This window comes from Podarcis tiliguerta (genome assembly GCF_965153285.1).
Source record: "Podarcis tiliguerta genome assembly, chromosome: Z".
NCBI classification, from domain to species: Eukaryota; Metazoa; Chordata; class Lepidosauria; order Squamata; family Lacertidae; genus Podarcis; species Podarcis tiliguerta.
The window spans coordinates 35,913,353-37,066,785 of record NC_139553.1 but is presented as its reverse complement, the minus strand read 5'-3'; the positions used below and the strand labels follow the sequence as shown (position 1 = coordinate 37,066,785).

The 1,153,433-nt window shown below is 42.1% G+C and overlaps 1 protein-coding gene and 2 long non-coding RNA genes across 8 annotated transcripts; 2 read left to right on the top strand and 1 right to left on the bottom strand.

The window, feature by feature from the left end:
• Positions 1 to 187,529: 187,529 nt before the first annotated feature.
• Positions 187,530 to 913,964, top strand: PCDH11X (protocadherin 11 X-linked). Of its 5 annotated transcripts, XM_083422246.1 has the most exons (9): positions 187,530 to 188,456; positions 265,439 to 265,531; positions 286,428 to 287,011; positions 338,850 to 338,897; positions 348,683 to 351,169; positions 589,860 to 589,931; positions 742,653 to 742,851; positions 905,719 to 906,151; positions 909,460 to 913,964. In XM_083422246.1, the coding sequence occupies exons 3-8, from the start codon at positions 286,472 to 286,474 to the stop codon at positions 906,108 to 906,110; spliced, it is 3,738 nt and encodes a 1,245-aa protein (XP_083278372.1). In that variant the 5' UTR covers positions 187,530 to 188,456; positions 265,439 to 265,531; positions 286,428 to 286,471; the 3' UTR covers positions 906,111 to 906,151; positions 909,460 to 913,964. The 5 variants fall into 5 exon arrangements, 3 of the variants coding, with proteins under 3 accessions (XP_083278372.1, XP_083278371.1, XP_083278373.1); XM_083422245.1 differs by lacking the exon at positions 265,439 to 265,531; XR_014506898.1 differs by lacking the exons at positions 265,439 to 265,531; positions 905,719 to 906,151; positions 909,460 to 913,964 and adding an exon at positions 428,916 to 429,017 and having other exon boundaries at positions 187,531 to 188,456.
• On the bottom strand, positions 339,636 to 356,108 carry LOC310668930. The gene is made up of 3 exons (XR_014506901.1): positions 355,974 to 356,108; positions 345,654 to 345,871; positions 339,636 to 340,402 (listed from the first exon to the last, which is right to left on the bottom strand). It is a non-coding gene; the product is annotated as an uncharacterized lncRNA (long non-coding RNA).
• Positions 913,965 to 974,944: 60,980 nt separating the features above from the next.
• On the top strand, positions 974,945 to 978,544 carry LOC310669905. Of its 2 annotated transcripts, none has more exons than XR_014507454.1 (3): positions 974,945 to 975,083; positions 976,932 to 977,097; positions 978,075 to 978,544. It is a non-coding gene; the product is annotated as an uncharacterized lncRNA (long non-coding RNA). The 2 variants fall into 2 exon arrangements; XR_014507455.1 differs by having other exon boundaries at positions 975,051 to 975,161.
• The last annotated feature ends 174,889 nt before the right edge of the window (positions 978,545 to 1,153,433 follow it).

Genomic DNA, 1,153,433 nt, shown 5'->3' with positions numbered 1-1,153,433 from the left:
GAGGGGGCAGGTAAGCTCCACCCCACATAATTGATCACATGACTCGGTGCACACACCTCATTTGAATGGCAATGCCCATCAACTTGGGGGGAGGGACTGGCTCCTTCAAATATTTTATTGGGGGGCTGAAACCCCCTCGGCCCCTAGGAGTTGGTTCCTATGCTCTCTGGGTTATACCCTCTGGATAATTGCTTCTTACTTGTCTGGGTTGATGGAGGAGAGGCCTGTGCAAATGTGTGTTGAAACAAAGGCACCCATTCATATTCATGTCTCTGCCTACTTTTGCTCTGGCCATGTCATCCACTGGCATGTGGATACCAGAAAGTTGTCTAGAGGTGTGACCTGAATCAAATTTCTTTCCCCCACTCCCTGTTGATGATATTTTGGGCCTGTATCTTGTACAGCAGATTGCTGCACATATTCAAATTAGCCCCATTCTGTTAAATTGTTGTTCCTGTTTGGACTTTTTCTTTTTCTTTTGGTGGATGCTTTTTAAAAATCCTGTACATGTGAGCACTGGCATTGCCATTCTTCAGGGCTCAGCTTCCGCCCTGGCAGCAATTTCTTGTTGTGGCCTCTTCCACCTCTGAATGCTGACCCCGGAGACCTCAAGCTGGTGGACAAATGCTTCAAGTCTACAGTCAGCTACGCCCACTCCTGGCCTTGGTGAGGCCCTGGCGCATGGAAGGGTCAAGCAGCATTGACACAAACAGTTTGTTTAATGTGCTTTCAACTTCTTGCTCCTGCTGATGAAGGAGCTGAAGAGAAGGGGAAGCTGAAATATGCTGTCCTAGACACAAGGCAAGTAGATATCTGGGTTGCGGCTTAGGGTTTTTAGATCTTCTGATAGGGCAGCTGGATTGAAATGAAAGGATTATACTGCTTTTTTCTGCTTTAGCATTTTAACTGTGAATCCAGATGTTTGTTTTGAAATGCAGTCATCACCATCGTTGTCGCTGTTTTATTTTTGCACCATAAAGATATTTATATTTTGAAAGGCACCTTTAATAGCTCTTAAATAAAGCTATATAATGTTTGATGCAAATCTAAGAATTTGTATAGTAAATAAAATATTTATTTAAATAATGAATATATATGTATATGTATATGTGCATTTGTCTGTATATGTTTGAATATAGGCAGCCATTCCATCAGGGTGCAGAAGAGAGTGAGATGCCATTTAAATTTCCAACATAGCAATACTAAAATGTAGACATTGTGGAAGAAAACCTCCTAACATTGCTCAGAATGCTGCTGCTGTTCCCCATTAGATCTGTTAGGTAAATGGGACTCTGCCCCACCAACCTCAACCAGCCTTCACATGCCTCCCTTCTTACTTGATACTGACTTAGCTGCCTACCAGTTTTTTCTTCTCAGTTCAGTTTTGCTCTTCCTGAACTGAGCTGGAAGGAGGTGTGGGCAGAGCTAAAATTAGTTGGGTCTGCCTGTCATTGGCTCTAGTCCCACCTTCTTTTGGCCCCTTTGCCTTCCACCCTACCAGCCCCAGTGGGCACCAGCCACCTTTGCCTGAAATGACTCCTTTGCCCTACATGGTATACCATTTATTTGGTTTGCTTTGCTTTTAAATGTAAATTACCTGAGGGACCTTCATGGAAAGGTGGTGTGTAAATGTGGACAATCAATCACAATGTAGATTAAACCTCCTTAATACTTTGAAAAAGAAAAGAAAGTAGCTTCAATGGGAGAAAATTTAGAAACAGAAACACCATTAGGGAGTGGATACACTGGAAAGGACTGGCTCACTGGTGGAGCACCTGCTTTGCATGCAGAATATCCCAGGTTCAATCCCCCACCTCTCTAGGCAGGGCTGTCTAAAGTATGACTTAATACTGAGCCAGATGGACCTACGTCAGTTTCCTTTCATCATATTTAAACCAGTTCTTTTTTTCTATTCAGAACCAAAAGGACTGGACATCATTTATGTAGGTAGAAGGAACACAGTTCAGTTGTAGTGCACATGCTCAGCATGCAGAAAGTTCAATCCCTGGCACCACCAGTCAGGGCAGTAGAAAGAATCCTGCCTTAAAACCTGGGGAGCCGTTACCAGTACTGCAGACAAAACTGAGCTAGATGGGTCAATGCAATCTGAATGGTAAAGCAGATTCGTATGTGCCAATGTATCTTGCTTTCCACATCCAACACTACTCGGCCCCAAAATACCCAAGCTGCTGTCCGCTTACCCCAAACACACACACACAGAGGTGTGAAATAGTGCGAAGTGATGGACACGGGAAAAGTTAAGCACCTCCTCCTAAATCTGTCTTTTCCTTTACAGAAAATGGGAAGTGGTGCTTAGTTAACCACATGTAAAGTTTATTTATGCCCTCACTGAGCTATGCCAAGAGAGGAATAAACTTGAATCGGCACAGGCAGAGCCCTTCTTGGGTTTTCTGATTGCACGAGGCATATAACATAATTTACTCCATAAGGGAGTTGGCAGAACTTCTTTCTAATCTCATTTTCCTAACCAAGGGTCATCGAGTTTGTAATCTAATCTTCTTCTAGTTTGAGATGCCAGCAATTGAAAAATGACAGTGATATGTCATCGTCATACACAATAGCTGCAGACTTTTAATAACACTAAACCTACTTCTACAGCTCGCGGTTCTCCATAGGTATGTGGAGTCACATTTGTTGTTCTTCTTCATTATGCTTGGAATATAAAAAAGGAAGCTTAAACAGGCATAAACACAAATCCATCTTCCATTTTAAAGCAATTTCATGCGCTTGTCTCAAACAGTATAAGTCCTCGTCAAGAATCTGGCACAAGGAATGTAACAAGTATGGGGAAACAGTAGTCCCGTGGCTCTTGCAGGGCTACAACTACTCTGACCATTAGCTGGGATTGGTGAGAGTTTGGAGAGTCACAAGTCCCCCACTTCTGAAATATAAAGTTACATGTTTCATTGGGTCAAACAACACACACAGCACTGTTTTCACTCTGCTGCAGTTTGTCCTCTGCCAAAAACTACATTATCATGCTGCTGTCCACTGTGATGAAATAAAGAAACTCAATTACATAATTAATTGTGTAAATTACATTATTACATTATTCAACACAACACATATTTCATTGTGAAGTAAACACAATGAAAATTGGGGGAAATATGATCAGTTATGTATCATTTGTGGACTGAAAGCAGCAGCAACAGTGACTACTGATTTCCATTCCAGACAGGATGGATAAGCAATTTCTGCTCCTATGTCCTTTAAATAAAAAGTAAAATCTCTGGCATCCCTGCTGCTAGTAGATGTTGAAGTTAATATGAAGTCTCACCCTTTCTCTTGAACAGTTCAGTTGGATATCATTGCAGGATCTAATTTTATTATTATTTCTATTATGTATTACATATATATCCTGCCCTTCATCCCAAAGGAGCCCAAGGCAGCAAACACATCAGTGATAAAATAATACAATTAAACATAAAATTAAAAAACCATTTAAAATATTTAGAACAATTTTAAAACAATTAAAAACAATTGCATATGCTCAGAGGTGATTATTATAAGCTTACCAGGAACACTATCTTTCAGTCATCAAATGTCTGGGTGAAACAGTAATGTTTTTATATTTCTCCCCAAAATTAATAAAGTCTTACAGATGCCAATGTTCCTTGCTGCCTTGGCCTCCCTTGGGAGGAAGGACAGAATATAAGCTTAATTAAAAAATAAAAAATAAAAAATTAATAAATGTCAATGTGAATATTTACCCCTTCTCTGAAATCACCCAGATGCTAAATTCTTGCAGGATCTGATCCTGTGCCTCACCTGACTGATGCAATTGAATGAGAAGTAATTGGAGGAACATCCTATTTTCAGCCTGGATGCTGCTGGAAATCACTGAAGTCAACAATATTGAGAAAGAAAAAGAGACTAGCAGTTGCTATCTGTTCACACCTCCCTGGGCCAAGAGTAGCTCCACACTGGGAGAGGGTAAGGAAGAAAAATGGACCAGCACAGGCCAGGCCAGGCAGTAAAAGTTGTAAGAGGACACAAGGGCAGAGGGCCAAACTTAGCTAGGTTAAAACATTCAACCAGCAACTGTGTGAACCAAATCTGCAGAACAACACAGATAATATATTGAGTGAACTGGGGCAGGTGATCCTCAATATAATGTAAAGGTCCAGATTATGTTGTCTTGCAGCATAGTTTTGAGGGGTAATGACTCCCATGAACCAACCCTCCCTACACATAATCAGCCTTTCATTTGGACTGTCAAACTCACACTGGAGTCTATCTGCCTAAGGAATAATATTGTTTTGCTCTTCCAGTTACACTTCTACAGTACACCTCTGGCTGAATTCATGACCCAGGGTTTTGCTCCTGTGAAACAGCAGGCCCTACATAGCCCTAGGTACAAATGAATTTGATAGCCTGACCTGAAAGCTTTTAAAGGGACTTTCAACATGCAAGACAGGTTAACAACCTTGTTAAGCAGCCTTCCATTGGCCAATGCTTCAAAGAGTTGCATAGACTGAGTCAACCATCTGATGTCCTCCAGGTTCTGTACTCTTAGTGGGTATGTCCTTATAATAGTGATAACTCACATCAATATGAAATGGGAAGAGTTAATGATTAAGGCTTTTTCTGTGAACAGAAAGCCCTACTTTTGAGGTCCCTCACTGGGGAGGGAAAGATTGATCCCACACTTGCATCCACTGACAATATTACACCTAACATAACAACTTTGGATCCTCATCATTTTTTGCTTAGGTAACAGGTCAGATTAGGACTGCCAGCTGTGAAGAAGCTAGCTTTAGTAGATGATCTAAAACAGAGAATTTTGAAGGGTTCCGCTGATTGAGCAGAGGTGAGAGCTTCCATCAAAAGTTTTCTAAAGCATAATTCTGAAATGAAAGTGAAAGCTTTTGCTTGGAAGGGACAACCAAAAGGATGTGAGACAAGGATACTATTTTTAATAGGACCAGTTCCACACCCCAATAAAGCTGCACTGTTGGCTTTCATTCTTCTACCCAGCTGTTGGTAGTACATGAGCTATGTCAATCTCAATAATCACTGCACAATTATAGCAGTTGAAACAGCCAACATTCTGGGAAATGTAGTTTTTTTAAAAATATGCTGAGGTTTTCTAGTGTATGGTAAGAGTTGTTAGGAGACCCCTTATTCCCACAGTACCCTTGGAAGAAGAATTGACAGTTTTGTGGCTCTCAGCACAACTCTCAGCACCCTTAAAAAAAATAAATCCTCAGTATGTTTAAATTGATATTAAAGGTAAAGGTACCCCTGCCCGTATGGGCCAGTCTTGCCAGACTCTAGGGTTGTGCGCTCATCTCACTCTAAAGGCCGGGAGCCAGCGCTGTCCGAAGACACTTCCGGGTCGCATGGCCAGTGTGACAAGCTGCATCTGGCGAGCCAGCGCAGCACACGGAACGCCGTTTACCTTCCCGCTGGTAAGCGGTCCCTATTTATCTACTTGCACCCGAGGGTGCTTTCGAACTGCTAGGTTGGCAGGCGCTGGGGCCGAACGATATAATATAATTGATATTATATTATAATATAATATATAATATATTATAATATAATATAATATAATTGATATTATATTGCCTTAAATCTATACTGCAAATGGGAACTAAGAGTCAGAAATTATCTCTTCCTCCTTGAACCCAACTCATTGCACTTTCACCAGCTGTGAGCTATTATTATATTTCCTGACACACACACAATCATGTGGCTTTGTGGTAAGCAAATTCTAGTGGAAATTTGTTTGTTTTTAATGACATCTAATGATTGTGTAATTATCTGCATACCAAGGAATGGCTTGCCATTTGTCTTTCTGGCCCTTTGCTTTGCTTTGCCTCGCCTTTCCTGGGCTGCAGCTATTATAATAAAGGGTTTATAGGGAAAGAGTTTAATTTAAGCAAGCATTCCTCGCAGGAACTATAAACCATGTTAACTTCTAGTGAAAAATATTCTCCTTGGGCCCAATCTAGCAATGCCTTTGCGCACACTAGTCCCAAGCTTTTAAGTTTGTTGCACCTGCGGGATGTACCATTTTAAGAAACAAGGCGTTCTGAAAATCAATGCTGAAAATTGTCTTTTGCATTTGTCTTAAATTTACTGTCAATTCCCTTGTGGTGTGGAAGGGGGAAAGCCCACAAAAGATCTTGGCTCAAAAAGGCAGCAAGCAGTAACACACTGGTCCCTACCTGGACTTCATGAGGGAGAGAATTAAGATGTGTGCAGACTTCACTTTGTTCATCTTCCCAACATTTCTTTACAGGTCACTTTTTGTGCTTTATGTGATCTTTCCCACAACATAAAAGCCACTTCTGGAAATCTAGTGGAATCCAGCAGAAGTTTATCACTCATTTCTGTGTTTATTGCTTTCTGAAAACAATCTGTTTGCAATCCCATTAGCTCAGGAAATTGTGGAAGTTTTGCATTGTGATTTCCCTGTGGTTTTGTTGATCATGCCACCGCTGCTCATGTGATGAAATTCGGGGTGGTATCCCGGTGTACAGTTCTTTCCTTCCATTTAAAATTGAGTGTAACATGGCAGTATATTAATCAAAAAACCACAGTTCCATAATGCAATGGCTACTGCAATGTAAAAACAACTTTGGAAATTGGGACAGAAGCACTAGCATTATAATTAGGAAAGCAAACACAATATTTTCCACACCTATATGAAACCTTAGACACACTCCTAGCTATGTCTAAATTTATTCCTGGTTTTAAGTTTCTACCGGAAAGCAACAAAACCCTACAAAGTAAATTTTAAAGCTGATTTTAACATCCCTGCTTTTAGCTGCCTTTTCCTAAACCCTTGTTGTTGTTGTTGTTCTAGAGAGCTATGTTACACAGTATAGTTCTAGTAGCTGGTACATTATTTTTTGTTGCCTGTTTTAACTGTCCTTTAAAAAATAACTATAAATGTTATTGTCTTTGTCAGTTTTGATTATTTTTAGATTGGCTTTATCTACTTTGTTTTTATGATACTGTGATATTAGTTGGGTGGCCTCCAAAGCAGGATATTAATCATTATGAGAGCAAATGAATAAGAAACCAAAGGAATAAACAAACACCTGGGCTTTGAGGGCAAATCTGTTACTTCCAAGTAACAACCTTGATTTCATATACATATGAAAGCCTTTTAGGCAGGATGGCCAGTTGTGAATAACAGAGATCCCCCCCCCCAAAAAAAAAAGAATCAGTATATTTAGATGCATAGATGTACATTTAAAAATAGTTACTAACTTGAATAGAAACATAATCTGTTTCTATGGTCAAAAAGGAATGTTTGAAACAACTTATGGATGATGCTTCAAGTATAGCACATGTTCATAAGTTTCAGTTGATGGTTATATTTAGAATCCCTGTTGGCTTGTGTGGAAGGGAGATCACTAGGCCTGGTCTACCCATGATGCAAGGTGAGCAAACACCTCAGGCATATGGATCCCCAGGGGCAGCAGATTTCAATGACAATTTTTCTCCCTCCCTCTTGTTCCTGATGTAGATCTTTCCTCACTCCTTCTTCCCTGGTGAGGCGAGGAGGCACCACTTTGTGGTTTGCCTCAGATGCCAAGATGTCTTGCATGGGTCCTGCAGATCACAACCCACAACTGGAACTTAGCAAAGCAGTTTTTGGCACAGATCAGTGTTGAGCCCTTCAATTATCCATGGTGCCCTGCATGTTATTGATGCAAACTATGAAGAGAGCACTCCATTTTCTGTGTCGCTGATAAATTTCCTTTAGAGACTCCTGTAGGCATTTTGTTTCCCATGATATATATTGTGACTAACTATTTGGTTTATTGCCTCAGGTATGAAATCACAGTACTGTGTTGAAATGAAACAAGCATGTGAATCTCGTGCTTGGTGGTGTGTTTTTGTTAAATGGTTCACCTATGTACAATTATCAGTCGGACATTCTCGTCCATGTAGTAACAGTGCTTTCAGACAAGCAAAAATGGCAGCTATTAAATGAGATCTGCTATTCAGAAATTATACCATGGTGGCAAATGAAACCATGCCAAAATATAGCATAAGACCTACAACAAATTGTTGCAGTGTTTCCTAGCATGGAGTGTTATGGCTCAATGAAGCCAATGAGGGAGAAATTTGATTCAGTTCACATTCAAAATGTGAATTGAGAGGCCTAGTTTGCACTTCTCAAAATAATATGTGAAATGTGTTATTCTTCAAAATTTGCACTTATCTGAATTTTGTGATGAAGTTTCCCAACCAAACAATGTTTACAAAAACATATGTGGTTGGGGAAATTGTGCATAAAAATGAATATTTTGGAGGGGGCATACAAAAAAACAATATATTAGAGTCAATTGCTTGCGGGAGAAAATGTATATTAGGCAAAATTGCATACAAAAATGTGTATATTGGGAGAAATTTACACTAAAATGCTGATGAATTTTCATGAGAACCTTTTTTAAGGGGGGGGGGTCCAAACTGGTGGAAAACTGAACTTGTCTGGGGGGGGGTGAGAAAGGCTTAGAAAAAGGAGCAAATCCCCCCCCTCCAAATAATGCCTTAGGACTGTACTGAATTCTTGCCACACTTTGAAACAGAATGGCAGCTGAGCTGAGCCACTTCAATAAAAATAAGTAAATCCTTCCCTACCCAAAAGCACCATGACTTTCACACAAACGACCCCAAAACTTCATTTATATCATTCAATTTATGAATTGCTTCCTAGGAAAGACATCTCAAAGCTATTTGACAAAAAGAAAAACACCAATAATTTTTTAAAAAGCAATTTCATATATATGTACGTATATAATCAGGCCCCCTGGCCTGAACCATAAATTATGTCTCCATTCTCTGTCCTCATAAGTTCCTTGGTTCTCGATCTCTTGACATCTGTACCTATGGCACAGAAGCAATTATCACTTTAAGCTCATAGCCTCATTGCAGGTTTGCAATGTAAGGACTTGCCTCGGCTAAACACCACTCTTTTCCCCTGTAGCTTTTAAATGCCCATGTGGCCTATTTGGGTCAAGACTTGGCCACCCTCACACATAATAAAATTAAAGGGAACATCCCAGTGATTGCATGTGAATTTCATAACTTAATTTAACAGGATACTCGAGGAGGGATCTGCCCTCATGGCCCAACCGCTGTTATTACAAAATGGGGCACATTCATTCATTCGCTCAAAGCAGCTGTACATGTGCTTATTAGTGGGAAATGGTTTTTTGAGCAGGTCCCTCTGTTCTCAATTATGATTTATGATCTGACTATAAAAATGAAAGCTGATTTGCATAAACATCTGTAATTGCTGCTTTGGCTCCATTGTGGAGCACGTTACCTCATCGTTGCTTTGGTGAGAACTGTTGAACAGCAGTGCTCTTCAGCTAGGAATGAGGTGAAAGAGATAATTACATTTTCATAGAGTTCTCAACTGATGAATCCCCTTCAAGACACTTCACCTCAGTGCTGTTATTCCAACCACTGGAGTAGAAGTGAGCGTCAAAGAAAGAGGAAGCAGGAATAGAACCTTAAGCCAAATGCCAACATATGTATGGTTGAAGGCAGAATGAGCTAGACAAGACAGGTGGCAAATGAGGTAACCAACCAGGAAGCAAGTGTGGGAGAAACAAATGGCAAGAAAGACATCACAAGGATGTTCTGGAGGCACAGAGGAGCATCTGAGTGACTTCTTTCATCATCCAGTCTGAGGGACTACAAATAAGCTTTGAAGATACATGACATAGGATGGGCTACAAGTCACATGGCTTGAGAATCATAAGCTTTCTGGCCTGTAGCAAAGGTTTAAGAACATAAGAAGCCCTGCTGGATCAGACCAAATGCGTATTTAGTACAGCATCCTGTTCTCACAGTGGTCCACCAGGTGCCTGCAGGAAATATAAAATCAGGGCATGAGTACAGTAGCATTATCCACTCATCATTTACAGGAACTGGAATGCTTCCTCTGATACTGGAGGTGAAATAGCTATCATGACCAGAAGGTATTGATAGCCATATTATCAATGATTGCATATCTAGTGGTGCAGGGAGTATGACTATGCAGAAGTAAACCCAATTAAGCTTGGCTGGTAGAGATGGACAAAACTAAATATTGAGTTCCCTCAGTTTCCAACGTTTTCATTCTTAAGTTCACTTCACATTTCCACATCAATTTGTATTCTTATTTTAAAACATCATTATGAAAATTGATCATTGTTTTAGAGTAAATATCTACAAATATACATATTTTGTATGCAATTTTACACAATATACTTTTCCAAATCAGTTTTATCTAATATAATAAATATTTGCATGTCATTTTCATTCATGTGTACATTATTATACTCACTTTACCCCAGTATGTGCATTTCTATTAATGTTGCTTGGATGGAAAACTCCATTCTAAAGTTAAGAGAAATGTGAATTTTGATAGATGGGCAAGTATCAGTTCACATATTATTTAGGAAATTGTAAATTAGGATTACCTTTAAAGGTGAACTGAATCAGATTTCTCCTCCATCCTTACTTGTGGGCAAACACATATGGGGTTTTAGTGTCCTATAGAAAAACTATCATGTTGAGCCTTATTTTCACCTTACTTGCTCTCAAAAAAAAGAGATTGTGTCCCAAGGAAAAGGTTGAACTTCAGCAAGAAAGATAGGTTTCCAATAAAGTCGAGCCAGTAGCCAACTTGAAATCACACAGCACTGGAGGGGCCGTGACAGACTTTCATTAACAATGTGGTTTAATCGGGTAGGAAACATTGCCTTGACTGGTCAAGTATGGGTTGCTGGTGGACAAACAGAAATTGACTCCTTTTATGAAGTTTGGAAGTTTTATTCCATTTGTTAATGTTGGTTCATCTCATCAAAGGCCACCAGAAACCTATGATTGGCTGAGGAGGTTTTTTGGTTGACTATTAATGCTTCTGGTATATAGGTGACAAATGGCCCCAGTCTTTGAAGAAGGGGGAAAGAAAAGATAAATTCCATGTCTGCATGCTTACTAGTACTGAATGCTGTGATGGTGATGATGATGATGATGATGATGATGACGATTTCTTCAAACAGACCCAAACATTACCTTCAACTGCCACTCTTCCAACCTCAACACATTACCTGTTGAGTAGTTACTCCTGTACAGTTACTCCTTGAGTACAGTAACTCCTGTACTCATGATGATCCCTGAGTGCTTTACAGTGCTGAAAGATCATTGATCTGCCTTGTACTAGATCACACTGTTGGATCATCCAGATCAGTATTGTCTACAATGATTGGCAGCAGCTCAGGGGGTTTCAGATAGGGTGCATTCCCAGCTCTATCTAGAAATGCCAAGGATTGAACCTGGGACCTTCTGCATGCAAAGCTCTGACACTGAACTATGGCCCTAAATAGATCAGCTATGTGAGGAGCAGAATAAGAGCTTTTGTTTCCACTGTTTTTTTTAACACTTAATAGTAATGCCAGCTGCCTTATAGATCTTTCATTTGGGTGGAGGGTTGCATAAGGGAATACCAATTTCAATGCAATGTATTCATGCCTATATTTATCCACAGCTTCTAAAAGCATGCCACAAACAGTAATTCTTATGTAAAACTGGCTTTTACTTGAAATTTTGAATGATTTAATACTGGATATCAACTCTAACTTGCTGCTGTCATTGATGGGACTGTGCCCTCTAATTAAGCAAAACGTGAGAGCAGGAGCACAATGACATTGTTAACTTAATGACCCAGTGCCACATTACTTAAAACTTCTTTGAATATGAATTTAATTGTAATAAATAGTATAGGGATTGGATGTTTTTTAAAAATGTGAATGACCTACAGCATAAGCTTAGGAATCTTTCTTTGTGTGTGCAGCTAATTAGATATTCGTGTTAATGTCATTGAATATAATTAATCTATTTGGTATTTAAATGGATTATATTTAATGTTCAGTGCTGCCTTTCTGGTAGAACGACATCCATGTTCTGAGACAAAATCAGTGCTGCCCCGACCCTTAATTTACATCCTCCAACTACATGGATACAGTGATAGATTGAATGTAGGCTAATGCATTGAGACTGAATCTAGACAAGAAAAAAGTGTTTTTATTCAGTACAAGACCTTATCTCAGCTTGGAGATAGGCCTGTATTCAGTGGAAATGCAAGAGTATTTGGGAATACTCTTGGAGTCAGAAAGAAGAAGGACTGAAGAGCAAGCAAAGGATACATGGTAACATACTCCTGGTAATGTTGCTGTTCATACAAAGCTAAGCTCAGGAAGAATGAATGGTCAGCCTGGATGTGTACTGTGAAACCTCTACTTACGGACATAATCTGTTCCAGAGGTCCGTCCACTGGTCAAAACTGGTTGCTAGAAGAGGCATCTTGTGCACATGCACACTTGGAGGTAGCGCATGTCTGCACATGCACAGATGGCGGCATCCACTTCTGCACATGTGCAGATGGCAGAAGCCACTTCCACGCATGTGTGAATCAGTGATTACTTCCGGGTTTGCCTCGGATGCAACTTGGAACATCCGTGAGACGAGGCGTATGTAAGTCGAGTTTCCACTGTATTGTAAGTCGAGGTTCCACTGTATTGCCAATTCAGGCCCTAATTGCCCAGGTGGGTGCTGCAGCCCATTAGCTCTGAGCATAGCTGTGCACAGAGCCAAAGCCCTGGGAACTTTTTCATCACCCTGTGTACTTTCAGAATGGAAGCACAACAGGCCACGTGTTACATCTGGAGAAGGCTCACTTGAGCTCTGTTGACAGAATTCATGCTTTGAGATTCCTTGGTGCCTTACATGTTTCTAATAAATCAAGGGAGTCTAGGCAGAAAAGCTGCTACTATGTGTGAATGAACTTTCTCATATTAGGGCACTATATTTTACCAGATACAGAAGAATAAAAAATGTGGTGGAGCACCCCAACATTTCCAGTGGTTTTCTAGACCCTATCAAATTGTAGGTGAGATGTTCATTGATCACAGGTACCATGAACTTGAGAAACTAGAAATGTGCTCCTAAAAGTATACGGGCAGCCGAATTCCCAGTTTTACATAGAGGAAGGCATATAGGTGCACTGAGTTGCCTACAGGAGCAGTGAGTTCTTAGTTCAACAGCAAGGTAGCTTGGCCTGATATGGGATTTTCTCAGCTTATTTTCAACATGATGTCAGCTCTTGCATATAGCCTGGTTATTTGAAGAAGGTCTTAGGCAAGCAAATAGATAAACAGTTCTGAATTATCCCTAACTATGTAAAAAAGAGAGAAACCATGTATGTGTCTGTGGGAGAGAGAATTCTAATTGAACTAATATGCGGTATATCAAGTCACCCATTTGAAGTAATTATAATATAACAAGAAAGGGGATGTTTAATCAAACTCACATCATTCTGCTTGTATTTTTCCTCTGGACTTCTTTCAAATTGCTGGTCAAATAATGAAATGAAATGCTGTACCTTCACAGGCATTGGCAGTGCACACACCTACATAAATGCATTCACATCAGTTAACAAAAAGGGAGCGCTTATTTAAAAGGTTTTGTAACCCACCTGCTAAGTGTAGAAAGGGGAGTTTTGTCCCGGTGGGCAGCAATTTCACTTACCATATGTGTTTCATTACCTAACCACCAACTGTTTTGAATTCCATATAGTATATTAAGCGCAACAGGGGAAAAATCGCTGTGCAGGTTTTAGTCCTAATTTTGAACAAGACTACCTCAAATTCAATAGAAAGAGCACGTTTTGGAAACAGGGTGGCTTCATTATGCTTTCCCTTATTCCTGAAATGTTTGCTAATGCTATCAAAATTATTTTGATTCACTTTAAAATTCCTGGAGCTGTTTCACCTGAAGCTTCAGATTCACCTTGAATTTTGCTTCAGCAACATTCTAGAAATGTTCAGAACCTTCATTTTGATATTTGCTCAATTTCTTACTTGTCTTATTTAAAAAATGCTACAGTGTGCCTTTATTTTATGTGCCTTTCCTAATAATAATCTTTCTACCCATAAGAGATCCTGAGTAAAGCTTACAGTAACAACAAACATATTTACAATCTCCAAACAATCCATATAAAGAAGTAGAAAGGGAATAAAAAGGGAAGCTAATGAAGTTTATGGAAGAATGAAGCGGCAAGCTACTAGGTCCTAGTCAACAACCCATTTGCCAACATGACTTTGTTCTGCTTCTGATTTGCAATCCAAGTTTCATACAGCTTAAGTTCCCAGTTCGAGCAACCAGTGGAGGCTGATCTGTTACGAAAAATGGGACACTGCCCCAGGAAACTGAGTGTGTTTCAGCCAGCCTCCACCTGACTGTGTACTTAGACCACCTAGACCAAGGGGACTGTATGCTTCCTCCTCTTTCATTTAATGGCTACTCTTATACAACTCAGCAGAGAGGAGACAGAAGTAGAATTAGTTGGCTTTGCCTATCATTGGTTCTGGCTTCACCTCCAGTTGGTCTTCTGATTTTTGCCCCACCAGTTCCAGTGGTCACCAGCCACCACTTCCAGCAACCGATCTTAAAGAACCTGGAGTGGCGAACACTCATTTGAGGTCTGTATTCAGGTAAGCTACCCATGATTCCAGCAGACCCTTAGCACCCTCAGGAGATTTAGGGGTACAGTGGTACCTTGGTTTAAACTATAATCTGTTCCAGAGGTCCATTTGTAAACCAAAACAGGTTGTAACCCAAGGTACACTTTCACCAATGGGGGCTCCAAAAGAAATTTGTTCGTAATCCCCAAAAAATAAAAAATGGGTTGTAATCCAAAAAGAGGTTGCAAACCGGGTCACACACTTCTGGGTTTGACATGTTTGTAATCCAAAACGTATGCGAACCAAGACGTATGCAAACCAATGTACCACTGTATTAGAAAATTGCCTGGTTAGAGGCACATAAGGTTACACAGGAGGTTGAGAGTCAGGAAATGGCAAAGCTTGCTGCTCCTATACAAGCTCCCCATGCCAGGGAAGCTGACTTGCCCACCCACCCATTGAGGGGGCACAGTCATGTGACCTGTCACGTAACATGCCATGTCACGTGATGCCACCCATCATGTGTTTGGGCAGGGGCGGGACACACATAGTGCACTTTCCATGCTTTCTTGTCCTAGCTGCAGTCCAGCAACCCAGGAAGAACAAAGCAATGATCTCCCACGCTTGTCTCAGCTGCTGCCTGGCTTCTGGGATGCTGAGTGGAGACTGGAGCTGGGGCACTCAGAGGGCACCAGCAGCAGGGGGTGCTGCCCCCTCACTATTGGGGGAGGCGCTGCCCCCTGCCCAAATATATTGGGAGAGCTGAAGCCCCCTCTGCCCCCTTTGCCCGGCACCACTGCTCACTGCCTTTGGTGGGCCTACATTTCGGGGACCCTGATGCTTGAACTGTTATGGGGCCCCTTTGCAACCAGCAATGAAGTCTGGGTAACCACTGTTGGTTTTTTTCAGTGGCGTTGTTTACAACAACCTTTACAACATCTGTGCTACTGACTCTCAAACTTTGGGATTGTTGAAATATATATACAACAACAAAAATAATCAATTTGAGCCATGCAACTCAAATCGTGTGTAGTAGACCCTTTTCTTTTTTAAAATCAATGTGCACAAAGGTTGCCTCTGGGGCCCCTCTGGAATTAGTGGCCTTGAAGCTTAAGTTTCATTAGTTTCATAGTAGATGCACCCCTGCTCACTGCTGATGCAAAAGCTACCTAAAAGATCTAAGCTCAGACTTCCTGAACAGGGGAAATGGATATACATATTCGAAAAACAAAGTCCCTCCAGTGTCCTGTAACTAAGTTGAGCTTTAACCAAGTTGAGTTGCCTTGTGGTTTTGAATGACTCATTGATGCTAAAGCTTCAAACGCACTCAAGTCGTTACCTGCATGCTTGTGAATAATGAGCAAGACAGTGCTATGAATCACAGCAAACTGAGCACAGCACATTCAACCATGGAAATATTTGTCAAGCCCCTTTTATATTAATTTTCTTTTACTTGTTCCAGCCACAGCTTTAATGCAACTGATGGGTCTTGTGCTTTTATTTTTAGCTAATGGCAGGGTTTTGATTTCCAAACAGACCCACTGAGTTCCTTTTCTGCAATTATAATCTATCATGTTAATCTGCCTTTAGACTTTTACAGTCACAGGGAGCTGAATCAAGCGTCGCATTCCCAGAGGGTTAGTTAGATTTTTTTTTTATGCCTGCAATGTTTGCATGTAGACAGCAAGCTTGTTAAGAGAGAGAAAGAGACAGAGAGCAAAACAATGATTCTATATAGTAACAGCAAACTGAGTGTTAGTCCTTATATAGTGAAAATGACACCAATGTGTTTGGAAGAACTCAAGAGATATGAAAAAAATACCAAACACTTACCCTAAGAACTCCACAAGAACAGACCATATTCAGTGGCCATGTCATGGAGGGTAAAACTGATGGGGCCAGTGAAATGGACTATCTTGGAAGAGGGTGGCTGCAGCACTGAAGGGCATCACTCTACACTGTAGTATTTTGTTGCAGGTCCCACTTGAAAGAAACCTTCCTGTGCCATTCTAAACTCTGTAAGGGTCAGATTTGTGCAGACTTCCAAGGCTAAAAACCTCTCAGTTCCTTACTGCCCTTTGTGTTGATCTCAGAATCAGGACAGTTTGTATCTTTGTTCACAAAGGATTTACTGCACCTTTGTTATTTCTTTAGAAGATTTCCTGGAAGTATACACTACTAGATTAATCTTGACGATTCAGGCATAAGGCAGCACCATTCACATCCACCCACCCAAACATATGCACTGGATTTGCCCAAGTCCCAAGGAAAATCGGGTCTATTTAGAAGGATTCAGGCATCAGCCAAGTTGGGTTGAGAGACATGGAATACTGCAAGTCAGGCTAGATGCCCCAGCACAATCTGGAGCTGTCAGGGCCAGGGCATCAGGCAGGAAAGAGAGGCGGGCATTGGACAGGAAAACCCCACAGAAAGGCTGAGATCTCGCTGGCTGTGTCTTCTTGTAAGAAGGTAAGTTCCCAATGCTGCCTAACACTCCGTCCTTCCTGACACCTAGGGCTGATGTTAGGTTTTCAACATCACAATTTATCACCAGTCAAACATTGTGGTTTGGTGATAAACTGTGATGTTGGAAAAAGCTCGAGAAATAGAGTGAAACTGCCTCAGCTCTCACTGTGGAAGCTGAGGCTCTTTCACCCCAGCATCTCATGGGCTGGGGCCAGATCAGCTAGCCCCAGCCTGCTGCTCACCTGGGGGGTGGAAAAGCTCCCCATCCAGCTGAGCGAGGCCCAATGTCCCTGCTGCTGGTGGGTAAGCAGCAGAGACATTGGGGTGACTTTGCAAGGCTCAGCTGAGGGGGGCAGGAGGGTTCCCTCCCAAATGACCCAGACCCAATGTCACTGCCAATTGTGCATCATTCACACCAGGAGAAACCGCACAGCCCACCCTCCCAGGCAAAGATAGCAAGGTACCTTATCTGTGCCTTGTGGCATGGGGCTGCCTGAGCCTTCTTTCGAGTGCTGGGCCTGAAACAGATTCAATGGAGAAGTGTGACTGAGGCTGAACCTCCCCAGCTGAGCAGCTTGCTTGCAAGCAGGAGCAGGAGCAGGAGCAGGAGCAGGGCTCTCTCTTTAAGTGTAATGGAGCCCCCACCCTATTGTTGGCTCCTGTGAGCTGGTGGTGGATCAGGGCTTGGCTGCTTGGCTGAGGTAAGGGCAGCGGCGTACTCCTCAGCCAAGCATTGTAAAGAAATGGAGGGAGAAACAAGCTGTATTGCTCCTCACCAATGCAGTTTGTTTCTTCCTCTGCTGGTGTGAAGGACAAACTGCAATGGTGGTTTCACTCAGAGGTATATCACTGGTGAAACTGCTGCTGCTCTGGAGTCCTTCTGCCTCCAGCATTGGCTCTCTCCAGGTCTGTGTTTCTCCCTCAGGTTGTTTCTCCCTCAGCATGCTGGGCGTTAGTAGCAGAGGGATATACCACTGAGTGAAGCTGTCATCACAGTCTGCCCCTCATACTGGCCCTGGGCGATATGTTGATATATTGCCCAGGCCTACTGACACCCTGTCCTTGAAGTAGCACGTCTCATGACTGATGCCTCTGTGCAACAACTGGGGGCATCAATTCTGCAGAGTGCAGGATGCTCCCCTTTGAAAAGGTATCCCTGCGTGTAAAGCAGCATCCCATGCTCTCAGTTGGAAGTGGGGAAGGAAATGCAATATCTCCTCCCCCTCCTGACAGTATGGTTAATTGGCTTTCGAAAACCTAATTAAACGTAAGAGTGTGTGTGTGTGGAGCCTGTTATAAATAAATTATTGATTAATATTTTCATAACACTTTCAATCATGTTCCCAGGGCAGTTTACAAAAAGATTAATACTGTATATATCTAAACAGATAATGTGCATAACAGGCAACCATTGCACACATTCACCAGGTTGTCTATGGGCTGAATACCCATTTGGTGCCACCTATGAACAGTATTTAGAAACTGTGGGCATGTTTCTTGGATAGTATGCAAGTTGACTGGAGAATGTGTATATTGCCCCCCCAAAATATATGAAACACTGTTGCAATATGTACGTTCCCCATGTCCTGATAGATATTGATTCTAAAATGTGTGAAATTTCCCTATTCGTTATGTACATATTCTACAGGAGGCATGTTGGGCATGCACAGTGGGTGGTTGTTATGCTGCTCAGTTCACATAATTGTGGTTTCAATTTTATTTTAATTTTGTACTTGTTATTGTTATCCACCCTGAACACTAATGAGGGGAAGGGTAGGGTATCAGAAATCTAATAATGATGGCAACAACAACAACCTCTGACACAAACATGCACACACATTCTAAAAGACAAAAGGCATAAAAGCAGCATAAAGGAATCACCAGGATTGAAATTGTGTTTTAAAGTCTTAGGAAAGCAAAACAGGACTATAAAGCTGCAATCCCATGTTCCCTTGGAAAATGTAGATGGAGAGAAATTGTTTGGTGTTGTGTGTGTGTTTCAGTGGGGGGCATTCAGTTCAATTGATCAGCAGTAAACTCAACACATAACCAAGCACTTCTTCACACAGCACAAAATTAACTTGCGTAGCTCATTACCATGAGATAGTGATGGCCATTAGCTTAGACAGATTTATAAAAGGATTAAATAAACAAATGTACAACGGATAGCTCTATCAATGGCTGTTCACCATGATAGCTAAAACGAACTCCATGTTCCAAGGCAATATATCAGTGTGTACCAGATGCTGAGTACAAATAGAATGGAGCTTTCAATCTCTCTAGATGGAAAAATGGAGATTCAGTGCATTGACAACAGTTATTCAGTCGGTGAAAGCTCAGTCCTGGAAAGAGACTGAAAACACCCCCTATTCGCTGACAGGATTATGACATCACTAGTCTTTTCTCCAAGCTCCTGCTTAGACTATAGGGACATAGGAAGCTTGCCCCAAGTCAGACCATTGGTCCATCTAGCTCTGCATTGCCAACACTGGCAGGCTGTAGCTCTACAATGTTTCAATCAGGAGTTTTTCCCAGCACAGCTTGGAGATCCTAAGGACTGAATCTGAGATATTTTGTGTGTCCAGCATGTACTCTATCCCTGAAATAGAGCCCTTCCCTGAAAGTCTGCAGCTGTTCTAGTCTTCTCTAAGATACCTGCTGAGGAAAGGAAGCTTTCAGCCCTCATTTGAGTGGGAGGTTTGATTGAGGAAAACTGATGAACTCTGTCTTTACCTCCCCTCATCTCTAGGGACATTGGAACCCTGGGTTTGTGCAAAATAGAAGGCAGGGAATTGCATCCAAAAGAGATGGGAACAGAGCAGTGAGGCTATCTATGACCTGTGTGGAGATGGAGATAGTGAGGGGACTGAAGTTCCTTTCCCTTGAAACCTGCTTTCTAAGCAGATTTTTGCCTTGCTTGTGATGGGAGGCCAGGATATACCAGTCCTTTGCTGACACCTCACCCTTTAAGTAGGCCATGATCTGCACCACCAACCAGGCAATGACCCCTAAGAAGACCATATTTGGGCATAGTCTGGAGACACTACCTGCGAGGGAAAGGCAAGACATTCTCCATCAGCTACCTGATGGCAAAGAAGGAGCCCAGCTTCTGTGCCTTAGGCAGAATGAAGGGTAGGAATATAGAGACGTTATGAAAAGTCTCGGGGAGTGGGGGAACCTATTGTCAATGCAGAAACCAAGCTGGGAAAGCAGGATGCCTAAATGTGGTCCTTGCTTCCCCCTTGGAGGTGGTCTTCAAGCTGTTCCCCTAAGCCTCATTGGGCATGTCCTGAGAGGGGATAACAACAGCCTATGCTTATATACTTCCTGCTCCCTAGGGCCTGCCAAGGGCATTGAGAAAGAATACATCTCTTCTATTTGCTGAGGGGTGGGGGAGCCTCCTCTGAAATCCTGAGGCACCTAGGAGGAGCTGTCTGCCCCTGGAATTTTGGACTTATTCCTCAGGACATTCAATTGGAAAAAAGGAGACTTGGACATTCTGAAGAAACAACTACACTGAAAGAACCCCCTGGAAGAAGAGTTATGCTGAAGGATTTGGTGCTGGGATGAATCTGGGTCAGAAATGAAAGCATCATTTCTGGAATGCAGCTGATCAGGCATTCATTGGTGCGTTTTCTTTCTTTATTTGTTTACCTCTGCTAGTTGTGGCAATGGAAGGCCTGGGACACATTTCCTTGGAGGTGCTGCTTCCCCAGGGCTATAGAACATTCCCCAGATGAAGAAGAATTCTGATATTATGGCAATATTTTTTAGAGGATGTTCAAAATTTCCTGCTGTTCCTTTCTGGTGGTTAGACAAATATTTGGCAAATTTAATGTTCTAGTTTTGCAAAGTAGGTCTGAAGGCTGCCCAGAGAATCTGAAAGCATTTCCTGTTTCCTTGTGTGCTTTAATACACCCCCCCCCCCTTTGCACAGGATTTTCACTCCCTGAGCTGTGTTTCTCCTTTGAAGAGGATCATTTGGTATGGGCTGTACATTTTTCAAGCAATTTTGGAGTGTTTCTTACTTGTAGTGCAGGGATTATTTGTCCTTTCAGAATTTCATATTGTAAAGGAAGATATTGATCTCTCACAAAATCCCATGCTCTTATGCAACCCACACAACCTGTTGAAGCTCAGCCAAGCATACTAGCACAGTGCAGCTCAACAACCATCTATGACAGTCTACCAGTGGCTGCTCAACTTCTAGTTTCAGTTGCCTGTCTGGGACTGCAAAATATGGGTGATGCAAAGCAGACAGTGGGGCACAATTAAAGATGGGGAGAAATTCAGTTCACATTTAAAGGTCAAACTACTTAATTTGCACTTTCAAAACCATATCTGAACTGAAACACAATCATCCTTTGGAATTTAGACTTCTCTGAATTTTGCAATGCTACTCTGCAGCAATGAAATGCAAAATGTGTAAAGTGTGCAGATTAATGCATATATTAGTGAAAGCCACACAAGTTAATTTTATTAGAAAACATTGTGCTTTAAAAGTATATGGTGCAAGATTTAGAGAACTAAGATGCTGCTGAATATTCAAGAGGACTTATTTGTTTGGGGGGGGGTTGTGGCAAACAGAACTTAAGAGTGGGGGGAAAGCAATGGAGAGAAACTAAATTTACCATGGAGTAGAGAATTATGATTGAAGGTTTGTGGCAATTTTTGGTAGTGGTAGATTGAAATTACCAGGTTCTTTCAGTGCTCCAATGCCTTGGCCTTGTGGCTGCCATTTTTAGATATTACAAAATACTTTATTAATAAAAGGGATTTTGAAAAAATATTCACAGCGGCCAGAGTCTTAGCTCCTCTTCAATTCTGAAAATATGAAAGAGGGGCAGTAGTTTCTTCCACTCATTACCCAACATCCCCTAACTTCAGGCCAAATGTTCAGCCCAGGAAAGCCAAATCCAGCTACAGGGCTAGCACAATACATTTTTATTGCCTGAGGTGAAGGACATGATACTGTCTGTATGATGTTGTGTGTACCCCTCCTGTTTCACATGTTATTTAGTTAGAAGTTAGTTAGTTAGAAGCCAACTAAATTGCTAGTTGAATCTCACTTTATATGGAACTACCCAAAGGAATCCCATCTAGTATGGAAACTTCAGAAGGGGCTTTATGGATTAAAACAAGCTGCTAGAGCATGGAAGGAGAAGCTATACCAAATGCTCATAAAGTTGGGGTACATACAACATCACACAGACAAGTGCTTGTACATCAAATGCAAAAATGAACAATTTTCTTAAGATTTGGCATTTTTGAATGTTTTAATAATTGCAACTGAAAATAACCAAACTACACAGAAACTGTGGAATACCTAAGAAGTAGAATTCAAGGAACTGGGAAGATCGACCTTAACCTCTGGTTCTAAAGCAGAAGGTTATTGAATTGCTTGGTGTTTTGGGAGAGAAGCTTTAAATGTTTGTTGGGTGTTCTTTATATGCAGTGAATCTGCCCTGTATTTTGCCCAATTCTTTATCCAAAATATAATTTACATCTGAACCAGAGCCAGAACCAATTAATGCAGCTTGGGGAGTCTGATAGTTATTGGGGGGGGGATAATGGGCAGGTTAGGGTGTTTCAAACATATTCTTATTTTTCATATGTGCAATGCTGGGAAATGGTTAGAAGAGTTGAATAGTGAAGGAAAGCATGGTTTAAGATTGCTGGAAGAGACTGGAGCAGGAAGTGAGGAAGGGCTATTGGTCAGTGGTAGAGAATCTGCTTTGCATGCAGAAGGTCTCTGGTTCATTCACTCGCATCTCTTGGCTGGGAGAGAAACCTGTCAGAAACCCAGGAGAGACAGTGTAGCAAATTGTCTTGGATGTATGGAAGCTTCCTCCTAACAAAGCTAGATTTCTGAGCACCCTAATAAACTACACTTTCCATGATTCTTTGGAGAAAGCCATGTACAGTGGTACCTCGGGTTAAGTACTTAATTTGTTCCGGAGGTCCGTTCTTAACCTGAAACTGTTCTTAACCTGAAGCACCACTTTAGCTAATGGGGCCTGCTGCTGCCACTGCGTGGCGCCGCCATCGCACGATTTCTGTTCTCATCCTGAAGCAAAGTTCTTAACCCGAGCTACTATTTCTGGGTTAACGGAGTCTGTAACCTGAAGCGTACGTAACCCGAGGTACCACTGTACTTTAAATGTGTGGTGTGGATCTGCCTATAAACAGTAAAAATAAAAGGCGCATGGGCTGAAAGAATGCTTCCCTGCTGGTATTGCATTTGCCACATAGCAAACTTTCATGGAAATCTTTTGAAACTTTCTTTCATTATTGTATGAAAGGGTCACATTGGAATCAGGCTGAAATCAGGCTATGGGAAAGCTCGAGAAAGATCCCTTGCCTTATAGGACACCCACTTCACACCCTGAGAGCCACAGGATTGGACTCTTGCTATGTAATAAGCATTCAGAATTACTGTTTACATTCAATTTCAGCACGCTGCTCTGCCAGGTTGGTGGAAGGATTATCCCTCACTTTGGAGTTTTTATTCTCGTCGGCTTAAGTCTCTCCGGGGGTGGGTGGGGAAGCCTGCCATGTCCTTCTGTTTGAATTACAGGTTGCAGGCAAGATCTCAGGCACCATTCACATTTATACCATAATCATAACTAATGGCACATTACACGACTATGTGTGGGATGAGTCCTTAAGACTCAAGGTCAGCCGCTCCTTGTCTGGGCCTGCAGGAGGTTTGGCAGCACTGAATCACTTTGGTTTTTCACTCTACTAAACCTTTTAAATCTCTGTCCTGCTGCTCTTGAGAAGTCAAGCCACACTGCACTGACTTTTCAGATATGGTCATATTCATATTACAGTGGTATCTCGGGTTACATACGCTTCAGGTTACAGACTCTACTAACCCAGAAATAGTACCTCGGGTTAAGAACTTTTCTTCAGGATAAGAACAGGAATTGTGCTCCGGCGGTGCGGCGGTAAAGGGAGGCCCCATTAGCTAAAGTGGTGCTTCAGGTTAAGAACGGAGCTCCAGAACGAATTAAGTACTTAACCCGAGGTACCACTGTATAGCTAAAGTATAGCTATATGACTGAAGTTCTAAAATTCAGGTGTCAACACTATTGACATGGTTGTTGTCAGTGTTCTGTGGACTGTTGCTCTGTGATAGAATGATGGATAAATCTGTCAATTTTGGTTTCTCGTTTTTCCAATCTTAAGTTTTGTTTGTCACATTTCCACATCTGTTTGCACTAAAAAAAAAGGCCTTTATGACCGCCCCCAACATTTTATTGTGTATTTCTCCTAATATGTACATGTTTTTGCAAGTACGTATGTGCATGTGTATGCCCACTTATACCAAATGTGTTAATTTTCTGTACAGCTATTTTGCATTGGAAAACTCTTAGCTGCAAACTTTGAAAGAGTGTAAACTTCAAAAGATGTTTCAGTTCCCATGTTGCTTTGGGAACTGTGCTTCACATACATGCTTCACATACAGACCTTCCAAAATTCAACCCTTGGAATCTCCAGTTTAAGGTGATCAGAGTGGTGTGAAAGAGCCCTTGCAGAGACCCTGGATAGCTATGGGACTAGGTGGTCAAATAATCTCACCTGGTAGAATAAGGCAGATTCATTTTCCTATGTCATCCAATTCTTCATAGGGGTCACAGCTCAGAGCTAGATCATCTGCCTTGGATGAAGAAGGCCCCTGCTTCAATCCCAGGCATCTCCCAGTAGGGTTGGGAGAGACTCACTGCCTGACACACTGGAGAGCTGCTGCCAATATATAAAACACAGGCTTGGGGACACAATTTTCTGATGAAGTAAAAGGCAGCTTTGTTTTTCCCTAAGCAGTGCTTCTCTTTGTATAATGTGGATCTCACCTGCGTATTAGAGCTTTTCATCTTCCTTGTTGCTTGGTACAATATGGTTCTGTGGGTGCCCAACATCATGTATCTTTCTGCCATACTGGCTACATTCCCAGGGTAGCTGCTGAGTAAATGGGATGGGGGAGGTAAGAGCAGTCAGCAGCAGTGCCAGTTTTCCTTGCAGCTGGGGCCAGCTGGAGTTCCCCTATATAATGTTGCTTATACTGCAAGACAAAAACAGCAGTGGCATCCTGGTATACTGCTGTGTGTTTAAAATATATATGGTAATTTCCCCCTTATTCACTTGCCTAATTAATCTGTGTTGTATCAGTTTTCTTGTTTTAATCCAGAGTTGTCAGACTATAGTCACTTTTGAAATGATACGTTCCACAAGGTTAATTGCATTTAGGAGAGACCAATTTTTAGTTACTGAGAGAGTGACTTTCAGCTGATGAAAATGGAAAGCAGAACCTCCTGTCTTGAGCTAAAAGTACAGTGATACACAGAAAGCACTATGTCAAAAAGAGAGGATGACGATGTTTGCTACCTAAATCTATCTATTACGGGTTCCAGAAGGGAGCTCAGAGTTTGGAAAATCCAGATGTTCCTGTGTGAGGAAAAATATCCCTTTCCCAATCTGAAATCTTTCAAGGTGACTGATACGGAGAACCCACTATTCACATACAAGTCCTGGTCAACAACAGGAACTGGCAGGAACTCTTCAGCAGATATCTTCAACCTTTTCAGACCTAGGACCCACTTTTAACCAAACATGCATTTGGGGACCCATTTTGTCAAACATATATTTGTATGCTGGTAGTGCTTCTGTTGTGACCCACCTTGGATCAGACCATGACCCGCTAGTGGTTCCCAACCAACCAGTTATGACCTGTTATCTAGAGCATCCTGCCGTAACCCAGGGGAACATGTTCAATGAACAGGGCTCATGAGAGTTGATGATCCAAAGCATTAGGAGAGCACTTGGTTACAGAAGACTGTTTTAGAATGCCCACATCTGTGCTATTAAGGAACAGAAAATGACAAAACATATGCACATAGGTCCTGTTCATGTTGTTGTTTCAAATTATGTAAATAAAATCAGTCATACTGCAGAGAAATGTACTTTCGGGACTGAACTATAGTTGACAGCCTGGAGCAAGTCAGGAGCCAGGACCAATATGCAATGAGGACCAGAAAACAACCCAGGAATCAGGTCGAGTGAAGAGGAGAAATTAAATTTATAGCCCCTTCTTGTTGAGGAAAGCCAATGGCTAGGTTTGCTGTGCAAGAACAAAGAGCCATCCATTCTAGATTCTAGTCCCAGCTGCATCTTACTAGCATGGCACCATCAGTTGATGTTCCTTACCTGGAAGGGGTGGAGTATGCAAATGGAGAATTCTCTCACAGTATTTTGTGCAATGAGAATACTAGTGTTTGTAGGGTGGTAGGCCCTTTGCTGATCTTGAGGTCTGAGCAAATGCCCATTACTGCCATCTGCAGTTAGCCTTGGTTCAAATAACATGGTTGCCTTCCTGTCCTCATTCCCACAACTATCTGTAGGAGGTTGTTCAAAATGGTACATGGGTCTTATTGAGAAACTCTTCATACTACCCCACAGGGAAGCACAAGAACAAGATCTCCAGGCAGAAGGCTAGGATCCTGTAACCATTGCAAATTCAGATTGCACAACCCAGAGGCAGGATATCCTGTAGTGTAGGCAAACCTTGAGACAGAAAGTAGTTACATAAAAAGAAAAGAAAGATGGGAGAGAACTCAGGGAGAAAGCAATGCTAAAAGGTAATCAATGCGTCTAAATTTTCATATAGGATCTATAGACCTTTATCTCAAATACATTTTAGACTGACATTGTAATTGACTTCATCAGTCTTGAAAATTGTCACTGCAAGTCAGACAGGCTGCCTGCACTGTTCCTGCAGTTGGGAAATAACATTAGCAAATGCTTATTGCTAAATGAAATTTTCTAGCTACAATTTATTCCACAGAGTAGATTTTATTTTGTTTTAAACATGCACTGGCAAAATGAAATCAGCAGACCAGAAGAGGAGACCATAAAGATTTAGTAAGAATGGAAAGTCACTCAGTGAAAAGAGACCCACAAAGTCCATAGTTACCCAGACTCACTACCTAGACCAGGAGATGGAAAACTGCAGCCTTCCTGATGTTGTTGTACTACAGCTTCCATCATTTCTTATCATAGGCCATGTTTGCTGGGTCTGATGGGAGCTAAAGTCAAATTGTATCTGTACCATACACCTGACCTACACAATGATAGTTCCATTATCACTGAAAGAAGGCTTTATTTGATGGAACATTTAGAGACCTCTTTAAGATTATCACCCAACAAAGAGGAATGGTTTTGTTTTTGTTTTGAAGATGAAGCTAATCCTCATCTACCTGAGAGACCCTAACACACTGCTCTCCATATGGTGAGAAATCAGAGCAGAGCAGAGCAGAGATTGGGTTTTCACGTGGCTGGGAAGCAGCAAATCTCAGCAGTAGCCACTAGTAGTGGTTTGGCACGGTATTGCAGTTACATGGGGTACCTGATCTTCTTGGGTCAGAGTCACTGCTGCTCATTGGAAGGGAGAGTAGGAGGGGCAAAGAAGTGGGAAGTTGAGTGCTGCACAAACACACTGGCAGGAGTACCATATTAGCTTTACTGGAAAATTAGCACAGCATCAACACCCCTGTTGCTGATACAACTCCCAGAAAACACCACAGACTGAGCTACCACTGGCAGCCCCCCACAATTGGTCCCTCTCTCATTTCTTTATCCAGGAGTTGGAGGTATGTTTCCAAGGCAGGGATGAGGCCTCTCCCCCCCCCCCCCCAGATTTCGCATGCCAAGGCCCCATGACCCACAGTTCCCTAGTGATTAATAAACACACGGACACAAGCTAATACCCTGATTGCTGATCTGATAGAGTTGGGGGAGAGGAAACTGGTATCCTAAAGCCTAAAGCCCTGAGTGAAGCCCTTCCAAAGGCACCTAACCAAGTTGAACTGGCTCCCAAGCAGCTGCAAAGGGAAAGTCCTAGACAATCCTGGCGGTGGCCATGGCTAGGCTACGCAATATCACCAAGGAAAGGAATTGGTGAGATCTAAGATCCAGGCACTGAAGCAAAGAAAGATCCGGTGAAAGGGCAAGAGAGGAGGGTCCCCTGGCCATGCCTTGGTTAAATTTCCCGTGACCGTGTCCCCTATTGGCACTAATTGACCAGCTTGTCCACACTGGGCATGGCCCTGCCCAGTACCAGTGATGTGACCAGGACAGCATGAGGTGGGTGTCAACTCCCTGCCCCCATGCCAGATCACTGCAGGGTCTCGGATACCTGGCCACAACACTGCCCACCCAGAAAGGTGAGTGGACTTGTTGGACTTCAACTCCTATTTGCCAGACAGTATGTTCAATGGTCAGGTAAGATGAGTGTTAAAAAACAAAAACAAAAACCACCTTGATGGTCACAGGTTGCCTATCCTGGTTCTTAAGTCACTCCCCATAAATGCTTGTGCCCATGAACCATCTTGAACTACTGCATATCTATTTCTTGTCCATCTTATTGTGCTCCATAGGTGCAGCCAAGCTACCTCCCCCAATGGTGCAGAACCTTAAGAATCTGCCCTACCACTGCAACTCATAAAAGATTCTGTCAGCAATCCTTAACTCACTTGCACATTTGTTTGGCCCTTTGGTAGTCATGGGGATGCATCATAGTCAGTGATCTGAGAACTATAGTCTAGGTTAACTTCAAATCAGCCTTGTAAAATGATGATGCAACAAAATAACCTACTCATATGCTTGTGTGTGTTGATGTCTTCCAGCTTCAGCCAACAAATATCAGGAAAGACAAATGTCAGAATCACCAACAAATAAATCATTTCAGCACTGCTTCACAGCCCTTCATAGCAGTCACAAAACAAGGCCCTGGGGAACTTGTCAAGTTGCCACTCACTCTCTCATCACCAAGAGCCTTGTACACCCTTTTTGTGTGAGAGGAATCAAGTGGGTGGAATGCAGAAATAGAAAAAAAAGCCTTTAACAAGACCTCTCAGATCTTTTTTGTGGCAATTTGCTCCTTGCTAGGGAAGCCGCGAAATTGAACTATGAAACCTTTCCACAAGGTTGTACATTGCCAAAACTCCAGGGGCAAAAATCCTCAAATTCACTAAGGTGCTGTTTCTTATTTATTTGTTTGCATTTCTTAACTTACCCTTCCTCTAAGGATCTCAGGATGGTGTAGATACAGCTTGTTCCAACAAGCCTGAACAGTGAGTGAGGTTGAGGAACAATGTTCTAGATCCAACTAAGCTATACTCAGAATGCAGCCATTAAAATGAATGACCATTAATTTCAAGGGGTCTACTCTGAGTATGACTAACATTGATTATAACTCAATGACCAGACCAAAGCCATTAAGAGCTTCAGGGCTGAGTAGGAATTCAATCTCAGAGCTTGTATAAGAAGCTGACATAATTGGCCACTTGTTGAGGACTTTGGTCAGGTAGGCTGCAAAATTGCAACAGTCCTTTGAGTTTGCCTCTTATGATCCATACCATTGCTTTCTCTGAATCATAGTAGGGAGGAAGAAGTCTGAGAATCTTGTTAAAGAGTGGAATATAAATATCCCAAATCTATTTATCATTCATTCATACATATGCACACACATATTAGGATACATATATGTTCTACCTCCTCTGTTTTAAAAAAAAAAAAAAAAGCCCAGTAGCACCTTAAAAAGGTAAAGGACCCCTGACAGTTAAGTCCAGTCGCGAACAACTCTGGGGTTGCGGTGCTCATCTTGCTTTACTGGCCGAGAGAGCTGGCGTTTGTCTGCAGACAGTTTTTCCAGGTCATGTGGCCAGCATGACTAAGCTGTTTCTGGCGAAACCAGAGCAGCGTACGGAAATGCCGTTAGCCTTCCCGCCGGAGCTGTACCTATTTATCCACTTGCACTGGTGTGCTTTCGAACTGCTAGGTTGGCAGGAGCAGGGACCGAGCAACAGGAGCTCACTCCGTCGTGGGGATTCGAACCGCCGACCTTCCGTGGTAAACCTGTTGACGACTGTTAACGGCTGCAATTAGTCCTACAGGAGAAAGCAAGGGACAGTATGCAGATGACCAAAAATAGCTTTAGCATACGTAATGAGACAAGAATCCAATATCTCTATTCAGACCAGGTCTCTCCATAGTTTCGAACGTGCTACTGGACAATTTTTTTTAATTATTATTTTTTATTTCAACTGTGTCAGACCAACACGACTGTCCTGCTCATGCTCTCCAGGTGAGCTTCCCAAAGGCATCTGATTGGTCACTGGGATAATAGGATGCTGGGCTTCATGGACTATTGTTCTGACATAGCAGGCACTTCTTATGTTTTTATGTGGTATTTGGCCTTCAGATCATGTTCTGGGATGCACAGTATAACACAATAGAAAAAAACACTTATATTAAAGATGTGACTAGGATTTTTCAGTAGTGGCCTCTATCTATTTAATACCCTCCCCAAGGAAGCCCTCCTAACACTGACACTGACATACTCGTGGCATCAGGTGAAGAACTTTCTCTTCTCCCAGACATTTGAATGTTAGTTTTTAGCGGCAGTTGAATATATTACAGGACAATGTGTTTGGTGGCCAAGTCTTTGTGTGGTTTGATTTATGATTTTGTCATCTGCATTGTGTCAGTTTCTAACCATTGTATTCTATGTTGATGTTTAATTTTTGTAAGTCACTTCAAGACTTTTGTGGGAAGCAATTCATATACTGAAATAATAACAGTGGCAACAACACCAACTGGATTAGCTTCTGCAATTTCTAATGGCATATCCCCATGTACCATCATGCCTCAAGCCATTACTGCCACTCTATTTTTTTTGCAATGAAATCAGTAAGGCAACCTCTCCATCTTCTGATAACAACACATTTAATGCATGCTATTATTGCCATTTTGCTGCTGTGTCTGAATGAAGTTGGTAGAATCTGCCATTAGACTTTAATTGCTAAGTGGTTTTCTTATGAATTGCAAATCTATCCATGAGGATTCACTGACCATTTATAAGACTGTTGCCCCTTTGAATCAACAGGACAACAATAGTATACATGTTCAGTGAAGTGCTTTATTTAAAAATGCTGCATATTGGGATATAGACTGTGCCTCCTTCCCAAATAACCATATTCTCCCATCCAACACCTAATGACATTTTCTGAGAGATGGAATCTTAAAGATCTTGTATATCTAACCTTGATTGGCCTCCAGTACACTGACATGTTTGGAGAAGCTTCAAAATTTAAGCTTCTGAGATCTATATTTGTGACATCAGATTTGTGATAGTCCATTTCTACATGCAAGCTATCTCTTGATATTGCTACCGCTGAGGGCTGAACCATATGTGTGTGAACAAACTCTGAAGAAACACTGAATTTTTCATAGCTGCTTGAAGTGAAAATTTACGTTAGGGTGCTGTCACTCAGTTAAAGTTATCCTAGCCACCTACCTGGGAGTGAGTCCCATTGAATTCAAGTAGGAGTTATTTCTGAGTAGACATGTTTAAGATTGTGCTGTGACTAGGGTTGCCACCTTTGGTTAGGCAAAATATGGGTCAGATCGAGCAAAATAAAGGACAGGTCATGGGGTGGAGATTGGGGAGCGCACACACACTCATGACACCAAACATCCCCCCCCCCTACTTTGTGGTAGGAGATTCCTCACATTCAACCTCCTGCCTCCCTCACCACCTTGCCGCCCCCAGCTGGCCCCACCAAGGATGAGGACAAGGCTGCTTCCCACCCACCCACTTTGTGCTATGTCTCATCTGGCTCTCCAGGCTGGTCACCAGCAGGATAACCCCCTTTCCACACCTTCCCATCACTGTGGAACTCCCATGCACCTAGGGCTCTGCTGCTCATGGCTCAAACGCGATCCACCCGAGCTGCTCCTCAGCCCAGCTATGCTCTGGTCCCATGCCCAGCCCTCCCTGCACCTGATGAACCTCCACCTTCACTGTCCCAGAGGCCGAAGTGGCTGAGGGTGAACCAAGCATTCCTTTCTGGGGGTTGGGGTTGAGGGACAGCAGGGCAGAGTAGCCAACAAAGCAGACCACCTAGCTTTGCAGGCAGCAACAAAGGTGGAGAAGGAAGGAAGCAGGGGGCAAGAGGATGCTGGTTCTTCCTCCTTCTCTCTATTGTTGTTTGCGCCAGACCAGGCTCCTCATAAGCTGCAACCACAGCAGTGGAACCAACATTTTGGGCTGGCCAAGCTCGAATATGGGAATAAAGGCATCCCGTTTGAAGTTCAAAGGGACAGGGGACACTTTTGTCCAAAAAATATATATGAGGCAATCTCATTTTTCTAGGAAAAGATGGCAACCCTAGCTGTGATTTGATTATTCTGGTGGTTTTTAATTGATTAATCACTGCCCCCCTTTCCCTGGCTCCTAGGGTACACTGTGCATGGGTCCACAATGTGGATTCTGATAGTACATATCTCATTCCACTGTCCAGAAGTGTGCCCCCTTGCCTGAACTGGGCAAAGCTCTGAGGTGGTGTTGGAGAAGAGGAGCATTCCCTTCTGCATATAAGAGAAAGATGAAAGCAGCTTCATGGTGACTGGCATCCTTGATTTTTGTAAAATCTTGTTTTAAGTATAGGTAAATAGGGGTTGATGTTTTGTTTTTGAAAAGAAATGTTAATTTAATAATATTAATGTGACACCCAAAAACCACATTCTGCATTTATTTCATGCATTCCTCTATAATGACACCTTAAGTGTCTATGATACACAGGGTATAACATGGACTAAAGCCAGTTTTTAGCCCAAGCCATAGCAAACAGTATATAACTAACTAATATCAAGTTCTCTAGAATATATTGCTGCTAATATGTAATGTAGGTGCTTGCAAAGTAGCCAAGAAGCACTGAGAAATTTCTGTGACATTTTGTAGTAAGCAGGAATTGCATTCCCTTGACATGGAGAAGATGTTGCGTCCCTATCAGTGGTTCTCCATCCCTTCTTGTCTCCATCCTCAGAAATTGACCTCGAGGCTACCTCGTCTGAAATCTCCACTTGCAATTTGTTTTGCAAGGAGTCTTCTGTCTAGACCTTGAGGCTCCTGGATTAAAGGTACAATGTGGTATGGAAAGAAATAACTAGATTTTTTTTTAAAAAAATCACATACTGTAAAATACTAACAAATTCGGGTTAAAGATGAACACGAAAATATATCTCTGTGTATACAGGTGCATGTCTGCTTCAGCTGGTGAAGAATGAGGCTGCTTCATCATTCAGTGGCATGCTGCTAATATTCTACAACTATTTTCTGTGAGATGCACTAACACAGAAGGGTCATAATTCAGTGGTAGATCTGTTTTGTATGCAGAATGTCCCATGATCAATCGCTGGTGTCTCCATTTAGGACTGGAAGAGACTTCTGCATAAAACCATAGAGAGCTGCTGCCAGTTAGAGTAGACAATACTGAGTTAGATAAACCAGCGAGTCAACTTCCTGTGTTGCTTTCAATGCTGCTGATTTACAAGATCCTAAACAGTCTGAGGACCAAATGCTTAAATAGAGTTTGTGCCTGCCTGACTACTGAGAGCTTTGGAATGGACTTGTTCTGGGGTCTCACTTCTAGGTGATGCCTGGAGAACCTCAGGCAATGACATTCTTGATTCTGTGGGCCTCTCTATAAAATTCCAAGGTACTGGAGGTGTGATGGCATCAACAATACTTCAGTTTCCCCATTTAATGAAGACTCATCCCTTAACCTAGACCTTTGAGTCCTATTGAGAGTTGAGTACTTTATACACAAATATATATGTACACAAAAATGTACAAATGTTCATGAGGATTTCTTTTTTTAAAAGATCATTAATACATGTAGAAATGGGATGAACTGAGTTTAAAACTGGAAAAATGAGAGACAAAGAGAAACTGAAATGGGTAGGTTCCTTTCAACCCTATCTCAGTGTTGTTAAGTGCTTAGAATGTGGGGAAATACAAATTCAACTTCTCACACAGCCAAGAAGCCCCCTAGGTCACCTTAGAGCAACCACCAGCACTCAGCTTAGCCTTTCAACAACTGATAGGGTTGTTATGTAGATAAAATATTAGGATGTATGTATGGAAGCATGCACTCCAGCTTGAGGTCCACGGAGGAAAGATGAGATATAAATAAATTTGTGGGTTCTTACGTAAGAGTCTCCCCCAAAGTCAATAATATAAATGAAATACGTGGGTTCTTACATAAGAGTCTTCCCCAAAGCCAATAAACTTTGGCTCAGAAGCAGATTGAAGGAAATTGTTTTGTTCTCTATGCATAGATTTTCTTAGGAGGAGGAGGATAAAGAAGAGGGGAAACAAAGTGTTTCTTGGTGTGTGTGTTTTCTTTCTGATGTTGGCATTTTAATAGGACATCCTGAAATTGCACATTCAGGTGTGCCTAATGAACACGTGGGCACTTAAGTGCCACCTTGAACTTCCAAATGGATAGCTATTAAAATGCTGTTCTGTGAATACTGGGCCCGCAGCAGCAATTGCTTTTTACCGCTCAGGTAAGAGTTGCATTTAAAACAGTTGCACTGCATAATGTGCTATGGTTGGTTTTTAAAAACATACTTTAGCCACTGTGATTAGACAAAAAGCCTTCTCAGAAATATTCTGAAGACCATAGACAGGATCTCAGTCAGTGTTAATACTTAACCCCTGTCTTGAAGTAAGACATTCTCAAGCTAAATCAGGTGAACCAAAGCCCCACAGGATGTATCTGTGGCAGGGCAATACCAACTGAGACTTCAAGGGGAGAGATTCAAGCGGAGGATACTTTCATGGGCAAAGTGGGGTACAACACTGCCAAGCCATGGTCCAGATTTTCTTCTGCCACCCACAATAAATATCAATACATTTTCGGTGACTGAATGAATTATGGAATCAGAATCATTCACCCCCTGCAATGTATGTCTTTCTTCTCTGCTTAAGTCAGTCATAAAAATCATGAGCAGTAGGTCCCATCCCTGTCTCCAAGGAGAGGTATTGAAAAGAAAAGAAAAAAGCAAGCAGTTATCACACACAGAAAGAGCTGGGCAAGGGAGGATGGAAGAGTCCTTGTCCTTTTCTCCTGCCTTTCTCTCTCAGAAGCCATACTTCAAGGCACAAAACAAAAGTTTGGAATGTGTGCAGATCTCTCATCATCTGCCCTAAGCCTTCATGTGGCTGTTTGCTCTTTCGCATCTGTGCACATGGTTCCCTCCTAAGCTAGCATGCAGCAGCTTGCCAGTGTGCACACACACACTTGCTTTGTACACAAAGCATGCTCTCTCGCTCTCTCTCTTATAGCAACTACTCACCTGCACTTTAAAATTTCCATTTCACTTTCATGTTCATTTTGTTCATTTTATGAATAAAAAAAGAACAATGAATTATGCCCAAATTTGACAAATTAGGATTCAATAAATTGAAAATCTTTTTCTCTTGCTTGCTCCTAAAACTTTAGCCTTAATGCTAGAACCAGTTGTGACCCACAAATACACGAAACGGTGCAATTATAACCGAGGGAGTACAAGCTGTTCACTTCCTGTCCTTCTTTCACTATCTGTCATGGGTTCTGCCAAAAAGTCTTGTAAATTGTAAATTCTTGAGGAGGCTGAATATTCTGTTTTGGAGAGCCCTTGTCCTCCTCACAGAGCTGCAGCCCCCAGAATTAAGTGGAGTGAAAGTATTGTTAAACCTATTTAAGTTTGTTGAATATATAGGGTCTAACAATAAAGTTCTTTAAAGTTGTGTCCTCCATTCTAAAAAAGCATGCATTCCCACACCCCCATAAAGAAAACATTATATTTTAGGAGCAGTACCCTAACATTGGAACTCATGCCAAATATATAATCCTAATTATTTATTCCCCTAGCTTCCCCACCCCTTGTTTATCACAGGGGTGTAGTACAAAATAAAAGCTTTCAGCATCAGCAACTTCTCTCTTCTTCTTTTAGCAATGTGATGACATCACTATAATGGCCAAGATCATAATCTGTTGCCCAAGCAACAATTATGAAGATAAAGAAGATGAAAGAAGAACAGTAATTGCCCTGAACAGGAAATTGTGGGAAGGAGGGGAGAATTTTATGTAGACAGTTACAACTGCAATGCACTCCTCAGGAAGTACTAAAGGAAAAGAGCCTGTTGAGAAACAAAGTCAGGAGGCAGTAGAAACAAAATGATGAGAATGGACTGGAAATAGATTGCTCTGTCTCAAAGTGAATATTGTAGAGGTGGATACATTGCATAAAGGGTGAAACCAATGGATTAAGGGGTTGCTGAAAAGCTAAAGCATTCAAAGGTTTTTATTAGAGAAAAAATATAACAAAGGAAGAACATGATAGAGGTATATAGAATTATATGAGAGGTTTGGAAAAAGTGGGAAGCTATATCCTCACAAGAAATAGGGATTGCCATCAACTTGGATGGCTTTAGAAGAGGATTAGATTAGACAAATTCATGGAGGGCAAGGCTATAAATGGATGCTGCATGTGATACTTCTCCCTCCAATGCCAAAGGCAGCAGTTACAGTTGGCAGGGCAGGGCAATAGTCAGAGCCACTAACTTGTTAGGGAGTTTGGGTTGGTGGGGTGGCAATGTCACACTTGTGATGTCCTGACATCACATGAGTGAAGAGCTGAGGGCAGAGCCAATTGCGATGGCCATGCGGCTTCAATGGCTAGCAGCTCCTTCTCCTCCTGGCAATGCTACTGGGGGGAAGGCTGCTTCCACCCTTCTTCCCTTCCATGGCAGGAGCAGGAGGAGAAGCAGTTGGCCACTGCAGCTGTGCCAAACTTGGCTCTGCTTTTTTGCCTCATTGCTTAATCAACATTGGGAGGCATCTCCACCCCAAAATACTGGGGGACCTAAAAGGGCTCAGCTCCCAAGAGCTGGCATGCCTGGCAGAAGTGCTTACCTGATCTCCTGTCAATGGCATTGCTGTGACTTACCAGGAGAGAGAGGGTGTGATCCGACCATGAGGTTGACAAGGAGCAAACACACTATGGAATAGCTGGATTGGTGGAACTTTTGTATCACACAAACTTCATGACCACTTTGAAACACACAAGCCCATCTCCCAGTAAGCCACATCAATGGCCCACCATCTGCTACTGTGAAATAGTGCGTCTCTGAATAGTTGTTGCTGGGAATCGCAAGTGGGGAGACAGCAGTTGCACTCATGACCTGTTTTCAGGTTCCTTTAGGCCAGGATTCCCCAAATTTTATTCAGGTGGTCCACAGAGTGCCCACAGAAATCATCTTCATCATCATCATCCAGGATCTAGAACAACATATTGTGATTGCTACAACAGGTATAATAATCATTAAGTGCTCTGCCAAGACTCAATTTTTCAAATACTATGGGGTGGGGAGTTTGGGAAGCACAACCAAAGGCATAGTCTGATCCAGTAGGGTTTTTCATATGTTCTTATGGGCCTGATTAATTTATCCAATTCACCACTACAAGGTTTGGTGATAACCACCTTATATGACATAAAGACAAATTTAAAGAGATTGGGTTGTTTGTTGACTCTTAACAAATTGAGCTAAATCGAACTGAGTTCAGAGACTCTGCACTTTTGGATACTAGTTGATTGGTGCAAATAAGCAGGTGGAGCCTCTACCTTTCAGCCACACTGCGGCCACACTGTGAAACTGGATGCAGAAACCTTTCAATGCTATATCCATGAAGTCTAGAGATTACAAAAGAATTTTTAAACGATTGAAAACCAAAAAATACAATATAGAGATATAAGTATAATCAAGAGTGGAAGCCTTGATCCTGAACATATTATCTTAAGTTAGTCACAGCTAATACCACCATTAATTTCATTAGGTCTACTCTGAGTTTTAGTGAACCAAAACCTTTGTTACGCACCCCATTCCTGGCAATTTGTTACAGAGCCCCCACCTGGCATCACTGTTAGCGCTGCTAAATCCATCCATCTCTTGGCGTTATCTTAGGATAATCATCCACCCCCCCCCCAATGATTCCATACCTGTTATATTTGGAATGAGGATCCCTTCCAGCTACAGATACTAGGGCAGCACATGATCATCTATGTTTTCTTGCATGAGGCACCATTAAAAGCAATTTTTTGGCTGTTCCATTAGTAGAATGATGGCACCAGTAAGGGAGGGAATTCTTTATTTAGTACCTAGGGATAAATATACCCATTCTGTTGGTGATTAATTTTGTCGTCGGAGACCAAACACAACAAGGATTCACATTATATTCGACCTTGTGATCATTTAGCACCAAACTGGGAGCTGAACACAGCTGTCCACATTTCCTTCCTGATTGGCAGAGAAAATTAAGAAGAGAAAAGACAAACTAAGGCCTTGCAATTTTTGTCAAGCATACTTCCAGAGTTTGGGGTGGGAGATCACACACACAGTTTTCCAGAATGAAGGAGGTTAGTTGCAGATTGCACAACGAAAAAGCATTATCTCAATAATATGTTACATACAGAGGGCTTCATTCAACAGAGTGTTTCTTCTGATAAGCGGTTTTGGCAACACTTTACAGAACTATTCACCTGAGGTAGGGTGTTGTTGTTTTTTTGATGTTGTTGTTTTTTAACTAAAAGAAGCAAAAGGTAGAAAGGGAGGGGGGGACTAGCCTTTGGAGTGCAATTGTGTCTTCAAGATACCGTGACTGAGCTGGTTCTTCAAAACAGTGTGGGAAGGAAATGGGACTGTTGAAGCAGAAACTGGGAATGTTATTAAGTTTGTATGTGTGCATTTTGTTCCTCCAAACATATATAGAACACAAGTTTTATAGACCCAAAGCTGTCTACGCTGCACAGATTAAACGAAACAATTACAAGAAGCACACTTACAGGCCACTTGAAGGCAAATAAAAAGAACAGCAATGTTGGATCAAAGCAAAGATTCATCTGCTAAAGCAGGGATGGGAGACATTTTCTAATCCACAGGCTGGATGCCTTATTGACCCCATGACCAAAACCCTGTCACCATTAGAACTGGGCCATCAATCCTCAACTCACTACATATCCTGTCTCCATCACCTAGAGAACCTACAGTCACTATAGGGCAGGCATGGCCAAATTTGGCCCTCCAGCTATTTTGGGACTACATTTCCCATCATCCTTGACCACTGGTCCTGTTAGCTAAGGGTGACTGGAGTTGTAGTCCCAAAACAGTTGGAGGGCCAAGTTTGGCCATACCTGCTCTAGTGTGAAGCATGCCCATTGATGAGACTCCCCCCAATGGGCTGTACTTTGGAAGGACATCCCTATTACTGCTTCCATGATTGTCAGACCCACCCACCCCACATGACTTGCCTCGGTGTTCTCAAAATCCTACCAGTGGAGATCTACATGCATTAAACTTTGGCGTACAAAGGTGAAGTACTTCTCTGCCTGTATGTACATTCTCACCATTGTCCCAGTTTTCACGTTGGCCCCAATGAACTGGTGAGATACACCTTTTGAAATATCTAGGAATGTACATCTCTGGTAAGAACCAGGAAGCCCTTCACCTCTGATGCACAGACACCGCAAAAAAAAGGGGAGGGAAATCTGAGCTGATTGCATTAGCAGCTTGGTGACCTTTGAAATGCTGATGTATTATACAACATTGCAATTAATGAAACAAGTAGCAAACTGCTCCAAGAACATGGAACACCAGCAGAAGGCAACTTTTTATTCACATGCAGATCAGCAAAACACTGAGTTTTTCCTTTAAATTTAAAAATAAAATTCCAAATGTAATCGATGTTGTTCTTACCACCAACCACGATAGCATATGCAGTCCTTGCCCTCTGGGCCATCCTTTTTCCTCTTATCTTCTCATTGTAGTTGATAACAAACACAGTGTATAATTGGACTCTGATTTTGTGTAAACTCGTTAAGATGTAGCTTCGGGTAAGCCAGTCAGAGTGCTTTTAACTCTTTGTGCTGTTTCAGTCCCTTTCCTCCACCATGAATACAAAAATATCTGGGTCATAACAAGAAGCAGCAGATACAAAAAAAAGGGGGGGGGGAGCAGCAGACATTCCAGGCTGGATCAGAACGTTCATGCAGGACAGGATTTCATGGTGACTGGGATAAATAATCCAAGGTTATATTTGCAGATTGAAGAATAATGTGCCTAGTGTTGTGATTTCTAAACCGAAGGTTGTTGGGGGAATAGAAAGGGAAAGCATATACCTGCACCTTAGGTGTTGCTTAAGGATCTGAGAGGTTATTTTTGAAACACATGCTGTGTTCCAAGCCAGTTTGCAGAGGAGAAATATCCTTTTGCAGGTGTGGTTTGAATCAGCTAATCAGCACTGTCAGTGGACTCTCCTTGTCAAAGAACAACTAGGAGTGTGCTTTAATACCCCTTTCTACTTTTTCAGCCATGTCTTTATCTGCCCCACACCTGAGGTCATATATAATATCAGATGGGGGGCAGGTAGGAATGATTTGAGGAAAACAGAAACATGGGTCAAACTAGGACACCCACTGGACTTATTTAGGCCTGCATGCCAGAGGTTCCCCATCACTAGAGCAGAGCAATCCAACATGCATAGCATTTGAAGTTGTATCTGATTTTCTAGTGAGAGCTAATAGCAGCTGTGCATGGAGTGTGTGTGAGAGAGACTTTTGTTAGGACTGTAGCACTAGAGAAAAAGGTTGTGCTGTGGTCCCTACAGGGACCACTACAGTGGCTATTAATGGTATGTTTTCAGTTTTTACTTTCAAGAGCAGTCATTATAGTATTGCTGCAAATCACACTTATAATAATATTCAGTTTGGCAAATTTCTAGAAGATTAAAAGAACAGAATGTCACACATCATACACAATCAAAATGAAATAATGCTATCGTTCTTAGAGTGTTCCTAGTAATATATTATTGGATGCTCTCCTGGATTCTGTTAATTCAATACATTAAAAAATTCATTTTTCAATAAATAAGTTGTCTCTTCATCTTAATATAATAATGCATTTAACCATACAAACCAGATCCATTACATCCAATCTCCTTGTAGGAATTATTTGCTTTCCCAAGTTTTAATTTATTGTTAAATGTGCTGTGGTTAATAGGTGAACCATCCTTTTAGTATCTACTGCTAAAACTTTTTTCTTAATGGAACCAAAGAGTTTAACTGGTGGATCCAATGACAATTTGCAGCCTGTTTTTCGGGGTTTTCATTCCATTTCATCTCATTCTGATTGCCTCACCTAAAAGAAGATATTGTAGAGTTGGAAATTGTTCAGAAAAGCTCAACCAAAACACCTCTATGAGGAAACTTTGCAATATTTGGGTGCCTCTTAGTTTAGAGAAAAGGTAAGAGGTGACATGATAGAAGTGTATAAAACTATGTATGGCATAGAGAAAGTGGATACAGACATTCAATGAGGCTGAATGCTGGACCAGGCTACACTATGCAATTTGCTCCCACAGCAGGTTGTGACGGTGACTAACTTGGATGGCATTAAAATATGATTAGACACATTTATGAAAGATAAGGCTATTCATTAGCTGTGATGGATATTCTCTACCTTCACTGTTGGAGGCAACTTATTCTGACTACCAGCATTTGAAATCTGCAGGAGGGCTCTTGTGCCCAGACCCTGCTTTGGGCATCTGGTTGGCCATTGTGAGCAATGATCTGCATGCAGGGGGTTCCAGGTTTTACCTATGGCATCTCCAGTTAGGGTTAGGAATGATTCCTATCTGAAATCCTGGACAGTTACTGTGTTAACCAAACTTGTGGATCTGCAGATATTGTTGCACTCCAACTTCCACCAACTCCAGCCAACCTAGCCAATGATCAGGGATTATGAAAGTTGTACTCCAGCACTTCTGGAGGTTCCTCATCCCTGGTGTATACAACTCCAAGAAATAGAGACATATTCCTTTGTATCTAGGTATCCTAGATACAATGTCTCTAAACCATGTAATAGGACATGGGCATGGTTGTAAATAATTTTTCTGCAAACAAATCCATCTGAATTTTCAAATGAGTTGCTCTTCTCACAACAGAGGATTTATTTCTGAATGAGCAGATTGAGGAGAAAACACTGAACCAAATACAGGTGTCTTATTTCGCATTGCTTCTCCTGCCAGCATTTGGAAACCTGGCAACAATTTCTCCCTGATTAGTTTCTAGCACACACCTGAAGAGATTAGAACAAAGTGTTTAAAGTGCATATTTTAAAATCCCGTTATCTGTATACTAAATCTCCACAGTGCCTTAGCTGAAATGCAGCATTCTTGTCACCGGGTGAAGGCTTGGATTCAGAACTCTCTGTTGTTTACAAATATTGCAGAACCTTCAAATGTAATCTAATTGTGTCTGTCTCTCACACACTTTCCACTTTCCCAAATCTCTTGGGTGAGACTTGCCTAATTTGTGCTTCCCAAGTAAATATGAGAGTCAAACTGTAGCCATCTTCTCAAATTCACACTTCTCAGAATTTTGCAGTGCATTTCTCCAGCTAAGTAACGTGTACAAATATGTATTTACTAGAATAAAAAATAACATACTGAAAATAACATACAAAAAAAAAAAAAAAACCACCACAAAAACATTTTATTGGGGAAAATGGTTTTTTTTTGGGGGGGGGTGTATATCAGGAGAATTCCACACTAAAATGCTGGTGAGTTTTAATTTAGACTTGCAAACTAGTGTAGAAATGTGGAGAACTGTGCTTAGGAACGGGGGGGGGGGGGGAGAGAGAGAGAGAGAGAGTAAGAGAAACAGAGAGAAACAGAGAGAAACCAAAATGGACAGTCACACATTTCCTAGGAGAGAATGCTGCAAACAGAAGACATCTCATTGGTGCCTGAGCTTTCTTCCTTATGAACTGTCAAGGAAAGTGCCTTTGGAGATCATCTTCCCAAAGTGATTTTAAATGCATAGCAATAGGCCTGCATGGAACAGCGGGGGGCAAAATAATAAAGGGTGGGAGTCCAGGAACTCATGCTGAGCACACAGTAGCTGAAGCCAGGGAGTTACTTAGCCGTTGCATATGATCAAAAGCCTGTAGCTTCTCCTTCTTTCCATAGAGGTGCAGAAGGGTCCCCAATGAAGTTCTTTTTCAAAGAAAGCAGTTAAGTGAGGACACCTGGCTAGCCCTCCTACGGTAGTATTGGGATTTGGGTGTTCCACAGACCATTGACAGCAGTCTCCTGAGCTATTTTTATTTCCCTAGCCCTGAAATTATGACAGTGTTCGGTAACAGTAACTCACCATAATCTCTGGGCTTCCCGCGGCTCTTTTGTTCCCCTCCCGCTCTGTGAAGTGAAAATATAGCAACAAGGAACTGGTGAATGACTGCCTTATCACTTCCATTGTCAGGTGCTCTTTTGATGTAAATTCAAACATGATGAAAATTTTCTGCTGAAACCAGACACATGGGGACAGTGCAAACAACCAAAACTGCAAAGTGATCCAGGCAGATTAGAGCAGCAAATACCACAGGTGACAGAAGGAAAGAGGTTCAATATTAAATAAATGTAAAGTCTCTCCTCTCCCAGCGAGAGGAAATAATAGAAGTGCTACAAATAAACAGGAAAGCAGTAACCAAATTTGGATTGATATGGCAAGTTGATTGATCTGGTGAGTTCAAATATTTGCAGTCGAGCCCATTTCTTTCCACTCTGGGCAGATGACTATGTCACACCATTGGCCCACCCAGCCAACCTAGGGGTGGCAGGGACTGAAACTGCGTGGAAGGCAGGTGGTCTAGCAGTAGGTTATTGCCATTCCCATAGCTCAGGGAAGGTTCATAGCTTAACAGTAGGAGATGGTAGGAGATGGGAAAGACCTTTGTCTAAAGCTTCAAAGAAACTCTGCTAGTGTACAGAGTGCTGAGCTAAACAGCTGACTAATGGTCTCATTTGGTATAACTCAACTTTATATGCTCTATACTTTTGTCCACCAAAAATCCATTCCCTGTCAAGCCCCTTCTAGTTAATCACAGTCCAGTCTCTTCTGTCCCTAGACCCTAATTGAGATCTTTCTCATACTTCTTTTCCCTCCTTTGTTCATTTCTATAGTCTCCCCTTTATCCCACTTTCAAACAGGTTGCTGACTCCTCCTGAACCCACCATCTCTGCTGGCTCTATCTAGGGACATAGGAAACTACTCTACAGTATAGTGAGGCAGACCATTGGTCTACCTAGCTTAATACTGCCTACACTGGCTGGCAACAGTTTCCAGGGATTTCAGACAAGGATCTCTGCCAGCCATAACTGGAGATGTCAAGGATTGAATCTGGAATCTTCTGCATGCAAAGCGGATCTTCGTTTACCTTAAGAAACATATTTCTTTCTATTTTTTTAAAAAAATACTGTTTCCCATTATAAAGGAATATTGAAATATATTACAGAGATAAAATATGTATTTATACCATTTGTAACTACAGAAACAGAGATGGATTAAAACAGATAATGTAAAAATATAGTGTGGTGCTAGTGGCTAGGGAAAGCTTGAGCAGACAGGGGAGTGTCAGAGACACTCAACAGCCAATGCCTCTCATATAAGAGGGGAGCATTCCAGAGAGGGCAAGTACCAGCCAGATATGGCCTGCTTCCATATTGCCACCAATTGACGCTCCACAGAGACAATCTGTCCTAGATTTTTGGGTTATTGTTGTATTATAGGCATGGATTTGATTCATGGGATATTCTGTTAATGTTAGTTTTTCCCGGTTACTTATGCCTCCCATCATAAGTTTGGTTCTCCACAATTGCACATCAGTTTGCTTTTAAAAAAATAATCACAAAAGGTCTTCACAATTTGAGTACTAAATTATCCTAATATATACATTTTTGCAAAGCAATGTATATGTTATGTTCACTAATATGCATATTAACAAAAAAAAAATACAAAATACAAAAAATTCCTTCCAGTAGCACCTTAGAGACCAACTAAGTTAGTTATTGGTATGAGCATTCATGTGCATGCACACTTGCACATGAAAGCTCATACCAATAACTAACTTAGTTGGTCTCTAAGGTGCTACTGGAAGGAATTTTTTTATTTTTTTATTTTATTTGTTTTGTTTTGACTATGGCAGACCAACACGGCTACCTACCTGTAACTATATATATTTGTGTTTGTGTGGTGTGTGTGTGTGTGTGTGTGTGTTCACTGCATTTGTATGCTGCCTTTCTGCCAAGGCACTCAAGGTGGCTTACAATTTTAAAGTACTGAGGCAAATGATCTAACATGCAAATTTGGGGGAGGCAATAGTCCTGCTGGAGCATTCCTTGATGTTGCCTGTGCCTACCTCTCTAACATGCTTCTTCCTCCTCACAGGGCAGATGGTGTCCACTGGCTCTGTGGAGGTGGAAAGAAGAGGGCTGTCATCTTAGCAAACATGTCCTCTCCAAACATATATTTGCCACTTAACCATAATGCAGGGCCATTGGCAGTGTACAGTCAGCAGCAAAGAGTATGTTTAATCTTTCCCCCTACAGGTGTTCTCCCAAGCTTTTCATTTGTGTCTCTGGCCATGCCCATACCCCAGTCAGCACAGCCCATGAGAAGCATCTGAGTGAAAAACTAGAGGAAAGAGTTAAGCTATCCTACCAAGTCCTCTCAACAGAGAGCCTCCACTCCCACATCACCCTTGTGAAGCTAACACCCATATGGGAACTTCTTTGTGTCATTCTGCCCTGGCAGAGCTGCAGAATTGGCACCACTGGAATGTTTACCCTTGCATACCTTCTATACATTTGTACATTTATAAATAAACAGCTGATTAAACAGTAAGCCAATTCATGTGTATTCTCATCTCCAAAAGAAAGTGAGCCCACACAGGCTTCCTGGAACTTACCACGTACAACAAGCATTGCTCTGCCATGCTACCAACTCAACCATCTTGCTTGTTTCCCCATTTCTGCAAGAGCCTATACAGCTTCCTCTGTTGTGCACCAGCTGCCTCTAACTAGCACCTTTGTTACATGTGGAGTGTGTGAGCCACTGTTCTCACCCTGCCCTTTCTATTATACCAGCTAATAAACAGAGAATGGGTAGAGGGAGGGGGGTGCTGTAATAAAAGACAGGACTGCATGCAGCTGTGCCCACAACTACTAGCTTTAGTCATGATGAATGCTTTCTGAGCTCTGGCAATGAATTTGTCTTCGTAACAACAGAGCAGTAGGCATCTTTTAAGCAATCCTTTGTATTATTTTCTTTACTGCTTTAAAGTTTAGGCTGGTGGCCCAGAACATAATGAACACATGTTTCTAGGTGACAACAGAGTGACATAGTATTGCCTGTTTTCTGGACAGCAACAAGACCACAGAGGGGAAGCTGGAAGGCATCAGTTCTTAGGCTGCCATAGACCTTGGCTATTATCATCTGAAATCTATGCAGATCTACTCTGGAGTAATTTATGTGTATTCAATGGGCCTGTCTTCCAAGAAAAGTGCAGACTTAGTGAGACTTAGTCCTTTGGAGGTGAGCACTTTAGTGCTCACATAATGAGAAGCAGGGAAGGCGGAAAGAATGAAATCCTTAAACTCAATCCTTTGTATCCCATCATTTAAGTCACACTGTGCTCCCCAAGCAGCAGCAGTGGCAGCAGCCTTGTAAAAACAGTAGCTGAGTTTCCCCTTATTTAACTATATATTTTCATGCATATGTATTTATTTTAAAAATATCAAATGTGAGATTCTATGTAATACTAGTCCTGATCAGCAGAGACGTACTTAAATTAATTAATGAACTTAGATATACCTGAAGGAGCATCTCCACCCCCATCGTTCTGTCCAGTCACTGAGATCCAGTGCCAAGGGCCTTCTGGTGGTTCCCTCACTGCGAGAAGCCAAGTTACAGGGAACCATGCAGAGGGCCTTCTCAGTAGTGGCGCCTGCCCTGTGGAATGCCCTCCCTTCAGATGTCAAAGAGATAGACAACTGTCTGACATTTAGAAGACATCTGAAGGCAGCCCTGTTTAGGGAAGTTTTTAATGACTAATGTTTTAATGTATTTTTAATCTTTGTTGGAAGCCACCCAGAGTGGGGTACAAATAATAAATTATTATTATTATTATTATTATTATTATTATTATTATTATTATTAATTATTGGGTCTATTCTGAGTAAAACTTATTTGGTTGCAACCCTTGCAGATTAATGTTGAAACAGGATGCAACAGTATCAGATGGTATGGTGGAACAGTAACACTCACCTGACTATATAAAGAGAGAAGGGAATTGCCCCTGAGAAGGATTTGGTGGGAAACGAGAGGAAAGAGTTAAGTCATCCCCGCAAGTCTTCCCAACAGAGAGCTTCTACTCTCATATCATCCTTGCTGAATATCTTTGGGAAATACTACACAAATCTGAAGTGGAGTCCCTAAGGTGGTTGAATGGCATTTTGCATGCCTCATTCTGGCAACTCCTGCAGTCAAGCTGGTACAAAATGTAATGCTCTTCTTTCCTTTGGACCACAACAGTGAGGCCAAGAAGGGGCTTGTCATCAGGGAAGCCCAGACCTCCACACACACTGCCCAGGCTTGCATCCTGGTGAGATCACTTAAGTGTTGCTAATACAGCAGTTTGACTTCACCCCTGGAGGTGCAGTCCATTGTCTCTTGAGACAGATGAATGCCAACAATATATATAAAAGAGCAAGAAGCCTTTGCCCTATTAATGATATGATCTCTTTCCTACACACTGCAGTGACTGGAATATCTATCTCTGTCCCATTTTCAGATCTTCTTTAATTTGGCAGCACAAGGCTGAAGCCAATTGTCAATGTGAGCATCTGCTATTCCCAGGATCAGATAAATAAGCTGGAAAGATCTTTAAAATGCACATTAAAAAGATACTCCAAATGCAGCTCAGCACTCCACGATGCCATCCTTTCATATGGGTCTGTTCTGCTCTCCCGAGTCATACCTTTTTATTCTTAATAAGCCCCCTCTCAAGAACAGCATCACAGAGGTGGAAAAGGTACTGAGAGGCAGCAAAGAAAAATCATCATAGGGTTGGAGAACTTTTCCTATGAAGAGATCAACTGTTACGTGGCTATTTTTAGTTAAGACAACTAAGGAGGATGTTATAGAGGTTTGTAAAATTATGGAGAAAGTGGACTGAGAGGACTTTTTTTTTTTTTAAGCACTGAGCAAAAGCTAGCTCTCAAAATTTCCCATCCTATTTGGAAATGGTGGAGCTAGTTCAGATATTCAGTTATGTTCCACTGGGGTGTTGTCAGTAGCCACAGAATTTTTACCTTTTCCTTTCTGTTCTTTATTTTCCTTGCTTATAAATACCAGTTGGTGGGGAACAGGAAAGCCATTGCATTCAGGTTGTACTTGCTTGTAGGCTCACCAAAGGCATCTACGTTGGCCACCATGGGAAAGACAATGCTGGATGAGATAGATCCTTTGTTCTGATCTGTTGGGGCTCTTCTTAGGTTCTTTAAAAAGAGGGACTGTGGACCCCAAGCCAAGGTGGAGGCAACTCCAGCTCTCCAGGCCTTTCTGGCCCTTGGAACTGTTTTCAGAATCCACACTTATTCCTTTTGCCTGAATAGGCAGCTGCTCTAGCCTTGTAGCAGCCTTGTCGCTACACCCCATGGCTGCCTATTTCTGCTCCTTTCTGCACCATTGGGGCTCTTCTTATGCAGGTATGTTTTAATGGAGAATGGCTGGAAACCACAATTGCTGCTGAAGCAACAGATGCCTGTTTAATGCTTGTTGCTGTGTCTTAAATAGAACATGAGAAACGTGGGCTGTCACCAGAGCTCCAGAGCCAGGGGTCACCTCTCACCTTTGGTATTAAGTGCAAACAAATCTAACCCTTTTAGACAGTAATTTCTGGAGCTGCTGTGTAATTAAAGTCAGATTTACTAAATATATAACAGTGTCATATGGAGGGGGGAATGCAGCATTTGTTAACGATGATGATTATTTTTTAAAAATACATGCTTAGTGGTTAGAAAGCACAGCTTGAAGGAGCACACACCTGACCTTCATTTACCATACGGAAAAGCTGCCTTCTGATGCTGTAAACAACAAGAACGAAATCAGTGTTTAAAGTCAGACTGAGCCAAGATGGTGGGGGCACTTTTCATTGTCAGCACCATGAAAAAAGTGTGTGTGCATGTCTGTGTGTGCCCACTCCCTTGGCAATTTTTCAGGTGCCGTATGGAAAGGGAGCATAAGTTTTCACCCATCACAAATGAGGTCAATGTTTCATGAAGCATGCTTTCATTTATAAAAATTATCCCACTCACTTGCCCTCCAGCATTGCCATTGTAGCTGGGACTTACATGTTTTTTCAGAGCCTTGTTCCTGAGGAAAACTCTACCCCCCACAAAAAATAAATCAGTATTCTGAATGTCTCTACCCCTAGTGTGACCCATTAATGCACAGACATATCCCCATGTTCACCCATGAAATATTAGAGGATATGCATTCTATTACACAGAATCAGAATGGTGTCATACAAATAATAGCCTTCAACTCTGATCCATAAATAATCAGGTATACCAGAATATATATCTAGATGCTGACTACTAGCATGGAAATAATGCAAAAGCTAAAGTTATTTGTGGACCAGTGGGCCATCTTTAGGTCTAGGCTGGTGTACCAAAGTGGGTAAATGTTGTTGTCAACTCACATCAGCATGAAGAAGGCTCAGGCTGGGCATGATGTTTTACAGAATGTTTCTGGAAATCTCATTACCCCAGTCTCATATGTCAGCCAGAATGTGGGCACAGAGGAGAAGGAACCAGTCAAACCCATGCCACCTTCCCAGTGGAAGAACAGCAATATCTAGTTCCTGATATCACTCCTAATATCCTGATATTGAAAAAGCTCCCAGCAACCCTAAATAAGAACACCCTAAGGTAGATCCACTGAAAACAAGCTCTTCCAAGGAATCAGACTCTCCTCATTCTCCAGTGTCCACTCATTGGGTGAGAAGTCACAGAGAATCAGAGAGCTGTGTGAGCTGAGCATCATCTAGTTCTCCCTCCTGCAATGCAAGGATCTCAACTAAAGCATCTGTAACAGATGGTCATCCAACATCTGATTAAAAACCTCCAAGGAGGGAGAGTCCACCACCTTCCGAGGGAATCCATTCCACTGCTGAATAGCTCTTATTAGTGGAAAGTTCTTCCTGGTGTTTAGTGAGAATCTCCTTGTAACTTGAAGCCATTGGTTCTATTCCTACCCCCTTTCTACCTCTTATTTCCTTCTGTATCCTTTTGCACAGTGACCAAAAATATACAGTGCTCAATACAATTTTCCATCAGCTTTTCTGGTTAATTTCCATTGCTATGAATGCCAGAAGGGAATATTTCAGAAAGACCAGATCTTTCCCACTCTTAAAAAAAGAAAAGGCAAATTACCCACAGTAATGCAATTTCTTATTTTGCCATAGTTGTTACATAAAGCATAGAAGACCAATGACAAATCAAATTGTGCCCTTCCGGGTGCTTAATAAGTAAAGCCACAAGGGAAATGATAATTTTGTTCATTTTACCAAGGCAGCTAAAAATGGCTGGTTGATACTCCTGCCTGCCTGGCTGTAGTTAGAAACTTCATTATTATCATTGGACACCAGGAATAATGCAGAATGACAGAGTGTTAGTTGCAAGCGCTGTTAAAAACTTCCCCTCTCTCCTAACCTCCATTAGTCCCAACCACCGATACTGCTGCATCCTCATTTCATTAGACAATTGCCAAAGAGAACATCTCTAATGAGTGATGCAATTGCTAAACACCAGGAGCAGCAAAGTTTGATTAGTTTTATAAAGAGAGCTGATGAGTTGTCCTAAGCATGGCATTAATGTCGCACAAGGCAAAGTCATTTCTCCACTTTCCCTTGCTTGTCTCATTGATGATGGAAGAGGGAAATAATGAGTTAGGTGATGGGGTGCTTCCTATATGAGAATGCCTTAAGGAGTCCCTATTTCCAGCTCCTGCTGGTTTGTTAGCTATGGCTGCTCTTGGACAGAGCTGACTTGGCCACTGTTCCCTATGCTCTAATAAGCTCCAGGTTGAACTATTGCAATGCTCTCTATGTGGGGTTGCCTTTGAACACAAGTTGGAAACTTCAGTTGGTCCAAAATTCAGGGACCAGTTTGCTTAGCTGGGGTTCCATTTAGAACTTCTGGTGCATTAAAACAGCTGTACTGCTTGCCAGTCAGGACTGATTCAAGGTGCTCACATTAGTGTTTAAAGCTGCAAATAACTTAGGCCCCAAATAACTGAAAACCCATTTCTATCTATACCACCCTTCATGAATGTTAACATCTGCAGAGGCGGCGCTCTTGGTGGTTCCATCACCTCAGAAGTGTGAGGAATGGTAGCTTGAGAAAGGGGTTCTCTATGGCAGTATCTAACTAGTGGAGCTCCCTCCCTACAGAGATGTATCTAGTATGTTCAATATACAGCTTTCACCATATTCTGAAGACTTTACCCCCTTAACCTTTGACAAATCAGGACTTTGTTTTGTAGGACCCACCTCATTTATTAAACTTAAACTCTGTTTCATTTGGAATGGTTTTATTTGTTTTATCATTGTAACACCATTATATGCTTTTATAATTGTTGATTATACTGTTGTAACCTGCCCTGGGAATGTATGGTGGAGGGCAGGTAATATACCTTATAAATATATAAATAAGGTCAGCTGGAGCAAGGACACTGAAAATACACCTCTGATTTATAATTTATCTTGAAGGATCAAAGGAAGGAGCATAAAAAACTAGTGGCAAAAACAGGGGTGAGAAACATGTGGCTGACCTGATGTTGCTGGAGTCCAACTCTCATCAGTCCCAACTAGAATGGTCAAGAACTGGGGAAGCTATAATTCAAGAGCAGATAGAATGTTTCCCATCCATAGGCTGAAAAAATGGGTCCTAGCACCTATTGTTATCTGCCCTCAATCAAAGACAACTGACTCCACAACTGATGACCCAGACTTTCCACACTGACTGAAGACTTGGGGGAGCAGGCATGGTCCCTACAGCCAACCCTGAAGACTCCAAGAGTTTAGGGGGAATAGTTTGTAGACTGCCTTGATAGGATCCTCTTGGGGTAAGTTCCTGTTCAACTGCCAGCAGAAGAGCCCCCTGACATAGGCTGAGTGAGAAGTTAAAGCACGCTCCAGCACTAAAGAGAGAGGGCACTTAAAGGTTCAAGTCCCAGGTCAATGATGAAGTTTGCAAATGAAGTCAGTATGTGATTCCAAAGTAAATGACTCTTTATCCCTCCTTACCTGGCACACAAACAACCACTCATTTCCATAACTCCTAATTGCAACTAGAAGACAATCATGTATGAAAGGCAGCTATCATATAATAACTACGTGAAAGAAAGTTGGCAGGGAGAAACAGATCAAAACATACCAGCTGGAACTGGTTTTCTCCTCTTGCTCAGTTCCCTATCTGTCCCACCTCCCATGCCAGTTCTGTAAATTCTGGCTAGCTCTTTAGGTTTGCATGTGTGAGAGAGCATGTGCATGTATGCACATGCGCACGCACGCACACGAACACTAAAGGAATTGTATATAGCAAGAGTGAAATCAGAGCTAAGCCTCATGCACAAAGGCTGCAATTGTATGAACCATTACATGGGAGCAAGTCCAGTTTGACTCGGGAGGTGGGCAATAATGTCTGAGTCAGCACTTATTTGGAACTGAGCCATAGTTCAAACCAGTGTAGTAGGCATACATAAGGTTGGATTCAAGAATGGGTGAAGGTTCTTCTCTGGTAGAAATCTGAATCATAACATACTGGAGGTAGCTGCAGCACAAAAGAAGGCTGCTTAGATAACAGAACTCTGCAGAATGTGCATGCATGACTATTTCTGGATAGACAAAAATAGCTACTTGTCTAGGTCTTCTATCTACATGAAACACAACCTGCCAAACAGACCAGGTATAGCAAAATATATTCATAGGATTTCTAAGATGACTACAAAGTAGAATTTCCTTCTTTTATATAATTTTGTACTCCATTTTTAAGAGGAAACGAAATTAAGCGGGGTCCATGTGTGACAAAGGTACAGTGGTACCTCAGGTTAAGTACTTAATTTGTTCCTGAGGTCCGTTCTTAACCTGAAACTGTTCTTAACCTGAAGCACCACTTTAGCTAATGGGGCCTCCTGCTGCTGCCATGCCGCCAGAACACAATTTCTGTTCTCATCCTGAAGCAAAGTTCTTAACCTGAGGTACTATTTCTGGGTTAGCGGAGTCTGTAACCTGAAGCATATGTAACCTGAAGTGTATGCAACCTGAGGTACCACTGTATCTGCTTTTTTTTTTAATCCAAGTGGGACGACCTATGATATCCAGGATTCCAAGAGCCCTGCATGATATCACTTTGTTCACCATTTAATGATAAACAAAATGATGCAAGGTACATTTCCACTACCTCCACACTTCTCATCTGTATACAAATGTATATTCCTACCATTAACATTGTTCAATAATTTGTTTATTCATTCATCATCAATATAATTTATCACACATGTTATTTATCAACACCTACTTTGCATCTGTCTTCACCCAAAATGAAAGCAATACCCAACCTGCTGATAACATGATAAATGATGTAAGGAAGGAGCTGTAGCCCAAGATAGGAAAAGAGGTGGTAAGGGGAACATCTAGCTACTTTAAATGCATTCAAATCTCCAGGGTCTGATGCGTTACACCCAAGGGCACTAAAGTAGCTTGTGGATGTAATCTCAGAAGGGGAAGGAGGTAACTTTTTCCAATTCCCCTTTCCCTTAAAGTGCGCTCCCCAGCAACCTCACGCATTGTTCCAGCTAAAAGTGGGCAAATCTGACAATTTTTGTTTCATTAACTTTCTCACTTTTTCAGTTTTCAATTCAGTCCTCCACATTTCTGCATCAGTTTGTGATCCTTTTTAAAAGAACTGATTTCCTCATGAAAATTCATCAGCATTCCACTGTAAATTTCTCCCAATATGAACATTCATGAAAGATTTTACTTTATGCATTTTTACAAAGCCAGTTTTCCTACTATAACGTATTTTTGATTGTTATTGTAACTAATATATGATTCCCTATGCACACTTCAGACGCGGGTGGCGCTGTGGGTTAAAGCCTCAGTGCCCTAGGGCTTGCCGATCGAAAGGTTGGCGGTTCGAATCCCCGCGGCGGGGTGCGCTCCCGCTGTTCGGTCCCAGCGCCTGCCAACCTAGCAGTTCGAAAGCACTCCCGGGTGCAAGTAGATAAATAGGGACCGCTTACTAGCGGGAAGGTAAACGGCGTTTCCGTGTGCGGCTCTGGCTCGCCAGAGCAGCGATGTCACGCTGGCCACATGACCCGGAAGTGTCTTCAGACAGCGCTGGCCCCCGGCCTCTTGAGTGAGATGGGCGCACAACCCTAGAGTCTGTCAAGACTGGCCCGTACGGGCAGGGGTACCTTTACCTTTACCTTTTATGCACACTTCATATGCATTTTTGTACATATTACTTCATTGACAAATTGCATTGTGCTTCAGTTTGTGTGCTGTTTCAGAAAGTTCAAATTAGGAGGCTTCACTTTTAAATGTGAACTGAACTGAACTTCTCCACTATCTCTACCATGCTTTCAGAGGGACGAGTACAGTGAGTTCAGTGAATAAAAAAAAGGAACCCATCACCCCAAAATCCTCTTCCCTATCCTGCAACAACAGTGTCCCATGAATGGGGTTCCATTAGCAGCAAGTCTGGGTTCAACTCAATGGCATTTACTTTCGGGCAGACATGTTTGTGCTGACAATCTCTCTCCACACAGCTCCCTGCTCCCCCCCCCATCGGTTTTAGTTGTTTTGTTCACCAGATTCCCCCCTCCCCAAAATTTCTTCCACTCTCAGTTTACATACATGCACCCTCACATTCCCATCAAGCAAATACAGATCATTCTACTAGGGCTGCCATATTTCAAAAAGTAAAAACCTGGACACCCCCAAGTTGTTGAGAATTATTTATTTTTTACAAAAATGCCGAAAAAACAAACAAATATGGTTTTTCAATCAACTTGCCTAAGATCCAGGACAAGGCACCACCTTTCGGAAATCCCCCCCCCCCAACGTCAATTCCTCCTTTTTCCCAGTAATGTCCAGGAAAATCTGGACATGTGGCAGCCATATTTCTATGCTTTGTCCTGTGTGACAGATTGCTATCATTCTATATAGAGTCTATTATGTTTGTCTTGATTATGGGTTGTGGAAATAAACTGAACTTAATTATGCATAGGGACAAATGATCAAATGAAGCCTATGAATATCCTAATAGAAGTCTTTTATCTTCAAACCTGCCACCCTGTGAACTGCCTAGGTTTCTGCCTTGGCCAAAAGGGCTGGGCATGATGTTCTCATTCTGTTCACCTTTTGATTTCAGGGAATCAAAGGTGTCCTGTTGAGCAGCATTCTGTGAATGAGAATAAGGTCCTGAATAAATTGCTCACAAAATCCATGCCAAGCTAAGCCCTTGATGGCTCCCAACGGCCACATATGCCTTTAACACAAAACTAGGCAATGCTCTGCCGACCTTATGGATCCATCACCTCTTCCTAAATAGGTCAGCAGAGAACACTCTGCTTTCCTCTTCCCAGATGTAGACTAAACAGTGCATCATCCCTGCCATGCAAATAAACATAATAATTGCAGTAGAGCTACTGAACTTCTTCCTAGGAAAGGCACTTTGACCTGTAAGATTTAAAAGGAGGTGTGTGTGTGTGTGTGTGTGTGTGTGTGTGTATATATATGTATATATATTCATTTTATTTCATTTTATGCTAGCACAGCATCTCACTTATTAACTATCTCAAAGCTGATCCAGTACAAATGTTTCAAGTAAAAGGGTGTGGTGATACAGGATCAGAGCCAAAACTCTCTAAAGGAGAAAATGAAGGGACTCCTCCTGATGACAGAAAGTCAGAGACAGGACAATCAATCTGTGAGGGAAGCCCAGTGGGGAAAGTAGCCAGCTGACAGAATTCCATTGGCTTGCTTTCTCTTGACCTCTTTCCAGAATAGATCAATGTGAGTCTAGAATAATATTATCTTCAGTTCCTTCCCCACCTCCTCCTAATTTCCGAAGTATTCTACTAGCTTTAAGTAGTATCCTTTCAATAAAGACTCTGCAGAAACTCAGAAGCTCTTTCATGTGTACTCCCCCATCTTAAAAGCGGAATCTGACCAAAATATTACAGCAGGAATGATGGGAATGTTTGGGGTTTTTTTTAGACTGGGGGCCACATTGCCTTCTGGGCAAATTTTCAAGGGCCATGTGCCAAGGCAGGGCAGGGCCAGAGGCAAATCTGGGCAAAGCAACAAATTCAAAATGTTACCTTTGCAGTTTACACATACACACAACACTCTGTTCCCCACCCAGCCATGAAAGAGTCACTAGCAGAACAAGGGCACATCCCAGCTAAGCACAGACACTCAGTAAATGGAGCAGTGTCAGTAAGAGGTGTGGCCTGGGGAGAATTTTGAGAGCCAAATACAGGGATCGGGGGCCATTTGGGCCCTGGAGCTGCGTTTTCCTATCCCTGTGTAACCTTATGGTGTTCTTCTTGTTCAGGGTTCTAGCCAGCCATTCCATGCTGTCCCCCTGCATTTTCCATCCCACCCCACAACAGACACTCAGCATTCTGTGGCCAGTTCAGTTCAGTCCTCATTGCCTTCCTTCATATACCCTTCCCCATAAAATATTTGTGCTTTGGTAAACTTTGCTGATACCTCCCTTTTCTGCATGGATGGTGGCATTTTGTCAACATTAGGACTGGCATTCAGATCATAAATTTGCTCTTCAGAATGCCTAAAGCACAGATGCAATGCTGCTGGGTTACAGATTCCTTCTGCCCTGACCGGTGGCCAAAGGTTCCCTATTCATTACCTAAAGGACTGTATCCTGTACCAACCCAGACCTTAAGATAATCCTCAGAGGCCCTTCTCTGGACATTACAAGACACAGAGCCTTTTCAGTGGTGGCACTTTGGTTATGGAATGTAATCCCCCAAAGTCTCCCACCAGGCAGCTATGTTGTGGTTAGGGGCGGGGAATACATTCAGTTCCATTTTCATTTTAAGCCCTGTTGCTTGCCCAATAAGCACAGGGTACCTTTGTCCAGCAGTGCCGTGGCCCATAAAGGTAAAGGTAAAGGTACCCCTTCCCGTACGGGCCAGTCGTGTCCGACTCTAGGGTTGTGTGCCCATCTCACTTAAGAGGCCGGGGGCCAGCGCTGTCCAAAGACACTTCCGGGTCACATGGCCAGCGTGATGAAGCTGCTCTGGCGACCCGGCACCAGCGCAGCACACGGAAATGCCGTTTACCTTCCCGATATAACCCAGTACCTATTTATCTACTTGCACACTTAGGAGTGCTTTCGAACTGCTAGGTGGGCAGGAGCTGGGACCAAACGACGGGAGCTCACCCCGCCATGGGGATTCGAACCGCCGACAATGCGATCGGCAAGCCCTAGGCACTGAGGTTTTACCCACAGCGCCACCTGCGTCCCTCGCCATGGCCCATAGATTGCAGCAAAACACTGGGCATGGTTCTGCCCAGTATCTTCCCTGTATGATGGGCTCATGGGCAACAGCTGTCCCATGGCTCCTTGCTGAAGAGGGGAGGGGAAAGCTTATACAGTAGTACCTCGGGTTACAAACACTTTGGGTTACAAACTCCGCTAACCTGGAAGTAGTACCTCGGGTTGTGAACATTGCCAGCAGCACAGCGGCAGCAGGAGGCCCCATTAGTGAAAGTGTGCCTCAAGTTAAGAACGGTTTAGAGTTAAGAATGGACCTCCGGAACGAATTAAGTTCATAACCCGAGGTACCACTGTATAAGGCTGCTTCCCCTGGATCTCACAGCCATTTTGCTTTGATGGCTCCCCACCCACACTCCGTTGGGTTAGAGCCTTCACTGAGCAATTTTGGGTCATTGGTTGACAGGGCAGAAAATGAATTCTCTCTCTCAACCTGATTGGCACTTGGTTGGGGGTTTCTTCCACCTTCCCCTCAGTGAAATTATGGCTTTCCTTTGTCAGGTGGAAGAACATAGTGAGACCTTGCTTGCTTGGCTTGCACCATGGCAAGGTTCAACACTGGCTGACTCCCATCATGCAGGTTTGGAGCGATCCAAGTCCAGCGGATCCATCCCATCAACATGGGGCTTGTGGAATGATGAACTGATCCTGGGACCCAATGCCGTGCCAACCCTTGCCTTGTCTTCTGCTCTCAATAAAGATTTGTCCTGATTTTATCCCATCACCATTGTACAAGTTCTTTTGCTGCTCTCATGGGTCACATAATGTGCCTGCCTGGATAATGTGCACCTACTTAATTCATACCTTCCTGAAACAATAGGTGAATCAAAAAGCAGTTGCCTTACATGATGCAGTTTTCCAACCATAGCGCATGTGCATATAAATGTATATATTAGGGGAAAGTGTATATGAAATTCACATATGAATGAAAGTAACATACAAACAAGGATTTTATTAGGGAAAATTGTCTGCAAGGACCCATAGCAAAAATATGCGCATTAGGAGAAATGCATGCTGAAATACTGGTGAAAGTTCATGAGGGCTTAACAATAAATCACAAACTGATGTGGAAATGTGGCAAGCTGAAATAAGTTCAAGGGAAGATGAGAAATGGAGTGAAACTGTAATAGACAGATTCATCAGTCCGTAATTGTGGTATTTTTTTGTAGCAAGAGAAACATTATTATTATTATTATTATTATTATTATTATTATTATTATTATTATTATTATTTCAGTTTTTATAATTAATCATGAGCTTTGGAGTGCAGGTGCTAACTTCTTTTGCTGCTTTTATGCTGCATTAGGTGCTACAGTTTTATGTCCTTAATTTACATTGTTCTTCATCCTTACTGTAAACCATCCACACAATTGTCATTACTGGTTGGCATATAAATATTTTAAATAAAACAAATGTACAAAACAAAATCTTGTTTCTGGTCTCCTTAAAAGCATTTAGCACATGCTTAGAGGTGCACAGCTTAAGGTGTCAGATTCTTATCTTAACATAGTTAAGAAGATAAGAAAAGTTGTACCATGCTAGATTGAAGGGGCAGTGGACACAGTTTCATAGAAACCCTTTTGTTTGGCTGCTGGTTGGCCAACTACACAATGTAATTTGTGATTGGCAGAGAGAAGGCCATTACCTAGAGGAGACTGAAAATATGCTTTCTATTAAAAGAAAGGGGAGTTCTCGTTAAAGAAGAGCAAGGTTCTTTATTGCTGGCAAGCTATATCACTCACAGCTGGCACAGATTCTGAATTCTCTGCTGCCATCATCCATTATCAAGGAAGCATTAGAGAACAACTCTGAAAAATTAAGGCCTATCATTTGGAAGCCAGACAATGCATCACAAGACATTTGAGTGCTGACGGTGGTTTTGAAAGCTTGCTTTGCAATCCAGGTCAAGTTGGCCTGGGCTGGAGAATGGCAAGATAAATGCTGGCAAGGTGCTTAAAGAGAGATCCTGAGTCAAAAAATCCAGTTGAGCTAAAACTGTCCATGGTCTTCCAGTGACCTGCAAGGCTGAAATTGCTGTGTGCCCCTAACAGCAGTTTCTTAGGATATTATTCTGTCTTTGAAAATAGCAGGGGAAATATGAACATGGGTAATCCAATATATATTCTCACTGGGGGAATAAAGAAAACTGGACTGCATTCCCCCCATTGGGGTTTTTTTTTGGGGGGGGGGCTAAAAATAGTGATCTCAGTAGAGTTGAAACGTTTCCTACAAAACATTTCAGTTGTGTGAATATTTATTTTGCCTTAGTCCCCTTCTGGCATTCTCTTGGTTGCTGCTATTTTAGTTATATTTTCCCTGTTGCTTGCTGCTACTTTCACCTTTCTGGATCAGAGAAACAAGTAATTCCTTCTAATCAGGGTTCACATGGTGATTTGTTATTCATTTATTTAGAAAAAGTATAAATTCGCTGATGGAAAATTTCTCCAAGCGCCAATTGTGAATGACATCAGGACACTAAGTAGCCACAGTAATGATGCAAAATATTTTGTTTGAGGGTGAAAGTTTTAAAAGTATCATTTCAGCAGCTAACCATTTACCTGGCATTAGAGATGTCAGAGAGTTCTGACAGAAATAGGAATGAAAATTGCTGTTGTCCATTATATGTTCCATGTTCAGAACAGAAATCAATCCAGCGAAGGCCATTTGATATTCTCTGTGGCTGTTGTTTTTAGTCCACAAATAATACATAATTGGTGACTTTCCCCCCTCATTTAACATGTGCTACCTTTGCATTGAAATGAATGGTTATTTTCTTTCTTTCTGTTTTATCATACTTATCTTCCAAGTAGATGAGCATTGCTTCCATGATTCTTCCTCTACAGTTTATCTGAGGCTAAGAGATCTCAACTCAGGTCTTCACAGACCTACACTGACATTCTAACACAAGGCTGGGGAACTTTGAGGCCGTCCAGGTACTGCTGGACTTCAACGCCTATCAGTTCTATCTAGCATGGTCAATGACCAGGGATGATGGGGGCTGAAGACCAACATCCTGTGGAGGAGCACATTTTCCCCAGCTCTGCTCTAATCACAGGACCACAGTGGTTCTTATTGTTAAAAGTGGTAACAGTATTGCTTTGCTTCATACTTAGGAGAGGTAACATAAGGCCCACCAGTTGGTTTAATCCAGCCTCTGTGGCAGTTTATTTCCTGGGGTAAAATCGTAAAAAAATCTCAACAATTTCAATCCTAAAAAAGGTCAACAACTTGGGTTGGCCCTTTGGTCAGCCCCCACGGCCCTTCACTTCATCAAATCTGGCCGTCTTTGAAAAAAGTTTGGACACCACTGACATAAGGCTATAAAAAGAGTCAAACTGGATCCAGCTAAAGGCCCATCTAGTCCTTTATCCTGTTCTCATAGTGGTCAATCAAATGCCTGTGGGAAATCTGCAAGCAGGACCTGAGCTCATGAGCACTCTTCCATCCTGTAATTTCAGAATCATTACTGCCTCTGACCATGGAGGTAGAACATAGCTAGCATGGCTAATAGCCCTTGATAAGCTTACCCTCCATGAATTTCACTGTCCTTTTTTGAAGCCATTCATGTTGGTGGCCATCACTGCCCCCAGCAGGAGTGAGTTCCATAGTCTAGCTTATATGAACTGAAGGAAGAAGTATTTTTTTATCAGTCCTGACTCTTCCAACATTCAGCCTCACTGGATGTCAACAAGTTCTTGTGCCGTGAGAGAGAAACTTTTCTTTATCAACTTTCTAAATCAGACACATGGATAGTCCCAACTGACTGCCATGCATTGCCCACCAAGTTTATTCATAGCTTGTCATTGCTTTTCTTTACTACAATATTTTCCTGTCTTTGCTGAAATGAGCAAACAAGTCAAAGTACACAGCTGTGCAAATGAGCCGTGCTCAGGAGATAATATTTACACTTTCTCTGTGTGTGCATGTGAGCATCTTCTTTGTTTACCTTTTCCTTTGCTGCTTTTCCATGCCCATGCATATTTGCACCACTTTTATTTTTGTCCAGGATGAACCCCATCATCACCATGCACACACACTCTTCCCCTCCAGCTATGGTGGCTGGTTCCCATTAGGACTAGTAAGTTGGATAGCAGGAAGCCCAACTTGTAGATGGAACTAGAGCCAATGACAGGCAGAGGCAACTAATTTGAGTGCTTTCCCTCAACCTCCTTCCATATGAGTTCTGGAAAGGTAACACTGAAGTTAAAAAGGAGGCAGCTGACATGTTATGCCACCCCACCCCAAAGAAAAACCTGGTTGTATGTAAGAAGGCATGCAGGTGCAGCCTAGCTAGGGCTGATTGAGGTTGGTGGAGCTGCTGCTCTCTAATATTTCTTTTTGATGGTTGTTATTGTTTAAGCAAAGATTATGGCACAGCAATACATGAGAAACTGGTCTCATGGACAAATCCTCACTAGATTATCAGGCTTTTTACCTATCTGTACTAGGACTTCACTCAGGGATGGACAATTTCTGTGAAATCCATCCATAAGCAAGAATGCACATTTTCTTTATTCCTCTTTCTCCTCATCCATTCACAAACACAGCCCCTCTAGTCTCACACGCAAACACACACCATAAATTATAGCAGGAATATATTCCTGCCACAAGGAATATATATATTAAAAAACCCTCAGATGCTTAGATGCTTTGTAACTGTTGGGTGGATGCATTTCAAGGGGGGGGGGTGTTCTATTCTATTGTATTCATTGTTCTACCTTTATTATCATGCTTAAGTTGGTAATAACAGTTCCAGCAATTGAGTATGAAATCACAGCTAACATAAAAGGTCGCCATATGGAAGATAGTGTCTTAATGGACACTAGATTTTGGCCTGAAGAGAAAGATTTGGCCAGTTCCTTGATTACAGCAAGTTAATGGTCAATCTGTGGTCAGGACAAGGATGCAAAATAGAGACATGGCTTGCATAGCCCCTCCAACCATTGCATTTATTGTCATCTATCTCACGAGACAATGGATTGTGCCTCCATGAGTGAAGTCAAACCACTGGAGAATCACAGTGCCTACTGTAGCTTCAGAGACGGGTAATTCATAACTGCTGCCTCCCACATTGTCTTTGCTGTGTTAGCAGCACCGAAGTGACCTCTTTAGGGTGCAAGCCTGGTCATGGAAGTCCTGGGCTGCCCAGATCACAAGACTCAGAAAGCAGAGCAATACATTTGGAACCAGCTTGGCTGTAGAAGTTGCTAGTAGAGTGACAAAGCCACTTCTGACATCAGGAGGAGGTGGGGTTGCGGGCTCATGCCCCCAACACACGCACGGTGGCTGGTTTCCAGCCCTGTGCGAGCAGGGGAATCCTCGGGCCGCGTCATCCCCAATCGGCTGGCTCAGGGTGTGTGGCCTGCCTCATTTAAGACAGGCGCAGCCCCAGAATCCCCCTCTTTGGTCCACGCAGCTGCTGAGGTTTTCCACCCACCTGCCCTTTAGGGTTTTCCTTCTGACATTGCTATGGGCTCTGGCTGGTCGCCGTTAAGGGGCCTGGTAGGAATTTTTTCACTTGGCAAATTGGCACCAGCCATTTGGTTTTTCGCCTACCTCGTAGCAAATCATCACAACTCTTTGGTTTGGGCAGTTAGGCATTGGTAGGGGTATTGTTATGTAGATGTGTTGGGGGGAGCACCATCACCTCCCCCAAATATTGAAGCGTAGTCCCATAAAGGATTCCAGCGGGCTTGGCCTTGTCCGAAGCCTATGGAGGCCAGGACCTAAAGCGTGCCCCCGATCGGTGACCCCGGGGGTGTACCCAGTTGATGTGCATCAGCAGGGCTCCCCCTGCTGGTGTTAACCTTTCCTGGTTTTCAAGCAAGCAGGCTGAAGCCGGAGAGTCTGTTAGGACCAATGCCTAAGCCAATACCGCTCTTACCTGTAACCAATAAAGTTGTGGCCAATTTTCGCCCATTAACCTTAAATAATGTGTCCTGTCTTTATTCCTATCAGGGGGAGGCGGGAACTCACCACACAAATAGAAACTGTATTGGGCTGCAAAATTATGAAGCCCATGAGAGATCAGCTAGGAAATCCTAGATTTGGTTCAAACCTCAGTGATGTATTTACTAAGTGACCTTGGGCACCTAAAGCCCTTACCTCTTAGTCCTTATATTGAGTATGAGGGCATTATCTTACAATTCTTACATGGTTGTTGACATGATTGCTGAGAATTCATATATAGGGCTTCCCATAAGCATCTGACTGACCACTGTGAGAACAGAATGCTGGACTAGATGGGCCACTGGCCTGATCCAGCAGATCTCTGCTTATGTTCTTATGCATGCAGATAAATAAAAAAAATCTGTTTAATGGAGGCACTGGGAATGGTGTGTGAGTGTATGGGTGAAATTTTATGAAAAATCTTATAGTTGTTTTAACTCTTTGACATCTGCTGGGAGGGTATTCCCCAGGGTGGGTGTGACTACCCAAAAGACCTTCTGTCTGGTTCCTATAGTATCATTTTTCGCACTGAGGGAGCTGCCAGAAGGCTCTCAGAGTTGGACCTCAGTACCCAGACTGAATGATTGGGTAGAGGCGCTCCTTCAGGTATACTGGGCCAAGGCCATGTAGGGCTGTGTCAGGGTGCCCTCAGAATGCTCTGAGTCCCCTGACATACGATACCCCAGTGAGGCTGAACTGAACTGGCAGTAGCAGGAAGAGATAGCAAACCTTGCTACGGAAGATGAAAGAGAGCCAGGTACAAGCAGGATTTTTTGGAATTACAGCCCACGGAGGGGGAGGGAACACAAAGAGGAGAGACGCAGGAAAGTGAACAGGCAAGTTCCCAGACCGTGCAAGGGTTACGTTCTGAGTCGGGAGGGGGGGAGAGACCTGAGTCCCTTTGTGCAAGGCGCATCGGGAGATTTCATGAACGTAGGCGGAAGGTCATAAAAATTCCCTGCTTTAGCTGTTGGAAAAGAAGCCATAAATCAGTGGGATCAACTGACGAGAACCATACAGACTGAAATTGCGTGGGCTCATGCCCAGTTGTGTAAATAGCAATAAATGAAAGCTTTAAAAATGGCCAACGTTGCCGCTTCTGTTTGTGTGTGAAGAGAGCAACTATGTGACCCTGACAGTAAGGCTTTAAAGGCCAATACCAACACTTGGAATTGTGATGCACTCCCTGCACCTGGTGAGATGCCAGAGCCTAGATTGAATAGTGAACACTGTTGATTGCACCAGCAGGAGGAGACTGAGCCTACTTAGAGAAGTGCTCAGTTGACTGTACCAGCCTGTGGCTCAGGATGGGACCTGCATGAATGACTGTGCCTGCCCTGCTGTTCAGACTCTCGTTCAGGGTGTGTGTTGCATGCTGGGAAAACATCTTAGCTTACACCTAGCCATGAACTCTAGAGCTCTGCTTAAACCACTGATATGTGCACCTTGTAACCTGATGCCTATGTCTGGGAATTTTAGTGGATTCTAGAATACAGCTTTTGAAAGTAATTGTGCTGAGAGTCTGAGTACCATATCCATGAATGGGAATCTGGTCAGAAAGCTTCACAGCTTGCTTCATCTTTTCATTAAAGCTTTATTGGTGGTGCCTTCATTAGCAAGGAGCAACCTTGTGGTCACAAATATAACACTTTCCAGGACCTTGACACACAGTTTTGTCAGCTGCTGCCACCTAGTGAAGGCCACAGCAACAGCCCTGCTAATTATTACTCCTACTGTGTGGGAAAGGGAAGGTGGCAAGGTTGCTGACACTGATGCTAGGACCAACTATTTATAAGCTAAGCTCCAATTTCAAATGCTATTATTTATTGTTTTTCATTTATTTATTTCAGTTACTTATATACCACAGAAACACTGGCATTTTTAAGAATGCTAAGATTTAAAAAGAAATGCAGTGATAAAATCAATCACACAAACTGAAAGCTTACTTAAAATGTCCACTAAAATAAAATGGTCTTCCTCAAAAGATCTCAGTGAACGGGCAGTCCTTAAGGAATCAGGCAGTCCTTAAGGTATCCTGGACCCAAGTTGTTAAGGGCCTTGTAAATTGATGGAAATACCTTGAAATTGACCCAAAAACATATGTGCAGGTATTTCAGTTCCAGAGTTAATCTCTGTAAGTAGTCTGCCCCTCCACCCCAACAGTCTAACCACAGCATGTTACACAATCTCATAATTAGACCTGAAGTAATGAAACTGGAAGTTTTATTTCAGTCTCCTCAGTGCCAAGTTTCAGTTGCATCAGTTTCCAGAACAGTGTAGGGAAATAACATGAAATGTTGTGCTTATTAATATGAAATAATATGCATCCACCTAACCCTGTCAACTTCTGAAGTCAGCCATGACAGAAGCTTTACTAGGATAAAAGTCTTGCTAGGTTGGTTGTATCCCACAGGCCTTCCATCAACATATACTTAGCCCTGGAGAAGATGGTGTGTGTACATCTCACCCTCGAGAGGCTACAAAAAGTTAGAGAGCCCTTGGGGCTATATTGCACCATCGATTTCTGTGGCACAACTCCACACTGATTTCAGTGGGGCTTTCTGCTTAGAAAATGGATGGTACAAGGCTAGCCCCAGGTGTCTCATAACTTCTAGGGCCTTAACATACCTGTGAATGAGCATGAACCTGTGCACATCATCACCCAGGGACTGAGATGAAAAACACTCACATGGCTTCCATTCAGGGACAGGAGAGAATAACAGATTTATTGCTTTGATGTTTCTGTTTTGGGGCTGGGAGGGGGAGAAGCAGTTTTGCCAAATTATCTCCAGGCTTCAGAAAGAAAAGGGTGGAAAGCTGCTGTGATATTTCTGCATGCTCTTTAGTTACACGAGGCTCAATTCTCTTTCATCCTAAAAGCATTCTGAGATAACAGAGCGCTATATTACATCTAAAGACTTTGGGTTTATAAAAGGTATCATAGGAGAAGCAACCTCATTCTGAAGATTTATGGGAATGGTCAGCATTTTCCCTTCAAGTATTTAAGGCAAAATTAGCTGCTGTTCCATGTTGGGCAAATTAAGTTCACCAAAATTGAGCTCTGTTTCAGAAAACTTGCTATTTCCCCACTGCAAAGCAGGGGTGTGTGGAATCAAACGTTGCTACCTGTGATCTCTAGAATGTATCATACGATCAGTATTTATTTATGGCACTGTTTCTGTTAGGTGGAATATTTCCTTTCCCAAATAAAGGTTGAGAACAGCTTGGTGCTATTAAGCACCAGATCATTATAGTATAGCATGAGATTAGCCAATATGATGCCCTTCATATTTTGTTGGACGGCATCTCCCTTCAACTCCAGCCACCATGGCCAATAGCCAGGGATTCTGAGAGTTGCAGTCCAACATCCGAAGAGCAATATATTGACTATGCATGTAATAAAGCAACTTTTGATGTTATGGTGCTAAAATAAAATCCCATGAAAAGCCAAATATAAAATTTTTATGGATGGCTCTCCCATTTTCCCTCTAACAAATGCGGAGTGGCATGCATGTTGACCCAACTCCCCAATTTTATCCTCACAACAACATTGTGAGGTAACTTGGACTGAGAGGTACTGACTATTCTGAGGTCACACAGAATCACAGAATCACAGAATCACAGATCTGTAGAGTTAGAAGGGACTGCGAGGGTCATCTCGTCCAAACCCCTGCAATACAGGAATCTTTCACCCTCACCCAACATGGGAATTGACTGAGCTATTCCCTCCGTGAACGGAAACCATCAGCAAACTTCATGTCTAGCAGGGAGCTTAGACTTGGTTTTCCCCAATCCAAGCTAAAACCATTAACCACTTACATGGTACACACTTCATGCTTATGCAGCATTTCATGACTAAATACTGCAACATGGTTGCAGACAGGAATGGAATCCTTTCAACATGCTATATCTGTGTTCAAAAATCTGCACTGGTTGTCAGTTTGCTACCCAACCAAATTCAAGGCTTTACTGTTGGCATAGAAAGCCCTTAATGGCTTTGGACAATTTACCTTTCTTCATACACCTCTGTTCCACTGCTTTGATCTGAGAACATGCACTTTTATAAGTGTCATGTGCTATTTGTTCTGCATTTGCAAGGAATCTCTCATTTTGTGTGGCAGCATCTGTGCTTTGGAACTTCCTGTCTAATGTCATTATGCAGGCACCTGCTGAATACTTTTTTTTATCTCAGCAAACCTGCACAGACATATCATTTAGTTACTTATATTTGTTTTAAAATATCTTTCAGATTTCTGTGTTTTACTGATGAATGTTTTATGTATACTTGCTCTTAACTATTTCTCCCACTGATGTTATCTATACCTTGCTTATTATGTACACTACTTAAGAGAGATTTCTGTTTAAATGGTCTATAATTCTTTTTATAAATAAAATAATAATAATCGAGAACCCTCGCTGCCATAGAAATTCTACCCTATTGAAACACTTTCTGCTTCCCACATAACTCCTCAAATGTCCTTCTAATCAGGAACCTTCTAAACAACATTAAATTTTCCCTTTCATCAAAACTTTGTAGCAACACTAATGAGATGGCAACCTCTATTTGCGTAAACAGACTTAATATGCCTGTTCTGGGTTGGGTTGTATTAACTCCATAAAGGATCAGCTTTGTCAAATTTTACTAGTGAAATTGTTTGGGAAACCTTTTGCCAAAACACAGCTCTCTTGTCACATGTGGCAGTATGTTCCAACTGTCTTACATCCTCTCCAACAATGGTTGTCACACCTTTTAGTAATCCTATCTAAACGCTGAGGATATAGATACCATCTATGGAGTAGTTTAAAGGAATTTTTCATTACCATGATTGAAATTGCTTCATGGGACTTGTTTAGCAAATGTTGTCCCTGTCTCAAAATCTTCTTCCCAGCATTATTAAAAGTTTTTGTTAAAATCCACAACACTGCAAGAGAGAATTTTATAAAATTTTGAAAATATGTCTGAGTCCAGTATTTCAGGATTATACATTAAAGATTCAAAATAGGTTCATGATTTAGTCGTTTAGTTAGTTAGTTTGTTTTTTTTAAAAAAAAAAAACTTCCAGTAAGTTAAGCAAATGTAGAATTTGATGAATATGAAAACAATTCGTAGGGAGATTTACTACTTGTACATTAATTTGGGCACCTGTTAAAGGAGGCACATACACTCAAAAACCATTAATAATCAAGAAGCCCACAGTGCCCTACTGTTTAAAGTGATGGTTTCTGTCAGGATCTTGTAACAAGGGATGCTCCAAATTGGAGTCATGGGGGACAAAGAAGCAGCCAAAATATTTCTCTATTGTTTCTATAAAACCAGGTGCTGATGTACAAAAGTGTTGGAGATTTCACTAAGAGTCTGAGGGGGGCAGTATTTTAAGAGTGGTTAGATTTCCTTGTTCAGTTCCCATGTATTATATAAAGAATGTTCCTAAGGAGGAATGCATTGTAATACCATTTTAATCAAGAAATACCTACACACCTCTCTCAGTGAGCATAAATAACACACTGTTGTGGAGTCTGGACCTTCTACCTTGATGGATGAAGGTCATAATAAGCTTTTGCCATTTTTAAAGAACCCAATCTTCAATTTGGATAGGGATCATTTGAAAAAGAAATTAACTTTTTGAAAGTAATATCATCTCAGCAGCTGGAATCCAACCCTACAGAGACATAGATAGATTCATCCAAGTTTTCATTTTAGCTTTAAATTCCATAATTACTGGCTTATTATTTCTATTTCAATAGATTTTTTGGAATAATAGTACCTAGATAGTGGAATTGTGAATTAAACAGTTTAAGGCCTGAGATTCTTTGGAGATGCGCTCTTAAATTAGGATAACTCTGATCTGATAATGATGTATGATCACACCTGGTAACCAGCAGAGTTGTGCAGCAGTGCTTTAGAATCTTCATCCTTAACCACTGTCAACCATTTCAGAATTGGTGGTGAAGAAAACTGCTTGCACATACAGCATAAAGCGTTTTTATTGCCTCAAGTAACAAGACAATTATTTACACTATATACATAAAGTTAGGAGGTGCTTGTGCATCATGAGCTATGCATTATATACCAATTAAGCAAAGAAAATCTGGTTTCCTTCTGTATCAAAAAGAGTCTGCAATCAAACAGGAGATTGTAGTCCAACTGGTAGCTTGACTCAATATAAGGCTTAAAGGCTGTTGGTTGCAGCAAGCTATAAATTACTTAATACGCACACTCACATAGAATTCTCTCCTTTGGTGAGAAAAGATGGGAGGCAACCCTCACATGAGCAGTTTTCAGGAGACCCACGGCAGCTGGCATTATAACTCTGAACAGAAATCAGGCAAGGTGGAAGGGCAGAGACAGACCCAAGAACAATTAACTGCAAGTGTTAAATTATACTGACATATAACATGATTTTATTGTTGTTTAGTCATTTAGTCGTGTCCAATTCTTCATGACCCCATGGACCAGAGCACGCTAGGCACTCCTGTCTTCCACTGCCTCCCGCAGTTTGGTCAAACTCATGTTAGTAGCTTCGAGAACACTGTCCAACCATCTCGTCCTCTGTCGTCCCCTTCTCCTTGTGCCCACCATCTTTCCCAACATCAGGGTCTTTTCCAGGGAGTCTTCTCTTCTCCTGAGGTGGCCGAAGTATTGGAGCCTCAACTTCACGATCTGTCCTTCCAGTGAGCACTCAGAGCTGATTTCCTTCAAAATGGATAGGTTTGATCGTCTTGCAGTCCATGGGACTTTCAAGAGAATCCTCCAACACCATAATTCAAAAGCATCAATTCTTCAGCGATCAGCCTTATTTATGGTCCAGCTCTCACTTCCATACATCACTACTGGGATAACCATAGCTTTAACTATACAGACCTTTGTCGGCAAAGTGATGTCTCTGCTTTTTAAGATGCTGTCTAGGTTTGTCATTGCTTTTCTCCCAAGGAGCAGGAGTCTTTTAATTTCACGACTGCTGTCACCATCTGCAGTGATCATGGAACCCAAGAAAGTAAAATCTCTCACTGCCTCCATTTCTTCCCCTTCTATTTGCCAGGAGGTGATGGGACCAGTGGTCATGATCTTCGTTTTTTTGATGTTGAGCTTCAGACCATATTTTGCACTCTCCTCTTTCACCCTCAATAAAAGGTTTTTTAATTCCTCCTCACTTTCTGCCATCAAGGTTGTGTCATCTGCATATCTGAGATTGTTGATATTTCTTCCAGCAATCTTAATTGCGGCTTGGGGTTCATCCAGTCCAGCCTTTTGCATGATAAATTCTGCATATAAGTTAAATAAGCAGGGAGACAATATAAAGCCTTGTTATACTCCTTTTCCAATTTTGAATCGATCAGTTGTTCCATATCCAGTTCTAACGGTAGCTTCTTGTCCCACATAGAGATTTCTCAGGAGACAGATGAGGTGATCAGGCACTCCCATTTCTTTAAGAACTTGCCATAGTTTGCTGTGATCAACACAGTCAAAGGCTTTAGCATAGACAATGAAGCAGAAGTAGATGTCTTTCTGGAACTCTCTAGCTTTCTCCATAACCCAGCACATGTTTGCAATTTGGTCTCTGGTTCCTCTGCCTCTTCCAAATCCAGCTTGCACTTCTGGGAGTTCTCGGTCCACATACTGCTTGAGCCTACCTTGTAGAATTTTAAGCATAACCTTGCTAGCGTGTGAAATTGTGCAGTAGTTGGAGCATTCTTTAGCACTGCTTCTTTAGGGTTGGGCTGTAGACTGATCTTCTCCAATCCTCTGGTCACTGCTGAGTTTTCCAAAGTTGCTAGCATATTGAGTGTAGCACCTTAACGACATCATCTTTTAAAAATTTTAATAGTTCAGCTGGAATATCATCACTTCCACTGGCCTTGTTATTAGCAGTGCTTTGTAAGGCCCATTTGACTTCACTCTCTAGGATGTCTGGCTCAAGGTCAGCAACCACACTACCTGAGGCGTATGAGACATCCATATCTTTCTGGTAATTCCTCTGTGTATTCTTGTCACCTCTTCTTGATGTTTTCTGCTTCTGTTAGGTCTTTTCCACTTTTGTCTTTTATTATGGTAATCTTTGTATGAAATGTTCCTTTCATATCTCCAATTTTCTTGAACAGATCTCTGGTTTTTCCCTTTCTGTTGTTTTCCTCTATTTCTTTGCATTGCTCCTTTAAGAAGGCCTTCTTGTCTCTCCTTGCTATTTTTGGAAATCTGCATTCAATTTCCTGTATCTTTCACTATCTCCCTCGCATTTTGCCTGCCTTCTCTCCCCTGCTATTTGTAAAGCCTCGTTGGACAGCCACTTTGCTTTCTTGCATTTCCTTTTCATTGGGAACGTTTTCATTGCTGCCTCCTATATAATGTTATAACCCTCCATCCATAGTTCTTCAGGCACTCTGTGCACCAAATGAAAATCCTTAAACCTGTTCCTTACTTCCACTGTGTATTCATAAGGGATTTGATTTAGATTGTATCTTACCGGCCCAGTGGTTTTTCCTACTTTCTTCAGTTTAAGCTTGAATTTTGCTATAAGAAGCTGATGATCTGAGCCACAGTCAGCTTCAGGTCTTGTTTTTGTTGACTTTATAGACCTTCTCTATCTTTGGCTGCAGAGAATATAATCAGTCTGATTTTGATGCTGCCCATCTGGTGATGTCCATGTGTAGAGTCATCTCTTGTGTTGTTGGAAAAGAGTGTTTGTGATGACCAGCTTGTTCTCTTGACAGAACTCTATTAGCCTTTGCCCTGTTTTGTTTTGAACTCCAAGACCAAATTTGCCAGTTGTTCCTTTTATCTCTTGATTCCCTACTTTAGCATTTCAATCCCCTATAATGAGAAGAACATCCTTCTTTGGTGTCATTTGTAGAAGGTATTGTAAGTCTTTGTAGAATTGGTCAATTTCAGTTTCTTCAGCACCAGTAGTTGGTGCGTAAACTTGGATTACTGTGATGTTAAAAGGTCTGCCCTGGATTCGTATCGAGATCATTCTATCATTTTTGAGATTGCATCCCAGTACAGCTTTCGCCACTCTTTTGTTGACTATGAGGGCCACTCCCTTTCTTTTACGGGATTCTTGCCCACAGTAGTAGATATGATGGTCATCCGAACTGAATTCGCCCATTCCCGTCCATTTTAGTTCACTAATGCCCAGCATGTCAATATTTATTCTTGCCATCTCATTTTAGACCACATCCAGCTTACCAAGGTTCATGGTTCTTACATTCCAGGTTCCTTTGCAATATTTTTCTTTTCAGCATTGGACTTTCCTTTCGCTTCCAGGCATATACGCAACTGGGTGCCCTTTCGGCTTTAGCCCAGCCGCTTCATCAGCTCTGGATCTACTTGTACTTGTCCTCCGCTCTTCCTCAGTAGCATGTTGGACGCCTTCCGACCTGAAGGCCTCATCTTCCAGTGTCATAACTTTTATATGCCTGTTGTCTTTGTCCATGGAGTTTTCTTGGCAGGGATACTGCAGTGGCTTGCTGATTCCTGCTCCAGGTGGATCACATTTAGTCAAAACTCTCCACTATGACCTGTCCATCTTGGGTGGCCCTGCACATCATAGCTTATGGCTTCTCTGGGTTATTCAAGCCCCTTCGCCATGACAAGGCAGTGATCCATGAAGGAGATAACATGATTTGCTATAGTTTAAACCCTGAAACTATGCCATAAGTTCCTGCAGAACTCTGCTAGCATTGGAACCATTGCATTGGCTTCAGAGCAGTACATGGAAGAATATCAGTTTACAAAAAAACAAAAAACAAAACAAAAAAGGAAACAGCGAAGCACAGTACATCCTTCGAAGGGTGATTACTCTTGGGCATTACGCTTGTCACATTCTATGACCGTGAGCTGAAGCTGTAATAAAAAATATTGCACATTTCAATAACGCTGATGAAGTTTGCTTGATGAACACATGTTCAGTCATAAGTGGCGGCACAAGGGGTCCCTTTGCACTAGCAAAGAGAAAGAAAGGAAGAAAATGTAATTAGCATAACATGCAATTACCATCACATTGTGATGCCAAGTTAGTTAGAGCATAAATGTGTCAGCAGTGACAGTTTACATTAAACCGTTCCTTGCATTCTGATGGAATCATAACTTGATGCTAATGATCGAGCCACCAAAGAAATCCATAAAGTCCCAGTGCTGGTGCATAAAAGTAATCAAAATCTTCACATCACTGCATTTTCTCTCTCTCTCCAGCTTTAGCTCTACAGCCCACACGTGTAAGAGACTTCCAGGGCTGTGAAGAGAATCTGTAAGATCTGTAAGCTAAGGAGTTCAACCTCAGGAACATTGGACCTAAGTAGACACATATCTGTGGCAGGGGTGGGAAAGTTTTCAGTCCCAGAAGTCTGACAAACAGGAAATATTGTCTGTAAGCCATCTTGGGTTCCTGTCAGGAAAAAAGAGTGTATAAATTGATATATAATAATAATAATAATAATAATAATAATAATAATAATAATATCACCACCACCATCATCAAACAGCATTGTGTAATGGTTGCAGTGCTGTTGTAGGACCTGAGAGACCAGGGTTCAAACCCATATTCAGCCAAGAAGCTTACCATTTGAGCATGGGCCAATCACCATCTCTCTGTATAGGGTTGTCATAAGGAGGGGGAGAACCATGTACACCATATTCAGCTCCTTGGAAGAAAGGTGGAATATAAATGTAATAAATAAATCATCTTGATATAGAAAGATGGGACAGATTTAGGCTTCCTTGTGATAGCACACATATATAAAGATGTGCTAAAATAAAATTTTGACCTTCTTTAAAAATAAAAAAAGCACACTATAAAACAATTGTATATATTAACTCCAGTTGTTGGTCAAACTGGAGGTAATATACAATCGTTTTATAGTGTGATTTTATTGATTGGTTGCTTGAATTTATATACCACCCTATGCCCGGGGGTCTCAGGGTGGTGATTGTGTGTGTGTGTGTTTTAAAAAAATTCTCTCTTACATCATGGGTGTTGGCAAGTTGATTTTTAAATGGCTAAATAATATTAGAATTGCAGCTGTCAGAGATCATTTACAGGACTTCACATCCTTTTTCTGTGCAATTGTTACAAAAGCCTTGGAATTATTATTCCCATTTTGCCAAAGGAGCCAGGCTAAGAGAGAACAATATGCCTAAGGCCCCTCTTACACCTTTAGAGTCAAGTTAAGATGGATGTCTCCATGCTGGCTCTTACTCAGGTGCAAACCTCAGTGGGAATCTATGTGCTCACAACAGCAAAGTAAGGAATGGGAGATGATTAACTGATGATGTCTCCCGGAAGGGTTTTTAATTGTAAAATTTGTCAAAGAGGCCTTCTTAAGTCTTTGCTCCTGGTCCCTGGCTTGGTGATTGGCTATTGTCCGGGTACCCACTTACAAGTAATCACTCCTAGGGGAGATATATTTAGCTTGCATTTCTAGCATAAGATTCTGGGGAAAAATCAACACTGGCGAAAATTGCAAAATCTATTGTCGTTTTCCATTTCAAAATGGCTTCAAATCAATCTAGATGCAATATGCTTTAGGATAAGTATGATCTCCCTACTCTGGGATATGGCCATTGCTTACCAGCTGACTGTCAAATTTGGCTTCAGACTAGTGTTTCTGATCACTGAACATCTTTTTAATGTTGCCGCTGAGGGTTTGCTTCTTATCATAAGATCAAATAAAACCTGTATTTCTTTCCAGAAACCTGTTGTCAGGATCTGACTTTAGGAACATAGTAAGCTGCCTTACATCAGATCAGACCATTGATTCAGCTAGCTCCACATGGTCTGCACAGAATTAAAGATGGGGTTTTCTCTGAGCCTTATCTAGAGATGGCTGGGATTGAACCAGGGAACTTCAGCATGCAAAGCAGTTGTTCTACCACTGAGCCTTTCCCCTGATAGGACTTACAGAGAAATAGAGTCAAGAGTCTCTGAGCCCAAGATCTTACGAAGAGCTGCACAAGCCACATTCCAAGCTGGGATTCTGATTGGACAGAGCATTTCTTCATTACTTAATCCTTCTTCACTTGAACACTGACCTTCAGACTGAGTGACAAGACAGGGATCCTAGTCATGTAATGGCTTATGACTGCATTCAGCCAAGCATGTATAGATGTTCCTTTCATACTTTCTCATGTTGTTGTTGTTGTTGTTGTTGTTGTTGTTGTTGTTGTTTAGTCATTTAGTCTTGTCTGAGAGCACACCAGGCACTCCTGTCTTCCACTGCCTCCCGTTGTTGTTGTTTAGTCGTTTAGTCATGGCCGACTCTTTGTGACCCCATGGACCAGAGCACGCCAGGCACTTCTGTCTTCCACTGCCTCCCGCAGTTTGGTCAGACTCATGTTTGTAGCTTTGAGAACTGCCTCCCGTAGTTGAGTCAAATTCATGCTGGTAGCTTCGAGAACACTATCTAACCATCTCATCCTCTGTTGTCCCCTTCTCCTTGTGCCCGCCATCTTTCCCAACATCAGGGTCTTTTCCAGGGAGTCTTCTCTTCTCATGAGGTGGCTAAAGTATTGGAGCCTCAGCTTCAGGATCTGTCCTTCCAGTGAGCACTCAGGGCTGATTTCCTTAAGAATGGATAGGTTTGATCTTCTTGCAGTCCATGGGACTCTCAAGCGTCTCCTCCAGCACCATAATTCAAAAGCATAAATTCTTCGGCGATCAGCCTTCTTGATAGTCCAGCTCTCACTTCCATACATCAATACTGGGAAAACCATAGCTTTTACTATATGGACCTTTGTTGGCAATGTGATGTCTCTACTTTTTAAGATGCTGCCTAGGTTTGTCATTGCTTTTCTCCCAAGAAGCAGGCATCTTTAAATTTCATGACTGCTGTCACCATGTGATGGCCTGGGAATCTGATTCAGAGGCTGAACCAGAGGAATCCCAGCCTGCACAGGAGTCCCCGCCTCCAGGGCCAGCTGAGCTGGGGCAGGGCCTTGATTCTGAAGCACCTGCACCTGTGCCGGATCCTCAGGAGCAGGCACCAGGTGAATCCACTCTGGCTCTGGAGGTGGTTGAGGACTCAGTGCCTACAGATGAGTCTCCCCCTGGGTCCAGTAACCCTTCAGCCTCTCCTGAACTGCAGAGGCTCAGGACAGAGAGTCGAAGGGAACTGGTTTCTCCCAGGAGGAGTGCTCGCCTTAAGGCCAGGAGAGGCGGGTCTCCTGGGGGCCGGGACCGCCCCTGGCCTCAGAGAAGATAAAGGCCAGTCAGCCCGGTCCCAGGTTGCGAGAGCAACGTCGTTGAAGAGCTGTTTTGGCCAGCATCCAGTCCTGTTCCCCCAGAGTTCCTGTCCTCGCCCAGCTTCTCGCTGTGGACCCCGCTTCGCCCGTGGAGGACTGTCTGCTGATCCTCAACTCAGGTCCAGGACCTTGCCCCACGGTAATCTCCCCCCTGGACCAGCACACACCATCTGCAGTGATCATGGAGCCCAAGAAAGTAAAATCTCTCACTGCCCCCATTTCTTCCCCTTCTATTTGCCAGGAGGTGATGGGACCAGTGCCCATGATCTTAATTTTTTGATGTTGAGCTTCAGACCATATTTTGCGCTCTTCTCTTTCCCTCTCATTAAAAGTTTCTTTAATTCCTCCCCACTTTCTACCATCAAAGTTGTGTCATCTGCATATCTGAGGTTTTGATATTTCTTCCGCAATCTTAATTCCGACTAGGGATTCAACACATAATACACTCTTGTCTGAGAGTTGACGGCATAGGTGCCAACTCCCTGGGGCCCTGGGTGCCTGAGCACCCACAAAATTCCCCATGAAAGCACCAGGCACTCACAAATTTTGGTGCCAGGGCCATGCTCGGGCACCAGTCATTGGGGCAGGGATTGTGTTGTGCCACTGTCCCTACGTGCTTTTAACCCTCCTCTTACTAAAGAGGGCTTTCTACTCTTAGTGAAGCAATTGAATTAAGAACATGGTAGTTTGCTGGATCAAGCCAATGGAACATGTAGTCCAGGATCCTGTTTTCACAGTGGCCAGCCAGATGATCATGGGAAGCCCACAGACAGGACCATAGCACAGCATCACTCATCCCTCCTGCTGTTTCCAGCAACAGGTATTCATAAGAATTACTGCCTCCAACAGTGGAGATAGGGGGTAAATTTTGCAACATGTTATTGATGCCATAATGGTGCATTAGTGGAGGGGATAGATATAGGACCATCCACATATTGTGTTATTGCTGTCTGGAGGGGCACTGTGTAGCACTACAGAACCAGGATAAATGGGACATTTGTGGCATAAAAAGTTGCAGGGTTTTAGGACATGCATGTGACATGCACAGATCAGAAATGAAGCAGTATTTCCACCCCAGCTTGTCTGAAGGCACAAAGAGAGATTGTGTATAACTACCCTGATATTGTCATGATCACATATTATCATGGATGCACAATAAAAAAAGGATGTCTGGAGGAGCCTGTAATGGCCTAAGCCATTAGGCACCACTTTCATAATATTTTGGATTATTTTAAAGTTGTCTACTTACTTCAACTGTGTGTGCGTGCGTGCATGTGTGTGCGCGCACACACACCATTAAGTGAGAAATGAATGTGTGAGATGAACATTAATTGCTGTTACTAGAAGTGAGGAGGAAATATAAAAACATCCACCAGAACTTCTTTTTTGAAATGATGTAAAGTAATATTTTGCATAAATTTAATTAAAAAAACCACAGACACCAGCAAACCTTTTAATTGGGCTAAGGGAGGGGGGATAATCAAGTCTGAGAGTTTATATTTACCAAGTGTCCATGAAAGAGATGCCACAGTGTCTGTAAATCTAAAAATAATAGTAGCTTTGAAATATGTGATAAACAAGAAAGCCGTATGCTTATTGCCCAATTTTAGTTCTCTTCGCAAGTTTACTTTGGAAAGTGCAAAACACAGAGAAAATGTTTTGTATGTTGTTGTATTTAAAGAGCTACTATTAAAAATTAAAACAATCCATCTCTACCTTTATCCGTATTTAGTACTGGGCAAAATAACTGTACAGATATAATAGATTACCACTTAGTTCAGAGCTGAGGACCACCATCAGCTGACAATCAAATGCCAGGCTTCTGATATAGTGGTATCAACTCAGGCAAATTCCCTTCCTTGGTCAGGAGAAGCCAATGGCTGATCTAGGCAGATGAAATAAATTGTGCTAGAGCTCAGGAACCTTCTATTGTTCTGTGAATGTTCTACTCAATAGCTCTAATCATTCAGTGCACAGGAGACAGATTGGAGGGTCTTCATGGTCTTAATTTTGAAAACTCATAATGCACTCAATTTTAGAAACATATGGAACATGCTGGTGGCTATTGGAGTTTGTTTTGTTTGCAAAGACTCCAGGGAAGAGGATCCCAGAGGAAATTCATTGTTATCCCCTGCAATCCTGGAAATAACTGGTCATTTCCCATCCATTTTGCCGTATGCCATTGGCCTGCATCAGGGTCTTGAGCCTTAAAAGAGTCTATTGGTAGAAATGTCACAGCTTTCCCCATGGAGATTTCTGAAATTATTATACAGTGTTGAACCTGGTGTGCAAACATTCCCTTGCATTGTAGGGTGTGGGCCAAGCTGACTAAAGCTGGGAAGCCCCAGCCTATGTTCTTCATCTGATCTGCCAAACCCTTGTTACTCATTTGCCAGCCTCTCTTCCTCCCCAATACAAAAGTGACATCTTTGGGAACCACCAAAAGGAAGCAACTAGAGAAACTGTAAAGTTGGGAAGAAAATGCCTGAAATGAAGGAATGAGTTTTACATTTCACCCAGGAAGCAGCAAGACTGCATGACACCCTAATTTTCTCAGGTAATGAGTGCCAAAACCACAGCCTTGCTTCCATTGCACTCTTTTCCCCTTTTTTGGAGGATGACAGCTTCCAGCTTATGAGGAATGAGCCTTTTTGAAAGCCACAAGCACAGAAATAGAAATGACCTTTAATACTACTGTCATCCAGCACCCTGAAGAGTAGCATGCAGACCTTATATCTAACCCACCCTCCCTGTGCTAACAGAACACTAATGTTCTCCTAAGCTTCTTTCTGGCTGGGGAAAAGGTGCTGCATTTTGGACTAATTGAACTTTTGTTAAGGTTGGAATAGCCTTGCTTGCATAATATAGTGAATTTCAATAGTTGGTTTGGAAGCTCCCATGTATTGATTTCCTGTGAGTGCAATGATGTTTGGTAAGGCAGGGCACAACCTCTGGGAAAGTCTAGACAGAAGAGATCAGAAGGATGTTGGGAGATAATGCTAATAGTTCAAGCAAAGGGTAATGGAAATGGATGTTGAAGCATAACCTGTGGAAGAGCATTCCTTCCACATATATGCTCTCACAATTGCCTAGAATGTGGAAGGCATCTGAAATAACTTGAAACAAAAGGTTTGTGTCCCTTTTGTAAAAGTGTAGGAATATAGGAATGTGCCTTATACTAAGTCAGACCATTGGTCCATCTAGTTCAATATTGGTGACTCTGATGGGTAGTGAAGGTTTCAGACAAGGGGCATTCCCAGCCCTACCAGGAGATGCCAAGACACTTCTTTCTCTGTTCCACACCAGATATCATCTATGATATGTGGGCAGGCCTTGGCCACAGCAGTCTTATGGGCCAAATGGGCCAAACTGGTTGGCCTAATTAAGCCAGTGGGCCAGAAGTTCCTCAACACAATCCAGAAAATGATTATTTCACTCTAGCTTCTTCTTCACCATATTAGGTAGGAAATTTTAATCATTGCTATTACTTCATCCATTGGCTAAAAACACTCAAAGGCAGGAGCTGGCTACTTTCTCACAAAATGAATGAGAGGAACAATGCCCACATATTTTGCCTTAAATCTTTGTTTCTATTTACAGTGGTGCCTTGGTTGTCAAACTTAATCCATTCTGGGAGTCTGTTTGACTCCTGGAACTGCTCGAAAACCAAGGTGCGGCTTCCAATTGGTTGCAGGAGCTCCCTACACTCAAGCAGATGCCACGTCGGATGTTCAACTTCCAAAAAACGTTCGCAAACCAGAACACTTACTTCAAGTTTGCGGTGTTCCGGAGCTGATTTGTTCGGGAGCCAAGCTGTTTGAGAACCAAGGTACCACTTGTGGTGATCATACAAGGTCCCTGGACGTTTGACGGTCTATTGATCCCTGTGCCACCACTGTGTTCGCTTCCCCACTGCCACCAACCTGCTACTCTCGGGTACACACTGAGTCCAGACAGTTGTTAAAATTAAACCAAATAAACAAGTTTATTTTATAAGCATTAACAAGTTTATGGTTTCTCAGATAATTTTCTTGTCACTTTCTTAACCTTAGTTTCTTTACCGGCCTATGCCTTCCTAATACCTTCTGACTGATTATCTCAACTGTTTGACTGATTCCTCTTAACAGATTCTCTCACTCTCTCACATCAGACTAGCCCAATCCACAGACTTATCCTCCCTCTCTCTTCTCTAACTCCAGACTGACTTCTTAACAACTCTAACTCTAACTCCTCCCCTTGGGTTCCTATTGGTTAGTCATTTTACACTTAGTTAACCCTTTCCTTATGACCCAGTATGATGTCACACACCTAGGAGAGCCACACCACTGTACTTTTTCCTTTATTTGTTATAGATGCAAATTGCAATCTAGGGATTATGATTCACCTAAAGAGAGAAAAATGCCTTCTTGTACCCTCCCCAATGGATAGTCATAATCATCTCCCCAGCAATCTCTAATTGCAAGTCTGTTGGATATTATTCTGCAGTGTTTTATTCTAGTCTGTAATGGAGACATCCTGCATTAGCCAGTGCAATCTGGACCATGAATGAAAGGCTCTTCATAGGCAAACTGGAACACAAGACTATGTGCATATGTTTAAGAAATGATTGTATAAATCAATCATCAACTGTGTTTTGCAAAGTCTAGACTTCAGCATGGCCAAGAGGCAATTATGGTTATTAATACTTTACGAAGCTTGAAACAAAAATCAAGGTTCAGAGTGAAGAGAGAATATCCACCCTCAGAATGGTCACAAATTAATAAGTTAAAAGAGAGGCTTTATTATATGTCCAATCATCATAAAAACCTCATCCAGTCAGCAAAGGTGGTCTGGGCGCCATTCAGAGAGACAATCATTCTGTTTGCCTCAGTCATATATCTGATTCAAAATCCTTTAGGGATCAGAGAGAAATTAAGTTCAGCTCACATTTAATACGAAACTACCTGGTTCATACTTCCTGAAACATGCAAAATGAAGCAGTTATCCTTCAAAATTCATACCTCTCTGAACTTTCCAGTGCAGTTCCTCAACCAAACTACATTAAACATTTTTATAATATGGAAGCATGTGGTTAAAATGGGGATATTGGTGTAAATAGCACAGAGGAAATCACAGGTTAAAATATGTATATCAGGAGAAATTCGAACTGACGAATTTTCCCGAGAATATATTTTTTCTTAAATAATTAAGTCAGAAACTAAGATGAAAATGTGAATAACAGAAGTTAAGATTGGAAGAATGAAAAACGGAGAGAAACCAAAATTGTCGGATTTGTCCATCCTTCAGGCCATTCCATGTGGGCTATCTTTAGGAGGAGAACAAAACTGCATCAGGCTCCTTCTGTTGTCAACGCCACGCAACACAACAACACAACACAATACAATACAAATCTTTACTATGGTCATAGACCAGCATTTAAAATCTAAAAAGCACTTTAGAAAGCTAAAAGGTATTAAAACACAAGGTGAATATAAAAGTCTATAAGAATTTAAAAGACGCTAAAAGAATCCAAAATAAGAGTGTGGAAGAGCACAAAAGGTTGTTATATAAAAGTTTTAACTTTTGTCTGAAGCAGCCATTCTTTCAAGCTGTAAGAGACAGGTAGAGATGGAACTGCTGGGATCTCCATTGGCTCTGATGAAAAACCTGCAACCTTTGAATTCTCTCCAAATTTTTACATTCCAGCTATTCACTACAAGATCATGACAATTAAGAACTAGTACCTGAGGTCCTTTTTCTTTTCTATTGTTTCTTTTCTATTGTTCCTCTATGATTGTGAAGGGACTGACTTTTACTGGTATTTCTAAGCTGCTCTGGGAGTGGGAATATGGGTTGGCATTCGTTTGTCTCAGGAGACAATAGGGGAGTGTGCCTTTGGGAGTGAAGGCAAACTGCTGGAAGGTTACAGCGCCTGCTGTGGCTATAATAATGATGATATAAATGTGGAGCAGAGCTGCCCCAGAAGATCTTTAGACATAGGCAAGATGGTTTGGGAAGTGACAACCCTTCAGATGTTTAGATCCTACCAATCAGGTAAGATGGTGTGGATAGGATTTGTTTGTGGTCAGGTACACAGCCTGGATAAAGGGTATCAAAAGAAAGATGTCCTGTGCTTTTTGGGCTTTTTGAACCTGTTTTCTGGGCTGAAATGTCAAGGATACTAGGAGACAGATAATAGTGTGGGTCACTGGGCTACAATTCCTATGTCCTTTGTCAAATATTTGTTTAAAGCAACGAAACCTTCTGGCACGCATCAAAGATTCACACGCTTGGTATGCAATATATTCCTGGAGCACAGACCTAACCCATAGACCATCGGAGGATCACTTGCTTTGGAGGATACTGGATTATTTATACACAGTTCATGTTATTTATAATTTATGCCAGCTTGTTTGAAATGTCCAATCAATTATACATTGAAATAAAGCCAGTTAAAGGTATCTTCAATGATGTAGTGCTCAGGTACCCTACTTTTAATTTTGTGTTCATAAATGGACTTTTCCCTGCATAGAATCAAATATTGCTTCTTCATAGTCTGCTTTATAATATAAAAGGTAAAGGTACCCCTGCCCGTACGGGCCAGTCTTGACAGACTCTAGGGTTGTGCGCCCATCTCACTCAAGAGGCCGGGGGCCAGCGCTGTCCGGAGACACTTCCGGGTCACGTGGCCAGCGTGACATCGCTGCTCTGGCGAGCCAGAGCCGCACACGGAAACGCCGTTTACCTTCCCCCTAGTAAGCGGTCCCTATTTATCTACTTGCACCCGGGGGTGCTTTCGAACTGCTAGGTTGGCAGGCGCTGGGACCGAACAACGGGAGCGCACCCCGCCGCAGGGATTCGAACCGCTGACCTTTCGATCGGCAAGCCCTAGGCGCTGAGGCTTTTACCCACAGCGCCACCCGCGTCCCTTTCTTTATAATATAGGAACAGGCTAAATTTGTTTTTACTTAATTTATTTCAGTTGTCTGTACAGATCCAGAGCATTTTATTGCTGTATTGCTACATCTTTTGACAGATGAGCAAAAGTCTTCCATCATGGGTTGAAAACAGAAGAAATTACCCTACCTCAAAAAAACGTATGAGATAGCACCCCACAGGATCATTGCCTCTGCAAGGTGCAGGATGATCCTTCACAAGTGGCTTCACTGTGAAGTAGAAAGGACACCCCACAGAATTGATTCTTCTTGCTCTTAGTTTGTGGGGGGAAGATTTGTCAAATTATCCTAGGACAGGTTGGCCTGACTAGAGGGGTCAAATTGTAGACACAGGATAAACCTCAGGGGCTATGCACAGCTCTAGTGAATGTCAGTAATATTGCTGACTGGCACTGTGGGTTAAACCACAGAGCCTAGGGCTTGCTGATCAGAAGGTCAGCAGTTTGAATCCCCATGACAGGGTGAGCTCCTGTGGCTCGGTCTCAGCTCCTGCCCACCTAGCAGTTCGAAAGCATATCAAAGTGCAAGTAAATAAATAGGTACCGCTCCAGCAGGAAGGTAAACGGCGTTTCCGTGCACTGCTTTGGTTCACCAGAAGCGGCTTAGTCATGCTGGCTACATGACCCGGAAGCTGACCCTTGGCCAATAAAGCGAGATGAGAACCGCAACCCCAGAGTCGTAAGCGACTGGACCTAATGGTCAGGGGTCCCTTTACCTTTACCTTAAGTGAATATCATCAGGGTCCACTTCCATTTCAGTTTTCTTCGGAATTCTCTGACATCTCTTGACATCAGCCAACACCAGTGCACTAGTCCATTTTCTGCTGGAAATTCCTAGCTGGTAAGCTGCTGGCCTGTGCTACAAGTATTAAACAGCCTTGTCATTTGGTGAATACCTCACTAGTATTTAATAGATATCAACATCCACTGTTTCTTGCTGAGGATCAGATTTCTGGAAGACACTTCATCAGTAGCACAATGCAGCCTTAGGAGGCTTGCTTAGACAAATCTGTCAATTTTAGTTTTCCAGTTTTTCCAGTCTCGCTCTATTTCCACATAAGTTAGCAAATTGTTTTTTGCTTGCTTGCTTGCTTGTTTTTTTAGTCTGCCCCCCCAAAATTGCATAGATTTCTTGGGTGTACATTTCTCCTCTGTACATCTGCAGTTTTCACTGCAATCTTGCCAAATTATACACATTTGTGGGGTGGAATTGCATTACAAAATTATGAAGGTACAAATTTTGAAAGATAGTTGTGTTGGTCCAATAATGGCAAATTAATACAGTTTGTATTAGCATGCAAAACAGACATATTTCTACCCCATCCCCACTTGCCTGTGATGTATGAATGTAGATTCTGAAATACATGGATCTGACAATGCAACACTCTATTTTCTTTAAATATACCACACAGATTGCTCTTCTGCTCACATTAGATGGTACACTGTTGTATGCTTGACATACCATGGTCTCCATTTTAACTAGACATTTTGTCTGTAATCAGTGAAATGGCAATTTTCTTTGAAAGAGAGAAAGTAACTTGTCATGAGATCACCTGGATGGCAGATTACAAGTAAGGCCTCTGCACTTATATTTCTGATGATGGTGCTCGAGTGAGCTGAGGGTTTTTCTTGCCATTTACTGTCAACAAGATGTACAGCACGTAACAATTACTGGATCCTGAACATCAAGCAAAGCAAAGCTCTGTCCCATTACCTGATGCATGATGAGTGTTTTTCAGGAACCACATACTGCTGTGAAGAAATACAACTTCCTTGTTGATTGATTTATAGCTCTGCTTCAGTGCTCATCTTTGTGTTCTTTCCTAAAAGTTTTCATTTTTCAAAAAAAGAAAAACCACATCAATGTGTGCAGCCAAAAGTAGAGATTTGTGTCTGCCAGGACTTATGGCTCATGTGCTGTTGTTTTTTAACTAGAGTTTAGCAAAGACCCCAGTCATAATAGTTATGGGTGTGACAGCAATTCTATTAGAAAATGTCATTTTTTATTCAGAAACTAAACAACCAGCCTGGCTCCTGAAACTGTTGCCTGCAGTGCAAGACTGATATAATTTATTAAGGCAACATTCTGCATTAAAAGACATTTTTGCACTAAATCACTGGAGATGGAAAAAGTGTGACATTTACCATTTAGGAATATAGACAGTGTTCCAGGAATCAGAGAAGAGTATGGCCAAATATTTATCCACTGGTGAATAACCTATATTAGGAGAAGAAAGCATGTGGAAAGCTTTCAAACAGAACTTGTAAAAGTACTAACAGGCTGTACCTTGAAGATGGAACAGACACTGAGTTTTTTAAAAAATAATAATAGTAATAATACTGTGCATTTCTACTCTGTTCAGAATTATTCACCTAACTCTCCTGGTGAATTCTTAAGAACCAGAATAGGCAACACATTTTCTTTAGCCGGAATGGGAAGCTGCAGCCCTTCCGTTGTTGCAGGACTCTCATCATTTCTGAACACTGGCCTTCCTGGCTGGGGTTGAAAGGTGCTGGATGTTGGAGTCAAATAACATTTGGAGGGTCACAGGTTCCCCATCCCTGGTGACACAGACTGGCAGTGACTTTGCAGGATGTCCGATCAGAATCTTTCCCAGCCACATCTGGAGATTTCAGGTATTGAAACTCTACATGCAAGTCATTATCATATTTCAATGTCCTACATGATTAAAAACCCTGGTGGATCAACTCAATTGCCTCTAGCAAAGGATAACTCACCATCTTCCTATGAATTCTGTTCAAGTGTCCAATAGCTGGATGTTTTCTAACTCAGCCTAGTATACCTGAAGGAGCATCTCCATCCCCATTGTTCAGGACCAAGGTCCAGCACCAAGGGAACCAGGCAGAGGACCAAGGGAACAGGGAACCAGGCAGAGGACCTTCTCAGTAGTGGTGCCCGCCCTGTGGAATGCCCTCCCATCAGATTTCAAAGAAATAAACAACTATCTGACATTTAGAAGACATCTGAAGTCAGCCCTGTTTAGGGACGTTTTTAATGACTGATGTTTTAATGTATTTTTAATCTTTTGTTAGAAGCTGTCCAGATGGACGGGGTATAAATAATATATTATTATTATTATTATTATTATTATTATTATTATTATTATTATTATTCCCTAACATTTACCTTTCCTGAAATGTCTACTCATTTGTTCTGGTCTGCTACATCCTCTCAGTCACCACAGATATTTGAAGACAGCGACCATGCTTCTCCTTAAACTTCTCTTCTCCAAAATTCTGGTTTCCATGTTCCTCAGCATACTGGCCGCCCTCCTCTGATCCAGATAATTATTCCCTTATCTGAACCTTGTATAGAGTATTACTCAGTAAACTCTCCACAATAAGAAAAAAGAGTTCCAAAGTTTAACTGCAAACTGTATTTCAATGTGTTACAAAAAAGCATTGAAAAAACAAATCAACACATTGTTCTTAAACAACTAGCAATGCAGTCCATTTTTATTTAGATTCTTACTTGTTAATATATAGTCAAAGAACTATTCTCTCTCGAGTCCCAGAGAAAGAATGCTGGCATATTCTGAGAGACATCCAGATTCCCAGGATGAATAATCAATTAACATAAAAGTTGAAAGAAAGACTTCTCCCATTTGTTGCAGCTCTACAGCTGCACAAGCATCCTTTTTGCACTTGCTACAGTTATCTGCAAATCAGGCATTTGGTAAATGCAAACCTCCACCAGCTTTCTTACACAATGCACATGAACATAGCATTTTATGCACTTTAAACTCATATCTTTTACACTGAGCACAGTACTTAAGGTGTGGCCTTAATCATTCAGAGTGTGCAGTTCTGTGAGTGCTTAAGCTTTTCAGGAGAAGCAAACAGTGTCCAGTCATAAGTCCAAGTCAAACAGAGATAATACATGACTTTGGATAATTACAAAAGGCCCTGCTAAAAGAGGCAAAAGAAACATCAGGAGCCAAGTGAAAGTGGAACACAAGAAGCTTCCTTCTTTCACCTCAGACCATTGGTCCATCTAGCAGGTAATGCATCTCCAATATGCCAGGCAGGAGACTTTCCCAACTGTAGGAGCCAACTCCTAGGGACTGAGCTCCCTTCACCTCTCAATAAAATATTCCAGCCCCACACACCCATGAAAGGCATTGCCATTCAAATGGTGTGCATGCATGGTGTATTATGATCAGTCATGTGGGGTGGGGCATACAGTATTTTTCCATGTATAAGACTAGGTTTTTCCCCTTAAAAATAATGTCAAAAATTAGGGGGTGTCTTATACTCTCCACCATCTCCCCTCATTTTCTTAAATCTGAGTCCCCAATGAATTTTTGAAGACCACATATGGAGTTATTTAGTTTGTGATATACTTCTCTGTATCTCTTGGAAAGTGGTATTCCTAGAGGAGCTGGCTGGCTGGTGAAAGGGCCATCATCTTGTTTTGTAACTTTTGGCTTCTGTAATCAAACTTGCTAAATAAATAAATAAATAAATACCTTATCAATCTTAATGGGAGCCATTAGTGGATTTAGCACTTGTGGTGTATTGCAGTAGATGAAGTGGACTGGGTGAAAAGAACAACTGAGTTCTCATGGACAAACCTCCTTACAGATTTCCCCCATTTCTCCTTTCACTTGTTTACTGAAGTTATTCCACTGAAAACAAAGTGCTCAGCTAGGTATGAAAAATGTCTCTCTGAAACACATTTCATCATTCTTTTTTCAGCTTGCAGTGTTTTTATGCCCCCACCCCCATTGTTGTGCAGGAGTTGTTGTTTCTTTAGAGGGGGAAACACTGATATCTGTCTAAATATGTCTTCTGGTTTAAGGCGTTCCTATCAGAGATTATAGACTGTCTACTTTAATTGTTTCAGGGGCTCTCAACCCAAGCAGAAAGGCGGTTAAGTGGGTAGTATTAAATTCCCCATGCAAAGGTCACTTTCTCTTTCACATGGATGCCCTCCTTTGTTGAAATATGTATACACAAATATGACTACTTAAAACAAGAGCTGTCATCCCTGCTGTTTTTAAGGCAGTGCAGGAGAAAAAGGTGAAAGACCCTCAAACTATATCAAGCACATAGTGAAAACTACAAAGTGAGCAACTTGATTAATACATGCCAAATGCATGTATAAAAGAAGGTGGAATTAAATGGCATCCTTCCATCACCTACTACCATAACCCTTTTCAAAAAATAAAGGCACTGGAGAAAGAGCTCCCACAGTTGTTTTTTAAATCATACACTACTATTTGATCTTTTTTGAGAACCATAGTTATTTAAGACACATATATCCCAACTTTGCTACAAGGAGCTTACAATGCCATGCATAGTTCTCATCCCTGGCCAACTGAGCTTAGGGAACCCAACACAATGGAAAACACACCAGATTTGCCACCAGAGTCTCTGACCTGGGTGATACTAAGACTCATAACTTCCTGCCTCCATCACAGGAGGAATTGCTAAACTTTCAGTTTTGGTTTCTATCCATTCCTCATTTTTTTCATTCTTTAGTTCACTTCTCCACATTTCTACATCATTTTCTTTTAAAGAAGTCATTGTGGAAATTCAACAGTAAAATATTAATTTCCCCTAATATACATATTTGTATGCAACTTTGCCTAATGTACACTTTCTTTTAAAACATTTATCCATGGAAAAAATGCATTGATGTTGGTTATGACCTTTCATGGATACTTTAACCTTGGGCACATCACTTGGCTGGAGAAGTGCACTGCAAAATTTGGAAAAGTGTGAAGGACAGTTGTGTTTTGGTCCTTGTATGATTTCAACAAGTATAAATTAGATGGGACCGCTCACCTTCCCCCAGTGGGCAGAATTGTGGTGGGGCATCTGGGCCTCGCAGTGACCTGGTGGGAGGATGGGGGGGATGCCACCCACATCACCAATACTCCCGGCCACGTCATGCCCTCGGCTGACCAATTGGGGCAGCCAGGACATGGCCAGTGGCCATTTAAACTGTGGTGTGGCTGGGGGTGCACTCTGCTTTTCGCCTCCTCACAGGATCTCCCAGCCCACCCATCCTCTTTTTAAAGCTTTGGTATGATATGACCTTGCTATGGACATATGTCAGCCACCATATTGATGGGGCTGGGTAGGAATTTTTCACACTTGGCAAATTGGCACCAAACATTTGGTTTTTGCCTACCTTGTAGCAATCATCACAACTTTGTGAGGTTAGGCATTGGGTAAGCCTTGTTTATGGGACGGGAGGTTGTAGCCTCCACCTGCCCCTCCTCATTAAGGGTATCCCGTTAATGGGATGCGGGGGTGTGGATTCTGTCTGAAGCCTGGGCATGGGCTAAGGCCATGCCATGACCCTGGGGGTGCCCAGATTTAATATATATCATAGGACTCCCCCTACCAGTGGTTTACCCTTAGGAGACTCCCTGCAGACGGGCAGGAGTCAGGATATAGTCTGGTTTTACCTAATGCCTAAGCCAAACGACTCACATCTGTAACCAGTAAAGTTGTGGCCAATTTTATCCCATTAACCTAAATATTTGTGTCTGTGTGTTGATGATCTAAGGGGGCTGCAGTGGCTGGGGCCTCAGCACCCAAGTCCATCCTCAGATGCGAACTGAATTTCCTCCTCGCCCCTAAGTGCTGGACACTTCAAGTAATCTACTATTGATGGCTACCAGACATTATACCTATGCTTTGCCTCCACACTTGAAGGCAAAAATGTTTCTGAATACCCATTGGTGGAAACCACTGGAGGAGAGAGTGGTCTTGTGCTCAAATCCTGCTTGCTCTCACATGCACTGTTCAGCTCCTGTGACAACAGGATACTGGATTAGATGGGCCATGAGCCTGATCCAGCAGGGAATTCTTATGTTGATAATAATTAATAATAATAATTTCATTATTTGTACCCAGTCCAACTGGCTGGGTTTCCCCAGCCACTCTGGGTCATTTCCAACACATATAAAAGAATAATAAAGCACATACTGATACAGGGCTGCCTTCAGATGCCTTCTAAAAGTTTTCTAGATATTTATCTCATTGACTGGAAGGACATTCCACAAGGTGGGCGCCACTACCAAGAAGTCCCTCTACTTGTAGCTTCACTTCTTCCAGTGAGGGAACTGCCAGAAGGCCCTCGAAGCTGGATCTCAGTGTCTGGGCTGAACAATGGGGTGGAGATGCTCTTTTGCTCTTATGTCCTTTTGCTCTTATGCTCTTACTGAACACAAGGAAGAAAAAGTGATCGTGCAACCCTTTCTTGAAATTCCATTGTTATTAGTAGTAGTAGTAGTAGTAGTAGGTAAAAAAGGTAAAGGACACCTGGACGGTCAAGTGCAGTCAAAGGCGACTATGGGGTACGGTGCTCATCTCACTTTCAGGATGTGGTCTAGACCACTGAGCCCCTTGGGCTTGCTGATTGAAAGGTCAGTGCTTCGAATCTGCATGATGGGGTGAGCTCCCATTGCTCTGTCCTAGCTTCTGCAAACCTAGCAGTTAAAAAGCACACCAGTGCAAGTAGATGATTTGGTATTGCTGTTGTGGGAAGGTAAATGGCATTTCTGTGCACTCTGGCATGCGTCACAGTGTCCTGTTATGCCAGAAGCAGTTTAGTCATGCTGGCCACATGACCCGGAAAGCTCTTTGTGAACAAACACCGGCTCCCTCAGCCTGAAAGCAAGATGAGCACCATAACTCCATAGTCGCCTTTGATGGGACTTAACCATCCTGGGGTCATTTACCTTTTACCTATTAGTAGTAGTAGTAGTAGTAGTAAAATGTAGAGTGAGTAGTCTACTACATAATATTAATTTGGTTGGTGGTTTCAATCCACTGCTTAACAAATGCATACCATGCTCTGCCTGCTTTGAAGCCATGTCCTGAAAACACAAAAAAGATGGTCCAATATTTGTTGATGTGTGAAACCGAGACATTTGTTGCTGTGCTTGCTCAGTTCCTTGGCTACAGTTGTATTTTATGTGCCGGCCAACTTGCATGACTGAAGAAGGTAGCTAATCATTTATCAAGAGCCAGCTGGCTTACTGCTGGTAAGATGTTCCTTATTAGATAGCTATTAGAAATCACTCATCTGGTCCTACATGTTGCCCTTTGAGTAAACAAAGCACCCATATTAACATGACACAGTCATGATGCCAGCTTTGATGAAGATGGCTTTAAGGCTGAAACAGGGCAGGCATAGAGAAATCAAATAGCATCGCTGAAACTTTAATGGCATGTGTACAAAATTGCATCTGCTCTAAAAGACTTTATTAATTTCTTTATTTTATTTTAAAGAAAGCATAATCATCTCCCTGTGTTGCAAAGCAGATCCAGATGTAGAAGGGACTTCTATTTTTTTAATATACATTTTTGTTAGTTTTTACATATATTTTCCAAACAGAATATATCATCTCATCTCATCTTATACAACATTTTGTCTATTTTAGCCTATTTTAGCCATCAACCATGTCTAATGATTTTCAAACCTCATCTCTTAATCTTATATTTGTTATCCTAACTATTACTTTTAATAATCCATAACTTAAAATCCATTCTCATAAATCTTTTCTTCAATATTTCATATAGTTCTCCTTTCAAAACTTCTTGTTGTCCTACAAGTGTATTCAGTTGGTTACAATTGTCTTTCAGATAATTTGTATATTTACTCCAATCTATCAAGAATTTCTGGTCCTACTGGTTTTGAATTCTCCCTGTCATCTTATCCAATTTGGCGTAGTCCATCAATTTCATCTGCCATTCCTCTTTTGTCTGTAGTTCTTCCTGCTTCCATTTCTGTGCCAATAATACTCTTGCTGCAGTTGTCGCATAGAAAAACAGTTTTTTATCTTGTCTTTTAATGTCAGTGCCTACAATACCAAGTAAAAATGCTTCTGGTTTTTTTTAAAATATATATTTCAACATCTTTTTCATCTCATTATAAATCATTTCCCAGAAGCCTTTCACTTTCTTATATTCCCACCACAGATGATAAAAAGTGCCTTCCTTTTCCTTACATTTCCAGCATTTATTACTTATTTTATACATTTTAGCTAATTTCACTGGGTAATATACCATCTATACATCATTTTCATTACATTTTATTTAAAAGCATTACATGCAGTGAATTTTGTTCCTTCTTTCCATAATTTCACCCAGTCTTTTAGCTGTACACGTAGACCTCTGTGTTTTATTATTTTATTTGTTATTAAGTGTTTGAATGACATGTAAAGGAATGGACATCTGTCCAATACTAAGCTGCCTTGATGGTTCCCAGAGGGGAAATGTTCACCCTGTGGTCAGCTCAAGTGGGACATTATGTTGCCCCCAAAACATCATTGCATTGGCTGTGAGAGGGGGTGGCTGGCTCAGGGAGCAACAGGACATAAAATTCTCCAATCACTCTTACTTCACTCTGTGATTTTAAACTTGATTTGGATGTTTCCTTCCCTGAAGAGGAATGCTGGGATAGACAGATGATAAATAGATAGATACAGGTACTCACTAAAAATATGACACGCCACCAGATCACAGCTTAATTTTAATTCAAACAATTTTTTTCCTCTGTAACCCATGGGCTGGTAGACAGTCCCAAGTCCAGCTTAACAGCACTCCAATTAAGCACCAGAATAAAATCCACTTTCATTTCATAAGCAAAACTGTCATCCACTCTAAATTTCCGTAATTAAGCTTACTTAAAAATATCCAGATGACTAAACATTTGCTTCAAATCACAAAAACTCTACCCTAGGAAGAACTGTCATGAAACAAGAGGCTTTCTGAAGTTCCTTTTGATGGCAGCTGGGATTGCATTAAAGATGGGGGGAGGAGGGAGATGGGTGAAAACCCAGAGTCAATGAGAAATACAGATATAGAAGATAAAACAATACTTTGTTAGCTACACATAATTATAATTTTGGTTGCCTGTAGAAACAGCTCCCAACATATTAACCAATCGTCCTCATTTTAATTGAATTTTGGATTGCACACATCTTTTAATCTCTATCGGATAATTAACTGATTGCTTGTACGGCGGTACCCAAAGAAAATGTCTGGCTTTTAAATTAAAATGCTGCAAAGATCATGAGAGCCTCCAATGACCAAAAAAGACATACAAGGCAAAGTGGAAATCAGCAAGAGGCGCTGGTATTGGAGAACGTATCATGCTCACAAATAATTTTATTTTACTTTATTCAATTTTACTGGAGCCAAGGTTCTTTTATCTTGAGCTCCTAATGGATGCTCTGCATGTTTTTTTCATCATCAATGATATGCAGGGTTTTCTGAAGGCTTACAGAAAACAAATGAATAATTACATTAAAAATTAAAGCCAGAGAAGTGCAGAGAGAAACAAAAGCACCGAGGGAGTAAATGAGAGCCTCATCTGGTGGGACCAGAAGTGCTGTGGTTGTTGGCCCTATATACAGAGGGAAGTGTCTCAAGAGAGAAGGGTGAGTACAAGTGGCCATTGAGCAAGGCCCAAGTGTACCATGGTTTACTTACCATGATTTTCACGTGGCAGCTTAGCATGGATTCATGTAAACTGTGTGAGAAGCTTGTTGCCTGTGGACAGAACTGGGGCAAATACAGTGGTACCTCTGAATGTGAACGGGATCCGTTCCAGAGCCCTGTTCACATCATGAGCAGAATGCAACCCACGTCTGCGCATGCACAGGACATCATTCTGAGCGTCTGTGCATGCGTGAGCAGTGAAACCCGGAAGTAACCCGTTCCATTATTTCTGGGTCGCTGTGGGACGCAACCTGAAAAGATTTAACCCAAAGCGTCTTTAACCCGAGGTATGACTGTACAGAATTTCTACACACAGCCTTTGTTACTGAAACGCAAAGTACCAGTGAAGATACTTGTGTGTTGTAAAAAAGAAACCATAGGCAAAACCAACTTGATCTCCTTGGGGTGATGTGATAGAAGTGCAACAATCAGTCAGTCAATCAATCAATCAATCAATCAAAAGGGCCATAGTCATTTCTTGTCTCTACCTTTCCCTTGCAACTTTCTCCTTGACCATTTTTCCTCACTTGCCCAGGAAACATGTACAATGTCTGGGCCATCTTGAGGGTCTTGACATATATCTGAGAATCTACCTTGGGGCAAGAGGAAGCAGACTGAAAATGATGCTACAGACAGATAGACTGCACACACAAGAAAAGAGCTAGGTAAAGCATCTGTTAATATTGCTTAGCATTTCTCCTCTTCAATGTCAGAGCCCTCCTATCTACTCCTCTGCTCAATAGTGTGGAGCCAATTGGCTGCGCCTACTATTAGGTAGAGACTGAAGCAGCTACTACAAGCAAAAGAGGCTGGCAAATGATGTTAGGAGGCAGCAGCATCAACTCTCTAGCCCATTCTGTCTGAGCCCCTTGGCCATTCCCATGTGCTGGAGGACAGAGCTGTCTGTGCCATGTGTTCTTCCCCACATCCCCTAAGGCCTTTGCAGAAGAGTATTGTTTTTCTTTGCTACTAGTTTGTGTATTTTTGTGCTTTTACAATGGTACCACGGGTTAAGTACTTAATTTGTTCCGGGGGTCCGTTCTTAACCTGAAACTGTTCTTAACCTGAAGCACTACTTTAGCTAATGGGGCCTCCTGCTGCCGCCGTGCTGCCAGAGCACGAGTTCTGTTCTTATCCTGAAGCAAAGTTCTTAACCTGAAGCACTATTTCTGGGTTAGCAGAGTCTGTAACCTGAAGCGTATGTAACCCGAGGTACCATTGTAACATACCTTGTGATACTCAGATGAAAGGCAGTATCATACCCCCCCCAACATTTCTTTGATGAAAATAGGGACGTCCTAAATTAACAACAACAACCCATCTTACTAGGTTGCCCCAGTCACTCTGGGTGGCTTCCAACATATATAAAAACATAATAAAACATTTAATTTTTTTTTAAAAAAAAACTTCCCTATACAGGGTAGCCTTCAGATGTCTTCCAAAAGTTTTGAAGTTACTTACCTCAGGGGTTGCATACCTCCAGCATTTCTCCAGTGATAATAGGGACATCCTAAGGAAAAGCGGGTTGTTCCAGGATCAAATCAGAAACTGGGTGGCTTCTGTAAATCCAAAAATAGGGACACTTGGAGGGTCTGTAGTACAGAAATTTAAATAATAATAATAATAATAATAATAATAATAATAATCCTGTCAGTTCACGTATTTCCACCTGCACAAAGGGACTTCTGCTCCTTATCCCCCCAGAGTATGCAGGCGGTGGAGGAAAGTGAGGGAGTTCTAACACCCCAAAAAATCCTTGCACTTAGTGCTGCATTGGATGAAAGCCTTTGAACCTGGCCCAGATAGAGATGTCTGAAGGGCCACATTTGTCCTCCAGGCCTGAGAAAGGAACAAAACCACTATTCTATTTAATGCCACTAATTAGTTGCAGACTTTATGTATAAGAGTCGTAAGAGCCAGTTGTTGTTTTACCTATGTTTTCAGGAAGCATCTATCATCCACATTTGCTTAGTGTTGCACTCTTGGGACACTGGGATGTTCAGCTACGTACAACAGCTTTAACCCGATTAAGCCAAATTCAAATCCAATTTCCATTGTAAAGTCAAGAACAAGAGTTTCTCTCTGTGTGTGTCCTCTGAAAATGTGTGACAGATTTATAAGGCCTGGGATTTATTTCGAAGTGCAAAGGCAAGGTAAATTCCCTTCAACTTTCCATTCCTAGTTTTGCATGTTTAGTAGGTTTGCACCAACAGGAATTTAATTTCCCTTCTGTTCGCTCTCGCTATCTTCCCCCACCCCACTCTCTGTCACTTGTGCTTTGAATTATCATTAGATGTACACTGTATTATTTACGTTGCATTACACATTCAAAACCTCTGTATCATTTCCCACTCCGCTGTTCACAAAGAACGCACTGTTTTAAACATAAGGAATGGAATAGTTCTTGGGTGTGTATGTGTGCTTTTTCTTTGCATCTTTCAAGGTGAGTACACAACTCTAAAAAACATGTTGACTTTGGGGATAGTGAAGCTTTTAGTATCAGGAATTCACTTTTGCCTCCACTCTAACATTCAATGCATCCTTTTGGAGCAGTTAAATTCTGGGTCCCAAGAGGCAGCCAGTATACTGAGTGCCATGATGGCTATGCTAACGGCTGCATTATCAGCACCTTCAGCATGAAACTGGGAAAGGAAGAAGAAAGCACGTTTCTTAATTGCGCTGTTGGCCAACTCTTTCCCTCCAGCCTCCCATTGCAAGCAAAGATGCTGACAAGCTGTATGTCCTGCAGGCAGATTAGCAGCTGCCTGAGCTGTACTTATTTGGCATCCAGATGTTTGCAACTGTGCATTGCCTCCCCAAAAGCTTCCTCGTTAGATTTCCCTTGCAGCATTTGCAAGATAGGATGAAGGGATGGTGCCAGCCCTTTTCCCCCAGTGGGCTCTTGGATTGCTGTTGTTCTCAACAATTTGGATGACAGACACAGTTGGCAATGATAGCATTCAGCATGGCGCAAGCTTGGCTGAAAGGAGACACAACATTCTTTTGTCAATTCCCTGAATGGGCTCAATTTATTGTAGGAGTTGGGGGGAGGTGGATCACCTCCTCCTCTTGACTTCCTCATATTGTGAATCAGAACAGCTGTCACCATGTCCAAAAAAATTTGACAAAGTTGTACTGGATCTCACACAAAAGTGAGACTCACTTTGTTCCCCACCAAGCCACACATACCCTTAGGTAAACATGGCAGCTGTTCCTCAGAGTACAGCAGCACAAATCAACAGGAAGGGAAGAGTGTTTGATGGATTCGAAACTGCTGCAGAAAATTAAGGCAGCAGAATGTAATTACCATGAGTGGAATTTGTCTAAGGCGATGTAATCATCACCTCTGTGACTGGCAAAACTACTGGAGGATCTTTCCAGGGCAAAAATAATTAAATAAATACTTAATACCTGCAGTCTGCTGGCACAAAAATGAAGTTGGTGGGTCCATTTTTTATGAAGTGTGTGTGTATTCCCAGTATTTGAAATGAAGAAAAGAGGTGGAAGGAGGCACCAGGTATAGGTACATCAAAGCTGAGCCATGGACAACCAAGAGGGTATTCAGGAACCAAAGTCAAAACCAGTAAGGACAATACTTACCAAGAAAAGACCCCAGACAGAACAGAAATACATATAGTTTTTCCTGGTTTGAAGAGGCAGTGCCTGTCACAGGTAGGCAGAGTAAAGTGCCTTTTCTCAGGTGAGAGCACTGCAGGTGTGGTTATAGCAGTGAATAAAAACATATTTCATAACAATCAAGAGTATATTATCTGTGCTTTGATGGCCACATTAAACATCTCTGCTGGCCATATATGAAAAACCTCAACCAGGGGTCAAAGCGAAATTTGATTTTCTTTGCACTTTAATGGGAAACTGGCTAATTTTCAAAGCGGGGCGGGCAAAAAAAGGAAGGCACAAGTGCAGTTGTGACCATATCAAGGAGATCAAGTAATTGCTAACAATACAAGAGCAATGTCTAAAGTTATCCCTCATTCATGCCAAGGATCGATGATGCTAAAATGTCTGACCAGAAGGATATATGACCTTCAGATATATGCCTAAGAGAGACAATCCTTTACTAGCTTGTGAAATGAGAGGAAACCCAGTGTTCAATAAGGCAGTCTTTATGTGTAGTATTATTTGTTATGTCAGTTTGTCCATTAACAGAGCAACCCTATACTTTCATTACTCTGGAATCAGTGAAACACTGCAACTACACCCAATGCAACAGTTAACACATCAAATGGAGCAGCATCTGCCTTGCATGCAGAAGGTCCCATTTTCAATCCCTGGCACCTCCATGTGGGGCTGGATATGTCCTCTGTCTGAAACCCTGGAGAGATGCTGCCAGGCAATATCAACAGTACTGAGTGAAACAGACCAATATAAGGTCTGTTTATAAGGCAGCATCCAATGTTCCTAATTTAATGAAATGAAACAAAATGAAATATGTACACTGCAAGATTTATTTGGACTATGGGCAGCTCAGCAGTGGAAGGGAGGGGGGAAGCACACAAATGGGCAATACAAAGAAATGGAATAAAAACTAGAGATGCACCCAACATTGGAAGAGTGAGTGTTTCATTGTGTGTTGATGTATTGATTATAATGGTAAGTAATGCTCTGCTTTATCTATACTGCTTTTTAAGATGCTTGCAAGCTATCATGGTCTCCAGCAAGAGGAAGAACAGAGTTTACAAACCATAAATTAATTAATTAAAATAAATCAGGGACTGTGCCAGTGCCTACATGCCACCTCTGTACCTCCAGAGGTTTCTGAACTACAACTCACATCATTCCTGGTCATTGACCATGCTTGCTGCAGCTGATGGAGTTGTAGTCAAGGACCATCTGGAGAGCCAAAGGTCCCCCACCTCACCTGTTGTTATGGAGCAGCAAGAGCATTGTGTAATCTTCTTGTGTGTTGTTTGTGTGATGATGCAAGATGTGTGCTGGAGAGATGCCCCCCTTGTGGTGTGTTGCCTGGCTGCCTCTTTGGAGAAGGAATATGTGGGGGTGGGGAGCATCACCGGTACCATTCCTAATTGATGGGTTTTTGTGTAATTTCCAGGGGCTCCTGGTTGTTTCTATCTGTCAATTTCTTCTTCTTTTTTTGTATTTTCTGTTGCCTGTATTTTCCCTATTCTCCATCAAATAAAGAGAAAATAAATTGCATTGAAAACGTCAATGCTCATGGCTGAGAGGGGTTCATGAGTGTCCTTCCTTTCATTCTAGAAATAATCTCTCCAACAGTCTGCACTCTGCAACCACATCAGCTTCCTCCATTTCAGCTAAAACAAGGAACTTGGGGGTGAAAATTCCATTCACAGAAACACAGCCATCCTTCAAAATTCACACTTCTCTGAATTTGGCAGTACAGTTCTCCAGCAAAGTAATAAATTTTAAAAACACAAATACTAGTGTAAAGTGGGCATAAAAGCATACAGTGGTGAAAATAACATTAAATATGCCTTATATTGGGGGGGGGTTGCTTTTCAAACATGTATATTCAACAATATTGCATGCAAAACTCTAAACTAGGAGAATTCTGAACTAAATTGCTGGTGAATTCTCATAAAGACTTTTTTATTTTAAAAAATCACAAACTCATGAAGACATGTTGGAATGAATTTAAGATTGGAAAAAATGAGAAACTGGGAGAAACTGACAGATTCAACAATCCCTACTTAAAGCCAAGGGGAAGAAATAATGAAATAATGCTTCCAGAAGGGAAGGGGGGGGGCAATGGGTCCAGATCTATTTTTCCTCCTCCTGCAAGATTCCTGTCAGTTAGATGACAGAGCTGTAAATGACCTTTCCTTGGCCCCTAACCTAACCAGCTATCTCAGGTGCTTTGTAGCATGCTATTTGCTCACCAGGCTTCTGTACATTGACTGGGGAGGGCAGTGTGACTGCTTCTGCCACACTGGGCATAGAGCCTAGGGGCCGCTGCAGGGCATCCTAACTGTGATGTAGTGAATTGAACAAAAGGCAAGAGGCAAGGAGTGGATTCTGGCCTTGCACACGGTGCTGCTGACATTTGAAAGACCAAAGTCCACCCTGATGCCATCTTGTTATTTGCCTCAGGCGGCAATATATTTTGAGCCAGCATTACTTAATCAGCACTGTGGTTCAAATTTAATAAAGTGAAATAACTGCTTATAATTTTTGCTTCCCCAAGGAAACCAATGTCATTTCACTAGTCAACGAAACTACTTTGGTCATCCTTAAATTTCCTCAGACACTCCACCTGGGGAGAGAAATCCCAAAATGACTTCAAATTTCACTTAGAATTAAATGTAGTGGCAATTCTGAATGCAATATAAACTCCCATTGCAGATGAGAGTGGAGGTTATCTCCACCCATCACTATTGGTCTCCATGAATTCATGTCAGGCAACACCCAGGTTTCTGGATTACACCCTCAGCAGTCCAGTATGGATTTCACATTAATGACACATGGTACTCTGCTGTCGAGTGTGGAATATCCCTTATAATTTGCCATTCTCTCTTTCCTTTACTACTTCTTCTTTTCTTCCTAACTAGCCAGTTGATGAAAAAGTCATTGGTATGCAACCAATAAGCTTACCAGAGTTGCCTACATATCCTTTGCTTGCACACATTCTAGAGAAACATCTGTGTTTGTTCACTTTGTAAACGATCAGCAGAGATCCCCAGAGTGAACTAGATGTTGTAAAACCAGAATAAAGAGCAAACATGAAAATCTTCTATGGGAAGAGAGCCTTCTTGAAATGGAGGCCATTCAAGTAAACACACTGTAGAGTCGATCTGGCTGTTCAAGATCTGTAGTTTGTAATGGGACATCCCTAGGCTTCAAGCAAGCAGCCAGTTCCTATTAGCATTAGCATAGCAGCGGTTTTGTTAAGGGCAGAAGGAATCAGCCACAGCTTGCTCACTTTCTTTTGTCAAAAACCACAGATTTACTTTAGACTGCAATTCATGTCTGCAAGCTGCATGTTTTAAAGCTGATTTAACATCTTCCTGGATGGTCCTCCCACTTGTATAAACAATAAACTAATTGGCCCAGTCCTATAGCATGCTATACAAGAAGTGAGGAAAGGGATTTTAGGGTCACTTTCCATAAGAAGAGAAAGTATTATCAATAGCTGTGCTACATAAGCTTTGTAAGGCAGGTCTGGCCAACTATGCCCCTGTCCCAAACCATAACAGCAGTAGCAACAACAATCCAGCTTTAACAGCAATAACAAAACAATCCAGAGTCCTCCAGAGCTCTGCAAGCAACGTTTTGGACAGCCTCACATCTTGAAAAGCCAATGGACTTTGAGAAACATAGAGATATAGAAAAACCCAGAGCTATTCCTTACAGAAAATAACAGAAACCTTAAGAGGAGGCTTTGTAGGGGGGCCCTAATCTGACTTAAGAGGTATTGCCATTGTGCTGCAACTTGTATAGATCCTCTGGGCCCTGTATTACTCTGATTCATCTTGTTATTTGGCCTGCATACAAAGCTAATGCACACCCCTAGTGTACGGCATTTCATGTCTTATACTGAACACTGCTAGTAGAGCCAATGCTGAAGAACAGTTAATAAATGCTTTCATTACAATAATAAACACAGGCAGATGTGGTCCAGACCACAAACACAGGATCCTGGCTGGCGGTCACTTTCTTCCATTATTATTATTACAACCCACCCATTACCAGAAGATCTCAGGGCTCCCTCTCAGTAGACCACGTGTTGCTGTAGCCCCTAGTCAGGATGGGAGGAAGGAAGTGAGGTAGGACCCTGATCCTACCTCAGTGTGGTGTAGTGGTTAAGAGCGGTGGACTCGTAATTTGGGGAACCGGGTTTGCGTCCCCACTCCTCCCCTGCAGCTGCTGGGTGACCTTGGGCTAGTCACACTTCTCTGAAGTCTCTCAGCCCCACTCACCTCACAGAGTGTTTGTTGTGGGGGAGGAAGGGAAAGGAGATTGTTAGCTGTTTGAGGCTCCTGACGGTAGTAATAAAGCAGGATATCAAATCCAAACACTTCTTCTTCATCACCATCCAAAACTGCTGCCCTTACCAAGCATCTCCCATGTTGCCTCTGAAGGACCTGCCTTTATAGAGCTGGCCCTGCTGGAGCTATTGGGAGTTCAATATTTGAAGGACCACAAGTTTCACTCCCCTGATTTTGGGTGCTAAAGGAAAGCACCAGCCCTGAAATCTGGGCCCCCAAAAAGAAAGAAAACTCCCTATACACTTTTTCTAACTGGAATCTATGGGGGGTAAAGCAAGCACTTCACATTGAGTAGCAGTAGCCATACAGAATAGTAGAGATGGCAACAGACTTCTTTTTATCCTAGTATGTTAAAAGACAGGCCATGATCTCATTGAAAGGAGGAAAAATATATATCCCATCCTCTCTGTTCACATCATATCAGGTCAGATGCTCTTTCCAAGTTGCATCCCTTGCCTTTGTTACTCAGGAAGGTCAGCTGCTTAGCTTGCGTTCCAGAATAAAGTGAGAAATCTTCTAATATATCTTGCCAGTGCTGGATCTATTGTTGTCTGTTCGCTCTGAGCTTAGATTGCAGATCTTACTCTTCAATGTGGATAAAATAGAATGTATTTTTTATTGTTATTACAAATCCCAAACATGCTCATATCGGCTTCTCAGCGTTCTCTTTTCTTTCCCAACTCAGAAATATATTCCTCCAGTTTTCATTCAACATGTAAAAAAATAAGAATAATACTTAGGTTGCAAATAAATCTAGGTAACTCTGCAGGTCTTGTTTGACAATGTCTTCCTCTCTTATTCCATTCTCTGCACAGGCTTCCTGACTTGCGAAGTCCCTGACAGATTTCACAGCAGACTTGTATGTTAGATACTTCCCCCCACCCGCCTGCCCCCCGCAGTTTGCTCATAGATTCATGACTTTATACAGCAGTCTCTGTAATAAAATGTGCTGGCTTGTACTGTACAGCTAAATCTGTCGCCCACTCTCCCATTTGCACTTGGAAAAGAAAACAAAATGCCAGGAAGGAACACAGATATTTCATCTCTTGGCACAGTGATGCCATAGATATCTGCAGCTGCAACAAAAGGGGGAATAGAAAGACTTTGAGCTCCAGCTGGAATCCTAGGCTTGAGGCATGGGACAAATACATTCTACAATTCTATTTCTCGGTTGTGATCCCTTCACAGAGGGCTACCATCCAAGATGTGTTGTGTAGGGCTGAACTGATTTACCTGGTATTATAGTAGCAAATGGCCCAAGGTTTTTTGGTACCTTTGGCAGAAAAGCTACATTAGCCTTCTGAGGGATGGCAAAAAAACACCTTCAAACAAAACAAATGACACAATGGGCAATGATGCACCCCCCAACCCACACCTGAGATAGATGAACTCATCACCATTCCATACCTGAGATGTTGTCTAATGGAAGATGTGGTGTGCTAAATTAGTAGTCCCAGATTACAACTTGCAGAAAGTCCTGTTGATGTACACACATTTCTGGGTGAGCGTAGAAGGCATAACAAAAGGGAGAGACTGACTCAGTACCTTAAAGCTAGTTACTTACTAACCTTAGAAACAATTGAGCACTGGACCAGCCGAAGACATTTTGGCACCTGAGGCAGACCCTGAAATGGTGCTTCCTCCCTCCTCCTCACCAGGGAAGAAGGAGTCAGGGAAGATCTGCCTCAGGAAGAGGGAGCAGGGGTGGAGAAAGATCAGCATTGGTATCACCTGCCCTTGTGGATCCTGGCACCCAAGGTGGTCACCTATGGCCCTGATTGAGCAGAACATCACTTACGCCATGTACACCATGTTTGTACTAGTCAGTTTGGCCTTCTACAGACATGGGTGTGGAGCTATGACCCTTCAGATATTGTTGAATAGCCTGCATGGCTAGTGATAAGAGATTACCTGAGGACCACAGTCCAGAGGACCACAGTCTCCCCATCCCACCTCATGAAGAAAAGCCACTGGTCCTCTAGATGTTGTTGGACTGCAACTCCCATCATATCTGCCCATTTGCTCTGCTGGCTGGTACTGATGGGAATTGGAATACATCTGCTAGGGCCACAAGTTTCCTCCATGCTCTAAAGAGAAAGGTAGAAGGGCAAATCTTTAACCATAAAATCAATGTAAGATCACTGAATTTAAGCAAGACTCTAGAACCCCTAGATTCCCAGCCAAATCTTTGGTGGCAACCACAGTACATGTTATCTTAGAAATGTGGACTCCATCTGAAGCTGCATCTGCATGTCAGACCTGACACAGAAGCAAAATTTGATCTGCTTCCACTGATCAGTGGAGTCCATTGTCAATATATTATTATTCTCAAAGGGACAAGAGTGTTCAGAACAGATATTACCTGGATCATTTTGATAGCTCATGCTATTAAATTTAATTGTTATAAAATTATGAGACAAATGGATAAGGAATGAATAGAGAGAAGAATAAGAGGTCTCCAAGGCAATCTAGATCGTGCGACTGAAACAAACCACATGCTCTGCATTCAGAATATTCTTTCCAGTTCAGATTTAAAAGGATCTCAGGAGAACCTTTCTACCTGACACAATACAACAAAAAAACCTGTGGTCTTCCTCTTATTGTTGGTCTACAACTCCCATAATCCCTGACAATTGACCATACATTTGAAGTCCAACAGTACCTAGAGGGTCACAGTTTCTCCTTCCCTTTTTTAGAGAGCTGATACCACACAGAGTGGACTCAACTGAGCTAGTTAAACAATAATTGAACTCAGCTAGAAGTTGTGTGGTACAAAAATTTTCTACAGAGATACAGTCCCACACTTACATACATATACTGTAATTGGGTGTGTGCTTTGAAAAATATATCCTCTCCTCCCCCCAGTTGTTTGAGGGCTTTGTTTGAGACCAGCATGTATTCTATGCATGGTTCCAACAAACATTTTCCACATTGGAAACAAATGCATCGGAATGTAATGAATGTAGTTGAACTACTTCCCCCATAATGAGGCAGCCAGTATGGTAGCTCCTCCAGATGGTATTGACAGCAACCACCATAATCTCTATTTGGTCCACTGCTCATAGGAGTTGAAATCCAAAATCTGAGTGGAATCATCTGGCTCCACTACATTATCAGCAATGCTGATTAACACAGCAATACTTCTCCTTTATATTTCAGGTGTGGAAGGGGAATGGACTGCTCTTCTTGGGGTTGCACTCCCTCTGAAGGACCAGAAGTTTTGTGGTACTTCTGGATTCTTTACATAATTTGTATTCTCTGAAACTATACTTATGGATCCATTGCTGTCTCTTGAGGTTCAGGAGGCCTTGATAACATGGAGTGCCTTCCATGATCTTCAACTAATGGCCTAGCTATGCTCCTGTTGGGACAAGGATAAGCTAACTTCTGTTGTCTAGGCTCTTAAGTTAGGTCTCAGCTACATTTGTAAAGATAAAATACTTTATATGTGTTACAACACTGTGACACCAGATGGTGCTGCGGAGTCCTGCTTTTTGCCAACGGGATTTTCCTGTATGAAGTTTAACATGCTTTTAACTGAATCGCTTCTTTGATGTGTCTAGATCCAGCCTCACAATTCAGTGGCCAGGATGCTCACTGGGACAAGACATTTTGAGCATATTACTGGCCCAACTGCACTGCCTGCCAATTACTTTCTGGGCCAAATTCAAAGTGCTGGTTATGATTTATAAAGCCTTAAACAGCTCAGGACCGCAATACCTCAAGTACTACCTCTCCCTATATGAACCAACCTAGACCCTGTGACCATCATTTGAGGCCCTTCTTTGAGTGCCCCCTCCACAAGAGGTCTGGAGGGTGGCAACATAGGAACTGGCTTTTTGGGAGTAGATCCCCATTTGTGGAATGCTTCTCCCAGGGAGGCTCACTTGGCACCTTTCATTACATATCTTTAGGTGATAGGCAAAAACATTTCTCTTCTCCCATGCCTTTGGCTAATTAAACAATCTATTGAGTACTTGATAGCAATGGAAGAAACACTGCCCTAGAGGAATAGAAATACTGCTGTGTACACTATAATTAGCTGGCTGTGCACCTAGGCTGAAGTTTAGACCTAATTTCTAATTTTCCCAGTATGTACAGTGCAGTACAAGGTTTTTCAGGGTTCCTGAGCAGAAAAATCAACTCAACAAAAAGAAAGAAAGAAAATCAAATTGCTTTCCACTTGCTTAGTTGGTCCTTTATGTAGAAACCAGGTAAAATGTTGCCCCTTTATTGCTCAAGATGAAAGGAAATCTAAAAGTCAGAAACAGGACTAGAGGAGGGACCCTCAAGAATGGGTTAACAAACACACTGTATCAGTTGGTCACATATTTTAATGACTCAAAAGTCTGTCCCTCCCCCCCCCCCCTGACAAAATTTGCTTTTTTTCTTGTATTTGAAAAAGAAAGGGCACCTAACGTTAATTTTGATTGTTTTGTTTTGTTTTGCATTAATTCTAGAGGGGAGACAAATGTTGCAACTGTTCTAAAGTACAAATTCTGGGGCTATGCATTTTTCCCGCTCTGAAAAAGATTTCTTGCAAGTTTATCAAGCGTTATTATAAGTTCACCAAAGGGAGACTATTGTGCAGTACACATTTTACAAAGTTAAGGATTCAGTCTCACTGACTTCAGCAAGAAAGTCATACTTATTGTTGTCAACACCAGTCTCCCTCAATTTTTGACTATGATTGCATTGTGATGTGCTCTTGCTCTGTTTATGAACATAAAATAAAAAAAAATCCTTCCAGTAGCACCTTATAGACCAACTAAGATTGTTATTGGTATGAGCTTTCGTGTGCATGCACACTTCTTCAGATACCAGATACTGTTCATGAACGTGTGTGTGTTAGGGTTGCCATACGTCCGGGAATTCATGGACAGGTCCTCTTTTGGAGGTCCTACATGCCCATCAGGGGGGATTTTACATTTTAAAGCAAATGTCCTGGATTGGGGGGAGGGGAGTAAAAATGTGCACAGGCGACTCTAGTTCAGGCTCTGGCATGGGCAGACCGGGTTCTGGTTCTGGCATGGGCGACCTGGGTTCTGTCTCTCTCTGTCTCTGGTATGCTGGTATGGGCAGCTATTTTTTTGTTTACTTGTTTGTTTTAACTAATTTGGTATTCCCTTTGCTCATTGCATCCTTAGCATTTCCCACACACACACATGTTTTCCACCAGTGAGTGGTGGCAGGTTTGACCAGCACTATGAGCCCTCCCAGCTACTGCCCCCCCCCCCCAAAAAATGCCACCCTAACAAGGAAGGTTGAATGCAGGGATGCCATGCATAGAAATGTGATAAACACATCAGAACACTGAAATTTTCCTTATTCCAAGTAAGATCATTGGTTCATGTATTGTCTACATTGACTCTTTAGAGTTTCAATCAGGGGGCATTCCCAGATGTACCCAAAGATGCCAAGAATTGAAGCTGGGATGCAATGATATCATCCCAGCATGCTATGTGCAAAGGCATCCTGTGCCAACTCCACAAAATAGGCAAGAGGCACACACACAGCAGGGCTGGGTTTATCACATATAAGTGAAGTAATAAGCAATATCTGTAATACACATTATCTACCATCAAAAGACAATTAAGTCCACAATCTAACAGTACCTGTCTGTATGCAAAGCACACAGTCTAGCTCTGATCGATGCTCTTCCCTTTCAAGGCTATGGACCAGGAAAACTATGATTGCAGATTCTATAAAAATAAAATAAACCATATTATATTATATTGTAGTGAGGGGGGAAAGGGGGATTTTGTATATTACAGTAGAACCAATTTTTTTAAAAAAGGTAAATAGCTGTAAAAAAAAAATCTCTAATGACTCAGCTTGTCATTTTTATCTGCTTCCTTTCAGACACATAGCTGCAACTGTGATGTGTTATCAAAAAATTAAATCAAAAATTAAAACATCGGGGAGTCTGGATGTCTGGTTTCAGGGACACAACAGTCAATACCATCTACTTTTTTTTACAATTTTCTGGTAGAGCTTGGGTTTTGTATTGCAGTGTTTAATAGTTTCAGCGTTAAGTTGTATACAAGGCTGTGTTTCTTTAAAAAGTGATCTTTCTGCCTTGATATCTTTAAATTCCATACTAATCAAGGCATCTTTAGCTAAATTAATAATATATATAAATATCTTATTCGGCACAAGTATTTAGGAGAATGGGGAGCTTTGCAGAGCAAATAAGCCATGTGGGACAGGGGAAAGGAGGAAATCCAATTTTTTTATATAAAAAGAAAAAAGAAAAGATAACAAAATAATTAAATTGAAAACCCAAGGATTCAATCTGCAACTCATGTGGCTTGAATTCTGAGGCTTCAATTGCAAATCTTTTGACTTGAGCCTGAGATCTGGCACTAAAGCAGATGTGTGAGGGAAAACATATGTATGTGTCCATATAGGTACAAATTGGGTGGAGGAGACCTATTTTTTAAAGCAAAAACAAAAATAAGGGCAATGCTAAAATTTGATTCTTGGCATTATAGTCAATGGGATGATGGGGGGGGGGGCATTAGATTGCTTGTGTATTGCTTCACTGATTTCTAATGGTCTTATGGTTGGCCACTTCTTTAGGTATCTGAAAGGCTGTACAATTGTACCTTGGAAGTTGAACGGAATCCATTCCAGAAGTCCATTTGGCTTCCAAAACGTTCGGAAACAAAAGAATGGCTTCCGGTTGGCTGCAGGAAGCTACTACAGATAACCGGAAGCCATGGAAGCCCTGTCGGACGTTCAAGTTTCGAAGAATGTTCGCAAACCGGAACACTCACTTCCGGGTTTGTGGTGTTCGGGAGCCAAGACGTTCAACTTGCAAGGCATTTGGAATCCAAGGTGCAACTGTATTCCCTCATATGAGCCTGCCCAGGTTCTGAGATATTCAGGAAAGACTCAAGCCACTCTCTGCTGGCTTATATTTCCCAGCAATTGGTACAGTTTAAGAACCTTACGAGGGACGGAGGTGACGCTGTGGGTTAAACCACAGAGCCTAGGGCTTACCGATCAGAAGGTTGGCAGTTTGAATCCCCACGATGGGGTTTGGTCCCTGCTCCTGCCAACCTAGCAGTTCGAAAGCATGTCAAAGTGCAAGTAAATAAATAGGTACCGCTCCGGTGGGAAGGTAAACCGCGTTTCCGTGCGCTGCTCTGGTTCGCCAGAAGCAGCTTAGTCATGCTGGCCACATGACCCGGAAGCTGTACACCGGCTCCCTCGGCCAATAAAGCGAGATGAGCACCGCAACCCCAGAGTTGGTCACGACTGGACCTAATGGTCAGGGGTACCTTTACCTTTACCTTACAAACCTTACAAAGAGAGGGAAAGAGCCTGAATACTTTCCATAGGTGTGGATGGTAGTTTGAGAGTTGCAACATTCTTTTTGGTCTCTTCTGCATTAGGCTCTCCTGGGGCGGCTTCTCCTCCTTCTCCAATATTGGCTGGTCCTCCGCTGTCTTTGTGGGTGAAAATGCCATAGGGTTTTCAGGAAGACTGCAAAATTCAGGCCATGAGAGAGATTTTTTGCAGAATAAAAGAAAAGACATTCACAAATGCCTCTCAGCCACATCAAAAGTAAGGTAAGCACAACAGAAAGTCCCATACCCTACCATCAGAATTTTGTTGGGATTTTACATCCCCTTTTATAATTTTCAAATTCAATTTTTTTCCCCAGCCTTGGAGATGCTGAGGATTGAACTTGGGACTTTCTGCATGCAAAATGGATACTCTGCCTCTCAGCTATGGCTCTTCCCCAAGAAGCTCAGTCCTTCACATGTGCAGGCTGAGTGGCATCTGGCTTCCTGACTAATATATGTGATGGTGGTCCAGATGCTTCCTTGTCCCAATGTTGTATTTTGGTGGCGAGACGACTCGTATTAAAATAATGAATATGTACTCACGCCAACAGCAGCAACATCTTCCAGATAATCTGCTGCATCTGAACAAAAGCTTGAAACGTGTACTGTAAGCCTCAATTGAAACAGACTGAGAAGAAATGGAAAGAACATATGTTGTACTGCACCGATAATGATCCAGATAGAATTCCTGGCTTAAATGTACATTTATCACCTATTGTGATTCTTTAAATGCACATAGATTCCCCCCTCCCTTCCCCTTATCTGCTTTATATAATGGAGTTTTTATTACAATATGAAGTGGCTATCTATCTAGCAACATCTCTCCTGGAATTTGTAAAGCAGAAAGTAATAGAAAATACATTTACCTTCAAATGTCCTAAACACATTAAAATACACGTAAATATATTCTGAATGGTTTCTTTGGGCACAGCTCCAAGAAATGCCTGGAAGGGGCTTGAGAGTCCATCAAGAGGATTTCATTTGCATTTAAATGTATATTTGGGGGTGCAGAGGAGAGAGAAGACAAAGAAAAGAAGCATAAACTTCTGGAACCATCAGAAATAATGCCTTCTAAGGTTAAGCATGCAAAAATAAAGGAAAGAATTGATATAACATTCCTGTTTGTTGTGTGCTAGAGAGGGAAACTGATTTTCAGGTGTACTTGGTTGAAATGATTCAATGGTACCCGTGCATAATATACTATTTCACTGTTCAGGCTGTGTGTGATGTTGCTTATGTAGCTAAATCTGCCTACATGCTCCCATTAAGAGCAGGTAGAGAGTTTGGAGGTGCTCTTGCATCTGGTTCTGTAACTAGCGGTTCAGTGGCCCTACATAGCTAGGAGTCGCACTTGATTTGAAAATAGGAAACTTCCACAAAATGAAGGGATTTGTAAAAAAAAGGAAGTTGAAAGGCAAAGTCAAGAAGGTCAAGTCACTCCAAAATTCTAGGTAGTTGTTTAAAAACACATCATTAGAAGCTCAACTGGAAGGTATTCTGCAAATCACAAGAGGTACAGTAAGGGGCCAAGGTCATCATGATGCCACTATGCAAATCTATAGTTCTGGTTGCCTAACCACGAAAACCATATTGTAGACTCGGAAAGGGTTCAGAAAAGGGCAACCAAATGATCAAGCGGATAGAGCAATTCCCTTAAGAGAAAAGCTTGCAGCTATTGGGACTTTTTAGTTTAGAGAAAATGTGAGTTAAGAGTTGATGTGATAGAAGTTTATTAAGGGTTGGTGTTTCTGAATGTTTCAGAAGTCAAAGGGACTTCTGGAATGGATTACGTTAGAAAACCAAGGTTCCACTGTAGCTAGGTTGCTTGTTGGGGCATATAACACATTGCTAGCAAAATTTGCTCTGGTTACTGATCTGCTATCAGTCCTGGTTACTGGTCTGTTATCAGACCATCATCCTGTATGTGTTCAGGATGATGACATTGTCTTAATACAGGGATCATAGAATTGCAGAGAGAGAAGGGATCCCAAGTGTCATCTAGTTCAACCCTCTGCTAAGCAGGAATCTCAACTAAAGCATCCATGACAGATAGCTATCCAACCTCTGTTTAAAAATCTCCAAGGAAGGAGAGTCCACCACCTTCCAAGGGAGTCCATTCCACTGCAGATAAACTCTTACCGTCAGATAGATCTTCATTATGTTTAGTGAGAATCTCCTTTCTTGTAACTTGAATCCATTGGTTTGGGTCCTAGTCTCCGGAGCAAGAGAAATCAAACTGGCTCCATCCCCCATGTGACAGCCCTTTAGATATTTGAAGATGGCTATCATATCTCCTTCCAATTTCCTCTTTACCAGGCTAAGTATACCCAGTTCCTCATAACAGTTCCTCATAATATTTGGTTTCCAGACCCTTAATCATCTTGGTCCCCCTCCTCTGCACACATTCCAGCTTGTCAATATTCTTTTTCAATTGTTGTGCCCAGTGCTTGGAGGAGTGCAGAGAGAAGAAACACCATGGTGTATCTTCATCACCACAACAGGACATCTTCATCTGCCTCCCCGCGCCCCACAGCTGCAACAAAACATTTCTTTCCCTGTAAACTTCCAACAATTGGATTTCACCCCTAAGGGCACATACTTCCATTGTCTCCCAAGTCAGACGGATGCCAACAGAAAAATTTCAGTATGTTGTTTCTTGTTCCCACTTTACCCCCCCCCCCAAGGGTTGTATTTTCTACAAAATCATTATTTGCAGAATACCTGTTATGCTCAGTTATTCCTTCTTAACACAGATTAACAAAGGAGTGGTGAACCTTTAGACCTCTGAATGCCACACTTTTTATCAGCCCTGGCTTAGAACAATAGTGGGGAATTATTGGACTACAATTCCCATCATCCTGACTTCTCACTGTGCTGGCTGGGGCTGATGGGAATTTATGTCCAAAAACATCTGGAGGCCCACAAATTTCCCACCTCTGGCTTATCATATGCTTTCAGAGAAATATTTCAAGTGTGTCCTTCAGTGGAAATGATTGCTACAAAAACTTCATCTATATTGTATCTTTGTCTTGGTGGGAATATGTGATAGCCTCTTTATTTCCATCTTACTGTTTCATGGATGTTCCATTTTGACTAGGGATAACCCTTTAAATCTACAGTTGCCTGCATACAGATTCTTTTGCCTGTATTATATGAAGGGAAAGGCCAAGAGACTCTGGTGTGCTGACATTTAGATTCCTCTAATAGTGTTCCCTATCAAAGAGCATCGAAATGCTATTTTAGCTTCAGGTTTCAAATAACAACAACAACAAAATTTCATTGACATTTGATTGCCTATCAGGTGTTCTTAGCTTCAGAAATATTCCAGATATATTATATATAAGGGGAAATGCATTCTACACAGGTTGTCCCATGAAATGGTCCTATTTCATAAGAGCTGAATGTCAACCTGTTCAATTCTAGTGATAAGCTAACAAAGAGTTAGCTATCAAAGTAGGCCTGTTCAAAATGTTCTCTAGATTTATCATTGGGATTGAAGTGTTACATCATTTATAAGTCTTTATTTAGTGTTATAGTGGATAGAGGGATGGTAGCGTGCTGTTTTTGTAGGGGGGGGAGAGAGATGAGAGATTAGCCTGGGGAGCTACCCACCACCTAGCTCCCCCAAAGTATGACCCAGCTGAAGCAGCCACACACTCTCCAACCTGTCATGGGGGAAGGCAGGAGGCTACTCAATGACCGTCATGTCCCAAGGAACCAAAACACAGCTGTATCTCCAAATAACGTGACACAGAAATGTATACTAGCAGAAAGTGTGCATTAAAAATGCACATATTAGTCAAAATGTCATTTTAAAAAACATTGCATGCTTGCAAAAATGTGTATACAGTCGTACCTCAGAAGCTGAACGGAATCCGTTCTGGAAGTCCATTCAACTTCCAAAACATTCAGAAACCAAGGCACGGCTTCCGATTGGCTGCAGGAAGCTCCTCCAGCCAATGAGAAGCCACAGAAGCCACATCGGACATTAGAGTTCCAAAGAACATTCACAAACCAGAACACTCACTTCTGGATTTGCGGCATTCAGGAGCCAAAACGTTCGACTCGCAAGGCGTTTGGGATCCAAGGTGCAATTGTACTGCCAAAAATGCATACAGAATGTATATATCAGGAGAAACACACTTAAATGACAACGAATTTAAGGTTTAATTTAAGATTGGAAAAATGAGAAGCTTTGTGGAATTGAAATTGACAGATTCATGCATCCCCACCAAGTTTGTAAGAAGCATGAGGGCCTGAATGTTGGTTTTACCACCATTAGCATGGAGAACTGGCCTTCCTATGTGGTGTGTGAAGATCTTGAGAGCATGAGAGGTGTTTGCCTGGGTTGCAAACTCTGCCTTATCAGAAGCACTGTTGCTTGACAGCATTTATATCTCAACTTCTTTTCCAGAGAGATCAAGGTGGCATGCATGGTTATTCCCCTTCTCCTTTAATCCCTACAACAGCCCTGTGAGGTATTTGCAGCTAAAAGCCAGTGACTGGTCCAAGGTCAACCAGTCTTCTTCATGGCCAAGAGGGGATTTGAACCCTGGTTTCCTGGGTCCTAGTCCAGCACTGTAACCACTACACCACACTGGAGGGGACTGCAAGGCCTTTCCATCTACTCTGCAGAAGGACCAGGGCCTTTCTATCTGCTCTTCGGAAAGACCGGCAACTTATTCCTATCCATTCACTGCACATTTGTTCTGTCACCGTCTGCCTGTGACATCAAGTCATTGCAATTAATTAGCCTTTGTGAGATCAATGCTCAGTTGCAAACTGATAATTTTCCACTGTAAAACCCTGACCTTTGAAAATGCTTTTACAAACTAAAAACAACAACAAAATAACCCCTAAACAGCTTGTCACTTCATTGTAGCAATCTATTAAAAGCCTAAATGTGTCAGACTGTCTCAGCAGTAAGGCAGACACATTACAGATCAAGAGAGAAAATATTTGGATCTTGTTACATAAACCAAGCAGAAGCTTCATGTACTTGTTGCAAGCACAGAAACCACAAACTGGCTTCCTTTCCTCTGTCAACAGTGGAAAAGGTGCAGCCTTCAAGGTTTTGATGGATTACACTGTCCATCATCCTGTTGTATATACAGTATATGCACAAGGCTGGTGACAATGAATGCTTTGCACACAGAAAAAAGAAAGGAAGAAGGAATAATATTGAAGGCTACCAAAGAACTAGAGAAGATAAAACTAGACTTTGATTTACTTTCTCCAACACACACACACACACACACACACTCTTTCTAGTATGTATTTTGTTTCCTACATTTCCATTTGTATTGATCAAAAGAGATCAATAGGTGACCTCACTAATGAAAATGCTTTTCAGTTACCCATCTCAGTTCAATAGCCAGATTGAAAGGGCACTTTCTCCAATTCTTTCATCAATGTATGTACAGCCATTTCTTACTGTTCATCCGCTGCTCTATACTGAGATGGTGGAAAAATTAATCCTGCCGTTACTTGCAGGGCAGGCATTAGGCTTTGGCATCTGTGCCTCTTTTGCGATTCTCTTACATCTCAGTGGGCTTCAGCAAAGAGTATTTCAGCTGGACCATGCCCCTAAGAAGAATCATTATACGTGGAAGAATCCCTTAAATGAAGGCATTTTAATTAGCGCTATGCTGAAACCTGTCCTCCAATTTCTTGGAAGTCTTTTCCCCCCACAACAGAGATGTCACTTTTAATGCTGCATCTTGGCACTTTAGAATTTCTTTTAAAATTCAGCGTGTGTTATGTGTTGCTTATCATTGCTATTACTTAAATTTGTAAAACATCCCACACCCAACGATCCCAAGGTAGTTTGCAACATAAAAATACAAAATGAGAATACAAAATAAATTAATAATAATAATAACCCCCCCCCCCCAAAAAAAAACCCTTCCACAAACCAATTTATAAAGCCTTATAATGTTAATCACCAGAATGCCTGGTTGAAGACAAGGTGAGCCTCCTTGGGAACAGCATTCCACAAACAGGGAGCCACCATTTGATGTGATCACTATTTGTGTCTGCGTTATGCTTTCCATTAAATATTTCTTCAGTAGTCTTCAGCCTTCCAACCTCCTATAAAAGCAGGATGGATAGGGAGACCAGGAAGGGGGTTATTTTTAAATTTGGGGAGGGGACTTAACCAGGCACAGGGGCGTGAACTTGGCTCCTACTTGTGACGCATCCTGCCCCCACCTGGCGCGAAGATCACCCCCATCTTCCACTAGGGGAACGCGACTCCAAGGCGCCATCCTGCCCTATAAGGACAACACACTGCCGCCCTTCTCAGTGCTGCCCAGCCTCATCCACCTCAGTGGCGGCGTCCTTGAAGCGGCCCAGAGGCAGGTAGAGCAGCACTCTTGAGCCACCACCACCACCTCCGTCCATGAGCACTCCAACAGGACCAAGTAGCAGGAGCCGGTTGTCATTGTGTTGGTGCTGCCTGGCCAGTGGGTAGGCATGTGGGTGGCCCAGGGAGTGGTGGCGGTGAGGCGTCAGGCACCTGTGGGGCAGAGGGAGGTGCATGGGCTCTTTGGCACCAGCCAACACCAAGGCTTCCTCTGAGCCCCCCCCCTCACATCCTGCCCCTGCGGCGGTGGGGGATGGTGGCCCCCTCAGTATTTTGGAGGCTCAGCCCCCTACCCACCAATATTGAGGAAGCCCAAGCACCTTCTGCTCCTTATAGGTCAGGTGCACCTGACCAGGCAGATAAGATTTGACAGAGGGTTGCAGTCATTCCAGAAATATGTATGCAATATGAGGGATGGGGAGGAGAGGGGAATCATGGATTTGCCTTTGCTCTATCGCAGAATGGAAGGGAAAATGGGTTTTCTTTTCTTTATCCTCACTTCTAGCCATTCACTGAAAACAGGAGAGGGGGCCCCTCATAAGAATCTTAACAGGGTGGGGTGTGTGTGTGTGTGTGTGTGAGAGAGAGAGAGAGAGAGAGAGAGAGAGAATGCATTTGTTTTTGATGGAGAATGGATGTTTATTTGTTGGGCCACCTTAAACCTTATGTTTGCATTGGAGCTGCAAGTGTCTATATAGTTCAGCCGCTTGTGTCTTTTAGCATGTAAATGATTGACTGTTTCATTTCTGAAACTCTGAATTGAATTGAATTTGGGGTCCTGCCCTGGGACACCCCTGCCATAGAAGCCAGCTCCTAGGGGCCAAGGAGTCTTAAGCCCCATCCCAATAAAATATTTGAGGGGCCCGCCCGTAAAGTTGATGAGCGTTGTCACTCAAATAGTGTGTGCACTTCATCATGTGATTGATTATGTTCTCCTGCCCCTCCCATATTTTAATCAAGTTGGCACCCCCGGTGCCCTGGCCTGTTATTATAGTTTAATTGCTTCATATGAACAGGGGCCCTGGAGGCTACCTTGTTCAGCAAGACATTCCTCAGATACCTTGGCAGAGCAAGTGGCAAGCATCCCAATTTTTTCTCTGTAGGCACATAGCTGTGATGAAAGCAAAGCTCTGCTGCTCTGGTTAAAATCCTTCCCAGACCAAAGTTAATATTTTGTTGTTGTTGTTTTCAACTTGACTGCTTTTAAAAACTCCAGCTGTGATGAACCAATAGAAAAACCCTATTACTGTTTTCCCCCCTTGGTCAAATGACACTCGATGAAATCCTTGGCTTGTTATGCAAATACCTGCAGTAAAAGGGGTACACTGACTCAAAATATTTCAGAGCTTATTTCCTAGCTAGCAGTTTGCTTTGCATTTCATTGGTAAGACCATAGCAGATTACTGAAAATAAGAGTGGCTGGTATAGATTTGGACAATATTCCATTAGGATTTATGTGGAACATATATTGTGGGCCTGGATAGGATACAGAGGACTTGTGATGTCAAGAAACATTGTTTCTCCTTTATTAAGAGCCTGGGATCGCAGTTCCCAGGGAAATCTCCCTTATCCCTATGATATAAAGCTTTGTGTATGTTATAGGTGTATTATCTTTCATAACCATAAACAAAGTAGAGAAGAAACTGAAATGAAAGCAAGTTCCTATGCATCTCTATTTCTGTGTTCACATAAGAACTACATTTCAATTCATTCTAAACATTCTATGAAATGCGAAATGCATTACATTTAACTCCAAATTTACATTCTCTCACACACATACCCATGTACATGAATGCATGCTGACTGATAAATATCTGATAAAATAGACTCTAGTTGACAAAGCTGACAGTCTAAAGTGCTATAACAGGGTTTTGGAATAAAAGGTCCAAGATTCTCTGTCTTACCCTACAGAATCTATCCAAACTATAGCTCCTCTCCCTAAGTCACATCCCTCACCAGACCTACTTTGCATCCTCCTTGAGTGCCTTGGCTGATACCTGGACCATGGAATTCCCCAGTGGGAAATTTGCAGGCACCAAATATCAGCTGATCACAGCTTTATCAAACCACACAGGGGAGAAATTCAGTTCAGTTTTCATTTAAATATGAACCTGCCTAACTCACCCTTTCTCATACAACACAAGAACTTGAACACAGTTGTCTGTCCAAACTTGTGCTCCTCACACAATTTTGTGATGCAGTTCTCCAACCAAAGAATGTTTCAAAAAATGCATTATGTTTAGGGAAAATGTACATAAGGATGAATATATGATCAGAAAGAACATACAAACATGTATTTGTTGCATATATGTGGTGAATTGATTTTAAAGTTGGAAAATTGAAAAAAATTAGAGAACGGAAATGACTAGATCCATCCATTCCTACACAGGGGCAAAGAAATGCAAGCCACATGACTTCATTTTGACATCAGATGATTGAGAAGTTAGCACTTCTGCCCAGTTGTCAAAGCTGGCCCATGGTGGGTATGGTTCCAGTGGGTGAGATATATTGCAGATCTGTCCTGCCAGTCAGATCCAGTTTCCCAACCCTGATTTCACTGCCTCAGCTTCCAATGTGTGTGGGGTTTTCTTTCCTTCTTCTTCTTTTTTGTTAGCTTCCCTTTGCTGTAGTTTACGACAGAGTTGACCATGTGTGGTTTGGAAAGCAGGCAGGACTGACTCTGCTGATTTCCTTGGTGACCTTTTCGACTGTCAGCTCAAAACAATTTAGTCTATTTTAAGTCATTTGAGAGTACTGTAAACATTATCCATGGGGCTTGGGAAGGACTGTCTAAACCCTGACCTTTGAAGCTGATGGCAGCAGGGGCGAGAGAGAGAGAGAGAAACTTATTCCACTTTAAGGCATTTTAGATCGAGATTATAAAGGTCTTCTATCCTTAATGGAAGGAGGGAAAGAATGCAGAAATAAAGTTATTTTGTTTCATGCAAGTATTCAGTTCTTAGGAGCAAACAACACAATAAAATGCATGCTGCAACATGGCTGTGTGTGACGAAGTTCCTGTGGAGTCTTTCCTCTTTAAGAGGCTGGTTTAGAGAAAGAATTACAGTGGAACCTCGTGTTATGTACCGTCCTCCTCTGCTAACCTGGAAGTAAATGCTCCCGGTTGCGAACTTTGCCCTGGGATGCGAGCGAAAGTCGCGTGCTAGCAGCGCGGCAGCAGCGGGAAGCGCCATTAGCAAAAGTGTGCCTCAGGTTATGAATGGTTTCGGTTTAAGAACGGACTTCCGGAACGGATTAAGTTAATAACTGGAGGTACGACTGTATTTGCATCAGCACAGGGGGCAGGAGAGACAAACAGAGATTATCCATTTCCTTGCCAGTTGCTTTCTCTCTGAAAGACTTCCTAGGCAATCAGGGTTGCAGACTTATTCCTGGAAGGCTGCATTATAGGTGGAGCCAGAGCCAATGACTGGCAGAGCCAACTAATTCTAGTTCTGCCTCCATCCCCCTTCCTGTTGTGTTGCACAAAGGCTACACTGAGCCCAAGGAGTAGGAAGCTGACAAGCTCTTGTGAGTAAGAAAGCAGGCAGGTGTAGGCCTGGCTGAAGGCAGTCTGAGGCTGATGGGGCAGAGACCTAAAACTGTTGCTGGGTGTTCTTTGCAATAGAACAAGGGGCCATCAGAGTTTCATCATGACAAGCCACAACTACCAAAATTCCCTCTTCTACACAGCTACTATATCAGCCCCAACTAGCATGGCCTGTGGTCAAGGATGATGGGAATTTTAGTCATTGCAACATCCATTGGGTTGCAGGTTCTCCAGCCCTGGGGTGATTAATATGTGCTGCTTCAGTCCCAACAGCTGCCACACATGAGAATTAGAAGACAGTTGTTTGATATGGCTAAGGATACAAGGGCTATGCTGCTGGTTTCCCACAAGCATCTGGTTGGCCACTGTAAGAACAGGATACAGGACTAAATGGGCCATTGGCCTGACCTAGCAGGCTATTCTCACGTTCTTATGCTGCTGGAAACCCAGCCAGATAGGTGGGGCATTGTTGTTGTTGTTGTTGTTGTTGTTGTTGTTGTTGTTGTTGTTATTGATGATGATGATGTTTTTGCTTCTTTGGATTTGATTTTTATTTTCACTGTGCCTTTGTACTGCATTGTAGTTTTTTTCCAGTTTCAACATTTTATTTTTATACACTGGTACTACTTTTGTGGGACGAGGGTGGCGCTGTGGGTTAAACCACAGAGCCTAGGACTTTCCGATCAGAAGGTCAGCAGTTCAAATCCCCGCGACGGGATGAGCTCCAGTTGCTCGGTCCCTGCTCCTGGCAGCCTAGCAGTTCGAAAGTGTGTCAAAGTGCAAGTAGATAAATAGGTACCACTCTGGCTGGAAGGTAAATGGCGTTTCCATGTGCTGCTCTGGTTCGCCAGAAGCAGCTTAGTCATGCTGGCCACATGACCCGGAAGCTGTACGCCGGCTCCCTCAACCAATAAAACGAGATGAGCGCCGCAACCCCAGAGTCGGCCACGACTGGACCTAATGGTCAGGGGTCCCTCTACATTTACTACTTTTGTAAGCTATTTATAAACTCTTTTGTTTTAAGCGGTTTATAAATATATGTAATACATAACAGTGCAGGAGCTCTGTAATCTTTTGCATTGTGGCACATTATTATTATTATTATTATTATTATTATTATTATTATTATTCCCACCAATCCTCCAAAATGAGCACAGGCAAACGCACACATGATAAAACATTGCCATAATCTTAAAAAAACAGTTCCAAAACAGAAACAGACTGGGTAAAGAACCTCAGTCAAAGGGCTTGCTGGAAGCAGAAGGTCTTCAGTAGTCACTGAAAAGTCAGTGAAGATGGTACATGTCTAATATTCTAGGGGAGGGAATTACTTAGGTCAGGTGCTACACCAGCTAAAGGCCCAGTTGCTCTACTGTATGGAGGAAACCTCCTGGTAAGATGGAATATGCAGGAGGCCCTTGCCAGCAGAGCACAATGATAGATTGGGTATATAAGGTCCAAGGAAATCTTTGTAAAGTGAGAGCCTCACTGCAAACCTATTGATTCTAAAATGTTAGAAGTAAATGGCTCCCATTGATTGAACATATGAAAACAATAGATATAGTATGGATATTGATGAATATAATAGCTTTGCCATGTGGTAAGAATATACTGGCAGAACCATATTGAATACATACATATATGTGCATATACACACACACAGAGAGAGAGGAATGTTTTTAAAGTTTTGTTACTTTTAATGTGCAAATAATAGGGAGTAATGGCTCCCAGTTTGTGGAATTCTCTCCCCAAGCAAAGCTAAAAAAAAATTATTTACCCAGGCCATCAATGTTTATTTGAAAGGGTAGTTAGTTATGTGAATGGCTTTTCTTTTTGCTTTTTCATTAAGTGAGGTGGGTGGGAATTGTCCTTTTAAATATATTTTTTGTTAAACATTTCAGTTTCTCTTTGTTGTTGTTTTTAACATCTGATTTCAGTGTCTTTTTACAACAATTTTTGTTGTTTAAGTGCTTTGAGATGCCTTAGTGCAAAATTACAGCTAATAAATACAAAATATTTCATGTGTTGAAATTATAATAAACATTAAGTGAAGGGAGGGAGGGAGGGATTGGTCTTTTTGCATATTTGGCAGGAGCAGCAACTACTTTAAAGCCTTCTTCTTAACTATTATAGTTTTCTAAGTAGAAAGCCCAGGATTTCTGGGAGGAAATACATCTCACTTACATCTAAAGAGAGGGATTACTGTCAAAGTGAGTTGTCCCCTACCTTTTATTTTATTTTATTTACAATATGTCTATGCTGCTCTGCACCAAAGTTATTTCCAGGGTGGTTTATGCAATTAAAATGTCAGAACAACTCAAAGCACACAGACCATGTAACAACTGGCAGGAAAAAAAACAGCTCTCAAGAAAATTTGTAGGATGTTTAACATTTAAAAACAACTGAATGAAAGTAGAGATGGTCACAGGCAAATCCCCTTAGGGAAGGCATACCACAGACAGGGCGATACTACAACCAAAAGACACAGGGTATTTACTCTTATGAAACTGCAGGTTATTACAATAATCCTGCCAATGTCCTTACCTGTTTACAATTTATTTGTGCATATTCAATAAACCATTCTTCTATTAAAAAGTTTGTTATTAATAAATAATTAAAGTAGATGAATAAAAGAATAAGTTAAGTTAATTTAGAATATGCAAGAAATGATAAATATAAATTTAAGGAACCGCAGAAAGAGGAGGAAGGAAGTTGAGTTTTGAAATGTTAAAATGACTGTAAAATGTATATTGAAATGTATATAACTGAAAATCACAAAAAATAATAATAAAGGCACAAGATATTGCGTACTTTGGTGATGATGTACCCTCCCTTCACTGTAAGTTCCCATGGTGGGTCATAGCAATTTAAAAATGCATTTTTAAAAACTGTTTAAAATAATTTTTAGTCACAGGAATAGGTAGGGTACTAAAATATCTCCCTCCCAAGCGCTGTAGGGCAGGGTAAACAAATGTATCTTCAGCCTACAACAGAAACTATATAATGAAGTTGCCAAATGCACATCTGTGGGGAGTGAATTCCATAATTTAGGGGTTGCCACATAGAAGGCAAAGGACGTGGTTGGTGCTGTGGTCTAAACCACTGAGCCTAGGGTTTGCTGATTGGAAGGTTGCAGTTCGAATTCCTGCGACAGGGTGAGCTCCTGTTGCTCGGTCCCAGCTCCTGCCAATGTAGCAGTTCGAAAGCACGTCAAAGTGAAAGTAGATAAATAGGTACCACTCCTGCGGGAAGGTAAATGGCATTTCTGTGCGCTGCTCTGGTTTTGCCAGAAGTGGCTTAGTCATGCTGGCCACATGACCCGGAACAACTGTCTGCGGACAAACGCCAGATCCCTCAGCCAGCAAAGCGAGATGAGCGCCACAACCCCAGAGTCGTTCATGACTGGACTTAACCGTCAGGGGTCCTTTACCTTTACCTTTTTACATATAAGGCATTCTCCCAAGCCACTACCATCCCAAACTTCTGAGGGTAGAGGACCACGAGGACCCCCTTTGCTGAGCTTAACACATAAGAAGGCTTGTAGGGAAGGAGGTAGACTTTTTGATATTTGTGGCCTAAGTCATAGAGAGCTTTAAACACTAAATGTTCTAGGAATTGGGCCTGGAAATGAACTGTTGCTTTAACAGGGAGGTTGTGTGGGATCTAAAGGTAACCCCAGCCAGTAATCTCGCCATTACAATTTGGGGGTGGTATCTGCTTTGTGGAAACCTAGAAGAGCACTTCAGAGGAAGCAGGAGCTCCTTTATGATTATTGTTAATATTGGTGGTTGTGAACAGAATGAGTGGGTGTGTTACACTCATGCCTCTCTGTGGGACCTGGCACATGAAGCCTACAGATCCTATGCAAGTGTGTGCTCCTTTCAAAGAGGATTGGTTGCCCGTTCCCTGGAGTCTGGTTGTGGCACCAACCATTTGTCTGATAAGTTGTTTCACTGAAGCAAGCCTCCAGGGTAGCAATGAAGATCAATGCAAACATGCAGCTTCAAACTAACATCCAGCTGTTAGAGACTCCAGATGTTTCTCCTTAAAATGAACTGCATAGTATCCCCCACATAACATATTCTTCCTCTATATTTCCTGTCCATTTCGCGACAGAAATGCAAAGCTTCCTCTGTCACAGCCATGGAAACTAGGGAGGATTGCCCTCCCGGGTAAGACAGGCAAGAGATTCTTCTTAATTACAGCAACCGACAGATAGCCTTACATGAATAAGAGATCTCTTTGGCACAGACCTCTTGTGTGTTTTGAAAGCAGAGATAAAAATAATCATTCTGTTTCGCTGCAAAGCTACACACAAAATCTGACTAGAGCCAGTGCTATGGGCACAATACTCAAAGAGATGGACCCATGTAAAAGTTGTTTCTCCTAGCTTAGTTGTCTGTTTCAGATACCACACATTTGTAGAAAAACTGACTGCACTCAGTGTTCCTAGCTAGGGCTATAAATGGAAGCCCATTGCACCATGCATAGTGTGTGTGTGTGTGTGTGTGTGTGTGTGTGTTTGTGATGAGCCACCAGGGTACATGTTAGAGGGGGTGTTATTAATAAATAAATATTTGCTGAAGGTTTTGAAAACCAACAAACAGTTGCCAAGGTGTAAATCAGTTTTAGCAGTAACTATGATATGAAAATATCATCTTTCTGAACATAATCTAGACTGTTTCCATATTCAAGCCAAGACCTAGAAGGGAAGCAATTTTAGCTAAGGGGAGCTTCTAGCCTTCTTTTTTCCAGATCACCTTATTTTGCTGCTGGAGTTTGGTTACTCTGTAACACTCTGGCTTCTTTTAATTCCCAGCTTTTAAATTCACCAAAGACACTTTCCTGCCTGCTCACCAGCTTTCACCTAGTCACTATTCCAATTTCACCACACAGCCTCATGGCCAATGAGAACAGCAGTAGAGTTTTGTTAGGTACCTATCACCCATAGTAAATCTATTTCTCTTTACTCCTTTAGGTTACAGTTCCCTGGGCTTTTGTCTCCTGTGATTTTTTGAACCTCTTGACAAGAACAACCTATAACAGAAAAGAAGTCATTTTACAAGGGACATGAGTGGCACTGTGGTCTAAACCACTGAGCCTCTTGGGCTTGCCAATCAGAAGGTCAGCGGTTCGAATCCCTGTGACGGAGTGAGCTCCTGTTGCTCTGTCCCAGCTCTTGCTAACCTAGCAGCTCGAAAACACGCCTGTGCAAGTAGATAAATAGGTACCGCTGCAGCGGGAATGTAAACGGCATTTCTGTGCGCTCTGCTTTCCGAAACAGTGTCACGTTGCAGCAGAAGTAGTTTAGTCCTGCTGGCCACATGACCCGAAAAGCTGTCTGGACAAACACCGGCACCCTCGGCCTGAAGCGAGATGAGCGTTGCAACCCCATACTCGCCTTTGGCTGGACTTAACCTTTCAGGGGTCCTTTACCAGGCTTTTTTGTTTTTTAAAAAACAATTTTACAGCTAAGAACAATACACAAAAAATGCCTAGACTGTTTTGTTTCTTCACATATGTAGAGATAAAAATGGACAAGCAATCTAAGGAAAGAATAATAAAAAAATGAAACTGGAGAATTATTATTGTTGCTGTCTGCTATGCAGTCTTTAAAAGCACGATCCTCTTAAGAAAAATATGGTGACTCTAAGAAGCAGAAGTCTCAGCCAACTGGTTAATCTCAAAGAAGCAGAAAGTGGTAAATCTTACTGAGTCATCATCACTACTTTTAGGAAGTCACCACATGTCTTTATTGGGTTCCCAGGCCCCATTTAAAGCAGTATCATACCACTTTCAGCAGTCATGGCTTCACCCAAGGAATCCTTGGAACTCTAGTTTGTTTAGGATTCAGAAAGTTGTTTGGCACCGAACACCTATTCCTCTCACAGAGCTACACAGGTGGAATAATTCCCAGAGATCATTGGGAAGAGAGATTGATTGTTAAACTATTCTGTGAATTGTACCTCTGTGAGGGGAATACTGTTCTCCCATCAACTCTCAGCACCCATAACAAGCCAGAGGCCCAATGATTTTATTGGGGGGGGGGCAAACCAAGACCTGTTTAAAGTGCTTTAAAGGTTTACTACAGATGGGACCCCACTTCAGACACATGATTAGCTGTGTGCCATATATAAATCTTTTCCTTGTATATTCCAGTCCTAAATATGTTGCTGAAGTCCATATAGGAATTGTCCAGAATCATCAGTCAGCCTCACTTATTTAGCTCATCTGCCTATCTATACAGTTTATATACTGTGCCTCAGCCCTCCAGATGTTTTGGGACTACAACTCCCATCATCCCTGACCACTGGTCCTGTTAGCTAGGCATGATAGGAGTTGTAGTCCCAAAACATCTGGAGGGCCGAGTTTGCCTATGCCTGGATTATGCACTTCTCCTAATTTTGTGTTGCAGTGTCAGTTCAAAAAGCACAGGAATGAAGAGTTTGAGAGGAAATGCATTGGAAAGCATTCAGAGATGCATTCAGATCTGTCCATCCCTGTGTCTACTTCCAGCACACTTAAGAGTTTTCTGCTGCACCTGTGTGGTTTAACTTCCCAGCTCCAACATCTCTCCTCATTTTCCCATTCATCAGTCTGCTGCTCTTAGAAACAGTTTGCCCAAGACCAAATGGAGTTTGATATGGGTGTCACTGTTGTCAGTGGGCAATGCTGATCCAGGACTGTGCTGGAAGGATACCCTTTTGTTGACCTAGCCCCTAATTTTATACACTATTCAGCTTTTGAACAGCAGGTGGCTCATTATATTTAAGGACAAGGCTTTGCAAGATTATCCTTTTAAATTCACCCAAAATGTTGGTTTGTTAGAGGAGGGGCCATAGCTCTGTTTTAGAGCATCTGCTTTGCATGCAGAAGGCCTCAGTTTCAATCCTTAGCATCTCTAGGTAGGGCTAGGAGACACGCCTATCTGGAAACCTAGAGAGCTGCTGCCAGTCAGTGCATGCAATATTGTTCTAGATGGGTTGATAGTGTAAAGCAGCTTTCTATATTACTATGAGGCAGAGGTTTTTGTGGCTTGCCCAGGTATTCTAGTATTAGAAAATAGGAGAAACTGAACCATTTTCTTCTCAAGTGTTTTGTTTCTGAAATGGGACATTAGAAAGAGCTCTCTCTACCATGACAATGATGGGATCATAGTAAATTAATTCACCATCTGTGGTTAAAATGAAAGTATGTTAGCCCTGGTGATATGCCATTAAGGCAGATTTCAGTGGCTGTTTCTTTAAATGCCAACATAATGAATCCATTTGTTATACCCACAAATTATGAAAATGCCAACAGAGACAACATCTTATAACACATGGAGCTCAATTCCAAGTACAGGCTTCGCAAATGGTGTAAACAGGAACGGTTTGGATTCTTAGATCACGGACTGCAGTTTCTTGAGGATGGACTTCTGGCAAGCGATGGGCTGCACCTCACAACGGTTGGGAGGAATGTTTTTGCCAAAAAACTAAGAAACCTCATCAGGAGGGCTTTAAACTGACTAATGCGGGGGAGGGAGACAGTGCTCCTGAAGGTAGGAGTCTATTAATTGATGAAGATGATCATCCAAATGTCATAGACCAAATGGAGCAAACAGCAAGCAGACCTAGTGGTGGGAGGAAAAAATCCTTAAATAAGAGACACGGGGGAATGACTAATGGACTTCAATGTCTGTACACTAATGCACAAAGCATGGGAAATAAACAAGATGAGCTTGAGCTCTTGGTACAGCAAACTAAATATGACATAATAGGCATCACTGAAACCTGGTGGGATAAGTCCCACGATTGGAATGTAAAAATGGAGGGATACAATCTATTTCAGAGAAACAGACCAGACAAGAAAGGAGGAGGAGTGGCGTTATATGTCAGGGATGTGTATACCTGTGAAGAGATCCAAGATTTAGAATCTCAAAGCCAAAGTGAGAGCATTTGGGTCAAAATTAAGGGAGAGAAGAATAATAGTGACCTCATTGTGGGAGTTTACTATAGATCCCCAAGCCAAACGGAGGACATAGATGATGCCTTCCTGGAACAGATGGCCAAGCATGCAAAAGGAAGGGAGATAGTAGTAATGGGGGACTTCAATTACCCGGATATTTGTTGGATGTCAAACTCAGCCAAGAGCATAAGGTCAAACAGATTCCTCACTGGCCTTGCAGACAACTTCATTGTCCAGAAAGTGGGAGAAGCAACAAGAGGAACAGCCATTTTAGATCTGGTCCTAACCAATGTTGATGACCTGGTTAGTGGGGTAGAAGTGGAAGGATCATTAGGCGCAAGTGATCATGCTCTTCTGAAGTTTACTATACAACGGAAAGGAGCAGCCAAGCATACTAGGACTCAATTTCTTGACTTTAAGAAAGCCGACTTCATAAAACTTAGGGAAGTGCTGGGTGAGATCCCATGGACAGTAATACTAAAAGGAAAGGGAGTTCATGATGGCTGGGAGTTTGTTAAGAGGGAGATAGTAAAAGCACAACTTCAGGCAATACCAATGAGACGGAAACATGGAAGGTGCCTAAAGAAGCCAGGGTGGCTATCTAAAGAACTTTTAACTGAGTTAAGATTAAAAAAGGATGTGTACAAAAAATGGAAAAGGGGGGAAACCACCAAAGAGGAATTCAAACAAATAGCCAGCACGTGTAGACACAAAGTCAGAAAAGCTAAAGCACAGAATGAACTCAGGCTTGCTAGAGAGGTTAAAAGCAACAAAAAAGGCTTCTATGGGTATGTTCGTAGCAAAAGGAAGAACAAAGAAACAGTGGGGTCACTCAGAGGAGAAGATGGTGAAATGCAAACAGGGGACACAGAAAGGGCTGAACTCCTCAATGCCTTCTTTGCCTCAGTCTTCTCCGATAAAGAAAACAATGCCCGACCTGAAGAATTTGGAGGAAATGATTCAGCAGAGGAAACACAGCCCAGAATAACTAAGGAGATAGTACAAGAATACTTGGCTAGTTTAGATGTATTCAAGTCTCCAGGGCCAGATGAACTGCATCCAAGAGTATTAAAAGAACTGGCAGATGTGATCTCAGAACCACTGGCAGTCATCTTTGAGAATTCCTGGAGAACAGGCGAAGTCCCGGCAGACTGGAGGAGGGCAAATGTTGTCCCTATTTTCAAAAAGGGGAAAAGAGAGGACCCAAATAATTACCGCCCAGTCAGTCTAACATCAATACCAGGGAAGATTCTGGAGCAGATCATTAAGCAAACAATCTGTGAGCACCTAGAAAGGAATGCTGTGATCACCAATAGTCAGCATGGATTTCTGAAAAATAAGTCATGTCAGACTAACCTGATCTCATTTTTTGACAGAATTACAAGCCTGGTAGATGAAGGGAACGCAGTGGATGTAGTCTACCTTGATTTCAGCAAGGCATTTGACAAGGTGCCCCATGATATTCTTGTAAAGAAGCTGGTAAAATGCGGTCTTGACTATGCTACCACTCAGTGGATTTGTAACTGGCTGACTGACCGGACCCAAAGGGTGCTCATCAATGGTTCCTCTTCATCCTGGAGAAGAGTGACTAGTGGGGTGCCACAGGGTTCTGTCTTGGGCCCGGTCTTATTCAACATCTTTATCAACGACTTGGATGATGGACTCAAGGGCATCCTGATCAAATTTGCAGATGACACCAAACTGGGAGGGGTGGCTAACACCCCAGAAGACAGGATCACACTTCAAAACGACCTTGACAGATTAGAGAACTGGGCCAAAACAAACAAGATGAATTTTAACAGGGAGAAATGTAAAGTATTGCACTTGGGCAAAAAAAATGAGAGGCACAAATACAAGATGGGTGACACCTGGCTTGAGAGCAGTACATGTGAAAAGGATCTAGGAGTCTTGGTTGACCACAAACTTGACATGAGCCGACAGTGTGACGCGGCAGCTAAAAAAGCCAATGCAATTCTGGGCTGCATCAATAGGAGTATAGCATCTAGATCAAGGGAAGTTATAGTGCCACTGTATTCTGCTCTGGTCAGACCTCACCTGGAGTACTGTGTCCAGTTCTGGGCACCACAGTTCAAGAAGGACACTGACAAACTAGAACGTGTACAGAGGAGGGCAACCAAAATGGTCAAAGGCCTGGAAACAATGCCTTATGAGGATCGGCTAAGGGAGCTGGGCATGTTTAGCCTGGAGAAGAGGAGGTTAAGGGGTGATATGATAGCCATGTTCAAATATATAAAAGGATGTCACATAGAGGAGGGAGAAAGGTTGTTTTCTGCTGCTCCAGAGAAGCGGACACGGAGCAATGGATACAAAGTACAAGAAAGAAGATTCCACCTAAACATTAGGAAGAACTTCCTGACAGTAAGAGCTGTTCGACAGTGGAATTTGCTGCCAAGGAGTGTGGTGGAGTCTCCTTCTTTGGAGGTCTTTAAGCAGAGGCTTGACAACCATATGTCAGGAGTGCTCTGATGGTGTTTCCTGCTTGGCAGGGGGTTGGACTCGATGACCCTTGTGGTCTCTTCCAACTCTATGATTCTATGATTCTATGATTCTATGAAATCAATCTCTTCCTGATCTGTGTCCTACTTGTGCATTATTTGGGGTTTGTTTTTATTCTGTTTTGTAGTGTGTGGTTTTGTGGTTTTTTTTTAAAAAAAAAACCCTACACATAATTGTATTTAAAGGGTTTTCAATACATTTTTTATAAAAATACATGTTTCTAAACATATTTTCATTATCTCTCTCTCTCTATATATATAGAGAGAGAGAGAGTTTAACTTTCTGAAACAATATGTGAATCCAAACATGGCTATCCTTAGAACTTTGCACTTCTCCAACCAAATAATGTGTGCAAAGATGCATATATTAGGTAAAGTGTATATAACAAATAACATAAAATGCATTATATTAGGTAAGGTTGCTTGCAATAATGTGCATACTCTGGAAAAATTGCAGACAAAGTAGTGTAAATTGGGAGAAAGAGATGAATTTTCTAACAAAGAGATGAATTTTCAGGTAGACTTTAACAAAATATTACAAACTGATGCAGAATTTTGGGGAACTAGAAATATGAGAAATGGAAAGAAACTAAAACTGACAGATTTCTGTATCCACAATCCCCTTTTCTGGAAGAGTGTAATATATAGTCTTCCGTTAGAAAGAGTTTGCCTCCCTTTTCCAAAAATGATTTGCTGGTTGCTTATCTTAGAACTATGCCTGTAAAACAGTGGGTTTAACTCTCCCATGAAGTCACAGTGCCCCAGATTAAGGCTACAGTGCTAAGAATACTTACCTGGGAGTAAGCTCCACTGAATTCAGTATGACTTACTTCTGTGCAGACATAATGAGGATTGCACATTGTAAGGCATTCTGCATCAAGTTCTGCTGCACTTACTCAGACATTCAACCTGCTTTAGTAGAACCAGGGTGAGGCAATGGGTGAAAAATGCAGACGCTTGTAAATGCCAAATTGGCAAACCCCCACTTGGAATTTCATTGGTATGAGGAGATCATTATGCAGCTACAGTTGATTAATGTGATTTTTAATGGGCAGCTGCCTTAGGACACTATGCTGGTCAAATGCCAAGGAAATGTCTAGAGTGAGGACTTGAGAAAGTTTCTAGAACTGGTTTCAAATAGTTTCCCAGCTTCAGATGTCAGTTCTATAGAAAACCAGCATACATTTCTACTGGAAGATGAGATCATTAACTGATTTTGTTTCACAAACTTGAACTCAGCTCGAAGCAAAGATTTCAGCAAAGTTGTAGAGTAGAGTGGGTCACTCTGTGAAGCTTCCTCCCTGCCCACTGAAATGCTGGAGGGCACGGAGCCAGTAGAATATTGATCACCCAAGCATCCTTTTTATTGACACCAAACTAGGAGGGCTAGCCAGTGCCACTGAAGACAGATTCGGGATTAAAAATGACCTTAACAGATTGGAGAACCGGACCCAAACTAACGAAATGAATTTCAATAGGGACAAATATATGGTTCTGCACTTAGACAGGAAGAACCAGCTGCACAAAATATGGGAGATGCCTGGCTTGCCAATAGTATATGGGAAAGGGATCTGGGGGTGTTAGTAGATTGCAAGCTGAACACGAGTTAACAGTGTGATACAGCAACAAAAAAAGCAAATGCTATTCTAGGCTGCATCCACAGAAGTATAATGTCCCAATCCAGGGAAGCAATAGTCCCACTCTATTCTGCCTTGATCTGACCACACCTGGAAAACTGTGTCTAGTTTCTCTATGGGTAACTCCTAGCATTCATTAAAAGAAAAAAGAAAAGAAACACAGTTATGAGAGAAACCCAATCCTTTATTATTTTAGGACAGGTCTAGAAAATATGGAGCATATTAGTTCTATATCTCCAACATTTATCTGCAACATGTGTGTATATTCAATTCATCCTGTATGGAGTCAGTTGCCACTTAAACATCAATTTATCAAGCACTGGCATGCTTAGTGATGTCCTAAGCCCAGCAGATACTGACAATCCAAGTTCATTGGAAACATGAGGATAACAATGAGTTAGAATTTTGGAACAGTAGAAATTCCATTTTCATTGTCCTCTGACTAGGCTGCCTACAGCCTAGCTCTGATGTGGCTCAAATAAGTCCAGGGCTCATTGTTCTTTGACCAGTCACAGTCCAATCATCCCTACAATTGCAACAGTCATTGAAAAACAATGCCTAAACAGAGTGGTGTAATTAGAGAGGGGTTTGAAACATGCTCCGCTTATGTTCTTTTTCTTGTTAGATGTCAAGGGAACAAAAGGCATCATTCACACTTCACTGGTGATATTTTAGACTAATATTAAGTTAAAATCAAAATGTGTAGTAGCTGCCGAATTAGTCTGGAGGCTTTAAATAATACATCTACACTTTCAGCTTTCCTGGTTGAAATTCAGCACATCTCTTCCTTTGGTTCCTCCTTGCAAGTATGTAACCCTGCAAGCCTCGATGGCGTAGGACCTCTTGCTTTTTCTACTTTTTTAACTGTCAGTTGTTGTTTTTTGGTAAGCATATTACAAGTCCATTCCAAAAGGGCAGTGCTGGAAAACAAAATGATGCATCGCAGGTGTCTGCATCCTGGAGCTCATTGTTTAATAAATATGGAAATCAATCAAGTTATTGCTCTCCTTGGGCAGAGGAGTTATATGAATTTATGAGTATCACTCCAAAATGTATGAAAGAGATCACAGGGCTTACCAAGGGGCAAGCAGAGGTAGCAACAGGCATTTAAAAGGAATAGTACTCAGGACCTTTTGATATTAGCATAAAGATGAATCCTAATGACAGTTTACAGCCCTCCTGGTTCTGTGCTCAGACTTCAGATAGTTTTGTGCAGTAGTTTGACATTCAGAGGCTCATGAAGGGAATGGCCATGTGGTTTAGTGGTAGAGCATCTGCTTTGAATGCAGAAAATCCCAGGTTCAATCCCCAACATGTCCTGGTAGGTCTGGCAGAGACCACTGTCTGAAATCCTGAAAAGCCTCTGTCAAATCACAATACCGAACTAAACGGACCAGTGTTCCAATTCGGTATAAGGTATGTTCCTGTGACAGCATAAATAGCCACACTCCAGGGATAATCTATAGCTATTCCCACAAATAAAGGCAGCTATTTTAATCTGTTGTGTATATATCACAAATGCAGACCCGTTTATTAGATCATCTGGCAGTCATTTAAAAAAGCAAGGTGACAAAAGCTGATGTAGCAGTTAACATGTTAAACTTGGGCTGAGGAGACATTTCTGATCAACCATAAAGTTCACTGGGCAGCCTTGGTCTTTCTGAATCTAGCCTATGTCACAGAGTTTTTATTAAAGATGTCCTGGTGATGTCCTGGTCACGAAACTGGCCTGACATTTACTGGACCCAGGAATTTAGGGCAGCCTGGTACCCACAAGCTCATAACAATATAATTGCTCCTACTCTGAAGAACATTCCGTCAGAATTCCACATCCACTACAAACTTGTATTTATGCATAGACTCTTACACAGCACAGGTATGGATGCATACATGTTGAACCACAGTGTCTGAATGATGATTCATCCTACATTTGCATCGTATGGTATAGGTTGCTACCTTCTTTCCATCTCAGCAAATGCAAACACATATTTGTATGCTGGTGTGGTACATGACTATTTTCCCTGTTCTGGTTTTGACCATGAGCCCATGGGGGCACACAAGGGCAAGGAAAGTTCCAAGTGAGCAACTGGATTTGGCAATATCCAAGAGAAGCCTAGAGACTTTCATGCTTTGTGGGCTGGATCAACCCTTCCTTGAGTTATGGAAGATCCACAGAGCAAGCCTCCAGAAAGCAACTTATAACTCTTCCTCTTTTTTGACAGTTTGCTCCAGACATGCTGCTTGGATTGGCAGGTTGGCATGGATGGGGATGAGGGTTTGTCACATGGAAGGATTCAGTTCCTTGAGAGCTGCTGACTCTGAAATTATGGACTCTGGAGACCATAACTAAGAGGGCCCTATTTTAAGGGCCTCTGATCTGATGGAACTGGGACTGTTCATAACCCTGGGACCTTAGTTGGTTTCTAGGTCCTCTTCTTCTGGAGTCTGCAAGCTGGAGTCAGATGCCAGGCTGCTGCTCAAGGGAAAGGTCCTGTCTTTTGTTGTGTCACATCATCTCAGCCTCCAGAGAAGGAAGATAGGACAGTGCTTCATATTGAGTCCAGCCCCACCCAAAGATTCAATTTGGGACCTTCTGCATGAAAAGCAGATGGTCTATCTCTGAGCTACTGACCTTCCCCAAATGAAGCCGGCCTCTGCCAGCCGAGATTAAGTACACACATAATGACTGCCACCTGGATAACACTTCTCTCCACATCTGCAAACCATTTAAAAATGTTTGAGGTTGTATGGCGAAATGTTCAGTTGGGATGGAAAGTTGCTGTACAAGGAGAGAATCATAAGCAACCTGCATATGGCAGCCATTTTCTTTTTGCTTCAAGGCACAGATCGGTCAAAATAAGTGATATTAGACTCTCTCAACACTTCACCTCTGTATTGTATTCCTGCCCATCGCCCTTAGCTACAATCTTTTCATGTTGACTTGTTCCTTGTGGAGCACGATAGGAGAGTTAAGGCATTGCCACCCCTCCTTATTTTTTCCAAAGTATGTCTGCATCTCAACTCCCTTCTCAAGCCTCCTTGATACCCCATTCAGACCTTCCCTGTACTTTCAGGACCCTCTCATAGTACAGATTATTCAGATTTCCCATTACACCTAAATTAAGGACGGGCCCCCTTAACGTAACTTTTTGGAAAAGGTAACCATGGTTGGAATGGCAAAGAGAGAGAGAAGAGAAAGGTTTCACCTGGATTTTATTCATGTATTTGATACTACAACACAACGTGAAAGTGTGAAGACTTGCTAAAAAGAATTGAGTAACTGTTTTGTTTTTAAAGAGAGAGACAAGTTTAATATCAAAGGAAACTTGTAGGTAGGGGTGGCTTGTCATAAAAATCGGAAGCAAAATGCTACAAGGTTCAATTTTGTTTCTGTTACAATACTTTAAAAAAAATCACTCAGATTAAGGTGACAAAAATGTGCTTTAAAGACAAAGAAAAGGAACAACCCATCAATGTTACAGAAGTAGAAGGACTCTAGAATTCACAATGGCATAGATAAGTGGTTTATGCAATTCAATAGAAAAAGGGCAAGGATAATGAATGGCAAGAACATTATTTCCTGAGTGATGTGGTGCTACAAAAGAATATAAACCAAAGAAGCAGTAGAATTTCACCACTTGGTTAGAGTGATCGCCACCAACCTGAATATTCTGTGATTAAATCTAAGGATAACAGCAAGTGTAATTAGGTATAAATATGTAGTTAGTGTTTAATTCTTTTCTTCTTCTTCTTCTTCAGATAAAATAATAAGAAGAACTATATAAAGATTTTCACGCATTAAGGAAAAAACAGTGAAGGATCCCTTTGCATACAATAGTACAGGATATAGTTCCCACAATTGCTTTGCCCACCACCATGGAAACGACTGGAATTCTGGAACCATGTAGGAGGAACATGTCATGTGGGTCTTTCTTATTCATTTGTTACCCAGCCAGGAACGAGGATAATGATCATATGGGGAAGACCTGCACAATTAACCTTGCCTATGTAGTGTTTGCAACATCAGTTTCACACAGTGAATACTTCTTCTTAACAAAATGGGTGTGCTATATAGAGGAACAGCATTTACCATAAATTCATCATCATTATTTCGGTTTTATGCTCTGTTTTATTGTGGTTTTTTCACTGTAATTATAGGAAAATTTTATACTGAAGTCGGTGGGACTCTCTCAGTTAGCCTCTCCTCAGCTTGTCCCACAAGCTTATCCATGATATTGTCAGGGCCATAATCAGTAAGCTAACTTTCCCTCTTAATTTGTGATCTTGTATTCTGTTTTTAGTTTTATTTCAGTTCCTTGTAAAAGGGGGAGGAAGGAATAGTTTCCTAACTGACAAAGTAAAAATGATTTCATACAAACAATACTATATCAGGCACCTTATCAGAGAGAGATCAGAAATTAAGCCTAAATGAAGAAATGAGAAGCCTACATCAGTCAACAGCAAGTAAAATACCAGTTTTTCCTCTCTTCCATAGTCCAGCTAGAACCATTTTCAGTCACATACTGGAAAACTGAGTTGGTCTGGTTTGAATCTCAATGCCACACTTCCTAAGCAGACAAATTAAGTTCAGACTAATTTAAAGACAGACTGATTCAGATTGAAACCTCAGTTCAAAAAAATCTAACCTTCAGGTTTTCCAAATCACTGGAAATGGGATTAGGTGGGGGAAATCATAATTTGTTTTTGTTTGATAGAATTGGATGAAATTTGCTGACACAGTTAAGTGAATAAATCCTACAAAATTCCTGGTAAATTGAATTATGTTGGGAACCATTAGTTATTTGTTTTTTTCAAAGGAACACCCTATAACTTCTTTTGAAGAAGAAGAAGAAGAAGAAGAAGAAGAAGAAGAAGAAGAAGAAGAAGAAGAGTCAAATTAGATGAAACTGGCAGACATGGCAGCCCATTTTCAGGAGCTGAAAACTTGCCAAATCTCAGAAGCATAATTGCAATGGTATCCTGCAAAGGCAGACATTGAAGCTTTATGGCAGTTAAAAATTGTGCATTCTGAAAGCAATTTGCGTGAAAATTACAAACATTATAGAGCTGCTTCTAGCTTTAAAAACAAAACAAAAACCTGTCAAATTTAGGAAAGGTTTGCAGAGGGCCAGGCTGGGCCGTCCACAAAACAGACTGAGGCAGCTGCCTCAGGTGGCAGAATATAAGCGGCACATCTGCAGGTGCCTCCATGGGTGTCCCCTACCCCATTGCAAATGGAAAACTAAGGAGAAGCAGCTGCAGTGGCTTCCAGGTTCCAGAGATGTTTTGTGAGAGCCCTGTGAGATTTTGCCTGAATGTGGAAGCTATAGCTGCGTAACTGTGGTAAACTAGGCTTTGGTGGGGGCAGTGGCGTAGCGTGGGGGGTGCAGGGGGGCCGGCTGCACCGGGCGCAACATCTGGGGGGGGCGCTCACACTCGCAGCTCTCTGCCCCTACCTGGCTCACTCACTCTCACTGCAGTGCTGGCTGTGCGAATCCGATCCGAGCCGCCGGGTCGCCGCCCACTGTGGAGGAGGGGTGCCAGGCGTGCGGTGCGGTGCGGAGAGAGAGAGAGGGACTATCTGGGGGAGGGACAGTGCAGCGGGGGGGGGGCGCAAATTACTTGCCTTGCCCCGGATGCTGACAACCCACGCTACGCCACTGGGTGGGGGCGCACAACACAGCATCTTCCTGTCTTGCCTCAGACGGCAAAACCTCTGGCAGCGGGATTACATTCGGCACCATTTAAATTATGTGGGGATGACACCAAATTAGGTTGGGTTCTCTGTCTTTAGTTTTGTGATTAACAATCTTACTAAGAAAATCACACACATTGCAGAGCTAACCCTAGTAAAGTAAACCTGGAAAATATCAGAAGGATGATTGCAGGGGCAGGAAGTTATGATGAATGAAGAATTGGATTATGTTACACCAAAAGTAACAGAACCTAGATGATATCTGGTTTAACAGAGGGGGACATGTGGCAGAAGCAGAAGAACTTGTAAGTCCAAGGATTGCTCAAGAAAACAAGAATTAATGAACTCATAAGGAGCATGGAGAAGACAAGATCAAGGTGATGCCTCAAAATTCCACACACATTATGATTCAAGAATCCATATAAGCCATTCCTTATGATTAGAAGCTAGACCTTTGAATCAAAAAAGAGCTTTCCCTCAACCTTCTCCCCTCTCTGATATGTTCCATGTATGGTGAGGTTAGTGAGAAAGATTTTTCTTTTGGTAGACACACTGCATGGTGTTTCCTAATGTCTGAATATCCAAAGTGTCATGAATCACTTCTCCTTCAGATTCGCACACTTCAGACAGTTCCTGTTGTGGTTTGGACAAGTATTGAATCTTTCCCAAATGGCAGATTTCAGCTTGCTATTTAGGAATTGCCTGGTTCTGAGGCACACTCCAATGTGTAAGGTATTATTTGAAGTATAGCTTGACAGAAATCGGAACTGAAAACAATGATTTTGACAGTGGAAACTCTAAAATTAGCCATTAGTTCTTTTATTGCTTAATTGGTGACACAGAAGTGAGTGAGAGTAAAAATTCTAATTAAAAATCACTAACTTGCCTTTCAGCCAATGTATTCCTTTCATTTGTCAACCATTCGAACAACTGCTCTCTGCCAAAAAATGACACCTAAGCCTACTAGCAAAACGTAATTACTGTTTTAATTTCTTAAGTGAATTACACAATTGCAAGTATTTTAGATTTTAATTAAAACTTGAGGGGAAAGCAATAAGTGTACAGTAAGCCGTTGATCAGGAAATAGGTCTTACTTTTGTATAAGTATTTTAGTAGGTTTATTGCGGATTACAAATAATATGGAGCCCTCAAGCTTTCTTGGATAAGTTCTGTTGGAGATGGGACACGTGGATTGTAATGACACAGAAAATATGATAAAAAAGACAAATATATTGTGTGTTTGACAGTAAGCCTGGACAGCCTGATTTAGTACACCAAGAAGAAGAAGTGTTCAAGAGAAGTGATATTAATTCAAATAATGCAGCATAAAATGCCCTGATTTGCCACAAGAAACCCATCAAGAATTTGGAATGGCTGGGTTGAGTCACATCACCAGCAAATACTTGATGCACTGAGTTATTTCCCAACCCCCAATGCAGCTATCTTATCAGGAACTTGATGCCAGGGCCCATGCCTCTGCTGTGGGGCCTTTTTTGGGGCCCACTGTGGCTGTGCATGTGCTTCCATGGTGCATTGGCAGCTGCAGCGGGCCCCAACAGAGGCTCCATGGCAGAGGCGCAGGCCCTGGCCTAGTCACCATAAGCGCGCTTGCCACAATGTCATGATGTCGTAACAAGACATGACATCATCACATATTTACCTGGGTCTCCCCCCTACACACACACCTTTTGAAGATGGGGATACCTGCCTATCCCCAATCCGCATGGACCTCACCTGTTCTCCAATAATTCTCAAAGATTATAGACAGAGCCTGTAACTGTTATTACATTCACAAGGTCCTTGGGTGCAGTTCATTAGGCTCTGGATATTTGAATTTGTTTTTAAAAGCCAGGTGTTCCCTTACCACCTCTTTTCCTATCTTGCACTGCTGCTCCCTTCTAGGTAAAGGTAAAGGGACCCCTGACCATTAGGTCCAGTCGTGACCGACTCTGGGACTGCGGCACTCATCTCGCTTTATTGGCCGAGGGAACCGGCGTTCAGCTTCCGGGTCATGTGGCCAGCATGACTAAGCCGTTTCTGGCGAACCAGAGCAGCACATGGAAATGCCGTTTACCTTCCCACCGGAGCAGTACCTATTTATCTACTTGCACTTCATGCTTTCGAACTGCTAGGTTGGCAGGAGCTGGGACCGAGCAATGGGAGCTCACCCTGTCACGGGGATTTGAACTGCTCCTTCTGATCAGCAAGCCCTAGGCTCTGTGGTTTAATATCACTTATTATGTTATCACCAGTTTGGGCACTGCAAAGTAGGTGCTGAGGAGTTCCACCTTCTCTCTGTCACCCAATAGCATTACTCATTCTTCATCATGCAAAGGACCTGCTGCAATGGTGGAGTACCAGTGGGGCATTCAGATGTTACTGGACTCCAATAGCCATCAGCCCCAGCCAGAATGACTAACGATAATATATGATGGAGTTGGAGTCCAGTAACATTTAGAGCTCCTCATTACATGTTCTGAAGCAAAGAAGTAGCAGCTCAGAATGAAGGTTTTTGCTCTGGCTATAATTGTAGGAGCAAAACTACCACCCTTTGAAGGCATCAGAATGAACACACCATCTTGTCTCTCCTAATTAAATAGTGATTTTTTTTTAATTACCAGCTGCAATTATGGTCTCTCTCCTGTTACCTTACTTTTTAAATAAGACTATGTAACTAACTGTGGGTTCTGCTTCTCTTTTCATTTGTGTTTGCTTGAACACACACATACATTAGGAGTTGAAAAATAGTAATTGTTCTTCTTAACAGGTGCTGTAACACCTGCACCTCCTCTTGCTTTGCATTTTATTGCGTGTTATCATGAGCAACACAAACTGCTGTAATTTTGTCAACATTTGTCAGAGATCTCTGTCTTCCCTCAGATAAGAGAGATCTTTGCACCTGTAAGCGGCCCTTATGACTCCCTGAGTTTCAAAAGCAGAGGAGAACAAATGGACAAGATTGACTGATGAACTGTGGCCAATATTTAAAGGAAATGGATTCCATCACTATGGTATGTTTAACTAGGCAAATTTGTGGTTCACAGCTGGTTCTCATTTCTGGCTCACTACACACCTTCGACAAAATCCTGCGAGGGTGCCTTTTGCAGTCATATGAAGCTCCAAAGCACTTTCCCTATTTCACCGCAGTGCTTAAGAGCTGGCATGGGGCAGTGACTAGCAGTATACACTGTACATCAAAGAGTCTTCAGTTCAAATCTTGCCTCTAGGTAGGTGCACACAAGTAAGTCCTACTGTGTTTAGTGGGCCTCATTTCCAGCCAGATAAGCATACATAAAGCTACAGCCTTAGGCAAGCTGCCACTGTTTGCTATCTGATTGCAGTGAATACCTGTAGGGTCTGGACAACAAAACTTTAATTGACCAGGATACCTAGGTAATAGCCCTCAACTGGAACAAATCACCACAAAATAAGAGTACTCTGAATGGCAAAAGTTATCAATTTGAGAAGGTGACACTAACTTCAGGCAGGGGTGTAGAATGGGTTGCTGGCACCTGAGGCAGGGCAAGTATTGTCCTGGTGGACTGGGCAGCAGTCAGTCCCTTTGCCAGCCAGGGTCTAATCTCTCCTTGCAAACTAGCCCTCAACTGGGAGCAGAGATAAGGCAGAGAAACATGACAATGGGGTGCGGCTGTGTCGCCTTGCCCTCCTGTCCCTGCAGCAAGGTGCTCTGGGCAATGTACATGGCTCCTGTCGTCTTCTTCCTCCCTCCTCAGTGGGCAGCAGTGCCTTCCCCTTCCCTCCCTCTCAACTGGCCCAGGGGTGCAGCTTGCCTCCCCACGGCTCCAGCCTCAATGAGGAAGCCTGTTGTGGGGGCACCTGATTGCGGCCCCTCAGAAATTTGCACCTGAGACCATGGACCCTTTTGCCCCCCCCCCCCACTACACCACTAGCTTAAGGGAAAGAAAAAATATGCATGTGTGTGAAAGAACACCAGAGCATTGAAAGCAGCCAAGTCAGGCCATTGGTCCATCTAGCTCAGTATGGTTTAGACTGCTAGTAGCAACTGTCCAGGATTTCAAATACAGTAGATGACATTGCACTCCCTGGAGACGATGGGGACCGAACCTGGGAAAATCTACATGCAAAACACTGGCTTATGACTCTTGATCTAAAAAGAGTGAGGGTAGGTGGGGGGGGGGAGTATCTGTGTGAAAGAGATGCAGCAAAGCAGTTTGTGGAACAGGTGGTGATACATAGAATGAAGCATGAACTCAGACAGGGTGAGAGTGTGCCAAGTGTAGGCGGCATCTTTGGTCCAATGGTGCCTCCCTATGGAGACCTGGTACAAGGTAATAGATTAGGGTATTTTAATGAGTTTTAACGCTATTTAACTCAACCTATGTTCTGCTTTAGGCTTCCCTGATCAGGTGTTCTCTGGGTGCTGTTGAACTCCAGCTCCCATCATCCCTGACCGTTGGCCATGTTGGCTAGGGCTGATGGGAGTTGGAAGTTCAGCAGTGTCTGGGGGGCATCATGTTAGGGAAAGCTGCTCTACTTGTTTCCAGAAATCTGTTATTCCAAAGAAAACCAGTCTTGGGTAAGGCCTGCCCCTAGAACTCTCACTACGCCAAGAAATTGGGAGTATAGCACTACTATTCAGTCATCCTCAGTTCTGCCCCATCTGCAATGTGAAGATTGTGATTCTGGCCTTTCAATGGCAGGCACTGTGAATAGCTTATACATACCTTTTTAACTGTTTGCATTAGCATTTAAAATAATTTATTTCTTTTATTAAACCTCACTTGTTACTAAACAGGCCTCCAAGTGTCTTACACCGAAGAATATATAAATAAATACATTTTAAAAACCACATAAACATTGACATTCCATGCAACAAATGTAAATCAGTCACCCTACCCCATAACAACAATAACGGCAATGGCAGCACAGTAACTAAAAAACAAAAACAATTATGGCCATGGAGAGGCCACGGAGAAGCCAGAGAGAGGAACAGGATGCTGCCTTACAACCACCACCCAGGACAAAGACTGGCTCATCTTCCTTTCCAAGCTCAGCAATGGCTGCACTGTCAGGGAAAATAGGGACATTCAGGGATCAAATCAGAAGCTGGGGTGGCTTTTGTAATTCTGGTACTGCCCCTAGTAAATAGGGACACTTGGACACTATGGGAAGAGGAAGTACCAGAAAGGAAAGTGAGTATGACAAATCAGACAAAGATTTGATGCCCAAATGCCCAAGGTTGATGAGGGAAACAGAGACTGTGATTCAAGAAGCAAATCTTCACTTAGCTGCAGAAGGTTCTGAGAAGGATTTCCTGCAGCCACCAGCCCTACCAACAACATGAAATCCAAGGCTATTTCACGATTGCCTAATTCTCTATCTGAAACTATTTCTGAATTTGTATTTTATCTAACATTGAACCCCATTATCTTGTTTCGTAACATAGTTGAGCATCCAGAGAATAGTCTGGAGACAGATGAGATAATCACACTGCTGCAGCTAAGCAGATCTGGCCTTCTAAGAGATCATTTGAAGATCAGCCATTTATAAAGCACCATTCTTTTTTTAAAAAAAGTTTAATAAATAACAAAAAAATCTGTTAACTGTCATTTTGGATATATAAATATGCTTCTGAATCTTGTTATTGTTGTGCATGTTTTAGTTCTAAAATAAATTGTGTGTATATTTTCAGCCTTAGCTATTTATTCCGACAGTTGCATGTTGACTATACCATCAGCATGGTGTTTCACAGATACAAACAACAACAGCCTAAGGTCTTTGTAGCACTGATGCAATCCTAATTTATACTTACACAACTGGAAAAAGCAACCATATAAAATGACACGAAGCTATATCCTTTACATAAACCCTAGGAAATACTCTCAAAGCCTGTTTATCTGTCCGTATATGAAATGGGTGGCTTCCTGTTTCTTTCCTTCCCAAGGGCGTTGTTAGATTTTAATTAACATTTGTTGTTAAGAAATCCTTGAATTAAGAGTGCAATGTAAGTGTGATTATTATTATGGGCTAATTATAGCAGCCACAGTCATAATACCAATATTTAATTGCATACAAATTATTCAAATTGGAATTTACTAAAACAAGGGCTGCCTATGTTGGTGCAAATTACAGAGCAAATTCGACCCCAGCTCTACTTCACTCAGAATGAAGGCCAAATACAGTCAGTGGAATGCCGCTGCTAATGCCTCCAGCTTGTTCAACTCACAATACACAGAAGAGCAGGAGAAGAACAGGGACTGTATTTGTCAATGTTGGATGGAGGAAGATGCTGTTTTATTCTGAAATGGACCAGACTTCCTTGCTGTTTTAAGGTCTGATATTCCTGGTGCAGCATTAACTGACCTAATAACTCTATTCTGGGGGTGGGCAACCTCTGGCCCACTGGCCCACCAGAGGTTTCATTTTTGCCCAAGGCTGTTTTCCCCTAACCACACCTCCACATCTGCTAAAATAGAAAGTAATGTACCTAAGCTTCAAATATACAGGAAATCTGAGGGGCGGGGATAACCAGCCACATCTAACCAACATGCTTAAGGAGGTAAAAACATAGAGTAAGCTGTCCTATCAGACTTAGCTATGTCACTTACCTCACCTTGAGATGAAATCAGCAATCAAGTCTTTGTTTCCTTCAGTCTACCTATATTTCCACACTTCACTTTGCTGCATGTTTTGCCATGTTAAATCTCTGCTGGCATTCTCTCACCAAAGACTACTCGCCCCAAACTTGGATCTTGGCATCCAGGAGTTAATTCCCCCCCCCCCAACAAATGCCAGTATGAGAATGTGTGGGTGTTGGTGGGAGAGAAAGCACCATTGTGATTTACAGATTTATCTTGTTATCGGATGGAATGATTTTACCAGGGTTCTCCAATCAAAATGCATTGGGAGAGGGATTTTGAAGTTCATAAATATACTTCATGCTCTTTGCAAGTTCTGTCTTTGAGAAGCAGTTATGTTAAATCAATTTTTCACAGAATCATAGAACTGTAGAGTTGGAAGAGACCACAAGGGTAATCTGTTCAACCCCCTGCAATGCAGGAATCTGTTTGCCCATTGTGGGGCTTGAACCCACAACCCAGAGATTAAGAGTCTTGTGCTCCACTGACTGAGCCATCCCACAGGCATTTTGTGTTATAGTTGAACGCTTTTGTATTGTCTGTGTTTTTCTAGTTACCAGCAGAAGTAATTTACCTCATTCCAACCCAATCCTTTGTTTACCCACCCTTAATGATCTTTACAGTTCTTTTTCATTTATTCCATCTGTTTGAAACTTACTGTTTGGGTTTTTGAGTCTAAATGTTGCTTGCTTGTTCATATTGGAATCATCCCACTCCTTTCCTTAGAATAATTCTGGTTTGAGGGCAAGGCTACATGAGTGGTGTATTGCTCTCCTGGCTTCCCAACATCACACACTACTGCCACTTACTGAGTGGAAGGGGCAAAGCAACAGGGACAGCAGCATGGTGCAGGTGCAGCGGCAGAAGCAGGAAATAGCCGCAGGTGCTGCATCTACAACATAGTGATCTCCCTGTTGCCTTGCCCCATGCCTGCTCATAAGCAGCAGCAATGCATGATTGCCAGGAGCAAGCTAGCAATAGATCACATGGAGTAAGTGAAGTTAATTCATTAATATAAGAAACAAGGCTGCTCAGGAGTGCCAGGCTTAATGAGGACAGCAACTCTTCTTGGTAGGTCTTGCCCCTATGAGGCAGTTGCTGCCTGTCTCCTCATCATCATCCAAATCCTTCCCAAGCAATCTGAGACCATGCCTTACCTGACTTTGCTCTTCCTACTTCATACCTCTCCTGGTCTTGGAAGATCAGGGAGGAGCAGAGCGGAGCTTGTTGTGGCAGGAGGGGGAGATCCCCTGGCTTCTTCACCAGCCTGATTCATCTCTGCCTGTTGGCCTCCCTCCTCTCCTCCTTCTGCTTTTGATTCTTATTCTGGACTTTTCTCTGCTTCGAAATTTGCAGCTCTCTCAGTTTTGTAATGTGTTCTTCAGTTTTGTAATGTGTTCTTCAGTCAAGTAATGTGTACGAAAACACAAACTACTGAGATAAACTTGCAAGTGTTAGTGAAAATAAAACACAAAAATGCATTACATTAGGGAAAATTGCTCTGCAAAAACCTGCAGATTAGGCAAAATGGCATACAAACATTGAATATTAGGATAAAAAAAGGTAAAGGTACCCCTGCCCGTACGGGCCAGTCTTGACAGACTCTAGGGTTGTGCGCCCATCTCACTCAAGAGGCCGGGGGCCAGCGCTGTCCGGAGACACTTCCGGGTCACATGGCCAGTGTGACATCACTGCTCTGGCGAGCCAGAGCTGCACACAGAAACGCCGTTTACCTTCCCGCTAGTAAGCGGTCCCTATTTATCTACTTGCACCCGGGGGTGCTTTCGAACTGCTAGGTTGGCAGGCGCTGGGACCGAACAACGGGAGCGCACCCCACCGCGGGGATTCGAACTGCCAACCTTTCGATCCACACTAAAATGCTGAAAAATTTTCAGGTTGGGTTGTTTTTTTTTAGAAATGAAAATTATCAAACCACAAGCCAGTGTGGAAAACAGAACTTAATACGGGGGCAGGGGGAGAAACTGAAAGGAACTGCAAGTGACAAATTCATCCATCCCAGTTATTTTATCCATATGACTTACTATTAGAAAATTATTAGTGTGTGTGTGTGTGGCTGTATGCATGGTTATTTCACACCCACACCCACACACGACTGCTCTTCTCTTAGCTGAGTCGGTAGCAAGTGACTGTTGTTGTTAGTACATTCTTTGCATGTATCTGTTTCACTGAAAATTTCACAACTCTAGTACAAATATTTAAGCTTCACCCAGAGGCAACATGAACTCCAACAAAACTTTATTTTGAATGAAGAATGTCAACAAAACCCAAAAACTAAAGCAGCAGAGAGGGACCCACAGAGATACACAAAGAAAGTACAATAACCCCTGCTGAGAAAAATCATATTTTATATTTTCTGGTATTGTCATGCCTAGCATAACACTGTTATACATGACTTATCAGGAAGAAAGGTGGTACCCATGTTCTAGAATGGTTGTTTCCTTCTCCTTGGTGAACAACAGTGAATATCCTGAGGAGTAGGTCTGTGGGGTAGGGGGTAATGGGGGCAATCCCTGCAAAGAGGGATTGATTGTTACACTACTCTAGGAATTGTAACTCTCTAAGGGGAAGAGGGGTCTCCTAACAACTCTTGGCATCCTTAACAAACTTCAACTCCCAGGATACATTTTTGGGGGGAGGGGGAAGCCATGACTGTGCTTTAAATGTATGGTGTGGTTGTGGCCTGTTTAAAAACTCATCAGATGTTTTAGTCTGGAAGCTGTCAGCTTCCTCATCTTAACCCCAGAAACTCCATAGTAGTCATCTGAAAACACCTCTTAATTTCAAGTGAAATACTGCTAGGATTTACTTCTGAGTAGACAGGTATTAGATTACACTGTAAATATAAATAACAGGAACAATTTCTTTTAGGTGAAGGGGAGTCTTACTGTGAAATGAGAGGGCTGGTGGGTGGTGGCCTGTTCTTCCAGCAAATTCTCAACTCAGGGGGCACAAACCCCCTCTCCCAAAAAGATGGGGAAGGGCCAGGATTCAGCCTGACCGAAGGTTCATCCCTGCATGCTGGCAGAGATGGATGAGAAATTAAGAAACAGTGCTATCCTTTAAAATCCACACTCCTACAATTTTCTGGTGTAGTTTTCCAGTCAAAGTACCAAATAATGCACCTATGCATTATAGTGGTTAAGAGCGGAAGTCTCGTAATCTGGGGAACCGGGTTTGATTCCCCGCTCCTCCACATGCAGCTGCTGGGTGACCTTGGGCCAGTCACACTTCTTTGAAGTCTCTCAGCCCCACTCACCTCACAGAGTGTTTGTTGTGGGGGAGGAAGGGAAAGGAGAATGTTAGCCGCTTTGAGACTCCTTAAAGGGAGTGAAAGGCGGGATATCAAATCCAAACTCTTCTTCTTCTTCTATGGGGAAGATGTTTCAGATGAAAAGGGGCTGGCAGAGGAAGGTTTAAAAAATGGGAAATGCAAAACGTTGCATTTCAGAATGGTTCCTTCTAAGGGATTCTCTATAATGAAGAGTGGACCATTGGAGTTGTTGTTAAGCATGGCTTCAGGGTAACATATAGTCTGAGTTGCAAATAGGTCATCATCCATCTATTTCTTAAAGTCTTTAACAGGTAACTTTCATCTTACTCCTATTATACTTACGTGATCACAGCTTTGCATAGGTGAAGGGAAATAAATAAATAGAGAAAAGAGGAAGTACACTTTCCATTTATTCATTCCTTTTACCAATCTGCTGTGATTACAGGGTTACCAGGATACAGACAGGCAGCATCCTAGAGTCCTTATGCCTCCTCCTCAAAGCCTGGTACCTCTCTTACTTTCTGGCAGGGCTGCTTCTGAGGAATCCTGGCTTCACATGCTTTTGTTTTTACATGTGAACTCCTGGAACTTATATTAAGATTAACACAAGAACATAAGAATAAGCCTGCTGGATCAGACCAAAGGTGTATCTACTCCAGCATCCTGTTTTTACCATGACCAACTTGTGATTCCCAACAGTCGATGTCCAAGCAAATGGTGGTGAAACATAACCATTGCAGCTAATAGTCCTGGGTGGCCATATCCTCTATGGATCCCTCTGCAGAATCAGGTCAAAGGTTTATCCTGACCAACCAGATTCCTATCCCACAAACAAAGTTCAAGCACAATAGCACTCTCTGCTCCTGTGGTTTGCTGCAACTGCTATTCAGAAGCATCAGAGACTAGGCACGATGGGTAGTAGCCACTGGTAGCCTTTACATCCATAAATTTGTCTAGCCTCATTTTACAGCCTTCGATTTGGTAGTGGGAAGAATTCCATAGTTTAATTATGACCCTAAGTTCCAGTATTTTAAAAGAGGGAGAAAATTATTCTCATTTCCACCTACATAGTCGGCCATTCTGAGATGTTTGTTTAACTAATAGGATTTATATTGTGCTTAATCATCCATAATAATAATAATCCATGTTCACCAAAAACTGATAAAACCAAATGCTAAAAGCAAGTTAACATACAATTTCACCAAATTATAAGTAAAATCATGAGTTATTCAATATTACTGTTTTGCAGCTTATTTTGTCTCCTGTTTCCACATGTTTTCCTCCTCTAGAATGAATTAAGAAGAGGTAACATAGGTTCTAAGGACACGGGTGGCACTGTGGGTTAAACCACAGAGCCTAGGACTTGCCAATCAGAAGGTCGGCAGTTCGAATCCCCGTGACGGGGTGAGCTCCCGTTGCTCGGTCCCTGCTCCTGCCAACCTAGCAGTTTGAAAGCAGGTCAAAGTGCAAGTAGATAAATAGGTACTGCTCCAGCAGGAAGGTAAACGGCATTTCCATGTGCTGCTCTGGTTCACCAGAAGCAGCTTAGTCATGCTGGCCACAGGACCCAGAAGCTGTACGCTGGCTCCCTTGGCCAATAAATCGAGATGAGCGCCGCAACCCCAGAGTCAGTCACGACGGGACCTAATGGTCAGGGCTCCCTTTACCCTTTACCTTTTTAACATAGGTTCTGGATTACCTAGTACCTATTCCCTAAATCAGAACATCTGAACTCCAGATGTTGCTGAACTGCAACTCTCAACATCCCTGGCCATTGAACATGCTTGCTGAGGCTGATGGGAGTTGTAGTTCAGCAGCACCTGCGGGGCCAAAGATTCCCCACATTTGCTCTAAATGATGGGTGATCAGTTCTCCTGATTGTAAAAGCAGATTGAAGTGAGGAGTGTGAGCTCAGGTGTGATGTGTAGCAAAGGAGCCGAGTGACTGCCTTGCCACAAATCATGATTGATCAATACATGGAAACATAGTTTTCAAAGTTTGGTGTTTGATATCACAGCCTACTCAATGTGTGACTTCGGGAAAGTCATGTAAAAAGGCTGATGCTCATTGGTAAAGACCTTATATAGCACAACTGGGGAAGTCATCTGCCTAAAAACCTGGAGAGCAACTACCAATCATAGGGACAAGGGAAACTTTCTTATACTGAATCGTACCATTGGTCCATCTAACTCTGTACTGTTTACACATTACTGGAAATGGCACTCCAAAATTTCAAACCAGGGTACATTTCCAGGCCTACTGGAAATGTCAGGGATTGAACCTGGGACCTTAAGCATCCAAAGCAGATGCTCCTTCACTGATCTATAGTCCTGCAGAACATGCAGTGTTTGGGTAGGTGGACAAATAGCCTGATCTCATGGTAGGCAGTTTCCTATATTCCGGTGTGTATTGCACTCCTCTATACATGCATGAGACTGTAGTTTGGGAATGAAACATGATGTCATATCCACAGCAGTAGCACAGACCACATTTTTTCATGTTCTCATTCAAAATTGTTAATTTCAAATGCAGAAAATATGTGGAATGCCAGAATTTACAATGCAGCATAATTAGTAGCAGCAAAACTCAATTGTGCTCAGATTCTACTTGTGACAGCATCAAAATGTTTAACTTTTACATTTCTCAAGGCAGCAATTCAAACAATCTGAGTGATTTAAGATTTGTGCAGCCACAAAGAATGGGAGGAAATATTGAAGGGAATACCTGATCAGCTGCCATTCCACTTTAACAATTTACCTGTCAGAGGTTGCTATCATTTTGTGCATTAAATCTGGGTTGCAAGGCAAGTTCCATTTGCCATGTGTAGTCAGAATCATACTGGCATATTTATAAGCCAAAGACTGTTGAGTAGACCCATTACCATCCTGGGACATTTCTGAATAATTTGCCAGTATGAACCAGTCTTGCCTCAATAGGCTGCCTGGGTGTACCAGAACCACTTGCATAGTTGCTGCCGCCACCGCCGCCACTGCTGCTTCTGTGATCTCCAGTTGGCATGGCTGATCAGTGGAGGCTGGTGTCCATAGAGACTGATAGGGCAGTAGGCAGGGAGTGGTAGTGGAACCAGAGCAAATGACAGATTCAACTAATTCTGGTTTTGCCACTATCCTCTTCTCTGCCAAATTAGACTGCCTAACAGCCAGTACCACCAAACCCTAGATTTGTTGTAAGTAAGGACGTGGGCAGTTGGGCAGTGGCATTGCTTCCATTCACCCTAATGGACAAGCCTGCACTTGACATGAATGTTGCTTCCTGCTATTGCCAAATGCATTTTCCTGCAGCACACAGATGCTGAACTGTATCCTCAGAGGAGATGGTAGAGCCCACAGCCCAGCAGCATTTGCAAATAAAAGATACCTAGCTGCACCTTCTCTGCTGTGGGGACACTGGTCTTGGTTCTCTGATTGCAGCCCAAAGCCAGCCACCATAGTAGTTCAGGGAGTGGCTCAGACCTGGAGCTGGCACTACATTTACCAATTTTTGCAAGGAATTTCCCCCACTAAGGTACATTTTTGTATGCTATTTTCACTAATATAGGAGTTTATATGGGGCAGTTTTTATCCCCCTAATGCATTTTTTGTAAGGTTAGAGATAGGGAATGTGATTCAGTTTACATGTAAACTAATTCACACTCTGGAAAATAATATGCAAACTGAAACACTGCCATCCTTCACTATTTGCATTTCTCCAGGTTTTGCAACTGACGTGTTCAGAAATGTATATACTCAAGTAAAATGTGCTTTGAAAATAACATACAAAAATGTATTATGGGGGGGGGATGCTTTGCTGAAATTTGTATATTCACACTATTGCATACAGGAATTCATGCTACGGAATTTTTGCACTAAAATGCTGATGACTTTTAATGAGGTTTTTTTTTTAAAAAAAAAAAAACAACCTATAGCAATCTGATGTGGAAATGTAGGGAATTTATGATAGGAAAAATGGGAGGAGCTGAAATCGATAGATTCATTCACCCCTAGTTTACTCAGGAAATGTTAAATGTTAGCAATGTTCCTCTTGCTGCTTCTCTTTGGCAACGCACCTCCTCTTGACTGGAATATATTACCAAAGAAATTCTTTCCTTAATATATTTTAATTGTCTTGTTGCCTGGCAAAATTAATTAAGATCTGTTCCTGGTGCTCTAAATGGTGACAAGAGAATGCCGTTCCTCCGTTGAGAAAAGCTGAATCTAGAAACAGCTGTTCAACATGTTCAAACTTCCTTCAAAATCTAGGATTCTACGTGCATGTTCCACACAAATCTACAGGCTGTGGGAAAGCCTTAGCTGTTTTGCCTATGAATATCTTGTTTTGACTGCCCCACAGTGGTTCATCCAAATATGAATGGAAGGTTGTTTTGTCATTCCTTTCCTGCTCTCTTCTTCCTCTCCCCCCCCCCCCCGCCACCTGTATTATGATTTCTGGTTCAGCAGCTGTATGAGAAATAGGAGAGAAGCTGAGGAATCTCCTTCTGTTTCCATCCAGTCTGCCAGGCTAATGATCTACAGTTATAAGCAAATGCAGCTGTAATCCAAGATCACATTTTCCTTTTTGAGCCGTTATTAAAGGGATAATATATTTCTTTTTTTCAATGTACATGCTAGGTTTCCCACTTCTAAGCGGTATTTTAGGTAGCATGAAATAGTGCAGGGCATGAATAAATAGGAGGCTGACTTGCAGATCAGACAATTCATCAAGTCCCTGTAGCACACATATATTCTGTATGCTGTTTCATGAGTGGTACATGTTCTGGGAGCGTTAATGCCCATTCCTATTTGTAATCACTTCTTGCTGCAGCTGCAGTGACTGTGTTCTATCTTTATTTCAATAGCTTAAGTGGCAAGTATAGAACTGAACAAAGCACAAACCTGGCCCAAAGGATAACATATAAGCCAAAAAGTGTCCTATCTATGGCCCCTATCGGCGCTATACATTTAAAGAAGTATCAAACCACTTTGCACAGTCACTGCTTCCCTCAGACAATCATGAGGACGGTATTATGTTAAGGGTGCTGAATGTTGTTAAGAGACCCATATTTCCCTTACAGACATACAATTCTGAATCTCTTTTTCCAGGGAACTCTGAAAACTAGTTCTGTGGAGGGAATAGGGGTCCCTTAACAACACTCAGCACCCTTAACAATTCTGAATCTTTGGGGGAAGCTGGCAATGTTCAAAATGGAACGATACTGCTTTGAACATACATTGCAGATGGGGCCTATGATTTAGCTGCTCTCCCCTTGAGAGCTTTTACTAACTTTGTCAAGGTTTTTTTTTTAAGTTTTTTTAAATGTGGACCGAATGGGCTCTGTTTCCCACGGTGGGGTGATATCTCTTTCCCTATGTCGCTAGCAAACAATAGACCTGAATCCAAAAGTAGCCTTCATTTCTGACCCTTCCTTGTGTGTCAGACAGACTTTCATCTCTCTTATTAAAAAAGGGTACCTGACATATTTATTTATTTATTGTTTTACATCACATATTTACATGATGGTTAATACCGAAAAAAAGTGGTTTGCAAGAAATAACAAATAATATATACACTAACGAAAACAACAAACAACATCCAAAACAAATAAAAATAAAATTGTAGCACCAATAGCAGCCGGTGGGGCAGCATAGGCAGGTCATGTTGCTCACTTGGCTTCTCTCACTTTGCATGACTGCCAGTTGCTGGGAGGGGTGAGGCAGTGGGAAGCTTGAAACAGTGGCAGGAACTGGGTTGGCTCTGCTGTAGCTGCTGCTCCCACACCATGGTGAGCTTCCTGCAGCCTTACTGCAGAGAGCCAGTGTGGTGTAGTGGTTAAGAGTGATAGACTCATAATCCGGTGAACCGGGTTCGCGTCTCCGCTCCTCCACATGCAGCTGCTGGGTGACCTTGGGCCAGTCACACTTCTTTGAAGTCTCTCAGCCCCACTCACCTCACAGAGTGTTTGTTGGGGGGGAGGAAGGGAAAGGAGAATGTCAGCCGCTTTGAGACTCCCCCCTCACTTTTAGATTCCCAGCGCTGCATGTCACTGCTGATTACTAAGTGCACAGCACCACCACCTTGCCTGCACCACTACTGCATAACATTTGAAAACATCTAAAGAATCAGGAGTCCCTTCGTTCTTCATCCTCTGCTTTGCCAAGGCATGTTCCGACTGACAAATGCAGTGCTCACTCTGCTAACACACCCAGCTTCTGCTTTAATATCAGCTCCCGTGTCCCAAACAACTTCCCTACTACGTAAACACAAATAATGCAGAGGATGTGAAACTTTGCTCTGGGCAAGGCAGGTGGTTCATGATATCCACAAGGACAAGACAACAAATGCCCTGTATGCATGTCTGCTGGAAGTAGGAAAAACTGGTTGGCCCCAAGCTGAATTCTCAGAGGAAGGTTATTCCTCTGTCCAAAAAGGGATGAGTGCAGGTCCATAGCAAGCATATTGGTCAACCCAGTGCTTTTTCCTAAAAAAAAACACAAAACTTTAGGGGTACTGTCATTTTGACTCAAGAAAAATAAATGCAGCAAATGCACAAAAGTACAAAGATTCACAAAATGTTTAGGGTTATATGTACCCCTGAGTACCCCCAGAAAAAAAGCACTGGGTCAACCTATATACGCACATATGTGTGCATGCAGTCTTCTCTTCTCTTCAGATGCATAGGAGGCCCAAATGTGAGGAAAAAGGGGGGTAGGAGAGTATACAAAAACCATAGAATCCTTTCATGCAGTATCCATGTAGTGTGTGTTTTTGTGAAATATATATGAACAGGCAGGGAGAGTAGCTTTGGAGCTAGGAAACTGTGGGCAACAGAGAGTAAAGGGTGGGGTGAATTTTGCATGCTTAATACGAACCAGACTTTTTGGCTCCAGGTCTTAAATACTCACTGCCACCTTAGGGTGACCTTTCAGCCCCTCTGTCTACTCTGTGCAATTGCCCACTCCCATTTTCTTTCCCTCTGAGCATAATTCCCACTGCTGTCCAATGAGAAATGACAGATGAGTAAGCAGACAACAGCAGCTGATGACTGCTGTTCTGTTTACTCCTGTTGCTTGCTGCTGTTCTCCCTCTGTGCCAGCAGCAAGGGGTGAATAGGTGGCCGTGGCTAGAGAAACAGCAACTGGGCTAGGGGGCTCTGGTAGTCAATAGTCTGTGTTCCTCCCATCACATGGCTGCAGTGTGAACTTTGGCAGATGCCCTAGGATGCAGACCCCTGATGCTAACCCTGCAATAGGGATGGATGAATCTGGAATTTCAGCTGCCCCCAGTTTCTCATTTTTCCGTATCAGTTTGCTTAAAAAAAAAATAAAAAGCCCTTGTGAAAATTCAGCAGCATCTTAGTGCAAATTTCTCCGAGTATACACATCTTGGTACACAATGTTGCCTCATATACATGTTTATGAGAAGGCTTTTTGTATGCTGATTTCACTAATGTATACACCCTTGATACTGGTATGTGCATTTTCATAGATATTATTTGACTGGAGAAGAGCATTGCAAAATTCAGGGAAGTGCACATGTCAAGGAATGGCTGTGCTTCTGTTCAGGTTTGGAAAGAGCAAATTAGGAAAGCTCACCTATAAATGCAAACTGAATCAAATTTCTATTCCATCCCTATTGTGCAAGTACAAAAAGAAAAAAAGAAAAAAGAAAGAAGTTAAGCTCTCTGTGGTTTCTCCCTCTGCTTCCAGCCAAATCTATTTCATTTGTGTTGTGGTTGAAGTTGAGGAAGGATGCCAGACAAATGCATCTGGAGTATGGAGGGGAGGAGAAACTCTTTCTTAATATCTGGCTGCTTTCAGGCACTGAAACAGGGCAAATACTGCAAACAAAAAATATCAAGCCACTTTTCTTTCTGACCTTGACAATGCTGCAGCATGCAATGTATCCAGCCCTGTGTCATGTTAGATGTTTCATAAGAGTAAAAAGATTGGTGCACTTACCCACTGTTCCACATGTCATTCACCTCTTCTTTGCAAGTTCAACTTGTCAGCCTACTGGTGATCAGTGATGCTTCCGTTCAAGGAACTGAAAATCCTTCATTGTGAGGGCCTGCAGGTGCCTTTTGTTCAATATTTTCCTACTGTGACTCCAGAATATGTGCAGCATTTATTTTTTTTACTAGACAGATTGCAAAATATTGAGTTAACATGAAAAGAAGCTGCAGGACCGTAGATACATATACATTTGAAGGCACAGTTTGTCCAGAAATTAGCTCATCAGTACACCTCATGACCGGGTCAACCTTCATGTCAATGTGTGAGGAACATGAGAGATATGTGTCTCTGTTGAGATTGGCCTGGGATGGCAAGGAGGAATATGAGGAGGAATAGAAGGTAGAATGGGAGGAGTCTGGTACAGATGTAAGTGTGAGAGATTTATGCAGACAACTGTACTTAATTGCCAGGAGGTAAGGGGTTAAGGACCACAGAGTTCTTAATTGCTAGAGAAGACTCAGATTGGTCATGACCTCTCACTTTCAAAAAGAGAGGAAATTAAGGTTGTCTCCTGTTCCTCTCTTCTCTTCTCTACGAACCATGTAACTGAGCAGACATCTTAGGTTTGGACTCCATATGCAGTCTGTTTGCTTGAGACTATTTTCCATATTTTGTAGCATTGAGCAATACATAAGTGAGACCTCTGATTTCTGTAAATAAAGCATTTAAACTTACTTAAAGTTGTGGTTTATTCGCTCCAAGAGAGGTAGAGCACAATTGTCAGTGCTTAGTACTGGGACATTTAAAGGTCTAACAACCCATGTATCCCACACTTTGCAAACTCTGCACATATATTTTAGTTTTAAACTCTGCTGAGGACTCTTTTGGTTAGAAACTGAGTCAAGCCCCACACTTTTCTTTTAATTAAGGCATACAGTGGTGCCTCGCAAGACGAAATTAATTCGTTCTGCGAGTTTTTTCGTTGTGCGAGTTTTTTCGTCTTGCGAAGCACCACTGCATTTAAACACTAACAACGGCAGGGAGGGGTGGAGAGAAGCAGGACAGCTGCTGCAGCCGGTACCTCGGACTCACCCGTGCATTGTGGTCACCGCGCGATGCGGCTGCTGGAGGGCGGTGGGGCTCAGGAGCGCGACTCTGGCTGCAACGATGGCTGCTGGTGGCAACGGCTCTCTGAGGGGAGCGCTCAAGGGCGGTGGGCAGCGGCGTGAGGCAGCCGGAAGGTCGGCCGTCAGCCGGAAGGTCAGAGGGAGCCAGAGGAGCGGGGAAGCGAGCATGCGTGCGTGCAGTGAGCATCACCATGACAGGAGAGGCAGGGCCGTTTCGTCTAGCGAAGCAAGCCCTTAGGAAAATCCGTCTTGCGAAGCACCTCAGAAAACGAAAAACCCTTTCGTCTAGCGAGTTTTTCATCTTCCGAGGCATTCATCTTGCGGGGTACCACTGTATATGGGACTTCAGGATTAACTGGTATTCCCCAGTTATTTCCCCCCGTCCCCATCCTGTCTGGCTCCAGTGTGGAGACAGGACTTGTAGCTCTCTTCCCTCCTGAGAAGGAAAGAGCATTTTCAGAATTCAGGGAGAGCATGAGGTCTTGGCCTGGGGTGGCTGAGCAGGATTTGTGGGGGAGATCCAAAGCACTGCCTCAGAAAAAGGTGCCAGATGCTCTCACCTAGAGGCAGTGCCTGCTTGTCTGTGAGTCCTAGAAGACCTGTTCCCTGCCTTGCTAGCCATTTTTCACCTGGCCTGGGCAGGCAGGGCCTGGACTGACTTCAGCTACAAAAGCTGAGGCTGCTGAACAGACTCTTGGGCTGGGGTGCTGTTTAGGGAGTTTTGTTTAAGGGCGTAGTTGCTGTTGTTCATTTTTTTGTATTGTTATTTTATATATTATTATTTCTGTTCAATTTAGCTGTGCATTTTTTCATGTTTTATTTATTGTTCATTACTACTTTTGTTATTACGTATTTTTTCATGTAAGCTGCCTTGAGCATGGTTTGAAATATGGGAAAGTGGCATACAAATAAAACTATGTGCGTACATTATGTATGTATGTATGTATGTATGTATGTATGTAGTTGCTCATGTTCGTGGGAGTAAGAGCAGAGCCCAGCTCATCTTTAAAGCTAGGCAAGTGGGCATGGCAAACTTGTTAAAATAACTCCTCAGGTCTCATGCACTCTTGAACTTATTGTACATGGCCTTGAACTTGTCCACCTAGGCTATTGTTCCTAGGCCCGGCCTGGCTACCAACCCTTCATTATGTGAGAGCTCTGGGACTTAATATAATAATATAATTTATTTATTTATTTATACCCTGCCCTCCCTGGCCAGGGCCAGACTTGAATGGCTCTTTTCATGCTGCTGAATCTGTACCATTGCTCTGTTTGGTAAGTATCCTTTTTCTTAATTACAATAGCAACTTTCGCTGTGTTTGGGGATGGGGTCCAGGACAGTGTGCAAAAGATTACTTCCCCCACCAATATTTCAGTACCAGGACTAACCAATATGATGCTATCCAGATACTCTATGTTTCCCAATAATACAAGGATGGGGCTGATAGGATTTGGAGTCCAGCAACATTTGGAAGGCACTGCTTTGGCCATCTCTAATCTATGGGCATATATGGTAGCCTCTAGTTGCTCTACACAGGTGTATGTCCATGATGACTTGTGATATAAGGTATGAAGAAAGTTCAAATGGCCAAAAATGAGCACCTAAGTTTCTTCTAAAAGTGGGTCACACAGGGGGAGACGGAGAGAGTGGAACTTGGGAAGCAGCAGCCAGACACAAGGGAAGAAGGTGGTGAAGACTCGAGGAGGATTTTTCAACTGTTTTCTTGTGTAACATAAATTAAAAATGTGGAGTGATGTGAACAAGGCTATAAGTACATTGTGAGGGTTCCAAGTGACATAATAAACCACTTAAGCTCTGTTCTCTGGTTCATTACAATGTCAGGAAAATCCCTTGATGTGAGAGTCTTTGTAATTCATAGCAACCTGCAATCCCCTCTCGTTTTGTGGTTCATAGATGAGGTTGGCTGCCAGGAGCCTCGGAATCTACATCAGGGGTAGGGGGTCCTTGGGCCCCAGGGGCCAAATATCCCTCTTTCTATCTATCTGCCCAGGTCTCTCTATCTGGCCCCAGGCTATGCCCCCTCCCCATATCCAGGCCACATTCATCACCAGTTCTGTTCCCATATTTCTTGTTTATTTTTGTTTGGCTAGAATGCATCCATTCCAGAAAGGAAGAGGTATTACCACAGCTCTGAGGCCCCCTGCTGGAACTTAGTTCCCTATACTCAATCCAACAGTTCATCTAGCTCAGTAACACCCATGTTGCTTGACAGCAGTTCTCCCAACCTGCCAGATTTCTAGTTTGCCTACAGCAGGGATGGGGACCATATGGCAAACCAAGTTGTTGTTGGACTCTAACTCCCATCATCCCTGACCATTAGCTATGCTGGCTACAGCTGATGGAAGTTGGAGTCCTAGAACACTGGTGGGTCACAAGTTCTCTATTCCTAAACTGCAACTCAGCATCCCAAGAGTGAGAGAGAAGCATGCACAGCCTCAGTCACATTAAATCTGCAGCACATCCAAATATGCATTCCTTTGTCCTCTACTAAAATTTTGTTTTGTTTTGTTTGTTTTAGAACTGCTCTTTTTAAAATGCAGCTGTCTGGACTGTCTGCTAGATACATAAACCAGCTCACAGCCATCATGAAAAGCGGATATATACCAGATCGCTCATAACGGGACTTTTGAACTCTGTAATGTATCCACAATGGGGTATGTAATAGCCTGAGATAATGGGTCCTTCGGCTGGAAAAAAAATGTTTTCCAATGGTATTTATCTACTCAGATTTATCAGCAATAAAATGTCACACTCCTGGGCTGCTTTGTTTCAAAGTTGATTCTGAAAAGGCATCCACTTAAAGCAGTTCCATATGTAAGATTATATGTGTATGAAATACATACCTAAGCTGTCAATTGCACTCACTCTTTCACAAAGGAATGTTTTCATGTGTGAGAAAAGGAGCCTTGCAAGCTTTTGGGAATCAGTTTTAGACCTTAGAAAGGATAGCGCAAGCCACTCAGCTGAACCATTTAGCAAAGGATGGAGAAATCTGCTCCTCCAGGTGCTGTTGAACTACAACTCCCCACCTGGGACTGATAGGAGTAGAGCTCAGTAGCATCTGGAAGGCTGCAGGTTCCCCTATATTTAGTTTAGCTGCTTTATCAGTGTTTTAGGTGCCCTCCCCCTTCACAAAGACCTTGCATTGTTTTTGCTTGCTGAAACCATTGGAAGATATTACCAGGTCAGGCTAGGGTCAAGATGTGTGTCAAAAGAATATGAGAAGTGACACTAGCTGAAATATTCACACATCATAGCAGATTTCTTAGAGGCATTATACTTATAATACACATTATAATGTAGGGTAAACGAAGCATGTGAAAGGGAATAATGGGAACAATAGTACCAGATTTTGCTTTCTACCACCATTTCCATCACCCTCCAATATGTGAATGGTGACTGTGAGCAGAGCCTGTATACTCATGGAGCTTCACACACATTTTAGAACTCTGCTTCTGTCCATGTTCATTTGGGAAAGTTCTCAGAAAGGGAAAGGGAATAAGAAACTACAATAAAGAGGAGGAGCAAGAGATACAAGAGATATGGCTCGCTATTGGAGTGTACTAGCCCTGACAATTGCAAATCCCCCTTTTTCCCTCTATGTTTGCATTGCAGAAAGAATATTGCAGATGTTCTGAACATTAGTGAGTTAAACCATGAAAGATAAACCTTTTTCAGTCTGAGGGTTGTATTCCCCTGTTCGGTGGAGCTGGGAGGGGGGTGAGGAAGTGGATGGAAATAACTTTGTTTGGTAGGCTAGTTCCTATACACACTCACACACCACTCTCTATTCTCCATCAAGACTAGCAAGGGGCATTATCAGAGTTTAGTGACAAATTCTAACCAAGCAAAAATACCTGGGATGTGAAGCAGGGCCAGTGAGGGGTACAGTCCAACAGAGAGGCATAGAGGGGCACATGTGGCCCCAGGCCTCAGTTTTGCCGCCCCTGAATGAAAAACAAACATCATTCTGAAACCAGTCAACCCTCCAGTCTGGTTGTAAGGAAACAATGAAAGAACTAAGTGGCAATTGCTTCTGTCAATTCTTCACTCGCTTATCGGGAATGTTCTCTGCATCATTTCAAACCTACTTAGTTGCCATGCTAGTACAAAGGGATGCATTTTGGTATTGCTTGCCTGCAGGACCATTTTCCACTGCTGGTACTTCAGCTTTCAGTCACCTGCTAATGTACAAACAGTTAGCAAGATTCAAGTAGCACAGGGCAAGCCATGTTCCATTGCCTCTTAATCTCCATGGATATATTCTCCCCTGAAAAACCCACACCCTCCTTGTTTCGTTTTCCTGCGTTGTTGTTTCTTCTCTGATGTATTTGAACCTACTTAAAACTCTACACAAGGAAAGACTTGCAAATAATTTGGGGAAGACAATGGTGAAATGAACAATACTAAATTCCTCCTTCATCAAAGTGCTGATTTCTCCATATATTCTTAATAGCCTGGTCACAGGTGCTGGACACAGCAACTCTGCTGCCCAGACTTTCCAGGAACAGTTTAGTGAAAAGAGACATGGAAGTGAAATGGCACAGGGTTGGTAGCTAGAGAAAGGTTTTTCTCGCTCCCTCATAACGCTATAACTGAATGAAGCTGAATGTTGGAATATTCAGGACAGATAAAAGAAAGCACTTCTTCATGCAGCATAAAGTTAAACTGTGGAATTTGCTGTCTCAGGAGGCAGTGAAGGCCACTGACTTAAATGGCTTTAAAAGAGGATTGGACTATCATTGGCTACTAGCAATGATGGCTACTAGCAATGATGGCTATGTTCTACCTCTGCTGTTGCTGGGCGTTGAGAGGAAGATTCAGAAATATGAGAAGTAGGAAAAGAAGGTGGGGATAGAGAGAGCTTAAAGAGATGACAGAATTTAGCACAGTGACCCAACACAGGCTTTGCATTGCAATAGATTCCAGGTTCAATTTCTGAAAAGTAGGAACTTGTCAGAGAAGACCTCTGCCTGGGAAAGCAGATCCTAGACTAGGAGGTCAAATTTAATACAGTTTCCAGAGTTCATATGAGGTCAGTAGTCTTCTGATGGGGGGAGGCAGGTGAGGGTAGGGGATCTGCAAGGCATATAGAAGATCCTAGGTTCCATTCCTGACATACCTTGTTAGGGCTGGGAGATAATCCAGCCTTAAACCCTGGAGAACTATTGCCAGCTTACGTAGGCAGTACTGAGCTATGTAGATTGACCAATTGTAGATGGACTCAGTATAAAGCAGCAACCTATGTTTCTCGGTCTGAGACCACATTATAAGTGCACAGCACAGTTATAAATTGACACTCCAAGTTCAAAGGCTAGTCATCTAACTGATAGACTATACCCTTATGTAGGTCAATAATGAACAGCTTGGAAGGGAGTTATCCATTTTCCCCACCCAGAAAATTTAGAAAGAAAACACTTTTTTTTTGTCCAACATGCAGCTTTGCTTCTCGTTGACTAATATTGGCTGCAACTCCCCCTAGTGAGGCTGCTGTGAACATGACAGCCATTTCTAGGAATTGGCTAAGCAACAGCAAGCCCTCTTCTTAGTTACACCTCTCTATTAAAATATCAATAGCCAGAATGCCGTTTCCAACCATTCTGCAGAAGTGTGACAATAAATCATATTCATCTAGGCAATAGGATCAAGGATAGCAAAAATGTGACTTTGGGGGATGGGATGAGAGTAATTTCCCGCAGAAGAAATTCCAATTACTGTGATTATTTTCTTTTGACTGCTATTTGATGGAAAGTCATAAAAAATCTTGGAGAAATACATTCACTTGGAGTTCACAAGAAACAAGTCATTATGGGTAACCAGACAGAGAGATCTTAAAATGGCCCTGGTTTCTTCTAAGTTTGCAGCACTGTGGGGAAATCAGAATTAAGGTATTTGGCAAAACTTCCTCAAGCATATGCTGTGTAAGCAAGTGGTTGATAAATTATCATCAGAGCAGCACCAAGAAAACACACACACAAACACACACACACACATTTTTGGAGTGAGGTGGTGAGGTCCCATCCACCAGCCCTGCTGAGACAACTGTCATGCAACTCCTCTCTTGCCAGCACTACTTCCATCAACAGCCATTCTGCCTGACCAGAGCAAAGGAAGAAGTGAGACAGTGAGGCCCCTTCCAATGGCTTGGCTAGGACTTCCACGCAGCTCCTCTCATATCCATGCAGCCTCCATCAATGGTCATTAGAAGTGTCCATTATGCTGCATTTTAACAGTTTGAACAACTTTGTATCTGAGTGTGCACATTTTCCTCAGCCATCACCACTCCTTCTTTGAATTTTGGACCATGCCTCTTACCGTACAAACCATTACTATAAAATGTAAATCATCTTGAGGACTTTGGGGAAAGATCAATATGAGTAAACAGGCAAATAAAGGGCACATAAATAAATGTCTGATTTGTACCACACACACACCCAAATTTGCACGAACTTCTTCCACATTTTGCACCAAGAAAAATTCTGCAGTCCAAAGTTGTTATTCAAATCAAACATATCTACATATTTACTTGTCTGTTGAACATATGCATATATTTTTCTTCTGGCTACACATGAGAAGGGGGTAAAGATCTATCCAAACTATGAGAACCATCCTCTGATTATTGCAAATATTGCTTAGCTCTCCTCTGGTGTCTGAGATTGCAGCAGGCACTGTGGATGCAGTTTCAAGCTTGACTGCACAGTGACACAAGGGCTAGAAAGTTGTGGGTTGTTGTTTTAAAAAAAAGAGAAAACTGAGGTGTGTAGGATGCTGAGTTCTGCACTGAAGATCAAATGTCACACTTCTGTGGAGAAACTAAATAAGCAGAGAGAAAACAACATCCCAGTGTACAGTACCATCCTTTCTCTGCTTATGCTATAAAAAAAAGTAATTTGGGGATTCTGTGTGAAAACCCAAATTAACCCAGCAAGCCTTGAGAAGGCAGGAGGGGAAAAGACTATCTACAAATCACTGAATCGCCAAAAGACAATAGAAAGGGCATACTCAGACGAAAGGTCTACTTACACTGTCTTCCACAGGGGCTAACTAGATGTGTCTAGAAAATAGGGCTTGAACCGAAGAATGCAAGAAGAGCCCTGTTGGATCAGGCCAATAGCCAATGTAGTGTAGCAGCCTGTTCTCACAGAGGCCAACCAGATGCTTGTGGGAAGCCTGGAAGTAGGACCAAAGCACAACATGAGTACTCTCCAAACTTACAGTTCCCAGCAAGTTGTATTCAGAGGCATACCATCTCCAACCGTGGAGGGGAAACATAACCTTTATGGGCTCAAAAGCAGTACTCTATTCTGTTGCACACGGTGGCATTCTACCTGTGGAGTATGATTTGCTGTTTGTCTGTTTATTAAAATCATTTATGTGCCACCTTTAAACCAGAAATTGCCAATGCAGTGTAAAGCATCACAGCTCAAGACGATGCACTAAAACAAATTAATCCCCACTCTAGTGTATGTACATAAAAATCTGTTGTCCCTTAAGGATCAGTACAAACTAGTATGACGTATGCAAGACCAGGGAAGGTCTTGGTGGAACAGGCTTGTTTTTACTAGCTGAAAAAAACATAAGTACCATTGGCACCTACCATATATACAGGGAGTGGCCGCTCCACAAGGTGGGTGCCACCACAGAGAAAGCCCAAGTTGCTGTGGTGGCTGCTCCATTAGGGTGAATGGGGCACTACCCCACCAACCTCACTCTGCTCTCAGCCAGCCCACTTCCACCTCCTCTCTTGACACTATGCATAAACTGTTACCATGGTGTCTGGTGCCCCTTGTGAGGTTGAGTGGAAAACATGGAGGCAATGGGTTGCTAGAGCCTATGGCAGGCACAGCCAACTAATTCTAGTTTCACCTCCATCCTCTTCCATAATGAGTTCTGCAGTGATTCTCTAGCTCAAAACCTGGGACCTTCTGCATGCAAAGCAGATGCTCTACCAATGAACTACAGTCCTTCCTTGTAAGTAAGAAAGCAGGCAGGTGGGGGCAACTGAGGGAAGAGTTCTTACTGGAACTGCCTCCACTGAATTACTATCATGTCCCCACCCCACCCTGCAAACTAAATCTCCAAGCACTTTAGCTTCAGCTCTTTCGGTGAACACCAAAACCAGGATAATGGCATAGCCAGGGGTTCCTTGGATTCAGGATCTTTTCTAAGCCAAAAGTCTGGTTATGTAAAGATAGCCTTAAATCTTCAACAAAAAATGCTTGTTTGTTTCCTTGTCAGCACATTATTAAAACATTTGGGGGGGGGGGGGAGAGGAATATGGCCATTGCAGGATAATGTCTTGCACCTGAAGACAAAGGGGAAAACGCCAGGCTAGATTTAAGCAGGAAGCCAAACAAAAATTAACAGCAAGTTGATTCATGGCATCTCGAGGGTGATATTTTCTACACCACTTAAACGTTTTGTGGGTTGGTGTCTGCAAGCGTTTCCTTGAAATATTAAAAGGGGACTATTTGTGGGGGATGGGGTAAAAAGAATCACCCAATGAACAAATTCAATCAATTTTATCAACAACAAAAAAGATTATGTTTAGTTGACAAAATAGATTTTCTCACACATTAATTTCATGACTGAACCTCGAGTTGGTAAACCATAATGGCCAAGAAGGTCAATAAACTGCAAACCAGAGGGGGAAACGAGGGTTCTGTTGCCTTGCTGTGAACTCGTTCTGTCACTAAGCCAATGCATGAAAATGGAATATAAGTGACGAAGTATAACAAAGTGAAGCACATTAAGGGTCCATTCACACATCATTTTTGAGATCATGCACACAAAAAAGGATATTAGCTTTTTCAGCCCAAATACCATATTCCCTGCCGAGCAACTTTCTGGGGGCTACAAGCCAAGAGTTGGAGGGGCCAGAAGCAAAAGTGGGCAGAACAAAAAATGCAAGTTTTACCGTTGTGTGGCAAGCTACTTTTACACACACACACACACACACACACACACAACCCTTTGTATTCTGCATTCAGGCAACTAGCAGGCAGTGTCAGAGTTCAATGAAATTCAAACCAGGTAAAAAAGCCACACACACTCAAAGACAGTGCAAAGCAGAGCTTGTGAGACCTGAGGAGAGGGGGTGTGGCTGAGGAGGAGGAGGAGGCTAGGGAGAGCCACAAGAGCCAGATAGAGAGGGTTAGGGGACTGCATTTGGCAAACCAGAGGCTCCCCACCCCTGCTTTAAACTGCAACGTGCATGTAAAATATCATCTTTTCCCCCTTTTTTCTTTTTACAGTGCATGCACATTAAAAGGTCAGGTTTCTCAACAATAACATGGAAGTCTGATTCTTTCCCGATCTATACTTCCTCATGCATTGTATAAAAAGTGGGAAATAATTCACTATTGGTGCTCTTTCAATATCAACATTTTTCCCATTTGAACTCGGGCTTCTTCTTCTTCTTCTTCTTCTTCTTCACCTGAGTTAAACTATTTAATCCATGAATCATATGTAAGTGCTTTCTTGAAGGAATTTTAAGTTCAGGTTTCTCAGAACGGAAAGTCACGACATGTTCTTGATAGTAGTAACCTCAGGGATTTAACCAAGGTGATGAGCAAACGACTCTCCGTTTCAAAAATGATATTGCCTTGAAAATTCTATGAATTTTCCTCCTGTATCAAATAAAAATTGCTCTCTGTCCCCAGAAGGAAATGTGTGCTATGCTAGTTCTGACTATTTGTCCATCTAACCTTGTGTTGCCTGTTCTGACTGGTACTCCCTGTCTCAGGCAGAGATGTAATAGAGAGCAGAAGTGGCCCATGGCCATTGGAACCAGCGGGGCAGAAGGCAAGGAGACCAACAATAGGTGTAATTGCAGTCTGTAACAGGCAGAAACAGCTTATTCTAACTTTGTTCTCATCGTCTTACCTACTGTGGGACACACTGAGCCAAAATAGGAGGAAGCTGATAGTGCCACCAACAAAGTAAGAAGACAGTGAAGTGTAGCTGGCTGAGTTCAGACTGAGGGTGGTGGGGCAGTGCCCCATTTGTCCTAATGGACTGGCCTCCACTGGGGTATAAACGGGGAAGTGCAGCTCTGAGACATTTTAATTCAGGGTTCAGCAAACTTTTCAGCAAGTGGCCAGTCCACTGTCCCTCAGACCTTGTGGGGGGGCGGATTATATTTTTTTGGGGGGAAATGAACAAATTCCTATGCCCCACAAATAACCCAGAGATGCATTTTAAATAAAAGCACACATTCTACTCATGTAAAAACACCAGGCAGGCCCCACAAATCACCCAGAGATGCATTTTAAATAAAATGACACATTCTACTCATGTAAAAACACACTGATTCCTGGACCGTCTGCAGGCCAGATTTAGAAGGTGATTGGGCCAGATCCAGCCTCCAGGCCTTAGTTTGCCTATCCATGTTTTAATTCATGCTTGCAGTTTAAATGGTAGCCCTTCTTTGCAAGATTGCTTGCATTTCTTTTCATTAAACACTAAACATTGCATTTCAGCTGATTGGACATCATTTGTTAAAGCTCAATGTGTGTTGCAAGTTGGACCTATACAGTAAGCAGTAAAAACCATGCTTACTATCAGGAAATTAGGCATAGGCCTGCACTCACTCTCATCCTAATGAACTGGGAATTATGGGTATAGCTGTGGAATGTGCTGAAGGGCTGAATTTGACGCTTGCAATTATTCTCCTGTACTTCAGAACTGGCTACTACACCACTGGTCTCAGACAGAGGACCAACCACCGATGCAAGCAGGACATGAGGGTGGTAGCCATTTATCCTTGATTGTTTATCCTCTTAGCACTTGATATTCATGGAACTTTGTACATGGAGGCTATATTTTGATGCCATGGATGCCTTGCTCCATGTATATGTATCATCATTTTTAACAACCACCTAGGCATCACCAGTTTTCTTGCAGTCACATTCATAACTTAGTGTACATTCCAAACTGCCTGACAAGGTTTAAAGGAGCAGTGGGGAGACCACCTCATCCACAGCCCTGCTATGTATGCCAGCTGAGGTGGAAACAAACCACTGCACCTTGCAGGTACCAAGCTACCATCACATAGTGGCAGTGGGGCAAGCAAGGCATCCAATGGATCATGGACCAACAGCCCCTCTCTCTTCTTCCTCCCTTCTCACCCTGTGTTGTGGCTTTCTGCTTGGACTTACTCCAATCTGCATCTTCTGCAGGGAGAACAGGCAGCTCAGTACTAGTGGAGAGGACATCTCTCCTAATCAAAACTCCCCCCCCCAAAAAAAAATGGGTGGGTGGGTGGGTGTGGGTGGGTGTCAGATTGCACCTTTAATTATTTGAGACTGGATTTCTTTTGAACTTCCAGAACCTGCTGCCCACCAATTCACTGGCTAGCCTCAAGTTCACATTTTATCAGAGATGAAGAACAGACTCCTTCTTTTCATTTCCTTGGCACAATTGATGATTACCTGCATTTCTGTCAAGTCCCATGACTTAGTCATATTCTCTTCCTACGAATGTACACTTGCCCTCCCAAATGAGTGTGCGTAAAAAAGCAAAAGCCCACCATTATAAACAGCTGCCTTTTGCTTCAGAGAAAAGGGAACACTTCAGCAACCTTTTGTCAATGGGCTTCTTCAAATCAGTGTCTCATTAGGATGCTGCATCAAAGTAATCAAAGATTCTGGGCACATTCATCGGCTGGAGAGTCAGCTTCCCCCCTCCTCGCTTCCTCTCCACTGCATTTCAACAAAGCAGCTAAGATTACTCTACTTGGCTGAGATGGTATGGATGACTTCCTGGCTTTACCAAACGCCATTGTGCTTGTCAAGAAAATCACTTGTTTCTTGCTTCCATCACAAAGGAGGGCAGAGCCACTTTATTCGTTCTACATATCTAGTGGGGAAAGGAAGGAAGAAAGAAAAACCAAACACCTCAAGTCATAATACAAATTCACCGCAGGGATTCTATGAGCAGCTGGTGATGTTGTGGCAGGTAGAACGACTGGGAAAGAAGACTGAACGTCCTGTTCACACCTTTTTGATTTATTCTGCCTCGGGAGAGAAGAAGACTAGTAAAGGCCGCAACGCTGCCAGGACCTTAGTTAAGCACAGGCTGGAAGGTTTAGCAAAACAGGATGCAATAAGTGTATCTTCAACCTGTCATTTTGTTTGTATTCCAACTGGAGAATTCTTTGAAAAATCGCTACCATCTCTGAATAGCATCCTCTGCATCATGATTTCAAAGAGCAGTAGAGCAGTGGTTCTCCTACTGTGTGTTGGGAAATACTACAACAGAATGACCGGGATGCCATAGAATAACAGAGTTAGAAGGCACCTCAAAGGTCATCTAGCCTAAACCCTTGCCAATATAGGAAATCTATTACTAAAAATTCCCTGATACTTGGCCATTTAAAAAATGAACTAACTCCAAGTAGAGAATCCAGTACCTTACTAGTATCGATGACAGAAATCTTTTTATTCAGTTTGCACTTAAAGGTGAACCAGTTATCCAGTGGGGGGAAAGTGGGGGGAAATGTATATACTGAGGTAAAGTAAATGTATATACCCACTGGTGGAGGAACAGGGGTGTGGAAGGAGCACACTGCCCATGGCAGCATGATCCTGGTGGGGTGCCATAGCGGCTGCCCCCCGCACTGGGTGCCATGCCCCCACAGGCGGCATGCCATGCTCCCAGGATGCATGCTGTGCCCCTGTGGGCACTGCGCCACGCCCTGGGGATGAACGCCATGCCCCTGGGATGCCGCCAGCCATGCCCCCGCCTGCTCTCCGCCCCCTGCCGGAGCTTGAAGCTCTGCCACTGCATATACCAGGGAGGAAGCATAAAAGGTGCACTAGGGAAAATTGTTTTGCAAAGACATTCACATTAGATAAAATTGCATTAAAAATATGTGTATATTAAATGAAATACATACTAAATTGTTAATGAATTTTCATGAGGCCTTTAAAAAAGAAAATCACAAGCTGGTGCATAAATGTGAAGGACTGAATTCAAGATTAGAACCTGAGTGAAACTGAAATTGACAGATTCATCCATCCCTACTTACTTGGCAGTCTATTACACTGTCAAACAGATTATACCTTCAGGAAGTTCTTTTTTGACTAGAAAAGGGAATCAGACATCAACAAAGATAAAATCAATATGAACATCAGCAAAATATGAACATCAGCAAAGGCAAAAGATAAAGCAGAAATCTACCAATCTTGAAACCAAGTTTACAAACAAACTCAAGCATTATTAAGGCCACTTTCATTAAACATAATGAAAAATAAGCTATGGTTTTCAAACTGATTGGAAAAGCAGCGAACAAAATATTATATGTAACACTGAAGAAAGCCTTGAAGTTGGAAATATTCACAACATTGCAAAACCATGATTTATATCTGATATCCGCCCATTTTTCTTGATAGATTCAATAAAGGGGCTCCAGTATGTTACAGATTTGTCATGTCACTCTCTCTTTTTTGTTTTTTGTATTTTGTTTTTACTTTAAAACGAATGTAATGAGTCAATCTAGAAGCTGTGACAAACCCCCTCATTTTATCTCCCCATTCTTTAACAGAGACCTAGCCGACGAAGAGTTGTGCCTCCAGCCAGAATAATAAGTGAGTTAAGCAGCTGTGCAATGAGAGAGTAAGTACCACCACCTACTTATTTATTTATTTAAAGCATCCAGTCAAATCACAAGGAGGGCACTGCAAAGGCATTGTGTGGCAGGAGCTGAATCCCTCTGATAATTCCCCCCCCCCAAGAAACTTCTACCACAAAGGCTGAGGATGCCAGTGTACTTTATGAGCAGAGTCAAATAAGCAGTTGGGTAGAATTCAATGTGAGGCCTACTCAGAGCACATACATTAAAGTGAAAGGAAATTATTAAGTTAGAGCTATTGATTTTAATAGCCTACCCTGAGTAAAAGACCAGCAGCAACAACAAAATTATTATTATTTTGATAGAGAGCCAGTGTGGTGTAGTGGTTAAGAGCAGTAGTCTCGTAATCTGGGGAACCGGGTTCGCATCTCCGCTCCTCCACATGCAGCTGCAGGGTGACCTTGGGCCAGTCACACTTCTCTGAAGTCTCTCAGCCCCACTCACCTCACAGAGTGTTTGTTGTGGGGGAGGAAGGGAAAGGAGAATGTTAGCCGCTTTGAGACTCCTTAAAGGGAGTGAAAGGCGGGATATCAAATCCAAACTCTTCTTCTTCTACTACTACTTTAGAAGCAGGAAACTCGCCAGGGAAGCAGTTGGACCTTTGGGTGACAAGGGAGTAAAAGGGGTGCTAAAGGAGGGAAAAGATGATGAGAAGACGAGTGAATTCTTTGCATTTGTATTAACTGTGGATGGTGTAAGGCAGATCCCTGTTCCATAACTTTCTCAGGAGAGGAGTTGGAGGAAGTGAGGGAAAAGAGAAAGTTATTGGCCCCTTTACGCGAAGAAAGCTAAGAAAACACTTGAGTCCATGTGGGATCCACACAATAGTTCCTAAAGAATTCACATTGGATCTTGCCCCTAAGATCAGCTTCTATGCCTAAGGACTTGAAAGTGGCCAATGATAGAGATAGATTAGATAGATAGATAGATAGATAGATATAGATAGATAGATAGATAGATAGATAGATAGATGATAGATAGATAGATGATAGATAGATAGATATAGATAGATAGATAGATGATAGATAGATAGATAGATAGATAGATAGATAGATAGATAGATATAGATAGATAGATAGATGATAGATAGATAGATAGATAGATAGATATAGATAGATAGATAGATGATAGATAGATAGATAGATAGATAGATAGATAGATAGATAGATGATAGATAAAATTAAAGGTGGATCTGGGAAGTAACAGGATGGTTAGCTTGGAACAATGGTGGAAAATGTTTTTGAACATAGAACTATCAAGTATACGAAAGAACTTCCAGAAGCAAAACCTCAGCATGGCTCCCTCAAGGGCATGTCCTGTCTCCATAACCTTTTAGAGTGCATTGAGAGTGTCAATAAGTCTTTTGATAGGGATGATCCAGTAGACATTTTCTACATAGTCTTTCAAAAAGCTTTTGATGAAGTCCTTCACAAAGACTCCTGAATAAGCTTAGCAGTCATGGGATAAGAGAACAGGTCCTCTTATGTATAGTTACTGGTTAAAGAACAGGAGGCCGAGAGTAGGAATAAATGGACAGTTCTCACAATAGAAAGATGTAAGAAGTGTGGTCCCCAAAGGATTAGACCTGGACCTGTACTTTTAACTTGTTCACGAGTGACCTAGGGTTACGGGTGAACAGTGGGATGACCAAGTTGGCTGATGACACAAAATGGTTCACAGTAGTAACAGCTCAGAAAGGGATTGGAAGGAGCTCCAAATAGGTCTATCCGATCAGAGTGAACAGGAATTAAAATGCCAAATGCAATTCAGCGAAAGCAAACTTAAAATGGTGCAAACTGAGGCAAACGTTCCTAATTTAACATTTAAATTCATGAAGTCTGAAAGGCAGTGACTGACCAGGAAAGATATATTGGAATCATGTTGGAGAGCATGCTGAAGATGCCAACTCAGTCTCTGGCAGCTGTTTTCTAAAAAGTGAATTCCATGTTAAGAATCATTAGGAAAGGGCTTGAAAATAAAACTGCCAATAAGACAATGTGGTTATGCAAATCTATAGTGCAACAGCATGTGGAATACTCTGTTCAGTTCTGATTGTCACACCTCAAAAAAGGATAGTGTAGATCTGGAAAAAGTTCAGAAAATGGCAAGACAAATGATCAATGGACAGTAATAATTACCCTAAAAACTAAGGTCACAACACTTGCTATTTTGTTTTATAGTTTAGAGGAAAAGACAGTAAGGGGGGAAATGCAATATAGATGTATATTTTGCATGGGGCGGAAAAAGTGGATATATTTTTCCCATGTAGTTCTCCAGTCATGTAAGGTAAAGGACCCCTAGACAGTTATGTCCAGTCAAACTTGGCTATGTAGTGCAGCACTCATCTCACTTCATGCCGAGGGAGCCGTCATCTGTCTGCAGACAGCTTTCCAGGTCATGTGGCCAGCAAGACTATAAACTGCTACTGGTGCATGGATGACTGTGATGAGTGCCAGACCACACAGAAACACCATTTACCTTCCCAACACAACTATTTATCTACTTGCACTGGTGTGCTTTCAAACTGCTAGGTTGGCAAGAGCTAGGACAGAGCAATGGGAGCTCACCCCATCACACAAATTCAAACCGCCGTACTTCCAATCAGCAAGCCCAAGAGGCTCAGTGGTTTGGACCACAGCACAATCTGCTCCCACTTCCAGTCATGTAATGGGTACAAAAAATTCATTCAATTATGGAATGCCACTCCCATCATCAACTGGAGGTGAATTCGCCACATTCCCAACTCCCCTTGGAAGAAGACTCAAAATGCTCTGCAGTGGAATTAGGAGAGGGCTAAGTAGGTCATTAAGGGACGCGGGTGGCACTGTGGGTAAAACCTCAGTGCCTAGGACTTGCTGATTGTAAGGTCAGCGGTTTGAATCCCCGCGGCGGGGTGAGCTCCCGTCGTTCGGTCCCAGCTCCTGCCCAGCTAGCAGTTTGAAAGCACCCCTAAGTGCAAGTAGATAAATAGGTACCGCTTTATAGCAGGAAGGTAAACGGTGTTTCCGTGTGCGGCACTGGTGCTGGCTCACCAGTTGCAGCTTCATCACACTGGCCACGTGACCCGGAAGTGTCTTCGGACGGCACCAGCTCCCGGCCTTTTGAGTGAGATGAGCACGCAACCCCAGAATCGGACACGACTGGCCCGTACGGGCAGGGGTACCTTTACCTTTAAGTAGGTCATTGGGCCAAACAGGAAGGGGAAGAACCCAGGTTTTATAAGCTGGCTCCACCCCAAACACTCCACTATTCTCTTTCCAGTGCCCTTCCTTTATATGTAATTTGGGCTGCTGGTTGCTTGTTTGGGTGCCGAGTAGGAATTTTTGGGGTGCTCCTGTTTGGCCATGGGCTCCTGTTTTTCTTGCCTACTCCATACTGCTGAGAGTCCTGTTCTTGGAGTGGTATTTTTATTGGTTTAATAGGCTTTCAGTCTGAGCAGGAAAGAAAGGAAAATTTATTGGGGTAAATACCCGAGGCATTACTGGTCTAAGGGCACTCTTTGTTTCTCTATGCCACCTTGGCCATTTGTCATTGGAGGGGTGCCCTTTAGGCTTGGGAGGTGCACTGGGATGAATGCTGACCTGATGGTGCCATGGTGCACTTGTCAGGTTCATATATACTCAAGGGTCTCATAGCAAAGACAAACAATTCCTTCCAGCCCTTTGCTGCAGGACCATAAGTGGAGCCTGCAAACATGTCCAGGAGTGGGAAACTTCCCTGCCCAAGCCGTCTTTTGATTTGTCTAATGTTTATGTTTATTTGGTGGTTTGCAAATCCTTTATGTTATATTGGAATGATCTTATTCACCACAGCTACAGTTTCTTGCATCTTCTTTAAGAAGAAGAAGAGTTTGGATTTGATATCCCGCTTTATTACTACCCGAAGGAGTCTCAAAGCGGCTAACATTCTCCTTTCCCTTCCTCCTCCACAACAAACACTCTGTGATGTGAGTGGGGCTGAGAGACTTCAGAGAAGTGTGACTGGCCTAAGGTCACCCAGCAGCTGCATGTGGAAGAGCGGAGACGCGAACCCGGTTCACCAAATTATGAGTCTACCACTCTTAACCACTACACCACACTGGCTCTTTGTGTGTGGACAAAACTGCTTCGCCAAATTGCTTGCATATCAGGCAAAACGGCATATAAACTTTTGTATACCGGTATACGCACCTTGAATCCCCACGGCGGGGTGCGCTCCCAGCGTTCGGTCCCAGCGCCTGCCAACCTAGCAGTTCGAAAGTACCCCCGGGTGCAAGTAGATAAATAGGGACCGCTTACCAGCGGGAAGGTAAACGGCGTTCCGTGTGCTGCGCTGGCTCATCAGATGCAGCTTATCAACGCTGGCCACATGACTTGGAAGTGTCTGCGGACAGTGCTGGCCCCCGGCCTCTTAAGTGAGATGGGTGCACAACCCTAGAGTCTGTCAAGACTGGCCCGTACGGGCAGGGGTACCTTTACCTTTACCTATACAGATAAATTAACGATAAAATGCTGATGAATTTTAACAAGGACTTTAAAATCAATAATCTACAAGCTGGAGGAGGAAATAGGGAGAACCGAAGACTGGGAAAATGAGAAACTGAGAGAAACAGAAGTTCACAGATTGGCTCATCCCTTGGCACACCTTACCTTACTGCCTTCTATAGCTTTTGAATAGCTTTCCCCCACATGGATCTTATACCAAAATTGAGCCAGACATGGAGAAAATAGGGACAGTTCTCACTTCAGGTGGAATAATATCAGTGTAATTCTTTTGTTTTAGGGCACAAAATCTATTTTTCATGTGGGGAGTTCCCCAGGTACTGCAGTGCTGCAAGATCTTTTATAAGACTACATAATGCAACTTCATGAGCTTAGCCCCAAGGTACAGTGTTATATTATCCTCGACCAGCTACAACTGTCAAGAAAGGGGCATAAACATCTCATGGCGATGCAAAAGGCACCTGGAAGCCACACTGGTCCTATTATTTACTAGACAACGATGACCATGGTGTAATGTCTTCCATTGCTCAAAAAGCTGGTGGAGGTTGTCTATTTGTGACCTTCAAAAACTGCCTATTAATAAGGTCAACCTATTCTGCACTTCTAAGATATTACTAAATGCTTGCTGGAAGATAATTTGACTCTTTTGTTGGTATCGCTGAACCAAAGGAGGGTTTACAAATGTAATTGCCTGTACACTTTGAGATTTGCCACATTCTCCTGAAGAATCCTACAAATTATAAGGATCTTGGATGCCATCCAGTCCAACACCTTGGTCAGTTCAGGAAACCTGCATCCCCAACATTTAAGCTTCTGCTTAGACATGGGAGAGCTTATCACTTTCCAAGGCACTGTGTCTCACTGCCACAGGAAAGTAGGCATCTGCCTAATACTGAGTCATCCCACCCAGGGAGAGCTGTGAGCAGGATTCTTGCATTGCAGGGCGTTGGACTAGATGACCCTCAGGAGTCCTTTCCAGTTCTAAGATGGTACAGAATACACTGAAGCCATTATGATCTGGACAATATATTTTTAGCATTCAGTGGATAGCCAGGCTGTGATGACCTCAGACTGTACCATGTGAAAGTACATTTGAAAAGGATATTAACCAGATGGGAAATGATGCATGAAAGTTGTGTGGAATGGAATTCATTTCATCAAAAAGAAACATTCAGATCACTCCTATCTTTAGGTGATACAGTGTCCTGTAATTCCTATGCTTATATGGTGGGGGTTAGGGGTTGGGGGGTAATCTTTTTTACTTCATTGGCAGGTATGGTAACAATATAAAATATAAACAAATTAATACAGTTCGGCCAGAAGAGTACAATAGGACCCCCAGTTATTTTGCACATATAGCCCTGCTGGATCAGGCCAGAGGCTCATTTAGTCCAGGATCCTGTTCTCAGAGTGGCCCACCAGGTGTCTGCAGGAGACCCACAAGCAGGACCCAAGCACAAGAGAACTCTCCCCTCCCTCATTTTCCAGCAAGTGGTATTCAAAAGCATTACTGCCTCTAACCATGGAAACTCATAATATTCATAATGAATATTAAAAGCATTCATTGTGAAAAACATAAAGCATGCTACAAAAGGAAGTCTATTGGAGGAGTACACCAATGTAACTGGGAATTCACTTAACCAAATTTCACAATTACGGATTAGTATGGTGAATATGGAAATTTGTGAGACTGTAGATTTACTTGCCATTACCAATGACACATATTATTTGTGTTGGAGATAATTTAAAACCACCATACAGCAATAAGCAGTGAGTTACTTAGTGCTGGGGGTCATCATGTCATGTGATAATTCTAGTCTTTAAGGGTGTAAGACTGAATGGTCAGGCACTGGGCTCACACATCCCCCCCCCCATGTGGGGCGGGGTGTTTAAATTGCACACATTTTCAGGCAAGCACACAATGACCCAGAATGTAAGTCCCACACAAATCAGGGGTTGCCTATAAAAATAAATCCTGCATTTAGATGCAGTGGGTAGACCCATTGAAGTTGCTGGAGATGACTAAGGGATTATCCACATATATCTTCTGCCCTGTGTCCAAGTGTTTTTGTTTGTTGGTTTGCCCCGAGCTTCCCCATGAAAGCTCGTTCTTTAAAGCGGAATTGGAACAAGTATCCATTCAGGTTTTCCACAGATCAATGTTTTTCTCCAAATGAGCTTTAAAGAATGGGTTTCTGTGGGGAAAGCTCAAAAGCAAAAAACAGGGTGCTCAGACACAGAGCTTTAAATTGTGGGCGTGCCTGGAAAAAGTAGAGGAAAGATAAGTGTGCATTAGCCCTAATTTAGGTTCATTAATTTCAGCGTATCCGCTCTAACTGAGTACATTTGTACCTCAGGTTAAGAACTTAATTTGTTCCTGAGGTCCGTTCTTAACCTGAAACTGTTCTTAACCTGAGGCACCACTTTAGCTAATAGGGCCTCCCGCTGCCACCGTGCTGCCGCTGCGCAATTTCTGTTCTCATCCTGAAGCAAAGTTCTTAACCCGAGGTACTATTTCTGGGTTAGCAGAGTCTGTGACCTGAAGCGTCTGTAACCCATGGTACCACTGTATAACAACCCAATGCTGTTATAGCCTTCCTGATTAATGGAGGAAGAAAGTAGGAGCTATGAGCCTAAGTGCACCAACACAAAGCTCATGCATAGTTTTGTTTATTAAGTCAAAGTTTGTGACTTATTGTTAAATGCAAACATAACCATTCAAACAATAGCATTGGGAATCTGCACTCCTCCCAGTGTTGCTGAACTCCAAATTTCAGCACCCCTAGCCAACATTCTTAATGGTAAGGAATGACGGAAGTTGCAGTTCAACAACACCTGAAGGTTTCTAATCCCTGCTTGAGATCTTAACTTTGTGGAGCTGCCTGCAAAACCCCATGGCCTGTTGTGCCCTGATGAATCCATTTAAATCACTGAAAAAGGAGACTGTTGGGGCTATTATTTCTCCAATCAGTGAATTCTGGTGGTCACCAACTGATGAATTCCCCACTTGTTGAAAAACCCTATTGTATTCCAGGCCCTGCTGCAGAACAGTAATCAAGGAAATGAAAGACATTCTAAGGAGAAGATTTTAAATGAATCTCCCTGTAATTGCTGGGTACTGACATAATCTTAAACTAAAATAGCAGGTAACAGAATCCTTTCCGATTGAAAATACCTTTTAAAGGAAGAATGAAATGCATAGGATACCTACAACAAACTGTGCCTTGTTAGTGTGCATTAGCCTGAAATTTATAGCTTCCCTGTAAAAGCTAATTTAATGTTACAATAAAGGTATTGTTTGTTTGAGCATTTTTGCATGTCTAGACTGCTCTTGGGGCTCTATTTTTCCCCCTACCTAAGCTGTGCCATAAAGCATAGCAGGGAGACAATATATTTCCGACTTCTCATGGATTGCTATTATTTTACAAGTCATTAACCCCCAGAGATCTTTAAAACATTCAGAGAGCAGCATGGTGTGGAACATACAAAGTTTAAAAAGTTAATTTCAGTGCATGATTTGAGTGCCCTTTCATTGTGCCATTGAGGGCCTTTTCAGCGGAGATAGGCAGAAAAGCTGAACATGGCTGGGGGCTGCATTCTGCCTTGGTTGTGTGACTTCAAAGGTGCTTGACCCCTCACTTGCAGCATTTTTCAGTGTTGTATTTCTATTGATTTTTTATTATTTCTTTCCTCCCCCCCCCTTTTTTTTTTTTACTGTTGTCTACAGACTAGGGCATAACTGATGCTTGCACTTTCTACCACTAATTAAGATTAGCTTTTGAATTCATAATACAAATGCACTGTAGAGCGTTTGTCCATTTGTTGGCTCAAAAACACACCAAAACTTCTCAAAAGCCCCAGCTCACCTAATACTCAATGGAAAGAGATGCCTTTCCCCAAGATTGGCCTGGTTTACAGGTCACGCTAAACTGAACCATGGCTTAGCTTGAACATACAGCGTACTGGAAAAGAGACTCTAGCTGCTTTCCTTCTCTCCTGTTGTTTTGCTGCTGTGCTATGTTGAGTTCAGCCATGGCCTGGCTTGACACAGAGGTAGCCAATGTAGTGCCCTCCAGTGGTTATAGACTAAAACGCTCATCTGCCCCAGCCACCATGGCCAATTGCTAGGGATTATGGGAATTGTAGGCCACACATTATTCCCCTCCACTAAGGTGGAAGCTGTCTTCAGCTGCACAAAAATTACAGGAGACACATGAATGCACACTCTCATTTTGACTGTTCAAATATGTGCTGCTGCCTTCAAATGATCTTTTAGGAAATTATAAATCACCAATGAGACATTTTCATAAATACTACTATTAAGATACTACTGTACAATAATCATTTTGAATGTGTATGGATTGTTTCATTGTAGCCCCTGCCTTGGCCTTAGAGGCTAATTGAGAGCCCATGAGAGCTCTAAGTTCTGTTCCTTGATGACTTTGCTCTCTGTGTGTACAAAGGGAGCAGGAACAAAGCATCTGTCTTATGCCTTGTTATATTTTCTTAAAAGGCTGCAAATGTATGCACTCCCGTTTACTTACTTTATTTAGAAAAATAATAACAACATACTTTCAATAAGAAATTCCCAAGGCAGATACCACAGCATTACAATAATAATAATAAAAAATCACAAGTTCAGAAGAACAATTGAATAAATAATAAAGACAATCAAATAATTTCAAACAGCAGCAGCAAGCAGCAGTTGCAACTCTGGTACATTCAGCAGTTTAAAAGCTTTGGAGCAAGCCACATTGAATGTCATGAGGCTTACTACTGAGTAAATATGTTTATGATCAGGCTTAATAGTATTAACACAGGGATGAGGAAACTGTGGTCCTCTGGATAATGTTGGACTGCATCTCCCATTATTCCTGATAACTGGCCATATTGGATGGGGCTTATGTGGGTTGGAGTTTAGCGTTATCTAGACACTCACAGGTTCCTTGTCCCTGTCCTAGTGGCTAGTAGCTGCCATTTCCCCCAAGAAATTTCCTAAGAATAATATGAGATCATCATGTAGCATTTTTCTGAGAGGTCTTCTGCAGCAAAACCTTAGGAGACTGTGGATGACTTCCCTCAAAGAATCATAAAAAATGGACACCCAAATCATTGCCTGTGAGTGAGGGGGCAAAACGTGGTAAGTGCTTCTGCAGTGAACTTCTGAGAGCCAGTGTGGTGTAGTGGTTAAGAGCGGTAGACTCATAATTTGGTGAACCGGGTTCGTGTCTCCACTCCTCCACATGCAGCTGCTGGGTGACCTTAGGCCAGTCACACTTCTCTGAAGTCTCTCAGCCCCACTCACCTCACAGAGTGTTTGTTGTGGGGGAGGAAGGGAAAGGAGAATGTTAGCCGTTTGAGACTCCTTCGAGTAGTGATAAAGCGGGATATCAAATCCAAACTCTTCTTCTTCTTCTAACTACCTTCTCAGAAGACAGCACCACCTCCCTGCATTGAGAAACATTTATTAAGCAAATCTTAGCTAGTTGGCAAAGGTGATGACTTTTGACAGGCAATCTGTGTGCCTAGACAGTGACAGAAATCAGCTTCCCCAGGTAATGGAATGCTTTGCAATGGAATTGCTTTGCAATTAAGGTGTGTGGACCTCTATGCTTCCAATGTGGATATGTCTGCGCTTGACTAATGGACATCATGTCTGGATGGAAGGAGCAGCACATCAGGGATAGAGCTAGCAGCATACCAGTATCCTTTGAAATTCTACAAATACCTCTTTATGCATGTTACTTGTGAAGCAGGCTCTTGAGAGTCTCAATTCCATATCATCACCACCACCATCATCAAATTAACTAGAGGACAAGCAGAATAAAATACAATGATGGAATGAAATCCCACAAAGCTGGTATGGCCCAGTGGCTCTCCAGATGCTGCTGGTATGCAACTTCCAACAGCTCTGACCATTGGCCATGCTGGATTGGGATGATGGGAACTGGAGTCAAACAACATCTGTAGGGAGACACTTTTTCCACTCATGCCCTTTAATAAAAACAATAAATATTTTCAGGTCTGTTTAATCACGCAGGGCTTTTTTCAGGGGGAACTCACAGGAACTCAGCTCCAGCACCTCTCAGGTGGGCACCCCTGATTGAGGGAGGTGTGTTCTGGCACCCCTTTTCCTATAAAATTAGCACTGGTTTCATGCATCCCTATATCAGTTGTAATTTCATATTGGGCTGGTTCAGATGCAACACTAAACTATGGTTTAGCGTTGCATAAAAGAGCCTTGGGTTTACCTGCTCTCCCCACCTGTTCTCCCCTGTGGCATGGCTGAAAGGAATGACAGGAAGCATCCCCTTTTGCTTTGAAACTTACCAGCATTTCCCATTAATCCGCCTGCTCAGCGCAGGGGTGGGACAATGTCCCGCGTTATCGTGGGGGTCCCGGCTGCCTCATGGCCCACAGTTGACCAATCCCACTGCCCGGGGGGCATGGTCAGGATCTTTTAACCAGCTGTGTGGGCCAGCTGGCTTCCTTCTGGTTTAGTTCTTTGATCTCCCGCCCTCCTACCCTTTTGTCAGGTTTTTGACACTGGCCTTTGACCATGGTTGGTCGCCGTTGAGGGGCTTGATAGGAATTTTTCCACTTGGCAAATTGGCACTGGTCATTTGTTTTTCGCCTACCTCATAGCAATCGTCACAACGTTTGTAAGGTTTGGCAGTTAGGCATTGGTTGATTGTACGTTGGAGGAGGTGAGGTGTGGCCATCACCTGCCCCTCCAATATTAAGGGTATTCCATTAAAGGAATCCAGGTGTGTGGATCTTGTCCGAAGCCCGGGGAGGGGCTAGGGCCATGCCATGACCCCATCGGGAACCCTAGGGTGAGCTTGAGTTGATTTGCATTGATGGAGCTCCCCCTATTGGTGGTTGACCCTTACAGGATGCCCTGCATGACGGGCAGGAGTCAGATATAGTTGGGTCCATTCAATGCCTAAGCCAATACTGCTCACATTCTGTAACCAATAAAGCTGTGGCCTAAATTTGCCCAATAACCATTAACCTAATATCTGTGTCCTTGTGTCTTATTCATCAACGAGGGGTGGCCTCAGGGTCTTGACATGCAATATCTGAACTCAGAGCAACTCCGGCTAGTTTAAACAGTGGTTAGTGAGCAAGTCAGAATCATAAACTATTATTTGCTTTAGCTTGCTGAACTAACCGTATTTCCCTTGAGGGTCAAACTGTATTTTAATTGGACTACGTAAGGTAGCTAGGGAGTGGAGCTTTTCTTTCTTTAATTCAGGAATCAGAGTGGGAAGGATTTGCATCCAAACCCCTGTGTTTGGAGTTTTAACCCTTCTCTCACCAGACATAATCCTGAGGAAGATTTTTCCCCAGCACCACATTGTCTGCTCCCAGTGCCACATTTAACCTTGCGGTGGGGTGAGGGGAAAATATTCCATTCACCTCCCCTCTCTGGGCATTGTAGTCCCAATGTAAATTGAGAAGCCAAGCAGCTGTAACTAAAAGTGTCATGTTCCTATCTATGCATTTCACTTAATGTGTAGCTTGATTCCAAGTCTGTACATAAAGGGGAATTCTGATGAGTTTAGATGGGAAAGCATACAATTTCTCCTTCAGAGCTTTGCAATAGGAGAAAGAGGAGGGGTGCAGGTTTGAGGCTTGTTTATGTAACACTAAACCATAGTTTATTGTTACACCAAAAAAGGACCTTTGTTTTGCTTTCTCTTATTTAGGCACCTTTGTACTGTGTTTGGTACAGTGGCAGGAAAGCAATTTAGAAATTTTAAAACAAATAAAATTTGGTTCAGGGGTATCATTGTTGATAAACATAACCAACAATTTGGGGCAACAATGCCTGCTGATGTACTGGAGCATAATGCATTTGTTTAAGTGGACAGTGAAGGAAAAAAAAACCTAAAAGTGATGTCTTTGACTATTCATTTTCTTAGCTTTTATAGAGCTTCATTACTGTAAAGAAAGTGAAAGGTAATTACATTGTCATCAGCCAGCTAACTCATTTGCTTCATGAAGCAATGTTTACAGTTGTTTGTATGTGTGTTCCTCCCCCCCTACCCTCCCACCAATATAATTAAAATCCAGCTTTTGGTCCTTGTTGAAATTTATTCTCCAAGTTCTTGATTAAAATGCAGGTATATTTTTAGAGATCTGAGGCTATGACAGAACTCTCCTCACAACTTGCAGAGTGAAACAGAGCCCCCATCTGCCCTGGGTCCAATTTAAAACAGTGTCATAGCACTTAAATCAACCCTGGCTTCTCCCAAAGAATCATGGGAATTGTAGTTTGTTAAGAATGCAGCTACAAAAGGATGGAGTGTGCTTAGGACTGCAGCTTAGGACTCACATCCTTGCTGTGAGTCCTGGAAGACCTGCTCCCTGTCTTGCAGGCCTTTTCCACCTGGCCTAGGAAAGTGGGGGCCTTGCTGACTCCAGCTACAAAAGCTGAGGTGGCTGAACACTCTTGGAGTGTAATATTTCTTACTATGTTTTGTTGCTGCTATTATTGTCCTAAATGTTTTGAACATTTTAAACCGTTTTAATTGCTTTTTAACACAACCATTTTGAGGATAAAATTACTTGCATCCACCAGGATCTTGACTCCGATGAATCTCATGGGTGGCCAAAGCACTGTCTAGTCCTGTTGTGCTGGATGAGTTTCAGTTGGGAAGGCTCGAGGATGTGGACAAGGTGCTTGACTCGGCCAGGGTGACCACTGGCACTCCAGACCCTTGTCCATCTTGGCTGATAACAACCAGCAGAAAGGGGGACAGCTGGCTTACCGGGGCTTTCTTATTAGTAAATTTATTATTATTATTAGTTGTATTTATTTATTAAATTTCTGTCCCAACTTTACTCCCAAAGGAGCCCAGTGTGGTAAACAACAAGGAGAAAAAATACAATTAAAATGAATAAAATCATATTTCAAATAAACAAAACAAAACAAAACATGAAGAACATCTGGAAGAATACCATCATAGTTAATCGTTTTAAGGTGGCTACAAACAGTATATGTCAGCAGCCATCATATGCCTTAGGTGCACAGGAATGTTCAATCTGAATGTTAATAATGGGAGAGACAGAGATACCTAATCTTCACATATGGGGAACCACCAATGAAAAGGCCCTGCCATAGGTGAGTGCCAACTGGGAAACATTCAGGGGCATCACCACCACCAACAGGCCCTAAATGTGTTTAGGATTGCTGTTTTCATTTTCCTAACAAAAAAGCAAGTGGAGATCAGTTCAGAAATACCCTGCGAAATCCAAGTACAGTAATGTGACTGATGTAAATTGATTACAAGTGTACCCTAAATAAAATATTAGTAAGCGGGAAGTAGGCATGCCGCACTGAGTGATTTGGTGTCTGAACCAGCTGCCTCGGAATGCTTTTCAGTCTTCCTGTCTCACTCTGTAAGCACAAACTGGAAGGCAACAATGATATTTTGCTGGTATTTTGCAGCACAGACACTATAATCCACCTCTACTACAAGATGAATGAGTGGGGGGTTTATCTTCGAATCCTAAAAGGAAAACTACTATAAGCAGGCTTTCTCTGCCTTCCAAGACCTGAATATATTTCATTCCCTGGTTATGATTTGTATCCTTCTCTTTTCTTTTTCTTTTTAAAAAAAAATCTCCTCCGGGTAACAAAGTTCAGGAAAAGTGATTGCTAAAGCATGTATTAATTATTTTGTTTAGCAAGCTTCATACACTCCAGGCAGATCACAAATCTCAACAAACAACCCAGATTTTTAAAATGAAAGTGGCAGATCTTTTCTTTCTTTCTTTCTTTTTTAAAATGAAATTAAATCCATAGGATTCTCTGGGGAGGGGAAGGTATTGATTTTGTTTGTTATTATGGTATTTTTGTGTTGTTTTTATATTGTAAACCACCCTGTGATCTTCGAGTGATGGGTGGTATAGAAATTTAATAAATAATAATAATTACTAGGGTTTGTTTATTGTTCTTGGAGGGCACTAGGCATAATGGCACTTCATGGAGAAGGAACTGTCTTCTGATACTGCAGAGAACATGGTCAGGTAAAAAATAATATTGGAGAGGGTTGCTAGGACAGGTTGCTGTGGTTTAAAAGTGACATAAAAATTTCAGCATGTGTTGCTTGCTATGGAAGTTCCATCAGCTGAAATTCCTTCTTCTACACAACTATTAAAAGGTAAAAGAAATATGTCCTCTTTTGCACCTGGCTGCCAAATTAGGCTTTAAAAAAACAGCATGTATTATACACAGTGGTTCCACAAAATATTCTGCCAACAAATCACCACCTAAAGTCCATATTTTGCAGAAGGGACTCAAATGCCTATGCAAAATGCAGTGTTGTGCAATTAAAGTGGATTAAAGTGCATACAAATCAGAACAAATATTCAGTGAAGACTGGGCATAGTCAAACCTACATATAAGCTTTGTGCAAGCAAATCAGAATGAATATTCAATAAACAGGCCGTCTGGAAGGGACCTGAATAGATCCTCTCCTCTTAGACATAGATCCTTCTTTTCCATTCATTCCCTTCCATCTGCTCACCTGCCTACCCGCCATGCTCATGAGAATAGCATAAATCTGGAGCCTTCTTTTTGAGAGTTTCAAAATGCATGGCAGGCTTCAATGAATAGAAGGCCTCTTGTTTCACACTACTGGTGGCTGATGAACATTTGCTTATTAAATTTGTGTAGTGCCCAGGGTGGCTCACAACATAAAAATAGAATATAAAAACACAAAATACATAATAAAAGTAAGAACAACCCCCCTCCCTAATTTCCATCTTCCCCATACCTCCCACAAATACGTTTAAAATGGGTACAATATGTTAATCAGCCAAAGGAACTTTTTTTTGCCTAGTGCCTAAATATGTGTAATGGAGGCGCCAGACAAACCTCCCTGGGGAGACTATTCCACACATGGGGAGTCAATGCAGAAAAGATCTCTTGTGGGGGAAGGCTCACTAGTAGGAGAGAAAGCAAGAAGACCAACAGAAGGTGGAGCCAGAGCCAATGGCAGGCAAAGCTTAAATGGTTGCAAATAAGGATGCAGAGCAGGTTGGGATTGGCTGAGATTCCCTATTTTCCCTAATGGGTTGGCCCCTCTACTTCATGCAGTTGCCAAACCCTCACTTGATGTGCAGTAACTCTGCCAGTTTCATAGCACTTGAGGAGCTCTTGAGTGAGATGGATTTCCTCTCTAGGGTTTTGGTTGCAGAGTTTAGAAAAGCCCTGCACAATCTGTTGTCCTACAGATGTTTTGGACTGTGATTCCCATAAGCCCCAATCAGCATGGCCAGTGATTAGGAATGGAGTTGCAGTCTGAAACATCTGGAGGAAAGAGTTCAGGGAAGGCTTGGTTAGGTTGTCATCAGGGCTGGCCCAAGACAATTTGCTGCATTAGGCGGACAACAAATGGCGCTCTTCCCTGGCAAGTCAAGGTACATAGTACCCCAGGATGCGGCCAAGTCCTTTTGATGTCTGGGTCAGAAAATGCCACAAAGTCCTCTCCCCCTCCCTGGCACTAGAAAGACAATAACCATCACTCACCTAACTTAACAGTTTGCTGCCTTTGCATCAATCAGTTGCTTGAGGCAAAGCTGTCACTCTGCCTAACAGTCGGGCTAGCCTCCGCTGGCAAGACTAGGAATATCAGTCTCTAATGCCCCTCCCCTTCTCTTTCCATTAGTATCTCACAAAGATGTTGTGCAGAGGAAGCTGACTTATACTGAGTCAGACCACTGGTCCAGCTGGCTCAGTACACACTGACTGGCAGCAGCTTTTCAGGGATTCAGGCAGGAGACAATTCCCAGCTCTACCTGCCTATGAGCCTGGAAACTTCTACATGCAAAGACAATGTTCTGCCAACCAAGCTAAAATTTGGGCAGGGCTGCCCCAATGCATTTTGGTAGTGGTGGAGTGTTCCTTGCTGGTGCCTGGGGTAGGTGGGCACCAAGGAGTGCACAGCACAGCATGGTGGAAGGACATGCCTGGAGCAACCCCTGCCCACTGGAGCTGTGAGGCCATGCTGCACTGCCTGCCTGGTCGTGCAGTGGGGAGCCCAGCCAGTCAACACGGTCCTGCTTTAGGGGTGCACTCACGGCGCCCTGTGAGTCCAGTGCTGCTTTGCAAGACTTGCAAATGTGGTGCAGGTCTGGGAGGGTGCATGCCTGTTGCCTCTTTCTCATAGTGCGCTGCATGCTGGGAGGTTGTAATGAGAAATGCGACCCCCCCCCCCCAAAAAAAAACCTGCGCCCAGGGCTAAGGCCCCCCCCAGCTCCACCCATGCTTCACCTCTGCATTCTGGCACCTGAGGCAAACCACAAAATGACACCTCCCCCTAGGGGAGAATAGGTGAGTGAACACCAGGAACAAGGGCAGGGGGGAGATCTACATTGGGAACAAGGGTGGGAGGAAACTAGCAGTGCCTCCTATTTGCCAAGAGGCTGCTGTAGGGGCAGCATGGGGAGTGCTGCCAAGGATGTGGCCAATTCAGCCTCCAAGGAGCACATTGCAGCCATTGCTGCTGCTGCTGCTGCAGCAGCAGCTGTAGCAGCAGGCAATGCATTCCTTGGAGGCTAGATCTGCTGCCCCTATGGATCCTGCCACCCAAGGCAATTGCGTCACCTTGCCTCATGGATGGGTGGTGGAGAGAATGAGCTGCCCTTTCTTGAGGTCCCTGGAGAAAGACTGGAATCAAACAGAATTCAACTAAACATAGCAGGTGGTACCCAGTGATAGTCAGGCCCAGAGTCTTCTGGGATGGACCATTTGTGAGGAGCAGAGCACCTGCTAAGAGAGCAGCCTAGGAGCCACCACCATGCCCCATTCATGCTGAATAGCGAAGGCTTGTCAGTGGCAGAGCATCTCCCTTGCACTTGGAAGCTCCTGGGTTCAGTCCTCAGCAGGTCTCCAAGCAGGATTGGGGCTTCTGAATACTGAGCCAGACGCACCAGTCTCAGTATGAGATAGCTCCCTATATTCAGAGCAGAATCGCTTACTTCCATTTACTTAAATGGGACTACTCTGATTAAGTTGGATAGCACCCAAAGGGGAAGGGAGAAGATCAAAGGAAATGAATTTTTAGATTAATCATCTGTTACCTCCCTAAGACGAACGCCCAAGAACGATCCCAGCTCGGTTAGATCCTCGAGTTATTAGCCCCCTGCCTTCTTTTATTTATTAAAGGTGACTTAGTATTTTTGGGAGAAACGAGCGTCTTTCTGCCTTGCTTTAGACGCCTTCGCCTGATTTTTCCATGAGCTGAAAGCAGCAGCTTACAGAACCCTTAAGACCACGGGAGGAAAGCGGTTGGGGGGGGGAATCTTTTTTTAAACCCCCCTCCTTCTTTTCCCCCGCCTCCCTCATTTGCATTTCCCCCTCCATTCCCCGCCTCCTTTGCAGTGATGTCAGCCCCGGCGAGGACTTGCTGGCAGTGGTTGGGAAAGCGGAGTTCAGACGGCAGCAGCCGGAGCGCGGAGCGGATGCGGCCAGTGCGTGGAGCAGCAGCAGTAGCAGCAGCAGCAACACGAATCGCGAGCCCCCGGGCGGGAGCGCGCCCGGAGTCTCCGGCTCGCCTTCGGGGGGAGTCCTGCGTAGACCGAGACAGCTCTCGGGGCAGACTGGCCACCTGAGCCCCGGGGAAGAGACTTCCCCTCTCCTGGGAGGGGGGGACGGGATACCGTCTCGCCCTTAGCCGCCTCTTGTTCCGACCCCCTACATCACCAGCACCGCCGCCCCCCGCCGACCTCTCAGAGGGGCTCGGCACTCGAAAAGAAGGACGTTGTAAATCATCCCGGTGACTGCATAAAGCTGGAGGATTTCTTCCTTCCAAGTTGCAACGAATCTCTTCGTGCAAGTTCTTTTTTTTCCAGAAAAAAAGAAACGCAAACCAAGCCAGCCAGCAGCTTGCCAGACTTGGCCCCATCCTCTTCTTTCCAGCGTTCCTTTGGGTAGTTGAGAAGCCGGTGGGTCCGCGGACTTCACTTGCCTTCCCCGGTCTCTCACTTGCCCTACAGCAGCAAGCGTGTTTGAATAACTCTCAAGTTAGGATCTCTTCGTTTTGTCTCTCTCTCTCCTCACGCTGTGGAAGAAGGGCACCCCCCCTCCCAGCCACCCCCACCAGTCTCACTACTTCGGTTTTGATCTTACTGTTTTTCGTCCTAGACGATCTCCTCCGTACCCGTACCCATGTAATAATTCATTCCAAGATTCTGAGCAGAACAAGGATTTTCCTTTTCTTTACGCACCTCATGGTGCGCTTTGGGTCTGACTTGAAGGCAACGGAAAGGAACGGCATGGCTGAGGAGCAGCTTTAGACGGAGATTCTCTTGCTCACACAAGGAATTCAAGGTAAGGCAGAGAAAGTGGGTGGTGCGTCTCGAGGAGAGCTGGGGAGAGACTTCGTCTAGGGAGAGCGCTGGCGGTCTACAAGCAAGCGCCTTCTCTCTATCTAGATTCTCCTTTCGCTTCCTTATCCTTCCACACGCTGTAGATCTTTGCAATCTAGGTATGCAGCGCTGGTACACCCGTGGCTTAGATTTTGCAGGGCGAGGGGGAGAGAAGCCAAACTGTGTAGCTTCTGGGAGGAGGGGAACCCCCCTTCCGCAAACTGATATGTGATGTGATCCCTCCCGATCACTGAAGATCCCTCCCTTTTGCAATGCAAAGCCCATCGCGAGCAGTTCAGCTTTTGAGTGTCAGGGTGCAGAGTACTTAGTGTAGGGGGGGGAGGGTCAGAGATGTGAATGGGGGAGGAAAAACATATGGAGTTTTTTATTGATGCAGTTTTAATCCTGTAATGGAGACTGCATTAGACGGGGGATTGCATTAAAAAAACCTGCTCTCTGTGTGTGACACACACACACAGAGACAGTCAGTCAGACAGACAGAGAGTAAGGGAAAGTAAAAAAACCAACAACACTCCACCGACCAGCGATGTGCTGGATTGTAAATGAAGTTCCCTGATTGAAGGATTTCCTTGAACTCTGGTGATCAGCTTAAAGTTACTGTGCATTTGGCACATTAGAATAAGATGTACCACAGATCAGTGTTTGGGTGGGTTGGCAAATATACTGGTGATTTCCTTGAGTCCTTGAATGAGCGGGAGAAGAAATTTAACATTTCATATCTCTAATAGCTAGTTCCAGCTCCGCATGGACCTGGAAAGGAAAGACTTAGGGAGCACTAAGCTAAGCCCGGCTTTCTCTTTCCTTAGCAGTATTGGGAGAAAGTGAGTAAGACAGGAATCAGATTATGGCTCCCTCCCCCTTCCTAGGTAGAAATTGGTCACAGTGTGGATCTTTAAAACCTGCTGGCTGCAGATGGAAATGTTGCAGTTTGGCTGCAGAACGGAGGGTCTCTCTTTTCCTGCATGCAAGCTTAGCATAGTAATAACTTGTAAGAAGTAGCTCTGAGGTCTGAGATGAGGAGCAGGGGAGGAGGCATTAGCTTCTGTATGATCATGCGTGGGGAGGGGGGAGGGGGCGTGGACCATGAGAATACAGCATTGCCTTAAAATAGCTTGAGTGCAAGCATTTTGTTAAGAAGGCAAAAAATAAAGAGCCTGTTGCCTTAGGCAAAGCCTGTGACTTCCATCCTGATCTGATGTTTTTAAATAAAATAAAAAGCAGAGAATATTGATAACGCAGGAGTGTTGGCCCATCAAAAATGGAAGGTGCCCTCAGAGCATCTCTTAGGGTCTCTGAGCATGATGCGATGGTGAAGGCAATAATATTTGAACTTCCCACTGTTGCAAATATGAAAATGCAGAAGATCCAAGCAGAACTCTTGCTACAAATGAGCCAAGGTTATAAACGAATGAAAGGGTGCAAGTAAATATTGGGCTGAAATAAGAGCAATGAATTGTTTAAAGTGGGGCTGGGAGAAGTATTGAGGCAAGAAGTTACTTCCTCTGCCCAATGAACTCTTACAAAAAGGAATGATTTCCTCCATAAGTAGCACCACAGATTTAAAAATCTAATTAGAACCTCGTGGAGTTTTTATTTTATTTTATCTTACAATGTTTCCCAGATTGGTAATGGAAAATGACAGATGAGTGACTTCTTCTGTCAATGGAATTGGTGTGCAAGCTTGCAAGTTAAACAGAGTTCTTCATTGTGCAGAAAGTGTCCAGCAGAAACCTCTCCTGTAGCATTGCCAACAGCTCTAGGATGGGGCTAAGTTTCTCTCTCTCTCTCTCTCTCTCTCTCTCTCACACACACACACACACACCCAGAGAGAGAGAGAGAGAGAGACTGACTTCAGTAAATATATTCAAATAAAGCTTTATTGGCTTGTCAGAAATGGTTTGTTTTCACATCTGAAATGTGAAAGGGAACTCGGGGTATGCCTTCATACTTGAATGCTTCCAAAACTGTAAATTTTGCATAAGATAAAGGTGAAAGCGAGAGAGGGAGGCATGAGTTTACATTATGCAGTACAGTACAGCACAGGAAAAACCCCACTAAGCAAAAACTAAAAACAACCCCCCACTTTCTTTCATCTATATATTGTGTGTGTGTATCTGTGTAGAAAAATTGGCATGTGGGTGTCAATTGCAAAGACGGGATCAGAATATCAATGACTTAAACCCTGGAGACGCAAGGGGTTAGCTTGATAAGCAAAAGGCAAGCTCTTTTGAAGAGTGAGCTGGCAGAGAGAGGTCTTTAAATTTCCAGGCATGTTCTACTTCAGCTGTGTCTGTAGTCAAATCTGAAAATAAAACTGAACATTACTTAAGTCAATGATTCTTGGGATATATATATATATATATATATATATATGGATGGTATGGCAGAATCAACTCTCTCTCATGGGTAGCAAGTAACGAGATGCTGCTGTTATTGCAAGATGTGTGAACGTTTTCTATTTAAATCCTCCTTCTGTCAAATTAAACAGTTAAGGTGCATATCTGTTGCTTTATTTCTTCCCTCAAGGTGGTTACCCATACAGATAACTGTTTGCATTTTAATTCCCCCACCCCATAAAGACGTATTATTGCTTCATGGCTGTATAGCTCTTCCTTCTTTTCTTTTAAACATGACCATAGTTGCAGGATAATTTATATTCAGCATAGGACTGTCTGCTTGGTACAATTGGTTTTATACATCACAGCTCCTCAAAAAGGAAGATCAAAGATTTGGACCTGTAACACATTTGTATTCTGCATGGGCCTAGGCAACATTCTGTCGGTCTCTCACATAGTTAAGATTGTGTCCATCTCCTTCCATTCTTTTTAGCACTCATTTGCTTAGTGGTTTATTATTTACCCATCCAAATTGTGCTTTGAGCTGTAACCAGAGCCTACTGATGCAGCTAGCATTATTTGAACACATTGCAGGCTGTTAAAGTCTGTTTCTGACGGTGATCATCAGAAAGTGGTGAGGGTCTAAGGGCTGGAAGAACCTGACCTTTTTTTATATAAAGAAAAAACAAAGCTTCTGGTTTCTTTGTGTTCTAGATGACTGCTTGATTCATGTTATGGGCTTGGTGAAGGTTTTCCTGGGACAGATGAGCATCACTGTTGGAAGGAAGGAATGTGTTGGGTTGGTTTTGGTTCACTCTGGGAACTGTAGGTGGTTTAACTTCTGATAGTGCACTTCAGTCTAAGTTACGGTTGGTATCCAAACAGAATGAAGGTACGTTGTAGTATAAGGTAACGGAGTTTTAGGAATTGGAAGCAGCAAAATATAAACCTGCATAGTTCAGTACTGGCATAGAGTACGTGAATCTTGATTTGGAATGCTATAGAATGTGTTTCACCATTCCATTCCTTTGTTCACAAAGATATAGTTAAGGCAGCACATAAAATTAGTGAGGCTACCTAAATGGTGTGTTGGCTTTATGCAGAACGTTGTTTTCTCCAGTGAATTCAAAGGGTAGAGAATGTACCATGAGGACGTAGGCAAGCTTTTCTTTCTACTGGTCTTGTATTCTCTTTGTTTTTGTAGCCTCAGACTGGTTGACCTCATATGTCTATGATTTGGTTCTAGGCATAATTATTCTCAACTTAAGTCAACCTCATTGTATTTTGTGAGGGTTACTCCACAGTGAGTGCAATCTGAGAGCACTGCCTTGATGCGCTAAGAATGATAGCGAGTGATTTGCTCTGCAAGGTTATTGGGAAGAAGGAACACATAGACTTATGCATTCTACAAGTCCTAGCGAAATGTTGAGCAACGGGAAAACAATGAATTCCCCATTCCATATGTTTGACTTTCTGCCCATAGGTGCCATTCCATAGCACTGTTGGAGCTCTGTACACATCATGTACATGGAAAGTTCATGTGAAATGTTCTGTGGGAATTTTGCACATGACTTGAATTTTGAGCCATTGGGCTGCTTGCTGTTTGCCCTTGGCTTAAGCTTGATGGGATGAGCACATCCCTTGGTAGATGCTTGTCTGCTTCTAAGTAGTTCAGAGGCGGTGGTGTGTGGGCTACCTGGAAGTAGGGTCGTACAAGTCATAAGAGTCAGTTCTGTTATCTGTGTCCAAAAACTGGCACTATGTTCCTCTGAGCATAATACTACTCTGAGTCTACAGAAAATAAGAGGATGACGAAATCCCTGGTTTTGCAATTCTGAAAACACTTGCCCTTGATAGGACACATGTCCTTGGGAAGAAGGTGGTTCTCTGTGTTTAATGTTGACCTGCTCTCTCAGAACTCCAACATCCTCTAGCTCATTTGAAAGTCTCATTGATGTTGAGTTAGCAGGGTCAGGATTCTAGCCCTGGAGGTTCTTCCTACCTTGAAGCAAATGTGGTGCAGAAGCACCGTGCTGTCTGCAGCCTCATCTTGCTTGGGAGCAAGTCCTGGTGATGTCACTGGTCTGTATCCCTGAGCAATTGTGTAGAGTGCTGCGCTGCAGCCATTTTGTTGCCTACAGTGGCCAAGTGTGTGAAACTGAACTTTAACACAGGCTTCTCCTGAAGGCTGATGCTCTAGGCAGAAATAAGTGCTTAGACATAGGAATGAAGGGATGAAATAAGGAGCAGGGGGAAAAAAAAGTAAATTGGAAGGGTGCATTCCATTATCCTATGGGGTTTGCAAAGGGACTTTCTGCATTTCATTATTCCAAATAGTTTGAAAGTCAATCTCTTTCAATTATTGTCTGAGTTTAGTAGAGTGACTTGACAGAAATTGTATAACATGCTATTACCTTTCTCTGCTTGCAAAATCCCTGTTAGCAGATTTTAAACTTCACTTCTACCTCTTTTGTGTTGTGGATGGAATAAAAGTGGCCTCTGTAGAATATCGATTTATCACCAGCAGCAGATATGTTACTTATTTTAAAACCTTATTTCCCTCATTTGTGTTTTTTTTATATAAAAAAACCCAAACCCAACACTTTATAGCACTGATCCACACCCCTTGCTCTTTGCAAGTGCAGATAAAGAAAAGGCGTATCAGATACATTTATGTTTCAGTGGGTAAATGGCATTTGGAAAGCACATAACTAGATATTTCAATAGAACCAGATCTTCTAAAAAAAGCTGTTTGGGGTCTTATTTCAAGGCCTCCTGCCAAGTCGTCCCAAATCGCCCCCAATTATATAAACCTTTCAAAATCTTCTGCATTGCATTACTTGGGAATGGGTTATGGCTTGCTGAGAGATCCTGTGATTTGTATGCAGAAGAACTGAGAGTCATACCCAGAATCTCCAGGTAGGACTAGAAAAGACTCTTTTGAAGCATGGACAGCCATTTCCAGTCAGTGTAGACAGTTCTGGGCTAGATGGATCGTTGTGCTGACCCAACATAAGATAGCTTCCTACGTCTCTGAATGAACGATCCCAAACTCAGTGAACTGCCTCAGACATCCTTTCGATTGTTCATTCATGATTTGTGCTTGTGATAGTACAGTATTGTGGTGATTACATGCAATCTCATTTTCAACACTGTTTTCAGCACCGAAGATTTGGGGTGGACATAGTGATTTGTTTCCACAAACAAACCATGCATATCCTATAACTTGCCGCTATAATCCTGCAACTTTTATTTCACAAATGTTCTGGTTTATTTGTGTGTTTTGTGTAGGTTGTTTTCCTTTTTTTGTTTTTTGTTTGCCCCGCTGTTGTGAAACCGCAGTGCAAGAGTGATGTGGGGGAAGAATCACAAAACAACAAATGATGTGTGCATGGTCCAGTATAATCCACCACTAATGCACTACTTTTGCACCAATTACATGTTGGAGAAGGCACCCCCAAAACCCACCAGACTGAAGGCGACCTTTGGGGCAATTTCAAAGGCCTTACTGGGCATTCTGGATACATTTTTGAATACATCATAGATAAGGGTGTGTACAACTTGAACAAGGCATAATATGTTGCCTTATAACTGTATTTGGTTGAGTTTCCTTAAATGTCTGGCCTGAAGAAGATCTTGGTTTTGCTTCAGGTAAAATTATAGTGACAGCTACGTAACTGTGGTTTTGCTTTATAAGTATTGCAAGCTTCAGCTCGCGTTTATTCTGAGACGGTATGCTCTAGTTAGTGCTGGAAGCTGGACTCGAGTGAGCAAAGGCTGCACAATTTAGCTCTCCTTACAGCAAGCTACATGGAGCCTTTTGCTAAAGAGGGTTGGGTGTGGGTGTGTGACTTTTTAATTAAGGCCTAGCTTCCACACCACTCATTTATTTATAAATCTTTTTTAATGCAATGTGCAGTTATCTCTGTGGAATTTAATTTCAATTGAAGGTGTCACAGAAGGAGGAACAGGAAGCCAGAGCAGAATTTTACTCTATCATTGATAAGATAGTCAGTGAGCAAAATGGAGGTTTAAGATATGGAAAGCAGGAGCCTCACTTAGCCTGGTTGACTTGGCAAAGGGTGGTCTGTAGGTACCTGCAGTTCACAATCTCTGTCCATATAACCCCCTTCTTCTTTATCCTACTTCCATCCTTGACTGGTCCACTACACCAGCAGTAAAGGCAAGGCCAGAAGAGAACCAGTGTGGTGTACTAGGAAAGCAAATATCTGAGTAACAAGTGTGGGTCTGTTTACTTTCATGTATGTGACAAAATGTATACTGTTTAATAAATATACTTATTACACAACTGTTCTCTCTCTCCTTGTGTGTGTGTGTGTGCTTGTGTGTTTTTTAAAAAAACCTTTTGCTTTGTGGCCGCAATTTTCATGTGCATCCTAATCAGCTTCTGATAGTTTTGAACAAATATCGCTATTGCAGGGCATCAAGTGGTATAATTCTAACTGTTTCAGAATTTCAGATTGCTATGCAGAAATGCATACTGCAGTTTTTCCTCTACCCTTGGTGGTTCTGAGTTCTTTTGGAGGGGAAATTTTATATTTCTACTACTAGCAGCATCTCTCAAAATCAGGCAGTACTTCTCTAAGCAAAGGATGGCTTTATTTTATTTATTGAAATAAGTTCAAGGGAAAAGTTTGAGGTGCTGGTATAGGGCCATATACATCTTGGAACCAATATACCTGAAAGATCGGCCCTTATATACCCGAACAATCCTGCAGGTGAGGGCTTCCTGCATATACCATCTTATCAGGAGGTCTATTCTGCACAATGTTGGATCAGGACTTTAACTGTTGTGGCACCTATCCTTTGAAATTCCCTCTCATCAAATATAGTACAGTCTCTTGGGTTTTTTGGTAGCATGATAATAAATAAATAAATAATAATAATAATAATAATAATAATAATAATTAATAATTTATTATTTGTACCCTGCCCATCTGGCTGGGTTTCCCCAGTCACTCTGGGTGGCTTTCAACAAAGATTAAAATACATTAAAATGTCACACATTAAAAACTTCCCTAAACAGACCTTCCTTTCCCAACAAGCCTTTTAAGTAGAATGCTTTCCCAGTCTGCCTCCATATTGGGACTGTTTTTAGATGCTTTGTCATTTGTTTGTTTGCCACCCTGCGCTTCTTTGGGAGGAAGAGTCGTGATATAAATTTGATAATGAAATAACACAGCAAGGTGGCATACAACTTACAAGATCACAGTAAGGATAATTAAATTATCTCTGTATCACAGAGAACTTGCCACGAGAACTTGCAGTAATGGACTCAAGATGCTCTATATGATCAGGCTGGTCAATGTAATTCGCTGGCTTGCAAATGGCATGCATTGGTTCCCTTTGCACTAGCTTAATGTGTGCTTTAATTACTCTTTTGGATCCCAGGATGAGCAGGGCTGACCCTCATTTTATTTAGAGTATGATGAGATACTTCCATGAGTCGTTGTGTGCTTCTTGCTGCTCATGGTACATCAAAATGCATTGGGCTTTGGTGCCCCATGCTGGAAACCTTTAAGGTTTCTAGCTTACAAGCCACAGTCAGACAGTGGTGGAAGTCGTTAAGCAAGGGGTGGGTGATGCATACCAGCAAACCTGCAGATAGAGCTGTATTCGTACCCACATTTGTATGCAGTTGGGTCACTTACAATGCTCTGCTGTGATGATGTACAAAACTGTTGTTCTCGCTTTTGTTTTATTTACTGTTCAGCACACTGGCCTAGAGTCTGCCAGGTTGCAACTCAGAGATGCCTCCTGTTTCTCTAACAACGAAGAGTTTTGTGGTTCCTAAGAAGCTCCGCAATTGTCACCTGGCTCCACAAACAGGAGGCTCTTGAAAAATTCCTCTGGGAATTGAATAGCTCTCACTGTGAGTCCTAAAGGCATTTTGCTTAAAGGCATTTTGTATGTTTTGCTGCAAACGTTTATGACAACAGACTAATAGGGCTTAGTTGCTAACAAAAAAACCCCATTTGAATGGTTTCTTAATATTGATGCAGTATACATCTCCATGCCCCAAGTCCTATCACTCCCTCTCCCTTCTGCTGTGGCAAATAGGGCTCACCCACAAAAACACAAAATGCACCTGTATGGAAGGACTTCAGTTTCTTAACCACTTTCTGGGTACCAAAAACCCACAGCTTGTGCCCACTTTACTTATTCAATCACAACCTTGTACTCCCTCTATCCTTTTATTTATTTCCCCTTCACCCATGCTCTGAGAGGGTTCTCCTCATTTACCTGGCTTTGGGAAGCTCTGGGAGGGCTTTAAGGCATTCTTCCCAAAGCCCAGTGCTGCTAGGGCCCTCCCACTTCCTTCCCAATGCCCCGCACCTCACCCACCTTTAGGAAGTGGGCGGGGAGGGCTCACCCAGCTTTGGGAATGTGGTGGTAGGGATTTGGGACCATGCCACAGTCCTCATGCATCCCTGGGGCAGCCATATTGCGACTCCTTCCCAAAGCCTTGCACCTTACTTAAACTCACAACAAAAACAAAAATCACCTGTATGGAAAATAAGCCCACAACGTAGGCACATTTTACTTAATGCAATCACAAACCTAGACAGATGGAGGGGAGAATGAATGAATGAATGAATAAACGGAGAGCTGGTGAAACTCAGCGCTCTCTGTTTACCGCCCCACACCCCCAGCAGGTTTTCCTTGCTTACCTGGCATCAGGCTTTGGGAAGGTGACGGGAAGGCTCTGGGATGCTGTCCTCCCAAATCCAATAGCACTTCCCTCCCAAATTCAGCACTCCTTCCCAAAGCCTGGCGCCAGGACACTGCCAGAACCCTCCTATCTCCTTCCCAAAGCCTGCTGTCAGAGATCTTTTTTTCCTTCACAGAGTGGGGAACCTCACTTACCTGCCTTTGGAAAGGCTGCTGGGATGGTGTAGGAGCCCAAACACTTCCTCAAAGCCACACCTCATTCCCAAAGCACCTCATTCCCAAAGCCCTGCATTGGGCCAGGGAGTCCGAGCATCCTTCCCGTACTTTGCAATGTGGAGACCCCAAGGTCTGCCAGTGCATTGAAATCCAGCACCTTGTTTACCTGCCTTTAGGAAGGTGGTGCCCAAACACCTAGATGCTGCCAGACCCAAAGCCCAGCACCTCACCTACCCGGCTTTGAGAAGGCTGTGGAAGCATTCTAGGATGGTGGAGCATAAATACGTCCTTCCCAAATCCTGGCATCTCATTTCCCCACCCTTGCACTTGCTTCCCAAAGCCTCACATCTTGCTTGCTTAGCTTTGGGAAAGTGCCATCATCTCATTCAGAGCCTTTGCACCTCTTTTCCAAACATTTGCCTGACATTTCCCTTTCCCAGTTTTGGAAAGACAGTGCTTCCTTTGCAAAGCCAGGGCCTCCTTTCCAAAACCCTGAGCCCTTGCACCTCCTTCCCAAAGTTTGGCACCTCTCTGATGCAGCAGCCTCAGCCCTCACACCTCATTTCCAGAGCCCAGTGCCCAGGACAATGTCAGAGCCCTTATACCTTTTCTTTATGAGGCTGCCTCAAGGCGGCAGAAGGGCTCTGGAAAGCTGCTAGAGCCAGCGCCAGGACACTAGAGCCCTCAAATCTTTACATCTCTTTTCCAAAGCCTGCCATCTCACTTACCCGCTTTGGAAAAGCAGCAACTTTGGCTTCGGGCGGCTCGCTTCCCTGACTTTGGGAAGGCAGCAGGACGGCTCTGGAATGTTGCTGGAGTCAAAGCACTGGCAGACCTGGGGGGCTCAAATTTCAGTAGTACCCTATGCAGGGCCAAAATTCAGTGCCCCCCTGCTTCCCAGTCTCTTGCACTGCCAAGCCCTAGTGGCTCCTTTACAAAGCCTGGCACTTCACTCCCTTGGTTTGGGAAGGTGGTGTGAGAGTGAGATTTTGCCAGCGCCTTTGCATCTCCTTCCCGAAACAAAGCACCACTGGGTCCTGGCCAGAGCCCTGGCAGTTTCTTCCCAAAGTTCCATGTCTCACCAGATTTGGGGTTGGGGAGGGATAAAACTTTCTCCAATGCTTCTGAGTTGGAATAAATTAAGATACACTTTAGTTTATATTTTTTGTTTAAATTGTGGAGATGTGCAAAAGGTAGAATGGGGAGGAGAATGAAAGCAGAACTTTCTTGCATGTACTGAAATGTCATCTTATGACTTATGGTTCTCACTTGAAATTTCAATTTATTATGCTGCAGTCTATTGAAAACAATTTGGGACTTCCATTCTGCTTTTACCTTGATGCAGAGTTTTCTCTCTGTCTCTTCCATCCACTGCAAGTATATATAAATGCATGCCTGATAAGCTAGAGATGTGAAGACTGAAAGGGGGGGAAAGGAGCAGTGCATTTAATGGAGTAATTGCTTTTACTCTGTCAGTCATTTAAGTGACTCCAGGAATATTTATTTGGCGGTTGGTTTTAAGTGAGGTTTCTTTATAAGGAAGTACAGCAATAGCGTTAATATAATGAAACCATTTCCTTAAAGACTGCAGGACTCCTTTCTCTTCCCTGCCTCCATTTTTCTTCTGCTTTGGCAACCTTGGATCTCTTAGATTTCTCTTTTTAGAGTGTCTTTGTAAGGTCGAAATCCTCATTTTATTTTTGGCTGGTGGAAATTTTTTTGAGGTGCTTTCCTTTAGATCTGGCCCTCATTAAAAAAATGATTAGAATACAAACGTACTTATGTTAAAACATATGAAGAAATTGATAGTCCCCCCCCCCACCTGCTGTAAATAGATGAGATGGGGAAAGGAAGGAAGAATGGAATGTAAAAGGAGAAATAGCTGGCTGTATGGTTCATGTCAGTCATTGTTCTGATTTAGCATTGATTCGGTTGCTGCTTGGCTGGGACTCAGCAGCCTGGAACTGCTGTGGTGAGGTGACTATATCAACTGTTCTCTCTGACTGGTCCTACTGGAATACAAAGCCTCCTGGGGAAACTGAGGTCCTTTCCAGGTGTCCTTTATATTGTGCATTCATGATGATTAGTGCTATGCTGATATCAGAGAGGTTATGCATAATTCTGCTTTCGATACTCTTTGCGTCTGTAAAACGTTGTGAGGTGCACATACCTCTATCAGTGCATGTCTTTGGCTTCCTGATGAAATCCTGTAGCTCTTCCTTCCACAAGAGTTCTTGTTCTTGTTCTTGTATTGGTCCCATTTCTGTTTTGTTATAGTGCAAATATGTCCCTCCCAGATGGTAATAAAGCGCTGACACTGGGGAAGCACTACAGACTCAACAAGAAATCAGAATGATGTGTGGATTACCCAGTGCATCACTAATGCACAATTATCACATCAATGACATATTGTAGAACACACTCACCCCCCCAAAAAAGAACAAGAACCTGCCAGCATGGAAGGACCTTCTGTTTCTTAAATGCTTTCTGTATATGCTAAACCCAAAACTTGTGCTCACTTTACATTACACAATCACAACTTTATCAGGTGGGTGGGAGGGAAATAAATAAATAAATAAATAAAGGGAGGGCTAGTGAAACTCAGTGCTCTCCATTTCTTTATTTCCCCACCTGTACACCAAGCAGGTTTTCCTCATTTACTGGGCTTTGGGAAGTCAGTGGGCTCCTCACTTTTACCTAGATTTGGGAAGGTGGTCGGAGGGCTCTGGCAGCATTCAGGATGCTAGGACACTGCCAGCAGGGGCAGTTTTAGGGTACTGAGACATGTTAGGCTGCAGGGGGCTCTGCAACAATGATGCAGAATGGAGAGGTGGGGGGGGGATGCCAAGCCTTCCTGCCTACTTCTCAAAGGTGCTGGCTTTGTTTACCTGGATTTAGGAAGGTAGTGGGAGGGCTCTGGGCCCAAGCACCTCCTTCCCAAAGCTGGGATGCTGCTGGCTTTGGGAAGACAGCATGAGGGCTCTGGCAGCATGAGGGCTCCTAGAGCCCTACCACCACCTTCCTAAAGCTTGGTAAGCATGGTGTGCCTCCTTCCATACTGACCTCAAGGTAGAAGGTGGGGGGGCTCTGTCCCCCCTCAAATTCCTGTAAGGAGGTGCAGTCTCATTTACCAGAGTCTGGAAACACCCCCCAAAACCTTCCTAGACCCCCATAAGCAGCCCTCCACCTCACACAGGGGGAGGCAGTTCCAGGGTTCCTGACTTTGTGTGACTTTGCCTTTGTGCTCAGACCCTCAGAACTGAACCCTGGCATTAGTCGCAGGCCCAATGTATGCCCATTGATGATGGTCTTCTTCACTTTGTGTCTGCTCTGCCGCTATTGGCTTTGTTCTGTGGCCTGGCCCTCAAAACACAGAGGGCTGCAGCTCAATTCTAGAGCACATGGAATCATGGAATCATAGAATTATAGAGCTGAAAGGACCCACCAAGGTCTTCTAGTCCAACACCTCCCCCCCCACACACAATGCAGGAAATTTTCACCCTGGGGTTAAGGGCCTCATGCTCTATCAGCTGAGCTATCATCATGCCTTGCATGTATGAGACCCAGGCTTAGCTTCTGACATTTCTTTCTGACATTTCCAGTTAACACAATTATTATACAGTGCCCCCCTCCCTCCCCCCCAAATTATAAAAAAAATCCTGCCCAAGATTCTGGAGAGCCACTGCCAGTTAGAATAGACAGACTATCTGTTAGTCAGTATTGGGTGAGATAGACTTCGTATGAGGCAGTGTCATGCGTTCATTCATGTATCTTTTCTCTGTGGATTCCTTGTGTTTTGCCCGTCTCATATTCTCAGGAGGCTTTGTAAACTGGGAGATGATTGAACTAATTTTAGGCTCTTCCCTTCATCTTTTCAGTCCTCATATGGTTTCTTGCCTGAACTAATTTCCATTTCATGTAAGTTTCATATATGCTCTTTCATAGGCCTATTGCATTCTCGGGTGTGTGTATGTGTGTGTGTGTGAGAGAGAGAGAGAGCGCATTTTTTTTAACTGAATGAAAAAATAAATGGTACACATCTTTCAAACACTTTGTATGTGTGTAAGAATTTGCGTGTGCATTTTTAAAAACCTAAATTGCACCGCAACATAGGGGTAGATGTGCATCATCCAAGAAGTGACACACAATCCTTTGAATTACAATCCTCATTCTGATTCCAGACTGGAGAGTTAGGTTAGTTTGTTTCAAATTACTGTCTGAGAGAAAGTCTTCTTTTGTCCTTAGCAAGAACATACGGTAATAAGAAAGCAACACATTGCTTCTCTAAGTAAAAACTGAAATACTGAATCGGACAAGCATGCCCTCTGAAGCTTCTAGGAATTTGAATGCAGGTTTCTTAGCCTTGCATTCAGTACGTTTCTGAGCACAATTCAAAGTGTTGGTGCTGACCTTTAAAGCCCTAAACGGCATTGGCCCATTATACCTGAAGGAGCGTCTCCACCCCCATTGTTTGGCCCAGACACCAAGGTCCAGCTCCAAGGGCCTTCTGGCGGTTCACTCACTGTGAGAAGTGAGGTTACAGGGAACCAGACAGAGGGCCTTCTCAGTAGTGGCGCCCGCCCTGTGGAACGCCCTCCCTTCAGATGTCAAGGAAATAAGCAACTATCCTACTTTTAGAAGACATCTGAAGGCAGCCCTGTTTAGGGAAGTTTTTAGTGTTTAATGCTGTATTGTGTTTTTAATATTCGAATGGGAGCCTCCCAAAGTGGCTGGGGAAACCCAGCCAGATGGGCAGGGTAAATTACATTATTATAATATTGTGTTTAATTTAGGAGAAAGTGCTGATGCTATCACAGCATCACTTTATTTGTACACCGTTTTTCCATAGTTAAAACACCATGCTAAAGGCAGCTTACAACATAAAAAGATTTACATAATTGCAAACATAACAAAAGTAGTCATAAGCAATAAATAAAACACAACCAAATGTACACAACAATTTCCACATACAGTGGTACCTCGGGTTAAGTACTTAATTCATTCCGGAGGTCCGTACTTAACCTGAAACTGTTCTTAACTTGAACCACCACTTTAGCTAATGAGGCCTCCTGCTGCCGCCGCGCCGCCAGAGCCTGATTTCTGTTCTTATCATGAAGCAAAGTTCTTAACCTGAAGCACTATTTCTGGGTTAGCGGAGTGTGTAACCTGAAGCGTATGTAACCTGAGGTACCACTGTAAATCATAGGATCTAAATTAAAGGTGCAAAAAATAATATCAACATCAGCAACAAACCCCCCTAAACTATATCCCAGCCCAAGAACCTGTTTGATTAGATTTCAGTAACTCTTTTCTTATTATCTTATTTACAAACTTCTTTATACACTGCCTTTTAGAATACCCAAAAGGACTTGCAGTGTCATGAAAACACAATACATGCAAGCAGTCTTAAACAAATGGTGGTGGCAGCATTAACAATAATTACACATAGGTCAATTAAATAATTTAAAAGTCCAGTATAAAATTACAACAAAGCTATGCATTCTAAATTAGTTCCCTAGTAGTAAATGATCTGATCTATTATTGTTTTAAATGTTGTGGGCTTTTCTTTTCTTTTGCAAAATTATTTTAAATATGCAGTTAGTTTACCCCTCCCTCCTACAATGAAATATGTTAACCCCACCTTTCAGTGATAAAAACACGAACATACCTGAGTGCTGTAGATGAAGTGAGGGATCCGTGCAGCCAGGGAGAGAAAGAACTTCATTCAGGATCAAAGACAGGGTTAGGATTGGGAGGCTGACGAGCTGAGGTGCATCTAGGGAACCAAAGGTGTGGCAGAGGAAAGATGTAGCACAGGAGTGGGATACAGGAGAGCTTTGTGCTGTTGTGCAGCAATGCATATTCACTCAAAAAAGCCATGCAGAACTTTTGGCTGCATGTGTCTCGCTTGTACGCAATTGTTGCAGCTTGTCCTGAGCTTGCAAGTTAAGCCTGGGAAGCATCAAAATAAATGCACAACCCTGTGAACAGTTTCCCATCTGTACATTTATCTTAATTTGTTCTTCCAGTGAGCTTGGAAGAAGAAGAAAGCATCAACAGCAACTTGCAGCCCTTTCTTTCCAGCCATCCCCATTCTGCCATTTCTAATTTCTCTGGCTCGCTGGATTTCTTGTTTGTCAAGATTCCCTTTGAGTTGGGCAAGGAATTCCTGACACTTTGGCCAAGAGATACCACCTGGCAACAGTTAATTAGAGGCAGACTTCTGTTCTCGTGGTGACTCTGTTTTGTATATTGATGAAGGCTTTTGTGAAAAGCAAGAGGACTCAAAGACCTGCATCATGCCAGTTCTAAATAGATTAGCAGTTATGCACCCCCTCCCCGCCACACTGCCACACCCCTGTATGATGGCCTGTAAAATGTACATGGCAGTGTCTCCAAGCTGATGCTTCTGCAAGGCTGCTCCTATTCTGCTCCCAGTTTGCATTGTATTATACAGTGGTACCTCGGGTTAAGAACTTAATTCGTTCTGGAGGTCTGTTCTTAACCTGAAACTGTTCTTAACCTGAAGCACCACTTTAGCTAATGGGGCCTCCTGCTGCTGCCGTGCCACTGGAGCATGATTTCTGTTTTCATCCTGAAGCAAAGTTCTTAACCCGAGGTTCTATTTCTGAGTTAGCGGAGTCTGTAACCTGAAGCGTCTGTAACCTGAACTGTCTGTAACCCGAGGTACCACTGTACTGGTTATCAAATGCTGCCTGCCTTGTTGTCGTTTGTTTTTAATGAAGCATGTGCCAAATTGTTTTTTGCCCCATTCCCATAAAACCAGACTCCAGGGTTTTTTTCTGGAAGCATGAATGAAATCACTCCTGAAATTAGTGTCCATACATTCAAAAACTGATATCCTAATGTTATCTAGGTGAACTTTACATGTAGTGTTGTTGATTGATAGAAGTACTGTTTTATATAACACCTCCCCCCCCCCCCCGGAATGGACAATTTATATACTGCTGTTTGCACAAATCACCGGGTTGTTTACAGTGAAATCAGACAATATATAACAATATATAACAAATCTCTAAATTTGAGTAACGGGGTCTCTCTTCAAAATGCCCATTGGAAAATGTGTGTCTTAACCAGCCACTTACAAGAGTTGGGACCAACTGCCCCTCAATTTGGAGGGAATTCATTAAGATGTGGCCATGTGATTTTATTGGTAACCATTACTTGCAAAATTGAAGGGAACTGGGATAGAAAAAAGCTAAAAAAGCAAGGTTTGTTGAATTGGCTTTTCTAGTGGACACCTTCCATTTCACAAACTGTGATTCTATTAAAGTACCATATCCATATTTGAAAGGTTAGTGTGGTTAAATTTCTGCAGAAAATTTAAATGTTTAATTCCGAGACATTCTTTTGTTTTTTTGTTTTTTTATGTATTTATATCTATCTATCTGAAACATACAATCACAACAAAAGCAGCACAGAACTAGCCTTTTCATTAAAAGCAGTCAGTTTCCAAAAAGCCTGTTGAAACAAGAAAGTCTTTACCTGCTGGCAGAAGTACAACAAGGAAGGAGCCAGTCTAGCTTTTCCAGGGAGGGAGTTTCCAGAGTCTGGGAGCAACCGCCGAGAAGGCCTTCTCCCATATGCCTACCAAGGGTGGCTGTGAGGGTGGCAGAACTAGGAGAAGGTCCTTCCCCAGAGATCCCCAAACCGAAGCAGGTTCATATGAGGGAATATGGGCATTCAGATAGCTTGGACCCAAGCCAAATAGGGCTTCATAGCTAATAACCAGCACTATGAATTATGTCTGGAAGCAGACTGGCAACCAGTGAATCTTCCCTGTAACCAGCTCTCTGGTCAACAATCTGGCTGCAGCTCTTTTCAAAGGCAGTCCCATGTAGAGCAGAAATAAATAAATAAAAATAACCACAGACAACTCTCAAGTACACAATAGACAGCCTTCCCACCAGCTGAAGATGAAGACCAAGGAAGGTTGCAGAGTCCAGACCACTGGGCAGATGAGTTGTAAAAGGATAGAAAGGTCACTTGCAAACACCATTTGGCCACCTTGAAAATAAAGTAAGCATAGCAAAAACACTGCACCCGACACATGAGAATTTTACAGAAAGTCTGTCTCCTCTTTGATAAACCTTCAAAAAGCAGTTTATTTTCTCATTAACTGATGGAGAATGGGGACAGCAAGAAGGAAATGTATAAGAAACTTTCAGCACAGTACTAATTCTACAAAATTTCAGCCTTTCTGGAAACTGGCAAATGTATCCCAAATCAGCTATGATTCTGTTGGATCGGTTTCTCATCAAGGGAGTTTTCAGTGTTCTCATGCTGCTACAGCGATTCTCCTGCAACTTGCAATATCATGCTGCTTTCAAAAGCATGTGCATACACAAATGTGATTTCACACTGTGAATGCTGCAGAACTCGTGCTGCAGTGTGGCTTGAGCGAGATGTGCTTTGCACACGGACACAGTTGCTATGTTTGGTGTTCTTTGTGCATCCTGAGTTGCACAGGAACATGGAGGAATGCTGAGCCTCCAGCATTACAAATCTCCTGCTGTCATAAGACCATAATACTTATTTATATGTATTTGTATTACATTGATAAAGCAATCCTTCAGCGACAGAAGCTTCTACAGCAGCGTGCGGAAGAAACAGCAGTTGAATAAGCAGGATGAATAGGATGCACAAATATCCATTCATTTGCCTCAAAGGGATCTAGCTTTCATGCACCCACCCTCCATGCATCTTTTCAGTTAATCCCAATATATATGTTCATAAAACATCTTAAAAATAGCAGACATCACTCCAGAATGCAGGATCCCTGGTAGCCTGAATAGTTTTTTTTTTTTTAAAAAACACAACCTGCTATGAACTTTCTCAGAAGGGTTTTTGGGTAATTTTCTTCTTCTGTTTCCTCCATCTCTCAAACAGTTGGAGAATTCTGCCTCCCCTGGAGAATATTCAGTGAAATGTCTCCCTCGATTTTGCTGCCTGCAGAGTGGATAATTTCCAGAGGCCATTTCTGCTTAGCCCTTGTAAGGTTCAAAAGGGTCTTTAAGACTCTAAAAAGCCCGGGGAAATGAAAAAAAGTATTTTGGGCTGAAATGACAGTAAGGGCCATGCAAGCTTCCAGTTCAAAAGATGGGGGTGCCCCTAAGTGAATGCACTCTCCCCCCCCCCCGCCACCATATTGCAGGTATGCCTAGGCTATGGACCCCAACATATTGCAGGGAATCTGCTCCTTGATGTGAGATAAACACCAATGAACATGAATTTCTCTGAGGACTCGTAAAGTGGAACTAAGAAATTGGATTCTTTTGGTCAGTTGCAGTGTAGGACTCTGATTGAAGCTCTTGGTATAGGAGATGCAGGACAAAGGACTTTATTGTGAATTTTAAAGCAAATTGGAGTGATTTGGAAGTCCCAGACTTGACATGCACAGAGGAGGATATCTATAGATTGAAAGACACAATTCTCTAACTTCTGTTGTGCAGTTTCTGTTGGGGATAAAATGCATGCAAAAATGTGTTTTGGGGATATGCACTGAAAAACACACAATTTATACACAAAATTACACACAATTTTAAAATGTGTATAATTTAAATGCAAATTTTTGTGCATTTTAAAAACAGAAAATAAAATAAAATCTGCAAACCTGGGAGTGGAACAGATCTATGACTAAGTGTGTTTGAAAGTGATGGAGAATAGAAGCAGTCTGATAAATCCAATCCAGTGATATGGGTTTTCTGGGAAACTTCCAGAAAATGTTCTTATGCAAATTAGGGTCATTTGCATCAGAAGTGTTTTTAGTTTGCACTGGAAAATTTTTTGATGCCCTAGAGTGATCTCATTTAACATGTATACTAAATACAAGTTAAAAAAACAAACCAGCCAGAAAATTTGAAACTGCCAAGTTTGCCTAACATTTATTTGCAGTTGGCACCCATTCGTTGTTACTAATGAACTTATGAAATAGAGGGGGGGAATTTAGTGGGAAAAATAAACTGCTGATAATTTTTCTGCCCCACATAATTGTAGCTAACTCTGTTAGACGTCTTAATTTCAACAGGATTATTGGCTTCAAATATTTGCACACAAACATATGCACGTAAGCTTCAAATTTTATGTTGTGAGAAATACACTGTATATGTACAAAAGAGGAAATTTTCTTGAATGCCCACCTGAGGAAGATATGGGTGTCACCAATATTATTCCTTCTTGGTGCCAGGTTAAAATTTTCAAATTTGCTCAGGTAGCCAAAATTGCCATATTCTTAATTGCTTGTCATTCCCCTCTATTCCATTTATATTGTCTTAATGATTTAGGATATTGAATACTGCAGATTTTAAGCCTTTTTGTATGCCATCCTGAGAAACATTTTTGGATACAGCTGCAGTATATAAATAGACCTAGGTCGCACCTCCACACCCTAAAATATCACTTGATTTTAGGACATGGTAATCTGGCCTCAGATGTGAATTGGACCCAGTAATGCAAACGAGGAAGCATAGATTTCTCTTCCTTACTTCCTTGGCTGTTTCCACAGCATTTTTAGCTGTATGTCCCTATTTGCATGTAGCTGCTCTTTTGGGACATGGGTGGCGCTGTGGTCTAAACCACCAAGCCTCTTGGGCTTGCTGATTGGAAAGTTGGCGGTTCAATTCCCAGTGATGGGGCAAACTCCCATTGCTCTGACCCAGCTCCTGCTAACCTAGCAGTTCAAAAGCACACCAGTGCAAGTAGATGAATAGGTACTGCTGTGGTGGTAAGTTAAATGGCTTTTCTGTGTGCTCTGGTTTCCATCACAGTGTCCCGTTGTGCCAGAAGTGGTTTAGTCATGCTGGCCACATGACCCAGAAAGCTGTCTATGGACAAACACTGGCTCCCTTGGCCTGAAAGCGAGATGAGCACCTATAGTCCCCTTTGTCTGGACTCAACCATCCAGGGATCCTTTACCCCCCCCCCCCAACCTTTAGCTGCTCTTCACACTTGGAAGGTATATGAGCATTTTGCACTTGGCTACAACAAATACCCTGAACATTAGTCCACCAACACATTGATGGGAACATGGAACTGCTGCAGCCTTCACGATCTACTCATGGTGAGCTCTCCAAAAGGCATCCATAAGGTCATTTGCAGGAGATGAGTCGCCTGTTGATTGGACTTGAATTTGTTCTGGGAGTTCATGGGCACTTTTTGTGTCTCCAGTTTCCTCTTTTCACTCAGGGCAGGGGTAGGGGGACTGAGACCTGAGGAACTAATATGGCCATCCAGGCCTCTTCATCTGGCCCTCAGAACCATCTCCCAGCCACACCCTTCACTAGCCCTGCTTTGCCCCCACATGCTTTTGCTGGGCTGCAAGGTTTCTTTGAACTTTGATAACGGTTCTTGCTTATCTGGATGGAGAATAGGAATGGGGGTGTGAGGGAGCGTAGAAACTGGCCTACTGCAAGAAGGTGGAATTTGCATGTGCTGATGCATCCACTTTTGCCACTGATTGCAGACACCACTGGCACATGACCCTCAGCAAGTTGCCTATTATTTATTACTTGTACCCTGCCCATCTGACTGAATTGCCCCAGTCACTCTGGGCAACTTCCAAGAGAATAGAAAAACCCCCACAACAATTCATCAGACATTAAATGCTTCCTAATATAGGGTTGACTTCATATGTCTACAGAAGGCTGTATAATTGGTTATTTCCTTGACATCTGATGGAAGAGTGTTCCATAGGATGGGTGTCACTACCGAGAAGGCCCACTGCCTGGTTTCCTGTAACTTCACAGTGAGGAAACTGCCAGAAGGTCCTTGGAGCTCGATCTCAGTGTCTAGGCTGAATGCTGGGAGTGGAGACACTCCTTCAGATATACAAGGCCGAAGCTGCTTAAGGCTTTAAAGGTCAACACTAACACATTGAATTGTGCTCAGAAATGCACTGTGCTTGGAAATATACTGGGAGCTAATTTAGGTCTTTTAGGACCAGTGCAATCCTTTGGTTGAAAAAGTTTCCCCAACCCTGATTTACGAATGGCATTACTAAAGAGTATTTAGCTGGAGGCTCTTGTTTGGATATGCCCTTACTTCCACATCCTTTGTGTGCATTTTTGTCTTGGCATGAACACAGCTTCCAGGATTTATTGTATTGCAAACTTTTTTGAAAGAAATCTTGAAAGAAATAATTGAAAAAGGGTTTTAGAGTAAGTGATTTAGACGAGGCTGGCAGGTGGTGCTGTATGGTTGCTGCAGGATTAACAAAGTTCTGAAAATGCTGTCACTCCAGAGTATTGGATCTCTTGTCTTGATTTAGTCATTGTCAGGCAAAAAAGTCCTCACCTTTTTTCAAGCAAAATTGTGGAAGCCATTAACAGGATGGCAGTATCAAACTGAAGCAGCTGGACCTGTTTTCTGATCAGCTTCGAAATCTCCCACAATTCAAAGCAACTGGCTGGAGTTTTCTGTCATTTCGTTTGTATGTTATTCCCAGCAGTTATAGGTATGTAATGATATATTTTGGTTTAAAAGAAAAAAATCAGAAGGGAAGCTGTAAGATCTAGCTAAATCTCAAAGCGGTTGTAGTGGGAACTGATGAAAGAGAATTTTAGAGGTGTTGCAACTCCTAAAATATACATCTTACATTCCAGTCTTGGAAGCTGTTGTGCTGAAGTAGCAGCTTATGATATCTGGCATTAAGAGTTTGGCGCACATGCATGCTCATTTGAGCACAGTCTTGGGATGTGCCTCATTTGGGATGGGGGGGTTCCCATCATTTCAGTGAGCTGATATGCACAGGCTTATGCAACTAGGTGTGTTGGCTGGGCCATGTTATTGCCTTTTGTGACATTCCAGCATCTCCGTTGGGGAGAAAGGATGGACCTAGATACTGACTGAAATCATGGGAACAAATAGGGGTTTTCTTTTGTGAAGCAAAATAGAGCCTGCTGGCAGTTAAGGTCAAAGATTGGTGTGACGTCCGGGGCTCCTGCTGAAGATATGGCACCCTTGTGTTGTGGTGCCACTCATACCTGTAACATTTAGGCAGACTGACCTTGGTCATGGTAGCATACTCTGCATTTGCCCCCAATACCTCTTCACGTAGCTAAAAACCTCAACCCAAGTTTGCTAATTTCCTCTTCCCTTCTAATCCATTTTTCCTTTTATGTCATGCCTTTTTAGATTGTAAGCCTGAGGGTCTGTCCCTCCCTCCCTCTCCTTCTCTGTCCTACAAGCCACTTAGGGAACCTTTCTGAATGAAGAGCTGGGGTTTTTTGTTTTGTTTTTTTAAAAAAGTCAGTTATCAAGCATTGTCTACAAAGCCACCCTCCCTCTCTTTCTCTCTGATGTTGGGTAAACTGATGTGGGAGTTCTGTATTCATAGATCCGTGCATTCATCATTTAAAAACAAAGTGTGTCTTTCACTTCAGGAAGGCTGTCTTTACTCCATCTGCAGATTTAATTGATAAATTGACAAAAACATGTACAATTAAAGACTTTTAAAATTGGCTGATAGCCTTCCTTGGCATCTCCCTGAATTGAACGTATGTGCTGTGTGTGTGTGACGGGGGGGGGGGGGAGAGCTGGATCTCTCTCTCTCTCTCTCTCTCTCTCTCTCTTTTTCTCTCTCTCTGTCTCTCTCTGCCCACAACTTCAGACATCATATGCCTTTGCCTTCCAAAATATTGCAAATGCTTCTGTGGCCGTGTGTGTGTGTGTGTGTGTGTGTGTTCCAGTGAAATCTCTCAGAAGCTTTGTTTACGAACAAGTGAAGTGTAAGTTTGCGATCAGACTACTTAACAATAGTCAAGGTGATGACATGTTGAAGGTTCTTTATTGCTGTTTATATTGTATGTGCCTGGAAGCTGATTGACAGGCACATTATAGAAATGGGAGGAAATAATTTGTTTCTGGATTTTCACAAGGTATTTGACATGGCATTTCCCTGAGATAGCAGGGGCTTATTTTTTATATTCAAATGCAAAGCTGTTGGGGAGAACTGTACCTGTATGTTGCGTAGGATTGCCAAATCAAAAGGTACTCTGTATGTTTCTACCAGGAGGAGGGTGTTAATGGTGGTGGTGTTCCGTTTATAAAGGATGTGAGCCAGTTCTACTCTTTGTAGAACAGTTTTTCAGTCAGTGAAGATTTTCCTCCTTTGCCAGACTTTTTGAGAACCAAGAGTCTAGTGATGTGAGGTGAGAATATTCTCCGGAGAATATTCTCGAGAATGATAATATTCTCGAGAAAATTTAATTTTCTCCACAAACTGTAAATTCTAATGTAAGAACCAGTTTAACAACCCACATTTTTAAAAAAATCTAGTAAATAATAAGTCAAACTGTGATATTGCCAGTGTAAGTAATGAATAATGGTATTTTTTAAATCCATTTACATTACTGGGCATTGTGTCATTCACCATTGGCAGTTCTGAAATGTGAGCTACAGAAAACATTTTTGTTTTGTTTTGTTTTGTTTTAAAAACGCTATTCATTTAATTTGATGAACATTTCAATTCTTATATATTTCAACTATATGTAATAGCCTTTTTTTCTATTTTGGTGTGACCTTATTCTTAGCAATTCTACGCCCTTGGCCATACAGTGTGGCTAGTCCTTTTCATCACTTCTCAGAAGGATCCAATAAGAATCAGGAGAGTAGGGAATGTCCTCTTCTAGGAAATGCTTTCTTATTAGCACGTACTGTAGCTCAACCCATTTTATGTAAAACCCCTTTGTCTGGAGGGGACTAGTCTTGTTACTAGTCAGTGTGGTGTAGTGGTTAAGAGCGGTAGTCTTGTAATCTGGGGAACCGGGTTCGCGTCTCCGCTCCGCAGCTGCTGGGTGACCTTGGGCCAGTCACACTTCTTTGAAGTCTCTCAGCCTCACTCACCTCACAGAGTGTTTGTTGTGGGGAGGAAGGGAAAGGAGAATGTCAGCCGCTTTGAGACTCCTGAAGGGGAGTGAAAGGCGGGATATCAAACCCAAACTCCTCCTCCTCCTCTTCTTCTTCTTCTTCCAAGCTAATTCCTAGATTTACCACAAAATGGCCTGAACTTTCTTTATCACTTTTTGGGGGGGAGGGGGGAGGGTGGTCGTGGTGATGGAGGAGGAGAGGTGGCCATTTTCTACAGGTGACATTCTGTTCTGCACCAGTTTTTCCTACCTCCTTTCTACCCCTCTGCTTTCAATCCTAACCAAACTGGGAAGCCCAAGACCACTTAGAAATGCTACTGCAGGTTAGATGCTTGGTTTGAATTGTTTTACCCACAGGGAAATCGCAAAACTCTTAATTTCCCTTGGAACAACTTCATTATTAGAAGGCATTACCAGAATATCATTTGTTGTCAGAGAAGCAATCCCTGTTTAGGTTTTTAATGAATCTCTTGAGAGACTCGGTAGACGTAAAGGTGGAAACTATTGTAAATATTCTGTGGAGGTAACCATTAAGAAAATAAAAAGAAGATGGGACCATGATTTATCTTCAAGGAAAGGGAAATGATGCTCGAAGGTATTTAGAAATGAAGGCAATGCTCTTTCATCATTTTAAATCTTGCATTTTGGGATACCTTCAGAAAGGTTAAATGAAACCTATTTAGTCTCTCTTTTTTCCTTCAGCAGCATCTATTTTTTTTGGGGGGGGGCAGTGGCCATGTCACAGTTATCCATAGGTAACTCATAATTCATGGTGATTGCACAGAAGCAGCCATTTTGCCTGAGTGGGAGCAAGAAACCACAATCCCTGGCTTTGTGTTACATCTCAACCAGGGATTATGTTTTGTTCCAGACCAACCATGAGCTGGAAACCAAGAATAAGCGTTGGAGTTACATTGTAGTTTGTTTTGAAGGAAACAAACCATGATCCTTACTGTGGTTAACACTAAACCAGAGATTGTGGCTTGTTGCTACTGCTTGCACTAGGGGAGGAGTGAAGTGAGATCCATCTGCATGTTCTTGTTATAGCAATATGGTATCTCAGGTTACATTTGCTTCAGGTTACCTACGCTTCAGGTTACAGACTCCGCTAACCCAGAAATATTACCTCGGGTTAAGAACTTTGCTTCAGGTTGAGAACAGAAATTGTGCTCCGGCAGCGTGGCAGCAGCAGGAGGCCCCCTTAGCTAAAGTGGTGCTGCAGGTTAAGAACAGTTTCAGGTTAAGAACGGACCTCCAGAACGAATTAAGTACTTAACCCGAGGTACCACTGTAATCCATTTAAAGCAGGGTGTCTACTGAAGCCAGTTTCCAGTCGAGTAGAAGGTGTGAGGAAACAAAGCGACATTTTCTTTCAACGTTTTCAACTTTGGCAAACTTTACTTTGTGATGTGAAAGGTTTTGCAAAATAAGTAAAAAATGACCAAATGAAATTTCTGTGGAGGAAATGCCTAAATCCTGGGAAACACATTCTCTCTCTCTCTCTCTCTCTCTCTCTCTCTCTCTCTTACTTTAATACTTCAGCAAACTAGCTCCCCACACCCTTTTCTTAAATGAGAAAGTAGCAACAATTACTACATACTTACTTACAAAACCATTTTTTGGAAGAGCAGCTGTAGTTTCAGTTCTTAGTTAAACATGATCTCTGGTTAGTATATGACATGGCTCAGATTGTTTCCAACATTTCCCTTCACAGTGATTAAGCAGGGGACGTGGATTCTCAAGGCTGGCTTCTCATTCCTTAAACACAGTTGAGAGCTAATTTTAAGTGTGCTGTGTTCTAGGTCATAACTACTTAAAAAGTCTCTGGAGATTCAGGATTACCTCTGTGGATACAGTGGAAAAGTTTAAGTTTCTTTGTGTTAACTTTTTGTTGTGAGCCCCACCCCTGAATATCAAACAGTAGGAAGATGGATGTAAATTATTTTAAATAAATGTGTCCTAACTCTTGAGTTTAGAAAACCACCATTGAAAAGGAGGAGATGGATTGTTGTGCATGAACAAGAAGTTATATCAAATGACTAGGGATTGGTGAATATGTCAATTTTTGCTTCTCTTTTCCAGTCTTAAATTCAGTTATTCACATTTCCACATTGGTTTGCACTTAAAAAAAAAAACTGTCATGAAAATCCACCTGCGTTTCAGGATGAAATTCTCCCAATATATACATTTTTGAAAAGCAGTTTCCCCATATATTTTATCCCTTGGTATGCATTTTCCACTAATGTCTGCGTTTATATGCACACTTTGCAGTACATTTTTGTGCCTATCACCTGGCTTGAGAACTACAGTACAGAATTCAGAGCAGCATATTTTGAAGGACAGCTGCTCACCTATCATTTTGGAATTTAAGTATTCTTGCCTTTGGAGGCGGACTTATTCAAATATCTTCACCCACTTCAAAAACTGACCAGTGTGGTGCCTTCCAGATTTTTTGGAGAACAGCTGTGATCGGTCTCAGCCAGCATGAGCAGTTGCTGGAGGTGATGGGAGCTATGGAGCAAGAAATTTTGAGGACGCCATGCTGGCAACTGCTAGCATAAAAAGGTTCCTCCCCTTTTAAAGAGATATTCACATTACCAGTCCTTCCTCACTAATGACAAACTGGTTGTAGACTCCATGAAATTGTAGCAGCACTTTCAGTTCTCAGCTGAGCAAGCGCCACACATAAATTGGGCAGGATGGAATAAAGTCTGGGATCAGGGCAGAGTGGCTCCTATCCTCCCCTTTGTATTTTGTTCCTGCCCCACATTTTGCAGCATTAAGCAGTAACTGAAGGACCACTGTTAACTCTTTCTATCAGTGTGAACTGAAGAGGAAGCATAGCAAGTTAGCAATTTATTAAACCAATGTAGCTCTCATCTTTGGAGAAGAAATAGCCCTAGAGCAAAGCCTAGCAAATGTGTGTGTGTGTTATAACCAACTTAACAAATACTTTATTTTTAGCTATTTCCCCCCTTTTAGTCTTCTTCATGCTTTCTCCCCACCCACCCCCACCGTGCATAGCACAAAAAGTCTTTCTTTCTTTCTTTTTGTGAATGATTATATTTGCTCTGTTTTGTTGGCATCGTTATTTAATGGAGCACACAAATATGCTGTAAGCTTTGATAGCGACAAAATGTGATCTGTGTTTTAGCTGTTTCTGGGATGAAATATAGCTTCATGGTTTCTCATCCATAGGGTTTTCTAATAAATTGCTCTCCCTCTCTGCACACCCATACTACTGCCAATACTACTAATAATAGTACAGTCGTACCTTGGTTGTTGAACGCCTTGGTACTCGGACGTTTTGGCTCCCAAATGCCACAAACCCAGAAGTGAGTGTTCTGGTTTGTGGACGTTCCCAATGGGGCTTCCGTGGCTTCCGATTGGCTTTCAGAGCTCCCTGAAGCCAATCAGAAGCCGTGCTTTGCTTTCCGAACATTTTGGAAGTTGAACAGACTTCCGGAATTAATTCTTCTCGATTTTTGAGGTACGACTGTAGTAAGCAATGTGAATACTGTGATGCTTTTCTGCAGAAAACATTGTATCCATGATGAGGAGTCATGGAGCAGATGGAACAACCCAGAGTTACTTTTACCCTCACAATGATGTGTGAGCCTGCTATCAACAACTCAGAACTAATTGTGAATGAAAGCATCTTCCCCAAGTTTACCACCCCATTTATAGAGTGCAGTTTATGGAGGCAGCGAACCTATGGAAAGTTCATGAGAGAATAGTCATTATGGTTTGAAAGCAGAATGGATGACAGTGGTTTTCTTTTAAGTATGTTTTGAAGCCACTACCAATTCATGGCCTCATGAATGTATAATAATTTTCAGCAGTGTTCAACTTGCATAGAACACTTTTAGTTTTTTGCTTGGTGCTCCTGAAGAACAGACATGGCTAACCTGTAGCCCTCTAGATATTCCTGGACTAAAATTCCCATCATCACCTGGCCATTGGCCATACTGGCAGGGGCTGATGGGAGCTGCAGTCCAACAGCAGCTGGAAGGCCAAAGGTTTCCCCATGTCTGCTATCTAGAATGGGAGAACTTCCCAGGTGTCCAATGTGGAAGTTAGTATTGAAGAAAACAGTTGTGAAAATTTATGTTTCCCTGCATCAATTGAAGCTTCACTGTGGAAGTGGTTTCCATCCTGGGATTTTGTGCAGCTTGCCACATTGTAAAAGTTTGTACCATGTGCAAGACCTCCCACACCACACACTTTTAGAGATGCCTTCAAATACTCTAACCCGAATTGCTGGGTAATTGGCCTGTAGACATATGTTCTCTAGTTTGGCTATAGGTCAGACTTACAGAGTTCATCCTTCCCCCGTCCAGGTCATCTTGCGAAAAGCTTAATTTTTTATTCTATGTGCATGCAAAGTACTTTAGAAATGTTGGCTTCTTCTCTCTTGTGTCACAAGAGCTTGCAAGTTTTTAGGAAGAAAGCCAGCAACTACGCTGAGAGCTTGGCAGCTACAGCCAAATGTTAACCGTAACAACTTGCAAGTAGCTGCTTGCTGCCATGATCTAAAGACCCTGCTGCTTGGTGAAAATGATGGGGCTCTAATAAGATGCAGCTATCATGCTCCCCCCTCCCCCACAGTTCTTTTCATTTTTAAAAACAAAAAAAAATCATTTTTCTGGTGACACTTAAACTCTGTGACAAAGATTGAAAAGTTGGACAAGCTTTCTTAAGCCTTGTTATAATGCTTACTCTCATCTTAATGAATAGTAAATGGACCGGTTTCTATCACCCTGTCATAAGCATATCCAGCAAGCATTCATTTTATTTAAGAGAGTGAAAACTGTATGGGAGAAGAACTTGAAAGCTGGTTTCTCGAAGAAGTGTATTTGCATTATATCTGATGTTGCATGTATAGTGGGCTCACAGGAAGATGCTTCGTGTCACACCATTTGTCAATCTTGCTTTGTCTGGCAGTGGTTCTCTAGCATCTCAGGTGGAGATGATTCCCATCACCCATTACTTTTAGCTAGAGTTGTTGGATATCAAACCTTCTTCATGAAAAGCTCTACCACTGAGCTATCGCTTTTTCCTTCTGAAGGTGAGAAGTGGTGCCTGCCTCAGCAGCAGAGCATGCTTTCCTGGTGCCCGGGATTCGTGTGTGTGCACATGTGCTGTGAGGGATGGAGTCCCGAGGGCGTATGGGAAACACAGCCCACCATGCATCAGCCCAGCCCTTGCTGCCGAAGCCACACAGGCCCCAAGCCTTTTTGCAAGGCTGGGATCTGATCAGATGGAGGGGGTGGAGAAGGACCCTTTCTGAATGCTGCTGCCATTTAGTACAGGAGGCCTACAACTTATGTGGTGATTATGTTCAGGGAATTGTGCTAAAGCCAGAATCCCATTGGGTTCAATTGCCAAAGTCATTTCCCCCAGAATCCTGCTCTCTATTAATTTTTTAATTTGAATTAAATGTGCTCAAATTGCAGGCTCACTAGTATAGACTAGTGGTTGGTGTGTACAATGCTTTGCAAAATGGAAGGGTAGGCGCAGAGAATCTCCCTGCCTTAGATATTGCAAGAATGCCTATATTGAAATGGATGTTGATGCCCTTGTAGCAAAGGGTCAGAATGGGCAAAGGAGAGCCCGATAATTTAGTTTAAATAGGCAATGCCTTGGCAGAAAGCTTCAGCAAAGTCTCTCAAGGCAACCTCCCGAAATGAAGGAAGTGCCAGTAGCAAATTTGGAGGGGAACCAAAGGCAGCAGGAGATCTCAGCAGAGCGCTGTTTGTTTTAAACACCATGATAATCAATCTGAACTTGGAACTGCCTGTAGCATTGTTGCTGCAGAAAGTCTCTTGTAAAATGTGTGCCTAAGCTACACACTCTTGCCACACACACACACACACACACACACACACACACACAGAGTCTTGTTTTTGTAGCCCTGTTGGAGTTGTTAACTGCCCTAATATTTTCCTCTAAAGGTAAAGGATGTAGTCACTCGACCTAAGCAACAAAATAGACCTCCATCCTCTAGGCTAATGTCAAGATGAGTGTTGAGTTTTAAACCAGCAGTCCTGCTGGCTACTCCATTTTTAAAGGTCTTTGTGTGAAAACGGGCCTCTTTCCCTCCCACCTCTCAGTTTTGAAGACAAAAAGAACCTCGGAGCACTTTTGGTGTGCAGCCTTTTGTTTCAGCCATTGTGAGCAAACGTTCCCATTTTATACTCTCCGTAGGAGAAATAACAGTTTTGCTCACTCTTTCCTTGATAAATCTGACAGACCTTGAGGCCTTATCCTTGGCCAGTGTAGACCTGTATGAAAAATCCCTTCACTTCTGTGTCTTGTCTTTCCCCCATTGAACTATGGAGAGTTAAGACACCTTGGGTCTGTCACTGAAATCAAAGAAATGTTCTCCTCTCCACTTCTCACTTATACTTCGGGTGGAGGAGAGATTTCTAACTGTTGTGTGTTCCTCTTTTACTGCCATGTAGTGCACTGCCAGTCATTATCCAGACAAACCTGTTGTGGCTGTTGGAGCCAGTGTGCTGTACTGGTTGGAGTCCAAGGTTCAAATGTACACTCAGCCATGAAACTCAATGGGTGACCTTGTATCTCAGCTTAACCAAACTTGCAGGGCTGTTGTGAACATAAAAATAGGGAGCAACAGAACCCTGTGTGCCACTTTGAAGCTCCCTGGGGGCAAGCTGGTATATGATTAAAATGATTATGTTGTCGTCGTTTCCTCCTTGTATTTGAGTTTGCTTCTATATCTCCCTCTCAAACTGTGTGTACGTAACTTGGGCATTCTGGGTTTCCCCCCTCTCCTGAGTCTTGCATCAGCTGCATACTGAGGCTCTTGACTTAAACTAGGGGCAGAAGCCTTTTTCAGTGATATATTTATCCAATAGCAACATTTGGTGGCCCACATACCAGTGGTGGCCATGGCCAGAAGCAATGTATGTAGGGTTGCCACCTTTTGGCAGGCAAAATAAAGGACAGGTTGGGTTAAATATGGGGCAAGTTGGCAGGAGGATTGGGGGCTAAAAATTAATTTACCTGGTGCAGAGATTGCTTCAACCCAATCCATTACAATGGCAACATGGGGTTTAAAGGTAAAGGTAAAGGTACCCCTGCCTGTACGGGCCAGTCTTGACAGACTCTAGGGTTGTGCGCCCATCTCACTTAAGAGGCCAGGGGCCAGCGCTGTCCGGAGACACTTCCGGGTCACGTGGCCAGCGTGACATCGCTGCTCTGGCGAGCCAGAGCCGCACACGGAAACACCGCTTACCTTCCCGCTAGTAAGCGGTCCCTATTTATCTACTTGCACCCGGGAGTGCTTTCAAACTGCTAGGTTGGCAGGCGCTGGGACTGAACAACAGGAGCGCACCCCGCCGCGGGGATTCGAACCGCCGACCTTTCGATCGGCAAGCCCTAGGCGCTGAGGCTTTTACCCACAGTGCCACCCGTGTCCCAACATGGGGTTTACAGTGGTTTAAAAGCATTGCCACGTTAGAAACAACATTATTATTTTGCCCTGCATGAATCTCATTTTACAAAATAGGTATCATAAAAACAATCAGAGCAAGAGTTTGAGCCTACTCGCCGCCACCATTGCAAGGAAGATGTTTTCAAGGCAAGTGCCCTCATGTTTTAGTTGCTCTGCTGCATTCCAGATACTAATGTGGGTTGTGCTTCAGTTGAGCAAAGTTCTGTGGCTCTAGCCACAGCTCTTATATCCCCTTATAAGTTCCTCTAGCCACTAAACGACGGAGTTATGGACATGTGCATATGGATAGCCCATGTGTAGGTTTCTTTGCTTTTGTATTAAATGCTTGGACTTCTAGAGTTCTAATCTTGTGAGAGTATAGAGAATTCGAAGAGGAACTACATGTCTGACTCAGCTATGGTGAACCTGGTTATTGCTATGAAATTTTGTTGGCAACTAACGACTGCTGTCACTGGCAGTACTTTGACTCAGTACCATCTTCCCCATCTGCCATATTTCTCCTCTGAACTGAGCTTGCAAACTGACAGCTCATACCAGTCAGAGGGAAGTGACACAAAACAGATGACTCCTATGTCCACCAACCCCTCCACACAGAAACCAGGACAATGCTTGCACACATGCCACACAAATGAAAATAATTGTGGGTCCATTCCAGATCTTTCACAAAAGTCCTATTTTTGTGGTAGAAGGAGAAGCAGAGGTTTTTAAAGCTCATTATCCCAGAATAGCAGCTGAGTAATGATATCATGTGGAATTATGCCCAAAAAATCCATTTAAAAAAGCAACTATACCCCTGTAAATGGGAAGTGTGGAAAGGCACTCAATGTTGTGCATTGCTTACTTAATTGCACACAATTGTATGCCTCTGACTGGTGTTCCTTCCCCCTTTCTCATTACAATCTTCACAAATCTTCTGGCAGTTTAGAACACTTACCAGCATATGTACTGCATTTTATATGAGATCAGGAAAAGCGATATCATTTTGAGTATCCTTTCTGTTGACTGACTGTTGATTAAAAACAAAACAAAAACAAAGCAGGATGCAGATCAGTGACTGGATCCCAGGATATCTGAAGACAAATATGGTGTGTCTTAAATTAGATTTGAGAGAACAGATTTCTTCTCTTGGTTAAATTTCAGCCATGACAGTCTAGGCCCGGGAAAAGGTGGAAGTTGGCCTAAATTCACTTTGGCTTAGCTCAGCCTGAATTAAACTTGTCGCACTCCAGTCAGGGTTAGGGGACCAGACTGACTGCAATTTGTGTGTGAAATTGTGTCAATGTGAAGTAATGCATGTTTGTCATGGTTCAGTGTGCTGTGTAAGGGAATGACTTCCATTTGCTCTCCTCATATTCATGGAATAGCAAGGCTGTAAAAACTCATTTTTTAAAACTATGCATTGCTGAGTGAAATAGGGTCTCCCCCCTTCTCGAATCCTATATTTGGGGTATATATACAGTGAGTAAGCTGTGAACAATTTGAGAAGGCTCTGACCCAGTAATTCCTCCTGATGTTGTATCACCGACACACCCTGGAGAGGATTCCCATTTGAGAAAGAGAAGGGAAGAGGAAAATGTCTGACCTTGTGGGAGCCATCCTCAGATTTATCTGTTAATGTTCATTACCTTTAATAATTTGTTTTCAGTTCTACAACTGTTTATGGAATACAATTGATTTGACGGCAGAGGGCTGGATTTGTTAAAGTGGTAACCATAGTAACATGTTACATTTTATTAGCACAAAAATCCGATGCACAGATGTATTCTTTTCTTTATCCTTTGATAGGCATATCTATCCATCTAGCTGTGCTGTATCTGGTTTTGATAGGTAGGTGATAAATCTTAAAGATACTTCTAGGGAATCCACATAAGATTTCCCCATTTTTATGGCCCAGTTTGGTGATCTGTGCACTCCCAGTTGCATATCTGGGACACTTGTGTCCTTGCAGTGTTCTGCATGCATGGGCATTCAATGGAGCTCTTGGAGGTGGTAAGGGATACCCTCTGCTGCAAGAAACTAATGCATCAGGTGTATCACTGGCTTACCATTTGCCTGTCTTTTCCAGTCTCTTTAAAAAAGAAAAAGAACATCTCTTGACTGCATTACACTTCATTGAGTAGTCATATTTTCCAAGTGTATTTTATTGTTTCATGTTGGGTGCCAGCTGGGGTGCGCTATGTTTCCTGGTTAATCTGTTTAAAATTTATAAAATTAATAATGCTTCTAGTGCTCTTGTCATTCTGTTACGATCGTACAGTGATACATTGTGTGCATTCCATACCAACTAGGAATTTTAATTTAGAGCAGAAGCCCGTTTAGCAAAATAATAAATTCACAGATACATACAAACACACACACACACAAACCAAACCCTGCAAAATGTGGTCAGACGTCCTATTCAAGCTCCAGTGATGGAGAAGCTTCAGAATAGGTGGTGCAGCCTGAGCAGATGGGCCTTGAAAGAGGGGGGGGGCAGGGAGCTTTGTGGGGTGCTTCAGTGCTTCTTAAATGATGGGACTGGAGGAATTGAGGGAAGAGCTGTAGCTGGGACATGAACTCAACAGAGATCTCTCCCCACACCTTTGTGGAAAGAGAAGATATTAGGGTGGAGGACACCCTTGCTGGTTTTGGTAGACCTTTGTAAATGCCCATTTCTACCACTCCCAGGAAGGAGGAAGTAAGGAGCTGCAAGAGGAGAGGTCAGAGGGTGCTGAAAGAGCTGTGAGTGGAGAAGGGCACCTTTCCCATCCATTGGACCCCCTGGGAAACTCAACAAACCTGCTGTTCCTGAAACTGGGCGTGGAGAGTGCAGCTGAATGGGACACAGCTGTGGGCACCCAGAGGAAGTACCATCCACCTTGGGCCTGCCCATAAAAGGCAATTCTAGAGTGAGATGTCCACTGTTTCCAGGGACTCTTCTCATTGTGAGCCGTTTGTGGGTGAGCTGAGAGGATCTGGTGGGGGGAAAAAATCTGTTTGCAATCTCTCAACCCATAAAATTTCAGGAGTGTTGCATTGTCATTCTATGTGACAAAATTTGGGGAGGTATTCAGACATATATGTTCCTTTCTGCCATTTAAAACGTAGTGCAGCATGGAGATATATTGATAAAAAAGCCACTGTTCCATAATGCAACAGGTAAAGGTAAAGGTACCCCTGACCGTTAGGTCCAGTCGTGGACGACTCTGGGGTTGCGGCGCTCATCTCGCTTTATTGGCCGAGGGAGCCAGTGTACAGCTTCCGGGTCATGTGGCCAGCATGACTAAGCTGCTTCTGGTGAACCAGAGCAGTGTACAGAAACACCGTTTACCTTCCCGCTGGAGCGGTACCTATTTATCTACTTGCACTTTGACGTGCTTTCGAACTGCTAGGTGGGCAGGAGCAGGGACTGAACAATGGGAGCTCATTCTGTTGTGGGGATTCAAACCACTGACCTTCTGATCAGCAAGACCTAGGCCCTGTGGTTTAGACCACAGCGCCCCCTGCGTCCCTATGCAACAGGTACTGTAGTGCAATAGAAACAGCAGAATCTGGTTTAGAAGCACTAGCATTAGAACAAGGAAACCTAACGTATTAGATCCCCGTATCTGATTGTACCCTCAGTATAAGACCGCTGTCCATGTTCCTAACATTGTGGTTCTCTTATTAACAGCTCTCTGAGAGGCAGCTTCCAGAGTTGGGAGGAATTTTCTCCTTCCAAGGCCCCTGTTATCCCCTGCTCTCTCCAGCACCCTATTTTCCTTGTTAATTGCTTTGCTATCACTGGCAGCATATTGCTATTATCGAGGCCTCAGTGTCTGGCTCTCACTCCCTCTCTCTTGCAGTGAGGAAGGTCCAGGGATCCTTAAGAGCAAGGCATTCTGGGGAAGCTGTTCCAGAAGATTGCACGCTCTCTCTAACAAAAAATAAATAAATAAAAGTTACAAAATGTTCCAGAGTTCTTTTTAAATTAAAAAATGTAAGTTGAAATCAGTTTAAATTCTGTGTAGCCACAAACTGCCACAGTTTCTAACAATATAAAAATAACAGATGGACAAATGTATGTAAAAGGCTTTACCATATTCCATACTTGAGATTATAGCGGACCAGTTACATGAGAATGTTTGGCAACTCTTGAGTCACTTGGAAATCCATTCAATATCAATACTTAGTTACATGCTTACATTTAAATGTATCGCTGAATGCTTAAATCAAGTTTGATTTTAACTCACTCTGGGCTGCCACTAATGTGTTTCTGTGTGTGTGTGTGTGTGAGAGAGAGAGAGAGAGATATGCATATATGTACACACATGGAATGATTGGACAGCAAACTTTGGCTGGCGTTGATGGGAGCTATGGTCCAAACATCTTGAGAACATCAGGCTGAGGAAGGCTGGAGTGTAGTATACGATACGATCTGTTGCTCTGGTGGTACCCATCTAGCAGCTTGTGAGGATTTCCCCCACATTTCAGATCTATTGTGTGCTATTTGGGGTGGGTAAGAATAGCTTCTCAGCCAACTTACAAAATGGCATGGGGAAGAAACAGGTGCTCATATCACAGCATGAAATTTTTATTTTTTTAAAAAAAGAAGAAGCAATGAGTCATTTGCTGTTAGCTGCTCCAAGCTGGCATGCTACTCCTTTAATGATGGTAGTGACGCTGCACTATGAGGTGAGATGAACAGTATGAGGGTGTGCCAGAAAGGAACGTTTTGCAGAGGTTTCTATGTTAGAAGTACTAGAATGAATTGAAATTGATGATGAGATAGGATTGAGTGAAGTTGAGAAAATGTTCTGTTCTGTTCTGTTCCGGGGGTCAAGATAAAAAGAGACACTGGGGCTCAAACAAATCCTTCAGAATTTTCGGCTGTGAGCAGCTGGTTTCATGCTATGTTGCAAATAAGAGAAGCTCCTTAGTTTCAAATGGAATTTGCCGTATGTTGGAGTGTTGGCTGTTTCAGTGTGTGTGTGTGTGTGTGTGAAATAGCTGGCAAGTGACCTGGGTACAGTGGTACCTCAGGTTAAGTACTTAATTCATTCCGGAGGTCCGTACTTAACCTGAAACTGTTCTTAACCTGAAGCACCACTTTAGCTAATGGGGCCTCCTGCTGCTGCCGCACCGCCGGAGCACAATTTCTGTTCTCATCCTGAAGCAAAGTTCTTAACCTGAAGCACTATTTCTGGGTAAGCGGAGTCTGTAACCTGAAGCGTATGTAACCTGAAGCGTATGTAACCTGAGGTACCACTGTACTGGCTTCCACCTCTTCTGACAGTCCCCTGTCTTCGTCTTGGAGGTGAAACTATAGCAGCATATCTAAAGCCCATCCTGTAGAGAACTAACCAGATATAGAAGTGATGGCTCTCATTGAAAGCCCTGCAGGTGGCAGCTGTTGGTTCTGCAGGAGTGGCATGAAGCAACTTGGACTCTATCTCAGATGCCATTTCCAATTTTGCCTTATGGGACAGCTAAGGAAGTAGAGCACTTTGTGATATCGTCATATTTGACCACATTGAATCTCTAAAATGTACTTTCTAATTTCTGTTTTAATGGTGTTATTTAATACAAAGCAAAACCATACCAGTAAATATCAATTCCAGTTACTTTACAAGAGATTCATTGGCAGCCTTTGCAGTTCAGTTTCTAAGTGGAATCCTCCTGTTCCCTCGACAACACAAGAAAGGATGTGTTAACCCCAGCTTACAAATCTTGTAGAGCCAGTGGAGTGTAATGGTTAGAGGTTGGACTATGACCTGGGAGACAAGGGTTCAAAGCTTCATTCAGCCATGAAGCTCACTGGGTGGCCTTGGGCTAGTCACTTCTTCTTAGCCTAACCCACCTCACAGGGTTGTTGTGGGGATTAAATAAGGGAGGGAGAACTATGCACAGCATCTTGGGTTCATTGGAGAAAAGGTGAGAAATAAGTTCAAGAAATAAATAGATTTAACAGCTCACCCACACTTCCCTTTGTGCCACAAATTCTAGGCACAGGTCCATGATTTGTAGGCACAGGTCTGAGTGGTTTGTTTGTTTTGCCCTGCTGCATTCCCTGGAAAAACATGATTGACGTTTGTTCCAGTTCAGCAGGTTTTTCTCGGAAAGCCGTGGGACAAAAACCCCTGCTCAGACCCATATCTAGAAATTGTGGCACAAATGGAATTGTGGATGAGCCCTAAAGAACCTAAGTAGGGTAAGAATAAAATATATGGAATGCTCTAAATAGTATAGGAAAGTGAAGTGTATCTTTAATCCAGTGTAAGAATATTAAAATGTAATACAAATAGACTGTTGTATTCAGCCTGATCAGCATCCTAATATCTCCAACAGATAACAACCACAGAAATTTATTAAAGAACAGATGTGTTTTGGCCCAATGGGTTACCTTTAGTGGTGGTGGTGGTGGTTATTAATATTATTTTTCAAGAGAAATATAAGCATGAATATAAACAGTATGAAAACAATTGGCTTTTCCCATCCCAACCCCTCCTCCAGAACAGATGAATACATCAAAATTTCCCATAAACCTATATACATACTTGGTGGGTGTCAGTCAGGGCATGTGGTCTCTTAGTTGGTTTCAGATAAAGTAGTCTTTACATTTTCTTCCCATTGAGTGGTGTGAAGATGAACAAGTCATTTCCATTTTTTATTTTTTTATTTTTTTGCTCTGAGCAATTGTGCCACTACAAGAAGAAAAGGGATAAGTTCCTTGTGCAATAATTTGAGCTGAATTTCTTTTTTAAAAATTAATAATTTTTTAATAGATTACAACAACCTGGTTAGTAATTTTGCTTATTTCTGTAGGTTGATCTCTTTAAATAATGTGGTGGGCTAGCCTGTAATGGACACAGTACAAGACATTCCTTGCAAAGCTTTAAATCTTAATAGTGGAGAATAAAAAGACTCATCACTCGTATAACTTCTAACAAGCGGTACTAATCATGATGGTGCACAACCCTTGCATCTGATATGCATTTAAGGAGAGGTAACAACTTATCTCATCATCTGTTTGTTTGTATGCCCGTTACCTGCAAAATTGTGCCCAGGGTGGCTCATAAAATTTCAAATGAACTTTATTAAGAAACATTTAGAAATTCACTTGAAAAGTCTTGTTTCCAAGCTGTTGAATTTTAGCTACTCTGATAAAATCTTCTTTGCTTCCCTTTATACTCCATTTGTTGTGAAAACCAACATAGCTGTGAATATTTTCCTCTAGACCAGGCAATTTCTAACTGATGCTAGAATTCCTATCCCTCCAGCCAACCTGATGATCTTGCTGAGAAATAATGAACCATGCTGGGCCCCCTGATGACCTGAATCACCCTGAGCACCCAATAGCAAAGCCTCAAATAAAATGCTCTAGTGTGAGCCTAGACTTGCAGAGGAGGAAGATGTAGGAAATACTTTTCAGCGGCGTAGGATGAATTGCTCTCATTCCGTATGGCTCTTTGGCCAGAGAGGTACAAATATCCCAGACTGAAGCAGAACAGGAGAGGCAGTAGAGTGAAAAGCCCACAATATTGTTGCAAGAGAACAGCCCTTCCTGGTTCTCTGCTATCAAACAAGCTGCTGCTGCACGTTTATGATTGCCAAAGGCAACATGTCTAAGGCAAGAACGTTTTGAAACTAAAGTGGGTTTGGATGGGAGATCACAGGGATGCATGCCACCTTGAATTCTTTGCAGCATAAGAAGCTTTATTTATTTAATTAATTGATTTATATACCACCCTATACCTGGAGGTCTAAGGGCAGTTCACATACCAAGTCAGACTATTTGTCTGTGTTGCCTAATGCAATAGTTATGGTTTGCGGGTGGGGGGGGGGAGAGTTTGGTTCAGTTTGCATATTAATGCATATTAATACAATTTCTGTTTCAGAACAGTTTCTGAACTAATACATGAACCAAAACACAGCCATCTTTTGAAAGTCACACTGCTCTTAATTTTGCAATGCAGGTTGCCATTCTAGTGTAGGAAAATGCATATACTAGGGGAATGGGTGCATGCAAATGCATATATTAGAGTAAATAACATACAAAATACATTTTATTAGTGGTGATTGCTTACAAAAATGTGTGCACCAAGAAGAATGTGAAGCTTGGGTGACCTACAGGTGAATTTGTGAACTGCTTCAAATCCTGAATATTGAAGTTAGTCCCCACTCAAGAAGCTTTCACAATACCAAGTCTGAAACACTCTGGGCTAAGCTACATGTTGCCATAAACTCATAGCATGCAGCTATGTTTTCTTTAAAAAATAATAATGCAGGAGGAACCAGAGTTACAACATTACTACTCCCACTACTGTCTAGCCAGCTTCCTTTCTCCCACTTCCTCCCTTCTGCTACCCCACCCACCCATGAGGTAGGTACCTCGGGTGGTATGTGGCAGCAGGGTGGAGTTGCATTGCCTGTGAAATGGGACTCACTGCCCCTGGCCTTCTATCCCCCTTTCTGCATCCCCACTTCATGTAGGCTGGTTTGGGGAGTCTACAAGTTCAGCAGGACCTAATCCTGCCTCTTAGAGGGTCTGGGGTCCTGATGCTAACCCGTACCAGTGCATCTCCCAACTCTTCTTCCATGTAGCTGTCTCTCTCCCACTTGCTCCTTGTTCTCATTTAATCCCATGAAGTTAATTAGGCTTGTAGTGGCAACTGCTTCCAGGTCAGTCAGGGATCTTTCATGGCTGAGTGGGAGATTGAAACCAGATTTCCTTGGTCCTACTTCAACACTCTAACCCAGACTTTCTCATCCTTGGGTTCCCAGATGTTGTTGGACTGCCATTCCCATCATCCCTGACTGCTGCCCCTGCTGGGTGTGGATGATGGGAGTTGTAGTCCAACAACATGTGGGGACCCAAGGCTGAGAAAGCCTTCTGTAACTGCTACAACACACTGGTCTGAATTTATCCTGGGGAAGACTGACTTTGCTTGGGGTTCAGGTCCCTTGTTATCCAAAGTGGAAGATGCTCTTCAGAGGATACTTTCTTAGTGATATGGACAAGAAACCATATTGGACGTGTTCTACAATTTCATTCACTCACTATAAACGTGTGATTTTGGCCCATGTCTAACCTCTCTCCAGTGCAGCAGAATAGCTGTAGGTTTCCTTGTTCTTTTGGTTTTTACAGCTTGCTTTTAAATATGTGCTCAGTCTTACTTTGCTGCTGTTGAATATGTTTTTTCATTCCTATTAATAAAGAATAATAACAATATTGTTGCTCTTCTTTTTGCTAGCTATGCTAACAGAGTGTGTGGTTATTTTTTTTTAAAGGAGGACATTGTTACTGGAATAATGCATTTGGGATGCAGCTCATTACATTGTTAACACCATGATTGTGTACGTGGCCTGCACTATGATTTATAGCTGGTCTAGGGCTTCTGGGGATAAAGTAATTATGGTATAGATGCAGTGACAACATATGGACAAGACTAGAATGCTTAAATGCCTGTCTCTTGTGGGTAGCTTTTTCTCCATACTATCACGTTCAGCAAATGTTTTGGAATATAGTATCATGTGAATATTATCAATCTGATGAGAGTAATCCTTCTTTTATGAATTTTTGAAGCCCCTCCCACAATTATTTGAGTTATTTGTTAACCCTGCAAAATCTTTCTTTGGGAATAAATAATTTTGCTTATCTGCACGCCTGCCCGCACACGCACACATCTTTGTCAACTTGTCTTTCTGACAGCAAATAATATGCTGGTTGATCCATTGATTGATCCATTACTATTTGCTTAAAAATAAATAAATAAACAGCTCCCCATAGCAACCTGTCACTTTGTTCTTTATCCCTTTGCAAATTCTGAAATGGAAGCTGGGTATACAACATTTGTGTGTTTTATTCTGGTGCATGTGGAGTGGGTGCACAGAGCACAGTGGAAAAGCAAAGGAATCCACAGTGTGATGCTTAAGGAGTTCCCTGTTGTGTTGACTGCTGCATCAAGCATATGTTCTGTTCTGTGTCGTGTCTTGTGCTATCTCTCTGCCAGCAATTTGGGACAGTTTGGATGATAGGCCCGTGGTTTATTGTGAAGGGTATAATGTACAGCAAGCTTCAGGCTCATGTTATCCTCCCTGCTCCTCTGTTGTGGGTGTCAGAAGTTTGAAAGCTTTCAACTTCCATTTTCTTAATAGCTGCTGGCTGTTTCATTCCAAATATAACTGTTGTCAATCTCCAGTTTTTGTTGGACTTCAATTCCTGTCCGCACCAGTCAGCATGGCCAATCGCAGAGAATCATAGAATCATAGAATTCGATTCAGCTTGCATTTGCATTTTCCAAAACAATATGTGAACTGAAACATAGCCATTGTTTGAAATTCACACTTCTCTTAACTTTGCAGTGCTGTTCTCCAGCCGAATAATGTATACAAAAATGGATGGGATAGGGGAAAATGTGCATATAAATGCACATATTAGTGAAAATAACATACAAAAATGCATTGCATTAGAGAAAATTCCTGCAAAATTGTTTGTGTTGGGCAAAATGTGCACAAAAATGCTGATAGACATATATCTGATTATTTTGAAAAACAGCAAACTGATGCAGAAATGTGGAAAACTGAATTTAAGATTGGAAAAATGTGAAACTGAAATGGACACATCTACCCACCCAGTGGTCATGGATGATGGATGTTGTGGTCCAGCAACATCTGAAGGACCATAGATTCCTCAACTCTGACCTTAAGCATAACCTCTTGATTCTGACAATTGTAAGAATTATATTTAGTGGCCTTGGGATGTGTGAGTGGATCTCAAAAACGCAGGAATGACAAAGTTTATCTTCCAAAATGCTTACATTGTATAACTGCAAATTATCTTGTATACATTCTGTAATGTATGCTGCAACTTAGCTCATGTTCTCAGGCATCTTTAAGCTTCCAAAGCAGGCATTAGGTTTGATGTTATAAAACATTAAAAGGTGAAAGGTAAATTTGGGAGTGAGGACTTTCGCCACCTCAGACTTGCTAGGTAAAGTGAACACTGGGTTGCATACTTTGCTTTGTGGATGTGTGACTCTTCAAGCAATTAGCACTTTAGGCACCATTCTGTAAAGGATTTGATCTATTGTATGTCCTATTAAAGTGTGTAGAATTCACTCAAGCACAGTTGCATGTTTAAGTGGTTAAACAAGCAGTTACAGGGCTAAAACTCTGTCTGAAAATCAGGAGCTTATCCACAGGTTAAGACTAGGGAGTCATGTTTCGGATTAGGTTTTGTTATTCTGCGATAACTTGCTTGGTTGCTGCTATTCTATTATAGACTGCTATTCTGGGCTTGGATTCAGATTGAGCAATTAAAGTTTATTTGGAGGTCTTGTGCAACGTAGTCACTTTTTAGGGATGCACAGATCACCAGGGGTGCATTTAGATGTGGGGATTGTTGTGTTTTAACGGTAGCACTTTTGTCCCAGTTTCTAACATTCCTTTTACACTGTATTCCTTGCTGCATTGCGGAACTACAGTGGTACCTTGGGTTACATACGCTTCAGGTTACATACGCTTCAGGTTACAGACTCCGCCAACCCAAAAATAGTGCTTCATGTTAAGAACTTTGCTTCAGGATGAGAACAGAAATTGTGCTCCGGTGGCGTGGCGGCAGCAGGAGGCCCCATTAGCTAAAGTGGTGCTTCAGGTTAAGAACAGTTTCAGGTTAAGTACGGACCTCTGGATCGAATTAAGTACTTGACCCGAGGTACCACTGTATGGCTTTTTTTGGATGAAACAGAGAGAACAGATGAAAATTTAAAGTCAAAAAGCAAAACTATAAAGTAGGCATGTAGGAAGAGTAGTTGCATTTGAGTTAAAATAACAAACTCCAAGGAAAGACTATCATGTTTATCAGATTTTTCATCTATAGTTCCAGATTTGCCAGGCTTGTTAAGAGGGTGGTCTTGAAAATGACGGTTCTGCTGTTTATATAATAAAGGAATGCAAAATCATATAAAAAGTGTCTGGAGGTTCTAGTCCTCATCCAAATCACATGTTATGTGTTATTTTCTTAATTTCTGTATTCTAGAGTCATCAGTATCAAGTGTCCAGTGTAGGATTTGGGGCTGTTTTCCATTCAGTAGCAATTCCTATTCATCCTGCAAAGCTCATATATATGACCAATTCTTTTGACAATATATTTACATTGGTATCATCAAAAATATACAGTAACGTTAATTTTGGGCAACAAACAATATTTAGAAATATTTATCATTTCTGTCAAAATTACATTTAAATAAAATCTTACACCAACTGACTTTCCCACTGTAAATGAAAATATGTAACAAGCTTATTGCAACCCCACCAATTAGGTGATATAGAAGAAAACATGTTTGACATTTGCAAAGGAGTGCAATACCATCTGTGTAATAATTTTAAGGAGTTTTAGAAAGAAAACTGGAAATAGATTTTAAGGGTTGTGATTTCCAACTTTTATTCCAATCCTTGGGAAGAATTTGTGTGCCAGTATCTAGTTTCCATAAGTTACATTAAGCAATGCATAGTACAATTTAGAAACTAATCCCTTTTCCTCTACACATTGTGCTAGATACATTTTCAAATTTTGTTAAGGATCTTGGAGCTTATAAAATGTTCTTTTATAATAAAACCATGTATTTGCTTAAAATGAATCTAGTTTGTGTTGAGATTTGACAAAGTTATTTTTATTTGGTTAATAAATATAGGCTGATTATTTGTATAGAAATTTCATAACATGTATTATAATTCTTTGGATTCCCAGTGTTCAAATTGCTTATCTCTCCCATGTTGGAAAAAATCTTGGTGATGTGATATTGGGATTAATGGAAAAATAATAGGTTGCCAGGTTTTTCCATATCTGATTAGTACAAATAGTAAATAGATTTGTTATTGAGTTCAGTAATTTGGTTTAATATTCTTAAATAGACGAGCTTGTAACAAGGGGTTTGGAAAGTGTGCCCAGTCTACTCAGTGTTTATTCAGTTCCCTTTTGATTGTATACAATAACTATCTCTGTTGAAATTCAGAGTAGTAGAAATATGAATTTGGTATACCGCATCCACTGGATTGAGCTCTGCAGAATGGAACTGTGGGTTTTGATCGACATACCACCATGTTGCACTAAATTTCATTTATACCAGTGGGCATGGTGTGACACAACAGAGGACATCACTGGACGTGTTGCAGCCCTTTATGCACATTCATTCTTCTGTTCTCCCATGATTCACACATGGAAGCAGTGGAAAAGAAACATATACTGGAATGTCAGCCCAAATTTCCTCACATGAGTGGCAGTGAAAACCACAGGGAAATTACAGTGCAAAACTCCTACGATTTTCTGGGTTAACAGGGTTGTGCATGGATTTCTTTCTGGAACCAATTGATGTGGAAATGAGCACTAAACTTCCACTAGGTTTGCAGAAGTAGCTTTTATGTTGTGTGAAGGAAACACTAGGATAATATAATGCAGTGCAGCCTGAATGCAACCATATACATATCTAGGTTTTCTCAACAAACTGGCTCTGTCCTATGCTATTTATAGGTGGATTTTAAAGGAGTACAGTCATACCTCATGTTACATTTGCATCAGGTTGCATGTTTTCAGGTTGCGTCTTGCGGTGACCAGGAAGTACCGGAAAGGGTTACTTCCGGGTTTTGCCACTCGGGCATGCGCAGCCGTGCAAAATGACATGCACATGACATGCACATGCGCAGTGGAAAGGAAGATTTCCACTGGTGCCACTAAAACTCCATAAAATAGTTGCATTAGTTGCAGTTCATTCCCATATTCATTCCATGAGTGGTTTAACAGTCCATCCCTCTTCACAGGCAATTCTGAGAATTATAGCTGTGTGAGGGGAATAGGCCTCTCCTAGCAACTCTGAGCATCCTTAACAAACTACAGTTCCCAATATGAATTTGGGGAAGTCATGAATATTCAAAGTGTTGTCACATCACTTTAAATGTATGGTATAGATGTGTCCTGAAAAAGCACATACTTGGGTTATGATGGGAGGGGAGATGTTAACCGCCACCCCTACTTTATCATCCCAGTTTGTCTCCTCCCACACTGCTGACCCCAGCTCTTGTTATTTGCTAAAAGAAAGAAAGAAAGAAAGAAAGAAGCTACTATGCAATGCAAGCAATATGACAAATGTTGCATCTAGTTAGATCCTTTAGGTACTTTCCACAGTAAAACAGCAAAGAACCCGTATTAGGTGCTTAATGCTTTATTTCCCCAGCATATATTTTATATGCTATTCATTTAAATGTCAGGAAAGATGCATAGTACTTCAGTAAGTTTTATCCAAGCTTACAGAGGACAAGGTAAAGTGGGAATGAATGGGACGTAAAGTAAACCACTAAGCCTCAGATATGCCCTGCTGTACAGTGGTATAAGCATCTTGACCTCTTTAGGAACTACAATAAAAAGACCAGAATTAAGTTTGCACAGTTCTTGCTGTTACACTCCTATCTTTCAAAAACCAGGAAATTAAAGACTGAATTGAGTTGCTCAGACCTGGATGCAGTCTTCTGTTCTCTATCTGTGTGCTCTAGTAATGGTCATACTTCTGATTCTAAACAGAAGCTAGCTTAAGCTTACCCCCTTACCCTCCCCACAACACACGCACCAGATAAAATGAATGGCTTTCGTGATGCACTATTGGAAAACATCTTGTGATGTGTAATACTGTATTTGTCTGTAGTAGGTTGGCTTTATACTTTGCAGAATTTGTCTTACATACGCGTAGTATGTCCACAGTTTATCAAGCTGCCTAAGTAAAATGTGACTTCCATTTTGCAGGCAGCGGGGTAAGGGAGCTTAATTTTGGACTCCTTGCAGGAGATCCAGAGATTAAGCACCGTACTTTAGATAGAAGCAAATAAAGTTTGTAGAATTGGCCACAACAAATTGTGGCCAATTCATGTAATGCAGTTTCCAGTAAAGGTATGTTACCAGCTTATGAACTACAGTTGTGAAAGCCCTTTTATGCATAACTTTGCTTGAGCTTTTAATGAATGGCAAACTGAGGAGGTTTTTTTTAAAAAAACACACACACAATGGGGTGCTTTTTAGGTTGTTTGTATCTGGTGTCTTTTATTGTGTGATGCTGATTTTATTCTTATCACCAATCTGCTCTTGTATCTCCTCCTTTGCTGTCCATTGGGAAGATAATTTTCCCAAACATCCCCCCCAAAGGAAACATACCAACATATGTGAATCTGTTACCAATTATACAACTTTATTTTTATTTTTTACAGACAGTAAAGCAGCAATAAAATACAATTGAAACAGTGGTTCCCAAATTGTGGTTCGTGGACCCCAGGGGGTCTACATCACCTGCCCAGGGGGTGCATATAACAAAAACTACCATAGAGACTTCAGAATTCTCAGAAGAAAGGGATCCATGCCCTGGCTTTTGAAAAACAGGGGGTCTGCAGTACTTAGTTAATTGAGTGCCACTGAAGTAAAGGAATGTTAAAAAGGGGCAAGTAAAATATTATTTAAAACGACATAGTTTCCATATATCTTCAAAACCTGCCTAAAGAAATTCATTTTTGTCTGCTAGCAAAGGTCATTTGGGATGTAACTACTCAGGCCTTCCCTTCCTGAAATGGTGAAGCCCTTCAGAAAAATTCCCTAAAGTTGGAATGTTCCCATCTTCTATAACACACTCCAATTCTATTCCTGACTTCCTGGTTCAATCAAACAATAGCTTGGCATTGTGTCTTAATTGGTAACTATGGTTCGCTGTCCAAACCAGGAGTATGTCTAAACCAACCCAACATTTACAACACCCCTCTACTGGCGTAAATCTTGACGCAGAAGTTAGCATTCCACTCTGCAGGCAGCAGACGCAGATGGTTCTGTGGTCTAAACCACAGAGCCTAGGGCTTGTCGATCAGAAGGTCGTTGCTGCAAATCCCTGCAACGGGGTGAGCTCCTGTTGTTTGTCCTGGCTCCTGCCAACCTAGCAGTTTGAAAGCACATCAAAGTGCAAGTAGATAAATAGGTACCGGTTCGGCAGGAAGGTAAATGGTGTTTCCATGCGCTGCTCTGGTTCGCCAGAAGTGGCTTAGTCATGCTGGCCACATGACCCAGAAGCTGTCTGTGGACAAACGCCGGCTCCCTCGGCCTATAGAGCGAGATGAGCGTGCAACCCCAGAGTCGTCCGCAACTGGACCAAAGGTCAGGGGTAATTTTACCTTTTTGATTGCAGGCAGCAATGCCTTTTCTGAGCAAACCCTTATAGAACTAATTAAAAACTCTTTATCAAAACTGCTTCTTGCTTTAATAATTGGGATTAGCTTTTTCTTTTCTTTTTTTAAGTGGGTATTTCTAACCTTGATGTTAGTGCGGGCAGCTCCATTAAGACAAATGTGTTTCATGTGATTTACAGAGACTGGGAATGACCATGTCTATGCATGATGTAAAACTCATTCTAAACAAAGCTTTGTTTTCCTCTTGGGAGATCTCCTTGGTTGAAAACGCTGTTTGAAGTTAACTCAGAAATAAAAGCTGAATATTATGGCATGAGTTAGTTGCATCTTTGGGAAATCAGATTCTTAAGTTTGATTCATGATTCACCTTCTGAGTAATGTTAGTGTAGCATATGCTGTGTTTTTCCTTCTCTGTAAGAGATGCAACTTTATTAAAATTTGCATAAAAGGTGAATGCAAAAAAGGATGTTGCAAACAGCTGAAAAATGAATACTGTTTGCTAAATAAATGGTTGTAATCAATTAAACATTCAGATGAGTATTTCCCCCTTTCTTTACTTGTTTGCAGATTACACTTCAAATGGATGAATTGCCTGTTAGCTTAGATGTAACAATTAGCTTGGGTACCATTTTCGTTGCATTAGGTTATGAAATGAAATAGATTGAGACTTAAATGCTATATTGCTATTTTCAAACCACTCATTATTGTTGAAAAAGGGTGTTTTCCTGCTAAAGTCAGAAATGCAGCCTTTTTTATTTTGCAGTGGAAGGCTTCCCAAAGGACTTGAGCAGAATGTAAAGGGAGCTTAACCCTTATGGCAGCCTTTAGACGAGCTAGAGTGAGGGTTGCGTCTAGCCCAAGGTTGTTCATTATTTGAGGCTGAGTGTGTATTTGGGCCCAGATCTCCTTGATCAAAAAACAAACATAGCATTCAGTGCAGCCCAGCTCAGTTGGTTATAGTGTGGTGCTGATAATGCCAAGGTTGCAGGTTTGATCCCTATATGGGACAGCTGCATATTCCTGCATTGCAGAGGGTTGGATTAGATGATCCTCAGGGTCCCTTCCAACTCTACAATTCTATGATCTTTGTGATTCTAGGTTAAGGAACACAACCAGGAAGTATGACATTTCCTAGCTTACAGGCAGGCAATGTGGTACCTTGCTTACGTTGGACTCTGAATCCCATCAGACACCATCTGGAGGGCACCACATTGGCTACCCCTGTCCTAGGTCAAAACATGTGTGGTTGCATGATTAAAGGCTGAAGTACTTATGCAAAAAGGGACACGGGTGGCACTGTGGGTAAAAGCCTCAGCGCCTAGGGCTTGCCGATCGAAAGGTCGGAGGTTTGAATCCCTGCGGCGGGGTGCGCTCCCGTTGTTCGGTCCCAGCGCCTGCCAACCTAGCAGTTCGAAAGCACCTCCGGGTGCAAGTAGATAAATAGGGACCGCTTACTAGCGGGAAGGTAAACAGCGTTTCCGTGTGTGGCTCTGGCTCGCCAGAGCAGCGATGTCACGCTGGCCACGTGACCCGGAAGTGTCTCCGGACAGCACTGGCCCCCGGCCTCTTGAGTGAGATGGGCGCACAACCCTAGAGTCTGTCAAGACTGGCCCATACGGGCAGGGGTACCTTTACCTTTTTACTTATGCAAAACATTCCCTTCCTCAGAACCTGGCAGTGGAATAGCAGGCTGGTGTTTATCTTCTGGTGTGGAAAATGAAGTTATAGTTAGGCCAGTTCCCCTGTTCACATTTCTTTTAATGCTTTAAATAACTATGCTGCCACATAATGTCAACTCTTGTCTTCCATAGTTTGAACCTCACTGATAGCTGGTTTTTGAAATTATTTTTGCATGAGAAACCAGAGAAAAAGGTTATTTGTACAGAAGTATTCACTTTTGTGAGGTCCCACCTGCTGCATGCTGAGATAATCCTTGGGGGGGGGGGGGTGCACACTAACTCAGTGACACTCAGACTTCAAATTCATAAATATGAAAACGTTCTTGTATTCCCTGTCCTCATTATAGTATCAGCACTAAAATCCAACAAAATGTCACTTCATTGGGTCCATCCTTGTGTCTCATACTGTCCGGCAACACAGAGTTAAGTGAAAGTGAAAGACCCTTCCTGAAATATTTGTGGTGCGAGAACCAAAGCAGAGTTGTAGCATCTGTTAGATTAGATTAAATACTTATACTTCTCCATTAAAATAACATGCAAAGTGTATTACAATACACATAAACAACAACACAAAGTAAAATGAATCAATTTTTTAAACAAAAAACTGAAATGACCTATTCTATCTAATAATACCAAACACAGTACCGTGGTAGAGCCAGTGTGGTGGTGTGGTTAAGAGCGGTAGTCTCGTAATCTGGGGAACTGGGTTTGTGTCTCCGCTCCTCCACATGCAGCTGCTGGGTGACCTTGGGCCAGTCACACTTCTCTGAAGTCTCTCAGCCCCACTCACCTCACGGAGTGTTTGTTGTGGGGGAGGAAGGGAAAGGAGAATGTTAGCTGTTTGAGACTCCTGAGGGTAGTGATAAAGCAGGATATCAAATCCAAACTCTTCTTACATACGCTTCAGGTTACATACGCTTCAGGCTACAGACTCTGCTAACCCAGAAATAGTACCTCGGGTTAAGAACTTTGCTTCAGGATGAGACCAGAAATCATGCTCCGGCAGTGCGGCGGCAGCAGGAGGCCCCATTAGCTAAAGTGGTGCTTCAGGTTAAGAACAGTTTCAGGTTAAGAACGGACCTCCGGAACAAATTAAGTACTTAACCCGAGGTACTACTGTACAGTGGAACCTCATGTTACGAACGGGATCCATTCCGGAGGCCCATCCGATTTTTTGAGACTACTATTCCAATCATCCCTGACCACTGGTCCTGCTAGCTAGGAATTATGGGAGTTGTAGGCAAAAAACATCTGGAGGGCCAAGTTTGAGGAAGCCTGCTCTAGCTCATTCACTCACCTATATGAAATCCCTATGTCACCAATGGCTACCAGCCAGGTAAGTGCTTAAACCTAGGGTTACTGTTAATCTAATGGTACTTGTGGTGGATTTCTTTCAGCAAAAACTAGATTGCCCATCTTCATGCTTTCCATGCTTGGGGTGTGTGAGTATCTGGCTTTATTTCAAATAAGGGAGGGGGTAAAGGACTAGGAGTTTCTTTTTCCAGATTTCACATAATTAGTAAACCCTTCGAAATACTCATTATAAATAGATCAAAGCATTTCAGCTCTTTGTTACAAAGGCAGTAATCTTAGTTCTAACTTGAACTGCTACCTCCCCCCCCCACAAGCCCTGCTGTTTTGCCACTTTGTGTTCCCTTAAATTATTAACATTGAAAATACTAAATTATTCAGCATGCTAAAAAATCTCAAGAAACTTCATTTCCAGAGGAAAAGAAGGACTTTCACACTATTGAAAAGCTACCCTTAACAAATTTTCTTTCAATTGCAGTTCAGGACTTTTCCCATACATCAGGGTGCCGCTTGGCTACTGGCCCTTTACCCATTGAATGGCAATTGCTGAGACTGGTTAATAGCGATGCAAGCTAATCTATTGCGTGCTGTATGCAGCCTCTAATTTGTTGGGGACCACAAGAGGCAAAAGCCTTGCCTTCATGCCCTGCTTCTGGGCTTCCCAGAGGTATCTGGTTGACCACTGTGAGAAATGAGATGCAAGGGTAGATGAGTGTTTGGTATGATCTGACAGGGTTCACAGCAGGGCTCATTTTATGTTCCGTTCCCTTCTAGAGTGATTCAGTTCCCCTACACACACACACACACCACTCCCACCAACACACAAACAAAGTTTAGTAAAGGGGGGGGGGTGGGCTGGATGGACAAATCTCTCTATTTCAGTTCCTCATCCTCCCAATCTGTGTTTCAGTTCTCTGTTGTTTAAGCAGCATGTTGAAATCAAGAAAATTTGCCAGCATAGTTCTTCTATAGATATTTTTACAGAGTTTTGACAAATACACACATTCTTATGTGCATTTTCCCCTAATACATGCAGCTTTACACATATTGCTTGTTTGGAAAACTGCATTGCTTAATTCAGAGAAGTGAACATTTTGAAGGTGTGTGTGTGTGTATACACACACAAAATATAGTATAATATCTCATCCATATGTAGAAGGCAGACTGGAATCTACCAGCCTATCCCTGATTGATTGGATCCCTTGGTGACAAGAAAGAGGAATACTTTTAAAACATTAGCTTTATTCAGAGGAGCCTTTAAGACCCTCTGCAGGAACTGAACCTTAAGGCCTAAGGAACTGCCCAGATCATATGACTCAGGGCAAGACCTTAACATTAAGGGAGTGTCAATAAATTAAAAACTCTTTATTACAAGACTGAAAAACACATGAAAAAGCCAATACCTATCTCTGATTGCCAGCTTCATCTAGCAGGAAAAGGTAGACTCAACTTCATGCCAAGCTGAAACCTTTTCAGACATTCATTAGTTGACTCCATGGAGGTGCCATGTGGATGCATGAACCAGTCCCTCCACTCCTAATCTTTCCATGTTGAGTAAGAAGTACCATGCCTAGCTCTCTGGCCTGGAGCAGACAGAGCCCCCTGAATCCAATGTTGAGGATTTCCTTGTTGATGAAAAATTCCTGGAACTGTCGGAAGAGGAGGTGGAGAGGTCCCCAGCCCTTGAGAGTACCAATACCAGAAATTTTGGATCCAGGCCGATGATTAATGGCACTGTATGCATTCAGGGGCTCAGAGTTGCTGGTCTACTCATGAGTAAGCATTCCCTGCTATTCATTCATTGTCAGCAGCCGTGGTTAGGGTGTGGTTGAGGAGGTCAGAGTATAGAAGATTTCCCTCCTGTGTATTCTTGGTGGAAATAAACTATGTATGTATGTATGTATGTATATTATTATTATTATTATTATTATTATTATTATTATTATATTTAAGCAAGCTGTGGAAATGTATGTTTTTTTTTAAAGTGGGCTGGTAGACTAATATACATGCTTCAGATTTAAATGCAGTGCACAAAGCATGTTGGCTTGGTGATTCCCCCCACCCTCAGGAGGCATAGCTCATCCTTTCATTTTGCCACAGCTTTGCTGCGGGTGATGGATGGGGTCAATTTTAGCCACAGTGAAAACCAATATCTCTGGTCAGCAACTTGTTTTTCAAGGGCTGTTTTGAGCAGAGAAGTGAGGATGGGTGGCACAATCCCTCCCCTGCCCTCCCCAAAGTGACCTGTGCACATTATTATTATTATTATTATTATTATTATTATTATTATTATATGCTGCAGTTAGGGCTTCCACAACTCTTTTTTCACTTCAGTTTTGTTTACATGGCTAGGCATCGCTCCTCAATGAGCCTTTTGAAATAAAAATAACAGTAACTTGTCTTACAAAAGATTAGCCGTAAAAGTCCTTGGTGAGTTTCTCATGAGAAAAATCTCAGCAAGGATTGGTGCCACCACCAAAAGAGCCCACTCCTAGCCATTAGGCTACCTGTTGCACTTAGTACAGAGTTTAATTAATTAACCTAAACACATCTATGGGTGTGTGTGTGTCTAACTATGACAAGGGTCAGAGCCTGACTGCTAAACTTTTGTAGACTTCAGACCTCACCAGTTTTACTCTATTTTGTCAATCTGATGTAGAGAACTTGTAGTCCCCCCCCCCCATTGGCAATATATTGATTGTTCTATGCAGGCTGGATTGACATTTGAACTTTTTCTGATTCTGAGTTCAATACCTACTACGTGGCACCACGAGTCCTTTAAGACAGTCTCAATCTCTATCACAGTGGCCCTTTGCTCCCAGCTGCTGTGACTTCTGTTTATGCAATTTCAGGAAAACCTGACGCCTGTGTCTAGCTTGCTGTGCCTTGTAAAGCCTCTTTTGATTATATGACAGGAGACATATTTGGCTCCTCATATTTATTGGTGTTTAAAATGGAATGTGTGCAGTATGTAAGGCCTACTACCTGCTAATGATGTCAAGTAGCACAAGTTCAGAAACCTTGGTTGGAGACAGTGTTTTGTTCTTCATATCTTCTCATATCTATCTATCTATCTATCTATCTATCTATCTATCATCTATCATCTATCTATCTATCTATATCCATCCATCTATCTATCTATCTATCATCTATATCTATCTATCTATCTATCTATCTATCTATCTATCTATCTATCTATCTATCTATCTATCATCTATCTATCTATATCTATCTATCATCTATCTATCTTTCTCTATCTATCATCTATCTATCTATCTATCTATCTATCTATCTATCTATCTATCATCTATCATCTATCTATCTATCTATCTATCTATCTATCATCTATCTCCACTGTGTTAAGTTCCCTTCGTTATGGCAGCTCCCCACCCCTCAAAAGAGAGGATGTTTAAGTAACTAAATGTCTTCTGATATGGGTAGATTCTGAATTGTCATTTCAACCTATGCTATTGCCTCAAGTTGTTCTGCTGTGCATTCTAGGACAGATGTAGGGCACCTTTTTTTCAGCTTGAGGGTGATGGGTGCGGCAAGAGGCAATGCATGAGCAAAGCGAGTGGTGAAAGTGAGCAGAGTGTCTCTCCACATGGTAATCTGCATTCCAAGCACACAAAATCCAAAGATTTCTACACACCTGTACACTGCCCAAACATTTTTTTCATCCAGGCAAGAAACGTAATCACAGTTCAAGGACACATTCATCTAGGCAAATACTATTGAAGAGAGAGAGGTATGCAGGTGAGAAATTTTGCCTGGGCAAAGTCCTGAGGACCAGATAGCAAGGCTTGGAGGGTTACATTCAGACACTATGGCTGAGGTGACCCAACCCTGCTGAGATGTAGTAAAGGAACTTGAAACCCCAGTCAGATCTCTCTTTCTGCTTATTTGTTTATTCTATAAGTGGTGTTGTCTACTAATTTGCCAGGATAATTTAAGGTAGGTTTTAGCCCAATGGCAAGGTGGGGGTGCATAAACACACATTAGCCTGCCTTATCTAGTGACCCCTTGGAGTGCCAGGTCAAGGAGAAGGGGTAACAGCTTTTTGAAGGAACCAAGTGTACATACCAGGGATGTTACAGTGTTCACAATGGAATGCCACCTGTAGTTCACTGGGACAGGATTTGGTGTCTTGGAACAGCTCTTGGCTGCTGCCAGTCTTTGTAAATATGCTTTACTACAATTGTTCCATATTTCCACTACAGGAGGAAGGGGGAGTTTCTTCCCTCTAATACTATGTTATCTCCACTGTTGCCTATTTATATTGTGTTGCTAAGTGAAACATAGCAACGTGTATTTTGTGAAGTGCACACATTACATTTTACTCTTCTTCTTTTTTAAGAGCTACAGGTTGTTTAACATCTAACTGGTTTCTTTCTGTTTTAACTACAATTCTTGGTTTACAAAGGGGTTTATTGCATGTTTCGATATAGGGAAGAAAATGTTTCTGGTGCCGATTTGATGGCATCCTCTGTGCTTTGAAAGTGTAGCAAAACAACTTGGAAAGCAAGCGTAGGCATTGTGTTATCCAGATGTTGGAATGCTGAAGGGAATAGAGCAACTCCCCTCTGAGTCTTACTCATTTAGAGAAAAGGCTAAGAAGAGGAGGCATTGGGTTGTATCCCCTGTTAGCTCTACCTAGAGTAGGCCCATTGGAATTAAACAACATAGCTAACTTAGATCTATTAATTTCAGTGGGTCTACTCTATGAGTACCCATAGTAGAACTGTGTAAAAGAATACAAGATGTGGAGAAAGTGGGTAGTCTCGTAACGAAAGAACTTCGGAACAGCAAAATGATCCAGAATATTGAAATATTCAGGGCAGAAAAAACTTCACATGGTGCATAGTTAAACTATGGGATTCACTCCTACAAGCGTAGGCTCTAAAAGAAGACTAGACAAATCCATGGAGGATAAGGCTATATTCCACCTCTACCACTGGAGGCAGTATACCTCTGACAATCAGTTGCTCGGTATCACAAGGTGCTGGGGAGTGCTCACTGGTGTTATGCACACTGATATAATGCACACTGGTGTTACTTGCAGGCTTAGGTGCAAACTCCCTGGGGCCCTGAGCACCCACACAATTCCCCATGAAGGGGCCAGGCACCCATAAATTTCAGTGACAGGGCCATGCACAACGCATGACACCCACAGTCCCAGGCACCCATGGTTGAAGGGCCAAGCTGGCACTCCTGCTTGCAGGCTTTCCAGAGGCATCTAACTGGCTACTGTGAGAACAGGATGCTAAAATGGATGGGCCTTTGGTCTGATCTAGCAAGGCTTTTATTATGTTTTTCCGATTTGCTGTGCCTTCCTCGGAATATAGGAGTGTTCCCTGGCATCTGTGGATAGGGCTTGGAAGGATCCCTTGTCAAAAACCATGGGGAGCTGCCAGTGAGCATGGATAATGCAGAACTAGATGGACCAAAAGTCTGATTCTGTATAAGGGAAATTCCCATGCCATATTGGCATTGTTTAAAATGGTAAAAGCACAAATAACTGGTTAAATGCCTTTCCTGTTTTATTTATATCATAATATTTATGCACCGCTTGATGTGTAAAACAACCACCACCACCTCAGAGCAGTATCCAAAAAGATAAGACAATAAAATGAAAAAAGAATCTGTGTTTTGATGGTGAACATATTGTACTCTGCTCTTTCTCTCTCTAAAAATCATGCTGTTTTGTTTGTGGGCTTGTGATTTTGTTATAGGAATTAGGATTTGCTTTCCTTCTCATGATCCTCATGTTTTTGCATCATACAGTGTAACAGATGAATGCAACATAGCCAGATGTGTACTTTATCTAAAGGCAGATGGAGGAAGGTGACTGATCAGATTGTTTGATATTTGTCTTTTCTTTAGCATAAGCAAAGTTTAAGGCAAAGCTGACTGCTACTTATAGTAAGAGTCAGTTCATAGAAAGTGTCATTGATTAGCATATCTGACTTTTTTAATAATGCAGAAAGCATCACAAACGTGTTCATTTGATGGTAATATGATGATACTGTGAAAATTGGACAAAACTTTTTATTATTATTTACCTGACAGAGATGCAGCTATCATTAGGTTGCTGGGTTGTCTGCTTTCTATATCTCCTCCATCAACTCTCTAGCTGTAGATTAGAGAAATGAAACTAATACGTACCACCACATTAATCTAGAAAAGATTTATACCTGCTCCTTATCCTTGTGCATCAAATGTTCCATCTGTGTGCAAAGATCTGCATATGGTTCAACAAGCTTAGGTCCCTCTAGGGCATGAGCAAGGCTTTTCAGAATAATGGCTTTAAGGGCTCACAGCAGTATTTCCAATTATGCATTTCATCCCATTGCTCAACGAGGAAGTCGTATAATGCAAGTAAATCTCACACTTCCTGCTTTTTAAGCAATTGTACAAGGCCATCACAGTTCTGAAACCTCCCTATCCAAGGACTTGCACCTTGGAGCGTACATTCAGTCTTGTGTTGTTGAGGCTGACAACTGCAACCAGGCTATTTAAAACAGAACAAAACAAATTCTTTATTGGTTCTTAAACAAATACAAGAACTATTAAACACTTATCCAGCAGCACATCTAATGGTGCGTGTACTATTTCTTGACTTTAGACATAAAGTTACACATCCAGTGTTCAAACATAGTGCTTAATATAACCTCTCCTATGAGAAGATAAGAATGGTTGGTATAGCAAAGTCTTTATTTTGGTCATTAACATAGTTAACGATTTAAATGACTTTTTTTCATGTTCATGCTGATGTTTCTCACTTTGCTGTCCCAGAAACACTCAGTGGCGTCCTTGTCTCCATTAGATTGCAGTGTAAGCTTGTGGATAGCTTAGTATTCCTGATCCTGGTCTGTACTGAGAGGGCCTGGTAGAGGGTGGATGACTCTACCTTTGTTCCAAAGAAATGGATTAGACAAGCTTCCTTGGGAGATGGAGTTCCATATAGTGGCTTAGAGCACAAATTGTGAGCCAGGAATAATTTAGATGTTGCCTCCTCATGAACTCACTGATAAGCCACCATTGTGTCTGCTGCCACTCTTGATCTGTGTTGCGTGGCAAGACCCTCAAGCCGACCCCCCATTAGGGTAAATGAATTCACACAGACACGGATATTTTGTTTAAGGTTTTTGGACAAAAATTTGGCTACACCTTTATTGATTAAAGGAATGAGAGCGGTATTGGCTTAGGCATTGGCAAGACTATATCTGACTCCTGTCCCCTTTGCAGGAAGTCTGTAAGGGTAAACCACCCAAAGGGAAATTGCTTTGGGGGAACTCGCCTGCATCTCCCCTGGTGTTCCCGGAGGCCTGGCATGGCCCTCACCCTTCAAGCGGACTTTGGACAGGAACCAGGCCCCAGCTTCCTTTAATGGAATACCCTTGGAACTGGAGGGGCAGGCAATGGCCAACCTCCCCTCCCCCATTCACCATAAACCAATGCCTAACCACCAAACCTTACAAAGTTGTGACCATTGCTAAGAGGCAGGCAAAAACCAAGTGGCCTGTGCCAATTTGCCAAATGGGGAAAAAAATCCTACCCGGCCCCCAGCTCAAGCCGGGAAACCAACTAAAGTCCAAAGCAAGGCCAAAGGATCTAAATTAAAGGGAGGGTGGGCGGGTGTTTGGCCGCGCAAAGCAGGAACCAAGCACACATTGCGCTGCCACTTTTATACTTTTTCCCACTAACACCCTTTGACATGATTGGGCAATAGCCCTGGGTGATTGTGGTGCCACCCCGGCATGAAAGTGATAGCTCCACCCACACCAGGGTGAAGGAAACCAGGTTGAGAGCCTGTCTGCAACCAGGACCATCTATTAAGATGATCCCATTTATGGGAATGCTAGTGTTGGCAAACCTTACAAGGTGGTTTTGATCTTTTCTGCCTTTCCCAACCTAGCATCCTACAGCTGTTTCCAAACTTTCACAGACTGCTGTCATCCATATCTTTTGAATCACAGCTTCCAGCATTCCAGACCAATGACCACCCTAGCTAGTTCTGATGGGATTTGGAGTTCAACAACTTCGGAGGGCACTAAGTTGGAGAAAGACTGGAATATCAAGGAATGAAGTATTTTGCATGCTTGAAATGTCCTGCATGCATATTTATGCAGTGTGACTGAGTGGATGATTTCTAAAGCTCGTCACTAGATCTGCAAAATGGTTGTGCAGTTATGCCATAGTCAGGATGTGGAAGTGCTCTACAACAAAGAAGCATTGTAATGTCTTCTCTAACTGAAAGTGCAAAACATGGTTCTTGAGTTGCGCTCTGTGATGGTGAGTGAGGTGAGATCAGCAAATAGCTGCTTGTGCTGGAGGGAACATGTTAAACATTTAAGGGTCGCATCTGTTACAAGATTTCAGTAACTCAGCAAATATGTCCAGTGATCAATTATTTAATTAGCATAGTTCTATAACTAGACATATTTCAGCAAAATCAATAAACCAGCCATTGTGTGTGCTAATTAAATGCAGATCATTACAGCCACAATTGTTGAGGCAAACTACATGACTGGTGGATGGGATGAGTTGGTTAAAGGGTGAGGTCATTTCCAGTTCATAGTAAGCAGCAGGTCAGAGTTGGTGGATATGAATGGAGAGGGATGGTCTTTGGGGGTGGGTGATTTTCTTGTGGGTTTAATTTTTTTTTGGAGATTTCGGTGCCTAGAAAAAGAGAAAACAATTCCTGCTGTTTCAGCTGCTTGGTCTGTAATCTTGGTCTGTACAGAGTATTTAAAAGGGGTCAGACCCTTTACTTGGAATGAAAAGGAGGAAAAACTGCTGAGGGTTTTTAATTCTGGTTGCCAGGCCTCTAACAAGAAATTAAGTGTATGTGTGAATTTGAATCACTGACGACATTCACCCCATACATTTAAAACACAATGACACAATTTTCAACAGTCATGTCTTCCCCTAAAGGTTTCTGGAAAGTGTGGTTTGTTTAGGGTGTTGAGAGTTGTGAGGAGATTCCTATTTCCCTCAGCCCCAAACTATAGTTCCCAGAGTTCCATGGGAAGTGGAACTACTCTAAATGGTGTAGCTCTGTGAGGGGAATAGAGGCTGGCTAAAAACTCTTAGCACCTTTAACAAGACACAGCTCCCAAAATTTCTTGGAGGATTCCATGGCTGTTCAATGTGGTGTTTAATGTAGTGCTTTGAATGTGAAGAATATCATTGCATCAGCTGACCACTGCTATCTCATCCTCAGTGTGTCATGGCCCAGTGCATAGGTATGGGACACAATTTGATTCGGTGAGCCTACCTAATTCATATCTTCCTGAAACAATACACAAAGGGGAACAGAGTCATCCTTTAAAATTCACACTTCTCTGAATTTTGCAGTGCTCTTCTACAGCTAAGCAATGTGTACAAAAATGTATACATTAGGAGGGAAAGGCGCAGTAAAAATGACATATAAAAATGCATTCTATTACGGAAATTGCCTTGTAAAAAACGTGTTTTAACAGAAATTCACACTAAAATGCTAATGAATTTTTATGGGGACCTTTTCGAAAGCTCAAAATAAGTGGACAAATTAATTTAAAAAGGCCCAGTGCTCCTTAGGCCACAAATGGCTCTTCTTCTTCAAGTAATTCTCTAATGGATAAAGTTTTTAGAGATGTTTAAACAACAAATAATTGGAAAATGGTCAGGTGTTTGTTTGTTTTTTAATGCCATATTCTAGTCATATTGGTCCTTTTAGTTTATATGGTCAGAATGTCTTAACCCGGGGTAGATAATGTAGTGCTTCCAGATGTTGCAGAACTGCAATCCCCATCATCCTGACCATTGACCAAGTTGTCTGGGCAGTTGAGGTCCAGAACTTCTGGAGGCTGCCATGCTGGCTACCCATCTTCACCCATCTCCCACTGCCCCTTAAGAACATAACAAAGAGCCTTGTTGATTAGACGAGTCGTCCATGTCATCCTGTCATCACAGTGGCCAACCAGATGTCTTTGGCCAACCAGTTACCTGTCCCTATTTTAACTCCTGCTTTTGTTTATTTATTTTTGTCTGCATTTGCATTTGTAGTGTTAAAATAAACCCTTCAATTAAAAATCTTCACTTAATTTTTTTTAAAATGCTGTAATTGGATATTACAAAGCACATTTGTATCTCGTTGGAGCATCAGTAATGAATAAAAATGGAATTAAAATGTTAACAAGCCTGAAAAAACAGCATTATTAACTCTAGCATTTAAATTCATAATACTAATGGTCATAATAGTTGTAACTTCTTCCTCCCCCCCCCCCCCCCGGATGTTAAGGAGTAGGAATCTTAACTAAAACAAGACACAAGTTCTCTGGCATGAAACAAAGGCTTGGTCTGCATATTGACATACATATCTATATAATCCCTTAAGGCAGTGGTAGCTGTTGTAGTGTCCTTCAAATGTTGTTGGGACTGCAACTCATATCAACCATAACTTGACACTTGGTATCACAGATTTTACTTTTAAAATTAATTTAAGTAGATGGTGACTTAGAGCCTACTCTTACATATTTCTACTCAGAAGTTCACCATGTTGAATTCAGTGGTGCTTACTCCCAGGTAACTGGGTATAGAACCACAACATTAAGGCTTTTTCATTGGAGGGCTATAACCCTAACAGATAAAGAGCCACCTGCAACCTAAAATACATGGTTATGCCAATTTACATTGAACTTTGAACCAGTCTGTTTCTGTGCTCATTATAAGCCATTTGTGTATTGTTTTGGAGTTTTCCTGTTGTTGGATAGCATACCCCTAGAGTGGGAATACTTTGATGTCTATATTGTGATGCATTTACTTTTCCTTATGTTATGTGTAGCTGAGAGATACTGTATGGAATCTTTCTTCCTGGAAGTTGTTTTGGTGGAAAAAATGACAAAGCATCTGTTGGATATGCTGCATGTGCTTTGGGACAGGAGGCTGGAACAGATTCCACCAAGAGCACAGAGCCTATATTACTGGTAGAATCATAGAGCGTATTTCTTTTCATTTTCATGGCTTAACACTGAAATACAGGCAACCCCTGATTTGCATGTGGGTTGCGTTCCTGGGCACTGCACATGTTGGTGGAGAGTGCATAACACACCCACACCCAGGTCACACCCCATTCCATCCTCTTCTGCTCCGTGTTCTGGCCTCTTCTGTGTCCAAAAGAGCCTGTGCATCGACGGTCATGCATCACTTGGAAGCATGCAAAATGTTCGCCATCTGAATATGAAGAGAATAAATAAGTGAATATTTTCAAGGTGAATACTTTTCTCCATCCACACTGGTTGAGAAAGTAATCCATGCATATTTGGATGAACAGGTGTTACACTAAAGCAGGGGTGGGGAATCTTGGCCATGGGGGTGGAGTGTGGCCCCCCCCAGACAGCTTTGTGTGGCCCTCAGGACTATCAGTATACCTGAATGAGTGTCTCCACTCCCATTGTTCTGTCCAGACGCTGATGTCCAGCTCTGAGGGAAGTGAGAAGTGAGGTTGCAGGGAACCAGGCAGAGGACCTTTTCGGTACTGGCGCCCTCCCTGTGGAACACCCTCCAATCAGATGTCAAGGAAATAAACAAGTACCTGACTTTTAGAAGACATCTGAAGGCAGCCCTCTTTAGGGAAGTTTTTAATGTTTGATGTTTTATTGTGTTTTTAATATCCTGTTGGAAGCTGCCCAGAGTGGGCCTGGCCAGATGGGCAGGGTATAAGTAATAAATTGTTGTTGTTGTTGTTATTCCCCGCCCACATGTTCCTCACTGCCCCTGCTCTGCACTTTGAAGTGCTATTGCCTGGCTGGAATGTGGCCTTGACCCATGATGATGCCTCTTGCACGCCTGGATGGAGAAGGCAGTGGAGGTGGGTGGGTGGGAAATAGAAACCTCTGAGCTTTCTGTAGATGGACTTTGGACTGCATGCTTGAATGCCACTCACCCATATAAAATCTTGCTCTACATAAGCTTGAACTCCATGGCATGCATTTTAGTGCTATGTACACCATGTTCAGGGGTCTTTTGCAAATCTCCAAATGGTAGGGTTAAGCAAAAGCTGAACCTTCTTGATTCTTGTAATAGAACAGTGCAGTAGTAAATCTCTTCCATGTCCATGGTTTTGCAAATGTTATACAATATTGAATTTGCCAGAGAATGTGCTGCATTTGAAAAAAAAAAGAGGGTTGGCAGTGGCGGGCCGGGGGAGATGAAGAAAAAGGATCTGGCTACTACCCTGTCTTTAATCTTTATTATTTTCCTAGGCATCACTGGAGGAGGAAATAATGTTAATTTGGGACATCTCATCTATATCTTACAAAGGGGCGACAATTTTATATAATGAGCCATAATGGTGACAAAGCACCCTTTCTAGCCTTGTGGGCAAACACTGTGTCATCCCCCCCCCCCCAATTACCTGTCTCTTTATTGAGTATAACAAGAGATGTAGGATGTATAACAAAACACAGGATAGAAAGCTTTAATTTTTTCTTATTTGTCTCCTATTACATTTGTCTGACCCCATAGAAGCAGAAATTGGGACCAGCACTAGAGTGAATTAGAGCTTAAGAAGAGACCCACTGCACCAGGCCAAAGTCACATCTAATTTAGCATTCTGTTCTCACAGTGGCCAAGCAGATGTCTACGGGAAGCCCAAAAGCAGGGTCTGAGTGCAATGTCCTGGCATTCAGAGATGGATTGCCTCTGACTCTTGTATTGAGGTGTGTGTGTGTGTGTGTGTGTGTGTGTGTGTGTGTGCAGAGATAGTTTTCCGTGACAGAGAAAAATGAAATAAAGAAAAAGAATCGAGAGATTAAAGTTCATGACTTTTTGAGGAATTTTTAGAGTGTCCTATCCTTTTACTATATCCAGTGGGATTAAAAAAAAAAACTATCCTTTTATATCTAGTGGGAAGAATTCGTTCACGTTAAATAGGCCTGTTAATCTGATATAAAATAGGCTAACTCAGCCTTAAAAAACAAACTAACAACAAGCAGTGTGCACATATGCTGGTGCCCATGTCAGTTTGAACAGTTCCTTCCCAAAGGTAGTGTGCAAACTCATGTACTTTCAGTAATTATCTCATTCTGTTGCAGTCTCCCTGAAGTCTTTGTAATTGCTCCTCTCGCTTTAAAAAATAATAATGAACACCTGCAGTTTTAAAAATACCTGTCACTGAAGTAGTTAGGCCCACTGGGAGTGGCCTGTTTTAGAAGCTTAGTGAGTTGTTTCATAAGAAGCTTCTCTTTGTTTCATGATGCATATATCAAATAAGTTTTGTTATTCTTGGGCATATTGGATTATGAAGTTGGGGGGGGGGGCAAAACATATTGCATTGGTTTAGTTGGTTTCTCACCTTTTCTGAACAAAGCTTAAAAATTGGCATTTTTGCTTCACAACACCCCTTCAATGTAGGCCTGGGAGTTTTAGTGACTTGCTCAGAACTGCCTTGAGAGCAAATTCTGTTTACATGGTAAGAGGGTTGTTGTGTATTTTCACTAGTGTTAGTTGCATTTTTAAAGAAAAGGAGTACAATAGAAGGATGTGTTTCTAAATGCACAATATATGCGTACTAGGGAATCTTACCTAATCATGTCCCAGATGTACGACCTATGTGTTCCACCTAGTGCCCTCTTATGACACTGCAAGAAGATTTTGGGTGCTCTTTTTGTATCATGTACTGCACTTTTTTCTGTCTCTCTTTGAGAAGACAGAAAAATTCTGACCAAGAAATTGGGGGCGGGGTGCATGTTTCTTGAAGACAATGCATAGTGGCCGGAGAATGTACATAATGATTGAAGAATGTGCAACATTTGGTCATGTATCCTCCATGTCTCTTGCAGTTTATGCATACTTCCCTCTTTGTGGAAAAAACCCCACCCCACATTCTCCATGAAGCTCGGTAGATATGCACAATGGCCAGCTGTTAATGCACATTAACCTCTCGGCTTACATTCCCCTTATTGAGAGAGGGAGAGAGAATGAATGTGTTGTTTATAATGCTGTATTATGTAGGACTATTAGGCCTAATCTTTACCTAAGGAGGTTAACTGCAGTAACTTTGGGTTGTGCTTTTGGAGGAACGTTTTCACATGCTGGGTGTGCATACATGCTGACCAGATTTATTTATGTTTCTGTGCAGCTAATACAGTCCTTGACTTACTACTGTATTTGGCTTTGCATGGTGAGATGTTAACTTCAAATATTGTAGCCCAATGCATGTGAAATAAAAAGTTTTTTCACTGTTTGTAGGTACCTGATCCAGGACTGGCTGGCTGGCTGTGAATGAAGGTGATGGTGTGTTGTTGTTTTTCTTGTTGTTGTTTTGAAATTCATATCTTTCTTGGGGAAGCATGCATTCTGGCTGGTTTCTTGGATAACTGAAGTGTATTGGTTTACAACTCAACCAAGCCTCTGTATAATCTATAAGAGCTTGTAGCCCTTAAGAAAAGGAAGGAAGGAGACCTCCAGGTACACAGGACACATACCTCTTTTTCTTCAACCAAGCCCTAAATGGTTTTTGTGCGATTGTTGCCTTGTTGCTTCTTTTCTTTTCTTTTCTTTTCTTTTCTTTTCTTTCTTTTCTTTTTGCAACCCACAGGACTGTTGTGCTGCAGTTTGCAGAATTAGGTCCTGCTTAGTTAAGAGGAAGCTTTGTCTTTGTGTCTCACTCTGTACACATACAAGTATGATAGGAAGCAAGTTCACTTCCTTGGAGACTCAGGCTAATCCTTTGCACACTTGTTTGATTCCCATTGGAACAGGGTGGGACAAGCAAACATGCAGGGGGGAAAATCTATAAGGGTATAGAATCTTCCAAAGCGCAAGGCCTTGTTTATTTAAAAGATTTTTAAAGTAAAGGTTCCTAGTTTGCTAAGCAAAAGTGTATTTCTCCAGGAGATTGAAAGTAAATAAATGTCTGTTATCTTTGGTAGTGTGTGTGTTTGTGTGTGTGTGTGGCAGAACAGAGAACTGAATGCATTTAGGGCCTGCGGGCATATTTGCAAACAGTAGAAACTTATGCTCATCATGCCCAAAAGGTCACCGCTGCCTATTCTGTTGGCTATAATAGAACACTTTTTTCAAGCTTAATTTCAGTGGATTTGACCCTGTGGGCTCCAGAGAAAGCCTCTTTAGGCATATGGGCACCCTTTGGTGCCACATTGGCAATCACTGGCATTATGAATTATTCTGTTAGAATACATGGTGACATCTTCTGAGATGACTTACTATTCTCTGGGTCTAGTAGAAAGTAATAACAATTCTGTGACTTGCTCAGATTCAAGGTTCTCAGATTTTTGAAGAGTCCTGGGAGCCCACACAGACTTAAAAACAAACTAGTTTTCCACCCAGGCTGCACCTCTGAGTCAGCAAGCCTCCTGGGTCACAGCTGTTTCTTTTAAAAGGGCAGTGTACCACATGTTTAATTGATAATGCATACAGTACACACACTAGGAAGAATTAATCCCATATCCATAACTCCATGGATGCATAATGCATAATACACTTAAACATATTTGTTCCTACTTCTGTAATCTGTTCGTTCTTAATGTATCTGTTCTAAGAATCCATGCTAAATTATCAATATGCCAATGGTTTTATATTCTATATTGGAGGGGAAATATTCGTAACTACTTTGTACAGACTTGGGTGTGCATGGTACTCTGGAATTTGACATCCAAACAAGTCCTTGTACTTTAAAATTTTTGGTTCACTTATAACGCTGGCATATATATGTTATTGTGATGTCCCCAGGACCACAACTGAGCCAAAGATCCAAAATGCCTATGCCACCTTTTTTGGGGGGGACGGACGGACTACAAACAGGATTTGTATGTATTAATAAATAATAATAATCTCTTTCAACTTCAACATGGATAACTGTGGACTCTTACAGTGTCTTGCGATGTTAAAGCAAAACACTCTGCACAAAGATTAGCTAATAAATTAAACCAATCTCCAGTGTGTTCAAGCTGACAAAGGTCTCTCAGAGTTATGGTCAGCCTAGGGGAACCTAGAAAGGCTACAGTTGTGGGTCTTTCCTATTATTTTTAACATCAATATCAACCCTCTGTACTTTTGCATGGGAAGTGCAAGTTGTAGCTCTGTTGCATCAGGTCCAGCTCACTGTTGCACTGGAAATTTCTGAACCCTCTGCATTGTGGTTGTCAGCTGGAACTTATCCACCTCCCCCCCCCCCAAAAAAAAATAATAATGATGATGATGAGCTTTGGAAGAGCTGAATATGCTTTTATCACTTTTTAATCCTCAAAATGGGCATGTTTAGCCTGGAGAAGAGGAGGTTAAGGGGTGATATGATAGCCATGTTCAAATATATGAAGGGATGTCACATGGAGGAGGGAGAAAGGTTGTTTTCTGCTGCTCTAGAGAAGCGGACACGAAGAAATGGCTCCAAACTACAAGAAAGAAGATTCCACCTAAACATTAGGAAGAACTTCCTGACAGTAAGAGCTGTTCGACAGTGGAATTTGCTGCCAAGGAGTGTGGTGGAGTCTCCTTCTTTGGAGGCCTTTAAGCAGAGGCTTGACAACCATATGTCAGGAGTGCTCTGATGGTGTTTCCTGCTTGGCAGGGGGTTGGACTCGATGGCCCTTGTGGTCTCTTCCAGCTCTATGATTCTATGAAAATAAGGTGACATTTTTAATACTGTAAAGTATAAGGTTAGCTGCTCCATTCAGCTGAAATATCTGAACCTATTTCCCCTTCCATAGATCGATAGGACACAGCAGTACTTCGTAGTGTGCAGATTTACTTTAAGGATGTTGGGATAAGTTCCCATACTCTTTAATAGCATTCTATTTGTATTTCTTTAAAGAATTAAGAAAGTAATTAAGCGAAGTTCATTTAAAAAAACAAAAACCCAACAACTAGAATGAATAAATGGCAGATAATGCAGTGTGTGCTGAATTTGTTTCCTGCTACCATACAGAAAGTTGTGGCAAATTCTGCAAATAATGTGTGTTTTTACTTGAATACTATTTGGGAAAGGTCAGAGTTTTAAATGATTATAGGTCTAAAGGTAAAGGTAAAGGGACCCCTGAATTAGGTCCAGTCGTGGCCAACTCTGGGGTTGCGAAACTCATCTCGCTTTATTGGCCAAGGGAGCCAGCGTACAGCTTCTGGGTCATGTGGCCAGCATGACTAAGCCGTTTCTGGCGAACCAGAGCAGCTCACGGAAATGCCATTTACCTTCCCGCCAGGGTGGTACCTGTTTACCTACTTGCACTTTGACATGCTTTCGAACTGCTAGGTTGGCAGGAGCAGGGACCGAGCAACAGGAGCTCACCCCGTTGCGGGGATTTGAACCACCAACCTTCTGATCAGCAAGTCCTAGGCTCTGTGGTTTAACCCACAGCACCACCGTGTCCCTGTTTATAGGTCCACAAAACCCTAAATGCAGTATTGTCCTGGCTTATTTCAAATATTGTCCTTTGAACCACGTGCACAGATGTATGTATGTGTGTGTGTGTACGTATCGGGAAGCTTGTGAGGATGAACTTGGGCATCATGAGGGAAGCATGTAGCTGTTGTGCAGGTGTCAGATGCTGCTAGAATGCCTGAGATTTCCTTGATTCTGTGCAGTTGGCTCAATTGCAAAAGTATTGCCCCTGTCATTGTTGTCTGGAAGTCTGCAATAATGTCTTTGTGTTTGTGATTTTAAATGTAAGTTGACTGGAGACCTTTTAGTTAACAAAGTACTAAGAAATCTATAAACAACAGCAACAACAACAACATATATACAGTTTTTCACCATTGGTATTTTATTGCATCCTTCATATGGATGGTTACAATTCACCAATCATAATTGTAACAAGCAGCTATGGTCTCATTTTGGGAGTCTTCCCTCTATCACTTGTCTTAAAAGTGGTGTTCTGCTATTTTGGGGAAGAGAAGGGGAGGGTGCTATTCCAGAGTGAGAGCAACAGGTTGGTAAGAAGTAAGAACAGTTAGCTTTTAAATGTCTCTCAATGCAGAGTGGCCCATGGGAGATGCAAGAATGGGATTATTTCTAATGGGTGTGGGTAGCCTCTTGAGGGATAGAAGTTTTTTTGCATGGTTTGAAAAGCTAACAAAGGGAGCTGTAATGTGTTGAAATTGCTAGGGCTAGGTTTTTTATTCTATTGTCTGGAAGCTTTTTTCCATGGGAAATATCTTACAGCTCTTTGAAAACTGAGCAATTATGCCTTGTGTCGTCTTTATCCTTTTGATATACAAAGGCACATCTTGCAGCCTCTATGAGTTGGGAAGTAGGCTGAGATGTTCCTTTCAGGAAAGGTAATTTTCTTTTGCTGGTGGATTAGAAGTAACACTACCAGGTACTGTACCGGAGAGTCTATCCCACTCGCTCCAGACAAAGCGATTAAAAGTAATAAATCCAAGCCATAATGTTCAACTGTTGACTATTACAATTGCTTAAAGATAGGAAAATAGTTTTTATTCTATCAGGACCTTCTGTTTTAGTTCCTTGTAGGAATAGATTGATCAACCACCAGCCACTGGAATAATTCAGTTCCATTGTTATGAATTGGATCTGGGCAGTAACCACATTCCCAATGTTCCTATTCAGTGGCACAAGAGATCCATAACGTGTCTGTTGACCCTTGTTCAAACAAAAATCAGAACCAGGGATAGCCCTTAAGATATTGGCTGAGGCTGATGGCAGTTGGGAGTCCATCAACATCAAGAACGTATCACATTGGCTGAACTATAGTTCAGGTGATTGGAAGTAAATTGCAGTCAAACTATGAGCCATGTATTCCCCCATCTCTCCTTGCATAACAACAATAAAAGTGAAAAGATCTGCTTTCCACTGTACTCCAGTCAGAGTTCCAAATTGCTCTGGAAATCTTAGAACTGTGGTTGTTCCAAGATAAGTATGGGCAACCTGAGGCAATTTGGATCCCTCACCCTAATGTTATGTGGTTCCTTCCCCAATTTTCAAAATTGGTTTGCAAATGTCCACTCTTGCCATAGGTTTGAACAGTTCTGTCCCTTCTTTGGCAGCTCACTCACTGGACGAGAAGGAAAAGGGAGAGAAAGAAGAGGTGATATCAGAAAGAGAAAGAACAATGGAACAGGTGTCTGTACAAAGGGCTTAATCCGTGCCAACAGATGGCATGCAGCCATAGAAACAAAAGAAAAAGCCTCAGACGGAGGCAGCCCACTAGTCAATCCAGCTCTGTATCATCTTCACAGACTGGCAATGGCTCTCCAGACAGGGGACATCTCAAGCCTTATTTGGAGATGCTGGGGATTGAACCTTGGGCCTTCTGCATGCAGAGCAGATGCTCTACCACTGATCCTATGGCCCTGAGTAAACAATGTGGCACTTGACAGGGAGAAAAAGAGATTACACAGCTAATCAAATATAACATGAGGGGATGATGGTGTTAGCTAAGATCTTCTCATTTGAGCGGTGGTGCAAATATGGGTCCAGAATTCTTGACTAATCAGGAAAGACCCATGCAGTTGGTTTATTCTCTCAGTGTTTGTTCTGTCTTAATTTTTGGTACTTTGTCTCATTTGTCTGGCTCATAATGTTGGACTGAGTGACAAGTTCAGTGTGGAGTTGCAGGGAGGGAACCATGCACTGAGCCCAGTTATGAGGCTTCTTCATTCGTTCGTTCTCAGAAGTGACCTTTCCACTGGTTTTTCCAAGCAAGTTGCAGGGTGGAAGGCCAGCTGCGAAAGAAATAAAGGTCCCTGTGATCAATCTTACCCATGGGATCGCTTTGCTCCTGTTGCCCTTTCTCATCTGCCATTTGTATGAGATCACACCAGGATGAAGTAACCTTTACATAGGGGTCCTGTGATAAAATGGATAATGTGTTCAAGCTGGTATAGAATGCCCACTCAGATTTGAATCTCAGTGGGTGATCTTAGGTTAGACTGGAGAGTGAGTGATTCATCTCACAAGATGGATGTGTGGATACAGTGTGGTGTAGTGGTTAAAGTGCTTGACTAGGACCTGGGAGACCCAGGTTCAAATCACTATGGTACCTTGGTACCTCGGTTTACAAACTTAATCCGTTCCGGAGGTCCATTCTTAAACCAAAGCATTCTTAAACCGTGGTGCGTGCTTTCTCTAACGAGGCCTTCTGCTGCCGGTGTTTGGCTTCTGTTCATCTTCTGGGGCAAAGTTTGCTAGCTGGAACACCTACTTCCAGTTTTGTGGAGTTCGTTGTCCAAAGTGTTTGTTAACAGGGCTGTTCGTAGACTGAGGTACCACTGTACACCCATGAAACTCACTGGGTGACCTTGGGCTGGTCACAGTCTCTCAGCCTATCCTTCTTCACAGGGTTGTTGTGAGGATAAAAATGGAGAGGAAGAGAACCATGTATGCTGTCGTGTGCTCCTTTGAGGAAAGGCATGCAGGATATAAATGTAATAGTAAGTATGTAAGTAAGTAAGTAAGTAAGTAAGTAAGTAAGTAAATACAGTAGGATAGTTACTATCCTGAACTCTTTGGAAATGGAATTTAATGAATTCTAAACATACTTATAAGCTCCAGAGCTCCAGATTTGCCTCTGCACCATTTCATTTACTCCAGTGCATAGCTACCTGTTGTACACAGCTACCTATTGTATTACAAGTTGCTAGCTATTTCAGGTTGCTGTTTCCATTATTAGTTTTATAAAGTGAGCAGTGACTTGGGCCTAGTAATCACAGAGGGGGTATACTGTGTCTGTGAGGTTGCAGGACATGGTTGAATGCTTCTCCATTTAAATGAAATCCCTCATATAGAAAACTAGTGTGCCAGTGAGGTATGCTATGCAACCAGACCTCCCTCAGCTTTTAATGAAACATCAGGTTTCATTAAGATGGGTGCAAGCTGTCTCTACGCATGAAAGTGTGCACATTTGTTAATTTGTGCAGGCCAACTACTGTGTACGCCAGGCATAGGCAAACTTGCCCTCCAGATGTTTTGGGACTACAACATCCCAGGACCAGTGGTTAGGGATGATGGGAATTGTAATCTCTAAACATCTGGAGGGCTGAGTTTGACTATGCCTGGTGTACACAGTCTGTGTACATTCACTGTACCATTTAAGTATACGTGCAGACAGGTTGTACACTCCTTGAATGTAATGTGTGAACAGCCCTATCATGACCTTTGGTTGAGTGGATGTCATGCCTTCTTTTGAAATGCATGTACTGTACTTCTGTGCTGCAGTTTTATTTGTCACTTGGAGGTTTTTAATGTTATCTGTCTATCATCTATCTTTCTATATCTATTGTCTATCTATTTATCATCTATCTATCTGTCTATCTAGTTTTGACATTTTTGCGATCCCTGGGTGACAGGTGGTCTAGAAATGTTATGTGCATGTGTGTACTCATGCACACACATATATACAGCTCTTTATTACATTCCTTACTTGACCAAATGCCACCATGTTCACATGCCCCTGTAGCATCAGCAAATATTATTTAGTCGCCTAGCTGACATGGTAACAAAATAATGAGGGAAACATTTCAGAGGGGTAAAATATATATTATAATAGCCTGCTAGACTAGCAATGCAGAATACGCACTATTTATTCTCCAGTGTTATTTTTATGCTCATTTGATTTAATGTCAAATTAAATGTAACCAAGGGCATTGGCAGAATACTTTGAACAAGGGAAAGAGAGAGAGAAAGTGAGTGCCATTCATTATCCCCAGGCTGTGGAATTGAACAATTAGTACTCAGATTCCATAACAGTGATGTGAAAGCTTTATTATTATTATTTTCGTAAACAAAATAATCTAAAGGCATTAATTTTGTTGACTTTACCGTTGTATTTAAGTTGTCGTTTATTATTTGCTGAGTGCTCTTGTCATTCTTTACACAATGAAAGCAAGAAAGCAGGATCACAGTGGCTCCCTACAGGCATTTGGAATTGGGAGGGGCATTAGAAAGACTGGATTATTTTCGTTCCCTTTGTGTGTTTAGCTATAGAAATTGCAAGTTGTTCGTGTAACCAGTGAACCCATGAATGCCAGAATATAACCCTCAACCCAGCTCCTAATCAGCTGCACCAGCATCAATACAGCTTGGCACACTGAAATGAAAACTGGAAGGTCTCTGCTAAGCACTTACTTGCTGTTGCTGCAAGTCTTTGAATCAAGCTTTAATATTCTAAGATGATTCTAATAATCCAGGGCAGAAGCTTTTTAATGACCTTAATGACCTGCTGTTGAGTTCGGCCACATTTCAGGAACCCTCCCCCTGGGAACAAAACAAATCATTACACATTGGATTTGTTTTCCCAGTGGCCATTTTGCCACGTCCACAAACCTCCTAAAAATCTTGCATTTTATTTTATTTTTTTAAAAAATCTTGACTCGACTGCCTTGCTAAGAAAGCAATTATAGCATAAGTGTGTGTCCCCACTCTGTACAGCTACAGGAACAGAACATTAAAGGCCAGTTTAGAATTATATCAGGAAGTATATATATTGCTTAAGCCTGTGAGTACATTCCTGTAGCTATTTTATTATATACAGACATAGGGTAAAACATAGGATACTTCAGTTTATTATGTTGTTTTGCTTCAATACTTTCTCAGTTGTTGCACAACTGTTGCCGTTTAATACTTTGGTTCTTAACTTAATACTTTGGTTCTTAACAAGGTGGTACTTCCTGTCAGTTACGCACCCCTTAGACAGCCCTACTCCTGGGGTACTCCAAGTAATAGACCCAAGGGTTCACTGGTTTGGGAGTCTTCTCTTTCTAGAAGAATCTCTTCCCTCCTGACTGGAATGAGACCTAAGTAGACTGTCTCTTTACAGCTTCTACTTCTCCTGTCTCAGCCTCAGCCTCCCAGGTAATTCCTGGCCTAATTACTCTTACAGGACACCACACACTGTCCTTCACACTCAGCTCAGAGTCTCTTTTCTCTAGCTTTCTTTCTTTCTTAAAAAAAGGTAAAGGGACCCCGACCATTAGGTCCAGTCGTGGCTGACTCTGGGGTTGCAGTGCTCATCTCGCTTTATTGGCCGAGGGAGCCTGCATCCAGCTTCCGGGTCATGTGGCCAGCATGACTAAGCTGCTTCTAGCGAACCAGAGCAGTGCACGGAAACGCCGTTTACCTTCCCGCTGGAGTGGTACCGATTTATCTACTTGCACTTTGACGTGCTTTCGAACTGCTAGGTTGGCAGGAGCAGGGACTGAGCAATGGGAGCTCACCCCGTCGTGGGGATTCGAACCGCCGACCTTCTGATCGGCAAGTCCTAGGCTCTGTGGTTTAACCCACAGCACCACCCGTGTTCCCTCTTTCTTTCTTTCTTTCTTTCTTTCTTTCTTTCTTTCTTTCTTTCTTTCTTTCTTTCTTTCTCATGGGAGCCAAATGCAGGCATCCAGGCCTCTCTTCTTATGGCCCTGGACACCATCCCTGCCTGTGCTCTCTTTCCCTGGACTATTCCCCCCAAAGGCCCCACTATCTTCTCTCCTTGTGTGCTTTTGCCTGACTTTAATGTTTCCTTAAACTGTGCTTCTTGCTTGCCTGGATTAGGGAGTTGTGGGTGGGTGTAGCAACCTGACCCTGGTGTTGTTCAATGGAAACTACCATACAAAGGTAGAGAAGCACGTACAGTGGTACCTTGGTTTATGAACTTATCCATTCCGGAAGTCCGTTCTGAAACCGAAACCATTCTTAAACTGAGGTGTGCTTTCCCTAATGAGGCTTCCCGCCGCCGGTGCCCTTCCACCATTCAGATTCCATTCTTAGACTGAGGTAAAGTTTGCAAACCGGGACACTACTTCCTGTTTTGTGGAGTTCGTAAACCGAGTCGTTCATAAACAGGGCTGTTCTCAAACCGAGGTACTACTGTATCATGCTGACCCCACCCATTTTGCCTCTTGCCCCTTTCCTGCCTGACATCCGACCCATGGAAAGCTGAGAGATACAAACAGCTGAGCTAAATGAACAGCTTATTATAAGAAGCGCTGGAGCTTGTCTTTCTTCTGTTCCCCTGGGAGGTTGCCTATGAGGGAATGTTGCCCTAAACAAAGTGGTCCGCACTCACCAGCCCCTTGCACGAGACAAGCATTGAATTGCAAAAAAATAAAGAAGGGAATAACAGCAAACATCCTATTTAAAACATGAAGCAATGCAACCCAAGAGTTAAATGTGATAAGTGTAAATACTTCAACATATTGACTACTATTGCTTTATAGCAACTCCCACCCACCCCCACAACCCTCTCTGTTTAAAGAAATCACAAATATCTTCAACACTAAGAACTGCAAGGAAAATGTTTGGAGGAAATGACTCCCTTTTCCTTTGGGCTTGATGTTTGAATTGTCCTTTGATGAAAGTACAAGTCTTTTCTTCTTCTTCTTCTTCTTCTTCTTCCTCTTCCTCTTCTTCTTCTTCTTCGCTATCTTGTGCTCTAAATGGTGAACTTACAGGTTTTCTTTTAACATTCAAACAGCACTTTATTCCATTTTCCTAACATTCCCTTAGCTGATCATCTCTGTTTTATGTGACACCCCCCCCCTCAATGTAAGAGCCCTTTCTGGAAATCTGTTGGAACTTAGTGGATGCTTAGTGCTTGTTTCCTTGTTAATTGCTTTGAGGGGTGGGGGGGAACAGTTTTCAACCCTGTGAACCTGGGGAAATCGTTCCAGTTTTGTGCTGTAAATTTACAGCTGTTTTCAGGGTTCGTGACGTATGATGAAATTTGGAGTGGTATAGCTCCTGCATGGGTGAATCATGGGGGAACAGAAGCACTTGTGTGCATAAAGGATTGTGACAGGTCCAATGTTGTCCTTTGTTGTGCCACACCACACCCATTGGCATGAATGAAATTTAGCATGATGTGGTGGTATATCAATCTAATGCCACAGTTATAACCAAGAAAACTAATGCACTAATCCTCATGTCTGGGTGTACTCTATTCCTTAAAGGCCTTCTCAGCCCTGCTGGAACACCACCTCTCTTCCTTGTCCTGACTGGACCACTGGAATCTTAGCAGCATAGGAAGCTGTCTTGTATTTGATCAGACCATTGGAGCAGCTAGGTCAGCACCAACATTCCCAGTCCTGCTGAAACACGCTAGGGATTGAATTTGGGACCTTCTGTCTGTAAGTCAGATGTCCAACTACTGAGATACAGTTATATGGCGCAACCACACTAGGAATAGTGTGCAGTGCTCTGGTTGCTGAACCTCAAAGATGTTTTAGAAGGGAAAACAGTTCACAACTGGAGGAGCAAAATTATGAATGGGATAGAGCAAACTCCCACATAATGGAAAGGTATAAGCATTTGGGTTTTTCTTACAGATATGCATGTTGTTCAGTATCTTTACATTCTTATTTTGCATCTATGTATTGGCAAGGGATTATATTTCCCAGGTTTCGGTTTTTTAACAGCTGGAGACTGATCGGCAAGTCCTAGGCTCTGTGGTTTAACTCACAGCGCCACCCACATCCCGTGTGTGTGTGTGTGTGTGTGTGTGTATATGTATTAAGTGCTACATAAATAACAATGACCACAACAACAACAGTAATTCTATGGGGCCACAATTGAATTATGAACTCTAATTTAGAGTACATAATCTCTGTACAGTCCCACCTTGCATGCATGAGATCCCTCCTCTTAGGTTCTGTTCCTGTTTCCATTTTATTGAAATTATTCTGTGCCACATTCATAGTGTAGTCATACTCTTGGTGAGAGAATATTTCAAAGCTCCAGGAATTACAAGGCTTGAAGGAATTGTGGAGTAAATGATGTAGAACTCCGTGTGGAAGGGAAGTGGCCCTGCCACTATGGTTTGCCAACAAGGATTAGAAACTGGATTTGCAATTTTGAGGCCATGTTTTGTAATAATTCAGGCTCTTGTTCTTAGCTTGAGGAGGGAAGAAAGAATAAAAAATGTGAAGTACAGGCAATTGCATGAGTATAAGGCAGTTTGGGAGACAATGAAAATCCCATTTCAGAAGAGATTTCGTCTCCCATGGTTACTTTAACAAATGGACTACATAGGTTTGCAGTTTTGTTAATGGTATTTTTCTTATTTCTGTTAAGGCAAGTTATCTCCCCCCACCCTTTTTTTAAAAAGGCAGCTTCTGGAGGTGGTCAACGAAAGCAATCATTGCTATGGCCTCAAATCCTCTGGATAATCAGCAACAGGATTCACAGCTTGCTCGCTTCGTCTTGGCAGCAGATGTGTCCCAGGAACCTTTGGATTAACATGTAGGACCAGCTCCTTGCTTAGAACCAACTCCCTGCAGAGTTCACGACCCAGAGCTAGAAGGTATTGCAGATTTGCAAGCTGAAATTCAACAGATTACACTAGAACGTCAAACTCTGTTAGTGGGAAAAGATAGAGGAAACATCCTTTCTTCCTACCACCTGACACATAAATGCCAGGTTCTGACCATGAATAACAGCCACCTAGAGGAAGTTCTGAAAAGGACAATTTATCTTAGGCAGGGGATACGGTTGGTCTGTGCGACACACAAAAATTCAGTTGACGAGGACTTCCACAAATATGCAGACAAATTTTTGGTGTTGGCAGCAGCTTTCATTGAGAAATTAGAAAGCTATCTAAGTCTTATTCCTCAAAACTGTCCAAGTAACATGAAGAGTGCACTAGCCAAAATTAAATCATTGATGACGAAGGGAGAAGAGCTGTCAGGAAAAATTCAGGAATTGAGAGAGGATGTTGAACTCCCAGAAGAATAACTGTGCAATACTTCATCGCTAATCCTAGGGATTATTTAGCAATTTTGTGGGTTCTAGTAGGTGGTCATAAACTATAAATGAAGAGCACAGTGCTCTTATCATTGATAATTATTATTTATCTATTTAATAATATATATATTAATTTCAGCAGCAATACGTAAGCTGTATGGCTGTGTTTTATTTATTTTACTATAGATTAGAAACAACAGCTATAGGTGGTTAACAACACTGGTCCTACTCAGAATAGATCCATTGAAATTCATGGATATGCTTGATCAGTTAAGTCCCTCAATTTCAATGGGTCCACCTTGAGTAAAACTTTGCTGAATGCCAGCCTTCGTTTTTTTTTATGCAGTGGGACAACTTCCTTAAACCATATAATCCTCCACTGCTTTGCTGCTGCTAATAATAATAATACCTTCAAAAAGTCTTTTTGCATGTTTTGTTCTGAATTCCAGGAGTGATTTAACAACCAGTCCCTCTTCCCAAGGAACTCTAGGAAACGCAGCTCTGTGTGGAAAAGAGGGGTCTCCTAAGAACTCTGTTAAGGATGGTGAGAGTTGTTAGGAAGAATTGTCTCTTCTTCACACAGAGATACAGTTCCCCAGATTCTCTGGGACTATTAAAAGTAGTACAATATTGCTTTAAATGTGTGATGCAGATGTGCTTACCAAGTATAGGTAAACATTCCTAATTGTTATAGATATCCCCACTTTATTTTCAGCCCGGTGCAGACTGCAGGGTTTCAAGGGGCAACCAAATTATGGCTGCACTTTGTGAATCATGGCAAGAGGAGTGTTGTACCATAGGAGGAATTACAAGGGAGGATAGCTGAACTACATGCAGACTTAAGGGCATCTTTGCATTTAATCTCCATGCATTTAATAGCGGTCACGGAAGGTGATAATTGTATATGCTGCCAACAAGGCTGGATAGGGTTAAATTCCCCTCTTGCCCAACTTACTTCATTTCCAGTAATGACCATTCTCCCCAATGGCTGCTCTTTGTTTTATTTTATTTTTTGGAAGCTTGCATGTTAAATGCAAAGGCACATTGAATATCACGTCTGGTGTATCTCTCTGGGTAGACACGTTCAGACACTTTTCCACAAGGTACGATTTGCAATAAACCTGCTTTGTAGCTATGTGTAGGGCCTTCAACAATTTTCTCCTCATCTGAGAGAGGAGAGAGAGAGAGAGAGAGAGAGGGAAGAGGGGGGGAACCAATCAAGAGTCCCCCCTCTCATTCCTCAAAGCAAAACACACATTTGAAAACTGTTTTTTTAAAAAATCATTAAGCTGTATAGACAATTCCAGGGTAAGTAAATGGCAAAACATTTTGTGCTCCTAACTGAAGGGTCCCGCGGGGGCTGTGCGACTGTTAAATTGTTCTGTTTGACTATTTCCACACTCTGCAAAGTTTTCGTTGGAGGAAATAGATGGCATGTGTGACATTTTACTTTCTGGAAAAAGGCTCAAAGGGAAGAACGTAAAAGGAGGAGGGGGTTTCTATCAGAGAACTCTTGAAACGCTCTCCTTCTGAACACCTGGGGAGTGCCACCCCTCCCCATTCATTAGTTTACATTTTTTTTAATATATCTACACTGCATTTTCCCTACAGCAGGACTTAAGGCAGTTTGCAAAAATAAAAATACTGATAAAATACAGAAAGCTTAAAAGACAAAAGTTAAAAGGGAATTAAATTATAATAGAATAAAAACAATATAAAAACGATTCTGTTAAAGCACAAATAGTGTGGTGCTGTTTTTACTGTGAAAAGCCATTTCCATAAAAAGCAATCAGTTCTCAAAAGCCTGTCAAAGTAAAACAGTCTTCCCCTGCTCGCAGAAGGACAAGGAGCCTCTCTAAGGGAAATTCCAAAATCTTGGAGCAGCCACCAAGAAGACCCTGTCCCATGCCCTCACCAAATGTTCTTTTGAGAGTGATGTGACTGAGAAAAGGGCCTCCACAGAAGATCTCAGAGCCCAGGCAAATCTAAGCCTCTTAGGCCTCATAGCCAACACTTTGAATTGTGCCTTGAAACAGACTAGTAACTAGTCTGTTGTAGCAGTTTTGAGCACTTTTCAAATAAAGCTCCACATAGAGCCAGTTGCAACCAAGGTGTGTATTGCTGTGGCCAGATCAGACATCTCTAGGAATGCGGACAGCTGGCATACCAGTTTTAACTGAACAGCTTTAACCCTCAGCACTGCAGAAACCTGGGTATCCAGGCTCAGAACTGAATCCAGGAGCACACGCTCTGTGTTCAGGGGCAGGGTTTCCCCATCCAGTTTCAATTTGTTCACCCTTGTCTAGTCCATTACTGATGTCAGATACTGGTTTAGAACAAAGACAGTTTCCTTGGATTTAAGTGGAAAGGACTAATAGAGCTGGCTGTCATCAGCACACTGGTGACACCAAACCCCAAAACTCTGAGCAACTCCTCCAAGCAGTTTCATGTAAATGTTAAATAGCATGAGGGACAGAGCGGAGCCCTGGACGAGCCCACAGGTCAATGATCAAGGTGTTGAACAGGAGTCCCCCAGCACTACCAGGAAGGAATGGAGATGCTATTAAAACTGTGCCTTCAAGTCCCATTCCAGCAAGGGGCCCCAGGAGGATACCATAGTTGATGGTATCAAAAATTGTTGAAAGGTCAGCAGAACCAACAGGGACACATTCCCATTGTCCAATTCCTCCCAACATATGTCATCCAAAGGTGACTCTGTCCCATAACCATCCCTAAAATCAAATGGAAATGCATCTAGATAATCTTTCTCATCAAGGAACCTCTGGAACTGAGATGTTACCACATGCTTTGCCCGGTAATGGGAAATGGAAACTGGCCAAAATTTATCCAATAAAGTTGGATTCAGGGACGGCTTTTTCAGTTGAGAAATTATAACTGCTTGTTTTAGGTGTGCTGTATTCCTGCCTTGCTTTTTCCCTTTACCACTTGGTCTGTCCCCTACTGGCCTTTTTAATGAGTTAGGAAGGGCAAGAAACTAGCGCATGTGGTAGCTCTCACATTTTCAAGGATGCTGTCCACATTCTCAGGCTGCACAAATTGAAAAGTATCAATTATCATTGAAGAAGCAGGGACCAAAGTTATATCCACTAGACCGGTGTCAACTGTAACATCCAAGTTGGAACAGATCTGAGTGATTTTGTCAGCAAAGTACTGAGCAAATTGTTCACAGCGGGCCATCGAGTGGTCTAAAATCTCCTCACGTGGGTAAGGTTGTAAAAGGAACAGCTCTGCTGGATGCAATAGAAGCAGAGAAAAATAGCTTTTTCACTGCTTGCGCTGCCACAGAGTAGGTCTTCAAGTAGACTCTAGCTTGTATTCGGTTGGACTTCTTCCAAGTTTTCCATCAATTTTGATCTGGTCACCATCTCATTTATTTCATCACCACCAGTTCCCTAGAAAACCAGGGGGCTGGCTTGGCTCCATTCTGTTAGAGGAGATGCCCTGGAGTGATTGTGTCCACTGTCCTGGTCATTTCTGTAGTCCAGAGATCCACTAGGATGTCAAAAGAATCACCTGCTGAAGCAACATGAAACTCTCCAAGAGCAGTCAGGAAATCATCTCGATCCATCAGCCTCCTGGGGTAGACTTATTTTATACAGCTGCCCACCCCTGCAGAAGCTATGTGTTCCAGGAAATCTAAACCCCACCACCTGAGCTTGACAATGGAACTGTAGAAAGTTCATCCACTCTTTAAGATCACCAATCCAGTGCAGAAAACTTAAGTCCAGAGCCCTGTTTTTTTAAGAAACAGCCAGATGAGGGGAGAAAAGGCCCACTCATTTGCCCTATGGCACAGAGCAACTATATGGTTATGCTAATCATGGTGCTTAAGTGTACAGCTGTGAGGCCATTGTCTTACAGTTGCCCAGACAAAAAGACTTATTTGACAAGCTTGCTGTCATATCTTCTGCTCTCACAGATACAGGAACTCAATAATTGGGACTCAGGGCATCATGCAGGCTGATTCCCCAAACTTACAACAGTATAGTGTAAATAGACAGTTGTGGAAGCCTTTGGGAAGCAAATATGCAAGAGGGCATCAGAGGTGGGAGGGACGTAAAGAGGGACAGAGACCAGTGTTGCTCGCAGCACCCCTGACCATCATTCAAGGCACCCCAGGGTGCCACAGCACACTGGCTGAAAACCACTGGTCAATGATGTTTCTAGCTTTTGTTCATCAACATACAGAAAGCCCAATATTTCCCACTCCCCCTTTAAAGCCTTGGTATTCAGGTACCTCCTATTGGTCTCTTTCCAAACCAGTCGTCCTAAGATAATTGTTTGGGGCTCGTTGAAGCTCAGTGGTAGTCTTTTCAGTAGTGACTTCTTGCCTTTCGAAACCCCTTCCCAGGGAATCTTGCTTGATGCCTATATTAATGAAAACACCACCTCCCACTCTAGCTCTTTAGTAACCTGCAGCTTTTTGAACCTCTGCAACACTGAGGCCAAGTTACTGCATCTGTTTTAGTTACAATTCCTCATACAGTAAATCTCATGTAAATTTCATTTCTTGTACATCTTAGTTACATGCTATGTTTTCTTTCTTTCTTTCTTTCTTTCTTTCTTTCTTTCTTTCTTTCTTTCATTCGCTGCCCTGAGGACATTTCCCTTTCTTTTGCTGAAGGTGTGAGATACAAATTTAGTAAATAAATAGCATAACATAAATTTTAAATAATATAATAATACAAACAGTAATCCTGCAGGAGGCAGCATCTGGCGTGCCCTGAATAACATGGTAAACTAGAAGGCAAGAGGATTAGTTGCGGAATGATAGAATTAAGCCTGTGTAGTGCTTGCATCTTCTTTGTGGCTGAGTCTACGTAAGGCATTGTAAAGTTGAGCCCTTAATTCACCATCTCACGGAAACAAGAACAAGGGCAGGAAATGGCACATGCTGTGTGTTCTCATTTTGCAATGGCCTTAAGACGACTTGAGCAAGAAACCAATATTAAAATACATTTCCCCTCCCTAACAGTATTACAACTGTAATCTCGCAATCCTATTTTAAGGGGAAACATTTGCCATTTGTGTACATTGGAAGGCAAAGCTGTGTTCAGCTTAGGCTCAGCAATTGTCCTTCGTCCTTCATTTCCACCCCCACCCCCCCTGGCTTGCCTGTGCTGTGCTTTTCAGTCTTGCATCTCCTTTTGACAACCTGTTTCACAAATATATTAATGTAATTGAACCGATCCTGCAAAGGTACACAGAAGGATGTATGTCATTTATTCCAGCAGATTCTGGAAATAGATGTTGTAATATAAAGGAGAGTCTCCCTCCCTCCCTCTCGGATGTACCAGGCAAACTTCTTAAAGTTGTGATTAGAAGTCTGGAAATTGAAATCTAACATGCGAATGCTAAGACTCAGTCCCCAGAGAACAAATACCTTATCCTTTTCCTTGCTGTGAATAATAGCAAGAGAGAGAGATGGGGGGGGGGGGGAGAGAGACAGAGAGAAAGAGAGAGAAAAAAACAAAGACAAAAAGAGAATGAACCAACTTTATGCGACTGAGCTGGAATTACAAATATCAAAATGAATTTATTATTGCTTTCCATTTTGAATGACTTTGAGCAAACTTCCCTTCTACCTGCTGGACCAAAATTATATTTGTTTTAAAAATCCACACCAACTCAAAGCAACTCAAAATATGGGTGGGAGAGATCTGCCAGCATGCAGTTTTACTATAATTATAAAACAGTCCCGTCCCCACACTTGTCTTCCCTTGTTTAGAATTGCTTCTGATATTTCTTTTACATCTACATTTTATTTGTTTATATGTCTTTCATAATTACAGTGCACTATGCATTTGCTAGAAAATGCGCCAGTGTTTTAAAGGGATAATTGGGGAAGGGCTGTAGCTCAGAGAACATGCCTTGCATGCAGAAGGTTCCAGGTTCAATCCCCAGCATCTCCAGGTAGGGAACATATTGAGGCTTATCTGAAACCCTGGAGAGCTGCTGGTGAGCAGTGCACACAATACAGAGCTAGCTGGATCAGTGTTCTGACTCATTATAAGGCAGTTTCCAGTATTCTTTTAATGAAATGATAAGTATACATTGGTAAAGCAAAATGAAGGACATCACCCCCTTTTTTATATGAAAGCCAAGAGAGCATGTTAATGGAGGGATGTAGGAGGCAGAAGAATAGCAGAGTGATGGACTAGTCCAAGATAAATTAATAATCTTGGGCAGATTAAACAAAATACCAGTTCACATGCATATCCCACTGGGCAGAAGCCATCCCCATTAGGTTCTTCTAACATGGTGTATGATCCTGTGAATGCTGTGATTTACATATTAGTTTTGGAACCCATGTGATAAGCAAGAAAGAGTTGGGACTCCTTACCAAATAAATTTTGCTCCATCGCTTGCACCAGTATCCCAGTAAGGCTGTGATGTTCTCCTTGAACAACACAGTCTGGGTATACTATCCCTCGTTGTGTTTTTTTCTGGTGCCAAGCTGCACTGCTCCATTACTTTAATTGCTATTGGTAAGTGCTGTTTTTAACACCGATCTGTGCCATTTTGCTGCATTATGGACTTTTTTAATGGGCTGTAGTTTTTCCATCTAAGTAAATTGAAGTAGACATCTTATCAGCAGGGAGTGCTTCACCTTTTCTTCCATGCTTTTTGTCCTCATTCTGTGCAACTGATGTTCAAGCACGGGGCACAGCTATTTCATTGCTAGCTTGCTTTGCCCTCTATTTTCTGAGTGCTACTGTTTTATCAGGGAAGTTAATGCAGCATGTGATTATGAAGTAGGTAACCGTCATAGTATATCTGAAATATTTCCACTCAACTACTTTTTGCCAGATGTTGAAACATGGAAATATGGTGGTGTTTGTGTTTGTGCTGCAAAATGAAATATAGCCATACTTTTAATATATCGTTGTTGTTTTTTAAATAGACAAATACTGTATGTGCACACACTTAATAGCAAAGCCCAATAGTTTAACTAAGTATGTCTGTATTGTAGTTCCATTTATCATAAAATCATAATATGCAATCATACAATTGTATAATACAATCATAATATTGTACTATCATGAAACATAAAATCTTATCATACAATACTAATATCATACAATCATGATATATATCATACAATCATAACACCATAAACAATTGTAATATCATACAGTCATCACAGAATCACATACACTCAATAACACATTATCATAATATGATATATCACAATCATATCGTACAATCATCCATTCATATCATGCAAACATACCATATCGTACACTCACACATTCACATCATATACCTGATAATCATATCGTATCGTATCCCGGATTCAAGTTCCAAGAAAGGATATTCTGATTAAACATCAGGAAGAACTTTCTGACAGTAAGAGCTGTTTTACAGTGGAACGGACTGTGTTAGAAGGTGGTTGACTCTCCTTCCTTGGAGGTTTTTAAGCATAGCTAGAATGGCCATCTGTCATGGATGTTTTAGTTGAGATTCCTGCATTGCAGGGGTTGGACTAGATGACCCTTAGGGTCACTTCCAACTCTACAATTCTACGATTGTTTGATTCTACAGCTATTGTGGCTCCAAATTCCTTTTAAGAAAATGCAGATAGGATTACAGGTTCAATTCCAGCACAGGGCTGTGTGTGTGTGTTCTGTGCATATAAAAAACCATCAAACCAGAACTTTGTATTTGGCACAGGATTCAGGATGCTGAGCATTTGGGATTTTGATCCAGGATTAAAAGGGGTGTTCTTATCCAAATGATCATAAAGATAACCAAGAAAGTAAGTTGAATATCTGATCCAAACAAAGGGTTTATGCTTCTTATATGGAATTTGCCTGCTGTTGGACTTTTCCCCAGTCCTGTGGGAAAACTTGAGGGAAGGCCACCCCATAGCTCTCTCCCTTGTTAATGTTGCAAACCAGACTTACATTGTGTGTGTGTGTGTGTGTGTGTGTGTGTGTGTGTGTTACATGACATTATTGGGGTGACCCAATTCAGTAACAGCAGCTTGCTACCTGCAAGATCAGATTAGGTTTATGGCCTTTGCAAAGGATTGGTTTGTGTTAAATTCAGCGAAGTTCTTCACTTTCCTGTCTCGGAGGCAGGTGGTGTTTTCTTCCTAAGTGCAACATTTCTTGATTATTGATGGATACCAAAAGTGACAGAGTGGAACTGATTCAGGGGGGAAATAGCCTTTAATTAAGAGAAGTTGGTAAATATTTGAGAAGGCATGCAACTTGGCTTCTGAGCTTTTGAATATCTGATTCTGTGCTGGCGTAGACGGCCTTGCCTCTCCCCCCCCCCCTTTTGACTGCTATTTGAAATCATCAGAAGAGTTGTGTCCGCTTCCCCTTTTCTTGAAAGTATTCTTACTCAACCTAACTAGCAAGTTCCTTGAATAAAACATGATGCTTGAGATGATAAACAATGAAGTCCACTATTTGCAGGCAAAACCTTTATTGAATCTCCCCCCCCCCCTCCTTTGCCACTACAAGCAGGCCAACAAAACCTGTACCTAATAATTTTGCTGTTGCTGTCCATGGTATACAGTTGATAACTAGCTGTGGCTAACAATCAGCACTGAACAAAAGAATTCCCATAGCTTTTTTATTTTATTTTTGCTTGAAATTGTATGTGTCAACAGCTTGGCTTACAAGGGGTGGAAAAAAAAAAGTTGTGCTGTTGGCTCATGTTCATCAAAAGCTCAAGCACATTCAGTCTGTGTTTGACTGACACAGATTGCACGCCAGAGGTGTACTTGCTCGTACCATGTGGGCTTTTGCGCTGTGGAATGATGCACAGGTTTCACACATTGATGTGAACATAACTCTGTGCCCAGATTCTAGTTTGGATCAAAAATGGTGTTGGAAATAATTATCCCCTGTAAGAGAGACCGTCTCCATAGGTCTGACATGATCTATGGAGGTCGCCAGTCTACAATTATTAAACAGCAGTTAACAAAAGAAAGGGACAATGGTTTCTGTTGCAGCAGAAACCACTGCCTTTTCCATTGCTTCTGATGAGACACACTGTTGAAAAGTATCTCCAAAGTTGGATTTCATGTGAAACACATTAGGAAAAGACCCTATCCCAGTGTTAGATGGGGTGGATCTACTATAAAACTAATGAAGCTTAAGCTTCAGAGACCCTAATCCCAAGAGGGCCCAAAATAGCTTTAGTCCACATTGCATAATATTCTTGAGTTTAGAAGACCTAATTTGAGTTGCATGACTCTAATTAATTATTTCTTTTGCTGTATATATTTCAACAATCGCAAAGTTTGAGAGTCGGTAGCACAGATGTCGTAAAGGTTTGCTGGTTACAAAGGGGCTCCCAAAGCAGCTCAAGCTTCAGGCCCCTCAAAATGTAGGACCACCACTGGTGGTAGAGGATCTGCTTTGCATTCAGAAGGTCTTAGGTTAAATCCCAGACATCTTCATTTACAGCTAGGAAGGACCCCTGTCTTAAACCTTCGAAAGTCACCTCCAGTCAATGTTAACATGTGGAATATGATGGGCATGGACCTAGTTTTAGCAAAAGAACAATGCACATGAGGGATGCTGCTGCTGCACTTTTCTGCTACTTGCTAGCCTGCAATCTTGCCTAACTCCCTCTACTCAAAAGAAAATCCCAACAGGACTTGCTTCTAGTATTACAGTCCAGCTGAAGGAAACAATTAAACATTAGAGAACAGATGGTTGGGAAGTATTGGATGATGAGGGATGGTTCAGCAAGTCAAACCCTTTCCAATCATTTCCAGCTTGGCCTTTCCACCTCCTGGTTTTTTGTTTTTGTTTTTTATGTGATTGGGGTAGACCCACAATTAACACACTGCTACAGTCACCTGTTGGTTGGCCCTGAAACGTGGTGTCATTGTCATATCGTGCAAAATGCTGAGATTATGTCTGGGAGCGAATGCATGCTAAAAACTTGCATACTACCATGGCCTTCTGCAATATTCTGGTCCTTCTAGGGCAGAGCAGATGTAGGCATTGTACTGCAAGTTTTGAAAGTTAAGTTTCTACACAGCCAGCACAATATATCTGTGGATGTATTTAGACTAACATGAAATTGGCCGATAACCACTACTTACGTGAGTTTAAAGGGGCATTAGATAAAGTAAGGCTAATAATGACTGCTAGTCATGATGGTCTGTGAAACCTCTGAATTAAGGCATATGTCACTTGATACCAATGGTTAAGAGATGCACCTACTTGTGGGAGGCACTTATTCCCTTCATGTTCTGCTTAAATGGTTTGGTCACTTTGTGGACACTACACTACATGGATCATTGATTTCATGTAGCAGGGCTGTTTGAATTCCTTACATCCCAAGGCATTTACCCCCAATTTTGTTAACTGTTTTCTTGTTGCTAGACAACTCTTTTTTTCTTCCTCTTCCTTGTGTAACTGTTGCCATAGTACCCCCCCCCCACCTTCGTCCAAGAACAAATGACAGGCAGACCCACACAGCTGTGACTATGTGAAATGGTTGTTTCCTCTAAGCATTTTGTATTTTTCTTTTCTGAAGTAGGACCCTGTTCCATTTAGTTTACTTGTTGTTTAGTCGTTTAGACATGTCTGACTCTTTGTGACCCCATGGACCAGAGCACGCCAGGCACTCCTGTCTTCCACTGCCTCCCAGTTTGGTCAAACTCATGTTAGTAGCTTCAAGAGCACTGTCCAACCATCTCGTCCTCTGTCATCCCCTTCTCCTTGTGCCCTCAATCTTTCCGAACACCAGGGTCTTTTCCAGGGAGTCTTCTCTTTTAATGAGGTGGCCAAAGTATTGGAGCCTCAGCTTCAGGATCTGTCCTTCCAGTGAGCAATTAGGGCTGATTTCCTTCAGAATGGATAGGTTTCAGTCCATGGGACTCTCAAGAGTCTCCTCCAGCACCATAATTCAAAAACATTTAGTTTATTAGGGCATTATAATTAACATGTTGTCACTGTTGAAACCTGTGAGTGCTCTGCTTGCATAGGGTTCAGCTGTGGGGTGTGGATAATTTTTAGTTCCGAATCACACCTGCTTTAGAAGCTCCCTTGTGGCAGACCACTGAACAGGACCACCCTCTTTCAAACTGCAAAGCAAACAGGGATCTAACAAAAGATTGCTCTTTGGTCAATACATGTGATAGATGAGGGTCAGAAAAGTCCCATGCTTTAGATCAACAGAGCTCATGGAAGGTCATATTTGTATTGATTTAAAAATGTACGTTCAAGATTAGGAGCACAAATGTGAATGACCTGGTCCAAATATTTCCTCGTCTAACAAAACTCCTTTTTCTTTCTGGTAAGGGGGGTGGGGGGCATTTTTTTAAAAAGACATAACTATGTACAAGATTCTTTTGCCCATGTTCTAACACTATCTGCAATGCCTCATTATGTAAATAAGTATGAATTGCATTGATAATTTGCAAGTGAAAGTGCATAGAAGGAAGGATGCAAAAGGGAAGATTAACAAGCCGCTGCAAATACTCCTCTGGGAAGCCTTTCTGAAAATACAGAATGCTTCAAAGGAAACTGAATTCATGAGTGACCTGCTGAGGTTTGCTACTCAGTTGAAGTCCCTTGCTTTCCTGTCGTTCCCTTGGCATACATAAGCTTTGCTAATTTGGTTGGGCGCTTGTAGGAGGACACATTAAAGCACCCACACATACCATGAACTGTTAACTAAAGTTGGCACCTTGTATTTAATGAGTTTTACTGCAAGTAGGAGGTGTGGCTTAGGAAGAGCCACACTGGCAGTGACACAAACCCTGACCTGGCAATGTGTAGAACATAGAGAGCATGCCCTATATCAAGTTAACCACTTACTCCTGCTTTTAATGGGGGGGCGGGGGTTATTCCTTTTTATTTAAAACCATCTTTCTATTTTGAAATACCCTGATAAAGTCAAACATACTTAAAAGGTTTGAAACAATGGCTTGTGTCCAATATGAGTCCTACTCAGGCTTACTGGAATTTATGAACCTAAGTTATCTCCTTTAATTTCAATGCATCTACTCTGAGAAGGGCTAATGTTAGATGCAGCCTGATTAAATCTAAAGATACTAATTAAAATATGAAAACACATCTAGGCAGCAGAGCAGATAGAATAACATCAGCAGCTAAATGACAGCATAGCAATATTGTAGTTAAACATTTTAAGAAGTCTGGATTTTTTTAAAAACAGAAAATTTTTTGCACAGTGCTTAAAATCTGTTATGCCCAATCTGCCTGCAGAGGGTGTTTTATCTGGTTGAGATTAAGCAGGCAAGTTCATTTTGATGAATATGCTTCTTGAGAGTTCACATGTTTGCGGGGCAGGTAATGTTGTCTGAATACAGGCGAATAAATATTGAGGCGGGTAAGGGGAGAAGTACAGGGGTCATTTTAAAAAAAGATTGTGAGGATCTCTCCTTTTAGGACTCCAAATCGGTATGTCAGCTGCACAATTCTTCATTTCCATACCAACACTCTTGACAATTTAATACACCTACATCCTACAGTTTTCTCTTCTGCTGACAAGCCACCAGCACTGTGGTCTTGCGGTTTATCGTTACTAGAAACGCTCTCTGGGATTATACTTTTATATTACTGTGCTGCTTTTCTGTGGTTCATCATTTAAATTAGGTAGCAGAAGTTTGATGATGGTGCATGTGTTTTGCATCCTAGTGATTTTCCCTGAGAGTGTGCAAAGCTTATTTATTTTTTTTACATGATCTTATTTCACATTTAATAATATCCTTTTTAAAACTGAGTGGATGAGACATGGATAAAAAATTACAAAGCACACACTCTCTCTCTCTGTGTGTGTGTGTGTGTGTGTGAGAGAGAGAGAGAGAGAGAGAGAGAGAGAGAGAGAGAGAGTATTAACCAAGTAAAGCAATAGGCCCCTAAAATCCATTCTATTCATGTTTCAAAAAAGAAAATAGAGGTCCTTTGTCTTGGAAGTTTTCTTTCTTTCTTCTCTCATGTACTGGATGGTGGCCCCAATGTTGCCAATGTATTCCATTTCTTCTTAATCTGAGTTTCAAATGACTGTTGTTTTCTATTTCTGTGGGGTATAAACTCTACCCTGGTAGTTATAAGGAGACTTGTATAGTGGTACCTTGGGTTACAGATGCTTCAGGTTACAGATGCTTCAGGTTACAGACTCTGCTAACCCAGAAATAGTACCTCGGGTTAAGAACTTTGCTTCAGGATGAGAACAGAAATTGTGTGGTGGCAATGCGGTGGCAGTGGGAGGCCCCATTAGCTAAAGTGGGACCTCAGGTTAAGAACGGTTTCAGGTTAAGAACGGACCTCCAAAATGAATTAAGCTCTTAACCCGAGGTACCACTGTATTCAGACAGAAATATTATCCCTACAGAAACACCCAGGAGATCTAGTAATAAATTGTGACTGGAGGTATCTTGAATTTGTTAAAGTTCTGGATGACCACTGAACCATAATCTGTGAGGCACATTCATCTAGGTGGATGGAAATGTATGGAGGCCTGTAGTAGACAGTGCAAATCTAGACAGAACAATTGTCTTACTCAATACAATATACTCAATATAATATATGGGTGTCAAACCTATTACCAAAGGTGTGATTTTAAATGACTTTGACCAACCCTGAATACCACTTGCTGGAAGCCAGAGGAAGGAAGTGTACTCTTGCGCTTGGGCTCTGCTTGCTGGCTTCCCACAGGCTTCTGGGTGGACACTGTGAGAACAGGGACTGGCCATGGGTTTAGTTGAAGGTAGCCATCATGGACAAAACTTGGCCATGTGTTTTGATCTTGAATCTCTGATTTATAGGGAGTTTTCCCCTTCCCACCCCAGGCCCAGCTAATACTGCCGAAACAAAAGCAGGTAACTAGTTTCAGAGGGTGTGTGGGTGTGGGTGTGCACATACACACACATACCTGCACTGTGTATAGTGTATATTATACAGCTAGACGGGGAAAATAGCACAGTACACATTCCGATATGAATGCTGCCAGTACAGTTCTGTCATTTAAACACATATTACTAGAACACTTAAATGGCTGTTAACTTTAGTTTGATATTTTAAACTCATTCCCATTTTAGATGAAGAATTATTTTTTTCAAAAAAAAATATGAATCTATACGGCCTATTCTCTGTTGTGTAATGCTACATGAAAATGTATGTTGGGAAGTAAAAAAGAATGCTGATGAGACAGAGTAGCACAAATGGAGCATTAGGTTGTAGTGCATGTGACGAGTGCTTAAATATTATTCCTGTAGGAAATGTTTTGGGTCATGATTTCTTGGTTTTTTATTATTCTTCTACACAATTTGTCCTATGCAAATTCTTCCAAAATAGAGATTAAAGGTGACTGCTCAAGGCAAGGCAAGGCAAAGACTAACAAATTTTAAAGGCCATGCCAAGGAAGTAGAGGTATTTCTGCTGTCCATCCTTGTATGGAATTTGGATGTACTGAAGTCTGGAAGGTAGATGCATTGAGCAAAATTCCATTTGCTTATGCATATGAGCTATTTTGCTTACATTTCTACATCTGCAGATTCTTACTAAAGCTGATCCCTTAATTTGTCACATTACATTGGACAGCTCTCTCTCTCTCTCTCTCTCTGTGTGTGTGTGTGTGTGTTTGTGTGTGATGACATGAATAATTGTATGTAGAAATTCAAACCATTGGCCTATTTAGCTCAGCACTGACTATGCTGATTGGCCGCTGCTCTCAGCCCTACCTGGTGATGTCATAGAATCTTAGAGTTGGAAGGAACTCAAGGGTCATCTAGTTCAACTCCCTGCAATGCAGGAATCTCAGGTAAAGCATCCATGACAAGTGGCCATCCAACCACTGTTTTTCCTTGGAGGTTTCCAAGGAAGGAGAGCCCGTCACCTCTTGTGGGAGTCTATTCCACTGCCAAACAGCTCTTACTGTCAGAAAGTTTTTTCCTGACTGTTTAGTCAGAATCTCTTTTCTTGCAACTTGGAGCCATTGGTTTGAGTCCTACCCACCAGAGCACGAGAAAACAAGCATGCTCCCGCCTCCATGTGACAGCCCTTAAGATATTTGAAGATGGCTATCTTATCTCCTCTCAGTTGCCTCTTTTCCAGGCTAAACATATTCAGCTCCTTCAACTGCTCCTCATAAGGCTTAGTTTCCAGACCCTTGATCATCTTGGTTGCCCTCTTCAGCACACATTCCAGCTTGTCAACATCCTTCTTAAATTGTGGTGCCCAGAATTGGACACAGTAATCCAGGAGTGGTCTGACCAAGGCAGAATAGAGTGGTACTATTACTTCCCTTGATCTGGACACTATACAGTGGTGCCCCGCAAGACGAATGCCTCGCAAGACGGAAAACCCGCTAGACGAAAGGGTTTTCCGTTTTGGAGGTGCTTCGCAGGACGAATTTCTCTATGGGCTTGCTTCGCAAGACGAAAATGTCTTGCGATTCTTGAGATTTTTTCCCGCTCCCCACCCCCTTTTTCTAAGGCGCTAAGCTGCTAATAGCCTTTTAGCAGCTAATCCGCTAATCCCTTAAACCTTTAATAGCCGCTAATAGCCGCTAAACCGCTAATAGCGCTAATCCGCTAATCCGCTAATGGGCTTGCTTTGCAAGACGAAAAAACCGCTAGACGAAGAGACTCACGGAATGGATTCTTTTCGTCTTGCGAGGCACCACTGTACTTCTGTTGATGCAGCCTAGAATATCATTAGCTTTTTCTGCTGCTGCATCACACTGTTGATTCATGTTAAGCTTGTGATCCATCAAGACTCCTAGATCCTTTTCACATTTACTGCTAGTAAGCCAGGTGTCTCCCATCCTATATTTGTGCATCTGGTTCTTCCTGCCTAAGTGCAGAGCCTTACATTTATCCTTTTTGAAATTCATTTTGTTAGCTTGCACCCAATTCTCCAATCTGTTAAGGTCATTTTGAATTCTGATTCTGTCTTCTGTGGCATTAGCTACCCCTTCTAGTTTGGTGTCATCTGCACATTTGATGAGCATCCCCTCAATTCCTTAATCCAAGGCACTTATAAAGACGGTGAGCAACAACAGATCCAGGACAGAACCCTGTGCCACCTCACTTGTCACTTTCCCCCAGAAACCATTAATGAGTACTTTTGGGGTTCGGTCAGTCAACCAGCTACAAATCCACCTAACAGTTATCTTGTTCAACCCACATTTTACCAACTTCCTTGTGAGACTATTATGGTGGACTTTATCAACAGCCTTACTGAAATCAAGATACACTATATCCACAGCATTTCCCTGATCCACCAAGTTTGCAATTTCCTTTAAAAAACAAACAAACCCCAGATTGGTCTGCCATGACTTATTTTTGAGAAACCCGTGCTGGGTCCAAGTAATCACAGCATCCTTTTCTGAATGCTCACAGACCAACTGTGGAATTAGCTGTTCTAGGACCTTCCCTGGTATGGATGTCAACCTCACCCGTTGGTAGTTACCTGGGCCTTTCCTCCCTTTTTGAAGATGGGGACAACATTTGCCCACCTCCAGTCTGTAGGGACCTCACCTGTACTCCAAGAATTCTCAAAGATAATAAACAAATTACATCCACAAGCTCCTTTAGTACTCTTGGATGCAGCTCATCAGGCCCTGGATATGTGAATTTATTTAAAGTAGCTACGTAGGTGTCCCTTACTACCTCTTTTCCTATCTTGGGCTGCAGCTCCCTTCTTACATCATTTAGTCTGTTATCACCAGGCTGGGCATCACTTTCCTTTTGGGAAAAGTAGCTGTTGAGTCGTTCCGCCTTTTCTCTGTCACCCAACAGCATTTCTCCATCTTTCCCACGCAGAGGACCTACCACTTGCTTGTTCTTCCTCTTACTTCGGACATAGCCAAATAAACCTTTTTATTTTTAACCTCTATTATTAATAATAATAATAATAATAATAATAATAATTATTAAAATAATTATATATATATATAATTTATTATTTAGATTGTTGTTGTTGTTGTTAACGTCTCTTGATATTATTTTTAACCTGTCAGGATTGAACCTTCTGCATATAAAGCAACACCCCCTTCTCTGCATCTTTTGTTAGAAAGGGGAAGCTAGGTCAACTCACTGCCCTTTCTAAACTAGTCTGCTGTCATGTATTTTTGTTCAGTGTGCTTTTCATTATTATTGTGACAAACCTCATTCACCTTCCCAAGATAGATATATTTTTTGGGATTTAATTCCTCCCATCAGATTTGGGGCATCAGAATTTTGAGATATGACTCAAAATGTGTGTGTGGGAGGGGGAGTATTTTAGGATAAACATATATCTAGAAATGCATGCATTGAGATAAAATACATGTTTAAATAAAAAGTTTGTACATACTTTGTGCTTCTTGCTTCAGAACTATTGCTGTTTTCATCTTATGATTAATAGATTAATCAGCTAAGAATTCATTGGTAGGTTGATACTACAGTGGTACCTCAAGTTAAGAACTTAATCCATTCCGGAGGTCCGTTCTTATTCTGAAACTTTTCTTAACCTGAGGTACCACTTTAGCTAATGGGGCCTCCTGCTGCCGCTGCACCGCCGGAGCACAATTTCTGTTGTCATCCTGAAGCAAAGTTCTTAACCCGAGGTACTATTTCTGAGTTAGAGGAGTCTGCAACCTGAAGCGTATGTAACCTGAAGCGTATGTAACCCAAGGTACCACTGTACTGTGCTTGGTATTATTAGGTAGAATAGGTAATTTCAGTTTTTATTTTTTAAACATTGCTTCATTTTACTTTGTGTTGTTGTTTATGTGTATTGTAATACACTTTGCATGTTATTTTAATGGAAAAGTATAAGTATTTAATCTAATCTAACAGATGCTATCTGTTATCGCACCACAAATATTTCTGGAAGGGTATTTCACTTTCACTTAACTCTGTGTTGCCGGACAGTATGAGACACAAGGATGAACCCAATGAAGTGACATTTTGTTGGATTTTAGTGCCGATATTATAACGAGGGAAGGGAGTACAAGAACGTTTTCATACATATGAATTTGAAGTCTGAGTGTCACTGAGTTAGTGTACACCCCCCTTCCCTAAGGATTATCTCATCCTGAAGCAAAGTTCTTAACCTGAGATACTATTTCTGGGTTAGCAGAGTCTGTAACCTGAAGCGTTTGTAACCTGAGTTACCACTGTACTATAAAATAGCTTTAAAATAAATAAAACAACAAAACAAAATGATTGTAAGACATCAGAGATCCAAAATGCAGTGTCTGGAAAAGCAATAGCAACCTGCTAACTTAAATATTTTTTTTTCAATTAAAACACCCACATGTGGAGTAAATGTTTGTGACAAAAGAATGGGCTTGGCCTTGAGTGCTTGGCCAAGTGTCCACAATGTCATTCTTAGCTCATTATATCAGATCCTGCAGATAAAGGGATTTAAAGATTAAGAGCCAGTTTAAATAGGGAATCAGCGAGTTATGCCAGCCTGTACTATGGGGAGCTTGTTGCAGGCCCCGAAACATTGTGTAATCTAACATCCAAAGAAACTGAGAAATACATTTCTTTTGATATGGGGACATAGCCAGTTTGACATAAAACCACTTGTCATTTGCTATGCCCATTGCAACCTCCTGTTACTTACTAATGTGTTCTATCTGTTCTCGGCTGGGTTCTGCCAGATGGGTGTCACTCTGATCAGCTTTCTATGCCAGCCTGAGTTCTCATATGAGAAAACGGATAGAACTATCTGTGCTTTGGAGAACCCTTGAACAGCTTTGCTTTCTCTCTAGAGCTGGATACAGATTAAAAGAGGGAGTGTGTTTTTGTTTCCTCAAAGAGGAGGCCCAAAAGCACAGGAGCATGTTGGCAGAAGAACAAGGAGAATGGTAGGCAGCTGCTGATTGTTCCTAAATGGACTCGGCCCAGTATACCTGAAGGGGCATCTCCACTACTGTCATCCAGCCCAGACCTTGAGGTCCAGCTCCAAGGGCCTTCTGGTGGTTCCCTCACTGTGAGAAATGAAGCTACAGGGAACCAGGTAGAGGGCCTTCTCAGCAGTGGGGGCCCCCCATGGAATGCCCTCCCATCAGATGTCAAGGAGATAAATAACTACAACTTTTAGAAGACATCTGCAGGCAGCCCCATATAGTGAAGCTTTCAATGTTTGATGGTTTATTATGTTTTTATATGTGTTGGAAGCTGCCCAGAGTGGCCGGGCAACCCAACAAGATAGGCAGGTTAATAATAATAATAATAATAATAATAAATAATAATAATAATAATAATATTCTAAACCTTATTCTAAGACTAGGCATTTCCTTCTTTGGAAGAAGTGGGGATGGTCAAATCTATCAATATTGTTTTCTCATCTCACCCCTACCCTGGTTTTAAACTCAGTCGTCCATATTCCCACAGCAATTTGCATTTTAAAACAATTTCATGGTCATTTTCCCATAATTTTTTAGTATGAATTTCTCCTAATAAGCACAGTTATATGGAGTTTTGACTAATAATGCACATTTTTGCAAACGACCTTCTGTAGCATGATGCTTTTTTGTTTTATTTCAAGCAATTTTACGTGCACTTTCCCCTAGTAGATGTATCTGGGTACATAATTGTTTGGTTGGAGCATTGCACCACAGAATTCATAGAAGTGTGGATTCTGAAGTGTGTTTGTGCTTGCATATTGGTTTGAAGTATTTTCTCATTTGGAATTTGAACAAAATCAAATTTCTCCCCTATGTTCATCACTTTGCCTATGGCCAGGAAGCCTCATTGTGCTGCCCCGGATGTGTGGCAGCCAGGACCTCTGACTTACCAGTCAGCATCTTCCCTTGTCCCAAATTAAACTCTGTAATTCAGATCATTGGGATGCCTCAAAGTGGAAGAAGATGCACTCCAGCAATTCAGAATAAATAGTTTGGAATGACTTGTGTTAACAGCCAAACCACAGACTGAAAAGGAAGGAGGGTGGAGAGTGTTTGTATATGGTGTGTGTGGTATTGCAAATGTGAATGGGGAAAATACTTTCTTTACACACACACACACACACACACACAACCATGGGAAAGCAGCAAATGGTATGCAAACCGAATGTTGGAAACCTTTTGGGTGAGCACACCCAGATGGAATACTCTGGTGGAATTCCTTGGATGTATGACTTTAGCTCCTGGTTACAAGGAGATGCTGTGCTACCCTGTAGATGGTCCTCCCTCCCTCTCCCTGAAAACAAAACTTGTGAGGCGGTGGAATTGGCTGGCAATTGGCATGTATTGGCTGGAAGCCTTGCAAATACTAAACAATCTACTTCACTAAGCATTTACAAACAGTAAATGTATATTGATGTTTGCTTGTTTGTTTTTCACTGTGCCAGTGCTCATTGCGAAACAGCCGTTGCCAAATGATATGTTTGAATTTGCCGTTCCTTTTTTTTAAAAAAAACACCAAAACAGATTAAAACCTCTTATTAGGTTGCTGGCATTTCTTAATCTATTCTTCTCTTCTCATTTTTATTTCCTAGTTCTTCTTAGTGTTCGGTTGGACAACTCCTTAGCCATTCTGGAGATGGACTTGCTTTCCAGGACCTACCTCTTGGCAGCCTTATTAACCTGTATCGTGTTTCAGTCCGGTGCCCAGGAGAAGAATTATACAGTGCGGGAGGAGTTGCCAGAAAATGTCCTAATTGGCAATTTGCTTAAGGACCTCAACTTGACTCTGGACCCTGATGTGCCCCTTTCGTCACCCCTGCAGTTCAAGCTTGTGTATAAGACTGGGGATGTTCCGCTGGTGCACGTGGAGGAGAATACTGGAGAAATATTCACCACTGCCAACCGCATTGACCGGGAGAAGCTCTGCTCTGGCATTTTTAGTGAGAACCGCTGTTTCTATGAGGTGGAAGTTGCTGTCCTGCCCGATGAAGTTTTCCGACTGGTCAAGATCAGGTTCCTGATTGAGGATATAAATGACAATGCCCCTCTTTTTCCATCAACAGTCATCAATATCTCTATCCCTGAGAACACAGCCATCAATTCCCGGTATTCTGTCCCATCTGCTCTTGATCCTGACATTGGAGTCAACGGCATCCAGCACTATGAACTCCTTAAGGTGAATGTTGGTCCTTGTATCTCCCCTGAAAGATTCATCTCCATTATTTCCCTTTGAGTTTCTTAATAATTTCTAGGATCTTGCATTGCATTTAACTTTCAGCAAGGGGAGGAATAAGGAAAGATGGGGGTATTGATTGAAAGTGGAAAAGTGAAAATAAGACAGAGGAGTGGGGAATGGACAGGAGTGGTGGAAAGATAGTAGACGATTGAGTAGTAGTAGTAGTAGTAGTAGTAATAATAGTAATAATGTTTCACATATAAACATCTTAGCATTTTGGGATCTCCTCTCCCCATATTCCCCTTCTCATTTCTCATGCAATAAGGGATTTTCAAGTTTGCCTGCCTTATATGCATAATCTAAACTGGCGGAATGTGGTAGACTATATATGCTTGTGGGCTGCACCAAAGAAAGTGTTTTTATATGTGTGTGTGTGTGAGTATACATACAAATGCATTCACTCTGAGTCACTCAGGCACAATTCATGTGTTGCCTTGGCAAACCCTCTCTTCTGCATTTAACTACTCACATGAGCAGTCAATTTGTGTGCGAGCCTTTTGCTGTGGGTGCAGGAACCTTAGCTAGGAGAGAGGATGAGAAGAAGAATGACATCTTGCCACCCAACTACCTTTATAGCCATCATTGAATCCAAAATAAGCTGGATTTCCAGACATAACATTTTAACCAATCTTTGGCTTCCCATACGCTAAATATGTGGGGAAATTCACAACCACTTTGTGTGATGTTTTCCATTTCAGTACTAGTTAGTTTTAGACTGCCTGAGCTGTCAGTCCCATAAGAACTGCACGCTTGGACATTTTTCAAAACTCGCAGCATGCATATATATATATATATATATATATATATATATATATATATATCTGTCAAGGAGAAGCTGGAGGTAGGGATGTACTTAGTGAATGTGACCAGTAGCTCTGGCAGTGAAGCATATGAAAGCGAAGAAGGGAGCCCCGTGGAATAGTGATATGCACTGAAGCAAATTAACATTCTCGGAGAAGCAAAGAGGAAGCCCTCCATCTGACTGGCTCAATCAGCCTGCTTTGGTAATGCTTGGGTAGGTTAATAGTAAACGGAAATGAAAAGTTATTCACACACAGAGAAAAGAGCAACTGTAATGATGCCCATTCTGTAGAAACAAGCAGAGCATTTGACATTACAAATAATTTTGCGTGTGTGTGATGCTGAGGTGTCAGAGGCAGACAGTTTCTCCTTTGTTTCTTGATGAGCAAAATCTCTGGTGCACATTTATTGGTTGCTCAAGACAGGGTGTGATGAGGGGGCGGGAATGGTTTGCCAAAGATAACACCTGTGACTCACCAGGAAGGACTGAATTTTTGGTCTTTCAGATGTTGTTAGACTCTAGCTCCTATCATGACTGGCCTTTTTGGACTGATAGAAGATGTAGTCTGGATGCATGGTTCATCTCCACCAGGAGCTGTGCATTCAGCATTATGGGCCCAAGTTTATGCAACTCCATTTCAGTTAAGGTCAGGCAGACTCACTCCTTGCTGAATTTCCAGCACTTAGTGAAGTTTATTATTATTATTCCACCATGCATTTTAATTGGTCTGATTTTTATAGCTTTAACCAATTCTTACCCTTTCCATGTTGTATTCCTTGTTCCTCACTTAGAGATGATTGCCATTAAGTAGTAAATAAACAAATAAATTGCAGCGAAAGAAGTGGTTTTTAACTTCTGAATCTGCTTGAAAGTGAGATGGACCTTTGGTGGTGGATCACTGCCCTGCCCCTTTCAGCTGGCAGTGGTTCTCAAACATCTCAAGCAGTTGACATTCCTATCACTTGCTGCCTGATCCTTTCAGTGGATTTGTTGGGGGTTGAACTTGTTATCTTTTGCATGAATAACCTGTGCCTCTCCCCCTTTCCTTCGTTGCTTGTATATACCAGCTTCTATCTCCGGGGAACCTTTTGCTTGTGATTGGTGGCAGTCTTGGCTGTTACTGCTTTCTCTAGCTGATGATGAACCTTAATTTCACACAAGCTCAGGAGCTCCAAAGCCAACACGAAGCCCTTCTATTCAGAAAGGTTTCTCAATCATTTCAGTCAAAGGAGCAGTGGGGCCCTGCTGTGGTCAGTTCCCGATTGCGAACTTCCCATAGGCATTTTGTTGGCTGCTGCAAGAACAGAATGCTCAACTAGACAGGCCTTTGAAATAAATAGAACAGTCTTCACAACACACACCTCCTTTGTGTAAAGTTACACGGCCATGTATTGCATCTACATAGGGAAATAAGGCAGCAAGGTACAAAGGCTTGACACCACAGATCTGAATAAGGGAACAAAGGTGTGGGATATTATAACCACACGTAACAAACTGGGCAAGTCAGCTCCACCAAGGGGGAGTGTTGCATCATGCTTTCATGTAAGTAGGGAGATGATAGTGTTTCACTTCACCCAGCCAATAGTGTCCCTATTTTCCAGAGACATCCCTTATTTAGAGAGGCCATCCGGGTTTCTAATTTGATCCCAGAATATCCCACTTTTCCTTAGGATGTTTCCTATTTTCATCAGAGAAATGTTGGAGGGTATGCCCTGCCAGGGGGGTTGACAGCACTGCAGGCTAGACTTGGGGCAACATTGTTCAATCTTAAATGTGACTACCCTCACCAAACATTAGCTGTCTACCTGCCAGTGTGGGAAATCTAACAGCAACCCATCCCTCCACTGCGGACACATGCCACCAAGCCAGTGAAGCTTGAGGAACCTCCCCCCCCCAAAAAAAGAATAAACTAGCAAACAATGCCAATCAACTGATGGGCCAAAAAAAAAAAAAAGCGCATACACCCCACACCCAAAGGTGACCTGCCAATGCCTGGACTGAATGAAGTGGGATTGGTGGATGCCACCAAACCTCCAGAAGGCTGGCAGAGCTGGAGCTAGCTGCACTTGCAGCGGCGCACATGTTGTGCACCTGAGGGTGGGGCTATGGGGGCACGGCGAGCCGCCCATGGTGGGCTGCCTCCTGGGCGGTGGCGGGGGGAGTGAGCTGCGCCACTTTGCCAGCAGCCTTCCTCCCTTCTCTCTTCCTTTTGATAGCTCGGGTGAGGCTCCCCCCACCCCGGAAGCTGTCCAGGAGCGGGGGGCAACAGTGCGTCGGCCGCCCGTGACTCCCAAGCCTCCCCCGAGGTGTCAAAACAAAGGGGGAAGGCCACCGGCAAGGCAGCGCAGCTCTGCCCCCTTCCCCCAACAGCTCAGGGTAGAAGAAGAGTTTGGATTTGATATCCCACTTTATCATTACCCTAAGGAGCTAATATTCTCCTTTCCCTTCCTTTCCCCACAACAAACACTCTGTGAGGTGAGTGGGGCTGAGAGACTTCAAGAAGTGTGACTAGCCCAAGGTCACCCAGCAGCTGCATGTGGAGGAGCAGAGAAGAGAACCCTGTTCACCAGATTATGACTCCACCGTTCTTAACCATGGTAGGCTTGGGAGTTCTGGGCAGGCAGCATGCCAAATGTCACCCCCCTCAGTAATGACACTTGGTGTGGCTGCCCCCCACCACCCCCCTTCCTCCATCCCTGAAGGCCAGCAGAAGGTGTGGCAGGGTTAAGTAGCCAAACCTCAGCCCTACACAGCATACCTGAGCATGCATGTGGCAAGAGCTAGGTCTCCTTTCCCTAAGTGACTGCATAGACCACCTACTGCTGCAGCAGCTTCACTTGAATTGAACTATATATATATATATATATATATATATATACATATATATATATTCTGCTGACTCTTTGTCTTTGATTCTTTGCTCTAATCACTAGCTGCGTGCCAGCAGAAAGTAGGAATGGGCTGAAATGATGAAGTTTCTTTTTATAGATCACTTTACCCTGATACAGTGCTGGTGCTTTAAAGTGGCCCACTGTCTTGGTGACTCAGATGCAGACATGGTAAAAAAAGAGAGAGGCATTCCTGTTGCCCACTGGACAAGCATAATGAACAATGTAAAGAGGATCATAGCAAATCATTGCTCTTCTGTTGTAAGTTACCATCCCTGAATATTGCACTTTCCCCACCTGTGTATATCCCACTACCTTCTAGCCACACTGTACATGTGACATAGCTGCTGTGCCCATTTGAAGCTCAGCACACCTTCACTTTAATTTTTGTGGTGTGTGTTGTCTCATTACCCCCAGTTTATTTTAAATTAGTCTATACCAGTAAAATGCATTCTAGCTCTTCTAAAAAACATGGTTTGGGGAAAGATAGAATAGCCACAGGGAAAATACGGGATGAGCATGATTGGATGTGTGGATGCCCCGTTAAAAGTGAGTCAACAAAGCATTGCAGTTCCACACCCATCACCTAGCCTGGAAGCATCCTTCAGTTGCAAAGAAATGACTTAGCAGGGACAGCTTTAACTGTCTAGAACACTTTCTATTGAGAGAGGTATTCATGATGACTTGGCGGTGCTCTATGAAGATTGCAAATGTATTTGAAACCGTTTGCATGGATTTTATATATTTCCCTCTCTCTCTTTTTTTGGTGATTTACAGTAAATAGGTCATTGCAAATGATTTATTTAAAATGATGCATGCTTTGGCACTGTTGGGTAAAAATCCAATTCATGTGAATGGCCTGTGATGGAGAGAGGGAGGAAGCAGGATTAAAAGAGAGAGGCAGCAGGGCTTGGTTGATATAGGTGGAAGGGGAGCAAAAAGTGCTTTTGCAACTCGACTGCAGGAGGAAATGCTTCCAAGGAGGAAGAGGAGCCATTTAATAAATGAGGAGGCGATGACATTAATGAGGATTCTGAAATAGCTGAGCTTTTAGATTGCTCTTGGGCGGTGGGGGGGTGGGAAAATCTGACCTTTATCAAGCAACATAAAATATATGGCATGGTGATTTCAGAAGTAACAGAGGTTTTGCCAACCTGTGTAGAAGGCAAATAAGTAAAGAAATCGCTCATTAAAAGTTGCTTTGGACTGGAGTATAAATTTTGCTGGAGTGTCTAGCTAGGTGTTTGGAAAATAGCCTAAAGATTTGGTGTGAATGCATACTGCATCTATATAAAATAAACACATACAAACATGCACACATAGCTATTTATCTCTGTGCCTTGTACTGTTTTCTCTGGTACCAAGAAGCTCTCTGATGAGGCAGAAGTGGAGTTAATATACTGTATGCCTAGGAGTTTTGCATAACAGGTTCATGATAGTGCCATCCTGTACAAGTGTGCTTAGTAGGAAGCCCCATTAAGTGCAACAGGATTTGCTCCCATGCGGTGGTGTCTGGTGCCCATTGAAACTAGTAGGGCAGAATCCATGGAACCCAACAGTAGGTGGAGTTAGAACCAAGGAAAGGGAGAGCCAGCCAATTCACCTTTTGCCCTCCTCCTGCCCCACTGCCAAGTTTTACAAGAGCAACACAGGTCATCCAAATTTCCACTTGTCTTGCCTTCCCCCCCAGGTAAATCCAGTCTTTACAGCAAACATCAATAGGTTTTCCCATGGATTCATGTTTGCTCTGATTCAGCGCTAAATAGCAACTCTTCCTGGGGAAAGTGATGGGGCAAACAAAAAACTGCTTGGAATGCAAAAAACAAAACAAAAAAACTCTTTGCATTCTAGGCATGGGACAAGCAGAAGTGTGAATGAACCCTGAGACAAAGAAGGAAGAATCTACTCCCTAGCAGGCAGTGGGACAGACTGGATGAGGGCAGACTGGTTGGTGGGGCAGTGGCACATTTGCATGAATGGACCAGTGTCCACTGCTCCCAGGTATGTGTGTGTAGAATTACTGTCTTAGATTCTCTTGGGCAGTGGCTGTTTAGACCTGATCAGTGCTTTGAGTGATATATATGCAACAGGTCCATTGGTCTATTGATTAAAAGTAGGTCTGATAGTACTGGTGGTGGTGAGATGAGCTATAAATCAGGAAGTTTCCAGTCTGAATTTCACATTTGCTGTGGATTCATTAAGCGGACTTAGGCAAGTTCTCTTTTCTCAGTTCCTGATCTGCAGTGTGGGGATAATATTGAACTACTTCACAGGGTTGTTATAGGATAATAAGCTGCTGTGTGTGAAGCTCTAAGTATTATCAGGATGAACACCTCTATTAGAAGTGTTAGTGGTTTTTGCTGGTGCTGCAAAACCACAAAGGACTGCTTAGTGAAAGCAGCAGATCTTTCATCAATTTGGCCCATGACATCTCCTTACTACCATGCTACAGGTGATCTGATGGTGTATTTTTGTTTTCTTATCTTCTTGTGGCATGGGAGGAAGGGCTTTGTCTATATAGGGAGGACCTTATCATTGCTTCTATGTGCCTGGGGCAGTAGTGTTGCCAGGGCCACACAATATTGTGGGGCACAGGAAGAAGCTCCAAATTAATGGCTTTCATGCTGCTGCCGAAAAGAAAAGAGCTGGTTGTGCACGCACTCTGGGATTTGGCATATTTGCCTTCCAAAGGTTGTCTTTTGTTCATGGTCAGAATTTGACTGTGTGTCTTTTGGAAGCAGGTTGCTTCGTGGTTCTTACTGGTTCTGTGAAGCAACTTTGTGCTCAGTTCCCTTGCTTGAGCTTTTGGAAAGCTTAAAAGTGGGACCTGCAACACAAGCTTGCTGAGGAGGAAATCATTTTTAAGCCTGTCAGTCTTTCCCTGCATTGAACCACCATTTGTTTTGATCACTCACTTAGGGCCCAGTTGCTCATCCATTTCTTAAATTAAAAATATCCAACAAATTATATATAAAGTTATATGCAAAGCATATTATTATAGATATATTATATATGGAAGAAGCAAGCCCCATGTGGTACTATATCTTCTACATACTTTTAGTAAGTATTAATAGATAACTATTTTAGACAGTTATGTGCATTGTTGTATGCATCTGTTTATGTGCTGGTTGCTTTAGGAAACCCAGAGTGCATATGCATATACTATTCTATTGTGTGCATAATAGCACATGCAATGATGCATGTAAAATGTGAAAATAGTTCATATTTTAAGCTGAACCAGTGTGTGTGTTTGTGCGCGCGCGCACACACACACACAAAATGGCAGTTACAAAAATCTGCTCAACACCAGGAATATCAGAATATTCCATCACTATCCAGGTTGCTATATTTCATTCCTTTCCTCTTTAGTTTTCCATGATTTTCCCTCTCCCATACTCAGCCAGAATTCTGTCACTTGTGATCATAAGCCATTTGAGTGTTCCCTCCCTTCTCCCCCTGAAGATTTGGGTGCTGGTGGTACTCCAGTAAGCTTTAGGGTCCCTCCTATTAATATTGCCTTCGTGTGTGGGGGTGATGACGACTTTCACCACATAAGGCATAAGGATCCACACTTTGAGAATGACTTCACTATTAGCATATAGGATTCACTCTGCAGTTGTGTCTTGGTTCACAGCACCTGCTAACTGCTTGTGACCCAGTGTATCCTGGATTTGCTATCTTAGTGCCCCTCCATGTGTCCTTTCTATTCTGCATTCATGATGATTTGTGCTCATGGTGGTATTGAACTGTTCATACACATTCCCACTTTCAGTACTGTTTGCACCTGTTTTGGGGTGGGATACCGCTTTGCTTCCAATTGATGCAGGTACCATAACATCCTACTGCAAGTGTTCTGGGTTGTTATCAGTGTTGTAAATACACTATTATTGTGTCAGTGACACAAAAATTCATCCAGAGGGGCCTTTAATGAGTGTGTGAATGGAGAGTTAAAACACACGAGTCCGACTCCTTCCAGTTCTAGGTTCTGTGAATTGGATTTGGGTTTGGGAACAGAGCATCTCAGAGGGTAAAAGATAAACACTTGCTTCCATTTCATTGCTCCAAGGAACATTCAAAACTTGGTCCAAGATCTACTGAAGTCTAGTGGGCTTTGTATCACACAGTAGTGTAGCAATAGTGCTGATGCAAGTAGTAGTATAATACATTATAAATTTGTAGCCAGTACATGTAGATGCCGACTACAGCAGACTTGGTGCCCTTGCCTATATTTAAGAATGAACTTTTCAACTCATTAACATTATCAGTGCTTTATGCTACAGCCAATTCTGCTCTCAGACCTCTCCAAATACTCCGTCAACCTCCTCTCCACTTTTAATAAACTTAACAGTGGTTGCCGATGATTGCTTGAGGCCAATGTCTTGAGATGGCATGCTAATTATGACTGTCTGTGCCTATGTGCCAACCAGCTGGAGAGGGTAAAAAATCACACTGACCAGGCATATAGGCATTTTTAAACACTTGCTTCACTTTATTTAAAAGTGGCATAAGCAACATAAATTAAATAAGCAAAAGGGAAATGAATGTTTTGGATGGAGAACTTGTGGCCTTCCAACCCTAGAAAGCATGGCCAGTGGTCAGGGATGATGGGATTTGTAGTCCAGCAACAACAGTTTCCCCACTCCTGCTTTACTGCATGCAATCGCTGAAAAAGTGCAGAACCTGACTTCTAGTCTGTTATGATCCAAAGTTTGTTGGAAATGTACTGTGCAGGGGGTTGGACTAGATGACCCTTGGGATCCCTTCCAATTCTATATTTCTTTGATTCTGTGATTCTGTTAGCTACCAGGTGGAAATGCAAAACTGCATCGGTCTTCATCTCTCTCCATGAAGTGAAATCAATTAGCCAAAGAGAAGTAGTTTAAAATTGCTCATTTTGTGTAGCATTCTGCAACCTGCCCTTCTTAGCAGCAGATATTGAATGCCCTTGTGTACAGGTTTGCCTACTTCTTATTAAGTGCAGAGTAAGTTCTGTCCCGACTTTAACCTTTAGCGATATTTTTTTCAGGGCAGACTGCTAAACATAACCAGTTGTTGTTGTTCTGCTTTAATTCAATCAGCAATGTGATTCCCCACAGGAATATGCCGCAGACTCAATATATTCATGGACAGGCATGTCATGCTGTGATATCAATTCCCCACAATGATTATAGCAGCATTTTCCCTTAATTTGAAGGATCTGTGTATCAGATTTATAGCCCCACTTGCAACTTTGTGTAGTGGTTCCATCTCCCAAGATTTTTTTGATTTTTTTTGTGTGATGCTTTGAGCTATTTTCTAAGTACAGTGCTGGCCTGGAGAGCTAGAAATAAAAGTGGCACTTTGCTTCTAAATAGATTAATTTGATAGCCATATATATATATATATATATATATATATATATATATATAATCACACACACACACACACACGAAGGTTTTTTTTGGCAGGAAGGCACCTTCTACTGTAAATTCTCTAGGATGAAAAAAAACCCTCTTAAAGCAGTGAAACTGAACTGGGATTATGTTTTCTTCTCTCTTTTTGCAGAAATGTCCATTGATCCCTCCATCCCTTAAATGGTGTGTGATGTTCATTCCCACTGAAGGTTGCACACTCTGATAGACAATGCCAGCAGATGGAGGGTTGTTGTGATAATCTACCTAATTTGATTGCCAACTCAAATGTTGCTGCTCTGTTCATGGGGAACATGTACCCCAAGCCTTCTTTATGGCCTGGACATCCATTCTATAGACTGGGAGAAATGACATTGCTATTGTCTCCAGCTCATGGAAGTTAAAAAACAAATGCCATGCACAGCTGGTACTTTGAGTGTGGCACTAGGTTGAGTGTGTGGTTCTAGGTTATGACCAAATGGGTGCTTGAAAGTCCAACCACTCTGATTCATACCTGTTTGCTTTCCTGTGTTACTAACACTCACAAAATCTAGGCCTGAAACCACCGTTCAGTTCCCAGCCTTTTGAAACAAGGGTGATTGATACAGGATAATAACACCTTAAAGATTAGCAAATTTGTCATGGCACAAGATTATGTGGGCTTCAGTGCACTTTATCATATACGTAATAGGTTTATAAAAACACAGGAATCTGCCTTAAGCCCAGTCAGACCATTGGTTCATGTAGCTCAGTATTGTCCATACGGACTGGCAGCAGCTCACCAGAGTTTCAGGCAGAATTTTCCTCCAGCCTTACCTGGAAGAAAATGATGATGGAGATTGAATCTGGGACCTTCTACATAAAAAGCAGATGCTTTGCTACTATGGCTATTCACCAGTGTTATATTGAGGTGCACACATTCTGTTTATTTTATTGGTGGTGTACAATAAAACCATTAACACACCGTAAAACAAAAATATGAGGGTTTATTCGTGTGTAACAGTGAGGTCAGAGGAAAATGAAACACAGAAACTACAGTGATAATGACTTAGTTAAGAGCAGCAGTTCACATAGCCCAGGCAACCTGGCATTGGTCTAATCACATGTAGAGTGATTTGAAATCCTCTGTGGCGGGGATTTCCCAGTCCAGGAACAGCTACAGCTGTTGAACTAATCAGTTGTTAGCAAGAGGCACTTCTAGCCACTGAGGAGACCTGAGCCTCCAGTGACAAAAGTGGATCCAAAAGCACCCCAAAACTGTGAACCTGCTACTTCAGAGGGAGTGCAACTCCCCTGTGACCCTTTTATAATGTGCAGTTGACTTGACAGAGTGTCAAACCAACATTCCGGTTGTCTTCTGAGTTTGCGGCTCCAAGATCCCTTTGCCACTTGCTTCCTAAATTTCTGCCTAATTTTAAGCTTTTAATTATATTTTAGCCAGTAATATTTCTGTTTCCCCATGATTTTTGCATGACTCTGTATATAAACATTGTATATAATGGCACTGTATATAAACATTGTGGAAGGAGATGTGCATCCACTGTCCCCCTACCCAAAACACGCATGCACGCACACACACACCACTACTTGTGAACAACAGAAAAATGTAGATATGAGCCCAGGATTATAGACTGGAGCCAAGCTTGTGGTTAAATCTAACTTTATAACACCTCAGTTACATAAGAAATCACTGTTTATGAGCCGAGCAAGCAACTCTGATTCAAATTGATTGGGCAATGGAAAATAACAACAGTAGAGAGGAGAGAAGGACATACAAAATTAATTTTTATGGCCTAGAGGACATGATTTTTCTTCACCTTATGCCATCCCTGCTCAGAGCTATGTATTGCTGTTAATATCTGAAGCGGGGAGAGAAGAGCGGAGTGGGGGAGAGAGAGAGAAAGCACAGACAGGCAAATGTCAGTTGCAAACGCCACCCCTGTGGCAGACGTAACAGCCTAATGGAATAACTCCACTGCGACTCGAAAGTAAATTGAATCCCCTTTACAAGGGGCCTAATGTTTCACTTAGAGGACTGTTGCCGCCACACCAGCTTACTGCTTTCTGCCACCTTCAGGGGAGGGGGAGTGGAAATGGTAGAGCGATAGCTTTATTTAGCCTGAATCAAAGCCGGGGTGCAGAGTGACCACAGCTCACGTCACTACCTTTGGAAATTCATCTTCACAAGCCCTCTTCTCATGTGCTGGCAGTTGGGAGGAGAGGCAGAGAGGACAATAAAGTGGTATACTGGCTCTTTAAGTAGGTCACTGATAGCCTAGGGTGGTTGTTATCAGCGTCCACCTTATGTGGAAAACAAAACCTGTCAATGTGAAGCTCCCTCTACTTGTAAACAGACCTTTATTAATGCTGACAGGACTTGTTGAAAATTATGGAGTTTGACACAAATAGGATTAGGTAACTTCTGACTTCATTATTCTAGGAGTATCAGATGCCTCCGGTAAGTGTACAGTAACCTATTAATACTGCCCACCCACCCCCAAATGTTATGCGCTGTGGGAAATGGCTGTGAATATTTCTTTTCCCTCCCCACCCCCCACAGATCAGGAAGAAGGAGCTGCTTCCCTGAAACTGAATTAAAATGTATGCAGGAATTTCCAAGGAATCCACCTTGTTTAGAGCTGCAAACCAGATTGGACAGATTTGGCATGCTTGCTGATCACCATGTCGTACTGCAGAGAATAGCTTTGGGCAGGGCTGTAGGTCACTGAAAGAGCATGTGCTTTGTATGCAGAAGGTCCCATGTTCAGCAGCTGGTACAAGAGGCTGGTGAAAGAAATCCTCAGAAACACTGCCAGTCAGTGCTGACAATATGGAGGTCCAACTTTGTAAAAAAAGAGTTTTCCTGGGTTCCTGTGTTTGCTGTGGGGACAGGATATTTTGTCTGAAGAGATTCCACCAGGTTCCACTACTGGATTGCTGATTGAAGTGAAGGTTTCCAGAGTAGGCTCTACTTCCATCTCTTTAGCTTAGTAGTGAAGTAGTAGAATGTTAGCTTTTCATGCAGAAGGTTTCCGGTTTAACCGAAGAAGGAGCAAGCTTGTTTTCTACTGTTCTAGAGGCTAGGACATGAACCAGTGGGTTCAAGATACTAAACACCAGGAAGAAATTTCTGTCAGTAAAAGCTGTTCGACAGTGGGTGATTGTGGACTCTCCTTCCTTGGCGGTGTATAAGCAGAGATTGGATGGCCATGCGTCCTGGATGTTTTAGTTGAGATTCCTGCATGGCAGAGGGGGTTGGAACGCTTGCTGTCCCTTCCAGTTCTGTGATTCTATGCTGTTTACTGGTATCCATGTGGATTCTCTGCACGTTTCAAAATCTGAACACATGCCTCTTTCATAGCCCTGAGTTTCCCTTAACATTCACACTTCTTGGACTCATGAGTTCAAGTTTTGACAGATCTCTTGCACTGTTTAGACATGAATTCTTAAAAGGCCATTATTGGCTATTCCCCAGCTAGCTAGCGGAGTGTGCTGCAAGCGATTGAGCTAGATCCAGCAAAGGAGCTGGGAGAGTTTCTTACTAGGTCTGAAAAATGACACCTGGAAGACAAATGGGAGCTGTCATAGCTAAGCCTCTGAGGAATGCCTTCCTAGCTCAGTGGCTTTACATAGCTAAATCTCAGAGTGCCGCATCAAAAGGTTCACACCCTGAAGGTGCTTACAGGGGGTTCTTGCTGCTGTCAGGAGTCATAGCTACTGCTGATCATAAATCCATTTTAAACATCTTTCTCATCTCAAGGCTCTGGAAACTTACAGAGCAACTTCTATGGGCTTTATTGCCACGTGCCCTGTAAACGGCCCACCACGAATGGCTGTCAGCTGTGCATACCTGAAAATGTGGCTGGTTGTGCCATTTTTAAAATTCCTTTTGAGCACTTTTTAAATCAATATTTTATTAAGAGGATTTCATTTGTAAAAAGATAGAGGGGGGAAAAGAAAGAAGAAAGTGAGTGAGAATGAAAAAAGAAAAGAAACAATACTGTTACATTACCGTACATTAATATACAAGAATAAGTATATTCTTATTATCCTAATACACATATACTTTTTTGTGTAAACTCATTCCAAATATCATTGTATTTATCCAAAGAAAGTCTGCATCTATAAGCTGTCTGTTCATATGTTGCCAATGTTGTCATGTTGTCAAGCCATTGATTAAGGGAAATCGTATCTCTATTCTTCCAGTTCATCTGTTTCAGTCTCTTGGCCACCATTAGGGTGTGCAGAATCCATTTTTGTTTTCCTGTTGTCAATTTCCATACAATGTTCAAGAGCATATTCACCTCTGGAAATCTAAAAAAATTCCATAGTGTCTTTATATAGTCAAGCACATTCTTCCAAAGCTTAGTAAGTGTAAAATATAGTATGTTTCAAAGAAACATTGTCCGTATTACATCTCCAATAATCTTTTGGAACGCTTGAAGATTATCAGATGAACACACACAGAGCTTGAATCAACAAAATATCATTGAAATTACTGGTACCTTTCCCGCTCACCCAACATTGATGTTTATAACCCAAATTACATATGATTGTGTTTTAAGGTTTTGTCTGATCTAATTTCATCCTCTCTAACATGTTTCGTAATAAGTTTCACTATTCTTGTCCACTTCAAACCCCACTATGGTCTTCACATATGGGAAATAACTTTATATACAGACTAGAAAAGGTTTTCAGTCTTTAAAAGCTTTTAAATTTGCCATCTCTGCATAGCCTCCAACATTTCTCCACTGAAAAGAGGAACATCCTAAGGGAAAGTGGGAGATTCCAGGATCAAATCAGAAACTGGGATGGCTTCTGTAAATCAGGGATGTCCCTGGATGGCTCTGTTTCTGGATATTCCAAGATTTTCATCTTGGAGGCTCTGTTTCTGGATATTCCAAGATTTTCATCAACCATTCTTCCTTTGAGAGTGTTTTCTCCTCCTTCCATTTCTGAGTGTTGAGAATCCTTGCTGCTGAAGTCACATACATAAATACAGTTGAGGATTTCTTTGGGATTTTGCTGTCTAGTCTTAATTTCATTATATATTATGTCCCACGGGTCTTTGAGAAGACACTGTTTTATATTGGGAAGCGTCCTTAGAATATAGTATATAAAAAGGTGTGACAAAATGCTTTTAACAGTTTAAATTCACAGCATTGCCTACATCTGACCTGCCTTCCACCTTCAGACAGTTATCGGCTTGAGGAAACCTGAAAGCTTTATTAAGGAAGTCAGCACAGTGTAGGCATTACCCAGAGTACAGGATACACAATTCATTAGTCTACAGCAGAGCAGGGCAATTGCAAACCAAGGACATTGAATGAGAAAAGCCCATTGGTATTCTCTGTGTTCAGTATAAGAAGATACCTTATGCTGGCCCATCTTTCTCAGTAGGGTTGGCACTCAGTGGCAGTGGCTCTCCCCTTTCAGACAGCAGCTTTCAGACAGGGAATTTCCCCCAGAGCTACCTGGTGATGTCAGGGATTGAACAAGGGACATTCTGCATGCAAAGCAGATGATCTTCCAGCGATCTATAACCTTTTCCCCAGTTTACAATCATGCTACATAGATGGTGCTAATGATGTTATTGGATTAGAATCCCCTACCTGAATCTCATGGAACCTTCAGCACTTATGGAAAAGAAATGGTACGTTTGTGATTGTCCCAGCAAACAGACCTGCTGCTTCCTCTGCTGTGCTAAAGTGCCTTGACCTCTCTTGACAGCGCTGGTGGTCTCAGATCTCAAAGGCAATTATAGTATTTGAAAACTATGCTTATTGTTGGTTGGTACCATGGTCCTTTAGGCATCACAGCTGGGCAAAATAAAATAAAATTCCAAACTGTCAGGTTCTGTTATCTTAACATCTCTTCAGGGCCCTGTCTAAGGACTGCAAGATAAAACTTTCCTTCCAGGCATAGAGAATAGAGGGGCTGGAGGCCAGGAGTTGATCAGTGTATCCCTTGACTTCCAAGGCAGTGATTTTCTCACTAGCTGTCAAGGAGAAGTAGTGTCCAGCTTAAGCTTGTCTTCGTGTAGTAGGGATGATAGGCCAAAGCTGGAAGGGACAAAACTGTCGCGTGGGATCCTATACTTCATCTGTCTTAACATGAGCACAGTCTTTTGCTGATGTCCAGGGAAATCACGTATGCTGGGTGTTACGGATACAGTAATTCTCCCCACGTGTGGTTCCTAAAGGAAAAGAGTTTGCTCATTGAACCGCCTTGTAATTGGCAGTTTTTCAAAATCTGAACTTTTCCTGCATCTTTCTTTTTTAAACCTCCTAAAATTGGATTAAAATGTACGTTTCCTCTGCAGGAAAGGTAAAACAATCAATAACGTGAGCCTTGAGGCCCACACCTATAAATCACTGTGAAAGCCTCAACAGAAAACAAATTGTATGATACGATGGCATGATAGTACTGCGTGCGCACGTGGGCATGGGTTGTTGTGGGGGTTGTTTGAATAACTGAAATGCAACTGTAAATGGAGCGTCACTCTTGGCAGTTCCTGGAAGAACCACAGGGTAATTCAACACCCAAAGCATTTTCTTAGCCGATTTATTTCATTTGAATCTGCAACTTGCCTCTGACTCCTTGTGTGAGAGACTGAGAGACTCCTTTCAAATGCAGGGGAGGGGGGGAGTCCATAGATATGGTTGTGAGAGAGGGGGCCTGCTTGATCATAAAATGGCAGAAAAAGAATTTCCAAACCCAATATAAGAACATAAGTATATATGGATGGATTAGGCCCAGCTATTGCCTATATATATACAGGACACGGGTGGCGCTGTGGGTTAAACCGCTGAGCCTTTTGGGCTTGCCAATCAGAAGGTCGGCGGTTCGAATGCCCACGACGGTGTGAGCTCCCGTTGCTCGGTCCCTGCTCCTGCCAACCTAGCAGTTCGAAAGCATGTCAAAGTGCAAGTAGATAAATAGGTACTGCTCCGGCGGGAAGATAAATGGCGTTTCCGTGCGCTGCTCTGGTTCGCCAGAAGCAGCTTAGTCCTGCTGTCCACATGACCCGGAAGCTGTACGCCGGCTCCCTCGGCCAATAAAACGAGATGAGCAACCCCAGAGTCAGCCACGACTGGACCTAATGGACCTTTACCTTTACCGTTATTGCCTATATAAGCCAGATGATGATGATGATGATGATGATGATGATAATAATAATAATAATAATAATAATAATAATAATAATAATAATAATTTATTTGTACCCCGCCCATCTGGCTGGGTTTCCCCAGCTACTCTGGGCCGTTTCCAACAAAGATTAAAAATACATTGAAATGTCACACATTAAAAACTTCCCTGAACAAGATGCTTGTGGGAAACCTGGCTACTGGATTTAAGCACAAGAGTCTTCTCCACTCCTGTGGTTTCCAGCAACTTGCATTCAGAAGCATTACTGTCTCCTACTGTGGAGACAGAACACAACCATCATGACTCCTCCATGAATCTTTCTAATCCTCTTTTAAAGTCATTGGCGGCTGTCATTGCCTCCCACAGGAATGAGTTCCATAGTTTAACTATGTACTGAGTTCCTTTTCTGTGTACTGAACCTTCCAATGTTCAGCTTCATTGGATGCCCATGAGTTCTAGTGTAAAAGTATGCTTCACTCAGAAGTACCCAATAACAATGTATTGGGGTGCAAGGGGAAGAAAATCAGGCTATATAACACCATCTGTTAAACCAGTTTCCTTTCTGGTTGTAGTTTTTTCTTCTATCAATAAACTGAGACCAAATCCATGACTAAAATTTCATATAAGCTTGTCTGAGTACTCACTTGAGTTCATTTTATAAGGCTTTTTTTCTGAATCCCCTGGGTTTCTGATGTAGGAAGTGTGGTGACTTGAAAGAGGGTCTTCTCCATTGTAGCCCTGAAATAGGGAGTATCATATTTAGGAAGGCTCATATTGTACAGATTTGGATGTCATTTTGGAGCAGGGTAAAAGTGTGTTTTATGTACCCATATTTTCCTACATGCCGTATGAGCTGATTTTAATCTGACCCCCCCCCCCTGGTTTTTATTAACTCACTCAGGCTTCATTGGTCTATTACTTTTATATATATTATGTTCTAAATGATACTGTTTTTATTACTGTTTTTGAGTTACCCTGGGTGTCTTGTTAAACTGATAGGTGGATAATGTATTAGGTTCAGGATTCATTGTGGACATGAGTCCTCACAGTGTCTTAGTAGTTCCAGCTTCCATGGATGCACCCTATGGATGCTTTTAAAAATAGGTATATATACTTTAAAATAGACTGCTCGAGGTAGGGTGGGGACCTAAGTTAGAGCCGCCAACAACTTTCTCTGCAGATCTTGCTACACTATCTGAAATAGAGCTTTTGGCAGATGTCCCGGCAAAGAAAGTTCAAGAGCTGCCGTGCAGCAGTCAGTACAATAGGTCTCTGGATTTTACTCAAGACTTAAAAGTAGTTTATAAACAAAGCAAAGTAGAAGCTGGAAACCAAGTCTTTTGAGGAACGATTGAAGGAGCTGTGCATGCTTCGCCAGGAAAAGAGGACTAGGAGGAAATATCATAGCCATCTTCAGATATCTCAAGGGCTGTCACGTGGAAGATTGAGTGAGCTTGTTTTCTCTGGCTCTGGACGGTAGGACTTGAACCAATGGCTTCAAGTTACAAGAAAGGAGATTCCGACTAAACATCAGGAAGAACTTTCTGACAGTAAAAGCTGCTTGACAGTGAAATGGTCTCCCTTCAGAGACTGTGGAGTCTCCTTCCTTGGTGGTTTTTAAGCAAAGGTTGGATGGCCATGTGTCATGGATACCTTAGTTGATATTCTTGCATGGCAGGAATTTGGACTAGTTGGCCACTGGGGTCCCTTCCAACTCTTCAATGATTCTCTTATTCTATAATTGGTTTATTTGGAGCAGAGATGCAGAATTTGTGGCCCTCCAGATGCTTTTGGATTCCTACTCCCATTGTCCTTAGCTAGTTTGCCTATGTCAAATATCCTGGGAGTTATAGTCCTGCAACACCTGGAGGACCATCCAGCTTCCCCATTCCTAACCTGGACATTAAATAATAATGAGCAGAATTAATAATATTACCCTGGTGAAATATGGTCCTGCCCATTCAGTAGGGATTGTGAAACCTGCAGGAGACAATCACATTAGATTTGAATTTGGCAGTGGACAATACCACCTGGCTCTGCAGCCCCTAAATATAGAAACCTGTTTTATTTTATTTTTACATCGACCTCTTTTCTAGCTCTCTAAACTTTGCATTGCTTCAATGAGTTATAGGTGGTCCCTTCGTCTATAATTGTGGTGCTTTACCACAATGAGTTATTGACAGCTTTTCCAACTGGTAACAGCTTTAGTGTGTTGTGCAGCAGTGAGTTATTGAGAGATTTTCCTGATAACTGCTTAACTCCTGGCTTTCTTGCCCAGTTTATCAATGGCCGTTTCATGAATAACTGTCGGACTTTGCTTCTGCCATTGTGGTTATCAGCTGCTCCTTAAAGGGCTAACTGCCTCCAGGGTCTCTGCCCCAAGAGTATTTATGGCTGTTCCGTTGATAACTTCCTGCCTTAAGCTTTTCTTTCTTTCTTTCTTTTTTAAAGAAGAAGAAGATCACAAACACAAGTGACAGAGGGGAGCTTCTGTCACTCAGTGAGTGATGAATACTATTGTGCTGTTGCTCTGCCTTTGCACCATTTCTAACCTATTCTGTACCCACACAGCATTTTTCTCATTCCTCTCTTGCTACTGTTTTCTCTTACATATTGAAACAGTATTCAGCTAGGGCATCCAGTCAGTGCAAAGATTTGCACTTGTGCAATGAGACTTTCCTTGCTTCTCCTACCCCTGCATATCCTGTGCACTCCCCAAACCTGCTGCAATGGATGGATAATAGATTTAGGGGGTGCATGGCGGGGGGACGTTCTGTCATGCAGACAGAAGACCTTTTCTGAATGGAACAAATTATTTAGCACTACTGCTTTAGATACAACCCATTGTCACGCCCGCTGTCAAGATGTAGTTTGTAAGTCCTTTGAGGCAGAGACTTGTTTGCTTGTGTTTAGGTAAAATTTCATTTTTAAAAAATACATGTACTGGGACAAAGTATGCATAAAAGCCACATAACTTTGAAAATAACATACAAAAATAGGGGAAAATGTTTACATACAAGCCTATATTAGTGAATTGCGTGCAGACATCTGTATATGATAAATAGTAACATATCTGCACCAATGTATTGGTCAATTTTCATGTCAACTTTTTTTAAAAAAAGGAAGAAGCTCACACTGATGATTTGTGAAGAAGTGAATTTAAGATGAGAGAGAGAGGGAGGGAGGGAGAAACTGATACAGTGGTACCTCTGGTCCAGAATTTAATTCGTTCTGGAGGTCCATTCTTAACCTGAAATTGTTCTTAACCTGAGGTACCACTTTAGCTAATAGGGCCTCCTGCTGCTGCCGCTGCACAATTTCTGTTCTCATCTTGATGCAAAGTTCTTAACCCGAGGTATTATTTCTGGGTTAGCGGAGTCTGTAACCTAAAGTGTCTGTAACCTGAGGTACCACTGTATTGACAAATTTGCCTACCCGTACTCAGTGTTGCTCATGCATGCAAGTTTTTCACAGAACCCACACAACAAAATCCTCATGCCCTCCACAACTGAATTGAATCTGGATATACCATTTCTGCAGCAAATTTAATATAAACACACACACACAGAGCAGCAGCAGCAGCAGCAACAGTAAATCTGTTCAGCAGAGGGGGTGGGAATATGGAATGGCATTTTGATGAGTGTGGTATCACTGCAAAGAAATTCATGTATGAGAGCAACTAGACTTTGCGTGTTGTTGGTCCTTGTGCTGTGGCACATTACAGTTTTCTTTCTTCCAACTTCGTCTACCATCTCCCTGTGAAATAGGTTGTCTAAAGTGTTCCTTGTCTGTGATGGACTCCCCAACCAACATGGATATGATCAGTTGCAAATATACTGCTTCCCTGATAACATCAATCAAACTCTCTTTAGACAGCCTTCATCCATAGTATCTCCACAGCATGGTGACTGCACAGTGACAAATGAGGAGGAGAAGCAGAAGTAAAATATGCACAGGAAAATGGCTTAAAATGCACACAAACTCTCACTCCACAGTAGCATTCATCAATAGTTTTTTGTGTGAAAAATTACTAATAATGCCTTTTGCAATTGCAACAATCTGAATTTATAATAAATGGAGCATACTGTGCTTCTTATTTTAGGTAAATCTTTCCCAATTTTACTTTTAATGCTGTTTCATTCAAGTATATGCAATAAGCTACAGGATTCCTTGACTCAATCCTGTGATCCACTGCTTCAGTACAAAACTCTGACTGTGATCAGGCTGTTAAAATATCTAGATCTTGTTTCTCAGGAAATTAGTTGCACCTCTATCAGTGGGCAAAGAATGCAACTTTGAACATTGACCCAAGAGTCCAGCTGCTGTCTCAGGGATATAAAATTTCATTCTAATTCTTTTGCTTGAATGTGGCAGAATTCTTGTCACCTTGGAAAATCAGAACAATTATTTCAAGCGTTAAGTGGTAAATGGAACTTGGCTAGCCCTCCTGCCAATTTCTGAGTATTTGTTTCATTCTAGGAGATATGTGTGTCTGACTCCAGAAGACTAGCTTATATCTCAGGTGCGTGATAAATTCTAGTGGGTAAAGGTTTTGATGCTACTAAATAAAATTGCTGATGTATTAATCAGGTTGAAGATAGGATTTTCTTTTAAAAACACTGGCTGACAATCTACATGAGGAAAATGACCATTTCCTTTCCCCTCTCCTTTCATTTGAAAGATTCACACACAGCTGAATTGCTTGCCTGAGACATGGGCTGTGATGCTTCTGTGCTGCAGTCAAGAGCAGATTGTGGCCTTATGCCAGGGTGAAGGTTGTTCTTGCAGCTCATTGGTCAATTTGGCTTATGGGGAAACGTGTCAGGGACTGCAGGCTGGTGAAGATGTGACTCATACCTTTCTACACTGAAGCCACACAAAAGTCAGGAGGCTCCTCTCTATCAGGACAACATCCCAGGCCACACCCCTCAATGGCTTTGCTTCATATCCCCCTTTAGAGCTTTTGCCTGGCTGGAATGCTGAGTTCTGATAATTCTTGCCTGGATGGAAGTTAGGGAGGAGTGTCTGTAGAAACTAACCTGAGGTAAAATGTACTAAGGTAAATTGTACATTCATTTCTCCATCTATCAATGGCCTATGACCCCTGGAAGGTTGCCCAGAAAAAAATGTGGCCCCCAGGCTTAAAAAGGCTCCCCACTGATGCCCTCCGTTGGCCTTACAAAATAAAAATAGATTCTTACTTTCGTCAGACTTTTGTGAATCCTGTAAATTTCCCTCATGCAGGGACAGAGGAACGGGGATGCAGTGGGGGTGGTCTGCCCTGGGTATCACCACTGAGGGGGTGACAAAATGCCGGGCAGCACTCACCACGGGGCCTGCAGCGCACCCAAGCCACGTGTCTCTCCTGGGTGGTGGCTTTGGCACACACAGGTCCGCCTACTGCCTCCCCCTCAGCTTTAGGCCGGCTGAGTGTGAGGAGGGGAGGCAGACTACTCGGAGGCACCGTGAAGCATCCTGCTCCAGCTGCCACCACCGCAGGTGGCTGGCCCTGCCCCTGGGCGCAGGGCCCGCACGCTGCCAGAGGCGCGCAATCAGCTTTCTCTGCCGCTGCCTCACACCCTTGTACTTCCCGACGAGTGGGGAAGGAAGTTGTGGTGATGGTGTGTGTGTGTGTGTGTAGGCAACCATTAGATAATCTTGTAATTCAAAAATATTACCAAGTATGGGAAATGAAACCAAAGACAGTATAGCAATGATGATGATGATGATGATGATTTATTTATACCCCGCCCATCTGGCTGGGTTTCCACAGCCACTCTGGGCAGTTCCCAACAGATTAGAAACAGAATCAAACATTAAAACTTCCGTACACAGTGCTGCCTTCAGATATCAATTTATATAACCCAGTGGTATACAGTGGTACCTCTGGTTACATACTTAATTCGTTCCGGAGGTCCGTTCTTAATCTGAAACTGTTCTTAACCTGCAGCACCACTTTAGCTAATGGGGCCTCCCACTGCTCCTGCGCTGCCACCACGCAATTTCTGTTCTCATCCTGAAGCAAAGTTCTTAACCCAAGGTAATATTTCTGGGTCAGCGGAGTCTGTAACCTGAAGCATATGTAAGCTGAAGTGTATGTAACCCGAGGTACCACTGTATAGGAATTATCAGATTCTCCCATCATTCCAAGCATCACACACACACGTTTCATATAGTTTAATAGAGTTGGTACGAAGGGTCCATGTGTTGGGCACCAGCTCTCAAATTTGTGGATCTCTTGTGCAAGATTATTCTAGTAAGGTAAATGGTAAAAGGTAAAGGACACTTGGACAGTTAAGTCCACTCAAAGGTGACTATGGGCTGTGGCTCTCATCTCACTTTTAGGCCAAGGGAACTGACTATGGGCTGTGGCTCTCATCTCACTTTTAGGCCAAGGGAACTGGCATTTGTTCACAGACAGCTTTTCGGATCATGTGACCAGCATGACTAAACCGCTTCTGGTGCAATGGGAACTTGCCCCAGTGCACGGATTCGAACCACTGACCTTCCACTGACCTTCCAGTGCCCCCTCACTGAGTGGGTAAACACCGTCCCTGCTACCCATTCAATTGCCCTGTCTTCCTCTGGGTCTACGCTACAACACTGCCCTGGAGGGGGAAGCAAAGCAAGAAGAACCTTCCTTTTGTTCTTGTTACTTATCATATGTTTGGAAACGGCAGGTGAACAGGTGGAGGTATAAAGGAGGAAGAAGATCAACGCCAGAGGACAGAAGTAGGTCTCCTGCTGTGCCCAAAAGTGCCAACCTCTACTGTCAACTCTGTATTAAAATACAAATGCATCTTCTCCATCTTAGGGAATCCTCTTATGCAAGCTGAAAGGGATTACCAGTCATTGTGATTTGTTTATCATTCTAAAATTGTTTAAACCATTTCCAATCATGTTTGATTTTTGTGTGAGTACACATTTACTGGCTAGCACAAATAGCCTAAGTTAATTTATTCAGAATTGCAATTTCCCCTTATTTGAAGTGCGGTTCTCTGAGTCCAGCATTTTATTTAGAAATCCAGATCTGCAGAGAGTTGTTTTTTTTAAGGAAAAAGCAGGTCTGAGTCCACTCTTCTTCTAGTATCTGTAGTGTCAGAGAAGTCAGCTGTGGGCGAGCTTCTAGTCGTAAAAGCTCATTAGTCAACTCCAGATTTTAATTTATTTATTTAAAAAATTGTTTATTAAGTGGTTCAAGATTAAAGAGTGTGAGAACTGAGAGTTACATGAAAAGAAAACGTAGACACTAAATCCTAGATAATTCTTACCTCTAGAGATTGTAAATTAAATTATACAGGCTTGCATCAAGGAAAGACAGAATCCTTTATGGTAAGACATGGGACTCATCCTGGAAGAAAATGAGCAAAGGAATACCAAGGCAAATTCTATCCACCCAGTTGTGTGGTGGTTCCCACCCCTAACCCCCCAAAGGGATGTGATGTTTGTGTGGATCATCCAATTAGATATGTACCTGGTACAACCCAAGACCCTCTCCTAGGCAGGATGATAATATTTATTATAGCTAAGCTTATGTGTGTTGCTGGTTTTCTTTAACTGGATATGCCAGGAATTGAACCAGGATGTTATGTATATACACCATATTTTCTATCACTGAACTATGCTCCCTGACCAGAGCACAGAGAAGAAATAGAGCGAGAGAAGGGGAGATAAGTGTGTTTGTTTTGTGTCCTGCCAGCCTAGTGATGTTAAATTCTCGAGAATAATCTTTTGGAGAGTATTCTCAAGAATATTCTTGATTAATGAGAATATTAGAGAATTTTCATTCAAAATAGGAGAATATTCATTTCAATGCATTGGAAATGATATAGTTTTAACGCATTAAAATGATATAGTTACTTAATATACATGTTTATTCATGGCTAAGCTTGTTCAGATGGCAACCAAAAACTGTACAGATACTTTTATTCAATGGGGCAATGCAGTGAATTCACATTCTTTGATATTTTTTTTCACCAAACTTGAAATTAAGTGGTTAAGCTCCCAAGAATCACAACTCAAGATCTGAAGGCAGTCAAGACACACTAAACAACTGAAGATGATTGGCAGTGTGGATGGGATCATGGGAGGAGTCTAGAAAAATCTTATTGGTCAGCAGGTCAGCACTGTTGACATATAGGGAAACTTGTTTAGTAAAGGAACCACAGTGAAAATATATAAGCACAAGCCTACTTGTCACTTGCAAGTATCAAATTAAAAAGTGAAACATGTTTTATAGTTAAAGTTAAACCATTCTAAGGTGATGGCACCAGTAATTGTCATGTTAAGGTTTGGTATAAGGAAACTCAGTAGTTAAATAATATTTTATTCTTCCATTAGAACATGTACATGTTATAGGACAATTCAAAAAATACAATTGGCATGTTAAGGTTTGATACAAGTAAATTCAGTAATAGGCTATCCTGTGCTTCTGATAGCTCTAACACTTAATAACTGTTTTGGTGACTAAAATACAACTTGATAAACAAAACTATATGCATACATATAAAAAAGAAGCTATTAACACTGGCAATATCACAGCTTGACTTATTATTTACTAGATTTTTTTAATGTGGGTTGTAAAACTGGTTCTTACATTAGAATTTAGCAGAAAATATTCTTGAGAATATTCTCACCTCACATCACTAGTCCAGCCTCATCAGCTTTAAGAATGCAGCTTTCTTTTTCTCAACAGCTTTCTTTCCATGCAATGTTGGGCTCTGTCCCTAAAAGGCTCCTCACCCTTGTCTCCCATACTAGGGATCTTGGAAAATTCTGATGAAAGTGGTAGTAGAAATTCCCAGTGTTCACTTGGTTGCTCCATGTATAGAATGGAAGTCCAGCAAATAAAATTGGGATTGACTGTTCTTTTCAGTTGCAGATTTGCACTGTGTTTTGCTTTTGCTTCTTTCTGCATTGAAATTAGTGGTGTTGAATAACATAACAATTTGATGCATTACATAATTCATGAGGGAAATAGTTGTAGCTCAGTGGTGGAACATCTGCTTTGCATGCAGAAGGTGCCAGGATCAATCCCTGTCATCTCCTGGTAGGGCTGAGAAGGTTTCTGACTGAAACCCTAGAGAGCCACAGTTACTGCAGACAATACTAAACTAGATAGACCAGTGCCCTGACTCAAAATAAGGCAGTTTCCTATGTAAAATTGGACTGAGAGACAAATAATGTCATTTCTTTGGAAACCGGCCTGCATCTGAACAAAAATAGTGCTGCATGTGATGCATACATGTTGGAAGAGGAAATAGTTACATCCCTATCCTAGACCAAACTGAATGAGGGTGGGGGGAGCAAGACTTTTGCTTGTAGAATGCCTCCTTGTAGAAGCAACACTATAATGCTTAGGTTTTCTGAAAGTACCTGAATGGTAGCACGAAGTCTCTTGGGAGGCTACATAGTCATTAGGTACTTGCTTTTGCCTAACACCCTTAAAGAGCTACTCAGCAAAAGCCGTGGACAAGGAAGATTAATCATTATAATGTGCCCAGTGCCACCTAATCCAGGAGGAAATCCAGCCCAAATTTTCTGAACTTTGGTTGGTGTTTGAGAGCAATTCATTAAGAGATTAATTTCTCTACCAGGACTGTTCTTCTGTTTCATAATTGCTATTGATTCAAGGTCTGATCTGAAGCCCACTGAAGTTGAACATAGTCTTTTGGCTTTTTACCAAGGTATTTCAAGCTGTAATTATATTTAGGTGTGATACACACACCCCCGCCGCCCTGTTTTAGGTTTCTTTTGTTCTAGCTTCCCACAGATTTCAAGAGGATTTTTGGGTTGGGGTAGGATAGCTTGGCCTTTTTCATTTTAAAGAGAATTCCTTTAAAAAAAGAAAGAAAGTCTAAATATTAATACAACTTTTCTCAAAACTTGCTGTGGCACTTAGTTGGAATCCTTTGGTGGGAGAATGCTACAATCAAGATGGAGGGATTGAGGGTTCCAGGCAATCTGTCTTGTTTGGGGAGGCTGTTTGGGGAATATCAGAAATAATGCCCCCATAACCCCCAAAGCAAGCATCACAAGCTTTCTAATTTTTGTGCTGCAGCACAAGCTGCAGTTGTGAAACTGTTTTCTTAATGTAGGCTGGGGCTTGAATTGAATTAATTTCATTATTTTAGCCATTCAAGAATATATACTGCAGACCACTTTGGAATGGAGGACTGCATGACCTTCTATAGAGTCTTCTGAGGGCCACAGTGGTGGGCCAAGGTCACAGGCAAACGTAAGCAGAGCAACAAATGCAAATTTGTACCATTATACCCTGGGCAGGTTTCTACCAGTGCTCTGCACACCTCTCTCTCCCTTCCATCCCAGCAAGCAAGAGGCACAACCATTTGTTCAAAGACACATTCCAGCCAGGCAGGAACACATTTTGGTTTAAAGCAGAGCTAATGGGGGATATACCACCTGGAAACCTATGTCCCCACTGTGGAAGGATGTGTCGGTCCAGAATTGACCTCCAAAGTCACTTACAGATACACTGTTAAGACTGTATTCATGGAAGACACTCTTAACTTGGCTACATGTAATCACCAAATAAGAAGAATGGGGGATGTGATCTAGGGAGAGTTCTGAGGGCAAGGCAAAGATGCTTGGAGGGCCACGTTGGGCCACTGGGCCTGAGGTTTTCCAATGCTTTGTTAAAGTGAATCTCCACAGTACCTCTCAGACTGTGAGAAGGAAAACTCCAAATGCAAGATAAACATCTGAATGGCACTTTGAAGAGCCAGTCAGCTCCAAAGCATTTCTTCAGGAGGCCTTAGCATCCAGGATGACTATGTCTTACCTCCACTATCAGAGAAAAGCATACCCCTGAATGGCAGTTGGCCATTGTTGGAGCAGGCTGCATCTGGCTGGCCACCATGCTGAACTAGACTGGTCACTGCTCTGATCCAACAGACTTCTTACAAAAATAGATAAATATTTGTCAGTATTAAAGGGATGCGTTTCCAGGTCAAGGGTTGCTTTGAACAGAGCTCTGGGTGCTGGACAGAGATGCCCCCAATATGAAACCTGGTGGGTAAGTGAGTGCCCGAGAGAAGGCTAAACTTTAAGCTTTCTCCATTCTCAGGGGCAGGAATCATGCATAGCTCTTTAGTTCAGAGCCCCCTGACAGCACATTTGTCTATCAGCCATTTGGATTGCAATGGGGGAGGGGAGGTCTGCCAGAAATCTCTGCAATGGCTCTGGCAGTCCTCAGTCCAGCTCTGTCAATGGCAAAGACTGGAAGTATTTGTGGACGAGGCTCTACTGTGTGATTGGAATTTTAATGATGCTAACCCATTTCAGAAATAGGCCATTTGTTTCGGTTAAACAGTACCGTCTACTTCCAATTAGGCTGTGTTACTGTGATCAAAGATTTGATCTGTCTTGTGTGTGTTAAGTAACCCCCTTCAGCATTTAAAAGTTAGAAACTCTTCATCTTGCATTAATGATAGGGAGCCTCCCATTACTGCTAATCTATTTTTTAAAATCTTTTTTTTTTCAAAAAAAAAAAAAAAAGCAGGCTTGAAATAAACTGAGAAATAAACTCCAGAACTGTGTATTGCACAAACCTCCAGTAACTCCTCTTAATCATACAGTAATGGAGATCTACGGGCAAGGATTGAGTTGGTGATTATCTTAGCATAACTAAGTGTAGATCAGCATATTGTGCAGAATGAGGTAGTAGATGAAAAGGACAGAATATTGGACTTGTACCATTTCAGTCCGTTTGTAGAAGAAGGGCTCGCTTTATATTTGAATGTTCTCCACTTAACAATTCCCTGCATGCAGTAAACCAAAACATCACGAAATGTTTAGTGTGATCCGTTCCTCTTTGAGATGCTATGAGGGGAGCAGCTTTAAAATACACAGCAGGAGCACTCATGCAGATTTACACATATATGTACATGCACATCGCAATCTGAAGTGGCACTGTTCCAAACCTTGACTGCTCTGTGTAATGTATATATCAGCTTTTATTATGAGTCCTCTTTTGTGTTACTTGTCAAGAGGGGCTGCACTGTTGGGTTTTCATTCATTTGTTCTGTTTTTTGCTCCCATGACGCATGACTCCCCACCCCAGCCCTGTTTATGCCCTATACATGTTTACATGGCCATGTGAAATGGCGAAGCCACCATGACTTTACGTCTTTGTGTGGGGTCTACCTTGGTTCTGGAACCTTGGGAAAGCTTCTGCACAAAGAGCTAAATGAGGTTTTCCAACTCAGGGAGCCATGGTAGCAGACACAGTCGTAGTGGGGGAATGGGGCCAAAAATGCAGCCCCTCTCTACTAACTGTCTGCTTTTCTGAAACCCTGGAACGCCACTGCCAGTAGATAATGCTAACCTAGATGGTCCAATGGTCTGATCCAGTATAAGGCATATTCCACTATTTTCTGTATTCCTAAAATGTTGTCAGCAGTCCCACACTCTGAGTTCTTCCTCGCCATCCCCATCACTAATCCTTACTGACTGGCCTTCTTTCTCTGAGCCAAATCTGCATGGCAGCCCAGAGCATGAAGTAAGGGGAAAGGAAAGGCTGCTTCTTGCTGCTTCTCCTTACACCTGTCATTGCTTGCTCAGGGAAGGCAGGTGCCCATGCACTAGGGATTTGGGGGAAGAGAATTCAGTTCACTTTGTATTTAAAGGTGAATGTACCTAATCTGCACTTTCCTTAACAATGCACAAACCAAAACACAGGCACCATTCAAAATCCGCACTTTTCAGAATGTTGTGATAAAGTGTGCATACCGTTAGAGAGAATGGCATACAGAAATACATTATGTTGGGGAAAATAAGCCTGGAAAATGTATATATACATCAAAATTACATATAAATACATATAGTGTGAGAAATTCACAGTGAGATGCTGATGGGTTTTGCATGAGGGCTTTCTGAAAAAAATGCAAACTCATGTGGAATAAATATAAATAGGGAGAATTCAGCATTGGCATATTCACCCATCCTTGCTATGCACAGGATAAGGGGGAGGCAGCAGGACCAGTGTCCATTAGGTGTTGACAGTGTGTCCCCCTTCTGAGCCATGGGACCTGGCAGCTTCAATGAATCCTGATGCTAGCTCTGCGTATGAGCCCCCAAACCTAAACCCTCTTAAGTTTCTGTCTCGTCACCCAGATTACACACAGTGTCTTCGAGCTTTCAGTAACATGTGGGAATATTTTTTACCTGCGACCCGCAGGAGAAAAAGGCAGCACCACATGCTACTGAATTTTATTTTATATCATAGTATTCCTGACTTTGTGGAAATAAAGGGTTTATCCTGCCCCCCCCCCCAATTGGTATGCAATGATGTGACAGGCAGTGTGTGGGTTACAACAAAGTCGTTTGGAGATAACCTGAAATGTGCAACAGAATTCAGGCCATGAAAGAGAGCCTAGCAAGAATTTGACCCAGTTGGACTCCCAGAAAATGACAATAGGCTTGTCAATGAGATAATATCTGATTCTGTCTCTCTGCATGTTGTTTTTTGGCTTTGAAATGACACAGGAGCTTTTTAATAGCAGAAAGGCCTTCCCCCCTCCCCCCATGGTAAATGTTGGTGTTTCTTGATGCTGAAATTCTTTGTGTTCAGAGGTAGCCGTCACCCTGTGACATATAATGTAATCAGAGCACCATAAGAACCAAGACCCATCACTTGCTGCTTCTAGGCAGGGACTGCCTCCACCCTCATCCCTTTTGTGTAGTTGTCTGTAGTCAGTAGTCAGTGGAGATTCAGGAGCTGGGAGCCAAAAGGGATGACAAGGTAGTCAAAAGGAGGGATGTCAGAGAATTCCAGAAAAATGGGAAGTGGAAATTGCCAGTGTTCACTTAATTTGTCTCATGTCATTGTCCAGAATAGCATTGCTTGCTTCATGACAATGTAGTTAATGCAATTTCCACAATTAATTATATAATTAAGTTATGTAATTTTGCCACTGTAGACTGTGAGGTTAATATCACAGCTTTTGGCAGAAGACGAACTGCTGTGGAGCAGAAACAGTGCTGTATGTGATGAATATGGGATGGAATGGAGAATGATGCCTTCTTGCATCCCAAGTCAAGAGCCAAGAGATAAAGCCAGGAGTCAGTAATTTCCTCTCCTTTTACATACCATCTTTCTACATTATCATGCTCCAGGTAGTTTACAACAGATGGATATGGCAAAATGTACAACCATAAAATTACCTTGCCCAGGCTATATTGGTTCAAAATATAACAAAAAGCGAATTGGCAAAAATAAAAAAAGAATTCATTTGACATGCAGTACTTCAAGAGAATTCATTCATTTCGTTTATGAATTGTTTCCCATAAAGCATCCCAAAGTGATTTAGCAATAAAACAACAACAATAAAAGCATAATTAAAAAACAATTTCAAGTCCAGTACAAATACAGACTGGGATTAAAATCTCCACTTGAGCAGAAAATGTCTATCCTGAAGTGTTTCTAGATGATGCATATCACTTAGTTTGCAGGCATAATCTGGCATGGGGACGCACACTCCTGTCAATGTTGTTCTTTCCCCCTTCTCACTCACAATTCCACCTTTATTTTCCCCATTCCTGCAGTCATTACTTTTCACCTGGAACTCCCTGTGGACAGCTCCTCCATGTCTGCGGTCATACTTAGCACACTGCTTATATGAAGCCCACCACTTATTTAAACTAAATGTTGTCTCCTTCCAGTTTCTTTTGCTGCCCAAACAGAAATAGCCCTCATCGCTGCACCTGCAAAGCATCTATTCATCTCTACAGTGTATGTGAAGAAGCAGCATTTCTTGGATTGCAGCCCTGCTCAATAGCAGGTTGTAAAACGCTGATGATAAAAGGACGAGCAAAATCTGTTATCTTTCATTATCATCTGAAGCAGGCAATAGTGGAAACATTAAGTGCAGACATCAGAGAGAGTGTGTGCTATTAATCAGTGCAAGAACAGGTTTCCTGCTTTTAATTTCATCCTGGGAAAGACCTTTTATAACCACAGTTTGGGGATGAAGCCAATTATTAGCCACTGCTGCCCACTCCCCTTAGGAGTGTTTTACAAACTATTGCCCACTTCAGCATTATAATAAGGGAATATAAACACATGAAAAGGGGCAGTGGAGTCATTGTTACTGGCATCCGTCTGTCTCAGGAGACAATGGAGGAGTGTGTATTTCAGGGTGAGGCCAAACTGTTGGAATGTTGCAACAACTGGGGAGAGATATGGGAGGTGTAATATGGTAGAGACATGTTTTGTTGCAGATGGGGCAGATGAAGGCATCTGGTTGTGCTGCTGCAGATGCACCATGGCATTTCTTCTCTCTGTGCTCCTACCAGTGGGCATACCTCCTTTGGTCACTGCTGTGAATGCACAACTTGACTGGCTTCAGACACTGCAGTGGTCTGCAAGGGATTCCAACATGACAGGTTGATGTTGCCAGCCTTCATGTCACATTTGTAGACATTGAGCATGTCCTTGGGGATCTTGCCTTCTTCCATTCTGCAGACATGACCAAGCCACGTACTAGACATGGGGTCAAGTACATGGCAATAATCTCAGAAATACCTGAGTGCATCATAAAAAGGAAAAGGTAAAGGACCCCTGACAGTTATGTCAAGTCGCGAGTGACTCTGGGGTTGCGGCACACATCTCTCTTTACTGGCCGAGGGATCCAACGTTTGTCCACAGATTGTTTTTCCGGGTTGTGGCCAGCATGACTAAGCTGCTTCTGGCGAAACCAGAGCAGCGCACAGAAATGTCGTTTACATTCCCGCCAATGTGGTGCTCTACAGATGTTGAGGAGCTCCAGTTCCCATTGTGATTGTATAAATCACCCTAAATAGTGGGTAGCAGAATGAAGTTACTAATTTTACATAATTAATAATGTAATTCCATATTTCATTTCAATGCAATAGGAACACAACTTTAAAATGGGGAAAAATATAATCCATTATGTATCATTTGTGGACTGAAAATAACAACAGTGAATGCTGACTAGATTGATTTCTGTTCCAGACATGGAACGAATAAGCAAATTTCCATTTCTTTTACATTGTCATCAGAATTCTCTGACGTCCCTGGCTACGGATAATGTGGGTTGGAGCCCAAAATCATTGGAAGGACACTGTGTTAACTTCTCCTGATGAACATGCTTAGATCAATATTGGAGGTCCTTCTCCATATCCCTTCCTTGTATGAAGTTTGGCTTGTTTGGTATAAGAATCAAGGAGTTCTAATTCATGATATCAGAAGAGCCACCTGGCCACAGCCACTGCATACCTCCCACTCTGTGGTACAGACCTGGCTTTTTCTTCTTCTTCTTTTTTGGAAGGATCTTCCTACAGGGGTCAAAGGATTGCTGGTGAATTTGCTCCTGATTCAGCTAGCTTTTCCTTTTGCTATTTCTTTAAAGGTGTCTCCGTGTGTGTTCATATTAATTCCTCTTTTGATTTGTGTTGACTTTATTTTTATTCTGTTAGCTGCCTTGCTTTTCTATTAACAACAGGAAAAGTAGGATGTAAGGCTTTTAATAAGTGTGTGGGGGCGGGGTACACAGAGGGTGGGGAGAGATGTTTGGGAAGTGGGGAGAGATGGTTTTAAACAGCAAGCTTAGTCACAGCCAGTTCTCATGAGGATTAAGTGTCTTAATTTCCAAAAGAGCAGCTCAAAGCCATGTAACTTTTAATTTATGTAAAAGGGCCTGGTTCTGAGTCACAAAATACTTATGGATATTAGGGGAAACCATCAAAGAACACTGGTGCCACTTTTTATAAAAGAAACAAAATGGGAGCAGAAAAAGGTTTCTGTATTACATGAAGGGTTTTACCTATTGTTGCTATTCATGCTGGTGAAATGGTTATTACTGGTGTTATGCAGCCATGAGTAATCCTCCTCTTTTTCTGCTTTAACTGATACATTGCAAATGTGCTGCCTCTCTTTCTTCCTTTTTTTCTCCCAGTCTTTGTTTTCATCATGACCCTGCTACATTTCTAGATGCCAGCTATGGGGTACGATCCTGTACAATCCACTCCTGATCTTTTCTTCTCCCTTTCTAGCAGGTCAGCATTGAAGAAGTGCTGTGGAGGGCTTTTTTCCTACCTGAACTCATACCATTTCAGCTTGAAACTGGTCTTTATTCCTAACTCAGGGTACATAGTAGGCTTTCAGATAGAAATAGGATGCGGCATGGCCAGGGCCTTTCCCGCCCCAGGGTTAGAAAATCTCTGCACATTGTCTACTCTAAGTCAATACCAAGACTTCAAAGACTTCAAACACTGAAAAACATGTTATAAAGTGCTTCTTTTTATACTTTTTTGTGGTTGTTGTGGGGAAAATGTTTTGTTTTCAACATCCTGAGAGCTTTACATAAACTCCCTGGCATGGGCTTGCAATTTACAACCACCCCTCTTCTCCATTTTTTCTATGAGAGTAATTTTACATTATCAACATGGCATGATGAAAATGTGAGTTCAGGGCACACTTCTTGCATATTTGCAGCACAATTGCAGCTCTAGAAATTAACCACGTTGTTCTGGCACATCACTGCCCACTTTGTCTGAACTTTGCTCATGGTTTATCTCCCACACACAAACCACAAGTGGGAAACAATATGGCAGACCTTGGCTGCGTCTTGTGGTTTGTCTAGAGCAGGATAACCATGAACCTGGATTCAGGTATACTGTTTAGCCAAATCTTCATCCTTGTGAATAACCATCAGCATTTCTGTATGCAGTTTTGCCTAATACATACATTTTAGTAAATAAATTTTTCATAATGTGTTTTTGAAGGTTCAAGAATGAATGTGTGTGCAGACCCAGAGACCCTAGAATATGAATTTTGTACATGTTACTTGGCTGGAGAACAACATTTGAAATTCAGAGAACAGCAATTTCAAAAGATGTCTGTTTCTGTATTATTTCAGAAAGTGTGGCTTAGGTAGGCTCACCCTTAAAAGTGAATCCATTTTCTCCTCTATGCTTACTTTCAACTAGGGCTTATTCTGTTGAAACAAGTTTATTCCATACTGTGGCTTATGAATCTAGCTTGCTTCAATTAACCAGAGTTAATTGAGACAGTATAGGTCTCAGATGTAACACTAGACTGTGGTTAATTGAAAGCTTCTGGTGACTTTGTGCATCCCACTAATATAAAAATATATACATTGGTTGAAGCAAGCTTGTTTTTCTTATCTAGAAAAAAAAAATACGAGAGAGGCAGAGCGAGAATATGAATGAAAAATGTGTTTCAAACAAAACCTTATTTTATCATTGTCATACAGTTCTTGACACACTTCTGTCTGAAAGAGTCAGTCATCACTTGTCAAACAGATCTGAGTGCCTGCTAGTGCATCTTGTCAGTCCATATTCTGAAATCTGAAAGGACATGCACATGTAATCCTCTTTCTTATATATGGTAGTAAGAATTTATTGGTTGCCTTTTGTTTCTTGACAGCAGTAAGAGGTGCCCCCTCCCCCTGACAATTTTAGCAAACAGTGGCTTGATATAATAAATTAAAAAGTTGTCCAGTGGCACCTTAGAGACCAACTAAGTTTGTTCTGGGTATGAGCTTTCGTGTGCATGCACACTACTTCAGATACACTGAAACAGAAGTCACCAGACCCTTATATATAGTGGGAGGGTAGGGTGGGGTTTTTCTCAGAAGGGTAGTAGGAGTGGTTTGATATTATGAAGAAGTATTCCCCCACCCACCCTAATGAACACACACCACCATCATGTGTGAGGTCGAATGGCAATAAAATGAAAATGAACCATATTCATTAAGCAAGTTCAAAGTTCCATCTAGCTCAGCATCTTCATTCCCACTGTGGCTTACTAGGAAACCCAGAAGCATGGCCTGGAGACAATGGCTCTCTCCCACGCTGCTGCAACAACTGGTATTCAGTGGCATATTGCCTTTGAGCCCAGAGGTTCTATTTCATTACTAATGGCTGTTAATAGACCTATCCTCCTGGAGTTTGTCTAATCCCATTTAAAAGCCATCTAAGCTAATTGGCACCACCATATCTTGTGGCAGAAAATTACATAAATTAAATTTGGCTTTGTGTGAAGAAGTAGTTTCGTTTTATCTCTCCAGGATCAACTGCCCATCAGGAACTTTGTGAGTTCCATTCATTAAAAGGTGTTACTGGATCCTGTTCTACAGATGCTGCTGGGGTGGTGTGGGAGCAAGTCACAAGGGATAGAGCTCCCACACAGTGCACACCAGAAATTGCTGTAGCTGAGATAAATCAAGCAGTGGCTTGTAGTCAGAGGCAGAGGAAGTAGTAGGGGCTGGCCACCCCGGGTGTCACCACTGAGGAGGGGTGACAAAATGCCAGGTGGCACTCATCGCGGTGCCTGCAGCGCACCCGAGTCACACGTCTCTCCTGGGAGTGACGCGGTAGCTTGGGTGCCCGCAGGCTCCAAGCTGCCCAACCGGTCTGCCCACCTCCTCCTCCTCAGCTGTAGGGCAGCTGAGTGTGAGGAGGCAAGCAGACTCCTCAGAGGCCCCACAGAGCATCCTGCCCCAGCTCACCCCACCCTGCCCTGCCCCACCCCGCAGGTGCAGGGCATGTGTGCCACCCAGGCACCCGATTGGCTTGCTCTGCCACTGCTTGTAGTACTAGAAAACTCCTGAGAGGAAAGAAAGCAGCACATTTTTTTGGTCTTCAGAGTAGGTTCAGAGATAAGGCAGTATTTTTAATTTTACCTGGAACTTAACAGGTTATTCAGTGAATGCTAATGTTAACTGGCTTCAAAACTCATATGAGCAGATGACTCTACTGTATGTTGAGCTAGACTGGTGGTTCATCTAGCACAGTTTTGTCTCTTGAGGGCTCTGGGTGGAAGGATGAATTCACACAACTGCTACCTGAGACTCTTCTGGGGGGTGGGGATGCCAGGGATGGACTCTCTGTGCAAAAGCTGGGCTTTTGTTTTATTGTACTGTATTTTTATGGCACCACACACCCTTTTCCTTAACAGCATCCTGGTAAGGTAGGTTAGACTCAGACAGCTGTGATGGAGCTATTCTGATCCATCTTGATGCTGGACACCTGGGATTCTTCCGACGTAATGGACAAAGAAGGACTTGCAGATTGAATTTTGGTTGTCCTTCCAGGGCTGGCCCAAGATGTTTTGGCAACTGAGGTAAACCTCAAAATTGTGTCTTTCCACCAGGGAATAAGGGGGAAGGAGTGAAAAATACGTATCAGGGACAAGATGTTGGGGTCAAATCAGCCTTACCTGATGATTGAACTGGGAATCAGTGGCTGGGTGGGGGGAGAGAAGGGGCCTGCTTTGAATCACTTTGGGCAGGTGCAGAGCCCAGGGGATGCCAGAGGGTAGTCCCTGCTTTTTCCTCCCTTGTGGTGGATGGAGATTAGCAGTGCCTCCTATTCTCTGAGAGTCCACTGTGGAGCTGGCATTGAGGGGGCTGCCAAGGAGGCAGCAAATCTGGCTGCCAAGGATTGTGCTGGAGCTGCTGCTGTCACATTGACAGCAGCCACAAACAATGTGTTCCTTGGAGGCTGGATCTGCTGCCCCTCTGAGTCCTGATGCCTGAGGCAGTGACCTCACTTTGCCCCGTGGGCGCTGTGTCCCTCCTAGAAGAGTTGGCACTTTACAAGACAGAGTAGAAGAATGAAGATGCACTTTCTTCATAACAGCATGGAACTCTGCCTTAGGACATCTCCTAAGCTCCTGTGTAGGGCACAGTAGCCAACTAAAGATCTTTGCATTTCAACAGGACTTGATTGATGTGTTTTCTGTGTTCTCTCTCTCTGCCCCCTCTCCTGATGTTCTGTAGTCTGCAGACTGTTTGATGTGCTGTGTTGTTGTTGTTTCCGTTGTTTTTTTAATGGTGATTGTTTTTATGTTTTCTGAGTATCACAAGGTCAAAAGGTGACATATATTGGGTTGAATCCAATGCAGCTCTAAGTTAAAATCACTTGTTCTGGTGGTGGTGATAAGTTTTGCACCAGCAGACTATTCTTGTGCAGGAGAATGCAGAAACAGGTTTTTGGTTTTGCAGTAGATTGCACAATCTGTAATGCAATGACATTTTAACCACAATGACCCTCTCTCATGCTGGATTTGTCATGAGAGCAATGTATGCAAAAAGGTTGCAACTTCTGGGGCTTTTAAGTGTAGAGAAGAGTCATGAGGAGATATGATACATGTGTATAAAATTATGCCCATTGAGGAGAAAGGGAATAGAGATAAGTGTTTATTCTTCTCTCATAATACTGGAACTTGTGAGTAGCCGATAAAGCTGAATCACAAGTGGGGAGAAGGTTGTTCCACTCATGATGCATGTGGAGCTTCCCACATGCATCTGGTTGGCCAGTGTGAGAGGAGGATGCTAGACTACGTGGGCCATTGACCTGGTCCAGCAGGGCTCTTCTTATGGACTTATGATAAGGAAATATGTCCTGAAACATTCTTTAACTAACCAGCAAGAGAAGATGGGCAGAGTCTGGCCCCTCCAAAGTGTTTGCAATGAAGAAAGAAATTGAATATTGCCCATCCTCGCTTATCAATTTAGCAGTACTGCTTCTCTCCACCTCCACAATTTCTTCTTCACCCAAGGGAGTTCCCAACCACCCCCAATAGACACAATTATATTATTAAGAGGTGTGTATATGTGTGTGTATATCCACCACCATTGAAAATCCCTCCCACTCTGTCCTTTGCCATTCACCCAAGGGACTTCCCTCTGTCAGTGTAATGCTTCAGTATTTCTATGCCAGCTCGGGAGTTCCATTTTTCTTAAAGTATCAGACTGCTGTATAAAACCTTACACAAGACTGTGCATTTTTATTTCTTTATTGAAAATCATAGCATGAGCCCCTTCAGTCATTTCTGTGCATACAGAACTAGGATTTGTTGTGTACCTGGAAAATGAACCAAGTTAGAGTGCTGATGGTATGATTTGTCACCAGTAAATAGGTTTAGGACCTGTGCTCAAATCCTGACAGGTTTGCACAAGTCAAATGTGGGTGGCAAGGAGGGGCTGGAATGTAGATTGGTAAATAAATGCATAGTGGCATGAGCTTTCTTCTGTAGTCTGCTTTGTCACAACCATGCTTTGCCTATGATAGCTAATACCACAATCCATTTGTTAGTGTTGCGGGGGCTGCAGGTCTTTATGATTTCCCACACTCCCAAAAAAATATTAGTCAAGTTTTGCTGACCAAAGTTTGATTCACAATCCTCTATTATCCTATCACAAAGTTCTCAACCTCAGCCCTCCAGATGTTTTCATCCCTGACCACTGGTCTTGCTAGCTGGGATCATGGGAGTTGTAGGCCAAAAACATCTGGAGGGCTGAGTTTGAGGAAGCCTGTCCTATCACTTCAACTCCCGTTTTCAAGGTCTTAAACCAGGGGTAGGCATTGTATATTCTTGGGACTACAACTTCATCACAATGCCATGCTGGTCACAGGTAATGGGTGCTGTAATCTAAGAATATGGGGAGAGTACCATATTGGTTATTCCTCTGCTAGTTTCAAAGATACTTAACTTTATTTATTCAATGAATTTCTAGGCAGTCCTTTCTCATAACTAACCTCAGGGTGATTTGCATGTATAAAAACTATTAAAACACTATGAATACTATAGCACGCTATAAAACACAATATCACACATTTAACACCAGTACTAATATTATGCAGGTTGTGTGTTTCCTTTGCTGGTTCACATGAGAAACCTCTTAGCAGAATTATTTCCAAATATTGACATCAACACCCACAAATTGCACCAAATCTACCAAATCCAGCTGGTAGATTTCTCTTTGTAATGAATTAAAGGTTCTTGTTTCTTCGTTGCTTGATCTGCAGCAGGGATGGAGAATCTTTGACTCCCCCAGATGCTGTGGAACACAGCTCCCATAACTCCTGATCACTGGCAGTGCTGGCTGGATCTGATGGGAGATGCAACGCTGAAGGCCCATGCTTTTCTCATCCCTGATCTGCAATACTTGTTGCAGTACTTCTGCAATACTTGTTAAATAGATAATTCTGCAATACTTGTTAAATAGATCAGGTGATGAGAGGACAACAGATTTGAAGTCCTTCTTCATGGGCCTCCTCCTCCAAAGGTCCGGAGGGTTTCAACCAAGAATGGGCCTTTTCTGCAGTGACTTCCTGTCTGTGGAATGCTCTCCCCAGGGAAGTTTACCTTCTGCCTTTTACACCTTTAGGCGCCAGGCAAAAATGTTCCCTTTTAACCAGACTTTTGGTTGATTTTATTGACATCATCTGCCCTTTTAAAATATTGGCGGTGTTGGGGGTGGGGTTGGGTTGTTGTTTTAATTTGTGAACCACCCTGAGACCTCCGGGTGTGGGGTAGTATATAAATTCAATCAATCAATCAATGTGAGCATTCAGTGCAATCTTTGGAAATCCTATCTGGTTGTAACCATGCCCAGCTCATTCATGACTTCACAGAATTAATGCCTGCAGGTATAGGATGCTTTGCTTCAGTGTTGATGCATGTGTAACCCCATTAGGGAAAGTAGCCCAGTTAATTGCTGAGCTTCTCGGGGATAGGGAAGCTTGTTTGAGGCTTTTATCTGCCTTAATTAATATCATTTGGTGAATCTCATTGGTTGTGCATGTATTTCCCTTTAAATTACAGAAGCCATGCATTTTGTTAAGCAGATAACTTTTTTTTATCTTTTTTTTAACTTGATCAGCAGAACAGCAAAATTATTTCCTTGGCTTCTCTTCCTAACATTTGATAAGGTGGAGGGGAGAAGCCTCTTCTAAGTGCTGATGTGGATTAGAGATATAAGATGAAGATTTCTTTCTTTCTTTACACATTTCTAAAACTTTTCGTGGCTCTCTAAATCCAGGAGATGGAGATGTGTTGATTGATGATGAAATGAGTGAGGGACAAAGCATTCTTATTGCCACACAACAACCATATTAACTGGGCATTATTTGGGTTTAGCTCAGTGATAGAGCAGTCACGTTGCATTCAGAAGGTCCCTGGTTCAATATTTGACATTTCTAGGTAGGCTAGGAAAGATGCCACTCTGAAACTGAAACTCTTGAGTTCTGCTGCCAATACTGTGTTTATACCAAGATGTTCTGACTCAGTAGAGGAAACTACTCATATAGAGTTACTGCAATAACAAGAAGTGCTGAATTTCTCCCACAGACCCTATTTTGAACCGATTTCCCTTTTTAATCACTCCAGTATAAGTACACTCACTATGTGAGTCAAGCCAGTGTTCCTGTACACCTGTCAACAGCTACAAAACTTATGAATGCAATGGCTGAGGGGCTTTGCTGCTGATCTGGGCACATAGCAAACTTATTAACATGTAGTTCCTGCATAATGATTGGAACCGAGCTGACAAGGTAAGCCATCAACCCAGTTTTGTGAAGAAAAATGCCTCCCCCTCCGAGATCATATGAATTCGACATCAATAGCTAACAGGTTCGGGGAATAAAATCTGTAATTTATTCTGGTGCCTCCACTGAACTAGAGGTATATTTGCCTCCAGTTGTACGTGGCCAGCAGAGATTGTAGGACAGCCTGTCGCCAATTGACCCCATTTACTGCATGGTAGTTCTTCCATTTCAATAAGCTGTTATTCAAGGAATAAATAAATAAATAAATAAATATGCTTTCTTAGCTACAAATACTTGATAAATTCACCAACTCATTTCGAGTAAAGGACATTACAGGAAGAAAAGTGAAAAGGCATGTGATTTCAAAATCATTGCACAGATCCTTTCCTCATGATGCACATACTGAAAGGCAGCTGTGTTTTGAAATAACTTGATTAATTTAGAGTCACTTCTAGAAATTCTGGTGCAATCACTAGACATGGGCCTGGAAATGTTTGAGAACCTCCCAATAATTCTTCTCTAGATTGGATTTCAAACTGAGCCAGGGAAGACTTAATGACTTTATCCTTTCCCACTCAGAGACTTCCACAATGGTAGTTGTGGGGGGGAGGGAGGGTCACACAGCAGTCAAACATTAAAAGTAACTTGGGAAAACTGGGTTTCCAAAAGTAGGACCACTGTTTGTCCCTCAAGTCTTTTGCAGAAATACAACCTCCTTAAAACCCTCTGTAGTAACTAATGAAGACATCAACATGTTGATTGATTTTTACAGGGAACTCAGACTTGCTAAGAAAAAAGTCTGAGGCATTGCTTTATATGTAGATGGGTGGGATTTATCTTGGCTTATTTCTAGCCAATTCCCTTTATTGGAGTCAAGGACTTAGGTGTGGATATGTTCTGACCTCTGGGCGTTCCCATTAGGTGTTCTTTGCATGTCTGCTTTTGAGTTTCTTAGGAAGCAGAAGGAAAGTACTCGTAGTGACTCTTAGTTCGTTATTTCTAAGCATGGGAAAGCCACTGTTTACCAATGAAGACACAACTCCTGTCCCAGGATTGCGACTTAAATCAACATGACACCACAGTGAAGGTTATAAACTGATGAAAGAGAAAGTGGATGAACAAGGGTGACAATAATCTCATGTATTGTCACAATAAATCACCCCGGTGCTTCTGTTAAAGGGGGTGGTGGTATTTTTTTCTTTCTTGATCACATACGTTGAACTTGATATAGTGACATCCTTTCCATGTATCCCAAAATTTGAGAGCACACAGCTGGGTGCTTTTTGCCCAATACAGCAAGAGCTATCCACATGCCCAAGCAGTTCTTCTACGGAAATTGCCAATACAAATTAACATCTGGATGCACACCCCCACCTAGGTGCTCTTACAGAGTATTCAATTGGACTTGTCTGTGTCTTTGGATATTTGGGAGGAAACACATCTGAGTCAGTTCCATTAGTTGTTGTTACTCATGGCTAGTTGTCCATGATCATAACTAGATCAGGACCTTTTGTTAGCAAGGAGGGATGAACAGAACCCAAAATCACATTATTACTTTTTAATCGTTTGGAGGCAGAATAGATGAGTTGTGGGAGATGCATGATCAGACCTTTTTAATTTTAGAAATGCTATTTTACAGTGGCTTGTTTTTGGATGTAACACAGGTCCATAAACCACAGTTAAACAAATAGCACAGGGGAACATACCATGGAACACAGAGTGATGCAACCAAAATAATGCTTTTGGTTTGTTTCTCCCAAATAAATGACAATTGGGAAGCCAAGAACAAGACAATTGTTTATTGCCACTCTTCTTTCTGAACATGGCCTCTGTTGGACTAATTTCTCCCTCCCAGCTGCTATCTAGAGCAGAGAAATACTGCAGAAAAAAAGAGTTAACTCTCACCAGAGCCAGTAGCTCTCCTTTCCCTCACAGTGAGTCTTAAAATTAAAACTAAAACATCAGGAGATGTAATCACATATACTTGGAATCTTATCTGTTCGTGTCTTCAAGTAATAATGCCTATTCCAGGGTCACCAGGGCTTAGTTGCTGAAAGTGGATTTGAACCCAGCTCTTCCTGGTCAAAGGCCGGCACTCTGTCAGCTATACCACGTTGACTTACAGGTATTTGGTGGGGTGGGGTGTTAAATATCATTGAATATAATCCTGCAAGGCAAATAACACTTCTGGGATCAATTCCCCTTTTGATATTCCAGATTTCAGGCTACTTTCAGGAGGATTAATTTTAAGGGCAATAGTTTGAATGAGACATAGAAAGAACAACCAGCTGACCTTTTTATGAATCAGATGCTAGAAGGGATGCAGGAAGGCAAAGCTAAGCAGAGTCAAGTATGGTTTCAAATTGGATGGAAGACAGCACGTTGCGATTCTTGCATTGTAGGGGGTTGGACTGTAAGACCTTTGGGTTCCCTTCCAACTCTAAAATTCTATGATTGTATACATGAGGTTTCTCTTGTGTTCCCTGCATTCTGCAATCAGCTTGGTAAACAACCTTTATTCAATCAGTTTTAAAATCCAATCTCACCGATACTATTTTTAGTATTTCCTGGTAACTCTGGCTTTGTCTGGGCAATTTTATCAGATTTATAACTTTTCAAGTGTTGTTATTATCTTTCAGTAGGCAGCGGAGTGGCATTTTTTTGAGGAATATGTCAAGAGTTTAGCTAGGCGCATCTGATGATTCCCTTCTAAACCAATTAAATATATGTATTTGCCAATGTTGAAATGATTCTCCAAGGACAAGGACTTTCTCTTTTTGATTTGCAAAGCACAAATGCTTGCTATGATGTCCATGATTTTGTTTTGCAAATAGTTCTACAACTCCAAACACACATATGCGCACAAAGCAGGGAAGCGAAGCAATTACTTTGCGCAAATGAAGGAGAGGGGGGGTTATATCCCTCCCTAAACATTTAGTAGTAGTAGTAGTAGTAGTAGTAGTAGTACTAATAGTAGATTATTCACAAACTGGAATGTTCCAGCATTCTGTGATGTACTTCTTTCTCTTTCACAGAGTGCAATGGGGGGTGTAGAAGGGGGGGAAGATTGACATTAATCTGTGTACATGAAATAATTCCATACTGGCATGAGTCTGTTCTCTTTGATGCTTCATTATGTATAGAGATCATTTGAGTTCCATTCTTTTTTCTTTCTTTCTTTAAAGCACTGTTGTTTATTCATGTTACCTAAATTAAGACAAACTTGTCATCATTTTTCCTAGAAAGAAGTGTTACACAACAATAAGATCTGGCTTCTGATACTTTGTTTGGAGTCTGTTAGACCATATAAAATGAACATTGAAATTGATTGCTTTTGCTCCTCCTCCTCCTCCTCTCCCCTAGGGATGTTAAGATATTTATATATTCTGTATGCACTAGAGTCAAGATGCATTTCCCTTCTGATTCCCTCAAGATTGTGTCTATATTCAGCTGTAAAATTTTGGGAATGCATGTATGGGACAAATAATATTTGAGGCCAGTGTGGTTCCTATGGGAATAACCCAAAGGTTCCATATTCAGTAAAAATCCAGAACTCCAAAACTTCCGTTTACTGACTGCTCAAACTCCCCCATTCAGTATTGGGGATCTTGGAGAATTTCAGTAGAAGTAGTAATGGAAATTGCTTACGTTTTGCTTATTTATCCCATGTCCAGAACAGAAATCAGTTCTGCAATTATGATCCACATTTGATTTCAGTCTGTAAATGATATATAATTGGTAGCATCCCCTCCCTCTTTTGCATTGTGCTTCCTTGCACTGAAATGAATAGGGTAGAATATTGCAATTGCAATATAATTAACATTGAGCCCGGCTTTGGCTGGGGAGGGCGGGATATAAATAAATTTTATTATTTATTATTATTATTAATATTATAAATAATTATGTGAATAAGTCACATGAATTACAAAATTTCACAATAGTGTACAGTAAGATGAATAATGATTTACTAGCATTTGGAAGAAGATGAACTGCAGTGGAGCAGAGACAGCACTGCTTGCAAAAAATGCTGGGCAGAATGGAAAACAATACCTTCTAACATCCCTACCCAAAATCCCATTCCCCAAAACAGGCATTAAAACATGCCAGTGGATAAGTTACAGGATGGTTACTATTTACTGAATAGGGGTGTAAGGGAGCAGCAATTTCTGTCTTGTCCTGGTGTTTGTCACAATCCACACTTTTTCTGATCGGCTATAGTTCAGCTTCCACTAAGACCTATATTATTCATCTTGTTATCCCCAAGGCTGAAATTAATGTAATTAATTACATAATTAGTTTCAGTGGATGGGAAATAGCAAATACAATGCAGAAAACCCCAATGTAGTTATCTGCATAAGAGTTGCAGACTAAAGAAACCATCATAACGTTTACCATTTGCATTTGCTTGTGTGATTTCCATTCTGGACTTCAGATGAGCATGCAATTTGTGGCACTTTCTGCTCTTGTTTCTGTTTCTGACAGAATTATCTGACATCTCTAGTGCTGAACCTCCAGTTTTATTTATTTTTCTCCCATGTGCTTATTTGTGTTGACTTTATTATTACTCCCAGACCATGTGGCCTTGCTTGCATAGAAGCAACAATCCAACGTGTACTGAAATGTGTCAATAGTGCTTCAACCCCATGGCTGTGGGATTTGTATAATATGCCAGAGTAAATATTCTGCCCCCCCCCCCGCATTTCCATCATAACAGCATTGTACAAACTGAGGGGAAAGGGTTTGGTTTTTCTTTCTTTTCTGGGACAGTTAATGTTTCTGGAATCTTCCTTCAGGCTGTAGAGAAACTGGCGTATTTAGAGCAAAGCACAGTCATAACCGATATCCTAATCTGTCCTTCACATACAGAATCAGTCTCCTGTTCTCTGTGGTTTGTGTAAATGTCTCTCAGCAGATCTAATCATGTGCGATGGAGATAAGAATTTGCTTCCTTAATTCATCTATCTGCATTCTACTGTGGAGGTTTTTTGTTTCTTTTTAATTGACCAAGAAATGAGAAATCAGCTTCCAAAGTATAGCAAGGGTAGGAGTTACAAAGCCATGGCTCCCGATTTTTTCCAGGTTTATAGGCCATCAAATTGGACTAATCTGTGCACACCAATATACTAGGTCAAAGCATTGGTTGACATAATCCAGATTTGCCTACTCTTACTTCATTGGCTCCCCATGGTCCTGGGCAGAAGTCTTTTATATCCTCCTCCTATGTTTCTTTAAGCAGAGATGCCTGGGACATTTAGCAATGTAAAAAAGTCCTGCTGGATCAGGCCAATGGCCCATCTAGTCCAGCATCCTCTTCTCTCAATAGCCAACCAGATGCCTATGGGAAGCCCACAAGCAGGTTCTGAACACAGCAGCTTTCTCTCCATCTGTGATTCCCAGCAATTGGTATGCAGGGCCATGCTGCCTCTGACAGTGGAGGATGTAGCAGATGTAGCCATTGTGGATAGTAGCCACTGATAACTTTACCCACCATTATTTATTTCCTATGGGACACGGGTGGTGCTGTGGGTTAAACCACAGAGCCTAGGACTTGCCGATCAGAAGGTCGGCGGTTCGAATCCCCGTGACGGGGTGAGCTCCCATTGCTCGGTCCCTGCTCCTGCCAATCCAGCAGTCCAAAAGCACATCAAAGTGCAAGTAGATAAATAGGTACCGCTCTGCCGGGAAGGTAAACGGTGTTTCCGTGCGCTGCTCTGGTTCGCCAGAAGCGGCTTAGTCATGCTGGCCACATGACCTGGAAGCTGTACCCCGGCACCCTCAGCCAATAAAGCGAGATGAGTGCTGCAACCCCAGAGTCAGCCATGACTGGACCTAATGATAAGGGATCCCTTTACCTTTACCTATTTATTTCTAATTGTCTTTTGAAGCAGTCTAAGCTGTTGTCCATCACTGCCTCTTGAGGGAAGGGAATCCACAGCTTGACTGTATACTGCATGAACTGCTTTCTTTTCTCTGACCTGAATCTCCCAAGTCTTCAGTTTCACTGTAACACCCCCAGTTCTCGTATTATGAAAGATGAAGAAACACTTCTCCCAATACACTTTCTCCATGTTATGCATACTTGCATATAAAGCTCTGTTGTGTCCTCCCCCTAAACCAAAGAAGTCCCAAACGTAATCTTTCCTTGCTTCAGTCTCTTAATCATTTTTACACGTGAACACAAGCAAAAGTGTCATAGACCGCAAATATGCTGCTTGTCCACTCCTAGCTGTGAGAGTTTCTGAGAGGATGTCATAGCGATATAATGGGCTTAAATTTGTACAGGAAAACAAAAGCCCTACCAAAAAAAGGTTAACATAAATCAAGCGGCAGTTATGTATCCAGCGCATGCAGCATTTTGAATATTTGAAATGTGCACGCTAAATATTAATATTAAAACTCCAGTGCTGTACATTTATTAAGATGCCTGCCTCGATACAGTGCAAAGAGCATCATTCTGTGCTGCTTTAAGTGGGAAAGCAGTGTAATGTGGCCTCATCTTTCAGAATGCATGAAAATCTGAATTACACACTGGGTATATGACAGCAGATGGAGGACCTGCATCCTTTATTACTGCTGCAACATTCACGCTACTGTAGTTCTGAATGTGTTCACATTTATCTGTTCCAGGCAGTAGTTTGCTAGCACTATAAAAACCACACAATTTGCATTCATCCCTTTAATTTGGGGTGGGGGGCAGTAAAGGGTGTATTTCTGCTAACAAAATTGGGGGTGGGGAATAATGGTTGCAGGTTCAAGTGTTCTATGAATTATGCTGGGAGTTGCTGTTTGATCTTGGATTTTGCCCTTACATGTATTCCAGTGAAATACATAGCACATGGGGACAAGAATTGCTTGGATATTTATCAGAAATAACAATGATACAGGGTTCTGAGTACTTTGAGTAGATAGCTGCTCATGGAATAGGACTTTTCCAAGCTCCCATTCCTCACTGCAGCCTGAAAAGCTGTCCTTGTGAGCAGGGGGACTCTTCAGATCTGTATGTTATATGTAGAACTGAGGCATCCAGGAAATCCTTACTTTCAGGGGCAGCCCAACATGTTGCACATCTACAACACTTTGCGGTGGTAGAGCACTGCAGTAGGTCCCAGGTTCAATACCCAGCAACTGCAGATAGGGTTGGGAGAGACTCCCTGTCTGAATTCCTGAAAGCTTTGCCAATCAGCATAGACAATACTGAGCTAGGAGCACCATTGGCCTGACTCACTATAAGACACGTTTCTTTGTTCATTCAGATATGGTCTCCCAGGTATTCTGATGGCTTGTGCTGATCTCCAAAGAGTGTGCTTATGCTACAGGGAAGGTCCATAGCTCATCCCTGACATCTCCGGACAACTGTCAGTCAGTGTAGAATAATGGACTGAATCAGCTTCCTTTGTTCCAGTATGGTAAAAAGGTAAAGGTACCCCTGCCCGTACGGGCCAGTCTTGACAGACTCTAGGGTTGTGCGCCCATCTCACTTAAGAGGCCAGGGGCCAGCGCTGTCCGGAGACACTTCCGGGTCACGTGGCCAGCGTGACATGCTGCTCTGGCGAGCCAGAGCCACACACGGAAACGCCGTTTACCTTCCCACTAGTAAGCGGTCCCTATTTATCTACTTGCACCCGGGGGTGCTTTCGAACTGCTAGGTTGGCAGGCGCTGGGACTGAGCAACGGGAGCGCACCCCGCCGCGGGGATTCGAACCACCGACCTTTCAATCGGCAAGCCCTAGGCGCTGAGGCTTTTACCCACAGCGCCACCCACGTCCCTTTCCAGTATGGTACCCCCTCCCAATTATATATATAGCCATATGGAGGGGACATAGCTCAGTGGAATCCAGAAGGTCCCAAGACATCTCTATGTAAGTTAGAGAAGGATTCCTGGGGAGCAGCTGCCAGTCAGTGGAGAAAACACAGAGGTAGTTGGACCAATGGTCTGACTTTGTCTAAGGCACATCCTTGCATTTCTCAAACCTGACCAGAGTTTGTAGTTGAATCTTTACTGCCTTAAGGGAGGGGTGCTGGTCAGGCCATGTGGAACATATATATCTGTTCTCCAACATCTCGGTGCTGCTCCACACTGTCCAGCATCTGCCTCACTCTACTTAATGATAGGGCTGACCCTGCCCTTAGCCTTATCTTATCAAAGACTCCTTCGACTCCAAACCCAGCTCTTTGCCCAGCCTCCTCATCCTTAGAAATGTGCAAAACCTCATTAACAGTTAAACAAATGCAGCACTTTTCATGGGAAACCTGCAAGATGAACTGAGTGGTGATGACTGAAATATGTTTCAGGCTTTGGTAGTTGTGCTGCTGTTGTTTAACACCTCCGTGGTTGAAATAAGTGAATAGAGGGTTCAGCCTGAGAAGCATTAATGTAAGGGTTGAAATGCATTGACTGCAAAGTAATTCAGTTTCTTTTTGGGGTGGGGTGGGGAGGGGAACAGGAGAGGAAAATTCTGCCAGTTAACATCTGGTTTACCGGTTTGTTTTTGATCGCAGTTCAAGGTGCTCACATTAGTGTTGAAAACCCTAAACAGCCCATGACCCAAATGTCTGAAAGACCACCTGCCACCTTCTCTACAGAACAGTGTTATGATTGTAGAAGGGACCTTCTTCATAGTTCCATCAGCCTCAGAAGCTCAGGGTAGGGATGGCCTGTGAGAGAGCACCTGCTCTGTGACAGCCATTTTGGTAAAGACCTTTCTCTCATAGAAGTGCATCTGGCAATTTCATTATGCTGTTCTTTGTGAATGTTCTTATATCTTGATCTTTGATCCATGAAATGTGTATTTTAAAATGTGTATTTTTTGTAATTGTAATTTTTTTAGAACAGTTTTTAATGTTGTGTTTTCAATTGCTGTTAGTGGGTAATTAATAAGAACAAATAACTATAGCAGCTACCTGCCTCACACAATTACATAAGGCAGTATGAGCACAACCAGTTGCCATGAAACCTTCAAGATACAGTCATATATCACTAAATATGCATACTCTTAATATTCACTTGCAGTGCAGAATTTGCGTGTGCATGTGCTACAGCTCATGTACTCACAGGTAGGGTGTTTGCTTGATGCATGTGTCTTCATCAAACCTGATCCTGTGTGTGCTTACCTGGAAGGAGAATTTGACAAAGATTAATAGGGTTTGCCCAATGGAGTGGGCAATAGTTTGCAGTCTTAACGGAGTCATTAGGTAAAGAAACTGGTCTCCATCTAGCAGAGAGTATAAGGTGCTTAAACTGATTGAAATCACTTGGCCAAAGGCCAACAAACTCTTCCTGCATTGGGTTTTAGTTACCATGTGTTCAAAAATTTTAAATGGTGTTTGGTGCAGTCTACTGGCTAGTTGAAAAAAATGACAAAAGTGGCAATCATACTAAAAAATCACCTCTATCTTTATGTTGTGTCCCAAGGTATATTATCTTAAGGTATTAATGCTTAATTCCCTGAAACTCTGAGAATTCTATACTTGTGGGATGCATTTCAGGATACAGATGCTGACATTTCATATCAGTTCTGCTCTTTAAGGAACATTTCTACACATGACACATTGCTGTTGATATTTCATGTGCTTTTTCATGCTAAATACTGAATAAGCAATTGTATATATTGAAAACTGGGCTTGTTTCAGTTATTTCACTGGGACAGTCACATCCTGATAGACTCATCACAGTCTATTGATGTAACAGTTGGCAGCTTAAATCCCCAACCGGTCCTTGATGTAACCAACCACTTTAAATGAACATCTCATGAGTCAACACGGAACATGTCCTCCCATCATGTTTATGGCCAGCTCCATCCTACTTTAAAATGAGTAGTAGGTATGTTATTATACTCAGAAAACTTTGTATGTAAAACTGTATGGGGCAAGGGACGCAAGTTGTAAGGTTGATGTTATTGTGCCACTCACTCTTGGGGTAAAGCTTACTTTGACTTCACAATGTGAGTTTAGAGTTGTGGCATCAGTTCTCTCAAATCTGTTTCCCTTTGAAGTGAAACACGTCCCAACATTGCTATGTTTTCAAGGTTAGCTGAAAAGCTTTCTTTCCTCCCAAACCTTCCCAAATAGTTTTATTTTTGCACCTTTTAATTATTGTTGCATCTTGTGGGTGTTTTATGATCTGTATTATCGTTTATATTTACGTACTCCACTTTCTATGCTGGTTTATTGTTTGTTTGTTTATTTATTATTATTTATGAATTTATGAATCATCCGCCACATATGTCTCAAGGCAATTTACAGTCATTTAAAAGAAAGCACACACAATTCCAAACTACAGCAATAAAATAATACAGAACTAGCACTGAACTTGTACTGTGTTTTTGGCATGTTTATACTTTATTGGCAAGTAGAATTGGGTTTTTCATTGGATGTATTATTTTCATTGGGTATTATTACTGAATGAATGCATGAAATAAACAAATAAGGTCTGGATCTAAATGCCCTCCCTCCCCCACTCCCCCACACAGTTTCTTGGGGCAGAGTGATCACCATTGGCAGCCCCCCCCCCAATACTGCTGTTACAATTAGCAATGGTGGTAACAACATACCTGTGTTGGTGGAAGCCAGGTGACCATTTTGGGTCTTCCCACAGTGCCCTGGTTTTAGTGTAGTTCTGGAACACTGTTGTGGGGATGGCAGCAACAGCAACCAATTGTGAAGAGTATTTGATGAATATTCAGTTGAATGCCCATCTTTTTTTTGCGTGGTGAGAGGGAGTAAATTATTGAAGTCATTCACAGAAAAAAAATAGAAGACAAATTTATCAGAAAGTCTGAGAAATTTCAGCCCAACTCCAGCAGTCAGGGATTTATGTGTGAGATAACTAAGAAGAAATGTGCAGACTCATTTTCCCCACCCCAAAACAGTGATTCCATTGTACACAAGAATGGGCATCTGAATTCAGCCCTGCATGTATTTCTGCTTGAGTTTCTTTCTTCTTTTTCAGGGTGTTGAGTATTGCTCTACCACCACAGGTGCAAATGCTCATTAAATTGAAGTGCTATATCCTACAGGAAGGTACTGCAAGCCCAGGCTTCTGCCTCAGCAAAGCTATATAGGAGTGATGGAAGAGTGATTTTGATTGTCAAGGTTAAGTGTTTGACTGTGAATCTATCTATCATCTATCTATCATCTATCTATCTGTCTGTCTATCTAATGCATTGAAAAGCATTTAAAGAAAATTTCTCATTTTTGTGTTTACATGACAGCCTAAAACAGCTCCGAAAAGGACCTTTGGATCCATTACAAATGAACAGGTAAATATGTATAAAAGCCGCAGGGGATTTCTTTCTTTTGCTTAAAATCCTTTTGTTGTTAATGTACCACATTGTCTCTGTGTAAGTATAATGGAGTTGCTAACCCTTTTTCAATATTTTGAATTTGAAATGGTGAATGTGGGAAACTTGATTTTAAAACAAGCCAGAACGTTTGTTTTAAATCCAAAAGGTACTGATATCTCCAAGATATCAGTATGTGAATGTGTAACATCCTGTTTCAATGCTAGTTAAGCACTGAACAGTATTGTTCTGGGTTCAGTTGTACATCCAGCAGCTCATTATCAAATGCATGTATCTCACTAGGTATTACTTAACTATTGCATGGCTTGCAGCTTGTCTCTACTGGATGTGTGTCAGGGTTAATGTGAATATTATTGATAATAAGGAAGCTGTGACTAGGATGTGTCATCAGTGATGGTCCATCACTTTATGTAGCAGTAATTAGGGAGTGAGAAAACTGTTTCCAGTTTCAGCCTTGCTGGCACTCAATCTTGGGTCTTTTCAATCCCATTTTATGCGGATATTGTAAAAGAGTGCATGAAAGACCCATGTTTAAGTTGTATGCATTTTATGAACACTTTTAAATCCAAAATCCACTGTTTTATACATACTCTTCAATGCATTTCCTTATAAAATGCACATTTTTTGTGTGCAGTATTGGCGTGCAAAAAAACTCCACCCACAAATGCTCATTTAATATTGAAAAGACTTGAAACGCATGTAAAAAGGAGAGTTTATTTGGCAGTTCATCACGAACTCTATATAAGTGTGTAATTAAGGATTTGGGGAAAATTCAGTTCAGCCTGCATTCAAGGGCAAGCAATAATTTTCCAAAACAATATGTGAACTGAAACACAGCCTTCTTTCAAAATTTGCATGTATCCACACTTTGCACTGCAGTTCTTTTGCTCGGTAATGTGTTCAGAAATGCATATGAAGGGCTAAACTGTTCATACCAATGCATATATAATGAAAACCAGATAAAAATGCATTAAATCAGGGGAAATTGCTTGGCAAAAAAATGTGTATAGTAGGCAAAAATGCATGCAAAAAATGTATCCCTGAGGTTTTTTTCTTCTTACTTTAAATCACAAACTGATATAGATGCATAGTCACTCATTCATATGTGCAATGTGACTGGGAGTTGCATTTCAATCCACAGATATGTCTGGGAGCATCTTATTGGTCTTCTCCAAAAAGTGGACCAGACCTATTTCTCCACCCTCTCTAACATGCATGCTGTGGTATGACTGAAGCAGAATTGCCTTGGATACAGCAGAGACTTTTCTCTAGGGCCACACTTAAACTCCATTCCTTAGGTGTTCCAGTTGGCCTTCACTCTGTCTGCATTCTGATGGCGCATCATTCTGTCTTTCCAGTATTTCCTTACTTGTTGATTGGTGTGTTTCATGTGATCTCTCACATGGTGCAAAAACTCCTTCTGGAAATCCAGTGGAATCTAACTGCAGTTTAACTCTCAATTCCTGTTAAATGTTTTCAGGAAAAAAACACAGATGTTTTAACCCCATTAACTTGGAAATTTTCATGATGTTTCAGCTTGCTATATGTCAGGAAAATTCCTGACATGTCCTGGTTTTCTGGTGTAAAAGTGGTGATGGGGGAATTGACAAAATGTCAGGGAAAACCCAGATGTATGGCAACATGATGGGAAAACTTAAAAAACACTATGGGGGGGAGTAATTTGGGTCCTCCCCCCCCCCCGCAAAAGGTCAACAGATATGCAGGTGTCAGGAATTTTACTTTTTGAAATGGTTTCCCTAACCACCCATGTATCAAAATTTTGGTTGGTAACCTGGCACCCAGTCCTTTTCCCACCCCCGACACACACACAATTTAGTGCGACATAGCAGTTCATCGATTGAAAAGCCATGGTTCCATAACACAATAGGCACTGCAGAGCAAAAAGAAATCAAGACAGAAGCACTTGGATTATAACTGGTAAAACTAATGTAATAAACGTCACATTCAAATGCAGCCTCTGTCTTCTACCACTCTGTTTTAAAATGTCCAGTTTATTTATTTATATGCTGCTTGTCAACACCAAACTCTTTCCAAAGCATCTTACAATAAACATTTAACCTATTATCAAAATACATATCATATCTTTTTTTGGGGGGGGGACACAATTACTTACAAAACATATAAACAATTTGGTGAACATAGTACAGTGAACGCTCGGGTTGTGAGCATGATCTGTACGGGATGCAAGTTCGCAACCTGCAGCATTCACAACCCATGTCTGTGCACACACGGGTTGCAATTCAGCACTTCTGCACATACACAAAGGGCGATTCTGTGCTTCTGCGCATGCATGGCTGCCAAAACCCGGAAGTAGCCTGTTCCGGTACTTCTGGGTTCTGGCGGTCCATAACCCAAATAAACGCAACCTGAAGCATCTGTAACCCGAGGTATGACTGTATAAATTATGGGTGTCCCAGCCTTCCTATAGTTGAGGATTGAACCTCAGACCTTCTGCACGCTGTGCCTCTGACCTGTCATTGTTTCCCAGTGGAACAATTAAACTTGTTGCTTGTTGAGGACCCCACAGCCACCCTCAAATAAAGACACAGTTCACACAGAATTTTTGTTTAAGGTTTTTGGCATAAATTTTGGCCACAACTTTATTGATTACAGCATGTGAGTGGTTGCTTAGGCATTGGTTCATGACTATCTGTTCCCACTTAGAGGTAGTAACAGAACTGACACCCGCAAACCTGCAAAAGTCAGTAAGGGAAAACATTTGGGGGGAGAGCGTAGAGCTGGGCGCCAGGCTCTCACCTCTCCCCAAATGCTCCCAGGGGCTCTTGCCTGGCCCATGCCCCTTGACAGGGGTTTGGACAAGAGCATGGCGAGACCCTGGATTCCTTTAACAGAATACCCTTGCAGCAGCAGCATTGGGGAGGTCGGCACAGCCAACCATACCCCCTCCACCAACCAAATTAACCAATGCCTAACCACAACCTTACAAGTTGTGACGATTTCCTACGCAGTAGGCAAAAACCAAATTGCACCAGCCAATCAGCCGAATGGACAAGATTCCTACCAGGCCCCTGCCCCAAAAGCAGACGACCCCATGACAGGCATAGCAAGGTCAAGCAAACAACCCTAAATATAGGGAGGGTGATCCAATGCACGCAGCAAAAAGAGGAAGCTCAACACTGTGCGCAGGGAATAAATAGCCCCTCAACAGTCACTCATAAAATTGCTACACCAAATTCTCCCCAATTTCTGAGGGGTACCCAATCAGATTCATGGCCATCTATACTAACCCGTCCAGCAACAAAGGAATGTCTTGTTTGCCCCCACTGCAACACGTGCTCTCCATGATAGAGAACACACTTTCTCACATCATTTGTATTGTGTGATTATTCACCGGTATCAGGTAAGCCATCATGAACAAAACCTGTTGTATTTTTTCATGCCTTCTGCTTAATATCTCATTTCCCCCTTCTTGTTTGGTTGCTAAATTATGAAGAAAAGTTATTAGTGTGGATATTTGCTTTTTAGTGTTCCTCTGCCCTGCCCATGGATGCTTACTTCCTTGATGCATATTTCTACAGAGAGTGAACTGAAACTATACTTTCTCTGAAATCAGATGTTATGCATTGTAATTGGGGGAGGGGGAGGATGTCTCTCTCTGCCCCCCCCCCCAATCATATGTGGTTGCTGAAGAAAAGCTAAACTGAGTATGTATTTGTATGAATTAAAAATCTGTGTGTTGTTGTTTCAGGAGCTAATGACAGAATAATCAATGCACATCTGTCAACTTGTGTGCAAATAAAGAAGTGAAGGGATGCTCTTCTCACCATTTCTGTTGCTTTTTTCTGCCAATCGTTGCAAAAAAAAAAGGAGGAAAAGAAACACAGCATATATAATTTCAGCTATTTTGCAACCAAAGAAAGAGAGAGAGAGAGAGAGAGAGAAGTTGGCTGCTGCCCTCAAGCCATTTACTGTTTCTTTTGAAATGACTGTGATTACTTCAGGGTAAAGAACCTAAAAAGATACCGCTTTAAATTCAGTGCAGGAAATACCCAGTAAAAATACACAGCAAATCAGAGCTTGGTTAAGCATTTGTCTAAGACTAGTGTAGCATCAATATTGCCTATATAGTGCCATTAGTGTACTTGACATTCAAGTAAAAGTTAAGTCCCTGCCCTAAAGACTTTGCAAACTACATTTCAGTTGCAGGGAAGATGACAAAAGGATAGAAAGCATTGATTGATCTGATCAAATGCAGTTACACATGCTTAGGTTTACATTTCCAGAGGGGTAGTCTTGTTAGTTTCTTGCATAAAAAAACGAAAAGAAAGACGAAGAAGAAGCTTGGTTAAGCATTAATAAGGCTATCATAATTCTTCATACTTTTCATTCTGAAAGCTCCCCTGCAAATCATGTAGGGCTGTGGCTTTTCGGTAGAACATCTGCTTTCCAGGCAGACAGACCCAGTCTCCATCCGCAGTGTCTCTGGGCAGGACTGGAGGCCAAAAACTGTTGCCAGTTGGTATACTGAGTTAGATTGACCTATGGTCTGGCACAGTATAAAGGCAGATTCCAGTATTCACACACACACACACACGCGCACACACACACACACATACCTCTGCTATTCAGGATAGTATTTAATGCATCCGACGAAGTTACTCTCTAAGGTGCTCCAAGACTCTTCAACACATTGAAGTTTAGCTTTTCTTGGGGGTGAGGACTAACAGTTTAAATCTATATGATGAACGCAGGGACAAAATAGGGACTCTTTATAGGGATCTGCTCATATATGGAAGCTTGTCTGGTGGATTGATTGATTATTACCATAACCTCCTTGTGGAAGAAGAGTCCATTTCTGTGTGGTGACAGAGAGTTTCAGCACTGATATACACTCCGCACACACTGGACCAGTTATTGGGTTTAAGGCATGCACGTTAAAAAAGAAAAAAAAACCCTTTAAGATTTAGGGCTGTCTCTAGTGCATGGGAAGGTTTCTGGGTCTCCAGGGATGGGAGAATGACTGCATCCATTTTTAATGGAGTCCCTGAGGTCAGAGGCAGCATAAGAATTTTTTGTTGTTGTTTGGCAAGCCCTGCCTTTTCTAAGTAAATATGACTCTCCCCACCATGCCCATTAGGTGCTTGAGAGGCTCCTGAAGTCCAGCATTCTGGGGGCCAGTGTTAGTAGATAAATTAGGGGTTTGGAAGGATCAATGCATTATTCAGTACTGATTGCTCCCAGTGTTTCCATATGCACTGTTCACATGCTGCACTTTGCAAAACAGCTAGTAAGAGCCTCTGTGGAATGGACACAATCTGTGCCAAATCTGCACAGCCCAAGACCTGGGTTTTAAGCCCAGGGCTTTTTATTGTTTAGCCTTGGGACCTGTTTTCTGAATGTCAGCTAGTTATTCCATGCAAAAATGATGGTAAAGTCAGAGACACTAAGCATGTGCAGAGTGATCTTGCCTTACCAAAAAACAGGAGCAATGTGACCCATTTCAATGCTTGAGGCCAAATGGGAAATGCTGTCATCCCCTGCTGTCACCACCTCATCCACTTGACTGCCCCACTGCCTCTGCCACCAGCATCAGTGCCAATTTCCAGGGAGTTCTTGCATATTTCCATGCTCTTTTGGCAAGATCTCACCAGAAATTGGTGCTGGCACCTCTGCTGCCAGTGAGGTGGGCCTAAAGTGGTGGCTTCACCCCTCCTGATGACTGGTCCATTCCTGCCAATAAACGTTGAGCCTAGAGCTAAGGACTTCCAGGAGAAAATACATTATTTTTGAACCATGAGGCATAAGCTGGCTTTGAGTCTCTCTTGCTCTACTTGCAACAGAACAGAATTGCCACAGAACAGAGGCATTTGCTGTTTACATTTGCATTGCAAACTGCTTTAAGCATCGCAAGCGAAAGCGCCCTGTGAATTTTCAGGGTGGGATGAAGCCTGGCCAGCACCTCTGAAGAGAGGGTCATTGCCAGGTTGGGCCAGGAAAAGACTTCTGCTTGAAAACCAGGGCAGCTGCTGCCAGCCAGTGTAGGCAGTACTGAGCTAGATGGGTCAATGATCTGACTCAGTACAAGGCAGCTTCCCGTGTTCATAAGTGCTGGACTTCTCTGACTGAAGGCATCTATCCCAACAAGTGCTGATAATTTTGAAAAGCAAATGGGAAATTGGACGTCCCTTGTTTTCTGGTGCCTATTTTCACCTCCACCCTCAATGCTTCTGCATTATCACTCCTTTCCTCGCTTCTGGTGAAGTAGAGTTGGCGCCGTTCCCTTTGGAGCCTGTCAGCACCATTTTCCATCACTCAGAGAGATTGCTATTGATGAATGCTAATCACTTCTTCCTCCTCAGGGGATGTGTTGGCTGTTTCTTTCTCTTCTCTTCCCTCCCCATACTTTCCTTTAAAGGGGAAAAAAAACATTTCCAGGCTTGGGTGCCCAGAGAGACACCATCTAGTACGAATCAAATTCTATTCTCCCACCAGCAGTATCGAAACATCGTTCCTGCATGCCCTATGCAGTGTGAGATATGTTTGTAGAGTCTGTCTCCATGCCCACGCATCTGTTTTGCTGTAACAAGGGCATGCCGTGTTCAACAAAACCTATTTCAGGATCCTTATTATTCAGTGTGTAAATGTAATGGTTGCATTATTTTTAACACTTGGAATCTAATTTTCACTGCAGCCATGAAATGCACTATGATAAAAAGAGAAATACTGAATTACCTTGATCTCAATTTGTTTCTCATAATCTGGTGTGATTCAGCTGTAACTTGGCTATTTCTGATTCATACAATAAATTACAGTGCTGATACTTAAGTTTTGCATGTGATGAATCTCAGCCATTGAATTATTTCTCTTTCTACTTGACAAAGGGTAGCACAGATCCGATTTGTTGTGGTCTGTTCATTCTTATTGTGACAAGTAACAAAGGAGGCAGGTACCTGGTGGGAAGAAGAAGAAAAATCCAGGTGAGGGAACTGTGCAAAGTGCAAAACTAGCGGTTGCATGGTACGTGCGGTTAGCAGTGTGCAAAGCAACTGTCATAGCTGCATTGCAACAGTAGCACTTTGTGATTCAGGTCAGCTGACCCAACAGGACCCTCACATTCACCTATCCATAAGGTCTGTTGACTTACAGAATATCATGTGGGTAGGCTCTGAATGTGGTCAAGCGAAAGACAAGTTAAGGTATATAAAAAATGGGAACAAAATTCCTATGAAACATGTCTTGTGCCAGGGAGAAATTCAAATGTTGGTTGCTGAACTCTTGTCTCTCTTTCATGGTGTGGAAAAAAAACTCTTTTAAGACACTTGCAGGTGGTAGTTGCACGCCAGATATGGGGGAAAGTGTTTTAATAGATAATATTTTCTTCTATTCTTGGGGTGTCCTTTGGTTGAAATGCATTGGGATGACATAATAGATGAAATCAACCTGATAATTTAGTAGGAAAAAAGATATATTGAGCCTTGGTATTATGGTGAATTTAACCTGTTGAGAACTTCAAGAAACCATAAAGCCATGTGTTTATTTGATAAAAATTGGCAAGAATTTAGTTCCTTTATTAACAAAAATGATGCGGAGCCGGAATAATACGCCTGCTTTTGAACCTCACAAATATCCACTGGAGAAACCCGTCATCTGCAATTTAACCAGGACAAACAAGAATTACCTTTATCTGCAATAAAATAAGACAGGGCGGTATTATTTTTAGTTTAATTATTAAGCTACTTCTTTGTACTCCACAATGTACCTGTTTACCTACTGTTTTGTCTCATATTTGAGTTGTATATATATATATATATATATATATATATATATATATATATATATAATATATATATATATCTGGACGCTGAGCTTATGCAGACCAGCGAGCTTGCTGGGAGCCAGATGTCAATGCAGTAATTATGGGGTTCCCATTCGGAGGGTGGGGGTTTGTTTTGTTGTTGTTTTGTTTTTTGCTGCACAGCTGTCAAATGAAAGTGTGGTGCTTTTAGGTAAGAAGCCTTCATGAGCAAACATCACGGGTATCTGTAGTTAGCACATTAACTGACCTGGTAAATCACCTTAAATTAGGGGATAATGTGTTTTCTAATGTGGCACAGCTTTTCTTCCACTATGTCAGAGGACTACAATGCCCTGTCCAGCAAGGAAAGAAAATAAATTCCTCTTTTATAATTTCTGTTCACCTGCTACAATACTTAGATCCATGCTACACTCTATTGCTGCATCATGAGCAATCAGGAATTTACTGCAGTAAACATTTAAGCTGTGAACAGAAGACACACTTTTCCAAATACTGAGGGGCAAGTGGAGTGGTAGAAATGCACAAAGAAGGTACATTGTTCTGTATTTAACTAAATATTCTTATAGACAAAAGATATTACCCCCAAATGTTTTAGAGCTAGGTTTCCTTCTTGACTTTGATTGATGCAGCCCTGTTGGCTAATTGCAACTTAAAAGAGGTAATGTGACACAATTCAGGATTTCCCAAATCAGGTATCTTCAGCCTTTTTGGACCCATGACCTAGTTTTAACACAAGCATGTATTTGCAGATTCATTTCTTAAATCTTTCGCTCTATATTTGCATGGTGGTAGTGCTCCTGTTGAGACCCACCTTAGATCAGGCTGTGACCCGCCAGGTGAAGACCACTGGTCTAGATCAGCCCTCCCCAATCCGGTGGGTTACAATCATCGCTGACTGTTGGCCATACCAACATAGGCTGATGGGAATTGTAGTCCAAAACATCTGTAGGGCATCAGGTTGGGTGAGGCTGGTCTAGATTATGTGCACAATCTCTTATTGCATAAATATTTCTTAGCCCATGCATTCTGTTGGCTGTTTACCATTAACTATGATACTGATGTTGTTGTTGTTGATAATGATGTTCCTCAGTCACTGTCAACAAACCAGATTGCCAGTCTCTTCAAACTTTCAACATCAGAAATGCCACGATGAATGTCAGGCTATTAAGCATGTTGGAAGGTGGAGATTCTTTTGAACTTTATTCTCTGTTGAATCACCATGCCAGTTCAAAGCAGGGTGATCACACAACCTCAGGCCCACTTGTGACTCATAACTGAATACACATTAATCATGTAAGCAGTTTGTCTGATGGGATAATCATGGATACCTAAACCCAATAGCCAGTCACTGGTTTAACTCAACATGGCATAAAAGTGCTGTTGTGCTTTATAGCAAACCCTAACCAGATTTTCTTCATAGGATTTCAGTGATTTTTTTACTCAGAAGTCAATATATTGAGTTGGTAAGGCTCATTTGACATCAAGACAAAACTGAGCCTTCATTGTTATTGGCCCTCTCTTGGAGAATGCTCTTACAACTGAGATTCAGCAAGCACCTTCTATTCTAAACATTTACTGAAAACTTTTCTTTGCTGCGGAGTTATGCAAATGATTAAGAGAAGCATTTTTGCAATACTCAGCTGGTAATATATTTTATTTCTTGTGTGATTCTGATTGCATTATAACTGATGTCAATGACTCTGATTTTTTTTTTAATGAAATTGTGGTATACACATATTTTATAAATAAATAAATATATGTTTAGAACTGCACTGTTCATTTGTTGACATAGCAAAGCATCAAAGTATTTCACATTAATTCCAACTTAAAGGACTAGAAGAGCCATAAACTGATGGATGCACATTAATATTGTTCAGGTATGTCCAACTAATAGCAGATCTATGTAGTAATGTACCCCTCTGTATCTTTTTTTCCTGGCTTCTAGGGTCAAAATGTATTTGGACTTGATATAATTGAGACGCCGGAGGGGGACAAGTGGCCCCAGTTGATAGTACAGCAGGTCCTTGACAGGGAGCAGAAGGATACCTATGTGATGAAAATTAAAGTGGAAGATGGCGGCAACCCTCCACGATCCAGCACTGCTATTCTCCAAGTAACAGTCACTGATGTGAATGACAACCGCCCAGTGTTCAAGGAGAATGATATTGAAGTCAGTGTTCCTGAAAGTGCCCCTATAGGCACCTCTGTCTCTCAGCTTCATGCTACTGATGCCGATCTGGGTTCAAATGCCCAGATCCACTTCTATTTTAGCAGCCAAATCACCACCTTGGCCAAAAGGCTGTTTGCCATTGATAACACCACAGGTCTCATCACCATCAAGGAACCACTGGACCGGGAGGAATCTCCAGTACACAAGTTAACAGTCTTAGCAAGCGATGGCAGTTCAACACCTTCAAGAGCAACAGTGACAGTGAATGTCACAGACATTAATGATAACATCCCATCAATAGACACAAGGTACATTATCAACCCGGTGAATGGGACTGTGCTTTTGTCAGAGAAAGCACCACTCAATACTAAAATTGCCCTGATTACTGTAATGGATAAGGATTCTGAGCTTAACGGCAAAGTTACCTGCTACACTGACCACGATGTGCCATTCAGGTTAAAGCCTGTGTTTGATAATCAGTTTCTGCTGGAGACAGCCACATTCCTCGACTACGAGGCCACCCGGGAATATGCCATTAAAATAGTGGCTTCTGATTCGGGGAAACCACCTTTAAACCAGTCTGCAATGTTGCTCATCAAAATCAAGGATGAGAATGACAATGCACCAGTGTTCACGCAGCCTGTCATTGGACTGTCTATCCCTGAGAATAATGCTCCTGGCACCCAGCTGACCAAGATTAGTGCTACAGATGCAGATAGTGGGCGCAATGCTGAAATCAGCTACATGCTGGGCTTGGACGCACCACCCATCTTCAACCTGGACCGGCGTACAGGCATTCTGACAGCAGTGAGAAAGCTGGACAGAGAAAAACAGGACAGATACTCATTCACTGTGCTGGCGAAAGATAATGGGATGCCACCCTTACAGACCAATGCTACTGTGACAGTTTCAGTCTTGGACCAGAACGACAACAGCCCTGCCTTCACCCATAACGAGTATAATTTCTATGTACCAGAAAACCTACCCATGTATGGCACTGTTGGGCTGATCACTGTGACAGACGCAGACTCTGGAGAGAACGCAGCCGTGACCTTGTCTATATTGAATGGCAAAGATAATTTCATTATTGATCCCCTCACTGGAGTCATACGGCCTAATATTACCTTTGACAGGGAGCAGCAAGGTTCTTATACCTTTCAGGTGAAGGCTGTGGATGGAGGGAGGCTGCAACGCTCATCAACTGCCAAGGTGACCATCAATGTGGTTGATGTGAATGACAACAGGCCTGTTTTTGTCATGCCTTCATCTAACTACTCGTATGACTTGGTTCCAATAACCACCAGCCCGGGCTCTGTAGTCACAAAGGTGTTTGCCATTGACAATGATACAGGGATGAATGCAGAGCTTCGCTATAGCATTATTGGTGGGAATTCACGGGGATTGTTTATGATTGACCAGTTAACAGGCAATGTTACTTTGAAAGAGAAGGTCATATCGGCAGATCATGGGTTACACAGGCTGGTTATCAAAGTCAATGATTTAGGACAGCCTGAGTCACTATATACTATAGCACTGGTGCATTTATTTGTGAATGAAACTGTCACCAATGGATCCTATGTCCAAGAGTTAGTGCGCCGAAACATGGAAACTCCAGTTGGCCAAAACGTTGGGGATGGTGAGATAACTCCACAGACGAACGACTATGTCAAGATCATAATTGCTATCATTGCAGGTACTATGACAGTAATACTGGTCATCTTTGTGACTGCCCTGGTGCGATGCCGTCAAACACCCAGGCACAAGGTTGTCCAGAAAAGCAAGCAGAGTGGTGAGTGGGTTTCTCCAAACCAAGAAAACCGTCAAATCAAGAAGAAGAAGAAGAAGAAGAAGCGATCTCCCAAAAGCCTTCTTCTCAACTTTGTGACCATCGAAGAATCTAAGCCTGATGATCCTGGCCATGAACATATCAATGGCACTCTGGACATTCCCGTGGAGCTGGAAGAACAGACTATGGGAAAATATAACTGGGCCACCACACCAACAACCTTTAAGCCTGACAGTCCAGATTTAGCAAAGCACTACAAGTCTGCCTCGCCACAGCCCACTTTCCAAATAAAACCCGAGACTCCAGTGCCACCGAAGAAGCACCATGTCATTCAGGAACTGCCTCTGGATAACACCTTCGTGGTGGGCTGCGATTCACTCTCTAAGTGCTCCTCCAGCAGCTCAGACCCTTACAGTGTCTCTGAATGCAGCTGTCAAGGAGGTTTCAAGACTCCAGGCTCCATCCACAACAGACAGGTAATGCCAAGTTGCTCACTTGCACCTTTCTCTCTGCTTCTCTCCTTTCCTTTTGCTTTATCTTTTTCTTCCTTTTTATTTTGCTGTGCCTTTTAAATCTTTATATATAAATATATAAACCTTAAGCATTCATGCTTGGCTGAAGCACTGAGAAGTAAACAGTTTGTGATCCATCAATACTAAATGGAAGAAAATGAGAATGAAGTGACTCTTGGCTATCAGGAAATTTTGATTGCTGAATGAGCATATTTAGAAGGTAATTCCCGTCTGCAGATGGCAGTGTGGCACTTCTCGCTTTGCATAGAGGATAGCAGTAGCTTAGATCTGCAGAACAAAAGAGAGGTTACGGGCCTGTCCTCGCTAGCCTCGTTTGCTTGGGAATCTAAGCAATCTAGGCCAGGTGGAAAGCAATAAAGCTTTGCAGGATCTGATAAGTGGTTCTTAATGTTAATGGAGTCTGGAATTGCAGACTTCTTTGGTTGGAGCCGTACCTCAAGGTCTCTCAGCAAAAAGAAGAAGAAGAAAGCAGGCTGCCCCCCTCAACTCCCCTTAATGGACTGAGTGCCTTTTTCCAGGCAAGGAATATACACTGCTGTCTTGGTTCCTAAAAGCTGGGCACCTGACACAACTGACAGCATGAAACAGCCCTGAAGTTAAAGGGGGAGGAAAATATAATATCAGAGGCATTGCAAATGCTGCCCAGCTTTTACAGACACTACACTGTAAATTTAGTCTCCCATGTCACTGGCTAAAGCGCAGTCCAGGCTTATGTGTTAGAAGGGGTTGGGCAGAGTGCAGCTACACAGTGTTTAGCTTTTTAAGTTGATAAAGAGAATGCAGGAGAAGCACACCTCTAAATGGTGATTCTAAAAAGCTGCATTGTTTCCATTAAAAGTAATAATAATTTAAAACTTCAGTATTAGCAGTAATACTAGCAGCATACGCTGGGATGGACTTTGGTCTCTGGAATTTCAGCACGCTCCCCCGCCTCTCACCTTCTGTTCTGCACAATCGTACTTGCAATGCCTGCAGCTCATTGCCCAGTGCAACGTTGCCCTAAATCTACCTCTGGATATGTTGCAGTGAGTGCTTGTCTGGCTTTCAAGGAGCTGATCAAACAAAAAGACTCTCTTTAAAAAAAAGTGTTGCAGCAGCAAAGGTGTGCTGCCCATTTCCCTCCATTGACCATTACTTCGGTTGTGTTGTAATGACTTGTCTCAGTTGAGAATGGGGTCTTTGAATTTCATTTGCTTCTTCTTGGGCAATTGACAATGTAGTTAAGGGGGAAGGAATTTAAAACACCCGGCTCCCTAAAACTTCTCTACACCTTTTTATGGGTGTTGATTGAAGGAAGGCCTCATCTTTTTCTCATGCCTAAAACACAGCTTCAGCAGTAGTTACAATTTCTGTGATATAAGACACAGAGAGATGCTTAGTGAACTGTTATTTTAAGTCGGATTTCTTTTTTTAAAAAATGCTCAGCGTCTGTGAATGGAAATATTTTTGAGTGCTGTCCTGCTGACTCAGGTTGGTTATATTTAATCACTAAAGGAAACTTTGGGCTTATTCAAATCAGAGTGAGATTCAATCACAGCTCAGAAAATATATGAAGGGAATGTGAATATTGGAGGGTTTCCAAACAGAACAAGTGGCACATGCAATGAAATGATGTGGAATGTAGGAAGCTGCCTTATGCAGAGTCAGACCAGTGGTCCATCTAGGTCAGTATAATCCATAGGATTTCAGGCAGGGAAGATTTCAGCCCTACCTGGACATACTGGGGATTAGACCTGGGTGTATCTTAATGCAAAGCAGATGCTGTACCATCTAGCTATGGACCTTCTGCAAACTTCTCCTGATCCCAAGAGGAGTTATGTTGTTTTAGGCACTAAGCATTCTGGAACAAGAGCCCAGTAGTGATGTTCAGACCTCACCTGGGTTGGTACAGGGCTCAGGAAGGAGAAAGGAATGACTTCTCACACCATCTGTCCTGAGGTTTCTGCAAGCTATGCTGAATGACCAGAGAGTTAATCATAGGAAAGTCCTATTGCCTGTGACCATGGAGAGTTGCTGCTTCCCCAACTGGGTGCCCTATGAGTGCTATTGCTCCAGCACCCATAATTCCTAATTCTTGGCCATGCTGGCTGGGGCTGGTGGAAGCTGGACCACAAAACGTCTGGATGTAACCAGGTTGGAAGAATGTGCTTTAAATGATTGAACCTAGAGATTATTTCCATTTCCTCTTCCTCTATCCCTTCCACTCCCTAAGCTATTAAAAGTAAACTTGACATTCTACTTTTAAGACATTACTAACAATTGCAACCATTGTATGACAAACGTGGGAAACAGAAGGTTATATTTAGCCCTGGAATCATTTCCCTTAATCCAGATACTATAGATTAAAGGCCTGGGTGCAGCAAGGCTGCTATTGGGTGGGGGCTAACCAGGGAGGAGGGAAGAAGAAGAAGAAGAAGAAGAAGAAGAAGAAGAAGAAGCAGCCATCACTTTGGAATAAAATAGGCTACAATTACAGATGCAAGCAGGTTTTGGAGTAGGCATTGGTGTGTATCTGGAATCACCCAGCATAACTGCTGTTTGATTCTCAGAGTTAATCTCAGTTTAAGGATCACCCTGTGACGTACATCAAAGCAGGGTGTCTTCTGAGATCACCATTTGAGGAGAGTATCCTGGGAAATCAACCACTGCCTGGGCATCAGGATCAAAGCACCTCCCTTTGGCCCTTTAATGAAGTACCCGCATCCAATGGAGCGTGAGGTGAGAGTCCTGCTCACCTCCCAGCTCCATCCACCTTGACTAGGGATACAACCAAATGCCTTGCCCACCCATATTGTGACAATTGCTACGAAGAAGGCAAAATCTCTCAACTGGTCCAATTTGCCTGGAGGACAAATTCCTCCCTGGCCCCAAATATGGCGACCCAATGCTTCCATAGCAAGGTCCTAATTGCTTTCTGCTCACTAATGCTCAAACAGAACCATGGCAAGGCATGAAGGGAGGGAGGGTGGGGAAGTTAACCACCAACTAGACCCAGGGCAGGAGGTGCATTCTGGCTTTACTCAGGTTCACTCTGAACCCTTGCCTATCTTGGGCCTCCTGTGATTGCCTGGATGGAAAACCAGAAGCCTGTGTGACCGTTGGGGAAGAAATGTTGTTCCCCACTCAACTACACAGGAAACCAGCACTCACCCCCCTGCCCCTAGTGCAACCGTGGTCCATAGGAGGCTGCAATCACTGCAGGGGGTAAGCAGTCCTTAGTCGGATCTAACTCAACCATTCAGACTGAACATAGTAGCAGTATAGAAAAGGGATTCACGGCATTTTGAGCTGTAATGAATACAGGGCTGAAGAGAAAACTATACTTTCTTACTTCCCTGCCTACTCATCCAAATGTGTGTTAGCCTCCACTGGTTATCAGTTTCAGGATTATTTTATTACGAGGACCTGCTCCCTGCTTGGGAGGGTTTTTTATCTGACCTGGGAGGGCAGGACCCAGACTTACTCCAGCTACAAAAAGCTGGAACAGACTCTTGGGTTGGGGCAGTGTCTAAGGGGGTCCTCTTGGGGACTCTGTTACTGGCTTTACTACCCCAACTGTTTAAAATGTTTTGCATTGTTTCTAAATGGCTTTTGATCTGTGGGTTTTAAATTTTGGGTTTGTTTTTGTTTTAAATAAAAGGATGTAGGATGTGTCTAGGAAGAGAGGAGCAGGAGAAAGCTGGGGGGGGGGAGAGTCACAGTGGTCCAGAGCAGGAGGAGATACTGGTAGAAGGTGGGGAAAGCTGTGTAAGGGACACATGGCACAGGCAGTTGGTGCCTGCTGAGTGCCAGGCCCTCCTCCAACTTGTGGTTGTGCTATCAGCCAGTCCTCCCTTCTACAGCTGCTGTTGCTGAATGCCAGGGCTGAGGAAGACCTCTCTGATCTGATTATGGACAAGGAGGCTGATTCAGCCTGTATAACTGAGACCTGGGTGAGTGAGCATGCTAGAGGTGGCCTCACCTGGTTCTGCCCAGCTCAGTACTTGGGCAGTCTTGAGGGTCAGTGTCACAGGAGTGTGCCAGCAGTAAATCACACCATTCACAATTGGTGTTAACTCTTTATTAGCAAAAACACAATCTCCACATACTTTGTCGAGTTTCAGGCTTAATGAGCAGAGCAACTCATCCCTGGTAGGTCTGGCCCCATGAATCAGTTGCCAAGACTGAAAGTCCCCACCTCTTCAAGCCATCTAAGTCCCTGACACCCAGAGTCTTTTTCAAGCAAGTGGAGACTGCACCTGCATACAACCAGCCTCTCATCCATGCCTCTTCTGGTTCTGGGAAACCAGAGGGGAGAGGGGCTTGTAACAGGATGAGGGTGATATACCAATGACTCTTTACCAGCCAGACTCATCTCTGACTCTTGGCTTCCTTTCTCACCTGCTTCAACTTCTGCCTCTGATTCTTGACTGCTCTCTGTCACAGACTCTCCCAGCTCACTAAGCCCTGTTACCTCTTCAGCTTCTGACACCAGCTCATCCCAGTCTTCTCCCTCTTTTCCCTTTGACCACTCATCATTGTCCCACCATCAGTCTCTAGACTCTGAGCCTTCTTCCCTTGGTGGTTCCCCAGATGGTTCCTCCCACCATTCCTCTGTGCCCAACCAATCTATGACAGTTGGGGAGAGGGAATTTCTTTGGCTTATAGAGATTCTCCCTCTCTCCAGGCTCTCTGTCCAGCTGTAGGACAGAGTTCCTGGTACTGGGCAACTGGGACAAATTAGGGATTCTGCTGATTTGTCACTCACTCCGTTCCTCAGCAGTCTCCCTGCCTGAGCTGACAGAGATGGTCTCAGAGGCAGTACCTTGGTTGTTGAACGCCCTGGAACTCGTACGTTTGGACTCACGAACACCGCAAACCCAGAAGTGATTCTTCCACTTTGCAAACATTCTTTTGGAACCTGAACATCTGACGAGGCTTCTGTGGCTTCTCATTGGCTGCAGGAGCTTCCAGCAGCCAATCAGAAGCTATGATTTGGTTTTTGAATGTTTTGGAAATTGAACGGACTTTCAGAACAGATTCCGTTCGACTTCCAATGTACGACTGTATTGAGGACTCAAAGACTGCTGGTTCTGGGGGACTTCAACATCCATGCCAACGCGACTGGTGTTGGGGTGGCTCAGGTCTTTGGGCTGCCATGATGACTATGGGCTGTCCCAACATGTCAGTGGCCCAGTGGCATACTATGGAGCTCGTTTTCTCAGTTGCACAGGAAACGTGTGATTTGCAGATATTGACACCAAACCCTTGTCATGGTCAGATCACTTCCTGTTGAGATTTAGGCTTTCAGCACCTTTCCCCCTCTGGAAGGGTAGGGGCATATGAGGTCAGTCTGTCCTTAGAGACTGATGGATCCAAATGTCTCTGGGGGATTTCCTGCCTGATATGACTGACGCTCCTACCAAAGCCCTGGCTTACCTCTGGAACATCTGAATGGCCCAGGTCATTGACATGGACACCCCGATCACCCTCTCCCATGGGGGGGGGTCTTGTGTTATACCCCAGAGCTTAGAATGAGGAAATGAGCTGGGAGATGGCTTGAATGTGAGTGGAGGAAAGATCTGGTGGAATGCAAATGAACAATGATGAGGGCTCTTCATGGAGCCTACCTAATAGCAGTGAAGGCAGCATGGAAGGCATACTTTGCTGCCTCCATTGCATCCTCACTCTGCCATCTGGCAGAGCTGTTCTGGGTAGTGCAGTGTCATTTACATTCTGGCCTGAAGGAGGTGGTGGGATCAATGGTAGCTCCTTGCTGTGTTTGCAAAGCATTTTGAAGACAAAATTGCTTGCATCCACTAGGATCTTAATTCTGTGGCTACAGCAGATTACTCTCAAGGGGTGTCCAGAGCACTTTCTAGTCCTGCTGTGTTGGACAAGTTTCAGTTAGTAAGGCTCAAAAATATGGACAAGATGCTTGGATCAGTTGTGGATATGGACAAGGTGCTCTGGACCCTTGTCCCTCTTGACTGATTAAAAATAGGGGGGGGGCAGCTGGCTGGGTCAGGGAGATGATTAATGCATCCTTGTGAGAGGGCATTGTCTCTGTATACTTGAAAGATAAAATCCCAAGAAACGCTCCCTTGATTAAGAAAATCTAAGTAACTACCAACAAGTTGCTAATCTCCCCTTCATGGGCAAGGTTCTTGAACAGGTGATTGAGGACCAGATTCAGGCATGTAACCTCATCAAGAACAGACAGTCTCCCAGCCATCCATGCTAGGTAGCCACCCACCAGCAGTGTCTCAGTCTTATCTAGATTGAGCTTTAGTTCTTTAGCTCTCATCCAGTCTACTACTGAGGCAGGGCAACCAATAGCTGCTGCAGGTACTCAGAGATATACCAGTACACTTCTTCCATCCTCCCTCAACCTGAGGAGCTTGTGGCAGCTTAATGATGAGTAAATCTACCTTATCCAGAGACTGGTGTGGCATACCCTCCAAATGTCCTGATTTTCCAGGGACAGTGCCAGAATTGTGAAAGCCATTCCGGCACGTGTGCTGTGTCCCCACTGGTGTGGTGGTGATGGCACTTACCCTTCTTCCAATAGGAAATGCTTTGGGGGTGGGGCAAAAAATGGAGGTCAAGGAGGTTCAGTTGGGTGTGTGTGAAAAGTGTCCCATTTTCATCTGAGGAATTTTGGAGGGTCTGATGTTGTCCCAGCACTATCTAGGATAGATTGTCTGCATCTAAGCTGAATGCAGTTCTGAGCCTGGCCCTCCTCTGAAGTTGCCACTTACTTTTTCTTGCACTAAAATCCAAGCAAATTAGTAAAAAGAGGAAGAAAAATATTTAAGGTTTATTTACGAGTGTTTGTGCCACACCCTTCCTACATAACTACTCAGGGTGATTCAGTGCAAGTTGAAAACATTTAAAGTTGAGAATTCACTAGCTTTTTCTGTTCTGCACCTCTTAAAATATGAGACCACTAAGTGTGTGTGCCTTTGGTATCAATTTATTTACTGTTTCAGGTAAAGCTGAATTTGCACATGCAGAACTGCTGCTTGAGTTCCCCAGTTTGGTTTGCTGGCATTCCAGCAGGCTGTATCCATTCTTATATGGCATGGGTTGCACTGAAAATCAAGCCAGCAAAATTTACATATGCAAACTGGGTCCAAAAGTTAGCATTTTTGCACTGATGCACTTTGGAAAATTTAACTATGCTTGCTGTAGGAACAGGACCTTTGTGTGTTTGACTCTTTTGCCATTACTCTGTATTGATTTTCTCCAGCCCTGCTTTCATGCATACTTTTGACCATTCTTTACTATTGCACTTTACAGTGAGATCATGACGATTTAGTTAGGATATTTTATGTTAATTGCTCTGCTTTGTTTCAGTCTTCTTTCTTCCCATATTCCATCTTTCCCAATATTATTTTCTCACAATATTTTTAACATATGCTATCTTGATATCAGCAATCTAGTTCTTAAACACGATGACAATACACGGTTGGTGGGTAGGAGGGAGGGATGTGGATGTCGCCTGTTTTTATTTATACAGACCTTCCTCAATTTCAGAGAATTCTAACAAAATGGGGGGTTAAAATATGTTGCAGTGAGTCCCTTGAGTGCATGACATTTTATAATTATATACATTTACAAGGCCTGAAGCCTGCTGTACCACATATTTTAGCATAAGAGTTGCATTGTATTAAGTAATGTATTTCCACTAAGGGCATGTATGTACTATGATCTTATATTGATTTAAAGCCATTTGCTAGTCATGTCTTTCCCCAAAGAATCCTGGGAATTGTAGTTTTATGAATGTGTCAAGAGTCCTTTAATGCAATGCTTAGTTAGCACCCGTTCCCTACCCCTTCCACCTTCACAGAATATATAACTAAAGTTTCCAGGGAATGACCCCTTGCAGGCATTGGCTAATGTGTTGCTCCCTTGATATTGAAATGCATCTTTCACCATTCCTGACAGCTGCCCACACTGACTGGGGCCGAGGTCTGGAATTCAGCAACATCTAGAGAGCACCATGCTGGCTACCTAGCAAATCTATCCTTTATATAGATCCTGATATGTCTCTTAGTAGGGCAGCTTGGAGGGATAGCTGTTATATCCAGATAAACCCGAACAGCAAGCATCCTGTAAATCAGGGAGGGGAAATCGGTTGTCATCCCGATATTATAGGAACACAACTCCCATAATTCCTTACTATTGACCACGCTGGGAGGGACTGATAGGAATTAGTGTCCAACCACATCTGAGTGGGGGGCACAGGTTCCCCAAGCCTGCATCTCCCATATGAATGCTTTAAATCTGAATTGCCAAACTAAATCTAAAAATAGTAAAATCTCCCCAAGCCCCTCCCCATCCCCATGACAGTATTTAAGCTAGTTGATAGCTGCCAAGCCAACTTTTAAGGTAGGGTTGGAGATGTGATGATGAAGGCAGGGGCTTTTCTCATGCTGTTTCTCTGTTTGCCAGCTCTGAACGTCTTCGCATCAGCTGTTAAGTACTGAAGTCGTATACACAATGATGTTAAGCCAGCAAACATGGAAATATGGGAATAGCACGAGAAAGCCCTTTGTCCTCTCTCCCTGATTGCTGAAGAATTTTATCGTCTGATCTCCAGAGGGGTTTTCGAAGTGGCGGTGAACTGTTCAAGCTGCCCTACTGAAAGGTATTCAGGGCAAGAACGCTAAGACAGAAAAGGAAAGAAAAGAAAGACAAAGAGAGACTTGAGAACATTGTGCTATAAGTGTTCGATAATGTAGGGTTTTTCCCTAAGGCAAAATAAGTGATATTAACCATCACTGGGTGTGAATGGTGGTAACTATATAAGATAAATCTTTTTATTCTCTTATGTTGCTGATAGCCACTTTGTCCTTAATGGACTAATGCCCTTAACTTATTTATGCTGAGGATATATGTTGTCCATGCTCCCCACCCTTATAGCAGGGATGGGGAACCTGTTCCTCTCCAGGTGTTGCTGGACTGCAACTCCCATCAGCCCCACCCAGCATGCCCAGTGGTTAGGGATGGTGGGTTGCATAGTCCAGCAACAGTGAAGGGCCACAGGTTCCCCAATCCCACCTTATGCCTTCTCTCCCATATACATGATGATAAAGGAGCAATAACTTTTAGGCATATACATCCAAAAAAAGAAAGAAAGACAAAGTAAAGTTATCTATACTCCCTGCATTTCTTGGTAAAATGCTTTGTCTCATATGCTCCAGAATGAGAAATTACTGTTGGTTTATTTTTTATTTTCTTGGGTGGGGGGGGGGAGGGGGGTTGTTGTAAGAAATACTTTTTTCCGCTATGCAGGATAGCCAGATATGAGCATTTTACAGTGCTTTGTCGATCTTAAAATGCCAAATGGCTCTTTCCACTGGCTTAACAGGCTATCAGGCCTCAGCATGGTGGAAAGTCAGCTGCTAATGCATTTTCTCCATGACACACATCATGGAGAATGTGAAGGACGGTTCCATGTGCAGCAGGGGTAGGAAACATGGGGACCTCCGAATATTGCTGGACTCCAATTCCCATCAGCTCCAGCCAGTAGCGTTAATGGTCAAGGATGATGGGAGTTATAGTCCACCACAATGGGTACCCTTGCTCTACATGGAACACCCACCTCCACATGTTGCATCCATGGGGTGGGGGAGAGTTGTATATCTGCTCCTCTATCATAGGTCCACTAGGCCTCCAAGCCTAAACATGTGGAATGGGAAGTAAGTCCCATTGATTTCAATGGGACTTACATCTGAGTAAACATGCATAGGATTGTGCTGCATGTTGTATGAACTGGGCCCAAGAGAGGGTGTACCTCGTACTTGCAATTCCGTATAGATATATGTATAGTATACACTTGTAGCCAGCCTCTCTCATTCTTTTTTTTATTATTCTAACTGTTAAGCTTTTCGATGAAAGCTTATTTTATATTATGCTGGCTAGCATTTTTAAGAGTACCTACTTAGGCACAATTTAGATGGCACGCCCTTCCCCAATATTTAAGCAAAAGGTCTTGCATTTAGTGTGATTTAAAAAAAATAAAAATAAATCAAAACCTTAACTACCACTAGTACAAATAAATAATAATACTGCTGCCTAGCATTAAAATGGCTGCCTTTTTAGGCAATTTGGCAAGATCACTGAATTTATCTTTGGTTAGCATAAGATGTAACATTTTCATTTTTTGGTTGTTGCTTATTACATGTTTAAAATGTGTACTATGCCTATCACAGTTTGCATTAATGTGTTGCATTAATGTGTTGCATTGTATCATCCTTGGGCAATAATGTAAAAGAATGTACACTTCATGTAACAGTGTTTCGATTGGTGCAGGATTCATTGAGCACAGTCCACCTAGAACTTTGACTGTGGATATCCCACTGAAAAGTAGGATTCTACAAGAGCACAGAAATGGTTCTATTAAATTCAAATGTTTTGAACAATATTCCTACTGGATTGCACTCAGTGCTTTTAAAAAAGGGGGGAAGGAGTAAAAAGGGAAAAAAAACTGGATTTTTTTTGTCGTTGTATGAATGCTAATATAAAATTGGATAGCTAGATGGCAGGGGAAGGGGGAAGAGGTATTTGTCCCAATCACATATTAATTGTGCGCCTAGATCAACAAGAAATTGCTCCATGGGAAGCACTTTTGCACAAGAAAAGCAAATGTAGAAGTGCCACGTGCTTCCATATTTTAAACACGTGTCTCTTGAAAAAAAAAAAAAAGAAATGCATAAGCTCCATAATTATTTAAATCTTTTATATTTGCCTGGAGCCCACATTGATTTTTTGGACAAGTCAATGCACAGCAAAAGCTGAGTGCTACTCTCAGTCACATTTCTTTCTACAGCATGTTGAGTACAGTAATCCTGCCAGAGTTAAGCACTCTTAACACACATTGATTTTAAAAAGTAAATGTTAAGCATGTACTCTTCCTTTCATATATTCAGAGTTGAATTTTAAAATAAATAAATAAATGAATGAATGTGTTTACGGCCCAACATCCAAAGAGCCTTGGAAGGTTCGCAGCATAAAAATACAAAATAAGATCATAAAATGCATAATGAAACAAAAATACACCAATAACTCCCCTCCCAAAATCTTATTTAAAAGGCCAGAGAATATTTGATCAGCCAAAGTCCTGAGTATAGAGAAATGCTTTCAGTATGGTGCCTAAAGTTATGTAATGAAGGTGCCTGGCAGACGTTGCTGTGGAGTGCATTCAGCAGATGAGGAGCCGCTACAGAAAAGGCCCATTCTCATGTTGCTGCTCTCCAGGCCTCTTGTAGAGGAGGCATCCAAGGGGCTTCAAATGATGATCACAGGGTTTGGATTTGTTCATATGGGGAGAGGCAGTCCTTGAGGTATTGTGGTCCTAAGCCGTTTGTAAGGCTTTATAGGTCAAAACCAGCACTTCAAATCAGACCCAGAAATCAGTTGACTGTCAGTACAGTCAAGCTGGGCTACCAGCTAAAGCTGATGGAAGGCATTCTGTGCCATCAAGGCCACCTGAGCCTCAAGCCAACAGCAAAGGACCCAGAAGTCCCCCCCACCCAAGCTATATACCTGCTCTTTCAGAGGGAATGTAACCCCATCGAGAGCAGGGCAAATCCCATTGATTAAGTCTAGGGACCCACCCACTAACAGTGCCTCACTCCTACCTGGGTTGAGCTCCATTTGTTGGTTCTCATTCAGTCCATTACAGAGGCAAGACAACGTCCAGCATATCCACTGCTACACCTGCAGATGTAAAGGAGAAGAAGAGCCGTGTTTCATCAGCATATTGCTGACAACATACACCAAACCTCTGGCTGACCTCACTCAGTGGTTTCATGTAGTTGTTAAACAGCATAGGTGATAAAACCCCACATTGAAAGCTCTATGGGGCTGAAGAACACTCCCCAAGCATCACCCTCTGGAAACAACCATCTGAGTAGTACCAGAACCACCACAAAGTGGTGCCACCCACGTCTAACTCAGGACAGCCACTCCAGAGGGGTACTATGGTTGATGGTATCAAAAACCTCTGAGAGGTTGAGGTCAATTAATATTTCCCTTGTCTCTCTCCCTACAGAGGTCATCAGGCAGGGCGACCAACACAGTTTCTGTGCCAAAGCCAGGCTTAAACCTCAATTGAAATGGAACTATAAAATCAAAATCAAAAACTATAAAATCCTCCAAGAGTGTATGGATCTAGTCCCACAGTCACTTTTCATTTCAGAATTTACACACCAGTAGACCTGTTTTTAGTCATTCTTGGGTCCTGTTATATGCACAGTGGTAAACAATGTGAACGGCCCTGAGACCTCCAGGTATAGGGCGGTATATAAATTTCATTAATAATAATAAGTTTCACTTGGCATTTACAATGTTCCATGTGACTTTTCAAGAATGAAGGACAAAAAAACAACAACAACCCACACACAAATGAGTATATTTATTCTGACACAGTTTGCATGGCTTTATTTTGAGATAATTTGCCACCCTAAGACATATTTACTAAGTGTTGTTTTTCATTTTCTTGGATAATTCTCTTCTAGCAAATTCAATGGGTATTAAAAGTCTCCATCTTTGGCAGGATTGAGCCCATGTAAAGGTGCTTCCCCTGGTTCTGATTCTCCAGAGCAAGGGTGGGAAAGTTTTGGCTCTCCTGATATTGCTGAAGTGCAACTTCCATCATACCTGTCACTGATGGGAGTTGTAGTTTGGCAGCATCTGGAAATCCAAAGGTTCTCACTAGCTGCTCCAGGGAAATAAACTGGCAATCCATGGTGGATATTTGAGTTCCCACGTGAACATAGCACTGGATGCGGGTGATGGACTTTATGTATGCTTGCATAAAACAACAACACTGCAACACAGTATGCTTAACATTTAATTGAAATTTTAAAAGCTATTGAGGATCCGTTAAGTAGGCTGCAAAACTGGAAATCTCACATGCTACTGTATATCTGATGTAACTGTACTTTAAACAGGCTTGCAATGTGATCCTACTTTCTCACCTGTCAAACTGTAGATTGTCAACAAGGACATTTACCTCAAGTTCCCTTCACATGTTTGCTATCTGGCTCTTTTGAAAGGAAATGTTCATTTGGCTCTCTGATCTGTAAAGTATAATAAATCCTATTTATAATGGTATATTGAAATTTATCATTGCATGGTTGGCATCTGTCTGTCTCAAGAGACAATGGTGTGCACCTCCAGGGGTGAAGTCAAACCAATGGAGAGTCACAGCGCCTGCTGTGGCTGCAGAAACTGGTAACTTGCAACTGCTGCCTCCCATGTTGTTTTTGCTGTGTTTGCAGCACCAAAGTGACCTTCCACGATGCACAAGCCTGGGCAGTGTTTATTGAGGTCCTGAGCTGCCCAAATGACATGAGCCCCACCCCCCCACCCCGGTCTCACTGATGTCTTCCAAAGAAAAGGAAAGCAATGCATTTGCCGCAGCTTGGCTGCAGGAGGTGTACAAGATGTCATCCAACAGTCTTAAGGATTTCACTCTGGATTTGCATAGGGTTTACTCCTTAGTCTTTTCTTCACCCAAAGCTGTCCCACAAGACAGCAAGGAAGCAGTTTAGCATATTGTGCTAAATATTTGCAGTGTGGCTGTTGGGCCCCCACGGTTGAGAGACACTATTTAATAACTTGGGAAATAGATTTTCTTCTTTTCACCGGAAATATTTCTGTTTCCCCTTTCCTTTTACATTTTCCCCTTCATTTTGTGGTATTGATCATCGAGCTCAGACTTCAAGAATTCTTGGTAGTAGTCAGAACACACAACACAAATTTCATTAAAAACAAAACACTGCATTCAACAACAACAAAGGTTTCTTCAACCCTGTGGTTTATGACAGCTGTTTGTTTCAAGGCCTGCACTTCCATTGTGTGCATTGATGACCAGCTTAGACTGCTGGAAGGGTTGGGTTCCATGGACTGATAGGACTGGAGGTGATGGAGAGGCTGAGGTGATGAACAAGACCAGAGACTATAGTCCAATTTGAAAACTAGAGCCAGAGCTGCAATTGCTATGGTTTCAGGGTATGGCTGGTAATCAGCAGACTGGGCAAACCAAAGACTCAACTAGGGGACAGGTGCAAAAGACAACAAGCAGGAGAAAATTATAAAACAGAGGCATATTAGGAGGGCAGTCAGTCAAAAAGGACAAAACTGGAACTGTTTTAAAGGGAAAGGGGGGATCCTCCCATGTCCAATGACTTTCAGGCACTCATTGCAAAAACGATGTCACTCCTAAGTGGTTTCACTTGTCTTGGTAGCATCATTGGATGGTGATGTTGAAGCTTGAACTTCCTCCTGTTCCCTCCACTGACTCATGGGTCTGATGGCATATGGAGGAAAGAATTGTACCTGATACTCTTGATTCCTCTTGATGTGGAAGAGAATAGGGTGGATGCAGAAGTCCTTTAAGCTGTGGATGTCAATATTGCATTCATTGGTGGAGAACATTCACATCGTTTCAAAAACATGACCACCACTAGATTAATAATCTAGAATGCGTGTGCATTAGTCAAAAGTTCATTCAAAAAAATGTATATAAGAATTTTGCATTAAAATGCTGGTGGATTTCCACAAGGACTTGAAAAATAATTTGCAAACTGATGTGGAAATATGAATAACAGAATTCAAGACGGGAAAATCAAGAAATGGAGAAAACTGAAACTGACCCATTCTTCTATCTCTTGTTGACCCTTGTGTAGCAATGTTGGTGCATGGGAGGATTGCTTAACACACACTCACACACACATTTTTTTTTTGGGGGGGGGGCATATTCACCTCACCCAACCCTCTAGTTGTCCTTACTTGGTAGGTGGGGAAAAGGATAAGCATCTTTTTCACCTACTGATTCTCCCAATATAGGAATTATGAAGGAAGCATGTGTTTGAAATCCATTTGTGTCCTTTGTAACATGTAATTCCACCCAGCTATGCATGCTTTTTGGGAAGAAAATACTGGTGATAGAAGCTCAGAGCGATAACAAATATTATTTTTACACCAAAAACACTCTCCTACATCACTCTGATTCTCCCTTTGCTGGGGTTATTTGTGAATGCATGTCTCCCAGAGCTCAGTTCTTCCAAATATAATCTCAAAAACAGATTTATTGCTCACCTGGATTTGAAGTGAGCTAATAGTGCAGGTCAAAAAACAGCACCTAATCTGCAGCTAGTTGAGAGAGCCTGTTGTATGTTCTCCTGTCAGGACTGAGTGTGTTATTAGATTCTGAAGGAATTCTCTCCTGTCTACCACAACACTCCCATGGGGTTCCCCCCTCAAAGGAGCAGTGTAATGTGATGCAGATCTACTCAGAACTAGGTAAATACACATAGGATTTGGGCCTATATAAATTTATTTATGTGTAATATAAGCTATAGTTCGGGGGCACACACACACACACACACACATTTTCTGTCAAATTATGACACATAATTTAATGGGTATATCCTGTTGTTTTTTTTAGGTAACCTACCAAATACACATACACTCACACTCTCACACATACTCAATTAAAAGTACAATGGTTTTTATTTATTTATTTTATCTAAATAAAATGAAAGTTGGGCTTTGTAAAGCTAGTGATATATTGCGCTTATTTTTATTTGCTTTTTGAAAGAAAAGAAAGAAAGATATCCCGAAGACCACTTCTTACCAAACAAGGTTGGGGGAGAAGGAAGCCACAGGCTATGTTTCCAGTCCTGGTATCTGGCATGTGCCCCTTGTCCCTTCTGCTCCTTCTGCTCTGGGGGGTTTGGAGGGGGCGGTGGTTAAAATGGTTAGCATTTAAAATAAACTTGACTAATTCGCACTTTCTCTAGCAATACATGAATCAAAGCGCAGCCATTTTTTAAAAAACACACTTCTCTGAAATTTACAGTGTAGTTCGCTAGCCAAATAATGTATTAAAACACACACTAGGGTATTCTAGGGTAAATTTTGCGTTGTAATGCATATATCAGTGAACATAACATATAAAACGGTGTTATATTAGGGGAAATGGCTGTGCAAAAAAAAGAAGTAGTATATATTAGGCAAAATTGGCTGCAGACATCTGTATACTAGGGTAAATTTGGACTAAAATGCTGAGGTATTTTCATCAGGATTTAAAAAAATACAATAAAATTGTGAATTGTTGAGGAAATATAGAAAATTAAACTTAAGGTTGGAGGTGAGGGGAGTGAAACTAAAAGAAGCTGAAATTGACAGATTTACTTATCCCTATCTTAGGGTGATGGCTGAGAGTGTAAAGTTATGATGGAATCCATGGGGGGAAATTGGGTTTCTCAGAGTCATAAAGCCCCTCAGTGCTGATAATGCTCCATATTCTAGTGGACCACAGTAAGTTCTCGTTTCTCCTTTTTGGAGAAGGTTTCAGCAGGCTTCCGGGACATCAGTGGATGTGGCCTAACAAAATGGTCATGGTGCACTGGTGATTTCACCCTGTAATATGTCCCACCCACCTCTTAAAATTGGCTTGGGAGGGTTGAAAGTGCCCCCACAGCACCACATGAGGAGGAGAAGGAGGGACGATCATTCCATCTGCAAAGCTGAAATGCTGGTGTGAAAGGAACAACCGTAACAGTGCAATGTTGAATTCCTCCCAGCATCTCCAAAGGCTTGATATTTGAAAGGGAAACTGAACTGAAACCAGTGTTAAATAAATTATTTAAGTTTAATATCCTGTTTTGATCATAGCTTACTGTAGACAGACAGATAGAAGGATAGAGGGGCAGTGACTTTTTTTGTCATAGGTGAGGAAGATATTGAATGTAAATTTAATTTGGGATGAATAGAGGTCAATTATATATACAATTGACTAGACATTAGTCATCATTTTTTCCCCTTCAGTAAGAGATAGTACTGGCAGTATCACAACCTTTTAAGCTGTGTCTCACCTATCTCTGTTTCAAATGCATGTCAATTTTTGAAGGAAGGAAGATAAATGGGGCAGTCCTTTCTATTGTCATTGCAAGTGGTAGGAGAACATCAGATAAATTAAGGTTCACTTTCTACACAAAGCTTCTGCCAAGCTGTACCACTGGGTGCATTATCAACTGAATTCCCAGCATTCAGCCTCTCTGGATATTTCCTTTTCCTTTGTAATGATGAAGGATGTCCTTGACTTGTCATCTACTTTTGACTTCGTTCTATGCCTGATCTGACATCCCTCAGACCACCTCCCCCTCCCATTAGGATTTTCTGCCGCTGATTATTGAGTCTGAATTATCAGGACTGAGCCAAAACTACTTCCAAGTTTCTCACATTATTTTCGTTTTTTTGAAAACACACCTTTTTAAAAAACAACATTTTTTGGTACTACTTGCAGGAACCCCTACCAAACAAAACAACCCAACTAAACATGTATTCTCATATATCTTGCCCTCACTCCCTGTTGACTTAAGTTTTGGCAAGCACCAAAGGGCTTTCCCTGAAACTCAGTTGCACTCTTACTATTACTGCTGCATGTTGAGAAACTCTCAATGGAATCCTCCAAACCTTTGATATACAGTGGTACCTCGGGTTAAGAACTTAATTCATTCCGGAGGTCCGTTCTTAACCTGAAACTGTTCTTAACCTGAGGTACCACTTTAGCTAATGGGGCCTCCCATTGCTGCTGCACTGCCGGAGCACAATTTCTGTTCTCATCCTGGGGCAAAGTTCTTAACCTGAGGTACTGTTTCTGGATTAGTGGAGTCTGTAACCTGAAGCATCTGTAACCTGAAGCATGTACCACTGTATACCACTTTAAAGGCTGGAACTTCAGGCTAGCCTTTCTTGCCTGCTCCCTGAGGCAGAAAAGGCGTTGCATATTAGAAAGGAAAGGGATAATCACATTGCAGAGGGTTCAGTGGAGATGGGAGATGCCCACTTTTGACCATCATTTCCTGCTGGAGGAGAGGGTTGCTGGGGTCTTCCTTCTTTGCTTGAAGCCCCATGCTCCCTGTCTAATCTTCTCCTATCAGAGGCTACTTTTCTCTTGGAGAAAGGGATAGCAGATGGTGGAATACAAGCAGAACAGACAGTGGAAATGGCCTGCCTTGAGTCTTCTCTCTGAGTTGAGCAAGAGTACATAGTCAGGTAGTTTTGCTTCAGATTCGGGCAGCTTGATCCATTGCCACATCATTTGCTCCTATCAATGCCATAACACAACTAAACTTGATTGGTTATGTAGCACCATCATATTAATTGTGAGATTGCAGATTGGATCAAATGGTCAGTGTGAGAAATCCAGGAAGACTGTCCCCCTTAAAAAAAGGAAAAGGAAAAAGCAGCAAACAGGAAAACGCAATAGCAAGAAATTCTATGCATGTCTTCTTGGAAGTAAGCCCTCTTGAGTTCAATTGGATTTTCTCTCAGGTAAGAGTGTATAAGATTGCTCTTTCAGTGTTTCAAATTGAAAATGGAGAATATTCTTTGAACTAGCACCACCTCTTCCCATTGAATTGAAATGAAGACAATTGCAGAAAAGATTGAAGCAGGTAGAAAAATTGGCAATAGCAGTGTTCTTGTACACCGTCCATTCATTTCAATGGGGTTTGCCTGGTATTACTGCTCAGGAGATTGTGCCCAATATTTTCTGCCCTGTATTTCCTTATATAACATCCATCACAATGTCAGTGGTTAGGCAAACAAGCACACTGTAAAACGGTGTTATCTCTCTCTCTCTCTCTCTCTCTCTCTGTTATATTCACTGACTTCTTTCTAATAAGTTTGCCTCCCCGAGAGCATACATCAAACTGAACAGCAACATGTACTGAATCAAATTAAGGCACAACATTATTGAGGCAGTGAACAGACACAAAGGTTAAAGGGGAATATAGATTACTTATTTTTAGATCGTGTATGTATGAGCTCAAGTATGTGACATTGCAACATTCTGCAAAATGTTAACTTCCTAGGGTTTAAACCAGCTTGTGTAAATACGTACAGAGAGATGGCCTCTCATCCAGCAAAGCCATGTGAGAAAGAAAGTTATAAAGCTCTGGGCATGAACAAATAAGCCCTTTTGAACATTGGGTTAAATATGCACAGAGGTAGCATTGATTAATTGCTTTTGTAGCTTGGGGAGGTGAGGTTGGAAGCTAAGGTCTAAATAGTTTGCCATCTGTGGTTTCTTTTCATATAAATTCATCACCATTAAATATTCCATTTGCACAGAAGGATTTCCACCAGCATAGCTATGTTTGGTATGTCTCCTTGTTGGTCCATCAAAGGCTGAGCAATAGCCCAGGTGTTAGATATGCCTTTTTAGATATGCCAGGGTTTCACTCAGGTTACACTTGACTGGTTCATTGTGTGTCTACCCTACACCAGCAGCTGTAATTGTCTCACTCAAGCCCAGTCATGATGTGCATGAAAGAATGGTGTCCCTTGAACACAGGCTCTTACTTTTCCTTCAAGCTTTCCAGGTCCACACTTCAAAGCTCTATGTCCAAGCACCATTTTTTTGTTTATAACCTCTGGAGCTTTCCCTGCAACAACCCACAGAAACAGGGCAAAGAGCAGTCTGTGAAAACCCTGAATTGCTGTTTGTTGCACCTCAGCTTTAAGAAGCTGCTTTCCAGGGCAAAGGGGGGGGGGAGAGAATGCTCTGATACAGAGCCTTAAAGCCCAGATATGTGCCTGGAAAGCATGAAACAAAAGGTAAGTGTGAATAAGCCCTCACAAGGGACCATGAACAATGTTCTTTTTGTACAGAAAGCCCAGAATTTACATTTAACTTGTGCACATTCAACTTTAAGTGCTTGGCAAGCAAACTAACTAACTAACTAACTAACTAACTAACTAATAAGGGGTGGAAAGGGGGAAGATGTTGAGGGATTTTTTTTTTTTTTGCCAATCTTACCTGCTGTTGCACCCAATGTGTTCTGACTATACACAATTTTGTCTTTAGGCATGATCCCCAGAAAGGGACACTGGTGGCACTGTGGATTAAACCACAGAGCCTAGGACTTGCCAATCAGAAGGTTGGTGGTTTGAATCCCCGCAACGGGGTGAGCTCCCGTTGCTCAGTCCCAGCTCCTGCCAACCTAGCAGTTTGAAAGCATGTCAAAGTGCAAGTAGATAAAGAGGTACTGCTCCAGCGGGAAGCTAAACGGCATTTCTATGCACTGCTCTGGTTCGCCAGAAGCGGCTTAGTCATGCTGGCCACATGACCTGGAAAAACAGTCTGCGGACAAACACCAGCTCCCTCAGCCAATAAAGCAAAATGAGTGCCGCAACCCCAGAGTCGGTCACGACTGGACCTAATGGTCAGGGGTCCCTTTACCTTTACCTTATGATCCACAGAACGTAACCCTGACGTAAGCTGCAGGTTTACTATATGTAAGGGAAAGTGTTGGCAGCAAAGAGGCATTTTAAGCATCACTTGAGAAACCAGCCATGGCCAACAACAGCAAACTCTGGAAAACTGAAACATGAGTAACCCTCTCTGCTTTTAAAGAATCATTGCTCAGTAGTAGAGCAACTGGTTTGCATGTCGAATGTCCCAGGTTCAATCTCTGTCGGCATCTCCAGGTGGGAAACTGCAGAGAGCCCCTGCCATTCACAGAGCAGGATGGGTCAATGGTCTGATGTTCTATATGGCAGCTTCCTATGTTCCTAACAGCAAAAAGATACAGCAATCTAAAAGTAGGGATGGGTGATAGATTAGGCTGAGTTCACATTCAAAGGCGAACTTGCCTAATTCTCTTTCCAAATTAATAAAAAAAACCCAAACACAGACATTGTCCATCTAGGCAGTGTGTACAAAATGCACACACTAGGGCAAAGTGGGCATACATCTAAAATGCAAATAATTTTCATTTTAAAAAGCAAACTTACTTTGAAATGTGTAAAATTTAACATAGGGTTGGGAAAAGGGAAAGGGAAAATAATTACAACCCCTATAAGATAGCAAAATGGAGAGTTTTTCGCTGCCCTTGCTGGGATCAATGTGTCTGGATCTGTGATTTTTTTTAAAGGAAAAACTGGCTATGGTTTGTGAACTCCACTCTCCCTGCATTGTTTCTAAACGAGAAGAACTATATTGTATTTCTCTTGTGCACAAGAGGCATGTCTTTTTACCATTTTTGTATCAGCAAACTCGCTTCAAAGCCCTGGCCTTGCATCTCTATAAAGTGATTTCTATAAAAAGGGCATCTAATGATTCCATTCCATTCCCACTTTCTGCTGGTATGTAGCTAGTGATTTGAGAAAGCAAACATTTCCGGAAAGAGTGAGGAAAAATAAATGTATCTTGCAATTCAAGAAGGATGTTGACCAATTAAAAGGCTTCCAGAAACATTGTCCTGAGAATAGTAGAAATCACCTGTGAACTTTTAGTGTCCTTCACCCTCAATGGAGCAGTAGGTGGCTTTTGCAGATGTTTAGGAGAAGGAGGCCTGGCACTTTCCTCAAACATGCTCATGTTTCTGGTCCAGCTTTCATGATGCTGTGAAATTATACACCTTGCCATGGACAAATTGCTGCAGTATCTTCATTAATTCAATAATATTTGTCAGGTGACTGGTGTGGCTGCTCAAGAGCAAACAGGCAAGACTCCAACCTGTCTTTTCCAGGCTTTATTATTAATACAAACTATTTGCAGTGCAGAGCGTCGCAAGTCCATGTCTGCTCAGTCGCTAGCAGAACCTGGGCATGGCCGGTCCTTGTACCTCCCCCAACATAACAGTCGTGTGACCCCCATCCTTCTCCTCCCCTCTCTGCGCCCAAACCTCCTGCACAGAGTGGGCGCTGGCAAAGGGGTACTTCCCTTCTCTCCGGTTTGCTTAGGCTCAGTGTTGGGGCTCTCCCTAGCATCTCCTGGTCCCTGGACCCCCTCCCCACTGGAGGCAGGGCTTTCCTCCTCACCAGAGGAGGAACTGCTTCACAAAATCTTCGGAGGCTCCCTGTAACACAACTGCCCTTCCACCTCTCGCCTCTGAGCTGATGGCAGTTCCCTGACAATATTGTACCCTGCTCTTCATTACTTCTAGCTTTTAAGCAGTCCCCAAGCAGGCATCAATCAGGGTCCCAGCTGCACCATACATTTAAAGCAGCACCATACTACAGAGCTGCAGTATTCACAGTGCTTTAATATTTAGTCCCTTTTCCCACAGAACTCTGGGAAATGTAGCTGGGGGGGGGGAAGGAGAGCATTTCTAACAACTCCAAGCACCCTTAACAAACTACAGCTCCCAGGTGAAAGACATGGCTGTTTGAAATGGTCTGATTCTTCTTTAACCGTATAGTGCAGGTAGGACCCAGGACCTATCTGATGGTTGAGGAACTTGTGGCACAAGAGCTGTGTGTGGCCCTTTGAGAGAAAATGGGTAACAAAATAGTTTTTTTTAAAAAAAAAAACAGTTCCCTGCCTGCTTTTTTCTATGTTCCCTCCCACTACTGACTGTGCTGCAGCCCACTGATAGCATGTAGTCCCAAACAGATCACCCCAGAGGAAATTCAGCCCACAACAACAAATGTGCCTTATCTTGCTTTAGATTATGATTTGAGGTCTGCCTTTTTTTCCCCCTTTCAAAAAAAAGCAGCAGCAGGAGCAATGAAACAATGTTTATGTGGTGCTTATAGGATGGGACTTACCTTCTAGAGTCTAGATGTATATAAAAACTGTCTAAAACCAAATCACAACACTGTCCCATCAAGCTTGGCACTGTTTATCAGATTGTATCTTGACTGGAAGTGGCTCTCTAAACTTTCAGCCAGGAAGTTTTTTTCTCAGGCTTCCCCAGAGATGCTAGGATTTGAACCCAGGAACATTCCATGCCAGACACGTGCTCTGTTGTTGAGCTAGAGATTTTCTATGTATATTTTTCATAGAAACAGAAATCCTGAGTATCAGCATGCTTGGTTGTGGATAGTCCAGGCCCTATAGTTTTCCAGTGACCTTTTAAGCTTAGTGTACTTTAGAGAGGAATTTTGTATCCTCTGACAGAAGACAACTCTGTAAAGCAAAGCTTATCTACGTGTATGTCCTGAGTTCAGAGTTCAATAGCTGAAGCAGCTCTGATTGGAGTTCAGTAGGTTCTAACTCTAGTTCTTAAATCTTAGGGACAGTGAAATGAAAATTAAAGGTACAAAACTGGTTTCCTCAAACTCACAACAGGCAAAATTAATGGAAAGCAAACAAACAAACAGTTTCACGAAGTGAAGGATGCATATATATTTACAATCACTCCCACCCTTGGAGGTCTGGTTTAGACAGCGTATGTTCCAGGAAACAGCTAAGAAGGTAGACTCCCCTTCCCTACTCCAAGAAAACTCTAGGAAACTCACCTCACATGTCAATAATCAAACTAGTATATGCATCTTATGTGGCTAACCATGTGAATAATGCCAATTAACAGCAAGTCAGTTTTCAATGGATCAAAGCAAAACCTGCTCTGGTCATCCAAAACTGCATTCTGTCAGCTGTGGAAGAATAAGGAAGCTGTCATGAGCTGCCATGTGAGTTTCTGACATAAATGACAAAAACACATGCTGGCATGTCAAAGAAATGCCTGGGTTTTTGATGGGTGTCAGATTGCAAAGGCTTAGAATGTGCAAGTCCAAATCGGACAGGGCGGAGAATGCAATCTCTTGCCGTAAAAAACAAGGAACTGCAAACTTAGCCACTTATTGCCTGCTACATTTTAGTGCCTGTGAAAAACCAGGGGATCTTATCTTGATAAGCAAACAAATTGATGTTGTCTGATTTTATTTTATTTTTTAAAGATTTTTGACAATGAAAGTTAGGTTCATTTTGGGAGGTTTGGTCCACTGTTCAACTGTGTGTGTTTTTTCTGTGGTTTTTTTATTTATTTAAAAAGACATTTGAAGGGCTAACTCTGAACCAAAATTAGCTCTGAGTGAGGTGTTTTTCTGCAAAAGTGAGAGTGGAGGGAGGCTTAACTCTCTCCCCCCCCCCGCATTCCTCCATAACTTTCCCCTCTCACCAAGCTATCTCAACCACCAACCTCACTCGCAGATTCCACGTGAACCTTTACACAGGGCTGGCATCAGTGGCTGACAGCGTTGGACACCTGTCAATGCCTTCACCACAGCAGGGAACCTACCTCCAGCCCTCTAGCATTGCACTTCCTCCCCCCTGATATCTCCACCTGTTCACCTGTCATTTTCAAACATATGATGAAAAGTAACAGCAAGAAGTGGAAGGAACACCAAGCTCCTCTTTACTTGTCTTCTCCTTCTGGACAGTGGTGCAAATTGGTCTCAAAGGGAGGGAGAGCAACTGCATGAATAATGGTAAAAGTGCCAAGGATGAGGAGACCTACTTAGAGAGGAGCCCACTTTGGTTATCTTACCCAGCAGTGTATGCCAACATTGCCCACCAGTGTAAGCTAGCACTCTCTTTATCCTTAAAAGCCACCAGTTCTCCATGCAAATAGTACACCCTCTCAGTGTGGCTATAGTTCTGGTCATCAGAGCTTCTCAGCATGCATTTTCCATGAGGTATTGGAAGTTCCTTTGCAAATACCTTTCCTATGCTCACCAAAATGTGAAATCCCTGGGCGGGGGTGAGGCATACAAACGTTCCAGAGCAATATTAAGAATGAAGCCTTACAATGGCCTGCTACACTATGGCTTGGGCAACCAGCCAGATGGGTGGCATACAATTATCATCATCATCTGATATGGTGCAAAAGCATAAGGCATGGGATTTGGAGTTTCTCTTCTTGAAGAATCCCTTGTCACTGTGCACTGGCACTGTCAACAGATCTATCCATAGATGGATCAATAAACAGATAGGTAGAGATGCAAAGATATATAACTCACTTGTTTATTCAGTGGAACTCCAAAGTGGCTTTATAGAAATCAAAATCACACAAGATTATACAAAAATTAGTTCTTGCAGCATAGTGGTGAAGAGAATGGGCTACAAATTGGGAACTGTTAAACGTTGTTTTCTTGGACTTTCATAAAGCTTTTGACAGCAATGTCAAAAGATGGCCAGGATAACTTGGCAGTCATAGAATAAGAAGACAGCATCACAACTGGGGATGAGTGTTTTTTGCATTCATGTCCTGCTTGAAGGCATCCTGTAGGCATCTTGTTGGCCACTGTTAGAACTATGCTTAACTAGACGGTTGTTTGACATGATCCAGCAGAGTTCTTCCTTTGTTCTCAACAAAAGGATGTTGATCTTGGTAAAGAAACATTAATTTTATTCTATGCGTAGACGGGAACATTTCATACTTGATTTGAGGCTCTGGACATTTTGCGTTAAGACAGACGAACTCAAGTACAAAATTGAAGGATCATGTCAAAGGAGCCTAAATCTAGTGAGATTAAGTTTACTAACCAGTAAGGTTGACTTTGGAAAGAATAGAAATTGAGAACACCACTGATGATGGCAATATGTAATAGAGCTTTCTTGAGTGTGTTGAGGGAACACTTACAATCCTTTGAAATAATCTGCATACAAGCTATAAGGCAGCACTATTATTCTCTTGTTTTAAGCCACTGAGAATGATTGATTAGCTACAGTTCTTTGGCTTTGAAACACTGAATATGTCTAAGATGAGTGTGTGCTTAGTTGTTTAAGGTTCCCAGCATCTGTTCTAACAATCCTCTCTTTAAAAATAAAAAGACATTTTGAAATTAGCAAATGGCAGCATGGATTTTGAAACAGATATGAAATAAAAGAGATTCTGCACTAGGGAAATTTTTTTTTGCTCCACTAACTTATTCTAACGCTTTTTTTTCAAATTCAAGACTCTTTGTGTCTCAGTGTCTCAGAGGGCATTGTGGACCACAGCAGTGAAAATTGAATGGAATATGTGGAGGGCTTCAAGAACAGCCACAGCTGCTTTCACTGAACTCACAAGAGTGCATTGAGTAACTGTGTGCAACTCATACGATATACTGAACTAATTTTGCAAATGAGGCTACGTGCACTGCTCCATTTAGGGAATGAAGTTATCATTCTGCTCTCTCACTGAGCTATGCGACCTCCCCATACCAAATTAACATGGTCGTTATGTTACGTTCCTGCTAGGAAGTTGCAGTCATCCATTTAACTGGTAGAATAATCACCTCAAGTCTCAGTCATTGCTATTTTGATTCACCAGTTTTACCCCTGGTGAATTCTGCAAGTTTAGAGCATTGGCCCTGAAAATGTTTGAACCTTTGCAAGTTGAGGGCTTGCAAGGGCTCTTGCAAAGCACCTACTACAGCAGGGGTGAGAAATCCTTTTGGTTCTGGGGGCCAGATCCAACTTTGACAGATCAATGGGGAGACCCTCCTGTCAATCACATGATGTAATAACTGACTGTTAGGCTGACCAACCCACCTGTTAATTATTATTATTATTATTATTATTATTATTATTATTATTATTATTATTATTATTATTATTGAGTCCCTAAGCTTATTAACCACACTGCAAGGGGTGGTGCTAGTTCTGTGCTTTGGAAACATCCCAATGTATCTCATTTTCACCTCTGATGTCACAGTTGGAATGGTGCTACACAGTGATGCTCACAAAACCCATGCTTCTCCTTCCATCCCTGACACTGGAGGTAGAAAGGGGAAGTGTGGGGAAGCAATGGTAGCAATGGAAAGGAGAAGTATTTTTCCCTCCTTGAGCAAGGTACATCATGCTCCTACTTCCCACCAGCTGTTGCCCAGCTGGGAGTGTGCCATCGCCCAGCCAATGAACAATTAAGAGTCCATTCTGGATTGCTCATTTGAAGCCTCACCCTTACCCACACCTGTGGGGCATGTGGCTGTGGCTTCCCCTAAACAGCATCATGGGCTGGAGTTTTGCCCCATAAGCTGGAGTTTCCACACTCCTGTGCTGCAGCCTTCCAACTCCGTTTGATCCAAGGCCCAGGCTATACGTTGGTGGAGAAAAGTACTGGTATATGCTGTGGGCTCCCCTGGATCTTAACAGAGTATTTCCTGCCACTGGGGCCTTCTCAGCACAAACTACATGTCCAGTATCAATTTCCCCACCAAGGATTCTGGGACCTGCAGGCCAATAGGAAAAACATGTTGTTTTGAAGCCCAGGAGTGTGTGCTGTCACTTCCGTTGCCATTTTCCCCATTCTAGTTCTTGGGGGAAGAATAGGGAGGCTGTGACAGTGACTCGTGAAATCAAGTAAGCACAACCCTACTTGCAGTAGTTTCACACCATGGTTGCATTCAGAGTGTGTGCTCTACCACAAGGAGCTACACTTGGATGACCTCTGGCCCCTTTCTGCTCTGTCATCCTGCATGCCATGCAAAGCTACCCATTTCAAAGGTTCGCTGCAATAAGCACATATCTGGCAGAATGCATCTGCACTTCCATGCATGCAAACATTAGTAAAGCCATCCATTGCTTCCGTATAGACAGAACCCAAGCATAATTACAATGCATCAATAAAGAAAAATGGTTTTGACTTGAGTGCCTTTATAGTCTCTGAATTGCAGTTCACACCTCTCTAGCAGTGCAAGCAATTTTTCCATTTCTTCTAATGCCTTAAAAATTATAGTCTTTTTCTCAACAATAAATCTAAATTACCATCTTCCTCCTGCCTCTGTCTTGTGCCTCCTTCCCACACATGGCTCGTAAAAATCACTTCTGGAAATTTCCAGGCTCATTCAGCAATGACCGGTGTAAGAGCTACAACAAATTTTGTGTCCCAGAAGTAGAGCTGCTGCATGCTAATATACTTTGTACTACACGAGGTTACAGTTTTGTTTTGTTGGGTTTTTTTTTTTAAAAAAAAAAAACAGATAGAGGGAAATTGCAGCCTATTGAAGAAACAGGTGTTTGGTCAAAATCTCTGCAAGCTCTCCTTTGAAAGATTGGACAACATCCAGAAAGGAGAATGACACTGGGTTTGCTGAAAGTTGCAGGTGTGCCACCCAGGGAGTCTTATTACATTCCCTTTCAATATTGCCTATGTTAAAACTGAAATGGTTTATTAAATGTCTGCATTAAAAAAAAATAGTAGAAGGAGAGGAAGTGGTATTTGGTAAAACAGCTGATCCGGGACACTTTGTAGCACATTTTCTGGCTGTTAACCAGAAGGTTGGTCATTCATGCTCACCCAGGACAGGAATCCTGTGAGCAGGATTACTGCATTGCAAGCAAAATAAGAATTGCCATTGGAATTTTGCCTATAGGAAAATGCAAACTAATTTTTGAGTGTTACTACCTTCTGGTGCCTGAGGAATTCAGTGGAATAAGTTTTGCTAAAATCATCCAAGGAGAGGAAGGCAGATACTAGACTTTGACAGATAATTAGAGCGCACTTACATCTGCAGCACATTTTTTATGCGCTCTTAACAGTCATGGATGCCCCTTAATAATCCGAAGAATGATACAGTGGTACCTCGGGATGCGAACAGGATCCGTTCCAGAGCCCCATTCGCATCCCAAACAGAACGCAAGATGCAACAGCATGTCTGCACATGCGTGGGTCGTGTTTCGCCGCTTCTGCGCATGCGTGTGATGTCATTTTGACCGTCTGCACATGCGTGAGTGGCGAAACCCAGAAGTAATGTGCTCCGTTACTTCTGGGTTGCCGTGGAGTGCAACCCGAAAGTGCTCAACCTGAAGCATATTTATCCCAAGGTATGACTGTGGTTTGTTAACAGTTACAGACAGTTGTTAGCAGACCCTACATAGGGCTAAAATTCCCTGCACCCTTAACAAACTATGGTTCCTGGGATTCTTTGGAGGAAAAAGTGACAAGAAAAGGAGTGTAAGAGTGCATTAAATGTACGGTGTAGATGTGTCCCAGGTGTCACAGGATTCGTTTGTGTGTGTGTGTGTGTGTGTTTCTGGATGTTCCAAATGGTTGCATTAAAAAAAGAAGAAAACATTCCGCCCTAGTTTTGTTTGTGTGGGATGGTGGGAGGGAGAGAGAATGCTTTCAGGACTACTCACCTATTTAGTAATTTACTTACCGTACTATTATTCATTCATACATTCATTCATACATTAGCTGTTTATTTCAAATGCACACTCCAATAGTATAACAAACCCCTTTCCTTTCTAATCTCAAACATTCCCACCTTTATGCTCCCAACCTCGCTCATCTCTGTCTGCCCCCGTTTCATGAAGAAGGCATAAGTTGCAGAGCAGCTTCACTTCTAAACTGCGTGGAAACATCGATAATGGATCTATGGGACACATTAGCATACCAACATAGCTAATGAAGGCAATAACGGTACAAATAAATAAGGGAAGAGATCACACACATGGACAAAAAATCAAGAGATAGAGCATGATAGAGTGACAGAGGAAGAAAAGGAAATTGTTCCGTTCTCGGCTGTGTGATGAGCTCCTTTCTTGTACTCTTCAATCTAGTTCTAAAAATGCAGCAAAGGATTAGATAGATCCTTATTAGCCCTACTCAAAGTAGATCAATTGAAAATAATGGGCATTCCTTACTTAGATAATGGACTTAGGTCTATTAACTTCAGTGGGGGCTTATTCGCACTTACCTTTCCTCCATTCCTTCCAGGCAAAGTCTGATTTAAAGCTCCATGTCTGAGCATCTCCCCCCCCCCAAAGTTTTCCCTGTGAAAACTTGTTCTTTAAAGCTCAATTGGTGCAAATATCAATTTGCAGAAAACATTTGGACATGGAGCGTTAAAGCATAGACCTCTGCCTGGGAAAAGGGCAGAATGTAAGTATGAATAAGCCCTGGGTCTGTGCTGTATGCAGAACTATGCAGGGGATCAAATATCGGGGTGCAATACAAATCTGCCAGACTTTTTTTAAAAACAACAACCCTGTTTAAAACACACCCTGAATTTCTCTGTTTTGCATGCCATCTTTTTTTTATGCAATTCATCACTTATTTTTATCTTAACTTCCAAGAGGTACGGCTGCAGCCCTTGGCATGGTTTTGAAAAAAAGAACAAATCCTGACATAGCAGTAACCCACTTTGTAGTGGATACAGCTCATTAAAATTTGTCATTTTGTCTAACAGGACAAATGTCCTGTCAATGACACAGGGCAAACTTTAATAGAAACTGATGGATGAATTCCTCTGAAAGGTTAGTTATAATTAGAATAGACATCACTAGGAACTGCAAGTGAAAGGCTACAAGTAAGATAATATTATTATTATGCATCATTGCCAGGTTGGAAATTTTGCATTATTTCCCCCCCCCCCCTTTGGTATCATCTCCTTGTAGCTTGTTTGGCCATAATGTCAAATATAAGGTTATTTTCTTTAAACACATTTATTGGCTGGGTTCCCTGTTGCTTCCCAATATGCTTTAAAAAAAATATGCATGGGAAAGCAGAAACTAAATTCCAGATAATCAGTCAATCCTGTATTAAATATTGTTAAATGAGTGATTGTATCAATTGAAAGTTGTCTTCTGCAAATCCTGTTGAAATGAATGGGAGTCTAACAAGAGTGGGTGGATAGTGCATAGCAGTGAAATGTTGGTTTCATGTGAGTTGCTGTTCTTGTGTTGTTGTTACTTGTTGCTATTTTTTTCCTTCCACGCCACATCTTATAGAATTTGAAGCACATCTGGTCAGACTATAGCCACAGCTACTGTTTCCCCATCCTGATAATCTTAGGCCTGGGTTACACGTGTAGATTTCTGGAATGGAAGAAAGGTCTAGTAAGGTGACTAACTATGTATCTGTTGGGGTAGCGGGTGACAGGAAATGAATAACATGCCTTTTCTGTACAAGCAAGCCCCCATTTACATGTGTTCAATAAGTGTGTGGCTGTGCACAGAGGCATTGTGCCAAACCTGGAAGTGACCAAAAACTGTCACAAAAAAGGGCAGGGCGGGGTAAGAGTGAGGTGCTTACAGGCTTTTCCAATGGTGTTTTCAATATATGCGATTTTGTGGATATTCACTGTGCCTCAGAACGTACCGTATTTTTCGTCCTATAAGACGCACTTTTTCCCCTCCAAAAATGAAGGGGAAATGTGTGTGCGTCCTATGGGGCGAATGCAGGCTTTCGCTGAAGCCTGGAGAGCGAGAGGGATCGGTGCGCACCGACCCCTCTCGCTCTCCAGGCTTCAGGAAGCTATCCGCAAGTCTTGCAAACCTGGCGGGAGGTCCCGCGGGCTGCCAAGGCTTGCGGGCAGCAGCCTGCAGCCCAAAAGCTCGGGGGACAGCGGGGAGGCGCAGCACCGCCACCCCGCTATTCCCCGACCTGGTCTGGAGGCTGGCGGCGGGGGGGGGAGAAGCAGGCTTGCTTTCCCCCCCCTGACAGCCCCACAACCTCGGGGGACAGCGGGGAGGCGCAGGGCCGCCACCCCGCTATTCCCCCACCTGATCTGGAGGCTGGCGGGGGGGGGGGAGAAGCAGGCTTGCTTCTCCCTCCTGCCAGCCCCACAACCTCGGAGGATAGCGGGGAGGCGGAGCACCGCCACCCCGCTATTCTCCGACATGATCTGGAGGCTGGCAGGGGGAGAAGCAGGCTTGCTTTTCCCCCCTGCCAGCCCCACAACCTCGGAGGATAGCGGGGAGGCGCAGCGCCGCCACCCCGCTATTCCCCAACCTGGTCTGGAGGCTGGCGGGGGGAGAAGCAGGCTTGCTTTTCCCCCCTGCCAGCCCCACAACCTCGGAGGATAGCGGGGAGGCGCAGCGCCACCACCCCGCTATTCCCCCACCTGATCTGGAGGCTGGCGGGGGGGGGGAGAAGCAGGCTTGCTTTCCCCCCCTGCCAGCCCCACAACCTCGGGGGACAGCGGGGAGGCGCAGCGCCGCCACCCCGCTATTCCCCCACCTGATCTGGAGGCTGGCGGGGGGGAGAAGCAGGCTTGCTTCTCCCCCCTGCCAGCCCCACAACCTCGGAGGATAGCGGGGAGGCGGAGCACCGCCACCCCGCTATTCTCCGACGTGATCTGGAGGCTGGCAGGGGGAGAAGCAGGCTTGCTTCTCCCTCCTGCCAGCCCCACAACCTCGGAGGATAGCGGGGAGGCGGAGCACCGCCACCCCGCTATTCTCCGACGTGATCTGGAGGCTGGCAGGGGGAGAAGCAGGCTTGCTTTTCCCCCCTGCCAGCCCCACAACCTCGGAGGATAGCGGGGAGGCGCAGCGCCGCCACCCCGCTATTCCCCGACCTGGTCTGGAGGCTGGCGGGGGGAGAAGCAGGCTTGCTTCTCCCCCCTGCCAGCCCCACAACCTCGGAGGAAAGAGGGGAGGCGGAGCACCGCCACCCCGCTATTCTCCGACGTGATCTGGAGGCTGGCAGGGGGAGAAGCAGGCTTGCTTCTCCCCCCTGCCAGCCCCACAACCTCGGAGGAAAGCGGGGAGGCGGAGCACCGCCACCCCGCTATTCTCCGACGTGATCTGGAGGCTGGCAGGGGGAGAAGCAGGCTTGCTTCTCCCTCCTGCCAGCCCCACAACCTCGGAGGATAGCGGGGAGGCGGAGCACCGCCACCCCGCTATTCTCCGACATGATCTGGAGGCTGGTGGGGGGGAGAAGCAGGCTTGCTTTTCCCCCCTGCCAGCCCCACAACCTGGGGGATAGCGGGGAGGCGGAGAACCGCCACCCCGCTATTCCCCGACCTGATTTGGAGGCTGGGGGGGGGGAAGAAGCAGGCTTGCTTTCCCCCCCTGCCAGCCCCACAACCTCGGAGGATAGCGGGGAGGCGGAGCACCGCCACCCCGCTATTCTCCGACATGATCTGGAGGCTGGTGGGGGGGAAAAGCAGGCTTGCTTTTCCCCCCTGCCAGCCCCACAACCTGGGGGATAGCGGGGAGGCGGAGAACCGCCACCCCGCTATTCCCCGACCTGATCTGGAGGCTGGGGGGGGGGAGAAGCAGGCTTGCTTTTCCCCACTGACAGCCCCACAACCTCGGAGGATAGCGGGGAGGCGGAGCACCGCCACCCCGCTATTCCCCGACCTGATCTGGAGGCTGGCAGGGGGAAAAGCAGGCTTGCTTTTCCCCCCTGCCAGCCCCACAACCTCGGGGGATAGCGGGGAGGCGCAGCGCCGCCACCCCGCTATTCCCCGACCTGGTCTGGAGGCTGGCGGGGGGAGAAGCAGGCTTGCTTCTCCCCCCTGCCAGCCCCACAACCTCGGAGGATAGCGGGGAGGCGGAGCACCGCCACCCCGCTATTCCCCCACCTGATCTGGAGGCTGGGGGGGGGGAGAGAGAAGCAAGCTTGCTTCTCCCCCCCCCACCAGCCCCACAACCTCGGGGGACAGCGGGGCAAGCCGCTGCCCCACGGAGGCTAGAGAGGCTGTCCCTGAAGGCAGAAGAGGGAGACGGTGCGCTCCGTCTCCCTCTTCTAGCTTGGGTATGGCTGCGCAAACCTGGGGGGGAAATAAAAATTTTTTTCTTGATTTCCCCCCCAAAAAACTAGGTGCGTCCTATGGGCCGGTGCGTCCTATAGGGCGAAAAATACGGTAACTCCCATGTAAATGGGGGATTGCCTGTACCATAGTAGTTTATCACAGATAGAGATGCCTTTTGCTATCGCAATTCGGCAGGTTCCCCTCCTGTTCAATGGGCATTCTGCATTTGATAGAGAATCCAAGTTCTTATGATGGGGAAAGCTAACTTTTGCACCCTCTCACACTGGTGTAGGTGTGCTGTGCCATAGGCTTAAGATACAAGCAAGCAGCGTAGGAAGCATAGCCTTCCAAAGCCTTCATTTCAACTTGACCCTGAAACCTCCATGCCTTTGCTCAATTTTTCAGTCATTTCAGATCTCAGAGGTGCTTGTAAGGGAACACAGGGCCAGGACCTGAACTATAAATCATGGCCAGAGCTGTGGTCTGAAGACCCGTGATGCAGCAACTTGCAGTATTTTGGATCTGACCAAGGTCTGGACACAGTACTGTCAAGAGAATATATTCCCTTGTCTCTTGCTAAATGCAAAAAAATGGAAGTCAAGGTACACAATAGACACAATATATTATATACACACAGAGAGAGAGAGAGAGAGAGAGGTAATGTAAAGAAATGTAAAGAATAACGTTACTGAACAATGGTATGTTGCTTTCAATAGGATTCAAGAAATGTATATAATTAGACTAAACAATATTTTTAAAGATACTGACTGCAGCAAACAGTTTAAGAGATAATAACTGTACTACACCAATAAAATGCAACATAGATATATAACATTGACAGAACGTTTGGATTTTGAAGATAGTAACTGTGGCAACCAGATGCGTTCCTGCAACAAGCTTTCTTCACCTTATAAAGTTTTCTTCAGTGGCATACAGGTAAAGAGGGGCCTCTCTTTGTGCATGAACTATACAAGGTGTAAGAACATAAGGAGAGCCTGTTGGATCAAGCCAATGACCCATCTAGTCCTTCATGCTGCTCTCAACGTGGCCACCAGGTGCCTGTGGGAAGCCTGCAAACTGGACATGATTGCAGTGGCACTTTCCCACCAGCAGCTGATATTCAGAGGTATACTGCTCTGGCAGCAAAGGGAGGGCTTGAATTCTCCATGAATTTCTCCAATCTTCTCGTAAAACCATCCAAGTTGGTAGTCATCACTACCCAGGGGATATAAGCATTTTTATGATGCACTATAACAAGGGTCTTATGTGGATTGAAAACAACAACTATAGCTCTTCTAAAAAACACCAGTGTCTGGACTGCAACAGTAATCCTGAAAGTGTATTTATCATAATATCATACAACCATTCTATCCCCTTTCCACATTAAAACAAAAGAAAAGTCTGAATGGAAAATCACTTTTGAATGCACATTTGGAACATGTTTCCTCACAAAAGACATTAATTCTAAATATATTTTATTTCCGGATACATATTTGAGACACATTTTGATGACATTTCATTTTGAGCTATGAACAACATCATAAGTGCAAAATCTGCAAGATAACTCTGTTCTGAACTGCACATTCATGCAGTGGCTGTAGGTCAGGTCACAATGTTGAATTATTGAAGTCATTCAGCTTCCCTGCCTCGGAAACATGTGCCTGCTGCCTTGAGTGCCACAGCTGAAGGGCTTGAAGAATTCCTATTCTTATTCTACAGTTATACCAAACCTTTCCTCCAAGGAACTCAAGGTTCTCCTCATTCAGTCATCACAAGAACAATCTGAGGTAGGTTAGGCTGACAGGCTGTTTTCTGGCCCAAGATCACCCAGTAAGTTTCATGGCTTGGTGGGGATTTGAACTCTGGTCTCCCAGGTCTTAGTCCAGCATTCTGAACTTTACATCACACTTGCCCACACATGTATGGCTCACACTTACACACACACACACACACACACACACACACACAGCTTCTTATTGTGTTTTTAACCAGCGAGGTATATCTGATCCTGTTATACAATGTGCTACTGAACCAGGTCAAATAGACTTTCCATGGGGGTGGAGGGACCCAAGCCGAGAATAGATATTTTCAGATAAGATCAATACCTTTTCTCTTTTTTTCACCCCCTGGCCAGTGTCAATCAAGTTCCTCCTGTTGACGATCTGAACAAAGTAAGGGCAAACACGCAGCATCCCTGTTTTTGTCTCATTAAGATGAAGAGATTCTGTCAGAGTTTGATAAGGTTCAAGATGGAGAGATTGTTACAAGAACAAAATGCATATCAAATGCTGCTGTGAAATAAAGGGAGGGAGGGGGGGAGAGAAGCACTTTATCAAGATGAAATCCTGATGAAAAATGCCATTTAGGTTTGATTTTCGTGCAGGCCAGGTCTGAGAGCACCCACATCAAGAACATAAATTATATTTAATGGAGTTCATTTGTGTAGAGTGAACTCTGCAGCCAGTCCCCCAGCTTTTTAATACAAGGAAAGTAGATTGGCTGACCTTGGTGACTGAATAATAGGAAAAGTCACTAGCCTATAGGTAGTTCTACATCTCATTCCAAATATTCAGGTGTCTTTGTGCGCAGGGTGCTTTATTTAGCACATCAGATTGTAAACTGAAGGTCCATGATTCAAGGTAAGGCTGAACTGAGTGTTCTGTGTTAAACTTTTAGCAAAAAGTTTAGCACTTGAGATGTAAACTTCTCCCCAGCTGCTCTCACCTTTTTTTCACCTTTGTCATCTGTTCCATGGTACCAGTGTAGGGCAGTGGTTAGTTAGCTGGTTCTTCATCTCACACTGGGTAAACAATGCAGAAGGGCATTTAAAGGTAAAGGTACCCCTGCCCGTACGGGCCAGTCGTGTCCGACTCTAGGGTTGCGCGCTCATCTCGTTCAAGAGGCCAGGAGCCGGCGCCGTCCGAAGACACTTCTGGGTCACGTGACCAGCGTGACAAAGCTGCAGCTGGCGAGCCAGCATCAGCACAGCACACGGAAATGCTGTTTACCTTCCCGCTATAAAGCGGTACCTATTTATCTACTTGCACTTAAGAGTGCTTTCGAACTGCTAGGTGAGCAGGAGCGGGGACCGAACAATGGGAGCTCACCCCACCGTGGCGATTCAAACCGCCGACCATATGATCGGCAGGTCCTAGGCACTGAGGTTTTACCCACAGCACCACCCGCATCCCTAGAAGGGCATTTAGCAGGTGATAATATCCTAAAAGTCCATTGTTCCAGCTGAGGGGGGGGTTTTTAGAATGGCAGCCTTGCTCAGCCAGAGAGTAAGTGTGGTTAGAATGTTGGACTGCGACCTGGGGGACAAGGGCTCGTATCTCCATGGGGTCATGAGGTTTCCTGAGTCAGTCTCTCTCACTCAGTCTTCCCCACTGTCTCTCCCCTACCTTGAAGGGTTTTTTTGTGAGAATAAAATGAGAAGGTGAAGAACCATGTGTGCCACCTTGAGCTCTTTAGAGGAAAAGTGGTCTATGGATAAATAAATAAATAATGCTTCATAGATACTCCACAGGGAATGACACCACTTCGCCATATAGCATGCTTTGCAGTGGGGTGGTGAGGGGAGTGCTATCTGTATTTCCGCCCCTCTCCCACTGAAAAAAAAAAGTTTACGTTGTCACAGAGGAAGTAAGGGTGGCAGTAGGGATGTTACTACAAAATTACGCAGTGGCAGAGATAGCCGGGTAATGTTCTATGCAGAACTCAAATGGGGTGGGTGAATAAAGCCAAAATGGCAAAAAGATCCAGTCAGCTGCAGGCATGACACACTCCCAACTTATGATGAATTGGCAAGGCAATCTCTTTGCATAATGAGCAAACCAATCTCACTCCCTATGCAGCCCAAGTCTGAGTGAGTGAAATATGCAAAGGAATACCAACTTGCACCTTCAGTGTGCTTTCCCTTTGGGACTTTTTGCTTTGTTTCCTTTAAGTGATGATGGTCAGGAATTATAGGAGTTAGAACATCAGGAGGGCCAAGGGTTCTGCTTCCCTAGTCAAAGGAAACAGAGCAAAGCAAATTAAGCATGCACTTTGTTTCCATCCCATTAGGCCAGTAAAGAGGCTATATAAGTAATAACTGCAAAAGTTGAATCTAAAGCAATCTGGCAAAAGCAATTTCACATTCAGGCATCAACATCTACAAAACGTTGAAATGGAACGAAAGATGCTCTGGCATGTCAAAGGATTCACTCACACCCCATTATAAGAATGGGACCCCCATTATCAAACTGCTCGATTTCTGCAGCATTCCCCTTGGCAAATGCAATGTGCACACCAGCTCACAAATTTGGAATGACGGAGTGGCTAGTGGAGCAGGGCAGGTGGGCTGGCGTGAGAAACAGTACTTTCCCCTTCGCTGTGACTAAGCTTGTCAGTCTCATTAGGGCTCGGCATATTAACAGGCTGGTCTTTTGACAGCGAACACCGAGAAAGACCTCTCTTCCTCAGCTGTGTCGGAATAGAAAGGGCCATCAGTCACCCTCAAAAGCTTTCTTACATTCTCCACCATATAGTATCTGTCACCTTTTCATAATTAAGATGAAGCTGAAGAGCTCCAATTTAATGGAGAGGTATTCTCTCCGTTCAGGTTTCATCTCTGGGCTTTTAAAATTTGGATGATGGATAGATCCAATGCATGCATCTGTAATAGCTGCACTATGACAGCTAAATAGATGTGCCTTGGTCTTTGTTTTCCTTTGTGAAGCAGAGGCACTGCTCGCATATGTAATATGACACCAAATAGAATCCTCTATACGGCTTCCCAATCTAAAGGAGGCTCAGACATGCATGGAATTGGCAACTGGCATTTAGGAGTGTGACCTACAAAAGAACTTAGTACATTTCTGGCCATGGAGACATGAGATTCAGGAAGAAGCTGAGTGGAGAGAGGATGAAGAGCTCACAGTCTTGAGCTCAGGTTTAGAGCATCATCTAGGCCTCACACCTGAAACAATCGTATTGAAAAGAGTGTCTTTGAGGCTATGCAGATTGCCTCTCTCACAAATCACCATAAGTTATCCATCAGCACTAGAGGTATGGGATCAGTTTTGGGGGTTTGGGGATTCCAGTGAGAAACTAATCTGCACTTCTCAAATACATGAAACACAACTATCCTTTGAAATTTGGCGGTCCAATTCTTGTAATTCAGTTCTCCAATCCAACAGTGTTTACAAAAAAGTATAAATTGGGGAAAGGTATGCATAGAAACAAATATAACTTACAGAAGTGCTTTATATTAGGGAAACTTGCCTGCAAAAACGTGTACATTAGTAAGGACTCTATATAAAAATGTGTTCATTTATGTTTCCCCCCTACCAAACAAACAAAGCATAACGGCTTGCTGCAGAAATATGGGGAACTGAATTTAAGTTTGGGAAAGTGGGAAAGTGGGAAAACTGAAATGGGCAGGTCATCCATCCCTAATTCCAGGCTAACTTTAAGGGGGGAGTTTTTTTATCTGTCCCTTTCTCCAATTTGTTTAGGGTAGGGAATATAGTTCCCCCCTTTCCTTCCATTTCTCCTATCTGACTGAATATTCAGCTACTCACTCTCATTGATTGCCTTTTTAGTCACTCATTCAGTTACAAGCCTGCAGACAGGGCCTAGTGTTCTATTTCAGTGCATTACCAAGCACATATTAAGTGCTTTAGAAATAAGAAATTATGATGACGCCATTTTATCTCATTGAGCCCCAACACCTGCTCTTTCTCAACAATTAACTGCAATTCAGAACCATGTAGTACTTAATATTATTATTTACTGGAAGAACAGTCACAAAGCTGAGAAGAGCTTGAAAGTATGTGGCTATTCCTGTACTTTGTGCATGTTCAAGGGCATGTGTTCTCATTTACTGATCTTATACCTTTTTCCTGCTAGGTATGTGGCATGAAAGGTGGCTTAAACATAAAACACAATAACAGCTCCTTCCCTAAGGCAAATAATATGGGGGCATGTAACATTAAACACTCACCTATGGAGGGGGAGTGTTTACCATTTTCATGAAGGCTAAGAAGGAAGTGTCTCCAAGGGAAGAAGGGCGTTCCAGAGCCTACTAGCGCCACTACTGAGAAGGCCCTGTCACATGAACCCATCATCATAATCACAGTTGGAGGCAGGATGTGGAACAAAGCATTTTTCCTGGAGTCAAAAACAAACCAGGAGGCAAAGGAGTTGGGATAATATCAGAATAAGGTCCATTATAACATCTTAGCAGCATCCTGACTGTGGTTTCCAAATATTAATCAAAGGCATAACTCGGAATTTCCTGTATAAAGGAACAATGTTTCTGCCGAAAGATGATATGGTAACTTACATATAACACAGACCCTCCAAGTGTCCCTATTTTCCAGGGATGTCTTTGATTTACAGAAGCCGTCCCGGGTTTCTGATTTGATCCCGGAAAGTCCCACTTTTCCTTAGGATGTCCAAATTTTCATTGCAGAAATGTTGGAGGGTATGGAGTTATCTAACCCTCGAGCTGTCTGAAGGCATTCCTATCTAAGGAAGGTTTTTTGAAACTTTTTATGTTTTTATATACAGTATGTTGGAAGCTGCCCAGAGTGGCTGGGGCAACCTAATAAGTGTGTGAGATATAAATTGTAAAATTATCAGTATGGAATGGGACGTACAGTGGTACCTCAGGTTAAGTACTTAATTCATTCCTGAAACTGTTCTTAACCTGAATCACCACTTTAGCTAATGGGGCCTCCTGCTGCCGCTGCACCACCGGAGCCTGATTTCTGTTCTTATCCTTATTCCCAAGTATAAAATTTGAAGCCTGAGTATACTCCCTGTATGGCTTGTGAACATTTAATTCCAAACTGTATGTTCCTTTACCCTATAGAAAACACATTTTTAAACACTGAAACACCTACCACAAATATGAAAAAGGAGCATGCATGTGTGTGTTGAGCATGTCATGAACACCTGACTTCCCAATACTGCTTTTGCTTTGCATGCAATATTTGGAAAGGAAATTGGTATATCCTATCAATGTCAAGCTAAATTAAATACTTATATTTAATTATATGATTGAGGTTTTGAAGTACAAATCATTCGCAAGCGGAAAAGGGGGGGAAGGAAAATACGACTTTCACAGGCTTTCAAATAATTGCATTTTAAAAGTTAACAGCTTCCTTCAAATCTTATTAAAGAGAAAAAACAAGTGCTGATTTGACCCCAGTAGCTGTCACTTTGGTTCATTTAACGAAGATGCTGTTGCAATGACCCATCAGGCAGAAACCTGGCCACAGGAGAACTTAATGAATGGAAGAAAGGTTTTCTTCATTTGCAGATAGTATTTCATTATACCCTCTTTTTAACTTTGTTCTTTGTTCCTTAAAAAAAGGAAAAGAATAAAAAGATTTGTCTTACTGGATTGCATTTTCTCCTTAAGAATTCTCCCCTGCGTGGCAGTAGTAGTTACAGAAAATCTTTGCTATCCACTTGAAATTGACAAGGAGGATAGGGATAATTAAAGAATAAAGGAAGGAATTTTGTTGCTGTTTGCTTGTTGCCATAAATCAATATGCTCTGGAAATGTGGGCATGTGCAAATGTGTATCTGCTCTGTCTGATTTCCTATCCCGAGGCAATTTCCATGGCATAATCCCCCCACCCCCCACCCCCAGAAAAGAAAGCTGCTGGGTTATCATCATGAAGAACATGATGTGTACTCCACTGTGGCAGTGATTTTACCACTGTGCTTCTCGGAATCAGATTTGTTTCTAGTCCTCAGGCCATTACAAAACAAAGTTTAACAATATAAAAATAAGACAAGGTGAACACAAATAAACTGTAACTTGGGCAAGCTTAGAATGCTGGATTTTCTGGGCAAATCAAGCCTTTAAGATGCGAAAAACTGTTGCTCTTAATGAATAGGAAACTGAGTAAAATGAAATATACTACAAGTAAAGCAAATCAGAATAAAACTATGTAAAAGAGTACACTTAAAATTGTTAATCTCCTTGATTAATTGCTCTCTCATTAATTGCTGCTGTCAGAAAATGTGCAGTTTTTATAGCTGTATGTTTATCTTGTTCCATTTTCTTACCACATATTTAGTTGTTATGAACTAGGAATGGGGGGGAAATCGATTTAGTTCACATTCATAGCTAAAACTATCTAATTCACACATTGCAAAAAGGTTACATGCACTGAAAGACAGCCATCCTTTGAAATCCGCAGTTCTCCCTGCAAGTAATATCTAAAGCCAAAGGGAAAAGTTGCTTTAAAAAATGCATTATGTGCTTATCAGGCACATTAGGAATATTAGGAGGAAGCCTTCTTTACAGGGGCCTTTCCTCTCTGGAATGTCTTACCATCTGGGGCCTAGAGGCTTCATCACTGCAAGTGCTCTGAATAAACATCCCATTGGGTAAATAGGCATCCTGAATTGTGTTCTGAGCCCCCATATAAATAAAGACACAGTGGAGACAAAATTTAGTTTAAATGTTAATGGGAAAATTTTGGCCACAACTTTATTGAATAAACAAATGTGACTGGTATTGACTTAGGCATTGGTATCAAAACTATAACTGGCTCCTTCCCCACCCTGCAGGAAGCCAGGAAGGGTAAACAACCAGCAGGGGGAGCTCCATCAATGTATATTGACTGGGGCTCACCCCTGGGGTTCCTGGGGGGTCCTGGCATGGCCCTAGCCCCTCTCCGGGCTTCGGACAAGATCCAGACCCCTGGATTCCTTTAACGGAATACCCTACTAATTGGAGGGGCAGGTGATGGCTGCACCTTCCCTCCCCACATTCCCCTCAACCAATGCCTAACTGCCAAACCTTACAAAGTTGTGATGATTGCTAAGAGCTAGGCAAAAACCAAGTGGCCACAGCCAATCTGCCACATTGGACAAAATTCCTACCTGGCCCCCGTTCCAAAACAGGTGACCAACCAAAGTCCAAAGCAAGGCCAAACATGACCTAATAAATGGGTGGGTGGGCGGGTGTTCGGTAGCGTGAAGCAAAAGGAGGTCCCTACGTCGTGCTGCCAAATAGATACCCCCAACCTTGCCACACTGCCAATTGGCTAAAGGCCATGGTAAGCCCCGCCCACAAGCTGGTTGGGGAAGAGTTCCAGGGCCGAGCACAACATGGACCCTGTGTTAGGAGGAGCCAACGTGCGCTTATTAGACTGATGGTTTTAGTCATATCCTGTTAGATGTTAACATGTTTAGGCCGAATTGTTGCTTTACTTCCAGTTTTATTTCTTGTGGTTTATCTCATATGTTACCTTGATAGTACTTTTAGCCCTTCAAATGCAGCATAAGAATAACTTAAGATAATTAATAATAACTCATTAGAAGTCTTTAAATACATGAAAAGGGGTAATATCATCACCTGTAAGCAGCATCCCTCTTTACTGCTGACATTTTACATGTATTTCTCCCCTGGACAGGGGCATTTGGGCTGCTCTAATCTATATACTGGAAACAACCATTTGAAAATGACTAAATCATTCAGTTCCTTAGGAAAACACCTCTCCAAAGTTTGACCTCATTGGTAATTGTGAGTTAAAGCCAGTTTCATTGTGATTTGACCAGAGGTTTGGAAACCTTTGGAAATGATAAATTGCTGTCTTGAAATGTTCCTGCTTTATCATGTATTTAAAGAATTCCAATGAGTTTCGTGGGTTTCCTGTAAGATGAGATATCATAATACTGAACATATCTTCTAAGGACTCTTGCTGAATGTACTTCCCTGTCTAATTTCAGCCATTTTACTGCAAAGATATATATATATGAAAAAAATGAAAGGGCGTGGGAAGCATTACAATTAAATGAAACTTTTGTTGTTATTTTTCCCCCATAACTGTGTGGCACAGTTGGAAGGAAGGCTTCCAGGAATTCATAGGAAATGCAGAGGTTAAAAGATTAAACATATCACAATCTTAAAGGGTTATATGGGACATTCGGATACTCTGAATTATTTAATGTACCCTTTTCATTTTCTGATTGGCATTGATCTTTGTGTTATGCGTTGAGTCAAAATTCCTTCTGCAGGAGTAACTGACAATAAAGGTAAAGGTAAAGGGACCCCTGACTGTTAGGTCCAGTTGCAGACGACTCTGGGGTTGCGGTGCTCATCTCGCTTTACTGACCGAGGGAGCCGGTGTACAGCTTCTGGGTCATGTGGCCAGCATGACTAAGCCGCTTCTGGCAAAACCAGAGCAGCGCACGGAAACGCCGTTTACCTTCCCACCGGAGCGGTGCCTATTTATCTACTTGCACTTTGATGTGCTTTCGAACTGTTAGGTTGGCAGGAGCAGGGACCGAGCAACGGCAAGCCCTAGGCTCTGTGGTTTAACCCACAGCACCACCCGCTCCCCATATATTGTTGGTCCCATCATCCCTGGCCATGCTGGCTGGGGCTGATGGGAATTTGACATCTGGAGGGCATTATGTTGGCTACCATGACTCTTTGATCATAGTACTAGCACAGAATACAAGGAGCAAGTATATACAGTGGTACCTCAGGTTACATATGCTTCAGGTTACATACGCTTCAGTTTACAGACTCCACTAACCCAGAAATAGTACCTCGGGTTAAGAACTTTGCTTCAGGATGAGAACAGAAATCGTCCTTTGGCGGTGCAGCGGCAGCAGGAGGCCCCATTAGCTAAAGTGGTCTTCAGGTTAAGAAAAGTTTCAGGTTAAGAATGGACCTCCGGAACGAATTAAGTACTTAACCTGAGGTACCACTGTATACTGGCACTACCATAGGCAGGGCTGTCTTGTGACATTTTGCTGCCTGAGGAAAAGGACAAGATGGTTTCTCCTTTCTAATCCATGTACAGAAGCTTACTGAACTAGTGGTTAAAGCTTGGTTCAATACTGGTGATTGGATAGCATCTTCACTGCCTTTGAACACAGCAGGCTAGTTTAGGGAGTGCTAGATCTGCTGTGCCCTCCAGCAGAGGAGAATGACCTCTGTGGATTAGAAGGAGCAGCCAAACATAACTTTAGGTGTGTGAAGGAACCACCACCACCCAGCCAAATCATTGATGAACACATCAGTAAGGGGAAGAGTTAAAGATCTGATTAAAGTCCATCCCCTATTGCTCCCGAAGAGAGATGGTTGGCAATGATCTGGTCAGGAGTAGAACCCTAGAACTCTGGACTGTCTTGTGTATCACATGCATCACACTTCTTTGCACACATGATTCTCCATCTATCCAGGAGGTGCATGCATGAAAATTCTGGTTCTGTGCCCTCAGATTTGGCAAGAGCTTGTTAAATATAGTCACATTCAAGCTTTGTGCTAAATATAGCTAAAAATTCACTAAGGAAGCTCAGTTGGTATAGGAGAGTATATTGCTGATGCAAATATTTCAACAAGAACATTTTCAGTGAAATCAATGATTTGATGGTTTGCAAATGGCAGTACTTTTCTGTCTATAAGACGCCCCCATGTATAAGACCCCCCCTATTTTGGGGGACTCAATTTTTTTAATATATATATTTTTTGAGGATTCAAAGTTCTACAATTTATTACGCAAATTATGTGTTGTTAGTCTGCACATGTATTGTCCTAAGCCTCTGCCCAAATGGAAGCCTCTAACATTCCCAGAAACATTCTTTGTTGGGGTGTGTGTGTCACATAAAACAAAAATGACACTATTCAAAAGAGGTAGCAGTGGACTCCAGGGGTATAATATTCAGGTCAAATAAACCAAAGGCAAGCTGAAACCCAGTAAGTTCTGGTATACAATGCCAACTGTCTATACGGTATTTGCAACCCTTGATGCAGTTCTGGATTGTAGTATTTAATCATCAGATAAGGGGGAATCAATTTTAAGAAAATGAGGGGAGATGGCCCAAAGTTGTTGAGCTTCTCCCCCCACGCAACTGTGGGCAGGAAACACTCCCTAGATCATTTCCCATGCACAGTGGCATCAGGGGAAGTTGCACTCCCGCCAACTAGCAAATGAGCGGGCAAGCCGCTTCTCTCCCCCAACCCCATGCCACTATTCGTGTATTCAACGACCCCAATTTTTGGACACAATTTTTGAGTCCTTAAACCTCGTCTAATACATGAAAAAATACAGTAATTGGAGGTGGCAGGGATCGAATAACCTGGGATCATCTGTATGCCAAGCATGAGCTTTAACTTCTGGCTGCTTGTCTTTCACGTGGTTCATGGCTTCCTCTCTCTGGGATGTAATGAATGACACAGCAACAACGTTTAGGTTGCATTCATACAACAAATTATTCAGTTTCCCTGACATTTCTCCTTTTGCATTATATTTGACCTTTCACCAGATATAAAAAGCACTTCCGGAAATCTAGCAGGATAGAGTAGAAGTTTAGTGCTAATTGCTTCTAGAGAAAGATGTATTTGCACCTCCCTTGATTTGGAAAACTGGGGGAGTAAAATGATGAAATTTAGGGCAGTAGACCAGCATACAGTCATTTCCTGCCACTCCCATGGATGAATAACATGGGAATATTGGTCAAAACGTCACAATTCCATAACACCACAGGTTCTGCTGTGTGAAAGGGGTGCTAGAAAATAGGACATAAGTACAGTGGTGTCTCGCAAGACGAAATTAATTCGTTATGCGAGTTTTTTCGTTCTACGAGTTTTTTCGTCTTGCGAAGCACCACTGCGCATTGACGGTTTCCCATAGGAATGCATTGGCGGCTTTAAAAAAAAGGCGCAAGACATTCCGTCTTGCGAAGCAAGCCCATAGGGAAATCCGTCTTGTGAAGCAACTCAGAAAATGGAAAACTCTTTCTTCTTGCGAGTTTTTCGTCTTCCGAGGCATTCGTCTTGCGAGGTACCACTGTACTAGAAGTCTTCCATTTCATGTTTTGTTGAAACTAAGAAACTATGATTAACACTGATATCAAACCAACTCCAAGCCATGCTGTTATGTAGGCCTGGGTGCATGGGCAGAACATTTGTTGGTGTCTTGGATTATTCAACTGAGATAGTTGCCCAAATTCTTCCAGTGAGTAGCACTATTTGAGCATTCCACCAGTGCAAAATTTCTGCTTTGTGCAACAGAACGTTGCCCCCTTTCTTCCCCCCATCTGCCCCTTAAATATGTTTTGAGCCTCCTTGAACCCTCTGCAGCATATTTCGGAAGGGTGTGAGGTGTAAGCGGGAAGAAGATAAAGTGTAAATCCTGCAAACAGAGCAAGTGATTTGGACTTCCAGTTTCTTAGCTTAATCACTTAAGGGCTCCCAAAGGCCTTCTCATCTCTAAGCAATCTTTGCTGGATAACTTCTTGCTGTGACAATGACTCACTTTAGGGAGTCCTGTACTGGTTGTAACCTGCTGACTGGGACACAAAGAAGCCCTGGGAAGAAGCTGGTGGAAGATGAGAAGCATACAATTAGGGAATCTAAAGGAAGGAGACAGGACTTTGAAATGCAACAGGGGGTCCATGGCTGTCTGCCATTCAGAGGCTGATGGGGGAGAAAATCCTAGGTCTCCCAACTCCCACACAGCACTATAAATAATGAGGCCATTCCTGTTGAATCTGTCAGCTCACAACTCACTGTTTAAATGTCAGAACTGTCAAGGACAGTCAGCACTCAGTTGATGACAATACTGGCTTCCTATCACTTAGACATAATCTACAAATTAAGTTTGAAGACTCCCCAAAAGATTATCTCCTCACCACCATCAGCACCACCCTCTCTTGCTACATTTTTTTAATGGACCCTATTACAAATGATACTATTTTGGATGTCTTTACAATGGAACAATGTGGGTTCATTTGAGTTTACAAGCTGTAGACAGTTGTCCATTAAAGCAATTACATTAACACATTAACACATCAGGCTGCTTAGAAATCAATAGCAATGCATAGTCAAGAAATGTGTTTCCCTCCCCCTTATCTTTTTTTATACCCTGCAAAATGCTCTTAAGGCAGTGCCAATTTAAATGTTCTTAAAGATTTCACACCGTCTTCTTTGAATATAGTTTTTTTTCTTGCTCTCTCTCTCTCCCTCCATTTAACAAAAAGAAATACATGGCAATAAAAAAAAATGTAAGCTGCAGAAAGAAAAGAATGCTAGATACTGATTAAAATAGCTTGTGGGAAAAGACAAGTCAGGGAAGGAATTTGTACTTTCCATGACAGGAACTTGATTGTATCCTAAGGTAGCTTGAGTTACAGGTAGAGATTCCAGGAATGCTTTGCTGAGAGTAGATTTGCCTGGTCCCATGTATCCCCCTGCCCCAAGAATGACAATAGACAGTTTGGATTCCTTTCATCCTTTGCAAAGTAAGTGTAAAAGTAACACTAATTAAAAGTGTTTCCTACTGAATAATCCATGTGCATCACCATCCAAAGTTTAGCTTAAGGGGGCCTGCATTGACAAAAAACACATTATATTCCTTTCGCTTAATTTCATTAGTGGGACTTTCTCTTTGACTTTGTGGGGATGTTCTGATTTTCCTCCAGAGCATGTTAGAGCACAGAACGATTAACAGAGCATTAGAAGTAACCACAGCTTGGGAATAATGCGAGGGAGCCTTAGGGCAATGCATGAGTTCCAGGGCAATTTGGAGATGTTCTGTGCAATGGTGTATAAAATAGGGATGCAGTGCATTGTACTGGAGGCACTTTCTCGGGAGTTCCAGCCAAGTCCCTGATATGCTAAATAATTCAAGCATATATTCTCTCCCTCTCTTTGTGTGTGAGTGCGTGTGCATTGTTGTTGTTCTAAAGACTTCCCTTCCTTCCCTTATGTTCAGATGAAAACAAAACGATATCAATACGTGTTTTTGTCAGTCTCCTTACTTCCTTAATAATAAAGCTAGCTGAATGTAAAAAAAACAAAAACCCTATCAAGTTTCAAGATATCCCCCATCCCCCTTTTTTGTGTGCAGATTAGATCAAAACCTACAATTATGTAGATTCTACAAAAGCAGGGCCTGATGGATCTCACCGTAAATTCAGGTGCAACTGCTGCTCCTTCATCTTCTTCCCCTGCCAACCTATTTCTTATCAGCCATTCTTTTTACACAGCACATTTGCATTCAGAATGCCCCCTTTTTAAAATAATAATAATAATATCCTGACTACTGAGATATGCCCACCACTATCACCACCCAGAACCACTATTTAAAAACAAGGAGATAAGCTCAGAGGTGGAAAAACTACAAAAAATATAAGATAATGAAAATAGACTGAGCCAAGACACCTCAGTCAATATTGCGTTGCCTTACCTACCTACCTTAAATGTTACCTGAGCTTCAAAAAAAACCTTAGTCTGGGGTCAGTCTCTGGGCACCACATTATGTTTTGGCCAGTTTTTGTTTGCTCATTTTCTTGGCTATGAAGGTTGTTAGTTCTGAAAGAGGCTGAGGAAGCTAAACTTTGAGACCAATATACTGTGGGTCTGACTCTCCTTATAGGTCTGGTTCATGTGGCTCTGGGGCCAGGCGTGCCTTCATGTATTTCTTGGGGGTTGCACAATTCCCAGCCTAGAAAACCAAAACAAATGAAAAGCCTCGAAAGTGTTCATACCACATTCTTTCTCATAACGTGCTTCCAATTCAGTGAAAGTTTTAGTGCGAAGATCAAACCCAGGAAAGTTTTCCGTTGTCCTTTAGCACATTGTTGGGGGGAGGGGTGATACCTACGAAAGAAAAGCTGCTGTTTGTGCAAGGTGATTAAAAAAAACCAAAGAAGACAAGGGAGGGAAGAAAATGCAGAGTGAGGAAATAGGAGAAAAGATTGTCAGACACCAATTAAAATAGCTTGTGTATATCCGGAGAAAATAACTTGCACCTTGAGTGAAAAGAACTAGGTAGCTAGCAGGTAGATTTAACACTGTTCAGAAAAGGTATTCAAGCTGCATAGGTATCTATCTATATCACCTATCTTTCTATCATCTATCTATCTATAGTATTGCCTGTACAATATTCCGTTCCGGAAGTTCGTTCTTAAACCGAAACCATTCTTAAACCGAGGCACACTTTCTCTGATGAAGCCTCCTGCTGCCGGTGCCCTTCCATCATTCGGTTTCCCTTCTTAGACCGAGGTAAAGTTCTCAAACTGGGACACTAATTCCGGTCTTGCAGAGTTTGTAAACCAAATCATTATTAAACTGGACTGTTCTTAAACTGAGGTAAAAAGGACCCCTGACCATTAGGTCCAGTCGTGGCCGACTCTGGGGTTGCGGTGCTCATCTCACTTTATTGGCAGTGGGAGCCGGCGTACAGCTTCCGGGTCATGTGGCTAGCATGACTAAGCCACTTCTGGTGAACCTGAGCAGTGCACGGAGACGCCGTTTACCTTCCCACCGGAGCAATACCTATTTATCTACTTGCACTTTGATGTGCTTTCAAACTGCTAGGTTGGCAGGAGCAGGGATGGAACAATGGGAGCTCACCCCATCATGGGGATTCGAACCGCCAACCTTCTGATCAGCAAGTCCTAGGCTCTGGTTTATCCCACAGCATCACCCGCGTCCTTTTAAACCGAGGTACCACTGTATATATATTCTCATGCACCATGAACGGGGAACCTGTAGCCCTTCAGATGGCAGTCTACAGTTTCAACCATTCTCAACCATTGGCCATATTAGCCAGGATTGATGGAAGTTGGAAATCTAACAATATCAGGAAGACTATGAGTTTCACACATGCTTATGGGTGAGACCCTGTGCTATTTCTTTTCTCTCCCCCCCCCCCCATGTATGGCACTTTAGAGCTGAGCCAGAGTTCTTCAAATAACTTTTTTTTGTGGCTCAAATTTGGAAGCCTGTTTCATGAAACTGTACCACCTCACTCGCCTTTTTGACTGCAGCTGCTTGCTTGTTTGATCATACTCTCCCAATGCCTCCTGCGTGGCGCGTTCTTTTCCCTGTGAAGTTCCTTCTGCTTCTAGCCAGAAGACACCATTGATTCCTGCTTTTAACACCCCTCTGAGTTGGCTTTATCCTGAATTCTGGTGTCCTGTGAGCGGGAATGAAATTAACACTTTTTGGGGGTGGAGGGGTAATATGCCCAGCAGCAAATTACTACCCTCAGAATTGCTGAGATGGACTCCAGCTTTGCAAACAGTGCTGAATTTGAGAGAGGCATTTCATCTCAGCTCTAATATTGTGCTCTTTGTCTATTCTTGTTGCATGTCATTTTTCTCTTGCCAAATTCTCTTGCTTTTTCTTAGTCCAACCACTACCTCCAAAATTATGGCCATGTGCATCTTCAAATGTTTGTCTCAAGCAGAAAAATGGAAGAAACTTCTGAGCATTCTTGATATGCATTCAGGCAGCATGGGAAGGAGAAACAACCTAATCACCATTGACCTATTCCATAGGTAGGCAAACTAAGGCCTGGAGGCCGGATCCAGCTGAATCACCTTCTAAATCTGGCCTGTGGGTGGTCCGGGAATCTGCGAGTTTTTAGATGAGTTGAATGTGTCTTTTTATTTAAAATGCATCTCTGCGTTATTTGTGGGGCCTGCATGGTGTTTTTACATGAGTAGAATGTGTGCTTTTATTTAAAATACATCTCTAGGTTATTTGTGGGGCATAGAAATTTGTTCATATATTTTTTCCAAAATATAGTCTGGCCCCCCACAAGGTCTGAGGGACAGTGGCTGAAAAAGTTTGCTGACCCTTGACCTATTCCTTTTCAGACACTATGAGGTTCCACCTCCTGTCATCTCATGTTAATAAGACAATTTTTACACACAGGAAACCTAACCAGTGATGGTTCCATCCTTTCTTTTGAGATCATGTTGGGTTCATTGCATCCCTCCGTTTCTCTCTTCCAGGCATTATCGTTGCTGAGATAATAACCTTCTTCTATCAAAATAAATGCAAGTCCTGAACTTGAGATAGGGGAATGACTGGTGTTGAAATGGCCCTTGGTGAATTTCTTGGTGTGTAGTAGTTTCAAGTGTAATTAGGGGGAATTTTTCATATTTCATTGTTAAGGGAAAAATCTAGGTAGATGTTCTTAGCCAGGGCTCTTTTTTTCAGCCGGAACTCACCAGAACTCAGTTCCGGCACTTCTCAGGTGGGCACCACTGTCATTATAAGAGAACTAGGGAGGCATTCGTGATGAGTTCTGATGCCTCCTTTTCTAGAAAAACAGCACTGTTCCTGGCTCTTTGAATCTCATGGACACCTCAGGGCGCTTCTTTAATTTATTTATTCATTTAAAAAGTCATCATCCCATTCACTTGTGAATGTGTGTGATTACAAGCAGTATTCTGCCCGGTTGCTAACTAGATAGTAAATGGGTTCCTGCTGTCAAGTGTTCTAGCCAACGAGTACAAATACATTAGTAGTTAATACAATCAAGTTAAACTGTATGTATGATCTGGTCACTTTGTAATGATTCCCTGCCTCCTTAACTCTACCTCATCCACCCCCCAAAAAGGTCTTGTTATCGGCCTGTGGCAGTTTTTAAAACATTGCATTAACAGGAAAACCATTATACAATAACAATAAAACTACAATAAAGAATAGTTAAATGAAAAGAAAGACAGCAGAAGAAAAAACCCTACCACTTCAGTCAAATATTGCTGTCCTTCTCACCCTTCCAGGGAATCTGTGTTTAAGTGGGTTCAAGATCAAGTAGAAGTTTCAACTGGAAGGCTCTGTGAGCCATGGGCACTCATAATAATAATAATAATAATAATAATTTTTATTTATACCCCGCCCTCCCCAGCCAAGGCCGGGCTCAGAGCGGCTTACAAGCAATAATAAAAACAAGATGAATGATTACAACAAAAACAAAAGTAAAATACAACATTAAAATAATGTAACATTAAAATATTAAAATGTAGCCTCATCGCAGGAGGAGAAGGAAAAGAAAAAAGAAAGAGAGGGAGGGAGGGAATCAAATTGGCTCCAAGCCAAAGGCCAGGCGGAACAACTCTGTCTTACAGGCCCTGCGGAAAGAAATCAGATCCTGCAGGGCCCTGGTCTCATGAGGCAGAGCGTTCCACCAGGCCGGAGCCAGAGCTGAAAAGGCCCTGGCTCTGGTTGAAGCCAATCTAACTTCCTTAGGGCCTGGGACCACTAGGGTGTTGTTATTTATGGACCTTGAGGCTCTCCGTGGGGCATACCAGGAGAGGCGGTCCCGTAGGTACAAGGGTCCTTGGCCGTGAATTCATGTTCTTGAATCTTCCTGAATCCTCAGTTACCCATCAACTCTGTACTCATGGAAGGTTATCAGACTTCGTAACAAAAAACCCAATTGAACCATCATATGACATTGACTTGAACTTGGGGGTTGGACTCGATGGCCCTTGTGGTCTCTTCCAACTCTATGATTCTATTATTCTAACTGGAAAGGATGCGCAGAGCTGTCAATTTCAGTTTCTCTTTGTTTCTCAATTTTCTGATCCTAACTGCAGTTCTCCATGTCACTTTCTGATTTTTTTATTTTGCATTTTGGAGTAAATTATCTTAATATTCACATTTTGTACGAGATTCTGCCTAATATACGCATTTTTAAAAACAGTTTTCCTTATCTAAAACATTTTTTATGTATACTGGCTCCACTAATATATATGCATTTTTATGCACACTTCACACTAGTATGTGCATTTCCTTGGCTGGAGAACTGAATTTCAAAATTGGGAGAAATGCGAATTCCAATGGGTAATTGTGTTTCGGTTTGCATATAGTTTTGTAAAGCGCAGTGAATTCAGCCCCCATCCATACCAGCCACACATATTGCCATTTACACTCTAAATCAAAGTCCTCATACCACATGTTAAATAAGGGTTGCCATACATCTGGGAAAACCCAGACATGTCCTCTTTTGGGGGGGCAACATGCCCATCCAGGAAGATTTTTATATTTTAAAAGAAATGTCTGGGTTTCCCGGGCTTCAGCTTGGGCTGCTCTGCATGCTGCAGCTGCTGCCAGCCCAAGCAGAGGAAAGAGGTGAGCGGGTGCAGCAGCAGCGGCCCCACGCATCCATGCCCCCATGGCTCTTTCCCTGACTTGGGCTAGCAGCGGCTTGGGCTGTCCTCTTTTTTGCTCTTCAAGATATGGCAACCTTAGATTTGAACTTGCTGAGAAACTCTATTCTTACAGCTAACAGAAGGCCCCCACTGCTGATACTAAGATATCATCTGCATTCTGATATGCAGCTGTTTTCCTTCCTTTTTTCAGTTGTAACCTTCTGATTTAAAATTACTTTTTACAACTCCCCCCCCCCCCGGTATCACTGATAAGATTTGCTTTTCTGAACTCACTACCTGCCACTGAAATATTCACAAAGGAGAAGAAGAAAAAAAACGGAACCTGAAATGCTAACGTCTCCAAATAGTTTCAACTCTGTTGGAAAAAGAACAGCATTTAATTACTCTGGCATCACTGTTACTGATTACACTCTAGTCAAAAGGATACATCCACCCTTCATTCCTTCTGTCTCTAAAGAATTTCTTTTCCTGACCAAATCTGCTGACCTTCTCTTTGTCCCCTAAAATCTATACCTGTTTAGAAATGCATAAGCTCTTTAGCCAACATCTTAATCGCTATAATCCCATCTGAAATTCTTAATTTACTTGCCAAACAAGAGATTGAAAAAGATAAGGGATTGTCGTCTGCGGTTGCACCTTGTGGGATCTAGAAAGTACGGGAGGCATCAGTGAAATTGCTTCCTTTTTCCACGCAAAGGCATTTCTGTCCTACTTTTCCTATGAAAGGAAGAAAGAACAAAACACAAGCCAAGCAAAAAAAACAGATGGCAGAAAGATGGTGGCATTAAAGTCTGGGTTTGTTTTTTGTTTTGTTTTTGCTCATCTCATGAGAATAATAAAAAAAAGAACAGTTGATTATAATCAACATTGTTTATTTCACTGCTTGACTTCATAAATACTAGCGGCTGGATTATGAGCTTGTCTGGAGATAATCAGCAAGGGACGAGAATTGCGCTTGTTCTGAAAATCCGCTCTAACCAGTCGGGGCAGGAATCTGCAGCTCACAAAGCTGATGCTAGCTTTTAATTCCTGATTAGTGCTATTTGAAAAGCTGGAGAAATTAACTGGGCAGACAGTAATCAGAAAGCACAAAGAGAAGCAGAGCAGGGGAAGAGTGGTTGGGAGATAGTCTTTGCCAGTATTAGCCTGATAAGGAGAGGCTGACTGCATCCCTCTTTGATATCAAGGTGACATAGATTTCAAGTGTGTGTGTGTGTGTGTTTGTGTGTTTGTGTGTGTTGGGGTAGGGTGGGGGACATCTCCAAGTTAATATATGTATCTGCTGTTGAAAATTCATCTTTTAAAGCATGTACCATTGAAGGGTGGCAAGGAAAATAACAGTAGCATGGGTGAGATTTGATAACTTTAGGACTCCTGGAAAGATGAGAGTGCATTCACACTTATCCTCTCTACCCCCTTGGAAATAGCATCTAGCAAGTAAGCTGTAAGAAGTTCCTCAAAGCTGCAATTGTAACCATGTCTACTCAGAAGTAAATCCCATTGAATTCAGTTAGGTTTAATCCCAGTTACATGGGGTTAGGATTGAAGCTTTAATTGGCAGCCCAGTGGGTTGCATCTGACCAAGAGTTGGACCCTTGGAACCAAAGGACTTAATCAAGACTTTACTTGTCTATTGGTTTCAATGGCCCTGTTCTATGACTTAGTCATGAACTACTCAATGGTTTGAATCTTCAGTGGGGGGGGGGCATTAAGAGTACAAAACTCAAAGCAAAGGTTTCCAAGAAGGAGCATAAAAACTGATGATGCACTTAGAATGCCACCATCGTATTGTGAATCTCCATGCACTCAATATCCTGGTACTGGCCAGGAATGTTGCAGAAAAGTATCAAAATTCACAACACAGCCTGCCATCACTGGTTAATATTATATCCTGGCTGGCTTAACAAGCTTAAAATGGCTGGAGCTCAGTGGTAGCACATCTGCTTTGCCCAAGTTCAGTCCCCAACTCCAGTTAGGGTTAGGAATACCCCAGTCTTAAACCCTGGAGAGTCATTGCCAGCCAATGTAGACCATATTAAGCTATATGGACGAATGTTCAGAATTGGTATAAAGCAACTTCCTGTGTTTGTTAGTTATCACCCAAACAACTAAGCCAATGACTTAGCCAGTGCATATAATATAAAAGTGGGATGGAGTGGGGAGAGAAATTGGGTAAGATGGGGCCCAGATGAGGTCTCTTGACCAAGGCTTACAAATATCTGGAGCTTCCCTTAGTGGGGATCCACCTGGAAAATAGATCTGAATTAGAATTGCCACCAGATTTCACGCAAACACAGTTTTGATGAAACGTTGAATATCTTAACTCAGAAGACTGAGTTGGCAGAAGACTTTTGATGGCATTCCATAAGTATTTCATCTGAGCAGGAATCTCCAAAATAATCTCATACATTGCCGTCTCAGGCCTAACACTGTTGCCTGTGTCTCAGCTGGGTCAAGCAGGATCTCTATGTCACTATGTCACAGGAGACGTGTGGCTTGGGCACGCTGCAGGCCCCGCGGTGAGTTCCGCCCACCATTTTGTCACCCCCCTCAGTGGGGACACCGGGGGCAGACCGCACCTACCGCACCCCCCTTGCTATGCCCCTGCAAACTCCCCCCAAACTACACAGGTAATCACATCATGTGTTACCTCAGTGAAGATCATACCAGTTTGCTAGGTTTGCTAGGTTGCTAAGCCACACCCGTATACCTGTAAGATCCATCAGATTACCTGGGAAATTTTTTAACCTGAGGCACCCAGTCCTACAGATTATCACAAGAGAGTGACCCACACCAAAGGGGGGCATTTTCTGTCATTGCTCCTATACTGAGGGATGCCCTTCCCTCTGCCGTATATGAATCATGCTCCATCAGTTACCTCAGATATCTTGTAAAGACATCTCTTTTCACCCAGGTTTCCTCTAGCCCAGGCATAGGCAAACTCGGCCCTCCACATGTTTTGGGACTACAACTCCCATCATCCCTGACCACTGGTCCTGTTAGCTAGGGATGATGGGAGTTATAGTCCCAAAATATCTGGAGGGCTGAGTTTGCCTATGCCTGCTCTAGCCCATGAGATTTTACCCAGATATTACAAATTCCTGTTTTTTTATAATACTGGGGGGGGGGGTGTATAATCTATGTGTTTATGATACTATTTTATTGTTGTTTTTTTATTAGGGGGTTGTATACTTCTTGGATATTTTTAAATATTAAGTGGTTTAGAAATGCTTTTAATAAATTAATATCTAAAAGGCAGGTCAAATGAGGAGAGGTTGTTAAAAGCCTAGGTATGTTTAACCTAGAGGAAATGGTGGGGTGTTGTTGAGTGAGAGAATGGAAGATTTCTCATTAATTGGCAAACTGAGTAGGTGTCTATGAATGTACATTTCCTGAGGGAGTACGGATCAGCAACTGTGAATCTCATGTTTGATAGAGCTTCGTTTTTAGTTAATTCAAAAGTGAATTTGGGGGTGAAGGGAAATCTCTGTGACCTACTAACTGCAGGAGCAGTTGAACTACTAAAGAAGAAAGAGAGGGTTGAAAGATGGCAGCTATAAAGGTGTATACAACCCATGCTTTCCGGTAAAGAGTTTCTAAAGTCCTTTTGTACAGTGATGGGGGAGGGGGGAGAGAGAGGCTGGTTCATTATGATTTAGGCCATATCTCTCTGTCAAAAAGAAGACTTTCCTGGTGTGTTAATTAAGACAACAATAGAATTCATTTAGCCTGGCTCCCCATTCTTTCTTAAAGGACACTTAAATGTTACCCATCTGAATAGGGCACTTGAAGCACTATTTTTCAGTTTAATGGAGAAATTCTCTCCTGCAGTATTGTATGTCATTGCAAATCCTTCTTCCTTTTGGCTGTGTATTGGGGCGAAGGAAAGAAATTATTGTTATTTGCTTGAGCATTTTACAGGCATTTTAAATAGCAGTGTCTATATTTGAAATGTGCCTCTTAATTTTTTTTAAACTTTAATAATAAAAATGTTAATATTTTTCTTCTTGTGTTGGGGGGGGGGGGGAGAGAGGGAAGAAGTGCCAGATGCAAAATTAGTCTCTTAATGAAGGAGCTTGTGAAATTGACAGAGAATCTCTCCTCATTGTGTGATATTAAAGACCCCTCAGGCACAACGGTCAGTTTCGCACATTCAGAAACTCGATTCAGAACAAAACTAACTTTCACTCTGAAAATAATGCATGTGTTTGACATCCAGCTTATCCCACATTTAGTGCTTGAGGAAACTAATGTAATGATAATTACACTGCTCTGTCCCCTCCCAACCTCTGACTACCAAATGACAGCTTGAAGTGGGGGGGGGGGAGAGAAGGAAGAAAATTCCAAAGTTATGTGATAGTTGCAAGAAGCACCCCTTTGTGCACATTTGCAGACCAGATTTAGTGCACATTATCATCATCAAATCAGCTGATTTATTAATCAACTTCTAAACTACAGGATGCCTCAAGGTGATTTACAGACAAGTATACAAATATATCAACCCCCCCCCCCCATATGATATCTTCTAGATATTGCTAGACTACAACACCCATCATACCTGACTATTGACCATATTAGTATATTGAAAATGATATTTTGATCTAAACAAACCCCTTATTTTCTAATTAAAAAATAACATTTTTCTTCTTTAAGAAAGACAGACAGATATAAAATTAGTGCAAAAATGAATGGCCTTATGACTCAAACATAGAGTTTGTGGTCATTTTTGTAGAATTAAGCCCCAGTCAGATACAGTTTTTGCCATTCAGAATTCAGGTTCAGAATAAGTAAAAATAAAATAAAAATAGAATCTAACAAAATTGCGTATTTGACATCTATCTTCTTCCATGTTTATCATGGCCGTGGCATCCAATAAACTCTTTCAATGTGCTTTCACTGTGCTGATTTCACCCCCAGCTCACCCCTCTCCATCTCAGAGTGCAGCAGCAACACAGGTGACCAGAAGTCAAGTGATTGCTGCTGCCAAACCCTGCCATTTGATACTACCACCCTTTGTTGGTAAACTGTATGCTGGTTGGGGTTGGCAGGAATGAGATGAGATCCAAATCATCAAGTGAACACCGGGTTGGGGAAAGCTGAAATGTGATGCACAATGCCTGTAATAGTGGAATTCCACATGTTGTCACAGTTTTGCAGTTGCCACAGCAGGTGGGGAAAACCACCTATGGCTCTTCTAAATGTATTTATAGTGCATAGAGAAAATTCACGAAAGTAAGGGTAGCTAGCCCTCTAGATGTAGTTGGATTTCAACCCCCATCATTTATGAGCACTGGCCATGCTGGCTGGGGTGATGGGAGCAGGAGTTGAACAACCACTCTTTCTGGCAGATGAATACAGAAGCCCATTTACTAAGTTCTAGCACGGTAGCCTTTTTTATTTTGCTCAGGCATTTTAGGCTTTTTGCATCTTTTCGTTTTCACTCTTGGTTTTTATACTGTTCCAACTTCATGACTTAATTTTATTGTTATTACTGTTGTAATTCTGTACACTGCTCTGGGAGCCTTTGGGCTAAAATGTGTGTTCTTAAATATCTAATGAATAAATAAACAAATAAACAAACAAAGTGCAGCCATTATTTGGAAAGTCGGACATGTAGAGTCCCAAGTTCCTCCAAAACGATGGCAACGGCAGGGTGGCTGGCTGGGTGGATGAAACAGCTTATGTGAACACTCCCCACATAAAATAGAGTCTCTGTGGTAGGGATTGGAAACTGGTGGCTTTTCCCAATATTGCTGGACTACAATATCCACCAATTCATTCTGTCCAAGGCTGGTTGGAGTCTGACAACATCTTAGAGGTCCATGGGTTCTCCATAACAGTTCTGTGTGAATGCTGCTGGGGGGTATGCAATGTTCAAAAATGATAAAGAGCAAGTAACAACAACAACAACAACAACAACAGCAACTTTATTGTTTATACCCCACTTTATTGTTTATACCCCACCCATCTGGCTGGGTTTCCCCAGCCACTCTAGGCAGCTTACAGCATATTTAAAAACACAATAAAAACATCAAGCATTAATTAATCAAGCAAGCATTAAAAGCCTCCTGATACAGGGCTGCCTTCAGATGTTTTCTAAAAGTTGTGCAATTCTTTATCTCCTTGACATCTGAAGGGAGGGCATTCCACAGGGAGGGTGCCACTACCAAGAAAGTCCTCTGCCTGGTCCCCTGTAACTTTGCTTCTCACAGTGAGGGAACCTCAGTGAACTTCTCACTATGTGCCCTGCCTTAGAAACAGCCCAGTTACCATACAAATTAAATAATAACAAATGGCAAGTTATAGTACAGTTACCTGTCAAAGTGATAGCTGCATCTGATATAACAGAAACCTAATAATACAATGAGATTCTACCAGTCAGAGCCAGTAGCAGACTCAGCCCCTTCAGCATTGTCCCTCCAATGTGCCCCCAACACAAATCCCATCAGCTTCCCCACTCTGCTGCCACAATGCCAGCATTGGCAACAATAATAACACATGCCACCATCCTAGAATCCAACAGGGACTATATATCCATGGATCAAGGTGTTACATTTTCCCTCCTGCCCAACACTGAAATGACTGCCCACCACCCCAGCAAGGAAAATAGTAAGATGTTACAGGCCAGTGTGAGGCCCTTCTAAGTGACATGGGGCCTCAGCCAGTCTTTTGTTACCATCTTCTTTCTCTTGTTAGGATTTTAACATGGGAGATTTTGCTGACATGCCAATGGCCTAACTGAAAAGCTGGAAAGATCGCAATGGTTATTATAACAAATGTTAAATATGACTAAGTCTCTGTGGTTGTGGTTGTTTTTAAGTTTAAACAACGTTCTGGTGCCTTTCCCCCATCTAAAATAGATGATTACAATTTCTGCCATAAGCGATGTATTCACAGGAAGGATTGATAGCTCTACATTCTCAATGGAATTCAGAAGAAGCATTCCCACAGGTTTCCTAGAAGCTTGCACCTTAAGGGCAATGGACTACATCAATCAAATTTGTTTCCCTCCAGAGGATAGCATGTGACAACTTGAGGGACTGGGCTTGTGTGATACAAACATATCTCGTTTCCCAAAAATGAAGCAGAAATGTTCAAAAAGGGACATCAGGGACTTGGCAAAAACTGTTGTTAGGCTCGTACAATGCATAAATTTAACATAACTAGAATAATGTTCCTTACTGCTATATTTGGAAGTAGGTTTGAGGAAGGAAATCATGTTTATTTGAGGGCCAATCTTAAACAATCCAATAGTAAAATCAACAGCCTCTAGGCCCTTGACCACTTTCAAAAAGCTTCTCCTAACAACAACGGGACATGGCAAGGGGATGGTATCCACACTGCTCTAATGCCCCACAAACCCACTTCACGTAATAATAATAAAAAACAATGGGAGGACAACATAGACCATGAAATTAACCCACCAATGGACTAGAATGGGTCTAAACCTCCCTTTAAATCCATATCAGTGAACCTCACCAAAATGCTGGAGAGGCTGCACCTCCACAGGCACATACCTCCACATGTGTTGGGAATGCCCCCAAACCCAACTCTTCTGGACAACAGTCATACAATAAAGAAGCAAAATGACTAAACAGGTACTAGAAGTCACCCCAGAACTGGCCCTACTGAACAACTTCCATGATAGCAATGCCCACTCACACTATAAGGAGCTCATAACCCACCTACTCTCAGCATCCAGAAACACCATAGACAGACACTGGAGGGACCTGTCAGGAATAAACATGGAACACTGGTATAAAGTAGTATGGGAAACCACCTTACTAGAAAAGCTAACCAATAGACTGTAACTGACATGGGGAGAAATAGAAGAGGACACCTTCACTCCAGTATGGCTCCCCTTTATCACATACACAGCCCAACAAAACAACAATGCAAACCCACCGACAGCATACGATTCAATATGGTTAACTTTACCCAAGAACCCCTCCTCCCTGCAGAAACAAATCCCACTGCAGCCAACCAAAGACAATCAACCACACCCCAGGCCACTCCAACCTCTCTCACCACCAAGAAAATATAACAAGTGAATAGAAAGAGAACCTACCCAAGTGACACTGACATAACCCCCCCATACACTACGTAAAAGAATATACGGTAAGCTTTACCATCCCACCCCCCTCTCTCCCACGTCCCCTCTTCCCAACCCTATACTGCATATAACGCAACAAGTGTAACTGATCTGTAGAAAACACAACCTGAAGAAAGAGAAAATGCATGTACTTTTTAAAGTGAGAAACTCTTTAATAAAAATTATTTATTAAAAAAATGATGGCAATCTCATGAGAAGCAGATCTGTAAGCTATTTATGAATGCAATGCAAGATGCAGAATCTTATGAACATCAGAAATTAAAAAGGGGGCAAGATGGGGTAGTTTGAAATTTATGCTAATTTCGTCCCCCAAAAAAGACTCCAGAGAGCATGATGACTACCAATTCACACTACCAAGATTTCCACAAGCTGTCCCTCAAAGGCCATTATGTAGTGGTGGTCCTCATCATTTAAAAACATCACACACAATTTACTGGCATGAAAAAAATTACCTACAGGATATTCTTCATCAGGATGTAAAGGCTTGAATAAAATGACAGGCTTTGGAGTAGCACCAGATAATAAGTGAAGCTTGATACAGTTTGTTCTAATCATCTGCAGTTTTTCATAAATGTTAATAATTACTGATTTTTCAGAGTTACTAAACAATTTTAAAACTGTATCCGGGTGAAGTAGAGAGTTGAGACTAGGTAGATTAGGGACAGTTTCTAAGTTGGAATTGTTCGCATTCACCATCACAAGAACATTTATTTCTTATGTATGTTAAAGTTTTCTCTTCCTAAGAAGTTGTTCCAATTTTTTGTATGGCTTTAGTCTAGAGAAGATATTTTTTATTTTATTTTATTTTTCATTAAATAGCCCATATGCAGGATGAGAGATAAGAGGATCACAGAAATAATTCTAATATCTATCCAACTCTATAGGTATTACCTTTTCCCCCTCCTCCCCCTTTGGAACAGTAAGAACAATCTTTCTGGTTTAGGATTTTTCTCATTAACATGACTGGATTTTCCCATTGTTATCTGGCAGATTAAATAACTGGCAGTCCTTTCATGAGTGCCAGCAGCCTAATTTTCTTTTGCATTTTGGAACATTCTTGTGTCTAGGATAGTGAATTGTTTGCTGTGAATACGGCATACTGCTGGTAACATGCCCATAAAAAAGAAGAGTTTCTTCAAGGGAAAAGGAAGTTAATTTGAAACCAAAGAATGAGAATATTATTTTTTATTAGTGTAGCTCAATTTGGATATTATTTCACAAGGGGATATCCAACTGCTTATCATAGTTTTTATGTTCTATCCATGTGAGCCTGAAACAAATATGGACAGAAGACACTTGCAGGGATTAATCTCTTGTTATTCTTGCTTTTCTGATTAGCCCTCTCTCTGTTTCTTCATGCTAGAGGTGGGCACATCGATCTCTTTCCAGTCCCTGTCAGTTTCACATATGTTCACCATTATGTTTGATCCATCCTATTTCTGTATTTATCTGCCTTTTAAATAAATAAATATTTAAATGTATCATCTCTTGAAACACACTGTTCTAAATGTGCTTTCTCTCAAAATACTTATTTGCAAATGCATTTTGATATGATTTCTTACACTTAAATATCACTGTGTGTGTGTGTGTGTGTGTGTGTGTGTAGTGTATAGGCTCTATCTGATTATATCCTACTCAGAGGAGATCCGTTGAAATTAATGGACTGAAGTCAGTCATGCCTATTAATCTCAATGGGTCTACTCTGAGTAGGAATAATGTTGGATACAACATTATATCGCTTTAAATTTAAGAATCTCAGTGCAATCTACAATACATGTAATACAGATGATCAGAATGTGTTAAAAACAATGCATAATATCAGTAAAACATGCAAACACACAAGCCTGGACTGAGTAACTCTTAACAGCAGTATCATTACAGTGGCTTCTAAACCTAGGCAAATAAAAATATTTTTGCCTGGGGCCAAAATGATTGTAAAGTTGGTGGCAGGTGCTTAGCCAAGGCTTTGTTGAGCAGCAAGTTTTCCCTATTCTTTTACACTCATTAGATATCAAGGTCCTTCAGTAGGAGATAATTTAGGAAAGGTTTAGGGCACCTGGGCAGCCCAGGACCTCTATATACACTGCCCAGGCTTGTACCTCAGAAAGGTCACTTCATGGTTTGACTTCATCCCCCAAGCTGTAGTCCTTTGTCTCTCGAGGCAGATGGGTGCCAACAAGAAAGACATGGTTGCAAACAGGGTCATCAGAGAAAGGCAACATGGTAGATTGCAAAGAGAAAACAAGTAAGAATCATGGCTAGGTCATGTGAGAGAATTAGGAACACATAAACCCCTTGTTTGTTTGTTTTAAAGAAATGTTATAACCTGTTTAATAATAATAAACAATGTACAGAAAACAATATTTATTAGTAAAATATAGGTAAAATAAGCAGATTAGTATGCATGACTAAATTATGGGATTGCTACCTACTTGCTGAAAATGTTACTACTCTTGTTTGAAACTTACTGGCTTCTCTCAAATTTCTTTGCATATTTAATCCTTTTTTAAAATAAGTAAACAAATAAAATGCTTCTGGTTACATTCTAGTGAATATTCTGTTCCATTGAACTGAGTGTAATAATAACTCCAATCAATATACATTGTTTAATCCATAACCATCCTGGTTTCAAATGAAATTGCTGGCAGATACAGCCTTTATCACAAAGGCAATGGAAAAGAGCAACATGATTTAAACAACATTGTTAATTCAATTATCTGTAGTGCGCCCGTCTTGTCGGCAAATGCTACAAAAGGGCTTTCCTCTGTTCTCAGTACTTCCCAATGCTATAGGGAGTCAGTCTTCTCACTTATTTGTCTATATCCGATCATTTTTCCTCATCTAACTTTATTTTCTCATGCAAATATGACCTTTATCTCCCAGTCTATTGAGTTACATTTCATTAAGGCCACTTGTCTAGCTTGGGGAATTGGTTTTTTCGGGAAAAATGATCTCTGGAAGACAACTGACCAATTGGACTGTTTTAGCAAATGCAGTACAACTGGAGTAAGGGTGGAGGAAAGCAGGCAGTGAGAAAGAAAAATCATGCTCTTTGAAAGTCTTTTTTTTTCTTTTTCTTTTGCAGCTCCACTTTCTCAAAACAATAGTCTATAGATTTGGAAAGGTATTGCTGCTTTCAAGTTAGAGTTGTTGAAACAAACTTTTGCATTAGATTCAATGTTCTACTCCTATTTCGTATTCTACCCACTGTTCACTTCTGTGGTCTTTACATTTTATTTAATGTACTTTTTGGAAATTCCAATATACATAATAATGTGAATATCCTCACAATAACTAAAATGCTCAGATTTAGCTGTATAAAAATTCAGCCAAGCACTGGTGGTTGGTGCCCATTGGGACTGATAGGGCAGAAGGCAGAGAGACCAAGGTTGGTGGAGCAAGAACCAACGACCAGCTGAGCCAACTATTTCTAGTTGGTTTTTTTACATCCTCTCCCCTACTCTTAGCCAGTTCTGCTTAATTGATTGGTAAGTAAGATTGTTGGGACAGTGCTCCGATGCCCTGAAAAGCCAGCCTCTACAGCAATCAATCTACATCATCCAATGGGTTAGCTCAGAAGTTTTCAGCCTTTTTGAGTTCATGGCTTCCTTGACCAACTACATTTGTCCTGTGGCTCTTCTCTGGGGAAACACACTCCAAGCTCAGAAGCCCAGTTATGCCACCCCTTGCCTGCAGAGTCAGCAGCCCCTCGTCCTTTTTCAAACACCCTCCCTTGCGGAGTGTTCCCTCAGGCTCCTCTTCTCTCCCCTCTTGAGAATCCTCAAAGGAGCTTCTTTCACTGCCTCTGGTCTCTGAGACACCCCATCCAACCCTAAGAGAGGTGCCTCCTCATGCCACCCCCCCCAGGGGCCTGGAAAGAGGATGCCCCCAGCTTTAGGAGCCCAACAGAGACAGAGGCGTGAGAGGGTATCAGAGGAGGGAGACACACACAATATTGAGACACAAACAAGTTTTACAAAATAAGTGAATAGTGGAAACTGGTGGCTCAGTTTTTGTACAAACACAATGTGTCTATAAATAAAGTTAAATAGTTATCCAAGCAGTGAATAGCCTTCGCCTTCCTTTTCATCGCTTCAGACATATTGTGTTTTGTAAGCATTGAATTTATTTCACATAAATATACCAGTTGACTTTTGGACCGGTAACATATTTGTGGTTTACATGGATTGGAGCACTTATAATTATATTCCATTCTTTTGCTTAATTTGCTTCCGTGGAAAACAACAAGCAAGCTGTACCATGTGTGCATTATTCGACCGACAGTGTATTTGTGTCTTGCCCTCTGCAGATGTTGTAAATGGCTCTCCATGCCATGTTGTAGTTTCTGTGCACTTAGTACTGATCACACTAATGGGTTATCAAACATCTTCCAGAGGAATCAGCATGCCAAATCTATGCACTTATGTTGCTAAATGTCAATATAACCCGTCTCTCTTACATGGGTCAGACTCTCGGAACATCTATTCAGTTGGATTAACAGACAGAAATTTCTCATCCACTCCCCTTGCCAATATAATTTAAAAATATGGTATACTCTCTGAAAATACTTTTCCACAATTATGTTTGAAGCAATACATGCATACCAATCAAATTCATAGTGCACTTAAAGCAATTCTTAAAACTTAATTAAAAATGAGGCGCATCAGTTTTAAAAACCAAACCAAACCAAAAGAAAAACACAAAACCCCCACCAGTTTAAAAACCAAAACCTTTTTCAGTCAACCATTAAAACATTGGTTAAACAGTCTCCTCCCCCCCCCCCCTAATACAATACATGTCTCAATATATCCCTTTTAATAAACATTTTCATCTAATATTTGAATTTTAGTACACATGGGGGTGGGACAGCATCATTTTGGCTCATGTATTGTTCCAGGGTCTGCAAATTAGGTAGGGTTGCTTTAAGGATGCATCAAACTGACTTTGCCCCCCACATTCAGAAAGAAGACTCCTGAGACAAGAAAGTGTGATAATGGAGTAGCTGAAAACCATATTGCAGGAACTGCAAACCAGTCAACCAGATTCCAATAGCTCAGGCAGCTGAGGATTTTCACTCGCTCTGGAAGGAGGCATCTCTCCAGACTCTTGGGCATGTGAACAGCCACAAGCAGTGGCTCCCAAGCTAAGGATGAGGAGGAAAATATTCCCTCCTTGCTAGGTGAGCCTTGGGTATGAACCCAATATGAACACCCAGGCAGAGCTGTCCAGTGTTCTCCCAAAATGTGAATGTCAGACCTACAAGGCACCCGAAGGTCCTGCCAGGCATATTGTATGGGTAGATCCCTGAAATGTGTCCTTAACTAAACAATGCCTCTATATACCTACTTTCCTTTCCCCACCTGCCCAAACCTCATGCCAAACTGGCAACTATGCCACACCAATCCTGTATGCCAACTGCATTTGTATCCAACAGTAGGTGAAGAAACAGTGACCCAGATCAGGGAATTCCCACCCTAAAAACTCCCACTGTACTCAGCCCTGGAAGACCAGTGACTGGAAGAAACCCACACTTGGTAAAGGGAAGGTGCAGCAAGGTTGGGAGAGAAACTGACTTAAAGCCAAGCTCCTGTACCCTACCTAAGGCCATGCCAGCAACAGGTCAGCTGTTATATTTTAAAGGGACAGGCTGATCTTACATGACATCAACAATCAGGTTGAAGCATTTCATTGGATTTTCACTGCCCACTGATTTGGGCTATAATGGTCATTGCTTTCAACTTGGTTTCTAGCCTGTGAGAAAGAAAGTGAAATCCAATTCACACAAACAGGTAGCTGTGGTGTTTCTGCTATAAGACAGCTGCATGAGCTAGACGTGACCATCACCAGTTCAGTAGAAATGACTCAAGGCTGCTTTGTGACGATCCCCCAGTGATATGATACTCATTTTGTTTTTATAGCAAGTGTAAACATGGTGCTCCTCACATTGTTTCAGACAGCTCCCATCAGCAGTAGCCAGTGTGGAAAATGACCAAGGTTTATGGGAACTGTAGTCCAGAAACATACGGAAGACAACACATTGGTTATCCCTGTCCTATAGCTTTGTATTGTCAAGTGAGTCCATGCTTCATTCAATGGTTTTACAAGGTCTTCCTTTGACACTTGCTAAGCTAGAGAATGATTAAAATCAAATTTGTCATAGAAATAGCTTGTGTGTGCAGCAGCTACATTGTATATCACTCCCATGGCACTTGACTGTAACATCTATGTTGTCTATAGTCTCGCAATATACGGCTCTTTTGTGGCAATACTAATCACGATCCTGAGATCTGAAGTTCCTGGGAGAATTAATCACTAGCAGGTTGGTTGAAGGGGGAAACAATGTTAGACAGATGGCAAAAAGAAATAATGTATGAAGTTTTATGTTATAAACTGTGATTAATTCCATTTTCATTTTAGAGCCCTAGAGGCCCAAAGCTTTTTTTTAAATCCCCAAACCTTATGTGAGTAAATATGGTGGTACTTAAATTTCCATACTAGCGCACAGTGTCAGCTGGTTGTATTTACACTAGCACAATGTATTCAGGATCAGCCATGGAGGCTACAGCTATTGCATTCAAAGCATACATGTGTATATTTCAGTTTTTTGTTTTTGTTTTTTTTTAAAAAAAGATTACACAGATCTTCAGATGGCAGTTCTATCAGTGGCTAAAAACCATGTTTGCAGGCGGAATACTGATCAATGGCAGGTACTGGGAAGCTATGGGATGTGTCTGATTGGGATATTGGTCAACATCATGGAATGTTGGTCTACATCATTTTTCAGTCGATGGAAAACTTGGTTGATTTCCATGTTGGAGGTAGTAGGCATGGCCATGCAGTAAACTGCCTTCCCGCACCAATATCATAATAATTTGAGTTATCACAAAACGTGTGAGTAGGGATGGGAGATAAATTTGAACCAGTTAATATTTTAAGGAGAATCTTCCAAATTCTCCCTTTTCAAAACAGTACATGAACTGAAACACAGCCTTGCTTAGAAATTCAGTTATCTGAATTTTGTGATAGAATTCTCCAAACAAGTAATTGTAAACAAATGCACATACTAGGGTGAAGTGTGCACATAAATTCATACATTAGTGAAAGTGCCATACAAAAACATATTGGGGGGATTGTTTTGCAAATTTTGCATATGAAAAAGCTGTGTATTAGGAGAAATTAGCACTAAAATGCTGATGAATTCGCAAAAGGAAAAATAGACTAAACTGATGGAGAGCAAAAGTTAAGAATGGAGCAATTAAGGAGTTGAGAGAAACTAAAAGTAACTTGTTTGCCCATTCCTAGATGCAGTGCAAATATTATTTTTGAATTTTTATTTGTATTCTTTTGCTGCCTTAAGGTTTTGTTTTTAAGGCCCCTCACTCCACCTGCAAATGTGTTCCTATGACTGTTCTTCCTTTTAGCATTATAAAGAAGCAAGCCTATTCTTTTATATTTACTTTATATGCTCCACTGCAGATTAGCAACTTACATATACATAGAGAGGGAATTCCCCCAACCCGTCCCCTGCACCCCAATTGCTCCAAGATTGTTAATTTTCAAGCCAGTAAGATAGTATTGCGCAGGTGCTACTAATATTATCTGACAAGTGGAAGCCTGTGAAACTTTACAGAAAGCTTTATGCTAGTTGATCAGAAGCAGAGCAATAGGAATGAATATGCACATAAAGAGCTTTTATTGAGATGAAATGAAAAGAAATTGAACTATGTTGGCTTACAAGGCTGCAGTATCTCCTTGTGCGTGATTTTAGATATGCAAGTAGGTGTAATGGCTTACCTGCTACAATAGACTGCTCAAGGGGCTTTTTGTTTGCTACACTTACAGGTACAATTCAATCTCTTTCAGCTGATTCTGCGTGTTTGCTGCCTTTGTTTAGTAAGTGCAACAGCTTAAATTTCAGGGGATTTTGAGCCTGATTGCTGTCCTTTTAATTTAACGACCAAGGCTGGGGGGGGGGGGCAAAGTGGTCTATTGTGTTACCCCAACTTCGTTTCAGCAGCACTGGCTTCTGATTAGTAACAGGGGATAAATTTGCTTCAGTTTGCATTTTAAGGCGTTTTCTGAAACAATATGTGAAGGCTATCTTTCAAAATGGGCATTTCTCCAAAACAAGTTCTCAAACCAAATAGTGTATACAGAACTTCACATATGCCTTCTCATAAAAGGTAGAGTGCAAATGCAATGAATAAAATAAAATGAGTGAAGTAATGGTTCTAGAATTTGTAGGGACTCTACATTCATGTATTATTCGTTATTATTTATTTTATTCATTGCATTTAAACCACACCTTTTACTCCCAGGAGCTCAAGGTGATGGGCCTGGTTCTTCCCCATCTCCCTTAATCCCCCCCCCCCAACAACAACCCTGTGAGATAGGTTAGGTCTAGAGGCAGTGACTCAGCTTCATGGCCAAATGGGGATTTGAACTCTGGTCAACCAGGTCCTAATCCAACACTCAAACCGCTACACCACATTAGCTCACTTGTCCAGGCGTCTAAGATGCACAGGGAGCCCTTATGATTACTGCATCCCCTTACGTGCTTCCTTAACCATAAGCATAATGTCAAACAAGGACTTTAGATATTCATCTTTGCATACCATCTCACTGTTGCTGTGGCAAGGCTATTTTTGTGCGTGTGTGTGTGTGTGTGTGTGGTCAATAATGCTTGTGTAGAGAGACCATATTAAAAAGAGATTTTTGTAATCAAAATTGCAACACAGGAAAAGCTGTTGGAAGCCATAGGGGCCTGAAGTTGTGTATTATGTTAAGCTTCAAAGTTAACTTTACATTGTTAATCACATAAATCTCTTAAATAATTAACATTTGATATTCATTGGGGCTAAGCATTTAGCAGGCTTTAGCAGCAATTAATTAGGTGCTTTCTCCAAAAGTTTAGCAGGCCTTAAAAATAATACTTGTAGAATATGAATCTCTTAGCATATTCCACTGATTATAGAAACAGACTTTGTTGGTTTACAAGGCATCTCCTCAATCCCACCCAAAGTTGTTGTAGGTACAGGTGTTTTTAAAGAAAATGTCATTAAATTCTTCAAATTATTATCTTAATGTTGTACTTTACTTTTGTTTTTAAGTTGTAATCATTCGTCTTGTTTTTATTATTGCTTGTAAGCCGCTCTGAGCCCGGCCTTGGCTGGGGAGGGCGGGGTATAAATAAAATATTATTATTATTATTATTATAAATGCACCACCCCCTACCCATTTTTATTGGATAGGACTAAAGTTCAGCAGATCTTTCCCCTCAAAATCAGGAGTTAACTGGAACGCCTATACCACTCCTTTGCATACTGATTCCCCTCTTCAATTCTGCTTACCTGGATGGTGAAACTGGCAGTGGTGCTTCAGAGACAGCAGAAAGCTGCTGAGAGGAGGAGACTCTTCCATGGCCCAGTACTGCATATGTGTGAATCTGTTCCATGAAAAGTCATATATTCAGCTCTTAAGAACAACAACTGGCAGTTGTATACAGTGGTACCTCTGGTTAGGTACTTAATTCATTCCAGCGGTCCATTCTTAATCTGAAACTGTTCTTAACCTGAAGCACCACTTTAGCTAATGGGGCCTCCCACTGCTGCCGCACCACCGCCGTGCGATTTCTGTTCTCATCCTGAAGCAAAGTTCTTAACCCGAGGTACTATTTCTGGGTTAGCGGAGTCTGTAACCTGAAGCGTCTGTAACCTGAAACATATGTAACCCGAGGTACCACTGTAACGCTTTCAAGTATTCAAAGCACTTTACATGCATTCCATTGTAATCTTTACAATAACATTGCAGGCAGTGGTGTGTAGTCACTGGACTTCGATGACTAAGCTAGCCCCCTAAAGGGTCCAGTAACCCTCTCGCCACCTTCCGAAAGCCCACCTGACTTCGGGGAGGGCTGAAGTATTCTGTCAGACACCTAATGCCTGCTTCTGAAAGCCCAGGAAGCTTCTGCCCAACTTAGGGAAGGAGTCACGATGCTCACGCACATGATGTTGCCCCCCCCCCATCGCCCTTGCAAGCTGGTGCCTCTGACCCTAACTGTTCCTCTATGAAAAATTTCATTACATGCCACTGGCTGCAGGGTAAGTCAATATCATTATCCCCTTTACTACAGAAGGCTTGACTGAGGTTGAGAAAAAATGGTTACTTAGTGAGTTCACAGTGAATGTGAGATTCAAACCAGAGATACTCTTAAACCACCATCATTATAAATTTGACCGTACAATTTAAACTCCTGCCATCTGTAACTTAAACAATTTGAGAAATAGATTTCTGCTCCTGCTCTGTCCCCCACAATGAACAGCTGAAAAATACCATACTCTCCAAAGCATGTGTCAATATTTTTAAATATGTGACCAAGTGAAGGGTGCACGTAGTTTTTATATAATAGGCACTGTTGACACTAAGGAGCTCATCTTGACATAAGGTCAAAATGGAAGACTGGATGTGGAGGGGTTTGTTTTTAACAAAAAAATGACTTGCTTTATGCCTTCCTTGAAATAGCTATTTCGGGAGTTAAATACCCAGTGTCCTTAAAGCAGTGTCTTTTCTACTGCTACAATGTCAAGATAACATATTTTTAAATGTCAAGGTGTGTGTTTCTATGTTATTCATGCTTGAGATAGTCTCAGTGTGCCTGCTTTAGGCAACATTTCATGGTTCCTAGTGAATATTACAATTTCTACCTACAACTTCGCCATCTCTTAGAATTCAGGATTTGTTCTGCTTCATCTCACCTAAGGCTGGCCTACTTTGAAGATTGTTTGATTTTTGGCTTTCAAAGTGCTGTAACATTTCACCAGTTACTTTGCTCTGCACTTAACCAGACTTCCTTTGCTTTTGAGTTTAACTATGAATCAGGCATTTCCCCTCCATTCTATCTAGATAACTTCATTGTTTATACTACTGGTGTGGATAACCTAGCTCTGATCACCTCCAGTCAGCATGGCCAATGGATAAGAGCAGTGGGAGTTGGAGTCCAATAATATCTAGATGAATGTGGCGGGTGGCGCTGTGGTTTAAACCACTGCACTGCTTGGACTTGCCGATCGGAAGGTCGTGGTTCGAGGCCCCACGACAGCATGAGCTCCCATTGCTCAGTCCCAGCTCCTGCCAACCTAGCAGTTCAAAAGCATGCCAAAAAGTGCAAGTAGATAAATAGGTACCACTCCGGCAGGAAGGTAAACAGCATTTCTGTGCGCTGCTCTGGCTCCACCAGAAGCGGCTTATTCATGTTGGCCACATGACCCGGAAAAACTGTTTGTGGAAGCGGACAAATGCCAGTTACTTAGACATTGATTGGTTAGGATCTTCTTTAGAAAACAACTCCTGGTACAATTTGTAAACATATATTTAATAACACTTTATTCTGCACTGGTCATTTCTCATCTGGAATATTGCATACAGCTCAGGATGCTGCACTCTAATAATGATAAAGACAATGTTGGAACAGGTATAGAGAAGGGCAGTGAAAATGGCCCACAGTCTGGAAACAAGTTTTGTGCAGAAAGGTTGAAGACAGTGGGTATGTTTAGCCAAGAGAAGAGAAAGCTTGGGTGTGCGTTTGGTTAGGAAGTATGATCATACTCTTTAAAACACCTAAAGGACTGTCATGGAAGAGGTCAAATCCATTAGGCCTCAATTATAAGAAGCTAGATTTTATTTGAATATTTGGATAGTTTTCTAAAATAGTAAATCTGCAGTCCTAAAAGGGGGTGGGGAAAGAACTGACAGCATGCTGGCCAAGAGGAAGTGAGGAACCCCTCCATCATGTCTCTCTCTTTTTCTCCTTTAGTGATTACCCCCTATTGTGAATAATGGGGATTGGGTAGCAATGCTACAGTATCTGCTCACATGGTTCTCTTCCTAGAGCAGAGGGATAGCAATTCAGAAGGTTATGGTTCCTTCATGCAACCCATCACACACACCTTTTTGGGCCTTATCTGTGTCAGAGCCATGTGGTGAGCATCACATGTGTTTTTGTAGTGGCAGAGAGGGGACATCAGATGTCAAATCTCCTGCCCCAATGTTTGACACCTCTTTCTGCCCCTTGGAGAGGAGATTCAAAGATTCCTATAGCCCCCTGGACACCTTCATGGACCATAGGATTTAAAGGTGATAGCATCAATTTTAAACCTTTTCAGACACAGATCCACCTTTAACCCAAACATGCATCTGGAGGACCCACCTTTTAGCACATTACCCTTTATTTATATGGAGGTAATGCTGCTGTTGCAACCCACCTTAGATCAAGTTTCAACCTAGTTGTGGGTCTTGTTGATGATCAATAGTTTGGGCTGTTCCTCACTGGAGGTCTTCAAGCAAGGTCAGATAGTCTATGTTGGAAATGTTCTAGATCTGGATTTCCTGCATGAACCAGTGGGTTGGAACAGATGGCCTACTAGGGTCTCACCAACATATAAACACATGCCGCCATCAGCTGGAGGCAGAATTTAGCATATCAGAGCATGAACTTGGGGGTTTAAATCTGTGGCTCAAATCCTAGCTCACAAAATTAGAAGAGTGGTCTTAGGCAACCCAGTGTCTGTCAGCTTTTATAATTCCAGTCTAGGATACACAGCTCTTTTGATAGTATGCATGATGCTCTGCAAAAATCCTATAGGATTTTTCTATTTTGTTTTATTTTTGTCTCTGGAATAACATCCGAAGGAGCGCAGAGATGGCATTTCCTGTATCTATCTACGCTATATGTTTTGCAGAGAAAGAAAGGAAGAAAAATCATGACTGCCCTATGATTGTACTGTCTGCGCCAGTACAAGAATGTGCACTTTTATTTATTGCTTCAAATCAGGGAAGCAGCCTTGCATCACGATTAAAATGGAGGCCGTCAGTTGTACCAGAGCATTTAGGATTGTATGACAATATGAATAATTTACCACTTGCTGAGGTTTCCCCCTCCCTTTCCATTCCTGCTTTCTTTATATATTCATTTAAAGAAAAAAGTAATTGGATTTCCTGCTATTGAGAATGTGGCAAGATGGTAATTGTAGGTTTAAAGTAGAGGGGGGTGAATTTTTTGACACACATACATCTTGGCAGTAGCACTGTGAAATGGTGTGGAATTCAGGAGAACACATGCCCATAGGATGAAAAACTAATTAACAACATTGTTAGATGAAATGAGGAGAGGCTACCTATTTAAATGAAGTCAGAATATCTGATTATTTCAACAGATCCATCTTTTCCTTCATGGCCCTGACACTGAGTGAATGCAAGATAAGCACCGACCATGTGTTTAAAAGCAGATCCACAACCATGCACATTTCTTCCCCCAGGGAATCCTGGGAACTGTAGTTTGTTATGGGTCCTGGGGATTGTGGCTCTGTGAGGGGAAAACTGCAGCGCCCGAGATTCGCTGGGGGAAGTAATGTACTTTAAATTTGGGCTGGATGTTTTTTCTAGTGCATGGTGTGAATCTGCACTATGTTTCGAAAATGGCCTCCAAAATGGCAAGGAGAATGTTAGCACTCTCCTTTCTTCAGTGTGGGGAAAGGAAGGCAACATCGTGGGTCATGGATTTGCATAACATTCACATACTAATTTCTATGTAAAGATGCAAATCTGGAAACAGAAATGCAATAAATCTCACCATCATGGAGGAGACTGAGACCAAGCGAACAACGTGTTTGTTCCATGTGCTGTACATCCAGGTGTGACCTGTTGGTGGGCAATTTCAAGGTCCCAGTTCCTTTCCCGTCATAAGGGTTTGTATATTTAAATAGGACTTCAACTGGAAAGGCCTTTGCAAAAGGGGATTCCTTTAAAAAGAGAACAGTAACATAGAACATACATAGTGCTTACACAATCACCTAAATAACACAGAAATAATTCAGAGAGAAAAGAATTCCAACAACAAAGACCCAGTGTATTATTTGAGGGAAAAGAAAATAGGTTTTGTTTCTCTTACTCTCAGCCATGTACATAACATGGAGGCATCAACTAAGCATACAACTAAGCATAAAAACTCCCTCAAAACTACTCAGCCAATCAGGGCATGTGCTATTTCAGCTAACATCATGCCACTTTGCCTGGATTTTGGTGAAAGCTGTGAAGGGAAAGAGACCCAGAAGACATCCTAGCATCTATAACTAGACAAAGCACCAAATGCCACAAGATAGTTGCACTACTTCCAATCCCAGAACATCAAAACACCAAGATAGGAAAATCAACTTCTGTGGAATGTTGCTTTGGCACAAGCTTAGTTTTACACTGCTAAACCCAAGTACACATAAGGTATTTATGTACCACCATTTTTGTTGACTGCTCAGGATTGCAAAAGAGAAAGGAAGGAAGGAAGGAAGGAAGGAAGGAAGGAAGGAAGGAAGGAAGGGAAGGGTTTTCAAGTCATTGGTATTACAGTAGTAACTCGGGTTAAGAACTTAATTCGTTCTGGAGGTCCCTTTTTAACCTGAAACTGTTCTTAACCTGAAGCACCACTTTAGCTAATGGGGCCTCCCACTGCCACCATGCCACTGCCGCACGATTTCTGTTCTCATCCTCAAGCAAAGTTTTTAACCTGAGGTACTATTTCTGGGTTAGCAGAGTCTGTAACCTGAAGCATATGTAACCTGAAGCGTATGTAACCCGAGGTACCACTGTATTAAGTTAGAGCCGTTCATTTCAATGGGTCTACTTTGAGTGAAAGTCAGTTGAATACCATCCATCTGAGCAACTGAATACCATCCAACTGAGCAGGTGAGGCCAAACTTAGGCTATTGTCCAAAGGTCAATGCATGGCCTGGAAGTATTTCTGGACCGCTTGGGGCATTGGCATGCCTCTTGCCCTCCTTAGGCCTTGAGTGGCTCACCCATGAAGACTAAGCAGGCAGGCCAAAGGCTGCTGTGGTTCAAGGTTCGACTGGCTAATCCAGGCTACAAAACTCACTATTGATTGTGGGTGAGAAGCGGCTTTGTTAGTTATGTGGTGCTATTTTTAGAATTGGAACTTGTGTTGACACCTATAGACACCTAAAATTAATGTTGACTTTGTTATCTGCATGAATGACAGCAATAAATTAACTCCCCAGTGCAGCAAACATTAACTTTACTATTCATCTTGACAGAAATGTTGATTCTATTAATACGGATGACTAGAATAAATTGCATGAAGGGCAACGTTTTGTTCATAATGACATTGTTTTCAAGTGAGATGTTTAATACATATTTATTTGCTCCATTATTGATGGTTGCCTCCACTCTGCTGTAATGGTATTCATATTGTATTGACCACACACTTTTATTTTTAAAAGGTAGTTTAAAATAAGATTATTTGAAAGAAATGAAATATTGTAATATCATAACTAATCTCAATACTTACCAGGATGCTTTAAGGGTGTTTATGAAGCCATCAAAACTCCCGTGAACAATGTACTTCTTGATAAAAATGACAATGCCTCTGTATGAGCATTAATCAAGAAAAATTAGTGTCACAAGTAACATTAATTCGATTGTCAAACTGAATTAAATTCTTTTGCATGATTTCTTTCTCTTTTCTTATTAAGCTTAACTAGTGGTGTATATACCGATGAAAATACAGGTGTATTACAGATTGTTTTTACTGGTCCGATTTTCCTTTTCAACAAGTTTCATACTGCATAAGTAGGTAAAACTGGAGCTCGTAAAAGCTTGTTTAAATTTAATTTAAATGGTGCTGAATGTTGCTAGATTTTATGGGTCACTGAATACATTCATATAGTGAGCTTCTGTTTTTCCTCCAGCTGTCTTTGAATATAATGTCAGATACTAAGCCTGAAATTGTCGTGGAATCTTCTAAGCATTGCTTCATATCCCACCCCACAAACAAACCCACTCAATTTAATTTAATTTAATTTAATTTTAGGTACTGTGGCTTAAAGCGCCACATCTCTCCCTTTCTCCCTCTCTCTGTTTTAAAGAGAATAGGATGCCCTAACCCAAAATATCTTGTGGTCAAGTAATTTCCTGCTGTAAGCATAAGAAGTTGGTAGTTACTCCCCAAAAGGGCAAATTCACTGAAAAATCATTCTACACAAGCTCTACTGAGTGCTATGCTATGTTGCTATGGGTGGTATTCAGCAAAGGTTTGCTCATTGTAGGGTCATTGAAATTAATGGCTATGACTAATTTTTAAAGGCCCACTCTGAGTAAAACTTACTTGAATGCTCCCAATATTTGTAAATATTTATCCCCTGTGACCTAGCATTGAGACTGCCACCTTCACAGGATAGGAAACCTGCCTTTTAATGAACATATACTATATATTTTGGAAAGCTCATGGTTTGTTAATTTGGCTGATTTGAGATCAAAAGGCATGTTTCTGCCTATGTCTGGATACCATTGGATACAGTTTTGAATCAAGATGGTGGACTGGACTGTTTAAAACTGCACTGATCTTAATACAATTTTGCATAATTTTTCCAGAGATCAAGGAGCAGGTATTCATCGGTTTGGATACAAAAGGACAGCATTGCGGACCCAGTCACAGTCGCCCCACCCCCAGGGAGCAAGGCCTAGCTTATGAAGGTGAACAAGACAACATTCTGGAGTTTAAAAATGACCACAAGTTTATTGATTCCAGATGTAGGCAGAGTTTGGCTTAGGCTTTGGGTGGAGGGCTGAGACATGACAGAGTCAAGCCTAGGATTAATGGGTCCTCTGCAAGATGCAGGTCTAAACGAATGGTCCTCCCAAGCTGCTGGGGGGAAAGTTCTATGGCCATCTGTCAGACGCCTTGGCTTTTTGACAGAGACTCCAAACTAGAGTCTCTAAGGGGTTACCCTTGTGAACGCACCCTTCTGAGGTTGGGTTGATGCACCACTTCACCTCCCCACCTGATGTTAGACTAAAAGGATTCCACCCAAAGCTTTATCCACCAAAGTTGTGACTTTTGCTATGGGGAAGGCAACACCTGCAAATGGGGCCAATCTGCTTGCAGGCAAATTCCTTCCCAGCTCCGAAAGCGGCAACCATTATTTAACCACAGCAATGTCAGTAAATGCAGTGCCCTAGGAAGGAAGGAAGGTTAGCATATAAAACCCACAGCATAACTAAATGGGGGGAGGGAGGATTTGTTCTTCGGTCCTGAAGTCAGGTGCAGCTTGTCTTTTTATAGGTTAGGGGCAGACCAGGGTGAAGCCTGCTCCACCGCGGTCTGCTTCCAAGCCCCACCCACTCAGCCTGTCCGGATCGGCCAGAATTCAAATATCTGGATGGCGGGAAAGCCCACCACTCCAAGTGGCCGGCCTGGGGGTTCCCAACTGCCAGCCTTCTTGCCCAGCCTTGCTCCCTGGGGTTTGGGGCCTGCCACAACGGGCAACAACCACCACCCACCCCGGGACTAGGTAAGCATTTATTTTGAATCAATATGGCAGACTGAACATTTCAAAATTGCATTGTTTTTTGGTTTCTTATAATTCCTGAGCAATGCCCGGTACAAGGCTGCTAGTTGAAATCTAAATCAGTATTCTCAACTGGCATGTATTAAGATGCAGGGACAGGAAGATCCTCATAAACAGTGATATAGTGGGTCCTCCTCCATTGTTTGGGAGAGACTTTCTCTACCAGTATTGTCTCCATTCATGGTTATTCCACCTGTCTGCAGGAGAGAGAAAAGTGAGACAGTGGGCCTCCATCCATTGCCTTAGCTGGAAGGAGCTGGAACCTACCCACCCATTTCCATCTTCATCTTCATCTTCTGGATTAATCAATCAGGCAGTCAGTGGGAGGTGTGAGACAGAGATGCCTTCCCCATTAAGTTCAGCTGTGACCAGTGGCAGACCTACATTTTGGGTGCCCTGAACCTTAAACTGACATGAGGGCCCCTTTGCAACCAGCAATGTGGTCTGGGTAACCACTGTTATCTTCTTCAATGGGGTTGTTCCGTGACAGATCACCACAATTTTTTAAAAAAACTACTCCAATTTTGCTTAAAATTGCTGTACGCCCCATCTTTACAGCATCAGTGTTACTGATTCTCAAACTTTGCTATTGTTGGAATATATACAACAACAACAAATGATCAATTTGAGTTGAGTGATTCAAATCTGGTCTACTAGACCCAAATGTTTTACTCAATGTGGACTAAAATTGTTTCTGGGGCCACTCTGATTTTAGGGACCCTGAAGCTTAAGCTTCTTTAGTTTCATAGTAGATCTGCCCTTGGCTGCGGCCTGTTTCTGTTTAGCAATCACCCTTCCAGCATGTTCATTACACAGTTTTAGCATAAGGCATCATTAAAGAGTTGATACCTTAAATTTGCATATTTTGCTGTTCTACCCTCATTCCTTTTTTCTTCCCATTTTGTCCACATCCTCCAGCATTTCATGCAGACAACAGGGGCATTCTTAGGGGCATCCCCTTTCTCAAAGCAATAATCATGCCTTGATCTGTGATCCCGTCACTCTTCCGTTACCCATTCTTGAAGTCTTTTCTCTGCCTGCAGTACATTAAAGAAGCTATAACAATTTATCAAAACACACAGTTATTAAAACACACATAACTCCCAAACCAATTTGGCAAACATTTTTCAAAACTGGAATTTTGTGTCTATGTGCATGGATTTACATGGAATGGCACTGGAGTAAAAAGAAGCAGCTCTTCCCCACCCCACCCCACTGCCCTGACATAGAAATTCAGCTTCTGGAGATCCAACATTTCCCCGGGATGGAAAATAAGACAGAAAGTGAGTTGGGATGAGACAACGTCATTGGTGAGGAGGAAGAGGGGACAATTTAGATGCAGGTTTGTGTCATTTCTCTTATAGAGTACTTTTGCAACAGGTCTCATCACTGAGACAGTATATCAATAAAATATAGAATTGTAAAGTTGGAAGGGACACTGAGGATCATTTAGACCAACCCCCTGCAATGCAGGAATATGCAGCTGTTCCATACAGGGATCGAACCTGTGACCTTGGCATTATCAGCACCATGTCTGTTGGCCATTATTTCAAACTGCAGTGTTCTCTCTCTCTCTCTCTCTCTCTCTCTCTCTCACACACACACACACACACACACACACACAAACACACACCTACCTCATGAGTGCCTTGGTAGAAAAAAGCAGTGTATAAAGGAAACCATTAAATAGTCAGCAATATAGGTGCTCCTCAGTCTTCTAAGAAATGGACTACACTTTGCATTAGCTACATAGCTGTGCCTTTTCAGGGCAGATTTGTGGTGGTTGTTTTAATACAGTGGTACCTCGGGTTAAGTACTTAATTCGTTCCGGAGGTCTGTTCTTAACCTGAAACTGTTCTTAACCTGAAGCACCACTTTAGCTAATGGGGCCTCCTGCTGCTGCTGCGCTGCCAGAGCCCAATTTCTGTTCTTAACCTGAAGCACTATTTCTGGGTTAGCGGAGTGTGTAACCTGAAGCATATGTAACCCGAGGTACCACTGTACAGGTATTCAGCACCACCACTCAACCCAGTATGGATTTAGACTGTAACATGGGGGGGCATACCCTCCAACTTTTCCCAACCCAAATTTGGGACACTCCCTACTCCAATGCTGCTGCTGCCCCACCAGGTCACCTCAGACCACCATCTGTGTAAATCTAAACACTCCTTATAAAAAGGGAGAGTGGACACCACACACAAATGCCAACCCTTTGGACCAGAATCTTTTGCCTTATTTAAACAGCAACTTACTAGATTCTCCCAGGGAGGGAAATTTGGAGTCTGAAACAAGGGGCTGTTTAATTAGAAAGCAGGAGAACTTGATTACTTAATATCAACCTCTGCATTCTAACCCAGAGGGATACACATTGTTTTAGCGTATGTATGTGATTTTATATATATATATATATATATATATATATATATATATGCATATATATGTTGATCAAACAAGTGGCCACTATTAGAAAGGACAGTTTAATTATGCAAGGGTTTAGTAGAATCTGGAAAGCAGCCTGGGGACAACATTTTTACAAATGCTTCCACATGTCAGTTTGGCATCCGAAGCCAAACACTTGTGCTATGAAATGAAGGCCGAAGCAAATACTCTAAAGAAAATGCTTGCAGCTTGGATAATGATGAATTGTTCTTTTAAAATCATCATTTCCCTGCCTGCTAAATGACAGCCCACAAGGATTCATTTCTTTTTTCCTTTCTTAAAAGAAGAAAAGAAAAGGCATATACTACAGCTTTCCCAGCCAACCTTGGAAGCTGCCTTATACCAAGTCAGACCATTGGTCCTGTCTAGCTCAGTGTTGTCTACATTAAGGTTGGGGAATCTGTTGCCTTCCTGATATTGTTGGCCTGCAACACTTGAGCTTGAGCCCAGGAACATCAGGAATGCAGATTCCTATTCTAATCCATGCTGATTGGCAGCAGCAATACAGGGTTTCAAACAGGAGTGTTTTCCAACCCTAACTGGAGGTGCCAGCAATTGCACCTGGAACCTTTTGCATGCAAAACATACTTATCATTTAAAAACAATTTATTTTTCACTATTGCACCTTAAGGAGGTCAGATCAGCATATGTTAAAAACAGGAAAACCATGATAGTAGGCAAAATATATAGGAGACCTCAAAGGAGTGGATTTTGAGAGAGAGAGAGAGAGAGAGAGAGAGAGAGAGAGAGCATTCTACCACTCAGCTCTGAGCCTTTTCTACAGCCCTTGACTCAACGGCTGGAAATACTGTTTCTGGCAAAGTTGATCACCGGCAGCCTCTCTCAACTTTGGATTGCAGAATTCAAAGGTGTTGCATGAGCTGATATACCTGAGACAATGTACGAGAACACTGCATTTCTGATGCTTCTCCCTGACAAATCACTGCCTCTGCCTGTGATCTTGGGTTGTTGTTATTGTTTTTTGTTGGGGTTTTTTTTTTGCATTTGAGGATCTTCATTGGTGTGATTTGTTAGCACTGCCACCCCGCAGAGTTCAGTTTCCTTCTCTAAGTCTCTAGAAATTAAATTTGTGGTGGGAAACAGAGAAGGTCTTCTGCCTGGTTCCCCATAACTTCACTTCTCACAGTGAGGGAACCATCAGAATGTCCTCAGAGCTGGACCTCATAGAATCATAGAACTGTAGAGTTGGAAGGGACCCTGAGGATCATCTAGTCCAACCCCCTGCAATGCAGGAATATGCAGTTGTCCCATACGGGGATCAAACCTGCAACCTTGCCATTATCAGCACCAAGCTCTAACCAACTGAGCTATCCAGCTCTAGCCCAAGGGCCCCAGTTTGAAGGATTGAGGATGGAGATGCTCCTTCAGGTATATAGGGCTGAGGCCTGTGTGCACAGATAATTTAACTGTACACTCATACAGTAATTCAAATGTGATATTCAGTGAGTGTATAGGCCCTACCTATAAATATAATAGGGATATTCACACATTACTCTAAGAACATGCACTACAGGCATTCACCTTTTATGGTCAGTGAGTGCATAACTGTATATCTGTGTACACAGTAAGCTCAATTATAAAAAGTGCCAGGAACACTGTTGCCACCTGGCACTTGCTCACTCTATTCAGCTCCCTTTCCTCTCTGCCCCATCCCTATTTTCCAGGAACAGTCCAGAATTTACAGAAGCTGTCCCAGTTTCTGATTTGATCCTAGAATGTCCTGCTTTTCCTTAGGACACCCCTATTTTCATCGTAGAAATGTTGGTGGGCATGGTAGGACGTCCCTGTTTTCATTGAAGGGTATGGAGTTATGTGACCCCTGAGCCAAGGAGATAAGTAACTATACAACCTTCAGAAGACAGCTAAAGGCAGCCCTGTATAGTTTTATTATGTTTTTATATATGTTGGAAGCTACCCAGAGTGGCTGGGGCAACCCAGTCCTATAGAGAATAGGACGTCTCTATTTTCATCGGAGAAATGTTGGAGGGTATGTCATAAGAGCTTTGTTGGGGCTTGGGAGTAGGGGCTGGGAGTGAGCCAAGGAGGGAAGGGGGCTGTGCATGCTGGCTGGCTCTTGCTCGCAGTCGCATCTCTTGTCATGCTCTGTGAATGTGCACCCTTCCTTCTCTCCAATACATTAATAAGCTTTTCTCTTCCACAAATACTACACACACATAGAAAGTGAGTTTACTTGTTTGGGGTTTTTTTGCATGTTGTTTTAATGAGCTGTCTGTTTGAAATGCTATTTGCACTTCCAAAGTTTTAAATTATGTACTGATATCTTGTATGCTGTTTACATTTTGGGGTGGGGCCCAGTGCACAAGCATGTGTGGAATATCCATTGGTTGGCCACTGTGAGATTATATATATATATATATATATCCCTCAAGTAATTAAGGAACAAAAGAAGAAAAGGCACACTAGCCTGGGAACCTCCTCTCTGCCCAGAACATTGGAGGCTATACACCACACCTCCTCAACAGTATTTATAGGAACTCAAACACTGAGATCCTGCTCTGTTCCAGTAACAAGAAGCCGAAAGCACCAGCCTGAAGATGACGAGTGAGACCTCGTCGAAACGTCGCCTAGACACCCCAACTTTTACACGGGAAGACACCCGAGGACACCAAAACCTGCATATATATATATATATATATATATACACACATACACACACACACACACACACACACATATATGTATGTGTGTGTGTGTGTGTGTGTGTGTGTGTATGAATGAAGGTGTTGGTACTCACCATGAAAGTGTTACAAAAAAGTGCCACACTTTTAACATTTGGGGAGAAAAGGTGCTGGTACTGTGTACCCTTGAGCACCCACAGAAAAAAAGCAGTGGTTGACCAGCCAGTGGGGGAAAGGAGACAGTTTCTATCCATTAGCACCTTGTGGGTGCTTCCCATCTCCCATGTTTCCCTTGCAGCTGAGGCAGGTGGCTGACAGGGCCATGAGAAGGTGGCTTCGGAAGAGGGCAGTGATGACCATTGCTGCAGCCGCTGCTGCCACCCAGCCTCACCTACATCTCCCTTCCCCTCCTAAACCCCAAACCATGGGTCTCTCCGCACCTGCCAGCCCTTGACATACATCCCACTTTTGCCACCAGTGGGAAGCCGGGAGCGAGAGCCTCCTCCTCCACCGCCACCATCTCCTGGCCCAACATAAGAGAGGAGGAGCCACCATCCACCACATTTGGTTCCACGCTGGCTCCTCCCAAAATGTGATGCAACATCAAGCATTGTAAGTGTGACACACTTGTGTAAGTTGGTGCCTCTGTCCACAAGTGTTCACTTTTTCACACGGACACTTGTGTAGGGACAGCTTATACTTGTGTTCAGTGTAACATGTGTACAACCATGAAAGCTGAGTTGTACAAATGAAAAAATGTACACTCTTTCACAAAAGAACTTATACCTGTGTAGAAACTGCTTGTGCCTGCGTAATGTGCAAACACTAGAGAACAAGCTTACAACATTTTTATATAGAACAGTAGTGGAGAACCTCACATGTCTAATTTGGCCCACAAGGCAGGTATCTTGCCCTATACCTGGACATCATATAAGTCAGGTACAGTGCAAGTAAAGAATAACGTAGAAAGAAAATGTAAGTAGATTGAGAAGTGCATTTATTATAAAGAAGTGGGTTCAGATAAATACATTAAATGTATCTCTGTGTTAACTTTAGTAACTGGAACCAGGAGAATGGGGAAACTCATTTTATCATTTTAGAGAACAGTAAGGTAACTGCTGAACAAAACACATATTTCAAATGAAGTCAGAGAGGATTTTTGTTTGTTTCCTATCTGATTTTTCACCTGGAGGATCTTTTCTTCATCTTTTCCTTCAAAGGTTGTCTCAACTTCATTTACAATTGCCAGAGGTGATGGTAGCAAAACAAAGGCTTTCCATTTAGCATACTTTAAAGAAGTTTTTGGGGTGGGGTTGTTTTTTTTTGCGGGTGGGGGGACAATTCACCTAGACTACACTGCTCACTCAATTGTTCTCGCTGGAAAACCAAATTTGAGAAGGATGAAGGGACCCTGATTTTGGAAAGACATGGTGTGCAAAAGATGGGTGGAGGGTGGAGAGTGGGAGGGGAAAGGAATATGAGATGGGAGCACTTGGCAGAGGGGGGGCGGGGCGGTGAAGTCTTCTGGCTTTCAGCTGGTGGCCTTTAAAAGGTTTTTTTTCCATATAGAAAACCCCAAGAGGCAGAGTGATCCTAGCTGCAGAAGGCTTGTCACTTGCAAGGATAATGAATCCAGCCTGGAAGATAAATTGTTCGGCAGGAGGAAGGTGGCTGAAATTTTGATACAAGTGGTGTATGATCATGAGAGCTTTGTCTGTAATGATAACACAGCTGTTACTTCTTGAGGACTGAGCTGCCTCACCTTTAGTGGGCTATTTGTCTTCTTGACTCGAAGCATTATCCTTTTAAGTGACACTTTTTTTTTTTTTTTTTTGCCCCTGATCTGCAGATTTGCTAGCAGAAGCCTGACTGTGAAACAGAGGCTGCTGAACTGGGGTGTGAGTGTGTACTTTCCCTTTTCTTTTTAGTACAGTATTTCCAAACAAAGTTGCCTGGCTGAAGTTGTAGGTTGGTGTGTGTGTGTGTGTGTGTGTGTGTGTTTAGTATGGATTTGGGCTAAGAAATAAATCTGATGCAAATTTTATTTATTTTTATATGCCTTCCTGCCACATGCTCTGAATATATGTAGGCTGTGGAGGGAAGGGGACACTCTATAGATTTATTCACTTCATGTATATACCACTTTTCTGTAAAGGCACCCAAGGTGCTTTGCCAAGGGCCTTGCAAAGTTCCCTCCAGTACCTGTCTGTCTTCTGTGTCAGTGCCTCTGCTTCTGTCTGACAGACATGTTGACCTAGCAGTGGTAACAGCAAGCAGCACTGTTAGGATTAGTGCCAGGTCCCAGTGTGATGCTACATTAGGGAAATTGTGGGAAATTAAATGGGAGGCTGTTCCAGAACTTGCAACCTGCCAGTGATCAGAATGCAAATGGATACTACAGGTGAAGTATTAGAGGTGGGGCCTCATTAAGTTTGGGGGCCTGGTGGTTTGTGAACCTAGTGGCTCCTTGATCGTGTCATGTGTCAACACTGGCTTTGAGCATTTAAAAAATGCATTACTACATAAAGCAAAAACACAGTGGTGATGCTACAAGATATAAGTCAGCAGCACATATAAAAAAACATTTTTAAAGCATGGGTGGCAGTGGTGAGGTGATATTTTGCATATAAATGCTAAGTGTGGGTCTCTCTGGACAGCTGCAGAATTTTGATGGCAAACTCTCTGTCCCATAACCAATACCTTTAGCTAGCCAAGACATAACTCTTTCCCCTCCCTTCCATGGGGCTACGTAAGATCTATCTGTGCTAAGGGAAGCAAGGCTGTCCAAGCCAAGGAGCTTGTGACATTAGCTCCAGAAGTGGTATATAGATATAGTCCATCAGTGGCAAAATAGCAGATAATGCAGATGAACCAGTATAGGTTTAATATGAACTTGTCACTGAATATGTTGCAAATTCCGACATAGGCTGATATGGTTCATAACAAAGAACAACTTCCTATTGCAGCATCACATCTGATTAATTGTATGAATGGAGGCATTGTCTTAAAGTGTAACAAGAGCTGCTCAGTTTTTCTCACCCTCCCCCTCCCTCAAAGAAGCAAATTGCTTGTGATCTGGATGAAAACACTTGATGCATGTTATTAAGAGCATTTCCCTGTTAATTAGAGAAGCTCTCAAATGCTCTTGCCATATATTAGCATGCTTAATCAATGCTTCAGTAAATTCTGAATATGAACTTTGGCTTAGACTATTCTCTCCCCCTTTTTTGTACTGTGTTTGCCACTGATTATAGGATTCATTGGTTAACTAGTTAATGGATGCCTTGCTGAAACACTGCTACTGGCAGTATAAGGATGAGGCCTTTGCAGGGGTTCAATATGAGCAATGTGATAATATGCATCCATTGATCCATAGGACAGAGAAGTAAACCAGAGGTGAAGTCTGGTGTAAATTCAGGGGACCTGTGGTTTAGAAGACTAGGAAGACATAGATAAAGGCTGTAGGAAATATTCCAGGGGCCAGGCAAATAAGAACCGCAGCAGCAAGGAACAATAAGAGAAGGTTATCAGTGGTTCTGCCAAGTTGACAAGGAACTACTAGCTTCTATGGCTGGGGAACATTTTTCATTGAGGGCTTCATCTCCTCATAGACAGTTTCCAGGGACTACACTCCACTGGTGGGTGGGACCACAAGCAGAAGCAGGCAGAGCAACAGATGCATCTGTTACTTTTGTATAGTCGGCTACATTCCAGCCTCTCAAAAAACCAGGGGTTTCTACACCCTCACACACATCCAGGCGAGCAAGAAGCACATTAATAGTCAAGAATGCATTCCAGTGAGACAAATGGGTGGAACAGAGTACATGAGAAGCATGGTCTGGGGTGGGGGTGTAGCCATGAAATAGGCCAGACAGCAAGATAGAGAAGGCTGCAGGTCCACATTGAAGTTCCTCATCCCTGCTTTCTGCCAACTAAGGATACCAACAGGACTTCCTGAATTCAGTACACTGTATTGAGCCTCCCCCCTCCCCCTCACGCAGCCAGTTAACAAGAACTGTTGCTTACATACATAAACATAACCTAGTCTACCTCACAGGGCTGTTGAAAAAAAAAAATAAAGGGTTGAATTATGGAACACACTCCCACAGGAGAAAGTGATGGCCACCAACTTGGCTTCTTTCAGAGAGGGTTGGACAAATGCATGGAGGATAAGATTATCAGTAGCTGCTAGCCACAATGGTTATGCTGTGACTCCAAGGTCAGATGCAGCAATGTTTCTGAATACTAGAGTGATCTTGTGCTGAAGTTCTGGTTGCAGGTTTCTCCTAGGCATCAGGCTTGGCCACCGTGAGGACAGGAAGCTGGACTAGATGGGCCATTGGTGTGATACAGCAGCTCTTTTTTATGTTTATGCCATGCCATTCATAGATCTTGCAAAGAAAGTGAGAAAAACTGCATCCTTGCTTTGATTGCAATGAGTCATAGTACTGGTATTTACAGCAAAATACCCAAACATACGAAAAGTTTGCCAACCTTGATAAACAGCAAGCAAAAATACTCTTAAGTTTGTGCAGTTTCACAACTTTGGTGTCTGAACTACCAACTCTCACTTTAGCATATCTAACAGGTTGTTTTGAAGATTAAAAGGGGAAGGAGAAGGCAGTATAAACAGTCTTGAGTTCCCCGGAGGAAATTCAAGATACAGATATTCAGCAAGCAACAAGTATGTGCAGTTTCACAACTCTGTGCAAAACATTCACACACAAAACATTTTGCCAACCTTGTATAAAATATTTCCTTGCGTGTTAAAGTACAGTCTAAGAATTTTAACCTGGTGCAGCTGTATGGTGTTTGATTACAAATTAAAACAAGTTAAAACAAATCACAGTCAGAGGCATAGGGTTGGTCCGAATAAAAACATCTTTGCTCTGGCCTTGGACATCTGAGATATGATTTCGAAAGAAGGGTCTGCAACTTTAGCCTTCTTGGTAGCCACACCCAAAATTGTGTCTGTCAGAACCTGTGCCCCTCAACTTCCTGGTTTGGCTGCTGTGTGGCAGAAGAAGTCCCACATAACTACTGTATTTTTCGCCCCATAGGACACACCGCCCTATAGGATGCACCTAGTGTTTTTTTGGGGGGGGGAAATAAAGAAAAAAAATTATTCCCCCCCCCCCAGCACGGGGCTGGCGCGGGGGAAGCCCGAGCTTCCCCTGACCCCAGCCCCCAGAACAGCCTGCTATCTGCAAGCCTAGGGAGCCGCGCCGGTCTCCCCAGGCTTGCGGACAGCTGTGCAAAGCCCGGGCGCGCTGAAGAGGCTTCGAAATGCAGGCAGCTCTGCGCAACCCTCTGGAGGCTGGCGCGGCTTGGCGCCAGGCTCCGGAGGGTCGCACAGAGCTGTGTGGAGCCCGGGAGTGCAGGCAGTTCTGCGCGACCCTTCAGAGGCCGGCACGGCTTGGCGCTGGGCTCCGGAGGGTCGCGCAGAGCTGCGCGGAGCCCGGGGGCAGGCAGCTCTGCACGACCTTCTGGAGGCCGGCACGGCTTGGCGCCGGGCTCCGGAGGGTTGTGCAGAGCTTCCTGAAGCCTGGAGAGTGAGAGCCTCTCGCTCTCCAGGCTTCAGCGAAAGCCTGTATTCGCCCCATAGAACGCACCCACATTTCCCCTTCATTTTTGGAGGGGGAAAAGTGTGTCCTATAGGGCGAAAAATATGGTATTCCCTGCCCCCCCAAAATTAGTAAAGTGTAGGAGTAGGATTGTGCTTTAGGAGCACTGAACACCCAAAATCACCCTTTCCTGTACTACAAACCTTTGAAAAGGTGTTAGGGCAGTGGTGGTCATGGTATGGATCTCTGCACAACTGCTAGAATGAAGCCTGCTGACCTCTGTAGTGCCATGGCTGTGAAGATGGATGGGGCGTATCCTGCACACCAGATAGTGGAGCCACACACACTGTGGTGAGCATGCTGAGCAAACCTGTGGAAGCCTGGCCTGATAGGTGTGGATTTTGTCAGAGTTTAGCCCTTCCCCAAACTAGAAACTCGAGTTTTCCTTGGAGAAGGAACAGGGGGAGCAGCACACACCTTCAACAGCTCCCAACACCACCAATGAATTTGAGTATCTTTGGACCCAGACATCCTATTCATAAGACTGGAAGTTTCCACAACATTTGGATCTCTGACACCCACTCGGGATAAATGCTGGGGCCACAGGATCAGAGGAGGCATTGCAGCAGGCAGAAGCTTCAGAGCCACCACCAAAGTGTCTAGAAAGCTACATGTGCATGTACTCAGGAAAAGCAGGGATTTCATGCCCAAATCAGGTCCTGCCTTAGAACCAGGAAGCCTCCAGCTCAAATATAACCACTGAGTTTAAACCAGGTCTAGTAAACTAATTCCTATAATCCTTAGTCAGCATGGCCAATGATCAGGGAAGAATGCATCAGGGATTTGGAGGGTCATAAGTTACCCATGCCTTGTCTAAACAGAAGCAACATATTCTGTGAATCTCCAAGCTTCCATGCATAACCTTTTCTGAATTGGAGTACATGCAGGATTAGAAGCAATGAAGCAACCACTATGTCCATGAAATTAGCACAGTTTATAGACTCAGGTTTCTACAACGATGAATGCCATTGTAATCAACGTGTAGTCCTTAGACATTATGGAACTATTTCCCACTTCCTATGATTCTGGTCCATGGGTTACACATTGAAAATTGCTGTTGTAGGCATCTTCAGGTACTGATATAAAACAGGGAAACCGTTCTCACACTCTCTCTTCTTTTGTTTATGCGCTTTCCTGCTTCCTTGACAACCTGGTCCCCTAAGGAGTTAATGCCATTCTTGATTTGCCCCCAGTGCCTTTTCTTTCTGCAGCACATCCCAATGAACTATGAAGTCCTGGCGCATAAAGTTCACTTGGAGTAGAATTACTTACATTATAATGGAAAGAGAGTATTTGAAAAGAAGCCATCTGATCTCTGGTAGTAAAGGTTCCTAATTCCCAGACAATTGACTTGTGGAGAATGTTAGTTCCTTAGCATTTATGTTATAGGTCAATTAACTTTGGCAGGGGAAAATAAGAATGACAACATCCCTATTTCCATGCTTTTGAATCCATGGTGATCTCTCAGGACCCAGAGCTTTCTAATCTTTCTTGAAATTGAGCTTTCAGTTTCTAGTCAAGACTAATCAAAGCCAATAAAAGTATTACATTTTTCATTTCTCTGTGTATTCTCTCTTCTAGAACTGAATGTACCTATTAAATGTCCTGTTTTTATATAAAGAGATTGAAATATTTGACAGATGAAATTAAAGGTTCCTTTATTTCTGGAAGGTCTCTCTCTGTTTCCCATGTGTTGCATTCCCCTAAAAAAAATCCCCAGGACAAATCTGCCTCTTATAAATATATTTCACCAGGAAAGGGGCAGCTGAAGAGTTGCAGATGGTTGGCTATATTTTGTGTTCTGGTCCAGATTAAATGCACCCTGCCCCACCCCTCAAAGGAGTATTTAAAACCTGGGTGGCAAAGAACAGATGAGGAATGGGGGTGAGTTGACTCAACTCCAGAAGCTCAAAATATAATTGTAAATTTTATTTCTGTTGCTTTGAAAGGGTTTGAACTGGCATATTGAAGAAGCACAACTAAAGTGCCAAGCATCTTGGCAGATAAAGTAGTTCTTATGGATGCCATGAACTATTTATTCAGTATCGCAGTAATTTCTATGCCATTGCTCTCCAGAAACTGAACTCAAAGTGTCTATATGCTTCTTTTACCAAAAATGGATACTCGTTCACACACCTTGATTAGGTATGGATGATTTGTGTTTTGCTACCTTGTTATTTTTGCAACTAAGCTATGGCTTAGGTGTGAATATTTGTCCATTTTGCAACTATGGTTTTACAATTACGGTTTATTGATTTTGCAACTGAACTATGGTTTAAAAGAAAGAAAATAGCTGTGTATGAATCACTGTTTATGATTTATAGGCATTGCAAATAAAGAAAAACACAATAAAAAGAAAAACTCTACAGACACAGTTCTCACCAGATTTGGCTTATATTTCTTTGTATAATAGAGTAAATGAATAAATTAAGGCAAAGGATCTGTTAATACTTTTATTAATATTTTCTTGTCATACAACAGTTCAAAACTAAAAAAAACAACCGCAAACAACCTTATCTGATATCAATATTATAAACTGGTGGAACAGTATGTGGAATTTAGCCCTTTAAGAAAAACTTACCTGGTACCTACAATGTTTTAATAGGAAAGTGAAGCCAGACTCATTTATTGTGGTCTAGTGGGACTTCATTGAATATATCAGCAAAAACAGTTACATCTTTATCTCTCCCCCAGTTTCACAAGACATTAGGGACAAATGAATCTCTTCGCGAGTAATCTATCACCTTCTGTTTATTACAAGTTATGTTTTATATCTTTTACTGTACATTGTATTGTCAACTATAATTTTATAATAATTATTAATATTATATTTTTATCGTATTGTCAACCATGGTATCCTTCTGGAGAGGCTGGAGAGACAGTCTTGTTCTTGACAGCAGCAGAATCTGGACAGGAGCAGATCAGCCATGATTTCAGCAGTATGCAGAACCAAATAACCATAATTTAAAGCAATATGTGAATGAGAGTACCGTATATAGTTTATGAACCTTCCCGAAAATGATACAAGTCATCATTCTAGCACTTGGATCTGATCTTGAATAATGATTTTGCTCTGAGTTAGTTGAGGTTGTGTTGCAAAATTCCTCTCCTTACTGACCAATAAAGGTAGTGATTTTTTTTGCGGGGGGGGGGGGTGTAGTTATCTTTCAAGGTTGACTAACTCAGAACTTGCCTTTCAGTTTGTGGTTCTTGCACATTCATTAAAATAATGAGCGTTCCAAAATGAGCAGCACTTTCAATTGCAGTGTTCGCAAATAGAGGAAAATGAGCTTCTCATATCTTTGGTTGTATTATAGTAAGTACAGTTTTAATGACTTCTAGGTGATGCTTGTGATGAAAAACACACGTTTGGCTGATTAGGCCCATTTATGCATCTGTGGCAAACTGGGTTTGGATATGCAATATTTTATATGCTGAAATACTTCAACATGGAATATACACCGTGTATTTTCCAACATTTAATAAAGGCAATGTGGGCAGGCCAAGCTGTGCTTTTCCTTACCTGATCTCCCATCATCAGCATTATTGCACTGAAAGGGAGGGAAATGGAGGGGGGTGAGACAGGATCTGGAAGGTCAGTGTAGTGCAAACACGTGAGGGGAGGTGGCTTGTTCCCCACATTTCTGATGTGCTTGGGGAAATTATATGAAAATCAGATATCATGGGACAACTGAAACACTTGCACAGGTGTTGTTTGCCTGTATAAACACCTTCACACTTTCTGCACAGGGCACAGGGGAGAGGATGGTGAAAAGATATTTCCTTTCCTTATATTCCACTTTTAGCAATATGTCACATTCATCTAAGTAGTCACTTATCTGTTGTCATGGCTCTGAGCTCTATCTGTTCTCTTGCTCTTGTCTGTGTTGCCTCCTTCTGACCATCCTTTGCTTTTATTTCAAATTCACCACCTAGGTGTTCCACAGCCTTTTAATCTCTCATCTTTGTGTTGATGACCCATAAATCTCTCTAATCATCCAGTCCTCTACCTTGTCAGCACCTTTCTTTCCTCTTCCTGAATTTCTGGCCATCATATATCAATATCTTGAAGACCTGTCTTTTTCCTTGTCATTGTTACCACAACATTTTTCAGGCAGGCTCTTCTTCAATTCTGTCTTCATTATCTGAAGACCGTCCTCAGCCCCAGCCTCTCCCCCTCTCTTATGTGAGAAAAGCAGTGTGTTTTTAAAGCTTGTCTCCTCTGCTGTCAGGCTGAAGGTGTACTCAGAGTGTGGTCTGAATGTTGGCACAATAAGGGATCAAGGGAAACAGTTTGTAAACTGCAATACCCAACATCTTATTCCCTATAGCCATAACTATGAAGTGAGATGAAATGCTCAAAGTGTTTAGGGCAGGGCTGACCAAGTTGTGGTTCTCAAAATGGAGTTGGGACAATGGTCAGGGATATGTATTCATTTAGAAGTCCACAGGTTATTCAGCTGCTTTTATTTTATTTTATTTTAAAAAGAAGTTGAAAGCAGACAAATAAATAATTGAATTGAAAGAAATACTGTCCCCACTGAGGAATGTCTAGTGCCATTGTCATTTTCTTTTTGGAAACTGGTGAAACACACTTCTTCCCACAGTTACTGAAGAAACTTTATTCACTATTGTCTGACACACTACTGCTGTTCTTGCACTGAAAGAATAAATTCAAGTTCTAAATAATAAAATTAGCATGGATTAAAAATGTGTACAAGGGCCAGCCTTATAATATCACTAAAAATATATGGTGGAATAAAGTGTCCTTAGGGACCGCTAAGTCAAATAGGGCAATCTTAAATTCAGTTTATGGCATTTCTTCATTGGTTTACAATTTTCTTTCTTTCTTGAAAAAAATCACCTGCAATTTAGTGAACATTTCTCCTAATATACACATTTCTGTCATGAGAGAGATGGCAAAGTGGCCCCTTGAGGGTGATCTCACAGCTCTTGTGGATTGACATAAATGTAATTGATTCTCAAATAATCTGTCCCCTAACCTTTCAGGGTTTTAAAGCTTAGTAATAGCACTTTAAATTAAGTCCATCAACCAATAGTTAACTAGTGCTGCTAATTCAAAACTGGAGTGACTTGATAAAACTTGCCTCCACCTCTACAATGACACCTATTGACAGTTTAAAAGAATATGCAATTTTATGTGATTAGTTTAGTTTGGACCTTAGATGTTGGGGGCTGAAAGCTCCTCTAAGTACATGGAGACAGCATCGCATGAGGCAGTTAGTTTAACTTCCCCGCGGTTCCAATGAAAATCACCCACCTAACCAACCTAAGAAAGAAAAGTGTCTGTGATCGCCAATGGGCAACCTCTCCCCAGGGTTAGTAGCTTGAGAGAAGAATTTCCTTAGGACCACACCAGGGAAGAATGAGTTAACATCTTCCTTCCTACATGTGGTCACCCTGATGAAAATATCAACCGCTTAAGGACAACCCTGAATGGTATATTTCCCAATGAGAATATTCTGCCCAGGTGAACTCATGTTGCCATTTTCCCCCTCACAGCAGCTACTTCCCCAGAGCCAGAACTTTTCCTTCAATATAGCTCATCTCTGGACTCAGCCTGGCTGATGGCTTTACTCCATCTTGAACTTGAGGCTCCAAACCCTATTACCATTTGGACTGCTGATTCACAAATAACTCCTGGCAATTTCACACTTCATGCTGCCAGAAAACTGCTACTTTGGGTAGCAATATAAGAAACGACGTTTTCCTGTTAATGATTTCTTCCCATTTCTGGTGAAGCCAAGAGCAGGTTTTGCGATCCAAGGTGTAAACTGGGCATAAGATCTCTTCTTTGCAGTCAATATGAAAGAAAGATTATCAAGAGAAGTCTCAGTGATTTGGAACAAAGGCTTTGTTAGAGATGCAACTTGAAAAGTGTATTTAGGATAGGAAATTATTATATAAAATCAAACTGATGCTTAGATCCCAAAGTATCCCAGTTCTAAAATTGTATGTAGCAGAAGACCTTATTCACAGGACCCTAGGTCTCTGTGCGTCACAGATGTTTCCTTGCTCCCTATGGAGATTTATATCACTTACAGTAAGGACAAGCAGATGCTCCCCCCTCCTTTTCAGCTGGCTTCAGTCCTGAAGTCTGCATTTCCATCAAAGCTTTCAACGCTTTTCTTCAAATTAGCTTATTTCAGAAATGTTAGCCTCAGCATCTCCACTAAAACCTTTTAGCAGAAGATTTTTGTTTGAATAAGACAGGAAAGGATTGAGTCTAAAGGAGCCAGAGAACCTCAGGGGAGTCCAACAAAAGTAAGGCTGGACTAAAGTAGTAGCCATCACAGGAGGGAGGAAGGAAGGGACTAAGTGCAGCAAGGAAATGAAACAAGGAAGGTAAGAAAGAAGGAGACAAAATGAGCCATTGTGAGAGGAAGGGTGTTAATGAGGGAGAAAGAGAAGGGAGAAGATGAAAAGAAACAAGAAACAAATGACAGACAATGAAGAAGATCTAGGGTTGGTATCTGTTTATTGGATCAAGTCAGGCAACTGGGTGTATCAAGAAGAGAAGAAGAGTTTGGATTTGATATCCCGCCTTTCACTCCCCTTCAGGAGTCTCAAAGCGGCTAACATTCTCCTTTCCCTTCCTCCCCCACAATAAACACTCTGTGAGGTGAGTGGGGCTGAGAGACTTCAAAGAAGTGTGACTGGCCCAAGGTCACCCAGCAGCTGCATGTGGAGGAGCGGAGACGCGAACCCAGTTCCCCAGATTACGAGACTACCACTCTTAACCACTACACCACACTTAAGGATCAGAGTTAAGGCATGCCTGGAAGGGACCAAGAACAGTAGTATATAATAAATGAATAAAATTCCCAGAGCACCCAGAGAGGATACTAGGTGTACTTTCACTAGGGGCAGCACATCCTGTAGCACCACGTAAGTTGAAATGGGAAGGTGCCACTACCTTGCTACGGAAGCCTCCCTTACCTGGGTTGTGTGGTGGTGCCTGCGAAGTGGTGGCAATGATGGTATATTATGAGAAGTCTCATAGAGTGCATGAGATCTCATGAGATTTTGGTGAGAGCTCACAAGATTTCAGTGAGATCTCATGAGACTTTCAGTGAGATCTCATCTTGCCAGAACCTGCCACTGCTACTTCTCCACCTCTGGCAGAGGCAGCGGGGTGGGCAGGGCATCTGTGGGGGCACCGCTTCTTTGGGTTCAGCCACCTGAAGTGACTGCCTCAGCCCACCTCATGGGCAGGCCAGCCCTAACTCTCACAATGCTTGATCTAGTCATGGGCAATGGAACCAAGACAATAATAGTTATGCTGATTACTGGGCCCTTTAATGAGTCTAGACAACTCTAGCTCAGTGGCAAAGCACATACTTTTCATGCAAGAAATCCCATTGTTCAATTCTTGGCATCTCCAGTTAGGACTGGGAATATTTCTTTTCTGAAAGCAATAGTAAATTCATGTAGACCAGGGCTGGGGAATCTTTGCCCCGCTGCCCCGATGCTGCTGAACTACAACTCTCATCATCCCTGACCAATGGCCATGCTGCTGGAGTTGCTCATGGGAGCACAGCAATATCTGGAGGGCCAAAAGTTCCCAGCCCTGATTGTAGATGATATTGAGCTAGATGGACTTGACATAAGGTCCATCCTATCTGACTCTGCTAATAACTGGTGCTTATCAGGGTAAATGTTGAAGGAAGGATGGAAGACTAAATTTAGGAAGAGAAACAAAGAGCAGAAAAGGAAGATTATAGGTTACAGGTTATAAGTACAGTGATATATAGTACCAAGAAAGAAGGAGCTCCCTTACTTTTATTATTTTGCCAAGAGGTCAATCTTAGATTAATAGCTACATTCCATGGATGCCAGTAAGGGAAATTGACTAATATGCCATTCAGGATGTGTCTGTGTGTGTATGTGTTTGTTGTAGTGGTTATTGATATTATATTGTTACATATTTGTTTTTAAATTTTACTATGATTTATGAGGAAATTGTGTACGTTTTATGTCTTTTATTTATTGTTTTGGACTATTTGTGTTATGTTTGTAATCAGGTAAATCTTTTCATGTTGTAAGCTGCCTTGAACATGTTTTTAACTATGGAAATGCAGCATAAAAATAAAATGGTGGTGATTAAGATGAAGCTGAGATAGGTGTAACAAAATGCACACAGTAGGATGCAGTGGAAACCTAGAGGGTATAAACAAATTTCAACAGTTCTATGTGTCAAAATTGACAAATCCTCTTGTGAGACAAACACCATCGTTTTTTTTACTGAGTCAAGCTGTTCATGATTGAGGACTGTTTTCTGCACTGAGGCTGACAGAACATAGAGCAGTGTGAGGGATGAGTATTGCACAGTATAATAAAATCTTCATTGCCACAGCTATCAGTCAGGGGAACCTCTGTTTAGCTTAACTTCCCTCCGTGGTTTTGACAAAACAAGGGGTGGAAGGGATGCAGCACTCACACTATATAGGATTCCCTGTCAGCTTCTTGGATGCTGATTTTGTTGATTGCCCATGTCCTGATGCAAGCACTGACCTCATCCAAATCAGGACCTTGGACAGCGCTCAGGCTGACTGGTATTGGAGAGCAGTGCTTTGACAATGTTGCTTCAACAACAGAAAGCCTCAGAACAGAATTTATAAAGTAACATCAGTTCTGTCTGGATTGTAAGCTACTGAAAGGCATGTCTTCATTTAAACGGGCCCAGGCTGCTTCAGCAGTCTTTTACACTGACTTAGTGATGGAGAAGCTGATTGTACTTGGGCTTCAGTTTTGGAGTCCTCTGTATCAGAGGATAGCAAGAACACTTTAGGATGGAGGGCCACTGAGCATAAGAATGTAAGAAGAGCTTGCTGGGTCAGGTGCACAGCCCATCTAGCTCACATCCTGTTTTCACAGTGGCCATCCAAATGCCTGTGGGAAACCTTCAGGAAAGATTTAAGCACAAGAAGAAGAAGAAGAAGAGTTTGGATTTGATATCCCGCCTTTCACTCCCTTTAAGGAGTCTCAAAGCGGCTAACATTCTCCTTTCCCTTCCTCCCCCACAACAAACACTCTGTGAGGTGAGTGGGGCTGAGAGACTTCAGAGAAGTGTGACTAGCCCAAGGTCACCCAGCAGCTGCAGGTGGAGGAGTGGGGAAGCAAACCCAGTTCCCCAGATTATGAGACTACTGCTCTTAACCACTACACCACACTGGCTCTCACAAGAACACTCACTACTCCTGTCATTTCCAGCAACTGGCATTCAGAAGCAATGCTACAACCAACTGTAGAGGCAGAGCATAGCTATCATGGCTAGTAACCTTTGATAACTCTCTCTCCCATGATTGGGCTTGGACCCGTATGTAATTTCCCCTCTGACTCAAAGAATCCTCAACCTTATATCCTGAAGAATGGAATCCAATCCCAGGGTCATAACATTATTGAAACTATCTTTATCCAAGATTTCTGCTGTGGACAACATGAAAATAAAGGCAATTTCTTGCTTGAAATGTTAGACTTTCATCCCCACTTTTAGGATTACAACAACAACAAGTGTTATAAATACTTCCATTCCCCCCCCCCCCATCAAACCTACCTAGATATATGCTGTCATTGAATATATGATCACGCACCAAAACATTCTATATAGGTAAAATCTGGTGGCAGTCTAGGAATGTGTGTGTCCCATTTTCCCCCCTCCAAGAATGTTGCTTTCTCAAAATTCCACAAAACTGCAGCAATTACTGAAAACTACAGGCAGGAAAGGATCAGATCCTGCTCTTATGAGCTTCCCACAAGAATCTGATTGGCCTCTATGAAAATGGGTTGCCAGACTCGATGGGGCATGCAACTGATGGAGCAGGCCGTTCCTAAGTTTCATCTGAGTAAGATTCCCCCCCCCCCATGGCAGTGACAACTCTTGTGGCCTAGAGAATCAAATTCCAAATATTGATTTGAAATTTTCGTGAAATTTATTTTTATTTTATTTATTAAATTTGTATATTTCCGTAGACTGTTAATCAGCCAAAGACCTGGTTATAAATATATGTTTTGGCATGGCGCCTAAAGATATGCAGTGAAAGCACCAGCGAACATCCTGGGAAACAGTTCTAGAAATGAAGAGCCACTGCAGAAAAGGGCTATTCTCATGTTGCCACCTTCTGCATCTCTCATAGGGGAGGCACCTAAAGAAAAGACTCATGATGAAACTCAGGGTTGAAAGCAGTTTATATGTGAAGAGGCCGCCCTTAAACATCCTGGGATGTTTAACGCTTTATAGGTCAAAACCAGCAATTTGTGAGTTTTATTTAAATAACGATAATAATTTTTTTTAAAAAAATAATTTTCCAATACTACCCCAATAATAACCCAATTGTACTGATACCAATTATTTCCAAATTAATGCAACAATGCCATTGTCAACTAATTACAATTTAGTACAATTTAATTAAAGAGGTTTCCCCCATGCCATATTTGATGCGTTTATCATAATCTTATATTACTGCATTCTGTATTCTTGTTAACTTCTAGTTACACAACCAAGCACTTTGAATTGGGTCTGCAAACTAATTGGCAGCCAGTGTAGTCAGGCCAGAATTGGTCTAATATGCTCAAACCTTCTTGATCCAGTGAGCAGCTTGGCCACCGCATTCTGCACAAGCTGAAGTTTCTGAACTGTCTTCAGAGGCAACCCTAAGTATAAAATGTTGCAGTAATCTAACCTAGAGCTTACCGGAGCATAGGCAACATAAGTTAGGTTAGCCCTGCCCAGACAGGGGCACAGCTGGGCCGCCAAACGAAGCTGATGGAAGCCACTCCACACCACTGAGGCCACCTGAGTCTCAAGTGAAAGCAAAGGATCCAGGGGTACCCCCAAGATACGTACCCACTTCTTCAGAGGAAATGTCAGGCCATCAAGAGCAGGCAAGCTGGAGAAAGGTACTCCGAGCCACTGGAAACAGCCAGTGGCGTAGCGTGGGTTGTCAGCACCCGGGGCAAGGCAAGTAATTTGCGCCCCCTAACCCGGGGCAAGGCAAGTAATTTGTGCCCCCCCCCCGCTGCACTGTCCCTTCCCCCAGATAGTCCCTCGCTCTCTCTCCGCACCGCACCACACGCCTGGCACCCTCCCCTCCACAGTGGGCAGCGACCCGGTGGCTCGGATCGGATTCGCACAGCCAGCACTGCAGTGAGAGTGAGTGAGCCAGGTAGGGGCAGAGAGCTGCGAGTGTGAGCGCGCAGTGGCATAGCGTGGGTTTTCTGAGCTTGCACAGAGTGCTTTTCCTTCCTATGGGCAGAGCCAGCTTGCTCCTAAATACCTGAGCTCTATAGTTAGAGACTCACCATTTCCCCAGTTGGCTTGGCCCCCAATTTCTCTTACTATAGAATTTGGGGCTGGTGGTGGAGGAAATCATTATTCTTCCCCCTTGCTACCCCCCCCCCCAAAAGCATAAGAGAGGGACTCCCAAGAAGGTGAAGCGGGATTTCACCCCAGGGTATCTCGGAAGCCCCTCGAGGCAGCGATGCTTCCACCCCCTGGAAACAGCAGAAGGGGAGAGCGCTCTTGTGCCCCGGTCCTGCTTTGAGTGCTTCTCATTGACACGTCTGCTTGGCCACTCTAGATGGGCCCTTGTGGCCTTGATCCAGTATCCGGGTCCTTCTTCGGAAAGAGTGAGCGCCTCCTAAGCATGTGCAGAGCGCCTCCCTCCGCCCCCGCCACGCGGCGCTCAGCGTGTGGGCAGGCCCTTTGCGTCACCCGCGCTTGGCAATCCCCGGCACCTCTCCTCTCCTCTCTCTCTCCCTGGAGAAATGAAGCAGTGACCCGACAAGGAGTAGCAAAGGATGGGCGTGTTTCGTCCCTGATCCGGATGAGATCAAGGCGCCGGCAACGGGAAGGAGGCGGGGGAGAAGCAGGAGCAGGCCAGCCAGGGCTGCTCCAGACCCCTGATCTCTCCCATCGCCGCTGGAGGGGTCATGATGGCACTGAGCCCGGGAGGCGGGCAGCCAGCCAGGGCGCACGCACCTACCCCACCTCGCTGCGCCCAGGCGCGCTGCTCTCTCCAGCTTCCTCCCTGCCGGGCCAGCGGCTCCGCCTCCACCTGTTCCTTTGCCTCTTTGAGCCGCTTAATTCCCAGCAAGCGATTAGCAGGTTCGGATTGGATCCTGCGGCAGGCAGGCGGCGCCTCCACCTCCTCCTCCTCCCGGCTTTGCTGCTCCACCTCCTCCTCCTCCCGGCTTTGCTGTTCCACCTCCTCCTCCTCCCGGCTTTGCTGCTGCTGCTGCGCGGCTCTTTTCCCTCCACCGACGGCGCGCTGCGCCTTGGAGAGGTTCCCGCTTCCTCGAGGGGGGCCGGCCAAACGGAGACGACGACCCCCCACCCCAACCAAGCCTCGATTGCGCCCCCCCAAATGTTGCGCCCGGTGCGGCTCGCACCCCTGGCACCCCCCACGCTACGCCACTGGAAACAGCTGAACATCAAGTGACAGCAAATGATCCAGAGGTACGCCCAAGCTAAGTCTTTAATTTCACATATCCCCCCCCCCATGTTAACATTTGAGTGAAATAACTTAACAGTTTGCACCTGAAGTTTTAATATTTTTATTTTTAAAGACTACACAGTTAATGTGTTGCAAAACACCTTGCAATGGTTATTTGGGGCTATTTATTTATTTATTTATTTATTTATTGTGGCTATTTTGAAATCTAGCCAAGTTTCTTTTCTTTCCTCCCGCATCACACTCCTGCATCATACAAACAACACTCCCTAATTATAGTAATCAGTTTACATGCAGTAATCACATTAACTGAGATAATTATAACATGCATCACCTGGACCTGTATTTGTTTTAATACGAGGAATCAATAATTCTCAAGTGAGCACAAGTGTGCAGCTGATTATGTATTCAAGTGATCAGTGATTAGGTTGCTTCTGATTAAATTAACCATTCTGGTGGGGGCAGGGGTGTAGATTTTTCAGAGAGAGAGGGAGAAAGATTAATAATAACATGCAGCATTTATAGAGTGTTTGCAAAGGCATCACATACATTATATTGGCAATTGTGACAAGAGTATTGTTGCAAAGCAGGTTTGTATTTGTTAACCCTGTGATGTGGATGGGGTGGGAGGGTGAGGCTGAGAAAGAGTGAAGGAAACAGACTTAGAGAAACTGTATGTCTCTGAGAGTGGGAAAAGTCCGGGAGAAAGTGAATATGCAAAGGGGGCTAACAGAGATGAGATTCAGGATATTACTATTATTATTTATACTTATATCCCACCCTTCTTCCCAAAGGAGACCAGGGCTTCCAAATGTACCATTCATTAAACTACAGCTACTATTTTGTTCAGTTGCTTTTAGTTATGAAATGGTTCGTACCATATGCCACTGGGGTGTGGACAATTTCCCATGTCACTGTCCTTTTGGAGTAGTGGTTGCATTCCCCACCCCACCCCCGTCCATACCAATGGTGGGATGTGTTCAGACTGAGAAAAGAAAGAGGCATTATCACAAAGGCACATCCCACCCATGTGTAAACACACAAGGATGTCATGAAGTAGAGGTGATGTGGGATGTTGTGATGTGGTATGGGAAGTAGGAGATGTCTTGGAGCCGGTTCTGAAAGCCACATAGAGGCTTTCTTGGAGGGCTTAAGGTCCCCCACCCATAGGCATACATGTATTAAATGTATAATCCCATAACACAGTGATTTACAACTTTGTTTTTTATTATTCTAAAGGGAGACTAGAAAACTCTATTATTATTATTATTTTGTGCTTGGACCCATTATATCTAGCTATGCTGACTCTTAACTGCAAAATAAAATATAGATTAAAAAAAAAATAGATTGGATATAGTAGATTTATGTCTCAAACTCCAGGCAGTTAAATATGCTGGCTTTTTGCTAAAGTTTAAAGCAGATTTAGTGTGTCCTGTAATTGTGACCAATAAAATTCTGTACACAAGGTCTAATTGACTGCGGAATCATTTGATATTTATTTTTTTTAGCAAATTGAATTGCACCCCTTGAAGACAACATGTCAGATTGTGAATTTATAAATAGAGGCTTTCTACTTGTTAGAGTGTGCAATTTTTTTTAAAAAAGGAGGAAAAAGGACTCTGCACATACATCTGATGGGAAGCACAATATAACTCAAAATAACAGCACTTCAAAATATTACTTCGTCCAGATCCTGGTCATTTTAAATTATGCTCCTTGTAAGATATGGAAAAATACTACTTTTGCCAAGCAATTTAACCTTGTTTCAAATTATAGTCCGTTGCAGATGAACGAAGTGGCATCTTTTGAATATAAACTCAATGGATCTGTGCAGAGTTCAATATGTGGCACAACATCTATGTACCAGTGAGACCAATTGGTAGCATAGCTGACCATGCTGGTGTAAGCCACCTAGCCAGTTTTTGGATTGCCATGGCAAAGAGGAATGCATCTGCCATAGCTCAGGTTTGTAAAGGTTAAAATGGGTTGGGACCCTCCTAAATCCCATCAGTCAGTCGGTCAACATAGGCTATAAGTGGGGATAATGGGAGTTGTATTCTAGCAGGCTCTGTATTAGGCCCCCTCCCTGGAGTTTAAAAAGAGGAGGAAGAGCAGATATATGTTAGAAACCACAGACACTGGTGTTTGATGGGGCAATTTGGCTCTTCACTTTAGGGTTGGGAAAAAGCAATATTTTTCAGTATGGAGTTCTTCTATCCAGGATAGAAACAGCCACAGCATCTTTCACTGTACTCCATTCCACTATCCCTGCCCCCCCCCCGATGGAGCCTTGAGGCAGATCAGAGTGAGGATGTTGTTGGCGGAGGAGTGTACCTTTGGGGGTAAATTCAAGCTATTGGAAGGTTACCATACCTGTGGCTGTAGAGACCAAAACAGAAGTCACATGTTTCATTGCAGCTGGGGCTGATGAAGGCATCTGGTTGTGCTACTGCATATGCACCAGGGTGCTTCTTATCTCTGTGCTCCTCCCAGCAGTCATTCCTGGTCACTGCTAAGGATGCACAACCTGACTGTCTGTCTCTACGCACTGTGGTCATCTGCAAGGGATTACCACACGGCAGGTTGCTGTTGCCAGTCCTCATTCCTTATAGGGTCTTGAAGGCAGTGGCTCCCTGCCAGCCTAGCTCAGGGTCTTTGGGACTTGCCACAGTCCCTAGTTGTCCACAGTGGGTGGGGATGAAGGCTTTATCGGGCTTTTGCCCCAAGCCAAACTTATTTCCTTTGTGCCTGGGAGAGGTTTACGACCAAGCTTACCACCATGATATTGGTTCATTGACAATGTCATGCCAATATCCATCTGGAAGCTGTGAGTGAAGTCTTGTGGTCTGTTCACATCCTCCTCTTTGTTCCAGCTGTGGCCAGTCTCTTATAAAGCAGGAGGGTGTGCCTTTTCTAAGATGGGAATCTTCTATGTGCATATATCCTGATTACTTGGGAATGCCTGTTTGCTTATTTACTCAGGTCCACCCCGCCCGCAATTATACAAAGGGTCTTTGTGAATTGCTTCAATATTTTCTAATCAATCTTCATAATAAAGTGTTTGAAGCTTGCTGTCCTAGTGAAGAAGTATGGGACTTTTTGAGGTGGGGAGGGGTTGGCAATTCAAGGCTAGCTAACAATAATTCTCATTTTGTTGTTGTTTATGAAAGCCTCTGTCATTTAGTATCTTCCACACTACATGCCCTTGCTCAGGTTCAAAATGAGGGCAGCCTGTCACTATTGAGAAAACAGGGCCCCTTGATTTGGAAAGTGTTGCTGAAGCTGTAGATTTAAAGAACCACAAAAAACAGAAGACCTTCCATCAATGGACAGCCCTCTCTCTTTGCTGTGGGGTAATATATGCTCTTGGCTCAGGAAAGCAGGTATCAACAGAGACTAGCAGCAAGTGTTGTCCCAGATAATTTGAGCACTCAAACTAGGTGTCCAAGTGACTCTTCTGGATGTCTGTTGGGGTGGGAGAAAAAAGTGTGGATATTTGTTGCTTTGTGTCACACTATTTGTGTATGTACATGTGCATCTCAACAAATCTGTTGTGGACGCTTGAGATTCTTGCCTTGCAGCGGGTTGGACCAGACGATCCTCAGGATCCTTTCCAATTCTACAGTTCTGTGATTCTGTGAAATCCTTACACAAACAACACACACTGAATGAAAACAAAATGAAAATTTAAGCTTGTTCTGTTTAGCAAACTAGCAACTGAGTGAGCATTCTGTACAGGATTTCCTGTGTGAGTCTCTGCCTTTATCTCCATAGCTAGCTAGCTAGAGGCTTTATTAAATAAAGAGTTCAAGGGTCTTCAATAAGAATAATTCAGGGAAATTAATTAGATCTTCATACCCAATCTTATTTTACACTTATATTGTGTTTGTGAGTTAACCGGCCTATTAATAGGCCTGTCAACTTTCATCTCTAATCAGTCTGCTAACTTTTATTCAATTGATTGATCATTTGATATATTGCATTCCTGATTGCTGGATACTTATGACAACTTGCAGTTTAGCAAAATCACTGATAGTAGTTAACGTCTTTCTTCTTTTTCATTTTTTAAAAATAAATTTTGGAATATGGCACACCAGAGGGAGGAACAGCAATATTATTATTTTTGCAGTATATCCTCAGTACTCCCTTACCAACCCCAAACAGGAGTGTATAAGCTTTAAGGAGCTCAGGCAAGCTAATCAACTCTTTCCTGTCCCAGATTTACAGCTTTCATTTAATTTCAAACAGACGCTCAGTGTCCTGTGGCTCTTGGAGGTCACTGAGCATTCTCAGTCCATATTGGGCTGTGGTTTTCACTTGTATCCTTGGAAGGACAGTTGCTCCATTTTGGTAGTTCATTTTGATAATGAAGGCAATATTTATGCATGATCTTGCTATTTCCTCACTCTTTTATAGCACTTTAAACAGTCATGACTTCTATCCCTCAAAATATTATGGAAACTGTAGCATGTCAGCTATAGTTCTTAGAGTAGTTTAATAATCAATCCCTCTTCCCAGGGAACTTGAGGAATTAAAACTCTGTAAGGAGAATAAAGGTCTTCTAACAACCGTCTGAAACTATAGTTTGAAAAGAGTTGTTAGACCAGAAATATAATTCCCAGCACCCTTAACAAACTACAGTTCCCAGGATTCTTTGGGGAAAAGCTGTAGTGGTTGAAAATGTTATGTTGGTGATTTAAATCTATGGTGTGTTGAGGTCTAAGTGTCCCTGTGTTAGTTCCATTTCTGTTAGCCCAGGGACACCAGATTTGTAGAACCAATCATACTAAAGCCAAAAACAGCTTTAAAAAAAATAAGCTGAATAAAAATTGGATCCAGTACTACGAAAGTGGATCCATTTGAATTTGCATGAAAAGCCACCATGAAAGTCAATCCATTGTTTCTTGTGGTGAACCAATCCATAAACACAATGTATGGTATCAAATACAAAGTCACAATCTCAGTAGAAACATTTTTTTTAAAAAAAATATATATATGATAAGTTAGAACTAAGAATCCTAGCAGATACTAGAAAGAATTAGATATTTTGCTATGTGTCTGGTAATAGACTTAAAGCTTAATTTAAGAATCTGTGTTAAATTGGGCCATTCTGCCTAAGATCACTGTCTAGTTGTGAAACATTTAGCAGAGAAATATACAAAACCAAACAAATGCATTCTGTTTACAGCCTCTATCGATTTGAAATCAGCCTTTGGTCTTGTTTCCCATGAGAGATTCTGGAACAAGTTGAATCAGACTATTGTGGATAAGAGATGGTTGTTCTTGATTCAAGGTTTATAGAAAACACATCAGCCCAGGTGTGTAATAGTGGTGGTGATCATCTTTCAGGAGTGTTTTCCCTTCCCCCACCCTTTGGAGTCAGGCAAGGATATTTATTCGATATTACTTGGTTCATACTTGGCTGATTCTCCTGTAGACTTGTTTTCAAAGGCTTCTCTCCCTCTGAAACTAAACACCATTCAGTTTACATTTTATTATACTTAGATGATGCTGTTGTAAGCTCACCATCAAAGTAAATCCAACGGTGAAAATAAAAATAACAGATCTGATGGTTGCCATCATCACAAAAAGCATTGATCCAAGGCACTGATCTTCATGGCTATTTAGTGTTGTTGTTTTTTCTTTTATAACACAATGGCAATAAAACTACCAAAAAAACACACCACAGAACACATTTGTGGACACAAAGGTAACCTGTGATTTGATGGTGATTTGAGGAAATTCTATTTTAAAAATAATTAAGAACCATAAGGATGCATGCCTCAGATGTAAATTCTACATGCTGTAAAATGCTGGATCCATGTTTTTTAAGTTTCAAAATTCCCCAGGAAGAGGAACCCCCTCCGAGAATTGTATTCTAAGAAGAATACGGGTCTGCCTCACAAATTTCAGCACCCTTAACCAACTACAGATCCCACAATTATTGGCTGGAGAATACTATTGCAAAAATCAGAGTAATGCTAACTTCTGAAGTATGACTGTATTTTTGGGAAATATTGGTTTGAGAAGTGTAAATTAAGTGTTGGAATGCAAACTGCACAAAAACAAAAACTACAACAAATGCTCTTAAATTGAGGCATTTTAAATACCATTTATTTATTTAACTCTTTTTTTATATCAGACTGCAGGCTTTTCAGCTTTGCTAATAACTCTCTTCACAGGTCTTGGGATGGCACCCTTTCTTTGTCCACAGCTAAAATTGTCTAAAAAGCCATAGGTCTCTGCAAATACTCTTAGGGGATGATAATGCTAATAATATGTAATTCTTAATGGTCCCAGAAGAGGAAGAAGTCAGCCGTTGCCAAATCATTCTTCATCCAAATGGGCAAACGTGCCTACTCACCTTGACGTTGTTTATTAGCAAATCTAACCAGCAAACAGACCCCCTTAGGCATGCATGGTTGGGAAATCTCATGAAATCAGAGTTAATTGCCAGTTAGGGACTGAGATATGCAAAACCGTATGATGAGTTTTATTTTGGATTTTGCTGTTGTTGTTCTAACTCCTCCTTGCACCCTAACTGTAAATGTGCGTGTTGCATTTCTTTCTTTCTTTCTTTCTTTCTTTCTTTCTTTCTTTCTTTCTTTTGCAAATCTCTGGGCTTTCCCAATGATTATGCTAGCCAACATTTTGCATTGCCATTACAATTGCCCACAGAATTTGCTGATGCAGTGGACAAGACTAAAAAGATAAGGAAATGGAAAAGGAAATGAGAATTTGGTGTGATGTGGAAGTCTACTACTGTATTTATATTCATATTATTTTGAAGGACTTTGCTTTTCTTGCTGTGAAAGACAACGAAACTTTAACATTTTTCTTTCATGCTTCCCATTTCACAGTGTACAGAATGTTATAGACAACACAGGGTCAATTTTACTATGACAAGATTAGTCTAGAAATTACAATGCCTTTTGCAACTCTTTTTTTCTTTTCAAATGTGCAGGTTGAACAGGTGGTAAATAAGCACACGTGCAGGCAGTACATTCTTAAAACAACACCAGCAGCGAAAACAGCAGAAGCTAAGATTGCAAAACAGATAAATAACAGACTACTAAACAGGAGAGTATAGCTCAGATAAATAATATTGAAGACAAAATGTTACAGGAGATCCAGGGGCACTGCTGAAAGTGACATTTCACTTGAAAGTGGATGGACTTTGATGCCATTTTTTCTGGCATTCCCATGTCTACCAGAACAGGTAATTCCACCCCGAGTAATGACATATTTTGTATCCCTGTAAATATAATGGGAATATGTTCGGGAATCCCAATTGTGACATAGAATTACCATATATTATTCAAAACATTAGAGACTTGTATGCCCAAGGTATTACTGTGGAGCTAACAAACCACACATATTTCACTTCAGATTCAATAAATCATTGAGGATCCTGGGAACAACAACAGCAATCTTGATTTAAAAACAACCTGCATCACCAATCAGAACCCAGTTTCTGTGTAGCTTAACTCAGCAGGGAAGCTTGATAATAAATCCTTTCACATGCAAAGGAATGGGCTCATAGAGTTGACCCCCAACTTAAATGAATGGATAGGTGCCCTGTGGATGGAAGAGATTCTCTCCTATAGAGGTAATTGCCAGATCAGGTTGCACAATTTTGTTTCCCAGGGTTGTGAGATGGAGGTGGGTTGTTAGCAGTTTGTGCCAAAAGTCTGTTGAAAGAGGCTTAATCTTATTTACAATATCCAGATCCCAGATCTACTCCACCCATCTCATAAACACTCCCTGACTTCCACCATCATACCATGCACATTACAGTGGTACCTCTAGTTACGGACTTACCATATTTTTCACTCTATAAGACGCACCAGACCACAAGACGCACCTAGTTTTTGGAGGAGGAAAACAAGAAAATAAATATTCTGAATCTCAGAAGCCAGAACAGGAAGAGGGATCGCTGCGAAGTGAAAGCAGTAATCCCTCTTGCTGTTCTGGCTTCTGGGATAGCTGCGCAGCCTGCATTCGCTCTATAAGACGCACACACATTTCCCCTTACTTTTTAGGAGGGGAAAAGTGAGTCTTATAGAGCAAAAAATACGGTAATTTGTTTCAGAGGTCCGTTCTTAACCTGAAACTGTTCTTAACTAGAGCCGTGCTTTCGCTAATGGGGCCTCTTGCTGCCGCTACACCATCGGCACATGATTTCCGTTCTCATCCTGGGGCAAAGTTCTCAACTCGAGGTAACTCTTCCAAGTTAGCGGAGTTTATAACCTGAAGCGTTTGTAACCTGAGGCGTTTGTAACTCGAGGTACCACTGTATTGTTTTCCATGAATCTTAAAACTCTTTCCCAATACATACATACCAACCTTGGATAATATTCTTAAATCTTTGGGGAAATACAATAAATTATACACTATGCACACGCACACATACACACACACATCTTAGAATTTGAGATGGTCTTTTCAGATAATAATTATAGTTACTGTTGCAAAAGGGCAGAGCAAAATATAATTATGCACAGATGTGAGTGATCCGTTTTGCTCAAGGAAACGTATTAAGCTGGTCATGAGTCTGTAACCTCAAAGCAGATGGAGCATATGTCCTATTTAGCTGCTTCTCTGTGCACCTTTTGCCCCCAACGCTTACTGGTTGTGCCTGCTAAAATTATCAATGAGGGGCCAGGTCACCAGGAAATGAATTGTGCGCATTTGCCTTCTCTGCTGGAACAGCTAAATTTGTTGTTAGCTTGCTTGTTCAATTTTCCCGAGACAAAACAATTCTCAAGTGTGTTGGGCTTCTTTTCAGGATCCTTTGTTCACTAAATGTGTGCCTGGTGTATGCTCCATCAGTTTAAAAGCCAAGTGGTTTTGAAATATCAGAATTAAAATGGAAACATTTCTTTCGTGAGATTGTAGGTATGGAATGGGGTCGTTATATGGAAGAAGCCTCATGTTACATGTTTGTACATGTTTGTTCTGGATATCTAAAAAACATGAAGACTGGCCCCTGCTTCAGACTGTGTGATATCGTGCACATTGGGTTGCCTTGAATTTTAATCCAAATTTATTTCCAAAAATGTATAGTCATATTTACAGTCAACAGAATCATTTATACATGCAGGCAGTATTATTAAACAATATTGCATTTTATACTGTCAACACCTGCCTTGGGACCTTAGGGTGAAGAGCAGGTAACAATAGCAGCAGCAGTAACAACAACAACAACAACAACAACAACAGCAACAACAAAAACAACAGCCTATGTGAGAATTATGATAGGTGCATCTTTATCTACAGAGACAAATGAAGGATGGTATTGTGGGGGAAAGAGGGACTAAGACAGGGAAAAAATGTTTTAAACCATTCATCTCATATCATTAGAGTGCATTTAGGTTGTTGTTTTGTTAAAAAAGTGCATCACTTTGTGCCATTGCTTACCTAATGCAGAATTAATAATGAATCTGCAAAGGAACAAATGGAAGAACCTGCAGCACACTTCCGAATTTCTTCTTTGAAGTTAGGTCACCTTAATCAGGGCCACCTGATAGTTGAGCTAACATATGAGTCACTGCCAGAACCATGAACTAATATATTAGTATCTTTTAATATTTAACATTCATAACACCTTGGATAATATAAAAGGGGGGAAGTACTGGTTTGTTCAAAGCAACACTTTAATTGGGGTGCTTCCAGATGAAGACTTTATGTAGCAAAAAGGTCATTCAGATCTGATTCCTGTGTATGATTGGCATGATTAATTTTTTTAGATTTAGCTTTTTCATAGGTATCTGGCTATTCCCCATCCATACCAGTTAGCAGTCCTGGGTGGAGTGTTTTCTGTGTCCTCCCCTCCATCACTACTCTCCTGCCCTTCACTGCCTTTCCCCATTCTGAGCATACATTTCATCTTTATTTTCTTACAAAGGAAATATTTCCAGCCCCTAGTTACCATGTTTCTCTTGTTCTTTTTGTGTGCATGGTGGTGGTGGGAAGACAACAACTCAGAGCTACCAACATTCTGATAAAGAGCTCTAGAACTTAGCAGGTGCCACTGTGATCTAAACCACTGAGCCTCTTGGGCTTGCTGATTGGAAGGCCGACGGTTTGAATCCCCGCAATAGGCTGAGCTCTGTTGCTCTGTCCCAGCTTCTGCCCACCTAGCAATTCGAAAGCACACCAGTGCAAGTAGATAAATAGGTACCACTGTGGCAGGAAGGTAAATGTTTCTGTGCTCTCTGGCACTCGTCATGGTGTTCCATTGCACCAGAAGTGGTTTAGTCATGCTGGTCACATAACTAGGAAAGCTCCCTGTGGACAAACGCTGGCTCCCTCAGTCTGAAAGTGGAGATGAGCACAGCACCCATAGTCGCCTTTGACTGGAGTTTAAAGGACATGGGGTTCTTTACCTTTACCCAGAACTAGTAGTGGCTGAGCCCCATTGCAACGGGCAGGAAAGCTAACAGTAGCTGGAGCCACAGGCAGTGAGATGCAGAGCCAAGTAAGTCTAGTTTTGTACCCATCCCCATCCTCCTTCCAGCTGAGTTCTAAAAAGACCACGCTGACACTGTGGATGAGGAAACTAACAGGTGGTGTAAGTAAGGAGAAGTAAAGCAGGAGGGGGCTTACTAAGGTTGGTTGGGCACCATCCCAAGATTTATGAATGAAGGACGGTATACAAAATGAATGAATGAATGAATGAATGAATGAATGAATGAATGAATAGTTCTAATGGGACAACCTCTACCGCCTGGACCTCTGTACAACCACTATTATTATCCCAATGCATGTTTGTATTGAAGTTATAGACTCCAAGCCTCTAATGTGTTGAGATCCTGAGAAGATAGCTGGGTTTTAAAAATTCCTGTGTGACTTCCACATGCAGAAATAGGCAGGGGGTTTTTGGGTTGCTAGAAACAAGACAGCTGTGTTCATGGGACAAGCAACTCAAAGCAGCGGGTTGTGGCAATACAGATCACCCCTTCCTACAGTGGTGGTGGTGACGGCAGATGTTGATCAGATTTTTATTGCTTAACACATTTTGCTGTGGTAAGAGAAAATGCAGATTCAATTTATGATAGTGTAAAAGAATTGAGTGAATGAAGAACATCTGGAAGCATCCTTGGTTGTGAAATGACCAAACAGCAAGGTAGCTGTCAACAATTGACAGTAAATAAAGAATATTGGACATTCTGTTGGCTATGTTCATTTTCCTGCAAATATGCAGCCTGAGAGCCACAAAAGATTTACTTGAAAGACGTACATTAATGAGCCATATAAATTATCTGTCTGTCTGTCTGCCTCTCTCTCTCTCTCTCTCTCTGTGTGTGTGTGTGTGTGTGTGGAGGAAATGTATGTATATGTGTAGGAAATTGGCCTACTCTTTGTCTCATTCAGCCATGAATATCTAACACATCAATTATGCCTAGAGGGGCATTCCATGCATAAAAAGTAGCCGTTATGGAGCTGAAATCATCTTATATTTAAAGCATGCTAATGTACTTAAGAATCCGTTAGCTTTTCACATTATCCCCATTTTCAGGGGGTTTATGACCAAGCTCTAAAAATTCATTGCAGACTGAATTCTTTCCCTTTATAAATGCAGATAACTGCATGTGTGTGCGTGCACACACACACACACACCACATCTTTTATGATCTTTGAAAGGGATCTAGTAGTACAAATACTGTCTCTTATTGTAGCAGTGACAAGAAAATAAAATGTTACACAACCAAAAGAGCTGGCCTCCTGATAGTGACATTCCTACCACCTACCTGGGCCTCATCTGCACTATGCATTTAATGCAGTATCCTACCCCTCTAAACAGTCATTACTTCCTGCAAAGGATCCTGAGAACTGTAGTTTGTTAAGAGTGCTGAGAGTTGCTTGGGAGACCCTTAGTCCCCTCACTGAGCTACAATATCCATAGTTTCCAGGAAAGATGAATTGTTTGTTAACCAACTCTGAGAACTGTAGTTCTATGAGGGGAGCAAGTTTCCTAACAACTCTCAGCACCCGTAATAAACTACAGTTCTCATGGTTGATGGAAGTAATGACTCTCTGATAACTGCAGCTCTGTGAGGGAAGTAAGTGTCTCATAACAACTCTAAGCACCCTTATCAAATTTCAGTTTGCAAGTTTTTGTGGGGGTAAGCCATGGCTTTTTAAAGTGGTATGATACCACTTTAAACATATAATGCAGATGGGGTGTCAGTACAGATGATCTGACTTAATGGTGACTTCTTTTGCTTTTGTAGCCTGTCCAAAGGGGAACTGATGTTGCCTTTTGATTTCCATTTGATCTTTCCTTTTCCTCTGCAGCACAATAAAGGATGATGCCACTTTTAGATGTTGACATTTTAGCTAGGCAAGATGGCTTTTCAGTGTTCTGCAAAAAAATGATGAAAGCTTAATGAAAGTTATTTTCTCATAATAGTTCCAAATTGGTTCTCTTGTCTGAGCAGAGCTGGCCTGTGGATTGGGTTTGAACTTTTGCCCTGTCTCGGTAATCCAAAACTGGTCCCAGTAAATGCAAGAAGCAGCCTAAATGTGAAGCTTTGAGGAAATCCAGAGCTGATTTGCTCTGAATGTAGTTCACAAAAGGGAAGGGAGGCATTATTATAAAGAGACAAAGGACTGGAATTCCAAGCTGTAATCCACTGAAAGATAGAAATCCGAAATTGCCTGCCCCCTCCCCCCCCCCCGATAGATAGGAGGATCACAAGTGCAACAGAGCAAAAAAGAAGGAACTGAATTCTGCAGTCTGGGCTAAAGTTTCTCCATTACCCAAATTGGGACCTCAAATAAATTATTACATTAAGCTCATCGTAACACAGTGTGGTGCCTATTTCATGACATTCTAGTAGCTGTGTGGGGGTGGAATAGGAGAGCACCCATTAAACAGCTTACCTGGCAGAAAAGTTAAGGGTAATTAATAAACCACTTTACAGTTCAGAGTTCAGAGTTTTATTGCTTCATCCTGTTCTTCATTATAAATTGCATCGTAAAAAGACAATAGAATCTATTCACACCTTGATGCACACACCTGAATTTCATTAGTGCATATGGAAGTTATGCATATATACATTAAGGACCCAATAAAATTTTTCACTTGATCTCAAGCACCAAAATCTGCTCTGCAGGGTGTGTGGGTGTGTGTTGCACATATATATATGTGCACACATATATATATATATGGGGTGGGGTGGGGAATTAAAGCAGTTATGAAATGGAGGGTTTTTTCTACATACGATTGAATCTGGATGATGGATAGAGCTTGAAAGTTGACCTCGCCATTAAGCTGTGGCAGAGTTTCTCCTCTCCATGACGCCTTCCAACTCCAAACCCTTTCTGCTACCTGATACAGACCTATTTCTTTAATGAACATCTTCAAAAAATATAGTTTGCTTGTTTCAGCAAAACTGAAAAAAGTGATAGCTAGAAATTTAAATCAAAATGAAGTATGGAGAGCATATCAGGATAGAGTGGAAATGCATGTTTTGAACCCATGTTAGATGATTTATCTAACCATTACCATTGCTTAATAAGTGTCTTGCTGGATTGGATCGTAGCCCATCTAACCCAGAATTATGTTGTTTCAAGCAAAAATAATATATAAAAAGAATTCCTGGATGCCAAGATCCAAGTTTGGGGCAAGTACCTTTGGTGAGAGAACCCCAGCAGAGTTAACATGGCAACATATAGGCTGTCAAACCTTAAGATGTTTCCTTTAAAGTGAGTTACAAAGTTCCTCTATTCCTTAGTACAGAAAAAGGCCACACATTTGGCATGTTAAAAATGGTGTCCTTGCAAACTCTCCAAAGATCAGATTCATGTACTTTCCCATACAACGTATTTAAAAAGTTGCACAGACAGTAAAACTTGGCTTAGTTACAAAATGGTGAAAGTTCCTAAATAGGAACTCAAGAGTGGCTTGTGGAAGCCATGCAGGTGGAATCTACACACATGTAAAAAAACACTGTGAAAATGCTTTTTTAAAAAATGTGTTGCAAAATACATTGAATTTGGCATAGCTCATTGTTGCCATCTAGTGTCACATTTGTATCTTGCACTTTACAACACTTTTTTTTAAAAAAAATTTGCAGCTGTATAGCTGAGTCCACAGTCTGAGCTGGAGCAACCAGCTCACAAATCTTTACACACTGAGCTGGGGGAGAACAATAGGCCTGATTAACTATTTCCTTCCAAGGTAACGGGGCATAGGTAAGCCTGGCAGGACAGCTTACTCTATGGTATTAACCCCTTCAAGCATTAATTAAACTTAAGCATGTTGGCTTATATGGGCTGGCTATCCCACACATTCTTTGAAAGACTCACATCAACCACCACAAACTGGCAACTAATCGACACCCCTTAAGACAGAGTGAAATGGTTGCTCACCTTAAATAAGCAGCTAATTATGTTTCTTATCTAGAATTAGCAAATTAAGAATGTAGATTTAGGAAATGCAGTAATACCCTATTGCCTTTTTACCAAAAATGGTTGGGGTAAATAAAGCATTCGGCATTGCCAGTGGAGCACAATTGTATAGATGGTTAAACAAAGTTTGCTTCCGTAGACATTAGCTGTTTGCAAAAAGCATTATGAAAAATAGGATACACAACAGGGCACGCATACACACACAGATATATATCTGCTGTAAAATAGGAAAATTATGGTAGATTGTTAATTTATAAATAAATATTTTAAAAGAAAGAATAAAATTAAAATGGTATAAAAACTTTGATAAAATAAAATAAAGTCCCACTGAAATCAGTTGAGGTTATATTTTTTTAGTAAATATAGTAAGTAAAGATCAGGCAGCAAAGTTGGATAGAATTTGTAATGTGACCAATCAAATTATCTCTCTGGGATTTTTAGCTGTTGCTTTAATGTCTTTGGTGTTCAAATGAAAAGTATCTATTCCGAACCAGCCTGTTTTATTCATCTCTGTGTATCATCATCTAAGGACATCAGCATGTTGTTTACCGTATTAGACTCTGATTGCCCTCATTTTACTCTAAGCCTCTTAGTTCATTCCCATTAGTAGATGTCAATCTATTTTTACTCAACATCGTCAATGTGACTACATAGCAGCTTTGGCAAAATCCAGCAAATTATGCTCCAGATCATTTAGGAAATGTCTGTATTTCATTGAAATGAAGGGGGGGCAGTTTCAGTGCAGCTGTAAAATTTCAATGGCTGTCAAAATGCACTTTTCTTTCTTAGACTTATGCTCTTACATTCTACTGTGCAGTATTGCTTATATGTATGGATTTTATTACATTTGCAATTTATTACATTTGGAAGTTCAGTCCTGTGTACATAGGAGGTGATCCTCTACCCACTGCACCTTATTGCCTTTAATAATAGATTAATTGTGAGCAGCTATGACAGTAAGATTTTCTAGTCCCCTGGCCCATTACAAGCATAATAGTTGATGTTGCTGTTGCTGCTGCTGCTGCTGCTGCTGATGTTGTTGTTGTTGTTCACAGTAAACCGTGGCCTTGTACCTTGAATATGACTTGTCATGAAGCTGGCTGTGGAGAAGGACCACAGTTCCTGGTCCCATTTACAGTGTCAACATCCCTGCTTAACTCTGTGAATTCCATGGAAGGCCTGTGCATGCATAGCTTTATGTACGCAATTTCCATCCTGCAATTGGTTAGGAACGCCTGGGAATCATGCAGGCCTCCTGATCATGCAGATAAGTCTATGCACATACAGCTGTTCATGTTTAAGTTCACTGCTTTGGAACTTCCATGGAGGAACATAATGTACAAAGCTGCCTTTTATTAAGTCAGACTACTAGTCCATCTTGCTCAATATTGTCTACAGCAGTTGGCAGTGTCTCTTCAGGATTTGAAGCTGGAACCACTACCAAGTCTTACTTGGAGATATCGTGGATTTAACCTGGGACCTTCAGCATGCAAAGCACATGCTCTATTACTGAGCAGTGACCCTTTTCTTAATTCAGGAACTGCTGGAAGGTATGCATTTAGAGCTTGGTCAGTTGAAGACATTTTGCTGCCTAATGCAAAATTGAAGATAATGTCCTCCCATTTTAGAGTACAGTAGCCCATTACAGTCCCAGTTGAATCTTTAACACTGGCAATGGGATGGTATTTGTCTTAGGGTAACTGGGCAGCTTAGGAGGAACAAGGGGAATCATACGTAGGACAGCAAAACTTTGTCTTCCAATGCCTCATCCCAGCGCCCTGCCACTCAGCACCTGCTACTTCATATGCCTGCCACATTCTGCCAAGTGGTGTGATTTGCTCCCCTTTCATGCATTCAATGAATGCATGAAACACTTTTGAATATGGCCTGTAAAGTATATAGGAATTTGAGAATTGCTTGCAGGTAAACCTTCACTTGGACTTAGCGTATCAACAGCCACTTATGAATCATGAGACTGTATTTAAAAATGATTGATTGAATTAGCAAGCAGGGAGTGTTTTATTTAGACCAGCATTCTTACTAAATGGTTTGTTTAACGTGGCAGTGTTAATATGAGAATATTGCTGCATTTCCTAAGGATATATTTTGTTGCCTGGTAATACACAGTGGAGAAATTCATTTAATGTTCAGCAAACATAGGCAAAGGAGTAATTTATTCAAATCCAGAATTTTTTTGAATCAGGGTTTTACTCTCTCTTTTCCCATTGGGAGAAAAAAAAATGCACTGTTATGAGTTTTTGGGAAAGGCTGTATGTGAGATGCTTCTAACCCCTGGATCCAGCAAGTATTAAAATATAAGCCAGGCTAGCTTCCTGGTGGTGATTGTCTGGGTGATGGACCATTACGAGAATAAAGGAAAGTGAGTTCTGTGTGATATGGCAAATAAGTCGTGTCCCTCCCGCAACCCATAAATAGTTAGAAAGACAAATCCTGAGTTTAGAGTTGAGTTGTAGTGAAGTGGGCCAGAAGCAAAGTAGAGCAGAGAGCCATGCCAGATCTCTGCTTGAATCCAAGGCTGCAGCTGAGGGAGAAACAAGATCCTTGTGGGTGTCAGTGCTGTGAGCCCCTCCATAATAGGCTCAGGTTGCATGTATGTGTAAATAAACCGTATATCATAAAGACACCACAGTCTCCGCTGTACAACATTTCCAAAAAGGAAATATGAACCCTGGGTAAGTGCCTGGAAACCCTGGAATCTCAAACCACTTAGAGGTTGGGGTGGCATGCTACAGTGATTTTTTTTTTTTAATTTGCTCTGACTACTGAAATGGACTTTGAAAAAATTAAGACGAATCACTTGTCACTGGGAAAGTGACAAGGTAATCCTGACACGGCCTGTCTCTCTCTTTTTAAAGTATCTGCAGCTATATTAGTGATTGCAAAAATTGGAAAACTTTAAACGCAAATATTTTTAATGCCTGGCTTTCACATGTATGGGACATCGTGCTTATAGACAGATGAACCATTTTACAAAAGGAATATCTATCTTGGGGGGGGGGAGGGGAGACTCATACCTTCTATAGGACATGGTAGCCTTCTATTGATTTTGTTAAGACAATTAAGCATGGTTTTCACCCTCCATCGACTCTTGGAACCTTATGGAGAGATACTTTCATTTGATTGCCTTTCTTCGAATATCTAAAACTACATCAGCTGCTATATTTTCCTCCCTTTTCTATACATCTACTAAGCTCTGTTTTCCTTGTATGGGTATGTTTTGTTGCATGAAATTAAATACCAATTTAAAAAAAGCAATGCCAGAAGCTGTGAGCCAAAAGAACAATGAATACATTTCCCCTTTTTGTGTGGGTTGTCCGGAAGGGATTTATGCTTCTGCCTTTTACTTTATTTTTTTGTTTTGTTTTTTAAGAGTTTGTTGTCGTCACAAAACACACACCCCTTTCAAGATAAATAACAAATGGCTAATATTTTCTGCATATTTATATAATGCATATGAAAGTGATGAATATTTTTACAGGGGTAACTGCTTTCCTTCCTTTTGAGGAATTGTTTCACTTATTTCTGATCTTCAGGCACAGAAGGTCATTGCTCATGTCACCAAAACAGTGCCCCTCACATAGAAGAAACTCCCAAGGATTGCAGAAGTAGTGGTCAGTTTTCCTTATTTGGCGAACCAGAGCAGCGCATGGAAATGCTGTTTACCTTCCCCCCAGAGTGGTTCCTATTTATCTACTTGCACTTTGACATGCTTTCGAACTGGTACGTTGGCAAGAGCCAGGACCGAGCACCCCATCACTAAAACAGGCAGAAAAACCGTCAAATGGCTATGAAGACCCTCACCAATTTTGAAATTGTCCATCAGTCGGAAAGGTCACTCCCACTGGTTTATAGAATCATAGAATTGGAAGGGACCACGAGGATCATCTACTCCAACCCCCTGCAATGCAGGAATATTTTGCCCAATGTGGGGCTGAACCTACAACCCTGAGATTAAGAGTCTCATTTACTGTTGTAGTCCCTACGCTAGCTGATGTTCATGGACAGCAAAAGTGTTCATCTGCAAACAGCAAGGAGCCTTTTCCACTCACATAGGCTCTGTCTAGGATGTAGAACTCCAACTCACACAGGCACCCCGCTCCAGATGGTTGCCCTCCAACCTGTGGGAAGAGATGTTCATATGGGGGTGGGGAAGATCGGGTGCCCTAATTTCCACTCTCCCCTCTTGCATTTTAATTTAATCCAGAATATGAATGCTTGAATAGGGTTTCACAGAGCTCAGCATCAAATACTGAGAGGCATATCATTCTTTGCTATCGTGATTAACAGCTGATGACAGACCAATCCATCCAATGAATTTGTCTAATCATGTGAAAAAGGCCATCTAATATCCCAGCTTCTGCTTGCAGTTGACGTGCCAATACACTCTCCCCCCCCCCCCGCCCCACACTGAGTAGAATGAACATTACCCACATCTGGGCCTACTGCAGCATTTTTTAAGTTTGGTCGTTGGCTTTTATTTTAATTTTGTATGGCTTGGGAGGGAGGAAAAAAATTGAAAGGTAAGCATCCTCTAAAACATTAGTTCCATATTCATAAAGGGGAAAAATGAGTTGTGCATTCAAATTACTGAATGTTTCTTTTTATAAATACGAGTGGCTCCTTAATTATGAACTATTATTGTAATAAATGTTCCAATCAGCTCAACATTTGATTTCAGCCCACTAAATGAAACCCTTTATACAGGAGCCAAATGGATATAGGACTTAGGCTGTGCTATTCATTTATATTCTGGGGGTGGGGTGGGGGAGTTCTACTGTGACAAAAAAGGGGGGGGGAGGGGACAACAGAGAACAACATATAGGTTGCCAATCCTCAATAAATTTTCTTTCCATTCCTCCAAAGACATTCTGGGTTTTTCATGAGGTAGGAACATTGTTTCCAGAAATAATGTTAAGATAAACAACTGATTTGAATATTCTAATAGTGCAGGATAAGAGCATGAGGGGCAGGGGACCACCTTACTTTTGTCTGCCTCTTGACTCTTCCAGCATCCAGCTTCAATATTGGTTGTTATAATATTAATAAAAATAATTAATTAAAATTATGCGTGCGCACACACAGAAACACAAAAATAAAATTTGTAGGATTTTAAATATCTATATTAGGCACATATGTTATACAGCAAGATTTATATTTGAAGGGGGAATACACTGTGTTTGAGACAACTCGCTAGGGTTGCCATATTTCAAGAAGTAAACGTCCGGACACAAAAAGTTGTTGAGTTGTTGAGCTTTTTTTTAAGGAAAGTTGTTGAGCCAACCCCAGACTTTTTGCTGATATCCTGAAATCACACAACCCCCCCCCCCGACATTTATTCCGTCACTGGAATCCCATACATGTTCAGAGAAATCTGGACATATGGCAACTCTACTTTAGGCCTGGTGGAACGCTCTGCCTCATGAGACCAGGGCCCTGCAGGATCTGATTTCTTTCCGCAGGGCCTGTAAGACAGAGTTGCTCCGACTGGCCTTTGGCTTGGAACCAATTTGATTCCCTCCCTCTCTTTCTTTTTTCTTTTCCTTCTCCTCCTGCGATGAGGCTACATTTTAATATTTTAATGTTTCAATATTTTAATGTTGTATTTTAATTTTGTTTTTAAGTTGTAATCATTCAACTTGTTTTTATTATTGCTTGTTAGCCGCCCTGAGCCCGTCTTGGCTGTGGAGGACGGGGTATAAATAAAAAAATATTATTATTATTATTATTATTATTATTTAGACTGGATAGTTTTACAGAGAAAAAACAATCAAAGCTCAGTGCTCATAGTGGACAAGTGACCAGAGTAGAGCTAAGCTCTGTGTTTTTTATGATTGTTCCTTTTAGCTACAGCTATTTATAAGGTATCATTTGGCTAAAATTGGAAGTCCTGGTGTGGGGCCTGTGGATTTCATTAAGCCTACAGAATTCCCTTTCCCTTTACCTGGGCCTTTGATGATTAAGGAATTATTTTTGTGGGGAGCACCTCTATACTGTTCTGTTTTTGTTTGCAACTGTATTACTTATTTTTATAATTGCCTGATTATAATATTGCTATATACTTTGCGACCTTATCTTGATCAGCAGTTATGAAATATTAGAAATTAATAAATAAACAAATGAAGATTCACCCTTAGTTGAAACACTATACAGGCTGAACTTTTGTTTGCTTTATTTTTATTCAGACTTGGTTTTAGAAATACTGTGTTTCTTCCTGAATAAGACTTCTCAAAATCCTGGGCCATGATATGTTGAATAATAAAACCAAGAGATGAGTATTCATTAATACACATTCATGAATTAGAAGGAAGCTTGAAAAATTTCATCCTTGCAAACCCTGATACAAATTGACTTGAACTGGATGTTGCAATGGAGTTCTCTGTTCAAAATATGAACCAAAATTTACTTTAAAAAGACCTATTTTGAGATTTTGTGTGTGTGTGTGTGTGTGTGAAAGAAAATGCATTTAAATGCAACTTTTCAATTTTAAAAACAACAACAACAGCTGATTAATGCAGAAATAGGATTGAGTAGATTTATGAGTGAACACATGCAAAAGTGACATGGACAAGAAATTGATTGATCTGGCAATCCCTATGTATGAATCTCTTTCTCTTTTAAACACACACACATACATCCTTCTGAGATGTTAAGAAAAACCAAATAAAGCCTCTCTGGGGCATTCAATAAAGCCTAGTAAGAAAATGAGGGAATATCAACCTGAATATAATGATAATACAAAACAGTGATAAAAGGAGAACTGCCAAATCAATCTGATACTCACCGCTCCAAACATCCAAATTGTGCTTGTGGGGAAAGCAGTAACAAAAGGTGGTGATCAAACTCTAATCTCACATAATATATACCTAGGCTGGATGTTGTGGAATGCTCCTATTAACTGGAGCGAGATAGGTGGTATCGTTTGCAGGCTCTTCAGGTAATTGGGGGAGATGGCTTCTCACTGGTTTACAGGTATCTCAGCCTAATAGGAATGTGGGGACATGGCAATAAAAATCACAGCTTTCCATAAAGAAACTGCTACAGTTCCTGCTGGAAATTCATTTTCTCTCCCAAAATAAAAGAGCAGACACTTGGCAAAGAAATATCAGCATATTTAAAAGTACTGCAATCCACCCCTGGAGGGCTACTTGGAGTCCAAAAGAGGAAGGTCAGAGAGGGAGAGGGGGGGGGAGAGACGTCTGTACACAAAGGCTTGGCTGGGTATCTCAAATCATGAAGAGAAAGGAGGCTCTGCAACTCTCAGCAATGTGCACCTCTTCCCTGAGCTCACACCCCCTCAATTTCCCATTGACCCCTCTCCTCCTCGTTGTTGTGGACCACTCTCCATGCCAGGTTGACCCTTACTTCTAGTCATCTCTTTTCCTCATTCCTTTGGGCCATTTCTTTTTCCAAGTTGACTCATCTCTCTAGTCTTCTCTTCTTCCTATTCCTATTCCTCGGAATGCTCTTTCTTGCAGGTCTTATCCCCCCCCCCCACTGCTTCCCATGATGCCCTGCTTTCTCAGAACCTACCTTCTCACCTACCAGCTCCCTACTCCTAACTATGCTTTCCTAAGTCATTTTGTATGCTCTGATAATGCTACCCTCAGACCAGTTAGTCTATTTCTAAACAAACTTCCTGGTACTTTTAGGGTAGTTCAGCCAGCTTCACTGCCACCATAAACGTTTTCTAGATCGTTTTACATGGACAGAATTTTGGTTTCAAAAAACACAATGTATCCTCTAGGGCAGGACGCGGGTGGCACTGTGGGTTAAACCAAAGAGCCTAGGACTTGCCGATCAGAAGGTCAGCGGTTCAAATCCCCGGGACAGGGTGAGCTCCCATTGCTCAGTCCCTGCTCTTGCCAACCTAGCAGTTCAAAAGCACGTCAAAGTGCAAGTAGATAAATAGGTACCGCTCCGGCGGGAAGCTAAACGGCATTTCCGTGCGCTGCTCTGGTTTGCCAGAAGCGGCTTAGTCATGCTGGCCACATGACCCGGAAGCTGTATGCTGGCTCCCTCGGCCTGTAAAGCAAGATGAGCGCCACAACCCCAGAATCAGCCATGACTGGACCTAATGTTCAGGGGTCCCTTTACCTTTTATCCTCTAGGGCAGACATGGCCAAACTTGGACCTCCAGCTGTTTTGGGACTACAACTCCCATCATCCTTAGCTAACAGGACCAGTGGTCAGGGATGTTGGGAATTGTAGTCCTAAAACAGCTGGAGGGCCAAGTCTGGCCATGCCTGCTCTAGGGTATCTTTAGGTGAAGTATGCCCATGAGACTAGAAATGCCCACAGGGCTGATCTATAACATTAAAATAAATGGAAAGATTAATGTTACAGACTACTGGAGCCCATTCAATATATTGCAGTGGAAATGGTTGTGGCAGGGGAACTGCCTGAGGAGGATCCATATTGTCCCATTGCAACAGGGCAACCCCCCCCCCCCCCACAAAACCAAGACACCACAGAGGATGCAGCTCACCAATGCCTGTAGGCTGGACTGATTGCTTTGGTATCAAGGTCATGTCCACACCATAAATTTTAAGCACTGTTTTAACATGCATGGCTTCCCTCAAAGAATCATGGGAACCGAGGTTTGTTATGGGTGCTGAAAGTTATTAGAAGACCCCTCACAGTGCTACAGTTCTCAGGACCCTTAACAAGCTGCAGTTTCCAGTATCCTTTGGAGGAAGCCATAGCTCTTAAAGTAGTATAAGAGTGCTTTAAATGTATGGTGTGTGTGATAATTGGGACCAGGCACCAGCAATTCACCTGTCCTTTCAGAGGGACTTCAACACACACACACACACACACACACACACACACAGTCCTGTATTGGGAGATCTTTATGGACATCTCTAATTTGAATGCATAAGCTGATTTGGATAACTGCCCAGCAATGAAATTAAAATAGAAAAGTTAAGAATACATCTCAAGTGTGCTCCTCACCACCAGCTTTAATTTGTTGGTGCATCCACTGTAGAACTGGATCGCTTTATTCAATTTCCAATATTTAGACCATCTCTCTTCACAACTAATTGGGTATTACTTACCTGCAAAATGAGATCTTTAAATCATATACACCTCTGTCCAGTGCCTTAATGACTTCTCTTTTTATGCCCAAGCATGTGTGGGTTCTAACAACCATAAGGATTTGTTTTAATGGAGGCAATATCAACCTGGACTGGTTTTTAAGCCAACGCTGATTGATTTAACACGTTTGATGTATTATAAATCACACAGGAATAAAAATCACAGTGAAAATTCCATTAAACTTCTGAGGCAAAAAGGATTCATAAATAAAACAGAATGAAATGCCAAGACAGCTGTGATATGCTGTTTCTTTATCTTTTAAAACTTAGATTTAAGTTTGTTGCCAGGATCAGTTTAACAAGTTAAAAGAAACAGTGAGGAATAAACACACTTTCTTACAGTTTAATTCATGTCCCCAGATTTTTTTTTAAAACAACAACAACAGTAAACACCCTTTTTGGGCCTGGAGTTTTGCTGTGTGCTTTTGAGATGAGATCTAAGCTTCATGGTTAGGTTTAATTTATTTTTTGAAATGTAAATCATTTTAAGTTACCTTTGTAAGAAAAAGCAACGAACAAAATAAGTAATAATACAATAATTATTGCTAACTCAGTTAGCAATAAAACCGACAAAGATAAAAACAACAAAGCCGAAGGTAATTTCTTTCAAATGAAATTGTTGCTGTTTAATTATTGATTTTGCCCTTATACATAGCTTTCCCAATTTTCAAATAAGAATGAATTCCACTATTCCTAGTGAACAGGAAGGGGGTGGGAAGAGAAAGCACTATAGAGATGGGAGAAACTGTCAGCTTTGGTTTCTTTCCATTTCTCCACACTTCCATGTAAGTTTCAAAAAAAAAAAAAAAAAAAATCAGAAAAAGAACAGTCCTCCTGAAAATTCATCAACGTTTAATATGAATTTCTCATGTACATATTTGCATATAATTTTTACCTAATGAACATATTTTTAAAAAGCAACACATTTTGTATGTAATTTCTTTTCACTAAATTATTCCTTTGTAATGTACACTTTATCCTAATAAGTCCATTTTTGCATACATTGGCTGGAGAACTGCATTGCAAAATTCAGAGAATTACAGATTCAAGAGAATGTTTGCGTATTGTTTCAGAAAATGTGAATTGCATGTGCCAGCCTCAAAATACTCTCCTCTTCCTAGAGGATTGCAAGAGTGCTGCCCCCCTTTTTTTTTTTTACTTTCTACCTACTGGTCGGAGCCTGCAGGGCACTGAATGCAGCAGTTCAATTGTGTTTGGTTCCCTGTGACCCTGCTGTCTTTAGAATTGAAGCCTTAACTGTATTGTCTGCTAGGATTTGAAAAAAGTTTCCTCTGAAGAGAGATTGATTGCCAAACCACTCTGGGAACTGAAGCTCGGGGAAGGGAGTAGGGCCCTCCTAACAACTCTCAGCACCCATGGCAAACCACAGCTCCCAGGATAACAGTTTAAAATGGTGCGATACTGATTGAAATGTATAGTACAAATAAGGCTTAATGGGGTGAAAGCTTTCTACAAGTGATTAGTTCAGACCTGTGGTAAGAACCAGGGGTGCCAACTTGAATAAAATATTTTTGGGGAGGACAGGCAGGTAAGCCCCACTCCACCTAAATGACCTTGTGACATGGCACACCCATTTGAATGACAATGCCCATCCACTTTGGGGACCCCAGCCCTCTCAAATATTTTTATTGTGGAGGACGAAGACCCCTCGGCCCCTAGGAGTTGGCTTCTATAGTAAGAAACATCTGTTCCTTCTCTTGCAGCACACTGGGAGGGAAAGAGTAAGAAAGAATGGCGGGGGGGGGGGGAGAGAGAGTAAGAGTAAAAGAGACAGCAATAAGAGAAAGAGAGAAAAGGGTTCACCCTTAAGGGTTCTCCACTGTCTACTTCTTCATTTGACTCCATGCAACATCAGCTGCTGACCCATGTATGACCCACATCCAGCCCTTGACATATTACCACCTGCAATAAAAGAAATTTCTCAGCCCTTCCCTAAGCCATCTAGAATTCCTACTGAACAGAAACTTGACAATAGATCTTTTATTTCCTAACTCAACACTCAGCCACTATGGCTGAATTTGGCCATAATAGCATAAGGATATGCCTTATACCATGCCAGATCATTGTTCTATCTAGCACAGTATGATCTTCAGTGACTGGCAGCGTGTCTCCAGGGTTTCAGGCCATAATTCACATTCCCACATCATCAAACACACACACACACACACACACACACACACACACACACATTACATATAACAGATACCCCCAAACTCTTCCACCTTTGTAGTTAAGTACAATGCAGCTTGATGCATTGGATAAAATAAGTTTTCATTAAGATAAAAGGCAAAATCGATATCTTTCTGAAATTGCTAACTTTTCTCTCCTCCTCATTCACTATTTCTTTTTTTCTTTTCTTTTAAAAATGTTCAATAAATTCACAATATACTCAGACCGCTTCATTACACTTTAACCTCTTAAAATAAGGCATAAGAGCCTCATACTGGGTTCATTGGTACCATTTAGATATGACTGGGCATATTTTATGGCTTAATTAATCCACACCTTGGGTGTACTGGCAGGCAAAAGGCTGCAATCCAACTATCCGGCTAACTGGTCTCTGTGTATTAATGGAGTCCTAAAACATACTCTGGAGTGTTTTAATGGCCTTAATGCTATTGTAATAGGGCTATTAAACTGAACATTTTATTTTATACTAGTGACCAAATATCTTTAAATAATTTGATTTTTAACCAGTCTTTACAATATTGAAAGCAATTTAAAGAGGCATGGATGGACACCATTTGAGGATGCCAAGCCATTTAAAGGTTCAGGATCCTTGTGTGCTATCCATCCCATAATCCTCAGGACCATGCACAACCAGGAACTGTTCATCATAGGATTATGTGGGATTCTTCATGTTTCACAGAGAACGAATCTGTCTCATAAATTTATGTTAGTAGTTGCAAGAAGGTTTGGGTGTGTGTGCAGTTTAGTGTAGCATATATGCTGATTTTCTATTGTCAACAATGCCTGAAGCAGCTCAGAAAATATATACCAAAACATGACATCATTAAAAAAGAGCAAACCGGAATTAATCAAAGACAATGGGTCAAATTCAATATTAAAATGGAATAATGTGAGCAGGATCATAAATTGTAAAAGAAAAATAAATAACTAAGTCCCTACCATACACTGATAATCCATTGGTTGTTCCAGGTGCATATCACTGTCATCAGCACGGCCCACAGTAACTTAAAAACAAAACTCAAAAGTGTTTCACTTCCAATTGATAGTTAAAAAGCAGAATAGCCAGAAATCATTCCATCATATATATTTCAATGATTTTTATCTGCATTCCACTCCCAAAGAGACTGTCCCAAAGGGTTGACCTCGCCTTCAGGGTCAACCAACCACCTACATCAGGCTGGGGTGAAATTTAAAGAGGTCCCCAAGGCATCAAGTAGTGACTGGTGCCCATTGAGACTGGTAGGGCGGAAGCAGGAAGCTCAACTGTTGATGGAGCTAAAGCCAATGACAGGCAGAGCCAACTGCTTCTTATTTTGTCTCCCTCTTCCCTCCTGCCGAGTTCTACAAGACAACACTGAGATTAAGAAGGAGCAGTCTGAAAGTTTGTTAAGTAGGAAAGCAGGCAAATGAGGAACTGGTTGAAGTCAGACTAAGGCTGGTGGAGTAGTGTCCCAATTGCCCTGATAGACCAGCCTCCTCTGTGGCCAGGTATTCCAAACATTTCATGAGGATCAGTCTTCTCTTTACCCTTTAACTGCATATTGCAATATAGGCAGCTTTCTCTTAATACAGAAAAATTGTATTGTCTGAAGGGACAGAGGGATGGTTCCTGCCGAACCTCTATTGGTAGGGAGTTTCACTGGTTAGGTCCCAAGTGACAGCCTACCAAAGCATAGGGAGTTAAGGGGATTGACCAAAAAATTCCCATCCCATATTTTGATACCATATTGACCCAACTATAAGCTGCACCTGCAAATAAGCCACACCTTTAAAACTCAAGGCTTATTTGCGGGTGTGGCTCACCTCCTGGCACTACTGCCCTGAACAGGGGGTGGGGGCTGGCCGGCGCGCATCGCCCTTCTCCCCAAACCGGTGTCGGCACTTGGCTCCGAGCATGCTGCACACCTGCCTCCTGGCACTACCACACTGGGGGGGGGCAGTGCTTGGCACCCTGCTCCCCAAGCCAGTGGCGGTGCTTGGCTCCGAATATAAGCTGCACGTTAACTTTTCACATTGAGGGGGGGGGGAGTGTGGCTTATATTCGGGCCAATCCAGTATTTTTTCCCCAGTGCCCCACTCCCATTTGGAGTGTCTGGCACTGGGCTGAATTCCACTGAATATGCAGGCGGTGTATGTATTCGCAACATCATAAACACAACCTAGAATAGTTCACACAATGTAGAGTTAAATGCACAGAGAGGGGAGAAATTTCTGGCACTGTTCCCAATCACCATATATACATTGAAACACATGTACAGAACCTGCCTCCATGCAACATGTATGGAGTTTGGTTCAGATGAATGCATGGAGGCTGAGTGCAGGGACATCAAGCATTATTATCTCATCCCACCCCTCTCCGACACACAAACACAGTCACAATTTTATGACCAAGTTAAATCCTTGAAGAGCGCATTTAAAAAACTAAACCACTGACAAACCTTTAATTATAGCTGTTCAACTCACATCCTAATTTAAAAAATCCAAAATACTCACATTCAATCAGAGGTCTATTGCATGTATTCCATTGCACTGGTGATTATTTCACAACTGCTCCCAAACTCTAAAGTGAACTAAACTGGGAAGGAAACAAGTATGTTCCTACAGTCTTAAAGTTGAAGTTAAAGGGTGTGTGCCTTTGGCAGTGCTTCCAATCAACTCGTTCATCTATATAAAAAGTTAGAAAGCAAAAAGTGGAGGCAATGTTCTAGGCATTTTACACAGAAACAAAGGTGTTGCTGCTGCTGCAGACACTTAGTCACTTTATCACATGTTTTTAAAAATGAACCTTTTATTAATAAAATGTTTGTTTGGATGAAATTGAAATGAACTACTTTGTTTTGTAAAATGATGCACTTGAACTATTTTGGCATGGTGGAAATATTAGGAGCTTAACACTTACTTGTCTATTAACAAAGAATTCTATTTAAACTCAACGGGGAAAAATACTACATATGAGTGTTAAATGTCACCTCTGCTTTCCTGGCAGGAATAGAAAGCATTAGAGTCTGGTTTTTTTTCCTTTCTCTCTCACTCTCTCTCTCCTCCTGTGAAAATACAGTCCTATTCAAGCTGCAAAATGAAATATGAGTGCTAAACTCTTTGCCAGGGCTGGGAATCTGTATGGCATAAGCACGTCCAACTAAATGCTCCATAAGCCGACAAGTGGCACTTTTCAGCACTCGAGGCTCCGACTTATTTTCATAACTCCTAGGGCTGTTGTTGCACTTCAAAACTGAAACTGCAAAATTAAACACACACTGGGTATTTCCAAGAATCTGGGCAGTTGTTCATTCCAAGCTGCATTCCAGATTTTTAAAAAGTACATTTATTCAGAGGTGCAATGCAGCAGCAAAGCAGGGATAGGAGACTATGCCTGTCTCCTGAAATATAAACGATAAAGTTTCTCTTCCCATGAAAAGAGCAGCAATAATAAGCCCATCTCTGTATATTCACATACCTGCATTTAAAAATTTGTGTATTTTATATTACTGGTTTCATATTTAAATGATTTGGCTCATTTAATTCATTGGGGGGAAACATGCTTGTGCTGTTTCTGTGGCTGCTTTGAGCTTTTGGCTAATTCTTTAATGTTTGACATGCTATTGAAATGAAATATTATTGAAACAGTTCGTGAAATTCTTAAGCTGTTAATTTGATATGTCACTTGGGGCATGTGTATATGTGTGTTTTAAAGGTGGCATACCTTAAATCAGTAGGACTTCTATTTCTGGATTAGAAGGAATGAAAAAAGTTAATCTCCAGTCCACAACAGAATTGTTGAAGACAAGTTTGGATGTAAAAAGTGGCCAGATACCCTGCTGTACACTGCACAGGACTCTACTAGGAGGAGTCTTCTATTTGAAGGGCTGTCCAGTCCAAATCCAGTTTAAAGATAGAGGAACATTAGAAGAGAAAACATGGGCTATGAAGCTGCTCAGCACTGGATAGTGTTGGAGAGGAGATGGTAGTCGTGGTGCATGTTGGTACCAGTGGCATGGGAAAATGTAGTTACAAGCTCATGGAAGTTAAATTAAGGTTGCTAAGTCGTATGCTGAAATGCAAAACTTTCAAAATCATTCTAGTGAAAGCTGGGCCTGTACAAAAGGGATATGCTCCACTTGAACTGGGATGGAATCACTTCTGGTGCTTAAAATAAAAAGGTGGAAGAACATATTTTTAAACTGATTGAAGAGGAAAAGAACATATAGGACCATGGGAGTTGAGGAGGCTTCTGTTCAGAAGTTCAGAGGTAGTATTGTTCTGTACATCAAACAAAGCATTAAGTCCAGTAAACTAGAAATCCTGAAAGGGGCAGACTTCTCCACATAATAATTGTTGGTGTTGATACATGGCATCAAATTAGTACTGGGGTCATGCTCCTGCCTCCCCATCTCAAGGGAGAAGTTGAGATGAAGGATGAAAGTAAGGAAGCCTCCAAAAGAGAAGACACTGTAGTAATGGGTGCTTTGAACCGGCGATGTATGTGCTCTAGACATGAGAAAGAGGTTTAAAATTTCTGGACACCCTAAATGACTATAATCTTGAACAATTGTTGTTGGAGCTGACTAGAGGGGCAGCAACCCAGAACCTAATATTGAGTGGGGCCCAGGATGTAGTGTAAGAGGTAAGTGTTGTTGAGCCAGATTGGAGCAGTGATCATAGTGCTATTAAATCAATTATACTTGAAAATGGCCAGTTGCCGAGAACATCCCACACAGTGACATTTGATTTAAAAATAGGAAACTTCCCACAAATGAGGAGATTGTTTAAAAGGAAGTTGAATGGCAAAGTTCAGAGGGTCAAATCACTCAGAAACGTTTGGGATTTGTTTAAAAACACAATATTAGAAACTCAACTGGAGTGTAAACCGCAGATCAGCAAAGGTACAATGAGGGCTAAGAGGACACCAGCGTGGTAAACAAGAAGTCAAATAAGCTATTAGAGTCAAGAAGACCTCCTTCAAAAAAATGAAGCTTTGTCCAAATGATCTAGCTCAGGAGTCTCTCCCTGATTGGCTTGGAGATACGTACTGGGGTTTAAACTTGGGACTTCTGCATGCAAAACAGATGCTCAACCACTGAACTGTGGCCCTTCCCTTTATATATCCAGATTATAACTTGATCACCTACAAGTCATGAACTATTCATTTCAGTGGACTTTGTACCTTTATATGGATGAGTTCTGCTTTGTTTGAAACCAGTAGAGAAACCCGTATTAAGCAGAAGGGCTCTGCACATCGACAAGCAACACTGAAGTGGTCCTGAAGAAGATATATAAAGTAGTGAAATTTACAGTCAGTTGACTCTGTGGGCAAATCTTGGCATAATACTCTATTCAGCTATGAGGCAAGTACTGTGACACCCAATTCCAACCCTGGGTTAGAATTTAGAATTGAGGAGAACTCAATTCTATCTTATCAACCTACCATCCCATCTTCCTGCTTGCCTCAAATTGCCCCCCACCCTGCCTACCTGCCTCCTTGCCATCTAGCTGCAGCTCCAGTCTCAGGACTGAGGTCACTCATTTTTTCTTTCTCTACTTTCACCTGCTGCTGTTAGGACAGTGAGTTAGGCATTGGAAGGAAGGCAAAAGGAGACCTTGCTCCTCCCAGCATGGTAAACAGGTGGCCAGATTTAAGAGATTTGGAAGTTCCTAAGAGCTGGTAGAATGACTGCGCTCCATTGTACCCTTGATGGAGGTCATGTTGGGTTTAACTGAACTGGAAATGTCTTGGGATTAGCCGAGATTGTTTTGATTTGGGACAGGGGATTCTGTGCTTTTTCTAAGCCAATCAGAGGAGATTAACTTAAATGACGGTATCTAAGCAATGGCTACATGGCCATTTATCATCAATGCTTTAGTGGCATCCAGCAATGTGGATCCTGAATTGAGGGAAAGTTGGACTAGATTCCTTGATCTTATTGTTGCAGACTAAATGCAGACATTGTTGCTGGTTGAAGTAGTTGCTGTTTCTCATTCACATCTTTTTGGATGATTTCCTATATGCAATTTGGAAGCAGGTGGTTAGAAAGAAGTGTTTAAAAACATGAGGCTCGAGGGCCTCAGCTTACAATTAAAGCTCTGCAGCAGATACAGCTGTTAAACTGTGGAAAGGGGTGATGGGAACTACTTAACAGAAGGCAGGAGATTGTTCCTTTTGTTTCTAGTGTGACTGTGTACAGACTTCCATCAAGCTAATGAGAAGGACACGAGGAGGGCCCATCTGGATTAGCTTAAAAGTCTGTCTAGCTCAGCTTCATATTTCCCATAGTGGCCAGCCAGATGTTCCCAAGATGTCTGCTGGCAGGGCTTGGAGCCAACAGTCCTCCCCTACTTGGTGCAGAGAAACTTCTTTTCAGATGCATGCTGCTCTTGAATGTGGAGGCTTCATTTTGCTAGCATGGCTGATAATATGTCTCTCCCCTGGCTCAGCCAGTGTGGTGTAGTGGTTAAGAGCGATAGATCCGTAATCTGGGGAACCGGGTTCGTGTCTCCGCTCCTCCACATGCAGCTGCTGGGTGACCTTGGGCCAGTCACACTTCTTTGAAGTCTCTCAGCCCCATTCACTTCACAGAGTGTTTGTTGTGGGGAAGGAAGGGAAAGGAGAATGTTAGCCGCTTTGAGACTCCTGAAGGGGAGTGATAAAGTGGGATATCAAATCCAAACTCCTCCTCCTCCTCCTTACTGATTGCACTAACAGGCTGACAAGGAGACGTGTGTCCACGGAATGCATGGAATCCCTCAAGCAGTGCAGGCTCCAAGGACACAGACACCAGAGGCCCTAGTTCAGCATTCCCTGATTCAAGGGCCCCTTTCATCTCATGAGTTGTAGCTCAGATCTGATCTGGTCATGATACTGGGGCCTGGAGTGCTTCTAGCATTTCTTCTTCTTGTGCTTCAGATCTAACAGATCTAGCCAGGCCCTGCCTATTAGACTTACACCCTGCCTGCTGCTCAGGACCAAGATCCTACTGCTATAGTTGGTTTGGCTCGCTTTCCAAAGGGAGATCTTCCATCTGTTTCTGTCCTCGCCAGGGATGGGGGAGAGATTCAATTCAGTTCATATTTAAGGCATATTCTGAAACAATGCACAAACTGGAGCACAGCCATCCTTTGAAATTCACACTTCTCTAGATTTTGCAATGCAGTGCTCCAACCTAATATCATGGGGGGGGGGGGGAGAGAGAGATATAGATAATATATAGAATTATATATCTGTTTTTATTCAGAAAATGTGTATACCTGTATTAGGCAAAATTGCATTCTAATGTGCATATTAGGAGAAATTCACACTAAAATGCTGGATAATCTTCATGAGGGATTTTAAACAACAGCAACAGCAACAAAATCGTGAAATGAAGGGGAAATGTGGAGCACTGAACTTGCATGGGAAAATGAGAAGCTGAGAAGAACCAAAAGTGACAGATTCAACCATCCCTAGCCCCCGCATGTCTCTCTGTAACTCTAGATCCTTTTGTGTAAGGTGGTGTGGCTAACCCAATTAGCCTTAAAAAAGCTTTCTCCATTGCCTTAAGTGTGGGGTGGGGGAGTGGAAGCACTACTCAATGGCCTCATGGGCTCTCCCATTTATACCTTCCCAGCACCACCAGCTATGTTTTGTTTCCTTATTCATTTATTTAACACCAAGCCTGAAGGAACAACTCTGCAAGTGTAAATCAAAAGTCACGTGAATATCGCTTGGCCCTCCAGATAAAAGAACTGTTTTATTCCCCACCTGTGAACTTGATTTCATTTAAACCCCATTTGCTGCCTGGTTTTCATCTTTTCTCTCACATTCCCATTTCAGCTAGGCCTCTCCCAGGCATACCTGCTCAACTTTTTTCGGAGCTCATTTGAATGGGGGAAGGGAACATGCAGGCACCAGAGTGGGTGCCCTTCATTGCCCTGTTGGTAACCCGTGAATTATATCTGTGAGGACTAGAAAAGGAGCAGTGTCTCTGAGTGTTTTGCCTAGCATTACTGTTATATAAAGACATGTGCTGGTAGGGAGGAAATGGAGCTCTGCCACACACTTGACTGAGAATGCATCTCTCCCCATGTCAGTCTGCATTATGAAATCTTGCTTGTGTTGATTCCAAGCAGAGGTAAACATCTCTTACTCTGAAATTTGCTGCAAGAGTGGATGTGGTTGGATTAGATTCAGACAGCAGAGATCTGTCTCCCAGGGGGGATTCATAATTAACATACCATACCGTCTTTTACACAGAGGCGGTCATTAAAGCGGCGGTAGTGGGTACCTTCGTCTATCAGGAAGATAATGCAGTAGGGAATATCATGCTTGAAAAGCCTTAAAAGAATGCTACACCTACACAAAATTGTGCCAATTTGTGGAGATGGAGGAAATTTACCTGTAAAGGAGGGGGGAAACTGACACATTATTTTGTAGCTACAAGGCTCGGGTGTTACTAGGCAAGCTTTAAAAGACTGGATTCATCCTGTCTCCTTGGCAGAAATCATTGGGAGCAGGCGTGGCGCAATATATTTTTGTATCTGAAGCAAAATGTCCCACGGCTGCCCCTGTGATGCGGACAGCATGAATCTTTGCAATGCATAGCCTTTGCAAACCTTCACTGCCAGGGAGCAAGTCTGTAAGAGCATCCAGAACACTCCACTCTCACCAAGGTTTGACACTGTCCAGCACCTAAGTGGAGCAATGGAATGCCTCCCACTTGAAAGGTTTTGGTGATAGGGGGTGTTCTGGAGAGTTTTGGTGCTGACCAGCAGGAAAGCAGACTTCTCTGGCAGTGACAGAAACAGTGGGGCAAGCAGGGCACCACCTTTTTTGTTTCCACTGCCTGGGATGGCTGCTTCACCCTCCCTCATCTGTGGGCTAGCTTTGATTGGGAGGTTATGTTGTAGCAACTCAGTGAATGGAAAATGTACACTTCTGAAACAGAAGTTTTGAAGAATACATGTTGCTTGGAGGCTATGCATATGGTCAGAGAATGTGTATGTTGCCCAGAGAATATACAAAATAACAATTGAGATATGCACATTATCCACAGTCTGTTGGGGATTTTGCATAATGGCCAGAGAATGCACAAAATTCAGTCGCTATATGTATATTTTTCCAAAACCTCTTGACTATGTGTAATTACTGGAGAGTGTACAAAATTAGTCAATATATGCACATTTCCCATCTATTGACCAGGAAATGTGCAGAATTCCCTCTTCCTGGAAGCTTTATATGCACCGTCTCCATGATGCCCAGTGAATGTGGTACAATAGCTGCTTGTTTTACACATTAACAACTTAACCAGGGCTCCCCCCACCCCGCTTAACCAGGGCTCCCCATACACACCAGAACTCACCTCAACTCCATTCTGGAACCTCTCAGGTAGGCACCATTGCCATTATAAGAGAACAAGGGAGGTGTTCACTTTGAGTTCCAGTACCTCTTTTTCTAGAAAACATAGCATGGCCCTTAACATAGACATACAAACTACCGCAAATGTCCTTAAAATACATTTGCATATTTGTGATTTTCTTGACACTGAAATATCTGAAATGCCCCCTTCTAGCATGCCAGGTCCATTTCCCAAATAGATGACTCTGTGAATGAAGATCAAAATAAAAACAAGCAATGTCCAAAGCAATATGAGAATGGGGTCCTCGCTGCTTTCCTTCCCTTCCTTCCTTCCTTCCTTCCTTCCTTCCTTTCTTTCTTTTATAGTGACAGATTACCTTGTCACGATGTTTGGGTTGTTAAACCCAGATAAAATGTGGCCCTGTCTGCCAATGACGTTAAGGAGACAACTAAATCCCATTTCCCTTTTCTAAAGTTCACCTTTTTGCAGGTGCTGCTTTTAAGTGTGTCTGATATGATCCAGAGTTTTCAAAAGGCCAGCAAGGTGAGCAGGGAACTGTCAAGCATCTGGCATCTTAAAACACCTGATCCCCGCTTTTACTTTGAGTTCAATTTCCTGTAAAAATGCTAAGAAAAGTGTGAGACCTTCCAAAGCCAGAGCTATACAAGTCCATGTCGTCTCTTAATACTATCACCAACCTTTCTCTCTTGGAGTTGAAGCATAACCTTGCTTTTATATATGCTTTTTCTCAGAGGTGTGCAAGAGGACCATCTCAGAGTCTATTATGTATTTTCCTTATTTCTAAATATATATATATGCTCCGCCTTTTGAGGAACTTGTCTATAAGGCAGCTCACAACCTCCAATAAAAATGAACTCTGTCCAATGGTAAAATATAAACAATTGCAAAATACAATACAGCTAAACATTACACTAGCAAAAAAAGACTGTAAAATGTAACACGGATAATAAACACCTTTAAGGCGCAAGAAGCAACCTGAATTAAAAACTGCAGGAGTAAAGTAGGCAGATTTGCGATGGCATAGGAGAAAATAATAGTTTTCAACAAACAGTGAAAACATAGCAATGTTGGGGTTTGCTTCACTTCTAAGGGAAAAGGATTCCATAGAGCTGGTGCCACAACACCAAAAGCATGTGCTTGAATCACAGCATGATTTACAACAGTGGCATGTGACATGGTCATTAGATCTCTATCCATAGATCAAAATGACTAGGGTAAGATGTACAGGGAAAGGAGATTTCTCACTTACTCTAGATTCCAACTCTTTGGTTGCTTACACATGAGACACTGCAGATAAGTGTACTAATGAATGTGAACATGAAAAATAGTTGTACTTTCAACACAGGAAATACAATCTTTTCCTCATCAATAGACTGAAGATATTACTGTCCTCAACACACATAGCATGCTGCTGGCAACACTTCAGCAAATCTTTTGGGCCATTTGGATTGCCTATAGAAAGAATGAGGAAACAGTGAATTTCCATATATTACAGCACAAAACCACATCTCCCACATTCTCCAAACATTGGAACTGATGGTAGCTAGAGTCCAACAAGATCAGGAGAACCACCAGTTCCCCTTCACTGAGCTACATGGACATGTATGCTTACACCATATGATGGTTATCTATAATTATATTCTTTATTCCACTACTTTATGTGCCACCATCTTCCCATCTTTCTCATTTTATTGTTGTCTTTGGGCAAGCATTATAAAAACTGGGAGGGGGAAGACAATCAAAAAGATACGTTAAAAGTGTGCAATGGAGCATATGAAAAAGACGTATTCCATATGTCCAGCTTTCACAGCACAAAACACATCTCTGGGTTTGTAGGGTACAGATCATCACATGAAGGGTCCCTACAGGCCTTTGGATATAGATGCCCTAGCTTCTATACAGACAGGTCCTTGAACACATGGAATATGAAGCAGGTTAAACTTTTCCAACACATGCATTTGTTTATTAATAAGAATAGTCATATGGCTTCACAGCTATTTCACACAAACATGTTCTTTTTGTGTCAGAATGCAACATCAAATATGAGTGAATGACCCATCACGTGTGTACCTTTTAAGCACTGAGAATGATATCACTACAAACCCATTGTTGCCCCCCAACCCTCACCAAGGATTCAAATCGAGCATTAGCCATCAAATGATGCATATGCATGGGTGAAACAACTATATATATCACAAGCTGCTGAGTGTGTGTACAACACCCAGAACTGTTACTATTTTTGAGTTCTGTTTGAGATGGTTCACTTGCACATTTAAGTCTTAATTTCGTATTGGAGTCATCATGCAGTGGATTTGCATGTATGAACCAGGTTGTGGAGAATTAGCAAAAATGCAAGAGATTTCGTAGAATGAGTTGTATATCTCTCCAGTTTGAGAATTCTAGACCAATTAGTCAGTTAAAAAAAATAGAGATACTGTAAATATTCTTCATTTTGAAAACCACAGCCTAATCTCTGCATGGTTTATTTTTGGGGTAATTTAATCTTTCCGAATTTTGCCAAGCTGAAATATTATAAATGTTAACCAACAGTTTTCGGAGATCAAAGCAATCAATTTGAATAATTTATTTACATGTAGCATTGAGAAAGAGGTTTCATTATCATAAATCTAGGGTTTAAATATCCTAAAATAATTGCACCTCTGGAGAATTAAGCATAACTCTGTCTGCCTTGACCTATTTTTTCTACCCAGGGGTGAATAACCCATTGACCTCTTAGTTTATATTATCATCTCTGTTCCACAATATCTGTTCCACAATTCGTCACAGGCACATTTCTAATCTCATTTAGTATTTATTTATTTATTTAAGCATACTTTATTTGCCATTAGTACCAGTTTTGCTGCTGAAGTCGAGTTGTTTTGATTCCTCATCTGATTCAGCAGTAGTCAAAATGGTGTCCTCTCGATGTTTTTGAATTATAGCTCCCATAATTCCTGAACATTGTCCATGCTAATGGGAGTTACTGTATAACCCTAACACCATTTCGAAGGCTGCACCTAGGTTATTATTTTTCACAGACCCAGTTCATACATTTACTGCTACATGAATGATCTTCCAAAAAAAAAAACTCCCAAAGAAATGTTTCTTACATCCCCTTCTCCTGAACAAACAGGTAGAAAATTTCTGCCAACTTTAGTTTTTGCTTTTTAATGAATCTTGGCTTATTGTTACATCTTTATTTATTATTTATTTATTTTGACAATTTATATACTGCTTAATTACAGTTGTCACCAAGCAGTAAAATAATAGAATCAGAATTCCATTATAATAGCTCCAGGTATAAAAGAGTCCAGCAGGCACCAGAGGTTCATTAGGGAAAGGTGCCTGTCTGTTCTTGACTGGAAGAGAGTTGCATAAAATTGTACCCACAAACTCATGCCTCTTGGTGGGTATGATTCCTGCATCTGAGACACAAATCTGCATTTAAAACAAACAATGGCTAATTCAAAACTTTCTGTTATGAACCTGGCTTGTTAAAATAAAGTAAATAAGCTTTGCATGGTTAGCAACCAGTGAGCATGAAGCATACCAGAAACTACCACACTTTGTGTGGCAGGGGGTTGCAGTGGTCTGGGAATGTTATCATGGACATCCTGACGCTCCTCTGGCAGCAAACATGTCAGGGTTTATGACGTTTGGGCATGCTTTCACCCATGTCATGCAAGGCTATTTCCAACAATGAAGATAAATATTCTCTTCACCTTATTTAGATAAGGTAAACCAAACTCTTTCTCATCATGATAACTTGCATTATATCTCCTCCTCACCCTCCTTTTTTTGGGCAAGTGATTTCTTTTCCTCTAATTGTAAAAAGAAAACCCTGAAAATATTGGCCAGCTCAAGGTTGAACACCATTCTGCATAGTTTGTGGCAATTTTTGGAAGGCCCCTTAAACTCTACTCTGAATTCAGTCACATTGTATTCAGTTGGGTTTATTCTCAGGAGGGTGATTATTGTACTACAGCTTTAATGTATTCTTATGGAATTTAGGTCTGCTTAGAGTGATCCAGAGGATAACCCTCCATTTGAAGGTGCCCTCTATTTGAAGGGCTGTCTGTCCAGGTCCGATTTTGAGATAAAGAACTGCACACCAGAAGACAAGCCAAGGCCTTCAAGTTGCCCATCAGTGGTTAGCAGACTGAGCAGTTGCAAAGACCACCAGGTCATATTCCCCACTCCTATACAGTGGTGCCCCGCAAGACGAATGCCTCGCAAGATGGAAAACCTGCTAGACGAAAGGGTTTTCCGTTTTCAGAGGTGCTTCGCAGGACAAATTTCTCTATGGGCTTGCTTCGCAAGACGAAAATGTCTTGCGATTCTTGAGGGGTTTTTTCGCTCCCCACCCCCTTTTTCTAATAGCCTTTTAGCAGCTAATCCGCTAATCCCTTAAGCCGCTAATAGCCGCTAATAGCCGCTAAACCGCTAATAGCACTAATAGTGCTAATCCGCTAATAGGGTTGCTTCGCAAGATGAAAAAACCGCTAGACGAAGAGACTCGCGGAACGGATTAATTTCGTCTTGCGAGGCACCACTGTAGTAAGGTGCAATGAAAAGTACAGTTATGACTGTGCACCAATACATGTAAAGCACTGTATACATTTTTAATGCAAATCCACATTTTATTTAGTCCTCTTCTTCAGTGTTCATCCAGCTCTTTGAGTCAGGTTTTCCTCCACAGTTTCCTTATTCTGAAGCAAAGCAGCTGTGTGGATTAGAAGCCTAACCCTCCATCTACCTGATTGGTTGCATAAACCAAGGATGGGAAACTCAGGATTGTCCAGATGTCATTAAATGATCACACTAGCTATGCACTCTGATTGCTAGCTTTGTTGTCCTCTAGGAGTTGCAGGTGAACACCTGGAGTGAGGAGAACTCTAGAAGACCAGCATTCTAAATCATGCAAGGTGCCTAGAGAAAAGGCCCCCTTCTTCAGAAGTTCTTTCACCAAACCAGTGAGCGTAACAGGTACTGGGAGGTGGAACTAGAACACTCATGCCCATTCCCCCTAATCATATGAAAAATTACAAGGCCTGAAAATGACTTGTGTGTGCAGACACACTAAATTTCATCTTCCCATAATAGACACTTGCTGTAAGCATGCACTGAAATGGAGCTCTGAGGTAGCATCGTAACATAATCTCTATAAATTATTTAAAATTCTTATCATAAATTTTAATTTAGTGCTGATCTGCTTGCTAATCTGAGGAGATGTTAAGTATCCTTTGCAAGGCATAGTGATGTATGAAGTCTGGCATTAGTGTCATTGAACATCTTTATCAGTGTTCCATGGTATTCTATCTTCATGAGTTGCAAGCAGGGCAGGCTAGCTATATAATCTTTCTAAACTCACAGAGTCCTAATTTCACAGAGGAGTAAAATTTATCCTAAGACATTTCCCTTGACATGGACCTAAGAAATTAAAAAATGGGTTTAAAGCACCTATATTTATGAGCTATAATAAAAGTGAATAATCTCATATGAAAAGCTATCTTTGCATGGTAAAGACAGTCAGACAAACTAGACTTGAGGTTGCATCAGGATTTTGCATTAGAAGATTCCATTTCTGCTTTGGTAGCACTACATTTTGTTTTCTCTTGATGCATCATGAACCTCTACACTGGACTTGGGTCAACAACGTCTGAGAACTTTAAAGGAGCTCTACTCCATGAGCTACCTACTCCCATTAATTCCCTTCCGGTACTCAAAGAAGCTTCACCAACCCACTGCTTTTCTAAAACTTTATCCTAAGTGATTAGTCACTGTATTTCCCCTAAAGTTTCCTTAACCTCATGGCCTCCAAACTGTTTATACTGCAACTCTCATCATCCTTGACTGTTGGCTATGCTGGTGAGTGATTATGGGATTTGTACTTCAAAACACCTGGAAGACCCCAGGATGGAGAAGTCTGTTCTATTGCAAAGTTGATTTTCCTGTTAGACCTTGTTAGAGAAAAGCAAATACAGCACATGCCTTCTCACAAACTTCTAGTTAATGCACCTGCTACTTTAAACCATGGGAGGGCACTGTTTGTCTAGCAGTCTACCCAGCAATTACTTGTTGTTTTTGCTTTGTCTAAGTTAACCCCACCCCTAAAAGCTGAGCCATTTTGTTTGTTGTTCTCTCCAGGCAAGATGTCTGCTACTTGCTCTCCATCATGTCCACTCATCATGTAAATAGTTACTACATGAATAAAGCTTTGGAACTGCTGGAATAAGACAATAAGCAGTAGGCGCAGAAAATTTGACAAGGAGTGGGCCTGTCTCACCTCAGCTGGATGGAAATTATTTAATATTGGGCCCACAGTACTGAATTCATGGCTCCTGGTGGATAAAAACCACATCACCAAGCCATGGGGGGCTACTAACAGTGATTCCCCAAAATATCTCAGTGACCAGGCAGTTCTTGATGTATCCTGGAGCCAAGTTGTGAAACTCATTGCAAATTAATATGAGAATGTTGAATGTGGCTCTGTAGCATATTGGTAGCCAGTGCAAGCTTTGGAGCACCAAAGATATATGCTGGGAATAGTCTTTCCCCATCAAAATTTTAGTGTGAATTTACCCTAATAAACACAATTTCATGAATAGTTTTTACTAATATACACATTTTTTTCAAACACTAGTCCCTGAATTGTGTATTTTTGTGTATTATTTTCACTAATATATTCATGTCTTCCCATAACATATGCATTTTGTAAACATTGGTTAGAAAATTGCACTGTAAAATCCAGACAAGTATGAGTCTAAGGATGGCTGTATTTTGGTTCTTACATTGCTTTTGAAATTGAGAATTAGGTAAAGGTAAAGGGACCCCTGACCATTAGGTCTAGTCGTGGCCGACTCTGGGGTTGCGGCGTGCATCTTGCTTTATTGCCTGAGTGAGCCGGCGTACAGCTTCTGGGTCAAGTGGCCAGCAGGACTAAGCCGCTTCTGGCCAACCAGAGCAGCACACGAAAACGCTGTTTACCTTCCCACCAGAGCGGTACCTATTTATCTACTTGCACTTTGATGTGCTTTCAAACTGCTAGGTTGGCAGGAGCAGGGACCGAGCAACGGGAGCTCACCCCGTCGCGGGGATTCAAACCGCCGACTTTCTGATTGGCAAGTCCTAGGCTCTGTGGCTTAACCCACAAGCACCACCCGCGTCCCTGAGAATTAGGTAGGTGTGCCTTAAATGTCAACTGAATATAATTTATTTCTGTCCCTCATTGAATATCCCAACAGTCCCATCCAGCTTGGCCACTAGCTAGGGATGATGGGAATTGTAGTCCAAAAAAAAATCTGGAGGGCATCCCATTGGCTGTTTACCTCCACGGCCAGGACCTCCATCACCATTGATCCTTTGAAACAATCTGTCCAATGCTGGGCTGGAAGGTTGTATAGCCTTTTCTTCTGCTGTTTCCCACATCACATTTAAAATGTGATTCACTATTTTGAATGCAGCCGCCTAGAATGGTAGTAGAAAGAATATAATTACAGAAAAGAACTGCCCACTTTCAATATATCTCTCTCCATTTCTCTCTCTCTCTGTCTCTCTAACATAGGCTATGTTTCTAATAAATGGAGGTAGATTTAAGGGAGTCGTACTTCACCTGACAGGAAATAAAACCATAACAAGTGGTTTTAATTGCTAATGCACTTGTATTAACAGGGCAATTGGAGACAATTGTGCTATCAATAATTACTGAGATATGGTTAAGGAATAGAGCACAAGGTTGGCTGTTTCCAGCCAAATGGAGATCCAGTAATTGTCTGCTGTATCCAATTGTAAAGTATAATGTCTTCTGAAGGTTGAGGTTTATGAGAGTGGTTCATTATGCGCACCAAACAATGCTTTAGTTTGCTATTGTTTCTCCTCGAAGCAGATAGCAAGTGCTGTAGCTGAAATTGGGCTCTAGGGACCTAATGTCTACCAGTTGGTTAACCTTGTGACATTCCACTAAAAAGCACTAGCATCGTTTTTTTGAAATACATAATACATGAACTCCTCTGATTGTTTAGCATTGATCAGCACTTGAATAAATTGAGTCGCTGTCATATTAACATAAGCAGCAATGCTTTGGTGGAGATGGTGCTTTAAAAAAACAAAAAAACCCTCTCCTAGTAGTAGATCTAGTGGTTTAGGGCTTTCTTCTAAAACAGAAAGTCAATTTAGATGGCGGCAGGGTTACAAATCCCCTTGCAAAAGATGAGAAAATGCTGCAAAGCTCTATCCTTTTGATGGCACGCAACGTTCCATTTTACTTCCTAGATGAGGCTGCCAGTATGGATTTGTTTTCAGACTTCTTGTCTTCTGTGTTGTCAGATCTGTCTGTCTTTGCATTTTTCTCTCACTGCCGAAACCCAGGTAGGTTTCTCTAGTAAGGTAATTGGATGGTGTGTCAACAGGCAAACCAATATAATTTGCTTCCTTTAGTACTCGACAGGGGATGGCATTAAAGATTCCAGTCTTAACTGAAAAAAAATGAAAATGCAAGCATGGTGAGGCTGTTGCCGTTGTTGTTTTTAAAGAAAATACCCACTGTTGTTTATTTCTTTTCATGCACAGAGAGAAAGAGGGGAGGAGGAATCCACACAAGTAAAATCCTGTAAATCTCACTTCACAAACTGCCCAGCTTAATTGCACACAATTGGGTATATTTTTGCATCCTGTTCATAATACCAGGAATAATAACAGACTAGTAAGAGATGGCTGTCTCTGAACATGTAGCTGCTACCAGTGCCAATTCAGTTGGGATAAGAAAGGCATGACACCCTAGAAAGCATGTGCCCCAGGATCTATTGGCAAATCAAGATCTGTCTAGGTTGTAAGTTCCTGTTTCAGTTGCACAATTCCTGAATGATGTGATTTCCCATCTTACCAGTGAATCCCAAAGCTGTCCAGCAGAGCAAGAGGCAGGTCTCAGCCAAGTTGCTGAATCACTAAGGAAGTAGTCTAGCCAAGGAGTCATACAATGATTTCATTGAACTATTATGCTTATTATTACCCCCCACTCCCCCCTACTAAGGTCCCAGGGCAAGTTGCAACAATTTAAAATACAAGATTAAAAACAGCTTAAAAGCTTACCATTACAAATCACAAATGGCCCCCGAAGCAGAAGCAAAATCTCATGGTTGGCACATTCCCACTAAATATGAGTTTATTTGGCAGCATTAATGAATATTTGGTATGCTTTGTGGAAGTGTGAACCTTGTGTATTCCATTATGGAATATATTTTCATAGAATCATAGCATCTTAGAGTTGGAAGGGACCCCAAGGATCATCTAGTCCAACCCCCTGCAATGCAAGAATCTCATCTCAGCTAAAGCATCCATGACAGATGGCAATCCAAGCACTGTTTTAAAACCTCCAAGGAAGGAAAGTCCACCACCTCTCATGGGAGTCTTTAAGGCTTGGGACCCAAGTACCTAAAAGGGTTGTTTCCCCAGTTCCATTCACACTGTGATTGGCAGGTGAGGCCTGGTGCTCCGATTGGGAAGTGTCTAGTTGATGGTGACCTGTGACAGGACCTGTTAAGTGAAATGTCCTCACTAGTGAGGTGCATCTATCTCCCTGATAACTGACTTTCCGGAGAAATGTAAAAACCAACCAACTGAGCGATCCAGGCTGATGTTGCCTATGCATTCTGTGGCTCTTTCTGACAACCCTTGAGATCACTAATTGAGATTCAGTGGTACCTCAAGTTACAAATGCTTCAGGTTACAAACTGTGCTAACCTGGAAGCGTTACCTCATGTTGAGAACTTTGCCCCAGGATGAGAACAGAAATTGTGTGCCAGCGGCGCAGCAGCAGCAAGAGGCCCCATTAGCGAAAGCACGCTTCAAGTTAAGAACAGTTTCAGGTTAAGAACGGACCTCCAAAATGAATTCAGTTCATTACTAGAGGTACCACTGTAATTGTTTTTAAGATGATTTAACTATTTTTAGTTGTTGGTTTTTTTAAAAAAAGTTTTATCATTGCTATGTCTAGCACACTGAGCTCCTTCAGGAGGAAAAAGCAGGGTATAAATTGAGTTAATGGCAACAATGACAACGGCAAGTGCACTACTGTGCCCTCCTAATTATAATAAAGTCAGGTCTTTTGTTATCTAGAAAGTTATAGTCTAGTTCTGTTCATGCCACAGAAGCATAAAAAATGGACTCTCCAGTTTGCCAGCCTCCTCATCAGACCTCCTCCAGCTATAGAATCGAAGTTTTTCTCTCTAGAGAAGTACATCCCTCTCTTCCCTCAAGCAGCATTCTCAGACTCCCTGTTTAGCATCCAGATGCTTCATCTTCTCAGTTGCTCGGCCATCTGCCAACTGGGTGATCCAACTTCCCTCGCTTTTTTCTTATACTAGCCAAAAGCAGGAAACTGGGCTGAGAGAATACTTCATTAACACCTCAACATTGCTATTTTTGACTAGCTAGAAGAAACACACTCCCCCGCCCCGATGCCCTGTGTCTAACTCTTGACTTTCACCAAACTTTTCTTTTATATTATTGTTTATTATTATCACTATTCTGAATGTGCTCCAAGAACATTGTGACACATGATAATGGCAGCAATTGTTGCAATTCAGTCATTTTGACTTGTGATGAAAGGTTAAATTGTTTTGAACTCAGCGGCTTGAAGTGTGTGTGTGTGGTTTGTTGCCCCCCCCCCAGCTGACTAAAAGGCTTCGATTCTGTAAATATGTATCTCCCATCCCTTATGTTCTTTCTTTCATTTTATCTGATTTGTGTGGGATTGGACTCCTCTTGCTACTGTCCTTATGAAATGAAGAACCCCTTTGCAATTGAAAAGTTCCCTACTATATAAAAGAGAGAGAGAGAGTTCTCTCCCCTTCTCTCTGTTTCTGATTTATCTTACTTTGAAGGGCACATTTAGCTTAAATTGAGACCGTTGCACTACCCAGCTAGGGCCCAATACATGCTTACACCTCAGACCAAAACTGGTTAATCACACTGTTTCCTCAGGAAATATTGGCAATTGCAGTTCTTTGTGGGAAAGAATGTGAATCTATATGAACTGAGAGAAAGGATATAAATCGGTACAGTTACCAAACTGTGATTCCCAGGATTCTTTGGGGAAAGCCATGATGACAACACAGGTATTAAACTGAACTAGTCATGTCAAAGGTTTTTGCTTTTAAACTATGCTCCATTTGGAGCACGTTATATTAATCCAAATGGGATGTAATTAAGGTGTGTGTCACTGTGGCCAAATCAGATACCTCAAGGAATGAACTTCAACTGGCCACAGACACCTGGACATCCAAGCTCAGGCCTGAGTCCAGAAGCACATTCTAACTGCATACCTTTGTCTTCTGATGAAGTGTTAATCCCTATTCCCTGTTCTGTCTTCTGACTGACCAAAACCACATCTGTCTTGTCTGGATTATGTTTCAATTTGTTCACCCTTGTCCAATCCATTACTGATGACAGACACCGATTTAGAACTGAGACAACTTCCTTGGATTTAGGTGAAAAGGAAAAATAGAGCTGGGTGTCATCAGCACAGAACCGATGACACAGAACTCTGGACAAGCTCTCCCAGTGGTTTAATATAAATGTTAAACAGCATGAGGGATAGACTAGAACCCTAAGGGATACCACAAGCCAATGACCAAGGTGTCAAACAGAAGTCCTACAGCATCACCTCCTGGGTTCGTTCCTCCAGGTAGGAACAGAACCATTGTAGAACAAGGCCTCCAAGTCCTTTCCCAGCAAGGTAGCCCAGAAGGATACCATGATTGATGGTATCAAAGCAGCTGAGAGGTCCAACTGAACTAGCAGGGGCACACTTCCCATGTCCAAAATAACCAGCAAATAAACAGATACATAAAGGTAAAGGTAAAGGTACCCCTGCCCGTACGGGCCAGTCGTGACTGACTCTAGGGTTGTGCGCTCATCTCGCTCAAGAGGCCGGGAGCCAGCGCCGTCCGAAGACACTTCCGGGTCACGTGGCCAGCGTGACGAAGCTGCGACTGGCAAGCCAGCACCAGTGCCGCACACGGAAACGCCCTTTACCTTCCCGCTATAAAGCGGTACCTATTTATCTACTTGCACGTAGGGGTGCTTTCGAACTGCTAGGTGAGCAGGAGCTGGGACCGAACGATGGGAGCTCACCCCGCCGCGGGGATTCGAACCGCCGACCTTACGATCAGCAAATCCTAGGCACTGAGGTTTTACCCACAGCGCCACCCGCGTCCCTAACAGATACATAGAAAATTGCATATAACTGCATAAAAGTTATGTGTGCATTTTTGGGGTAAAATTATAACACTTGTAATTTGCTGCAGAGATACTGTACAGTGTAGGGCTTGACTCTCATATGCATGTGTATTTTTCTGTATGCTTTTGATTATAATTGGTTCCCCCCCCCCAAACTGCCATACCCAACAGGTTGGATATATCTAGGCCCTAGATGCAATAAGTGTTCCTATGTGAGAAAACCTTAATTGGATCACAACCATCAAATCCCATGTATAAATCTTCATCCTAACTGAGCACACCTCCCAGGGGAAGAAAATCCAAAGATGGGGTTCCATAATAGAAAAGGCCCTGTCCCTATTCACCAGCATATGGGCGTTATGAGACTTGCCACACAGATTGACAGTATTGATAGTGACCTGCTCTTCTACATTGTAAGTTCCTTTCTTATTAGCTGCCATTGACTCAACATTTTGGTTAGTGAAGATTACTGCTGTGATCAGGAGATGCTAATCACTTTAATGAGTGCATTGTGTCACAATGTCCAAATTAACTTGTGCAAGAGAATGAGAGATCTGGAATGTCCACTGCAATAAATATTTGACTTCCTTATTGCATGAATCGGTACTTTCTGTGTGCAATTGAGATGGCGGTCAGCTGTTCTGAACACTTTGTCAGGATTGGAATGCTGACTTTCACGAAAAGAAGCTACACATAACACCCCTTCTGGTCTGTACCAAATTTGATCTAATCCAGTATTCTCTTTCCAACAGTAGCTGAATAAATGCTTCAACCCTGCCCTTTCATCTCATATTCAAAAGTGTACTGCTCCTGAACATTGAGATTCAATGTACACTTTCTCCCAGCTGTCAACTGCTCATATGACAAACTGGTGTGCAGTGTTTACTGCAGAAAATCCAGTTTTGCCATTGAGTTGTGTTGAGCTGGGAAGACAGGAAGTTGCCTTTTACTGAGTCAGACCTTTGGTTAGTCTTGCTCATTGCTGCCTACATCGATCAGCAGTGGGTCTCCAGAATTTCAAGCAGGGAGTCTCTCCCAGCCCTACCTTGAGATACTAGGGACTGAAATTAGGACCTTCTTCATGCAGCCTTCAGTTGCTTTGTCTTCGGAAATTGGGGACATGCCTTCTTATAATTTCATACCCTTAGTCACTGCAGGCAATCCTTTATGCTCCATGAACAGATTTCAGGATTTTGTTCCTTGTCTAATGATTTGAGATGTTCTTGTGATAGGAGTGCAACAGAAGCTGATTTTCTTCATTCTCCTCCTCCTCATCTCCAATTGTTCTGTCTTCAAACCACCCACATGGTTTTGCCACATGCCCTTCCTTCCACCTGCTGTCTCATTTCTTGTTCTACCTCCTGCTTGGATCCCCTGCTGGTTTCTCTCCCTGCCTTCTTCTTCTTCGCATAGCAGCTCCTGCTGTGGTGTTCTTTGTTCCCTCATGTATGTATATTTTGCATCCAACTTCTCTTTATTTTCCAAACTCTATAAATGTGTTGCTTATATTTGTTTCGATTATATCTTGTTTTTTCTTTGAAAAATATATTGGCATACGTATTTCATATATTTCCATATTACACAACAGTTCCATAACTAATCTTGGTGCATGCTCCTTGATGTAGCTTTTCCTGGCCATAGGATAGGTCTTACTGGTCTGGTTCAGATGCAATGATTAAAAAATGGTTAATTTGCATGTGCATGAGCCTTGGGCTCACTCTGTTCTTTCTACCACTTCTCCACTAGTGTGGCTTCAAAGAGCAGATTAGAAGGGGGTTTTTTGTGCCTGATTTCAATGAATCACAGTTTAGTGTTGCATCTGAATTCTGCACTAAACTATGAGGTGATGAAACAATACAGCAGAGCAAACTGCGGTTTGAATTTGGTCTGTTTCAAGAACCCATGCTGAAGAGTAATCAAAGTTTTTCCATGTTCAGACTTTAACACTTAACTGTGGTTAGTCTAAAACAGAAGCAGAAGGTTTCAAACTCCTCTCAGCCACACCAGATAAGGAGAGGAGGAGGGAGGGTGCAATAACAAGGCTTACTGCAAATCATTTCCATGAGGTATTTTTAATGTTGTAAATGTGACTGTTGCCTTCAGACAAACTCCCAATGGTCACATGGCTAGAGAAGTTAGTTCACTGTAGCCTGGGGCCGGATGAGACCCACTAACACTGCTTAGACAGTTGTTATTTCATTCATTAGATAATTGTTTCTCAACATATCACATCTGCAACTCTTCACTAACCTAATAAATAGTACAGTTACATCTGAACAAGGTGACAGTATCACACTGGAAATTTAATTGGGAATGAACAAAGGATGGAAATTGAGGTGGTCCTCCAGATGTTGTTAAACTCCAACTCACATCAGCCCCCACAAGTGTGGCCAATAATCAGAGCTGATGGGAGACAGAGTCCCAACAATATATGGGGGGCACAGGACCCCCATCTCTGATGTAGGAGGTTGGAAATGAACTTTACTGTAATTGGATAAAGGCTGTTAGGGTTTTACCATTCTCACAGTAAGAGTGTGATTATCTATTTCTTATTGTCACAACTTTAATTAGAGAGGGAGGGCCTTTGACAGGATCAATAGTTTAGAGAGTTCTCTGAAAGTGGGGTGTTGGGGGTATTGCCTCAGCCCTAGCTCAGAGAACCAGTGCCTTCTGCTGCATACCCCAGGTTGCTGGCCAAGCCCTTCACGGATAGCTTGTGTCATAGCGGGGACTTCCAAACCTTGTCAACTTTGCAAAACGATGGTCCCCAGTAAATGGATCCTTATCTTATTCCATGCCAGCATTGGGTATATACTGTAACAAATAAAGTTGTGGCCTTGTTTAGCCTATAATGTTTCCTTTATTTTCAATCATTGCTGCCTAGTGACATGCGTAACTGTGCACAGAAGGGGTCTCTGTGTTGTATTATAGAAATAGCTTTAAAATTCCATCTACACACACACACACACACACACAGAGAGAGAGAGAGAGAGAGAGAGAGAGAGAGAGAGTTTCACATAGCTCCACTGCTTCAGTTGATCCTATGCATAAAATCAGCACTTAAAGGTAAAGGTAAAGGTACCCCTGCCCGTACGGGCCAGTCTTGCCAGACTCTAGGGTTGTGCGCTCATCTCACTCAAGAGGCCGGGGGCCAGCGCTGTCCGGAGACACTTCTGGGTCACGTGGCCAGTGTGACAAGCTGCATCTGGCGAGCCAGCGCAGCACACGGAACGCCGTTTACCTTCCCGCTGGTAAGCGTTCCCTATTTATCTACTTGCACCCGGTGGTGCTTTCAAACTGCTAGGTTGGCAGGCGCTGGGACCGAATGACGGGAGCGCACCCCGCCACGGGGATTCAAACTTACAGTGCACAAAACAAAACACGCTTTGCCTTTTGTCTTGGCCAGCTCCATGGAGCATTGTGTATTTTGCTGGCCTCAAGCCCTTTAGGCTGTTTGAGTGAAGAGGGATCGTTTAAGCTCAGATTTCATTTAGTTTTACATCTGCGGTATTTTATTAGAGTGGGGGGTCTCTATGGGCATTGAGAATATGAGGCTAAACCCTATGCTAACCTTAAACTTCCAGAGATGGATTTAAATCATTTTAATACTTTTAATTTTCTCTTAATTATCTCACCACTCCACCTACTTAGCAAATCAGCGGGTTTGGTCCCCAAGACACCTGAGGATATCATTCAGAGCAATGCTGATGCAACCTGTCTTCTCCCTACTCTCCTTAACACTTACACACACAGAGACCAACACAGCTTGAAATCCACACAGTAGCAATTTTGAAAGCCCTAAAGATGTACACACAGTGATCACAAGCTCTCAAGTTGCTTGTCACTTCAGCGATTGTCCCTTGTAATACAAATCTAATAGTGCTTTCCTGAAGTTCTAGCTTTTGGTGTGTGTCCCCCAAGGTTATAAGCATTTCTTTGCTGTCATTGGAAACTCCCTAAATGTGTTGTTTTCCAGAAAGTTGACCTTCTTTGAGTCTAATAGTACTTTGCATTAAACAGTTGATTTCATTCTGCTTGCTGGCTAATTTCACGTGTATATGTAGCAAGGAAAGCCAAAAGTGTCTTTGGTTCATATAAATCAAACATCTGAGTGGAGCATATGGATGGGACTATTCCTAATAGTAAGTGATTGATTCAGTACCCAGGGATTGTGGGAAAGATAGTTTAAGTGGAAATTTATTGTACAGCCATACCTATGAAGCATTCTGTTGATGGGGAGTTGGTTAAATCATGGAAAACAAGTTTTATAGCAGAAATGTCAAATTAGCACTGAAAGCCTTAAAGGTTTTCAGGTCTGCTTGGTTAGGGATGAGGAGAAACTAAACTGAGTTCACATTTAAAGGCAAGCTTACCTGATTCACACTGTCCAGATCAATCGCAGGAACTGAAACACAGCCACCCTTCAAAATCCATGTTTCTCTGAAATTTGTAATGCAGCTCTGCACTGAAGTAATTTGTACTAAAATGCCTGTTTGGGGGTAACAATGACATAAAGATGCATACATTTAATGCATACACCAAATGCATTAAATCAGGGGAAATTTGTCAAAACCCTGCATGTTTGGCAAAAATGCATACAGAAATTTGCACTAAAATGATGACGAAATTTTGTAAACGGATTTAGAAATGTGGTGAACAGAATTTAAAATTGAGAAACTGTCAGGAGTCAAAATCAATGGCTTCACCTATCCCTACTCTTAGTGCATAGCCCAACTATGGCAATGTGTGCCCCCCCCCATCAGCTTTGAATTTATCACAGTGCTCTGAAAAAAGTTCACTGAGGCAGAGAAGAGGTTCTGGGGCAAATGATATTTGCGTTATTTAACACATCAGAGAATCAGAAGCTGAATAAATTCTTATTCAACTCAGTAGAACAACAAGCAGGATGCTTGTGATTTCTAAAATCACATTAATAATTTCCAGTTACGTCCAGAATTTGTTGGAAATTCTAATACCAATCACATATACCTGATTGCCCAATGGATTAGAGCATGATGCTGATAGTGCCAAGATTGCAATTTTGATCTCCGTATGGGACAACTGCATGTTCCTACATTGCAGGAGGTTAGACTAGATAGTCCTCAGGGTCCCTCCAGCCTTACAGTTCTATGATCTAATTGCCTTATGACCTGACCTCACAATTCTTCCTTTCACTTCTAAACATATGAACAAATACTAAGCTCCTTATACTAGTAGAAGAAAGGATAGGTGATACATAGGTGATAGATAAGATAAGAATACTTATCTGATATTTTAAAGGCTTATTTAGAAGTGAGCATCTTGTCACAAAATATCATTTGCCCAAGATGTGAATGAACTGGGTCTGAGTGACAAGGCCTTCTGCTGTGTTGAAAAAAATATCACTTCTTTTTCATCATGCAAAACCCTTCATGTCCACACTTTCAGCTGTCTTTACAACAACCCTGCAAAGGACTGCACAACAGTTCAAAGATAGAAAACATGCTTTGCACATCTAGGGCCTCAGGTTCAGTCCTTCACTACAAAGGTCTCTGGTGGAGGGATTAAGAATGACCTCTGCTTGGGACACTGGAGAGCTACTGTCAATCACAATAGACAAAGTAAAATAGCTATATATATATATATATATATATATATATATATGCAGGTTTTGGTGTCCTCGGGTGTCTTCCCGTGTAAAAGTTGGGGTGTCTAGGCGACGTTTCGACGAGGTCTCACTCGTCATCTTCAGGCTGGTGCTTTCGGCTTCTTGTTACTGGAACAGAGCAGGATCTCAGTGTTTGAGTTCCTATAAATACTGTTGAGGAGGTGTGGTGTATAGCCTCCAATGTTCTGGGCAGAGAGGAGGTTCCCAGGCTAGTGTGCCTTTTCTTCTTTTGTTCCTTAATTACTTGAGGGATATCTTGAGTGATTTCTTGAGTGATTTCCTGAATCCCACTTAGGTGGGTCATTAGGTGTGGATTAGTTGCTAAAGCCTTCGTGTCTTGAACTCTTGAACTTTGTGAAGAGTTTTTCTGAGAAGATGGCTGTACTGCACTTGGTTGTGCTCTGGCTTGGCTTCGTGTATAGGGGCGAGCTGTGGTTTTGTGGCCTGTGCCAGCCAGATCTGTGTAGGGATTGCAGGGGGGTGCAGCATCCGGAGGTGCCACCCTGGTTTGGCTACTGGATGGTGTCTGTAATTTATCTGTGGAGAGGGTCTGGGTTTGGGTCTGGTGTGGTTGATTGGTGATGGCGTTCTGTGTGCCTCTGGATCTGGTGTCAGATTTTGTGGGGAGGGCTAATTTCCAGATGTCTGGCAAGCGGGATGTGACGACACATCCCGCTTGCCAGACATCTGGAAATTAGCCCTCCCCACAAAATCTGACACCAGATCCAGAGGCACACAGAACGCCATCACCAATCAACCACACCAGACCCAAACCCAGACCCTCTCCACAGATAAATTACAGACACCATCCAGTAGCCAAACCAGGGTGGCACCTCCGGATGCTGCACCCCCCTGCAATCCCTACACAGATCTGGCTGGCACAGGCCACAAAACCACAGCTCGCCCCTATACACGAAGCCAAGCCAGAGCACAACCAAGTGCAGTACAGCCATCTTCTCAGAAAAACTCTTCACAAAGTTCAAGAGTTCAAGACACGAAGGCTTTAGCAACTAATCCACACCTAATGACCCACCTAAGTGGGATTCAGGAAATCACTCAAGAAATCACTCAAGATATCCCTCAAGTAATTAAGGAACAAAAGAAGAAAAGGCACACTAGCCTGGGAACCTCCTCTCTGCCCAGAACATTGGAGGCTATACACCACACCTCCTCAACAGTATTTATAGGAACTCAAACACTGAGATCCTGCTCTGTTCCAGTAACAAGAAGCCGAAAGCACCAGCCTGAAGATGACGAGTGAGACCTCGTCGAAACGTCGCCTAGACACCCCAACTTTTACACGGGAAGACACCCGAGGACACCAAAACCTGCATTCCTGTACCCGTGAAAATCTACGAAAGCATATATATATATATATATATATTGCTAGGCCGGTATTATCATTCTCATATGGACTGCAGAACCTTTAGCCCTTCCAGTTTTGCTGGACTACAGTTCCCATAAGCTCTGAGAAACATGGTCAAGGACCAGGGATGATGGGATATAAGGTTCAGTAATAACTGGTGGGCCAGAAATTCCCTACACCCGATGTAGATGGTGGAAATGATCTTAATTTAGTGGTAAGACATGAGGTTCACATCTTCAGCATCTGCTGGGAAAGACTCCAGTCTGAAAACTAGGGTAACAATATGTAGCTATATGGACTCATTTCCTCTGAAACCTAGGGAGTGCATAAGAAGAGGTGAGAGACTCTTAAATACTGTCTTGTTTATGACCTACACCAGTACTAAGTACCATGATACCACTCTAAATAGTCATGGCTTCCCCCAAATAATTCTGGAGCTGTAGTTTGCTAATGGCACTGAGAGCTCTTAGGATACCCCTATTCTCTTCACAGAGCTGCAGTTCCCAGAATGGTTAAACCATCAATCCCTCTTCATAGAGAATTCTGAGAAATGCAGCTCTGTGCGGGCAATAGGGTTCTCCTAAAAACTTTCAGCACGCTTAAGAAACTACACCTCTCATATTATTTAGGGGAAAGCCATGGCTGTTTAAAATGGCATCATAGTGTTTTAAATGTATGGCATGAATATGGCTCTGTTGACTTCATGACTCAGGTGAGATTTGAACTGTGAACCTGCCAGTCTAAACAATGCACGGTACTTCCTTTAGAATACAGAAGTGCTGATTTTTCTATACATGGACATGTTTTGCAATAGCTTTTGGTTTCTGCCTGAAGTGTTGAAGAAATGCACATTTCATAATTTAAAGGCCAAACACAGCATTTTAACCACATTTAGAAGCAGAGTCCACAGGGAAGGGCTGAACTGCCCTGTGTCATTCATTTTCGTTTAAGTATAGCCATCTAATTTATAGATCAATTCCATAGCGGAGCCGTGTAAAAAAAGAAAGGAAGAAAAAGCCGCATTACTCTGTGCTTTGAGCTGAAGGCAGTTTAAGCAGCCCATCAGCTGGCAAAGACAATGTGCAAAGAAAATACAAGTTCACCTTTGCATATTAATGAGCAGCATGTAATAACATTTATAGCTCTTGCTACTTTGCACACGGCGAACATTGAGATTAGTGCCTGGCTGTATAAGTGTCAGAAACAAAAATTTATGGCAACGTTCACTTCTGAAGCCAGTACTTTCTCAATGCCCATTCATATGCAAGAACTTTGCACCCATCTGATATCAGAACAACAGTGACAGAGCATCCTTAAGAGTAAAAGGTATATGCTATCCAAACGCACATTACATATACACAAGATATATATCCACATGAGAGTTGGGGGGGGGGGGTTTCCCTGAATCCATAGTGACATCCACAGCATTAATTTACAGCACTCTTATACCACTTTAAACAGTTGTGGCTTGCCCCCAAAAGTCCTGGAAACTATTAATGATGTTGGGAATTGCAACTGTTTGTGGGTCTACTTCCAACTCTCTGCACCATTAACAAACTATTGTTGCCAGGATTCCTTGAGAGAAAGTAATGACAGTTAAAGTGGTATAAGAGTGCTTTAAGTGTATGTGACCCATCTTGTTTCCTTATCTGCCCCAAATGGGCAGTTTCAGAATCTGAAGAAGCCTGCAAAGCAAGAGTTGTGTGTCGAGGTCCCCAAGAAACCCCCCAATAAAACACAAGTGACACATTCTTTTTGTTTAAGTTGTTTGGCATAATTTTGGCCACAACTTTATTAAATTACAAGCAATGTGAGTGGTTGCTTAGGCGTTGGTTGCGACTATCTGAACCCCGCCTGGGGACAGTCTGACATTCGCACGCCTGCGAAGTCAGAAAAGGGTAAGACACCCAGGGAGAGAGACAGGACTGGGAACCATGCCTCACCTCTCCCCAAATGCTCCCAGGGGCTCTTGCGTGGCCCTAGCCTCTTGACAGGGTTCGGACAAAAGCATGTGAACCCCTGGGTTCCTTTAACGGAAAACCCTTGCAGCAGCAGCACTTTTGGAGGGGCAGGCACAACCAAATCCATACCCCTCCACCAACCAATTCCCAAACCAATGCCTAACTGAAACCTTACAAGTTGTGACGATTTGCTACGCAGTAGGGAAAAACCAAATGGCACCAGCCAATCAGCCAAATGGACAAAATTCCAACTGGGCCCCTGACCCAAAAGCAGGCGACCCCATGACAGGCATAGCAAGGTCAAGCGAACAGCCTAAAATAGGGAGGGAGGGCGGGTGATCCGATGCACCCAGCGAAAAGAGGAAGCTCGTCGCTGCGTGCAGAGTATTTAACAAATAGGGTTGTCAATCAAATAAATGGCAACATATAATACTCCCCAGAAACAGCCAGCCCTCTGCTAATGGTGGCCAAACTCCTTCCCGCCCAGCAACAGTGGGGTGTCTTGCTAGCCCCCACCGCAACACGTGCTCTCCATGAAGGAGAAGACGCTTTACCAAGGGCAATACATTGCGGTAGAATAAATGTGTGTACGTTGCCAGGAAAATGTGACCAACCATTATTTAGATTCATTGGGCAATGTTGAACAGCATAAAGGTATATTTGATACATTTACATGGCATTCTCTATAGTCTCCAAATTATTTTATTGAATATATGTGATTTCATAGTATAAACATAATATTAGATACATTATCTGGCTACTATGCATGTTCTCCACTTGGGCATGTTCCACATTTGTAATTAGATGCATGAAATGCATCTTCTAATATATTTTGGAGGGTATGTATGTTGCCTGGACAATGCATGCATCAATTCTATGCTGATGCATCAAATAATGATTGCATGTATTGTCCAGATAATCATATTTCTAGTAATATTTCCCAGTTATTTGCTGTATGGAACTCTCCATTTAATGAGCAGCTTATGCATAGTGCAGGGGACAATCCAAAGTAGTCATTTTATCATCATCATCATCACCATCACCATCAAATATCTTTTCACCTGTGGAAAATTACTTAACTCGAGCAGAAAACCTTTGCTAGAATTCAGATTTTGAATTTGCAAAAGAACCCATTGAACTAGTCTACTTATAGCATAATGTACAATTTATCTTCACTGCCAAAGTTACAGCAGAAGCAATTTGTACTAGGAAATTCAGATACAAAAACTTGGGGGGAGATTGTTGTAAGCTCTTTTTTCTTCTTCATAAAAATGGCTTCCTTTAGGCATAATATCTTCTCCTTGACTAATTGAGGTTTATTGAGATAACTAGAGTATCCCCCCCCCCCCCATATCAACTTCTGTTTGCATTTTCAAACTGCAAAGTGATATTGCTGTTTTTTATTCACACATTGCCATTGCAGTTCATCATTAGCAACTACAGCAAACAACAATCCTGGTGGAATTAAAGACTCCCCACTTCCAACAAGAGGGGCATACAGGTGAAACTGTTGAATTGGTCCCAGAGTGAGCAGTGGGCATGGACTCTGATCATTAATAATAAAAAAAGAAATCGCTGGCACCCTTACAAAATACAGACACCATTCTAACTTCTAACCAATTGCTTTCAGATAAATAACCCCACACTTTTCAGTGAAGTCAGAGCTGTAAGAACATAAGAAAAGAAGAGCAAGCTGGATCGAGCTAGTGTTCCATAAGTTCAGTATCTTGTTCCCACAGTGGCCAGTCATTTGCATATGAGGAGTCTGAAAGCAGTGGCACAGTGTGGAGGGGTGGCTGAGGTGGTGGTGGCCCCAGGCTCTCTTTTTTTTATAGGAGGCACAACCTGACGCCCCCACAACAGGCTTCCTCATTGGAGCCTGGCTCTGGTGTGCAAGGAAGCTGTGGAAACACCTTCCTCACACGATGGCCCAACGCCACCAGTCACAACTGGTCTCAAAGCAGGACCTGAGCACAACAGTGCTCTCCCCACTTGTCTTTCACAGAAACTGGCATTCAGAAGCAAAATGCTTCCAACAGTGGAGGTAGAGAATAGGCCTTGTGGGTAGTTGCTCCTGATAGCCTTATCCTCCATGAATTTGTGTAACCCTCTTTTAAAGCTATCCAAGTTTGTGGCCATCATTGCCTCCTCTTGGACCAAATTCCACAGTTCAGAGTTTGATTAACATTTATGGAAGCCTTAAAGAGAAAGAGAAGCAGGGGGGAATCATACACAAACATCCACATGAGAGAAGGTCAAAAAACAGTTCAAAATGAAGCAGGAAGAAAATGACCTTCCTGTTTCATTCTGAATCCATATTTGTTGCTGTTGTTGCCGTCTGCTGGTAATGAAAGCATTTTTGCTGATTGTCTGCTTGGAATTTTCACAGAGGCAGAGAGTTCAGCATTAGCATGCTTATATCAAGGGTCATGTCAGCCCTGCAAACATAGCCTGAAAAGAAGTGTATTGTGCATGTGCAAGCTTGCTTGCTTGCTTGCTTAGAGTGTAGTGTGTAGCAACCCAGCAGCCTTTCCCACTATGGTGTGACATATCCTCCTTGTATATATTGTGATTCTCCCCCCCAAAAAATTTGATATTTAGAATATGCAATTTGCATGGAAAGTTGTATTTTGCTGGTGGGACAGAGGGAACATACTTAAAAAGAGTACTGGGCCTAGAAAATCCTGTAGGCACCCCTCATCACAGAAGCCTTCAATGTCAATCATTACTGTATATGCTGTGAATCAGGGGTAGTCAATGTGGTTGGATTTCAGCTCCCATCAGCCTCAGCCAGTATAAGCAAGGTTCAGGGATGATGACAGTTGTAGTCCATCTGAAAGGCACTAGGTTGGCTACCCTTGCTATGGATACACCTTCCTCCTCTGCCAGTAGTTTAGCTCTAACCCTTTGGCCTAACAACAGTGCACTCTATAACTCAAATTCTCTAGCTCATTGAAAACAAAACATCTCAAAGCATAAATTGAGATGGTTTGTACATAGTATTAACTGGGAGTTGGTCCTTTGGTTGGTGTGGGCTAGTTTTTTCTTCTTAAAACGGCATGCTCCAAGTTGCTGTTCAATTCTTCAATGGGTGATTGTCAATGGGTAATAATATATATGGATGCATCACAGGCTCAATAGACCATGTTGTGCAAATGCTGTTTAGCTCCACTGACCTTTTTGAAAACAATAGTAAGAATTAATACTCAATCCACAGGTGCTTTGAAGCTTAAATAATGAGTCTCCTCAACACTTTCTCTCCCCGCCCCCACTCCCCAGTATAAAATGCAAGTGACAAATACTCTGTGATTTTTACACTATTAAGATTGTTTTCCTCTTTGTCAGCAGTATCTCCAGAAGTGCAGTTGGATAGCTAAATTCCAAATTTTCAGGGTGGAAATGGCCCGCATTGAAATGCCAAGCTCATTGTATCTGTCATTAGTGGTAAATGGGGTAATTTGATTGTAACAGTTAATTTAATACTTGTTAGCAATTTATTCAGCACAGTTAAGGATGCACAGAATTAATTCTATGAAGCATTCATATTTGGTGGGATTTGTTGTAATGCACATTCAGTTCTGAATTTTATTTGCATGGTAATATAATACTCATAATACTTCTGGCATAAATGTATGGTGTCAGTTACCAGCATGTTGTAGCAGTATAATCAATGCAGAAATCAAAATGGTTTTGAGGTCTTGGAAAAATGGGAACAGGGCTGGGCATCAATACAGCTATTGAAGATGGGTTTCAGAGAATATTATTTGCAAATTCATCACACACACAAAGACAGGAATGATCCAAAATAATTCAGGTGTATAGTGTACGGCAATTAATTTTGGAGCAATATAGAACTCTGTAGATTCAGACCTGAAGAAGGCTCACGTGCAACTGGAAAGCTGACAACTATGCTTTATCCTAAACATAGTTCAAGTACACATTCTAAACCGTCTTGCATCTTACCAACAACCAAAGTTGTGCTGTAGCAATAGAAATGAAAGATATTAGGTGGTAAAACTGAGTGGAGGGTGTTGTAACAATATTAACTTTATCTGTGCATCTAGAACATCTGCCTAACATGCAGAAAGTCCCAGGTTCAACCCCCAACCTCTCCAGGTAGGGCTGGGAATGTCTTCTGTCTGAAAGCCTGGAGATCTAACACTAGTCAGTGTAGACAATAATGAGCTAGATGAACCAATAAAGCAGCATCCTATGTTACGTTAATAAAACTGTCAGTATGTAGTGATAGCCACCAACTGGGATGGCACTTAAAAGAGATTACATAAATTCATGGAGGATGAGGCTATCAGAGGCTACTAGTCATGATGATTATGTACTGCTTGCAGTATCATAAACAGTATGTCTATGGTATGCTGGAAATCACAAGTAGGAAGAGTAGTGTAGTGCTCATGTCCTGCTCACAGGTTTACTATGGGCATCTGGTTGATCACTGTGAGAACAGGCCTACTAGATTAGATGGACCTTTGGTCTGATCCCATCATGCTGTTTTTTAATAATTGCAATCCACGGTGTGGTGGGTCAATGAGGAGTGATGGAGCACTTACTTTGTGTACAGAAGATCCTAGATTCCCCAGTATATCTGGTTAGAAAATAGATATTTCCTGAGATTTTTGAGAACCACTATCAGTCAGAGTAGACAGAGTAGACAAGACACATTTGGTATGATTGTGGGCTCTTATGTTCCTAGTTATCTAATTAATGACAATAAACCTTAATCCAGAAATAACCAAAATATTCCACTAACCAACCAACACACATCATTAATGTGCAATTCCTGTCCATGTTTTCCAGAAGTTCTATGAGATGTTCATGCCTGAGAGAGCTAGAGGAAAATTCCCCCTCATCTCCTTGCAAATCTGCAAGCTATTTCACATATGTCAATAACGGGGAAGGGGGGGGCAAATACAGAGCTTTCACACTTTATCAGTCAATAACTTGTGGCAGAACTAAGCTACAAATGAAAATTTCATATCCTTTTATGCACAACACTCAGTTTTACAATTGCTTCTAAGCTAAGGAGGTTTGAGTCTTTTGTTTGCTATGCTCGTTTCTTATAAGATGACATAACAAGTCATACTCATTCATAATGGGTTCAAACAACAAGAAAAATATGAACATTAGAAATAATTTCCTGAGGGTATGAGCTGCTTGCCAGTAAAGTACAATAACTCAAAAAGTAGTGGACTCTCCTTTGTTAGAGGTTTTCAAGCAGTCAATGGAGGCTTCCAAGAAGGATGCTGTAGTAGTGAATTTCCTGCATCAGCACAGGAGTAGATTGACGTTCCTTCCAGCTCAATGATGCTATAATAACAGGAAGTACACTGGTCTGGGGTCATATTGTAATGAAGGAGTTTTTACTTGAAGTCCATATCTATTCACTTGAAGCATATATATATATATATATATATATATATATATATGCTTTCGTAGATTTTCACGGGTACAGGAATGCAGGTATTGGTGTCCTCGGGTGTCTTCCCGTGTAAAAGTTGGGGTGTCTAGGCGACGTTTCGACGAGGTCTCACTCGTCATCTTCAGGCTGGTGCTTTCGGCTTCTTGTTACTGGAACAGAGCAGGATCTCAGTGTTTGAGTTCCTATAAATACTGTTGAGGAGGTGTGGTGTATAGCCTCCAATGTTCTGGGCAGAGAGGAGGTTCCCAGGCTAGAAAAGAAGAAAAGGCACACTAGCCTGGGAACCTCCTCTCTGCCCAGAACATTGGAGGCTATACACCACACCTCCTCAACAGTATTTATAGGAACTCAAACACTGAGATCCTGCTCTGTTCCAGTAACAAGAAGCCGAAAGCACCAGCCTGAAGATGACGAGTGAGACCTCGTCGAAACGTCGCCTAGACACCCCAACTTTTACACGGGAAGACACCCGAGGACACCAATACCTGCATATATATATATATATATACCTTGTGAAAGAAGTGGTGTTCTAAATGAGACCGACTGAATAAAGGCACATATCACAGATTTTCTCTCACAAGAGGCAATGGTAGCCTTTAAAAGGATCGGGGTATGTGTGGAACCATGGAGAATATGTCTATGTTCTACCTCCACTGTCAAAGTCAATACATCTCTGAATGCCATTTTCTGGGAATCACAAATGAGGATAGTACGGTTGCATTTGGGTCCTGCTTGCAAGCTTCCCATAGGTTGGCCACTGAGATAACAGGAGACAGGACTAGATAGCTTGATCCAATATGCTCTTCTTTTGTTTTTCTGTTACGTTCTTAGTTTTTTCTTTCTTTTTAATTTGTGTATTATTGCAGTTTCAATAATTTGCTTATATGTTTGCAAAGCAAGAATTATGGCCAAATAAGGGGTGCACAGAGAGCACTTACCACTCCATTTATAATGCTGTTGTTCAAGTTGAATGTGTACCAAAACAGCTGCCTGCCTTAGTAAGTACTGTTTTCCTTTTCTTTAAAAGCAATAGTTTTCTAACTAATTCTTCCACTAGACCATCCCTAAAAGTTTACTTAACCCTCCAATGCATAGTTTATACATTTCCTGCAGCCATAAGAAAAGCTCTAGCTGGATCAGATCAAAGTTTTATCCAGTCAAGTATTCTGTTCTGACAGTGGCCAGCCATTCACAACCCCACAAGTAGCACATATGCACAATAGCACTCTCCTGCTCATGATCCCAAGCAATTGATATTCTGTCACACTATGCAATATATCCATCAAGACTAGTAGTCATTGCTAGCCTAATGCTTTATGAATTTGACCAATTCCCTCTTAAAGCGGTCCAAGTTGGTAGCGAATTCAAAAGTTTAGCTATGTGCTGTATGAAAAAGTACTTATTTCAAGTGTGTTTTTATTGCACAAAGGTAAAGGTAAAGGTACCCCTGCCCGTACGGGCCAGTCTTGACAGACTCTAGGGTTGTGCGCCCATCTCACTCAAAGAGGCCGGGGGCCAGCGCTGTCCGGAGACACTTCCAGGTCACGTGGCCAGTGTGACATCGCTGCTCTGGTGAGCCAGAGCCGCACACGGAAACACCGTTTACCTTCCCGCTGGTAAGCGGTCCCTATTTATCTACTTGCACCCGGGAGTGCTTTCGAACTGCTAGGTTGGCAGACGCTGGGACCGAACAGCGGGAGCGCACCCTGCTGCGGGTATTCGAACCGCCAACCTTTCGATCGGCAAGCCCTAGGCACTGAGGCTTTAACCCACAGAGCCACCCGCGTCTTTTGCAATAGTATCCTATAAAATACAGAGTGTCACTTTAAACACATTTGTGCAAAGCACCCCAGATGAACTTTCTTTACAGAGTTATATTCCCAAACCCAATTAATTGGTTGCATTCAACATTCTCCATCTCCATCTGCTAATGCCTAGTGGACAGGTAAGTTTTAATGTTGCACTGAAGAGGAATTGAACACAACAGCAGTCCTAATGGAAAGCCATTGCACAACAGATTGTGCCATCCATTGTGAAACAAAATTATGAGCATCCTGCTTCTGAATTCACTTGTGCAACATTGTTGCACGGGCACAAATCATTTCCCCATTGGGATAAGTACACCCCTAAGTAACCTTCACTTAGTGTTGCAGTGGATAAAGCCGTATATTATCATTTCTTGACATAATACCATGTTAGAATGCAAGTAAAATAATTTGCATGCAGTACAAGAAGGAACAGATTTTTGTGGTAATGTTTGGAAGCCAAGCCATCAATTGTTGCTATTCACTAACAAAACAATACAACAACTGTTGTATTGCACTGTAATTCTTTAGTTCTTTTATTTTCCCTCCTATTTGAGACAGCTTTGATATAATCCTTGTTAGTTGCCTGTCAAATGCTAAAAATAGAGGTTAATGGTCCATGTAAGATGGGGTTAGGTGGGAAGTGCTAACATATATTTTTTAAAGAAAATAAACATTTAAAAGAAATAATCCAAACAGTGCTCAGATCCAAGCATGCTTTCCTTGTTGGTGCTGGGTTTTTGTGTTTGTTTAAAGGCAGCCCGTCTGCCAATATTGTTCAGAGGATCTCGAGAGAATAGATGCTTTATGTGGTTGCCAAGTAGCATCTCTTTGATTAAACACATCAATTAATTCTGCTGTAATCTAAGGAAATGGGATCCCTTTGGCTTTAACCTTGCTTAATGTGGTATGTCTGTTTTGGATTGGAATTCATTTTGTGAGAGGGGAGGGGAAGATGCTGTTTTGCATGTGTAATATACAAAGGATACATTTTCAGTCAAAGATCAGGCCAGGATCAAGCAAGGTGAACTTAGAATGAATTTGGCTAGTCAACATGCATCACCACCTTAAGGCAGCAATGCTGATTTACACAAAGAATTGTCTTCTAAGCTATGAAGTTGCCTAATACCTGGTCAGGCTTTTCAGAGAATCATAGACCTGGGAGTTGGAAGGGACCATTAGGATCATCTAGCCCAGGGTTTCCTAAACTTTGGTCTCCAGCTGTTTTTGGACTATCGTTCCCATCATCCCTGACCACTGGTCCTTCTAACTAGAGATGATGGGACTTGTAGTCCAAAAACAGCTAGAGACTCAAGTTCGGGGAAAGTCTGATCTATTCCAACCCCATGTAATGCAGGAATATGCAGCTGTCCCATATGGGGATAAAAACTGTAACCTTTATGTTATCAGCACAGTGCTCTAACCAACTAAGCTTTGGATCAACCTAGCTTGGTTATTGCTTACAATGACTGACAGTGGCTCTCCAGGGTTTCAGAGATGAGCCTTTCCTAGCACTACCAAGAGATCCAGGGATATGGACCTGCCATCATCTGCACACAAAGTGTGTGCTCTATCATTTTGACTGTGAGTCCTGGGGAACCTGGTCTCTGCTTTGCTGGCCTTTTCCCACCTGGCCTGGGTGGGTGGAACCCTGAATGATTCCAGCTACAGAAACTGGGGCTGCTGAAAAGGTCAGAGACCACCTTGGTGGTCTCTTAAGTGCAGGCCCAGGGAATTGAGCCTGAGCTTTCACAACTGCCGCCCATCATTGTCAGGATGGACAGCAACAGCAGCTGATAGGTTCTATGCATATGATAACATTTTATTCTCTTGCTAATTATGCTCTTTTAAACATGCATTGAAATATTTAAGACAATTATTTGGATTAACTTTGCTGCATTAAATGTGCATTCTATAGTTGACCTCCTTTGTTTCCAGTTACCGTAATTATGTTGCTTTATGAATGTGTACTTATATTTTACTTTCTTCAGTAATGTTTTATTCTGAATTGCTTTAATTTATTTTAATGTGTTGTAAACCACTTTGAGATTTCTTTCTTAAAAATATAAAGTGGTATAGAAGCGAAATTAACAATAACAATGACAATAATATCCCTTTGAGCTACATTTGATGTGGTGTAGCTCAGGAGAAGTATGGATGGATGAATCTGTCGATTTCTATTTGTTTCAAATTTTTTTTGCTTTGTTTTTAGCATAATTTCCCCCTTTTTCATTTTGGCATTAATCTGTGGTTTTACTTTCTGTAGACCCCCCCCTTTAATCATCTCATACATATTCACATGTGTATTTTCACTTGAAACATACTTTAAACTGTTGAGAACTGTTGAGAACATTCAGACAAGTACAGAATCTTGTGGACAACTAAGGTCCATACATTAGTTTGAGAGATATGGGTCAGGGCATCTGTGCTCAGAATGGCTGTGCTCAGATTGGCTGATGGAGTTTTCCTTGGTATGTTTGGATTAATATCTCTCTAGTATGTAAGGCACCTGAAGTTAGAAAGAGAAAAGCTCAGTGTCCCTTACTCCTCAAATTATACCATTTTTCGGTTCAGTTTCAAGACTTTTGTTTCCAGATTCTATGTGTGCTTTTTAAATGACATTGCTAACACCTACTCGATTAAACCATCCATACATTACATTATTGATATAATGTGAATTCCAGGCCACAAGTTATATGGTTTTTGAGATGCATAAATATTTGTTCTCATTAGTGCTGAAGGTTGTGTTGTTGTTTTCTTAAGACCATTCCAAGTGTGTCTGGCTTGTGAGCACCTGAACTTGTTTGATTCTACAAGTTAGCTTCCTGGTGGTCTGCATTCTGCAGCCATCCCATGTGACTCTGCTTCCTGCAAACCTTGCGGCATCCTTGGCAGAGCTTTCTAGTAAGCATGGGAATGCAGGGAACTGCCTTGTTGTGTTCCCTGCCAGCTGTTCACTTCAGTGAGGACATATTTCTGTTTTAAGGCAAAAGGGAAGACTTCCCTTAAAAACCAAACAAAAGAGCATACCAATTCCAGAAGCTTGTAGCCAGGGGTGCCAATTTGAATAAAATATTGGCGGCAGGGAGGTAAACCCCATCCTGCATAATCAATTATATGATGCAGCACATACACACCATTTGAATGGCAATGTCCATTAACTATGTGGGGGCCAGGGCCCCTCTAATATTTTATTGGGAGGGCCAAAGACCCCTCAGCCCCTAGGAATTGGCTCCTATGCTCATACCCAGTCTCCACAGTTTCCTGCACTTCATTTAGCACTCAGGTGAAGATATCATGAGGTATCTTCTCCCATGGGTCTTTTTCAGATTGGGAAGAACAGGCAGGCAGGGAAGCTGCAGGGCACTGAAGAAACCACCTGGGCCACTTCACAGTGGTAAGGTAATATCAACCCCTCACCACTATAAAGCCACTCAAAAGTGACCTAAGAAAGAGGTATACAAATAGAAGCCTCTTTTTGCAAGGGAACAAAGTGTCTGAGAAACTGGAGGATGTGTTTTTGCATGGGACTAATTTTCACACTATTCTAGCATGTCACCACAATTCAATAGGGGAAGAGAACAGCATTTCCTTGTTTTAAAAATGTAGTTATGAGTAATCAAGTGTGAAAGTGTATGATGTTCTAGAGTTCAGGATGCAGGTGTGCTTGTGATAAATTATTCAAAGTTCTCTTTTAATTGTCTCCTCCATTTATGCAATAATAATAACAATCGGGAGATACAGCAAGAAGAATATGAATCTGCACCAACATGATTGATTCTAATTACCAGTTTATCCGCCTCTAAGATAACTAGTGTAGTGTAATGTCTAAAAAAAGGAGCTATAAGCTAGAACTCCCCTGTTAAAACATTGCTTCTGCAACAGACTCTCCTCTCTTCCTCTCACTCACCTTCATCAGAAATTTGGGGGTAATATTATTGTTATTATTTATTATTTAATTTATGCACTGCCTTTCATCTGAAGATCCCAGGGCAGTTTGCAACATAAAATTCTTATATTCCTGTAGTAGGGATGAAGATCCTGTGGCCCTCCAGATATTGTTGGGCTACAAATCCCATCATCCCTGACCACTGAATATGCTGACTGGACCAATAGAAGGGTCACAGCTTCCTCATTCTTGTGCTGCATACATGCTATAAGACACAGGTAGTCAGCACAGTGCCATAACAATACAGTGCTATCTCCAGTGTCAAACACCTGTTTTCTAGTCACTGGGAATTACATGTAGAGAGAGTTATGGACTTCTCATAGATGTCTAGTGCGCCATTATGAGAACAGGATGCTGAGTGATGGGTCTTTATTTTCATCTACCCTAGTAGCCATCATGATTAATACAGTGGTACCTCAGGTTAGGTACTTAATTCATTCCGGAGGTCCGTTCTTAACCTGAAACTGTTCTTAACCTAAAGCACCACTTTAGCTAATGGGGCCTTCTGCTGCTGCCATGCTGCAGGAGCACAATTTCTGTTCTCATCCTGAAGCAAAGTTCTTAACCCGAGGTACTATTCCTGGGTTAGCGGAGTCTGTAACATGAAGCATATGTAACCTGAAGCGTATGTAACCCGAGGTACCACTGTGCTCTAGTCTGATGGGAATTGTTTTCCAACAACATCCAGAGGGCACCACATTGGCTACTCATGTTGTGAAATTATTGTGATAATGCATTTTTCTGTTTTCCCCACAATATGTAGCTTGATTGACTTCCTTCAACAAAGTGTTTGCTCTCAATGTGCATTCGTACTCTGCATCTACTTTACTGGTAGTACAATATAGTTTAGATTTGCATGAGTTCATCACAGGCCATGAATTTACCCAAGACACTGCTTGCTTATGCCTCCACACTATGCTTTCTGTGTGTAGCAGGGTAATCACATAGGAGTGAAGGATAATATGATGTGGATCATGTGCACTTTGTGCAGCTCAATAGCTCTGGCATTCCAGCAATACACATATGATTTTTCTACCTTGCACACAAGTAATGTTTAATAGACCTAACTCTAAAGGTCCTAAATTGTAATAAGGTGTTTGATAATATGCCCTCTGCCTTTTACCAATATTCTTGTTAGCTCAACCCCTATTGAGACAATATCTCCCCCTCTGACTTTGCTGCCCTGCTATACATCACAGTTCTGTTTCCAGCTATATTTCCCTAACCATGCCCATTCAAACAAAGGCTCTTTTATGCTGAAATTGAGATGAGGTCCCCCTCCCCAAAATAATAATAAAAAAACAATTCTGTCATGAATCCAAATCTGCCTGCAAATGGAGGGGGGATGGGGACTTGCCAGTTCTCTTCTTCATATTGGGTGCACAGTTAAAGCAAACAGGCATACCCACATCTGGACTGAAAAAGGGTTGGCCTTTTGAATGCAAAGAAGAATGGAATTTGGCTGTACAAAAGAGCCTTTTCTTTACTTGATAGATCTCAAAGGGATTGACAAAGTAATGAGTTAAATACTGGTAGCGACAGTGACTTGGCAGGCAATTGGTACAGACATTGTGCATGGAACAATAGTTCACTCATTGCCTTGGACGTTAATTACATAAACTATTCTGTTTAAAAAAAAAAGAGGGGGAATGTTGGCTGGTAGAGATGATGCTTTGTATGCGAACCCAAATAGATGCAGAAATTTAAGTTCTGCCAACTCAGAAGAAGAATGGGGGGAAAACACAGTCAGATATGGAAGCCTGTGTGATAAACAGGAGCCAAATGGAAAGAGAGTTTTCAATCTGAGCAATTCCCCACATCCGAAACACAGCTATCAGCAAGCCCTTTGTAGCAGACAACCATTTATTAGTTTCCTCATTTCTATAATTTTAGCTCCATTATTTCCTGTGTGGTAATCTTAGCCCTCCTGGACACTGGTTTTTGCTCTTCTGCATGGCCCCAAACCCCATTTGGAGAGGCAGCCCCAAAGCAAAGCCAGTATTAATGGATATGTTTGTATGTTGCATGTCCTTTGTTTAATCCTGTTTAATTTATCATGTGTTGTAAGTGACCTGTTGCATCTCATCCCTGACTGGATACTGTTATGAATTGTGTATATCCAGTTTGGTTTGTATTTACCTTTATTAAAAAAAAAAAAAAGCAGGTGAATCGTGGCTCTAATATTGAGTCTATGATACCATGTGCAACGTTTTCTATGGAGTCTGAAGAATGGAGGCATAATAGCATCCTGGAATGGTGGTTTTTACTGAATCAAGCTGTTGGGTCCAGCTCAGTATTGTCCATACTGACTTACAGCAACTCTGCAAGGTTTAAAGTCGGGTTTCCTCCCAGGTCCACCTGGAGATGGTGGAGATTGAATATAGGACGTTCTGCATGCAAAACACATGCAAAACACATGCTGCATCACTGAGCTCTTCCTAGTCCTGTTGGTATAGATTTTAAAAGAGCATGTATGTATGTATATGACACATGGTGAGCCTGAAACTGCACAATTACAGATGGGCATAAGAATCAGTGTCATCTTGAACTTTTTGAAATGGTCTGAAAAAAGGTATTTGTATGCACAAATATTTCAAATATCGAGCTTAGTTTGGTAACTCTTTCCAGCCCAAGTCAAGGGATTTCTACCTGCTTCTTCTCTGTACCAAGAACATATTTACCTCGGGTTACAGACGCTTCAGGTTGTGTTTTTTTGGGTTATGTACCGCCGAAACCCAGAAGTACTGGAATGTGTTACCTCAAGGTTTCGGCGGTCACGCATGCGCAGAAGCGCTAAATCACACTTTGTGCATGCGCAGAAGTGCTGAATCGCCACCCCTGTGTGTGCAGACGCGCAGCAGCAGGTTGCAAACGTGCATCCCACACGGATGATGTTCGCAACCCGAGTGTCCGCTGTATATTTGAGTCCTGGAAAGCACTGAGCATTGCTCCTGCAGTAGAACGGAAGGGAAGAATATTAATAAATAGTAAATAAATAAAGGCAAACTAAGAAAGGAGTAAGTGTCCTGTGGGTTCTTCCTTCCTCAGTTGACAGTTTTCTTTTCAGTTGCATTTCTTGGATCATATTTTTGATCATTGTCCCACTGCCACCATATTAGAGCTATAAGATTTGGATTTCCTCTCTCTACCAGCAAGAAAAAAGAACTGCCAGGGAGTGGGTTTCAGGACAAAGTTGCCAAAACAGAAGGGCGCTCTCCAGTTGCGTAACTAGAGTAGGAGTCTAGCACCATGGTGATTCCCCAAGGAAATGTTGCAGCAGTGACATCTCAGCAGCAAGTCATTTTTATAGCTGGTCCTGCTGCCCTGGCCCTGATCTAGAGGCTAATTGGGTTCATGATTCCTCCTGCTGAGGAGAGCTCAGAAATGAAAGGCCTAGTGCCAGCCATGCACTGTGACTTCTGGTCTGATCCATTTTCATCTCAGCCCCATTAACTGGTTTGCCACCTGTGCTCTGGACACCATTTGAGCAGAGTCTGGATCTGGAGATACTGACCTGTTGTAATGCTCTAGAACTCTCAGCTACTCAGTCTGCTTGGAATAGGGTGCTTGCTAAGGTTGGTATTCCAGAATTGTCACCTGGGTGGGTCCATCTCCTGCTAAGATCCACAGGATACTTGAGACTGTGAATCACTGGAAGACCATGGGGTAAGGAGATAAGGAGCTCTACAACAACATACTTATGGTAAATACCTCAGATGAGTCTAGCAGTTTTCACCAGCACTTTGAACTCATCAGCAAGGAATTGAAATGTTTGCTTCTTATTTCTCTTGCTCCAGTTATTATCACAAGATACTATTCATTGAATTCTGGTTTCTTTGCCTGCCTGTGCATTCTCTAAATAATTGCCATATCTCTTTTACTCCTCACTCCCCCCCAAAAAAAAATTATAGGTGAATACAGAATCCCTCATTATTCAAGGGCTCCCCCCCCCTTGTTCTAGCTCAATATCAACTCCCCTTATCTAGGAATCATGAGTAACATATCAGAGATAAAACAGTCATGCCATTGTGTGTGTGTGTGTGTGTGTGTGTGTACAAATCGAGGGAATAACAAAATATACACTGTTGCTTGTTACATTGATTCACTCTACAAATACTGTTTCATTGTTGGAAGGAAAACACTTAACTGACTTTTTGACATCCTATTTAGCAAACACAATGGTCCCATAGCTGTGACTACCTTTCAGAACAACTTGACATGTCAAAGCAGTCTATATGATCTCTTCCACTCTCCTTGAGGCTTCAGTTTTGATTCATTTGGGATAACAAAAAAGGGGGGAGGGAAAGAACTGAATGATTAAAGAGAACAGAGAGATGCTCGGTTCAATGCTTACCCTGAAGGGTGAGCCCCTTGAATGTATGGGGACTTATTCATCCAACCGTTATAGCAAAGAGGGAAGCTTAGATTCACTGACTTCATAACACACAAGGGCCTGAGGACATCCCCTGGGGTCTGACATAGCAAAGCAAGGACTCTACTGTGGAAGGAAGGAAAGAGGAAGACTTGCATAGCTAAGTTCGGAATGTAGTTCATGTATTTGCTTCTCCCCTGAATAAGAGTAATGCATTTAATTAGACTCTCATTGTGACAAATTGGTTGTGATGAGGCAGTAGAATATCCCAGGAGAGTGATGCTAATCCCACTTGTAGTTTTAAAGGCACTGATGTGTAGGCACAAGACAGATCACCAAGTTTATTGGGAGCAATGGGGAGTGGGAGGCAGGGTTTTCTTCAGCAGGAGACAATAGTAATTTTATATGGCTTGCAAAGGCATAATAGAGAGTGTTTCTCTCCCACCACAAGAAAGAAAGAAAGAAAGAAAGAAAGAAAGAAAGAAAGAGATTACTGATCCTCTCACCTGGTTTGTCAACTCACATGCATGGGGTAAACTCAAAGGTAAATGGCAAACATAAGTAATAAGATTTCCCCCCCCCCCCCATTTTATGCAATGCTTTCCCTTCCCGCTTCTGTGATTAATCTGTTTAATTATCTGCATTTTGAACCAAGTATATTACTATACAATCTATCAATTGCTTTGGTATTTCATTAGCCATTTTTTTCCTCCCTGGCTTTTAAAATTCATGCTGATTTATTGCATGTTTGTTAACAACAAAACTTGATCTGTGAAATTTCATCTTCCAAGAGTGCAGGCAAGCAGAGAGGCTTTCCCTTTCATGGTGGATGCCCTTTAGGGGCTGTGCATTTAAAGCAGTATTATAACACTTCCCCAAAGGATGACTTCCCCAAAGGATCCTGGGAAATGTAGTTATGGGTGCTGAGAGTTGTTAGGAGATCTCAATCCCTTCACAGAGAGGAAACCTCCCTGTGAAGTGGGATTGATGGTCAAACCATGCACAGTTATATTTCCCAGAGACGTTTAACCATCAATCCCTCTTATTTGGGAACTCTGCAAATTGTAGTTTTGTGAGGGACACAGGTGTCTCTGAAGAATGCTAAGCACCTTTAATAAACCATAGTTCCAATGAGTCTTTGAGGGAAGTATGATTGTTTAAAGTGGTTTGATACTACTTTAAATGTATAAGTCAGATGGGAGCTTAGTGCCCATTGCATCATGGTAAATAGATTTAAAGACCCAACATTCCATTATGCTGCACCTGCTCTGCCTTCCTAGTCACGTCTCATGTGTACCTTGGATGAGGAGCAACATTTGGCTGCATCATAGCTATGTTTACCTCTATCTTGTGACTTAAAAAATAGTCCACATATATTGTAGAGCCGCAACCCTATTACCAGTTCAGAAGTTTCATGCTTCCAGCAGAAGTGCTGATTCTGTCCTTTAACATGAAGTCAAAACTACTGAACATAAGATGAGCCTGCTGGATGAGGCCAGTGGCCCATTTAGTTGAGCATCTCTTCTCACAGTGATTGAACTGGAAGCAAATATCACTGTATTCAATAGGGTTTAACCTCTGATTAGGTGTGATTGGGATTGCAGCCTAATCTAGATCCAGCCCAATATGTTAACCATTTACAACCCCCCCAAAAAAACCCACACTAAATAATGCAACAACAGTGCATGCTATTTTGTCATATTTGTCACCTATTTACATCAATTCCCCCCAAAATAATTTCCAAGTTAAACTTTGAATCTAATGCTTAAACCACACCAAATGCCCTTTTTGATTCCCTCATGCACATGCACCAGTCAAATACTGTTTTTGACTATCAGAAAATATCAGAAAGTATTCCAGATATTTATAAGTTTTGCAGTATTCCGATTATTTCCTCCTTTTCCTCCTCAAATATACCAAATCAGGAGTTGTCTTCAATTCAATTTCTACTTAGAGTAGACCCATTAAAATTAATGAGCATGACTAACTTAGGTCCATTAATTTCAATCCGTCTACAGTGTGTAGAACTTAGCTGGAGACAACCCCATATATCCACTGAGAAATTTCCCAGCTCAAAAGTGCTTGGAAAACCTACATCACTATTGCTACTTTTAATTGCCCCTGGGGTGTGTTCTTCTTCAAGAAATAGGTGAGTGGTTACTTTCACTATTGGATAGAAATGGAATGTTTCTGAAAATCTCAATGGTGCACTTATCTAAAAGGTAAAGGTAAAGGACACCTGACAGTTAAGTCCAGTCACGAAAGACTCTGCGGTTGCGGTGCTCATCTCACTTTATTGGCCGAGGGAGCCGGCGTTTGTCCGCAGACAGTTTTTCCAGGTCATGTGGCCAACATGACTAAGCCAATTCTGGCAAAACCAGAGCAGTGCACGGCAACGCCGTTTACCTTCCCTCTGGAGCAGTACCTATTGATCTACTTGCACTTTGACGTGCTTTCGAACTGCTAGGTTGGCAGGAGCTGGGACAGAGCAGCGGGAGCTCACTCCATCACAGGGATTCAAATTGCTGATCTTCTGATCGGCCAGCTCAAGAGGCTCAGTGGAATTGGGTCGGAACTGCTGGATCCCATCTATTTATTTATCTATTTATAATGGATTCCTTTTTCATCCCTAGCCTAGATGAACAAACACCATACCATAACCAAAGTTTACTTCGCTAGAGGTGCCTGTCTTCCTGTTCTATCAGCATCTTTCTTCTCTAAATTATGTAGGAATGTGGGGGGCCAGCCCAACTCAGAGGCAAGGTGAGGTGATGCCTAAGTGACAGGATGCACTGAGGCAGCAGATCCCAATGTCAATCTTTCTTGCCCCTCTCCTTGTTCCCTCACCCATTCTTCTTTGGCAGGGAGACATTTGGGGGTCCGCCTCAGATGCCAAAATGTCTTGGGCCAGCACTGTGTATGAGTGCTCTCTCACACTCTAAACACATGCACACTCATGTGGAGGGTTGGTTGACACTGTTGTGATCTATGTTGGTCCCTGAATATCATTAAACATAAAACAGAACTGATTTTATGGGGGACAACAAAGTTGTATCTATGTCAGTTAAGTATATATGTCCAATAGTTTTTGAGTTTTGTATAGGACCATGATGTGATTAATTCTGAACTCTCTTAAAGCTATAGTATCCCAGCTCTACACAGCTGGGACTGCCTGGTCACTTAACAGCAGGGATTATGCCAAGGGAACATTCTCCATACAGAGATTGTGCTTTCTGAACTTTTCATCTTAGGTCCTCCTGCAAAGACCTAACAGTTTTATTTGAAATAAAGCAAACATTTTCTTTCTTTCTTTCTAAACAATTATTTAGTAGTGGAAGAAGTCAAGCCCTAAGCAAACATTTGTCACTAGTCATTGCAATTGGTAGTCATTGGCTGTTATATTCATATCTATTGTTAAGAAGTAATTTGATAATTAACTGTAGTTGTATTTGTTTACCCCAGCTACCTTCTCAGATATATTCTCCCATGCCAGTGAGTTTATCGTTTTATTAAAGCCATCTTGATGGATATTCTACAACATGCAAACCATGTGGTTAATGAGGTTTGATTACTACTTTGCTACTTAAATGACTGAGCTTAGGCAGGATTTTTCATGCTCTAATGTGTATCTTAATATCAATCTTTTCATGGATGCATGCACTTTCAGTACGTTCTTGTACTTAATTCTTTTTAAAGGGGGTGGGGTAGGGGGAGAATTAGAATTAAAAATGTTCCTTCCTAGCTTTCTTCCCTGTTTGGTGCAAATTATCTTTTAAAAAATCACAATGATACTAAATAAAAGAAATGGAGAGAGTGAAATAATATAAGACATACATTTTGCAATAAGGATTTACTTACATAACATATGCACTCGGGATCTTTTAATCTTTGTGCACTCCACTTTTCTAAGCTAGATAGATGGAATATATTCAATAAAGGAACTTGCAATTTAAGAACCGTATGCACTTTATTCCCGATTTTTCATGGGAAATTTGCAGATAAAATACTTTGCAGCAACCTCCCTTACAGCTCATCTACCAGAATAGTAGATTCTTAAACTGTCAAGTGGTATTTTCCATGCTTGGCTTATTTTAAAAACATTTTCTCTCTCTCTTTCCTTCCTTTCAAAATGCTCAACCCCACCCAATATTTCATGAGTCCCATGGAGATATGGTGGAGGGGATGGGAAGAATCCGAGACATAGTAGGAAAAGGTTGGGAAATTTGAGCTGAACAGCCCTGAGGATAGTCCTAGCAGAATGTGGAGGTGACCCCAAGCACTGTTTGAGCCCAGCAAAGGGGCTAGCAGCCTAGGAAGTAGAGAGCTGGATCCATAGAAATGTTAGAAAATTCAGGATAGATTTTTTAAAAAAATACTTCTCCATGTAAACTATGAAAGTCAGTCTCACAGGAGGGAGTGATGGCCACGAATTTAGATGGTTTTAAAAGAGGATTGGACAACTTCATGCAGGATAAGGCTGTCAATAGTTTTGAAGATAAAATGGTGTGTGGGGTGTATGTCCATGTATGCCCCTTTGAGTTCAATGGAGGGAGGGTAGGCTTTTATATTGTAACTCTATTTTCTCTTTGCAGTTTGTTGTAGGATTTCTGTTTGCAGTTTGTTCAAAGGGAAGGTCAGACATTTCATCAAACCAAAGCTATTGTTTATGTGTGGTGGAGAATGCTTCCCTTCATGGTAACAAAGCATGGCTCTTTTGTCCTGATTGTGTGGGGGTTTTTTTGGCACAGATCTTTGAGCAGATAAGAGCATCTGCATAACAAAATTAGACTCCTAGTCTCCTCTGCTTTCCTCTTAATCCAACAGAACAAATTTTGAATTCCTTACCACAGTTATTCCCTTAGTGGCTGCACTTAGCTATTCTAGGAAGTTCTCGAACACATGAACTTCCATGAGAGAATGCCATTTCACTCACGTTTTGCTTGTGGCCTTCCTATAGGCATCTGGTTGGCCAGTATGAGAATAGACTGCTGGACTGAATAGGCCTTTTGTCTGCTCAAGCACATAAGCTCTTCTTACTTTCTTAACACTGGGGTAAAAGTGTTTGGGGAAGAAATAAGGTATGTCCAATCCGCTGCCTGATTTCCCCAGTTGTTAGCTCTTTTATTTATTCCTATTGTAGAACCAGATAAAGGATTTGCAAAAGGAAAATTATTGTAGAGGAAACCTCTTCTCTCTTCTACATACTGCAAAATGCCAAGAGTGATGCATCAAATGCCAGCATTTATCAAGAGAAGCAGTATAGTTTGAAACAGCGCTCAATTTATGTTTGTTCATTAGACTTTTATATCCCATAAGCCCCTTGGATCAGCTTTAATCACTGGTGAGCCCCACGCAATGTAAAAAAGAAGTTTATAATGTGCCATATAGTGTTGAGTATGGCACATGTGCTTTTGTAATAAAAGACAAAAAACTGAGTCAATTAGGCAAACCACTTAGTTTGACAACATCATAAACCTCCTAGACTAGAGTAACTTGGGAGCTAACCATGGTGCTGAAATGACAAATAGCGGTAAAGCAACAAGTGTAACTTTTACCTTTGCACAGCAGGCTAGTTTTTGCATAAACTCACACACCCATTCCATCTTCCACCTAGACCACCATGGCCTGGGGAAGAATTCTGAAGAGCTGCATTGGGGCTCTCAGGGCTGAAGTTTCCCACCACATTTGTAGGAGTAGGACTTGGTTTCTGGCAACATCATGTAACATTGTGACAAATTACTTCAGTGATTTGCTGTTGGATTGACACATCGCTCTACTGGTAGGCTTTGTTACTGGACACTACAGCCACTTTTCATTACCAGCACCATTTTTCAGGGTGTGTGTCAGCTGTTAAAAGTGGCAACATTTACCAATCAGAGCTTGTCATATTTATATGAATCTGTGACCTGACTGATTGCTCGATCAGCAAGTGTGTACGGGAATAAGACAAGGTACTTAGTTTATTAAAGAGACGAAAGGAGCACAGAGTTAAGGGATTATCAAATCCTCATTTTTGTTGAGCAAGGACACTGTTTTAATTTAGAAAAGTGAATCCATAGGCCACATTCAAAGATAAATCTTTCCTTCTTGCCAGGGTAATTAAGTTGTCTATGTTTTGTGCAACTTTCACATCTTAGAAAAACTAAATGCTCACTGTCAAATGTAACTCAGTGGGACAAAAGCATTGTGGACTAGTGGGCAGTTCTAGATTTGGTTTGGAAGGATGTTGTGGGAGACCTCAGGAACTACAAGACTGAAGCCCTGTGGGTGTGATACAAATTTTCCAGCTACAGCCAGTCTTGACCTCATGCAGTTCCTGCTCTTAAGCTCCCTAATTGACTGTCCTGCATTAGTCATGGCAGGTGTGAGAAAGCTATTTGCCCCCCAATGGCAACATGCAATATTGAGCAGGTATTCAGGAGCCACATACAACTTTGTATGACCATCAGTAGGCATGGTTAGTGCTGGCAGTGAATGGGGCCTGAAAACACACACATTGCAAAAACACATCTAGTTTCATGAGTCCTGACAGATAAACCTAGTGTTTCACCTTTTAATTTTTTGTTTGTTTGTGGCAAACTGACCCATCTCCAAACCTATGGAGCCAGGAGATCCTGAGGGAAATCAAGGAGACAATCCAGAGCCTACTACTTGCCTACCTGTCTACCTATTCCCACCTCCTACATTTAGCTATCCGGCTAAGCAGTCCAACCCAGCAAATGCACTTATGGAGGGAGCAGAGCAGGGCTTGTAAAGGGAATATCTAGGGGGAAAGGATATAATGTGGGAGACAGGTTGTGGCCTGGGAGAGGACCACATAGAGTGGACCTGGCGGGGCACAATGCAGCCCTATATTCCAGACAGGCAAGTTGAACATGATCCAGAGCAAACCCACAGAGAAAGAATAGAATGGACAAAATCTGTAAGTGCTAAGCAGCTTCTATTAGAACTATGTTAAGGACCTCTGGGGTTTGGAGCTGATGATGCTTTATGAATAGCATTGTATGGCTTTGTACCTCCTGGCTTCCCATGTTTTCTACCTCTGTAACTGAAAGGGGGGAAATGGGCTGGAGAACCCACCATACATCTCCAGTCCTCCCTCATCAGAAGCGAAGTAGTAATGCAAAGTTGCCTTGGAACATTCAATGTGAGAAACAATTTTTTTGTTCCTTTTGTAGCACACAATGTAATCCTTTCTAGTTGGAAGGACCCAAGTTCAACTTAGGGCCTGCACAGGGAAGAAGTTACAGAACAGAATTCATATGAGGTTTGTTCATATGGGAGTTCTTCATATGCCCTTGCAGGTGCTGTTTATTTTTGGGTTTGTGTTAGGAGCACTCGAGGATCTGCCCTACATACACCCTTGCTACAGCTGGAGCAGGCCAGCTGTTGCTCTCATGGAGAAAATGAAGCTTGCTTACCAAGATTTCTGTCTAATTCATTTTAGCCTGCAGCTCAGATTGAGGAGTTGTGCATGATAAAAACTAACTTCGTTCATCCAGGAAATTTCACAGCCCCAGATATTGCATGATTGGAATTTGAGTAGGAATGGTGTCAGTGGTGGTTGGGATTTTCTTTCAGACTTCCAGAATTTGTGAGAATCAACATGGCCCACCAAACATGTATTTCGACCTTATGGAGACAAGGTAAACTGCTATCTGTTTCCTTCTTGCTTAAAACAAGGAAGAGAGGGCAAAATGATTTATTCTGTCACAATACACATAGTGGCAAGTTGAGTTTTGCTTGGCAGGTGACAAAGTGTTCAGGACTGTGTGTTTCCATAGAGTAATCAGACAATTTCAGAAGCAGATCTTTAGCTCAATTATACCCTGGAGTCCTAGAGTTCTGGATTGCCTGGAAGTATCATCAATCGACTTTGAGTTGCAGGTGTACTGAATTGTTACTGCAATCTGTACAGGTTTGGGACCTGTATAACAACTATGTTCTTTCTAGGTATTAAACCATGAAAGAAACAGGAAAATGATAGAGATGTAACATTTCCAGGAATTAGGGGAACAATTCAATACACACAAATGTATTGGAAGGTGCTTTATAAAAATATGTTAAATAATCACACTCCTAAATCCATACATGTATATCCCACCTTTCCACCTAAGAGCTCCAGGGAAAGCAACATCCCTGCATGTTATTCTCACAACAATCCTGTGAGTTAAGGGAAGCTGAAAGGTAAGTAACTCATTGAGTTCCATGGCAGAGCAGGGATTTCAACCCAGGTCTGCCAGGTCTTCATTTAGCAATCTAATGACTATTGACTATACTTTTGAAATGTAGTGTAACTATATTATAATGGAGAAGTCCTTTTGCCAGTATGCGTTGTTGTTGTGTGTATGTGTGTGTTCTTTGGGGAAACACATTACAATTAACTTGAACTTGTTTCCCACTTGCTATGAAAACCTCACACTATTTGAGCCAAATGACACAATTTTTTTCAGTCTGCATCCATCTTCTGCAATGTAAGCTCTATTTTCTCATGCAACCCCCCTCTCCATTTTTTTTTATTTGGTGTTCCATTGTGCTTGAGCAGGGAACTGTAAGGCAGAATTGCTGTCTTCAAGGAGACTGCCTGACACTGCAAGAAAAGCATTGTTCTCTGGAGATTTCAACAAAACCACAGCAAAGCTCTTGTCAAACTAGCCTGGGGTGGGGAAGAGAGGCATATGTGTAAGAACTCAGCAAAGGGGGGAGGGCTTAAATGGCCCATTCCTGACAGTGCTAGCTGAGATGCTTATGGCTTACTTCAACAATGTGTTATAGAGAAAAATCAAAATGATGAGGCCAGACAATTTCTGGTTCTGCAGTGAAACAGCACTTTGCCAAAGTATTAAAGATTTGACGCCCTCCTGCATTGATTTACATCCACATACCGGAGTTTCCTTGTCTCAGCATTATTCTTCCTGACTTGGAATTTGTGGGTGGGTAACTGAGATATTAGGGGAATGGAATATTGCTATCTTGTTGCAATATTGACCACACAGAATTTAGGCTGGTCTACACATTCAGCAGAATGAGGCGGTAGACTTTAAAATTTGAAAGTGAAAGTGGGGAATACCATTTTTGAATGTTCTTCTCCCTTTGTTGAGAAGAAAAGAAAAGCTTTGCAAGTGAAAACAAAGCAAAGCTATGACATCAGGGAGAAATAGGGGGTCCACTTAAGTACGTCCGAAAAAAGGGAGCAAAAAGAGGTCACAGATCTGCACAAAATTTTCACACACTGCTGTGTGTGTACAGCTGCAGAATTAGAAATAATACTATAAAGTTAATTTTATTAATGAATAACTCCCCATAGGAGATCTAGTGCATATGTTTTGCCTAGAGGAATATTTAAAAAAATGTGATTCACCCATGAACAATCTAAAGTGGCCCACTATCTCTGCATCAGAGCTCCATCAGTTCATTCCACTGCATATATAAAATAGACCCCCAATTATGCTTAATGGAATCAGGTGCCAATTCACACCACACCCACTAGAGATGAAATATTGGAAAGCAGCATGCAATGGTCTACTACCAGGAAAAATTATATGAAGTGGGGGTGGAGAAGCTGTGTCCCTCCAGATGTTGCTGGACTACAACTCCCGTCATCTCTGACCACTAGACCATTAGCTGGGGCTGATAGAAGATGGAGTCTAAAAACGTCTGGAGGGCAACTGGTTCCCCATTTCTGCCTTAGATCCTCAAGTTTATTTATTAAGGTACAGCAAAAGAATGGTTTTATATATGGGGTCAAAGTTTAACATTCATTTCAAGATGTGAAAAAAAAAAAAGGTTCAGGGGTGCTGTCCTAACAATTATTTTAAGTACGGAAATCAACAGAGCAAGCTCCTTAGGAGAGATGCAATCTACAGTGAGTTCCTTCAGCTAAATGTAGAGTTCCAGGTAGATGTGATAGAGAGAAATGAGCCAGAAACATCAGGTGGAATATCCTTTAAGATCTACAGCAATCACCAAGACAAAAACAAGGGGAATGTTGTCATTATGCATAGCAATACCTGTCCTACAATGAGGAGATAATGGATGATACAGGAGAACAATCCTGCGTTAAGACCAATCTGGTTGATAATGTGTTTTGACAGTTGAGCTTTGGAGTCTGGTAGTGCAACACCCCAAGATATCTGGACCTCTCTCTGGGCTACTCAGAACATGTTGTAAGTGATTAAGACAGAGCTTCAGGGCCTATATCCCATCACTACTGAAAGGTACAAATGGTGAATTAAAACAGCAGCTGGAAGGAATCCACTTTGGATTAATCCAGACAACTAGAATTGTCACCACACTTTGCCTTAGGGAACATCTGAGGAGAAGTTTCATTAAGCGAACCACAGACCTTGTATTCCAACCTAATACCAATATGGAGGTTCTTTTTAGGTTAAAAATTCCCAAACAATTTTGGAAGCACACAAAAAGTTCTGCAAGAATTAGAAAACTTTATCAGGGTTTTGCACAGACAGGGCTTGCCCAAGACATTTTGGTACCCGAAGCAAATCACAAAATGGCACCCCCCCTTCCCACCAGGGATCTGCTGCCCCTGTGGATCCTGCCACCTGAGGTACTCACTTCATCTTGCATCATGGGCGGGCCAGCAATTCATTATTTTCTCCAGGTGTTTCATTGGTTGATTCTGGTAGCTAATTCCCAGGAAGCAGCTCCTATATCCCTTATTCTCTCCCAGGGATGGACAGGAAGCAATATTTACCAGGTCACAAACAATATTTTACCAGCCATGGTTTTCTGCAATGAATCAACTGTTTTGTGAATGGAATAGTTCAGTCTTAGTTATCTGAGTGAATTCTTTCTTCTACTTCAAGATTATGTAAATAGGGTCTGAGCCCCCACTGCTAGAACCAGACACCTTTATCTGCCCCAGCTACAGCCAAACATGCCTCTCCTGTATTGGTCTCTACAGCCACAGCAGGTGCTGTAACTTCCCAATGGTTTGACTTTACCCCCAAAGTTATGTTCTTCCATTGTCTCTCAAGACAAATGGATGTCAACCAATGGGGGGAAAAGAGTGAAATTCTAATTATTTTTATTCTTAGAATAGAAATAGCATTATACACAACATGGAACCCTTGCAGGGGGGTGGGGAATCCCCATTCAGCTTTCTCCACTTCTTTTAGGCTGTAGCTCATGTCATGTTATATTAATGTTCTGTGCTTCCCTGACCCCCACTCCATATTATTTGCTGTTGATATGATGTCTAATGCTGCACCAGACTGTTTCAACGCTCACCTTTGACAAACAGCAAGACATTTACTTTGATCCAGTTCTTGTGGTGCGTAACACATACCTGGTTCTTGCAGGACAGGTGCATGTCATGGTGTAATGGGGATGTTCATTCAGGTGAGCATCCAAATGCACATCCCATTGAAATATCACATTGACACCAAGTTTACATGAGCATTCAGTTGCAGATGTTAACATACTGCATTGTTTTCTCCCCACCCCAAAGCAATTGGATGCACATTCCTGTGTGTACATGCTTGGCTCAGCAGTAGAAACACACCCCTTACTCCCTCACAATTTTAATTTGGAAGTTTTTTTCACAGGCTCAGCACTAAACATATACAACGTGTAAAGGCACATTGCTGAGGGGGAGATGATATCACGGGGATGCCATATTCAGCCACTGTTCTGTCCTGCTTGTAATCTTAATTCCACCCTGAATAGGTAATGCACTTCAATATGTAGAAAACAATAGTAGTGCATGGTAAACATATTCCCTTAGAAATAGATTTCATTTTGTGTCTTTATAGCTATAAAACTAATTATTTATTTCCATTGATATTAAACATTCATTATGTTGTGGTCTGCTAGCTTTAAACATAGCTATATCTGACTTCTGGAAGATTTATGCAAAGTATCTGCATTTGGCATAATGAAATTAAGCATTCCCTTGCATTTGTTTTATTTGCTTACTTATTTGTTTTAGACAAGGAGAAGGTCTGCCTTTTAACTTGTATCTTTGATGTTGGCATTCCAGAGATAGGATAGAGTGTGGTTTTTAAAAATTAAAACCCCTAGCATCAAAATGTATTTTTTTATATATATAAAAAACAACCCTGTTCGGATTGTTATGGTACAATGTCAAGAGATATGTTGCATGCCTTTGTACATATGAGAGAAAAACTAAAGTGGAATGAGAAGAAAAAGGAAAGTGATAATTGTTCTGTGAATCCAGGAAAACCCTAAATAGCAGAAGAAATGAAAGGAATATGATGGTTGCCATGCATATTCAGGAAATTTATTCATGGTGGCCCCTTTGGGACAGAGGATTGGATGAGAATATGTGTCAAGTGTTAAAAATCTGCAGGCCAAGAATGAGAAAAACCACAGGGGAGAAGTAAATGATGCACACTTGACAAAATATGCATGACTGGTGCCAGGATCAGACCCACCATGGACACTGACCATCAGTCCACACAAACTCACTGATGGGGAAAGGAGTATTCTACAATGAAGACACCTTCCAGTGTTATGTATCATTCTCCATTCCCTGTCCTTGAAGGCACTGAGATCCAGAAGGTTAGATGGAGTCCTGGATCTCAACTTGGTGTCTTGCAGTTATTTTGGACTATAACTTACATCAGTGCCAGACAATAAGGCATATGGTCAGGAATTATGGGGGTTGTCCTGTACACCTGGAGAGTGCCAAGTCAGGAAAACCTGCCCTAAAGACAACCAAACAGAGGTAGGATGAGATTTGAGCAGATTCTTTTCTTTGCTTTAAAACTGCTTATTCAATTTGCTTTTTAGGACTATAGGAAGCTGCCTTCTACCATGTCAGATTATTTCTACATCTAGCTCAGTATCGTCTACTTTGACTGACAATATAGCTCTAATATAGGGGAGCCAACCTTTTTAGTGTCATAGAAATATTTGGTGTTTTGAACAAGTGCCATGAGCACACCCCCTCTGGTCACTTCTCCCCTTTCCCCCGGACATACACACCAAGAGATAATGTGCATGCACACATGCTTAATCTTTCCAAGGAATCTGGTTAAAAGTCGGGTTCATTAGAAGTAATCTGAGTCCTAAAAAGCTTATAAAGGAAGTGGGAAAGAGTGTTAGCCACTCCTTCAGCTTCCTCCTTCACCTCTATTCACTTTTCAAGGGAAGAAAAGGTAAATATCCTCACCATCTCAGGACCAAGAATGCAGTGCAAGCTGGGGCTCAGAGCCTTCGTGGGCAATAGAGGGAAACTTCAAAAGTGCAGTTGTGTCTATGGGTGCCATATTGGTAGCCTCTACTCAATTGTCTGAGGCAGAGAGAGATTTGCTACCAGTGTCTTTGGCCGAAGATGCCACGGCCCTTCTAAAAACATTGTTATTTGTTAGTGCTTAAGCCCTATGAGATTTTTTTTTTGGCTTTACACTTTAACACCTTTTCGGATATGACATTAAGGAGGTAAAGGAACGAAGGGAGGTCACAGAGACAGTGGGACTGAAGGAATATCATGGAGGGTTCTGGAATTAGAGAGGCTGTTTGATAAGAAATGGCTCAGCAGCAAAAGGATCAGTGGAGTCCAGAAGCCCTAAAGTATGTGGTTACAACTGAGTTACAAATATTGATTTACAACAATCACATCCTAAGAGACATGGACACAGGCACACACAGAATATAAGAAGCCAAACTTTCTGCTTCATATTTGAGGAGAAATGTCAGGTGAACCTAACAAACCCCAGAAAGATTAAGGAAATGTGGGGAGAGGGGTTCTGATTTTTTAATTTGGTTGATCACATGATAAATGGAACAACATTTTGTTCCCCAAATAAAAAGATACAGAGAAGGACCACTTGGGAATGAAGTTGTAGAAGCAGCTAAGACAACATGCAGCATAAGAAGCTTTTGTAAAGGGATAATATATGAGTAAAAGCAAACATGATCCTTTGTAATGAAACAGGTGTTCTCAACTTGGCACTGCTGATTGCCAAGTGTATTTTTTAATCTTTTTTATTCTCCTTTATCTCTAGGAAAGGTGTCATTTCCTATGGTTTGCCACTATTCATTCTAAGCTGCCACTTGGTTGGCACCTTTGCTTATCCTGACCTTGGCAGACTGTCTTGTGAATCAGGCACAATGCCTTCCTAGCAGATGTGCTCTGAAGAATATGGGCCAGGAAACTGGAATGTGTGCAACGTCTACTTCCTGGGCAAGGCTTCTGTGCCTGCGAAATTGCAGAATGAGCAGTGAGCTCGGTCTGCAAGAAAGGAAAGAATTATCTCCCTTTGTTTTGCCTTTGTCTTCTCTCTCTGGGCTGAGCGGTTGTCTGTGAGGAAGGTCCATTGGCAAGAAAGGATCCCTAATCCATGCCCAGCAGATTCTCTGTGTATTACAATAAACACACAGGCTTGTGATCTAGTACTAATCATTGGCAACAGCTAGTGATCCAACAAAAAGGATTGCCAACATTTTTCGGAGGGTGGGGGCATATACACATTTGCAAACCAAGGAAACACTGCAACCGGACATAAACTGCAACCACACACTCCCTCCCTCCTTTAGCAGTTAGGCTTGAAATAAGGATTTTGTTTCTTTTTTCTAAGCCTTTTCCTTTGTGGCAGGGGGTTCATCATAGTGGAGAGGGAAGAGAATCTCCCTTTCTCAACTTCTCCTGCTCTTAGTTTGAAGTGGGGAGGGTCTGCCTCACAGTTGTATGTCTAATTGGATATATATGTAGATTTACATACCTCCCTAATTAAACATTAGCTCCACCACAAAACTAATTCAAAACCAGAATCAGGGAAGGGCAGGTATTTCCTGGATTGGTCCAGGTTTGGTTTACCTGATTATGGACCTTTGGGCTGGGGCAACAGGGTAGATAAGGTCTGTGGGCCTACTATCTATCTATTGAAGAATCAAACTATATTTTGTTCTGCATTCACTAGGCATTTACCACTACAACCATAGTTAAGCATGATTAAGCATGTAGGGATGTGGGCGGCACTGTGGTCTAAACCACTGAGCCTCTTGGGCTTGCCGATTGGAAGGTCAGCAGTTTGAATCTATTCAATGTTGCTCTGACCCAGCTTTGCCAACCTAGCAGTTCGAAAGCACACCAGAACAAGTAGATAAATAGGTACCGCTGTGGTGGGAAGTCAAACGGCGTTTCCATGTGCTCTGGCACTCATCAAGGTGTCCCGTTGCACGAGAAGCGGATGTGCCATGCTGGCCACATGACCCGGAAAGCTGCACCAGCTCCCTCAGCCTGAAAAGCAACATGAGTGTCACACCCTAGAGTCTCCTTTGATTGGACTTAACCATCCAGGAGTACCTTTAAGCATTAATCTACTCCTGTAAGGTTACCCTTGATGAGCTTTGCTTTAAATGACTGCTGAAGGATGTAACTGTTCTTATCACAGGAATTCTTTATAGAAATTATCTCTAGTATTTCTGTCCCCCCCCCCCAAAAAAAAAACCACCACATGTATGTATATTGCAAAAATTTGGGAGGGGGGAATCAGGAACCTCTGGGTTTATAGATTTTTCTAGCACAATCCCATTCATTGCACTTAAGTCTTTTTCTCTATTTAAGCAGGCATGACATTAAGGTATAGGGGACTTTTAACTGCAATGACTTTTAATTTGGAAAGATATTCTGGAATTTATTTTAGTGAACAAATTCCTTTCTCCCAAAAATAAAAGGCATACACCCCCCCCCCCGCGCGAACACTCCCTTTTTTTCAACACGATTGGTAGTGGAGCTACATTGGTATAAAAAATTACTGAGCATGTATAACCTTTCATTGACATCTTGGCTCATCTTGTGCACTTGACATTGGGTGGCCTTAGGCAAATCATTATTTCCCAATGTCCCTTCCCTCCAGACTTCTTCTACCTTTCAGGATTGCTGTAAAGTAAAATAAAGGTAAATGACACCTGGGTTAACGGTTAAGTCCAGTCGAAGGCGAGTATGGGGTGTGGTGCTCATCTCCACTTTCAGGTTGAGTGAGCCGGCATTTGTCCACAGACAGCTTTCCGGGTCATGTGGCCAGCATGACTAAACCACTTCTGGTGCAACAGAACACTGTAACGGAAGCCAGAGCACATGGAAATGCCATTTACCTTCCTGCCACAGCAGTACCTAGTTTTCTACTTGCACTGGTGTGCTTTCAAATTGCTAGGTTGGCAGAAACTGGGACCAAGCAACGGGAGCTCACCCCATTACACGGATTTGAACCGCTGACCTTCAGATTGGCAAGCCCAAGAGGCTCAGTGGTTTAGACCACAACACCACCCGCATTCCACATGGGCATAAGGAATGCACAAACAGGGTTTGGAGTGGGAGGGGGAGCAGTTTGAGTACAGGAAAAACATATATGTGTTATTTGCAGATAAATGTGAAGACTGCTGGATATGATTCTGCAAGATACGTGATCTTTCCAAACAAAGTTAAGTACACAGAGAGAGAGAGCCTACTGGGAAATTTCAAACACGAAAATGGAAGATTTCTAGTACACAATCAGGGCATGATATTTTGGGGTTATAGCACTTTTGTTGTGCTTCATGAATTCTATTGCTACTGAAAATGTCTAGAGTCCTTTAGTCAAACCATCTGTGTGTCCTCCCCCCACCCCCAAAAAAGAAGTCTTGTTTTGCACTCTGGATTAGAAATCCTTTTGTTCTTGTTGTTCGGTTTGTTGGTTTGTTTAAAACGTACGTACATACATACATACATACATACACCTCTTATCTGCTTCTGCCACAGAACATGATATTTTAGCAAATCTGATATGTCGTTTGAACAGTCTATCTCCCTCTCTGCAGCCTTCCAAAATGAAAGTGTGCCTGTGTCTCACTCTCTAACCTGCCCCCATGCTTTGAAAAACCGAGCAAGTGATGCTTGATACAGCTAAATATTATTTGTTGATGTACATATTTGGCTTGTGTTTCTACAAAGGCATTCCTAGATATTTGTGATGCATAGCTACAGTGAAGTAACCAAAAAGAACACCATGCCTGTCTGATTATGATTAAAATAACTATAAACTCTCATTTGGATCTGCAGTATTTTCTGTCTTCTGTAAGGGACTGTAGGCCTTTAACCCTTCAATGAGGTTGCATTTGTGAAGAAAGTAAGCTTTACAGCATAGTGTAGATATTATTTTAATATCTGTATTTTTGATTATCTCTCAAATGTTATTTGTCTTTTTTATCACAATTGGCTGCTCATTCACTAGCTCAATCAGGAGTCAGGGTTTCATTATTGCCATCTCTGAATTTTTCGTCAAAACCCAACTTGATGCATCTTTTATTACCTCCTGTCCTCCCCACTCCACTTTTGGAACTGTGGCAGGCTTGTTCTTTTTTACAAACTTGCAGAAATTCACATAGCTGAATACTTGTAATAGCGCTTAATTACAGTGATTTAATGACTGGAAATGGACTTTTATATCTGTGTGCTATACATGATGAGATTCCGGTTATCAAAGGCCTTTGTAGATTTGCATTTTAGAAATGTTAAGAGGGCACTCATAAGTTTTCTCTCAAAGGAATGCTGTGCATAGCTGAATATAGCAATATTGGAATATTTCAAACCTAGAAGAATGCTCCCCCCCCCCCCCAATCCAGAAAACTATCATTGATGTTGAGAACTGGATAAGGAAGTAGTTCCAAAACCATTTCCTCTGGGCCACATTTTCAGAATATTTTTTTTTTAATTAATAAGAAGTACATTGGAAAACAAAGCAGTGATTGATTTATAACATAGAACACAACTACAGTGGAACCTTGGTTTTTGAATGTCTCCATTGATGAATGTTTTGGAACTCGAACGCCGTGAACCCGGAAGTAACTGCTTCAGTTTTCAAACACACCTTGGAAGACACACAGCTTTTGTATTGAGGCTTCTGTATTGAGTTTTCAGTTTTTGAACATTCGGAATTCAAACTGTCTTCCAGAATGGATTACGTTTGAAAGCCGAGATACCACTGTACTTTAAAATATGATCAGGGACATCCAGAAAGTAAGAGAAAACAATGCAGCCACATAAGAATATGAATCATTCCCAAAATATAATTATAAATGAGCCTCTTACATATATACCTTAAGTAGTTATACAAACACAATGAAAGGCATGAGCTTGTAGTATCACTTGATGCTCTTGCTCTTATCTATCCATGTTCTGCCAAAAAATCAAATAAAATTATACCATGCTATAATATACTATAATGCAGTACATTGAAATGCTTAAATGATTCTTTGATTGTCCTTGAATCTTTCTGCCACACTTGCCAACATCTCCTGCCACACCCTTTGAGAATCACTGACATAAGGCATTAAGTGACCTGGGTCACATATCATTGTAAGCCAGACTATGGCATTTCAGGACTATGCAAATGTCTGGGCTCCAGGAGAGGAGTTCTCAGCCACTTTGCTTTTCCCCAGTCATTTTTATTTCCAATGTGTGGTCAGCTAAGCCAAGGTTTAGTTAGGGGTGGGAAAGAAGTTTAACTCAGTTCACATTTTTGATGTTGAACCTGCTTGCCTAACACTTTCAGAAACAATGCACAAATCGAAACACAGCGGTCCAAAATCCACACTTCTCTCAACTGTGCAATGCAATACTCAATCCATGTTGGGCAAAGGATTCTTGCATTTCAGAGGATTGGACTAGATGACCCCTGGTGTACATTCCAACTCTACAACTCTGTGATTCTAATGTGTACAGAAATGTGTATCACAGGGTTGGGGGCCAGTTTATATGGTGAGTGGTAGTCCCTGAGGTATTGGGATCCGAAGCCTCATAAGACTTTTTAGGTCAAAACCAGCACTTACACTTGAGCCCAGACACTCAGGTCAGGATTTATGGTATGTATCCGGACCATTTTGTCTTGTTGAGCAACCTGGCTGCTTTGTTCTGCTTGTCATGCACGAAAGCATAATTTTGAGTTCAGTAGTCAGGAAGGACAGACACTCTATGAGTTTACTCTGTTTTTTGTTATTTCCTCCCTCTTCACCAATGGTAATGATTTCTTATTTTGCTCGAGGAGGCTTTGAATCAAACTCATTTTGAGCCATAAACAATCTAGAATGGATATTGGGCACTTGGATGCCTTTTTCAAGTGAAAGATCATTGGATTTTGAGCCTTGCTTAATGAAACTTCAACGGTATATCCATTGAATGTCTTCCTGAGTTTGAGTTACCCCAGATATGATGAACCTATGTTCCTCCAGATATTGTTGGACTCAAAGTCTCATTAGCCCCAGCTAGCATGGAATATGATTGGAGATGATGGGGTTGCAGTCCTAAAGACATATGGAGGGCCAAGGATTCCCCATTCCTGCCATATACCTTGGCCTATTGTTTATTTTGGACGCGGGTGGCGCTGTGGGTAAAAGCCTCAGCGCCCAGGGCTTGCTGATCGAAAGGTCGGCGGTTCGAATCCCCGCGGTGGGGTGCGCTCCCGTTGTTCGGTCCCAGCGCCTGCCAACCTAGCAGTTCGAAAGCACTCCCGGGTGCAAGTAGATAAATAGGGACCGCTTACTAGCGGGAAGGTAAACGGCGTTTCCGTGTGCGGCTCTGGCTCACCAGAGCAGCGATGTCACACTGTCCACGTGACCCAGAAGTGTCTCCGGACAGCGCTGGCCCCCGGCCTCTTGAGTGAGATGGGCGCACAACCCTAGAGTCTGTCAAGACTGGCCCGTACGAGCAGGGGTACCTTTACCTTTACCTTTATTGTTTATTTTACAAGTGTTGAGTTCAGTATGTGTTTAGATTATCTTCTCAGTCCAAATATGTAAAGTGAATGTTTCCATGTCCATTGGTACCTTGAAGCATGGGGCAATTTCTCATGGATACTTTGGAAATGTATTCCCAGGTGTCTCACAAATGAGAACTGCAAATCCAAATGGTTTTGGTGACTTTTTACTTGGGCTTTGCTGCCTATTGGGTTAAAGATATATGTTCTATGATTTTATTTTTTATTTAAAAAACTGGATTTCAGAAAAAGAAAGGCAGCAAGACCCCTGGGGGGAGCGTATACAGCCTATCATGTAAATCCTCCTTAGTTTGCGGATTATAGAACTGATATAGCACAGCAGCTCCCTCAAAGCCATTGCAAGTCTATTGTGTCACTATGCATTAGTGACAGCTGGATTAAGGCTGTGCACTAAGAATCCACAGGAATTATTTTCTTGACACTAAATAGCATATGCATTTCTTCAGTGACATAATTTAAGATTTTTTTTCCCTTCCTTTACAATACCCAAAGGCATGAGCCAACATTAGAAGCCAAGTGGCCTGATTTTTTCTTTCTTGAATTTTTTTTAATGTGACTTGGGGTTAGAAGAAGGCAAAAGGTTAGGACTATGGTTTCTATAATTATTCTATTTATTTTTAATTTTTAAATTTGATTTAGAGGTTTCAGCGGCTGTTCAATAGTCTTCCAAAATACAAAATGGCAACAATAGCAAAATATCCTGCTTGGGTTGCATTTTCTGAGAAGGGGATGTAGCTCAGTAGTACAACATTTGGTTTGAATGTAGATGGTCCCAGGTTCAATCTAGCTAAATGGATAGTGATTCCTCTGTTAGATTATGGAGATTTGTTGCCAATTAGATTAGACAGTACTAGATGAGATGAACCAGCTGCCTGATCAGTTATATAAGATTCCTGAGTCCATACGAGATGTATCACAGACCATAATGAGTCAGTGGCAGTCACCCACCCTTGAAAACAGTGCTCACTCATTCACATTTCACACCCTAGTTTACCCCTTACTGCTTAACCAGCTGTGCAGCCCCTCCCTGTTGCTTTCTAACTGAATGGCATCCACCATTGTGGTGCTGATTGCATTGGAGCAGACTAGATACTAGGAATGACCCAGCTGTGTCATTGGGAGGGTGGGAGAGAAATATGCAGCAACTGTAGAAAATATGAGCACTCTAACATATTCATATGACTAACATATTCATACTCCTTGAGAACATCAGCTCCACTTCATAATAGTTTAATTAGCCTTTGCTTCCTGTCATGTAATTCACCTTCATTTGTGTAATTCTCTTTAATTGTGATAATTCATCTTCCTAATGTATGAAACTGAAGCTCCCAGAAAGCTGGTGTTAAGTAAAAACCCAGGATTGTCCAATTGACCCGTTTTGATCAAGCAATTCATCACCATTTAAAATGGTGCATTTCCATCTTAATCCAATTATATTAATTTTTTATTGCACATATTTATCAGTTGAAATAAATTCGCTTTGATTCATATTTCTAGTGCTAGTTTTCTAACCCCACCTATAGAAAGCTTTTTGAAATATGTCCATCTGTTGGGAATTCAAGGATGTATGAGTTGCTTCTGAGAAATTTCACTAGAGTGAGCCGCATCTGGACCCAGACATATTTCCTCTGACAGTTATCATGATGTGAAAACTACAAATATACTTGCGGATTTGATAAGAGTGACAAACCTACTCCTTGTTCTTGTCAACTCTGATCCCAAAGTGTGAAAAGTAGCCTCATAATTCAGTGGAAAACTCATAATGATGATAAAGATTCCATTTTTTATTCCTGATAAATGAGTTGGAGGACCCATTCACCACGAGCAACGATTCATGATTCACAGAAGAAGGACCCCATAAACGTAAAACATCCATGTGCCTTGTTTTGTAGTTCAAATTGTAAATGAGAGTTTGCCAAGCATATGGACAGTGATTCAACATTGTTGTTTTTTTTAAAAAAGGCAATTCCCACCTATCTGAAAATGATTTAACATATAGAAGATTACTCAACTTAAACACATAATGAGATACTTTACAGGACAATGAGTAGAATAAAATTCTTTGTGGAGGTACCCTGCCATTGAAATGCCCTTGTCTTCAAGGTGTGGTTGGCAAAAAGGCTTTATTCTTCCTGGCATCAGCTGAAGCAATCACCTTTTTGCTCAGTTTAGGGGGGGGGGACATATTATATAAACATTATATATGCAATATTGTGGTTTGGTCCATTGATTCAGAGGTGTTTTCTTAAAACTGTGTTTCATTGATGTCATTGCATTATTAGAAGTTATTGCATATTTTATTATTATTATTAGTTATGGGTCCACCACACTGAGGCCATTATGATCAAAGGAGGGCTACAGAATTTTTAAAAATATTTCTGATGCTTAGGTGTGAATGTTGATGTTTAGGTAGCAAAAATAGTACATCCACATATGGGGAGATATCAGCAGCCTTGGGGAAATTCAAAGTAGTACACAAATATTGTCGGTGGAGGGAAGCTTAAGGCAAACCCCCCAAAACAGCCCAGAGAGTGTTCAGTGGCCACAGAATGCTGATTGACTGATGTCAGGGTAGGATGGGCTGTTCTAGAGGATGTCATGCCCTATTAAGTCAGTGTGGTGTAGTGGTTAAGAGCAGTGGACTAGTAATCTGGTGATCAGGGTTTGCTTCCCTGCTCCTCCACATGCAGCTGCTGGGTGACCTTGGGCTAGTCACACTTCTCTGAAGTGTCTCAGCCTCACTCATTTCACAGAGTGTTTGTTATGGGGAAGGAAGGGAAAAGAGGTTGTTAGCCGCTTTGAGACTCCTTAGGGTAGTGATAAAGCGGTATATCAAATCCAAACTCTTCTTCTTCTTCTAATTGGAACTATGTACAGGAGCACTCCACATGGCAAAAGGTTTCTGCTGTTTAATGAGCATGCACCCTCATTTTCTTACTAAAAGCTTACACAGAGCTTACACTGTACCTTGTTTTTATTGAGAATTTGTTCTGATTTGTTTGCAGGGAAGTTATACAATTATGAACATTCATCCTGGCTTACACATTTTCCCATTAGTCATTTGTTAATCCTGCATTTTTCAATGTATTTCACAGTCACTTTCTTATCTGCAAAATCAAGTGGATTTATTGTGCTAGTCTGGCAGAGTATACTAATCCACCTTAATGGGGCAAACCTAAATTTCTGGTATGTGCTGAAATACCTCCCTCAAAATGTTGACGGTTTGGAGGCAACCTAGATCTCAGGTTTCTCTTCCAGAAAAGAATACCTCAAAGGATGTGCGTGACAAACTGCAATACGGCACGTTATCTTTTCACTTCTTGAAAATGTGTGAAGTTCTTTTTTACATACTTGATTCAACCAAGCACAGTCTCCCACAACTGGCAAATTAAATAGAACTATGACAACAATACCAAATCCAAGTAAGTTAATTGTGAATCATGGATAAAATAGAGGCATTATTTTCTAAATAGTCTGAATTAAAGTGTTTTAAGAAACTTAACCTTACACCATGTGCCATGGAGGAAAGTAATTTGCCATATATCAACATTAAAATGAATTCTGCGTCTGGGTGGGGGGATTTCAGACCGTTAGTTTGGCAGACATGTTATGTTGATGCAAAACCCACTTCAGGGTTCTGTTCTAATGTCCTTGGGGTGGGGGAAATATTCTGATGAAAATACTTTCCCCCTCTGATCACCATTTACTTCAGAAATGATGAAATAGCTGTGGAATAAATGATATGATTCTACCTTAAAGGTATGTATTAAACAGGGGAGCAAAATAAGTTGCATCATGCTGAATCAGACCATTGGTCCATCTTTCTCAGTAACATCTGCACTGACTGGCAGCAGCTCTTCATGGTTTCAAGCAGGGTTGTCTCCCAGCCCTGCCTGGAGATGTTAGGAACTGAACTCCGGACCTTCCCTATGCAAAGGAGGTGTTCCACCACTGAGCTATTGCCCTTTCCCATTTTAGATTACCTGTAAACCTCAGTATTTCATTGTAGTCTGCAGTTAGTATGGAAATAATCAATAAATTCTATCCTTAATACAGTAGTACCTTGGGCTACATACGCTTCAGGTTACAGACTCCGCTAACCCAGAAATAGTGCTTCAGGTTAAGAACTTTGCTTCAGGATAAGAACAGAAATCGTGCTCCGGCGGCGCAGCAGCAGCAGAAGGGCCCATTAGCTAAAGTGGTGCTTCAGGTTAAGAACTATTTCAGGTTAAGAACGGACCTCCGGAATGAATTAAGTACTTAACCCGAGGTACCACTGTATGTAAGGATGCATCTGAAACTATTATTTGTGATAATTATTTGTAGGAACTGGCCTGGTTTGCATCCCCACACTAAATTTGCTAAGCAAATACCAGCAATTTCCACTCCTAATGCCATTTTCCTTGGAATTATAAACATAAAAATAACAAAAAATATACTTAGTTACCTTTCATTGGCTCTGGTTCTGTCTACTGTTGGTCCCCCATCCTTCTGCCATACCAGTCACAAATTGTGTAAATATGGTTATAAGTGCAATCTATGGCTTTTCATAAGCCTTGTGCAGCTTTTCCCAGCTGGTTCCTCCAAGGAAAAAATAGGCTATGGTCACTTTGTAAAGCACAGAAAGCTGTGATTCAGCCACCATGAGGGGCCCCTTAACTGACTCTTCTGTCTGATAACTTCTAGATTTAGCTTTGCTCTGCTACAGTTTTCACCTGGGAAACAACAGTAACTATTCTCAAGCTTGGTTTTGCCATGGATGCTTATCAAGGCAATGTAAGCCACCCTTTCTTTATTTTCCCCAAAGTGCCTTGGTTGTGTCTTGATACAAAATTTCTACCTTGTGTCTGGAACAGGGTCAGCTAGAAACTGAGGAAGTTCCAAGACATTAGAAGGAAAAGAGAGAGGCCAATGCACCCCAGGAATTTAGTTTACCACAATTATAGATTAAAGTTAACTGCCATGCTTGTTCAACAAAATCCATTAAAAGCATACTTTTGGTTGTCAGGATGGAACCTGATGGAATAAATATTGAAAAGTGTGGAATGAACAAACAATTCAATGGAAAGACTTGCAAATACTGCACCAGCAAATTGGGATGAACACCCACTGTTTTATAATCTCACACCAAACAAATTGGAACAAATGGGCACTAAAGACCAGATATGGTCTAACCTCTTTGTGGGGTTTGGCCGGGCAAATCAGGCTGAATGCTCAGTATGTCATCTGGAACAGCTGTCAGAAGAAGGCTGGTTTCTCAGTACGGTATATGTTTCTTCTGACAGAATAGGCTTGCAACCAACTTAGATGCCTCTGTGGATCTTTCAGAAAAGGGGCTGAGCCTATCACTGGGATCAGATTTAAGGAGCCTTTGGCCCTCCAGATGTTGCTAAAGTACAACTCCCATTAACCATGGTCATTGACATGCCTGCAGAGGATAAGAGTTGCAGTTCAACAACATCTGGAAGGTCCAAGATTATCTGCATGTGATTTTGATCCTTCTGTCTGACAGATAGTATAGGTAATGGAATACCAGGTCCCAGAGTAAACAGTGGGTCCTTAATGTATGCCTAATAGATGCTGCTCACATTTTAGACCGTGCATATCTGTATTTTTATTTTTATTTTTAAAATGTCTTTAAAATGTTTCCATTCCTGGGAGGCAGAATCCATTATGTACATGATCTCACACATATGCTGTGCTGAAATATTCCAAGATACAAAGATATTCAGGGCAGGAGATGGCTGTTGCAAAACTGCATGTAGGAATAGCAATTATGTAAGCTCGAACATCTCTGCTAACTCTGATGTAATTATATCCATTGATATATTATTGATTTTAAAGCAATTGTAGAAGCGAGCAGCGACCATCCCTTGAGTAGCAATGCAGAGTGCAATTGCATTGTTAATGTAGCTGTGTGTTACAGAAATGCTTGATTCTTTGGCGTACATTGTGGGGGGACATTTCGGGGGGGGGGGATTTGAGTGAATAATACCTTAGGATGAATAAAACTACAGTAGCTCACTAAACTGCAAGAGCTGTAGCTAATAATAAACCTAAGTGTTTGGTTTTGAACCATCCCAAAAAGTAGGACTGCGCAGGGACCCACCACCTACTGCATGGCCATGATATGGGAGTTTCCATGCAGATTGACCCACCTTGGGCCAGCCTTAGGATCATCCGCCCCTAAATCCAGTTTGTGGGCACCAATCATGTTTAATTGTGGGTTGGGGTTTTCACCAGGATTCCTTTTTTCCTGAAAAAAAGCAAGTAGATATGTAGACCTGAATTTAAGATTGGAAAAATGAGAACCAGAAATTGACAGATTCACCCATCCCTACCTGTGAGATGTTGCCATTTGCTTGGTCTGTTTCAAACTTTTCAGGATCTGAGAGTGACTAATTTGCCTTAATCTATGCAGGGGCAGAAGGAATAGACTCTCTGAATTTCTTCTTCTATTTTGAACAACAGGGAATAATTTAGGCGTAAAGCTAGTCTTTCTAGAGTTAGCACAGTGTTAATTCCAGCCCACAATGCACTTCGTATTTAATGCTACATGTCCTTAGGATTCTAAAGAGGGAGTTCATTGTGAATAAAATGGCTTCTTTGAGGTACCCATTCTTGTTATAGGTTGAGCTTTATTCAAGGTAGTCCAAGGCATCCCTTAAAAAAACAACAAAAAACAGGAGTAAACTATCTGTAATGCCATACAAAATGAATAACTACCCAGGAAGATTAAATAGACACTGTACTCTAAAGTAATCAATACATCTTTTAGGTTATTGTACAGAGGCTGGAAAATTGCTTCTTAACATGTCTGTCTTCCCCCTCCCTCCTTTTTTTCTGAATGAAGACAAGGATGAGGCTGATAATTCCTCAGGCTTCTGCATAAGTGGTGAAGAAAGCTGGTAAAAACAGGATTCGGCTTTTTTTCTGCTCTTTTTGGGTTTTTTTTTTTAACTAAATAGGAGAGACACCACCAGTCATAATAGGTGTATTGTCTTGGCCAGACCCAATTTCCTTTAACATCTGGGTTATGAGAAATTCAGACCTGACAAAGAAGGCAATTAGTTTGCTGAATGACAACAGGAAATGTCACCACTAGCTGTAAACTATGACTCTATTCATTATTATGTTGGCAAGTCTCATCATTAGGAACATTACAATAATCAGCTTCCTGTCGCTGGAGATCTGCACCTGCATTTTTCTTCACCAAACACCTTTAATTTTCACTTGCAAGCCCGATCGTTTCACCTACTATTTTTACCTTTATTATACACACACATACACGTACACTCCTCTCTCAGCCCTGGAATGTGACAATAATCTCAGATGCAGAACTGAAGCATCTCCCATAATGGGTATTAAAAATGGAAGGTGTGAATGCTGACATATCAAGTCTTTGCTAAGGCGCTATTAATAGATGCCTAATGAAACAGGGAAACCAAATCTGTTTGAAAGAATGGAGGATAAACACTGCGGAGAAAATGTCAAACCCATTGACATATCATTAACACACAGACGTCTTTTACATCTGAGCTGAAAGCAAGCAATTAATATTTTAGGGTTGACGAGACTCCTTTTCTTTTTGTAGGTGTCTTGGTGAAAGCTTTTTGGGCTGTGACTTCAAGTGAATTTGTCTCCTGATAACCAACCAGGTACCTCTACTATCAGTAGAGTGTCCAGGTGCAAAAGAGGACAAGGTTCTCACACCGTCAATTGGTCTTCAGAAGAGGGAATCCAGCAGGTGTAGTTTGTCATGCAGGTGGCACCTGTTGAACTTCCCTCTTCATCACCACTGTTAAAGGTGCAGAGGTCCTGTATTCTTTTTGTGCCTGGCCACCCTAACAATCCCATCAGTCATCCAACTTGGTGGCTTTCATGGAACCCTGAGGCTCCTGAGAAGCTTATATTGTGTTCCTCAGTGAGAAGATATCTGATGGTGGAGAAATGTACCTGAAAGACCGTATACCTGCCATTATCCAAGCATTTCCTCTGAGATCTGTATCAACAGGAAAGTACATGGGCTATTTCTGGATTCCACTTTGGTTAATGCAAACCAAAAAGCATGACTACCAAAGTTAAGTCTGTATGTCACAGAAGCCTCTACAATAGGGGTGATACACATCTACAACTTGTCTCAATCTTATTTTGAACACTGATATTTCATTCTGCCCCCTGATCTTGACATGTACTGTCCCAAGGGCCCAGCAATAACTAATGTAATTGGCATTTGTAAAATGACTTCTGCCTCTTTATGACAGCCTTTTCCAACCTAATACCCTCAAAATATTTTGCACTACAACTCCCATCTTCCCTGGCTATTGGTCATGCTGACTCAGGCTAATGTAATTTATAGGCTGAAACATATGGAGGATGCCAGGTTGGGAAAGTTTGATTCTCAAGCTGCTATTCCAAATTTGTTCCTCAATGTCTTTCTTCTTAGAACTTTGATACATTTTACTCCTGGTATTCAGTGCATACCTAATCCCTATACTCTATTGCCTTTCACATTTGGAGGAATATATTTTTCTTTTTGTACATTTGCATTATAAGTGAACCAGTTCAAATACAGATAACTTGCAACCTACACACACGTTTAACATGTGTGATTTGAACTTACATGATTGAAAGCCAGGCAGATGAAATCACACACATTAAATGCACAGAAGGTATAGAGCTTAAAAGCCTTTTTTTGCACAGGGTTTTCCTGGTATGGAACAAGCTTTTAAGTTCTCTGACCTGCTTACTGAATTGGGACGTTCTTGCACAGGCTCTGGAAGGTTCTTGTGAGATCTTGGATTCTCCTGCAAGATCTTATGAGAGCCTCCCAGAACCCAGTAAGGAAGGCAGAAAGCTTAAAAGCTCTCTGCCTTGCTTGGGGAGTAAGACCCATTTGGCACGCTGACTCCAGAAGGTAATACTGTTTGTACAGGGGCAGTTCCAAGTGGCTGGTTCAAACGGACATGTGTGCCATCCCCATAACATAACCCCCCAAAAGATGTGAATTTCCTGGATAATAATGTTGATCTGACAAACCAGTTAATTGGACCAGGAACAAAATTGTGTGCTCTGTTGTGCACTATCTTCATTGCTTCTAGCCTGTTTTGTTAAACCGTAGCTTCTTGAGATGAGCAAACTGGGAAGCTGTATTTCAGTTATTGGTTTGAAACCAGGATATGGATGCAAGATTGGATTAGGGGTTCATGAAGTCTCAAGAAATACCAGGCTCCTGGAAATCTGGTAGTGGTTTGAGTCCATTCTGCTTATAAGGAAATAATTGGCTTCCTTTCAGGTTTCTCCTGCTAAATGTGGTTTGCTTGAAGTTCCCTGCTTTCTCACTGCTGGAGTTTAGGGCACATTCCAGTTTTGACATCCATCATTGGAATGGCATGCTAATGACTTGTCAAAACATTACTTATCCAGGAAGCATACAAGGTCTATTGTTTTCTCTCAACACCATAGATAGCTGCTGGCCACAAGACCTGGGGGAGGCAAGCAAGCTCTGAAGAGTGATTAGCTGAATACTTTGGCACTAACTTTCAGAAGTTGGTTGCACAGTAAATGGTGATAACTGGACTTGGCACTTGGCGATTTTCAGGAATGTTAACTTTCAAGCTCAATTGACTGCCTTGGAGCCATACTTCATTTGAAGCACACACTTTCGGAAAGTGGGGCTAAGGAGCAACCAAGTGTCATCTATTGTCTCTCTCCAATAGACTGCATAACTCCTGTGGTGCATGTAGTGACTTGGGCCAATGAAGCTTTAACATCCACCTGTCCAATTATGTTGCCTGTCTCCCATTATTACAGGTTGTGACAATCAGGGTTGTGCAAATATAGTTGTTTCCATTGTCCCTTGGAGGCATTCAGAGTAGCATATAAGTAATTAGCTACCACTTCCACATTGGTCATGTCCTTGTATGACATGACAGCCATGATTGTGCTTCATTGCACCTGTGCATAGTGACAGTGTATTGTAGAGCAGTTGACTTCAATTTTCAGACTCAAGTCCCACTTTTAACTCCAACCTTCATTACGGGAAGCTGATTTCAAATACCCTGCCCTGCTGATCACTACCTAGCCACAATTTAACATCTATACAGTGGTACCTCGGGTTAAGTACTTAATTCATTCCAGAGGTCCGTTCTTAACCTGAAACTGTTCTTAACCTGAAGCACCACTTTAACTAATGGGGCCTACTGCTGCTGCCGCACCGAACATGAATTCTGTTCTCATCCTGAAGCAAAGTTCTTAACCTGAGGCACTATTTCTGGGTTAGCAGAGTCTGTAACCTGAAGCGTATGTAACCCGAGGTACCACTGTACTGCTAATTCCTGTCTTGTTCTATAATGGCTTGAGACTCTTAGGCAAAATGGGCAGTGTCACGTCTATGCCAAGCCAAAACAGACAGCAGACAAGAACAGGTTGCTTGGATGTCTTTAAGGGTATAATGCTGGCTGAAACATAGGGTGAATCTACACACACGGGGAGGGGGACAACTCTATAAATAAGTCAGAAATTAGACCATTATAACAAAATAAAAAACCCTATGGAAAAGCACATATAAAAAATTTCTGCTCTCTGGTGCCATTTGGTGTTGGAGGTTTATAGTTCATTGAAATCATTGGGGTTTTTTTAAAAAAATAATGTAGCTGAGTCCATCATAGCATTTTGATATCACACATACAGCGTGACCAGCAGAGTTGCACAGCATCAGTAGAATAGTCCAGCAAAGCTTCAGAGTCTTCTCCCTTTCCCTTTGTCAGATTTTCTATTCAACAGTGAAGAAAACTCCCTTCCCACAAAGTTCAGTGTAAAGTTTTTTATTGCCTCAAGACACAAGATAGTTCAAACACATTATATGCATAAAGCTTAAAAATGCTGGTGCATCATGAACTATACAGCAACCTGGTCTTAGAGGGTAAAGTGAAAGGATCAAAATTTACAAAGAGATCAAAGTTTGGGGAGAGATCCAACACACCACGCTACTGCTGCTGAATGCAGCCTTGGTTTTATACCTCACAATGCGCTTACATACATTCTTTGGAGAAAGGGAGGGTAGATGAGGCATGCCAGAGGCTTGTGGCCTTGAGCTGTTTCAAAAGGCCCCCCACAGCTAGCATCCCACCCTTGAATGGAAATCAGATGTGGAGAAAACGTATTGTACAGCAGTGCAGACCTACACTATCAATCCTCCTTGGATGAGCCTTCTGTGAAATCAATTCTGAACTGCTGTCAGTGCACCAGTCCTTGTGCTCATATGAAAAGCCAGTGTGGTATATGCACTACAATGTAGTTCTGGATCTTGAGGTAGGAAACCAAGATCCAGATCCATGTTCAGTTCCGAATCATGCTTCAGTAAACTGCTATCCAATTCTAACACATTATGTCCATACTTCTTTAACAGAGATGAGACAACTGCATTTGTATGAGCCATAAAGTAGTAATAGGGAACCATCACACTCCACGTGTTACTGGATTATAAAACCTGCTCATTGGTCATGATGGCTGGGATGATAGGAGCTGAAGTTCAGCAACAAGTGGAGGAATACAGTTACCTGTCTTTGCTATAAAGGGATATGAATTGGGTACAGCTGTACCACCTATACCCACAATCTCCACCTGTTCCAGGTGTCCACCATTGGTAATTGGTGGAACCCCTTTCCACAACACTCTACCCCAATTTTGGCATTCTCATTCAACTCAAAGCACTTTGCTGTTTTTTTCTCCTTAGTACAATATGTGATGTGGCTGAGCTGTAAGCCGCTGCCAAAGAGAATTCAAGAACTGTACATTTGGAAAATTGAGGAAGTGCTATGAGCACAAGTCACAAAATGACTTATATAACACAAATGGTTGCCATGGAGCGCATGTCATAACATGTTCCCCATAACTCTGTCACCAGTGGGGAAAAGGCACTTACATCAGTCACCACCATGCTCACTCACAGAAAGAATGGTGTGTCTTTGTTTTGTTTGTTTGTTTGTTTGTTTTTACAATCAAGCTGATATATAGCTTTTGTGAAATAAACAATCCTTTTGCACCTATTCTCTGTTCAGAATGAAAGGGAAAGTGGGTGTCCAGTCCTGGCACCAAGGGCAATCGGCCATGCTTAAGGGAGCATGTTCAATGCTAAAGAGGAACTGAAAAGGGAAGCCAGATATTCTGTTGTGCTTTGTAGATTTTTTAGGGGGTACATACCAATACCATTTTTCGGTGCCATAGAGCAGCGTGTCTGTGACCCTTGGCATACTGCATTATGGCAGCATTACCTTAGATATAGTTGTAACTTTAGAGCTGAAATGGAATGACCACCAGATACTTGGGACACAGTGGCTAGTTACACAAAGGGCAATTGTGACATTGCTATAAGATAATGAAACCTCAAGGCTGGCACAATTCTTTAGAGTTTGCCAGTTTGGTTCTTCAGACATGGCACTGGAAATAATCATTCATAAGATTTTGAGGTATCTTTATTCTTCACCTCCAGGGAACCCTATCACACAATATTCATAATACATCTATTCCTTTTGTTTCATGAAAGCCATTTGGGGAATCCAATGGTGCGGCAGGCAATTTCTGCCTTGTACTTTGCTGTTAAAACTTAAAATAATAATAAACATACCTAGCCTGTCCTTACATGAGCTGCCTGAACCTTTTATCCAGTCAAAGCAAACACTTTTCTTGTATTTAAAAGGAATGCATCCATTATTCATCTATAAAAGCTTACTGTTAGGCTAAAATGCGTAAAGAGAAAAGCAAAGATTACAAAAGGAGATTTCACATAAAAGTAGACCTGTGAGGAAACAAAGCTTAAGCCTGTGACTGCTCCAGCTCTCTGCTTTCAAGTCCATAAAGCCTTTGTATTTGGGGAGGGAATCTAAAACAAAGCTTTGCTTGGCTTCTTTCTTTTTTCTTTTTTTCATAGCATGAAAAGCCCCAACTGAAAACTGGATCTTCCATGTTCTGAAATGTATTTATTATGGTAGCACATTCTGTTCTGGCATAAACTAGATATGTTGGCTTCACGCAGGTCCTCCAATATGAACACGGTGCATCAGTTGGTCCTTGCCTCTTCTCTTTAAAAAGGTCTCTTGCCCCTTCCCACCTCCACCCCCAAATGAAATCATTTCAGCCATTTTCTGAAAGCTAAAAGTCTTTGCTTCACATCAAAGTTCTTCTGGAAAGGAAGCTGCTCTCTATTAGAGTCTCAGCTGATGGGTGAAATTCTCTTGAGGTGCAGAAAGTCAAACACTGAAAGATTTTCTATAAAGATTCAAAGGAGAAGAGGTTGGATGTCAGGCAGGTAGAAGGAAGCACAGGGCGAGTGAGCTGCACTAGCCCAGCTAATGTGTGGTAATTAGATTTAAATGGCGCTGAAAGGCTGGAGTCCCCAAGGAATATGTAATGGTGTGGAAGTAGTTGAATGTCTTTGTCATCTCCCCAACACCATCATCACTTATCATAGAATCATCAAATTGTAGAGTTGAAACGGTCCCTGAAAGCCACCCCCTGCAATTCAGGAATCTCAGCTGAAGCACCCATGACAGATATCCATCCAACCTCTTCTTAAATACCTCCAAGGAAGGAGAGTTCACAACCTCCCAAAGGAACACTTGACCACTGCTTCATGCCAAGATAGAGAACCTTTGTTTCAGTGGCTGCACCCAGCCCTAAACAGTATTCAGTTGGGAGCAGCCTGGAGAGCAGAAAGGGACGTGGCTTAGGGGAGCTGAAATAGGCTGAGTGAAGGCACTTAGCTCAGTAGTAGTGATTCTGCTTTGCAAGGCTGTCTTTAGCATATGTGGCGGCCGGGTGCAAAGATCTGCCCAGCGCACCCAAATTTAAGGCGGCCTGAAGGGAGGGAAGTGTGCACTGTGGTGGGCAATGGGTTCCCTGGGTGGGAAAGGAGTGTGTGCACGGCCAGCGAAGCAGACCCCCCTGGAGCCAGTGAATGGGTTACAGTTCCTTCGCCAGCCTGAAGGGTCTGTCTGTTGGACGGGTGGGCTCTGAGGGCAGGGAGGGGAAAGGCTGAGATGGGACTCTGGCCGGCCCCGCACACCGCCGAGTGCCCGCGCCTTGGCAGTGTGTCTGCTTATATTCCCTTTTCTGCTCCTTGAACACCTGGTTGATGCTCTTGCTCACTCGCCTCACCTCCTTCTCCACCTCCCACTCCTCCAGGTGCAGCTTTTCTTAAGGTCTCTGCTGTGCCAGCGGCTGCTCCTGCTTCACCACTGAGCCCAACTTGGGCTTGGTCTGAAGCACTGCCACAGCTGCGAGGGGTGGGGGTGGCCCCCGCTGCTTCCCCCGCCCCTTGTACTTCTCTGTGAGAGCTACCCCATTGCCCACTCCATTCTGCAGGAGCACTGCAGCAGCTGCCCATCCAGCTCCACCGTGCGCCCCTTCCCGCCACCGCTTCCACCTCCCCATCACTGCAGATGCTGCCACTGCCACTGCTTTCCCCCGTGCTCCTTCTTCGTCCTCCTCCCTTGGTCAGGGCTCTGGGCAGTGGTGGCAGCCAGGCCAGGCCAGGGGCTCTGCAATGGGTGGCAGCAGCTGTTGCTCAGTCTCTGAGGTGGTGGCAGTAAGAGCTTAGGCAGCTTCAGCAGCGGGCGACGGGCGCCCCCAGAATTCAGTGCCTTGAACCCCCATGTAGAGACGGCCCTGCTGTTTTGCATGCAGAAGTCCCAGGGTCAGTGCTTTTTTTCTTTAAAAAAATGTTTAGGGGTACTCTCATTTTAACATAAGAAAATCACCATTTTATAGTTCAATTCAAGCAAAATAAATACAGTTAGGCAGGGAGAGAACCTCATTTAAAACCTTGGAGAGCCACTTACAGTCAGCACAGAAAATTCTGAGCTAGATGGAGCAATGGTCATCTGCCTTGATGCTCCTGTGGCAAAAGGAAGGGGGGAAGCCCTCTGCAGGCAATCGGCCCAGACCTCTGGAAAGAGCATGCTGCTAAGCAGGAGGAGAGGTACGAGGGAGGGAGAGAGAGAGAGAGAGAGAGAGAGAGAGAGAGAGAGGTGTAGTGCTCCACCCATGTTTAGCCTCTTGTTCCACCTACCACCGGCTTCAGGACCTAGTCACCACTGGCATACAGCCCCTGATAAATTATTCCCATGAGAATCAATAGTGGATGGCATGAGGTAGTGATAGTGTGAACATGAAATGCTGCTTCATACCATGTTCAGAGAGGGGAATGGGGAAGGCAGTGGCAAGATTGACACAGTGCAAAATCATTGGCAGAAGTGCCAGATTGGCTCTGCTGGTGCATTTGCACGATGCTGAACTTGCTACTGCTGTATGCAACAGTGACACAGGCAAGTGGGCACCTCTTGAATCTCTCCCATAAAACCCCACACCTTGATTTGCATTACCCCTACAAATAAGTGTTTGGGAACATGATTTTGCCAAGGGTAGTTTTCTGGCTTTGGTGATGTGGCTGTCACTCTGCAGTCATTAATGAGACAAATGGGTTTTATGAAGATATAAATCCTTCCGTGCTGTGAAAATGCTCCTTCACCCAAGCTAACAGCTCCCTCACTCTCTTGCTGCATGTATGCATGTGTGTATGTGTGTGTGTGGTGTGTGTGTGTAATGTCTATCTATCAATCTTTATCTATCTATCCAACTTTAATTCTTCTACTTTTAATATGCTGTTGATGAATACTGAGCATTGTATGTTCTGTAGAGGGCCTGCTTGCTCTACCACGATGTTGAAGGTTGTCTGGCTTGGCCAGTGTAGAAGAGAAGAGAAGTGAAGTGAAGAAGGGGTGGAAGAAAGGAAAGAAGTCACTAAAAGCATCCAGGGATTGGGACAAAACTGGGAGGGAACCCCTACTATGTGAGAGAGAGAGCCTCTGTCAATTCAGAGTTGAATGCATTGGTGATTTTTCTCATCCTTAAAAAAAAAAAAATCTAACCACATTCACAAAGTGTGGCATATCAGTGTTTTAACATTGTGAGAGTCTCTCTGTGTGGTTGCCATTGGAGTATGAAATGGGAGTTTAGCAAACAGTGGGGAAAGTGGCATAGAGTGATAATGTGGACTATAACTATGACTTCTCTAGAGGTTTCAATCTATATGAATCTCCCTCCTCCCTCACTACACAGACATTCTTTCTCTCCTTATTCTACTGTCCTTCGTTAACCTGGTGTTGGAGAGGAGAGGTTATCTTCTCTAATCTCCCCCCCCCGCCCCTTTGCAGATGGTTTCTCTGCCAAGTCCAGTTTCTGCATACTTTCTTCTCACCAAAGGCACCCAGTCCATTTCCTTATTGTTGTTTTCCATGCCATAAGACTATCCAACTTATAGTCCTATTTTAAGCTATCCCAAGACAGAACTCACAATACTTCTCCCTCCAGCCCCTTGCTAAAGACAACAACAATTCCTGCCTTGATCCCTCTTCCTTCTGTGGTGCTGCTTGAAGTAACTTGCTTCATCTAGGGTTGCCATATTTCAAAAAAGTGAAAATCCAGAAACAAAAGTTTCCGCCCAGACACTGTTTCTGATGACCAAATCTCAGCTATGTCCGGGACGTTCCAGACCTTAGCTTCAACCTGCTGCAGTACAGGACTAGTCCAGCTTCTTCCTCATCTCCTAATTCTCCTCTGCTCAAACAGTAGGTAGCCTTTCATTGTCCAGATCTCTGTGAACATGCAACAGTCTGTTTCAGGATTCAAAAACACACTCGACTCGCATGTTTTAGAGTGCTGATGAGCATTTCATGAAATTGTTATAGACCTCAGGAGAAGATAATGCAGTGCCTATGGAAATGAGCCTTTTGCACTTGTTTTTACTATATGGTACCCAAATTGATGTTGGTTAATCAATTTAAGGCAGGAAGAGATCATTTAAATTTCTATATAGAAATAGACATATAATTGTTTTTGCATGCATTTAATAAAATTTGTTTTGGGGGCAACCATGAAAAAGCATTTCAGTGAAATTTAATGGTCTTTGGCAAGAATTTGCACCTGGAAGAAACTGAGAACTTGTATATTTCACTTAGCTCCAATTTAGTCAGAATTGTTTGCATGGATCCCCATTGAATTGCATGCATTTTCTAAGACCATATAAATACAGTGGTACCTCTGGTTTTGAACGCTTCTGGTTACAAACACTTCAGGTTATGAGCTCCACTAATCCGGAAGTAGCTGCTCCTGCTTGTGAACTTTGCCCCAGGATGTGAACGGAAATTGCACGTCTCTGGCGCATGCACAGCGGGAGGCCCCATTAACCAAAGCGTGCCTCAGGATAAGAACGGTTTCAGTTTAAGATCGGACCTCCAGAAATAATTAAGTTCGTAACCAGAGGCACCACTGTAAACACAGGAAATTGGTACTTGGGTTGAAATAAGCCACAACTTTATTGATTGCAAATGGCAGTAAGTTTGGCCAAGGCATTTGGTATAGATCCAATATCAAGCAGCCCACCTGCTGGTTGATAAAACCCTGTGAGGTTGGGCCTGAAGTTGGGAGTCACCTCTAAACATAAATCAGGTGCCATGACCCCATCCAGAGGTGATCTGGCCCATTGGTCCCCACTTTGGCTCCGAGACAGAGACACTCCTTCTGGACCCCTTTAATGGGTACCCACTCAATTAAGGATCCAAGCCAATGCATTGCTCACCAAAGTTGTGACAGTTGCTATGAGGTAGGTAAAAACCTGAAGACCGGTCAATTTGTCAGCATGAAAAATACTTCCTTGACCCTGAATACAGTGACTGAATAAACCATAGCAAGGTCCAGTGCCATCCTGCCCATTTATCACCAAGCAGGCTACTTATTGCCTGTGTGGGTGAGTGGTGAATCCTGTGGTGATCTCCCAAGAGGGTGACCTGCAGCAGGACGCCCTATTAAATACAATAAGCGCATGCCTGTCTCACCTCCCTCTCCTGATGCCTCTCACCTCCCACTCATGAGGCAGGACCTAGTTGGTGTTCCAACATGACTGGGAAGGGGAGGTGCCAGGCATCTCTTCCCTCATCCCTTGGCTGTGCAGGAACTGCATGCTCTCCTCTTCCTGAGACCAGGCCACAGACAAGGCTGCCTACCAACAGCCCCAGTGAGTGGTATTAAGAGTTGAGTTGTGCACTGATCTCCACTCAGATTAAGTAGTTGCAATCAAATCATTGGATTGATTAGGTGACAAGCCAATGTGTCACAGGTATGTTTTATATGGAAATGCATCAGATCTGAAATAATTTATCTTCAGGCGCTTGGAATTCCTTCCTTTCTCTTCTTCCTGCCCCCTCCCAGAAAAAAATTGTTGGCTGAAATCAACACCTTCCCTTCACATCCTTTCTGTCTCCCACAAACACACCTTGCAACAGTTTTTGTTTAGTTTCATTTTGTCTTAAATGATATTAGTTCTCAATCTCTTTCAGTGTAGTATGTGTGGTGTCGTGTTTAGAGTGTTGGACTACAAGGGGAACCTGGAACTCGGTTCAATTCTACAACGTGACCAGGAAGATAACTGGGTGAGCTTTTATAATGAGGACAAAACAGGGGAAGGGAACCATGTACACCATATTGAACTCCTTGGAGAATATGACGTACATAAATGGGGCAAATAGGGGTGTAAGGTGGAAGAAGTTTCCATGCTGCCCTGCATTCATAGCAACCAGCACTGTTTCTGGCCTTCTACAGCTCACCTTCTGTTAAAATCTGCTTTATTTTTCTCACTGTCTGCTATGATCAAAACACATGTAATTAATTGCACCATTAATTTCTATGCATTTCCATGGAAGGGAAGCAGCAAAAACAATGCAGTAAATAATGTAATTACTTTCATGATGTTTGCAGGCAGGAAAAGCAGTGATAGCGGGTAGAGCTCACATTCACTTACGTGATTTGTGTTCCTTATTAGCAAAGTAACTGGAATATAGCAGATGGAGTCCAGAGGGAAAAGGAACTGATAATATTTTATTGAGGTAAAAAGAACAAAACCAGTTCATAGTAAGAGCAGAAAGAAAGAGAGAAGTTTGTCTTCTTTACAGGCAGCCATTGGGAGAGTGGGGGGGGGGGGTCCTTCTGAATGCCTTTTCCCTCCAGTTCCTCCAACCATCAAATCTCAACCATTTCTCTCACTGACACCTAACTCCCAACTGACTAGAACTTCCAGTCAATCAGAGCCTGTTGTCACCCTGTCAAAAAAGAGAATTAACCATTTAAGTCACACACTTAATGATCCCTAAAAATTGCAAGAATTTCTGCCCCCATTAATATTTCCAACAGAATTCGCCAACAACCCTAGCAATAGGTAAAGTAGTAAACAACATCCCGTCTATGAATTCCCTCTTTAATAGCCATGTTGCCACATTCTTACCCTTCAGGACCCACTTTGCTGTACTAGTGGTTCTCTTTTGCATTGAACAGGTATAAACCGGGACTAGGATCCAGTGGAGTCTTAGCACAAGTGAAGTGCACTTCCATTCACAAATTGGGGGCCTATGATTCATACCCATCCTTCTCTTCAGCTGCAGCCTCTTGACTCTTCATGCATAATTCGTGATTACCTCTTGGACCTAAGGAACAGCTTGAGCTCTGTGTACAGGGGGGCTGTGATGGACATAGAATACAGCAAGCCAGCAGTCAGACCAAGTCAGACCATTGGTCCATTTGCTTCTTCAGGGACTTCTAATGGCAACTGCCTGTCCAGATAGACAGAAACCAATGCTGGATTGCCTATTGCAATAGAAATTTATATATGTGAGTGAATCTATCAGAGTTTATGCCTCTTCAATTGCTGTGAATTCCCTAGAATGGCAATGGATGGGCCACCTACCCTCAATCTACACTAAGGTTCTTGGAGGAGAGTCTGGGACCCCCAAGAGGAGATCTGGGCATGTGTGGAACCGCTGCTCTACACCACTAAGCCCTCACAATACAGTGGTCTCTCCGTTGTTGAATGTTTCGCAAGCCGAACAATTCGGAACCCAAAAGCCGACAACACAGAAGTGAATGTTTCTGTCTTTGAACGCACCTCAGAAGTCAAATCGCTTCCGAGGAGCGTTTCTCCATTTTTTGAAAGAAATTTGCCGACTGGCAATTGTGCCTCAATTGTCGAACGTTTTGGAAGCCAAACAGTCTTCCAGAATGGATTACGTTCAGCAACCGAGGTTTCACTGTACAATGGTCTTCCATGTTTTCAGGTCAGACATGTGCACCTTTCCCAGCAGTGCCTATTCTGATTCTTCACTTGGTTCCTGATCCTTTAAGATGAAGTGAACTTTGGAACTTCTGTAACCGACACAGTAAAGCATGCAGTGAAGGCTGATCCGTAGGGCAAGTGGAGAATTTACCCCAAAACCTCTGCTTTCCCTCACAGCCAGTCCAGGAGGTATCACTGCCTGTCAGCCTCGCCTGTCCCTAGTATTGTCTTACAGCAGAATGCAACAAGGAGGAAGATGGGACCAAACTCAAATTGATTGCCTCTGCCTGTTGTTGGTGCTCACTCCACCAATTCTTGATCCTCGTGCCTTCTGCCCAATGGGCACCAGCCACCACTGAAAGCATGAACTCCACCTCTTATCCCTCCACCCCCTGGAATTGCCTAATGGCAATATAGCAAATTGAGAGTAGAAGCCAAATCAGAACCAGGGGTCACAGTCTCTTAGCCCATACAGTACATTTAGCTGATGCAGCAAATCCTTAGATTAAAATTTACTTGAGTTGACAGTTTGCTATAAAGAATGGAATGAGCACAATGGTTTCCGGTTTCCTGTTGGTAGAATATATATTTGCTTATTTCATTTTAATAATTCTGCCTCTGGCTGTACAAAAGCAGACAATACAAAATTGCTATTAAATGTTAACTAGAAAAAAATATATTAGAATATAAATATCTGCCCCAAAAGGGGGCGGGGAGGGGGAAAAGCATGAGTAAATTGATGTGCTTTGTACCATACCCTGCAGGTTAGTACATGATTTATTAATAGTTATCAATATTGTATAATGTATAGAAAAGCAGGAAGAAAACAAAACGTAACACTATTAAAACTTGAGAGTTCTCTAGAGAGGATGAAGTTACAAGAATATGGTGTTATGCAGGAAGTTTGATTTAAATCTTGTACGTGCAGGTTTTTAAAATAGCTCCTCCTTCTCTAACTTCAGTGGAGACATTTCCCCCACCCTCAATCCAAAATTCTTTCCTATCCATTGAGCTGGAATTATGTTTAGAAACTACATACCATAGATTCCGGTGTATTAGACGACTGGGCATATTAGATCCCCCCCCTCCCATCTAATATGCCCAGTTCGTCTTATAAGCCCAGTTGCCTAATACGCTGGGCAGTTCTGCGCCGGGATGAAGTCGCCCAGCAAAGCCAGCTTAGCATCGCTGGGCAGCTTCGCCGGGTAGCTTCCTCCCAGCACGGAGCCCGCTGCCCACTGCTGCTGCTTCCAAAGCAGCAGTGGGTGGGCTCCATACCCAGCGTATAAGACGACTCCAGTGGCGTAGCGTGGGTTGTCAGCACCCGGGGCAAGGGAAGTAATTTGCGCCCCCTAACCCATGGGTTTGTGCCCCCTAACCCGTTGATTTGTGCCCCCTAACCCTAACCCCCAGATGTTGCGCCCGGTGCGGCCGGCCCCCCCTGCACCCCCCACGCTATGCCACTGGACGACTCCCAACTTTTTAACCTCTTTTCCAGGGTTAAAAAGTCGTCTTATACGCTGGAATCTACGGTATTTTGTTAGTTGTTATAAGCTAGTTTCCACATTGGCATAGCCCATGTTTTGCATAAAAAGACTTGGAGAACCACCCTCAGCTGGAATGGATTGCACTCAACTCAATGTATTGCCTTAATATAACTGGTGGTGGCTCATTAATGAGGATGGAGGCAAGAGCAGCCTCCTGGTGGCAGTCCTATACTTGTCTAGAGAGGTATAATGTAGAACAAGGTGGTTAGGGTTAGGTCAGGGGAGCTCTGGATTGGCAATGGTTTCTCCATAGGTGTGTGGGTGTGCATACCTGCAGGATCACCACCACCTAGTGCTCCACCAACCTCACCACCACCTTATCTAGCCCCATTCCAGCAAACGTAGTGCTGCTGCCACTGGAGGATGTCACTGTCTCTGCTCCCTCACAACCCACTGCTGAATATAACAGAGGACCTCCTTATATCCCTGTGTCAAAGATTCTTACATAGCTTGAAAGCAATACACACGGCCCCATAAAGTCTCATCCTATTTTGGCAGCAGCCCTGGTGAGGAATTGTAGGCCCATACCTTGAGTAGGAGCTCTTGCAGCTGCTTTAACATAGCACCAGATGTTCTTGCACAGCAGTTGGGGTTCATGTTCTGCTTGGAAGGGCCCTAGCTCAGTGGTAGAGCATCTGCTTTGCATAAAGAATGACCCAGGTTCAATCCTTGGCAATGATGGCTACCAACATTAAAAGAGGATTCAATAACTCTGTGGATGGGAAGGCTATCAAGGGCTGCTAACCCTGATGACTATGTCTTATTTCTACTATCAGAAGCAGTATGTTTCTGAATACCAGTTGCTGGATACTGTAGGAGGTAAAGCATGGTCATGCTCTGGTCCTGTATGTGCTGTTCCCATAGGCATCTGCTTGGCCTCTATGAGAACATAACACTTGACTAGATGGGCCTGTGAATTCATTATGTTCCTAAGTTCAAGTAGGATCATAAGAGCCCGTCTGAAATCCTAGGAAGCTTCTGCCAAATAGTGTAGACAATACTAAGCTCGATTGTCCAATGACCTGAGTTGGCATAAGGCAGCTTCCCATGTTCCCAGATATACCTCAGTTTTCAGGAGCTCAATGTCTATGTTGGTGTAAGCGAGAGAAGCAAAGTTTCTAAATTGTGTATGGTCCTTCTTAGTTGTTTGTGAATGCTTTTATGCCGCAGAGGGCCCTGGGAAGGTCTGATGTTAAAAATGCCCCCATTTTATCCCTGTTTATCCCTTCCTCCATATTACGAGGTATGCATCAGGCTCCATTTTCAGGGTGAAAAATGTTGCTTCCCTAGACAGTTATTAAATAAGGTTAGCCACACCGCTAGTCTCCTTAAAGGATATTAGTCGTGGCATGAAAACACCTAATATGTACCCAGGCTTACAAGTTTCATTTAGATGTTCAAGGAAGCAAAAGTGCTGACGTGAAAACATCTATCAGGGCTTTGCACACACACCCCACCCGCATATGTTGGCTTTCTTTATCCACAGCGAGGTGGAAAATGGAAGTGTGGTGGCATTGCAAATTGTATTTCTTCATAAGTAGTAAATATTGTATCTCTTTCTATAATGCTTTTAGCATGGAGTCAACCTGATTCTCAGAGGTGTCTCCCTTTGCTACAGTGACAAACTGAGGCACAAACTTGTTTTCTGTTTGTTTGTTTGTTTGTTTGTTTGTTTAAAGGAGCATTTTTATATTGGTCCAGTGAAGTTTCCATGCCTATAATTTGATTTATTTTTTTGAGGAAGGGGCCGGAAGTGGGGGAGGTATATTGCAAACTTCCACACCAGATACCAGTGTCTTAAGATGCAGCATATGCTAGGTGCCAGGGGCCTTTAAATGAGAACCCTAGGTGGGATTTTTAAATTCTCTGTGCTACTCTGTCAGCTTGCAAGGGGACGACTTGTTACTGCGGCTCTGTTGCTGATGTGTGGGAAGTTGTGTTGCCACTAGGGATGGGCAAATCTGTCAATCTGGGCACCTCATTTTTCCAGTTTAAATTCCAGCTATCCATATTTCCACAATAGTTTGGAAAATAGTTTTCCACAATAGTGGTTTTTTTTTAATTAGCATGAAAACCCACCAGCCTTTTAATGTGAATTTATTCTAATACACACATGTTTGTATGGAATTTTGCTTAATATTCAATTCAATTCAGTTTGCGTTGCCTGACTTGGAAAGGGCAAAGATGAAAAGGGTAAAACTTCCTATCCTAGTTAACAGTTTGGTGGCAGGAGGGCACTGATGGCTACCATTTTGCTTTCTTCAGAATTGCATCATCATCATTTTATGAGTCACTTGTTACACAGAGCTCTCCAAGTGACTTACAACATATTTAAAAACATAAACCCATTGATATTAACACATCAATACAAAAGTATATGTATTATAATGATCAATTGATTGTTTGGTCAGTGTGTAATACTTGTTTGATATCCAATCAGGCTTCTAAATGATTTAGCAAAATATAAAAACCAAATATGCAAACGTTAAAATTAAAACATGCATATTAAAATACACAGCAGAGTGATTCTGGGACAGTCTGCATCCAACAAAAATGGTCTTACGCTGGGCTTATGCTCTTCTGAACAGTCTAAGCATTTGGAGGAGCTATGCCAGTCCAGTGGAAAAACAAGAAACTTCCCTTGACTTCCAGGTTTGCACCAAAACTCGCTGCATCTCATTTGTAAGCAGTCTGGTTTGGTCACTAAAGAGTAGAACAGCAGCAAGTGTTGCTCAGCCACTTGAGAATAAGCAATAAAGCAGAAGCAGTGACCTTTCCACAGCCATATAACCCTTGCACACACCGGACATCTAACAAACCATGTCTATCTCCACATAAAGTTTCATTGCAGCTGTGATGCCACCACTGATTCCAAAAGCAGCCCAGAATATTGTCTCTCAGTATTGAGCTGTAAACCTCACTTCATTTATGAACTCAAAGCAGTGTGCATCTGTAAATCAAACAGTGGCTAATGAACTAGATGCCTAGAAAACACCAAGATTCTTGTTGGAGCAATACTACTGAAAATGTTTTAATTTGTAGCTTTAATATATGAGACATCTCATAGCAAGTCTTGGATTGTTGTAAGCCCTTCATTCTGGTAAATGCTTAAGAGTGCATCAGATATATGGCATTCTGTGAAGCATTTTTAATGGTGTGTGTTTGTGTGTTGAAATTGTTCCCTTAGAATTTGATGACCACAGCCAGTTTCTCCCCCCTTTTGTTCAGGCAAAGTTTTTAAGCATGAAACAGCTGTATGAATTGCATGAGGGGGACACCACACAATTACCAGTGAGTGAACAAATGAATCTTCCTTATCCTGGATCAGACCATTGGCTAGGGATGTAATAAGGCCATACCTGTTGAGAGAACTTAAGGAGGTACTGATGTTAGAAAACAATGCCAAACAAACCAACAAAGAACACCAGACTGCCCCATCAGATGGGTTTTTCTAGCTCCCACTTCAGGGTCTATACTCAGTGTCCCACTATCACCACCACCACCATCATATCATCCAGCAACACCAACAATTCAGTTGGTGGAACGGCAATGACAATTTTGCCCCTGTTCCTATACAGTGGTACCATGGGTTACAGACGCTTCAGGTTACAGACTCTGCTAACCCAGAAATAGTACATTGGGTTAAGAACTTTTCTTCAGGATGAGAACAGAAATCGCGAGGCAGAAGCACGGCGGCAGGGGGAGGCCCCATTAGCTAAAGTGGTACCTCAGATTAAGAACAGTTTCAGGTTAAGAACGGACCTCCGGAACGAATTAAGTTCTTAACCCAAGGTACCACTGTATTTCCACTCACCCACATAATTCAATCATGCCCGTTAAACAACTCAAGGTAATATTGTCTACACCCCAACAAAACCATCCGTCCACCCCCTAAGGTACATTGCCACAACACCCCAGCGTGTTGAACCCGGGACCTTCCACCGGTATCGCTCAGGGGTAGATATTTCTGCTTGAAGCCCATCCAGCATGTGTCCCATAATTAATTGCAATTTATTGCAATAGTAAATTTTACTCCTTTTATTATATATGTTAATTAATTCAGATTATAATTGTAATTATCAATGACAGAATATAACATATTCAGTTGCCAGAAATTGTGTATTTATTCATTGAATTCCTTTACATTTATTTATTTATTTATTTATTTATTTATTTATTTATTTAGCTAGGTACTTACTCATTTAGTACATCAACCAACAAGGTTGCATAATGCTAGCAGGCCAATGGACCTCACCTCAAAACTGCCCAGGCCACACACACATGCACACACACACATTTAAATCTATACACTGCAAAGCTGCAATACCCCCACAAAACCATCAGCTGGCACTGTTGCACACACACAAGATTTTAACTTCTTACTTTGTAAGGCTGCAATATCTTCCAGGGTCACAAGGTTCGCATGAGAAAGGAATGTTTATCGGCCATTTTAAGTCATTAAAAGCTGCTACACACACATTCAACAGAAGAAAGAAAGAAAGAAAGAAAGAAAGAAAGAAAGAAAGAAAACACATGGCTGAGGAAAGCCAGTGCCCTAAATAGGTGAATTATTTATTTGTTAAATTATTAATTTATTTCATTTATTTTAAATTACTTTTGAATGGCACCCTTGAAAAGGGAGCTGGAAGAATTGCCATAGTGCTTTCCCTAACTGGCATCCAGTAAAAATCCCAGGAACAATAAGACCTCAACAGGGTTAGACAATTGCAATGGGGGGTAACATACCAAGGAATATTAATAGAATCATGAGTTGTAAGGGACCCCAAGGGTCATCCAGTCCAACCCCCTGCAATGCAGGAATCTCAGCTAAAGCATCCATGACAGGTGGCCATCCAACCTCTGCTTTAAAATCCTCAAAGAAGGAGAGTCCACAACCTCCTGAGGGAGACTGTTCGCCCCCCCCGCCCCAATGATGTTGTGTTTTCCTGCAGCTCTCAAGGCGAAATGGCCCTGAGCTCCAGGGGAAGCAGCCTTATGTAGGCTTTCCCCCTCTCTTCTGCAAGGGCATGAGCCCACCATGAAAAAAAGATACTGGGCAAAACCTTGGGCTATACTGCTGCCAGGCAAATACATCCCAAGCTTATTGGGCACAGAAGGAGGCATCTTTTAGAAATGTTTTTAACTGAGATATATATTTTTATAGTCAAATAGATATAACTATTTAAGAAACACATAGGGGGAAAGAGCATAGATCATTGATACAGCATCTGCTTTGCAGGTAGAAAGACAATCTCTAGCATCTGAAAGCATAGCTGAAAGAAGCCCCCTCTTTGAAATCACTGTGGACGATATTGAACTAGACAGGCCACTGCCCTGATTTTGGTTTAAGGTAGCTTCCTGTATTCTTTTGTTACTATGACCTGATAGAGCAGGAGTCTTCTAATGTTCTTTGTATGCACAGCTGTGTATCTGTAACTCAAATCAGGCTAATCTGTTTAGTAAAGTGAGAGACTGCTAGCAATGGGCAAACTTCAGAAACTTATATGTAATTATTATAATGGAAAACTTGAGTCTTCCTTCAATTTATTTTTTTAAAAAGTTCTTGGGCATTTCTGTATGATCAGTTGGTCTTTTGAGAATCCTTACACTTAGATTTCCCACGTGTAATGTAAGAACAAGCCATCATTTCTGTTGTTTCTGAATTTCATCTTCTCCCCAGAAACGAACAGGGCGAGAATTAGAAATCATGTGTGGTGGTAGAAAGAATAGATGTCATGGGAATTCGATACTGCACAGACTAAGTGATAGACTGAGGTTGTACTTTAAGTTTTGATGAAAATCCAGGAAAGTTTTGAAGGGAGAGCAGTGTACATCATCTCAGAAAAGAGTTCCTTGTCAGTCAGTGCAAGCAAACCAGTAACAAATGGCAGAATCACTCAAAGGTAAGACCAGCTTAATCATGATGTTAAGGACAATAAAATATAGCTCCCCAAGGTAAAATTGGGCTCCTATTGTCTGGGAGATTTGCAGTGTACACTAAAGAATGTAGAGTGCAAATTCTACCTTGTGTGCCTTTAAAAAATTCCCACCATTCAGATGTAAATTGAAGCTGCAAAAGTACGACCTCTCCAAAGAGGAATTGCTATAATCCAATCAAACCTGTGATTTTGTGCAAATCACTGGTTGTCATACAATGAAGAAATAGGATAGAGTAACAAGAGCACACCTTAGCAAAATGATCATAAAATAAGATTTACTCTATTTAAGAAAATGTAATGTGTAAAAATAGTCATTCTGCTCATTCAGAGGCTTGGTTTGTCATGTATTTTGCACTTTCTGCATGTAGATCATGATTTTTTTTTTACATACAGCCCCCCGCGATCTACCAGTAGATCACGATCTACCTGTTGGACATCCCTGGTGTAGGGCAACCAGCCTCATATGACCAGTGTGCTTGGGTTTAATGCAGTAAGGGGTTAATGCCATAGAGTAATCTGTCATGCCAGGCTTAGCCTACAGTATGTCACTTCCCCTCACCTTGGGAGGAAATGGGTAAACCAAGCATTTTGTACTCTCAGTCTACATGTGAATTCTGTGTGTGTGGAGCACTGAGCTGCTCTCCTCCAGCTACATGGTTTCAACCACCTGTCTTGTTTCAGACAATAATGGAGTCTGAAACTAATATTTCCTATACCAAGTTCAATCCCCATATTGAACAGCTGCATATTCCTGCACTGCAGGTAGTTGGACTGAATGATCCTGAGGGTTTCTTCCAACTCTAGAATTCTATGATTCTACAAGAGAAAAGTCAGAGGCACTTGCAAATCCACTCATATACTCAAATCATGGGAACTTGACTTTCAGCCTCATACAGCAGAAAACACATTCTACAGTCACTTCCACTGCAACCTTGGCCCCCACTCATTCTTCTGGTCTGTTTCCAGTTTACTCCCCCCCCCTTTTTTTTTTACAACTGGCTGGCATTTACTTCTGTGCAACATAAGGGGACAACTTTGCTGTGAGTGCTGAACATGGCCTCAACTTCTGACACTATGTGTGGTTGAACTTCCACCAACAAGGACTCTACTGGGACTTGTGTGCAGTGCATCTCCCTGAATCACGTGCAGATCATGAGGAGGGACAGTGCCATTCACACAACCTCCTTACAGCTACATTGTTATGTGACTGGGAGGTTAGCACAGTATTGTCAGGATCATCAAATTGAAGGGTTGCCATATTTCAAAAAGTAAAAACCAGGACAAAGAGCCACCTTTTGGAAATTCCCCTGGACGTCAATTCTGCCTTTGAACGTATAGCAGCCCTATCAAATTGGCTCTGCACCACACCAAAATACATGGCCAGTGGACGGCTATGGGTTCCTCCCCACCTGGCCACCCTTACCCTGAATCAAATATGCCACATTGCTTTAAAGCAAATCACTTCCATCTCTGAATTATATTTAGGGATGCAGAAATTGTTAATTTCAGTTTTGCATTGTTTCATTCTTAAATTCAGTTCTCCACATTTCTGCACTAGCTTCTTAGTGCTTAATATGTCTCCTAAAGCACACATTTTTGAATACACTTTCACCTACTATATGTATTTTTACAAGCACTTCCCCCCCCCCATGCAATGAATTTATGCATGTTATTCTTACCAATGGATGCATTTAATGTAGACTGTCAGATTATATTCACATTGTTACTCATTATGTGGTTGGAGAACTGCATTACAAAATTCAGATACATGCAGATTTTGAAGGATAGCTGCATTTTAGTTAACATATTGTTTTCAGAAGTTCGGATTGCATAGATTCACATGAAATTGAAACCAAACCGGCACAAACTTATCATATTTCATTCAATTTTCAATATGGCTGCAACGTGGAGACTCTTAGTGCTGTCTCCCATTCCTATCTGTACCTTTAATTGATAAGTTTTGGAAAGATGTTGCCCACAATCCACGTCTGTTCCATGCAAAGCAAGGTCAGGGGATAACCTGGAACTATCACCTCTTCCCATTTTTCTTACCCATGGGTGTCCTTATTGCCTTCACTACTGCAAAATGTCTGGCCAGCTCACAGTTTTCCAAATAACATCAGGCTTGCTGAATGCTTACAAACTAAAGAGTCACTGATGGATCTCATGGGATCCTTTTTCAGTAGGTAGTAACAATATATCAAGCCCATTTAGAAGCAGCAGGAGTCTTAATCTTCTCTGCCAGAAAGGGCCTAATCCTCATGGGGTTGTTGTTTTTCCAAGGCAAGGTTTGGTCGCATTTTCACTGTAGTGCATGAGGTTGGCTACATTGTCAAGAATTGGGGACCACTGCTATGGGAAGCCAAGACAGTAAAAGAAAAATGTTTAGTGCTCTAAATAGGATTAGTCATTTGGGGGAGCTGCCCATCTGGTCTCACTGTGGATTGCTGCTACCACCCAAGAAGCAACTGCCTCTTGTTTATTTCACCAGCACAGCTAATGATTGCTGAAAGCACTGGAGGAATCAGCAAGGTGACTCTCATTAAGAAGACAAATCACTTTGCCTCCCCTATAATTTCTATTTGATTGCATATTGGTGTGACTATAATGGAACAGTAATTTCCAAACATATTAGGAGCAGATTGTACCTTCAGGCAAATCCCCAATAAGGGCACTATTGGATATACATAATCCAATGGGGGGAAATGGGAGGGCCTTTGCGTCATTCTTGAAATGAGAAAATCTCAGAACTCCCTGTATTTGGATCTTGCCACAAACACATTGCTGCTCTGCTTAGCCGTGCTGTAAGCTTCATAGAGGATGCAAATATAGTGGCAAGTTTAGAGGATCTACTGTACAGCCTATGTGTAATGAAGATGGGCGAGAGCAGTAATAGAGGGAGAAACTGGGTGGGCATAGGGTGCTTCAAGGAAGAAATCCCTGAAGCATTGACAGGCATAGGAATGTTTAGGGATTTCATTTCCTGTGAATTTCAACATGAACTGACTTGATCTGCAACACTTTGACTAATGTACATGTACCCTTCAGCTTCTGTATTTTGGCAAAATTTGTGGTACATTTTACAACTCAAAAATGTACCAGAATAAGTATCAAAATAGTGGGGGAAACCATTCCAGTTGTTTATTTGTGTTTAGTTTAGGATAAGATAAAATGCATTTAGGATTGCACATACTGAGATAGCTTACATATCTAATTGTATCTTGTGATAATACACATTGAAATACAATATTTGTTAAGATTTTAAAAACCATTGTATCATCATCATCATAGATTAATACAGAAACTTAAGCTTCAGCATTTGTATGGAATGGAAATAAACAGATCCATCTGTCCTTAGTCATAGACATGGGATTTGAGAGACAAGGCATGGAGAGACAAGGCATGGAGACTAAGGATTAAATGACTAAATACATGTTTACAACCTAGAGAAAAATATAAGATACGAATCTAATAAGAAGGTTGTTTTTTTTTTTGTTTCTTGTTTGGTATTGTATTGTATTGTATTGTATTTCAAGGCAGTTGGGGCTCTGTATTGTGGATAGTGGCTTGAAAGACCCAAGTTCAAATTCCTTCTGAACTGTAAAATTTACTAAGTAGCTAAGGGCCCATCTCTGATTATCAGCCTAACCTATCTCTCAGCGCTACAGGTTTTCTTTGATGGTAAAAAAAGTGATGGGGAAGCATTTGGACAGCTCAGAGCAGTCAAAAAGATTCCATTCCCAGCATTTTCAAGAAATGTTTGCTTTGCTATGCTGGCATTTGCGACTTCATGTACACAAATAGTCTGAGAGACTATTTTTGTTTTCAGATAATACTAAAAGGACTTGTAATATTTCCTTTGAAATGGGCTTGTTTGCACAATAATTCACAGTCAATATCCACAACTGGACTCATAATTTAGCTGGTTCAATAAACAATATGTATCATGCTTTAGACTGCTTCAGAAGACCTAGTGTTCGTGTGATACCCAATGGATAGCAACTGCAAAATTTAACAGACATTTGCGAGTCTATTCTTCTTCTACCCCATTTGTGTCAATGGCTGAGAAAGACAATTTCCTCTGACAGTTCCATCTGAAATTGTAAGATGGAATCATATACATTTGCAACATTTATTCTGCTCAGGTTCAGCTCTGGTGGGGGGATAAATATTGTGCTTTTGTTTTCCACTTGTATTTTCTTTTTCCTGAGGAAAATAATACCTTAGCTTGTGCTGCCATGGTAAAGTACTTTTAAAATATAAACATTTTCATGGGAAAGTCTGTGCTGAAAAGAAAGAGAACACTGTCTCCTTTTGCTAGTGTGTTAAAGTATAAATTTACTTTACTTTCATTTTTACCTTTATACCCCAAAAGAAGGTGGATTGGCTTCACCTTTTGAGTTACTGTCTGATCACACAGCACCCTATATTCAGTCCTGGAAAAAAAATCCTGTTCCTACTTTAGTTTTTAATACTTTGGGTCAATCACCACCTTGATTCTGTTGGTGGGTTATTAGCAGGTGGGTCACACCAGTAGACCTATGGGCTTTTGGGGAAGGAGGGGGAGATGGACAAAAGAAGGCTGAGGCTAAGTAAAAACCAGTATATAATTGGAAATAAACCTGGGAGTTTGTACTAAAAGCACCTCTGCCAGCCCCATGCTCAATATTCTTTCATTTCATCTCTGTGAACATTGGGAGGTAGGAAATATATGCAATGTCAAACTTTACAGGATTCCTTCCCCATCCCCCACCCAGAGTCATCATCATTGTTATTTTTATATACTGTTTTATGCCAGAGCAGGCCATCATTTAAGGGGAGGTGCGAAGTGTTTGGCTCAGTCTGGCTCATCCACTGGAATAGATCTAGATACTGCAAAGTTAAAAATTAGTAAGCAGCAATTTAAACACACAGACACTACCTAATTGGGATTAGGGGTGTAAGAAGGCATTGATTTACATTCTGACCCATATTTGTTGTATGCAGTACTGTTTCTGTTCCACTGCAGTTCAGCTTCTGAATAAACTATGTTATTCACCTTGCTGCCTACTGTGGAGGAATATTATGTTCTTAATTATGTTCTTGATGGCATTATTACTCCACACCATTCATTGCAAAGGGAAAACAGTGCAAATGTTGCATGGGAGAGTCATTGGTTACATATAATTTGTGGACAGGAAACAGCAGTGAATATCAATAGCATTCACTGGATTGAGTTCCATTTCAGACAATGGATGAAAAAGTGAACATCAACAATTTCTGATCCCATTTCCATTTCAGTTGGAATTCCCAAACATTCCTAATTTGGCAGTAGGATAGTTGAAAGTTTTGCTTTGCTTGTTTGGCCAAGGAATTGCTTGTGCTAAAAAAACACTTCTGATCATGGAAAATAAAAAAATCAGATATTCTTCATTGTTTCTCCCCTAAGAATTTGAATTTCAGATTTTTGGAGAAGTTGGGCCTTGGGCCATTAAGGACAGCTTTCCTCCCTTATGTCCAAACTGTGATGAATATAACTGAATGTGTGAGAAAGTCATCTTAAATTTTAAACAGCAAGGGAAGGTCACAGGAATTCTGGAAGGAAAACCCCAAGTAAAAGAGGAAGTGAACAAGAGTGGCAGAGTGATTTAAGGAACAGAAGCCTTTCTGCAGGGTTGAGGCTGGTAAGAGTTGGTTAGAGTTAAGCTGATGGGTGGGGATATGGTGACATAAAGATAGTTTGAAGGGTAAGGTTCGGAGAGTTATGTTGTTTCTTTGTTTGTTTGTTTGTTGATCAACTTATATTCCACCTGTCCTCCCAAAGCAAGCAGGGGTGGCAAATTCATCAGTAACAATATCATTAAAAGCATTCTAAGAACAGCTAAAAACAATCACATTATCTCAGCCAGTGATACCAGCAGTGTCCATAACAGTGTATTTTAGCCAACAGATGTCTTGGCAAACAGGAACTAGTTTATATGGGATTCCTGGTCATATTGTGAACACAGGAAGCCCTCTTACATGGACTAGCAATAACTCTCTATAGTTTTGGGTGGGAGTTACTCTCAGCCCTATCTGGAGAAGCTGACAGCTGAACGTTGGACCACAGATTCTCTTCCACTGAGCTTTGTCCTTTACCAAGTTAACAGGATTGTGATGAGTGTTTGCTCTCTTTACAATGATCATTCAGCTCATTCAGCACATTGCTTTGGCCACAACTGTCTCATTCAGGGTCTGGTATGAAGACTACTGTCCATTTCTTCCCCATATTAGTTCTTTGCCAATAGATCTTTACCATTTTTGCCATCATCTGCATTTTCCACCCCTTCCTCAAAAATATTAATTGTCTTTATTGTCTCAAGATACATTTACAAATGTCTGTTTTTTCTGAAAATATTATTTTTAATGTGCAATATTGGTATATTTAAACTACCAAGAACTGTATCACAGCATTCAAATAAGTGCAAAAATTCTGGCAGATAGCTTAGCTCCAATCTGCACATTCATCTGAGCAGTGTGGGATCAGGCCATTTCATTTCAGAATTTCCAAAGATTTAATGCCTTAAGCATCTCTGCTCTGATTGCACCAGTGCCAGAGCCCTTCCATTTAACTCCATCCACATTTTCCCTTGGCCAGCACATCACAGAATCAAGCTGTTGAGAAATTTCACTGAGACTTCTTTCTTCTTCCGTCATTCTGATTTATAGTAAAGAGAGAGAGAGAATAAATGTGCCTTTCAAGATTAGTGATGATTTTAATTTTTAATACCACGTACAGTATCTAACATTTCACTCGGGATTCGGGAGAGAAAATCCTTTTTCTCAACTTAAGGAAAAAAATGGTGGGATGCAATTAAGCTAAAAATTACCCATGAAATAGAATGTTTCGGCATCACTTTCTCCCCGGTGACTTCCACCAATGAGCAGTAATAATCATCTGGTCTCGGAACACGGATTGGGTTTCTCTGCTTAGAAACGGCTGGGTTTTATGGAGCCATTAAGAATCAGAATTTGCTGCATGAATATTCACCAACAGAGGGATTTGCCAGCACTCTGAGTTGAAAGGCATTGTTCTTGTCTGGATGACCTCCTTGTGCAAAATGATCGCTTTATCCTTCTCGACATCATTATGTTTGCTGCAGAAAGAGAAAAGGGGGAGAATGGGGGGGGGTAAAACCACCCCGCTGGGCCCCATCATAATAACGTGTAATCTTCTTGCTCAGTTTAGCTGAGATTTAAGAAGCCTCTGTTCATGGAAGCAGTTTTCAGAAAAGTCTGATCTATAATTTACTAGAATCAACCCGGCAAAAGAGCAAAAGGCTTTAGATACAACCCTTAAAACTCTTAAATGAAGATTAGTTTAAAGTTTGACAATCTGCTGCAGAACCATCTGCCAAATCTCGTGGCAGGTTTCGTTAAACCTTTTTTGAGCTTTCCTTATCATGTTACTCATTCCTCTCCTCTCCCCTTCCTTCCCCCCTCCCTAGCTATCCCTCCTCCCTCCCAAACCCTGAATTCATACCATATTAGCAGGTAACTGAATAAAGTGCCACAAAGACATGACTTCTCCTCCTGAAATCTGAATAGATCCTGTTTCAATAATGGGGTTGTTAGAACCTCTTGAAGATCCTGCTGCAAGCTTGCTAGGCTTCCAAGTTACCGTATTTTTCGCTCTATAAGACACACCAGACCACAAGACGCACCTAGTTTTTGGAGGAGAAAAACAAGAAAAAAAATATTCTGTATCTCAGAAGCCAGAACAGCAAGAGGGATCGCTGCACAGTGAAAGCAGCAATCTCTCTGTTCTGGCTTCTGGGATAGCTGCACAGCCTGCATTCACTCCATAAGACGCACACACATTTTCCCTTACTTTTAGGAGGGGAAAAGTGAGTCTTATAGATCAAAAAATACGGTATTTTCCTTGTTGCCATAAGGAAAAGGTAATTTCAATATATCCTGTGCTTTTCCTGGCCAAAGCTATTTGTGCGACTGCAGTCAGACATGGGGTTTATTGCATTAGTTTTACTGGCTAGCAGTTTTGTCCAGGTTTCTAACATTCATTTTATTTAACTTTTTATTTATTAAATTTCTATACCACACTTCACCTGAGGATCACAGGCTGGTTTACGATATAACCCTAACCATGTTGTATTCCTAGACATTTCTCAGATTTTTTTCTTTTTTCTTTTCAAATTATAGACCTGTAAATCAATTTTAGCACTTCACTTTAGGCAACATTCAGCAGCAACCTTAATGTTTTCCCTTCCTTTCTCACACTGAGGTGGCTTGTAGCGATTTTGCCACTTCTGCTTGTGGTGGCAAATGACTCAGACAAAACGTTCACGAGGAAAAGGTCTTCCTATATCTCACAACCATGGGTATTCCTATATCCTTTATGTCTCACCTCTTCACACACCAACTTTCCCATGGAATTAGCATGAAATTACTCTTGCTCTTTCTCCCCCTGCTGTCAGAAATGTGATTGACAGGCTTATGAGGCAGAGCCTTCTTAGTCATGGCACCTTAACTTTGCCCTTGGAAGGACCTTCCCACAGTTTTGCTGATTTCTTTAGGGTACTTGTGAATAAGTGGCTTTTTCATCAGGTTTTTGGACTTACGTGTCTAATTGTGTGATGTAATGGGTGTTTGGAATATTTGAGGTTATTTTTTACTTGTATGTGGCTTCCTGATTAATGGTTTGTTTCTTTTAGAAACAAATTTATTTTTAAAGATTTTATTGTTACTCTTGGAGCCTCTGGGATGTTCTATCCTCTAAAATGGTGGAGTAGAAATATTGAAATAAATAAATAAGGGTAGCCTAATAACTCTGTATATCAGCTTATCATAACAGCCATATTTCTATCCCTTTATGTTTCCCTAAAACATCAACGATGACCGAGAGTGACTTTATGTAATCCAATGCACACTTTTCAGGAAAGGTGTGTAGTAGCTTAAAAAAGGAGATGAAAGATGGTGAAGGATGCTTTTGTGCAGATGTGTGGCACATGAGTACTGTAAGCAAATTTCTTTAGTCAAAAGCATCCCCAAGGCAGGTGGCTTAAGCCTCTAAAGCTTTTCCGTGTAAATAAATTGATTACCATTTTGTCTTCTAAAGCATTTATTCTTAACAAATAACACAACCTTCTCTCCACCATCCGTGTAGTGACAGTGGGCAGACAGGAATCCCAATTCATGTTTTATGAGGTCATTTAAATTGGCTGATTGAGAGGGAACAATAAGTGCATTTCAGAACAAAACAAACAAAAAAAGATAGATGATGCTTGGCAGAGCAATTTTGGATGGTGAAGAGGCTGGCAAATCTATGCTGCCTTGGTTGAACTAAGTTGTATCCTGCTTGTGGTGATGAGTTTCACACCTCCTTAACAGGCGAAATAAATGGCATTTAGGATGTCATGCTAACTGTTTGCTTCAGTACTGATGCCAAGCTTATTTTTATAGCTGTTATTGGAGTGGGAGTGTTGAACCAACAAGACTGCTCCTCTTGCAATATTCACCTGTCTAAAGAGGTATTGTGGAATGTCCACCATTAGATGAGGTATCAAGGTACCACTTCGTGAGTGTGTTTATGGTATACACACACACACACACGAGAGAGAGAGAGAGAGAGAGAGAGAGAGAGAGAGAGAGAGAGAGATTATCAGCAATTAATCTTTATGAAAGGATTCATTAAGTTGACATCATGAACATGCTCATTCTTAATCTATATTTGAAATAAATCGTTTCCAAATGGACAAGACTTCTCCTTTGATGTCACATTCCTGATGGAATTTGTCTGCAGCTAGGGCTTGGGCACCTTGGATCATGTGTCTGGCTAGTCTCAGGTAGTCACTTATACCTCATTACAATCCCTGATTTTGACTCCTCTTCAGAGTGAAGCTGGAACCTGGATGCAAGAGACATGGCATATTGTGTGAATGTGCTTTTGTGTTTTGAGCTGTTGGAGATAGTTCTGTCCCTTCAATGCTCTTCAGCCATCCATGCTGAATCTGTTCCCCATTACACTTGTAGGTTATTTCAAAGGACTATAGTTTTAAAAGTTACTTGAGCTTTAGTTAAGCATGCCATTATGTGAGCCTGATTTCTGCTAACAACCATGCCTGGTTGCCAGGGAAATTTTTTATTGGTGCCGGGATTGGGGCTTTGGGAGCCGTAACTGTGCCGCTGATGCCATAATGTAACATTCAAACTGAAATCAATCATAGCATCTTCATCTCATTATAGATTTAATTTTCTTCTGTGTATTAAGTTTAAATGTCAGATGGATGAGAGTAAAAGGAGCATAAACAAAGGGACCTGGAATGGTGTTTCCAGTGTTCTGTGAGACCAGGGGAAGAAGGTTTTGTCTGGGGTAAAAGTATGTGTGAATGAGAAAGAGATAATGGAAGATTATCTCTTACCTAGAAGCTTGTGCATTTTCAAGGAGAAATGCAAAAGGATACAGGCAGCGAAGGGCACTGCCCCACCAACCCCAATCTGCCTCCACCTGCCTGCCTTCTTATTTACAACCAGCCTAGGGGTGGCAGCTTCTTTCTTCTTAATCCTTGTAGAGCACAACAGTGGGGAGCAGTGTTGGAAATTCCGATATATAAGCTAGGCAGCAAATGACACCTTAAACCTGGGTTGTGGTTGCCACAACGGCATACCTATTTTCCATGGGGTTGGAACAGATGGCTCTTGGCATCCTTTCCAGCACTGCAGTTCTTTGATTCTATGATCTCAACTACATTGCTTGACTGTAGCTTGCTCTTGCAACAATTCATTTGTCCCAGTACGCAAGAAGAAGGAACACACACAGAGGAAATGGAAATGGTATTAACTATGGACTAAGGCAGAGGTTTTTAAACTGTGGTCTTGAGTTTAAAAACCAGAGAGCCGGTGTGGGGTCGTGGTTAAGTGCGGTAGTCTTGTAATCTGGGAAACCGGGTTCGTGTCTCCGCTCCTCCACATGCAGCTGCTGGGTGACCTTGGGCCAGTCACACTTCTTTGAAGTCTCTCAGCCCCACTCACCTCACAGAGAGTTTGCTGTGGGGGAGGAAGGGAAAGAAGAATGTTAGCTGCTTTGAGACTCCTTTGGGTAGTGATAAAGCAGGATATCAAATCCAAACTCCTCCTCCTCCTCCTCTTCTTCTTCTTCTTCTTCTTCTTCTTCTTCTTCTTCTTCTTCTTCCATTTGGATGGCCTGTGGAAAAGCTTCACATATATACCTGTACTCAACCCTGCCAAATATACCTGTACTCAACCCTGTACTTACTTTCCTTGATGTGATGATGGAGGACTAAGATGCCTGGCATGGGGTCCATGATTCGCACAGCAGTGCAAAAGTACAAAACGCGCATCTTTTTCTGCACACAAGTCAGCTGGCTTGATGGAGATGACAGACCCCAACCTGGTGCCCAGAAATCTTTATACGGTCGCGATTGGACATGTGCCAGTAGTAAAACATGCCTGAAGTCTAGGGAATTGTGAACTCTGGGGAGGAGAATGGGAACAAAACTAGATAGCTAGATAAATGTATACAGTGTTACCTGGGGTTACATACGCTGCAGGTTACATACGCTTCAGGTTACACACTCCACTAACCCAGAAATAGTGCTTCAGGTTAAGAACTTTGCTTCAGGATGAGAAGAGAAATCGTGTGGTGGTGGTGCGGTGGCAGCGAGAGGCCCCATTAGCTAAATTGGAACCTCAGATTAAGAACAGTTTCAGGTTAAGAACGGACCTCTGGAACGAATTAAGTACTTAACCCGAGGTACCACTGTAATGGAAAGAAACACACACACATCATCACCCACAACCATCTTACAACAGTAGAGTAAGCTGAACACTGCATCCACCCAAACTTCTCTGAACCGACTAATAGTTACAGGTGGAAATAATTAAATGTTTGAATACGTGGGTGTGGGTGTTTCCACAAACAACATACCGTAGTAAAGGCTGAGATAATGATCCTCACAATTCCTTTTATTTATTTATTTCTTTTTTGGTATTATCTAAAATGAGCAATTCTTTCAAGTCAAATAGGGTGGCTGTGGCGTTTGCCCATTCCTGGTGATTTTGTTTATACAGGGGGATGGAAATGGTTAATGTAGATTGACCAATGAGAAAGCTCAGAGGCGGAGCCTACCTGGTTTTGAGGCTCAGTCCAGGGGTTTTACCATTGGGGGATAGGGGAGTCAGAGTCAGACAGAGCCAGTAAAAGACAAACATAGCGGTTGTGAGAGACAGGGATAGAACAGAGAGAGAAGAGTGTGGCAGTGTGAGATAGTGCCACATCTAGTTAAGGGCACACATTTGAGAAACCATTCTGAATATATTTAAAACTTGTTTGTTCTTCAATAAACTTTAATATTCGTTGTTGACTTTACAACCTGACTGAGACTTAGTATTTCACCAGAAGAAACCTGGTTGGTGGCAGCGGAAGAGTACAGGTCAATAGTCCATGAAACGACCGGGGGCTCTGTACGAATGCCACAGTGGTATTCAACTAACTGCTTCTACTAGCACAAAGGGATTTGTGATCCCTCTCCTCTCCCCCCTCACCTCCTTCATGCCCTCTACCTTTTTTTTCTGGGAGTTTCTGCAATGCTCAGTAACAGACCTGGGGAGGACATGTGGTTGCAGCAAGAGAAAGAAGTACCATTCTGTAAATGGAAATCCTTGCACCAGTGGAAATCCTTTGTTGGCTATTAAGATGGTGTAAAATGGAACACTCCCATAATCATGTGTGTATAGTTTTTGAAGATGCTTATTGATGAAGAAATTAGCTGTAACCATTAGAACAGTGCTTTTCTCTTGGTTCATGAAGTCTGCCTTCTATTCTGGCTCTGCACCTACAGTGCCATGTTTTCTAGTGAATTCAGAGTCTTTCCCCATATCAGAGAAATATGTAGCCATATTTGGGAAATAGAGAAAGAGCAAAATATCAAACCCGTTCCCAACAACACTGTCTTTCATGAAGTTCAGTGGTACCTCGGGTTACATACGCTTCAGGTTACAGACTCCGCTAACCCAGAAATAGTGCTTCAGGTTAAGAACTTTGCTTCAGGATGAGAACAGAATTCATGCTCTGGCGGCGTGGCAGCAGTAGGAGGCCCCATTTGCTAAAGCGGTGCTTCAGGTTAAGTACAGTTTCAGGTTAAGAACGGACCTCCGGAACGAATTAAGTACTTAACCCGAGGTACCACTGTATGCAGTTTCTCAGAATCCTCTAAGATCTTTCCTCTGGAATGCTTTTTATCACTAGTGAGAGAGAGAGAGAGAGAGAGAGAGAGAGAGAATGAGAGAGAGAGAAGTTAAAGGACCTAAGAAATGGCCATTGTGCACATTCACCAGGGCTCCCATGAAGAAGGAATTGTGCACATTTCCCAGTCAATAGACATAAACACCAGCAAGCCTTGGGAAATGTGCATGTGTAGACTAAATTTTGTACATTATCTGGTCATTATACATGATTCCCCACCCCACCCCACCCTGCACACACATACATCAGAGAGAGGGAGGGGGAGGGAAGGAGGGAGGGAGAGATCATGGATATAATGCACATTCATCTCTGTGACTTGTTTAGCTTTATTGAAAAAAATCTCAGTCAATGTCCTTCAGGAAGTCAGAGGGTATATTTGCTGTTTACCAAAATCTAGTATGAAGCTTCACTACATTAGGAAACAAAGCCTAGTGTTTGCCATTCATCTCAGGCGCTGGTTCAAGGCAAGCAGGTGCAATATACTCACACAAGAATTTAGTAAAGATACTCTGGAGGCTGCAGTGGCACCTCCGTCCCTGTGCTCATAAAAAGCCGTAGCATTTATGGGCAGAGTTGAGCAATCATTATGCACATTAGCCGGTTTTGCAAGGTGGCTGGAAAATGAGATGTAATTTCACTGGGGAGGGGAGAATGGGCTGCCTCAGCAAAAGGGATTCTTTAAAGGAGACTTTAATTCATCCAGATCATATGAATTTTCATTAATTCATTTATTTATTTCTAATTAGGAGATCCGCCAAGTTGTAAGATTAAAAAAAAAAAAGTTGAAAGGCCAATGAGCTATTAAATTCTACATCTTTTACAAAACATTTTTTTTTAAAAAAGAAGCAGCTTTAAAGAAAGTTGCCTCTTTTTCAGTTCCTGTAATAAAAAACCCCACAATGCCTAAGTCTCTCTCTCTCTCTCTCTCTCTCTGTGTGTGTGTGTGTGTGTGTGAAAAACACATTCAAACTTGTTTTAATAATTAAGCTTACAAGGTTTATCCAGACTGCATACAAACAGGGTCACCACTTTAAGGCCAAACTAGACACTGGAGATGCATGAATGCATCTCCACCCTGTTATTTATGCATGCATCTATTGCCAGATTTAGATTGGGGTCTCAGTGCAGGGTGATAGTTAACTCTCCCTCCCCATCTCCGAGCTGCTGTTAGCTGAGGAATGGGAAAGACACAGGGAGCTGTAGCTAATAGCAGCTTTGAACAAGGGCAGGGTTTGTAATAGGACCACAACATGCTGCATCCCATTCCAAATTACCTTTGAGAAATGATTCTGGTAAAGAGGAGATGGAAAGATGCCCACACATGCATCCAACGTCACTTCCAGAGCACCCACACTCTGTTTGGGTGTGCAGATCATACACAGGATGAAAATTGTATGAGGGAGAGCAAGGGTGTAAGGGAATGTCCACCCATTCTGTCCCCAATTTATTTTGTTGCTTTCACAAGTCCTGCATTAGCAGGATTCTATATTGCCTTCAGGAATGAAAGAAATTCCTGACTTCAGAAGTTCACCCTTCAACTTATGGAGGGTTTTAAATAAGGAGGCCACATGATAGGGGGCAGGACTTGCCAGCACATACATTGCTCTCATTTTCATGATTTTCGATCCTCTAGGAGCCATATAGCAGTGGTTTTCCAGGCAATATAGAGGGGTGTAAGTTTATTTGCTTTTCCTTTGCTTTTGTTCTTTACAGCTTCATCCTACAAATAAGATTTGCCCACCTGAATTCAAAAAAGAAAAACATTGTGTGATTAGGCTGTGAGAGCCCCAGCCCCCAGGGATCATAAGAAAGGAACAAAGACTCTGACTATGTGTTATGGAATTAAAATTAGGCCACAACTCTATTAAACTTCTGAATGTAGGAAGACCTTGGCTTAGGCCTCCCAGCCCCCCAGACAGGGGAACTGGGGTACATCAGGGTTAATGGGATACGGGGGTGTTCTGCGAGACGTATGTGTAGCAGGCAGACCCACCCATATCCCCACACGCAGGGTAGTTCACTGACAACCTTTCAGTGTATGGCCAGTGGCACCCATATTACAACCCCTTTAAGAGGGGACCCTGGAATCGCCGCCGCAGGGGGTGAGTCACCACTTCACACACACACACACACACACACACACACACACACACACACACTATATGGAAGAAAAGACTAAAGGATTCCACCCAAGGCCATAAACCGCCAAAGTTGTGATGAATTGCTACGGGGAAAACAAAAGATGCCAATGCAGGAAAATTTCTTCCCAGTCCTTCTTCCCAGTCAAAGACTGTAGCAGCGCCCACTAAGCAGGAAGAAAAAGTTAACTTGCAAACAAGAAAACATTAAACAAAGGGAGGGGAGGGGAGGGTGTGTGAATCTCCAGAGCCGACTGCCTGGCTACTATTGGCTCCATCCCCGGTATATAATGGGACTGGCCCCACCTCCCAGCAATGAAACTTGCTTAGTGAGGCTGGGCGTGAACCTCCAAATGATAACACTGAGAGGAAGGCCAGCCCCTCTTTGCCATTAAGCTCCCTGGGAACTGTAGCACCATGCGCAATCCTCCTGCAAAGGGCACCCACAATGTAAAGTGTGAATGCTCATTGTCCTTTTGGCAGTGCAACATATAAATTAGCACATGCACACTTTATGCAAATCTGTGCCTACCCTCATATTCTGTTTCATTGATGCATTGCTTCTTTTTTTGTCACTGCATAAGTGGTTACCTTCTTCATGGCGCTGTTAACAGTGGCAGTGTCCATATGCCAGGACTCATCCCAGGCATTGGAAAGGGGTGCTCAAGTCCAGCCACGGCAGGTTATTTCCAGACATCCATGAAAAATAATACAGTAGACCTGGATTAGTCCCATAGCAGAAGATTATTATTATTAATAATAATAATAATAAACAAGCAATAATAAAAACAAGCTGAATGATTACAACTTAAAAACAAAATTAAAATACAACATTAAAATACTGAAACAATAAAATATTAAAATGTATCCTCATCGCAGGAGGAAAAGGAAAAGAAAAAAAGAAAGAGAGGGAGGGAATCAAATTGGCTCCAAGCCAAAGGCCAGGTGGAACAACTCTGTCTTACAGGCCCTGCGGAAAGAAGTCAGATCCTGCAGGGCCCTGGTCTCATGAGACAGAGCGTTCCACCAGGCCGGAACCAGAGTTGAAAAGGCCCTGGCTCTGGTTGAGGCTAATCTAACTTCCCTAGGGCCCAGGACTACTAGGGTGTTGCTATTTATGGACCTTGAGGCTCTCCGTGGGGCATACCAGGAGAGGCGGTCCCGTAGGTACGAGGGTCCTAGGCCGTGAAGGGCTTTAAAGGTCAAAAGCAGCACCTTAAATCTGACCCTGTACTCCACCAGGAGCCAGTGCAGCTGATAGAGAGATACGCCAAGGCACATTTTATTTTCTTATTTGTTAACATTTCTTTGCATCCTCATAACAAAAGTTATTTGAACAGCTTATTGCTGTGATCCCCCCTGGGTACTATGATCCAGACCAGGAGTAGGAAGCACTAGAGGAAGAAGAGTCTGAAGTGGAGGGGGCGAGACAAAAGAGCAGAGTACTTTCAATGAACCCCACCCCATCTCCCAGATTTTCAGAGGCTGCCTCTTTTCTACCCATGGAGGAGAAGGGACTGTTAGAGAATGTGAAGGCTGAGCATATCTCAGAGGTGCCACATTCTGCAGCACCGTGGGAGGGATCTAGCAGTGTATGTTACTGAGAAGTGGCACAACAAGAAAAGAGAGATGAATTCCGCCTTCAGGCCAAGAATTCCCCCAGGGGCAGGAATTCTCACAAGCTGCTGGGCATTCTCTGCCTCTTCTTAAAAGCTTGGCAAGGTAGGTGGGGAAACTCACTGGAACAACTTCACAGCTCCTGTGCAGTCTTTGAAGCTATGTTATGGATCTTGGAAATCTGTACCTTGGTGCTGATCCTGGACCAGAACTATCGTTGCTATCCTTTCGTCATGTAAGGGTGCGGGGACTGTGGTCTACTCTTTCCATGATGCTGAATTGATACCACTTGTCTGCTATAATAACCTTCCCCTCCATTACTTACAAGGAAGTATCTGTTGCCATTTTTTTGGCAGGAGCCAGCACACTTACAGCAACTATAAAAACCATTTAAATACAGTGAATTATTATAATGTCATAATCCTTTCTCTGATGTTCATGCAAACATGCACAACTGTATGCCAAATGTTTATATGCTGGCCTGAAAAATACTGACTGTTCATATTTCTCTTTCTTTCTGCAAGCATTCAAAAGAATCTGGAAGACCCCAAACACCATTAAAAGAGACAAGTCTAGAGTCGTGGACTCAGCCACAGGTAAGAAACAGCATTTGCATTATCTCTCCTTTTCTCATGTTGTCCTAGAGCAAGGATTGAGAAAGGATGGCACTCCGTATGAAGCTGAGTACCCAACTCCCATCATTATGGTGGTGATAGCGCTCTCTCCAAACTTGGATCTCTTTGTATATTTGGACCTATTCAGTTTAACCTCTAAGAGCAGGTTAGACTGACAAATCAAAAGGGGGAAGACTCTGAAGCTTTTCTAGACTATTCGGCTGGTGCTGCACAACTCTCCTGGTCACACTGGTATAGGTATGATATCAAAACATTATTAGGTGGATGCTCTTAAAGAAGCATCCTCCTAGGCCAAGACCCATCTAGCCTAGAACTTTCTTTTCACATTGGCCAACTAGATGCCTATTAGAAGCCAGGTTCTTTTTTAAATGTATGCACATTATTACTAGTATGTGTGTGAGTGTGTAGGAGGACCACCAGTCACATGGGGCATGGTCATGCAAATTGGCCCATATTCGAGGCAAACTCTCTAACAAGCCACTGACAAACAGAAATGTACAAATTAAGTCAGTGTCTGCGGAAATTATGAGAAGATCATTAACTCTGGGGATGAAATTCTATTTAAGTCTTCAGAATGACAGCTTAAAGGGTGAAAGCTTATCAGCAGAACATTTTAAAATCTTAAGGTCCACTGGTTTTGACCCAACAGAAAAGAAATTATGTTCATGCAATTCAAGGGATGAGAAAAATGATGAATGAGTACATTCATGGACAACATTTAACTTGAAGACTATATAATGTGTTATAAAAGGAGGATTCTTGATTAGCTACAGTTATTTGATATTGCTTTGTGTCTTTACGTAATTGTTTTAGGGTTGCAGAGTTGAGCCGATTAATGTTTTCATATTGACTTAGAGATGGGAGGAAAAATTGACAAAACTTTTGGATTTTAATTATATTTTCTGTTTTGGCAGGCCTCACAAACTCTCTTTCTTTCTTTCTTTCTTTCTTTCTTTCTTTCTTTCTTTCTGCATTTATTCCAAATTACTACTCAGTAATTTCCCCAGCTGGTTTTGCCTGTCTTGCTGTTTTTCTTGTAGTTCGAAACGATCTTTAGTTAAGTTGTACTGTATATGGTGGAGTTCAAGCTGTACATGGTGCTTTACATCACACAATTCTCTCTCAGTGTGAATTTATTTACTTTAAACTTTTATTAAAAAAATTACTCTGCATTTTGGCTGAAAAGACTTGCAGGGCAGCTTACATGAGATCAATAACAAACAAGACATTATCTGTCCAGACATTTTAAATCTGAAAGACACAACACAAAAGGAAAAAAAGGAGCAGAAAGGACCAAGCAGATTCAGACACTGGTTGCAGTTGCAAAGTTGAGCAGCTCAAATGGATATATTTGAGGGGGAGCCAAGCAGAAGCAAGCTTCCCATCTTGTCCCCTGCTTCATCCAGGTAGAATAACAGCTGAAAAGGTAACGGAACTGTCTGGCATGTAGCCAGTAGTGGCTGGTATTGTGGCACAGTTGGGGCTATATTACCAACCTGGCTTGAATTGCCCAAGTGTCGTGAAGCCGCCATCAAGCCATTTGGGTGAAACAAGAACCACAGACACAATTCATTGGAGATTAAAATTAGGCCACAACTGTATTGATTACAGATGTAAGTGAGTTTTGTCTTGGCATTGGGTAGCCTATTAAGACCTCCAGCCTGCCTGCTGGAAGGATACCTGAATGCTATATATAGCTGTAGTACAGAGAGCCAGAAGTCTTTTTCTTTTTCTTTCTCTAATTTTTCTTTCTTTCTCTTTCTTTAGAATTTTCTTGTTCTTGTCTTTCTTCCTTTTTTAAAAAAAGACCAAGTAGCTGTTTTATATCAGTGTAGATACTTGATAATGGATATGTATTTTTGTATATCTCTGAGTAAGTATCAATAAATGTTTTTTAAAAAAAAGAAAAATGGATACCTGGGGGTCAAGCCTGGTGTGGGTAAGAACAATGACATACTTAAAATAGGTGCTACCCCACAAGGTTGCCATGCTGGGGAGTGATATGGTCCTTGGCCCCTGCCTGGGCATTTGGCCAGCAGCTCCTCCTCCCATTTGAATCCCTTTAATGGGATACCACACCTCCATAGAGTGGGAAGCCGGAGAACACAGTTCCCCTTCCACACTGACTAGAAGCTAACCCAATGCCATATCCACCAAAGTTATGATCGTTGTGAGGAAGGCAAAACCCTCAGACAGGCCCTATTAGTCTGATGGGACAAATTCCTCCTGGCCCTCATATGGCATCTGTAAAGCCATAGCAAGTTCTAGCAAATACATTCAATTGCCAACAAACTGTAAGACCGTGACTAAGGGGTCCATGAAGTCTTGTGTATCCTCAAAACCAACAGTAGCTTACTGGGTGGGACAACACTTATTCTAGCTTTCCAGCAGGTGTCTCACTGTTGCTTACTGGGGACAAGATTGGGAGGGAGAGGCAGCAAGGTGTTTGCTCATTATAATGGAAGCACACTAGCAGTTCGAGATTGTGTATGCAGATCATTTGCACTGCACTGACCTCCCCATTGCCTCACCCCCTCCCATTAAGCAATAGCAACCCATGTACCTGGAAGCTAGCACAGTTCAACCCCAGCTGGTGAGCCACTTATGCTCAAAACAGCTCTCAAAGGGTTGAGGAAACTATCATCTGTTTGGTAGTTTGGAGCTGTGCTGTAGAAGGAAGGAATCATTACAGACTGGGGACCTTATCTGAACCGTGCAAGATTCCTCTGCCTGATTTCAGGCAAATCTCCCCTGCCACAGGCCACAGAGGTGGTAGGTCCCTTGACCCTTAGAAAAGCTTTTCAGGGGAGACATGGGAATGCAAGGGGGGAAATAGGGGAGTGAAAAATTGGTTGTCCAAGCTGCCTTCTACTCACAAAACGTTGGATACAGCACTTTTTTATTGTCAGGCTGCATTATGTCAGCCTGCCTAGCAGAACAATTCAGACAGATTATCCCTGTCTACATGTTGTTTCACAATTTGAATTGAGCAACGAGTCAGGCATGTAAACCATATTTGTACATGGGAAACTGCTAGGTTGAAGTTGACATCTGGGATGGGGGGGTGGAATATAGCTGTTGTGCATCAGGTATAGGTTTACTAAGAGTTATTGCTCTGATTGCTGGTTTTAGCTGTTTCCACCTCAATCACAGATTGTGTTTTCTCTGGTCCATCTTTTCCCCCTTCTAACAAATGCCAGTGCTATAAGGAGACCAATGAGCCAGTAAGTTTGAAATTGAATCGTCTTTCAGAAAAGCTTGAGTACAAACATGTTTACTCTCTCCCGCTCCCGTAACTTCCTACCTCCTCTAATGATGCAATATAGCAACAGTGACTGGGACATGATTTTGCATGAATCTGAAAATCCTTTGCATCAACCATGGTTTGGGTTGCATTCAAATCCTTTGCTGAAACCACTGCATTACAAATTGAACTTTGCAAGGGAAATAAACCATGCAGCAATTTGTGCCAGATGACTGGAGCTGGTTAGGGCCTTTGTACCTTCAGATAATTGAAATGGGGAATGGTTTGTTGCCCTGTCATGAGTACATAGCTGTGGATTTATCTTGGAGGGTCTAACTGCTTAGCTCCCCCAAGAGCCTTACAAATTGACAGGAAGCTTGGAAGCTGTAAGTGGAATAGAGCTCCCTCTTTATCCTCAGCTACAATCATGCTAACCAAGGTAAGCAGTGTTGGGTTCTTCTTTTTGAGTTATTCAAGGGTGCATATTGTGCTTTGGTACTATTCTTTTTGGACAGCAGAGATGGGGAACCTTTATTACCCTGAAGACTATATTCTCTCAGGAGTAATATGCCAGGGGTTGCAAATGCCTCTTGTGGGTGAGGCTAGGGCCAGTGGTGGGAAGGGCCACAGCTTGGTGGCAGAACACCTGCCTTGCAAGCGGAAGGTCTCTGGTTCAGACCCCAGCAGCTCCAGGTAGGGTTGGGAGAAAGTCTTGCCTGAAATCCTGCAAAGCCACTGCCAGTTATTGTAGATAGTACTAAGATAGATGGACCAATGGTCTAACTCAGTATAAGGCAGCTTTCTATGTTTTCCCCTTTACCACATCTCTCTCTATTCACATCTGTTCACACTTATGCTCTCTACCCTCTCTCTTACACACATACACCAATTTGTGCTATCTGTCCCCACCCTCTCACATGCATGTGCACTGTCTCTTCATCCACCTACCTGATTATTTGGGATCACCCATGTAATTGAAGCTGCCCTCTCTTAATATGGCATTTCTGATTGGCTGAGATCACTCACTCTACTCCTTGAAGACACACATGGCATGAAGCATACTCGGCTAGAAGCCAGTTACCTGGCTCTTGCCCCTCCCTCTTGATTAAAACACAACCAGGTCAAACCAGAACATTATGGGGTGAATATTCTTATGATTGAGGGTATGCTCTGCTACCCACAAAATATATTTATTTCTCTGTAGCAAATTCAAGGGTGCCACCTGTGGAATACTCTGTGTGTGTATGGGGTGGACACACAGGGGTGGTTGCTCCAGGAGCAAAATTGTCAAGGTGCAAAATTTCAGCACCCAGTGGTGCCTCAATCTAGCTTCTTTTGCTGGGCTCTGTTGAAAATGGCTTCTCCATGAGAACAAGGAAATGACCTTTCCTTACAATGGAATGACTCCTCTTTTCTTATCTCTGCAATGTCCTGGGTGATGCTGACACTGTTAAGCAATTGAATGTGCATGCGGATTCTATCCGTTGCCCTCCCTCCCTCCTTCCCACCCATCCATCTGTCCAGCCCTGGGTACTGGCAACCCATGCTACGCTATTGCTTTCCACCCCTCCATAATGGGCCCAGCTGCATCCCTGCTACGACTGCAGCAGGAGCTAGCTAGCTTGCTTTCAATAAAGTGGGCTTCATGCTATGGTTCAAGACAAACTGTACCCCTGGGAGCCAATAGAGTTCTGGGGGCGGGGCTTTGAATGAAGCGGGAGGAAGTGCACTAAGTTTGCAAGGTCCTTCCTGTCAGAAATGTAGGCTATATACCATATTGAAAATGCTTTCTATCCTGGAAGATAAGTAGACTCTCCAGTGATGTTTGATTGGTGTTTTTAATTTGTTTTTACAATCACATGATAGCTTATTCTGTTTTGGTCTTGCACTCCTGCATTAATTTCCAATTTAAAAAGTAAGATAAGTATGATTGCAAGATTAACACAAGCTATTTCAAGTTTTAAGAGTTCACCACCTTCCATCACCATTGTGATGTGGCTGTCTCCAATGGCCATAATAATGTGAATATCCCAGAGACCCTCAGGAGCTTTCTGGGTAAAGATCTAGGCCAATTGTTTTTAAGGGATAAAAGAAAGCAAAGAGAATAGAACATATTTTGTGATCTTTGGGCAGGGCTTATTGAGATATTAAACACCATGCATTATTTCATTTGTTCCTCCACTGTCTGATTAAAGCACGTGGCTGCTAAGCTATTTCAGCTTCCCAGTTAAGGGGACTCATAAACAGTTTTGGTTTTACAGAGGTCAGTTAGCTTGACATATTCCGAGTCTTTCTATGGTTATTTCAGCTTTGGGAGCAATCTCCTTTAAATTCAATTTTCCACAGTTGTGTCTTGGACTCAGAGATCAAAGGATGTCAGATCAAATCTCTGTTTCCAAAAGAGCGGAAAACAGAAGGTGTGTGTGTTTGTCAAATTGAGCACCAGGTACCATATTGGAAGTATATAACAACATTTTGCTGCATGCAGATGACCTCACTGACATGCCACTCAGATTGCAAGCTCCTGGGGCATTGAATCTAACTCTCTTTGCTCTCTTTGCTCATACTGCATCATGCAGCTCCAGGTCCATGCTGTTTCATCACACTACCAGCATGATTAGCATTGGTTGAAACTACAGATATGAAACAAAACTATAAAACAAGACAATAAAACAATAATATATCAAAACAAAACAAAACAAAACAAAACAAAACATAGAAGCACATTTTGAAACTTCTTTAGACCCAAGGATTCCTTCCATTTCAGTCTTCATCTTGCCAAGACTCACAAAATACTGCTTATCACTTCCAAATTGTGCCTAAACAAACTAGACAAATGGTATCATCTTCATTTTCTCCCATGCAAGGTCTCAAGGCCATGCATAGCTAAAATGGTCCATATTCTATATCACTCATCTCATTCTACTCTCACACATCCACCAATGCACACAAACACACTATCCACCCAATCAATCAACATCTTGAAGTCTTATTTCACTGCGTCCTCACTGAAAATCTGGTTTGCTGGAAGTGCTGTTGCTGGTGGTGATGGAAGGGGAAATGAATTTTGTACAATGACTACCTGCTAGGTTTCCAGTCAGACATCTTGGGTCAATATGTCCTGGCATCAAATACAGCATGCTCTCTGACCTTCTAAACATTCATCATGTTCTTCAGTACATTTGTCTTGAAAGGGAACAACTTGTTTTCAAATATTGCTGTGCGTATTATAAGGACACAGGAAAGAGTGGAAAGACCAGGGGCTGCTATGGTAATTTATGCTGCCCATGCCCTTGCCTTTCAAGCTACTTGAGCACATTTCCAATCGACAGCCCCAGAGTAAATATACATCAAACAAAATTGGCTTCTCCGTTTGGAGAACCCACTTCAGTAGCTGCAGTAATATATGGACCTTCTTGACAACTGCCATATATTTGCCGACCCTCCCCTTGAGCTAAAGCCAAGGCACAGGTGACCCTGAAGGTTAACATACTCTGTTCATAAAGCATTTTCAATAAGGTTCTTTCTTAGCCGCCTTCAATGTCCAGTGATTAAAACCTCATTTGTAATCATTTCCAGCTGGTGGACATCTGCAAATACTTTATCGGTTGGACTTACATGCTAACCACAGGATGTTGGGTCTTTTATTACCAGTTGTTACTGCTTAAGTGATTGACTGACTTGTTACGCAGTAAGATGCAGGAGGAGATGCCTAACAGTTGTGTGGCCACCTCTGGGGGAAATGCCAGAGATATGGGTTCCAGAGGCTGCATAGTTCCAAGGAAGCGAGAGAAGCCTTCATTAGGCATAGCTGGAGCCACTTTCTTCACAGCAGGAGCAAATTTATCATTGCAGCTACCCAAAACTGCTGGAAGGTGCACAGAGACCGGGAACATACTGTATTTTTTGCTCTATAAGACTCACTTTTTCCCTCCTAAAAAGTAAGGGGAAATGTGTGTGCGTCTTATGGAGCGAATGCAGGCTGCGCAGCTATCGCTGAAGCCAGAACAGCAAGAGGGATTTCACTGTGCAGCAATCCCTCTTGTTGTTCTGGCTTCTGAGATTCAGAATTTTTCTTCTTCTTGTTTTCCTCCTCCAAAAACTAGGTGCATCTTATGGTCTGGTGCGTCTTATAGAGCGAAAAATATGGTATTTTATTTGTTATATGTTTTAATTAGCATATATTTCTGTATCACTTTTGTATTAAAAATATCCAAATCTGTTAACAGTAACAAAATACAAAAAAAGGGGGGGGGACCATATTATGTGAGGTTATCCAATCTGTTATACAAGATAGATTGAGTGATAGATTGATAAGTATCAACAGACAAGTAAAAGCAATAGTCTCCAGTGAGTCTTAAAAGCCTTTGTAGCCATGAAGCTTTTGCTCTATCTTCATTTAAGGTGGCAGTGTGCCTCTGAATACTGGTTGTTTGGAAACACAAATGGGGAGAGTACTGTTGTACTCAGGTCCTGCTTTTGGACTTTTCCATAGGTATCTGATTGACTACTATGAGAGCATAACACAGAGTTAGTTCAGCCTTTGGCCTGATCCGGCAGAGCTCTTCTAGATGCTATTTTTGTATGTAGCCTTAAAAGTTAGGTTAAAAGTTGTTAATCTAAAGCAGAGGTCACCAACCTTTGGGGTGGGACTATGGACACATCACATCCTATCACATACCATGGCCTATTCTGCTTGCTGCAATTGAATGCTTCTTCAATTTTAATTGCAGCAGCAGGAGGAAACCCAGTGGGTTCCATGGAAGGCTTTGGAAGGGTGTAGATGTGCACCACATGGGCATCACATGGGTGACCAGTTTTCTTGCCAAGGCTCACATTTGGAACATCATCTATACGCTAAAATGATTCTTTGCCTGGATGCAGAAACCAAAATTGCATGGCCAAAATGGTACCACCCATAAACGAGAGAGAGGTGCCCACACGTTCAAGGATTCTGGAAGGACCAAAAGGAAATTCTGAAGAATATAGATAAGGTTGAGGGGAAGAATTTGAGCAACAGCACAATGATAACTGAGCACACTTAGGGGCTAAAGAATGTTGACAAGAAAGCAGCAGAAAGCTTGGGAGGGCAGGGAAAGGGGAAAGGAATCCTGGAAGCAGAGGCGGATTTAGGGCAGTGTGACCTGTTCTGCTGCACTGGCTGCTGAGCCTAAGGGGCACTGCAGAGCACCACAACCGTGATGTCGAGAATTGAGCAGGATGGAACGTGAGGGAAGGGGTGCATTTTGACCTTGCACTGGGCACCACTGAAAGTTGATAGACCAAAATCTGCCTTTACTGGCAATGGGCACAACTGGCACCTACTTGCTTTGAATAATAAAGTGTGTCAATGAACATGTACAAAGCTGCTTTATAACTGATTAGCCAGAGCAAGCTTTTGTCTCAGAATAGGATGGATGCTCTAAGGTGGCGACTGCAATTCCTGGCAGAATTTTAGAAAATTTGTGTTAATGAAGGCAGGTTCTGAATTGGCACCTTTCAAGGGCAGGGATAAGTTTTTGGCAAATTGCTATTGGATTCTTTCCCAAGGGTGGTACTGGAGGCTAATTTGGAGTACCCTGCTCAGCCAAGATGGCTCTATAAATTTTGAGAGTAGCTAAAATAGTTTCTAATACGATTAGTGAAATGTCTGGGAGGCATTCTGTACGTACTGGTGTGGCCCTTGTCTTGAGAAAGAGAAGTTAGAAGGAGATTTTGTAATGAGCACAAGTGAATCTTTAGGAAGCTGACACTTGCTTTTAATGAGATGGGAAAGCAGCTAAAAAGTTCAAATCCTAATTACCAATGATTGAGGGTAAGTTTATTTTCCTCCTTTCTCATCTTTACAGAATCACGTTGTAATCTCAGAGCAGTGGATAACAACATCCCTAATCCAATATTTTAACAGTAAATAATTTGATGATGGGAATTGCTTCACTAATCTCTTAGGCTGCCAACGGTACAGTTAGAGAATCCACAGGGGGTTCACTAATCAGTTTTTTGTAGACGAAATCAGCTCTGGCAATTTGTCTACATTCAAAACAGCCTGCAGCTGGAGAGAAAGCTAGTCAGGCAGCTTTAGGTTCCTTCAAGGGAAGTGAAAATTGTGTTTTGTACTCCCCCCCCCCTTAATAGAGCCAAGATGGTTGGGGAAACAAAAACTTTATTATAGAAATATATCTTCAGCATGTTGAAATTTAAGGAGTGCTAAATGCAATCTGAATTGTGAGAGCATAAATTGCCCTATTGTCTCTAAACTGCAGATTGTGGGAGGCATCCAACTAACATGCTCTGTCAGCACATGGATTTCTGCTTGCTCAACAGAACATCCCCCCCCCTTTCCTCTCCCCATGCATGCCCCACACCTCCCACAAATCTATTCCAGAGGGTTGGGTGGACCCCTAGAACAGTTTTAGGGGGTGCACAGGGGGAGGAGGGAGGGGGGTCCATTGCGCAAGTGGGCTGATGGAACGTGTTAGTTGCACCATGTTCAGTGGTGGTCAGAGTCAGAGTGAAAGGCGGTGGGAGCAATCAGTGATGCCCTTACCTCTCTACAGTAGGCTACATTTCATTCACAGAAAAGTCAGAGGTTTCTGTGCCCACATGCCTCTCTCCATACTCCATCCATGCAAGAAAAGGGACATTATCACAGTTATAGACACATTCCAGCCAGGCAAAAATGTTTGAGGATGATATAAGCAGGGTCTGTGAAAGATGTTGCCTGGGGAGAGAGTGTGTGGCCTACAGAGAGTCCCAAGGGCCAAATAAAAAGGCTTGGAGAGGTGATTTCTGCACTCAGGGTTTGATGCTCCCCACCTTTGACCTAACATTATATATGGATGAGCTTACCTCTCATATAAATTACTCACATTGTGTGTCGATATGCTGCCCAGATTTTATGGATCCCTAAGTTGCTGCCAGGAATGGTGAGCTGCTGGCAGGAGAGCAGCAAGTTACACTCATAGGAAACTTGGTCAGGTCATGTGTTTTTTTAAATATCCGTAGATTACTTCTGCATGGGTTTTTTTGGTTTTGTTTTTTAGAATAAGCCCTTCGGAAACACAAACGGCTAGAGAAATAATATGGTTGGGGAAAACTTGGCTAAATTGTTGTGCTATGGCAGGGTTGTGGGGGCAGATTAGGAAATGGTCCCCTAGCATAAGGATGGGGAACTTAAGATGTTGCAGGTGTTGTTGTACTCTAAGTTCCATCAACCTTAGCAAGCATAACTAATGCCCGGGCATGAATGGAGTTGTAGTCTAACAACATTTGGAAGGTCATCCCCCCCCCCCCCCAATCCTTGTGCTAGCAGAACAAACCATTTTACAATCTAATGCTGTCTAGGGATGGGGAATATCAGGATTTGAGCCTGTAGCAACTGCCTGAGGAATGGATAATATCAGGCAGAAATTCAGCTGGTGTGCCACCAACAAGCTATATGACCTGCTAGACCACAGCCTTGCCTCTATCTGTTCTGGAACTGCTCCCTTTCTCGGGCCTTTCCTACACGTTCTTAACAGCAGACACATCTCACAGATGGGTACACTCTTCCACCTTCCTGAGAAAAAAAGACTGAGTGAAAAGAGCATGGGATCTAAGAGAGTCCGGTCAATTAGCTTGTTGCAAGCTTGTGCAATCTCCTGCTTATCTTACTTTTCTTCCTTGTTATTTTATGTTGAAATTAGAAAATGACAAAGCTTAGCTTTCATTTTTCTGTCCCTCTGCAAGTTTCAATGTTCAAGATACATTAGTCACCCAAGCAGCAACCCTCCCCCTCCCTTGGTGGCATATAAACTTTGACAGCTTCTGCAAGAGGTCCCGTGGTCACCTCTGGGGTCTTGAATTACCTGTGTTCTAATCAAGGGGTCGTTTGTAGAAGATGAAATAGCTTAAGGTAATGTAATCCATTTCACTCTTTAGAATAATTAAAGCAGAGTCAATTTCAACTGGGATTTGTTAGATCGTTACTTGAACACGTTGGGTTTCTAACCTGTCATCAAGGTGGATTCATTTTTGGAAAGTTTCTCAGTCCTTTTAATTCCTTAAGGAGCTCAAGAGATATTAGAGGCCCCCTTCTGCTTTCTGCCTCCCACCCTCCAGTCAATGAGGAAAGGGGAGCTGGTTAATTGCATCCCCAATTTTAATTCCTGTCTCTTAATTCAAATACCAGTACTATCTTGTTGTCATGCTCCAGAAAAGGGCTTCTTAATGAAAATATAAGGTCAGAGAAGACTAAGTAACTGCGAAATAAAACAACCATACACAGATGTTACATTGGGGGAAAATGGTCATAAAAAAGATATTCTAAGCATCAAGGTAATAGGAATATTTTAAAATGGGTGCAATAAAGCAGGTTAGCTCAAGCTTTTGGGAAGGCCAACAATCAAAGGTGAGCTATAAGATTGCTATATGGTGTCTTAGGCAAACCACCTTGCACTCCTCAACATATACCAGGGATGGGCAGCTTCTGGGCCTCCATATGTTATTGGAATCCAGAATTCATTAACTGAAATCAGGTGAGCATGGCTAATGGTCAGGGGTGAGGGGAGAAATATTATAAAACACATAGGAGGCCATTCCTTATCCCTGCCATATACAACAAATATAACAAAGGTGACCTGTCTTGCAATTAGTTAGAACTGATGAGCTTACATGGAATATAAAGGTAAAGGGACCCCTGACCATTAGGTCCAGTCATGACCGACTCTGGTGTTGCAGCGCTCATCTCGCTTTATTGGCTGAGAGAGACGGCGTACAGCTTCCGAGTCATGTGGCCAGCATGACTAGGCCACTTCTGGTGAACTGAGCAGCGCATGGAAATGCTGTTTACCTTCCTACCGGAGCGGTACCTACCTATCTACTTGCACTTTGAGGGGCTTTCAAACTGCTACGACTGAGCAACGGGAGCTCACCCCATAGTGGGGATTCGAACCGCCGACCTTCTGATCAGCAAGTCCTAGGCTCTGTAGTTTAACCCACAACAATAATGAAAAATGCTATCTAAATAACAGTAGCAGTGTAATTCAAATAAGTATATTTCATGCAACTGCACTGAGTATGTAGAAAATTATTGCACATGACTGGTAGTTTCAAGTACACACAGTTGATAATAAACAGACTCTGCAAGGATGATGTACTTAACCCAAAATTGACTCTGGAGCATGCAGGTAACTTGTGCATTTCAGCTAGATTCATAGCAAAGTGGTTACCTATTTGCTCTGCTCAAAATTAAATTCATTTATATGGTCTGGTTCAGATCACAATTTTCCCCATGCATCTCATTGTATGCTGAAAATGGATCTGGCCAGAAGATGGAACATTCTAATGACTGCTTGGCCCATTTGACCACTTGCAGCACAATTTACATTTGCTGCTTGCTCAGAAAATGTTGCAGGTTTTGTTATTACTCCTTCCAAATCTCCCACATGTCTAATAAATACACAAAACTTCACATGAGACAAAAGAGAGAGAGATCTGGACACATAAACACACACAGAGATACACACAAACAGGGCCCATAACTGGAGGTGAACAGATATATCAGTTTTCAATTTTTCCAAACCTAAAATCAATTATCTTCATTTGCACAGCATATTGTATGATGAAAATTCATCAGCTTTAGGGTGAATTTCTCTTCATATACATATTTTTGTATGCACTTTTAATTAATATAGACATTTTTGCAATCCATTTCCCTTAATGTAATGCATTTTGCATCTTATTTTATGCACATTTTCTTGTGGCTTATGCATTGGTGTATGCATTGTTTAATTGGAGATCTGCATCACAACATTCAGAGAAGTGCAAATTACTAAGGATAATGGTCTTACTTTTGTGTATTGGTTCAAGAAGTGTAGAATGCAAGCAGAACCCCACTTCTCCCCCATCCCTACTCAGAACCTGCTCTTTCCATCATACACCTTATGAGTAAGGAGTAAATGTTAATGAATATACTGTAGTGTTGAAACAAATGCCAAAAACTGATGAAAAGCTATTCAGGTTAAGAGAGGAAAGGAAAAAAAATAAAGCTGAATGTGATGGATTCATTTCATAGGAATGTACAGAGCAAGAGACCAAATAAATGGAACTATGGAAAATAAATGCCTTGAGAATGGTTCTTTAAGAATGATAGATGCATTGTCAACCTGCTTTCAGCTAAAAGCAAAACATGTATGTTAAAAATAATTGGGGCTGGTGGGAAAGAGGATCAGAGAGCAAATGGAACAAGATCAATCATACCAATAACAGCTTAAACATGGAACAATATCTCCATTGTTCCTGGAACATTTAAGGTAAACCTTTGCTTGTGGCAGTGGTTAGCTTTCATGACTATGTTTTCACTTAACGTTGCTTTAAGGGTCCTTTGCAATACTCATACTTCATTATGCTCTTGCTAGGGCACTGCTGAAAGACTGCCTGTTTCAATTTTTGCCTCTGCTCTTGGGCAAGCAACCAAAACCAGTTTTCTATGCACTGGTAACCTCAAAGTTAGATTACTGCAGTGTGCTTTATGTGAGGCTACCCTTGAGGTTAGTCTGAAGGCAAACTACCACCAGCATATAAAGCCTGGCTTGTGAGATTTGCACTGCATGCTGTCGTTGGGCCAAATCCAAAGCTTTGGTAGTATAAACCTCAGCTTTGTTGAGGGACCAGATTACTTGAGAGACAGCCTCTATCTGGAGTGCACGTCTGGACACTGTGTCTGGAGGTCTTGGACTGCCCAGATGTCAGGACTCTTGGCCTCGCTGATGTGGTCCAAAAGAAGGAAGAGCAATACATTTGGCACCAGCTTGGCTGCAGAAGTTGCTGTAAGGAGGTGTGCAAGGTGTCATCCAGCTGTCCTTGGGACCCCACTCTGAATTTCTTTAGGATTTACTCCTTAGCCTTTTTCTCCCCCAAAGATACTCAACAAGGCAGCAGGTAAATATTTTTCCTTGGGGTTTTGCTAGTAGTGAGAAATGCATACAATTTTACAAATAAATGTTACGCTTTAAATGCATAGACAGTGGTGGCCTATCACATTTTGAAATGGGAAGGCATCGCTCCTGCTCTCTGCCCTCACACCCTGCCCAAAACCTGGTGAGAGGAAGGCGTTCTGCTGGTGGGGGCTGTTTCTATGGCTAGAAGTAGGAACCCCCTGAAAAGAAACAAGAAATAAAATATTCTTGCCTCTGCATTATTTTCCTCTATCCTAACCTGCAAGAAAGAAATTTGAAAGCTCCATTATGACCTCATTCATTAATGCAGCGGAAGCCAACATAGCGCCCCCTGATGTCATTGGATTACAGCTCCCCTCATGCCTGACCAATGGCCATGTTGGATGATGTTGATGGGAGCTGTGGTCCAACAACATCAGGAAGGCTACCTCTTCACTATCTGGGATGAAGATCTGTCAATTACCGTGGCAATCCTGCAGATGACATCATCACTCCTGTTCCGAAAAGAAAAGGTCATTGAGCTGCACTCAGCTGTGTTTCCCCTCCACTATTCTGCTACACAGAATTGTTCCCCAAGCCTCCCTAAAACAGATGCTTCCCTCACTCTTTCCATTCCTATTCCTAGTTGCTGCTTATGTGGTGTTTCCCCCCCACCCTCGTTTAAAGGAAGGACATGGACAGTCTGCATGGAAAGCTTTTGTGGGTCAAGGGCTGGATCAGTGAAAGTCAACTGAGTTCCTTTTGAGCATGGGGATGAACTGCTTTACAGCCAAAATGCCTGCTCATAATAGCAGGGAGTTGAAATTGCTGTAAGCTGCTGATGGAGGACTACAGGCCAGATGTGGCCCCTGGGGTCTCTTCATCCAGCTCAAATAATCTCCTCCTCATGACTCCTGTCCTTTTCTCTCCCTACTGCAATTAGGCTTGGAAGAAAGCCTTCCATTGCCCTTCAAGGCAAGGGTGAATGCTGCCGTCTAAATGACAACTCTGTAGTATCTGAATGTGAAGAGGGAAATGTGGCTGAATTTTTTTCTTAATGTGGAAGGGACTGGCATTTCCCATGCCAAAATGTAGGGCCGAAGAGAAGAGTCTGCTCTTTATTGTGCAGTTTCTTGCATATTAGGAAAGCTATACATAGCCTCAGACACCAGGGCTGTGCAGATGGGGTGCCATTGCTCTCCCATCTTCCCAATGTGGTATGTTGCTGCTCACTAAGAGAAAGAGGTGGGGGAGAGAGAGCAAGAAAGTTGGAGTTTGCCATGGTGTGAATGCTGCAACATAGCCAATCTGATGCTCCTCCTGCTTTGTCCGTGCTGTGTCTACACTGTACAAAGCTCTTGCTGCCTTTCCTTCCATCTGTCAGTAAGCAACAGTGATACTTGGAAGGCAGAAGAGCAACACATCCCCACCGGCCTCTAATAGTTGGCACACATCTGTCTCAAGAGACAATGGAGTGCACCTCTAGGGGTGAAATCAATCTGCTGAAGAATCACAGTGCCTTCTGTAGCTGCGGAGACCAGTAACTTGTAACTGCTGACTCCCAAGTTGTTGACACCAGCTTGGCTGCAAGAGCTGCCAGAAGGCAGAATGCCACCCAACCACCTTAGGGACTCCACTCCAGATTTGTGTAGGGTTTATTCCTTAGCCTTTTCTTCTCCTGAAGATGTCCTCCAAGGCAGCGAGTACTGATTGCTCTTCGGGGTTTACTCCCAAAACCTTTCACACAAATGAGTATAGTTGCAAGGCAGCAGAGGTTCAGAATCAGAATTTTCCTTCTCCTAAATGGGATTCCTTCCCAGATTGATGAGCCCCATCTGTTACTGTTACCTGCAGGCCCATGCAGAGCTTGTCTGAGGCCTGGGAGTCTTGTTCTTGGTATGAAAGTGTAAGTCTGGCAGTCCCTGGCGGGGCCTATCAGCTAGCTTAGCCCACCAAGGCAAGAGTACTCAGCTGCCCTCCCCTCTGCAAGGGCCTCCCCTGGTTTAGCCAGTCGAAGCCATTTCCTGGGGTGTGACTGCTGTCACATGCTGACAGCTTCTAGAAGCCACAGGTAAGAGCTGAGTGCAGGGTGATGCCCAAAAATGAACAAACTACCCCAGAAGGAGCATTATGTGCCCACCACCAAGGGTACTATTCCTACACTAATACCCAATACACCCCAAGCAGCCACTGCTAATGCTACTTAATAACTAATTTCTTATTTAGATTCCCAAATAAGGATATCTGTGGATTTTCTTTAGCTGGGCTCTTTCAGGCAATAAGTAGCAGGGTCTTCTATGCTGTGGCCCAGGAATGATAAATGGAATGAAATTCAAGTGTCCTTTGTGCTCAATGGTGTCATAATTGGAACTTCTCTATTTGCCATTTTCACACCTGTAGGGGATTATTTGCTTACCAAGAAATATGATTTCTAGAAACTGTGCAAGCAAGGCATTCTTATATAGATGTGCATTCAGAGTGTTGGGGTAATATTGGGATTCAAGTTCAGCACCCTGGGCTGCCTGGAATCACCAGTAGAATTCAGACACTAATTGTCAGTCAAACAGAACATTTATTTAGGTGCTGCAAAGCTGGTGTGGCAAAACCTCAACCAGCAAGTAGGGGGTGGCACCCCAAATATGAAAACAGCAAAAGCATTAATACACTTACAAGGAAATGGAAGCAGTGTTTACTTCTTCTACTAGCTTCTACGGGTTTAATCACGTGGCATAGCAACTTTCTTATCTTTCCCTCCTTCCTTTGTCCTCAACTGTTATAGCAATAACTTGTGTGTTAATGCAATATGTGTACGTGTTGCTCCATCCTTCTCTCATGATTCTCTTGCAAACACAATCTTCACATTCCAGCCTTCACTTGCTCAGCCCTTCTCACACACGTTTCAATTTTCATTCTATAATTTCAATAATTTATCCAATAAGAGACCACTACTTAGAACTGCTCTTCTTCTTCTTTGTTATACCTATTTAATAATGCTGCTTAAAACTGGGTTTATTTTAACTTCTACTATTCTGCTAACTTCAAGTGCCTTTTTTTCTGATATTTTAAGCTAACCAAATCGAGCACTTCTGTAAAAACAGATGAGACAACATTTCCATAGCTGTGGTAAATGCACAGTGAAATGCATAACTGAAATGCAGGAATCGTGAGAGATGGAACAAAGCACTGAGCATTCATTTCTCATTCCCTGGTTAGTGCCATGAGTGGCAAGACATTCTTCCTTGTACTCCTCTCTGTCCTCCGTCCTCTTTCCTGCCTCCTTTTATTTATTCTGCATGTCTTTTGATTTTATCATGGAGCGAGCAGAACTGCACCGCTGATTTCTAAGCAGCGATTTTTTGTCAGCACCCGCTGAGGAGTTGCTGGACCATTAGATGTTGCCTTTAGAATTTCCCTCTTCCTCAAGGGGGAAGCAAAAGGGTGAAAGGTTGGCTGTTGCAAGAAGCAGTTCTGCAACATGTTCAGAGTGAACCTGAACTCACACTGAGCACATTCAAACTGCAAGCATTAAATAGCTGCCAACTACAGAACGAGTGATTGCTGATCAAACAGTCCCGACTTTACATCCACCTTGCAGTGTGCTTCATCAAGCGCCAGGCCTCCTTTGTACACATTCATAGGTAGCATGAGGGGGTCGGTGCTCATTTGGTTCCCTCCGCCCTTCCACAATACAATGTTCACTTCTCTCCCCCCCCCCCCCCAGGGTTTAAATTTCATTGCAAACTGCTTGAAGTAACGTCTGCTCATTTTGCAACTGTCAGACTAATCCCTCTCACAGCACCGTGTGGAAATGGAAGGAACCCTGTGCTTTTGAAAATGCATGATGCCCTGATGGTGTTCATCGGAGGAGACCTGCAAATAAATGTTATTTGTGGGCAGTTAGCATGCATATGAGGGATACTTCAGATCAGTGATCATTCCTAGAATTAATCAGACGTGCACCACTCAGAACACAAACAACATATTTAGCCGAACTTATAGCTGAACTACTTCCTCATCCCTCAGATTAAGTTCCAAAGAGAAATGTATACATTATGCAGTTAGAATAAATTATGCAGATTAATTTTGATTCTTTTTCATAATTCTGCTATCATGAATCATTTTTACAGGACATACATGTATGCAAACAAGGGCAGAAATGTGTGTGTGTGTGTGTGTGTGTGTGTGTGTGTGTGTGTGTGTGGAATGGGGAGGAGAAGAAATTTGGTTTGGTTCCCTTTTTATTTCTTATTTCACACTTACCAATTTATAATACATGAATTGAAATGCAGCTATCCATTGAAATTCACACTTCTCCAAAAAAAAAAAAAAAAAGTCAGTGGAGTTACATTTGTAATGAAGACAGCCCCCCCCCCCCCTGCCCATTTACATACATTCAGTATGTGTGCAATGACAACGAACCCGGAAGTGACCTGGAAACATCATAAAAATGTCACTGAAACGTCACTAAAAGGGCAGCACGGGGGTGGGGGGGTGGAACGGGGTGAAGCAGAACAGGGTGTTTGCAAGCTTTTTCAATGGGTTTCAATTATACACGATGTCACCAAGGTGCGTGGTGCCTTGGAATGTAACTCTCATGTAAATGGGAGCTAAAGGAAAGGAGTTCCCAGGGTACTCTGAAAATTGTAGCTTTGTAAAGGGAATAGGGGTCTTTTGACAACTTACAGTAACCCTAAACAAAATACAGCTCCAAGGATTCTTTGTGGGTGGGGGAGAGCCAGGACTAGTTAAAATGGTATGATGATGCTGTAAGTTATAGTGCAGATGGGTTCCATTTATGTAATGACATACACTTAGTCACTTCATATTTTTGTTTGCAGATGAGTATGGGACTCATCTTTGAAATGAGCATTTTGTTAAACACTTTCTGCCTAGGAGGACTGTGCTAGTTGCAATGTACTGCAGGGCCATCCTTCTTTTATCATTGAAGCAACCCTGAAGAAGCAATTGTAAACCACTGCCAGGTTATCTAGCATAAGTGTAACACTAAACCGTGGCAGATTTAATGTGAATCCTATAGTCGTAAGGGACACATCTGTCAGTTGTTCCAGCAGTAAGCCACTACCGTGAATGTGCTCTGGAGTCATCTTCCTGCTTTTAGAGATCACCCATGTAACCTAGCATGCAATTAGCTCTCTAAGTGTGAGCATTAATGGGTTCTCTAAAGTACTTCTTTGCCAGATGAAGAAAAACCTTTGTCTTTTACAGTAAAGCTTCTGCTCCTATGATAGCATCCCCTCTCATTCCTGCAGAGGTGATTTTTGTTCCCCAAGGGGGGAGGGGGACAGAGCACCATAGTTTTTTATTCCAATACATTCTTATTCACAATGACCTACAGTGGTTATAGATCAAAGAGAAATTCAGTTCAGTTTTCATTTAGAGGCAATGAACCTAATCCACACTTTCCAGAACAATACAAGTACCAAAACTCAAACAGCCTTCAAAGTTAGCTCTTTTCTCAATTTTGCAGTGCAGTTTTCCAGCCAAGTAATGTACACAAAACGTCACATACTTCATATATGCACTTGTCAGTGAAACTAGCATACAACAAAGTATTGTATTATGGCAAATTGCTTGTAAAAATATGTTATGCTAGGGGGAGGTGCTTGCAAAAATGTGTATATTAGAAGAGATTTTCACTGAAATGCTGAATAATTTTCAGGAGGATTTCTTTTTTTAAAAACTTGCAAACTAACATGGAAAAATGAGAAACTGAAACTGACAGATCCATGCATCCCTAACGATGGCTGAACAAATTGTTAATTTAGGCTGCCTGGGTTTTGTTGAGTTTAGCACAAAAAGTATATCAGTGCTTCCCCCCTGCCCCATGCCTCTTGTCATGTTTTCCAGCAAGAAGGCAAAACAGGATGGGTAAATCCTTAAGCTTCAGTGGGTAATGATTACAAGTCTCAGCAGAGAAGTTGCAGAGTTGTCTGTGTCATCCCCAGCTGGTCCATCCCTGAATGGTTGCTCATAATAACTACAAATGACTAGATCAAAACACCGACAATATCTGAGCTGCAGAGAGGCCCTGCTTAACATTCAGTCCTCTACCAAGGTGCGTGCTTCTCCTAATCAGAAGGGACCTGCTCTCTCGCCACATCAGCTTCTGACCAGGGATGAAAAAATAAGAAAGATTCACTTTCCATTCATAGGAATAATGTGATGGCATAAGGAAAGCTGCCCATGCAGAGACTGAATTAAATTCTTCTGATTAGGAGCAGATGCTGGCAGTCTCTTCTATGGCAGCAACAAGCCACCGTATGACAGAGTTTACAGTGCACTCTCTGTGTGTGCAGGCGCATGTATACCCAGGGGAAATGAGTTTCATCTAGTTTATTGTCCATCCTTGGTTCCCACTGCTGTATATTTGTGATGCGAAGGGTAAAAGGAAAACCCATAATGTGAGAAAACGGAAGATGACATTTCCTTTCCTACCAGCTGCTAACAGGGATACGACAGCCTGGATTAAACTAAGAGTTGAGGAGGAGTTTGGCTGCTGGTGGTACCATTAGGCTATATTGGAAACTAACAAGCTTCTAGGCACTCTCCCCAGAGGTAAACCAGGAATTCTAGGTCACCAATAGTGATCCCATTCCATAGTTCTTGGCTTGGATGATTAGATACCAAACCTAGAAGTCTTTACAGTTCTCCGTTCTGGCTCAAGGCATCAGAAAATCAAAATGGTGCTCCCAGTGATGAACACTGTTTATTTTCCATTGGAAAGGTCTGAGGTACAGGACCCATTGAACTCAGCGCAATTTCCACAAGATCATCTGGTGGATTGTGTTAGATCCATTTCTCCTGACTCCAATATCATTAATCAGAATTTGCCACCTAGGAAGAATATAGGAATCTATACAAGGCCAGATTATTTGTCCATATGGCTCAGTTTTGTTTACTTTGACTGCCAGCAACACTCTTGGGTCGCAGGCAGAGGCTATTAGTCTTCGATGATGCTTGGTCCTTTTAACTGGAGCTGCCCAGGATTGAACCTGGGATCTTCTGAATGCAAAACGAATGCTCTACCACTGAGCTATGGGCCACATTCACACCAAACATTTAAGCAATATGATACCACTTCAAATGGCTACAATTCCCAGAGTTCCTTGTGAAGCAGGATTAACTGTTAAACCATTGTTGGAATTGTATCTCTGGGAAGGTAATAGAGGCCTCCTAACAACACTCAGCACTCTTAACAGACTACAGCTCCCATAATTCTTTGGGGAGAAAGCCATGACTGTTTTAAGTTATAGCGCCATAGTGCTATAAATATATGAATGTGGCCCTAGTCAGTCCCTCTCAAACAGCTGTCAAATGCTACTTCCTAGTAAGGGCACCTGTGGTTCTTTTTCTATAGCGAAAAAAAGCTGTGTTGGATTGTCGCAGTAGCTTAAGAGGGGACTGGGAACTTCTTATCTTCTTATTTAAATGGTATTTTATTTTTATTTTTGCTACACCATGGCTGAGTTGACCTTGTGGCATAAACCTCTTAGACCATGCTACTTTAAAGCACCTTCATATCCAAAGGGGGAAAAGTGGATTCCATACTTGCAGCAGCAACAGGTATGTTGATCTACCTATGCAGCTTCCATTCTGTCAAAAAGTTAGCCACAAGGTAACATTCTTTCCACTTGTCAGTTTGAGGGTTTCTCTTTGAGGACCGAAGTAGGTCATTTTCCCCATGAACTAATCCATAGCTGCCTTATGTAGGCCACCTGATAAATGCCAGCCTCTTCTGTCTCCCCCCGATGTGTAAGAATAGTACAAATGTATGACACTTTAATAACATGCAGCTCTAATATTCAGGAAATCAATGTTTCCCTTGAGCTCTTCTACATGAAGGCACTATGGTGTGTGTTTTTGAGCTTCATTTCAGCTTTCTAAAAACCAGTCTACAAGAATGTACAATAAATGCCCATAATTCCAAGCCCACCTCCATTTGAATGGGAATGCCAGGAGGATTCTATTAATTCATGGAATAATGGAAAATAAATGTATATCTTATTGCAGATGTGGCTAACCTGTGGCTTTCCGGTGGTTGCTGGTTTATAACTCCCATAACCTCTGGCCATTTCGACGCTATGCATTTAAAGTATTATTAAGGTGGAATAATCCTGGGAACTTGTTGTTAAGGTTGGTTGTTCAGGGTTCTGGTCATTGCAGCTCTGAGAGCACAAATCCCCACCCTCACCCCTAGTTGTGGTTTAAGCTTCCTTAATGGAGGAGTGTTGGTAGGAGAGGGGAGTACACCACACAAAGCCTGGGGAATGTATTTGGCAGAAGCACACCAAGAGGGCTATAGACTAAATACTGTGGCAAATGCAGGCTATAACCAGAATGTAAGCACAAAGGCAAACATTAAAGATAGGGACTTGGCTGCTGCAGGATAGGGACATAGCTGTTGCAAGTTCTGCAATCTCAGTCACAGTATTTCCCAGCAGGACAGCTAGCCCAAGACATGTTGTTACCAGTGGCAAAGGAGAGATGGTGCCCCCTCAAACTCTTCCTGCTGAAGACAACCAGACTGGTGGTTGTATCTTGCTACAAAAATTCTTGTACTCCACACCTGAGAACATTTGTTTAGTTTAGGTGGTGCAGAGCTGGATGCATCACTGTCCTCCAACTACTCATCACCACTCCTTGCCCTCCCACTGTTATCTGAGCCAGCGAGCTCACTCTGCCTAAAGTAGGGCCAGCCCAACAGACAGCTTTTCCTTGCCATAATACCACCACCTCTCTGGCTTTGCATGGGACAAAGATCCAAAGGCAGCAGGAGATAGTTCTTCAGTTGCACACTCCACTTCTCCTAGGATAAGTGCTTACCGGAAGGCCATTCAGACTTTGGAGCTGGCACTGCACCAGCCTTTCCCAGATGGAACAAAGGCTCTCTGTTTTGGACATTTGCAGCAGCCTATTTTTAACCATTATAACTCAATTGAATATCACTTTGTTTCTTAGCATATTACTGTATTTCCAGACAGCCTGATAGATAATACTGGCCTTATCTCATACACTAAATGACAAGATGTCTGTCTGAACAGTGTAATGGAACCCTATAGCACTTTATTATTCCTCTTTCATCATTCATTGTGGTTATTTATTTACTCTGCTAACCCAATTTAGCCCCTTCCAGTACATCCTGAATGGTGAGTTACATCACCATTCACTGGGTAAAAATATTTCATTTTCCCTGTGAGACCACAACATTGAATTGTGATAAATTAGTGGAGCATTAGGCCTTTCTCCCATGGTTTTAAAACGTATACTTCCATAATAACAATTACCAAACCCATTTTCCTCCTTAATAACATTCCTTTTCACTAGTTTGTTTCATCTTTCTTGCTTCAGGGCATTATCCACATTGGCTGAAGGAACCCCTGTGAGTTGAGGAAGATGCTGTGAAGCGTTGGATGAGCTCTCCAAGTCATAATTGGCTCAGTTTTTCTGGGCCTTTCCTGAGAGCTCTTGTAAAAAGCTATGGATTACCTAGAGCAAAGCTCCCTTTGTTGACAGACATTCATTGGCACCTGAAAGCTCAGAAACTAGCGTTTTCGTTTTCTCTTGACTTTGATTGGGCCTCTGTTGTCACATCATCTCTGCATAGCCATAACAAGGGTTCATTTTAATGGCACAATATCAAGCCCAACATGAGCCAGGAGGTATTATGGGAGTCTAGGTCTGATTTATAGTGGGTTTGAAGTGAGTTGTCCATTCCAAGCCCTCCAGTGATGTACCATGGTGGTGTTCAGGGGCATTATTCCTCTGAATCTCAGTTGCTGGGAGTCAGAAGTGGGGAGAACACAATAATGCTCATGTCCTGCTCATGGGCCTGGTTAGACACTGTGAGAACAGGATGCTGGAGGGAAATGACCTTTGGCCTGAAGCAGCAAGACTTTTCTTATGTTCTTATACAACGATCCATGGTAACTGAAGCAGGGATTAAAGCTGTAACATTGTGAGCCAGAAAGTCTTCTGGAGCTGGAGCTCCACATGTTCAAAATGGAGCTGTTGAGCTGGCAAAGGTCCACAGAAGACTAAGAAACTTAGGCAGTATTCAGACAGCACTTTATTCCATTTTCCAGATGTCTCGTTGCCTGATAATTTACACTTCTGGAAATCTAGTGGAATCTAGTGGAAGTTTAGTGCTCATTTCTGTGTTGATTGTTTCCAGAAAACAAGTCCACTCTGCTAAGGTTTAAACCAGAGTTTAATGCCCTCCAGACATTGGGCTGAAACTTCTATCAGCCCCTGACAGCGGTCAGTGATGATAGGAGCTATAGTCCAACAACAACTGGATGGCCATAAGTTAGCTATTCCTGCATTAAATGAAACCCAGGGTTCCCTGGAGCATCATTAGTAAGCCACTACTCTAAATAAAGAATGCAGGTTCTCCTCCTTTGTTTTCTCCATATTCCTTGGATTCTACCTTCTACACAAGAAGCCAGATGATACAGTAACAGTGACTTTTGTCCAGGCCCAATGCTCATTTGGTGGCAAGCGCTTCTTACTTTTATAAGGCCAGTTTAGAAAAGGAGTGAAATCTAGCGTATGATAGGAACATTCACACAACTTGCTCTGATGGGACATTTGAATGGGATATGGGGAACTGAGTGAAAGACTGCATTGTGACTTGATGGGCAGCCAGTCATAGTCATTTACTATCTCTCCAGCACTCATTATAGAATGCAATTCCTGCTTGAATACATGAAGTTACTTACACACACACACACACACACACACGTAAATGTTCTCTCAGGAACAAGAACAAGATATGTGGTAAAGCACTACCTCAGCAGGAACATGTGTGGGTGTGTGGAGGGGAGATGTACTGTGTAGTAAGAATGACCCAAATATAGCTGTAATTGGAGGGCACAGGCAAGCCTGAAAAGACTTCAATGGCTGCAAGTTGCTGTATTTGTGTAAGGAGAGCAACAACATTTGAAATTGTCATAGATATATATATGCAGAAGACTGTGTTCTGCAAACAGTGCTTGTAATCTTGTGTCCCCATAGGCTGATTACATGGACCAATTGTGTCTTCATTGAGGGACTTTTAGAGGCACTTCTACATGCCCTAGAGACAGCCTCTTCTCTCTCTCAGTCTAATCTGCCTCACACTGTTGAGGATAAAATAAGGCATCTCAGGTGTCAAAGGTTGTGTCATCATCACATTAGTAAACATTACGAATGAGTACAGTGGCTCCATGGAGAAACGGAGCTCTCCTAGAAAGAAAGGCTTCTCTGTTCATTTCACATGGAAGCAAATCCCATAGAATCAGAGAACTGCGGAACGGGAAATGACCACAGGCGTCATCAATTCCAACCCCCGGTAGAGCAGAAATCTTTTGGCTAACATGGGGCTTAAGAGACTCATGCTCTATTGACCGAACCATTCCTTCTTCAGGAGAGAATGTTGTTTGTAACACTGAGCTTCTTGGAGAAAAGTTATGGGATAAAACTGTAATAACAAATAAACAACCAATGTACTCTCCGTATTATGTATTCATATTCATTTTCAACCATTGTAAACTTTTTTTTTCAAGTTACTAGTGCTAGTAGCTTTAATAAAATCTGTAAGCAAAAAAAGTATGTATGAATAAACTTTATTACAGTCACAGACCAGCATAAGAGAAACATATGGATAAAATAGCAGTTAGGAGTTAAACAGGTAATTGTTAAAGCAAATAAGAACACAAAAAAACAAACATAGGATAAAACATGTGAATAGAATACGAGATTAAACAAAGATAATTGATGAATAAAAACTGATAATTAAAACAGATAAGGACTAAAAGACAAGCAATTAAAACAACTATAAGGGGTGGAGCTTAGGGGAATAACGGTCTTGCAATATGGGCCTTCAATTTATGACTGGTTTGTAGCACAAACCATCCTTCTGCGGATATCCATCGTGGCAGCGCAAAATCTAGCAACTGAGTATGTAAGATCTGGGTTTTCATCCTGGAGTAGTAGGGAGATGCTGAGTTGTTCTGTACATCCTGGCAATTTGTGCAGGATAAGCAGGATAAACCTGGCTCGTATGAAAGTACAGTGGTACCTCGGGTTAAGTACTTAATTTGTTCCGGAGGTCCATTCTTAACCTGAAACTGTTCTTAATCTGAAGCACCACTTTAGCTAATGGGGCCTCCTGCTGCCGCCACACTGCCGGAGCACGATTTCTGTTCTCATCCTGAAGCAAAGTTCTTAACCTGAAGCACTATTTCTGGGTTAGCGGAGTCTGTAACCTGAAGCGAATGTAACCTGAAGCGTATGTAACCTGAGGTACCACTGTATGTATGTGTGTTGGGGGGGGGGAGAATTACTTCCCATTTTACAGTCACAAATGTTGATTTTCTGCACCCAGAAGCTATGCTCCCCTCCCCCATTTTTTTGCATGTTTCCTCCTGTGCAGCTAATTTGGCTTTTCATAACTTTGTGTCTATTCTGGACTGCTGTGTAGCTGCATTTTATTTTATTTTCCCTTCTCTATCTATCTAGAGCCCTTCAGTGGGGAAATATTTTCCTTATCGCAGCACCTGTGATGATTAATAGTGAACCAGGTGATGAATGTGAACAAAAGGGTGGCAATTACAATTTCATTAATCACTTAATAATTGGGGTCTGTGGCTCAGTTGTGACTTCAGGCTTCAGCATCCAAAGGAATTAAGGAGAAATTCCTATTCATCACAGGGTCGCCGGCCCTGACAAAGGCCTGTTGCTAACAATAGATCTAATCATTTTCAAGATGCACTACAATTAAGAGGCTGTGTGATAAAGAAGACATAGCACTGGTCCCACAAGACCCAAGCAGGGAGCCTCTCTCTTTACACCACTGATTTAACATTAAATGTCATCCATTAAATCCCCCAGGTCTCTGGAGGTTTATGAATGTTTGAAGTTTATTAAACTCCGCACAACTTACTGCCTAAATTCAGGAGCAGTGCAGCCTGATCTCTTGTCAACAGGGACATTGGTCCTTGGTGTCACAAAGGGATCAGGTTACAGTGGTACCTCGGGTTACATACGCTTCAGGTTACAGACTCCGCTAACCCAGAAATAGTGCTTCAGGTTTAAGAACTTTGCTTCAGGATAAGAACAGAAATTGGGCTCCAGCGGTGTGGCAGCAGCAGGAGGCCCCATTAGCTAAAGAGATGCTTCAGGTTAAGAACAGTTTCAGGTTAAGAACACACCTCCGGAACGAATTAAGTACTTAACCCGAGGTACCACTGTATTTTTAAAAATCCCCTTCTATTTTAACATAAGAATCAAAATTTCTGTTTCACAAGTTGGTCCCTTACCTTTCCCGCCCGGATCTGGCTACAGTGATCCATGCAACGATCACCTCCAGGCTGACTATTGTAACTCGCTCAACGCGGGGCTGCCCATGAAGTTGTCCCAGAAACTGCAGCGGGTGCAGAATGTTGTGGCGAGGCTACTTATGGGGTCGTTGCCATGGGATCACATTCACCCAGTGTTTTACCAGCTGCACTGGCTCCCGGTGGTGTACAGGGTCATGTTTAAGGTGCTGGTTTTGACCTTTAAAGCCCTTTGCAGCCTAGGACCCTCATACCTATGGAACCGCCTCTCCCGGTATGCCCCACAGAGGACTTTAAGGTCCATAAATAGCAATAATCTAGAGGTCCCGGGCCCTAAGGAAGTCAGATTAGCCTCAACCAGGGCAGGGCCTTTTCAACGCTGGCTCTGGCCTGGTGGAACGCTCTGCCTCATGAGACCAGGGCCCTGCAGGGTCTGATTTCTTTCCGCAGGGCCTGTAAGACACAGTTGTTCTGCCTGGCCTTTGGCTTGGAATCAACCTGATCCCCTCCCCCTCTTTCCTTTCTCCTCCTGTGATGGAACCCCTATTTGGGGAGCTCCCTGGCTTTTTTCTGGCCCACATAGGACCAGTCTGGATAGTTGGCCTTGGTGAAGATTTGATGTTTCCCCCCCCCCCCCCAAACAGTTTTTGATCTGGGCTTCCACTGAAATGAGGCTGCATTTTAAGTTATACTTTAATCCTGTTTTTAAGTTGTATTTTAATCAATTGTTTTTATACTTGCTGTTAGCTGCCCTGAGCCTGGCATTGGCTGGGGAGGGTGGGGTATAAATAAAATTAAATAAATAAATAAGTTGCATAGAATCCCCCATCACTGCTTTGCTGTTCCTTGGTTTGAACTACACCAGGAATGGGATTTTTTTTTCTTCCCTTCTCCCTGTTGATGGTCACACTTTATTTGTTAATCTGTAGTTAGGCCTTATCTACATTTGCCTTTCCTCCACACTTTCCAGGCACAGTCCATCCTTTTTGCTTGCTCCAGAACTTGGCTGCAAAAACCCACTCTTCACTGCTGAATCAGTGTCAATCGCAATCTGCAGAAAACCCGAATTGTCATTTGTTCCAATTCAGCTTTAAAGAGTGGGCTTTTAAGAGGGAAGCTTGGGGTGAAAAAAGGTCACTTGGAGTCTGGAAAGAGCTGGGCAAAAAGGTAAGTTTGGATAAGTCCTGATATTGCATGGGATAAAAGCTGGTGCTGGGCAGGCACAAAGCTAATATTGGAATGGCCATCTCTCTCTGTCCCTCTCTCCAGCAAGGTGCCTAGGAATTAGGGCTGGGTAATAGCTGGTTTCCAACATTGTGATGTATCACCAGTTAAACATTGCTACACCCACCCACCTACCCACCATTATTTGCAATACATTTCCAGGTCAAAAATTATGAAACCAATATCACTATATGGATTTCAAACCAGTTTTGGATGATATATTGATATATATTGCTCAGTCCTGCTAGGAACAAATCACTCTTGCCAGATCTGAACTAGCCACTTGCAGGAAATAGGTGATATTATGCCAATGCCTAATGAAATTGAGTCCAAATGTTGTCCTTCCTTGAACTGCACATCAGGAAAGGGGGGGGGGTTAGGCTTTGTTCCATTTATTTATTATTTCATAAATTTTATACACTGCTGGTTTGTAAACAACAAAAACAAAAACCCAACAACCTCAAAACAGATTACAGAAAGCTTGCCACAAATAAAGAGCTCAAGAAGAGAGGTATATGCCTTGCTTAAAAAGAAGTCAGAACATTATAGGAGAGACATAAATGAACAGAACACACGCTTTCCGTACTGAAGATCTTGGCTTTGGTCCCCATAATCTTCAGTTGAATTTCCCCAGCTAAAGGGAAAGATCCTGATATCCTGAAGATCCATTGCCTATCAGATTGGACAGTTCTGAGATAGGTGGACCAATGATGTGACTCAGTGTAGGGCAACATCTTATGGTCATTGCTCACTGCTCAGTTATTAGCTAACATTTGACCCTACTCTTGTTCCACATTATTTATTTTCATGCTAATAGCTGGTGTAAAGTAGGCTCCCCCAACCATCATGACTGTGATCAGGAATGATGAGAGTTGCAGTCCGAAAATATTTAGAGGGCACCAGGTTGGGAAAGGCTGCTGTAAAGTGTCTCAGATGAACTTGTGCTCTCTCACATGCTGGAGGGAATGTTCTCAACAGCACCACTAATAATTAAATAGATCAGTCATATACGGCTTTTGGAAAATAAGGTGAAGCATGAAAGATGGAACATAAAGGGTCATTTAGCTGTGCTGGTGAAATAGCTGTGAAAACAAACAAGACACCTGTTCTCTTCCGCATACAATAGGAGCTATTTGCAGAACATATGTTTTCCTATTATTCATATTAACCTTGTGCTCAGGCATTTAGTATCACTGAAGAAATAGCATTGTAGCCACTTAATGATCACTGTTGGAGCCAATTTGAATTTAGTCTGAGCATATTTGCAAGAATATTCTTCTTAACTTCACCCCCCACCCCCACCTCCTAAGAATATTTCAGCCATTTTCTACAACTGTACCTAAGTAGAAAATGTATTGTAATAAGATTAAAGATGCCTCTGTCTCCACATCTTCCATGTCTTGACCATGATAAGGTACAACTTCCAGTTTCTTAGTGTACCTTACAGTACTTTCCTCCCTAACTTGCTCTTTGACACAGTTTTGGTGACTGCCCTTCTCACTTGATAAAACCAACATTGCTTGGGTTGCTGATTGTGTGTGATGCAATCCTCAGATTTGCATTGTTCATTTCGCTCAAAAGGAGGAGAGATTGAGTAGACTAGGCATCCATGTGCAGCATCCATCTTAATGTCACATGTAATGCTGCTGGTTGGAATTGGGATGGACAAACCACCTCTTCCATATGGAAAACTACCCTGCCATTGTGTTTGAAGTGGGACTATGTTTTTCCCACTAACTTTAGCCTTCTCCAACCTGGTGCCCTCCATATGTTTTGGACCACAACTCTCATTATCATTGGTCAAGCTGGATTGGGTTGATGGGAGATGTAGTCCAAAATGTCTGGAAGACAACAGATTGGGGAAGGCTGATTTATTTTATTTTATTTTATTACTAAGTAACTAATATCTATATAAATCCAACCATTAACATTGTTCTCTGGTCAGCTCACAAATCTGGTTGCTTTAATTTATTTCATTTTGCTCAACATGTGTTCCAGTGTTGTATACATGTTCTCTTTTCTCCCCCATAAATTGTAACATATATTCCATTTTTAAGTGTTTCTTTCTTGATGTTCCATAAAACGTTGCTGTTGTGACTTCCCCACCCTGAACCCTGAGTTTATTTTTCATTGTCTCAGGGTGCCATCCCAAGAATGGCTTGGCTTCAAACTGGCTGGGTGGAAATACAGAGATCTAGAGGAAAGTAATTCCTGTGTCAAGACTTTGGCACATCAATGGCTGTAAATTTGATTTTATTGCTAACCCTGTGCCAGACAAGTACTTGCTGGTCTGTGCAATTTCTTGCTGGTAGTTTCTCAGCTGTTGTTTAAACAATTAGGTGCATAATTTCTGTGGGTTGGGGGGTGGCGACTTGGCAGCTTTTTCTTTTTTCCTCCTTTCTCGTTGGTGGTTTAACTATGTGTGTGCCTAGCCTACAGTCTGGTGAATGCTCTTACAAATGAAGTGCCTTTAATTTGTCATATATGAATGATATTGAATGTGAATAACAAGGAATGTTAACAACAAGGGGTTGTGTGGGCATCAATGTATATAAAATAGCAATGAAATAGATTTTTATTTTTTACAAATAGGAAGCATGATCATTCTGTGCAACTTTAAAATATGCTGCCTTTTAAACTCAAAGGATCATATGTTTTTATTTACATTATTTACATGTTTTATTGTTTTTATGATTTCTTTTTCAATTGTTAATTGCTTTGGCTTGTTCCATTCATGCCAAAGCAATTCATAAAGGAAATGAAGGCATGAATGAGTTTTGGTACAGCAAGAATTTCAAGGAATTTCGGGGATTACACCAGGGGGGGAAAGAAAAACCCATGAAATGCTATGAGGAGAAATGTTTCAGTAAGACTAATGAAATGATGAGGCTAGATGGTCTGTGTATCCTTACATGGCACCCCAAGTTTCATTGACAGCAACACTCCCAAGGAAATCTAAGGGGATTTCTCTACGACCAACAAAAAGTCTCAGGAAAATACCCCATGTCACTAATGATGGAAGTGCTTGCTGACAATTTTGTCGTGCAATAGATTGTGCAATCTGTTGAAATTCAAGTTTCCTCTAGTGCAACTGTTGCGCTGGATACCTCTGTTGTGCAACATTAAAATTCACCCATCTACTAGCACAAGAGCCTTTGTGCTAGCATTCAGAAAACATTGGGGAAAACCTCTATATAGATTTGGATACTGGACCCTGTAATCCTATGGTCCTGGTTGGAGAGGGCATCCCAAAGGCCATAGGAAGCATCAAATTGCCTTCTCCGAGGGCAGAATTTGTGGCCCAAATTTAGTGATGGAGAACCAATTGTTGATGCCTTCCTCGCACCACAAAGAAACTTCTGTGACCTTCATTTTACTGACATTGTACAATTACTTCATTAAGGGCAAAAGGAGAATGTGATTATGAAAGGTGGTGTGCAGGTGTTGGGAAGGCTAGGATTAGAAGGAGCCCACAACTGGAGATGACATTGATTGGTAGTTTATATTACATTAAATATTTGCATCAGACACTAACCATTGTGATTCGTATAAATTAAGAAAATTAAATTTAGGAAAAATGGGGAAAGACAGAAAAGAGCAAGAATACCCATCATCTCCACCCTATTGCTGAGCACCCAGCAAGGGACTAGATGTGGTGATTCATCTTCCTTCAGTTCACCCCCCACTACCTGGCTTTAGGATTGAGTCCTTAAAGTGCTTCTTTTTTATGTCATGGTTAATTACTGTGCATTAACCAGGTGGAAGTGAAATGAATTATCTTTCTGTACATCCAGTTTGCCTTGCAAGCTGAAAGTATTATGGTTTCCCCCCAAGGAATCCTGAGAAGTGAATCAATCTGAAGTAACTAGAGCATCCTCAACCTTCTTCATAGAAGCATAATTCCTAGGGTTTGATGGTGAAGCCATTCCAGTATAATAGATTTAAAATTATTCAGTTTTCTTTCTTTCTTTCTTTCTTTCTTTCTTTCTTTCTTTCTTTCTTTCTTTTTCTTTCTTTCTTTCTTTCTTTCTTCTCTCTGACTCAGCTTGCAATTAAAATAATAATAATCACATTCAGGTTATGTTATGAGGTGCTTTGATTGTTCAGGTATAATTCCCTGCCCCATCCTTGGCCACCAGCTACTAGGCAGCACAGCCACCTGAGGTCCTCTGAGGCAAGGCAAGGAGGCTGAGCATGTGGTTCTGCCTCAGACTTTCCTTGTTGGCAGTTGTAGTGCCCCATCAGGTGAACTTGAGTCTTATTGGTTCCTTCAGGCTTCCATTTTCTTATCGGATGATTTATGAAGCCACCATATGGAACGCAGAAATATGCCTTATACCTGTGGGTCACCTAGCTTAGTATTGTCTACACTATTATCAGTGGCTCTCTAGGGTTTGAAAGAGGGGTGTTTCCTAGCTCTACCTGGAGATGCCTTTTGCAGGCTTGTGTTCTGCAGACTTAATGGCATTATTTCCCAGCAAACAGATTTCTTGCCATTGTGTACTTCTGGCTTTTTTGAAGGGTGTATAAGTGAAATGATTTCTCACATATTTTGTATTCCTTAGATGAAGGTGGAACGAAGGCTTTCCTTTTGTATATTGGAGCCTGAAAGTTGGATTGAATTTTCACACTGAGTTGTACTTTCTTTGTAGCCTTTGAGGCATCATAAAATTGCAGCCTCCCCCCCCCCCCCCGGGCTACTGGCCAAATGAGAAAACATAGTTTTACAGATTTTATACATACAGTATAATGAGTTTAGAAAGCAGGACTTTTGCTTTATGTTTTGTGCCAGAAAGAAAAGACTCCCCCATTTTCTGCCAAATTCAGACCAAAGGAGCAATAAAAGTAGAAGAAATTGCTACGTTGTCATTCAGGCTGAGTATTTATCTTCCTTTGTGACAATGGCAAACAACATAGACTAACAGGCACATAAACTAGGATGGTGCAAGGGTGTATGGTTCAGAGGGTTCATGTGTGTATTGGACACACTCACTGTATATTGTTCCCTGCTTGGCTTGCAAACAATAGCCACCATTTCTTTTCATGCACACCAAAAAATATGTTTGTTATAAAATACAAAACGTGTAACTGACATAATCAGTGCAACCTACAGTTTACTTATCTGATTAAACCTATGTCATCAAATGGCATCAGCCAACACATCCCTTTTACTACAGCCTTCCCCATGTTGCTGGAATATTCTCTTAACACCCTGGACATTAGCCATGGTTGTTGGAGCTGATCGGAATTGCAGTCCAAAACATCTGGAGGGCAGCACATTGAAGAAGACTGGTTTTCAGTATCAGTTACATATATAGATAGATTCTTCTTGTTTCCATTCACCTGAATATAAGAATTTGACCTATATGTCTGATTATGATTCTTATTTGCAACTTCATTGCTCATCCCTATGCTTCAAATAAAGTATACATATACAGTAGTACCTTGGTTCTTGAACTTAATCCATTCCAGGAATCTGTTCAACTCCTGAAACCATTTGAAAACCAAGGCGTGGCTTCCAATTGGCTGCAGGAGCTTCCTGCACTCAAGCAGAAGCCACATTGGATGTTCGGCTTCCAAAAAAGTTCGAAAACCGGAACACTTAATTCTGGGTTTGTGGTGTTCGGGAGCCAAGCTGTTCGAGTACCAAGGTACCCCTGTATGTTCCTTCCTTCCTTTCCTATAATGACCGCTCCCCGCATAAAACAGGGGGCACCCTTTGCGTGAACGCACACAGCCCCTGGATCTGGAGTGGCTCCATCAACACAGGCTTGGCTTCGCCTCCCCCCAGGTGGGATATCTGGAGGTCTCTGCCTACCTCAGTCAGTTGTCCAATCCCGCCTGGGGGAAGCATTGCCAAGGAGACCAGGCCAGGTAGGGGAGGGACTACCTGCCCACACAATAGAGGGAGGGTCTTACCTGGGAATCCTCACTTGGCTCCAGAGTTGTGGCCATAAAGTTGTGGCCAATTTAATCCCATAGCACGTTGTCTTGAGTCGTTATTCCACATGATGGGGGGGGGCACCTGGGATCTGGGGGACTCCGCCTCTCCACGCAATAAGAAATGCATGCCAATCTTAGGTATCTCACAATTGAGTGATATTGTTTCCTCCCAGTGGCTTGCTCATTTCCACTCTTTTCCAGTACTTGGCTAGTAACATATTTGCAGTCCTTAACTAACAAATGAAAAGTTAGCTCAACCTTGCCTTTTCAGTCTAACTATTCAAGATGACTCAGTGTTAAAATCACAAGATCTGAGCTCCCTCATATTAGTTAAGGTTCATTTCCAAAAATGTATGATGTTGTTTCTATTTTCCTGCTGTTTTGGTCTGAATGTGCATCATGTCTGCAGTTTATACAAGCAGAGGCTCTCTTCCATTAAATTAATAATAAGAATAAAATACAAATTTATGAATTATGGTCAAGTCTTAAGTCTTTGCCCAGTTCTTACCAGTTTTGCAGAACTTGTATATACAAGATCAAGGGGAGGCAAGGCAGAATGAAGTGAAAAGTCTCAAGTATCCCTGAGCTGAGGAGTGTTTTTTTTCCTATTCTCCCATATTTTAAATATTTGGGGGTTGCATGCTAAAAGGGATTGATAACCACAATGTCAGGCACCATTTGTTAAACTATTCCTGAGAAGGTCCATATGAGCTTTACACTTGTGTTTTTTTAAAAAAATATATATCAGAAAGTCAAACTTTGAAATATATATATAACTTTCTGGTGAATTAAATATTAACTAAAAGCATTCATAAAATATGATTTAATGAGAGCTTTAAAGCATATCTAATGAAATATAGATTTCCTGCCCACACAATTTTTATATATAAAAATACACATGCACGCACATCTTTTCTCAGCTTCATGAATGTATGGTACACAGAGATGTTTTACTTATAAAAGGCTTCGGAAGCTGGTGAAAATTCAACTGTATTTCTTCTCATCCAGGTCTATATGTAAAATTGTTATGCAAACCTCATTTTCTGCCAATGTCCCACAGTAGGCAACATCTTTAGCCCTCTTCATATGCTCTGAATTTAACTGTGTGGATGAACCGTGGGGCCTCATAAAATGACCCTCCCCCCATCTCCACCACCACTCTTTTTGTGTTGTGTGGGAAGCTCTAGTGGCCGGGTAATTTGGCACTCACCTAGCACACTCAGTCAAGAGAATGAATAAATCTTTATTTGCAACAGCCATTCGCCATAGCAATAAAACAACAATACAATATACAAAGAATAGAAATAAAAAGTCTATTATATAAAATACATTTTAGGGTTTTGAATCAATAGTCAAATAGAGGATCGTATTCTGATTGCCCCAGCTAAAAACCTTGCAACTTTTGCTGCCAGCTGCTCATCTTGATCTGCCAAGAGAAAGGACACTGTGGCAGTGGTTGGGCGACCTGGAATGGACAATAAAAGAGGGGTGAAAACCTCATCCCTCAAGTCTTTATAAATGGTGCAATCCAAGAGACTTTATTCAGGCAGGATGGGGTATGCCTGTCTGATGATGGAATTGATGTATGGTTGACTGACCTGGTAGAACGCTTAAGATCTTGGCTTCAAATGTGAGTGGTTTGGTGGCGAGCATTTTGCTTGAGTGGTAGTTTAGGCATTGGGTAGGAATAGTCTCAGAGGGAAGGGAGATTGTAGCCTCTGCCTGCTCCTCCTGAAAATGGGGTATCCTGTCAAATGGATCGAGGGGAGATGCTTCTGTCTGGACAACCAGGCGGGGGCTAGGGCCACCAGCACTCCTGAGGTGCAATTCAGTGAGGGAGTTATTGCGTGTCGAGGTCCCTTGACCTCCCCATTCCCAAGAGATTAAATAACGTGACAGCACACACACTTTGGAACTCCCCACCTGTTTAGATCAAGCAATGTATAAATTTTATGAAATAAAATAAAGCAAATAATACACAAAGTGGAATACAGCTACGCTTTGAACTTTACACTCCCCTTGATTTTGTGATGCAGTTCTTCAGCCCGGAGATGTGTGCCTCAATGCACAAACTAGGGTAAAATGTACATTAAAATGCATATAGTGCAAAAATTCATTATACAGTGGTACCTCGGGTTAAATACTTAATTCGTTCTGGAGGCCCGTTCTTAACCTGAAACTGTTCTTAATCTGAAGCACCACTTTAGCTAATGGGGCCTCCTGCTGCCGCTGCGCAGCCGGAGCCCAATTTCTGTTCTTATCCTGAAGCAAAGTTCTTAACCTGAAGCACTATTTCTGGGTTAGTGGAGTCTGTAACCTGAAGCGTATGTAACCTGAAACGTATGTAACCCGAGGTACCACTGTACTAGGCAGGACTGCTTCACAAAAAGAAAAATGTTTATATTATTGCATATATGTGTGTCTATTAGGAAAAAAATCACAATGAAATGCTAATGAATAAGAAACAGAGACAAATAAAAGTAGGTTGACTTACCCATCCCTAGGCCCCACACTGTATAATGTGTATTAACCCAGCTTTGTTAGCAGGGTGAGACATTCCCATGTGATCCTCACCAGTGCAAGGGGGCATACATTCCTGACTTTCTTCTAACAAACCTTCCAGCAGAGTAGGATTTGAAACACAGCTCCTTTGCCTAGCTTCCTGTCCAGCAATCTGTGCTAGCTACTTCCCTGTTTTCCTCTGGGAGCCCCAGCTCTACTCTATATGCTCTCTTTTAATAGAAATATTGGATACCACATCCCCAGAGAAGCTTGGAAAGCTTGCAGTTAAATGGAAAGTATAATACACTTGAACCTGTGTCTTGTCGTGCCGGAAAAGTATATCATGCAAGTGTTATAAATAAAATATAAATGGTAAGGGTAATGGAATAGGGCTACCTTAACTTTGCTTTTCTGTCCTCATAAAATCAGGCGCCCTTAGAAGAAGAGAAAGCTAGTAAGGGGTTCTCTCTTTTTATTTTATTTTTGTGAGTATTTGTGTTTTAATGCCAACTCTTAAAGTATTTTTAAGGGACATACAGAGAGAGAGGCTGAACCACAATTATTTAAACCAAACCATTTGGATATAAGCCACATTTTTGTCTCACTGACATGAGTGGGTTTAAATGTGTGCACTTTGGCTTCTCGCTGGGATGTGGTTTCGGTTCCGTTAAATGCGTCTTGGGGGAAATAAACATCGTACACAGGACAATAGAAGGATATGCAGCTCAACTGTTTGGATCTCTCTATGATTGTTCATGATGGACCTCAACAAATGTGTGTTTAAAAATTATTTCAGTGGTGTTTCTTTGTGGGATAGCTTTGCGGCAGATTATGCCAGTTGTGTGCTTTATTTAAAATGGAAGGCTTGAACACTATGTGATCAACGCGATGTCCTAATACACCACCAAATATCAGGAGCCGTGGGGTCCAGGCAAATGGTTGAGGGGGGAAATTGGCATGGTATTAGACTGCCATTTCTAACCACACTAATTGTTTGTTTATCAAAAACGATTTAATGCTTGACTGTAGTAAAAACTCTAAGCAGTTTACAAGAAATATTAAAATTATAAATGAAAGCAACAAACAGTAAAGGAGATTAAATCACATTGATATGAGTGGAATGATTCTTACATGGCGCAAGGTGGTCCTGCCAGCAAAGTGGTCCCAAGTCATTAAAGGCTTTATATATTAATGGGTGCACCTTGAACATGGGCCGGTAGCAAATGATCCACCAATGCAGACCTTTGAGGAGAGGTGTTGAATGAATGAATGAATCTTTATTTGCATCAGCCACCAGCCATAGCAAAAAAACAAAATCAAAATGCAGTATACAGTGGATAAAGGTAAAATACATTTTGGGTGTTTGGATCAATAGTCAAATAATGGATCTTATTGTAATTGCCCCACCTAAAAACTTTGCAACCTTTGCTGTCAGCTGCTCATCTTGATTTGCCAAGAGAAAGGACACTGTAACAGTGGTTGGGCGACCTGGAATGGACAATAAAAGAGGGGTGATAATCTCATTCCTCAAATCTTTATATGTGCAAGCCAGGAGGACATGAGCCACTGGTTCAAGACCTTTGAGGAGAAGTGTTATACGCGATCAGGTTCTCCCTCCTGTCTGCATCCATGGTTCATCATTCTGTATGAACTATAGTTTCCAGGTCAAGTGCTAGAGAAGGCCTGCATAGGGTGCCTTGTTGTTGTTTAGTTGTTTAGTCATGTCCGACTCTTCGTGACCCCATGGAGCAGGCACTCCTGAGTTCCACTGCCTCCCACAGTTTGGTCAAACACATGTTAGTATCTTCGAGAACACTGTCCAACCACCTAATCCTCTGTCGACCCCTTCTCCTTGTGCCCTCCATCTTTCCCAACATCAGGGTCTTTTCCAGAGAGTCTTCTCTTCTGATTATTATTATTATTTATTAGGTGGCCAAAGTACAGTGGTGCCCCGCAAGACGAATGCCTCGGAAGACGAAAAACTCGCAAGACGAAAGAGTTTTCCATTTTCTGAGTTGCTTCGCAAGACGGATTTCCCTATGGGCTTGCTTCGCAAGACGAAACGTCTTGTGCCTTTTTTAAAAAAAACCGCCAATGCATTCCTATGGGAAACCGTCAATACACATTGGTGCTTCGCAAGGCGAAAAAACTCATAGAACGAAAAAACTCACAGAACGAAATAATTTCGTCTTGCGGGGCACCACTGTATTGGAGCCTCAGCTTCAGGATCTGTCCTTCCAGTGAGCACTCAGGGCTGATTTCCTTCAGAATGGATAGGTTTGATCTTCTTGCAGTCCATGGGACTCTCAAGAGTCTCCTCCGGCACCAGAATTCAAAAGCATCAATTATCCGGCGATCAGCCTTCTTTATGTTCCAGCTCTCACTTCCATATATCACTACTGGGGAAAACATAGCTTTAACTATATGGACCTTTATCGGTAAGGTGATATCTCTGCTTCTTAAGATGCTGTCTAGGTTTGTCATTGCTTTTCTTCCAAGAAGCAGACGTCTTTTAATTTCGTGACTGCTGTCACCATCATGCGGCCAAAGAAAGTAAAATCTCTCACTGCCTCCATTTCTTTCCCTTCTATTTGCCAGGAAGTGCTGAGACCAGTGGCCATGATCTGAGTTTTTTTTGATGTTGAGTTTTAGACCATATTTTGCGCTCTCCTCTTTCACCCTCATTAAGAGGTTCTTTAATTCCTCCTCACTTTCTGCCATCAAAGTTGTGTCATCTGCATATCTGAGGTTGTTGATATTTCTTCCAGCAATCTTAATTACAGCTTGGGATTAATCCAGTCCAGCCTTTCACATGATGAATTCTTCATATAAGTTAAACAAGCAGGGAGAAAATATACAGCCTTGTCATACTCCTTTCCCAATTTTGAACCAATCACTTGTTCCATATCCAGTTCTAACTGTAGCTTCTTGTCCCACATAGAGATTTCTTAGGAGACAGATGAGGTGATCAGGCACTCCCATTTCTTTAAGAACTTGCCATAGTTTGCTGTGGTCGACACAGTCAATGAAGTAGCATAGTCAATGAAGCAGAAGTAGATGTTTTTCTGGAACTCTCTAGCTTTCTGTTTAGGGAAGCTTTTAATGCTTAATAGGTTATTGTATTTTAGTGTTTTGTTGGAAGCCGCCCAGAATGGCTGGGGAAACCCAGCCAGATGGGCGGGGTATAAATAAATTATTATTATTATTATTATTATTATTATTATTATTATTATTATTTCCTCATAATCCAGCACCTTCTGCACTTCTGGTTCCTCTGCCCCTTCTGCACTTCTGGGAGTTCTTGGTCCACATACTGCTTAAGCCTGCCTTGTAGAATTTTAAGCATAACCTTGCTAGTGTGTGAAATGAGAGCGATGCGGTAGTTAGAGCATTCTTTGGCACTGCCCTTCTTTGGGATTGGGGTGTAGGGTGCATTGCAGTAAACCAAATCTTGAAGCTACCAGTGTCAGAACCACTGTGATCAAGATTTCCCATTCCATAAATGGTTGAAGCTGTCATACAAGGCTCAGCTGTTAAAAGGGAAAGGTTTTTTTAAAATAAAATGACTTATGCCTCATTCATACTGGAGATGAGGGGAGGAATTTGTTTGGCACACTTTTGCAGTGAAGCAACCCATCAGATTGTCCCTGAACTTGCTTGTGGACCAGAACACAACTATCAGCAAGGTTATGCTTTTCTCTGGATTTCATGATACAGTTTTGGTCTGAAAAGGAGAGTAAATAAATAAATATGTATAGTACATTACAATTGCACACAAAATGCATATTGTAGGGAAAACCTGACATAGAACACAATTCATCTGGTCTGCCCATGCCTAATTCTTACATGTACATTCATGACTTGATTCCTGTATACCTGACCTGCTTTGGTTTCTATATACAGTGGTACCTCGGGTTACATACGCTTCAGGTTACATAAGCTTCAGGTTACAGACTCCGCTAACCCAGAAATATTACATCGGGTTAAGAGCTTTGCTTCAGGATGAGAACAGAAATTGTGCTCCAGCAGCGTGGAGGCCCCATTAACTAAAGTGGTGCTTCAGGTTAAGAACAGTTTCAGGTTAAGAACAGACCTCCAGGACGAATTAAGTTCTTAACCTGAGGTACCACTATACTTGAACTATTATATACTTGAAGCAGTTTGGACTGCTTCACATATATATGTTAATCACATCCTGTTCAAGCATTATGCTAAAAAAAACCCACACAACCAGTTTAAAACAGTATGAAAATAACAGCAGATGAATTTAAAAGCAATGTAAAGTAGATACCCATGGTAGAGACCTATTTATCCAACTGGGAAAGCATATGGCAATGAAAATGTCTTCAGCTGTTTCTGGAAAATATAGATAGTAGATACATCTCATATCTCAACATAAATGCTGTTCCCTAGAATTTGGAGCATCAACTCGAAAAGCTCTACTCTGAGGTACTGCAAAGCTTGGTTCTGGCATCTTTGGAATTTGAAACAGAAGCTCTCCCACAGACCATAAGGATCTACTGGGTATATAAGGGACAAGGTGATCTGTCAAGCAACATGGTTCTGAGCCCGTATATGGCCTTAAATGTTAGTACCATCAGAGGCGGTTTTAGGCTAGTGCAGTCGCTTTGGCCACATGGAGTGCAGTCCTGCAGGTGACGCCACTGCAATGCTATAGAATGAGCATGAGAGGCGAGGGAGGCCACATTTTAGTGTGGCACAGGGCACTGCGGGAATTTGAGAGCCCCAAATCCATCACTGGTACCATCACCCTGAACATGGTCCTTTAGCAGATTGGCAAGCAGTGCAAAACTCACAAGCGAGGTGTTTATATCTCCTTGCATTACTCATTTATTTCCTAGAGAATCGGTTCAAACATTCACCAAGTATTTGGGAATTGATCAAGCACCATACATAGAGGTGGAGGGGGGGGCAGGCTCTGCCGAATGTACAAACTGATTTGAATCAAAAGCATTGTGTTTGAGAGGGTTGTAAAGAGATATGGATGCTCTGCCTGTGGTATTATTCAGGGTGCTTATAAACAATTGGAGCTTTCCGTATTCTGAAATCAAGTAACCTGAAATTAACCTCTCCCCCTCCCCCCAAAACCCATTATTGTGGACTGCAACTTAGTTGTTCAATGGTTTAATCCCAAATATATAAAAATAAAAGTAACAATACATGCTTAAACATGCATTTTTAGAGAAATGTGCATTTAGTATTAGTATTGTTTACTTACTGATTGTTATTAACAGTAGAAATAGAGGATTTATTATTGTCATAGTATATTATATAGCTCAATAAAACGAAAACAGGCAGAATGAGTTTATGAGTATATACATTTAAAAATGGCATGGATCACAACTACACTGAATCATTTCGCCATCTCCACATCTATGATGAATGTATCCCAGATGATCCATTCACATATAATTGTTATCACTTTGCATTGAAGTCATGTTGAAAAGTAACATGAGAACTGTTGCGAATCAGACAACCTAAAGAAACACTTAACATTTGTAAACTACACAATATGGGGTCATTTTTTAAGGATGGTAGTGTTATGTACTGAAGTTCTCACCCTGGGCCAGCAGGGGGATACTGTAGATAGTTATGGAAATAAGGGATCAAAAGTGACGTTAAGTGATTGGATAGTTTTAGAAAGTTGTTACCATTATGTGTACTGGAGTACAATTATTTGTACTATAAGCAGGCTGACTGAACCCTTCAGCTCAGTTCTGTTCTGGCCTGTGAATAAACAAGAGCTGTTTGAAGAATCTCTGTGTCGTCTGATATGTTCACCCACAACTTAACAGATAGAGAGACACCAAGATACGAATCTTTGATGTGTCCCCTCCAAAGTTTAGCTATGCTCCCCGCAGGGAGTAGTGGCTACTTGCGGAAACTTGGATGCAATTTCTTCATGCTGATTTATTTATTTATTTATTTTTAAAAACTAGTTTGTCTACTGTGCAAAAACGACGTAGTGCTGACAGCATCGTTTTGGAATCTTCTCCTGTAGTGCTTATGTTATGATAAATTTCAGCAATAAAAAGGGACCATTTTGGTGTCAATTTACCATTTAGCCATGACAGCAAAATGCTAGTAAATGGGAGCTGCAAAGAGATGAGGCAGGGCTACACGAAGCCTTACAGTGATAGCTTTGCAGTGAAATGCCTCCAGCCCCGAGTGCCTTGCCTGGCTCCCTGAAATCCATCTTCTCTCGAGATATTCTCCATCGGACACATTGTGCCTCTCACCCTTCTCCTGTTGTTGTTGTTGTTGTTGCTGTTGTTGTTGTTGTTGTTTTCAATCACTGCCCATTTTTAAAACAAACTGTTCTATTACTTCCTGACTCAAGAGTTATTTTGCAATGTATATATGCCTCCCTTAGAAAGAGCAAAGGCGTATGAGTGTATTGTCGGCTATATAGGAGAAATTGCTTAGAGGTCAGTTCAATGAAACAGCCCCTCCTTTACATGCGGAAAGACCCAGGTTCAGTCACCTACAGTTAAAAGACTTAGGTTGTATGTAGCTGTACAGACCTCTGTAGCCTTCACACAGTAGAATGATATTTGCACTTCCAAAGGCTACTTCTGTTTGAAACTAGGGCTGTGTCAAAAATCTGACCTCCAACCTCTCCAAAGTTTTGTTCCTCTGCAAAAGTGACTTCAATTTTTCTCTAGAGTTTTGGTGAGTGTGGGGGTCGCAATCTTATCATTGTGAAGTGGAAAAAATGTGCTTTTCTGTCTTGGCACAGGTACTTTTCCACTTGCCCCATGCTTTCTAAGCTTTGAGCTGGGTGGTTTTGTGTTGGCTCTGCAGCTTTCACCTGGAAAACACACACTTTATCAGTGCATCCAAACAAATGACAATACACAGAAAAACTGTGTTTCTGTTTGGTTCAATAGTAAACTGAGTTCTCCGGGGGGGGGGGGAGGTGGTGGAAGTGTGGACTATGTACCTTATGTGGCACAAATGCTACTAAAGGTAAAGGTAAAGGGACCCCTGACCATTAGGTCCAGTCATGACCGACCCTGGGGTTGCGGCGCTCATCTTGCTTTATTGGCCGAGGGAGCCGGCGTACATGTGGCCAGCATGACTAAGCCGCTTCTGGTGAACCACAGCAGCGCACAGAAACGCCATTTACCTTCCCGCCAGAGCGGTACCTATTTATCTACTTGCACTTTGTGCTTTCGAACTGCTAGGTTGGCAGGAGACAAATGCTACTAGGTTCATTTAAAAATCAATCAATCAATCAATACAACTCCATATTTAAAAAGTAAAACCAATTTTGCTTATTCACATTTTAAATTGACTACAAATTTAGCAATATGGATAAAAATACAAAAAATAAAATAAAAATCCTGAACTGTTATCATTTTTCTGTTTCTGGTTTCCAACCCACCCCAGGAGGGATCTTTATTGAAAGCTAGTCAAATTATAATCATCTGTTTTATGTGCTTTTTAAAAAAAAAGTATTACAAGTTATTTGACCTTCCTCTTCCAGCAGTTCTGTCTCTGTCAAAGTTTATCTCCCCTGAAATAACGGCATTTCCCCTAAAATAGCTAACCTCCAGGTTTAGCTGTCTAGAAAATCTGCAAGCTTGCACAGCTGTCTATGGAAGCCACACAAAGCAAAATGTCAGTTTGACATGAGCCACAGGCACATTGCCTACGGTCTGGTCTACTTTGGCTACGTCTTCTCTCAAGGCATGCTGGGTTGCCTGTGGCCAGGGCAGCCTGTGACCTTGAGGAAGGTTGCATTGATTGTGCCATTGTACTCACATGACTGCCTAGAACAATGATGAGATGCTACCTTGATTTATAAATGTGTTTGACACGCAGGCAACTATAATGCTTACAGGCATGCATGCATGCAATATCCTCCCCCCCCCCCATCTGAATTTCCAGTTGGATTTCTGAATTCTGAATTAGCTGGTTCCTGATTCCTGATGTAATATCCATTATTCCGTTAGGAAAAAAGTTGGTTTTTTTACAGAACACTAAGCATATTGTGCTTTTTGCACCTCTCTGAGGAACAAGGGAAGCTGCCTCAATATTCTGAGTCAGGATATTGGTTCATCTAGATCAGCATGGCCTACTCTGACTGGCAGCAGCCCTCCAGAGTTTCAGACAAGGGAATCTTCCAATACTCTAGCTGGAAATACCAGGGATTGACTCTTCTGTGTGAAACAGAAAATAATGGCCATATGGCCTTTTATTTCTTTCACAGCATGCCCAAATGTGCATTTGATGCATATGTGTGTGCTGATAAAACACTACACAAACAAAACCACAAATGTGTGTGTTTTTAGAGTTTTTGCAGATACACAGGTATATGATGATAAAAACAGTATGAGGCAGAGAAACAGAGCGCTAGATGATGTTACATCATGTCCCCTCCCCACCAAAGGTTAACTGTGAGTAGGAGCACATGAACACATCAGTAAAATACTATTTGCTATTGCTGTTGTTATTTTCAAAGATCAACAAAAAGAAATTCAGCTGCAGGCAGTGGCAGCAGACTTTGATACTAGACCAAAGCTAGGTCAAAATTTGGCTTAGCCCTCCTTCCCAAAGCTGGGCAAGCACTAACTAGGCTTAGAGATGGAGGGCTCTAGGACCCTGTCAGTACCTTCACACACCCTTCTCATAGCCCAGGCATGTCCAAAGTCCATTTCGGGGGCCTAATCCAGCCCACCGGTCAGTTTAATCCAGCCCCTGTGGCAGTTCCTCGGGTAATATAAAAAAAAAGGTGAACAAACTTGGTTGGCCCTTTGGTCAGCCCTCATGGCCCTTCAGTTCATCAAATCCAGCCCTCTTTGAAAAAAGTTTGGACATCACTGTCATAGCTGAAGAAGTGTTTACCAGGCACCCTCTTTGCTCAGTGCCCAGTGCAGGGAAACCGGTTCTGCTGCCTTAAACTGCCTCAGGATAGCCTAACTATTTTTTTATTGTCTCTGTGCCCAGGGCTCAACCAATCAGGGTTGGGATAAGAGATGGGCAAGAGTGGCGTTTCTCCCAGACCTATTTAAGCATGGCTTTTGTTAGGGAATCCTGGTTCATCCTTGCTCCCTTCCCTGGGAAAATTCTGCTGATCTTATTGTAGTAGAAGATGTTCAGTGCTGCATGAAGATGCCTTTGGTGGATATAGATGCAGCGGTGTGGCATAAAGTTTCAAAGCACAAATCAGCCTCTCTTGCAGCCCGGAGCTTGGGAGTTCCTGCACTAGCCCCTTTCAAAAATTTTAAATGTTGATAATGCAGTTTCTGCAGCTGGCCTCAGTATAATGGAGTGTAATTAGATAGCCGTTTCTCGGTAAAACATATTGGTCATTGGGGTGAATTGAAGCAAAACAAATTTGATCATGATGGTGTTTTAATATTTAATAACACTCAAATAAAATAGCAAATCAATAACTAATAAATAAAATACCAGCTCATGGTCGTTCTCTCTTAGTCCTTGACAGTTGTGTCTGTTTGCTGCAGGTTCTTCATTTCTTCTACTTTGCTGACTGGAAGCAAGCACAAATAAGTATACTTGGGTAGTGATGGGGGAGAAGTTAAGTTTTAATGAGAAGTTCCCAAATTTGCACTCCTCGAACCTATACACAAACCAATTACGCTTTGACATTCATACCTCTCCATATGTTGTGATGCAGTTCTCCAACCAAGCAATGTGTACAAACACATTCCGCCCCCCATGAAACGCACGTATTAGTAAAAAGAGCACACAAGAATGCATTATATTCGGTGAAATTGCTTGAAAAAGAAGTGTACTTTAGTCAATACAGTGGTACCTTGGCTTACATATGCTTCAGGTTACATACGCTTCAGGTTACAGACTCTGCTAACCCAGAAATAGTGCTTCAGGTTAAGAACTTTGCTTCAGGATAAGAACAGAAATCGTGCTCCGGCAGCGCGGTGGCAGCAGGAGGCCCAATTAGCTAAAGTGGTGCTTCAGGTTAAGAACAGTTTCAGGTTAAGAACAGACCTCTGGAACGAATTAAGTACTTAACCTGAGGTATCACTGTAGAGTGTACAAAAATGTTTTTATTGGGAGAAATTCACATAAAATTGCTGATGAGTTTTCATGAGGATTTTGCTGCTTTGACCCTGCCCACATTATTTTAAAATGCAAATTGATGCAGAAATGAATTTAAAAGAACTGAAATTTTAAATTAGAAACAAATGAGAGAAAGGAAAACTGAGAGATCCACTCATTCCTAGATTTACAGTTTCCACACAGCGGTACCTCGGGTTAAGAACTTAATTCATTCCGGAGGTCCATTCTTAACCTGAGACTGTTCTTAACCTGAGGTACCACTTTAGCTAATGGGGCCTCCTGCTGCCACCGTGCCGCCGCCATGCGATTTCTGTTCTCGAGGTACTATTTCTGGGAATCTGTGACCTGAAGCATCTGTAACCTGGAGCGTCCGTAACCCGAGGTACCATTGCATTGTGTTCCACGTGTGCTGTTCAGTATTGAAAGTTATGGATTCCTTCTCCTTTTTTCTTTTCTTTTTTTAATGTCATTGGCCTTTCCTAAAGAGAGAAAAATAGACCCAGAGGCACCCCCCCCCATATCTTCTATTTCAGAAACAAAAGAGAGAGGCTGTGCTCTCCACCCCTATCCCTCAATGTTGCTCATTGCAGGTGGTGATGGCTGTGCTGAATTGTGAAGTCCTCGGTTCTTGGAAAGAAGATTTCAAAATAATATTTGGCTTTTTTCCCTACTTCTTGGTCCTGGGATGTAGTTCCTCTTCACCTCCTGCACCCAAACAGTCAATGGTATCTGTTGGGGGAAGGGGAATTGTTTGTTCTTCCAAAAAAATAAAAAAAATAAAAATAGATAAGCTGGTGTGCTGTATTGAAACATGCCAAATTGCACTAAGCCATTAGCTAGAAAGAGGATGAGCTCCTTGTGATTATTGTGAGTTTTCAAAAGTAATCACAATAAGTACTCTTAAAATACACTATTTGTTTGGGTGTGTGTTTATTTAATGCATCCGGAACAGACATTTGAGTTTTATGATGTTGTTTGCTCATTGAAAATCACTCCGACTTCAGCCCTGTTTGCACTGAAAAACAAAATGGCACCCCTCCTTACTTCCCGGCTTTCAACAAAACTTTGTTTGAAATGTGCCCAATCGAACCCCACATTGACATGTTTCTACTCAGTAGAGTCTCTCCCTCTCTCGCTCTCCCTCACTAATGTCTAAAACTTGAATTGCCCTCAGGCCTGAAACAAATGGCCAGTCTTGTAAAAGAGAATGTTCACCAAAGTGCTAAACTAAAGGTGGCAGGAGCTGAACCGAGTGGGATTTCTCCAAAGAGTGCCTTTTCTTATTTCACCATATTTGCCTGAGGTGAATTTACAAAGTGGCTTCTATCAAGCTTAGGCAAGGAGGTAACAGAAATAGTAGCTTTCATAGCTGTTAATGTAAAATTCTCCACCTGCCTCTGGCCATTCCTCTTTAAAACAGCTGTCACTAGTGCAGTTGGCGTGTTCAAGTCAAACATGAAGGTGTGCAGGCTGTGTGAGCATTTGAAAAAACATATGTTAGGCCATCCACCTTGCAATTTGCCTCCAAGTGTCACTCTGTGCCTATTTTTTTAAAAAACTCATTAGATTGAACTGCCCATTTCTCAGTGACATAGTGTGGAGAGAGGGAGAGACAGAATGTGTTTTCAATGGGTCATTTTTACCAGATTTCCACAGTTTCCCTCACAGATGTACACTTCTCAGAGAGGTTTAACAATCAATCCCTCTTCCTAGGGAACTCTGGGAATTGTAGCTTTGTGAGGGAAATAGGGTCTCCTTACAACTCTCAGGAACCTGATTGTGGCATGTTGGGGGTTTAAATGTATGTGGTGTAGATTTGACCTAATAGTGTAGTAGTGTGATAGTATTGAGAAGATAATGGTTATGTAACCACTGGTCCACTCCTTATGGCAGGGTGATACTCTAATCACGCAACAGACAAAAGCCGGAAAGCCCCATGGTATGTCCCTTTGTCTTATACCGAATTGTTTCCCATCCACAGTCAATACCAGTCACATAAGATACATTGAAATTAATTGGAATTACTTGGACGCGGGTGGCGCTGTGGGTTAAACCACAGAGCCTAGGACTTGCCGATCAGAAGGTCGGCGGTTCGAATCCCCGCGATGGGGTGAGCTCCTGTTGCTCGGTCCCTGATTCTGCCAACCTAGCAGTTCGAAAGCACATCAAAGTGCAAGTAGATAAATAGGTACCGCTCTGGCGGGAAGGTAAACGCCGTTTCCATGTGCTGCTCTGGTTCACCAGAAGCAGCTTAGTCATGCTGGCCAGATGACCAAGAAGCTGTGCTCCAGCTCCCTCGGCCAGTAAAGCGAGATGAGCACCGCAACCCCAGAGTCGGCTACGACTGGACCTTATGGTCAGGGGTCCCTTTACCTTTACCTTACTTGGTCATTTTATCAAGGGTTAATAACCTCTCAGTTCACTTCAGCCCCTAAAATGGCGAATTATCACTTGAGGGAGGTCCTGGAGGAATTCTCTCAAATGCTGGCAATTTGAATTGTCAGCCTGGATAACTCTGTTGGTTAGAACACAGTGCTGATAATGCCAAGGTTGCACATTCGATCTCTGTAAGGGCCAGCTACAGGTCTCTGATTCTATGAAGGGCTCCCAACACATCTTTAATGCTGGAAGTAAGGGATTGTTGAAACTGGAGGATTATTGTCACTGCAGGTAAATTTTGTAATTTTATGGTCAAGAAACAGTAGTCTGTGAATGACACCAAAAAGCCTGCAAGAGAGTTATTGCTGAAACAGAATTACTCCCTCAGGGTAGACAAGAGCCATCTCAATCAACATAAGAACTTGCCAATCTTGGGACATGTGTGACTAACACATAGGTGGTGTTCAGCTAAGTTTTACTTGGAATAGAATCATTGAAATTAATGGGCATGGCTAAGTTAGGTCCACTAATTTCACTGGGCCTACTCTGAGTGAAACTTAGCTGAATACCATCCTTGATTCTTTTGCACTTGATCACGGTATTCTTGCATAAGTGGTGAATGAATGCTGAATGACTTCCATTGAAAATCACTTCCTTTGAAGTAGGGATGAAGCTAGAATTTGAGGCATGGCTGTTATACAAGCTCTGAGCGCTCCTGCTGAAATTGTTACATGGAGAATTGAGGTGGGTACAGAAAACCCACCTTCACCTCAATTTTGCTCTAATTTCCTAGCCCAAGTACAGCACTTCAAATTTGCTCCCATGGAAACAATTGGTAAAGGTGTTTGTACAGAGGCCAATCTGAAAGGTTTCTGCCTGGTAAACCAAATGCCCACCCACAGAAATCACCCACAAAGGAAACGGAGGGAGGCATTAAGATCATCTCCACCCACACTTTGAAATAATATGTGTGTGAAATCAAGGAGCTTTTTGGGCAGTGGAATTTAATGGAGTTTATTTGGGGTGTTTGTGTTCATATGTACATCTCCATATGCAGCATTTAACAAATGCATAAGACTGTACATGAGGCTGTGTTGGCTACCACCAACTCCCACCATCACTGATGATTGTCTACTCTAACTGGGCCTGTTGGGAGCTGAAGTACAACACCAACTAGAGGGCTGCAGGTTGCCTGTTCCAGATACAGAGAAGTACAGTGTTCATTCTGTCTCTCAGAGTTAAAAGCTGTACAAGAGACTTCTTCCTGCTACCCATCTCTATTTTTAATCTTTTCTCAGGGGCTGCATTATAAGGTCTCAGGAAATATTCTTCCGCTTTGTTTCCTTTCACCTATTACTGCACCCTCCTCCCCCCCCCCTTGCTCTGGATTATAAAGAACTGTTTGCTCAAACAAGAACACATTTTCAGAGTATCACATTCACCAACTGCAAACTCTCCAGGCAAAACCAAAGCAAACACCCCATTTGGATTTAATTGTAGTGTTTATCTCAGTGATACTCCCCTCCACCTACCCACCTTTATCTCCAAACATGCATAGATGTGGGTCTATATCAGACCAATACAGACCAGTTTGCAGGAAATATTTGCATCTTGAAAGTACAGACACAACCCAAACATACACATACCAAATTGAAGGAAGGGGGCTATGTGGTCATTTTCTTAGCTTGTTCAGACTAGCTGAATTCAAATACACATACACCTAACACAAGGTCATTTAAATGTTTAGGCACAATGGGTTAGCTGTATTTGCTTTAAATTTATTTACTTTCTTTTAATTTTGCAGACACATAGTCAATATGTAGCTGGCAATTCTAGGACTGCCTGGCCAGGTCAGTCAAATATCTGCCTAGTCTTAGCATTATATTTCCAACAATTGATGTGATAGTTACCACCAACCACCGCTGTTGTCCTTGCCCTGCGCATGTTTCTTAGAGATACAGTGGGACTCTTACAGCAGGGATAGGGGACCCAAGGCTTGCTCCCAAATGTCTGGCCTTCAAGACTGTGTCTAGGGCACACCCTTTGGAAGGTATACTTGAATTCTCATAATGCTTTCGGCTTCGCTGCATTGCAAGGGACATGTGGATGTGAAGAAACTACAATGGTAACATTCACATATGTTGCTCCTGGTCACGTCCCACCATAGATATGTGGCTCCCAGGAGATTGCTCAGGATGGAATGTGGCCTTTGTTCTCAAGAAGGTTCCCCAACCCTGTCTTACAGGCATTTGTCTAGTTACTGTCTTCAGTCAAGGGAATAAGCTATCTATGGCCCATGCTGTACGTTTGAAATCTTGTTCTAGGAAAGGGGCGGGGGGAGATGGGAGAAATAAGACCATCTAGGCTGTGAAATGGTGGTGCTGAGACCTTTTGACAGATGTCCTTGCTGAACACATCTGCTGCGTATCTGAGAAATCCACTGTGTGGTGCCTGGAACTTTTCCTACATGGGGCCCAACAGAGCTGTTCAAGGCATATATTTATTGTGTACTGAACTATGCTACAACCCTCTATTATTGTTGCTTCTCGTTTTGCTGGCGGAGAATGATATTATTTTCATTGGAGGCTCCCTGGTGGAGTCTTTAATGCCAGAAGTGCATCCACGTTGAAGAACTTCAGATAGTTATACTAGCAGTGCTGTAGATTTCTGTTCCATGTTTATTTGTTTTTTTAGCAGTTCTCCCAGAACAGTCAATCATTTCATTATATTCTCTCTCTTACCCAAACAAACCACACTCTGCATTATGATGGCTAGGTACCCAACACTGAAAGGTACATAGGAAGGAGGGGACACCTCCTTCTGTTTTTTGCAAATGCTTTACCACAGAACTGTCCTGTTTTCTGCAAATGCTTTACCACAGAACTACAATCCTTCTAAACGGTCTCATCATACATGGTAGCAACCCTGAGGTTGGCAGAACTGGGGGGGGGGGGGAATGGAGAGAGATCCTAATACCCCCTCCAAAAAAACAACAACCCAGCCTTATGAGGACTGAGTATGGCTTGGCTACAGAATGCTGACTGTCTAGAGCAGAAAAAAGGGGGCAGGAGATGGAATTGAATAACCTGAAAAGACAAAATGACCTGGTGAAATACAGAACAAGAGCATTTAAAACTGCAGCATTTTGTTGTAGTCATGGGGATAGGGGGAAATTTGATTCAGTTCACATTTAAATGTAAGCCTACCTAATTTTTACTTTCTGAAAAAAAATACCAAAAAACAAAACAGAGCCATCCTTCAAAAAATTTTCATTCTCCAAATTTTGCATTGCAGTTCTCAAAAAATGCACATACTAGGGTGAAATGTACATTAAAATGCACATATTAGTGAAAATAACATACACACATGCATTATATGTGGAGAAATTGCTTTGCAATTTGTGTTTCTTTTTCCTCTATTAGGAGATATATTTCACACTAAAACACGGCTGAATTTTCATGAGGGGAAAAAATTAAAGTAGTTTGGAAATGTAGAGAACTAAGATTGGTAAAATGAAAAAACTGAGAGAAACTGAAACTGATGGATTCTCCTGTCCTTACATGTAGGTTATTTGCCAATTTGCTTATTTCACTACCAGCACTCAAAAGTCCAGCTGTGAACATCGATAGTGATATATATAGACAAAAGTAGTGCTGTTCTGATATTTCCGGCAAATCAGTTTTGCCTCATTCACTGGTGGGGGGGGGGAGGTGCAAAAGCAGTATCCCTTCCTGATATATGTATAGTGTTTGTGTGTGCAACTAGGGTTTGACAAATCTGTCAACCTGAGTTTTGCTTACTTTCTCAACTTTCTCACTGATCAGTTATCCACTTTTTAGTTCTCTTCATTTCAACATCTTCGCAATCCCCACCAAAAAATGTCAGTATATTAGTGTGGATGTATGCAAATATACACAGTTTTGTATGCAATCTTGCCTAATGTACATATATTTGCAAAAACTAAATGAATTACATAATATAATGCATTTTAGTATATACTATCTAGCTGAAGAACTTCCGCACAGAATTCAACAAAGAGCAAATTTCAAAGGATAGCTGTGTCTCAGTTTGCATACTGTTCCAGAAAGTCTGACTCTAACAGGTTCGCATTAAAATTAGAACCTAACTGAATTTCTCCCAAATTTTTAGTGTACACCGAAAAGTATGACAGAATTGCAAGGGTCAATTGTTTGATTATGTTTCTTCTAGCTACATTCATCAGACATATAGGATCACTTTCATCTCCCATTTTTCTTGAGCATGTACTTAGTCTGTTGTGACAAGATCTAAAATTACTCTTAGTTTACAGCACTCTAGCAATCGGGGGTGGGTGGGGTGAATAGAAGGGTTAAAGTCTGTTTTCTCATCAGAAAGCCAGTAGTCAACAAAGACACAAAAACTCTGAGCTGATGATCCATCACTGACATTTGAGACTTTAAGACTCTTCAGTGCTTTTCAGCTCAAACCAATTGTCTATGTCCCATTGTCTGTTAAGAAAATATTAAGGATAATGGTACTTTAATGCAGCATCTTTTCTTATTTGAGATGACATTTGATGCCGCTTGATGAAATATGAAAGCCAGAAAGGGAGTTGAGTGATTCCACAGGGTGATAAACTGAAGCAAATGGAAGCTTATTGCTCTTGTTTTCATTTAGCATGGGGAAGGCGGGGCGGAATAGGAGCTTGGGTGAAGTGCAGCAATTCCTAAGAGCAATGCTTTGAGTATCTTTACGTCTTTGGGCTGCATTTCATCTCTATATTCTACCTTCAATGCAGCAGTACATTAACAAAGAAAATTGCAAAAAATAAACAAACACCTACAACTACTACTACTACTACTAAAAAGAAAATGTGTTTGGGAGAGCACAGACAAATGAAATACAGGCCAGTGTTTGGAACATGTGAGGTACTGTATTTTTCCGTGTATAAGACGCCACCATGTATAAGATTTTGGGGGACTCCAAATTAAGAATACACCCTTCAGCACTACCCGTGTATAAGACGAGCCCCCATTTTAAACCTAATTTTTTGGTTAAAAAACCTAGCCCTGTACACGGAAAAATATAGTATATTGTGTAATTGCAGCAGCTTATTGTCAAGGTTAGCAGTAGAGAATGCATTTCCTTACAATAAAATGAAGCGGGCATGTGCCAATATCATGGACATGATCTGGTTTGAGAGAATGAGCAGAGTTACGGACATTGCACTATGACTCATTAGTTGTGAACTGTGAGTGTGAAGCTGGTTCCTTTACACTGTTGCCAGTGCATAGCTGTCAACTTTTCCCTTTCTTAAAGGGAAATTCCCTTATTCCAAATAGGATTCCTCGCAAGAAAAGGGAAAAGTTGACAGCTATGTGCCAGTGTAAAGGCTACTATAAGGCTGTATTCCTAGAACACCTTGTCTGGGAGTGAGGCTGGCCCTACAATTAGGCAGACTGAGAAGATGCCCTCAGGCGGCAAATACTGAGGGGCAGCAGGGGTGGCCAATCCTTATATTGACTGTTTGCCAGTACTAGCCAAATCTGTGCTATAGATTTAAAGCACTAGTATACTACTTGAACAGTCATGGTGCTGTTAGACCTGCTGGAAATTGAAGCTCTCTGATTTCCGTGACTATGGTAGGGTTTTGGCATAGACAGATACGTTAAATATGGAGCCCATGGGTGGAGATTTTTGGCTTGTTAGATTCAAATATCCATTATCTGCTAGCGTAATGAAAGGCTAGCCCAATTAAATGCTGGCTGTCACCCCAGTTTGTACTTAAGATAAGAATGGAACCCAAAGGAGTTTTTTTCAACAACAGTATAGAAGGTTATCATGTTTTCTTCTAAGTTATCCACTCCCCAAGAAACAGATATAATACCTTTTAAGATCGTGCAGGGATGTTCAGCATCCCCATTCCTACCAAAGGTTGCTGCCTTATTGCACTCTGGATTTTGCAATAGCATGTTTGCAACTGACTCAAAAGCCAAGAGGATGAAGGCTTACCTCATCTAGACTAGAGCCAGTGTGGTGTAGCGGTTATAACACTGGACTAGGACCTGGGTGGCTGAGGTTCAAATTCCCATTACTCACTGAAGCTGACTGTCTTGGTCTGAAGTCAGTCACCATCACTCAGCCTAACATTCCTAACAGGGATCTTGTGAGGTTGAGATGTGGAGGGAGTAAGGTATAACTACTATAACCAAATGCACGAATAAAACTAGACTGAATAGAGATGCCAGGTTTACAAGCCCTAAATCTGGGGCTTGTAAAAATCTGCTTCTCCATTTAACAGACTCCGTTACATTAAATAGAAAGAAGTTTAAGAGGATGAAGTGGGTCATATTTCATATTCCTAGGCCTTGGGCTGGCTTGGAAAATCTTCTGAGGTTTTCTGATCTCCACCCCCAAGAAGTTCTTGCATCACTTCAAGTTAATCCAAGGAAAGTCTAGGAGCATTCACCTAGACTTGCCATGGTTCATTCGGTTAAACATATATATGGAAGGGAGGAACACTTGCTTGGCAATCTTTTATCTAGAACAGGGTGGTCCAAGGTGCAGTCCCAGGGCTTCCCCACCCTCCCACCACCCTCCCACCACCACTTCAGCCCTCCTTCTGCCTTCCTAAATCTGGGTAAATGTGGCACTCAGCTTTGGGGGAAAGGCATGAGGGCTCTGATAGGGTTTAGATTTAAACCCCATAGTAAAGGTAAAGGGGCCCCTGACCATTAGGTACAGTTGTGACCGACTCTGGGGTTGCGGTGCTCATCTTGCTTTATCGGCCGAGGGAGCCGGCGTACAGCTTCCGGGTCATGTGGCCAGCATGACTAAGCTGCTTCTGGCGAACCAGAGCAGCACACGGAAACGCCGTTTACCTTCCCGCCGGAGTGGTGCCTATTTATCTACTTGCACTTTGATGTGCTTTCGAACTGCTAGGTTGGCAGGAGCAGGGACCGAGCAACGGGAGCTCACCCTGTCGCAGGGATTCGAACTGCCGACTTTCTGATCGGCAAGTCCTAGGCTCTGTGGTTTAACCCACAGTACCACCTGTGTCCCTTAAACCCCATACCCTGGGTTAAAATCTAAACATCAGCCTGTGAGAAAAAGAGGATAAGAAACACAGGCATTTGCCTCTCTGTCTATTTGAGGCTTTATCTGAGAGAGCAGAGGGCAAGTGGAGGTTATGCAGCAGGCAATTCTGAATAAGAATGACCACCGCCCCCTGCGAAAAATTGCAGCTTAGAAAGTGTTAGCAGGAAGTCGAGAGTAAATACAAGGGGGGAAACAAAACAAAACAAAATTGTGAGTTGGGAAAGAAGTGGATTTTTTGCTTGTTTGTTTGGTGTTTTTTTTGTCATTCTGCCCAAAATAAATAAATATATAAATTTCAGATCAAGGTGACCCTACCGCTGGGAGGAAGTTGCTCTCATTGTCAATAATATCTCAGTGTTTTCTGGCACTCAAACAGCCATTGCTTCCCAATTTAGTAGCAGCATAGACATGGCCTTTATCCTCCCCTTGGCAGCATGAAGCTGGGATGACAATCTTTGATTTAAATTTTGCACGTTTTGATCTGGTGGAAGATATTCCATGTTTGCATTTTCAAAGCTAAAATTTGAAGATAAGATCTCTTTTTGTAAAAAAATAATTATGATGATATGATTTGCTGGAACAATTCCTGGACACTTAAACTATTTATTATTGCATTCATTTATTGCATTTATAACTCACACTTTTTGCAATAAATAAATAAATGTGCTGCAGGGGGAAAATCAGCACAACCCCCCCTCCCAGTATTTTTTGGTGGTGATGGTGGAGTGAAGGGATAGGATGTTATTAATCCCAGGAGGATTACATGGATAAAGGCCTGTTGTGGCTTCTTCCTTGGCTACTGTTTTCAAACACAATGGTAAGTGCTGTGCATTCTAGCTATTTTCAGTTCAAAACAGGAAAAAAAATGTCAGGAGCAGCCTGCTCATATCACCTCATAGAAATCCTTTGATTCTTGGAACTTGGAACTTTGCACACTAGGCTGGAAGATATGGATCAGTTGAGTTTCCCCTCAAAATGCAAAACCCTTAGATTTATCCAAGAGCACTAGGCGTATTGAGAAAACACACAAATATACAAGCAGTTCCTTTGAAGCAACAACAAACATAACAACAACAACAGAGTGTAGGTCATTTAGCAAAATCTGTTGGTGGGAAATCTAGGCCAACTGAACAAGACTATATCTTGAAGCAATGTATGGTTAATTGACATCATTTGTTCCCCCGAGTTGTGATGATGCCTGGCTCCCAGTTGAAATTAGGTGGATTTGGGGAGGACCAGCTTTTCCCAATCTGTTAATTATGCAGCCAAAATAGAAACCTTCATATCCAAAAGTAATCCAGCATGATGGAGCGAGACCGCCCCCCCCCCCTGCTATTCTAGACTGCATTAACAGAAGTCTAGTGTCCCGGCCAAGGGGAGTAATAGTACTGCCCCTTCCTGTGTGAGAACTTATCTGGAATACTGTGACCAGTTTTGGGTGCCACAATTAAAGAAGGGTTTTGATGAGCTGGAACGTGTACAGAGGAGGATAACCATGATGATCAAGAGTCTGGAAAATAAGCCTTATGAGGAATGGTTGAGGAAGTTGGGTATGTTTAGCCTGGAAAACAGGAGACTAAGGGGAGATATGGTAGCCATTACAGGGTTGCCATGTGTCCTCTTTTTCATGGGTAGGGTTGTTATAGCGATCCATAGTTGGCAAATGTGCCCTCTTTTTTGCTCTTCAACCCTAACTGGGCTGTCACTTGGAAGATGGAGCAAGCCTGCTTTCTCCTGATCTGGAGGGTAGGACCCAAACCAATGGCTTCAAGTTACAAGAAAGGAGACTAACTAAACATCAGAAAGAACTTTCTGGTGGTAAGAACTGTTCAACGATGGAATGGACTTGGTTGGAAGGTAGTAGACTCCTTCCTCAGAGGTTTTCAAGCAGAAGCTGGGTGGCCATCTGTCACTGACACTTCAATTGAAATTCCTGCATTGCAGAGGGTTGGATTAGATAACCCTTGTGTCCTTTCCAACTGAACAATTCTATGATTCTACCAAGTGCTAGGGAGAAATGACAGAGACTGGATTTTTCCATCATAGGAATGGGTAAAACTGGCAGTTTCAGCTCCTAGTTTTTACAGCATTTAGTTTAGATCCACCATTTCCATATCTGTTTGTGAATTTTTACTTTAAAAATCTGCCTAAAATATATGTGCATTTTGCAGGTGGTATGTATCTCCTAATGTTTGTATTTTTGATACACAATATTGCCTAATATACACAGTTTCTGCAAGTACTTTCCCTGAATGTAATGTAGTTTTATATTTTACTTCCATATATATATATTCACACTCTTTGCTTGGAGAACTGCATCACAAAATTAATAAAACTGTGAATAGCTGTGTTGCGGTTTGAACATTTTCACTCATTCACTTATTGGCTCAGGAAATATGAATTATGTCTGAGCAAATTCATTCCTCAACCCTGATCATATTTCCTTTCTGTTCTTCATAGAAACATCTGATCTTCCATTGTCAGGGAGAGTGAGCCAGATGGATCTCCAGGCAGATCCAGCCACTCAGTTCTTATAGGGTTTCATGTTAAAAGAAAATGTCCTCTACTACCTATTTGCCCGTACTTTTGCCCTAATAAGCTGCTTTGCCAGGTTGTTTTGAACATGAATAAAATGCAGATTAAAAAAGCAATTGGCAGAGTTAAAAGGGCTCTCCAAATGAACACTAAGAATACCACTAATAATAGCTGAGCAGCTTCTGTTTTGCAGTCAAGTGGCAGTTGAGTTCAGATAGCTACAATCAACTCAAATAATCCTGTGTCCTTGCAGAGACACACTCATTTTAATTACTTGTAGGTGTGTGTTGAGCTTTAACCCATTGCAGTCATTGGCAAAACTGTTCAGTCTAGTTTTTTCTCTGGCCTCCCCATCACCAGCAGGTTAATATATTTGTTTGTTTTGTAGTCATTGTTTGTTTTCCTTCTGAAGCACCCTGTAAGTTGTTTGTTATTGTTGTTACATGCAGGTTGCTATTGGGGAAGAATGCTTTAAATTAAAAGTTTTCATGGGACTGCTCCTTTCCTATCAAAAGATGGATTTTTTGCTGATTATAGGGGGAGAGTATTCTGATAGCAGTCAGACAGCAGTTGCATTCTTATTCTAGTTAACGTTATGAGATGGGCAAGAGTTCCACCTCCCTTTGTTTTGCTTTTTTAAGAAACATCATTCCAGTCCATCACACATCAGTTTTGATCTGTCAGATTGCAATGGTTTAAAGAGGGTGAGGGGGATGCTGCCATAATCACAGACATTACGTTGGTTATGTAGACAGCTTTTATGTCTTGGTGCCAATTTACAAATGGTGCCTTCCCACCAGCCAGAGCAAGCAGGGCCAATGGTCAAGGGTTATGGGAGCCATAGACCAATAACATCTGGAGGGAACATCAGGTTGGAGAAATATTGTTTACCCTGATGTGAAGTCTAGATCTAGGTGATCTCAAGGGGCTAATGGAGTGTTTGAAGGCTTTGTTCTTCCCCTTCTTGCCAATATGAATTATAAACCTGTCTATGCCTTTCTGTGTAAGCAAAGGAATATTTGATCTGTTCCATGCAATAATGGCAGTGTTTATCACCTGCCTGTGAATTGAATTATTATGAATATTATTGATATTTCTTTAAAGCTTTCGAAAGAAAGCATGTAGGTTTGTGCGCTGGGTGTCACATTTGTAGGTTTTTCAGCTGTTTTAAAAATAATTCTAAATGGTAATGCTAGGACTTCCAACTTACATTAATTCTTCTTTAAGGAAGAATTCCATTAATGTCAGAGCATAACATTGTGAAAGCTTATCTTAGGCTGCATGCAATGAACAAGCGAACAGGGCCATGGGAATGACAGGCCTGAAGCCTCCCTCGTTGAAAGATCAGCATATAATGTGCCGTGCATTCATCAGGCTAAGCTCCTACATTCTGACCATCCAGGATTGTGCCATTTTTTTAAACAAAAAAACAAAACAAAACTATAATTCCTTGGCTATTCCTAAGTATATCCTTTTAATGGCATAAAGGATAACATCTCCCCCTGCTGGCTACTGAAAGTAATGATTATAGGGCAAAGAGCAAGACTATTGAAAGGTTAATGGGCAGAATATGGGTACTGTACACAGAGACTAGGTATACCGTTTCCTGTATGCTTTTGTGTATGAAATCATGTTCATCTCATACATCCATTTGTCACATGCTGTGGGTGCATGTCTTATTTTCGCTGCGCATGACAGTAGAGGAAAAACTTCTGGTTCTCCTCTAATGTACCTGTGCTGAAATTGTCCCACACATACTCATCTCCCTTGATAGTGCTTGTGGTAGTTGTATCCTAATAGGAAATGCGTCCCTGGGCTGCTGAGCACTGTGAGGTTAACTCCTTAATAACAATGCATAGAATAAGGCTGCATGTATCTGCAGGCTTAATTCTTTTCAAACATGAAAGCTACTTTTTTTTTTTGTTCAGACATGTGTTATGGGACCTACATCTTTTCACCATATGTACACAGGATGGTAGTCTTGGTTGCCCAGCCCATCTTAGATTTGGCTGTATCACAGTGCTGCATCCTGAGTTCTTCCTGTGAAGAACAGCTGCATAATAATAACATAGGCAGTAGGCTCACTATATTATCTTGTTGTTAGATAACACTCTAGGTCATATGCAGCTTCGCACTCTGGGCCATGCTTGACTTCCACACCCTACACTCTTGAAGGATGTCCAGCTTTCTCATGTCCTCTGCAACACCCTGTCTATCCCCCCCTTTCAAAAACAAAAAAGGCTTCTACCGTGGCATAGGGTAAAACTATAGCAATGGAAAATCCTCCAGGATTGCAGATGCAGAGGTCCATTTCAGGAAGATAGAGCTGGATCTCCCTCTCCCTCCTTGTTACATATCCTTTAACTATCATGACTTTCCCTGAAGAACCCTGTGATCTGCAGTTTGAGAAGGTACTGCCATCTACAACTCCCTGGGTTCAGTAGGGAGTGAAATGGAATCAGCCCCAGCCTATTGCCAAGATAGGCCCTAAATTGCCACAGTGTAATCAGAGGGAATGGACGCGGGTGGTGCTTTAGGTTAAACCACAGAGCCTAGAGCTTGCCGATCAGAAGGTCGGCAGTTCAAATCCCTGTGACGGGGTGAGCGCCCGTTGCTCGGTCCCTGCTGCTGCCAACCTAGCAGTTCAAAAGCACGTCAAAGTGCAAGTAGATAAATAGGTACCGCTCTGGCGGGAAGGTAAACAGTGTTTCTGTGCGCTGCTCTGGTTCGCCAGAAGCGGCTTAGTCATGCTGGCCACATGACCCGGAAGCTGTACGCCGGCTCCCTCGGCCAATAAAGCGAGATGAGCACTGCAAGCCCAGAGTCGGTCACAACTGGACCTAACAGTCAGGGGTGCCTTTGCCCTTGACCTTAATCAGAGGGAAGGGAGAGGGGAGTACAACGGTAGTAGTTCCATCTCTGTAATCCCAAGAAAAATAACCAAATTCTACAGTGTGCATTACACTAGAATAGAGCACTTGCTTCACATGGAGATCAATCCCCAGCATCTTCAGTTAAAGAGTGGCAGGTAGCAGCCACTGCAGGAAAAATCTCTAGAGAGCTGGTGTCAGTAGTGTAGACAGATGGGCTATTGAATTGAGTCTAAAGCATCTCTATATATCCTCACAGAGAGTCCTGGACCATCCAAGTATAATGCTGCAATGCAAGCCAAGCCCTTAGATCATTGGGGATAATAAGCTCACAGATGGGCTTCTTTCTGTTGTTTTGTTGGTGCTGACCCAAAAGTACTGTTGCTTTCCCCACCTGTCTTTGGCCTCGAATACATTGACAACACAGGCACTTTGAAAGCCTAAAAATATTCCAAGGGTTTATTTAGTTGGCTATAACATAGTCTTCTGCCATTTTACAACACTGCAGTTTTCTGTCATCTTACCAAGACAATATGTTCAAACCTCCCCTGCAGCCAGAATACATTTTATTGGTTGAGTCCCCCCACCCCCACCTGCCGCCCTCTTCTTCACCACCAGAACCTAAAATGTATAGGCAAGGAAGAGTGGTTAGTATTTTTGGAGATTCTTTTTTCTTTGTTAAGATTACAACTTTGGTAAACATGCTAAGGGGCAGGAGGGATAGCTTTGTCACTACACTCGTTCCTCCAAGTCACGTAGCCCGTACTTCTGAATTGAATACCCTCCTATACTTTGTGTAGGCTCCATGTGCATTTCCGAATGCTAATTTTCTCAGGGTTTTAAAATGAAACCCACATTTACTATGGGATGTATTTTCAATGACTCAAGTCCACTCTATCAGATGCATAAAACGTGATCTTGAGATGCTGCTATATGTGGATTGTGGAATATTGTAAATGATAGGTAGCTAACCTGTGGTTTTTCAGCTATTGTTGGACTTCAAGTACCATCATCCCTGTACATAAGCCATGCAGGCTGGGACTGATGGGAACTGGAGTCCAGCAACCTCAGGTGGCCTTTTGGAAAGAGAGAGGACCTTGTAAAACTTTCTGCGGTTCACTTCCTTCTGACTTCACTGGTTATATACACACAACACCATTTGTAACACAGTTTGAATGTCCGAAATCATCCTCAACCACACTGCTAGCTCAGGAAGAAGAATATAATAGTTTCTGTTCTATAAAGTGCAGGTGATTGTATGAATGGGTCCTCTAGTGAATTACTAAAATCTGACAAGCATGGGGGCATTGTAACAGCCTAACACCCCAATATCTTGATAACTAATATTCAAAATCAGGGTGCCAAAACAATATTTAGCACCTGGCTTGCCATCTTAAGCATATTTACAAATATGCTTTGTTTTCAATTAAGCGGAGTTGAACCTGTTTTCAACCCGTCGCAAGAACACTGGCATCATAATTACTTCCATGCACGACTTTATTACACTTAATTTTGCTGTTATCTCACATAATTATGCATTTCCAATTAATGTTCCTTCCACCCCCACCCCCCGCCACACAGCCACAATGATTATATAATTTGGAGTAATTTTAGGGAAGATCTTGCAAGTTGAATGCCAGACTGCAGAATCACCTAGGAACATAAGAAGCTACCTTATTACTGAACTGCAGAACTGTGTATGTTTTCTGCGTGTGACACACACACACAAAATCCAGCCTAGATGAAAATACTCTGGCATCCCTAAATGTCACTTACACTCAGCATGTTAAACAAAGACATTCTGTACCAATTTTCATTTCTGAGCCAGAGGAATCATTGGATGCTGAAGCAGATGCTGACTGTATAAGCTGGGACATTCTGTATGCAAAGAATCTGCTCTGTCGCTGAGCTATGCCCCTTAAAGCCTTATATGACCATATATGACCAGGGACCCTCATACCTACAAGACCATCTCTCCTGGTATGGCCCCATGGAGGACCTTATAGTCTGCTAATATCTTGGAGGTTCTGGGCCTCAAGGAGGTTAGACTGGCCTCGACCAGAGCCAGGGCCTTTTTGGCCCTGGCCCCAGTCTGGTGGAACGCTCTGCCACAAGAGACCAGGACCCTGCGGGACTTGACATCTTTCCACAGGGCTTGCAAGATGGAGTTGTTCCGCCAGGCCTTTGGTTGGGGCTCAGTCTGACCCCTTTCCTCTTATAAGACCTTGCATATAAATGGCCTCTCTAACTCCTCTCACCGGGCTTATACAAATAGCTGAGGCTGGTGAGTACTTAAGGTTCACAACCCCTGTAGTTATAATTTGCAGGTAGCCATCTGATCTTATTTTGATTTTTATCTGATTTTAAGCTGTATTTCAGTCGACTGTTGACTTTTATGTCTTAATGTATTATATATTTTGATGTTAGCCGCCCTGAGCCCAGTTCTGGCTAGGGAGGGTGGGATATAAATACAATTTCTTCTTCCTCCTCCTCCTCCTCCTCCTCCGCTTCTTCTTCTTCTTATTCTTCTTCTTCTTCTTCTTCTTCTTCTCCTCTTCCTCTTCCTCTTCCTCTTCCTCCTCCTCCTCCTCCTTCTCCTTCTTCTTCTTTAGTGTTGTCCTTGTCCTTTTTTGAGGTGGTGATTAATGAATGTTGGAAACATGGGCGTGGCCAAGGGTGTGCAGAGGGGCAGCTACCCCCCCATCAAGTAAATAAATAAAAATACTTAAATAACTGACCAATTGTGAGGCAGATAACTCAGTTCTGCCCCAACTCAAACATAAAGCTGCCGCCCCTAAAATAAATCCTGGCTATGCCCATGGTTGGAAATAAATAGGAACATGATAAATTTATACTGAGTCAGACCCTTGGTCCATCTAACTCAGTGTTGTCTACACTGACAGGCAGCAGCTCTCCAAGGGTTCAGACAGAGGTGGTAAGCTTCTGAATTCAGTTGCAGGACATCACAAACTGGGGAGAGTTGCTGTTGCACTCAAATCCTTCTTGTGGATTTACCTTAGGCAACTGGTTGGTCACTGTGATAACAGGTTGCTGGACCAGGTGGGCAGCTCTCCAGATCCATTAGGCTCTTCATATGTTTGTTTGTAAAGTGGTACCTTGAGTAACAAACACCGTGGGTTACAAACACTTCAGGTTACAGACTCCGCTAACCTGGAAGTAGTACCTTGGTTTAAGAACTTTGCCCCAAGATGAGAACAGAAATTGTGCACCGGTGGCGAGGCGGCAGCGGGAGGCCCCATTAGCTAAAGTGGTACCTCAGGTTAAGAACAGACCTCCAGAATGAATTAACTTCATAACCAGAGGTACGACTGCACTCACTACACCAACCAGATCTTTTAGTCTTGCTTTGCTTATTTCTTGTCCAACAGATTTCTGAAACTCCTAGCTAGATTTAGGAGCAACCATTCAATTTCCTTGTTTGGAAGTTTAGGATTAGGCTTTGCTACAAAGTTGATAAAATGGGAAGCACTTAAAAGAAGAGGTAGTGAGCTGAATCTTGGCCCCAAGTATATCTGGAAATATGTGTTTGTTTTTTATTCTCATTTTTTTAAAAAGATGTCAGAATATTTTTTTAAAAAAATGACTTAATTGGGAACCAGTAATAGATAATTTGTTTTAAACAGAACTCAATATTTATTAGATCATATCATGAAATCCAATTTTTCACCACACATTCTTCCTTTTCTTACTCTCTGGCTGTCCCCACTCCCCTATTGCTGGTTGTCTAAGATTGAAGTCAGTGAGTTCCATTCCTGTTACTGCATCAAAAAACATGATATATTTCAAAGGGGGCAGGGGAGCACTTAATGTTCTTTTTAAAATAACGAAAATAAAATAATGTTGCTCACATGATTAAAGATCCTGTGACATAGATTGTTCCTTTTTCAGTATTTGAAATGCATCAGCACAGATCAAAAGGGCATTGATTCTCCCTGAAAGTCTGTTGTTTTTAGGAAATGAAAGAAGGAATGTTAGGTACACACAGGGTGTCTTTAATAAACTGAGATAGGAGAAGGAGGAGCTAAATTTAGCACTCTGCTATATGTTTAATATGGGAAAAGTTCAGCCTGATTTCTTCCTTTGCAGGGGGTAGCAGCAAAAGAGAGATGGAAGCTGCCTCTCTTTCATGTTTATTCTTGGGAGCTGAATTTTGAGGGTTTGGTGCAAAAATCACATGTACTTCCTCTGGCTCCTCTCTGCTTCTGACAACCATTTTGTGCTGCCCTGAATGCTCCAAAACAATAGTGCATTGAAGGGGGCATAGAAGGAGCATAGAAGGAACAGTGGGTCCTTTGTCCCCAATTGTGAGGTCACACAACTTCCTCATCCAACATTGCAATACCTGCTGAACATGGACTTCTGGGAAGGGGCAAGCTTAGCCGGGGATGTGTGACCTCTAGAGACAGATGAATTGGCTAACTTCTTTCAGTTTCTCATTTTACCAATCTTAAATTCAGTTCTCCTGATGCCTTGGGGGACCTGGTGCTGTGTTCAGGCATGTGCTCCCTCTTTCTTTCTTTCTCATTGTAACTTACGTCACAGAGGGCCAAGTGTTTACTTTATGCTTATTTACACCCTGAGCTTCCTCCAAGCATCTCAAGGTAGTGTAAACTGGGTCGTGCCATTTTATCATCTCCTTGTTGTTATGATGATAAAATGATAGAACTGTTCCCCATGAGACTAGAGCCTGGCTGGCTTTTATTTATTTATGGCCTTTCTACAGGAACCCAATGTGACATGCCATTGTCATCTCCCATCAAAGACCAATTTAGCTTCAGCAGGGATGTTGTAACACATGCGTATGTCCTCTGAGCATGTTTTAAATACCCGAACATGGGAATTTGTTTTACACCATTCACATTGAATAGCAGTGGTTTTCCAGGTTTTCCAACAGGCAACCATCCCACTACTGTCTGAAGAAGCTGAGGTAAAAATGTGGAACCTTCCACATGCAAAGCAGATGCTCTGTCATTGAGCAGTAGGTTTTCCCATCTCCTTATTTTTGGAGAGGCTAAGTTTCCCCCCTGCTTTCATACTCATCCCTTGAAGGGTTAACGGCAAGATCCAGTGAGGAGAAGATGTTGACTACAGCGAAATAAGTTTCCTAGTTCCTGGATGACTTTTTTTCTGTTGTTTTTATCCAACAAGACTCAGCACAATGGAAGAGACATTGATTGTGATCGAGGCAGCAGACTCTGGGGACCTAAACGTGTTATCAAGAGAGTGCTCTTGCATTTTCTTTGCCTCTTTCCTTGGACCACAGCAGTTTTCCTCTTCCTAAATTCAAACCAAGCCTGTGTTTGCTACTTTATCTATGCTACGCACCAACCTATTCTCTCCTTCCTCATAAAAACTGGTTTTTTTGGGGGGGGTTAGTGTGTGTGTGCGCACACACATGATCTTGTCTTTCTTGCACTTTTACTGATAGCTGCAACTTCAGTAGAGATTTTAGAGCTTGACTGGTCAGTCTAAGGAGGTAGCAGTGGGGCTTTGCCCTACAGGTGCAAATAGAAACAAATTAAATGGTGTTTTCATTGCAATCTCATATGTGGGATGCAATTTGCTCTTTTGTCATTGGGGATGTCAACACGTCCACTTGGGCTGATTGGCTGTTTTTTTGTCTGGCTTCTCCACTTCCCTTCAATACCAGATATGATTTCTAAAAAGAAGAAGAAAAACCTTTAGAGCTATGCTGAATCGGTTTACAAGATGAAACAATTCTTGGGAAGACACTGTAAGGGGATTCAAAGCAAAACAAAACTACGAGCAACCAATTTTGTATTTGAGATAAAATGTTTTGGTTTTGTACTTCACAGATACATGATAGTATACAATTTGGTCCAGCCTCAGGGAGTTCACTGGTGATCTCCTTACTTCCTTTCCTGCTTTCAGACATTTTCCCAAATATAACAAGTTGGGAAAGGGGAGGAACATAAATGGTATGGCGAAGCTATATAGCTGCAGACTGCAGGTAGGACTTTGAGATCTAGACGCTGGAGAGGATGGTGCTAGATTCACAAGTCACTTTAATAACAACAACAATAAAACAAGGAAAAACATATTGCATCTTTGGGCTTGGCAGAATTGGCACTACTGCAGGTGCCACATAATACCAGTTCCACATTTGTAAGAACTCAATTGTTTGGTGTGGCAGCATCTGCACTTTGTAACTGCCTGCCTATTGACATCAGGTAGGTACCTTCATGGTACACTTGTCAGCACCTCCCCAGACAAGTAGAATGCCCATATTTTTGATTTTTTTTGGTAGTCTATTGCTATTTTTTAATTTTTCAAATATATTTGCCTTTAACTGATAATGTTCCTATTCTCATTGCAAATCACTTAGGGATTTGTTTGTTTGTTTACAATCAAGCAGCATATTGTTTTTATGAATAAATAAATAAAACTGCATACAGGAAGTGTATATGGTAGGAGAAATTTGCCAAACCCCACCCCCCAAGAAAAGATTGCAAATTGTTGTAAGAATGTATTAGATAATATGTAAAGAATAGAGTAATAATGGCAGGCACATTCACTATCAAAATAAAATTGTACAACAGGAATTGACAGGAAGTCCAAAGTCCTTAGGATATTTTTGGTTAAGAATTTTTGATAAGAATTTTTCTTAATAATCGCTTAAGAGTTAACATAAATACAGCAGAAGTTCAAGGTTTATATATAGGTAAGAAAAGATAAAGTATATGTTTTTTTCTTTTCTTTTTTGTGTATATGATTGAAACTTCAATTTATTTTAAGGCTATTAATAAGAGGGGAGGAATTTGTAGAAATCAATAAATATCTGGAAGGTGACATTTTTTAGTTTGGAAAAAAAGAAAGAAAAGGAAAACATTGCATACTGGTATAGATTATGAAGAACTTAAGTTGGGGGGTGAGAAAGTGAAAGAACATAAATTGACATATATATATATATATAATGATTATGCATGTTTGTGAGCTGTTTCACTGCAGTCCAACCTTCTGCATTGCCAGAGCTGAATATGAGTGCACTCCCCGCCTTCCTCAGCCACATGATATTTTTTAAGTGCCTTTGATATTTATGCAATTTTTGCGCTTCTTCCTTAGAGAGCCTAGCTTGAACAAATTTGGAGCCTGAGAAATATTGAAGCTCCCTGTTAAAATGTGATAGCTGATACACGATCATGTAGCTGTGTGTGAAAACACATTAGGAGGAATGAGAAACGATCCTTCTGGCTCACAAAAGTACTGTGCAGAGCTCACAGCTGGAACGGAATACAGATTGTTAGTCACCACAATGCCAGTAGTCATTCCCCAGCAACGGGGGAGACTGAGGGCAGCGAGGGAGAGTAATTTGTCAGGCGCATTCAAGGAACTTCTGCTGCATCTCACTGTTCCCGGCCTCATCTATTTCCCTGCCTTCCTATCTTACAAAATCAGCAGAGGACAGAAAAGCTGCTCCGCTCTCTATTATCACAGTCGGCAGAGGGAGCAGCGTGTGGGATCGAGGGAAAGAGACTGGGGAGGGGACCAAAGCAGAGAACCAAAACCCTTTTGCAGAGCTTGAAAGGGGAGAAAAAGTCTCCAGCACTGCTCACACACTTCTCTGTTACAAGCCCTCAACACTTTTTACTCATCTCCTGTTCTGTGCAAACCTCAAAAGATTCTTGCTGGATAAGACCAAAAGCTCCATCTAGTGCAGGGGTGGAGAATCCTTTCTAGATCAAGGGCAACGATGTCTTCTGGGAGCCACAAGCTAATGGTAGGCATGGTCAGAGGCAAGAGTAGGGGACAGTAGGTTAGTCCCTCTGCACAAGAGAGACACCTCTCTGTCCTACATATATACAACCGATAAGGCTTGTCAACATTCAAGCACACATGCAAGGAAGCAAAAGCCATTCAAGAGGGGTATGAAGTAGGGTTGGTGATGGAGGTATTTTGGGGAAGTGGGTGTGGATGAGGTTGGGTGTGGCCAGGGAGAGTCTTGAAGGCAATTTCACTGCAGACCACAATGGGACTGCACACGAGGTTTCCCTCGCCCATTCATCTAGGAGTCCATCATCCATCTTCCCACACAGTGGCTAACCAGATGCCCCCAGGAAGCTGTCTAGCAGGCCAGTTTCTATATTGCTTTTTCCTCTCTGCTCTTTTTGTTAGGCAGTTTAAATAATTCAGAAAATAACAAATACCGCAGAAGACATATATCAAAGCAAATGGCTGCTTAGTTTAGTGTACCACGAATTCAATAAGAGGAAGGTAAGCTTTCAGAATTCTCTCTTTGTGCACTCTCCCAAGGTCCCATACCTTCTCTCCCTTTCCCCTCATCTCTTTGAACAGAACATATTTTGCTGCCATTGCCATTCAGCTTCATTTCCACTGCTACAGTATAGTGGGATTATGACAGGGGTGGAACTTGGTGCCCTGTATGAGGCGAAAATTTGATACCCCCTCCAAGCTATCATGCTATCTTCCCAAAGCCTGGTAAGCAAGATGCTGGGCCTTGGGAAGATGTAAGGGCACTGGAATGGTCCTAGAGCCCTACCAACTCCTTCCCAAAGCTGGGCAAAGGCTTAATGGACTTTGGGAAGGAGTGGGGAAGACTCTGGGACCCTCTCACCTTCTTTCCAAAGCTAGGATTTACTAGGCTTTGGAAAGGAGGTGAGAAGGTCTCCCTTGCCTTGGGGCATTGTGCAGGGGAATTGTTCGCACAGCCGTAAATTCACCTCAGTTTATGACCTCACCATTTTCTTGCAACCACATTGCCAGTGCTGTTAAAATTTATAGCCCACCTTTTGGATAGGTACCACTCTGGCGGGAAGGTAAACAGCATTTCCATGCGCTGCTCTGGTTCTCCAGAAGTGGCTTAGTCATGCTGGCCACATGACCTGGAAGCTGTACGCCAGCTCCCTTGGCCAATAAAGAGAGATGAGCAGCGCAACCCCAGAGTTGTCCGTGACTGGACTTAATGGTCAGGGGTCCCTTTACCTTTTTAACTCCCATCAGCCCCATCCAATGCGGTGGACTACATATTATGCTCTGGCAATGCAGAAGGTTGGACTTCAGTGAAACAGCTCAAAAGCACACATGCACACACACCCTTTCAAATATACTGATTCCCAGGACACTGCACAGATCTGCTTAATTTTCACAAAGCACTGGTCTCATGTATCTTCCCTAACTACTGCTACTGTTCTACTGCAGTTCATCTTCCACCACAAACTACATTATCCAACTTGCTGTCCACTGTGATGAAATTATGCAATGCAAATAATTTATGTAAATTACATAAATCATGTAAGTTACATTGTCAATATGTTACTCTACCCCTTTCTTTTCAATACAAAGGAAACACAGTGCAAATGCAGTTGTGTGTGTATGTGTGATCTAATCAATTACTCATCATACGTGCAATGAAAGCAGAAATAATAAATACAGATCATATGCAACGAATTGATTTCCATTCTAGACATGAAGCAAATAAGTTGAACATCAGCAATTTCTACCCTGTTTCCATTTTTGTGTGACTTTTCCAACCTTTGTACCTGGGAACCACAGGTATGTTGCTTTGAATTCCACTATGGGGGAAAATGTGGGATATAAATGTTAGAAAACAAAAATACACCAAATATAGACATAACTTGTTAATAGATTCCAAATTAACAGTTCTTTCTGCCTCTTTTCTCCTGTACTAATTAGAATACTGCTTCTCTTCCCTCCCCCTATATTCCCCTTCTGATGATTCCAATCCCCGAGTCTTCTCCTGCTTTATCTTTTCTGACACTCTTCAGACTACCACATAAGACATGTGCTATTCAAGCGAGTAGTTCATTTTTTATGCTTTCCTGCTGTTCTGGCTTCCTGCAAATGTGCTCAGAAATATTTGCAGATTGTGGGACCATGACAGAGCCACACCAGCTCACACCACTGCCCCCTGGGGCTGGGAAGCCCAAGCAGCCCTGCTTTTGATTAGGGTGGAACAAAATGAACAGATGTCCAGGTGAGATTTGTCGACCCTTCTGACTGCAAATTGGATTTCCTCCTAGCTAGGGGGCCTTCTGGAGCCAAACAAGAGGAATAGCGATATTTCCACAAGCCTGTTTGAACCTCAGTAGAAAGGATTGGATCCCGATCAAGGCTCAAGTGATTTTTCTTCTTCTCCAGAGCAGTTCTTAACTTATGCCAAATGATTTACTTACTTCTACATACACTGCCCTTGTCTTGTTTACAACATTTATAGCAAATTTGTGCACACCTCTTGCTGTTAGGTATATGTAAAGGCACAACATTCAACCTCTCGCACCCCCCACCCCATAATATGTAGCACAGAGGAAATACCTGGTTAGAAGGGTGATTTCAGGCTATCCTGTGGGTCAGTTTATCAGAGTTGTTCCACTGAGGTGTCTGCTTAAAATTACTATAATATAAAAATGTGTGTGAAAAGAACAGCTGCAACAACAACAGAAAGACATTAACTACTTATTTCTGAGCCTGGATGTAAATATCTGCTCTTGGAATACTCCCTCATTTCCTTCTTAGCAACCCCAAAGTGCTTGGTATAACTCATCTAATATCTATGGTTAAAACCTGTGCAAATTGAAATAATTTTAGTTGCTATGGCAAATGATAATATTTAATGGTTCAATGTGAATCCTGAAAAAGATTGATGTGAGCGTCAAATCTGAAAGGAAGCAATCACCCCAATAAAAATGTATTGTAGAAAGTGATATTTTAAACAGACCAGTAACAAGAATAAGCCTCTCTACATTTATCTCTTCCTTTTCTTCCTTCAGTGGCACAGCCATAGAAATATAGGAGGGGGGGGGGGGAGGATCTTGGAAATGTGCAGGTACAAGCAATTCCTCCATGCCTAGCTTGTTCTACTGCATGAATGACTAACCTGTATAGATGGTTTCTGATTATCATAGAATGATAGACTTATAGAGTTGGAAGAGACCACAAGGGTCATCTAGTCCAACCACCTGTAATGCTCATCTCCCATCATCTCTGACTGTGTTGGCTATGCTGGTTGCAGGAGATGGGAGTTGGAGTTGGTCAACAGCTGGACTACAGGTTCCCCGTTTCAGTTGTAGGACAAGGGTGGCTTACCTGTGATCCTCCGGATGATGTTGGACTCAAAGTTCCCCTAAGTCCCAGACAGTATAGCCAGTGGTCCCTCAACATCTAGAGGGCAACATCTGGAGAGCACATCTTCACATTGGCTTGTCTGACTGGGACTCCAGAGGATTCTGGGGTGTGTTGTAGGCTTCTTATTTGTTCCACGCATGATATTGACCAAGGGTTTATCCATATTTGCCTCCTCTCTTTCCACGCATGCTCTTTGCTTTAACGCTCTGTGTCCAAGTGTTCTTTGTTTTGCTCCAGAGCTCTTTAAAGCTCAACTGGAGCAAACAGCAATCTGCAGAAGACTCAAATTCACATTTGCTCCGATTGAGTGCTAAAGAGCAGATTTTCATGGAGAAAGCAAGCAAGCAAACAAACCTACAATGCTCAGCCACAGAGCTTGTGAGTGTGGATCTGTGCCTGGAAAGAGTGGGACAAATGGTAAGTGTAGATAAGCTCCAAGTCCATGGAATCTCATTGCTACCATGCGTGAACGTGCAGCTGGTGGAAGGTAGGGTCAGTTTCTATGGCTCACAACTCCATAGCTCAGTGGTAGAACATCTAATTTGCATGCAGACGGTCCAGATCCAATCCCTGGCATCATTAGGTATAGCTGGGAATGCTCCCTGGAGAGTAAATACAGCCCAGAAGAGCCAGTCATTGTTGACAGTATTGAATGAGATGGACCAATGGTCTGATTCAGTACAAGACAGCCCCTCATGCATGTGCTTAATGAATTCAACTGGACCGCCTCAGCACAAGCCCAAGGGACAGGTCACTCATTGATGTATAACATTCAGAATGGCATCCTGTCTTATGCAAGCCTCATGGTAGTGCTTAGGCTGGAGAGATTCCTCATAGATTGTGCCATTAGTGGATCAGATCTGCCTGTGTCTCACTTTGCTATCCTTATTGGTATTTGGAATGTGCTCTTTAAGACCAATGCTTCAGCATGTCTCCTTTTTAGAAGAGTCTCTCATATGACCACCAATATCCATTTTGCAAGAAGAGGGTAAATCAAAAAATGCCTGGACAAATAGCTTATAGGAATTTGGCTATTATTTATTCATGTTCTATCTGTAGTTATGTGAAATAATGAGGAGCCTCTAGTGAACAAGAAATGCCTGGTTACATCCATCTCCTGATTACACCAGAGCATTGAACCAGGGATCTCATCTTCAGTCATGCTGAAAAAGAAGCGCATTAAAGGCCTACCGGTTAAATACCAAACTTCTATATTACACTGTTCTCATTAACTGCTGAAATACAGTGATGCATCTTTCAATGTTCATTTGAAGCTACTTGGGGGAGAAAACATCAAAGTGTTATTGATTTCATTGTATCACCCCCCCCTTTTCCCCCTTCCTCTTTGTTTTTTTTTTTTTTTCCAAATACAGCACACATGCAGAGCAAATAAATGATTGATTTAATTCTAGCAGAGGGATGGGTTGATAGATCTTTTAATGAGGCACAAGTGTTTATGTTGTAGGGTATTTGCATTTGCATTTTAAAATTGAATGCAAAGGAGTAGGAAGAAAACAGATTTGCAAATCCTTAGCATCTTCTTCATTTCTAATGAAGCTACTCCTTTGAGTAGATCCCATTGCACTGAACCCAAATTAGACACATGTGTGCACCGTGTTTTAGAACATTCAAAGCACTTTACATGTGTTATACTGAATCCTTACAAAAACAAACACCTTCAAATGTCTGACAGGTTGTCAGATGGAAGAGTGAAGTAACCTATTCTGTCCTACTGCTCCGAAGGAAGAGAATGTGTTACTGGTTTCCACTAGAAACATAGAACACTGCCTTATGTCAAGAGACACCATTTCTCCATCTTACTTTGTATTGTCTCTTCCAGGCATGGAGAACCTGTGGCCCTCCATGTATTGGGCTCCATTCCTACCATCCCTGGCCATTGGCTATGCTGACTATGGCTGATGGAAGACAGAAGGCCACATATTGTTTATTCCCAGTCTACCTTAAACTGGCACTGGCTTTCCAGGGATTCAGAAAGCAATCTACCCCATCATGTACTATGTGATCATTTAAATTCAGACCTTCAACATGCAACAGAGCAACCAATATACTGTAGCAAGCATGGTTCTTCTGTAGTTCATTGTTCTGTCCAAAAATGTCAAAAACAAGCAGTTGATGTTTTAACATTTAAATGTCATATTATTAGTTGAATACATTTGAACATATTGGACTGCCTGTATTTAGGCTCTGGCTGTTTGGCATTGATTCTATCACTCCGTTTTCTCCCCCTACAACCCATGTACTTTTAAGACCCCATCAGCACAACATTTCTAGCTCGTGCCTTGATTCCAATTCATTTTCAGAGTGTTGTTGGATTTCTTTATTTTGCAAATACACTTAGCCTTTGCTTTTGGGCGATTCCCTTCGGATTCTGTTCCATAATGGTGTGCTAATGTAAGTTATGCTCAAAGACCCTTGGTATTTGAAGACATAGCAGAATATAAGCAAGGGGGGAGGAAATTGCTCCTTTGTGTCTGGCACCGTAAGAGGCTAGAACAGTGCCGTGTAATTAAAGGCAGTGGAAGGCGCCCTGGGACTCAGAGCCTGCTTCTTCCACAGGTCAGGTTTTGAACTTAACTCCCTGGAATTACTGTTAATCTAAACCACTTATTGACTTGAACAGGGACAGAGTGTGAAGGTTGGAGACTTGAGGGCTAAAGGCGACACATAACAAGCAAGTTTATTTTGTCTCCATACATGAATGAATGGACATGAATGTTGCTACATTTGTTGTTCCCTCCACCCTTGAAGCATGTTCTTCTTTTTAAGGGAAACCCCCACCCCACAGTTTTGGAGGGGATTATAGAGCGCAATATCAGGCATATTTAGAATTTAATGGTTTTCCTCAATGGACCCAAATCTTACAAAATCTCCTATATAGACACTGAAAAATCAGGATTCTTCAAATCAATGGACATTTGTGAAGAGTTCCGAAAAATATAGGGAAAACAAGTAATTGAACTTCTCAGAAGTATCCCCCCCTCCCTCGGTGAGGCTAGAATTAGGAAATAAATTTGATTCAATTCACATTTTACTAATTTTATAAAAATCTATGCACTGCTTGATTGTAAAACACACACACACACCAAAGCAGTTTACAAAAAGAATAAAATGATCAGTAAAAAAAAAGTTAAAAGAAACAGCTATTTAAAACATTCAAATAATAGTTAGAATCAACAATTAGCTAAAAGCAGATTAAAACACATATAGGCATTCTGCATATCTGGGTAGACTTTTATTATCAGCAGGTGCCAAAATGACAACAGAGTACAGAGAAGATGCCTCCCTGAGTAGGCAGGGAGTTCCAAATTGTGGGTGCTGCCACTCTAACAGATTGATTTCTGACAAATGCAAGTACTTTGGAGTGGTGGTGGAGAGAGGTGGCATGCCTATTCCTTCCTTTCTAACATCTAGAGTTACAAGAGGAGAATCTCTCCCCTCCATCCCTGAGAGCCTACTTTCCAGCCCCCATCAGCTTCTTCTCCAACTCTTGCATTTGGAGTTACAAATTGTGCCAGCTGCTGGCAGAGGCAAGAGGCCCATGGCAGGATTCGTATGAGACGCAAACCAGGCCACTCTTTCAACCTCTACATGTGATAAACACACACACACCCTATAGTTTTAGATAGAAAGTGGAAAGGACTAGCACAAGTGAGGAGCAGTTCTACAACAATGCCAAATGTGTCCTCTTCAAAACAGACATGCAACCCTGCCCATGCATGTACAGAAAACCCCACTGGACTCATTGGAGCTTACTTTCAAGTAAGTGTGCATAGAATAGAAGCCACAAATCTTGTTCCGCTCTGACCTTGTGGAATAAAAGCAAGTATGTTTGGCTGATGCTCTGTATAGCACTGCATGACTCAAATAATGTTCTTTTAACATTACCAAACAGCTAGTTGCAAGTAGACTCCTATGTCTCCTTTGATTTATCTCCCTCTTCCATTTGAGTTCGGTGAAGGTAAAGGAGCAGGGAGCGAGAAGCATTATAATGTGCGACAAGGTTTTTTTCCCCTCCAAGGTGTTCATCTGCCATAAAGCATATTTCACATCTTTTCCTTCCTTACGTAATGAGAAGTGTTATGTTTCTGTCTCTCGCGGAGATGTTGCAACCCCAAGCTATTTACATCAACCCATCCTGCCTGAAGCTGAAGGAAATCCATCAGGTTTTATCAGAAAGAGCTGGTGGTGGGTCTGACACCATTAGCAAAAGCAGACTACTCCCCCATCCTCGGTGTGCCAAAGTACTGCTTCTTCACTAAAACTCTTGTCATGTGTTCGGGGCGATCCCTTTATGTGTCACTCCGTGTACAATGTGCCACACCTACAGTGCTTCCATCTTGCCAGGATTCTAGCTTAGTTTATTCCCCGCACCAGTCCATTCCATCACTACATCCAAGCACCAGTCCAGAGACTGTTCTCCTGATTCAGATGTTATGGAGAAATTAATCTTAATATCATCAATGTACTGGTGGCGCTTTGCCCCCAAACTCCTAATGACCACTGCAAGTGGCTTTATATAGATATTAAGTAGCAGTGGGGATAGAATAATGTCCTGTACCCGTAGTTACCATAGTCACCGGGGGGCGGGGGAAGGCAATTTTATAGTGCTACCCTCTGGTCTTTGTTCCATAGGTAGGACCAGTAGCAATGCAACACAGTGCCTCCGATTCCCATTCTGCATAGCTGGACCAGGAGGATATTGTGGTTAATCACATGCTAACCGCAAGAAGCACTAGTCATCAGGGCAGGGCCCAGAGTTATTGGGAGATAGGAATAGGCATGGACAAATCTGTCAATTGTGGTTTCTCTTAGCTTATAATTTTTCAGATATTCAGTTTGCAACACTTACACATCACCTTTTTTTTTTTTTAAAGTCCTCTGCAAATTCATCTGCATTTTTGTGCACATTTCTCCCAATATACACATTTTTGCAAGCAATTTCCCCTACTGTAATGCATTTTTTGTATGCTGTTTTCTTTAAAATGTGTACACTTTTTCAGCTTGAAAGCTGCATGGCAAAATGTTAAGAAGTACAATTTTCGAAGGGTAGGTGTGTTTCATTTCACATACGGTTTTGTGGAGCACTAATTTGGGAAGGTTGGATTTAAAATGGGAATGGAAGCAAATCCCCCCCCCCAGCAGCTTCTTATCATAATACTGTGCTCTCCCTTAACATTATTTATTGATTTCACTAGTATTTCAATGTAACTGGCCATGGGACTGCCGCCTGAGTCTGTTGTTTGGGGGTGAGGAACCGCTGGACACAATTTTCAGCAGATGCAATTCAGATTTTTCTGTCTTTCTTTGTCTTTTCCTCCCCTCCTCCGAAATCCATCTTGTCTTGTACTGATCAGATGGTCCATGCTCTTGGATCAATGGCTGGCAATTTGCAGGCTGTACTGCAGATAAGGTTGTCACATTTTGGCAGCCTCATCACTGCCAGTCAGCATTATAATAGCTGATAGGTCCATTTCAGACAAAGTAGATAGAGAACTGAAGGAGAAAAACTGGTGAAGGGAATGGCTTGTGGGGTGGTGGTGGGTGGCGGGGGGAGAGAGACTTGCTACAGAGAGTGGCGGTGCAGGGGGAAGAGAGAGATTGCAAATTGCAAATCCTACAGCCTTGCAATTTATTTGTGCTTCTTCCAAATGACATCAATTGGAATGTATTTAGATACATTGGGGGGGATCTGTATCCTTTCTTAGAAGGGAAAGCTATGAGATAATGTCATTCTTTCAACAGCCTGGCTTTTCTTCAACAAAAGGATAGGAGCTGGCGTGAGAATGGAGCTGTTGTAAATTGGTACAGTCAGCAGTAAAGAGAATAGGTGAAGCCAATCTAAGCCCAAGAAGTCAATTTGCACCAAACAGAGACATGAAAACGCAAGGGCTCAGCTTCTCAATTCCTTTTGCGAGAAAGGAAAACTTAATTGCTGGCATTGACTGTAGAAGGTTGGATTTATGTGTTATGTAATGAATTACTAATGGGCATTTAAAAAAAGAAAAAAAGAATTGTTCATTTTTTATGGGGACTGAGACAAAGACCTTTTGATTAGGAAAGAAAGTGATATAACAATATTTTAGTTTATCTAGAGCTACCCTCTCTGATCATGTAAATATGCATTCTCTCTTTCCCTCTTAAATCTTTGTTGCCATCCCTCATTGATTCCGTTAGAGAACCTATCAATGACTACTCAGAAGTAAGTCCCCTTGAGTTCCATGATACTAACACCCAGGTAAGTGTGTAAGAGGATTCCAGCATTAATCTCTGCCCGCCCACCCCAAATTCCTGCTCCAAGCTGTGGTCCAGGCATTAGTGATGCCAAGTTTGGATTACTGCAATACACCCTCTGCATGGCTTCCTTTACTGTATGCTTGGTCTGGGCATTGCAATGAAATCAGAATTGGTGGTAGAAGTGAGACCCTGTCAGCCTATTACACCCCTGCTCAGAGATCTACTCTGACTGCTATTCTGTTACTGGGCCAAATTCAAAATGTTGTTAGTAGTATATAAAGGCCTTAAAGGTTTAGGGGCAAGTTTACTTGAAGGATTGCCTTACCCCATATATGCCGGCTTGACTGCTTCAATCTGCACAACTGGCACACAACGTTTGTCCTACTCTTACAAGAAATCAACCCTTTAGGCAGTATCTACTCTCTGGAACTCCCTGCCTTCACTGCTTCTGATGCCCGTTAAAAAACCTTTTCATTTAGGCAATCCAACCCAGACATATACTTTATTCTACACCCATACCTTTAAAACTTTTAATTTCAACTATATTTGATAAGTGTTATAATGTCTACTTCTGGAAGATCTGTTTTATCGGTGTTCTTCTTATGAGTAGTTTATATTGGTTCTGAGAAACCATGCAGTGTTTGTTTTGATTAAGCAGTTTGTTTGTTTGAAACAGAAAGGGAATGGGCAATTTGAGCTGTCTACAGGGTCCTGGACATCACCAGTGATGCCAGATACCAGACCAGTAGTGCATGTTCTCAAAGTCAGGAGGTCTTGGCCCAGAGCTAAAGCTCTGTGTTTTAAGCTGGAAGGGTCCATGCAACATTGGAGGCATGCTTGCCATCCGCCTCTGGAGTAGGGGATGGAAATCTGCCTTACACTAAGTCTGACCAGTGTCCCATCTAGCTCAATATCCCGCCAGTAAGCAGTCCCTATTTATCTACTTGCACCCAAGGGTGCTTTCGAACTGCTAGGTTGGCAGGCGCTGGGACCGAGCAATGGGAGCGCACCCCGGCACGCGGATTCAAACCGCCGACCTTTCGATCGGCAAGCCCTAGGCACTGAGGCTTTTACCCACAGCGCTACCCGCATCCCGATTATGATTATGATTATGAGCCATGCACTGCTCTAAATGCCCTGGGGGACTGAGATGTAGTTGCCTTTGGTATGTCCCATATTTCCAGCACTGTGCTGAAGAGTTAATTTGAGACTCCCAGCCATTGCCACAAAAGAGAGACTCAAACACGGGAAACATTAGGACAGGAATAATGAGGAGGAAGGGGAAGAGCCCCCTTTTAGCTGTTGGCATTCTGAGAGCAGCAGAGTAAGATCACAGGCAGTGCGATGGAAAGCTGACATGGATTGTTTATTTAATTCCTCCAATTTGTTCACCTTAATGAAACAGCGTAAGGTTTTGAGTGAGCAGTAATTAATGAGAGCAAGAGAGAGTGAGAGTGAGCCTGCCTAAGAAAACTGCCTGGTGGGATCATGTTCATTGCCAGAATCAATGGAAGACTGTGAGTGCAGATCAACTGGTATCGCACACACACACAGTGCTTTTTTCTGGGGGGATGCAGGGGGCTGCATACCCCTAAACATTTTGTGAATCTTTGTATTTTTCTCCATTTACTGTCTATTTGTGGGGAACTTTAACAAATGTTGTTGTTTTTTTAAATAAAAAAATATTGGGTTACTGTAAACAAAAACAAAAAACCCCAAAATTTTGCCAAATTTTAAAAATCTGTCTGGGCAGAAATTTTAATCCTGGAAAAAGAGGGCATGTCCTGGAAAAAGAGGACATATGGCAACCCTATTTTTATGTCACCCATAAACCAAGTTGGTTTCCAAACCTTGCAAATCACTAAAGTACAGTCCTATAATACCATTGGTCTGCTTTATGGAAAAGATGCAAGAACCTGTTTTGAGGAACTGTACATTTGCATCTTTCCAACCCATCTGTGCCTTTGCCTTCATTTCAAAAGGTTTGAACTTCAGCTCCCGTACAACTGGGTGCATTACACAGCGCTGTGCCCCACCGGGAATATGACTGTGATGCTGGGAGAGGACGATGCGCCTGTCATTTCTAATTGAGTGGCTCTGTGTCATGTGGACCTGAACTCAACAAGTCCAGCATTATTGTCAGCAATGAGCTGAAAGGCAGACCGCAGTATTCATATTCTCCGCCACAGTTGCACATCGCCTCACACATATGGTTTATTCTGCATGACCAAACTCTGAAATCAAGAAAGGCGCATACGTCTTGCACAGTGATTCCCCAGTTGATTTACCATTTCATTTATTTAACAGTATTCTCCTTTGTCTATATAGGGGGCTACACAGTGTCTGCATTAGAGAGTTCCTTTCCCCCTTTTGTTAAAGTTCTCAGCTTTTTGTTTGTGCTTTCGCTTCTCCTCATTTCCCTGTATATTTAATCTCAGCATCACATGTAGCATGTATTCTTCCTTTTACTTATACCTATCTATCTCTGCAGCTGGGTTGCATTAGAGAGAGTAAAGGGGAAATATATGCTATTTTCTCCCTTTAGTGGATGGTAAAAATAATAATAATGCTGAAATAGAAATTGAAAACAGCATAAAAAATAGAATCAATGAAAAAGCATAAATAGCTCATATCTGGAAAGAGATTTATGGGGCTTGACACACCTATATCTGAACAACTGTATTAGTTGTATCAACACTCCTTTTGATATATCTGCTTGAGATGCTCTCAAATATTAATTTTCACATAAGAAGAAACATCCAAATACACTTTGAATTTTGCTTTAGGATAAACCTAGGCACAGCTTTGGGATGTGCAGAACCCCCTGAGAAATCCTCCTAGTCCTACTGAAATTTTACTGGATTTCCTTTGAGAAGGAACTCCCAAATGTGTAGGGTTCACCCCTTAGCCTTTTCTTCTCCCAAAGACATCCTGCAAGGCAGGATAGTTTTTCGACCAGAGTTTTCCTTCTCCAATATGGGCTACCTTCCCATGTTGATGAGCCTCATCTGCCCCTCATTTTCTCTACAGCACGTGCAGAAACCACATTCTTGACCATTGGACCCACTATTGGTCCCATCCACTCAATCTGCCAGAGCCTGTCTTTGCAGGCAGGGGAAATCCCTAACCTACTGAGCGTTTGAGACCCATTGGCTACCCTTATCTGGTTTAGTCAGCAGTTGAAGTTGTTCCCGGGGTGTGGCTGCTGTTGCCTGCTGGCAGCTTCCAGGAGCCACAGGTGTGAGCTGAATGCAGGGTGGAGACAAAGGTGGACAAACTACCCCAGAAGGAGTATGAGGTACTACCGCTTCCCTAACACCCCTGAAACACCCAATGAAGGTCCTAACCAGGGAATGTGAAAAGTGTGACTGGGGAGAGGATGTGACCTGGGAGAAGTCCAAAGGGCTAGCTATAGATGATTGGAGGGTGACATTTACACACACACACACACACACACACACACACACAGGGTCTGAGGTCCCACAGTGCTGCTATAAAAGATGTTGGCCTATTGTGTAAGCCCAATTTGGCTACTATAATGCTATAGTTACAAATGAAGGCTCCCCCCTCAAAAAAAATGTGTTTGGCTTTTCAAAGTAAGATTAGAACCATACTGACAGCAATTTCTTGTTTGCTGCAAGGATGCATCTGCTATAAATCAATGACAAATATAAACTCTCAATGCAACAGTTAGCATCACCGAACACCCTCATTTTAAGGTGATTTTATGGAGTTTGTCATTTTACCTGCTACAGAGAAAATGATATTGCAAAGGGGGGGAAATCTTTGATATGCAGTGTATGATGTGCGCTGTCATCTCAAATATGTGGGAGGCCGTAAGGGTTTTTCTGTTTTCCTGGGGAATTCACAAATTGGCAGTGGCAACTTACATAACATTTTCCACATTTTTAATTCATAGCAAATCAGTTCAGGCATGCTATTTTATTAAAAAAAACACCCTATGAGTGGTAGCGATTTCTTAGTGCTACTATTTTCTGTTGTTTCTTCTCAGAATGTTGAGCCCTTTGCACGTACCAGTAGTAAAGAGGAGTTGAGCATTATCCTTTATTATTAGATAAGGTGCAATTGTCAGCTCTGGCTCTTGTAAAGTCAAGGGCAGGGTAGAGCAAAGACAGAGGAGGAGAAAGTTTGAAGACTAATCCATAGCTTAGCAGGAGAAAGTCTCCTTGTTATCCAGATCAGCAAAGATCATGTTCCAGCATGAGCGGAGTAGGAGGAGGGAGCAAGTGTCTAACTAGGAAGGATCTTCTCCAGCAAGACAATGTTATCAGGCTAAAGACACGGAAGCAGGGATTTCACAAGGCCTTCTGGAGCTAGATTGGTCCTTGGGAGTCATGCAAGTGCTAAATCAAATTGTATTGTATTGAAACTTAGAAGTTGCATGGCTAGTGGCAGAAATGATCATAAGGCACCAGAATCAAGTGCTGGCTTGAAGACAATCCCTCTTGCAGTGTCTTATTCCACCTAGTTTCAACACTGAGATCATTGCAGACTCCTCCAAAGATGAAACACTGCTGGATTAGCCAGACCGGCTGTGCATGATCTCCTGTTTCTGCACCTCCATGACAAGGGAAATAACTTTGTCCTGTGCTGCTGCAGCCAGGACCATACAAAGCTGGTAACAGGCCCAGGCCAGATGGAAAATGTAGGTGCTGTTTTGGTAATCCTTACCAAAGGCAAAAGAGACTCTACCAAAGGGACTCAGGATAGGGTCCCTCGAAATTATAGATCCATGCCAATTGATCCACCTGCTCTACCCCCTCTGTTCTGGTGTGGGTGTGACAGGTGGCCGTTTTCTTCTTTCCTCACTACAGGCAAGAAGCAACCAATTTTAAACTGGATAGTGGCAGTGCCTGTGTACACTTGTTCCCTTGCCCCAAGAATTGTTGCCTGTTTCATCAAGTTGCAGTGTTAACCCAAATACTGTGCATCCTCGTACTCAGAGACAGCTGTAAGTCTTGAATCATGTGAACAACAATTCCTGCCTAAATACATCAACTCCTTCTCTGAGCGCTTCCTGAAGAAGGTCACTCCAGTCTGCTCCATTCCATAGCTGGTACATTTTTCTCTTGAAATTGCACAGGTGTGATGATGATGATGATGACGACGCCCACTTAGAACTTAGGAATCTCCCTTTTATTGTGCCAGACCATTGATCCATCTAACTCAATACTGTCCTTACATATTAGCAGTGGTTCTCCAGGATTTCAGTGTGGGTGCTCTCTTCATCCTACCTGGGGGTGCCAGGGATTGAACATGGGACATTGTGCATGTAAAACAGATGCTCTAACATTGCATTACAGCTCTAACATGGTATCCTACACTGCTTGCACAGAGTTCAGCTTTTGCAATGGGACTTTCCCTTTGTCTCCTCTTCCCGCACACTCTAGAACCCAAACAATCTACTTCTCCAACACTCTGCAGCAGGTAGATGTTGAAGGTCAGCAGGGGGCTGCAAGGGAGAGGAGAAAAGGACAAGCTTCAATGTGCAAGCAGAAGTCTGCTGTACTAGCAGAATAGCAATGCAGGATATGAAACAGCAACAACAACAACAACAGCAGCAACAACAACAACACACCATCTAGGTGCATTATGTTTCAGCAAGAACAGTTATGACAGGTCTATTTATTTTATCATCTAAAATAAAAACAGGGAAAGAGCAAAGGAGATAGGGCTAGATAGACAAAGAAAGAAAATGTTTGAAGTTATCTCAAAATGCCCTTAAATATTAAATATGCTGGAAAACCTAACTATCAAAATGGAATAACATGCTTTATTTCCACTCCTGTCCACCACTAATAATTGCATACACACACACACACACACACACACACACACACGTTTCTTGTTTTTGTGAGCTTGTGTTGTTTCTCACAATGCAATTCTCACTTTGTTGTGCTGGGGTGGAGAGAGCAGTCTGGGAAAGATGTATTTGGAAACAATACCTTAAATCAAGCAAAGTAGCACATCACAATATTTTGCAGGTGTTTCCCCTTCTTTTTTGTTTTGTTTTTATGTGCTGTGACTCCCTCTGGGTGACCAACATATGTTAGCAAGACCTGAACCTCCCCGGGTATAACACAAAGTCAACAGAGTAGTGTGTGTATCTTCTATTATGCTTTCCTAGATCTGACAACTCTTTGTCTCATTTTCAAGATTGCCTAAATGTGTGGATTACTAAACAGGCATTCACAAACAAGAGTGTGCTGATTACTCAGTGGTGGTTAGTGGGAATGGGGAAATACGTTGCTCTTCCTTTTACTTCTGCTTCTCATTTTTCCACTTTTACTTTCAATTTTCCACATTTCCTTGTGTAAGAAAGATTGTGGCTGGAGGATGCTTGACTTGATAGGAATGCTAGGAATTAGTGTAGCATGGTGAGTGACGTTGCAGGGGCATGGCCAATGAGATGAAGGGCTGTGGCTATATTATTTGGGTTGCCTCTCTTGCCTCTTCATTAAACTGCAGTTTTGTTAATATTTAGCAACTAACTCTCCTACCTTGGTTCTTGCGTGAGAGCTAGAAGTAGATTGAGGTATCAGTTTACTCCCAATTAATACTAAATTCAAATGTATCTGCTCATAATTGCTTAATTCTGTTTCTACATTATTATTCTTTTGAGGGTGGGTGTTAGTAAAAAAAAAAGGTGTATGCAAATACATATTTTTGGATGTGTTGTCTCTCCAAATACACATTTCTAAAAGCATTTTCTCTCAATGTATGCTTTTCCTAATGATTCCCCCAAGGGCTTTTTTCAACCAGAACTCAGTTCCGGCACTTCTCATGTGGGTGCCATTGCCATTATAAGAGAACAAGCGAGGTGAGTTCTGGCACGTCTTTTTCCAGGAAAATTAGCATTGATACCCCCACACCTTTAAATGCTACATTGATATATCTGATCTGGCTCAAGCTTTGAGCAATATCTGATTCCCCCACCACAGATTTAGTTTTAAAAAGAAAATACAAAGCTCCTAATTAAACCTTAGCCCTGCCCCCGAACTAATCTGGCAGTTGATCCAGGGTGAGGAAGGTGATCCCAGGGTTGGTCTGTTTGGGGACCCCTAGATCTGGGCCACAGGGTGTATTGGGGGCAGTACACAGCCCGTTAATTACACCCACACACCACACACACCTCAGTATGTGGTTGCCTCTTATAGGAGACGGCATTCTCAAGAAAGATTCTTAATGGAATGAAGTGAATAGGGTATAGTTTTTATGATGCCAGACATGCAGGAGGAAGACTGATTAAATTCCCTGCTCATCCTTGAAGCTCACTGGGTAACTTGAAGTTAGTCGGTCAATATATCTCAGCCTAACCCACCACATAAGATTGCTTTGGGGATGCCATCCCAAACTAATTAGACAAAGAGTGGGATGGAAATAAATGAAAACATAGATTATAATCAACTTTTCAATAATAATTCCTCATCCTTACATTGCAGAGGTTGTGCTGGGTGTGTGCTGTGCACATGTCTGTGTGCATGTATTTTTCAATCTTTATTTTTCCCCACCTGATACCTTTGAGTATTATCCATTTAATGCTGGAAAAAATAGGTTGGATACAAACATTTTAACAGTTCTAGTATGTGCACACTGGGAGCCTCAATTTATACCCAGGACCATGAATAGAAAGGCATATGATAGTATCCGCAGTGTTATAAAAAGTGGAAGAGACAGTGGCTTGCAAGCTGTGAAAATAGTTTTTTGAATAATTTAGTACCCTTATAATCTAGTTCCAATGAAGAGAGGCCCTTTTCTTTCTCCCCCTCTCTCCCTCTCTGTTATTTTCCTTTATTTTTATTTTTTTGTAAAATGGAAGACGTTAATACTCTAAGCTTGTGCACAGAAGCGCAAGAAGACTATTAAAAAGGGAAGTAATGGGCTTTCTGAATCTATGTAATGTTTATGAAGTATTTGTTTATCACAATGCACTGGGTTGTTAATTGGTTAGTTACTCGCCTAAGCAAGCAAATAACATGGGATGGATTGGACTATTACTTTGAGGCGAGACGAAGAGGGCAGAAAGCATGCTATCAATTTCCTGGCTAATAGCCGTTCCCTGTGGCTTCAATGGATGGGCATTTTGGAACACCAGTGAGAAAGAAAGAAAGAAAGAAAGAAAGAAAGAAAGAAAGAAACGATTTACGTGACAGATTGAAAAGTACCACCTGAGCACAAATCATATGCACAGATTTTAAAAGGGGAAGTCAGGGTGGCTTTCATAATGTTAGTCTTCCTACAGTGACTGTATCTTTTATCTCTCCCTATCAGCCTTTTAAACTCAATTTTAGCCTCCGTCTCTTGCTTAATCTCACAAACTTCCCCATTGAGTAGTGGTGGTTTTGTTTTTGTTTTTTTACTAGTAGTATGAATTCTGAGGTGTTGCCGTGGAAACACAGCTGTGAAGGCAGCTGTAGTAACTGTATGTGGTGTTCCCCCCCACTTCCCGCTTTATCAGAGGGGGGAGAAAGGGAAAACAGAAGAAAAGGGATTTTGGAGCTGCTGTGTACTTGCCTGACATTTTCTGATACCGTATCGCTTTGTGGCAATATGCTAGACAAATTGTCACAGCTGGAGGAAAGAATAAGAGCTCCCAGCTATGGGAAGGTCCACCTGAACTTTGGCGAATCAGCTGTTGTCTGTATTCAAGACATCTTTGCCTCTTAGAAAGAAAGCAAAAAGAACATTCTAGGAGTTTTGTTTTTCCTTTTGCATAGAATGCCAACCCAAGTTGTCTGCTATGTTGGAAGAGCCAAGGTAATGCAGATAGATGAACCTGTTGATTTCAGTTACTCTCGGGCCATGTTCACACTCTTATTTAATGTGCGCTCACCACATTTATGGTGTTGGTTTTCTAATCTGTGTTCACACAACATTATCCCACAAGCTCATGTATTAGGTACTTCATTTTAAGATGCTGCCATTTGATGTGTTGTTTCTCAAACCAGTTTCACTGCCAATTGAAGTCTGTAAGTCATTCCTAATTTATCCTGAGCCAGTGTTCAGAAGGTAAAGAAATATCCTGTCAACACCCTTTAGTGTATATGCTCACATAAACACATTGAAGCTTTTCTGCTGTGAACACCTGGGAGCAAGGGGTAATATCAACATATTGTTTCTCTCTCTCTCTCTCTCTCTGCTACCCCAATTCTGCATCAGTTTCTTTTCATAAAATGCTTCCTGCAACATTATTTCTGTACATTTTTCAGTGCAGTTTTGACTCATATCCACAAGAATTCACCCCTCAGATATACATACTTGTATACTTTTGCTTTGGTTGGAGGGGAGAAAACTCACAATATTCAGAAAAGGATGAATTTTCAAAAATAAGTTACATTTAGGTTTGTGCATTGTTTCAGGAAGTGTGAATTGGGATGGTACAAATTAAAACGTGAACTTCACCAAATTTCTTCCTCAGCCCTAGTTGGTTGTTAGTGGATGGGTGGGGGAGTAACTTATTTAAAAAAACAACAACTCAGGTTTTATTTGTTAGAAGCCTTTATAGAAGCAGGGGGTATACTCAGACTCAAATATCCTGTTCCTGCAGGCCACACACTCTCTACAGCCATACCCTTTGTCCTCAGCCCACACCAACCCTATGTTATTTATACCCTCCTTGAATATTTTTGCCTGACTGAAATGTGTCCTTGCACTCTGGTTGCTGGGGTGGAAGACAGAGGGGTGGGTAGGTATTTTCACTTGTTGTTTTGGAAACTGCAAATTAGGTAAAGGTAAAGGGACCCCTCACCATTAGGTCCAGTCGTGACTGACTCTGGGGTTGCGGCTCTCATTTCGCTTTATTGGCCGAGGGAGCTGGCGTTTGTCTACAGACAGCTTCCGGGTCATGTGGCCAGCATGACTAAGCTGCTTCTGGCGAACCAGAGCAGCACACAGAAACGCCGTTTACCTTCCCGCTGGAGCGGTACCTATTTATCTACTTGCACTTTGTGCTTTCAAACTGCTAGGTTGGCAGGAGCTGGGACCGAGCAATGGGAGCTCACCCCGTCGCAGGGATTCGAACTTCCAACCAATCGGCAAGTCCTAGGCTCTGTGGTTTAACCCACAGCGCCACCTGAGGCCCTTGCAAATTAGGTATGTTCACCTTTAAATGTGAACCGAACCAAATTTCTTCTTCATCTCTATCTCCTGCCCTTTCTATATCTTTCCTTGGCTGGCTGCCCTGTTTTAGTTATGTACCAATGCCGGTAGTTGATTGGGACACTAATCTATATACACACAATAATGGGCTCCATGAAGGATTCTGAATGCTTGCTTGCCAAAGGAATGGCTGCTGGTGAAGGCGCTGCTTGGAAAACAGAGGATGTCTAGTTCATAAGGGTTTATGAAATACTCTTTTCAACAGAACTTTAATAGACTATCAGACTTCCCATCTGGACCCATGAAAGCTGCCTCACATTGAGCCAAACATTGTTCCATCTAGTACTGACTATTGTGGCTACCAGCAAAGAGACCTGATACCTGGAACCCTTTGACTTGGAAATTCCAAAGACTGAACTTGATACCTTGTACAAGCAAGGTATCTAATCTGCCAGTGAGTAGGAATGGGGTATAAATTCAGTTCAATTGAAACAGTAAACCCAGCCAGATGGGTGGGGTATCCCGTAAATAATAAAATTATTATTAGTAAAATTATTAAACTTACCTCTTTCTTTCTTTCTTTCTTTCTTTCTTTCTTTCTTTCTTTCTTTCTTTCTTTCTTATTCATACTTTCTGAAATAATATGAAAACTAAAATGCAGTCATCCTTCAAAATGCACACTTCTATGAATTTTGCAATGCTTTCTGTACTCCAAAATATTAGTGTACAAAAACTAGGGTAAAGTTTCCATTTTAAAAATACATATTTTAGTGAAAACAACATGCAAAAATAGCTTTTCAAAAAATTTGCATAGTGGGGGAAGTTGCATACAAATATATGTATCTATGAAGCAATTTGCGACAAAATGCTGATGAATTTCCATGAGGACTTTAAAAAAGAAGACTGATGTGAGAATGTGAATAACCGACTATTGTAAAGATGAGAAACTTAGAGAAACTGAAATTGTCAGGTTCGCCTGTGCCTACCAGTGAACTGTGGTTTGATTCACAGAGCTAAGTTGTTGGAAGACCCATAATCGCTGGGGAACATTATCTTTGGTGCAGCAGAACTTTCAGAATGTATTGCTGCCTCAGCAGTTGCTACAAACCTTGGCAGCTCCATCACTTGAAATGCTTAAACCTGGCACGTGTTCGTGTGAGTATGTGCATGTGCTTGCTTTAAGCCGAGATACCTAATTGCTGCAATATTTTGAAGCTCTATACCTGTCAACTGCACCAGTCTGGCTGGCATAGCACTATTTTTATATGGGTTTCTCTCAGTGAAGGGATATAAATAATAGCATGGTGCTTTATTTCTAACACATTGCTCCCACACGGGCAAGCTGGACACCCTCCTGCAGTCATTCTTCTTGCACAATGGAGCTAGGGAATAGATTCATTCAGGTTTTCTCTCTTGTCAGGCACACAGTGACTTTGGCAGTCGCTCAGTTATTTGTTTGTTTTATTTCTGTTCAGCCATTCGATTCAAGAGGATCCACGCGCCAGTTTGCATAGACTAGAAAAATGCAGTCAGATCCATTTATAATGATTAAAAACACTCCAAGGAAATCCACCCACTTAAGCCCAATAAGCCAGTTATGAGACCACCCAACTGTTGGGATAACAATACCCATTGCATTCACTAGCCAGCAATCACTTCAATATATTTATGGTTTTTAAAGAGATTCCTCAGTCTCCTAAAAGCCAGCAGAAGTGGCCTGGTAGGTTTCCTAGGGTGGTGGAATCCACAGTACAAGTTACCATGAAACAATGTTGAGTTCTTCTTTCTTTAAAAAGTCAGAGAAAGGATAATACATTGGTACCTCTAGCTGTGGACACGATCCGTTCCGGGTTTCCGCTCGCACCTCAAAAAGTCCACAAGTAGAGCGGCTCTTCTGCGCATGTGCGAAGCACGCAGAACGCTTCTGCACATGCGCAAAGTATACAGAATGCTTCTGCGCGTGCAGTGAAACCTGGAAGTATACACTTCTGGGTTTGCCATGTTCACAACCCGAAAAGCTGCAACATGAAGCAAACGCAACAAGAGGTATGACTGTACTGATTTCTAATGCTTCTCTAATGTACCTCCTGGGATGCCCACAGGAGGCCAGTGCATCATGCTGCCTCCCACAGGCATTTTGGGAAGTGTGGCAAGTCAGGACATTTCCCCTTCTTCTTTTTTTAAAAAAGCTCACTTTAATGTGTTTGTATTATATAGTTTAGACATATTGGCGCTGTCTCATCATTGCATTTTTTGGGGGGTACCCAAACAATCTCAAGGGATGTGGGTGGCGCTGTGGGTTAAACCACAGAGCTTAGGACTTGCCCATCAGAAGGTCGGCGGTTTGAATCCCCACGACGGGGTGAGCTCCCGATGCTCGGTCCCTGCTCCTGCCAACCTAGCAGTTCGAAAGCACGTCAAAGTGCAGGTAGATAAATATGTACTGCTCTGGCGGGAAGGTAAACGGCCTTTCCATGCGCTTCTCTGGTTCGCCAAAAGTAGCTTAGTCATGCCGGCCACATGACCCGGAAGCTGTACGCCGGCTCCCTTGGCCAATAAAGCGAGATGAGCGCCACAACCCCCGAGTTGGCCACGACTGGCCCTAATGGTCAGGGGTCCCTTTACCTTTACCCAAACAATAAAAGATTGAACTGCCCATTTAATCAGATGTGATCATACATTCAACCACCCCAGAGTGGGTTTCCTTTTTTTAGCTTAAAAAGCTTCCATTTAACCTAACCCCGCCACCCAAAACCCTCAGACACTGGAACCGTAGAAGAAAGACCACTGCTCCACTCAACACCTTAGAATGCCATCAAAGTAAGAGCTAAGTGAAAGTTTCAATGACGTTCTCCCTTCACAAAAACGAATATATCCTGCTTTCACAGGAGGGGATTAGTTTCATGAGGCAGAGGAAGGACTTCAAATGCACTGGTGTCTAACGGCTGAGCTATGAGTCAGCACATCTCTGGGCGATTTATGTTGAATCTTCAAGCCTCAGACGAAGTGTTTGCATTGACCAGCTTGCAGGAACATTGCTGTAAGGACTGAAATATGATAATACAAAAGTGATATATAAAAGCTTATTATATATATGTATTTAATGAAAGGGCTGGCAAGAAGATCTTTCCAGGCCACTGATCCTGGCCTACTGGGCCTACTAGCATATTCATTGGAAGTTAGGCACAGAAGGGCACTGCTGTAAAAATAAAACTCTGATTCAGTGAGGATGTTATCACTGGAGAAGCTATGTTTACCCTCATTCAGTGGTGACTTCTAGCAAAGCTTATTGAAGATGTTTACAGTGTTCAAAAGCAATTACTTTATCTGGAGAAACCAGACTGATTTGGAACACACATACATCCCATAGAGACTGCCTCTCCTAATTTTTGTTGCTGTTGTTTGGCTCTCACTGGCTTTCAGGAAAAACCTTGCCTTTCTATTGTGTTTCCAGTTTCCTATACTGACACGTACAAAATAATTTTTGATTCTTCACTCATTTGAGTGAAACTACCTCCCCACTATACACTGAACACCATGCACAAATGGAGAAGTTTGCGAGCTTTTCTAGCTATAACTGTATCTCAGATAACCATTGCAAAAGTTCTTTTTTCCTCCATCATAATTTTGCCTAGAGTAGAATTTGAAGTGAAATTGGTGTTTCTCTTCTGTGCAATTCCAAGGGAACTCACCAGTGCTAGAGCACCTGCTTTGCATGCAGATGTTTTCAGGTTCAGTCCTCAGCATCTGTAGGTAGGGGATAAAACCCTGCTGGAATCCTTGAGAGCCATTGCTAGTAGTGTGGACAGTACTGAGCTAGAGCAAGGTTTGATCTGTCTCACTATAAGGCATCTTTCTATTTTTCTAGCAAAATATCTAAGGAAGGGTAATGTCATGCACCCTCAGTTGTGGGTTACCATGCTTTGCTACAAGTAGTCGTATAAAGTCACGGGACCTTTTCTGCAGTATCTCATTGTGGTCTAAATGATATAGATTGGTCCTCTGCATACATGACTGGTCTACCTTTTCCTTTTTTAAATAATTTTAAAAAATAATTTTCATTTATATGCAATACAAGAATTCTCCAGCAATAATTCTAACATTTCAGATTTAGACTCCCTTCCTCTCTTTCTGCAGTTCTTTACCCTTATTTTTGTCATTTTCTGCATACTCCAAATTATATAATAATAATAATAATAATAATAATAATAATAATAATAATAATAATTTATTTATACCCTGCCCATCTGACTGAGTTTCCCTATCTACTCTGGGCAGCCTCCAACAAAATATTAAAAATACAGTAAAACATCAGACATTTAAAACTTCCCTAAACAGGGCTGCCTTCAGATGTCTTCTAAAAGTCAGATACTTTGACACTTTATTTGTCTATTCTCATGTGTACCTCATATATGTTTTCAAAACTGCAAGTTTTTACAATAATCCTGCCAATGTCTTAAGCTGTGACCTGTCTACCTTTTCCTGGTCCTAAAAAAAAAGGCCATCTCTTTTGTGCTGGTATCCTTCTTAGGACAGGCAAAATACTTACTGTAGGCAGCTCCAGTCCTGTGATTGCCTTTCCATGCTTCATTACCTACCCCAGTGTAACCAATGTGGTGTCCTCCAGGCACTCTGGACTCCAACTCCTATCATCCCTAACCATTGGCCATTCTGATGAGGGACTATTGGCAGTTGTAGTCCACAACATCTGGACTACATGTTGGCTACCTTTGCCCGGGGCAGCCCCCTGCCATTCCCCCTGCATTTAGAGTTGTGTATGTAGCATCAGATACATTTTCAGACAATGCTGCAGTGAACACATTTCTCCACATTGTGGCTTATTAATTATTTGCTAAGCATCTGAGGATTTGGTTCATTACAGTGTCTTGCGGAAAACACCATTAATATGCAGCACAGCTGAGAACTTGTAATAAACAAACTGAATTAACAAAACTATTAAATATCTCTGGTGACCAGTTTCTTTACATATACAGTTTATTTGAAAAACATTGCCTGAGATCAAATCCTAACATGCCTCTTTTATATTTCAAACATTACAAGGGCATCAAGCAATATATAATGTTTTGAACAGATTTTTTTTTTTTACTCTGTTTTCTGCCTTTCTCTTTGAGCTTATTTCTGTTTCTTACTAGTTACAATAAGGAAGTGGAGGCTCATCCATTAGCGTGAATGGTACATGGTATCAATAACCTCATTCTATCTTAAGCCACCCTCCACCTTCCTGCCTTCTTACAACCATAGCTGTCAATGTTTTCCTTTTTTTAAGGGAAATTCCCTTATTCCGAATAGGATTCCTCACAAGAAAAGGGGAAAGTTGACAGCTATGCTTACAACCTGTCCAAAGGGTAGCATTGGCTGTCTGTTCCCTCCTCCTTAGTTCTAAAAATGTACCACTGAAACTATCAGGGGAGGAGGATTAGCTGGTTTTGCCTATCATTTGCTCTGACTCAACCTACAGTTAAGCTCCCTGCATATTGCCCTACCAGTCCCACTCTGGTGCAGAGAACAATGACATTCCACCTTTCCAAAATAATGGTTCAACCAGGGCTTTTTGTTATCCCATGGGCAGGCAGGCAAACTATCCCAAAGCATACCTTAAAATGGGCATTCATTGCTCTGGTTGCATGCTACACAGTGCTGCCGCTGCTACTGTTGCATTGCACCTTTTGTTAAAGAGGGTACTAAGCACTGATGGGTGGCTGGGTGCTACAGGACATTAAGTGCTGAAGAAGAGCCTTGCTGAGTCATGTCAAAGGCCGATCTAGTACAGCAGCCTGATCTCAAAGTGGCCAACCAGCTGCCTATAGAAATGCCTCAAATGGGACATGAGGACAGAACTCTGTGTTCCATGCACCCTGCCCTGGGCCTCATAAGCTAGCCTGACATTGGGCACCCTGCCCTGGGCCCCATAAGCTAGCATGACATTGAAGTGGAATATTCCAGAAGTGGAATTTGCATGTTCAGGCCCAGAAACCCCCCCCCCAAAAAAAAAAATTAAATAAATTCACACTTGACTCAAAATTTTGGTTTTGGTTTTTGGCAGAATTTAGGCCACAACTTTATTGATTACAGAAAGTGATTGGTTGCAATGGGCTCTGGTTCGACTAGCTCCCTGCCATGCAGGGCACCAGCATAGGTCAGCCAAGGGTGAACACCTGGATAAGCAGAAAGCCGGGAACAGGCTAACTCTGCCACCTAAATGTCCCCCTGGACTCAGGCACGGGCACAACCCACTCTCAGCGGTTGACCAAACCATCGATTCCCTGGATTCCTTTAACGGAATACCCTTCATATAGGGATGGCAAGAGCATTCTCCCATCCCTATCACCTGAACCAGAGCCTATCCGCAACCTTACAAGTTGTGATGATTTGCTACGTGGCAGGCGAAACCCAAATGGCAACAGCCAAGTGGGGAAAATTCCTGCCGCGCCCGTGTCCCAATGACAGACGACACATGACGGCATAGCAAGGTCAATCACAAAGCCCTAAAAGTAGGGAGAGGTGGGCAGGTGTTCCTAATGCATACAGCGAAAGAGGAAGCTCTGGGTCACATGCATGGGCATAAATAGGTCCCTTGAACTGTTTGGACTGCATCCCATTGGCCAGATTGCACCCAGCTTCAAGGGACCTACCAATTGGGTGTTGTGGCTGACCAATCGTACCCACCCACAACACAGGGTGTCGGTTGTCCAGGTCTCCCTTTAAGGGAGGACCCAATATAGGATCCCAGTGGCCTATCCAGTCCCACATCACAGAGACATAGTCTTAGTTACTGATTAACTGGAGTCCTGGAGCCACTCTGTCTGCAACAACACAACATACTGGCTGAGATACACACACAGTACTGACAGACACTGACTGAGGCCCATAGAGATGCTGGCTGCTTTTATAGGGAACTCAAGATGAGTCACGAGTCACAATGACTTTGCAGTTAGCTGATAACAGTTAGCCGGCTTGAATGATTGTATAGGCCTTGCCTTACTGCTTCTGCTCTCAAGAACCTTTGTCTCATGACAAATTGGTGGTCATTACTGCCTTTTTTGGGAGTGTTTTATTTCGCATGTCCTTTTATTATCCTGAGTTTCAGGCAGCAAAATGTCTTACGTCCGTCCTGGTGTTTACTGAACACATCTGAGCTCTTCCAAACCTCTTTGTGGTCTCTCTTTCATAAAACTCGTTTTTATTTTTGGGTGTTGCTGCTGTTGCGTGTATTTAGATTTCAAACTTTTCCAGCAACAACATTATCAGTTGCAGAAAAGTGCCATCATTTCAAAGTATTCCAGGTTTTGTAAAACTTATACCTAAACCAGAGTTGCAGAAGCTCTATGTGAGCTGTTAATGGGCAACATCATTTCAGATTAGTTGGGAGAACTGTGAGTTTTCCCCCAGGAGAAATTCTCCTTCCGTATGCATAACTAGCAAGAACTAGCAAAAAGTAAATTTTAGGGAAACCTTAATGGACTCTCCTCTCCCTCCCCACACACTATGCACACATAAAAGGAGATAGTTTTTGTTGAACCTTTTCACCAGCACTGGCAGTCGATTTCGGCATAACCAGTTTTAAGAATTACTACCCTGCAGCGGCTTTGCTATTTTCTACTTTATTGAGTGGCTAGAATCACCCACATGATATCCAGGAAATATTGGACACACTATAAAGGTAAAGGGACCCCTGACCATTAGGTCTAGTCGTGACCGACTGGGGTTGCGCGCTCATCTCGCTTTATTGGCCGAGGGAGCCGGCGTACAGCTTCCGGGTCATGTGGCCAGCATGACTAAGCCGTTTCTGACGAACCAGAGCAGCACACGGAAATGCCGTTTACCTCCCCGCCAGAGTGGTACCTATTTATCTACTTGCACTTTGTGCTTTCGAACTGCTAGGTTGGCAGGAGCAGGGACTGAACAACGGGAGCTCACCCCGTCACTGGGATTCTGACCGCTGACCTTCTGATTGGCAAATCGTAGGCTCTGTGGTTTAACCCACAGTGCCACCTGCGTCCCTGGACATACTATACTTCAGTGCTATCTTATTAGACATGTATCAGCGTGATGCCATCACATATATTTCATGATCCCTGATTGAAAAGAACCTCTATCAACTGGGGGAGGCAGGGGATAGCACCAAAGCATTAGTGGATCAGGAACAAGAGAAAGAAGGAACTGGCAATAAAAACTGCATATGCTCCCTAAAAAGGAGCATATGCAGTCCCCCCCCCCCCCCGGAAACATTTCCGATGTGCCAGGAACCACCAGGACTGCAATAAGGTGCCTTCAGCTCTATTTTATTTTGAGTATGAGACATTTGATCCTCTCTGAGTCCCTCGCCCAGCAGATTGGTTGTAAACCACCCGGCCACAGCTACATCACATATGGCTCCCCCCATCTTTTGAAAATACTTTTTAAAAATAATGATTCCTTCTAATAGCAAATGGAAGTATTGAACACTGAGAGCATTGTAGTCAAAATGGGGCCACTGGGAAATGAGAGAGTAGGTAACACGGAGCACGGAGCGGTACAAAAACTTGAAAAGCAACTTTGGCAAAAACAATAACAAGCAATAGATTGCAGGCTACTCAGAGCAGATCTATTAAAATCAGTGAGCAGGGTTTAATTTCAATGGGTCTATTCTGAGTATAATTTGAATACAACAGGGTGAGAAAGTGACCCACTGAAGTCAGGCCATCCTCAGTAGCCATAGGAGGTTGAGAAATTAAAACAGAAAATGAGAAGAGGGCTGTGTCCTGTAGTTATTAGCAGGTTCTTACAGCTTATTACAGCATCCTGGTTGACTGGTAGGAATCCTAAGCAGAACCACTTCTCCTAGGAGGTGGGGATAAACTGCAACGTTTTGTTCAGAGTTGCCACTTGTTAAAATCACTACAGACATAAAGAAAAGATAAAGGAAGCTTATGCACATCTGCGTTAGCTCTTCTACATCAGAAGAAAATCTTCTTCCAGCCTATCCTTTTTATGTCTGCCTATGACGTTGCCCTCTTTGGAAATGGATGTCTTACACTCCATTATAGCAAGACTAATCCTAATATCAAGCTGTGTTTATAACACTTTCCTGTTTTCATTTCCCCCTGTGATCTTCACAATAGCCTGCTTGAGTCCACACACTGTATTTTCTGGGGGAAAGTATTGTTTTGTGTTGTTTCCCTTTATTGAATCATGTAAATATTCATTTGCAGAAAAGGCTCCAAGGACAGACAGACTTGGATTACGATGGAGGTGTTTATACATCTTAACTGAATCCATAAATAATTGGGCTTGATTGTATTTATGCATATTCTGCTTGAAGCCTTAGTGCTCCCACTTACAAAACATTTCCACAACAAAAACATGGAATATTCTGTAAATGTGGCAGTTTGCAATTTCACTCATTAAGTGGCATCCCAGCTGCATTTCCCCCCTTTGTAGCCCAGATTGGAATCCTTTCTGATTGTGATTTTAAAAATAAATAAAAATGAAATAGTGCTTTTTGTAATCTGCTTGCAGCAAATTGAAAAAGAAAAATAATGGTCTAACCTACAGCAAGAGGATTGCCCATGCTTGGGTTCTGAATTGATTGAGTTGCCTGTTTAGCTGCATACAATTCACAGCACATGTCAGTCACACCTGGCAAATGGGCAACAGAATACAGGGACATGAAGCACATGCAGGCAGCCTGCATTAGGATTTATGTTGAGCTGAAATCCACCTTCCAACAATATCATGATTCATTTTGCAGGCTTTGAAGTTGGAGGTATTTTGGCATAGTGGATGGAGATCTCAGTGGGTGGAGTACAAAGAATGGCAAAGTATGAGACAAACTTTCTAACAGTATCTGCTGGACGGCAGGGATTTTACCCACGCAATTCCAGGCTGAAGGCAGAAAGCATTTCCCTTACTCTGATTTGGCTTTTTATGTTTTCATAGGCTAAAGGCTGAAGCCAGTTCAAAGTAAAGGCAGCTTTTCCTGCTCTCACTCTGGAGTGTGTGTGTTGTTTTCCTCCCCACAAAAAAAACAGCATTCGGGGACATGATCAGCAACAAAATTGGTGGTGGCAGAAAGAAAAGAAAATGAAAGGAGAATGGTTTTTTTCTCCTTACCCTCTGAGCTTTTCCAAGCTGAAAAAAGTTATTTAAAAACCTTTTCAGTTCTATGATACATTGCTGGGATAGAAATTTATTTTCTTACCTGTCTTAATGAATTCATAAACAACTTTTCAGGAGAAAGAAACCTCCATTAAACCAGACATAAGAATAACCACCACTTAAACCAGTGGTGTCCAAACTTTTTTCAAAGAGAGCCAGATTTGATGAAGTGAAGGGCTATGAGGGCTGACCGGAGGGCCAACCAAAGTTGCTGACCTTTTTTAGGATTGAAGTTGTTGAGGCGGGGTTTTTTAGGATTTTACCAGAGGAAATAAACTGCCGCAGGGGCCAGATTAAACTGACCGGCAGGCCCCTGAAACGAACGTTGGACATGCCTGACTTAAACAATGCAAACATGTTAAAAACCTCCAAAATTCAAAATATTCAAAAGTCTCTACAAAAATAGAGCATAGAAATAGTTACACTATTATAGCACTATTTATAATGCTATGAAATAGCAGTATATGTCTAATGCAGATACCCCCCACGTATCTCTTTGCAAAAAAAATATTTTCCTATTCTGCCTCTTGGTTTAACATAATACTAATTGTTGTGTATTAATGCTGCTTCTGTGGACATCTCGCCTTGTTTTATCTGCAATAATGCACAAATATTTCCACTGAAGCAGAAAAGGAGTGTCCCAGGGGCTTTTCTGGAAGCCGTTTCTGTCTGGCAAGGGGGCATGTTGCTGCCAAGTCAAATGTGTGAATTAGTCAGGTATGCTGCCATGAAAAAAAAATGCCCCTGGCTTTGTGGATTGCAGGATCTTAAATATACCATGTTGAACTCTCTCTTGGGAGTACTGAAATTTTTGCTGGAAGGGGTGATTGGCGGAAAGAGACTAACATCAAGGGCTTGAGTATTTCTACCTGTTGTGGAGTAGGGATTGGGGGGAAATTAGATTCAGTTCCCAATTTAAAGGGGAATCTATGAAATTTCCAAAACAATGTGTGAACCAAAGTACAGCCATCACATACCTCCAGATTTTGCAGTGCAGTTCTCAAATAATGTATCCTCATATTGTGAATAAAAATTCAGATATTAGTGAAAATAACACGCAAACAAACCATTATATTGGGGGAAATTGCTTTGGGAGAAAAGTATATTGTGGTACCTCAGGTTACATACGCTTCAGGTTACATACGCTTCAGGTTACAGACTCCGCTAACCCAGAAATTGTGCTTCAGGTTAAGAACTTTGCTTCAGGACGAGAACAGAAATCGTGCTCCGGCAGCACGGCAGCAGCAGCAGGCCCCATTAGCTAAAGTGGTGCTTCAGGTTAAGAACAGTTTCAGGTTAAGTACAGACCTCTGGAACAAATTAAGTACTTAACCTGAGGTAAAGGTAAAGGTACCCCTGCCCGTATGGGCCAGTCTTGACAGACTCTAGGGTTGTGCGCCCATCTCACTCAAAGAGGCCAAGGGCCAGCGCTGTCCGAAGACACTTCCGGGTCACGTGGCCAGCGTGACATCGCTGCTCTGGCGAGCCAGAACCGCACACGGAAACGCCGTTTACCTTCCCGCTAGTAAGCGGTCCCTATTTATCTACTTGCACCCAGGGGTGCTTTCAAACTGCTAGGTTGGCAGGCGCTGGGACCGAACAGCGGGAGCACACCCCGCCGCGGGGATTCGAACCGCCGACCTTTCGATCAGCAAGCCCTAGGCACTGAGGCTTTAACCCACAGCGCCACCCGCGTCCCAAGTACCACTGTATATTTTGAGGTACCACTGTATATTTTGCAGAATTACATACGAATATGAACGTGAATGATAGGAGATATTTGCACTGCAATGCTAATGAATTTTCACGAGGACTTATTAAAATGCAAACTGATATAAAACGTGGAGAACTGAATTTAAGTTGGGGGGGGGAGGAGTGAGAAATGAGAGAACTTGAAATAGATGAATTTGCTCATTCATACTTTGGAGTCTGATAAAGCCCACTACAGGACAGTATTAAAAGGGATGCTTGGTGGAGAGTCTGGAAAGCATAAAAACGGAATGTACACAGTATACAGTTTCAGGTTAAGAATGGACCTCCAGAACGATGATGATGGACATATATTACCTGCAGTAACAACTGCACCAAGGGTGCCAGATGCTGGGGAACAAGCATGAGAGAAGGCTATTGCACTCTTGTTCAGTTTATAGGCTTTCCATAGGCTCTGGTTGGACAGTGTTCTTACAGGATACTGTACTAGATGATAGACCTTTAATCTGGTCCATTGGGGATCTTCCTCTCTGATACGACTTGAAATATACTGGGCCAAATAAATTAAGTTTTAGTGTTCCCATGAGATCTCTTCTCACTTTGGCTTCATAATGTAGCATTCATTTATTTTCTTCCTTTATTTATTACTACCTTGGTAGTCTTTGTGAAATGTTGAAAAGAAGTACCCTGAACAGGTAATGAATTATGTGGCCCTCCATGAACCAAACCTATAATGGAGTTATTATTTAGATATGTATGTATGAAGTTTGCAGGCAGATCTGTCTGCACAGTGGGAAAAATAGTAATAAATCCACAGCTGTTCACCTTAATGAACAAAAGATTGGGAATATATTATTAACCAGGAGTGGGGAGGAAGGGTAAGTTTTCAAATGTTGTCAGAATTTTGGTTTTGATCCTTACAAGAGTTAGGCTTATGTGAAAAATCAATTAATAATGGATGAAAAGTTTCTTTCCATTTTATCATATTGTTACACGCTGCCCCAGTCTCTGAGCAGTGCAAGATTACAGGGCTTCCAGGCATGCTTACCCAAGGTTCCTTTTAGGAATAAGGCTTTTAGGAATAAGGCACAGAAGAGGCTTTCGTGTCTTTATTATATATGGTTTATTTACAAATATATAAAACCTGAACCTATGAAGGAGGGGCTCATAGTATTAACTCTACTTTATATTTTGAGGGAGGGCCCCTTTTGATCCTCTTTGTTGCCTTAATGGCTCATCCCCCAAGCTATCACCTCACATAGGTGAGGTGTCTTAATTAAAATATTATAATTGTCTAGCACAATTGTCTAGCGCACAACTCGGTGCAAATTGGTCTTGATTAGCTGATTCCAAGGGATTTAGATGTGTCTAGCACACAGCTTAAAACACACAAGTCTGGCTTAATACTCATGGGGTTTGCACCCAAGTCTTAACACCTCAAATTCTGGCACCAACTGGACCCATGAATTTAGGGGAGTCTGGCAGCCATATCAACATCTATACATGCATTTATTTAGTCTCCCTTGAGAGTTTGGCTCTCCAGCAGGCTTGTGGATGATTCTTAGAGGAATGCTCTAAGATTCAAGTACATTTCTCTGATCCCTAGCTGATGTTACAGGAGGCTGCTGGCAGAGTTGAGAATATATAATTTGTGATACCTAGGATTCACATGATAATTTATACTAAGCTGCTAATCACTATGGTGAGCATTGCATGTGGCCTGGTAATGGAAGTACCACTTCACTTGACAAAATGCATGAGGTGAGGCGTGGTCATATCTCACTTGCTGCTTCTGGGTATTTTACAGTTAAGTATGTGCTGATTAGGGATGAAATTTGCTGCAGAAGCCATAGCTTAGTGGGAAGAACATGTGCTTTCCATTCAAAAGGTCACAGGTTGAATCCCTGGCATCTCCAGGTAAGGAAGCATGAAGAGTATCGAGGGTGGCACCTCTGCCACCCAATGAACCCAAAGCTGATTTTAAAAAGAAGAAATTGCATGCCATTTCTGTGCAATAAAAGGTGTTTGTACAAACAAAAAGATGGCTTTTCCCTATGCTGTGCTGATGGAGATAGCCATTTCCCCCCCCCCCCCCATGTATGTATTATTGATCTTTGTTATGTACAATGACACAGAAAACGACATGTCTGCTGTGAAACTTCTCCAGCTTCATAGTATCAAAGTAAGAAAAAGAGAGCTGGGACTGAACTGTAGTCCTGTTTAATGCAAAGGATGTGCCCCAACAGCCACCTCCCTTCTATCTTCTTAAAGGTAAAGGTAAAGGGACCCCTGACCATTAGGTCCAGTCATGACCGACTCTGGGGTTGCAGCGCTCATCTCGCTTTATTGGCCAAGGGAGCCTGCATCCAGCTTCTGGGTCATGTGGCCAGCATGACTAAGCCGCTTCTGGTGAACCAGAGCAATGCATGGAAATGTCGTTTACCTTCCCGCCGGAGCGGTACCTACTTGCACTTGGACGTGCTTTCGAACTGCTGTGTTGGCAGGAGCAGGAACCGAGCAATGGGAGCTCGCCCCGTCACGGAGATTCGAACCGCCAACCTTCTGATCAGCAAGTCCTAGGCTCTGTGGTTTAACCCACAGCGCTGCCCGCATCCTTCTTCTTAGACAGCCCTATATAGTGCATTTTACGGTAGTCTAGTCTACAGTCCCCTGAGTCATTAACAGAAACGAATTGTGGGGAGTGCAACCAGTTCTGCTGCACTGGGCACTGACAGAAGGGCTTCACAATTATAGTGAATTGAGCAGAACGGAAGGCAAGAGGCGGGGGAACACCTCGCACAGGGCACCACTAAAATGTTAAAGACCAAAGTCTGCCACTGTCATTAGCAACAGAGGTCAGGTAATTAAAAATTAGTCAACTACTTCAGTCTGGGGTAGTTGAGTGCAATGTTTCATAATTCAGACTGAAGATGGGAATTGAAGCCTTGCCTTAGGTGGACGTGTGTCATCTCCTTTCAGCATCAAATCTCCCCCCTCCCCAATAAACACTTTCAATCAAAAAGCAATAGATGCATGTGAAGAGAGACTTGTTAGATTTGCATTTCAAAGAGGTTCCCAGTGAGACAATTCAAAGCATCTGTTAATGTGGGAATGCTCTGGAAAGCTAGAGGCTAGTTTTGCAGAATCCCCACTGAGTTTTCGCCTAATGCAGAAGTTCTTACAGAAATCTCATCTCCAGTTTCCTCTGCCTTCCTAGCCCTGACTCTTGCCAGCCTCTCCTCCTCTTCCCTGGGCAATAAAACATTGAAATCCTTCCCCACCCCGTGACCTCGTTTCCAGAGAGAGGAGTTCTGATCCATCCCTGATTCTGTTATATAAGATGACTCAGCAGTTGATAGCCCTCTTATCCTTTTTCTTTGAGGTAAGTATAAGGCAGCTCAGCTGTGCTAGAGTGTGACTCATTAATTTGCATTCTGATGCAGTATGCTTATGCATCAATCTATGATCCATGCTGTTTGGTGTCCTAAACCTGAGGCATGAAAACTGATTTTTTCAGGCTTTGATTTTGTACTTGGTCAAAATAAAGAGGTGGGGTAGACTCAATGAGAAGGAAAATCTTAGTGGGGTTAAGTTCAAAGTCTTTGCTTTGAGCCAGCTTGGGTGCAAAGAAAAATTCAAACGGAACACGATTAAATTATACTGTTCAAAAGGATATATAACATCCTTTTTATCTTTTTTTTCTTCTTGATTATTGGATTACTTATTTTCTACACTCCGTAGTAATTAAGCTGAAAATTTAGCAAGCCTTTGAGTTCATTTTTTAAATAAAAAACCCTCTGTGCTAATGAAATAATGTGTTCCTTTTTAATCACACCTATTAAGATGTCACTGTTTGCTAATTACTTCCTTGAGCTCAAAGCAGTCAGAGCATCAAGAATATCTTGATGCTGATACTATTTCTTTTATTTTACTTTTGGAGTTACAACAGGAAGTGAAATCTCTGGGTTTGAGTCACTGAAGTGAAACTAGAATCTTATTGTGCCAGTTATAGTGAGAGGTCTGATAGCGCCAATATGTTGCTGTTCGTAGCTTATGTCAGAACCAAATTCTGTAGCATATTTGGAACTTAGAACCTGAAGCAGTGATCCCCTCAGACCGGGGCTTTTGGGGTGGACATCCACAGCCCATTCAGCAGAATGAGCAGAAGGGTCCCCAAATGAATCAGAACAGGCCTACCACATTCTGAAGTGATATAATGTACATTTACCTCTGAAAGGGAGGCTCCTCGTAAGATTATGAACTTCGGAGCCTAAATTATCTAACTGCACCACTGACCTGAGCGATGTCTTCTGTATGCGATGACCCAGTCCTGGCCAAAGGAAAGGTCTCCCTGCAGACCAGCCAATGTACAGGCCAGAGCAGGTCATGTGATACAAAATTCAGGTCATTCATATTTTTTTCAGCCCATTAACTTCGTTCCCTTCTGGACAACTTTCTGGAAGCCATATCCCAGTGGTGGTCAGGGCCAGAAAGGCAAACATGAATGAAGAAATGAATTATCAGTTTTAAATTTAGGATAATTTCTACACTCACTTCTCTATATTCTCCATGAAGGGAATTGACTCTTCGGAGTTCAAGGAAACATTCCAACCAAGCAAAAACAATGAGGAAGATCATTTTATTTGGGGAAATCCTGCGAGGATTAAATATTAACCCCGCTCTTCCCGGAATGTCATTAACAGTTCATAACCTAAAACCAAGCTTTCTCCACACAGCTTTTTTTCTTTTTAACAACAATTCTAGGACATGGAGATCTAATAAAATCCACAGTCCCTCTTCTCCTGTGGGAATATTGTACCATGCTCTCTACAACACACAAATCTGCAATGTATTGTTCAGTTTGCACTGAAAAGTTGTCCCTTTATCTCTAGAACCCCATTGTTTTTGATGATTGGTTTTGTTGATGGCATCCGTTTGTCTTAGGAGACAATGGAGAAGTGCACCTTTGGAGTGGAGGTGGGTGAAGTCAAAGTTTTTGATTGAACCCTCCAGGTTTTGCAGAGAAAACATCAGTCCGCGTATTAAAACAGGGGAAGCCAAAAGGGTCCCCCCCCCCAGACACTGCTGGACTCAAACACTCATTTGCCCAAGCCAGTAATTGGGGATGGGTACCATGGTGGCTTTAGCCTGTCTTAAAAAGCTGCAGAGAAAATAAGCCCATGCTGAAATATTTTCTATCACCTCATTCTCTGGTCTATGGTGGAGGGGAGGAATCTTTGGTTCTCCAGTTAACACTGTATTGATTGATGCACACATCAGTCAATAGGCTTGCAATGGTAAACTAAGCAAGCATGTAAGCTGGTGGCTTCTAAAACGTATTTTGTCTTTATTAACTCACACATTGCTGCTTGCCTCAGTTGGACAAGGAAGAGACTCCCAAGTTAATGTGTTTAGTTGCATATTACAGACAATCTTTCACTGGTAATGAATCTCCAGCTCATATGACAGATCAGAGATTAAGTTTTTTTTGTTACCTCTAACCATGACATTTTAGAGTAGACTGTATTATTTGTGGGAAAGCAAAAGGGGGGGGGGATAAGAAGAGAGGTCATGGCTTTAAATGAAAGAGTAGACAGTCATGTTGTACAATAGAAATGCCTGTTTAATGCCACTGAGCAGTCCTGGTCTGTTGAGATGAAGCAAAGTATAACTGCCGTGCCCCTTTGCTCCATAAAATAATCCACAGGGCTGCATGCAGCCTGAACCCAAAACGCATATTGGTCTTTAAATTTGGATGACACATTGTGAATCCATTGTATAGGCCAAGTACAAAGATCCCCAGTGAAAGACCGTGTGGTGGAAATGCAAGACACATCACGTCTAATTAAATGCAGTTCCTCAATAATGCAGAAGTAGGGAGCATTGCATGGTTATGAAAAATAAGGAGTGTAATGTGGGATATAACAAGATAGTTGGAATGTGTGCGACTTGCAACATTGGCCAGCTTGTCATTTGAGAGCATAGCATGCTAAAATATATAGCTAAGTAGAGAGGGACGTTAAGAATGGTTCTACTTGCTGATGATTTCACAATTATTAGCTTTATCTTGAGACTAAGAGAACATTTGCCTTGCTGTTATTCCTAGGGGAATGGGGATTTTAGAGCCCTTCCTCCGGGAGGAAAAGATCACAGTTTCTTTAAACATAACTCCGTTATGTCCCTGTCATTCTCAGCTTCCCAATGACATCTTTTTTTATCTACAAATGGTCAGTGGAGGCTATGGACCTCTGGCACATCAGGTTATAGTCTTCAATTTCTATTGAACTCATTGACTGCAGTTGGCATGGCCAATTCTAGACTAATCTTTTAATGACATCCAAGTTGATGGCCATCATTGCCTCATATGGAATTTGCTCCTACCAGAAGCAGCAACGGCCACCAACGTGGATAGCTCTAAAAAAAGAGCATTAGACAAATTCACAGAGGAGAAGGCTGTCAATGGCAACTAACCATGATGACTATGCTCACTGTTCAATATCTCCGCCAACCCTGTAAACTATATGTTTTAATCAGGTTCTAGATGGGATGAAAACATAAGCCAGGAATGAGAACATAAGCTGTCCAATGGCTCTCTTGGAGGAATGTTAAAGGGCAAAAGCTGATACTTTTCTTTGTTCCCCATCCTCCTTCCTCTAATTAAGATTTTTGTCACAGTTCCTACTCCTTTTTAACCTGAATGGTTTTTTTTTAAACCAGTCACTCTGTTGGTAAAGGAAGGGTTCTGTTCCTCTCAGTAATTTTTACACATGGCATAAAAGCAAGAGAACTGTATTGTTTGGCAGCCATTATAGTATAATTCTAATTCTAATATATTGAGGTTTTATTCTACAGTCCTATCAAGAGGCAGTTTTTAGGCACTTCTATGCTACTCCAGAAATTAAAAGATAGAGAGAATTAGGTGCAATCTAGGTTGCAGCTGAAAATATTTGTGAGCATGTACCTTTATACCTTCTGAGTGCCTTAAAGGAATTCCTTTGTGTGATACTTTCTAGCTGAGGTTGTCCACCCTGCAATTAGGCAGAAGCAGGCACCTACAGCCCTCTATTTGAAGGATTGTCAGAAGAGAGAAATTTATCTGAAGGAGTGTGCATATTTTGAATAGTTGTCTGGTTCAAATCTGAATTAAAGATAAAATAACCCTAAAAGGGGACACCAGAGACCTTGACAAGGTGTGCCAACAGTTAACACCTGGATGCACAGGTTGACTGGCTACTGTCTATTCCTCTTTGGTCAGATGCATTTTCATTTCTATTTGCACTACAAAATTTATTCTTAAACTTGCATCTATATTACAGCTGTGCATCGGATCCAGCTGAATCCCATGTCCTGAACTGGACTGGACTGCCTCAGGTGGACCTGAGATTTGGCTGGATTGGGTTGAGGCAGCCTCAGACTTCCCATGGTCAGATTGCCCCCCCCCCCCAGTAATCTGAGGCTGTCAGGGGTGCCAGACTGATGGCGATGAGCAGACCTGAATACAGTCTGGGTGAGTCTTCTCCTTCCCCTCCCAATCACATGTTTAAAATCTTGATTAAACACGAGGTTGAGGGGCATAGATAACGAGAGACATGTCTCCTGCTTACTAATTCATCTCAAAGCACCATCAAGGTGGCTGCAATAAAACCAGTAAGGAATCTGTGAGGTCATATCATCCTTTATCTTCATCATCTCTGTTGACTGAGATAAGGCAAACACTTTTGTAGACAGCAGATAAGGTGATGTTAGAACATGAGTCTTCTTTTAATTCTCCCAACCAAAGAAAACTGAATGAATTTCATAAGCAGAGTTGTCATTATAAATAAGATGCTCACGTTATTCCTGGCAATAACTGGCAAATGTTATTAAATAAGTAATGATTGGAATATCTCATTCAGATGGGCAATAACCCATTAAGTAATCTTAGAAATGATGGGAAATTGTACATTATTACACATTCATGTGGTTTGATTTTAATGCAGTATTTGATGCAAAAAGATGACGTTAATGGCTCATAACTACTATCTTCTCTTCTGAATTCAATTTTTTAAAAGCCTGTAGCTTCAGAAATAATTAACCAGTGTTAGTCAAGGTCTTTGTTAATCTAGGGAATTAGAGAAACGAATAGTTAGAGGCAAAACAGTAATTGGGGAAAAAATGATATTAAACAAAAGATCAAAATTGATTCACTCCGAATGATTTTGAATCAAAGTCATCAATGACAAAACATTCAGAATATTGCTCTTGGTTTTCATGCAAACATCTACAACATACATCTAGTTAAAAGTGTGTTTCAAATGTAAAGAAATGGCTTCAAGCAGTTTGATCACCCATGCCACCTAGTGGCCAGAATTGAACAACCCACACACAAAATCCTAACCCCGATGTAAGTCAACTAACATCTTGAGTCATTGCGGCTCCGGGTTAGTTCTTATAATAATGTCCCCACCCTGAAGGCAGCTTTTAAAATTATTCCTGTAAACCTTTGCAAGGAAGATATTGTAGTTACAGGTTACCTAGATGCTCAGTGCTGTTTTACTTTCTGCCTTGTAGTAAAAGGAAGCCCATTTACCTAACCATCCCTCACTCTCATTGCTATTTGATTATGTCTCATTGAAAAACCTCCTAGTTTTCACCATTCATTGGACTTTAATCCTGAAAAAGGTAAATGTTAACCCCTTTGTTGGTCAGTGATCCCTCAGAGCATCACAACACAGTACGTACACAACAGGGGAGGATGATGCAAGCTCGGCTATTTAAAACATTAGATAAAAAAAGAATCCTAATGCATAATACATCCATCAGCATAGGGTCTTATTTCAGCAACCCTTTCCAAAAGCTTGCACAAAGTGGTTTATCTTCCAGTGGCACTTAAACCATGGTGGCTCAGACATGTCTTGCGGGCAAGGGCGTTCACCACTGAGAAGGTTCTTAGAAGGCAAATGAAGAAGACAAAATGATGTCAGTATTATTCTGAACTGGAAGTCCTTCTTCCCTTCAATGACAAGCCAATGCAGATATTAGGTGGAGCAATGGCCACAGTTCTGCAATGTAATGCATGTTTTGCATGCAGAAGGTCACAGGTTCAGTCCCCAGCCAGCCACTCAAGGTAAGGCTGGGAGAGACTCTTTCATGAAACCCTGGAGAACTTCTACATGTCAGTACAGGCGATACTGAGTTAGATGGAGCAGTGGTCTGACTCCATATAAGACAGCTTCTGGTGTCCCTTGACTGCAAAACCATTTCTCATTAATTCATGGTCAGGTGGGTACTTCCGACTTCATTCCTGCACTTAGAATCTTTTAATGGGAACCTTTGCCTTCCAATTAATGGGCAAAACCTGCTAGAGAATATTCACTAGATTTGCTTCACTTTTATCTCTTCCTTCCTCCCCAAAGGAAACCTTCAGGCGCTTTTGCTTAGCATCCTCAAATTCTGTATTCAGTTTCTATAGATGTCCTTTAAAGTGAGATTAGACAACTCCATGGAGCATATGTTGTATGTTAGCAATATATGAAGTTATATGACCAGTGAATGGAACTGCCGGCTAGAATATTAATATAGGCTACCAGGAGGCAAGGAACAGTGATGGACTATGGCATATTTCCCTGCTCAAGGTCCTCCTAGAAGATGAATTTAAGATGAACCTATTTGGAATTGTTGCAATGGAAGACTTGAGAAGATGAACCTTTGGCTTTGACCTAACAGGACAGGGTTTTTTTTTGCAGAATTCCATAGCAATTCTTCTCATTAACCATTCAGTCATCTCCCTTTCAATCCAGAGGATGTTCTCACCATTTCAGAGTCCTCTGCAACCTAAGAATGGAGCCGCAATCCTTGTCAAACACAGGTTAGAGCACCCAAGTCAGCTGTTCTATACACTAGTACCTGCACAGAGTTTTTGCCCTAGATTTGTGGAGCTAACACTGATAGACAGACCTTTGCTGTTTCTTCCTGCTGCATTTATTCTAGAAGGCTGCCTTTTTTCCAGTAGTCTCCCTTTAAGGGCAACAGACTGGGTATGTGTGATGTGATTTGCTGTCATCTGTATTATTTCATATTCCTTTTCAGATCAAAACACATAAATGTCTCTTCGACTCCTGGGGAAGCTTTTTAATCTTCTTAAGTACAAAATAAGATTTATTGCAGAGGGTGGGTTTTTTTTCTTCCTCTTTGCTTTTTGGATAAGCATTAAAGTTTGATAATTGCATTAATTATTCTTCCATGTGTGCTATTTGCAGTCAACAAAACAGTTGGTTAAGGGTTTTGATGATAGGAGGGATGCAAGGTTTGGGTCAGTGCTGTTATAAAACCAATTCATTTTAATTGGGTGAGATGATGATTAGCAGGGATAATTTTAGATACACACTCTTACGGTACAAGATCTACATGCCAGTACAGATTTACTGATGTAATTTATGAATTCAGACAATGCAGGTGCCTATCATATCATGGGCACACACATCTGAAACCCACAGTGCTTCTCAATGCCTGAAATTGCTTTGAAAATATTTTCGGTGATTTACATCTGAAATGAGCCTATTTAGGGTATCCTTTCAGCTTCATTAAGAATTATTGTATATATTTATCCATACAGCTATAGGGCTGGTTAGAATAACGTCTTCTATGGATGGAACCCATGGACCATCATTCATCACTGCCTTATACTGAGAGAGACTGCTGGTCCATCTAGTGCAGTATTATTATTATTATTATTATTATTATTATTATTATTATTAGCATTAATATCTCAGCTTTCTCCCAAGCTGGGATTCAGGGCAGCTTACAACATTTCAGAAACTTTATTATAAAATGCAAAGTAATAGCAACAAAGATTAAAACAATTGTTAAATACACTAAAACACATGTGGAACCAGCATTAAAGTGCTGATTGCTCTGACATCAAACCAGTCTGCACTTAGTTTTCAAAGGGCTGTCTGAATAGGAAGGTGTTCGCCTGCTGTTAGATCTAACCTCTCTTGAAAGGGAGTTTGACATGATGGGAGTAGCCACAGAAAAGGCTGTTTCTTGTGTCACCGCCAACCATGCCTCTGATGTGGATGGAACTAAGAGAAGGTGCTCACCCGAGGGTCTTTGCAGGTGGACAGGTTTCTAAAGGGAGCTGTGATCTTTCAGGTAACCTGGGCCCAAGTCATATATGGCTTTATAGGTCATAACCAGCATTTTGAATTATGCATGGAAATGGAGTGGTAGCCAGTGAAGTTGCTCCCTGAAACTGTCCCCAGTCAGCAGTCTGGCTTGCAGCATTCTGGACCAGCTGAAGCTTCCAAACGTGTTTCCCCCCAAAAACTAAAGTAGTTCAACTGGGATGTATCTAAAGCGTACGGTACATCACTTTTCCAGCTTTGACATCCCAGTATTGTCCACACTGGAAGCATCTCTCCAGAGTTTCAAACAAGAGCATTTTCACTGCTACATGGAGATGCTGGAGACTGAACCTGCGTATGGCCCTCAACTCAACTTTGATACACTTGGATCCTATATGATGTTGGAAATGGGAACTGCCTAGTCAAGTAGGATTTCTGACAGCATGGAAAGACTGCATATGGAAATGCACAATTTATGGGGACAAGAACAGCAATGTTAAGACTACTCATGCATAAGTAACATTATATGTTGATGTCAAACCAGGAATTAGCCAGTAGTTTTAGGTTTCTACCACTTCTGTTATTTCAATCTTAAATTTGGTTCACTCCATTTTCCCATCAGTTTGCTTTTTTAAAAAAGTATGTTTGAAAATGTTTTCACACATTTTCCCCTTCACCTGTACAAAGCTGTGGTCACAGACTTACTAGGCTTTGGGAAGGGAGCCACAGGGCTCTGAGACCACTGCCATAGCCCTCCTGCCATCTTCCCAAAGCCAGGTAGGCAGCCCTCCGCCTTGGGGTTCCTGGCTTTACATGAGTTCACATACACACATGGAAACCCAGAACCAAACCTTTGTGTAAGATGTGAGTTACCTGCACCCATCTTCACTGCTTTATCCTCAAATTAAACTGCCTTGCCCTTTTTTTGTATCTGTTGCTTGAAAACCCTCAGCTGATTTGTCTTATTTACTTATTCTTATAAACTTCAACAGTCATCAGATTTCCTTCTCTTTTCTCTTCTCTATTTTATTATAAGCAGCTTTTGAAACTATATACAGCACTTCTGAAATGAAATAAAAGCAGGGAAAGGGTGGGAGGCAATGACCTCCCAGTTGATTTCTAGCTTTTGAGGAAGAAGCAAAAAGTTCCCTTAAAAGTGATCATCAGCTTATTGTTCACCCAGGCTCAGGAGACAATAATCTCTAATCAGATACAACCGTGATTCATAACACTAAAATTATCTTGACTTTTACAAGATTGGCTTTAACCTTTCTAAGGCTGCTTTTCCTTCCTTTTATTCTTCTTCAGACTCTTTGATGCTGCTGAAATAAAATGTGTTTTGCATTTATCTGACTCCGAAATGGGAAGTATCAAACAGACGGGCTTGCCTCACAACAGAATTTGTCTCTTTGAGGGTCTCTCTACTTTCCCCCTCAGTTCGTTAATCCATCTGATAACGTTAGTTTAATCAGTGGCCCAATTTTTAACTCAATGCTTTAAAGAGCCGTGTGTTTCATTGTACATCTGCTGCACATTCTGCAGAGCATCAGGCTGCATGATGGTATAATCACATGTGTGTGTTTGTGTACGTGTGTGCGCGCGCCTGCAATCTAGGAATATATGCATTTATGAGTATGGAACCTCCAGGTCTTGTATAAATTCTCTGCCTGAGCTACTTCGCTGCTAAAGCAGAAGCTCACTTTGAGCTCCAAGCTCCAGCACAAAGCCTCTCTTTATCATAGAAACGGACAAGGGCTCACAGATACTTGTGGGAAGGAAAGAAGGTTCCCGTTGCACCCCTAGTGCTATAATCAGGAGCCCATCAGACTTGGAATATTTTCCAAAATTGTTTTATTTCATTCAAGGAACACACAGGTGATGGGGGATGGGGAGCAATTTCCCAAGGGTGTGTGTGTGTGTGTGTGTGTGTGTGTGTATTTGTCAAGCTCAATTCTGAACCTAACTGGAGTGCGAATGGCATCACCCATCACTGCTTGATCATATAATGAAAAATTCACTTTTAACAGCAGCTTTGATAGTTTCCGGAAAGTAGTTTCTCCAGGAAAAAAAAGAGAGAATAGAAAAGAAAGGTTACTCTGCCATGTTATTATCTTACCTGATTGCAGCACAATTCATTCTTCCCCCTCTCTCAGCCAAAGTGTACGTAATTTTGTTCTGAGTAGAAATAATTATAAAAAGCTAGAACACGAACTTCATTATGGAAATGGATATATCCAAGGTGGAATTATAAAGAAAACTTTAGTGTATTAATAAAACATGCCAAAGATGGCTATTTTCTCTCTCTCTCTCTCTCCCTCCATCACTAATGGCATCAAAACAAGCTTTGCACTGTGATAGCAATAATAAAAGAGCGAACAAACACTCTACATGCAGATGCAGAGTGTGTTGGCATTTTCTCAGCATCTGTGTCGCCATCAATCTGCCTTTAGGTATGCAGCTCAATGTGTGTAACACTGTTAACAACAGACATAACATTATAAAGCTGCAATTAAATGAAGGTGATTGGAGGACCCATTAAAATGTCATCTTCTGTTAGAGCACTGTTTAAAGATTTTTAATAGGTTCTCTATGGATATTATGAATTCTGTTTTAAAAGGAAAGGACATAACACAGGGGTGGTGGACCTTTAGGTCTCCATATATTGTTGTACCCCCTCACATCACACCCAGCTAGCATGGTCAGTGGTGGGATGGTAGGAGCTGGTGTTCTGCATTGCCTGGAAGACCGCAGGTTCTCTATTACTAGCATAGCACATTTGTCAAGGGTTTCTTAAGGAGCTAAGTGCTACCATGTTGGATCAGACTATTTCCTATCATTCATGTGGAACCTGCATCATCATCATCATCATCATCATCATCATCATATATTTGTACCCCGCCCATCTGGCTGGGTTTCCCCAGCCACTCTGGGCGGCTTCCAACAAAGATGAAAAATACACTAAAATGTCACATATTAAAAACTTCCCTGAACAGGGCTGCCTTCAGATGTATTCTGAATGTCAGGTAGTTGTTTATCGCTTTGACATCTGATGGGAGGGCATTCCACAGGGCGGGCGCCACTACCGAGAAGGCCCTCTGCCTGGTTCCCTGTAACTTGGCCTCTCGCAGTGAGGGAACCGCCAGAAGGCCGTCGGAGCTGGACTTCAGTGTCCGGGTAGAATGATGGGGGAGGAGACGCTCCTTCAGATATACTGGACTGAGGCCGTTAAATATGGAACATTTGACCCATTTTTTTTTGGGGGGGGGTACTGCAAAGCTCCAGAACATGCTGGTGTTTCCCTGAAACAGTGAAAGAAAGTGTAGGCAGTTTGATGTTCCTCTTTAGTTCAAATATATATATATATATATATATATATATATATATATAATATCTGAAAAGGCTTAATGAATGTAATCATCTCCAAACTTCTGTTTCTGTTCTAGCATTCAAGAAACGTGGGTGGGTGGAGTGGCTGTATAGGGCATAGCAATGGGGGCCATGTGCTCCCCCGCCCTTCCTGCATTGAGTGGGAAGGTCTGCATTGAACCTTAAACTCTACAGGGTTTCTGATTGTGTAGAGGATCCAAAGATCTCACTTGCGAAGTGGGACTTGTGCACCCAACACTGCTGCTCTCTTCACACATTCAGTTTGAATGCCTGATGACTCAAGTAAAAACAGTATGCTGCTAACCCACTTTACTTCCTTGTACAGTCATACCTCGTTTTGTGGCCAGGATCCGTTCTGGAGCTCTGGCCGCTGGCCAAAAAGGAAGCAGGGCAAAGTGTCGCATCTGTGCACACTCAGGGAGCAGTTTGCGCTGCTGTGCATGCATGAGTGGCAAAACCAGAGATAACCCGTTTCAGTACTTCTGGGTTTGCTGTGGATGTTCCCCAGAATGGATGCTAGACAAGGCGGACGTTCGTGGAGGTATTACTGTAGTAGTTATGACAAACCTCTCTTGCCCCAGTTCTGCTCAAATTAGCTCAGAATAAACTCAGGTTGCATTGGAATAAACAGTGCTGCTTCCTATAAACAAAGATTACACATTGTTGTGCCCCGAGTCTCTCCCAAACTCCCTTTCGAGCTTTCAATACACCTTTTACCTCCTGTCTATCTGCTTTTCTTGTGGCTACTGCTACAACTTCAACAGAAGGTGTGCAAGTGGCCCCTATCTCCCCACCCTCAGCACTTGTGCAGATATGACGTCCTTCCTGCTGCTGGGGCAGCAGTTAGAATAGTGTGCAGCTGGAATGGCTTTGGTTGTTTGCTGATGAGAGAGCAAACGGTAGAGGTGGTAAAAATTAGTTTGGGGTGTCATAATGCTCATTGCGTATTTGAGGTGGCCATTGTGAGCCATCACAGTTCATTTATCATGCCAGTAAATTACACAGGTTTGTGAGATCAGTGCATCCATTGAAGGTGGAAACATGTGTTTTTGGTTCCAATTGAACTAGGTTTGGACTCAGAAGTGGCTGAGCAGAAGTGGCTCAACATGGCAGGCATGGGGAGGGGGATCTGGCTTGAACATTTGAACTTTTCTTCAAAGCAAATAGGCATCACTTTCCCCACTGTTGCGCTTTTCAAGTAGCCAAAAACAAAAAGCATTTAGAAGATGAAAGTTAAACTCCTGTTGCCTCCCCTGATTGCACCACCAGGATATCTTTCTGTGTCAGTGTGTCTGATAGATGCTTAAACTTTGATTTCCAAGGGAAATCCAGGGAGATAATCGGGATAGCAAAGTCTTTGTTCCATGAGTCTTTGATGTGGTAGGACTTCATTTTCCTTTCTTCGCAGAACTGTATTGTCATTTACAAGCATGCAGAGCTTTGTTTCGATTACTCTTTTTAAATGGTCCTATTAGGAGCAGTGTAGTGCCACAGGTCCATCTTGGAAATTAATCAATTCAGCATTGTTGCTTTTCAACATTTTATTTTTACTCAGTGATGCTGCTTGGTGGATCGTTGATTTTATGCCTCAACTTCATCTTCTTTCCACTACTTTAAATTCCTCTGCATTTCAAGCCAGTGTTTGCTGGCCCTCTTGCCCTAAACATAATGGTTATGCTGCAGAGACAGAGACCCGTAACTGCCAATGCCAGAAGCTTATACCCAGATTGAACACTGGCCCACCAGTGTAACATCTGCACTGACCAGCAGTGGCTTTCCAGCAGTGCTTCTCCCAGCCCAAACTGGATATGCTGAATATTGAACCAGCAATGTTCTGCCTTCCAACAGAGACCCTGCCATTGAGCCATGGTGCTCCATAGGAGTTATCCATTGTCAGAGGAAAGCGAAATCATACTCATAAAAACCTCTACTTGACATAAATAGCAGTAGGAGTGAGAAATGCCTTTAAGGCTTGTTATCACATCTGGCTACTATCAAGTCAGGGAGCACCATCCTGGGATTGAGGCAAGGCTGCTTTTGGGAGGCAAAAATAGCCTCCCAAGTTTCCAACATTATTTGCTGGACAGGGGACGGAAAACATGAGGGTGTCATACCACCAAATATTCACTAGGGAATTGTGGGCTGGGTGAGCAGGAAACCCCTCAGCTAACGTCTAGAGAAATGCTGGCCTGCAGCAGGGTGTTGTGAGCCCAAACAAAGCAAGGTAGGCTGGAAGCTGGATGGTTCTTAAAGGGACACTGCACGGTTAATATGCCGTGCCTGGATACATGTCAGTGGGGCCAGAGGCTTTTAGTACATTTGAATCAGCCCCATATAATTCTCCAGCTGTCAGAAAGCACTCCTGCCACAGTGGCTGGCTGTAAGTAAGTGCACCACACAGCTCATTAACTCCTGGTCTGTTTCGTTTCAGCACTTTCACAACTACAGGTCCTGTCAGGTCTATATCCATGACAGCAATCTATTTTACAGCTTGCAGTATGGATTTTTAATGTCTGCTTCCCTTTGTTGTTTTGTTTTATTGGGAGCAGACTTTTCCTTTTGTGCTTCTAGCGTTGTTGCCGCCTGACTTCTTATCTTCGTCTGACAATGTGCTGGGAGGCTTTTGTGTGTGCAGGGTTTTTGTTTTAATGTTAGTCATCATTACACGAGGTGATTATTCTTTCACTTCGGATGGTGGGACTCTGTAAGAAGTATATTATGATATTGTTTTTTAATATATATATATTTAATTTATTTGGGGGTTTTCTTTTCTTTTTTTAAACTTTCCACATTAGGATTTGTGTTATTTGTACTTTTTAAGAAGCTGGCCACCTGGTTTTATTCACTTCAGACTTCACTTTAATTTTTCACATTTAAATTCTGACATGTGCCCCAACTGCTACCTTACATAATATCAGTCTTCCTTCCTTGAAAAGTCTTTACTGCATTTCTGATCTTGTTTAAGACTTGACCAAACAGGGGGCGGAATCAGATACCCATCCTTTAAAATTATCTATATACCAGTCAACCACAGCTGTGTCTAGAAACCACTGGAGAATACTTTACTGTTGTATATTCCCCCTATTGATAGTTGTAGTTTCCTGCTTTCTGCCATGCTGTTGCATAGGCTTTCCCTATCTCCTTTATTCCTTCAATTCCCTCTTCGGGTTCTGTTTCTTGAGCAAGGGCGGGAGGGGGGGGCACAACCCAGAATTGTCTCAAAATAACTATTCTTGCACCTTTTCTGCTGCCTACTTATTATTTCCTCCAAGGAGTGCAGGCATGCATGCATACCTACTCACCCCTCCCCATTAACACAATTATTCTCATAATGACCCTCTGATGTAGGTTACAATGAAATAATGTAGTTGGCCCAAAGTTCCCCAGTGAGTTTGATAGCTTGAACCAGGGTTTCTCCACTCTTAGACTGACACTCTTCAACTCACTGGTTCTTCTGTTGCCCAGTCCTTGACCCATCATTCTATGATTGTAGATGAGATGGGCTGTTGCATGTCGAGGTCCCCAAGCCACCCCCCAAATAACTCACAACGCACACTTAATTTTTGTTTAAGGTTTTTGGCATAATTTTGGCCACAACTTTATTTAAATACAAAACCGTGAGTGGTTGTTTAGGCATTGGTTAAGACTATCTGTCCCCCCGCCTGGGGACAGAACTAACTTCCGGGCACCACCGAAAGACAGTGCGGGGAAACAAGTCAGGGAGAAATGGAGCTGAGTCACAGACCCTCAATTCTCATCCGCATGCTCCCCGAAGGCTTGCCGGCCCTAGTCCCATTCCAGGGATTGGACGAAAAGATGGCAAGCCCCAGGATTCCTTTAACAGAATTCCCTTTCCGCAGCAACCATGGAGGGGCAGGCCCAGCCTATCCTAACCCCTCCTCCACCAATTTATAACCAATGCCTAACCGCAACCTTACAAGTTGTGATGATTTGCTACACAGTAGGCAAAAACCAAATGGCCCAGCCAATCAGCCAGATGGACAAAATTCCTACCAGGCCCCTGCCCCAACGGCATACGACCCCATGACCTGGTCCTAGCCTAGAAATCTCATATCCATCAACAGTCCTGATTTGATTGGGACATCCCAGAATTACAGAAGCCATCCCAGCTTCTGATCGGATGTCGTGTTTTTGGTGCCGAATTCTTGCCTGAGTCAGCAGGCTCCCATGGGAGCTTGGCACCAATAGATGTGTATCTTTTGTGCAAATGAAGGCACCTGAGCTAGAGTTCATGGAAGGGGAGGAGGGAGGACTGGTGGTGGTGCAGGTCAGGCCCAGATGCCACACCTCTACCCAATGACACCCCTGTTGGAGGAGTGGAAGAAACCAATGAAGACGAGGGTGATGACAGGGAAAAGGGAGAGGAGCTGGAGGTGTTGGTCCAGTGCTCACTGGAAGAGCAGCTGCCAGTAACGGGAGCTGGGGTTGGGAACCCCCATCTGGCTTGCATGGGAGTGCAGCACTGAAAGATGTGCATTCCGATATTAATCAGCAGAATGTTGGAGAGTATGGAACGTCTGCTTAGCTCAGCTTGTCCACATCTCTGAGATGTTAGAGAGATGCTTCTACAGTAGGGAGAATAGACAGTACAACATATACCGGTAGCTTGATTTAACGAGGCCCCTAATATCCTACTCTCCCCAAACCACAACCCCCAGCAGTGCTGATATGCGCCCTTACTGAGGGGCTTTGTTTAACTGAAATGTGTACCTGAACTCTGATCATGCCTCTTCGTGGTCTGGATAGAAAGTAGAACCATGTGAGTCTTTGTAGAAACTAGCCTATGGTACATAGGTAAATTCAACATTCATTGTTCCATCCATTTTCTCCCCCAGATCCACTCACTTCTGCCATGTGGCTTTCATAAGGTTGCCATGTGGACCTCAAGCTGGGAAAAAAGTTTTCCCACCCGCATCCTAATGATTTTAAAAAATAAAAACACAAAACGGCATTGCAGATTGCAAATTCTCCTAGCAGGCCATATGTGCCTTTGGCATTTTTGTAGAGTGGCTGGAGCTTTGTACTCCTGAATAAAATACTTTGGGATGTCAAGTGTAGGCATAAGGGGTAGGAGTTACATGAGCAACAGGGTACTAAGTTAGAGTCTGAGCAATGGAGAACATGGATTGTTGAGAATAGGCCCAAAACAGTGAGCGGGACACCAAGTTAGAACCTGCAGGGTCACCAGCTGCTGAGCTGGACCAGATTCCAGGTTCTGAGTGATGCTGTGATCAGGGGTTCATTGCATCAGAAGCTTGCAGGCAGGAACCCACTGAACCAAATCTCATGGCACAAGGGCTGGGACTCTCAAGGGCTTCTTCTTCTGGACTAGATGAACTGAGTACTTCCCACACTACCTTGCCAGATTAATGGCATAGTAAGTGCACCATTCGTAAGGGACGTGGGTGGCGCTGTGGGTTAAAGCCTCAGCGCCTAGGGCTTGTCGATCGAAAGGTCGGTGGTTCGAATCCCCACGGCGGGGTGCGCTCCCGCTGTTTGGTCCCAGCGCCTGTCAACCTAGCAGTTCGAAAGCACTCTCGGGTGCAAGTAGATAAATAGGGACTGCTTACTAGCGGGAAGGTAAATGGCATTTCCGTGTGCGGCTCTGGCTCGCCAGAGCAGCGATGTCACGCTGGCCATGTGACCCGGAAGTGTCTTCGGACAGCGCTGGCCCTTGGCCTCTTTGAGTGAGATGGGCGCACAACCCTAGAGTCTGTCAAGACTGGCCCGTATGGGCAGGGGTACCTTTACCTTTACCTTTAAGTGCACCATTCAGGATGCCTTTGAGCAAAGAAGACTCTCCCTTCTTCATTTTAGAGGATGTCAGATTGAAGCAGGTAATAGCTATATTAATTAATCTGCCCAATTTTGCCTCTAGCCCCACCGACCACAAGCATGTGGTCCTCAGAAAGTTGCCCAGAAGGCAATGTAGTTCATGGGTTGCAAACAATGTTATCCACTGATGCTCTACATGAAGTGATCTCTATTCCGCTCCTTTAATATACATGCCCTAGTAGTACTTATTAGTACTAGCATTAGTAGTATCGACCAGAAGCGTTTTGTTCTTTTCCCTACTGGCTTCAAGCCGCTCTGGGGGAAAGCAAAGGAGAAAATGATACTTTTATTTCTGTCTTTTTATCGGCCAACTTGATAGAACAGAATTGTAGGCCTGAAGTAATCTTGTATGTAACTCTTCTTAAATCAGTGATTACTCTAGAACTGCTTCCTGTCTCCGTTGCACTCGTCAGGAGTAAATCTGATGATGCCAGTAAAATGATAGTGAGAGATATAAAAGCGTAGATGAAAGAGAAGTCTGGCAGATAGAAGCTCAAGCTTTTGAAACAGGCATAGATTATTCAGTCTGCCTTTCAACAAATACTGGACCATTCCCCAAAGGGCACTTTATTACATTATTTGTCTCTAGCCTCCCACAAGCGTACAATCAATAAAGCAAAATGAGGCAAACAACATGAAACAGCAAAGTAAACCAAACCATATTGAATCTTCAGTGGAAGGACGAGTCCCGTGCTCTGGCATATATTGAGCAAGGGAGAAAGCATGCCAGAGCAGCCCAAGCATAGAATTTTGACAAATTTGACAAATTCTGCTGCCTTTTCTGTTCACACTTGGGCACTACCATGGTTACAAATCTGTTCTTAGCATCTCCCGGTGAATCTTTTAGGCCAACAGATGTTGCTCAGCCTGTTGTCCGTAGGTTAGGCTTGTCTTGTTCAGTCCACAGTCATTTATATTGCTGGTTCTTGTGCCTCTGCTGTTTGGGAGGGAGGTGGTTGGAGGAGGTTGCTGGGAATTTGAGGGCTGCAAGGACTGGGAAGGACAGAGTCCTGGCATGGTTGTCATGAGGGAGAGCCTCCTAATGCATGGACCCAGCTATATTAGTAAAGAAAAAGCATTTTGTATGCTTTATAACACTGTGACACCAGATGGCACTGTGGAGGCCCGTCTTTTGCTAATGTGATTCCTCCTTTGAGGTTTACAACGTGTTTTTCTGAAACACCTTTTTGATGTATCTAGATCCAGCCCAAGTGTTGCTGCTGCCTATGTGGATTGGATTGGGGCAGCAGTGAGCTCACAGCCACATGTTTACATCAACAGGAGCATTGGATTTGTGGAGGCACTCCAAACTGTATGGCCATGTCCTCACCACCACCATACCCAGCCTGGTCCAGGAAAGCAGCAGTAGCAGGAGGATAATTCCACCTGAACACACATGCAGGTATTTCCTGCTAGTAGTCATGGCCAAAGATAACCTCAAGGACAAACCAGGAGGCAAGGTCAAGGAAGCAGCCCAAAGCTGCTACCACTGGCATGTCATATAGGTGCTGGTTCTAAGCTTCTGGCTCACCTCAGGCTACTGCCCATGATTCAGAACTAACAGGCTGAGAGAACTTAGAAGCTATTGCCAATTCAAATAGAACCAAACTGGACTGGATAGATCAAAAGACTGACTTGGGAACACAATAACATTTAGTATCTACAGCTATATCAGATATGCAGGCTACCCTTCCTAGACAAACCCACATTGTTAAAGAAGAACCCTGATGAACCAAGCCAAAGACCCGTGTATCCCAGTATCCTGTTCTCACAGTGGCCAACCAGATTCCCATAGGAAGTCTGCAAGCAGGACCTGAGCACATCACTTGTGATTCTCAGCAGCTGGTCTCAGGGGCATACTCTGAATAGTCAACTTACTAATCAATGTTAGGCCTGTTCCTCCAGGTCTTTAGTGGTGCCAGAATAGCAGGTTTAATCGCCAGTGCATAGGGATTGTCCTTGCAATCCAGATGGTTTGGTGTACTTTGCTGCTTTATGTTGTTTGCCTCATCTGTTTTTGCCCCTCACTGCTCTCCCCAAAAGTGTACATTTTAATAAGTAAATAGCTAAATGTGAATAGTAAAATGCTCCAGCTTTTATTCATGATTTGTGTTTCTGGTTTTAAGAGTTAATTGGCTTATGTACCTAGGGTGGTTGTTGCTATGCCAGGTTGCTGCTTACATGCCCTTCAGACCAGGTATTTACAAAAGCAAAAGAAGGGGCAGCTTGGCTCTTTCTGCAAGTCTGGGAAGGATTGCAGGGTTCAATCATGCTTCCATAATCCAAAGTTCCAAAGCCCTAATGGGATGGATCCATGCCAAGCCTGGCCAAAGCTTTGTGGAGTGGAACAGCTTGCTTCAGCTCACTCTTGACTTTTATAACAACTTTCATTATTTTCAGGGTCACAAGTGGAGAACTGCAAGTAGTAGACCCATTAAGAATGTAGGATAAGTTGTAGCATTTACCCGTGCAGGTGTTGGGCTAATGAAAGGAACCAAGCATCTGAAATGAATTAGAGATTACACTGATGTGGCTCTGCATAGCCTTGCTGGCCTAGAGTCTTGATTGCTACACAACACCTTGGTGATAGAACTCTTCTACTGTCACCAAAGTTTCATCTCATTACTTCTGGCTTTTGTGCTGCATTCTGCCACTACAACCCGAAATGTTATCAATTGATTGCTTAATTCCGCCTTGATCGTTGCAAATGATTGTTCCATTGTCAAGTGCTAGATTTGAAGAGATTGCTTTAGAAACTGCCTAAAGCAGAGACTCATAGAACTTCAGATAGCTGTTCACTACACACCTGATTTGTAGAACATACTTTTTTCATTTTAATTGGAATTTCCAGCCTCTAGGTATGCTAGCAAAAGTCTCCTGAGCCAGGTCCATAATTGAACTTCTGGAGCTCTTGGGAAACCTGCATCACACAAAAGCATCAGAATTTTTCACTGTCTCAGATTAATTATTAGCCAGGTAATGTCTTGTTGACCATTTCTTTTTTATCCTATCATACCTGAGAGCACATGGCAGGCTTTAGGATGTATGAAGCAGGCCTCAGGTTTCTGATCTCCTGTGCCGTGTGAGTCCCCTGCCTTGGGATCCAACCCTTTCGTCTCATATGAGTGCCAACATCTTGTGTGACATCCTTTGCTATGGTCTGGCACCTAGTGCTTCTTCCTTTCTGGTTACAGGTTTCTCACATCTATGCCATCTTGGTTTATTTTCAGTTTTAGCATGCAAAGCCATGTGCAGAAAACTTGATGTGAACTGGGTGGAAATAGTAAATTGGCAGCCATATCCACAATGGGAGCTCGAGCTGGACATCAGAATAGAAATGGCTTCCAGCTCATCATAATTTACAGCCTGTATTCCAATCAGCTTTTTCTGTGCAGGGTGACTGAGCTTAACTGTGTGAATGGACTTTTAGACTTCTAGCATCTATGCCTCTTTCCCTGTTCAAAGTTCTGACCAGCTTGCTGTTGGGCATGGTGCCTAGCTGTTGCTGAAAAGTCTGGTGTAGTCCACACCAGCACCTGCATTATAAGAGGGCAAATTCGGCCTGATCCTGTTGTGCTTCTTTTTTTCTTTTTTGCAGGCCCATTAGCTATGATTTTCAGGAGGCTACAGAGGAAAACAGTTAAAACTAGGAAAGCTCACAGGTGGAACTTGTACATTTCAATAAGCACCTTCCCATTTTGTTTCCCTCCTTTAATGGAATCACTATTTTGCCTCCTTTTCCCTTTCTGTGAAACTAACTTAGGTGTGAAGTTTCACATGCAGTCCTTGCTACTTCTCTTTTTCTCCCCCCAGCCAGGATCTGCCACAAATATTCAGAAAGCCACTGCTTCATTTGAAACACTTATCCTTAGGTTGGAATGTGTGATTATTTTTGCTTTGGGAAATGAATGTCACAGATATTTGTTGCATCCTTAATGCATGCAGGGGAGTATGAGGTGGAATCTTGCCCCTCTTCTCCTTTTCATTGTCTCTTTCATTTTACTTTCCCACACTTCGCCCCCACCATCTCTCTTCATTGCTCGCTTCCCTCTTGCTGATCTTCCCAGTCTGACCGTGCCAGCGCACACTTCTGGAGAACACCCACAATTTATCCTGCATTTATACAATGTTATCACGTCCCTCATTGGCTACGCTGTCATCTTCATCCCTGCAAAGCTCCCCCACCCTTTTTTCTTATTTTCAAAGTCATTTTTATGCTACTTTGCAAAGCTCAATTCCCTTGGAGACCATTAGATCCACGAGATGGAATTGCCCAACTGAGAGCCGTTACAATCCCACACTTCGAGGTGTTGTGGAAAGAGATGCTGAGAGCCTGCATGAATATTTAACATGCTAAGAAGGGCTGAATTATATGCTGTATAAACCATACAAACAGTTTAAATTGCTAAACTAGAACTATATAAATTTAGTTATGGAGCTGTGCTATAATGTGTTTCTTTCTTGGGATTTTGATGCTGTTGTTTCAATATCTCCCCACCCACCCTCAGCAATATATTAGAACTATGTATTATTGAATACAAGCTTATAGGAGTATCACTGCAGTGGACTCTCACTCTGTGTGCACCCCAGTCTTCAAGTGGCAAGAGAGTTCAGGTACTCAGGGTTCAGTTTCCTTGGAATGATCCGTAGATACTCTGCTGTCTTTAGGATGGATGTTTTTATTTACACATATATACAAGGTGAACATAGTGTGGTGGAGGTGGAGTGGGTAGATGGAGATGGGGATATTGGGGGTGAGGCAGCATGCAGACCCCCACGACCCCTACACAATGTCCTCACACACATTCAGCTAAATAGAGTTGGTGGGGCAATGAGATCTGAGCAGGTGGGTGGTTGGGTAGGCTTGCCATACGTCAGGAAAATTCCTGACATGCCCTGGTTTTGGGGATGTAAAAATTGCATTGGGGGATTTTTTTTGCTAAACCCAGATGTATGGAGTGATGGAAAACACAGTGGAAACAGCTCCAAAAGATCAACCATTTGGGTGGGTTTCTGGAAGAAGAAAAAACTTTGCAGGTGTCAGGAATTTTACTTTTTGAAATATCACAAACCTATGGTTGGGGAGATTTGAATGAATAGAGAAAGAGGTGGCTATAGCTCTACGACTCTGCTGCATACTGATAGCTAGGTAGCTAGATATTTTATAGATTAGATAGCTATCACTATGCTGCTGAGTTCTAGGGCTGTCCACCCCTACCAGCCAGGTATTTTGTTAGACCATTACTTTTCCCCTAAGAAAGACAGTGGACTTGAAAGGGCGGGGAGAGAAGCAGAAGGGGTAATGCCTTGGGAAGATGGAGCAAGCTTGTTTTTTCCTGCTCCAGATGCTAGGACTCGAACCAATGGCTTCAATTTACAAGAAAGGAGATTCTGATTAAACATCAGAAATGACTTTCTGACAGTAAGAGCTGTTTGACAGTGGAACAGATTCCCACGAGAGATGTTGGATGCTCCTTCCTAGAGGTTTTTAAGCAGAGGTTGGATGGCCATCTTTCATGTATGATCTTATTGAGATTCCTGCATAGCAGGGGATTGGACTAGATGACCCTCAGGGTCTCTTCAAACTCTAAAATGTTATGATTCTATGAATTCTAATGGCAACTTTTCCACCTGCAAAATAGGTTGTTGAAATGAACCACAAGAGCTTCTACCTCTTCTTGGGTTTTTTCCCCCCTCTCAGAAGCTCAGCCAGGTTGTGCTGTTTGTATTTTTAGATGCCATTATTTTGAAAGTCTAATTTTGCATAGAAATTCAGCCAGTGCTGTCAGCTTACAGATGAAGTGATCGAAACTTGCATTTTCATCAGCTGCCATGACGCCGCAAAGAAGCTAATAAGGATACACCAAGCTTTTATCCCTTCCTCTATATGAGTTATTCATCCCTTGGTTTTTTGCACATCCCTTGGTTTTCTGCTTTTGACAGACACTCAAATTATGTATGTATATCAAAGGAGTAAACACACTAAATAAATAGTGAGGTGTCTAAACTTCCTTTTATTTATGGGTGTTTCTATCAAGTTAATCACTACAGAGTTACCAGGTGTCACTTCATCAAGAAAAAAACAAATGTTATGTCAGACGATCCATCATATTTAGATACATAATTTAACTTTGTGGATTTCTTTTCAGTGAGATACCCTCGCTAATTTTACTTTATCATGCTGGGACAATCATCTACCTGGCAATCATTCGCATAATCCAGTCTCTCCCAAACTTCTGATAGCTCAGGCATGCTCTTCGTGCCCATCCCAGAAAATTAAAACTAGAGGAACATTTTTTTAAAAACACACACTAAAAAGGTTTTACTTCTAGTGGTGGAAACTAATTTCAGATTGCCCTAATTTCAGTAGTGTTGCTTGGAGAAAAAGAAGAGAGGTGGGAGGTGGACTTTAATGGCTGGAGTGATGCCCTCTGAAAGCAATTGGTCCATATCTCTGGCAAGAGCAAAGTCTGTATTTCCCCAGGAACCTGCTAGGTAGGGAAAGAGAGAAAATAGAAGGGGTGTCAGAGAGAGAGGGGTGGGGGTGGGGGTGGGCCTTCATATATTTTCCTGGCTCCATCCATAACCAGCATGTGGTCCTTGACAGGTTACCTAAAAAGGAATGTGGACCTTGACAGGGGGCGGGGGCGGGGACGACGTTCCCACCAACTACAGAAGAGAAAATGCTATGCAAACAGAAGTCCTGGGTCTACTTCCTGGCATTTCTTCTGCGGCAAAAAGAATTTCAGGTAGCAGGGTCTTTGTAACCCCTGGTGAGCTGCTTGCAGACAGAGTGGACAACACTGTTCCATGTGGAACAATATTCTAATTCCGTGTTATTTCTTTCAACCTAGTGGGGAAAAGCAAATGTGCAGAAGGGCGCATTATTTTGAGTAACAATATCCCCCCCTTTTGGCTCACCCTATCTATAAAAGGACGGGTAAAATCAATGCTGGGGTGCCAGGTGTGATCCTGCAGGCGGGTCTGTCAGGCCCTCAGGACTCTCCACATATGATGCCATCCACCCATGCCCTCCCTGCCCTACACCCTGAGTATGTTTTACCTGACTGCAATGCGTCCTTGAACTCCGCTAACTTTTCTTTCTTGCCTGAGTGAAGTATAGTGTTTCATGTTTGAATGCAGAAGAAATTAACCTAGTGTACAAAAGCAAACTTCATGTTTCTGGTTCTACCCACTTCTGCTTCTGGGCATACCCACCTTGTGGCTTCTGGAAGGCTGCCCAACAGGGAATGGGAGGAAAAAGCTTCCATGCCTCTACTGTAAAGGAATGAAATTAAAGAACCAGTGAAAGGGGGAGGAATACACATCATGTTGTTACAAGCCACCCCAATCTCTGCTGAGTGGTGCATGTGATTGCCCTTCTTTCTCTTCAGGGAGAAATAAGGTACAGTGGCGTCCGCAGTGTCTTTGAAATATGGTTTATTAACACATATGTACAACCTGAGTGTAGATGAAGGGAGTGCAGAGTTTATAGCACCTTGTCCTTTCCCACCACCTGGCATTGAATTCAGAGTAATCCTACATGCCATCTTTCTGTTCCTGCTTCTCGCCTCCACAGCAGCCCATGGAATTCTGCCCCATTCCTTCCCAGCAAGGCTTTAGATTTCAAAAGGGACAGATTTTCCTGTGACATCACGCCTGAAACTGTGGCAACTTTCCCTTTTTCTTCCAACTACTCAGCCAGTTGCTGGCCAGCACACAGCCTTTGTTATGTCGATCTCTTCTTTCCCTGTCTCTTGTTAGGTTAACTGCTTCCTGGTGCCAAGTGGCTTCCTGGGCTCAGAAACCAGTCTCACCTATGTTTTAGCACTTCGCTAAATCTAACATCTGGCTCCAAGCATTTATTAAATTTAAGAACTTTGGGGGAAATTGCCCACCCACAAAACTTATAACAATATATACCTTGTTTTATGATCCACAAGTGAAGAAGACAAAAGCAGAAAGGCAGTACTTTATCCAACTTTTAAGATCCCTTAGCTGAAGCAATATTAATAAAGGCATCTGGTATGATCTACATTATTTATGCTGTAGAGAACAAATAATTTGTTATTTGTTCTACTCACTGAGGGAATCTTTAAACCACAAAATAACATAAAGTTTCAAGGTCTATAATTCCACACCAAAAGTAAGCACCTAGGACTTGCACCGGTGTATTAAATCAGAAATGGAGACTAGCAAATGAGAATGCTGCGTATGTATAACAATGCATCACTGGTACACGCATTAAAATTGTATTTCAACTCTTGATCTTTTAGTAGACTGAAATGTCCTTTCACATTTAAGGACCTCTAGTTCAATATATATATTATCATGTATTATATGATACTACATTGTATTATAAGTTATCTTCATGCTTAAATCTAATAAAACTGATGGATGGATTAGAAATTAATCAAACAAATGGATTATTTACTACGATTTATATTGCCTTCAATTTATTTAATCTTAAAAAAAAAAATACCCTGAGATTTAGTGTAAGAACTCTGTAGTAGCTTATGAAAGACTATGCAACTAGGGAGGAGAGGAATATTTGATTTAAATGTGAATTTACTAATTTTAAGTTCCCAAAACAGTGTATGAATACAGACATCCTTCAAAATTAACATTTCTGTGATTTTGCATAACAGTTATCTAACCAAGTATCAGCCATTGTCCTTTTTTAAAAAATAATAATAATATATATTTATTTTTTATTTATTATTGTTATTTCATAAAATGTGTACGCTGCATGGTTGTCTTTTTTAAAAAAAATAAACTGAGTGGTTTACAAAAGATGAAACAGTACAATCAAGAAAAAACCCACACCCATAATTTAAAACATACAAAAGTTAAAATACTAAAACAGATTAAAATTGCCTGAACTTTCTAAGCAACTTTGTAGGCTTCAGGGTAAAGGTAAAGGGACCCCTGACCATTAGGTCCAGTCGTGACCTACTCTGGGGTTGCAGCGCTCATCTCACTTTATTGGCCAAGGGAGCCGGCGTACAGCTTCCGAGTCATGTGGCCAGCATGACTAAGCCGCTTCTGGCAAACCAGAGCAGCGCACGGAAACGCTGTTTACCTTCCCGCCAGAGTGGTACCTATTTATCTACTTGTACTTTGAGGTGCTTTCGAACTGCTATGTTGGCAGGAGCAGGGACCAAGCAACGGGAGCTCACCCCGTCGTAGGGATTTGAACCACCGACCTTCTGATAAGCAAGTCCTAGGCTCTGTGGTTTAACCCACAGCGCCACCTGCATCCCTTGTAGGCTTTATCTTGAGCCAAAAGATTCTCAAAGTGCCTTGTTATTTATGGTTATCATTATTACCATTATAAAAGTGTTTATAAACTGCTGAATTTCTTGATGGCGTACAACAAAATGTTTTAAACGGCATAAAATAAAAAAATAAAAAATACAGAACACAGAATCAAATGCAGAAACAACAGCTCAGTCGGTAGAGCACAAGACTCTTCATCCCAGGGTCGTGGGTTTGAGCCCCACATTGAGCAAATGGGAGTTGGGCTTGATGGCCTCCTTGTCCCTTCCAACTCCATGATTCTGTGATCGATCATCCAATTCAGTGCAAAGATATGCAGGGAAGGGATAGCTAAGAAAGATGCAATCTGATGTCCCTACATGCTGCAACTGCTGTGGTTTCCTTTGGGGGTGGCGAGGGGAAGGACCACAGCTCAGTGTTTAAATCACATGTAGAAGGTCTCAGGATCTTTCTAGGTAGAACTGAGCAAGATCCCTGTCCAAAACAAGGGAGAGCTGCTGTCAGTCCATGTTGATGGAACTGAGATGGGTAGACCAGTGCCCTGGTTTGGGATAAGACAGCTTTCTATGCCCTTAGGGCCCTGCAGGAAACTCTTTCCTAGGCATATAAAGTAACGACGTTATCTTACTTCAAGGTAAATTGGGGTGCTTTTTTTTACCACACACAGATGTATGTTTCTGCTTTTCCCCTGCCTCCCTCGACCTCCCTCTTGTGAGGTTTGTGGGCGACTGTTTGGTAATCTGCATACAGATCGGAGTGCATAACCCATACTTCTACTCAATTCTGCTAGCACGTTAAGTTGTAGCACTCACTGGAAGAGGAATATGCAGCTGCTTGACAAGACAGGTGTGAATGCTTCCAGAAAAGGAGGGAGAAACAGCTGTCAGGGTGGTGCCTGTGTAGGGAAGTTTTTAATATCAAAACTATTGCATGTGTGGATTTTTTGGGGGGTAAGTTATTATAAACATGTTCCCTAATACTGAATTAAATGACTTGCCCCTCAAGCCCAGTACCAGAGCTACATCTGGCAGTGCCACTCCAAAGTCTTATGCAGAACTTTCCCCAGGCTTGTTTATCTGGGATATTTGTTTAACTGTACGTGCTGGGGATTGAATGTGCAGCTGTCTGATTTTGAATAATATGTTGTCTACTATTGCACACCTGCACTATTCAGCTAAAGCAGGGGTGAGCAAGGTTTATCTTGCCTGGGTTGGATCGGTTCTGCAGAGATCCCTCCATGGGCACGTGCCCGCGAGTCCCCGTGTCACGCTGTGCTGGGTTAGTGCAGCGTGTGAGTGAGCTGCTCAGTTTGAGCATGGCTCATGGGCCCGTCAAATGACCTCTGCAAACCTCTATGTACAGCGCATATGTGCGGCGGCGCACATGTGCTGTACATAGCAGTCTGGTGCCATTGCCGGGATCCTCTGCTTGTGACTGCAGCTGCGAATGGAGGATCCTACACATGCGCTGCGCGATGGCTGCTCGTGCTGCAGCGAGCCCCTGTGGAGTGCCTTCTTGTCACCCCCCGCCCCAGACATGGCACCTGGGGCGGACTGCCCCGTCGCCCATTGCGACGCCACTGGTCCCCATTAACAGTCATCCTGAATATTCACGAAGAGAATGGGCTCCCTGAATTTTGCCCGTATTTTCCAATATCACAAGAGTGAGATGGGAGAAACCTAGACTGTAGCAACTCACATTCCAGTAAGGTACTATCAGAAGGAGCTCCTGGATCCATAATACCTGCAAATGCAGTTATAGCACAAATCTAAAAAGGTAAAGGTACCCCTGCCCGTACGGGCCAGTCTTGACACACTCTAGGGTTGTGCGCCCATCTCACTCAAAGAGGCCAAGGGCCAGCGCTGTCCGAAGACACTTCCGGGTCACGTGGCCAGCGTGACATCGCTGCTCTGGCGAGCCAGAGCCGCACACGGAAACGCCGTTTACCTTCCCACTAGTAAGTGGTCCCTATTTATCTACTTGCACCCAGGGGTGCTTTCAAACTGCTAGGTTGGCAGGTGCTGGGACCGAACAGCGGGAGTGCACCCCGCCGTGGGGATTTGAACTGCCGACCTTTCGATCGGCAAGCCCTAGGCACTGAGGCTTTAGCCCACAGCGCCACCCGGCACAAATCTACATTTCCTTTAAAGATGTGCTGGCATATCTCTGTTACACCAACATACACAAAGAACTACTGAGGGTAATGGCAACATAGGCACATCAAGAGAAATATCTAAAGAATGTTTTTCTGTCTCTGTATTATGGCTCCAAACAGTCAGGGAACAGTAATTGAAAATATATCTAAAATCAATTTGTTTTTACCCATATCACTCATGTTTGGAATGTACCAGCAGCCCAAATTAAGTTGTTGAGCTTACAGGAAGCAAAGGCAGCCTTTCATCAGAGTAGTTTAGAAGTCAAATGATGTATAAATTCTAGTGAGCAAAATAATAGAAATAAAAATAGGTACTGCAATACCATCCGTTGTTTTGAAATTGGCTTGACCCAGTCTGTCATTCTGCGTTCCCAGCCTTTGAGTTAACCACTAAGTTGCTAGATTCTATGACCCGTGGAGCAAATAATTGCTTCAGTGTGTATGTATGCTTATAACAAAAAATTGAAATGGATGCCGTATAAATTAATCTGGGTGCTTCTTGTGTGCGGTTTGGAAAGAAACAGAATACAAACGAAATCCAGAAATGCTGGATGCGACATTCAATGCATTTTTCAAGAGCTACTGAGTAAATGATCTCCAGGAGCATGAATATAGAACAGCCTTTTTAAAGCTATGGAATGAATTAAATTTGCAGCCTCATATTCCTGTACGGCAAATAAGAAGAAATCCCAGCTGGTCAAGAGCCAGCCAACAAAAACCTGTTTGCACAATTTACTATTCTTGCCTAAAAATTGGCTGCCATTTGGTCCTCTAAACCAGGTTGTATGTGATGAATTTTCATAATTTTGACTTCTTTTTAATGCAACTTTTTGCCTTTTTGAAGAGCAAAAAGGCTCCTATTTCCCATCCTATTTTTCTAAATGCCAAATGAAGAAATGAGCAGCCAGAAGTTGTGATGTATTTATTTTTGCACCTATCATTAACATGATCTTCTGTGACCTCATATTCACACACTGCCTTCTCTCAAATTTAAGTGAATTGAAAACCTATTCTCCCTTTACTATGGCTCTCATGTTAGCCATAAGGTAATAAAGGTGTGTTTTTGTTTTGTTTTTTCTGGCTTTTTAACGTTTCTTGTATGTTTACACACAGTAGATGTGTTCAAATCCGAGGGCAACTTCGCATATGCATACCAGTTGGTCGGTTTCTTCATAGTGCCTGTGGCATCATGGTAGCAGAACAGTTACTGCACCTTGGTTCACAATGAGACCATCCCATCCACATTTTAAAAAAACCCCACACAAAACAAAACGGAGTTGAAATGGCTGAGAGTGCACTGTAATTTGAATTTGCTCCAATGGAATTATTTAACTCCCCATCTCATCTCAACTGGGTTTGCCTCATGTGCCAAAATGCCTTGGACCTGCCCCAGTAGAGCCCCTCCCTTCGTGCACACATGTTTTGGGAGTTTTCTATCAGAAGGAGTAGGGGTGTATGAAATGGATTCCTGCCACATCAAGCTCAGTCTGCCGTCAGCCAGCCCCGAGTTGCCTGCCAGGGGGTGGCACCGGCTGTCAAATTCCTCCTCCTCCTCCTTCTTAGTCTGAAAGCTGCCACTACAGAACTCAGTAGGGAGGAACATGTGGGCACCCCTAGAATTAGTTGGCTCTGCCTGACACTGTCTCCAGTTCTACATACTGTTGGCCTCTCTGCCTTCCTCTCTACCAGCCACTACGGGTCAGATCATTCCTGTGTGCCATGGATGTTTCCACAAGTTAGCACTGCATGTTCAGGACACATATCTGCAAAACAAAACGTGCAGGTTTTGCAGAGCAAATTCAAAATACTGTGCATTCTCATCCATTTCCACTGCTATTCTGTTGATAGGATTCAATCCTACAAATGTAGCTTGCAAATGTAGCTTGCACTGTTAAAATGAATTTGGCACTCTTGTGCAACAAACCACCCCAACTGTCTGGACATTTTGCAGTATTGAAACTGATAGGGAAGGGAAGTGGCAAGTGTGAAACAACCATTGTTTGACACAACCGGGGCCTATTTTTTCAGCTGGAACTCACCAGAACTCAGTTCTGGCACCTGTCAGGTGGGCGCCATTGCCATTATAAGGGAACAAGGAAGGTGTTCACAGTGAGTTCTGGCACCTCTTTTTTGTAGAAAAGTAGCACTGGGCATAGTGTTATATAACTCATCTGCACACAAGTCAGAATGATTGCTCAATAACAGCCAGCATCATGCCAGCCTCAAACTTTGTGAAAACAAATCAGAATGAGTGCTTGATAAGCAGGTCCTCATGTCCCTTTGCTAAATTGCACATTGCATTTCCCATTCAAAACACAACTAGCTGCCTATTGCTGGTACCAGTCATTGTTGTGTATTGCATAGCGTCTATTATCTGCTATTAGCTCACTTGTTCATCAGCTTGCACTTCCTCCCCCTACCCCATAATAGCTGACTGCTTCGCTTATGTCTGATGCCAATTTGGACTGCTTATATTTGCATTGGAAAATATGGGGGGTGGGAAGGTATGTGGAATGTTGTGGCTATTGGCAAACCCCCTAGTTTGTTTGATTATTGCGGCAATTACTTCTATCTCCCTTTTCATGATATAAATGTTTCCAAAGTGACTTGCAAGTAACAATAAAGTACAAAAACCACAGGCAGAGAACCAAGGCAGAGAACCAACTCTATGAAGTCATCAGCTATGAAGCTTCCCACAGGGTTGGTGGTGGTAGTTGGCCTTTGGAGTGGCGGAGTGTGGGGGAGAGACCATTAATGTTTTCTTCAACTACCTCTCTTGGGATCCTTCCTGCACTGCAGTTGGTGGCAGATAATTTACTTGGTGGTAACATAGCAATTCCCAAGTGGAATAAGCAGCTTCCTTCATTGGAAGTTTTCAAGAAAATCTTTAGGCATGGATCTCTCAGAGATGTTTTAGGGTGAAAAAGGAAGCGGGGGGAGACTAGCTAGATTTGTGCAGTTCCCTGTCATTCTTTCTGCCTCTGTGCATAGCTGCTTTCAGTACTGAACTGACAGAACTTTTGTTGCCTCTGTGAATGGCTTCCTCGGTAAAGGAACCATTGTGGATTTAAATGAAATTCTCTACTGCAGTAGATCCAATAAGACTCTATGTACTGCAGCACCTAATCTTTTTCATCCTGGTTTTTCCAAGGCAATCCAATATTCACTTAGACATTGAAATGAATTTAAAGAGAGGGATCGGAACACTATAGAGGTGACATATCCATATTTCAGAGCCAGCTCAGCTTTAACAAAGTTCTTGCCAAAGTTGTGAATTTATATGGCTCTGAAGTTAAAGTGGTGCTGATTGGTCAGGGCCAGTTTTTCCTCAGTTCTTGGAATCTTATGGCTGTAATTTGAACAGTTCCACTAATGAAGTGATCCCTGTTATCAACAGATGCCACATTTGGCAGTGTGCACCTTTGACAGCAGCCAATTTCTCAGTCTTGTTAAGAGTTTATAAGGTCATTATTATCCACATACAGGTGTGTATATCCAGAGAAAGTGCTAATGGCATCTTTGGAGTCAAACAGCATGGACTGAAGTATGACTCAGTATGCTGCCTTGCCAGCGAAAGTTAACACAACTGTGCAGGAAGCAGATATTGTTTTAATGATTTGGTTGGTGAATTGGTCAGTTCTGTGCTGAGTTGCCTCCTCCACCCACAGTAAATGATGCTAAGTGAACAAACATAGACCTTTTACAGAGATCCAGAGTATGGAACCCTATTTCAGTTTGATAGGCACATTCTGTTGTGGACAAGTTTTCAGGGTGGGTGGCCCATAGATGCAACAGTACACTGTATTCCAGCCATACCACAGTTTCTACATGCATGCTTGCATGCATGCATGCATGCATACACACACCAATCCACCCAGGCAAGCTTGCATCATATAGAGTCCTTTCCTCCTTGTTGAAAGGTTATTTCCATGATTACGATACCAAAGTGAACAGACATCCTGTCCCATGAGATACTTCAGAAGGCTTCGTGAGAACTGCTCCCATGTTGCTATTGACACTGATGAAGAGCTTTGCAAAGTAATACACATGGAGGAAGCCCACGTTTTGTTGGAGTGGCAGGTGGGCTATTGATTGGAAGAAGCTCCTTTTTCCAGCAGTCGCTCAATGCTTTCCATTTGTCCTGTGAGTCCCTGGAGGGCATGCAGTTGCGAATGAGGTTTTCGTTGTATGAGTGGATTTACAGTCTTTAATTGTGAGGGCATTCCTCCACTGACATTGAACATTGGACAGTGCTAGAATGTAAATCAGTTGGTGGCTTGGACAGCGTTGGGGATGGGTGGGAAATCCAAAGCTTTTTAGGAAACCATTTAAGTATGCCTTGCATCCCTTCCCACACCCATTGCAAAGCTCAGAAAAATTAGGGTAGCTTCTGACAACCTTCTTTCCCCCCCAAAAGAAATATATTTTAACACAGTTTTACAGTGATTGGTTTGAGCCAGTTTGTGCTATTCCCCAAAGCTCGTAGTTAGTTTGCTAAACTCAGTTAAGTTTTTCCTTTTTCAAAAATGAACATTTTAAAATTAATTTTGTGTGTGTGTGTGTGTGTGTGTGTGTGTGTGTTCTATCTTTCGATGTGGCTTAAAGCGCATCAGAATCATTATGGGGGATCTGTGAGTCAGTGGCCCTTGTTTCTTTGCTGCAAACTAGAGTGTCCTTCCTTTCATTTCTGAAGTTCTAGGGTCCCAAACTAGTGTTCTTCTTGCTATGGTCAACTATTGGATTGTAACCTTCCAGCCACCATTCTTCCCCTGCCTGCAATGATATGGACAATGAACTTATTTACCAATACCTTTAAATGAGAGCCTTTGTGCATTTTGGGAACCCAGGACTAGTGACTCCGACCTCCCACCATCCTAAATTGCTGTCATTCATTGTATGATACCGGAGTCTGTATGGGAATTGGCAGCTTTTCTATTGAGTTGCTTATCTCTCTCTTTGGAAACATTATATAGAAAATGCTACGAGGGCAGATGTTTGTTGTGCTTGTTATAATTAGCGTTGTTGCCCCCCAAAGTCAAGGGACTCTGATTTAAGGGACCCAAATCCAGCACCCTGTGGGAAATGGCTGCTGTTCTTTAAATGCCTTGGTCTCTTGCCTTTAAGGTAGTATAAAAACAGCAGCATAAAGACACTGTAAAACTGGTAAGTACAGTGGTACCTCGGCTTAAGTACTTAATTCATTCTGGAGGTCCGTTCTTAACCTGAAACTGTTCTTAACCTGAAGCACCACTTCAGCTAATTGGGCCTCCTGCTGCTGCCACGCCGCCGGAACACGATTTCTGTTCTTATCCTGAAGCAAAGTTCTTAATCCGAGGTACTATTTCTGGGTTAGCGGAGTCTGTAACCTGAAGCATATGTAACCTGAAGCGTATGTATCCTGAGGTACCACTGTAAAGCTCATCACCACCAGTATTTCCTTTCTTTAATTCTCTGTCAGCAGCTAACATGTTTTAAGCAAGGCAGGGCTATTTTGGAAGTGATGATTATCACCTGGTGTAGAATGTGAACCTGTGCACATTCAGTAGGAGAGCAAGAATGGGAGCAAAAGAGACATAGACTGAAGAGTGTAGAGGAAGCTGATATACCTTCTTCCATTGGCAAGGGAAGGAGCCATATAGAGAAAGATACAGAACACTAAAACCTAACTTTATCTTACAGGTGCTGAAGGTGACTTACAAATAAAATGGGAGCAGCTAAAAAATATAGAAAAATAACAATTCAACAACAATATGACCCTTTAAATGCATTTGTTGGAGGGGGTGTTATTGATTTGTTTTTTTGTTTTATTATGCATTTTGCATTTTTCTGTTGTGACCAGCCCTGTGATTTTCGGATGAAGGGTGGTATACAAATTTAATTTGTGGACATTGTCTTATTTGTTTTCTTTATTATTGTTTGTGAAGCTGAAAACCTAAATAAACTAAACCAAAAACCAAAATACCAAATGAATTTAATTAATAAACAATAAAAATAAACAATAGAATTAAAACTATATAAAAATATAAAATATCTATTATGACTTTAGTTTCATCCATGCCAACGTCCTGATGCAGCTTAAACTACAATGTCAATTTCACAGGCAAAAATCTATTCATAGCCAAGTCCTGTACAGTCGTACCTTGGTTCTCGAACCTAATTTGTTCGGGAAGTCCATTCAACTTCCAAAAATGTTCGAAAACCAAGTTGCGGCTTCCAATTGGCTGCAGGAACTTCCTGCACTCAATCAGAAGCTGTGTTGGATGTTCAGCTTCCAAAAAAAGGAACATTTACTTCTGGGTTTGTAGCTGCAATGTATAAGTACCAAGGCGTTCAAGAACCAAGGTATGACTGTACTAGCAAGATAGGGCCTCCTCTCTTGTGGCTCCTTGACTATGGAAATCTGTTTCCCTAGAGGAGCAGATGGCAACAACCTCATTGGGATTCCATCACCATGTTGAAACATGTTTCTCCTGCTTTTGGAGGAAATTAATTAAGGCCACTTAAAGATTGAAACTTTTGTGCACTGTCATGCTTTATTAATGAGTGGTTTTATTAGATATTATTGTTTGTGAAGTGTGGTCTAAAAGCTTTGTACATAAACATGCATGTTTTCCCAAAATTGCAAGCTCTGATTGTACTGGGCTCCATATCGCAGAGAGGACTGTAATAATGTTGAGCTAAATATGCTTACAAAGCCCTGTCAGGCACTTCTGCTCAACGCAAGAATGCTGGAGGTGGAAAGTTGGGGCCAGTACCTGTGGTCCTTGTTTTACTCATGGAGGCCATTAACAAGTGAGCGGAGCTTTTGAGATCCTATTAACTGAAGGGACTGAACTTATGTGTCCTGCCTGATAACACCAAAGGCTTATCTAGTCTGTATTCTATTTCCTAGGAGGCACCTGTGAGAAGCCCAAAAGCAGTGTAGCAGGCCAATGACCCTGTCCCGTTGTTGCTCTCAAGCAGTTAACATCCAGAGGCACATTGCCTCTGAACCCAGAGTCTGCACATGCTAACATAACTGGAAGCCACTGTTGTCCTGATCCTTCATGAATTTGTCTAATCCCTTGTTAAAGCTGTCTAAGTTGGTGTCCATCATCATATTACTTAGGGTACCCTACCTACAAAGCATCAGCTATACTGCAGGCTATGTCCACAACACTAATAAAGTCTCTTTTGTATTGGCCCTATCTTTTGCTTTCAGTATTATTATTTTTAACTGCATGGAGTAAAAGGAGTACCGTAACTAGATGTGACCAAAAAAAATCACCCCCAAATGTGCCTTACTTTCTCTTCTCCTGTAAAATGAAGAATTGAAATTGGTAACATGTCAGCATCCTTTGATGAGGGGCAGGGAATGAAGAAATTCATGATATGATCCTTTGCTTTGTGTTATGGGGATGAAGAGGAGGAACTGGACATGGGCCCCTTGGGCCAGGCAGTTTCTGTAGCACCCGGTTCCTCCCTGAAGCAAGCCACATGTGCCATTGAACTGGTGGTTCCTGAATGTTGAAGATAAAAGGGCCATTAGCACAAGCACTGATTTCCAGCATTTGCAGCAAGTTGTCCTTTGAGGGGCGTGGAGATAAGCAAAGCCACAAAGGATTGTAGCCTTCCTGCCAATTTACATCTTGGCTTCGCAGTTCAGAATGACAATTGGGGTTATAATTAGTGCCAGCTCCATGGCTCAGAGTGCTAATTGATGGCATCTGTGTGACTGCTTAATGATTCTAGTTCCAAACCGAAGGCCAGTCGGCAAATATAGGACAGTTTTATAGGTCTCACACCATAATTTCTGCTCAAGAATTAGAAGAAAACAAGGCAGCAGGATTCTCCCCATCATCCTTAACACACCGTGTCTAGGATGTTTAAGCATCAATTAGCAATAATGAATAATAAGTTTTCTCCTTGTTTAGAGATGTCTGTCATAGAGAAACAGGATGACAGGTTGTTTCTGCAAAGAAGGCATGGCATGGAAAGAAGCCTACTGTTATGTTCCAAATAACATTTGTCAGGAGAGAGATATGTGGAGAGTGTGACCCTACTCATTCCCCTATTCAAGATCAGAGAGTTGGATGCTGGAAAGGGGAAGAATTAAGTCCAGGATCAGCAGAAGAATGTGTGTGCGTGCATGCATGCATGTGTGTGTGTGTAAGTGTAAGCAAGCACACGCCTGATGAGGAATAGTAAATTCTGGCTATAGATGAATCCAGGACAGAGAACACTCTATACTACAACACTTTGTTGCAGGTCCCACTTGTAGAATTATCTTCCTGAATATTAGTTTCATAAGGACTTGACCTTTAAACGAAAAATTAAGGGGAAAGGGTGGGAGGGGGCAGGCAAAAAAGAGCAAATTGATTTTTGATCAGCTGTTTCCAACTTTCTCCAAATCCCTGGAGCTCATATTGCTTCATCATGCAGGCACTTAATGGTCTAACCTTGAGCATTACCATGTAAAATGAGGGTCCAGAGGACAATGAAAAAGGTATTGCAATAACTTATGCTATTGAGTAAATCTGCACCTGCACACAGGGAAGAAGTGTAGCTGCTTGAAACACAATGGAAAAAATCTAATTCTAAAAACTGATGCTATCATAAATAATACAGCACATTTATGAAATGTAAATTCACACTTATCTGCATATACAGGAAGAAAGGCGAATGTACAGGGTTGAGGGGTATTTTTTTACAATGAGCTTTTATCAACAGTTGATGCTATTTAAAATAATACCTATGTGAATTATAACTGCATTGCAGCTGACTGGCAAATAGTGTGAGCTCCTAAACCCAGAGCTTCCTCACTATACTACTGATGTTCCTCAGAGCCCCTGAACCTTGTGGAAGATGCAAGAGTCTCTAGTCCTCAGATGTTCCATGTGTCACAGCAGGTCTCCGTGGAAGTCAGCCCAGACATGTCTGCCTAAGCAGCTGCGTGGTAGTCCTTCACAAATGGTTTGTTCCCCAGGAGGCTTTGAGGGGAGGGCTGTAGATCAGTGGTGAAGCACCTATTTTGCATGCAGAAGGTCTCAGGTTCAACCCTTGGCAATTTCTGGTAGCTCTGTGGAAGACTCCCTGCCTGAAACCCTGGAAACTCCCAAGTAGGACAAGGAGAGAAGTCCCCTGCTTGAAGCCCTAGAGAGCAGCAGCCACGCACTGAAGACAACACTGAGCTAGAATGACCTATTTTCTGACTCAGTTTAAGGGCAGCTTCACTGGTGGGAGATGCAAGAGGCACAGCTCACCATATAACTAGCCAAGTCTCATCCAGCACTATCTCACAATGTTTGTTGAGCCTAAAATAGGGTAACCACGTTCACTCTGAGCTCCCAGGGAGGAAAAGGTGGATCAAATATTTTTGGGTGGGGTGGGGAGGAGCAGCATTCTTTAAGCCAGTCTCTGGGCTTGCCCATACTTCCATCCCCCAGGAAAACCTGCTATTTACCATATAATCAGTTTTTCCTTAGACTGATGTTTGTTCTGATTCAGTTGTAAACCGGGCAAGTAGTGTGAAAAGTGAAAAACTGCTTGGACCTGTGCCTACAAATCATGGGACAAGTGGAAAACCCTCTCAAAACCATGGTTTCTAGGCACAGGACAAGTGGAAGTGTGGATGAACCTTCAATTGACACTTCCTGCCATAACATGAGCTACCAAAGCACAGAACTGACATACATACATTTCTTTAACCCTAGGGTGCAACACTCACACCAGGCCCCACTTAGCTGGGTATCACATAAGCAATTTCAAACTAATCATATGCCAATCTGAAAGATTGTGCACACATTAAATTTTAAAATCTGCTTTTTAGGTCTCATTCTGACATCTAGTTAGCATACAATAACTGCCTTTCAAAAGCCAAATTAAATATCTGTGACACTTTAAATGTTGCTGTATCCCCCTCCTTTTTTTATTTGCTCTTTTATTTCAGTTCTGTGGCTCTTTTGTGATGTTGATAAGTGTGAAAGATGATAGTTTAATTGGTAGATGTTGTTAAGGGAAAATGATGATTAACACATCAAACATGTTATATTTTTTGGCATGAAAGAGAATTAGAATGATTGGGAGGTGATCCTTTTGGCTTCTTCTCATAAATCATTGAAATCCACCTTTGATCAGATTCCCAAACAATGAAAGGCATAGCGAAGATCACCTTCCTACTGTGTGTGACATCTGTGGAGGTTTCACTACTTAAGAGAACTGTTCAAACAGATCTGAGGAATTTGGGTAACGGTTTAGGCCTAGTGAATTTTGATAAGTTAAGGGGGATTGAACTTGCTAGCTCGAAGGTATTTACGAAGCAGCCACAATGGATACAAGTACACCAATTGTATTACCCTCAGGGAACAAGCAAAATGTGGGAAATCAGCCCACAAGGGACTGCATCAGAGACTGGCGTTATTGACAAGTGATGAGGCCTACAAATTATGATAAGCAAATCTGACAATTTTTTAAGTCATCAGGAAAATTCACCAGTATTTTTGTGTGGATTTCTATTAAGACATTTTTCTTTGCAGTTTTGCCTTATCAATATGATTTTTGTAAAAACAGTTTCTCCTTATGTATGCATACCCTCCAACTGACCCAATTTTCCAGGGACAGTCCCGGCTTCTGATTTGATCCTGGAATGCACCTATTTCCTCTGCAGGTGCCACCACTGCCAGGCTCAGGGAGAAGAATGAGCATGCGCTTGTCCCGAGCAGTGGCGACAGCTGCTGTGAGCGGGCATCCTGGTGCCTCTTCATGGCCTCCTCCCTTAGGCAGCTCACAGCAGCTGCTGGAAAGCAGGCAAAGAGTTGGAGAAGGAGGCATGTGATATGCCAGCTCTGAGGAAGAGGCAGAGGGCAGGACTGCCCTGGGTGGGAAGAAAATGAGAGCTGAGTGCAGAGTCTTGATTTTTTAAAAAAAATAATTTACACATCCACATCTAATCTAGGCTTTTTCTAATATTTATTTATTGGTGTGTGCTTTTCTTTTTGTAAATCTTTGTTGTTGTTTAGTCGTTTAGTCGTGTCCGACTCTTCGTGACCCCATGGACCAGAGCACGCCAGGCACTCCTGTCTTCCACTGCCTCCCACAGTTTGGTCAAGCTCATGTTAGTAGCTTCAAAAACACTGTCCAACCATCTCGTCCTCTGCCATCCCCTTCTTCTTGTGCCCACCATCTTTCCCAACATCAGGGTCTTTTCCAGGGAGTATTCTCTTCTCATGAGGTGGCGAAAGTATTGGAGCCTCAGCTTCACGATCTGTCCTTCCAGTGAGCACTCAGGGCTGATTTCCTTCAGAATGGATTGGTTTGATCTTCTTGCAGTCCATGGGACTCTCAAGAATCTCCTCCAGCACCATAATTCAAAAGCATCAATTCTTTGGCAATCAGCCTTCTTGATGGTCCAGCTCTCACTTCCATACATCACTACTGGGAAAACCATAGCTTTAACTAACTTTAAATAGCTTTAACTAAACTTTAAATTAACTTTGTTGGCAACGTGATGTCTCTGCTTTTTAAGATACTGTCTAGATTTGTCATCGCTTTTCTCCCAAGAAGCAGGCATCTTTTAAATTATTGACTGCTGTCACCATCTACAGTGGTCATGGAACCCAAGAAAGTAAAATCTCTCACTGCCTCCATTTCTTCCCCTTCTATTTGCCAGGAGGTGATGAGACCAGTGGCCATGATCTGAGTTTTTTTGATGTTGAGGTTCATCTTTGTGGAGCTTACCTTCTACTACTGCTAATATTAAGGGCAATTGCTGAGGAAGCACACCCTGACTTCTCACGTTTCAGCTTCCTGCTGTGTGATATATGTACCTTGAGTTTTTGGCAATGAGTAATCAGGTAGCCACAACCCCAGAGTCAGCCACGACTGGACCTAATGGTCAGGGGTCCCTTTACCTTTAATCAGGTAGCCTAGCAAACTGAAGTGAGTGAAACCTCTCAGTTAATACAAACTTATCTGTTTTGCAAATGCAAATCTTAAGGTAAGTTTTAACTTCAAACATATTTTTTATGTTATATTTTTACACATACAGTGGTACCTTGGGTTAAGTACTTAATTCATTCCGGAGGTCCGTTCTTAACCTGAAACCATTCTTAACCTGAGGTACCACTTTGGCTAATGGGGCTGCCTGCTGCCGCCGTGCCGCCGGAGCACAATTTCTGTTCTCATCCTAAAGCAAAGTTCTTAACCCGAGGTACTATTTCTGGGTTAGTGGAGTCTGAAACCTGAAGCATATGTAACCTGAACATATGTAACCCAAGGTACCAGTGTATTAAACTTACATTATTTATACACAATTACCAATTGAAATGACTGGGCCCAGTGTAGATAACAAGAAGTGCCAGCAATGCTAGTAACAGGGAACAGTGCCAGAAGATGTTGAGCACTGATACTAGGCTGCCCATTGAATTGTAAGAACAACTGTTCCAGTTAGGAGGGCAGGATCCTCTGAAGATGGGTCATTATTCCTTTTGCATATGCACTCAAAAAGTACCTTATGTGTCCTATTTCAGTGGAAGAGTGGAGTATCATTTCCAAAATAAAGTAAAATGAAAATAAATGAAAAAGTACCTCCAGTTTTAAGGTCAAATGTAATTCCATTTCTATCCAACAGTGGGGGGGAATGCTGCCCTTACCAATCTTATTAGCAACTGTAGTGAACATAAAGTTGATCTAACTAGATCCACACATCCATATAATGATGATGATGGAGAGCTTAATGATGCTGGAGAGAAGGAATCCACTGGGAATGATGGATCAGATATGGCTGCTCTTAACTTGTCATTTGGAAAGCTGTCCCAGAGTCTCATGGGTTTAACTTGTTACTACCCCCTCCCCTGGTGTATAGTTTCCCAGGGAAGATGAGATTTGGCAGCAAAAGGGGAAGGAGGTGTAGGAAGTGATGTGATTGCTAGCGGCTTGCCTTTCAGATGTGCTAAGTACCAGAAACACTGAGAAAACTGGAAGAGGACAGTTCTTGATGTTCAGTGACTCTGACAGTCTATCCCCAGGTGAATAGGGCATCTTTAGATGCAACTTTAAGATGAGGTTTCTCTGTTGGCCCTTCACTTTGTTCTGAATTTGGACTGAGAGCACAGCTGGTAAATGGTATTTTGTATCTATATTGCTGGATTGTTGTATTAATCATTGCTACACTCCCCATTTTCTTCAAGTGATAAAAAGCCCAGAAGGAAAGCTACTGGCCATCAAAATATTTTGTGTCAAGGAATTCTTGATGTTAATTGTGCCAGTTTGCCAGGGATGGCAACTGCTTGGTTGCTTTTCATAGCAGGTTGTTATGAAAGAGCTGTACTGAGAGCGGTGGAAGTCTATGCCAAGAGGACTCTTGGCCTTTACTAAATATTTTGATTGCATGTGTATTGTCTTTACAAGTCCTGAACTGGATCAGAAAATTCCATGAGTTTTTTCTCATTTGTAGTGGGTGGGTGGATGATTGTTGCTGTCCTCCCATTAACATAGCATACACCATACCCTCCTCTCCACATATATCCAACACAAAAGCCTCCGATCTCCTTTCCCAGCTATCTGTTTGCCTTCCTTCTGCCCTCACATTAACGAGTGGAATGGAAAAACCAAGGGAGTAGCAGAAAGGAAAGCAATCAGATGGGGAAGAGGCTTCTGTTGGATGAGGTAGGTTGGGATCTGGAGATCCCAGGGTCATTCTCCCTAGATTTGGTTCCCTTCCATAGCTTCCTTGGAATAAACCTACATAAGACTTTGAGGTTAATCAGATAATTATTAGATAAAGCTCAGAAAAAACCAAATGCTTCCTGAACTGTGCCATGGGCAGAGCTTGCCATTACTGCTGGTAATATAATAAAGAATCTATTATTGCAGTAGGAGCTACCACCTCTACTTGCCCCACTCATCAGCTCACCGTCTAAATCACTTCGCACCCTCCTTAAATACAATTCTAGCAAAATATGATGAAGGCAGGGCACTTCAGAAAGCTGTATGCTCAACTGCTCTCTGAAGCATCTCCCACTTCCTTAAACACCATTCTAGATAAGTTTAACTGTGTGTGCATCAGAGAGCAGTTGCCCAAACCACCCTCTGAAGCACCTCAACAGCTCACCTGTGCTACCCAACTGCCACATTGCTTGCTTGCTTGCTTGCTTGTCTTCTGTTCTGTTCTGTCATCCTGCTGCAGTGGGCGTGGCCATTTATCTGCACCCATGCCCACTGCATTTTTCTTCCGAATGGATGGGCAACCCCTTGGGTTCCGTGGCAATTCCCGCCCCCTCCCACAGATGTAGAAATAAAGACACTGGACACAAGAATTTAAGGTTAATGGGCGTAAATGGCCACAACTTTATTGATTACAGGTAAGAGAAGGTATTGGCTTTAGGCATTGGCCCTAACGTTCAATCCGGTCTAACCGGGAAGGGTTAAACACCAACAGGGGGAGCCCCCCATGATGCACATCTGTAGGCGCTCCCCCAGGGGTTACCGCTCGGGAGCGCGCTTTAGGCCCTAGCCTCCGTAGGTTTCGGACGAGGCGACGCCCCTCGGAGTCCTTTAACGAACTACCCTTCGTGATGTGGGGGAGGTGATGGCGCTCCTCCCCCCTCCTTATTTGCATAACAATACCCCTGCCAATGCCTAACCGCCAAAACCGGGGAGTTGTGACGTTTTGCTACGAGGTAGGCGAAAAAACCAAAGGCTTCAAAACAATAGCCAATTAGCCAAATGGAAAAATTCCTACCAGGCCCCTTGCGGCGACCAGCCGAAGCCCATAGCAAAGTCCATGCTAAGCCTAAAGGGAGGGTGGGTGGGAAACCGCTGCTGCTGGAGAAGGAGAGAAAGAGGGCGAGCTGGGGCTGCCCTGACCTTAAAAGACCCCAGTAGAGACCGCCCCTCCCGACCGCTGATTGGCTGGGCCGGGAGGTGATGAATAATAATGAGGCTAGGGAATCCCTGCGTCCCGCGGGGCTGCCCCAGCCCCACGAGAGTGTAGACGTGGGCGAGAGCCCGCAACCCCACCCCCTCTCTAGATCGGGAGTGGCTTAGGCAAAAAGTAGAAATGTCCTAAGTATTTCTTACTACTCTCAGTTGCCCACTGAACTTCATCCCCAATTGGCTACCAGGTTCTATCATGCCTAAAAGAGAATTTAATTCTTCCATAACCCTAGAGATGAACACACACACACACACACACACACACACACACCTTCATCTTCCTGTGCCACATATTCATAAGGTATGATTGAATTCTTCTGGGATACAGAAAAAGATGATGAATTTATGACCGCTTAAGATTTGGCCTATAACCACCTACTTGAAAGCATTCATGGTGGGGGGGAGGAGAATTAGGAACATTTTATATCTTGTCATTATTACCTTGACAATCGTTTTATAGGCACATACAAATACCTGACATTTAGAAGACATCTGAAGTTTTTAATGTGTGACATTTTAATGTATTTTTAATCTTTGTTGGAAGCCACCCAGAGTGGCTGGGGAAATCCAGCCAGATGGGCAGGGTACAAATAATAAATTATTATTATTATTATTATTATTATTATTATTATTATTATTATACAAAAGGAGGGGTAAAGTGTTCTTTACTCCTTCCCTGAGAAGTAGACGAGCTGTGATTTTCTGAATTCCTGCAGACATCGTTACAGCAATCGCAAGCAAGACATGCGAATACAATTTTGCCAATAGCAGGGAGTTAGCTTCTGTCACATTTATTTTTGAAAGTTCTTCCTTCAGGCATTTCAATTTGAATTTATAAGATTGCAAAATATCCTCAGACTCCAGCTGTTTTCCTGTTTGTTTTCCAAAGGGAGCGTGTATAGATAGTAGCAAAATAACACGGATTGTGGGCTAGTCCTCCCCATTTTTCTTAATTTGATTACCACATGCTGTGTGCATGCATTATTTATTTATTTATTTATACATACAATTTCTTACCTGCCCTTCCCCATAATGGTCTGGCATGTGCAATCCCTTCCCCAGTTTGAACAGTATGATCCCTCCACCAAGATCTGCTGGCTTTTCCTGGTGGGGGAATTCCATTTCCAGTGGGGGAGTCTCACCAGTGAGCAACATTTCAATGTGCACATCCAAACAGCTGGCAGTGGAATTCCCATTGATGGTAGCCAGAGGTCACAGCTTGAATTGGGTTTTTCAGGAGGGAGGGACCAGAACTGAGCTCACAGTTTCTGCTTGACCCTGAGTTAGCCCTGCAGCTATCACCTGATAGCAATCTGGGCCTCCTTGCTAGATCAACCTGGGAGCTGGTTTAGAAAAGAGTCATCCTTGTGCTCACTTTCCACTCCATGGCACTCCATAAAACCAGTAAGCTTCAGGCCAGGGCTTTGGATTTCTCCCAATGGTGCATATGATTAATTGAGTCAAACCATATGCGAATATAGAAAGCTGCTAAGTGAAACCATTGGTCCATCTAGTTTAGTACTGTCTACACTTACTGGCAGTAGCTCTTAGAAGGGCTTCAGACAAGGGTCCCTCCCAGTCTTACCCAGAGATACCAAAAATTGAACATGGGACATTTGGCAGGTAAAGCAGATGAGTCACCATTGAGCCACAGCTCTTCTCCAGCTTTTTGGACAGTTACTTAAGTGGGTGGTGCTTCTTTTGTCAGAATACAGGTCTTAAGTCTTACTAAGCTTTTCACATCTAACCAACCCAGTAAACTCTCCCATCAATCCAGCAATTGGTAGATTGTGTAATATGCTCACCCATTATTTTAAAAAGAACAAAAGATAACTCTTCATTAAATATGAGAGATTTCAAACAAAATCCACCAGGGATATTGCCTACTGAACAGAATGCATGACAATATGTGTTGGGCAATGCATATTCTGAGTTTTAAAATAAATATAGGCATGGTGTGATGGTTTTACTACAGGGACATCGACTAGAATTTGGGTAGATAGAGAATTTGGCCAATATTTGTTTGAGCGTTTGTGAGTGAATAATTTGGGTGGAGATGTTTTCAGTGAAGGTCTCTCCCTCATTTGTAACATCTACCTCACCCCAAGCAACACCCCATAACCTAGGCCATAATCTAGCAAAGGGATGAGAAGCATGTGGCCATCCAGATGGTGTTAGAGTCCAGCTCCAACCATCTCTTAGCACTGGCCATGCTAGATGGGACTGACTGGAGTTGTAGACCAAAAACATGGAGAATTTCACAGTGTCCCCATCCCTGATATACCAGAACCCTGTCCAGTGACATTTTTCAAGAACCTCTGCTCTTCAAAAAAATTATTTGCTTCAATATGACTGCTCAGGAAATGTCCCTGGTTGATGGCATGACCTTATTTGACACCTGACATTCCTTAGAAGAATTGCATTTACACTTTCGGCAACCTTGGGAGCAAAAATAATTTCCCTTTATTGCAGGAAACAAATTATAACAGTATGAGATATGTCATAGAACATTTCACCCTTTAGGAAAGGTGACAGAATTCTAGAGTTTCTTGTTACCTATACCATACTTCCATTGTGGCACTTTGGCATTTAGATAATTTTTCAGATGGAGAAATTGGTTGAAAACGCAAGCTCTTTTCAGGCACAATTGTACTCTACATGGGAGTGGGGAGCAGGGTTTAGGAATAATGGATAATTTTGATTCAGTTTTAATGTTACTGAGTGCATAACTTGCACTTTCTGAAACAATATGCAAACAAAAACACAGCCATCCTTTGCCATTTACATTTCTCTAAATTTTAGGGTGCAGTTCTCCAACCAAATGATGTGCCCCAAACTGTGCATATTAAGCGAAAGTGAGCATACAATGTATCTAGCTGTGAAAATGGCATGCATATTATATGTGCCTTATATTGGGACGAACTGCTTGCAAAAATGAGTATATCAGGCAAAATTGCATACAAAAATGTGTATATAAAGAGAAATTTGCCCTAAAATGCTGGTAAGTTTTCATAAGGATTAGAGCAGGGGTAGGCAGCCTAAGGCCCATGTGCCGGATGCGGCCCAATCGCCTTCTCAATCTGGCCTGCGGCCAGTCTGGGAATCAGCATGTTTTTACATGACTAGAATGTGTCCTTTTATTTAAAATGTATCTCTGGGTTATTTGTGGGGCCTGCCTGGTGTTTTTCCATGAGTAGAATGTATGCTTTTATTTAAAATGCATCTCTGGGTTATTTGTGGGGCATTGGAATTTGTTCATATTTTTTTTCCAAAATATAGTCCGGTCCACCACATGGTCTGAGGGAAGGTGGATCGGCCCATGGCTGAAAAAGGTTGCTGACCCCTGGACTAGAGCAACACGGGAACAGTAACAGTCAAACGAGACTACTACTTATCAATTAAAAAGATATTCTTAATTGGAGAGTAGGGTGCTTTGTTTGTTTAAGATAAATCACTCATTGTTATTAAATATTGATAGCCGGGAAGAAATGTGGTAGAATAAAGAAAAGTTAAAAGGGAAAAAAATCATTTGTAGGTTGTTGGGAGAAACAGACATTAAGTACTGTCATTCTTACTCATCTCTAAGCTTCTGAACTCCCTAAGATCTTAAATATCAGTTTTATGTTAGATGTTTAAAAATAATCTGACTGTAATTTGATGTGCATTATCTTGTGAGCGCAAAAGCCTTCAGTTGGTTTATTTAAAAAAGGGGGATGTTTACATCCTTTGTATTGTTCTGAATGTCACGTTCAAAGTAATGTGCGATTTCCTGTGCCCTAAAGAACATAAATATAAGGAATAAAGTTGGTTGGTTGGTTAGATTGATGGATGGATGGAAGCATTGGTACTTCCCGTTATTCTGTTCTATCTCTTCCAAATATCCTTTTTCTTTCTCTATGAAAAATATGAAATATAGATGTTAGAGAGAGTATTAGAATAGTACACACAACCAATACATGAGAGTGTCAGACTGAATATATTAAAGTGAATCTTACTCTTTCTTATAAAATACAGTTGTTTTGTATAATATCATCTTTGACAGGGATGTAGAACCTTTCTTTTCAGCCTGAGGGCTGTATTGCCTTATGGACAATGCAGCTCTTTAGCCATGTAATGTATACAAAAAGGAATATGCTAGGGTAAAGGATAAATAAAATGTAATGTGAATATAATAATAAAAATAACAATGTGAAATGTCTTGTATTACGGAAAATTGCTCTGCAAAGTATGCATATTAGGAAAAATTGTGTACACACATGTGTGTACATTAGGATAAATACTGATAAATTTCCATGAGGACTGTTTAAATATATATAAATAACTTCCAAAAAACTGATGTAGAAATGTGGAGAACTGGGGGGTGGGAAGAGAAATGGAGAGAAAACAAAACTGGCAGATCTGTTCATCCTGATAGGTACCAGGGCAGAACACATTTCATCAGTTGGTTATAGTCAACAACAACCTGGGAACACTGCTGGAACAATATGGTTTTCTTTTCTCCTCTGCAGTCGCAGCGCCGAGTTACATTTCACCTGCCGGATGGTTCTCAGGAAAGCTGCAGTGACAGTGGGCTAGGAGACCATGAGCCCAGCAGCACCGCTAGCACAGCACATCCTCTGCCACTTGGTTTCCCGCAAGAGGAGTACTATGAGCAGACATCACCCAACAGTCGGACAGAGGGAGATGGCAATTCAGATCCAGAGTCCAGTAAGTCTGTTGCATCATGGGCATTTGTCACTCTAGGGAATTCATGGCTCCAAAATGAGCATCCAGTGTATAGTGACAATTTATTCTGATTCAAATAGTATTTGTTTTGTTGCACCTGAAAGGACAAAGGTCATCATTTTGTCCATGGCTGAAGGGCCTTGTAGTAATATTTTCTGAGCTGCATTTTGAGATTCAGATGATGAACCCATACGGACCAAACTGGCGGTATTTAGGATGCAGCAACCCAGCTCTTGGAGGAAGGCCCTATGTGAAAAAGCAGGATAGAAATCAGGACCAGAAGACCTGTGGGGTCTAAGCTAATAAGTGCCTTAGAGAATAGTAAACACGCAGCAGTAGCTGTCTTTGAGTGCTTCTTTTTTAATTTCAGTGTATGTTTCATTGTTTGGGTAAAATACAAAGACAGGCTTTTCATATGACTGGGCAATTGAAGGGCCTATAAAGTGTTTGCAAAAAGATGAAAAATGCAGCTGAGGCAGAAATTAATAATGAAATTAAATCACACTTGCTGCTTGCTTTTTAAAGGGCATGCTACTATTTACGGGGTGAATTTTTTTAGGTTGTTGTATAATTTCAGAGAGATATATCCAGGCTGGCATTGATCCAGCAAAGCAAATTATAAGTTTGTAGTTTTATTTTTAATGTTCATGGACTATTATGGAATAATAACTCTACAGTTATAGAATTGGTTTTATTTCTTTGGTTTGGGGCCTGTTATCTTTTGTATTTGATTTTTTTTTAATTGCATGCTGCTTTGGTACCTTTTGGTTGGAAAACGTTTTATAAATCTGCAGATAAATAATCAATCAATCAATCATTAAGGGAGGAAAAACTCATGAGAGGAGACAGCAGCAACAAACATGTTAGGTCCAGCCACACATTGGAGGGAAGCCTACAGTGCTCATGTTTCACAACGTTCTAAAGTATGCAGGAAGTCTGCATGAGTACAGGAGTACCCCTTCAAGAGAGTGCACAAGTTGGATGGTAACAGAGACAGCTTGTAACCCCATCACATTTACTTAAAACTTAATGGTCAATCCAGAAAAGGGCTGTGTTTTCAGCTTAAACCGAGATTGGAGCAGTTGTTGCCATTTGGGATGCCTTTTCTGATTCTTCCCCCCAACTTAGGGAGGGGTATTTGTCCCATTTGAAACAGCTGCAATGTCAGTTTGATCCTAATGATATATACTTTGATAAGTAGTGGCATACATCACTACCTCATGGCTGATGTGGTGATAGATGTGTCTTCGGATGTGAGAAGTTTGCAAGGAGGTTGGACTCACCTATTTTTCTTAGATGACTAATTATCTGACAGCTCAAGTTGAAATCCAATACCAAGAATAATTAGTGTTCTGCAGTGTGGAGATGTATACCCCAACTAATGTGATTTCGACTTCAATAGCTGTGCTTTGACGTATGCAATTGATGTCGTGTCCTCTGATGTTGGTAGTTTTCAACCATGTCTGGGATTCTTTACTGTGATGTAGCTCTTTAGTGATACTACTCTCACACAAAAATATGTTCAGGATGTTCACAATACACCCTCATCAGATGAGTATGATATATGAAATGTTTTCCATAGAAACAAGAACTAGAATCATAGAGCTGTTTTGTGGCAGATATACTTTTTTTCAACTGAATGCTTGAGTGAACTGAACTTGAATGTGGATAATTGAACCTGAGACTGTATACATGCAAATCATCAAACTGTAGCCACTCCTAATTTGCACTGGCAGCTGGCAAAATTGGACTATATCCAGCGAGTTAAATTTAACTAGCAACTAGAAGAATAACACAGCTAACTTTCTAGGGTGGTGGTGTGAGTGAATGAGAAAGAATTAACTGAACTTTAAAAGTGCAGTACATAGAAAAAAAAAGAGTTCATGTGAGTTATCAAACATTTAACTTTTACTTTTTTTAAAAAAAGAGAGACTTGGACAAGTGTTAGTTCTGTATGCATGCTGTACGGAGTTCTTTCATTTATTTTATTGAACAAAATTTATTTGCTGTTTGATTATAATAAAACCTTCAAACAGTTTATAGAAAATAAAACGCAGAAGTTATCAATAAAATGCTGTTAAAAACAAGCATTTAATGATTTAAAATATCATTAAAGTCAAGAATATACTAAAAATAAATGTGTTTTACATGTGATTCTACCAGGAAGGAGTCTTAAACTTCTACCAAGCAGGAGTGTACTTGGTGTCAATAGACATGAAGTTCCAAGGTGTATAGGGTTTGTAGCCAGTTTTGGAATGTTATCATAGATTAAATTGCTCTGGCCAGGTTGTAGATGGGGCTTATGTCAGTCACATGGCATTTGGGGAGTTTGCACAGTGTTTATAAAGGAAATCTCCTTGAGCTTTTAATCATTTGGTCTGGCAGTTTACCTAAATTTGCCCTTTGTGGAGTAGTTCAGAGACTTCTGGGCTTCCTTGTTCTTAAAGCTTGTTAGCTTCCCTAAACTGTGATTTCAAAATCACTGCTTTTCATAGTTCTGTCCAAATAATGATTGCAGCAGAGCAATGGGATTAACAATTTAGTAGAGTTTGTGATTTCTGTCAACCAGATAAACGAAATCTTATCCCTTGTCAAAAAAGACTTTGATATGAAAACGAAAACGACAAAGTATGCAATATAAAATGGTGTTTCAGACTTGAAAAAGTAGGTGTGCCAGGGCTAATTCTCTATCATCTATCTATCTATCATCTATCTATCTAATTTTTAATTAGCATTTTTCAATATATAATAATAAAACTGTGTGTACAAAACCATAACATAGCCATAAAATAAACAAAAAAATGAGCCATAGCTCACCAATAAGGATATATGTTCTTGCCCCTTTTAAGTTCAGATTGAGAAATAAAGCTGCATCAAATTTTTACGATTTTAAGGATAATAATAATGTACTCAAAGTACTCAACTTTTTTGAAAAAATGACACTGAAGTTCTACAACATTTAATGCTCAAAAAACAGTATATTTTAACCAAGAGGTAGACTCTGTCACTGGGTTATAGAAATATATATATACTGTGTGTGTGTGTTGTGTGTGTGTGTATATCCACCTATGTTGATGTCCACTTGTGGGTTCTTCCATAACTCTACTGATTTTTCCCATCTTCAAAGTGGTATGCTAATAATTAATTTGCAGAGGGGCAGAGTAATTAATCTTAGCAAGACAGTACTGCATGATTGATCTTCTACCTTTAATCTAATTAGCCTGCACATAGGTGGGAGAATGTAATAGCTGAACACTTTACTATGAGGCTTTGAGAAAAGTCAACCCTTTTTTTGATGACCCGCTGAGACCATTCCCATACATCACTTCTTGGGTAGTCATTAGTTGCATGTTTGAATTAAAAGGTGAGGAAACTGGGGAAGATCAAAAAACCCAGAGTAGGTTGAACATTCTCATTTTAAATGAGTCAGTCCTTTTGTACACTCTTAATAATGTATGATTATATCTTGATAGCATCAAATTTGGTTTGGTAGTAGTGGGCATAACAGCCATAGGTGAAAATCAAAGCAGCAAATATTTTAGATGTGCCAAACTTTCATATCACAGGGGAAGATTCAAGAAACAGTTCTTTGATGTTCACAAAACTTCACAAATGAAGGCTGGCACTAAATTGAATTTCACTGTTTGATGCAGCATCCTATGCTTGGCCTACAACAGTTCAACTCGTGGATTGCCCAGGCAGGTGCATTATGTGACCCGTGAGAGCAGCAAAATAACTTGCACAATGGTGATGGGATAAAATCAGGCCAAATATTTATTGAGAGCAGCAGACAGGGCAAGGGTTGCAATGGCATTATGTCCCAGGATCAGTTCATCATTCCACAAGCCCTATGTTGATGGAATGGATACGCTGGGTTTGGATCGCTCCAAACCTGCATGATGGGAGTCAGCCAGTGTGGAACTTTGCCATGATGCAAGCCAAGCAAGCAAGGTCTCACTGGGAGACTAGGGTGCAGATACACACCAGGCAGATACCGAAGACACGCTTGCGCCTAGGACTTGCCGATCATATGGTCGGCGGTTCGAATCCCCGCGGTGGGGTGCGCTCCCGTCGTTCGGTCCCAGCACCTGCCAACCTAGCAGTTCGAAAGTACCCCCGGGTGCAAGTAGATAAATGGGGACCGCTTACCAGTGGGAAGGTAAACAGCGTTCCGTGTGCTGCGCTGGCTCGCCAGATGCAGCTTGTCACGCTGGCCACATGACCCAGAAGTGTCTGCGGACAGCGCTGGCTCCCAGCCTATAGAGTGAGATGGGCGCACAACCCTAGAGTCTGTCAAGACTGGCCCGTACCGGCAGGGGTACCTTTACCTTTACCTTTTACCTTGTAAGGTGTGCCAAGAGTTGTTAGGAGACGCCACTTCTCCTAACCTAGTAGCAATAGTAACAATACAATATGCACCCTTTTTCAAGACTTCTCTTTGTCATTGTTTGTAGTGCAAAACTGCAGAGCAAAGCCTGCAATGTATGTTTTTTTTGTTTTTGTTTTCCCTGCTATTTTAGGGAAGGTGTCCGTGTTGGATTGACAGCCACCACTTTGCTGAAGAGCTCATCCCACAATAGCTAAGACATCAAAAGCTCTGTGTTTCCAGGGATGCTTGAGGAATTTGATCCAGCTATTTACTGGATTTCATGCTTCTCTGGATGTTGTGATGCAGCTCTTGGCAGCTTGCACCCCTATACTTACACCATATCCCTATTTTCATAATGCACGTGTAAATAATATTTTGAATGGATTTCAAAAATGCAGATTAGCATGGAACTGGAATGGAATTACAGGTCAAAATACTGCATGTGGAAGTGACAAGGGCTGGGATAGACAGGTTCATCAGCTGTAGCAGGATACAAAGGAGAAAAAAAGCAGTTTTCTTTCATTTTATATATCCCTTCCCCACTGCTGTTACTGATGTGAAAAGTGCTGGACATCAGTTGTATAAAGGGAGTCTAAACTGATGTGCATGTGATTTCAAAGCAAGCAATGGGGCCCTATACTAGCAATAACCCCAAAAGTCAAAATAGATAGCAACCCAGAGAGAAAGAAGTCATTCTTTAATGTATGAACTTGAAGCTGTTGACAGAGTTCCATTTACGTTTGCAGTTTTGAGGATGAGTTTATCTCGAGGATCTTAAACCCAGTATGGATTAGACTGAGGATTTATCAGAGACAGAGAGAACAGTCTGATCTGAGTGTAGCAATCCCTTATCTTGTCAATTCTGTTTGAAAATGACAAACACATGGAACCTGGTGTGCTTGGCCAATAGAAAGCTGATGTCAGAAGGACTGGAATGCCACTGAGCATGAATGACTATCTTCAGTGACACAGAATAGGTAGCCCTTCTCCTCACAAGAGTCTTCCTTTGCTTCTTATTTTTTTTTAGTAGGCAGCCCATGCTGTAAAATAAAGTTCACATGACATTTATATTTCTATTATTTATGAGGCAATGAGGCAATCCTTTTTTATGACCTTCTCTATTTCCTCTCACTCTTCCCCCATCACATTTTCAGACTATCTTAAGCTCTTTTTTCTTCTTATCCTTTGGCAATAATAAAATAGGGACTTTAAAAACTGGTTTATTTTATTCCCTTTCCATAATACAGGACAAATGGCAACCAAGGCGGTAGCCTCTCTCCTCTTATTTCCCTCTGTCCCTCATCAACAGCATTTCTATCCCATTCTCAAAGGACAGGAAAAACTATAAACCAGGGGTTGGGATCCTTTGGTCCTCAAGATGTTGGCAAACTACAATTTCCATCATCCCCAGCAAGCATGATCAATTATCAGGGTTAATGGAAGTTGCAGGTCAGCAACATCTGCAGGGGCAGAGGTTCCTCAAACATGATTAAAATTATAATTTTAAAAATCTGTTCCTAAGTTTCTCACTGGCCATCCTAACAAGACAATTCAACCCTGGTTAGGCAGCACCAGATCATTACATAGCATCAGAGCTGGCATAGCAATTGGGCCTGAATTGGCCTGATGCCATCAAGTGGCAGAACTGAGTTTTGTTCCAAGAAGCTCAAGGCAACACTCCTGGCTCTCCAGCTTTCCCCACATTTTATGATCACAGGTGTAGATTAGGCTGGGATGTTCAGGTCACCCAGTGAACTTCATTTCTGGGTGTGGATTTCTACCTGTGTCTCTTCACTCTCTCAGTCCAATAGTCTTCATCTGACGACACATGCTTATCATCTTCTTATTTGTATCTGCTGATCAGAATAAAGAAATAGATGCAAATGCTGGACTGAGGTAGGGCCTCTTTGTTCAAGATTAAACCCATAAAATCCCCTGCAGAAGGAAAACACTATTGATGTAGGAAGAAACCTCAACCTGAAAGAAACTGCAGCTACTAAGGTGCTAAGCCCTGCCTGCAGGAAGAAGAAGAGAAGAGTTTGGATTTGATATCCCGCTTTATCACTACCCGAAGGAGTCTCAAAGCTGCTAACATTCTTCTTTCCCTTCCTCCCCCACAACAAACACTCTGTGAGGTGAGTGGGGACTTCAGAGAAGTGTGACTAGCCCAAGGTCACCCAACAGCTGCATGTGGAGGAGCGGAGACGCGAACCCGGTTCCCCAGATTACGGGTCTATCACTCTTAACCACTACACCACACTGGAAGTGGCAGCATGGCTGTCCAGCCTGACTCCCATTTCCCAGGCCACACCAAGAAAGTGAGTAGGAAGGCCAATGCTGCTCTACACCCCCTGAGACCCCATAGCTTCAGGATGATGAAGCAGTTTAGCCTCAAAAGCAGGGCTTATTCCACCCCCAGAGCCCAGAGATTAAGCATCGCTGCCAGCTCATAACCCAGACTGGGATCACCTGGCTCAAACATAATTTTTTTTTTATTTTATTTCATAAAATTTATGCACTGCTTGATTGTAAAACCAAACCTCAAGGTAGTTTACAGAAAAATAAAACAAGGAAATCGAGGAAAGTCCACAACCCTACTTTAAAACACATAAAAGTTAAAATAATAAAACAGATTAATATTACCTCAACTTCCTAAGCTTGTCAAGACAGGAATGTTTTTTAGCAAGCGATGGAAAGAATACAATGAAGGCACCTGCTTGATCTCAATAGGCAGGGAGTACCAAAGTGCAGGTGTTGCCACACAAAATGATTGGGTTCTTCCAGCTGCAGAATGGGTATTATGTGGCTATTGGCAATTCCACCAATCAAAGTGGTTGAATGGGCACATGTAGGGTAACTGTTCCCTTCCTGTACCTAAACACCCAAAGTGACTGAATCAAAGACCAGATTAACCTGGTTAATAATATGACAGATGGTTGTATTATTAGGGAACTGCTAGTCACGGGATCATGCCATGAAATATTATGCATTGTATGCACACTTTAGGGACGCGGGTGGCACTGTGGGTAAAAGCCTCAGCGCCTAGGGCTTGCCGATCGAAAGGTCGGCGGTTTGAATCCCCGCGGCGGGGTGCGCTCCCGTTGCTCTGCTACCACTCAATGGATTTGTAACTGGCTGACTGACCGGACCCAAAGGGTGCTCATCAATGGTTCCTCTTCATCCTGGAGAAGAGTGACTAGTGGGGTGCCACAGGGTTCTGTCTTGGGCCCAGTCTTATTCAACATCTTTATCAACGACTTGGATGATGGACTCAAGGGCATCCTGATCAAATTTGCAGATGACACCAAACTGGGAGGGGTGGCTAACACCCCAGAGGACAGGATCACACTTCAAAACGACCTTGACAGATTAGAGAACTGGGCCAAAACAAACAAGATGAATTTTAACAGGGAGAAATGTAAAGTATTGCACTTGGGCATAAAAAATGAGAGGCACAAATACAAGATGGGTGACACCTGGCTTGAGAGCAGTACATGTGAAAAGGATCTAGGAGTCTTGGTTGACCACAAACTTGACATGAGCCAACAGTGTGACGCGGCAGCTAAAAAAGCCAATGCAATTCTGGGCTGCATCAATAGGAGTATAGCATCTAGATCAAGGGAAGTTATAGTGCCACTGTATTCTGCTCTGGTCAGACCTCACCTGGAGTACTGTGTCCAGTTCTGGGCACCACAGTTCAAGAAGGACACTGACAAACTGGAACGTGTCCAGAGGAGGGCAACCAAAATGGTCAAAGGCCTGGAAACGATGCCTTATGAGGAACGGCTAAGGGAGCTGGGCATGTTTAGCCTGGAGAAGAGGAGGTTAAGGGGTGATATGATAGCCATGTTCAAATATATAAAAGGATGTCACATAGAGGAGGGAGAAAGGTTGTTTTCTGCTGCTCCAGAGAAGCGGACACGGAGCAATGGATCCAAACTACAAGAAAGAAGATTCCACCTAAACATTAGGAAGAACTTCCTGACAGTAAGAGCTGTTCGACAGTGGAATTTGCTGCCAAGGAGTGTGGTGGAGTCTCCTTCTTTGGAGGTCTTTAAGCAGAGGCTTGACAACCATATGTCAGGAGTGCTCTGATGGTGTTTCCTGCTTGGCAGGGGGTTGGACTCGATGGCCCTTGTGGTCTCTTCCAACTCTATGATTCTATGATTCTATGATTCTATGCTCGGTCCCAGCGCCTGCCAACCTAGCAGTTTGAAAGCACCCCCAGGGGCAAGTAGATAAATAGGGACCACTTACTAGCGGGAAGGTAAGTGGCGTTCCGTGTGCGGCTCTGGCTCGCCAGAGCAGCGATGTCACGCTGGCCACGTGACCCGGAAGTGTCTCCGGACAGTGCTGGCCCCCGGCCTCTTGAGTGAGATGGGCGCACAGCCCTAGAGTCTGTCAAGACTGGCCCGTACGGGCAGGGGTACCTTTACCTTTACTTTTATGCATACTTTACCTAGTAAGTGCATTTTTGCAAACTGGTTAACTGGAGAACCATAGGCGTAGCCAGGATTTCTTTTTTTGGGGGGGGGCAAGACTTTTGTTAGGGGAGGGGCAGAACCTCAGTTTGCTATGTGTTTTTATTGATTTGGGGGGCAGATGCCCCTCCTTGTCTCTCTGCATGTGGAGAACTGACTTGCCTGCAACATTTGGAGAAGTGCAAATTTCAAAGGATATCTCTGTGTTGGTTTGTACATTGGTCCGATAAGTAAAAAGTATGTAGTTTTTCATTAACATGTCAACACAATCTAATCTCTCCCTATTCCTACTTGAAGCCAACTAATTATGTTATGCATCATATCAAAATATTCAGTTTTTGGATAGTTTGCACCAGACTGGTTATTTTGACCAATTAGTCATTTCACACAAAATAACTATGAAAGGGAGATGCCAAGGAAGTTACTCTGAGATCCTTTCAGGAATAAATGGGCATGAGTGTTAGCAACACACACCACTTTCAAAATCTTGGGTGTTGCAAGTGGATGAATAACAATACAAATTAGCCACCTATAAATGCACCTCCTCAATCAAACACATTTGATTGAGATTTATTCTTCAGAGACCTTGGAAGAAACACACACAACAAGCTTATTTACTTTCCACATTTACAGGATGGGTCAGGGCTGAAGTCATTGGCAATGCGATTAATGGAAAGCTCACCCTTTGGCTGTTGGCATTGTGTATTCAAGTGCAAGCTGTATTCTGCTTGAGTTCAATTTTTGATGCTCTCTGACCCTTACTCCACCATAAATTATCAGATGTATTCATCAGATGACAGCAGAGGCTTGGATGTGCTTTACCAAGGAGAAGAAAATATTATATCCTTGTACTAACTGGTGACCTGATCCTATAGAGATCCAGATCTACTCAGGCATTCTCACTCATGTGATTCTAATCAGTCCACTATGAGAACTGGACTAGATTGGCTATAGACCTGATGCAGCAAAATCCAATAAAAAATGTGTATAGCAGCCAAAACTGCATACAAAAAGAAACTGTATTGGGAGAAATTATCACTAAAATGATGGCAAATTTTCATAGTGACTCTTAAAAAAAATCATCATAAAAACTGGGGTAATGTTCAGAACTGAACTCAGAACTGGAAAAACGAGAGAGGAGGAGAAACAGAAATTGACAAACTTATCTGCCCCTAGTCCCTTAACATAGGTTTCTATATCATATGGGAACCTAAGTAAAAAGCAGCTCTCCATTTCAGACATGAAGTCCCCCATGTAGGGGTGAGCAATCAAGAACATGATGCAGTGGGAAGGAGCGGTGAGTGTGTTTTGCTTCCCCACCACACGCAAAATGGAACCTCGTGAGAGGAAACACCTGAGTTGGGCAACTGAATGATTAAAGTATGGTACAAAATTTGCTGCATTTATGCACTGTGAGAACCTGTGGCATTAATACAACCCAGGGTATTGCAAACCATGGTTCAAAAGTGGGCCACTACAAGCTAGTATTAATAATTTCAGCTCAAATATTCCTCATGGTTTTGTGAATAGGTGACTTTTTCCATAAAGCTTATTTCATTCAGCTAATGCAGAATTCGGTGGCCAGGTTGCTCACTGGAGCAAGATGGCTTGAGCATATTAGACCGATCCTGTTCCCACTGCACCAGTTACCAATTAGTTTCCGGGCCCAATTCAAAGTGTTGGTTTTGACCTATAAAGCCTTAAATGACTCAGGACAACAATACTTCAATGACTGCTTCTTTCCATATGAACCTACGCGGACCCTGAGATCTTCTGAGGCCCGCCTCCTTGAGAGGTCCAGAGGATGACAGGAGAATAGGCCTTCTCTGCAGTGGTTCCCTATCTGTGGAATGGTCTCCTCAGGGAAGTTCCTGCTGGTGCCTTCGTTATAGACCTTTAGGTTCCAGGACAAAAACATTTATTTTTAACCAGGCCTTTGGTTGATTTGATTGACATCCTATTCCCTTTTAAAATGGGGGGGGGGGTTTGCTGGGTTGTTGCCAGACCTGTTGGATTCTCTTCATGGAATCTGGGAGGTCCCGTCTTGTCCTTTGCATCTGGCAGCAGAAAGTATTGGCCCAGCCCTGGGCTTTCCTTCAATGTCTGCTTGCAATCAGACATTCTCGAAATCCCAAGGACATGAAAAACATTCCCTTCTTTGAAAGAGAAGTCTGTCCCCATTCCACACATCCCTTAAGTTCTAGACGTAAGAGGGAGAAAAATGGATCTTCACAATAATAAAGGTGATGACAAAGAAATAGCTTCATATAGGGAGGAAGTGGGGGAAAAATAGTTGTCTGCTTCTTTTCTTTTAGCATGATATATAAGGGTCAACCTCTGCTTGTTATAGATTTCCCGTAGTGCCGCACGATAAATACTTCTTCCTCTGAAGCTAATAACAATTTCTTCCTTATTTTCTTTCTCCACCACCCCCAGGGCATCAGCTATTATTTCCCAAGGACCCGTGAGACTAGTAGCATGATCTCAGAGTGGCTATGCAATTTAATCTTGTCCAATACAAATTACCATGGGGCAAAATGCTCTTTCAAAACTGTGGGAGGCTTGAAATTATGTAGATGTAACCTAATGTCCCTCAGTCTTCAGAGAGCTGACTTCTGTCACAGGGAGAAAGGGGAATCCCACAGCATGGTGTGAAGGCCACAGGTAGCTTGTGAAAGCTTGGCAGGTCTAAGTATGGTAAGTGACTGTGTGGGATAATGCCTAGGAATGCCCCTGTACACCAATTTGAGTTCCACCGTGAAAGAAAGGCAGTTATAGTATTATTGTCATTTCCTCCCTGGTGACTCTCATGAGGACAGTGAGTGGGAGGAAAGACATCCAAGTGGGAGGTCCTCCCATTGAGACTCTCCTTTCAGAAGTCTTGCACACCCCCTCTTCCTTGGCTCAGAGCAGCAGACAGGCTTAACTAATGCTGGGGGGGGGGCATTGCTCTGCTGGGAGTAGGGAGGATTTCCTTGGCAGAAACTGAGCTGTGATGGGCGGAAGAAAGCTAGGCATTGTCTCTGAGGCAATTGGGCACCTCAGATCCATTCCTTAAGAGTATCTCTTGTGTGTTTTCTTGGAAAGACACCACAATTAAAATGAAGTTGTTGCTCTTAACCATTCACTTTTTGCAGAGGCAGCCACCTAGGTGTTTGGGGAATGCACTTCCCATCATTGGCCTTGCTAGCCCGGGCAGATGGGAGTTGGAGTCCAGGGGTCCAGATACCCCTACTCAATCGTCACACCTATTTTTATTCTGCTTCAGACAACAAAGGGACCCAAGAGCTTCTGCTCCAGGTCTTGCAAGCCAAGGGGACAACTTAGAAAATACTTGAGGGGATGTATAAAGGATGGAGCATTGCACGTTCAAATGGAACGGAATGAGGTTTGAGTCACACAAACCCAAAATGTACTTGACCAATCCTGTTGCAAGTTGATTGGTCTCCTGGGATAAAAACTGGTGTTAACGTTCCTTACCGATTGCCCTGTCGGTAAAGCACTGGAAAAGCTTAATCAGCTAAGCTCAAACTGATTACTACAAAGTAAATGACTTCTACAGTACAGCTGTAAGAAGTGGAACAGAAGTCTTGAAAATTTGTCAACTACTTAATGGAGCAAGTTGTCTTCTCAGAAATATTCTTGGCATTGTGTTTGAATAGCCAAACTGCAAGCCAGCATGTATCACTTAGAAAATAAAGTTGTAAATGCCAGATTCTTTTTGTACATTTTTTGCCATATTGCTCTCACCACCTGCTTATTTTCAAGTCCATCTTTGCTTTGCTTTCCCCATCTTATTCAAATGTCTATCCTCCTCCTCGTCCTCCTCCAGTTCTACATTTATCTGACTGTCTCTGAATCCCTGCCTACCTTATCCTTCCTGTCGGCACCTTCATTTGTCCTTGCAATAATCTATTTGTACAGAGAAAGCATTCACACATAAAGCAATGATCACTTTTTCCGAAAGAGTACTTTGAAATAATTGATTGTGCCATGCTCCAGAACTGGAATGTTTACTTAGATTGGAATAATTGAAGGTCAGTTTAATCGTCCTGATCCAGATTTTGTGTGTGTGTGTGTGTGTGCACATGTGAGCGTGCATGTGTCTGTGTAGATGCTTTTATTCACATAAGTGGATGGAGGAGAATCTATATAAGTGAAAGAGAAATATTTTCCCCCTCAAACTTTTTCCCACCAAAGTGTCCAGAGACTCAACTATACAGCTGCAAATAAAACATTTTATGTGTGTTTTAAGTGCAATATGCAGTGTGGCACTAGATGACGAGGGTGAGCCTTATGGAAAATTCAATGTATTTTTTTAAAAAAATACTTTTTTGGCTTCTTTTTTTAAAAAAAGTTTTCAAAACACTTTTTATATGTGTGTAGATTTCACCCAGGACAGTGTACAAAAGCTGCTACTGTTAAAAATAATACTAAAAAGCAAAACCATCAACTTGAGCAATTAATGAGTGGTGCAGGTGAGTGATATAGGTTGAGATCCAAGTTGTGCTGCATTTTGTCTCTTTCCTTCATTCCTTCCTTGAACAGTATCCTCCCATATTATGTCATGAACTGATTTTGAGACTGCCCACATTTCAAAAGCCGTCTTCTACTGGGTTGGCAGTCTGATAAGAAGCATGGAACTTGTTCAAGATTTTGGAACATGGTTGGACAATAGATCCGGAAATAAGAGGCTATATCGTGCCATTAAAACTGATGGCAGAAATTAATTATAACTATTGAAAAGTATTCCGGACAAGGCAACATTAGTGCTATACAGTGGTACCTCGGGTTACAAACACTTTAGGTTACAGAATCCGCTAACCTGTAAGTAGTACCTTGGGTTAAGAACTTTGCCCCATGATGAGAACAGAAATCATATGGCGGCTGCATAGTGGCAGCAGGAGGCCCCATTAGCCAGGGCTATCTTGAGCATATGCGGCATCGGAGTGCAAAGATCCGCCCAGTGCCCCCTCAGGTTGCCACCTCAGCAATAACAGAGGAGCCAGAGGCAGCAGTCGCAGCAGAGCAAGGCTGGGCACCCGGGGGGGGGGGCAAGCAGGGCCCGACGCAACAACAGTCGAGTCCAAGGTGGCGGCGGCTGAGCAAAGCAGGGCGCCTTGTGTGAGCAGCATGTGCTGGGCAGGCCTCTCGATGGCCCGCCAATCCCATGCGCACAGAAGGGCGGAGCCGGTCGGCTGCCTCAGCTCCTCACTCACCCACAGCAGAAGAATTGCAGCGGTTCAACAGGCTCTGCTCCACCCAGCGGCGGCTGTCGGCTCTTCTCAATCCCCAGACTTCAAATCTCAGCCCCGGACTCTCAGCCTGGCACCCCCGAGAGCCCAGCACCCGGGTGCCCCACACCCCTAGCACCTATGGGTAAGACGGCCCTGCCATTAGCTAAAGTGGTACCTCAGGTTAAGAACAGTTTCAGGTTAAGAATGGAAAGAAAAGAAGTTAATATGCACTAAGCCAAACTCCACTCCAGGATTTCTCAGACCTCAGTTATAACTGCCAGAAGCTAGAGCATACGATGCTGTCCTTTTTCAACCCTTCACCTATTTCCCTATGCCTTAAGATCAGAAATAAAGGTCCTTCTTTTGTGCCAAATGTACTGGGCCAAAAACTTATCCTGCAGTTTTAAACCATTCTCCATCAATTAATGGGAAAACAAATATCATTTCATAATTATCAAAAGGAAGAGAAACTTTCAGAGAAATTCTCATCAGTAAGGTTCAGGGTCTTTGTCATGCTTAGCTAAATTTTGATCCAACTGAGGTATGCTTTGCCAGCAGGTTCCTTACAAAGCATATCCCTGCTGCCAGCATGATTCAACTCTCCACTCACTAGCAAAGGTTTAAAGAGAAGCACTGAACTTTCAAACAACCTCACCCTGATCTCTGAAATCCTAGCAGTCAAGAGCTTCAAAGAGCAGCATCGCCTGATGTCACAGACATGTCAGGTGATTGACAAGTGATTCCACAACCCAGCATAGGGGAAGATATCATTAGGTTGCATGGAGCATTTTTTTCATATCAGGAAGTAGAGGCAGCTGGAGAGGCTGCAGATTGTTGGGAACTTGTGCTGGAAAGTAACACATGTTGAAACTACCCTTGGCCACTACACAAGGATATGGAAAACTCAAATCCTGGTACCCACTGAAATTCCAGTGACATTCTAAATAATTTAGTGCTCTGAAAATGGAGCAGATAAAGGAAGCTGCTTTCATATGAGAAAACTTTTCAGAAACTGGAGGGCAAATATTGTCACAGCACTAGTGCCCATTTAGGTTACTGAGCAGCAGGAGGGGGACTTTCCCCAGTGGCTCAATCTTTCTGGAAATAAATGAGAACTTTTGAGCCCCCATCTTTACAGGCATTCAGGAGAACCCTAAAGGCTCATTTGTTTTCACCGGCATTCTCCTAAGTTTATATTTCTAACGTCGTTTAGGTGGATACCTATTTATTTATTGTAGGGAGACGATATGCATTGGTAGTTTATATTCATTTATTTGCAGTTACTTTAATAGCAGTCATATTGCATTATATTATTTAAGCCACCTTGGGAGGGTTTTTCCCTCTTAAAGGTAACCTGGGGGGGGGGAGGAATAAATAAAAGTAGTGATCTAAGACCATAATCTTGTGAAGATAAAGAACCTTGCCTTTCTCACCTTTTGAGGAAAATATGCACTGTACCAAAATCCCTAATTTTCACTGTATAACTATATGCAACTATCTTTTGCGTGACCAGGCAGTGATCGTCCCACCCCCAGGGACCACCTGAAAGGAATAAAGACTCGTGACAACGTGTTATGGAATTAAAATTTGGCCACAACTTTATTAAAATGTCAAATGTAGGAACACCTTGGCTTAGGCATTGGGCGTGTAGCCTTCCCAGCCCCCCAACTGGGGGAACTGGGGCTCCTCAAGGTAAATGGGATATGGGGGTGCCCTGCAAGACGCATGTGTATGCAGGCAGCCCACCCCATATCCCAGTGAAACCCATATTACAACCCCCTTAAGAGGGGACCCTGGAATCGCTGCCGCAGGGGGGGAGTGAGTCACCACTTCAAACCCCCTCCCCCATTTAGGGAGGAAAAGACTAAAGGATTCCACCCAAGGCCCTAAACTGCCAAAGTTGTGACGAATTGCTATGGGGAAGACAAAACCTGCCAATGCAGGAAAACTTCTTCCCAGTTCAAGAGCAACCAGTCAAAGACCATAGCAGCCCCCACTAAACAGGAAGAAAAAGGTTAATGTGCAAACAAGAAACATTAAACAAAGGGAGGGTTGGGTGGGTGAAGCTCCTGAGCCAACTGCCTGGCTTCTGCCAGCTTCACCCCCTATTTGTGCGACTGGCTCCACCTGCCAGCAGTGTAATTTGACTTAACTGAGGCTCGTTGTGAACCTACAAAGAATAACATTGAGAGGCAGGCTAGCCCATACAACTGGTAAGTTCCCTGGGGTCCGAAGCGCCACACGTGATCCCACAAAGGGCACCCATGGTATAAAGTGTTAGTGCTCAATACTGCATCAGACCATAGCTCTAAGCTGCCCATTATTGCCTACTTGCAGAACAGGGGTGGGAAACTTTAGCCTTCCATGTGTTGCTGAATGACAACTCCAATCAGCCCCAAGCAAGCTTGGTAAATTGTCTGGGATGATGGGAGTTGTATTTCAGCAGCATCTGAAGGGGCAAATTTCCCCACACCTGTGGCAGAGATATTCATCAGAGTTGCCTGGGGTGCTTTAACTGGAGATGCTGGAATTTAACCTGGGACCTTCTGCATGAAAATCATGTGCTCTACCACTGAGTAGCCTCTTCCTCACCCTGCCCCGTTTAGATGACTGCAGTTTACATATACAAGTGTATCTAAAATCAAGTAATCCAAATGAAATGGAAATTGAAAAGGAACATATTTTTCATTGATATATCCTTGCTTAAAATCATGACTTTGAATTTGCTTCTAATGATATTAAAGGTGCAATAGTTTTACTCCCAGAAATTTTTTTGTCAACTGGGATGAAAATCAGCACAATGCCTTTTAGGATCAGGGGCAAGGGGATTTTAGATAAAGAGCAGTGGTGCTTATGAAAATCAAATGAGATGAGTCAAGGCAGGAAAAGGACAGATAGAGTAAATGGATTTTTTTTTCCCCCAGAGAGAGATATTGATGGATGCTTCTAGGGTTATGCATGCCACTTAGCAGCAAATATAGTGTGAGCTGGGAAGGGAGAGAAATCTGCAAATAAACAGGGAGGTGTAAAAGATAATCAAGGGTGAGAGGCATGTGTTGGTAATAAAATGGAAAGGACAAAAATAGTCTAAAGTAGCAGCTATAGAAATAAATCAGAGAACATAGATGCAAAAGGTGTATATTGTCTAAGACTGTGTGGGAATAAATTGTTCCTTGGAAACTCCATATTGGCAGAAGGGACAGCAGGCCATGGCTAGGCATGCTTTATAGACAGAGCAGACAGTTGCAACACAAATGATGGAACTATTTGCCCTGAGTGTTTGCAGGAGAAGATGGTATGACATGACTAAATTTGTAGGGTGAAGGGAACTGCACCTGCCAAACGATAATGAGCCTTGCCAAAGCAGTGGTGGTGGCTGTGGCCAGATGAAATTAATCCTACTGCTCTAGAAAGCCTGTCAAGATATGGGAAAATAAGAAGAACAAAAATGTAAAACATTTATGTAGAGGAAAGCTATAGTGTAAATAGGGTTAGGCAAATCTGTCATTTTGGCTTCTTTCAGTTTCAAGTTTTCCAGTCTTAAATTCATTTACCCACATTCCCACACAAATTTGCATTTTAAAAAAAGTTGCCTTGAAAATTCATCAATATTATAGTGCCCATTTCTCCCAATACAGTCATACCTTGGGTTAAAGACGCTTCAGGTTTAGCGTTTTCAGGTTGCGTTCCGCGGTGATCTGGAAGTAACAGAATGGGTTACTTCCGGGTTTCGCCGCTTGTGCATGTGCAGGCACTCAAAATGACATCACGCGCCTGTGCAGAAGCGGCAAATCGCGGCACGCGCAGACGTGCAGACATGGGTTGCGTTCTGCTCAGGATGCGAACGGAGCTCTGGAATGGATCCCGTTCGCATCCAGAGGTACCACTGTATACCCAATTTTGCACAGAATTTTTACCTGATATAATTTTTTTTTTGCAAAGACAGTTCCCCAACTATAAAGCATGTTTGTTTGTTATTTTCACTAATATATGCATTAATATGCACACTTCATCCTATAATATGCATTCTTGTACACATCACTCAACCAAAGAATTGCATCCCAAAATTTACAAAAATGGAAATTTTTAAGGATGGCTTGTTTTTGAAGTTGTGAATTGGATAAGTACACCTGAAAGTGCTAACTGAATTTAATTTCTCCCCCCACCCCTAAAAGTAAGCAAACATAAAAGAGACAAAAAAAGAATGAACATCAGGGCAAATTAATAATATGCATAACCCCCAATTCTAATTTAAGAGAGAGAGTATTCATATCCCCAGCCTCAAAGGAGATTGACGTCCCCTGCGCTCCCCCCCCCCGAAAACAGCTGTATGTGTTTGTGTGTGTTACTCATATTCCCTAACACATTAATAATACTAATCTTAGGAAAATAGGAGGACCTATACTGTAAGAGAGAGATGCGGGTGGTGCTGTGGGTTAAACCACAGAGCCTAGGGCTTGCCGATCAGAAGGTTGGCGGTTTGAATCCTCGCGACGGGGTGAGCTCCTGTTGCTCAGCCCCTGCTCCTGCCAACCTAGCAGTTTGAAGTGCAAGTAGATAAATAGGTACCGCTCCGGCGGGAAGGTAAACGGCATTTCTGTGCGCTGCTCTGGTTTGCCAGAAGCAGCTTAGTCATGCTGGCCACATGACCCAGAAGCTGTATGCCAGCTCCCTCGGCCAATAAAGCGAGATTAGCGCAACAACCCCAAAGTCGGTCACGACTGGACCTAATGGTCAGGGGTCCCTTTACCTTTTATTCTGTAAGAGGCAATGAAAGTGATGGAACATAACAATATGGGAAGGAAAGACCAAATGTCCACATGCATTTACACTATTTTTAGCTTATCAATCCTTTTAATTACTTTTTTGAATTTTTAAAGTTGCTGGTTTGTTTGTTTGTTTGTTTTAAATTGTTTTTACTGATACTTTTATTGTTTTGTTCTATTAGTAAACTGCTTTGAGGTTGTTGATTTTTACAATCAAGCGGTGTAGAAATCTTGCCAGAATAAATAAATAATATTACCTATCCCAGATTTGAACGGTGCCTTCCTGGAACTGTGTTTGAGTTAAGTAGAACCAGATGCTTGAGCTAGGCATTCTATGCCAAAGTTTGCTTGGAGTGACAGGTTTTGCCAGTGCAGTTGCTTTGATTTCACGACTGTAGTGAAGGACAGTAAAACAAGGCAATAAATTTCATTACCTCCAAGCCTCTTGCAAGTCTGATGCATTGTGTTGTGATGTGCCCTGAGAACACAGTGTAGGTGAGAAGAAGTACTGCAGCTAATATACCTAGGTAGCAAGGCAAAAATCTATGCTTTAGATACAGTTTTGCTTCTCGTCAATTTGCATGTGCAAAGGGGAGATGTAAAATGATGTGATGGGGGAAAAAATGAGACGAGGTGGGAGGTTCCCTTCTTCCCTTGTAGAAAATGACATGTTTCAGAAAGTTACCTGAGATTCTAAGCTGTTGGTTGTCATGTATCCAAATGTGACCCCATCTTGAGTTTCTTGGAAATAAAATAAGATAAAATAAAATAAAATAGAGACAGAGTGGGGCAATCACATAGAAGATATCATTATTTTCAGTTCTAGACTGGCACATATTCTCCCCCCAACTTCAGACATTTGTCCATGGTCATGTGGTCTAGAAGCATGTTCTTTTGGGTTAAATCCCATTTAAGTCCTTGAATAATTCATATTATGACTTTGGAGGAAAAAATCTGCACTCAAAGGCTTGTAGAAGATGAACAGAATTAATCACAGAAAGAAAAAGAGACAATAAAATCAAGGCCTGAATCACCCTATTGTAATCCAAGAAGTCACGTCATAGGCAATGAAATTAGCAATGATTTATTTAAAAGTTACAAGGCAATAACTCCGTTTTCTATTTTCTTCACAACATCCCATTTATAAATTAATGCATTTTTTTGATCAATGAAAATTGTTTTAAAGTATTTTTATTTTTAACCTTGAGGTTAACAGACAAAACTCTGCATAACTACAATGCTGAATGTGAGTTTTGGCTTCTGCTGGTGCTGATTCATTCTGAGTCATTGTGTAATAAAGCTGGTGTTATCATTGCATGAGCGTCCTTGTGGTTAGATTTTTTTTTTTGCAATTTTCAGAAATTGCTTTAGGTCAGATGAAAAACTCTTGGTTCTGTTCTCATTTTCATTTCCTTAGCTTCTATTAGACTCTGCAGGGTGGCATCAACAGCAAAATAGGTCAGAGATGCAAATCACTTCCAGGGAAAACAGTATCATTATCGCTGTCACCATCTTTGCTGGAGTCTTACAGATCCACCTTGACCTCTTTATGTTTTAATTATTGTTGTTATTATTAATAATATTTTCTTGTATAGGCCACCTAATATCTGTGCAGACCACTTAGTAAGAGGTGTACAGCATGCGTAGATCTATTCATATACACACCTTGCCCAAGGGAATCATTCTGAGTCACTGTAGGAAATTAAAGTGGTGTCGTCACCAGTGAATTTGCATTTATTTATACATTTCCTTCCCATCTCCCTTTATGAATCGTTTCCTATGAAACACCTCAACATGATTTAGCAACAAGGAGCATCAAAAATGAAAACCCATATAAACCAATTTCATACACAAAAAGAGCTACAATAATTTATGTATGCAAAAAAACTGTTTGCAAATCCAGTGCAGACTGGGACAGTTCAGTTGTGGTGGTGGTGGTGGTGGGGGACTATTCAAATGATCCAAATTTTATATACAACTTCATTTCCAAACAAATTGCATTTTCTTTTTTAAAAAAAATGTTAGTCATTGGAAGTTGGTATTTAATGCAGGGCACTTTCATCCTCTTTATTTCTGGCTCCTGGCAGTTGGAGAGGGAAAGGTTGGGTCATTGTGTTGTAATGTGCAGAATCTGTTTAATTCTTAATGTGTCCATGAAGTTCCATATGACTTTTATTATGGAGTCCCTTGTCAAAACCCCATCAGTTTACCTGGCTGAAGACGCATAAATGAATAATGATGACCTGTTACAATGTATCATCAACTCTTCTCTGATACATTATTAAACATTTGCACTTTCCTGATGGAAATTTCTTGAGTGACAAAGCATTTGAGCAAGGAGGTTTGTTATCTTCGTAGTTTGGAAACTAATCATGTTGGATCAATGAATTCTCACTTCATTAGCAGGAATAGGTCTTTCAGTGTTAGAGCCTTTATGAGCTTGTTGATTGCGGTTGCCAATGATTTTGCTGACCACTGTAATGAAATCTCTTTCTTGATTCGTTTTGGTTGCCGAAGTCTAAGCTTAATGAGCGCAACTTTTCTTTGTAAGAATAGTTAAGGTAGGAAGAGGTAATGAATGTTCTTCCATGGACTTGGGATCTCACTGGGAGCAATTAATTCTCTGTTTATACAACATAGTAGTAGAAACATGCAGTTTTATTTTGTTTTTGAGATGTTGCGAGAATAATCTATTAACAGGGCAGGAACAGACACAAATAAACCGAAAGAGCTGGGTCAGACAGAGAGACATGCTGTTTTCTGTAACAAAACACTAAAAAGTATATTCCCATTTTTGCGCTGGCTATGTACCTAAAGAACCTGTTTTACTTCTGAGAGAAACACAACCATTTTGTATTGATTGTTGTTAGGATGAAAATCCAGATACCTTTGACTCCTTTCTATAAATCTTCTTTTGGCGTCCAGCTGCCGCCTATTTGTTCCATCTCCAGCTGAGAAAATAATGAGTAATGCTTCTCTGAGCTTTGGATCCCCAGATCTGTGATTAGGAAGGCATGTTTATTTGGTATTTGTCCATCACCACATTGGACAAAAGCTTCATGAATCAAGTGCTGATTTCTTACATGTTCAAATCATGTAGACAGTTCAGCTCAGGATACAACAGTCACAAACCAGATGACCCCAGAGAGCCACATCAATTCTAGTACTAGCTATATAACCTCTAGGTTTGGTTGCTGTAGTCCCTCATTCTAGGGAACTGAAATAAATTAATTGGGGTTTTGTCTTAGGGCTCATCCACACTTCTGCTTGTCCCATGCCTACAAAGCATGGGCCCAAGTGGTTTTCTGCTTGACCCGCATTTTCTAGGCATAGGTCTGAATGGTTTCCTCCTTCCCCATGGAAAACCCGCTCTTTAATGCTAAAGTGGAACAAACATTCTGGAGAAAAACCCAATTGCATATTGCTCTGATTGACCACTAAAGAATTTTTTTTTCTGGGGTAAGGAAGCAGGACAAGAGCCCTTAGCCTCCTGTGTAGGCTGCAAGCTCCACCCGGCCCCACTTTCTCTGTTCCTATACATCTTCAGCCTCTCCATCCATTGCATTTACTTCCCCCTGATATACTGCATAAGCACAAGTAGCCTACAAACTGTGAGTGGTTCAAAATATACATTAACAGTGACAGTGTACAATGGCAGGCTGTACACAGCATGGCACCTTAGCATTCATGTACATGTTTTTGTCTATGTGTGCACAAGAGATATCTACCCATCCTTCGTTTAGATTTAACATTTTGCAGATCCCGAGTACTAAATCCTTAAGAATGGCAACACTATCATTTGTGCTACCATAATTTTAAGAAGGTAATAAAGGGATATAATAGGGATGGTGATTTAACAGGGTCAGTGACCAGACAAAATGGATGTGCATTTATTTTGGAATGAATGAAGAACAGGGCCCATTTGGCTGAATGTCTATTTGCTATGGATTACCTGCAGTGTGTACAAAAGGGGTAGGTTTTCAGGACCACACTCATCGCCTACCACTGGCAATAGTATTCAGAAAACCTCAAAATTTATTAGGGATAGGCCATTGGTAGCATTGGATCTACTTGATCAAAAGCCAAATAAATCTTCCAAGGAGCCTGATCTCTGATCCCTGAAGCTATACCAGCCTAGTGTAAAAAAAAGGGGGGGGGGCTTTCCCTTTAACCAGCACCAACTGGTTTTAGGATTGCTCTGTGAGTCTACCTGTTCCCCATTCTTGCTTCTTCTGCCTACAACCCTATGCATGCTTTGGATTCTGCATCTCCTTGAAAGACAACACTTTATCTAAATGTGCTGCACCATTGGATTGAAATTATGGTTTAGAGGAAGAGTTGTCTTTCAAGGAGATGTGTAGTTAAAGCACATACAGATATCGGAGAGCAAATAAGCAAACACACATATACAAAGTGGTTTGGTGAAATAAAAGGAGAAAGAAGAAAACAATAAGTGGGGATTTTCTCCTAAGGCCCACCTTATTTACATCCACAATCTAATTTCCCTCTCAAGACAAGGGGATCCAGCTTTGCAAACTGAATATTGTGGCTGACATTGATTCTAGCTGTAAAGGACAAAGGCAATTCAGGACTGGCTCTTGGCTTGTTCTCGTCTCCCCACCCCACATTCCCAGTCCCATCTTTAGGCCCTCAGCCTGCTGATTAGAAGTACTCTTAACAAAACAGAAATCAGCATGAACTACTCCAGTTGCTTTTCAGAATGAAAAGAAAAGAAGAAGAAAATGAAGTTCTTGGTTCAGCATTCAGGTTCCCAATAGGCTTTTAATCAAGGTTATGGGAAAGCCCATAAACTTTCTGCTGAATATTTAACAAGCTGGAGGTCACAGCAAACACAGCACTCCCAAGGACAAGTGAAATGAGATTGCAATCAGAAGAGCTGCGAAGACCTGGTGTTAAGCAGGTCTTTGTCTTCGAGATAATATCTGGCAACACAACTATCAGGCAGACACGTCCTGCCCCTCCCCAGGTTCCTTTTGTGAGACTTAATTTTCCAAGCATAAGCTGCCAATAAAGCAAAAATTGATGAATAGGACTGGGTAGTTCGATTGATTTTAGTCACTGGCTTTTCTTCAAAATCGTGATTGAAATCCAGGCTTAACAATGCTGAAGCAGAATAGGCTCTAACAACAGAGCTACATGCAAGCCTTTGTGTATTTTATTTTTCACCATGTAAGCAATTTTCCCCTCCTTAAAAAAAAAAGAAAGGCTGGTTTGCACTTATTGGAGTTTAGAGGATAATGAAAGAATCAAAAGAATCAAAGTCAAATAGTATAAACAATGTCTAAAATCTAGGCAGTTTAGATACTGGAGCAGTGTGGGTGGCATGCAGGCTTTGGGTTTACACACTAAATATCAGCGTTTTTTAAAAATAAAAGATTGAACGGTCTTCCAGCCCTCATTGGGTTTGTTTGCATGGATGGTTTTCCTCGGATAGGAAATGTCCACAAAGGAGTGCAATGGGGATGTGAAATATTAGTTGCAGATTGGCCAGACCTAGCGTGAACACTAGGATCCTAGCCTTCTGCCTTTTTCCAGTTGATACAGCAGTACCTTGCACTAGCTGCACTGATGCCATCTCTTCAGTGCTTTTTGTCCTGTCTTGAATATGTCATTGACTTCCAAACATGCAGCTTGCTTGCCTGAAAAAAGGATAGAGAGGGGTGTGTGAGTGTGCATCCAAACTAGCCTGCCATACAAAGATAAAAATTTCAGGAACTGCTTCTGGCCTCACCCACTACTGACCTGTGGTCCTTGGAAGTTTGCCCGTGCTTGAGTTAAGGCAGCCCTCCCACATCCACACTGGTCTGATCTCAGTTCTGCTCTGGGTTCAAACAATAGTGGAGATAGGGGCTGTATGCACCAGCCTTGCACCTAATCACCCCACCAGCTCCACCTCTGACTTTTCTGTATTGTTTGGGAAGGTCTGAAGTGGGATTCTTCATGTATTCACCTGAATGGGCTTAGAATCGTCATGACTGGGAACCCTGATTCTGTAGGATTCCTGGTCATTGGGAGAATTATTAGATTGTTCCTCTGAACACATGAAGAACCCCCCTTCAAGCTTTCATCCTGTAGTAAGATAATGAATAATATTGTGGGGGTCTCTCCCTCTTCCTCTGTCCTTCTCTCTCTCTGTGTGTCTCTATGTTGTACTTAATGCAATATAAATATTCTGCAGGAAATGTTCCCCCAGCAAGTAGGTAGAATCAGTGTCCCTAAACTGTATGCTCTCCCAACCCAGTGCTTGGACTAGTCAAAGACAAAGTTATATAGAAGACATGCAAACTGTATCTGGCATAGCCTGTGATTCCTCTCTGCAGAACTGGGAAACACAGTGGGAAGATAAGAGCTGCATAAGCTATTGGGCTGCCATGTCTAGGACAAGAGTGAGCCAAGCGATTCCTTTCACACTTTTTTTTTTTTGGCTTTGTTTTGTTTTTTAGATATGTTTTACAAAATGATCTTCCCAGGCTGCTTTCTTACAAACTCTATTACAGTTTCCACTTTGTACAGTTTTAAGAAGTTTACATTGATTGGTCTCAAATTCGTGGAAAGAGCTATGAGCTGGTCTATCTTTTGTATCAATCGGTTTAAACTCTGTGGAATTGGTATGTGTTCCATTTCTTTGTTGTCGTTTTGATGTGCTTGTATTTGGTGAAAGCACACAAAGTAGGGAGTTGAAATCCTTTCCCCCCAGTCCTTTATTCATAAGAAGAGCACTGCTGGTTCATACCAAATGTCCAACATCTTGTTCCTCAGCTTGGCTACCATCATGCAGGTAAGCTTATCAGAAGCAGGAAAGGATTTTCTGATAGCTTTGCATGGAGACAGTCCCAGATTCAATTTCAGTTTCACAGCCCTCCCCATTTAACATTTTCCAGCATTTTGGTACACTTTTGCTTAGTTTCTGGGCTGAGGAAAGAAAGGAGAGGGGTGTGTGTGTAGTGGGTGTTGCTATGGAGGAAAAACAATCCGACAGAATTAGAGGCAGACAGGGAGTTATAGAAATTCTAGCGTTTCGAGAGCAAAGTGACATTTCTCTACGTTATTTTATTAGTGAAACTATGTTATCAGCAAAAGGAAAAGAAAGAAACAAGTTTCTGCATTCTGCAAAGCCCTGTTAATTTTTGTTTTAATTTTTTGAAGGTAATTGTGAAGGTCACTTATATTCAGGCTGTGATCCATTTTCTTTTGTGATCTTTCCAGCAGTAAAAGCAGGAGTCACCACTGGGAATTGAGAGTCTTACATCTCTCTTTGTCTTGGAATGATAAAAGCCACCAAATGCTTTTATAGAAAAGCCATTTCCAAGAATTACATGGGATTTTGCAAGTGCTAAAAGAAAAAAGCCTCATTCACAGAGAGCTTGTTGTATCCCCCGTGCTGGAACCCACGGTTATTTAATTAATTCATTTTATTCGATGTATGCAGTTTATTTTAAACCCTTTTTTATCCCACCTATCTGAAAAGTTTAAGGCAGGTAACAGAGACACATGCCAGATAGACAGATGGTGGGATATGACAGGTAGAAAGATAACAATGTGATAAAACAATGCAATCAAGATGCTACAAAACACTAAATTAAAGAAGAACTGGGGCAGCAGGTGCCAGAAAGATAAAGTTGTAAGAAGAGAAATAAATACCCATCAACTCAAATCCCCAGGAAACTGTGGCTATGGCCACCTCACCCAGTATTATTATTATTATTATTATTATTATTATTATTATTATTATTGAATTTATATACCCCCATATACCCACAGATCTCAGGGGAGTTCACAGGACACTTTGCGTGGATGAATATCCACTTCCCCTTCTTAGGTTGAGGTAGAGGAGGAGGAGGAGGGCTTAGCCACTGCTGCTGCCAGTAAAGCAAAACAAAGAAGAAGCAAGCAGAGCAGGGATACAGACAGAGGGGGAGCTGCCACCACAAAGAGGAGAGGGGTAGGGGAGATCAACCAGAGGAGTGGCGGTGATAGGTGAGGTGACATAATTTGTGGTGGCTGTGCAGACCAGCCCCCATCACACACGCCTTAGCCTATCCAGGGTGGACTACCATAACATGCTGCATTTGGCGTTGCTGCTTGCTGCATGTCCAAAACATCAGCTGATGTAGACATCAGTGAGCATGTCTCTAATTGTAATTCAGTTCAAAGTGCTTGTCATACCGCTTGGGCCCAGAGTATCAAGCAGAGCCTTTCGCCGTATGAAATGGACCAGCATTTGGCCATATGAAATGGACTGAGATAATAAGTAGTGTAGCTTTGTTTCTTACCCTATCAGAAGTGCTGTGTGTGTGTGTGTGTGTGTGTGCGCGCGCGTGCGTGCATTTTGCTGGGTGTGCGGCATCAAACACAACCTAGCAGTAGCAAAGTTGTTGAACTCCCCCCTTTTAGAAATCCATATGGTTCCCAAACTTTCCTTCCTTCCTTTCTTTCTTTCCTTTCTTTCCTTTTTATAGATAGTTGATTTTAAACAGTTTTGTATGCATTTTATTTTGCAATTGGTTATTTTGCAGCGGTTGTTGTTCTGCTCTGCGCAGGTTACTTAATATACATATTTATGATGATAATGATGATTTTTGTTTTTGACTTGTAAGCTGTTTTGAATACCTTTTGGTGGAAAAGCAGGCTAAAAATAAGTAAATAGTAGCATTGTTGGACCTTTAGAAAAAGTCCATAAGACAGCAAAACCTTTCTCAGCATAACCAAAATGCCATAACATAGAATGCAAACTTTCCCAGAACTGTTCATTAGGCTCTATGTATTAAAAAGTCAATGGAGTGGGATAGAAAGAGAGGGAAAAGGCTGTTGGTATTATTTTAGTTTTCTCTCTCTCCCACCATATAGCTTGAAGAAGAGTTACAGGAATCTTGCATTTGTTTTGTGACATTTTGTTTGGCTTAACAAAGTTATTGCCCTAATAAGGACTTTAATACAAATAAGCAATCTAACGAACATATCCATACATAAAAATTCAAGAAAATAATAATATTATTATTATTAATAATAAATATGTTCTCAAATAATTTGTTAATTAAGGCAAAAACAAATTAACCCTTTATTTTTAAAACCACTGACTATACCAGTAAATGACCGTTGCATTCCATCAAGCAATGCTTTGTTTCTCTTTCTTGAATGTGAAATGAAGAACCTTTAGAATTATATTGGGATCAGTTAGGCTAATCTGTAGTTAGAAACAAAGGATAATATGAACCAATTAAAGTGAAGCGAAGTTTCATTTTAGCATGCCTGCTGCTGAGCAGATTTTAAGGTCACTGATTTAAAAGCTCCTTGGATGATAGACAAGCCATCCCAGCTAATTTGAAATGAAAAGCGGGAGTGTTCATAATCACTTAAAGCTTCCACTGGAGGCGGTTACAGGCTATTTAACCAGTCATATAGAAGAAAAAAATATAAACTGAGCCTTGTGACATGTCTATGGGACTTCTGATTGCTTTCAGTAACTAACAGCCAAGCTATAGACCCTGCATAATCAATCATATGGTGTAGAGTGCATATTTGTTTCCAGTTTGTACCCTTCAGACCACAGTCAGAGGAAGAAGGGTCATGTGAGAATATCTGAATATCTGAAAGATGGCTATCTTATCACCTTCCTTCTCTGAGATGTGCTAAATATTTCACTTGTATGGGCCCTCCCTCCTTCTGTCACTGGGTGAGAACACTAATATGTTGATTCTATGGAAACCATTGTCATGTGATTCCATTGAAAGTGAAGATAAACTCTAGATAGATATATTCAATATGACTGATTAAGGAGTTTAGGTTGTACACTAAGCATTGTGGAGAGTCTGCTTCCCATGTCCTGCTTACAGGCTTCCCATCTGGTTGAACAAAGTGAGAATAAGACATTGGACTGGGTGAGCCATCAGCCTGAGTTGCTGTCAGGCAATACTTTGACTCACAACTTATGAAGCATCTGTGGAATGTACATGCATATCTGAAAGGTATCCTGCACTAACTGGAAGTATATATTGCTATTACAATTTCATTCTGTCATATTCAATTTCCCTAACAGCATACATGATACATTCGCCAGCACTTCAGCCATATTTTCTAGTTATAGCTTCCATAGTCCAGGTCATAGATTCATTGACTGTTATCTCCATTACTATACCAGTAATTGAGGAGGCTCTACTAAGCAGTTGTATTTATTTCCCAGCTCCCATACAGTGGCACAACATTTTGTTTGCATTTTTCTTGAAGTCTCATCTTCAGTCATAATAGTAGTTTGTTATCATTTGCAAAAGGAAAAATTAAAAGAACTAAATATATGTTGAGGAGGTAAGAAATAACACCATTCAAGATTGCTGAATAAATGTGGTTTAGAGTCTCTTTTACACACACGCACACATGCGTGTGTGCAATGTTTATAAGTCTGCTTCCTGTTTTTATAGCACTTCTAGCATGGCAGAAACTGGAGCAGATCCAACACAGCTTTTAAAATGGAAATATGGATCTCTTCCCCTCACAAAACTACACCAGGACATGCAGCCATGAAAGATACTGGTAAACCCCAATCTGAGTAGTTCATTGAGGCTAATGTTTTTGTAACTGTACCATTCTCTACTTAGACATCTTCTCTGTATTTTCCTTGGTCCCTGAAACTCCCCGGTCACTGCTAATGACAAAAAGACTACCATCTGCTTAAGCAAAATGAGGGCAGAGTATTAATACTTGGTTCCCTAGGTCAATTGGCCAAATCATCAGTTTGGGTTGCACTCGTTGCTGTGTCCAAATCCTTGCCCTTTAGATTGGCTTAAGTCAAAAGATCAAAGAACCTATCAACTGTCAAGTGTCCAGATATCAGTCTGACTACTAATGTTTAAATAGTTCCATTAATATACACCCCCCACCATCTGTCTGCTTTCAAAGCAGTGACCTGTGTGGTTACTCTGATGATATCTTATTGTTCTCTTTGTAAGCTTTTGAATAAACAAGACCGCCATGCTATTAACATTCTGGAACATATATTTTAAAGATAAAACACAATTACTTAAATGTTCTGGTTTAAAATAAGTGTGTCCTGCAGGCCTAAATATTTATGCCCCTTATTATCTGCACAGTTCTACTGGTCTCATTCAGCATTTATTTGGAATATATGTATAATTGCCAAGCATTACAAAATACACATTACATATTAAGATAATGTATATTTTGTAAGAGTGTCAGCTGATGAAAGAATGTGAAAATTATATTAAGCTTCTTTAGAGCATTACTTTACCTCAATATAACTAGTTTATTTCAAGCTGAATTCATCATGAAATTGCTTCCACGTGCACTGAAGTGCAGCTGGATTTGTATTTTTTAAAAGGAGCCAACCCAGTGCAAGTGCGTTGTCCATTAACACTAGTTCTAGCTGCAATTTACTATGCTAGTGTCAACTGCTTTAGAGTATTGAATGAAATCCCTATTGGCCTTGTTATGTACTGAAGTTCTCACCCTGGGCCAGCAGGGGGATACTGTAGATAGTTATGCAAATAAGGGATCAAAAGTGACGTTCAGTGATTGGATAGTTTTAGAAAGTTGTTACAGTAACGTTGTACTGGAGCTCTATATAAGCAGGCTGACTGAACCTTTCAGTTCAGTTCTGTCCTGGCCTGTGAATAAACAAGAGCTGTTTGAAGAATCGCTGTGTCATCTGATATGTTCAACCACAACTTAACAGGCCTGATGACTCACTTGATCTTTAGTAGGTTGGAGGAGGGCCATCTGCAGTGGTGACTCTGCAACATAGCAGAAAGAAGACCAGACGCTCAATGCATCTGCTACAGCAGGGATGGGGGAACCTGTGACATTGAAGCTTTGGGGAGACCAGCAGTTCCTGGGGGGACACTGTGCTGCAGCGTATTCGAGAAAGAGATGATTCAGTCACACTGTTAGAGTTTCCAGTTAGAGATTCCTGGGACAACTGCAAACAAAGCCTTTTTAAGTGTGTTGTAAAGTGCAGTATACAAATCTGACACTAAATGGTGACAGAGAGCTATGATAATTTCAATGGATTTTTCAAAACTTTATTTTTTTAAAAAAGCATTTTGACAGCATTTTTTTATATGTGTGTAGTGAGTGTGTATGTGTGTTTGATTGTTTATAGAAGTTCTTGACAAATGTTTAAGACACTGAGCTAAAACCCCATAAGGTTATACATACTAGGTATGGTCTAGACACCTTATCCTCCCTTGCCCTCTTTGTTCTCATCTCAATCAAAGATTACCGAAAAAGAAAGTCAAAATAAATATAGCCACTTTCTCTGTCCCACCCCCCCTTCTCTCACCCACCCACCCACCACCTTTTTGAAAGCTATACAGTGGTACCTCAGGTTACATACGCTTCAGGTTACATATGCTTCAGGTTACAGACTCCGCTAACCCAGAATTAGTGCTTCAGGTTAAGAACTTTGCTTCAGGATGAGAACAGAAACTGTGCTCTGGCAGCGCAGCGGCAGCAGGAGGCCCCGTTAGCTAAAGTGGTGCTTCAGGTTAAGAACAGTTTCAGGTTAATTACGGACCTCCGGAACGAATTAAGTACTTAACCCAAGGTACCACTGTATATGATTAGGGCCCTGACATTGCCTGGACTAGGGACGCGCATCTGGTACAAAATGTTTACAATAACAGCTTGCAGTATTGCAAGCGAATACTCAAGAGTCATGGCACATTAAATAGGCATAAAATGCCACTCCATTCAGAAGTGGTAAATATGTAGGGCACATTTTTCCAGTCATTTTTGCATTAACACAGGACCCAGAACATAGTTCTTGTTTTGTTTTGTTTTTTAATCAGGAAAATGGCCCAGGAGAAAAGAATTCGCTCATCTTCTCAGCCTGCAATATGAATCAGATCTCCCTGTCCATAAAGTCATAGGAACATAGGATGCTGCCTTATACTGAGTCAGACTGTTGGCCCATTTGCCTCTGTGTTTACACTTGGCTGGCAGTGGCTCTCCATGGATATTCCCAGCCCTGCCTGGATGTGGTGGGGACTAAACCGGGGACCTTTTGGTGTAAAACAAGATAGTACTGCCACTGAACTATGGACCAGTCACTGTTCAACTAAAAAAAAAAAAAAGCCACAACAACCAGGGTTTCCCAATGTCATCTCACATTGCAACCACATCACTTTCTTCATTTCTTTTATTTTGAAAGTTGCATTAAAAATATTTCTAATTTTGTAACTCCTGTGAGGTGTTAATTAATTATATCTGGGATAAAACAAATGGCCCTCTGCTGTCTGAACAGCACACTCCCCAAAACAAGAGTGTTATTCATCCATTATTGAAGTTGTGCAAGAAATGGGCAATAAAGCCCATCTTTATAATCTATTCAGCAGTCTGGTCTTTTTAGGTGTGCATCCGCCGTGTCATATTCTCATGCATTTGTGAGTAATAATTCATTTCATAATTTGTTTACCAGGGGAAGACCTGACAGAGAAATGCCATTTCATATTCTAAGGATCATAAAACAGTAACCCGAGGTGTAATTGGTACAAGCACTAACCTTTTCTCTACACGCTGTTTATTACAAAATTATTTGTTTGCACAACATTTGTACCAAGGAGCATTTCTCCTAGTCTATCTCACGCTTGTTTCAGCTGGCTGAGATGCTGGAGAAAGAGCTTCACTTAAGTGGGAGAAATCCACATATTGGCAGCTGCTTCAGTCTCATGCCTACTTAGAAGTAACTGCTATTGAATTTAGCTGGGGTTCCTTACAGGTAGGAATGGGAGAATCTGTCAATTTTGGTCTCTCTAAATTCCTCATATTTTCAATCTGAAATTCAGTTCTCCACATTTCCATATCAATTTACATTAAAAAACAACACAATCCTCACACTTGCATTTGCATTTTAGTGCAAATTCTCTTATAACAACAACAACTTTTATTTATACCCCGCCCTCCCCAGCCAAAACCGGGCTCAGAGCAGCTAACATCAAATATATGACACATTACCATAAAATCAAGCAATCAATTAAAATACATCTTAAAATACATGTTTCATATGCATTTTTGCCTAATATATAATTGTTTGCAATGAAGTTTCCCCTAATGTAATGCATTTTTGTATGTTATTTTCACTAATACTGTGGAACCTCGGTTTTCAAACGTAATCCGTTCTGGAAGACCGTTCAACTTCTGAAATGTTTGAAAACCGAAGCATACATTTCTGGAAGCAATTACATCTGGAACACTCAGTACGGAAGCCACACGGCACATTCAGCTTCAAAGAAGCATTTGAAAACATAAGCATTTACTTCTGGGTTTTGGCGTTCGAAAGCCAAACTGTTCAACTTCTGAGACACTCAAAAACTGAGGTACCACTGTATATGATTTTAATGCACAATGTATCACAACATTTTGTACACATTCCTTGCCTGCATTTAGACAATCTGGATACAAATTTCAAAGGACTGCTATATTTTGATTTGTGTATTGTTCTGGAAAGTGTGATTAGGTAGGTTTGCCTTTAAGTGCAAACTGAATCATATTTCTCCCTCATCCCTATTCTACACCTAGCCCTAATGGACTCCACTAGCCTCTACCCTCAGAGTGATACCAATGTCTCTCTGTCAGCATGGAGCTTCCTGTTAATGCCTGCTGAACATGCAGGTGGATATAAGTACCACTAGTGGGATCCCTGCCAGCATTAGACCATGGAAAGCCTTGAAATGGGCCATTATGGGGTCAAGAATGTGCTGAGTCAGCCCCACTGCTCTCTCTCTCTCTTGCTCTCTCTCTCTCTCTCTCTCTCTCTCCCTCTCTCTCTCTCACACACACATGTGCAATATTCACGGTGGAAGTTAACGAGTTAATAGGGGACAACCTGAGTTGTTGAAATGAGTTTTGCACTTTTTTTGTTTCCCCAATTGAATATGTTCTCCAGATGTTGTTAGAATACAACTCCTATCATCCTTGAAGGGAGCTGGATTCCAACAACATCTGGAAAGTCACAAGTTCCCCGAATTCCCAATACTATAAGCTTGCATATACTTAGATGGATTTTTAAAAGGTGGAAATGATTGTGATAGATTGAATTTCTATGCTACCTTTTTACTAAGGAGCTCAAAGTGGTGTGTACGTTTTTCTCTCCCACCCTATTTTTAACCTCACTCTGTAGGGTAGGTCAGGATGAAACAGGCTGTGATTGGCCCACAGTCACTGAGTGGGTTTCATGGTTGGGTGGGAGGATTTTTAGCCTGATTTCCCTGGTGCTAGTGCAGACTCTAACCACCACTGGCTCTTCATGTGATCTAATGTTATATTCCCACCACTGCACACAAACACATATGCAAAGAAAAAAGTTGGAGAGCATTCATTCTATAAAAGTTCATTTTGTTTCAGTTTATTTCCCCATCATGCTGCTTTTTAACAGCATATACATTTTGAATCTAATTTATATTGGCTGCAATAGGTTTGGACCAGTTTCCCTGCTGCCATCCATCACTGAAACTATATAAATGCAGTCAAAGCATTTGAAAATATTAGAGCATCCACTTTCCCCATTACTTTCATGAAGAACACATTCATTTTTAATAGGAAATGTTATCTGAAGTTTATGATGTAACCCTACCCGAGAGAGATTGTCCCAATGACTTTTTAGTTGTTATGAGGCTAATAGACATGTCTCCCTTTTGCCTCTCTACTTTGACTGCTCTGAAGCGAGGCTAATATGGCACAAAAGGAAACAGTTAAAAAGAGTCCGGTGGTCCTTTAAAAATTGATTGTGGCTTGAAGAAAGCTGTCTCTTGGCAGACGTCACTGCAATGTCTGACAAGGAAAGACAGGAAAGATAAAGGCCCGGAAAATATTCTGAATCACGTATTACTCTTCAAAAAAATATCATTTACACAAAATCAACCACCTAATACTGAAGTGGAAACCAGCAAAAAAAAAAAGGTTGCATGTATCCAACAATAGTCATACCGAATTAGACCCATTGGGTAGTATTCAACTAAGGTTTTGTCCATACCTCCCTCTCTGCTGCTGCTTTCCCTTGGAAAAAAACGTGATTTAGTGCTGAAAGGGTAATTGGGTTTTCCATGGATTACCTCTAAAGAGACCATTTTCAGGATAGAGAAGTGTCAGTGGAAAGCCTATACCACTCAGACTCATGTCAAAAAAACTGGGGAGGGGGGAGAGGGAGCAAGCCGGAAACTGTTCAGACCTGTTCTTTCTAAGCATAGGACAAGTGGAAATGTGGACACGTCCCAAGTTTTAATCAGAGTAGAGCTATTGAAATCAGTGCATCTAACTTCATCATTGTTGTTCAAAAGGTCTGGGAAGGGTTTCTTAACGTAAAATATTTTACCATGTTATTCATTGGTACGGCTGCATGGAAGCAACATTTAGCTGAAGACCATCCACTGAAATTAATGTGTATGAATAAATTTTTTAATGCATTTTAATGGAGGGTGTAAAGAAACTGATATGCCCCATTACATGATCCTTCCCAAGTCTCTGAGATATATATGTGTGTGTATGTGTGTGTGTGTGTTTTATATATATGGGATCCTCTTCAACGCAGGACCCTGGGGCGCCTCCTACGTCACAGGGGCTGGGCATCGCCGAGTCCTAGCCAGAGTGGCCCCATGGTTGTGCCTGGCTTATTAGCCAATCACATTGATTGGTGTGATTGTGGGGGGTATTTAAGTGGCAGCACGACGTGGCTCAGGCATTTGCTTCGCGCGGCCGAACACCCGCCCACCCACCCGCCCACCTGCCCTTTCTTTGGTTTCGGTGCCCTGGCCTTGCTTGAGACTTCGGTTGGTTGCCTGTCTTGTGTCAGGGGCCTGGTAGGATTTATTTTCCATTTGACAGATTGGCAATGGTCATTTGGTTTTCGCCTACCTCCCAGCGATTGTCACAACGTTGTAAGGTTTGGCAGTTAGGCATTGGCTTAGTGTTGGGTGTGGGAGGGGTGGGGTGGGGTGGCCATCACCTGCCCGTCCATGAAAAGGGTATTCCATTAAAGGAATCTGGGGGTCCTGGATCTTGTCCGAAGTCCGCTTGAGGGGCTAGGGACATGCCAGGACTACAGGAACCCCGGGGTGAGCTTCAGTCGTTTTGCATCAGTGAAGCTCCCTTGTTTGGTTTTTACCCTTTCAGACTTCCTGCTGAGTGGAAAGGAGTCAGTTATAGTCTTGCCAATGCCCATGCCATTACCGCTCACATTGTGTAATCAATAAAGTTGTGGCCTAAATTTTTGCCCATCAACCTTAAACTAAAATATGTGTCTGTGTGAATTAATTTATACAGGGGGTGTCCTAGGGTCCTCAAAGCGCAAATACACACACACACACACACACACACACACACATATTACTAAGCAGAAAGTTGCAAAATGTCTTGCTATAGTAATTTGCCTTACTATGCCTTTCTGATCTTTTAACATTCCTATATGTTTAACATTCTGTAATTTTTTTATTTGTTGCCAGTGGGCCATAAATAAAGGATATGCATATTTGTTAGTCAGAGCAGACCCACTGAAATTAACTTAGGATGATTACAGTGCATTTTGTTAAGAAAATCGCTTTACAAAATTGTATATATTAAGCAAAAAATGCATACCAAAAAAAAATATTATGAGAATTTTGCACTAAAATTCAGATGGATTTTCATGAGGACTTAAAAATAAAAAATAAAATGCAAACTTATGTGGTAATGTGGAGAACTGAACTAATAGCACAAACTGAAAATCGAGAGATATTGAAATGGGCATATTTGTGTTAGCACACTGACACACCAGCCAACTGCAAAGGGGCTTTGAATTGCTGTACGAAGACCTCAAAAATTGGCATACTTGCAATGAATTAGTTGTGCATACTATTAATTATATGCATGGGCATATATCTTCAGAGAGTGTATACCAGGTAGAAAGGAGGGGTTGTTTTTTTGCCAGTTATTTATATAATGTGAAATAGCTGTTAGCAGAGACTGCTTGGAAACCACGGGTAAGCTGTTCTAAGGAAGGTACAGTGGAGTTTATGTATTCATAATAACAGCAGCAACAATACTTTTGACATCAGAATAACTCAAGAGGTGCATGTTTATTGATGACAATATGAATTAGACGTACCTCCACAAGTGCATACAACTGTATAGGATTTGTTCTTCCAAGACCTTGGAAGAAACAGCAAAACAAGCTTATTTACCCCCAACATTAACAGGAGGGGTCAGGGTTGAAGTCACTGAATGAATGGAAAGCTCACCCTTTGGCTGCTGGCATTGCGTATTCAAGTGCAAGCTGCATTCTGCTTGAGTTCAATTCTTAATGCTCTCTGACCCTCACTCCACTATAAATAATCAGAGATATTCATCAGATGACAGCAGAGGCTGCAATGAAAGATGGGGTTTTCTTTGTAGAGAAGAAAGAAAATATATTCTGACCTCGTATTAACTTGCAAAACATTGGTCTAGTCCTACACAGACATGGTTAAGACAGTATTCAGAGGTTTCTGCACTGCGGCAATGAGCCAACCCAGGATTTTACAACATGTAGTTTTAAAGTTGTGGCCCATAGACCTGTAACACAAATATTTTAAGCACGGGCATTGCTTGTGGTATTTTGAATAGAGCCTATCCCAGAAAGTAATACATGCAGCATGCCATGGGTCCTGAGCTAGGATCAGGCACAGGAGGAGAGTGGCAGGCTAAAATAGACGAGAAGGATGTCATAAGGCAGGTTGAGACTGGGGAACAGAGGCTTGGAGGAGCTGGAAGAAACAAGGCAAAGATTGCCCTTGCTTGTCCCAGCCCCTGCTCAGCTCCCAGGCGGAGGCTGGGCGTGCAGAGGGTGCCCAGCAGTGGCAGATGTTGGCTCCCTCAATATTGGGGGTGGGCGGGCTTGGCCCCCTGCCTCAAAATATTGAGGGGGCTAAAGCCCCTTGCAACCCCTATACCTGGCACTCCTGGGCATGGTAGTCAATATTGAATTAAGTACACATTAGTGTACAGAGTTTGCAACAATTGCCAGAAGCTAAATTATTTGATGGACCCCTCCAGAGAGGCTGTCAACAGAAGCAATATAAAATGCTCCTGTGGCACCCTGTGGCAAAACTGCCCCCCCCCCCATTCCTTGAACGCTTCCATCCCCTCTTAAATAAACTACCTTTTTTCTGTCTCTCTCTCAAGACAGTTTAGACTTCATTTTGAATTTTGATGGATGTGGGTTTGGGCTTATCATATCACTGAGAAGTGACAGTGAGCATTTCTTATGTCTTCTTTTCTTTCCATTCCACATTTTTTCCCCCTACCAGGTGCCCCGGGGGAGTTTATTTATTGATTTGTTTCAATTCATGAATTGCTCTCTATAAGACATCTGGAACAAATGTAGCAATAAAGTTAGGTTACCAGACGTCCCCATTTCCCTGGGACAGTCCCCGGATTTACAAATCAGTCCCCATACAAAATCCATTGAAGTTGAAAAGTGTCCCCGGATTCATTGAAAAAAAATCTGGCAACCTTACAATAAAGACACCAACAATTAGAGCAATTTCATGTACAGTGGCACCTCAGGTTACATACGCTTCAGGTTACATACACTTCAGGTTACAGACTCTGCTAACCCAGAAATAGTGCTTCAGGTTAAGAACTTTGCTTCAGGATGAGAACAGAAATCGTGCTCCGGTGGCGTGACAGCAGCAGGAGGCCCTATTAGCTAAAGTGGTGCTTCAGGTTAAGAACAGTTTCAGGTTAAGTACGGACCTCCGGAACGAATTAAGTACTTAACCTGAGGTACCACTGTATTAAAGCAATTTCAAAAGCAATACAGATGCAGACTAAAAACAGCCACTTAAAAGGTGTGTTGCTGTTTTATTTTTTAAAAATGAAAGCCTTCAGGAAGCATCAAAAATAATAATAATGAATGGTCTCCAACTACTGTATATTTTCTTAGAGTTGACTTGTCTCCAACTATCTTTTACTTAGAGCAGAACCATTGAAATTAATAGATCAAAGTTAGTAATATTAATTGGGTTTAACAAGTCTACTTCAAATTGGACTAGCATTGGATCCAACTTGGTGCCTCCCTGTTATGTTAATAGAGGGAGTTCCACACTAATGGCCTGATTCCTACACTGTGCGGAATGGACTTGAGGGCTGCAAAGGACAGCTTAGGCAGGCCATGCAACAAACACAACTCTGTCTATACTCCATGCCTCATCCTCTGTGGCCTGCAGCAACTGCCTCACTCTGTCTAATGATGGGGCTGGCCCTGTCCCCTTTCATAATCTTTGAGTGCAGTATCTTTTCTTATAAATTGATGATCTTCTGTAATGCAACTCTTTACACCTTTGGCAACTGAGATGTGTGGTTTCAGGACTCACCCTATTCAGGTGGCTATACGTTGTTCAATACTGAATTTGACATTGTTGTAATCCATCCTAGGAGCCGCTAGTGAAGAGTGAGTAATAATTTTAACAACAATTACAACTGAATGATATTGCAGAAATGTAAGAATATTAGATACCTGCCCCCACAAACAAAAGATCATTTTGCTTGAATATGTAAAGAACATCCCTTTCCAGAAAGAGATTTTGAGGTAGCAATTAATTTATTAACTGTTTCAAAAATAATAATAGCTAAAAATTGGCAAAGAGTACTATGTTATCTTTCATTCAATAAACTGAATAAAATATGTTCCATCATGGTAATGATTAAATTAACGCATTATAAGAAAATGCAAACTAAACAGCCAAATAGTTCTATGTTTCTAATGTTTCGGAATAACACATATCAAGATAATGTACAACCATATGATGCTTTCAATTTATTGTAAGTCTATTTATATGAGAAATTCAAATATCATTGCAATGAATAAGTTATTACTCAGATAAAATCCTCAAGCAAAATTGGTGAAGGTTTGGGGGAAAATACAGGATAAATATTCAGCAATGTACTAATCTAGAACTTTGTTGGCTCAGCTGAAACGAACTGGGTAATTGGCAGGCTTAGGAAGGGGAGGTAGCCATATTTCACCATAATGCCATTTTCATGCGTTCCATGTGTGAAATTAGAAGTTTGGTGTTTGTACCTTGTCAAAGCTGGCTGATTTGGAATTGTGAGTTTGTTGGTAATCCCTACCACTACACCATTCCACAAATTGTCTAAGATTGCTGATATGGGATTGGTGCAACACGACACTGGATAGGGATGATAGGAGTTGGTCTTGATATTTTATGATATAAAGTAAAGGTAAAGGCCCCCTGACAGTTAAGTCCAGTCATGAACGACTCTGGGGTTGTGGTGCTCATCTTGCTTTACAGTCCAAGGGAGCCGACATTTGTCCCCAGACAGTTTTTCCTGCTCATGTGGCTAGCATGACTAAGCCACTTCTGGCAAAACCAGAGCAGGGCATGGAAATACCATTTACCTTCCCGCCAGAGCAGTACATATTTATCTACATGCACTTTGACGTGCTTTCGAACTGCTAGGTTGGCAGGAGCAGGGACTGAGCAACAGGTGCTCACTCCATCGCGGGGATTCGAACTGCTGTCCTTCTGATCGGCAAGCCCAAGGCTCAGTGGTTTAGACCACAGCGCCACCTGCATCCCATTTTATAATATAGAGGAACCCAAATTCTCTTAAAAATAAATAAATATTTATTTATTTGTGACATCTGGAGGGCAATAGACAGAGGGAGGTTGATGTGTACCAATCAATATACATAGAAACAAATATTATGTTATGCTATATTTATTACTAATCTGTTTGGTTCTTCTTGGTGTCCTCCTTTTTTTCTGGAACTGATGATTAGGGATTCTTTTCAGATATATTATTTTTATGAATGGATGTTGTGATTTTTGTTACTTTCGGGAGGTCAGGATGATGAAAATCCATATTAATCTAATATGTGCGTGTGATGATAAAGAGATGTGATAAGTGTGCTGCAGCAACAATTTTAGTTTGATAAATGAATGGTGCATTCATTTGGCCCACTCTTTAGAAAATGTATCTAAGATGCTCTGAATAGCAATGGAATTGATTTTGTTTCTTAGTGTAAAGCAGTTTCATCTTCTCTGTTGCCAGTCTTGCAAGCTCTGCCAAAAAGAGCAAACTGAAATATGCTGGAGGTAGGAATTTAATGTTTTCATTCAAATGTACGTAATCATGACTTATTTTCACCCCATGCCCTGCTTTATTTTTATGGTACTGTGTGTGATGTGTGACAGCTTCCTTATCTCTCATATCTATAACACACACAACTTTGTGTAGTTATTTTCCATTTTCCAGATAGGAAGATGAAGATCAGACCTAGCTATAAATCAGTGTAGTGAGGGTAATGGGACCATTAGCTTATGAAAGTAGTGATTAAAAGTGAAAAACCTTGGATGTAATGAGGGTGTACACATGCAGTGAGTGCGGAAAGAAGTCAGGAGGCTATAGCCAAAAAAAATAATGGTTTGGAAGAATGTAATTTAGCTCTAAATTGGTTTATTGCATGAAAAGATGGTGTTAATCCACATCAAATTTTGATAGTAAAATGACTATAATGTAAGACAGAATCCTTTACTGGATATTTATTATTAAAGAATTCAACTACCTCTCCCCTCTACACAGAAAAATGTTTATGTAAATAAAATGTTAACTAACAAAACATTGTATTACTATATGGAAATCAAGAAATGCAAGCTCGAAAATCCCATTTATACATATTAGGTGCGAGTTCATTGTACAATGAGATGTTTTGCATTGTTATGTTGACTATTAAATACTACTTTTGATGCTTGTCTATCGGTTTTCAAAGCGCTGCCTTTGTACAATCTGCAGAGACAGAAATTAATCCTTCAATTATGAGAGAAATGAATTCCATTACGGGTTGGCTACAAGTGATTCTACAAAATGCAAATCCCATTTCAGCCAATATGCTGGTCTTTTGTTGTAAATGGAACACATTATGGTTGATAGAGGAAGCGGGTGGGTGGGTGTGCATTTTATTGTACATTATTTCAGTGTTTTGAGTGTCACAACAAGCCATGGCTCTTCTCCTGTCTATAGATTTACTGATGTGCACTGTGCAACTCTGAATTCAGAAGCACTGAAATAATCTCATTATGCAGTTGAAATAAAGAGGCATTTGCTTAAGATTAATAATGCACCTGCTGTACATTCCCCCCACCCCGTTTAAACCAGAACTCTGAGTCGTTGAACTTTGTAGAGAAAGTTTGAATACAGGCATATATGAGGTATATTTTGAAGTACTGCCAGCTGTTTTGCCCTTGTGGTAGTTGACCTCAAGATATAATGCAAACTGCTTTTATTTTGGTAGAGTGAGGTCGATTTTCCCCACTAAAGGGTGTTTTTCAACACATCGAAGTGCTAATGCACTGGTACAGTTTGCACTCTGGTAAGCAAATCACACACTTTCCCACTTCTTGGGACTTGCCCCCATGGCAGAGCTTACAAGGCAATCTTTATGCCTTTATTATTATTATTCCTGACATGTTAAGGAGACATGCCAAGCTTATCAGGGCTTAAGGGGGGATGTACGTGGACATCTCAAACTGGAGGTGGGGGGAAGTGTGAGAGAGATTTTTTCTGTTAAGTGCATTGATCCCTGATGTGTTGGTTGTCTTTAGAAGTGTGTGTGAACAGTCTTGCAGCAATTCAAGCCTCTCTTGAGAGCCAGTGCTCTGTTTTGGACCAACTGCCAAATACATAAGCTACCTTTCCCTTTGCCTTTCACATTGGCTCCAAGAGAACTGTGTTCTCACCTCAGTCCCCTTTGTATTACCAGACCACTAGCTCCCAAACCAGTATTCCCAGGGAGCCTCACAAGCATGCAGAAGTAGGAGGCAAGAAAGTCGATGTAATGGAGAGTTCCTGCCAGTGTGAAAACAGAGCAGGCTGGGCTTGCTTTCATTTCTAAGATCCTGCAAGCCAAGAGGATCTTATTGCATTAATTGATCTTTTGCAAACTCAGTTTGTCCCTGAAATTGTTTCTGTCAGCTCCAATTAAGCATGCATATTTTAAATATCCATCCCTGCATGGATACCCCACCACACACACTCACACTCCAACCTGTTTTCCAACTATGATCACTAGTCCAAAGGCTTAGGGGTAAATAGATGGTTCCTTCCAGATGTTTTGGACTTCACTGCCCGTCAGAGTCAGGCTGCATGGTTATTGGTTCAGGATGCTGGGAGGACACAACATCTGGGTGTGCACATGTTGACGCACCACAATGTCTACTCAAAGAGCTGGAGAGAACAGTACATGAGAGATTACACTCTCTAAAGTAAGAAGTCTGGTCTGATGCCGACATAAGATCCCAGACCTTTTTAAAATTAAATTTATCATTTGCATTATCTTGCCCAGGGCAACCCAAAGCAACTTACAGCCAAATGGACAAAAAAACCCCACAAAAAACAACAACCATGTAGATACATTAAAACATCCCACCCACTTCTAAAAGGCCACAGTATTTTAGAATATTTTAGAATATATTGGAATATATTATTGCTCCTAATTTTTAAAGACTTTGTTATGATCCTTGTGCTGGTTTTTAGGTAGGAAATTGAAGTGATTTATTTTTAACATTTTAAGTGTTTTAATTAGTGCTTTAATATTTCTGATTGCATATTGTTTGAACTTGGTGTGAGCCACCCAGAAAACTTTGTTGTTTTGGAGTCAACAGATGTTGTATAATTAATAAATAAATAAGCACATGAAAACCATTTTTTGTGAGTATGCACACACATAACAACAGAATTTATTTCAAGCCTTTTAGTATGCAACAACTTATTAATAGTGTTCTTTCCATATTTTTATGAGATATGGTCTTATAATAAGCTTCATAAATATTTGAACCAAACTTCCACTTAGGGTAACATTTTGTTGTTATCATATATATGATTTTTTTATTATTAACTGATACAGTCCGGTAATCTGAATATTGGACTGTTAACAATAATATGGCTAGATTCTGTGGACTCTGTAGCTCAAAATGTTATTATGGTCACAGAGAAAGGAAATTGAGAGCCTCCCCTCCATGTTAAAGTTCTTTCACACACTTATATGTGATTTCTGGAGAGTTTAAATTTGTTTCTGAACACCTGACATGAAAGACATTTTCTTAATCAAATATTTAATGACTCTGCATCTCACTGGGCAGCACTGAAAAATAGTAATCATTATGAAGAAGACCCTTATCTTCTCTAAGGTCCTTCAGGCAATCAAACATTGAAGCAAAAATCAGGATATCACATTTAGAGGTCAGAACTCAATTTGTTTTATACCAAACATACACACACACACATACGAAACGTGGAATTCCGCAAACACATTGGGAAGTGTCCCCAGCAAAAGTTTGTTTTGCTCATTCTGGGTATGAGTAAGTGAATTTCTTCTTTTCTTTCCTGTTTTTATTGGAATTCTCTGACATTTCTGGTCAGTAGATCTGTTGTTCAGATCTTGCCTAAAAAATGAATATTGCAGGGTTCTAAATCTCACAGGCTGCTTTCACACATAGAGGAGGCTCTCTACTTAAAACTTTATTTTCCTGTTTGTGGGGCATGTCAGGCATAGGGACTTGACCTGTGATCAGCACAGCAAAATGGGAATATAGTTACATGAGAAATTGTATCTCAACAGTGGATGTATGAATTGGCCTACATTGTTTACATAAAGAAGAAAAGTATTACATCTTGATTAGCTTTGTTGTTTTTGCTTGTGCCATGAAGCTCTGTGTCTTGTACTTGAAGACTGGACTTGGGGCTGCTTGCTTCTGAATGCTTCAATTTCATTCTGATCCCTCCTGTCCACACTAAGTTGTGTGTGTGTTGATTTTAATTGAATTGTTTTCCAGTTAGCACTCCATATGGTTTGCAAACTGTCTCATCACTTGGACTGTTGTTGTTCCTCAATAGGAGATGAGTGAGTCATTGAATAACCAGCGGCTCTTGGGAGAAATTGGAGCTTGTGTGTAAAAATACAATCCGACAATAGAGATTTGAAATAAGTTTCATCAACAACAAAATTAAGCCACCGTGTAGGAGTTACATCTATTTATAGTCTTGAATGTGGATCAACATTATGCATGAGAGCTGGGTGGTCAAAATACCATCATTGCATGCATACCTATTGGGAAAATTCTTTTCTAAGCAACTAAGCGGAAACCTCACAAATGGCTGAAAACTCTCATTTTCTTCACCTGCTTGTGGTTGATTGGGGGATTAAATTTTGTAAGTACTGTCAGCCAAGTGAAGACATGAAAGCATAATTGCCAGGGATGGACAAATCAGTTAGCATTCCTCTTTTTTTTCCAATCTGAAGATCAGTCTGCCACATTTATACATCAATTTGCAATTGATTAAAATTAAAAGTCATGACAAATATTTGCCAGCATTTTAACGTGCATCTCTCCAAATAAGGACATTTTTGTAATCAATTTCTATTTGCAGGGGTGGACTTCGATAATCTTCCATAATATGGCACCCTGTGCGAGGCAAAAATTCTGTGTTCCCCAAATGGATCGTCTCAATTATGGATCTTCTCAATTTTGTGCCCCCTCAGCTCAGCACCCTATCTAGGGAAATGGTCTGCACTGCGTTAAATCCAATGCTGTTCTTAATGTAGTTATTTTTCTATGTTGTTGGGTTTTTGTTTTTCTTTACTGTTACATGCATTTTATGTACATATTTCCCTAATATGCACCACAAATTTAAAAGAAGAGCGGATTTTGAAGATTAGCTGTAATTCAGTTCTCGTATCATTTAAAGAAGCATAAATTAAAAAGGGTTGCATCACAATTTAAAGCAAACAAAACTCCCCCCATCTTTAGTAATTTCTAAGTGAAAATAGTTGATATTCACATTACTGCTTTTAAAAAAGCCATTTAAGCCTTTTGATTATATGTGCAAGTATTTAATAGAGAGGGAGTATGGGACACAGGGATGTTGACACCTGGCCAGCAACTTTGTTCACATTATGAGTGGTTTTTGAGGTTCTGGTCTAATTAGAAGCCACTAAGGAAAATCTCAATATATCACACTTTCTGTACGAAATGGCAGAAAGTCATCTTGCGAAAAATATGTGCCTGCTTTGAAGTAATCTGCACATTAGCCCAGGAGGTGGAAATCAGATCCCTTTGCCTTGGAATTCACAGAAACCACATTCTCAAATATCCATACTTCTATATATGGATAAAATAATAAGGCACTTCAGCTTGGATGTTCTTGCATATTATAATATTATTATTCAGTCACCCCACAAAAAGAACAAAATCACTTTCAGGAAGGGATGAGAGAAAATTTCATTTATTTTACTTTTTAATGTGAAGCTGTTTTATTTGTACTTCCGAGACCAATACAGGGACAGAAACAAGGTTGTGCTTCAAAACACACACTTCTGCTATTTTTGCAATGCATTCTCCCACCAAGAAGGGCATAACAAAAAGCATATGTTTGGGGGGAATGTGCACAAAAATGCTTGTAATAATGAAACTATTTTTACAATTACAGTGGTACCTCGCAAGACGAATGCCTCGGAAGACGAAAAACTCGCAAGACGAAAGAGTTTTTCGTTTTTTGAGTTGCTTCACAAGATGGATTTCCCTATGGGCTTGCTTCGCAAGACGAAACGCCTTGCGCCTTTTTTTTAAAACCGCCAATGCATTCCTATGGTAAACCGTCAATACGCATTGGTGCTTTGCAAGACGAAAAAACTCGTAGAACGAAAAAACTCGCAGAACGAATTAATTGTAAATGTAAATATTAGGCAAAATTACACACAAAAAATGTGTTATACACATTTATAAATGGGCACAAAATACATACAAATTTTAATAATAATAATAATAATAATAATAATAATAATAATAATAATAATAGGGAAATGGGATGAACTGAAGACTGGAAAAAAGAACAAAGATTCAAAATCCTTGGCAACACAGCAGCCCATGGTGCATAAAGTTTGGTATGGTGGAGATGTCTTGCCACCAGCATACAGGGCCCTGATGAATCTGATGAAAGTGGTTGCTACTGCCAGTGGTAATTGTAAGACCCTGACTTAGAGCACTGGGGGAAGCGAGAGGACAAAGCTGGCTGGGCAAGGATCCAGTGGGATCCAAGCCAGTCTAGCTAATGGTGATGGGCCTGATTCGGACCTCTGCACTGCACCATTCTTGAGCTGATACAGCAAAACAACTGAAACAAAAACGTTGCATTTACTGCCTCTCCCACCACCAGCACAAGCAGCGGACCTTTCAATGCAGCAGTGGTTGCACTGCTATGTTTAGCTCTTCTGCTCCCAGCTGTGCTTTGGATGTTCTTAAGCTTACTCTGAGCACAAAAGTGCCGTGGAAACATTAGGCAGGAGGCATATATTTCAACAATTAATAGTAACATAGCACCTTCCTCTGCCCCACCAGCATTAGGATTATTCCTGCAATAATTACTCTAGAGGTAGTTGTGATTTTATATATATATAAGAGAGAGAGAGAGAGTTGCTGTAGTATATTGTTGTCTAGCAGTTACCAGATGCTACCCCCTGAGGAAGTGATCAGCTGCTTCAAGCAGAGGAGGGGAACATGTTGAAAGCTATGAAATATCCAGGTCAACTGATAATGACTTTAATTAAATAAAGAAATAAATTTGAGTTTGTTTTTTTAATTAAAAAAGTCAATGATTAAATGTAGCTAAGTATTCACTGCAAGAAGAAAAAAAGTATCCATTCTTAAGGAAATCAGCCCTGAGTGCTCACTGGAAGGACAGATTGCTCCTGCCAGCCTAGCAGTTCAAAAACACAAAGTGCAAGTAGATGAATAGGGAAGAAGGTAAATGGCATTTCCGTGCACTGCTCTGGTTCGCCAGAAGCGGCTTAGTCATGCTGGCCACATGACCCGGAATCTGTACGCTGGCCCCCTCGGCCAATAAAGCAAGATGAGCACTGCAACCCCTAACGGTTAGGGGTCCCTTTACCTTTACCGTTACCACGTGCCGAACTGCAATATCATTTGCATTTACAGTGGTACCTCGGGTTATAGACACTTCAGGTTACAGACGCTTCAGGTTACAGACTCCGCTAACCCAGAAATAGTAACCCAGGTTAACAACTTTGCTTCAGGATGAGAACAGAAATCGCACAGCGGCAGTGGGAGGCCCCATTAGCTAAAGTGGTACCTCAGGTTAAGAATAGTTTCAGGTTAAGAACGGACCTCCAGAATGAATTAAGTTCTTAACCCGAGGTACCACTGTATTTAATTTTTAAAGAGCTAGTAGCTCATGCTGCGGTACTTAAATAAGTTTTGCTGAGAGAGCAATCTACAACCCCCCTGTGGAAATGGCACCTTGTTTGTCATGGAACCATATGGACTTTATGTAAGTAGCCCTATATTAATCCATGCAGTTGCACTTGCTCCAAAATGGTATCATATTAAGCTCCTTGCTTTTTGAGATATACGTAAATTAAGATCCACGGATGATATTTGATGCCTTGGCAGATTGTCATTAAGCTGTTGGTGAACCATCCTAACAGGGGCCTTGTCAAAAGGCTGTATTCTTGCTCCACTAGACTGATGCGGTATCAGCATGTTTTGTGAATGTGCATGGCCAAAAGAGTTTTAATTCTCTTCTTCAAGCTACAAAAAACACCAGGGAATCTTTGGAATAGGCCATTCAGCAAGTTAACGGAGAGAGAATGGTGAAAATGCATGTCATATTCAAAGGATGGTTCACACAAGCCAGATGCCTTGTTGCAGGTTCAGTCCCTTTATGGGACAGTTGCATATTCTTGCATTGCAGGGGTTTGGACTAGATGATCCCTTCCAATTCTACAATTCTATAAGCATATAAGCCTCAATGGTGTTGCCTTAGGAATGTACAAGAGATGACCTAGAAGGCTTTTGGAGGTTGGAAGTAGACAAAGGCATGAAGGACCAGTGGCTATGAGCTGTGATAGCAATCTTAAACCTCCAGAAGCAGTATGTTTGTGAATGCTGTTTAGCAGGGGACAGCAGATATAGAGAGCTATTGTCTTTGTGGCCTGCTCTGAGCTTCTTGAAGGCATCTACGTGGCCATTGTGACAAATACTGCAGGATTATGATCAGTCTTTCCTATGGACCTTTGAGGTTGCCACTGAACTTGGAGCTGGAGGCAGTACTATCAGTATGCTCTTTGTGTGAACTGGCGCCACTAGATTTGGGCTGAACATGCACCCAACTTGATTTCCAACCATAAGAAGAAACTAGGACCATTTTATGTAATTTGCAACACATCTGCAATGGAAAATCAAACAGTGCAAGAGCTAAATCACCTTTACTTGCCAGGTCTGGCTTTCAGTGCCTTAGAATGTGCACATCCTATCTAAAAGGAAAAGGCTGTTTTCAGCTTTATGCAATGCACTTCTTTTGTGCAATAGTAGGTGGTGATGTGGAGCAGCACCACTTTCTTGGCCTCCCTCTGGCCGAGTCACTGATGCATATACATAGTGATGGAGATAAGACAGATTTCAGCAGGCCAGTGCAAATGCACTGGTGGAGCTAGTTCAGTGCTCCTGCTGGTACATTTGTGCTGGGCTGTTGCCTCACCCATTCCACCCCACACTCCCCATCTCTTTATGCAGCAGCAGCAGCAACAGCAGCAGCAGCAGCCTGACCAAAGTAACTCCAGGTAAGCAGAGCAGTCCTACTGCACCAAGCACTATTGCTTATAGGAGTTCAGTCTTTCTTTGCCTACTCTAAGTGGCTATATAGAGCTTCCACTGGATCAAAATGCTATTGCTCTTTTTAGTTCCTGTTCCTAATGCTAGGTCCTGCTTATGCCTGTTGCATCATACAGCACTCTCTTTTTTATGTTTATGTAAACCCTAGCCTTCCTCCCATTTTTTTCTCCCAGCACTGAGAAAATATGTTATACTAGAACCATCTAATATCTGCATGCATGCTGTGGTCAGAATGTGTGGATATGGCAGGAATCTGGCTGATACCTTGCATCTATTTTTCCTCTCTTCTGCAAAATTCTAGTGAAATCTGGCATTCTTCTACCATCATTCCTGATCATTGGCCAGTCTGGCTGGGGCTGATGGGAGCTGTGGCATGACAACATCTGGAGGCCCCAAGGCCGCCTAGCCCTGATATATTCTAATTGCAGAATCTGAGTTTTCTGTTTACAGAATATGGAGAATACAGAATTGAGAAACAACTCTTTTTTGTTGTTGTTAACTTTGCAGTGCTCTGGCTCGCTTATTTAGCCCAAGGCGCGTGCTCTCTCTCTCTCTTTCTCTTTTAAAGAAGGTAATAAAGAAGAACATTAGGTGTTGAAACACAAAATTAAATGAGTACACTTGAATTGGTAGCATATGGCCCAAACACTGAATATAGCTGCCAGTGCATGAGGCTGAATAAATGCTAAGATAGCTCTCTCTCTAAAAAAACATGCACACACACAACTAATACAGAGCTTAATCAGAACTCCTGGGATCTGACAATGCTGCATAAATGGTGGCTTCTGCCACTACCATTTAGATTCTTAACCCCCTGAATAGACTGACAAATTGCAGATAGGTTTTTTTTTTATAATAAAAAAAAGCCTGATGGAATTATCCTGCCTATTTCCCTTAATGCTCCTTTAGGTAATCATTGCATAACTCATTTTAAACTGAATTAATATAAAATCTCTTCTGTACAAAATATGGCTTTAGTTAGAGAAATGAGGGAGGGAGCTTATAAGATACTATTATAGTGGGTATGCTAACTCCCCCACTCCCCACCCTGCATTTTGATTAAAGTTGCACACCAAAGTATGTTTTCAGAAATTTTCAGGTGGATCCTTCATTTCACCAAGGCTTCTTGGTCAGTTAAAAATAGAGGATGAAACTAGAAAGGTTTCATCGTTTCCTCATACAGCTAACAGCATCCATAAAATATGGCACAAAATTTTTTTTTTGCACAAAAGCAAAATTAAAGCCACACACAAATTAATATAACAGCAATAGAATGCATTGAAGTCATTGGAGGGGAAAACATTTTAGGCAAATTAGTTATATAAATGGGGCCACTCCTGCCATGGTAAGAAGGCCTGCAAAAATAAATGGGTCTTAAGCTGATGCTTTGGTGGAGGGCAGTTTGAGCTGTATTGGGTAGGAAGAGCTGTATTGTACACTGAGTGCCATCACCGAGAAGAACCAGGGTGGCTGGTACTGAAGAAGTTGCTCCTTTAAGTATTTGTAGTCCTTCAATTGAACATACTTCAAGGTTTTTTTCCTTGTATTTTTTTTTTTTTTTAAGAAGGCAAGACAGTTGAACTTTAGGACCAGAGTTTTTGTTCTCTTAGATGAGCTGCCTTCCAAGGTGGATGAGCCCCATCTGCCCTTCATTTCCCTCTTCAGTACATGTAGAAACCACCTTCTCAGGGACGTCTTAAGCATATCCGGCACCATGGCACAAAGCTCCCTCCAGCACCTCCCTCCTGTTTCCCAGAGTTTTTAAGGGAGGACAGCACTGCCGGCAGGGCTGGAGGAGGCGGACAGCAGCTGGAGAGCAGCTCCTCCAGTGAGGAAGAGGCGGAGGCTGGATGAGGCGCCTCCTGGTTCAGCTGGCCACTTTGTGCCATGGTGGCCACGGCAGACAGAGGCTCCAGGCAGGGTGCTGCTTTGGTGCGGCATGGCGGAGGCGGGCGAGGGCAGCGAGCTGATGCCAGGAGGTGCCGCGTCCAGCCTCTGCCTCTTCCCTTGCACCCTCCAGAACTTGGTGCCTTGCACCACTAGCCTATATGGGTAAGACACCCCTGCACCTTCTTGACCACTGGATCCACTATTAGGCTTGCATGCCTTCACGTGCAAGAAAGTCCTCAGTACACCGAGGATTTGAGACCCATTGGCTTCCCTCACCTGCCTTAGCCAACCCGACAAAGCCATTTCCTGGGGTGTGGCCATTGTAGCAGGCTGACAGCATCTAGGAGCCACAGGTGAGAGCTGAGTGGAGGGTGGGACCAAAGGTGGACAAATTACTCAGAAGGAACACAACATGTCCACCACCAGAGGTACTACCCCTCCCCTATTACCACATACTCCTCATCAATATGAGATGATGTTCATATGTGTGAGAGCAAGAGAAAATGAATTTGTGTGTGTGAAAGAGAGAGAGCAGTGAAGCAGTGCAGCTTGCTGTGTAAGAAAGGGTGTTATAAGTACAGAAGTGTATCACTGTTTTCATCTGGGAAATCTTAAGAGTGTATGTTCATTTAAGCTTTTGCGCTGTTTACTATTAGCCCACAGATATATGCCTTTACAGATGTTTGACTTTTACTCATAGATTTAAAGGCCATGTTGCTATTTTGCATGCTTCCCTTCTTACTCCTCTCACATGGACTTGCTTTTTGAAAAGGTCCATTCTGAAGCCTAGTTTTAGAGGTCAGTTGCTGTCTGTCAGCTGTGATGATCAAAGTCCATTTGCATGCCACAGCTAGCTTATTTGTGATGATGGGACCACACATTTTAAATACTTGGCTCAAAGTCCGACCTCCCGAGGCATCGAATGAAGCCTGCACTGGAAATCAGGCCTACTGAGCTTTTGCCAGAGCACTCCAAGGCTTAGCATGAGATATTACTAAACAGTGTGGAGTCTAGTCCATCTGTTATACATTTAGGCCCCAAGTAAAATGACACTCAGGCAGAAGTCATTTGACAATCTTTACAGATAGCATACAAGTGTGTATATGTGTGTATCTGTGTGTGTGCGCGCGAGCATATATATATATATATATATATATTTGCTTTCGTAGATTTTCACGGGTACAGGAATGCAGGTTTTGGTGTCCTCGGGTGTCTTCCCGTGTAAAAGTTGGGGTGTCTAGGCGACGTTTCGACGAGGTCTCACTCGTCATCTTCAGGCTGGTGCTTTCGGCTTCTTGTTACTGGAACAGAGCAGGATCTCAGTGTTTGAGTTCCTATAAATACTGTTGAGGAGGTGTGGTGTATAGCCTCCAATGTTCTGGGCAGAGAGGAGGTTCCCAGGCTAGTGTGCCTTTTCTTCTTTTGTTCCTTAATTACTTGAGGGATATCTTGAGTGATTTCTTGAGTGATTTCCTGAATCCCACTTAGGTGGGTCATTAGGTGTGGATTAGTTGCTAAAGCCTTCGTGTCTTGAACTCTTGAACTTTGTGAAGAGTTTTTCTGAGAAGATGGCTGTACTGCACTTGGTTGTGCTCTGGCTTGGCTTCGTGTATAGGGGCGAGCTGTGGTTTTGTGGCCTGTGCCAGCCAGATCTGTGTAGGGATTGCAGGGGGGTGCAGCATCCGGAGGTGCCACCCTGGTTTGGCTACTGGATGGTGTCTGTAATTTATCTGTGGAGAGGGTCTGGGTTTGGGTCTGGTGTGGTTGATTGGTGATGGCGTTCTGTGTGCCTCTGGATCTGGTGTCAGATTTTGTGGGGAGGGCTAATTTCCAGATGTCTGGCAAGCGGGATGTGTCGTCACGCTTGTTCATGTTGTGAGGGTGTTTCTCTATCTCGATGGCTTCCATGATTATTCTCTTGTGGTGATGTTCCATGTTAAAGAGCAATTTGGAATCTGCAAAATTAATTTCGTGTCCTGTTTCTTTCATGTGTTGGAAAAGAGAGGAAGTTTTTTCTTCTTTTTTGACGGCATTCTTGTGTTCTGCGATACGTGCATTTATTCGTCTGTTTGTTTGTCCAATGTACGTGGCTGGGCAGACTTTGCAGGGTATTTCATAGACCCCTTGGTTTTCCAACTGAATTTTATCCTTGGGGTTTCTGAGGATATTGGCTATTTTTTGGTTGGTGCAAAAGGCTGTTTTGATATTGTGTTTATGGAGGATTTTGCTAATTTTATCTGTAGTGCCCTTGATATAAGGAAGGAGGGCTATGCCATTGTTTTCTTCTGTGTCTTGGTGTCAGACCCTCTCCACAGATAAATTACAGACACCATCCAGTAACCAAACCAGGGTGGCACCTCCGGATGCTGCACCCCCCTGCAATCCCTACACAGATCTGGCTGGCACAGGCCACAAAACCACAGCTCGCCCCTATACACGAAGCCAAGCCAGAGCACAACCAAGTGCAGTACAGCCATCTTCTCAGAAAAACTCTTCACAAAGTTCAAGAGTTCAAGACACGAAGGCTTTAGCAACTAATCCACACCTAATGACCCACCTAAGTGGGATTCAGGAAATCACTCAAGAAATCACTCAAGATATCCCTCAAGTAATTAAGGAACAAAAGAAGAAAAGGCACACTAGCCTGGGAACCTCCTCTCTGCCCAGAACATTGGAGGCTATACACCACACCTCCTCAACAGTATTTATAGGAACTCAAACACTGAGATCCTGCTCTGTTCCAGTAACAAGAAGCCGAAAGCACCAGCCTGAAGATGACGAGTGAGACCTCGTCGAAACGTCGCCTAGACACCCCAACTTTTACACGGGAAGACACCCGAGGACACCAAAACCTGCATATATATATATATATATATATATATATAATTTGAGAGGGACTATTATTTAACCTTTTCACAGCTGAAACAATGACTCCTTATTTATTACTTCTTTGAGAACCCACAACCATTGATCCATTTATGCAACAAATTAATCAACTAAAGCATAAATTGATTAATTTGGAAGTAGCCGTTGTTGCGCCCTTCAAATGTTATTGGGCCACAACTCCTATCATCCCAGACCATTTCAGCTGAAGCCGGTGTGTTTTGGAGTACAACCATAGCTGGAGGGCGTCACAATGGTTATCCTTGGAATAAAGCCAATCTTAATCTGGCAGGTTTTATTCGGAGGGACTGAGAGTTTAAAGTATGGCTCCTATTTTTGAGGTTCTGATTTCTTATGTGTTTTATTATGTGATGAAGCAGAAGCAAATAAAATATTCAATGAGGCATCAATGGTGGTGGTTTTCTGGAGCAGGGAGAGACTATTGTCTTGATACCCTATTACTTTTCTTCCAGGAAATATTTGGAAATACTCTGGGAAACAAGATCCTGGAATATATGGGTATTCAACCTGATTTAGCAAGGTCCTTCATATGTATGTATGGGTTAAAAAGGTAAAGGTACCCCTGCCCATTCGGGCCAGTCTTGACAGACTCTAGGGTTGTGCGCTCATCTCACTCTAGAGGCCGGGAGCCAGCGCTGTCCGCAGACACTTCTGGGTCACGTGGCCAGCATGACAAAGCTGCTCCAGTGAACCGGCACCAGAGCAGCACACGGAAACACCGTTTACCTTCCCGCTAGTAAGCGGTCCCTATTTATGTACTTGCACTTAAGAGTGCTTTCGAACTGCTAGGTGGGCAGGCGCTGGGACCGAGCAACGGGAGTGCACCCTGACGCGGGGATTCGAACCGCCGACCATGTGATTGGCAAGTCCTAGGCGCTGAGGTTTTACCCACAGCGCCACCCGCGTCCCCCTATGTATGGGTTATATACAACTAAATCCTACAAGGAGCATACCCATGGAAATTAATGGTCCCAGTTTAGTTGTGCCAATTAATTTCAATGTGTATATTCTGAGTAGGACTAATGCTGGTTGCAACTCTATTTTTTGTGTTGTAACCTATATTTCTCAGAACCTCACCTTCCTCCTTGATGTCAAATGGAATAAAGAAGGAGGAATCACTTTTGGAATCTAGGCGCCCAGTTGAAAAGATGGTGTGTGTGTGTGGAGGTGGTTGAAGGAATATTCTGGAACAAGGGTAGGCAACCTAAGGTCCGTGGGCCGGATGTGGCCCAATCGCCTTCTAAATCTGGCCCACGGACGGTCTGGGAATCAGCGTATTTTTACATGAGTAGAATGTGTCCTTTTATTTAAAATGCATTTCTGGGTTATTTGTGGGGCAGAGGAATTTGTTCATTTTTTTCTGGTCTGAGGGACAGTGGACCAACCCCCTGCTGAAAATATTTGTTGACCCCTGTGAATCTGGAAGGAAACCACTCAGCTTTATTAAGCGCAGTGGTGACTGGTCTATTGGGGAAATGTGGCATTGCCCCACCAACTCAGTCTGCTCTCCGCCAGGCGCCACCTGCTTTCCTTCTTACTTACCATATTTTCCGACTATAAGACGACCCCATGTATAAGATGACCTCTATTTATGGGAGCCCAAAATTAAGAAATCAGTATTTTATCATTGTTCACCTCTAAGTCATTGAGTGCCAGGCTTCTGGGAATTCTATCCTTCTCCCGGTAGCAGCAAGAAGCAGAGGAAAAACAAGGTAGAGTCCTTTCTAATGAGTTTATTCATTCATAATAGCGAGAGACAAAAGAATGCAGTCTTCCTCCCGGTAATGGAGTTGCTCCAACTGAGCTCCTCCTTCCTTCCTTCCTTCCTTCCTTCCTTCCTTCCTTCCTAGCAACAGCATTTCCTCTCACGGTGTCCATTCGTGACAAACTGTCTCTGAGTCCTTTGCTCTTGCACTCTTAATGAACACTGAGTTCTGGGAGAAGGGGGGTCAGAAATACTCTCCAGTGACAACGTGTCAGCTGGCTCTGCCTCCCCTTCTCCTAACACCTCCCAACTCTTCTCTTCACGGGTCTCTGCACTGTGATCTTCCTTAAACCCCTGCTGTAATTCAGTACTGCCTTCTGCTTCTCCAGAAGCTACAGGACAAAGGGGGGCTATCTCCACCATTCCTCCTCCTCTTGTCCCCTTCTGTCCAGTCCCTGACGTTGAGATTTTTTGGGCGATTCCCCATGCCTTGTCAGGCACAGCCTCACCTTGCCTCTCCAGCCTGTGCCTGGCTTCACCTCACCTCAGCTGAAGCTGCCAAATCACTCAAGACCTACTATATAAATCCTTGTATAAGATGATCATCTTGTACACAGAAAATATGGTACATCCAGGTCGAGCAGTGGCACTGACTGTCATCTTCCTCCTCCTTAATTTCAGTTGACCTTATACAACTCAGCAGGGAGGATGACACAGAAAAACATAGAGTTACAGTAGTTGGCTCTACCTCCCATTGGCAGAGCCTGGTCCCCTGGTGTCTTGTTTGCTCTCCCTGCCCTACTGGTTCCAATGGTCACCAGCCATCACTGATTAAGAGGCCTGGAAATACCAGCGGCAACAAGAGGGCAATGACACTAGGGGACCAGGACAAATCTCCCCCTGTTCTCACTTTTTCCTTCCTTTGACAACCCCAGTCTCTCATTTTCACCACTACAACATTCCTTATGTCTCCTTTGCAGATGACTTTTGATTTTTCTTCCAGGTCTAACAGGACAGCTAGGCAGACACTATAATCATGGCTGTTGTTTAAAATGTGTGACTTGTTTCTCAAATAGAGACTCGCATGAACCTTCCCTTCTGCTGAAGATGGAAATTTGATTTGGTCTTTACCACTTTTCATGGCTAAAATGTTCAGCGATCTGTTTAAGTACAGTAAAACTGGTGCTTATTAGCTTTGCAATCAGCAGGAGATGTTGTAGGGTGACTTGAATTATACATCAAGAGGGACTGCATATTTTTGCACCTGTGGAGGAATGTTATTAAAATTAATATTGCTCACCATGCAAACGTATCCAGCCATTATTATGGCACTTCATGCTTCAGGATGTATTGTTTTTCATTCTGACTTTACAACACGTTTTGACCTTCAGTACAAGCATTTTTCTGCCTGAACAGGAGGAAAAACTATTCTGAGGGTTAGTTCATAATAAATGAGTCTGGAATTTAAGAAACATAAATTCAAGGCTCATTGGCAAAGAATAGCACATGGGACATTTTCTGTAAGAGAGACTAGAGTCTCTGAACAATACATATTCATAAACACGTCGACTTCATTCAGTGATGAAATTATAACCTCTGTAAGTAGGCTTTGACCAGACAATTCTTCTAACCTAATGCTTTCCTTCAGTGTGAGTTACTCTGTTTTTTTGTTCTGGGTTTTTTTTAAAGAAATGGGTGATAACACTGAAGTTGGATATCCATTTGGAATTTTCTAGAAGATTCCAGGAGCAGGATTAGTAGACTAGGGCTGACTTCTGCTCATGATTCGTAATGAAAAAATCCACATGCAATTTATTCTCTACATATTCTGCTCTAACAGAAGGCTCTGGGTGGCCTTTGAGGAAATTATTAATTGTACTTTCTCTTATGTATTTTTATTACAGTGGTACCTCGGGTTATGAACTTAATTCGTTCCAGAGGTCTGTTCTTAACCTGAAACCGTTCGTAACCTGAGGTACCACTTTAGCTAATGGGGCCTCCCGCTGCCATTGTGCCACCGGCGTGCAATTTCTGTTCTCACCCTGGGGCAAAGTTCTCAACCCAAGGTACTACTTCTGGGTTAGTGGAGTTCATAACCCGAAGCATTTGTAACCTGAAGCGTTTGTAACCCGAGGTACCAAGGACGAGCGAAGCCAACCACCTGTCTCCTGGATCCTTGCCCATCCTGGCTTATAAAAGCTAGCCGGGAAGGACTGGGCAATGGGCTTCATGGGGTGGTGAATGCTTCCCTCCGTGAGGGAGCCTTCCCAGACCCGCTGAAAGAGGTGGTTATTAAACCGCTTCTTTAAAAACCATCTTTAGATGTGGCCACGATGGCCAATTATCGCCCAGTCTCAAATCTTCCATTCTTGGGCAAGGTGATTGAGCGAGTGGTTGCTGAACAACTCCAGGCACGCCTGGAAGAAGCGGACCATTTGGATCCCTTCCAGTCGGGATTCAGGCCTCATCATGGGACCGAAACTGCCTTGGTCGCACTGGTTGATGATCTCCGGCGGGCTAGGGACAAAGGTGAGAGCTGTTTCCTAGTTCTGCTGGATCTCTCAGCGGCGTTTGATACCATTGACCATAACATCCTTCTGGACCGTCTTGAGGGGCTGGGAGCTGGGGGCACTGTCATATACAGTGGTTCCGCTCCTTCCTCCTGGGCCATGTTCAGAAAGTGGTGGTGGGGGATGAGTGTTCAGACCCCTGGCCTCTCACTTGTGGGGTGCCTCAGGGTTCTGTCCTCTCCCCCATGCTTTTCAACATTTACATGCAGCCACTGGGAGAGATCATCAGTAGGTTTGGGCTGGGTGTTCATCAGTATGCGGATAATACCCAGCTCTACCTCTCTTTCAAATCAGAACCAGTGAAGGCGGTGAAGGTCCTGTGTGAGTGTCTGTTGGCGGTTGGAGGATGGATGGCGGCCAACAGATTGAGGTTGAATCCTGACAAGACAGAAGTACTGTTTCTGGGGGACAGGAGGCGGGCAGGTGTGGAGGATTCCCTGGTCCCCAATGGGGTAACTGTGCCCCTGAAGGACCAGGTGCGCAGCCTGGGAGTCATTTTGGACTCACAGCTGTTCATGGAGGCACAGGCCATATCTGTATCCAGGGCAGCTGTTTACCAGCTCCATCTGGTATGTAGGCTGAGACCCTATCTGCCTGCAGACTGTCTTGCCAGAGTGGTGCATGCTCTGGTTATCTCCCGCTTGGACTACTGCAATGCGCTCTACGTGGGGCTACCTTTGAAGGTGACCTGGAAACTACAACTAATCCAGAATGCGGCAGCTAGACTGGTGACTGGGAGCGGCCGCCGAGACCATGTAACACTGGTCTTGAAAGACCTACATTAGCTCCCAGTACGTTTCCGAGCACAATTCAAAGTGTTGGTGTTGACCTTTAAAGCCCTAAACAGCCTTGGTCCAATATATCTGAAGGAGCGTCTCCACCCCCATCGTTCTGCCCAGACACTGAGGTCCAGTTCTGAGGGCCTTCTGGCGGTTCCCTCACTGTGAGAGGCCAAGTTACAGGGAACCAGGCAGAGGGCCTTCTCGGTAGTGGTGCCCGCACTGTGGAACTCCCTCCCATCAGATGTCAAAGCGATAAACAACTACCTGACATTCAGAAGACACCTGAAGGCAGCACTGTTCAGGGAAGTTTTTAATATGTGACATTTTAGTGTATTTTTCATCTTTGTTGGAAGCCACCCAGAGTGGCTGGGGAAACCCAGCCAGATGGGCGGGGTACAAATAATAAATTATTATTATTATTATTATTATTATTATTATTATTATTATTACCACTGTATTACTAATGTTATTAATTTAATTTATTACTTGTACTTCCTCCTATGGTACCAGGGCAAGGTCACAACTATTTAAAATACAACATTAAAAACTGTTTAAAACTAATCACAAGAATAGGGTGGATCCTAAAAAATAAAAAGTGTATCCTTAGCACATGCCCCTCGACTGCCCTGATTAAATCGGTACATCCATTTTTATGTGACAATGACATTTGGGGCATGATCTCGAATGGGTCGTGTGACTCATGAGGGATTGTGTCCTGGAAGACGTGTGTTCTGGTTTTCTGTGGCAACATGTTAAAAGGTACGACATCATTCGCAGAAACTGTATACTGGAGGTGCAAGATTCAACTCCATCGGCAGGGAATTTCACAGTTTAGGGGCTGCCTCAGAGAATGACTTCTCCCAGGCCGCTGATACCCTGAGCTTCTGAAGGTGGTGGAATTACCAGCCTCTGCTGATCTCAACACTCAAGGGGGTCTGTGGAGAAGGGGGTCGAAGGAGGTGGGACAGGAGAATGATTTGGGAGTCAAATCACGTAGCACTTCAAACACTAATGTGAGCATCTAGAATTGGGCCCAGAACAAACTGGCAACCAATGTAGCTTTTCTGAAACAAGGATTATACAGTGGTGCCCCGCAAGACGAATGCCTCGCAAGACGGAAAACCCGCAAGACAAAAGGGTTTTCCGTTTGCAGAGGTGCTTCGCAGGACGAATTTCCCTATGGGCTTGCTTCGCAAGACGAAAAATGACGGAAAAATTTGAATTTATTTTTTTTTGCTCCAAAACCCCTTATTTTGAATCGCTAAGCTGCTAAAAGCATTTTAGCAGCAAAACCGCTAATTCCTCACCTCTTAAAAAGCCGTTTTTAGCCCTTAAATCGCCAATAGCGCTAATAGCGCTACTCCGCCAATGGGCTTGCTTCGCAAGACGAAAAAACCGCAAGACGAAAAGACCCGCGGAACGGATTCTTTTCGTCTTGCGAGGCACCACTGTATGATTTCCAAATGGAACCCCAGCCACTAATCTGGCCACCAGTGGCGGAGCTTCATGCTCCAGCACCGGGGGGCGGAGAGCAGCAGGGGAGGGGCTGGCACATGTCCCAGGGGCCTGGTACGCTGCCCATGCAGGGGAATAGCGTGCCTCCTGTGGGGGCGTAGCACCTAGCGTGGGCAGGGGGGCAGCTGTGATGGCACCCCACCGGGATTGTGCTGCCAGGGGTGGTACGCTCCCCCTGCACTCCTCTTCCTCCACCACTGTCATCCATTGCATTTCAGACCAGTTGAAGTTTAAGCTTAGTCACTTTCAAGAGCAATCCTATGAAGAGCAAATTGAAATAATCTAGTCTGGAAGTTACCAAAGAATGGAGTCCTGGGGTCATTTCTCTCCAAAAGGGACTCTAGTTGGCAAACTATATAGAACTGGAAAAGCACTCCTAGCCATTGAGGCTACCTGAGCCTCCTGTGACAGTGATAGATCCCAGAAGTATTGAATGAAAGTGACCATCCATCAATCCATCTCTTCTCAGGTCTCCTTCTGCAGGCTTTCTGGTGACAATGGGGCAAGTCTGTATGTTTTCCCAGCATGTATTTATAAAATATGTGTTTTCTGCCCTCTACGTCAGGTATAGAGACTCAGTCTTTGACAACTGGATTAATTTATTGCTGTGTGCACAGTTCATCTTCCATAAAAAGATCCTCCTCCATCCTTTCATTTATTTGGGTGACCTTTTCAACTGTCAAGCCAAAAATATTTTTGTGTGTGTGCAGAAACACTGAGTTCTGGCCTAGATCGAAATTGCAGTAGAAGTGATAAAGATCATCCACTGTCATTGCTGCCAATGGTACAGACTGAGACAGTCTTTTATGCCTTTGCCATAGAAATGTGCATAAAGTATCAAATAATTGATGCAGCAATAAATTCCTAATTCTTTATAGAAACAAACTGGGGCAATAAGTATTAATAAAAAAAAAATAAAAAGTACTCTTTTTTTGCTTGTCCTAAAATGAAATTAAATCATACTTATTTTTTGGATATTTGTTTTGCATAGTAAATCCAGCATATTATCAAATAAAAGCAAAGCCTGTTATTTAGTTTAGCCTGTCATGTTCTTATATGCTTGGCATCCATATAAAATCACATTATTCATAAGCTGAGCATTTATGCAGTAAGGGAAGCAGGTGCGACGCCTTTTGCTGACATTTCTATAACGCGCTGCGTGCGCCTCGCTTATGCCATCATTAATCCTGCTGTAGTTTAGGATTATGATATAGAATTAGCATACTGTCTTGAGAGTTATCTGCCTCAAGTGTTAGATGGCATTTAAAGTAGGTGACAGGAGGACATATATTGTGCAGTCTGCATTTATTATCTTATCCCCACCACCATTCCGGCTGTAAGGCAATTCTCTTTCAGCCACCACATCTTGTGAACTGCAGCCTAGTAACTTTCTTACCATACCTTGTGAACTTCCATGTAAAGATCCTGGCCTTAGGTCTGTTGACAAAGCTTCCATTTTGTCTCCTCGTCCGTCACACCACAACTGCTGTGCGTCTGTTAAGAGATTCCAACATACGAGTTGGAGAAATATTTCAGATTCCTGGAGGCTTAGGGTTATAGCCTAAGTAAGTTCCATTCAACATCCTCCTCCATCCATTAATTCTTCCATGACTCCCAGGCCTTGTTTAATTAAATACTAGGAGTTGTATCCAATGTGGGCTCCAGTCGGAGCTGTTGTTGTTGCTTAGTTGTTGTTGTCCGACTCTTTGTCACCCTATGGACCAGACCACACAGGCACTCCTGTCTTCCACTGCCTCCTGCAGTTTGGTGGATGGTGGAATGAAGACAAGTCCCCCTCCTTTTATTGGAGGTTAATGCATTTCTCTTTCTTACAAGAGAGGCATACTGAAATGAAGGGGTAGTTTTTCTGTTTAGGAATGCAGAATTAAGATATGCTAGGAATAACACTGTTTTTATATACTGCTTCACACCTTAGACTTTAAGCAGTGAAATATTCAGAAGAACACCATTATCATCATTACTACTACTGTTATTCTAGTCACTCATTTGTCTAAACCACTTGTACAGACCAAAACTGGTTGCTATCATTTTCTTCATTTTTTTTCCTCATTATAGTTTTGGTGCTTATTAGAAATAACAGTTCAAGCCTCTGCAAAAAAATTCACCAGTGGGAAGGGAGATATGAGCTAGGGGTCATATTATTTCCCATAATGCTTTTCACTTCTTCTTAACACTCCAGTAGGAGATCAACAATGCTGCTTGGAATTAATTAAGAAGATGGCTGGAACATTCTTATTTTAGAAATGGAGCAAAACCACTGATAATTCTGCTTGGAAATAATAATTAGGGGAAGGTTTCATTCTCTCCTCATCACTGGCAATACAATCCGGCAGCTCTCCAGATATTGCTGGAATACAGTACCCATAGTCCGTGCCTAGTCCAGCTATGGCTGATGGGAGTTGAAGTCCAACAATTTCTGCAGAACTACAGGTTCCACATCCCTGTGTACTCAGAAAGTGCAGTCAGTTTAACAGAGCTTACCTCCAGGTAAGTGAGTATAGGACCCCAAAATGCACTTCCTTTTGTGTACTAACACTGTGAAAAAGTGAGTCATTCTCACCTCTTGCGTCTGGTTTGGGTATAAGTGATCCCCTACCCTCAATGTGAATAAGTTGGCAAGGAGGGTGGGAGAAATTGTTTCCACCACCATTAGTAGCCAAGGTAAGACGCCCTGAAGCGTTTCCTTCTAAGGGAGCAGCGTATCACTCTGGCACTGCTATAAAGCAGACAGTATAATTTCTAGCTATATCATATATTTTTCTCCTCTTTTTCAACTCTAGCTGAGAGGTTTTACACTGTGATCCTGGCAGCTTTCAGGTCAGGCAAGGTCAGTGCATTGGGCCCTAAGGAGAACCCCACTGGCACATGGAGAAAGGTTGCCTTCCTGTGGATGGTGTTCTGCCTTGATTCAGATCATTACTTTAGAAGGCAGCAATGCACAGATGGTTGTAAAACAAGGTCCTGGATGAATGAACCTTTTTCATGCTTGGTCTCAAGCCCAGGGTGACTTTTACTAGCAAAGGTAGCCCTTTCTTCCCCCCAAAATAATCTCAGCACGGATCAAGTATATGAATATGTGTCTTTGGCTGGGCAACACAGCCAGATGGGTGGGGTATAAATAAATAAATAAATAAATAAATAAATAAATAAATAAATAAATAATTATTATTATTATTATTATTATTATTATTATTATTAACCAAATAGTTGTGGTCCACCCTTAGTTCCCAGTCCGCTTCTCTTGGAACCTTGGGAAAAGTGTGATTTCAAAATGATGTAATAACTAACTAGTCCACAGGATTTCAGACCAAATTGGGAGCTCAAAGCACATACAGTCAACTCTTTTCACACAATGGCAATAAGAACCTACCCAGCACTAATAATAAGAGAATCTATTGCATTTTCCAAGGCTTGCAGTTTTCAGATGTTCAGTATTTCGAAAATAAATTGATCTAGATTGGGCACACTCCATGTTGGTAATTGTGCGTGGGGGGACGGGGACGGGACCTTGGACTCAGTGGCCTACTAAATGACATATATAATTTGGCCCTTAGGCAACATACCTATATGGAATCTCCATGTTCACAGCTGTGCATTCTCTGGTTGTCAAGGTTAAGCCTGGCCACTGCATATTGGTTGTGGATAAAGCAGTGGATGTCCATAACATGGATCAAAAACTAGTTTATATATTAGTCAGGACCTGTGGCTGCTGGTGAAAAGCTGTTCCCCAGGTGGATGATCTGCATGGTAAAAAGTAGAATGTGGTGTGTTGGTCTACATCTGAATAATATGCACATAACAGAGCCCTGATATGTGTGCAATCCATGGATTTTAACATTGGACTGTCATGTGGATCTCACACACACAGGGAAGGAGTTTTCAATAGCAGTTAAAGGAAGGGAGTAAATATTATGTAAACCTATTTATCTGTCTCTGCCCCCCCCCCCACCCCCAGCACACGGGAATAGACACTGGCACATACATTCTTGCATTACGAAACATGCATCTATTTTTATGATATTGCAATATGAGTGAAAAGGTGATTGCATTTTTAGGTAATGCCTATTCACCAAAAGCATTGAAATGCCAAACACTGTTGTAAGTTCCTTTAGTTGAGTTGATAGATAAGTGGAGAATGACCTTCCTGTATCCAGGGTGACAGCTGCAGCAGTATCAAAATGCCCTGACTTGAAGTCAGCACTTGAGATTTCCAAGAGATGGCAGAAAAATTACTCGGTATTCTTACAAGACATATGCCAGATTACAGTTAGAACATGGCTAGGTAGCTATTTTAACACACACTGGTTGACTTCACCAGCTCAACTGTCCCTCTTGTCATATCCAAGCACATCAGTTTCAGTGCTCCGTGTAACAGATTTCTAGTTCAGTAACAGGCCTTGAAGTCAGTCGCTTTGCCAGGGCTTGTGTTTACGCTAGATTTGGCCTGTCCTAGAGAGATATCATTACAATGAACTTTTGACATGATCTGAATATCTTGGACTCTACTAGAATATCTGCTGTCATCTTGTTTAACATCACTGGAGGGGGGTGGAATTCAAAGAAAACTTGTTCAGAGGCACTGCTCTTGATGGCTAACCCCTGTCATTAGCGTGTCCTTGAATCTGCAGATTCTCGCTGCTTTCCTCTCTCCAACAGCTCTATAGAGGATCTGTACAATGCCTCCTTTACCTTCTCCAAGATCCTGTCATGTTAGCTGGAGGCTTTTTGTTTCTTTCTAATGTATGTCTGCATTCTTTTTTCCTAAAGAAAGAAATAGAATCTTTGACACGACCTGTCTTTGCAACCATGGTTTATAGAGGCTTGATATTTCCTTATGCAGAAGTAATGAGGCAATTCATCCATATCTCTTGAATACACCTTCAGTTCTTAGAAATAATCACTCTTGTATGCTGCTGTTGCATGCACAGCCCAAACAGTACACATGTCAAATTTAGCAATAATCCTAAATGATACAGCGTTCTGGAGACAAAAGGTTGAAAATATTTAAAGAGTGTTGCTCATTACCTGATGAATATTCATTATAGGACAATCGGCAGCCGTTTTGCTTTATGTGGCAATAGAGGTGATATTTCACTCACAATGTCAAAGCGTGTTGTGAAAATGCAGGTTTCCATAACATGCTTGATGTTGTTGCAAATGGCCCAATCATTTCCTTTTCCTTTGGAGCTTACCTGCAGGCAAAGAGCCTCAGTGAGGAAGCTGAGTATACAACACTCCTGTTTCACTACCATTCCTACATGGAAACTTGTGGTTTACTTGATCCAGATACAGCAGGCTTTGGATCTGCTCCCCATCTGCACATGGACAATAGAGCTGAAGTTTGCATTCCCTTGCCAATGCTCCATCAGGAGAGCACTTTAACAGGCAGTTGTGCCTCTACCTGCCACATGCCTGATGTTATAAAAGAGGCCTGTCCAACCAGTCGATCGCGATCTACCGGTCGATCGTGGACTACCCTTGGTCAATCCTGGTCAATTGCATGATCTTAAGTGATCCCCCCCCAGGCCTCCCCCCAAAAAAGAAGTCCCCCCCCCAAAAAAAAAGCTGAACAACTCTGGTCAATCCAATGGGTTCACAGATCACTGCCAGTTTATTTATAGCAGGAGTAGATCACAGTCTCTTGGAAGTTGGACACCCCTGTTATAAAATATGCCAAGTATGGAGGCATAGGTCAGGAGGCTGTTGTTTGGCAAAGCAGCAGTGCATCTACATTTGAATCCCTGAAGGGGAATGCTCGTCCTGCGGACCAGAGGGTCTTCTACTCTGGGGTACCTTTCTGAAACACCATATTACAGTGGTGCCTCGCAAGACGAAAAGAATCCGTTCCGCAAGTCTTTTCGTCTTGCGGTTTTTTCGTCTTGCGAAGCAAGCCCATTAGCGGAGTAGCGCTATTAGCACTATTGGCAGTTTAAGGGCTAAAAACGGCTTTTTAAGGCTTAAGGGATTAGCGGTTTTGCTGCTAAAATGCTTTTAGCAGCTTAGCGCTTCAGGAAAAGGGGTTTTGGAGCAAAAAAAACCCTCAAAATTTTTCGTCAATTTTCGTCTTGCGAAGCAAGCCCATAGGGAAATTCGTCTTGCGAAGCGCCTCTGCAAACGGAAAACCCTTTCGTCTTGTGGGTTTTCCGTCTTGCGAGGCATTCGTCTTGCGGGGCTCCACTGTATATTCTGCACCTCAAAATGCTGCTTCATCATGCACAAGCACACATATCCCAAATCATTTCTAGAAAGCCCCACAGTATTGTAGCACCTGAATACAGTTATCCTTTTTTTGTCAGTGGTTGTGCATATATTGAGTTAATCGAATATGTGGCTTTGCTTTTATTCAATTATGACTAGAACAGCTTCACTTTATTCTGTTGACTTCGAATTTGATATTGATAGTTACCCTAATTGGTATTTGATTCTTAGACTGGTACAGGGGGATTGTGGTTATCCTGTGTGCAGTGAGTATTTGGCCTATATTAACAGTGAGGGGTTTGGCTGAGCATCTATGTATCTTATCTTAAAGTTAGGAACAGACATTGTCCATGTTACTTTGGCTTGTGATTAGTGTGGATAGGCAATTCCATTACATTTACATTCACTGCAGTTTGTTACTGTTATTGTACCACCATCTGCAGAAGTCCACCTTACAGTGGTGCAGAGAAGAGCTTTCCTCATGGTGGTGTCTAATTGGGAGGCATCAGTTGTTGGGTGGCTTGCACCAACAACCTTTCCTGACTGCTAATACCAGCTCCTGGCATCTCTAGCTATTGTGTTTACTGATGTATTTTATTGAAGGTGCCATACCCTGATTTTCTCAACCATCTTTACAAATTGATTTTGGGATTCTCCCACTTAGCTTTGCCTTTTTCCTTCTTCAAAGACAATGTTCTTGGGTTCTCTTTTTACAGAGCTGCTCCTGTATTTCCTTCCCAGCCTTTCTCTTGGCACCTCTGTAATTCCTCTTATTACTGTGTAGTGCTTGTGTCATGCCCTAGGTGTTGCTGAAGTTATGCATTGCCCATTCCTTCTCTTTTCCTTGGTAGTCCTGCTGCTCTGTTTGGCAGCATGGGTGAAACCAATCATGTTTCAGGGCTTGGGAAAGCCACCAAACTGCCTCCTGCCTGCTTTCTTGGGGAAAAGGCCCATAGCATACACCTTGAATGGGACCAGTTGTTGCTGTTCTTAGCCTCCTCCTCCTCTGACGTTTTCAGTTTAAGTAGCAATCTACACCATGGAGATTACAGCAGTGATCGTGTTTACTATTCTAATCTATATAGGGAAAAGCTAGATGCAAATATAGATGTTTAATTCAGCCAGCACAGAAGAAAAATGTCTAGCCAAATACTTCTGGTGCTTCAAATGAATATAATACATTGACTTCCTAGGGTTATAGATTGTTGTGGCGCCCCTATGCAACCCACTGTCCACCTCTGAACAGCTGCTAATTTGACTAGCACGGCCGGATACAAAATAAATTTGATGATGATGGTGATTGGGTCTCTTTTTTTAACCTTTTCAAAGGAATGCACTTAAATTTCTATTAGCGTATTGAAACAGACAGCATTACTAGGATTTTGACTTTGAAAAGTTCATTTTCTTGGCAGCAAGAAGCTATAATTAAAACTATGCTCTAAACAGTAATCTATCATTTAATACACAAGGGCTTCCTCCACTCTTCTGGAAGATGTAGCACCAAACCCCAGCAGTAGTACTTAACATGGCAAGGCTCTATTAGTAATTCTATTTTAATTTAGACCTTTTTTGGAAGTGGGGGAAAATGCTAAAGGCTGAGTCTGCAAAAAGTCTCCAAAGGAAAAGAGAACCCTGTTGGTGAAAACTCTGCATGCAACTTCTCAAGTGAGGATGAGATTATTATTTTTATTGTAGCTAAGTTTTTAACATTTTTTCTGCAAGTGCACTTCAGTGAGGTTCCCTGTGTATGTGTGGAAGCATACAAAGGAAGTTGCATAGAGTTCCCAATCACAAATGGGCAAAAGTGAGATTGCAACAGAACTGCATTTTGTGGGGAAAGATTCTTGCTCTCTCATGACCTTGCTGCCAGCGGATGCATTGTTCATGCCTGGATGGAGTTTCTGACAAAATCAGCATACAATCACGAACCATTTATCAGAAGTTCAGCTGAAGAAGATACAGTCACAATGAGCCTTGACGGGGTCACTTTGAAAATGCACTCTGGCAGCCCTACATAGGAATATTGTTCCTGCTTCGAAGGTATCCCCCAACTGGGACCCTTAGCTCAATCTCTTAGTGTTTAAAGCTCATGTTTAGACCAGTTTAGTTCTACTGGTGTCAATGGGTTCAAAAGGGCTTAAAGCAGAATTTTTTAACCATTATTAGATCAGGCTGAAAAATGGCTAATGAGTAGCTGTAACGTTGACCTAGATTTATAATCTGTCTCATTCACTGACCAATGCTCCAATCCTGGTCAACTCATTTCTTTTCAATACAATATACTGCCCAATTTCACCAGGTCAAAGTTGGTTTCTTATGTCCCAGCTTTCTGGATGTGAATATCAAGGAAGCCTAGCCCTGAGCTGAGTTGGACAGAGTCCTCTCTAGCAAGTTGTTGGTGCATATTTTTTTTAAAAGGATGGTTTTCCTTTTAAACTGGGCTGACCGAACTCTGCAATCCTGGATTTGTATGTGGATCATAACATTCTGTCAGTTGGATCATGCACTTCTCTGACTAATGTGATGCAATTTACGTCCAAAAGATGTGCACATAAATGCATATGTTGCCCAGAAAATGCATTAAAAATGTACATTTCCAGGGGGGGAAGCATACAAAAATGCACCTTCTAGGGAAATGATATGTATAAAATGTGTACAAAGAAGTAAGGTAAAGGTACCCCTGCCCGTACGGGCCAGTCTTGACAGACTCTAGGGTTGTGCGCCCATCTCACACAAGAGGCCGGGGGCCAGCGCTGTCCGGAGACACTTCCGGGTCACGTTGCCAGCGTGACATCGCTGCTCTGGCGAGCCAGAGCCGCACACGGAAACACCGTTTACCTTCCCGCTAGTAAGCGGTCCCTATTTATCTACTTGCACCCGAGAGTGCTTTCGAACTGCTAGGTTGGCAGGCGCTGGGACCGAGCAACGGGAGCGCACCCCGCCGCGGGGATTCGAACCGCCGACCTTTCGATCGGCAAGCCCTAGGCACTGAGGCTTTAACCCACAGTGCCACCCGCGTCCCGTACAAAGAAGTAAAACAGAACAAAACAGACCTATGACTGACCTTACGTGAAACTGACACAAAATATGAATATGTGGCTCTATATGTGATTCCTATTGGATTCATGGCATTCTTTTGTGAAGTTTTAGTAGCCTCATTGAATCTATTTGGGCTTCGAAGTAGGAAACTTTAAAGTCATCTCAAATGTTAAATTAGGCTAAGTTCATCACCAACAATAGAGATTTCCTCACCTTGTGAACTGCATATTGATGTAGAATAAGAAACCTACCATTCCTGTCAGTGTTGCATAAGCAAGCCTTAGGGAAATGAATGCATGAAGTAGCTGGTGAGAGATATGCCCTTACATGTCAGTTTCACTTTTAAGAAAAGCCTTTGGTCAACCCCTTTTAGGGATTTTTGAGCATCTTGAGAATAATACCGGCAAGGAATTGACAGATACATAGCCATCCAAAAGTGACATTGATACTACTTGAGTTGATGAGAAATAACACTGAGAGCAGCCATTAGCATATGTATGTATATCTACATTATTTTCTACAGATAAGAATTGGTAACAGAAGCTTTGATATGAGAAATGGCATTTTCAATTGCCTTTAAGAAATAAAAGATTGCATTCAGCTCCCTAATCATAGCAGACCTGCTCAGTTTCATTTATGTTTGCTGTCTAATAAGCAATTAACACTGTGTTAAGCTTCACTTTTTGTATAGCTTTAGCTTCTGCTGACTGCACTGCAAACTTAACTCTTGTGATATGGCTACAATGCCACCTTGGTTCCTTTGGCATTTAAATCAGTGTTCATATCAGAGTTTAAGGAAGCTGCCATTTACAGACTTTAAACTAAATATACCTCTTGGTAAAATTGATCAGTTTCCTTCCATGTTGCAGCAGCATGCTGAATAGTTATTTAGAATATATTATAATATAATACAATATAATAAATATATAATGTGCAACAATTTAGTTGTGCATTTAAACCTATAATTAGTTCTCTGCTGCTGATATTTTTAGAAAATAATTTGATTGACATACATTAGTAACTTTTTAATGGTAAAAATGGAGACACTTTGCTTTAATGCTGGCTGTTCTGCAGTAGCAGATGGCACAGAGAGGCAGAGGGCACTAGCTGACAGGTGAGCTGCTGCTGCTGCTGCTGCTTACCAGAAGGGAGAGAGGGAGCAGTGAGACAGGAGAGAAGTCAGTGCAGTGCAAATGCACTAGCAGACCCAACTGGCCACCATTATCATTGCATTTGCACCTACACACCACCACACCACTTCCTTATCCCTCAGAGGTGACAGATTTTTCCATCCATACTTGAAGATACAAACTTCCTGTCTTTGATACTTTGCAACTCCCTCATTCAATCACTATTATTCTTTCTAATCTTAACTCTTCTGCTGTCTCAGAGCCCAGCCAAGATAAAAGCAGCTGGGAATAGGGGTAGGTGGTGGTGTGCTAAACCACTGCGGTGTGGCACGGGGGCTTGCTTCCACAGCGCCAGAAATCGCGTCTGTGCAGACACAGATGCCAGAAACCACAGGTGCGTCGTGCGTGCAGGTGCGCGATCCAGCCCACAGAGGGATCTCCACTGGAGTGAACCGGCCCAGGCAAGGTAAACCTTGCCGACCTCTGATGGACTCTCTTCCTCATTTTTTCTTTCTTTCAGTAAAATGGGAATAATAGAATGCTTCCCTCCCTCAGAAGCTCTTGAGAATTGTAAAGCCTTCTGCATGTTTAAAATGCAACATTCCTAATGGTAATACATTGCCAAGCAATTCATTTCTAACGCAAACTGTTTATGGCTTAGTGTTAATTGTGTCAGCCATGCTACATGCACTTATTCTGCTTCTTTTAAGTTTTAATTAATCAGAACAATCCCACTAATTAATGTTAGCTATACTTGCATGGAGGGAGATCGCAAGTGGATGTCTCAAAGGTTTTCTGGTATTTAATTAGCAACCCCCATTTCAATCTTACCTTTTTTCATGTTAGGGACAAAAAATGGCATTATTCTTTCACCTTTATGTCTTTTTTTTTACCCAGAAAACAACAAATGAAGCAGACACATACAGGGAGATACTGTAGTTCAGTGGTAGATCATATGCTTTGTAGATAGAAGTTCTCTTGTCTAATTCTTGGCATCTGCAGGTAGGATTGGAAAAACCTGCAGAGTCACAACCAGATAGTGTAGTCTTGGAATCACGAATCTGCAATGCTTATGGACTACAACTGCCATCATACTTGACCATTGGTCACTCTGGTTGGGACTGATGGAAGGTCCAAGAATATTCAGGGGGGCATAGGTTTCCCATCCCATGTGTAAACAATTCTGAACTAGATGGACCAATGAACTGAATCAATATAATGCAGTTCCCTTCACCCATGTTCAAATTGGTGCATAATTGCAGTGGAGAATCTATTCAGCCACCACAAGGCTCTGTTTTCCTCTTGCCAGCCTACTAATTTCCCCCTAGACTATATTCTTAAATGCCTTCTACAAAAAGAAGACTCTTTCGTCTTCAGACAGGAAAGGGAAATCGATTGAGATGTGAAATGTTTGTGTTTCTTCAGGTTAATGAAACTTTTTGCAGACCTTGCTTAACGGATTATTTCCCCAAAGTTCACATCCTGACAGATAACATCAAAATCATTCATTAATGGGAATTTGATTCGAAGGGAGACTTTTCTTAAGTGTTCGTCACCATGTGGTAGTCCATCATGCTTTGAGTAGAACAAGACACAATGACATTTCAACCTTGTTTGCACAATGAAGAATTAAGAAGGGGATCTAAAAGCCAATTTTGTAAGCAGGTGTACGATCTTTCAAGACTAAGAATAAATAAAAGAGATGTGTGTAAAAATCAATGCATACACCACAGAATAATGCGCCTCCACAAGATGTTAGGAAGTTTGCTTATACCAGGTCAGGCTCTTGGTGAATCTATTCCAAAATTGTTTACTCTGGCAGTGTACTTTTATATTGTATACTCTAAGATATCATTGGGCGGTGGTCTTTCACATCATCTTTAGTTGGAGATCTTAGGAACATCGGGAATTGAGTCAAAGCATGGACCAATCTAGCTCAGTGTCATCTGTAGTGAACTGGCAGTGTCTCTCAGAGTTTTAGATGGTCTCTCTCCTAGCCCTACCTGGAGATTCTAGAGATTGAACCTGAGGCCTTTCACATGCAAAGCAGAGGCTGCAACACTGAACTATGGACCAACCCCCTGTTTGCCTTAGTTTCACTTGGGGCAAATGTGCTACTCATATTGAAATGTTTTAAACCTTGCCTGAAGAGGAACCTCCAAACTTCATGTGATTTTCTCTAGAGACACTTGAAGCACAGTCCTTTGCTATTTTTATCAAAACTTTTAAATGGCCACCTACTTGTAGAGTAGGAGGGTGAATTGTTCCAGACTTCTGCTTGATCATGTAAGTCCAGAGCTGGAGCTGCCCAATCAGATGGTAATTCAGTCTGGGTGGCAAACACTGAGGGGAGTGTGATTGTTTGTAGAAACTGCCCTACTGTACTTAGGTAAAAACTGAATTCAATGCTCTGTCCAAGTTTGACTCCGGCCCCACCCACCACTGGCATCTAGCCACCAGAATATAGCTCAGAGGGAAATGTGGTCCTTGGGCTCAAAATGTTTCTGCACAAAATCCAGGAAAATGCATTTCCTTCATCCCCACCCCAATCGGCACACCAGGAATAGGATGGAGAGTTTCAGCAGACCATCAATAGAAATGATAAGCATTCTCAATAAAATAACGGCACAAGCAGCAGTAAAACAATTAAGATAAAACCAGAAGCTTCAAAAATAAGACAACCCATTAAAAACCTAAAAAAAAGTCACCAGCTGCTGATGACAGGAAAATTAACTGGGCCCCAGCTAAGGATACGGATGCTTTAGGGATTCGGTCTTGCAAATTCCAAAATGAACTGGCCTTATGTGTACATTCTCACGTAATATGCAGTTCATAACTGCATTAGACAATGTCTTTTTCACTCCCTGAAAGGTATTATGCTGTTCCTGGCTCAAAAGAGTCTCAAAATAAGTTTTAAAATGTATATTTTGTGAACACACATGTTAAGCATTGTGGATTTAAACATGACATTTCCTACAGGTATTTTTAAAAGAAAAAATGCAGTCAATAAAGAAACATAATGGTAAACAGGTAAACCCTTGTAAAAATGACACACTTCAGCTAAGCAAAGAAAAGTGTGTGAAACAGGGCCAATGAAGAACATAATATCGGGAAAAGAGATATGTGAGTTCTGGTGGTCAGATAGAGGCCCCAGGGGGGCACATTTAACCCCTAATTAACAGGGGTCAAACACATTGCTTCCTTCAATAATATTATAATTAACTGGGGTGGATCGACAGTTTCACCAGAAATTTTCTAGCCTATCTGTGGGTGGGAAAGTGGGGTGGGGACATCTTCAATAAATACTGTATGGGGAGAAGAAATCCTCTTCAGAAACCTCTCAGAATTTTTTCCTCTGAAAAAAACTCAGCACATTTCTATTGAAAGGAAGTCATGAAGCAAACAAAAAGTCTTAAACATAACAGTTGTGTTTCCATTTGAAAGCCTTTGAAGGCACAGGCCAAGGAGGAACCACAGCAGTGGGTTCAAAACTGCCCTCAGACAAAGTTTCTACTTCAAGTTCTAGTCTCTGTAAAACAACAGAGGGAGGGCCACATCTATTCCTTACCCATGTGACCCTAATCCATGACTCTGGTGTGTTTGGGGAAGCTCAATAGCTCAGTAGTAAAGGGTCTGCTTTGAATGGAGAAGGTCCCAAATTAAATCCCCAGCATCTCCAGGCAGGGCTGAGAGAAAACCAATGGAGCTAGTCAACAAGGCAAGTTATAAAAGTGTCCCACCAATTTCAGTCTGCCTTCACCTAGCTTCCACCTGCCTGCCTTCTTCCTTACAACAAGAAAGGTGCTGGTCCACCTGGTCCTGGCTCCACCTGCCATTTGCCTTATTGTTTTCTGCCCTCCCAGTCCCAATAGGCACCAAGTACCACTGGACACGGGTGGCGCTGTGGGTTAAACCACAGAGCCTAGAACTTTGCCGACCAGAAGGTCAGCGGTTTGAATCCCCGAGATGGGGTGAGCTCCCATTGCACGGTCCCTGCTCCTGCCAACCTAGCAGTTCAAAAGCATACAGTGCAGGTAGATAAATAGGTACCGCTCCGGCGGGAAGGTAAATAGCGTTTCCGTGCGCTGCTCTGGTTCGCCAGAAGTGGCTTAGTCATGCTGGCCACATGACCCAGAAGATGTACGCCGGCTCCCTCGGCCAATAAAGCAGATGAGCACCGCAACCCCAGAGTCAGTCACGACTGGACCTAATGGTCAGGGGTCCCTTTACCACTGGATAGAAATCCTGAGGAACCACTCTGCCTTTCAGTGTGCTGACCTAGATGGTCTGATTCAGTACAAAGCAGCTTCCTGTGTTATTATGCTTAGCAATTATCTGAATGTTTTTTCAAAAGATCAGTGAAAGAGGCTAGTCGGCCAAATATTGCTGGGTTAGCCAATAAGTGTTTCCCAGCTTTTCACAAATTCAGGCGTTTTTTTCAGAACATTTTGAATGATTAATAATAATAAACAATATTGTTTTAAATTCATCTGGGGACGACAGTACGAATATCTATCTTAAGTTCAGCAAAGAAAGGAGAAATTGCATTTTAATTGCATCAGGATAAGTTAATCGGTTTCATGGTGAATCAAAGCATGCATCTGGCACTGAGCAAACATTCTCTTTTCCTTTTTAATAAATTTGTTCAGAATACTCCGTGTCTTCCCATAGAGTCATTGACTTTATGCTTCTCTTCCCCCCCACCCCCTTTTCTACTTCATTTATCTTTGACATTTAATTTCCAGATGGGTCCATAATGTGGCGGATACTTTATTTCTTAAGGTATCCCAGAAGTGAAATCATTTCTGAGAACCCAGGAAGCTGATGGCTGCCAAATAGATAACAGACTTTTTGCATTTTGATCTATATTATTAACTGATCTGCGCAGGGTTCGTTCAGCACAATGTCGATAATGCCAACTTAAAATCAAGGAGGGGGATTCATTTTGCTCCATACTGCTGCACAGGAATGAATGTAAAAAGGTTTTCCTCTCCACAATTAAAACATTTATATTAAATATAACTGAAAATGGCTCCAGGATTCTTAAAGACTGTTTGCCGTCAATAGCTTAGCCTTCTTTGATGGGTTAGGGTGTCCTGTTGTAAACATAAAATCAAAAGGCACAGAATACGTAGGGTTGTATCCAAAACTAGTCCTATTCAAGTTAGACATGCTGAAGTTAATGAACATGAGTAACGTAAGCCCATTAATGTCAAAGGGTCTACTCAGAATGGAACTTATTGGGAAACATAACCCATAGTGATGGACAGGACCTTTCTCAGTATAGGATTTGGAATGCAGGATGGAATAACAGCCTCTGCTTAATATATCCAGTGAAGAATTGCCCACCAGCTCCAATACAGTGTTGGTCCACTCTCTTTCCATTAAATAATTTATTTGAAAGAGACTTGCTGTCTGTTCTTTGAGGAAATCCTCCACACAGTGGCTTAACAAAGCCTTAACAATTCAAATCCATTTCGTAAAGCCTTTGAAAATGCATAGATCCAGCATGTAACACCAAGCCTAACCATGCTTCACCAAAAGCCCTAACTCCCAGAGCAGAGATACTTTGCTCCTCCTCTACTCCAGCTGTGGCAGCAGCCGCACTACCGTATGTAGCAGGGCAAATGTGCCACATGTTTAACACACTAACCAGATATACAAGGGTACAAAAATGAAAGAGTGATATACTAGGCAAGGTTAATGCTTGTTGAGCACTTGTAGTGCACTTAAGAGTGATACACTCGAGTGATACATATCAGTGAAAAGAATGTGATGCTCTGATTGTCTTGGTCATTTCCTTGGCGTAAACATATACAGTGGTACCTCTAGTTATGAACTTAGTTTGTTCTGGAGGTCCGTTCTTAATCTGAAACTGTTCTTAACTAGAGGCGTGCTTTTGCTAATGGGGCCTCTTGCTGCCGTTCCACCGCCGGCACCCGATTTCCCTTCTCATCCTGGGGCAAAGTTCTCAACTTGAGGTAACTCTTCCAGGTTAGCAGAGTTTGTAACCTGAAGCATTTGTAACCTGAGGCATTTGTAACTCAAGGTACCACTGTATAACGTGCTGTTACATTCATGGTACTATTTAAGATATTGAAATGTCACAAAGTATTGCAATCTAGAACCACAAGCTTTGTCTCATTATCTACTTCTATGTCTCTTTTCTTTCTTACGGGAAACTTGTCTCAGTTTTGGCCCAGACATATAATCACTAAGCACTATGAACTGGCTGAGATATATTTCTAAATCTTCAACTAATTCTTTGACATAAGAACATATATAGATTTATTGGACACTGATTTGTAGGCGCATCTGAAACCCTAACAATCTGAGCTCAGGCTTGTGGTTTGGTTTTGCTCCAGACTGCTCTTGGTACAAGAATATTTACTCCGCTTTTGGTAGATCAGAATGGTCAGTATATTCAGTATTTTCCAGTTTCCAAGCCATTAAGAAATAAGGTTGCAAATCATTAAGAAATAAGGTGGTGATGGGGCCTAATTCTGAATGGACATGGTTAGGAGTGTACCATAACTTAGCCAAGAATGGCTTCTCCAATTTTATTTGGTGGTATTAAGTCTTTTATCACCAATATATATCCAACATCATTAGCCTATTTATTCTTGAATATGCTTCTTTTAACCTAAAAAAATAAATTAAATAAATGTGACTGCTTGTTGGTTTCTCCTGATTATTTTGATTTTGATAGGCATCAACTGTTGAAAGCTTCGGAGCTGTCAAATTCTTAACGCTGTTGCATGCCATCTATCAGATATAAAGGACCACTACATGTCAGTTATCACACATGGTCAAATATGTAATGTTATTACATATCAACCATCAAATATTGTCAAATAGGAAATATCATTATCTGCAAAAAAAAATCAATAGATTTCAAATATTATTCTGAAATTAAATATTAAAAATATAATAGTGGAATCAAATATCACCACAGGTCAAATATGGAGAAAAGATGTTTTGCAGATAATTGGCTATTTGGGATGCTATGAATGCATCTGGGGAATCAGGATCACAAACATCTATTTAGAGGGAGTTTGAGGATAAAATTTTGAGGAGAAAATTTCAGGTTTAGTCCTTCCAGTCATTAGTAGGAATATGATTATTTAACCTTTACCCTTCTGCTAAATGCTCTGTTAATTAATGTTTAGCACTGCAGACCATAGACAAGAAATGTTGCTCTTATTATGTTCTCTTAGCCAAGAATTTGTGTGCCCAGGAGACAGTATGCAAATGCATGCATATTTCATGTTCTCTCCTTCTCATATCTGCTTTTTTTTCTTTCCTTCTTACCTTTTTCCTTTCGGAGTGTGTATTACATTATTTTTTTTAGTTCTGTTATGTGTTTTCCTGCTTCCCCCCACATTAGGCATGTGAACCTGATAACCAGTCTCCATCTGGTACCCCATCTTAGAAATGTTGTTGCAAAGAAGATGGAGAAATCTGAAGGAAATAGGTCACATTTTTACAAGAGGGGAAAAAGAGCAAGGAAGAAATGAATAATGGAGTCATAGATGAAGAAAGTAGATTTCCTTCTAGTTCTGCTTTAAAGCAGTCCTCTCTCACACACACACACACACAATAACAACAACAATTAGTTGTTAAAAATTACCCACTGCGTAGTTTTTTTTTTCATAGTGGGTGCACACACACAATTTCTTGATTTTTTGGGTACATTGCTGGGACAAAAACATATGAAAACAATATCATGATATGGACTTCAAACCGGTTTTGGGTGATATATCTCCCAGCCCTAACACTCATCATGATTTGGTGATCAAAACTATGAAATCAGTTTTCGTTGATATATGGATATATCACCCAGCCCTAGTACAGGCTTGGCAGCAGATGCAGTGCTTGTGAGTCGTGATTCAGGGGTTCAGCAGCAGGGGAGGGTGTCCAGAACTGAATGGAAGCAACAAAGAAGGTCCCAACAAAGACGTTTCCCCACCCTTCCCGCTGAGCTTTTAAAGAGGAGGTGTGAAACCCTCAGTCATGCCAAGATTGCAAGCACACATTGGGGCTGCTCCCTTCTTCAATTTAGTGACCTCTCTTGTTCACTCAGGGCACCAGTAAAAATAATTTTTAGTGAGGCTTGTATGAACATAAGATTGCAATATGTATATATGCTGATGTATTTAGAAATGGGTGCTTTATGGTAGCTATTCCATCTGTTTTTGCTCATTAGCATTTGATGCTGAATACACTACTTGTTCACATAAACTGGATTTTCAAATCGGCCTTTTCGTGCACTCTTTTCTTCTTCTTTTTTGCCTCCTTCAAATGTGACTGAAGTTGAGGGGTGGAAAGGGGAGGTCTCTCCTCCTCCAACCCAATTTCCCACCATTCAGCACCCGCCCCCATTACTTCCTCCTCCATCAGAGCCTGCCAAGCCAGATCCCAGCACCACTGCAAGGCTTCTGTGTAGCAAAGCCAGGTAAGCCTCACCCCCCCCCCCACCAATCCACTCTGCCCCTCTGGCCACTACTGGATCTTAACAAATCCTGAGCACTTGATGCCATCTTCACAGAGAGACGATAACTGGAATGACTGGGTTGTTTTATCAAAGCTTGGGCATTGGGCAGGGCTGAATTTACTAATTTGAACAGTCTTCATTGCCCTAGGGAAAGGGAGAGATATCCTAATTATATCTTGACACTCATGTATGTTTTCAAAACCTTGTTTGTTTACTGATGAATTTCCCCAAATGTTCTCATTCCAGAAAGACAATGAGAAAGAAAGGAGCTAATGAGTATTTCCTTGGTTGCGTATAATACTTGTTTTTAAAAAGTTTAATCCTCCCCCTCAAAAAAAAAGCAAAAAAAGCACAACCCTCAGTGGCTCTGTTTGCTGTTTTGTCTAGTGAACTGTCACACCACTGTTCTTTGCTAATATTAGCACAGTAATGAAGTGCATAGAACAACATGGACATTTTAACCTTTCATAAATACACACAAATTATTGCACAATTAACTTGAGAGCAAAACAGTATTTAAAAACAAGCTTGATGTGTCTGCATTTATGGCACACAGAAGATTCAGAAACATCCAGTCTAAGTGTGGAAGTATAGGAGCAGTATTTCCTGCTGCTTCTTTTAAGGTATATAGCTAATAAAAGATTTGGCATTATTATAGGGTGTGTGTTGGTAACACAGATAGAAGCTATCACTACACATGTACAAGTGTTTGTGTGAAATACTATACACTTGCCAAGTTGTACAGTTGAACAGTTGGGAACACAGACTGCATACATGTTGAATATTACACATGAATAACTAATATTGTACAGCTTAGCAATTGTATGCTTGTTGAATATAACATGAATATGTGTGGTGTGTGTGTAGTGAGAGAAAGGAGTGGTTGGGAAGGCAATGGGATATTTTACTCCCTGTTATTAAGGTAGTAAGGGTTCACTTTCAGCACTGGGCATCTTATGAATTAACAGGTTAAAAAAGAGTGGTGGATTAATCAATACAAATAAAGTTGTAAAATGTCAGAATAATGATGTCAGTTTATTATCATTATTGTTTATCAATATTACTGTGAAAAACAAACATGATTGTCCCGGCCTGGTATCTAAATGACAGTAAAAATGTAAAAAGTGAAACATTTCAGGCAAATCTCATTCTTGAAACAGTTGAGGCACACTTACATAAAATGTTCTATCTCTGGTAGGTTCATGATTATTCTCCAAAGTTGAAGCATTCTAAGTGTCAGGGGCTGGGCAGAAGAGGAGGAATGGTGGAGACCACCTCCGCACCCTGACCCTTCCAGGGAGAAGGAAGAGGAAGACAGTATAGAGTTACAACAGTTGTTTGAGAGAGGACACAGTTCAGAGGCAGATGAAGGGAGAAGTTGATAAGCAGTGGGAGAGGAGGAGCAGGCAGAGCTGGAGCAGTAGCTGGCTGGCATGGTGTCATTAGAAAGCATTCCAGACCCACCATCTCCCAGAACCCGGCGAGCCTTAAAAGTAGGAGAGCAAAGAGCTTAAAGATAGGGCACTTAGTGACACCCATTGAGGAGGTGATGATGACAACGAATGAGGAAGTGGGAGAGAATTAACTCAGGACAACACCATTATCCAAGAGGATGGGTTCTATAGCCTCTCTCTGTAAAGTTTGAAATAAAAAAGGACTGTAAGAATTTTTTCCTTGTCTTTTTACTTTTCTGGGCAACCACCTGGGAGATGCTGACAGCATCCTGACACTAGGGTGGGAACATTTTTTTGTTGGCGGGATCATACTGGAAAAGTTCCACCAGAAATACCTTGGTCTCAGAGTACTTAGAGCCCCATAGTTCAAAAACACCACTTTTAATTTTGTCTGAAAAGAAACTGAAATCCTCTGGAGAAAGATAACTAGTGGGGAAGCATGTTTAGCTTGATGAATTTCAGCAAGCAACCTGGCCATCATGTTTTGAACCAGCTGAAATTTCCAAACATTTCTCTCCCCCTCCCACACACAAAGCCAGCCCTGTTATAACACATTGCAGTAGTCAAACCCATAGCTACCAAACCTTAGATAATTGTGCTAAAATAATCCATAGCTACTAGAAGTGTTATGGTCCCAACTCTACTCTTCCCATGAGTCTATCGACCATCATCTCTTCCCTCCTCCTATGAGGTAAAACCAGAGTTTGGCTTGATCAAGCATACAGTTGGAAGGAATAGACACTTCTAAATAACCAGTATCACTAGTGCTTTGTGATAATGCTGCCAAAAAAATGGCATTAAGTAACCCCCTTTTTTGTAAACAAGCCACCCCCACACACAAAAGAAACCCCCAACAACAACAACCCAGCATTCAGGTAAATGTGTTAATTACACTTTAGCATGGAGAAATGAGTTACATGATTATGTGTGCTTGTTGCAAAGTTCACATAAACGACAACAACAACACCAATCTGCTTTCTTGCACATTTTCAAACATCTGGAAGAAATTAATGGAATTTATTCTTAATTATCATTTTAGATTCCCCAACCTATGCTAAATGCATCTAAGCTCCTAAGTGTTGTCATCGAGGATTAGGAGTTGCTTACATTCTGCAGTGATTCATTATACATACTAGGCATTAAATACCACCTTCCTTCCATCATGGAAGTAAAGGTACTATACATGGTTGGCCTCCCCCTTGCCAAACCTGCTTAGCTTCAGCAAGCTGGTTGTGTCACATGCCCTGAGATCATTCCTTGATGTAGGAAGAGTGACAGACGTAGATAATCTCATACTTTGAAGATATATCGCAAAGGCCTGAGTGTGACTGTAGGTACATCATCCCCTTTGAGGGTTTAGGGAGCGCATAAGGGATTTGCAGTCATGTGTTACAGTACAGTACCACTACAGTAGCATGGGATGAATGGATTTAGCCATACACTATTATGATTCTGCATTGAATGGTGTGCTTTTGAAAACAGCTGCAATGATGAGTGAGTGGAGTTTGAACTTTAAAGGAACAACAATGTACTTCCATGGCATGCATTGTGGTTCAGGACTTTTTCCTCAAAGCATCAACTGAGTACAGTCATCCACACACAAATCTTGTGAAGCTGCTGCACATTATCACACTATTTCACTTGGCAAGACTGGGAGGGAAATAAACTTGGGGATATAGGTGCCCTGTTTTGCCTCCCCACCCCCACCCCTCAGTGGATTGTGCTATTTCTGTGTCTATTCAAATGTCTATTGGATGCTCCCGAACATTTTGCAGATCCCTCAAGCATAACATAGTCCTGTAACTCAGTAGCATCAAACAGTTTATCAAGGACCAATTGCGAAATATCTTCTGAATGTGCCAAAACTGGGAGTTATGCCCTCTGCCTTGGCGATTATAAAAGTTTGCATATGTTTGCTTATGTTTTTGTGGTTTTGCTCTGCTACTTACAGAAAGGGCCATTAAATTAGACAATTGAAATGCCACCTGTATCTTCCAGGCATTTGGATTAGCTTTGTGTTTTGGTAAGGGAACAAGGAAAACTGGAGATTTCCCCTCCCGTCCTAAGTCAAACTGTGAGATCAGTACCCACTACCACCCCAACCCAGGTTGGACTCCCCAGTAAAGCCTCATGTTGCCTACTGCTCTGTTTCTATGCTGTAGTCCACTATATTTGCTTCCCAAGATCCATGAACTTTTCAAGAAATGAGACTGCCCCAAATGTTGCCTGTGTAGCAACTGCTCTTGGAGGAAACTGATTTCTCAGATCCTTTTCAGTCAGAGTTTGGTCCCAGTTTTGGCACAGAAACTGCTTTGGTCGCCCTGTATGATGACCTCTGTCGGGATAGAGACAGGGAAAATGTGTTCCTGCTAATTCTCCTTGATCTCTCAGCAGCTTTTAATACCATTGACCATGATATCCTTCTGAAGTGGCTGTCCATGTTGGGAGTGGGTGGCACTGTTTGTGGTGCTTTCAGTCCTACTTGGATGAATGTTTCCAGAATGTGATGCTTGGGCAGTGCTCTCTGGTCCTGTGGAGCCTTCAATGTGGGGTTCCTCGGGGTTCACTTTTATTCCCCATGCTGTTTAACATATACATGAAACTGCTGAGTGGGGTCATCTGGAATTTTGGAGTACATTTTCAGCAATATGCTGAGGACACACAGCTCTACTTCTCATTTACATCTCCAGTGTGACAGTGGATGTACTGGACTGTTGCCTTGTCCTTATAATAAACTGGATGAGAGCCAATAAACTGAAACTCAATCCATATAAAACTGAGGGACTGTTAGTGGGTGATTCCCTAGACCGGGTGGCTAGAAGGTTGCCAGCTCTTCATAGGGCTACATTCCCTCTAAAGGAGCAGGTACACAGTTTAGGAGTACTTTGGGAGCCATTGCTGCGAGTTGAAACACAGGTAGCCAAGGTGGCACAGAATGCCTTCCATCAGCTTTGACTGATGGCTCAGCTGCACCTCTATCTGGACATGAATAGCTTAACTTCTGTTTTCTGTGCTCTGGTAACCTGTAGGTTAGATTACTACAACGTGTTACATGTAAGGCTGTCTCTGAAGACAGTTTGGAAACTTCAGCTGGTGCAGAATTCAGTGGCCAAGCTGCTCACATCAGAAGATAATCTGAGCATATTTCAGCAATCCTGACCCTACTGCACTGGCTGCCGATTAGTGTTGGGGCCCAATTAAAGCCTTAAGGACCATGTTCCCCTTATTAACTGACTGGGGCCCTTCTTTGTTGGCCTCCTCCATGAGAAGTCTGGAGGCTTTTTCTGTGGTGGTTCCCCAGTTGTGGAATTCTCCCCCCTCCCTCCCTTACTGTAACTTGAAGAAAAGAGATTCTGCTGAGGTTGCCAAGTAGTGCCCTAAATATATTGTGGACTATAGCATGGGCAACAGTTAGGGATGATGGGAATTTTACTCCACAATATACTGAGAGCATATTGACTACCTTCATGCTACAGATTGAGAAACTGGCTCAAATTAATTTGATCTGAAAGTTCATATACTGGGTGACTTCGCTGTTCTGATTCCCCCCACCTTTTCAGAACCTAAAGACCAGCTCTTTAATAAGAACTTATTAGATTTTATGAGCTTGTCACCTGATATAGTTTATATTGAATATAATTCCAGCTCCAATGCCTTGAAACTACTTCATGACATCCTTTACACAAAGCTCTGACTGTGATTTGGCAAATGAATAGACACCCCCCAACCCAGATAATTTCTCCTCAAAAACTCTTACGCTGACATTATTTGTAAATTTGTTGAGTGTTGAAGTAAAAATGCTTACAAGCCCCATAACTGAAGGATTTAACATTTTAAGTGTTTTCATAACCATCTGATAAAACTTTGAAATGATAGCTCTGCTTTGCTTCAGATGTTTAATAATTACTTCACCAAATGTCTTTGTTTACATTAAGAATGACTGGACTATCTGGAGTTATTCCTCAAATATATACATAATTGCAATTTACCAAATAAATAAATAGGCACGGCATGTACACCTTTTCTATTTAAAACCAGCAAGATGGTCATTCAATTCCACATTTCCAAATAAAAATAACATGGCTTACATACATCCTGTAAATATTTTAACCCTTTCTTTTGACACCCCCCCCCCCAGTGTGGATTTGCTGTGGCATACAAGCAAGAAGAAATTGCACCCTGTGTGGAGAACCTTTGCTCCTCCAAATGTTGCTAGACTACAACTCCCATCATCCTTGGGCATCACCATGTTTGCTATGGCATATGGGAATTATAGTTCAGCAACATCTAGTGGGTCAAAGGTTCCCCACACCTATGGTCCTACCCTATGGTGCCAGATAAGGCCAGATAAGTAAATTTAAAGCTAAGCCCACATTGCCAGGATTAGTGTGCTTCCCTTGCTAGATTCAAGAACCCATTCTGTCCAGACTTCTGGAGATTAAACGTGATTTCCACAAATGTTGGGACACTTGTTTCATCACAGGCTGATGAGTGGAACAAGGCTGGTCTTCCTGGAAGGAGGGAAGTAGACCAGGGCTGGTACAAAAGATTATGCCACTTAACCAGGGCCAGCCCAATCATGAGGCAAGGTAAGGCGGCTGCCTCAGGTGGCAGAATCCATAGGGGCAGCAGAGCCTGATTTTGATCTTTATTCTACCCTCCCTTGCTACTGATGTTGCTCTTCACTCATTCCTTCTTCCCTGGTGGGGAGCAACACCCTAATCTCTTATCCGATTTACACAATGCTGCAGAACTGGTTACCGGTATTTTCTATATCGCTTTCTTTCTTGCCTGACTCATTCCATGAAAGACCTGAGGGAGGGCGTCCTTCCCAAAGAGCAAGGTATTCTGAGCTAGGTGGCCATGAAAGTGGCTGCAGCATCACCAAGGCTTGTTGTGGCAGCTAATGATGCCTGCAATTAGAAGTTTAAAGTTACATTAACTTTAAACTCTCCCCTCTATGTTAGGCATTAATCAGCCATTGCAGGTATCTGTAGCAGGAAATTGGATGTCTCAGTCTGAGGGAAGGGTCCTTTCTTGAGTGAGATATAAAAAGGTGCCAAATTCCAAAAGTGTCAATTTGTAGCCAGAAAATTCCCAGTTCCAACTGAACAATCTTCCTGGAACAAGTTGCAACAGCAAAGGAAAAATTTGGAGTGCATTCTTAAGGCTTTTAAGGTAGGCAGCCCTTTGGGTGTGGGGGGATTTTGGATCCTTCCACCACCTGGATCCAGTTCCTTACCCCTTACCCCAGTTATTTCACTGAGGTAGTTTACTGAGAAGTTGCCACCTGCAGTTCACCACATGAGGAGACAGTGCATACTGTAGCTCCAGTGTTTCCCCAGGGTGCCCTACCAGGCATTAAGAAAGCACGCCTTTGATTTAGGAAGGTTAATAAATAACAGGTGTTCAAACTTTCCCTATTCCTTACATGTCATGGCCTGGAATTGTATTTTGCCCTGGTGTTGCTGTGCCAAGTGAATTTTTGCATCTTGTCTGCTAGAGATATCCAGAAATTTTAAAAATCTGTCTTTCGTACTCAGAATTAAATGCGGCTGTCAGTTTATCTTGTGGGAAGATGAAGTTTATCTGAGTGTGGTTGTCATGCGGTATCAAAAACAGCCCCCCCCCCCTCTTCTCCCCACATACAGGAGTGTTTGATATACATTTAGACAGATTTCATTTCATCGCTACTGAATTTGATCGGTCATTGTAATACTCAGCCATCCTTTTTCTTCCCTGCCTTGGATTTTATTACAGTATGCTGCTCTCTGTTACGAGGTCTTTTGCACTTAAACAGGAATTAACTAAGATTTGGCATGAAGGATGGGTGCAAATATATTTCCAGGGTTGTCCTACCCTGTTTCCATAGAGGGAAAGTCTAAAATACATCCTGTTCCAATTCCTGAAAATTCTGCATGGGAAAACATGTACACGTAAAAGGGCTTGTGAGATGGTCCAGGTGCTGCCAGTCTCACCTTTACAATGTTATTCAAAGATAAGATACAGCTAGAAGGGTGATTGCTTTGTTCCTCCTTTCACAGCCTGTGACAGTGGGAATCAGAACTTATGATTTCCCTTATTCTAGGCCAGCATTCAGTCGGCCATGCTTCACTGTATTCCTGTGCCTGTTATGTGCACATGTATTAAAATTCTGCTCCACCTTTTGGCACAGTTTGGGTTTGCTTGTTCAAAAGATACAGAAAGCCCCTTGATACTCTTTCCTTTCTAGGAGGATGCAAAAGTCAGCCTGGGTATAATAATAATAATAATAATAATAATAATAATAATAATAATTTATTATTTATACCCTGCCCATCTGGGCTTCCCCAGCCACTCTGGGCGGCTTCCAAAAAAATATTAAAATACTATAATACATCAAATATTGAAAACTTCCCTAAACAGGGCTGCCTTCAGATGTCTTCTGAAAGTCTGGTAGTTGTTATTCTCTTTGACATCTGGTGGGAGGGCGTTCCACAGGAAAGGCGCCACTACCGAGAAGGCCCTCTGCCTGGTTCCCTGTAACTTGGCTTCTCGCAGTGAGGGAACCGCCAGAAGGCCCTCGGTGTTGGACCTCAGTGTCCGGGTAGAACGATGGGGGTTGAGACGCTCCTTCAGATATACTGGACCAAGGCCGTTTAGGGCTTTAAAGGTCAGCACCAACACTTTGAATTATGCTCGGAAACGTACTGGGAGCCAATGTAGGTCTTTCAAGACCGGTGTTATGTGGTCTCTGCGACTGCTCCCAGTCACCAGTCTAGCTGCCGCGTTCTGGATTAGTTGTAGTTTCCGGGTCACCTTCAAAGGTAGCCCCACATAGAGCGTATTGCAGTAGTCCAAGCGGGAGATAACCAGAGCATGCACCACTCTGGCAAGGCAGTCTGCAGGCAGATAGGGTCTCAGCCTGCATACCAGATGGAGCTGGTAAACAGCTGCCCTGGACACAGATTTGACCTGTGCCTCCATGGACAGCTGTGAGTCCAAAATGACTCCCAGGCTATGCACCTGGTCCTTCAGGGGCACAGTTACCCCATTCAGAACCAGGGAATCCTCCACACCTGCGCACCTCCTGTCCCCCCAAAACAGTACTTCTGTCTTGTCAAGATTCAGCCTCAATCTGTTAGCCGCCATCCAACCTCCAACCGCCTCCAGGCACTCACACAGGACCTTCACCGCTTTCACTGGTTCTGATTTGAAAGAGAGGTAGAGCTGGGTATCATCCGCATACTGATGAACACCCAGCCCAAATCCCCTGATGATCTCTCCCAGCGGCTTCATGTAGATGTTGAAAAGCATGGGGGAGAGGACAGAACCCTGAGGCACCCCACAAGTGAGAGGCCAGGGGTCTGAACACTCATCCCCCACTTTCTGAACACGGCCCAGGAGGAAGGAGCAGAACCACTGTATGTCAGTGCCCCCAGCTCCCAGTCCCTCAAGGCGGTCCAGAAGGCTGTTATGGTTGATGGTATCAAACGCCGCTGAGAGATCCAGCAGAACTAGGAAACAGCTCTCACCTTTGTCCCTAGCCTGCCGGAGATCATCAACCAGTGCAACCAAGGCAGTTTCAGTCCCATGATGAGGCCTGAATCCCGACTGGAAGGGATCCAAATGGTCCGCTTCTTCCAGGCGTGCCTGCAGTTGTTCAGCAACCACTCACAGAGGGAAGCATTCACCACCCCATGAAGCCCATCACCCAGTCCTTCCTGGCTAGCTTTTATAAGCCAGGATGGGAAAGGATCAAGGAGACAAGTGGTTGGTTTCACTCGTCCAAGCAGCCTGTCCACATCCTCAGGGGTAACAGATTGGAATTGATCCCACACAACTTGACTAGACAGGACTCTAGCCCTCTCCCACCCCGGCCCTGCTCCCACGGTGGAGTCTACCTCTTCTCGAATCTGAGCGACTTTATCTGCAAAAAACTTTGCAAAATCATTGCAGGAGATCATGTGGCCCGTACTGGGCCCTGATGGAGCAGGTGGTTCCGCTAAATTGCGAACCACCTGAAAGAGTCTTCTGCTGCTGTTTTCCGCAGATGCAATAGAGGCGATGAAGCCACTTCACCATCGCTATCGCCACTTAGTAGGCTCGACATTGAGCTCTAACCCATGTCCAGTCAGATTCAGAATGGGTTATCCGCCACCGGCGCTCTAGCCGTCTCAACGATTGTTTCATTGCCCTCAGATCCGTGGAAAACCACGGGGCTGTCCGGGCTCCATGCAATTGGAGAGGGCGCTTTGGAGCCAAACAGTCAATAACCCTGGTTAACTCCACATTCCAGCGAGCCGCCAGGGAATCAGCTGAAAGGCCATCAACGTGGGATAAAACATCCCCTACCACTCTCTGGAAACCATCTGGATCCATTAAGTGGCGGGGGCGGACCATCTGAATCGGTCCCACCTCCCTGCAGAGGGGAAGGGTCGCAGAGAAGTCCAGTTGCACCAGGAAGTGATCTGACCATGGCACTTCTTTGGTTTCACTTTTACTTAGTGTCAGATCACCAACATCCATAGAGGTAAACACCAGGTCCAAGGCATGTCCGTGGCTATGAGTTGGGCCAGACTTATTCAGGGACAGCCCCATGGAGGCCATGCTTTCCACGAAGTCCTGAGCGGCCCCTTGTAAGGTTGTGTCGGCATGGATGTTAAAATCCCCTAGGACAACCAAACTAGGTGTCTCCAGGAAAACATCCGCCACGACCTGAAGCAGCTCAGGCAGGGAATCCTTGGTGCAGCGGGGAGGTCGGTACACCAAAAGGAATCCTGTACTGCCCCTATTGCCCAACTTCCAGAACATGCACTCAGAGAACTGGGTCTTTCCAATAGGATGCCTGGTGCAAACTAGTGACTTCCTAAAAATCACTCCAACCCCCCTCCCCGCCCACAAGGCCTGGGTTGCTGTGCGTAAGAGAAACCTTGTGGACAAGCAGCGGCAAGGACAGGCCCATCTGCTTCATCCAACCAAGTCTCTATTACACATGCCAGGTAGGTAGAGTGAGCCCAGTCCAGTGGCTCACTATGTTCCAACAGTTCCTGGCATTTATTTTTTAAAACTCCTCTTGCTTTACAGAATTCTAAGTGAGGATCACGCCGTTTGGAATTGCTTATTGTCCCCTGAGTTAACTTTTACCATTGTTTTGTAGTCTCACAATATATAATTTAATAGCAGCATTGACAGTCCTTTAATGTTACTGGAGGACCATGCAAACAAATGAACAAAGCAACCACAAGTTGATGCCAGAAAATAATCTACCAAGACTGAGCGATGCTCCATTTCATGTCATTAATGGGTCTTGTAAATATGTCCTTGTTTACAGTAAGCTCAGGTCAGGGACACCAATCGGCAGATGCCCAAATTGATTGCCCGACTAAGTACAAATGTCCTAGAGTGTGAAAGTGAAGCATTAATAGTATTTATCACTTTTCGGAGGGCAAAGTAATGCATTTAATTTGAAACAGGAAGTTTTCTGACTGTGTCATAAATAACATTCAGATGGCATATGCTTTGTGGCTCCTCACTTTCCTGAGCTAGTGACTGTGTTAAGGGGTGTGGGTGTGTACTTTTTACAGGCTGAGTTTCAGAGAGTATAGAATACTCTTTTAAGTGCTTTTTGAAGACTTGTTTGCATACAACAAGCAGGGGCAGGAGATGCAGAGTAGCAAGCACTGAGATAAAGAGTGCTGGTTTTTCATGCTGCATCAACTGGCCCAAAGTCAAGCATCTTCCTGACCTTATTTTATTGCCTACAAGCTGCAAAACTCAAAAGAGTTCTGAGTCCTTATGTGGCTGCATTCCTACTTTGCTACTGCATTGCTACTGTCAAGCTCTTTCCTTCAGGACCCTCCCAAACAGGTGGATTCATGGCTGGCTTTTCTTAGCTGCTTAGTCATCAAAAGCCTCTGATTAAATCTTATTAATGATACAAAGGTTAGTTATTTAGTTGGTTGGTTGGTTAATTAATTGAAATTCTAAATCACTTCTTCCAGCATAGTGTCTCAAAGAAGTTTACAACAAGAAAATATAGTGATGTAGTCAAGAATACACAAACATATTAAAAACATAATAAGAGAAAAACATCAAATCATTTGTCCCTTGTCACCACAAAATAGTTTTTGCGTGTTCAGATCCAGAAACACACCCCCCCCCCCGCTAAATAAATTCACACTTGACTCAATTTTTGGTTTGGGTTTTTGGCAGAATTTAGGCCACAACTTTATTGATTACAGAAAGTTATTGGTTGCATAGGCTCTGGTTCAACTAGCTCCCTCCCATGCAGGTAGCGCTGACTCAGGGTTCCAGCATAGGTCAGCCAAGGGTGAACACCTGGATGAGCGGAAAGCTGGGAACGGGCTAACTCCGCCACCCAAATGACCCCCTGGACTCAGGCATGGGCACAACTCCCTCTCAGGGGTTGACCAAACCATTGAGTCCCTGGATTCCTTTAACGGAATACCCTTCACCTGAACCAGTGCCTATCCGCAACCTTACAAGTTGTGACGATTTGCTACACAGCAGGCAAAACCCAAATGGCAACAGCCGATCAGCCAAGTGAGGAAAATTCCTGCCATGCCCCTGTCCCAACAACAGATGACACACGACGGCATAGCCAAGGTCAAGCTCAAACCCCTAAAAGTAGGGAGAGGTGGGTGGGTGTTCTGAATGCACGCACCGAAAGAGGAAGCTCTGGGTCACATGCATGGGTATAAATAAGTCCCTCAAACCATTTGGACTGCATCCCATAGGCCAGATTGCACCCAGCTACGAGGGACCGACCAATCGGGTGTTGTGGCTGATGAATCTTACCCACCCACAACACAGGGTGTCGGTTCCCAGGTCTCACCGCAATACATGCCCTCTTTAAGGGAGGAACCGATTTCCATTAACCATGTATTTATTTTTTAAGAGCCATATTGCTGTGTCTTTACAGGTTCTCTCTCCCCTCTTTCCACACAACTCTTGAGTTAGTTGAAGTTTATCCTGGATAACTCTGAGTAAAAGGCATGTTATGCCATGCACATATAGCCAAGCTTACACCAGAACCTTTCCAACATCACAGCCCATATGGCATGCAAAGTCAGACACACTTCCAAAACACCTGTGCTGCATAAACAGAACGTGATGGCTCAGCTGAGTGTTAACTGTAAAAAGTCTATCTCAGGACCTTACTGGAGATCTTTTCAGTTTTCAGTTTTTTTGTTTTGCTTTGGAATGTGATCATTCTCGTCCTTCTTTAAGTTTTTTTATAAGTTTCTTTAAGTTTTATTTAAGCAAATAGAACACGATTAAAAAAAAAGGTACGGCTACTTTGGTGCCAAAGACAGTGCACAAACTAGAGTACCCCCCCCTCCAAAATCATGCACTACTCCTATTTGGTTATTTCCCACCCTCACTAAATGTCACCCATTTCAGCATACAGCTCGGTCTCTGACTCTGAGGTGGATGGAAATGTCTTAGAAAATGAGAACACTGGAAGCTGTGTTATGCGATCAGACCATTTGTCCCTCTAACCCTGCATTATTAGACTGGTAGCAGCTTTTCAGAGGAACTCCTGTGTGTGTACTAGAAATCCTAAACCCTCAAAGGATTGCAGGTTGAGGGGAAGTTGTAGGTTAGGAGATCTATAGGAGAAACCATAGGCACTGAGAAAGATTGCTTCCAAAATGCCTTTCATACAATTTAGTCCCCAAATCCCCACAGTTCCTGTTGTTTCTGAAGCAGATCTGATGCATGATGAAACATATTTATTTAAGTCTGTGCACAGTTTCAGTTTCCTTAACTCATATCTATCACCCTTCCCTCTTCATTACTTATTTTACTTCAATAAAACACTGCAAAAAATGAATTGTGATATGAAATTAGGGATGGACGAGTCTCATCAAACAATTTCAGTTTCTCCTGACTTCTCATTTTGTCCAGGCCTCAGTTTGCTCAGATTTCAACATTGGTGTACTTACTTTCTTAAAAAAGAAAAGTCATCCTGAAAATTTGTCAGGCTATGAATTTCTCCTAATAAACACGTCTTGCATGCAATTTCGCCTTATGTATACAGTTTGGCAAATCAATTTCCCTTGAAACAGTGCAATATTGTATGTTATTTTCATTAATATATGCATTTTTATGCACAGTTCAGCCTAGAGCATGCATTTCTCTGCACATTACGTGGTTGGGGCACCCCACTGTAAAATTCAGAGAAGCACAAATTTCAGAGGATGGCTTTGTTTTTGTTCATGCATTGTTTCAGGAAGTGTGGACTTGATAGGTTTGTCTTTAAATATAAACTGAATCAAATTTCTCCCACATCCCTAGCCACTACCTTAGGCTACTTATGCAATCAGGCTGGTTGTGAACCACACATTTCCTTGTTGATTAATGGTAGTAGTGAAGGTAAGCTGCTCACCATTCATTTATATGTGCCTGGAAAACGTAGTGGGTTTTCCTTTTTACCTTTCTTCTTCTTCTTCTTCTGTGCACTGCTACCCCAGCACTGTGATTATGTTAGACAGAAAATGATGTACCTTTTTAAAAACATACATTTTACACCTACCTATTTTTTATTCACTTTTCTTGGAAATCTCCTGAGGAAGCAAGACACATCGAAATTTAAAACAGCGCCAAGAAAAATCGTTTACTGAGGTGAAGCTGCAGAAAGCAGAAGTGACAGCAGTTATAGGAAGCAGCTTTGGCTCTTGATGTTAAGCTGTTCTGTCACATACCATCAATTGGGCCATTATGTGGCACACGAGAGCTGTAATAAATTGTCAGATTTGCTTCTTAGCTGAAATGACGGGATAGGAATGTGCTGTGCGTTTCAGGATGGGGGGAAAGGGATGGGAAGTGGGATACACCGGCCAACTGATCCTCCCCTTCTGCACAACTTCTCCCTTCCTTTCAATATTCCTGCTACTAGATATGTCACAGAATGGGGGTGAGAGCCCAGAAACTTACCCTGTTCCCTCCTTTTTCTTTTCTTTTCTTTTTTGCCAGCAAAAGAATGGGGGGGGCTGATATCTGCATGTTGGAATGAGGTAGCATAGATCAAACAGAGAGACCCGTAGCATCATTTCCAAACATGATATCAGGGTTAGGGATAGGAGTAAAGAAATTTGATTCAGTTCACATTTAAAGAACAACCCACCTACTTCACATTTTCCAAAGCATGAACTGAGACATATCAATCATTTGAAATTCCCAGTTCTCTGAATTTTGCAAATTCTACATTCAAATATATACACATCCCAATATATTAATGCAAATTTCTCTGGTGCAAAACAGAGGGGGGCAGAATATCTCCAGCACATAACTCCAATGCTCAAAATGTTGCATTGGCTGCATATATTCTACCAGGTTCAACGTCATTGCAGTAATTTAAGTACCCATAACAATTTGGGTCCAGGATACACTGAATCGGTTACATCCCTGCCCAGTTACTGAGCTTTTGGAGGTGTTAGTCACTGTTAGTAGTTCCTCAGGGGCTCTGATGCACAGTGCATATCTACTAGGAGCCATGCATGTGGTATTTTTGGCCCAAATTTATATAAGTCCCTTCCAGCTGAAGTCAGACAGGCCCCTTCACTGCTGACTCTCCAGTCCCTGCTGAAGACTCTTTTATCCCAGGAGGCATTTTGATTGAAGATTGATTTTATAGCTTTAACCGATTTTCACTTTTTTATTGTAAACTGCTTAGAGACTATTGGAGTTAAGCAGTATATATAACTGCCTAATCAAAATTTGCACTAAAATGCTGATGATTTTCATTACAAACTAACATTCTGCCTGTGGTAGTGCTGTGCTTTAAAAAAAAAAAAAAAAAAATCCACCCCATGTCCCAATTTACATTAATTAATGAAAAATGAAATTGCATTAGAAACTAATGGGAAGAGAAAATTTCAGTGAAATTTGCATGGGTGGGATGCAAAGTGAGTGTTGTGCTTGCATTGCTTTCAAGGTTGTTGTGGGTTTTGTGAATGTCCTTTCTTTAATTCTTTAAATCACCTCTTTTGCATTCTGCATTCTAAAGCCTTCCTGGGTGTCCACATATCCTTAAAGCCCCATAAAATCATTGACTGGGTTTTCTGGTACGTCTGGGAAGCTGGACAGGCTGCTAGCTATGTTCTTGACAACTTCCCATCGCTATGATTTTTAAGTCAAGTCTTTTTACTTTCAACTAAATAAGTGTGGGAAAGCGCTCTCTCTCTCTCTCTCTCTCTCTTTTAAAGTAAAAGGACAGACTTCACTTAAACATAAAACCTGTGAGTGCTTCAGTCTGAGGCTCTTGGAAGCCATCCCCTCTGGCTTTACATGCTTCATTTAAAGCTCAGGGGAAGAGGGTCATGAGGTAACTCCCCCATCGGCATTTTTCAAGTCAGCAGGAGTCTGTAGAAATGTTTAATGGAAGGAAGCACTGTCAGGCTTCTCCCAGTGATAAGGTATGCTCAAGATGCACTCACTGATATTCTGAAAAAGTTCTAGATAAATTATTAAGTGCCCAGTGAATGGGGCAGAACAGGGCCAGCCCAAGGCATTTTGGCACCTGAAGCGAACCACAAAATGGCAGCACCCTACCCTCCTTCCAAGGATAAAGAGATGAGTGAAGATCTACATGGGGGACAAGGGGAAATAGCTTTCTACACCTGGAACAAGAGGGGAAATGAAATTCAACCTTACCCAGTGGTTGAAATGGAAATAAAAGGCATTGGTTGGGAGAAAGGGGCCTGCTCTGAATTACACTGGGCAGATGCAGAGCCAATGAGGACAGCCCTTCCCTACAGGTGGAAGGAGACCAGTAGGGCGTCCAGTTCTCTGAGATGCCATTGTAGAGGCGGCATTGAGACGGGGGGCTGTAAAGGAAGTATCAGATCCATCCTCCAAGAAGCGCACTGCAGCCATGGTTTCTACCACAGCAGCAGTGGCAGCAGGCAACACATACCATGGAGATCAGATCTGCTGCCCCTCTGGACAGTGGTGTCGCAAGGGGGGTGGGGGGCAGTGCGCCCCGGGTGCCATTTCTGGGGGGGGGTGACAAGAAGGCATCCCATGGGGTGCTCGCCCCACTGCCTCTGGGTGCGGCAGCACGAGCAGCCATTGCGCCGCTGCAGCTGCATGTGGAGGATCCTCTGTTCATGGCTGCAGCTGCAAGCAGAGGATTCCGCCACCATCCATACAGTGCTCAGGCAGCGCTGGCGGCAAACTGCTATGTACAACACGTGTGGTGTCACACACATGCGCTGTACGCAGCGATGCTGCATATGCACTGTACATAGGGGTTTGCCACTGGCACTGCCTAAGCGGGATACGGATGGCGGTGGGATTCCTCCGTCGCCGCTGCAGCCACGAGCAGAGGATCCAGCCACCGTCTGTACAGCACTTGGGCGGTGGCGGCGGCAAACCACTACGTGCAACGCATGCGCTGTGTCACATGCATGCACTGTCTTTTGCAGGGGATGTTAACTTTTGCAAAATGAAAAGACAAGCCTCTTACTTATCTCTTACTAAGGTATGAAGCTGAGAACCTGCTCTGTGTCTCTATATGTGCTTATGCAAGGTTGGTTGGGACACATGAGAAGCCCTTTTCTTTGGCTGCACCACAGTTGTGGAATTCCTCCTGTCATGGGAATGTCACCTGGCCTTTCTCACTTTCAAAATGGGAAACTGTCTTTTACTGAGGCAGATCATTGGTCCGTTTCACTTAGTATTGTCTACCCTGGCTGGCAGTGGCTCTCCAAGATTTTGGAATGGGTTCCCTCTTAGTCCCGCCTAGAGATGTGGGTGATTGGACAATAGCTCTACAACTGAGAAGCAAAAAGCTGGTACAGATTTAAAATGTTATTTTGTGTTTTTGAGTGTTATTTTGTGAATTACGTATCACTGTTGTTAGCTGCCTCAAGCATTTTTTTATTTATTGAATTTATATAGCCCCCTTTACCCGGAGATCTCAGTTGTGGTTCTCAGAATAAAATCAAAATATAAAATCACAAAATACATAATCAAAATAAAAACAACAACCCAATAACCCCCTTCCCCCCCAAAAAAAACCATTCTACCAATCAAATAAACCAAAAGCCTGGTTAGAAAGGAATGCTTTTGCCTGCTGTTTATCTGGATTATTTGTGTGGGATTGGAAAAAATGTCCTCCAGACCAAAGTGTGTAATTTCTTATAAAATCCCAATGCCCAAGATCTTTCCCCTCTCATGCAATGGTTTCCCATTATCACACTCCACACAGGGCATACTGTATTTCAGAAAAATTTTTGTTTTTCAAAAAAAACCTGAAACCATTTTCATGTGCTGTCAGCTGTGCGAAGGGCACATTAAAAGATCTTCCATCTGTCTAAACCATCAGCACATATATGCAAATTCCTCCCCCACTTGTTTGTTTGTTGTTGTTGTTTTACTTGCCTGTACTTTAGAAGGTGATGTAGTGATACCAGCTGCATAGTTCACTGGGCTGTGCAGTCTCCTTTGCTGGAGGAACAGACAAGTACATCTTCCTGAAGGTTTGTTTGCTTAGCTTACTACAGTTTTTCTCATTGCAGTTGTTGGCATCCATCCATGTCTTGACACACAATGGAGTGTGCCTCCAGGGTTGAATTCAGACTGCTGCATTAGCAGCACCAAAGTGACCTCCCTGGGGCACAAGCCTGAGCTGTGTGTATGGAAGTCCTAGGCTGCACAGATGACATGACTCATCTCTCGGCCTCACAGCTGTTGTCCAGAAGAAAGCAGAGCAATACATTTAGCACCAGTTGCCAGAAGGAGGCAGATAAGGTGTGATGTAACCATCTTAGGGACTCCACTCCCTAAGTTTAATCCTTAACTTTTTCTTCTCCTGAAGTTATCCTGCATGGTAGCGGAGGCTTAGGAATAGAGTTTTCCTTCTACTGGATGGGCTATTTTCCCAGGTTGATGAGCCTCACTTGCTCCTCACTTCCATCTACAGCATGGGCAGGAACCACCTTCCTGACTATTGGACCCACTATTGGCCTTGCCCACTCAGTCCACTGGAGTCAATCTTCACATGCAGGAGAAGTCCCTAACTCATTGAGAGTTTGAGACTCATTGGCTACGCTCATGTGGCTTAGCCAACCAGTCAAAGCTGTTTCTGGGGTGTGGCTGCTGTCACATATTGACAGCTTGTAGGAGCCACAGGTGAGTGCAAGGTGGGGACCAAAAGTGGAGAAACTACCTGAGAAGGAGCATGAGGTGTCCCCCACCAGAGGTACCACCCCTCTTTTAGCACTCCATACACTCTTGGTTGCAGGCCTTCTTAAACAGAATGATTCATCCACATTGATAGGAAAAATGCAGCTCACCCTACAAAGCCAGAGTTGCAGGAAGCTCCAGAACTGGCCTCTTCACAGACTATGTTTCCTTATAATGGGAGAAACCACTGCAGACTTATGGTGTCTTTCATAGCATCTGTTTTCTTCATTCATGAGAACAGCATTTTGGAAACAGACAGGATTCCACTTGCAATACATTCCCAAACTGCAGTAGAATATGTTTGCGTCCTGCATTGCCACTGTAAATTGTAAAATTCCGAAGGTTGGAGAGAGTTATCCAGTCACTAAGCCCATTCAAATACAGGCCCAGTCTTACCACTGGACAAAGTAAGATGGCCTGCTGAGGTTGTAGATGTGGGGGGCAGAGGATGTAAGATATGTAAGTGCCTTGCAGCTTGTGTTATGCGCTGTAACTTAGCTTGCTGCCCTCAGGTGCTGTGGAAGAAGCTGTCCTATTGCCAATGTCAAAATAATAATTAAGCTCCAATCTGGGCAGCTCCTATGTAGTTTGTTCTTTGCCTTAGGCAGCAAAATGTTGTGGGCCTGTCCTGAATGCATCTATACTATTAATTATATTGAAGCATTCCATTAGTGCTGGTTTATTAACATTAGTATTAGCAGCAACAAACTAGTAATTTGAGAGGATCCTGATGCCTTTGAGAAAAACTCCTCTAGAACTCAGGAATCTTTCTTGTGGGGAGGGAACACTTTGTCTCCAGATATTTGAAAATGAGCAAAAAAGAAAAAAGAATTCCTAGGTTTCAACTGTTGTTTTCTGACAGCTAATATAAGGATATGAAATGCTTCAAAGCAGATTTTAAGATTTCAAGCACAAACTCATGACAATAATGAATGCTCAGAAAATTAACCATGAGCTGCTACAACTAGAGTGTTGAGAGGGAATACCAATGTTGCACAATAACTGTGCCAGCTGTACATGATCAATGATTATAGAAGGCCATTTCCCCCTGGATGATTCACACAAGGATATCCATCACTTGATGCTTGTGTGCAAACAGTGGTTTGCATCTGCAGAGAAGTCAGCACAGATCAAAAGCTGTGTGGATAAAGGGAACAATTAGTCTCAGGAGAAACAGCCAGGTGGCTAACATGACTGCCTCCAAGAGTCATATACCAAAGGCAGTCACTTCATGCTGCCCAATGGTAGGGCTGCCCCTGCCCCTATACTAACGACCCTATATGTATATGAAAGTGGAGTGCTATTTGGATTTCTAGCCTCAGGCCCTACATCGCTTAGACTTTACATTTTTACCAAGTTAAAGATACACAAGGCAGTACCCAGCATTCAGTGTCCACTAGTGCAAGGGCTCTTGCTTTTGTGAACAGGTGAGTTTTAATGTTGCTCCGCGAAGGAATCCTATGCCACAGTTGCGCTACTGGAAACCCACTGTGCAGCAGATTATGCAATCTATTGTGCAACAAAGTTACCAGCAACCTACTTGTGCATTTTCTTGTCCTGCAATTCTCTGCTGGCACAAAACATTGCACTGGCAGAATAAGTACTGTATCAGTGGTGGACCTTAGGGTTTCTAATTTCGGTGGTGAACACCAAAACTCAGTGCTCCTTTGCTTTTCAGCTTCCATTCTACATGATAGCTGTGGAGCACCCTGTGGTGCCCTGGGGCTCCATGCCCAGTGCAACCGAACTGTTCTAACTCCCCTAAATCTGCCTCTGTACTGTATTCTGCTAAGTAGTTTTAAGTACCTACTATACTTGATGCAACCAAGATCACTTTACAGGTAATTGTTGGTAGTTATTTTGCACACAGGTAAGCAAGCTGAAATAATTTAGTGGAGAACAGGTCTTAACAAAGAAAGAACAGTCAAGCTACAAAGTATGTATTTATCTTCCTGAGTCAGTTCCAACAAGTTGAAAAGAAAGAGTATATAGTGTTTTAGTTTGCAAAGCTCTGCTCACCAGTGACAGAAAAGTTAAGTTAAATTATCTGAAGATTTATTTTTTTCAAAAAAGGAAGAAGTTTCCTCTCATACCACCCAGGGGCGTTCCTATCAAACGTTAGAAGAAATGACTTAGGTAACAGGATGTAGCAAACAAGGATACATCTTGAAAAATCTTAGCTGTGGGCTTTTCGTGTCCTTCCACATTGATTTCTGCTAAATGCCATAGGCATATTCCACTTCATTTAAAGAAACTGTTCCCTAAGCAGCAAGCCGTACTTCATCACAATAAAGGTATTCAGCTTTCCCCAAGAAAAGGCACATTAGGCCAACTGCCTAAGAACAGGAATAGCAAAGAAATGCATTTGTGTTTTAAAGTTGATGGAGATACTTACATGGAAATCAATAATATAGCTACCAATTAGATTGCGCCCTTCTCCAAATTTTGCAATGCAATTACACTTCAGGAAAATGTGCACAAAAATGGTGCATTTTGCAGGGAAGAAATGCACATATGCATATGTATGTTAGGGGGGAAATGCAGTGGTAAGCATAGATAACCATTTATCTATGGGAGTGAATGCATATTGAATGTGAGCAAAATGCATGCAGAATGCATGCAAAATCTGTACAGTTCAAATGCAAATTTTCCATTGGAAAAATGGGTGGAAGCAGGGAGCTTAGAAAGTGACCCAGGTAGCAATGTCTGACCAGTAGCAATTTCAGGCAGCTAGTATCTCTAAAAGTGTTTCCTGTCTAATTAACCTCTGTCTGGACCAAGAAAGCAGATTGTGGTCTAAGAGAAGGTTTGAGAAGTGTAGGTAGCAGCTGTTGAAGCAGCTGTTGTACTCTATTCAAAATGCAATTCCACAACAGAACCCTATCAAAATAAATAATGGAATCCATAAGTATGTGTAAATGTAAGTAGCTTTTACTTCCCAAATGCTGATCCCCCACTTTGAGGCTTTGGGGAATAAAGCAGGCGGAAGATGTAAAATACATATGATCAATGCAATTGAAAACTTCATGGTAAATATCCATCTTCAGTTCCATTAAACATTAAACTGTGGTGATAGTTGGTAGCCTCAAACTGAGAGAAAATAGTGTATGCTCACTGAAGTAAAAGTTTGGCTCGTAGATGCAAGACAGTTTTAAGCCAATGTGCTTATTACAAGTACTGGTTTCCTATACCTCAGGCAATTTCCACCATATAATAACAGGAGCGTGGGCTTGTTGTTATGCTTTTGTGATTAGAGGTCTCTAAGCTTTGGAAATGGAGCAAAATGAGAAAAATAGCAGATTAATCTCTTTTTGGCTGTGTAAACATAATTCTGCATATTGAATTGAGGGGATTGCTTAATCCCTTCCAATCACGTTTCTTCCAATTAACTCACAAGCTTTAAATACTTTGAATCTCAGGCAGCTGAAGAAACATGTGTGTGTGTGCATGAAGAGAGAGGAGGGTGCTAATCCTGAATTAAAGTAATTTGCTTGTGCACAAAGGGAAGAAGCAAACAGAAATCCTGAAGTGGAGGCATTTGGAAAACAAGACAATGAAGTTGGTAGAAGGAAGAATATATATATCCCAAGTGTTTGGAGTTTGGTGAAGGAAGAAGAGCTTTTTTTGGCAAACAGGGGCATAATTGGCATTTTAAAACTTGATTAAAGTTTGGCTTATGTGAACCACTCAGTGTTAATGGGAGTGTGGAACAGAAGGTGCAAAAAACAAAAACCAATCAACAACAACAACAGATGAATTGACTTTCAGGGCAGGAAATTCTGTTGGAAATTAGGTGGTGATTTTATTGCAATTCGTCTTTTTTATTACTTAATTTGTTGCAAACATTTACTGTACCACTCTTCAGTGCAGGCTTCCAGGACAGAATTTGCAAAACCAACAATAATAAAATGAATATAATTTGTGCTTTTTTAAACAAACAAACATCAGTACAGCTAAACTCTCAACAGAGCAACTGGATAAAGCTTTAAACTAAGAGAACTAAAAGGCCATGACAGATGAAAAGAGTTTAACTTTGTTCTGAAGATGACTAGGTTTCGGACTCAGCTATACAATAGCAAATAAAACATTTTAAGTTTGTTTTATGTGCAATATATGATGTGACACTAGATGGCGATGGTGAGCCATATGGAAAATTCAATGTATTTTTTTATTTAAAAAATGCTTTAAAAAGCAATTTCAGAACATTTTAAAAATGTGTGTAGATTCCACCTTGGTAATTTTTTGGCAAATTTGAGTCACCATAACAGAATATCCTATCCCTAGACATTAGCCACCTACAGCAGCAGACAATCCTTCTGTAGTATTAGCACTGTGCTGACCTGCTGACCCTGGCCTTTCTCCCTCTCTGGAGTAGGGGTGGAGCATAGTCATCATGGCTAGTGGCCTTATCATCCTTGGTTTGTATTAAATGAGAGGTTGTTATAATGCACGTACAGTTCTGTGTTGTTAGTAGGGATGCTAGCATCTATCAGTCTTGGTTTGCTTTGTGTTCTCATTTTTCCCAATCTTAAATTCAATTCTCCACATTTCAAGATCAGTTTGCATTTTTTTTATATAGTTCTTGTGAAAATTCACCAACATTTTTGTGCAAATTTCTAATATGCACAGTTTGATATGCACTGTTACCTAATATACTAATGGTTGCAAAGCAGTTTTTGTATGTTATTTTCATAAAATAATGGGTTTTTATGCACACTATCCTACTTCATCGCTTGGTTGGAGAACTGCATTGCAAAATTCAGGGTAGTGAGAACTTCAAAGGATGAATGTGTTTTGATTTGCACATTGTTTGTCTTTCTCTTGCATGACTGTTAGACATTGCATTCTGTTATTTGTGTCAATAGGCAGTGGGTTGTGTCTAACCATTATACTCAGAGTTAGGACCATTGGAATCAATAGTCCTAATTTAATCATGCCTATTCATTTCAGTGGTTTTATTCTGAGTATGGGTAATGTTAGATTCAGTCAAATTATTATAATGCCAATTACAGCTGGTGGGGTCATTTAGAATTCTTCATCACTAACTAAGAACAGGGATTTCCTCTGGATGGTATTTTTGACCCTTACATTTGTGATGTCAAATACAAAGACCTGACACAGTCCATTTAATCTTTATACCCCATGGCTATGCCAAATGACTGCTTGTTTATTTGATTTATTCAACCTTTCACAACAGCAGCGCTGAACAGGCATGAACAAATAAACAAAAAAGGAAGGTGCTTCCATTTGCTTGAAATGCTTGAGTTGGGTGGTATGCATGTACTGACACTTTCCTTCTCTAATGCTGCAATCCTATCCATGTCTTCTCAAAACTTACTCCAATTAAATTCAATGGGTAAGTGGGATTAGAATTACAGTATAAATTCACTACTCTTGGCACTAAATGTATCCTCTGTTTTCAGACAACCAGAGCATTGTGCATATATAATTCTCCCATACATCAAGACTTCCTAAGAGCAGAATGAAGCTCTGTAACCTAGATCTAACAGTAGCCTAGAATTGTTTGACTTGCCTCTAACATGGCCAGCTATCACAGCCTGACTCCTGTTTAAAGGCCTCAGGTTTAATCTCTAGCATTGCCAGGAAGAGTTAGGAATGATCCCAGTCCCTGGAGAGCCTCTACTAATCAGTAAAAACAATGCTGAGCTAGATGGACCAGTGGTCTGATTCAATATAAAGAAGTTTCCTCTATTCTGATTCGCAGAATACTCTTTTAGGTGGAAGAATTAGCAATGAGATAAACCTTTTTCCTGGATATTTTGACCATAACATATGCTTCTTTCATGGCCTGGTGGAAAGATCACATGCTCCCAGGTCCTTCAAAATGTTTGTATTGCAGCTTTTTCCTTAAGACCCCATCCCCTCTGGTTTTCAAAGCCCCCTTCATGCCCTCAAAACATTAACATTAAATCCAGCATTGAAAATATGTAAGTCTCTTGGAAATCAGGGACACCTATAACCGAACGAGACATTTCATGATTCTTGTGTGAGCGATTTTTAATTAAGTCGCTTAAGTGATAAAGTTTAATGAACTAAAACTCTGAGCTGCAAGGGTGTCCTTCACGGCACTGTCTGAACAGTTAACCTTGTTATCCTTTTGCTGAACTCTTCTACCATTTAACATTCCTTTCCAAGTTCTGTCACCTGCCTCTTGCGCTTAACCTCATTATTTTTGAGAGATACAGCCTTATTTTCAAAGTGTTAGATAATGTCAACCCCAGTTTTGCCCTGAAGGTATCTTTTATCCTGCAAATGTCGTCTTTATATCCACTCACTGAATTGATCTCTTATTTTGGGGCTGGTAATATTTTTGAGTAATATGCGTGCAGGAAACTTTTACGTTAGAATGCAAAATTCCCATGCATTCTGCGGGGCAGATGCACTGTGTAAATTTAAGTGCTACTCTACATCCAACTCCCAATGTCTCGCATTCCCCTGTCTGACCTGAGTCTTCTATTTGAGTAACTTGGTCTCTGCTAAGCCTCTGCATGATGTCCCTGCACCATCTTCACCAGCTTTGCCTCATTCTATTTGCTGCATACTCAGTTACGGTGTGCTGCCTGCCTTCTGGACTATGCTTTTTTGCACTCTCAGCCTGCCAGCACTGCTAGTTTGTAAAACAAGGAGGCAATGCCTCCGTTTCGGTGTTGAGAGCCAAGAAAAGTTATTGCAATTAAAGTTAAGAGCTGCAAAGGCTGGTGTGGTTGGATTCTCGTTAAACTGTTTGCTCTGTCCTAGTTGGCAAACAAAAAGAGATAATTAAATTGTGTTTGCAGCAATTAGAGTTTAACAATGTGCCTGGATTGTTTAGACAGAAAGGGAAGTACTTCCCCTGCTGGAGACTTCTAAAACCCACATGTAAGAGCTAAAATATTATTTAGCAGTGAGTACATGTATGTCCACTTAGGATGATAAATGGCTACGGTCAGGGTCTGGCTCAGGCTGTCTGCCAGGATAGTCCCCATGCTGGAATTCCTGCTGAGTAAGTGGGATTTTAGCACGCAGCCAAAAATGTCTTTGGCAACAGACATTTCACTCCTTGTTATTACATTTGGGTTTCTCCTTGCCACTCTCTTCAATTGCTAGATCGGGCCAAATCATGTGTCTTGGATCTAATTAATGCATTTATTTCCAATCTGCTAAAGTTCTCGCATATTCATTTAAAGATGGCAAGCAATTCCTGCAACAACAACAACAACAACAACAACAACAACAAGACTGATAAAATTGCCACCAAAACAGAGATGCATGGTGTTTAATCTTCTTCTTGCCTCATTTGTTTGAATCACCTTGTGAATGTCCATCTTATGGGAACATGGGGACCTGCCCTATATTGAGTCAGACCATTGATCCACCTAACTCTGTACTGTCTACATTGACTGGCAGCAACTCTCCAAGGTTTCAGAGAGAGATCTCTTCTGACCCAACCTGGAGTTGCTGGGGATTGAACCAAGGACCTTCTGAATGCAAAATAAATGTTCTATATCTGAGCTTTCACTCCTCTCCTGCAGTCCTGAAATGCTCTTCAGGCACTCTCATGGACCTCTCTCACACTTCCTATGCACATTGTCTACAACTTCTGGGGAAGTCAGACTGACTGTTACTGCTAGAAAGCTCTTCCAGTTGTTTCATTGGAATCTTCTTTCTCCTAGTTTGAATCTATTGGTTCAGGTCCTACCTTCTGGTGCAGCAGAAAACAAGCTTGGTTCATTTTCCATGTGACAACCCTTCAGATATTTGAGGACCACTATCATATCACTTCTCAGTCTTCTTTCCTTCAGGCTAAGCATTCCCAGTTCCCTCAACTGTTCTTCATAAAGCTTGGCTTCCCTCAGGTTATTTCATTCTGTGTCTTTAAAAATATGCAGGATCTAAATGTAGGTGTTATCTCCAAGTAAGGACCAATAAATGGAATCAGCTCACCACCCACATGAAGAGACTTTTATTTATTTAATGCATTTATTTATATATCACCTTCTGGGGCACTTGCATGTTTAGAATTTCCCAAGCAGGCTTATTGAGTACCCCAAGTTGGAGAGCATTCTCGGTAGCAGATCTGTAGAAGAGAATAATGGTAACAGCATTTTTCATTTCCTGGTGGGTTTTTCACTTTCCAGAGAGAAATTTGAGATAACATAATTCACAGGTTTGCAGCAAAAATAGAACATCTCCTGACAGCTGTCACAATCACCTGGCGGGGTGCAGGAAAGTGTGAGGCACATAGCATTTCATGCCAAAATCATGCTTGTTTAACAGAATTTTAGGTGGCTGCGGTGTGTTTCTATGACAGCCATGATGTGATTAGTTATTTATGGGGGCTGACAAGGGGCTGTGACCCCAAGCAGGGTGATATCAAGAAACCTTAGCATAGAGGTTATCACGTTCTGCATGAAGAGCCAAAGAAATTAATTATTTCTAACCTGGCAATATACTGAACATTGCCACAGTTCTGCGGAAAGAGGTCTAGTGATGCTCAACTCAATGCATGGTTAAAACCCAGGGATAACAACCACTCCATACAATAAGAGCAGCCATTTCCCCCATAAATTAGGACATAATAAGTGAAACTTGGGGGAGGGGGAAAGAAGATTAGACTTTTTTATTAGTGCGCATGTGAACAATGGGAACATGGGGGGGGGGCAAAATGAACAGAAGGAACTGAAAGCTGAGATAAACTGCACAGGATCTGATTCTAGGATTGATTTCAATTAACAGGAGGAACAACAAATGAATTGCTTAAATAATAAAGGATCAGAGCAAGAAAAATGCATTCCATCCCTAGTTTCAGTCCAATGCATAATTGAATTTAATGTTTAGTGATTACCCCAACATTTTAAGTCAAGTTCTAGGATTCAAAAAAGATCAGGCCAGTCTTTTTTTATCCCAAAGGGCAAAATGTTCCATCGGTTAGAGCAGGGGTTGTCAGGCTGGTCCCTACCACCCACTAGTGGGCGTTTCAGGATTCTAGGTGGGCGGTAGGGGGTTCTATGGCACAAGCTGAATCCTCCTTCCATCGAGAACTGGTGGGCGGTAAGGAAATTTTACCATCAAGAAAGATGCATTAGTGGGCGGTAGGTATAAAAAGATTGACCACCCCTGGGTTAGAGCTACCCTTTTACATCGATCCAGGAGCAGTTTCCATTGTTAAACACAGGGACTCCATAAAAAACACAAACTTAAAAAAAAAAAAATTCCATGGTGTGAATTCATTTGTTGTGTCCCTCAAATTAATGCCATGTATCTTCAAATAGCTTAAAATGGAGAGTCTGAAAGGTCAGGTCAAATAAGTGACATTTTCTGCCTAGTCATGTTTATACCACAGCTATAATTAGTGCTAATAGTTCGGTATGTCCATCCCAAGCACTTGATCACACAGAATGTTTCCACTAGTGCTGCAAAATTGTATGAGACTAAGGCAGTTGCAAAAGGATGAATGCTATGTGGTTCAGGGAATTGGATATTGGATTTTTCAACAATGCCAGACCCTCCAAATGTCCCTATTTTCCAGGGGTGTCCCTGATTTAGAGAAGCCATCCTGGTTTCTGATTTGATCCTGGAATGTCCCACTTTTCCTTAGGATGTCCCTATTTTTATTGGAAAAATGTTGGACATATGGCCTTATCTGCCCCCAGAGCCATCTGAAGGCAATCCTGTATAGGGATGTTTTTTAAAATGTTTCATGTTTTATTATGTTTTTATAAATGTTGGAAGCTGCCCAGAGTGGTTGGGGCAACCCAGTAAGATGTGTGGGGTATAAGTACTAAAAATTATCTTTATGGAATGGGATGTCCCTGTTTTCATTGGAGAAATGTTGGAGGGTATGCAATGCAGATGTGTTCACCTGTCTGGTCATGATTGATTGATTGATTGATTGATGCATTCAAACATAAACTAAACCCAGTAAGACCTAGATGGATCACAAGAGCAACACTATCTATTCATTCAAAAAGAATAGGGTCTCCAGATGCATGTTTGGATTAAATGTTAATGACTAGTGATTGGCTAGCTGGCTTGGCTTGGGCAGGTAACTATTTCTGTTAAGTGACAAGCAGTCTACCAATAGCTTTCTGCTGATGTTGGTCCATTCTGAACCTTAATAGGAAACTAGAGGTTAGGACTGATACAAAATAAGTGCACTGGTGTGGGGGCAGTGCAGTGGCAAGAAAACAGGCCATTTCAAAAAGTTTCCAGCCCTTTGGTTATTTTATCAGAAAAAGTATGTGGTGAACATAGGTTTAACAGAGGCACAAGCGGAGTGAGTTCAATTGTCAATCTATTAGCCCACAAGACTGACAGAGAGACATTGCCCTGACTATAAATAAGATGTATTTGCCCATAGTGTGACATCATGTATAAGCATAACATCATCACTTTCACTGATGATCTCTTATTTGCTGGGAAAGCATTAGGGAGGATATAGAAACCTTGATGAATGGAAGTAAATGGTACCAAAGCAGTAGCAGAAACTGGGGGCAATGGCAGCAAACAAACAAACAAGCAAGACATTAAAGTATTTCCCACCATCCCCAAAAGCTCCATTCATTGCTGAAAAATTGAAATGGGTGAACATCCCTACAATTAATCTTATCCCATTTCCTGATTTTAAAATGCATTCTCCCAATACTTGTGACATGTTTTGTGGTTCAGTGATTCGATTGCTAATCGCCAAACTCCACTAAATCTCTTCCAGGGTTTTCTGAACCCTCTAGGGTTTTCCCAAACCTCTGGAGCAGATTTGGGGAGGCTTGTGCAAGGGATAAAGAGGGGAAGAAAGCTCCATTGTGCAAGTGGAAGTCTTTGAGCTGATGGGATGTGCTAGTTCACGCAGGAATATTTATAGAACACTGCTCCACAATCATCCTGTTCTTTCTGACAAATCATACTTGATACACCTGTTGTTCTAGCCTGGGGATTAACAGATGAATGAACACCAACTGACTTCATATCAGTTTATTATCAATGGTTAAATGTGTTATCCCATTAGAAAACCCATATGTTGTAGGCTTTCCGCATAGGAAAGGTAGTTCCCATGCTCTACAATAGGGGTAGGAAACCTATAGCCTGTGGGTCTGATTAGGCCTCTTCATTTGCCCTGCAGGCCATTTTAGACAAGCCTTGCCCACATATATGATGACAGGTGTGCAGCAGGTAACAACCTTTAGAAGCCCCTTTTAAACCAACAGTTTGCTAGTTCGGATTACTTCCGAACTCAGCTGTAGAGAAAGATTCTAGTAGCTAAATGGTAATCACAGCTTTTTATAACAGTGTGTGTGTGTGTGCACGTGCGTGAAGGGGGTTGCTTTAAAATTCCTAGCAAAATAAGGACAAAGTCGATATAGCCTTATTTTGAAATGAAGGCAATAGACAGATTTTCAAGATGATGAGCACAGATGGGGTTTCCTAGTTTTCTCTCTTTGCTCTTGGGTAGTTAGTTCATGCCAAGATGCCTTTGAGTCATGGGTCTCCAACAATGAATTCCCATTTCCTTCATGGCTTAGAGTGATATCTGAAGAGCTGATCACAGCTGTGGCTCTCTGCATTCAAGTGATAATCACTGTCCGTTGCTATCCTTATTCAGTGCTGAAGCCACCGCAGGTTAATTTTATTGCCCTGTTATTTATTGGCATTCGTACATTTTGATGAAGGGCAATAGTCATAGCATGCCAGCAATAAATTTGTAACTGGTCAATGGAATGAATCAATCTCATTTGGCGTAGCCTAAGCACTATAATCCAATGGGGCAGAACCAAGAGGAATTAATTGCAGTTGGGCAGGACCAAGAGAAATAAAAATGAATTTAAAAGATTTTATGGTTGCTAAGCCTAAAATTGCACATCTTTCCGGTGATTTCTCCAGCTCTCATTATTTACAGCTAAGCAGATATATTTCATGTCACTGTTTTACATCTAAAAAGAAATGTCAAGTCGTGGATTGGCGTCCCCTTGCATCTTTTTAAACAGCTGACATCCTTTTCTCATTCTTCTGCTCTTTGAGGAGTTGAAAAGCAGCTTAAAAACAAAACAATTATACTAAACCCTGAGCAAAATAATGCATTTTCTTTCAGAAAAGTAAGCAGGCACAATTTTCCATTCTACCCCATATTATTCACATGTAGTCCTGTTTCCATTCAGCTACAGTTTGTCTTCTGTGGCCAAAACTATGTTTTATTCATCTCACTGTTCCTGTGGTTAAATTATGTATTTGCATAACTTATGTAATTTATTTATTTGTTTGTTTGTTTGTTTAATTGTATCGATTACTCCTCTCATTTCAGTGCAAAGGAAACAATGAAAATCAGGGGCAGAGAAATAATCAAGTTACATATCATTTGCAGACTGAAAGCAACAACAGAAGCAAATACCAAACATATCCATTGGATTGATTTCTCTCATGCTCTCAATGTGGGGCTGCCTTTGAAAAGTTCTCAGAAACTTCAACTGGCTCAAAGAGCTGCAGCCAGATTGTTGAGCAAGGCTGGTTATAGGGAGCATATGACTTCCTTGCTACAACAGCTTCACTGTCTCCTGGTCTGTTTCCGGTCACAATTCAAAATGCTAGTTGTGACCTGTAAAACCCCATTCAGCTTAGGTCCAAGCTATGTGAAAGACCATATTCACTCATACAAACCTACCCAGCCCTTATTTCGATTCCATCACTCTCATAGATGCGCTTGGTGGGGACGTGAGAGAGGGCCTTCTTGGTGGCTACTGCCAGACTTTGGACTTGATCCTTCCTTTTCCTTCTGCCGGCAGCTGAATGTGCTGTTTTTGTCCTGCCCCCCTTCTGTGTGTGTGTGTGTGTGTGTGTGAGAGAGAGAGAGAGAGAGAGAGAGAGAGAGAGAGAGATTGTTTTTTAATGAAAATTTCCCCCTATGTTTTTAGCTGTTCTTCTATCTGTAAGCTGCCTTGATTCCATATCAGGGAAAAAGGCAAGGTATAGATAAATAAATAATACTAATAGGTAAAGGGACCCCTGACCATTAGGTCCAGTCGTGGCCGACTCTGGGGTTGCAGCGCTTATCTCGCTTTATTGGCCAAGGGAGCCGGTGTACAGCTTCCGGGTGATGTGACCAGCATGACTAAGCCGCTTCTGGCGAACCAGAGCAGCGCACGGAAACACCGTTTACCTTCCCGCCGGAGCGGTACCTATTTATCTACTTGCACTTTGACGTGCTTTTGAACTGCTAGGTTGGCAGGAGCAGGGACTGAGCAACGGGAGCTCACCCCATCGCGGGGATTCGAACTTTCTGATCGGCAAGTCCTAAGTTCTGTGGTTTAAACCACAGCGCCACCCGCATCCCAAAATAATACTAATACTACTAATACTAATAGTTAATTTCCATACTGAACATGAGATGAATGAACAAGCACTTGCAATATCTGTTCACATTTCCATTTTCATAGGAATTCTGACATCCCTGCTTTTCATATTTCGGTTAAACTATGTTGAACTTCTGCCAGTCAAGTGACACAGGAGATCTGTGGTTAGGATCACCTGTAATAATTTTTTAATTATTATTATTTTGGTAATAAGTGGCTGACTGCAGCGATCAAAGGAGGATGAGTCAGTGGGCTTTTGTTCTCCCCGATTTCTACATTGTGTCTGGTCTGGTGAAATGTTTAAAAAGAAAAGTGGGGGTTAAAGAGGACAATTGGCAGTGATGGGAAGCAAGAAGAGGAGCAGCAGTTCACCTTGGGCTATGTCATGTTTTATGCCAGCTCTGGAAATGTGAAATGTGCAGGGTGTGTAAACCAGTCATACATTTCTAAAGTGAGAGGCACTGATACTCTATCACTATTGTGCAAACCCTCTGTCTGGATAGCCTCTCAAATCAGATGGCCTGGGGTATATATAGGATTATTCCAGGTTGTGTCTACACACAGGGTAAAAAATGCTATAAATCATAAATTAGATCGTTATAATGATTTTTTTTTAAAAAACACCCCTATGGAAAAACGTATATAAAAATTTCCTGCTCTCTGGTGCCATCTGGTGTTGCATTTTTATAGCACATTCAAATCATTGTTTCTTTACTAATGTAGCTGAGTCCTCAAGAATAATGCACTCTCAATATTCACACACACACACAACCAGGAGTTCTCAGTGTAGAGGCCAGACTAGGCCTCTGCAACCTGGCAAAATCAACTCAACAACCAAACCCTTTCTCCTCAAGACACACCCGTAACCAGGTCCACCCACAAGGCTAAGTGAGGTAGCTGCCTCGGGCAGTGGAAGCCCAAGGGGTGGCACCCCATCTGCCCTGCCACCTCCACTGCTGGCAAAGATACGGCACTGGCACCAGTGCTGGCTTCTGCAAAGATCTCGCCAGAATCCATGGTGTGGTGACATGTCGGCAAACCACATTTCTGTTTTTCCTCAGTCAGTGAAACAGGATGTGCCTGTCCCTAATTAGCAATGCTTAGTATTTTTACCTGCTGGAATCTGTCCTTCAACTTTGACAACGTGTTTCTGGTTGCCTGGATGGAAGATAAGAGAGTGTGATTATGTAGAAACTAGCCTACTGAAGATAGGTAAAATACAGATTTGGTGCTCTGACCACTTGGGCTCTGGCTCTGCCTGCCACTAGCAAGTGACCCCGAAAGATTGCCCAGAAAGAGATGCAGTCTTTGAGCTGGAATTTCCCCCCCATGCAGTTACGCACAGGAATCTTAACAATAATGACACTTTGCTCATTCCAACAGAGAAAGGTAGAATGGTGTTGTTTACTGTCCCATTCATCACCATTATTTATTATGCTGCAATTTGCAGGCTGCATTTAAAAAAAGGGGAGGCATTCCCAAAGCAGCACACAATCAAAAGGTTGTAAACAAGAAACACAACAAAACCACATCATGAAAAAGTCACACAAAATGAGAGATTTTAAAAAAGCCAAAGCTAACGGAACAGCATTAAAAACTTACTTAAAAAATCATAACTGCCAGCATAATAGAGGTTTATTTTCCCCTAATACATTTCAAGACTCCAAATCTCCTAACAGTGTTCTGTGGCTCCAGTTCATAGCAGCAATGTGGAACAGTGATAGCCAACATGGAGCCCACAGATGTTGCTGGACTCTAACTCCCATTTATGGATGGGTAAATCTGCCAAAGGGACGCGGGTGGCGCTGTGGGTAAAAGCCTCAGCGCCTAGGGCTTGCCGATCGAAAGGTTGGCGGTTCGAATTCCCGCGGTGGGGTGCGCTCCCGTTGTTCGGTCCCAGCGCCTGCCAACCTAGCAGTTCGAAAGCACGTCAAAGTGCAAGTAGATAAATAGGTACTGCTTACTAGCGGGAAGGTAAACGGCGTTTCCGTGTGCGGCTCTGGCTCGCCAGAGCAGCGATGTCACGCTGGCCACGTGACCCGGAAGTGTCTGGGGACAGCGCTGGCCCCCGGCCTCTTGAGTGAGATGGGCGCACAATCCTAGAGTCTGTCAAGACTGGCCCGTACGGGCAGGGGTACCTTTACCTTTTAAATCTGCCAATGATCAGTTTTCCATATTTCCACATCAGTTAGCTTTTTTAAAAAAAGTCCTAATAAATTAATCAGCATTTTAGGGTGAATTTCTCCAAATATATGTACATCTTGTATGAAATTTTGTCTAATTTACACATTTTTGCAAAGCAAATTTTCCTCATATATATGCTGTTTTCATTCATATGCACATTTTTATGGCACACTTTGTCCTTGTATATGTATTTCTGTGTATATTACTTGGCTGGAGATGTGTACTGCCAAATTTGGAAATGTGTGAATCTTGAAGGATGACTGTGCCTTAATCCTTTTGTTTTAGAAAGTGTGAATTAGTTTGATACCTTTAAATGTGAACCGAATAAAATTGCTCCCCCATCCCGACTCACATCAGTCCCAGCCAGAGCAGCACATGGTCAATATAAGATGGGAACTGTTGTCGAACAACATACAGAGATCACCGTGTTGTTGTTGTTGTTTAGTCGTTTAGTGATGTCTGACTCTTTGTGACCCCATGGACCAGAGCACGCCAGGCACTCCTGTCTTCCACTGCCTCCCGCAGTTTGGTCAGACTCATGTTTGTAGCTTCGAGAACATTGTCCAACCATCTCATCCTCTGTTGTCCCCTTCTCCTTGTGCCCTCAATCTTTCCCAACCTCGGGGTCTTTTCCAGGGAGTCTTCTCTTCTCATGAAGTGGCCAAAGTATTGGAGCCTCAGCTTCAGGATCTGTCCTTCCAGTGAGCACTCAGGGCTGATTTCCTTCAGAATGGATAGGTTTGATCTTCTTGCATTCCGTGTTAGCTCTCCCTAATGTAAGGGCAATGGGTGTAGACTATATTTTTGTAGTTCTTTTGTAGTTGATTTTGTAGTTCCTGTGCTCACTCCAGGTGTCCGCATTAACCAAACAATAACAGGCGTGGTCAAAAATAGTAAGTCCCCCTACCCTCAGGTCCACCCAGTGTCCTCTGCTTACAAGCTACAAGCCACAGACAAAGCCTAAAAGAAGGAAGGAGACAGGATAGGAGACAAGCACACTCTCAGAAGCTGGCCAGCTACATTCAGTTTCCTCTATGCACCTGCCCTCCCTTTGATGACTTGTCATGCCAATAGTAGTAGTAGTAGTAGTAGTAATAATAATAATAATAATAATATATGTATACCCCACCTATTTGACTGAGTTTCCCCAGCCACTCTGAGTTGCTCCCAATTGTGCGTTAAATATTAAAAACTTCCCTATACAGCCTTATGCTGTCACTGAATGTTCACATAAGGGATCTTCACACATTACACCAAACACAGGTGCAGGCTGTTTCTATGCATATAGAAGTATTTCTGCAAAGGAATGTAAACTTGTTGATTTGTGAATTTCAGCTATCACTTACACAAGTTGAACATTGCATAGTGTGCAGCTCAATTATTTGTGCGTACCGGTATGCAGGTTGTATGCTCACTGGAGGTAACATGTGGACACCCCCAATGTGAAGGGCATACTGCAGACAAAAAGGCCTTTAGGCATCTGCAGTGCACCTTCCAGTAATAATAATGGCATAGAAACAAAAGGCTTTTGAGTAGAAGAATACTACATCTGGGTGTGCTTGAGCTAATCCACAGTTCATTTTTAAAATAAGAATTGTTCAGTCTTAAATACCGGTATCTAGTTTTTAATCAAATATAGGCATGTTGAGTTGCTCCCAGACATTTCTGAGTTCTTGTGACAGATCCATAGAGGCAGGGAACCTGTGGTCCTCTTTAGAATTGTAGAGTTGGTTGACTCCAACTCCTGAGAGCCCCTACCAGCATGATCAATGTCCTGGGATAATGAGAGATGTGATGCTAAATCTTCTAGATTGCCACAGGTTTCCCATCCAAGCATTACTATATGCTAGGATTTTTGTTCTCCGTATTACAATTTTTCACTACGGGAATGATCACCGGTGGTACCATCTCTTTTATCCCGTAAAAAAGCCTGATAAATGGCCATTGGGATTGCCCACATTTTGTCAAAGAACCTTTTGAGATGCAAACAGACGACCTTTGCCTCTCTACTGTTTGTGATTTCCTCTAGGCTTTGTAGGCAAAAGCCACTGTTCAATGCAATGTTGTAAAGTACTTCCTATAGGGATTTAGGAGGATTATAAGGCTTAAGGATTCTTCTCCAGGGCTCCCACCATTCAGAAAACACAGGTATCATCAGGAACACAGGCAGCCAGGAGAGTGAAATATGTAAAACTATTAGCAGCAATAACATGAACAGGGAGGGGGTAAAATAGTAGGTACAAGTTGCAATCAATGACCCCCCCTCCCCCAAAAAAGGCTATATAACTTTTTAGCTCTAGGAACAATGATAAAATGGATACTACTGTATAAGTGACAAAAATATATTTGCTTCTCTCTGGCCTTGTTGAAATGAGCTCTATTGCACTTCACTTGTGTACAGATGTTCTGTCTTATATGAGTGGGCAGGAGTAATGGCAAACTGGATCCCTATGTTTCCCTGAAGGATTCTGGAAGTTCTGATACCAGCTGCATTCACATTCACAGCGGTTGCATTGCCACAATGCTTGCTGGAATGTGCTTGTTATAATTAAGAGGGTGTCCACTTAATTCACTTAATTAGAGATTGTAGATCCATTCTCCATTAGTGATATTGTACATGCAAGATCAGCATACCACCTTTTGTCACGAACTCTAATGGATTAATCCTTTTATATTACTTGGTTTAATAGCCACAGCTCCACTCTTATTTACTTTTGACTTCTGAGTGACTTTATGAGCACCATTATTTGCCTTGCAGGAGTCTCTGAGGAAGAGCAATTGCTGTGATATACCACTGAAGGGACACAGGTGGTGCTGTGGTCTAAACCACAGAGCCTAGGGCTTGCCGATCAGAAGGTTGGTGGTTTGAATCCCCATGACGGGGTGAGCTCCCGTTGCTCGGTCCCTGCTCCTGCCAACCTAGCAGTTTGAAAGCACGTCCAAGTGCAAGTAGATAAATAGGTACCGCTCCGGCGGGAAGGTAAACAGTGTTTCCGTGCACTGCTCTGGTTCGCCAGAAGCGGCTTAGTCATGCTGGCCACATGACCCGGAAGCTGGATGCAGGCTCCCTTGGCCAATAAAGCGAGATGAGTGCCGCAACCCCAGAGTTGTCCACGACTGGACCTAATGGTCAGGGGTCCCTTTACCTTTACCTTTTACCACTGAAGTAACAGTGAAAGCTTTTTAAAAATGCCAAAACAGCTAAATGAGAAATGACTACTGGGTTAAGCAGCAGAATCAGGCTAGGTGTCTCTTCATCACAAGTTAGGTAAAGTCCAATGGTATGCACTAACATTCCACAGTGCAGTTGTTGCTGGACTCAGTAAGTCCAATTGAACTTGAATGTCCCTTACTTCTAAGTAAAGCATCCCCAAGACTGAGATTTTGGGGACCAAAATTACCTGCCCCAGCCTCACAGCTGCATCCTTGCATCTACAGATGTTCTCCATCCTTGTTTTATCTTGTTTCCATCTCTTGTCCCACCACAGCTCCTACTTCTCCATTGGTGGTCACAAGCCCCTGGTGCCCTCTCTTGAGTATCCCACAGGCTAGAACTTTGATACTTATGCATAGGCTGGCAGGGAGCCTGGCAAGGTGAGCTCACTTCACCTTTCCTCGTCTTTAGTCTCCTCCCACTATATCCTACCTAGCTCTTTCAAGCCAGGAATGGATGTAATTTTTGTTTTATGCCAAAGCTTCAGTGAATTCTGAGATAAGGTAGAGGATACAAAATTCTTCTAGAAGTTTCCTTTGAAGAATTGACATGACGAAGCTAAGTGAATCGCTAGATAAGATGAAAGTCAAAATAGCAGAGGAATAAAATATGGAGGCAGCATTGCAATATATGTGATAGCTCTCTCTGATCTTGGAGCCCTGTTTCATCTACAAGCCAGAGCATTGATTTCAGAAATTTTGAACACTGCACTTACTTCACTTCACTGAGACGCTTCGTGTTCTTTAAGAAAGGCCTCCAGTAATGAGACTTTTGACCATCACCCATACATCTATCCTTTTGCAGATTGGGTACCGTACCTAAAAAGATGAATAATTTGACAAACTCCCATTTATAGATACAGCGAGAGGGAGAGAGATGACCCATTTTAACTAGCCGCTGTTAACGTGATTAGAGAGCTCAATGATTTGAACAGAACTGGCATGCAATTTTATTTGAATAATGTATACATTTAAGTACGTTGCGGAACTTTAAATTTCAGAGATTTGTGAAAGCTGTCCCTCAAGTTTTGCTAGTCATATTTAGTTGCTACCAACAAGACTATATTAGCTTCACAAAGTTCCCATTGAAATATGTAAGATTTAAATAAGCCACTGTACACACTGATTCTGATGGATCTTAACAGCAACTATCTTAGGGCTAGTTCCAGACTAACAGCACAATGTTATGTGTCTACTCAGAAGTAAACCCCATTAAGTTTAATAAAACTTACTGGCAGGTAACTGGGTATAGGGTTGTCAACATAGGATCCAGTCCATTGAATTTTTACCTCTTAGCCCTCTGAAGTCTGCAATATATATATATATTGCACAAGACGAAAGAGTTTTTCATTTTCTGAGCTGCTTCGCAAGACGGATTTCCCTATGGGCTTGCTTTGCAAGACGAAACGTCTTGCGCCTTTTTTAAAAAACCCGCCAATGCATTCCTATGGGAAACCGTCAATACACATTGGTGCTTCACAAGACGAAAAAACTCGTAGAACGAAAAAACTCACAGAACAAATTAATTTCGTCTTGCGGGGCACCACTGTATATGTATATATATATATATATATATATATATATATATATATATATATCCATATATGTTGTACACTGAACCTGGAATCTGATGAATAGCAATATACGGGTGATTTATATAAATTAGCTTCCAAATTCACCTCAGGACAAATTTTACGCAAAATATTTCCTTGTAATTCTGGAAATATTGAACCTCAACTTGACAAAAATCTGCTTGTCAGCAAGTTGCCACAGTCCTGCAAATGTAACTGTGGTTCAAGTCATGCAGATGTCAAAATTCTTCTACATCAGGATACAGATCCAGTCTTTTTCCATGGGCTGGGTGCTTGCTTTTAAGCTGCACCAAATTGCTTAAACCTGATAAAAACCTAGAACTTGGCTGAAATATCTTAGAATGTAAGAACCCTGTATTCCGATCTAAAATGGAGAAGGCAGATTGGTGGCATGTGCTATATTGTGTTAGATTCAGTCTCTCTCTACATACACACACACACAGACACACGCAGATACCTCCAAGTGGTGGACACTGTTAAACATAAAATATCATGCCGATAATCATTTCAGATGGCTGAGTGACTACTCAAAAAGTAAGCAACTGTAAAGACCTGTTGGTGCACACGCACACATGCACATGTGCACGCACGCACGCATGCGCGCACACACACACACACACACGACTTCAAAAGACCACTGAAAGTCAAAAGCAAGAGTGTTCCAAAACATTGGACCAGTCACACAGAACACCCAAGTGCAGGGAGCAATTAACATCGCTCCTCCTGCTGGAGAAATTTGGGGAAATGCTCCTCCACAATTTATCTACAGTACTCACAAATTGTGATGGAGAATTTTGAGAGGCCATTTGTGCATATCATCACTTTATGCTCTCCAGCTCTGGAAAAAAATCATAGCAGTTGTTTAATATATATGAGAATGCTAAAGCAGTAAATAGGATTTCTCCAAGAAAAAGAAAAGAAATCAGTCACAAACAAATGTAGCTGTAGGCAGGGTGGAATCGATTTGTATGATTGTGAAGGAAATAGCCACACTTACAAGCTAAAACTCTCTCTCTCTCTCTCTCTCTCTCTCTCTCTCTCTCTCTCACACACACACACACACACATTTCTGAACCACAGTGTTGTTGCATGTATCTGAACAGCATACTGAGTGTGTGGGTGTGGGTGCACATGCAATGTAACTGGAATGGGTCTTTAAGAACACCTTTTTCTAAGATTGTGTTAGATTGTGCTAGAGTGCATGCAATGCACAGTACAATGGATTTACCATCACCTCATCTCAGTTAGATTAAAAAAATAAAAAATAAATATTGGCCTTGACTCGTCAGATATTGTCTGATTTCACCTTCCACCATATGAATTGCCTTTTGTCCATAATTGTCCCTGCAACATTGTTAACCAGGCTGTGGAGTAGTGTCCTTTCAATAAGAGACTTTTCTCTAATGGTTCAGTAATTGGAAAGGCTACTCCATTATTTTTTCATTCTGCTTGAATTGTGGGAAAGAAACCCTATTCTCTCAGAAAATCTCCTGCAGATAGCAAGTGGGTCAACTCATTGCTCTCTGCGGGTCACGGACTCTTTAAACATTCTTTGGCTGGGGTTGTCACCAAGATAGTGGTATAAGATGCAGCATGATGTAGTATACAGGATAGATATATTATAAGGTGTGTTAGGCTGGATGCTTCTTTGAATAACCTGTTGTATTGCTTTTATAGGCCATTGATTTATTGACCAAGCCTGGGGTAGTTGTCTTTATCTCCCAAATATATTACACTGTCACTTGGTGCCAATATTGGCATGTTGGCATCCATCTGTCTCAGGAGACAATGGAGGAGTGCACCTTTGCACATGAAGTCAAATTGTTGGAAGGTTGTAGTGTCTGCCATGGCTGCAGGGACAAATAGAAAACAGACATGTTTTGTTGCAGCTGGGGCACTCAGTGCCAACATAAGCTCTAATTAAATAACATTTTGAAATTTGCAGTATGGTCCAGCTTTCACTGAGCTGCTTGCAATGTTCAAACATGCAAATGAGAGAAAGCAGACCCTCCAAGTCTCCCTATTTTCCAGGAACACCCCTGATTTAGAGAAGCTGTCCCAGTTACTGATTTGATCCTGGAATGTCCTGCTTTTCCTTAGGATTTCCCCATTTTCATTGGAGAAATGTTGGAGAGTATGGCGTTATCAAAAACCCAAGTCATCTGAAGACAATCCTGTATAAGGAAGATTTTTTTTTAAAAAAAAGGTTAATGTTTTATTATGTTTTTGTATATGTTGGAAGCTGCCCAGAATAGCTGGGACAACCCAGTAAGATGTGTGGGGTATAAATAGTAAAATTATCATTATGGAATGGGATGTCCCTATTTTGATCGGAGAAGTGTTGGAGGGTATGCAGAAAGGGGAAAAGAAGAGGATTGGATTGCTGGCTGCTGATACCATAATCACAGTGGGCATTAACTTGGCACTGTGGAGCCACTTCCTTACTGCTGTTTCCTGGGTGCGTGGGGGAGCATTTGGTTGCTATCTTGAAAGTAAAATCACAGTCCCCAGGCACACTCTTCCAATCTCTCCTGGCTTCACAAATGCATCTGTGTAGGTGAACCTCTTCAGGAGGAGGATATCTTAGATAAACTTACTTACGGACTCACAAACATTATTATACAGATGGTGGCTACACTTCAACTGGGAACAAGTCCCATTAAACTTTTAAGAAGGACACTGACAAACTGGAACGTGTCCAGAGGAGGGCAACCAAAATGGTCAAAGGCCTGGAAACGATGCCTTATGAGGAACGGCTAAGGGAGTTGGGCATGTTTAGCCTGGAGAAGAGGAGGTTAAGGGGTGATATGATAGCCATGTTCAAATATATAAAAGGATGTCACATAGAGGAGGGAGAAAGGTTGTTTTCTGCTGCTCCAGAGAAGCGGACACGGAGCAATGGATCCAAATTACAAGAAAGAAGATTCCACCTAAACATTAGGAAGAACTTCCTGACAGTAAGAGCTGTTTGACAGTGGAATTTGCTGCCAAGGAGTGTGGTGGAGTCTCCTTCTTTGGAGGTCTTTAAGCAGAGGCTTGACAACCATATGTCAGGAGTGCTCTGATGGTGTTTCCTGCTTGGCAGGGGGTTGGACTCGATGGCCCTTGTGGTCTCTTCCAACTCTATGATTCTATGATTCTAAACCCACTGGGACATGCTGCTGAAAGGCTGCAATCTTATAAACACCTGAGCACTCATTGTTCTCAGTAGGGATTACTTTTGAGTAGATAGGCATAAGTGATGTACAATCCTATCACATTCTGACCTATAGTATGCATTTCGTGTGCACTGTCTACATGAAACTCACTCTTTTATGGAAGATAAATACATTTGAATGCTTTTGAATGCATTCATCTGTAAAAGGCACATTTTTGTAAAAAGGCACATTTAAATAGTGATCAGTACAGTAATCTTTTATTTAAATATGTATTGTGTGTGCACTTCTCGTGCATAAAAATGCATTGCAAAATCTGGAGAGGTACATAATCTGACTGGACCTGCATTCCAATCAACAAGCAAATCCTGGAGCCTCAGACTGAGTTGATTTGCTATGAAAAAGAGACTACATGAATTCCTCAGCCATTCTTATTAGCCAGCCACCACAATACAGTGGTACCTCGGGTTAAGTACTTAATTCGTTCTGGAGGTCCATTCTTAACATGAAACTGTTCTTAACCTGAAGCACCACTTTAGCTAATGGGGCCTCCTGCTGTCACTGCGCAGCCGGAGCCCAATTTCTGTTCTTATCCTGAAGCAAAGTTCTTAACCTGAACTATTTCTGGGTGAACGGAGTGTGTAACCTGAAGCGTATGTAACCTGAAGCATATGTAACCTGAGGTACCACTGTACTATGATCTGATCTGATCTATGTAAATACAGAATCACATGTCTTGGATATATGTACAGTGGTACCTTGGGATGCGAATGGGATCTGTTCCGAAGCCCCATTCGCATCCCAAATGGAACGCAAGATGCGACGGCACGTCTGTGCATGCGCGGGACGCGTTTCGCTGTTTCCGCGCATGCGTGAGATGTCATTTTGAGCATCTGCGCATGTGCGAGCAGCGAAACCCGGAAGTAACATGCTCCGTTACTTCCGGGTTGCCACGGAGCGCAACTTGAACGCGCTCTACCAGAAGCGCATTCAACTTGAGGTATGACTGTACTGGAAATACAGCCTTACATGTCTGACCTCAATCACAAAATTTAATGCCCAAACAACAATCAGTTACATGAGATCCTTAAGGCTTCTTGAAATGTTACAGAATTCCAAGAGCTTTCAGTGTTTTAAATTTTGCAATATCTGAACCCGCCTGCACGTTTTGCCCCCTCAGAAGTCAAGGAGTCCCATAGGAGAGATCTAACACTTTTAGGATGAGGTATGAATAGCCATCACAGTTAACAGCTGGTGGAAATATTATTAAAATAAGAAAGCGCTACTTGCAATAATAGCAATAATGAAGCCTACAGGAATGGCAACATAAAATAATCTTGTTTAACAATATGTGGCTAGCTTCACAGCATATGCCCCAAAGTAATATCTTTTAAATGGACAAAAAAGAGGAAATACCCCACTGTCCTTAGCATTCCAGCTGCTCCGAGAAAATGCAACTATTTAATGAGAGCCATTTGAATGAAATCTATTATTGTCAAGCAGTTCAAATTAAATCAATTATTTTCTGACTAGCACTAATCTTTTTTCCCATGACAGAAGCATGGGAGCTGGTGACTCTTGTTCCGAATTGTTTCATTTTCTGTTTTCCCCCTTTCAAAGTATGCAAGATTACACAGAAATTAACAGTTAGGGAAACACCAGGAAAATAGTGTATAGTGCCCTATGAATGTGGCTGGGGAAAAAGAATACTGTGTGCGTGCCAGTTTGGTATTTTGGGTAGAGTGCCAGATTTGTATGGTTCAGGTAGATAGCCATGTTGGTCTGACGCATTCAAAATAAATTAAAACATTAAAAAAATGTCCAGTAGCACCATAGAGACCAACTAAGTTTGTTCTGGGTATAAGCTTTCGTGTGCATGCACACTTCCCCAGAACAAACTTAGTTGGTCTCTAAGGCTCTACTGGACAATTTCTTTATTATTATTATTATTATTATTATTATTATTATTATTATTAGATTTGTATGGCACAACTTCAAATCCCACCATCTATAGTCACTGGCTAACCAACCAACCAGTTACTAACTCTCAGCCAAACCTGCCCCACACAATTGCTGTGAAGATAAAACCAGGGGCGGATAGTACTATATACACATCCCTGAGCTGCTTGGAGATGCAATAAATAAAATAAATAAATGTAATGAAGAACTACAAAAAGAATTATCACAGCATTCTCTCTCTCACACACACACACACGCAGCACAGAATCTTCTGTGATAGCCCCCTTTCTCGTTAAATCTGTTCTCAGTGCATATTGTACAGTCAACCATACATAACTGGACCTGTGGCTCAGTGTAGTTGCAGCAGCACAGTTGGCCTCATGTACTGAAGCTTGGAGTAATAGCTGAAGGAATCTTAGCAATAATGGATAACAGTGATGCCCCTCACCTTGGACTCAATCGATGAGGTTTTCCAGGTGCCCTCATTACAACCATAGAAGAGTACATTCATTTTCAATCTACGGGAACGAAAAGCCATCACACTAATCTTTCTTCATTTTCTATCGTCTATTGGTCTTCTCTACTGACAACTTGTGGTGTCTGGGGGAGGGGGAGAAGAAAAGGAGGAGGCTTCCAGTAAACTGATGAAATTATACCATAGGTTCAAGACCCCTTGAAGGAGGTGTGCCAGAAAAAGTGTAAAATAAAATAGAGTGGCAAAAACAGGACATTGGAGCAATAAAATAATAAATTCACATTTTAGCTGGAGAACACAACATTGCAATCATTCTGCAGATAGTTGGCCAGTAATGAGATACAGCTTACCAGCCCAGGAAAAATCACAGTTTAAATTTCTCAGAAAACTAGTTTGCTGTAAAATCTGCAGAGCTGTTTCACTGCAATGCACTCTATTTCAGTCTAAGGGCCTCATTTCCTTCTGGGCAACGTTCCAGGGGCCACATGCTAGTGGTGGGTATGGCCAGAGGCAAATGTAGGTGGTGCAAAGAATGTAAATTTTACTTTCGTACAGTAGACAAATTTACACAGGCTTTCCAAGGAATCCTTCCTCAGTGCTATCTTTGCTGTGTTAAACCTGCATCCTTTAGCATGCTGGTCATGTGCTCTCATTTTATCTAAACTAATCTTGGTTGTTATTACTTGTAAACTCCTTTCCTGCTTCAACTTTCTAATCAATTTGGTTCAGCATTTGCTTAGAGCATGCGCCATTGGCCATTGTAATTCGTTGAATGGGCTATGATTGGGAAGTCAAACATGTTTGTTTGCTTGCTTGTTTGTTTGTTTGTTTGTTTTTAATAACCCTGTCCATGGTGTGATAGCTTTCAGTCTTATCCTACAATGGGGGGGTCAAGATACTGGAGAATTCCAATGAAAATGGAAACAGAAGCAGAATGTTCACTATTCTGATGTACACTGTTCATCTCATGTCTGTGGGTTAGTTGTGCAAATATGATTGCATACCTCCCAACGTTTTGTTCCCAAAATCCAGATGTCAGGTAGAAGATGTGTTCCAGTCTGGTGTTCTGGCAATTGTCTGCAGGGCCGTCCCAAAGCACTGGAAGGAAGGCACTTTCCCACAACCCTGCAACAAGTTGCCAGAGCACTCGACTGGCAGCCACTGTGGCAATCATTTGGAGGGAAGTTTCAGAGTGTTGGAAGGAAGGCACTCTGCTGCGACCCTGCTGATGAGTGTCAGAGAGCCAGAGTGAACATCTTTTGGTCCAAAAAGTGGGACATTCCAGGATCCAAACAGAAGTCAGGATTGGCTTCTGTGATTCAGGATGTCCCACTTGAAAGGGGACACTTGCAGAGTATGTGATTGATTCACTGTTTTTGTTCCTTTCGGTCCACAAATTATACACAATTGATTACCACGCGCGCGCCCCCATTTGCATTGTGTTTCCTTTGCACTGGAATGAATCAGTTGGATTAACATCATTTACTGTATTTTTCGCTCCATAAGGCGCATCGGACCATAAGGCGCACCTAGTTTTTAGAGGGGGAAATCAAGAAAAAAAATGTCCACTTCTCCCAGAGCTTCTGGGTCTGCCGGGGGAAGCCCGGGTTCCCCCCCCCCCCCAGCCCCAAAGAGCAAAGAAGCCAAGACAGCAAGCGGGATCCATCCATCCATCTTGGCTTTTCCTCTTTAGCTGTGCGCAACCTCTCCAGCCGGGAGAGGCTGCGCGCGGCTACAGAAACCATAGCCATGCGCAGCCTCTTCCGGCCGGAGGGCTACGTGCGGCTATGGCAATACCCCCACCTTCCGCAAAAACCCACAGGAGCAGCACACCCTTTAAGGAGTGTGCGGCTCCTGCAGGCTTTTCTACGAGGAGGGAGAAGGGACTGACTGGCCGCGTCAGTCCCTTCTCCCTCCTGGGGAAAAGCCCGCAAGAGCCGCACGGAGCTTGTGTGCAGCTCTTGGGGGCTTTTCCTGCATTCGCTCCATAAGACGCACACACATTTCCCCTTACTTTTTAGGAGGGAAAAAGTAGTGCGTCTTATAGAGCGAAAAATACGGTACTTAATTACGTAATATACATAAGTTATGTAATTTTGCCACAGTGGACAGTGAGATGAATAACTGCAGCAGAATGGAAATAGTTCTCAATGCAATGAATAGGGGAAGAAAGGGAAATGATGCTTTCTTACATTTCTAGGTGGAGGCATATTCTGAAGAATCTCTTAATGGGGGGAAATGTGTTTACTTCTCTTTGACTGCAATCCATGAAAAACCTCTGAGAAAAGGCTAAATGCCATTAAAACCCTGTGTATTAGCTTAACTCCCTTGCAAATGATTCAAATTGAATCAGATTCTGCTAATGTTTTGTTAAATATTTTTTCTCTAACGTAAGCATTTTAAAAGCAACCCTGGCCAAAGGACCTTGTTATATTTAATTTAAGATATTGGGTTTAATTTTGCTGCTAAGCATTGCTGACAGCATCTGGGAAGTTACGAGCAATTTCTAAATTGTGTTTCTCTTTTAGATAATGTGGAATTAAGTGTATCGCTCTACCACCAAGCTGACCCTTTTCTTTTCTTTTTTAACTTTTTATTTTATTGGCACAGCATCTTTTATATAATGAAATTAGTATGTAATTGATCTTGTTTTCACCTTGCTATGTTTTCATTTTCTGCTGGCTTTCAGGAGTGGTTTGGTTTTTGCAAGGGAAGTGGGGAAGACTACCAAGAAACCTAGCATGGTTGTGGGTGGGAGGAAAAATGCTTAACTTTAGGACTTTAGAAGTACGCTGTTGGATCAGGCTGAAATACGTTTACAGTGCAGATTTATGTACTTTTCCCCAGTAGGGATTGGAGAGGATTTTGTTTCGCTTGGCATTTACACTTTCCTAAACAGTATGTGAAATGCCTGGCGTGCTCTGGTCCATGGAGTCATGAAGAGTCGGACACAACTAAACAACAACAACAACATGTGAAATGAAACACAACAAACACTCACAGTTCTCTACGCAAGCAATGCATTTTCTAGGCCAGAGTGTGCATAAAATGCATACACCCTTATGCAAATTAATTGAAACAAAGCATTTTTTCTATCTTACTCGTAATCCTGTACTCAAAACAAACACGAAAAGTCAGTTGATCATTAGGGTGTCAGAAGCCTGTAGCAAATGTAAGGAATGATGCGCTCGCCACAATATACTGAGGTTCTACGGAAGAGAGTTATTCCAGAGCTGGGAAAGAGGTATCCTGACGGTGCTGGGATATTGCAGCAGGACCTAGCCCCCTGCCACACATCGAAAGTGGTGAAGGAATTCATGGCAGAGGGACTGTTTTGTACATGTATATGCGAGTTTTGTACAATAAACTACTAAATTCACTGTTTGTTTCAATTAATTTGCACAAGGGTGTATATTAGTGGAAATAAAATATTAAAAATGCACTAAATTAAAGAACATTGCTTTACAAAAATATGCTTATTAGGAGAAAAGCATACATTATGTACATGTAAGAAGAAATTTTCACTAAACGTTGAGGAATTTTTATTTCAACTTTTTTTAAAAAATGAGCAACTGATGTTAAAATGCAGGGAACTAGGCATAAGAACAGAAGAACATAAGAAGAGCCTACTGGATCAGGCCAATGGCCTAAGTTGTTCTGTTGCCTCATATACCAAATGGAAGTGACAATCCACTAAGACCCCAAGGTCTCATTCCTAGACAATTACAGCTAGTTCAGACCCCATGAGTGTCTACATGAAATTAATGTTGTTTTGCTCCATCCAGTTCATTGCAAGCGGCCCTTTTGGAGCTCTTCACAATCCCATTTTTAAACGATCATAAACGATTAGCAAGCATTGCCACCTCACTGCTCGCTCCTAACTGTACATTGTTTACGAACGAGTTAAGGTGCACAGGTCTTCATAATAATCCTTGGGAAACTCAAATTTATGATTGGAAAAATGGGGTTGGATGAATTATATTGGAAAGAAATGGTTGGATAAAAAGTTATACTGAGAGAAAACAAAACTGACATATTTGCTCGTCAGACACACACCTCACTGAGTTCAGTAGGCCTTACTCCCAGGAATAGGAATCCATATCCATATCTATATCTATATCTATATCTATATCTATATCTATATTTATATCTATATCTATATCTATATCTATATCATCTATATCTATATCTATATCATCTATATCTATATCTATATGTTGTTGTTTAGTCGTTTAGTCGTGTCTGACTCTTTGTGACCCCATGGACCAGAGCACGCCAGGCACTCCTGTCTTCCACTGCCTCCAGCAGTTTGGTCAAACTCATGCTGGTAGCTTTGAGAGCACTATCCAACCATCTCGTCCTCTGTCATTCCCTTCTCCTTGTGCCCCACATCTTTCAAAACATCAGGGTCTTTTCCAGGGAGTCTTCTCTTCTCATGAGGTGGCCAAAGTATTGGAGCCTCAGCTTCACGATCTGTCCTTCCAGTGAGCACTCAGGGCTGATTTCCTTGAAAATGGATAGGTTTGATCTTCTTGCAGTCCATGGGACTCTCAAGAGTCTCCTCCAGCACCATAATTCAAAAGCATCAATTCTTCGGCGATCAGCGTACTTTATGGTCCAGCTCTCAGTTCCATACATCACTACTGGGAAAACCATAGCTTTAACTATATGGACCTTTGTTGGCAACGTGATGTCTCTGCTTTTTAAGATGCTGTCTAGGTTTGTCTATATCATCTATATCTATCTATATATCTATATCTATATCTATATCATCTATATCTATATCATCTATATCTATATCATCTATATCTATATCTATATCTATATCTATATCTATATCTATATCTATCTATATCTGTCTATAGGATTGGAGCTTTAGAAAGGGCTCCAGATCAAAGGCAGGGCATATCACTTGCATGCAAATCATTCCAGTTTCAAATCCTGGTATTTCCAAGTAAGGCTGGGAAAGAACTCTGCATCAAACCCTGGAGAGCAGCTACCAGTTGGCATACACAAAACTGTATGAGATGGGTCAATGATCTGACTCAGTATAAGGCAACTGCCTATGATTTTATTCTTATAGATACTTCCCAAATGAAAAGGTGCTCACATGAAGACCAAGCTATTAGTATAGGGTTTGATCCAGCAGGGGTCTTCTTATGTTCCCATGAAGTCTTGATTCAAATTCAGCACTAGTCTGGTGCTGTTTAAGATGCTTGTTTTCAAAAAGCAGGAAGCCATTGATTTGAAATTGCTTCAGCGTGATATTACACACATACACAATCAAGTATTAAACAGAACCAGCAATGACATCTGCTGTTGCTCCTCACCAAGATGACTTGATAAACTGGTTGCAAAGCGAATATGCAAGCCATGAGGGGATTAGGGACATCCAGATTAAGATCTATAATAAAACACAGTGTAGCAGCAAGTGTCTCCTGTAAAAAATGTTGCTTGAGGCACTTGTTTGATATTTGAGGGTGTTGGAAAAAAGGGAATTCTATTTAAATGCAGATTAGAGCTTCCACCTAGGAGTACAACTTTTTGTTCGCTTGTTTAGAAACCCTCAGAAGAAAAGTGAATGCAATTCCTTTTTCCTTGCCTTCTGCATTTCTGTTCATTCATGAATATTGCCTCTTATCCTGTTGCCTGGAATAAACATACAAGTCACAGGTGCATGGATTTAGACCATTGCTTCACTTTCAGGAGTGCATTTTAGGTAACCAGAGGCAGGCTGTTTAATTAATTTGCCCCTGTAAGTGGAAAGGCTCAGATCGATCTCTCTGACTTGCGGTTGGCCACTAGCAATATGGATGGCAGCAAGGCCTTCACTTTGTCTAGATTATTGCTAAAAGAGAGTTGATGGGGCTCAGCATACCTGCAATCGGAGGTGGCAGTCTGGATAAGGAGACAGGTGAGATGGAAGGTATTGCTGTTGAATAAGAAAGCCGGGAGTTGCTGAACTTTGGCCACTTCAGGGGTAAAATACAGCTTTTGATGTTCAGCAAGAGTTTGAGGCTTTGCAGGTCTAAGTAGAAGCACACTGGTCTCTTGGCTCACATGAGATCTACTGCAATAACTCCTCCCGGCCATCTGCAGTGGTGTCAACTTGCATCAAATAACTAGTGCCTGAGTTTGGTTTTCCCCCTTCCTCACTGGCAGCCCATTTCCCTTTTGTGTCATGTTTGATCTTTGTAAGCCACTATGGAACCTTTTTTTAAGCTGGTGCGTGTGATAAAAGAATATTTAAATATAAACAACCCCCTTCCAAGGTGCACAGTTTGTGGCTGGCTGCACTGTAAACCTGAGGGTCATATTCCCTGAACAAGTCAGCTTTGTAAACTAAGCCTCTGATATCTGTGGGTTCTACTCAGAGTACACCTATTGGAATTAATGGGCCTAAGTTAGTCAGGTGGTGATCTCTTAAAAACCATATTAATCATGCCTTGGATTAACCTCATTGTCATGTTTGCACAATTTAAGACTTTGACTGGTATGATTTAAAACATTCATGGTTGTTCACCAGATTGGGTTATTTTTATTATTTCAACAGTTTGTTTGTTTGTTTGTTTGTTTGAACATGTCTGTCTCAACGTGGTGTACAAAATACAATTAAACAACCTAATAAAAACAGTTTTAAAACAACACAGCATCCATAGTAGAGACCTATTCATCCAGCTGAGAGAAGCTTGTTGGATTAAAAATGGCTTTACAGTAGTACCTCGCGTAAAGAACTTAATTCGTTCTGGAGGTTCGTTCTTAACCTGAAACTGTTCTTAACCTGAGGTACCACTTTAACTAATGGGGCCTCCCACTTCCCCCTCATCACTGCCGGCAATTTCTGTTCTCACCCTGAAGCAAAGTTCTTAACCGGAGAACTATTTCTGGGTTAGCGGAGTCTGTAACCTGAAGCGTCTGTAACCTGAGGTACCACTGTAGTTGTTTTGGAAGGTGCAGCTAGTGAGTGCCTGTTGTATCTTGATAGGGTTGTCATTTCTAACTGGTATGCAGTGAGGTTACAAAAGAGTTACCATAGAGATAAAAGTAAGTTCCAATTTATACAGAATAGACCCACTGAAGTTAACAAACATGAAAAATGCAGGTCCATCTCAACAGGCCTGCTCTGAGTAAAACTTAGTTGAATAATGCCCAGTATGAGTTAAAATTAACCATGCAATCAGAACAGTTTACTTAAAATACTTGCTTCTCCTAGCATTGGAAGTTAAACAGGGGTGAGGCCTCTCTGATCTCAATCATGAGGAGTTCCACAGAATTGGGCTTGCAGTCGGGCTCCTGGTTGGATGTGCTGTCCTGAGGCAGTTTTTCCTCTGTAAATTTGGTTGAATGTTCTCCCTGCCCTGTAAAGAGTCAGAAAAACAAATTCTATTTCTTACTTTCTCTTCAAACTATACATTGTGTTTTGCTCAGTTTCTTCAGTAAAGTATTAGCAGGATTTAGTTTCTCTCTGTCCTGCATGTGCATTATTTAAATGACTTTGCTAACAACAAGTCTGAGGGTGTGTTTGTGTCTATGCATGTGTGTGTCCAAGCTGAGATGTACACTTCTCCTCCCACAAAGTGGAGAGAGAGAGGATTTATGTCCTGCTTGGGATGTTAATCCCAAGAAGACTGTTGCTCTTGATTTCTGTCCCACCCCCCTAAAAAAAAGTGTCACTTCATCATCCCTCTAGAGACAAAAAGGAAATTAAAGCAGCCACTGGAGTTGATTGTACTAGATCTGTGAAAAGTGATTTAAAATGATCTGAAGTCTTTTAACTTAAAATAGACTCTGTAATGCCCAAAAGCTCAGTGCAAGTGAATCCATGTCAGGAATAGTATTATCCCCATACTCTGTGGGGTTTATGTATGCTGTACATTATATCAGTAGGACACTGTTACGGAAAACAGCCAGATCCCATCTCAGGAGGCTTGGGTTTGGAGGGTGGGGTGCTCATATTCTTTTATCTGTCATCCTAGTATTTTATCACAGTTATCTCCGGTGACACTCGCTGATCTTGTCAAAACGATGATAACGTGATGTGCATTCCCTACAATTGAAATCCCGTTAATCTCAACCTCCCCTGTTGAAAGGAAGGCTGGCAATGTCAGTCTTGTGCCCTTATTTAATTCTTTTCCCCCCTTCTTGCTTGCTTGCTATTCTTTCCCTGTGAATTATTGACATAAGTGATGATACCAATCCAACTCAGTGAATGTCATACAATGTCATTGTTGCATGAGAGGCTGTGCAGCCCAAGAGAAAGATGGGGGTGGGGGGAGATAATGAATTGTATTTGGTTCTGGTAAGGTCTTGGTTCAAGACTCCCCCTCCATCAGGGACTCTTTTTGTCTCCTGGACAAGGCAATTATCTCTCCAGCTCTGTTTCACAGACTTGGAATAGTTGTGGCTCAATACCCCTGAGCAGAGACAAGCCATTTTTACTATGTAGTAGTGCAACCACAGTGTGCATCATGCAACCATTTGAGGATTATATTGTCATGCGAAGCCAGCCATGTATTTCTTTTCCATCCATTAGCTACAGGATTGCTTTTGTATGCTTAGAACCTACCATGTCCGTTTTGTTCATTGACCATACCTCGTCTTTTTATTTTAAATAGCAGGGGGTAAAACATGTGGTTTTCACACCAAAAGGCTCCTTTGGCATTACCAGTCTCAGTCAACAGGGCTTGGATAGCCATTTGCCTAAACTGTAAGATAATCACTGCAAGTGGGATCACACAACTCTAGATGGAATGTGCCAGTATTCTAATTTGGGAGTGGAAAACCTGTAGCAGGACTACAACTCCCCTCATTCTTGATCATAGAACATGCTGACTGGGGACGATGGGAGTGGGAGACTAGGGATATTAGAAGGCAGTGATTTCTGTTCCAAACTATCATCATCACAATCAACACTGTTTCCATTCTGCTGCAAATTGGTTTCCTCCAAATACTAACATTATTCATCTTGCTGTCTGTTATTTAACATAATTTACTTAATTATGTAAGTTACAATTTTCATGTAATTAATGACCCAATTATTTCCACACCATTCATTTCAATGTAAAGAAGCATCAAAATAATGCCATTAATTATGTATCTTTTGTGGACTTTACTTTAAAAAACAACTTAAACAAGAACAACACTGTGAGTGAATACCACTTTGCTGCATTGATTTCTGTCCCAGACCTGCGACAAAAACCTGGAACAGAAGCAATGTCCACTTCTGGCTTTATATGCACCATGCATTTAATGCACATTTAAAACACACACACACACACAAAGAAGAAGCCTGGGAATAGTAGCTCTGTGAGAGGTAAACTAGAGTTCTCAGGATTCTTCAGGGGAAGTCATGTCTTTTAAATGTATGGTGTGTATGGAGCCTTCATTTATATTTCTGATGGGATTTCCCAATGTCTTTATAGGAATCCAACATCTGGACCTATGTCCTGACCTATGCTCAAATTTTTTTTATTATTATTATTACTACTATTACTACTATTACTATTATTATTTATTCCATTTTCCACTTTTTCTTCTGAGGAGCTCAAGGTGGTGTGCTTGGTTCTCCTCCTTCCCAATTTATACTGTGACCCTGCATGGGAATCTCAAAAACAAGCAATGCCAGACAAATCTCATTAGTTGTTTTTTTTTTTTTTTTGATAGAGTTAAAAGCTTGGTTGATCAGGGGGATCCTGCGAATGCTGTGTATGTTGATTTCATTAAAGCTTTCGATAAAGTTCCCCCTGATAAATCTGGTAAAATGTGGACTGGATGAGGTAACTGTTGGTGGATTTGTAGCTGGTTGACTGACCAAACCAAAAGAGCACTCACTAATGGTTCTTCATCATCCTGGAAAAAAGTGACAAGTGGGGTACTGCAGGGTTCTGTCCTGGGCCCATTGTTGTCCAATGTCTATGTAAATAACATGGATGAAGGCATTGAGGGGATTCTTATCAAATTTGCAGATTGCACCAAACTGGCGCGGGTAGCTAATGCTGCAGAAGACAGTACCTTGATTCAAGATTACTATAACAGATGGGAGAACTGGGCCCAAACTAACAAAATGAATTTCAGTAGGGACAATTCTCAGGTTCTGCACTTAGGCAAGAAGAACCAGCTGTACAAATATAAGATGGGGGACACCTGGATTGTCAGTAGCATGTGAAAAAGATCTAAAGGACTTTCACATGGAAGATGGAGCAGGATTGTTTTATCCTGCTCCAGAGGGTAGGACCAGAACCAGAAAGGAGATAAACACCAAAAAGAACTTGTTGGTGGTAATAGCTTCTCGATAGTGGAACAAACTCCCTTGCAAGGTGTTGGACTCTCCTTCCTTGGAGATTTTTAAGCAGAGGTTGGATTGCCATCTGTCATGGATGCTTTAGATGAGATTTCTGATTTATGGCATTTTATATTTTAGTTAGAGCCAAAGCTGCCAGCAAGCAAATTGTATCATGGTTTTTAAACAAACTACAGAGCAATAACAGCAGCAACTAACATGGTGGGTGAAAAATAAAAGGCACAGACCAAGAACGAAGCTGCAGGAGTTTTCAAGCATGACTATATGTAAAATTATAAAGAAAGGATGCACCTAGTCTTCCTTATAACTAACTTTGGGGCAATGCATCTCTTTTCGCTTTGCAGCAGGCATGGAATTACTCACCATGTGGGGACTCTACCTTCATGCTGGGACCCAAACATGTACATTTCATCACAGTAATGTGAGTGTAGTGAATGGGGTGGATAATCAGTCAGGGTTTAGCTATAAGAATAACCAACCCTATGGGGTCCATTTGCAAAGGCTGGTTAATGGAAAAACACCTACAAATGGTGGGGGGGGGGCCTTTGGAAACCTTCTTTCTCTTCAATTTCTCTCCATCCTTCATTAGAGAGCAAATTTATGGTCAGTTATTCCACAGAATGTTCCCATCTTTCTCACCCTGCTGTTATCTGTTTCGTACACAAAACTTTGTATAGATATTTTCACTTGTTAGGCTTAACCGCATGGTAAGCCCCAGGTCTGAAATGCCAAGTGCAAAGTACTTTGGAAGACTCTAAGTATCCTTGGAGTGGTACTAAGTCAACTGACCCCCTACCACAGTGCTGAAGCCAGCGCCAGCTGTCAGAGGAGTACACTGGTAGTTACTGCCAACTCTTGTGGAGGGAGAAAGATCAGTCCTGACCAGAAGCCCATGAAAAGTGGTTGTGGAAACAAAGACCACTGCAATCACTTACCCGCCAACGTTTCTCTGATGAAAATAGGATAGGGATGTCCTATTCCATAATAATAATTTTACTATTTATACCCCACCCATCTAACTAGGTTGCCCCAGCAACTCTGGGCTGCTTCCAACATATATAAAAAACATAGTAAAACATTAAACATTAAACAAAATTCGCTGTACAGGACTGCTTTCAGACAGCTCGGGGTCGGATAACTCCATACCCTCCAACATTTTTCTGATGAAAATAGGGATGTCCTAAGGAAAAGTGGGACGTTTCAGGGTCAAATCAGAAACCGGGATGGTTTCTGTAAATCAGGAACTGTCCCTGGAAAATAGGGACACTTGGAGGGTCTGCAGTCAGCATTGTACATGTGTGTGGTTGCTTAATGGCTAGCTGCCCAAGACTGGATAATGTGTAGATAGCTAATTAATATATGAGTCATTGAATGCTAACAACTGATAATGTTTGCACTAAACATTATCATGAAGGCACCTACCTAGTGTCAAGAGGCTGGGAGTTCCAGAGCATAGGTGCTGCCACACTAAAGTATTAACTCCTCACAAATGCAGAATGAGCACTGTATGGCAATTGTAAAAGTGCACAAAGTGATTGAGTAGACACCTATGGGGATATGGCGATCCCTTAAGTGAACTGGTCTCAACAATACCACATAATCCATAAATTTATGTGCCCATCTACACCCCCTTCTTTAGTGTTAACACAACTCTCAGGGCACATTACAGTAATTAAAACAAAAGATCAAGGTAAAACAACAACAATCAAATACACTTCTTCTTTTTTTGAAGTTGCACATTGAAACAGCAGAACCATAAAAAGCCAGCAGCATTTTTTCCCCAAAACAACAACAACACACAATTGAAGCAGTATTTTACAAGGGCCAGGTAAATGAAAAGGTCTGTGCCCGATGTCAGAAACTGCACAAGATTTCCTCCCCAGGGAGAGAATTTCATTACTGGGGCATGACTTCTCTGCTTCTCCATTTTTAAAGTAGTTTTATATATTTTTATTGTGTGACCATAGGTCATAATGACATAAAACAAAATTAGAACGTAAGAGTGGTAGAACTGGTCAATAAAACAATTGGTTCAAACAGGGACTGTTAGCGATTGGGTGATCAAACAAGGTCATTCTACTGGGCACTGGAATGTGAATTTGTCTTATATTATTCAAGGCATACTGGATTGCCCATATTAAAATAACAACCCTCTTTGCATATACATTCTCATATTGGGGAGAAGCTAGATAACCTTTCCCCTGGCATCCTAGTTTTTGTATACACATAGTCATTTTTCACTAGGGGAATATTCATATATGCAATGCACATGCATCTATGCACAAATCAACTAATCTCACTCCCTATAGCCAGCATGGTAGGTATGAGCTGATTCCACAGTCAAGAGGCAATAATGCTTCTGCATAACAATTGCTGGAAGCCACAGAAGGGGTGAGTGCTCTTGTGGTTAGTCTAGCTCGGTGTTTCCTAGCTGACCACTGTGAGGAAGAGATGCTGGACCAGATGGGCCATTGGCCTGATCTAGCAAGGTCTTCTTATGCTCATTTGATTATGTAGTTCAGATTTCAGAGATCTGCACTCTAAATTGTTCTGATTCACACATTGCAATGCACTCATGCATTAGCTTAATTCTATCAGCTGATTTGAATATAGAAAGCAACAACAACAACAGCTATGCAATGAATCAGAGATTGCCTGGATAAGGCCTTTATGGCTGCTTTGTTTTTGCAGCAAATAGAACAATGATTTCACTTGAACAATTGGTGCCTGTTGGTTATTAAAAGAAAGCTTGTCTCATTTGTCTAGACCATCGGCTCTTCCTCTTCTTTTCTCCTACCCGCAACCCCGCCCCCCCTTGCACTTGACAATGTAAACTAGGACTTAATATGTTTTGATCTTGTTGGCAGAACAACAGACTGCAAACAAGTTCATTAAAATTAAAGGAGTCATGAGAAATTTGGATATTGGTTTACTAACTAAGAACTTTATTAAGTCATTGACTTTAATTAAGTTGAGGTGGGTAATATCGCTGAGAGTACACTGAGGTCTGCTCCCAATATCTTCTCATCTCAACTCATTTACTTGAGTCTTTTTTTTCTTAAAATGACCTTTATTAAAGTAATTGATTAACTCTTTACGGTTAAGATGGGTATTTGTTAGGGGGGGTGCAAAGAGAGGATTAGACTTCCAGCTTCATTTATAGGATTATTAATGACTGTGAAAGGCAACTTGGGCTTGTTAGCGTGTCAATTACAAATAGACAAAAGCTTAAAATCAATGAAAGGCATCGATTGTTGCAGTTCAAGGGTCTCTTTAATTTAGCCCAAACCCATTTAGTATGGAGTCTCTACTCTGCATTGTGTTGCTTTCTGAGAGAGATTGGTTGAAAACAAGAGCTGCTGTTCTGAAAGCAAACGAGCTGATGCAAGAATTCAGCAAATAGCACACGAGTCTGGGACTAAACATTATTTTCTTTATGATTTTATTTCTAGAATGTTTGCCTCACTTTTCTAAAATGTAATCAAGGCAACAGGAAAATGTTCAAACAGTGATGAAAAGTCAGTGTGGTGTGGCAGTTGGAGGTTCAGATTTGTGCCCCATGTGAGCTGCACATTTAAAATAGCATCATATCACTTTAAACAGCGATAGATTCTGCCAAAGAATCATGAGAAGTCTAGTGCTTTTTTAAAAAAGAACACACCATGAATGCTTCCCTTGTTCGCTTATAATGGCAATGGTGCCCACCTGAGAGGTGCCGGAACTGAGTTCTGGTGAGTTCAGGCTGAAAAAAGCTCTTGTGCTGAGACTCATTAGGAGACACCCTATTGCCCTCACAGAGCAGCAATTCTCAGGGTAGCTTAACCAATCCCTCTTCCCAGTGATTTCTGAGATTTGTGGGGCACCCCCCCCCCCTTTATCTTCTGCTGTGGTTGGTCTTCCACCAAAAACTAGATTTTTCGTATTTCTGTGGTGAAATTATGTAACTTTCATAACATATGTAATTAAATAAATAAATTATATTGTCATTATGTAATTCCACCTCATGCATTTCAATGTAAGGGAAACCCAGGGCAAAAGGGGTGTGTGAAAATAATTAATTATATTATCTTTTGTGCACAGTGATTATCATGGTATTTACTGGATTGTCCTGGCCTTTGAAGAAATAAGTAAACACCAGAAATTTCTGCTCCCATTTCCGTTTTCTCCAACATTCCTAAGCACCAGAAGTTCATTCTGATTGTTCCTGGGGCATTGACAACAAAGAAGGGGAGAGAACAAAGAGGGCTCCAGGGGTCAGCCATAGCCTATCAGATGGGTTGTAGGATTTGACCTTTTCCCCACAAATACCCACACTTGATGCTGGTCATACCTCGGGTTGAAGTAGCTTCGGGATAAGTATTTTCGGGTTGCATGCTGCGGAGACCCAGAAGTAACGGAGTGCGCTACTTCCGGGTTTTGCTGCTCGCGCATGCACAGACAGTCAAAATGATGGCACGCGCATGCACAGAAGCGGCGAATCATGACCCGCACAGACGTGGGTTGCATTCGCTTCTGGATGTGAACGGGGATCCGGAACGGATCCCGTTCGCATCCAGAGGTACCACTGTATCAGCTAAGATGGCTGAGTAGAGACAGTCACTTTTATAGGTTATTGTTGGTGTCTTGTCTTCTGGAGCTGGTGGTATGTGCTTCCTATTCTGATTTTCTAACTCTTACCCTGCTCACAAACTCTCAGACCTTTGGGAAATGGATGATTGCTCTATATAACTCTCTGCTTGGGGATTTCAACCCTATTTTCTCCATTTACACTCCATTCAGAACCTCGGGGTCAAATGTCTTCTCACGGATCTGCAGAAGCAACCAGCAGAGGAGAAGAAAATACATTTTTTCCTGGAACTGTGTTTCTTTCATTTGAGAAGGCCAGACCTGATATCAGTCTCCTCTAGATTTCCGTTTTTTCTCCCTCACCCCCCCCCCACTTTGCATAGTCTCTCCTGTTGGTATATTTTCATCTTGCAACGTTCAAATAGCCCAGTTGGTGGGAAGCTTCTTTCCTGCCCATGATAAATTATTCTCTGTCAGAATCTAAATCTGCCTTTTCAAGTCTCATCATTTGTGATGAATATATTCTGCTAACATGAACCTGAATTGAAGCATTGGAACTAGAATGAATTAACGCTAAGCATATTAATGACATTTTTGAGGTGGAAGATGGATGAATTCAAGGACCACAGTGGTGGGCAGCACCACAGCAGATGGGCGAATTCTTAATGAACATTGAATCTGCAGTTTACTACTTTAACCTTTATATTAGAGTTGGGAATAGACAAGTATTTTGTTTTTTAATAAATAAATAAATAAATTTAATTTTGCAGATTTAGTCCGCTATCAGATTCTGGTCTGGGATGTATGAAGCCCAAAGACAGGGATGAGAGTAGAGCCCTGTCTTCACTAGACATTTAAAGCCGTATAGTATACCACTTTAAACAGTCACGACTTCCTCCAAAGAATTATGGGGACTGTGGTTTGTACAGGGTGCAGAGAGTTGTTAGGAGACCTCTATTCCCATCACAGAGCTTCACTTCTCACAATTCTTTAACAATAAATGCATCTCTTGAGGTAACTCTGAAAAGTGTGGCTCTGTGAGGGAACAAAGTATCCCAGGATACTTTGTGGGACACTATGACGGTTTAAAGTTGTGTGATAGCTCTTTGATATGGCCAGATGGGGCCTAGGATGGTTTACTCACTGATGGGGAGGTCCTGGCAGAGCCATCCAGAGCCACCATTTCAATTTGCCACAATGTTGTGAAGAGACATTATATATGGGCAATGCCAATTAAAATGGTGGCATGTGGCTGCCCAGGGCTTATTGGAGAAAACCACTATTACAAGTGACATTTTTACATTATTCAACGGATCTTCAAAAGTGCCTTGTAGAAACACCAAATAACCATCCTTCCCCCACTTTTTAAAGTCACTACTAAACAGAAATATGTATTACTTACAGGTATACACACAGTCTGCTATAACTCTCTTATGTATGATTGAAACACAATGGAATCTGGCTTATCCCTGCTTTAAATTATCACCCATTTGGGGGTAATTTTCTTTATCAAACTGGGTAAAAATGACAGTCATTCAAAACATTTTACCTCATATTGATGTGAAAATTGCAGTGCTCATAAGATTTCTGTTTTGTCAGTTTGACTAGACCTCTTTCCTTAAGAAATTCTAGACTGATGCTTCAACAGAAACAAATCTCCCCAAATTTAGCTTTATTTATTTATTTATTTATTTACCCATTTGGTACCTAATAATGAACATCAACTCATGTACTGAGACTGTCAGTTTGGTTATGAATGTATTAAAGCATATTTATGTTTGTAGTTTTTTTTTGTTCCCCCCTCCCTTTTATACAAATTTATTCTGGGGAGAAAATTGGATTATACATTTAGATGCAGTTGTTTGTACTAAATAGCAGTTTAAACCCCCATAATATTGAAGTTCACACTGAGTTCATGTAATACACATGGCAGCAATTTATAAAGAGAAAAATTGCAATGGTATTGCATCCCCCTGTCTCATTTACATTTTATACAAATAGAACTGAAATTCAGATTACTGATTTTTATTTATAGGATAGGGTGAAACGTTACATTTAGAGAAAAACACACATATTGTGATTAATCAGGTTTTTTTGGTAGAGGTGCTCTCAGCCTTTGAGGCAAGGAGGATGCAGAGATACCAGGATAGGGCTTGATGTTTTGTGTGCATTCAGTTTCACCCATTATAACTTTGACTTCTGAAGTATTTGAAAGAAGCCTTAGCTGAAAAGAAGGTTCCTTTTCTTTCTGTTTTCTTTCTTGCAAACATTTTCAGCAGCACTGAAAGCCCTCCTCTTTTTATGATTTATTTTTTATTATTATTTAAAGTGCATCAAAAGAGTACAAAACTGCAACAATCACAAGCATTGCTAGTGGTATGTCGATACAGGGATATTTTTGCAATGGGAATTGTGTACGTTGTTATAAAAAGAGGTAGGGAAAGAAAACTGCTTAGGAAACATCCCCCCTTAGTAGATAAATAAAATGTATGTAGGCAGTTGAGGCTGGTTTATTATGGTGAACGGGGATTTGCCCCACCAACCTCTGTCTGCCCTCAGCCACTGGCTTGCCTTCCTACATAATAATGAGTCCAGGGAATGGCAAAGCCTGTGAGCTTCCGTATCCTTAGCCTCAGTGTTGCCCTTGTATAACTCAGTAGGGAGGAGGATCAGGGCAAAGCTAGAATTAGTTGGCTGCAGCTATATTGGTTCTGGCCCCATCTTCTGTATGAGCTCATTGTGATCCACCCTGCAAACATCAATTGGTACTAGCCACTACTAAGTTTGGAAAGTATAAGTGCAGGTTATTGAAATGGAAACATTCTGGATCAGAAGGGTAAAATGAGGATGTCTAACAGATACTTTCTTGATTTTATGAGTATAACTTTCATACACTGGTGGAGTTTAAATACGTTTATGAAAGGGAAATGTATAATATATATGTTTGTGTTGAGGCCCTATTATATTAAAATACATTTAAACCCCCTTATATAAAAACACATTTTAAAAATTGTTTGGTATGATGTGTTTGAATGTAATCTTAATGCCATCCAATTTATGATATGTCCATTGACTCATATTTACTGAATTTGTTTTTAAGCGTTGTCGTACTTGAAACACTTTTGTCGCAACAGAAGAAAATTGGAGTGCTTTTGAAAATAAATTATACTAATGTTTAGCACCTTCCAGGGAACACCCACCCCCAGCCATTTTGTTTTCACCAAAACTGTCCATGCACACACAGAGAGTATAACTAGTGATACAATTTGCTGGGATCACCCCAGTGACCCATCTGGAAACACTGCTCTCAGTTCAAATTAGCTGTCTTTCCTCTGTGATGGCTATAAATAATCAAATAAAAACATAGAAAGCCATGTTAAACTCAGTCAAGCTGTTGGTCCATCTAGCTCAGTACTGTCTACACCAGGGGTAGTCAACCTTTTTATACCTACTGCCCACCAATGCATCTCTCTTTCTTGATGGTAAAATTTCCTTACTGCCCACCAGTGCCCGATGGAAGGAGGATTCAGCTTGTGCCGTAGTTCGAATCATTGTCTCTGGGAAGCGGCATTTCCCTCCGGGCTGCTGGAATCGAACACACTGTGGAACTAGTCTTCTGGCAGTAGAATCACTGCCACTTATTGGAACACGGCAGAGCAGAGGAATGTTGAGGTTAGAACAGGCTCTATGCACTGGTGGAAGTGCTGAATTGGCTCCACCAGACCAATCTCACTGCCCTTGACACCACCCTGCCTTGCCCTTGCACTATCCCAGTAACCAGCAGTGCCATTGCTGCTGGAAGTCCAGCTGCAAAGCAGCATCCCACCCTGTTGGCCTCTCCTGCCTTCTTAATCACTTTCTTATACTACCATATGGTAAGCATCCCAGTTGATTCAGTGGTATCTATGCAAGCAAACATATCTGTTATGGAAGGCATGGGACTGTCACTGAAATCAGTTCTCCCATATCTAGTTATATCCATCCTTTCAGTTATGCCTGCTGAAAACTCACCAGTGAGACAATAACATCATGCTGCTAACTTTTCCTCTTGCTGCCAGAGAAACATGATAAGGAAGATATGCAGGGAAAATTACAGACCATTAATGTGTGACATCTCGCTATGATTTTGATGTCTAGGTCCAACCTAAGTGGTCTGTAAAACCATTCAAAAGGAGAAAGAAATTGATGATGACAACATGACTGTTCCCAAAACATTAAAGTGAGAAGTGAGTCTCTTCTCTCAAAAATGACATGGGCAGAGAGAGAGAATGAGACTAGGGTGGAGAGAACAGGACAATCCATGATCTCAAATTGTACCATTCATAAATTAAGTCAGTGTGAATTATCAGGAAAGCCTGCATTAACTATATTCTCTAAGCCTATTATAACATCCAATAAGTCTGTTCAGACTGTGAGGCCCTAACTACTTTTAAAGAGTATTAGGGATAATAGATGTTCTTAATTAGGTTAAATGCTGAATAAGTGTAACATTTCTCATTTTACCAAGATAAATGAATAGACTCTCATGATACTGTAGAAGTGCCGTTATTTAGTCAAGAGACCATTATCGCAGAGAACAATTAACATTACTTTTTTTTAACTATTACATTTATTTTGCCTTTGTAAGGTATCCTGTAAGGTATCCATATGAAATACTGGGTGACACAATCATCTTGGCAAGTGTATAATAGTTAAGAGTGTAGCATTGAGGAATAGGGCCCAATGCTAGACCCTATATAGAAAATGGGGTTTAGCTCCCTAAGATTTCATGAAGGTGTTGCTGTTCAGAGTCCTTGCCTGGTGTCCCTGGCAACTGAATCTGTGGATAGTGATGGATCCTACCATTTCTAAAGGCTCCCAACCTTAAATTTAATATTGTCTAAGGAGGACTCTTGAAATATTCCATGAAATTTAATTTCAGATGATATTTGCTTCCATCTCTTCTTAAAATGGCCACAGTATAGATTCATAAAGACATAAGAAGAGCCCTATACAATCAAACTAAATAGTCCAGCAACGTAGTTTTCACAATGGCCAACAAGATGCCACTGAGGAACTCAAAAGTAGGACATGAAAATGATATCCTTTTCCCTGCTGTTGCTCCCCAGCAAAAGTGCTACTCATAGCCTCTGAATCTGGAAGCTGCAAACAGACAAAATTTATACCCAAAGGCACACCAACAGCCAGAGATATAATAATGTAAGTGACCACCTCACCACATATATTCCTGCCTGGCAGCTTCACTCCTCAGATGGTGCATGCCCCAGAAGTATGCTTAATTTGGACAAAAAGCAGGGGTTTTAGTGTTGCCATGCCTGCCCTTTGGAATTAATTAGCAGCTGAGATTAGGCAAGGACCCAGTATCATTATGGTATTCAGAGGCATTCTGCCTCCATTAGTGGAGGTGGAATATAACCATCATGGCTAGTAGCCATTGATAGTCATAATGTACAGAGACTTGAGGAGAGGATATCACCAATTCTGTCTGCATTTTGGATTACTCTTGGATGCATCACTGAGTGCTGTTGAAAGATAGTACAATGAGGCTGGCAGACCATTCTCTTGTCTCAGTATAACAATTTCTGTGATGAGAAGGCATACAAATTCACAGCTGAATAGAGCTGAAAGAGAATGCCAGTGATTAGAGGATGAAAAGCCAGTGACTTCTTGTAGGTGAAGTAAGAGATAACTAGAATACAGGCAATACTTGTATGGAAAAAGGCCTGAAACTTTGGCTCCACCCATCATATGCAAGTTGGGACAAAGGCTTGTTAGCTCCTTTCCCTTCAATGTAAATAGCAGCAAAGACTTTTACAGAATCTTCCCCTTTTATGCAATTCAAATACTCACTCAAATAATATTATTATTTATTGAATTTGTTAGCTACTTTATCTTGCCCAGGGCAACCCAAAGTGACTTACAACCAAACAGACAGACAAGGATATAAGCAAAAGACTCATTTAAACCCCCTTTCTACCACATAGCCAGAGATACTCCTTTTGTTATGTTCCTTAGCTATTATTGATTTAATTGTGTCAAGGCTACGGATGGATGAATCTGTCAATTTCAGTTTCAGTTCCTAATTTTTCTAATCTTAAATTCAGACCTCCACATTTCCATATCAGTGTTGTATGAGATTTTGCATAATATGCACATTTGGGGCTAAGCAATGTCCCTGATATAATACATTGTTGTATGTATTTTCACTAATATATGCATTTTATTCACACTAATATACACATTTAGGTGGAGAACTGCGTCACCAAATTCAGAGAAGTGTGTTTCATTGTGATTCAAATATTCAATCTGTGTTTCAGATTGAATTTTTTCCCAGCAAATGTGATTTAGGTAGGTTTACATTAAAATGCAAACCAAATCAAAATTCTCCCCTGTCCTTCGCCAAGGCCCATAGACAAGAATAAACAGTTGTGGTTAGAAATGAAAGAGACATTTGTTTAGTCCACATTTTAAAGTGAACTGAATTAATTTGTCAGTCCTTGTCAGGGACTGGGCAGAGGAGGAAGAACAGTGGAGACTGCCTCCCTATCCTGACCCTTTCAGGGGAACAGGAAAAGAAAGACAGGATAGATTTACAACAGGGAGGTCACATCTCTGAGGCAGATGAAGGGAGAAGTTGGGAAATAATGGGAGAGCAGGAGCAGCAGCTGGCTGACACGTTGTCATTAGAAAGCATTCCAGACCCACCATCTCCCAGAACCTGGCAAGCCTTAAAAGTAGGAGAGCAAAGAGCTTGAAGACAGAGGGCACATAGCAGCACCTATGGAAGTGGTGATGATGATGACAAATGAGGAAGAGGGAGAGATGGAGGGTGGAGATTGACTCAGGACAATGCCGTTATCTGAGAGGCTGCGTTCTATAGCCTCTCTCTGTAAAAATTGTAAATAAAAAAGGACTCTAAGAAACTTTTCATTGGCTTTATACTTTCCTGGGCAACCAGCTGGGAGCCGCTGGCAGCCTCCTGACGGTCCTAGAGTTATATGCGACTCGGAATGCGGGTGTCATTCAAATTATGCACTTTTCTGAATTTTGCAATGCACTTTGATTTTTTTTAATGCACACAAATGTCTGTTGGCAAAAAGCTGTAGAAAATGTGTAGATGATGATGGTCATAATGATTTCTATTCCACCCTTCGTCCAAGGATCACGGGGTGCTTTGCAACATAAAAACACAAGAATAAATGACATAGTGGCAAACATAAACAATAACACCACTATTAAAAGGCCATAGATAGTATAATTAGCCAAAGGTCTGGAAGAAGAATAGTGTTTAGGGGAACAATGCATTCAAAAAGCATACAAAATGTGTACAATTTAAATGTGAATCTTTCATTTTTTAAAAAAAGAAATCCACAAAACAAAAGCTGCATGAATTTCAGTGAGCAGGGTTCGTTCACCCATGGAAAAAAAAAATCCTGTTCAGTTGGAACGTGTGATTTGTCGCTTATCAAGGATTTGCATAGTATGCATTTGATAGTTTCACCAGCAGAAAATACAAACTATTGTGTTCATATAGGGTGGCTGTAAATCAATTACAGAAATGTCACCTCCGGATAATACCCCATTAGCAGTGCCCTGTATGCCATTTGCTGTCCCCTTATGTTTATTGATAATTAAGAAGCAGATTGGGATGTCATGTTAACAATAAGTGCCAAGTGTCCTTTTTATCCTTTGCCATGAATATGAAACAGTGCTCTCTCTCGCGCGCTCTCTCTCTCTCTCTCTCTCTCTCTCTCTTACACACACACACACACTCACACACACACACAATGATTGTTCCATTCATGTTGGATGACAAATGGCACCATTCTTCTCCTAATGTGGCTGCAGGGTTAAATGACTTTATTATTATTAATGAGTCATTGCTCCAGCTGCCCAGAAATGGAGGAAATAGAAAACATAAGAGACTGAAGTCTGAATAATTACCAGTCTAATTACTACCTTTCACATTTCATTCATCCGGGGGATCCAAAGGCTGTCAAGCATCCTGCTTTCTCTTTCCCCTTTTTTTAAAAAAAGTCTTTAAAAATTATGACCCTTTTATGCATCTTAATGTTAGAAAAAGAGGAATAACACAAAAATAATCAAATATATCAACAGAAGTTGCTAACAACATCCAGATCTACAGCTACATGTTGTGCAAGTGAAGCCTATGTATTTCATATGATAAGCTCAGTAAGGCCACGAAATAAATGAGTCTCACCATTTTCTAAGTGATTCAGTTTTGAACGGTTTATTTTTTTACTTTCTTACAATGTATTGTGAAAATTAACTGTGCTGCTAGAGCATAAATCAAGGGTTCATGTGACCACGTAAAAGTGTCAGTTTTTACATAATTCAGTAGACACAAAAATGATCAACAAGTAGATGAATATTTAACATTTCATTAGTAGTTTCCATTATCATTTCCCCAAAAGCCTATGATTCCAATGCACCTTAAGACAAGATCACCTTTATTTTCAGCAGAAAACCAGCTTATTGTATTATCAGCTTGAAATGTCTTTAAAGCATTTATTTGGTTCCAAAATACCATTTAATAACTAGTCATTTTTAAAACAAATTATAGTATATTGCCTATCTAAATAAGAGTACAATATTTTGAGATAGCATCATATTATCTACCTCCATAGTTCTTTTCCCCTTTTGGTAAAAGAAAAGTCTAATTAGATATATAAAGGAAATTAGGATTCTGCAGGGGGGGAGGGTGGAATCCTGACAATAATCTCAGTTGTGTATTTTCCAAAATAACAGAGGCACTGGTCTAATGAAGCAATCCCATGCATGTTTATTGAGAAATAATTCCTACATTTTTAACAGGGCTTATTGCTGAATCAGTAAGCTGGGGAAAGCTTTCTCCATTTGTGGTAAATCTTCTCTTTTGCATACAGGAGTTCCCAGTTTCAATCCCTGGTATCTTCAGTAAGCACTGGGGAAGATCCCTCTCTGGAACCCTGGAAAGCTGCTGCCAGTCAGTGTAGGCTGCACTAAGATACATTGACTAATGCTGACTTGGTTCCTAACATTTTAATCCTGTTAAGAATCAAAGCTCATTTTCTTCAGCGGGGCTTGCTTCCAAGTAAGTGGGTATAGGATTGCATTCTAAGTGTAGAAATGTAGGCTAAATCCACATTGTGGTAGTGGCAACATATCTGCTGGAAGCTTTTTTTCTATGTTTATTCCATGGCTCTTCCAATAAGACATTTTATATGGAATTGTCAATATCTATATCCCTTAGGCTTTTTAAAAAAGATAATACTGGTAATTTGCTACTACTTCGAATGGGAAAGAATAGCTATCATGGCCCTTTCTATCATATGCAATTTTATTACTTATTCATGGTGTTTTATTTTAAATCCCAGATAAATCAAAAGACAATCTCCTTCCATACAGATTACTTTCCCTCCCCTGATAAGGTCAGTGGTATTTTTGGAATGAGTTTATTTTCAGCAAAAATTTTCATCTTTACGACATTTATTTTTCGCATAAAAGATTACACCATGTTGGAAGGGCTAACTCCAGAAAAGCAAACATTAGTTTAAACATATGAATATAAAAAGAGCCCTGCTGGGTCAGTCTAAACACTCATATTCCCCAGCATTCTTTTCCCACAGTGGCCAAGCAGAGACCTATGAGAAACCCACAAGCAGAACCCCACACAGACCCTCCAGGTGTCCCTATTTTCCAGGGAAGTCCCTGATTTAGAAAAGCCGTCCTGGTTTCTGCTTTGATCCTGGAATGCCCCACTTTTCCATAGGATGTCCCCATTTGCATCAGAGGAATGTTGGAGGGTTATGCCCACATGTGATGCCCAGCATCTAGCGTTCAGAGGCATGTGACCTCTGAGAATAGCCAGTAGCCATGGGGGGGGGCAGAAGTATGTGACAAATATATTTATAAAGAGAATAGGCTTGTATGATATGCATGAAATACATATATACAATGACTAAATACAAATCCTAGGGGAAATGTTTTCAGGGAGCACCTGCTATTCATTGCCACTTCTTGAGTCACCTCTGGGTAGAACATAAGTGATGAAATCATGATGGATCGGATCAATGACCCATGTAGTCCAGCATCCTCTTCTCAAAGTGGCCAACCAGATGCCTGTGTGAAGCAAGACCTCAGTACTATACCAGTGATGAAGGGTAATTGTCCTTAAACAGGATATTATAATTATTATCAACATATATTCCAAAGTATCTTAACAGGTAGCCTAGTTCATGTCCTGATCATTAGCAATCTCTATCACCAAGAGAACAGCCCAAACAAGATGGCTAGGACTGAGCAAGCTTCTTGCTGGAGTGATGTCAGATAAGGAAGCAGGCTCAAAATGTTTGACCAAGGACCATGGACAGCAATCCTTTAGCTGAGAGCAGGAAGGACTAGTTGCCTCCTTGATGCAACTTTATCCTAAATTTTGACATTTGAGGTGTATTTTTTTAGGACCCACCTTATTTATGTGTTTCTAAATTGTTTTGAACTGTTTTTAATATTACATTTTAATTGTTGTAACTTGTCATGGGACCTTAGGCCATAGCTGTGAAGTCAACCATGGAGAATCAGTACACTGTTGAGAATCAGTACACCATGGAGAATCAGTACACTGCTACAACATACCAGTTAAAATATGGTTTCTTTGGTTCATTCATTGCCTCCTTGTAGGAAGCAATATTTTGGGCTCCAGGGACTTTGTCAGTGGATGCTCTGCACAGCCTCCTTGATTCTCAAAGGAGACAGTATATTACTCAGATTTGAATTTGGGCAGTTGAATGTAGAATTTGATGTTTGTGGGTCTACTTAGTATGGGTCAGAAATTAGCTCTGCCTGCTGAAGGATTCCAAGGACTCAGGGTATGAGACAATGACAGTGCATTAGAATTGACTGAGCATATTATATTGCAGAATAGCTTCTAGTTTAGTTTATTGCCACAATTTCAGACATTTTATTTACCAAGAAATAGAATAATACACTTTAGTAGATTGCCTTTCGGGATGCTGAATTTTATACATTTGTCAAATGTAATATTATATCATTACACATACATTTTTGTTTTGTTTTGTCTTCCATCACAAATGGTTCCATAGAACTTTCAAGAAAAGCAGAACAATTGCCAACCATCTCTTATTCTACAAGTTACAGAAAAAGAGGAAAGCAGTTTACTCATTGATACTATTGATTTCTTAAAGGAAAATCACCACAATTAAATGCCTAAGCAATTTTGTATTTCCACTCAACCCTATCAAAGGCTTTTTATAGAATTTTGGAGGGATGGAGAGGGACAGCTGCTAGCTTACTTAGTGCTTTATGCAGAGCAAAGTACATTATGCCTAGGTCTCACTGCTGTCTGATCATGTTGCCTCTTTGTTGTTGTTTATTGATTTATATATATTTCCAAACCACTTAGTCAAAGAGCTAAAAAGTTTTCATAATACAACCTGAGTAAATCACAGCTAAAACCCACAAAAGAATATATACATACATGCATTAAAAAAAAAACCCCAGATAAAATCTGCACAGCTTTTGAAACAAGTATAGATAACTACATTATATTTGGGTAGGCTTCATGAAATATTTTAGTATTCAGCAGACATCTAAAACAGTATATTGGATGTGGCTGCCTAATGTCAATAGGCAAGGAAGTGCTGCCAGACTAAAATAATGACTTTTTGCAAATGCAGAACAAACTTTATGTGTTGCTTGTAAATGAGACAAGGTGATACCATAAGTAAACTGGTCCTAAAGCATTACAGTGGTACCTCTGGTTATGTACTTAATTCGTTCTGGAGGTCTGTTCTTAACCTGAAACTGTTCTTAACCTGAAGTACCACTTTAGCTAATAGGGCCTCCCGCTGCTGGAGCATGATTTCTGTTCTCATCCTGAAGCAAAGTTCTTAACCCGAAGTACTATTTCTGGGTTAGCAGAATCTGTAACCTGAAGCATATGTAACCTGAAGCGTATGTAACCCGAGGTACCACTGTAATGGCTTTATTTACTAATAGTAAAACCTTGAACTTTGCAATAACAAAGTGGCAGCCAATGTGTAATATGCACACAGAATCTTACTCATCAGCAATCACACTGAAGCATTCTGCCTCTGATAGTATTATTTCCTTTCATTTTCACCAAAAGTGATGCCAATATAGGATTTAATTTCAGGTCCATAGAGGCTGATTGATGTTATGAAAATGGGAAAAAACAGGTCACAGGATATTTTCTACAACCTTGTTTTCCTATGTTTCCTCTCTCCTGAAATCTGTGTTCAAACAAGAGTTTTCTTTGTACAGTTGCAAATCTGCATTGCAACCATCCAGGAATCATGGGACTTTGTTGACTGATGGGCCACTTCTATAACAGTGTATTTCTATTTTTCTAGTGCTAGCCCTGGCCCCTACTTCCAATGGATAGCTTTTGTGCAACCATTTCTATGTTGCAGTGTGAGGGAGTACTGGGGTGTGGGAATGAGAAGTTTTGGGAATGTCTGGGCTCAAAGGTTGGCCTCAGAGGTGTGGGCTGGAACTGGTGAAGTACTTTCTAGACTGATAAGATGCTGAGACATTAATGGAAACATTCTCATGCAAGGAACTGAGAATGTCACATTTGCTTGGGTAAGAATATCCATTAGCAGAGATCTTGGATTTACAGTTGAGATGCCAGTAAACTATGAATCTAGTTGAATGGGAGCACTTTCCATAATGATGTCATCTGGCAGGATCTAGAGCTATGTGCAAAATTATCTCTATTTGGGGAAATAGAAATCGAGAGGACGTTCTTCAGTTTCTCGCAGGTGGATCTCACCATTAGCAATAATATTAGCAGAGCTTCTTTCCCCCCTTAATATTTGCCCCTAAAGCTGTTCCCTATGTTCCTTATCTGATGTATTAGTTCTGTGTAAGCTGAGTGGGTTAGATCACTGAGGTTTGGTGTGTGGAGAGGTAACAGGTTTGCTTGTATGAGGATCTTGAATTATTCAACCCCTGGAACAGTTATATTATCTGAAAAAAGGGGACATGGAGTCTGTAGGAAGAAGTGAATTTTCCTGACAAGGAGTATTCTGTGCGCCAATGTCTTCTCCTGCCAGTTAATCCTCCCTGCTAAGGTTGTACAGTGTGATTAAGCAGCCTAATATGCAAAAGAGAATTGAAACTCCTCCATCCAGTTTATGAGAATTAAAATGTACTTTCCATTAATAAGTTTGATCTGATGACCCCTACTAATTATGCATGAATGCATGAACCTTTTTATGGGATTTTCAAGGTTTTAGCTGGAGGACAGAGTTCTTCCTTCCTATTTTTTCTTTTCTTTTTTTCATCAGCAGTAATGAGCAGTCATAGCTTCCTACCCACATGAAAATAAAGCTAAATGACATTAGTTTGGTTATATACTTCTCCTCTTAAGTGCCCTCATTTGGAACTGGCACATTTTTTAAATATATATATATTTATTTATTTTTGTGGGAGAAGACAGTTAAGAGACTTTTTTGTAGCAACATAATAGCATATTTTGAAAGCTTAATTGAAGTCAAGATTTCTTTCCATTGTCATTTGATTTAGAGAAGTGCTTTGATTTTTTTTTCTTTTGAGGTTTAAATAAGTGCTAAAGCAAATCAAGGGAGGGGGGAGTAGAATCACATCTGAAATCACAAAGACAGGCCTGAAGCCATAATTTTGTAATACAAAAGCCAAATATTCAGCTTGTTTAAAGATGTGTGTTCCACCTTGTTAAAAGTGTATATGCTACAGTGGAACGTCCAAAAATTTAGAGGCCTTCAACCAACATGCAATTCTGCACCCAGCTAGTGAATACGAACCTAGGAAGCTGCTTTATATTGAGTCAGACCCATTGGTCCATCTTGCTCAGTATTGTCTACACAGACCGTCAGCAACTCTCTAGGATTTCAGTCAGGGTGGAATTTCCCATGCATAAAACCATGGTCCCACTTCAGAAGCAAAGACCATGTGAATTCAGCCAGAGAGAGCCAGGGCATGAAGAGCCTGGAGGTGTGGGAGAGAAGAATGTGCATGACTGCCTGCCCATTTTACCACGCTTGCTCTCCAGTAACTCTCCAGGATGTCCTCTTTTTCCAGAAACCCAGTGATCAACCCCCCCCCCAAATATTAATCCTATATTTGGGCTTATCAGCATAAGCTCAGGGGTGAGGATGAGCCTCCACTTATCATGACCAGTGGCAAAGGGAGCATTCCATTGCCTCTCCATGGCCACTGCTGCCAGCTAGTAGGGGCTGCTGGACAGTGAGTGAGGAGGACAGCATGCTGCCACCGAGGCCCAGCTCTGCATGACACGCCATCTCTGAGGGGCAGGCAGAGGACCGGGCCACCCTGGGTGGGCAGAAAAGAGAAGCAGAGCGGATTACAAGGAGGGTATGATATCAATGACCAAGCTGAGATACATTTAGGATTATTCCTAAATGATTATTGACATGTGTTTCACAAGGTGATACACAAAATTGTGGGGAGACAGCTGTTCAAGGAATACCAGTGGGTGAAAAAGAACTTCTGTTTCAGTGTTTCTGGAGAAGTGTGCATGCACATGAAAGCTTATACCCAGAAGAAACTTAGTTGGTCTCTAAGGTGCTGCTGGACAATTTTTTATTTATTTCGACTGCGTCAGACCAACACGGCTACCTACCTGAATCTATATTAATTATATATCTTCATTATATTTTGGACACACACAAAACTGAGATTATGTGTGTGGTATACTGTACCAGATATCTATCAAGTTTCAGCAGCAGCATTTGAGTGTACCTCACCCAATCTTCTGTTCTTTCCAACCCCTTAGTCCCTGAGCAGGTACTACTTCCTCATTCTTAACACATCTTCAGTAAACTTTATAAAACACCATCACCAATAGGCTTTGCATGCATATAAAGAGGCTTCTCTCATTTAAATGATAGCATATACCATGTTGCCAGTGACTCTTGATTAAATAAATAATTGAACTTAAGTGTATACACATCTGTTTAATTGGTGCTAATTGGCTCTTATATGCCTGGTTAATGAGGGAATGGAATAATTATGCAATTGTTAAAGGGGATATAAATGCCTTTCCACAATGGCCGGAGTTACCTTAATTTGGCTAAGCAGCTTTCAGTTAATTAGCCTTTGTTTCACTTACAAAGTGCCATCTTTAGATGCTCCCCCCGCCCAATAGCTGGATTGTAGTCCAGTTGACGAGCCATTGAGAATGTCATTATTTCTGCACCAGGTTTCCTTTAATCTAAACAGCATGCTGCATCCCCATGGAACTTGCAAACACATTTCTTGGTGGCAAGGCTGTGTAATTTGCTGATATTAGGGAATCCAATGCAAATTATGCCTCCCCATGCAACAGCGAAGGCTCTATTTTCAATGTGCTTTAATTTCTATTTGGCCATATGTATAAACCATCTTTTTTTAATGGTGGTTAACCCTGTTGGGATATCGCATGCCTGTTTATGTCAGAAAATATGATACACACACTGCTTCTGACTAATCTCTGCCTAATCAGGAACCAGTGTATTTCACTTAAGGCTGGTGAGAGATCTGGATAAATACTAGACTTTACGTCCCTTGAAATAGGGATCAGATATTTATTCTTTCCCCCAGAAACCTAGGAGCAACCTGAGACCTGCAGTACCTAGCAGAGACTCATCTGCCCAGTCTGTAATCTCCATTTTGAGGCCAATGGGAATATCCAGTGTAAAGATACCCTTGTTCTGCTGGTGAAACATTGTTTTGCAAAGGAAAACACAAGTGCATTACCAAAGATTCTTGTGCAATAGATTTCACAAGAAGCAGCCACTGCACAACAAGCTTCCATGATGGCAATTCCCTGACAGCGGGGTATAAAACAACAACAACAACAACAACAACAACAACAACAACAACAACAACAACAACAACAACAACAACATTCATGGGCATTGGCTTTGAGCAATCTGGTGCCTGTGGGTCTACTTTGGATGGATCATAGACTTTCTCATTCACTTGTTGAATGTGTATCTGCATACTTCCCTTCATGCATCTCTATGCTCATAGAGAGCTATCCTTTCTAGCGAAGTGAGTGGGTGAGCCCTTATGTATCCACAATGCAGGTTCAATATGTGGCACTAGCAATTAAAATGATACCAAGTAGCAGGGTGTGAAATATCTCTGTGGCTTTAGATAGCTGCTTCCAGTCAGACTAAACCAACCTTCACTAACCTGGTGCACTGCAACCACTTTCGATTACAACTCCTATCCACCGCACCCAGCTGGGGATAGCCAGGAGGTGAGCAGTTCAAGGTGGAAGTCAATTTGATAAGGAAAATCTTTGTAAGGGCTCCTATCTGAGAATAATATACCTCTGAAAGCATGTTGAGTTGAGGAACAGTTTACTTCAAGGAAAACAGCTGGGGCTGATGGGAGCTGTAATCCAAAACAGTTAGAAGGACACCAGGTTAGCAAGGACTACACTAGACAGTACTATACTATGTAGACAGTTTGATAACAGCTAACGTGCTGTGTTCTTATGTGGCAGCCACATAATCATTTTAGTATTGCTGCTGCAATTATTTTTTTAAAAACAAACAAACAACAACAACAATTTACATTCCAAAGGGAATGTAATGCTTTAGAACAACCAACTAGACTGTCAGTGTTGGCACATGGGACAACAGCAACTTTTATGCCCACCTGGTTTAATTAAACAAAAACAACAACAAAACCAGGTCATTGGTGACAATTCATGGATCTTCAACATATCTACAGCCTATTCAAATATCCTGTTAATGTGATGGGGTTTAAGAGGTTTCTGCATGATAAAGTATGTGAAGAAAACATTTTGAAATAAGGACATTTAGACTACCCTGAATATTCCAAGTATACGATGAACTCCTTTTAAATAGCCCCCTTTAAATACTTGATTGGTTTAACGGTCTTTATCAGTCATTTGTATCAAAATAGTATTACTTTTCATCCAAAATCATTGTAGTGTTGTCTGATATGCCCTGTTAAATAAAAGAAGCTCCTATCAATGTTTTAAGAAGGAGCAGTTCAAAAGTGAAGCGACTAATGAAATATTAAAACAAAGCCGTTGTTATTTATACCTTAAATCTAGCTCAACGTACCACCTTCATTCCAATACGGATGCTTTAATGTTTTGAATATGCATCAAATTCTCTGTAAAATAATGCAGAACCATTACAATTCATTACAATTTCCCTTTTAAATATTTAAGGATTGAGGAGGAAAGAAAGGGTGTTTTTTTTTGTTGTTGTTAATGTTTATCCCCATGGGAAATTATTAGTTGCAAGGAACCTGCTCTCAAGCTCTTTCTAGGATAAATTAACAGGATTGCCCAATATTATGATGAAAATGTATGGAGAACATATTAATTTAACACAAACTTTGGAACCAAGGGTTTCCTTTTCCAATAATATAAGACAGTTCACTTATCCTTGATTTTTTTTTCTTTTTAAAGAATAAGCTCTTTATAACAGACCAAAAAGTTAAAAGAAACCTGTCAATGACTAATGTGCATTCTACTTCAGTCTATGATTAAAGAACTGTAAAGCTTAGGAACTTTTAATCACAGTCTTATTTTCCCCTCAAATTTATTTAAACTTATATGGGAAAACTAAAATATTCATGGCAATCTGTTCCCAAAGGCATTTTATTATTAAACCAAAAAGAAAAGAAAAGAAAAAAAGGTAGAGTATATTATAACAGCAATCATTTTAGGGGTTCTACATTAAAGTGTCTTGGTACTGACCTCATTAAAGCAACCCGACTTATACTAACAGACGACTTCTACTTTGTTCTTCATTTTTACTGTCATTTCGGGTCTCTTACATAGCTAAAGCTGCTAAATTATGGTACCCAAGTGGCTACTTCAGGCCACCAGAGTAATTCTGAGCCATAATTTCCTCACATTAGGCCACACTTCCCGCATAGACGGGAGTACAACCTCTAGCAAGAAACCGGCATATTCCTTATTAGCTATTGGCTGACATGAGCAGTTTAAGCTTGTCATCGGCATCACTTGAGCAACTTCCTGCTGAGCAGATAAGACTGCAATGTGCTGCTGGAGCTGTTTAATAAGAAATGTTCCAGCAATTGAGAGAGCCACTTCTGGGCTGCCGAACGAATGATGCTGGCCCGCCAGCCATGTATTCATATATGTACTGTGTTGGGGAAATATGAAAAGTAGAACAGCAATGGCATAATTATGGCAATTTGCTTAATTGTGTGCTAATTGTTGCTTGCTTTGTGATGAAATAAGAGTGGGTGCGAAGGAAGGTTGGATGGCTCCCATCCAGCAGGGTGTCAAACTCTGTGTTGGCTTTTGTTGAGACTTAGCTAGACTGAACATTTCTCATTACACAACACTAAGGAAAATTCACTGTGTTTAAGTGATTTTTCTAGTGTTTTCTTTTCTTTCTTTTTTCAGTTGCAAACAGGCAGCTATACTATGATTCAAAATCCCAGCAGCACAGGAGTGGCCCATTTTTCATTAATAGAACAGTTCCATGGGGACACACAGGGATTTTCCAGAATGCATGCAGATAATTCCCTGGCTTGTAAAAGAGGACAGATGTTCCATATTGATAGGCTACACGAGTGTGTGTGTGTGTGTGTGTGTGTAGTTCTTCAACTGTGATCAATAGGAAAGTTAAGAACATATATAGCTGCCTAGGCTTCATGCACGTTTATTGTATATTTGCCCAATTGATTTCAATGTGACTATTAAATCTTGGACAAAATATATGCTGCTTGACTAGAGTAGATGTGTTCACATGCTGTGTTCAACAAGTGTACTTTCTGTGTCCCTGTGTGCACAAAAATATCAGCTGTGTAATCATATAATTGTTCACATGCAATGTTCAGTCTGTGTATACAATAGTTGAGCTGAACAAACCAGTTAGTGTATGTTCTTTAACGCCAACACTTGTAAATGTGTATGAACATTGGAAGCCATGAGTCAGATGATTGGTCCATCTAGCAAAGTGTCAGTGGCTCTCCTGTATTGCAGGCAGGGTTCTCTCTTAGCCCCAGCTGTAGATTCCAGGGATTAAAACTGGGAACACCTGCATGCAAATTAAATGCTCTACCACACTAAGCCATGGCTCAGCTTTTAGAGACAGCTTGAAATAGTCTTCATTGTAATGTGTGAACAAATCTAGTGTCAGACGAGCTCTGAGGAGTCTAGGCTTCAAGTATCACCTCCACCATCCATCTCACTAAGTGCCTTCTAGCAGCTTCAGTTGGTTCACCAGCTATGGCTGTTCCTGGACAGGGATAGTCTAACCATTGGAGTCCATGCATTGAGAACCTCAGGGCTATATTACGGTAATGTGCTCTACATGGGACTGACCTTGGGTCTGGTTCAGAAACTTCAGCTGGTGCAGAATGCAACAGTCAGACAGCTGATGGGTGCATCTGGGCAACAGCATGGAACACCATTGTTAAAACACCTGTACCGGAAGTCCATCTACTACTGAGCCAGGTTCAGGGCTTTTGTATTAATTTACAAAGCCCTAAACAACTTAGGTCCATGGTACCACAGGGATCACCTGAGCCCTTATATCCCAGCTTGATCACTAAGATCATCTGCAGGTGCATCACTGTTCATTCCTTGAGATGGCAAGGTTCACTTGATAATGATAAGTAGAGACTTTAGTGTCATTGGCCCAGTATTACAGAATACAGTGGTACCTTGGTTCTCGAATTCCGGGAGTCTGCTGTGCTCCTGAAACCATTTGAAAATCAAGGTGCTGCTTCTGATTGGCTGCAGGAGCTTCCTGCACTCAAGCAGAAGCCATGTTGGATGTTCAGCTCCTGAAAAACTTTCACAAACTGGAACACTTACTTCAGGGTTTGAGACGTTTGGGAGACGATTTGTTCGACAACTAAGCCATACAAGAACCAAGGTCCCACTGTACTCTGCTGGTAGAGAGGTAGCTGAATCTGCTGAAAACCTTTCTATTCTGTCAAGCCTATGCAAGCAACCAGGAACACCTCTTTCCACAATAGTTAATTGATGTTTGATTTTAACATATCTATCTATCTATCTATCTATCATCTATCTATCTATCTATCTATCTATCTATCTATCTATCTATCATCTATCTATCTAATGGTTTTATGTGCTATTATTTCAAACTGCATTGATTTTTTAAATGAAATAGTGGTGTAATATATCAGTGTACTTGGCCAAGGCACTGTTTATCAGTCAAACCTACCTTTGCTGGGTTGTTGTGTGAATAAATGAGTAGATACATTAGAACCAGGTACTGTATACTGCCCTCTTTGGAGAAAGTGCTGGACAATATATATATTGTCCCAGACACTGGGCACCTGTCATAACCAACATTAGTTATACTTGGAGAAGACCCATTGAAAGGAATGGATGTAATGAAGGTCCATTAATTTCCGCTGCTTTACTGTAACTTAGATGGATGCACTCCGTTTTCTTTGCCAGGCATATTGCAAGGCTGTTTGAGCTGTTGCTTTGAAGAAACTGGTTCAATTGCCCCTGAGGAACTATGTCCTGACACAAAACACACTGGGTCCAAGCGAAATGATTCATGTGCATCTTTGTGATCTCTATGGCATTTCCAAGGGCAGCAGCTATCAAATCTGCTTAATTTGTGGGGTTTCTGTTCCTTTTACATCACAGGAAAGCAAGAATGCTTTACCAGCCTCTTTGTTCTACTATCTACTATTATTCCTCATGGATAATCATATCTCGATCCCCATTTATGCTTGCTGTATCTGACTTTTGTCTCTGATAAAAGCCTCCCTCGATGGATAAGAAGAAAGATTTAGAGAAGTCAATTGGGTTAAGTGATTTAAAAAAACAAAAAAAGAACCTCAAGGATAGCTACTGGCAATACTGCAACAACCTTGATTCTTGTCCCACACTCCACTTCTATATATAATTACTGAAAACTCTTTTAACCTACGAGTGATACAGGCTGATGAACAATGAATAAAAGCCTTTAAACTGCTATGCTTGTAAGTCAAACTCAGATCTGTATATTTGAGGAGACAGGAATTCACCTGACAGCCTTAAAGGGGGAAAAAAGTTCTTATTTCTGGGGCAGACAAATTAAACAAATATGATCCCACTGTTTGCTCCCCAAAGCAATTTGGAGTTCAAATAAGAACAGGATGTGTACTTTTACTGTGTCTGTGTGTGATCGACATAAAAACAAAAAAAGAGAGACAATAGTACTTAAAACCCAGGAAATTCCGCTTTGCCCTGACTCTGCAAATAATGTGGTAGTTTGATCAGGTATGTGTACTGTAGCTATAAAATAGAGTCACAGCAGGTATATTATCCTGCAGACTTTCTCCTTTTTCTTCCACTTCACAGTGAAAATAGATTCTGGAAAGAGAGACTGAATGAAAGAATAAGAACAAATGTGGGGGGCCCTGCCCATATGGGTGGTTGCATTAAGATGCATGGAACACTTCTCCACCAACCCCAGTCTGCCTTTAGCCAGTCCCCACCCATTCCTGTTCAGGGTCTGGCACAGCTTGTCAGCTTCCTCCCCTCTTGTCTCTATGTTGCCGTCATAGACAGGGCCAGTTCAAGACATTTTATCACCTGTTGTGAACCACAAAATGGTTCTGGAGTAGGGAAGAATGGGTGAGTGAACAACTACATCCAGAACAAGGGAGGAAGAAAGATCTACATTGGAAACAAGGTGGGGAGGAGACCACCAGTGACATGCCACTGTATAGGAGGCATGGGGTTGCTGCCAAGGAGGTGGCAGATCCGGCCTCCAAGGAGTATACCACAGCCTTTGTTGCTGCAGCAGTGGGTGATGTATTCCTTGGAGGCCCAATCTACTGCTCTGTTGCCTCATCTTGCCTCTTGGGTAGGCCGGCCCTGCTCCTAGAACTCAGCATGGAGGAAGGTGGGGGAATGAAGTAGATCTGAGTCACTGAGCCACATCAGGTAGCCTCCACATTCAGACAAAAAGGCTGTTTCGCAAAAAAAAAAATCGGGGTTTAACCCAAAGTTTATGCAGGGTTGCCATATGTACTATTTTTCCAGGACACGTCCTCTTTTTCATGGGTAGAGTCACCATAGCTATCCATAGTCAAATGTGAATGCACTGGTGAAGCATATCCCAGCACTAATGCACTCTTCACTCACAAACAGAGTCCTGCTGGCTGCAGGGGTCTACTTAACCAGGGTGTTACCTGTGGCGAACATATTGACAAAGCAACACCCAGCAGGATTGAACTCCCTGCTCCCCATCTGGTTAATAGAAGGTTCAATTTAGTTTTCTGCAGTGTGGTTTTTGGGGTATGCGTGCCCTCCCTACTGTATGTTTAAGAGTGTTAAAAATTCTATTTAAATGTAAGTCTGACCCCTGAAGTATCTGTTTCTACTTTGGAATTAGGGAAACATGTAAATTCAATGTGCATTCCTAGTTTCTGTGTATATACAGAGATATAGAGCATGTTGCATTATGTCTGCAGGTTGCTTCTACAACAGTGGACAACTGTGTTATCTATAGCATCAAAGCTTAAGACTTCATACTCTGCCTTCAAAAAGATATCTTTGTATTTGATGCAAATGAGAACAAAAGCACCTAAATGAAGAGATCATAAAAACATGAAGAGTGAAAATAATTCTCTCTTTTTTGGTGTGCTGAAAATTATAGGAAGTGTAATTCTGTAGTGGGTGGAGTTCTATTCACCTGATTCAGAATGGGGCTATTTCCCTTCTTCTACCAGCATAGGAAAAAGACTACATATTTAATAACTTAAAAAAAAAAATACTTACAAACTTTCCAAAGGCCAGATTCTTGGGCTTCAGAAAGCTGCACAGGCAGTAAAACTTGGCTTAGTTACAAAGTGATGCAAGTTCCTAAATTACTGGTAGAGGAACTAAAGAATGGCTGGTGAGAGCCAAGAGGGGTGAGCTGGAGCCTCTAGCTCAAACATCTCCACATGCTGAGCTTCTCAGGTAGACTGGAGAGAACAAAGGCTTGATTACCTACCGGTAGTTCCTCTCTAGTTGAGGGAAGTGACTTAGCTAAGCCTGGCAGGACAGCATGCTCTATGGTATCAATCCCTTCATGCATTAATTCGATTTAAGAACGTTGTTATATGAGACTGGTTAACCTGAGACTGGTTATCCCACATGAAGCAGGCTTCAGATTCCCTCTCCAGCATCTCCTGGTAGGGCTGGGAGAGCTCCCTATCTGAACACCCAGAGGGTTGGTGCCAGTCGGAGTAGACAGTATTGAACTAGAAAGAGCAATGGATTGGTTCAGTATAAAGTGGCTTCCTATGTTGCTATAAATGTCCATAGTTAATGAAATCATACATGTATAATTACAATAAAGCTAAAGAGTTATTCAGTTGAATAGTGTTCTGAAACTTGTTACCCCAGAATATCACAAATAGAATTCACCAGGAATGGAGAACTTGTGTTCCTCTCACTGTTGCTGGACTCCTAACTCCCATGAGTAATAGCTGGCATAACCAGTTCTCAAGAACGATGGAAGTTGGAGTCCAGCAACATCTGGAGGGCCCCACCCCTGCTCTACAAGAAATAAATATTAATAATGACACCTAATCTTCTTCTCTTTTCTTTTTAAGCTATTGAAGTGAACCTCCAAAAAGCTCTTGCTGAAGCTTCTGAAACCTGCACACAAGAATGTCTCATCCTTGGCCATTCTGACAATTGCTGGATGCCTCCTTCCCTGACACAGTACCAGCAATCCAATCCTCCTTTGCCAGCATTCGGCTTCCAGCAAGGATGGGGGTGTGGAGCCATGCCAGAGGGAAGGCACACCCTTGGAAGGCCCCTTCCGAAGGATGATACTGACAAAGGCCAAGGGGGACCCAGGCCTCAGTTCTACAACACCTGCGAAAGACACTGCACCAGTGAAGACCCAGTCAAAGTCATTCCTCTTGCAAACTTCATCCCGGCCCAGGCAGCCTCCATATCTGGGAAGAACGCTACTTTGATCCATGAGCACCAACTATAAAGGCATACCTTGACAAATCAAGCTATTTCGGGCTTTAAAGTGTGAGTGTATATAGGCACAGCTTAACACAATTATAATGCATATGCAAACCTATTCAGGTTTGTTAATATTCATGTATATAAGAATTCTGAGTTGAAGCTGAAGACCTCTATCCTAAGTAACAAGTTAAAGGAAATTCAGCTTAATCAGTATATAACAGTATGCAAAAAACAAAAGGAAAAAGGGAAACAAAAAAGTGTGATTCTTTCCCCAATGAGCTGTCATGACACAAAATATCATTTAAAGACAAGGCTGGTCTCCCTTTTTTGATAGAAGTGACAGCAAGTTTTGGAAAAGATCTGCTCAGCAACAGTCAAAGAGGAGAACTTTCGGATAAACTCTTTGCTTTCAGGTCATACTTTTAACTTGTACAGAATAATAATAATAATAATGAACACCCAGTATAATTATTATACTCATGACAGAGCCTTGCAATTCTTCATGAGGGAACTAAAAATGGAAAGCAAAGTATTCCTGTTATGTTGGTGAGTTCCAAAAGAGGAAACATTAGGAAGGGGTGGTATGGTACATGCAACCTACAATATGGCATGTGCCTCCCAGAAGACCAAAATGATGAAGGGTGGTATAAACTGTTTAAAACAAACACACAAAAGTGATCTGTTCACATGCACTTGAAGTACCTGAAGAGATCTGAGCCTTTGCAATGTTGCATTAAATGTGCAATAAATTTATTCTCCACCATAGCCCAGGGAACACACACCTACAATGTCCAGTATCTTCTGGCTTGATGAGGGCATCTTGCTTAGTGCTGGGTTTGTAAGCGAAGAAGGGCAAAGACATTTAGGAGAGGAAGGGCTGGTGTGGTATCACAAAGGGTTGCAACAGATCGGTCTCTTCCAGCCTTGCAAACTGCAGGGAATTTGATGCGTTGTTTCCTCTATCCTACCTGTGCTGCAAAGCTATCACTGAGAAACTGGTGATGAGGTGTGGAGAGGGAAGATTTTTATATATATATAAAAATGGGGGTCCATCTGGGGAGCACATTTTGTGTGTGTGTGTGTGATATCCTGCAGATCCACATGCCATTTAAAAAAGCACAATGGCATGGGCCCCATCTCCACTATGCATGTAAAGCGGTACTGTGCCACTTTAAATGACCATGGTTCTCCCCCCCCCCAAAAAAAATGTAATTTGTTAAAGTGTGCCGAGCATTGTTAAGAGACCTCCACTATTCCCCTCACAGAGCTTCAATTGCCAGGGTGGTTTAATAGTCAAACCTTCTTCCCTCTGGGAATTATAGTTCTGTAAGGGGAATAGGGGTCTCCTAACAACTCTCAGCATCGTAAATGAACTACCATTCCCAAGATTATTGAGTATTTAAAGCAGTATGATAGGGCCACCTGCAGGTGGGGCCTAGATCCCAGCCAAAACAAGGTCACAATGTAAATGTGATGGTGTTACCGCAATAAGCAGCCATTCCGTTTTTGTTATGTAAAACATTAAGGAGGGAAATGTTTTATTCTAAATGGGTGCAAAGAAGGACTATACCTTCTAGCATCTGATTTGATTTGGTGAGCTATGATAAACTGCTGCAGCAGCAATCTGGGGGGAAAGAGGGGGCAATATAGAATCACATGTCCCCTCCCTGGCATTCAAACTGATTACTAGCTTATTTTTCCCTCCTTGACATTTTCACATAACTGTTCCTCTGACAGGCTGCAAGGTGCCATGACACCATCAGGTTTACAGCATGTGGTGAATAAGCAGAAGTATAAATAGCTCCTGGCAGGGGCATTTCCCCTTTTCACCCCCAAACATTTTCTCAACAAAATTAACAAACCTACAAACTAGGACAGAGCAATAAAGAACCCAAGCTAGCCAACTTGGAGGAGAGTACCATTAAACCTTTTACAGCACAATCCTAACCATGTCTTCTGAGACATAAGTCTTATTGAACTATGCTAGTTAAGAGGGGTTGGGATTCTAGCTTTAGGCAGGGGAAGCAACAAGAAATTTCAGCTTACCATACAGGAGATGATATACCTCTTATCTTCCACTTTTTCACGTATTATTTTCACAAGTATAGGTCTGATCTGCAAAACTTCCCCAAACCAAGACATAACCTCCCTTATTTTGGAGTATGACTCCTTGAAGTCACACACACACACACACACACAAAATCAGGGGTGCAGAACCTCAGACCTGGAAGTTCAAAGCACCATTCCAGCCTTTCTAGCCCTTGTAACTTTCCCCAATGCTATGTTTCCCTATCAGGCCACACCCATCTCCTCTGGTCATACCCCGCACCAGACCAAGGCTACATGCTCATGTGCTTTTTCCTGAGTGGAATATGTCCCTGAACTGTGATAGAGAATAGGTGGAGAGATGTGCATGCAGGGCATAGAAACCTCTGACATTTGCACAGCTGGAGTGTAGCCTGCTGTATAAATGTAAGAGCCACACTTGTTGCTCTGTACACTTTTGTGTCTGGCTCCACCTACATGTTGCCTTTCACCCTATGCATCACTGGCCAGCCCCCCCCCCCCCGTGCGCCTTCTTTGAAGTTTGCCCACACCGGAATGCTTCCCTTCAGCTGAAAAAAGAATCCCCCAGCTCTGCTGTATATTATGTCTCTGTGGGTGGCTATAAAGATTCCTAACTATTCTTATGCCCCTCGATTCCCCAATCAATTTATGAGTTGTGTTGTGCCTGGCCCATGCAGAGCTTATATGAGGCCCAAGTCCCAAGTCTTGTTAGACTTAGATTATAAACTGAAACAAAAAAAAGAAAAGAAAAGAAAAGCAACTGGTCCCTGGTGGGGGCTCCCAACCAGCTAAGCCATCTGAGGCCCAGGGCAAGTGTACCTGATTGCCCTCCCCCACCCCCACCCCCCACTCTCTGCATGGGCCTGTGTTGTGCCTCTTGGTGGTAAGCAAGTATCCTCTAGGAGACAACATTGTGATAGTGAATGTATGTTGTCAGTTCTTGTAGGTTTCACTCTGTAACTTCACACGCTGTATGCAAAAGCCATTAGGCAAAATAATTCTTGGCATTTTTTGCTCAGTCTATGCTGAAGCAAATCACTGGCATTAGTCTAAAGAATGAGAGGACCAGGAAGCAAATGTTTGAGGGATGTAATTATGAAGTCCCCCTTGTTAACGTTATTCTGTAGCAGCTCAAGGTGATGTACCAGAGAAGATTAGACATTCATGACTGATCTCTGTGTGCTAGTTTTCATATACAGTATAATGAATAGCGAGTAAAGGCTATACCGGGTACAGAAAATATGTCTTCTTCTTTTTTTTAATATGAAAGAGTCCTGATCCACTTGCTTTTTCTTTCTCCCTAGCCTTTGATTCCTGCAGTCTTGTACATTCTGCAACCAAATAACCTGTCTGTAACACAATCGAACAGCTTTCCTAGCTCCAATTTTACTTTACCACAGACAATCGAAATTTGATGGAGAGAAGGAAGCAAAGTGTGATTGAAAAAAAAAGAAGAATCTTTTCCTGTGAAAAGAACTTCATGTAGGCTCATCAATGTAACTTTAAAATCTGTAACTTATGAGCAAACCTCTGTGTGTATAATTATTGTAATATAAAATGGCTTGTAAATTTATTGAAATTCCTGTTGCCGAGGGTTCCAATGAATGCTAACAGAGTTTCTCTGTATTGCCCTCGGCAACTATAAGTAGCTTTATTATCCCCACTGTTATTCTGAACACATTTTGCTTTTAACATGTAATGTAAAGTAATACTAATAATAATAATAATAATTACAAGAGAAGTTTCACTTTTAACTTTCCAGTTGCATTTAATTCATATAAAGCTCAGGCTATGTTATTGTGTATCTTTCCCTAACCCCACAAAATGCTTTGTCTGAGATAGGGCTCACTGCATGTAAATTCTGGGATACATGTTAATGCTTTAGATACTGACACAACGACTCAACACTAATTCAAGCACAGTAAATACTTTGACAAATCAATCAGAAAGCAGTTTCGGTTCCAGGAAACCTTCACTTAAGTCTTCAGTGTTCGCTTTGTATTTTAAAAAAAAAAAAAGCTTCTTTGTTGTTTTAGAAAATAGTCGACATAGGCCTTGATCATGCACATGCACACATAATTGTTAAGTTTGAAGTTTACTTCTTCCATTTAAAAGTTAATCTTACAAAATATTGTTTATATGCCCTATTGGCGGGGGGAGGGGGAGGGGGCGGGGAGAGAGAAAGTTGATTAAGTTTGCATTTAAAGGCTAGCAAATCCAACCAAGCTTTTCAGCTTGTAGAAGGTGACAGACTGTGCTGGAGAGCTTTTTATAGCCATGGGGGCTGCCAACACCTTTTAGAACCTTTTGCATAACTGGGGTTCTCAAATGTGCTATGAACCTCCATGGAATTATAAGGCTCTCACTGCAAATAGTCTCTTACCACACAAGGAAGGCAAGGAAAATGTTGCTAGAGAAGTGGGTGGTGCTATCACACTCATCCCACTACAACCCCCCTCCCATGTAGCCCTCTTTCTAGTGCCTAAAGCGGGCTTATGGGTGACCTAAATGTCTGCACCTGATAAGAAACGAGTGGTTGTGGAAACTTCTCTCCCAAATTATAACAAGCTTGTAGCTTTCATACCAGATCTAAGCTCTCAATACATCCATGGGGGACAGGGTATATATGCTATATTACAGTTGAGAAGCAAGACCTTACTCCAACCACAATGTCAGTACCTCCAGAAATGCTTCTTATGCAAATTCGCAGTTCAGTGGTATATGCTGGAAAATTCTGCTTGGTTATTTTGCCTGCTGGATACCTAGATCTCAAAGATCTGTGGATTGCTCACTTGACTTGCTTGTGCAGGTCCAATTTTTATGGGATTTGCATAAAAGAACTTAAAGGTGATTTTACCTAGTGTTTGTTCCAACAAATAATAATAATGATGATGATGTTATTATTTATATGGCCCCCATCTAACTAGGTTAGCCCAGACTAAGATTCCATCAACCTATGTGTTGGTATCTTTGATTTCCCATGGGCATAGGAAGCCCTGCATTGACTTCTGAACCCTGACATAGAATGGCAAGACTACTAAATTATGACAAAATCATTGGTAAAACATAAAGTTTCCCCAAACTAGCTTTCTTATATCCACTTAAACAGCTAAAATATTGAGCTGACTTTACCCATCCATCAGAATTAAATGGCTTCATCTCCTAATGGCAAATTGAGAGTGCTGTCATGGAAAATCAATACACAAAAAAGTTCATAGTTAACGTGTATTAAGACCTTCATGGTTCCTGCTAGGTCTTGCCACAATATATTAGGGGAGGGGGGAAATTGTGTCAATGAACTTTATGGTGCTTTTAAGCTATATAGGAAGAATTAAATATCAAGACTTAAAACTACTGGGGGGGATTAGATTTCTTGCATTTTGAATGGTTACTACTAATGCATTCATATGCATAAAACCATCCATGAGGCAAGGTGAGGAAACAGCAGGCTTCAGAGAGTTGGAAGGGGTGGCAGATTTGGCCCCCATGGGCTGTGCTGCTCACTGCCTCTTGCAACTTGTTGGCTGCTGAGCTTCCACTGCCCACTGCCACTTCCTCTGCTGCCTGCCATGTGACCATCCTCCACCATTGAGCATTCCAGGGAGGAAGAGGAGGAGGAGGTGGTGAGAGGCAGCAATTATTATTATCTTTGGCAGCTCCAATAGAACACCCTGGGCCGCCCATGACATAGTGTATTATATTAATTATTATAATTGCTTCATCTGCATCTCAGGCTTCCTCCAAGGATCTCAAAGAGATAGATGTTACATTTAGATCAACCCTTTGAGGTGGGTTAGACTGAGCAATGTTATTTTAGCCCCAAGTCACCCCAGTGAATTACATAAGTGAGTGAGGGCTTGAACCCAGGTTTCAAAAGTCCAGACTACTATTCTAATGATCACATTTCTAATGGGTCCCCTTAGGTAAAAACTGAGTTTCTCTCCGTACCACTAAACAGCTGATGATGCTATGTTGTATCGCTTATCTTCAGTATAAAACAATTCATTCCAATAGGGGCTCAAGGCTTTTCGAGTGTTCCAATCAAGCAGTAAAAACAAACTGCTGCCTGTTCTGCATGAAACTGAGATTTTTACATGTTTGAGCCCTCAGATTTGAACACTTGAAACACCCACTTATTCTGTTCTTGATGCCTTCAGCTAAACAGGCTCTGATTATATATATATATAAAATCTGTGTGAGAAGTTTGATAACAATCAGACATGTGGAATTGAAATCTGATGTCTCATTCACATGTGCAAGTCATCATGATGAGGTCATTAAGTGACGCCTATGTGAACCGACTAGAGAGCAAAGTATGAGCTACTATGGGAGTAGAATCTCTGTTCCATACACAGATGTACCTTAGCTAATGACCTCCCATATTCATACAGAGAGAGAGATAGAGCACTTGCTCTCAGAAGCTCCATGTGCACTTCCATTCATTTTTATTCCTTTTTTTAATTGGTTAGGAACATAGGTCAGATAATTGTTCATCTAGCTTAGTGTTGCCTACTCTGTCTGGCAGCAGTTTTCCTGAGTCTCAGGTACAGGTCTTCTCATCATCTAATGCTCGATCCTTTTTTAAACAGGAAGTGCTGGGGACTAGTAGTGGCCAGTGAAGTGATGTTGATGGGGCAGCGTTACTCTTCTAGCTTCCTAACACCGTGGGTCACATGCTTACTGAGAAATAAAAGGGAAGGGTGCAGCACAGCAAGATTGACTTGGTGCAACATGTGGCAGCAGAAGCATCAGATTGGCTCTGCCACCATGCATCACTCTGGGCCAAGCTCCATGGACGTCAGTCCTCCCCTGAAACTACAAAGCTCATTTATGCCATATTGTTTTGGATGGGCTAGGCTTAGTGGCAGAGATCAGTGTTGCATGCAGTAAGTCCTATATTCAATCCCTAGCATCTCCAGTTAGAGCTGAGAGAGATCCCCGCCTTAAACTTCAGAGAGCTTCTAGCCAGTCATTGCAGACAATGCTAGACTGCATGCATCAATAGATTAGTGAAGTTTCCCATAGCTTCCCCCACTTCCAAAATTGTGGTTACGGATTCACATGGGACAGCCAGCATACTACTTGATGTCTCACACCAATAACTACTTCGCTTTTAATTTTGAATGGAGGAACACTTATCTGGGTACACATTTCATTGGGTGCACAAATCTCTCCCTTCATTGACAGAAATTCCATGCAGGATGATATGCCCCTTACAGTGTTTATAAAGAGCTCCAGAGGAGGAATACAAGCCGCACTCTTCAGGCATTCTCTAGTCATTTTAATTAATCACATGAGGGGGTTTGTGTGCACAAACAAGTGTGCTCGTTGGGCCCCATCACCACCCCGATAATCCTCCAAACTCAGAGAGAGAGAAAACTCCTGTACTTGTGGAAGCTCCCTACCCTATAAAAAAATTATTCTGGCTTTTTTCAATTCCTCTATTGTCCCCAGTCTTGGGCTAAGTTTCACGTTTTCTGCACTAGTTTGCATAAATGCACAGCATGTCCCCCCCCCCCCCAGGGTGTTCATTTTTGTACATGTTTGTTGGCTTGGGGGTAGCATTGCAATATGTGTGTTCATTCTGAAGGATGGGTGTGTTTCAGTTCAAGTTTTGTGTCCTATTTTCCCCAATACAATTGTTTCTGTGCACATTTTCTCTTAACATTTGCCATCTTTCTTTTGCGGGGTGGGTACAGGTCTTTTTGGTGAGAGATCGGGGCTCTGCATGACAAATTTCAGGGAAGAGTACATTTTTCAGAAGATGCAGGTTTTGCATGATCATTTTAAAATGTGAACAGCTTAAGTAGTTTTCAGAATGGTGGTGAGGAGGGAGAGCTAATGCATATGTCCCTTTGCCACTCCCCTTCCCCCTCCATGGGTTTAATGAACTTGACTAGAGAATACTTGAAGAGGACAACTGTGCCTGAATTATCTAGCATACAAAATAATAATAATATGTGGACTCTTTCTGAGTCTTTCTTGCCAGTACCCAATAACATCCATGGACATTTACACATGTTACCATATCTAAGCAATCATCCAGTACCATCTGTGTCATCTTATTTAGTCATCTGGCTTATTTTACTTTATTTGCCTGAAATTGATTTATTTATTTTTTAAAAAGAAACTTAAAACTATATACTACAGTACTTACTGTGTAGCTACAGAGATTTATTTCATACTATATATTATAAATGGGAGGGGTGCACTTTTTGCCTTCCTCAGGTGAACAAAGTGTCAAACAATGTTTAAAACCAGGAACGGTTTTGTTTTAAAACATGTTTGTTGGAAATAATACTGTGTTCCTTTCTAGATGATTCACACATCTATGCACAACAATAGGTTTCTCCTCACTCTGCATTGGTTTGTGCAATGTGTGAAAACTGACTCTCTTTGTCTCTCTGACTCTCTCTCTCTCTCTTTCTGTCTCTCTCTATCTCTGTGTATATATATATAAAATTATAAATAAATATATATGGTGTCTGAGGTAGCATTAGCTTGTAGCAAAAGGGGCCGGTGGAATCAACGCAGAGCGAGCCTCTAAGCACTGGAATCATTGCCACTTACTGGCATGTGGCAGAGCAAGGGAGCAGTGAGTTTGAGGCAACTCTTGTGCCCAACTGGGAGGTTCAATTTGGTGCCAATGGTGCACCCTGATTGCCTTCACTGCTGCCCTACCACACACACATGCCATCCCAGGAAGCAGTGATGAGATCAACTCCATGGCTGGGAGATCGTCTCCATGACCCCTCCTCACCACACCAGCCCCTCCTGGGTTATAGAACACCTCTCCTTGTGGTTAAATCTGTGACACAGTCACCAATGGGCATCCACGTGCAAACTGCTTCTTAGGGGAGGGCTTTGGGCTTTTTTTAAAAAAAGGATTTTTTAAAAAATCCATTTTGAATTAAAATCAGTTTTCAAGTTATACTTAGAGGGATGTTGCAACTGTTCCTTTCTCCATCCTAGAGTAGCTTCATTCTGAAGTGTGAATAGGATTCTGCCAAGAGGGGAAGAAGGAAAATAAAACAGGAGTGGAAATAGGCAGCAGTATGTTTGGTTGCTGAGTATAATAAGAAAGTCAAATTTCATTTGGTTTTGTAGATTTATTTATTTTTTAAAGAGCTTGCCGCCTTTACTGCACTGTTTCCCTCTCCGTTGATCAAACCAAATTATTCTCAGCAATGAGTGATATCTTATTCTAAATCAAAATAAACATAGGTTATTTAGAAACTTGTTCTTAATTATTTAGAAATTATTTCAGACAGAAAAAGAAGAGTCATTGTCAGCATTTAGGTGCAGCCTGTTGATGCCTGCAAATTAAAAAGACACCCCCCCCAGTGTGTGGGCTCTCTTGACATAAATGTGTGATTAATCTTAATTGACAAAAGAAAATAGGCTCCTTTAACAACCTTTGTTTAATGAGGGCACAATGCATTGGCCAAATTATGTGTGCTGAAATTGGAGCAAGGTTCATAACAGTCATCCTCTTGTACAAATCCTACTTGTTTCAGGTCTGGGCTTTATCTTTTTTGTAAAAGTAAAGAGTTGGGTTTTGTGATCATAAGTAAACAGGCTTGCAGGCAAGGATTGTATTTGGTAAATCCTAGGAAACAAAACTATGTGTATGTCATGTTAACCCTAGTTATGGAAGATATCTGAAAAAAAGCTTTTGTAAATACATGTATTTGAGTTTGTACTTCAGGGAGATTTTTTCACTCTGTGGCATACTACAGGATTTGAAAGTGATTAAGTCTGTGTATTTGTACTGAAACTGCCCTAATCCACGCTTTAGAATCGTGCTGTTGGGCATTGTATGCTGTTAAGTTCAATAGCATTGGAAGTCCAGTTAAACCCACTGTAGTTCTCTTTCAGGTTATGTACAGCATGTTGTCTTGTTAATTAAGATGCTTATTAATAAAATTAGAGCAACAAAAGCAAAAAAAAAAAAGAGTCTTTTTTTGGGAGAGGGGGTGGGGGTGGGGAGGTTCACCATGTGTTGTGTACTTATCTGCCTGCTGGATAAAACAGCTCAAGTCAATATTTAAAAGGCTTCAAAAGTATGAAATGGAATCGTTCAAGAAATAAGTTGCTAAAGCTGTCTTAACTTATTTTTTTTTTCTCCTGGTTTGCTCCCACAGTGCTTGGGCCACACAGGACTGATGTGTTCATAGGACTTGGAGTTCTTTGTTACAATGCCCAAAATCAGGAATTTAGAATGTGTGTGCAGAGGTGCAATATCACTGAATCTCAATGCTACACTGCTTGAAAGGGGCCCCCAATTCTGAACGAAACTCTGCGAGGAAGAGTAAAGTTAACAATTTTTTTTCAACAAATCTGGGGACGCTTTAATTAATTAATTAATTAGCGTTCAGGATGTCGATGCTGCTGCGATGGTGGTGGCCGAGGAGCGGCCGCCACCTTGACCTCAACCGCCATGTTTTCCCTTCTTCCAAGGCTTCTATCTCCTTTCTCCATGAGCTTGGGCAGCCCCTGAGTTGTTGGTTCTTCGGTGGTGGTGGGGAAGTGGTGCATGGTAGGTCTGGCATGGAAGGCGGAGAGCGGCAGTGGCAGTGAGGCTTGGGTAGCGCGATGCTTCCCTTCCCATTGGAGCAGCCCCAATCCCATTCCTACTCCTGTTTGCACACAAGCTCTGATAGGCAGTGTGAAGCCTTCCTTCACAGCTGAGAGATCCCCGCTCCGATCCTGATTTTACACAAGTAGGAGTTGGGAGGCTGCTCTCATAGGCAGCATGAAGCCTCCCTTCACTGCTTAGTTGCTGGGGTCAGGGAAGGTGGAGGCAGCCCAGAAGCTGCATCTTAGAGCCCCTGCATCACCATCATATGGGGACTTCCAAGCAGCCAGCCAGAGCCAACTGCTTCGGGCTGCTGAGACTGCCGCTGTTGTATTTCCCGGGGACATTAGATGAAATCCGGGGACATTCCGGGGATGAAATTTGTCCGGGCACTTATTCACAAATCCAGGGGCTGTCCCTGGGAAACGGGGACGTCTGGTAACCCTAGCGTAGTGTATCTATTTGTTGAAACATGCTTAGCAAAAACAGTGTTCTAATTATTGACCAGCTGATTCTACAAACCATCTACATGGAGGGAAGGGTCTGCATTGGACAAAGTGAGCCACTTGTCTCAGGCAGAGTGAGAAGAGTGGCACACCAACCCATCCACTCCTGCCCCTCCTCACCCACAGGGCTTTCCACTGTGACAGGTTTGCTTGCTCATTTGCTGCAGTAGTGTAGCTAGGCATGGGTCCCCACGCCTTGGGCGTAAGTGGCGCCTTGGGCAGCACTTACCTTGGGGGTGGCGCACCAGAGCCCAAGGGAACACCTAGGTTCAGGTGCCCCAGAGCCCAGTGCACTGCTCCCAAAATCAGTGTGTCCTTGGGCTTGGCTCCCAGTGTGCTGGGCTGCTTTGTCCCCTATCCCAGCTCCCAGAGGGTGGCTAGGAGGTACACAACTACCCTGTGCTGGCCCCATGAAACCTGCAACACGTCTGAGCCACACATCATACAGTGGCTCAGGCGCCTGCAGGCACCATGCTCTGCCCAAGAAGGAAACATGGGGCTGGTCTCCACCCACTGCCTTCCCCTCAGACACCCTCCAGCAAGATTCAGGAGGGCATCTGCAAGTGACTGCAGGGAGCCAGAGCTGCTGCACCACATCACTTGCAGGCACCCTCTAGCAGCCTCCTAGACCGGCTGAGCATTTTGTCCTGCTCAGCAGCCCTCAAAGTGGAGAGCGCTGGGAGGGACACAGTTCTGGCAGTGCGCCCTGCCCCAGCTTGCCCCTCTCCCATGGTGCGATGTCATGGTGCAATGCAGTGTGTGCCGACACTGGACACCCACAGCATGGGACCCAAGACCATAAGAAGAGCCTTGCTATATCAGATCAAAGGTCTCTCTACTCCTGTATCCTGTTCTCACAGTGTCCAACCAGATGTACTAGAACTAGATTGTCCAAATGTTCTAGATTTGGGAAGAGGGATTGATTGCTAAACCACTCTGAAAACTGTGGCTCGGTGAGGGGAATAGTCGTCTCCTAACATCTTTCAGCACCCTTAACAAAGTAACCAGGATATTCTTGGAATATACCTAATAAATGACGTATGATACCGTTGTAAAGGTATAGTGCAGGTGGAGAATTAGTCACAAAACCAGGTATATATAGTCAAGGAGAAATCACATAGGGAAATGATACTATTTCCTTTTCTTTCTCTTTCAATACAAATGCTATAAAGTTCTGTAAAATAATTTCAGAACCCTTTTTTTTAAGGGGAAAAAAGGCCTTAACCTGCCATACTTTAGAAAACAATATCCTCAACAGGCAGCAGCCCTGCAAGTCATTCAGTTGAAATAGTCTGTGTTTGATCTAACTTCCACATGCAAGAAGTGGGTGGGGACCCACTTAACTATTAAGAACACACCTTTGAAAACCCTCTCTAGTGCTTTCCGTGATTCATTTAAAAATCAGTTAAAACTCACAATGTAGCACAATGTATTCAAGAAGATGGATACAAATGCTCCAACCTTTTTTTTTATTATTAAAAAAGTAAGTCTTCTGTGTAGCTGTTAAAAAGAGAGCGAGAGATCCGAAAAGATAAGAGAATCAAAATATGAAGTTGAAAGATGAATCTTGACTGGGAAGACAAAGTGAGTGAAATGAGGTTATACGACAGTGAAAAGGTTTAACAAGGTAATGCAATAAATATTTAAAATGTGCAGTCCGATTCTTTGATCCAGTATACTGGCATAGTGACTTCACTACAGGAGAGTTCTAACTGGGGTTAATAGATTCAATCTGCATTCAGACTGTGGTGTGGAGGTAAAGATTGAATCCTTCCTATCCCCCTGCCAATGAACACACACACATTGTGGTCCCAATTCTGGTGGCCCCAGCCTTGTGGTTGCTCTTTAAATGATAAAAATCAGTGATGAACGTGAGATAAATGAGCAGTCTAATCCAACATTTTGCCTCCACAGTGCTCAAACGGATGATTGTGTGTGTGTGTGTGTGTGTTGCTTGACTGTAAGCAAAAACCTCAACACTTATGAAAAGCCCAAATGCGGGACAGTGAGGGCAATATTCTCTCCTGGGTTTTTTTGCCTTGCAACTGCTACTCAGATGGATTTTGCTTTTGGTCCTGTATAGCATGTCACATCATACCACGCCACTGTGAGCCAGGATCACAGTCTTCATAGGCACCTGAGAAAGAGGAAAAACCTGAATAAGTAAGAAGTATTCAAGTTCAGCCCATGTTCAGGCTGAGTTATTGGCTCATCCATCAATTTAAGACCAGCTGAAGCAGAACTTCTAAGAAAGAACACTAGATTTGGAGCCAGGAAACACTTCAGCATTCAAACCAAACCTTTATCAGTTGTAAAACAGCAATCTTCTTAGTAAACAGACGTGCTGTTTGGTATATGTTTCTTCATTATATTCCGGAAAAAAATATCACAATGGCAAATGGAATCCATATATTATGGATTGCCATTGTGCTGAAATCTATGAGAAAAACACAACTGGTTGAAATAATAGTAACCAAAAGCAACTCAGCAAGTAGGGCATAGTACTAGTTTCCTAGAAAGTGACGCTTATTGGAGGGGGGAGGTGGCAGGAGAGTTAATGCTCTGCAAACTCACTTGCAGAAGCAATCCAGTGCTCCTGCTTGTGTGGATGAACTTTCTATCCCCTCACTCCTTCACCAGGACCCATGTGCCAAGAAGCCAATATAGTGACTCCATCTGACCAGGTGAGACACTTCTGACAGTAACTCGGCATCAGTGATTGGGGAAGGCTTCCATTCAGATAACACATAGCTGCCTTATACAGAGTCAGACCACTGCTCCCTGAAGCATAATGTTGTCTGAACTGATGGGCAGCAGCTCTCCAGTAGCTCAGACAGGAGACATTCTCAATCCTACTTGGAGATATTGGGGATTGAACCTGGGACCTTCTGAATGCAAAGCAGGTGCTCTGTCACAGAGCTACAGCACTTTCCCAGGCTCAGGTGCACATATACTCAATTAACGTGATGTGAGGAATGGGATGACTCATAAAGTAAATGTAGGTTATATCCCCACCTAACATGAGGCCTTCTTCCAAACATTGCCTTCAAGGTGGGGGATCAAATCTTGGGAAATAAGCAACAACATCACACTAGAAATATAGGAAGGAGGGCTGCATGGAGTATCTTGATGTGCTAAATTGTAATTTCACAAATGTCTGTGACATTTAAAAGAATTAATTTAACTGGAACATTGGATGGGATATATGATATTATTTTACACCAAGTCCAGCTAAGTCAGTATTGCCCACTATGACAAGCCCTCTAGGGACTCAGGCAGAGGTCTTGGACATCACTTACTAGCTAATCGCTTTTGACTGGAGATGCAAGGCAGCAAGGGATTTAATCTGAGTCCTTCTGCATACAAAACATGTTCACTACCATTGAACTATGATCTCCTCACCAGAACTGTCCACCCCACCAGTAGGGTATATCAGTGACATTTCTCAGTCATCATTGTAATTGCTAATTTGCTCTGTGTGGGTGCTTTGTACTTATGCATGCTAACTGGGATTGGGCTGATGTTTAGAGGACTTCGTATTAAGGCCAAGGACTTACATTTGAGGGCTATCCAATCACAAGATGTTTCTCACAACCTGGGCACCTTCAGTTGTTCTGTAATATAACTCGTATCAGTACCAGCTAATGTGGAGAGCACCAGGCTGAAGAAGACTTACTCTAGTTCTAGGAACCAGTGCCTAGGAATAGCAAGAAAAGTTGATGGAAGTTGTTTGAGTTTCAAACTTGAGATTACAATTACTTAAGTGGCCCCATAGTTAACATTTGCCCTCCATGCTGAGATGTGGTTCTATAAATATAAGATATTGGGTAGGTTTTTTGGCAGCCTAGTAGTGTACATTAGACAGTACTGTAGTTGGCATTTCATAAGATTAGAAACACCAAGCTTACTGCTTCATGAAAAATACACTTAAAGAATTGGCAGAGAAAATAAGTCCCTGGGATTTCAAGGAAGTCTTTTAATTCAGTGATATAATCCAGTGGGTTGTATTAGAGGCTCATATGCTGTTACACAGTCTGATTCATACATATTTTAAGCAAGGCTAAAGAACATCTTTATTTGATCAGATGGATCATGTTTTATGATGATGATATACCACTCTGCTGCATGCATTTGATTTATCTGGAATTATAGTAAAATGGCTTTTTTCTTCAGCATTCCACAAAGAGGATTTCTATGTGTTGAAAGAATGGGGGGCGGGTTTCTAACTCAGGGCTTTATCTTGCCAAGAATCCATTTTTTCCAGCATTAGTTTGATCTCAGGAATATACCCTGTGTGCATTTGAAGTTAAATCATATTGTCCGAATTCAGACTTTTATTTCTGCACCTGTTGGCGGTGGCTTCTCTCCATCCTGCAGAACCTTTGCCAATCAGTGTGGACAAGGGTTGACCAGCCCCTTTAAGGCTGCTCTGCTGCTTCTCCCTCCTTTGCTCTTTGCAGTATCCTCCCTCCTTCTACAGTATGGGCTTTGGCTAGTTGTTTAGTGTGGGACCAAGTAGGAATTTTGGGTGAGTCTCAGATTGGCTGTTGGGACTTCCCATTTTCTCATACTTCACACTGTAGAACAGCCTTTCCTCATTTGCCATTGTTCAGCTGTTTGGCTATCAGTGCAGGCCACGTAATGCCATGCTGAGGCATTATGGGGGAGAGCAATAGAGGCTTTGGGATACTTGGGGGTTCCCTTTGGGCCTAGTCTGTGCATCCTGGTAAATACTGAGCAGTGGAGTCAGGGTACACAGGTTGGACTTTGCTTATCCAAGGCTCATATAGCAAAAAAATTCTTGGTGGGAGAGCAAATAGCTTTCTTCCTTACATGCCCGGTGGTGGTAAGAGAGACTTCCCTCTTATGTAACCATTGAACTCTGCCCATGCTTAGTTATTCAGCTAATTGATAGATCCTCTCATTTCTTATTTATTTAAAAAACAAATCTAACCTTTTTTTTTGCCACATAACATGTTGTGTTTAATCTTTCTTCTGAATGTGAGGACATGTGCATTAGTCAAAACTGCATACAAAAATGTGTTTAGTAGGAGAAAATCACACAAGGTTGATGAAAGTGGTTTTTTTAAAAAAAGCAAAAGCAAACAAAGGCAGAATGAGATCTAGACATACAATACTAAGATTGATAGCCCAATGGCCCATGTACTATCAAGGAGTGATCTTCGAATGCTCTGCAAATGACAAGACGTAAGGAGCATTCAGATGACACTCCCCACCTCAAATTGTAGAAAACATATATGACAGGGTTTGTGAGACCATGTAGGCTAGCCTTACTTTCTCCCCCACCCCTCACAAGTCAACACACATGGTGGCCACATACATATCACTATGTGCTTCTGGATAGCATGTCAATGATTTCCCTGTGTTTAGATGGGTTCTACTTGTATACATTAATATGCACCGGTCAAGTGTGTGGTTAAGGCCATGGTTGCCACACATGCTGTTCCAACAAGTCCATATAGCTAGTCCTGCACTGCTAGGCACCTCATGCAATCTTGCAACACAAGGGGTGTAATCTGGACCACGCCAAATAAATTTGTTCAGCCAGAAGCAAAACGTAATAGGGTTTCCAACAGGAGTCTTTTTCAGCCCTACCTGGAGAAGTCGAGGATTGAACCTTGAACCTTCTGAATACAGATTGTCTCAACTGACAATTCTTCCCTGCATTATGCTGCATCCCTTCCCCCCCTCCTGCGGATTGGTGTTTGCAACAAAACTGTGGGAATTCATGTTAAACCAGTAAAATCTGTTGCTTTCATTATTGCAAACTAGGTTATTTATTTATACTTTCCCCCCTCTGCACCATACTTCCTCCCCCTTCCTGCCATGTTACCAGTCCTTGCATTTTCCTCTGCTCCCATAAGGGATAACTAATACAATGAACCACATTTTCAATTGACAACTTAAAGTATCTCCATGTTTCCTTAATCTCTATTCAGGAGTCTCATCTCTTTGCATATTTTTGTTCTTTCTTTTAAAATATATACAATAAAATAAAAAGCAGCTTGAGAGCAAAGGAATGCATTATTAATACTACATGTCATAAAATAATATAAATACTACCTTTTTTGCCAAGCCTGATCCACTAATCAAGAATAAATGAATGTGTGTGAATTATTCAAGACATCTCAAATACTGCAAATTGTACTCCAATTGAATATTTTGAGTACTCTATTCAGAAATGCAACAAAAGACATCACAAGTCATATTAAGCTCTCTTCTTCAGGAAGATGCCAGGCTAATTTGCTCTGATATTTAGAAGAAACCCGCACATACATACCTAATTAGAAAATATGTGGTCATTTGACATAAAAAGAGCACTGTTGCATCAGGCCGAATGTCATCTAGTCCAGCATCCTGTTGCTACAGTGGTTAACCATCTGCTTGTGGAAAACCCACAAGCAGGGCTAAGCACAATGGTAATCTCTTCACTTGTGATTCTCAGTAAATATTCAGAAGCATATTGCCACTTTACAGTGGAGAAAGGGAACCTCTGGAGTTGTCTCGCTCCCTGCCCCCTTTCCATTTAATATGTACTGACACTTCTATAGGAGGGACTTTCCTCCTTTCTGTCCACCTTTGACAAAATTACTAGATTTTTAAAAACGACTTTCGGTAAAGGGTTTCTGATGCAATCATGTTTATTTTTATTTTATTGGATTTCTGACTTGCCCTTTACCATAAGGTCCAAACACAGAAGCTACAACCATTAAATGTATGAGTATAAAATGAATAAGACTGTTATAACCAAAAAATAAGAAAGGCATGGAAGCAATTTTTAAAATATAAAGTGATTTAAAACATTAAAAAAAAAACAGTCCTACATATAAAATGGCTAAAAATAGTTTCACCACAGATACATACTGGAATAAAGTCTGTTCTCAAATGGATACAGGCATTGGGTTTTTGGGAAGCTACAAAGGATAGTGATGGGCTTTCTCCATGTAACTTTCTACCAGGTGTTCCAACCCTAAGACCAGAGCTCCAACCCTAAGACCATGTATAGGAAGATGCTGAGCCATATGGTTTGGAAGTATTTGCTGATAACTCCCAGCTATACCTCATTTTAATTCATCTGCCACTGGTTCCATGGATTTAGTGTTTACTAACACAGCCCAGGCCACCTCTGCACTTTTTAGGGTGCCTATATTCTCTAAACATCCAGAGGGTGGAGACTTGCATTTATTAAGAATCAGCTTAGCAGGGACTTTTCTTTCTTTCTTCTTTTCCACTGTGGCCACTGCAACCAATTTGTCATGGTGCTTCTAGTAACCTCCAGGACCATTGTATCCCACCACCCCTCTGAAAACCCCCCTCTTACATCATGATTCACTTGTTGAGTTATGGAAGGAAAACACAACTTCCTATGCTGATTTGCTGGGGAGGATATTTTGGCAACAATGCAGTGAATAGAGTTGGGTTTTTCCCTGTTGCTCCAGTACATAATCCTGGGGTTCTGAAACCACCATTTACCCTAGACTGATAAACTATTTTTATATATTCTGCCTTTCTGCCTCAACATAGTTATCAAACTTGTAGCAGGGACTGAGGTACTTTTAACCAAAATGGTGAAGCCTTTTCCTGTAAAATGAGACCTGATGACCATGGTATGTGGCAGGAATAAGGAAAGTTGGCCATATTGTTGGACTACAGCTTCCAACATCCTTGACTATTTGCCATGCTGGCTGGGTTTGATAAGAACTGGGGTCTAATAATATACGGAGGGTTCTCTGTATACGTATACAGGTTCTCCTCCTTGGTTTCTGGTAAGTTTTAGCTATATGTTGGTATGTCAGGAAGAAGAAGAAGAAGAAGAAGAAGAAGAAGAAGAAGAAGAAGAAGAAGAAGAATGATAAATAAAGGTCATATACATCTAATAATGTGAAAAAACAGATTCTCAGTCTCAATTGTCCTGCGTAACTCTTATGATGGTTTCACGGCAACCAAAAGACATTCTAAACTGATACAAAACACAAATGCAATTTTATTCCAATAGATTTCTGTAAAGCCTCAGGGCAGCTAAGCACGGCTTTTTATAATGGCAAAAGCAGACAAGAACAATTTCTCCCTACCTGAGAAGTGTTAACCCCAGAGGACAATGATACAATGAGATTATACAATTCTTACACAGCAACATCTCAGAGGAGTATGAGATCTCAAGGTGTATATATGCAGCTTTTAGCAGAAAAAAAAATTGGGGGGGGGAATTCACACATTAATATTAGGGATGGATGAATCTGTTTTTTAAAAATTTCTCCCAGTTTCTCATTTCCCCAATATTAAATTCAGTTCTCCACATTTACACAGCAATTTCTGATTTTGTAATAAATCTTCCTTAATATTCATTGGCGTTCAGTGGGTCCAAGGAACAAAGTGACTGCTGTTTGTGGCAAGGAGGCAAACAGGAGAGAAAGAGAGGGGGGGTGAGAGGAGAGACTTCAGTTCTCTCACCACTTACAGCTAACCCCTCCCTTCTGCTAGCTTTGCCCAGGAAACAACCTGGGAGACGGCAGAAACACAAGTGGAAGAAAACTCCATTTGAATGAAATCAAACACTTGGGAGGCTCATCATCATGTCTACCTAGTGGCAGTGAAGGAAGCAAAGAAGACATACTTTGCTGCTTCCATTGCATTCTCATTGTGCCATCTATCCAGCATAGCTCTCCCTGGTATTGTGGGGCCTTTTAAAGACTGGCCTGAAGGAGGTGACAGAAATGATAGTAGCTCACTGTAACTTGTCTGCAAAGCATTTTAAGGATAACATCACTTGCATCCACCAGGACATTAACTCCACTGTTACAGCAAATGAATCTCAAGAGGTGTCCAGAGCACTGTTTAGTCCTGTTATGTTGGATGAGTTCCAGTTAGTAAAGCTTGAGGATGCAAACAAGGTGCTTTGATTCATCAGGGCAACTGCTTGCACTCTGGACTCCTGCACCACTTGGGTGATCAAAACTAGCAGGGATGGGACAAACTGACAGAGCTGGGTGTGTGTGCGTGATTAATTCCTCCTTGCAAGAGAGGGTGGCTGGCCCCTCCATGCTTGAAGGAGGCAGTGGTAAAACCACTCCTCAAGAAATCCTCCCTGGATTCAGAAAATTATCAGCCAGTTGCCAATCTCCCCCATTGGGCAAGATTCTTGAGTAGGTGGCTGTGGACCAGATCCATGCACTCTTAAAGAAAACCGATTTTCTAGATACATTTCAATCAGGGTTTAGACCAGGTTTTGGCACCAAAATTACTTTGGTTGCCTTGCATGATAACCTCTGTCTGGAGAGAGACAGGGTAAATGTGTCCTTGTTAATTCCCCTTGACTTCTCAGTGGTTTTCAATACCATCAACCATAGTATCCCTCTGGGGTGGTTGTACAAGTTAAGGGTGGGTGGCACCGCTTTGCTGTGGTTCCAGTCCTGCTTGGCTAGTCATCTCCAGAGGGTGAATTGATTTGATTATTTCATTTCTATACCACTTAATATATTAAAAAGATTTCTAAGTCGTGTACAAAAAACTGGAAAAACAATTTCGCCTCCATCCCTAGTTATGATATTTGCAACGACTCAGGAGTCAGTATCTTGCCAGCTTCTGTTTCAGCAGCAATACTAAGAAAGTTGGAATGTAGTCAAGATAACTTCCTGAACACATGCAAATTTCTTGCATCTAATTTACATCTCATCAGCACGAGCCACGTATTGAATCCGTTGTACAGTATTTTTAACAAATGTAAAGAAAGGCTACTTTAAAATTGTTCTTGTGCAAGAGAGGGATGGTGGTTATCTTATCTCACTTTTTGGAAAGGAAAGAAGTGATATAGTGTGTCTTATAGAGCTTGCCCTGGCATAGGCTGGGAGCCACAAAGGAGAGCCAAAAAGAATATATTACACTGTTTGTCACATCTTCTCTCCAATCTAATCTAATCTATTTTTGCATCAACATGTATTCATCATAAATCTAGCTAAACACATTGCAAATTCACGAGAAAGGTAACCTCAGAAATGCAGGGAGATTTATTCTTCATCAGCTCAGAGGTATTTCATTTTATCTTTTCTGATTTTGCATTCTCTTTCAGTCCCAAAGCAAAACTTTTGTTACATTTTCAAACAATTTAAAACAAACAAACAAAAAAACCAACAACCCCAGAATGTTCCCTTGTCTTGAGCACAGCAAGAGCACAGCAAGAGAAAAACAGCTGGATCACATGATGGAAAGGGACTATTCTTTTCTGTACCATCATCTACAGGTGAAAAGTAATTCAATATTAAACCTGTGCTTGCTACTTCAGATCCTGAATGGAAAATTCTAAATCTGTTTGGAGGATCTCAGTTTATTGCAGTCCATTCTCTCTTATGCACACAGTTTTTTTATTCCATTTATACACTACCTTTCTCCAATTGAACGCAATTACTTCTACCCTTCTCATTTCTACTGCTTTTGGAATTTGACCTGCAGCATGGCAGGGATTATGCCACCGTTTTCTGGCTCTTCCGAACTTTGCTCACCACTTTCAGATTTCATATCTGACTTCCTGGGGTCATGTTTCTTACATCTGGCTAGAGATGGATAAATCTGGCTTCTCCTTTTTGAAATCTTAAAGCCAGTTCACCCCAGTTCCACAGTTTGCATTAAAAATAAAATAAAATAACTATGGGCTGCACCCTTTGTCACTATACTTGCCAACCCTTGCCCAATCATTCCCTCCCTAATAATCCCTAAAGTGGTATTATTTTTTCAAAAAATAGTTTATATTTTTGGAGGGAAGCAAACTTTGAGGTGGCTTGCATAAATCCCTGAGATATATTTGCATAAAAATTTGCAGAGCTAGCCTTGTGGGTATACCAAATGTCCAAATGTTATGTACCAATGGGGGGGGGGAGAAGAGTTATGGCTTCTTGGTGGTAGGGCCAAAGATTCAAATTTCTGAATTGGATTCAAGATATAATTATGTTGGATTGGGTTTGAGGTGTGTGTATGGGTGTGTGTGTGTGTTTCACATTTGATTTATAAACTATACAGTGGACACTCGGGTTGCGAACATGATCTGTGCAGGATGCACATTCACAACCCGCAGCGTCCACAACCCGCAGTGTGCATGCGCAACCACCAAAACCCAGAAGTAACCCGGGTACTTACGGGTTTTGGCGGTCCGCAACCCCAAAAAATGCAACCAGAAGCGTCTGTAACCTGAGGTATGACTGTATATACATAGGCATAGCATGCAGTTTTTGCCTAATAGACACATTTTTGCAAACAAATTCTCCTAGTACAATGCATGGTTGTGAATTATATTCAAATATATATTGGTTAGAATACAATTTCCCCATTTCTCAAGTGTGCGTTTATGATTGTGTTCCTGCATCACAAAATTCAGAGAAGTGCAAATTTTAAAGGAAAACTGCAGTTTGGTTCACATATTAGTTTGCAAAGTGTGAATTAGTGTGAATTAGGCAGATTTGCATTAAAATGGAAAGTGACGTCCTACTTTTAACGTTCATAATGTGTTATTAAAATGTGACACCACGGGGTGCTGTAGGGCAACCAGCAATAGGGAAACAATATTTTCACCAGTAGTGGGGGGACAAAGGTAAAAAACCACTTTAATTAACAAGTATGGCCTGTGATGTTTTAGAATGACATACCTAATATTGTACTAATAACATCAGACATGTCGGTGTAGATCCAGCCTAGGTCTCAATCTGGCCCTAATAGGAGAGGAATCTCAATATTTTAGATAGATGATAGATAGATAGATAGATAGATAGATAGATAGATAGATGATAGATAGATAGCCAAATTTAGAAATGACTGAAGTCCATTAATTTCAATACTCTGAGTAAAACATAGTTGAATATCACCCAATGATAATAATATAAATATGTATATTTACAAAGACATATTCTGCTCATGCAGAAGACTGTAAGCAGGTCACCTGTGTGCCTTTTCAGTCTTCTACCTAGGTTTAGGGAAGACTATGTTCCCTACAAGTCTCCATTCTTAGGGTGGATTTACACTCAGGAGAAAAATGCTATAAATAAGTCAGAAATTAAATCATTATAACAAAGAAAAAAAATGCTATGTATAATTGCATTGAAACGTTTTCTGCTCTACTGCACCATCTGGCGTTGTATGTTTATAACACATTTAAAACATTGCTTTTTTACTAATGTAACTGAGTCCTTAGAGTTCTTTATCTTTAAATCCGATTTGGCCTGTACAGTGCTTCACCACCACCATCCCATAATATTATGTTCCTGTTCCTGCAACCCAAGCATTATTTGCTGATGGTGTGTAGATATGTGCTTTGGATAGAAAACTCCATCTACTTTTGGTGCGTGTCAGTTTCACACCTGTTATTTAATAAGTCCGTTATGTGTTGTTTCTACACTAATTGACATTAAAATGAAAATTTGCATTATTTTTTAACATTCCACACAAATAAATACAAAATACATATTATTGCACACATTTTACCCGTTAAAACATATGCATTTGGATACATTTTTAGTGTATTTGGATACCTTTTGAGCCAAGAACTGCATCACAAATTTTGGAGAAGTGGAAAAAACCCACATAAAATATAACTGTTTTCTGATCTGCATCATAGCCCAGGAAAGGAAACTTTGATTAGTTTGCTTAAAATGTAACCCATGCAAAATCACACAGCATCCTTAAGTATGCACACACAAACATAGCTTCATATTATTGGCCCAAATGTGTGAAAACAGTAACCTTGTGTCACTCCTGCTACATATTCAGTTGTCACACATTTTGTGTTTGAGTTGTCATTTCCTTCACCCATTTGGTCTTTATTGAGTCATATCTTTTTTTCAGTCCATCTGCTTTGCTTCACAGAAGATTAACGTTTTTATTCTGGTACTATTGAGTTGCTTTTTGCTGTTAACATTGTCAAGCCTGCTACCTCTTTACCACAACAAAGTCTTAATCCTATAGGTCTGAAAAATAAGCCTTTTCAATTCGCTTTTGTACAGAGCTGTGTGTATTCCATGATGTAACTATTAAGTATAGAAACTGCTGTTGGCCATAGAATGTCTTAAGAACTCAGGTTTCCATTTCTTTTATTTAAAAAATGTGTAGTATGCTGCTTTTGGTTTTTGTGGAGTAAAGAACATTTAACAAATGGATAAAAAAGAAAGAAAAGAAAGGTCACCATCTTATGACCACTTACTTGGACATTGTACACAGCAGTGCTTACTTCTGAATCAACAGCATGCTTCTGCATACCAGTTGCTGGAAACCACAGGTGGAGTGAGTGATGTTGTGCTCAGGTCCTGTTTGTGCTTAGGTACCTGGTTGGCCAAGGGACACGGGTCTGTGGGTAAAAGCCTCAGCGCCTAGGGCTTGCCAATCGAAAGGTCGGCGGTTCGAATCCCCGCGGCGGGGTGTGCTCCCGTTGTTCGGTCCCAGCACCTGCCAACCTAGCAGTTCGAAAGCACCTCCGGGTGCAAGTAGATAAATAGGTACCGCTTACTGGCGGGAAGGTAAACGGCGTTTCCGTGTGCGGCTCTGGCTCGCCAGAGCAGCGATGTCACGCTGGCCACGTGACCCGGAAGTGTCTCCGGACAGCGCTGGCCCCCGGCCTCTTTGAGTGAGATGGGCGCACAGCCCTAGAGTCTGGCAAGACTGGCCCGTACGGGCAGGGGTACCTTTACCTTTACCTTTTTACCTGGTTGGCCACTGTGAGAACAGGATGCTGGACTAGAAGGACTATTGGCCTCTTCCAGCAGGCTCTTCTTGTGCTCTTAACAGTGGCAGCTTTAACAAGTAAGCTGGGCAACCCACTTGACAAGCAACTGACATCACTGTGATGTCAGATTATTGATTGGTGGGTTATCCCATCCTCTTGTCAAAGTCAGCTGTTCAGAGCTTCCCAAGTGTCTGGCAGCTGCATGGGAACCACAGCACAAGGGTCTTTGCTGCTTCATCATATTAAGCAGTTTGCAGTGAAACTGCTGCGAAAATAGTGAGGAAAAACTCAAGTTTAGCCCCAGCTTCAATGCAGAAAAGCATGGTGATACTGGTGTACTGTTTCTGACCATCAGTTTCCAATTGTTCTTTGGGAGCCATGTCAATACCTGCTCTACATCTGGTGTCATATCTGATGTCAGAAGCAAGTGTGGTTTACTGAAAACAGTCAATGGATTCAAGTTACAAGAAAGGAGATTAATCAGGAAGAAAGTTCTGAAGATATGAGCTGTTTGACAGTGGAACAGACTCCCTTGAAGGTGATGGACTCTCCCTCCTTGGAGATTTTTAAGCACAGGGTGGATGACCATCTGTCATGGATGCATTGCAGGGTGTTGGTCCCTTTCAACTCTACAATTTTCTGTTTCATTGGCCAAATGGGAAGGTTTGGCTGAGGGAGCCAAAGGTTTGTAAGCCCTGCCCTAAACTCTTAGGGAAACAATGCTATCAAAATGATTTTAACTTTCTGAAGATGATCAGACACTATAGAGAATGCTAAAAGACCCAGGTTCCCATTTCTTACTGCAGCTACCTGCAGGACCCAAAATCCTGCCTTCCTGACATTGCTGATGGACAAGGCCTGAGCCACACATTACTCTGGCTTTTCTCAGCTATTTCAGCATCATCCTGTCAGCTGAGATGGGTAGTGCTCTCTCTCTCTGGCTTTACAAAGAATCCCAAAAGAATTTATATTATTCCCTTCAACATCTGTCAGTTCAGTAGTGTGAAATGTGAGCTTTTGAAAACTCTAACATTGTTGACACCCATCTATATACACCTCATCCATCAGGAACAGACAAAGCATCTATCAGCCTCCCTATGTGTCTGATCATAAATAAGTCCACAGATGAAAACTAGTAGTTTTAGGCCTGGTAGGAAGAGAAAATGACTTTGAGGGACTTTACCTTTCTCCTAACACATTAGTTACCAAGTTTGATTGCCAATTTCCCCATTTCAACACTGGCCAACAATCTGCATGTCTCATAAATAAATTCAGAAAATTGGCTAAATTCAAGGCACAGAAACCATGATGGTCTGAATATTTTCATGGGGCAGAAGAAAAATGAATAGGATTGTGAATTAGTGGTGTGTGACAAGTACAAAAAGAATTCTATTTCCTCAGCTCCAAATAGCAGATTTCTGAAGCAAATCTGCCTGCTCAGATTTTGTCTAGTACTGTTTGTACTTTTCTCCCTTCAGTAAATAAAGACTCGAGTAAGTGACATTGCCCCAACTTTTTTCAACCATGGAATGTATGCACACAGAGCTTTCTTCAGAAAGCAGATGCACAGTGTGTGTGAGAAGGGTGTTTGCCCCCGAGCACGATTTTGTGGGGGGGGAGGGCACATCTGCTTCCCTCTCCCTGCTGGGAAGACCCCTGCCTCCAATCAGGTGGCTTGTGTGCCGCACGGCCTGCTTGGAGGTGGTATTGGACTTCCTGTGCACCCTGTGGGCCAGGTTGTATGTCCACACCACTCTGCAGGCCAGCAGGAGGCGGAGGCAGGAGGCGGACAACAGGTGAGTCCTAGCTGCCCTGCTGGTGCTTCAGAGCTGTGGCTCCCTGGGGGAGCCACACTGGCAGTGACTCTCTGGTGTCCCAAGCAAGAGACATTTTTCTTGGAATGCTGTACTGTACTCTATGTGCAGCTGTCCTTAAGGTTGGCCTGGAAACTGCAAATGGTCTCAAATGGTTAGTTTGCTCACCATGAGCAGTTGAAACCATTTTTGAAAGAATTGCACTGATTGCCAAATTACCACTGAACCAGGTTGAATGTTTTCTTATTGATTTATGAAGCCCTAAACTACTTGGGATCAGATTACCTGAAATAATGTCTGCTGCTTTATGGAAATGCCTATTCTTCATGATCTTTGGAGGCGGGCCTTCTGGTTGTGACACAGCCTGCTGAGGATCTTTTTCCATGGTGACACCCATTTTATGAACAGCCCCCTTTTTGAAAAATAGCTATTACTTCCAACTGGTTTTTCCCCCTTCCTGAAAATCTTGACTATGTTTAGCTGTTCCCTGATGCTTGATGACTTGAAACCATATCATGTTGCTCTGGGATCAGTGTTCTTCATTCTTAAGTCCCCAAAAGTTCTTGAACTACAATTCTCACCATCCCATAGCCAGCCTAGCCAATGGTTGGGGATGATGGGAGTTGAAGTCCAAGAATATTAGCAGACCCAAGGTTGGAGAAGACTGCAGTGTTTGATATAGGCTATTCCATCTCTGTGTTGGATGTCAGGCAAGTTGTTTAGATCAGTGTAGCTCCAGAGGCAGGATTTTTTTTCCAGCAGATGAAAATCTTCAGAGAATTGCAACCTCTGCAGACACTAGATTGCTTACTGTATCCCTTATTGCAAAGCAAAGCACAGTATGTGGTTTAGTATATTCAGCAAATCTCCAAAGCCCATAGCAAAAAGAGCCATGAGACAAAAACCACTTGATCTTTAATAAAGCATCAAAAGTTGAGCTTTTGGGGTGGGTGAGTAGGGGGAGGCATTAGGGAGAGAGATGAATTGTCTTTTGTGGTTTTTTTTTAGCTTTCTTTTAGACATGACTGTTTGCATAAAATTGCATCTTTGAGTCACTCAGCATAAATGAAAATTAGAACTTTCATCCTTGCATAAAAAGGGAGGAAATAACACCTCTTGTTCATTCTGTTCCTGACAGAATAGCAAACTGAACCAAAACAAGAACATATAGAGGGGGGAAAGCATAATGTAATTAGTTTGGGTTGTGCCTGTTTTAAATGTACAGATCAACCACGCATAACTCTTGCAGACATGTATTTTTTACTGTTTTACATCTTGCTTCCATTCCTCAAACAGTCTGGCATTAAGTAGGCTAAAAAAAAAAAAAAAAAAAGCCTACATTTACTCTCACTCAGATAATCAAGTTGCTACCAAATATCACCTGCAGCAAAATTTGGAGATTTCTGCTCATTGGAATCTCAAAGGAAGGCAAAAATATTTTTTTCCGGTGACACTGGTGGCATATCCTAGGGCGGTTCTGCACACCGGTAGTTTGGCACTGGATTTCATGTAAAAGGAAATTTCAAGCAAATTTAGAAGTTGCTGTTTGGGCAAAAACATCTGAGGAGTTTAGAAGGAAATGGGAGGAAGCCTTTTGATAAGTTGACTGAAATTCCTTGGGGGAGTAAATCTGCATGTAACTCACATTATTTGACTATAACTTACCCTGTGTCATATTAGGTCAGACTTGGGGTGTATTCAGATGGCACTTCCTGCCATCTTCCTGCTGTTTGCTTACCTGTCAATTTTCACATTTAGTGTGATCTTTCACACTATATAAAATTCACTTCTGCAAATCTAGTGGAAGTTTAATGCTTATTTTCATGTTAATTGTTTCCTTTTAAAAGTCCAAGTGTGAAACCTGAGCTATTGCAGGAGTATGCTCTTGTAACAAAACTTTGGCATATTACTTGGTGAATCATATGGGAACAGAGGTGTGCATGCCCCAAAAGGGTTGGGGGATAACCACATGTCCTATGAGGTGGTGCCATGCCATTGGTGTGAGTGAAATTTAGCATGATATGGTACAGTATTGGTCAAAAAGCCACAGTTCCATGATGCAACAGGTACTGCAATGTAGAAGGAAAGTTAAAAATCTAGACAAAGTAGTGCAATAAACACAATGTCTGAATGCAGCCTAAATCTAGCCTGGTCAATCTAGCCTGACCCAGTGTACTCTCAACTGGCTTCTTCTGGGATCTCTGGCAAAGAATAAATTTCTCCATCTCTTGCAGCAGATGATCATTCAAGCTGGAATATTGTGCTTGTAAAACATATTCTCTGCTACTTACTTCTGGCCCCTACCTTTTAGGGGAAAATGAGAAATTAAATTCAGTTCATATTTTGAAATTTGCCATCTTTTGAAATTTTCACTTATCTGAAATTTTGTGGTACAGTTCTGCAAACAAGCAATAGTTACCCCCCCCCCAAATGCACAGTATTAGAGGAAAGTGTGCATAAAATGTGCGCGTGCGCACACACACATTAGCATACAGATATGCACTGTACTGGGGAAAACTCCTTGTAAAAATATGTACGTTTGTCAAAACTGCACATAAAAATGTGCTTATTGGGATTAATCTGCACTAAAATGCTGATGATTTTTACAACCACAGATTGCTGCAGAAATATGGGAAACTGAATTTAAGTTTGGAAAAATGAGAAACTGAGAGAACCAAAAGTGACATAAGAAGAGCTTTGCTGGATCAGGCCAATGGCCCATCTTGTCCAACACCCTGTTCATTCATATATATACAACCCAATGACCTACTTGTGAGCTTCGATGTTGTATCTCTCTTCACACAAGTGCCCATTAATGAAGCCTTGACAGCCATTCAAAACAAATACAATCCCCCCGAATACATCTTGGACCTGACCAACCACTGCCTAACCAACACGTACTTCATCCACAATGGACAAAGATACAAACAGATAGAAGGAGCACCTATGGGATCACCCCTCTCACCGGTCATCGCTAACCTGTACATGGAACACTTTGAAACCAATGCTTTAGACAAGTCAGAACACAAACCCAAACTTTGGCTCAGATATGTTGACGACACCTTTGTAATTTGGCCACACGGTAAGGAAAAACTGGATAGCTTCCTCACACATCTCAACAGCCTACACCCCAAAATACAATTCACTATGGAAATAGAAGCCAACAACCAACTTCCCTTCCTTGACGTCCTAATCTACAAAAAACCTGATGGCTCCCTAGGACACACTATCTACCGGAAAAAAAACACACACCAACCGCTACTTACATGCACAATCACACCACCACCCTGCACAAATAAACTCCGTAGCCAAGACTCTCATCTCCAGAACCAAACGCCTGGCTGACGAAGACCACTTGACAACTGAGTTACAGAATCTCTCAAATGTGTTAATTGCCAATGGATACCAGCAAAACAGGGTTACGAAGCTAATCCAAAAAGAAACACCCCCCAAAAACCAAGACACAGAAGAAAACAATGGCATAGCCCTCCTTCCTTATATCAAGGGCACTACAGATAAAATTAGCAAAATCCTCCATAAACACAATATCAAAACAGCCTTTTGCACCAACCAAAAAATAGCCAATATCCTCAGAAACCCCAAGGATAAAATTCAGTTGGAAAACCAAGGGGTCTATGAAATACCCTGCAAAGTCTGCCCAGCCACGTACATTGGACAAACAAACAGACGAATAAATGCACGTATCGCAGAACACAAGAATGCCGTCAAAAAAGAAGAAAAAACTTCCTCTCTTTTCCAACACATGAAAGAAACAGGACACGAAATTAATTTTGCAGATTCCAAATTGCTCTTTAACATGGAACATCACCACAAGAGAATAATCATGGAAGCCATCGAGATAGAGAAACACCCTCACAACATGAACAAGCGTGACGACACATCCCGCTTGCCAGACATCTGGAAATTAGCCCTCCCCACAAAATCTGACACCAGATCCAGAGGCACACAGAACGCCATCACCAATCAACCACACCAGACCCAAACCCAGACCCTCTCCACAGATAAACTACAGACACCATCCAGTAGCCAAACCAGGGTGGCACCTCCGGATGCTGCACTCCCCTGCAATCCCTACACAGATCTGGCTGGCACAGGCCACAAAACCACAGCTCGCCCCTATACACGAAGCCAAGCCAGAGCACAACCAAGTGCAGTACAGCCATCTTCTCAGAAAAACTCTTCACAAAGTTCAAGAGTTCAAGACACGAAGGCTTTAGCAACTAATCCACACCTAATGACCCACCTAAGTGGGATTCAGGAAATCACTCAAGAAATCACTCAAGATATCCCTCAAGTAATTAAGGAACAAAAGAAGAAAAGGCACACTAGCCTGGGAACCTCCTCTCTGCCCAGAACATTGGAGGCTATACACCACACCTCCTCAACAGTATTTATAGGAACTCAAACACTGAGATCCTGCTCTGTTCCAGTAACAAGAAGCCGAAAGCACCAGCCTGAAGATGACGAGTGAGACCTCGTCGAAACGTCGCCTAGACACCCCAACTTTTACACGGGAAGACACCCGAGGACACCAAAACCTGCATTCCTGTACCCGTGAAAATCTACGAAAGCATATATATATATATATATATATATATATATATATATATATATATATATATATATAAAATATTGTGTGTATATATATATATATATATATATAAACACATAACAAATTTCAATTCAAACATGTCATCATTCACCTTCACATTTAGGATTCTCAGAATCCCTTGACGTCCCACCGCCCTTCCCTGGTTTCCATTGTCAATTCTTTTTTTCCTTCAGCTTATCCTATTTTCTCTAATTTGTTAGAAATATTATCAACCATTTTTACATTGTATTTTGTATGTTACAAACATTACTCTAATCCTGCCAAGGTTTTCAGTTGTTTATAGTGTTCTCTTAAATACCTTTCTTGAATTTCTTCTCTTCCTGGTCTCTAATTTTCCCAGTCAATTTTGCCATTATGGCCTAGTCCATCATCTTCATCAGCCATTCCTCTCTGGTTGGGACTTTGTTTTCTTTCCATCTTTGGGCCAGTAGTATCCTCACTGCTGTCAACACCCTGTTCTCACAGTGACCAATGGAAGTCTTCAAGCAGGACCTGAACACAAGAGCAAACTCCCTTCTGGTAATTTCCAGCCACTGGTATTCAGAAGCATTACTGCTTCCGACTGGAGGCAAAAAATAATCATTGTGTCTAGTAACAAATCCTTCCATCCCTACTCCTTTTAAATATCAATACTGATAATTCATTCTTTTTTGTAGGTCATAGATGGATGTGCAAGATAATTAACAATGAATAAATACTACCTCTGTTTGAGAACTTCTGAAAGCACGTACACTCAACACATTAATGGCCACTGGGATTTTGCTTACTGACCTTACCCTCAGCCTCCTGTTGTTGGTCGGGTATGTTGCACAGAACCTTTGCAGGTACAAGTTTTGTGTGAATAGTCACTGTGTTCATAGTTTTGCAAGGTCCTCAGATAGTGCAACTTATACACATTGGCTGTGTGTATATATCAATAATTAAAATGTAGAACTAATGGGTATGTTCTGCTGTGGTAAGGGCAATTGCCACTTCATCAAGAGTTAAGTCTATTTGCTTTCAAGTGGTAAAGGCTAAGAAAACACCATCTGTAAGGTTTTGCTTAATATTCCATTTCCTCAAAATTCATCTTGACTTTCAAAAGTTCATGGGTGTGCCCTCCAATCACAACTGAACTAATTAACAACCCCCTGATAGAAGTGTGCCTCCATCATTTAACAAGCTTAAATTTTAGCTAATTCCATTTTCAAAAGGAGGAGGAGGAGCTGATTGTAGCTCACATGACTCAATTACGCATAATGATTGAAGATCAGTCATAGATACAGTGAGGTCATAGTTCCCTATACATTCAGGAGTGGCCTTAAATTCCACCAATATCTCCCTACAAGATTAATAGATAAAGGGCCTTTTCAGTGATGGCACATGATTATGGAATGCTCTCCCAAAGAGAACTCACAAGATACATATTTTGATTTTGCTTTAATATCAAATCAAGATTTGGTTTTTGGTTTTTTATCAGGCCCTCTAATGCAATTTGACTAGCTTTATTGTGGTGAGTTGGATTTGCTTGTTGGCATTCATCTGTTCTGAGAGACTATGAATGAATGATTCGCTGTGGGTTGTGTCCTATTGTTGGTTCACCTTAGAGCAGGTCTGATGAAATCAACGGGCTTGTCTAACTTTGACCCATTAATTTCCATGGGTCTGCTGTGAGTAGGGCTAGCATTGGATACAACCCTCTGCTGTTCTTATTCACCTTGCTGTTTTTAGTATATATTTGCATGGGATTTGTTATAGTAGTCTGAAATTGTGTAAGCAACTTGGGAATTTAAATGAGCATTATATTAAGCCTCCCAAATAACACACTTTTAAAGTATAGATGGCATACAATAACCCAGGTTCAATACTGCAGCATAATGCCCAACAATACATTTGCTAAGTCTGCAATGGATATGCACTTACCCTGGAATAAGCCCCATGGAGCTCCTTGTGGCCTACCTCTGTGTAGACATGTACAGGATTGCACAGTGTCTTCCTCTGTTTTTAGCATGCAATGCAAACCCTATCTAATGCTGACTTTTTGCCAGCTTTTGAAAGGGAAGCCAGTTCTCACAGGGTTTGCCAGAAGCAAAAACCGTTTTAGCCAGCAAAACTGCTATTATCAAAACAGTCCTTGTGCACTGAAGCGAAGAGGGAGAGCTAGAGGTAACAGGGTGCATTTCGCTTGCTGCAAGACATTTAAACCCAGCTGAATCTTATCTTCATGATCAGCATGCACCATGCAGAGCTTAGATTGATAAACAGAGAGAGATCATGTGGGTCAGGCTATCATCCATAAGCTGTGCAAGAGGCTGGGATGGAATAAATGCATGTGTATGAGGGTTCTATTCTGGGCTCCATTTGCTTTGCGTCAATGCTCTGTGGCATCACGAAAAAGCTGAATTTGTTAATCTGTGTACATTCTTCAAACTAAGCGAATGCACATTGTTGTTGTTATTTATATCTCTCCATCAATGGACAGGACTCCCTCCCCCTCCTCCCTCCCACCCTCCCACCCCTCTATCATTCCATCCAGACTTAGCCAACCATGCTCTCCATATGTGGGTGAACTACAATTCCAATCATCCCTCATCAATAGCCATGCTGGCTTACACTTATTGAAGCTAGAAACCAGAAACTTCTGGAGGGCACTGAGTCAATATCATTGATCAATATAAATGTGTGTGCATGTGCATGTGCACACGTGCTTGCACACACGCACACACACACACACACACACACACACAGACCTATCAATATGGATAAGCTAGTATAAATTCATTTTTAAAACAATAAAAATGCAATAAAAAAGGCAGTTACTGAGTCTCTTCCAGTTCTGTGACTAATATTAAGATAGGGGAGTCTGATAACACAACAAACATTTAGAATGCATCATTTCTGGAATATACTGAAGACGCTTGCCCTGATATGGTCCAGTAATTTATTTCCTTTATTTCCTAAGTTATGTACTGCTTGACTATAATAAACCTCTAAGCGGTTTCCAAAAAGAATGAAACAATACAATTATCAGTTTTAAAAAAACCAGTTAAAAACAACTATTTAAAACATTTAACATGCCAACATTCTACATGCCTGGATAGAGATGCATAAACAAAATGTTTGGTTTCTTCTTCTTCTTTTATTATTTTATTTATTTACAACATGAATCCACCACAACTCAAATAAAGGAATCCACCACCACTAGACATAAACATAACATAAAATAAACATAAAATATAACAAATGACAAAATAAAAGTCTTCCTTTATCCTGTACACGGCCTCCTTGTTTACTTCTTATGAACTGTTTCCTTTATGAGTTGTTATTACGATTTTTCAAATTATGACTTCAAAAAAACCCCACCACAAAGTCTCCTGCAGACATTAATCGAAACATGTCCAGGTGTGTATTTTAGGGCACTGTTTTGTGAAGTATTCTTTACATTTTCCCCATTCTTTTTGAAATTCTTGTCTGAGTGTTCTTTTGACTGGGGAACAAAAATACTAGAGTGAAGGCACCTGCCTGATGTCAACAGGCAGGGAGTTCCAAGCATGGGTGCTGCTGCACGAAAATGTCAGTTTCTTACAAATTGTGTCCTCCAAATCATGGAAAGCCACATGTTGCAGTGAGATCACCCAACTGCCTTCTTTTTGCTGGGGCGGGCCTGTTTGGATGACCTTTGCACCTCATTGGTTGCCCCATGGTTGCTGGGGAAAATTTTCTGTCAGTTGGAGTTCGATTGGGCTACATGAGGCAAAGTAGTTTCTCTCTCACATTGTGCAGCAGATCTCCTGCCCTCCCTCCCTCTAATTTAAGGTTGTGTTTTTGACCTTGCTATGCCTGTCCAGGGGTCGTCTGTTTTTGGAGCAGGGGCCCCGTAGGAATTTGGCCACTTGGCTGATTGGTGGTGCCATTTGGTTTCTGCCTACCGTGTAGCAAATTGTCACAACCTTGTAAGGTTGGCGGTTAGGCATTGGTTCGATATTTTATGGAGGGGATCATGGATTGGCTGTGCCTGCCCCTCATATTTGTTGCTGTTGCTAGGGAATTCCGTTAAAGGAATCCAGGGGCTCAATTTGCTCTGTCCGATCCCCTCTCAGGGGTAGGGCCAGGCCAGAGTTCCTGGGAGCATCTGGGGTGAACTAAGAGGCGGAAATCCACCTCTGTGCTCCCCCAGTATGTTTTCCCTTACTGACCTCTGGAGGTTCCAGTTGTCAGTCCTGTTCCTGCCATTGCAGGTTCAGGTAGTCCAAACCAATGCCTAAGCAACCACTCACATGCTGTAATCAATAATGTTGTGGCCAAAATTAATGCCAAAAATCTTAAACAAATATTCTGTGTCCTGTGTGATTTATTTTGGAGCGGGTTTGGGGGTCTTCACATTCAAATCTGGAATGAGTATTATGTGGCACCTATAAAAGTGCCATTTGCACAGATCGAAGTGGTCAAGTATGTGACATAAACAGTTAAGATGATCTTGCATGTAAAGTAGTGCCAAGGTGTCAGGTGTGGTTTTGACTTGCAAGAGGTAAACTGCAAGCAATGCTTTGTTTTTCTGGGGGTACTCAAGGGTACACAATACTGGCATTTTTCTTTTTCTTTTTTCCTAGAAGAAAAGCACTGGTCAACTATATGCGCTTGGGGGATAGAAGTGTGCGGTAGCAGAATTTCTGCCAAAGCAGCTCCTGAAACAATGATGAGGGATGCTTTTGTTCTTGTTCCTCCTGTCTACCACCCACAGGAAATATTCCAGCCCTTTTTTCTTACCCTGCCAGCCTTCTTCTTTCTCTTTCCTTGCCTGCTTGCCTCCTCCCCCCCTGTTTCTTTACCAGATTCTTCCCCTAGGGAAAAGCTATTTCCTCCAGTCAGAGGGGAGCTCTTTAGGTTTGCCCATGGAGGGGATAGGGGAGGCAGTGGAGAAACAGAGTTGTTATTTCTGTCAAGCTTCTCACCTTTGCCATCCAGCACCTACCATCTAAAGCATCACCAGCTAGAGGAGAAGGTGGGAAATCCCCTGTCTTTGCTGCACTGATTCACCCAGTTCCTGTTTGCTGGCCTAAGAAAGGCACATGGACTGTGGGAGGAATAAATGGAGTCATAGCTACCACAGAAACACATCACACAGCCAGTCAGAAGATTCCTTTGAGCACAGGGTCACCTCTCCACTTATAGGCCATTTGGAAGGGAAGTGTAATTTTGACTATACATGAATTTCACCCTATGCACTGATTTTAGAACCTAATTCCCACATAAAGTGCAACTCTGCTCTAGTAACACATTGAACTTGGCCTGTTAGCAAATTGCACCCAGTGCAGGTCTCTGAGCAGAGGTGTTATATACTGTCAGGGTCTCACTCCTGTCAGCAATCATGCTGAAGTATTTCTCACTAACTGTAGCTTCCAGATCAAAGACAAGGAGGAGCACCGGGCAGGGCCACATCAGGGGCACCTGCAAAAATTGTGCACCTGAGGCCACAGCCCCCCTGGCACCCCATACACTATGCCCCTGCCAAAAGGTCTTGACAAGCCCCATTGGAGGGCATTGTATCCTATCATAAGGGCTGAATGGTATTCAGGACTGCATTCCCAAAGGAATCATAAACCTGGGATAAGTGCCTGGAACCCCTGAAATCTCACACCTTTGGCAGATGGTGTACAACATGTATGTTTAAGGTTGTGTAGTCATTGTGGTTCGAGGACCCGACCCCAGCGCCGTGGAAATGAATACACAAGGACACGTGATATATGGTTTATGGGCATGAAAAGGCACAACTTTATTGGTTACAGCAGTGAAAAGGTATTGGCTTAGGCATTGGATGTCCACCACAGGGGTTGAATCACCAGTGGGCGGAGCCTGTTGATGATAATACAACTATAAGCTCTCCCCTGACGTCACCAGGGGTCGTGCCATGGCCTCCCGCCAAGCAGGCATCAGACAGAATACACGACCCCCAGATTGCTTTAACGGAATACCCAAAATTGAAGGCTTAGGCGATGGCCACACCTAGCCTTCCAACACACCATAACGCAATAATCCAATGCCTAATCTACCCACCAATACCACGAAAGTTGTGACGATTGCTACGAGGTAGGCGGAAAAACCCCATGGCCTACTGCCATGCGGAAAAACTCCTACCAGGCCCCCCGACTAACCAGGGCGACCAACCTAAGGTCCATAGCAAGGCCGATACCCTAAGCTAAAAGGGAGTGGAGGGTGGGTGACTCTCGACGAGACGGAGCGGAAAGAGGCTGATGAGAGGGCTGGCGCTACAATTTGAAGTTGGCTGGACACCCCCCCCCAGTGGCACCCGATTGGGTGCCAGCTGGTGGGAGGAGCGCCAGCCAGGGAAACAGGAAGGCAGGGGGCGGGGCCCCCTGCTAGGGGCGGTGCTCGGGCTCCCGCCCACAACCACTCCCCTCTCTTTCAGGGAGGAGAGTCCTTGTAGGAGAGGCTAAGACAATGCAAGATGGCAGTGAGCAAGAACAGCTTTGTGGATTTTCAATGCATGTTATTAACTGAGACCTTCTGCAAGCACCCATTGGTACTCATGGGTTCCAGAAATAAATGATAAAATTATGCATACATTTGACTTCAAATGTGTCAAACCAGCCTTCTCAGCTTCCTTGCACTGAAGTCTTCTTGGGGTGGGGTTTAAGCTCACTTTCTTTTCTGAAAACAAGTTTCCCAGATAAAGCTGTATTTTTCTTTACAACTCCTCAGGGATTTTCCTTTAATGAGCCATGGGACTTTGATTCAGTTGTTCTGTTCTCTCCCCTTCCAATTAATGTTGATTAATTATTACACCAGTCTATTAGAAGATTTATCAGGTAAACGGAACTTGTTTTTCATGTGTTTCTAGCTTGGATGAGTAGGTTTTGATTTTCAGCAAGTTTGTCTTTATCTTCGCATCTCTTTTGGTTTGGGTTCAGTAAAGTGCAGAACCATTTATCAGATAATAGAGTTGTAAATAATAATTGTTGCAGTTCTGGAAAAACTCATGTACCTGATTAAAGCCATGAAGACTTTGCTTTCCACCAATGCTGAAAGCTTCTGCTTAAAACAAACATGCTGATTCGGTATTCACTCATATGTAGTTCCAAATAAACAAATGTAGAATATATTTAGGGATGGAGGAGAAGGCAAACCTATCCAATCAGCACTTTACCAAACAATATGCAAACAAAGCAAAACAAAAAAATCATTTTTTTAAATTATATGTTTCTTTATACCCCAACATTTTCCCTGGCAGGGGCTCAAAATAGCTTACACATACAATAGGAAGGGTCAGAACATAGAAACAACAATCATTAAAAGCAATTAAACATTAATAGAATTAAAACTATAGAGATACAATCAGTGCTCTCCCCCCCCCTTTAAAAAAATGTTTGGGGTACTCTCATTTTCCTACTCATATTGAAAAACTGCCCCTCAGTGAGGCCAAACTTAGATTCACAAAATGTTTATGGGTATGCGTACCCCTGTGTCCCCCCTGAGAAAAAGCACTGGATAAAATCCATTTAAAATATACAGACAATCACAAAACAACAACATGGCACCAGCCCCCTCATTAAAAGCCATCCGTTCTCCAAAGCGTGTTGGTACAAGAAAGTCTTCACTTGCTGGCAGAAGGGCAGCAAGAAGGGAGCCAGTCTGCCTTCTTCAGGGAGGAAGTTCCAAAGTCTGGGAGCAGCCACTAAGACGGCCCTCTCCTGTGTCCCTGCCAAGCATGTCTGTGAGGGTGGCAGGACTGAGAGAACGGCCTCCCACAAAGATCGCAAAACCCAGGCAGGTTCAAATGAGGGAATACCCCACAATGTGCTGTCTCTGAAGACAGTTCAGAAAATTCAGCTGATGCAAAATTTGACAGCCAGGTTGCACACTAGAGCAAGACAAGTTGAGCATATAACGCTGACCCTGGTTCAACTGCAATGGCTGCCAATTAGTTTCCCAGCCCAATTCAAAGTGCTGGTACTGACCTATAAATAATTACATGGCTCAGTAGCTCAATACCTTAAGGACCACCTCTTTTCATATGAACTGACCCACACCCTGTACTTGTCATCCAAAGCTGTTCTCTGTGCCCTCCCTCAAGAGATTCAGAGGGTGACAATGTGATAATGGACATTTTCTGTGGTGGTTCCCCATTTGTGGAATGCTCTCCCCAAAGAAGCTCACCTGGAGCCATCAATATGAAAATATTCCTCTTTACTCAGGCCATTGGCCATTAAAAAATCTATGGCCTTAAGTGGGGGGACTGTTACCATTATTTTTCCTGTGACTGCGTTGTTGTTGTTGTTGTTGTTGTTGTTGTTGTTGTTGTTGTTGTTGTTGCTGCTGCTGCTGCTGCTGCTGCTGCTGCTGCTGTTATATGATGTTTTTAATGTCATACACCACTGTGGGATCTTCGGATAAAGGACTGGATATAAATCAAATAAATAATAAGTAAATATGGTCTTTCAGATAGCTTGGGCCTATGACATATAGGGCTTTGAAGGTCATAACCAGAACTTTGAACTGTGCCTGGAAACAGACTGGAGGCCAGTGGAGCTGTTTTAATGAGGGAGTCATATGTTTCCTATAACCAGCCCTGGTCAACATTTTGGCTGCAGCTCTTAGAGCCAGTTGAAGATTCTGAGCACTTTTCAAAGGCAGCCCCACGTAGAGTGTGTTACCTTGTCGCTGTGGCCAAATTTATCTAAATTTTGTGATAAACACGAGTTGAGTCCACACCCCATCGTTCTGCTAGCCTGTGTCCATCACAGCAACCTCAGGAGTTGGAGAGCAATGCTAAGTTAGTTTCTTAAGTATCCCTCACCTAAAAATATGTCACTGGGGATATGTTAAGTAATTTACCTTCCAGCCTGCACTTTCTGACTCTTTCCCTCAAATAATTGTGACAACTACTCAAAATGAAAGCACTGGATTCCAATGAACATCTGATTAGCCAAATGCAAAACAACCAAGTAGACAAAAAGGAAAAACAAGCCAATTGTGGGGCATCTAAAAATATATAGATTTGCCCCAGCCCTCCGGAGGAGTGAGCAACAAATCTCACACTATGAAAGGAAAGAGGGTCTGGCTGAGGACTGTGCATACAATTATGTACCTAGCCATAGAAGGTCAGGAGATGGGTGGTGTGGGGAAAAGGAGGCTTATGAAGGGGGTGAGGGGGTGTTTAGGGTGACATTCATTTTTGTTATCCTCTTGCTAGGTTTGGAGGCCCTGAAGGAGAGCAAGTCTCCTGTTCCTTTCCCGGACTAGAAGTGTGCTGGTGACCCCAATTGTGGGTGACAATATAACACATGTGTGAGTGTGAGAAAGATTTTTAAAAAACCAAAAACACAAGAATGCACTTTTATCACATACACATTTATTTATCTCTAGCTCTTCCTTTAAGAAGTTCAAAGTGACAGGCATGTTTCTTCCTCTGCTGCCACCACTGAACCACATTTTAGCCTAACAGAAGTCCTGCAGGGTAGGTCAAGCTGAGAACGAAAAGGACTGGCCAAAGGTCACTTCTAAACAGCACCAGAGTCTTGTGCATCTTAAGATGTTTTAAATATGCTTTGTTTGTTTGTTTGTTTGTTTGTTTGCCTGTTTGTGTGAGTTCCTTTGGAAGAAGGGTTGGCATAAATTTTATAAACAGGTAAAATAAATCAGTCACACACTGATACGCACACTCACAGGGGAAATGTCACTCTCCACCCCTGCATGGGGTAGGGCAATTATGCCACTTTTCAAAGACAGAACAGCAGCCCTGTCTTTAATGAACAAAATAACATATATCAAAGTCATGGATTTAAAAGGCTCATCTCTGATGTCTGTACTGTCAAATAACTTCTTTTAATACTGTATTTTCATTAAGGCAAACTTTTGGCATCACATTGTTTAGAGGAAGCATGAGAAAAGGCTTCCATGCTTTCTTTGAAGGCAAGAATCCTGTGTGTGTTGAGATCATCTCTGTATAATGTGGAAGAAAAATCCAAGGCTGTGAAATTAATGAAAGAAATCAGTAAGAAATCAATGACAAGTCAATGACAACCAAATGCAGCACTTTAAATGTGACCGATGCTTAGAGCAGTCTCAGAAAGCCTCAGTCTGAGAATTAATCTGAACTTTCTGAACTCTACACTTTCATTCCTGCTCTTTTTTTCATATATATCTTATGCCTGTCAGGAAAGTTTTTTTGCTCTTCCAACAGCTTTAAAGGCTATCTTAAAGACAAGAATAAACTAGGTTTCTTTATAAAAAAAGGAAGAAGCCAGAATCGGGGGTTTTTTGCATAGAAGACTTTAGAGTGCCATCTGGAGTTCTGGAATGATTAAACAGTTTCCTCCCCCTTTTGCTTTCAAAGCAAAAGCTCTTTAATTTTTTTAATTTTTTAATTTTATTTTGCCAGTTGTTCACTGATGCCTTTTGCTATGAAAAATGCTTCCAATTTTGATATAGGTGTGGACATTTCTTTAGGGGCACATAGGCTGAGTTCCATGTTTTTGTTTTTTTTTGTGGGGTAAGAATTTTCAATGAATATTGAAGAACTGCATAGTAAATCAATGTCATTCTTCAGAAATCAGGGTGGTGAATGTGCATTGCAGTGAAGATACTTGCCTTACTGATGCGGGCTACTGTAATTCAGGAGATAAGTCATACCTAATCAGTGGCGAAGCTGCATGCTCTGCTACCGGGGGCGGAGAGAAGGCGGGGGCGTGGCTGGCACCCCCGGGAGCGTGGCACGTGTTCTGGGGGTGTGCCACACCGCCTGTGCACTGCGCATGTCTGGGGGGGCGCCACAATGGCACTCTACCAAAATAGTGGTGCCTGGGGTGGTCCGCTCCCTCTGCACTCCCGTTCCTTCACCAGTGCACCTAATATATAACTGAAAATGTGAGTCTAGACAGAAACAGACCCCACTGAGTTCCATGCAACCTGTTTGCAGTTAAATGTTACAGGAGTTCAATCTTTGGGTTGTATCTAATGTTAGACATACTCAGAGTAGACCCAACAGACATAAATGGCAGAGTAATCCACATCTCCTGTTGCTGCCGTGGAGGCTCTGTGGAGAGGCAGTGCTAATGCCACACCCACAACATGGCTTCTCACCACAGCAGCAGCAGAAGGTGAGGGCAGCCAGATCAGGTCCAACCTCTGCAACAGCTCCAGCCTGGTGCAATGTGTGGATCTGGATTCAGCTCAATGCCAACTATGAGCTGTGAGAGTGCCTTGCAAGTGGACCCTGATCAATCCTGGTCCTTAGAGCAGCCTGTGCAATTGGGAAAAGATAGAAGGCTGAATTGATTGAAGACTTTATGAGTCAGCAGAAGCCCACAAAGGAATGCCGGCACCCAACCCACTCCCCACCACCACTACATCTGGTGTAATGGGGTAGTGGTAGATTGCAGTCTAACTTGTGTCCTTTAATTCCAATATGTCTACTCTGATAACTTTCTTTAGAAACAACCATTATGGTCTATTCTCTCTCTCTTTTTTAAAAAGAATTTTTATTATTAAAATAATTCAACATTAATACATACAAATATACATTTCATACAATCCTTAAGAATCTTCATACATACCCACACATTATGGTCTATTCTCAATCGACCATCCTCTACATTTAGCTGAAGGGAAGGATCTTGGTGTGTCATCCATTCATGCAACCCTCCCCAACCTGGTGCCATCCAGATGTTTTGAACTACAATTTCTATCATGCCCAGCCATTGGCCATGTTGGTAGGGGTGATGAGAGTCATAATTCAAGACATCTGGATGGTGCTAGCTTGGGAAAGGCAGCCTTTATGAATCAAGCTTAATGGCAAGAAGAGCATGTAAAAGTTAAATTAGCAGAGTGGGTTGAAGCTGGAGCTTGGTAACTACATTGAAATCTCACCTCTCTCATAAATTCATTGGTGTGGATACAAGGAAACACACAACTAATTTGTTATTTCTTCCATATATCCAGCTATAACTATCTATTTATACTACCCTTTATGTCGTGTACAATGATGATAATAAAATACAATAATAATCCATTATAAAACAAACCAATAAGGTGGGTTCTGCTGTAGAGGGAAGTGAGGGACAGCTGGGGCTTGTCAATGTGCAAATGTAGCCCATCTAAGAGGAGGAACACTCTGATCCTAAACTTCCACCACCTTGTGGATATCTACGGGAAAAGAAAAAGCTATGGAGTAAACCCGACACAAATCCAGACCCTAAAATGGTTGGATGGTGCATGTACAACTCCTTATGACAACTCCTGCAGCCAAGCTGGTGCCAGACGTATTGCTCTGCTTTTCTCTGGACCATATCAGTGAGGCTTGAGGGTTTGTGTCTTGTCATCTCGGCACCCCAGGACCTCCATACGCACTGCCCAGGCAAGCCTAGAGGAGGTCACTTCGGTGCTGCTAACGTATTGATTTGACTTCACCCCGAAAGGTGCACTCCATTGTCCATCAAGACAGATGGATGTTCTTAACAATAAAACAACACAGGCTAAAATAAATAAATGCAGCTGAAACCAAAAAGCAAATTGGAAATGAATGTCACTCTTATACTGCTTGGGAAATAATAAATTCTTAAGCTTGCGCTAGAAAGCTTATGATTCTAATTCCATAAGTCTCTTGGGGGAGCAGTAGAGGATGGTTCATCAGGGTGAATGGAGTTCCCCACCAACCTCAGTCTTCAGTAAGTTCCCACCTGCTTTCTTCCTTTGCATGGGGAGGCCCCGGACCCTCTAGCTCCCTCCAAAATAAATACACATACACAGGTATGTTGGGTTAATTGAATAAATGAGGCCACAACTTTATTGGTTATAGATGTGAGCAGTTTGATATCCTGACTCCTGCCCGACTGCAGGAAATCTCTTAAGGGTCAACCACCGGAAGGGGGAGCCCTATGATGTACATCAATGAGCACCCCCAGGGTCACCTGTTGGGGTTGTGACATGGCCCTTGCCCATGCCCAGGCTTCGGACAGGAACCACACCCCTGGATCCCTTTAACGGGATACCCTTAATGTGGAGGGGCAGGCGGAGGCAACCTCCCCTCCCATAAGGCTTACCTTGCAAAGTTGTGATGATTGCTACTAGGTAGGTGAAAAGCAAATGGCTAGTGCCAATTTTGCCAAGCGGAAAAATTCCTACCCGGCCGCGACAACCAGGCGACTGACATAAGTTATAGCAAGGCCATAGTCAAACCACGCAAGAAAAGAGGGTGTTTGGGCTGGGAGATCCTGAAATGGAGGCAAAGGAGGCAGTCTCCCCAGCCATGCCACGATTTAACTGTTGTAGCCATGACCCCAGGCAAACCCTGTTGACTGACCGGGGGGCATGACGCGGCCAGGGATCCTGCAGATGTGGGCTACATTCTTCCACCCACTACCGGGTCACTGCGAGGACCTGGATTCCTTCCCGCAAAGCAGCCCCCCCCGAAAGGGGGAGCTTATTACTCACAATCAGTGCAGGAGATACCACTGCTGGTCAGTTTGCTTCTCTACCGGTCACCACTGCTAGGGAGGGTGCTCTAAAATTAGGGTACTACCACCAGAGAAAGGGCTTCATGCACTTCATGCATGGAGTTTTGACTAATGTACACACATACAATGCCCTAATGAAATGCAGTTTTGTATGTTATTTTCACTACCGTATGCATTCTTATGTAACACTTTCCTCTAATACATGCATTTTTGTACATGTTTCTTGGTTCATTGGGGGGGGAGAACATAATATAAAAGTTCAAGAAGTACAAATTAGGTAGTTTCTCACTGAAATGCAAATAAAATTGAATTTCGCCCCATTCTTTGTTCAATTCATTCCTAACCATGTTTCTATAGAAATAAGTCCTGCTGAATTAAATAGGACCTTCTAGGAAATGTGCTTCATATTGCAACATCAGTATACCCGATCTGTTTCTAGTATGACTATTTGATTTTTACAGCATTTTGAAGTTTTGGCAAAGGGACAGAGTGGTGGAAGAAGCAGAGGTCTTGATTACAAGCTGTCCAAAGAACAAAGGCAATTCTCTGTTCATATTCATCACTTTGCACCAGATTCAATATAATTTTAACACATCTGATGTTCATCAGGGAACAGCTAGTTCAAGGTTACAGACTTTTCCAACTGTGATCACAAGAATTTAGCTTTCATGCTTCTGTCCATGATTGCTTGACAGGCAGAGTGGAATGAACTTCTGGCTGAGACTGCAGAGAAGGTACTTAATGCTACAGAGTCACTCAATTCGGCCTGATTATCTCTGCTGTATGGAAGGGGAGGGGAAACCTGTTTTGAATCACTGGAGAGAATTCTTGCAGGGCCTTTTTTTTGAACTAGAGACATCTGAAAGATTTTAGATGGATGCTCAGTCCAGATTGGCAAATGATATCTACACCCGTAGTCCAAAATTAAATGTTCTTGTTGCAACTCAGGAGTTTCACTATAAAAAAGGTATTTTGTGCTCCACTGATCCATCTCCTGTTCATCTCAGTGCAATTGATTTAATCATGGACAGTTGTTATGGAAGAACACTTGCACCAACATAGGAAAATAATGCCCATGCTATGGGGAACCTCTGAGGACATATAGAATGCTTCTCTTCTTAGAAGAGAACAGTGAGGCTTGATGGTGGGGTGTTGTAGCTCAGTCATAGAGCATCTGCTTTGCATGTGGAAGGTTCCAAATTCAATCTACAGCAGCTCCAAGTAGGGCTGGAAATGTCCCTTGCCTGAATCTCTGCAGAATCACTGCCGGTTAGCTTAGACAACACTAGCCTTGATGGACCAATGGTCTGAAATAAATTAAAGCAGCTTCCTATGTAAGCTAGATGGACGCGTGCTTTGAACTGGCTGTAAATATTTTAAAATTTTGTTGTGGAAATAAATAACACTTCTGCCTTTCCTTCTCCCTTCCCTTGTTTAAATAGGATACTGCATTTAGATGCAATTTGTATGTCCCCTTTATACTTTTTTTGAACTGGACCTGGAAGAGACAATTCTATGACAATGACCTCTAAATGGAATTTCATTTCAGGGAAGGAAGGAATGTGTGCACAATGGCACTGAATCATATGAGCCAAGCAGGACTGACCAATCATAATGTCAGTTAATCATGATCACATCAGCTACTAGAACAAGAAAACCCGAGACACCTAAATCCTTCCTTATTACTATCTAACCCTTTTCAAGGACTGCCAACCTTATACAGGGACTTCCTATATGTTTGTAAGCTCCACTGAGGAAACAAAATTCCTGAAAATGCAAGCATTTCCTAATCACTTTCACGTTGATCATAATTCTGAGTGTACATTCCAGGTGGCCCATATATCAGAAATATACCGTATTTTTCGCTCTATAAGACACACCAAACCATAAGACACACCTAGTTTTTGGAGGAGGAAAACAAGGAAAAAAAATATTCTGAATCTCAGAAGCCAGAACAGCAAGAGGGATCGCTGTGCAGCAAAAGCAGCGATCCCTTTTGCTGTTCTGGTTTCTGGGATAGCTGCGCAGCCTGCATTCGCTCCATAACATACACACACATTTCCCCTTACTTTTTAGGAGGGAAAAAGTGAGTCTTATAGAGCAAAAAAATACGGTAATTTATATTTTAACATTTGCACATATCAAGGATTTCTCCAAAACTAGGTTGATACAAAGACACCCCTGGACACACACATCATATGCCTCAAAGTGGCATTATCAGTATCACATTGACAGCATCTATCTAAATTCCTTCCTATAAAGACACTGCAGAGTCCAATATACCCAGTACATCAATTTCCAGTTCAATAAATTTCTATTTTAAGTGTAAAGAAACACTCCCCATAGATGCTAACATCAAATAAGTAGATAAAAATTCAAAGGAACATCCATCAGCTGTTTATTAAAGAAAAACATTACTAAAGAAGATTAACCAAGAAAAAGGCTCAAATATCATAAAAAGGAAATGCTGAAGTTTTCATACATTTCTCTCTGATAAAAAAGAAGGAAGGAAAGAAAACCCCTTCATTTCCTCCCCTTCCCCCTCAGACTAAAGACCCTTTTATGACAGGCCAATAACCTTTGAAAACCCAGCAGCTTTCTTTCTGGAAAGTACTTCAAATCTTCCTCATCCCTGTTCTTAGACCCGTTTTCACAGCAGCCCTGCTGAAAGACTGATTTCAAAGCAGTTTGAAAGTCCAGGTGTGCAAGGACAAAGAAGCAAGGGGAAGTCTCGCCGATGGTTTTATTTAGTGCTTATTAGAAGCTTTCCGCGTTAGTCCTTAGGGCCTCTTGGAGAGGGGCACAGAGGACTGGAGTATTCTTTTTTTCTATTTCGTGAAAATGTAGCTTTAAAAATAAAATAAAAACCCATTTCTCCTGTGCTTGGCAAAAGAGGCTATGCTATTTCTTTCTTCACTTCTCTTTTTCTTTTTCTATTTTTAAAAAACAGCTACAGAAATCAGTCTGGAAGGAAACAATGGATCTCTTTCCAGCTTAGGGTTTGATGTAGTGTAATAGAACTATCCTTGCCTGTGGGTTACAGGCTCATTCCATGCCATCCCACTCTGAATTAGGTTAGGGGTAGGTCATGTGCTGTAGAAACAAGTCAGGAGACTTACAAATGGAATGAGTTTACACCCATACCCACACCAGGGCTGGCTCAAGACATTTTGCTGCCTGAAGCGCAAGATGATGCCCTCCCGGCCCATGCAGAAGCCAGCTGGACTGGCAGATAAATCTCACTTCCACTGAACCCAAGGACAGCAGGCTATATCACTGGGGGGTACAGGTCAGGATTGTGGAACTCACAGCTCTGTTCACTCCCCCCACCAGCACCTCAGTATACACCGCATGAGCCAGCTGCCTCACTCTGCCTCTTTGTATCTCCCCCATCCACACACAGCATGCATACCCTCCAACATTTTTCCAGTCAAAATAGGGATGCCCTATTCCATAATAATAATTTTACTATTTATACCCCGCCTATCTGACTGGCTTGCCTCAGCCACTCTGGGCAGCTTTCAGCATATATAAAAGCATAATAAAACATCACACATTTTTTTTAAACCTTCCTTATACAGGGCCGCCTTCAGATGTCTTCTAAAGGTTGTATAGTTACTTATCTCCTTGGCTTGAGGGTCACATAACACCATACCCGTCACTGATGAAAATAGGGACGTCCTAAGGAAAAGCAAGACATTCTGGGATCAAATAAAAAACCAGGATGGCTTCTGTAAATCTGGGACTGTCTCAGGAAAATAGGGACACATGGAGGCTCTGAGCATGTGACACCCTCCAAGTTTTTGGCTGGGGCTGCTGGGATTTGTAGTCCAACAGTGCCTGTCCCTGTCTTAAGGAACAGCAAATAACAATGGTGAATGCTAATGCATCACACATTGTCAGAGATCGCTTTCAGGGCTGATTTCATTTTGCGTTTCACATATCGTGTCCTCCCTAAAAGAGGGCACATGTTGCGGTGAGACCTGGAGACCAACCTCCTGTGTTGTGGATGGGTAAGATTGGCCAGCCACGACACCCATTTAGTAGGTCCCTCGGTGTTGGGTTCAATCTGGCCAATGGGGTGCAGTCCAAATGGATTGAGGGACCTATGCACGTAACCAGAACTTCCTCTTTCGGAACACCTGCCACCTCTCCCTACTTTTAGGGCTTTTGCGCTTGACCTTGCTATGCCATCGTGTGTCGTCTGTCGTTGGGACAGGGGCACAGCAGGAATTTTCCCCACTTGGCTGATTGGCTGTTGCCATTTGGGTTTCGCCTGCTGCGTAGCAAATTGTCACAACTTGTAAGGTTGCGGATAGGCACTGGTTCAGGTGATAGGGATGGGAGAACGCTCTTGGCACCCCTAGGTGAAAGGTATTCCGTTAAAGGAATCCAGGGACTCAAATGGTTTGGTCAACCCCTGAGTCCAGGGGGACATCTGGGTGGTGGACATAGTCTGTTCCTGGCTTTCCGCCTATCCAGGTGTTCACCCTTGGCTGACTTATGCTTGTGCCCTGGGTCAGCACTACCTGCTAGTCGAACCAGAGCCTATGCAACCACTCACTTTCTGTAATCAATAAAGTTGTAGCCTAAATTCTGCCAAAAATTTGAGTCAAGTGTGAATTTATTTAGGGGTGAGGTCTCTGGGTCTGAACACACAAATATTTCACATATTTTATTATCAGTTTTCCTCTAAGACCCTAAAGGGGAATTGAATGTAAAGTACATAAAAGTACACAATGTAAAGTACATAAAAGGTATGTAAACTATATGCCGAATTGCACCTGAGAGAGATGGCATGTCATTAAGATACATGACTCCTGGGAGGATTTGCTGCACTGGTTTCAATTATACACAGGGAAAAGGAAGGCATTTTATGCCTGGGAGGGACACATGCTTTTTGAGGGACCTCCTGGGGGCCACATTGCAAATGGTGAGTGAAGCCATAGACAAAATTAGGCTGTACAATGAATGTGATCCTTACCTTTGTATACAAGACAAAAGACTAATGGAAAGAAAAGTCAGAGTATTCTGCACACACAAATGTCCTTTACCCTGGAAACAAGAGGCATTATCATGGTATCTTGTGAACCGTCCTGAGACTTTTTGATGAAAGGTGGCATATAAACAGACAAACAAACAAACAAATGTACAAGGACAAATTCTTGCCAGGCAAAAGCAACTGAGGAGGGCATCGAAGAGAGCCCGTGTTGTAGCTTGGGTTGTGGCATTTTTTTTTTAGGGCTGGATGAAGAGTGCTGGGGAGCTAGATTTGGCCCTTGGACCTGACGTTCCTCATTCCTGATGTACCCAGTGGCAGAAGCACCATGCACTAACATCTATGTGCACCTATGAGCAGCTAAAATTTATTTTTTTAAAAACAACGGGAGAAGACAGGCAGCCAGCCTTTATGCTACCTCATATGTGAATCTATGAGAGTGGGAATCCAGCAATGCATGGATTCTGGAGCTCAGCCCTGAACAATCCTTACATTGGTGTGGTCAACTCAGGTGAGGCACCAGATCCCTCTCCCTTCCTACATAGGATGGCACTGTGATCTTACTCTTCTTGCAGCATTTAGCACTAAACTACTTCTGGCATATGTGGAAAACTGTCTAGTTCTTAACTCCAAGAGTAAAAGAAAGCTGGCCTACAATCATTTGCAAATGACCTGCTGGGGATGAGGAATGATAACACTGAAGTATTATAGCTTTTTTCTTTCTTTTCCTTTTCAGATCGAGGGCAAAAAAGATATTCTCTTATTGTCAGCCAGTGTCTCATTATAGCAAATGGGCCTGCCATCTTTACTCAGCTGAAAATGCCTCTTTCTTTTTCACTCCTACTGAATGATTAACTAATACCTCTGGATAGAACAATGCTGAAATTAGAGTTTTGACGGGCAGCTAATATGTGTAGTTACAACAAATGCTTTTCTTTTCTTTTTTCTTTTTTTTAAAAAAGAGGGTTTTCCCACCCTCCTCTCTGCCTGCAACCTAAATCCTAGACTGTTGGCTTAATTAGCAATATAACTTCTACCTAAAAAAATAGAGATGCTTCCCATATCTGTAAATTGCTCACTGCTGGAGTGTTTTCTTCTCAGATTTCTGAGATAAATAAACAGTTTAATTGTCTAAGGTCCTGAAATGTGTGTGTGTGTGTGTGTGTGTGTGTGTGTATGCACACGCACCCACTGGTTGTGACTCAGCTGAAGGTCCCCTCTCCCAACATGCTCTGAGGTTTCTAGCACCACTAGAAAGAGAGGGCCATATGTCAGTGGTAGAGCCTCTACTCTGGGCCCAGGTGTAATTCCTACCATCTTTAGGGAGGGCTGGGAGAGACTCCTGTCAGAAATCCTAGAGAGCTGCTGACAAACCACTAGTCTTCAACTGGTGGGGCAGTACCCACTGTCATGAACTGGTAGGAAGAAGAGGATCCTGGTGAGGGGTGCAGCTGGGAGTGGGTCACACAGGATCAAGCTGGGGATGGGGAAGGAGAGGTTGTTGTAGACAATACTCACGGGGTGACAGAGGATGATGAGAGGACAGGGGTGAGTGCACAGGAAGCCAAAGAGTGGGACCCCTCACCAGAGCCAGAGCGGCCCCTGTCCCCATGAACATGGCAGGTTCTAAGACGCAGGGAACAGCGGGCAGGGCACTCTAGGAAGCGGAGGCAGGCCAGGGCCTGCAGTCTAGTTCACTAGCTGGCCAGGTTGAGAAGGAGGCATGTGATTCCTTTGCTGGGGCAAGCTGAGAGCAGATGAGGGTCACATGCCTCAGCAAGCCTAGATGTTGCAATCAGCAGACACAGTATAAGAGCAGAGCTGAGGTGCTGTGTCTGCTCAGCTGCCCATGTTGAGGGACCTCATCTGGGATTCTCCTTGGACCTTCATGGGTTTCTTCTTTGAGACTAACTGCTGAACTACTATCTTTGGCTTACTTGGACTGACCCCGGACTTGGCTTACGTGGATTGACTTCAGGACTTGGAATTTCATCGTACGGATTAGCTTTTGGAACTTGGAACTTCATTTTGTGGATTGACTTCAGGACTTGGAATTTAGTTGTACAGATTAGATTTTGGAACTTGGAACTTCATTGTGTGGATTGGCTTCTGAACTTGGAACATTGTCTGCCAGGTAAGCCTTGGGATCAGGACATTCACTAAAGGGTTGCAACCTGATCCAAGTGTCACAACAGGAGCACAGCCACCATGCAAATATGTGGCAAAATATTAAGAAATGTGTCCCTGAATGCATGATTGGGTTAAAAGTGGCTCCTGTACCTGCTGTAGACAATCGAGTTAGATGGACCCTTGGTCTGATCTGGTGCATGGCAGCTTTCTATGTCCCTATGCCTCTGGTTGCCTCATGTACTGGACATCTCCCTCCACATCCACTCACCCAAACACTGATTGCACATTCAGCTAGCATGAAAATAGCCCTAAGCACACAAGGAGTCTATATGCAAGGACAGGAATCCTGTTTGATTGAGGATCCTCTCTTGTGTGGAGGTGCCTCTTTCTTGGTCAGAAGGCTGCTTCACATGCAGGGCTAATACATGCATCATGGCAGGGTTTCATGCATCCCTATGAGTGGCGTTCAAATGAACACTTGGCATCAGTGGTGCTGCTAGGGCATGACTTTGAGGCAGAAGTCCAAAGCCCCACATAGGAAGAGTCTGCTAGCTTGGGCCAATGACCTATCTTGTTCAGGATCCTGTTCTCACAGTGAACAATGAGATCCCCGTGGAAAACCTGCAAGCAGAACATGAGCACCACAGCCCAAACCTCTGTAGTTTCCGGCAACTGATATTCAGAAGCATATTGCTTTTGACAGTTGAAGTGGAACACATCCATTATGGCTAGTTGCTATTGGTAACCTTATGCTGCATAAATTGTCCATTTTTCTTTTAAAGCCATCGAGTTTGGTGGCCATCTAGTGGGAGCTGGTTATTCTGAGTGAAGAAGTATGCCCTTTGATCTTTTGGGTATCTTCCAGCATTGGATGACAATAAGTGTTATGAGAGAGAGAAACTTTTCTCTATCCACTTTTTCCAAGCTATGCACATTTTAGAAACGTCTTCATTTCCCCCAATACTCACTTTTTTAAAAAACAACAACCAAAAAACTAAGAAGTCCCAATCTTTCCTCACAGGGAAATCTCCGCATCCCCTTGATCATTTTGGTTGCCCTTTCCTGAACCTTTCCCAACTCTACGATATCTTTTTTGAGGTCTGCCTGTTGAGATTGGCTGGAGATGTGCTCATCATAGTGCTCCATGATATTTCCTTGATGGCTACAAGAAATGGTGTGATCTCACCAGTTTTGTAAGATGTTTTGCCTATGTGTGTTATGCAAATGCCATTTTTAGACATCAAAACATTCCTTTTTACTCAAGCTTTCTCAGATCCATGACCCAGTTTCTATCCCTGTTAGATTTTTGATGGTTTTAGTCCTTGATTTTACTGTGCTATTTTGATCTTATTAAGTACACCACTTATATAAATTGACAAAATAAATACAAATTAGCATATTTATTTATTATTTTATTTATACCCTGCTCATGTGGCTGGGTTTCCCCAGCCACTCTGGGCAGCTTACCTTTAAAACTTCCCTAAATAGGGCTGCTTTTTGATGTCTTCTAAAAGTCAGTTAGTTGCTTATTTCCTTGGCATCTAAAGGTAGGGTGTTCCACAAGGAGGGTGCCACTACTGAGAAGGCCCTCTGCCTAGTTCCCTGTAACCTCACTTCTCGCAGTGAGGGAACCAGCAGAAGACCCTTGGGGGTGGACCTCAGTGTCCGGGCTGAGTGATGAGGGTGTAGATGTTCCTTCAGGTATACTAGGCTGAGGCTGTTTAGGAATTTAAAGGTCAGTGCCAACACTTTGAATTGTGCCCAGAAACATACTGGGAACCAGTGAAGATCCTTTAGGACCTGTGTTATATGGTCCTTGTGGCCACTCCCAGTCACCAGTCTAGTTGCCGCATTCTGGATTAGTTGTAGTTTCTGAGTCACCTTCAGAGGTAGCCCCAGGTAGAGCGCATTGCAATAGTGGGAGATAATCAGGGCATGCAGCACTTTGGCAAGACAGTCTGCGGGCAGGTAGGGTCTCAGCTTGCGTACCAGATGGAGCTGGTAAGCAGCTGGCCTGGACACAGAATTCAACTGTGCATCTGTGGACAGCTGTGAATCCAAAATGACTCCCAGGCTGTGGGTCTTTCAGGGGCATGGTCCCCCCCCCCCGTTCAGGACCAGGGAGTCCCCCACACCTGCCCACTAGACAGTCGATAGTCCTGGTTAACTCCTCATTCTAGTGGGCCACCAGGGAATCAGCTGGGAGGCCATAAACATGGGATAAAACACCCCCTACCCCTCTCTGGAAACCATTTGGATGAATTAAGGGGTGGGGCAGACCATCCAAATCAGTCCCACATCTCTGCAGAAAGGAAGGGTTGTGGAGAAGTCTAGTTGCACCAGGAAGTGATCCGACCATGGCTCTTCTTTTGTTTCACTTTCACTTAATTTTAGACCACTCACGTCCATAAAAGTGTACACCAGACCTAAGCCATGTCCATGGCTATGGGTTGGGTCAAACCTATTCAGGGACAGCCCCATGGAGGCCATTTTTTCCATGAAGTCACAAGAGGCCCCTTGTAAGGTCATGTCAGCATGGATGTTAAAATCCCCTAGGACAATCAAGCTAGGTGTCACCAGGAGAACATCTGCCATGACCTGAAGCAGCTCGGGCATGGAATCCTTGGTGCAGTGGGGAGGTTGGTATACCAATAGAAATCCTGTACTGCTCCTATTGCCGAACTTCCAGAGCATGCACTCATAAAATTGGGTGTCCCTAATAGGAAGCCTGGTGCAAGCTACTGACTTCCTAAAAATCACTGCACACCCCCCCCCCCCCACATACATGACCTGGATTGCTGTGCATAAGAGAAACCTGGTGGACAAGCAGCGGCAAGGACAGGCCCATCTGCCTCTTCCAACCAAGTCTCTGTTACATATTCCAGATCAATTCCTCCATCCACAATCAAATCATGGATGGCAATGGTCTTGTGAATCATTGACTTGGCACTGCACAGCAGCACCTTAAGGTCATGTGGGTTTCCCTTGTTGATTCCAGTATCCTTCCAGTCAGGACCAGACCCTAGTCATCAAACAATGCCTAAACCTGCCTCCTCGGTAATGACATATTCTGGTCCTAGCATAACTCCTCCTCTTGCCCATGATTATTGAGATTACTGCAGGTGTCCCAAAGCAGCCCCCCACCCTGGTGGAACCTGCCCAGCCATCCTATTGGCTAGGGCCCACTCCCATGGCAACCCTGAACCTCTCCCTTAAAAATAAACTGTAAACCAATAGAAAATAAAACACAATATATAATTATAATCAGATTAAGATAATTCCCACCCCATCTAAACATTAAAAACAACCCCATTTAGAATTATGGATGCCTATCCCAACTGGTTTATTTACCACTATAAAGAACAGGGGCCAAATGCCCTCTGGATGGAAAGTGAGTATTATTTTCCTGCTTTATAAGAAAAGGGATAGGATGGATTCACAAATCTATTGACCAGTTAGTTTGTTAGACATATCCTTAAAGCTATACGCACTGTATCACCTTCAAAAATTATCCGACTGGTTGCAAAATAACATTGTTCATGAAGACCAAGTGGAGTTCAGTGGAGGGCACCATTGATCAATGTTTCACTCTGAACCATATTATAACAAAATATACAAAGAACATTAAGAATAATCTTTATGTAGCTGCATTCGACTCTATTAAGCGAAACGGAGTGTGGGAGAAATTTCAAATTGCTAACACTGACTACAGACTTTTGCTATTGATCCAAGAACTATACAGCAATACAGACATGCAGGTCAGAGTAGGTTTAGATGGTGGTATGACTGATGCTTTTAAAATGTCATGAGGAGTGAATCAAGGTTGCATTCTGGCTCCCACTTCTTTATCTTTTAAGTTAATGATTTGGTGCCATATTTAGCCAATGCAAACTCCCCCTCTCCAGTAATTAGGAACAGAAAGATCTCAATATTGATGTATGCAGATGATTTAATACTCCTCTCTCTCCCAATGTGTTCAACAAATGCTGTAAACAGGAAAGCCTATCTATAAATTACTCTAAGAACAAGATTGTGATTTTTGGCATACATGGTCATAGGTATAGAGGGTGCTTGGATTAGCATGCTACAGAACAAACTCACTCATTTAGATACCTGGATATACTCTTTAGAGAAACACTCTCTTGGAAGTGTCATATAGAAGCAGTGAGAGTCAGTGAAAGTCAAAACACAGAAAACAATAGGGGCATTGATGAAGTTCTAAACCTGCCCCAAAGTTATCTGCTGGCAAAGTGCTTACTCAAATGATCTATGGTGCTGAAATCCGAGGCTCTGATTTGAACTCCATTAAAGCTTTGGAAACTGCACAGAATATTTCTTCCCCTGAAACTATACTCTCTGCCATCAGATTTCAGCAGCTCTTCTTTGTACATAATCCAGGTGGCCAACAATTAAGGCAGTAGTGGACCGAGCACAGATAAAGTATATTTTTAAAAGTGCTACTATGCCTGCTGAACATTTTTCTGCACTGTGTTATACAGAATTGGGTGATAACCAACTCTGGCAAGTAGCCTGTCAAAGAAGTTTTAGTCTATTATTTTCTAGAACTGGGCTCCAATTTGACCTTGAATAAGTGTCCACTAAGGGACTGGCTCTTCTGAATTGAATCCAGAAGAGACCTACAACCAATTAGAAACACCAAACCCTTGGTATCCACTTTTGAGAACAGCGCATTTAAAAATTAATTATCTGACCAAACTCTCACCAATTTCCTTAAGAAAGGCCTTTATTGAGCTGTGTTTCCAAATGCTGCCCAGTATAGTCTTAGATGGCCCCTACAACAATGTCCCATATACAGACTTCTTATTTGTAGTCAGCTTCAGGTGGAATACATCACTCAATATCTGAACTTAAAATGTGAAAAATGAGAAACCCAGAGAAACATCTAACTCAACAGATTTGGCCATCCAGAGTCCAGAGCCTACCTAACTTTGCCACCAGCCTCATGTATGGTTGCTAAGTGTAGTGACTAAATCCTAGCTCAAAGAAATCTCTTTAAAAGAAAACTTGGCAAAGTTTTCCATATAATGCCTACATAAGACTTATTTATTTATTTATTTATTTATTAAGTATGGGGTGCAGGACAGGCCCACAGACAGAAATGTTGTGATAGGAAGAACTGGGGGGAAGGAAGAGGTTCAATCCCCCACAGAGCATTTTTTTATGTGGATGGTGTAGAAGAGATAATTTCATGGGAGTCAATTTAAATTTACCCTACCTAAGGACATGTGCAAGCTACAAGCTGGGAAAGCCCAAAATGGCATCAGTTCTAACATCATCATCATCATCATCCTTCTTCTTCTTCTTCTTCTTCTTCTTCTTCATCATCATTATCTTCTTCGAGAGAGATAACATTATAGTCAGAGCCATGGAGATGCAGAACATTTTTAAAAAAAAATATATTGCCCAGTCTCTAGGAAAGATTAATATAGATGGAATTCCATCTGTTGTCCTTCCATATAGATTTGTCATTTAAAAGAAAACCCCTGTAAGGAGAAAGAGTTATGCTGAGATAAAACCAAAAAACCATTTTTAACCTTATTAAAGTCTGGTGCTCTTCTGCATAGAGGATTTAATCCTACTGCAACAATTGCATTTGTTTACAGATTACAATTGCAGTCTGCCATCATTTACTGTTTGGCTAATATCAGTTACTAATTGTGCCATTTGTTGTGTTTCCTTTCATGCAGGGCATTCCTTTGCCTTCATAGCTTTTGCATCAGCATGTAACCCATGTGATGTATTGCTATTTGCTGTGAGTATAATTTGGGATTGGGAAGAAATTATTTTGGTTCACATCTTATTGTGAACCTATGTAGTTTACGCCTTCAAAAAATGCATGAACTGAAGCAAAGTTATTCTTCCAAATTTGCGCAAATGTAACACTGCTTCTTTTTCCATCAGTGTTAAAATAACTCCTTAGGCTACATAACACTCTTCTCCTCCCCTCACCTCCATGTGCTCCCTAAATCTGTACTGTGGTTTCCCCCAACCCTCTGGAGCAGGTTTGGGGAGGATGTGGAGCATGTGCAGAATGAAGAATGGGATGAAATCCCCCTTGTGCAAGAAGAAATCCTTGGAGTGGCAGGACATTGAATACTGCTTAGTGTGTATGAAGATAGTAGATGAAAGTGTGCATAAAGTGAATATATTAGTGAAAATGACAGACGAAAGTGAATTATATTATTGGGAACTGCTTGTAAAATATTGTATATCATCTAATAAATTGTATGCTTCTTTTATCCCATTGTATCCATCCCTGCCAAGATATCTGGTAGATTTACCAAATGTTAGAATGAGGATACCATACTGGACGGGCCAACATAAAGGAGTTCCTAAGAAGGATAGTTTGTGGCTGCTACTCTATCAATAGAGGATATAATTCGTGTACTCCCTGAGTGCCCTTTCTATGACAATCCCGGAAACAATTACATCCACCCATTGCTAAAATCGCAGAAGGGAAGATCATCTCTTGCAAAGACCTGTTTCTTGCTGTACGATGTTGAGATATATATATCCTTTAGAACAACTTAATTTCCTGTTAAGGCTTTACAGATTCATGTAACAAAACTTGAGGGGGGAATGGGAAATGATTCATCCACTAGGGGTTGAGGAGCAGAAATGTACACCATTAGCAGTAGCAGTATTCCGAATAGTATTATTATTTTATGTGTATAATGTCTGCTTGTTAAACACAATAAACCAAACTGACTGACTGAAAATACTGTATATTAGGTCAGATTTTATACAAAAATGTCTATATTAGGAGAAATATTCATTCAAGTCTGATTTTCATGCAGACTTTAAAAACTCACAAACTGATGTGAACATAAATGTGGACTGAACAAGACTGGAAAAATGAAAATTAGAGAGAAACGACGACAACAACAACAACAAAATCCCCCCTTTCCCCCTCACGGAGTTCAAGGCAGCATATACAGTCCCAACTCTCTCATTTAAGGTTGGGCTAAGAAATATGGACTGGCCTAGGTCACCCAGTGTGTTTCATGGCTGCGTTGGGATTTGAACCCTGGTCTCCAAGGTCCTACTCCAGCATCTTAACTACTACATCACCCTTGCAAATTCATCCATCCCAGGTGTAACCCCAGGAAATGTGCTTCTGCCTTCACATGTGGCTTTTACAGCTTAATCCAATGCTTATTCCCAAGTAATTGCGCAGATGACTGCAACCTGCATACACTTTGTAGTGATGCATAGACACCTTACTGTTTACCTGAAGTGGGTCAATCCTTTCTGAACATTCCAAGTGAATATTCACAAAAGATCAAGGCTCTTTAATCATTAACTCATAATGCTTGCGAGCCACCTGACACCCTTGCCACTTGCCACCAGATGTATCCTGCAGGAGAAGGCACTCTGCATACTAGGAATGTTGAGAAGGCTGTTCCCAAGGAAATGTTAAAGCATCCCATCATAAAGGGACAGGATACAACTATTCCCCATGCACAAAAGAAAACACATTGTCCTTCTGCAATAAATCACAAGTTTGCATGCAACTCTGAGTATTAAAACATGCTTAGAAACTTTGAAGAGGAAATCCTCTGTTATTTTAAACTCTAGCATTTGGAATTATATTATAATTTTAAGACATGGGGAAGGTGAATGAGCTGTCTTCAGTAGGTCACCATTGAAGCAAGTCCATTGTGCAGCCCATCGCTTGACTGCATTCCATCAAATTTTTGCTTGAATGCTTGCATCTAAGTGAGGATCTGGGACAGCTCTTAAACTCTAGCTCATCTGCATTGTAAGCGCAGTCATGTGTCCCCCCTATATATATTTTTTCAGGATTGAATTTAACTTAGGCATGAATCTTCATTTTCTACCAAGTGCTCTTCCCTATTTTTCATTCTTGAATGCAATGACATTTCTGAAATACCTAACATCAAAAAACCGTTACTGCAAGGGAAGAAGCTCTTTGGTCAACTACAGATTACTTTTGAAAGAAGATGACAATATTTGCTTAATTCTTAAGGTTAATCTGACATAACATTTGGTGTATTTTATGGACAGGGAAAGTGGGAGCATTACAAGTGGGGCCCATAGCAAAATGTTGCAGTGTGAAGTGCTTCTGTTCAGAATTCCAGACACTCAGTTCCACCTCTGCCTCACATCTTCTGTTATCCCACCCCCAACAATCATAATTTCATGTCCACTGAGCATGCTCATTGGGAACTTTTGATATGTGAAAACCGTAGAGAACTGTGTTGCAAAATTAGCAGAAGTACAACATCTGTTGGAAAGCTAAGTTCTGAACTTCAGGGCCAACCATAAGGCAGAGTGAGGCAGCTGCCTCAGTCAGCTAAGTTTTTGTATCATGAAAGGCCAGTAAAAATTAGTGATCTACGTTATTATTGTATTTTTTTTCTGGCAGAGAGTTTAAGGGATGTTCCTGAGATTTTCCGTCTCAAATAGCAAAACAACTTGATCAGCTTTGGCAACTGTGCACCTTGGGGTGATATTTTTATTTTGCTATTCGGATCAGGTATAGGAATCTGCAAATATCAAATTGCCCAAATATCCACAATTCCTACCTGATGTAGACTCCATTACCTTCTCTGGTTCTTATCGGTTTTTTGACATATGTTGCAAAAAAAAATCCAGTATAGTAGCTTAAACCAGAAATGGCAGCCAGCATTAATAAAATGTAACTAATTCCAATCTCCCCCCTCCCCTTCCCAGCCCTCTAGTGCTTCTAATGAACAAGACTTTACAACATGCATAATTTAAAGTTGAGTTGGTTCTGGGAGGTAAACAAATGCCTTTTTGATGTCTTGGACATAGAACTCAAGTTAATGCTTTCTATTAAGTTTGTTGCTATTGATAAATGTGCTGCTGTTGAATAAAAGAACCCAGACAGATGGTGGGATCAAGTAGCAGAAATGTTTGTTCTCCTGAGTAATGCCTATTTGATCCTAAAAGATGCCTCAAGTGAAATCACAAATCTCTCCCCCGCACACATAGAGTAACCAATATACAATGTATGTTGAACCCATCAACCTAAATATGAACATGTTTATTAAATTCTTAGGGCTTTATATGTGATGATGATTGCCTTCAATGTGGTACAATAAAACTATGATGACACTTTAAAAGAAAAGAGAGAGAGAGGCATAAATTACATTTTACCTGTGTGTTAATCATAACCTAGTAATTACGGTGCAAGTACTTTCATGAGCCCATCAGTAGAAGAGCTTCAGTGCTCTAACAAGGGAACCTGAATGTTCTAACATGCACTAAAAGACATGTCACCATATCTGAGAAATGTTCAAAAGCTAGGGATGGGTGACTATTAGCAGTCCGTGCCACTTTTATATATTTATACTAGGGTTGTGTGCTGGATTTGGTCAAAGTCAGAATCTCAAATCAAATCATACCTCTGGTCTTCCACTGGTCCCCTCCCAGTAAGACTTTGGCTTTACCAAATTCAGAGCTCCAACACTTGCAAGGGCAAGGGTTAAAGAAATTGCCTGGGTGGTAGAGGGAGAATTGTGTCTCCTTCCCCCCCCTCTCTCTTGATGGACCTCTCTCTCCACTCTTGGAAATGGAGGTCCAACCCATGAGACTTATCCTATAACCCATGACGTACTGCGCCTCCCCCGGTACAGTGGTGGGAGCAGCTTCTCTGCGGGACATTCCCATTCTGCTGGAGAGTGTCTCTAAATCAGTGGTTCTCAACCTGTGGGTCCCCAGATATTGTTGGACTACAACTCCCATCATCCCTGAGCTCTGGCCTTGCTAGCTAGGGGTGATGGGAGTTGTAGTTCAACAACATCTGGGGACACACAGGTTGAGAAAGGCTGCTCTAAATATTCTTCCAATTATGGGCTTTAAATTCCTGCACCTTCATATGCATGCTGCATTAGGTGCAGCAAACCAAACTGAATCCTTGCAAGGTTACGCTAGACAGGCTCCACTCATGGTTCCCAATCTGCTGGTTGTTAAATGTCCATGCCATTTTAATACTGTTTTAAAAACAGGTTATTTTTATTCATCTTTTATTGAATGTTGTGGTTAAACAATGACATAAACCTCCTTCTTGTGTGATCTGACACAGTTAAGTCCAGAATTTACCTATGAGCGTAATGCAACTGAATAGTTACAAATAAGGATATCTATTAAAATGCGGGTGGGTAGATAAGTCATGCTAAAGGTCATATGGAGGGAACTGAAGGTGCAGAACAAGTTAGAAAATAATGGTCATTGATGCACATTAAGGAAAATATCATTAGCTCAAATAATTGAGCCCAAATGCTCCACTGTTTCTCCTACTGAATGCATGATTTTATCTTCCTGCTAAATCCAGGAGTTCCTGCAGGCATGGTGCATATTTTCTCACAAAATATGTTTTTAGCCATGTAGATCCTCTCAACATTTGTAAATGCAAATTATCTCTTAAAAAGAAGTACTTAAATAGATATTTTCCCCAACATGTATTTCTAAATGCATATTCAATATGTGTAAGAAGATGCAACATTCTCAGAAGTGCAAAATCTGGTTGATTTATTTTGAATGTGTTATTATTCTGTGTAGCTGGGTGGGAAGCGTTTATTCATCCTGAAGGTCACATTCCCTTGTGGGCAGTTTCTGCATGCCAACTTCTTGGGCATGAGGTGAGGCAAGAATGTGTGGCACAATGGATGTGATTCTTAACTTTCCACACTAGGATAAACTCAAAGTTAGAGGTTTCTACAAATACAAATTCCTGCACCCCGCATCCCACTTCCAAGCACTAAATGATTAAGAAGTAATTACTGGCCAGTTGCCAATCTCCCCTTATTGGACCAGGTTCTTGATCCAGGTCCTCTTGGAGGCAATTGATTTTCTAGATCCTAGAATTTAGGATTTAGGCCTAATTTTGGCACAGAAACCACTTTGGTCACCCTGTATGATGACCTCTGTTGGGAAAGAGATGGAGGAAATTTGTCCCTGTTCATTCTCATTGACCTCTCACCATTGACCATGGTATCCTTCTAGAGTGTTTTTCAGGTGAAAACATTTCTATATAACTAGACCTTTGGCTGGTTAAACAGTCTGTACCCTTTTAAATATGTTTGTAGGGGCAGGTGGTTACTTTTTTTGTTATGTATTTTGTGTTCTCATTTTATGTTTTTATATGTATTTATATCTTAGGAGCCACCCTGTGATCTCCGGATAAAGGGTGGCATGCAGAAAGGAAGGAAGGAAGGAAGGAAGGAAGGAAGGAAGGAAGGAAGGAAGGCTGGTCTAGTAGGGCAAATACTGCACCACCTGAACAACCTCAACTCCCACCTGCATGCCTTCTTATTTATTTACCATCTGCATGTCAACGTATTCTGCTTCATTCTCAGTGTTGCCATTCTCCATTGCAGGGAGAAGGATGAGGACAAAACCAGAATCAATTGGCTCTGCCCCTCATTGACTCTGTCTCCAGCTACTGGTGAGCTCTCTTCTTTGCACAAAAGCAGTCTCAGTAGGAACCAGCCACCACTACAAGCATCCAGCATTCAAGAAGACATTCTAGCAAAGCACATCCAAACAAGAGGTATACAGAGCAGGGCCAGTGAGTGGCAGAATCTGGGGAGAGGGTGTGTGCCCTGGGGAGAAACCTGCATGTTACACAGACCAGGCTGGAGGGCTAAATTTGACTCCAGGACTTAAGGTTCCCTACCCCTGTCATATACAAAACCACAAAGATCCAGTGCCTCAAACATCCCAATCAATGGCCAAGCAAGGTGAGAATGTGGCAAGTTCCATCTTCACCAATCTATGTCGCTAAATCATAATCACATAGAAAAACATTCAGCTCATGAAAATAGACTGATTCTGTACTTTGAAGCCAACTATTCACATCCTATTCATTATTTTAACTGTAGTCTTAAAGGATGATGAAAATATGTTGATGGGTAACCCGTCTGGCTTTCATGATCTTGAATATCTGCTCCGAAAGAATGATACATGAATATGCTTTTTAAAAAACATGTTAATGGTAGCATGCAATGAAGCAATTTACATATGGTATAATGTAAATGTTTATTTTATACAATTCTGTCGTGCTTAATTCAAAACATTCCCTCGGGCAAATTATGGCTGTGTATTATCCCATACAAGGAACAGAACGCGCATTATGTGCAACCTCATCTGTTCCAAATGCCAACAAACACTAATCACAGCAGACTTTGCTCAGGGTAAACAGGGCTTGCACGGCACATACAAAGCAATATACTCTAATCATGAATCGATGAATTTCATACACGCACTAATTAAGCTGCCATCGAAACTCATGTATTTAATACCAACATCGATTGGTAAACTTAAGCAAATCAATATGTTTAATTAACAAACCAATTTATTAGAGGAAAAACAAACCCGTCTGTTAGTCAATGCAATCAATAGAGTAAAAGCCAAGGCAGTGTGTAAAACACATCATATATTTGAGTCTTGGCTTGTTACATGCCTTGCTTGGCTTCAGAAGAGAATTAAAATCTTTAATTCAAACTAGGACCACCATGAAGGAGTATTTCCTGCAAGCCGTTATCAGGCTGTCATTGAATGCAGCCTCCACAATACTGGCAAGAGCTCACTCTGCTTTCACACCAACATCTTCAAGGCACCAGGATAATTTGGCAAATCACCCACCACTTGCTCACTCGACAGACTTCTCAGTATGTCCATAGATGTAATCGCTGGCCATTTCTTAACTGTAGATGAGCACCATGAGCCTGGGAAAGCAAGGTTCGAATGAGGTCTGTAGAGCCTGATCTGTAGACCAACTCTGAAAAATGCACACAACAATATGCTGTTGGGAGGTTCTGTTTCTCTTGAATGCCTTTGGTTCAAGGTCTCTTTCTGCACTTTCCATCACCCCCCCCCCCTTCTTTAACACAAGCTATCAATTTTTACAGAACTATATGGCCAAATAAGCAGAGGGAATTTCTCTGTTTGGGCAAGATTGGAAGTTGCAGATGTCTCTGATGAATGAATTATTAGATAACCTCTTTCCCGTTTTAGCGATGCTCTTTGCAATATTAGTAAATTTTGCTGTTCAATTTCTTTCCTCTTACTAGCACTGAATATGCGAAGAGTGACCTCTCAGAACTGCCTTGAAGGCTCCCCAAAGAAAGGGGAAGATGCTGAAGGGGAATTATTTCAAAGCAATATTGCTCTTGCCAGCAAGAGAAGGGGGGTAGAAAATATATCTATGAAGTCGGAAATTCCTAGTAGAGCAGCATTAAGTCTCCTTGACTTCAACATCTCTCTTCTTTTGCATTCTGGTCCAATTTCCTAAGGAGCACAAAATGATCTGAAAAAGTCCTGCATAAATAATTGATTTCTTTGATATGAAATTCATCTTGCATGCTGCAGTTCTGTGTTGGATTCTACGGTATTGACACTGTATTCTTAGCCTCATCTTGTTCATAGTGATGGTGCTGACATCCCTAAATAGGGTGATGTTCAGAAACTGAATTTTGGATATATTTCTCCCAGGTGTATTTTCATAAAGATTCCAGACTGCACCACAAACAGGGTCAAATTGAATCTGATATGTGTCAAATATTCAAAATATTTAGTTCTCTCCATTGTTCTTTGCTCCCTTGTTAGAACTGCACTGGCTACCTGTATGCTACAGGGCTGGGTTTAAGATCTTGCTGGTAGAAATAGAACTCAAAAATAAGGTTGGGGGATCTCCGACCTAGGAGCCAGATGTAGCTCTTTAAGCTTCTCTATAAGGCCCTCAAGACCCTTCCCAGGCCACAACCTTTCTGAAAGGTATATGACCCCCCTGCCCCCAGCATTCACTCCTTAGTGCTTTTGCCTGACTGGTGCATGTCCTTAAACTGTGATAATGCCTCTTGATTGCCTAGATGGAGGATGAAGAGATGTGCAGAAACCTCTGAATTAACTGTGGCTGGATTTACCCTATTTTGAATTCATTGTTTTGCCCATTTTGCCTCTGACTCTGCCCACCACGGGCATGTGATCAATTAAAGGTTGCCCACAAGCTTTAGATGTTTGCCTGAAATGTTCTTATTCACACAGACTTCTCTTGTAGTGTGTGTGAATGGCTGAGCCATGATGTCCATACTGCAAAAAATGTCTTACTATTTATTTCCCCTGTTTTATTTTGCACTTGCTTTCAAGTCTTAACACGTAAACCAGTTGGGTATTTCGTATGTTGAGCCGTAAATAAATCCCAACAAACAAACAAACATTGGGAAAAGTTTCACAAGAGATCTGAAGCTTAGCATAAAGTATTGGGTCTCTGCATTCATGGTGGATCATGGGGAAAGCTCAAGTTATCTCTGCATTTTGGAATGAACCTACCTATTCTGCATACACCCTCAGACCAATGTGTGGATCAGAACATAAATAAGCACAGCATGGATCTATGCACAGGTAGGTTCACTCATTATCATTTTCTTATGAAGTGGTCTTGGGGGCGCCTTATTATTTGTTTGACATTTTACTTATGGAAGATTACTCTCAACAATCAGTTGGAGTTGTACTTGCTCCACCCCAATAAGGGGGGAAGCTTACATGACTTACTCCCAAGAGGAGTGGGTGGAGGACTCCACCACATGGCCTTCAGGAGACCTTTTGATGTACCTTTTATTTGCCTGCTTTGCATGGCTTCTGGTGGTCTGGGTTATTATTTGGCTGGTTTGTTTGGCATGTAGTGCAGGCAGGTAAATGGTTGGTCAGCATCATGAGGCAAGTTGGGTAGAGAGCACTTCACTAACCTTTTCCCATTGGCAGCCAGCTCAGGGAGGGGCTGTTTGGTTTGGTGCGTTTTGGGTCTGGTAGTTGAGCACCGAACATCAGAGGTGGCTGACACCTGTTAGGTAACTAGGGATGAAAAAAGGAATCATTTTCTGTTAAAGCTTGCATTTGTCTAATGTAGGAATGTTTCTATTCCACTACAGTTCCTCTTCTACCCCAAACTATGTTTTTCATCTCATTGGCCTCTGCAGGGAAATTATGTAATTCATGTAAATTATGTAAGTTATCTAATTTACATAATTAATTACCGTAATTTTCCATGTATAAGACTAGTTTTTGTGTTTTGTTTTACTTTAAAATAAGGTTAAAAATCTGGGGGCGCCTTATACATGGATAGTGCATATGCCTATTTTCTAAATTTGGGGTCCTCAAAGGTTGGGGGCATCTTATACATGGGGCATCGTATACATGGAAAAATACGCTATATGAATTACAGTGTCAAGTTATTTTGCTCTGTTGATATCAGAGCAAAGGAAACACAATCCAAATTGGGTGGGGGCATAATCAGTTATGAAAGCAACAACAGGAGTGAATACTCTTCATATTTGCTGGATTGATTTCTGTTCCATACATGGGGTGAATGAGCAAACATTGGAAACTTCCAGTCCCATTTCTATTTTGGTCAAAATTCTCCAACAGGTAATACACCTTTGGCTTCCCTTTGTGGGGAGATGGCTATTTGCCTCCCATCACACCAACTTGGTTGATGACATTTATTTAGGGTGATTTGACCATTATCTAAAGGCAGGTGATTTGCTCACTGCCCATATAAGTTTTACCTGCCTTTACTTTGCACAGGTTTTCTTTGGTATCTTTTAATAAATAAAACCTTTCTACACGTTTCTCTTATGGGGCATTCAGTCTGGGTGTAGGGCAAGTTAATATCTCTTACATGGCTGCATGGTAAAACTAATAATGATCTGTGTAAAAAAGCACCCACAAAGCAGCTGTTTGTCATAACATGCAGCCCCTTCCTGGGGAAAAATGTGGAGAAAAATATGACTGCTCCCATGTACCTATTATGTGAATTCAAATGGTAGCCTTCTGTTTTTCTTCTAGCTAAGCAGAAGATCTTATTTTGATCCTTGTTTGGAAGATGAAGCAAAGGAAAAGTTCTGTTAAGGCAGTGTTTATTGACCTTGAGAAAGGTGAAGCTCTCAATAAATTAAATTGAAAGAAGAAATTCAGCAGAGCATATCAGATGTTTTGCATCTTTCTTTTTAAACAATTCAACTAATGTGTACACTGTTTTGCTAGGAGTCATTTTCCAGGGCAGCTCCATTTAATTGTCAATAGTCTGACAGTAAAAAGTTTCAGCTAGTTCCAGTTCGCAGTGTTAATTTTCACATTCTTTGGTCCCGTGTTTCAGATTCAGTTTGAAGAAATTTGAACAAGATGCTCTCTGGCAAAGAGTTATTCAGATATTCAACTTGGAATTTATATAGCATAATAAGCCAGTTGCCATTGATAGCCATGAATTTGCCTTATCCTCTTTTAGAGCCATCCAACATAGGAGCCTGACTTATACTGAGTCAGATTGTCCATCTAGATCAGTATTGTCTACAATGGCAGCAGTTCTCCAGGATTCCAGACAGGGTTCTCTTCTCTCTGCCTTACCTGGAGATGCTGGGGATTAACCTAGGACCCTCTGCATGCAAAACACTTGCCCTACCACTGATTTGCAGCCCTTCCCTGATCTATGATTGCACACATATGAAATGGTACGGTAATGGACTAATGTTTGCATACATATATTTTCTAAACCAGCCCCTTTTCCCTTTCATTGATCAGTGTGAATTCAAAATGAAATATTTGAGAAGAAAGGGAAAGGGATAACAATAAAACCAGACTAAAATACAATGGCCGTAATCTCCCCGTTGTTACATCAACAGAACTCTCCAATGGCTTCAAGAAGTTCTAAGAACTCTGGGGCTGGGTACCCAATCATTGTGAAATGTTTTCAGACTTAGATATTTTAAAACTAATTCATGCCTGTAATTGCCATGCTTCCAAGTGGAAATCTCTCTCTCTTTTGTATTTAGTTTTATCTATTATAATTAATACTGCTTGAATAAACAAATGCGAAGAAAAAATGGCATTGCGTGAGAATTAGGAATTATGTAGAAAGGATTACCACATGTTCAGTCCTCCACTTATAGACTGAGCAGACAGTCCACCCCAACTCCCCACTTTTCTCAAGCCAGAAGCAGAAAGAAAAAGGGGGGGGGGGGAAACACCATTAAGAGTTCAGCCTACCACTTGGTTAAACAGCAATCTGTGGATGGAAGCTAAGGGAACCAGGTGGCTTAAATGTTATTTGAGTAGCACAATTTTTAGCTGGTTGTGGTTGGTCAGACTGTGATATTCTGGCATCCGCAGGTATGGCTGGGAAAGATTTCTTGTAAGAAACAGTAGACAGCTGCTGCCAGTCGGTGTAGAAAATACTGAGCCAGATGGACCATTGTTCTGGCTCAACATAAAGTAACTTTCTATGACATATGTTCTCTGTGCTGTGAGCTTGAAGAGCCATGTCCAAATTCCTCCAAAGCAACAAAGCTGAATGGTAATTATGGGCCAGTCACCAGCTCTTATCCCAGCCTAGGCTCACAGGGGTGTTGGGAGGGTAACAGGAGGACAAGCTTGTAAATTGTCCCAAGCTCTTTAGAGGAAGGGTGGGTTAATCATTTTAATACCAGTAGTAGTGTCAGCATTTCTGCCCCTCCTTTCAGGTTGCCACACACAAACACACACACCCTCATAAAACCCACTGAAATATATTATTATTATTATTATTATTATTATTATTATTATTATTATTATTATTAGAATTCATATCCTGCCCTATACTCAGAGATCTCAGGGCAGTTCACAGATAAGCACCAATTCATTAATAACCATATACTCCAGAAATAGATAAGGGATTTTCCTAATGTGCAGCCCTGCACCAAAATGAGCACTCACACTTTACATTGTGGGTGCCCTTTGCAGGATTGCATATGGTGTGATGACTTGCCTCTCATTGTTAATTTCTGGAGGTTCACGCTCAGCCTCAGTAACCTTCTTGCTGCGAGGTGGGCCAGCCTCATTTATAAATAGGGGGTGGAGCCGACAACAGCCTTCCTTTGTTTAAATGTTTCTTCTTTGCAAGTTAACTTTTTCTTCCTGTTTAGCGGGCGCTGCTATGGTCTTTGACTAGTTGCTGTTGAAGGACTGGGAAGAAATTTTCCTGCATTGGCGGGTTTTGTCTTCCCCGTAGCAATTCGTCACAACTTTGGCGGTTATGGCCTTAGGTGGAATCCTTTAGTCCCCCTGCAGCATTGCTTCCAGGGTCCCCCTCTTAAAGGGGTTATATATATGGGTGTCACTGGTCATACACTGAAAGGTTGTCAGTGAATGACCCTGCATGCGGGGTATGGGCTTGGCTGTCTGCTACACTTACATCTTGCAGAGCATCCCCATATCCCATTTACCCTGATGAGCCCCAGTTCCCCCCAGATGGGGGGCTGGGAGGGATACATGCCCAAGACCTAAGCCAAGGTCTTCAGAAGTTTAATAAAGTTGTGGCCTAATTTTAATTCCATATAACGTTGTCAGAGTCTTTATTCCTTCCTTATGATCCCTGGGGGCTGGGGTTGTCGCCGCCTGGTCATGCAATGTGCAGCTCTTGAAGCCAATTTGTCAAGTCTAATGATAACTTTTACAGTTCTCAATCAGTACTCAAATAAAGAATGAAGATAAAGAAAGGTATTTACTCAAGAAATGTCTGGTAACAGCACATACCATTTGTGTGGTTTGTTGGTGTGTGTGTTCTTTTCTTCCTTGTAATCCTCAAAATGCCTTGACTTTCTTCTTGGGCTGGCTTCGTACTGAGAAATGTCATTCAAATTCTGAAATAATTGTGATGTTCTAGAAATTTAATATATGCTATGAAGGTCTTAATGTACTGTGACAAAAGGCATAGGAAGATGCGGGGTAGCAAGAAATATTTGAGGGGAGTGATGGCTACCCAGTGGATTATTCCCTGGACCTGGTATAAAGTAGGAATCAGTCAGAAAATGAAAGCTCTCCAATTGCTTAACATGTTTTCTTGTTTTCTGTATTAGCACTGTCAAATTCCCATCTCTGTGGATTTTCTCCCACTCACTGTAGGCTTCCAAATGTCATGAATTGTGACTCAACACAACAGAGTATATGTGTGCACAGAAGGAAAAGGCACATGCGCATTGTGGCAGTGCACAGGGAGAGAAGATCACATCCCACAGCACATTAACACAGATGGTGGGGAGACCCCAAAACAGATACTATTCTGATAAAAGTAAGTGTGTATGCTTATCCTTGCCAGTTATCTCACTTCCTTTTCAGAAGTTTGAAAAGCAGGAGCAAGTTTAGTGATTAGTGAGTCACTGAGTACCCCCAACACTATTTTCCTTATATCTCTGTCTCCACACTTAAATGGCCAAGGTACATACTTTTTAAAATGAAAAGTGAAAATTCAGAGAATGGAGCCTGACTATCCCGGGGGGTGGGGTGGGGGTGGGCTTCTGAATGTCACTTTATGACTGCAGCCCTGATCTGCAAACAGCATTGTCTCTTCCTCAGTTAGCCCATCATGCATGTAAATCCAGGTTGTTGGTCTTTTTGGTGGGACCCATATTGTCTACCTGCTCTGGCTCTCATTTTGTGAGACTGATGCAATTGTTTGATCTGTATCCTTCACATGCTTTCAGTGGAGAGAAAAACAAAAAGGCCACATTTGTTTTCCATTAAGGAAACAAAAGGCAAGAATTCACACAATGTGTTTCTTACCAGGCTGTATCTAAAAAGTGTAAATGTGTTTTCCTCAAGGTCACTGAGCCAAAAAATGAGCTAAGTTTTTCAAAGTCACAGAAAAGACTGTGCTTTGAAGATTATACCCCCATCCAGGTCACCTTCCTCCATCATACAGGGTCATCAGGAAAGATGAAACAGCAACCCTCAAGTTCCAAGCACATATGGGACCACCTCCATAATACATGCTTAGGACATTAGGAAAGCACCCAAAAAGTCTGTAGTGCTGTTTTGCACACACCGATCTCTACTGTGTGGAAGCAGAGGCACTACCATTTTCTTTCTTCCAACCAAGGGGAAAAATCTTCCCTGTGTTTCCAATGTACAAGTGCAGATTTCTCTGGAAGCTGCTTTGGTCATGATGGAAAATGTAACCACTCTATTGAAACTTGGAACTTGCACTGGCAGGGTTTGGAATTTGGAAATGTCACAAGTTTATTTATCATGTTCCTATTTTCCCTCCAGGCAAAATGCAAAAGCTAAAAGTGAGAGGCATCTGAAGGGTCATCACCAGTACCCATGATCTGCAGGAAAAAGACTGGACCCAAGTTTTCTAGCAAGGTTCACTTGTGCTGATTAAAATCCTAGTCCCACCAGCACTTACCCTGTTTCTGTCCTACTGCCTGAAAGCAGAGGCTGTATCTAGGAACTTGTGCACCATTTTCACTTTTGTACAATTTCCTGGAAGCCTGAAGTAGCATCATTCTGGAGGTAGTGTGGGAAATTTAAATAGTGGCCAGCTTCTCAAGTCCCAGACTTTGCTGCCAAAGAAGCCCATGGTGGTTGAGCTCGCAGAAAGGCGGAATGGCATTCTGACTCTGAAGCAGAACCTCTTTTTTTATTTCCTGAATTAACATTTATATAGTAATCACACACAAACACAAAGCTGGTGATGGTTGAAATGGATGCCCAGTCCTCTGAGGTCTCACTGTATGCAGGACAAAATAACAATGTACAAAAAGACTGAGAAAACTCAGGGTATTATTTTCTTGTTTTCAGTTTTAATCCATAAAAGCTGACAGAGAGAACCCTGAGATCTTAGCAGCTGACAGTTGATCACAGAGGTTGACTCTGCACTTGGACTGGTCTTGTATTGAAGACTTCTTTGTACTTATGGGCAGCTGTACTTTGCTTATTATACCAGGGCATTGCCATGCTGTTTGAATATTAAAAGTTCCAAAACAGAAATATTCATTCATTCATTCATCATTCATTCATTCCATTTCTACTCCACCTTTTTTTCACAAGGAGCTTCAGATGACATACACATTTTTCCTGCTCCATGTTTTATCCTCACAACAACCCTGTGAAGTAGGTTTGGCTGAGAGATGGTGACTGGCTCCAAGTCACCCAAGGTGTTTCATGTCCAAGTGAGAATTTGAGCCCTGGCACTCTATTAGGGCTGCCATATGTCCTCTTTTTCATCAAAGCAATCCATAGTTAAAAGTAGAAGTTGGCAAATGTGTCCTCTTTTTTGCTCTTCAAAATATGGTAACCCTACACTCTAACCCCTATACCACATCAGTTCCAAGCATTGTACATGCCACTAGTTCTGCCTTTATATAATAAGAAATGTGCTTTTTTATTCAAAGATCAAATTGCTGACTCTCTTTTAATGGGATTCTCTTTCTCTTTCTTAATGCACGTATTTGTGTGTGTGTGTGTGTGTGTGTGTGTGTGCGCACACACACATACACCCACACACCAATTACATAATTTTATTGAAACTGGTCGTGTTCATGTTGTATGCACCCAGAGGCCAGATTTATTGCAATTTCCTTGAATCAATGGGTGGTATCTTTGATTTATTATCTTATGTATTAGATTCAGCAGATGATGTATCTAATTCAGTAGGTGATGTTTCTGGTTCAAAAGGTGATGCATCTAATTCAGGTGATAGATCTGGGCTCAGTGAGGTAATATATCTTATTCAGCAGGTGATATACCCCCATTCCTTCTATGATCTATCGGATGTACTAAGTGATATATGGAATTCAGCTAGTAATATATCTCGTTCAGTGTATGATCTGTCTCCTCAATGAGTAATTCATTTTCTTGAAATGATTACGGCTTTGGTGTGAGATGTAAAATGTAATCATGTGTAGTAGCTTATTTCTGCCTACAATATCTGTTATTGCATTGCATATTAATGGTGAATATTCAGAAATGACTGCGGCTGAAGACAGAGATACTTTTCAGTATCGGACTTCATCTCACAATAATTGCATTGTTTGGAAGCCCTGGGAAGTATGCTGAAAGAGCTAACAAGTACTGAAATAAGTAGAACAAATGGATATGTCTGCAGGTATATTTCAAAAGGTGTTTTCTGCAGAGCTGAAATTTCTTAGAAGATATTATAATCCAAGAAATGTTCTGATATTTTCCCTTTTCTCACCTCCTTATAAAAAGGAGGCCACTTTGCAGAATTTTCTCCAAATACTTCCCATCACTCTTTTTGTGTTGGCCCCTGTCCTATAATCATGCTAGATCTGGGGCACAGTTGAGGATGCAAAATGGTGGCCAAGTCACCAGAAAGGTAACTGCTGCCATGTATAGATACATGCTGCAAGAAAACATTGGGGTGTAGGGGGAAGAAGGAAATAAGCTACTCTTGTAGCTTGAGCACCCCCAGGGAAAAAAGCACTGGTCCTACCTATGTATTAGGGCTCCAGTTGCTGCCCAGAGATGACACATGCTGACACCAGGCCTGACAACCACAGAATATCAGGCAGTAACCAGCTGGAATTCATGGTCACCAGTGTGCCTGCTGTCATGTGCTATGATGCCCAGAAAATGTCTCAGAAAATATACCCTCAAAAATCTAGAATGCACAAGAGACAGTTTGTTCTTTCTGCTCAGTTTCTGATTGCACTGATTCAGCTTCTCCTACACTAAACATGCCTCTTTAAATATGCATGTTTCATATGCATATGAATTGGATTGGACACCCACCCCTCACTCCCATTCTAAATGAAGGGGTTCTCCCTGTGATTGACTGCAGGAGTGGCTGCCTTTCTTTCCATCAATGTTCACCTTGCTATGCTTTCCTGTTCTTTGAGATGTGGCAGTCAGTTATGCCACACAACTCACTGCATCCATTTCATTTTATGAGACACACCCCACAACACAGCCATTTTGTGACTGGTGCCCCCCAACATTTCCTCAAAATTTCACATGTGCCCACTGTCCCAGAAAAGATTGCGGACCTTGGCTTAACCATGATGGCTATGCTCTACCTCCACAGTTGGAGGCAGAAATGCGTCAGAATATCAGTGGCTGGAAACCACAGGAGGGGATAGTGCTCTTGTGTTTGCAGGTTTCCCACAGGCATCCGATTGGTCACTGTGAGAACATGTTGCTGGACTCAATGGGCCATTGGCTATTATGTTCTTGTGATAACCTGCATTCATGTCTTCTGTGGGTCCAAGATAAGAAAATTTCAATGTGTCATTCTGAAGTTTAGCAACCATACTGCAGCTCTGTCTCCCTTTCTTGGCATTCCTTAGGTGCTTAGCTGCAATAGTATTGACAAAAAAATAATTTAAAAAATGAGGAAAGAATGAGGGAAGAATCCTAAGAAGCTGCAAACTACTTGTATATTTCTTTGAACACTATTGTCTTAATCCTGTCACTTTCTCACTGCTATTGTGTATGACAATGAGAGAACAAAGGCACAATATTCACCTGATAAATTGAAATAAACATATTACTTTCTAACTCTGCTGATTAGAGGGGAATATATAAAATGCAGCACCTCTCAAAACTGACCAGCTAGCTGATGAGATAAACTTTAGGTGTCACTTGTGAAGTGGTTGATACTTAAATACTTTCCTGTCTTTGGGTATAACTTCTTAAGTTCTTTTAAAGAAAACCCTGATTTTTGAATAAACAAGGTTTGAACTTTTAATATAATTTATAATAATTCCTTAGAAGATTAAGCTTGTTAAGACTCTTAGCTTTTAAATTCTAAAAATACAGTCTTTAAATAAGCTTGTCTTTGCTGACCTGTCACCTTTCAGTTCTTTGCAAAAGAACTTTGATTAAAGACAGCATTAGCTAAGCCTTTTCTTTAAATGGTTGGGGGGCATTTAAATAGGTCATCTCTTCTCCCCCCTCTTCCCACTACCAGGCCTTTGCTACTGAAGTCAATGTCTTTGCTTTTATACTTTCATATTATCTTATTACCTTAAAAAATAAAATAAAGTCATCCTGGATTTGATGAAACTCAGTCTTCGCTAACCCTTAAGTTGCAAAGAAAGTTAAATGTGGCTTCCCGGTTGGTTTTTGAAATGATATGCAAGAATCAGGAGCAGATGATGTGGTGAGGTGGTAGGTCACATAGGTGCTGCTTACCAGAATATAGAGGTAGAGTGGGAGATGCAAAAAGGCAGTGAGGTCAGTGCAATGCAAATGCACCAGCTGAGCCAATCTGGGGCTCCTGGTGGTGCATTTGCACTGCTCTAACCTTGTGGCTACCTTGCCCTTCTACCGCTATCTCTCCGTAAGCAGCAGCAATACTATTGGAGGCCAGGTGAGTGCCACTCCCACAGCACGCCATCTGCTACTGCTCATAGGATTTAATATCATGCAGATTGGGGTTTAACATTTTTATTATTATTATTTCCTTGGATCACAGGGCAGTTTACAGTGTAAAAACAGAAAAATACATAACATAACAACAAACAAAATAATCACCCCCCCCCCCCCGAGTTTAAAAAGTAGCAGATTGTTTAATTAGCCATAGGATTGCATTTTTCACCTTATATTTATGATGGATCCTCAATATTGGAACATTCAAGGCAAACAAAGGGAGATACTTACCCTAACAGTGCATAGCTAAACTATGGAGTTCACCCTCACTAGATGTGTGATGGTCACCAGCCTAGATGGCTTTCAAAGAGGGTTCAGCAAATTCATGGGGAGCATGGAGAGCACCATGTCATATCATAGTGATCACTAGACCTCTCTTTTTCTTCCTCTTCTTTGGCGATCACTTGTAGCCAAGTAAGCTTGTCTTCCATGAAGATGGTCTTAATGGTGTGTCCATAAGTGACTGTGGAGGCCAATTCTGAAACCACACGTCCTTCTATAGTGGAGACATAGGTTTCCAGGAGGGAGTTGATCATGGTAAGGATTTGCCAAACATAATAATAATAATAATAAATTTTATTTATATCCCGCCCTCCCCAGCCGAAGCCGGGCTCAGGGCGGCTAACAACACTAAAATAGTGCAACATTAGAAAACATTATAAAAAATTAATTAAGATCAAATTCAAAATTGATGGCAACCATAAACTAAAGTTTTGTAAAGATTGCCAAAGGAGGGAGTCAGGCTGCACCCTGACCAAAGGCCTGGTGGAACAGCTCTGTCTTGCAGGCCCTGCGGAAAGATGTCAAGTCTTGCAGGGCCCTAGTCTCTTGTGACAGAGCATTCCACCAGGTTGGAACCGCAGCTGAAAAAGCCCTGGCTCTAGTTGAGGCCAGCCTAACCTCTCTGTGGCCTGGGACCTTCAAGATGTTTTTATTTGAAGACCGTAAATTCCTCTGTGGGGCCTTCCTCTTAGCATGTTTCTCCCTTTCATCCCGAGTTCATGCTTCTTCAAAGTCCATGGCGCCTTTGGTAGAGGCTCACTGGCCAGTGTTTCCCAGTTATCAGTGCTTATACTGCATTATTTTTTTTAGATTCGCCTTGAGAGAGTCTTTAAACCTCTTTGGTTGTCCTCCTGCATTTCTTTTTCCATTCTTAAGTTGGGAACAGAGTAGTTGCTTTGGAAGACAATAAGCAGGCATCTGAACAACCTGACCAGTCCAACTACAGCAAAGAATGCTAATAAAGGCACCAGAAAATATTTTTCTCATCAAACCATTTCACAATACCACTCAGACTTAAAGACCTATTGAAGATGGCAACTTCACTCCAAGTGACCATGCCTTCCCATTAATCACTCCTGTTGAATGGCTTCTTTTACCTCTCTGTTGGAGGCAGTATCCTTCTGAATACCAATTGCTGGGAATCACAACTGGGGAAACTGTTGTTGCATTCATGTGGGGCTTGTGGATTTCCCTGAGGCAGTTGGTTGACCACTGCGTGAACAAGATCCTGGACTAGACAGGCCTTTGGGAAATCCATCAGGGCTTCTATTATGTTCTGAAACATATATACAGGAACTTGGATGTAGATCCCATGTGATTACCACTTTCCCATTGCCTGTATTTGTGTTTCACCACTGTTGCTGCAGAAGTGGGAGCTGCAGTGTTAAAAACAAAACAAAAGGAAAATCTATGAAGAGAGGTGCTAAATTAAAATATTGATAAATTTTCAAAAAGTTGTTTATTAATAAATGGCAGCAGCCTGATGAATATCTGGAGGCCACTAGTTCCAAAGATAGGGTATAGTTGAATAAAATGGAAGGAAGTGTGATATAACAAAGGTGTAAAAATAAGACCATGAGCTGTCAGACACTTGCTCACTGTAGCCCAGTATTATCTGTTCTTGCCTTTTCTAGCCTGGTGCCCCCCAGATGTTCTGAACCATACCTCCTATTAGCTCCAGCCAGCAAGGCCAAAGGTCAGGGATGATTAGTGCTGTTGTTCAAATCATCTGGAGGGCACAAGGTTGGGGAAGGCTGATTGATTCTGACTAGCAGTGGACCTCCAAAAATTTGAAGCAGAATCTCCTTTTCCATGCCTGATATTTGATCCTGTTTGCAGATATCCCAGGGTCTGAACTTAGAACTTTTTGCTTCTATGCCCTGCCACTAAGCCATGACATCATAAGAATTGCAGTGGCAATACCTGAGACAAAGACATTTCCTTCTTTTGAAAACTTTCCTTTCAAAGCCTTATCTTCCTTGTTTGTGTACACTTGTCTTCTAAGGTCAGGCACATCAGAATAACTGAATAACAGGATCCTAGAAGCGATCCTTATTAGCATGCATTCAGCTCTTCGGGGTGTTTTTGGCTGTGTTACTTTGGGCTCGTTAACTTAGCAAGTGGTCATTACTTAGATAGTTTTATCTGCAATAATTGCTTAAGTGTTGTCATCATTTAGCATTTGCTTGTGGGTAAGTTCCAATGAAGTACTTTCATTTCTCTGTGGTGACCAGAATCACAAAGTACTACCTTTTAAACTCCTATCACAGCTATTGGGGGTGGCATGGTTTGCAGAAGTGTGCTCTATGGAGGATGGAGTGACTTCATTGGGTTGGGAGAGTGAAGAGGGTTTCTTGTGCCCCAAGGAAGTTTGAGCTATTAAGAAGATTGGCACAGTGCTAATAAAAATCTAAACACTTATAGTCAAATCTTATTCCTGATGCTGCTAAATGGAAACTTACAACTTAACATAATAGGCAATTTAGCATATAAATGTGCCCCATAAAAGCTTGATGTTGGCAGTGCAGAACAATAAATGTTAACCTTCGGGCAAGTTGTTATGGAGTGCTAAAGGCGCTTGCAATTTTAATGAACTTGTTTGTACATAGGAAACATTGGCACTAAACACTAGAATTCATTTACCACCCTTGGTGGGACACCTTTGGGGGGGTAAAAACTCTAGATCTTCAGGGGCTTCCAGGGGAGAAACTGCCTCTCTCTACTATCCAGTAATCATCTGTCATTCTGTAACTTGTCTCATTTTAATCTTTTCCACCATACTTATTTGGCGAACTTTGTCCCTTTCTGCATCCATTAGAGATGAATGTCTGAAATGTTACTGATGGATGCTATTCTTTGGAATTGTGTCCCTTAGTGGATGGCCACAGGCTACTAAAAAGAAGAGGATCAAGATCGAAAAGAATTGTTTTCAGCAGTTGAAAAGCAGTAAAGCTGTATTATTTTAGAACTGTTTGCTTTGCAGGCAAGCAAGTTCAACCTCCATTTTTATTGTTTTGCATTTTGAATTGTTTACTTGCGACAGAGCTAGCCAATGTTGTGCCCTCCAGATCTTGTGGACTACAACTCTGATACTTCTGTCATCCTTGACTTTTGGCCACGCTGGCAGCGTATGATGTGAAGAGCACACAAAATCTGGATGGTACCACATTGACTTCCATTAACTTTACACTATGACCCTTGCTATGGCTATTCATCACTAGAGCCAGCTAGGTGGGAGAGAATCACATCTATGTATTCCACCTTCATTGCCACCCTGCATAGCACTATGACACATCTACAATAATCTCTTGAATTCTTTGATCTGTTGGTCTAACTGGTTAAAGAGAGAGAGAGAATCTCCTATATCTTAATCTTCTGTTCCATCTACTTATTGTGTTCCTTTTCTGCTCTTTCTTCTGCTATTCCCAGTCAGGGGCAGAGCTACCTGCCCTGGCACCAGGAGCAGTGTGGGGAACGGGCTAGCCACCCATGTGGGGAGCGTCCCTAGCTGCCTGCTGCCCACATGGCGAGCATCGGGGGGTGCTGCTAGCTGCCTGCGGCAGCATCGTCCCTAGCAGCCTGCCACCCACGCAGTGAGCGTCCGGGGGTGCCACCCGCGCAGCAAGTGGGGGGACGGCGTGGCAATGTCACCCACCCTCACAACTGACACCAGGTGTGCACCACACCCCCTGCACCCACCTTCCTCTGTCAGTGTTCCCAGTTAGTCAACCACTTCTTCCACCAACGGGTTTTGGTGAATAAAAGCTTATGTTGCATGAGCCCTAATATAAGGGCTAAGGCACCAGTTCTGATGCACAGAGAGGCAAGTGAAGACATTCTCAGAGCTTTTGACAGCCTTGCAGCAGGTAGAACATGGGTGAAGAATCTGTGGCTTTCTAAACATTGTTGGATTCCAACTCACATCAACCCCAGGCAGCATGACAATGTCACAAAACCTTAGTAAGTGAGGCTTTGGTGGGGAGAGCAAGGTGGGGTAAGTGTTGCTGGCACAAAGGGCAGCACCTTCTTGTTTCATCTCAGGTAGCAAAATAGAATGGGCTGCACCTAGGCACAGTGGACATAATTAATAAGCTATAACAGTGACAGATAAAGCAAAATTATGATGCAGACATGAGCTAATAGAGTGTTAGAATCTTGCAAAAGTGTCTTTCATGGCTTACTTGCTGTGCTAAGCACCACAACAGATGAACTGAGAAGACACTGCTGACTTTCTGATATTGTGTCAGGGAGAAAAAAAAGAGTACTAAATTTTTAAAAGATTAAACATGGCATGCAGCATAAGAAGCTGATAGGCAGTGAGAAACAGGGGGCAGAAAACAAAACAAAAATGAATTAACAACCATGAAAATTCAAGGGAAATTATAGTGAAAGTAGTTTGGAGGACTTTGGAAATACAGCTGGAGAAGGAAAGTGAGATTCAGGGTTAGGAACGCCATTCTATGCATAATAAAGAAATATAAGTTCAGTTTGATGAATCTGGCAAAAAAAAAAAATATGCTCTCTCTCTTACACAAAGGACAGGAGAAATCCTACTTTCACATACAGGGCAGGACAAAGGAAGAACAAGATGAAGCTGTAGTCTATCTAGAATTGGGATTCACATATCCTTAACTTTTACCTTCTGCTATTTGTCCTTTTCAGAAAATCTTTCCAAACAGAAAGATTGTTAAAGAACATTATTAAATAACATGTTCACACACACACAAAAATACATACTCCATCCTTTTTCCAAACAGTTCAGGGTGATGTGCATATCTCTCTTTCCTGTTATCATCTCATTCACCCTATAAGTCCTCATCTGCCCCTCACTACCTGGAAAGGTAGCCCACCTAGGAGAAGGATGCCTCTGATCTTAAACCTCTGCTGCCTTGTGGGATATCTTTAGGAGATGAAAAGGCTAAGGAGTAGACCCTACGCAAATCCAGACTTCTTAAAATGGTAGGATGGCACCTTGTACACCAGCGGTGTATGGTCATTGGACTAGGGGAACAAGCTATTCCCCTGAATTTCCCCCTGGTGCCTCCTTCCCAAAGCCCAGGAAGCTTCTGCCTGGTTTAGGAAGAGAGGTGTGATGCTCACAGGCAGGATGTCAGGATATCCTGCACATGACATCCCCCCCCCCCCCGCCAATCGCCTTTGCAAACCAACACCTATGGCCCTAACAGTTCCCCTATGGAAAAAAATCACAACACGCCACTGCTGTGCTATGTAAACCAACCTGGAACCCAAAGAAGGATTGCTTTTCCATGACAAATGGTTTATTATTATTATTATTATTATTATTATTATTATTATTATTATCACCCTGCCCATCTGGGCGGCTCCCAACAGAATATTAAAAACACAATAAAACATCAAACATTAAAAACTTCCCTAAACAGGGCTGGTTTAGAATTTGGACTGGTTTACCATATAAAGTGATTTCTGCTAGAGAAAAAGAAAATACTTTTAAACTTCCCCAATGCTTAAATATGATTTTGTGTAAAGGAGACAATAAATGTTAGAGGGAATGTGATACTCTGGGATTGTACTACCACATATGGTGGTGCTGCCCCAAGATCTTTGTGTTTTTGAGAATATTTCCCCAATAAATCTTGAACCTAATTAAATAAGATCTATCATCCTTTCTTAAGCTAGCCCGTCCACCCATCTTTGGCCCAAATTCTATATCATCAACTTCGAAGAAATTGTTTGTTCATCTTATTGTGGTGGCCAGATTGGTGGTATCTAAACATTGATCTGTCTGGGGAACTAATTCATGAATGGACCTTTCAAATTGGATCCTTAGCTTTGATAGAGAAACAGATATATGAAGTATGAGCAAGGAGGAACAACTGTAGACAAGGTTTGTTTGGTTTGGCGAATCTTTATTTCTTATGTGAGGACAAGAAAACATGGTTTCAATCCACAAGGGACTCATGGATATTTATGGGTGGGGTGACTATGTTTTGCCTCATGTCAGGGATTGGGGGCGGGGCAGGTGAGGAACTTGTATTATTATCTGTAATGTACTTAACTTTCTTTAAGAGCCACTACAAACATTTTTTAAAAGTTCTTTAAGGGCCCTTAGAGCCTTATTGTCACCATTATGAATACCAGGTAGCTTGAATCAAAGAGGGTTTTTGGCTTCAGCTGCTTCCATACTTAATCAACATAAATTGCCTCACCAACATCAGGAAAAAGGTTGTGCTGTGTTTCTGGGGAAAAACACCTTTCCAGTACTATCAGCCTGGCTATTACAGTTGTCAAATAATAGCCAGTAGTGAACCAGTTGCTGCTATTTTCCTCCCACCCTGATTTAAGTGAGATGTCTCCTTTGTCCCAAATGGAGCTGTTTTACACTGAGTGCAGAGCATTCACTTTGCAACATGATTTGTAATCTGAACCATGTGGTACATTTTCTATGTGTGCTTGCACAGGGCGGGGGTATTAGGCAGTTTCCTTCCATTAACCATAATGGGGATTGCTTGACTCATTCTGCTCACACCAGGCTCAAAAACTTACCCCTGTCGTTCTGTACTATGGATCTTGACTTGAATGAGGCTTTGTATAATAAGATTTAAATTGTAGTGAGTCGTTATGTCAACTCTTTCCCCCACCCTTTTTTCTGTGGGTATTTTGCATAGGAAGAATACCACAAGGAACACAGCATGCTTTACTACAGAAAATCCTTGCAAATGCTATGCCAATGAGTAGTTCATGTAAAGTCTATTATGAAGAAATGGCCTAGTATATTGTTGGCATGGCAATAGCATTTTGTGGTTGTTGGGTTTGGTTTTTTTGAAAAAAAAAAAGTCAGACTGAGTTAAAATTGAAACTGGAAGCTTTGTGGTCTGCAAACTTTGTAAAGGACTGAACTTCTGAAGTCAGGCTCGGAAGTGGCCTTGGAAAACCAAGCTATCGCCCCCTCCCAAACATGGAAACAGTAGGGCTTATTCCAAGCCCAAATATATTGGTTTATTCTGAACCTGAGCTAAATTGGATGCTATTGTACCTCTTGATGATGTCACCAATCATACAACAGTAGGATTCAGTCCACCCCTCCAGTCTACATAGGGAGATTCCCACTTGACTACTTCGTCTTCCTGTATGTCTACTTGCCATTCTCTCTCTACCCACAAACTCCCTCTCTGCTCCTACTTGCCTTACCACTCTGGTGACAGTAGTAAAAAGTGGAAAAAATGGTGGGGTTTTTTGCTTTCCTTTCTAGCGCCTGGTCTGCATCAATATATGTATGCCAGATGCCACATAACAGAGAGGAACCCTTCATGCCACCTCTGTTGCAACCAGAACAGCAAGCCAAAGAAGCAGATGGGAATGATTGAGAGGAGTGCAGAAGAGTGGGTTTGGATAATAACCTCAGATATTGGTCAAACATTGGTCATGCTGGCTGGACTGATGAAATCTGGAGTCTAAAACATTTGGACAGCACTATGTTGGGGAAGGTTGATCTAATGTTTAATGCCTTAGTTATATCACATGACTGGTCACTCCTTGGATTTACAAAGCCCTCCCCAACAAATAAATGTGGATAGAAATAAATGTTACCCTAATACATTGGAATCTTATAGACAAGTAACGTTTATAGCCACTCTTTCCTTACATTAAATTCCTCTTCTTGCCATTTCTTGAGAATTGAAGCCTCATGCTGCTCCCCCCCCCCACATGTGCTCTCTAATTTTCTGTCAGTTATAACTCCGTGTCTTTCTAGGTCTCTGTATTTCTATACTCTAGGTCCACGGTCATTGCAAGAATTAGAGATGCCTAAAGGCTGCCTGCAGAGCACTGAAGAGATCTGGATGATTTGTTCTTGCTGCTGTTAAAGGAGAACAGTGGGTGGATTTTGTTTTTTAATCATGCTATGATTTGAAAGGGAAAGATTGTTATTATTTAAGGTAAGAAAGAACAACAAAGACTTCCATCCTTCAAAATATGAAACAAATTTTACCCCCGAAAGGTGTTTCCCAAAAATGAATTATAGAGGAAATAGAATTCCTTTTACCAATAAAGGTATTGCCCTTATGTGGATTATAGAGGAAATGAAATCCCTTTTAGTTCAAAATCTTGATTCACTCTGGAAGGACTCCCATGCCTGCAAATTTGATCCACTTATGTAGCAAGGGAAAAAGTTACAGTCATACCTTGAGTTGAATGTGCTTCAGGTTTAGCGCTTTTGGGTTGCACTCCGTGGCAACACGGAAGTAACGGAGCATGTTACTTCCTGGTTTCACTGCTCGTGCATGTGCAGACGCTCAAAATGACGTCACACGCATGCGCGGAAATGGCGAAACGCGACCCGTGCACACACAGACTTGCCATCACATCTTATGTTCTGTTCAGGATGCAAACGGGGCTCTGGAATGAATCCCATTCGCATCCCAAGCTGTACTACAGTGGTACCTTGGGTTACAGATGCTTCAGGTTCCAGACTCCACTAACTCAGAAATAGTACCTCAGGTTAGGAACTTTGCTTCAGGATGAGAACAGAAATCATGCGGCGGCAGTGGGAGGCCCCCCATTAGCTAAAGTGCTACCTCAGGTTAAGAACAGTTTCAGGTTAAGAACAGACCTCCAGAATGAATTAAGTTCTTAACCAGAGGTACCACTGTACTATATTCAGATTCATTGCAAGAGGGGATAGGAAACACAGATATTCGCCTTACATGGGTATAGTTGACCACTGTGAGAGTAGGATGCTGGCAGAGATGGACCTTTAACCTAATCCAGCAGGGTCTTCTATTTTTTTAAAATAAAAAATCTACCTATACAGAGTGCCTCAGAACCTGAACCAAAAATAGAAGCAAACAGAGCACAGCACAGAACAACTCAGAAACATATTAGGAAAATAATTTGTTCTGTGATCCACCCTGAGACCTCCAGGCATAGGGCGGTATATAAATTCAATCAATAAATAAATAAATAAATAAATAAATAGTAATAATAATAATTAAGCACAGATACAAGGAGAATCATGGGGCCCATGGTTCCTCTAGCATGCACATGAGCTATTACTTACAATCTTAAATGGTAAATTCTAGGTACATTTTTACCATCCGAGGTGCTAAAACACAGCTTCACCAGCCAGCTTGATGTCAATACCAGGAAACGTCCTAGAACAGAAAATTAAAAAGTCAGTATGGGAGCACATATAAAAGGATGGTGTGATCATTAACTGGGTTTCACAAAAAAACAAGCTTGGTGGATCAGGGGATGCTGTGGAAGTACTGTATATTGCTTTCAGTAAGGCTTTTGACAAAGTCCCCCATGATATTCTTGCAGAGAAGCTGGAAAATGTGTGCTAGATGAGGTAACTGTTAGGTGGATTTAAAGTGGGTTGACTGACTGAACCCAAAGATGGTTCCTTATCATCCTGGAAAAACTGACAAGTGGGGTGACGCAGGGTTCTGTCCTGGGCCTGTTGTTTAATATATTTATAAATGACTTGGATAAAGAAATTGTGGGCACGCTCATCAAATCTGCAGATGACACCAAACTAGGAGGGGTAGCTAATGCCACTGAAGACAGAATCGGGATTTAAGATTGGAGTCGGGTTAAAAGATTGGAGAACTGGGTCAAATTAACAAAGTGAAATGCCAGGATCTACACTTAGGCAGGACGACCCAGCTGCACAAATATAAGATGGGGGATACCTGGATTGCCAGTAGTACATGTGAAAATGATCTAGGGGTCTTAGTAGACCACAAGCTTAACATGCATTGCGGGGGGTTGCACTAGATGCCCTTTGGGGACCCTTCCATATCTACAATTCTATGATTCCATTCAATAGATCTTAGTTTACACCATGTGCAATATAGTGATAAATAGGCTTCCCTACCTTATAGGATGGTTCTATACTGGCTGGCACCAGGGACGCGGGTGGTGCAATGGGTTAAACCACAGAGCCTAGGACTTGCCAATCAGAAGGTTGGCGGTTCAAATCCCTGTGACGGGGTGAGCTCCCGTTGCTCGGTCCCTGCTCCAGCCAACCTAGCAGTTCAAAAGCACGTCAAAGTGCAAGTAGATAAATAGGTACTGCTCCGGCGGGAAGGTAAATGGCGTTTCCGTGCACTGCTCTGGTTCGCCAAAAGCAGATGCTGGCCACATGACCTGGAAGCTGTACGCCGGCTCCCTTGGCCAATAAAGCGAGATGAGTGCCACAACCCCAGAGTCGGTCACGACTGGACCTAATGGTCAGGGGTCCCTTTACCTTTTTATACTCTGCAGGCACCGTAAATCTTTTACATAAGATGTAAATCTATATTAATACCAGAGATGTTAAAAATAGTTTCATTAGAACAGGGACATTTACTGTGCCTTTAAAATAATAATAATCAGTATCTTATTGAACAAATGCTTCCTTTGAAGTCTCCTCCACAACTAGTTTCCAGCATTTGTGGGAGGGGGGAAATGGAAACTGCAGGATTTCAAGTTAGTGCTTCCCCCTCTCCCAATCCTGATAGTATCATACATTATTTAAATTTTCTTCATCTTCAAGAATGCCCAGATGAACACATGAAAATATTCAGGCAATGGAAATAACAACAACAAAAGATGCCATCACTCTTGCCAAAAAAAGTGACAGAAAAATCATGGCTTTCCCTTAGCCTTTTAACTAAGAGGGATTCATTTTTTTCTTTTTTAATTTTCCAGTGGATCAACAAATCACTGTAGGCATGCATGGGCATTAAATGAAAGTTAACAAGTTTTTCTTCTCGTAAAGCTTTTTTTTTTTAAGGGTTGAAAATGCTAATGTCAAAACATTATCAGTCCATCCTTATTTTTGCTGAAATATTTTCAGCTGAAATAAATGAGAAAAACATTTCTATCCCGAGCTTCAGCATCTGCTGAACCAATATTGCTTTTCTGTATACTCCGATAATTAAGTCAAGGCATTCGTATCTTTTCTATTACAGTTTCTGTTCCTGAAGCTTAAACAAGAACTTTGTTTGTGAAGTAAAACATGCAGGTTTCTTTTTCCAACACCAGTATTGATTTTTCTTTTGTCTTCTAACAGGAGACCAGTAACTTTCTACACTGCAGGGAATGGGGAAATAAAGGTTCAAGTATTCAGTACTCAAGGTGATAAATTACTGATTTTGGTTTACACTTAATGACTACCACAGTCAAGTTTAGAACTAACATTACTTCCCCCAAAAGAGAGAGTACAAGTAAGGATCCCCACTCAAGTTTATTAAATACACTTTGTGAAAAGCCCATCTAACTCCTCGCTTTATTGCTTCAATTCTAAATAGGTCTGTGATTCTTCTGTTCATTCTTTCTCCCATTATTTGAATCGTTTTTGCCTCATTCTGCACTGTATCTTTAAAACAGTATATTACTGTGTATGTATCTTACTGGGACATGGGTGGTGCTGTGATCTAAACCATTAAGCCTCTTGGGCTTGCCAATCATAAGGTCAGCGGTTTGAATCCCCACGATGGGGTGAGTTCCTGTTGCTCTGTCCCAACTCCTTCCAACCTAGCAGTTCGAAAGCACCTCAAAGTGCAAGTAGATAAAACGTGTTCTCCATAATAGAGAGCATGTGTTGTGGTGGGGGCCAAAAAGGCCACCCCACTGTTGTTGGGCAAATTGGCCACATGCTGTGATTGGGCAAGGAGTGTTGCTGGGGAGAATGTTATGTTCCTAAAGTGTGGGAGGGGTCAGAGGTCTTAAATACAGGGCTCGCAGCCTGGGGCCTTCTCTTGGGCTGCATGCACCGGATCACCCGCTCACCCTCCCTGAAAAGGGGGGAGGTTCGTTGTCCTCTGATGGTGGAGGGGTAAGTGCCTACCCCTCCAATGGTGGTGCGGAAAGGGAATTTCGTTAAAGGAATCCAGGGGCTTGCCATTCTTTTCATCCTTCTCCCTGGCATCGGACTTGGGCCGGGCAAGCCACCAGGAGCATGAGGGTGAGAAGTGAGGGACTGAGGCCCAGCTTCATTTTCTCCCCAAAGTTGTTTCCCTGACTGGCTTCTGCTGGAATCCAGAAGTCAGTTCTGTCCCTGGGGCAAGGACAGATAGTCGTAACCAATGCCTAAGCAACCACTCACGTGTGTGTATTTAAATAAAGTTGTGGCCAAATTCATGCCAAAAACCTTAAACAAAAATTGATGTGTGAAGTGTGAGTTATTGGGGTGGCCTGGGGGATCTCGATGCACAAATGCTGTTTCCATTTGCTCTGGTTTCTGACACACATATTACATCAGATGTGGGGTAGGTGGGCATGGTTTGGGGGAAATGACATTCAGACCAAATCTGGCATGCAGACTAGAGGTTCCTCACCCCATTATGTGTTATAGTAACCTATGGAATATGCAACAGAAAAAAATGCCATGGAGGGCATTTCCCAGTCATTCTGCGGCTTAACACTGAGTCCTGGGTGGCTTTCAGGAAGCAATTGGTTCTCTTATTGTCTCCCTGGTGGTAATAGCTGATGGGAGGAAAATAGCACAAATAAAGGCTGCAGCGCAAAGCATTACATATTCTGCACCTGAATTACTGCCTGAATTTAACCCAAAGCCATAGAAATGCCATGCAAAGGAGCATACTTCTTGTATCTAATTGCATCTTTTAAATCCATTCAGGAATTAATGGGAGTGTATAGGCAGCTGAAATACAATTGTGTCAAATATTAACTCCTCTCATTTATATGCACACTGCTTTCATTCAGCAGCATTGGGATATGAAACAGCTGCCTGGCTTCACCTGTAGCTTGTATAAGCAAAGAGTGTAAGTTTATTGTGACTGGAGCATCCTAGGCAATGGAGAAACAGATGTAATCATGCATTTCCTTCACATAATTTGCTCACCTTGCTGCACAAAAGCTTATGTTTGCCTCTAATGTTCAGGGTGTGGGGATCCAGACCAGCAGAGGTTTCCAGACAAATTATTATGGATGATGGCTTTTTAGCCACTTCTCCATACAGATAAGACAGAATCCTTATGGTTATTTTAAATGTGGAAAGACTTTATTCATATTAGAAATCATGTTTTGCAATCCTTTCTGATCTGTCATTACTATGTGGCTGTTTTTAAGAGACCCACCTTGGTCTTTCCACCTCTTACAGCAGAAGGAGTTCTTATAAGCACATGGAATATCCTCTAGCTAGGGCTAGCACCAGACTTCAATGAAGCTTCTATTGATGCAGCCTAGAAAAGCATTAGCTTTTTTTCTGCTCTAAAATGTTAAAGGCTTTTGCTTGGCTATGCAGGACACCTTTTCTATCGGCTTGAAGTGTTGCCACAGTTTTGAGGAAGCAACTAAGGAGCAAATGAGCCTCCTGGTGCTCATTTTAATACTTGAGCTTCAGAGGAACCCCTATACAATTCCCTCTTGGGTGCTATTTTGGGCTCCTAATCAAGGCTGGTCCACCCATGAAGTGGGGCAAAGTACCCCTGCATGTGCCTCCTGTGTCCCATCACCTCCGGTGGTGACAGAGAAGTTGCATCGGTGCCAATTTCCAGTGAGATTTCAGCAAGATCTCACACAAATACAGTGCTGATGGTGGCAGCGCTTCTCTGCCACCAGTGGATGTGGAGTACTGGAGGTGTCAGTTGAGGTGAGTGGCATGGCAGTGGAAGCTGCAGAGCAGCAGAGATGGGTGGAACTTCCCATTTTGCCTCAAGCAGCAAAATGGGATGCGCCGGCACTGCACCTGCAGCTAATTATAGAAATATGAAAGGGAAATCGTATATTTACTAAACAATTGCTATTTACTTTACTAAGCTGTCTTTTAATATATATATATTATTTAGCATTTTGAAAGGTACGTAAACGAGTTTCAAAAACATATCCCAGAATCTTCATATAATGTAACCATTTGTTAATGACAGTTCCCAAAACCAAGGAGCAGGTCTTTTTCTATGTTTTGATATATTTGGACACCATTTTGAATGGAAAGGCAGACTGAACCTTTTAAAACTACACTGTTTTAATTTTAATTTTAGTTTTCTAGAATTCTTGAACTAAATAAGAATATAAACTCCCTGGTCACCATATGTAGCCAAACTCTTAGCAAGAGCAATCAAGTAATTAAATCGTTTATAGTTCATTAATCATGTCCCTCAAAATCTTATTCTGAAGATTGGGATAGAGCAGGGCTGGGGAACCTGTGGCCCTCCTGATATTGTTAGATTCCAATTCCCATCATTCCTGACCACTAGTCATGTGGATGTGGGCTAGATGTTAACAACATTGGGAGAGCCACAGGCTTTCTAGTTGTAATCATCAGAACAATCCTATAAGGCCTATTGGAGATGTATGATGAAGCTAAGAAAGATGGTCATATTCAGTGTCCTCTGTCTACTAGAGAAGAACCCTTACTCCAGCACAGGCTTCCTCAACCGTGGCCCTCCAGGTGTTTTTGGCCTACAACTCCCATGATCCCTAGCTAGCAGGACCAGTGATCAGGTATGATGGGAATTGTAGTCTCAAAACATCTGGAGGACCATGGTTGAGGAAGCCTGTTCTAGCAGATGGTAGAGTTTAAAGGCTGTGCAGCAATGGAAGCAAGTGCAACAGTTTTGCTAGTTGAAGACTGCACAATAGTCTTCAGAAAATGTTTTTGGGTTTTCACTTGTGGAACAACAGTGTCATTTAAATTAGGACACAGCTTACCAATTGACTGAGTTAAAGTATCTATTAAGCAACTCCCTTATAAAGGCTTCTAGGGCTGAAGGGGGGGGGCAACACAGGTGAAACCAACCTGATGGCAATCACAAAATGTCTCTCCTCTCACAGTACTTCCTCTGAAAATGGCTATGTTATGCAGGCTCTCACCCCTCATGGTTATTCTTCTAACAACAGCCTGCTTCTGCAGGTCATTCTGAAAATCTATGCCCTGGTGGTCAACACAGAGTGTCTCATTATTCGTCACTTCATCCCATCAGCACAACATGTACACAGCAAGTATACTAAAATACTTTAACTTAGCACTACATCGGTTACAACTCACAGTGTGTGGCCTAATGCCACCTAGTAAGATCTACGATTCAAAATAGTGATTTCTTGATCCATAGCACAATCTACTTAGTCACTACGCTACTCAAAAAACCTGGCAATAAGCATTAATAAGGTGTAACTAATTTAATCACGTTACTTTTTTTCTTTTTTACTTTCTTTGTTGAAATCAATGGGGTAATGTAATCTCATTCATCCAGGTGCCTGACAGAGGTCTCTGTGTTTAATTAGGCAACAAATGCTTTCCTTAACAATTTCAACAAAGCAGGGGATGTTTCCATCTATAATTCATGCTTTATTACAAACGCCAAGGAGCAAACCCAATACAGGAATAAGTGCTGTCTCAGCTGTGTAAATGTCACTTGTTTTCTGAATGTAATAAGTGTGATGTTTACCTGGAGAAATAACCAAATAGAAACTTCCATTCTCTGCATAAGTAATTTGCAAAGGGAAAGAGCAAGCTACATTACAAAGTTTCTATGTGAGCGCTGATTATTCCATTCCCACCAGAACCTAAACGGTCTGGAATTAATAGCTAGAGAACCTGCTTAGTTTTGATATAGCATATTTGCTGCATGTGGTAATAGTCTCCTGGTGGGTATCTGGGACATGTTCAGTTTCATTTGTCTTGTATTAGAAAGTCCTGAGGCCACATGCAACACTTTCTGACAGGAGATTTCTGGAAATGTTAGGGCTCCTCCAGACAAACTGTTGATTAAGCATCCATCCTGATTTGCTTGCACAAAGCTTACAAGAAGGTTAGACTATGCCCTGTATTTATTAAACATTCATTCTCAGTTTGTGGGGTGGTTATGTGACAATGAGCCTTAATCCTGATTTCCTATTATTATTTATTAACTTTTATGTCCTCCTGTTGATCATTTCATCTCACGCTTTTCTGTGCGCTTCCTCCTAACTATTTGAAGAAACAAAAAAGAAGTAGATTCAGTGTGATAGTGTTAATCCACTTTTACTGTGCAAACATAATTTTTCAGTGGGTAGCCTGAATTCCACCTACAAAATAGTGACAATGTGGAGAAAACCTACTTAAAGCAAGGTGCAGTATTTAAGCAAACCAGGTGCTAAAGAGGAGGCTGGGCTGTACATGAATGACCTATGATATATAAATGCAATCTTTCTATCAGGGCTTTTTTTCCAGCCGGAACTCACACAGACCTGACCTAACCACCTTGTGTTGCTTTGTGGATACACTGGAGAAAGAACATGACTGGTCCGTGTTGCCCTGATTTCCTCACCATGGCTCTGCTCCACTGCATGGGTCTGAGGGGCATCTCGGAGGATGAAACAGCAGAAGTAGAGACATCACCTTGCCAACAAAGGCCCGTATAGTTCAAGCTCTGGTTTTCCCAGTAGTGATGTATGGAAGTGAGAGCTGGACCATAAAGAAGGCTGATCGCCGAAGAATTGATGCTTTTGAATTCTGGTGCTGGAGGAGACTCTTGAGAGTCCCATGGACTGCAAGAAGATCAAACCTATCCATTCGTAAGGAAATCAGCCCTGAGTGCTCACTGGAAGGACAGATCCTGAAGCTGAGGCTCCAATACTTTGGCCACCTCATGAGAAGAGAAGACTCCCTGGAAAAGACCCTGATGCTGGGAAAGATTGAGGGCACAAGGAGAAGGGGATGACAGAGGACGAGATGGTTGGACAGTGTTCTCAAAGCTACCAGCATGAGTTTGACCAAACTGCAGGAGGCAGTGGAAGACAGGAGTGCCTGGCATGCTCTGGTCCATGGGGTCACAAAGAGTTGGACACGACTAAACGACTAAACAACAACAACATATGCACAGGGCTGAGACACTTTCTTTTCTGGATGAGTGTCCATCCCTGATTTCTCTACATCAAAGGTGGAGAACCTGTGGCTTTCAATATGTTGTAGGACTCTCATTAGTGATGGGAGTCGTAGCCTAATAACATCTTGAGGGACATTGATTCTGCATCCTGGGTCTACAGGCAGGATCTCAGTAGGGGATCAAATAAGGATATTCCCTGGCCTTACCAGGAAGTACCAGGGATTGAACCTAGGGGATGCTGCATGGCAGACACTTGCTCTACAAATTAGCTATAACCCTTTTACAATGTGGACTCTTATGTGTGCACATACTATATGCTAAGTTTGTTTGCTTGCTTGCTTATATAAGCTGCTTGATTGTAGTTAAAACCTTTAAGTGGTTTATTAGAAATATTTTAAAAATCAACAAATGGTTAAAAATAAATAAAATTAATTAAAATCAATAGTAAAAGAGATTAAAACCTGTTTTAAGCAGGCACTGAAAATAATACAGGAAAAGCCCCTGTCTGATGTCAACCAGCAGGGAGTTCCAAAATGTAAGTGCCACTACATAAAAATATCAACTTCTGATTACAACAGAATATTATATGGCATCTGTAATAGGACATATATAGTGTCAGATGATCTCTCAAGTAAACTGGCCATTACTTTTCACAATGGCTGCAGTATGTGTCTTTATATATTTGGCACTCAGGTATAAAATGTCATGTGAATGTAAGGAAACTTCCATTTCACAAAAGCAAACAGGCACTTATATTGTGATGAGCTTTCAGTATGAGCAGAATAAACTGTCAACTGCTCAGGCTTGGAAAGATCAGTTTAATATCTCAGGGTCAGACCAAAGCCTCTCCCTCCCTCTGACTGCCCTACCCCTGTGACTCCCCCACCACCACCAAAAAACACACAAAGGCATATGATAACTTACAACTTTTCAAGAATGATTTCTTTGTGTTTTAGAGTGGGGAAAATACACTTCTGAAAGATAGGGAGTATTCATTACGGCATTGAAAAGGTTCTTTAGGAGCAAAATGATTTGATCACAGATGCTACAGAGCTCGGAATAACACTTTTAGAACTGCCCTTCCAGTTATTTCCAGGACTATTACCACTGCTCATTTTACCAGACCATTTTTAATATGCTATCTCCTAGCCAAACCTACCTTATTTATTTATTCCATTTCTATACCACTTAATATATTCAAAAAAAATCTTTAAGTGGTACACAGAAAACTAAAGCATCAAAAGACAACTTAAGCAATAACCAATTTTACAAAAAAAAATTAAACACTCGCATATAAAAATGTTACAATAATACAAAATTACCAATGCATATAAACCAATATCAGTTCCTTCTTCCAATACACCTCTCCTTTCAGCCTCCTTCACATATTCACCCTGGGTCTCAGCCAGGGCCCAAGCAAACTCAAATCTCTGCCTCAAAAATTTCAAAAAGAGGAAAGCTACTAGACACTGCTGACAGCACCCTAGTTTTTCACTCTGGGCTTGTTTCTTATGGGTATGCTCAAGGAGGATGAAGCACTATTCATGGCCATCACTGGTGATTAGAATGAACGTAAAGTGACCCTAGGGAAAATCAAGCAACATAAGAAAACTGTATATGTTATATTTAAAAACCACACTAAACTTGATTTGAATGATATTTGAAGACATTATTAATTTTCTAGCTAACACAGCCTTCGTGAAATGGAAGAGGAAGGCAATAGAAAACTTCCTAGGATTTCATTTCAGGAATTTTCTTTGCCTTTTAGGATTCTGGCTTGTTGCCTTACCACAGTGGCACCTTGGTTTTCGAATGGAATCCATTCCAGAAGACTGTTCAACTTCCAAAACATTCAAAAACTGAGGCACAAAGGGTGGTCTGCAAATTCAATAGAGAAAATTGAAAGGAAAAAAAAACTCAGCGGAAGCCATTTGACTTCCAAGGCATGTTTGAAAATGAAAGCATTTACTTCCAGGTTTTCAGCATTCAAAAACCGAAACATTCAACTTCCAAGACGTTAGAAAACCGAGGTACCACAGTATACTTTATATACAGTTAAAGCCTCTGTGGTTATTTCTACTTGAGATGGGTGACATATTCTTATCAGGTCTGCTATTCATCATTCCTCTGCTTTAATGATGGAGAACAGGCCTGTAAAATAAGTGTTCTGAGCAATATGAAGCCATAGCTGGCAGGTGGGAGTGTAAGACATGCTCCACAGCATACATGATAGAGTAATCATGATAGTCAGGTCTGGCCAAGAGTGCGTGTGGAGTGAAGGAAATCAAGTAATGTGCATGCACATCTGAACCAATGCAAACTCAACCAAAAGAGTGTAGCTTACTTTATTAGACCTCCACAGAGGATTAGGATTTGCTCTTATAGGAAAGCAATACCCCTGTTCCAACAATTTACCATTGTCATAGTCCTTGTAACAAGCTTTTTGATCCAACCCCATTGGTGAGGTGTACTTATAGTCATACCTCCGGTTATGCAATCCTTTGGTTACATAAACTTCGGGATGCACGCGTGGCAAACCCGGAAGTATTTTACCGGGTTTCATTGTGCACGCATGCACAGAAGCAGTCTGTGCATGTGCAGAAGTGGTTGTCAGGTTGCAGAAACCTTGGGGTCTGACCGGACCTCCGGAATGGATCCCGTCCGCATCTGGAGGTAGCACTGTATTTGAGTTTTAGGGCATTTTATCATGCCTCTGATCTTTCTATCAGAAACCACCCAGACTTCCTACTGAGTTCAAAGCAAAATCATTACCATACTGAGTTCACCTTCAAATAATGCTATATTGCTTTTTAAGAGGAAAAAACAACAACTTTTAGTTTTGTTTATAAATCATAGTGTATTGATCTCCTATTCACTGTGCTCTGGGTGGTTCAGTTCATCTTAATAGACCATAATGATTATTATTTTCTTTCCGCAAATCATACCAAGCATATTTTTTCTTTATTTTGGACTGCAGCCTGTGATTTAGAATAGGTCAATGCCCAGTAGTATTATGGGGTGCCAGTTCAGCTTAATGTGGGTTGCAATTTACAATGCGGGGAAGAGAAGGGAACACATTTGCTCCCTACCTATTGAGTTGTACAGTGAGAAGTGCCTTTCAAGTATTTACTCCTCAAATTATATCTTGCTTCCCAATAAACTGGGCTACGTGATGTACTCACCTGAAAATTGCACAGATGATTATAGTTTGCAACCAATATACATCTGTATATACAATCACCTTCTTTTGTCTGCCTTTCATAGCAGTCATAGGACTGGTTGCTCTGATTGAGGAAGGCCTCATTAGGGTGTTTTTAGGCAGATGTGTGATAATGCATTTTTCATGCAGCCTATCACACAGAAAGCAATACAATTCCAAGTTTCCAGCAATAGGCACATCCCAAGGAATAGCCTGTGAAACAACACAATAAATCAAAAATTAGGAATGCTCCCCATCTAATACTAGAAGCTTTCCTGCAAGAATTAACAAAAGGATATTTAAATATGCGCACTGCCACCACCCACCTGGCTGCAATTAGCACATCAATCAAAGGGGGGAACCATATGCTCTCCAAGAACAATGCCCAGTTGCAGCCATTCCACTTGCCTTTGTTAACTCCATCAGAAGCCCCACCACTGAGCTGGCTGGGGCTAGTTGATAGTTTCTGGAGGGGAGGAACAAAATATCTCCATCTGTCTCTAACTCCATCTGCAAAATATCTCCATCTGCCTCTAACTTAAGGTAGCGAGTACCCCTCCATTGACCTGTTTGGGACCATGTACCATTTGAAGTCTCCTTGTTCCCATTGGTAGCTAATGGAACGAATGTGTTCTGGGGACTCCCCATTGCAGCCTATTTACATCAAACTTTCATGTCTAATTATCTTTTGCTGATAATAAAATATAATTTGTCATTGTTCTTTAGCATGCCATTCTTCCACTGACACTGTTTTGTAATTAAGACACATTACTTTGGGGGTGACGCCTCATTATCTCTTCAAATAGCAAACATTGTGAAATGATTAACACAATTTACATTAAATCTGCCCTAGTATGGGGAACAATGATTCGTTGCCACATGAATATTAAGTGATTGTTATGCTTTTAGTGCATCTGATGGGTAGATGGATGTCATTATTTCTAGGGAATAATAATCTAATTTAATATTAAAAAGAATCAGTGGTACTATTTTCTCAAATGCAATTTACAACCAATTTCATGCATTGTATCCAACAAAATCATACTCGGAGTAGACCCACTGACTTCAATGGTCATGGCAAAACCAAGTCTATTAACATCAATTGATCCACTCTGCATATGATTCACATACTTCAAAACATGGCTTTTCAGTTGATACAAGACTCAGAACACTCACCTGTTCTTAGAGGAGTCTCTGCAATCATACCATGGAGGGAATCCTTTGCTAAAGCGTGTTCTCACTAAGGGAGAGCACGTGTTGCGGCTGGGTCCTGACAAGCACCCTTTAATTGCCAGGCAGAATTGAAGGAGGGAGCCTGGCGTGGATTGGTGGTGATGTTGCTGGGGCAAATAGCATGTTGCCAATTTGGGGGTGGGATCAGAGCTTATTTAAGTCTGGCCCACAGCTAGCTGCTTTCTCTTTCGCTGTGGGCATCGCATCGCCCGCCCGCCCGCCCTCCCTTGTTTGGGCTTGGGCTTTGACCTTGCTATGCCTGTCTAGGGGTCGTTCGCTGTTATGCGAGGGCCTGGTAGGAATTTTTCCATTTGGCTGAGTAGTGTGTGCCATCTGGTTTTCGCCTACTGCGTAGCAAATCGTCACAACTTGTAAGGTTGGCGGTTAGGCATTGGTTTAAATTGGTTGGTGGAGGGGTATGGATTGGCTGTGCCTGCCCCTCCAATGCTGCTGCTGCATGGGAATTCCAGTAAAGGAATTCAGGGGCTTACCATCCTTTCGTCCAAACCCCTGGAATCGGGTTTGGGCCGCGTATTGCCCCTAGGAGCATGCGGGGAGAAGCTGAGGGTCTGTGGCGCAGCTCCAGTCATCCCTGATCTTGTTCCTCCACACTGTCTTCCGCTGGAATCCGGAATTCAGTGCTGTCCCTCAAGGCAGGGGGGACAGCTAGTCTTAACCAATGCCTAAGCAACCACTCACAATTTGTATATTGAATAAAGTTGTGGCCAAAATTATGCCAAAAACCTTAAACAAAAATTAACGTGTGATGTGTGAGTTATTGGGCTTGGGGTGTTTGGGGGATCTCAGCACGCAACTGCCATGTTGTTTTATTCTGGTACATGGGCTCATGTGGGAAAACAGAAACCCAGGGCAAGGCACTTCAAATTTCCAATGAAACAATTGTAATTGTTTAACCTCTGGTGCAAATTTATGACACAACATAGCCATGGAAGAATAATTGCTTTTAGTGGGATTTTCCTACTAACTGTAGTAACTGTATCACTCCCCTGCCTGCAGCAGTGGGTGCATTTGTCCTCATCCCCCTTCCTCAGAGAGCAAAGTAAGGTCACATGGGGTCCAAGGGCAAATCTGAAGGATCCGAGTAAGGTGTCTTAGTCCACCCCTCCCCATAGCTCTTCCTCCTTGTGTTTCTGCTGCACTATCTCTCCCTATATGCAATGTAGACTTTGACTAGTTGTCTGTTGAAGGAGCTGAGTGGGAGGATTTTTGGAAGGAATCCTTGATTGGCCTTAGGGTCCTCATTTGTTTGCCTACTTCACACTGCTGGGAATAATTTGTTTGACATCTAGGAGTGGTTTGGTTTACTTGCCCACCTACCTTTGAGTCCAGGCAGGTGAGGGAACTGGGGAAAATACTTTAGGTATACCAAGGCATTGTTAGGTTACGGTCACCCTCCCTAGGAATCTGCCAACGCATTATTCTGGGTGACACTTGGAAGGTGTCCCCTAGACCTGACATGCCCAGTTTGGATGTGGTAATAATGTGTTTACTAAGAGACTCACAAAACTGATCAGGAGAGCTTTAAACTAAATCCTGAGAAGGAGGGAGACAATATTACAGACTTCAGGGGAACACCTGGTACTGGGGAGAGGACCTTCACTGATGCATTGGAAACTGATATGGTTCTCTAGATATCTTCTAAGCACAGTAAACTACAAGAAGGAAGCAGTTGGAGGGAATGACTTGTGGTTTCAGTTGTCACCAGACAAATGCATGGAGTATGGGGAATAAGCAAGTCGAATTTGCACTTAATACAGGATGGCAAATATGACGTAATAGGCATCACTGAAACCTGGTGGGATGAAACTCATTACTGAAATTTAGAAAAGGATGAGTATAACCTGTTCAAAGGAATAGAACAAACAGGAAGGGAGGAGTAGCAGCACTGTATGTAAAGGATGTGTACACTTGTGAAGAGATCCACGACTTGGAGCAGGTAAGGCAGATTGAGAGTATATGGGTAAAAATTGTAGGAGAGGGAAACAACAGTGACCTTACCAGGGAAGTCTGCTGTAAACCTCCAAGCCCAACTAAAGACTTGGATGATGCCTTCCTACAGCAGATTACCAGATTTTCATAAAGGAATATCATAGTCACTATCCTGATATCTGTTGTAGCAAACTCTTCCAAGAATGTAAGGCCCAACAAATTATTCCATGGTCTCATTGACAATTTTATTTCCTATAATGTGGAAGATGCAACATGGGGATCATGTTGAATCTGGTTCTCATCAATATGGAGAAACTAATGAATGAAGTGGAAATACTGGGAACCTTTGGTGGATGTGATCATGCTCTCTTGAGTTTCATCGTACACAGGCAAGGGAAAGCTGAGTGTAGTCAGGAATGCACTCTGGACTTTAAGAAGGCTGATTTCAAAATGCTTAGGGAAATACTGGGTGAGATCCCATGGTCAAAAATGCTCTAAGATAAAGGAGTACAAGATGGATGGGAGTTTTTTGGTGCAATATTTAAGAAACAAATGCAGACAATTCCAACAAGAAAAAAAGGTAGGAGCCAATTAAAGAAACCAGTGTGGCAGTACTGGGGCTGAAAACTCCTGCATGAATATGCTTTTAAAGCATTTTTATACATGCTGTAAAAATGGTGTTTGGTTTTGGATTGTATTTGGATCTCTCTCATGTACTATTTATGTGAACACCTGAAAGTGTCTGTTGTGGGGGAAAGGGCATTTGCACTCTAAATTAACTGTTCTGGTAAACTGAGGTTTTACATACCCTTTTTAATGAAAGCAATGGAAGCAGAGTGTTTTCAGCTTTATGTGCAAAAACACCCTTGGTGTACTGATGCTCATGTTACTATTTTCTGAAAGGTCAGACAGCTATACAAAGGTTTGCCATTAGACCTTCACATCTAGTGAGTGATAAAACTTGTCTCCTGGGTTGATACAAACCATCACGATGCCAAGGAGCAGATGAATTTAATTTCTATATCCCAAGCTTTGTATTTGAAACCGTCAATGCAGCTTTATTTTCCTTTGAAACCTGCCAGTATTTATGGTGCTCTTCAGATACGCTTCTTCTAATTCTCAGGGGATTTTGGGTGTGTGGTCATGGTGGGGAAGATGAGGGTGGGGGGAAGCCGAAAGAGTGGGTTTTATGACAAACCTTGAAAAAACAGGACTAGCTGGATACTTTGTCAGCGCTGACACCTAAATTTGCTCCTTTTTTTTTTTTTAGGGAGCAGAAGATCAATTGTGCCGTAAAACATATTTTATCTTATTCTTACTTTTAACTCATCTCAGAGCAAAAATGTTCCACAGGGGAGAGAAAGGTGTCAATGTAGTCATGTCATAATTCTCCAGCTATCATCGAGGGGAAAGAGCTGCATATATTTCAATGGTCCCTTGGCTCTATTTATTCAAAGAGCATGTTGATTACGAAGACACATTAAAGGTGAAAAATAAAACAGAGTAAGTGTTCTGGGAGTCTCCCTGTTCATCATGAGGACCTATCTGCATTGCAAAGAGGATGCTGTATATGGCAGGCCTGCTTCCTCTCTGTCCCAACGGGTTTGAAACCAATCTTGTCCACAGCATCTCAGTCCTTCCCTTCATTTAGAATCAAATGAAAGGTTGAGTTTTGTGATCCCTTTGCAATTTAGATTAATCAAATTAACTCGAGTGTGCATGCTTATTCCCTTTCCAAATGGCCTTTCCTCCTCTCTGTAAACTAGGAAAGTGTTATCTCATCCTTGGCTATTATGCAAATATTGTTTCCTGTAACCATTTCTAATGAGGTGAGAGTGTTGTGTAGCCAGGTAATTTCCTCAAGTTACCAAAAGGTGCAGCCTGACACAGCACTGCTATCAGGAGCCTCTCTTCTATAGTTTTTTAGAAATGTGCCAAACATTCACTTACAAACTTTTGGAGGTAAAAGGGGAGAGCTGTGTCTTTTGGGGTGTGGGTGTTTCTGAGTGTACATGTGTCTTTAAAGGTTTCCTGAAAGAAACCTTCAAAGTAGCTATTTTTACATTTATGTTCACTCTTTTCAGCAGTCCTCCCCCACTGCTACTTCTTTGGTTGCATTTTTTAACGTGAGTGGCGCTACAGTCTAAACTACTGAGCCTAGGGCTTGCCGATGACAAGGTCGGTGGTTCAAATCCCTGTGATGGGGTGAGCTCCTGTTGCTCGGTCCCAGCTCCTGCCAACCTAGCAGTTCAAAAGCACGTCAAAGTGCAAGTAGATAAATAGGTACCACTGCGGAGGGAAGGTAAATGGCACTTCCATGTGCTGCTCTGGTTTCGCCAGAAGTGGCTTAGTCATGCTGGCCACATGACCCAGGAAAACTGTCTGCAGACAAACATCGGCTCCCTCGGCCAGTAAAGTGAGATGAGTGCCACAACCCCACAGTCTTCCGTGACTGGGCCTAATGGTCAGGGATCCCTTTACATTTACCTTTTTATTATCCCGCTCTAAATGATGCCAATCCATTTTTCATATTGTGGCCCACATTCACTTCTGGGCAACCCTATGTGGGGAAAACGCATAATAAAAACACGAACAACGAAAAGAAACCTCTGTCCCACCCCTCAAACACATTTTAAAGGGTACTTTTGTACAGTAGAATAGTTTTAGACATACTCTCAAACCCCTCTATTCTTCATCCAGGAAAGTACAAAACATTATCAGAGTTCAAGGGCAGTCAGGCAAAGAAACACCAGGATGATGCAAATTAGGGATGATGGGTGTAGCTTGAGGAGGGGTAGCCTGAGTGCAAGATAGATGGGTCTAGAGGGCTGCATTTGACCCCAAAGCAGGGGCAAAGCTAGGCTTTCTTTTACATGGGTCAAAGACTCAGTTTAGCCCTGCTCACATGTTTGCATACTCGTACACACATACACATTTGTTCTTAAAGGGCATAGAAAGGCAGAGAATAAAATATCATTTGAAGAATCCTAAGAAGTATTATGACTACATGACCAAAGGGAAAATGAGTGTCCTTTCCAGTAAAGTAAATTGTTTGTCAAAAGTAGAGCTTCCATGTGCAGCAGTTCTCTATCTGAGGTTGGGGTTTGACTTGGATTCATTTGGTTAAAGCATCATTAAAAGGCTGTATTTCCAGAAGATAAGCCAAGACCCTCAACAGGGTCACCTTTGTTTTAAAGGCAAGAGAGCCTTGTTTGATGGGGAAGCCATTCTCCACCTCCCCCAATAGCAGGCAGCCTCACTCAGCTATCAAACGAAGCTGGGGGGGGGACGACACCAGGGGGTCAAAGAGAGATGGTTGGTGACTCTGTCTTCATTTTTCTCCCTCCCTTTTCAATAAAATTTCACTACTTATTGGGATTGTTCACCCATGAGAAAGAGCTCAGGGGTGAAGCCAGTGCTAAGTGCCACCAAGTTACCCTGAGCCATTTTTGAAATGCCCAGCAAGGGCTGGAAACAAGCCGTCAGAGCTCATTGTGGATTATCTGGCAGGCTGAGAGCTTCAATAGCACTCTCTGGAGGCTTCACCCTGGGCAAAATTCTGGGCTAAACGACCCTGGTTTTGGCACTGCCCTAAAGCTAAGTTGGGGGTGAAGTCGGGAAGTATTGCTTCACTCTGAATTGACTGCATGACATCAGCTAACTGGCAAAAAAAATTTGTGAAACACACACACACTGGTTTTGACCCATTTCAAATAGGTTTCAGTTGTATTAAACTATCCACAAAATAAAAACTGTATGCCAAATCATCTGGAACAAAGCCAATGATCAGGGCAGCTGCAAATAGTGTGACCCTAAACTAGGTTTGTAAAATCCTGAAAGTTACTGTCTCTGCCCTTCATCAGCTCTCAGAGAGCCTTGGTGTGGAAATCCCAAGGCCTAAACCTGAGGTGTAGCTCATAAGCAATTGCTGATTGCATGTGCTCACACTTCAAAGGCCACTTCAGACACAGAAAGGAACAGGGTTTTGATATGTCCAGCAAAATGAACATCATATAAAATATGCATGCAGTATAATATTATGCATGTTTTAAAAAAGCAAGCCCGCGTGTATTTGCTTGGGCTTATTCTCAGGTAGGTAGGCATAGGGTTGCATCCTGATAACATAATTTTATGCATAATTGTATGTCTACTCAAAAGCAATTTCCATTGGGGTTAATGGACTTTATTTTCTGGTGAGTGTCCTAAAGACCGAGAACATTCACCATTTCCCTGTAATATTTTAAAGTATTGTTAATGATGGATTGAGGATCCCAATGCCATTAGAGTACAAAATGAGGACATGGTAGATTTAATCTGGAGTTTAAAAAGAAGGGCGGGGGAATGGACACGACTCAGTTCACTCCAGATTAATTACACAGAGTAGTTTGGATTTAGCAGAGTAGCCTACATGATAGTCAGTTTAGCTCTAAGTCTTCTCAATATGAATTACCCATAAAACTTTATGAACAAGGGGATACATATGAGGGCCTGCCTCAATGCACAGTAGATCACATTGTGCTTGTATTACCATCATAGGCTCCCATCTGCTATATTTCTTTGAATGTAAATGCAGAGATACTATTGGAGCTCGGGTGCATGACAGAAGCATGGGAGGCTGGCATCCTGTAGTTAAGGTGAGTAATAAAAAAACAAGGTTCTGTTCTTATAATCCTCAAATTCTATAGCTAATTAAAATGACATATATTGGGCCAATAACCATGGCATACATGATCTACCTGATGAGAAGCATGTGTCACATTCCAAACCAACCCAACAGAAATTGCAATAGAGGCAACAAGTTTAAAAAGTGATGAAAATTGGCACTTGTGATCCCCTTTCCCCAGTTTTAAATAAAGCATATCACAGACCTCTTTCCAATTTTCGGGGGGGGGGGGATACCAATGTACGGTACTTTATTCAGGCTTGTTGTGGAGTGCACTCAGTCATTGCTTTGGTGGGTCTTCGGATGATCAATTCAAATGTTATTAATGTCCCCATAATGTCTATGGATAGCAAATTCTTGCTAAATAGTGGTGTGGATGCTGGAAGGAAAACTAAACTTTTGCCAGGAATGAGATGGTTGCAGAGGGAGCCACCTTTGTGTGTGTGTGTGTGTGTGTGTGTGTGTGTTGGTTTTAAAATACGTATTTGTTTGTTTTTGCATAAAGTATTGTAAATCACTTTGAGGTGCTGTGGCAAAAAAGCAACTAAATAATAATAATTTATTATTATTTTATTTATGAAATACCACAGTGTGCTGCAGTGGTTAGATGGGGACTTTTTGATCTTTTGGACCCATTGGCACATTTGGAAACACTAAAAAGCTGTCATGGGAGGACTCCCAGCACCCCAAAAAGCATGCATGCACTGACTTACTGGCCCTATTTGACGTTGTTTCACTTGTGGAACTGCCTGCAACTTGTCCCATTAAGCCAGATACATATTACTTCTTTGTTTCAAATCAGGAATTTATTAAGTGGCTGCATAAATAAAAAGGGAATGCAAACTGAAGGCTGGTTACTGTAATATGTGCTGTTTTGTTAATGCTAGAAATGATACAGTAAATTTGGAAGGTCAATAGATAAAACGATCTGGGACCTTTTGCTCATGAATATGTTTAATTTGCTCTTGCAAATGATTTCAACTGCATTTCACAAAATACATACTAACTCCTCTGTTTTTCTTTTCTTTTCTTTTGCAATTAACATTTCCTAATAATTCATCCAGGCAGGCTGTCTTAATCATAGTTCATTCTAGCATAAAATAAATCTTGCTGTGTTTGAAGAGAACCAGGTCAACTTAGCTTATTTCTTTTTCTATGCCTTCTTATTTCAAAAGATTAGAATGGTTAATAAACTTTGTCCATTTTTGGTTATTCAACGGATGAATGAAAATGAATAAATTTTGCTCAGAAGATGGTGTGTATGTGTGGGTGTGGTGGGGGAAGGGAGGGGTAGAAATCAGAATCCAGTTATTCTAATTTTATTTTGATTGTTTGCTTTAGACTCATAAGAGGATGCAAATTAACAGTTCTTGTGCTGATGGTTCTCTGTGGAGTACTAATTGCATGCAGTGTGCTTCAAACTGATTCTCTGAATGATTGCCAAAAATGATTAAGCTCCTTTATAGAACTCTCATGGGGATTTTTTTTGTCACCAAATTTCACCTAAAGCGAGGCCCTTCCTTTGGCAAAGCATCAGAGAAATTGCCAGTGAAGTTAAACAGAGATTATTCAAACTCCTAATAAGAATTTATGCACATCCATACTAACTAAGCACCAAGAAACAGTGTAGTGTAATGGTTTATAGTCTTGGAGTAGAGCTAAGGAAACTCAGATTCAAAGGTCTACTTAGCATCAAAGCTCACTAACTAACACTGGTCCAACCCAAGATATTTTGTTGCCTGTCACCTCAGCCCCATTCCACTTACACCTTTTGTCAGCCTAATAAGTGAATCTTAGGTCCCATCTGCATTGTGTACCAAGGCCACAGTTCCTGCTGTTCCATAGTGGATAATAAGCACACAGACATGAGTATTTTGATTTATGGGTTCAAATAGGCCACAACTTTACTAGTTACAGATGTGAGTGGTTTGGCTTAGCCATTGGCTGAAGTCAGGCTATATCTCAACTCCTGCCCACCCATCTAACGATAAACCAGGGAGTCCAACTAAGGGTAAACCACCGAGGGGTACACCCCGAGGGGTACTCACTGGGGGCATCGGACAGAATCCACACCCCCGATCCCTTTAACAGGATACCCTTAATGAAGAGGGGTAGGCGAAGGCTACAATCTCCCCTCCATCTAAACAAAGGTTTACCCAATGCCTAACCTCGCAAAGTTGTGGCGATTGCTACAAAGTAGGCGAAAACCAAATGGCTGGTGCCAATTTGCCAAGTGGAAAAAAAATCCTACCCAGCCCCAAAATTATGGCAACCAACATTTGTCCATAGCAAGGCTGAGTCATAGCAAAGCAGAAAAAAGAGGGTGGGTGGGTAGGGGGATCTGAAGAAAAGGGGTGAGAGAATAGAGTGCCTTGGCTGCACTGCGGTTAAATTTCCCAGGGTCCACCCCCCACCAGTACTGGTTGGCGGACCTACACACTTAAAGCGGTATCATAAAACTTAAAACAGTGATGGCTTTCCCCAAAGAATCTTGGAAACTGTAGCTTGTTTGCTGAGAGTTCTTAGAAGATGCCAGTTCCCCTCAAAAGCTACAGTTTCTGGAGTGGTTTATCAATCAAACCCTCTTTCCATAAAAGAGGGTTTGTAGTTCTGTGAGGGGAATGGGGGGTCTCCTGACACTTCTCAGCACTCTTAACAAACTGTAATTCTGAGGATTGATTCATGATCCCAGGGTGAGCTACAACAACAGCAATAATACATGGCAAGCCAAAATTGGAAAAAGAAAAGTCATTATAGTGCAAAAGTTAAAGCAAATTTAAACTTATTAAAACAGCCTTATTAAACATGTGACCAATTCATCAATTTGCAGCTGACCTCATAGCACTAACCACTCAGCATAGGCCTGATAAAAGATGTATTATCATCCAATGGCTAATAATAAATTTATTTGGTTCTCATTTTAATAAAATGTAATTCACACATTCTGAACCACTATATAGAGTGAAACAAAGGCATCAGTCGAAAGTCATGCGTCTCTGAATTTTATGATGCAGGTTCCCAGCTAAAAGGGAAATTTAAAAATATGTGCATTGGGGAAAGTGCTTCGAAAAATGGGTATTTTGATGACAACAACATAGCATGGAAATGCTTGGGGAAATACATATATTAAGCAATTTTACATAAAAATACATAAATTACAAGAAATGGAATCAAAATTGAATATGTGTTTTTGCAATGACTTTAAAATAATAACAGTTTAAAAAGCTTGATGTGGAAATGGGGTAAAATAAGAAACCAAGGAAATTAAAATTGACTGATTTGTCATTCAATAGTTAACACTGATGTCTGAACCAGATACGGAAAAAACACCATAAATTAGAACAGAAATTTCTAGCAATAGCGTAACACAAAATATGTAATGATCAGAGTTGAACATTTACAGATGTTGGGGTGTATCCAGTAGAAGTTCTAGCAAAATGCTGTTAACAAATTACCATTTCAAATGCTTTCATTCACATACGTTACATGGGTTTTGGCTTTTTCCCAATCAATCCATTGACAGGGTCTGCCAGAAAGAAGAAAACAAATCTGATGTTATGTTGACAAACATGATTGTACTGATGATGAGAGGATAGAAAAATAATTGTTCAAATTGTCAACAGATCCAGAAACAAATGAACTTTGGTTGGTTTGTGTTTTATAAAACTGTCATTTGTCAGCATGATACATACAACTGAAATGAAAAAGGTTGCATGTGTTAAAACTTTCCTGCTGTTGTTTTTTCTTAAAAAAATATTTAGCCAGGCATGGGGACATTCCACCGGTGGAAGAGAGCTGTGGGTGTTAAGCTTCACCTTATGTTAGTTCAGAAAAATTTAAGTGTTGTAGATTAAGCAGTTTTTCTGCATCAGATATTAGGTAAAGGTAAAGGGACCCTTGACCATTAGGTCCAGTCGTGGCCGACTCTGGGGTTGCGGCGCTCATCTCGCTTTATTGGCCGAGGGAGCAGGCGCACAGCTTCCAGGTCATGTGGCCAGCATGACTAAGCCGCTTCTGGTGAACCAGAGCAGTGCACGGAAACGCTGTTTACCTTCCCGCCAGAGCGGTACCTATTTATCTACTTGCACTTTGACGTGCTTTCGAACTGCTAGGTCGGCAGGAGCAGGGACCAAGCAACGGGAGCTCACCCTGTCACAGGGATTCAAACCACTGACCTTCTGATCGGCAAGCCCTAGGCTCTGTGGTTTAACCCACAGAGTGTCCCTCTGAGGTAATCAGATATTACCTTTCCTCAAACTATGTATTTTTAATGCATCTGGTAATACTCTCTTTTATATATATATAAAGCAGATATTAATTGAGCATTGAAATGAAACAACCACCCCTCCCCATACAAAACCTAGTATGTTGGCTGTGAAGTTTCTCCCCAAATTTTCAAATTTTCTCATTTGGAGGGGGACAAACAGAAAGGGGACAGACTTGCTGCTGATGGATGGCCCTTATGCCCTCACTCGGATTTGGCTTCATGATGATGCAATGTGATAATATCATAAGTGTAATTCTGCTCTACTCTTCTGAGTAACAAAAAAATAAATGGATTCCTGCAGCAATCAAGAGCAGAGTTTCCCCATCAGTTTCATCAACTAGGTAGGACAGAAAACACTCAGCTCCTACCACTGTCAATGGAGACAGGTAAGGCTTTCCTGTAATGGTAGGAGCAAGGGACAAGTGAGTATACATGAGTTTCCTAAATAGATTTTCATTTCACATTCATTACTCACAGCATTCATTTTGTAAGAAATGAAAATCGAACTGGATGCACAACCCCCATAGAGCATCCTACCTTGAGTTTCTAGTAGAAGTTTAAGATCCTATGCAAGTCTTCTCTTTGGCAGGGGAAGTTAGTGCGGAGTGGTGGCTAAGAGTGGGTGTTATGAGATCTGGTTTCGTGATTTAGCAGCAGGAGATATGTAACTTTATCCATGTCTCTGGGCTTTCTGGAGGCACATGCCTTCAAATTCTTTGGAGACATAATGGCTCAGTAGATGGGCTTTGGGCCTGGTATGCCAAAGTTTATATTCGTAAATTCAGCTCAGTACGCACATCCTTTTGTGCATGCAGATTGAGTTTCCTTGTTGGAATGATTGGGGTACTCTTATATGGAGCATGTCCAGAGTAGAGCTACAAAGATGCTGAGGAAACTGAAGGTTGAAAGAGCTAGGTAAATTTAGACTTGATAAGGTATGATTAAGAGTTGATAATAATAACGCTACTCTTCAATGGTGCCCATTTTCAAAAATTTATCTCCATTGAATAGATGATGGACCTTGTTTCTGCCCGCCTGCTCCAGAAGCTAGAATCTGAACTACAAGTTCAAATTAACAGAAAGGAGATGCTATCTACACATTGGGAAGAATTTCCTGATAGTGCAAGCTGTTCAAAACAACAACAGTGGAACAGTCTAGTGCTATGCCAACTTTTCTCTTGACATGCTGCACAGAAAACTAGATGACTGATGGAAGGTTCCTAAGCTACCTTCACACTAACAAACGAGTATTCGATGTCCATGCATTTTCCTTTCTAATATAGTGGAATGTACCATCCCTCCCAGACACAGCTTTACTACATCCTTGAGAACTAGGTGTTTGCCATATGAAAAAGGTAAGGAAAAAGGAATGGTGAAAAAGAGAAAAGGTCAGAACTGGACAATAAGTATTGCAAAACAGAATGAAAAACAGCAAAGGAGTATTGCCCCCAACCTTGGCCAGCCCTCACCTGCCTGCCTTCTTACTTATATACAGTCCAAGGGGGTGGCGCTGGCTGTCAGCTTCTTTCTCTTTAGTGTCAGTATTGCTATTTTAAAACTCAGCAGGGGAAGGATGGGAATAAACTAGAATTACAGGCACCAACTGATTTAGGTGAGTCTGGCTGATCCGAAAATGTCACTAAAATGGTGAAATGGGGGCAGAACAGGGGCAGGGTGGAACACTTTACATGGGCCCTGCTGATGTGTGTGGGGTGGGGGTCCAGAAAGGAGGATTGCCTGTAGTTGGCTCTGCTTGTCATTGGCTCTTGTTCTACCTGCCATTGGTCTCACTGGATTCTACCCTACCAGTCCCAATGGCCAACAGCTACCCTGTGGGATTAGGCAGCTGGTACTGAGAGCCTAACTTGGTTCCAGAATACAACTTTGGGTGCCTTGAGGCAGAGGTGGACTTTGGTAATATGGTGCCCTGAGCAAGGACAAAATTTAACACCCCCACCCCTTAAATATTTCTTATTTTCTCAGAATAATATCCGTATATATAGGTGTTATTGTTGTTTTGTGCCCATGCAGCTTGGATTTAGGGTGGTTCAGGGGAATCACTTGCACCAACCTAAATCCAAGGCTGCCAGAGGAGACACTTGATTGGTACACAAAAATTATGTGTTCCAGACATTTGGGTAGTTAAGTCAAGATGGTATGATTTTTACTGACATTATCCCAAAAAGTTACTTCCCCAAACTCTACCAGCCACACCGATGGGACATGTGTTTTCTGAAAGAGATGGCTAGATTAGAGAGGCATTCAAGAAATTTAATTGATGCTTTAGGATATGATCATTCAGCAGTTTATCAAAGCTCTCCTATTGATTCTGCACATCATTCATTTCTTTGAAGGTACCTTTGTGTAACTTTTTATTGTTTCTGGACCCTGAGAAGAAGAAGAAGAAAAAAGCTTAGATGTAATCTTTCCGATAAAGCCGTAAAGAAGATAAGCCACTGGTCTTTTCTCCTACAGAGCAGAAAGCGTTTCTTGGGTTTACGGCAAAGAAAATCAGAGCCAAGCCACAAAATTACCTTTTCCACAATCTGTCTGTTATCTCCCATCAGGCTGGTCCCTAATGTTGATGGATACAGAGTGTGGTGGCTTTAGCACTTTTCCTCTCTGGCAAAGTTCATCCTTTCTTCTGTTTGCTTAGTTTTCTTGGGATGAGAAATGATCATCTGTTGAGTGAATGGAAATGTAACTGTTGGATAATCTCTACTTCTACCATAGTGGCATATTTTTTGTGTGAATGGAGGGGGCAGCGTTTTGTAAGTGAGAGGTGAGTAACAAATACCAAAACTCATTTTTGTAGTAATTGCTTGTTTGCAAATATGCTGAGCATGGAACAACAGGCAGGCCCTGAGATAAGTCATCTTCCAGTGTTAACAACAAGTGTTGTTATCCCATGGTGGGGGCACATGCTCTAACCCCAACCCAACAACAAAGAGGGGCTAGATGTTCCTCACTTCTATTCTGTGCTCCAGAGGGAATAATGTCCCTAATCTGAGAGATTATTCACCCCTGTTTTATTATGATTATTCCCCCCCCTTGTTATGATTAGGTTGTATCCAATGCTAGTACTACTCAGAGTAGGACGTGGGTGGCGCTGTGGTCTAAATCACAGAGCCTAGGGTATGCCGATCAGAAGGTCAGTGGTTCAGATCCCCACGATGGGATGAGCTCCCGTTGTTCCATCCCTGCTCCTTCCAACCTGGCAGTTTGAAAGCATATCAAAGTGCAAGTAGATAAATAGGTACCACTCTGGCGGGAAGGTAAACAGCATTTCTGTGCGCTGCTCTGGCTCACCAGAAATGGCTTAGTTATGCTGGCCACATGACCCGGAAGCTGTACCCAGGCTCCCTTGGCCAGTAAAGCAAGATAAGCACCACAACCCCAGAGTCGTCCGCGAATGGACCTAATAGTCAGGGGTCCCTTTACCATTACTACTTAGAGTAAATCAATTGAAATTAACAGACACAACTAACTCAGGTTAATTAATTTTAATGAGTCTATTCTGAGTAAAATGTAGCTGGATACAACACATCCTTATTATCATTTCTATACAAGCCTTCCTCCCAAAGGTCACATGGGGTGGGATATACTTCTCATGCCCTTCCCCATAGTCGAGTGCCTTTGAGGGTGTGGGAGATAGTCCCGCTTCTTCCATAGGTGAAAGCCTCCAAGCATCCAGGTAATATTCCCTATCACCTTTGCCATAGGGGAGCACCTTTGAGAGCATGGGAGATACTCCCCACCCTCTCCCCCATATGGGTAATGCCACTGGGGATGTTTTCTAGAAATGTAGGGAGATACTTACACCCTCTCCCCCATACATTGAGCCCTGCTGATTTTGGGTGCAGCTGATACAGGGGTGAGCAGCTTGGGGCATAGAAGTTTCACTGAATCTATGTCTGGGCACCAGCAACACAACAGATTGATTCCAAAGGCAGTTTTTACATGCCACAAGCTACACTAGAGCCTTCCATCAAGGAGCTACAGACACCTGGATTCATGTAATCACAGTCTGTGCAGAAGGGTGATTATCTTTGATTGGGGTGTGGTGGTGGGATACTAGTCTGCCTTACTATCTCTGTGGTATCCTGTATCCCATGCTATGTCCTCTAAAATTCACTCGCTGGATCACCACCTTGTCGTGGTGAGTGGGCATGCATGTTCTTATAACCCTTGTGATGTCCCCACTGTGGAAGGACGTGTGGATCCAGAATTGGCCTCCACAGACTCATTGTTAAAACCGTGTTTATGGAAGACAATCTTACTCAGCTATGAGTGATCGCCAAAGAAAGAAGATGCCCTATATAAAGGCACAGTTGGTTATGTACTCTGTGCCCCCCCCCCCCCCCGCAATACTCAGAGAGATACTCCCTGCCAATCAGTTAGAATGCACATTGCCTCACTACCTGCATTCTCTGGGGGTGCTAGGGGATTACCCCCAACATCATCCAGGGAGGCTAGGGTTCTAGCCCTGACACCCACCAGGGGGGTAGGGAATTAGTCCTGACAATTACTACTACTACAAAAACACCCCCCAGCTTCTAGTAGGCCCAGGGAAAGTGCCCACTCCCTGAAGGGCATTGTGTAGGCCCTGGAGGCTATAACTAGGTGGCTTGACTACATAGAAACTCAAAAAGCAGACATCTGCACAACTATCAGCTGCTCCGCCTAAAGGCAGCAAGCAGGAACATCCACATGCAGTGCAGCCAATGGACTCCTCCAGCTCTGCTATGGAACCCATGGAAAAGAAGCAAAACAAGTGCTCCTGAAAGAGGCACCTCCTCAAGAAGAATCCCTCGAAGTCCAGCAATCAAGTGCAATTGAAGCACTTTCTTCAGATAGTGATAGTGGGACATCACTGGATGTTTACTGGGATGGAGTTGGCATAGGCATGTCAGGAGCAGCTGGGATGCTGAGGCAGTGTGGGAGGGAGGTGTCTCTTTTGATGAGCATCTCCTGGATGCTCCAATTCTGAGGACTCCCCACCTTCAGCTTTCACCTGAGTAAGAAAATCAAGGAATGCCTATTGTATAGAAAGTATGTTGTATCAGGGCATCCACTTAAAGGGATCCAGGAGGAAGTGCTTCTGTCCAGATGCCCAGATGGGGGTTGATGGGCCTAAACACCCCCAAAATTGGAGGGGGTAACCCTGATTTGATGTATGTCATAGGGTGATCCTTAAACCTGACCAAGCAATCAACCAGCAGATGGGTTTGTTGATAAACACTCAGTGCCTACACAAAAGTGCTACCTTGGGTTACATACGCTTCAGGTTACATACGCTTCAGGTTACAGACTTTGCTAAGCCAAAAATAGTACCTCAGGTTAAGAACTTTGCTTCAGGATGAGAACAGAAATCATGTGGTGGTGGCAGGAGGCCCCATTAGCTAAAGTGGTGCTTCAGGTTAAGAACAGTTTCAGGTTAAGAACGGACCTCTGGAATGAATTAAGTACTTAACCAGAGGTACCACTGTAATTGATAAACTTGTGGCCTGCTAAAATTAGTTGACCTGTGTTTATTGCAACTACATATATAATGCCTTGACCCTACTACCTGCATCTCCAGTGCACTTGGCCCTCAACAGATATTGAGAAGGTCCTGCCAAAGAACAGTACCCAGTGGCAGCATCACCAACAGGACCCAAACTGGTTGACATTGAAACATACTTATTAGGTGTTTTTTTTGGGGGGAGGCAAGTGGTTTATGACTTTGTACTCTAGAATTAAACTTGAACGGGACCCGGTATCTCACTGGCAGCCACCAATGCAGCTTGCTCCGTCAGGACTCACTCACCATTCACTTTATGATCCTCAATGGCGTATAACTTCTCTTGAAATGGAAAAAGAAAGGAAATCCATTGTTTTAAAACATCCCATTTTTTTATCCACATAGACTTGCAAGCATGTTAGATCTGTCATTCTCTCTGCTTCTTTTTGCCCACTGCTGATTGACAACCCATTGAGCAAATGTTTAAAGGGAGGGGGATGTGCAAGCAGACCAGAAGCAGAGGGGGAAGTGTCAACTCGACAGGCAAAATGAACAATAATTCAGAATGAAAAATGCAACCGTGCTCAAAATCTAGTTTAAAGATTTTGCATTTGTGAGGACAAAGGACATTTGACAACTTGACTCATGTTGCAACTTCGCCTCCAGCAACTGTCAAATTAGTTCCTAATGTGACTGGGGGAAGAGATGTGGCTTCAACAATGCCTGAGGGCTGGAGTTAAGTTACTCATCAGTAAATCGCTGAAAACATTAGCATTTACTTGTTTATCTCTTTTGGGCCAATCTTGGGTTACATTCTGCCTCATGCTGACTTATGTAATTTGCCCATTGCGACTTACCAATGATTTTGTCCATGCAATCATTCATATAGTAATTAGAAAAAATACTGAACAATATAGGGAAAACTCACATGCAAACACAAAAGTTCTAATTAATGGGGAGTTCTTCCCCTTAGTTTTGGCTCAGCTCAGTTTCTCTTTAATGATATATCAACAAGGAGGGAATGATACCTTTCTTAGAGTAACAGTTTATGTTGATCTTAGGGTGTCAGTCTGGGACCTATGACACCAGTGTTCAAATCCCTACTCAGTCCTGAAGTTCATTGAGTGACCTTGAGCCAGTTAGCCTAACTTTCTTCACAGGGTTGTTGTGAGGATAATACTGAGTAGGCAAGATCCATCTATGCCACTGTGTGCTTTCAGGGAAAATATGGAATATAAAAAGGTAAAGGTACCCCTGCCCGTACGGGCCAGTCTTGACAGACTCTAGGGTTGTGCGCCCCTCTCACTTAAGAGACTGGGGGCCAGCGCTGTCCTGAGACACTTCTGGGTCACGTGGCCAGCGTGACAAAGCCGCATCTGGCGAGCCAGCGCAGCACATGGAAACGCCGTTTACCTTCCCGCCAGTAAGCGGTCCCTAATTATCTACTTGCACCCGGAGGTGCTTTAGACCCGGAGGTTGGCAGGCGCTGGGACCGAGCAACTGGAGCGCACCCCGCCGCGGGGATTCGAACCGCCAACCTTTCAATCGGCAAGCCCTAGGTGCTGAGGCTTTTACCCACTGTGCCACCCACGTCCCCATGGAATATAACATGCATTAATTAATAAAATGGTGTTGAGGGTACATGGTTATAACCACCTTATCTTATTTAAGGATGCAGTGGTTATCCATTTCAATTCACAAAGGGTTTCAGTTCAGAAAAATATATTTACATTTTTGCAGTCACAGGTAACGTTTGAAATAACAGGGTCTAAAACTGTACTGCCAATCCCAATGATGAAGCAAAAAATAAATAAATTAAAAAAGTGATTGCTTCTTGCAAAAGGGGCTGCTCAGATAAGCCAATTTGACAGAACAGCAAAGGAAGGAGTAGAGCCTCATCTTTTGAGCTAAGTCTCATAATGCATGGTAGTTGGCACTAATGTAACTAATGTACACAACAGCAAACTTAAAACACCTTTAAAGAGACCACAGGGATGCAGGTGGTGCTGTGGTCTAAACCACTGAGCCTCTTGGGCTTGCCGATCAGAAGGTTGGCGGTTTGAATCCCCATGATGGGGTGAGCTCCCGTTGCTCGGTCCCAGCTCATGCCAACCTAGCAGTTCAGAAACACACCCAAAAAAGTGCAAGTAGATAAATATGTACCACTCTGGTGGGAAGTTAAACAGTGTTTCCATGTGCTGCTCTGGTTTCAGTGTTCCACTGTGCCAGAAGCAGCTTAGTCATGATGGCCACATGACCCGGAAAAACTGTCTGTGGACAAATGCCAGTTCCCTCAGCCTGTAAGGTGAGATGAGCACTGCAACCCCAGAGTCATTCGTGACTGGACTTAACTGTCAGGGGGTACCTTTACCTTTACTTTCAGAGAGACCATGGGAGCCAACTCCTAGAGGCTGAGGTCCCTTCATGCCCATCCTAAAATATTTCAGGGGGCCAAGCTCCCCCCCCCCAGTTGATGGGCATTGCCATTCAAATGGTGTGTGTGTGTACCACATCATGTGATCAGTTATGCAGGCACAGCTTACCTGAGCCCGCCCCCCCCCTCAATATTTTATTCAAGCTGATAACCCTGAAAAGGACATTCATGTTAGAGACATGAAAAATAAAAAATGAACTGAGAAATATCCCATACTTGGGGGGGGGGGGGAGAGAAAGAATATCTGTTTTAACTTTTAAAAATCTAAATAGGTTTATCCCACCCTGGGACCCAATGATGAAGGAGTGGACAAATATTTAACAATGGCAAACAGCAAGCATAGCCAATAACCAGAGGTTATGGGAGTTGTAGGTGACCTACACCTGGCCTGTGTTCATACACTTTTCCTATTATTGGTTCGTAAAAAACAACAACTGCATTTTGAATAGCGAGTATGTAAACAATGCATAAACATTTGCCAGGGGTGGAGGAACAGCAACAGGTGGAAAGACTACATCTGTATGAAGAGAATCAGTTCAGCACCCAAGAGAAGCTCAGCAGGAGTGGGGGTGGGGAGTGGTTAAAAATAATTTGTTCCTTTTGTAGCAATACTCTAAGGGGGAGGAATTCAACACTGCATGCTGGCTTGATGTGGGCTGTTTCTTTGTCTGAGGAGCACATCAATGAAAGGCACCCTGAGGGACAGAAGGATGGAAGATCTGAACTTAATGAATGTTGACAATGACTATAACTGATGTCCTTATTACGGATGACAAGGGGCTTAGGAGACTGTTCTACCATATTGACATTGTTCCAGTTCAAATGCTCTCTCTTTTTATTTCTGTAAAGAGAAGGAGGAAAAGAAACAACAACATTTTTCAAAAAGCTACTTTTAAAAAAAGAAAAACAAAAAGAAATGAAACAAGCTGGGTGACATTTTCCACTATTTGTTCCCCAAAGGCCAGCTTTCTTTGTCTGCTGGCCTTTGCCACCTAAAACAAAAACAATGCTACAAGTAACATCTATATATTACTCTTCTTTAGCCAAACATGCTAATTCTTAAAATGAAAACTCGGTGTGAACTTCCACCCCCAACCAGGATCAAATGAATATTTCAAGAGCATTGGAATATTGATACATATAGTTATCCTATTATATTTCTGTCCATCTCTTCTTCTACCTCTTGCCTCTCTATGTCTGTGCCAAAGTGTAGATTTTAATCTCCACAGTACAAAAGCTTAATAAAATGAACACATTAATTTATCATTTATTGTATTGATCCCAGTGCAACTTGAAAAATATTTATCTACCTAATTGATGCTTTGTACTCTAAACTTCAGTAGGTCCAATTCAAGTTTTGTTACCATTCTTCTCCATACTGGAGCTGTACAGGGCAGCACTAAGACTAAGAGGAGGAAGTTGACAGCCAGCATCTCACCCTGGACATATTATAAGTAGGGAGGCAGGTGTGGTGTATGTGTTAGATTAATAACTTGCATAACTCAGGATGCCCATAAACATAAGATGAACTTGATTTAACTATTTGCAATAGTTAAATAAAGGAATCCATAGCTTCTCTATTGCTGAATCCTCCTCCAACTCAGATAGGGTTGCCATATTTTGAAAAGAGAAAATCCAGACACAAAGTTGTTGCTGAGCTCATGGGGGGGGGGCAAAGGTGTGTGTCTGTCTAAGGGCAGACTGAAATCAGTGAGACAGTACCCTATTTGTCCTTATCGGCCAGCCTTAACTTCAATTTGGATTGCAATGAGGAATTAAATCTTAGAAAGTTATCCCTATATAAAACTCTCTTGCAAGTAACCAAACAAATGGAGACCAGCACTTATCCTGTCTTAGTCACAGTCTATATCAGGAGTTGGAAGTCCAGAACTACAGATCAGGGGACTATAGTAGCCAACTCCTAGGGGTTGAGGGGGTCTTCAGCCACCCGCATAAAATATTTGAGGGGGCAACCCCCCCAAAAAAGGTGATGGGCATTGCCATGCAAACAGTGTGCATGTACTGTGTCATGTGATCAATTATGCTGGGTGGGGCTTATCTACTCCTCCCATATTTTATTCAAGTTGGCACTCTTGCAGGGGATTATTTCACACCAGTGACTAACAAGAGCATTTACTTAGCATTTATTGGTTCCAGCTTTCTGGTCCTGCCACCTACTTACGCCACATTTGCAGTATGATACCCCTTTAAATAATCATTGCTTCCCCCAGAGTATCCTGGGAACTGTAGTTTGTTGAGGGTGTGGAGAGTCATTAGGTTATCCCCTAATCCCTTCACAGAGCTCCAATTGTCAGAGTGGTTTAATAATCACTTTTCCCTGGGAACTCTGTGAAGGGACTAGAGGTCTCCTAACAACTCTGAGCACACTTAACAAACTATGGCTCCCATAATTCTTTGGAGGAATATGTGACTGACTAAAGTGGTATCATAGTGCTTTAAATGTGCTTGTGGCTTCAGGCAGCTCAACTAGCCATATATGAGGTGCAAATGTGGCATGGCACATTCTCCCATATTACTGCACTAGCACAGAAATCACATACAGCTTGCTTGTTTGAACATTGCCACTGTGAAAAGTGTATCTGCCATTAGCATAGAATACCCAAGAAGGTAAGATAACCAAAGGTTGCTTACAGTAATTTAAGACCTTCTATCATCACTGTCACCTAATATAATCATCGCAACCAGCATTCCCAGTAACTTCTCCAGTCTTCCTGGCCTACTGATCCTGCCACTTTGAAAACACCAAAGAGCCAATCATTGGGGGCTGTCTTTGTTTCACTTCTCAATGACTTTCTGAAATCACAGCCAACAGGAAACGCCAGTGTACTGATAAGGTAGCAGCCAATTTAGAAGTGAAGCAAGCTGTCAATTGTCAATGTCACAGTATGCTGTCCTGTTGAAATAATAATAATAATAATAACAATAATAATAATAATAATTTATTTGTACCCGGCCCATCTGGCTGGGCTTCCCCAGCCACTCTGGGCGGCTTCCATAGAAACCAAAAATACGTTAAAATATCACGGATTAAAAACTTCCCTGAACAGGGCTGCCTTAAGATGTCTTCTGAATGTCAGGTAGTTATTTATCACTTTGACATCTGATGGGAGGGCGTTCCACAGGGCCGGCGCCACAACCGAGAAGGCCCTCTGCCTGGTTCCCTATAGCTTTGCTTCTCGCAATGAGGGAACCACCAGAAGGCCCTCGGCACTCGACCTCAGCGTCCAGGCAGAATGATGGGGGTGGAGACGCTCCTTCAGGTATACTGGGCCGAGGCCGTTTAGGGCTTTAAAGGTCAACACCAGCACTTTGAATTGTGCTCGGAAACGTACTGGGAGCCAATGTAGGTCTTTCAAGACCGGTGTTATGTGGTCTCGGCAGCCACCCCCAGTCACCAGTCTAGCTGCCACATTATGGATTAGTTGTAGTTTCTGAGTCACCTTCAAAGGTAGCCCTACATGGGGCGCATTGCAGTAGTCCAAGCGGGAGATAACTAGAGCATGCACCACTCTGGCGAGACAGTCCGTGGGCAGGTAGGGTCTCAGCCTGCGTACCAGGTGGAGTTGGTAGACAGCTGCCCTGGATACAGAATTGACCTGCGCCTCCATGGACAGCTGTGAGTCCAAAATGACTCCCAGGCTGCGCACCTGGTCTTTCAGGGGCACAGTTACCCTATTCAGGACCAGGGAGTCCTCCACACCAGCTTGCCCCCTGTCCCCCAAAAACAGTACTTCTGTCTTGTCAGGATTCAACTTCAATCCATTAGCCGCCATCAATCCTCCAACCGCCTCCAGGCACTCACACAGGACCATCACTGCCTTCATTGGTTCTGATTTGAAAGAGAGGTAGAGCTGGGTATCATCTGCATATTGATGGACACCCAGTCCAAACCCCCTGATGATATCTCCCAGCGGCTTCATATAGATGTTAAAAGGCATGGGGGAGAGGATGGAACCCTGAGGCACCCCACAAGTGAGGGCCCAGGGGTCTGAACACTCATCCCCCCTCACCACTTTCTGAACACAGCCCAGGAGGAAGGAGCGAAACCACTGTATAACAGTGCCCCCAGCTCCCAGCCCCTCTAGACGGTCCAGAAGGATGTTATGGTCGATTGTATCAAAGGCCGCTGAGAGATCCAGCAGAACTGGGAAACAACTCTCACCTTTGTCCCTAGCTCGTCGGAGATCATCAACCAGTGCGACCAAGGCAGTTTCAGTCCCATGGTGAGGCCTGAATCCCGATTGGAAGGGATCCAAATGGTCCGCATCCTCCAGGCGTGCCTGGAGTTGTTCAGCAACCACACGCTCAATCACCTTGCCCAAGAATGGAAGATTTGAGACTGGGCGATAGTTGGCCATACTGGCCGGGTCTAAATATGGTTTTTTAAGAAGCGGTTTAATGACTGCCTCTTTCAGCGGATCTGGGAATGTTCCCTCACAGAGGGAAGCATTCACCACCCCGCAGAGCCCATCACCCAGCCCTTCCCGGCTTGCTTTTATTAGCCAGGATGGGCAAGGATCAAGGAGACAGGTGGTTGGTTTCACGTGTCCAAGCAGCCTGTCCACATCTTCGGGGGTAACGGATTGAAATTGATTCCATGTAACTTGACCAGACAGAGCTCTAGCACTCTCCTGCCCCAGCCCTGCTCCCACGGTGGTGTCTAGCTCCTTCCGAATATGAGTGATTTTATCTGCAAAAAAACTTTGCAAAATCGTTGCAGGAGATCTTGGGGTCTTTACAAGGCCCGGGTGGTAAAGGTGGTTCTGTTAAATTGCGAACCACCTGAAAGAGTCTCCTGCTACTATTTTCTGCAGATGTAATAGAGGCGGTGAAGAAAATCTTCTTCGCCGTCGCTATCGCCCCTTGGTAGACTCGACGTTGAGCTCTAACCTGTGTCCAGTTAGATTCGGAGTGAGTTTTCTGCCACCGACGCTCTAGCCGTTTCTGTGATTGTTTCATTGCCCTCAGCTCCAAAGAAAACCACAGGGCTGTCCGGGCTCCATGCAATCGGAGAGGGCACTTCGGAGCCAGACAGTCGATAGCCCTGGTTAACTCCGCATTCCAGCAGGCCACCAGGGAATCAGCTGAAAGGCCATCAACATGGGATAAAGCATCCCCTACCACTCTCTGGAAACCATTTGGATCCATTAAGTGGCGGGGGCGGAGGGCGGACCATCCGAATTGGTCCCACCTCCCTGCAGAGGGGAAGGGTCGCGGAGAAGTGCAGTTGCACCAGGAAGTGATCTGACCATGGCACTTCTTTTGTTTCACTTTTTCTTAGTGTCAGATCACCCACGTCACTAGAGGTGAACACCAGGTCTAAGGCATGTCCATGACTATGAGTTGGGCCAAACTTATTCAGGGACAGCCCCATGGAGGCCATGCTTTCCACGAAGTCCTGAGCAGCCCCTTGTAAGGCCATGTCGGCATGGATGTTAAAATCCCCTAGGACAACCAAACTAGGTGTCTCCAGGATAAAATCCGCCACAACCTGAAGCAGCTCGGACAGGGAATCCTTGGTGCAGCGGGGAGGTCGGTACACCAAAAGGAATCCTGTACTGCCCCTATTGCCCAACTTCCAGAACATGCACTCAGAAAACTGGATCTTTCCAGTAGGATGCCTGGTGCAAGCTAGTGACTTCCTAAAAATCACTGCAACCCCCCCTCCCCGCCCACATGACCTGGGTTTCTGTGCGTAAGAGAAACCTGGTGGGCAAGCAGTGGCAAGGACAGGCCCATTTGCTTCCTCCAACCAGGTCTCTGTCACACATGCCAGGTCAAATCCTCCATCCACAACCAGGTCGTGGATGGCAGTGGTTTTATTCATCATTGACCTGGCATTACACAGCAACACCTTCAGGTCATGTGGGTTTCCCCTGTTGATTCCAGTATCCATCCGGTCAAGGCCAGACCCGGAGGCAGAGATAGTCTTCACACAACGACTAAACCTGCCTCCTCGGTAATGACATGGTCTGGTCTTAGCGTAACTCCACCTCCTGCCCATGATCACCGAGATCGGATGTCCCAGTGCTTCCCCCCCCCGTGGAACTTGTCCCAGCCATCGTGTTGGGCCCCACTCCCAGGCAGCCCTGATCCCGCCCCTTAAAAACAAAACACAAACTATACAGAACCAATAAAACAACAACAACAAAAGGAACAAAACAATTATACTAAAATTAATCCCCAACCAAATATCCATGACACCCACCCACCCCCAACAAAGGAAAAAAGGAAAAAAAGAAATAAAAATTTAAATTGCCACCGACTGCTTGAGGACATTTTAAAGCACATTAACCACCTGGAGCAGGGAAGCAATGGCAGAACACTCCCCATACTTCCCCAAAAGTTTGTTCCAAATAAGGGCCTGAGCCACGCCCCCTGGGCCAGTTGGAAAAGGCCCTGGAAGGGAGCAGGCCCTGCAGTCCTCACCCAGCCGATGGTTCAAATCTGAAGCCAAATGATTATTATTATAGAGATAGCAAGTGTCATCCATGGAAGCTGGAGAATATGCTGTGCCTATTTGGAATGACTGCCATTAGGGAAAATACGACTCATAGGAAACAGAGGCCTCAAACAAATAAAAACAAACACATGGAGGCAGTGAGCAAAAATTGGAGCAGACAACATTTCACTTGTCTAATAGGCAGACTCCATTTTTATTTATTGTGTCTGTTATTGCTGATGAGAAAGAGGGCAATAGATGCAAGGGCAGCATGCCCAATTATTTCCAGAAAATGCAATAACATAATCTGGCCAGTTTAAAAAATAATGGAAAGAAGAAGTGAGATTTGAAAAATATATAATTGTCCTTTGGGGATCAGCATTTCTCAACAATATAATTTGAAAAGAAAGAGTATTGTAGATTAGCATTCACTAACAACCAGCAGCATATATGAACCTTTAGTAGCCCTTTTTGCAGTCCTGCACCTGCAGTGACTAAGCTAAATCAATAGAAACAAACCTCTGAGTGGACCCAGTTCATGAGAAGAAGAGGGAAGATAGGCTTTGTCCCATAGACCAAAATGCCTAGCACAGCCATAGCATAGAATGCTGTATGGGTCCCAAAGCATAGGAAACACAAGGGAGGTAGAAATATGCCTTTTAGCGGAGTAGCATTGGTTGATACTTGGGCTGTGTACTGGATGTGGCCAAATCTTGAACCAAATAAGACCGAGGAGCAGAGGATTTAATCCCCATAGGAGAGGTGTTTGCAAAGAAGCACCCTAATGACCCTCAGCTCACCAGCTGCTGAAGGAACAATTGAATCCTGTAGGGTGATCCTTTCTCCTCCTTCTCCACCTCCTGGGCAATAGAAGGAAGAATCAGTCCTGTGATGTAAAGCTCTACGTGTGTGAAAGGCTCTACATGTTGAAAAAGAATCCTTATTGCCTGCTCATGTACACAGTACACCGTTATTCTCACTTGCGTCAAGCAGCCTCATAAAATCTTAGTTGCTTCCCAAACATGCTCCTGTTCAACAGTCAACTGTAGCACATACAGCAGATGTTGCACAAGCAAATTGATTTTCTGTCCCATAAAAGTTGGCTTGAGAATGTGGGAAGTCTGTACAAATCTTACTATCTTAAGATCCTTAATGGCAAATGTTGCTTACTTGGATTGTGAGGAAGCCAGATAGCGCTATGGAGCAACACCAGAGATTATGAGGGGCCCCCACACATAGTCCATCTTGTTTCCAGCAATTGCTGACCACTAAATTCCAGTTGTCTATACCTGTGTCAATCCATTTAATGGGCTGGGCCTCACAGTGTGTTTCTGAAGTGATTATTTGTCTTGTGGGATTTATTACTGATGGTGAAGGATGGCTGAGAAGGGAAATAAAGAGCTCCCGCCCTGTGGCATCATACTGAGTTTGCAAGGGGACAGTTTGGAGATAAAGCCAACTATACCCTGGGAAATGATAAAAATGCATCTTTTTCTGTTCCACCCTGCATATGTCACATGCAACACTTTCTCCTTTCTATTGCAGTTCACTTTCTGTCAAAAACTGTTATTTGTTTTGTTCTCCACTGTGACAGAGATATGCTATGTCAGTTACTTTATTGTGTTACTTTATCCTATTCATTTAATGCACAGGAAACACAGTGCAGAATGGTGTGTGTGTGTGTGTGTGTGAGAGAGAGAGAGAGAGAGAGAGAGATATAACTATATGTTGGGTGTACACTGGAGAGCAACAACCATCACAAATGCTGGTTGTTTTCATTGGATTGATTTTCATTTTGGACATTGAACAAATTGGCCAACACACTGGAAATTTCCATTCCCGTTTCCCTCAGAATTCCCTTACACCTCTAACCCTGAGATATGCTTGTGTGTAGTGAAATTAAAATAAGAAATAAGGTTATAGTATTGGATTCTAATGTGCCCTGAAAGAAGATAATAGACACAGGCCAAAAACATGAGCATCTGTACGAAATAAAAGAAGAAAAGAAACCTTCCATTTCCTGTGGCAATCCTCAAACCATTTTGCTTGACCCCCTTCTTTCATTTCAGAGGTTCATTTGAAAGTGCTATCCCAAATTTGGGAGAACCATCAAAACTAAACAAAGGTTGATCAGACCTATAAAGCTGCAAAAAAATAAAATAAAGAATAACTGTGCTTCTGACAATGGTGGCCACTCATTCCCCTCAACAAACACTTTGAAGAAAACTTGCCCCTCTGAAGATCAGCCCATCATCACCGGCAACATTCCCATTATTATCATCTACCTTCTCAAATTCAAGCCAAAAAGTTTTGACAGTACAATAGTCATTCCAGAAATGCATCTGAGCCACAATGTTGTGCTATGAAAGAGCAACAAATTGGTTTCATCTTGTAAGACACAGCAAGTCTCTAAAGGTTTTATATTTCTGTGCTGCACTTCCTTCTCACCTCCCCCCACCTGCTCCTTATTGCTCACGCTTGATTACAATGCATTGTTATGCTATGGAAACACTCCAGGTACATTCAGAAAAAAATTCGTTCTCCTTTGTGAATTAATGGTTGTGCACATATTGATCATCTGCTACTGCAGCTCTCATCATAACCATTCTTCTGGAAACGTGGAAGGCAGCAGATGGAATGAGGGACATCTATGAACTATTCATAATTTGTTAATAGTTAAACGAGTTTACTTCTAAACACAGAGAGTGCATTGAAGTAGAGGTCCTTAGATGCCTCTGCTTGGGAGTAGCTAGTTTAAAGGCACATCACCTATGCCAAATGCCACACTCTCTCACTCTGTGTGTGTGTCCTTTAAAACAAACAAACAAAATCTTTCATACAGAAAGTATTCTTTTTGTTGGGCCATTTTCCAGCCTTAGACACTCAATTAAAATGCAATGCTGGTTTTCAGTGGAGTCCATTCACACATTCAGTAGTGTGCCACCAAGTACTGAGAAAACGAGTGATGTATAAATGTGTGTGCTGGTCCCAGTTACAATTTTACTCTCAGCATAATGGGCCAAGTTCAGAGATATGGGGAAAGATTGCTAGGAAACACCAAGGTAGCATGTGATGCATTCAGAACGGAGTGGGAAACCTCAAGCCTGGAAGCAAAATCTGATCTCCTAGGCCTCTGTGTCTCACCTTTGGACTTATCCCCCAGGCTACACCCCCTCCTCAGTCTGCACACCTCACCAGCCTTGCTTTTTGCCTGGCTGGGATGTCCCTGAGCACCAATGGCTCTTGATTATATAAAATTATATAAAATACATTTTAGTGTTTTGAATCAATTGTCAAATAGTTGACCTTATTCTGATTACCCCAGCTAAAAACCTTGCAACCTTTGCTGTCACCTGCTCATCTTGATCTGCCAAGAGAAGGGACAATGTGGCAGTGGTTGGTTGACCCAGAATGGACAATAAAAGAGGGGTGATAATCTAAAGAGTGCAAGCCAGAAGGACATGTGCCACTGATTTGGTCCTGCCATCTCCACAGGGACATAAACGTTTTTTGTGTGGAATCTGTTGGGAGTCGTCCCTCAAGTACAGCCGGGGATTGCCTAAATGGAGTATACAGACAAGTGTGTGAATGCGTGTAAAAACTAGCCAACTGTACAAATGTAAGATTTATATTCATTGACCTTTGACTTTGACTCTGCCCATCACAGGCATATGGCCCACAAAAGGTTGCCTGGAAAGGAATGTGGCCCTGCAGTTCTTGAATACTAGTGTGCTCATGTTGTGCAAGCCTACATAGTCATATATTGCAATGCGTAGAAATTATGATCCCAAACAACATGTAGTGTTAGGAAATGTAGACGTATACTGAACAATATTATTCACTTTCATCATAGCACCACTGCATTAGTGTGCTTTAACCCTTGAATGCATTAGTGTGCTTTAACCCTTGAATGCATTAGTGTGCTTTAACCATTCAGTTCTGTTTTTTGTCAGAGTCTAACACACCAGTGAAAGCTGGACCATAAAGAAGGCTGATCGACGAAGAATTGATGCTTTTGAATTATGGTGCTGGAGGAGACTCTTGAGAGTCCCATGGACTGCAAAAAGATCAAACCTATCCATTCTTAAGGAAATCAGCCCTGAGTGCTCACTGGAAGGACAGATCCTGAAGCTGAGACTCCAATACTTTGGCCACCTCATGAGAAGAGAAGAGTCCCTGGAAAAGACCCTGATGTTGGGAAAGATGGAGGGCAGAAGGAGAAGGGGATGACGACAGAGGACAAGATGGTTGGATAGTGTTCTTGAAGCTACAAGCATGAGTTTGACCAAACTGCAGGAGGCAGTGGAAGACAGAAGTGCCTGGCATGCTCTGGTCCAGGGGGTCATGAAGAGTTGGACACGGCTAAACGACTAAACAACAACAACAACAACAACACACCATTGCCACATTTGGTACTAATGTACCAGATTTGGTACAATTTCAATTCCTAACGTACAGAAATATTACTACCCCTGCTACCAGTACTTCTACTACTACTAAATTCTTAGGTTTTGGGGTGTTTTTTGTCTTTTTATATTTTTTTCCTTTTTTCAGATATATACTGTAAAAAAAATAATTTATAAATGATCTCTCCAGAACGTTTTCTTACAAATCAGGAGCCCAGAAGAAAAATGAAAAGGGAGGTTGGGGGTCAACAAATGCTCTTTCAGTTGGATAAAGTACAGCTTCCAAAAAAACCCAAAAAACCAAAACCCCTTTCACTGAATTCACCTATAGAAATGGAACATGAAGAAACTATTGCAAACCTCAGCGTCAAACAAGGAGGTGGTGGTTTGGGTAATCATGGACAGAATTTTGATGAAGGGGAGGATAAAAAAGTATAAGATTATGGGATCATAAGACCTTCCATGCAGAGTGGAGGTTAGTCCCACGCAATATTTTATTCAAGGTGGCACTACAGATTCCCACCATCCCTGAACATTGGCCATGCTTGATGGAACTGATGGGAGTTATAAAGCACCTGCAGGGCACCAGGTTGGTGAAGGGCTTAAAAAAATAAAAATCAATGCATGCTTCCGAATACATCAAGTCAATTCACTCCCATAAATATGACATTTATGTCACCATAATCGAAGAACACTTTCCCTGTATCCAAGTTAGCATACTCTTGAAATTATATAAAAGGAAACCCTACTAAATGACTCCAATATGTCATGAATTCTGAGATGCTACATTAGAGTTTTCTATCTTTACTTCTCTCCTCCACCCTTATTGTAAAAGACAAGCAATCAGATTATCAGCCTCTAAGTTAAATTAGGATGGTTAAATTAACTTGAACATTTTGCTTCCTGGAAAGAAGATGCTAGAGGGGAAAATATCTACAGTTTATGGATTAGTTTAGTATTGACTTTGCAACTCAATTATCTTGTTATCTTTTCCTTAATGTTACTGAAGCCCAATGAAGAATGTAACAAGTCAGCGGAGGAGGCTACATTTTGTTGGAGATACTTGGCAGCAGCATTTTATTTTATTTTTTTAAAAAAAGAAAATTCCCCAAGAGAATGTAACTTACTGAAGGAATCTCTGAATTATCACCCTGAAATGCATTATATCTAAATCGTAACAGAATTCATGCACAAGGGAATGAGATACTGAACCCGTGTAACCTGTAAAGCAACATTCCTGACCGTGTCATATTTCCAACTAGCTCTTCCACACTGCAAGCAAGAGTTGTTGTTCAATGGCAAGTACATTGGAAAAGTCCCGTGTTCATACCAAGGCACATCTGGGAAAGACACCTGTGTAAATCCCCAAAGGGCTGCTGCTTGTGACTGTAGCTGACAAATAGGCCAATGGTTCCACTCAACAGAAGTAAGCTTCCTATGTTCCAACTAGCGCAAAACACAAGGGGGCTGTTACACTGAGCATAGGTACATAGTATTTCTACACATGTATGGCTTTTTGTGTGTGTGTGTGTGAGTGAGTGAGTGTGCACATGCCAATTTGTACAACTCAACTATAGGGGACACTGGCGCATGGGCCATACCCTCATTGAGTTCTACACGGAACACCCTCAAGTGTGTACCCATCACACAATCCACACACTGGAAACATATCCTCCTTACTTGTTCTCCCTTATGTAATTCCAGTCATGTGAGTGTGAGACACACTTATTGGACCTGCTCCCTTCATCACAGTTCTTATGGACCACCCAGTATGTTCTTTTAGCCATTGGTGTTGCCTTACAAAAGCGGTAGAGTGGTAATTTGGGTTACGGACAGCCTAGTTAACAAACTTTTTGGATTATGAACACTTCAGACCCAGAAATGAGTGTTCCGTGTTGCGGATTTTTATTGGTATACGAATGCACTCCGTTCGGTGTGCACTTCTGTTTTTAGTGCCACACTTCCATTGTGCAGCAGTGGAAAAGGAGGCTGTCACAGTGTTTCCTGCAGCCACAAGGAAGGGAAGCTGCACGCCCACCAACCAGCTGGCTTGCAGGTGCGCAACACCTACTCCCATGCCGCTGCGGGAGGAGAGCATTTCCTGCAGCCACGAGAGACAGGAGCTGTGCACCCACCAGCCATATGGTTGGCGGGCTTGCAACTCTCCCCATGCTGCTGTGGGAGGTACACGCTCTAGGGAGCATTTCCTGCAGCAGCGTGGTGGGGGGATCTGTGTGGATCCTAGTTTAGCTACTGATTCCTTGCTTGCTTGCTTGAATGTGTGACCAGAAATGGATAAAAGCCCTACATCCAAATGATGACTATCATCAGTGCAGGTAAGAATTTTTTTTTAAAAAATTAATAATCTACAACACTGTTTTATTTATTTTATAGCACAGTGCATTGATTATTGCTTCCATTTTGTGGATCAGTGGTCTTGTTAGATAGTAAAAATCATGTTAAATTACTGATTTAGGGGTTGTTTTTAAAAGTCTGGAACGGATGAATCCATTTTGCATTACTTTCTATGGGAAAGCGTGCCTTGGTTTAAGAATGCTTTGGTTTAAGAACTAACTTCCGGAATGGATTAAGTTCGTAAACCAAGGTACCACTGTACTATTGTTTTATACATTGTTCATACTGCAGCTGATGTTCAGTTTTGTGTATTCATCACTTTCCCTCACCCCACCCTCTTATTAGTTACTGAAGCACACCACAACATACGCGCATCAATTTCATCACAGCATGAGAAGCAATCCTGATGCAGTCATGTGATCGCATCAAAATTTATTCATGCCTTGATTTAATAAATGTTTGCATGTTCTGGTGCACATTGGCAACCTGTTAAGAATGGGGAAGAGACTGTACACCCACCAATTGTGAATTCTGTTTTAGAAATCGTAAGTAGAACAGAATAACAATGATCTACATTATTGGAATTCCATTCATTCCATTCACCCTGGGAATGCAACCATGACTGCCACTATTGTGTTTTGTTTTGATGATAATAAAACCCAATTTTCCAACTTTAAGCAAGAGCCAGGCATATTACCCTGATTATCACTTCTTTCATTTATGTCAGGTCCATCCAGTATTAAAGCAAACTGTTTAGACAGAAGTGAGCACAAGCTCCCCAGAGCTGATCTCTTCCCTCAACCTCTTGTGTGACCTCTTGCAAAATAAAAATAGAACTGTGTTAAATGAAAAACATGAGCCACAAAGATCTCCACCCACCTGTATGCATTTGTGACATTTTAAGGAGAGGTTGTTCAAAGCACAATAGGAACTACCAAGGGATGCCAAAACTCCAGAACAATGTAGTGCTAAGCACACTCTGTTTTGTTGGGCAGTTTGTTACATGTTCCCATCCTTCCTCTTAAATGTGCTGAAATGGAATGCCATTGTCCATTGGAGTTTTATTAGTTAAATTAATACACAGCAAATCTGACACATACACTTTCTACCAAGTTTCATGCCTTTTGGAGAACACTCTGCTTTACTGTTCTCTATATATTACCTTTTATATTTTTGGAAGTCCATGGGGCAAGCATCCCATGGCCCTAACAGAAATGGGTAATTCTAAAATAATAACTATTTGCACTCAAAGAAAAAAAGGTAAGACACAGGGCCAGGACACATTATTATTAGTAGTAGTAGGAACAGCAGCAGCAACAACAACAACAACAACAACAACAACAGAAGTAATAGTAGCATTACTTAAATAAAATGCAGGAACTCTGGCTGAGGCAGGGGCCAGCTGTTAACGTCTGGACCCAATGTTAGTCTAAGCAGTTTAGCTTACTCTGGCTAGGCAATATACTGCCTGCTTCTTCCCAAAGGCAATATTTTCAGATGCAGAAGGAGGCCATCCTGATTTATAGCCCTCGCAGCTTTATGTGGGAGGTGCCAGCATTTTGGGAGCATTGAGGACATCTGGAATTTTAAGGAATTTCTGTGGATGTCTTTCATAAATCAGCTGCTGTAGAGTGTGGCATAACACAGAATGGTTCATGTAAAAAATGAAAAAGGACCACAAAATGCCTAGATGACACACATACAACTTCAATGAAGGAGGTGGGGCAACACTTGTGTCAACTCCCTCTGCACTTAGAGAAGAAGTAAGGATGGGTATCAAATGTTGGAATCCAGTGAAATGTGGATATGTTTAAGGAAGCATGTTCAATGTAGGAGATGCCCAGCCAGTCAAACATGGACCAAGCAGGACGAACAAATAGTATCTTGTGAATTTTTGCAGGATTTTTATTTTTATTTTATTTTTAAACTAGGACCTTTCTTAGGCACCATAGGAGGTAATGGTGTCACTGGTACCCAAAAGTTTCAAATTGGCAATACCTGGCCTTAAGTGTATGAGCCATTATGTGACCATGTGATTGTTAATTTTGATTTTCTTTTGATCTTTTTGTACTGGGAGAAGGAAGAGTGGAATATATATCCTTATTTTCTAATAGTGCAGTCCTAGACATGGATCTCAATAGGACCAATGTGAAGGAAACTAGCATAGGATTGCAGCCTAGCTGTCATAATATAGCACTCATGCAGAGTGAGGCTTGTAATTCCGATATAGATAAATGATATGTTGTGAGTTCAGAAATCAGTTATTCTTCCTTGACATAATAGCAGTATACCTTTTCCTTTTAAATTACATGCTAACCTTCCAATTTCTTAATATTGTGGTTTATTCAACATAGTTGCTATACCAAATCCTATCCTAAAACGCTACTGACACCATTTATTACTTTAAGTGCTGTTTTTAACCAATTAATATCTTACATGAACTCTATATGATGAGGTTTGAGTTCCTTCTCTGCATATTCCTGAAGTCTCCATTTGCTTTGCTCATTAATCACTGCCCAACTAGTGCTGTCAAAGTTGCTCCTTTGATGTCTAGTTATTCACTGCCTTCTTTCTTGTCAGCAGTTAATCAAATGCACTCCCTGCTGTGCGCAAAGCACAGTTTGATTTTTTATATATATATTAAAAAAATAAGAAATGATCTGGCCAATTTCTTGAAGAAAGGGGGTTATTTTCAAGCTTTTGCAAATTTTAATACACTGAACTTTTAGCACACAGCTTCGCTTTCCAGAGGTAAACAGAGTTATTCTATCACAAATGCATATAAAAAAGCCTTGCTGTGTTACTCTCACAGTGGCCACCTAAACAACCATGGGAAGCCCACAAGCCAAACCTGAGTGCAACACTGATCTCCCTCCCTGCACCTCACCCTCCACTGGTCTCACTGGCTACTGGGGCTCACCCACTATCAGGCTCAAGGAATTCTGTCCCTTCACCCAGTGGCAGCAAGAAGCAGAGAAAACATAATAATAATAATAATAATAATAATAATAATAATAATAATAATAATTTGTTCTTTATACCCCACCCATCTGGCTGGGTTTCCCCAACCACTCTGGGTGGCTTCCAACAAAATATTAAAATACAGTAGTCCGTCAAAAATTAAAAGCTTCCCTAAACAGGGCTGCCTTCAGATGTCTTCTAAAAGTCTGGTAGTTATTCTTCTCTTTGACATCTTGTGGGAGGGCGTTCCACAGGGCGGGTGCCACTACCGAGAAGGCCCTCTGCCTGGTTCCCTGTAGCTTTGCTTCTCGCAATGAGGGAACCACCAGAAGGCCCTCGGCACTGGACCTCAGCATCCGGGCAGAATGATGGGGGTGGAGACACTCCTTCAGGTATACTGTAGAGACCTTTCTAAGGAGTCTTTTCATTCATAATAGCGATAGACAAAAGAATGCAGTCTGCCTCCAGGTAATGGAGTTGCTTCAACTGAGCTCCTCCTCCCTTCCTTCCTAGCAGTGGCATTTCCCCTCACGGTGTCTGTTCATGGCAAACTGTCTCTGAGTCCTTTGCTCTTGAACTCTTAATGAAAACTGAGTTCTGGGCGAAGGGGGGTCAGAAATAGTCTCCAGTGACAACGTGTCAACTGGCTCTGCCTCCCCACCCCCTTCTCCTAACACCTCCCAACTCTTCTGTTCATGGGTCTCTGCACTGTGATCTTCCTCAAACCACTGCTGTAATTGAATACTACCTTCCTCTTCTCTGGAAGCTACAGAAGGGGGGAGGCGATCTCCCGCTTTCCTCCTCCATCTCGTCCCTTTCTGTCCAGTCCCTGACACCCACAGTTGCAGCCACTTCTTTCCTCTGGTCTGCTCCCTGGCTATAAAAGCCAGCCATGCCTGGCCAACTGTCCCATGTCATGTAATCTATCCCCCTAAGTAATGTTTTTCCCTTCGCCTACAATGAGACATTTCAGGATGCGTTGTATACAAACCTATTCTTTGACCTAATCCTCACATAGTCTGAGGTTATCTTTCAGAAGAGGGAGATACAGATCCATTGGATGGGGGTGTTTTTCTATGAGCAGCAGTTGCCTTGTGCCGTTATCACAAACTGCTTCTGAATGTCTCCTATGCTTCAACAGCAATTTTTTCCATGTAGCATTAGAGCAAAAGAGCTGCTGTTTGAGAAAGACTACCTGAAAATCCATTTCAGGTGTATAATCTTGACCTTCTCTTCATGAATTCAGAACGTGGGGTGGGTTGGGGGAGATCACTAAGCAGAAAGACCTTTTTGCATCCTTCAATGAAATGACCACTACATGTGTAGCTTTAATTCATTTAAATGGGACTCATGCAAAATGTGTTCCCCATGGAGTGTACCCAGAGCTATGTTTTGCTCTTTTCTAATGCAGCCATGTTCCAATTATAGCTGAAGAATTACTTCAAGCTTAGAAATCAACAGAAACATTTTGCTGCCTGCCTATCAGGGTCAAAAGAAATGATTCTTTACAATACAAAGACTAGAAAAAGGGTTGTTGTCAGAAATGTGTTTAAAAAAACATCAGGGGGTTGTAAGTCAAATGAGAGCATCCAACTGGGAAATTCCCACCGTAGGATAAAAGTGAACTTTTCAATTGCATTTCAGCTGCCATTGATGGAGGCAAATATCCCACAAAATATCTAAAGTACAGGAAAAAATGTGAGAAAGGTCTTTCAATGAGCAAACAGAACAACAATTATAGCCTCTCAGAGGACACTTCAAAGAGGAAGGTGCCTACAGTCCCTGTGAGGTGCAAGAGTATTGAGGCTGGGCTGAAACTAATAACCCATTTTATCTGCCCAAAAGAGAGAGAATAGTTTTTGAGTTTCTCAGTTGTGTGTATTTGCAAACCTCCCAATATATTCCATTTTCAATTGATGGTATTGCACAATTGTGTTATTATTTAGTGCATATTCCATGGATCACCTCATGTAAATTTGAAAGCAGTTTAACATACATTTATCCTAATAGTTACATTTTTGCATCCAATTTTGCCCATTAAACACATTTTTTTCAAACAATTTACCCCAATAAAATGAAATTATTTTCACCAATATCTGCATTTTTATGGACATATACCTTTAATAGATACTTTTTTTGGGGTTGAAGGATGCTCTGCAAAATTCAGAGAAATGTAAATTTCAAATGATACTTGTGTTTCGGTTTGTGTATTGTTTTGAGTAGTTTCTTAGATGAAGTCACATTAAAATGTGAACTGAATTGATTTTATCGCCAATCCTTCTTTGACTCATCTGACCAATTTCCATATGACTTCTAATTGGCTTGGTATTAATTAGTTGTTGCTGTTTTTTAGACAGAAACCCTGCTCATGCAATGTCACTTGGCTAAATTAGGAATTGGTGGGCCCTTGATTTGGCAGCACTCTGTTGGGTTTTCCTTTCATTTTGTTACCAGTTCTGCTTGCAGTGGTTGCTGTCCATGTTCCAGTTACCCTCTTTTGCCATTGTCAGAGGGGCAGACACACAAGGGCCTGCAGGGCCTAAGGGACCCTGCCCTCCACTGAAGTCAGTTTGCAATGATAGGTAGTTAATTATGCTGATGTCTCAGGATACTTACTAAGGCAGTCCATGCTAATTTCCCTACCTATCTGTTTAAACCAATCTGCCAAATAAAAACCTAATGTCTGAGAGTATGTGAAAAAAGATGAACCTTAGCCAATTGTGGGGGGGGGGGGGGAATCTTACACAGGCCAAAAATGGGCAAATGGCAAATGACACAGTCTTATGAAGGATGGGTGAGTGAGTTGCTACCTAATGCTCAAGAGGCTGAAAAGGAGGCTGGAGCTGCTTTTAATGCACACCTTACCTTGCCCAGCAAGTGAACACACATGTTGCATTTGATTGTTGAGTCTATCTTCCTTTCAGTCCCAAGCAGTGGGGTAAAATATGTCCCTGCAGAAAGAGCACCCTTTGCAAATCAGAAGACTAGATTTTTCCTGATGGGACTGAATAGGAATGAATTACCGTATTTTTTGCTCTATAAGACTCACCTTTTCCCTCCTAAAAAGTGAGGGGAAATGTGTATGCGTCTTATGGAGTGAATGCAGGCTGCGCAGCTATCCCAGAAGCCAGAACAGCCAGAGGAATTGCTGCTTTCACTGTGCAGCAATCCCTCTTGCTGTTCTGGCTTCTGAGATTCAGAATATTTTTTTTCTTGTTTTCCTCCTCCAAAAACTAGGTGTGTCTTGTGGTCTGGTGTGTCTTATAGAGCGAAAAATACGGTGCCCTGTGACAAATGGTAGAGGAGGAATTTGAGTCCACAGAGAAAAATGAAGAATTATTGAAATTATAGAAATGCGAAGTAGCATTTGTGCCAAAACAGTTGGCACAGTTTTGCAAATATGTATATTAAATTAACATATTTTCCCTGTGTTCTAGAAAACTTTAAAAAACCAGCCATATTAGAAACAAGAAAGTTATCATAGTCCTGTAAGCATGCAAGCTTCTAAATAAAATATGTTCCACAAAGTACCAGGGAATTTTTTTCTTTGTGTCTTTCTTTTACTGTCAAGCAAGATCTCTTATAGGTAGCAGCTACTACTGTTGCAGAAGGGACGTGGGTGGCGCTGTGGGTTAAACCACAGAGCCTAGAACTTGCCGGTCAGCGGTTCGAATCCTTGCGATGGGGTGAGCTCCCATCGCTTGGTCCCTGCTCTTACCAACCTAGCAGTTTGAAAGCACGTCAAAGTGCAAGTAGATAAATAGGTACCGCTCTGGCGGGGAGGTAAACGGTGTTTCCATGCGCTGCTCTGGTTCGCCAGAAGCAGCTAAGTCATGCTGGCCACCTGACCTGGAAGATGTACGCCGGCTCCCTCAGCCAATAAAGCGAGATGAGCGCCGCAACCCCAGAATCAGCCACGACTGGACCTAATGGTCAGGGGTCCCTTTACCTTTACCTTTATTACTCTTGCAGCAAGCCAGGCCCAACAACCAGGCAAGGTGTGGGGTATGCTACAGGCTCTGAACATCTTAATATCTGAAAAGGTATTAAGATGCAGAGACAATAGGTTGTAGCCAGAGTAGACCTATTGAAATGAATAGAAATGACCAGATTCCAATAATTCTAGTAGGTCTACTGTGAGTAGGGATAGTAATGGCTACGGCCTAATATAATTAGCAGTCTGAAAAAAATTCTTTTAAAATTATTCTGTTCTCATATAAGTTATTTCAGATTTCTCCAAAGGAACCACCAAATTTGCTCCACATTTTTGGGGATTTGGGGGCAGCCTAAGCATCCTGCAATACATTGCACTAATCTTATCAGTTTTGGGGAGGCATCCATTGAAATCCCTACCACTATAAGGAGATGTTGGGGAGAGGCATACTATGGCTCAGTTGTAAAAAGCATACTATATTAGCAACAAAAAGATACATCAGAAACCACTAGTCAGAGTATATAGTGCTGAGTTAGTGGTCAGAACTGATGCAAGGCAGTTGTTTAAAAAAGTTATCAATACTACTGAATATATGCACATCCTTGGGAGACTTACTAAATCTATGTTATGAATCCCAATCTATATAGTTCATGCTGAAAATCTACTATCACACAATTTAAATGGGCAGATCATGCCAAGATGAAGATGATATAAGGAGCTAACATAAATCCCTTATCTGTGTGGATAATTTTAAAAAAGAATTGGCTTCTAATGAAAAGATGGACATATAAAAAACCTGTTACTATGGGTTTCAGCTCAGATTTTTAATTTTATTCTTGATATGGAAAGAGTCAATTTCAATCAAATGAATCACCAGTGGTTGAGTCACCCCCAAAGACATACAAAAGCAGCAAATCAAAATTTTATCAACTGTAGAGTTTAATAGCATGGGGATAAAACTAAATTGATCTATGCTGTACTTCAACATGTTAGCCAAAGCTTGAAATTAAGTGGGGCTTGGGAATATTTTCACAGTAAAGATAATAGTGTAGAAAATTGCCACTCATCAAATTATACTATTTGATGTGTTTGTGTCATATATATATATAGTGACACATATATAATCTGTGTATATGTACACACACACATATATAATATTACCTGATATAAATGGAAAATCTGTGCATATTAATGACATTGGCAAAAAAAGATAATGAATATATGAGAGCCAATATATATAAATAATTTGATATACATCATTAGGACCTGATGTCATAACTATTTCATTAGCTTTTTTCTACTTCTCTAACCATAGGTAGCCTTTGTATTTGCTGAAAAATGTTGACCAAATTATTCTTTCCATTGGCAATGACAAAATGGATATCTGAACAAATCCAGGGTTGTTGTTTTTTAACCATTCAGTTGGATTAGTTATAAAATGAATCCAGATGGCCATCAAAGTTCCCCAAAACCTCATTTGCAGTTAAACCTCTTGTTTCCATAATTCCTTCACTACCTTTCTCCCACAGCATATCTAGGCAACCATTGGATACTGGCTTTCATCTGGCTATATGGAAAGACTACAAAAGCCTATAAATACTTTTTTCTGTGGTTTTTAACTTTGGAGTTGAAAACTGTATATGTAGGTTTGTGGGTAACTTGTGCCACATGGTGCAGTAATGCCCTTTGTAATACTCTTCCCTAGTGGGCTTGGAGCTTCACATAATCCTCTTTGGCACCACCAGCTAGAAGCATTTCTTGATGTTCAGCACCTTACCTGTGGTTTCTGGCCTTATTTTGAATGTGGTACTATACAATTCCATTCAGCCAAGCTGTTAAGGGTTAGCGTTTCAAATGCATCAATCCCATGTGTGAGAAGGCAAAAATATCTGTAGGAATTATCACTAGCTCTGATTCTTATGCTTTTTGAAATCTAAGAACTCAAAGGATCTGTAGAAGCAATATGTCCTATAGCCAAAAGTGAGCTTTTGAATTGATGGATGTGAACAGGATGAACAATTAATCCAATTGTCAATAATAACAACATACATGCAGTACGGAACACTGATTCAGCTCTATATATCTGCTTTTTTTGGACGATTGTCCCAGACATGGAATGCCACTATGTAGGAAGGCAAAAATGACTGCAGAAATGAAGGGACATCTGTCCCCAAATGACGGGTGCAGTCAGAGATATAAAATAGAGCTTTCATGAATACCCATGGCATCCCTTAAAAACAGGTGCACTGATGCATGTTTTTCAATGTAAGAGTACATTCTGTTCCATTTCAGGTAAGGAAACTGGTGCTTCACAGGTCGAGCTGAACAAAATGGTCACAATGGAGAGAACATCCGTCATGTGCTGCTGAAAGTTATGGCCCAAACCCAGATATGAAGGTTTCTTTCCTGATTTGGCTGGCTTTGCACTTTATACATTCTCAGAGGTATTCACTTTGTTATTGCTCCACGTTTTCAAAAGCTGATCCACAACACTTGGAGACACATTCTTGGACTTGGCTCAAACTAAGCCTGGAATGGCTAGCCAGAAAACAAAGTGACATCCAGAGAGAAGGTAATTCTGCTGCTTCCTTTAAAGAGCAAGAAAAAGGCTTTCTACACTGCAAACACCCTGAAGGGAAACAGGCCAAAAGAGGATCTGGTCAGGTGAATTATAATGTAACTGCCACTGATTTGACATTCTGTGGCTGTAGACAACAAGCATGCTGTTGATTCTGACGGGTTATGGGATGAGATGTTACACCAAGAGGGAGATTTGCCAGTCTGAAAGATAAGTCCCAGAAGAGTTTGAAAAGTGACTAATAGTGGGTGAGAGCTATAGAAAGGATGAATTACGATTTACACCCCCAGATTTCATGGGAAAGTTAAGTGGTTCCTAGCTAGCTCTTCTGCAGCTGAGGAAATGGGTACAATGAGAACTACAGAATATGGCGTGTTCTACACATGATGAGAGAAACATATCCAGCCACAGTTTAGGAGTTTTAAGCCTGATTGATTTCCAGGAGAAGGGATAAACATATGTTTAAACTTCTTACATTGAAAACAATGAGGTTTAAAAGTGCTCATGGAAGTCGAAAACCGCAGGCAGCTGTGTGGAACCCTTTTTATACCCCTCCCAGTACATAGCACAATAATTTATTAGGATCAGCATGGCTGATCCAATGCATAGTTACCTGGGAGTAAGTTGTGTTGCACTCAGTGGTTCTACTGCGTTGGTTCAGCTGATAAACACACTGAATTTTAACAACAACAACAACAACAACAGTATTTTGTGTTTTCATTTTTTTTTTCATTTTTATGTTGTGAACCCCCCTATGCTCTTTGGATGAATGGTGGTATATAAATTTAATTAATTAATAATAAAAATAAAAATATCTTAATGTAGCTAAAATGCAACATTTAGCATTTGATTAGAAATGAAAACCATCCTGCAAATAAAGTGTTATCATTTAAACTGCAACCATAAAGTAGGAAGCCCATCAAAGGAAGGGAAAGATATATTTAACCTCTGCTTATTTTCTCCATTCTCTTAGTTCCTATGTGCTAATCTGTCAAATCTACTTGAAAGCCTCGTTGTAACCTCATTCACTTGTCTGGCCAAGAAGGGCCCATCAATTACGCTGGGGCCCACAGTGGATGACATCATCAGTTCCACTCTGAAAAAGTCATGGACCTGTATTCCCTTATATCAGGCACAGGAACTTCAGGCCTGACAGCCAAATACAGTTCTTAAAGCCTCTTTATCTCGCCCTCAAAACTGTAATTAGGCCATACCCCTCACTAGCCGTATTCTTCAGCCCATGTCCTTTGCCTGGCTAGATTGCGTCATTTAACACTGGTAATATATCTTGCTTATCTGAATGGAGAAATCAGAGAAAGGTGGGTGGGTAGGTGGGTTCAAACTATCCTACCACCCCGAGCTATAATTTAAATTTGTTGCTCTGCTTACTTTTGGCTCTGAACATTCCCACCAATGTCAAGTGTCCCTTGGAAGCTTGTCGAGAAGGCAATGGGACCCTGAAGGCTTCCCACTCTAGTCCTGCCACATATTCTTCTGTCCCTTAGCCACTGAAAGTAAATCCCTGTGCTTATTCAGTTAAAAACCCTGGTTCCTTCTCATTGCCCAGCTGCATTTGGTCTTCCTTCAGCCATTTTGCTTCTTTGGTACTTTTGACAAGTCTGCTAAAAACTCATCAATGAAACAATCTCCTTCAGATTCTCTAAAGATGGGAGATTAGTTGCTCAGTCTATTATAAATGCATTTATATTTTAGTTGTTTCATAAGGAATATTGCTGTTATCCAGTATTCGGGAAGTTTTTTTTATGTCTGATGTTGTGTTTTTCTTATATTCTGTTAAAGCCACCCAATCGGATGGGTGGGGAACAAGTAATACATTTATTATTATTATTATTATTATTATTATTATTATTATTATTATTCACTGAGTATTAAAACCGGATAGGGAATCTCAGTTAAGAAACTGGGGAAAGAGGTAGGCATTAACAACTCTAAGTGTGTGTGTGTATTGTGTGTATGTATTCATTCCTTCATAGAGATGTGCTTTTAAGTGTCAGTGATAAAAATGTGCCATCTGGGTAGTTGGGGATATAGTTCATGGTAATTCTAATATTTGCATATCATTTAAAATGTAATCCCTATTAACAAAAGGCCACAGAGATTGTGAAAGTGGCATTAATAAATGATGGATCAATTTAATCCAGGATGTTTCTGATAAGCGAATCAAAAAAGAGAATAAAATAGCTATACTCTTCCCTGCCTGCAATCACAGCTGATTAGGGTTGCCAAAGTTGGTATCTTGCCTGTCTTTCACTCTCCTTGTTCCTTCCCCAAAGAAAAAAACAGCTATAACCAATGGAGGAAACTGAATTATATTAGGCTTGCCATACATCAGCAAAATTTCTGACAAGTCCTGGTTTCCGGGTATAAAAACGGTGTCGGGCGGAATTTTGCCGAACTGGCAAAATGTCAGGGAAAACCCAAATGTATATGTCAGGAAAAATTCTGACATATCGGACCCTCTTAATTGAGGGGCTGGGTTGTGCGCTGGGAGCAGGACACCCCCTCTTTAGCACAGAGCGGTGCTCTGCACCGTACTGGGGTATGACACCACAGTCACCCCAGGGAGGTGCTCCAATGGGAGCGTGGGGTGTGTGGCCGTGGGGCCAATTTAAACCGCGGCCCGACACTGGGAGCCTTCTTGGCCTCGAGCTGCAGAACACCCGCCCACCCACCCTCTACTTTAGGTTTGTCTTTGGCCTTGCTATGGACTTTGGTTGGTTGCCCAAATTGGATCGGGGGCCTGGTAGGAATTTTGTCCATTTGGCAAATTGGCACTGGCCTCTTGGTTTTTGCCTACCTCATAGCAATCATCACAACTTTGTAAGGTTTGGTGGTTAGGCATTGGATTAGTGATGTGTGGGGGAGAGGAGGTGCGGTCATCACCTGCCCCTCCACGTCCAAGGGTATTCTGTTAAAGAAATCCGGGGATCTGGATTTTGTCCGAAGCCAGTGGGGGGGTGAGGGGCATGCCATGTCCCACCGGGAGCCCCAGGGTAGAGCTCGAGTCTATTGCCATTGACTGAGCTCCCTCTTCAGGTGGTAACCCTTACCAGACTCCCTGCAAGGCAGGCAGGAGTCAGTTATAGTTTTGGATTCCAGTGCCTATGCCAATATCGCTCACATTCTGTATTTAATAAAATTGTGGCCAAAATTTGCCCATTAACATTTAAACTTAATGCATGTGTCATTGTGTCTTTATTACCCGGGGGGGGGGGGGGGTGGACTGTGGCCTTGACGCAGAAGCCATGATTTCCGGATGTGAAAATGGTGTCAGGGGGCAATTTTGCCGAACTGGCAAAATGTCAGGGAAAACCCAGATATATGGCCACATGAAAGAAAAAGCATTGGAAAACAGCTCCAAAAGCTTAAAATCACTATTTTGTGGGGAGGTTTCCCCAAAGAAGCTTAACAATTTGGGTCTGTACCCAGAAAAAAGCTCCACAATTTTGGTGGTGTTTTTGAAATATGGCAACCCTAAATCATTATAAACCTAACCAGAGCAGAAGCAGTAGACGAAACAGCTTATTTTACACATGAGACGCATTCACACATATATGTACTTCAATTACTTTCTTTAAACATTTGTTGACTAGCAACTGAATGACTCCACTGAAAACACTGGATGTCTGGGGTGATAGAAAAGTTCTATCTAGAGCAGTTTTTTGATCTGTGATGTGATTCACACATGCAACTGATCACTTGATGTTACAGTCATCAAATGATGAGCATAACCTTTCAGGATGAAGAATACACATCTCTTTACCATTAGATTCCCATTAATATGATGCGATTCAAAACTTTTATCAAGCTGTCAAGCTGTCAAACCCTTCTGTACCCTTCAAAATTAAAAGTCAAGAATCATAAAAAATACAGTCAGAAGGTTATACTTTTTTCTTTTCTTTTCTACCTTTTGATCGTCATTGATCATTTAAGTAATTATGACAACCTGGGTATAAAAAACCAATTCTAAGTAAAAGGGGATGAGAAAAAGCCTTATTGGAATATAATAGGTTTTTTTCTTATTTAAATTTGAATTTTCATTATAATTGAATCATTAGACTTCAGGGTGCAATTAATGGCAAAACTCATCTAAATTAGAGTAAAACTAAGATAGTTTATTAAGGACTCTTATTAGATTCCCCCTCCTTCACCCAATTTAAATTGACTATTACTTTTCCATAGATATATGATCACAGAAAATGGCTTTGTTAACTTCTTTCTACAAGTTATTCTCATCCGGAGTATATTTCCAATGGGATAGTACCAGATCTACATCACATCATAGTTATCAGCATTTCACCATAGTATGAATTTCTATAATGATTATAACCTTAACCTTGGGGTAGCTTTTACAAAGTGCTCGTGCTGGCCAACATAATTCCTAAATTTGCTAACTGCCAGAACACATTCATGACATCCTTGCCCAAGTGGCCTCAAAATGTTAGTTAAGAATGGATCAAACAGCTAATTGCATCGCATTTCATTCCCACTGGCACACAATCATAGATTCAATCTGGGCAGTTTTGTGCAGATTTTTTAAAATAAAAAAAATCTACATCTAAAGGTTTGCATTTACCGCATTTTTCTGTGTATAAGACAAGCTTTTTTGACCTAAAAATGAGGTTCAAAATTTAGGTTTGTCTTATACACAGGGAGTGCTGAGGGGGGACGGGCGAATGGTTTTTTGGCACGAGCCCAAGATGTTAAGTGCTGATTAGCCACTTGATTGTTGTGGGGGGATGCCGAAAATTGTTCACCCGCCAGAATGCAGCACACAACCGCTCGCGTCGCTTACAATTCCCGCTTCCAATCTCGGGCTCGCACTAAATTCCAGCAGGTGAGCAATTTTCCAGAGTCCCGTTCGCAGCATAAGCAGAACGCAACCCACGTCTGCTCATGCACAGGTTGCGATTCGCAGCTTCTGTGCATGCACGTGACATCATTTTGCACATCTGCACATGTGTAAGCAGCGAAACCCAGAAGTAGCCCTTTCCGGATGCAACCTGAAACAACGTATCATGAAGCAAACGCAACATGAGGTATGAATGTAGTTGTCATTAGCAAGCATATCTTCCATGAATTTGTCTAATCTCCTTTTAAGTCCAACCGATTTGGTAGCCATCACTGCCTCTTGTGGCATCTACAAACCCCAGCTCATCTAGCCACATGGACACACATCGGGTGGTTAAATGGACATTATAATATAGGCATTACAATCTAGACCTTAATAGTTCAGTCATAGTCTTATGGGGGCTCGACAGCAAGGACTGACGTTTTGCCTTTCATTTCTAGTCTCAGTGCCTCCACTCTCAGCTCAGAGTAGAGGGCCGGGCCAATCGTCATCAAGAAAAATAGTGCTGTAATTAGATAGGATTGTTTGTTAGCTCAAGAAGTTAGAGAACACTCATATGGCATGAACAATTTAATGCAATCTTGTTTATTGTCTCTATGGTAATTTCCTCCTCTCTCCCTTCACAGTCTCCTGCTCTACAATAATGTTTTGATTTTCAGTTTAAATTGTTTGGATTTCTCTTTGCATGAAGTACTGTACTTATGGCCTGTAGTGAATAACTGTAATGCATCAACTCCTAATAGATCTGCATCATATTAATATTGTTAATTTTGCAACACAAACTACAAAGATTGGATGGGCTGCATTTTATTTTGTTTTTTGTCTTTTGGATACCTTGCAATACTGAATGGCTGTGACGTTCTGGATCTATTCAACTGCAGGCTTAATCACTCTGCTGAAAAGACTTAACAGAAGGAAAATTACAGCTATTTGTTCTTTTAGCTACCAAAGAGCCTTGCTGTGCATTTTGGAGATACAGAGTAAGGTACTAGGGATCTGCATTATTATGAATAATAATTTAGATGGTACCTCCAGTGTGTATAATTTTTGATAACCTTTATTTTGATTCTCAATTCATGCATAAGGTGGTACCAGTAGTTTTTATCCACAAAGTCTTATATTTCCCACATATCCAAGGTGTCTTAAATGTCCCAGATATCTGACAGAGGTGGAAAAACCCACACACAATCACTTCTATGAACCAGCCTGTATGCTGAGGTCATCTTCTAAAGGGCTACTTGGAGATCATCTTTTGGGGGAATTAGGTAGACTTATTCTGCAGCACATGGCTAGCATCAAGAGGCCTGGTTGGATCTGTTGGGGGCCCACATCCCAGCAGGGGGGCATGAAAAAGAGCTCTCTAAACCTCCCTATTCTATTCATCATTGCACCCTGGTTGCTACTTCAGTCACCTGTAGCTGTGCTCCATCTAACAGCACTAGTGAGAAAGAGAAGCAGTAGATGTCACTTTCCCTTTCCCTGGGGAGCAAGCAGGTGGTAGTTGAGTCTGCTGAAATTTTGCATGCTTAATCCAATTGCAGAACAAATATTTTATTTACATAAAGTTCCTGCTTCAGTTCCTGATATGTCCAGATTAAACAAGGATTGGAAATTTATGGTCCTCCAAATGTTGTGGATAACTTCCATTAGACCCACCTGGTATGGCCTATGGACATGGATTATGAGATCTGCAGTCCAATGACATGAAGGGAGACACAGGTGAGATAAGGAACCCTCGGTTAACAGGGCTAGGAAAGACTTAGTTTTTAGTACTAACGAATGTTCACCCACATATTTTTTATTAATCAATTTCTTAATTCCAGTTTCCAAGCAGCTTTCCTCTTTCATAAAAAAAACAACCCAGAAAACGATTTCTTCTAAGCCAAGATTTTATGTACTGAGAATTTAGCCTGAAGTGAACATTTATGAGAAACTTATAAAACTCTGAAAATGGATTTATAGTAGCCTTGGTTACAAAACCTTTAACCGTAGGACACTCTAATCTGTAATATAGTTTCACAGATTTAAATGGGTATACTTCTCTTTTATTTTATTAACGTTCTTAGGATTTCCAAGTGCTGCAGGGTAGAAAGGTGGAAAAATTCCCGGGTGTTATAATTGTCATCTTTTAAACAAACAGTTTCTCCTCTTAAAAATAAATAAATAGAGGGTGAACTGTAGACAGACTGCTGGAAAGCTACATTTTAAACATGCTGTAGATTTAATTTTAAAGCATCAAGAAGAAGTTCAAGGCATCCATAGCCTCTTGTCACGTAAGGCTGCATAGCGATTTTCTTCTATTACATTGCAACATGGTGGGATAAAGAGGTCAGGGTCTTCTGAGTGTGTTTTCTTTAAATAAAAAACAACTACTTAACGAAACAACAACATGCATTCCCTGTTATTTTATACAATACGTCTGCCTTTGGCCCCCCCTCCCCACTTTTGTACTCTTCTGAATTGCTTTGTTAAGTGCTCTGTAGTAGCTAAGGATAATAAACTACACAGCTGGAGGTAAACCTCACCAAACACAGTATGTATCACAGAAATATAGACATCTGCATTATACAGAGTCAGACCACTGGCCCATCTTGCTCAATATTGTCTATTTACTGTCCAGCAATGACTTTGCTGGGATTCAGACAGTAGCTAGTCTTTTCCAGCTTTACCTTGAAGATGCCACTCATTGAACCCCAGACTTTCTGCATGCAGGATAGATGCTCTACCACTGAACTGCAGCTTTCCCCAAAAGGCAGGGCTGCACATGTATAAGCTTATTATCTGACAGTCGCTTTCCTCTTGATTTACATTACAATAATTCAAAATGAATATTTAAGAATTTGCCTTTTATTAGGTCAATGGAAGAGTAAAACTATTTTCGAAGTTTGCAATAACTCAGAACAACTGGGAGGAGGTGGCCTTGGAACTTAGAAGCAACTCATGTAAAACATTTCAGACACTTTGGTTAATCCTGCATGTTATTCTAGTCACTTGCAATCCCAGCTGGAGACCGGCACTTCCCTTCTAAAGGCTGAAGATTAAAGCTACAAGGGAGTTGCAAATCCGTGTACTGTAGCGACCAAGGTCAGAAGTCTAGCAAGAGCCTAATTAAAGTCAGTGAAGAAATTAACAAATGAAAATGGGAGGAAAATAGTAAGTATATAAAGGAGGGATGGGGGGGAGAGTATGAAAGTCTTCATACCAACTTAATCATAGTGTTTGCCCAGACCTCCTGCAATGAGCCATCCAGTTCAGCTGTGATAATTAGACTACAGTCAAACATGCCAGATTTGTATGTTAGTCAAGATCACTTTCTTTTTTGCTGCCAGGTAAAAGTGTCAGTCTGAATTCTGGACACAGAGGTAGGAAAAGGAATGCATCCCAAATTCTTCTCAACAGAAATTCTGCCTGGATTTTGGCACCTAAAGATCCCAAAGTCATTGGCACTGGGGCAATGAAGAGAAATGAGGACTAAACTCTCCCCCCCCCCTTCATCCTTCTCCACCACATCAGGTGAAGCTCACATTGCAGTCACTGGTCAATTAAGTAAAAGGCAGGGGGAATGTCTTTATTGTATTTGTTTGCCGATACTTTCCCCCCTCCTATTTTGTTTTAGGTTTTTTTTAAATTAGTTATATTTTGAACAGTTACAGGATGCCGATGGTATTTTTCTTGTTTTCTATGGGTTGTAAACCACTTTAAATATGGTAACATAGAATTTTTTAAAAAATGAAATGAAAGTGAAATGAGAATATTTTTTCACAGTAAGTGTTTAAATTGCTGCCTTAAGAAGTATAATGACAACTAAATGTGTTCTTCTTTAATTAAGTATGAAACCATTTTTTTTTTCATTCCACACCTAATTGCCTTTTCCATCATACCCAGTACAGGCAGTTAACTGGGCCAAAAAAGAAAAGAAAAAAATTTCAATCAGGTTGAGGGAATGGAGGGGAAATTTTAATTCATAGTTGAAGGTGGATCCACCCAATTCATACCACGTTGACATTCATACCACTCTTCTATAATTCATACTTCCCCAAATTTGTTGCCAAATGTATTGCTCTGCTTTTCTTTGGACCACACCAGGGAAGCTGAGAGGTGGGTCTTGTCTTCTTTGCAGCCCAGGACCTCCATACACGCTGCTCAGACTTGCATCCTGCAGAGGTTGCAGCAAAAACAACACAGGAGCCCACAGTTATGAGTTACTGGTCTCTGCAGCCACAGAAGCCACTGTGATTCTTCAGGGATTTGACTTCACCTCCCAAAGCACACTCCATTGTTTCTTGAGACGGACAAATGCCAACAACTGCTCTCATGGGCTACAGAGTGTGCCTGCCAAGTGAAGCACTGAACTTCCTCAGTGGAGCTAATAAATGGATCATTAATTGCTGTTAAGTATTTTGAATTTATATTTTCCATAATTTTTAAAACTTTTTAAAGGCATAATCTGTACCAAATGTAGCTGTAAACTAAAGGTTAATGATTACTTTTCAGTGTTTCGCTGCAGCAAACAACTCTGTGATAAAAGTTAAATGGTTATAAAAAGTTTGTAAAATTGCAATAATGGTAAAGCTAACAGCCTATGGAGAGCGATTTAAAGGTACACTAAATTCTGACTATATGGGAAATTGGTTGCCACTCATTAATTATTTGATACAAATTAATTTTGTTCCTGCAGGTTGCCTTTACTATAGGAGTGTGACATCAACTGTTGGACGCTTTGCAGACTGTAGTTCACTCACTCTCATTCCTTACAATTTTATATATTCTGTGTGAACAGCAGTGAGAAACCAAATAACTTTGCAAATACCCATCTCTCTTAAACTCTTAAAAATGAGCCTCTATCAATATGATATAATGGCCATTGTGAATAATAATAATAAAAAGGAACCCAACTAATTGTAAAGGAAGGACCAATGGGGAAATTGATAGATGCACGCATTCACTTTCTCCTACAGAGTGTGTTTGTTTGTTCCTCTTGATGGATTAGTAGCAGAATGCAGATTAAGTTTGCTATAAATCTCTATGCTCTCATTTAAATGGCTATATTATTGTATACATGGGTAACTATTCATGTGACAGTTGCGTGAATCAAATGAATATTCAGAGCCAGTAGAATTCTTTTTTTTCTGAAACCAAACTTTTGTTGTATGGCTTTACATGTTTCCAAGCAGTCAGCATAATTTTAAACTGTTCAGTGAATGATAAATGAGCTTCTTTATTGCCACATGAAAACAGTGTTGGTCCAATGAGCATCGTTATTGTAATGAAGAAGAGTCTCTGTGACTCTGTGTCTTGCTTTCATTTTGCTCTGTGGTTTGTCTTGAGTAAGACAACAAAATAAATAGGAAGTGCTTTACCTTCTGGGCTTAGGATTTTTAGCTTCATACATTTGGTTGAATGTTTTACTTCTAGCTTAGCTTAAATATGTCCCTAAATCACTGCCATTTCCTAGAAGAAATTGAGAAAAGCCCTGTTGGAACAGATCAAAGATCCATTAGTCCAGCATCTTCTTTTAAGAGTGGCAAAAAAGCTACTCATGGAACCATAAGCAGGTCATGGGTGCAACAGTGCTTTCCCCAATTGTGGTTCTCAGCACCTGGTATCAAGATGTATAGTAGTACTCATGAAAAAGACTAGGGAGATCAAGCACTGGAGAAAATGCTTAATTTATTAAATATAATGTTTGGAGGAACTGCAAACCAAATAATTCAAATTAATAAAAATGGAGCAGGTGAGGATTTTAGGCAACTCTGGTAAAAATAATCTCTTTAAACCCCTGCGTATGTGATGCAGCCACATGCGGTGGCTCTCCAGTAAAGGATAGGGAAGACATGACTACTTCTTTAGCTAGCTGAGCCTTGGGTATGAACCCAGAGCATACACCTGGGTCCCACTGTCCAGCATTTGCCCCTGATGTGCATGTCAGGTCTAAAGCCTCCTATCCCCAGTTTCCACAAAGCCCAGTGCATTGACATATCCTAAAAGGATACCATTAACCTGTATAACCTGCATTTCTCCCCCATTTCTTTACTTGCCCAGGCCCTGTGCCCCTACAAGCAACAAAACCATGCCACTCCTAGATGTCAACCATAATTCAACCAAGTAGTGTGGAGTAGGTGAAAAGGGAGAGAGCCTAAAGCCATTCAGAGAATAATTTCAAAAGAATTCCGACTCAGCCATGCCATATGAAGCGCAGGTGGGTGAAGAAGAAATGCAAGGAGTTTGAGTTAGGGGAGGGGCAGGCATATAAAGCCCAGCTCAGCCCTCCCCTCTACCCCTAACCATTGGGTATAGGATCCACCCTACCCTTCAATAGCAAACTCCTGAGTCATATTTGAATAAAAAGAGGTGGTGAGGGCAAATGTGTTTCCATTGTAAGGACAGAAATGTCATTTTCTCTGTAATGTTATTGGTACCATCACATGGATTAATCCTCTTAAAAAATACATGTGATTTTGTGGCCATTAATTATATGTTGCCTCTTTTGTTCCTGCCACCTTTCCCCCCTTGTGCTCCTCCAGATGTTGCTAGACTATAGCATCCATCATGTCTGATGATTGGCCATTGTTGGTTGGCTAGGGGCAGGGAATTGGAGTACAACTGTGCTACATATAGAATCTGGTGAGCTAACAGATGTTGATTAGGAAACCAGCTGGTGTATTCAATCATCTAGTTCTGGTTAAAGGAAAGGAGTGCACGAAGTCTAGCCACACCAGCAAAGAAGTCCCTTAACAGGTGAGTTCATACCCTTAAGGATAGACAAAGAACCTGGCTGTTGGATCAGGCCAAGAACCAGCATCCTGCTCTCTCAGAAGGCTGTTCCACGGGCAACAGCACTTTCCCCACATGCAATTCTCAGCAGGTGGCATTCAAAGGTATTCTGTTTCTGATAGTGGAGCAAGAACATAGCCTTTGATTCCTTTATAGATTTCTGGATCCAATTTGCTTGCTACTTTCCATTCCAATACAAAGGTTTTTATTTATTTATTCAGAGACAGGAAGTTATAAATTCTACTAGTTACTTTTCATGTCACTTCCTGATGGGTTAGGCAGTAAGTATAACAACATGAATGGATATTTTAGCTTGAATCAAGGGGGCTGATGGCTCAACTTCTGGACTTGAATAGACTAAAGGGGCAGAGCACCTTTGCTATTGTATCTGTTCCACAACAAAGGGCTGACGATGTAAAAGGCACAGTACCTAAAGCATAAAAAAACCCACCCTAAACCTTGCAGTAATAGCATTCAACCTTTATCTTCTGCCTGCCTCTGGGTCATTTGGTTTTAAATGGCTAATGCATCTTGCAGTATCTCGTTTCTAAGCATCATCAAAACCTCATTTTTCCCTCCAGGAAGGCAATACCAGTTATGCAAGATGACTTGCGTCAGGAATCGACTTGTCCCCTGAAGCCATAAAAGATGAGTAGGAATTAATCCACATCACCAGGAGCAGCAGTGAACTTCAACATTTCTTAATGGAAATTGGACATATCTGACTTACGTGTGTTTGGATCTAGTCACAGTGCACATGTTGAATTTTGTCAAAGAGAAAGATTGCTATACTGTATCTATCTATAATCTCTATCTGTCTGTCTGTCTGTCTTTCTGTCTAGTATATCTATTAAAATAAGCTAAGAATGCATCTGCAAATAATGAATTGTACTAATCTTATTTTTGATTAATAGACCCCCAATCTACTATGTGGTCCTGGATTCTATCATCTCCACTCTGAATTTGTCCCTGAAACAATTTAGGCAAGGCTAAAAATTGTGTAAACTTTTTTAAACCTTAACAATTATCAGGGGGTGCATGGCTTCACAGATGCTAAGTGGGAGAATCCTGCACACAAGCTGGCACCATGCAAGATCAGATCCTACATATATGTTGCTTTGCAAGCAGCTTTCCTGTGCACCCGCTCAACAGATGCCAATGGGTGTGCAGTGGAGGCATTTATCCTGTGGCACATCAGGCTGCAAGGAAAATCCCAGCTTGGGCCCACCTTCTCCCAGGAAGACATAGCTGCTGGTCAGGTAAGTCTCAGCCCTTTTTGCATTCTGCCTACTTCTTCTTCCTACCTAAGGCCTTGCCTGTGGACAACCACAGATCACTACAGATCACTCTGGGTCAGTTCAACTCAACTCACAGCAATCTGTGCTGTGTGTACGGAACTTGTCCAAGGCTAGAGGCCCTCCAGATTTGCCTGATTTGGTTCAGTACATTACTAATACAGTGGTGCCCCGCAAGACGAATGCCTCGCAAGACGGAAAACCCGCTAGACGAAAGGGTTTTCCGTTTTGGAGGTGCTTCGCAAAACGAATTTGCTATGGGCTTGCTTCGCAAGACGAAAATGTCTTGCGATTCCTGGGGTTTTTTCCCCCTCCCTGCCTTTTTCCCAAGCCCCAAGCCGCTTAACAGCTGTTTGCTAAGCCGCTTAACAGCTGATCTAAGCCGCTTATCAGCTGATCTAAGCCGCTAATAGCCTTTTAGCAGCTAATCCACTAATCCCTTAAACCTTTAATAGCCGCTAATAGCCTTTTCGCAGCTAATCCACTAATCCCTTAAGCCTTTAATAGCCGCTAATAGCCGCTAAACTGCTAATAGCGCTAAACCGCTAATGGGCTTGCTTCGCAAGACAGAAAAAACCGCAAGACGAAGAGACTCGCGGAACGGATTCTTTTCGTCTTGCGAGGCACCACTGTATATACACGCACCTAAGATAAAGGCAGAAGCAGAGGACACAGCGTTATCCCCACCAAATTTGTGATTCCAGAAGCAATACGTGAACTGAAATACAGTCTTCAAAATTCATACTTCTCTGAATTTTGTGATGCAGATACCCTACTGCCCCAAAAATATACCAACGTGCATATACTGGAAGAAATTGTGTGTAAAAATACATAAACATATAAAAAACTTACAAATGCATTATATAAGGAGAAATTGCTTGCAAAAATGTTTATATTCGGAGAAATTAGCACTAAAATGCTGTCAAATTTTCATGTTGTGCCCCTACCCCACCCCCTGGAAAAACTGAAGTTGAAATATTGCAAACTGAAGATAAGTTTGGGGAAATGAGAAGCTGAAAGAAATCAAAATTGGCAGATTCATCCATCCCTATGACACCCACAGACCATTTACTTTTTTACCATTTCCTCCCAAGATGGCTATTTCTTACTGGTGATTGAGGCCTACACTCTTCAGCGAAGATGGTGTTGTATTCCTTTCCCCTCTGTAAGACACAATTTTGTAATTTGGGGTGGTCAGAATGTACATATTGTAGCTTTCTACATTTCAACCCATTTCCCTGGAGCTCGAAGCTCAAGCAAGCCCTGAAGTACATGAGAGGTTACTGCTTCTCATCTTTTGACACTAGGACTGCCCTTATTTCCTCTGTTTCTCTGAGCAGTTGATTGCTACGCCAGAGATTCTCCAAATGAGCCCCAGTTGTAGCTGGTACTTAATGCCAGCAATTGCAAGGAAGTGATTGACTGATTCACAGATCAGCCTCTCCTTAAATCAAGGCAGAGAGACTGAACTTTTGTCACGTCTTCATCAGTGTCCTGGACCTCACTGCTGGATGAAAAATGTCCTGTTCTGTTTCTGCCACTGGCTTTAATGTGTAAAGCAGATCAGTAACATAGGCAAGGCACAGGTTAAAAGCTACAGCAGGTACATAAGGTGTACAGACACATGGCTAAGTATTAGTTGAGACATTGACCCAACAAGTGTCATACCCATGCACCGCCCTTTTGAAGAACAGGGTAGGCACAGCTTTTAGTATGGCAAGAGGCCGCTTTCCCAGATGGGCACTTTTTCAAGTGGGCTGTGCATTTGAGATTTGTTCACACCAGCACTGGCATCTCTGTGTCTTTGGAAATTGAGGCAGAGTTGGTGCTGGCTCAGCAATTGTTCTCAGCTGCCTACCCAGAAGCAAAAGGTTCTGTACTGGGGGCAAATCCACAACAAGACATACCTGGCTAAGGGTCTTCAGTGTCACAGGGGCAGAACATTCCTTTGCCAACTCACCTCCCATTCCATTAGGACCCTTGAAAGGGTCATTCAGCTCCAACTACCCAAACACCTCCCACTCTTTCTCAGAATCTATGACATCTCCCTGACCAAGAGGAGGCAGGACTTTGAATCCAGCAACACCTGGAGGACTGCAGGCTCCCTACTCCTGTGGTACATCTCACCTGGGAACTAATAATAATCTGGACATCTCTTTTTTAAATGAAATTTTTACTTGAACTGAATCATAGTGACAAAATTAAAGAGTCAAGCAAGAAAGGAAACTGAAAAATCACATTCTATGAAAGTGCAATGCTAGAAAAATCCCATAAAGCCCATCTTTTATGTTAAATTCAGACATGTACCCGAAAGTAATGAATCTAGTCCTTATTTTTAATTTGTTGGCAGCAAACATGTACAACAATTTACAACAATTGTTACTAGTGCAATTAATCTCTAGGCTTTATCCTAACAAAGTATGGACAATCCAGACATCCCCTACTTCAAGCGGGGCAGGGTAGAAGAGGATATCAATGAGCTTAATGTGAGCAAATTAAATTGTGAGCCTCCAGTCACATTTAGAGTTTCTACCAGACTTTACCTTAACCAAGGAGAATGTCAAGGTTTTATACCTAGGCTACATTTCTAAGGATACAAAATTAGTTTTGGTAACACAAGCAAATTACCCCCAAAGGAATCCCATATATGAAATAATTAAGCAAGGATTTGCAAAATAGCTTTATTTATTTTATTTTACAAAATGTATTTGCCACTTGATTGTAAAATAAACCCTCTAAGCTCTTTACAACAATGTAAAATAGAACATTAAAATTACCAAAAAAGCAGTTAGAAAAGGGTATTAATTTTTTTTTAAAAGATGGTTCAAATTTATGCTTTCTGAAAATAAATAAAATATATGTAACTTCTACATGTCCAGACAGGGTTTTGCCTAAACAAAAATGCTTTAAGCAGGCAACAAAAAGAGAGCTGTGAAGGCACCTGTCTGATGTTAGTAGAAAGAGAGTTCCACAGTCTGGATGCTGCCACACTAAAATATCAATTTCTTTTAAGTGTGGAACATGAACAAAAAGGAAGGAATCGCAGATCTCTGAGCAGGGAAATCCAGCCAGATGGATGGGGTATAAATAATAAAGTTGTTGTTGAATTTATATACTGCCCTATACCCAGAGGTCTCGGGGCAGTTCACAGAATAAAATCAAAATATAAAACCACAAAACACATAATCAAAATAAAAAACAACAACCCAATAACCCCTGTAATTACAGCTTCCAGATCAATGGCAAGAGAAAACTCATACAGAGTACATTGCAGTAATCAACATTGAAGTCACCAATACACTGAAATTCCTAATACTCTGGGGGTGGGGATAATTACACAATTTTAACTAATTTGTAAGCCTGGGGATGCTGCATGCCCTGTTCAAAGTTATAATGAGAATGCAGAAGAAGATAGAACTGTGACTTATCCTATGCTGTCCATTCATGGTCCTCTTATCTGTCCCTTAGCTGTCCCTGCTGTTTGGCAGATTTAGAGCCACATAGGCTAGGCAGGGGGTGGCAGGTGAGAGAGAACAAGAAGAATTTCCCGACTCTATAATCCATCACAGGTTTCAGACATGACAATGCTACACTTAATTTGGAATTTGATTCTTTGTATGTTTGTTAACATGTTTCCTTATTGATTCCTCCAGAAAGCCTTATATAATTTTGAACATGAGCATAAGGACATAAGAATAGCTTGCTGGATCAGGCCAATAGCCCATCTCATCCAGCATCATGTTCTCACAGTGCCCAGCCAGATGTATGTGGGAAGCCAGGGAGCAGAACGTGACCACAAAGAAGGTTGTCCTGACACAAAGTTTTCCTTTGTGAAAACAAAGTGTGTTCTCCTTTATGGAGAGCATGTGTTGTGGTGGGGGCCACCAGGACACTCCAAAGTTGTGGGGCGGGCTAATTGATCATTGGCCACTGATGCGATTGGGCTTCCCTTGTTGTTGGGAAGAAGTTAATGTTGCCATTTGTTGATTGACAGCCAGAAATGCCAAAACTCCTTGCACAAGGCTAGGGCTTCCTCTTTTCGCCCATGCATCGGATTGCCCATCTCACCCTCCCTATATTTAGGGTTGTTTGCTTTGACCTTGCTATGCCTGTCATGGGGTCGTCTGCTCTTGGGGCAGGGGCCCGGTAGGAATTTTGTCCATCTGGCTGATTGGCAGGGGCCATTTTGTTTTTGCCTACTGCGTAGCAAATCGTCACAACTTGTAAGGTTACAGTTAGGCATTGGTTTATGGTTTGGTTGGTTGAGGGGCATGGATTGGCTGTGCCTGCCCCTCTAATGCTGCTGCTGCGAGGGATTCCGTTAAAGGAATCGGGGGCTAACTATTGCTTGCCCACCCTGTCAAGGGGGCTCGGGCCACTGCAAGAGCTCCTGGTTGCATTTGGGGAGGGCTGAGGGCAGGTTCCCTGCTCCGTCGCTACCCCCAAGTGTATTCCCCTTTTCTGACTTTCGCAGGCGTGCAGAATGTCAGACTGTCCCCCACTGGGGGGCAGATAGTTGCAACCAATGCCGAAGCAACCACTCACATTTTTGTATTTTAATAAATTTGTGGCCAAAATTATGCCAAAAACCTTAAACAAAAATTTTGTGTGATGTGTGAGTTATTGGGGTGGCCCTGGGGACCTCGACACGCAATGAACTATTACAGAGACAGATTCTCTCAGGGCAAAATGGAACCCTCCAAGCATCCCCTTGGGACTCTCCTCAGCCCCCACACTTTCCTGAACCTCACCCTTCATCAGCCCTGCTTTGCTCACTACTTGAATGTTTTTGCCTGCCTGGAATTTGCCCTTGAAATATTATAAAGTTTCTAGCCTAGTGGAGGATAGAGAGGGAAGTGCAAGAGTGAATGAAGTAACCGACCATCCCCACCACTAATACATGGCCCTGAGAAGGTTGCGCAGAAGGAAATGTGGCCCCTGGAAAGGCCCTGAGAAGGTTGCGCAGAAGGAAATGTGGTACAATAGTACCACCCTTCTGCTTTCCCCATTTTTCTTCTCTGCACAGAACTACCGAAATGTCAACATAAGAAAAGAGGAAGGTCAGCAATTCCAGAAACATCATTCAGCTGTGCTTCCTTGTTGGATGGTGTTTTTCAGGAGATACAGTGCTGAGTGGGATGGACTATCAGTAGTTCTTAAGATCTATCATCTGCTCAGAGCTAGTTTTAACTGATCTTATGCCAAAAGGGTTCAAAAGGGAAAATGGGGAGCGAGAAACTGTTAGCACTTCAAATGTAGCTGTTGTTGCATATATTTTTTATCGCCAGGTTTTAAGTTGTATTTCAGTGCTTGGTTCGACAAAAAATATGGTTCCTATAGGGCACAAAAAAGCCCAATAACTTTCATGCTTAATAATCTTGTCTGTGAGGAGCCAATCTAATTTGTGGAAATGAATTGCTCCTCAGGGATATGTTATTTCAACCAAAACTGAATATATTACTCATTTAAAAAGTAGCAATAAAGATTATATAAGATGTAATTCATTATTTTTCTAAATGTTCCACGGTTCCATTGGGAGGTGAGACTTAAATAGCTTACAGGAAGCCAACCTTAATTAGGTTGCTTTTCAAATCAAATATAATATAATTTTAACATAAAAATGTCACTCAAGGGAAGTCTTTCCATTTGCACAGAAGATTAATGAAGTTTAAAGAGGAAAAATTGTGTAGTTCCCTGGGTATTATTGTGTAGTGTGTGTACAAGTGTGAGTGTGTGTGCCTGCATGCACATGGATTTATGGATAATTATGCATTATATACACACATAGGTTTCACTAAAGCGTCCTACTGCTGGCAAGGCTTGTGATCTCCTGGCTGTTATAGCAGCTGTGCTTGGGAGATGTGTATGACCTTAGAACAGAAAATAAAGGGCTTTGTGTAGGTTTGTGTGTTTTTCTTCCCAAGGCTGGAGTACTTAAACCACTTATTTTTGAGTACTCCCATCAAAATAAAACTTCTGCTCCGAATAAGGCTGAAATGGGAGTGTGTGTGCATGTTTGTTTCCTGAGGAAAGAAGTCCTAAAATACGTTTATTACGATACTCATGCTGCTTCTGTGAGGATTTTCTTGGAGAACTGGAGATTTAACAGATGGCTTTCGTACTTGGAGGAGTCTTCATTGACAAGTAATGGAGGATCCAATTGGAAGGCGGGAGAAGGTAGTGGAAGTGGGTGGGTCATGTAGATGACCATTTACAAAGTAGCAACTTATCATTACTTATGTGCTCACTAATAGTACTCACTTTCCTCACTAATAGTACTCTCTCTTTCAATTTTTTACTGCTTGTTCCTGTTTAGTCTATGACCGCTTACTAATCTGCCGACTGGGTGAGTTCTCAAAACAAAGGCTGTTGCTACTTTATTTTCCTGTTTACTATTCCTGTATAGATATTTAAGGAGACATTGGGGGGTGCTTTGCGGGGGGGGGGGGAGAGATTTTGTTGAACTGTAAGGCACCAGGGTTGGGCTGGATTCTCCCAATGACTCTCCTTAATTTGAAGACATGGTTTTATCTTCATAATTTTGACCTTTGTAAGTGAAAGTAAAATAATAACAACAACAGGTAGTAGTAGTAAGCAACAAGAGCTATGTTTATATCCTGCCTTTCCTCCAAGCTTGAGGCAGTTTAAATGGTTCTCCCCCTTTATCTTTTCCTCAGAACACTGTGATAGATAGAGATTGGGTCAAAATAACCTTGCATTTTCCTTCTGCATTATTCCTTCAAACTCCACAGATTCTGTGATTCTATGACCCATGTCTCCGTGATCCTCGTCTAATATTCTAATCATTACACTACACTGTTGAGAATATTATCAGGAAGGAATGTTTCTCTTCCTAGCCGGTGTCTTCCTTTGTTCCCTTCCCCCATTTTTACACTTAAAAACCCCCACTCTACCTGTCACTAGCGTCGTAGCAGTGGCTCTATGCATGTGATATACTGTGATAGCTAGAACTATGTTGTCAAAGTTTCTTTTCTTTCTTTCTTTTTCTTTTAGAGCTCAATGTCGAGCCTACCAAGTGGCAATGGCGACAGCAAAGAAAACTTTCTTCACAGCCTCTATTGCATCTGCAGAAAACAGCAGCAGGAGACTCTTTCAGGTGGTTTGCCATCTTAGAATCATAGAATCATAGAGTTGGAAGAGACCACAAGGGTCATCGAGTCCAACCCCCTGCCAAGCAGGAAACCACAGTCATCACCGGGGCCTGGTAGGGACCCCAAGATCTCCTGCAATGATTTTGCAAAGTTTTTTGCAGATAAAGTTGCTCAGATTTGGGAAGAGGTAGATTCCACCGTGGGAGCAGGGCCAGGGCAGGAAAATACCAGTGTCATGTCTAGTCAAGTTGCATGGGATCAATTCCAATCTGTTACCTCTGAGGATGTGGACAGGCTGCTTGGACGAGTGAAACCAACCACCTGTCTCCTTGATCCTTGCCCATCCTGGCTGATAAAAGCGAGCCGGGCTGGGCTGGGCGATGGGCTTTGCAGGGTGGTGAATGCTTCTCTCTGTGAGGGAGCCTTCCAAGACCCGCTGAAAGAGGAGGTCATTAAACTGCTTCTTAAAAAAACATATTTAGACCCGGCCAATATGGCCAATTATCACCCAGTCTCAAATCTTCCATTCTTTTTTTTTTTTATAAATGTTTTATTAAGTTTTGCATGAAAAGTAAAAACAACATACAGTAAACAACAAACAAAACAGAAAAAGTACATGATTACACAAACATAAAACAACCAAAAAAGTCAAGAAAACAACAAAAATAAAAACAATTTTATCTTCATAATAGCCTTGCATTAACTTATTTCTCCGACTTCCCCAAACCTCCCTTCCCTGTATTCCAAATCATACAATTAAACAACAAATCCCTTCCCTCTGTCTTATTTAAATTCTTGTCTTAATTTAAATATCCTAATTTAACTTATTCAATACGTATAGCTTGAAATATTGAATCTTTTAATTTTTAAGATTTTTAACCAATAACCTTTTACATTCAATCTGATGTTGTTCTAACATTCATTAATCTTGTAGTATTTCTGTAAGTAGTCTTTAAACTTCCTCCAATCTTCTTTCACCGTCTCTTCTCCCTGGTCTCTGATTCTGCCAGTCATTTCTGCCAATTCCATGTAGTCGATAACTTTCATCTGCCATTCTTCCAGCGTGGGTAATTCTTGTGCCTTCCAATACTGTGCGATGAGTATTCTTGCTGCTGTTGTAGCATACATAAAGAATGTCCCGTCCTTCACATGAACTTGTTGGTTGACCATGCCCAGGAGAAAGGCTTCTGGTTTCTTCGGAAATGTGTATTTAAACACTTTTTTCAGTTCATTGTAAATCATCTCCCAGAAGGTCTTAATCCTTGGGCACATCCACCAAAGGTGGAAGAATGTACCTTCAGTTTCTTTACATTTCCAGCATTTATTATCGGGCAAATGATAAATTTTTGCTAGCTTGACTGGTGTCATGTACCATCTGTATATCATTTTCATAATATTCTCTCTTAAGGCATTACATGCCGTAATTTCATACCAGTGGTCCATAACCGTTCCCAGTCAGCTAGCATTATATTATGACCAACATCTTGTGCCCACTTAATCATTACTGATTTCACTTCTTCATCCTGTGTATTCCATTTCAGCAGCAAGTTATACATTCTTGACAATATCTTCGTTTTGGGTTCTAGCAGTTCTGTTTCCAATTTTGATTTTTCTACCTGGAAGCCAATTTTCCTGTCCAATTTATAAGCCTCCATTATCTGATGATATTAAAGCCAATCACGGACTTTACTTTTTAGTTTGTCAAAACTCTGCAGTTTTAATTTATCTCCCTCTTGCTCTAAAATCTCCCAATATTTTGGCCAATTGGCCTCCATATTGAGTCTTTTTAGAGCTTTTGCTTCCATTGGTGACAGCCACCTCGGGGTTTTGTTTTCGAGTAAATCTTTACACCTAGTCCACACATTAAACAGTGCTTTCCTGACAATGTGAATTTTAAACATTCTATGCACTTTAACTTTATCATACCATAGATATGCATGCCAGCCAAATACATTGTTAAATCCTTCTAAATCCAATATGTCTGTATTTTCAAGAAGTAGCCATTCCTTCAGCCAGCAGAAAGCTGCTGCTTCATAGTACAATTTTAAGTCTGGCAGGGCAAAGCCTCCTCTTTCCTTTGCATCCGTTAATATTTTAAATTTTATCCTTGGCTTTTTGCCCTGCCAGACAAATCTAGATATGTCTTTCTGCCACTTCCTGAAACAGTCAGTTTTGTCAATAATCTGCAATGTCTGGAATAAAAATAACATTTTTGGCAATACATTCATCTTTATCGCTGCAATACGGCCTAATAGTGAGAGTTTCAAATTTGACCATATTTCTAAATCTTTCTTTATCTCCGTCCAACATTTGTCATAATTGTCTTTAAATAGATTCCCATTTTTAGCTGTCATAGTAATACCCAAGTACTTTACTTTTTTAACCACAGTCAACCCTGTCTCATTCTGAAACCTCTCTTTCTCGATTTCTGTCAAATTCTTTTCCAAAACCTTTGTTTTAGTCTTGTTCAACTTAAAGCCTGCCAATCGACCAAACTCCTGAATCAATTCTAGAACTCTTTTCACACTAGATTCTGGCTCCTGTAGTGTCAAAACTAGGTCATCTGCATCAAATCTTCCATTCTTGGGCAAGGTGATTGAGAGTGTGGTTACAGAACAACTCCAGGCACACCTGGAAGAAGCGAACCATTTGGATCCCTTCCAGTCAGGATTTAGGCCTCATCATGGGACTGAAATTGCCGTGGTCGCACTGGCTGATGATCTCCGGCGGACTAGGGAAAAAGGTGAGAGTTGTTTCCTAGTTCTGCTGGATCTCTCAGCAGCTTTTTATACCATCGACCATAACATCCTTCTGGACCTTCTAGAGGGGCTGGGAGCTGAGGGCACTGTTATACAGTGGTTCTGCTCCTTCCTACTGGGCTGTGTTCAGAAAGTGGGGGGGGGGATGAGTGTTCAGACCCCTGGGCTCTCACTTGTGGGTGCCTCAGGGTTCTGTCCCCTCCCCCATGCTTTTCAACATCTACATGCATCCACTGGGAGAGATCATCAGGGGGTTTGGACTGGGTGTTCACCAGTATGCAGGCTTACAGACTGAGGTTGAATCCTGACAAGACAGAAGTACTGTTTTGGGGGGACAGGAAGCAGGCAGGTGTGGGGGGCTCCCTGGTCCTGAATGGGCTAACTGTGCCCCTGAAGGACCAGGTGTGCAGCCTGGCAGTCATTTTGGACTCGCAGCTGCCCATGGAGGTGCAGGTCAATTCTGTGTCCAGGGCAGCTGTTTACCAGCTCCATCTGGTATGCAGGCTGAGACCCTATCTGCCCACGGACTGTCTCACCAGAGTGGTGCATGCTCTAGTTATCTCTTGCTTGGATTACTGCCATGCGCTCTATGTGGGGCTACCTTTGAAGGTGACCCGGAAACTACAACTAATCCAGAATGCTGCAGCTAGACTGGTGACTGGGAGTGGCCACCAAGACCACATAAAACCAGTCTTGAAAGATCTACATTGGTTCCCAGTACGTTTCCGAGCACAATTCAAAGTGTTGGTGCTGACCTTTAAAGTCCTAAATGGCCTCGGTCCATTTGTTCTGCCTGGACACTGAGGTCTAGCACAGAGGGCCTTCTGGCTGTTCCCTCACTGCGAGAAGCCAAGTTACAGGGAACCAGGCAGATGGCCTTCTCAGTAGTGGCACCTGCCCTGTGGAACGCCCTCCCACCAGATGTCAAAGAGAAAAACAACTACCAGACTTTTAGAAGACATCTGAAGGCAGCCCTGTTTAGGGAAGCTTTAAATGTTTAACAGGCCATTGTATTTTCATATTTTGTTGGAAGCTGCCCAGAGTGTCTGGGGAAATCCAGCCAGATGGCAGGGTATTAATATATTATTATTATTATTATTATTATTAACAAAAGTCTTTTAAATAGCAAAAAGGAAAGAAGGGTGAAAGGAATTGAAGGAGGTCTCTAGCCACCGTAATAAATGCTCATTCCTCAGATACTATTCTCAGCATTTTAACCCCCATTGCTCTCTCCAATTTCCCATATAGTCTATAGTGTCTATGCATGTGAAACACATTCAGTGTCCTGAAACACCAGCACACTGTTTCCTTTCCACTTCCATTACACACAAACACCCATGATCGTCTATCTAGACGGCAAATGTTGCTGCACATGAAGATGCAAGATTTTTATAGTGAGTTCGTCTCAAACAGTTCAGAAAGCACATGAACTTCACTCTCTGCATGGCCATTGTTCATAATACTAATTAAATTGCACCCTAAGAACTGTCATAGAACCAAAGAACCATAAAGTTGGAAGGGACACTGGGGATCATGTAGTCCACCCCTGCAATGTAGAAATGTGCAGCTGTCATTTATGGGGATCAAACCTGCAACATTGGCACTATCAGCACTGCACTCTAACCAACTGAGCTGTCCAGCATGTACTCTGCTTATTAATATTTTTTTCAACATTACAGCCTGATGCCTTTTCTAAGGTTCAAGCAAAGAGAATAAAATATACATTTCTTCCCATCATCTAAACACAAGAAAGAGAGAGAAACACAGGCCCTACAGCTATAAGAGCATCTCAAATCAGAGAAACAACAAGGTTTGGATTAATAAACCATTTACTAAGCCATTCTCAAAGTGAATAGTTGCATTGATGGCTTGTCACACACAATCACTGTGTACCCAAACATTTATTACCTGCTTTATAATATTGTGTTTCAAGTGGAATTAATATGCAGATTTAATAAGCAGAATCCATTGTTTTGATTGGGTTTTAATGACATTTGGCAGGTGTCATTCATTCTTCAGAATAAATAGTCTTCTTTAACCATCCAGTTTTTAAACACTAGATGTAAACAACAGCTTCTAAAGGGGACGAAAAACATTTTGTCCTTGACTGCCCTTGAGGCTATATGTCTTTGTGTTCCAAGCAAGTTCAACAGCTGGGAAAATTGCCAGATGTGATTTTGAGGAGGCTGGGGTGTTGGCAGACTTGGCAGGGTTGAAAGCCCCACAAAGCTTTAAATTCCTTCGCACAATCAAATATGCAAACTCAAGCGAGCTCACATCAAAGCAAATTTACACTAGTGTTATGATATCACCTCTAGTTACCAGGTAGCCTCATGATTAAATTAAAAAATGTTGGTCCTAAACATAAGATCTATGTAAGGCAAATCAAAACATCTGAAACATGCAATTTGCCACTGTTTATCTTGTACACATCAAAATCTGAGACAGGATGGTACAAGATGATCTGGTTGACCTGACCTTTCTTTCGTTTTTTTCATGATATGATCTCTAATTAACCCAAGCATTCCTCACTGTAGCTTATACTTTTAGCCTGTAATGGCAATCAAGAAGACTATATCTGTAACAAGCAATAGCCTAAAATCTATTGCTCTGTTCTTCTTTTTGGGTGGCTTTTGCTTACTAAGTACTGCTTGTTCTATATTATAAAGAATTATTTATTATAAAATAATAATATGATAATAGTTTTTTTCCCATTATGGGAAAATGATTACAAATTTAAAAAAAATGGTTTTATTTTCCTTTGCCCACATGGTTTGAAAGCAGCTGATCAGCAGTGCCCTCAGACCCTGCTTTCAGTTAAGCTCCATCATTACCTACCCAACACCTGCCTTCATATGATTCCAGTCTACAGCCGGTGTGACTCATAGCAGCATCACAGGCAAAATGGGGAGGCCTTGCAGACCTAATTAGGTCCAAGGGCCAAGGATTCCCAACCATGGCAATAGAGTTATAATGGAGATATAACAAAAAAAGGGTAGAAAATAGGTATACTGTACTCAATAGATTTATAATGGAACTGTGTTCCCCTGCAAGAGATATGATAGCAGAAAATGGGTAAAATGAGCTGGAAGCATATTCTTGAGCTAAAAGGACATTTCAATTGATTTAGCAATTACTACAGTTTTCACTGTCTTTCAATATCTACTACATGCTTATCCCACTTTGAGCATAAAACTAGTAGGCAGCAATTTTGGTCTGATAGTATGTCTTCTACACACACACACACACACTTTTCATCAGACTCATTCTTCCGACTTCTATACTCTTTATGGCAGAAGGCGGACAGTAGACAGATACTAGCCCACTACCCAATTTTTGGCAGGCCACCAAGGTTGCAAAACCCTATCCTAGAACTGGAGTGGCGGGGGGGAATCTTTTCTGAACTTTCATGGGGTGGATGGGGGCAAAACAGGGTCAGCAAATTAGGGTCATTCAAGGTCAACTGCCCCGCACAAGTCATTAGTTGGATTTGTAGCCATCATATGATAACTCTGCATGTGTGAATTGCAAACCAGGTGGCCCTTTGTGTTCCTTATAGTAAGGCCAGCCATGATGTAGTCAACTAGCCTGGCAAGCAGCTTAGCAGTTAATATTTGCATTGAATACAAAGCATCTATATATATGCTCCCCCAGGCATCCTTTTTATTGTGCATTCATGATAAGAAACACAATGGGAAGGACATTTCCAACTACTCTACCCACTGCCCAAGGAAGCACTATAAGAAGCTGCTGTAGGAGAAAGACTGTGAGCAACATGGGAGGAGTGTTTCTAGGAACAAGGTGAAACTGTTATTTTCCCTGTTGGGTAGTGCATGTATCCAATATTCTTGATATAGTTATACAGTCATACCTCGGGTTAAATACGCTTCGAGTTGAGTGCGTTCGAGTTGTGCTCCGCGGCAACCCGGAAGTAACGGAGCGCGTTACTTCTGGGTTTCGGTGCTTGTGCATGCACAGACGCTCAAAATGGTCTCACGTGCATGCGCAGAAGTGGTGAAAAGCGACACACGAATGCGCAGACGTGCCGTCGCTAGATACGCTTACCTCTAGATGCAAACGGGGCTCCGGAACAGATTCTGGTCATATCTAGAGGTACCACTGTAGTACTGAAATGTGATTTATTTGGTATGTTATTATATTTTAGTTTTGCTTTGTTTTTGTGAAATGACACTTCAGGAGTGGTTATGGGGCTGGAGGGGGCTGGGGCTGGGGGGCAGAAACAGTTTGGATGCTGACTTATGCTAAGTCAGACCATCTATCTAGCTCAGTATACAAGACTAATTTACACTGGTCAGTGAATGTGTTATAAAAATGTGTTATAAAAATGTGACACCAGAGGGCGCTGTAGAGGAGCAATCCATTGTCAATGTAAAATTGCATTGAGAGTTATACTATTTTTTAAAAAAATAACATTTTCCAGATCAGTGTAAATCCAACCCAAGTGGCTGCCCAGTGTGTCAGACAGGGAATATTTTCCTTCTGTACTTGGAAGTTGCTGGGGCTCGAATTAGGCACCTTCTGAATGCAAAGCATAAACTCTACCACTGATATAAAGCCCCTTCCTCTTACGTAAGCCCCCCCTACATAGTTCCATTTTAAATTCTGCCCATTCAGCCACAGATATCCTGCTACTGACATTAAAAAAATAATAGTAATAATTCAGCGAGTTGCATTAAATGGTGTACTGTCCAGTTTGGGACTCTAGTTTTGGAGTGTTACATAAATAATATCACATGATTATAAAGGAAACTCAAATTTGTCCTTATTAGGATGTTCATGTGGGGAAGGAAATAAAATAAGAAGGTGGTACTACCATAAATTTTAAAAGTTGACAGTCTCTGGAGACAAAGTGGTATCAATCCAGTTTGGAAGGGGTATTAAAAGAATTCTGGTTTTGTATGCATTTTAAATTAATTTACCCACTTTGCATTTCCTAAAATGATTCATGAAACCTATCTATCCTTTGAAATTTGCACTTTGTTGAATTTTGCACTGCACAAAAACACATATCCTAAGGAGAAACATGCATAAAGTGCAAAAGAGCATTATGAGTGAAAAATGCTTGCAAAATATGTATATAAATAAAAACTGCATACAAAGATGTGTTTATCAGAAGAAATTTACACAAAAATACTGAAAATTTCATGATGATTTTTTAAAAACACACACACGCATCATCAAATATTTTCAAAAACCTGGAGAACTGAACTTAAGACTGGGAAAAAGAGAAACTTAGAGGACCAAGATTGACAGATCCATGCATCTCTCCTTGGAATAGATTTACATCCCTCCTACATTCCCCTTGAACTCACTAGATGGAAAAGTCTCCTTCTCAAATTTCAGTTCCTCCATCTATAAATTGGCACCATTTACAATGTACATCATGCAATGTCTTATAAAGAAGGGTTGACATTTCCTGGCGTGCTACTATAGAAACAATATAGATGCAGAAATCCTTTGGAAAACATTCCAAAATACAAATTTGCAAACCCCTAGCCCTCTGCTCTCCATATCATGCACCGGATTCTGTACTTTAGAGTTTGTGTTGTTATTATTGTTGGTTTGTACGATGGAAGACAAATAAAAATTCAGAAAGCCACTAGCAGCAAAAATTGAAGAGAAAAGGAAACATTCGGTTACATATTTGCTCTTGGAACAAATGGTCAAAGACAAAGAATGGGTTTCAATTTGTTTGGAATGCAGAAGTCAAATGTTTATTTGAGCCAGTGTGGTGTAGTGGTTAAGAGCGGTAGTCTCGTAATCTGGGGAACCGGGTTCGCGTCTCTGCTCCTCCACATGCAGCTGCCAGTCACACTTCTTTGAAGTCTCTCAGCCCCACTCACCTCACAGAGTGTTTATTGTGGGGGAGGAAGGGAAAGGAGAATGTTAGCCGCTTTGAGACTCCTTAAAGGGAGTGAAAGGCGGGATATCAAATCCAAACTCTTCTTCTTCTTCTTATGTAGGAACACAAAGACCCCAGAGCACAATCATCCTAATATTATTGACTATATATATATTATTGTTTGCTTATTTATGTGTTGTATCTAACTAAGGGGGGACATGGGTGGCGCTGTGGGTAAAACCTCAGTGCCTAGGGCTTGCCGATCACATGGTCGGCGGTTTGAATCCCTGCGGCGGGGTGAGCTCCCGTCTTTCGGTCCCAGCGTCTGCCCACCTAGCAGTTCAAAAGCATCCTTAAGTGCAAGTAGATAAATAGGGACCGCTTTATAGCGGGAAGGTAAACGGCGTTTCCGTGTGCTGTGCTGATCCTGGCTTGCCAGAGCAGCTTCGTCACGCTGGCCATGTGACCCGGAAGTGTCTCCGGACAGCGCTGGCCCCCGGCCTCTTAAGTGAGATGGGCGCACAACCCTAGAGTCAGACACGACTGGCCCTGACGGGCAGGGGTACCTTTATCTGTACCTTTTATCCAACTAAGACCCATTGAAATTAATAGACCCACATTAAGCCATATTCATTAATTTAAATGGCTATACTCTCTGTGGGACTAGCATACGTGCAACCCAATGTATTTATATCCTGTCTTTCCTCTAATTAGCTCAAGGTGGCATCCTTGGCTCTCCCCTGTCTCTATGTTATCCTCACAGCAGCCCTATGAACTACGGCTGGTTGAGAGTTGGTGACAGGCCCAAGATGAAGCTTCATGATAAATGGGGAATTGAACTCTGCTATCTCAGGTTCGAAAGCAGAGACATTGCCTTGCCAACAAAGGTCCGTATAGTTAAAGCCATGGTTTTCCCAGTAGTGATGTATGGAAGTGAGAGCTGGACCATAAAGAAGGCTGATCGCCGAAGAATTGATACTTTTGAATTCTGGTGCTGGAGGAGACGCTTGAGAGTCCCATGGACTGCAAGAAGATGAAACGTATCCATTCTGAAGGAAATCAGCCCTGAGTGCTCACTGGAAGGACAGATCGTGAAGCTGAGGCTCCAATACTTTGGCCACCTCATGAGAAGAGAAGACTCCCTGGAAAAGACCCTGATGTTGGGAAACATTGAGAGCACAAGGAGAAGGGGAGGACAGAGGACGAGATAGTTGGACGGTGTTCTTGAAGCTACAAACATGAGTCTGACCAAACTGCGGGAGGCAGTGGAAGACAGGAGTGCCTGGCATGCTCTGGTCCATGGGGTCACAAAGAGTCGGACATAACTAAACGACTAAACAACAACAAAAATCTCAGGTTCGAGTCTAACACTGTAACTACTACCCTCTCATCTACCCTCACCCTCCCTTCACTTTTAGAGCTAACCAATGTTCCAAAATTATATCTGTAGCAAGTTTTGCTAACTATGGTTAGCTTTTCAGAAGAGATTCAAGCTCTCTCTCAGCTCTAACTGGAGATGCTGAAACCTTCCGCATACAAAGCAGGTGTTCTGCTTCTGAGCTCCCACAAGAAACTTGCCTTTAAAAAAATAAAACAAAATCCTCTTAAAGGCAAACTGTCTATCTATTCATAATTCTATGTTCAGCCCCCCTCTTTCAAGTTGCACAACCTGTATGAAAAGTCTTCAGCACTTGAATGCTGCAAAAAGAAAATGAGTAAGGCAGAAGATTTAAATATTCCCCAATTCCCTCTTCCTTTTCCTTCCCTGCCAGCTTTAATTTCTAACACAGCTTTGTGTGCGAAGCTCCAGTAGGCCTCCACTCTGGCTCATGTTTGCCAACTTTTTAAGTAGTTCTAGGGAGAATACAGCAAAGTAGGGGGGGGGGGCAGTGAGAGCTGGATCATTGATGGAGAAAGAGATTGCCAAATTACACAAGTAGTTTCTCTCTGACCGTATCCACATTCTATGTATGAAAAACAATGATACTACTTTAAACCGTCACAGCTTCCTTCCCCCAAAGAATCCGAGGAACTGTAGTTAAGGGTGCTGAGAGTTGTTAGAAGACCCATATTGTCCTTACAGAGTGTTTTAGCTGTCAATCCCTCCTCCCAGGGAACAGTTATGTATATCTTATGTACATACCCGTTTCCATCTGTCAGCTTTTATAATGATGTATTTGGTATCCAGATAAGTGCGCAGTGCACTCTATACACAACAAATAAATACAGCAAGTAGAAAGGCAGAAGGCTGTAGGCTTGCTTTATGATCAAACGTCATTTCCATGAGCAATATGCACTCCTGCAGAGTGAAACAGCTGCTACTTTATAATTATTTATTATTATTATTTATTTAACCATTTCTGCCAATGATACCCTCCCGAAAGGAAAGCATAAAGCTGTGAAAGGAATGTTTGGGTTCAAAATACCATTGAAGGGCTTACCTGAACTATCCTACAACCTCAAATGGTATTTCAGAGCACCCCTTTTTCTCAAGTTGATTACAACACAGGTCCTTAACTGACGGGCCATTCATAGTAAGGTTCTCAGGGGATCTGATTGGCCAACAGGATAAGAAACTGCATGTTGGCCCACAAAGGACTTTGATCTGATCCAGCAGGGCTCTTCTTACACACTTACAGGTTGCATTCTGGTGGCATTACTGCTACAATTTCACTTTCGCCCATTAACATTTAATTAAGTGCAGAACTGTATCATGAATTCCATAAGGTTCTACTGCCAAAAATGGCTTTTATTTTGACTCGCCAACATCCTCTTCCACACAACTAGATCATCCCTCTAGATCCAACCTGGCTGTCAGTTGATTTCAGTCCAATAGTGTGATGAAGCACTGTCTCTCTGAGTTCAGTCACTCTTCAGCCACCTGCCTGTGTTCTTATCTGTAAGCAGACGGGGTGGTGGTGGTTTGACACTACTACTACTACTACTACTAGTACTACTAATTTTATTATTTTTACCCTTCCCATATGACTAGGTTTCCCCAGCCACTCTGGGAAGCTTCCAACATATATAAAACCATATTACATATTAAAAGTGTATACAGGACTGCCTTCAGATGTCTTCTATACTCATCTCCTTGACGTCTGATGGGAGGGTGTTCCATTACTTGTCAGCTTCCTACTCCTTTTCTCTGTGTTGCCTTTGTAGAATTCAGTATAGTTTGTTTGTCATTGGCTCTGCCTTCACCTACTGAAGGTCTTCCTACCCTACTGCTTTCCACCCCACTGGACCCAATTTATGAGCCCCTCCTGGTCTGGAGATAAGATCACTTCAGTGGAAGGAAGGAATTATCAAACCCAGGGAATTCAGGCAATGTACCCCTCCCCCTGATTTTCTTTTTACATTTCATTGAATTTTGACCTGCTGAAAGTTCAGATAAATACTCAGCGAAGTGAATTTGAAAGGTTTCAGTTGATAGATTAGTACCATCACAGAGAAAAGTTCATCTTAAGAAATATTTGTGTGTAACTCTGAGCTCAGGCAAACTTTTTTCCTTGGCTTTTACAGTCCTTAGAAGTACTCATTTGAATGTACAATTCCCAGCCTGGCATACACAATTCATGGATTTGAAGGCCAGCAGGGACCTTACAATTGCCTAGTCTGATCTCTGTATATCAAAGGCCAAGAAATTTTTATCTAGTAAGTCCTGCATCAAATGCATAACTTGGAGCTTAACAGCAGAATATATCTTTCAGAAAGACATCTTACCCCAATTCTAAAACTTCATGTGACAGAAAGTCTACCATGGTTTCCAGTAATCACTATTAATGTTGCCAAAGTTGTGATTCATTGGTTGAGAAGAAGAGTCGTGGCAACTCATAATGTCACCTTCCATACAAAACAAGCAATGCAGCCCTGTGATTCTTCTCTAACGTGGATTTTCATCTGAGCCAGAGTGGAACTTCTCTCTTCCACCATCATCCAAGCCCCCATCTGAGTTCTGTTGTAGCTTCACTCCTCTCCTGCCCCTCCACTTTCTGTCACTAGCAACCAGGGATGGGGGAGGAATTTGATTCAGTTCACATATAAAAGCAAGCCTTCATTGTTTTCACTTTTCAAAAGGAGTTTCAAATTGAAAGCCAGCCACCCTTTAAAACTGCCACTTCTCTGAATTTCAAAATTTGGTTCTCCAGTCAAGTAATGTATACAAAAATGCATGTGCTAAGTTAAATTGTGCACATAAATTGCATTGGCATTGTAAAAATTGCAGTGGAAATTCCATTAAAATGTTTTATATAGTAGGCAAAACTGCATATCACAAATTCCAGTACAAATATATACTTCCATTTAAAATAGTTAGATCACCCTAAGAGGTCTCAAATGTCAGTTTTTAAATGTGACCTAAATGCAAGCAATGGAAATATCAAACCCACAATGCAATACTTTTTCTCTCTTTCTTTCCACCAGAGTTGGAATGATTCTTAGCCCCTATAGTTAGTGCCATGAAAATTTGCACAGTACACTACTACAGTTAACCAAACATAGCATCCAAGGGAATGAAAGATGCTTGGCCTCTGGAGGGAATATGAAAATAAATGAAGAATTGCACATAAATAATAATAATAACAATAAAGCCCTGACAACCTAGAGCATAGATCAGATTGTGTAACTTAACTTGCTCTGGGTGACAGAGCAAATATTAAAAACCAGCTGTGCTTGAGTGAGTTTTGTCCATCACGATAGCAGAAGCATGCTGCTCTGTTTGCCTCACTCACCGGCTGTCAGCACCCTCTGAAATCTGCAGCATTTCAGGTGCTGACTCTGGTTTCCTTGACATAAGCCAATGATTTGTGTCCCATTCAATTTAGTTCATGTGAAAATACTCATAGCTCCTTGCCATATGTCAGGGGATGATAATTGCATTGATCCACCTCACCAACAAGCTAGGGAAGGCCGGCTTTTCTGATAACAGAGGAACTGGGGGCTGCCACTTTTTAGATTTAGTGCATTGGGTCAACTGACTGATTTGATTCCAATCAGACTTGACAAAGCTATGCATAAACTAAGGGGCTGTTAAATATGCCAATAAGTGAATTGCTTTTAGCGTAATGTTGCCAGTAGGGATATTGATGGGATATCTCCACAAACCCACAGAAAGGAGGATCAGCCATTATTTCTCTTCTTTATTGGGATGGATGAAAAGGTTTAGATAAAATAATAAAAAAGAGGGAAAATAGTGGGCTTAAAATAACTCTGTATACTTCTATCATATAACACCACGCTCCATCATAATTATCACAGATGTTGATATATACCCTTGAGAATACTAGTCCTAGAAAAACTATAATGTTGTTAATATTTCCCTTAGGGGAGGAACTTCCAAAATCACCTCAAAATTTTGCTTTAGACGAAGTTGGTGGGAATTCTAATATTAGATCTTCCAGTAGTATCCAATGGCCCAACTGCTAGAAAGCCCCATAGACTGTACTGGATTGTATCTGATTGTGGTAGTTTCAGCAGAAAACCAATGGTAATCTGCCACAGCTATGCATATCCTGTACATTTTATGTGGATTTTTTAGATGGACTACAGCTCCCCCACCTCCCAAATTTGAGCATTTCTGAGCAGGAAGTGGCTCTGTAGAAACAGCCATTTCCTGTGTTCCAGGGTTGATAACAGCTAACAGGTCTCTTCAGGTAAAGCTGGGAGATACTCCTGTCTGAAACCCTAGAGAGCTACTGTATTTCATTTTTTATAATTCTGAGATAGATGAACTGACAGTCTGACACAGTGTAAGACAACTCCCTGCATCCCTAATTGTTTTGTTTTGCTTTTGCTATAAAAGTGACTTGTATGAACACATGCATTATATAGAAACAGTCCTTAAAAATGGTGGAGGGGGAGAGAAGCAGAGAGGCATTGTCTGTGATAAACTGTGCCTGCTCTACTCTGAGCGATTTAGCTCCGTTCTGTAAAACACTAATCAAAAAGGAATAATAAAAACACTAAATCACTCCAAGAGTTAACAATGCCCCATAAAACCAGTGATTGCACAAGAGGAGATGGCGTTGTAGACACTCTTCAGAAACCCAATAAAATTCTTCTCAAAACTTGTTGCAAGGCAAATTCTCAGGTTAACCCTACTGGAGGAAGCAGCTTCATACCCAAAGTTTAAAAAAAGAAAGAAAATTCCCTTGCAAACTTGTTGACACATATGTGCCCACCAGGCAATGTCTGAATAAGCCATCACACATATAACACCACAGTTAGGCAACACATGTGATGGGGTAGGAAACCAGGAAACCATCCCTATTCACTGCCCACTTCACTGACCAGCAGTCTCCCTGCCTGAGCTGACAGAACTGGTCTTGGAGGCATTGTTGAGGACTCTGAGATGGCTGGTTCTGGGAGACTTCAACATCCATGACGAAGCAGCTGGCTCTGGGGCGGCTCAGGACTTCATGACCACCATGACATCCATGGAGCTTTCCCAACATGTCACTGGCCCAATACACATGGCAGACCACACTCTGGACCTTGTTTTCTCAACTGGGCAGGAAGAGGGTGATTTGAAGGTGGCGAATATTGACATCAGTCCCTTGTCATGGTCAGATTACTTCCTGCTGAGATTTAGGATGTCAGCACCTTTTCCTCTCTGCAGAGGTGGGGGACCTATTAGCAAGGTCTGCGCTCGAAAGCTGATGAATCCAGTGGGATTCCAAATGGCTATGGGGTCCCCCCCCCAGCCGATATGACTGGTGCTCAAAGCCCTGGCTGAACTCTGGAACACCCGAATGGCTCAGGCTATTGACACGATCACCCCTGAGTGCCCTTCCCCAATTTGTGGAGCCTGATTGGCCCCCTGGTATACTCCATAGTTTAGGGTGAAGAAACAAGGTGGAAGGAAAGATCAGAATGAATACAACTGAACACTGGTAAGGGCTCATCACTGAGCCTACCCAGTGGCAGTGAAGGCACCAAAGAAGGCACACTTTGCTGCCTCCATTGCATCCTCATTATGCTATCCAGGAGAGCTTTTCTGGGTTGTATGGGGCCTTTTACAGGCTGGCCCAAAGGAGGTGATAGAACCAATGATAACTTGCTATGACCTGTTTGCAAAGCATTTTGAGGATAAAATTGCTTGCATCCACCAAGACCTTGACTCTGCTGTTATAGCAGATGAATCTCACGGGGTGTCCAGAGCACAGTCTAGTCCTGTTGTGTTGAATGATTTTCAGTTGGTAAGGCTCGAGGATGTGGACAAGGTGCTCGGTTCAGTCAGGGCGACCACTTGTGCTCTAGACCCTTGCCCATTTTGGCTGATAAAAACCAGCAGGGAGGGAACAGCTGGCTGGACCAGGGAGCTGATCAATACCTCTTTACAAGAAGGGGTGGTCCCTGCCTGTTTGAAGGAGGCAGTGGTGAAACTACCCCTTAAGAAACCTTCCCTGGATTCAGAAAACGTAACAAACTACCTGCCAGTTGCTAATCTCTCTTTCCTGGGCAAGGTTCTGGAGCGAGTGGTTGCAAACCAGATCCAGGTGCTTTTGGAAGAAACTGATTTTCTGGATCCATTTCAATCAGGGTTTAGGCCTGGTTTTGGCCTAACTGTAGTTAATTAAAGGTCCTGGGAATTGTAGCTCTGTGAGGGTTAACTGATTTTTTTTAGATCCTTTGAAGGTAATGATCTTTAAGTGTGCTTTAAATGTGTGCACAACCACAAACTGATGTAAGAAAGAAAATATTCATAATGAGGATGCGAACAGAAACAGCTTTGAAGCCAGAGAAACCCTCTGTTTAAATCTACACAACCTCTACCAATATTGTACAATCTACACATTTTGTTCCACAGCTAGCATTTTACTCTCTGACATATAGAAGGTTTGGCATCATGCAGAGCTACCATTTTGCTGTGGGAGAGGCCAGAGGTGTTCTACACAGGAAGCAGTTCTTTCCTGAGGTGTCAATTGCTCTGTCAATCTCTTACTCATGCTTAAAGCTCTTATTGTCCACAATACCAAGTAATCAAGTAAAGAGAAATCGAAAAGTGCAGCCACGTTTGAATTTTTACTAGTAGTTAATGCTTCTCAATTGTGCTTGGCTGGAAACATTCAATAATCTCATCTCTGAACAGATCACAGAGCCCGGGGTAGACATTTTCAAGGATAAGAGCTTTTCAACGAAACAATGTTTTCACCACCTTTGTACTTGTGGGTCTGTACCCCCTAGCTCAGCTCTGTATAATGATATGGATGCTACATCTACTACAAAACCTTCAGAAGCATAACCTATTGCTTTCCTGCAAGTTGTGTTAAGAAAGAATAAAATAAAAAGGCAGCATTTTCCCAAAAGTCTGCTTTATTGCATTTGAGGGTAGCTCACAATGCTGAAGTCTAAGTCTAAGCCAAACTTCTCCCCCAGATTCATCACTTCACCTGTATGTGTCAAAACGGGATAGGTCATTTCAGTGATTGCATAGCCTTGGTCCTGCCAACTCTCCCTATTTGGCCCATGAATCCATTGCAGACAACCTATGCTCACCTGCCCTACAACTTATGGTGAGTTCGATGTCAGATGTGGGATGCACAAAGATGTGGCAAGGCTAAAAGAGAGGTTGGAGGCACCACTAGTCAGCTGACTGGCAGCCCAGCAAAGCTTCCTGCAGTGTTTCGTAAGCCCCCAATTATGACACTGGGTGTCCAGAAGCCCACCTTCTGGATCCCGTTACCCATCTCTGTTTTAGGGAGAGATAACTTATCATGGTGGTGGCAGCCACTTCTTTCTTCTTTTACCATTAATATATGCTACCTGTTGGGGTGGTACCCACAACCCTCCACCACTTTCTTACTATTTTAATAATATAATAATAATAATTTATTATTTATACCCCACCCATCTGGGGCATAAAATACAATAATCTATTAAACATTAAAAGCTTCCCTAAACAGGGCTGCCTTCAGATGTCTTCTAAAAGTCAGGTAGTTGTTTTTCTCTTTGACATCTGGTGGGAGGGCGTTCCACAGGGCGGGTGCCACTACCGAGAAGGCCATCTGCCTGGTTCCCTGTAACTTGGCTTCTCGCAGTGAGGGAACCGCCGGAAGGCCCTCGGCGCTGGACCTCAGTGTCCAGGCAGAATGATGGGGGTGGAGATGCTCTTTCAGGTATACTGGACCGAGGCCGTTTAGGCATTTTAAAACCACCTCAACTCACAACCACTGTTCCCTTCTAGATTTCCCTTGGAATTATGCCACTTTCACACCACTAGCTCCAGGGGACCCTGAGTGTAAAATTAACAGACAGAGCTATGCTCTAGAGTTCCAGTTTGCACCACCTTCAGAGGCTGCAGATTTGAATGCAGAAGTACTTTTGCCCTGCGTTTTAAAGCAAACGAACCCAATTCACCGCTCCTGGACTTATCTGAAGATCAGAAGGCTGCTTTCAGTCAGATCAAGCACTTTTGTGCATTTTGGAGAAAACAAATGTGCACAGAAATTAACCTTTTAAGGGGAAACACACTGAAAGACATACAAAATGCCTATTTTAGGGGGAATGGGCCCCCATATGATGCAGGGAAAATGTGTACAATTTAAAATGAATTTTTCAATCCTTCTGTATGCAAAAAAAAGAAAGAAAAGAAAAGAAAATAGAAGGACTCTATGATTGCCCACTTTTGAAAGAAACACATAATGGGGGAAAACAGCTGTTGTTATAGCAAGTCGGTTGTTTTGTTTTTTGTTTTTGTTATTTTTATCATAATTCAAGAACCACTGACTTCTATGGTAAATCATTGCATCATCTCTACCCTGAAATTAGATGAGCAACTTTGGTTCCCAGCCACCCCGAAATCATGTCATGGGGCAAAATCCTGGTTCCCAAATAGGGATGTGAGAAAGCTTCATTTACCTGCCCCACCCTTTATTCATCACATGCAGCACTGCTTCCATTTAAATGTAGTTTGCCTTCTACTAAAGACTCAAATTGTCTCAAATTTTACCCAATTTTCCTAATTATGTAAATTATGTTGTCATTATGCTCTTCCACCCAATTTGTTGTCATTACGTTATTTCACCCAATTCATTTCAATGCAAAGGAAATATAATTCAAGCGGGGTGGGGGGGTTAGTCAATTACATATTGTTTGTGGACTAAAACTAACAACAGTGAATCCCAAACATATTTGCTGGATTGACTTCTGTTCCAGACATGGCAAGAATAAACAATTTCTGGCAACTTCTGCTCCCCTTTTCATTGAAATTCTCTCACATACCTACCTACCCACAAATTGGGGCAAAACAGTGCCTTGATTCCAGTTCAAATTTCGTAGGAAATGAATGCCAAAGTGTCTATGGATGCTATAGGAAATGAATGCCAAAGTGTCTATGGATGCGTAAACTGGTTTACACTCCGCTTTGCAAATGTATTCTTGAAGTCAGACATCTTGTACTTTATGATACCAGTAAATGGTACTATAAAGTTATCCAGTTACACTACTCTGTGTGTGTGCATGTTCGTAATCTTGCAACCCTTAGAACATTCGTTTCCAGAAGATTTAGAGACTTTGATTTTATTAAGTCTCTCCTCTGATTTAAAAGACATAAACCTGGACAGGACCATTTAAGACATGTCTGATTAAAAAAAATATCACAGAGATCAATGCACACCAATTTTATTCTAGGTGAAGATTAAAAACAATTTTCTACTGGCTGATATCAGGTTCTAAAATACTTTCAAAGGTTTTACTTTAAACTACATACTTATTTTAAAAAAGCATTGTGGATTTCAGTCACATGTTCTTTATTTGGAGGGATATACTGTGCAGACTGAAATCTACACCAGGATAAGAGAAACAACAAATCTAAGGGTTATTATGTGCTTACATGTACTGAGTGTATTGTATTATTTGTGTGTGTGGTTTGCAGGTATGTCAGAGCAACTGATTCTCTAGATTGATTTCAGTCAGGGTTTAAACCCAGTTTTGCCAAAGAAATTGCTTTGGTTGCCTGTATCATGACCTCTGTTGCAGGAGAGACTGAGGAAATCTGTCCCTGTTAGTTATCGGCCTCTCAGCCACTTTAATACCATTGATGATTGTATCCTTCTGGAATGGCTATCCGAGTTAGGGATGGGTGGCACTGCTTTGTGGTGGTTCCACTCCTACTTGGATAGACATTTCCAGAGGGTGTTGTTTGGGGAGTGTTTTTCAGTCCCGTGAAGCCTTCAATGTGGGGTTCCTTGGGATTTGATTCTATCCCCTATGTTGTTTAACACCTACATGAAACCTCTGAGTGGGGTTACCCAGAAGTTTGGAGTACATTGTCAGCAATATGCTAATGACACTCAGCTCTTCTCCTTTACATCTGCAGGTGTGGCAGTGGATATGCAGGACTGTTGTCTTGCCTCTGTAATGGACTGAACAAGAGCCAACAAACTGAAGCTCAGTCCAGGTAAAAGTGAGGCACTGCTAGTCAGTAGATTCCAAGACCAAGCAGCTGGGAAGTTGCTTGCTCTTGAGGGGGTTACACTCTCTCTGAAAGAGTGGGTACACAGCTTGGGAGTACTTTTGAAAACTTTGCTGTTGCTTGGGGCTCAGGTGGCTTCAATGGTCCAGAGTGTTTTCCATCAGTGCTGGCATGTGGTTTAGCTGCAGTCCTATCTGGACGGGGATAGCATAACTTGTCATCTGTATGCTCAGGTTCCCTGTAGGTTAGATTACTGCAACACATTATACATAGGGCTGCCTCTGAAGACGGTTTGGAAACATTAGCTAGTGATGAATTCAGTGGCCAAGTCGCTCAGTACATTTACTCTTGCTACATTCATTCCTTGGGTTACGAATGCTGCAGGTTGTGTGCTTTTGGGTTGCGGATTGCACCGAACCCAGAAGTACCAGAACAGGTTACTTCCGGGTTTTGGCGCTCGTGCATGTGCAGAAGTGCTGAATCGCATCACAAGCGTGTGCAGACGCGGCGCTTCAGGCTGCATACGCTGTGGGTTGTGAACGTGTCTCCTGCACGGATCATGTTCGCAACCAGAGGTATGACTGTACTTCAGACTTGTTGAAACAAAAGCTTTCTGTTAAAAAATTATAGTTTAAAAATCGGGGAGGCCAAGATGAAATAGAAGTAATTTCAGGAATGGAACAGGCAAAATTCTTTCCTAAGTTTGAGTTTTATAGTGACAAATGAACAAATCAAACTACCTGGGTCATATAAAAACTAATAGAAAAATAAACCAGTTAGACAGAAGTTTTGGAAAAGAAAATAATCTCCATCTGAAGCTGGGAAGACAGAATATTAAGCATCAAGTGGACTACTGTTCAGAGAGAGGGTGATATCTTGGGATGGAAGCAGCAGGGTTGGGAAAACAACAGTCACAGTTTGTCAGCCAACTAATCTCTGAAGACAACAAGGCCCAAATCAGGGCCAAGTATGCTCAAAGTGAACAGTCAAATTTGCTTGGAATATGTTCCTCAGATCTTACTACCAGTTAAATTTTGATCCACCTGAATACACCACATACTTTATGCTTTTGGTTTTCATAAAGGGTATATGTTAGGGGTGTACATCTGGTGGTCTGTGTATACCCTGGATGAGGCAAATCAAGGCGATCTGGCTTATGATCTAGAATGGCAAGAGCAGGGAGGGGGACTATCCTTTCAAGTTATTTAACATAGCTGAAATTGTCTAGCACATTAAACTCTGGACTTGTTTGTCTGAACTGTGGAAGGTTGCTTACCCAGGGACAGTTCCGTCATGTGTCCAGTTTTCAAACTCATTGTCCACAAAAAAAGAGGTGGGGAAGGGGACATGGTTTCTATTTTGCCCTCCAAAAATGTAAAAGTTTGTCATTGCAGGAGGATAGCTGAACCTACCCTTATGAAATTTAGCAGGCTTCATATCCTAGGAAGGGGTATTCATGCCTTCAATTTCCATGTAATGCTGGCAGGATTTTAGTGTGAATTTTGCCTATTATACTTTTTTTGCAAAGCAATTTTCCCCAGTGAAATGCATTTTTGTATGTGTATGCTTATGTGTACCTTTTATCCCAGAATATGTATTTCATGGCAGGAATGGAAGAGTAAAGTTTTTTAAAAAATAAAATTAAAAATCGAACATTTGACTTCTTTTTAGAAAGAGTGTTATACTTTACCACAGAACATATTCACCATGTTCAGATTTTCAGTGGCTTTTGTCTCCTGTTTTATTATTAACCAACTACTTTTTGATCAGTGAGCCTTTGATATTTTCAGCTGACATAAAGGAATGATTTGATCAGCGGTGTATGAATTAAAGGACTAAAAAGGGGCTATTTCACATTGGCAATATATTAAACACTTACATCGACTGTCTAAATGCTATGTAGTATTCAAAGAGGCACTTTTTTTTAAGAATTAAAAGATTTTCTACATCTCATTTAGTAACATTTGCTACTTTCTCTAGTCACGGGTTAGCTGAATACCCTTACAAATGTCAGACTCCAAATGGGGTTTGACACATTTGATGTATATTTTGGGTAGTTCTCATTTGGGAAATATTTAGAGTCAGTTAATTAAACTCAGGGTGTTCTCTGAAGCTTGCCTAGCAGCTTGGAAACTTGGAATTTGCCCAGCAAATGGATAATATAACCTTTTTTTCTAAAACAACTGCCACAACCATTCATTAGAGTGTCCATTGATGCAGACATGTAGAAAATGGGTGCATTCTATCCCTTGCCACCATCACAAAGAAGTGGGAATTTGGACAAAATTGCTTCACTGGAAAGAACAGCAATGGTAAAAAAAAATGCATTAATTAAAGAACTGAAAGAGGGGAATTCATTGTTAGGGTTGCTGTTTGGTCTCAGCTCAGTGCTCATCTGAAATAGAAAGAGAAAGAACTTGTCAGAAGTGTAACATGTTGAGCTGTACATTATACAGTTTCTTTTATTGGGATTACTTTGTGCTGTAGAATGGTTATGTACATTTCTGAGTAGAACAGAATTCCTCATCAAATGGAAATTTGCAGGTTCTTGAGGCCTGCATTGACAAATTCACAGATGACTTTGACCACGAGAAGAGGCAGAGCCTACATTGTTTAAATTTACTCAGTGGCAAGATCCATTTCAAATCACTTGGAATTTTGTCCATGGTATTATTTATTTATCCAGCAGAATTTGTAGACCACGTAATAGTTAGAAATAGGTAAACTCTCTGAGTGGTTTTCATAAAATCATAATTAGAAAAAAGCAACTTGGGAAAAGCAACTTGCCTGAGCTTGTTTACCCCACGTGCCCACTCAACTGCTTCGGTTGGCAGAATTGGTAGTACAACAGTTGCCACATAATAGCCATTCCACATTTGTAATAACTCAATTACTTAATGTAGCAGCCCCTGGAATTTGGAACTCCCTACCTATTGAGATCAGGCGGTTACCTTCACTATATTCTTTTTGGTGCCTGATAAGAATATTCCTGTTTAGACAAGCCTCCGCAGGTGCTTAGAAAGTTGAGCACTATTGTGACTTTCCCCTGATTTTATTGTTTTGTCTTTTTGTAAACTGTTTTGATCTTTTATTTTATTTTTTACAAACAAGCATTGTATACATTTTATGGGGGGAGGGGTTAAATAAAAACAAGTAGACCAAAAAAAGAAGAAATAAATAAAATAATAACAGGAGTCAAATATATTCTCACTCTTTCTCTCCTTAAAGGTAAAGGTAAAAGTAAAGGTAAATGGACCCCTGACCATTAGGTCCAGTCACAAATGACTCTGGGGTTGCACGCTCATCTCGCTCTATAGGCTGAGGGAGCTGGCGTTTGTCTGCAGGCCGCTTCCGGGTCATGTGGCCACCATGACTAAGCTGCTTCTGGCAAACCAGAGCAGCACACGGAAATGCCGTTTACCTTCCCACCGGAGCAGTACCTATTTATCTACTTGCACTTGACGTGCTTTTGAACTGCTAGGTAGGCAGGAGCTGGGACCAAGCAACGGGAGCTCACCCCGTCATGGGGATTTGAACCGCCGACCTTCTAATCGGCAAGCCCTAGGTTCTGTGGTTTAACCCACAGACTGTACTAAATAAAGAAGTTTTTAGCAGGTGCCAAAAACAGCACAGTGAAGGCACCTGCCTAATGTTAATGGGGAAGGAAATTCCAGAGTGTTGATGCTGTCACACTGAAAGATGAATTCCTTGCATGTGCAACTTATTTAGGTACTTTTTGAGGTAGCAAATATTCAGCTAAAACAAGTGGCCCCTGTAACCTGTTGTTGCACTGTTGAGTGCTCTAAATCAATTTTCCAGCCATTCTATTCCAAGCTGGGTTCACCTCCTGCATGCCCCCCCCCCCCGCAACTTCAAACCTTGATGTTTTCCCAAGCCTGCTGACTTCCATCCATAATATGGATCAGATCTGAGGGGTAGCCTTACTCTCCATCTATGGTTTATGTCCAACACTTAGATGTGCACATCTTCCTTGCCTAAATGCCCCATGAGTGACCAGTGTGGTGACTGCATTCTAACAGTGGTGCTGTGGCCACTTACCTGGGTGGTGTGAGATCATGGCAAGACCATGGATTTGTGGCCATACCAGTAGTAACACTGTATCTCTGCCAGTGTAGCCCCAGCCTCACTTCTGCCTTGCCTGTCCTGTCCAGGTAAGTGGAAGTGATGCTTGGGTCAGAAGACTGGTTCTGTGACACTGCCCTCCCTATGCTGGTCACTCCTGACAGTCCCTTCCAACACACAAGCACACACACACTTGGTCTATTTGAAGCTATGAGATTGTAGAATTAGATGGTGAATGCACAGGTATCCAGCAATTAGTTTCCATAGATACTTCTAAGATTAGACTCTAGAAGAGTTTTCTTGTGATACAAGCTTGAAAAGCTTCATTTGACTCCTTTGAGAATAAATTATCTTCAGCATACTTAACTGTATGTGATAAAGCAATCTGCTGGAGAACCCAAAGGGGGGGGGGATTATAAGATATTTAGCAGAGGATTCTACCCAACAAAAATTGAGGTGAGGGAGAAAATACCAGAGGACAATTGCTCGTCTTTTAATAAGAAATTATTAAATTGAGGCATAAAAAAGAATTAATCTAAGCTTAGATGAAAATGCAACTGGGTCATCCTCTCCCATACTCAGGTATTTTAAAATAATGTAGTCTACATATAAAAAGATGGAATACCAAGAAGTCTGGATAAAGCATTCCTGTCCTGATTACAGTGGCTGAGGCAGGGTTTTCAGCAAAGCACTACAATGAAGTCAACCTAATACTGAATCCTCACATATCCAGTAGACCCAATCACACTGGATACCAAACTCCAGTCATTCAGTTCATCAAACCAATTTTCCAAAGCAGCACAGCATTCCTTGATGATTCCACGCTGGCCATCATTATTCTGCCTGGCACAATGAGAATGATGTGTGAATCAATACCAGCATGGGTGTTGTTGTTGTTGTTGTTGTTTAGTCGTTTAGTCGTGTCCGACTCTTCGTGACCCCATGGACCAGAGCACGCCAGGTACTTCTGTCTTCCACTGCCTCCACCAGTTTGGTCAAACTCATGCTGGTAGCTTCGAGAACACTGTCCAACCATCTCGTTCTCTGTCGTCCCCTTCTCCTTGTGCCCTCCATCTTTCCCAACATCAGGGTCTTTTTCGGGGAGTCTTCTCTTCTCATGAGGTGGCCAAAGTATTGGAGCCTCAGCTTCACGATCTGTCCTTCCAGTGAGCACACCAGCATGGGTAGCACATGACAAATGAAAGAATGATTAACTGCATTCAAATCTGAATTGCCCTGCCCTGCAACAGGGTCACACACCACCGCTGAAGATAGATGAAAACCTTAAGGCCATATTTTATAGTGTTAGCTGTAGTTGTGGAGGGCAACATTTGATCTCCAAGAGAAAGGGAAAAAAGATTTGTGACAGCATGATTTGAGTTAGGATGCTTTCCCAAAGGACTTCCCGAAAATCAAATCTTTGAAAGGTGAATCAAACTACAAAGTCCTAACAGGCAACCAATGAATGAAACTATAAGCAATGGTGATCCATATCTCATCTCGTGTGCCTTTGGTTATCTGTATGTTTGTATATTTTGTATTTAATACATTATTGGATCATACAACTCAATGGAGCGCAGATTTTCAGGTTGTCTCCAATCCAGGTACTGAGCAGATGAAGACTTGCTTGCTTCAATGGGTGCTGCATTGTGTATATTCTGATCAGTATTGCTACATTCTTCCCACTTCCCTGAGCTCAGAGAAGTTCCAGGGATTGCACTACATAGTTTGATTTCCTTTAGATGTTAGAGCCCTGTGACAGTTTCCTCTGGAGGCTGCGCACTCTGAAGGTTTCACTGGTATACAGTTCTGAATCATGGAGTAACACTAGCATGCATGTGAGGATAGGGTAGGCAAGTAGTGATGTTCTCTGGTGACATTCATTGTTGTGCTACAACATCCCCAATGGGTGAATGAAATCTAGCATGACATGCTGGTATGTTGGCCAAAAAGACACAGCTCCATAATGCAACAGGTACTGGAGTATGAAAGGAATATTAGAAAATGGAACAGAAGCACTAGCATTACAGTCAGGAAGACTTGCAACAGTCTAAATGCACCCACTCTGAAGAAAAGCATTCTATGGGTTATTACTGATGAGGGGTATATGTCCCTACACTCCATATAAATCCCACATGATAAGGAGTTTAACATATTGTCCTACTCAATTGGGTTGGGCAGGATGTTTCCCAATGAGAATTTTCAGGCTGACTTGGGAATTTGAGGGATGAAACCGCCTCTTTTTCAAGGGTGCTGGTCAACGGGTAGTTCTGGTGGTGCTGGAACTCACAAATACTACTTCTGGTTCTTCTCAGCTGACTATTGGGATTTTTCACCAGAAAGTCCTGGAATATGCTAAGTTATGCATCCTGCCAACTGAAAGATGCTGGGAAATACATGAGGGAATTTCATTCATACTTCATGCCCTCCCCACAAATAACTGAAACAGGCACTCCACTGCAAACTGAGGCATGACTTGAGATGAACATTTTAGCCCAGCATTATGGTTTCTAGGAAATGTTCAGGTTTCTTGAGTGCTTATGAGGAAAGGATATTCTGAAGGCAGAAAGTCTAAAAGCTACCGATCACTGGCCACTGAGTCCTGCTGAGGGTCCAATTAATTTCAAAGCTAAACATTCTTCAAAGATTATTCTGCCTGCACCTTTTCTTTTCTGAAAGTTAGGGGAACAATCATACTGTTTCCAGCTTTTCTTTTGTCTCCTCTACGCTATAAAAAAACAGCAATTCCCTCTCCTTTCGCCCTTCTCTTGTCCTAATGCTGGCAGTGCCATATAAACTGGCTGCATTATGACATTTTGTCTGTGGGAGCGAGAAAGGAAAACACCCACCGGCTAACTACAGAAGAACCAGCTTAAATCAAGATCAAAGATAGGTGATTAAAAAAAAAAAGTAATACATGATTACTGGAAACTATTATAAACCTCCAGGGGAGTCTGAAAAGGTGGAACAGGGCATGTTTATATAGATAAGGCAATCCTAATGAAAAACCCAGAAATCTGATCAATGACAGATTTGTTCAAGACAATATCTGCCATAACTGATGGATGGTGAAGAAATATGTCGTGCCTTTGGCGATACTGTCTAGCATTGCTATCTTTCAAGTTAAATTAGCAATTGGCAATTATTTGTTTTCCTACTCCTTAAACTCAACCTAGTATTATAAATGGCAGCTCATTCATACAAGGCGGATCAGTTTTATAACAAGTACTCATTGTTGCCAAATTGGGGTTTAACTGCTCCCCCCTCCAAACTCCACCACTACCACATCAATTCAAAAAAGTTCTCAGAAAGATTATACACACATGCAGAAGGTAAGCTAGTAAGTAAGTAAACTCCCCCATCGACAGCTTAATGAGTTTTAATGCATTTTGTTAGGCTTTGAGCACAGAGCCAATAATAGGTTCTAATATTGCATCAGAAGCATGGGACTTTTAAAATGTCATGTTCAATGCCTCTTGTAATGTCCAAATTACCTCTGAGTTTTACATGATAGGATGGGGGGGGGGCTGTCACAACTGTGCAGAAACAACCTGCTTAGATAAAATGACTTCATGTCAAGTATCAGTAGAGGTTCAAAGGGCTATGCAGTTCCAACCACCACCATATTTCCTAGCACATCCAAGGTGGGATTTGGGGGCAAGCAGATTACCAGTTGAGATCCAGTGTGAAACATACCGGTACACAAAAAATGTCATCAGGGTCAGCTGTGGATTTGACATAATGCCTTCAAGTGCCTTCTTCCTTTGTCAAGGGAATCCATGAGTCCCGCAGGACTTAGTGGGTGTTGATGACAGCAAGGAGCAATAGGGTACACCAATATGTACTGAACAACTTTGGTGCTGTCCTTGAAGATATTCACAATGTATCAGAGTGATGATTGACCAGGACATACTCTGGAGTAATGCAGAATATTTAAAGGGTAGCTGTAAGCCACCCATAATTCATTGGAGTGCCAGAAAAAGACATCCAGGAATGCAGTGCTCCTACAAGGCAAAACCCACATTGTGACTTTCACTTTTCTCTCTTCATTATCAGCATGAAAAAAGAAAAAAAACCCTCAAAAGAATATGTAGGGTCGGAAGAAATATTTTGATAAATGAGAGTTTGGCTTTAATAGATCTTTTGAGTGAGTTGCTAGGACATTGTCCACACTCAAGAGCCAGCGTGGTGTACTGGTTAAGAGTGGTGGACTCGTAATCTGGTGAACCAGGTTCACTTCCCCACTCTTCCACATGCAGCTGCTGGGTGACCTTGGGCTAGTCACACTTCTCTGAAGTCTCTCAGCCTCACTCACCTCACAGAGTGTTTGTTGTGGGGGAGGAAGGAAAAGGAGAATGTTAGCCGCTTTGAGACTCCTTAAGGCGAGTGAAAGGCAGGATATCAAGTCCAAACTCCTCCTCTTCTTCTATTTGTTTTCTCTATAATTACCAGAAATGAAAGACTTTTATACTTTATATATGAAAACGGGGAAATTGTTGGCTGTATCTACATTCAAATAAGATTTTGATGGCTGAGCTATGAGTTCCGTCAAATAAGGGAACATGGGAGCTCTTTCTTATCTTCAAAGGTTATTAATTGAGAACTGGGTAACCTTTGGATTGAGATTCTCTTTGCAATTTAGATGTACAATTAGATAAACAATGCTTGAGACAAGGAACTAACTTGGTAGATGGGATTTTTTTCTATCTCTGTCTCTCTTTCCGTGCCTCAGGTGACTGGAAGATGTATCCTTGGGAGCACAAGTGATTAAACAGCATAATACTTCTCAAGCATGACTTATAAGGCTATTTATAGGACAGTTGTACTTCTGAGCAAAATGGTTTCTCAAGCTCTTTAACCAGTTTTATGGGTGATGCATATAGTTATACTGCTCTTTATGGTGAGCCAAATAGAGTTGTTATAATTTGCTTGGAGTATTAAGCATGCCATTATTACACTATTTGTGAAATACATAAACATATATGAATATAAACAGGCAGTTGTGATCAGTATTTGCTCCCATTTATGTTGATAACTAATGGATTCAACAACCTTTGTTCCTGTTCTAAAGGGACCCACAGCACAACTGTTTATTTGCCTGTGCCACCGTAGTAAGTCAACAGATAGTTTATCTATACATTATTCAGACTTGAGGTTCTCAAGATTTAGCCACAGTGAGTTTGTCTTAGAGCTGTTCAAAATATGAAGAAATTCAGCTTTGGAAGAGTTAAACACTTCAGTTTCACATCAGTGTCATTCCAGACACATTTATTTCACCAGCTCATGTTTCTTTTAATAATTATAGATGCATTATAAAAGTCTTCTTTGGTGATACCACACAAAGACACAAAAAGAAAGATCAATCCTGTAAAGAATAAAAAATATTGAACCTGCACAAAGAAGACTCGTGAGACACAGCATTGGGATCATGGCTATATTTATTAATATAACTACTCAAAGGAACTGCAAACCAAACTAAATGAATTCATGAACTATGGGCTGATGAGTAATCTAGCTAGCTCTGGTAGGGAAGCACCTCTCCAAACCCCTGAGTACAGTGGTACCTCGGTTTTTGAACAGCTTGGTTCTCAAACTACTTGGAACCCGAACACTTCAAACCTGCAAATGAGCGTTCGGGTTTTCGAACTTTTCTTGGAAGCCGAATGTGTTCTGAGTATAACTTCCATTTTGAATGCCATACTTCCATTTTCCAAGTGAGGGAAGGTGGTCAGGGTGGCAAGCGAGCAGGCACGGGTTGCCCTCCAGCGCTGATCCCTTCGCTGCTGCTCACAAGTAGGAGCGGGAGCAGGCAGCTCAGCTGGGGCGTGCAAAGCCTCCACTTCCCAACTGAGAGATCAGCTCAGAGCTGGGGCTGCAGGGCTGCATTCAAAATTAAAACTGAAACTTTCCAGAAAACCACAAAGCCAACAAACTTGCAACTCATGAAAAAACAGCAAAACAACAAATTGAAAAAGCAAACCAACCGCAAATGAATAAAAATCACAAGAAAACATAAAATAACACTGACCTTGACCCTAACCCTAATTCAAATCCTTACCTAACCCAGTCCAAAAATTAATCCTAACCCTAACCCAGAAATGGTCTGGTAAAATTCATGTTAAATTGCTGTTTTAGGGGTTGTTTTTAAAAGTCAGGAATGGATTAATCTGTTTTGCATTACAGTGGTGCCTCGCAAGACGAAAAGAATCCGTTCCGTGAGTCTCTTCGTCTAGCGGTTTATTCGTCTTGCGAAGCAACCCCATTAGCGGATTAGCGCTATTAGCGGTTTAGCGGCTATTAGCGGCTATTAAAGGCTTAAGGGATTAGCGGATTAGCTGCTAAAAGGCTATTAGCAGCTTAGTGCCTTAGAAAAAGGGGGTGGGGAGTGGAAAAAAATCGCAGCAACTCGCAAGACATTTTCGTCTTGCGAAGCAAGCCCATAGGAAATTCGTTTTGCGAAGCACCTCCAAAACGGAAAACCCTTTCGTCTAGCGGGTTTTCCGTCTTGCGAGGCATTCGTCTTGCGGGGCACCACTGTACTTTCTATGGGAAAGTGTGCCTTGGTTTTGGAATGCTTTGGTTTTGGAACAGACTTCCGGAACTGATAAAGTTTGAGAACCATGGTACCACTGAATGTGATGCTGCTGCAGGCTGTGAATACTCAATGAAATATGGGCTGTGGACTAATCAGGCTGTGACTGCTCAGAAAATGACTCTCTCCTTGCTAGCTGAGACTTGGCTATGACACAACCTGACACAATCACTCAGGCCCCTCTGTCTAGCATTCAACCAAAATGTACATCAATAGAAGTATAGTGTCCAGATCAAGGGAAGTAATAATTCTACTCTATTCTGCCTTGGTTAGACAAGCTGGAATGTATGCAGAAGTGGGCTACCAAGATGATAAAGGGTCTGGAAACAAAGCCTTGCAAGATATGGTTGAAGAAGCTGTGTATGTATAGCCTGGATAAGAGGAGACTGGGAGGAAATAGGATAGGCATCTTCAAATATCTGAAGTGTGGTCACATGGAAGATGGTGCAAGCTTGTTTTCTCCTCATGCAATAGTCAGTGTAGTCCTTGCATATTTCTTCCATGCTGGAGTATGTTGAAATATCATGATGCTTCTTGCTTGGATGGTGGGTGGATAGGAGACAGGGGTGCATGGTTGTAGGTATAAACCAGCCTATTGTCTGAAGGTAAAAATCACATTCATTGTTCTGCCCAATTCTGCCTTTAGCCTTGGCCCTACTGGCTCCTAGATGGTTACCTAGAAGGGAATGTGGCCCTTTGGATTAATAAAGATTACCCACTCCTGTTTTACAAAATGGTAGAATTCTTTCAAGTGAGTCTGTGGTTAATGTGAGTTTGGAATTCAATCTGTTGCCTATAATGAACATTTAATGAGAACATTGAATAACCCTGAGAGATGAAAACTGATTGTTGAGCTGATTGTTGAGAATCCAAAATGGGGAGACCAATATACCATCAAATAAAGAAGTGAACTCATGACTGAGCAGGCAGCAGATAGGAAGGCCCAGTCCTTGGAACTAAGAGATATTAGACACTGCTTTATTTTGCTTTAAATGCTTTACATTTATATGGACACCCCTCCCCCAAGGCTATATAATATATTCATAATTACTAGAAATTTGCATAATTCCCCTTACCATCAACCAAGTATTTCAGAATATAACCATCAAGCTCCTGGCAACTCATTGTTCAACATTCATAATGATCTCTTGTTGTAGCTTAATGAGAGTTATTCTGTGTTTGTTTGCGGGAGGTATGAAATGGCACGAGACTTTGGCTTGACTAGAGGGGACAATCCTTCTGGGATAAAATTCTCACTTAACCATAGCCCCACAGTCACAAATGTTAATTGGACATAGCAAATAAAGTATTAAACGGTCACTGTTTTCTGTTAACTGGAATATTTATGTGGTAATTAAGCCTAGTTCAGGGAAAATAAACACCAACAATTATAGCAAATCACAGTTTTTTATGGGCTAAGCTCATTTAGGAAAAAAAGCAAAGGTCAATTTGTGCAAGTTAATAAATTAGCATCTCAACAGTTGCTGTGAAATCAAGAGAATGCAGGTCTTGAAAGGTCCTTGCAGTATGTGCTGGGTTCTTTCCTTGACCTATTACCAGAAAAGTAGCCATTTTTGCCTTTACACATTGCCTTTAGATACTGCAAAAATAAACAGGATATTTAAGAACCATGTATATATTGTGCAAATAAAATTATAGAAGTCATACTTAATTAAAAAGAGCAACAAAGAATCAGAATAAATCTATGAATTTGTTTGCATGTATGAGTTCTCATACCCTCCAACCTGCTGCTGCTGCAAAAAAAGAGACACATGTCTTCTGGGTGAGTCACATGACCAATGCAAGAATATGGAGCCCCCCAAAACACATTTTTTGGGTGCCACAATCTCATGCATTTTGGGTATTGTGCTCTCACGTGAGAGCACAGAGCCCAAAAACAGAATGTCCCAATTTAATTGGGACAGTTGAGGGGTATGAGTTCTCTCTTTTGAAATTAATGTATGGGATGCTATGTGCATATTCTGGAACTATCCTAAACTGAACTGGTTGCACCATGATAACTGTAATACATGTCTAGTCATTATGCCAATAAATGCTGAATGAATGAATGAAAAGTCAAATTCCCTGATCTGCTTTATATTATTTGGAGCCAAAGGTGGGGAGCAGATTTGAGCCAGTGCCAAGGGAGGCAGAACCAACTAATTCTAGTTTCCTCCCATCCTCCTCCTTATTTTGTTCCATGAAGGAAACTCTGAGACTAAGGTGGAGGAAGCTATCAGACAGTGCAAACAACTGCATAGTTGTAAACAAAAAAGTAGGTAAGTGGGGGCTGGCTAAGGCCAGACTGTGACCAGTGGGGCAGAGTCCCATTTGTTCTTATGGGGCAGTGTCCACATTGCTGCTCCTTTTCGCAACCCCAAGGGAAAGGGAGCCTCATCTTGGAAAAATCAAATGCAGAGTTCTGATGAAGATGACAGTCATAGACCAGAGTATAAGGTTTCAATATAAAAGGTTCCCAAGTTCAATTTTGAGCATCACCGGTTAAATGGGCAGATAGCACCTGATAGAAAAAAAATGACCCTGGAGAGTTGCACCTAGTCAAGGTAGAAAATACAGGGTAGAAGTGAGATACAGCGGTGGCATGGTGATGGGCCAGATGATCACTTGCACTATACTGTACATGGCCACAGGCCATGCATTTACCATGTGGAGGCACACATACCCAGCAAGCATATCCTGTGGAGGCACACATACTCAGCAAGCATATCCTGGACATATCCTCCTCCAAGAAAATAAAATGCAAATATTTGCCTCATCTTTTGATACTGGGTATCCTTTAGCTTATTGCTTGAATGCCACAAGTTGTCACCTGCAAAATCCTGATGGAAGGGAATAGCTGCACAGTAGGGCATACCCATACACTTTTTACCAGATTTCCCCAAAAAGTAGTAACAAGAATTTCAATGGGCCCTGTAGGAGACTGGCAAGGAAAGTAGGAATGCACACTGGGTCTATCTAAACACCAGATAACAAACCCAGCTGGGCTGATTTTAGTCCCCCTAAGATTGACCTTGATCAGGTTGTAGGAGCCATGTGGAGCAATCCAGGACTGTTAAAGCAGGGTTGGCCTGACTTCAGGAAAATGCATGCATAACTAAGGTTTAAAACCCTTTTTAAACATAGTCAGAAGGGAAGGAAGGAAGAAGAAACACATCTCTTTCTCCATCCCCTCCTGATTCTTCAAAATGCTCAAATCAGTTCAGGGCCTGGATCTGCGGAGGGGCAGTCCTGGATTATACCAGGTTGGATCCAAAGCAGCAGATTGGATCCTAAATCGGATGAGGGGCATGCACAACTCTAAGGGAAAATATCTGGGAATGAGGGAGATGTATTTCCCCTGAACCTTTTGGGTTGGTTTAGATATACAGTGGTACCTCTGGTTACGTAGGTAATTCGTTCTGGAGGTCCGTTCTTAACCTGAAACTGTTCTTAACCTGAAGCACCACTTTAGCTAATGAGGCCTCCTGTTGCTGCTGTGCCGCCACTGTGTGATTTCTGCTGTCATCCTGAAGCAAAGTTCTTAACCTGAAGCACTATTTCTGGGTTAGCGGAGTCTGTAACCTGAAGCGTATGTAACCTGAAGCATATGTAACCTGAGGTACCACTGTAAATATTTCTCCCACCCTTTTGGCTTGTTTTGGACTGTTTCTTCACCTGTACTCTTATTACCATGAGCTGAAGATAACTAAACAGTATTTGCAGACTTGACTGCCTTCATACTCTGCATCTGAGTTTCTAGGATAGACCTGCCTGGCCACTTTTGTAAATGCAATGCAGAAACAGAGACGGACTGCTGGCACTTCTTATTTTAAACTTGTGGGTTGATTTCAGATGCCAAGCCAATCACATGGCTAATTTTGGAACATTCCACAAGAGGATTGAGTACATCTATTTTATGCTTGACCTTTCAAATCCCCCTTTCCCTCCCTCCTACTCAACTTCTTAGATCAGAGAAGGAAAATGGAACAGAAAATGTCTTCCCTGAGGATGAAGATGAAAACTCAAATCTCCTTGCATTTCACTCAAGTCAAAATGTGGAAGAGGATTACCTATTTGGTAGGGCAAGGAAGGAATAGGATATCAAACTTGCTCATGTACTACAGTAAGATGTTCTTTGGCTAATAGTTGACCCTAATAATCCTATCATCCATTGTTCTCATTAGTTGTAGCTCCAACCCCAAAAGCAATCGCAACAGCTAAAATTGCCTGTCATAGTAACAGTTGACTGAGGTCTTTGAATGATGACAGCAACCAGCAATGATGCAAACAATATCCAATCCCCTAAGGTGCAAAGCAATGTTCTGTTGTTGTTTTTAACCACTCTAATAGGGGATGGGCCATTGTGAAGGGGTAGAAGCTGCTTTGCATGCAGTAGGGTCCAGTTTCAATTCTTACATTTCCTGGGAGGCCTGGGAAAGTAAGCCCTGTCTGAAAATCATGGAAAGTCAGCTTAGGCACTACTAAGCTTATTGTTGCTTAGTCGTTTAGTCGTGTCCGGCATGCCAGGCACTCCTGTCTTCCACTGCCTCCCGCAGTTTGGTCAGACTCATGTTTGTAGCTTCGAGAACACTGTCCAACCATCTCATCCTCTGTTGTCCCCTTCTCCTTGTGCCTTCAATCTTTCCCAACATCAGGGTCTTTTCCAGGGAGTCTTCTCTTCTCATGAGGTGGCCAAAGTATTGGAGCCTCAGCTTCAGGATCTGTTCTTCCAGTGAGCACTCAGGGCTGATTTCCATCAGAATGGATAGGTTTGATCTTCTTGCAGTCCTTGGGACTCTCAAGAGTCTCCTCCAGCACCAGCATTCAAAAGCATCAATTCTTTGGCAATCAGCCCTCTTTATGGCCCAGCTCTGACTTCCATACATCACTACTGGGAAAACCATAGCTTTAACTATACGGACCTTTGTCGGCAAGGTGATGTCTCTGCTTTTAAAGATGCTGTCTAGGTTTGTCATCACTTTTCTCCAAAGAAGCAGGCATCTTTTAATGTCGTGACTGCTGTCACCATCTGCAGTGATCATGGAACCCAAGAAAGTAAAATCTCTCAATGCCTCCATTTCCCCCCATTCTATTTGCCAGGAGGTGATGAGATCAGTGGCCATGATCTTAGTTTTTTTGATGTTGAATTTTAGACCACATTTTGCGCTCTCCTCTTTCACCCTCGTTAAAAGGTTCTTTAATTCCTCTTCACTTTCTGCCCTTAAGGTTGTGTCATCAGCATATCTGAGTGAAGTCCTCCTCACTTTCTGCCATTAAGGTTGTGTCATCAGCATATCTGAGGTTTTCTTCCGGCAATCTTAATTCTAGCTTGGGATTCACCCAGCCCTGCCTACTGCATGATGAATTCTGCATATAAGTTAAATAAGCAGGGAGACAAAATACAGCTTTTCCCAATTTTGAACCAATCAGTTATTCTATATCTAGTTCTAACTGTAGCTTCTTGTCCCACATAAAGATTTCTCAGGAGACAGATGAGGTGATCAGGCACTCCCATTTCTTTAAGAACTTGCCATAGTTTGCACACAGTCAAAGGCTTTTGCGTAGTCAATGAAGCAGAAGTAGATGTTTTTCTGGGACTCTCTAGCTTTGCGTGTCGAGGTTCCCAATCCATGTGAAATGAGCACAAGTGTGCAGTAGTTGGAGCATTCTTTGGCACTGCCCTTCTTTGGGATTGGGATGTAGACTGATCTTCTCCAATCCTCTGGCCACAGCTGAGTTTTCCAAACTTGCTGGCATATTGAGTGTAGCACCTTAACAGCATCACCTTTTAAAATTTTAAATAGTTCAGGTGGAATATCACTTCCTAGCTGGATGGACCAATAGTCTGACTCAGAATAAGGCAGCTTCCTGTGTTCCTGTTAGTGAACATGCTCAGGGCCATAGTTACCTGGAGGCTAGCCAAGGTCTCAGCTCTGGGTGAAGCTTCTAGAGGGGTGCCACTGAGGTTCCCAGCTTGTGGGGGCTTCCTCCGACCACAGCCTCTTCTTGCAGCTCTGGAGTCTAAAGTGTCCTTCCTGTCTTTCATAGCAGTGTGGGTGGATCTTGACCTGCTGAGCACCGGAGGGATGCTAATTTGCAAGGGGAGGCAGGAAAACCTGGAAAACAGTCCTCATTCCCCTTTCCAAAAACAGGAACAGTGTGCTAAAGAGAAATCCTGGAGAAGGTTGCTCTCCAAGCAAAGTTGAAAAGGGGAAGATGATGAGAGTTGTAGCACTAGAAAATCTGGAAGGTCGCAAGTTCCCTACCCATTCTTTTAAATTACAAAAATATATATTTTAATCTTCTATTTGTGAACATGAAAAAGAAGAATAGTAGTTGGTGGCTATGCAAACCTAATACTTTCCATAGTTTGTTTAAATAATAGGAAACCATGGTTTCTCATTACATCTGAACAAGGCCTCAAACACTGCAGGCAACTCTTTGGGAAAGTCATTCTATAAGCAGAGAATCTTCTCTCCATTTCCAACCTTCCAGTAAGCCTGGCATCTGGGACCTGTCTAATTTACCCAGAGAATCTATGTACAAACAAGCAAAGGGCAGGAGTAGCTGGAGTAGGCCCAAGGTGGTATCTGAACAACTTTTAAAGGGTGGTTGCTAGGGAAACAACTCTCTGTCTTTGTTCCTTTGCAGAACAAATGTCACTCAGACATTTGATGAAAGTATCTTATACCTGCAATAAAGAGAGGAGCAAAACTAAATATATGCACATGAGCCTATTTTCTGAAGAATGAATGTAAACCTTGTGTCACATGATGTACAAGAAGAGCTTTTCATGATGTCTCTAACGCAAGGTAATATTTTCTTCTCCTTAATATTCTGTTGTTCTAGGAATGGAGAACAGGTATTGTTGACCTATAATTCATCAACCCTGATCATTGGCTACGCTAGATAGAGCTGATGGAATCTGAAGACCAACTTATCTGAGCTTCATTAATGTGTGACCCCAAACTTCCAGATCCTCCTAAACCAGGGGTCAGCAACCTTTTTCAGCAGGGGGCCAGTCCACTGTCCCTCAGACCTTGTGGGGGGCCGGACTATATTTTGAAAATAAAAATAAAAATGAATGATTTCCTATGCCCCCACAAATAACCCACATTCTACTCATGTAAAAACACCAGGCAGCCCCCACAAATAAATCAGAGATGCATTTTAAATAAAAGGGCACATTCTACTCATGTAAAAAACCAGGCAGGCCCCACAAATAACTCAGAGATGCATTTTAAATAAAAGGACACATTCTACTCATGTAAAAACACTAGGCAGGCCCCACAAATATCCCAGAGATGCTTTAAATGAAAGGACAGATTTTACTCATGTAAAAACATGATTCCCAGACCGTCCATGGGCCTGATTTAGAAGGTGATTGGGCCGGATTCGGCCCCCGCGCCTTAGTTTGCCTACCCATTCCCTAAACTAGTGCTTGTTTTGTTCCATTTTGACAACAAACGGATGCCAAAGTGGTATGCTGGTTTGGTACCATTTTGTGCTGCCAACTGCACTTTCTGTGCCATCCTCCAAACTCAGTATTTGACCCTCAAACCAGGGGGCATATGTACACACCAGAGAGAGAGAGAGAGAGAGACAGACAAGCAATACTCCAAATTGTTTCTGTTCCCAGAAAGGGCAGGAGGTGGAGTTCTGATCTCTTCACCACTTTTAATTGATCTCTGAGACGTTGAGAGAGAGAGAGAGACATTGAGATCTCTGAGCAAAAAAACCCCACCCCAAACCTTGTCTGATTAACTGCAATTCAGTGCCAAAGTATTGTGCTGGTTTGGTGTTGCTTTGTGCTGCAATCCCCATTTGGGGGTTTAGGCCATTTACTTGTGACCCAGGTTTGAGTGTGACAAGGTTCAGTTTTGGGGTATACCTATTGCCCGTGGTTTGACTTCAATTACTCAGTTTTAGGGGCTGCTCAGAAAGTGGGGTTTGCATCACAAAATGGCACAAAACCAGCACATCACTTTGACACTTATTTGGAGTCAATTGGATCAGGTTGGGTTTTTGGCCATTTAATTATGACCCAAGTTTGAGTTTCAATTACTCAGTTGGGGGGGGGCAGCACAAAACAGCACAAAACTAGCACTAAACGTTGACATGAGTTTGTGGGGATCAGTAATTTTGTTAATGAAGCTACAAATCTGGAGAGCCATGGGTGAACATGAGAAGGACAATATAATGCATTGTATCTAAAGTTATGCCTTTGATGCCAGTGTATGAAGTAACATCATTTTTAAAATTGAAGGTGTGTACAAAAATTGCATCAAGTAACAAAATCATTTCACATTACGTTAGGATTGCACCCTTTCCTGCAGAGTTGCAGCCATATAAAAAGGGTTTTAATTCACTAATCTAATTAACAGAACCATATTCTCCATGTATACCCAGATGTAAGCCCCATTGATATCAACTGGATATATTCCCAGATAGTTGTGTATGGCAGGAATGGAAAGCCGCAGGCTCTAGGCCAAATGTGGACCTCCAGTTCTCTCCCCTAGACCATACCACATATGTCCAGGCAACACACTTCATTAGCCCTGCTTCACACCTGAATTGGTTTTGTTAGCTGGAGTGTATCCTTGAACTGCTTCTTGTTTGCCTGGGTGGAGGACTAAGGGCTGTATGTGAATGTGGATATAAACTAGTCTATTCACAGACGTAAAATTTGTATTACTTGTACCACTCACTCTTGCCTCTAGCTATGCCCACCACTTGTATGTGCCTGAATGGAATATGGCCCTGGGGCTGAAAAAAAAGGTGTATAAGATTGCAACCTTAATCTATTAATTGATCCTCATTAATCAACTAGGATTTGTTTAATGGGAAGTCTTGGTTACCCAGTTATTTTAAGATAAAACTGTTTTTGAGTAATGTGTAACATATTGCAAAACATTATCAAATTGTAAAACCAAATTATTTTAAGCAAACAAAATATGGATTGACCATATATGAAGCCTTGTCTACGCATACAGTCTAACCTGCAGTGAAGTTTCACATCATTTCTAAGGTCTGCTATATTCAGTGATCCTATAAAAACTTTCTGGTAATGACTTAGTCTCGGGTTCTTTGTCAGCCTCCCAGAATTATGACTATAATCATTGCCACCCAGCATAATGCCCCCATAAATGCATTAACAGTAACTTAATACATTTTAATAGAAAAGCTACACACTCTTCAGGAACCAAAAGTTGTTATAGCTCCAGGATCCTGCATTTCATTATGAATATTTCAGGTGTGTTCATTAAGCTATTTAAAAGCAAATGGCGAATCTATGGAACTGAATAAATGCATTCTGTGGTGGGCGAGTGCATGGCGTGCCCTTCATAGAAGCCATTAAACAAGTCATAAATAAACTTCCCCAGCTGAGAAGCAAATATGTTCTTAAAGGGGAAAGGAATGAAACAAGAGCCAGAACAAAACAGAACAACAACAACAACAACAAAAAGCATCTAGTTACAGGTGAAGGAATGGTAGAGGTGGAAATGAAAGATACCAGCTAATTCTAGGAATCCTGGATTACCTCACTTTGGCCATATTTTTTAAAGCAAAATGGCTTGCTTTGTATTTCCAGGTCAGAATGCAGTTATCCTTTGTTCTTAACCTTTTAGAATAAATGCATGCAATGTGAACACAATTTTTAGGTGGGAATATGTACAAAAAAGGGATGTGGGTGGCGCTGTGGGTTAAACCACAGAGCCTACAGCTTGCCAATCAGAAGGTCGGCGGTTCAAATCCCCATGACGGGGTGAGCTCCCGTTGCTCGGTCCCTGCTTCCTGCCAACCTAGCAGTTCAAAAGCATGCCAAAAAGTGCAAGTAGATAAATGGGTCCTGCTCTGGCGGGAAGGTAAACAGTGTTTCCATGCACTGCTCTGGTTTGCCAGAAACGGCTTAGTCATGCTGACCACATGACCCAGAAGCTGTACGCCAGCTCCCTCGGCCAGTAAAGCGAGATGAGCACCACAACCCCAGAGTTGACTGTGACTGGACCTAATGGTCAGGGGTCCCTTTACCTTTACCTTTATGTACAATTTAAATGCTGTGTGTGTAAGCTTGCACAGTGGCAGAGAATTGGAAGAGATTAATTTATGACTGAGAATATGCAACACTGAAATACTCAGGAAATAAATTGATCTATCAACCCCTTGTAGGCAAAGGTTGCAGGGATTATGTAAAGCCCAGAAATCTTTTCTATATGACCACAATGACTATGCTGAGCTTCAAAGATTCACCCTGCATTTGACAAGGGATGGGTGTGTGGAAATATCACTTTTTCACTGGCCCCATCTGTATTATGCATATAAAGGAGTATCGCACTCCTTTAACAAGTCATAGTTTCCTCCAATGAATTATAGGAATTGTAGTTGCGTGTTGAGTCCCACAATGCCACCCCCAAAAAATTCACACTTCACACATCAATTTTTGTTTAGGTTTTTGGCATAAATTTTGGCCACAACTTTATTCAAATACAAAAAATGTGAGTGGTTGCTTAGGCATTGGTTATGACTATCTGTCCTTGCCCTCAGGGACAGAGCTGGTCTTCCGGACTCCAACGGAAGCCAGCGTGGGAAACAAGTATTGGGTGAGAAAATGAAGCTGGGCATCAGTCCCTCACTTCTCACCCTCATGTTCCTGTGGGGCTTGCACGGCCCAGGTCCGATGCCAGGGACAAGGACGAAAACAATGGCAAGCCCCTGGATTCCTTTAACGGAATTCCCTTTCCACATCATTTGGAGGGGTAGGCACTTACCCCTCCAAGCACCAATTTAACCAATGCCTAACCGCCAACCTTACAAGTTGTGACGATTTGCTACGCGGTAGGCGAAAACCAAATGGCACCAGCCAATCAGCCAGATGGCAAAATTCCTACCGAGCCCCTGCTCCAAGGCAGACGACCCCATGACAGGCAATAGCAAGGTCAACCTATCAGAAACCACCCTATTAAAGGGAGGGAGGGCGGGTGATCCGCTGCAAAACGGCCAAGAGGCCGTGCTAACGTCTGTCCCCTGTATTTATAGACTTTGACCCCTCCTCTCAATTAGCAACAATCAATACTCCCCAGCAACCCATTTAACCATTTAACGGCTGGGTTCCTTTCAAAAAATGCCAAGTCATGGCAAGGTGGCCTGTTCCCCCAACCGCAACACGTGCTCTCTTTAGGGAGAACACGCTTTGCGTGTTGAGTCCCACAATGCCACCCCCAAAAAATTCACACTTCACACATCAATTTTTGTTTAGGTTTTTGGCATAAATTTTGGCCACAACTTTATTCAAATACAAAAAATGTGAGTGGTTGCTTAGGCATTGGTTATGACTATCTGTCCTTGCCCTCAGGGACAGAGCTGGTCTTCCGGACTCCAACGGAAGCCAGCGTGGGAAACAAGTATTGGGTGAGAAAATGAAGCTGGGCATCAGTCCCTCACTTCTCACCCTCATGTTCCTGTGGGGCTTGCACGGCCCAGGTCCGATGCCAGGGACAAGGACGAAAACAATGGCAAGCCCCTGGATTCCTTTAACGGAATTCCCTTTCCACATCATTTGGAGGGGTAGGCACTTACCCCTCCAAGCACCAATTTAACCAATGCCTAACCGCCACGGAGCCCCACGGCTCACCGCCAAACCACTCACAAACCCAGCCAAGCCCTCAGCTTGGCCACCACTGCACCCAGCCACGCCTCATTCCCTGAGGCTGAAAGATGCACGCCATCCGCTCTGAAAAAGGATGCAGCCTGAAAAAGAATCCCCGGGTGAGAAATCACATCTCCACCCAACTCAAAAATTTTCCTGGACACAGCGGAATTGATGCGTTTCCTGGCCCTTTCCGTGGCAGCTGGGCAACGACTGCCCATCCAAACACGTCGCTGCAACAGCTTTGACCAAAATATTTTCGCTGTCGGCACCAGTGCCCGCAGCGTCTCCAAGTCCGTCAAGATTGCGGAGCGTAATGAAAAACAGTCCATGGAAACCAGGTCGTTCTCACCCAGTTGTACTACAATAGCCGTGGGTGGCCCTTCCTGCAGCAATTGGCTCCGAATCTGCGGCAGGAACTCTGACCAGCGCATACCCCGTCGGGACAGCCAAGACACCCGCACGTGTGGAGGAAGGCCAAGACCTGGACCCATTCCGGACTGCCGAGCAGCGACGCCAGCCCAATGGATGATGCTGTGCCCCACCATCCAAATGCGTACGACTGCCATTCCTAAGATAAACAAAGCAAAACCATGTAAGACACCAGTTGTTAGCGAACGTAACCCTTAAACGCATCCGACTTCCAGCGGCCCAAATCCTTTATTCTGGCGGCTGACAAACCCCAATGAGCCGCCGTCGTGGCAGCCCCAATCCTAAAAGAATGGGGCGCGAAACCCTCGGCCGTGCCACCACAGGCCAGAATCGCCTTGCGCAGCACCTTGGCAAACTGCTGCCTTGTTAGAGGCAACCCATTCTGGTGCCTAAGCAGAGGACCATCCCCAGGGGTACGAAGCGTCAGGAACTTGCTGAGGTCTTTTACTGGGCAGGGACCTGCTTCCCCTGTAGCAGGGAGACGAATAAGGGCCCCCCTACCTCTTTGATCCGTCTTTGAATTCCTGATAGTGATTCTCAGTTCAACTGGGGATAACTGCACGTCCTGGAGCAACAGGCCCCTGGAGCGACCATCCCTATGATCCTCCACCACGAGTTCCCCCACTCTCAATGCTCCAAAGAAAGCCAGAGAAAAGGCAGCCGAAAACAGGCGAGCCTCATACTTGGACCAACATACCCCCCGCAACTTGCTGCGCATGTTGCACAACAGTTCAAATGAGACTGGGCGCCTTGTAGTGGGCCGAGAAGGAGCAAGTCTACCCCAACCTTCAAGGGCCTTGCGTACAATAAACTTCGCACAAGGGTCCTTATCGAAAAGCGTTTTACAGAAAAACGCTATAGCAGCTGCCTGCATCCGAATTGTCTTCGCTGCCCGTCCCAACTGCCATAAATGCGCCAAATATCTCAACACCTGCGAGGAGGTGGGCGAAACCCCTTGTATTTCACATGCTGACTGACGCATAAATGTCAAAAAATCAGTCCAGGCCTTTGTATATGATCTGAGGGTAGAAGGGGAAACAGATGCCGCTACTCCCTGCAAAACTAATTGCTGCCAAGGTTCCAGAGATGTTCCGGGAAATATTCCGGATGTATCCGCGCCTCTGGAACCAGGAGTCTGAACCGCTCCATCTGCAAACGGGACAGAGCATCAGCAATTTCATTAGACACCCCCGGAACAAAGCGCGCCGAAAACACTATATTACAACGCAAACAGTGTAACACAAAGGCCCGTAAGAGGGCCGACACCCTGGGGGAGCGTGACGACAGCTTGGCCAGCACATCAACCACCGCCTGGTTATCAGTCCAGAAGCAAATACGACGGTTCCTGAACTCCTCTGCCCACAAATGCACTGCCACTGCAATGGGAAAAAACTCGAGAAAAGTTAGGTCCCGCGTAATCTCTCCTCCCCGCCATTCGGGCGGCCAACGCTTGGCGCACCAGCGGCCCTTCCAATAAAGGCCGAAACCCAAGGACCCCGCAGCGTCTGATTGCACTTGGAAATCATTCTGCAGATTTAACGTGTCCTGCCAAAGCGACACCCCATTGAATTCCTTCAGGAATTCCAACCAAATGCCCAGATCAGCTTTTACCCCGCTAGAGAGGCGCACTCTATGATGCGGGGCTCTCAACCCTGCCGTGAGCCGTGCCAGGCGAGAACAGAAGGGGCGGCCAGGAGCCACCACCCTGCACGCGAAGTTCAGATGCCCCAGAAGAGACTGAAGCTGCCTGAGAGACACCTTTGTCATAGGGAGCAAGTCCTCTATGACCCTCTTTAAGGCCACCAGCTTGTCACTTGGTAAGCTGGAAGTTTGAGCGACCGTATCCAAGAGGATACCCAGGTAAGTGAGCTGAGTGGACGGGCCCTCCGTTTTTTCAGCTGCTAGCGGAACCCCCAGTTCCTGTGTGAGGTCGGCAAACGCCCGCAGCAACGCCGAGCAATCGCCGGTATCGCAAGCCGAGGCCAACAGAAAATCATCCAAATAATGCGTGACCCCGCATAGTCCGGTTTTAAATTTGAGGGCCCATTCTAAGAAGGTGCTAAATGATTCAAAAGCCGCGCACGCTATAGAACAGCCCATAGGCATGGCTTTATCAAAATAATAATTGCCCTCAAATTGGAAACCTAGCAGCCAAAAGTCATCCGGATGAATTGGCAAGAGACGAAATGCGGACTCAATATCGCACTTCGCCAGCAAAGCGGCGTGGCCAAACTTCCGAATCATTTTGATTGCCTGATCCAGGGAAGCATACTTTACGGAGCAAAGCTCCGGGGGAATCACATCATTGACGGATGTCCCTCTGGGATGCGACAAATTATGGATCAAACGGAATTCACCTGGGGCTTTCTTTGGCACAATACCCAATGGGGATATATGCAAATTATGGAAGGGTGGAGCACCAAAAGGACCAGCCATACGATGCATAGCTAACTCCTTTGCGATCTTTTTGCGTGCGACCTCGGGTAGCTCGCGAACTGATTTTTGATTAGCAGGATTCCGTGCCACGGGAGACATGGCTACCGGAATCCGAAAACCAGCTGAAAAACCATCAATCAAATAATATGCAGCCTCCCTATCAGGGTACAACTGCAACCAAGTGTGCAGGGCCGGCAGACAAACGGGGGTATGAGCCAATGAGGTCAGTACCTTATTTCCCTGTGCTTGAGGTTGAAGGGAGAGGGGCTGGCTTGGGGGGCTGCTGAGAGCCGCCCCTGCCCCCTCGAAAGGGCCGCCGGCCCCCAAGGCAAGAAGCGGCAGCATGTAGGCCATTACACTTTTCGCACATGTGCGCGTACTTGCACCCCTGTCGCTGACAGGAGCCTTTGTTGAAATCCCAGCAAAGAAGGCGACGGCTAGACCTAAAGGCCGAAGACCTCGCCTTTGGTTGGTCCTGCACCTTCTTCTCAATGAGTGGAGCCACGTGAGTGGTCCACACATCGAGATCCTTACGATCCCAGCGGGCTGATGGGATCCTGGCAGCACGGCGCCGGAAATTCTCATCGTATTTGATCCCAGCCTTTTCACCAGCTTTTGTGAAAGCAGAGCGAACAATGGATAGGTAAACTAACAAATGAAGAGATCTCCGTGGGTAACATGCCATTACCACACCAGCGAAGACCTGGAAACAGTCAAGCCAATGCTCGAATGTCCTGTCTGTCGGTGGGCGTTTCTTAGAGGAGGTCCCCTTCTCTTGTTCCTCCGAAGGAGGGGCCAATTTGAAAATGTCCACATAGCGGCCATTCAATATCCTGGAACGCAGCTTTGTAGACAGATGCGAGCCAGGTATGATGTCCCTAGCAGAATTGGTGGAGACTTTAACGTCAGGCACCAACACACCATCCCTACACTCCTGGACAGCCCCATACCTTGCCCGATGAGTGTTGGCCCTTCGCTCCCAAGCCCACCGAGGAAGCCCCGAAGCCAGTTCGCCAAAACCCCAATAGAGGTCCATTGAACGACCCCCCTCATCGTCAGAGCTGGAAGAAGACGTACCAGAAAAAGAAGACGAAGTGTCGTCCCTCCTTCGCTTGGCGTGCTTCCGGGAAGATCTTCCACGGCGACGTTTTCCACCAGAAGACTTCTTGGGAGGGACTGGCAGGCTGTCATCGACAGAGGACTCCGATTCAGGACACAGCTGCGATGCACCTGGGACTGACTGTGAAGATACAAGACGTGAGAGGCCAGATCCAGATGCCACCGCTGCCGGATTTTGAGCAGGGATAACCTGGTGGGTGGAAGAAGCCGAAGGGCCCCTACGCCCTGAGGCCCCCCCAGTGGATCGACCTGCCCTCCGCGAGCGGCCCCGCACCCCAGGTAGGATGGAGGATTGGGTTGACTGGGGATCCGAGACCAAAGCCCTGGAGAAAGACCCTTCTCTCCCATCCTCGCTAGACGAAGGCGATGCCGGGTAGGACGCCACTGCTGAACCACGCGACCTCGTGGACATTGGAGGCTGGGTGGAACACTGCTGGAGGAAACCGTCCATGTCTGCCGCGAAGCGAGACAGTGCAGCTGGATCGCCAGCCATGCTTTCCACCAAGGATTGCACCCGCCCAACCGGTTGGGCCGGGCCAGGTGAACGAAGAGCCTGCGACGGGCCTCTAATAGGCCGCTTTGAGGCAATGGAAGGGCCGGGGCGGGCAGCGTCCTTCTTTGGAGCCATATCTGCTTTAGGCAGAAAATGAACAATAAATTAGTACTGCCTTTGCCAAGGAATTCTTCCTGAAATTGGAAGAGAATAAGCAATAGATGAAATCAAGCGAACTCAGCCAATACCTCAACCACTAGGTACCTATCTATCTATCTATCTATCTATCTATCTATCTATTTAATATGTATCCGCCTGAACACCTTATCTAAACCGGCTACCAGGCAAAATATTATGTGCACCTCCTCAGGTCGGCCAGCAGGGGTCGCCAGCCGGCTCGACCTCAGCCAAGGGAGGAAGCAGTACCCCTCTGAGCCACTGGAGGGAGCCCCGGCACTCAGCCTGCTGCAATACCTCCTGCAGCCACCAGAGGGCCGAGAGGCCAGGAAGCCTCAGCAAGGCCGATGAGTCAGGATTCTAACAAAATGGCGGGCGCAACAGGCGCACAGCCTGAAACGGTAAAGGAGGCAGCAGGTCACCCCGAAACAACCCGAGCCGGTGCTCGGAGCCGCAGCCGGCCTCAATTTTTGACCTTTTTGCCCCCACCGCCCTCGCGCCCGGCGGCGTCGCGCGTCGACGGCCCGGGCCCCCTCGCTCGTCCGTGGGATCAGCACGGCACGGCGGGTCGGAGCCCCGGCCGGGCGCGAACTCCCGGGCCCGTTCGAACCTCGCCGCCCCTCTCTACGCGCGGCTGTAAGCGCGGGGGGGGCAAATGACGGCGTGCCGCTGCGCCGCGGCCCGTCAGGGGCCCGCGGAGAACGGGGAAGATGCGGCTGGGTCCCCAGCCAACGCCACGTGGGGGGGGGGGGAAGGGCGCCGCTACGCCGCCCGGAACGTCGTTGGCCGCCCCGAGGCGCGAAACGACCCGGCCGCTGCTTACAGCTCTTAAGCGCGCTGATCGGGAGGCCTGGGAGGCCAGACAGAGTCCCTCCCACCGACGGTGGCCGCTGAATAAGACCGGAGACCGGCGAGCGGCCTACGGTTCCCGGTAAACAAAAACCAGGCCCCCAAATTCAAACAGGAGGGCCCGAGCCTATCCCGGGCTGGGGGGGGGGGAAGGGAGGGGGGAACCCCACCCTCTACGCCCAAACCTGCCTTCTCCCGCTTTTTTTTTTTTTTTTTTAATATATCAGATGTAAGGTAAAAGAACGGGGGTTATTGGCAGTATAGGACGAAAAGGAGGGGGGGGTGGGGGAGGTGAGGGAGGAAGGGGGGGGGGTTAACGAAGGTAAAGGAATAAGAAAGTAAATTCAATTAATTATTAATATTATTATTATAATTATTATTTTCAGGCCAAGGGGAAAACGAAAGTAGAACCCGAGGTAAGCTCAATACAACCGTCTCCGATGTTCCTGATCCGCTGCAAAACGGCCAAGAGGCCGTGCTAACGTCTGTCCCCTGTATTTATAGACTTTGACCCCTCCTCTCAATTAGCAACAATCAATACTCCCCAGCAACCCATTTAACCATTTAACGGCTGGGTTCCTTTCAAAAAATGCCAAGTCATGGCAAGGTGGCCTGTTCCCCCAACCGCAACACGTGCTCTCTTTAGGGAGAACACGCTTTATTAACTACAGTTTACTCTTTTCCAGATTATTACTTTCCAGACATACAATTCCAAGAGTTCCCTGGGGAGATGCACCAAGTAGTAAGCCACTCTGAAAATTATAGCTTTGTAGAGAGAACAGGACTTTTCCTAACAAAATTCAGAAGTCTTAACAAACTACAATTCCCAGCATTCATTGAGGGAAGCCATGATTATTTAAGGTGGTGTGCTATGTTTTCAACACGGAATGCTGATGGGAGCTGGGTGTTGGTTGCTTTCTCTAAATGTGTCTCCTTCCCTGAATACTTGGCAAACATTTTTAAGAATTAGTCTCAACTTGTTGCATCTTTCAAAGAGGGTAAAATTCACACAATTTCTCTTTGCCTGGAAAGCTGAATGAAGTTGAGGGACACGGAAGTTTCCATACAGGACAAATGAGTCCCCATGCATGACTTTTGCTCTGTCACAGGTCTATATGGATGGGTTATTTGTCAACTGAATTAATTCAAAGAGGTCCATGTTATCCTTTAGAAAGGGCAAAGAAGCCAGGAAGTAAAAAATATCCCACAAAAATGGTGGGTTTATTTGTGTGTGTTTGTTTGTTTGTTTGTTTGTTTGTTTGTTTGTTTTGTAGTCACAAAAGGAAAGCAAGAGACAGGAAAGTTAATAGAGAGGGAAATTATATAAGCATACTGCTACCTTATGATTAGCACACTACAGTTCTCAGGACTTTTTGAGGAAAACCATGACTAATTAAAATAGTATGCTACTACTTTGAACATTGAATGTAGACAGGGGCTGGGGGTGGTTTCTTTCTCCTTCCCTGAATACTTGGAAAACATTTTAAAGCTGGCATCCCCAACCTGCGGCCCTCCAGAAGTTTTGACCTACAACTCCCATGATCCCTAGCTAACAGGACTAGTGGTCAGGGATGATGGGAATTGTAGTCCAAAACATCTGGAGGGCTGCAGGTTGGGGGTGCCTGTTTTAAAGGATTCGCCTTAACTTCTTGCATCTTTCAAAGAGTGTAAAATTCGCACTGCAGGTGTAGAATGCTTCCCTTACAGGCTTTTCAGCAGAGCCCCCCCCCCATTTTTTTTGAAGATAGTGCCTCAAAAACAGAAGATGAGGAGGAAAGTTCAGCAGTCAGAGGGGTGTGTTTGAAACTAATTTCAGTTTGCATGGAAAGCTGAATGAAGTTGAGGGACATTCTGAAATTTCCATACTGGACAAATGAGTCCCTATGCAGTCTATATGGATGATGTACAGTGGTACCTTGGGTTAAGAGCTTAATTCATTCTGGAGGTCCGTTCTTAAACTGAGACACCACTTTAGCTAATGGAGCCTCCCACTGCCACCGCACGATTTTTGTTCTCATCCTGAAGCAAAGTTCTTAACCCCAGGTACTATTTCTGGGTTAGCGGAGTCTGTAACCTGAAGCATCTGTAACCCAAGGTACCACTGTATTTGTCAATTTAATTGTTATCCTTTAGGAAGGGCAAAGAAACCAGGTAGCAAAAATTAATAGTAATAAAAAAATGTGGTTTCTTCCCCTTCTTTTTTTGCACAGTCACAAAAGGAAAGATAGGAAAGTTAATAAAAAAGAGGTTAATATAAAAATAAAACTACTTATAAGTAAACTACAGTTTCCAGGATTTTTTTGAGGAAAGCCATGACTGTAGTGGCTTAATGTTCAGTAGCAGCGGCTACTGTACATTAAGTGGGAGATTGTGCACAGAAACCTTTGCAGTGTGCCTTCCCTAATACCAGGAAGCCGTAGGAGCCAGAAGAACTTCAATAGTTTCATTTATTCTTGAACAGCATGTCTTTGTTATGAACTCTTTATTAGTGTTATATTTGTTCCGATAAATACTTAGTATAGCCATTCCTGTAAGACAATTTTTCCTGGAGTTAATCTTAATCATAATAAAGGTAATTTCAGCCATTAATGCTGCCTAGTATGCCTCCTAAATTAGACCTTACTGGATCTCATTTGAGAAACATTCCACTGAAGGAAACCTTTAATCAAATTAAGATATTGACAGCTATGCAAGTCAAGTCAGTGATTAAATGGAAAGGTTTGTAGTAATGGAACTTGAATGCAAGATTAATTTGACAGAAAGGAACATTCTTCATAGCTTTTTAGGTGCAACCTGCCAAACATCACTGCTGCATGTGCTGCACACATTTGTGGCCTCACATGCAAGACTCATTGAAGGGTATAGAAGTGTAAGGAAAGCTGGGGCTATGCATACCCCCCCATCCTGATCCAGGACCTTAATTTGGGGGCATAAGTTGGCCCTCATTCAACTTTGGCCAAGTTGGAGATCACCGAGTGTATCCCAGATCTGGACCAGAGTTAATGGGGAGGACAGGGCTAATGTTTAACTGAGATTTTTTTGCTGCCATTTTAAATGTTTAAAGGGCATAAAAGGATCCTGCCATAAGCTTGTCTGAGCCAAGTTGTCCTTCAATAAAGAGGAAAGTTCCTTCGTGAGTCAGATGGTCAGTGACTATTAAGGGACATTTTCTAGCTATTAGCAAGGCCACACTCCATTTTAAATGTTTAATTAGGGTTTCGCAAGGAGATCTAATTTCCAAACTTCAAACATCACTAGGGGTTGAATGCCTTCATTTTTGCAAATAAGTGAATGAGCAAACAAACAAATATGGCATATTTGGATCAAATTAAGAAACAAATTAGGAATATTTCAATTAAGATTTTTCTCAGCAATTGGGAGAATGATCTTTATCCTGAATATACCTGCTCTTTCCCATTGTTTATATTGCCTATACTTGTCTGTATAGTGGAGCTTTGGGTGGTCTAAAATAGGTGTATGAGGGAATACTCTGGGTGCCAGCTGTGCTTCACATAGTTTCTAGAATTGAAACCCTTGAGATTGAGTTTTCTAGTTTTTTAATTGTTACTCTGGAGACAGGTGGAAATGGGAGTGCACAAATTGATTGGTATAGATAAAGTGCCCCCCCCCCCGTGTGCTAGATTTGACGGTTTGATTACTTTATTTCTGTGTTCCAAAATCTTATTAATTTCAATTACATTCTGGTCATAAAAATAATCCTTCATACAACAACTGCAATACTAATAACTTCTCTTCATGCTGACACATTAAATGATTTATAAAACTACAAGTGAACTCATACTATATCCTTGTTCTTCCTGTGTGGCAATTATTCTGTCCATGGTGTTTTTTCCTGTCCTTGTAATGATAATAATAATAATTTATTACAGTGGTACCTCTGGTTGCGCATGGGATCTGTTCAGGAGCTCTGGTCGGATCCCGAGGTGTACGTATCTGGAGGTGCCGCTTTTGCACATGCACATGGCGTGGTTTAGTGTTTCTGCATGTGTGCAAGCAGAAAAACAGGAAAAATACTTCCAGGTTTACCGCATACGAATCCCGAAGGATACGTAACCAGAGGTGAACATACGTAGAGGTACCACTGTATTTATACCGCAGCCACTCTGGGCAGCTTCCAGCGAAATATTAAAGTATTACAGTATTCCCTGTTCAAGCTAGGTTTCCTCATTGATTTTATTTAAATGTTATTTCTTTCTTTCCCCAGTTGTTGCTGTTATCCGTCATGCCTTGGGTGGAGCTGATATCCATTGTTGCTCCAGAAATTTCTCCATCGCTCCATCCCGCGCTTTGTTGTTTTGTAACTTTAACAAAAGCTGCAAAAGTCACTCTTTCCCAGTAAATGTTACCTGTTGTCACCATTTTTCTTCTCAGCCTGGGAAGAAGAGTGGTCTCTCATACTGCAGATGACTCAATATAGAACCTTATTGGTTCCTTGGCAGTTGACAGACTTCTTTCATCCTTCCTTCCAACTGTGAAGATATATGAGCAATTGTACTTCCAATTAAATGAAATTCCAAGTCCTCTTAGTTCCCTTTGCAAAATAATAATAAAGAATGGGGAAGAGTCAGCTCTAAGTTTCCCTCGTAAACCATTTGCAAAATAGAGCTTCCCTTCCCTTTCCCCTTTTTTACACACCTTGCTCCATTGAATGTTATATTCCATATTTGTAAGCCAATTTCTTCCATCCTCGCTTCTACAAATATAATTTAAACTAACATTCAGACAGGGGTTGCCAAATAATAAATGTAGAGAAGAAAACTTTAAATAGAGAAACTGCAGGCTCCCTTCCCCTCACCCACCGTCTTTTGCACCAAATGAAGCCTTCTCTCAAGTTCAAATCTTAAAGTCCTTGCAATTAGTCCTGCAATTTTGGTTTGTTCTGCAATTTGTGACTTCATCTAGTACGCACACACCTCTACTTTAGTCCAACTAAGCTCTAATTAACAGGAGAACCTCTGCTTCTTAATGGAGGGGTTTTGGCATGTGAAGTGCTTTTGCACTCAGTGCCCCCCTGTCCCCCGCATTCCATGCTGGAGCGAGAGCCTGGTACCAAGACGAACTGCAAATGAAGCCCGTTCTCCCCCATCCCTGGGGAGAATTTGCAAAGATAATTACCCTCAATCATCCTTGTTTTTCCTGCGACAATGATCTCCCACTGTTATGGGGGCTGCCTCCATTAAGGCAGAGCAGAACCAGAAGCCTCTAAAGACTTTATAGAACTCATTGATAAACCCACCTGGGCCCAGGGATTTTCCATTCTTTATTTTCACCCCAATGCATCAGTTACTTCTTGCTCTGAAATCTAATCACTCAAAAGAGTTATGTGCTCCTGAGTTAGAACTAGCATGTTCAACTTAAAGAGGTAGGAGTCTTACTACCTTTGGAGATGAATTGTCATATATATCAGATTTTTTTGAGATGGCACTAGTATCATGCTATAAAGAGCCAATGGAGGATTCAAAATACAGTGGTACCTCAAATTACGAACGCCTCAGGTTACAAATGCTTCAGTTACAAACTCCACTAACCTGGAAGAGTTACCTCGAGTTGAGAACTTTGCCCCAGGATGAGAATGGAAATCATGTGCCCGCGGCACAACAGCAGCAAGAGGTCCCATTAGCGAAAGCACATCTCTGGTTAAGAAAGTTTCAGGTTAAGAACGGACCTCCAGAATGAATTAAGTTCGTAACTAGAGGTACCACTGTATTATGTTCCACATTATGCTTTAACACTGTGCTCATAATAAGAACTTTTTAAAATGTATTTTTATTAAAGATTTTCATTGATTTACAAAAGAATATGCAATGTGTCTCTCTCTCTCGTATTTTTTCCATGTAACATTTTTACAAATCAGTTTCATTTGTTGAGACATTAGGAAGAAAAGGGGGAAAGGGGTGGAGGGGGGAGAAAGATGGGTAGGGGTGGGGTTGGGTGGCAATGTTTCTATTTTACTTAATATATGTAGGGTTTGGTGTCAGCATTGCTTGTGCGGGTTCTCTGCTGTTCACTTGTGTTCCTTTGGTAGTGAGAGAGGTTGGGGTTGGCCTAGGGTGTGGTTGTTCATTTGTGGTTGGCTGTGGTGGTCTTTGTTTTCATGTGTGAATGGGGTGGGTGGGTGTTTTGGATCAGGTTAGCCATAGTGATTTGTATGCTGTTGGTGGATTTTTGTCATTGTCTTGTTGGACTGTGTATGTGATAAAGGGGAGCCATACTGGGGTGAAGGTGTCTTCTTCTAATTGTCCCTGTGTCAGTTTCAGTTTATTGGTTAATTTTTCTAGTAAGGTTGTTTCCCATACTACTTGGTACCATTGGTCCATGCTTAGCCCTGACAGGTCTCTGCAGTGTTTGGTTATGCTGTTTCTGGCTGCTGAAAGTAGGTGGGTTATGACTTATTTGTGGTGTAAGTGGACATTATTGTCTTGGAAGATATTTAGTAAGGCCAATTCTGCAGTGATTTCTAATACTTGCTTGGTTATTTTACATATTTCTCATATGGTTGTTGTCCAGAATAGTTGGATTTTGGGTCACTCCCACAACATGTGGAGGTAAGTGCCTGTGGAGGTGCACCCTCTCCAGCATTTTGGTGAGGTTTCTGGTCGTATTAGTGCTAGTTTTCTTGGTGTTAGGTACCATCTGTAGGTGAGTTTCAGAGTGAGTTCTTTTCCTTTTGTTGATATGGATTTAAAGGGGGGTTTAGACCAATTCTGGTCCATTGAGTGAGGTTAATCTCATAGCCTATGTCATCCTCCCATTGTTTTTTGATTGCGTCTAGGGAGTTTGTGGGATTTTGGAGTAGTATTTTGTATATTGCAGATACCATCCCTTTATCGTGTCCCTTTGTTGTTAGGAGACGGTTTTTAAAGGTTGTCAGGGGCCTAGTTGCTGCTGATTTTACTGCCAGATTGTTTAAGAGGGCATGTAATTGGTGTTGTGCTAACCAGGGAATTTGGGTGTCTTCTAGTTTGTCTTGTATTTCTAGTGTTGACAAAGGTTTGTTATTTTTATAGAAGTCTACCTCGGGATAAATATGCTTCAGGTTCAGCTCTTTCGGGTTGTGCTCCGCAGTGACCTGGAAGTAACGGAGCACGTTACTTTCAGGTTTCACCACTTGTGCATGTGCAGATGGTCAAAATGACGCCAAGCACATGCGCGGAAGCAGCAAAATGCGACCCGCGCATGCACAGTCACACCTTACATTCTGTTCAGGATGCAAACGGGGCTCCGGAATGTATCCCATTCGCATTGCGAGGTACCACTGTATTAGGCGATATAAGCCTTTGGTTTGCAAGTTTTTAATCTGGAGGTTTTATGCAGTGTGGTGGAATAATGGGTGATACGCCAGGGGAATTAGTGGGGATGGGATTGGGGATAGTTTGCCTATTACTGTTTTCCATGCTTTGAGAGTGGTCTGTGTGTACCTGTGTTGTGGGAATTTTTCTTAGTTTGTTTTCAATAGTGTCCCTCTCTAGGTGTACCCAATGTTTTGTCTCATCGTCTAGTATATATGGGATTATATGGCGTATTTGGTTGGCATTGTAATATGCTTCTATGTTGGGGATTCCCCATCATCCTTCTGAGGTGGGGAGGTGCAGGTATTTGGAGCTTACTCTTGGTTTTTTGTGTGAGAAGATAAAGGAGGGTAGTTTTCTCTGCCATCTGTGGAGTTGGGTTTAGGGAATCCAGATTGGGAGGGTTTGGAATAGGCAGGTTAGTTTTGCTCATTTTGATCATGACTATTTTGTCTCAGAGAGTGGAATTCTTGTTGTTCCATCTCTTTAGGTCTTTATTTGTTGCCACAGGGGCTTGTAGTTGTGGAGGTACAGTTTATTGAGGTTTCTGGTTATTTGTACCCCTAGGTATCTCCTTCCCCTCCTGCTTCTGCCCTGGCTCCGAGGTCCTCCTGACCTTGGAGCTCCAGGTGGCTGGGTGCCCTTGGTCCCGGCTCGGTCAAGGTCATGGGGGGGGGCTGTGGTTTGCTCTGGGCGCCCCCCCCATTCCTCTCCATTGTCAGTGCTGGTATCAGCATCAGTGGCACTTGCAGCGGTAGTTCCACCAGCCCAGGAGCCAGCCAGGTAGCTTTGTAGGTTCTGGCTGGCTTCAGGAGCTGCCCGTTGCCATGGCGTCCACCATGCTGCCTTAACCGGAAGTTGTAATAAGACTTCTTAAATAGGATAGTGCTCATTAAAAACTCTGTTTATAATATTTGTAATTCAGCTTTTGCATTTGTTTTCCTACATCTAAATGATATTTTAGATCCAGATTTATTAAAGTCATGTGTTAGGGTCTTTAATTCAGCTAAGAGGCTTTCCTCCCAATATTCACCTTATCCATTTTTTTTACATCTAGAGCTCTCGCTTATACAATGTCTCCTGGCTACCAATTTAATTGTGTTCCACATCAAGGGGTCACTGATACTTGGTTGAGCATTTTCTTCAAAATTATATTTTAAGGTCTGAGAAAGGTGATCTTGATACAAAGTATCAGATAACAAACATGCATCAAAATACCATTAAAACTCTCTGGGTTTGCAAGAGCCCAGCTTAAGCGGCACAGAGATAGGGGCATGATCAGATAGTTATTAAGCCAATATCAGTATCAACTACCTTGTGCCCAAATATCCAATGACATGAACAAATAACTACTGTAAGATCTTGTCCTGAAATGATTATAATGGAATGTATATGATCTCATTATTGGATACAGAATTCTTCAGGAGTCACACAGACTCTCAGCTTTTGGAAGTTCAGAAAGTTGCTTGCCAGTGGTGGTTGTAGAATGTCTTTTACTGCTTTTGTCTAGGGTACGATATAAACATACATTTAGATCACCTCCCAGGGTCACACCACCATCCTGACAGTTGCAAAGTAGCATAGAATGCAGAAATGGGGATTGTCCAGAGTCGAGTGCATAAAATGATCCTGCCATAAGCTTGTCTGAGCCAAGTTGTCCTTTAAAAAAAAGGAAAATTTCTTCATGATCTTTCAGACGGTTAGTGGCTATTAAGGGACATTTTCTAGCTATTAACAAGCCTACACCTCAATCCAAACACCATTCAAGGAAAATATTGAGCTTACAGGAACTGGAGCTCATTTTTAACCCTTCTTGCGACAACTGCGGGAATCATTCCTGTCTCATAAGTACCGTCTTCATTTCTTTCTTCTTTTCACACCCAGGAGGAGAGTTGCATCAAACTGGAAGAGTGCTGTTCATGATTATGTATTTAGAGACTCTATTAGTCCTCTATATAGGGAATGCAGTTTTCTATCTTGGTCCCCTTCTAATAAATATTTAATACGTAGCTTGAAGCTCCTTAGGAAAGAGCCTCCTCATGGCCTGGACTCCTCAACATTACTGTGACATACTTATTAACTGAAGCAAAGGCCCTGGGGGGAATTCTGTCTGCCTCTCTGTCTCTGTCTCACCCTATATATGCAACCATCGGCTGAGAGCTGTGTCTTAATGGAGCACACACAACTTTCCACTGCTGCAACACAGGTGCGATGATTAAGCACTAGGGTATATATATTATAAAGCCACTGTGAGCTTTGTTCTAGAAGACAAGCACTTGCAATATTTCTGGCTTATTAAAAGGGAGCTATATGAGCTTAAAATTGGTACATGTTGTGAAAAAGAAGGGTTGATTTGAGTAAAAGAAATGGTTTCTGAATTCCACAATCAATCACATTTCTCCTACAGGCATGGGTGCAATTCCTAGCCTGTCAGTAGCCCCAGGCTAGGAAATATTAAATGAGCTACTAAAATTTCATGTTACAGCTTTATAACTGTAACCACACTGCTGGCATCCACTGTTTTCTGCTACAAGAAGTACCATACTGCTTCCACAATATGGTTAACAAATGTTTGAAACACACAAACACACATGCGCAAATACTGTTTAATAATGGGAAGGTTTAAGCCTGTTTAATGGGAAAATATAAACCTGACCAAGAGGGATCTTTTAAAAATGACCTTTTAAAATTATCTGTTTCGTTCTCCCTAACTTCCTCCTGCTCTGTTGTCATATGAACATCGAAAGCAGCCTTATATGAAGTCAGATTATTGGTCCATCTTGCTCAGTATAGTCTACACTACTGTCCATTCCTGTTCAAATGAATTTATCAGGTAAAATGGAACTTCATGATCTGGAGGGCGGGGAAAAACTGCAGTGGAGTATTCCATGTGCAACCCAAGCTTTGGAGTAGCACTGTAATATATGGAAAAGGGCAATGTTTTGACTTTGATCATTGTAACTGGGAGGTATATACGTATACAGAAAAACATGCAATATTGGATTAAGTTTGAGGAATCCAACTATCTCATCAGTGCCTTCTGAAAATCATTTCACTTCCAAATAAAAAATTTCCCAGGAGAAAAATAATGCATTAAGGGCATATGAAGTATCATGATGAGGTGTATAGGGTGGCATATATTCCTCTTTATTAATCAATATTTTTCACCAGGGAATCTGGTAACCAGCTATGAAATATAACAGTGCTTTGAAATGTTACATCCCTGTGATGTTGGCAGCCTCTGTGTAGCTCTTTATAGGTAATATAATTCCAATAATCTCATTTGCCTTTAACTCATTATGGGGTGTCCTAATGTTTCTTTTCCAGTTGAGGATGTTTCAGATTCAAGGTTCCTTAATGAACCTCGGCTTTCCTCAGCTTTCTTCCTGGACTAGTGGGAGCGATAGCTACTTAACAGCTCCACAGGGCTCAAAGCACAGAGGCTGCTTTGTGTGTTCGTTAGGGCTCAATAAAATGAAGTACTAAAAGTTTTATAGCTGAAAAAGAATGGGTCACCTTGTTGCCATAAAGGTATGGGAATAGTTGCCACTTGTAGGGTATACAATGAAAATTCTCACTTGATGATCCAAGTATATTTCTATGGAACTGCCTACAACAAAGAAAATCTGAAGCAAAGGTGTTGGGGGGGATGTACCATATCAGCTTCTTCCCTGAAAAGAAAGCCCTTTGTCTTGCTCTCCTAATTTCCCAGAACATTCTTAGTCATCCATGGAGCGAGTCCATAACATGAGGTTATATGATGATAAAGGCCATGAGCTTTGTAAGAACTGTATATCAGAATCAGGTTTTCATGGCCATAGTAAAACTAGTATTTGTCTGGGCTGTGTATCCAAGCTAAGATATTATTGTTGTTGTTAATATTATTATTATTATTATTATTATTAGCTACAGTAAAGCTAGCAATGCCTAGTGCCTGGTGTACTCTGGTCCATGGGGTCACGAAGAGTCAGACACGAGTAAACGACAACAATGCTAGCATTGGTCTAAAGGGCTTTAGAAAGCCTATTCTGATCACCATTAGGGTGAGAAACTGCTCACACAAAACAGCAAAGTCCACATGTGCTAGCTCCTAAAATGTGATGAGTTCCTCATGGGCACCAATCCTCATGCTTATTAGTTTTCAGAACGCCAGTTTTTAATCCGTCCCATGCAGCAGGTAGAGAAGGACAAGCTGTCAATTTTGGATCCTCTCTGTATTACAGTTACATTCAAAAATCAGTTAGTTAAAAATATTATTTCACGCAGTGATCTCAGGGTTGCCAGGAACCACCACTGAAAAGGCCCTGCCAAAGATCACTGTTAACCAGGCAGCCCCTGTTGGTGATATCACCAACAAGGCACTGAAGTAGATAAATAGGTACCGCTGCAGCAGGAAGGTAAACAGCATTTCAGTGTGCTCTGGCACTCATTACGGTGTCCTGTTGTGCCAGAAGCGATTTAGTCCTGCTGGCCACATGACTCAGAAAGCTGTCTGTGGACGAATGCTGGCTTCCTAGGCCTGAAGCAAGATGAGCACTGCAACCCCATAGCCGCCTTTGACTGGAATTAACCATCCAGGGGTCCTTTACCTTTACCTTTATACTTCTTTGCTATAGTATCTGCTGTTGATTGTGGTTTGTTGTTGTTTTAACTCTTCAAGGTGGTTTTAGTTTATTTTGTAAAAAACATTGTGTTTGACACTTTTATTTTTGAGGGTTTATTTGTTTGTTTGTTTTTTCTATTGCATCATGTGATATCCAATGTTATGGAGTATTGATTTCAATCGGTCTCATCTGAGTATCACTTAAAGGTAAAGGTAAAAGTACCCCTGCCCGTACGGGCCAGTCTTGACAGACTCTAGGGTTGTGCGCCCATCTCACTCAAAGAGGCCAAGGGCCAGCGCTGTCCGAAGACATTTCTGGGTCACGTGGCCAGCGTGACATCGCTGCTCTGGCGAGCCAGAGCCACACACGGAAACGCCGTTTACCTTCCCGCTAGTAAGCGGTCCCTATTTATCTACTTGCACCCAGGGGTGCTTTCGAAATGCTAGGTTGGCAGGTGCTGGGACCGAACAGCGGGAGCGCACCCTGCCACGGGGATTCAAACCGCCAACCTTTCGATCGGCAAGCCCTAGGCACTGAGGCTTTAACCCACAGTGCCACCCGTGTCCCTTATCACTTAGTTGTTATCTATCACTCATTGTTATGTTTAAAAGTTTTCTATTAACACTCTACGTCACCAACGTTCTACGTCACCAACAAGGTATTGTAAAGTGACCATAAATATGAAAATAATAAAACATCTCAGAACAGCAATGAGTTTTGAATAGCAAGATGTCTTTGCTTTATTGAGATTTCACAGATCAGGGATGGGGAAGCTGTGACTCTTTCACATGATGTAAACACTTCTTTTGGAAATCTAGCGGAAGTTTAGTGCTCATTTCTATGTTAATGGGTTCCAGAAAAAATGCATTTGCCACCCTGTTAACTTGAAAAATCACAGGAGCTTTGTGTTGTAGTTTGCATGTTCTTTTCCTAATCACATCATCATTGATGAAATTTGGGGCAGTATCCTAGCATGCAGTTTTTTCACACTACATTGCGGTATATTGATCAAAAAGCCACAATTCCATAATGCAGCAGGAGAAGCCTGAATTGCAACTAGTAAAATTAGCATAATAAACCCCATGTCTGAATGAAGCCCAGGTTGGATAAAGCTGATGTAGATGATGATAAAATATAACAATTACAAAACAACTCTTGCAATAATGATTTAGAATACAGTCCCACAAATGTTTGTGTTTTATATTTTTGACACTGCTTAGCATCTTCCACCCTTTCTAGCCAAATTTATTCCATGTGTGAAACACATGCAGTGATTAGACGTTAATGAGAATGGAATACATTGTTTAAATCATATAAAGGTAAAAAAGAAAAAAAACGAAGTTAGTTAGCCCAAGACTCTAAAAAGGACATCATTTTCTATGCTGAGAGCAATAAATGTCTCATTCTTCTATCTTCAATAAACCAAGGGTTTCTTCTTGCAATTCTTATGCACTCCATCACCAGGCTAAGTTGTAATTTTGAAACGTTCAAAGAGCTTCATTTAGTGAAAACTCTGGAGGGATCCGACAGGCTAATTGCCAAATTATATTCTGGCATGTCATTAAAAACATAACCTTGGTCCCTGATTGGACATGTGGGACAGAGATCTGAACATTAGGTATGGTCTAGGGGCCAGGTACAGGGTAAATATTAACATTCTGAATCCTTTTTCTTTCTGCTGACACAGATTTATCCATCATAAAAACTATGACATATTCCTAATGAACACATCTAAGGAAGAATTATGTTTGCTAGGAGCCTTGCTATGATGGGACTTGGGGAGCTCAATGGAGGAGAAGGGCTATGGCTGCATATTCCATATCTGAACTTCAACTCTGCCTTTCTTCAGCTTCAATTTCCAATTTGAATTGCACTTTAGGAGCCACAGTTCAACCTCAAAACTGTTTCAGGAGCAGGGTTTTTTCCCCATATCCTTTTGTCCTCTCTATCTCTGTAGGTTTTCTTACCTTCTTATAACAATAAAAGCAAATATAAAGAAGTCACTTAAAAACAATGAACAGTGGTCAGGCTCAGAAAAACCATCCTTTCTAGCCTCCTCACCTTCACAGTGAAGCCCTGTCAAGGACACCATGGGACTTCCGGGAAGTGGGCACCTGTCCTGAAGCCCAGCATAGTCAAACTTAAGTCCCAATAGTGCTCACAAACCCAAGGGCAATGCTGGAGAATAGTCAGAAAGTCCAAATAGTATAAGAGGAAATTATTTCAGGTGATTGCTTAGGGTTTGATTGTAAGAGAAGGAGGGAGAGAGAATTCAAACTTTAGAAACTCCGTTCTGGAGCCCCATTCGCATCCTGAACAGAACATAAGACGTGACTGCACAGCTGCACGTGCGCGGGTCGCATTTCGCCACTCCCACGCATGTGCGAGACATCATTTTGACCGTCTGTGCGTGTGCGATCAGCGAAACCCGGAAGTAACACGCTCCGTTACTTCCGGGTCGCTGTGGAGCGCAACCCGAAAGCGCTCAACCTGAAGCGTATTTATCCCAAGGTATGACTGTACTGTATACAAAATTAATGTCTCACAATGACTGTAACTGATTGGTAGAAATGCTTCTATGACCTGAAAAAAAAGACAATGCATGTACTTTTGGGACCCTGAAAATCTTCTAATTACAATCATTTTTTAAAAAAGCCAAGACCTCATCCCCACTATCTGCAGGTGAGATCTGCTTCATACACTCCTTGAGTGTTTTTGTCCAGCTGGGATGTGTCCTTGGACTCTGATAATGCCTCTTGTTGCTTAGATAGATGGAAGATACAGAGGGAAAATACAGGAATCCTGCTGAACAAAGGAAGCATTTACATTCATTGTTCTGCACACTTTTGCCTCTGGCTGCCAACCACTACATGTAGCCCCCAGAAGGTAGCTCATTAGAGAATGTGGTTCTCAGACTGAAAATAATTTCTCATCCTCCATGTTATCTATTAGGAGTATTTTTTCATTTGATTATTCTGACATCTTGAATAAATACGTTCCCTACCCCTCCATCCAAACTTCCCAATGCTCCACTCCTAACTTTGTAAATACCCAAATTTCTGATACTATATCTGTGCAAGATATTCACTTGCTGGTAATCTTCCTGGAGACTTCTTGGATATGATGAACCAGACTATACTCTACCCAAACCAATGGCACAATAACCGCATTAGTTTTAGTTGTTGGGTTTTTTTAATGCACCATAGGACTCTGTTGTTTCTCATTTAGACAATAGTTGATCACATTGCTTGAGGTTAGCCCCACCATTAACATGGCTACATGCTTTGGCCTCTCTGGGGCTGTCACAGACAGTTCAAATCAAAGCCTAAATGGTTAAAAGTCTATTGATGGCTGCATTTTCTTCCTTAGGTGAACAAAACACCAGAGATGTCTTTTATCTCCATTAGCTCTGAACAGCTCCATTTGTCTCTCACTTAGAATGAAACAAGATCGTCTCTTCGGCAAAGGTAGCCCTCATTCCCGATATTGACATGAGCCCCCAGACTACCAGTTCATTAAAATTAAACACCCATTTAACCACTGATGTAATTAAAGTTTATCTATATCCTATATCTCTGCCCTTGCTTGCAAGTGTCACTTTAAAGGTGCTCTGCAGCGATAGATGGATGATAGATAAATATATTTTTAAAAACAAAAGGGTCTTTTTTTAGATTGTGCCATTCTACAGCAAAGATCTCAAACCTACCCATTCTTAAGGAAATCAGCCCTGAGTGCTCACTGGAAGGACAGATCCTGAAGCTGAGGCTCCAATACTTTGGCCACCTCATGAGAAGAGAAGACTCACTGGAAAAGACCCTGATGTTGGGAAGATGGAGGGCACAAGGAGAAGGGGACGACAGAGGACGAGATGGTTGGATAGTGTTTGCGAAGCTACCAGCATGAGTTTGGCCAAACTGCGGGAGGCAGTGGTAGACAGAAGTGCCTGGTGTGCTCTGGTCCATGGGGTCACAAAGAGTCGGACACGACTAAATGACTAAACAACAACAAAAGCAAAGATCAGTGACAGCCACCCAACAGAATTCAGATGCAAATAGAAATCATATTGTAAGCAAGTGACTATTCTGTTGGCACCTTTATGGGAAGCAGCTAAAGGTGAAGGGTGCAATTTACCACCACCTTCACCAACATTCCTTGCCCCAATTCCAGGGCCTTTTTCCTGGCTACATCTGGTGAATATAATTCCAGCATTATTCCCACCCACTCACATATTCAGCAGCTGGCAGGAGACTAGCTTAGCTGAAAGAGCTGGACACTGTCCTTAGGCCAGCACAAGGGAAGTTTGAATTGCTTTTCTCAACTCCTTGTCATGCACTGGTACAGCAAGACACAAGAAGATTCCAACATGTTTTATTGGGAACACTTTAAGATCTTTATTTCTTGTTTAAGGATAGTGATATATCAGCTATTTCTTTTTTATTATTATTTAAAAAATCAGATATACTGAATCTTCCAAATGCTTTTCTTTAACAGTGCTTACATACTTCCAAATAAATAATAAAATTTGCTGAAGAAATAAAAGTATGGACATACATAAAATGTATTAATGAATAATTTTAACATACATTGTGATCAAGCTAATTTCCTACATTTCTGAACACTTACAACATACCGTAGCATTGCTCCAGAGCACTGCTGTAGTTGATTGTAGCTCCTCCTAGGACCACTTAGGTTTTCCAGACAGTCCCTAAGTAAAGTGATATTTAAAGTATTCCTGAAGCACTGCAGGATGCAGACATGACCTAATACATGCTGGGGTACAGAAGAAACTCATATTGGTTTGCAAAATTCTGTTTGCTTTGCAATTTAATGCAAAATCACCTAATGTGCAGATCCTGAAACCTGAACCAAAACACCAATCTCATTCAGAATGTGCAGTTCTCAGAATTTTGCAAAACAAACAGTTCTTAGCAACAACAAAACAAGTGTAAAAACAATGTGCATTAAAAATGCATGTTAGTGAAAATAACATAAATAATTGCATTGTATTAAAGGAACATGCTCACATAAATGTAAGCAGAACTGAATAGAAAAAAAGTATATATTAGGAGAAATGTAGACAAAAATGCTAATGGATTTTCACATGACTTTATGGTTTTGTTTATCTATTTTACACAATCTACATACCGCTTAATTTTAACAAAAACCCTAAGTGGCCTATCAGGAATATTAAAGCCACCACTATGCAGTTTAGAACAAGTAATTAAAAACAGCAGTAGACTAAAAGGTGCTTTTTAAAAAATGCAATCCAATGTGAATTCAAGAGTGGAATTATGAGAAACTAAAGAGGATTTGAAATTGATGGATGTGTCCATCTATATCTCCTTTACTAAAGTGTTGATCATAGCTTAGGTTATCCACTGGCTTTCACACTTCCTGAAAGTTTTGACTAGCTAAACAACATGAAAACGTGTCTTAAAATGCATATTTTAAATGGAAGATAAGTCTAGAATGTATGTTTAATTTTTTGTGTAAATCCATTGAAAATGAATTTGCAGATTGAAGAAATGAGTCAGAACGAGCTTATGGGTATCCACATGCAAAAGTAACATAGATCAAAAAAAGATGGTGATTCACCCACCCTAATCTATGGTTTTACACTCCGGCTGCAATAGAAAATAGAAGTGAACTGGGAGGGGGAACTTAATTTGCATTTTCTTGGCTGAGTCCCAAACCTTCAGCAGGTTTGACAATAGCACTGAGAAAAATAGAAAATAGATGCTGAAACATTATCTCTGACTATGCCCAAACAGAGCAGACCCGTAGAATTTGGCATTTTATTTGGGACAGGGGCAGGCAAAGGGAGCTCGGCTCCCATGAGGTTTAATATGACTGAGCTGTGAAACTGTAATGTAATTTGGGATGGAGGTTGTCTCCTCTTTTAAATGAAAGATATTTACCGAATTAAATGGGGGGATGTACTTATCACGATAAGAGCAAAGCCTATTGTGTGCTTAGCACTGATTCCCATCCCTCCAAGATTAAAATACTGATAGACATTTCCTAATTATCTTTCATCCCCAAAGCTTTATTGCTAAAAAAAAAAAACCACCCCCAAACCACAACACCCCTCCATCTCCCTTCCACACTTTAGACAGAGGTAAAAAAATTCCTTCCTTTTCTGTAATTGGTAAGCAACGTCAGCTGAGTCACCTGCCAAGCCATGATAAAATTAAATGACATGCTCCATTGTCGTATACTATTATTTCTCCCCTGGAAAAGGTGAAAAAGTATTCAGGAAGGGAGAGAATATGGAGTCTGAAGACAGATAAAGAAATATCTGAGGCCCCAAAGAGAAACAGCAACATTTGTCCAGAGGTGGGATTGATGTTTATTGACAGAACAGAGGCAAGGAGCTTTGTGACGATTACGCCAAGGCACGACCCCTTGAGCTTCTGGTAACATCAAATGGATGTACTTTGGAGAGTCCCGCCTTCAAGACTGTCATCCTTTATCTTGGCAAACATCAAAATCAGAGAGCAAAAGGGAGAAAATGAGCAATTGATTTTCCAGTATTGTCTTAACCTGCAGCCTAATTGAAGGTCAGCGGATGTATTCCTGTCAAACATGAGAGGTTTTTGCGATTCAGTGTGGCTGTCTCTCACAAAGCCATCCAAACAGGATGGATATTCCTGAGGGCGCTGAGAAGGATAACACTTTATCCAAACTTCTCAACTGTCCTTATGAGGAAAAAGCAAGGCTCCTGTAGAAGCAAATGCAAGGTAATTGGACAGGATGTCAAAAGTCTTAGAGAGCCAAGGATGAGACCTGAGAGCGAGCTGAGGCAGGAAGAATAAATGGATGTTTGTCATTACAACAATAACGCATTAAAAACAAATTGTGCTTTCATAGAAAGTGGGTGATTGCATTCCTCCCTCAATGCTATTTTTTCAACCCTCTTTGAAGGATGAACAATAGCAATCACTTTTGTTTCCTAACATGATGAAGGACTTGCTGTTGTGTCATCGGAATCACTTGCTTTATTAGAGTACAAATGCAGTATGACAGAGGAAAAGAAGATGTCAGGTAATAAATAAAGAGAACTGGATCCCTCCCTCTCTCTTTTTTTGATGTCGCTGCTGTGTTTTCTGTGCTGCTTCTGCCCTCACTGACACCACATATCACCCCAAATCAGACTGAAAAGGAGATGAATCAGAGACTGAAGCAGAAGAGGGTAAACAAGGCACCCCAAAATGGGGTGTGTTCTCCTGATCCTGAGTGGATGTTGCATTTTCAACAGAAAGGTGCAAACCTATCAATTTCAGTTTCTCATTTCTTCCATGTTAAGTTCACTTCCTCACATTTCCCCAGCAGTTGGCCATTTTTACTATTTTTTATTTTTAAAATCCTCATGGAAATTCATCAGCATTTTAGTGCATCCCCCCCAAATATACACATTTTTATATGCAATTTTCTTAAGTACGATGCATTTTCCCCATGTTATTTTCACTGCTGTTCACATTTTTATACACACTGTATTCTACTACACGCATTATTGCATATATGTTTCAGTTTAACTCAATTCACATTTAAAGATGAACCTATCTAATACGCACCTCCCAAAACAATATGTGAACCAACAGCAAGTAAAAATGCATTATATTAGGGGAAATGGGGTTTTCCTTACCATGGAGCTTTCCTGGTACTTTTCCTACTATTTTGACTCAGATGTTAATGAATTTTGATGCTGAATAATAATGGTTTAAAGAAACAGCAACACTTGGAGGGAATCAAGTTTGGTAAGGTTGGTAAGAAAAGTAAAGAAAGTCGGTAAAGGTATCACAAATTGTTGAAAGGTTGCCTCAGAGAGCAACCATACAGCAGCCCCATGTAAAGTGCATGGTACTAATCAACTCTCTGGGGGTTACCAATGTGTGTTTCCAAGGTATTACACCCACCATAATATCTAGGGTTTGAGTTTTGTTTTGTTTTTAATTCATTGCATATTATACATGTTAGTTCTACTGCAAATTGATGATGAATGAAAATATGCAGGAGAAAATATTGGCAGTGCACTAGTAACATATCACATCATATTCTGTATGCTAAGTGTTTCTCCATTCACGAAGCCAAAGTTAAGATTGAGGTGTTACAAGAATGCCATCAAGAAGCCCCAGTGAGGCTCAGAAATAATACTAAGCATGAGAAAAGTTTCCCTGTATTGAGCTACCTGGTTTTCGCTAACCTTCCTCTTCGCACAGACTCAGCCAAGAGCAGAGTTTTGGCATTAACTTAGCACATCTTGGTTTTGAAAGATTAGTTTCTTTTTTTCTCTCCCCCTACCATCTAGAGAAATTTTCTATTCCTACTGTATAATATAATTCAAGAAAGATATAGTTACACCTGCCTAGCGGGGAAGTCAGCTTACAATGATCAAGTAGTGCATCATTTTTGTGTGCAGAGATATCATGTCTTCCATTATGTGCTATTACAATAAACATTTTGCACACTTCGGGGGGGGGGGAGGATTATACAGAGCCATGTGCCAGGCAATTAAATAGGGGAAAAGAAAGAGACATACTTGATGCATATTTATCATCCTACACGCACAGCAAGTGTGTTTATGAGAGATGCAGGAAGTAAGCCCTTCACCAAGGATGTGGACTTTGATAAATAAGCCCATTTTATTCTCACTGGTAAATGCTCATGCACTCAATACTTTTCACTTTAAGCCCTGGGATGACAGTTACCCTGGAATGTTGACAGCATCTGTACTTGGAAACCAGCAAAAGCAGTGGAGACAATTTCAAGAAAAGCTGGAGCTAAGAATTAGTGCAAAATCAGAAGCCAGTTTTCTCAGATGCAGCCGTGAGTCCCTCAGGGTGTTTTTGGGCTCCAGTCACCAGCCACCAGCCACCATAGCAAATAATAACAATTACAGTAACAACAACAATAATAAATAATTTTGGTTGCCCCAGTCACTCTGGGAAGTTTCCAACAAACACAGTAAGGTGTTGAATATTAAAAACTTCCTTATACAGGGCTGCCTTCAGAAGTCTTCTAAAAGTCAGATAGTTGTTTGTTTCCTTGACATCTGATGGAAGGGCATTCCACAGGAGAGGTGCAACTACCAATAAAGCCTGCTGTCTGGTTCCCTTTTGCATTTCTGATCTCAGCACCCAAGCTGGATCCTAGATGCAACCTGTCTCAGAGCTATGACTCAACACCTACGTATAAATGCTTGACTGGCTCTGCAGATTAAAATTGTACTCAATGCTAGTAATTTCCCAGTTCAGATTTTTGCCCCATACCTACATGTCGCACAGTCCAGCCAAATTTAGGCCCTTTAATTCTCCCCAGTTGAATTGAGGGGGGGATTGGATGTCTAAGGTTTATAGTATTTATTTCCCATTGAACTGGAGACTTCAGGGACTGTCTGGTTTTAAAAATACATTGAGAATTTTTGATTTACACACAATCTTTAAATATAAGGTTGTTTAAAGTGAACAACTTTACTTCTTTAACATAGACAAGCAGTGTGAAAATTCAACTGAGGAGAATAATAACACAAGGAAAATAATATTCAGTGACAGAGGAGGAGGAAGGTGTGTATGTGTGTTGCAAATCTCATGAATAACATTCATGAATAAACCATTTCTGTGCTACTGAGGCTCAGCTGGTCTTCATTTCAAGCTATGTATTTTTACCATCATAGCCCACTGGACAGACTAAGCCTCTGTGTCCAGCCTGATATGTTTGTACACCCTATATTTAACGATTGCTCCTTTCTGATTGAAATATCTTCAATCATGGGGACAGAATTATTGTATCTGCTTCAATGAGCCATGGAAACGTCAGTCTTTACTAAGCTAGCTACAGCTTTACAATAAAAAAATGTTAGCCAGAAGATGGGCAGGGGGTGGGTGGGTAGGGGGATTGTTTCCTATTTTATTTTTTGGGTCATGGCTTTCCGACCTGTTGAGTGATTTTGCAAGCAACTATCAGCAAGTTTTCTGTGGCGCAGATTTTTTTCTCTCTTCCTGAAGAGATTAGATTGGCACTGAACAAAAATCAAAGACATAGAGCAATTCATTTAAGTCAATGGGAGCATTTCTTATCTTTCTCTCTCCTTCCAATAATTCAACTTGTATCCCACCATCCTTTTAAGGAGGTCATGGCAACATAGATGCCCCTACTGTCTATTCTCACAACAAACAAACTGTAGGGTTGTCTGAGAGAGACCAATACAAGGTCACCCAGTTGCTTGTTATGTTTATTCGGTTTATTCAGTTATGCAACTTACTGCATTAAATAAGGCTTATTCCAGGGGTGGGAAGGCTTCAGACCACTAATTGCTAATCAGAAATTAGGCTTGCCAGACCATGTTGGCTAAGGAAAGGCCAAGTGCCCTATATCTAACATCATAAATGGCATCAGGTGTGGGGCAGATGAAGTTGGTAGCAGCAAAAAGGAGTATGCAGGCACTGCCAGTCAGTTGATCAAAATCAACCTTTGCACCTGCAACCAGCCCTTTAATCCTTCCACCACATCATTCAACCAGATGTAATTTGTGCAATCAGGGAGGTGAACTCCATCAGGATGGTATAGCACTTCTTGGTCAAATGTGATCCTGGGGTGCAGATTCACCCAACCTTTCCAAAGAACCATCTTGCACCCAGCTGTGCAATTGGCCTTTTTTCTGGCCTAGTTCAAGCTCTCAAGGTTAGGGCTCCTGCGTCACTGCCACCTTTCTAGTAACTGACCACCTGACAAATATGCCTGGGATTGGGCCGGGGTGATTGTAAGTCTTCGATTATGGCCCACGTGAGGTCAGCGTCCTTCTGGAGACCTAAACCATTTCTCCCAAATTGTATAATGATGATGTCTGGGGGACCACCTGCGTCAATTTTGGCTGCTGCCATGGTCATGAACTCTTGTCTTCTCATGCCTCTCCTTCCTAGTCAGGAGATCTGGATGCCTGGGGGAAAGGCAAGGTTGCTTCCTCTTCCACTTGACTCAGGTCCAGTGGATGATGCTTAACCCCAAATCCAGATCTTCTTGACCAGCATACCTGCAATAGAAGAGGCAACAGGAAGATGTGATGTCCAGGGTATTCTGGCACAAATATCTTTTGTATGCTGTGGATCTCCACCGGCCCATGGCTTTAATTCTCTCGGCAGGAAAGCCCCAGGAGGTAGCAGTTGTGGTGGCACCTATTCTGAAAGAGTGAGCTGACAAGTCTGAGGGTTGCATGCCACATGCCACTATTGTTTTGCACAACACCCATGCCTGGCTAGGTGAGAGCTATCATTGTGGATGAGCAGTGAACCAGGCCTGATCTTTTTCTGAGAAGCGAATACAAATTGAAAGCTCTGGAGTCAATTATATGTCCTGATACAGAAGCCTTCTGGAGAGGATTTCACTGCTACCTTCATTCACACATTCAACTACTCTCAGGGCTGCAAAGACTGGTATTGAATAGGCCACAATATATGACCTGTACTCATACCTCAGTGGGAGCCATGGGGAAGTACTTCTTGTCCAGATGCCCAACTTGAGGGCTGATGGGCTATAGAACCCCAAATGGATATGATACATGTTGTAGGGTGACTCTTAAGCTTGGTCAATCCTGCCAGTCGTCAATCAGCAATTGGGCTGGTTGATTTCAAGATACACATGCAACACCCAAACCTGCTGACAACTGTAATCAATAAGGTTGTGTCTAGTTTAAATCCCAGTACAGTAGTACCTTGGGATAAGTACTTAATTCGTTCCAGAGGTCCGTTCTTAACCTGAAACTGTTCTTAACCTGAAGCACCACTTTAGCTAATGGGGCCTGCTGCTGCTGCCGTGCCGCTGGAGCACGATTTCTGTTCTTATCCTGAAGCAAAGTTCTTAACCTGAAGCACTATTTCTGGGTTAGCGGAGTCTGAAACCTGAAGCGTATGTAACCTGAACCATATGTAACCTGAGGTACCACTGTATTGCTGTCCTGTGTCTTACTGTAGTTATGTGTAGTCACCTCCTTGCCTGTGGCTGCACAGTACCTGGACCCGCAATATATTCCCTACCCAGGTCAGACCTCATTAGGTCTGTCCTGAAACTCTTCCCAGGCAGTTTTCAAATAATAACCCTTAGAATTATTAGAGAGGGAGGGAAATTATTGGACTTCAACATTGGGTGGGGGAGGGATCTTAAATCCATACATTTCAAAGGAATCTCAGATTCTGAACCACTGGGAGCAGGGTGAACCATTGGGATCATGCAGTGTGTGTGTGTGTGTGTGTGTGTGTGTGTGTATGTAAGACTTTTTGTCATTATAAACCAGAAGATTGAAGGCAGAGCAGCCCATTTATGTGAATGGAGCTGTCTGATAAGAGCTTAGTATTAATATAATGTGTGGCAGGATTTTTGTAGCACAAGGGTCAGCAAGTAAGTTAACGACACTGCTGGGAAGCGTTATAGAGTTTTCACAAAACAATAAACTCTCTCTCAACAATCCTCAGTGCTATAATCATAATATCTTATCTCCACTGATAAACCAGGCTTTTCCACTCTATCATTTTCTCATATTGGTTGAGTAACAAACAATGCACATGTTTAAAATGTCATTTATAGTACTATAAAGACTTGCGGTAAATAATGTGGCTTCTGACCCATCCCATGCCTAGTTATTTCAGTGCCATAAAAAGAGACAGCAGCAGTTAGTTTAACAGCACTCCCTGAATTTCCATTGATTGGATGCATCACCTTCCTCTTAGGTAGGCAACTCTGCTTGCTCAGTTCATCTGATAAAGCGTTGATCCATTTAGCAGCTGAATGTGTATATTGACTTAGGGGGATCAGGAAATCTGAATTAAGCTCTCAGGAAAGCTAAAAAGAAAGTTTTGCAAACAAAAACCAAAAAATGCATGGATATCTTGCCCAGAATAACAAATGAAGTGAATTTAAGGATTCCTCCTTTGGTGGAACACATGTATTGGTATTTATAGTTACTAAATACAGGTGACTCTCACTTTAACGTAGGGGTTAAATTTCAGGGATAGCATGTAAAGCCAAAGAAAATATAGTCAAAACACATTGGTAATCCCACCTGCCATTGAACCCAAAGTCCATCTCTGGATGTGGGCCCCGTTTCTGCCCCCTTCTAAAAAATAAACATTTTCCAAGCTCATAAAGCCAAATGCATACAATTCAGAACTTGTGAGATACTTGTATAACCTTTTCTCCACAATACCATGTCCTGAGTCCTGTACTGGCAGTGTTGGTTCTCCTTGAATTTTCATTGGCTTTTGGGGTCATTGACCATTGGCATTCTTCTGTAGCAATTGAAAAAGATGATCATTGGAGGTACTGTATTACAGTAGTTCTAGTCATACTTCTAGGGTTGCTACCAGAAAGTAGAGGTCCAATGTTGTTCAGCGTCATGGCTTTTGGCCTCTGGGTTCCTAGAAGGATCCATTCTATTTCCTATGCCCTATGCCTAATGTCTGCCCTTTATGTAATACAGTTGGTTCTCCTTGAAATTTCAGTGGCTCCTGAGGTCATTGAGCAATTGGCATTCTTCTGGAGCAACGGATAGAGATGATCATTGGAGGTACTGTATTACAGTGGTTCTAGTCATACTTCTGGGGTTGCTACCAGAAAGTAGAAGTACAATGTTGTTCAGCTCCATGAGTTTTGGCATCTGGGTTCCTAGAAGGATCCATTCTACTTCCTATGCTATTTAACATCTATAATAAACCATTGGGAGCAGACATCTGGGGATCTGGGAAATGGTGTCAGCAGTATGTCAGTGACACACAGCCCTGTTCCTACATTGCATTGCATTAAGGGCAGGCTATTAAAGTGCCAGGCAGAGTCCTAAGGCAGTGATGGGGGTGTGGGGAAAAGCCAACAAGACAGAAGTGATGTTGGTGATTCGTTCCTGTGTAATGCCTGTTCTGGGTAGGGTTGCACTCCCTTTGAGAGAACAGGTCTATAGTCTAGAAATACTCCTGGATTCCATCTTGTCACTGGAGTGGCTAAGAGTGCTTATGCTTAGGATAGCCTGGCCTCAGTTAACCATACTCCTGCTTAGGGTACTGTAATGTGTTGCCCTTTGGCAATGATGCTGCACTTGAAGATGGCCCATGAGATGCACCTAGTGCAGATTGCAGCTGCTGGGTTGGTAAAAGTGGTAGCCTGATGGGTCCATGCATCACTGGGTCTGAAAGAACTGCCCCAGCTGCCAGTAAATTACCAGGACCAGTTCAATGTGTTCATACTAGTATATAAAGCCCTAAATGGCTTGGGACACAAGTACCTAAAAGAGTACCTTCAAATTCCATCCAAATGTGAAATCATGGGGAAATTTGGCAATCTCAAGAATGTTAAGGGAAGAAAAATGTTTTCATGAAGGTCAGTCTTCACCTATGTGACAATGTGGACACATATCCACTGTTAGGTGTATACACCAGCTTGTCATTGTTAAGTATAAACCAGATTATCAGAGCCACAATTACCATCATTGGAGTTTTGTTTTATATTATTTTAACTGAACAAAGGGAAAGACTGATGCATTGGAGCACAAGGTATTAAAAACTAATGACATTAATACACCAAGACTGCAAACTTTTGTCTGAGAGAAATGTCTCCCTTAAAAGACTATGCCAAATTGATTTCTTTCTTTTAGAGGAAGGTTTATTTTAAAGCAAGCCCTGTTTTGTTCAGTGTGAATAAATGTCTTACGGTAACAGCCTGTCTTTCACAGTTAATTGCGACTTGTCTCCTTGGATATCATCATTTGCATAATTGTGATTCTTTTCAATAAAAAAGGGATTATATAATCTCGGAGAAGCAAACATCATAAAATTTAAATTTACATGAAATTAAAGGAATAAGTGCACCATGGTAACAGTACTATTAGCTTCCACCAAAAGAATATAATCTTTAATATTACACTCCCTATATTTGTTGAGAGGGGGGGAAATCACTTTCCGACTGCACTATTTCTCAAATGTCACACAGAATTAAAACATCAGACCTCACTTTGAAGCTCCCATATTGAAATGCATATCAATTGCAGCTTCATGGAAATGTTTGCAATGAAGTTCTCCCAAGGTTAGTTTTTTAAGTTGTGCAATAGACAGACAGCCATCACAATAAATGAGAGAATAATTAGGACTCAGCACTCTTCATGATCATCTCCTTTTATCATGGCACAACATCCTTGACTTTGTGAAAATACCCATTGTGCAATCCTATCCGTAATTATTCCAAGGAAAGAAATTTCTTCGGTTCTCATTTTAATACAAGCCTGTCAAATTCTCACTGCCAAACCACCCTGTAAATCCCAAAGGCAGAAATTCACACATCTCTGAATTTCAGGGTGCGGTTCTCTGACCAAAAATCAAATAGTATACCAATAACTTGATACACTGAGAGAGATTGCACTCACAAATCTGTATATGAGTCACTATAGCATGCAAAAATTATTTAGGGAAAATCAGTTTCAAATTGCACATATTTGGGGGAATTGCATATAAAATGTGCAGAGTAGGATGAATAAGCATGACAATCCATATGAATTTTTGTTCAGGCTTTTTTAAACAAACAAATAAATAACCAATACAGAAATAGGGCAAACTTGAAAAAACTGAGAAACTGAGAGAAATTGAAATTGACATTTCTATTCAGCCATGCTTGAAGGATATCCCATTGTTGCTGAAAGGATTTACTCCCCAGTAAATGTTTAGGAACACGGGTGGCGCTGTGGGTTAAACTACAGAGCCTAGGACTTGCTGATCAGAAGGTCGGCGGTTCGAATCCCCGCGACGGGGTGAGCTCCCGTTGCTCGGTCCCTGCCCCTGTCAACCTAGCAGTTTGAAAGCACATCAAAGTGCAAGTAGACAAATAGGTACCGCTCCAGCAGGAAGGTAAACGGCGTTTCCGTGTGCTGCTCTGGTTCGCCAGAAGCCGCTTAATCATGCTGGCCGCATGACCCGGGAGCTGTACGCTGGCTCCCTCGGCCAATAAAGCAAGATGAGTGCCACAACCCCAGAGTCAGTCACGACTGGACCTAATGGTCAGGGGTCCCTTTACCTTTACCTTTAAATGTTTAGAATTCCCAGTTCCAAATCTTACTTCCGTCTCCAATCAAACTGTACCTCTCTGGAGATGCGGGCTAGATTGTGACAAGGGGCAGGGGAAAATATCAATGTTTCTAAAGCTCATATTTGCCTGGGTCAAAATAGGAATTTATCCAGCTTGTAATTATCCTCAGAGGCTCTTCTATCACACTGGAATGTGAGATGAGACTCTGTACATGAATTAAAAAGAGATTGCTTTTTAATTTAAGTCTAGTCCAGAAGATAAATTTCTGCTCTGAGAAAGATAAACAAATTTGTGCAGAGATTGATTTTTTTCTTTTCTTTTATGTTAAGGCTCTTCATGATCATGGAGAACCCCAACATTCTATAGCTTTCAGACAGGTGAGACTTGTTTGACTGAGAAATGGGAGAACCCCTCACCCAGCAAAATACCCTATTGTTTCTGTAAACACATTATATATATTAATGGTTACATATCCCCCCCAGCCTATATTTTCACTATCTTTTCTGGTTATGGTGAAGCTTTATTTTTCCACAATTCTCAGTGCCAAATTGGTTTCCAGAAGGGAAGCCTGTATATTTGGAGACTGCCATTAAAGAGGTGTTGGAAGGGCATACCTACTGGGCAATTGCTTTGCAGATCACAGACGTATATCCAGGTGTGTATTTGGTGGTTTTGCAATGTTATATTGCATTGATTATTTTGTTGCATTTTAATATTGTATCTCTCTTTTGTATTTATGTGGCCCCTTTCGGCCCAAAGCAGTATATACATAAACCATAGCATCAAATGATCTGCCACTTATCTCTTTTCTATGCTATGTTATGGTCTAGGACTAAGACAGCAACTTAATTTCAGAGTATAGAATATTTCTCTGCCTTTCAGACTGTTTCTCTGCCTTTCAGACTCTGCAAATGTATAAGAGTGTCTTTGGAGAAAGATAGGCTATCAGACGACATAAGAGCAAATTGCAAAAGCTGTTGAAATGTCCGGATGACAGCAGGATTTTCTTGTGTCAGGCATTAGAGGACACCCGAAATTGCCCTCTGAAATTGCAGCACTAATCTCCACACTACACACACACACACACACACACACATTTAGTTGCCAATGAATTGGTGGTTCATATTAAGCAATAATTTCCTCAAGTCAAAAATGTAAGGCAGCTGGATGTGGAACGTAGGACAACTTAGGAGGAACAATATTTGTTGTGAAGGTCAAATGAGAATAAGGTTAAACAACACTAGCTTCTTCTCCCTCCCACCCTTCCCTCCAACTTCATTCACTCCATAGCCTGACTCTTAGGACTGGTCTACTCATTCAGGGAAATGAAAAGGGAAGGGAAGGGAAGCAGTTGAATGAATTGTAGCACTTCAAAGTATAGGCAGAAGAATAATGTCTTTTGGATGTCCTTCACTTGTGTACCAAATTCTTTGCAAGCACAAAACAAGTATAGCAGAGATCATGTTGGGATGCAGACATTCTTCCTTGTGTGCTGTGGTTTTATGCATGCACAGAGGTTAAGTGCCCTCCTCATCCCCAACATGAAGGAGCATTCAGATACTGCAACTGCCGCACATGTATGGCTAGATTAGTCTATTTCACATGTGTTCAAAAGTATATTCAATCCCATTTTTGCACCGGTGAATTATTTTATCTTTAAAAAATGTACAAAGATGTTATTTGGATGTGTATTTAAAATATGTATTTAATCATATACATACAAAATGTGCTTTTAAGCAATGTTTTGGGCTATATCCGATGTTTACTGCCTGCTAGTGCAAGAGCTTTTGTAGTACAGTCATACCTTGGTTTTTGAACAGCTTAGTTCTCAAACCTTCTGGTACCTGAATGCCACAAACCCGGGAGTGAGTGTTCCGGTTTTCAAACTTTTTTGGGAAGCCGAGTGTCTGACACGGCTTCCACGGCTTCCAATTGAGCACAGGAAACTCCTGCAGTCAATTAGAAGCCGCACCTTGGTTTTCAAACATTTTTGGAAGTCGAACGGACTTCCGGATCAGATTCTGTTTGAGAACCAAGATATGACTGTAGTTGACTAATGACGCTTTGTGTTGTGGAAAAGAGGAATCCAGTGCAACTCCTGCACCAGCAGAAACTTATTGTGCAACATATTGTGCAATCTGTTGTGAAACATACCAGCAATTTGCTTATGCACTCTCTTGTGCAACAATGTTCCACCAGTGCAAACCATTTGAGAAGAAGAAGAAGAAGAAGAAGAAGAAGAAGAAGAAGAAGAAGAAGAAGAAGACTGTTAACTGACTTTAACTAAGCTGTACTTTGGATACAGCCCTTTATCTAAAGCAGGGCTGGGGAGCCGCATGCCAGGGTGGACAAATACAGCCATCCTGGCCTCTTTTTCTGGCTCTTGGGAATCGTGTGGCTCTCCAAAGGTTCCCCAGAATGGGATGTGGTCCTCAGAATGGAAAATATTTCCCATCTCTGACCTAGAGGCAGTTATAGTGGCAGGCAGTGTTCCTGTCAGTGCTTGGCCATTGCAATTCCATATAATGCCCCATCATGACATTGAGGGTAGGTGCTGCCATTTTAAATTCCCACAATCAACTAGTGTTGATAAGAAGGCCTGAGACTAGTGGCAAAATGATGGGAGCATAGAAATGATAATTTCGGTCAAATGACCCCCACCTTAACTGGTACAATAGAAAACATTCCTGATGCTTTATGAAGAGAGGACTCCAAAGGAACATACAAGCGACTAGTCACTCCATGTAATATATGCAGCCTTCCACTGTCCAAATCGAATTCTCCCTTTGTCCACTGGATGAGCCAGCATTGCCTCTGAATAACACTGAAGAGCCATTGCTGCAATTGCTGCAGATAAGTTGCTTTCATATCTATTTTTCACAGCTATCAATAAGCAATTATTGTTCAGCCCGATACAAAGCCTTGGCGCACTTATTTGCTCAGAGCAAGGGTGTTATTTTTAAATTTGAATTCTGAGATGTATTGGAGAAGGAATCAGTGCACAGAATTCAAACATGTAGCTCACGAAAGGGCTTTTGCATCAAAGCAAGTCATCAGTGGATGGCATGACAACTGTTTTTGTGTGTGTGTGTGTGTGTGTGTGTTTCCAAATGCTGCTGATGAGAAATTAAAGGTAAGTTATTGCTGCCACCAACAGGCTCAACCTCAGTGTGTTACATTTCAATGCTTTACTAAATAATTGCAGAACAGAAACCAGTGCTAGGTTTGCATGTCCTGGACTCTGATAGTCTTCCCCAACAGAGAGTCCACACAGACACTTAGCAGGACGTTCCATTTTAAAGCACAGCATGACAGAAGGAGGTATTTTTTTATATTTCTTTGATAGACGGGGGGGGGGGGATCACCATCTGTGCAATAAACAGGAATGTAGTTGTATTGTGCATAATTTATTCCATGCAGAATTACACAGTTGACATTAAGATACTAAAAATGCAAGTAACTTGAATTTCAAACACAAGAAGGTAACTTAGATTAGGTTAGACTGCATGTCCATCTAGCCTACTGTGACTGGTATTCACTCTCCCAGGTTGCAGGCAGAGGTGTTTGGCACACCCTGCTGCCTGATCAAAAACTAGAGATGCTATTGAGGCTGAGACCTGCATGCAAGAATATGCTCTCTTGCTGAGCTAAAGTCCTTTGTTTAAGTAGTGAGACTGAACTGGGAAAAGAGATATTTATGAAGTTGCTAGATGTAACTAAATGATTCTTAGGATCCCTTTCAACTCTGATTCTATAATGTAAGACCAGGGTAGTAACTATAAGATGCCTGTGCCAATAGTTTGGCAAAAGTACATCTTCGGAGTACATGCTATCAAAGGGGAGTCCTGAATATGTTCAATATTGTTGCACACCAGCCCAATCTCTGAATGGTGCGAAATTTCAGGGGCTCCAGCTGCTTACCCAGGGTCCAGTTTCCTCAAAATGAAAGACAATGGAGATCGTGGTGTCTTTAGGTTATATGGTTTATTTACACATATGCAACCTGATCCTACGATGGCGGGACTAACAGCATTAGCACCCCAGTAAGGTCTTGCTTCTCCAGTAGCCGCAGCCTTGGATCCCAGCAGAAATCAGGCATGGCTCTGTCTTTCAGCTGCTCACCCTACAGCCTGTCAGCTTCCAGCTCTCACATACAACTCTGACTTTTGTCTTTCTCATTCCTAGCTTTTTGTCCTTCTTCCTCCCAGCCACCTATTTGCCCTCTGGAACTAAGGCTGTTACCAAGAATCTGCCCTGACTTTTCCAGCAATTGAATCCTTACTGGATCCAGGAATTAAAAAGAGACTCAGGCACACAGCCTACCCCATCACTGCCACTCACAACACCATTTGTCCTGCTAAATAACATTGGTGAAATCCTCTAAGTCCCATTCAGGAACTTTCACCCCGGCATCCTGAGAAAAATGTGTTTGCATTTTTCTCTCTTCTGCTTTTATCTGAATTACTCAAATGTTTTGCACAAGCAAGATTCTCCGAATTAGCCTTTAAATTTCATTTCCAACACTGCTAAATAGCAGCTGTGCTATCAATTCTCCTTTTGTTTCTTGCCTTTTAGATCTCTACGCTTCTCTTGTAAAGAAATCTGGAGAAGCAGGTGCTACTAATACTTCAGTTAAATGCCATCTACACCTTTTCTTTATTCTTTGATTCATTTTCCCCGCCACACACCCACACCCACTGGACTTCAATGGGTTTGATAAAAATTTCTGCACAGCTCAATTAGCTTAGGCTGGCACCTACTGGGCAATTTCTGTCACTGCGCACTCAGTCACCAATTGAATATGTATAGCTATTCATCCTTACCTTGGGAACATTGAAGTTTTACATTGTAATTACTTGCTTTCTTTTGTGTTTTCATTTAGAAAGCACCTTCTGTTACCTGCTTGAAACTGCTTTACTGGAGTTCATTTTAGAAAATCAGATGAGTAAAACCTAGCCAATGCTCTCCTGAGAAGTCCTTAAAGTATTTTAGTTGCTTAGGAATCGCGTTGTAAAGGATGCATTTTGACATGCAAGCGATGCAACAGATATTACCTAAATGCAGTGTGGTGGAGACAGTGAGTCTTGTGCCAATTATCTGTGTCAAGATCACCAGCCACAGGATGTTCATACTGAAACACTTCCAGGGATAAGTTAGAGCTATTGCTTGCTCTTGAAAATCACAGCCCCCTGACATCCCAAACAGCTTTACCAGACACCTGCCTAACTCCATGCCTTTCCTATTCTATTGGCCACTGCCCTTCTCCAGTATTCAACTCCCTTGTTTGCTAGCATACAAGAAAGCACCTTCTATGTGAAGTTCATAGATTAAGCATTTCATCTTGTTCCTACCTTATTTCATCCCTGGTGTTGCTGGATCACTTCCTGCTCCTCAGCTTTGCCAGAACTGATACAATGGTACCTTGGGTTACAGATGCTTCAGGTTACAGACTCCGCTAACCCAGAAATAGTACCTCGGGTTAAGAACTTTGCTTCAGGATGAGAACAGAAATCGCGCGGCGGCGCGGCGGCAGCGGGAGGCCCCATTAGCTAAACTGGTACCTCAGGTTAAGAACAGTTTCAGGTTAAGAACGGACCTCCAGAACGAATTAAGTTCTTAACCTGAGGTACCACAGTAGTGAGTTCTGAACTTCCCTATCTGCTCATGGCCTCATACCCTTTTCTTATATAAAAAAAATTCAGCCTGGCTCTTTAGTCTCACATTTGTCCTATGCCTGAATTACATCAGGGCTGGGCACTGGTTCTAGCCTAGTCTTAGATCCAGAACCAAATCAGGAACTTGTTCCCTAACTTTCCCTGCCAGGCCATATTCTCAATGCAAAGATACTCTTGGGAAGTAGAGTGGTGGGGACTAGGCTGCTAAGCAAGAGCAGCCCCATGACTGTCTAAAGGTACAAGTGGTCCTGCATATACATGAGAATTGTAGTATCCCGTGAGAATTGTAGCATTGTAGTATTCCCAAGGATGCATGGGAATTAAATTAAATTCATTGAATTAGACAGCTGAAGAGCATGCAGAGGACAAGACCTCTGCAGCCTCCAGCCAATCCTACTTGTTTAGCCCTCCAAGGCCCAGAGCAAGGGCACCAGGCTGTTCCACGCCAGCACAGGCCTGGCATCTGCCCACTTTTGTTTCTGGCCCCAACCACCACCAGCATGTGTTCCTTGGAAGGGACTGTGTCTAGAAGGGAATGTGTCCCTCAAGCTGAACATTGTTCCCACAGCCCCTCTACAATAATGGTTTGATCCGGTGAATAATGGATGATGCAAAATGGTATCCAGGCTGCAGTCCAGTTGTTGCTTTAGCTACTTGTACCAGCAGTACCTCCACAATGAACTGTTAGGGTGTGTTTTCTGCCTCTAGAGCAATTTTGTGAAATGAGCCCCGCCCCCCGCACATACACCAAAACCACACCTAACTCTGCTCACAAATAGAGAAGATAATTTTGAAAGGCTATTTGCATGAAGGTATAAAAAGAATGCAGTTTGCTATTTATCTACGGGGCCCTCTCCACGATGCAGAAGGCTGGATGTAGTGTCTAATATGGGGCCTTTTACACTACATCCCAAAAACAAATCACTGCTGAAGCATCTATATACCAGCCTTCTTTATCACGCTCTGTGGCTGCGGTTTTCATTCTGCATCATGAGCCGCCATCTACACAGCCCTGTCATTGCAATTGGTCACACATAGCACCACAAGCATTCTGTTCAGTCTCTTAACTGGGGAAGAAGAAGAAAAAATTTAATCTCGCCTGTCACAATTGCAGGCTGTTAGTTGAAGACATTGTGGAGAGATGAAATCTCAACAAGAAAGCTAACAGACAGAGCCACCACCGTAGAGCAGCATTTGCAGGCTTTGAAAAGTCAAGTCGGATACAAGGAAACCTTGATCCTTAAAGCTCATCCAGATGGCTTCTATATCAAAGGACTGATACTTTATCATTTTAATTACCGTAGGTTGAATCCAACTAAGTGCTTCTTAAGGTAGATCCATTGAAATTAAGAAATTAAGTCAAGTCCTTCCTTACTTGAAGGTAGGCTTCTCTCTCATTATTTGGAAGGCACTTTGGAAGCCTTTTTTATGACAAGTGTGGAGTGCAAATATATTAAAATAAATAAACTTGGTGGCAAAGATCCTAAGCACAAGTCCTTATTAGTAGCAACATCAGTTCTGAGGTTCCTTCCTGGGGAAAATTCTTCCTGTTAGGGCTCACTCACACTTCTGTTTCTCATGAGATGTTTTCCACTTGGTCTGCAACTTCTAGTGTCAGATCCGAGAGGTTTTTCTTCGGTCCCGCCACTTTCCCCGGAAAACCACCACTGTTTACTGCTGAATTGGCAGCAGTGACCTGGAAATCATGGACCAAATGGAAGTGTGGATGAGCCCTCAGTTTTTCAACCCCAAATTAATTCAGTTTTATTTAAGAGAGCCTCTGAGACTGATCCCACCTCTTTATCATTTTGATGAAGTATTTCACTGCTAAATTATGAATTTGGGATTTGTGTTTACAGTGGAATCTCAGTTTTTGAGCGTTTCAGAAGCCGAACGATTCGGAACCCGAACACAGAAAACCCCAAAGTAATTGCTTCCATTTTCAAACGGGCCTTGGAAGTCAAACGGTTTTTGATGTGCATTTCTCCATTTTTTTCAATGAAGTTTGCTGACCACCCATTAATCCTTAGTTTTTGAATGTCTTGGAAGTCAAACCGTCTTCCAGAATGGATTGCGTTTGAAACCGAAGTTCCACTGTATTTGTTTTCATTGTTTGTCAAATATATGTGAATTTCAGCCAGCAACATATTGAACCTGGAATCTTCTGCATGGAAGGCAGGTGCTCAGATGCAGAGGTAGGGCCTTTCTCCAAGCAGGTCATGAATGCGCTAACCTTCTCTAGTCATTGTTTCCCAGCGACTGATATAAGGGGGTTATGGCTTCTTATATTAGAGGGAGAGCATAGCCATTATCACCATTAGACATGTATAGTCTTATTCTCCATAAATTAATTAAATAAACTGTACTGCATGAAGAAGCCCTACCCTTCTGCCAGCCCTGAACCATCTGAAATTTAGTTTCATCAGATGACCCCTTTGGATTCCAGCATATCTAGAAATGGAGGGGAAACCTCTCCCTATGCACTTTCTGTATCATGCCACCTTTTACTTGCTCCTTTTCTCCTAAGCTAACAAGGCTCAAATGTTCCTCAAGGGAACATCAAATCCCTTTTTAACAAAGCAGACATGGAGTCAACTTTGTCCAGTTCCCTTCCCCCAGTTCTCGTTTAATTTTGGAAGAAGTAACTCCTCAAACCCGACTTTCATAAATGCTACACGATTTTCATTTCATTTATTTCTCTACTTCTGCTCTCTTTTTGATATCTGAAAATTCCTTCATTCTGCATACAAGCACTCTTTTCCCAGAAGAAACTGTCCCTTCGCATTAATGTCCTGCTAGTCCTCTGATAAATTCGCAATGTACATGGGGAGGGGGGAGACTCTTCACAAACACTGCAATAAATGATCTTCTCATTGCTCTTCTTCCAAATAATAGTGAAGGTTCAGCTCATCCTGATCTCTGACAATGACAGGCTTCTAATAGGTTATATTGTAAAACTACCAGGCAGGCTCCTTGTGTAATCAGAAAGTCTCAGCATTTCATCTCCCAGAAAAAAAGAGAGAGAGAAAGAAAAGAGTTCTCCTGTTCTCTCTCTTGTCCTGTTCTTAAAGAGATGACCTTCAGGTTCTTTCATGAATACTATGGCAAAGATTGCAGGCTCTTAGCAATACCAGCCCATCTGCTCCTAACTTTGCATTCATGTCCCTGAATGGCCCCAATTGGCTTCGTCCGTACCTTTTTTTAATGTTTCAGATCTTTATTTTCAAAATCAATTTCTTTAAACTGAGGAGAAGGGGAAATGACAAAAATAAAATTAAATGGCTCTTGTTTTCAGTGATGGCATGGCGATTGTCAGGTGATAGAAGATGCATGATCCATTGTGAGGTAAATTAAAGCACCATCTAAAATTATTTTCCTGCTGTACTAATGTATATTACTACAGTTTTTTTCATTTCATTTATTTCAATTATTGTAGCTTTCTATAATTATCCAGGATGTCTTTGGCAGGCTAGATCTCCCCTTTTGCTTATCTCTCTAAACAAAATAACAACAGAAGTCTGAAATATAAGACTATAAAAATATTGTTCACTTGAGGAGTTCTGTGGCCCAAGCCCCTGCCTGAACATATGGACAGAAGCTTTTCCTCCCAGATCTCTTTAAAAGGATACCCTACTTCTGGAGGAACAAGCAGAAACTACAACCTGCCCTCTGTTGTTACCCAATGCCTAAGCTGCCAAAGTTGTGACGATTGCTATGTTGTAGGCAAAACCCTAAGGCCAGAGCCAATTAGCCTGATGGACAAATTCCTACCTATCCCCAAATAGGGTAGGGTGGGGTTCAGGGACAGGAGGAGACAGACCCTGGGTAAAAAGTTATTATTACACCAGCAGTACCTGGAATGGATAGGCCTGCCTAGGAGAAAAAGGAAAAAGAAATAGGCACTGCCACAACACCACAGGAAAAGTGCAACTTCCTGAAAACTTGAAAAGGCTGTCCAAAACTTCAGAAAGAGGTGTTATTGAGCCAAGTCATAGTCTTCCAGCTTCTCATGAAACAAGTCCCATTCATCCTTGGAAACTGTCAGGGAACTGCTGCTTTCTACCACCAACAGCATGGGAAGCATCTCGCCCAGCTCAAAGGTCACCACCGCATCTTTGTTGTTCTCAAAGAGATCTCTCCCCTCCCTGTCCTCAATTAACGTCCAAATCTGGTTTCTCCGCTAGGCTCTGTATCTGTCAGGTGTCAGGTAATCCAGTCCCTCCCATGGTAGGCAGCCAGGAATAGATAAACAAGGAGAGTTCTTTTCCTTCTCCGCGGTCAACAGGCTGGATTCTAAAGCAGAAATTCTAGCCAAGAGATCATGATACAAATTGTCACAAAGGTAGCACAAAGAGATGGTGGCTCTTCCTTGTCTATCAACAGATGTCTCTTGGGGCAGTCTTCTCCTTGGCAACCAGTCATAGTCACCCTCCACATAGCTCATCTAGGTAAACTCATTCATTCCACACTCCCTCCAACACTGGGTGTGTGCTGATAAAAAAAGCTGAAGGGTTTCTTGGTCACTTCTCAAGTTTCACTTCCTCAAAAACAGGCTCTCCAAGTAGGGACTTCTTGCTCTCATCGACATTCCCACTGTGAAGAAACAGCTTCTGTCCGGCTTGTCTCCAGTCTCAGCAACTGACTGTGCTCTCCATCCAGGTCTCCATCTGTCGCATCCAAAGTCCTCTAGCTGTCATTCAACTAGCTTTCTTCCTGCTGCTCTCTAAACAAACGAACACTTCTTTCTTCCATTCTCTTAACAAGATAACAAACACTCTCTGCAGTACCACAAAGAGTTTAACAGACCTTTATTTACCAAGAGGTAACATTCCAAAGAAAGTCAAGCAGCAAGTCTAGGAGGCAGCATTCTAAAAAGCACATCAATCAGCATGTTCAGGAGATAGCATTTTCAAAAATCTGTCGGGCAGTTTTACTAACTGGATATTTATAGTAAGTGAAGGAAGGGGCGACCCCCCCCCCCAGCCCAGGCACATCCTCCTACTCCAATTAACAATACCTGCCTCTACTGGACAAATACTAAAAAGCAAAACAAAAAACACCAGATAGGGACACCTACCTCTGCTAAAAATCAAGTTCATGACACAAATGAGATTTCGATGGCTTGTGGTTGGATTACAATCTTGAGCAGGTCTGCTGGGACTCACCCCTGGACTGATTGCTCTGCTCTTCTCCATCCCCATCCCAAAGCTATTGGTGACTGGGAGCGGCCGCCAAGACCACATAACACCGGTCTTGAAAGACCTACATTGGCTCCCAGTACTTTCCCGAGCATAATTCAAAGTGTTGGTGTTGACCTTTAAAGCCCTAAACGGCCTCGGCCCAGTATATCTGAAGGAGTGTCTCCACCCCCATCATTCTGCTCAGACGCTGAGGTCCAGCACCGAGGGCCTTCTGGCGGTTCCCTCATTGCAAGAAGCAAAGCTACAGGGAACCAGGCAGAGGGCCTTCTTGGTAGTGCGCGCACCCTGTGGAACGCCCTCCCATCAGATGTCAAAGCGATAAACAACCACCTGACATTCAGAAGACATCTGAAGGCAGCCCTGTTCAGGGAAGTTTTTAATGTGTGACATTTTAGTGTATTTTTGGCCTCTGTGGGCGGGGTACAAATAATAAATTATTATTATTATTTGAAACAACAACAACAATTGTACAGTGGTGCCCCGCAAGACGAATGCCTCGCAAGATGGAAAACCCGCTAGACGGAAGGGTTTTCCGTTTTGGAGGTGCTTCGCAAAACAAATTTGCTATGGGCTTGCTTCGCAAGGCGAAAATGTCTTGCGAGTTCCTACGGGGTCCCCCCCCATTTCCCAAGCCGCTAAGCCGCTTAACAGCTGATCACTAAGCCGCTTAACAGCTGATCGCTAAGCCGCTTAACAGCTGATCGCTAAGCCGCTTAACAGCTGATCGCTAAGCCGCTTAACAGCTGATCCACTAAGCCGCTAATAGCCTTTTAGCAGCTAATCCGCTAATCCCTTAAGCCTTTAATAGCCGCTAATAGCGCTAATCCGCTAAGCCGCTAATGGGCTTGCTTTGCAAGACGAAAAAAACCGCAAGACGAAGAGACTCGCGGAACGGATTCTTTTCGTCTTGCGAGGCACCACTGTATTCGTTTTTGGGTTTTTTATTTTTTATTTTACAAAAAATGGGTTTTAACAAAGTCAGAAGATAATTCACCTCGTGAGGTTGTAAGAACGTAAGAAAAGCCTGCTGGATAAGATGAATGGCTCAGCTAGTCCAACATCCTGTTTTCTCAGTGGCCAACTAGATGTCCATGGGAAGCCTGAGTTTCATTTGACTGATGTTCACTTGACCTTCTGCATCTAAGTAAAACACCACTCAAAATGATTTGGGTACGATGATATGATAGTCAAAATTTGCTTTTGTGTGAGTGTGTTTTACTTGTGCACACAAGCGCACATGTACCAAAACTATGAGAAGATTTCAAATGAGGGAAATCCTAACTTTCCCCCAATAAGTAGGATGCAACTTCTACTGCAAAAACGAAACAAAACAAAAATGTCCAAGGCCATTTTTCCCCCATGTGCCTTGCTGATATGATAGCACTTCACCAAACGATGTTCAGCAAAGGCTCTCAGGCATGTTAAGTACATATTTTGCATAAGCTTCCAA

What these genes read in the sequence shown, in the direction of transcription:
- PCDH11X (XM_083422245.1), top strand. Translation starts at nt 286,472, where the DNA reads ATGGACTTGCTTTCCAGGACCTACCTCTTGGCAGCCTTATTAACCTGT. An exon ending in AGCACTATGAACTCCTTAAG is followed by an intron (nt 287,012 to 338,849) that starts GTGAATGTTGGT and finishes TTTACATGACAG; the next exon opens with CCTAAAACAGCTCCGAAAAG. An exon ending in GATCCATTACAAATGAACAG is followed by an intron (nt 338,898 to 348,682) that starts GTAAATATGTAT and finishes CCTGGCTTCTAG; the next exon opens with GGTCAAAATGTATTTGGACT.